A 1,080,000-nucleotide genomic window follows, 5' to 3' on the forward strand; every position below is an offset into this window, starting at 1 on the left:
ACTACCTGATAAGAATACAGTTCTTTAGTCAAAAGTGGGAGTTTATTAATGAGGTATGCAGAGAAAAATCACAGGAATGTTAGGGGGTTTATTCAGGAACGTATCGACGTATCCAATATAATCTGAATTTGAGCCCATAATTCCCTCAAATGTTTCCAGGGTTATTTCTTAACCATAAAGTAAGCAACTGAGTACAGGTTAATGCATTATAGAGAAATTATGCAGATTAAAAAAGAAATGCCTTGAGAATAAAGTGCCTCATTTTTCAAAATCTTCCTATCACTGTGGTATTGCTCCGTCACTAAGTCACCATTTAGTTGATCATGTCCATGCCAGCTCTTTGAAAGAGCTGCCCACAATGTGTGTTTCTCCGTAGACAAGGACCAGCTGGATATCGCATGATGAAATTTTGACTATGTCCGGTTGTGACTGTGCTCTGGACCAGTCCTGGCTGTGTACATGCTCTTAAGGCTCCATCAATGGACTCTGATAGGAATCTTCCTCAAAATGAAGGATTGGGGAGGGAGGAAGAGCACTTTAAACCAAGTGCAAATATTGCGTTTGGGCTTGCTGTGTGCATTTATCCAGAGTGGGAACTACTTGACAATTTAAAATACTTTGATTCAAAGTCGCTGGTGTGTAACTGCAGGAATTTTAAAAGTTCTTATCTGAGACTGTTAATGTTGCATTTTCATTGTAAACCCCTTTCCAAAAGGCAGGAGGTGCTCGGTCATTGAATGAATTCAAGAATAGAAATGGGATGGGATAACCAGACAGAAAGACCAAACATGATTACACTCGATATAGATAAATGATAAGCGAATAACATTTAGTGCAAGGTAAAGCCAGCAATGTCTGATCAAGGATAGTCTAAGTAACTCAGCGGGTCAGAAGGCATCTCTGGAGAAAAGGAATAGGTGACATTTCGGGTCGAGACCCTTCTTCAGACTCTCCAGTCTGAAGAGTCTCAACCTGTAACGTCACCTATTCCTTTTCTCCAAAGATTCTATCTGATCTGCTGAGTTATTCCCGCTTTTTGTGTCTATCCCTGTACAGTTGTTAGTTAATAGGACACAGAGCTAGGGGTTTGAGGCTGGTAGCTTTAAGTGTAATGCCGGGAAATCCCAGCAAAATTGGGCTTCATTGGTGGACTCAACACTGTCCAGTGATGGAGCTTGTCAGATTTGGTTTGGCAACAACTATCACTGAGTAAGTCCTGGACTTGGGTAGATTTGCTTGGAAACAGTGAACACTACGGGTGGATTCAGCCCAGAGCGTCTGGGGGGAGATTCCCATTTAACCAACGTTGGCCTGACGAGTTTCCTACTCAGAAGCTCAAAAAAAGGCAGGAATTTTTGTCTACCTTCGATTTCAACCAGCATTTGCAGTTCTTTCCTACACTAGTGATTTGTCCCAATTGAGTTGAAGACCGAGAAACAGAATGTATCAAGCAAGTAGAAAAGACTAGGTTTTTATTAGGTAACTAGGAGTTACTCCAGCTTTATGTGCTATCTTGGGTTTTTATAATCCTGGTTACATTCACTGAGCCCAGAGACCACCCAGACACCATGTCTTGCCTTGTTAAGGGATTAGGATGACCCTTCTGCCCATTTGAATGGTGGGGTTTTAGCTGCTTCATCCGCTGAGCATCTTCCTGTAAACCCCCAGCTCAGCCTCGTAGCTGTTCTGTATCTGGAACTGAACATTATTTTTGTTTCTTATATTGCTGGCTCAATGCGATTGTTGGTGTCAGAAAATGTAAAATTTGCTGGGAATCTGAGGGGTGGTTTGAAGTTTGCTTTCCTTTCAAACTGAGTGCTTGTCTGCCTGCTTGGATGTTGGAAACAAAATACATAGTTTAACTCCGTGGTGGTTAGGGCAGGGTGCCATATTTTGTGGCGTTTAGGTATTCCCCTTATTCTGTAGTCTGGCCAGCTGGCAGATTGGCAGCATTGCTGTAATTCAATAAGTGGGAGAAGGCCAGCATTGCTGATGTCACCCTGATGCCGAGGCAAGTTTAAAATCTACAAGTACAGACACATAACCTGATCCAGTTGTATGATACTCTGCTGGATATTTGCCACGTGTAGCTGCAACTCTCCTTGTTCGTCACCTTTACGTTTATAACTAGTTTATTTAATTGGTTTTCTGAAATCCTGGCGTTTTAGATTAAACGCAGTAAAGTTGTACCTGGAATTCAGGAGATGGGATTAGAAAGAATTGAATATCCACAAGCCTGTCATAACCAATGATTGAAGTCTTCTTCTTATCGAGTCCATACACAAGGTTAGAAGTTGTTCAGCCAGAGCTGAACACACTTCTCGACATCTGCATACAATGGTGTCTGTCTTGCGCTTCTTGTGTGTGGTGGTGGAAAGGGCCGCAACGTGAACGCTCTTTCCTTGACCCCCATGATTGAAGTAAATGCTCTGTGAACAGACAATTGCATCAATCATATTGCCTGCAGTAAGGAACCTAAATTAACATTGCATGAATGACTGGTTAAACTGTTTGTGGAGTTTTTATGAGACTGGAATTGCGGTCTTGGCCATTAGAGAAACGTCTTGCTCCTCTTTGAGTAATCTGCTGAGATGTTATAACATCTACTTCAACCCCCAGGTCAAAGATTTTGCTCTGTAAGTTTAACATATCATTTGAAAGTGACAAAAATAGTGTTACGTAGCATTTAAGCTCGGAGGTTAATTGAGCGCTGCAGTCCTCAGAGGCTTTTAAAATCACACTTATGGCAACAACTGAGCCAAGTTGCCGCTGAAATTCTTTAGCTTGAAATGTTAGCTCTATTTCCTTCTCCACAAAATCTGCCTGACTTGCTCAACATCTCTGATGTTTTCTGCTTTTGTTATTTGTTATTTGGGTGCAACTGTGCGGCTGAAAAAATGAACTTGGAGACTTTAATTGTATTGCTTTCATTTAGTAGCTTTGATTCTGTGCCATCTTCTGATAAATAGCCACTTGCAGTCACTTCTACACTTGGCCATGCCTTCATTATCAATATCATTCAGTTAAAATTACAAATAATTGCCAGACATTAAATTGGTATTTGACGTTTTGGTTTTAGCATCATTGATTTAAAATCACATTTTTTAGAATGAAAGTCAGGTGGTTTGGAGTTCCTTTGGAAATTAAATGACAAGTTTTCTGCCCAGTGTGGTCTTTCTGTACATGATATGATTTCTGCACTGGTTAAGCACAGGATGGCGTAGTTCCCGATCCAGCGTTCTTTTGGAATGTTAGAGGAGAACCTGGACGATGTTGTACTGAAGAAAGCTGGAGTAACTCAGCGGGACGGGCAGCATCTCCGGGGAGGTGGAATGGGTGACGTTTCGGTTCGAGACCCATCTTCAGTCAGGGTCTTGATCCGACACGCCACCCATTCCTTCTATTCAGAGATGCTGCCTGTTCCGCTGAGTTACTCCAGCTTTGTGGGTCAATCTTTGGTTTAAACCAGCATCTGAAGTTCCTTCTTATAATAGACCATAGGCGCAGGAGTAGGCCATTCGGCCCTTCGGGCCAGCACCGCCATTTACTGTGATCATGGCTGATCATTTACACCAGCCAAATCCATCATCATTCTAGTAAATTTCTTCTGCATCTTATGCATTGCATTCTCTCTTCTTCTTTTCTAAATGGAACTGATTAGACCAGTTCTAGCCATTTCTTTGTGGAGTAAATCTGAATAGGTTTACAAATATTGAAGAAAAACTTTGAAATGTAACTATGACATGAGGAAAAAATGACTCTAATTTCTTGTCAGACAGAAGAATAGACCTGTATCCACCTATCACTTGCCAGACTGTCTTCCCTCCACCTCTCTCCCAGCTTTCTCGTCCCTTGCTAACTACAATCAGTCTGAATAAAAGGGTCTGGAACTGAAACCACCTATTCATTTTCTCCAGAGATGCTGCCTGACCCACTGGGTTATTCCAGCACCGTGTCCTTTTTTTGTAAACCAACATCAGCAGATCCTTGTATCTACTCTGTGACATTAGAAAGTTGAGTTTATAGATTTTAGCAAGTCCCATTTGACACAAGATCGATCTGTGGTACCGGACACCAAATTGCCAACTCAACGCAAATCATTACGTACGCTGCTAAAGGACAATTTAGCATTAAACCATTACATGCATTATTAACCAAAGAAATTAAACCCAATATCACTGAGACGATGGAAGATGTATTGCTGGATATGCCAGAATTGCTCGTGAAGCATGCAGAATTCCCGTTTACATTTGTAACTGATGTCTTAACACAAGCTGGCAAATAGGATATTTGAAAATGCAAACTTCATCCCAGTAAACATTCCACAAGGAGGAAATAACTCTTGATCCAAATGTATCTACAACATCTGAAATGGGCTCCTTCGACAATAACATTGTTAAATACTATGGCGTTCTGTCATGCAATTATACACACGGAAACAAACTCTTTGGCCCAACTCGTCCATGCCGACCAAGTTGCTGATCTGAACAAGAACTGTTTAACTATGTATGGCCTTTGTCCCAATAAACCTTTCCTATCCCTGTATCCATTGTGCCTGGCCTAATGTCTTTTAAACATTTGTTTAGATTGTATGTATGCGCATGTTGTGTTGGTATTCATTTATATGATAATTGGAAATTATTCCTGCTCCTTGTTGCATGTGAATAATAACTGATTCCAATCTAAATGCTAGCCTATGCATCCTGTCTTTAATATTACTTCTCCCAACATCTTAAAAACCAGTCCTGTGCATTATTGGCCCACCCTTAGTAAAATGTGTTTAGAAGTTGCTGTATTGCTGGTGATGTTTAACATGCACAGCACACAGTTGCACTCGTTCTTTTCCCCCTAAAGAGGACTCCTTTCATGAGGTCTTAAGCTATGACTATGAAATATGAAAGAAAATTCCATACTTACCATGAAAATGACAATGAAATGTAATATTACTGAATAAAAGCCTCAGTAACAACTTTATTTACTGCCTGTGGCAGACTTTATTGATGGTTTCATGTCCCACAATCACAGGCTTCTATTATATTCCAGCTCCAATGACTTGGCCCCTATTTCCTGCTAAAGGTGAGGCAAGGTCTTGCACGAACGAGGAGTGAAATTTCATCTGAACGTATTCTAATTACCTTCACCTCTGGAAAATATTGATGAACTATATAAAAACGAAGGCTTTTGGCTGCCTTTCAGTTTGATTGAGCGCGGGTTCATATCAGTAACACTTGTGTTTCTCTCCTCCCCAGAATATTAGTTATGGATTTGGGTTTTGTGAATTGGTGATTGAAGATTCAGGGAGTGATGGGGGACAGAGGACATGCTCTGTTGGAAAGGACTAACTTTGATGTGCAGCCACAGTTGTAGGGAATATCACAACCACTCTGCATGGCAAGCTCCCACTGACAGCAACAAGATAATGACCAGATAATCTTTTTTTTTGTGTGTGTGGTGTTGGTTGAGGGTTAACAGTGGTTGAATGGAAAAAAAATTTTTTTCACACACTGCGGTTGGAATCTGGAATGTGCTGCATGAGGAGGTGGTTGAGGCCAGTATTCTCGACATTTCACGGTGAATGACGAGGCCCTAGGGAGTGTGGTAGACCCGAGGGATCGAGGAGTGCAGGTATATTGTTCCATGTAAGAAGCGTCACAAGAAGATAGGGTCGCAAAGAATGTTTTTGGTCCATTGGCCTTCATCTGTCAGAATATTGAGTATAGAAGTTGGGTTGCTATGTTACAGTTGTACAAGATGTTGGTGAGGCCACATTTGGAATACTGAGTTCAGTTTGGTGATCCTACTATTGCATGGATGTCATTATGCTGGAAAAAAAGTGTAGAGAATATCCACATGTTTTTTGCTGATCTTGAGGGCCTGAGCTAGTCCTAGGTTGGGCAAGCTAAGACTTGATTCCTTGGAGCCCACAAGACAGAGGGGTGATCTTATAGAGGTATATAAAATCATGAAGAGAATAGAAAGGGTGAATCTTTTACTCTGGGTAGGGGAATCAAAAATGGAGGACGGAGGTTTAAGGTGAGAGCCTGAAGACTGCAACGACCAGGTTCAGGAATAGCTACTTCCCCACAGCCATCAGGTTATTAAACTAGGCTCGGACAAAACTCTGAACATTAATAGCCCATTATCTGTTATTTGCACTTTATCAATTTATTCATGTGTGTATATATTTAAATAATGGTTTATGGACACACTGATCTGTTCCGTAGTCAAGCCTATGTTCTGTTGTGCTGATGCAAAGCAAGAATTTCATTGCCCTATCAGGGACACATGACAATAAACTCTTGAATCTTGAGAGCAAGTTCTAATTGAAAACTGAGGGGCAACCTTTTCACTCAGAGGGTCGTGAATATATGGAACGGGCTGCCAGGGAAGATAGTTGAAGTAGGCGCTACACAACATTTAAAAGATGCTTTGACAGGTAGATGGATAGGAAAGATTTAGAGGGATATGGGCCAAATGTGAAAAAATGGGACATTAATTGGCATTGATGAGTTGGGCCGAAGGGCCTGTTTCCGTACTTGCTGACTCTATTTAACAAAACCTCTGGACAAGCACTTAAATTGCCAAAGCTTGGAAGGCAACAGACTTGATGCTGGTCACTGGGATTAATATTGATGGATGCCTAAATTGGCCTGGGCTTGATGGGTTGAAGTCTGTTTCTCTGCTGTACAACTATTGGCCTGATACTTGGCACTTTAATGGTTTCCTTTAAAATAACCCCATGGGATTACTGTATTTTGTCATCAGTTTGCGATTGGATGCAAACGATGGCATTGCTTGATGCTGTGACATTCCCTCGATATTGCAGTGGTTTGTTGATATTTGTGTTGAGGTTTGTGATGCATCGACCTGCAATCTTGTGACTCAGACATTTGCAACCGCTGAGTTGTGGTTGCATACCCTTTGCCTTAATAATTTATCCACACTGTCTGCCTTAGAATTAACAAAAGTATTCCTTTTGAACATTTGAAAAGATTGAGCTGCTAATGCACTTAAAAGCCAATAGGGCGGCATGGTGGCGTAGCAGTAGAGTTGTTGCTTTACAGCGGCAGAGACTTGGGTTTGATCCTGACTACGGATGCTGTCTGTACTGAGTTTGTACATTCTCCCTGTGACCAAGTGGGTTTTCTCCCGGTGCTCCAGTTTCTCCCACACTCCAAAGACGTATATGTTTATGGGGTAATTGCCTATTGTAAAAAAATTGCAAATTGTCCCTAGTGCTAATGTGCGAGTGATCACTGGTCAGCGCAGACTTGGTGGGCCGAAGAGCCTGTTTCTGCGCTGTAAATTGAACAAAAAATGTAAGATGTGATGGGCAAGAAATAAGAGAATATAATGTTCTTACCTGTCACATACTACGTGTAATATATTATGCCTGCATTTGCTTCTAACCTATTGCGCATATTATGATATTATAACCAATCTATTATTAAAGATGTTATCGCACCGCATTTGGAAAGCAGGATCGGATCGGTCAAAGTCAGCATGGATTTATGAAGGGCAAATCATGCTTGACTAATCTTCTGGAATTTTTGGAGGATGTAACAAGTAGAATGGATAAGTGAGAGCCAGTAGATGTGGTGTATCTGGACTTTCAAAAAGCCTTTGACAAGGTCCCACACAAGAGATTAGTATGCAAATTTAGAGCACATGGTATTGGTGGTAGGGTATTGACATGGATAGAGAACTGGTTGGCAGACAGGAAGCCAAGAGTAGGAATTAACAGGTTCTTTTCAGAATGGCAGACAGTGGCTAATGGGGTGCCGCAAGGCTCGGTGCTGGAACCCCAGTTATTTACAATATATAGTAACGATTTTGCTGATGGAATTAAGTGTAACATCTCCAAGTTTGCAGATGACACAAAGCTGGGTGGCAGTGTGAGCTGTGAGGAGAATGCTGAGAGGCTGCAGGGTGACTTGGATAGGTTGGGTGAGTGGGCAGATGCATGGCAGATGCAGCATAATGTGGATAAATGTGAGGTTATTCACTTTGGTGGCAAGAACAGGAAGGCAGATTATTAACTGAATGGTGTCAGATTAGAGAAAAAAGGGGTGGTGCAACGAGACCTGGGTGTGCTTGTACATCAGTCATTGAAAGTAAGTGTGCAGGTACAGCAGGCAGTGAAGAAAGCTGATGGCATATTGGCCTTCATTGCGAGAAGATTTAGTTTAGGAGCAAGCAGTTGTATAGGGCCCTGGTGAGACTGCACCTGGAGTATTGTGTGCAATTTTGGTCTCCTAATTTGAGGAAGGACATTATTGCTATTGAGGGAGTGCAGCGTAGGTTCACCAGGTTATTTCCCAGAATGGCGGGACTGACATATGATGAAAGAATGGGTCGACTGGGCTTATATTCACTGCAATTTAGAAGGATGAGAGGGTATATTATAGAAACACAAAATTCTTAAAGGATTGGACAGGCTAGTTGCAGGAAAAATGTTTCCAATGTTGGGGTAGAGCAGAACCAAGGGTCACAGTTTAAGAATAAGGGGTAGGCCATTTAGGGCTGAGACGAGGGAAAAACTGTTTCATCCAGAGTTGTGAAGCTGTGGAATTCCCTGCCATAGAAAGCAGTGGATGCCAATTCACTGGATGTTTTCAAGAGAGTTAGATTTAGCTCTTAGGGCCATAGGAATCAAGGGATATGGGGGGGAAAAGCAGGAACTGGGTACTGACTTTAGATCAGCCATGATCATATTGAATGGCGGTGCTGTCTCGAGGGGCCGAATGGCCTACTCCTGCACCTATTTTTCCATGTTTCTATATTTTTCTGTGTTATTGTTATGACTCCCGAATGCAGTTACTTCAGAGCCGCGTAACATAATTCAAAAACCAGGTTCAAGCTCAAAAATAGTTTTAATTATTCAATTGAACACAAACCCCAAACCTGATTCAAACAACCCAGTCAGGGATATGGATGGACTAACAAACAATTAAACAATGCTCCAGCCGGCCACGTAATGGGCCGTTGAACTGGAGACTCTAAAACCTGCCTAAAGAGATATCACCCCGAAACAAAATACACGAAAACACTAAGGTCAGCCCTTATCCGTCCCAATTCAATATTTGTTAACAAGTAATGGTGAAAGTACACAAAGTTCTATGCCATGTGGCCAGGCCTTCCTCAGCTCACACCAGCAGGATGCTCACAAGTCAGGGTTGATGAAGAAGAGGGAGAATCCTGGGAAACTCTGGTATTTAAGCTTCAGATGAGTCACCCGTCCCCTGACGCAGCTTGGCCAATCGGGTACAGGAGCCTTTAACCCCTTGATTCCAGACTCACAGCCACGAGGCCTGTACTCGGGAGAGAAACAGAGAAAGGTAAGTGCATAGCATTCACCAGGGGGGGAAGCGCCTAACAGTTATGATCTTAAAGGTAGGTTCAGAAACTGAATACCAATAATAACAATTTTTTTTTTTTTTAATCGGTTTATCTCCAACATTCCATCTTGGATTGTTTGCAAAAATCCAACAGGTTTTCCACTGTACGTCTATATCACAACTGGTATCTGTAAGAAACGTTGTTAAGCCCTTTACTAGTTGTTTTGAAGGTATAAACAACTTTCTGATTCATAATATCAAGATTTTGGAGTTAGCTATAATCTAGTTGTGATAGATCTTCTCAGGTACGAAGCTAAGTTCATTGGCCGCACTTTTCTGCTACTTATTTGGTGTGAAAACGTTGATTCTGGATAAACGATTTAGTTTCTACATAATGTGCAGTAGATGTGTTCATATTTGTTGTGAAATCAGTAGAGGGACACTCTTGTTACACATCTAGTTAATGCTTGGACATCAAGACCTATTAATTATGTAGACTGGCAGTGAATGCTGAAACTCTGATGCACATGGACAGTCAAAGCTGTGGCCCTCAATTTATTTCCACGTCCATTGGGTGTTTGAACATTTAATCTATCCAGTCCCTTTCACCTTCAATATCCCCATGCTGGCCGAATGTTGTCACATTGAACAATTTCTACTGTTGCATTGCTCACATCTTCTAAATGAAAGGTGTCCACCCCATCCATGCCTCTCACTTTGTGGAATTTGTGAAACTTTCTTTTCCCAGCCCTTCCCTCACCTCTTTATCTGACACATTGTTCAATGTATCTGTACCGCTTCCTGCCAATGCCCTGAATTAGGAAGTTTAATCACGTTGGCTGCCAGTTTCCATTCTTCTCTTAACTTTATCTTATCCAGCCCTGACTCTTTCCTCTTCCTCAAATTCGCAATCTGTATTTTGGGGATATAGCAGTGACTGGTATCTATCACAATCCCAAATGCTGACACCGTTACCTCTGCAGTACTTTCTGCCACCCTGTTTCCCCTGAGAACTCAATTCATTCTCTTCTTTCACCTTTTCTATTGTCTTTGTTCTGAGATCCCTTCATGCTTCTTTTCCATTCTACCAACTGCACGAATGGCCTACTCCTGCACCTATTATCATGTGTGGGAAGGAACTGCAGATGTTGGTTTACATCGGGGATGGATGCAAAACGCTGGAGTAACTCAGCTTCTCTGGAGAAAAGGAATAGGCGACGTTTCGGGTCAAAACCCTTCTTCAGACTGAGAGTCAGGGGGGAGGAAATCTAGAGGTATGAAAAGATTCAGAACAAATCCGAGCCTGCACTGATCGCCAAGATAAGGTGGAGCCCACAATGATCCATTGTTAGCTGTGAAAGAGGTGATAATGAAGGGATATATGGATGTGAACAGTGGAACAGGCAGGACGACTAGGGGACAGAAAAAGAGGGAATGAAGGGGTTGCTTGAAGTAAAATAAATCATTGTTGGTGCCACTGGGTTATAAGCTGCACAAGCAAAATATGAGGTGCTGTTCCTTCAAGTTGTATGTGGGCTCACTCTAACAGTGGAGGAGGCCCAGGACTGAAAGGTCAGTATGGGAATGGGAGTTAAAATGTTTGGCAACAAGGAGATCGCGTAAACCAGGGCCAACTGAATGTAGGTGTTCGGCGAAACGATCGTCCAGTCATGTTGCACAAATTATCCTCTATAATATCTGATATCTCCAACCTGATGACACCACCAGACACATTGTCATCACTCTTCCCCTTCCAAAGCTCCTGTTCCCTATGGATGCCCACAGCACTTTCCCATGCAGCTGCAGTAGATGCTGTACCTGCCTTCTATCACCTTGCTTCCTCCTGTTTAGGCCTCCATGCATCAAGCAGTGAATTACAAGTAAGGCACCTGATTTAGTACATTAGATTCACTGCTCATGTGCTAGCACCTCTACATTTATGAAGGATAACAGTTTTGCTGAATACCTTTGTTCTGTCCACAAACCAGGCCTAACACTTAGTTGCCTTCCTCTTCAGTTCTCAGTCTCAATCGCATTCTGACCTATTCATCTTCAGTTTCTTACGTTGTTCCAATTTAATGTCTAGGACAGTGTTTAACTTCTGGCAAGGCACATCACAGTCTTTAAGTTCAACAATTTAAGATAATTAGCATTTCCTGCAATTTATTTAGATTTTCAGGAAACCCTTCACATTCTTCTTGTAATTTTAGGTAATTATTCTGCATTTACACCTCCTCCCAGGTACTTTTTTTCTCCCTCTCAGCATCTTCAATTTTGCATGATCAGCCATTCTGCCATTTAATCTATTAGCTGCCACTTTGTGGGAGGTTGCGCGGAGAGAGTGATGCATTGAAGTGAGGAGGCAGGGACGGAGGGAATGAACGAAGGAGAAAGGAGGCCGAGTGAGGCTGGATGAACAAAGAGTGAGGGGAGGTGAGAGCGAATGGGTCCCACCCAACTGATCTCTTCATCCATATTGCCAACTCAACATTCCCCATCTTTTCCACCAATCTCTCGTGTCATTTCTTTCCTCTCGCCCAACGTACTTTTTCTACCCCATCTCTTAACCTGCTCTCTTCCCGCCCTCTCCCCTCACTTGTCACATCCTATTTCTTCCTATTCTCATTCACCCTTCTGCCTCACCCCATTGTCCTCCCCTTCCTCTGGAACCACACCAATCCTCTCACTACTTTCCTTCCTCCCTCTCTCTCCCCCACTCCCTCCCATTTACTGAAATTCAGACCATCCTCCCCTATGTGTCTTTCGACTGGCAAGTTTCCTGCACATGTCTCCAGGGTCCATCCATCGGGGTGTACCTATCCCTGCTGCCATGTGAGTGAGACCCTGTGATTTCTAGCTCTCCCAGAGTTGTGAATCTGTGGAATTCTCTGCCACGGAAGGCAGTGGAGGCCAATTCACTGAATGTTTTCAAGTTAGATTTAGCTCTTGGGGCTAAAGGAATCAAGGGGTATGGGGGAAAAGCAGGAACATAGTACTGATTTTAGATGATCAGCTATGATTATATTGAATGGCGGCGCTGGCTCGAAGGGCCGAATGACCTACGCCTGCACCTATTTTTCTATGTTTCTGTTTCTTCTGCCTCTGAAGGTAAAGGCACAAGTTTTACGTTTTTTTAAATCTTATAATCTTGGCAGTAGATTTCCCCATGTTGATCATAAGCCATAGAAGTAGAACGGGGCATTCTATCCATCGTCTACTCCGCCATTCAATCATGGCTGAGGTATATTTCCACCTCAATCCCATTCTCCTGCCTCCTCCCCGGAACTTTTGACACCCTTACTAGTCAAGAACCTGTCAATTTCCACTTTAAAAATACCCAGTGATTTAGCCCCCACAGCCGTCTGTGGCAATGAATTCCATAGATTGCAGCAATGAATTCCATTCATTGTCCATATTCCATTCATAAATTCATTGTCATCTCCTATCTAAAGGTACAATGTTTTATAGTCCCTCTGGTCCTAGCCTCACCCACAAGTACCAGACATCCTCTGCACAATCCCCTTTAAACTCACCTCATCACTCACCCTCCCCACCTTAAATCTTTGTCCTTATGTATTTGATATTTTGATACTAGCCAATCTATCTATCTATCTACCCAATCTGTGCCCCACATAGTTTGATATACTTCTATCATGTTGGGTAGCAGCCTCCAATTTTCCAGACGACACAATGCAAGTTTTGTCTGTCCTCTCTCTGAAGCTAAAACACACTTCAATCCAGACAACGTCCTGCTGAACCTTCTTTGTACCCTCTTCCAATCCTTCACATCTATGATATAGTGTGGCAACCAGAGCTGTACATGATACTCCAAATGTTGTCAACCCATCGTTTTATACTGCCTCTCACTTTAACACTGACTGGTGAGCATACAGTACAGTGTCTCAACCACTCTCTCCATTGTGTTGTCACTTTCAGGGAGCTATGGGTTTGCACGCAAGCACCCTCTGTGCATCAATGAACCCAAAGGTCCTGCTAATTACTGCACATTTTTCCCATGTCTGGATTAAACTCAAATTTCCCAAAATTACAACTGTTTTATTTTCTGCTGTATTTTATGTATAACCTTCCTTACTTTCTACAACTACATCTAACATTCTGCTCCCTGAAAATGTATTGATTTAACTGCTGTGGCGGGAGCTGCTACCTCAAGGTGCTAGAGACCTGGGTTTGATCCTGATCACTAGTGCTGCCTGCGTGGAGCTTGCACGTTCTCCCTGTGACCGCATGGGTTCCCTCGGGTGCTCTGGTTCCCTCCCAAACCCCAAATACGTGCGGGTTTGTAGGTCAATTGGCCCCTGGACATTCCCCCTAGTGTGTATTGGGATAACTAGTGTGAACGGGTGATCAATGTTCGGTGTGGACACAGTGGGCTGAAAGGCCTGTTTCCGTGCTGTATCTCTAACTAAAGTAAACCTATATTTTCATCCAGATCATTAATATGTATTACAAACAAGAGGTTCCAGCACTGACCCTTGCAGAACATCTTCAGTCAGAAAATAGCCCCTCTGCCACCACCCTAAGGCAATTTTGGATCCCATTTACCAACTCACCGCGGATCCCATGTGGCTTAGTCTTCTGGATCAGGATACCATGTGGAAACTTGTCAAATACAGCATGGATAATATGTATGCTGGCTGTGTGTTAATGGAATTATCCTGGACATCAATTAACATATAACTTCACCATGTGGATAGTGCCAAACATCTAACGACATAATTACAGATGTTGTCAAATGCTTTACTACCGATGCACTGTATTTTACAGGATCCACATTTTGCCATCTACACTCAGATTTGGTAAAGAATTATCAATCTAAAACCTTCTAAAGAGCAGAACGTGGATTATTTTTCCATGGCCAAATGTGCCATTGTTAATGGGGTTAGTTAGTCGACTACATTGGCAAGTCTATCGCAAGCTATTCCCATCACCAGTGCCTCTGGGTTAAATTGCTTCAGCGATGTAATATTACACACTGTGAGCCATGTGTGAGTTATTGATCCCTTGCATCCCCCCGTGATCAGTAAATCTGTAAGGATGTCAAGTTAGATGTGTGACATTATCCTCATGGTGAAGTTTGATGTTAATTGATGTCCACGGTAAATCCATTAACACACAGCCAGCAGACATTCTCCTGCTGTTTTTGTGATGTTGAATACTGACGGTGCATTAGACCTCTTAAAAATGTTAAAAACTTGATCTTCAAGTTTTCAGCATTTTACAAATGATTACTACAGTTTCAAAAATAAAATGTATTAAATAAATTGCATGGTCAAGTCCTTAAATAGCTTAATCAGTTTATCAGACTATGATCCACCATGGACAACAACAGCAAGGAATTATATACATATATCATTTGTACAATGTACAAAGAAGCTGTGCATAATCTGATATAAGGTAATCACTTTATTTATAATAGTTGTTATATGCAAGAAGTAAATTTTTTTTTGCTTTGAAGGTGAATGTTAGTTACAACATTTGCCATTTATGAGTTTGCAGAACAGATTAGGATTGTTTTGTCTCGTATTAGTTCTATTGGTTTGTGGTGCATGATGAAGCCTTGATACCATATTGTTTACTTATCATTTCCCCATAAATGTTGTGCCCATTGTGTGCAAATTGAAGAGTGCGTTCATTTGGGATTCTCCAGAAAAATGCCTTTTAATGTTAATTGTTAAAACATTGTTTGAGACAAAGTGATGACTCTTAGCTGCCCTCTGTCAAGGCCCAGAAGGCACTGTGTTCATGCAGCAAAGAAACATAGATGGACAATAAACGTTGCCCTTGCCAACTGTCTCCACATATTGTAAATGAAAAAATATTTTGCCATTGACCAGCTAGGTATCCTTTGGTTATGACTAAGTTTTTCTGATCATTAATACTGTTTAGTGATTTGATTACAAATTTCACTTTCTTGGTGTCTTATCCGCAGTTCCTATTGCTTCATCCAGCAACATCTATTGCTATTGCTATTTTGCTCCTGTTTCTCCAGGTACTGGTGCCTGCAACCAGATAACTGTAAATACAAAGACATTGTTTTCCCTCAAGCATAGAAAGAGCATGAGTAGCAAGGAACTGCAGATGCTGGTTTCAACCGAAGATAGTCACAAAAAGCTGGAGTAACTCAGCAGGTCAGACAACATCTCTGGAGAAAAGGAATAGGTGAAGTTTCTGGTCGAGATCCTTCTTCAGACTTCAGACTGAAGAAGGGTCTCGAACCAAAACGTCACCTATTCCTTTCTCCAGAGATGCTGTCTGACCTGCTGAGTTACTCCAGCTGTTTGTGTCTATCATAGAAAGAGCATGCCTAACTAACACCCCCACAATGCTTATGGGTGAAGGTATCTGCAAGTTCATCACCGTCACACTTAGTATGATTTGCAAAATGTGTAAAGTCATAAATATTTCATATTTATCAACAAACACATCTTCATTAACAAATACACCATCCTTTTGATAATTTGTTTAGATCAGTTCAGGACCTTCACAGTGAATGTTAGGGTCCTTGGGGGGTGTTATAAATAGAGCGATTTAGGAGTGAATATTTTCTGCAAGTGGCATGATGGATAGATAGGGTGGTCAAGGTGGCTTTGGGTATATTGGCATTCATCAGTCAAGGTTTTGAGTATAGAAGCTGGGATGTTGTGTTGTTACTAGATGTTGGGGGTGGGGGGGGGGCACATTTTGGTACTGTTCTGCTAGAGGGAGAATGTCATTCAGCCGGGAGGAGTGCTGAAAAGGTCTGAAGATGTTGTCGGGAATCCATGGCCTGAGCTACAGGGAGAGTTTGGGCAGGCTAGGATTTTATTCCTTGGAGCATAGGAGGCTGAAAGGTGATCTGATAGAGGTTTACAAAATCAAGAGAGGACTAGAGGGGGCTCAGTGCACAGTCTCTTATCCACGGTCAGGGAATCAAAAACCAGAGGCTATAGGTTTAAGGTGAGAGAGGCAAGATTTAATAGGAACCTGAGGGGCAACCGTTTCCATTGAGGGTGGTGGGTATAGAGAACGAACTGCCAGAGGAGGTTGTCAAAGCAAATACAATGAACAGCATTTAAAGTAAACCTGGGCAGGTACATGGAAATGAAAGGATTAGAGGGATATAGGCCTGATGCAGGTAAATGGGACTAGCTTAGATGGGGCATTTTGGTTGGCATAGTTGAGTTGAGCTGAAAGGACTGTGCCCCTGCTGTGTGACTAACTCGATGGCCAGCAGAATGCTGGATGGTTTTCCTGCTAGGGTGTTGGCACATTCCAGAGAGTCACTGGTACACAAACCTGCTGGAATCAATCCAGAAGCACTTGTGCATTGTTCCGAAGCTAAAGAGATTCTAGATTGATCACAACTGAATGGATGTGTCATGATGGCGGGCAGGGGAGATGTCTCTTGAACAAGTGATTTTTCACTATCTAGAATGGAACCTGTCTAATGCCAGGAATGTGTGGCAATGGTTCAAAGAAAGCAACTGCAATTGACGTACATGGAAGGTTAAAGTAGCCCTCCATGACTCAATTTACCAAATTATGATTACATGTTTGGACTTGTATTAAGATGCCTGGACTACGTACGTGTAGATCAGAGTTTTGGATATTTAAAGTTACTTAACCAATTAATTTGAAATTAAAAGCCAGTATCAGTAAAAGTAAACTTGAAACCATCAGATTATTGGAGGAAACCTCATTTGGTTCATTAATAAACCAAGGAGAGTTAAGGGCCTGTCCCACTTTCCCGAGTTACTGACAAATTCTCCCGAGTTTTCCCCTTGATTCAAACTCGGAGAATTACAGTAATAGCCAGCAGTAGGTACTCGGGGCTATTTTTTTTGTTTACTCGTGGACATTTTTCAACATGCTGAAAAAACGTCCCGACTTACCTCATGCCCCGAGTACCTACGGTTGGCATTACGAGCCGCGGACATTCTCAGAGTTTGAATCAAGGGGAAAACTCGAGAGAATTCGTAACTCGGGAAAGTGGGACAGGGCCACTGCCGCCTTAATCTGCTGCCTTCTCACTGATTTACTCTGGTGATTGCGGACACCAGTGTGGTCAACTATTTCCTCATTTGTGGGACAGATAGTGAGTGATTGTTACCATCAGAATGGTAGCGCAGCGGTAGAATTTCTGCCTTGTAATGCCAGAGACCCGGGTTTAATCCTGACTACGCGTGCTTGTCTGTGCGGCGTTCTCCTCGTGACTGTGTGGGTTTTCTCTAAGGTCTTCGACCCGCTGCCCCGGGCCAGCGCACCCCCTCTCCCCGCTGCCCCGGGCCCGGGCCACACAACTCCCTCACCCCGGGCCGCGCACCCCTTCTCCCCGCTGCCCCGGACCACGCACCCCCCTCACCCCGCCAAGGCCTCGGGCCTCCCCGCAGCCCCGGGCCGCGCACCCCCTCTCCCCGCCCAAGTCAAAGACCAAAGCGAAGATACGGGAGCGGAGGCTGAAGCAAAGATCCGATCTTTGGCCAGAAGATGGCGGAACAAGATGGCGGAGGCTGGTTGCTAAAATGGGTCCTATAATCGCCCATGAATCTGCCTATGACCGTACTACATGTTTTGCGTAGGAGTAGGCCATCTTGCTCTGCTATAAGATCTTTGATTGCCAGTACTGCCCTCATCCTGTGAAGAACGGGGTATTCACCCTTTCCTTGCAATGCTGACTCCTTAAGCTGTCAAAATGATTATCCAGTTCAACACCACCTCCAATGGCTGCGTATTCATTAGAGCGTGTGGCTATTGGAATGATTAACCTCCACATGCCCTGCATAAACTCACTGTCGCCACCTGTAGTTTTCACCAGTCTGAAGAAGGGTCTCAACCCGAAACGTCACCCATTCATTCTCTCCAGAGATGCTGCCTGTCCCGCTGAGTTTCACCAGCATTTTGTGTTTACCTTTTGATTTAAACCAGCATCTGCAGTTCTTTCCTACACGTTTTCTCCAGCCCACGAGCTATGGCTCCCAATGCCCACTTAGCACTCTTTACTTCTTCCAATCATATACGGCTGGCTTCAGTGGGCTATTCACCAATACCCCTGCTTTTCATCCTGATGTGCAGTGTTGTGCAACCAGCACCTATTTTCTTCATATTTCCCTTGCATAAACTTATTTTCTTTCCTCTTGCGTGTAGAACAAATAATATTCACCATCCACTACCATACCAGGGTACCATTGTTATGCTTTGTCTGCTCTCTGGACCAACATTTGGATGCCACGCTTTCAAGTTAGAAATTTTGCACATAGTTTCTTTGCTACCATTTACTGTATCCATAAACACTTCTTCAGTCTCCTGCAGATGTATGCGGATTTGTTCTTTCATTTTTCCATCGGCCAATGCCAATATTGTGTTGCATCTTTCCTCTTGCTTTTCATACTGTAGTGTAGAAACAGGCCCAACTTGCCCATTCCAACCAACATGCCCCATCTGAACCAGTCCCCTCTGTGGGGTTTTTGTATCTATCCTATCTACCTGTCCAAATGTTTCAAATGTTGTATTAGCACCTGCTTGGGCAACTACAGTACCTCCTCTGATAGCTCGTTCCATACACCTTCCACACCATTTGTAAGAAAAAAAGTTGCCCCTCAGGTTCCTATTTAATCTTTTCCTGCTCACTTTAAACATATGTCCTCTGGATTTCCCCTACTCTGGGTATAAAAACGCTGCACTTGCCCAATCTATACTTCCGATGATCTTCTCCTTCACATATTACTCTTATTCTCCGCAGTTTTTTGCATATATCATCAGTATGTGCGTGTGGCTCTGTCCCTTGCTTGCCTAGATGTGTGGAATGCCAGTTTTTGCTCAAGATTCATCTTTCTGATACCGTTGGTTTTCCTACGTTGTTCACCTCCCAACCCTCCTGCTTGTTATTCCTGTGTTTACACAGATTTAATGTTTCCCTTCTACCTTTACTCTATCTGCATGATTTACATCAGGGATCAATACAATCTTGGACAACATTGGGCACCGTGTAATTGTTGCAAGTTTCATTAAGTGACCAAGCCTGGCCCACCAAGGTCAGCATTTCACATAACCAGTGTAACATATTGTAACCTGATGGATGCTCTTTCTCTTACTATCGATACAAATAAAGAGATAGTGTTTTGTTTTTAACTGTATGGAAATAGGCCCTTTGGCCCACCGAGTCCATGCCGACTGTTGATCCCCCCCGTACACTAGTTCTGTTATCCCACTTCCGCATCCTTTACAGAGGCCAATTAACCTACAACCCTAAACGTCTTTGGCATGTGGGGGGAAACTGGGGCACCCAGAGAAAGCCCACACGGTCACAGGGAGAACGGGAAAAGTCCAGATGGACACCACCAGTAGACTGGATCGAACCTGGGTCTCTGGTGCTGTGTGGCAGCATCTCTACCGCTGTGCTGTCTATTTTAAGTTGGTCTATGCAAAGCGAAATGTAGTTACACATGTTATTTGGCATGAGTGCAACTGTACAGCAATATGTGAAAATTAATTTTCCAGATCTGAGCAAACCTGGCATGGTCAGCAAAACTTGTTCACCCGTAGCACCCCAGTATGGTCCTTCTGGTGAAGGTATTTCCCGTTACTGTGGGGAAGGATTTATACAACGGAAATCCAGTAGCAATGAAATGTGACAATAAACTAAAGGTTGGGGGTAGACAAAATGAGGGTAGGCAGCATCTCTGGATAGAAGAAATGGCTGATGTTTCGGGTCGAAGCGTTTCTTCAGTTTGCAGGTAGCCTGACAAGTAATTGCAATGCATTTTGTAGATAGTCTAGCTCACGATCGCTACCAGTGATGGACAGAATGAATGGTTAAAGTTATTGGAGGAGGGGGGAACAATCAATGGACTGTTTTGTTGTGGATGATGTTGAATTTCTTGAATTGTTAGTGCTGTATTCATCTTGACAAATTCAGAATATTTCATCATGCTCCTGACTTGTACTGTGAAGAGAGTGGAAAAGCCTTGGAGTATCGGGTAGTGAGGTGCTAAAGTGTTAACTACAAGATACCCAGTTTCTGACCTCTTTGTAGCCATGATATTTGTGTGCCTCGTCCAGTTATGTTTCTGGTCATTAGTGATTCCTTCCCCCCTCCCCTCAGAATATTGATGATGGGTGACTCAACAATGGTAGTGCCACTGTATGTGAAGCCCAGGTGGTTAGTCTCTTTTGTTGGCTGTTTGTGGTGTGAATATTGCCTCTTATCAGCCACAGCAGAACCTTGTCTACATCTTGTTACATGGAGGCATTTGATGAAGAGTTGCAAATGGAATGAAACATTTGCAGTGCCAGCAAGAATCCTCGATTCTGATTTCATGATGAAAGGAAGGCCATTAATGAAGCTGCTGAATATAGTTGGGCTGAGGACACTGCCCTGGGCTGTGATCAGTCACCATCATCTTTACCTGTATGAAGTATGATTTCAACCATTGGAGTGCTTTCCCTTTAATGTCCATTATGTTAAATTTAGGGTTGGTTTATTCTCGGTCAAGGCAATGGGTAATCTGAAGACCCAGAAGACAGGTAATTAACTAACTTGCTCTCACTCTACCACATGGCCTTCAACAAGAAAGGCTCACTGCAAGACACTGGAAAATATGGACCACATTGCATATTTTGGAAACCACCTTCCAGTGAAAGCAAATACTAATGATGATGACATTTGTCATTGCTATTAGTGTGCAGCACAGCCTATGAACAACTCGGGGGAAAGAAAATGTGTAGGAAAATTATGACTGCAAATTGGACACTAAAGTTGGGGTCCATTGGACTGCGGTGACCCCTCCCTCCTTGAGCTTCTGAGTCCACTGCAGATACCTTAAGGTGATAGAGAGAGGCCGCCAATGTTATCTCCACAAAATCCCCCAAACCTACTGATAGTATGAGAGAATAAATGTTAGCATCATCTCCCAGGACAACAGGCCAAGCATTGAAGCCTTAATGGCATTTAATTTGCCTTGTCGGACATCAAGTACATGTGTATGCTCAGCACCAGGCTGCCCTGAGTTCTGCTCTGGAAAGAGATTACCAGGTGGATTTGAGAGTTTGCTCAAAGCCTGCTTGAAATCCAGTCCCCCCCCCCCCCCCCCCCCCCACTAACTCCTGAGAATGTAGAAACTAAAGAACTGCAGATGCTGGTTTATACCAAAGATAATAACTCAGCCGGTCAGGCAGCATTTCTGGAAGAAAAGGACAGGTGACATTTTGGGTCAGGACCCTTCACCCTCGAAGAGTCCTGACCCGAAACGTCACCTGTTCTTTTCCTCCAGAGATGCTGCCTGATCAACTGAATTACTCAAAGACTTTGTGTTTAACTCCTGAGCATCACTGATTCATATCTACACAAGATGGAGAAGGGGCACACACAAAACGCCTGAGTAACTCAGCGGGGCGGGCAGCATCCCTGGAGAGAATGAATGGATAACGTTTCGGGTCAAGACCCTTCTTCAGACTGATGTCAGAGGATGAAGGGGCATTCGGAATGGCCCTGAGAACCTTAAATGCATGCTTTAAAAGCACACAAGCCCAGCAGAAGGAACATACTCCATCATAAACCACTCACCTACCTATACAGGCACTTCCTGCCCCATCTGTATAAGAGTCTGCCCTTGGCTGTTTGACCTCATCAGTCTCCAAAGAACCTACAAAACTACTTGAGGGCGCATCTAAGAAGATAAGAGTGTAGGAGTGAATTTGAACCAGATAAACATCGTTCTATTTCTGTAGTGTGCATGGGCTCACCAACTTTGATACCGCATGTTATTTTGCATAAATTACAGTTAACAAACTTCTAGTAATTAATTGTTGGAATGCACCCCAGATGTAAATTGCTAGAATGCAGGCCAAATACATTCAAACGGCTTAGATGTTAAAGCTTGGCTGAATGCAGCATTATTTCCCCCCAAAGAATACATGTAAAGCTTGACTTGGCCGCTGGTTTAATTTGTAATTTTTGGAATACTCGTGCCAACAAATACTAACCATCTGAAAGGAGCAGTAAGGAAAGCAGCAATGTGCATTGATCAAGTCACAGAATCACGATGATTGTCAACTGGGTTCTTCAGCCCATCATTCCATAGCCACCATCAGGCACCCATTTACACTAATCTCACTTTATTCTTCCCACTTTCCCATCAATTCCCCCCAGATTGTAACGCCTAACTACAGTAGGAACAATTTACAGTGGTCAATTGATCTGCCAACGCAAGTATCTTTGGGACTTGGGAGAAAACCAATCCCTTGGGAGGGATTAGTACATGTCAGAGGTTATGGGGAGAAGGCAGGAGAATGGTTAGGAGGGAGACTTAAATTGCTGAAATTCTTTGTAGCCCAGATTTTGTTTTGCTTTTTTTTTTTAGTTTAGGGGGTTTTGTTTTTCTCTTTTTTCTTTTTCTTTTTATCTTTCTGTTTTTATATTTACAAGTTATCTTTTAAACACTTCACGATATTTACATAGACTGGGAGGTCTATACCCAATGTGTATTTTGACACTGGACTCATACTTAGGTTATACTTGTTATTAATGTAATTCTGATCCCTACGTATCAATATAATTGTTATGTTTATCATTATTGGGTTTTTTTAATGTGTTTTTGCTTTTGGAAAACATAATTAAAGTACTTTAAAATAAGGAGGGAGAGATAGATCAGCCATGATTGAATGGCAGAGTAGACTTGATGGGCCGAATGGCCTAATTCTACTCGTATCACTTATGAAACCAGAGAACCTGAAGTATGCCTACATTGTCACAGGGGGAAGATGCAAAGTCACACAGGCAGCCCCCTTGGTCAAGGTTGAAACCTATGTTGGAGTTATGAGGTAGTACCTTTTTTCAGCTGCACCACCATGTCACCCCTAATGTCCTGCGTCTTTCTAAAGGAGAAAGTGAGTACAGAACAATGGTAGTAAATTTAGGAAACTGAATTCGAGAAAAAGATGATGTTTAGGTTGGCAAAGAGAAGATGCAAAATTGTATCTCTTTAATACCAAATTTCCTGCCTCAGTCACAGGAGCAATTTCAAACCAAAGTTAATGCCAAGAGCACAAGGAGATATTTGGGCAGGTGACTAAAAGCTTGATTAAAGAAGTAGTTTTAAAGATTGTCCAAACATAGAAAGTTAGAGATTTATAGAAGGGATAATGTAGCTTGGGCTTCAAGAACCGTAAATGATGCTCTTGATCTTCCCAATAATGAATGGGAGGAAATTCCTGTTTATCCTGTTCTGCTTGCTTTAACCTGGTGCTATAGTGGGTGAAAAGTTTAAAATTACTCACTGTGACATCAGGCCAGTTTGCAACAACATCTGAGTGCATATTCTAGAGTTGATCAGGGAATGAACTGAAGAAAATGAAAGGAATCCAAACAACTAATTTAGGGATGGCTATAGTAGGAAGATCGAAATCCTCATGGATTGCGGAACTGCTGATGCTGTCCTACAGAAAAAGCACAAACTACTGGAGTAACTCAGCGGGATTAGCAGCATCCCTGGCGTACACTGATTGATGAAGTTTTGGGTCGAGGCCCCTCTTCAGACTCGTGTTTGAATAATTTGAGATCAGAGGGAGAAGTTGATTCAATGATTTCAAAACCCATTAAGTGTGAAGAATGAGTCTCAGAACGGGAGGATAAGGTAGTTCAGGGATGTAGGAGCCATGATTTCTGATGATTTGGTGGTCGTTTGTAAGATAGAGGTGAAATCAGAGGAACCAACTCCATTGTGACGTGCAGGGGATTGTTTAGCTCATTTGTCCATGCTAGCTGCCAGCAGAGCAATCTCATCAGACCCATCGTTCCTCTTGCCCGTGAAACCTATTCACCCTCATCTGCCCATCAACTCCCCTTTGATTATTTTATCACTGACCTACACTACACAGCAATTTATGGCAGTCAGTTACCCTGCAGATCGAGGTGTCTAATTTGATTCCATTATCTATCTTGGGATGCTTTATGGAAAAGGCACTATCTAAAGTCAGGTGCGGTGCGGAGCCCAGAAAAGTGGGGTACGGCACACAAAGTAGGGGTGAGTGAGAAAGGTCCATTACTGATGTGATGACCCACGAACTGTTTGTCGGCACAGCCCAATAGTTGTAGGGTGTAATTCTCAATGTTGCTGTGGAAGCATTTCCCATTTGGGTTCTCTAAATTGTAAGAATTTAAAAATGAAATCAAATTTTAACACGTGCACTTTCGCACTGATATACAATCACAAAAATGGAGAAAAAATCAAGGGGTCTGAATATTTGTGTTTGTAAGCTTTGACAACTGGATGACACGTGTTTATTTTAAAATGAAAATATGAAGAGCTTGTCACTTTGCAAGGCAAAATGGGTTTGCGGTATGTCTTACCTGTGAAATAAAATGTTAGAAAGGAACTGCAGATGCTGGTTTAAACCAAAGATAGACACAAAAAGCCGGAGTAACTCAGCGGGACAGGCAGCATCTCTGGAGAAAAGGAATAGGGTATGTTTCGGGTCGAGACCCATTACATCAGTCACATTACTTGTTCGTTGTTATCTTAAAGCTAGTGATCCAGTCCTGCTTACTGTGTGTGCACTGGCAAATGCTGCCCTCTATTATACTTGAGGACCTACAGTGTGGTAGACTTTTTTAGTAACATAAATATTCTGATCATTGGAATAAATTTGCTAAGGTGTATTTTTTTTTTTAAACTATCGAAATAGCGACTTTGTTTGGCCCAACCATTCACACTAAGATTTTTTTTAATTACTTTTTGGGGAAGAAAGGAGTGATGGATCTTTCCCCAAACTCTCCTATTTTGGGTTGGGGTGGGGGGGGTGGTAGGTGTAGTTGATGTGGAGAGGAGATCTAATTTGTCTATGCCTTTATTTGCTCCAGAATACGCCTGAGCTGCCAACAAAGAGAGCCTGTGCTCCCAGGAATTTTCCACATTCCACTCTGGAGTAGGCATTTTTCTCGGTTACAAAGGCTCTTTGGCAAACTCTCTCTAATCACTGGATTTGCTCTTGGCCCTGATAGGTGCCATTCATGGCTATGGCCGGCCATTCGATGGGGCTGGGACATTAATGAATCCTTTCATGGTGAACAAAGCTTGGGGAACATTCCTCTGAAGATCACAAAGCTGCTGTTGTGGGTTTTGACCAATGCTGCTCCAGATACACATTTCACATTCTGTACTTCCACGTCTCAAGTAACAGAGCATGTAGGCTTCATTCAAAGGAAATATGTCAATTGTTTAGTTCAACTCCTGCATTTTGCCAGATATTTTTGTATGAAAGTAGTATGCTATATTAAAGGTGTTCTTTTGAATTTTTAGTTATGTCTCAATTGATACAAATGATTTATTTTATAGACTATAATTACAAGACGTTTGTTAAGACTATGTATGGGGCTTCTTTTAAAAAGTATTGTCTTGGGTTGGTGAGCTCAATTATGATGGTGCATTTTGTAATAATATACCTCACAGTGAGACGTTCGTAAAACTTTTATTTCCACTTGATTTCTTAACTGCCAAGTAAAGAGCACAAGCTAGAAACAGAAGTGCAGCCATTAAAATGGGTTAGCAATCCAGAAATACCAATGACCCAGGCACACGGATTCACAAACTACTTTGCAAAAATCTAAATAGTTGATGATGATTCCGCCACTGCAAAAAAGTCTTGGGGAATCATTGTCTTGACCCGAAACGTCACACATTCCTTCTATCCAAAGATGCTGCCTGTCCTGCTGGATTACTCCAGCATTTTGTGTCTATCTTTGGTGTAAACCAGCATCTGCAGTTGCTTTCCACACAATTTTCTCCTCTCTCTTATCAGACTACTGAATGGTCCTTCCATAATCTAGGGTACCATTTGATTCTCCTTGCCTCATTAGGGACATTGGACTTTATCTCTGGAGCCAGTAAGCTACAATGCGCGTATATTCCGCACTCTGTACCTTTTTATTTGTTCTACATCTTGTGCTGTGGCTGGATTGTGTTTATGTGGCATTATCTGATTTGTTTGGATAGCATGCAATACGAAGAATTTCACTCACCTTGGTATACGTGACAATAGCAAACCTGGAATATTAAGGTGTTACAGGAAATTAATGCAGAGTGATACAAAATGGGCAGCTATAGAATATGATCATTTTTGACATGACAAACATTTGGCTTGACAGTTTATCAGGAACAGAATCTTAAGTAACCCAGCGATAGTCTTATTCCAGAGCGTTTAGTGACAGCAAGGATAAAGTAATTTTTTAGTTCTACTTTTCATGTCCAAATCCAACACATGTTTGATTTGCTCTCTGTCCCAAGCCTGGATGGCCCTTGTGGGCAGTCAGAGAGCACAACACAACACTTAAACAAAATACTATCCAAAGTTCACATCCCAAAATTACTGTGTGACTCTTCACGACTGTAACCTCCACCACCCCTCGAAGTAATAGAAGAGATGCTCTTTCCCCCACTCTCCATCTCCCCTCCCCTTTACTCTCTTCCCTCATTCCCCCCCCCTCTCTTTATCTCACTCATCCCCCCCCCCCCCCCCCCCCCAATCTGTCAGTCTCTCTTCGTCATCAGTCCCATTATTTTCCCATTTACAAGACTCGTTAAACATCCTCTCTTTGAATAGCTTTCTGTCACCAATTTAATCTCGTTATTTAGTATTAATTTCCACCAGATTCTAATTTGTGATCTACCATGAAAAACATCTCTAAACACCAAATGCTGACATTGCTGATTGCAAGGGGCTAGATTTAGAATGGGTATCGTTTGATTGTCAGCCCATTTTGCGATGTAGTTTGGTTTTTGCACCCATAAAATGACCTTCAATTGAAATCTGATTGCTTTGGCTATGTATATCCTGACCAGCAGGTTTAGGGTACAGACTATATGGCATGGTGACATTGTTAAGTGAATGCATCTGCACTCTCCCCCTCACTCTCAGCCCCATGTTCACTACCATAGCTTAATAGAAAATGTATTCCCAGAAATAAAATGTTCAATCAATAAATATTTGTTCAGCTAACTTAAGTGTGCCAGGTTTTCCCTTTTGACACAGTAAACACCATACACCCACCCCAGTCTAAGCATGTATGTATGTCATTTGGAGAATTAATTTAACTCAAATTGTTTTCTTTTTGGTTTAAAGGACTTTTTAAAGTCACATTCTATTATCTTTTTACTGACTGCAGATAAACACTTGTCAATGTTCTTCCTGCAGCCTCTAAATGTGGTTGCCCTCCAAGTAAGACGACAGATCCCACAGTCAATTATGGCTCTTTTACCATCAAAAATGGTAATGTGAGCAGACACTGGCAAAGTCTTTGAAGTTGATTGCATCTAATCATCTTGCTTTTGTTGTTAAACTGCCAACCGTAGCTGTGCAGTGTAAAGCATAGAGGGAGTAGTTGTCAGGTCAAGTTTAATGGTGATTGAAGGTGGGTTTCCCTTGGTGTTTTTGCACAAGTCTCCAGCAGAACACTGAAAGGTCAGGCTGAAGGTCAGCACAACTGGCTGCATGCTCCATCTTTGAAGGGATTTAGTTTTCTGTTAGCTCTGCAAAATTGGGTTTGGGAGGAGCTGTAAAAACAATCCGTTCCAAGTGAGTGAAAGCACATGTATGACCCTTTATTTGAGGGGGGAATGTGAAAAGGGGAGTACTGGGAGTTGGAGAAAGATGAGGTGTTGCATCTGTTATTTAGCTTGATAAACTGAAAATCTGAATGTTGAAGGGTCACTGGATTAGGAAGTGGGAATGGTCATACAAACAACTGTAGAATTGTTGAGAAATTGGGCAGGGGGTGTCTGAGCTACGATTATAAATCTACTGGTTACTCCAGACAAGGAGAAGCACATATGGCAGCATGATCTATTCTCAGTGAAAATTATTTTCCATCAGGCTTCGCCTAGCCTTGTTTCTGCATGTCCATTTGGAGTAGATGTTATGAATGTGCCGCACCTTTTGTAGCTGCATGCTCAGGCCGCTGTTTCTACCTGTTGGGAATTGAACATGACAGTTCCTTATTTGTTTGGAAATAACTCTTGAGATGACTGATCTTTCTGAAGAAGCTTTGTTGAGCGGGAAACAAATAGATCTTTATGATGACATAATTCTGAAAATCTAAGATTCCATTTTAGAAGGACTGCGAGGGTAATAAAACATTCACTTAATTTTGGCAGCACACATCTTTCCTATGATTTTATTTATTTTTATATATATTTATGTATATGTGTGTGTGTGTGTGTGTACACACACACACACACACACACACACACACACACACGATATATATACATACATACACACACACATATATACACACACATGTGTGTGTATATATGTAAATATAAAAGATAGACAAAATGCTGGAGTAACTTAGTGGGACAGGCAGCATCTTTGAAGAGAAGGAAAGGGTGACCTTTTGAGTCGAGACCCTTCTTTAGACTGAGGATCAGGGGAGATGGAAATGAGATATGGAACGGGACAAAGAATGTGTGTGTATATATAATATATGTGTGTGTGTGGGCATGCGTGTATGGTTATGTGTATGTGTATATATATATTATATATTTGTGTAGACATGCGTATATATGTGTAGTTATGTATATATATATATGTGTGTATATATATATATGTGTGTATATATATATATGTGTGTGTGTATATATATGTATATATATATATGTGTGTGTATGTGTGTATATATATATGTGTGTGTGTGTGTATATATATATATATATGTGTATATATGTGTGTGTGAGTGTATATATATATATATATATATACTAGCCCAAGTGCAGATATATATATAGATGCAGATATATTTATTTATATATAACGGGGGTGAGGTGAGGGGGGAGGGGGGGAGGGGGGGGGTTAGAGAGTGAGGTGGAGAGGAAGGGGCAGAGACAGGGAGAGAGTGGAGAGGGATAGGGGTTTAGGGGAGAGAGGGAGGGGGGCGAGAGAGAGGGGTGGGGGAGGAGAGAAGGTGTGCTGAGAGGGGGGAGAGGTGGGGAGCAAGGAGGGGTGAGGTGGAGGGAGGGGGTGGGGGGAGGGAAGGGGTGGGTGGAGGGGAGGGGGTTTAGGGGGAGGGAGAGTTGGGAGGGGGGAGGTGGGGAGGGGGTGGCGGGAGAGGGATAAAAAAGGGGGTTTAGGGGAGGGAGGTGGGAGAGAGAGAGAGGGGAGAGGGAGAGGGGGGAGAGAGAGGAGAGGGGGGGGGAGGGAGAAGGGAAGAGAGACTGGGGAGAAAGAGAGGGATAGGGAGAAAGAGAGAGGGATAGGGAGAGAGAGAAATGTGGGGAGAGAGAGAGTGCCATTTTACATAACCCCCCAAACAACCATTTGCAGGCAGTGCATTTTTCCTCAAACTAACCATATTTTCATTTTCAAATCACATTATGGGTACTCACAGCTGTGGAGACATTTGTTCAGTGTCATGGTAATTGTCCCTAGTCCATTAACGCCGCGCCGGGTGATGCAAGGCCACGCTCCGGGTCTTGTTGTTGGAGCCCCTGGCGGGGGCTAGCAAAGTCCCGCAGCCATTCCAAACCGCGCGGGGCGATGATGTAAGGCCCCGCTCCAGGTGTGCGTGTGCGTGTCTGTGCGCGTGCGTGTGCGTGTCTGTCTGTGTGTCTCTGAGTGTCTGTCTATGTATTTTCGGTTTAAACCAGCATCTGCAGTTCCTTCCTACACACATATATACATACACACACACATATCTATCTATATTACTAAAACTTTGTTCTAGACCGGTTTTGGAGATCTGTGCTGCGATTTCCGAGAGAACACCGCCACCTACGGCCGTTATTTTTGGCCACCACGCTCAGAGCCCCTCTCCGCCACATGTGTGCCGAGGATTTTTCCCGTCGATGAAATATGACAGAGATATTAATGTTTTTATAAAATTCCCCATTCTCTCTGGTCACCTACAGCACGGAAACAGACCCTTCGGCCCACCGAGTCCACGCTGACCAGTGATCCCTGCACATTAACACAGTCTTCCACAAACTAGGGACAATTTACACTTGTACCAAGCCAATTAACCTACAAACCTGTACGTCTTTGGAGTGTGGGAGAAAACCGAAGATCTCGGGGAAAACACAGGCAGGTCACGGGGAGAACGTACAAACTCCGTACAGACAGCACCCGTAGTCAGAACTGAACCCGGGTCTCCGGCGCTGCGGCCTCTGTAACGCAGCAACTCTACTGCTGGACCAGCGTGCTGCCCTGTTGTTAGGAGTGAGTACCAGATTTTGACCCAGTAACAATGAAGGAATGGCGATATAGTCACAGGTCAGGATGGAGTGAGTAGAACAGCTTCCAGATGGTGGTCTTCCCATACATCAATCAACGTGTTTCATATATCGAGAATCACCTTTTCAGAAATATTTGATATTTAATGGAGTTTTCTCAGCTATACGTTAAAGCACCATAGGTGTGGCACGGTGGCGCAGCGGTAGAGTTACTGTCTTACAGCTCCAGGGACCTGGTTCAATCCTGACTACAGGTGCTGTCTGTACGGAGTAATAATTTTAAATAGCTGCGCCTGATTTCTGTGATCTAGCGATGCTAACAATTTATACAGCTCTGTGTGGTGTCTTTTCTGTTACACTCTGAGCAATTTTAATTTAGTTTAGAGATACAGCGTGGACACAGGCCCTTCGGCCCACCGACTAGCAATCCCCGCATACTAACACTATCCTGGGGACAAGTTTTACATTTATACCAAACCAATTAACCTACAAACCTGTACATCTTTGGAGAGTGGGAAGAAACCGAAGATCTCAGAGAAAACCCATGTGGGTCACGGGGAGAATATATAAACACCGTACAAACAAGCACCCACTGCCAGGATTAAACCCAGGTCACTGGCCCTGTAAGCACTATAAGGCAGCAACTCTACCGCTGCACCACTGTACCGCCCAATTGAATATGGCACCATGTATTATAGTACTGTGGGAATTTGCTGGCTCCACCATCAATGTTGTTTCCCCTCTGAACTTCAATCATCCTTTACTCGATTTGAGCCACTTTATCACTTAATATGAATAAAAAACTGAAAATTCTGAATACACTCAGCAGATCGGGCAGCTTCTGTGGTGAGAGAAAGAGTCCACATTTCATGTTGAACTGGTTAGTTATCCATTGGTTCTAGACCTAAAACATTAACTATTTTATTTTTTGGCATTTGCTGCCTGACCAACTGAAGGTTTCCAATATGTTCTCTTTTTATTTTGGATTTCCTGCATGGGCTGCTTTTGCTTTATGTTAATTTCCTTTTACCATAATCTGCGGAGTATTTAATATTCACCTTGCTTGAAGACAAACTGAATAATGGTTGTTTATGGAGTTTTGTATTACTTTGCAGTTTGCGTATCTGAAGGAGAATACTGGGATTATATTGTCTAAGAAGGAACTGCAGATGCTGGAAAATCGGGTAGACAAAGATGCTGGAGAAACTCAGTGGCTGAGGCAGCATCTATGGAGCCATCTATTTGGGGATTGTATTGTCAATGGTTTGCTTGTTTCAAATCATGGAACATAGGAATTGAATCTTCTCAGCCCTTCAGACCTATGCAGCTATTTATTTGGATCATTACTCTCCATTTCAACTCCATTACCTACTTAGTTCCATCTTTTCATGTATACTTAATGTACAAAAATCTTAAATGCTCAAAGGTCTGGGTAGAAAAATGCTCAATATAAACTTTGTGGCATAGTTCTTATGTTACTCTTGAATAGGTGAGCTCGTTCATTTATTCTATAGGTAGACAAAAGTGCTGGAGAAACTCAGCGGGTGCTGCAGCATCTATGGAGCAAAGGAAATAGGCACCGCTTCGGGCCGAAACCCCTCTTCTATGAAAAAGTTTAACTGATAACTAAACAAACAGGTTCGCTTCTTAATAAGCAGACAACTCGCAATACAGTTGTTAGACCAGTTCAAAACGTTACTAATTATTGGCCGATGGAAGTGGCAAGGAAAACCCCAGCCAAGTGAGCAACACAGACACTTGGCTGTCCCCGGTCCACTTCCCTGAACACAGAATTACATGGTATTTTGTGCTGTTCTTTTGTCACCTAAGCACATTCCACAAAAACATTAGCCCTGGTCAGAGGTACAGGGAATACACATTACTTCAGGATGCGTCTTGAGTTTGTCTTGTCAATCATCAGTTGCATCAAAGGCATCTTGTCATGTGGTACAAGGACTTGCATATCAAAGTCGTCGGACATTGTCTCAATGCCCCTTACTGGGATTAATCTGGGCTTCCTCTCTCATCAAATGCTCGACACATTTCAAAGTCATCGATCATTATCTCAATATACAGCACCCTGGGGGTCTTAATACACAGCAGTCTGGACTTGTCTTTCTGTCAATCTACTGGAGACAAGCCTGCTTTGAGACTAAATGTCATTGTAATCATAGCCCAGGAATCAATTTAATATATATATTTATATTAAACATCATTCAGCCGTATCATCTACATCTTCGCCTATATCTCTCGTTTCCCTTTCCCATGAGTTTCAGCCTGAAGAAGGGTCTCAACCTGAAATGTCACCCATTCCTTCTCTCCAGAGATGTTGCCTGTCCCGCTGAATGGAAACCTCTGGAGACTTTGCGCCCCACCCAAAGTTTCCGTGCGGTTCCAAGAGGTTTTTGTCAGTCTCCCTACCTGCTTCCACTACCTGCAACCTCCAGCAACCACCTGCAACCTCCGGGAACCGCACGGAAACCTTGGGTGGGGCGCAAAGTCTCCAGAGGTTTCCGTTCAGGTGTCCTAAGTGGGACAGGGGCATAACTCCAGCATTTTGTGTCTCTCATAGCTCATTTTTTCCATTGTTCTTGATTCCAAATCAGAGGATTTCATTTCTCAATATCTATCCACTTGATGTGACTTGCATTACCGCTGTTTCTGAAAAAGTGATAATGCCTTCGACTTAACCCAATCTTGGCTCTTCAACTCTGCGTTTTATAAAACCGATCTGTAAGTAACACTGCCTCTCGACTTTATTTCACCCAATCTTGGCTCTTCACAAAAAAGCTGGAGAAACTGCGTTTTCTATGGAAAGGAAATAGGCAACGTTTCGAGGTTTAATTTCTAGGTCAATAAGGGTCGGCCCGAAACGTTTCCTATTTCCTTCGCTCCATAGATGCTGCTGCACCCGCTGAGTTTCTCCAGCTTTTTTGTGTAACCTTCAGTTTATTTCATCCTTTGCTCTGTGTTGCTTTGAAAATTGATAATCCATCCTTCAGGCACAAGTGCAACTACAGTGATCTAGAGATCTGAGCAAGTTACCCCATGCTGTTTATCTGGTCTCAGACTGTTGGCATAGTTTAATTTATTGTTAAAAGCGCAGAAGTCCTCTGACTTTAGTAATGAGACAACTGGGCCTGCGACTCCACATAACACCTTCTGGCATAAGTGTGAAAAGAGTGGTTTTGCTGTTTTCTGGATGGACATACTGAGATTACAGTTGATTGCAGCACCACAGCATTGAGGGCCAGCACAAGTTCATGTACCTCTCTCTACCGTCTGAGTTTCTTCTCTCAGGATAGGGCTGAGTAGATGGAGGCAGTGCTTGTCCGTAAAGAAAGGGTCTTATTTAACAGATATCAACTCAGAGTGTGGTGACCTTAAGGTAGGAGGACCATTAGATCATTTAAATGCAACAAAGACTTTGTCATATAGTCATGGAGCACAGAAACAGGCTCTTTATTCCACTTAGTCCATATCAGATAGTCCATCCAGCACATATTTACACTCATTTCATTTTATTACCTTCACATTACAATCCTTGCCCCCCCCCCCGCCCCACACACACACACACATTCTACCACTCACCTTGGCACCAGGGGAAATTCGCAGTAGCCAATCAACCTACTTGTCATTTGAAGGTGGGAAGAAACCAGAGGACCTGGGGGAAACCCACAGAGCAGTAAATAATGTCACACAGCACACAGGCAACATCAGTCTGAAGAAGGTTTTCGGCCCGAAACGTTACCTATCTCCTTCGCTCCATAGATGCTGCTGCACCCGCTGAGTTTCTCCAGCATTTTTGTGTACAGGCAACATGGTCCGTCAGGTTTGAACCTAGTACTGTGGAGTTGTGAGGTACCAGTTCTCTTAGCTGCACGCCTGTCTTTGTTCCGATAATTCCATCCTCAAATCTGAAGCAAAAACTTCTTTTCAGCCCTTACTCTGTGATTTAGTTTAATTTTAGTGATGTTTAGAGCTACAGTGCAGAAACAGGCCCTTCTGCCCACAGAGTGTGCGTCGACCAGCAATCACCTATATACTAGTTCTATCCTACTTGGGACAATATACAGAAACCAATTAATCTATAAACCTGAATGTCTTTGGCATCTGGGAGAAAATGGAGCACTTGGAGGAAACCAGGTTAACAGGGAGAACGTATAAAATCCACACAGACATTACCCGTAGTCAGGATCAAACCTGGGTCTCTGGTGCTGGAAGGCAGCAACTCTACCACTGTGCCGACCCAGATAGCAATGCGCCATGATTGATTTCCACAGTTACAAAGGTGCAAGATTTGTTTCCATAGTTTGTTTTTGGAGTTTTAATTTCACAAAGCCTTGAATCTAGACAAAGGCCACGTTAATAAAGGAAGTCAGAATGTCCTTGGTAAAACCTCAACTTCACAAATTCATTATTGATCATCAGGCATTGCAGCATTTGTTTATGTAATAGTTGTCAACTGTCACCAAAATGTATACATACCATAAATAAAACTCTGCATCTTCCACTCTCTGAATTTTGCTGACCCTGAGTGGAGAACAATGGGTTTTGTGCTTGAAAAGGAACTGCTGTTGCTGGTTTATACCAAAGATGAACACAAAATGCTGGAGGAACTCAGCGGGTCAGGCAGCACCTCTGGAGAAAATGGACAGGTGACGTTTCTGGTTGGGACCCTGCTTCAGATTTTGTGATATGTTGCAGAGATCTGCTGCATAAGTGCAGGCCAGTGCCTTGTGTTCACTCTTACAGGGTGGTCTGGGTATAATGTCATTTTGTAGCCACATGTTTTTTAGATCTAAAAAGCCCATAACCATGGTTCAGGACGATCATTTGTACTGGTATAAAGCTGGGAAATGATGCCCTGACTGCACATTTATTACACACAACACAGAAAGGAACGGAGGTCGGACCAAAGGACAGGGAAGGAAGAAATACGAGGAGCAATAGGTTTTCTCTGGAACACTGAAGGTTGCGTGGAGTCCTGATAGAAGTATATAAAATTATGAGAGGTGTAGATAGGGTAGACAGTCAGAACCTTTTCCCCAGGATGGAAAACTCAAATACCATAAGGCACAGCTTTAAGGTGTGTGGGGAAAAGTTTAAAGGAGGTGTGCGGGGCAAGTATTTTTACACAGAAGGTGGTGAGTGTCTGGAATTTGCTGCGGGTGTGGCGGTGGAGGTTGATATGATCGTGGCATTTAAGAAATGTTTGCGTTGGTCTTAGCGTCATGTCCAGCACATACATTGTGGGGTGAGAGGCCTGGTCTTAGAAACATAGAAATTAGGTGCAGGAGTAGGCCATTCGGCCCTTCGAGCCTGCACCGCCATTCAATATGATCATGGCTGATATCCAACTCAGTATCCCGTACCTGCCTTCTCTCCATACCCCCTGATCCCCTTAGCCACAAGGGCCACATCTAACTCCCTCTTAAATATAGCCAATGAAACTGGCCTCAACTACCCTCTGTGGCAGAGAGTTCCAGAGATTCACCACTCTCTGCGTGAAAAAAGTTCTTCTCATCTCGGTTTTAAAGGATTTCCCCTTTATCCTTAAGCTGTGACCCCTTGTCCTGGACTTCCCTAACATCGGGAACAATCTTCGTGCATCTAGCCTGTCCAACCCCTTAAGAATTTTGTAAGTTTCTATAAGATCCCCTCTCAATCTTCTAAATTCTAGAGAGTATAAACCAAGTCTATCCAGTCTTTCTTCATAAGACAGTCCTGACATCCCAGGAATCAGTCTGGTGAACCGTCTCTGCACTCCCTCTATGGCAATAATGTCCTTCCTCAGATTTGGAGACCAAAACTGTACTCAATACTCCAGGTGTGGTCTCACCAAGACCCTGTACAACTGCAGTAGAACCTCTCTGCTCCTATACTCAAATCCTTTTGCAATGAAAGCTAACATACCATTTGCTTTCTTTACTGCCTGCTGCACCTGCATGCCTACCTTCAATGACTGGTGTACCATGACACCCAGGTCTCGCTGCATCTCCCCCTTTCCCAATCGGCCACCATTTAGATAATAGTCTGCTTTCCTGTTTTTGCCACCAAAATGGATAACCTCACATTTATCCACATTATACTGCATCTGCCAAACATTTGCCCACTCACCCAGCCTATCCAAGTCACCCTGCAGTCTCCTAGCATCCTCCTCACAGCTAACACTGCCCCCCAGCTTAGTGTCATCCGCAAACTTGGAGATATTGCCTTCAATTCCCTCATCCAGATCATTAATATATATTGTAAATAGCTGGGGTCCCAGTACTGAGCCTTGGGGTACCCCACTAGTCACTGCCTGCCATTGTCTTCTGCTCTGCTGTTCTATGAAAATGTTAAGATGATAACAGCGGAGTATACAATTAAACACAAGACATTGGATGAGTAGGCCACTTGGCCCCTCAAGCCAGTTCTTTCATTCAATATAAACATGGTTGTTCTAACATTTGCCTCAACTCCCCATTCCCTTACTTTTCATGAATCTGTCTACCATTGTTATAGTAACCAACTTTGAGGAAGACCACTCTCTTTATGTTGATCCCGCTATGATCCATTGGGTCTTTTTATTGTTCCGTCAAGTCTCTCTCCCTTCTATACAGTAGTGGTGGACACTAGGTGTGTCTGTGAGGTCTTTCTTCGCAAAATAACCTGCCCAAATCCACCCAGCCATACACTATTAAACCACCTTGAAACTTCCTCTTTCCAACTAAGTTATTCCAACTATTAACTCTTAATATAGCTTGATGCCAAACTTTATTATCTAATGAGCTTGATATAAGAGCAGTAAATTCAATGCAGGTTATTAATTATAATGTGCCCTCCTATTTTTTAATAAATTATTCCGCGCATGTGCTAACATGCAGGGTTCGATGATCGGTGCTGATTCGATGGGCCATAGGGCCTGTTTCTGCACTGTATATCTAAATTAAATTTAACTAAAACTAAACATGTGAAGGCATTTCAAAGTTGCCCGATAGAAAGGTATTTTACATACAAATTACTCTGGAAAATTGTTGTAAGGTGGTCATCAAAATTTATAATGGAAAATCAAAATAGTGGTGGCAATATACGAGTTCAAAATGGAGGCCAGGTTATTTCTGTATGCATTGGCCTAATCAGCCTCTGTGTAAGCCTGCATTTCACCAAATCTAAATGTTTTAACTCGTGGAGCATAACCACAGTGGCAGACCCAGCTGCATCATTGTCACAAATGGTTAATGTGTTGAATGCAAAGATGGGGAATAACGTGTTGAATGCAAAGATGGCTCAGTTCAATACATACGTCATATGCCCACCATTTAACCCTGGCATATCCTGGAAAAGGCAAATCAAAGGAAAATCGTACAACATCAACTTGGGGAAAGCTCTGGGCAATTTAAGAAGACTCTCGGAAACAACAATCGTAACCAAATAATCATAACCAAAGACTTAATTTTGATAAATGGATATATTCTTCACTTGGGAGTGGGTGGTTCCTTATAAAGAACTAAAACTAATCCATACCCACCTGTGTTATTCTGGCAGCTTATCTCTAAAGAATAACCATTCTCCCAAAAATAGCCTTTCATCCGTGAGGCCTCGTCCTTGATGCTGCTGTTTGGAAGAGATAACAAAAGGAAAACTGTCTTGTTTGGATGAATGGATTTAAAAGATCCATAATATTATTTAAAGAACTGGAGCTATAACAGTTCCTGGACCAAGATTCCTCCCCTAACCAATCCCGCTGAAACATAGTTGGGTGATTTTCTTTGGCTTTGCATGGATTTGCCAGGTAAAATTAGAGGATCACATCACCAAAGTACAATCTTCCCAATTTCCCTTCTATTTAAATAAAGTCTAGCTGCACTGGGCTTCCTCCACGTGGTTTATTGCTGGGACCTATGGATTATTATATATTTTGAATATATAATGGCTGCCTATACCCCACTTCTCTCTCGCCAGCAGCGAAACTCAGTCCACATTTTCTTCACCTCCTAAGCCTGACTTTTCCAACGTTCTCCTTGACAGACATCTGGTTCTCTTTATTTTCCCTTGCCCCTACCCCACCTCCCACTTCACCCTTCGCAAACTCCAACTAATTCGGGACCTCCTGGCCCAAGGCTCCCTGCACCCAAGTGAATTGACTTCAAAAGCCTGATTTTCAAACCCCTCCAGGGCCTTGCTTCAGCCTCCGTGACCGATCTTCTCCAGCTGCACATCTTCCCACTCCTCTGACATGGGATTATTGCTCCTTCCCCATTCCAATCGCCCCTCAGCAGAGCCACTGCTTTTCACCATCACGTCCCTACGCTGTGAAATCTCCTGCACAATATCACTTTGTTTCCTGCCTTCAGATCTTCTTAAAGAAAATCTCTTCTCTATGTGGACATTGCTATCCCCTCCATGTTTCTGTTTTTTCTGAAACAGTTTGGTCAGCCCTGCGACAGGTTGTAATGGTTTTAAATGCTATAAATGGATCAGCAAAGGGGTAGAGTGTGGGTGGGTGAGGGAAAGCACTCATACCCTTGGGCTCAAAACAGGGCGATGCCACTGTGCTAACACTGTGGCTGTGCTGCATTGCTGGAGAAGCCAACTCTTGCATGAAACATGCAGCCGAGGCTGATTTTGCTCTCTGAGTGGACTTTAAATGTCCCATTGAAGACAGACAGACTCAAAAGGCTGGAGTAACTCAGCGGCTCAGGCAGCATCTCTGAAGAAAATGAATAGGTGACCCTTCTTCAGACTAAGGGTCAGGGAGGAAGGGAAATGAGAGATATAGATGGTAAATAGAAGAAATGAATAAAGATTTGCCACAGAGGGGGTGCAGTGACAGTTCCAATGCAGCATCTTGAAGAAGAAATCAGGAAATACGTGGCACCATTTATCAACATTTCTAGAAAAAAATGTCTTTTGCTGCTGGTTCTGGGATCTCGCTGTGTGCAGTTTGGCTGTAATTTTTCCAACATTGCGGTAGTGATTTACTTAGCTGCAACACTACATTGAAATCCATTTGTTGGGTTAAGTTGGGAATGTTATTTATATTGCAGCCAATATAATGTAGTGAATAATGTGATTGAAGTGCTTAAAGCAAGTCAATGTGGAGTCATGGTGTAAAGATATGTTTCATTTCTATCAGTCTAGAATCATTTATCTAACTGTGTAGGAAGGAACTGCAGATGCTGGTTTACACTGAAGATAAACACAAAATGCTGGAGTAACTCAGCAGGACAGGCAGCATCTCTGGAGAGAAGGAATGGGTGATGTTTTGGATAGAGACCCTTCTTCATAGAAACATAGAAAATAGGTGCAGGAGTAGGCCATTCGGCCCTTTGAGCCTGCACCGCCATTCAATATGATTATGGCTGATCATCCAACTCAGTATCCTGCACCTGCCTTCTCTCAATACCCCCTGATCCCTTTAGCCACAAGGGACACATCTAACTCCCTCTTAAATATAGCCAATAATTTAGAGTCAGAGGAGAGGGAGTCTAGAGTCTTATCTCTAGACTCCCTTTCCCCCGTCTCAGTCTGAAGACTGGCCTCGACCCAAAAACTCGCCCATTCCAGAGATGCTGCCTGTCCAACTGTTACTCTGGCATTTTGTGTCTATCTAACTGTAGTTGTTGTCTTTGGAAGAATGATTGGCACTCTTGTCACTTGGGACAGTTCCCTCTACCTCAGAGGAGCTGAACTATATAAAGACACGAGGAACTGCAGATGCTGATTTACAAAAAAAACAAGACTCATAGTGTTGGAATAACTCAGAAGGTTAGGCAGCATCACTGGAGAACTTGGATAGGTGATGTTTTTGGTCAGGACGTCACCTATCCATGTTCTCCAGAGATGCTGCCTGCCTGCTGTAACTCCAGCACTATATAATGCATTGCTGTAAAGCACTGGCATTGTTGCAACCTAGTGTGAATGGTCTGTGCTTTTCTCTGATGACCACACTGGGGTTCACGTTCACGTTCAAGTTCACATTTATCGTCACATGCACCAATTGGTACAGTGAAATTTGAGTTACCACACAGCCATATGAATAAAAAGAACACAATACACAATAGAGTTTAGCATAAACATCCACTACAGTGGAATCAACGTTTCTCACTGTGATGGAAGGCAATAAAGTTCAGTCATCTTCCTCTTTGTTCACCCGTGGTCGGGGCATATGAACCCTCCACAGTCGCCACTAGGGACGGCCTGATGTACAGGCCCTCTCGCCGGGATGATTATGGCATCTCCGTTTTATCACTTAATTGACTATTTCCTTTCTAAAAGGACTTTGTTTAAAAAAAAACGTGCAATTTGTTTGCTGGGTTTTTTTCCCTCCATCCTGAGCTACCCAACACACTTTTTCATGATGCCTCCCCTCTTGTGGAAGGTTCAGACCTGTAAATGACAACGTTCTGCTTCTACTGGCTGGAAGCTGCTAGGAATTGGGGACAGCTCAGTGGTGCAGCCGGTAGACCTGTTGCCGCACAGCACCGCAGTCCCAGGATCAATCTTGTCCACTGCTGCTGTCCGTGTGGGGTTTGCCCTGTGACTTTGGGTGTTCCAGTGTCATCTCACATCCCAAAGACGTGTGGGTTTGTAGGTTAATTGACTCTGTAAATTGCCCCATGTGTGTAACGAGTCGAAAGTGGGATAACATGGAACAGTGTGAATGGGGATCGATGATCGGCATGGACTTTTGGGCCAAAGGGCCTGTTTCGATGCTGTATCTCCAAATCTAAATTGAATATTGTTATGTAGCAATAGTCCCTACAGGCTGTTAAATATCTCATTTAAATCAAATTGTTCTACTCAATTCATCACTACTGTTCTCTTCTTTACAGTCAGGCATTGTCTAAGTAAAAAATGATGGCATGGCTGTGTGTCATATAAATTGCTCCCTGTAAGTTCTCCATATCTGCTCCTGTAAACCATTAAAACGATGAAGACAATACCATGTGTAAATTCTGCACAATTCTAAATGATCAGTAAACAACTGTGCTCTGTTTGAAAGAAGGAAGGCCATTGGTGAAGTAGCCAAAGAAAGTTATTCATTGGGCTTGATGGTGATGAGAAAATGCTGAACCATTTCACAGGTTCTGAAGCAAATTTCACACAGATTGGAGATAGTTGCATCTTCTGCCAGGTTAGATAGTGGATGATATTAAATAGGTTTTTCCTGAACTATTAGCCCTAATCCAACCTAGCAGCCTTGTCCCTCAGAACTTGGCCGGTTTCCACAGAGGTAGTACCTGTACTGAGGAACCACTTGATGGTGAAGTACCCCACCCAGAGTACTTTCTAAGATAGACACAAAAGATAGACCGAGTAACTCAGCGGATCACACAGCATCTCTGGAGAAAAGACATAGGTGACGTTTCGTGTCGAGACCCTTCTTCAGACTGAGAATCAGGGGAAAACTGACCTATCCCACTGACTCAGTATGAAGAAGGGTCTCAATCTGAAACGTCACATATTCCTTTTCTTTAGAGATGCTGTCTAACCCGTTGAGTTACTCCAGCTTTTTGTGTCTATCTTCGGTTTAAACCAGCATCTGCAGTTCCTTCTTACACACCACAGTATGTTGTTTCATTACTACCCTTCCTTTAAGTCCCATCTATTGGTTCAGTATGCTGTCACTACTTTCAAATTTTGCTGAAGATAAAGAAAGAAAAACTATCGTGCCAGATTCTCATCGGGAACATTGTTCTCATTGTATTCATATTACACTTAAAGAACATTGCAGAAAGGTCCTGACCCAAAATGTCATGTATCCATGTTCTTCATTGTATGCTGAATTACTCCAGCACTTTGTCTTATTTTGTAAACCAGCATCTGCAGTTCCTTGTTTTTAAACATTGTATGCACCTCATATACATATTGGTCAGTTTCTCTTGACTGCCCGCTAATCCCATCACACCACTGCCTTAAAGCCTGTTGAAAATCCTCAAGCATTTTCTGTTGCCACATGTTTCCTGTTCATTGGTGAAACCAAGCCGCAAGAATTGTGCGTTCAGGTGCAGTTTGAATTAAGCACTGAAGAAAGTTTATCTGCGCTAAGCTTTGGCACAGGTTCAAATTTTAAAGTGCACTTCAGTTTCCAGGTGTGACTTGACAGGTTTCATTTTACAATCTTCCCGTGTGAACTAATCCTATCAAGGGATATTGGCTGACCTATCCCACAGTTAATTATATGCATTCTGGTAACGTCACATAGATTCTGGAGTACGTGTCTTTATGAAACCATGGAAGGTGTTCCGAATAATCTACATATTGCAACCTTACTTTGAACATACTATCAACTCCTGTTTCCTATTAGATGACATGTATCAGTTTGGCAAAATTGAAGGCAGCTTTAAAAATGCGATTGTTGGGGATAATGAGATGCAGACCATGTTACATTTTTTTTTGTCGAATTTGTCAATGAATACTGGTAGTGTATTCAATGCTACCATAGGTTGTTCATTGGTTGTAGCTAAAACCTTTAACCATCTTGGTTTACCGTATCGAAGCACAATAGTTTAATAGCTGAATGCTCGACATTCAGTAAATATTGGCATTAATGATGGAAGGTTGCACCAATGGGAACTTTGCCAATGTTGGTTCAGAAATTCCACCACTGACAACACTAAACAGACCCGAAGGACATAACCGCTAATCTCAGCTCGTAGCTGGTGGTTGGGGAGGTTCACTTTTCCATCTTTGATGTGTTGTGAATGTGCTTGCTACTGTTGTGCATTGACAAGTTCTTACCCTTCATGTGTAAGAAAGAACTACAGACTCAGCAGGTCTGAAGGAGGGTCTCGACCCGAAACATCGCCCATTCATTCTCTCCATAGATGTTGCCTCGCCCCCCGTTACTCCAGCATTTTGTGTCTACCTTCTTACCCATCATAATGTACTTCAGAACCTGGTTGTCATGACAAATTGGTTAAACAAATATACTTAAAATGGAGGTGTAAGGAATGTAATATCCATTGACAGATTGTATTGGCATGTGTATTGTTGGGGTATTTAAATAACATATGAACCACATGCAAACGTTGCTCGGGTTAAGCTTCAGGTATCTAGCCAAAAATATCAAAATGGGCGTTTTGTTTGGTTTAGTAGTGATAACAACTGTGATCCACAAGGATGAGAATTGACACGTGAGGTCAGCATATATTCTGTGCTCCACGAATCTGTGACCCATAGTGAAGTGATAGAATATAGAACAGAACAGCACAGGGCTAGGCTCTTGGGCCCACAATGTCTTTGCCGAACATAATGCCAAAAGCAACTCCAATCCGCCTGTCCTCAATTCCATGCATACTCCAAAGTCTCTTAAATGCCACTAATACATCTGCCTCCACCACCACCTCTGGCAGCACATTCCAGGCACACCACTCTGTGTGGCTGGACAAAACTCATCCTGCATATCTCATTTAAGCTTTGCCCCTTTCACGTTTAAATCTATGCCCTCTAATATATGATATTTCCATCATAGGGCAAATAGACAGAAACTATTTCCTATCTATGGCTCTCGTCATTTTATATACTTCCATCAGGTCTCTCTGATATACGGTATTCCAGATGAAACAATGCAAGACTGTCCAACCTCTCCCTTAGCTAATACTCTGGAATCATTCTGTTAAACCTCCTCTGCAACCTTTCCAAAGCCTCCACATCCTTTTAGTAATGGAGCAAACAGAAGTGCACGCAAAACTCCAAGTGCAACCTAACCAAAGGTCCTATAAAGCTGCATTATGACTTCCTGCCTGTTACACTCAATGTCCAAAATGAAGGCAAGCATCCCATATGCCTACTTTACCACTCTATCCACTTGTGTTGCCACTTTCAGGGAGTTATGAACTTAGACTCCAAGATCCCTCTGTACATAAATGCTGTTAAGGGTCATGCCATTAATTGTGTATTTTCCCCTTGCATTCAAACCTCCCAAAATGCAACACCTCACAGTTGCTCCGATTGAATTCCATCTGCAATTTCTGTAGCTGATCTTTACCCCCGCCGTTTACTTACAGCCTCCTTCACAGTCCATGAGCCCATCTTGGTGTCATCTGCAAACCTATAGATCAATGCATTTACATTTACATCCACGTTTAATAATTTAATAAAGAGCTGAGTCCAAAAAATATTGAATGGGGAGCAGTCTCGAAGAACTGCTTGGTTAACTCTCTTTGTTGGGTGTGTAATTTAAAACATTTTTTTCTTTCATTCCTAGCACTTTGCATAACTATTTTTCAAATCGAAACTAATACAAAATCTTAATATATGTAAGTTGAAACTGTAGTTGATGGTTTTGGGTGATTGATCAGGTGAACTAACTATGTGATATAACATTATCTGATATTAGTTGCATTATTTCTACAAATAGTATACAATACTGTTCTTAACAAAAATCTACCCATCATGTGAAACCTTATAAGTAACATATATAAATTAGATAACTTCAATTAAGACTGAAAGTCAAAAAACATTTTCATGACAGACAAATTTTCATCATTCTACCACCAATTTGGACACCAAATGTGACATTAAAAAATCTGCCACATTTAGTCATGAATATTTAAATCATAAACAAACTTCATATGGCCCCTCATACATATATGTTGTGATAATGATCTAGGGAAATATCTTCATCAATACCGGGGGGGAAAATACAGTAACAGGTCTGGTATTCTGCCTCGTATAGATCTTGTAACGGTCGTTGTGCTTGGTGTCCATTGTTACAAAGACCGTTATAGGAGTCGCTACCTCCTCCTTAAGTTAAACCATGGAAGCTCCAAACCTCTAATGCTTTTCACAAGCCCCAATAAGGTATCCCATGGTAGTAGTGAATTTTGGTCAAGTTAATTATTTTTTCTTGTATTCAAATTTAATTTGTCAAATTGTGGTGTCAAAAACACAACGACTGTTTATGATATATTTTCGAACTTTTTAAAGTCAATTAAAAAAAATTTGGGGCATAAATTGGTCATCAAAAGTAAGAACTGAGCCAATCTTCAATTTGGCAACATGCTGTCTCGTGTTTACCTTGTGTAAGGACCAAGTCGCCAACTTCATTCCTTCGTGTCAACTTTGGGAAGCTCCAGAACGACCGTGATGGACCTGCGCGCTACAGCCGGTCCCGGGGCAAGCGAGCCAACCTACGTGCTACAGCCGGTCCCGGGGCAAGCAAGCCGACCTGGGAACTGTAGCTCGTCCCGGGGCAAACGAGCCGACCTGGGAACTGCAGCCAGTCCCGGGGCAGGCGAGGGACCTGGGAACTGCAGAAAACTAATTGAAAATCAAGTGAAAATTAATGCGAAAAGCAACACCAAGTGTCACACTGTGGCGATAGATGTGGCCTGCCATCCGCTCACAGACATGGGTCCTGGCCCTATGTAGAACAAGGTTGCCGAGCCCTGGTGTAACGCGCGTCGCGGTGTCCACTCAGATGGATGCAGTATTCTACTACATGATCAGGTGAATGAAGTGGAAACGGTGTTTGCAATTTTAATGTTCCATGTGTTATTCATAAGCATAGAAAGGAATAAGAAATATGTGCCAACCAGGTCACTGGTGGACACCACGCGACAACCGTTACACAAAATGTATTTGTGTATTCTGATGCCATTTTCGGAAACCTGCCATCAATATGCTATCTTTTCCTGTATTTTGTGTTGATACTATGTTAGTCATGAACCCAATAAAGTGCTTGTCAACTTTTTTGAAGGAATTTGAAATTTGACCCCCTTCGTCACATTATAGTGTGCCAGTGTTGTAAAAAGATACATATATTTGTATATCCCAATTGGCTGGGTCATCTGAAGGGAGAATTTTCAACCTTGTTTCCCATCGGGATCTGTTTGAAGAATCAGAAGACTGTCCATGAGCGGGCAAACCCCAAAAATAAAGGGGAGGGAAGAGGCAACAATTATCCTCTCGCCGTGCATCTTGTTCCTTACCCACTCCTCCACTCTCCATCTCTGTAGCTTCTCACAACTAAACCACCAGAATTGGTGTTTCTGAGAGAGATGGAGAAACTCTTCTCCTTTCCCACTATTTTACTGGGACCTTGCATCAAGGTTTTGGGTCCAGTGATCTTAAATGGTGATGCCTCTACCCTAGCTAATCATTCTCCCCGATTCTAGACTCAATGTCCCCCATTTCACAGCTCGTCCCAGCAGTAGCTACCTGCTTTGGTGCTGGGACTGAGCCACAGCTGGCAATGAGCCCAAAGGAGGAGGAGGGAAATGATAATGCACAAGGTTAATGCACTGTGACCTCACTCTGAGCGGTGCCAGACCAACAGTTTTCAGCACCATATAAAATAAATCAAATGATATAATTGGTTCAGCTTGTTCCGTGATGTTCTCTCAATTTTTAAAGGTTTTTTTCATTGTCTCCATTGGTTAGTGACTAAATTTTAAAATAACACATGGAAAGAGGAAATGTTATTTGTCCCTGTGTGGAAGGGTTGCCACAGCCACTGTAACACAAGCTATAGGAAGGATATCATTAGTTGGAAAGGATGCGTAGAAACATAGAAAATAGGTGCGGGACTCCCCCAACACTGGGAACATTTTTCCTGCATCTAGCCTGGCAAATCCTGTAAGATTTCTATGTTTCTATAAGATGCCCTCTCATCCTTCTAAATTCCTGTGAATACAAGCCCAGTCAATCCATACAAGGACAGGCTAGATGCAGGAAGATTGTTCCCGATGTTGGGGAAGTCCAGAACAAGGGTTCACATTTTAAGGATAAGGGGGAAATCTTTTAGGACTGAGATGAGGAAAACATTTTTCACACAGAGAGTGGTGATCTCTGGAACTTACAAAATTCTTAAGAGGTTGGACAGGCTAGATGCAGAAGGTAGTTGAGGCCAGTTCATTGGCTATATTTAAGAGGGAGTTAGATGTGGCCCTTGTGGCTAAAGGGATCAGGGGGTATGGAGAGGAGGCAGGTACAGGATACTGAGTTGGATGATCAGCCATGATCATATTGAATGGCAGTGCAGGCTCGAAGGGCCGAATGGCCTACTCCTGCACCTATTTTCTATGTTTCTATTCTTTCATGATATATCAGTCACACCATCCCGGGAATTAACCTGGTGAACCTTCGCTGCACTCCCTCAATAGCAAGAATGTACTTCCTCAAATTAGGAGACCAAATCTGCACATAATACTCCAGATGTGGTCTCACCAGGGCCCTGTACAACTGCAGTAGAATCTCCTTGCTCCTAGGGGTAGTCCAGAACCAGGGGTCACAGTTTAAGAATAAAGGAGTAGGCCATTTAGGACTGAGATGGGGAAAAACGTGTTCACCCAGAGAGTTGTGAATTTGTGGAATTCTCTGCCACAGAATGCAGTGGAGGCCAATTCACTGGATGTTTTCAAGAGAGAATAGATTTAGCTCTTGGGGCTAAAGGGATATGGGGGAAAAGCAAGAACGGGGTACTGTTTTTAGATGATCAAACATGATCATATTGAATGGTGGTGCTGACTTGAAGGGCCGAATGGCCTATTGCACCTATTTTTCTTCTATGTTTCTATACTCAAACCCTCTCACTATGAAGGCCAACATGTCATTGGTTGTCTTCACTACCTGCTGTACATGCATCCTTACATTCAGTCACTGATGAACAAGGACACCCAAGTCTCGTTGCACCTCCCTTTTTCCTAATCTGACACCATTCAGACAATAATCTGCCTTCTTCTTGCTACCACAGAAAAGATATGCAGGGAGTTTGCTGTGATTGGAGGACTTGAGTAATAAGGATAGGCAGGGAGGCATTGGGGTGACTGTAGAGTTGTATAAAAAATTATGAGGGGCATTAATCAAATCAATGGTACCATTCATATCAAAGAACAAACTATCTAATCCCACTCGCTCACCCTCGTCACATAGTGCTTGTTATCCTTGTCTAAATTGCCAGTTGACAGTAGTGTAGTTCCACAATGTGTGGGGTTTCATGGAGATTTGCACCTGCGTTCTGAATGGTAGTGAATCGCTGGTCGATGGAGCTGGAGTCAAACCATCAGGGCATTTGAAGGAGGTAGATACTGTTTTGAAAGATCAGGAAATTGATCATAAGTAATAGGAGTGGAATTAGGCCATTCAGCCCATCAAACTTACTCCACCATTCAATCATGGCTGATCAATCTCTCCTAACCCCAATCTCCTGCTTTCTTCCCATAACCTCTGACACCCGTACTAATCAAGAATCTATCTATCTCTGCCAAAAATATCCACTGACCGCCTCCACAGCCTTCTGTGGCAAAGAATTCTACAGATTCACCAGCCTGTGACTAAAGAAATTCCACCTCATCTACTTCCTAAAAGAATGAATTGAGAGCTAACTGATATTGGCACTTCAGTGGCACTGAGTTTTAGGGCAGATCATTGCTGAAGAACAAGGTTGGTCTACTCCTGCCTCTCTGTTCTTATGTTCACAGCTTCTACAACATGGAAGATGGGTAATGTTTGGCGATTGGCGATGCCTCATGGAAGTGCACTTTTTAAGCATTATACTTACCCTGTTGAAGATCCTGGCACTTCAGGCGCTGAATATTTAGGCAGGAAGGATGATTTATGCTCGCTCGCAATGGCATAAACTAAATGAATGCCCAATTACAATCTGTTGCACCATGCATTCAATGTGAGATCCAGGAAGCAGTGAAGCTACCGTTAAGGCTTTATTAGTATTTTTTTTCTCTCACAAATTACAAAAAAGTGAGAAGAATCAGTCGGGAGGATTCCTAATGGCTCCTGTTTAACGTGGGAGCAACCTGGAGAGACCAAAGAGTGGGAGGAAATTGGACCAAGGCAAAGTGTTTATGTGGAAAAGCTATGTGTTATAATTGTTTAGTTGCTCATAAATGTTTCATTCAATAGATTTGGTTAATTAAATTATTGTACAAGGAAGCAATAGTTGCAGAAAATCTGTTTAGGTTACTCTTACTTACCCGTTCACAGTCCGTGGGCTTGTAGGTTGCATTCCTCATTAGGCTCATGTAAGTACATTTTAAATATAGCGATGTTTCCAGACCCCAGGTATCAGGCAGGGAAAAGAATGTACTCATCTCCCTCTGATTCCCAGTGCAACACCAGTGCTGCATTGTGAAGGGGGCATTATTCCAATGATATGTTCATGTTTAAAGGACTTTAAAGATCCAGTACAACAATTGCCATATTTCCTTAAACTTTGAAGGGGGCAGTTTTAGTCCATCATGTCTGCGGCAGCTCTAAGCGGGGTCCTATCAATCTTATTCACCAAATGATTTCCCTATAATCAATTCATTATCACATGCCCATCAACTCCTTCCATTCTCACCGACAACGCGGCGAATTTAAAGTAAGCAATTAACCAACAAACGTACATATCTTTGTTTAGATTAGAGAAACAGCAGGGAAACGGGTATTTTGGTTCACCGAGTCCATGCCGACCAGCAATCCCGCACACTTAACACTATCCTACACACACACACTAGGGACAATTTTACAATTATACCAAGCCTACAACCTACTCCTACAACCCTGTACGTCTTTGGAGTGTGGGAAGAAACCAGAGATCGCGGAGAAAAACTCACGCAGGTCAGGTGGAGAACGTGCAAACTCCATATCATCAGCGCCCGTAGTCGGGATCGAACCTGGGTCTCTTGCGCTGTAAGGCAGCAACTCCATCGCTGCACCTCTGTATATGGAAGAAATCCATGCAGTTGCAGTTGCATTTAAGGGGTGGCAGAGCAATTGGTTTACTTCCTCACTGCTCCTGTGGCCTGCGTTTAATCCTGACCTTCAACATTGTTTGTGTGGAGTTTACACTTTCTTCCTGTCACACCTCCAGTTTTTTCCAATAACCCAATGATATTCATATTTATTGATTAATTGGCCTCTGCATATTGGTTCTCATGTGTAAGTGAGTGACAGAATCTAGGTGGAATTGATGGGAATGTGGGAGAGGTAAAATGGGATTAATGTAGGATAGGCAGAAATGTATTAAATGAGTGCTTGGTGGGTGGTGCGCGTGCCTGGGTCCGTGCTGCATGATTCTATGAAATCAGAATACCCTGGGGAAACCCGTGTGGCCAGATTAAGAACGTGCAAACTCCGCACAGACAATACCTGAGGTTATAAATGAAATGGGCAGTTTAGGTTGTGAGGCAGCAACTCTATCTAATTTGCAACCCGCTGCACACAAAGAGTTGTAACCAATTTTGCTCCGTTTTGTATTGTGGTATATAATGAGGAAGTGTTGATTGGCAAGAGCCAAGCATAACACAAATGAATGTTATCATTGGTAAACGCTCTGTGTTACAGAGAGGAACATGAACACAAGTCTGGAGTAGTCTAGAGCGGCACGATCATTTTGTAATGGTTCCATCATCCAATCTGTTTAATTGAATATATTCGAAAGCAGTTTGAAAGTAGTGTGTCCCCCCCCCCCCCCCCCCCCCCCCCCCAACCCACCCCCTCCCCACCACCACCACCTCATAAACTGAACATTTTATTTCCATTGAATTGCGAAGGTGTCTCATTTCAAGTCTAGAGTATGCGGAGACTGATTGATTCAATAGACTTAAAGCTTTGTGAGGCCAGGGGCTGTTTCAGTGGGATGTTGGGCAATTAAGAAAAGACAACCTCGGGCTGTGTACCCGCCACTTGCTGCTCTGCAGTTGGTTCCAGGTCTGGGAACATGGGAAGTTTTTTTGCAGATTTGTTAGAAAAATAAAGTTGGAGAGTGCTGAAAACAAACCGTGCGGTGTTTTAAAGAAATCCCAGCTACACAGGGTCTGGCCTTTAGGTCATTTTCTACTGACAGAAAATTCCTTTTCTGTTAAGTATGATTTGAAGGGTTTCCAAGACTGCCTCAAATTCATTGAAGCAACAGTGCAGCTTCTGCTGCGTGGTGTAGTATTTCATCATCTGTGCTTGCACTGCAGCTGTAACACGACTGTGCTGTTAAAACAGTTCTCAGCATAGCATTTCTTTGTTATTGATATAGATTAGTACAATGTGCATTTTGATTCATGGCCTAACACAGTATTAAGCAATATATTCGAGCCACACAAAATGATTGGATGGTGTTGTCTGTGCAAATCCTGTTCCTTTTGATGCAAGGAAACCAGGTATTTACAGGGTTAAATCTTTCGAAAGAACCCAAAAGCCAATAACTGAGCACAACCTGAGGCACTTGTTAATAAGGTCTGCGACTTCAATTGTTACCAGGTTTCCGAGCAATGTGTAAATCCTGCCTTTTTTCATGAATGACAATTAGAAATATATCGCACTCAATCTGTTTTCCTGAAACCATTCATAAAAATCAGATGGTGGGGCCTGGCCAGAAGCTTGCTTGTTGGTGGGGTGAGAAGGTTTGAGAATAAGCGCTGGCAACCCCCTGCCCCCACCTCTTTCTGTCTCTGCAGTCCTCGATGGTCCATTTGTTGAGATTATGGGAGGATTGAGTGGTTTTGGAAGGGCAGCTGGTAAAATTACTCTGACACATACTGGGCAATGAGCCAACGCTGGCCTTGATTCAGACATTGTCTTTCCTCTCATTGAACTGTCAGGACTTAATTCATGGAAAAAAAAGTCAGGGAAAAAAGCCAGCGAGCTGGCAACTCGCTCAGAGTGTTTCTTTTAGCCACGGCATGCAGAAGTCAAATTAATTCAGACGGCGTAACCAAAGCCCTGTTTTCTTAGTATAACATTTCTTCTGTTTTGAAGGGTTATAGGGCTATGCAGGTATAAGCCTACAGGTTAGGAAGAAACAACGGTTGCGGAAGGAAATGGAGCTGGAGGTGAAAGGTCCATTTTCCTTTACGGAAATCGGGGAAGGTTATTTCACGCTGATGTGCTGATATGCTGATCATTAAGGGAAGTTAAAAACAGCACAAATACTTGATGGATACTAACTGTAAAACATTTTTTTTTTCAGCCACAACAAGAGGTCCCGAAGAAGCCTGCTCAGGTAGTGTGGATTTTTATTGCAATACTGATAATGGTTTAAGCAAAGAACTGCCTAGAATAGGGAGGTGGAGGGCCTGAACTGCTTTCAAAGTTGAAGTTAATAACAAGGACATGAGCTCATGTGGGCTTCCTAATCTCAGCTGTCTGAGGAAATAGTGATAAATTGTATAAACATGGGGACTACATGGAAGTTCATGGCGGATAATGTAAATCTTACACTACATTCTGAGGAATCTTTTCCTTTTCCATCTGTTTCCTTCACTGTATCGTAACAGATGTCTTTACCATGTGGTAGTCTGGATCAGTTTAAAAAACTTCTGATCTTGTAGTAGACTTTGGGGTTACGTACACATGGCCTTTTTATTTCAGCTAACCTTTTCTTGTATAGCGGGGATTGGTAACTGGAGTGGCAGGAGCAAACTTGATCCACGATTAAAAATGTAGTCTGCAGATCACAGCCTAGTCCGTGTGGCGGTGATAATCCAAATGACTAGAAAGTCACAAAGCCTTTTTTTAATTTTGAAGCTTGTGTTGTCCAGCTTCTTACGAAATACCGAGTTTGGTTGCAAGTCAGATGTCCACAGCGCACAGGACCAGTGCACCATAATGAGTACATTAACTTTCAAAGCTTCAGCATTACTGCAATTTCTTGGCCATAAGCCAGGAGAGATATTACAGTGCTGGCAATTCCGGTTAACCCGCCACAGGCTTCCAACATTTGTGCTCCATATTGAGGATGTGTCTTTCCTTTTTGTTGTTGCTCGTACTAATTAGCTTGAGTAATATCTGCAAAGATATGTATTGTTTAAATGCAGTTGTTCATGCGCACACTTGTGTTTCTGTCTTCCCCTTTCTGCTTCCAATTCTCATACTTAATGTAAATAAAAGCAGTCGATGTATTTGGGGGGGAAAAAACCGTGCAGCTGTAACTCGCTCTGTGATGCCACTGGGTGATGGTGGAAGGCACTGTATAAATGCACATTTTAAGCTACGGCTTCTTGCTGTTCCATTGTGGGTACTTCACAACCATGCCTGACTGAATGCTAAGCCAGCAGCTACTGACATGCACTCTCTGGTAAGGATCAGTGGATGGCATTTAGTAGTAGTGGCCCTGCCCCCATCCCCAGCCACCCACTGAGTTGTGTAGAACCTTCTGAATTTGTAGTCGGCATGGCAGTACTCTGCATATCGCCAAATTGGATGTGTTGTGCATGCTAACGTGCTGTTAGTGCGCCCTTAAAACTGTCTAGTGAAGGTGATTTAACTATATTGTTGCCTAGTTTATTCCATTCCCTTAAGGTTCTTACAAAGAATGAGTTCTTATAAATATCTATCCTGGCGAATGGGGTTTCTATTTGCATATCTTTCTTGTTCGCATTTCTGTTGAGTATGTTATGTATCTATCTGCAGTTATGCCCATGATCCCCTTTTGAATCTTGTACAACATGGCTAGTCTGTTCCTTGCCCTTCTTGTTTACAGCGTTTCCCACGCCAGGTTGGACGGCATCTGGGTGACACTGCTACCTCTGTGGTAGTTCCCGATGCAAAAGCGTGCTGTTTTCCTCTGTACCCCTTCTAGTTTGTTGATATGACCAGTTTTGTATGGGTCCCAGGCACACGAAGCATATTCCAGTAAGGGTCTGAAACAAGAATCTGATCTTTGCCACCTGAGCCATTACTGCTCAGCGCCGGCAATCTTTTTGCACTGGTTCCCAATCGTGGTGAGTTTTGTTTCGTCAGCTTGACACATGGAAATCCCATCACCTCGTTCAAACAAAATAACTGAGAAATCTCCAGAGAATAGGTTTTCTGTTTGTGCAGAGCAGAATGCACACGCATTCCCCGTAGGAACACGTATTTGCCGGAACATTTGCAATCTTTTCCCTGCTTGACAAGCAGAGATCACTCGACTCATTTTGGGCACTGGCTTGTGGAGGTATCTGAATTAAATAGGAAGAATTATGGTTCCTCAGTGGCAGATCCACTCCTCTCCAGGGTCAATTAGTGAGTCAGAATGGCTGGTCAAATATCACAAATGCCCTCCATTCCTATTTACATGACCTTAAAGTGTAATGGAAGACTTTGTAGTCCATCTGGCAAGTCCTGGCAACTAATTCCTTTCAGTCCCTCTCAAATATGTATCCAATTCTCTCTAATTTACCCACATTATCTGATTCCCAGAGCAGTGGATTCCATATGTTTGCCATCCTTTGCACGAACTTTAACCTATTGGAAGCTCGTAACCACGATCCTGACTCGATAGTTGCGGAAAGCTTGAGTAGATTGGAGTTAAATTTTTCTTTTCTCTTAAATTTGAACAATGCACCCCAGTGAAGTATTTCTTCTGCTAAGCAGTCTCGGGCAGTCCACATCGCTTTGCCATCTTGGTTGCTCCTATGTGCACTTTCCCCATAGCCTCTCTTATAGCGCCAGAGTGAGACTAGCTGGTTTCAGTGGAACAATGGACTCCCACAGCAACCTTGAACATACATCCTCTCGCCCAGCCCAGCCTTCTGTAAGGTTGGCGTTATATTTTCTAATTTTTCTTTGTCTCTGGTACATTTATTCCAACAATGAGGTCGTCTGCCGCCGTGTCTCTGAAACGTCATTCGTCTTCCAGAAACATGTTTTCCATCTCTTATAGTGGATGGAGCTTTCAACCCCATCCCTCTATTTCCCCACATCGACTCTCACTCTCTCTCCCCCAGGACAGAGAAAGATAAGAGCTCCCCTGGTAGCCACCCCATCAACTTCACTTTCAAAAATATCCTTTCCCATTTTTGCCAGCCCCAAACAATGATCCCACCACTCGTCACAGCTTCCCATCCCCCATTGCCCCCTTTCTACATTTTGCAGGGACTGCTCACTTCATGATAATGTGTAGTCCGTTCTTCTGCCCCACCCACCTCTCCCATCCCATGGCACCTTCCCATGCAAATGGAGGCGATGCTACGCCAGACCATTCATTTCTTCCCTTCCCACCATCCAGGGGCCCAAACAATCATTCCAGGTGAAGCAGCAATCCGCTTGGTACTTGCCAGCTAGTCTTCTACATTTTTGCTTTCCCAGTGCCTCCTCTACCGTGGAGAAACCAAGCAGAGATTGGTTGATTGCTCTGCAGAGCATCAGCGCTCAGTCTGCACGGATTATCTCTCTTCCTTCTGCATGTCACTTTAATTCTCAATCCATTTCCCCCTGTCAGCAGCCTCCTCCATTGCCAGAGTGAGGCCCAACATAAACTAGAAGAACAACATCTTATCACCCGTCTAGGCACTTTGCAACCTTGTGGAAAGAACACTGAACTCTCCAACCTCAGGTAAACTGCTCTCTCATCATTTTCCTTTACAATGCAAATGTCCCTTTCGTCCCGCTTTTTTTCAATGTCTCACTACATGCTCCTGCTTCTTATCACCCCATCTGTCTTAACCCATCTCCTTATGACCTGTTCACTGACATCTCACTCCTCCCCACAACTTTGAAAACTGGAACGCCTCCATTCTTCCCCTTACTCTTGAGAGTACAGATCATCAATCCCAAACCTGAACTGGTTTCTCCTTCAACAGATGCTGCCTGACTGGTTGAATTCTTCCTGCATTTCTGTGTTTGTTCCTGTGTGGGGCCCCTCACAGACTGTTATCTGGGTCTTTGTCAATGAAAATAAAGAAATGACAAAGATGTTGAAATAAAGGAGGAAAATAGCATCCTGAAAACTAGTGTTGAATCAGGAATGGGTTCTCACCAAAGTCCTTGCATGGTGTGGATAACAAATCCAATGGATTTGATGGCTTCCATCTCAGCATCTATAAGGCAGTTATTTATAAAATGACTTCCTCATCTTCCCGAGCTCCATTAATTTGGGAACCGTAACTTTAGATTGGTAAATTGCAAATGTCAATTTACTTTTATGGGTGGGAGGGGTGCAATAAATCTACTTGGTGACCTGTGTGCATTTCTGAGCACCTTGGAAAATATATCTTGGCCTTGGAGGAAGTGCAGTACAGATTTACCGGAACAATATTTGCACTTCAGTTGTTAAATTACAAGATTAAGAAATTGGGATTGAATTCCCTAGAAATTTAGTTCAATGAGTGATCTGATTGATATTTTCATGATATTATTAAAAGTACATACCAAAACAATTTCTAACTGATCGAAGGTAAGGGGCCCCACACAGAAGGTCGGTGGGGCGGGGATGTATATCTAACACTTCAAGCCAGCCTTTCAGACCAAGGGCTGGAAACTTTTCTTCCACACATAAAAGACAGTGGAAGTTCACAACCCTCCCATTGTCGGTGATTTTGTGCAAAGTCAATAATCAATATTAAATTTGACGTTGATCGACTTTGTACCCAGAGGTATTCAGGGATGTGGTGCAAAGGTTGAAAGATATTCTCACTTCCAAACATGGAGTTATTTCACAGATCAGTCATTATCAAATTGAATGGCAAAACAGGCTTGAGGGAGCCTGTTTATTTACGAGAATTATCTACCATTGCCCCAATCTGTGGCCTATAGTGGACACAGCCCCACTGTATATTTCCGTTCTCCAGTCATTGTATTTGGTCATATCACAAACTCAGCCTGATACTTATGTCTCATCGTTGAAATTTGCTCTTCCCTATGCCCTGCTCCTGACTTGGTGTCATCTGCTAACATCTCTGCGTCTGTCCTCCAGTAATGAATTGTCCAGGTGCTGCATTGTTGGTTCCAAGCAACAATCACCTTGATGCCACCTTTATGCAACACTTAGATCGAAGCTTGAATATGAGAACATACACTCGTATACCTGGCTTCCAAATTACTCCTTCGTGAAACTCTTGTCCTAGGTCCAGATAATTTATCAGCTGTAAGATGTCTTCACAGTTGCAGAATAACCTACCCTGTCACCTGCCGTTTTCATGTCTGAGGTTAAGAATCTGAGCCATTAAATTAAAATTAATGAGAATTAAAGCAGATCATTTTTTCTTCCATTGACCAAGCATAGGTTTGCATTATATTTTGTCTCAACCTTGAGCATGTTGATTGGATTCCAAGAAGTCATGGTGAAACTTCATGCTCCCAAATCCTCTGCATTGCTTCGGCGTTCCGGTTTTCCTCTCTCTAAGTAAGTAAGTAAGTAAGTAAGTAAGTTTATTGGCCAAATATTCACATACAAGGAATTTGCCTTGGTGCTCAGTCCACAAGTAACAACATGACATACAGTGACAGTTACGAATGACTCAGAAAACATTAAACATTAATAATAATAAAACATTAATGATAAAACACCATTGATCAAGCATGTAAACCAACAAAATACCAGATCAAAGGGAGGCTACAGATTTTTGGCTGTTGAGTAGAGCAACTACTTGTGGATAAAAACTGTTTTTATGTCTGGCTGTGGCAGCTTTGACAGTCCGGAGTCGCCTTCCAGAGGGAAGTGATTCAAAGAGTTTGTGGCCAGGGTGAGAGGGGTCAGAGATGATCTTGCCCGCTCGCTTCCTGGCCCTTGCAGTGTACAGTTCATCAATGGAGGGAAGGTTGCAGCCAATAATCTTCTCTGCTGATCGCACGATTCGCTGCAGCCTCCAGGTGTCGTAGTTGGTGGCTGAGCCAAACCAGACCATGATGGAGAAGGTGAGAACAGACACTACGATGGCCGTGTAGAATTGGACCATCATTGCCTGTGGCAGATTGTGCTTCCTCAGCTGCCGCAGGAAGTACATCCTCTATGTGCACAAAGAAACCAAGATAGGAACAGGTCAACTGTTTCCCTAAACACTTTCATTAGGAATTGTAGCAGAATTTGCAACATCTGGAGTTATTTTTAATGTGCTTTGCTGGTCCTTCCAGAACCCAAACCCAATGGGAACTGACTGTGTTGGGCTCAGATTGATCAGGCGTAGACTCTGATAAAACATTCAGATACGGGTCAGGTTCAGCTGGGTCAGGCCAGCTGAGACTTTATAAATACATTTTAGCAAGCTTTTTTTCCCACTTTGCTGAAAATGCCTCCCAACATTACTTCTGGCTTCCATTAGATTTGTGAGACTTAACATGTTTGACATTATTATATTTACAATAGCGGGTTGGGTCAGATCAGGTTGGGTATGAAAAGAAAATTAAAAATCCACCGGGTTTTCTAGTGGTTCATATTCTCCTCAAGAGTTTTAATTTTGTACCTGAGCAGACCATTAATCCTTTCAACCTAGCTCTGCTTTCTTGTAGTTTTTTCATTGTTTCTACACAGATGAGGCCAAGGGGATTTCCTAAAGGTCTCAATTTTGACAGAATTTTTATGTGGCATGCTATGATTTTGATAAACCCTGGCTGTATGAATGTGGCGTATGTATTTATGAGCAAGCTGGGTGGCCACGCTGATAAATGAAGGCTTGAAGAGACATTCCACATGTAGTATATATAATATATATATATATTTGCAACTATGATTCAGCTCCCCTCACCGTCTGCATAGTGTGTGTATTTTTGGCCTGTCTGAATTCAAAGTTAGTTGCTTACAGGTTTTCTCATGATTGAACAACTAGTGAGCTGATTTCAATCCCACCTGCAGTCAAATTACATTCACAACTACCAACAAGAAAAGCATGGGGAGCTATGAAAGAGCTTGTAGGTAAGCACATGGATATGTGGGGAGTGAAGGGATATAGATGACAAACAGGCTGAGGAGATTAGTTTAGCTTGGCACCATCTTCATGCAGACATTGTGGGCCAAAGAGCCTGTGTTGTACTGTTCCATGTTTTAAATGCCTTAAAGTGTATTTAGACCTGTAACTTCATAATGTTTAAAGTCTCGGTTTGTGGTGATAATATTTAAGTTGTACGTTTTGGGAGGTGCTGACCTGTGCCTCTGTAGCAGTTTCTTCAATCATTACGTCAGAAACTTGATGGGGGTCTGAAAGGTTGTAATCGAGTGGATGTACTTGACACTCAAAACACAAGGGAACCATGTTGAAAAAAAACAGGAACTGATGTGGCCCACAGGCCACACAGGGAGTGAGAAGGTGCTCGGAACGAGCTGCTGAGTTGCTGCACAGAGCTTGCACGTGGTGGAGGGACTCGCTTTGTGGTGGAGGAAATCTTTGATTTTCTTCTTGGTTCCAGAAAAGCACATTTGCCCCACCTGGCCGCACAAGGGTAAGTATTATACTTGCCCTGAGACATCTCTTGTGACTCCAGGCCTGCATGCAGCTTCTTGCTAGAAACTCTCGGTAAAAACTGGAGTCAGATCACAACTGGGATACACTGAAAGGGTTTGAGCCGGTGGCTACAACCTGCCTCAACCAGCACACAGCAACCAGCATGGCAGTTAAGTCACTTGGGCAATTTTAATTGGTTGCAGGAGAGTTAGGGCAGCTTCCCAGTAATTTCCTGGATAAACATCTGATTTAAAATAATATCATCTGGTGCAGGAACAATTTCATTGATCTTACTTTGCTGAGCATAAAGTAACCCGAAGAAGATGTGAATCTCATGGCAAACAACCTATTGATGCAAACCTGATTGCATCGAAGAATTATCCAAGTGACAATTTTCAGCTGAAGGTGACGTCAGTGAATGTGGAGGTGGGTGTAGGGCCAATGCACGGGGCACCACGGAGAGCAGGAGCAATGGGATATTGTACAGCAGAGTCATCTCAGCCAAGTACCTTCATATACATGCATATACATACACGTGGAGAGACCGTACAGGCTGACAGAGGCACATGTGCACAGACTGATAGAGAGACACATGTAGACAGAGACACTGACGCAGGCACGGCACAGATCACATGGGCACACACACACACACACATGGGCACACACACACGGGCACACACACACACACACGGGCACACACACACACGGGCCCAGACGCACACGGCCCAGATGCACACGGCCCAGACAGGTATACACAAGCACAGACACACACGGCCCACACGGCCCAGACAGGTATACACAGGCACAGACACATTCAGGTGTAAACACAGGCAGACACACACACTTGGGCACAAACTGATGCTCGGGTGCAAACATGCATGAACACAGACACACACGTGCACATGTAGACACACACATGCACCTGTAGACACACGCTCACACAGACACGGTATAAACACATGCACACACAGGCATGGACATAGTAGCACACACAGACACAGACAGATGCACGCACACTCCAGTAGGGGGTCATCAGAAACAGCCATCCTGACTGAGTTTTATTGAAATATAAAAGTAAAGGAGTGCTATAATTTCCAGGGAGCGTTGAAGACTATTGGAGATATAAATGGCAAAGTTAGGTTTTCTCACAGTGACGCTGGGGTTTTGAAATGCACTTGGGATTTTGCACTGGAGTGTAAAAGCTTTGAATAGTTGATCACACTGTAGTTCAAATTGACAAGTAAATGCTGTTTGCAATGAATGATACTCAGAAGCAGCTTCAGGTGGTTAAGAGAGAGATGCTGTTTGATTTGCCAGAATGCTCAACATTAATGCATGCAATAAATGTGAACAGCCTTTTCCAATATAATATTGAGATAATTTACTCCATTGTAGATTCCTTATGTGTTGTGGTATTAGCGTTTGCCTTATCTTCCATTTTAATTTATTAGCTGCTCTTTGTTCCCTTTTATTTTGTTTCTTTCAACTTGTTACTTCTCTATCTTTTAACAGTAGCAACTGATTTGAGTTTTGACATTTTTTGGTAGGTTTATGTTTGAAGTTCATTTCGGGAGTTGATCTGATGGACAACGCAGATTCCTTGATCATTCCTTTTGGGGGAGGTCCAAGCAGGGTTGCAGGCCGGGTCAATTAGTTGCTCAGTTTTCAAGCTTCACTGAAGCTCATTTTAGCAGCCATTTCATTTTGCATGCACAATTGGCTGACTGCAATTTAAGGCAAAAGATTAGATGCAGTCTCCATGATTACAATTCGACAAGTCGGCGATTAGACCGTCTCCTTTTCTTTGTGAGAGAGGGAAAGGACGGACACGAAATGGATTTGGCTTTCCTTTTTCCCAATCTGTCCCTTTTTGTGCTTCGATTGTCACCGTCGCTGCTGTCATTGACAAGGTTGTGTCAAGGGAGTCACTGAATCCAGTACGAGAGCTGCACGAACAGCAGCAGAAATAGAGAAAGACTTCCATTTACACCACAGTGCAGCGGTAGAGTTGCTGCCTTACAGCACGAACAGCGCCAGAGTCCCGGGTTTGATCCAGACTGCGGGTGCTGTCTGTATGGAGTTTGTACGTTGTGAGGTATAAATGGAGTCAATGGCAGGGAGGTTGGTTTATGTGATGGTCTGGGCTGCGTCCACAGTTCGCTACAATTTCTTGCGGTCTCGGATGGAGCTGTTCCCAAACCAAGCTGTGATGCATCCTGATAAAATGCTTTCTATGGCGCATCTGCAGAAGTTGGTGAGAGTTGTTGGGGACATGCCAAACTTCCTAAGCCTTCTAAAGAAGTAGAGGCGTTGGTGTACTTTCTTAGTTGTTGCTTCAATATGGGTGGTCCAGGAGAAGTTGTTGATATTTACTCCATGAAATTTTCAACCATCTCTACTTCAGCACCAACAATGCAAATTGGGATTATGTGTACCGCGTCACTTCCTGTTGTATTATTATGTCACTATATAGAACTAGCTTTCTTGGTCGAGAGCTTGCCTCAACCTGAAAAGACACGTAGTGCTTGAGTAACTCAGCGGGTCAGGCAGCATCTCTGGAGAACCTAGACAGGTGATATTTCGGGTCGAGACCCCACCTCACATTGTTTTGTTCTGCATGGGTGCAAGAAGCAACACTGATGCAGTCGTCAATGTAGCAGAGAAAGATTGGGGGATAGGGCCACTGTACAGCTGTAACAAGGACTGGTTGCTTCAAGATAGTGACTAACTGGGCCTTCCTGATTGCCTGCAACTGTGCACATTTGCAGAAGGAGGGGATTCCCATGGAAAGTTACATGATGCCTGGGCTTTCTTGGCGTCTGGCATAGATTGACATTGGGAATGGTGAATGGGAGTACAATCCTGAACATTCTGGGGGATGTTTCTGCTCCTGGTTGGGAAGAAGCCTGAGCAAAACTAAATGCCCTCTTCTGACCATTCTAACGTTCTCCTGGTTTTCTGTTGGGCTGTGTCGGGATGTCACAATTACTGGGTATATAATGAAACATCACCCCTTAGCTGCTTGTGATAGACAGTCAGAGTCATGGGGCATTCATGTGTTAGAACTGCAATGCAAGTCCCCCCCCCCCCCTGTCCTTTCTGTGGCCTCTTTACATTGGGTGGATTGTGTTTAAAATTAAGCCCAATGAGTCAAAACTGAAACTACTTCCTATCCGAAGGTGTGAGGCCGGAAAATAATCTGTGAAATGGGATTTGCAGAAAACAATGTGCTTCCAACTCTATGACTTATTCAGAAGATATTTTCCTGAAACCCCATCCAAGGCCCTTTCCATTTGTGATTTAACACTTCCATGTCCATGCTTCACAACGCTATCCATCCAACCAGCGGTCCTCTCCAACTATTTGGTTGCTGGGAAAATATTTATTACAGTTCTTTCAGAAACCTAGAAAATAGGTGCAGGAGTAGGCCATTTGGCCCTTCGAGCCTGCACCGCCATTCAATATGAACATAGCTGATCATCCAAAATCAGTACCCCCGTTCCCGCTATCTCCCCATATCCCTGGATTCCATTAGCCCTAAGAGCTACACCTAGCTTTCTCTTGAATCCATCTTTCCATTTAGTTTAATGCAATGATTTTCACGCTGGAGTGCCCAACGGTCCTCTCAGGAGATGGGTGGTGGTGAGGAAGAAGAGGAGAGGGGGTCCGTGACTCTTTAGTGGTAGTGGGGTTACTTAATTAGAAAGTTAACAAAGGAGATAAATGTAAATGAAGAAATATATTGTCATGATACGTATCCCGATCGTGAGGATACTAGAAGTTCATAAGTTCATACGTCATAAGAGCAAAATGAGGCCATTCTGTCCATCGAGTCTACTTTGCCACTGATGGCTGATCTATCTTTCCCTCTCAACCCCATTCTCCTGCCTTTTCCCCATAACACCTGACACACTTACTAACCAAGAATCTCTCAATATCTACCTTAAAAATACCCAATTTACTTGCCTCCACAGCCATCCATGGCAATGAATTTCACAGATTCCCTACCCTCTGACTGAAGAAATTCCTCCTCATCTCCTTTCTAAAGTACCGTCCTTTTATTCTGAGGCTGTAGTCCTACCCTGTGGTCATAGACTCTCCCACTGGTAGAAACATCCTCTCCTCATCCAAAGTCCATGAATCCCTGGGACAGTCCCAATCATTCAAGGGACTGACCCATGACATCCTGAGGCATATATGGGGATCGGGGCAGGCTGGGGACACATCTACTACCAGTTTCAAACATTCCAGTGAATTGTACTAGCATCATCCCTTTTCAATGTGTGACAAGTTGTTAATTAAATAGTAGCAATGGAGTCTGGCGCGAACTTTTCCAGAGCCAAGTTTGACATATTATGGGCTTGGTTCAGTGGCAGTGCTCTCCCTGCGCTAGAGTGTCCAACCTTCAGGAAACTGAGCGTGTAATCACAGTGTGACCCGCACTGCAGTAATCAGAGTTTCAATTTTGAGTAACCAGCATTTGGATAAAATGAAGGGACTTTGAGTGCCTTCTCACAAAATTATTAAAAAGGCCACTATCTAAGATCTTGGACAAAGTCTTGGTCAGCATCGCCCCTCACCAACGTCAGTAAAACTGCTACATATTGTCATTAACACAATGTTATTTGAGGGGTCTTGCTATGCATAAAATTGACACTAAACGCATTTGAATTTCACTGTACCATAATAGGTACATGTGACAATAAACTAACTGAAGAAGGGCCTCGAACCAAAACGTCACCTATTCCTTCGCTCCATAGATGCTGCCTCACCCGCTGTGTTTCTCCAGCATTTTTGTCTACCTTCGATTTTTCCAGCATCTGCAGTTCTTTCTTGAACATAAACTGACCTTGAAACCTTGCCGGTCCTTTTAATGTGTGGCTTCAGAACCGTTCATGGACTGAACGTAAACGTTTGCTCCTGTATAAGTAAGTTCCTGGGTAGCCCGTGGCGTGATGGGGTAGGCGGTTTGCCATGTGTACTATGTGTATATCTCCTCCATGGTCCAACTCAGCAAGCATGTCATAGAATGGCAGGTACACAAAAATGCTGGAGAAACTCAGCGGGTGCAGCAGCATTTATGGAACGAAGGAGATAGGTGTTCTTACCTATCCACGTAGCCACAGCATCACTCTCTCATTGGTTTCTCTAACCACTTCTGGTTTGTCAATTTAACAAACAAGGATTTTATTTTTTCAGTACTCCTCCCTCTTCCTCATTTACTTGTCAATATCATGCATGAGCACAGACCCATACTCCCTGTGTGTGCTCTTCCCAGAACCACCTCTAACACCAGCAGAGCCCACTGATGCTTCTGGGCTGCCACTGTGCTGGCCATCATCCAATCTCATTTTGTTAGCTTAAGCAGCTTACTGCCAAGTGATATGAATATTAATTTCTCTAACTTAAAAGGAACTCCGACATCCCCCTCTCTCCCCCTCCCCCCCCCCCCCCCCCCCCCCCCCCAAGTCGCGCCAGCTTCTCGTTTTCACCCAACTAACCGCTAACAATGGCCTGTTTCCTTTATCATCGTTACTTGTTTGCATATCATTGTTCTTTATCTCTCTACATCATCGTCTATATCTTGTTTCCCTTTTCCCTAACTAGTCTGACGAAAGTCTCGACTCGAAATGTCACCCATTCCTTCTCTCCAGAGATGCTGCCTGTCCCACTGAGTTACTCCAGCTTTTTTTTTTGTCTATCTTCAGTTTAAACCAGCTTCTGCAGTTCCTTCCTACTAATTTAGTTAAACACTGGTGAAAAGCAAACCTAAAGCTTTAGAGATTTTAACAATGCTTCCACGGCATCATCAGTGTCATTCCTACCCATTGTCACTGAATCAGATTGCTTGCATGCTGTTGTGGCAAACTGCCTGTCCTCAACCCTCTGTGATCTTCACTGTCCTTATTCCATTCTGCAGTGACAGCAACTCATTCATCAATGGCCCATTGCCTCAGATATAACATTAACATGTATGTTCTTAAATTCCATTTTTTTTTGTCTTCCCTCATTCTGACTGACCATGCTCCCAAATTCTCCATTCCTTCTGCAGTTTTTCTGATACCAAACTTCCCTTCATCCCACCAGTGGCGTTGTTCGGCTGCCTTGGAAACCTGCTCTGGAAAATTCTCCTCAATGCCTTCATCCCCTGACTTCAGTGGCGTAGCGTGGGGGGGGCCAGAGGGGCGGTTGCCCCGGGCGCTAAATTTTTAGGGGCGCAAAAAAATTGTTGGATAAAAAACAATTTAAAAAATAGCAAAAAAAAATTCTAAAATTGCCAGCCTTCCCCTGAATTACTGTAATAAAATGTAAATTTTTTTGCCATTTTATAATTTTTATCCAACAATTTTAACCAACCAGTCAGGTCGGGTCGAGTTGAGTGGCCGCTGCCGCTGGAATGTGCCCCAGCTCCGAGTTCTGGTCACCGCTGTCCCCGCTCCGAGGCCAGGCCGCCGCTGCTGCCGCTGTCCCAGCTCCGATGCCGTGTGGCCGCTGCCGCTGTCCCAGCTCTGAGGCCAGGCAGCCGCTGCCGCTGTCAAAGCCGCCGCTGCCCAGCTCCGAGTTCTGGTCGCCGCTGCTGCTGCTCCAGCTCTGATGCCGTGTGGCCACTGCAGCTGCCCCGCTCCGAGGCCAGGCCACTGCTGCCGCCGTCCCAGCCGCTGCCGCCGCCGTCCCAGCTCCGATACCGGGCGGCCGCTGCCACTGTCCCAGCTCCAAGGCCAGGCAGCCGCTGGCGCTGCCAAAGCCGCCGCTGCCCAGCTCCGAGTTCTGGTGGCTGCCGCTGCCCCAGCTCTGAGGCCGCCAGCTCCGCCATTAGGCCTCTGCGCAGGCGGAGACGGGGATACGACAAAATAAGTCGCATCCCCCAAAGGAAGAGACCAAAAACGTGTGTGTGTGTGTCCAACATACACAACATAATAAACCAAAAATCAATTAAACAGGCCAAAAGAACAACACAAAAAAAGAAGAAAAAAACAGACAGACTGCAGGCGAGCCGCAGCTGCTAAGGCAGCGCCGCCATCTTTTAGTTAGGTTGAGAAAATAAATACAAAACTTGGATTTATGACAGCTCATGGGCCATAGCTAGCCGCTAATGAGGAGGCGCAATATTTTAAACTGCCCCGGGCGCTCAAAACCAACCCTACGCCACTGCCTGACTTCATTAAAACTCATCACCTTGATTAAATATTTGATCACCCATCCTAATACATTCTTTAAGAAATGAGTCCATGTCTGAGTGTGCAATTAAAGGAGAAATTAAGGAACAGGATAAACGAAACACAGGGACATGGAGTAACCCAGAATGATCCAATGATATTTTTCAACAATTAAATCTTGCTGTCCTAATTCTCCAATGGCCTTGTAGGTGAAGGCACTACACCATGTAATAAGATGTAGGTTGCATGATTTAAAGTTTAATTCTTAACGTTTCTTAATTACTTGCTGTCAGGTGGGGAAGTACTTTAGGAATTGCAGTTTGATGCATTCCCTTTGGGTTTGAGGTGGGGGAGAGGGGGTGAAAACTGCTGATTACCAACTAGCAACTCTCAATTGGGGAATAAACACACTTACAGGGTGGGTGAAACAGCGTTGGGTTGGGCTATGGTCCTCGTTGTACTGGTCATTAGAATCCAAGGTCACACAGGGAATTGTCAGTTTGTTAAAATGTCGCACGGCTTCTAACGCAGACCGGGCCCACTGCAACAAACCCTGTTCATGCTGGAAAGTAGGAATGAAAATATCACGGAGAATTTCCAAAGTCCATAGCTACCCGAACAGATAACGATTGAATATTACTGGCCTTTTAAATTTTTCCTGTTAAATGCCAGATTTAAGTAAGTGTCGGTGACGACAGATTTCTCACCACCCTCTCAATTCCAGGAACTTTGTCCCCTATGTAGTTTCTCCTTCAGTCCAGCTAGTAAATCTTTGCTGCAATATTTGCAGTTCATTCCATAATGTTAATTCAATCTTGTAACAAAATATAAATCAAAGCAAGTTAACCCACACTATGTGTCCAAATGATTAAGGAGTCTCTGCAGTTGGGTATCAGAGTCTCTCTCTGGATTTGTGTGATCGGATTAAATAAAATGAAGAAAGTCAAACAATCTTATTGTTATAAAGCTAATGCTGGGATCAGTGATGAGAAGTAACCAAGTCTGGGAGGGATGCTTAATTGAGTAATGAGGAAGGGTTAGTTAGCAATCTTGTTGTACGTGCCCCCTTGGGCAAGAGTGACCATAATATGGTTGAGTTCTTCATTAGGATGGAGAGTGACATTGTTAATTCAGAAACAATGGTTCTGAACTTAAAGAAAGGTAACTTTGAGGGTATGAGACGTGAATTGGCCAAGATTGACTGGCAATTAATTCTAAAAGGGTTGACGGTGGATATGCAATGCAAGACATTTAAAGACTGCATGGATGAACTACAAAAATTGTTCATCCCAGTTTGGCAAAAGAATAAATCAGGGAAGGTAGTACATCCGTGGATAACAAGGGAAATCAGGGATAGTATCAAAGCGAAGGATGATGTGTACAAATTAGCCAGAAAAAGCAGCATACCGGAGGACTGGGAGAAATTCAAAGACCAGCAGAGGAGGACAAAGGGCTTAATTAGGAAAGGGAAAATAGGTTATGAAAGAAAACTGTCAGGGAACATAAAAACTGACTGCAAAAGTTTTTATAGATATGTGAAAAGAAAGAGATTAGTTAAAACAAATGTAGGTCCCTTGCAGTCAGAAACAGGTGAGTTGATCATGGGGAAGAAGGATATGGCGGACCAATTGAATAACTACTTTGGTTCCGTCTTCACTAAGGAAGACATTAATAATTTGCCGGAAATAGCAGGGGACCGCGGGTCAAAGGAGTTGGAGGAATTGAGTGAAATCCAGGTTAGCCGGGAAGTGGTGTTGGGTAAATTAAATGGATTAAAGGCCGATAAATCCCCAGGGCCAGATAGGCTGCATCCCAGAGTACTTAAAGAAGTAGCTCCAGAAATAGTGGCTGCATTAGTAATAATCTTTCAAAACTCTTTAGATTCTGGAGTAGTTCCTGAAGATTGGCGGGTAGCAAACGTAACCCCACTTTTTAAGAAGGGAGGGAGAGAGAAAATGGGGAATTACAGACCAGTTAGTCTAACATCGGTAGTGGGGAAACTGCTAGAGTCAGTTATTAAAGATGGAATAGCAGCACATTTGGAAAGTGGTGAAATCATTGGACAAAGTCAGCATGGATTTACGAAAGGTAAATCATGTCTGACGAAGCGTATAGAATTTTTCGAGGATGTAACTAGTAGCGTGGATAGGGGAGAACCAGTGGATGTGGTGTATCTGGACTTCCAGAAGGCTTTCGACAAGGTCCCACATAAGAGATTAGTATACAAACTTAAAGCACACGGCATTGGGGGTTTATATTGATGTGGATAGAGAACTGGCTGGCAAACAGGAAGCAAAGAGTAGGAGTAAACGGGTCCTTTTCACAATGGCAGGCAGTGACTAGTGGGGTACCGCAAGGCTCAGTGCTCGGACCCCAGCTATTTACAATATATATTAATGATCTGGATGAGGGAATTGAAGGCAATATCTCCAAGTTTGCGGATGACACTAAGCTGGGGGGCAGTGTTAGCAGTGAGGAGGATGCTAGGAGACTGCAAGGTGACTTGGATAGGCTGGGTGAGTGGGCAAATGTTTGGCAGATGCAGTATAATGTGGATACATGTGAGGTTATCCATTTTGGTGGCAAAAACAGGAAAGCAGACTATTATCTAAATGGTGGCCGATTGGGAAAGGGGGAGATGCAGCGCGAGACCTGGGTGTCATGGTACACCAGTAATTGAAGGTAGGCATGCAGGTGCAGCAGGCAGTAAAGAAAGCGAATGGTATGTTAGCTTTCATTGCAAAAGGATTTGAGTATAGGAGCTGAGTGGTTCTACTGCAGTTGTACAGGGTCTTGGTGAGACCACAGCTGGAGTATTGCGTACAGTTTTGGTCTCCAAATCTGAGGAAGGACATTATTGCCATAGAGAGAGTGCAGAGACGGTTCACCAGACTGATTCCTGGGATGTCAGGGCTGTCTTATGAAGAAAGACTGGATAGACTTGGTTTATACTCTCTAGAATTTAGGAGATTGAGAGGGGATCTTATAGAAACTTACAAAATTCTTAAGGGGTTGGACAGGCTAGATGCAGGAAGATTGTTCCCGATGTTAGGGAAGTCCAGGACAAGGGGTCACAGCTTAAGGATAAGGGGGAAATCCTTTAAAACCGAGATGAGAAGAACTTTTTTCACACAGAGAGTGGTGAATCTCTGGAACTCTCTGCCACAGAGGGTAGTTGAGGCCAGTTCATTGGCTATATTTAAGAGAGAGTTAGATGTGGCCCTTGTGGCTAAGGGGATCAGGGGGTATGGAGAGAAGGCAGGTACGGGATACTGAGTTGGATGATCAGCCATGATCATATTGAATGGCGGTGCAGGCTCGAAGGGCCGAATGACCTAATCCTGCACCTAATTTCTATGTTTCTATGTTAATCAATTAATGCACATTCCAGATGATCACATTCTCCATCATTAGCTGCTAGATGAGCATAAAGAGTGGGTACGGTGGGTGTAGTTGATCCTTGAAGCAAGGGCATGGGAGGCTCAGCGAGGAAGCTGTCAATTGCACAGCTCCCTGTATCTGTTTCAGATGACATCTGAAGACTAGGTCAACCCTTCCAAATCTTCTGCCCAGATATCACGCAAAATAAAAATGTGAATTGAACCACAATCAAGTAGGTGGAAGATGCGGCATTGTACTCTTTAAACCAGGAGGCTTCCCGCTTATAACCCATAATAGTTTTGTCTTAGTTTAGTTTAGAGATAGCGCAGAAACAGGCCCATCCACCCATCAGGTCCGCGCCGACCAATGATCGCCGCATATTAACACTATTCTACACACACTTGGGACAATTTACACTTATACCAAGCCAAGTAACCTACATACCTGTACGTCTTTGGAGTGTGGGAGGAAACTGAATATTTTGGCGAAAACCCACGCTGGTCACGGTGAGAGTGTACAAACTCCGTATAGACAGCACCCGTAGTCAGGATCGAACCCTGATTTCCGGCGCTGCAAGGCAGTAACTCTACTACTGCGCCACCGTTGCACACTTTTCCACGGGATATGTCGTGACAGGCCCATCAGGCTTGTCCTATGCTGGCATGATATAGCACATGCATGCCTTCCTGGCGCTTCCCATGCCCAACCACTTCCTTTGAGAGTGTTTAAAAAAAAATTAGATGCCCTAAGTCAATTGAGCACGTTTTGGAATACCACCGTGTCTGGACAATGACCTCGCATGGCCCGTAATCTTCACATTTGTCCGTCAGTAACATGTTCAGCTTTCTGTATATACACGCTTACTACATGTGCCAACAATGTATCCTACAGGTCACTGACTCTCTGCTAAAGGAAGTGCCTCTTGGCATCTAAACTGTATGCTTATTATGTCCCTTGTTCTTCGATAAGCTATCAAGCTCAAATACCCTATTTGCTTGGAGCAAGTCTAATCCTTTCGTTATTTTAAAGACCTCAATCCTAACTCTTCAAAATCAACATTTTTTTCTGAAGCATAAAGCCCTGGCTCTCTCAGTCAATCCTGGTAACTAAAGACCTTTGACAGGTAACCTCATAACCTTCCTCTAAACCTTTCCAAAGTCTCTCTATTCTCCATCTCAAAAGTATTAAAATGTATTCACAGTAAAATGTAGTTGAGTTCCCTACACATAAAAATCTAAATTGTCTCGTTTACTTAAATCTTTGAATACAAATGACCACAACCTGGTCTAAAATTCTCCTGCAATCACCATGGTTTATGGTTGGGAAATAATGACTCCTAACTCAATGATACCTTTTCCTAGATAGCAGCGGTTTGAATTGCCGTTATCCCTGATGAATAGTGAAGAATTAAAAATTGAAGCGGAGAGAATGAGAGAAAAAAACCCTGTGATATAGCAATGGTATATGATGGACCAAATGGCCTCCCCCCCCTACAGTGCTTTATGATCTGTGGAAACCATTGTGATATATGGCTGGGCAGCAGTTTAATTGTGCTAAACATTGAAGTACAGAAATGGCGACATAAGAATATGTAGCTGGAATTGCTTTCATTCTCCAAATCACATTCTTCAAACGCAAGCATAAAATGCAGTGTTTTGCTTTTGAATTACATTCTCAAACAACTTTGCTCACTCATTTTAGCTTCTCACGTCTAAAGTAATGCATGACTGTTGATCATTAGTGGCTCAAAGCTGGCTTATAAAGTAAAAGGCAACCAATTTTGTTTTGAGCCTTAAACCATTCCAGGTCTGCACCATTAAAGGAAACGTGGAGGCTGCAGGTTCTAATTAGACAAAATATAACATGCCTGTAATGCTGGCAAATTGGCCAAGTCTCCCACAGTTTAGTTTCCTTTTTATTGCTAAAGATTATTTTCTAATTTACAGCAAATGTAATTCATATCTGCAGCGCTTGTGCCAATAATGTATCCTACCTGAAATGGCTGTCTGGGAAGTTATCAGATGGTACGCTTGGCTTCATTTCCATGCCAATTGGAAGAGATTTCAAAGCAGTAGCATATTCTCTGGCTATTTTAAATGAACCGTTTTAGAAGAGGCAGACTAAATGAATGGTTGCACCCGTTCTAGGTATAAGCTATACGTCAGCTATCTGCCAGAGACCTTTGGTTAAAAAGAGTACAGGGAATCTGTCGGACTCATTAATATTATTAAGTGAACTGAAACTTCTAGCCTGAGGGTGTTCCTTTTACATCTTTACAATTTGCTGGTAATACACAGTGCATCCAGGCCTGAGAATATGAACAAAATACAAAGTTCAGTTTTGTTTCATTTGAGAAGTATTTTAGAAAATATTTTAGATTGTTAGTGCCAAGCCCTTGATGTTTAATTGACCGTTTGATCCTGAGGTCTTTGGTGAATAAGCCAGACCTGAGCTGTCAAGTGCAAGCCTTTGGAAACAGAATTATTATGTTATCAGTTTCATTGCAGTTGGGTGAACTAGTCAGCTCTTGACTGGAAGCAGTATTGACTTATTAGTACTGGGCAAGAAATATGCATATCTGCTGGATAATCATGTCTTTCGAGAATGTAAATGTAAATTGAAGAGGCTGGGGCAGAGGGCAGCTAACACTTGACTTTGCCCTCTTTAGTCCAGCTAAAGCTTTGATCAGGCTACATCTTTCTCTGTTGCTTCTCCCCCAGAGAGTCTCTCAGGGTCATGCCCTGCTGCCTAGTCAAGAGGCATTAGACTACTGGCTTAAATATTTGAGGCCCTTGGGTTATGCCTTCACTTCATGCACTCCACGTTTCCCACATAACCTAAAGCAGACTAAACAAAAGTGGTGTGAAATCTGATGGCTGGATGCAGCTAAAGTAATATGTTGCAACTGTCCTCCATTCATTTAATACTGTGTGTTTGTTTCCTGGATTTACACCCTTTTTGGTCTTTGGGATCTTGGAAACCTTTGAAAAGAGGATTGCGGAGCAGTGGCCTGTGATTAAAACCTAGTGTTTTTCTCCATGCTGCTCTTGTGCAGCGATGTCACACATGGTAGCATTTAGGAGCCCCTTCACAGCTGAAGTGTTTCAAACACTAATGAATGGAAGCTTGGTCATATAATGCAGACAAGCTTTAAGGCATGCTTTACTGAATGGTGTACTGTAGTGGCCTGGGAAAGGAAGAGAGTTATAAATTGTGTCAGCTAGCAACCCAGACAAAATGAAGCCATGTGGAAAATCAAATCTATTTAACTATGAAACTGTTGTAAGCCATTTTAAGGTGGTCATCTTTGGCAGTTCTCAGTTTATGAGGTGACAAATGTTAAACTATATAATACAGCCTTTTGCTTTAGTTTTTTTTAGCAAATAAATGTGAAATATTTTGATGTTTCTCAAAGAGCTATTTTGGAGGAGTTATTTTAAGGAGTAGATGTTGAATGCTAACCAGATTTAATGCTGCAAACCATTGATAAATGGATGGAATAATTTACAATGTCCTGCTATTTTCCTTACAACTTTTTAAGGCTTTTAAGTTCCACAAAGACATGGTAATGACATCAGCTGTAGGAGATTTATTGTGGTTTAACTGGTATTTAATCAATGGTTAAATCTGTGGTTAAGCATATCCGGTTGGAGGCCTCCTGAAATACTTTGGCAATTAAACAAATAACAGCACTGCTTGTAGAACTGGTCACTGTGGAAGGGGAGGGCAAGACAATATTATTAAAAAGGGTTGTCTGACATAATACAAATTTGTTTTTGTTTGCAGGAAGAGGGTGAAGGAACGTCCTCGCAAGAATCCACGGAGGAAGATTAAGAAACCACGTTATTTGACTTCTACCTCATTCAGCAGTTGGGTCTTTTGAAGGGAGAAGACACTACCTTGACCACTTTTTTTTTCCCAATTAACATTGGTCTGTCCACTTTATCCTGGGGAGAAACACATCCTCTGAAAGACTTTTGCTATCTACCTTTTTGTAATCCCTTCACAGTCCCAGGTTTAGTGGAAAAAAAAACTGCTGTAACACAGGGGACACAGATTAATAATGCAACATTTTATTACTGTTTTCTTTTTTTTAATTCTCAACATACTTATAGTTTATTGAGCTGCTAAGTAAGGGTGAGTGGGTCAAAAATAGTTATATTTTTCATTACAATGCACAACATAATGCAAGAAGAAATCACCATATGCACAGCCAAAATAGGGGCATTTTGATAGAACCAACTTTCCTGCTTAAAAACCATGGACTAATGTCCCAAGAACCCACCCTCCCTAACTTAGTAAACACCCTGTATAGAACACCAAAGATGAGGGATAGGCACTGCTCTTAGAGAAACTTTATAGTAGACTTTTTTTAATTGATGTTTTTCACTTACTGTAATTCAGGAAAATCCTAGGGCTGATTTTTATATATATATTTAATTCTGCTGTTAACTCAACACCTAAAAATTATATTCAGTAATTGAAGGGAAGAATGAACAATTGACTTTTTTTTTACAGCTCTGTAGGGACAACAAAAGGAAATCAAGAAATTCCACTTCAGTGTAAGTCATTGTGACTTAGAAAGGGAACATGAGTCTGCCAGTAGGAATCACATATACAAGTGACTTTACCTCCAATGCACTGACATGTGGCTAGGTTGAGCAAACACATTTCTTGATTTTGGGAACATGCTGTGCAATTGATCCTCAAACCATTCCTCCTTCTTCCCAACAATCCAAAAGAATACTCAGTCAAACCAGCACTTTTAGTGACAGTTGCAATATTACCCCATTATCTGTAACTACCTCTGATTAATTCAATTAGTTTGACAGCCTCTCGAGTACATGCTGCTATACACATACAATGCAGGTTATTTTTTTCCAAATTAATGGACAGATAAACACTGATACCTGTTAATTCATTATGGTTCTGCAGTTTAAATATTAATAGAGGAAACCAGAATACCTGAAGCATTTCTGTATTGCAATATAATTGCTGAATATTTACGAGTTGCTTATTGCCAGATAATGCAACTCATTTTCTGTTTGTACTTTTAACTTGAATATAATTTTTTTTAAACTGAATTACTCATTGCTTTTTAACAGATCCTTTTTTCTTATTACGATTAATGAAATGGAAATGTCTCTAATGCTTTTATTTTTCATTTTTATCAGTAGTGTTTGATAAATAACTGTCTGAGTTTGTACCTCAAATGAACTCAAGGCAAATGGACTAATCAGTTGACCAAAACCTACCTCCAGTTAATAAAAAGGAACAGACATGTTATTATCAATACCAGTTTAAAAATATTGTTACAAATTTTAGGACTGCAACTAATCCCATGTCAAAGTATTTTTGTAAAAAAAAAGGAAAAAAATAATCTTGGACACTAAAGCATTTTAAATTGCTTTCTATTCTGAAACCTTCAAAGGAAACATGAAGCTTTGTAGGTGAAAAATACAAGCTCAGTTTTTTTGTATAATTCAATCAAGATATGTGTTTAAATTAGTAGATTGTAAGAAAAGTACTTGATTCATATTTTCATGTATTTTACACAAATGTGATTTCATTTTTTTACCTTTTTGTAATATGCTTCAACCAGATGTATTTTTAAATGCTTCCTATGTAGAGTTTTATCTTGCTTCTCTGCTTGTCAATATTGCTACTTTTAACATTTAATGGGCCGGGGAGATGGGGAGGGGGTAGTTTCTCAGGAGAATCTGTGACAGTAAGGCTTTAGTGTTGAGCCAAAGTACAGCCAAAGCTGATTCCTGGCTTCCATCTGAATTTATAAAACCTTGCCATAAACTCGGCTGGCTCCTCGGACAATATGGTGCTTACCTGTCAGTTTATTGAAGACTGAGCTCATAACTAGTTGTATTCCCCTACGTTTTTGCATTAATTGAATTCTCTTAACAAAAAAAAAAAAGCCTTTTGTTTTTATTTTAAACTTAGGATTTGTTTGAAAACTCATTCCATGTACTTCGATTTAAAAGAGAACCCTGTAAAGTTTTACCTCAGTTTTGGTCTAACACAAACTAAGGAAGCCTTTTGTTACGTGTTGGACATTTAGCTCTGGGAAGTCTCTCAAATGCTAATGTTTATCATGTATTTCTCTGTATGTTGTACAATCAATTACACACTACTACCTCTTGGGGCCTACTGTTACCTCAGTTTCAAGCTGAAAACCTACTCAATTGTTTATGGCCGGCAGACCAGAGAGAGCATCATAAATTTTTTTATACATAGTTTATTTTTTTGGGAGATAAATTTTATATGACTGTTCTCTTCTGGCTGGTCACCTCGAGAAAAAAAACTGGACATTTAACTTTTCTGCCATTTTACGAATTTTAGTCTTGGTTTGAGGGGGAGCTTGAAAAATAATAGACTGCTCTCCCTGTACCTTGAGTGTGTAATTCTATTGCTTTGCTATTCACTTAGAGAAGCTGTCTGATTGTACTTGGAAATGCTTGCTTGCTGAGAAGGTTCCTTTTAAGGATTATCACTGTCTGTTCAGCACAAATAAATGTCATAACCTCTGTGATCCCCATGTTGATTCTGAGACTTTATCATTTTAACACTGGCACAACTGTTTACATGATTGAACACAGTCCCCAGAATTCTTATCGTAGAGTGCCTTTTTTTATTGGAAGTAGCACTTGAATAGAACACTTGAATTCAACGTGAAACTTAAAAGAGTTCTGTATTTTTAAAGCCAGAGCTATGACTGATCTCCCTTGGTTTTATAAACTTGGACCCAACCACTGTTTCAGTTTATTGGGGCTGATTTATAGTAGGGACCATCAGTAAATGATTCATTGCAATAAAAATGTATTCTTTTATAAGGGAAGGAAATGGCAGGAATGTAGTAATTACCATAAAAATGTATATCCCATGTTATTTATTAAAGAGTTCAGGTATTTGTTTCTGTACATTTCAACACACTCCCACGAGATTAAAGATGATCTTAAATATGAGGGAATCACCGTAGGATTTTCCATGGCACTTGATTGGGAGGATCGGTCAATGCTCTCCTCCTTGACACATTGTGTTGTGTTTGGCACGAACGTGCTCAGCTGTGATGTCCACTGGTCAAGAAACTCGCTCCCTCTCACTATGAAAGTGTGAGCGTATAAATAAGTACTATTTCTGAAGGATGCTAGCGTACTAATGATGCATCAAACTTTTCAAAGAAGAAAAGGATGTAACTAAATCCCATAACAATAATTTGGAGGGCCTGCTTTCTTTCTCGTCTAATGCTACTTCTGCCTGGTCGAGACATTTTGTAAGTCATTGGTAACCTTGGTTCTTTCAATGGCAGATGTTACAATATATGACAATAGCAGAAGGAAAGACAAACACAAAAAGCTGGAGCGACTCCGCAGGACAGGCAGTATCTCTGGAGAGAAGGAATGGGTGACATTTCGAGTCGAGACCCTTCTTCAGACAATTGCAGACGGGAAGTGGTTCATCTTTTCTGTCCTTCCGAACAGCAAAAGCTCAGTTCTGCCCCCTAGTGGCACAGCATGTTGACACCATGATGCCACACGCTCCAATATTAGAGTTCAATTTTGAAAGTAACGTTATTTAAAAAAAATCTTGTCTGTAAATCTTCAGTGAATGAAAACTTGGCTTTTGCCATGTCACATGGAGATGCCTTCAGCTCCACCACCAGTTTATTATTTTGAAAATCCCTGCATCAAGACTTGTATTGAGACCATTTCAAAATCAACTTAGGGCTCTCCATAGTAAAAAAAAAAAACTAGTTTTTAAAAGCTTTGTGTTTGATTCCAAACAATCCAGATTTGAAGGCTAAAAAAGCTGAATGAAGCCTGATTCCCATGATGAGAACCAAAGCAATAGTTGAGTCAGTAACATCAATGTGCAATTGAGGCATTGTCATTGAGAGTTTATAATCTAGTTTAATATTTATATGAAAATGGCTCTTTAATGTTGACGCTTTCTTCTGGTTTCTGAAAGGTCTAGAGTTTAAAAAAGTAATCGCCAACAATGATTCTTTAATTAATTACGTAATGTGCCTGTTAATAATGGCAAGACTTCTTCACTTTAAGGGAACATGTGGTGATATGCAGCTCCTCGTTGACACCGAGGCCCAACGGAGAAACGGTAGAGCTGCAGCCTTACAGTGCCAGACACCCAGTTCAATCCTGGCCACAGGTGCTGCTATCTGTACAGAGTTTGTACATTCTCCCTGTGACCACGTGGGTTTTCTCTGGGTGCTGCAGTTTCCTGCCACATTCTTCTGTAAATTGCCCCCAGTGTGCAGGTTTACCTGTTTTCACACTGTATCTCTAAACCAAACTAAAAAGACAATACTTTGTAAACGAGGTTGAAATTTCTGAGGAATGTATAACCTTTAGACCTCCAGTGAGCAACAGCACAGAATTTGTGTTGGTTATCTTTGATTAATTAATATATATATTTTAGAAATCTCTTTCAATTTTCCTTTACCATTCGATGGCAGGTAAATCGATGTAAAAGAAATCACTGAACATTTAGAACCCCATCGTATCATATGTATTATCTAGTAAATATCTATTCTACATCACTCTGCCGCCTAGAGTCTTCTGTTCGAATACATAATCATTGGAAACACTGGGACAGGCATCTGTTGATCAAAGTGATTGCATGCGGATTTGTGAAGAGTAGATCATTAGATGCATGTTTGAGGGCAGCACTTGCATACTATTCATGGAAGTGATGTGGTGCTCCAGAGGTCTTTTATAACATTTGGCACAGGACATTATTAACAAAAATGAAAACAACCTAACATACAGATATATTTTGAAAATAATCAAAATTGAATCTTGGTCTTTATCTCAAGCATTGAGAATTCATGTGAAGACCAGGATGCTTCAGTTGTGCAGAGCATTGGTTTGATCATCTGCAGCATTGTTTTCAATTGTTCCGATCCCTAGTATCGTCACACATGGACAACTATTTTAGTCTGATGAATCTGTACGTCTGGAACACCAGCTTCAGTTGATACCGAGCAGACGGTTATTTCCCAGATCCAGCATGACCAACACCAGTACATAATTAGTCTGATCCCAGCTGGGGCATTGAGTTCAGATCAACAGTGATTTGGTCTGACCAAAGATGGGACAGTCTTGAGTTTAAAGTGACTGGGTCTGGCCTTGGCCATTGCACCCTAATAAGTTGGACAGATCTTGGTTGTGTCCCATTTTCAGTCATACTGCAACCTGGTCTGGCCAAAGCTGAAACACCCCCTTCAATTGTACAGAGATTTTCAATTACTCTTCCACTTTGTTAGACCACATCTGGGACACCGGCTTCAGTTGTACAAAGTCCTGACTTCACCAAATCATCTTCCGTTGTACAATATTTTGATTTAAACAAGTCCCAACCAAGCTCTTCATTTTTGGACACCAAAACTAAGATGAGAAGTAATATAGAAGGAAAATGTGGATGATGAAATAAATAAGCAGGAATTCCCAGAAATACTCAAGTCAGCCACCATTTCTGGAATAGAAGCAGAGGTAACATTTCAGGTTAATGACTTTTTAATCGAATTTTTCATCTGTTCTGCTCTCAGCAAATGTGCCTGGCCTGCTTCATATTTCCAGTATTTTCTATCCATTTTACATTCATATGATGGTCTCCAACAGTATTGATACAGATATGTAAAGATTATATTGAAGATTGAACTGTTAATATATTTCATAACATTTTAGGAAGAGAAGTGAAGTTTAAAGGATGTCCACAGTGATAAGCAACGGGTAAATATAATGCAACCATTTCCTTTGATGATATCCACTTCTACAGGATATAATTGTAAAATTGGAACAAGGATAGTTTGCAAACTAAATCAGGAAATTCCTTCTCACACAATAGTTAGTGGAAATCCAAAATGCTATGGGACAATTGAAAAGTTCAAGATTTTGTTGGCTTTGCAGCCAAGGGATTTGGCACAAGGGTGTGAAATTTGAAATAAAATCACAAGTACAATCAAAGTCGATCTTCAGGGCCTGAAATGTCCACTCCAGTTCCTACGTCACCACTGCTCAGAGATTGCAAAGGAAACATGAACAGCTGGGAGAGGGACTTGTATAATTACTTCTGGAGCTGAGTACTGCACGTCTTGCTAAGAAAGAGTATTTTGTTAGATTTGTAGTTATTTTTACGGGCAACATATTGACCACCATTGGTATTCTCAACACTGTGGAACGCCTGCTAGGTCACTGTTAGGGCAGCAGGATAGCGCAGCAGTAGAGTTGCAGCCTTACAGCATGCATGATTTCATACAATGGAGTAGCGGCCTTTGCTATGCAAGCAATCAAATGAGTGACAATGAGTAGAGCTTGGCCTTTTTTTAAATCTCTGATGTGAAGTCTTATTTAGAAATATGCATGCCCAACATTGCTGGGGTTTGCCATGCAGAATTGTCCATTTCTCTCGGCAATGCAACGATTTTTAATATTAATAATTTATCAATGTGCACTTGTACAAATATGGATGACCCAAACCTATTGGCTGAGCACTACTGGCGATCTCTTGTGTACACTCCATGAATGGAGTCCTATCGAAGCCCAACATTGAGCCAAGAGCACTATGTAGATGATAGAGAAATGCCTTTGGCTCATGCACCAGGGTAATATGGGGCTGCAAGGAAGACATAGAATAAAGCTACATATTGCTAAATTATTTGGTTTGGTTCAATATTTTTCGTTTTTTAAAATATTTGAAAATTTATCAATAGTTTTTTGTTAGTATTTAAGATGTTTCGGAAAGTTGGGTTTACTCTGCCAAAGATTAATGGAGGAGTTTCTGCGATTATTCTGGTCCGCTTAGGTCATCCCTTTTCCTCACTGCTCAGCCCCTCTCCGCTTGGCTCCTGGAAAATGTGGACCTACAGCTACAGTTTTAGGGGCTGCAGAGCAGAAATGGAATGCAGTTTTTGCAGAAGCTGCGATGGTGGTAAAACAGCTGCTGTATGTGAGTTTTACGCAGCCACCTGTTAAGCATGGTTAATGTAAAAACTACACTGAGCAGAGATTTCTGCTACCGGATTAAATTTCCTAATTAACTGCTTTTTTTATACCCAGGAATGTCAGGCTTGAAGAATAAAATTTCTGATGGCTTCTGCAGGATGGTAAGGTTAAAGATTGTTGACTACTTGCAGATGGGTTACACTTTAATGATGATAATGCATGGAAGCAAAGTGGTTAGAATTGCTAGACCAGCATCCTGTGGCCTAGACGTGACACAGAGAAACAAGTTTAAATCCCACATTTAACTGGGGAATTTCATAGAAGGAAATTGAACCTAATCATGAAATAGTATCAACAATAGTGACCACAAGACTACTGAACTGCCATAAAACTAATCTTCCATCTATCATTTGGTTTGGCATGATACTTCACGTAATACTTTTCATGTCCTCTTCACTTTGTACAGTTTGCATCAATAATCCTCTCAGTGAATTCTTCCACACGCACACAGAGCATTTGATTTTCACCCATTCATGTTGCCATCCACAACACTCGTAACAACTCGGCCACCACGATTACTCTTTTCTGCCTTTGTCTTGCACTTTTTTTAAGGCAGAGGTAGATAGATTCTTGATTAGTTCGGGTGTCAGGGGTTATGGGGTTAGGAGGGAGAGATAGATCAGCCATGATTGAATGGCGGAGTAGATGTGATGGGCCGAATGGCCTAATTCTGCTCCTATCACTTACGAACTTCACTACATCAGTACCTACTGCTGTTGGCCATCCAACCTTTCTCGCCTGGTCTTTCGTCGTCACTGCAGTTTTTCACATCTGTATGCACTCTTCCAGCGTTACACTAGTCGTGCAGAAAATTGTTCCCCAAGGCAGGACTCCTGGATTTCACAAATAATCCAATCTCTGATGATCTGCAATTTTCTGCTCACAATCATATTCTGTTAAGAACGTACCAAAAGTTTCTCTTTGCTCCTGGTTGAGTATAAAACAACACAGTAAGTCAGCTGCTTCATTGCTGGGCAGGTTAAAGTATGCCGAGACTGAATCCGACACATTCCATGGGGGCTCATTCGAGAGTTTCATGGAATCTCTCTCTCGCTCATTCTCATCAGATACAATTATATCTTTTCTTTAGTTCCCTCTGATTTATCTGCCGCAGCCAGATCAAAAGTACAAGTGAACCTTTTTCTTCCATACTCTCTTTAAACAAGTCATGCTTGCCTGTTAATGCAACCACTCGTGAAGTCTCTGTGCGCTCTTGATTGAATCGTGCAGCTTGCACTTCGTGCCCGTGCCCAGGCTATCTCCACAAGGAGGGATCAGACCCAGAGCTCCGGCTTCCACTTATAGCTTGATGTGTAAACAATGGTCTCATCCAGCAGAAGTTCTGACACCAGGTCTCAAGATCTCTATCTCGACCATGCTAAAAAATAGTCATTCAAACCAAGATCTGGGTATTTTATTAAATGGCAAAAAGCCAGCATTGTCACAGACAACATTCTTCCTACTGCCCACAGTAACAGGCAGACTCTTACATGTCAAACAATTTTGCTAAATAACAAGCAACTAATTGTTGTGGTTCCTACTATCATGCTGCCTGAACTGGAGTTCCTTCAGCAGATTGTTTTTTTTGAAAAACTCCTAATATGGAAGTGAACCTTAACTTACAAAATTGGGTAGATTGGCACCATGGCATAGAACATCAAAAAGTACAGTACCGAAATCTAAGCCGAACAAGATGAACTCATCTCATTTGCTTGCACATGGTCCATATTCCTTCATTCCCAGACTCTCCACATGCCAACCTAAAAGCTTAAAAGCCATATCATATTTGCCTCCACCACCACCCCTGGCAACACGTTCCAGGAACCTACCACCTCCTTTGTAAAAACACGTCCTATAATCTCCTTTATATTTTACCCTCTCACAAGTTATGCCCTCTAATCGTTGACATTTCCACCCTGGGGAAAAAGGTTTTGACCATCCACCCTAATCTGTGCTTCTCATAATTGTATGTACTTCTATAAGGTCTTCCCTCAAACTCTGACATTCCAGAGAAAACAATCCAGTCTGTCCAACCTCCCCTTGCAGCTAGTACCCCCTAACCCTGGCAACATTCTGGTAAACCTCTCCTGCACCCTCCCCAAAGCCTCTACATCCCTCATGTAATGGGGTGACCATAACGGCACAAAATACTCCAAATGTGGCCGAACCAAAGTCTTATAGAACTGCAACATGACTTCCTAATGCTCAAACTCAAAGGCCTGACCAATGGAGGCGAGCCTTCTTTACCCATGTTGCATCTTGCTATTGGGGTCAAGGAAAGAGCGTTCACATCGTGACCTTGTTTCCACAAATCTTTCCACCACCACGCACAAGAAGCGACAAGACAGACACCATTGCATGCGGATGCCTGGAAGTGTGTTCAGCTCTGGCAGAACAACTTCTAATCCTGTGTGTGGACTCGATATGAAGAAGATCTTGCCATTAACTGTACTGGAGTCAGATTGAAGTATTGGCTTCTATCTGAGCATGATTGCTCAAATAAATATAATGGAAGATGCTGCCCCTTGTCCCTTAAAAGTCAATCTCTAACTTAAAGGGAAAAGCCCTCAACTCTGCTTTCCCTCTCTCTGTCCCTCCCCCCCCTAACCTTCTGCGCTCTAAAGACCTAACTTATTCAACCTAATGTCCCACAACATGTCGTGGTTCAAATTATCATAATGATTGTGTATGCCTCGTTGTCCCTCTCTCTGTCCCTCCCCCACCCTAGTTCTCCAACTAATGTCACTGTCGTGGTTATTTCAGATTGTATGCCTCGTTGTCACCTTCCCCATAGCCAACAATGAACCATTCTACATTTCCTTGATCAGCTTCTGCTTTAATCTGTCATTTTCACACCTTACACTTCCATATCTCTAGTCTCCCTCTCTCCTGACTCTCAGTCTGAAGAAGGGCCTTGACTCGAAATGCCACCCATTCCTTCTCTGTCTGCCTGTCCTGCTGAGTTACTCCGGTATTTTGTGCCTATCTTTGGTGTAAACCAGAATCTGCAGGACCTACACATTCCTATTTGAAACTACAAGTGTCTGTTTCCCGACTGCCAGAAGCTAAACCTCATGAGGTAAGTGTTGCTGGATCCTCGTGTATGGAATATGACATGTAGATGTTTCTCCAAAACTAACCACACCACCACTCACTCCATTGTCCTCAGCCACCGTTTGCTCTCTCCCTAACCCCACGTGTGCGTTCACATTGACCTTCTGACTGAGTAACAACAAATTATGAGAGAAAGTCACTGGTTGCAGCAATATTTTAAACAGAAAGCAGTTCATCCATGCATTCGCCATTAGAAATATCAAAATGGAGAGAAAAATAGAGGCTTAACACAACAAGTAATTTAAAACTAGACTGACAAACCATGCATTGATCACCGACCATGCAGACTTTGTAAGATATGCTATTTTGAATATGTGAATGAGATGTGCTGGTTTTGTTTTACTGCTCACCGTGATCATGTTATTAGTTTGGGCACAGAAACATTTCCTAACCTGAACTCTCACCATGAATGCTGATCATTGCAGATAAATGGATCCGGAAGTGGCGGTGCTGTTGAACAGCTGCGGCTCGCCTGCAGTCCGTCTGTTTTTACTTTTTTTTGTTGTTGTTTTTTTTGTCGTTTTAGCTAAATTTTAGTTTATTAGGTTGTGTTATGGGGGTGGGGGGTGAAACATGTTGTTTTGTCTCTTCCTTCGGGGGAATGCGACTTTCCTGTCGTATCCCCCTACTCTGCGCTGAGGCTTAATGGCGGAGCTGGCGGTCTCCAACCTGCGACCGACCTCGAGGCTCCAGAGGCAGAGCCAGCCAGGACTCACCAACGCGAGGCTGGCCGTCTTCAGGGCTGAGGCAGCGGTGGCCCGACTCGCTGATGCGGCGTTCCAGCTTTCGGCAGCGGCCCGGAGCTGAGGCTGTGGCGGGCCGACTCGGAGCGGAGACGGCGTTCCGGCTTTCGGCAGCGGCGACATCACCACGGAGGTCCACTGGACTGGAGGGCGGCATCTTCGGCCTGGGTCGCCTCAGCGCAGAGGGAGAACAAGGAGGGAAGAGACAGAGACTAAGACTTTTGCCTCCATCACAGTGAGGAGGTGCTTGGTGAACTCACTGTGCTGGATGTTAATTTGTGTTTATTGTATGTTTTGTTATTTATTATTATTGTGTATGACTGCAGGCAACAAAATTTTGTTCAGACCGAAAGGTCTGAATGACAATAAAGGAATCAAATCAAATCAAATCAGATGCCACATTACACCCATGTGTGTTTCCCTTCATCCCATTGTCAGCAAACTACCTGCTTACTGTACCAATGCTCATTCCCTGCATCATTCCAGCTGTTGTTCTTTCTTCCGAATGTCAATCTAGAATGGACTTGAATTCGAAGGATAACAATTAACGCATATACATATCCAGACTGCAAAAACTGGACAAATAAATTATGGTCATACCATTGCTGTAATAGCAAACCAATTTGACGCAGCCATGGAAGGGACTATTGGACAGACAAGAACAAAAATAAGTTTATGGAGGGATACAAAAGGAGGAAAGAGAGCTTTGGAATGAGGGTGTTCTAGAGGTTGGAATTTCCCATTGGAGAACACAACCACTAGAGTGATTTAAACAGGGGATTTAGCTCCTTTATAGCCATTTTGTAATGTCTGCATTGAGTAATTACAGTCAAAGCTTGACCTCCCAAATGTTATCCAAGATAATGTTAACATCCAACTATTTATTCTCTTAGAAGTGGCACTTGATGAGAGGTACATTCTGTAAGATCATTAGAAGTAAATTCCCATAAAGATCCTGAGCAAAACTATCTAAGAAACAATTGATATATTTCCCCACTAGTATCCCAATTCTTTCCGTACCTCTCTTTACTCTTGAATAATGTTTTGCAGGATTTGTGTTGGAGGGAATTCAGAATGGTCATTTGCTAATGATTTTTTTAATATTCTATAATGTTAAAATTGTTGGATTTCACAAGTAACTACCTTTCCTGGTGTTTACACGAGTGTAAAGATCTTAGCAAAGATGCTTACTCAATGAAGAAAAAACGTAATTCCCGCAAATCACAGCACAGCCAGCATAAACACAGTACTCAGAATACTCAGCATGATGTTGTCTCAACCGTGTTTCAACCCACTTGGCTCAATGCCATCTCCTTCACTATGGAGCGGCAGTCAAATTCAGACATGGTGGTAAGCACTAGGGAGAAGCTATCTATCCCCCAGGCAGACTTTGAGTGGTGTTTGCATTTTGGGAGTTGATGTCAACGTTCTTACTTTCACTCTGACACAAACCAAACTAAGATTTATAGGAGTAGAGCAAACCTTAACTGTGCATGACCAGTGAATTACTGAGCAGGGGGCCACTATGGAATACCTTGCTGAGGAGAAAAACTAAGATAGCTACTAAATTGAATGATCTGGGAAAAGCAAAGGATACAACTCGTAGGTATTCGGCATACCAAAGGATGAAAGGGTCAGGATACGTTTTGTTTTCAGGAAACCATTTTAAGAACTTATACATACTGACCAAAAATGTTCTTTAATATTTGAGGGGGAAAAACAGAAATTTGCCTTAGAGACTTAACCCAGAATGTTTCTTATTTTTAGATTATTATTATTATTATTATTATTTTTTTTTTTAATTAGAAGCATTGTAGATTTTAGATTATGTAAGTTTTGAATGTAGTCACCATTTAATGCATAAGCCAGGTCTTCCATTCCTCTGTGATACAGTTAGTGGCTAACACCATTAATACAATAAAAACTGATATATAGAATTGCATACACATATTATTAATTAAATAACATATTCAAAATGTCATTGGTCTGACAAAAAAAATAACCTAAACACCAAGTGTAGACTTGGCGATCGTTTCACTGAACACTTTAGCTCAGTCCGCCTGGACCTACTTGATCTCCAAACACAGTTGCCAAACACTTTCATTCCCCTTCCCATTCCCGCATTGACCTTTCTGTCCTGGGCCTCCTCCATTGTCAGAGTGAGGCTTAATGCAAATTGGAGGAACAGCATCTCATATTTCGCTTGGGCAGCTTACAACCCAGTGGTATGAATTTTGATTTCTCTAACTTCAAATAACCCCAGTATTCCCTCTCTCTCCATAACCCCCCCCCCCCCCCCCCCCCCCCCCCCCCCCCCCAAAGTCGCGACAGCTAACAATGGCCTGTTTCCTTTATCATCGTTTTTTTTGCATATCTTACATTCATGTTTTCTATATCTCTACATCATCATTTATATCTCTCGTTTTCCTTTCCCCAATCAGTCTGAAGAAGGGACTTTCCCCAGCTTTTGGTGTCTTTCATTGGTTTAAATCAGTATATGCAGTTCCATCCTAAACAAATAAACTTTCATGCTTCTTACTGCTTGACTGACTGCGAAACAGCACCATTTGGACCACAGAAGAAGACTGATATAGACACCAAATGGAACTAAGTTAATTATGTCATCTTCCTCATATGTTTCATCTCACAAAATTGTACTTTAGACTTTTAGGCTTCAGACATACAACGGGGAAACAGGCTCTGCAGCCCACCAAGTGTAAGCTGACCACCAATCACTAGTACTATCCTGCATATTAGGGACAATTTACAAGTTTACAATTTTACCAAAGCCAATTAACTTACAAACCTATACATCTTTGGAGTGTGGGAGGAATCCAGGCCACCAGGAGGAAAACCACGTGGTCACAGGGAGAACGTACAAACTCCATACGACAGCACCCGAGGTCAGCATGGAACCCGGGTCTACTGCACCACTGGGCTGCCCATTATAGAGGCTTATCATTGTGAAGGCAAATCTCAAGAGTTGATAAAACCACTGAAAATGTTTAATTATTTCATCATAGAAATAGTGAGTTTAAACCTTAAGGGGTTTTAGCAACCATCTAAACCAGCCATATCCCCACCACAAATGACTTCACATTAAACCATTGAAAGAAGCATATAAGTGCATTGGACATTGCCTGACAAATAAAAACTGACCACATTACTTTGGCCTCATGAAAATATAAATACACAATGAGTTCACATGAGAACACCATGATCTGAATGCTAAAGAAATATCATTTGTGTGAAAAGAAAAATGGGAGATTTCCCACTCTAGTTGACTCAACAGTTCAAGAAATGTTCTTTTGTCCTCTTCCATTCTTTTCACTCCTGGAGGCATTCAGACCATTGGCAGTAATCAAATCTGCTTTATTTTGCACAAGGGACCATCACCCATGTTTGAAATTGGATTTCAGCATGGCACAGCTGGAAATTATCTGCCACTCTCTCCAAACTTGTGGACTTCAACGTAATATGTGGAGAAACTTTCCTGCAAACATATACAATAACATAAGCACCTAATTTGGGTCTCAAAGCTTGTCCATAACCACTACACATTTCTGTAATCTGCCCAGACTTGTCTTCAGTACTATAAAGGTAATCAAGAAGATACTTTATTTGTGTAGGAAGGAACTGCAGATGCTGGTTTAAACTGAAGATAGAAAAAGCTGGAGTAATTGAACAGGACAGGCAGCATCTCTGGTGAGAAGGAACCCATTCCTTCTCTCCAGATATGCTGCCTGTCTCGCTGAGATACTTTATTTGTGTCTGGCCTTATTTTATTTCAGAGTATGGTGAAAATGCAGAACTGGCATTATCTTTAAAGTACAAAATAATAAGCAATTCCATTGCACTCTGGTAAGACATTTATCCTCGTTAAACAAGGTTATTTCTACATCCTCTGATATTTCTAACCTTCATAACTTTATCTTAACCCTTCCTAGACCTCTTGTTACAAAACAATTTACGTTTGTCAAAACAATAGTGTGTATTTTGCTGGGAGAATGTGATTGGGAGGAGGGAAAGGGAAGCAGGTGTAACAAATAACTCATGCTGTGCATGACCAGGAACAGGAGCCCTCCTGCAGGACACAGAGGAACCATGACACACACGTACGTCCAAGGTGAGCAAGCACGGTTACCTTTATAGTATCCCTTTATCATTTACGAATGTGCAATGCTTTAAAACGAATAATCTAAAGACATCCAACCATCCTGTGGAAAAATGGTCAAATGTCCCCTGAGACATGAAATCAAATGTTAAGTTTTACTCAGCTACTTATTGAAATTTTTAAACAGAGCAGTATAACTGTAAGTTTAAAACACTTGCATTTTAATTACAGAGGCAAAGTTTTGGTAACTTTTGGTTCATTATAAGTTCATTTGATTCTTAATAAGATATTAAGAATCTTTTTGCATAAACATCTGTGTAATTCAGACGCACATGCATCAGCAGAATTCATAAAATATTACAAATTATCTTGCTTTTTTCCAAAATGCTAGTTCGTAGTGTTGTATTTTGGCACACATTTATATCAATGGCTCTGTTATAAATTCCAGGATCGACACTTTAAAGAGTTTAATTGAGCAAGTAATTTGTTACAATTTGTCCCAGCAGTACAGAGACTCAATTTTGCATCACAATGCTATTGGGAAACTCCTGCAATCCAAGCACTTCTATTTCTTGAGTTACTTAATGGTTGCAAGTTCCTGCTTAACTATAATGATAATGATGGAATGTAGTCTTTAAACTGGGGATTGAATTATGTTGGTGCGATCATGCCCAATTATTTTGGTCTCTGACACCACCAGGTTATATATTTTAGACTTTACTTTAGACTTTAGAGATACAGCTCAGGAACAGGCCCTTTGGCCCACTTTGTCTGTGCTTACCAGCGATCACCCCGTACACTAGAATTGTCCTATACACTAGGGGCAATCGATAATTTTACCAAAGCCAATTAACCTACAAACCTGGACGTCTTTGGAGTGTGGGAGAAAACCAGAGCACCCGGAGAAAACCCATACAGTCACAGGAAAAATGTACAAACTGCATGCAGACAGCAGCCATAGTCAGGATCAAACGTGGGTCTCTAGCGCTGTAAGGCAGCAACTCTACTGGCATGCCGCTGTGCCACCCCATGTATCAATCCCATTATAAAGCAACCAGAAAAAAGAACAATGTCGTTTTGGTAAAATCACGCTAATTTCAAATAAAAATATCAAGAAATTAAAGAATTCAGTATAAACACCATATGAAAGAATAACTTGCACGTATACTTGGGGGATTATTTGTTTGACTACATTATCGTTACTTAATCACACATTTTAAAATCACGCTTTATTTTTTCTAACTGCAGAGGTTTATGCAGAGACACATTTTAAACAATGGTCTCTTTTTATGAGTGCAGTGATAAGATTGTCCAGCTGTTAGTTCATGCCCTGAGCTGACAGTAGTCAAGTGTGAACCAGCTGTTTAAATGGGAGAATCCCATAACTCTTGTTTTTAAACTAACTATTGTGATCCTCATGAATGTAAATTATGGCTTGAATAAATAGGAACAAAGAGGCTCAACTTTTAATAAAAATGAACAGCGCTTCATTTGTCATTTCTCTAGAAAAGAACAACCAGAGAGAGATGTTCTGACAGAGATACTGCAGGTGTTTGGTAACACACACATAGAAATACTTCCACCAGTAACGTAGATCAATATAGTAGGCTGTAAATGAAATACATTTACCAATAAACAATTCATAAGAATCACCTTATGATTCAAATAAAAATGCAAAGTTGCAAATATAAGACTCAGTATTTGTAGTTTTTTTAGACGTATAACATAAGTACACTTAAGTACATTTATGTAGAGAAGTATCTGCTGGATAAAGGAATGTGAGAATATGCTCCTTCGTTATGTTAAGCAGTGTTGAAAAAGACACACAGAGAGGATAAAACATAGCTGGGCCTGCCTGTTGAGCTGAATATCCTGCTTCTGCAGTATGTGATATTACACTAAAACAAAAATGATAAAAATAAACTAATAAAGCTGGTGACCAAACGACAAGATCTTTGTGCATAAAGGGCATCTCAGGTTACAAATACTTGACTAATGGACACTCCTCCATATAAACAACATCCCATGATATTGTTACATTCAAAAGTGTGGTTTGCGTACATACGTTTTATTCCTATGAATGGCAGAACTAGTTTCCCCCCCCCTTCCCACTTTGAGTCATTGTTCTTTCCTATCAGTCTTATGTGTTTTAATGCTATTCATTGCAATATTATGTAGGTAGAGTTACTATATCAAATGATTTTTGTGCACGTTATGTATTACGGACAAAATCGACTTATTAATGCCTGTGCACACGGAACCCATTCATTACCCAGCGACAACCTGTACCTTGACATTCAGAATTAGTAGCTGGATTGTTCATATCTTGAAATGAATGATTGAAAATAGAGAGGTGGACCATTTGAAACAATGTGCACTAATGCACAAGCTGACAACAAAGTGATATTCTCCCTCTCCGCGATCTCTTACCCAACAGCACTTTATTTTCTCCTCTTCACATTTGAAAGGAAAACCTCTCTCGGGAGTCATGCCTTTTAGTATTTATGGTTCCTTCTATAAAGGTCAACTTCCAAGTCTTAAAATTCACTTGACATCTCTGGTCACATACATCATGCACAGACTAGCATCAGGTTGAATTTCTTTGATTCAATTGATTGCTCTGTGATCAATGGATACCCTTCACTACCTCATCAAAGAGGCCACACGATGAATATAGGGTAAATAAATGACTGGAAATATACACATGTTGAAATCTTATTTACTAGACAAACACTTATTTATCAGAAGACACCACTGCTTAGCTCTAGATGACATCTTCCTCTTTTAGTCTGTGAGCACAACTGGAATGTTGTATTGTCATCCTAGGCTGTGCTCAAACAGCTTGTTACAGAGGTCGGACATACAGCTGAGTGCTTCTTTCTATAGTTTAGTATCAGTAGAAATGGTCCCAAAATATCAATTTCCATTCAGTTATTGCGATTATTAGCATAAAACCACACATGGCGACTTGTCTGAAACATCTTTATTGATTTCAATTACATTTGATGTGGTAATAAGTGATCCAACCTGAACAATTAATGTGTTAACCAATAATAGCCACCAAGAATGACCAAACCCACCCACACTATCACCTTACATTTAATGTGTTTCCTCAGTGCTCAAGAAAACATGTTAACATGATTCAATAAGATACAGTTTCTGTATACACCACGCGTATGTGACCTTTGAATATTTTTATTTCCATACAATAAGGATGTCCTTGTGGCATGCAATGTCTCTTCTCTCCACAAAGGCACATTTAGTGACATTACAAATACACGATCAAATCCTCACATTGAAAGTGGAGTAGAATAAATATCATTGTGCACCCCAGTAGAGGAGTATGCAGCAAGACATTTTTGTCACGTTATTTTGAAATTTGCAATGTGTGCAATTCAATGAAGGGAGCAAAGGACTTGAAATTAATTCATACCTTAATAAATATCCAAACCATAATTTTGCATTGTGGCCCTAACTAAAAACAAATCATATTCTGTTTGTCCTTTTACAGAAAAGGATTGATGAATTCATCATTAATTACAATACCAAAACATTACCAGTTTCAGATATGTGTATATTCATGCACAAATATTCATTTAAGGTACTCAAAAGGCTTCATGATATATCCATGGACACTCCACTCCACCTAAATAACTTTCACCAAGCTGTCAAAGTTCTTCCTGAAGTAATAAGAATGCACACATATTGAAAGATAAATTCACCAAAAAAACAAACACAATTAACCTTCTTTGCTTCATTCCATTTCTAGTCAATTTACAAATATATTGTTGAAAGATCCAGCTTTGCAACATAAACAGTGCCACGATCAGAAAATTAGTTCAAAAATAGTTGTAAAAATAATTCTTCTTTCAGCGGTCCAATTCTACCATGGGGTGACTTCATATATCTGTGTATCACTGTCCATTCTCAATCTGTTTCGTTCAGTGCACCTGTGGAATGTAATATATTAGAAATATATAATTTTGCATATATCCACACAGTTGCTTGTTGTTTTTCATGCGGCATCATTATTCACATTAACCGACAGTTTCAAAGTTGCTAATCAACCTCCTGTGCGACAAAGTGGTTAAGGGCCTGTCCCATGAGCATGCGACTGCATGCAGCAAGCGCGACCTAACATGGTCGCTTGAGCCGTACGGTCTCACGGTGCTGGTCCCACTCCGATCGCCGGAGCCGTATGGAGTTGTGCGGAGCTGGTCCCGACAACGCGCGGGGCTCCGAAAAACTGACACTGTCCAAAAATTCCGTGCGGCAACGGCCTGCCGGCCCGCAACCGCATTGAGGCCGTACGCACCGCCTCGACGCCGTACGCATCGTCTTGACACCGTACGTAGCGTCTTGACGGCGTACGCCTAGCGTGAACTTCCCACGGACTTCGCTCGAACTTCACGTCAACTCGTACGGGATCACTCGACCTCCGCATGGCCCCCACTTCCGGTTTGGTCGCGCTCGCTGCCTGCAGTCGCATGCTGGTGGGACAGGCCCTGTACGGGGATCACTCAACCTCTGCGCGGCCCCCGCGTCCGGTTTGGTCGCGCTTGCCGCATGCAGTCGCATGCTCGTGGGACAGGCCCTTTACTGTTCATGTGTAACCAACGATGTGTGGTGGCAAAATAGTTGGCCATAGTGTCATCATAGCAGAGTCCAATTCTGATGTCACCCAAGATCCAGAAAAAAAACATTTTCATAAGGAAGCAGGTGTGGCTAAAAGCTAATCGGGGAGCTGCAGGTATCGAGGTATCTAGTGCAATAGTGGAAGGCAATGACGGCATTCCTAGTGCCCATAGTTAATTTAAAGATCACAATACAGAGTATTGAAAGTATGACTCAGCCACTCACTGAATGAATATAGAGTCACATGAAAAGTTTAACATTTTTAATAAAAATGGATGGCATATTGCAAAAGGAAAGAACTTATACAAGTAAAACATAACTGCTGTTTAGGCACCATAAGAGCCTTTAATGACAAGCACAAGAACACGCCAATGAGTGGTTTCTATATTATAATATAATCAGTCTTGTTCTACTTTCTCATTGATCTGATGGGTGTTTGTGTAAATTGTGTTGTGTCTTGGTTCTTCTACTTGTGTGTATGATGGCAGAAACCAATTTTTGTTTGAACCTCAATGAGCCCATAGTTAATTGGTTCCTCAATGAGGTTCAAATGACAACAAATAAATTGTATCCTTGTATCTCGCTTCATTTAGATAAAATAACGATATTCTTCAAAACTTCCGTACATCAGGATATACAGGATTTGACAATATATTTGTCACATGAGAAAATGCCAAATTATTTCTAAATTGGTATTTATTACTGTTAATCAATAAAAATGTAAAAGGAAACTCTTAATCCGTTTTATTTATTATTTAAACTTTTAATGACATTCCTAACACTTGCTACTTTGTGATTTGGCACCAATGTAGGTCACGATATCGTTTTTTTTTCCTTAGTTATGTCGTCCAATGCAGTAACAAAAATATTGAATGAAACCACTTTAAATCTCATGGTAAGACCACAAGAACATTAAAAAACAAGAAGAGTGAATCATTTGGCTCCATGAAGCTTCTCTGCCATTTAAAAATGTTTAATGCCTCAAAACATTATTTTCCTGCTTTCTCCCCACATCTCTTGATTTGATCTCTGTTTTCAAAGCAATTCACGTCTGAGTCTCTCCAGCCCTCTGTCATGCTTAATCCCAAAATCTCATCACTGTGAGTAACGAAATGCCTTCCAATTTCAGACCTAAATGGCCAGCCACTCGTCTTCATACTGTCACTGTTAACTCTACACTCCTTAGCTAGAAGAAATATCCTCCCCTTTGTTACCTGTCAACCCCCATTATATATTTTGTTGAGGGCATATGTCACTCCCCACACTGTACCACTAACATTGCAGATTCATGGACCCACTCCATTTCAATCTGGAAGTTGCATTAAACCTAATTCCCACTAACAATATTAAATTCAATGCAATGCCCTATAATTTTTTTTTAACTTCATACTTTTCCCAAACAATCCTTGCCAGTTAAATTCTGAAAGAATCAAATTATTTTAGAGTGGCTAAAAAAAAATTGATATAGTGGGTCATGCTGCTCCCTGCATTTACCCTGGAGTTATCACATGTGATGATTATATCTAATGCCCTTTAGATGGGTGAAATCCACACTGATTCAGGGAGTAGCTCTTCAGTCACTTGGAAGAGGTAGTTGTGAAGGATGCAGTCTGGTGACATTAATTGCAGCAGGGAACAGACAGACTGTTTTGAAGATGCTACAGTTAGATTTATTTTAAAGATGATCACAATTATGACATCCCCGAGTCCCTGAACATATTCTCCTCAAACCAAATGCGTAGAATGACGTTCTGGATTTGTCATTTAAGTTCCTTTCTCCTGAGATTTAAAACTTAAGCAGGGATACCTCTCATTCCATGGTCTTGTTTTTATTTGTTTTTTTTTAAATTTCATATCTATTTATTTTGATTACTATCAGCAGTCCCACTCCTGTGGATATGTTTGGTCCATCCGTCATTGCAAATTCCCATTCATGCTTCTCCACACTTAGCACAATGTTCTACCACAACAGCAGCTTAAAGAAAGTGATTGGATTTCCACCATGATTTAGTTCTTTGACATCCATATTAGCCTCTTTTTAGATTATGTTTCTTTACATTGCATTTTGTTCCACATTCTTCAATATTTCCAATCCAGGACCCAACATAGAAACATAGGTGCCAGGAGTAGGCCATTCGGCCCTTCGAGCCTGCACCGCCATTCAATATGATCATGGCTGATCATCCAACTCAGTATCCTGTACCTGCCTTCTCTCCATACCCTCTGATCCCTTTAGCCACAAGGGCCACATCTAACTCCCTCTTAAATATAGCCAATGAACTGGCCTCAACTACCTTCTGTAGCAGAGAATTCCAGAGATTCACCACTCTCTGTGTGAAAAATGTTTTCCTCGTCTCGGTCCTAAAAGATTTCCCCCTTATCCTTAAACTGTGACCCCTTGTGCTGGACTTCCCCAACATCGGGAACAATCTTCCTGCATCTAGCCTGTCCAACCCCTTAAGAATGTTGTACGTTTCTATAAGATCCCCCCTCAATCTTTTAAATTCTAACAGTTTAGCTACTTACACCAAACATTCCAAGTATGCAGCTTTGTTGTAAGCATTGCCCATGCCAACTAGATTCTACAAATCTTCACCAGTCTTTTCCCTACTTTATTAAATTTAGCCTCAACCAAGCATTTGCCTACCCATATACCCCACTAAGCAGGGCATTAGGACAACTGCTTCTTCTTACTTTCCATACTCTTTGGCCCAAATTATTCCATCCACTTTGTCTCATTCATAGCCACTTCTTCATCCCAACTTTTTGTTTTCCTCACCAAGCTGCATCAATTCATCTCCCAAACTACTTCCTAACCTTCCCATTTACTCCTTTCACTTCATCTCCCAATACACCCCTTGTCTTGTCAGTTAATCATCTCTCAAGCATTCCCTTCTAACTTTTCCTCCCTTTACCTTCCCAATCTTTCCTGTCCAACCTCGCATCCAGCTGCAGTTCTTGCCTTTCATTTTCCTCTTTCATCTACTCTCTCAATTATGATTTGCCTCCTTGTTTCCACTCTTTCCCAACTTTATGCAACTCCATCAATAAATCTGGAGCTATGTGTCATTTAAAAGCAGTCATGGCAGCTTTTGCATCAAGTTCTACAAACGTTCCTGATTAATTGTGAAGCCATGGGGCTAGTACTTTCTAGATCCTTTTGCATACCCAGTCAATATTCCACATTTTCAAGAGACCATTGATGTCATAGTTATATTGCAACGAGGAGGGCAGGTTGATATTTCCTGCCTCAAGATTTAGTATATTAAACAAGTAGAATATGATTGTATTGTGGCGGCTCTCAAGGGTCGGACCATCCTAACTGTCGAATCCCTCGGCACGGGAGGCCATTGCTTGCTGGGGCCGTACTGCTGGTGCACCCGCGGGAAGATGCCCCGACTGCTCCCACGGTGGAGGCCTTGGAGTCGGCGGTTGGTGCCGTGCTGGAGCAACTGACGGACGTAGTTTGGCGGCCCCTGGCCTTTTTCAGCCCGCACCTCAACCACGCGCAGACCAAATACAGCGCTTCGATCGCGAGCTCCTGGCTTTGTACCTGGCAGTGCGCCACTTCCACTACTTCCTGGAGGGCCGCCCGTTCACCGCCTGCAGGGACCACAAGCCACTCACTTTCGCCCTGGCGAAGTTTTCCGACCCCTGGTCCGCACGACAGCAGCGGCAATTGGCACACATTTCGTAGTATACCACATCCATCCGCTACGTCGAGGGGAAAGAGAACCGGGTGGCTGACGCATTGTCCCGCCCCACTATCGACGCCGTTTTCGAGGTGGCGCCCGGAATTGACTATTCTGCCCTGGTGGAGGCACAGCTCACGGACGGAGAGATGCCCGCCTACCGGACTGCCATCTCCGGCCTCCGCCTCGAGGATGTCCCACTCAGTCCTGGAGGAGCGACGATCCTGTGCAATGTATCGTCCGGTCAGCCGCGCCCCATCGTCCCTGCCGCCGGAGGGTTTTCGAGGTGATCCACGGACTGTCTCACCCATCAATCCGGGCGACAACGGCACTAGTGGCCGCTCGTTTCATGTGGCACGGTCTGCGCAAGCAGGTTGGCCACTGGGCTCGCACCTGCATTCCGTGCCAGATGGCAAAGATCCAGCGCCATGTCCGTGCGCCTCTCCAGGAGTTTGGTCTACCTCACGGGCGATTTGACCATCTCCACGTAGACATTGTGGGGCCTCTTCCGCCGTCCCAGGGCATCATCCAGTCCTCACGATGGTGGACCGCTTCACGCGGTGGCCGGGGACCATTCCGCTGGCCGACACTTCAACAGTTACGTGCGCTCGTGCGTTGGCCACGCACTGGATTGCTCGCTTCGGAGTGCCGGCTCGCATCTCCTCGGACCGGGGGCCACAGTTCACCTCCGAGCTGTGGTCGGCCGTGGCTCGCTTGCTTGGGGTGTGGCTGCACAACACCACCGCTTATCACCCGCAAGCTAACGGTCTGGCGGAGAGGTTCCACCGGCAGCTCAAGACAGCGCTGAAGGCGCGACTCTCCGGCCCAGACTGGATGGACGAGTTGCCGTGGGTCATGCTGGGCATTCGGACTGCTCCTAAAGAGGACTTGGCCTCATCATCAGCGGAGCTCGTGTACGGGTCGCCACTCACGGTGCCCGGGGAGTTCGTTCCGTCGGCGCCGGGGCAGCAGGGAACGCCCTCATCCACCTTAAAGCGCCTTCGTGAGCGAGTTGGCAGGCTCGCACCCGTCCCGACATCCCGCCATGGGACATTTCGCCCGCATGTGCCATCAGCCCTCCGGGACTGCCCGTACGTTTTCCTGCGCCGTGATGCCCCACCGGACGCCACTCCAGTGGCCGTACGAGGGCCCGTACCGGGTGCTGGAACACGGACAGACGACCTTTGTGCTGGACATGGGGGGCCGGCCAGAGGCCGTGTCGATTGACCGGTTGAAGCCGGCACACCTGGACATTGGTTGGTTGCCCAACCTCGGCCTCGAAGGGCGCCCCCCCCTTCACGGCCCCCTCTGCCTGTCACTCCACCTGTCCTCCCGCCGGTCCCTCGAACTATCCCTCGACCTGTCCCTCCAGCCCCACGATCGGCTGACTTCCGCACGCGGGCCGGCCAGGTTGTGCGCCCGCCGGTGCGTTTCGTGCCTCGGGTTCTGGGGGGGGGGGGGGGTCCTGTGGCGGCTCCCAAGGGTCGGGCCATCCTAACTGTCGAACCCCTCGGCACGGGAGTGGTTCAGTCCGGAGGCGGTCCTTAAGCAGAGGGTTTAAAGGCAGGGGTTTGGGTGCCATTTTCTCTCGTGTGGACTTCCCTACAACCGGGAGGAACACAAGTAAAGGTGCCTCTCGAAATACTTGACTCCTCTCTTTCGTTTTGAGACCTACGCAACACATTTTTTTTATACATGAATTACAGTTTAAAATTTGATTGCTCTGATTCACCTGTTTCTTGATTGCCGATATCTGTATCAGAACTGGAGTCACAGTTCTCATTCTGTCTCGTTGCTTTCTCAGCCGAAAGTTCGTTATTATCCTAAAATAAAATAGAAATTTAAAACTCAATACTGTTCGCTGCGAAGTTTGACAAGCTTTAATTTTACTGTAATATGAATCAACTAATAGAAAAATTATCACAAAGATTTGTTTGAAATGTGATCAAAACATGAATGGCATTAGTGAAGAAAAATCATAAATGTTTCAATGGATTTATTGCATTTCACGCAAATGCCCGTCCGGATATGGAAATGTGGGGGCGGTTTTAAAGGACACCTTGCATGTCGACGACCGAGGACCGGAACGTGCCCCGTCAGGCCCGACTCGCCCCGCAGGCCTCCCAGGGGATTACGGTGAAGCTGGGCGGCGAGGCTTGTCTGGGCCGAAGGAGCCTCAGCAGTGGCGGCGATGGGAGCTCGGCGGCGACAACGGGTGCCTCGGCGGTAGGGGGAGCATTGGTGGCAGTGGGGCCTCGCCTCAATGAGCATGAGGGGGAGGGGAAAATAATGGGGAGCCAGCATGGGGGGACAACGGAGGACCCGGCGTGGGGGAGGGGGGGGGGGGGACTCGCTAGTTTAGAATCCTCTGCCCAGCGGATATGTCTGTGTTTGTTTGTTCTGGTGAAAGCGCTGTGCACACGGCAGCCAGACAACACTCGCTTGTCTTTTTTCTTTTGTTTTCACTTTTAATTTCAAGTTGTGAGTGTCGGCAGTCCAATATCCCTCCACGGATAAATAACGTTTTATCGTATCGTATCGTTTCAAGGATTGGGGTTGTACAGTGGCGATGCAGTGGAGTTGCTGCCTCACTGCGCCAGTGACCCGGGTTCAATCTTGACTGTAGGTGCTGTCTGTATGGAGTTTGTACGTTCTTCCTGTGACCGCATGAGTTTTCTCGAGGTTCTCCGGTTTCCTCCCACACTCCAAAGATGTACAGGTTTGTACATAAATTGGCTTTGGTAAAAAATGTAGAAATTATCCCAAGTGTGTACGATAGCGTTAGTGTACGGAGATCGCTGTACGGAGATCGCTGGTTGACGGAGACTTGGTCGGCCAAAGGTCCTGTTTCTGTGCTGTATTTCTTAAGTCTAAAGAAATAAACATATTGCTCTGAAATGTGTTTAATGGCAGTAAACTCTTAATATCGTTTTAAACTCCACTATTCTCTCCCAGAATCATTTTTCAAGGAGGGGATACTACAAAGTGCACACTATAGCCTAGCCCCAGGGAAGTATTCCCCTTATCCTCACCACCTTCCACTTTTAACTAATTCCCATTTGGCTTTTCTTGGCAGCTCCCAGTGCAAACAGAAGCGATGTAGAACTTGCCCCCCCTACCTTGCCCCTCCCATTCTGTTCTCAGCCTCCCACAGTTCCAAAAGTCTCTTATTTAAATGTAATGAACAGATTCTTCGTCTTCTAAACAAGGACTTTTACAGACTTCTGAACTCAACACTGATTTCAACAATTTCAGATCGGGAGCATTTCCAGTTTGTTTTTTTTTGTTTTATTTCCCTGCCAGTAACTTCCCTGCCAGTATTCTCTCCTTTTCTCCCACATATTTTAGTCGATTGATACATACTGCATGTAAACGGGTCCGTCGGTCCACAGAGTCCATGCTGACCACTGATCACACCAGGGGCAATTTGCAGAGGCCAATTAACCTACAAACTGGCATGCCTTTGGAAGATAGGGGGAAACGGGAGTGCCCGAAGGAAACCTATGCGGTAAGTGGGAGTACGTGCAAACTCCACACAAATAGCACCCAAGGTCAGGATCAAACCCAGGCCACCAACGCTGAGACAGCAGCTCTACCAACTGTGTTATTGTGCCACCTCGCATTACATTTATTTTTGCTCTAACATTCTAACATGCCCCCCGAAATGTGAACTCTTTCCCTCCGTCTTCCTCTTCTCAGTTGGCCCACAGAACTTCCCTCCAGGTTGTAAAATAAGATGAAGATATTTCCAGGATGAATGGAAACAATTTAACCATTGCTGCCTTCACACCAGTGCCCAACTTCAGTTACAGAGATAATACTTGCATTTGTGCACATCTAGTGGTTAAATTCCAAGTCATCATCGACTCATTCAACAAAAAATGAGACTTACACTAAACATCTGTGAAACAAAGGCTCTCCAGCACTTGATCATGCTGCACAAAGCCATTTGTTCACAATAAAGATCCCTGGAAAATGTGGATTATTTTCCATATCACAAGAGCCATCGCTTGTAGAAAGCAGACATGGATGATGCAATTCACCTCCGCCTCCAGTCTGCCACCACACATCTTGCCCAACTGAGGAAATAATGATTAAAGAACAGGATCTAAAAACCTGGGACTAATTTAATGGTCCATTGATCACACCGGGAGCAACTGGGCAATAGGACACTAGTCATCGCCACATTCCTATACTTTATAGACTCTGACCATCTAAAAACTGAAGAGGCACCACATTTGTGGTTTCTACAAAGCCCAGGGCAGTATTAGTGTCTCTCCACAACAACCACTAATGCTTCATCTATGGCAGAGTTCCCACGTTAGGCTCAACAACCACTCCAGAGAAACGGAATGGAAGTAAGTCATGACCCCTCGAGTGGATCTGAAGAAGATGCAGGAAGTGGACAATGAAGAATATATTAACAGAAGCCCTGGGACAGATTCCTGTGTGTTTCCCTGATCAGGAAAAATATACTCCATTGAAAAGAAGGCCAAGGCTGAACAAAACATCAAAGAGACTCAATTGCAATTTGCTCAACTATTCATTATTCCATTTAAATAGTACAGATTACATAATGGAAGTGAAAATGATAAACAAAATGCTGGTTAAATAACGTATGTCTCACGCAGCAACTTTACAGAGAGAAAGAGTTCATGTTTTGGGTCTATGACGTTTCAAATGCTTTTTACATTATTAAATGAAAACATAAATTAACCCAAATATCTGGGTAAGCCTTTCATAAAAATGAGAGTCTGGGGGTCGGAAGAGGAGCAATCAATGTCCCCATCAACTCCACTGAGTCACTATCAAGGACACTTTGTGGAAAATATTGTTGGCAAACAGAAGAGTGGCTAATGACTGGGAGCAAATTAGAGCTGGCCAAACGTGTGTCTTCTGGGGCTTGAACAAATGAAATCAGAGACAAAGTTTACAGACAATATTAATATTTAAATTGACAATTATCAACATTTAAAATGGGTAAACTGAGGGAACTAAATAGATTAATAAGCTAAATGTTTTGAATTGCTAAGGAGCGCTTGCTTATGATATTTCTCCTCCTGGTTTTTTTTTTGTCCTTCCTCCTGAGTCCTGCCAGACCCACGCCACATCAAGTAATTTCATATTAGATCGTAAATGCTGAGCAGAGTCAAACCTTTTTATACCGAATTCAAATTCATGCCTTCATTAAAATAAATATCCCGGTTTTAAAAGAAGTGGGTAAGTTTCTTAATATGACTAAACATTTTCTCAACAAAACAACAAAGTCTTTTAATTTCATACTTGGAACCCACTTGTAGTGACTGGGTTCTAGATAGTTGATTTCGTTTATGATAGGGAGAGAATAATCAAATCTAAATCTAGATCTAAATCTAATCTAAATCTAAATCAAATTTAAATCAAATCTAAATAAGCGAAATAGCCTCTTCCTGTGCTCCAGGACTCAATGAATCTCAATTAGACAATGCATGGGAATATTAAGGAGGCGGTGTTTGATGTCTTGATCGCCACATTAAGGTGGATAAGTCCCCAGGGCCTGATGGATGTTGTCCCAGTATGTGGAGGGAAGCAAGGAATGAGCTTGCTGGAGCTTTGACAGAGATCTTTGTCAAGAGAGTCAAGAGTCAAGTCAAGAGTGTTTTATTGCCATATGTCCCGACGGGACAATGAAATTCTCACTTGCTGCAGCACAACAGAATATGTGAATATGTAAACATAGTAAATAATGAGAAAAAAGAAAAAGTTCAATAAATAACAAATATAGTGCAAATAACAAATAATAATAGTCTTTTGCAATTCAGAGCTTATTCGTTGTTGTGTTTAATAGCCTGATGGCTGTAGGGAAGAAGCTGTTCCTGAACCTGGACGTTACAGTCTTCAGGCTCCTGTACCTTCTTCCTGATGGCAGTGGTGAGATGAGTTTGTGGCCAGGATGGTGTGGGTCCTTGATGATTTTGGCTGCCCTTTTTGAGGCAGCGACTACGATAGATCCCTTCGACGGTGGGGAGGTCAAAGCCGGTGATGGACTGGGCAGTGGTCACAACTTTTTGTGGTCTTTTTTGCTCCTGGACGTTCAAGTTGCCGAGCCAGGCCACGATGCAACCAGTCAGAATGCTCTCTACCGTGCACTTGTAGAGGTTTAGGAGAATCCTCTTCGACATGCTGAATCTCAGTAATCTTCTCAGGAAGTAGTCACTGATGTACCTTCTTTACAATTACATCGGCGTGCTGAGTCCAGGAAAGATCTTCTGATATATGCACGCCCAGGAATTTGAAGTTATTGATCCTCTCCACCATCGTCCCATTGATATAAACAGGATTATGGGTACACATCCAATCCCAACCAAAGTCCACAATCAGTTCCTGGGTCTTACTGATGTTGAGAGCCAGATTGTTGTGCTGGCACCATTTGGTCAGTCGGTCGATCTCACTTCTATACTCTGACACGTTCCCATCTGTGATTCGTGCAACAACAGTGGTGTCGTTGGCGAACTTGATGATAGAGTTTGCATTATGACCGGCTACGCAGTCATTATAGAGTGAGTAAAGCAGGGGGCTGAGCACGCAGCCTTGAGGTGCTCCTATACTAATAATTACTGAGGGTGAAGAGGTTCCTCCAATTTTAACAGACTGTGGTCTGTGGATGAGGAAGTCGAGGATTCAATTGCAGAGGGATGCGCAGAGGCCCATTTTCGTGAGCTTGATAAACAGCTTGGAAGGGATGATGGTATTAAACGCCGAGCTGCAGTCTATAAACAACAGCCTGACGTAGGTGTTTTTATTGTCCAAGTGGCCCAGAGCGGAGTGGAGAGCCAGTGAAATGGCATCCTCCGTTGACCTGGTGTGGCAGTATGCGAACTGTAGTTGATCGAGGTTGTTGTTGAGGTAGGAGTTGATTTGCACCATAACCAACCTCTCAAAGCACCACAGACGTTAGTGCCAGTGGTCGATAGTCATTGTGGCGCGTCACATAAAGGGCCTGTCCCACTTGGGCGTCATTTGCGTGTCACGCAGGTGGCGCACGTAGATTTTGTGTATCCCAAAATCCTATGGCGACACTGCGTCACTGCCTACGCCACCACGTCTCACCACGCGCCATACACGCGTAATGCACGCCATGCATGCGTGACGTGTAAATGATGTTGCGTCATGCGTCGTGACGCGTAAATTATGTTGCGTAATGACACGCAAATAACACCCAAGTGGGACAGGCCCTTTGCTCTTCTTGGGCACCAGTATTATTGATGCCCTCTTAAAGCAGGTGGGAACCACAGACCTCAGAAGTGAGAGGTTGAAAATCTCTTTCAGCAATGGGCATGGTGCCAGAAGACTGGAGAATAGCCATGGTTGATCCTTTGTTTAAAAAAGGCAACGGTGATACCCGGCAAATTGTAGACTGACGAACCTTACATCAGTATTAGGGAAATCTTGGTAGAACATTTTCAGGGACAGAAGATAGACACAAAAAACTGGAGTGTCTCTCTTCGGTTTAAACCAGCATCTGCAGTTCCTTCTTACACATTTTTAGGGACAGGTTTTACTTGCAGTTGAAAACATTTTTTTTTGACTGGAGGGCTGTGAGCAGGGGTGTTCAGCAAGGATCTTTGCTGGGACTGCCGTTTGTAATATATTAATGATTTGGATGAAAATGTGTGTGGTCAAATTAGAAAGTCTGCAGATCACATGAGAATAGTTAGATCTGTGGAGAATGAGGAATGTCAAAAGATAAGCAGAATATAGATCAGTTGGAATTCTGGGTGGAGAAATGGCGGATGGAGTTTAATCCGCACAGGTTTGAGGTGATGCATTTTTGGGAGGTCAGGAAGTATACAGTAAATGGCAGCACCCTTAAGGGCCTGTCCCACTTTCACGAGGTAATTCACCAATTCTCCCGAGTTTTCCCGATTCAAACTCGCAGAATGTTTGTAACGAGTCCATAGGAAGTCGTAGGATTCCGTAGATATACCATAGCAGCTCGTTATGCGAGCCATAGGTACTCAGGGCATCGGGTTAGTCGGGACGTTTTTTCCAGCCCAATAAAAAAATGTCCACGAGTGAAAAAATGGTCGAGATGAAAGAAATTGCAACTTTTTACTCGTGAAAGTGGGACAGGCACTTTAGGAGCACTGATGGACAGAAGGATTTGGGATGCAATCCCATTGTTCCTGGAAGGTGGCAATACGAGTGGTTATAGTGGGGAAAAAAGGCTACAGCCTTCATTGGTCAGGAGATTGCGTATAAAGTTGGCATGTCATGTGCAGTGTTGGTCACCCTATTACAGTAATTATGTGGAGGCTTTAGGGAGCGTGCAGAAGAGGATCACCAGGATATTGCCTAGATTTGAGTGTATTAGCAAAAAGGAGAGCTTTGACAAACTTGGATTGTGGTGCATCAGAGATTGAGGGGTGACCTGATAAACGTGCAGACAGTTCCCTGGTTACATATGGGATCTATTTCTAAAAACTGTTGAAAAGCCGCTTTCTCTGTAAATCAGGGACATCCATTTTTATAGCCAACCATATTGTAATGCTCTGCATACACTTACCATAATTCTTTCACTTGATTTAATAATCACCCTTGCACTACCCATAATTAAACAAATAACGCATACACTGTATCCTGTCATGAATGAATACCATGAAATACTTTATTATTATAATTACTTGCTTTAAATATGTCTGAGCAAATTTGCGTAAAGTTACATGTTCTTAAGTCAACTTATTCGTAACTCGGAGAGCACCTGGATATTTTTAAATTATGAGGCATAGACAGGTAGATATTCAGTTGATTTCCCCAAAGGGTGGAAATGTCATTTACCAGAAGGCATGGATTTAAGGTGAGAAGGGGGATGTTTAAAGGAGATGTGTGAGGCCAGTTTTTTTTACCCACAGAGAAACATGGTGACAGGGAAGGTGACAGAAGCAGGTGCGATGACAACATTTAAGAAGCATTTGGACAGACACGCGAACAGGCAGGAAATAGAGGGATAAGGATCATTTGCAGGCAGATGGGATTAGTTATATAGCATCACTGTTGGTGCAGGCATGGTGGGCCAAAGAGCCTGTTTGCATGCTGTGCTTTTTCATGTTTTATGTTCTATCGTCATTTAGTAAGGAAGTACGGTGGACCGAATTACTGTAATGTTCCATGTGCACACTGATGTCTTTCTTTTTGTCAATCTTCTCTGCATTTATTTTTCTTCTGAGGATATCAACTCTTTCTCAGATAGCTCCATGTACTGCCATCTGGTGCCAAACTATTTTTATGAAGGAAACTCCACTTGCTCACATCTGAGAGAACTCGAGCCCCCACCATGAATGTCTCCTGTCATTATGGTTGCTCCTTTTAAAATACTGAAACTATCTCAAAGATGCCTGGGGACTGCACTAACATTAATTTAGTTTTATGATTCTGTGAACTTTCTAATGAATTTAACTTTAATATTATTAAAGCCTTCCAAACCCCTGCAATCTTTGATGCCCTCTATGCTGACTGTGAACTCCAGGATGAGAACCTCTCGACTGGAATAAACCTAGGGCAAGAGCTAAAACTGCAAATGCTAACAAGCTGCGTGTTCTTGGGTGACATCAAAGCTAAACCCAATCTATCTTTCTCCAAAGTTTGAACATGCACAAGGTACTACTGGAAAGTTAGCAGAAGCTAGAACTTTGGCTAACATTTCCACTTTCTGGGAAATGTGTCTGACTGTATAATTGCAATTATAGTTCTGATCAACTAATTTGAGAAACTGCAATTAATTTTCTGTTTTGTAAAACTTTATACCTGAAGTGCTTTCCTCGCTGGCTTTTCAGGTGAAGGAGTTTTTAAACAATGTGGACATCCTTCACTTGTAATACATCCTTCACTTGTAATACATTCCATCAAGTACAATATAAATTCTCAATGGATATACTTACTTTTATTTCTCCATTATTCTCTATTTCTTCTTCCACATTATTACGATCCTCACTAGGGTCGTACGAGTAAATTGGCACCAACTTGTTGCGTAGGTTTTCTAACCTTTGAAGAAAAAATAAAGGCTTTTTAGGATGGATTAATCTTTTAACTATTGAAGCAAGAAATACTTACTAAAGAAAACATTTAATAAATATACAACCTACCATTATTGTAACCCCCTCAGTTAAGAAATTCTGAGCAAGTCTGCTGGACCTTGGGCCATTAATTCTTTCATGTTACATTTGACTAGGACACACCTTATTAAAGTAGTCAAAAACTTGGCTTCTGTGCACATTCAAATGATGGATTAGCAATAGCTTTTAACCCGTACGTTTTCCGACAGTTCATACGTGAAACATATTTATCAAACAGCAAAAAAGTTAGTTATTTGGACATTTTATTAGGATCTTGTGATAGATGTCTGTTGAAGAACATATGCGATGTGCAGAGTAACCATTCTCTGTGGTTTTGATCCCCTCGAGTCAGTAGCAAGTTATATGTATTCCAAATGGGCTTTGAATATATCATTAATTTGCTTCCTCTATTAACCTGGTAAGTTCTTATCATTACAAAGCTTGGAGTGACTACTTCGGTAGCCTGGTGTCAGGTATACACAAACGTACACAAACACCATCTATGTCATGATGCTTGATGCGTGAGGTTAAAGTGGTCTTCATTCTGGGGTGGAGGTGATGCAAGTTGAACAGTTTCCCAATTCTTCTGACAATTAGATCCACTCCATCAGGAAACCACTTGAAAGCGATGGGCCGCATTGTGGCCAAAAAGATTGGAATAGGATCACAGGATGCTGAGGTTACTATTTCTTCCATCTCTTCACATGCAGGACTGTACTTGTAAAATAACAGCCCTCTAAAAATCAATCTCTCTTGATACCCCATTAACTAGATCTTTTTTTCTCCTTACTTTCAAACCACAACATTTAAATGAGCTGACTTGTGATATAGTGTGCAGTTATATCATATTACCGTCAATCCATGCAATCGTAAAGCAGAAATAATCACGTCGCTGCATTAATCTGCAAAACAATATGCTTATTTTCTCAGGCATATAATTAAGAAACATTTTACATATGCTAAAATGTCTCATAACAAATATGTCTTCTCATATGTCACATTCATCACAGTTTTTAAATGTGTACATATTAAAGCTGTAAAGAGATCAGTTTCCTAATAAGTGAGATCGGATAAAATGTGCTTTTTATTTCTCATTTTGCAGCTTAGCTTAATATTCAATTACATTCCCAATAAACATGATTTCCTATGTACTAGGTATTTGAACAGGTAGATTTTTTAGTAGTTTATCAAACTCATAATGCTAGTTTGCAAATTTAGCATGATTCATGGATGGGCACATTATTTTTGATAATTTGGACAAGTTTGCACAAAAGTCCTTTCATATTTTATTCTCTCGCATGCTTTGATACAGGCAAAGTAGGAGGAAATACTATTACCAGCAGATTTGTTGGAATCAATCAAGATCTGAAAGCAGCTCAAAATAGGCTCAGCTCCTTTCATGTAAGAACAAAGAATGTTTGGTGTCTAAAAATATAAAATGTATGCTAACCCATAATATTAATAACTTATGTCTGCACTTTTTACATAAAACTTCTGAATTCTAAATTCTTCCCCATTTCCTTGTCTGTCTAATCTGGACATCACTGCAATATTTTCACTAAACCATTAACAATACACTTGTGTTGGACAGGAAGTGAGACTATAACTCATAATTATTAGACCACATCTTTATGGAAGGCCGAAATGAAAACGTTATTGATCCCAGGCATAATCTTTAACTCTAGTTACCAGACCCCTCTTTGCTCTATTTTAAGATGCTTTCCATTGTTTTTGTATATATACCACTCGTGTTTCTTACTGCAATTATACTTTCCTTTCATTTCTTTTTTCCAACTTACTCCTTTTCCCACCTCCCCCTAGCCTACTCGACTATGACAACACTGGTAACACGTGTGTTTTCACGTGTGTCAAATTGGTTGATGTCAATAGGTTGTTTATTCACAAAAACAACCTAAGAAATAGGAATAGTCCACATGGCTCCTTGTGCTATCTCTGCCCCTCAACAAGATCTTGGTTGACCATGAGCTGAAAAGATCTTATCTCACACCCACAAGTATCATCCTGAAGAAAGCTTTGGACGTCAGAGATAGAAAAAATCCCCTTGTTTTGCTTTTCTTTAAGTTTAGTTTAATTAGTTTAGTTTAGAGATACAGCGTGGAGCAAGGCCTTTTGGCCCACCAGGTCCGTGCCGACCAGCAATCGCCGCACATTAACACTATCCTACACCCACTAGGAACAATTTTTACATTTACCAAGCCAATTAACCTACATACCTGTACGTCTTTGGAGTGTGGGAGGAAACCGAAGATCTCGGAGAAAACCCACGCTGGTCACGGGGAGAACATACAAACTCCGTACAGACAGCGCCCATAGTCGGGATTGAACCCGGGTCTCCGGCGTTGCATTTGCGGTAAGGCAGCAAGCAACTCTACCGCTGCGCCACCGTGACCGCCCAGGAGCTTTTCGAGCCACAAGCATCCCAACCTTTGCGTTTTGTGTTTGGCTGAACAGATTGAGTTAACTTTGGTCTGCATGATTCTGATCATTTGCAATGTATTTATAAACCTAGACATGTCAGCTTGGTTCACCTGCACTGTTGCCTCCAAGCCTGAAGTTCAACTCCATTCCGGTACAAAATCAAGGTAGATTCGAATACTACAATACTGAGATGTTACTGCACTATCAATGATACCTGTCAGCAGAAGACTTCTCAGTTGATATGAGGAAAGAGTAAAGTTGAGCTGTGGGTGAGGAGTCGGAAATGTTCTCATTAATTTGGGCAACAATTCACTCTCACTCAGATTTCATTGCACCACCACAAATGTTGTGGGAATGTTCTTCTCTGTTTAAAATTACTACATTAATGAAGATGCTATGAAGCAATTTCGAAAATGAAGAAGATGTCAAGTTCAGGGGAAGTCTGTTCAAAAAATGAATGTCTACTAAACGCAGTTGATAGTGGTGAAAAGTTCACACTCAACACATCCAAGCAAGAATATAAAGTGCCAAAGAATTGTAATATACAAAGGTAACATAACATGTGTTAACTAAAAATAAATGTAGGCTTCCTGAGAAAAGTGTTGGCCATTTCCTGCATATTTTTCCGCAATGAAATTGTATGCCAGATGGCAACTGAACGGAATTGTGACCCTCAAAAGATAAGTGTCATGTAAAGAGCAATATTACTAAAATTCTAAATTTAGTTTAGAACTTTGTCACCTTTTAATATTAATAACTGAAAACTGGGAGATGGGGAGGAAGTGTGCTGGATAGCAGCCAACTCGAGAAAATATCAATGGGTTTAAGTATTTAAGAAGGAACTGCAGATGGTGGAAAATCGAAGGTAGACAAAAATGCTCGAGAAACTCAGCGGGTGCAGCAGCATCTATGGAGCGAAGGAAATAGGCAACATTTCGGGTCGAGACCCTTCTTCAGACTGATGTAGAGAGTGATCTAGAGGTGGGGGGGGGGGGGGGGGGTGGGCCGCACCTGGAAAGACTGCTTGGGTCCTTGAATGGAAAGGGGGAGAGGCAGAAGGGAACAGTGGGCTGAGGGAGAGGGACTGAGAAGTGGGGGGGAGAAAACAGGGACTACCTGAAATTATAGAAGTCAATGTTCATACCGCTGGGGTGCAAACTGCCCAAGCGAAATATGAGGTGCTGCTCCTCCAATTTACGGTGGTCCTCTCTCTGGCCATGGAGGAGGCCCAGGACAGAAAGGTCGGATTTGAAATGGGAGAGGGAGTTGAAGTGCTGAGTCACCAGGAGATCAGGTAGGTTAATGCGAACCGAGCGGAGGTGTTGGGCGAAGCGATCGCCAAGCCTACGCTTGGTCTAACCGATGTAGAGCAGCTGACATCTAGAGCAACGGATGCAATAGATGAGGTTGGAGGAGGTGCAGGTGAACCTCTGCCGCACCTGGAAAGACTGCTTGGGTCCTTGAATGGAGTCAAGGGGGGAGGTAAAGCGACAAGTGTAGCATTTCTTGCGGTTGCAAGGGAAAGTGCCAGGAGAACATTGACTTCTCTAAACTTCAGCAAGTACAGGCCCAGCGCCAACAAATGCTAGTCATAGGTTAACCTTCTAATTCCTGGGATCAATTTTGTAAACCTCCTCTGGACCCTCTCAAGAGCCAGCACATTCTTCCTCAGATATGGTGCCCAAAATTGCTCACAATATTCCAAATGCAGCCTGACTAGCGCCTTATAGAGTCTCAACATTACATCCCTGTTTTTGTATACAAGCTCTTTTGAAATAAATGCTAGCATTGAGTTTACTTTCTTTACTACCGATTCAACTTGCAGATTAACCTTTTGGGCACCCTGCACCAGCATTCCCAAGACCCTTTGCACCTCCGATTTCTGGAAGATAATTGCAAAAAATAAATATGGTTCTTTTAGTGGCAAAAGCAAAGTAATTACTTGGAACAAATATTAAAATGTCTGTTCCATTAAAATTTTGTTTCTGTCTTCATTGCAGAAAAAAACATGAACAAAGCAAAAATAGTGCAAAACCAAGGAATTAATGACATGAGGAATTTAAAGAACAGTAATTAGTATCACAGGAATATAATATAATCTGGATGATTTAAGATTGATTCAGGAAAACAATTATAAAGAATAACAGGAACATTAGATGTCAGTTGTTTGCAAAACGTTGGAATTCATCAGTAAGCGAGGGGAAACTGTGATTTGGAAAATAATAAAATAATTAAGCAAAATCAATGTGGCTTTACAAATCATGTTTGATAAATGTATTAGTGTGAGGATGTAACCAGAAAGATAAATGACGAGGAATTTATTAGATTGACATTTATATACTTATTAGAAAGGCAATTGACAAGGTGCCACGTTAAAGGCTCACTCAAAAATCTATTTGCATGAACAGAGAATTTATGTTAAATGATTTTAATATCTTAGATTAAATGATACAAACATATCCAAAGCTACTGAAAGCACAAAGCTGGTTGGGCAAGTGTGCCAGGATGAGGGTCAGCAAATGGATTTGACACAAAGGCGATACGTTTAGTGGCTCTGGCTGAAGAGGAAAGACCCCATTTGGTCTCCCAAATAACCGACTAGACAGATGCAGAGGGGGGGGGGGGGGGGGGGGGGGGGGGGGGGGGGGGGGGGGGGGGGGGGGGGGTCTGGGACACCAGAATGCACCGCTGAGCCTACTGGGGACGTCGTGGGTTCAATCAGCGAAACGTCGGTGAAAGTAGGTGTCAACTTGATAACCTCAACGACGTGTCTGCGTAGCCTTTCTCAACATCGGAGGAGCATAGGTGAGTGCAGAAGGCTCCCATCACCATCGGGAGTAAATTGACATTTGGCACTTTGGACTTTTAACATCTTGTCCTGTGTATTTATTTGAAAACATTTATCCCAGAGGGAAATTGGTCTGTCAACAGTCAACAGGTACAGTTACAAAGCTTTGAAAGTGTCATGTTCATTATAATAATATGGTAATTTAAGTGACCAGTTATTGTACAGCACATAGAGATTATCTTTGGTAGAAAAGTGTCAAAAAGTAACTAAATAGTGACATTGTAAAGGCAAATGTCAGTGTGGTGCCACAAGAAATGCAGCAAATAATCATGCATTTAATGCAAGCACCTAAGAAAGAAGATATTGCATTTAGATACAAAAGCAAATAATTCTTGACAATGCAACAGATTGTAAATGTATTAGATTAATTCATGAGTTAATGGTTATTCTTTAAGACTTTTTATGAATGAGAAATTATCTCTGGAATATGCAACATTTTGGAAGGGATTGACAGGATAGATAGTGAAAGGCAGTTTCTTAATTCGAGGGAATCTAGAAAAAGCTAATGGGTTAGCTTCTGTACTGATATAATGAGAAATCTATTAGATACAAAATGCTGGAGTAACTCAGTGAGAGGGGCAGTATCTCTGGAGAGAAGGAATGGGTGACATTTCGGGGCATCCTTCCCATGGTATGGAGCTTGAAATTTTTCAGCTTGAAATTGTGCAATCTGGTGCATACTGTAGCAAGTCTTTTAACTTGCACTTGAATGCAATATTTATTCTTTAAATTGGATTAGCTATAAATAAGGTTAGGCTAAATTACATTCCTAATTACATTCCATAGTAGAGCTAGGCTCTGATCAACAGGTGCAGCGCATGAATGATCTAACTATATTCATGTATGGAAATCATATTTTAATCAAGCGCTTGGCCCATGTTGACCAACCTGGGTCTCACTGCACGCCTGGTACTGCTCCTGATCCTGACTCCAGTTGCATACCTTCTCTCATTCCTGACCCTGAGTCCAGCCTTACACCTGGCCCCCTATTCTACCCTGATCATAGCTGCTTACCTGCTTAGGCCCCAGTGCTGAACACTCCCATTGTCCCAGCTTTGACTGCACACCTAGTACTTATTCCAGACCTTGACTCTGGATGCACACTTGGCCTTGCTCCTATCCCCTCTGCACTGACAATATATCTGGCCCACACATAAAGCCCCTGGACTTAACCTATTACGTTCAAGTCCACAGGTGCTTATCTAATGCGGTAATCTTTTATGGGGCACTTCACGGACCAAATTTTGTGTAACAAAATTTGCTACATCCATTGGCTTCCTTGTTATCTAACATGCTAGTTACTTTGTCAAAGAAGTCATCAATTGGTTGAACACAATTTTTCATCCATAAAATTATATTCACTCAGCTGTATAAGTATTCTGTTACCATTTCCTTCATTTTCCTAACCAACTGTCCTGAAGTCATTTTCACCCCCAATATTTTCAGTATTTTGCTGTCTTCCTCTCAGCTGGGACTTTTCCGAAATGCAAAGTCCAATAACAATATATATTTAAGCAATAATATTCTATTAAATGTGATCTTGAGAATACATAATATTTTCTGTGGTATTCATAACACAATGATAAAAAGATCTTGTTTTGATTGCACCTACCTAACATGCATGCATTATTATACTACAGTTAATATGTACCGAGGGCAAATTTTTGTTCCAATGTTCCCTATTCCCAATTACTTTTATATTGAAGTGATTGAAATCCGAGAAGTTGAAATCCGAAAAAAGTAAAACCTCCGGAATGGATGATGTTCATTATGTGGTTGGTTGGGGTCAGTATCAGCACAATTACTATATTAAACTTTGAATCTTCAGATATCCTGGTTCAAGCTAAAACTAAAGACAAATAATAACCTCCTCACACATCCCGCTGCACGTATCTGTGTTACTCCTTTAAAATAAGCCCCTTCTTTGAACAAGCTCTTAAATATCGCATCTGAATCAGTTTCCATCTGATTACACTCCTTGAGGATGTTCTACTTAGGGACATTTTGAAATTTGATGTATTAAAATCATGTCCTATCTCCAATATATTTCAATAAGTCAACGTATGAGCAAAATCTGATAATAGATAGTACTATAAGTATCTGGAAAGTTGAAATTCAGTCTTAAATTGAGAAACTTGTCTCTCCTTCCTATTACAAACAATCCCCCGTTTAAACCGTCTACTTTAGATAGGGTGTTTGTTCAATGGAGAAACCTGGGAATTATTACTGTGGGAGACCTCTAGAAGAAGGGGACTCTTTTTTTTTTCAAGAACTACAGGAGAAATATCACTTGAACGCAAACAATTTTTTTAGATACCTTCAAATCTGAGATTATGTGAAAACATATGCACAAGATTGTCCTTTTATGGGTCCAGATATATTAGATGATGGTTTGAATAGAAATGCCGATACAAGTAAGTTGATATCTTACATTTATAACACTCTCTTAAATATTGATACCCCACCTTCTGAGATTTATAGGCGAGCATGGGAGGACGAGTTGGGTTTATGCATTTCAAAGATATATGGGAGGAAAGCCTCCCATACACACATTACTTTTCTTTAAATGTCAGGCATTGCCTGATACAATTCAAAATATTGCATTTAATATTTGCAATATACTACTCAAAGAGCAATATATTGAGAATATACTACTCAAAGAGCAAATTGAATAAGATTTTCCAAACTGTCTCCCCTCTCTGTGATAAATGTCACCTCCAAGAAGCTACCCTAACCCATTATTTTGTATCCTGTATAAAAATACAACATTTCTGAATGGGAATATTCAATACCATTTCTAAAACACTCAAAATTCAATACGAGTCAGATTCAAAATTAATAATATTAGTAATGTCACAGGGCTGCTCTCAGTTAACGACATTCCGAAGATGTTTCCTTGACTATGGCTTATTAACTGCGAATAAACTTATACTTAAATTCTGGAAAAAGATAACAGTTCCCACAATGAAGATGTGGATTACAGAAATGACCGAGACACTACATTTAGAAAAAAATAAGGCTTGTTGTGGCTGATAAATCAGACCAATTTTCCAAAACATGCTCCTTTCATTGAATTTCTTCAACAACAGAATGGTTGAACACAAATTTAAAACTGTGCTTGGGTTGGGTGAGCGGGTGTAGGGAAGGATAGTGGGACATATCTCCTTTTTTTCTCTTTTTTCTCTCACTTCTTTGTCAGTTCAGGGGTTTTTTCTTCTCTCTTTTTTGTATCTTTCTTTCTCTTCATTCTTTCCTTTTTACTTTTTTTCACCGATTCATTTATCAGTTTATAAAACGTAAAAACTAAAGCTGTACGAAAATTGTATCATTGTTATGTCGATTGCTTTCTTCTTGTACAATTGCTACTAATAGAATAAACATAAAAAAAATATCATATTTTAGTTGAAGTATGATTTCAATGTTTTTTGTTTGAAATATTTTTAAGAGGTCACTTTTTAAGGGGTAACTTTTTCCACACAAAGGGTGGTGGGTGTATTGAACAAGCTGCCAGAGGAGGTAGTTGAGGCAGGGACTATCCCAGCATTTAAGAAACAGTTAGACTGATACATGGATAGGACAAGTTTGGAGGGATACGGACCAAAAGCAGGTAGTGTAACTGGGACATGTTGGCTGGTGTGGGCAAGTTGGGCCAAAGGGCCTGTTTTCACACAGTATCACTCTATGACTACATTATACTTCCACCATGCATGAATGCTTCAAAATCAAGTGCAGGAATAGGCCATTCGGCCCTTCGAGCCAGCACTGCCATTCAATATGATCATGGCTGTTCATCTATAATCAGTATCTCTTTCTTGTTTTTCCCCATATCCCTTGATTTTGCTAGCCCCATGAGCTAAATGTAACTCTCTCTTGAAAATATCCAGTGAATTGGCCTCCACTGCCTTCTGTGGCAGAGAATTCCACAGATTCACAACTCTCTGGGTGAAGAAAGTTTGTCCTCATCTCAGTCCTAAATGGCCTATCCCTTATTCTTAAACTGTGACCTCTGATTCTGAACTTCCCCAACATCGGGAACATTTTTCCTGCAGTTACTGTAAGTGAAAATCTAGCAGACAACTAGGATGCTTTCACCAACCACCCCCATTTGAAGGCCATTATCTTCCACCCAGTGCTTGGTACCTACCTCCAGCAGCCACAGGATGCACCGAGCCACAGCCTGGTCCATGCCAGTCACCAGGGCGAATTTGGCATAGAGACTCTCATGCAACGCTTCCGACAGCCCGGGACTCTTGCACTGAGGTTGCTCCATGGGTATGCACCCAGGCATGCACCCAGCGAGCAACTCACCAGCCTGGTAAACACTCGCCAGCCCCGGCTCCCCTCCACTGCTTCTGCTTCCATCCCTCCCTCTGCCCCGCCTCTCCAACATCCACGACCCAGGTTGCTCAGAGCACAGCAGCGCCTCGTCCAAAGCCGGAGACGTTGAAACATGTCTAGCCAAATAAGTGGGGGGGCTGCAGCCCCCTTGGTTCCGCGGCCCATGTAACTCCCTCCTGCCGCTCGCCGGCCTCACTCATGTCAGCCGCTTCCCTCAAATCCTTAAATTCCAACTGCCGCTGGGAGCAGGACATGGCCTTACTTGCTGCACTGGGTGACACTCATTCACTGCCCGGTCCGTGTCTTTCAATGTAAATTTGCATGGGGACATGCTTTGGAGGTGTGTGACGGTTCGGTCAAGTGAGAATAACAGAGATTAAGAATGCTGCAGTCTTGTCAACAGACACGCACACAAGCAGTTGATATTAGTTTTGAAATTCTCGTTGATTACAGAATTTCTCACGACAGAGCATGAGAAATTTGTGATCAGCGTGAGAGGGTGAGAATTGGGCGAAATGCGTGACAGTTGGCAGCTCTGTGGTAGAATATAGAATCCACTTCAAGCAGATTACATCAAGAGATGCTTGATGCACATGTGCGAGAGAATTTGGAAGACAAGTGATTTGCAACAAGTTAGGAAGGGGTATATTAATGTAAAATGCAGATCAAATGGAATATAGACACCAGTAGATATACTGGGCAGATAGAATTTACATCATGAAAGAGACAGATTTAATATTAGTAGGAAGGAACTGCGGATGCTGGTTTACACCAAAGATAGACACAAAATGCTAGAGTAACTCAGCGGGACAGGCAGCTTCCCTGGATAGAAGGAATGGGTGATGCTTTGGGTCGAGGCCATTCTTCTGGCTGCACTAAATCAACAAATATATCAGCAATAGACAATAAAAGACTTGAGACCCGAAACGTCACCCATTCCTTCTATCCAGAAATGCTACCTGCCTGCTGAATTACTCCAGCATTTTGTGTCTATCTTCAAAGTTAATATTAGTTTTGGGCCATCATTATTTGAATCTCAGTAAATTCTAAGTGCAGTGGCTCAACCATAACCACATGTGCTCTAAAAAATAATTGATTTCCAGTCTTATTCTCTGGTTTTATATCAACAGTACTTAACCAATCATAACAGCCAAAATGACTGATATGCTCTAAAGTTTAAGTACAATGGCAACTTTCAGGAAACAATACCAAACCTATCAAGAAATAATATATGGTTAATTGGTTGAACAACATCGGTTATTTTGCTCCATACATTTTCTGTTTATTTTTGAACTCTTAAATTCCTGATAATTCAGAATTGTCATTCCACAATGGGGCACAGCCAACAACGTGAAAAACAGGAATGTTTTTGTTCAAAAGATTGACCTCTGCGGATAGTTGTTTTATTTAGTAGCTCCACAACAAAGCACAATTTCCAGGGGTCTGCTGCAACGCAGTGCATGACTGGCAACAGTCATGAAAGTTGGCCTTCCTATCCGGCTGAAAAAAAATGCATGGTAGCAAAAGAGAAGGATGGAAGGAAGGACAAAAATTAAGCTAGTGGCATCTTTTTACCACAGAATACCAACTTTCAGCTAAATTTCACATATTAAAAACCCTACAGCTAGTCAAATTGGATGCTTTGCGCTGCTTAGCAAAATAAATAGGTTAACAAAAAAATATTCTGAGGAACAATACAGCACTGCTGGGTTATAGACCTAAATATAGATCTTAAAAGGCCCACCAATATTTAAATTGGTTTGAAATAGTAGGCTGTTTCACATCTTTTGACATTTGTATAAACAGTTTTGTTGATAACAGGATGCTTCACATCCTAAATGAAAAGCACAGTCCGTGCCTCCTCCATTGTGCAATGTAATGACTCATATACAGTATCTCCAAATTGCTGATGAGATCTTTCCTGTTTCATTCATAAGGAAATCAGGTCCCAAGAATTATTAGACAAGAACATGAAAATAGGTAATACCATAACAAAGTGAATTTTCAGCAAATATAGATATGAAGATAAAATTAATTTACACTTTAATATTCCAATGTTAAATAGACAATACAATACTTAAATATTAATCGATCAATTGTCAATCAAATACTATTATTTGATCGACAATGCAATGTACATTGTAAATTTTTATCATTCCCTTCACTGCTCTTTCATTTAAATTATGTACTATCAACAATTTTCACTTTAAATACTTAACACGAATAGCATCACGGTCTTTGATGAATCATCTGCACATTTAGCTCAATCACTTTTCATCAGGAAATCAGAATTCCTCATATCCTGCAGGAAGGAAGTGCTGGCAGGAGCTGCTGTCAGGCAAAGCACTAGGCTCTTGACTCCCCTGTTTCCGACATGTGGGGGCTCCCTGCACCTCACTGATCTATTTCAAGCCTCCCTCACTTTCACTGGCTCAATGACAAATATGAATATATGAAAGCAAGTAAGGCACAAACAAGACCAAAACAAATCACAGTTTCACCCCCAATATCCAAAACCATTTCCATTTGTAGAATCCTTCATACAATTATTATAGCATGATTTGAACCTCTGTAAGATAAAACACACCATTTTTAAACCACTACTTGTGGATTAAGATTAGCTTCCCCCATCCTCTATTTTTTTATTTATTTATTTATATATATATATAATTTATGATGCTTTTACGTGATATACTAAGATTTTATAGAAACATAGAAACATAGAAACATTCTGTCTGTACATGCTTTGTTTGATGATGTTCTGACTGTGACTCTATTTATATGTTCTCTGTTGTTTTTAAATTATTGTCTGTAACTGTGGAACTGTGCTGCTGCCTGTCTTGGCCAGTACTCTCTTGTAAAAGAGATTTTTAATCGCAATAAGACTTCTCCTGGTTAAATAAAGGTTAAATAAAAATAAATAAATAAATAAATAAATAAATAGAAAATAGGTGCAGGAGTCGGCCATTCAGCCCTTCGAGCCTGCACCGCCATTAAATATGATCATGGCTGATCATCCAACTCAGTATCCCATCCCTGCCTTCTCCATACCCCCTGATCCTTTTAGCTACAAGGGCCACATCTAACTCCCTCTTAAATATAGCCAATGAACTGGCCTCAACTACCTTCTGTGGCAGAGAATTCCACAGATTCACCACTCTCTGTGTAAAAAATGATTTTCTCATCTCGGTCCTAAAATACTTCCCTCTTATCCTTAAACTGTGAACCCTGGTTCTGGACTTCCCCATCATCGGGAATAATCTTCCTGCATCTAGCCTGTTCAACCCCTTAAGAATTTTGTAAGTTTCTATAAGATCACCCCTCAATCTTCTAAATTCTAGCGTGTACAAGCCGAGTCTATCCAGTTTTTCTTCATATGAAAGCCCTGACATCCCAGGAATCAGTCTGGTGAACCTTCTCTGTACTCCCTCTATGACAAGAATATCTTTCCTCAGATTAGGAGACCAAAACTGTACGCAATACTCCAGGTGTGGTCTCACCAAGACCCTGTACAACTGCAGTAGAACCTCCCTGCTCTTATACTCAAATCCTTTTGCTATGAATGCTAACATACCATTTGCTATCTTCACTGCCTGCTGTACCTGCATGCCTACTTTCAATGACTGGTGCACCATGACACCCAGGTCTCATTGCATCTCCCCTTTTCCTATTCGGCGACCATTCAGATAATAGTCTACTTTCCTGTTTTTGCCACCAAGGTGGATAACCTCACATTTATCCACATTATACTGCATCTGCCATGCATTTGCCCACTCACCCAACCTATCCAAGTCACCTTGCAGCCTCCTAGCATCCTCCTCACAGCTAACACTGTCCCCCAGCTTTGTGTCCTCCGCAAACTTGGAGATGTTGCATTCAATTCCCCCATCCAGATCATTAATATATATTGTAAATAGCTGGGGTCCCAGCACTGAGCCTTGCGGTACCCCACTAGTCACTGCCTGCCATTCTGAAAAGGACCCGTTTATTCCTATTCTTTGCTTCCTGTCTGCCAGCCAGTTCTCTATCCACATCAATACTGAACCCCCAATACCGTGTGCTTTAAGTTTGCATACTAATCTCTTATGTGGGTCGAAAGCCTTGTCGAAAGCCTTCTGAAAGTCCAGATATAACACATCAACTGGTTCTCCCTTATCCACTCTACTAGTTACATCCTCGAAAAAGTCTATAAGATTTGTGTGAGACATGATTTACCTTTCGTAAATCCATGCTGACTTTGTCCAATGTGCTTTCCACTTTCCAAATGTGCTGCTATCCCATCTTTAATAACTGACTCCAGAACTGGTCTGTAATTCCCCGTTTTCTCTCTCCCTCCCTTTTTAAAAAGTGGGGTTACTTTAGCTACCCTCCAGTCCTCAGGAACTACTCCAGAATCTAAAGAGTTTTTGAAAAGAGTTTATATGTATTTTATGATATTTTTTTTAATATGCATTGCATTTTTATGTAATGTTACCCCTTGTCTGGACCTCGAGTCCGTAATAAAGTTGATGATTATTATTATTATTATTATTATTGCTGCCATGCACCATGTTAACTTTTTTGCCAGTTAATTGTAAGTCAGCGAAATTATTTACTAAATCATCCATTAAAAATATCCTTACCTGCGTCTCCTCCGAACATACCTCACCTAGTTTAAAAAAAGACATTAAAATATATTAAAAGTGCAATATACAAATATGATTCAATTGTGGCAGAAATAAATTAAAAAAAATCTTTTAAAATTTACCACTACAATGGCAATGCCAATGGCAGCCAAAAGTGTGAGAGGGATCAGGATAAATCCAAAGACTGAGACACCATGATTACTGACGGCAGTTGTGTTGGCTGTTTGGTTGAACATGACACTTTTTCTTCTTGCTCATCAGATGAATGTAAAATTTCCTTTATACTTGTGCTTGATTAGAGGTGTTTATGATTTTTTTCCTCAAAATTAAGTCCTGCAAAGTTTTCATATTGTACATTTGTTGTGTTTTGTATTGAAGCATCCAACACCTGATTGTCATTGGGAAATATTCACATTGATCCTGAAACCACATGATTCACTGATATTCCATTCCACCCATGCTGTAGAGAGTGCCTAGAATGTGGCAAAAAGTGAAAAATGGTTAATTTGAGAAATGTATTATAAAGGTTTTATAAAAACATTAAATTAAGGCTCGTTTATCAAGGAAATCCACATCTTTAACAAACTTTTGAAACAACGTTTTGACAGTCTGTAAAGAGTATAAGATTATGTAACAGACATACCTGGTTGCACTTGAAAAGAAAGCAAGATTTTGCAGTTGTCATTTTGTTTACCTTTGCCCCGCAGGTACATTTAACACAGTATACTTATGGACCTGTTCCACTTACACGACTTTTTCGGCGACTTGCCGCCACCGGTCGCAACAGGTCTCCGAAAATGTTCAACGTTGAAAATCCAGCGACCTATGACGGGTGCCGGCAGTCGCTGAAAAAGTTGCGTAAGTGGGACAGGCCCATTACCGTACACTGTGATACAGACACACACCGCGATGAACAGGAAGGTTGGCGCTGTAATTAAGACAGCTAGAGCACAGTGCACGGTGCCATACAGGCAACACCCTGGTGACATGTCACGAGGTAAAGCCTGTATGGTCATGACCAGTCGCCCAAAGAGTCGTACCTTGTTCTGGTCGCCACTGAATTTTCAACATGTTGAAAATTTTCCTGGACCTATGATGGGTGCCGGCAGTCGCCAGAAAAGTTGTGTAAGTGGGACGGGCCCATTACTGTCCTTGTAAAGTTCAACTAAAGTAAACACTGACTTGCAACAAAAGTAATGGAGATGGAGCCAGCAAAGAAATGCAAGGATGGTGAAACGGTTGGTTAAACAGGTGTATTTTTAAGGAGGGGGTTAAAAGGGAAATGAAAAGCAGAGGTTTTAGGAAGAGAATTCCAAGTACAAGGCCAACATCACTGCTAATAAGTTTAAGAAGGAACTGTAAAATCGAAGGTAGACAAAAATGCTGGAGAAACTCAGCAAGTGAGGCAGCATCTATGAAGCGAAGGAGATAGGCAACGTTTCGGTTCGAAATCCTTCTTCACACTGATGTGAGGGGGAGGGGCGGGAGGAAGAAAGGAAGAAGTGGAGCCAGAGGGCTGAGGGAGAGCTGAGAAAGGGAGGAGAAAGTAGGGCCTACCTGAAATTAGAGAAGTCAATGTTCATACCGCTGGGGTGCAAACTGCCCAAGCGAAATATGAGCTGCAGCTTCTCCAATTTACAGTGGTCCTCACTCTGGCCATGAAGGAGGCCCAGGACAGAAAGATCGGATTCGGAATGGGAGAGGGAGTTGAAGTGCTGGGCCACCGGGTCATCATATTGGTTATTGCGGACCGAGCGGAGGTGTTCGGCGAAGCAATCGCCAAGCCTACGCTTGGTCTCACTGATGTAGAGCAATTGACATCTAGAGCAGCGGATGCAATAGACGAGGTTGGAGGAGGTGCAGGTGAACCTCTGCCGCACCTGGAAAGACTGCTTGGGTCCTTGAATGGAGTCAAGGGGGGAGGTAAAGCGATAAGTGTAGCATTTCTTGCGGTTGCAACGGAAAGTGCCCGGAGATGGGGTGGTTCAGGTGGGAAGGTACAAACTACATTATGTACATCACTGCTAATGAAGTGGTTAAAGCCAGGAGCCATAGACAAAACAAAACAGCCAGAGTCATAGAGTCAAGCAGCACCGATACATGCTATGGTCGCATCTTGTCCATTCTGCCCCAGATGCCCCAGCTATGCAAATCCCACCTGCCTGTGTTTGGTCCATATCTCTCCAAACGTTCCCTATCCATGTACCTGTTTAAATTATGTTTTAAATATTGTTTTTTGATCGGAGAAAACAGAAACAGAACATGAAGTAATGAGTTGCCAATGATAGATTGCTTGATGTTAAAGATGTGCCCATGAACATCAATGTATCAAATTGAGGAAATTTGGCATGTCTCCAATGACTCTTACAAACCTCTACAGATGCACCATAGATTGCATACTGTTGGCTTGCATTGCAACTTTGTTTGGGAACAGCTCTGCCCAAGACACAAGAAATTGTAGAGAGTTGGAGATGTAGGCCAGTCCATCACACAGACCAGCCATCCCACCATTGAGTCCATCTACACTTCATGCTGCCTCAGATGATCAGCAAAGTCTTGTCCAAGCACAGTCATTCCTCATTCTTCCTGCCCCTGTCCAGCAGGAAGCTTAAAAGCACGTAGCTTTTTTATCGGGCTTTGAACGATCCTTACATAAGCTAGGGTACTGTTTGATTCACCTTTGTCCCATTGAGGACATTAGACGTTGACTATGGAACTGATGCACGACAATGCTGAGACCTACATTATGTAGTTTGTATCTTTGCCCTTTGTTCTAGCGTTTATACTTGAGTTGGGACTGATTTTATCCATATATGGTTGATCTGATCTGTTTGGATTGCATGCAAAACAAAGCTTTTCACTGTACCTGGATACATGGGACAGTAATAAAACTAAACCTCAATAAAGTAATAGAGTCAAATTTTGGAGGCATTCAGGCACCAATGGCCATTGTAGGACAGGATGATGCATGCAAATAAACTGATAGGGAACCTACCTGAGCCATAGAGTTTGCATCATTTATAGTTTGCACAGGATGAAAGTTGAGGGGGCAGCAAGAGAACAGAACATTTGATCCCAGAAATTATAAAAGTCGTAATGTGACCACTGTGTTGAAGGTTGAAGGTGGTTGCAAGAAGTATTTGTGTCAAGGCTATAGGAATCTCCCCCTTGGTGTCAAAGATACACATGTGCTTACTTGGTTACAACGTTGATGTTTTCTGAACTATATTCAGTAGTAGTACTTCATTATAGTATAAATGGTTCCCACTTGTATCCCGATGACACTTTTATAAAGTATTAGGCATTTATCTACTCACTTCACAATTTGGCTCCATTTAGTAAATTCATTAGGTATAAAGGTTTAAAACTCCTCAATGGCACAATGATATAATGCATTCTGTTTTGTGAACTGAGTTATGTAGGAAGGAACTACAGATGCTGGTTTAAACTGAAGATAGATGCAAAAAGCTGGAGTAACTCAGCGGGTCAGACAGCATCTCCAGACTGAAGAAGGTTCTCGACCCAAAACGTCACTTATTCCTTTTCTCCAGAGATGTTGGCTGACCCGCTGAGTTACTCCAGCTTTTTGTGTCTATCGTTTGTGTACTGAGTTCATTGATTTCAGGTAGGCTATTGATCCAACCTCTGGAATACCCAAGTGTACAATATATAATTGTTCACATGTAGAATGCATACTATTTCTACATTTAGGGGAATCTAAAGAGATTTTATATTAAGGGAAACAGAGTAAGTAGGGAGAGAATAGGGCCCCTTCATAGATCAAAGTGGACATCTACATGTAGAGGTGCAAGAGATGAGCAAAATGAATATTCTTCTGTTTTTACTGTGGAGAATGGCATGTAGATAAGGGAACTCAGAAAATTCAATGGGTGTGTCTTGGGGATGGTCCACATTGCAGTAGAGGAGTTGCTGGAAGTCTAAAAATATGTATGAATGTACATAAATCTCTGACCTTATTAGGTATATCTAAGAACACTGTGGGAAGTTAGAAAGGAAATTCCAGGAACCTTAGCTGAGATATATACATCATCATTAACCATGGGTGAATTGCTGGGAGACTGGAGTGTGGCTAATTTTGTGCCTTTATTTAAAAAGACACACAAAAAATAAAGCTGGGAACTTGAGACCAGTGAGACCTCAATGGTTGGATTTATTGTGAAGAAGGTCGAGGGGTAGTAGATGAGGTCTATATGGACTCAGGCGAGGCCCTTGAAAAGATACCACATGGTAGATCACACTGGAAGGATAGATCTCAAGGGATCCATGGAGAACCAGCTAACTGGATACATGGTTGACTTGAATGTAAGCAGCAGAGGGTGATGGTAAATGTTTGGCTTTAAGACTGGAGGCCCATGTCTAGTTTTGTGCTTCAGGTTTTGGTGCTGGGCCCACTGTTTGCCATCAATATTAATGATTGGATGAGAAAGTACAAGGCATGATTAATAGGTTTTCAGATGACACCAAATTGTTTGATATAGTAGAAAGTAAAAAAATGTTATCAAGAATTACAGTGTGATCATGGTCAGCTGAGTAAATGGGCTGAGGAATTGAGATTGATTCCGATAAATACAAGTTGTTGCATTTTGGGAAGTCCAACCTGGGTAGAACTTTCACATTAGGGCCTTGGGGTGTGTTGTAGTGCAGAGGGACCTGGGAGAACAAGTATATGATTCCCTGAAAATGACATCACAGGCCGCCAAGAAAGCTTTTGATATGCCGGTGTTGATCAGCAAGGACACTGAGTGTACAAGTTGGAGCATTATGTTGCAGTTGTACAAGATCACACTTGGTGTACAGTTCTCAGGTTTGGTCACCCTGCTTTAGGAAAGATGCTATTAAGATAAAAATTGCGCAGAAAGGATTTACGAGGATGTTACTAGGACTCGAGGGATTGTTATTCATTGGGGCTGAGTAGCTTGGACTTTATTTCTTGAAGCATTGGAAACTGAGCAGTGATCTTATAGAGGTATATAAAATCATGAGCAAAACAGATAGGGTAATTGCAGTCTTTTTCCTAGGTTTGGGGAATGAAGAACTAGATAGCATTGGTTTAGATTGAGAAGAGAAATATTTAATGGGATCCTGAGGGGAAATCTTTTTATGCAGAGGGTGCTACATATATAAAAACGAGCTACCAAGTGAAGTGGTTGAGATATTTGGGCAGGTAAATGGATAGGAACGTTTTGGAGGGATTGGTTTAAACACAGTAAATGACCCTAGTGTAGACAGGCACCTTGATTGGCATGGACAAGTTGGGCTGAAGGCTTGCTTCCATGCTGTGCAACTCTGGCGCTCTTAAATCAAACGAAAACATGCTGTGGGAAGTGGAAACATGAACTAGTCTACAAGCAAAGTGGAGGTAGTAACAACACTGAGCTGACACTATTGCAGATACAATGTGCTGGCAGTTCGTCCAACAAGGGGGCAATTAAATCATTTTCATTTTCAGGCAAGAAGTTGAAGTACATGGCATATATATATTTTGCTGTCGATCAACAAGAAATGCAGATATTGCATCCTGAATGCTGTACAATACTAGGAAGTGTGCTGTTGACTTCAAAAACACTTGTGAAGGCAATCATGAGGCTGAGGAATTGACCTGCAAAACATTGTAACAAAATGGTGAGAGAATTAGGCAAAAAGTCAGGTGTCCCATGGGAAAATATATTCCAAATCATGAGCCAATGTCAGACCAGTCCACAATGAGTAGTAGATTCAAAGGCATCACTTAGACCGATATTTTGGAACGAGAAAACAATTCACAAACCTCAGTAGCAAGCAGTTCACAATTTGTTTGAACCAGGAGATCAGGTTTTCAGAAGTTTCAGGAGAACTGTTGTGTCAGCACACAAATCCACAAACAAGGTAAGAAGCAATGGCTTCAATGTGACATGGAAAGGTAGCACCAATTGGGTCCAACACAGAAAGTACTGACATAGAAGGTGAAATAAGAGTTTCGGGGAAGAGCTCAGAATTCACACTTTTACTGTTCACAGATTTGCTGCATGGATTGAATCAAAAACACACATTGAGTTGGATGCTTTATGAGGGGAATTGCATTGCAATGTGGAAGCAGTTGCTAAGCTTTGATAATTCTATGAAGAATGTCACAGAAGGAATGGAATTACTCATTTTGGCCAGTACACCACAGCAAAACAGAGTGAAAGCAGTCACACAGAGTAAAAGCCTTGGAGATAATCCAGAAAGTGAAAAGTCAGAGGAAATGAGTTTGAGAGTTCAAAAGGGACAGGAGGAACGTGGAAAGGACTGGTGTCTACAGGAACCATGCTGACGGCCAGAATACAAGATGGTGTGAAACGAGAGCTATTAAAATGGGAAACCATTAAGAAACCACCAGAGAATATAGTGACTGAGTTTATGGTATCCAGAATTGTATCTATACAATGAATGTATGATTGTGACAATTTTAAATGTTGACGTTGTAAGTGTTTTTAAATGTATAGGAAATTGTAGTTAATGCAGGTAACACTAAAATGACTGATCGAAAGACACAAGATGCTGGAGCAATTCAGTGGGTCAGGCAGCATCCCTGGAGAAGATGGAAAGGCGATGTTTTGGGTTGGGACCTTACTTGAAACCTACCTCTTGATTGTGATAGAAAATATGTATCACTATGTATGAGCAGTATCACTTTAATGCATTATTATTTCAGACACTGCCTTTCAGTTAAGAGTTTTTACCTTCAGTAAAGAGGATGTGTTAACTTAATCGCAGCCTCTCAATGTTGACAGTCAGAGAATTATACAGCATGGAAACAGGCCCTTCAACTCAATTCAACCATGCCAACCTAGTTGCTTAACCAAGCAAGTCGCACTTGCCTGTGCCTGGCCCATCTCCATCCAAAGCTTTCATATCCATGAACCTGCCTAAGTGTCTTTTAAATGTTGTAATTGTACCCCTGCTCCACCACTTCCTCTGGTGGTTCAATCATGTCTGCACCGCACTCTGTGTGGAAGAAGTTGTACCTCAAGCTCCTTTTAAATCTTTCCCCTCTCAACTTATACGTATGCCTTCTAGTTTTTGACTCCCATACCCTGGGGTTTAGACTTCCAGTCAGAAGCAGCTAACTTCATTCAAGTGGAGCACTGGGCAGATATATATATTTGCTGCACACAGCAGACTTGATGTAAATTCAATGCAATTAAATATTTCTTATATTGTGATTCCAAGCTACAACTGCCTTCCTGTAATTTGCCAATGGGGATTAATTATCCATTCTGCACATTTACTGTGATTTTCAGCTGATGTTCCAACCAACAAAGAATAGGGAATGAAGCCAATGTATTCTCATCCCAAACATGCACAGTTAAAGCCAATTGCCACACTGAATTTACCGTCAGGAAGGCCAATCTAACTTTTGCAACAGTGACCCTGGGAAATGACACACTCAAGTCTAACGGGACAGTTGGCCCTTCTGCTTAGAGTGAGTATAGAATGCATTAAGTTCATCCGGGCATGTCTCACTATCACCAGCGATGCTGCCTGATTTCACTTTACAGCCAGCTAAAGTATTGAGGCCTTGCTGCAGTCGAGGGGTGCTTGTAACACTAGTTGTACTAATCCTACCACCTTCAGGAAGCACTAGGACTTCTAGTCCATGCTGGTTTAACAAATAATATTTAGAGTCATTTATCAACTTCTACAAAATATAATTATCTCCCTAGATCTTTCATCTACAATGTGAACCAGGTCAGATCCTTCATCAGACATTGGTGACACCTTGGATTTTTCTCTGTCCTCATGAAAATTCAAAACATTAGATAACACAACTTATTTCAAGAACTATGTAAGGAACCATGGAGAATATGAATCTGTTACTTCATGGCATGCAGGCTTGTATGGCAGAGTCTCTATCTTACCAACGGTTTGTTATAGTGTGTCACTACTGCATGTATATTAAAAAGATAAATTAATTATTGGAGAAAACATTAGTATATTAGTTAAGAACTACTCTTACAATATAATAACAGTATTTGTGTACCCACAATACTGCAATGCATTTTCTTTAAACACAACTACATCCTGCAGTCTGTATCTTCCCCTTTTCTCTATCGATTATACTTGAGTTTTGATTGTATTTATCAATCAATATCAGATCTGTTTGGATAGCATATAAATCAAAGCTTTTCACTGTACCATGGCAAATAATGGACCTAAACCTAAACAAGAATGCCCAATATTAAAGTACAACATTTAGTTTCACTATTTATCTCTAGGTCTCATTTGCAAAGATTAATCTGAAAGTTAATTACAATGCAAAAAAAACATATTTTGAACTGGCTAAGATCAATTTTGTTAAGTTTTTAAATAATTGTGTTTTTGTTAGTCCAAGTGCTTTTTTCACCAAATAACTTATTATTCAGGCTCGTGACCACAAGACCTTTAATTTTAGTCTGACTAAAGAGTTGGTGCATACAGGAAATCAGTTTGTTCTGTATGCAAATGAGTCTTCCCAGCCTACTTAGACAGAACCAGATGTCTCTTGGTCCTTTAAGAATTGACCTGTCGACCATCAGTTTGTGTATCAATGCACTTGGCAGTTGATGTTCACACGGATGATAACATGTCAGGTAAGCAACTCAAGCATGTTCAGTATATTGCACAGCTCGCTTCAGCTTTATCCACAAATATTACAACGCAAATTGTGCATTGCAACTCAGATAGATAAAACTATCTACTTGATTGCATGTGGAGTTAATTTATGTTTATTCAAGGTAAAGAAACTTTAATTTGCAGTCTGTTTAAGGTGATAAATAATGAGAAACACCAGTAATTAATCTTGCAAATAACACTACTGCAATGTTGATAGCTTGCACAATTTAATCTCATTTCAGGTTTTTAGCATTTTTCCTATTGCAAGATTTTGTTATTCCTTATTTGAGCATAACATGTAAACTTAGAAAAATGTGAGGCAAAAACCTTTGAATAAATTGCTGTATTTCTGAATAAATGTAATGACCAACAATATCTTTCAAATTCACACCTGGTGGCTAATTGCAAGGTTTTACTCAATTTATTGCTTTTCATTTTTTTTCTAGCACTTCGTAAAACTTAAGGTAATGGTTATTGGTCTGTCACTGGAATAAATAAATAACTAAAATATTCTAATCAATCATTTTTTTTTCACAAAACTGAAATGACAATAGTTGTGTTGTTTTATTTGACAAGCCCGTGAGAAAAATATAATTTTACAAGCATATTTTATGTAATTTTGTAGAGAAATTAGGTTTAATCACATAATTTAAAGCTATAGGAAAGACTGAATGCAGATTTATTTAGATGAAACCATGAATGAGAAAGTATGGTGATAATCTTATCAGCAATACATTCTCTAATTAGGTGCTGATATAACAGATAGGTAATTTTTTAACTGTTTACAAAAGATAAAGATAAATAATGATAGATTTCCAAAGGTTGGTATCTCAGCAATAATATATACTCACGTGGATCTTCTAACATTTAAAAAATCATGAGGTCTGATGTGATTGAGCCAAGGATATTGAGAGAGAGGAGAGGAGATTGTTGGGATCTTTCTATCTTCTCTACCTACAGGTCCCAGAGGACTGTAGAGTAACCAATGTTGTTCCATTGTTTAGGAAAGGAAATGGGGAAAATGCAGGAAATGATAAAACAGTACACTTCACATCAGTGGTAGGGAAGCTATTGGAGAGAAGTCTTGGAGAAAGGATTTACTATATTTGGAAAATAAAATGGACAAGTAGGGATAGTCAGCATGGATTTGACCAGGGCAGGACATGTCTTACAAACTTGATTGAGATTTTGGAGATGAATGTTCAAGGGATTGATGAGGGTAGGGCAATGGAAGTTGTTTACATAGGCTTTAGTAAGGCATTCCACAAGGTCCCTCGTGGTAAGTATTTATGAAGAAAAAGTTGGACAACTTGGATTGTTTTCCCCGGAGTGTCGGAGCCTGATGAGAGACTCAACAGAAGTATCTAAAATTATGAGGGGCTTGGATAGGGTAGTCAGTCACAACCCCTTTTCCAGAGTGGAAATATCAAATACTGGAGGGCATAGCTTTAGGGTCAGATGAGTAAGTTTGAAGGAGATATGTGGGACAAAATGTTTACAGAGAATTGTGGGTCGTGGAACAGGTAGTGGCATTTAAGAGGATTTTAGATTGGCACATGAATATGTATGAAGGGATATGAATCACATGCAGGCTGAAGAGATTAGTATAATTTAGCATCATTTGCAGCATAGACATCATCAACTGAATGGCCCTTCCCTGTGCTGTACTGTTGCATGTTCTATGAAATCTACTTGAGTACATCAACACAAATATGCCTAAGGAAATGGTATCAATCCAATAGTGAAAGAGAAATTTGAATGAGTAATTGGAAGATTGCTCAAAATACATAATGTTGAGAGGTTACTTACAGATGTAAAGGTTTAATAAGTGTGTTAAAGAAAATAAGATTAAAAGTTGAAGGCTCTATCAATGAAGGAACAAATGGAAGGGATGCAAAGATTCAAATTGGCCAGCAAATGTGAGGATAAAATGCAATCAATTACCCAGAAAATTATAAACCACTTTTTCTTTGGGCAAGGAGTCAGGACAGATCAATAAAAATATACAAGATGGGCTTAGTATTTGGAGGGATGTTGGCAAGTTGAAGTTTATAGAAAGTGCTGAAAGGTAGGCCATCCTGGACTTTGCTCAAGATGTGGATTCTTATACATGAGCGAGTACTGTATCCGTTGTTCAAGATGTGGACTCTTATACATGAGCGAGTACTGTATCTGTTGTTCAAGATGTGGACTCTTATACATCAGCGCGACCAAACGTAGACTGGCCGATCATTGCACTGAACACCTTTGCTCAGTCTGCCTGGACCGACCTGATATCCCAGGTACCAAACACTTTAATTCTCCTTCCCATTCCCACACTGACCTTTCTGTCCTAGGCCTCCTCCATTGTCAGATTGAGGCTAAATGCAAATTGGAGGAACAGCATCTCATATGTTGCTTGGCAGCTTACAACCCAGGAGTATGAATATTGACTGTGAAGAATATGACTTTGAAGAAGGGTCTTGACCCAAAACATCACCCATTCCTTCTCTCCAGAGATGCTGCCTGTCCCGCTGAATAACTCCAGCATGTTGTGTCTACCTTCGGTTTCAACCAGCAAATGCAGTTCTTTCCTTCACGGTATGAATATTGAATTCGGTAACTGTGTAACCTATGCGCTCCCTCTCTCTCCATCCCTCCCCCACCCTAGTCGCACCAGCTTTTTGTTCTCACCCAGCAAACAGCTACCAATGGCCTGTTTCTTTATCATCGTTACTCTTTTTGCATATCTTTCATTCATCTGTTCCATCTCTCTCTACATCACCATCTCCTCTCGTTTCCATTTCCTCTGAAGAAGGGTCTCGACCTGAAATGTCACCCATTCCTTCTCTCCAGAGAGGCTGCCTGTCCCGCTGTGTTACTCCAGCTTTTTGTGTCTATCTTCGGTTGAAAGCAGCATCTGCAGTTCCTTCCTATACATAATACTGCTAATTCTATTTCCAGGTGATAGCAGCAGAGTGATGAAAATAGGAGTGAAGACAGGTGATCTCAACAAGCGTTACATTCTGGCACATTGTAATAACGTACTTGGTAGATACAAAACACAACAATGTTATACTGATTTATTGAAATTTATGACAAAGGAGGATGGCACTTAGCACATCATGCCTGTACAAAAAACAACTACTTCTTGTATTGATCCATTGTTTTTCATACTAATTACAGTTTCATGACCGCAAAATCATTATTCACCATGTATCACCATGCACCATTATTCAGCAAAGTTTCACTTTGCAAAACTAATAGTAGCATTAGTTGTAAAGTTATTTGTTATTCTCTATGGATAGCACAAAAATGTAATGATGCTGCAATTATATTTTAAGTTTATATTTAAGTTTAAACATAAATTTTAATTTTGTAAGATTGTCATTTCCTCCATGGGATAAGGGTTGGTACAAGAAACTGACACCAAAATAAACGATTGGCAATGATTTTATTAAATGAAAGAACAGCCACGAAGAAGAGATTGGTTTTATCGGTTTTCTATTTCTTATGCTCTTAATTCCCTATTATTTTGTGCTATGGAACTTACTAGCAACACCAAACCATTTACTTCTGGATTGCTATTATGTCTTGGCTAATGAAACTACATACATCGGTTTGCTTGATATGTTTAATTTTTGGCAAACATTATTGTTAAGACTACGAACTTGAGTTAGAGTTTGTTTCAATTTTCTGAAAAAATAATAATTTTATCCCAAATTGCTACAATGAAACTTTAAAAATATTTATTACATGTTTTGTAATCTTTGGTATTAAGGACGTAATTAAAACGTCTCACATTTAAAAGATTTTTTAAAATTTAAATGCCAATATGGTGAAAATTAAAAAAGTTTTATGGTTTGTGGAGTGTGTGTGTGGGGGGGGTGGAATCAGGAACAGAGTGAAGGAAGAACAATGCACATGCTACATAGAAGAGGGTTTTTTTTTTTGCATTCTTGCAGATACATATCAATTGACCACCTACCCTGCAAATCTGTAAAGAAGTTCAAACATCAGGCTACAACATCTGGCAAGTTCTTGTGGATTATAAATTTCTTTTGGAAGTGAAAACCATATCCTGCATCAGGTCTCAGTGGGGTTTAATGCTGTCAGAGTATACTGAGTCTGTTTTGATCTGCATGCAGTAACACATACAGCATTCAGTTCTCACTAATAACATCCCAGTGTCTGGTGTGCACAAATCCTAAGACTTCTAATTAAAGGTTAGCTTTAACCAAATACAGATCCAAAGTACAACACGTGTAAGTTATTAACTCTGTTAAGAAACTGCAAGTTTTGAGTGTGAAGAGTACCACAGAATACAGAAGCTCTGTAATATTCATCAGCCTGAAGATCAATCGTGTATTTTAAAGTTCCTGCAATCGACAGTGTTGGCACATGCTTTGCATGTAACAAATAATGTGCAAAGTTGCGACAAATTACAAAATTATTTGTTACGTTTTGAAATACTGTGTTCGTTCTGTAATTTATGTATGAACTGGGTGGACAGGAATGCCATTGATGACTGCGTTCAAATTTTAGTTTCCCTCCTCTCAAAATAATCTCATTCATAACTGTTGCTAATGAGTCCAAGGGAAAAAAAATGCACCAGTGTAATTGCTTGCAGAACAACTACATATTTGAAATAGTAAACATCTGAGTCCACGTGACAAAGCACAAGTTCATGATGAAAACCAGCTCATCTAGTTCCGGATCTTTACTGCACAGAGGCATTGAAAGTTCCATTGTTTATCGTGTTGTTGTGTTGTTAAGTTCACTGAAACTCTCCCACACATTTTCAATAACACTCGAAAACAGTTGATGAACAAGTCGAAAGAAGGCATAAATATTTTGCTGGGACAAAAAAAAGATTACTGCACCTTATTAGCAATTGGGTCTTGTGCAAGAGACAGTTTCAGGGTGTGGACTGGATAGAATGTTGGTGACAGGCATCAAGTGAATGAAGGAGAATTTGAGGGGTGAATCATGGTTGAGTCAGCAAATTGCTTTTTTTTAATCTCCGGATATTACTATGACTAAGCCTTGAGTAACTAACTTGGCAATATTTACAATCCCCTCAGCACTCAAGTCATCTGCACAAAATGTTCAATAGGATATAGATCATGAAATTGTGATTAAATCAAATCCACCATTATCCCTCCTGCAGTTAATTTACTTGTTTGAAGTATCAGACGTTTTCAACAAAAAACAAAACAGATTGATTATAATCTTCCAGTAAAAACTTGATAAGCATTGAGTGAACTTAGTTTGTGCATTGATTTATTTTTCTCATGCTAATTTATTTCTGCTGCCCCATTCCCCTTTCTGGAGTATGATTCCAAAAGTTCTCTACCACCTTGGCCACAATTCATTCATTTGCCTCGTTAGGCCATTCAGAAATGATATCCGTCTGAAGAAGGGTCTCAACCCGAAACATCACCTATTCTTTTTCTCCAGAGATGCTATCTGACCCGCTGAGTTACTTCAGCTTTTTCTGTCTATCTTCGGTTAAAACCAGCATCTGCAGTTCCTTCCTAATTGAGTTCAATCGTGTCTGTGAATACACAAGAAACTGCAGATGCTATAATCTGGAGATAAAAAAACAAATTGCTGGAGGAAGTCTGAGTCAGACAGCTTCTGTGCAGACAGAGGGGTGGTCAACGTTCTGAGTTGTGTGTCCTGATGTAGGTATGGTCAACACAAAACATCCCTCTACCTCCACATATACCTCACCTGTGGAGCTCCTTCAACTGCTTGTTTCTTAACCTTGTGTAATAATTTTTAGGAGAAATCTTTGAGAATGAATAAACACCTTGGTAAATCTGCCTCTTTTATATCCCTAGAACATAGTTCCAATCTTCTAAATAACTTTGACATAATTCTGGTTGAAATCAGTTTCCCCAATAGGCAGAAGGTCAAGTGCCCTAGTCCTTGAGTACTGATGGTAATACATTCAATGATAAATGTAAAAAGTACTGGTAGCTTGATCTTCCTATAGGATTAAATAGATAAAGGAACTATGAAGCATAGTTTTTGGGGTCATATAACTACAGAAAGAACACAATCTTCCCCAAAATTCCTTTATCATATTCAAAAGCACCAGATCTACGAAAGAGAATTTTTTTGAAAAGTGATGACATAAACTAAAATGGCAAAAGATAGAACATATCAGGAGCAGATTGGGAAGTGTATAGCAGGATTGCTGAGATACTGATATGGAAAGCTCTGTGCTGCAAAGTGAACTGGGAAGAGTGGAGAAAGAACTCTACAAGAACCCAAAGCTGGAATAATGGGGAGTGTTAACCAAAGCTTTGCAAGCGTGGAAGACAGTTGCATTCGGCTAACACAAAATCATCCGATTAACTAGGGGAAAACAAATTGGAATCAGCATATTGAGTAACAGAGGTTGAGGAAGTAAGATAAAATTTGGTTATAGACAAATAGGAAGGTGCAAGAAAGAAGTAAAATAATGTAATTCTGGATGAATTAACCACATGTACAATACAGCAATGAGGTAATGTGTAGTTTCAGGCTGGCAGAAGTGGGGACCGGAGAAAGTCTGATCTATTCCTTTCTGCATTTTTCCTAAAGAAGGTAGCACTATATTCTGGAAAACACATTCTTATGCAGTGGCAATCCTTAGGTGCCACGTAAACAGCTATTATTTCTAAAAGAGACTGTGTTACATTTCTGGAGGCTGTTCAAATGAGGGCTAGACATCACAGCCAAACCTAAAAGGTCCATAATTTATAATCAGACGTGAAGCAAGGGCAAAGTTCTATCAATCTCTGTGGCATGAGCTTTCCCTCTTCTGATGCCTATCACTGTCACACCTCGGGTCAAGGTGGTGGCTAGCATCACATCCAACCATTGTTGTATCATCAAGCCGGTTGATCAGCAATTTTTTGTTAATAAATTCTCAAAGACGACCACACCATGAACAAAATGTATGACTTTTAATCAACGTATTAAACATTATACACATCTCTAGATAATAACTTGAATATACATATCTGCTTCAGGTAAATATTCTGACTTTAGAAATTTGTCGAGCAGGAATTCTCGTTTAGAATGCTAATAAAATCTCACAGATTCAACAAATTTACTTTACAGCAGGAACAGTTGAATTATTTGTCAATTCCAACAATGTCACTTGATTGCAGCTTAGAAAGTTGCAAACAATGAAATGTATGGAAGAGCAGTGAATAAATAACAGTAAAAGGTTATTTTCTTTTTTGAGCTGTGAATGCTCAGAAATCCCAGAGTTGTGAGTATTATCGAGTAATGAAAGTAACCATAATAGGCCCACCACCATTACTGTTGCAATCTGGGCCAATACTATCATTTGAAGCCACATAAACATATGTGAACTATGGGATTACAGCAAAGAGGAAAAACTGTGGTTCTTTCCTTAACCAAATGTAATTTCATCGTTCAATTTCTGTCTCTACTAAGGTCAGGGAACAACATAAACCAAAGTTTGAACTTGGTGCATTCTTGATCTAGGAGACTCAAAACTATAGAAACACTTAGCTATCAAGGAAGGACCAGTCAAATGTTGTTTGGACAGGATGCCAAATCAAAAAGATCACAAATCAAGATAAATGATTTTTAAAGAATTCAAAAGTGGTCACTATCATTAGTTTAAATGCAGAAGTCCACATTACTTAAATAAGAAAAAGCTGAGTGAAAATATAATGCAGACTGCCTGTTTGCATGCTTGATGCCAAAAATGTTGTGCATCATTTCCTATAAGATCACTCATCCTTCCTTTGTTGGAAACGGAAGCTGCTCCCCCATACTTTTAGTTTGTCAAAGAGAGGATGTGATAGCAATATATATGAAATATGTAGTTTTTATTTTTACAAACTAGTTATTCCAACATTGACTTAACAATTTGTACACTTTCAATATTTCCATGCAAACTTACTTTAGGTAAGCATGTTTAAATCCTCACTGTTGCTTTAAAAAACCCCATAATGAATTGCAATTATGAGGCATTTTCCTGAGAGCCCATTGTATAGAATAAAAGGGGGACTAAATCAAAGTAAAATGACTCATACAACAGCAAATTTAAACCAGATGGCCACAAATATTAGCTAACAAAATCAGATAATTCAAAGGTCACCGTAGGTTTTAACTAAATGAAGACACCCATCACAGAGTTACTGAAAAAATATATCTGAGCTTTAATCATGAAGTGAGAGGAAAGCCAGAAGAAACAAGTATGAATGAATGATATGCTTTTATAAAAGTTTATGTGATTGTCATTAAAATCTGCACAAAACACATAATTTATAATCTTTTTATGTTTCACCACCAGACAGCTCCATACAGATTTCACTGTGGCAGACTTTATTATTCAGGTAAACAGGATTTCTCTTTATTGCTCAGGGAAAAGGATTAGAGTGTTTTACTCCAGCTGCTTGCTACTCAAATATTTCTCGAGTAGCCCAGAGCTTCCCATTGAAGAGCTACTCTGATTATAAACTCGTGTGGTACAGGAATCCAAACCACAGTTTTGCGGCATGGTGCCAACCTTAACCTTACTTTAAGCCAAAATAGCAGAGGAAATCTCTCATTTACCTAAAAAGGTTGTCCCTCAAAAGTTTTATTAAAACATTTTCACCTCCGGGGAAAAGAAAGAGAATAACCATTCTAGTGGTTCAACGTGTTCAATTTCAAAGTCGATACCCATCCACTGAGCCGCAAGAAACTCAAAATGCATCAACAATTAGTTAAGCAATCATCACAGGTGACCAATACAATTAATCCTCGCTCAAATAATTTGGAATAAAATCACTTGTAACAGGAATAAATTGTAGAAAGATATATTTTCCAAAATTGAAAATTCATAGCATGCATATGGTACATAAACCGTGACAGATGAAATACAGTTGAGAATGAGTTTCTCGCTTACAAATGAAATGCTACAGCTAATGTTTCAAGTGTGAATGTTAGAAATCCTCTGCAACATATTTTGTTAAACTACCTCTGGTCATTAAAGGCGAGATATCCTCTTTCTCTCATGTCACCTCACGTAATCAATAGTTAGGAATATTACACCATATGTGGACCTGTTTAAAGTTGTTATGAAACTAACTAGGATTTGATTGAACGTGACTTTATGTGGTTGTCTACTATTTCCCTTCCCTGTTCCATGAAATGTACATATTCAATGTCCTCTCATAAGGCACCTTTAAGACTGATGTGAAGGACTGGGAATGAATCTATTCTCAACCTAATGACCTCTCCACACTATAGTATAGGTTTGACATTGTAACATACAACCTTGATTTTACTTGATCTATTGCATGCATGTCCAATTTTCTCCTCTACAAACCCTTCCCCCCACCCTGCCATTTGAAGGTGTGGACAGTTCCATTGACTTCAGCAGCTCTCCAGTAATATCTTCATCTGAGACCTAATGCGAGTATAGGTGAACTATTCAATCACAGCCAAGCCTAATGCAAACCATATGTTATCCCGTGACCTCTATTGTTAAGTACTTCAGATTAGAGACATTGATGTCAAATTTAGTGCTTATTCCACACTACAGATTGAGGTCTGTTAACTCAGCCCAGACCACATGTCTTGGTATATTGCACCGTATTACAATATGCAATGCACCTAAAAACATTCAATGCTGTGCCAAAAGAACCATTTTGAGAAACAAGGTCATACCAAATTGTTACATTTTGTGGTAGGGAAGTGCAATGAGGAAGGAGAGAGAGGCAGGGAAGCCATTAAATGGTTTAAGTTATAACTAGTGGAAGATTCAACGAATGAGTAATAATTCAGTATACTTCACAGAAATGTCTTAATAATAATAATAATAAATTTAATTTATGGGCGCCTTTCAAGAGTCTCAAGGACACCTTACAAAAATTTAGCAGGTAGAGGAAAAACATGTAAGGGGAATGAAATAAATAGTAGAGACATGACTAGTACACAAAGTAAATACAGAATTCAATACAAAACACAATATGAGGCAATTAATGCATAGATGAAAAGGGACGGCACGTGGGGCTAAGGATAGGCAGAGGTGAAGAGGCGGGACTGGAAGATGGTGAGGGACACGGAATTGCGGATCAGTTGGGGGAGGGAGTTCCAGAGCCTGGGAGCTGCCCTGGAGAAGGCTCTGTCCCCAAAACTGCGGAGGTTGGACTTGTGGATGGAGAGGAGACCAGCTGAAGTGGATCTGAGGGACCGTGAGGGTTGGTAGGGGGAGAGGAGGTCAGTGAGATATTGGGGGGCCAGATGGCGGAGGGCTTTGTAGGTGAGGACCAGGATTTTGTAGGTGATCCTGTGGGAGATGGGAAGCCAGTGAAGTTGTTTGAGGACTGGAGTGATGTGATGCCAGGATTTGGTGTGGGTGATGAGTCGGGCGGCTGCGTCCTGGACCAGTTGGAGTCGGTTGATGTAGGTGGAGCTGATGCCAAGGAGAAGTGAGTTGCAATAGTCCAGTCGGGAGGAGATGAAGGCATGGATGAGTCTTTCAGCAGCGGGCGGCGTGAGAGAGGGCCTGAGTTTGGCGATGTTGCGGAGATGAAAGAAGGAGGTTTTAGTGACATTGCGGATGTGAGGCTCAAGGGAGAGGGTGGAATCAAAGGTCACGCCAAGGTTGCGGGCCTGGGGAGATGGGGAGACAGTGGTGCCGTCGATGGTGAGAGTGGGGTTATTGATTTTGCTGAGTGTGGCTTTGGAGCCTATGAGGAGGAATTCTGCCTTATCGCTGTTGAGTTTGAGGAAATTATGTTGCATCCAAATTTTTATAGCTGACAAACAGGAGTTGATATGGGAGAGGGTTGTGGGGGGATTTGGTGCCAAGGTAGATCTGGGTGTCATCAGCGTAACAGTGGAAGTCCAGATTGAAGTGGCGGAGTATCTGACCAAGGGGGAGGATGTAGATGATGAAGAGGAGGGGGCCGAGTACGGAGCCTTGGGGAACACCTTGAGTGACTGTGGCTGTAGCAGAGGTGTGGTTATGGAGAGAGATGAAGTGGGATCTGTTGGAAAGGTAGGAACGGAGCCAGCTGAGTGCAGAGCCTTCAATGCCGAGGTCTTTGAGTCTGGTGAGCAGGATGTTATGGTTCACTGTATCGAAGGCTGCGCTCAGGTCGAGGAGGATGAGGATATTGAGGGAACCAGTGTCAGCAGAGGTGAGGAGGTCGTTGAGGACTTTGAGGAGAGCAGTTTCTGTGCTATGGAGGGGGGCGAAAGCCAGATTGGAGGGGTTCAAGTAGGTTATACGCAAGGAGGTGGGAATGAAGTTGCGACGCAACGATACACTCCAGGGTTTTTGAAAGAAAGGGGAGGTTTGAGATTGGGCGATAGTTAATGAGAGAGGAGGGATCAAGACCAGGTTTCTTTAAGATTGGTGTAACAGCAGCAGTTTTGAAAGCGGAGGGGACAATTCCTTGGGACAATGAGGAGTTGAAGAGATTAGTGAGGTAGGGGCAGAGAACGGGGAGGCAGGACTTCAGCAGGGGAGTGGGGAGAGGGTCGAGGGAGCAAGTAGTGGGTTTGGAAGAGCTGATGAGTTTGGAGATTTCAATAGGGGTGACCAGGTCAAACTGGGAGAGGAAGCAGTGTGGAGGAGGGGTAAGGAGGTCAGTGGAGATGTTGAAAGGAGGGGCCTTGGTAGGTGGTGGAGTAGATGCTGGGGAGTCGGGTACAGGGGATAAAGATTGATAGATGGTGCTGATTTTATCAGCGAAAAAGTGGAGGAATGAGTTGCAGAGATCCGGAGTAGAGGTAGGGAGAGTGTTGGCTCGAGGCTTGAGGAGGTTGCCCACTGTGGAGAAGAGGGTTCTGTGGTTTAGGCAGGGATCGGTGAATATGGAGGAGAGGTAGGCAGATTTTGCAGCAATGAGAGCATCTTTGTAGTCAGTGAGGTGGAGTTTGTAAGCTTCAAGGTGGACTGTGAGAGATGATTTATTTGTATGTCGTTCGAGTTGGCGACCAGTCTGTTTCAGTTTACGAAGTGCGGGTGTGTACCAGGGTGAAGATGTGTTGAAAGTTACGGTTCTTGTTTTGAGGGGGGGCAGAGTGTTGAGGGAGGTAGACAAGGTGGAGTTGAGATGGTTTGTGAGATCATCAGGTGAGATGGGGGTTGAGTCCAGGGGGAGAGTGGTGGAGAGCAGGTCAGAGAGATGGTGGGGATCAATGGATATTAGATTACGGAAGATGATTTCTTGGAGGAAGTGGGTGCGAGGTGTCAGAGAAGGGATGCTGAACCGTAGAAGCTTATGATCAGAGAGGGGGAAGAGGCAAGGATGGAGGTCGAGTACCGGTTGATTTGTGGAGCAGACCAGGTCAAGGATGTGACCTTTGTAATGGGTGGGAAAGGTGACGTGCTGAGTGAGAGAGAAGTTGTCCAGTAAAAAGGCGAATTCAGATGCGAGCTTCAATGTAAATCTACAAGTGTTGTTACTACATGATATAGTAATGCAAATGGACATGATTTAATTTTCCAGGTAATAAAATAGGTTTTTTAATTCAAAACAAATAATTCTCAAAAGCTCTACTTTAAACTACGTTTCATATAATATGATTTAGTAAATTAGATCCTAATCATACCACAGCATTAACTCCAAACACAGCCCTAAAAATAAATAAAGGCGCATTCCTGGCCTGAGGCATAGAGGCTATTTTTGACATTGATTCAAGGGACAGAAATTCTTGGCAAGATCACTATTTAATGTCCATTGTCGATTGCCCATTGCTGTTTATTTAGATGGTTGGGGGCAACCTTCTTGCTCCTAAGCCATTGCTCTGAGGGTGAAGGCACTCCCCAATGGTATGGGGTTGGTTCCAGTATTTACATCAATGCACAGAATACTGTGTGACTCATAAGCAGTGATTTTCCCAAGCTGCTGCTGCCTTGGTCTTTCTAAGTGGTAATAATAGTCCTGCACACGATTTAGCGAGTTTGTGCAGTACCTTTAGAACTGGTAAAATCAATGACCATATTGAACTGTTGGTAGGTGGAAACAAAAATTATGGATCACTTGACAATGGATTTCAGTTATAATAAAATCGCCATTGTATGAACATCATGTTGCCTTGACTATTCTGTTGGAGTCTTAAAAGTCTCTACTTTACATGCAAGTACCCAGCTACCTCTGAAGCCACATTTCTGGGCCACTCACAGTTCGATTCACTATTCCCCTATGCAATGTCGTATAATCACGTGGTAATGGGGGCCATATAGTCTGATAAATAGTCTGGCAGTTACAGGATTGAGTTCAGGTATATGCATTCATTTTTACACAGAGGTGGCCAGATTAGCAAAATTCTCAAAGATCAACAAATCACCAAGCTTTTGATCTTCTGCCTACCACTGAATGAAATCAAGCACTTCGCATTGGCATGCTAATTAATCTCATGGACAATGCATAACCTCAGCATTCATTGTTACAGGCTCTGCTAAGATCTTTCAGCACACATGGATTCCTGAAGCCTCCTAAGAGGCCTTTCCTGAGAGACACCTTCAGATGGAATGGGGTTTCTAGCTCTATGCGGGAATCTGAGAGGATTCGTAAGTATAGAGACCTCCTCAGGGAGAAAGAATGGGGGAAAACAGCATTGGTGCCGATGGGATGGGGTGGAAGTTTTGGGGAAGCTATATATATATATATATATTCTGAACGTTGGTTTCATAACCAGCCAGTCATGGTTGGTGGTAGAGACATTGACTTCAACAGAGGGTGGAGCCAGTGCAGTTAATTAAAAATATATATCATTTCAATATTTTTTTCCTTTCAGGGTTTCCTTAGCATGGATGAATTTGGTGATATTTCCAAAGTTGTATTCTTACAGAGGTTTGAGATTGGTGTGATGCCATACCCTGTCTAATGAGAGGACTCAGCCAAGAAAGTCTCCAAGGGTTTCCCAGTCATGTATCCTTCCCTGTGTGCTGATGATCGATGAGTGGTGTAGAATTTGACAAAGATTCATATTGCAAAACTTAGTCAAGAATTTGACTGGCCCATCAGTAACACTCTGTCGTCACCAACATGTCCTGAGTCATGGGTGAACATCTTTTTGAGTAAATTGGACAAGGAATAGCAAAGAACATATCCTCACATTATTGGACACGCCGGATCTATTATACACGATTCCCCGCCACACTCTCCCAAGTCTCCCTCACAATGACAAATGTATTCTTTCTTGTGTCTCAGTTATTTTGGACTATCGATTGGCCTTTTTTAAAAATCTAAACTTTTGAATGAGGTATTAATCATGTAATGGTAAGTATAATTGTACAAAGCATTGTTTTTTCCCACTTGACTGCACACTAACGTTACAGCCTAATTAACTTTTGACTGGATCGCTCACCTGGTGCAAGGATGCCTCATACAATTTTTAATTTATTTAATAGTAAGCATAATTTTATAAAATGATGCAACATGTATACATTATGTAAAAATCAGCTCCCTTGTACTTTCCATTTGACCCTGGTTTATCTGGCCAAATGCTATGAACAAAATCCCTCTCATTGCTGCAAGGAAGCTGATAGGATGTTGGAAGATTGCGTACAGAACTTGGACGTTTCATCACCTTGCTCTCACGTTAACATGTTCTATCTTTAGCTTTTCCCTTCCCTTTCTGTATTTTTCTATCTTTTACTCAGTGGTTAACAACCAATATCCATTTCAAGTTTGCAGACTCCCAATGTTTGTTTGACTACGTCCTTTGTGTTTCATGTATAGATCCATTCCATTCTCAAGATTCAAGATTCAAGAGATTCAAGAGAGTTTATTTTTTAAATATTTATTTTCATTAGAAGCAGTGTACAAAAGTATAAACCGCGGCATGTGACTTAATACATTTATTGTACAGCTTCAATTTTAATTTTTAGCTAAGATGAAAAAGAAAAAGAGAGGAAAAAACAAGAGAGAGAAAGTGAAAGAGAAAGTGCAAGAATAGAATCCCTAAACAACCAAATTAGTCTCGCCGAAGAGTGAGTAAGTAAAATAAATGAGAAAAACGAAAAGAAATAAAAAGACAAAAACAGAAAAACAGAAAGTGATGATATACTTGCTTCAAATCTCTCCCCACCCATCACCCAACCCGTAATTTGGTTTAATTCCAAAATTGTTCCTCCATACTATCCTTGTAATGAATCAATGAATGGAGTCCATGTCTTTGAAAATTGTTTTTTTTTTGTTGCCAATACAAGTCTCATATTTTCAAGATGTAGCGTCTCAGGCATGTTTGTAATCCACATTTTAAGAGTAGGGGCAGATGTATTTTTCCAAAATTTAAGTATTCGTTTAATCGCCGTTATCAGGCCATAATTAAGGAAACATCTTTGAAATATTGATAGCTCAGGGCAAGCTTCTGATGTTCCAAAAATAATCAGTTCCGTGTGGGGGTCCAGTTTTGTTTTTAATGTTTTTGAGAAAATTTCAAAAATTCCTTTCCAAACGTTATGTAGTTTTATGCAAGAGGCGAAGGAATGTGTTATAGTTGCTTCTTGAAGGAGACATTTGTCAAAAATAGATACATTTGAAACGATCTTATTCAGTTTAGTCTTTGAATAGTAGAGTCTGTGCAGTGTTTTAAATTGGATTAAAGTGTGTCTAACATTAATCGAACAATTGTGTATATATAAAATATTTTCTTCCCATCTGTCTTTTGGAATTTCTAGGCCTAGTTCCTCTTCCCAGTCCCTTCTAATTGCGTCTGACAATGGAATTTCTATATTTAGAAGGGTGTTACACAAATATGATGTTAAATTGTTTGACTGAGTTTCTATTCATACATTCGTCTAATATATCTGGCAGCAGAGTTTGATAGTCATGGGTATATGTTTTCAATAAGTTTCGAATTTGAAGATATCTAAAATATTGATTACCTTTCAGGTGGTATTTCAACTGTAATTTCTGAAATGACAGAAGATTTCCCCTCGTAGAGATCTCCAAGTTTTTTAATTCCTATCTTTCCCAATAAGTAAACGTTTTATCTATTGGTGAGAGAAGAGATAAATTTCTTAGTTTAAAAGTTGATTTGACTTGTCTCCAGATTCATAAAGTGCTGTGAATAATCGGATTTTTATCATATAGGGAGAGAAGAATCACGCCTATATTAAAAGGTGGGCAATCCTCTCTCTCCACTATTAACCAGTCTACCTGTTGGCATGCGTTATCCAGCCAGTAAATTACATTTTTAATATTTGTTGCCCAATAATAGTATAAGAAATTGGGGAGAGCCAATCCGCCCGTTTCTTTGGGTTTGCATAGATGTCGTTTATGAATTCTATATGTTTTATAATCCCAGATAAAGTTGTAATCCGAGAATCAAGATTTAAAAAAAAAAATTTAGGTAGTTATATCGGTATTGATTGAAATAAATAGAGAATTTGTGGGAGGAAGATCATTTTTATAGCATTTATTCTGCCTATTATAGACATTGGAAGTGTTTTCCGAAATTGAATAAGAGTGTTTAATTTAGTAACTAATGGCGGGAAGTTTGCGTTGAATAAAGAAGTATATTTTCTGGTCACCTGAACACCTAGATATTTAAATTTTTCCGTAGCAATTCTGAAAGGGAATTTTTAAAAGTTGTGTCGGCTATTGAGGTTTTATTGCCATAATTTCACTTTTGTTCCAGTTTATTCTATATCCTGAAAAGGAACCAAATTCCCCTATACGATTAAATATATTTAAAATGCTAACTTGGGAATTGGTGATATATAATACTTCATCTGCATATAATGATATTTTATTATTGGAGTATTTAGTATTATAGCCGTGAATGTTCGGATGTACTCTTATACTTTCCGCTAAAGGTTCAATCGCAAGGGCAAATAATAGGGGTGATAATGCACATCCCTGACTATTGCCCCTGGATAGCTGAAATTTAAGAGAGAGTATATGGTTAGTCAGTATTCTGGCAGTCGGCTTATCATATAATAATTTTATCCATGAAATAAAATTTTCTCCCATCTGAAATGTTTGCAGTACTGTGAAAAGATACTTCCATTCTACTTGGTCAAATGCGTTTTATGCATCTAATGAAATAATTGATGTCTTCTTCTTTAGTTCTGTAAGAGTACATTATGTTAAAAAGGTGTTTCAAATTATTAAACAAATGTCTCTTGGGTATAAACCCCGTTTGATCTGAATGTATTAATTTATTAACGTATTCTTTTTGCCCGATTTTTTGCTAATATTTTCTGATCTGTATTTAGCAGGGGTGATTGCTCTGTATGATCCCGGGTCTTCTAGATCTTTATCTTTTTTGGGTATAAGTGTGATAGTTGATTCAGCTAGTGTTTGTGGTAATGTCTGTTCTTTAAATGCGTATGTATAAAGATTGTATAAACGTGGGGAAATTACCTCATAAAATCTTTTATAAAATTCGTTACTAAACCCGTCTGGTCCCGGTGTTTTACCGTTCTTCAGTGAATTGATTGTCTCTTCTATTTCTGTAATTGAAATCTGTGCTCCTAATTCCTCTTGTTCCAGTGGATTAAGTGTTGGAAGTTTACAGTTGTCCAGAAAGTTTGTAATTTTTCTGCTTTCTGTTGATGTTTTGGATGTATATAAGTTTTGATAAAATTGGGCAAATCTTTCATTAATGTCTTTTTGTTAACAGTTCACCTTTTTCTGATTTAATTTTTAAGATAGTCTGGTCCTTTTCAACTTTTCTCAGCTGGCGTGCTAAAAGTTTGCATGGTTTGTCGCCGAAATCGAAATTTTCCTGTTTTGTAATTTGAAATAATCTAATAACTCTTGCAGATAGAATTTGGTTTAGTTAAATTTTAATATTGCTATCTTGTAGTGTTTATCTATAGTCAGATCTATCGCTTTTTCTAAATCAAGTTGTCTGATCTGTTCTTCTAGTTGCAATTGTTCCGTCCTATTCTTTTTATTTTGATAAGCTTGATATGAAATGATAGAACCTCTAATAAAAGCCTTAAAAGATTCCCATAATAGGGAGGGCAAGATATCTGGGGTATCATTGATCTCAAAAAATAGTTCCATCAGTTGTTTTAAATATTTACAACAGTCCGGATTATTCAGTATTTGAAGATTAACGCTCCAAAATGATTTTTTATTAAACATTCCTTCTAGTTTTAAGGAGAAGGTTAGTGGAGAATGATCAGAAAGAGTACTATTATGGTATTTAGGGTTAGTTCTGAAGGGTATTAATTTAGTGTCCACTAGAAAGTAGTCAATACGTGTATAGGTTTTATGTACTGATGAGTAGGAGTATTCTCATCCGGATAGGTTTGCAATCCTCCATACGTCTGTTATATTTGATTTTTTTATATACGTATTTAAAAGTTCACTGGATTTTGATTTTGTATTATGTCTCTTTTGTTGAGCAGATTTATCAAGGTAGTGATTCAAAATGCAATTGAAATCTCCCCCAATTATTACATTTTGCTGAGTGGACTCAGAAATTATATTCAAGATTTTATTAAAAAATTGTGGGTTGTCAAAGTTAGGAGCATAAATATTTACCATGGTAAGTGGGGTAGAATGTATCTCCCCAGAGACCATGACATACCTCCCCTCTTTGTCTGCAATGGTGTTTTTATGTTTAAATGGTATATCCTTACGGATTATAATTGCAGTGCCTCTGGATTAGGAGAGATAGGAGATTTAAGACAGTTTATAGTCATGTGTCCCATATAGGACAATGAAAATCTTGCTTTGCTTCAGCACAACAGAATATAGTAGGCATAAATAAATACAGAACAGATCAGTGTGACCATATACCATTGAATATATATATACATATATACACGTAAATAAGCAGATAAAGTGCAATGGGCAATTAATGTTCAGAGTTTTGTTTCAGTTGAGTTTAATAGCCTGATGGCTGTGGGGAAGAAGCTGTTCCTGAACCTGGATGTTGCAGACTTCAGGCTCCTTCCTCCTTCTACCTGAAGGCAGCGGGGAGATCAGTGTGTGGCCAGGATGGTGTGGGTCCTTGATGATGCTGACAGCCTGTTTGAGGCAGCGACTGCGATACATCCCCTCAATGGTAGGGAGGTCAGAGCCGATGATAGACTGGCCAGTGTTCACAACTTTTGCAGTCTTTCCTGCTCCAGGGCGCTCAAGTTACCGAACCAAGCCACGATGCAACCGGTCAGCATGCTCTCTACTGTGCACCTGTAGAAGTTCGAGAGAGTCCTCCTTGACAAACTGACTCTCCGTAAACTTCTCAGGAAGTAGAGGCGCTGATGTGCTTTCTTTATAATTGCATCAGTGTTCTCAGACCAGGAGAGATCTCCAGAGATGTGCACGCCTAGGAATCTTGACCCTCTCCACCATCAACCCGTAGATATAAACGGGACTGTGGGTCCCCATCCTACCCCTTCCAAAGTCCACAATCAATTCATTGGTTTTGCTGGTGTTGAGAGCCAGGTTATCGTGCCTGCACCATTTGGTCAAACGGTCGATCTCACTTCTATACTCTGACTCATCTCCATCAGTGATACGTCCCACAACAGTGGTGTCATCAGCGAACTTGATGATGGAGTTCGCACTATGAGTACACTACGCAGTCATGAGTATAGAATGAGCACAGCAGGGGGCTGAACACGCAGCCTTGAGGTGCTCCCATGATGATTGTTATCGAGGCTGACACATTTCTACCAATACGGACAGACTGTGGTCTGTGAATGAGGAAATCGAGGACCCAATTGCAGAGGGATGCGCAGAGACCCAGTTCTGAGAAGTTTGGTAACCAGCTTGGAGGGGATTATTGTATTAAATGCCAAGCTGTAGTCAACAAATAACAGCCTGACATGAGTTTTCGTTGTCCAAGAGGCCCAGAGCCAGTGAGATCGCATCCTCCGTTGATCAGTTGTGGTGGTAAGCGAACTGCAGTGGGTCCAGGTTTTTGTCGAGGTAGGAGTTGATTTGCACCATGATCAACCTCTCAAAGCACTTCATCACAACCGACGTTAGTGCCACTGGTCGATAGTCATTGAGGCACGTCACCTTGCTCTTCTATAATTGATGCCCTTTTAAAGCAGGTGGGAACCTCAGACCTCAGAAGTGAGAGGTTGAAAATGTCCGTAAAAACTCCAGCCAGTTGGTCCGCACAGATTTTTAGAACACGACCGGGCATACCATCAGGTCCCTGCGCTTTCCGAGGGTTCACTAGTTTCTGCTGGCTTCTCTGGCTCTGTCACATCTGTTCTGATGGCCAAACTTTTCAAATCCACACTTCTAAGATGCCTTCCTTTGTCCACAACTGTGGCTTTCTCTTCACCTCAGTTGACGGATCTCTAAACAGCATATGCTTCTTTTCATACACTTCTGGTCTCATCCCCTCTCCCCCCCCCCCCCCCCCCCCCCCCCCCCCCCCCCCCCCCCCCCCCCCCCCCCCCCCCCCCCCCCCCCCCCCCCCCCCCCACCCCCCCACCCCCCCCCCCCACCCCCCCCCCCAGAAAGGAAATGGATTCTCCCGGTCTGCACCTGCCAACCTACCAGCCGGCATAATTAACTTTTCATCTTTTCCACCACTTTCACGTGAAAAAAACCCCACCAGACAGCAGCTAGATTGCGGTCCTGGCCTCCCATCTACCTTAGAGGAGACCCTTGAACTATTTTTAATTGGACTTCAATGTTATATTTTTGCACTAGATGGTGTACCCTTTGTCTGTGCACTGCAGACGGCTTGAATGTACTCATGTAGAGTCTTTTCTTTGACTGGATAACACCCAAACAAAAGCTTCTCACTGTGGCTCGGTAACAAAATTAAACATATTTTTCCTTCCCGCATCTTGCAGTATCTTGAAGGGATATTGTCATTGGTGGCTCCCTGTTGAACTCTTCATCTCCAAGGGCACCTATTCCCCTTCTCATGTTAACTTCCTATGCAACCCAGGAAAACAATACACATCCTCTTTCCTTCTCATTATCCAGGGACCTATACACTCCTTTTGTGGCAATACTCACATTTCTTCTGAATTTAGTGTATTGTGTTCAGTGCTCATTATAGAAGATGGACACAAAATGCTGGAGTAACTCAGCGGGATAGGCAGCATCTCTGGATAGAAGGAATGGGTAATGTTTCGGGTCGAGACCCTTCTCTGCAGCATTTTGTGTCTAACTGCATTGTAAAATAAGCAGCATCAGCAGTTCCTTCCTACACATTTCAGTGCTCATTATGTTACATTGAGGAGGTGAAAAGTCGGGTGAGTATTTTGCAGTGCATTTCCATACTTTCTCCAATTGCTTTTCATTATAATTTTCCATGCTACAGTTACTCTGATCTTACTCCTTGGGTAAAGGATGAAATACAGACCTGCAGTCATTGAAGGTAGCCTGCTCATAATTAGAATCAAGAGATGTTCGGATTGTTGTGTGGGAACCTCATTTTTAAAAATTATAACTTTATGTAAGTTATGGCAGAGAACGTGAGCTCATTACTTGTGATTTCTACAATCGAAAGAGTATCCTATCAATCGATTTTGTTTTAAATCTTAGCCAAGTACATGATAAAAACTGGAATTGCTGGAAATCTGAAATATGAACAGAAAATGGGTCAGGCATAATCTGTGAAAGCAGAGTTAATGAATCAGGTTTGAAAACCCTTCATCAGAACTGGAACATAAATTGTTTTCTCACATTTCCAGTTCTGCTGAAAGATCTTTGACCTGATTTTTTAACTCTGTTTTGCTTTTCCATCTGACTGCCTGACCAGCTGAGTGTCTCTAATATTTACTGCTATTCTGTCCACTTGAAACATAGAAACAGAAAATAGGTGCAGAAGGAGGCCCTTCAAGCCAGCACCGCCATTCATTGTGATCATGGCTGATTGTCCCCAATCAATAACCCATGCCTGCCTTCTCCCCATATCCCTTGATTCCACTAGCCCCCTAGAGCTCTATCGAACTCTGTCTTAAATCCATCCAGTGATTTGGCCTCCACTGCCCTCTGTGGTAGGGAATTCCACAAATTCACAACTCTCTCGGTGAAAAAGTTTTGTCTCACCTCAGTCTTCAATGGCCTCCCCATTATTCTAAGACTGTGGCCCCTGGTTCTGGACTTGCCCAACATTGGGAACATTTTTCCTGCATCTAGCTTGTCAAGTCCTTTTATAATTGTATATTTCTATAAGATATCCCCTCATCCTTCTAAACTCCAGTGAATACAAGCCTAGTCTTTCCCATCTTTCCTCACATGACAGTCCCACCATCCCAGGGATCAATCTCATGAACCTAATCTGCACTGCCTCAATCACAAGGATGTCCGTCCTCAAATTAGACCAAAACTGTACACAATACTCCAGATGTGGTCTTACCAGAGCCCTATACAACTGCAGAAGAACCTCTTTACTCCTATACAGAAATCCTCTTAATATGAAGGCCAACATTCCATTAGCTTTCTTCACTGCCTGCTGTACCTGCATGCCAACTTTCAGTGGCTGGTGTACAAGGACACCCAGGTCTCGCTGCACCTCACCCTTACCTCACCTAACATATTGAGATAATAATCTGCCCCCTAGTTTTTGCCACCAAAGTGGATAACCTCACATTTATCTATATTATACTGCATCTGCCATGCATCTGCCCACTCATTCAACCTGTCCAGGTCGCCCTGCAACCACCTAACATCCTCTTCACAGTTCACACTGCCACTCAGCTTTGTGTCATTCACAAACTTGCTAGTGTTGCTCCTAATTCCCTCTTCCAAATCATTAATATATATGGTAAACAGTTGTGGTCCCAACACCGAGCCTTGCGGCACTCCATTCGCCACTGCCTGCCATTCTGAAAAGGACCCGTTCACTCCTACTCCTGCTTCTTGTCTGCCAACCCATTTTCTATCCATGTCAACACCTTACCCCCAATACCATGTGCTCTAATTTTAGTCACCAGTCTCCCATGCGAGACCTTATCAAAGGCTTTCTGAAAGTCTAGATACACTATATCCACTAGCTCCCCTTCATCCATTTTACTTGTTACATCCTCAAAAAAAAAAGAAACTAGAAACAAAGTTACCAGGTTTTCTGGTCAGCCGCAAGGGGACATTATCACTACTCACAAAGATTAAAGGATGTTTGTTGATAACCGTTACACTTTTCTGATGTGATCTGCAATTAGATGACAGCGATAGATGTACTGGCATTGCTCGTGGAGGCTGCCACTTCAGCAGAGCTATTCAGCAAATCAGAAAGTTAAAATCACTCATTTTATATAACCTTCTGAATATTTTCTGGGAAGCTAAATAAGGATTGGAAGATGCACACGGGATTAAAGGAGGAGAATTATAATGGAACTATAAAATACTCGCCATATCAATAACATTGTTTTCCACGATCAAGAAGCTGTTTTAGCAAGAGTTATTTCCCAGTGGAATAACTCAGTGTTGTTGTTCTTCGTTCAACAAGATAGAAAAGTATCGCAAAATTAATGAAGATAGAGAAGGAATGGGCGTCTGAAGAAAGATCTCGACCCGAAACGTCACCTCCTCCTCTTCAGAGATGCTGCCTGTCCCACTGAGTACGTCCAGCTTTTTGTGTCTATCTTCGGATTAAACCAGCAACTGCAGTTCCTACCTATACAAAACTAGTGAATGTTCTTTGAGGTAATCAATATGGTCAATGGATGGGGGCCATCGCTAATATGATTTGAAATGTCACTGAAGGATGTGTTTGAGAAGGTCTGATACTGTGAAATTAGATTGCAGGAAGAAAACTTAATTTACAAACTTGATAGAAGGGAAGGAAACAAATTAGGTAATTAACACAGACTCTTGGTAGTTGAAACTATATCGAAGTATTGCACAGCATTCTCAATAAACACTTCTGTTTGATATATTTTAGCAACGATAAAAATAGATGTGAAGAATCGGTATCGAAATGTGCAGAAGTTATTAAAAGAGGCATTTTGAATAATTCTGAGGACCTAATGAAAATAGTTAAATTGCTAACATGGGTAAAACAGTGGCAATGAGTAATGTTAAGTAAATTTGTTGTAAATAAAGTTTGGGAAGGAAGTGGGTAATAAAATCAGAAAATGCTGGAAACACAGCAATTAAACAGCATTCATGAAATAGGAAGTGAGTTAACAAAAGATCTCCAACTTAAAATGTTAACTGTTTCTCTAACCTAACTGATCTGCATTTTCTTTCAACATTTCCAAGTTTTTTTGTTTTCTAGGGATGGAGTAATGTGGATCAGCATAGGGAGTTGTGGACTGAAGTTGAGTAGCATCTCAAATCAACAAATTTCTGTTTTTATTTCAGGAAGAGAATAAATAAATTGCAAATGATAAGATTTGAAAGAAATTGGGCATACAATTATAACTGAGCAAATAATTAAGGTTAGTAGAGCTGCCAGAGACACAGGTTCAATCATGACCTTGGTTGCTGTCTCTGTGGAGTTTACACATTCTCTCTGTGACTGCGTGGGTTTCCTCTGGGTTCTTCAGTTTCTTCCCATATCCTAGAGATGCGCACACTTGGAGGTTAATTAGAAGCTGTAACTTGCATCCAGTGAGCAAGGAGTGGATGAGAAAGTGGGATAACCTACAACCCTAGTGTGAATTGGTGATCGGCAAGGACTCATTGGGCTGAAGATTCTATTTCTATGCTGTATCTCCCATCTAAATTAAATCTAAACATAGATTTATTAGGAGACTGCCAAACATAATAGAAGAGAGTTAAATGATAATTGAAAAACCAAGGCTATTTTCATTAGGATAGGCAAAGCGTTTAAGCGATTTGATAGGTAATATTAAAATTATTTAATCATGAGGCACAGAAGAGTAAGAGACTTGTTCAAATTGGTGAAGTGTAAACTTTGTGGTTTCCATAATGGGTGTGTTAATTTGTAGCATCAATTATTATACACACAGGGATCGATTGCAAGATGAAAACCTACCTTTCTCCACTTGTCGAGAACAAAGGGATGAGTATCCAATATTAACTATGAAATTTAGCAGTTAACAGAGAATTAACTAGTAAGGTTTTGCAGTGCGCTGTTGGAAATACTGATTGAAGCATTTAGCGTATCAACTATTAAAATGGTGGGAACAGGATACGCAAATATAGAGGCGACAAGGCATGTGAGGGAATTAATGTGGAGGCATGCGGATGGTAAATATCAATTAATTGTGTTACTACAGGTATATTGTGAATTCTATGTCATTTAGTACGGAAATAATCTAAAGTGAGTCAACTCCCGTACAGCTTTCTTTTTGGCACAGATGTTTGCCATAGTTAAATTGCAGTACATAATTATGACTACATTCTTCTTAGAACTCAATGTTTTTCAATGTGTGAAATGAACTGCTTGCAACCACAGTCACTCTGTACAAGGCTTGAGTAATCACATGTGGGCAGTATCCCATAAATTGAAAACAGTCCATTTCTTCAAAAGAAACTGGATATAATATTGCATCTTCCTCATCTTATTAAGAATTCTACATTAAATTCATGACATTAAAAACAAAATGTATCCTTTTCAGTTGATCATAAATGCAGAGATTATGCACTCAACTACTCTTTAAAATTGAAGCCTTTTAACCTTGGATGTGATTACTCCAGTAGATGGAAATAAACAACGGGTTCATGGTTCATATTGGACAACGTTTCACAGATCATTTTCAAAAAAATGGCTCTTTCTCTGGTTATAAATCTTACTTTTGTTATTGCTTTAGGAAAGGTACAGAACCTCTAGTGTCACCAATAGATTTACTCATGGAAACATAATATATAGACACTTTTATGAGAAGTCAGAAACTAGAATAAAATTTAGGTCCCCGGTTTACAAAATCCTCAAATTTACTTAATAAATGTTAATGGAGTTACAATTGTGCTTTTATATAAACGAATCGTGATTAGAAATGGCAGTGGACTTCCCACCAACACTGTCAAGTTGGAAATTATGTATAATCATATTAAAATGCAATCGGTACCATTGAATGGCTTTACTGCCACCTAGCAGGAATCACTCGTAATGCAGCTGCAAACGCATCATTGCAAAAGCTTGACATATGGACACCCAGACATACATATGAATGAGCTCCCATATTATTAAATTCAGGGGTCCAACGCATGTGCATATAACACATGGCAGAGCTAGTTCCATCTATCTCTTCACTTTTAATAATTGTTCTTTCTTATTGATTTTTAATGCTTTTAAACCAAATTGAGTGATTTTATACGTGTATTTTCTGACATGGACAAAATTAATTTTTGGACATTTGTAAAAGCAGAACCCATTCGTTACCCAGGAGCAGTCTGTATTATCTCCATCTTATTATCCTAAAAAGTGATAAACTATAAACAGTTCAAGTTTTGAATTGCTCAGTGGATGCCCAGGATACTTAAAAAGGCCAGTTAAGGATCAATAACACTAAATGCCCTTTGTATAGGTCTGACAGTAACAGGATAGTAGGCTGCAAACAAGATTAATTAACAACTTTTTGTTTATGTTTAAAAGGATGAAGAAGGGTCTCAACCCGAAACGTCGCCTATTCTTTCGCTCCATAGATGCTGCCTCAGCCGCTGAGTTTCTCCAGCTTTTTTGTCTACCTTCAACTTTATGTTTATAAAAACTTATGAGTTTAATGGCTATGTATAGATCTCTAAGCATTTCATTTCCAGGGTTCTTACGTATAGAATCCAAATGACACAATCAATTGCATTGTGTCATTAGTAATGACTGCATTTTTTAAGGGAAAAGGAGCAACCGAAGATGTTTAAAAAGAAAGTATAGTCGTACCATGGGTGTATCATCCTCAATGGGTTCTAAAAGGCCCACTGCCCCTGAGCTGTACATTTACTATTGGCATGCCTTGACTATTAAGAAGCTTTGTTCCCCGTTTGCAACCAGTGTAAGTGACATGATTACTAAAATATAATTTAGTTGATGCCTCCTTCATCACAGCTTTCACTTATACTCCAGGTTAATGCAAAGGTCTGTCACTAGGCCGTTAATGCTTCTGCATCAAAACACAGCCATGTTCATTGTCTGATTTTGATCAACCAGACTATCTCATCCTCATCAGCTACAGCTTCCTTTTCTTTAATCTCACCCAGATTTTTCTAATTTAGTTCATTATAGAACAGATCAAGCTTAATGGAATTAGTTGATTGGCCTCAGGTAGGCCGACACTAACCAACTCAGAACTTTTAGAAACAAGAAAACCTATACATTGGCCAACTCGGTTATTTTCCCAAGTGGGGAACATCATGGCTGCTCTGCCCAAATGAATGCAGAATATAAAGCACTGATCCTTTAATACACTGTAGCCCAACTTTAAACAGTGGGCATGATATCCATTTATCTAATGCATTGACATTGGCGAGAAGACATTGACGAGAAGACATAAATGAAATGGGTGGAAGTAAGACATCAATGGTTGAAGGAGAGGGGGAAAAGGTAAAGTGGTTACATGGATATGGAGGAGAGGAGAGAGAGTGCACAGGTGATAAAAAAGAGAGAAAGAATATTTAATCCTGTTTGTATGCATGTTAGATTTTCTGAAATGCTCACGTTCTGGAATTCACTAATTAACCACAGCCTATATACACGAAACATCCCAAATTGCCTTGGAATGCTTAAAGAAATTGAATATTTGTCTGAAGACACAAGGAACTGTGATGTAGGTGTACAAAAAATACAACATGAATTGCCAGAGTAACTCAGTGGGTCAGGCAGCATCTCTAGAGAACATGGATAAGGTGATATTTTGGGTCTGGGCCCTTCTTCTTGACCCAGGGAAGATGGGTTCCTCTCTGAAATGTCACTATCCATGTTCTCTAAAGATGCTCCCTGACCTGCTTAGTTGCTCTATGCATTGTGTCTGTTTTTGAATATTAGTCTGTTAAACTCCCATTGGGAAAAAACGTATTCTGGAAGGCTGCGTGTATGTCTTCAAATTGTTTTTCTGGCAAGTTATCACACGGTTTCATATGTTGCATTTTATGCCCACACGAGTGAAAATCAGGAAGGAAGGAGGAAATAAATGCAAACCAATGCATGAAATAACACACAAACCTGGGCAGTCTGCAATCTCCCCATCCCTAATTCCCTGAAATTGTAGCAACATCCCTGCCAAGTACAATGTGTTTCCCCCAAGATGTAAAAAATAAGGACACCACACATTTGAAATAGATAATCAAAAATAAAACAGTTAAAATTACTGTGCAGAACAAAAATGTATATTTCTCCATGTGGATTTTTTTTGTAAAATGGTTTAGAACATCAAGAAAGATAATAAAATTAGTCAAAAATTCAACACTTAAAGCATTAAAACTGGAAAGCAAGAGAACACTGCAATAATTGTGTTTGTTTTTTTAAGGAATGCTGCACTAGGGATAACTTTGACAACAGTTCAATAGACTGGCTGTGCTTTCTTTGGAAGAGAGGAAGTTGCTGTGATGTTTAATTGAGGTGTAGAAAAAATTCTAAGGCCTGGATAGAGTAGATAAAATGCTTGGTAAAAATTCCAGGGTGTGACTTGAAGCACCACAGGATAGCTTTCTCAATATTTATCCTTCTACTAACATCACCGAAAAATAAACAGATGTTTGGTCTTGTACCTCATTACTGTTAATGGGACCTTGTTCTGTGCAAATTGTCTGCTGCCATTTTCTACATAGTCGTCACATCAAAAATACTTAATTAGTGTAAAGCACTTTGGAAAATCCACAGGTGCCATTTTGCCAGAGGGTAAGTTCATATACTTGCACTGCTGTAGAGAACGGAAATGTTGACTCCAAGGCTGTACATTGTTGAGGGTGATGGACATAGACCAGGTATTAGGTAAAAGGGGCAGCCTCTAAGGAAATACATGCACAGTGATTGAGCATGGAAAACCCCTTTTTCAACTTGTGTTAAGACCTATTGCAGTACGCCTATTGTTCCATCGCTTGCCCTCGTTGCAGCCAGTCAGATCATCTGTCCCTGCCGGTTTGCAGATAGAGATTAACACTTAAGGCACCAACAAAGACAATAATAAAACAGCGGTCTAAGAGAACTGAGGGTCAACTTCAGGGCTGCCTTGAGTCAGTGGACTGGAACAAATTCAAACCACTTCATCTAGCCTGAATGTACCTCAGTTGCCACAGGCTTAATCAAGAAATGTGCAATACGTACAAAGACATTTATGAAACTTTGGATGAACTGGAAGATTCAGTCTCTGCTAGGGTCCAGATCTGAGGCTTTCAAGAAGAATTACCCTGCATTGTACAAGAAGACCAAATGTGATCAGTGCAAGAATATCAGGGATGTCGAGAGAGATTTCTAAAACAGATTCAAAACTCCCGGAGGGAGTCATTATTTTATTTTCCGGTCACGTGACACATGTCTATTATTTGTGTGCGCCCGCACCTTTGGTGCACAAAAAAACACTAGTTATATTCATTTTTTATCATTAAAATGTATAGTTTACGCTATGTTTTATGCAATGTGATTTCGCTGGACTGTGTATATAAAATATCTGAATATCATCTGAATCTGAAATATGATAAATATACAGTCAAAAAATGGGAGCAGATTATACAGTATCAATGCTTTTCAATTCTCAAAGGGTCAACTCCATATAGACCAAAGTGAGACCCACCATAGTTGTATGATATTGCTAAGAGCATTTCAAGCTGATTTTGGTTCGATATATCGGAATATCATAGTATAGTTATTCTATACTTAGTAGAATATTAAGAGTACTGAGGTGCATCTCCCAGAGAGAACATCGGCCCATTGGTGAGGCCCATGTCTATTGTCTGCCTCTACCATAACCACCAATTCCACAAGTACCCTTAAGAGTGGCACTTAACCAGCTAGGGTAACCAATATCAGCCTGTATCTGCCTCTTAGACCCTGTCTTTCTCATGCTTAGTTTAGTTTAGAGATACAGCATGGAAACAGGCCCTTCGGCCCACCGAGTCTGTGCCAACCAGCAATCCTCGCACACTAACACTATCCTCCACTCACTAGAGGCAATATTTTACATTTATGCCAAACCAATTAAGCCACAAACCTGTACATCTTTGGAGTGTGGATGGAAACTGAACATCTCGGAGAAAACCCACAGAGTCACGGGGAGAACAGACAGCACCCATAGTCAAGATTGAGCCCGGGTCTCTGGCGCTGTAAGGCAGCGCCTCTACCGCTTCCCCATTATGCCGCCCTTGTTGTACCTGGGTATTCATAGGATGAACAATGCATCTAAAAAATATTGCAAGAATCAAGGGATTTCTGTCCAAAGAAGACACTGAAAAACTTGTTCATGCATATATTTTTAGTAGGTTAGATTATTGTAATGGCATCTTTACAGGTCTCAATAAAAAATCAATTAAACAACTGCAGCTTATCCAAAATGCCGCTGCCAGAGTCTTGACCAACACCAAGAAAATGGACCACATTACACCTGTCCTTAAATCTTTGCACTGGCTCCCTGTGTGTAAGAGGATAGATTTTAAAATTCTGTTGCTGACCTACAAGGCACTGAATGGTCTAGGTCCAAAATACATCTCTGACCTACTTGTTGTACATGAGGTGCCTAGACTCCTCAGGTCTTCAGGGACAGGTTTACTCTGTGTTCCCAGGGTCAGAACTAAAAAGGCTGAAGCAGCATTCGGTTTTTATGCTCCACACCTGTGGAACAAGCTCCCTGAACACCTTAGGTGTGCACAGACTGTAAGCACATTTAAATCAGGCCTAAAAACACTGTTGTTTACTACAGCTTGTCCATAACCCGACATGCAGGTAATCTTAACCGTCTAATTTTAACCCTTTTATGTGCTCTTTAAAATCGTTTTATTGTTTCATTGACGTTGTTTTATTATTCATACATTTGTCGTATTGCTTATTTTGCAATTTTTAATTATTGACTATTTTATTTTTTCTTTCCTGTAAATTCAATTCAACTTTCAACTGTCATCGCACAAATACAAGTATGAGTACAACGAAATGCAGTTTTGCGTCAGTCCGTAGTAGTTGTGTATAAAGAAATTTAAAAAAAATATATAGAAAAAGAGAAGATACAGAATAATCAAAAAATACAGAATAATTAAACAATGGGGACGGAGGGGCCGGAGAAATCTATCGGCGGGACTCCGAGTTCAGCAATGTGATGGTATTATTGTAGAAGCTGTTCCTCATCCTACTAGTACGTGACCTGAGGCTCCTGTACTGCCTCCCTGATGGGAGGAGGGCAAACAGTCCATGGTTGGGGTGTGAGGGGTCTTTGATGATCTTCCCAGCCCGTCTCAGACACCGTTTTCGGTGGAGGGCATCCATGGCAGGGAGCGGGGCACCGATGATGTGCTGCGCGGTTTTCACCACCCGTTGTAGTGCCTTCCTGTCCGCAGCAGTGCAGCTGCTGTACCATACCGTGAAGCAGGTGGTCAGGATACTCTCTATGGTAAAAGTTGGTCAGGATCCGGGGGGACAGGTGGGCTTTCTTGAGCCTCCTCAGGAAGTAAAGGTGCTGCTACATTAAAAAGCACCTTGAATCGCCGTTTGCACGAATGGTGCTATACAAATAAACTTGCCTTGTCTTGCCTAGGTATGTTGCAAAGCCTACCTTAAGCGTCGCTGAAAATCTGTCGCTGCGGGTGTGCGCGATTTTGGCGCCGTTTAGAGGGGGGCGGGTTTAAAACGCGATTTTCCCTAGGCTGTTCCAATCGAGGATGTTCAGCCTAATTAATTATTAACGGAAAATCGCTGGAATACTCCGTCGCTTTAGCTATTATTAATTTTAAAGGCTTTATATAATTGTTGTAGTAGTTTAAAAATTAACCTCTAAACCCGCGACCACCGGCAACCGGCAGGGTCTCATACAGCAGACAACAGAAGGTAGGCTGTTTATTTTTACATTAAAAAGGGCTTCTTAAGATCCCTTTATACAAATTTTAATGTTGCGAGTAGCTCATTTTGGCCCCATTATATCCCGCAGTATTTTTCTGGGCATTTGAGGGCACAAATCTAGCACAATGTGAACGTTCTAAATCAGCGCGTTCCACAGGAACCCACTAGAAAGCTGATTTAAATTGACTTTAATTTACAGCAATTGAACACTAAATTCGTTCCATTTGGCCTATAAATTAATTGCTAATTTCCGAGTATGAAAATGGCCATAACGTTTTAAATACTTGAGATATGAAAGTGAATTAGGTATCAAATTAAACTTCTTTTTATGCTTTATCTGATGGGATAAATTGCAGACTTGATTTTTTAAATCTCAAAATTTTGTAACATTGCTACCTTGCCTTGTGGCCAATGATGTAGTGAGGGCCCAGTTAGAGTAGATTCGGTACAGAAATTTAGTGCAGCACGGATAAATCATTACTTGTGCCATGCAGCTGGGGATGCAACTACATGACAGACAGATTTTAGTTGCTAACAAACTATCAATTCAAGGAATGGAAATGCTTCCATGCACAAACATGCTAGATTGGTGATAGAAAGCCGACAAGATAATGTGGTTGTAGTGCCTGCTGCTGCAAACTTTAGAGAACCCTGTAATGTATGTAAAGCATTGCATTCTTTTGTTGTGCTTTGCTTAAAAAACATATGGGGAATCGAAAGTGTCCCTTATGGTGAGCAAAGTCTCACTATCCTCCCTGATACTAATATACTTAACCACCTGAAAGATTTTTAGATGTTGTTGCCTGAAACAACGAAGTATAAAAATTGAGGTCACAATGAACTTAACAATTGCAAGCAACCATCCAGTTCATACCTTGGTTTTGGGCACCAGTACAAGTTGCCGAAGATGATATAGTTCAATGCTAGCTTCCTTTTTAAATCACAGGCGCTTTACACACCTCAACGAAGCTGATATATGAGAAGTGCTTCCTCTGGGTCCAGCCTGCTGCACAGTGGTCTCCTCCTGTCCCCAGCTGCTTCTGTTCTCCACTGCTGGTGTACTGTGTTTGTCTATATGTACAAAATAAATTACAAAATATGGGAACAATTTTTCCACTTCCTCCGGCCTCATTTACAATATTAGTAACCTTTTATTACCTTACAAAAGGCTTTTCATTAGTGGGCTCATTAATCATCTATAGCTCCATCATCCGTGCATCGATATAGAATTTAATTGGCCTTGTAACAACTGTGACCTCTGCTCGGCACCTTGCACTTTTCAGAGCTACTTGTGCACAAATTATTACAAATCCTAGTCCTCCTTTGGCAGTATTATTCATACTAATATGTTTTAATGGTAAACATATACCAGATCTGCTCTGGGTAAAATTAATTCACTTTGTCTCATTTCAACCAAACGGTGACTTTCCTAGCGAAACCAGATTATTTTACCTCCTCATAGCAATACATTTTTCAATTGCATAGGTTTGTGTAGTAATAGGAAATACTTATCTCTGGAGCTATATTTATCCTAGTTAGCTATTAGTTCAAAGGTTGGAATTCTTTGCCCGGCTCCCTCAGTGTCTCCTCCCCTGATTTACATAACATTGGAGTTTGTTTCCATTCAACACTTAACTTCTCCATGAAAATCCAACCTTCACATGAGAATTTATCCCAACACAACTTCTGACCATACACAATCCATCCTTGATGATCACTGACGTAGGCAATTTACTTTCTTTTGTGTCCCTTTCCTGTCCCCTGGGTCGGCACCAACAAGGCGGCCAGAGAGGTCGGTGCGGCGGTCGATGATGGCACTGACCGACGGACGAGGACAGACCATGTGGAAGTGAGTACGTCGCTGCCGGGGGAAGGAACAAAGGATGATCCGGTGTGGGGGGGACCACTGTGAGGGAGGGGGAGGGGGGGGGGGAGAACAAAGGGGGACATGGCACGGGAGTACTTTGTAATTTTGTAAGCGCCCTCTGTGTGGTGACTATTTGCATACCCAAGCTAAGTATTTCACTGTGGCGTGTCACATGTGACAATAAACTATTTATTCATAAAGCGTTCATTCGTTCATTCATTCACTCACACATTCACTCATACATTCACTCATTCATTCATTCATTCTGAACTTGCCAGCTTCACACCTTCCACTGTGACCAGTGATTCTTCAGCTCATTGTCATCGGATGTTTTAACCTCACGTCATTCACCAAACCCCGGTCCGCTGTCCAGACTTCACCATACTGCAGCAGCAGAACTGATTATATCAAACACATTGGCATATTTTGTGACTGCAACTATAAGAAAGATAGTAATTCTTGTTCTCCAAAATCTTTCATCTATTCAAAATGTCCAACAGAATTTACCTGCCATCTCTCAACTCTCTACCTGATCTCCCAGTTGGCGTACACTTGAATTTGCTATCCCATTCCTACACAGACCTTTCTGTCCTAGGTCTCCTCCATTGTCAGAGTGAGGCTAAATGCAAATTGGAGGAACAGCATCTCATATTTCTCTTTGGCAGCTTACAGCCAGGTGATATGAATATTGATTTCTCTACTTCAGGTAGCCTCAGCATTCCCACTCCCTCTCTATCCCTCCCCCACCCAAGTCGCACCAGCTTCTCGTTTTCACCCTACAAACAGCTTACAATGGCCTGTTTCCTTTATCATCATTACTTTTTTGCATATCTTTCATTCATTGTTCTTTATCTCTGCACATCATTGTCTGTACCTCTCATTTCCCTTATCCCTAACCAGTTTGAAGAAGGGTCTCGACCCGAAACGTCACCCATCCCTTCTCGCCAGAGATGCCACCTGTCCCGCTGAGTTACTCCAGCTTTTTATGTCTATCTTTGGTTTAAACCAGTATCTGCAGATCAAAAGATAGCTGAGTCAAGGGATATGGGGAGAAGGCAGGAACTGGGTACTGATTGGGGATGATCAGCCATGATCACATTGAATGGCGGTGCTGGCTCGAAGGGCCGAACGGCCTACTCCTGCACCTATTGTCTATTGTCCATTGTCTTCCGATACAAGCCAGTATTGTTTCCTGCAGTGGTTTGGGACCACTTACAATACAATACCGTTTATTTGTCATTTGAACCTCACATGAAGTTCAAACGAAATTTGGTTTCTGCAGTCATACAAGAAAAGAACCAAGACACACACCAACACAATTTACACAAACATCCATCACAGTGAATCTCCTCCTCACTGTGATGGAAGGCAAAGTCTTGTCTCTCCCCTGCTCTCCACTCCTCTCCCGAAGTCAAAGTCAAAGCCTCCAGCGGGCGCTAGCAAGTCCACAGCCATTTAAAGCCACGTCGGGCGATGTAAGGCCCTGCCCCGGGTCTTGATGTTGGAGCCCCCGGCAGGCGCTAGCAAGTCCGCGGCCATTTAAAGCCGCACCGGGCGATGTAAGGCCCCGCTCCAGGTCACTCTCAACCCCGCAATTCAAGCGGGAGAAGTCGACCGTTGCCGGTGCCCCACAAAGCGGTCTCCCACCGGGGACCCGCGAGCTCCCGGTGTCACCATCCACCGGAGTCGGGTCGCAGCAGCGCCCCACCGCAGCTCTCCACGCTCCGAAGCTGGCCAGCTCCACGATGGTAGGTCCGCAGCTCCGCAGGCTCCGTGACTTTAGCTGTCGTTCCGGTTGGAGGCCGCTCCACGGCGCTAGGCCCCAACGGCAACGGAGACCCAACAGGGAAAAGGTCGGGTCCCCGTGCAAGGAAAAGATTTAAAAGTTTCCCCCACCCACCCCCCGCCCCCCACACATACACAGTCAAAAACCCACCACAAACTTTACACTCTACAGGACTTAATTACTTAATGTCCCTTGGCTATGTTTTATATGTTGCAAATGAACAGTTTCCATTCCTTTCATCGTGAATGTCATATTTTTACCTCTCATTGTCCAAAAATATGCAATATATTGAAAAGACATAATATGTATTTCGACAAAAAGGCCCATCACCACCTCTCGGGAACAACTAGGGATGGGCTGTAACTCCCAGTCTGGACAATAATAGCTGCATCCCAGGAATACTTTAAACAATGGTTATATTGAAATTATACCATATTGTCTATGTTAAAATATTGGGCAATTGGCACAAGATACACTCTACATTCTGACTATTATTCCTATACAATATAGATGATTGAATGCTTTCAGGAGGTAACAAGGAAAATCAGTAAAGGTAGCATCTTTGATGCTGTCAGCAAGGATTTGCAGAAATGCTTTTGATAAGTCTTTTATGCCACGGTATCAATAAGGTGAAAGGTTATCCAGTCCATGGGAAAAGAGCACTTGATTCATGAATGATACAGTAGCAAGAAGGGTAATAATCAACTGTTACGTTTTGATGGGTGGCTATTTCCAATGTTCAACAGGACTCAGTTCTCAAATCCCGTGCTTTTCATAATATCTACCAATGATTTGACATAAATGTTGATACTGAAATTAGAAGATTGAACACGATGCAAACATTGTCCATGAGTCATAAAGCAGAAGACTGCAGGAAACCAACAATCGTCTTGCTGACTGGGTAGAAAGGTGATGAATGAGATTCAGTCCTGGGAGGAGCGAGGGAATACAAAAATGTGGCAAGGAAATATACAATAAAGAATAGGATACTGAGGCAATAGAGAAATAGAGGGGCCCTGGCTCCCTGAATGGAGCAAGCAAATTAAAGAAAGATGAATAAGAAGCCATGTGGCACACTTTTATTTGTGGAGGTATAGAATATCAAAGCATTGGATTGTTAGAACTATACAAATTCTGAGCTAATCCAAAGATTCTGTGAATGGCCCTAGTCACCACATCACAAAAAAATGTGGCTGCACAAAAGGAGGTGCAGAAATGAAAGGGACAATAGCACACCTGCAAGGGTTGCTGCACCACAGCTCTACCACATGTAAGGTTCAATCCTAACGTCTGGTGCTGTGTGGAGATTGCATGTTTTCCCTGTGACCAGGTGTTTTTTCTTTGGGTGCTCTGGCTTCCTCCAACAGCCCACACGTGTGCAGGTTAGTCGATAAATTTGCCAAGCTAAATTACACCAATGTGTAGGCAAGAATCACTGGGCTGGTTGATGGGAATGTGGAGATAGAAAACTATTGAAAAGTGCGGTGTGTATGTAAGAGAGTGTCTGAAGTCATATAATTGGTTAGGAACCATAGATGGCCATCAGGTAATAAAAGATGAACTCATAAATAAAACAGGTTAAACTATAAAAGTTTTAGTATGATGGAAGAGGAGCTGCAATTACTAATTCAGTGAGTTGAAGAGTAATGGAATTGAGGCTGCAAAATATCAAAAGGAAATGACACGAAAAGTGTGTTCTCACATTATTGCAAAGTTCTCCCGCATTGCTGTAGTGTGTTTTCTTATAACAAAGCACATAGAGAAACCTTACACATTCTTACCGCAAAGTCAAGTACATTCATCATTTAGCCAGCTCGATGCAGTTTTATTATACAAGGACTTATTCTTTAGTCAGTCATGTAGCACCTTCTACTGGATATTAGGTGGTACTCTAATGATTTATTGTATCCAACATGCTGGATTTTGCTCAATTCATTATATTGAATGTATTTCTAAATCCAGCCTAGATACTTCATATACGCCTTACTTCTCTCAGACATTATAGAAATCCTAATCCATAGACACCAAACGTACTAATGCTGTGGCAATCGTGTAACTTTGCACCACTCATTTCTACTTTTGGTTATTATAAAATGCAATGCTGCAAAAAACATGGTTTATATTAATCCACAATGATTTGCTTTAATTAGGCTGATGCTTAGGATCAGCAGGTTGCTATATTAGAAAATACTGAATATAACATGTTTTCTTGACCCCATTGACAAAATTCAGAGGTAGCTTAATGTGGTAGATGCTATGAGGTTCGTTTCCCTAGTCATGGTATAAGGGATTAGACATTGAGGATTAAAATTATGACATTTCTAACACTTCAAAGGATTGTAATTCTTGATCCTAAAGGGCTGTAGACACCCTTGTTCAAAATACCCCCAAAAAGTAAAGAATACAGGAAACAGAAAGCAAGGTGGATTTGAGATAGAAGATCAGCCACAAACTTGACAGGACTTGAGGGTATATGAGGTATTCCTGGTTGTATATGTTAATGTTTACAATTTTCCAAAAGAAAATCTTTGAAAATGCTATGGGAATCACTTTATTTTGATCTATTGCATCCCTTATGTTAGTCTAAATTTACTCTGGACTTTAGTGGAAAACAAAAATTGTTCAGTTGAGTGTTTTAGATCTGGAAAATAGACAATTACATAATTAGTTAAGAACACAATCCATTCAACATACAAAATATGTTTCAAAACAAAATAACACAAGCTATTCTATGCCAGCAAGTTTAACAGAGAAAGTTTAAGGAAAAGAAACATAATTTGTCGTGAAGTGGAAATAAAAGCAGGTGATGTGTAGAAAGGAACTGCAGATGCTGGTTTAAACAGAAAAAGCTGCAGGTGATTGTGGGTCATTCTGAATTAGTGAAGAGAATGAGAATTTTTGAGAGTGTACTGGTATAGCATTGGAGCCCTTTGAAGAATCCCCTTGAGAATGACGCATTTCAAGACCTTATGCAGAGCAATCTTTAAAATAGCCAATCTTGTGCTTTTAAGGAAAAAGAAGCACGGAGTCTCTGCAACTTGTGAACCTTCCAACGGGATTGGCAGTAACAGCTCCCAAACCCATGAAATCCACAAGTAAAGTAAGTAAACTCACTTCCCAGATCATCTCCAAATCACACCTTACCCTGAAATGGGTATAATCCTGGAACTGTTTTCACATTATGAAAAAAATAGCCACACTACCTGAAATGTTCACAAGCAATTATGATATCCAGAAAATAAATTTGCGAAATATTTAGATGTTTTATGTTTCAGCATTTTCTCATAGGACATGTTTTGCACCTTCTCAGATACAAGAGGCAGGGCTGCCAACATTGGGTGAGAGTTGAGAGTGAGAAATTGCGAGGGAACGTAGCGACCGAGGGGGGAAGGGTGTGGTAGGGTGGTGTCCCCCCTCCCACGGTAGGGAGCTTTCACATTTTTCAGATTGAAATTGTGCAATCTGTTGCATACTGTAGCGAGTCTTTTAACTTACATTTGAATGTAACATTTATGCTTTAAATTGGATTAGGTATGAATAAGGTTAGGCTAAATTACATTCCTAATTACATTCCATAGTAGAGCCAGGCTCTGATCAACAGGTGCAGCACATGAATGATTATATTCATGTATGGGAAGCAGATTATAATTCATGCTGTTATGCATATATATAGAGACAAAAACAGAGACTTCCATCACTGTTCTGCACAAATAAATCAATCAACGTTACCCTTTGACGAAAATAATGACACATATCAATCGTATATGGTTCAATGAAATTTAAATATATATGTAAAACATATATATGGAAACAGGACCTTCAGCCCACCAAGTCCACACCGACCAACAATCTATCACACACCAGTTCCATCCTACACACCAGGGACAATTTACAGAAGCCTATTAACCGACAAACCTGCACTTCTTTTGCATGTGGGAGAAACCGGAATATCCAGAGAAAACCCATGTGGTAGTATGGCAGTAACTCTACCGCGCGCCACCGTGCCACCCGATTAAATTATTTTTTCTGTAATATATTTATTATGGTGTCATGTAAATAAAGATGAACACATGATTCTGATTTCTGCCCTTAGTTGGATAACACACTGTGATTTATGGCTGGTTTTCAACCTCTTCAGTCTGACCTCGAAACATCACCCATTCTCTCTCTCCAGAGATCCTGCCTGTCCTGCTGAGTTTTTTTTAGTTTTAAGTGTCTATCTTCAGTTTAAACCAGCATCTGCAGTTCCTTCCTACACTTTTTGTTAAGCAAAACAGGTCCTATTCTCATAATATTATTCACCTCAACTAAGTGTTTTCTTCACCTCCGTTGCTGCAGAGAATACAATCCCAGTTATCAAATCTATCTTCAAAGTGAAAAAAAAATTCCAGCCCTGCCAACATCTTCATAAATCGCCCCTGGATCCTCACCGGAGCAATTGCACCCTTTCTACAATGTGTCATAGTCTTACAGCATGGAAACAGGCCCTTCATCCCAACTTGTTCATGCAGATCAAGATGCCCCATCTAAACCAGTCCCATTTATCTGCATTTGGCCCATATCCTTTTAAACCTTGTGTGTGCCAGTGGGTGTGTGAGAGTGTGTGTCAGTGAAGCAGTGCCAACACCCGGAGTGAGCGGAGACGTGGCAATGCCTGGGGAGCGTTTACCTTCTCCCCCCCCCCTGCTCTGGGGTCCGGGGGAGGTGAGGGTCAGTTACTAATTAGTAAAAATGCTAATGTTAATTGTGGTTGACCCTAAGTAAAATACAGGTTCACAATTCAGCCTAAAGATATTTTTTAACAAGTATGAACACTGATTTTATTCATACCATAAATGAGCTAGTTTTCCAGTGTTTGATTGTCAATTGATTCATATAATATGTCCACAATTGTGACTCCGAAGGAATAAGGGACATATATTATCCATACCATCATGGAGAAACATTAAAAAGGAGGCCAGACACTTCAGTTAATTCCATGAGTATTATCAGTCACTTCCCTTGTGACAGGTCAAGGAGCAGTAATGCTAGGAATTAAGTCACATTTTAAATTCAATCTCAAGAGGGAGCCCATGTGCACTGGTGCAGAGTGGGAAGAATATTGAAAATAAAGTGATGGCAGTGGTAGTGAAAACCAAAACTCTTCACAAACCCAAGCTCTATTTAACACACAGGCCCCCCAAAGTAAGGCATTCAGCCTAAAACCTTATCCATTTATCTCTCCATAGATGCTGTCTAAACTACTGCATATTCCCAACATTGTGTCTTATTTCAGATTTCCATTATCTGAAGTAATTTGCTTTTGAGTCCTTTGAACATCTAATGAGTTAACTTGAAGTTCCACATTTTGTAGCTTTAAAAATATTGATACGCATATTAAATTGCCTTAATTTGTGATTAACTAAAACACCCTTCCTTATTCCATCTTGATACATTTATTTAAGTTAAACTTTAAAATCAGCATAATTTATAACGACTTAAATTGAAACAAAAAATATAAGGCTAAATAAATTCCTCTGCAGTGCAATGCACGTAATGTTTAATTTTAAGGTAGACAAAAATGCTGGAGAAACTCAGCGGGTGAGGCAGCATCTATGGAGAGAAGGAATAGGCGATGTTTCGGGTCGACACCCTTCTTCAGATTGATGTTGGGGGGGGGAGGGGGAAAGAAAGGACGAGGCAGAGGCAGTGGGTTTGTGGGAGAGCCGGGAAGGGTAGGGGAAGTTCTATCATTCTTTTAATTGTGTTGTGTTCTTTCAATTGTATGGCTGCATGGTAACTCATATATCACTGTACCTTAACTTTGCTTTCAAGACTTTCTTCCACTTCTATCCACTTAACTGCACATTTTTCAGACTTCTTAATGCTTTTCTCACTAAATTCAATTACACTGCTGCAAGTTTCCACGGCAAAGAACCTTCATCGGAATCTCCAGTAAAACAGGTATCAGTGAAGCCCTCTCAGCTATGATGTGTGCTAGCCTGAAACAAAGCGCATGATTGGCCAACTGGCAGACAACTCAATGTTAAACGTGCTTTGATTGGACTAAAAATACCCGAAGTTTTTCCGTTTTTTCTCTAATTTAATAAAAATGTGCAAGTCTTGTTCATGACGAGTTTCAGGGGTGATTTATATAATTTTTTTACACAATATGTGAACATTTCTTGTAGTTCTGTGACTTGGGTCACGAAACACTGGAATAAAGCTCCTCAGCCCACAGCCTAAATCTGAGGTTTTGAGGTTTTCAATCTCCTTCCTGTACTCATTGTTATGTGGTATCCGGCCCACTATTGTGGTATTATCTGCAAAATGTAAATTGAGTTGGATTGGTATTTAGCTGCACGGCCGTGAGTGTATAAGGAGTATAGATGGGGGCTGAGAACACATCCTTGCGGAGCGTGAGTGTTGAGCATTATCATAGAGGTTGATTTGTTATCTATCTTCCCCGATTGTGGTCTGTTGGTCAGCGGTCACCCAGTTCCATGAACTTGTAGATGAATTTGGTTTGGATAATGGAATTGAAAGCAAAGCTGTAGTCTATGAATTGGAATCTGATGTAGATGTAGGACATGGCCAAGAACTCCACACGGACCTATTGCTTTTCATGAGTTCACCCTCAGGAAAGCCGAGCCAAATTCTGCAACAGTGACCCTAGGAAAAGGCTCACTTGAGTCTGAGGGGCCAGATGTCATTGCCCTGTTGGCCTGCTTAGAGCGAGCATAAACTGCATAAAGTTCATCAGAGAGGGTCGCACTATCGTTAGTGATGCTGCCTGACCACTTCACAGCCAGTTATAGAATTCAGGCCCTGCCACAGTTGACGGGTGTCGAGTGCTTGTACTGGGACTCAGGATTGGCCCGGTGTTGTCTCTTGTCATTCCTCATGACATTTGAAAAGATTGTCTTGAGCTTTCTTGTACAGCTCTGGACTATGTGACTTGCATGCAGAGGACTTGGCCTTCAGCTAGGAATGGATCTAACGGTTCGTCCATGGTTTCCGGTTGGGGAACACTCGGATTGTCTTCTTTGGCACGCACTGCACTACACAGCTGCTGGTGAAGTCAGTCATGGTTAGCTGCAGATTCTATGAATATGGACCAGCCCACCATATTCAAAGCAGTCACGTAGGATGTCATATGTTTCCGCAGACTAGCACCGGACAACATTCTGCACCAGATCTTCCCACTTCAGTTTTTTGTTTGTAGGCAGGGTGACAAGGCACAGCTAGATGATCAGATTATGTGAAATGTGGTCGGGACATGGTGCGGAAGGCATTTTTATGGATGTGCAGCAGTGGTTGAAGTTGTTCTGGCCCCTGGTGGGCTAAGTGACATGCTGATAGTCTTTCAGTAGTATGCTCTTGAGGATCCGGCTACAATGACCAGGGTTTGTCCCAAGCCTACAGTTCATTGAGAGCAAGCTTGACATCAGCATTGGGAGGGATGTAGACTGCTGCCAGGATAGCTGAGGTGAATTCCCACAGCAAGTAGTAGGGACGACACTTCCAGGTACGGCGAGCATGAACTCACCTGGACCGCCACGTCTAAGCACCGTGAGGTAATGGAAGCTAAATCGATGCAAATTATTTCACCCATGAGTCAGGCAACTAAATAAAAGTTTCCTGGCAAAGAAGGCTCCAGCATCATGGTTTTGGGCCTCCACAACAACCCATACAGCTCATAAAATATTTAATAATATCAATCTTATTTTTTTCTGTCCCTTCTTTTCACATCACTGTCTTCCCTTCTGTTATCTATTTTTCTCTCTTCATTGCTGTTTAACATATAAAATATTAAATGAATAAACTGCACTGAACATGAAGTAATGTCAATGTTTTATTTCTCCTCAAAACTTATTTCATTTTGGGCCAGGGCTACTGAATGGAATGGAAAGAGCGAAACATTGTCAAAGGTTGTAGGATGTGAGGATATTGTTGTCCATTACGGACGCTCTTTATGTCCCCTAATTCTGTCATATTTGATCTAATTATTTGCTATCCTCGCTATTCTCTTACTTGATTATTTGGTTGCTATAATTTGAGATTATGGTCGATTCTATTTTCCTTTTTTGTGAGGCAGATAACAAGAACAGCTCTTATAACTAAACATTATTTATTGAAAACAAACAACACTTGACTAATGGCAGTGATTCATATATTAGAAATCATATCACATGCCGCAGAGTTCTTAAAAAGATATATACATGCACCTAATACATAGCTTACCTTTTTTTAAAGTAACACACACATATGAATTATTCAATCTATGCACTGCACTGAACCTTATGAAGTAATGTCAATACCATCAATACTCGTCAATACCAGTACATTTACCTAAGCATAAATCTAATCATTTTCCAGTCTAGTTTAGTTTAGTTTAGAGATATAGCGCGGAAACAGGTCCTTCGGCCCACCGAGTCCGCACCGACTAGACATCCCTGCACATTAACACTATCCTACACACACTGGGGACAATTTACAATGATACCAAGGAATTTAACTTACAAACCTGTATGTCTTTGGAGTGTGGGAGGAAACTGAAGATCCCGGAGAAAACCTATGCAGGTCATGGGGAGAACGTACAAACTCCATACAGACAGCACCCATAGTCAGGATCTAACACAGGTCTCTGGTTCTGTAAGGCAGCAACTCTGCCGCTGCACCACCATGCCACCCGACTAAAACACCACAGTATTAACAAAAGTACAATTCTGCAGCATGTAGCTCTGAAAATGATAAACGCAAAAAATGGCTTTTCCAATAGGCTTAACATAAGACAAATTCTGCAACTTGTGTCATTGATGATATGGACTGCGACTATGATTACATTTACTATACATGCGATGAATGCAATATATTATATCCATTTCTAAACATCCACTATGATTCCCAAGCTTAACAATGAACAACACACCATTAACTACAACTAAATATTGATTCTAAATATGTATGACAAATCTAATAAACCAAACCCTCAATTGTCACGGTTTACAGTTTGTTTTAAACATTAACAATTTTGATTGAACATAGGTGGGCTGATTATTAAGTTCACGAATGACATCAATATTGGTTGTGCTGCTGATACTGAGGAGGATTGTTATATGGGATACTTGCCTTCAATAGCCAGGGCTTAGAAAATATGATCACGGCAGGGTATAGTGTGGCTTCATAAAACATTAATTAGACCACAGCTGATGTACTGTGTACAGTTCTAGTCATCATATATGTAAGTATGTGATTGCACTGAAAACGGTGCAGAGGAGATTCTTCAGGTAATATATTGGGATGGAGCATTTTACCTATGAGAGGTGATTGGAAAGGCAGGGTTTATTTTTGTTGGAATAGCCGAGGCTGAGGGGGAAGCTGATGGATGCGTGCAAAATTAGGCATGGATAAGATGCTCTTCCACATAGCAGAGGTGTCTAAACTAGAGGGTATTCATTTAGAGCAGAGAGTAAGAAGTTAAGAGGAGATCTAAGGAAGACATTTTCATCCAGGTGAGGGTGGAATCCAGAATGAACTGCCTGAGTGCATGATGGAATAAGTACTTTCATATTTTTTAAGTAGCTTCTGGAAAATCAATAATTCATGGTACACCACAAACCGTTCTGATAGGTGTTTGATCCATGGAGCTGCTGGGCTGAAGTGCCCATTTACATGGTGCACAGTTCCCTCACTCTCTGATAACTAACGCACGTTCCAGCAATTACCATTCAGAGACAGCAGCTGGGCTAAGGGAACAGCAGCACTAAAAATCACCTGCACAAAAAAGGCAATGCTGAGAGAGGGTCACTGCACAGGAAGCAATCAGGGAGGGAGGGCATTGCCCAGGGAGTGTCGAGACTGATGGAGATGTTGCACTGATGGCAGTGAAAAGAAAGCTGGCAGACCAATGGAGATGGGATGAAAGTTCAGTTTAGTTTATAGTCACGTGCACCGAGGTACACTAAAAAGCTTTTGTTGTGTGCTAACCAGTCAGCGGAAAGACAATACATGATTACCATTCAGCAATTTACAATGTATAGATACATGATAAAGGAATAATGTTTAGTGCAAGGTAAAGCCAGCAAAGTCTGATCAAAGATAGTCCGAGGATCACTAATGAGGTAGATAATAGTTCAGGACTTCTCTATGATTGTAGCAGGATGACTCCTGATAACATCTGGGAAGAAACTGTCCCTGAATCTGGAGGTGTGCATTTTCATACTTCTATACCTTTTGCCTGATGGGAGAAGGGAGAAGAGGGAGCGGCCAGGGTGTGACTCATCCTTGATTATGCTGCTGGCCTTGCCGAGGCAGCGTGAGGTATAAATTGAGTCAATGTGAGGAAGGTTGGTTTGTGTGATGGTCGGGGCTGCATTTAGCAAGATCATCTCTTAATTAATTGTCATATGCATTTGACCACCATTATCATGTCAGGTAACTGGGCTTTTACTGTAGCAACAATTTTGAACTTGGTTTTTACTCACTGCTTTTCTTCCTCTAGTCTTCACCTATACAGTTCCTCATGACAACTTTCATGTTGCCTTCCAATGGGCACTGGACCTTCCCTTTTGTCTACTATCCATCTTTCTCTCGCTGATAGTTTCCAATGCTAAACAATCAGCCATCTTGGTTCTCCCCTTCTCCTATGACTACAGGGAACTCATGCATGACACCTTCAAACTCTATAAAACACATTCACATAGCAATACAATTCTCTGTTAAGGCCATTCAGTTTATCCTGGCCCTGGTCCATCTCCGTGAATACATTTTTCATAGACACTATGGCACGGTGGTGCAGCGGTAAAGTTGCTGCCTCACAGCGAATGCAGCGCCGGAGACCCGGGTTCAATCCCGACTATGGGTGCTGTCTGTACGGAGTTTGTATGTTCTCCCCTTGACCACATTGGTTTTCTCTGAGATCTTAGGTTTCCTCCCACACTCCAAAGACGTACAGGTATGTAGACTAATTATAAATGGCTTGGTAAATGTAAAAGAAAAATTGTCCCTAGTGTGTGTACGATAGTGTTAATATGTGGGGATCGCTGGTCGGCACAGACCTGGTGGGCCGAAGGGCCTGTTTCCACGCTGTATCTCTCAACTAAATGAAACCATGATCTTTTCCATGAATTATACTCTACAATTATCCTCAACACTGGTGCCCAGCAAAGATCCACTCTCAGCCTCCATCTATACTCCATGTACACACCTGGCTATGCAGCCAAATACCAATCCAACTCAATTTACAATGATATACCAGATATTAAAAAATGATGTGATGTAGTACAGGAAGGAGGTTGAGAAACTCTAACCTCTAACCTGGTGCCAAGACAACAACTTCTCCCTCAATGTCAGCAAGCCAACAGAGATTGTGCTCGACATGCGGAAGTGAAGCAGCACACACACCATGGTACACATAGATGGCGCCAAAGTCAAGATGGTCGAAAGCTTCAAGTTCTTAGGAATAAATATCACCAGCAGTTTGGCGCCAGCCACATCGAAGCAATGGGTAAGAAAGCACATCAATCACACTATGTCCTTACAGGGCATAGAGGTCTGGCATGTCCCCCACAACCCTCACCAACCACTACAGACGCATAGTAGAAAGCATTATATCAGAATGCATCACAGCATGGTTTGGGAACATTACAGTAAACCTTCATTATGATGGACCATAGAGTGGGGATGGTATTGTCCATTATAACCGAGTAAAGTATTATCATTGTCTGTAGTTGAAACAGAGAACTGAAAATGATGGTTAAGACACAAAAGGACACAAAGTGCTGGAGTAACTCAGCAGGTCAGGCCACGTCTCTGGAGAACGTGGATAGGTGATGTTGGAACCCTTCCTCAGACTGATTCCATCTGCTGAGTTACTCCAGCACTTTGTGTCGTTTCACCTTATAACTAGGCGCCGATGCCGCTGTTCTGAACTATCGAGCCCTTCTTCACCCACCGCACGGCCCAGTGACACGGCAGTTGTTGCGGCTCACCTTGTTGCCCATGACCAGCAGTGCTTTCTTCAGGCCTCTGCCAATGACCAGATGCGCTCGGTCATGGTGAAGCTCCCTCCCCTCTCACCAGCTGCCGCTTCCAAGGCGGAGTACGTCGGCGACTCTGGGGGAGGAGAAGGCGGTGGTGGAGGGTGTGGGAGAGAGGCCGAATGGACAGTGGCAGGAGGAGAAGGTGGTGGCAGCGGAGGTAGACTGAGTGGACAGAGTGATGGGAGAAGCGGTTCAACAAGTAGCAGACAAAGCAACGCCAACGGAAGAAACAGCAGCAGGTGGGAAAGGAGGGAGCCCCACAGTGACCGAGCGTGTCCTGTCAGTGGCTACAACGTGAGCCCCACAAACAGCTGCGTCAACTGGACCGTGTAGTGGGTGAAAAAGGGTCACTAGTCAGGGGTGGGATTGGAAGCTGGGGATCCAGGCAGCCAGGATGGCAGTGCGAACCGTGGGTGGCAAGAGCAGGTCCACCTGCTATATCCAACATCTGATAGAAAGCATTTTACCGGGATGCATCACAGCCTGGCTTGGGAACAGCTCCATCTAATAGCCCTGTCCCACGGTGCAAGTTAATTCCAAGAGCTCTCCCGAGTTTAAAAAAAATGAAACTCGTGCTAAGCACAGAGAATGAACGTAGCGGGTACATCGGAGCTCGGGGACGTCTCTTAGCGGCTCGTAATGCTAACGGCAGGTACTCATGAAGACTTACTAATGGCAGTAAGCACTGGAAGACTCGTGAAGATTTTTCAACACGTTGAAAAATGTCCACGAGAGCCCCGAGTACCGACGAGTGGCCATTACCGTAAATCTCCAAGTTCAAATCAGGGCAAACTTGGGAGAGCTCTTGGAATGAACTTGCACCGTGGACAGGGCTATTAGACTGCAAGAAATTGCAGAGTGTTGTGGACATAGCCCAGATGATCATGTAAACCTAGCTCCCTTCCATTGACTCCATCTGCACTCCACGTTGCCTCGGCAAGACCACCAGCATAGTCAGGGACCAGTCTCACCACGGTCACTCCCTCTACTCCCCTCACCCATCAGGCAAGAGGTACAGAAGTTTGACTGCTAGATTCAGGGACAGTTTCATCCCAGTTATTATCAGGCTGCAGAACCATCCTATTACCAGCTAGAGTGTGATCCTGACTTTCCATCTACGTCACCTGAAACCTTGATCTTTAATTGGATTTTATCTGACTACCTTGCACTAAATGTTGTATCTTTTATCCTTTATCTGTACACCATGGACAGCTTAATTGTAATCATGTCTAGTATTTTCTTTGACTGGATAGCACACAAGAAAAAGCTTTTTCACAGGACCTTGGTACATGTGACAATAAACCAAACTAAACTAAAGCCATGCCATTCTCTTTCACCACTGCAGCAGCATCTGACCTGATAGAAATGGTTCATTGTGTGTTTCTCACCTTCCATTTTCCCAATGGATTCTAGCAATGGTGCAGATGTGATCCTGATGGGCCTGTCCAACTTAGGCGACTCTTCAGGCAACTGCCAGGGACTAGTTTTAATGGAATTCACCTACGACACCTGGCGACAACCTACGACAACCTACAACAGAAAAAATATTGTCGCCGAAAAATTTTAAACATGTTGAAAATTTTGCGTCAATCGCTAGTAGTCGCCCAAAAAACGCCTAAGTGGGACAGGCCCATACCACTCTGGTAAACCAGCTCTATCTCCTAAACAAATTATGAAGTTCTCGTCAAACTGCTGAATACCAAGGCTGTGTATACTTCCGAAAAAGGCATTATTGCCTCCACAATGTTCTAGATTGAAACAACTCACCAGGGTCTGTGTGTCGAACCATGTATCTGCACTCCTAGATCCCACTTCTCCACAACACACCCCACAGCCTGCCATTCACTGTGTCGGTCCTGCCCATGTTATTTAGACTTCCCAAAATGCAACACCACACAATTCTCTGTGTTAAATTTCATCAACCATTCCTCAGCCCACCTGCCCAACTAATCTAGATCCTGCTGCAATTTTTGACAACCATCTTCACTATCAACAATGCCACTTACTTTTGTGTCATCTACAAACGTATATATTCTTCAAAGGTCCACAAGCTATATTCTTTATTTTGACTGCTCCAGAACTTCACATTTGACAGTATCATCTGGCAATTGTGCAATTGCATTAACGCCCTTGTTTCATCAGAACCGGATTTTCAAGCAACTCCTTTTGCATGAAACCTTTGCATGAATTAATCCAGACTCTAACCTTCTTTTGTCGATAAGGCAAGGGGAAACAAACAGGTTCGTTTTTCCTCATCTTATGACCCAAGCCATGGACACCACTTTGAATAGATTCTCCAGATTTCAATTGCACAGATGCCAGTATTCCCTTTACCTTTCTATTTGTTTCCACCATTCATGTAATAGTGTCTATCCCACATCTCTCCCATGGTGCTATCTCCCGGCAATATAACCTTTTCATCTCAGTCGAGTTGCAGGGTCTCAACCCAAACCATCAACATGCTCTATTCTCCTATGCACTGCCATCCAGAACTATTTTTGTCATTTCAGGTTATAGCATCTGCAGCCTCTTTTATCTCATCAGAAATTATTAATGTTTCATTCGCCATTATCATCTTAGCATTGTAGTCAATAGTCCTGGTCTTACTAGAGCTGTGAGCATTAGACATTTTGACACTTCCAACCCACCAGACAGGTGATCTGCTTGGGTGCAGTCAGTGCACCCCACAGTTTGAGTGGTCCAAGAACCCTTCAATATTTAATGCTGCAACTCTTTGAAACATTCTCGAAAGTCTCAATCCAATCTTTGCCCATACTCATATCCATACTTTCTGGCCCATCACCAGAAGAGGTAATTGTGTCCATACATCTTCACAAACAACCCAATGAGTTATCTCCATCATAACCTGTAGTGTGTCTCAGTATGGGAGCCTGTATAATAACCCGGAGTGTGTCTCAGTATAATAACCTGGAGTGTGTCTCAGTATGGGAGCTGTATAATTTGCCTCAATGAAAAGTGCTTGACATATTTTCGGTGCACACCTGGCACAATGATTGACCAGTTTGCAAAAGTATCAGTGTACAGATTTTCTTCAATTGATCAGGCTGCTAATATACTGTCAATAACTTCCTCTACGCATTTACTTTGCATTCTATTTAACATACCTAACTCCACCTCTTAGCTCTCTGATTCCAGCAACTGGCTGGTACCGCTAGTTGACCATTTTATACTTTGCATCCTTGCATCAGAGACAAGTGGGTAATGTTCTTACCAGCAATTGCCTTCTTCATGGAGCAGGATACCCCTGACCACCTAAACCAAACAAAAATCCAGGAGTCCTCTTTTCTGAATGACATCTTCTATGTGGAGATGAGTTTTTTACATTCTCAGGATCTCTTCTGAATGCACTCACTACATGTGTCAGCAACTTAAGCAATTGATTGATAGACCCAAAATGCTGGAGTAACTTAGGCAGCATCTCTGGACAGAAGGAATGGATGATGTTTTTGCTTGAGACCCTTCTTCAGACTGAGAGTCAGGGGAGAGGGAGACACAGAAATAAGGAAGTGTAAGGTGTGAAAACACGACATCGATTGATCAATACATCTCAAAGAAATGTATTGTCAAATGTATTTTTTTCACATTTCTCTTTATCGTTTCCAGTTCCAATGGCACTTCATTCACTCTTGGTCAAATTATCCCATTATGAATGGAAAATAGCACTTTAAGCTCGGTATAAGACTTTTAGTTTCCAAGATCATTTCAAGAAAATCAAATTTAAAGAAACCTGAAGAGGTATGTGGAAATCAGTATCAGTATCATAAAGACAAAGCTAGACCATGTCAATGGGCGGCATTAGGACTTGTTTATAATCTTCTGGTCAAAAATGATACAAAGCGCCTAAAGAAAAGTTGGTTGATATTGTAGACGCAAATTTCAAACATGAAATTAGCAGCAAAGTGGTGTCAACAATAGTATTCCAAAAGTAAAATAGTGTTGATGCTGAATTATTATTTTTTAAATGCTGGAAATACACAACAATTGGGCAGCATCGGTAGTCTGTGACGCAGGGTGAATGTTTTAAATCTTTGACTTTCATCAGACCAAAGAAAATTTAGACATGAAATAAGCTTTGGAGATGTGCAGGAAGAGATAACTGAACAAAAGGGATAGCCTGCACTAACGAAGAGACCAGGTGATTGAATTTTGTAAGTGGTGAATGTGCCAGCTAAAAATGTTTGTAAAGGTAGATCTATTGGAAGTGTAAATAGGATGAAATAAATGAAATCTGGAATGTCAGAACTGGGAAGAGTGAGCAATAACTAAATGCTGGAAATGTTTCTCTTCACCAACTCCTTTGCTCTGCAACTTCAAACTTGATTCATTTATATATTTTTCCATTTCTGATGAATCATTGACCTGAAATGTTAGTTCTATTTTTTCTCTGTAGATACTGCCTGACCTGTGCCTCCAGCACATCCTGCTTATGTTCATATATCTAAAGCAGGGCAAGCATGCACAAAACTAGCCTAGATCTCGAAAGATAGAATGTCAACAATCTACCATCCAAAACAATATGCAACAGTTTAGACTTGCAAAATTCACCTTATTTGCTTTTAAAATAATTCAAAGATGGAAATGCATCCCCTGCAACCAGTCCACAGCTAATGCTTTAGCAGCAACTGACAATCAGAATATTTACATTGCTACTATCACTGCCTGCCAAGTAACAACTTAAGGCTTTTCATTTGGTTTCAAAATTCAAACAATTCACAAATTAGAAATCAATCAAGGCATGATTAGTAAGTTTGCAGATGACACTAATGTGGATGATATTGTAGACAGTGAAGATGGATATCAAAAATTACTGCAGCAACTTCATATCCTGGACTAGTGGGCTGAGGAATGGCTAAAGAATTTTAATGCAGATAGCTGCAAAGAGTTGCATTTTGGGAAGTCAAACCAGGGCAGGATCTTCACAGTGAATAGCAGGAGTCTTGGGAGTGCTGTGGATTTACACTTGCTTTGTGGAGCAGAGGCATCCAGGAATACAGGTAGATAGTTCTCTGAAAGTAAACTTTCAGATTTAGGTGTAGATAGGGTGGTAAAGAGGTTTTCAATCAGTCTGCTGGCCTACGTCAGTCAGGGTATTGAATATGTAAGTTCAGATGTTTTGTTACAGTTGTACAAGATGTTGGTGAGGCTGCATTTGGAGTATTAGGTTGAGTTTTGGTTATACTGCAATAGAAAGGATGTATTTAAGCTGGAGAGAATGCATAGATTTACAAGGGTGCTGCCAGGACATGAGGGCCTGAGCTGTAGGGAAAGGCTGAGCAGGCTAGGACTTATCTTTGCCACTCAAGGAGGGATCTTATAGAAGTTTATAAAACCCTAAGGGGAATAGATAAGGTGAATGCAGAAACCCAATGTATAGGAATCAAGGTCCAGAGAACATAGGGTTAAGATGAGAGGATAAAGATTTATTAAGAATCTGAGGGGCAGCTTTTTCACTCAGAGAGTGTTGGGTAAATGGAACAAGCTGCTAAATGAGATAGTTGATGTTCTATAACAAACACTAGACCAGGTACCTGGATATGAATGATTTAGAAAGATATGGGGCCAAACACAGGCAAATTAGACCATCTTAGTATCTGAGTCGGTGGATGTGTTTGACCATGGGGCCTGTTTCCATGCTGTATGATTCTATGACTAATTTCAAAAGAGGATGCATCACCCACTTTTGCAAACAGAATAAGTGTTAGTATGGACTCTTCAAAGATCATGCCTGTTTAGGAATAAATCTCTTCTTCATAAAACAGCAGGCAAATGGGCCAGTAGATGTGGAATTCTCTGCCTCAGGGGGCAGTGGAGGCAGGTTCTCTGGAATCTTTCAAGATAGGGCTCTTAAAAATAGCGGAGTCAGGGGATTTGGGGAGAAGGCAGGAACGGGGTACCGGTTGGGGATGATCAGCCATGATCACATTGAATGGCGTGCTGGCTCGAAGGGCCGAATGGCCTACTCCTGCACCTATTGTCTATTGTCTATTGTCTATTGACTAGATGTTCAATGTGGACTACCATTGGAGAAAGAGAGGTTTGGAGAAAGAGAGGAATTAGAATGATAACCTGGTTTATTTACACTTATCTACCATAAAGCGGCGGTAGATGCAAACATCGGCCCCTCTATGTATTCAAGGTTTGACATGGTATTTTGGAAGTCCTCAGGGGTTTTATGACTACCATGAATCTAAGAATAGATTATATGCTCCAAAAAGAAAAATAAAGAAAGAAAAACAAACAGAATATAATTGCTATTCAACTGGCTTTCAAGAGGAATATGAACATTCCAGGGGCTTATTTGCTTTTTCATGAGGTTTATTTACCTAGTGGACCATCAAAACCATAAACACTTTTTCTAATGAGTAGCAACATTAAATAAATGTTAAACCCCAGTCTAGGCACTTGATGCAAACCCCTGATAAGGTTATATTATATATAATGCTGGAGGAACTCAGCGGGTGAGGCAGCGAAGGATAGAGCGAAAGAATAGGTGATGTTTCGGATCAAAATATTCCTCTAATTGACACTGACATATGCAATTGGGATTTTGGCTTTAAAATAAACCAAAACATTTCCATTCATGATAGGACTGAACTATGATTCTTAAAAGTGACCTTTAGGTATTTGGTCAAGGCTTCTGCATCAATTGATACACAGCAAATATACCAGTGGTTAACCAGAACACAAGGAGCTATGTTTCAATTATTAGATAAAAGTCTTCAAAAAACAAATGGGGTAGAGAACCAAATATTAAAAATCAGACTGGTTTCATGAGGCAGTAGCCGGACATTTTTTTAATTTAGATCAGAGCCAATATTTTCATGGCCTGTGAATGCTGGAAATCTTATAATTTATAAATTGACTCCAGAAATAAGTAATACAAATACAGGTTCTTGCAACTTTTCATTTGAATCATAGAATCAATCAGCACAGACACAGGCCCTTTTGGCCAAACCTGTCCACGAGACCAAGATATCCCATCTAAGATAGTTTCATTCACCTGCGTTTGGCCCATATCCCTCCCATGTATATCCCTCCCATGTATATCCCTCCCATGTATATCCCTCCCATGTATACCCCTCCCATGTATATCCCTCCCATGTATATCCCTCCCAGTGGCCCAGTGCATGTAACTGTCCAGATGTTTTTTCAGTTAAATTTCCTTGTCCTGACAGTTTGTGTAATTTTTAACCTCTTGTCTGCAGTTTCTGATCTCCTTTCTGATCCTTCCATTCTCCAATTTATTGCAAAAGACTGAAGAACAACCTTATCTCAAAGGGAAAGGGACAACCGCTGTTTTTCTTTGTTCTGGACTGGATTTAAACTGATACTATCGCTAGTTATTAAGTTCTTATAATGTAATGTAAAGTAGTTGGGGAAAACTGAATATATAGACTTGAAGACATAAGGCTAGGTTATTAAAGGGCCTGTCCCACTTTCACGACCTAATTCACGACCTCTGCCGAGTTTGCCCTTGACTCATACTCGCAGCATGGTCGTCACAAGGTCGTAGGAGGTTGTAGGAGGTCGTAGGTAGGTCGTAGGTAGGTCAGTAGGTCGTGATGCTAGTAGGTACTCATGGCACCAAGTAGGTCGGGGCGTTTTTCTAGCCTGATGAAAAATGTTCACGAGTAAAAAAGGTTGTGAATTAGGTCGTGAAAGTGGGACAGGCCCTTAAGACAGAGTGTAAAAGGGAAATAAGCAGATTTACTATTCAAAGAATTATAGCTGATTTAATAAAGCAGATAGGATCCAAAAAACCTCCAAAGTCAAATAGCTGAATTAATATACTTCAATATCAATTATTTTAAGAGAGAAACAAGGAATTGCAGATGTTGATTCACAATAAAACATATAAGGAAGAGTTCTGACCCAAAACGGCACCTATTCATGTTCTCCAGTGATGCTGTCTGACCTGCTGAGTTACTCCAGCACTTTGTGTCTTTTTTATCAATTATTTTAATATATGTTTCCATTGGGAAGCGCATTCTCCCTAAACAGTGACAGTTTTGAGGTCAGTCGCTAAACAACAACAATCTCTGCCAACCCAATAAATCTGATCACAGAAACCTATCGATCTGTGTGATATGAATTTCACAGTTTCTAACATTAACAGCTATTGGTCTAAGCAGAGCTCTGACATTCAACAACTAAGCATATTAAGAAGCCAACTAAATTGAAGAATCTGTTTAGACAATAGACAATAGGTGCAGGAGTAGGCCATTCGGCCCTTCGAGCCAGCACCGCCATTCAATGCGATCATGGCTGATCATCCCCAATCAGTACCCCATTCCTGCCTTCTCCCCATATCCCCTGACTCCGCTATTTTTAAGAGCCCTATCTAGCTCTTGAAAGTATCCAGAGAACCTGCCTCCACCGCCCTCTGAGGCAGAGAATTCCACAGACTCACAACTCTCTGTGAGAAAAAGTGTTTCCTCGTCTCCGTTCTAAATGGCTTATCCCTTATTCTTAAACTGCGGCCCCTGGTTCTGGACTACCCCAACATCAGGAACATGTTTCCTGCCTCTAGCGTGTCCAAACCCTTAACAATCTTATATGTTTCAATAAGATATCCTCTCATCCTTCTAAACTCCAGGGTGTACAAGCCCAGGTGTTCCATTCTCTCAGCATATGACAGTCCCGCCATCCCGGGAATTAACCTTGTAAACCTACGCTGCACTCCCTCAATAGCAAGAATGTTCTTCCACAAACTAGGGGACCAGAACTGCACACAATACTCCAAGTGTGGTTTCACGAGGGCCCTGACCAACTGCAGAAGGACCTCTTTGCTCCTATGCTCGACTCCTCTTGTTATAAAGGCCAACATGCCATTCGCTTTCTTCACTGCCTGCTGTACCTGCATGCTTACTTTCATAGACTGATGAACAAGGACCCCCAGATCCCGTTGTACTTCCCCTTTTTCCAAATAAGCATAAATTCAAACTCAGAAAGAAGGACACAGTAAGCACTATTTTTTAATTGCCATTTAAATTATTTAACAAAAATAAAGTTGTGGTATAAATATAATTCAGGTAAAAACTGAAATAATTGATAAGGTAATCATCGTACTCATGGAATATTGAAATAATCATGAGGGTGTGACAATCCATACAGATAACATTTATATTAAGGTCATCTATCAGTAAATTTTGTTTTAACTTAGCATAGCGTACAACTCATGCTACAAAATATACCATATTCAGTTTATTTCTATTCAATAAATAGGAAAATAAATTACAAACACACAAACTTATCATCAGTTCAGTAAATTTTACAAATTAATTTAGAAAATTGTAAAATGGTATATCTTCTGGTAGAGTATTCAGTTTCTGGATACAAGTGATCTCCCTGTTGCCAAACACTTTAATTCTCCTTCCCATTTCCACACTGTCCTTTCTGTCCTAGGCCTCCTCCATTGTCAGGGTGAGGCCAAATGCAAATTGGAGAAACAGCATCACATATTTCGCTTGGGCAGCTTACAACCCAGTAGTATGATAATTGATTTCTCTAACTTTAAGTAACCCTTGCGTCCCCTCTCGTTCCATCCCTCCCCCACCCCAGTCCTACCAGCTTCAGTCATCTTGTTGAGTCTCATTGTCTGTACTCGTTCTCACCTAGCCCACAGCCCTCCAGTCTGAAGAAGGGTTTCGGCCCGAAACGTCGCCTATTTCCTTCGCTCCATAGATGCTGCTGCACCCACTGAGTTTCTCCAGCAATTTTGTGTACCACAGCTAACAATGACCTGTTTCCCTCATCATCATTATCATTTTGCATATCTTTCATTCATTTGTTCTATATCACTCTATAATCACCATTTATATCTCTCGTTTCCCTTTCCCCTGACTCTCAGTCTAAAGATGGGTCTCTATTCGTCACCTATTCCTTTTCTCCAGAGATGCTGTCTTACTCCAGCTGAGTTACTGCAGCTTTTTGCGTCTTTCATCATATTCTGTCCATTAACAAGTGTATCTGACAACAGAACACAACATCCAGCTGGCTTTGAGCAGCGTTGTTTGTTTTCCTCATGCAAATCACTGAACTTTAAGTTAGAAACGGAATGATGTTAATTTACTTACACAACACAATGGGTCCATTTTGCTGGAAGAACAATGTTAAGACTGGTTAATCAGTACTTTGGATTGGTTTCAATGGAGATGAGAAAATGCATGACATTTTTCTCTTTGATGTACAGTAATACAGTGCCCTTCATAATGTTTGGGACAAAGACCCACCATTTATTTATTTATTTTCCTCTGTTCTCCACAATTTGAGATTTGTAATGCTAAAAATCATGTGGTTAAAGTGCAGATTGTCAGATTTTAATAAAAGCCATTTTTATACATTTTGGTTTCACCATGTAGAAATTACAGCAGTGTTTATACGTTTCAGGGCCCATTTCAGGGCACCATAATGTTTGGGACACAGCAATGTCATGTAAATGAAAGTAGTCATGTTTAATATTTTATTGCATATCCTGCACTTCATGGACATCACCGGTTGCTGGGTGACTTCTCTGATGATGCTCTGCCAGGCCATCTTTAGCTTATGCTCGTCTTCAGTTTTCTCTTCAGCATATAAAAGGCATTCTCAATTAGGTTCAGATCAGGTGATTGACGGCCACTCAAGAATTGACCTTTTATTAGCTTTGAAAAACTCCTTTGTTGCTTTAGCAGTATGTTTGGAATCATTGTCTTGCTGTAGAATGAACCGCCGGCCAATGAATTTTGAGGTATTTGTTTGAACTTGAGCAGATAAGATGTGTCTATACACTTCAGAATTCATTATGCTACTACCATCAGCAGTTGTATCATCAATAGATATGCCATTTATTGTCACTATACATGTACAGTGAAACTGAAAGCTGCTCGTACTCAGTGCATACATACAATTTAGCACAAAAAACAAGAAACAGAAAAAACAAAAAACAGAAGGGAGATGGGGGGGGGGGGAATAGGTGCACAAATTCTGCGGCGCTACATACATATATACATATATACAGATGGAAGTCCGTGTTGGGCGGTGTAGTCAGTGCATGTGTGAATTTGAATTTATAGTAGATATAATTCTCGGAAAGCAACTATTCCTGAGTCTGTTTGTCCTGGATTTGATGCACCTATAGCGCCTTCCAGAGGGCAGCAGGTCGAACAGTCCAAACGCAGGATGGGAGCTGTCTTTGATGATCTTCTTTGCCCTGCTAAGGCAGCGGGAGGTGTAGATGTCCATCAGGGAGGGGAGAGGTATGAAGATAAGTGAGTCAGTACCTTCAGCAGCCATACATGCCCAGGCCATAACACCCCCCACCACCGTGTTTCACAGATGAGGTGGTATGCTTTGGATCTTGGGCAGTTCCTTCTATCCTCCAGACGTTGCTCTTGCCATCACTCTGATATAAGTTAATCTTTGTCTCATCTGTCCACAAGACCTTTTACCAGAACTGTGGTTGCTCTTTTAAGTACTTCTTGGCAAACTGTAACCCGGCCATCCTATTTTTACAGCTAACCAGTGGTTTGTATCTTACAGTGTAGCCTCTGTATTTTTGGTCATGAAGTCTTCTGCAGACAGTGGTCATTGACAAATCCACACCTAACTCCTGAAGAGTGTTTCTGATCTGTCGGACAGGTGTTTGGGGGTTTTTCTTTATTATAGAGATAATTCTTCTGTCATCTCTGTGGAGGTCTTCCTTGGCCTTTTGCGATTAGTAAGCTCACCAGTGCTCTCTTTCTTAATGATGTTCCAAACAGTTGCTTTTGGTAAGCCTAAGGTTTGGCTGATGTCTCTAACAGTTTTATTCTTGTTTCTCAGTCTCATAATGGCTTATTTGACTTTCATTGGCACAACTTTGGTCCTCATGTTGATAAACAGCAATACAATTTTCCAAAGGTGATGGAAGGACTGTAGGAAAGACTAGGTGCTGAGAGCTCTCTTATACCTGCATTAAGGAAGCAATTAATCACACCTGAGCAATTAAACGCCTGTGAAGCCATGTGTCCCAAACATTATGGTGCCCTGAAATGGGGGGACTATGTATAAACACAGCTGTAATTTCTACATGGTGAAACCAAAATGTATAAAAATACCCTTTAATATAATCTGACAATGTGCACTTTAACCTTAATGTGATTTTTTTTTAATTGCAAATCTCAAATTGTGTACACAGGCAAATAAATAAATGATGGGTCTTTGTCCCAAACATTATGGAGGGCAGTGTAATTCTAAATGCCATCCACACTTCAGTAGAAGTTGTGATCACTGTCGTACATAGCATTGTAAGGAATGATGATAAAACACAAACACCAAAATCCTATACTTCTAGCGGCGGAAGTCCGCAGGAACTGGAGGACAGAGATGTGTGGTGCGCCTGTCACTGTTCCCGTCGTAAACCAGCACCACTGCGTCGCTAATGTTTTCAACGATAATGATGAGACAACAGGCTTCAACCTTACTGCCTATTCTGCATGTTTAAAGTCATACAGCATAATTGAGGAATTCGGCTCTTTTTCAGGATATAGAATAAATTGGAATAAAAGCGAAATTATGTCTTTAAAACCACAGGATTCGAGACACTTACTAAAATTCCCCTTCAAAATTGCAACAGAAAAATTCAAGTATCTGGGTATTCAAATTATGAGAAGACACAAATCATTATTTAGTGCCAATTTTATACCACTGTTAAATAAACTGAATGATACGATTAAATTTTGGAAAACGCTTCCGCTCTCATTGATAGGTAGAATTAACGCTATAAAAATGACTTTCTTACCACAATTAATATATTTGTTTCAAGCGATCCCAATATATATTCCAAAATATTTTTTCAAAAAACTAGATTCCACTATCACTAATTTTATATGGGACTACAGAACACATAGAATTCAACGAAAGCATTTGTGCAAATCTAAAGAAGTTGGGGGTTTATCATTACCTAACTTTATATATTACTACTGGGCAGTGCATATTAAGAACATAATGTACTGGCTGGATAGTTCCACTCAGCAGTTGGAGTGGATAAGAATGGAGAAAGAGGAGTGCTATCCGCACGATATAGGAACGATCCTGCTCTCACCGATAAAATTGAATAGTATAATATATAAGAAGAACCCAATTATTCACAATATAATAAGAATTTGTAAACAAATACAAGTATCCTTGAAATTAAATAATTTATCAGTACTAACCCCACTATTGAACAACCCCGCATTCAAACCTTCTCTCATCGACAACACATATCAACAATGGGATAGACTGGGGATTAGGAAAGTAGGGGATATGTATGAAGTGGGCAAACTGTTATCATTTCAACAATTAAAATTAAAATTTAAATTGAAGGATAATCAATATTTTAAATATATACAGGTATGTGACTTTATGAAGAAATATACACATAGATTTCAAACTATATTTTTAGATCCTTTAGAAGAAGCAATGAATATTAAGGCTGATTCACAAAAATTAATATCATACTTTTATAATAATATATTAAATAGAGAATCACCCTCAACAGAAGCATTAAGGGAAGATTGGGAACATGAGCTAATGATAAAGATCTCGAAGGATAGATGGGAAAAGTATTTGATGAATACACATAACTGTTCTATTAATGCAAGACATAATTTAATTCAATTCAAATTATTACATAGACTATATTATTCAAAAACGAGGTTGAATAAATTTTATCCAAACGTCTCTCCCAGATGCGATAAATGTTTGTTTCAAAACGCTAATATAACACATTCATTTGTAGGATGTACAAAGTTGAATACATTTTGGAGTGATATATTTGATATATTTACAAAGCTTTTCAAGTCAAGAATAGAACCCAAAACGGAATGGATTATATTTGGAATAATAGGAGAAGATACCAATTTAAATAAAGATCAAAATTTTTTTTTAATTATGGGTTAATAATTGGAAAGAAATTGATACTTAAATTTTGGAAAAATACAACCACACCAACTGTTAAAATGTGGATTAGGAATATGATGGACATAGCACGCCTTGAAGAAATGAGACTCCGACTAATAGATAAATATGACCAATTCTTAAGGAGTTGGTCTCCTTTCATCGAAATTTTGGAATCATGTGATGCAGCGGTACCGTAAAGATTGCTGATTTCAGTTCATGACGCGGATAGATCTACATCTCCGAATACAAATTTGAAAAATTCTCTTTTAAGGGGCCTTCTCTTCTATTTCTACTTTCCACTTTCTCTCTTCCTTTTTTATTTTTTATATACACACTTCACGTTTTTCTACTCTCTACCATCTATTTTTCCACTTTTTCCTCTTTCTATTGTTTTCTTTTTCTTGTCCTGCTTACTTCCTTCTTATAACATAAAACCAGAGGTTGTACATAGAATGGATTACGATATTACATAGTTGGCACCTAAAATTAGGTTCCACTGTACTGTTTTGTGCTGTATTAACTTCTAATAAAATAAACAAAAAAACAAATAAATAAATAAAGTCATACAGCATGGAAACAGGTCCAGCTTATCCTTGCCGACCAAAATGCCCATCTAAGCGTTTTAATACTTTTCACTTAAGACTGAGCCTTCATTATAATTTTCAATGACTACCAAGCAAACTTCATCTAACTGACCCACTGAATTCCTCCAGCACTTTGTGTTTTTAACTTTGTCTACATTTAACACTTCTCTTCAGGATGGAATAGGGATGAACTATTGGGATCAGAGGCACAACATGCATCCGGAATCATGTTGGAGTAGGCATGGAAGGGTATATCACCCAGGATTTACAGCCAGGCATGTTCATATCTCAACTTCTCCAAGCAGCCATACAGACATGCTCCATTCGGGCAATATCCACTTCAATATAACATTTCCCATAGCCTTGAATACGGTATCACACACATACTAGGGAGTTCTTCACAGCTGATCGAGGTCACTCTTAGCTTGCTAGCCTTGGAATCACTCCAGTTTGCTACCACTAATGTAAACCACAAAGTTTAGTGTCACTGCTACATTAGGAAGATCACCACAACAAAAGACTTGATTTACATTTCCTTCAGTTCACGTGATGAAACACGAGGATTAGCTATCATTACAGGTTCCCCCAAAGTACAGACACTCACACACTGTCCAGTTTCATCAGCATCTCTCCCTCCTGCCTACACTTGCCTGTTATCTTGGACAGCCTATGCACCCCACTCCTGTGTAAGATCTAAATACTCTTGCAGCTATCTGCAAGGTCACATGAATAGGTTAGTTTATTTAAATTGTTGTTCCAGAGAATTCCTGAGTCTGTCTCTGAAACGGAAAACAAAGCAGTCTGTAAAATGCTTGTATCCAAGTTAAAAATAGTTACTTTATTGTCCTTCAAATACAAAAAATGACTCCTCTTCTCATAACTACACTGAACAATTGGAGAGAGGGTAATACAATGACGCTTGTGGTAGTTGATGCAATTATTTTGGAGCAACTTGCACTATATTTCGGTGAATAGCTGGGAGTTGATTATGGTGATTGAAAGTTGCTTGAAATTGCTGATACATTGGCTTTAGACAAGTTCTCAAATGTTTTTGTTTGAAATGCTGCAAAATGATAGAAGATATTTGAATTAACTTGATACAATTGTGCAGTCTCAATGTAGCTGGAGCAGAGGCGGAAAGATTTCCAGATAGCAAAGGTTCTGACTTCGTCAGGCCATGCATATGAAATTTATTCTACTTCAACAAACTGGGCACAAGAGGAGGGATAAATGCAAGATCGCAACTGCATTGTAGATATTTTAATTCTGACAAATGCAAACAATATTCCTTTGCGATGTATATATATTTAACAGGAAAAGGAATGGGACTGGTGAATTGTTAATCAATACAAAACATTAAGAATGCTCGGTGAAGGCTTTCTGTTTTAAGCTGAATTGAAATGTTCAGAGGCAGAATTGTGTTTGGAACCGTAGGGTCAGGTATGTGGGAAAGATTGTTTAAGAAAAATGATTAAGGACATGAAAAATGAGATTTAAAAATGAGCTTTGTCTTGTAGCAGAAAGCATGAAGGCACAAATTAATTAACAAACAAGACAGAATGCAGATGCAACAAGTCTACCCACAAACATCTCTAGGAGTAGATCAGGGATGACAGGAAATGTTGTACGCTGTATGAGGCCCAAGCAACCCCAAGGATTAAACAGTGTTGGAATTGAGAGGAGAAGCACAAGTTCCACAAAAGAGACAACATGTCTGTGATATCCCATCATATTCTCGGCGCGGTGGCACAACGGTAGAGTTGCTGCCTTACAGCGCTTGCAGACCTGGGTTCGAGCCTGACTACAGGTGCTGTCTGTACGGAGTTTGTACGTTCACCCCGTGACCATGTGTTTTCTTTTTTCGAGATCTTCAGTTTCCTCCCACACTCCAAAGACGAACAGGTTTGTAGGTTAATTGGTTTGGTGTATTTGTAAATGGTCCCTAATGTGTGTAGAATAGCGTTAATGTGAGGGGATCGCTGGTCAGTGCAGACTCGGTGGGCCGAGGGGGCCTGTTTCCGCACTATATCTTTAAACTAAATCTCTGTTGAAGAGTCATTGACCTGAAAGTTCTCTCCCTCCACATATGCTGCTAGACCTGCTGTAGTCTAAGTATTTTTGTTTCAATTTCAGATTTCTAGAATCTGCATACTTTGCTTTTCAAATTCAGAAAAGAGTATTGATTTCTGCATTTGAGAAAATAGTTACAGAAAGAGCAATTATTTTAGAAATAAAATGTGTTAGGAACACAGAAACATAGAAAATAGGTGCAAGAGCAGGCCATTCGGCCCTTCGAGCCTGCACCGCCATTCAATATGATCATGGCTGATCATCCAACTCAAATTATGATTAATGAGATACAGGGAACGGCAATTATTGTTGTTCGTGAAGTCAGCATCTTGTTTGAATGAGACATGGGTCACATTTAAATTAGTATCAGCAAAAAATCTGAGATATCAAATAGATATGGCAGTCATAATTCTGCTTCATGCATAAAAAAATCAAAAGACCTTAAACTTGTAATAGTGGAATCAGTTAAATTTAAGTTTAGAATGTAATGAGCTTGTCTTCTTGTGGAAGACAGTGTGATTGTTGGTATAATGTGGAAATTATAAATGCAAGTTAGACTATTGGTTGTGGATAAGCAGGACTACAACATTTCTAAAGGTATGCTCCCAGCCATCTTTTAGCATGGCTAATATCATATAATGATAACTGTTCTATTAATTGGATTGAATTGGATTGAATTAATAGAACATTTCCACAGAAGTCCCAATATATTCATTAAATGATTGTCATTAAGTAATCAAGGAATGTTTCATTTAGAAATATCCTCAGGGTTTAGTGCTGAAATTAGACAATTTAAAGGCAAGCATAGAATCAAACTTAATGAAACAATAGATTCGGTGTTACATGCCCTTCTCAGCAATATGAAAAAAGTGCTTTAACGAACATTGCAAAAAGAAACAATGATTGCTGGTTAAATAAGATATTCGAGCTCTGCTAACAATACCAACTGTTTGGATTAGGTCAGTGGTAGCAAAATCTAAAATTGGTGAATTGCAACATATGCTTTTAGATCCTAAAGACTTGAATAAATCTTTTCAAACAAAGAAATAACTGCGCATCCATATAGTGCTAAAGTACGATTCTGGGAATTTGGAATGGGTTTTCACGTGTGAGTTTATATGAACAGTTGTTGTAGTTAGGTCCCATACATTATTTAGAAAGTATGACTGGAAAATGGGATTAACTCTGTGCCAGAAATTTGTCAGACAAAAATGCATAAGATGGTCGAAAGCCTGAAAGAAACACGAGTCACGTCATTGCTTTTGATATTGTAGTTATTGATTTCACGAAAAGCTGAAAAAGCTATTAGAAACCATAAAAAACGCGTAGGTGTTTTTTTTTCTGTAAATGATGCAGTGAGTGCAGAAGATAGCAAACTGAAAATCACGTGAAACTTTGGAAGAAGTAGCTTTTATGGATATGGTGCTTTGAGCAATGACATTGAACAGATCACAATGTTAAAGCCGTTTTTAGAGATGCCAGCATCTGCAAAAGCAGCAGGGATTCAGCATTTATTAGGATTTATTCAATATCTTTGCTGTAAATGGATCAACTAGTAAGTTTGCAGATAACATCATAATTGGTGGAGTTGCGGTCAATGAGGAAGGCTGTCAAAGGATACCGCAGGATTTAGATCAGTTATAGATATCAAGTCAAAGAGTCAAGAGAGTTTATTGTCATGCATCCCAGATAGGACAATGAAATTCTTGCTTTGCTGCAGCACAACAGGATATTGCAGTCATAAGTACAGATTAGATCAGTTGTCCATAAACCATAATATGCAGTGGCTTGCAAAAGTATTCATACCCCTTGAACTTTTCCACATTTTGTCACGTTACAACCACAAACGTAAATGTATTTTATTGGGATTTTATGTGATCGACCAACACAAAGTGGTGCATAATTGTGAAGTGGAAGGAAAATGATACATGGTTTTCAAATTTTTTTACAAATAAAAATCTGAAAAGTGTGGCGTGCAAAAGTATTCAGCCCCCCTGAGTCAATACTTTGTAGAACCACCTTTCGCTGCAATTACAACTGCAAGTCTTTTGGGGGTATGTCTCTACAAGCTTTACACATCTAGAGAGTGACATTTTTGCCCATTCTTCTTTGCAAAATAGCTCAAGCTCAGTCAGATTGAATGGAGAGCGTCTGTGAACAGCAATTTTCAAGTCTTGCCAGAGATTTTCAATTGGATTTAGGTCTGGACTTTGACTGGGCCATTCTAACACATGAATATGCTTTGATCTAAACCATTCCATTGTAGCTCTGGCTGTATGTTTAGGGTCATTGTCCTGCTGGAAGGTGAACCTCCGCCCCAGTCTCAAGTCTTTTGCAGACTCTACCAGGCTTTCTTCCAAGATTGCCCTGTATTTGGCTCCATCCATCTTCCCATCAACTCTGACCAGCTTCCCTGTCCCTGCTGAAGAAAAGCTGTTAGAGTCTTTTGCAGACTCTAACAGCTTTTCCTCAGCAGGGACAGGGCAGACTCTAACAGGTTTTCTTCCAAGATTGCCCTGTATTTGGCTCCTTCCATCTTGACCTAACCCTGCTTTTAACTTCTCCACAACTTTATTCCTGACCTGTCTGGTTTGTTCCTTGGGCTTCATGATGCTGTTCGTTCACTAATGTTCTCTAACAAACCTCTGAGGCCTTCACAAAACAGCTGTATTTATACTGAGATTAGATTACACACAAGTGGACTCTATTTACTAATTAGGTGACTTCTGAAGGCAATTGGTTGCACTGGATTTTATTTAGGAGTATCAGAGTAAAGGGGGCTGAATACTTTTGCACGCCACACTTTTCAGTTTTTTATTTGTAAAAAAATTTGAAAACCATGTATCATTTTCCTTCCACTTCACAATTATGCACCACTTTCTGTTGGTCTATCACATAAAATCCCAATAAAATACATTTGCGTTTGTGGTTGTAACGTGTCAAAATGTGGAAAAGTTCAAGGGGTATGAATACTTTTGCAAGCCACTGTATATATATACACATCAGTAAATAGGTAAAGTGCAATAGGCTGTTATAGTTCATAGTTTGTTTGAAGTTGTGTTTAATAGCCTGATGGTTGTGGGGAAGAAGCTGTTCCTGAACCTGGATGTTGCAGATTTCAGGCTCCAGTGCCTTCTACCTGATGGCAGCGGAGAGATGAGTGTGTGGCCAGGATGGTGTGGGTCCTTGATATGGGTGGAGAAATGGCAGATGTAGTTCAAGTCAAGCAAGTGTGAAGTGTTGCACTTTGGGAGGTCAATTGTGAGGGAAAGTATACATTTAATGGCAAGACCCTTAACAGCATTTATGTATAAAAGGATCTTGGGGTCCAAGTTGAAGGAGGGAAGCTGAATACAGAGGTGTAGTCAACGGCATTGTTGAGTCATGTGGGCTGAATCACCTGCGAGACTAAAGAGTTGGTGGTGGACTTTAGGAGGAGAGGAACACCTCTGTTCCCTGTCTCCATCAATGGTGTGGATGTGCAGTTTGCCAGGGAGTATAAATATCCTGGAGTGTACCAGGACAGTAAACTAGACAGGTCCAGGAACGCTAAGGCCCTGGACAAGAAGGGACAGAGCCGGCTGTATTTTTTGAGAAGGATCCACTCCTTCAACGTCTGCAGTAAAATGCTGCACTAGTAGCCAGTGCCATCTACTTCGCTGCTATGTACTGGGGCAGCAGGGCAAAGGCCGTGGATGCCAATAGAATTAACAAACTCTTCAGGAAGGCTGGCTCCATCCTGGGAGCGTAGTTGGATTCATGGGAGGTGGTTTTGGAGGGGAGGATGTTCCTCAAACTGCAGAGCATTCTGGACAATACAGCTCACCCCCTCGGTGACACGCTGGTCAACCTGAGGGGTACCTTCAGCAACAGGCTGGTTCCACCAAGATCCAGAACAGAACGCCACAGGTGATCCTTCTTCTCTGTGGTTGTTAGTCTGTACAACTCCTCCCCCTTCTGTCATGGGGTAGACTGAGACTGACTCCCCCCTCCCCAATCTTTACACATCCCAAATCCTTTCCACTCATCGCTTTAATTTCATGTTTTCTGTATTTTGTGTTTTATGACTGTTGGCAGATCAATTTCCCTCCTGGGATAAATAAAGTTCTATGGTATCATATCGTAAGTTCATAGGTCTCCGCCTAGGATCATAGGAAACACAAGTAAATAGAGTGATAAAGAAAGCATGTGGCTTGCTCGCCTTCTCCGGTCAAGACATTGAATGTAAGAGTCAGTGAAGTCATGTTGCCACTTTATAAACATTGGTTAAGGAGCATTTGGAGGGCTGTGTGCCATTCTGGTCACTCCAATGCAGGAAGGATGTGGAGGCTTTGGAAAGAGTGCCGAAGAGGTGAGCCAGAATGTTGCCTGGATTAGAGAATGTTAGCTGTAAGGAAAGGTTCGATAAACTTAGATTGTTTTAGAGCTTCAGAGGTCGAGGAGAGACCTGATAGATATATCCATATAATTCTGAAAGGCAGAATAGGTTGGATAGATGGTCAGAAGCATTTTGCCAGCGTGCAAATGCCAAAGATTAGAGGGCACAGTTTCAAGATCAGAGGGGGAACGTTTAGTGGTTGCATGGGTCAGATTTGTTTTCTACAGGTAATGATGGATGCCTGGAACATGCTGCCAGGAATGGTGGTGAAAGCATATATGATAGTGACTTTCCAGAGTCTTTTAGATAGGTATAAGGATATGCATGGAATGGGGTAATATGGATCACATGCAGGCAGAGGAGATTAATTTACTTACCATCATGTTCAGCATAGCTATTGTGGACCGTAGGGCCCATTTCTGAGCTGTATCGTACTATGTTCTATCTATACACGGCTCTCCATGATCTATTGGACAATAAGCTAAACAAGGAAAAGTAGAGGTGTCATGGAGAGAAATGTCATGCAGTAATCACTAACATGCCAGTTACAGTCAAGAGTCATACACTCACTTATCCATGCCAACAAGATGCCTCATCTAGTTTAGTTTAGTTTAGAGATGCACCATGGAAACAGGCCCTTCGGCCCACCGAGTCCGCATCAGCCAGCGATCCCTGCACATTAACACTATCCTACACACACTAGAGACAATTGTACATTTATACAATTATACCAAGCCAATTAACCTACAACCTGTATGTCTTTGGAGTGTGGGAGGAAACCGAAGATCTCAGTGTGAGCTGTGAGGAGGATGCTAGGAGGCTGCAAGGTGACTTGGATAGGCTGGGTGAGTGGGCAAATGCATGGCAGATGCAGTGTAATGTGGATAAATGTGAGGTTATCCACTTTGGTGGCAAAAACAGGAAAGTAGACTATTATCTGAATGGTGGCCGATTAAGAAAAGGGGAGATGCAACGAGACATGGGTGTCATGGTACACCAGTCATTGAAAGCAGGCATGCAGGTGCAGCAGGCAGTGAAGAAAGCGAATGGTATGTTAGCATTCATAGCACAAGGATTTGAGTATAGGAGCAGGGATCTGCTGCAGTTGTACAGGGTCTTGGTGAGACCACACCTGGAGTATTGCGTACAGTATTGGTCTCCAAATCTGAGGAAAGACATTCTTGCCATAGAGGGAGTACAGAGAAGGTTCACCAGACTGATTCCTGGGATGTCAGGACTTTCATATGAAGAAAGACTGGATAGACTCGGCTTGTACTCGCTAGAATTTAGAAGATTGAGGCGGGGATCCTATAGAAACTTACAAAATTCTTAAGGGGTTGGACAGGCTAGTTGCAGGAAGATTGTTCCCGATGTTGGGGAAGTCCAGAACAAGGGGTCACAGTTTAAGGATAAGGGGGAAATCTTTTAGGACCGAGATGAGAAAAACATTTTTCACACAGAGAGTGGTGAATCTCTGGAATTCTCTGCCACAGAAGGTAGTTGAAGCCAGTTCATTGGCTATATTTAAGAGGGAGTTAGATGTGGCCCTTGTGGCTAAAGGAATCAGGGGGTATGGAGAGAAGGCAGGTACATGATACTGAGTTGGATGATCAGCCATGATCATATTGAATGGCGGTGCAGGTTCGAATGGCCGAATGGCCTACTCCTGCACCTATTTTCTATGTTATTATGTCCTGGCAAATCTCCTTCTGCTCATTCCTCCTTAATGACACCATTCCTACAGGAGTTATAACCAAAACTGATTACCGTATTACATGTGCGGCCCCATCAACATCTTGTACAACTGTAACATAATGTATCAACATCTGCACTAAATCCCCTGACTGATGAAGTCCAGTGTGCCAAAAGCCTACTTCAGCACCAATGTACCAGCAAAACCATCTTTAGGCAAACATGTGCTTGTGCTCCTTGTTCCTTCTGCTTTTCACCACTTCCCAGGGACCCACCATTCACATTGATGGTCCTCAGGGAAGTCATATCAGTTCTTAGATAATAAAACCTTAAGGGAGCAGCGACATAACAACATGGTATCTGAATCAGGATGAAGCAATGTGATGCACAATGAACAACAGATTGCTTAAACATAAATGGCATTTGACAGAATGAAGATGAGAAGTGCTTAAAAATGAATTCTTGGCAATTATTTTTGCTTGTGCGAAACCTGAACATTGGAACAGATCACTGACTGTTGAAAACAATTGTTCGTAAACCACTAAATAATGTATCTGCAACACTTCATAGAATGCAACTAAGATTACATAAGGAAATCTAATACACAAATGACAACAGCTCACAGCACCAGCTGTGCGGCATATGGAGTTAACGTCAGTTGTACATTCAACATATATCTGGTGGTAAAGAATGTTTTTTCGAATCCAATATTGTCTCCATTGATCAAAGATGACACTGGAGCTCAAACAACACATTGTAAGATGCATTATTTGTTTGGCAATGTATGCCAAGTAGGGGACATTTATTTCATGAAGGAAGGTTGTGACAAGAGTTAGTGAGTTAATCCGTTCAACTAAAAGTATTGTTTTAACTTCAAAACAGCATTTCCTGTATTTGTCACTACTATCCTCACTACTACTACTAATAATGGATGATAACTTACAAATGTGGAAATTGTAGTGTAATTTTTGACAACCTGATCTTTATAATGTAATCATGGTAAAACTGAGAATAGTAAGAGATTAAGAGATTTTTTTGCAAAATGCAAGGAGCTGGGTTCATCGGATTTTTTAGCTTTGTTAGATTGGTGCATGTGGAGATTGGGACTGAGACCAGAGGGTTATAGGAGCAAGGCACTGTAAGAATCCCTCCTACAACTTTTACATTCAACAGTGAAAGACACTCAACGACTAATCAGAATAAAATAAATACCTACGATTGTACAGGTATAAAGTCTGAACCTGCAGTCTGAAGAAGGGTCTGGGCCCGAAATGTCATCCATTCTTTCTCTCTGGAGATGCTGCCTGTCCCGCTGAGTTACTCCAGCATTTTGTGTCTATCTTCGGTTTAAACCAGCATCTGCAGTTCCTTCCCACTGGTTTTTTAAGTTAATTGGCTTGATATAATTGTAAATTGTCCCTAGTGTGTGCAGGATAGTGTGCGAGGAGCGCCGGTCGTTGTGGACTACGTGGGCCTATTTCCGCGCTGTGTCTCTAAACTAAAATAATTGAAGATCCCACAAGTAAAGTAATTGATCGGGGAATGATGTAGTGATCACAGATTTGGGAGACATCGTCGGTCGCCAAATAATTGAATGCATTTGCAATTCTTATTGTGATTGTATATTTAGAGTGAAGAATTTTTTATTTATTTTGAGAATTAGAGATCTGAAGAAATCTATAATCTCTAGAACCGCAGTAGTTTGTGAGGTAATTACACTCCATTGCTCCAGGGAGTTTGCAGGTGTGGGGAAAAAGCAACACTCGGAGCGGTCTGCAACATTTTCGTTTTCGCGAATTTACAGTAAATAAAAGTCGATGTTTTTTTTTCTGTGGAACAGGATTTGGAATATGTTCGAATCGTTACACCTGCGATAAACAATATTTAATCCTTCAGGTGATCACTATTAAAAGGTCCAGGTTTTAGTCAGTAAACCTGGATCCACGCCGCCTCTCGCCCAGCTTTTCCCCACAGATCAGGATTTTGTGCAGGTTGGAACAGTCCCGTTGAAGGGTTGACTCCAGAAATCACAAACGCGTGGCTCTGCGCTTGTAAACAGGGCGACGTTAGCCACAGGGTTTCAGCAATAGGCGTCGACACCAGGAAACTTCATTGTTTCGTTTGTTTACATTGGTCGCCTGAGAACATTAGAAGCTTTTCGCCATGTCTCTATTTACGTGACAATAAATAAACGAAATCCGCACCCGCACCGCACCGCAACTCATTGCTGGCATAACATTTGGAAATCGAAGCCAAATATTTTGTCGTGTAGGATTGTTTTCCATGTTGTGTTTCTAATTGTCACCACCCCCACATTAGAGAGCGGGGAATGATGTAGTGTGGGCCACTGGACTACATCATTCCCCGCTCTCAAAGATACTGACTATTGCTAATAAAAGTGCTTCGCCCTTCCCTAAAGCTCATCCAAATAGCAACCGCAACGAGTTGTTCTGGTTTCGTGAATATCCATCGACCTTGTTGTTTGTTAAAATCATCAAAACTGCCCGTGTACGTGAACCATTCTCAGGCCATCTTAGGTAGCAATCGGGCAACGGCTTGTTATTTCGTAATATGTAGTGTATATAGTATAAATGTGCGGACTCGGTGGGCCGAAGGGCCCGTTTCCGCGCTGCATCTCTAAACTAAACGGTTGCTAACCGGTAGACTTAGTCTGTTGTGATGAGGTCATTCATGAAAGATGAGCACATTTCAACGTGACGCCGGGTAATATATTTAACCAACAAGAAAGATTAAGATATGAACACTTCCGAAGTAGAAAGTGTGACTTTTATGGGGACGTCAGAAAACCGTGCAGATTGTGGAATGTGCGGGAATAACCAGACTGCTGGAGGAAGTCGGCGTTTCAGGCAGCATGTGTGGAGGGAAATGAAGGAAGAGGCTCCACCCGAGACGTCGGCTGTTCTTAATATGTATGTGTAGGAAGGAACTGCAGATAAATACCGGTTTAAACCAAAGATAGACCCAAAAAGCTGGAGTAATTCAGCGGGTCAGACAGCATCTCTGGAGAGAAGGGATAGGGGACACCATGTCTGACCCGCTGAGTTACTCCAGCTTTTTTGCAACCAATCTTTTGTTATTATGTATGTGTTTGACGCCATTGGATACACAATATTTCTGAATGTTAAACAGTTCATTGCAATTTTTTTAAACACTTCAAATAACAGTGGAAATAAACGCACACAAAGCGTCGGTAGACCCAACATGCTGGAGAGGCAGTATCTATGGAGATAATTAATTGGCGACGTTTCGGGTTGAGACCCTTCTTCATCCTGAAGAAGGGTCTCGACCTGCAACGTCACCAATTCCTTCTCTCCATAAATAGTATAGTATAGTATAGTATATCTTTATTGTCATTTCCTGAGTATTCGCATACCCAGAGGAAACAAAAAAACGTTGCTCAACCAGTGTCCATTCAGTGTGCATGAAAAATAAATAGAAATAAAAAAAATACATGTATCATGAACAATACGGCCTCACCCGCTGAGTTTCTCCAGCATTTTGTGTCTACCTTCGATTTTACCAGCATCTGCAGTTCTTTCTTAAACACACAAAGCGTCGCGTCCCTTCTTGTATTTTAATGGCTAAAGTTAACCTTGTAATTTGCAAATATCCTTGTGTTTATGAAGAATCCCATGCCAAATGTAAATAAAACATGTACTGAATTCGGTAACTACCACAGCCACATTAAACACTAAACTAACGTCACTATTTTTCCACGCTGTAATAACCGCTGATCACCAGCGCTCAACATTGACGATGGTGTTTTCTTTAGAGACGTCCCATGCGTCTAAATAAAGTGAAATTTGAGCTGGTCGGGGGAAAGCGGGGGTTGGAGAGGGATACCGACTGAAGATTGAATATTGAAGGCAGTGAATGAGAAGAGCGGGGTTGTGCTGTCCCGCTTCAACCTGGCGACTTCACCTCTCAGCTGTCAACAGATATCTCACGTCCACGCCGCGGAAAGTTTACAAGCTTCGGACATTTCGCCAACCAGCGATGTGTAAAGGCAGCGCCGCGCAGTGTAGCAAAGTGCTGGCCTCCCCGGGCTGCAGTGAGCGGAGCCCTTGCCACGGGGGGCGGGGGTGACATTATCTCAAGGCCACGGCCGACAGTGTTACTCACCCGCCCATCCGACACCGGCGGCTCCCCCTCGCTGCGCGTCCCCGACCTCCTCCAGCACCGAACCGTGCGCGATCCCGGCCGGACATACCGCAGTGCGCGCGCTAGGCCCTCCATCCTCGTGCACGCGCGCCCCGGGCCAGTGCACGCGCGCTCCAGCCCAGCCCGGAGCTTCCAGTGGGAACTGCAGACGCTGGTTGTTCACAAAACTCTCTGCCAGCTGTGAAAGCTGTTCTTCTGGAAGTTCGCAGCAAAGATCGCTATAGGATCTTTGGTTCGCAGCGTAAACGAACAAGACCGTGCATTTGGAATAACATCGCCGCCAAGTTTGTTGGTGCCTGAAGAAGGTTCTCGACCCGAAACGTCACCCATTCCTTCTCTCCAGAGATGCTGCCTCTCCCGCTGAGATACTCCAGCATTTTATGTCTATCTTCGGTTTAAACCAGCATCTGCAGTTACCTATCTTCGTAGTTTTCTTCTTGTTGACTCCACTCCTCGCTGAGTGGCAAGCTCCGTACTATTCAAGCAGAAGATGTACGCTTCAAATGGCCAACACGGATGGATTCCAGGGTGGGGATTATTTGAACTAATCTGGAGAAACGGGCGAGGCAGGCAGCATCTATGGAGTGAAGAAATAGGCGACGTTTCGGGTCGAGACCCATCTTCATGCTGCCTCGCCCGCTGAGTTTCTCCGGCTTTTTTGTCTTTATTGGATTTTTTTCCAGCATCTGCAGTTCCTTCTTAAACATCTAGAACTAATTTATTCTATTATAACTTCCAGAACTTTAAAAAGGACACGAGATTGAGTTAACCTTTTTCTACAACAAAATCAAATAATTCACTGGAGTGATGCAAACTCTTTGGCTTTGAATCTTCTGTGTTAGTTCCCAGCAACTCCTACTAGTTTTGCCAGGAATTCTTGCGGAGAATTCTACTAGGAATTCTGGCAGGAAATTATTTCAGGACATTCTTCAGATGCAGGGTTTGCTTATAACGTTTTTACTACATTTAAAACTGAGGCAGGAAATTATTGATGGCGATGCTGACATAACACAGCACTACCCATTATTTTAATAGCAGCATTTAAAGTAAATGGCAGCCTTGATTAGTGTTGACGGCCACATGTCCTGGTCTCTCATCTCAATTACGTCTTCCCAGCTGTCTTGAAAAGCACATCTTGTTTTCCTTACGAAGCGCTGGCGAAGTCATATATGCACAAGAATTTCGATGCATTCACAAAGTTGATGCTTCCATGTAAAATCCACAAATATTTTAAGTCCAAACGCGGTGTAATCTCTCTAGACTACTAAAATCAATGCTGCATTTACTCACAAAGCACAATGGTTACGCTGGTGTTGATATTGGTTTATCATTGTCGGTTGTAAGCTATGAACTACAATAGACTATTATTATTATTATTATTATTGCATTTTGCTTTGTTCTTTTTTTCTGAGTTTTTGATGTATTATTTATTATGGTTACATATTATGTTGTGCTGCAGCAAGTAATAATTTCATTGTTCTATCTGGGACATATGACAATAAAACATTATTAACTTGAAATTCAGTGCAAAACTTTGTTTTGTGTGCTAATCAATCGGATCATACTATACACAAGTACACTAGGTAATGCAAAGAGCATAAAATGATACAATTTATAGACACAGGTCCTTCGGCCCAACTTGTCCATGCCGACCAAGATATCCTATCGATATGCTTGTGCCTGCCCCATATTCTTATAAATTTTTCCTGTCTTATGTACCTGTCCAAATGAGGGAAAACCCGCAGTTTATGGTCCTTCCAGTGCTGGGTATTGACAGGCAGAGTCTGGTAATTATATCTCTCAGACAAGGGAAGGGATATCACCCCTAGGTGCCACATGAATGGCAAGGATGTTTTGTTTAAAGAGAGGTGCAAACACTACTGAGTTAGACACTATTAAATGTAAAGACACTGAGATTGCATGAAGCTTTTCTGCAGTTCTTGTTTTGTATTTGTTTTTTAAATTCTCAATAAAGTTTGTTATTAGATAAAATATTTTTTTAAATGATGTTATTGTAACTGTCTCAACTGCTTCCTTTGGCAGCTCATTTTGTATCTCTACCGACCGCTTTGTGAAAATGTTCCCCTCACTTAAACCTATACCCTCTAGTTTGTGATTCCCCTAATCTGGGAAAAAGACTGTGTGCACACCATATCTATTCCCATCATGATTTTATACACCTCTGTAAGATCACTTCTCAGCTTCCTGCGTCCGGGGAAATAAAGTCCCAGACTGCGCAACCTCTCAGAATAGCTGGAAGGGGACAAAGGGATGGATAGTGGGAGAAATGGGGCACAGGGAGAAAAAGAGGGAAGTAAGAAAGGGGGGGGGGGGGGGGGGGGGGGGGGGGGAGGGGAAGGGGGGAGGTCCTTATATAAAATTGGAGAATTCAATGTTAACTCCATGGGGTTGTAGGCTAGGCAAGCAGAATATGAAGTGCTGTTTCTCCAGTTTGTATGTGGCAAGAGAGGAGGCCCAAGACAGAAAGATTGGAATGAGAACAGGAAGGGGATTTAAATTTTTTAGCAACTAAGATATAAAGCATTCCCAGGCAAAAACTGAGCGCAAGTATTTGGCAAAATGCAACTACAATTTGTCAAACCAAGTAGAGGAGGCCACATCAGGAGCAGCAAATGCAACAGATGAGGTCAGAGGAACCTCATATGAAGAATGACGTGATGGCTGCGGGGGCTGATGGGGTGAAAGGTAAGAACCAGGGAACTTTATTCCCCTGATCCACCATCTTTAACGCGATCCTCCTACCTGTCATCCCGTACCAATTTTCCCAACCCCATCCCTTTCTACTCTCCATAAATACAATACTCTTCAATTTTTTGATTTATTTATCCCATCACACTCAAACTACCCCTTCCCCAGGTACTCTCACTGGCAACTGCAGATGTAACCCCTGTCCCTTCACCTCCTGCCTCACATCTATCCATGGATACCAACAGCCCTTCCAGGTGAGCCAGATGTTTACAGAACCTCCTCTAACCTCATCAGCTACATTCGGTGATATCAATGTGGCCTTCTGTACATTGGCGAGACCAAGCAAAAAGTCGGCGACCGTTTTACGGCAAACACTTGCGGTCGGTCTGCCAGTCCTGTTAGTTCTCCTCATTCCGGCCATTTAAATTCCCATTCCCATTCAGGCCATCACAATATCCAAAGACTGATACTTGGGAATCCTTGGCCCATGACAGCTTCTGGAGCATTTGGGATGGTACCGAGAACATTGTCCATGCACTGGGAGCAGGGATATCCTGTAGGTATTGCAAGACTGCACCAACTACCCACCTGGTTAGACACCTCGAATACAAACTGTGGAAGTCTGTGGATTCTATGTTGGTCTCACTTGGTCAACTTGAAATCCTCAAAAACATCCAAGCTGTAATTTTCCAATGTTTTTACATGTATCTTCTCATTGGATTGTTGTAAATGTTCAAATTAATGATAGCACAGCCTTGAGAGTCACAATGGTTTACACATATCCCTTTGTGTAAGAAGGAACTGCAGATGCTGGTTTACATCGAAGATAGACACACAATGGTGGAGTAACTCAGCAGGACAGGCAGCATCTCTGGATAGAAGGAACGGGTAATGTGTCAGGTCGAGGCCATAAATATTCCTTTATTTATCATTTATTTGTGTGGCTTTGAGATCTAAGAAAATTAAAATTAAAACACAGGTTTTGGTAGCACCATTGTGAAATTTTAGTGAGAGTCTGGAAGCAGACAATTCGAAGATAATTCTTCTTACCCTGTGTTTTGCACACCACTCTCTCTCATCTTGACAGCCAGAAGTGGGGGGGGGGGGGGGGGGGGTATGTGAGGCTGCTGTTCGTTGATTTCAGTTCAGCAGAGCCTGCAGGATCATGAAGGAACCCCTACCACCCCAGCAATGAACTGTTCCAGCTGCTGCAGTCAGGTAAGAGCCTCCGCTGTCACTCAGCAAAAACAGAGAGGCTGAGACGGAGTTTCTTCCCACAGGCCATCAGGACTGTAAACTCTGATCTCACCAGGGCCTAAATACTGTTGTGTCTTCTTTTTTAAATGTAAATACTGGTTCTGTTCTGTTGTTGTTTTGCAGAATCCCACAAGCATTGCCGCTTTCATTTCACTGTACATCTTGTATGTGTGTGTGTGACAAATAAAGTTGACTTGACTTGCTAGACCAATACCCCAATTTCACTTTCCCCGACAGCTTCCTCCCTGACACTTCCATGATTGTTTGAGCTGAGTTTGTTGGAAAAATCTAATGCCTACTAGACTAAGTGGGACCTGCTAGGTCCCAGTCCCACACGGGCCTGGTCCCCCAACGCAATATTCCACCACTCACGCATAGCTCCCAACTGCACAGACGGGTTCCCGTTGTGACACCCCTGATCCCCCCTCCTCCCCACCCCCCCCTCCCCCTCCCCCCTGCCCTCCCCCCCCCCCCCCCCACCCATGCACTCACTCCATCCACCCCTCAAACCCCCCCCCCCCCCCCCCCCCCCATCCACTCTTAGCGGCTCTCTGGCGCAGCAGCCATTGCCTCCCATTAGGTTCCCATTGTGACGTAGAACACACAGGTATTACTGCGCAGTCGCAGCTGTCAGGCACGGCAAGTGGAAAAGGGATTTATTAAAGCTTAATATGTGAATAACTCTTAAAATGTAACAACAATTTAAACATTAAAGATAAGATTTATTCAGTCCATCCTTTCTTGTTGCATCTCTTGTTGCATCCTGCAGCTGGGGGGAGGGGGGTCGGCTTCAGGCAGGCGGGGGTGGGGGGGGAAACGTCCTGCAGCCTGGGGGCACGGCTTCAGACGGGGCTGCAGGGGGGGGGGGGGGGAGCGTCCTACAGCCGGGGAGGGACGGCTTCAGACGGGGCTGTCGGGGGCCGGTGGGGGAGCGGGGGGGAGTGTCCTACAGCCGGGGGAGGGACGGCTTCAGGTGGTGGCCAGTGGGGGGGCTTTCTGGAGGGCTAGTATGGGTGTTGTGAGCCGAATGGATTCTTGGGCCAGTCCTGCAGCTGGGGACGGGTAGGCTTCAGGCGGGGGCCGGAGGGAGCGTTCTGTAACCAGGGGAGGGGGACAGCTTCAAGCAGGGGATGGTGGGGGTTGGGGGGGAGCGCTGCCGTGTCCTGCCGCTGGGGGGATGGCTTCTGGACTCACAGTTCACTCACACATGGCTTCTGGACTCAATGTTCACTCAGTTATGGCTTCTGGACTCACAGTTCACTCACACATGGCTTCTGGACTCACAGTTCACTCACACATGGCTTCTGGACTCACAGTTCACTCACCCGCAGCTTCTGGACTGACACTTCACTCACTCGGGGCTTCCGGACCCACAGTGCACTCACTCACGGCTTCTGGACTTACAGTGCACTCACTCACGGCTTATGGACTCGCAGTTCACTCACTCACGTCTTTGGACTCACAGTTCACTCACTCACGGCTTGTGGACTCGTAGTTCACTCATTCACAGCTTGTGGACTCACAGTTCATTCACTCATGGTTTCTGGACTCACAGTTCACTCACTCACGACCTCCTGGCTGGCTGACTCACGCCCGACTTCTGGACTCACGTCCGGCCTCCGGGGCTTTATTCTCCTCACCCCGGTGATTGACAGCAGGTGCCAGAAGTGGCGTTACCTTCATGGTGACTGACAGGCAAGAAGACCAATCTCCGAATACAGATTTGAAAAATTCTCTTTTAAGGGGCCTTCTCTTCTATTGCTACTTTCCACTTTCTCTCTTCCTTTTTATTTTTTATATACACACTTCACGTTTTTCTACTCTCTACCATCTATTTTTCCACTTTTTCCCCTTTCTATTGTTTTCTTTTTCTTGTCCTGCTTACTTCCTTCTTATAACATAAAACTAGAGGTTGTACATAGAATGGATTACAGTATTACATAGTTGGCACCTAAAATTAGGTTCCACTGTACTGTTTTGTGCTGTATTAACTTCTAATCAAATAAACAAAAAAATAAAACCAATCTGCTGACCTCACTTTTTTTTAAACCTTCATAACTTTTGCAATATTCCACTGATCGGAACAAAACTTGGTGCGCTTGGAGCAGAGGAGAACGGTGAGTAACATGGCGAAAATATCCTAGCGATATAGGGTACCGTCTTTGCGCAAATTTAAAAACAACGCAAACCGGAAGAGGACAAAATGAGAGTTTTAGTAATAGTATAGATTTTCTAATGTTTTAACTAGTTCTGGACACTACCTTTTCTTAATCATACCAATATGTTGCCACATACTAACTACTCTATAAAACATGTTTCTCTTCAGTATCCATCTTCAATACAGCAATTCAATGCAGTGTTAATTAGGTGGACCTTGAATCACAAAATAGTCACGGATGCTCATGAATATATCCATCTTAATTATTCATACCTATAGCTTGGTAACCTGTTTTTTACATTGGTCATATATTCAGATACAAATGCTCCATAGGACAACTATATACCGTAATTGAAAGAAGCATTTGACAAAATGTTGAAGGGTCTACAGCTCAAACCAAAGCATCTTTAAGCTATTATTTTTAGTCTAATCCATGGCCATGTAATCTCAAAAATCTAAGAGTACTCAGTTAAAACTGGTGGAATTCATTTACTGGCAGGAGGTTATACATAACATAAAAAATGTGGGCAAACAGTGTTTAACTGGTACTGGAGATGAAGTACATCAGTGGTATTGGAATAACTTGCAATAGCTATAGGTAATGGCTGGAACTCTTAAAATAAACTTCTCACACAAACAAAAATGCTGCTTGGCTGTTAACTTTGTCCGAAGAGAGCACAAATGTCTGCTGAGTAATGAAGTGTATCAAGTATATCAAAATTAACGCTGCATATCTTTTTCTTCAAAACGAGGGACTGACTGACAATTCAAATTACTATTTTAATCCCCCTCCGCTGTTCTTGATATGGACATCAAACCAAACACAACACGATAAAATGTTCTCGATGATTGGATTTTCATAAAAAGATTTATTTGAATAAATCTGGAATGAAGAACAAATTAACTGATTAAATTGCACACCAGATCCTCACTTGCTTAGTTTTAAAAACACTTTATAATGTATTTACATTTAAATTGAAGTAAGAGTTATAGATACATTTGTTGTGTAATTGCACCTTAAACATTAGAAGGCTAATTTACCAATTGCACGTTAGTCTTATGCTGCCTTTTATTCTTAAGGATTCTCTCAACATTTACAAAAGGCTCCGTACACCAAACTGGGAATACAGTAGCATACATTGCTAAACGTGTAGTATACTGCTTCAGTGAGCATTTAGCAAAGTGTATATTGAATCATTTGTTTCAGACTTATTAGTACATAAAAACAAGTCCTTGGATACTCTGCTTTCACATTCACCATGCCAACCCCTTTGGACGTTTTGATTTCCCCTTCATTTTCAGCTGGTGTTTGATCTTCTTTCTTTGTCTCGGATGCATCCATAGTGGATACTGTCCATGTTCATTCAAAAACGTCTTTTTGTTCATTTTCTTATCCATGTCCATGGTAGAAGCTTTATCTGGGAGGTTAAGATTTGTTTGTATTGTTACAGTTAAGCTGCGTTCAAAAATGTCAAATCATCAACATACAAGTATTGACAAATAGTAGTTAGCCCAAAATATTCACTCTAGCAAGACTCAACTCAAAGTAACAAGTAGCTGTTCTGCACAAACTAGCCAAGTCCAATGTTAATACATGATGTACGCTGAGTTACCTGGTCTTTGATGACTGTGGAGATAGTATGCTTGGTTGCAGCATCTTTAGTTAAACGGTTCCATTATTATACAGACTATAATTTTATCAATTTATAAACCAACTTCATGATGCTTCTCTTTTCAAATAATAAGATTACCTTCTTCCGCAGCTGGCTTCTGCTGGAGTTTTTCGCTTGGGACTACAGTAGCAATTTCTTCAACAGCATTCATATTAATGTCACCACTCCGATCCATTCCCAGTATTTTTTTCAGCCGAGCAAGTTCCTTTGGTGCATTTTTTTTCCTCTTTTCTGCTCGCATCGCCCGCTTCCATTTACTTCTTGTACTTTTTGCCATTCTTTATTCTGCATTTGAATAAAAGCCAAAATACATCATTCATAATTTAAATGTAAACTTGCAGATTGAATAAGAGATGCATACTATTCCCCCAATATGGCATGCTGAACCCATGTTTTGCATAATGCAGAATAGAGCTATGTCATATCCCAAATTTGAAACTTTAATTCTGATGGCTATATTTGGAATTCATTGTCTCAAAATTTGATGGAAACACTCTCCAAGATAATAATAACCAATTGACTAATTCTCTGGACAGTACGAAATCATATTCCAAGGCACACTGAATTCGACCAGCAGAGGGTAGAGAATTAAAATACAAATTAAAACATTATTTATTCTGGGGCACGTATCATCTGATTGTATTTTGTTAAGCTTTGGAACTTTATCCATTAATTAATGCAATAGCAACAGTTCAATATTTCTATGACAGCCTGCCTAGAATAATTTCAGTTGAACTGAACACCTATCCAATCTGACCTTGTTTACAGCTCACTGCTTATACTCAGAAAATAATTATACATCAAAACATAATCTACACTGCCTTGGATATTAACTTTAACTGTTGGCACAAAAAAACATAGCTGCTGCTCACAACGTCAGAGACCCAGGATCAATCTTGACCTCGAGTGCTGTCTGTGTGGAGTTTGCACATTCTCCGTGACTGGATGGGTTTCCTCTGGATGCTCCAGTTTCCTCCCACATCCCAAAGATGTGCAGTTTTTAGGTTACCATTTTAGGTAAATGAGAAAACGTAGAACTATGATCTACGTTAAAAAAATGCACCAAAGGAACTTGCTTGCCTGACAAATATACTGGGAATGGATTGGAGTGGTGATGTTAATATGGAATTGGGCGGCAGTGTTGCAGCAGTAGAGTTGCTGCTTTACGGTGTCAGAGACTCGGGTTCAATCTTGCCTACAGGTGCTGTCTGTTGTTCATTCTCCCTGTGACCACGTGGGTTTTGTAGGGTTGCTCCAATTTCCTCCCACATTCCATAGATATGCAGGGTTTGTAGGTTAATTGGCTTCTGTAAATTGTCCCTATTGTGTAGGATAGAACTGGTGATTGTTGGACGGCACGGACTTGGTGGGTCAAAGGGCATGTTTTCACTCTAAACTAAACTAGTGTGAAATGTTGATCGATGGTCGACATAGTCTCGGCGTGCTGGAGGCCTGTTTTCAATGTTGTCTTTAAAATTTTAATTAAAACAGCATGCTGCAAATTAGACCATAAACTCAATTTGATATGCTACCAGAATATTTAGCTTTTGTTTCTGCATTCAGAATGATTTAGTGAGAATCATACCATATAGAAACAGGGCTTTTGCCCTTCTCCCCCCCACCCACTACACCCCTCAATGTACATGCTAATCATTAAACACCTATATGTACTAATCATTAAGTACCCATGTATACTAAACTAAACGCATTACTCCTTTGCTTCTCTACCTGGGTGATTCAAGTGCTCATCCGGATGCTACATAAATATTGTGAGTGTCTGCCTCTACCATCCCCTCAAGCAGTGCATTCCAGATTCTAAACATCTTCCAAGTGAAAAACATTTTTTTTTCTGATCCCCTTCAAACTTTCTAGTCTTAGATATCTCTGCGATGGGGATGTTCCCTACCATCTACTCATTCTACACCCTACATAATTTTGTATACTTTTATTTATATGGTTCCCACTCTGCCTCTCTTTATAGCTGAAATGTTCCATTCCAAGTAACACCCGGTCACATCTCCTCTACACCCTCTCCAGCGCAACTTTGAAGTGGAACAGAACGGTGTAGTGCTCCAGCTGTAGTCTGACCAATATTTTATATTTTGCATCATGACCTCCCTGCTCTTACATTCTACACCCCAGCTAATGAAGCCAGCTTCCCTGTAAGCCTTCTGTTCCATGTCCGAACTAGTCCTCCCAAAGTGCATTATCTCACACATTTCAGGATTAAATTTTTTCTCCCATTTCTCAGCATCCCTCACGACATTATGAGCCTGCTAAAACCTCTTTTTTTTAATCAATATTATAGCATTTCATCCTTCCTCCTTTCTTTGCCACCCTCTTTCCCCAACTGAATTTTCCAACCGCAATATATTTTTCCTTCATAAATACATTCTGGCTTCATGCAGATTGCCATTGCGGTCCATAATTACCTTTATTCTTTCTTGGTTATCCTTAATATAGAGACACTCCCCGATTTATGCACTAGGCGGATTACATTGGAAAATTTTGAATTGCCTTGTTGCTGAAATGTGCTATATAAATAGACTTGTTTGCTATATAAACATGCATTTACGTAAACAATTTCCAGAGCAATCAAGGCCGTTTGCAATTTCTACAACACTGTATGATCACTCAAGTTTACATCAGAAACAAGGCTGCAATGGTGGGGGTGCTTAGACAGAAGGTCATGTGCCGCAGAAAGTGCCCCACAGTGAGACGGAAACAAAGTTGGAAATGGCGGTGGTGCTTTACCAGAAGGCCGCGCACTGCAGAAAGTGTCCCGGATGCAGTTGGACACTGCTGAGACAGTTAATACTCTCAGTCCCCAGTCTGAAGAAGGATGTTGACCCGAAACGTTACCCATTCCTTCTCTCCAGAAATGATGCCTGTCCCGCTGAGTTACTCCAGCTCTTTGTGTCTATCTTTGGTTTAAACCAGTATCTGCAGTTCCTTCTTACACAATACTCTCAGTGCGTTATTTCGAGCAGGGGGTGGGGATGGTGACTCTATCTATCTATCTATCTATCTATTAATATATAAAACTCAAATCAGTCCGCCTGTAGTACGGATCCCTTCCTGCCTTTTGATTCGTTGACGGCTGCTCCTTCCTATCAGCTTCCAACACACTTCGAAACAAAGTTGCAAGATAGGAACACTGAACTTTTCACTGCTGCAGCAGGCAGGGGAGGTGCCATTGGAATTTTTTTAAAGAGGCAGGGCAGTGCTGGAATCTTACTTTTGGGAACGGCTTCAGTTCCATTGGAGGAGACGGGTGCATGGTGGAATATTGGGTTGGGGGATCACACCATTGGGGGAGCAGACCCAACGGGTCTGCACTTGGTCTAGTTAATATATAAAACTCAAATCCGTCCGCCTGCAGTACGGATCCCTTCCTGCCTTTTGATTCGTTGACGGCTGCTCCTTCCTATCAGCTTCCAACACACTTCGAAACAAAGTTGCAAGATAGGAACACTGAACTTTTCACTGCTGCAGCAGGCAGGGGAGGTGTCAATGGATTTTTTTTTAAAGAGGCAGGGCAGTGCTGGAATCTTACTTTTGAGAACGGCTTCAGTTCCATTGGAGGAGACGGGTGCATGGTGGAATATTGGGTTGGGGGATCACACCATTGGGGGAGCAGACCCAACGGGTCTGCACTTGGTCTAGTATATCTATATAAAACTATAAAAGTCAAATCCGTCCGTCCGCCTGCAGTACGGATCCCTTCCTGCCTTTCGATTCGTTGACGGCTGCTCCTTCCTATCAGCTTCCAACACACTTCGAAACAAAGTTGCAAGATAGGAACACTGAACTTTTCACTGCTGCAGCAGGCAGGGGAGGTGCCATTCGATTTTTTTTTAAAGAGGCAGGGCAGTGCTGGAATCTTACTTTTGGCAACGGCTTCAGTTCCATTGGAGGAGACGGGTGCATGGTGGAATATTGGGTTGGGGGATCACACCATTGGGGGAGCAGACACAACGGGTCTGCACTTGGTCTAGTTAATATATAAAACTCAAATCCGTCCGCCTGCAGTACGGATCCCTTCCTGCCTTTTGATTCGTTGACGGCTGCTCCTTCCTATCAGCTTCCAACACACTTCGAAACAAAGTTGCAAGATAGGAACACTGAACTTTTCACTGCTGCAGCAGGCAGGGGAGGTGTCAATGGATTTTTTTTTAAAGAGGCAGGGCAGTGCTGGAATCTTACTTTTGAGAACGGCTTCAGTTCCATTGGAGGAGACGGGTGCATGGTGGAATATTGGGTTGGGGGATCACACCATTGGGGGAGCAGACACAACGGGTCTGCACTTGGTCTAGTATATATCTATATATATATAAAACTCAAATCAGTCCGCCTGCAGTACGGATCCTTTCCTGCCTTTCGATTCGTTGACGGCTGCTCCTTCCTCAGCTTCCAACACACTTCGAAACAATGTTGCAAGACAGGAACACTGAACTTTTCACTGCTGCAGCAGGAAGGGATTTTTTTTTAAAGAGGCAGGGCAGTGCTGGAATCTTACTTTTGAGAACGGCTTCAGTTCCATTGGAGGAGACGGGTGCATGGTGGAATATTGGGTTGGGGGATCACACCATTGGGGGAGCAGACCCAACGGGTCTGCACTTGGTCTAGTATAAAACTCAAATCCGTCCGTCCGCCTGCAGTACGGATCCCTTCCTACCTTTTGATTCGTTGACGGCTGCTCCTTCCTCAGCTTCCAACACACTTTGAAACAATGTTGCAAGACAGGAACACTGAACTTTTCACTGCTGCAGAAGGCAGGGATTTTTTTTTAAAGAGGCAGGGCAATGCTGGAATCTTACTTTTGAGAACGGCTTCAGTTCCATTGGAGGAGACGGGTGCATGGTGGAATATTGGGTTGGGGGATCACACCATTGGGGGAGCCGACCCAACGGGTCTGCACTTGGTCTAGTCTTACATAAAATAGTACTTATGCAAGTGTTCACGGAACATAACCCTTACATAAATCTGGGGAGTGCCCGTACTTATAAAGAACTTTTGTATTTTCTTCAATCTAGTTCACTGGTAACTTTCAACTCTGATTTTAAATACCCCACCTTGGACTTTCTTTGCTCTTGGAAGGCCTCCCTGTTTGCAATTCTCTATATTTCCATTCACTTCCATTAAAAAAAAAATCAGCCCTTAATATCCTGTGACATCCAGAATTCCTTGGATTTACAGTCTGCCCCTTTCACGTATGGAAACATACTAATCTTGAACTCATTAGTTTATTTTTGAATGATTCCAACTTGTCAGATGTTAACCTATTTGTAAGTAGCTGCTGCTAGTTTATTTTTGGCAAGTCCTACCTCATGATACTGAAATTAGTTTTCTCCCAATACATGGCAGGACTCTCGGAAGTGTTGTAGAGTGATTTAGGAGCGCAGATACATAGTTCTTTGAAAGTGGCATCAACGGTAGTTAGGGTAGTCAAGGCAGCTTTCAGCACATTTGCCTTTATCAATCAGGGTATTGAGTATTGATGTTGGGATGTTATGTTACGGTTGTAGAAGACGTTAGTGAGGCCACATTTGAAGTATTATGTTCAGTTTTCGTCACCCTGCTATAGGAAAGCTGTTGTTAAGCTGGAGAGGGTGCAGAGATTATTTACAAGAATGGTGCCAGGAGCTACATGAGAATAAGGAGAGTTTAAAAAAAAAAAAAAAGAGGTGTATAAGATCATGAGGAGAATAGATAGGATAATTGCATAAAGTATTTTACCGAGAGTGGGAGAATTGAGCTCCAGAGGATATAAGTTCATAGTGAGAGATGAAAGACTTAATGGGAACCTGAGGGGCAAATTCTTCCATGCAGAACGAGCTGCCAGGAGGTCGGTGAGGCAGGTACTATAACATTCAAAAGACATTTGGACAGGTACAAGGATAGAAAAGGTTTAGAGGGATATGGGCAAAACGCAGACAGCTAGGACGAGCATAGTTGATCACGAGCTCTTCACATGCCTGGACCAGGCTGATCAGTATGGGCAAGTTGGACGAAAGGGTCCTGTAGCTCTAACAATGCAATAAACTATCATCAATTTATTGTGCAGGAGCTAGTCGCGGGGACAGATAGGTCTCCTCAGAAGATGGCGCAAAGTATATGTGAACACGTGGTTTATGATTGAGAGCAAGGCCACGTGTTACTAACATTGTTACGCGTACAGTACTTTGTTTATTTTGTTTTGTTTTTGCGCTAGCATGATCCCGTTTACTTTAAATATCTGACCATTTATTGTAGTTGCGTCTAACGTACCTGTATAATTGTAGGATGAGTTTTCTTGCCCCGGTTCATATCTAATGGACACGACAAACACCCTTTACTCTTGTGTAAGAAAGAAGGACCTGCAATGCTGGTTTACACCGAAGATAGACACAAAATGCTGGAGACTCTCCAGAGACGCTGCCTGTCCCACTGAGATACTCCAGCATTGAGTGTGTACCCTTTATTAACCTATTTGTTTGTTGCCGGCCCATCCAACAGCGGAGACACAAGAGTCTGCAGATGCTGGGATCAGGGGCAAAAATCAAAGTGCTGGTGGAAGTCGGCGGGTCGGGCAGCAACTGTGGAGGGAGTGGACAGACGTGGGGGGGGGGCATTATATATCGTGAAGAAGGGTTGCGGCCTCAGATGGCGTCTGTCCGCTCCGTCCTCCACAGATGCTGCAGCAACTCAGCGGCTCCACAGATGCTGCCCGAACCCACCCACCGACCCACACGGAGCAAGGCCCGGTCTCAGGCCCAGCCGAGCCGAGCCACTAATCCCGGCTGTACGAACCCTACACGGCAGGGCGCCGCGCTCTTACTGTTGTCTGGATGTAGCTGAGCCGCGGGGCGGTCCCGCTTACAGCGGGGTAACCGGGGAAAGGTTGACTTACGTTGGCCGCCCCCCCGAGTAGTCGCTGCAACCACCGCGCTCCTCACACGCCAGGCCCAGGCTGACCCGGAGCATTGTGGGACGGTGGAGGATCACCTTGGTCCTCCCACCCCCCCCCCCCCAGTGGCGAGAGGCCCCGCCCATTGCAACGTTGCTGAATGCAACAGTGTCTGGAAAAGGGTCTCCACCTGAAACGTCACCCATTCCTTCTCTCCCCAGATGCTGCCTGACCCGCTGAGTTACTCCAGCTTTTTGTGTCTACCTTCGGTTTAAACCAGCGTCTGCAGTTCCTTCCTACACTGAGATCTATACACAATAGGTGTAGGAGTAGGCCATTCGGCCCTTCGAGCCAGCACCGCCATTCAATATGATCATGGCTGATCATCCCCAATCAGTACCCAGTTCCTGCCTTCTCCCCATATCCCCTGACTCCGCTATTATTAGGTCGGTGGGGGCGCTGCAAACCGGTGCCCTGTCAGCAGCGTGTCCATTTTTTCTACTTTTTTTGTTTTTTTAGTGTATTTTACAGTATGTTTTTGATGTTTCGCGGTGCGTTTTGTGTGGGGGTAAAGGGGAAACTGCTTCGGTCGCCTCTGGCCCGCGGCAGCCTGAAGCCGCGGTCTGCAGAGCTCCAGCTGGCGCGGCGTCTGCAGCCCGGGATCCATCGCGGGGGACCCGGGGGGAAGAAGAAGCTCCGAATGCCGGCCCGCGGCCAACTTCTACCGCGGGCCCAGCGTGAACTTACCATCACCCCTGGACGGGAGCTTCGACCGCCGGCCCTGCAGTCTGCGGTGCTTCTGGCTGTGGCACGAATTTTAAATCTTCGACCGCCGGCCTGCGGCCTACACCAGCCTGAAGCGGCGGTCTCCGGTGGGGAAGAGACGATCCTGGATTTACCTTGACTTTTACCTTGTCCTTTATCATCTGGACCCCGCAGCGACGGCTGCGGAGGCTTGAGGTCCCAACCACGGGGGAAAATGGAGGAGGACTGGCCAATTTCTGTGCCTTCCACCACAGTGATGAATGCTGTGGTAGATGTTTGTGTTAAATTTTTTAATATTTTTTTCTATATTTCTTCATGTCTGATCCTTCGATAGATACCTCATGCCAAGATATCTAATGATAGATTATCTGTTTTATTTGAAAGCATACTAACTGCTCCAATTTTCATTCAGGTTTTTGATCAGATTGAACACAAAAGCAAGCATCAGATGAACAAAATTAAAGGAATAACATGCCAGGTGTATCCAGAAAGACAAAAATACCAGGCTTATTGTAACTTCAGTTGACTAAAATTATTTCTTTAGGTTTAGGTTTGTTATTGACACAGGTACTGAGGTTCAGTGAAAACCTTTCTTTTGCATGCTATCCAATCTAATCAGATAATACTATAAATAAATGCAATCAAGCCAAACCCAAGTATAATGGGTAGAGCAAAGGGAAAGATCAGTGTGCAGAATATAGTTCTCAGCATTGTAGTGTACCAGTTCCATTGATGAAGTCCAATATCCCTAATAGGGAAGGGATGGATCAGGCTGTACCCTCGCTTATGAAAAGACTGTTCAGAAACCTGATAACAGAGGGAAAGAAGCCGTTCTTGAGTCTGTGAGCCCTTTCAAGCTTCTGTGTCTTCTGCCTGAGAGAAGGAATGACCAGGGTGGGCCAAGTCTTTTGATTATCCTGGCTGTTTGTTGAGGTAGTGTGAAGTGAAGGTGGAATCAATGGTGGGGAATCTGGTCTGTGTGCTGGACTGGGGAACGTCAACAACACTCTCTTTCTGCTCAATTCAATAGTTACTGTTACTGATATTACATTATTAATTTACCTCATTTAAATTCCTATGGTGAGTATTAAATGCATATCTTAGCATCAGTAATCCATGCTTTTGGATTCCAATTCAAATGATATAACCACTGCGCTCAAATTCTGAATAGGCAACAAAGTTTAAAGAATTGACCATTGTAGTGTAGGAGCAATTATGTACATTCTTTTGTGGGTTGTCTATCACAGAAAAATGAAGGGAGCTGAGGAAATTACTGAAATAAAAGGCAAACATTGAGTTTGCTAAGTTATAAATGCTGACACAGCCAAGGTGCAGACTGTGAGAATGTACTACTCAGCAGTTAATAAATAAAGCAATATTCTCTCAGACAACCAGAATTTTATTCTCACAGCTATTATTCAGTAAGGAGAACTGTGCTTCTCCCTTATTTCAGGGTAACAATTTAGTATAAATTTACATTTGAAACATGGCTTCATGTTATTCAAATCAAAAAAGCAACGAGACTTCTGAAAAGGTGGAAATACAAGTTGGAAAATAGCCTCTTGGCAACATATTAGGAGGGATGCCTGTGGCCTTGAGCGTACGATCTCTCTGCATACACGGTTAGAACTAGTTGGGCTACATTTGAAAACCTCACCCTGATAAATATTTCTAGTATAGGTGATCTTTGCCCAGCACGTAATCCAATCATTATCAGTTTTATGATTTTCAATTGCCAACTACTTTTATTCACATTGGTATGATGTTCAATTAGTTATACGTACAAAAATAAGCCCTATGGCCAACCAAGTCTACGCCGACCCATTTAAAGTAATCCCATTTTATTTTGCTGACATTCCCGTCAACTACCCTGAGACGGTACGAAAGATCATGATTAAACCCAGGTTGTGGAGCTGTGAGGTAGCAGTTGTACCAGTTGCAGTGTTCCCCAATCTGTAAGCAAAGCACAGTGCAACATGGGAACAGGCCCTTCAGCCTATCCTGTCTCTGACGAACATGATGTCAAATTAAACTAATTCTTTCTGCCTGCACGCGAACATATCCCTCCATTCTCTAAATATTTATGTGCCCATTTAAAAGCCTCTTAAACGCCACAAGCATGTCTACTTACAAGGAAAAAAGAGCTGGCGGGCATTCAATCTAGGATTTTGAATAGGCACTGTATATGAGTCTTCATTATTTCTCAATGTCAAATGGATTGCTTTGGGGAATTTAATATTTCATAAGTGACTTAAAACTGCTCATCTGATTTGTAATCGCTAACCACTCCCTTTTGTATTCTCATTAGCTAGTTTTCATTTCTCCAGATTTGAGGCACGATTAAACAGCTTGACTTCTAAATAAAGTATTTTGTTTCCATAATTAGTGCCTATAACTTAGTTTGGACTATGTATTATTCCCTTGTAAAATGAATACAAAGGGCACGTTGCTCAAATTTTATTTGAAGGGTGGTACATCCAAATGAACAAAAGGAGATTTTACAGAATAAGATTTCAATCCACACACATTCAAATAATAAGCAAATATCTATTTCATTTTTAAAAAAAATTCAAGAACAATCTTCAATTGAATCCATGCCAAATTACTTTTTCCCAGTTCAAATAAATCTTTTCAATCCAAAATAATATATATTTTTTAAGAAACTAAATTCAAACAAGCAAAGTCAATCATACACTGCTGGATTTAAAACTGGATTTGCGATTTATAATAATTTTTCATGAAAGCTATTCTCCAAAAGTGCCCCTGATTGCCCTCAACAAAAAAATGCACAAATTGATTATACTCAAAATTATCTACATCAGCCACTAAATACAATCAATTAAGAACAAAATTACCCAATAAAATTAAACATAAGGTCCATACACAAAGTGCATTGTTTCATAAATTTTATAGTTAGATACACAGTTAGCTTATATTATGTAATTATCATTTGGTCGTTACTTTTTGTTAAGTGTTTGCAAGATCCGGAGAATATGCAAGAAGAGATTAATGACATCCAAGTACAAGTTTATTGAAGCCAGTACGTATTCTTCAGGTGAAAGCTTGTGCATCAGTACATGTGTATCGTAGATGATAAAACCACAGAAAAGCAGAGCTCCCGCAGATGCAAATACAAGTTCGATTGTGTTGTTCGTGAAGAACAGCTAAATTTAAGCAAGACACAAAAGCATCAGGAATCCTATTTGGTAGATATCATTGAGAATGTATTAGAATGTCACTGTAGAGTTAAAATTAGGCAGATTTAATGTTAGAAGCTTTAACTTCAATAACAGTTTAGGACAATTTATACTTACTCTAAAAAATCCAGCCAGGATCAAAATCCAGAGACATGCAAAGAGGCTAAAGGCAAACAAAATAAGAATAAATATCTCAACATTCAGTCATGGAGATTATGTGATCACAGTTCAAACAGAAAATTATGTTTACCAGCTCAGACTATGACAATCACAAGTTTTGTTAAATGGTAATTTTTTTTTGTAGCGAATACTAAAATTAACAATTAGTGTTATGATATATTAAGGGAGTCCATAAAATCTGTGTAAATGGACATGTTAGATGTAATTATCAAATTATTTATTGGTGGCAGATTTGGCTTATGGCCTGAATGCAGTTAATGTTATAGAGCCCCGCCAGTGATACAATTCCACAATTTGGTAATTACAAAGTATTCAGCAGTTTATCTGCTTGGAGACATAAGGAACTGAAGATGCTTTAATCTTGAGCTAAACCCAAAGAGTTGGAGGAACTCAGCAGGTCATGACCCTTCTCCAATCTGAAGGGTCCCAACCTGAAATGTCATCTGACCATTCCTTCCACAGATGTTGTCTGGCCTGCAGAGTTCCTGCAGCACTTGGTGTTTTGTACAAGTTTATTTGCTTGACAGGTTCACAGAAATTGTAAAATGTTTTCTGGCAAAATATCCAACAAGATTCAGCAGCTTTTACCAAATATTTTTTATCAATACAAGAAATGACAAATTAATAAAATTCTCTAGCTCCACCAGTGCAGTTTTGTCATTATTCACTTCCCATTTATCAAGTCTATAATGTACGGTTGCACACCTAGGCCATTTTCCCAACTCATGGCATGTATTTCCAAACCTCTGCTTTGGAAGCACTTCTGCCCCGTCCCGGACCTCCAGATCCAGCTGCAAACTTTAATCCCAGTTCTGGCCTCTGCAATAACCTCCAAATCTAAATTAGTATTCACATCCTCTCAAGATCCGGAGATCAGTGCCGTAGAGTCGGCATGGGGTCGCCTCCCTGATGACACTGGTTCCGAGGTTAGCCGGGGGAGGCGCCTTGGCACACGGAGGCAGAGGAATGGCTGCGGGAAGCAAGGGACAGCGCGCTCATAAGTCAATGTATCTGGAGGTCCTGCAGCAGCCAGGCAACTGTGTGGATTGGGTGTCACTGGAGGCTACACAGACGTCGAATGAGTGTGTGGATCGAGCGGCACACAGTGGCAGAGGATACCAACAACATCACCAGCCAAGCTGACCCCTGTAACACCAACGCAATGCTGCCGCTACGATAACAGAACTTTAAGACCTTTATGTTTATAAGAACTTTTAATCTTGAAAGATACAGGAAAGCGCTGGAAACCCCTTGTGTACTGCCTCAGTGTATATGCACAATTCTCACATTACAATTGTTGCACTCTTATAGTTAGGTATGATTGTGCTTAATTGTTTGAGAGAATTGTAGGCAAAACAAAGAATTTCACTTTATCTAGGGACATTGGACAATTAAGTACTACTGAAGCATTGCATGTCCCCAGCAGTGAAGTCCAACTTATTCTGTTGGTTATATTGCAAAGGCTACATTGTTCAAATGCCTCACACCCCAACACAGGCATTTTATCCCAATGTGTGCCATGGGAGATTACCTGCCAAACTCAGGAAAAGTTCAAGCATGTGCTCAAAGCTTTCCTAGGGACCTCTTGCCCATGGCTGCTCAAGGTGGAGGAGTATGCAGCTTGATATTCAGAACCTCAATATCATGCAATGGGAACACATAGAAACCATACTTAATAAATGGAAGCTGAACACCATCTAAAATTAGTCCATCATCTGCCCTGTCAGAACCTCCTAGAAGAATTTGCAGTTCCCATACGGACCTCATTCAAAATCTCAGCACCTACAAAACCAGAGTGGAAGCAAAATATCCTTGAACGCAATGGGCAGCTCATTAAAGAATTTATGATGCATTTTTAAATATTGGAAATTCATGGTATGAAACATAAAAAAATAGATAATAGGTGCAGGAGTAGGCCATTCATTCCTTCGAACCAGTACCGCCATTCAATATGATAATGGCTGATCATCAAAAATTAGTACCTCACCTGCTTTTTCCCCCATATCCCTTGATTCCGTTAGCCCTAAGAGCTAAATCTAACTGTCTCTTGAAATGGTTAACTCCGACACATAGCCCTTCCATACTTTATCCAAGGTATTACTGCAACATATCATAAATGTCTAGAATTTTGGCCCCAATTAACATCCACTTAAAGCAAAACAAAACACCATTCATATCCTCTGTACAACAAAATTCGTAAAAATTAAAAATTATTTGTTGTGAACTTGATTAACTGGGGCTCTAAATTTTAACCATTAGAATCATTAATCAGGGGGTGAAAAATAAGGTTGGTATATCCCTTTTTGCGGAGTTTAAAAATATATATTATAGAGCGATTGTTACTCTTTCTTTTTTTCTTTTCTAGGGTCTATTTCTTAACTTTCTTCTCTTACTCCTTTTCTAATGGGCTTTCTTTCCCCAACACTTTCCTGCACCTTCACGACTCTTTCTCACTTTCCTTACTTCTTTTATTTCTATCTTTTTTCAAGCTCAAAAAATGAAGGGGTACAACAAATGTAATGAGATATATGTGGAGTGTATTACTGTAACTTATTGTACTTCCAATAAAAAAAGAAAAAAAAGAATCATTAATCTGTACTGGTTGTTGAAAGAGTATTCCCAGTTGGAAATTCCTCATCTCAGAGGATGTGGCTTCAGGCCTTAAAAAGATTACTAATTCTCAAAATCAGTTATCTCATTTATGCTGGAAGGGACTGCCAAGTACCCAAGAGTTCTAAAATAAATGGAAAGAAATTTAAATCATTAAGCAGAAGTTAATAATGTAATAAGACTTCTAAAGTGTACATACCCTGCTCCATATTTACTGAAATCTCTCTTTGACTGAAACGTGTAGATAGTCAACACAGTGAATACAGCAGTCGTTAGAGCAAATGCTTGCAGAACTACCGAATAGTCGTAGAAAGTAACTAAAAATAAAAAGGATAATAAAAAATAATTGTCAGAAGTGACTGATATATATCTCTGAAGCAACACTTTCATTTACTTAGGTACATTGCAGGATTAGGCTTAGCATAATTGACCACAAGAAGCAATTTCATACAAGTGAAAGGAAATACGATGCAGGTCTAAGAAATCAATGAAAAATTAAAGTGGTTCCACTTTGCAATCTATTGGTTTTATTTATCTTGTGGGTGGCAACGCAGTGGGCATCAGCTTCTGGGGTTCAATATTGATTTCTGGAGTTGTCAGTGAAGGCTGCATGTGCCACCTATGAGTTTGAGTTTAGTTTATTGTGACGTGCAGTAAAACGCTTTTGTTATAATAGTCATAGTCTTCCGGTGTGAAAACATGCCCTTCGACATAACTTGCCCACACTGGCGAACTTGTTCCATCTACACTAGTCCCACCCGCCTGTATGCCAAGCAGTCAGGGTAAAGCCAATACATGATTACTAGGAGTGCATGATTTACCAGGGTGCTTAATTTTTCACTACATCTTAAAGACTTGCTGGTTTGTAAGTAAATCAGCTATTTACATTTCCTCTGGTCGTGGAGTTGGTATATGTATGAGAAAAAGTTACAATGAATGTGGGAATTGGATTGATGAAATTGCTCTGAGAGACAATAAAAACTCTATGGGCCAAATAGCCTCCTTCCAGCTCACAAGAAATCTGAAATATGACAAAGCATTCTCTATTTAAGGTGGCACTATTGAGCAGCAATTACTGCTAAAGTTTGCTCATTCTCCATTCATCTTATGTGGGTACCCTGAGGTGATACAGATTCAGATACAACTAGGTATGCTAGTTGGTTAATTGACCACTGTACAATGTCTCTTGTTAAGGGGTTACAGAAGTGCATGTGAGAGAAAACATGGTGCTGGGGCACATGTGGGGGAAGGTACAGATTGATGAGTCTGCTTTGGGAACCAGCACTCAGTGAAATAATATCACTTTTCCATTTTGGGTAATAATAAATATTAACCTAACAGATGTGGCAAAAAAAAATTATTACATTTTGATGACTATTAATGAATTGAAATAGTCATTTAACTTCACAGTTCTTTTGGTCAGTCACAAGTTCAAAATGTACTAAATAATGTTAACATGTTTAAGTATCTCCCACTCAAATTAGAGGAGAAACTATACTCACCTGTCATCTTCATTACACTACATCAGTATCCCTATAACAGACCTATTTCCCTGTGTGTAGATAAATTAGATGCAGATTGGCTGCTATCATTAGAATTTTCAAGCAAGTAGTAGTACATGCTAAGTTGGTTTGCATAGGTAGATTTGCCCAGTATTTGTTCGTGTATTCACGATTGCCCTTGAACTCAGTAGATGACCAAGCCATTTCATACAGGTCATTTGGAGACATCTCACTATGTAGGATGCCGGTGCATCAAAGAAACTTGGTGGAACCTAGATTACTGAAAAGGATGGTTGTCACTAGCACCTCAGCCCAGTGGTGTGGCATGAGATCCAATTCGCTGGTGGCGAGCTTATGGTTGGGATGGTCAAATTACTGCAGGCCCATGGGGATGAACAATCACACTGAAGTAGTTATGTAAAACTGCACAGGCATGTATCTGCCACAATTGCTGTTCCTAATAATAATTATCCCTCTAATCAAAGTATGCCACCAAAGCAGCATTTAAATAAATAATGTTTTGTTTTATGCAGCATTTAAATAGCATATGTTCCTAATATACAAATGTTGAGTGTTGAGCCAATCGATATCCATAAACGTTGAAAGAACAAATGGGCTCAGTCAGTTAAACTTGCATCGTCTCCAGTTCTTATTTTCTTTTACTACAGCCACCCAAGTGAGGAACCGAGATGTCACTGTATTCTGGTAGCACACATCTAAGACTGAATTCTGTTTTTGGTACTGGGAGGAAGAATATGGTTCCACATTTGGAATACATGATTCAAATCTTGAACAGAAATAGGCAAGCTAATTTAAATCGTGCTTACAAATGAGCACAAGTCAAGCTTTTCCTTTAATTATAAAGACCATTGGAGAGGGAGAATTTCAGATTCAAAAAACACTATAAAGAGAGACATAAATCTGATTAAATAATGTAACTATCATTAATAGCATAACAAAGATCTAAAGGAATTGTTTGCTTAGAACAAGGGCTTCGTTTTTAAATGATCTGGTAAGATGAAGTTAGCAGGAGCTAGATAATAAAATAAATATATACAATGCTTCACTCACGAGGATCTTCCGATTGCCTTTAAGTAGTATGTAATCCTAGATGTCATTCTTATAACTCATCTTTGAGTAAAACATTGTCATACTGAAACAAAGCAACACCAACAGCCCATTATTTATATAATGTATTCTCATTAGTCTGCAATTTTAACTGACCGTACTTGCACCTCTGTTTAATTCTACTGTGTGAAATTGTACCATGTAATTAGAACTTGGAGTTTGATTTATGATTTAAAATCAGTATGTTACCACGTTATTTAAAAAAAACTTGAAATAAAGTCATATATTTGTATATATAGATACTAAAACAAAAATGAAGTAATTAAAACAGATTTAACACTTTAATACATCTTGGATTATGGGATTATGACGCAGAATAAAAAAAAACATTTGTGAAGTTTAATATTATGAAAGCTAAATGGGACAAAGATGGGGGCGGGGTCATTTATAAAAATGGAATAATGGCTGATATTTGACAATTGAGTAGTTTTTAGATCTTACGTAGGTCATTCTATCCAGTCTCATTCTAAAACGATAAGTATTACACAAGAATATTATACAGCATTGTACCTTCTTCATAGTTGAATTATTTTAGTTTGGTTTATATTCTGTTGGTGTTAATAAAATATAAACAGATCCAGGAGTCTTCATATCAATTAGTTGCAGAGTCCCTGTTTCAAAGTCTCCATTACATAGAAAAATAGTTTCCATGCCAATTTAAATAAAATATTTATATTCACAAGACCGCAATTCACAAGAGAAAGCCCTTACCAATGGTAGCTACTGTAGAAGCCTCAAGAAGAGTCTGTGGAAAAATAATTTTCAGCATGTTACTAAAAGTTTAAGAAGAAATACCAGGAATTCTGATATTCGTTCAACATAGGGCAGCACAGTAATGCAGCGCCAGAGATCCGGGCTCGATCCCGACTATGGATGTTGACTATGGAATTTGTACGTTCTCCCTGTGACCGCGTGGATTTCCCCTGGTGCTCTAGTTTCCTCCCACAATCCAAAGACTTGCAGATTTGTAGGTTATTTGTCTTCTGTAAATTGTCTCTTGTGCGTGGGATAGAACTAGTGTACGTGATTATTGGTTAGCATGGACTGGATGGGCCTGTATCGCAAAACTAAAATGTCTGCATTAAATCATAAACTGCATATGATACTTCTACATGATATTTGTTCTGTCCAAAATAGTTATGGTTAAAAGATAGCTTCCCTTTTCAATATTACATTCAAAAATAGTAGGGAACAGGTTAGTGTTGGTTGGTTGATCTGAAATTCTTCAAAATCGATGGTAATTTCCTCACATACAAAATGTCAGGCAAATGATGAAACTTTAAGATTACTTGCAACTTAGTTGATACACAAACATCTTTGTATTCGCATTCAAAACAGACTGAAACTGGTATGCTAATTGTATCAAATAAATGATGTTATATATAGGATTTTAATCCACATGAAGGGGAAATGAGAATGAAGATCTTAGGTGAGAAAAAATAAATAAAGATTGACACAAAAAGCTGGAGTAACTCAGCAGGACAGGCAGCATCTCTGGAGAGAAGGAATGGATGACGTTTCAGGTCATGATCCTTCTTCAGGCTGGTTAGGGATTAGGGAAATAGAGATATGGACGATGATGTAGAGAAATAAAGAACAATGTAGGAAAGGTCAAGGTCAGTTTATTGTCACGTGTACCAATTAAGGTACAGTGACATTCAAATTACCATATGTTGAGTGAAAAACAAAAAGCTAGTGTGACTTGGGTGGGGGAGGGATAGAAAGGTTCTAATCCCATAATACGGGGTTACCTGAAGTTGGAGAACCCAATATTCATACCACTGGGCTGTAAGCTGCCCAAGCAAAATATGAGATGCTGTTCCTGCAATTTGCATTTAGCCTTACTCTGACAATGGAGGAGACCGAGAACAGAAAAGTTTGTGTGGGAATGTTAAGGAGAATTAAAGTGTTTTGCAACCGGGAGATCAGGTAGGTTCAGATGGACTGTTCAGCAAAACGATCGCCCAGTCTGCGTTTGGTCTCGCCAATGTATAAGAGTCCACATCTTAAACAACGGATACAGTAGATGAGGTTGAAGGAGGTGGAAGTGAACCTTTACCTAACCTGAAAGGACTGACAGTCCCTGGACAGAGTGAAGGGAGGAGGCATAGGGACAGGTGATGCATCTGCGGTTGCAGGGAAAGGTAACTGGGGAGTGGGGTGATTTGGGTGGAAGGGGATGAGTTAACCAGGGGGTTCTGGAGGGAACGATCTCTGCGGAAGGTGGAAAGAGGTGGAGATGGGAAAATGTGACTAGTGGTGGGATCCCGTTGGAGGTGGCGGAAATTTCAGAGGATTATGTGTTGTATGTGACGGCTGATGGGGTGGAAGGTAAGGACTAGGGGGACTGTCTCTGTTGCGACTGGGGGAGGGAGAGTTAGGGTAGAGCTGTGGGGTACTGAAGAGACACAAGTGAGGGCCTCATAATAATAATAAACTTTATTGTCATTGTAAATACATACAACAAAATTTCAGGCGCACTGCCCGAGCGAAGCTCCAACGTATCAGATAAATAAATACCGACAATGAAAACAGCAAAAACGGCAAGAAAAACGTTGTCGTCAGAATGTGCAATATTCCACAGTATACTGTTATAGCAGTACAAAATAATGACTATGGGGTGTGTGTATTCAGTGCAGAGTTCAGAGCACTGAATACACACCCCCCATAGCCAATATTTTGTACTGCTATAACAGTACAGTGAAATACTGCAAATCATGTGCATGATGTGATAATGTGCTTGATGATGAATATTGCACATAATGTGCATGATCCATGATGTGAGAGGGGAACCCCCGTTCCTTAAAGAATGAGGACATCTCGGATGTTCTAGCATGGAACACCTCATCTTGGGTGCAGATACGAGGGAGACAGGAGGAACTGGGAGTAGGGGATAGTCTTTGCGGGAAGCGGGGTGGGAAGAAGTGTTGTTGAGATAGCTTGGACAATTAAAAAAAAAATTTTACAGTATAGTGTGAAATAATTAAACAAACAAATAGCACATTTGGAATACCACCATACAGGCCAACATTGGAAGTTAGATATTCCCATAAGGGTATAGATCAAATGCTAGCCTATGGGACTAACATAGTGATATGACACCAATAATGCACTAATTCAAGCATCTGACCGTGCTGTTGTGTGACTGTTTGAAAACCATTAAAATAGCCTCCATTAAGAATTAAGAGTTAATAGCCTCCATTAAGAGTCCCTATTCTTTTACGGATATTTACAGAAATTGAATAAATAGCTACATATTCAACAATTGGATAGGAGCACATTCTGTTGTTGAGAAAGCTTCCAAATTAAGCACTTAGAAAGAAAATGTTCATAAAAATGTTTTTTGTGCAGAACCACACTTCTAATGAAAAAAGTCCTTATCAACTCCATATAACGTTAAAAAGTCTTTATGTAATCTCAATAAAATGATTTAGTCGAGTACTTACAAACCCAAACAGAAGATACAAATTAAGAGGATGCTGATGTCTGTAGATTGCCAGAGCAATTATGAGACCCAGAGATCCTAAAGCCGTTACCAACACCAAGGCAGGACTAGAATCGGGACAAAACAGTAGATTAGCAAGTAATAAAATATATACTTTAAAATTAAATTTGATGTTATTTTAGTTAATGAATAAAAAACTGCCGCGTGAGAACGAGAACTTTCTCTGATAGTTAATTTGGATTATGCGAGTTTGGAATACCGACTGGTCATAGGTCACTCGAGATAAACATTCTCGGCAGCTGAGCTGCTGCATGCATACAGACCTGCGTTTCATCCGTAGTCAGGATCGAACCGGGTCTCTGGCACTGCAAGTGCTGTTGAATTGCTACTGGAGTTAACAACACTAGTTCTCCACTGGTCCATCAGAAATCTCAGCAGTGACAATCTAATGAATCACTGTCTGGTCCCCTTCAGCCTAGGTGTTTGGGTTCCATTTTCACTCAGGCTGTCCTCCCGGGTCAGAGGGTTATTATACAGGGGTGAACCACACACCCCTCTGCTGCATAACCACAGGAGGCAGATTTGTGAGTCTCACTACTTTCCCCGCCTCCTGCCGAGTGTCCCATCCCTGTCCGGGGGCGGCCGGAGATGTCTGGGGTGACCCTGGACTGACGGGACACCAGCCCGGAGCAGTGGCCGCCCCAGGCTTACAGCTAGCGCGGAGAAAAAGCGCTAACTCCAGCTCAACTCTGCCCCAACTCCCGAGGAACCCGTTCCCCGATCGGCCGGGGACCGTCACCTGCATCTCTCGCTTTATCCAGTGACTGTCAGTTAACCCCCTCGGTGCCGGCGAAAGCCGAGCACCAGTCATCAACGGGGATACACGCAAAATGCTGCAGTAACTCAGCGGGTCAGGCAACATCTCTGGAGAAGGGTCTCGACCTGAAATGTCACCTATTCCTTTTCTCCAAATATGCTGCCTGTCCTGCTGAGTTATTCCAGCACGTTGTGTCTACCTCTGGTGTAAAGCAGTAGGCAGTTCCTTCCTACCGAGCAGCAATCACCTGTCTGCACGGTAATGATGCAGTTACTCTTACAGGTCAAATTAGGCAACATCTCTGGAGAAGGGTCTCGACCTGAAATGTCACCTATTCCTTTTCTCCAAATATGCTGCCTGTCCTGCTGAGTTATTCCAGCACGTTGTGTCTACCTCTGGTGTAAACCAGCATCTGCAGTTCCTTCCTACACAGCAACACCTGTCTGCGGGTAAAGGCGAGACGGCGGGGAGGGAGATGGGGAGAGAGATGGGAAGAGAGAAACTAGCTATTGCGGCTTCACAGCATGCCTCGGACACCCTGTCTCCCCAAGAACTCCCCGGCGCTGGGACAATTCCCCCTTCCCTCCCCCATCCCCCTCCCCGGACTGGAGAGGGGGACTGGGGGACATTGCCCGCCTCTGCAACCAATGTGCAAAACCCGGCACTCCCCGCGGAACGTTATACTAAACACATCTGTGAGCAAAACACAAACACGCACGTCTTTCACCCCCCTTCTCTCCCCCCACCTCTCACCGTCTCTCATCCGGTCCAGTCTCTCTCCCTCTCTCTCACTGTTACACCCCGCTCTCCTGGCACCCGTTTGCTTTTTTTCCCCCCTCAAATGACCTTTGACAAATCCCATGATTCCTTGCATTTTTTGGAATACTTTATTGAATTAACGTTACTTACTGCAGTGTGAATGGTGACATCAAATCTCACATTAAGTCAAAATAAAATGGGAAGGAGAGGTAAATCATAAATTGTAAAAGGAGAACAGAAGGAATATTTACCTGCCATGAACAAATTCTTTGACAGTGCTGTTATGCAGGAAAACAGCAGACACTGCTGTGGTCAGAATAATTTGTACAGATAAGATGCTGTAAACCTTGCGAAGAAATCCTATCAGAAGAAAAGAATGTATAAATGCCTTGTAACGTGTAAATAACTTTGTATAGGGTGATTTCACCAAATGTCAAATGAGCGTAGATCCCCCCTCACGTGACCGAAAATTTTAACTGGAGGACATATGTCAGTTCGGTACGTTAGTGAATGGGGAAACACGCACTTTCCCACCCGTTAAAAACATGGAAAACGGCCGATTTTTTAGCTGCAATTTTCTGTGCTAGTCGGGGTGACCATGAAGCACAGCGACCTAAATTTTCAGGCAAAAGAAAAGATAGAAAGTAAGGTAATTACAAGAGGGAACTGAAGGTAGAAAACAGCGGAAGTGAACAGCCGACATTTGCCGTGAAGATTTAAAGATCCAAAATATCGGGAATTATCGCGTTTGCTCGCTGAATTTCATCAAAAGTAAGGCATTATTAACTTACTTTTGATGAAATTCAGCGAGCAAACGCGATAATTCCCGATATTTTGGATCTTTAAATCTCCACGGCAAATGTCGGCTGTTCACTTCCGTGAGGGGGGATCTACGCTCATTTGACATTTGGTGAAATCACCCTATAACAAAAAACATACAATCCGAGTGGTGCATACTAGCAATGACAGAACTATCGGGTGGTTTCACTTTCTGTTTAAATTTGGCGAGTTAAACTTTTCCACATCATTCCCACTTTCTCCAGATGACAGATTAATTTATCACCACGTCGGCCAGAATGCTTAGAGAAAGATAGACACAAAAAGCTGGAGGAACTCTGCGGGTCAGACAGCATCTCTGGAGAAAAGGAATAGGTGACGTTTGGGGTCGAGACCAATGTTCAGACTCTTGAGACTCTCAGATGCTTAGAGAAAGGTCCTCTTGTCGTCAACAGCGTCTGCAAGTTAAACTATTAATAATAATTGCTCACAAATATTAATTCTTACCTTCGATACAAGGCTTCCCCAGCCGATCACCTTTAACAGGATGTATCCTATGTCGTGTCATCACAACACGGCCGTGGGACTTATCAATGTTGTAATGGTGGGGTAGTGATAGAGGGCTGGAAGTGTGTTTTCAACCAAAGATACTAGAGGAGCTCCTCTAGTATCTTTGTTTTCAACTGTGTTTGCTGCCAGCCGGCGGGCGGGGAGCGGACAGATCCGCTGGAGCAGCAGCGCCCCGGCCCTTGTCCCCGGGCTGACGGCTGGAGAAGGCCGAGTCCCGGCCCTTGTCCCCGGGCTGAGCCCCGGGCTGAGCCCCGGCCCTTGTCCCCGGGCTGACGGCTGGAGAAGGCCGAGTCCCGGCCCTTGTCCCCGGGCTGACGGCTGGAGAAGGCCGAGTCCCGGCCCTTGTCCCCGGGCTGAGCCCCGGCCCTTGTCCCCGGGCTGACGGCTGGAGTGGGCCGAGTCCCGGCCCTTGTCCCCGGGCTGAGCCCCGGCCCTTGTCCCCGGGCTGGCGGCTGGAGAAGGCCGAGTCCCGGCCCTTGTCCCCGGGCCGAGTCCCGGCCCTTGTCCCCGGGCTCCATCTCCAGCTACAGCGGCCCGGCCGCCGCCGCCTCGGCCCTTTCCCTTACAATGAACCGAGACGACGCCCCCGTGCCCCCGCCTCTGCCCTTACCCATGCGGATGTCCACACTGGCCGACGCCACGCTGGTGCCGTAGTTGAAGTCATCTTCGATGGAGGAGCGAGGGTACGGATCCATGGCCGGCTCCTTCATTTACTTCCGCGTAACCTCTTCCGGGTCACACCAACTGACCTGCCTTACCCAGCAACCCCCGTCCATGTCCTCCAGAGGCATCTCCTTGTCCTCCAGAGCAAAGATACTCTCTCTCTCTCCACCTTCTCTCGACCTCCCTCTCTCCCTTCCTCTCTCTCTCTCTTCTGATCCTAATCTGAGGAAAGACATCCTGATCTGAGGAAAGGAATTCTGAAGTTGGGTACATGTCTCTCATACTTACCCCGTCTCCCACAATTTCTTCAGAGCAAAAATTCAACATTTTGGCGGTTTTTAACCGGTAGGAAAGTATGCGTTTCTATCATTAATAACATATACCGGAAGTGACGGATGTCCTCCAGATGCATTGAGCGGCTCCGTGCGTCAAGCCCTATGACCCAGTGACCTTACGTGCAACCCCCCTATAGCTTTAAGGTGAGAGGGGCAAAGTTTAAAGGAAATGTGCAGTGGGAAACATACAGCTAGGTTGGTGGTGAAAGCAGATACATAGTGATATTTAAGGGGCTTGATGCTGGACATTGCCGCCCCATCTGTTGTCTGTGGAAAGGTTCTTCTGGACCAACACCTTTGACCACAAGTCCATCGGGCAGTGGTCAGCACGGAATGTCCTGCAGGCACTGCAGGGAAAGGATTCGATGGATCCGGTGGCGTGGTTCCCAGAGCAGACTGCCCAGCTTGTCTGGCAAAATGCCTCATCGCCAGAACTGATCAACAAGCACCAAGACCTGGCTTGGCTGGCGGTGAGGGGAGCCCTCTCAGTTAGATCCTTCCTGCACAGTCGGAACCTCACTACCAGCGCACGCTGCCCCCGGGACAGTTGTTATAGAGAGGAGACGGTTGCCCACCTCTTTGCAGAGTGTGGGTTTGCAAAAACAGTCTGGAGAGGTATGCAAGGGTCCCTGGAACGATTTATCCCGAACAGCTCCGTCACAGAGGACTGATTTACGGACTGTTCCCAGGTACACATTCAGAGACTGACATCGAGTGCTGCTGGAGGGTCATCAACTCGGTGAAAGACGCTCTTTGGTCTGCCCGAGCGTTGCTCACCACCCAGCAGAGCGAGATGTCCGTCAGGGAATGTTGCCGACTGGCCCACTGCAGACTACAGGAGTACGTGCTAAGGGACTCGCTGAAGCTTGGTGCAGCCACGCCAAGGCTCGGTGGGGGAGGGCCACAGTCTAGGGTCCTTCCGCTGCTGGACATGGGGGGCACGGTATGGTGGAGACGCCCCTCAAATTAAATTAAGGGAAGGTATCCCACGCCAGGGGGCCACATAAGTGGCACGGGTGGGGGCCATTTTTGTGGAACTTAAAAGAATTCTAAACGGTATTGAACAATCTCTATAGCCGACGAAAATGTCAGATGGAATTTTCGCACTGTGTACACATTGTATATATTTATTACTTGGACAGGGGGCCACAGCGGGGCACGGGTGGGGGGCTGTTTGGTGAAATTTGACAAATGGAAAAATATTGTACTGGATAGTCTCCGAAAATGTCGGATGAATTTTGTTTGTTTGAATGGTTCAGGAATTGTATATACTTTTCAATTGAATAAAGTCTATTTTGAAATTTAAAAAAAAAAAAAAAAATTTAAGGGGCTTGATGTACTGGCTGCCAAACACTTTCCCCATTCCCACAATGTCCTTTCTATCCTGGGCCTCCTCCATTATCGGAGTGAGGCCCCGCGCAAATTGGAGGAGCCTCACCTCATATTTCGCTTGGACAGCTGACACCCCTCTAATACTTCATTATCTCTGTAACTCCCGTCTCCCCTGACGCTCAGTCTGAAGAAGGATTTTGACCAAAAACATTACCCATTCTTTCAATCCAGACAGCTGACACCCCTCTAATACTTCCTTATCTCTGTAACTCCCGTCTCCCTGACGCTCAGTCTGAAGAAGGATTTTGACCAAAAACATTACCCATTCTTTCAATCCAGAGATTATGAGTCAAAAGTGTTTTATTGTCATATATTCCAGCAATTCTTAGTTGTAGCAGTGGAACATAATATGTAAACATAAACAATGAATGTAACAAACGAGGAAAAAAGTCCAGTGTGTATATATACATACTCACAAATACATAATACAGATACATATATATATACACACATGCACACGCACTGGGCTCACACACATACAATGTGAACGCACAAAAAACAAACAATAGTAGTGCAATAATAACAATAATAATCTATTTGATGTTCGCATAATTCCCAAGAAAGACTTGTTTTCAGGCTGCCGCGGTAGTCTGTACAACCAGTGAAATGCCAACAATTGTGATTTACAAAATAAAATGAGTATTTTCTGTGCCCGTGATGCGAATGAGGCGGGACGGGAGGTGGAGCAACAGTGTTAAGCATTGGAAGAGAGTGGAAGGAACCTGAAGCTGCAGAGGAGTGAGTGGCTCTATGCTCAGGCTACGTCAGAGTCAGTTCGGGACCCTACGTTAGCTGGCACCCAACGATACTAGTGCCCAAAGATGCCCCTCTACGATCTTTGCTCCCAAAGATCTTATAGCCTATAGGATCTTTGCCTGTGCTGGCGCCAGAGTTGAGTTAGCTCGCAGCGGCGAGTCATGGCTGCTCAAGCTCGCCCATGTATCACCGTTGAGGGTTACATCGAACCACGAAAAGACAAAGAGTCGGAGGAAGATTCGGACAGCGAGGAGAACCAGGAACCCGAGGAAGATTTGCAGTTCCTCGACCTCAACGACATGATAAATGTTTCCCTCGGTGCCAACTCTGTCAACGCCTCTTCTGTGGTCGGGCGGTTCGGTAAAATATTGATACTTAACTTACATTTCGTTTACTGCTGAAGTGCATTTTTCAAGTGCAGGAGCTTTTTAATTTGCAATTGTTAGTATTTCCACTGATAATAGTAGTTGTTGGATCGGCCCGGCAATTGGAGGCCTTGCCCAACGGCTCCGCGTTTAGTCATGTTTGTGTGGAGTTTGGATGTTCTCAAGGGTCCAGGGTGAAGAGTGTCTAATTGTCATATGTCCTGAAATGGAGCAATGAAATTCTTACTTGCAGCAGGACACTAAAACATTAAATATAGTACTCTGTAAACACCATCATGAACAACAAGAGTTCAGTATATATATATTATAGTGCAAAGATAAAAACAATGCCCACTAGTCTGTGTAGTTCTGAGCTTATTTGGGGATTGTATTGTTTTATAGCCTGATGGTTGCAGGAAATAATTTGCTCTTGAACCTAGACGTTACAGTTTTCAGCCTCCTATAGGGGGGTTGCATGTAAGGTCACTGGGTCATACGGCTTGACGCACGGAGCTGCTCAATCCATCTGGAGGACATCCCCAACCTCCAGTATATGGAGGTTTCACGGCAGTCGGGTCACGACTCATGACCCGTACTGTTGCTACGCTACTCCAAGTGGAGTACATGTGATGAACTGCAAGTAAGCATTTACCATTGTTTCCTGTAAAAAGTCTCAGAAGTGATAAATCTGGCTCTATATTTTTTAAATCGCCCATGGTTCTCAAGTGGGTTTATACATACAAAATGAAAATGCATCTGAAGAAAATTTTACAACCAGATTTATCACTTCTGAGACTTTTTAGATACCAAAGGAATCAAGAAAAAGCACAAATAATGCCTTACTGTTGATGAAATGCAGTGAGCAAACACGATAATTCCCAATATTTTCAATTCCGATATCTGCACAGCCAATGTTCGCCAAGCACTTTAGCTGCTGTTGTTCCTTCAGCTCACTTCTCTTTACCTTCATTTCGCTTCACTTTTGTAATGCTAAAGTTGGGTACATGTCTCTCATACTTACCCCGACTTCCACAATTTTTTTTCAGCGCAAAAATTCAACATTTTGGCGGTTTTTAACAGGTAGGAAAGTACGGTTTTCTCGCATTAATAACATATACTGGAAAGTATGGATGTCCTCCAGATGGATTGATAGGCTCCATGTGTCAAGCCCTATGACCCAGTGACCTTGCGTGCAACCCCCCTATATGTTATTAATGCAAGAAACGCGTTCTTTAGATGCATTTTCTTCAGATGCATTTTCATTTTGTATGTAAAAACCCACTTGAGAACTATGGGCGATTAAAAAAATTTACAGCCAAATTTATCACTTCTGAAAAAAGTTTTTTCTGAAACTTTTTGGATGCCAAAGGAATCAAGAAAAAACACAAATAATGCCTTAGTTGATGAAATGCAGTGAGCAAACGGCCAATGTTCACCAAGCACTCGGGCTGTTGTTGTCCCTTCAGCTCTCGTTTCTATCTACCGTAATTTCTCCTCATTTTTGGAATTCTGAAGTAGGCTAAATGTCTCTCACGCTTATCCTGATTTCCATAATTATTTACAGCACAAACATTGACAATTTCAGCATGTTTTAACAGGCCCGCTACGCTGGAAACAATGGTAAGTGCCTACCTGCAGTTCATCGCGTGTACTCCAGTTGGAGTAGCGTAGCAACAGTACGGGCCATGGGTCGTGACCCAACTGCTGTGAAACCTCCCTATACCACCTTCCTCATGGCAGGTGTGAAATGAGTGTGTCATTGGTTACTGTAAATGACCCCTTGGTGTTAATACAGTACCAACAGAATTACAATGGGGTTGATAGCTATGGCAAAGAATAAAATGCAGGGCAATGGGTAACTAAGAGGGAGGTTTGGGAAAATTCTCTTGGCAGCTGGCATGGGCCCAATAAGTATAGCTAACCGCTATGAGTGTCGTAATGAATAAGGAATATAATTGAGTGCCATGAGTCTCTTCTTTGTATGTTATTTGCATGCATACAATAAGCAAGATACAGCCTTCATCAGAAAATCATTGCTGTTGCTGCCAATGGTACATGTCTGATGCAGACACAAGGGACTGGAGATGCTGTTTTACACAAAGTCCTGGAGTAACTCGGTGGGGTCAGTCATTCCAGCATTTTGTGCATGCCTGACATTTGACTACCCACTACCGCTGAAGAGGATGTGTATCAAACCAGGAAGCAGGAAGAGTTCAGTGGATTAGAGCAGCATCTACAGATAGAAAAATAACATTTTAAGTGTATATTGAAACTTAAAGTTTCTCCTTTGCACCAGTGAGGTTCCCAGAGCAACACATTCTAGTTTATTATAACCTGACCAAACTCTTCAAATGAAATAAAGTGAACCCTCTATGCCACAGCCCTTCAGCTTTAGGAAAATTGGTTTAAAGAACATTCACAAAGCTCTACCCAAAATTTTGAGATGGAATAATATTTACTCTTTCAGAATTTATGTGAAAATAAATAAACTTTTTTTTTTTTTTCAACTTCTGTGTCCTGAGACATGAGCAGATAACGTGGCTTTGGCACTGAAAATTATAATGGGGAGAGTTTTGTAGGGGCTGGGGCAGGAGTTGACTGATATAAAGGAGGCATAGATAGAATTATTTTCCCCTGCAGGATGGAAATGTCAAATTCAAGAGGGTATGGGTTTGAGCTGAGGGGAAATCTTTAAAGACTTGAGAGGCATGAGGATGATCTGAATCAGCTATGGTAATTTGGCCAGATGTTGCTTTGCGAGAAATTATCCCAAAGCAAGGGGGAAATTATCCCAAGGGGGTGAAGAACAAAGGGGGATCTGGCGCGAGGGTACTTTGGAAGCACCCTTTATGGGCGACTATTTGCATTCCTTGGATATGCAAGCAAAGAATTTCACTGTGCCTTGTCACATGTGACAATAAAATATTCAAAACGTATTAATTCATGATCTTCATGTTTTCTTTTTCTGGACCCCTCCCTGTCGATCATTTCTGTTAGCACAGTAAATGGCATCCATCACTCCCATGATGTCTATGATGTGACATTAAATGCCAATGGTCATTTTCACCTGTCGCTTCACCATTTACCTGTCACCACAGGATCTGAACTAGTAAAGATTTGATTGACAGATATGTGAAAGAAACATTACTTTTTTTTTTGAGTCTGGGAGCCTTTGGGTAGTCCCATTCCCTCAGCCTGAATCATTAGTGGTGTCTTCCTTGAATGAAGAGGATAACAGCAACATCTTCACTGCCTTATTGTGCTTCCTGTGCTCTATAATATTGTATCACCAACATAGCCAAAGACTCACTTTAATTTCCTCTGCTCGCCAGTATGGATTTCTATTACAGAGGTTTTCTGGAGTGGTATCTGAATGCAACAGCTGTTGAGACGCAAGTGTGAGAATCTTTGTAATGCACATGTTCCGCCTTGCCTGATAACCGGTGCACTTGTAACTGCTACCTTATAAAGTCTGGTTAACTCACATAAGTTTGGCACACAATCAGATTGATGCTAAACACCTGGACTCAGCTGGCCTGGCCAAATTTTCATTGATGACTGAAGGAGATTGTCTCAATTTTGAGTAGCCACTGAGTCTCGTGGATGGCTTATGATGAATGGCTATCAGCTGACCATACACATGAGCCAGTAGCCACAAGGAATCCCACTGCAAGAGCGGATGGAATTTTATTTATGGCCATGTACCCACTTGTGTGTTTGTTCCGCAGACCGAAAGTTGCACTCAAGTTTCCTCTGAATTGATTATCATATTCTGTAAATGGGATGTTGAGTCCTCTGAAACTGGTTTAAGCAATCAGAGCTGCGAAAACACTACAGTAATATTGCATATTTTTCCAAGGTTGAAAATTGAAGTTGTGACTCCTTTAGCTATCATTCGCGTCAATGGGTGCATTTGGCTCAGGAACCTACAATTGCGAAAGCCTTGCAATTTTTAAAGTGACTTAACTGATGGCATTAAAAATGTGTATGATAAAAATAGAATTTAAGTTTCTGATACATTTTTAAAATAAAAATGTAAATCTGCTTTCAGCTAAAAATGACTGCTTCTTAATATTTAGGAAATTGTAATTTATAGGGAGCTTTTGAAACTGGATGTAGGGCCGTTATGAGTGGAGGAATCTATGGGTTGCCCGACATATTGTTTTTTCTCAAGCATTAAAATTCTTTATTCCTTGGACTGCTATTTGATACAAGCTAAAATGCATTTGTCATACAGTATATTGGGCCCAGTAATCAGAGAATTAAGTTCAATTGCCGGTGAGACCGCACCTGGAGTATTGTGTGCAAATTTGGTTTCCTAATTTGAGGAATAACATTATTGCTACTGAGGGAGCTATTGTAGGTTCACCAGGTTAATTCCTGGGATGGCGGGACTAACATATGATGAAAGAATGGGTCGACTGGGCTTGTATTCACTGGAATTTAGAAGGACGAGACGGGATCTTATAGAAACATATAAAATTCTTAAAGGATTTGACAGGCTAGATGCAGGAAAAATGTTCCCGGTGTTGGGGGAGAGCAGAACCAGGGGTCACAGTTTAAGAATAAGGAGTAGGCTATTTAGGACTGAGATGGAAAAACCTTTTCATTCAGAGAGTTGTGAATCTGTGGAATTCTCTGCCACGGAAGGCAGTGTAGGCCAATTCACTGGATGTTTTCAAGAGGGTTAGATTTAGCTCTTGGGCCTAAAGGAATCAAAGGATATGGGGAAAAAGCAGGAATGGTGTACTGATTTTAGATGATCGAAAGGCCAAATGGCATACCCCTGCACCTATTTGTCTATGTGTCTAGGAAAGAAGCTAAAGCTTTACAGAGACAAAACTATTGGCAGCAAAGCTTCATTTGGACCAAAGTTAAATATGCACATCATAATATGTGATAAATTAATGTGGAGCGAACACATTTTTAAAAAATGCTTTCATTTCCTTTGAGAAAACAGACATGTATGAGAAACGGTTGTTGAAAGAGGATGAATAGAAACATTTATTCATACAACCCATTTATCATTCTTCTTTTAGTTAAAATCAAAGACTTTGGATCTGGTGAAACCTACGAGGTGTTTGGACGGTTTCATTTGACTTCTCCCTGGTGGAAAGTGACTGCAAAAATCCGTTGTCATCAGAAAAAATGGTATTTACAGGGGTATCCTTCTTATGCTCTCACGGACCAAAATGGAAAGAGCATCATCAGCCTTTTCTTAACAAAATGCTGCGTCCACTCAGATTGCATAACAGAATTTTTTTGATTATTTCCCTCGCTTCGACAATCTTCAATTTTCAAAATTATTCAGCATTTTAGAACAAATTGCAGATGAGGAGAAGGATGAAAACAAAAATGGTTTTGCAAACTCCATTACTACCTACATATCTAGTTCAGGTAAGCGTGGTTACCTTTAATGTACCTTTTTGCCAGTTTTAGCAACATTTTGGAGATTCTTATTGTCATTAAATTGTATGAAACTGAAGAATAATAAAACGAGTATTTATATAAAGTTGCAGCTTATAATACCTGGAGTATTGTGTGCTGTTTTGGTCCCCTAATTTGAGGAAGGACATTCTTGCTATTGAGGGAGTGCAGCGTCGGTTTACAAGGTTAATTCCCGGGATGGCGGGACTGTCATATGCTGAGACAATGGAGCAGCTGGGCTTGTACACTTTGGAGTTTAGAAGGATGAGAGGGGATCTCATTGAAACATATAAGATTGTTAAGGGCTTGTACATGCTAGAGGCACGAAACATCTTTCCGATGTTGGGGGAGTCCAGAACCAGGGGCCACAGTTTAAGAATAAGGAGTAAGCCATTTAGAACGGAGACGAGGAAACACTTTTTCTCGCAGAGAGTGGTGAGTCTGTGGAATTCTCTGCCACAGAGGGTGGTGGAGGCAGGTTCTCTGGATGTATTTCAGAGAGAGTTAGATAGAGCTCTAGGGGCTAGTGGAGTCAAGGGATATGGGGAGAAGGCAGGCATGGGTTATTGATTGGGAACGATCAGCCATGATCGTATTGAATGGCGAATGGTGCTGGCTCGAAGGGTCGAATGGCCTACTCCTACACCTATTGTCTATAATACTATTCATACACCTCAGTAGGTTTTTTCTAAAGGTTCAATGGATGTTTGTGAAATGGAACACATTTCAAATTTACCAACCACTCAAATTAATACCATTTATTATAGATTTTCACATTCATAAAGTTTTTCTAATAAAGCAGTGACAACAATTACCATTTCCTGATGATAAATTGGCCAACCCTGTTAAAGAGATTATCAATTACCACATGGGTATTCCTGTGTGTATAACTTTGGCTAAATGGTTAGGTGCACAAGGTGAAGTCTTATTAAATTGACCTGGAGGATGCTCAGAAATGCTGTGGCTACTGTGAGTGAAGGAACAAACCTGATGGACTAAATAGCCCATTCCTGTTACTAGTATTCCTAGTGATTACTAGGTATTCCCAGGCTGTGGAATATAGCCGAACGTAAGGTGCAGAAGTAGGTAATTTGATCTTTTGAGCCGACTCTCATTCAATGCAAATCCGTCCCAAACCCACCGTGCCATTCTATTTCCATAATCTCTTGATTCCCTTTCATAAATCAGTCTTGAATTTACTGAACAATTATGTGTTTACTCAGGGATTCACAACTATAGGCATATGAAGTTCTCTTCTCTATTTATGAGACTGAATGCTAGTTCTATCCTCTTCAGGTAGAGCTAACATCCCCTCAATATACGCCCATTAAAAAAACAAATAGTTTCTATGAGATTTTCTCATGTTCTTCTGAACTCGGGGGTAGGTAGAACTGATCACTCTCACATTATCTGATATTGACTTGCCTAAGACAATATGGCAAGATAACAATATGGAAACTACAATATAGCTACATATGATTAGGATTATTGGTTTTATTGAAGATGACAATTTGCATTGATGTACTTAAAATTGTAAAACATCCAACGTATTCCATAGAAATAAACTTTTAGTAATGTCACAGGACTGAACCTAATGGGTTGTTATGTTAATGTTAATTTAACTTAAATATGTGTGTAAAATAACATTTGAAATGTAAGATAATTACTGAGAATTTAGTTGAAGGTCAGAATGTGCAGAAGGCTGTGAAGTTCCAAAGTTTGATGAAGTATCTGCCACAACTTCTGCCACGGCACTTTTTGCGTATTTTGAAGATGGACGACAATACACTCTGGAGCCTGGATCAGATGATTTGTACGGAAATGTGGAAGCTTGGATTCAGTTCTGTAAGTTCACTCCCCTCACCCACCTCGGGCATAGTTGCAAATATGGACACATTTAAAATACACTATTCATTCTTGATTCTGTGTCTTGTTTCTCATCAGGAGCTTAGTTATTGGTTTTCTAGGGTAAATGTTGAATTGTGTAAGAAGGAACTGCAGATGCTGGTTTCAACTGAAGATAGATACAAAAAGCTGAAGTAAATCAGCGGGAGAATTATTTGGCTTGGAAACAAAGAAAATAGGTGCAGGAGTAGGCCATTCGGCCCTTCGAGCCTGCACCGCCATTCAATATGATCATGGTTGATCATCCATCTCAGTATCCTGTACCTGCCTTCTCTCCATACCCCCTGACCCCTTTAGCCACAAGGGCCACATCTAACTCCCTCTTAAATATAGCCAATGAACTGGCCTCACTACCTTCTGTGGCAGAGAATTCCAGAGATTCACCACCCTCTGTGTGCAAAATGTTTTTAATCTTTTAATATCCAATCAGTAGCCAGGTATCTCAGTGGTGATATGATAACTGATTCTACTAATTATTTGCAAATGGAATTGCAGTAAAATAGGTAGAACGATAAGTCTATGAGAGTGTGGCAAGAATTGTAGCTAAAAATACAAGAATTAGAGACTGCCCTGAAAATTGTCAAGGACGTTTGTTTAGCCATATACTGAAAACTGTTGCATCTTATTTTGCTTAAATGGAACACTAAATGGCACAAATGGTCTAATTGCAAAAGATTATTTCATGGTTTAACTAATAAAACGCGTTAATTGTTCCTAGATTCTCACGAAGGAAGTTCGACTTGTTGGTTGTGAGGCAACCTTGTTGGCTTTTGAAGAAGCTAGTCTTCTGACGACAATTCCAGAGTTACAAAGACACTCTCTTGTTATATATGATAAACTCAAACAAACCTGCTGGGATAAGGGACACACCTACGTGAATGTTGATGATCTGACTGGATTACGGCCATCTGAGGTCAGCATTGGAAGTGAATGGGAATCACTGAATTTTTTGAAGGAATCAAAGATTATTGTGATTGAAAAGAAGCGGGTGTATCTTGAGCATTTCTACAACTATGAGAAAGAAATTGCTACCTGTATAAAGGAACTTGTGGATAAACCCCCATGGCAAATTTCTGTGCCTGTGGAGGATGTTCTGAGAGATGCTTTCTTCCCAAACCAGAGCGACTACTTATGGAAGGATAATGAGGTGGATGATACAGAACACAGTAAAACTGTTAATTTGGATCAAGAGCAGATCAAAGCTGCCACCATGATGTGTGAAAATCCTGTTACAATTATAAGTGGTAAAGGTGGTTGCGGAAAGACCACAATTGTCAGTCTCGTCTTCAAGGCAGCAGTTGAAAAAATGAAACATGCTGAGAAAGAAGAACTTTTGCAAGCGTGTGAAGATCTTGAGCAGGATCAGTCTGCTCCTGAAAGCTGGGACATACCAACAACTCAGACTAAACGTACTGATGGTGTTGAGAAAAATGCAGTCAGCAAAGCAGTTGTGCTGTTCACTGCACCAACTGGAAAGGCAGCATCTCTTTTAAAGAAAAAAACTGGATTTAATGCTTATACGTTACACCAGGTAATTGTTGTTGAGGATATTATGGCAGGTAGTTCCACATTTTTATGTGCTCAGCAAGATGTAAATAGTTTACCTTTAAGGGGAGCACATCGTCACCAAGATGGAGGTCGAAATGACACTTGGCTTTATGCAAAGGTTGAAATATTGGGCTTTATATTTATTAGTTATTTATTAATGACTGATGATGGCTAGAGCCAGTTCATTGATGCATTTTGATGTATGTCTCTTTGTAGCAGATAGTGTTGCATTCCTAGCACATTGCTAGATCTACAAGTGTTGCCAGACACATGGTTTCTAGCATAGGTATGGGTAAAGTCAGACATCTGCCTGGCTAACCTTCCTTCCAAAAACCATGTAACAGTAATTTTTACAGGAGAAAACTCATTATTCTAATATTGTTGGCCTCATTCAAAAGGCTATATTTTGTATCATGCTTCCTAGACAAATTAATGGAGACATGGAAGAAGCACGTAAAATATTTGAAAATAGTTATGTTATCTTAAATATAGTTAGTAATATTATTATAAAACCTCTTATACATTTACTGTCTTGTATGAAGAAGCCCGGTGTATTAACTTGGATATGTACAGCTGATGTAGGAGAAATGATCAGTGTAAATGACAGGAAATTAGTTAAAAATATAAATAAGGCATTTGGATCCTGTTTTAATATAATCGATTCGATCCATGTGGAAAGTCTTATACACTTGTTACCTGCCCAGAAATCTGTACAAATGAATCTTTATTCTGTATAGCTTCTGTACCTCACCAGCAAATTCAGCAATTAGGCTTTGCATTTAAAGCAGTAAATATGCCTTGCTTGGTATTTCTATACCCATTCACATTTTTGACCCAACTTTTTTTGCCTTTTCTGATTTCCCCCGTTCTCCAATTTTGGCTAAGGCAATTTCCTAAAAGGCTTGATTGTGTGTTGAAACTATGTCCACTTGCTTCCCTTCAAGATTTTTTTTCTCTAGTTCCTGAAGTCTTACCAATTATTTATCTGCATAATTTTGTACCAACAAGAACTTAACCGTACTTCTGTGCCTTAATCTACTTTTTTGATTATATTTCAATAACCAAGTTATACCATATCCCCGATTCCTTTTTTAAAAAGCAGGAATGTCTTGAGATATAACATCCTGAATGGTGAAGCCTGAGAAATGATGTGAATGCAGGTGGAGATGGATAGACAATAGGTGCAGGAGTAGGCCATTTGGCCCATCGAACCAGCACCGCCATTCAATGTGATCATGGCTTATCATCCCCAATCAGTACCCTGTTCCTGCCTTCTCCTCATATCCCCTGACTCCGCTATTTTTAAGAGCCCTATCTAGCTCTCTCTTGAAAGCATCCAGAGAACCTACCTCCGCCGCCCTCTGAGGCAGAGAATTCCACAGACTCACCACTCTCTGTGAGAAAAAATGTTTCCTCGTCTTCGTTCTAAATTGCTTGCCCCTTATTCTTAAATGAATTTGGCAGGTGGGTGGTCAAACGGCAGAGATGAAAGGAAAAAAGGTTGTAAGATTAGAGTGGAGTGAAATGTGAAGCCAGAGGAAGGGTTATAGGTGGATGGGGTTGAAGGGAAAGGGGAGATGGGGTAGAGGGAGAAAAGGGTGAGCTTCTGGATGGAGCACAAGGAAGAGATGGGGGAGGGTGGGGAGACTGCTGTGGGGGTGAGTGCGTGGGATGTTACCGGAAATTGGAGAATTCAATGTTCATTCTGTGTTGGAAAGAACTGCGGATGCTGGTTTAGTCGAAGGTGGACACAAAATGCTGCAGTATCTCAGCGCGACAGGCAATATCTGTGGCGAGAAGGAATGGATGATGTTTTGGGTCAAGAGCTTTCTTCAGACTGTTCTCCAGCATAAGTTACTCCAGCATTTTGTTTCTGTCTAGTGTGTGGCCTCACACTGACAATGGAAGAGGCCCAGGACAGAAAGGTCAGCATGGGAATGGGAAGATGAATGGTTCGCCACCAGTATAGTTTAGTTAGTTATTGACTGGAGATTAATTATTCAAACTTGGCAACAATATGTGATTTGCTTAACTTAGAAACATAGAAATTAGGTGCAGGAGTAGGCCATTCGGCCCTTGAGCCTGCACCGCCATTCAATATGATCATGGCTGATCATCCAGCTCAGTATACCGTACCAGCCTTCTCTCCATACCCCCTGGTCCCTTTAGCCACAAGGGCCACATCTAACTCCCTCTTAAATATATCCAATGAACTGGCCTCGACTACCTTCTGTGGCAGAGAGTTCCAGAGATTCACCACTCTCTGTGTGAAAAAAGTTCTTTTCATCTCGGTTTTAAAGGATTTCCCCCTTATCCTTAAGCTGTGACCCCTTGTCCTGGACTTCCCCAACATCGGGAGCAATCTTCCTGCATCTAGCCTGTCCTACCCCTTAAGAATTATGTAAGTTTCTATAAGATCCCCTCTCAATCTCCTAAATTCTAGAGAGTATAAACCAAGTCTATCCAGTCTTTCTTCATAAGACAGTCCTGACATCCCAGAAATCAGTCTGGTGAACCTTCTCTGCACTCCCTCTATGGCAATAATGTCCTTCCTCAGATTTGGAGACCAAAACTGTATGCAATACTCCAGGTGTGGTCTCGCCAAGACCCTGTACAACTGCAGTAGAACCTCCCTGCTCCTATACTCAAATCCTTTTGCTATGAAAGCTAACATACCATTCGCTTTCTTCACTGCCTGCTGCACCTGCATGCCTACTTTCAATGACTGGTGTACCATGACACCCCAGGTCTCGCTGCATCTCCCCTTTTCCTAGTCGGCCACCATTTAGATAATAGTCTGCTTTCCTGTTTTTGCCACCAAAATGAATAACCTCACATTTATCCACATTATACTGCATCTGCCAAACATTTGCCCACTCACCCAGCCTATCCAAGTCACCTTGCAGTCTCCTAGCATCCTCCTCACAGCTAACACTGCCCCCCCAGCTTAGTGCCATCCGCAAACTTGGAGATATTGCCTTCAATTCCCTCATCCAGATCATTAATATATATTGTAAATAGCTGGGGTCCCAGCACTGAGCCTTGCGGTACCCCACTAGTCACTGCCTGCCATTGTGAAAAGGACCCGTTTACTCCTTCTCTTTGCTTCCTGTTTGTCAGCCAGTTCTCTATCCACATCAATACTGAACCCCCAATGCCGTGTGCTTTAAGTTTGTATACTAATCTGTTATGTGGGACCTTGTCGAAAGCCTTCTGGAAGTCCAGATACACCACATCCACTGGTTCTCCCCTATCCACGCTACTAGTTACATCCTTGAAAAATTCTATAAGATTCGTCAGACATGATTTACCTTTTGTAAATCCATGCTGACTTTGTCCAATGATTTCACCACTTTCCAAATGTGCTGCTATCCCATCTTTAATAACTGACTCTAGCAGTTTCCCCACTACCGATGTTAGACTAACTGGTCTGTAATTCCCCATTTTCTCTCTCCCTCCCTTCTTAAAAAGTGGGGTTACGTTTGCTACCCGCCAATCCTCAGGAACTACTCCAGAATCTAAAGAGTTTTGAAAGATTATTACTAATGCATCCACTATTTCTGGAGCTACTTCCTTAAGTACTCTGGGATGCAGCCTATCTGGCCCTGGGGATTTATCAGCCTTTAATCCATTCAATTTACCCAACACCACTTCCCGGCTAACCTGGATTTCACTCAATTCCTCCAACTCCTTTGACCCGCGGTCCCCTGCTATTTCCGGCAGATTATTTATGTCTTCCTTAGTGAAGACGGAACCAAAGTAGTTATTCAATTGGTCCACCATATCCTTGTTCCCCATGATCAACTCACCTGTTTCTGACTGCAAGGGACCTACATTTGTTTTAACTAATTCACTTTCTTTTCACTTATCTATAAAGACTTTTGCAGTCAGTTTTTATGTTCCCTGCAAGTTTTATTTCATAATCTATTTTTTCTTTCCTAATTAAGCCCTTTGTCCTCCTCTGCTGGTCTCTGAATTTCTCCCAGTCCTCCGGTATGCTGCTTTTTCTGGCTAATTTGTACACATCATCCTTCGCTTTGATACTATCCCTGATTTCCCTTGTTATCCACGGATGTACTACCTTCCCTGATTTATTCTTTTGCTAGGACAATGAAATTCTTGCTTGCTGCAGCACAACAGAATATTGTAGGCATAAATACAGATCAGATCAGTGTGTCCATATACCATAGAATATATATATATATATTGTTTTAACCAAAGACAACAAAATATCTTCTGTTGAGTTTAATAGTCTGATGGCTGTGGGGAAGAAGCTGTTCCTGAACCTGGATATTGCAGATTTCAGACTCCTGTACCTTCTACCTGATGGCAGCAGAGAGATGAGTGTGTGGCCAGGATGGTGTGGGTCCTTGATGATGCTGCCAGCCTTTTTGAGGCAGCGACTGCAATAGATCTCCTCGATGGTAGGGAGGTCAGAGCTGATGATGGACTGGGCAGTGTTTACTACTTTTTGCAGTCTTTTCCGCTCGTGGACGCTCAGGTTCCCGAACCAAGCCATGAAACAACCGGTCAGCATGCTCTCTACTGTGTACCTGTAGAAGTTAGAGAGAGTCCTCCTTGACATACCGACTCTCCGTAATCTTCTCAGGAAGTAGAGGCGCTGATGCGCTTTCTTTATGATTGCAACATGGACTTCGTTACATGGACCCGCTGCAGTTCGCATACCGTCGGAAGAGATCCACGGACAATGCGGTCTCCCAGGCTCTGTACACCACACTCTCTCACCTTGACAGCCAGAAGGGGGGCTATGTGAAGATGCTGTTCATAGACTTCAGTTCAGCGTTCAACACGATAGTCCTCACCAGACTTGCTGAGAAGCTGCTGGAATTGTCAGGCTCAGCACCCCCCTGTGTGCCTGGGTCCTGGACTTTCTCACCTCCAGGCCCAGGTAGTCAAGATGGGAGGAAATACATCGAAGACCCTCCCCCTGAGCACAGGATTCCCCCAGGGTTGTGCCCTCAGCCCCATACTGTACTCCCTGTACACACATGACTGTGTGGCTAGGTTCAGCTCCACCTCTATAATCAAGTTTGCTGATGACACTGTGGTGGTGGGCCTGATTACTGAAAATAATGAGAAGGCCTACCGGGAAGAGGTGGTGATCTGGCACTCTGGTGTCAGGACAACAGCCTCCTCTTGAATGTCAAAAAACAAAGGAGCTGATCGTGGACTTTAGGAAGGCACAACATCCGAGGACGTACACACCATTGAAGATAAATGGGGATACTGTGGATAGGGTGAGCTGTTTTAAATACCTGGAGTCTACATCTCAGAGGATCTGACATGGACATCACACACTGCCGCACTGGTGAGTAAGGCAAGGCAGCGCCTTTATCACCTAAGGCAATTGAGGAAATTAAGAGTGCCTCTGAGGATCCTCCAGTGCTTCTACTCGGCGGTTGTGGAAAGCATCTTGTCCGGAAACATCACAATCTGGTTTGGGAATTGCTCTGCCCAGGACAAGAAGACTCTGCAGAGAATAGTGCGTTCGGCCAAACACACTATGGGAACTACACTCGCCTCCCTGCAGGAACTATACATCAGAGGGTGCAGATCCAGAGCCAGCAACATTATGGGGGACCCCTTCCACCCCAGCAACAGACTGTTCCAGCTTCTACAGTCAGGCAAATGCCTCCGTTGCCATGCTGTGAAAACAGAGGATGAGAAGCAGTTTCTTCCCAGTGGCCATTAGGACTGTAAACTCCTGTCTCACCAGGGACTAACTTACTGTACCAATTTACTGCTGTGTGGTGTCTTTTTAAAATTTGCATTGCCACTTTTCATTTCACTGCACATCTCGTATGCGTATGTGACGAATAAAATTGACTTGACTTGACTTGATCAGTGTTCTGAGACCAAGAGAGATCTTTGGAAATATGTACGCCCAGGAATTTGAAGTTCTTGACCTTTACCACCATCGACACGTTGATATAAACGTGACTGTGGGTCCCCATCCTACCCCTTCTGAAGTCCACAATCAGTTCCTTGGTTTTGCAAATGTTGAGAACCAGGTTGTTGTGCTGGCACCATTTGGTCAATCGGTCGATCTCCCTTCTATACTCTAACTCGTCCCCATCAGTGATACGTCCCACAGCAGTGGTGTCATCGGCAAACTTGATGACTGAGTTCGCACTATGTCAGGCTACGCTGTCATGAGTATAGAGTGAGCACAGCAGGGGGCTAAGCACGCAGCCTTGAGGTGCTCCCGTGCTGATTGTTATCGAAGATGACACATTTCCACCAATATGGACAGACTGTGGTCTGTAAATGACAAAGTCGAGGATCCAATTGCAGAGGGATGCGCAGAGACCCATATCTGAGAGCTTGGTAACCAGTTTGGAGGGGATGTTGGTATTAAATGCTGAGCTGTAGTCAATAAATAACAGCCTGACATATGAGTTTTTGTTGTCCAAGTGGTCTAGAGCGGTGTGGAGAGCCAGTGAGATCGCATCCACCGTTGATCTGCTGTGGCGGTAAGCGAACTGCAGTGGGCCCAGTTTTTTTTGTCGAGGTAGGAGTTGATTTGCGCCATGATCAGCCTCTCAATGCACTTCGTCACCACCGACGTTAGTGCCGCTGGTCACCTTGCTCTTCTTGGCCGTTTAAAGCAGGTGGGAATCTCAGACCTCAGAAGTGAGAGGTTGAAAATGTCCGTAAAAACTCCAGCCAGTTGGTCCGCACAGGTTTTTAATACACCACGGGGTATACCATCAGGTCCAGGCGCCTTCCAAGAGTTCACCCCTCTGAAGGATCTTCTGACGTCGGCCTCTGTGACTGTGACCGAAATACCAACATGGCGAATGGGGGTTAGTGAAGGCACATCAGTGTTCTCCCTATCAAAGCGTGTGTAAAACGCATTGAGCTCGTCAGGGAGTGATGCTTTGCTGACATTTGAGCTGCCTCCTGTTTTCGCCTTGTCGGAGGTGATTGCATTCAAGCCCCGGCACAGTTGCCGTACATCCGTCTCATCCTTCAGCTTGGAGCAGAAGTCCCTTTTGGCCTTTTTGACATATACCAAATTATTTGTAAGTGGTTACCTTGTTGATAATTGTTGCAATTGTTTATCCGTAGTACTACGCAATGGACACTCTTCTGTAAATATCACAGATACAAAATTGTCCCTGATATTAAAATTGCTGAATTGATTAAAATTTAAAACATTATTCCAGTGCACAGACCTCATCAAAAATATACTGTAGATCCACATATGAGCATTATTTAATTACACAAATAAAGTTTGTCTGATGCTGGGACCTGTCCAAGGGAATGACCATAGGGATTTACAATTGTGATGGGTAAGAAGGGAAAAATCGTTAAAAAAACTCATTTAGGTGTTTCATAATAGTTTTAAAGGTACAAAATAAGTTCTTAGTTCTCATGTTTTATGCCTACTTGAACACTGATTAGAGCGATAAATAGAATGCATGTTTTGAAACCCACCAGTTAAAAGATAATTTTGTTGCAAAAACAGGTAATGCGGAGTTTCAGCTCTGCCAAATATTCCAAGGAAAAACCAGAAGTGTTCGATTGGATGTTTTCTGAAGTTCAGATTTTGATTGTTGATGAGGGAAGTTTGGTCTCGGTGAAGACTTTAAGTACTGTTTTAAAATCGCTTATGAAATATGCCAATCTCAAAAAACTTATAATCCTTGGTGAGTATCTGCTTGACTTGGGAATGAATTACTCACAAATCTGCATCCGAGGTTATGAAATTTGCTTCAGTTTTGCTTTGTAAGAACTATCGAAGAGAGAGAGACATAACATGAAATTAATGAGTAAGGCTGTTAAGGGGGGTTACATTAAATTGTATGATTACAATTTTAATATTCAATGGCTACTGATTAGATTGATAATTCATTGTCTGTGATTTAATAAGAAATTATCAGAGTTTGGCCATGAACACCGCATTGTTAAATATGACTTTAATGATGATTGAGGTTAAATCTATGTTACGTTTGTATTGAATGCAAGTAATATAGACACACAGTTGAGAACTCATCTTAATATCTCCCCCCTTGTCCCGTCCCTTCAGACCTATGTCCGCAAGTCCTTCAAGACTTCAATAACTTTCAATTGCTAGGCCCCCATTGACTCATCGCTACCTTGGACGTCCAGTCTCTTTACATCTCAATATCCCACCAAGAAGGTGTGAAGGCAGGTTCTTCTTTGAACAGAGATCCAACCCGATCAGTTCTCCTCTACTAACACTCTCCTCCACATGGTGAAACTTGTCTCACCCTCAACATCTCTTTTTTGTCTTTTCTCACTTTCTTCAAGTTAAAGGTGTAGCCATGGGCACTCACATGGGACCTAGGTATCCCTGCCTTTGTGTTGGTCATGTCGAACAGTCCGTGATACAAACGTACACTAGTACCATCCCCCAACTCTTTCACCGCTACATCTGCATAGCGCTGCCTCCTACACCTGTGCAGAACTTGCCGATTTCATAAACTTTACCACTAATTTCCACACAGTCCTGACATTCACTCTCTCCCCTTTCTTGCTCTCACTGTCTCCAGCACACGGGACAGACTATTGACTGATGTCTACCATAAACCCATTGACTCCCCCAGTTATCCGGATTACAACTCCTCCCACCCTGCCTCCTGCCATGATGCCATCCTCTACTCATAATGTCTCTGTTTCTACTGTATCTGCTCCCAATGTGAAGCTTTCAAGTCTGGAACTTCTAGGATGCCTCGCCCACGTCTCCTCTGTGTCTGGTACTTCTGTTCTCACACCCCCCCCCTCCCCCAGATGGAACAAGAATAGAGCCCCCCCTCATCCAACGTATCATTCTCCGCCACTTCCACCACCTTCAATGTGATCCCACCACCAGTAGCATCTTATCATCCACATCCCTATCTGCTTCCCTCCGCAACCTCTGAAGTAGGGTCTCGACCCAAATCGTCACCTATTCATTTTCTACAGAGATACTGAATGACACACTGAGTTACTCCAGCTTTTTATGTCTATCTTCGGTTTAAAGCAGCATTTGCAGTTCCATCCTATACTCTTGGTTCACTCATCCATCCCTTCCACCCAAACCACCCTCTCCCAGGTACTTTCTCCTAACACCGGGGATGTAGCACCTGTTCATATACCGTCTCTTGCACATCCATGGAGGTGGAGAGGGTGCCTAGTTTTAAATTTCTGGGGATCAACATCAGTGAGGATCTTAAATGGTCTGTGAATTCTGCTGTAGTAGTAAAAAAGGCGCAACAGAGACTTTACTTCCTCAGAACACTGAGGAAGGCCCATCTGTCTGCTAAACTGCTGGAGTCTTTCTACCGCTGTTCGGTAGAAAGCATACTGACTTACTGCATAACTGCCTGGTTTGGGAACTGTTCAGCAGCTGACAGAGCAGCTCTCCAGAGGGTGATAAAAACTGCCCAGGGTATCATTGGACTGCTCCTGCCCCCTCTGGAGGACATTTACCACTCCAGATGCCGCAGCAGGACCTGTAATATCGTGAAATACATTACACATCCTTGTCAACAACTTTTCACACTGCTGCCCTCAGGAAAAAGGTACAGGTTGCTAAAGTCACGCACTGCCACACTCAAGAACAGCTTTTACCCATCAGCAATCTTTGAACTGAACTCTGTCTCGGGAGCGGGTTATGGGGAAGGAGGGGGGGGGTGGGAGACAGTGTTAATTTATGTAAATGTGAATCCATGGGTTTGGGGATGGAGGGAGTGTAAAAAAGTATGAGTATGTGAATGTTTGAAGTTCTTTTAAATGGAGAGACACAGTAATCTCGTTGTATGTGACAATAAAGCATTCTGATTCTGATTCTGATCCATCCAGAGACTCCAGTAATCCTCCCAGGTGAAGGAGAGACTCGCGTGTACCTCCTGTAACCTCATCTATACATTCAGTGCTCTCGATGTGGCCACCTTTACATCGGAGAGACCAAGCAAAGACTAGTCTAACATTTCACCAAATACTTGCGCTCAGGCCTGTTGGATCTCCTGGTTATTAACTATTTTAACTCCCATTCCCATTCTCATACTGACTTCCCTGTCCCCGGTCTCCTCCATCGCCAGAGAGAGGCCACACACAAACTGTAGAACATCACCTCATGCTCTGCTTGGGTAGTTTTCAACCTAACGGCATGAATATTGAATTTTTCAGTTTTTGGTAACTTACCTACAAACACTGCCCACCGCACCCTCTCATTTTGCCCCGTCTGTCTCCTGTCCCCATCTGTGCTCACATTTCTTCCTTTTCCATTTCCACTCTTTCCCCCACCCATCCCCTTGCACTTCTCCCCATGTCTATTAACTCACAATTTTGACTTTTCATCTCTGGCCTTTGTCCAGCCATCTTCCAATCAACACGCCCCCTCACATCAACCTTTCATGCCAGAACATGTCCCATCCCACCTCTTCCTGCTTTTGCCTCCCCGGTACAATCAGTCTGAAAAAGAGTCCTGACCCAAAGCGTCACCAATCCATGTGCTCCAGAGATGCTTGCTGAGTTACTCCTGTGCTTTGTCTGCCTCTGATCTCATTCCTGATTACTTTGTATGTATCAGCGAAAATTATGGTACACAACGAAACTGCAGTTGTACAGAGCCCTAGTGAGACCACACCTGGTGTATTGTGTGCAGTTTTGATCCCGTAATTTGAGGAAGGACATTCTTGCTATTGAGGGAGTGCAGAGTAGGTTTACAAGGTTAATTCCCGGGATGGCGGGACTGTCATATGCTGAGAGACTGGAGCAGCTGGGCTTGTACACTCTGGAGTTTAGAAGGATGAGAGGGGATCTCATTGAAACATATAAGATTGTTAAGAGTTTGGACACGCTAGAAGCAGGAAACATGTTCCCGATGTTGGGGGAGTCCAGAACCAGGGGCCACAGTTTAAGAATAAGGAGTAAGCCATTTAGGACGGAGACGAGGAAACACTTTTTCCTCACAGAGAGTGGTGAGTCTGTGGAATTCTCTGCCTCAGAGGGCGGTGGAGACTGTTTCTCTGGATGCTTTCAAGAGAGAGCTAGATAGGGCTCTTAAAAATAGCGGAGTCGGGGGATATGGGGAGAAGGCAGGAACGGGGTACTGATTGGCGATGATCAGCCATGATCACATTGAATGCTGCTCGAAGGGCCAAATGGCCTTCTCCTGCACCAATTGTCTATTTTCTATTGTCTATAATAAGAGGTTCTTGTTAAATTGCTTCATGGTTGCATGTCAATCCCACCCTACATATGTTTCCACAATATTTTACATTTTTTATTTCTTCTAGGTGATATTAGACAGTTGCCCAGTATAGAGCCGGGCAACATGTTTAAGGATGTATACGCTAGTTTATACCACATTGGATGGGCCATTGAGCTATCGACAAATCACCGTGCAGAGAGCCGACTAATAGTAGATAATGCTTCCAGGTATATTTTATTTCTTATTCTCATGTATTATATCCACTTCCATTTGTGTAGTTTAACTTTGAAGTTTTATCTTAATTTTACATATATAAAAAATCATCAGATATTATTCTTCATTACTGTTTGATGGAGTTAGACGGGCTCACAAATAGAATTAGATTTCATTTTACAAAAATGTATTTTTGCCACTTGCTGCAATAGATTTCCTTTTCTTTAGAAACGTTTCTCATTTGTTTGCTTTACTTTTGGTGCTGTATTGGCAGCTTCTTTGGGTTTCTTTTGCATTGTTGGTCACTTTTTTAATAGCTGATTAGTGCAATATGTTTTGCAAAGAATTGACAAGGATAAACTACTGGCCCATGTTCCAGCGATAATGAAACTAATGCAAGTACTTGTGTATTTCAAAATGAGGGTCCTGTTATCACACTGACAAGATATTCTTTAGGCAGTTTTCCTATGTGATTGCATCTGCCCTGTTCGCACAATGAATCGAGCAAGTCTGGGTGAAACACTCAGTTGCTACTTTTGAATCATTAATTAAAGAGAAGATGAAAAATCAATGGGGGTTGAGGATGTTGAGAGGAAGTTTGTTTTTGAAATAATGTGTCTAGATTTGTCTTGATGTCTGAATTTTCTTACAAAAACTGAAATCGTTATATCCTTATTTCTAGGATTGCTGAGATAGGACTTAAGTCAACTTATAAAATGTTGGAATATGATGCAGTGTTGCCTATATCGAGAGAGATAGGAATCTCAATTCCAGCATCTGATAAAAAATTCATTCTGGTTTCGCTCGATTCTAGCCCCTCTGGTGAGCATGGACTTTGTTCATTTTCATTTATTATTTTCAGTTTATTCAGAAAATGAATATTTTATGTCAAATATTTGTTGATAATATTGAACTTGTAATGGCTTTGACGGAACCTTGACGTTGGCTTCCGCTGGTGTATTGCTGTGAGAAATCGGGAGTTGTCCTAGAATTATATCTTGGCATGATCGATTTATTCTATGTACCCTCATTGCAATTATACCCTGCCACTAATCGTGTTTTACCCATCCCCCCAAAAAATTTAATTGCACATGCATAATTGTGCATGTAAATATATCGTTTTCACATTCACATTCAGAAACTAAAACCTGAGGACTTCCTCTACTAGGAAGCTTTTAATAGGATGACAAAGCTAGTATAATCTGCTAACCTTATAGTTTGGCAATTGGCTTGTGGGATCCACCACTCAGTACTAGTTCTGAGCTGCCAGATATTCTCTGGCTGTAGATTTGATTTAGCTGCTGTTCCCAGCCTAGCAGCTCCTTCTTGGACTAAGGAATTCTCCTTCTGAGATTCTCGAGCTGCATCTTGTACCTTGACCTTCCAGTATCTCCTTCTTTGTCTTGGCAGCTGCCAACTTCGTGGCTATTTCCAGCCGTTCTTTCTCCTTCCATAACTACCTTTTTCATTCCTCGGCCTCTCTCATCAGCTGATCTTGTTCCTCAATCTCATTTTTTTCGCCAAGGTGAGAGAGTAGCTACTTCAGCTTCAGCTTCCTTTTGAGCAGAGACCCTTGTAGTTGAACTGGCTACAGAACCAGATTTATGTCTTGATCTTTGTGTTAAGACATTTGAAATACTATCTTGAGGTGTAATTTCTTCTCCCACTTTGACACCTTGTTGCATAGCACTTACGACTGTAGTCATGGCCATCCGAAAGGGGGGGGTGCGTTGGGTGCGATCGCACCCCCCTTTCCCCCCCCTAAGAAAAACATCACAAAAAATAAAAAAAATTGGAAAAGACTTTGGAAACGGCCAGTTCTCCATTCTCCCGTCGCCGGGTGGGACTGGCTGAATCTGAACCCAATGGCTGTAACCACAACACCAGATGCCACTGCAGCGGAGCTCGCTCCCCCCAACCCCCCCCCCCCCCCCCCCCCCCCCCCCCGCCACCAGGGCCCAAGCCATCTTCCCCCTACACCACCCCCGCTGGGTCCACGCCACCTTCACCCCCCCCCCCCCCCCCCCCGCCCGCTCCCACGCCACCCCCCCTGACCCCCCCTCTCTCCCCCCCTCTCTCCCCCCCCCCCTCTTTCCCCCACCCGCCCCCCCGCCAGAAAGAGGGGGGGACTCTGAGGGGGGGAGGGGGAGAGAGAGAGAGAGAGGGGGGGAGAGAGAGATGAGGGAGGGGAGAGGGAAAGGGAGATTATCTTTAGTGAGATTGCAAAATTAAGTTATGTTTTTGACCTATTATATTTTCTCCTCCATATGAATAATATTAAACAATATCAAATAATATCAAACAATTGGAACTGCTTTCTTTTCCTTGATAACAATACTGAAAAATATGAAATCCATAGTTTGTGAATAAATACACATTTTAATGGGATAATTATGTACAGATGTAACATTTCCATTTCGAGATCGGGGGGCGGGGGTGGGGTTGGGGGCAAATATGTGTCAAGCCGATAGCCTAATCGTTAAAGAACTGAGAATAGGAATCAGAGCTGCCAAGGAAAGGTACTCTGAGAAGTTGAGGAGCAAGTTCTCAGCTAATGACTCTTCTTCAGTTTGGAAGGGCATGCAAGAAATCACCAGCTATAAGAGGAAAGCCCCCCGCTCTTTGGACAATAGTCAGCTCATGTTGCAGTTGCATAAGAAGTTGGTGAGGCCGCATTCAGAGTATTGTGTTCAGTTATGAGCACCATGTTATAGGAAAGATGTCATCAAACTGGAAAGTGAAGATTTACGAGTATGTTGCCAGGACTAGAGGGCCAGAGCTATAGGAGAGGTTGAGTAAGCTGGGACTATTTCATGGAGCACAGGAGGATGAGGGATGATCTAGTAGAAGTGTATAAATTCATGATTTTGAATAGATATGGTTGAGTCTTTTGCCCAGATAAGTGAATCGAGGAGCAGAGGACATAAATTTAAGGTGAAGGGCAAAAGATTTAATAGGAATCTGTGGGGTATAGAAACATAGAAACATAGAAATTAGGTGCAGGAGTAGGCCATTCGGCCCTTCGAGCCTGCACCACCATTTAATATGATCATGGCTGATCATCCAACTCAGTATCCCGTACCTGCCTTCTCTCCATACCCTCTGATCCCCTTGGCCACAAGGGCCACATCTAACTCCCTCTTAAATATATGGTTGTAAATTGTATGATTTTCACACAGAGGGTGGTAGGTGTATGGTACAAGCTGCCAGAGGAGGTAGGGACTATCGCAACATTTAAGAAACAGTTAGACAGGTACATGGGTAGGACAGATTCGGAGGGATATGGATCAAACGTGGGCAGGGGGACTAGTGCAGATGGGACATGCTGGGCCGAAGGGCCTGTTTCCACACTGTATCACTCTATAACTCTATCTTTCCCTCTCAAACCCATTCTCCTGCCTTCACCCCATTACCTCTGACCCGTAACAATCAAGAATCTATCAATCTCCTCCTGAAAAATGTCCATTGACTTGTCCTCCACAGCTGTCTGTGGCAATGAATTCCACAGTTCACCACCCTCTGACTTAAGAACTGCTCATCTCCTTCCTGAAGGAATATCTTTTAATTCTGAGGCTGTGGCCACTGGTCCTAGACTCTCCCACTAGTGGAAACATCCTCTCCAAATCCACTCCGTCCAGGTTTTTACCATGCTGGGACAGACGGCAACAGCCTCACACCATGTCCCAAAGCTTGTGTTTTGTCCTGCATCACCCAAGGCAGCAGAGATATTATAGGAGAGGGCAAGCACCGTAACAAAGTAGCTCACGATGGTTTGGGTAACATTCAGGAATGTCTATGCATGTCACATCATGAATATTACTGAAGAACGGTCTTGACCCGAAATATAATCTATACCGTTTCTCCAGAGATGCTGCCTGACCCACTGAGTTACTCCAGCACTCTGTGACATGTCACCTATCCATGTTCTCCACAGATGCTACCTGACCCACTGAGTTACTCCGGCACTCTGTGACTATTTTCCCTTCACCCATCTGCCCAAGCCCACTATCTCCCCCCCCCCCTTTCCTATGTTCCTTTCAGAGAGCATCTAAAACCCCTGAGCTTCCAGGGCCCTTAAGCGGGCCCTCGACCCTGGCATCGAGGGACTTCACCCTTCGAGCTCATGATGTGCGCAGCCACTTGGAAACACCCCCCGTTTTGAAAAGCTTCGTACGGGCCTGTGTAGTTGTTCAATTTCAAGTAACCACTTCTTTACGTACTCTACAAAACCATCTGAAAATTCCACTCCTACTTTGAACCACTGGGTGTGCCTCTCGAGTTCTCCCTCAGGCAGTTGTAAACTCATCAATGAGTTTAGTGTTTCTCCAACCTTGTGGCTGAGGCTGAATAATTGCTCCAGATTAGGTTGCACCATCTTCGCATTCTCATCTGATTTCATCAGTTTCTTCTGGATTTCCATTTACTTGCCTATCTGCTTCCATAACTTGTTTCATTCCGTCTGGCATCATTCCAGGTGGGCTGCTTCTCCCTTTTCGGTGCAGTTGGTTTATCTCTTTTGGCTCCACGTCTCCCTCTTGTGACTCCTCTTCGTACTCACCTGTCCATTGCTCCATGACTTGGTGTGTCCATGGCTGACTGCCAGATCGTTATACAAGTTTTTTTTTAAAACAGCCTGTTCCGCTTCTTCAACACAATCATTATTTCGAAAGGTTTTCTTAGCCAGAATCTTGTAAACATTCACTAGCTGAGCTGGCCTTATTGTAGAAGTTCCAAACATCCAATTAATTTCAAGGCCGTTCACTCAATGCTAGCTGACTAATCTTCAAATAAAGGTAAATCAGCTTCTGGCTGCATTCTCTATGTCTATAGAATATTCCCATAGCCTTTTAAACTTTAATGCTTCTGGCAGTTTTCAAATATGGCAAGCAATCGATCTACTCACAGCCCTCTCAGTCAGTGAAGTCTTCTATTCCTCTAATGACCCAGGTTCCACCATGTCAGTTGGCAGCATATTCTTTGATCCAGGATTTAAGCTCTAATCTGTGGCAGAGATTCAGCTTCTTCTTCGGTTCCACTGTTGAATCAGCTTTGGCTACCACTTTTCCTGGTAGTAACAGTTTTCTACTTAATATAATGGCAGTTTTTACAACGTTCTCAAGTCCAACTTCAATAGCCATTAATTTATCGGAGATGATTTGGAGGTATAGCCTAATGCACTCACGTCACACATAAGACAGCAAAGATGAATCTTCCAGACGTCGTTTCTTGATTAATTGCTTTTTTATTGAAGTGATACAAAACAAAGAAATAACTCATAACTTTCCGTTCTTAATCGCTGTTCCATTCACATCATATAAATCACATAAAAGCTTCTTATAAAGGTATGTCGTCTTGTAACGTGTGTGTCGTGATCATGGTAAAGAAAACTGTTCCCCCTCATTCTCCGACACCAAACTGAAACTTCTAATCTGAGAGTCTGCGCCAGACCCCTCTAACAAAAGAACACACCTGCTACGTATCAAATCACACCTACAAAAGTACAGGCAGATAAAAACTAAACATATCAGACATGATAATAATACTGACTTGAGCTTCATGGCTCCTACAGAAGTATTAATAAAAATAACATCCAATAGTTTGGAAAGTCTGCTAGTCCAGCACCGCCAAAGTCCCAAATGGATTAATGCAGTTGAATATTGTTTCCAAGTGGCTGCGTGATTACAACTGTGAAGGCAAGGCTCTCGACCCGAAATGTCGCCCACTCCTTCTCTCCACAGATGCTGCCTGCCCGCTGAGTTACAACAGCATTTCGCGTCTACGCTCTAAAACTTGAAATGTGTTTGGAATTAGGCATAATTGCACTTCAAAGGCAGGCTTATCGTAATGAGAAGAATGTAGGATGCCATTTAGCCAAATGAAAAGTATAGAAGCTTGCTTCTCTTGGAGCAGAAATAAATTGAAAATATACAACAATTTGTTTTCAATGCATTATATCTGGATCTGGCTATGTTGTATTGGTGTGTGATAACAGCCTATTTCTTCTTTCTTTGGTAGTTCTTCAAGAGTCTATCAATGTTTTGTTAGGAGGTGCCCCAGGACTTGAGAATCATGTGACATCGCAGTTCATTGCATTTAGACGGTAACTATATTTTTGGAAAGTTTGGGAGTGAAATTCTTTAAGTTTTCCCTTAAAGATGCCACTACAAAAACAAAGAAAGAGATGTTAAAAAGTGAAATGGTGAAGACTTACCAAGTAGAACTAAATAGTATGTAGCCCAAAGTTTAAAGTTTCCTTGTCATACTGCCTAGAAACAGGCCTGTTGGCCCAACTTGTCCACGCCGACCAACATGCCTCATCCAGAGTAGTCCCACCTGCCTGCATTTGGCCCATATCCCTCTACACCTGTCCTGTCCATGTACCTGTCTAAATGTTTCTTAAATATTGTGATAATACTTGCCTCGACCACCTCCTCTGGCAGCTCGTTCCATACACCCACCATCCTTTGTGTAACAACATTCTGTTGAGATATATCGTAAACTACTTGATGAATAGAATTTAATCTCATATTGAGATGTGAAAAGAGGGGGAAAGACGCACTTTTATTGTATATCACTTAAGAAGGAAGATTATTTATGAGAGCATTTTTAACAAAATAACACGTATGCATTTCATGATATCTAATCTCTCTTTAAAAATCACTCTTTATGACTTCAGCATCAATTGTCTATCTTTTTTTAACCTGTATAATGTAATGAACGCGATACAATTTGCACTACTGTGTTGGTTTGGGAAATGGCGTGCCTGAGCATCTCATTGCATTCATGTGAAGTCGTAGCAGCTGAGACGTGATATCTTCTCTATGTGTGTTATCACAGATCTAGTATGTACGTACGTTTAATATTTCCACACTTGGATGCACAAATGCTCATTTCAACTTTTGACTTTTTATATAGGGATGATTGTGCATTAATTAATGAACTCTGCTGCAAGAAATATTCAGATCATTCTACTCGGTAAGTGCTGTATTAGGTTTGATGTGGTGTCTACTTTATTGTGCTTGAAGTGCTCAGCTTTTGCAGTCTGTATGGTTTGGGTGTTGTCTCAATTTCAGTGAATATTAAAATTGCTGCATTTTGACAAGACATGAGTAACACACAATTGCCAAAAGCTATAACAAGAGCTATGAATGCAGGGCCGGATTTAGTTGAAGAGAGGCCCTAAGCTATTTCACTTGCGAGCCCCCCGCCCACCCCTCCCAATCCCCCACCCCCACGACTAGAGGACCATGACTACCCGACAGTGACAGTGTGACACTTTTAGATCCTACTGTATGTTGTCATAAAACAGTTGGTTTTAAAATACATATTGGATTCACCGCAGAGCGGGCGATGCCTTACCTGGATCGCCGTTTGAAACTCTGGAGTGTTGGGCTTGCGGGCAGGGATGGGGGTTGGGGCCGGAGGAAGGCAGGTGAGTGGACTGAGGCTGTGGCGATGTCTGGTGGAGGGGGTGATTGGTGGTCTAGGGGTGAGGGGGTATGAGGACTGTAATGTGGGTGAGGAAGAGCAGGGGTCCCATGGTTTGAGGGGGATGGGGAAGACCCAGTGGAACAGCCACTGAGGTTACCAGGGTTAGGGGGACTTGGCACTAGGACCCAGCGCAGTCAAACCCAGGAGAGTGGGAATCTGCAACATGGAAACCTCAGGCCCGATGCTGAGTCCAGGCTGCGGGTAAGGCGATGGCTGCGGGCTGCTGGAGGGTGGTGGAGTGGCCAGGGTCAGCGGGCAAAGAGTAGGAGGTCCCGGTGGGCGGATGGTCGGTGAGGCAACGAGGTGAGTAGATCTCGAGGCCCTAAGCTTAAGCTCGTCTAGCTTATACTAAATCCGGACCTGCATGAATGGCTTGTGTTGTACTAGCAATTGCTGACATTGTTTGGTTGGATATATAGTAACAGCAGCAGCCCATCTATCTATACATAACTAAAGCTATCTTCCGGTTCGCGGTCATTCTATTTGCGCAAAAAAGGTACACGATAGCGCTACGATTTTTCGCCTGCTTACTCACTGTTCTCCTGTGCTGCAATTGCACCAAGTTTCGTTCCGATCGGTGGTCTAATGTAAAAATTGGTGAGGTTTAAAAAATCTTAAAAATCGCACGTGTGCAGATCGATCTCTTCTCCTGCCATTCAGCGCCGCGTGGATTGTTTTTTCTCCTGTCACTGACGGTCCGCCCCTTCCTGCGCCATCCTGTCTTTACTGGAGCTGAGGCTGGCCAGCGGAGGTTTTCGGAGGGGCCGGAAAACGGCACGGCCCAACCCAGGGCGGAGTCGCAGATCCTGATCCCGGCGGAGGAGAACAACCAGCGACCAGCGACTGCTGTGAGTTCCAATTGCACCGTCAGCTCCAGCCCCTTCCCCTCTGGTCCCCCTCGCTGCCTCCTGCCCCCCTCCCCTGTGATACCCTCCACTTCCCCACAACCCCATCTTTTCTCCGAGCTCTCAAACCCCCCCTGCCCGCACCCCCCACCCCCCGCCCACATAACACGCACCCCACGCGCCCACGCATTCCCCTGTCCATACACACACAAACCCCCCCCCCCCCGCCCACACGCACCCGACAGCCCCCGCCTGAAGCCATCCCCATTCCCCGGATGTAGGACACTTCCCCCACCCCCCCGGCCTCCGACAGCCCCTCCCTCCGGGGGAGCCGTCTCCCTCTCCCGCTGCAAGGCTCTCCCACCGGCCTCCGCCTAAAGCTATCCCGTCCCCAGCTGCAGGATGCTTCCCACCAGCCCCCGCCTGAAGCCGGCTGGGAGCGGCAGCAGTAGGCCGCGGTAGACCAAGGCACAGGGCTCTCGCTTAACTTTTTTTTTCCCTGTTGCCAGCCGGGCAACCTTTGTAGGTTGCCAAATGACAGTTTAGGTGGTCATTTAAGACGGCTTGCATGACGCGTGCTCGGACGAAGTGCGTAGTTACCAGTCGGAATTATGCTCAATGAAGCATTCACATATTATTTCTGCTTCAAATAAAGTCACAACTAATAGATTCACCAATCAAGACGTGATATATACCACAATGACATGCAGCAAAATTATAATATGGTATCTCAACTCTTTTTACACATTGAAATTAATGCAATTTTCATTATTTCTTTCCACTTCCAAACAAAAATGTGGTTGGATTATTCAGCGTATGATCAACCTGTGTCAATAAATCCTGAACCTTGATAACATATATGCTTAACCATGCACACTACAGATTGATGCAAGCATGTTTTCTGTGAAGGACTGAAAATTATCATGACATCGTCATAGCATGGGTCGTTATTGCTATTGGTACAGAAACACTCTCACTTCCCACATAATTTATCCACAACAAAATATACAGGTTGCAAGGAATTTTCTAAAGGCATTTTATGATAATAGCTGTTAAAACTGACTATACCCATCTGACAGGTTAAACATTACACTAACTAACAAGAGATAGCCAAAGGACATAAATGCAGCAAATGTTTGGTAATATATTTAAAGGTGTCAAGACGCCACATTACTGGACATTCAGATTACATGTATGTGGCAATGAGGATACCCAGTTTGTAAGCACCATTTAAAAAAAAAAAATGTTGATAAATGCTTTTCCCATCATTCCCACTTCAGAATTAATGTTAAAATTTCAACTGAAATATCTCCTGACCAAATTTGTGATGTATATGACTGACTGTAAAAGTAAAACCTGGATAAATCCAACGTATAGTTGTGAATGTTGCTCATTAAATAACTACAGTACTGATACTCCATATTAAGAGCATTGATTTGCTATTTAAATGAATTCTGTAATAACGTGTCAGTGACATTCGAACACTATGGTTTTAATTTTTTCACGTCTTTCACGTGTTTCACAATTTAATTAATCCATCTTTATGGATTAAAACAAATAAAAACATTGGGAATTAAAACATATTTGATCACATTCGTTATCAAACATAGTCAATGTTAGCTCTGTAGACATTTTCAGCACAATAGGGTCGGGATGGGGGGGTGTCTGAATCAGTGCAGGATGGATAGATGGGGGGGGGGGGGGGGGCTTGAGAAGGCAATCGGTGGGGATTGGATGGATTCGGGCAGGGGAATTAGTGCGTGTTGGTTGGAGTAGGTAAAATTGTGAGGGGAGAGTGCGGGGGATGACAGTGGGGTTGAATGGGGGGGGGGGGATCTATGCAGGATGAATGGGGGCAGCAGTGCAGGATGAAGGGGTGAGCAGTGCAGGGTGGATGGGAAGTGAGGTCAGCACAGGATGAATTGGAGGACCAGTGTACGATTGATGGGGAGTGGCAGGTGAATCAATGCGAGGTGGATAGGGAGATCAGTGCAGGATGAATAGGGGGAGGGGGGGGGAGCACAGGGGATGTCAGTGAGGATTGAATCGAGGCAGGAATGGGGATCAGTGCGGGATGGAGAGGAGGCGTCTCAGGATAAGGAGAGTGGAGGTGGCGTACGAGAGAGAGAGAGAGCGAGAGAGAGAGAGAGAGAGAGGAAGGGGCAGTTGAGGTGGGAAGGATGGATGGCCAGCGCTCCTCGAACCGCATCTGTCAGGCATGGAAATCGCAACCAAAATATGGAGGGGACGGCCGACAGAATATCTTGGTGGCCGCGCGTGCATGCGCACACTCACACACACGCGCCTGCGCACTGTGAACGGTCACTTTCAGCTCAATCCAGCGCTAAATGCAGCTCAACTGCCTGTCTCGCCTACAGCCCCGTCTCAATCCAGGCAGGGCTGTTGGTTAACCTGGCGGGACAGGCAGAGTGAGCTGGGTTTTGCGCTGGCTGTGGGCCTGGGGGCACCGCGCACGTCTGAATCCCGACGACTCTGGCCACCCCCGGGCGTGTGGAGGCTCTCGGGTGGGTGGGGGGATGGTCCAGTGGCGGTTCGGCAGCGATTGCAGCGCCGGAGAGCCGGGATCGATCCTGGCTGCGGTGCAGGGTTGCCGAGAGTGTTTTGTCTCGTCTCCGTCCTCCAATCACCCCCCCCTCCCCCCCCCCTACTCTACTTCTGCCTCTGACCGATACCTCCCTCCTCCAGGGGTTTGTTTTGAAAGCGCCGTTATCAGGCCGGGCGGGGCGCGGGAGGAGGAGGAGATGGAGCCGTCGCCACTGCTGCTGTGCGGGGCCCGTCATTCGCTCCGACCCTCCGTCACGCCACACGTTCCCACAACCATCGCCGACACAAAATGTCACGTTCCTTTTCTCCAGAGATGCTGCTGGACCCGCGGAGTTACTCCAGTTTTTTGTGTCTATATTCGGTATAAACCAAGTTGCCAAGCCGGGCAAAATGACTCGCCATTTAGGTTGCCCGGCGGCACTTTGGGTGGTCAGTGGCACCCGGGCAACCGTTAATTTCGAGCCCCGAGGCAGCGGTAGGCCGCGGCAGCACTCCTCGACCCCTCCCAACCGGCCCCCGACAGGCCCCGCCTGAAGATGTGCCCCTTCCCCGGCTGCAGAACGCAACAAGAACGAATGGATTGAATAAATCTCAATTTTAACTTTTAAATTGTTATATTTTAAGTTATTCACATTTTAAGCGTTAATAAACCCTTTTCCATTGACGATGAACTCCACTTTGTATTCCCATCTACCTGTGCAAACTTTCCATCACTTTAATTTTCAATAATTTGTCTTCCTTGCCTTAAAACATTTCAAAGAATTTGCTTCTGCAGGAAGAGAGTGCCAGAGACTCAATACCCCCTCTCAGAGAGAAATAAAATTTACCTTGTTATCTTTTAGGGGTTTCTTTCTGGTTCTACATTCTGCAGCAAAAGTGATAGTTGTCGTGTATAAAACAAGCCCTTCAACCCACCTTGTCCAGGCTGACCATCATGCTTATCTATATCAATCCCACTTGTCTGCATTAATTTGAATTTCCTCTGTCTTGTTCATTCAAGTACCTGTCCAAGTGCAGCTCCTTTTCCCTGCAGTTCTTTCCTACACATTTAATATCCCTTGTCAACCAAGGTTCCTTAACCTTGTTAGCCTTGCCCTTTGTTCCAGCAGGAAGATGACCTGAACTCCTAAAATTTTACTTTTAAAAGCCTCCTATGTTCTGAATGTCTCTTTACCTGCAAATGCCCTCTCCAAGACAATTATTATGAGTCCCAATTTGATGCCATCAAAATTAGCCTCTCCATATTTATGACTTTGACTTGAGGGCTGGTTCTATCTTTTTCCATCATCCTCTTGAAACTGGTAAAACCATGGTAGAATTATAGAAGAAAGAACAAACACTCCCTTCACATCCACACTGTCAAGACTCCTTGGGATCTTCTGTCTTTTAATTGTCCAATGTCTCTCTTTTAAACTTCAACAGACACAAGGCTAGTCTATCCAACCTTCCTCGTAAGATAAAGTCCCATTCCAGGTGTTAGTCTAGCAAACGTCAGAAAATGCCGGAAACATCCAAGTTAAGTAGCATCTATGGAAGACGAAGTAAAGATGACATTTCAGGTTCAATATCTTTCATTTTAGGCTCCCAAGATCTGCAGTTTTTATTTTATTTTTTTTCTATTAGTTGAGGCCAATTAACCTATAAACCTGCATGTCTGCAGGATGTGGTAGGAAGCTGGAGCACCTGGAGGCTGTTGGAAAGAGTAATTTGGCAAAATGTCTCTTGCAGGGATTTCCCAGCAGTACACCAGGGAATCTTTACCTCCTTAACTGGCGTTAGTCTGACCTGGTGTAGGATCAGCATCCACATTCCTTTCTCCAGACTGGAGATTAGGATATAAAAAGTGTTATTTTTTACATAAACGCTTTAATTGTATTTTGCATCACAATTTTTAAATTGCAGTTACTTTTAAAGAAAAATGTATACATTTAAAGTATTTTTAAGATGTCTATAAATTACCAAAATATTAAAATACCTTTAAAATAGAGTGCAGTTTTGACAGGAGACAAAATTCAGTCTCTACATTTGCCGTTTCTCATCAGGTGGCCAGTGCATTGAAGGGGTGGAGGCGCCACACTACATTGCCTTCAGGCACATTTGTTATTTGAGCATTTCTGTGTTTTGCTGTGTGCCTTCCAAAAGCTGAGGGACAACTGAATTGATTATTTTGCTGAGAAGTTCAGGCAGGCAAGGGGTGAGTCCAGCTGATCTTTAAATTAGCTTCTTTAAATTAGAAGCAGGGATATTATAGATTAGTGAGCCTCATATCAGAGGTAGTGAGAGGAATATCACCTGAACCATTTTAGAAGTGAGATAAATTTGGAGATCTCAGAATTTAATGCGACATTTGCTTAAGGGCCGGTCCCACTTTCCCGAGTTACTCACGAATTCTCCTGAGTCCGTAGCGAGGCCGTAGATATTTCATAAAGGCTTTTTATGCCCACCGTAGGTACTCGGGCATCAGGTAAGTCGGGACGTTTTTTCAGCATGTTGAAAAATGTTCACGAGTTTAAAAAAAAAAAAAATAGCCCCGAGTTCCTACGGCTGGCATCTCCGAGTTTGAATCAAGGGGAAAACTCGGGAGAAATCGTCAGTAACTCGGGGAAGTGGGACAGGCCCTTAAGTCTTTTAGGATTTAAGATGATAAAGTACAAAAAGAAGCAATCAGTAAATTATTAACGCTGCACTTTTGTAAGTTATGGGGGCCATTGGGAATATCCATGGAAACTCTTGCTGTATGTAGTTGTTGAATTATTTTCTGACTGTGCTGGAGGGGCCGTCCTGTCAACATTATTAATAATTAATTTTTAATTTTTTTAATAATTATTTATTTATAATTAATAATGGCATTGCAGACAGGGGGTCTTCACAGTGGGATATATTAGGCATGGGGTCTTCACAGTGGGACATATTAGGCATGGTTGGGGAAATCTCTCTAGTCTTGGCCTGACTTTGAGAAGAATCACTTCAATATGTTAAAATATTCTGAACACTGCACTATGTCTATTCTCAGAAGAATAGAACATTTTTAAACTTGGTTCTACAAAATCTGATACTATTTGCTAGTTATGTTGCAACTGATCGGAGACTTTATTTAAATATTGAGATATGGGTAGAGGTTCCTGAAATTTCCAAATGAGGGACAGTGAAAATCGATTTCTTATTCACACAAGCATCCCAAGCAAAGTTTTGTGTAAGACTAACTGTGGCTAATGGTTAAAGAATTAATGCATGAAAGATGTATATTGTTAAAAAAAAAGTGCAGATCCACAGCAGGAAAAATGGCTCAATCGTGGCTAATGGCAAAAGGTAAATGTTGTATCAAAATAGATGTCCAGCTGAATGTTGTCATAAAGAGCAGTATGGCCTAAGATTGGGACATTTAAGAATTCAATGGAAGACATTGATATAGAAAGAGAAAGTGGTCCCCTTCATGAAGGAAGGATATATTTGCAATGGACTATTGTGGTGAAGGTTTGTAGTAGTAATACTTGTGAGGTGGGAATTATTATATGAGGAGGCATTGAGGTGACTGGGCTAGGCCTATACTGCATAGTTTAGAAGATTATGACGCATGGGCCCCGCAGTGACAGAGGGTTGTGGAGGATAGGTGTTATTCTGGCTGGAATAAATGCCTTGAACATAAATGTAGATGTGTTGGTTAGTACACTTGCAAATGGTACTAAAATTGACGGTGTTGCAAACTGTAGAGAAGGCTCTCACTATACAGCAGGATAGAGATCAGCTACAGAAATGGTGGATGCAGTTTAATCCAGCCGTGTGAGGCGTTGGTTTCAGGCGGTCGAATATAAGGGGAAAGTATACCGTTAATGGCAAGACCCTTAACAACATTGAAGTACAGAAGGATCTTGGGATTCATGTCCATAGTTCCCTGAAAGTGGCACCACAAATAGAATGCATGATGATGAAGATGTATAGTATGCTTTCCTTTATTGGTAAATGGCATTGAGGATCAGAGTCAGGAACTCGTGTTGCTGGTGTATAGTACTTTAGTTAGAATGCATGTCCTCTTTCTTCAGTATTCTTTGCGTTTGATCCATCATGGCCCGTTGCTAACTATTTTAACTCCCCTTCATCTTCCCATTCCCATACTGACCGTTCTGTCCCAGGCCTCCTTCATTGCCAGTGTGAGGCCACACACAAACTGGAGGTACACTGATATGAACATTGACCTCCAATTTTAGGTGACCTCTAACAACCCCCTCCCCTTTTTGCCCAACACCCCCCTGTCTCCTCCCCACCTGGACTTACACCTATTTCTGCCCTCCTCCCACCCCTCGCCTCCACCTACATTCCTTCCTCTGACTTCACAATTCTCACCACTTAAATCATTTTGTCCAAGCATGTGCCTATCAGAACCTTCCTTCACCTGTGCTCCGCTATTATCTGCCATGCTTTGTCCTGTCACTTTAGTTTTTGCTGCCCCCCCCCCCCCCCCCCCCACTACAATCAGTCTGAATGTTCCTGACCCAAAACATTGCCTATCCATGTTTTCCAGAGATGCTGCCTGACCCGCTGAATTATTCCTGCACGTTGTGTCTTTTTTTTGTAAACCAGCCTTTGCAGTTCCTTGTTTCTACATTATCAGAATGCTGCTTGGATTAAAGGGTATTTGCTATGAGGAGAGATTGGACAAACATCGAGTGTTTTCTCTAGAGTGTCAGAGGTTGACAGGAGAACTGTCAAGCATTTGAAACAATCAGGCATAGAAAGGGTGGACATTTGGAAGCTTTTTCCCCCATCGTACCCTCTACTCTTGAGGGTATAACTTTAAGGTGAGAGGGGCAAAGTTTAAAGCAGTGCAGGTTACGTATTTTTATTCATACAGAGCATGGTGGGTGCCTGGAACTCGCTGCCATGGAGACAGATATGATAGGGCATTTAAGAGGCTTTTGGATATTAATCACTGGAAGGACATGTATCACATGCATGTAGAGGAGATTAGTATAACTTGATATCGTGCTTGATAGGACATTGTGGGTTTAAGGGCCTGGTCCTGTGCTGTACTATTCTAAGTGAGATTTCCCTGGCATGTCCATATGTAATAGCATTAAAATAAGGAGTTGGCCTTCAACCAAATTGTGAAGATTTATTTGGTATCGTAAACCTTTGGAATTTTATACCCAAGAATGCTGCGATTACTTAATTGCAGGATATATTCCAAAATTTCACAGAATTTTGGTGTCAAGGAATATGGGATTAGTAACTGCCTTACGTTTTACATGTACACAATTCCTACCACCTCTTACCACTCACATGGTTCTATTCTGATTATGAGAATTTGGGTGTTTTGCATTTTTTCAAGTTTGTATCGCATGTAAATCACATAGTACCTTGTCATCACCCTGTATATTATCATGACCGCATCTGTGTTGTGCTTAAAAACAAAAGTTCTCTGGTGTCGTACTTTATGCTGTCAATGGTGATCCTGATGCAGCAATATCTTACTAAGATATGTTGTGCACTATTGTTACATTATTCTGTTCAAAATGGGAAACACTATACTGATTAAAGTCGTACAAATTTAATTTGTTTTTCAGAGATCATAAAAAAAGGCTTGATTTCCGGGTTGGTGACAAAGTGTGCTGCACTAGGAATGCTTATGTCGTGGATTTTCCTAAAATCTCAAAACCGGATTCTGAGACCGATTCAAAGGGGATGGAAAAAAATCGCTTATGTAATGGAGAAATCTTTTTTATCACAGAGGTAAAACTTTGATCTTTTTGTAAAAAATTAAAAGGTATCTTAACATCAACATTCTTTATTGGAACAAAGTCAAATGCCTAAAATGGGTTAATATCAAGCATTCCCTATGGTGTATAGACTTAACTACTTGAAATTATACTTACAATTTGTCAGATCTGAATTATCAACATGTTCTAAATTAACAGTACTTTCTGCATATCCTCAGTTGCCCTTACTGGGCTATTCCCATAATTATATGAAATCTTGCAACAGTAATCTTCCAAGGGAGTGCTGGAAGCTCTAGGATTTAGTCAGTTTTTTCATACTTTTTTAGTAAAAATATGGCATCTGCTCTCAATGTGGAGGATAGCCCAGGTATCTCTTTTTCACAAACTGCAGAATAAATCCAATTTGACTCATTACAGCTTCATCAGTCAACTCTTTATCAGCAGTATTGACAGTTTAGGTTTTCGTGCTCATCATGTCCATGGTTCAAACATGGACCAATTAATTGAATTCCATAAGTGAGAGTGAGTCCCCTTGATAGCAGTCACTCCCACTCAACTTGCACTATGTTGCACTCAACTTATTTAATTGAGTGCAGCATCAAGAAAACATATTGACATCAACAGAAAAACACTCCACTGCTTGGAGTCGCATGTGGCACAAAGGAAGATGGTTGTGATTTCCGTAGACAATGCAAGAGTTTCTCAGTGCTCTGCACTCAAGAATTGTCAACTATTTCATAAATTATCTTATTTTCATCATAAAACCAGATGTGGGGACATTCACATGACGTTCAATTACATTCTAAATTGAGCAGAGGGTGAAATAATGTACGCCGAGTTCAGCAAGATCTAAACAACATTCAGGCATGGCATGATAAATGAGGAAAATAACATTCATACCATGAGTGAGAAAGTTCAAAGATTTTAAAGTTACAAGCAATAAAGAAATGCCTTCACCTTTCTCCTGTTACACTAGCAAGTCTAACAAAGAGCCATTCTTCCATAGCTCTAGTGATATAACAGCACAACTTCATGAGTGTTTTCCTTTATGATATAAACATCAGAAGAATGTTCAGACAATGGTTCTTTCCCTCAGCTCTACTGATTACAATGTACAAACATTAGATCAACATGGTCAAAAAACCAAATGATTGATCTGCAGGAAAATAGCTTCTGTAGCATAACCATATATGGGCTAACCTTTCCTCTCTCGGAAAAACCTTTCAATCTTAACAAGCAAGAGGCTGTACAATGCTCTGTAGATAAAGTATTGCTGAATCGCTGATTATTGGGGTATAAATATATCTGATTGAACATTACCCATTTGTGTGGGGATACAGTGACTCTGTATAGTCTGTATCTACATGCTGTAAGAGTGACAGACACACCCGCAAGCCCTCCAATCCAGGCAACATACCTGTGAATCTTATCTGCACCCTCTATAGCTGTATCTTATTCTTTCTGTGACGATCAGATGTGTGCAATATTCCAAGTGTGGACTCACTAATGTTTCATACAATTGTAACATGACTTCCAGACTGCTATAATCAATCCCATGTGGATGAAGACAAGCATACGGTACGCCACCTTCACCAAATATTTTTGTGCTTGTGTGGATAGAAGGTCTTGTAAAGCTTTTTTTGTTTGGCTTGCAGGATAAAGTTATACAAACCAATACATCTACTATACGTTACTTGTTACTGGATGACAAGGAAAATAAGCAGATTTTGGTGAATTTTAAAGAAGTAAGAAAGAAATGCAAGTTGGCACATGCATGGGCCAGAACAATACACACCTTTCAGGTATGAAACGTAGTACTGAATAACTTAATAAATTAAATTGAACATTGAACTGCACGAAGCCTCTGAAGTGTTGTATGGAACTGATTGAATTTTGAAGGCTATGTTTTTGGAAACTACTGTTTGGTCTAATAAGTGTGCCTCATGGTTGCATAATGCACCTCTAGAGTACTGCCTCATGCTGTGAATTGTTGGAAGATTACGTGTCGCATTAATGGTGAGGTTATTACAAAATTTAGCCATAGGAAAATGATGCGATTTTTCTATGGAATATTGAGCAGAAAAAGCTAATGCAGGTCTAAGGATAATTTAACAATCAAACATAATTTTCATTGAGGGAATTAAAATATACAATGGTAGGAATTTGGGATAAAGAACAATTGCATGAAGAATGAGGACTGCACTTGACTTGTTTCTTTTTCTCTCTTGTTTCACAGAGTTGGTAGCTCCCTCTATTCCTCAGTGATCATTCATACATTGAGTGTAGGTTATCAAAGCTGGTGACATTTACAGTTGTATTTAATGGAGTGTAATCAGGAATGGAAGATTACCAGGTTACTATCCCAAATTTTCAAGGGTTCATATTAGTTACAGCCCGAGACTGACGCTTTGGCTGTGCTGCACTAACTAAGCATAACTTGGGACCTCCTGCTGAAGTCTGCAGAATGGGTTTGAAACACTAATGGAAATACAATCCTTTTCTACTTTAGGGCTCTGAAGCCGACACGGTTGTGTATGTTGTGGGATCGGCTGGAAGACAGAACTGGCAGCACATCTATACCGCAGTCACACGAGGGCGCAAACGTGTATATGTTGTTACATCCGAGGTTCAATTTATTACAGCAGTGACAGCCAGAGGCCCCCAGAGAAATACACGCCTGCGTGAATGGCTGCAGGAGAAACTAGTAAAACCAGGAGCTGCATCATGCTCTGAAGGATCACAGTTCCAGCAACAGGCAAGTTGCATGCTCTCTGCAGTGGCAGCACCCAGCTCAACCCTGTTTGATTCATCTGCTTCTTCGACCCAGGTATTACCAAACTTGTCATCCTGTATAGCAGGAGAAGTAAATAAGAGCACGAACACACAATCTCAGAAAGAAGACTCCTATTCTGAAGATTTGCAATTTGCACAGAATTATAGCTGGTCTCCTTATAGTGTGGAGCTGGACAACAGAGAATGCAATGGAGCCTGCGTAAGGCCAGATGAAGCAGTCAACTCCTTGCCTCGTATTGATGATACATCAACAAGAGAGAGTTTGGTGATGACTACTGAGGAAACTAAAAGAATTGAAGCAAACTGGTCTCCTGGATGTAAGAGAAGTGATAATACTTCAGCTGGTGAGGGATCGACTGCAAAGTATTCAAAGGTAAATAAATTAGCTGTTGGGTGGTCTAAATTACTGAAGTATTAACACCAGATCATGTTAACATTTAGTAAGAAACAGCAGTTTGTTGTTCATCCATCACAACAGCACTGCTGATTGCAGCTTTTGGGGAACACAAGTTCATAGTAGTGTGGGTTCTGAGTTTATAACATCCCTGCTTTATAATCCAACTTCTGAGTAGCTGTCATTTATGTTGGTTATTCCTTCAGAAACAATGAGAATGATTTTTTTTTAATCCTATTAAAAGTATCTATTTTTTTTGGTTGATCATGTGCCAATCTTGCCACGTATTATTATTTTAAGGTTGCTTGCTGACCATAACTTTGCTAAAAACTCATTTCATTAACTTGTGAATGCGCTACCAATGTTTTATTTTTCCGCCTATTTACATCAATATAACTGAAATGATTCTACATTGGCTATGGTTGCGCAAGACCTGACAAAATGTGTCGTCATTTGTTTATCCTCCCTTTCTATATCCCTTCTTGAAATGAACACCAATCTGCTGCTAAGTATTAATGGGTTCATTCCTTTCTCTCAGGACTTATTACTGCCACTGATGCCTTTCTAAATTGTGTTTGGTAACCTAAGAAAAAAAATGTTCACTGACATATCCTAAAGAATGTAAAACTTGAGGATTACTGAAATTCTTGATCTTTACTTCAGTGATACAAGCAACTATTAATTGAAGTTGATAAATGTAGCAAAGTAAATATCTGAGGATACAGGTGCACAACCTTTTATCCGAAAGCCTTGGGACCAGACACTTGTCGGATTTCGGACATTTTCGGATTTCCGAATGGAAGATTTTTAGCGTAGATTAGGAAGGTAGCGCGGGCGGCTTGAAAAGTCTGGAGCGGCTGCCTCCTCCCCGGAGACCGGGGAATCATTGTAAATCATTGCATAAATGTTAGTCAGTTAGTTTGGAGGGATTTTATGTGGTGGTGGGAGGGTAAAGGGGGAAAACTTTGATTCTTAATCCCCTACCTGGTTGGCGACTCCCAACATCGCTGAGCTGGGGGCTCCGTCCGGCCGCGGGCGGCGCTGGTTGGAGCTCCGACCCCGGCAACTCTACCCCTGGCTGCGAGGCGCTCCAAATCCAGCGCCGCCCGCGGCTGGAGGTCCGCAGCCCCAACTCCGCGAATGTTGGGAGTCGGATGCCCGCAGCCCCAGCTCCGCGAATGTTGGGAGTCGGCGGCCACAGCGCTCCGGAGCTTACCGCACGGCGACCCGGTAAGGCATTGCCCGCTCCCCGCTGGTATCCCAGCGCTGCGACGCCGCCGACTCCCAACATTCGCGGAGCTGGGGCTGCGGGCGTCCGGCCGCGGGCGGCGGTGGATTTGGAGCGCCTCGCAGCCAGGGGTAGAGTTGCCGGGGTCGGAGCTACAACCGGCGCCGCCGGCGGCCGGACGCCCGCAGCCCCAGCGCTGCGGAGCTTACTGCACGGCGACCCGGTAAGGCATTGACCGCTCCCCCGCCTCTCCGACCAGGTAGGGGACTAAGAATTAAAGTTTACCCCTTCACCCCCCCTTCACATAAAAGCCCTCCAAACTAACTGACTAACATTTAAGCAATGATTTACAGATGTTTAAGTGTCTCCCCGGTCTCCGGGGAGGAGGCAGCCGCTACAGTAGTACAAACCTGGGTTGACCGTGGGTCGTTTCGGGTCAAGTTTGGCGCCAAACGTGAGCTTTGGTGTGCAGACGACATCCTGGAAAAAATGGGCGGTTTTCGGAGTTTTTCGGTTTCCGGAACTCCGGATAAAAGGTTGTGCACCTGTATAAATGGTGTCCACTGAAAACGGTCAAAACATGACTCGATTTATTTTATGGCATGGTAATTAAAAAATGATAACTTCTTAACTAAACCACATGTATGTTATTTTACTTTGCAGATATTAATGGAATCACCCCTGGGCTGTACAAAGTTTAGGATGATGGTACTTGATAACTCATCACCACCAGTAAATGCGAGTAAAAGGTTGTTTACGGAAGAGAACAAATAAGGCTGTAGATTTTACTAAAAAATGACAAGTTGGCAAATAGACTGCTATTGTGGAATTGCAGATATGACTGGATGAAACAGAAAGTCATGTTTGTTTTAAAACCATTTAAAACTTTTAATGCATGTACCAGTCAATGTAATAACGGGTTACAGAGATATGCCAGATAAGTATTCTCATGTTAATTTGTGGCAACCAGTTTTTTAAATTAAAAAAATATTTTGTGGAATGTAAGTAGTCTTTAAATTTTACATGAATGGCAGTAAATAGTTTTCTGTGATATATAAATTCAATTGTACAACATTCAATTGTACAACAATAGTGATTTTTGTCTCACATGGTTTTATTTCATCTTGCATATCTCATACAAATTATCAGTGAAGATTCCCAAAACCTTAGACGATAAATATCATGCTACCAAAGTAGGAAATTTGTACAAAAATACTTTACAGTTTATAATACTTGTTTGTTACAAATAAAAATACATTGTCCAAAGGACATGAATCAAATCTCATATCTAGGTTGTAGCTGTCTGTATTCGTGTTGCTGGCAGTGGTTTTCTTTTCAAATATGCATCATGGATTTAGGCTGGGAAATGTAACATTACAAGTGTGGTAGTTGTACAGTTAATGGCTCAAAGGAGGGTGGAGATATTTCCTTGATTTTCAAATAAGAGAGTAGGTTTTAACATTCATCGAGGCGGAATATGACCAGAAGCAGATATAGTATAAATAAACAGATATATAAAGTAAAACTCTGCTCTACCTCTACTCTGATCAAGAAGGCTCATCAGCGTCTCTTCTTCCTGAGGAGACTGAAGAAGGTCCATCTGTCTCCTCAGATCCTGGTGAACTTCTACCGCTGCACCATCGAGAGCATCCTTACCAACTGCATCACAGTATGGTATGGCAACTGCTCTGTCTCCGACCAGAAGGCATTGCAGAGGGTGGTGAAAATTGCCCAACGCATCACCGGTTCCTCGCTCCCCTCCATTGAGTCTGTCCAAAGCAAGCGTTGTCTACGGAGGACGCTCAGCATCGCCAAGGACTGCTCTCACCCCAACCATGGACTGTTTACCCTCCTACCATCCGGGAGGCGCTACAGGTCTCTCCGTTGCCGAACCAGCAGGTCGTGGAACAGCTTCTTCCCGGCGGCTGTCACTCTACTCAACAACGTACCTCGGTGACTGCCAATCACCACCCCCCCCGGACACTTATTATTATTTATTCAAATCATTTGCTATGTCGCTCTTCCAGGGAGATGCTAAATGCATTTTGTTGTCTCCGTACTGTACACTGACAATGACAATTAAAATTGAATCTGAATCTGAAACTCCATTAATCTGACATACTCAGGGATATTGAATGGCCCTGATCTAGCAAATTTTACAGATTGGATATTAATTTATTTACTCTAACGTGTCAGTATGGAGAAGGGTTACAAGCTGAAACGGAATCCATGTTCTCTAGAGATGCTCCCTGACCCGCTCAGTTACTCCAGCACTTTGTCTTATGTTGCAAACCAGCACCTGCAGTTCCTTTGTTTTTAAAGATGTTACACAATATAATTTCAGTGAGCCTGGAATGTTTTGAAAGGAGTGTGGTAAACAGAACTTGGGTGAGCTTAAAGGGATTACAGAAACCAAGGCCCTAGTGAGTCCACAAGGAATGAGACAAACATCACCTGGTTAGATAGTTGCCAAACAAATGAATTTTCCGAAAGGCTGTGTAGCAAGTGGATTATTGGAGTTTTACTGCAGACACTAATATCTTTTTTCTGTTAGTCACTCCACTATCGTCAGAATGTTAGAATCTACCACCCCTATGTTTCAATCCATTATTAGGAGTGAGGCACAAGCAACAATAATACTAAGATATTTAACCAGCCTTAAGTTCATACACATCAAAGTAAAATTCAAATTTCAGTTATACTGATTTATAAAGTCAATCATTTACAAATACAAATGCGTTCCTTAACTAGTTACCAAACCCAATAATGGGCTATAAAATGTGAAGACGGAATACACAAAGGAGCAGGTTCAGGATGACGTGTGTAAAAGGAATGGGATTTAAGACTAAGTAATCCACATGGCAGATACATCTCATCAGTTACAATCTCTATGTCAATATCAGAATCTTCATGGCAAAAGGTGAGGTTGTAAATTCCCAGCACAGAGAAGGTCACCTGTGGTGTTTGGGTTGGGGTGGTATTTTACTAAGTTTTACAGTTGTTTCTGTATATGATTTTTAAATGGTCAATCTGTGTTTTCAAACATGCTAATTTTTTTTATTGCCCAGGAACCAGCTGGCAGCATTGCAGTTCATCATTTAAAAAATTAGAATTTGGTCCGTAAGTACCATGAGGTGGTTAAAACACTCTTTGCAATGAGTTTGTTTCATGGCTGTGCCCTGCATAGACTGTCAAACCTGTTAACCTTTTGTCATTTGCAATGTGAGAAGGGAACAAGTTTCCATTCATTCATGAAATGTGTGCACTTGGTATCTGTGAAAAATGCAAATAGTTGATAAGGAGGGTTTTCCCATGAATGAACATTGTTCAAAATGAGTTAGCACCATTGGGGAACAAAACGTCTGTCCATTGGATTGAATAGCTGGCACTACAACTTAGTATTTTCTTGGATCTCTGTACTACCAAGCTTTGCTTTCTGTTGCCTATAAGTATGAGCTTCATTCTGCTAATTCCATTCTTCTGGTTGTGACGTCTGATCTTCAGAGAGCACCTCCTGGAAGGCTAATGGGTTTCTGCTGATGACCAATTCAAGTTTATTGCCTGAATCTGCAATTAGTGGCACTACCAGGCAGCAGTCAAAATCTCTGGTACGAATATGATTTACCTGTCACAAGGAAACAAATTAGCCATCAATCCTTTTAGAGTCTACTTCCAGGAAATATGCTACTGGGTTTGTAGTGATCTTTGATGCAAGAATAAATATACAAGTGTTGATCTCCCTTTACCTGTAATAACCTGTCATAGGGCTGAACACCACCAGGGGCAGCTGGTCCATTTGGCCGAATGTTGTTGACATACACACCTTTCTCCAGCAGGCCATCTGAAACACTGAATCCAAAATCCTGAATGTCTGAATCTTTATATAGTGTTACCTGTGAAATTATGGAGATATTTATTAAAAACATTCAAAGTTGGTCCATCATCACTGTCCTCAAGCAGACAACAGCAATACCTAGTGTTCAAGAAGGAACTGCAGATGCTGGAAGATCGAAGGTACACAAAAATGCTGGAGAAACTCAGCAGGTGCAGCAGCATCTATGGAGCGAAGGAAATAGGTGACGTTTCAGGCCAAAACCCTTCTTCAGACTGAGTACCAGCAGTACCTAGTGCATTGTTACCATATGCCACATGTTTAATGGAAAAATCCAACAACATGTAATTTTACTCTTTTTGGGCCATATTTGATAATCACACATTCGCGATTAAAAATAAATTACAACACCATTGTAAAGCTTGTTGACTGTAAGCTGGAGGAAAAAAAACACAGAATTTTGCTAATCTAATCACTTCCTGGAATTCGTCAAAGGGAAAATTACATTTGCAACAAATCCAGTTTCTATCCTAAAACAAATCTGAATTGAGAAGGAAACATGACCAGAATAAATATTTTATGGAATCTGAAACCTTGTGCAACTCCACTGGTGTTGGTGACATAATCTCTTTCATTTCCTGCTTGATCTTCCTAATAGCAAATGACTTTGATCTCACGCCATCTGACGGTAAAGTATTACTACGAGCAACTTGGGTGTAATGTGCCCTGACAGCATTCTTCTCTTGGAAGCTTGATTGCCTTCCCAGTGGCCTATGTGCCGGGCTGTTTTCATCATTCAGACTCAATGCTTCCTGACATGGTTGTTGCCTGTTGGATGGGATAACAAAAGCTGCAAAATGTTGTGCTCCAGAAAATAGTGGAAAGGCAATTCTGTTAGTGAAGATGGATAAGACTCGCAAACACTAAAATGTTAGTAATTGAAAACTAATGTTTGCTATTAAAATTAGTTAAATAATACACACGTAGATTTGTTAGTATGGTTTAACTCAGATTGTATTTCCTGTTAAATACCAAACGGCTAATTGTCTGGTTTTAACAGGAAGTCTTTAATGTATCAGACAGTTAGATTTTGAATTATTGCTTCACACCAACTCTAAAATTAAAAAAATACCAATATAGCCAAGTTTTGCAAATTCAGATCCTTTTGGTTGGCGGCCTTCATTAACGAGGAGCTAGGTTCCTGTAATTATTAAGACCAAATGATGCAGGTGAAAGATCAACAGCTGTGTGTGAAATTGTGCTTTTAGATTAGATTACATTAGATTAGATTAGATCCTTTATTTGTCATTCAGACCTCACGGTCTGAACGAAATGTCGTTACCCACACATAACTACAATAATAAACAACAGAACAGACAGTAAACACAAATTAACATCCACCACAGTGAGTCCACCAAGCACCTCCTCACTGTGATGGAGGCAAAAATCTTAGGGCTGCAGTCTCTTCCCTCCCCTTCTCCCTCTGCGCAGAGGCGATACCCCACCGGGTGATGGTAAGTCAGTCCCGCGTGGCTCACCGAGCTCCGTGAACGGGCCGGTTCAAACTCCGCGGCCCGGGGTGGTCGAAGCTGCCGCCCTCCAGTCCAGCGGACGTAGCTGTTGACGATGTCGTCCACTGGCCTGTGCGGACTCAGGCCGCCGCCGCCAGAATGCCGTCTCAGCCACCAGAGCACAGTTCCAGCCCCAAGCCGGGTCGCCCTCACGTGAGCGCCGTACCACCCTTGAGCCAGGCAGCCCTCACGGGAGCGTCTCAGCCCCACGCCAGGCAGCCCTCACGGGAGCGCTGTTACCCTCGAGCCGGGCCGCCCTCACGGGAGCGTCTCAGCCCCTCACGGGAGCGCCGTTCCAGCCCCGAGCCGGGCCGCCCTCACGGGAGCGAGCCCAGGGCGAGTCCTGACAGGCTGCCTACGGAGCCTCGAGGTCGCCAGCTCCGCCATTAGGCCTCAGCGCAGACGGAGGCAGAGAAGGGGGATATGACAAGAAAGTCGCATTCCCCCGGAGAGACAGAAAGCCCTGTTTCAACCCCCCACCCCCCACACATAACACAAACGTAAAAACCAAAAACTTAACTAAACAAGATGAAAGAAACAACACAAAAAAGTAAAAACAAACGGACTGCAGGCGAGCCGCAGCCGTTCACCAGCGCCGCCACTTTACAACTTTGAAAACCTCTGCTGCAAAGAGTGAAAACTTCCTACCTCCAATTCCCTCAGGATTCCTGATTGATCACAGGTTTCCAAATCTTCCAAGGCTTGAGACCAAAAATTTTCTTCATGATCTGTTTCTAGTGCATCGTGTCCACCTGCATAACTGTTTTGTTTTTTTTTCAAAAAGGGTATAATTTTAAAGTGTGAATACCTACTATCCCCAAATCTTTATCAATAGATATGACATTCACTTTTGCCTTAACTATTATAAGCACTGGTTTTGATCACTGGACTATTTGAAAACAGATGGCAAGAATGATCTATAAATAAATTGATCAACCCAGGTAGTTTAGGGCAACACCATAAAAATACATACCCATCTTTCAGAAATGATTACTAAAATGAGGTACACATTAGTTATGCATAGCTATTCAAAGTGTTCTTTGTGGGTTTCAGATTGACCTGGTAAACAATTAATTGCAATAACAAGTTAAATTAAATATCAAGTTTTCTTTTAAAAGGTATAATAGTTTGAAAAAGTTAAATAGATTTACTGAAATGAAATCTAATACAGTAAGTAATCCCTCGTAGTCACGGGCCATGATGCCCAATATTGCTGATTGTCCTGTTATAAAGGAGTGAGATATTATCATTGTATGCAGTGAAAATTGCAGACAGGTTAATACACAAACGGACACAAAGTGCTGGAGTAACTCAGTGGGTCAGGCAGCATCTCTGGAGAACATGAGTTGGACCCTTCACACCGAGTCAGTTTTCTGAGTTACTCCAGCACCCCGTGTCGTTTCACCTTAAAACTTGGTGCTGGTCTGCACCAGTGAGCGTTTCTTCACTGGTTCATGCGGCTTATGTTTCAGCCCCTGGAGACAATTTGTTGCAATTCTGTTGCAATAATTAGCAGTCCCACTTTCAAATAATGTATACTGTAGCTTAGTGTTAGGAGAAGCAATACTGCTGCATGCAAGAATTGGTTGGACAGCAGTTCTTCCTGCTATCCATTAAACTGCTTTGCAACATGCCTTGTGCTACAAACATTACAATAATTCCTCTCACCCTTAAAATAAATGGAAGCTAATGACTACGTCAGAACATTTATATCAACTAATATATTCTCACAATAATTGAATACATTGGGCGCTGCACGATGGCAGCCTCGCCAACGGTGTCTGCTTTTTTTGTTCTTTTTAATGTGTTTTAAAAATGTGTTAATGTCTCCACTCCTTCTCCCCCCACCTCCTTTAAAAGATTTACCGTACACTGGGCCAGCCATCTTTAACCTTCCTGAACATCGCGGCTATCACCTTGGCTTTGCACCGTCTGAATTTCAGACAGAGCTCCCCCGCTTTCCCTGGCCCTCGCCTTTTAGTGTGTGTGTGTGTGTGTGTGTGTGCGCGTGTGTGTGTCTCTCGCTCTTTCTGTGTCTCTCTCTGTCTCCGTCTGTGTGTCTCTCTCTGTCTGTGTCTCTCTCTCTGTCTGTGTCTCTCTCTCTCTGTCTCTCCCTCTGTCTCTCTGTGTGCCTCTCTGTGTCTCTCCGTCCCTCGCCTTTTAGGTAGGTGGTGGGGTGTCTGTACGTGCGCGTATCTGACGGTCCATCCATCTCGTGGTTTGTCAGGTCGCAGACAGTTTGCTGAAAAGTCGCGTAAGTGGGACAGGCCCTTAAAACTGCACTTGTCTCAACGTAATTTGAACATTGTAGATATACCCAGCATCCTGAGCTCTTGGGGAAAAACACCCCAGCCCATGCAATATTTCCTTACAACTTAATCCCTCCAGTTCTAGTAACCCTCCAGTGTGAAACTTTTCCCAACCCTTTCCAGCTTAATGACATCCTTTTAGCTCAGTGACTGGAATTGCACATACTTTTCAATGTGCTAATTCAAGCATCTGACCGTGCTGTTGTGTGACTGTTTGAAAACCATTAAAATAGCCTCCATTAAGAATTAAGAGTAAATAGCCCCCATTAAGAGTCCCTATTCTTTTACGGATATTTACAGAAATTGAATAGCTACTTAGTCAACAATTGGATAGGAGCACATTCTGTTAACTTGAGAAAGCTTCCAAATCAAGCACTAAGTGGCTACAGAAAGAAAATGTTCATAAAAATATGTTTTTGGTACTGAACCACACTTCTAATGAAAAAAAGTCATTATCAACAGTCCTTATAAAGTTAAAAAGTCTTTATGTAACCCCAATAAAATGATTTAGTCGAGTACTTACAAACCCGAACAGAAGATACAAATTAAGAGGATGCTGATGTCTGTAGATTGCCAGAGCAATTATGAGACCCAGAGATCCTAAAGCCGTTACCAACACCAAGGCAGGACTAGAATCGAGACAAGACAATAGATTAGCAAGTAATACAAAATATACTTTCAAATTAAATTTGATATTATTTTAGTGAATGATTAAAAAACTGCCGCGTGAGAACATGCGAACTTTCTCTGATAGTTGATTAGGATTAAGCGAGTTCAGTATTCCGACTGGTCATAGGTCACTCGAGATAAATATTCTCGGCATATGAGATGCTGCATGTACACAGACCTGTGTTTCATCCGTAGTCAGGGTCTCTGGCGCTGCAAGTGCTGTTGAATTGCTATTGGAGTTAGCGACACGAGTTCTCCCTTCTCCACTGGTCCATCAGAAATCTCAGCAGTGACAATCTAATGAACCACGGTCCGGTCCCCTTCAGCCTAGGTGTCTGGGTTCCATTCTCACTCAGGCTGTCCTCCCGGGTCATACAGGGTTATTTTACAGGGGTGAACCACACACCCCTCTGCTGCATAACCACAGGAGGCAGATTTGTGAGTCTCACTACTGTCCCCGTCCCCTCCCGAGTGTCCCATCCCTATCAGGGGCGGTCGGAGATGTCTGGGGTGACCCTGGACTGACGGGACACCGGCCCAGAGCAGTGGCGGCCCCAGCGCGGAGAAGAAGCGCTAACTCCGGCTCAACTCTGCCCCAACTCCCGAGGAACCCGTTCCCCGATCGGCCGGGGACTGTCAGCTGCATCTCTCGCTTTATCCAGTGACTGTCAGTTAACCCCCTCGGTGCCGGCGAAAGCCGAGCACCAGTCATCAACGGGGATACACGCAAAATGCTGCAGTAACTCAGCGGGTCAGGCAACATCTCTGGAGAAGGGTCTCGACACGAAGCGTCACCTATTCCTTTTCTCCAACTATGCTGCCTGTCCCGCTGAGTTACTGCAGCACGTTGTGTCTACCTCTGGTGTAAACCATCCTACACAGCAACGCCTGTCTGTGGGTAAAGGCGAGGCGGCGGGGAGAGAGAAACTCGCCACCCCGTTTCCGCAAGAACTCCCCGGCGCTGGGACAATTCCCCCTTCTCCCCCCCATCCCACACCCCGGACTGGAGAGGGGGACTGGGGGACATTGCCCGCCTCTGCAACAAAATGTGCAAACCCCGGCACTCCCCGCGGAAGGTGATACTAAACACATCTGCGAGCAAAACACAAACACGCACGTCTATCCTCCCCGCCCCACATCCGGTCCAGTCTCCCCACTGTCTCCCACTCGCATCTGCCCCCTCTATCTCTCACTGTTGCACCCCGCTTTCCTGGCACCCCCGTTTGCTTCCCCCCCCCCCCCCCCCCCCCCCCCAAATGACCTTCGACAAATGCCATGATTCCTTGCATTTTCGGAATACTGAACTCGCTTACTCAATTAACTTTATTTACTGCAGTGTGAATGGTAACATCAAATCTCACATTAAGTGAAAATAAAAAAGGCAAGGAGAGGTAAATCAGAAATTGTAAAAGGAGAACTGAGTGGTGCATATTAGCAATAACAGAACAGATTAGATGCTGTAAACCTTGCGCAGAAATCCTATCAGAAGAAAAGAACGTATAAATTCCTTGTAACGTGTAAATTACTTTGTATAACAAAAAACATACAATCTGAGTGGTGCATACTAGCAATGACAGAACTATCGGGTGGTTTCACTTTCTGTTTATAATTGGCGAGTTAAACTTTTCCATATCATTCCCATTTTCTCCAGATGACAGATTAATTTATCACCACGTCGGCCAGAATGCTTAGAGAAAGATAGACACAAAAAGCTGGAGGAACTCTGCGGGTCAGACAGCATCTCTGGAGAAAAGGAATAGGTGACGTTTCGGGTCGAGACCCTTCTTCAGACTTGAGAATCTGATATTTAGAGAAATGTCCCCGGGTTGACGGCTGGGGCCGGGATGAGCCCCGGCCCTTGTCCCCGGGCTCCAGCTCCACCGCCGCCTCGGCCCTTCCCTTTACAATGAACCGAGACGACGCCATCGGGCCCCGGCGCCCCCGCCTCTGCTCTTACCCAAGCGGATGTCCACGCTGGTGCCGTAGTTGAAGTCATATTCGATGGAGGAAGCAACGGTACGGTTCCATGTCCGGCTCCTTCCTCCACTTCCGCGTAACCCCCCTGACCAGCCTAAACCAGCAACCCCCGTCAATGTCCTCCACAGATGTTGTCTGTCCGTCCTCCACAGATGCTGCCTGATCCACATCTGAGTTGCGCCAGCACACTTTGTCTTTTACATGTAAACCAGAATCTGCAGTTCCTTGTGCCAACAAGCAGGCAAGTCCTCTCTGCTAGTGTAGCAGAACAAAGCCGACCGCATAAGAAGATCTGGTTTAGTACAAGGGCTGTTCATAAAAGCAAGAAAATAGGTTAAAAGGACAAAGAAAGGGGATTTTTTAAAACTTCTGTTTTATTTTTTCCGTAGTTGTTGAATGCCAAGGTTGGACCCAGTCGGCTGAACCCAACTGAAGAATGTTCAATGGCCACATGCACCAAGATAATGAAAATCTTACTTGCTGCAGTTTTACAGGCACATTAAATCAAACGAAACAACAAATAAAGATACAACAAGATAATACATTTTCTAGATAAACCAGATCATGAGTGTGCAAGGTAAAGTGTAGCCTTACCTGTACAGCAATCTTAGAGAGTTGCTATCAGATTGGGGCATAGAGGAGGGTTCATAAAACATACAACACAGAAACTGACCCTTTCAGCCCATCTTAATCCATATCAAACATGATGCCCATTTATGCAAATTGAATTTACCTGCATTAATGCCTTTCCTATGCCAAATGCCTTTAAAATATTGTGACTGTATCTGCCACTTCCTTTGGCAGCTCATTCCAGATAACCAACACTCTGCATGAAAATAACCCGCAAATTTCCTTAATATTTCTCTCCTCTCACCTTAACCCTATTGCCTCTTGTTTTAGACTGCCCTGCCTCGGGGGAAACTATCTATCTATGCTTATCATAACTTTATAAACCCAGAGAGTTTTTCACACAGAGAATTGTGAGTGTGGAATTCTCTGCCTCTGGATACTTGCAAGTGTCCTAAATCTGGTGCACACAGAACCTTTTTATCAGGATGGAAATGTCACAGAGATTATAGCTTTAAGGTGAGAGGAGCAAAGTTTAAAGGAAATGTGCAGGGCAAGTTTTTTTTACAGAGAGTGGTGAGTACCTGGAATATACTGCTAAATGTTGGTGGTGAAAGCAGATACATAATGATATGTACGGGGCTTTTAGATAGGTACAGATATTAAGGGATATGAATCACGTGCAGACAGAGTAGATTTGCCGAACACCTCCGCTCAGTTCGCCTGATGTCCCGGTAGCCAAACACTTTCCCCATTCCCACAATGATTTTCTGTCCTGGGCCTCCTCCATTATCGGAGTGAGGCCCCGCGCAAATTGGAGGAGCCGCACCTCATATTTCGCTTGGTCAACTGACACCCCTCTAACACTTCATTATCTCTGTAACTCCGTCTTCCCTGACGCGCAGTCTGAAGAAGGATTTCGACCAAAAATATTACCCATTCTTATGTACAGTGTGAACGCACACATAAAAAAATAGCAGTGCAATAATAACAATAATAATCTACAGTATGGAGTTCAGAGCTTATTTGATGTTCGCATCATTCCCAAGAAAGACTTGTTTTCAGGCTGCCGCGCTAGTCTGTACAACCAGTGAAATGCCAACAATTGTGATTTACAAAATAAAACGCTATTTCCTGTGTCCGTGATGCGAATGAGGCGGAACGGGAGGTGGAGCAACAGTATTAAGCTGTAAGATCTTTGATTAAGCATTGGAAGAGAGTGGAAGGGAGGAAGCTGAAGCTGCAGAGGAGTGAGTGGCTCTATGCTCTGGCTACGTCAGAGTCAGTTCAGGATCCTACGTTAGCTGGCACCCAACGATACTTGGGTTGAGTTCATTGGCAGCGGCGAGTCATGGCTGCTCAAGCTCGCTCATGTATCACAGTTGAGGGTTACATCGAACCACGAAAAGACAAAGAGTCGGAGGAAGATTCGGACAGCGAGGAGAACCAGGAACCCGAGGAAGATTTGCAGTTCCTCGACCTCAACGACATGATAAATGTTTCCCTCGGTGCCAACTCTGTCAACGCCTCTTCTGTGGTCGGGCGGTTCGGTAAAATATTGATACTTAACTTACATTTAGTTTACTGCTGAAGTGCATTTTTCAAGAGCAGGAGCTTTTTAATTTGCAATTGTTAGTATTTCCACTGATAATAGTAGTTGTTGGATCGGCCCGGCAATTGGAGGCTTTGCCCAACGGCTCCGCGTTTAGTCATGTTTGTGTGGAGTTTGGATGTTCTCAAGAGTCCAGGGTGAAGAGTGTCTAATTGTCCTGCAATGGAGCAATGAAATTCTTACTTGCAGCAGGACACTAAAACATTAAATATAGTACTCTGTAAAAACCATCATGAACAACAAGAGTTCAGTGTATATAGTGCCAACGCACTATTATATATTTATATATATATATAATAGTGCTTTGGCGGATGAGACAATAGTCGATTTTCCAAACGAGTTTTATTAACAAAACGATGAAATCAACGAAGTGACTCAACACAGCCAACACACACATTTAGCACAACGGTGATCCAGAACGACTGAAGGGGCATCGCCCAGAAAGCGCGCGAAAAACAAACCTTCCCCAGATCTGGTCACATGTCTGAGGCACCCGTTCGATTACCTTCAGGCACCAGCAGGTGCCGCTGCAGTGCAAAGATAAAAACTGCCCACTAGTCTGTGTAGTTCTGAGCAAAGATCTTATAGCAGAGCAAGATGCGCCACTCTGCGAAAAAAGCGTAGTATGACATGACGCCATTTTATTGAGCTGCAATTTACAATAATATTAATAAAATTTACAATAATATTAACTAAATATATGAAGTGATTGATTATATATAACACACTTTTCCCTACAATACTGATTACACCAAAGATGATAGAGTGGATCAATCTTTGGAACGGATTACACCAAAGATACTAGAGGAGCATTGCCCGCTGCCTCGGGAGTTCATGCCATCAGGACGCAAGCAACCCAGGCGGAATATGAGGTGCTGTTCCTCCAATTTCCGGTGTTGCTCACTCTGGCAATGGAGGAGACCCAGGACAGAGAGGTCGGATTGGGAACGGGAGGGGGAGTTGAAGTGCTGAGCCACCGGGAGTTCAGGTGACTGACTGACTGACTGACAGGTGACAAACCAACTGACTCACATGGCTATCTGGACTACACATCTTCCAACCCTGCCCCTTGTAAAGACTCCATCCCCTACTCCCAATTCCTCCGCCTACGCCACATCTGCTCTGAGGATGAGACGTTGCACACCAGGACATCTGAAATGTCCTCGTTCTTCAGGGAACGGGGATTCCCCTCCGCCACCATAGATGAGGCTCGCACCAGGGTCTCATCCATACCCCGCAACACTGCTCTCTCTCCCCATCCCCGCACTCGCAACAAGGGCAGAGTCCCCTTAGTCCTCACCTTTTACCCCACCAGCCGGCAAATACAACAAATAATCCTCCGCCATTTCCGCCACCTCCAACGTGACCCCACCACTCGCCACATCTTCCCATCTCCCCCTATGCCTGCCTTCCGCAAAGACCGCTCCCTCCGCAACTCCCTTGTCAATTCTTCCCTTCCCTCCCGTACCACCCCCTCCCCGGGCACTTTCCGTTGCAACCGCAAGAAATGCAACACCTGTCCCTTCACCTCCCCCCTCGACTCCATTCAAGGACCCAAGCAGTCGTTCCAGGTGCGACAAAGGTTCACCTGTATCTCCTCCAACCTCATCTACTGCATCCGCTGCTCTAGATGTCAGCTGATTTACATCGGTGAGACTAAGCGGAGGTTGGGCGATCGTTTCGCCGAACACCTCCGCTCAGTCCGCAATAACCTACCTGAACTCCCGGTGGCTCAGCACTTCAACTCCCCCTCCCATTCCCAATCCGACCTCTCTGTCCTGGGTCTCCTCCATTGCCAGAGTGAGCAACACCGGAAATTGGAGGAACAGCACCTCATATTCTGCCTGGGTTGCTTGCGTCCTGATGGCACGAACGTTGAATTCTCCCAGTTTTGCTAGCCCTTGCTCTCCTCGGGCTCCTCCTCCTCCCTTTTTCCTTCCTTCTCCCCCCCACCCCCCATCAGTCTGAAGAAGGGTTTTAAAAAGACAAAAAAGATAGAAAAAGGAAGAAACAAAATCCCCCTAAACTAAAGATAAAAACAAAGGCAAAAAATAAATAAATAAAAACAAATCAAAACAGAATCTGAACTGAGAATTTCAACAATTTTAGTCTGTTTGTCGTCAAGTCTGTTCCACTGTATAGAGGTAAAATAGTTTTTATAACAGTTAGAGAGGGAGCAATTTATGTTGTGTGAAAGTGTTGAATACATTTTCCCCAAGTCTTATCAAATTTAACCAAGGGTTCAATAATGTCACTTCTGAATTTTTTTTTCTAAATTTAAACATGATATAGTTTCAGAGTACCACTGGAGTGTTGACGGAGGGTTGGAGTCTTTCCATTTAAATAAAATAGATCTTCTGGCGATTAGTGTGGTAAAGGCAATCAACCGATGGGCGGAGCAGAACAAATGAATAAAATCTATCATTGGTAGCCCAAAAACTGCAGTAATAGGATGAGGTTGTAAATCTATACCTAAGACTACAGAAATAGTATCAAATATGTATTTCCAATATTTTTTCAAAAGTGGGCAGGACAAAAACATATGGGTCAGCGAGGCCACTTCAGAGTTACATCTGTCACAGGTAGAATTTATATGACCATAGAAATGAGCTAACTTATCTTTTGACATATGAACTATGTGAACCACCTTGAATTGTATCAGAGCGTGTCTTGCACACATTGAAGAGGTATTGACTAATTGTAGAATCCTATCCCATTTCTCTATAGATAAAGACATTTGGAGTTCTATTTCCCAGTCATTCTTAATTTTATCAATTATATCTATTTGTACTTTCAAAATCAACTCGTAAATAGTCATTATTAATCCTTTCTGATAAGGGTTCAAATGTAAAAATGTTTCCAAATTTTCAGTTTGATGTGGTAGCGGAAAAAATGGTAGCCTTAAAAAAATGTCTAATTTGTAAATATCTAAAAAAGTGTGAATTAGGTAAATTATATTTATTGGACAGTTCTTCGAAAGACATAAAACAACCCTCCAAAAACAAATCATGAAAAGCTACTAATCCCTTCCTCTTCCATAACAAAGAGACTTGATCAGTACTAGATGGTTGGAAGAGAAAATTGGATAAGATAGGACTCGATAAGATAAAATCATTTAGTCCAAAAAACTTACAAAATTGAAACCATATTCGAAACGTATGTCTTATTATTGGGTTAGTCGTATATTTATTCAATCTCGTAATTGTAAAAGGCAACGAGGTCCCTAGAATAGAAGCCAATGATAGCCCTTGTAAGGAATCACGTTCAAGGTTTATCTATCCTGGGCATTGGGTATCTTCTGCCATATATATGAAGACATTTTGGAATCTATAATATCAAAGCAAGATTTGGCAATAAAAATTGGTATCATCTGAAATAAATACAGAAATGTATGTAAAATGAACATTTTAATAGCATTGATTCGGCAAATTAAAGATAAGGACATTGGTGACCATTTAGTAAACTGTTGCTTAATATGGTCAAATAAAGGCATAAAATTAACTTTAAATAAATCCTTGTGTTTCTTGGTGATCTTAATACCTAGATAAGTAAAACATTCAGTTAGATAAGTAAAACAGTCAATCTAAGTGGAAACTGTCCATAATTCGAAACTAGATTATTTAATGGAAAAAGCTCACTCTTACTAAGATTTAGTTTATAACCAGAAAAACGACAAAATTGATTAAGTATTGCTACTATTGCCGGAATAGGTTTCTCAGGGTTAGAAATGAACAATAACAGATCATCTGTATAAAGAGATAGCTTATGTATCTTATTCCCGTGGACAATACTAAAAATATTAGGGGATTCCCTAATAGCGGTGGCCAAAGGTTCCAAAGCAATATCAAATAGTAAAGGACTTAAGGGACAGCCCTGTCTAGTACCTCAAAAGAGCCTGAAAAAAGGGTATCTCTGGTTATTAGTAAGTACAGAAGCCTGAGGTATATGATATATCAGCTTGATCCAAGAAATACATTTTGGACCAATCTTAAATTTTTCAAGTGTATTGAATAAGTATTCCCAAGCTACTCTATCAAACGCCTTCAAATGAAATGACACATTCTGGGGTTTTATTTGACGCTGTATATACAATATTCATTAATCTCCTAACGTTAAAGTATAAGTAACGATTTTTAATAAAACTTGTCTGATCTTCAGAGATAAATTGCGGTAAAATATTTTCCAATCTCATAGCTAATATTTTGGAAATAATTTTGAAATCTACATTTAACAGTGACATAGATGTCACTTCAGTAGGGTCTTTATCTTTTTTAAGGATTAAAGAAATAGATGCTTCATAAAAAGATTGTGGTAATCTATTCCTTAAAAAGGCTTCTTTAAATACCTTGCAAAGCCAGGGAGACAATAAATTTGAATAATACTTTAAAAATTCTACTGTAAACCCATCTAAACCGGGAGCTTTACCAAAATTCATTGAAATAATTGCTTTCTGTATTTCTTCTTCCGTGATGGGTTAATTTGATTTGAAAATTTTTGATTTGATTTGATTTGAAAAATTTATTGTCATTCAAACCTAGGTTTGAACGAAATAATCTAACAACAGATACTCATTATATGGTAAATTTGGTAAGTTCCGTTTCTTTAAAAACTCATGCATTATATTGGGATCAGTAGGAAATTCTGATTGGTATAGGGAGGTATAAAATTCCTGAAAGGATTTATTAATTTCATCATGGTCTACAGTTAGTGTACCATCCCGTTTACTCACTTTAGTAATCTGACGGTTAGCCGTCACCACTTTCAACTGATTAGCGAGTAATTTACCAGATTTTTCGCCGTGTTTATAAAATTAACTTTTGGTTTTAAGTAGCTGGTTCTCAATCGGTGATTCTAATAACAAATCATTATCTCAATTGAAGTTCAACTCTATTCTTAAAGAGCTCTAAACTAGGAGCTTTTGAATATTTTTTATCAATTACTCGTCAGCCAATGTACGTATTTCTTTTTGAGTTTGTTTTTTTAATCCCGCGGAGTATGAAATAATTTGTCCATGAATATATGCCTTAAAAGCATCCCGGACTATACCATTGGATATGTCTTCAGTAGAGTTTGTCAAGAAGCAAAAAGCAATCTGATCTTTAATATAATTAATAAAATGTAAGTCTTGATGCAAAGTAGCATCAAATCGCCATTGTTTAGCACTAAGCTTGGAATCAGGAAGTTTGATTGATAGTTTCAATGTTGCATGATCAGAAATAGCAATTGCATCATACTCACATGCAGTGACCGATGAAACTAGCCGAGAATCTATTATAAAGTAGTCAATCCTATAAAAAATATGATATACATGAGAGGAAAAAGAAAATTCTTTGTCATTTGGGTGTAAGAATCTCCAAACTTCTAACATTTCAGAGTCAAGTAAAAAAGAATTAATAAAACTAGCTGATTTATTTGGAAGCACATGATCGGATGTAGATCTGTCAATCAAGGGTTTCAGACAGTTGAAATCTCCACCCATTATTAAAAAGTGTTCATTTAAATTAGGAAAGGATGCAATTAACTGTTTAAAAAACCTCAGGGTGATCAATATTTGGTGCGTAAACATTCACCATAGCAACCTTTTGCTTATAAAGAATCACCAAAAATCTGCCATATGGATCAGAAATTGGTTCATAATGAACAAACAGAATTGAGGAATAAAAATAGAGACTCCTTTCAACTTAGCCTGTGAATTTGAATGAAACTGCTGTCCTCTCCAAAACTTGAAAAATCGTTGATTGTCATCTTACCTTACATGAGTTTCCTGAACAAAGATAATCTGAGCATTTAGTCTGCGAAGAACTTTAAACATTTTTTTCCTCTGGGATTTTTTTGTGTCTTCCCTAATGAAGACAGATCCGAAGTACCTGTTCAACTCTTCTGCCATTTCCTTGTTCCCCATAATAATTTCACCCGTGTCTGCCTTCAAGGGACCCACATTTGACTTTGCTACTCTTTTTCCCTTAACATATCTAAAGAAGCTTTTACTGTCCTTCTTTATATTCCTGGCTAGCTTCCCTTCGTACGTCATCTTTTCAGCCCGTATTGCCCGTTTTTGTTTCCTTCTGTTGTCCTTTGAAAGTTTCCCAATCCTCCGGCTTCCGGGTACTCTTGGCTGTGTTATACATCTTTTGAATTAGTTTTATTCTATCCGTAACTTCTCTTGTCAGCCACTGTTGCCTCCTACTCCCCTTAGAATCTTTCTTCCTTTTTGGAATGAAATGATCCTGTGTCTTCCGGATTATGCCCAGAAATTCCTGCCATTGCTGTTCCACCGTCATTCCTGCTAGTATCCCTTTCCAGTCTACCTTGGCCAGCTCCTCTCTCATGCCTTCAAAATCCCCTTTGTTCAGCTGCCTACCTGCCACTTCCGATTTAACCTTCTTCTCAAATTGCAGATTAAAACTAATCATATTATGATCACTACCTCCAAGCGGTTCCTTTACCTCTTATCAAATTTGGTTAATTGAACAACACTAAATCCAGAATTGCCTTTGGTCGGCTCCATTACAAGCTGCTCTAAGAATTCATCTCGGAGGCATTCTACAAACTCTCTTTCTTGGGGGTCCTGAACCAACCTGATTTTCCCAGTCTACCTGCATATTGAAATCCTCCATCACCATAGTGGCATTACCTTTGTTACATGCCAGTTTTAACTCCTGCTGCAACTTACACCCTACACCCGGGCTACTATTTGGGCGTCTGTTGATAACACCAATTAGTGTCTTCTTGCCTTTGCAATTCCTCAACTCAACCACAGTGACTTTACCTCGTCAGTCCATTCCTCACCAGAAGAGCTAACCCCACCCCCTCCTCTGCCTACCTCCCTGTCCTTTCTATAGGATGTATAGCACTGAATATTAAGTTCCCTGACCTGATTCTCCTGCAGCCACGTCTCGGAAATCCCCTCAACGTCATATCTACCAACCTCTAACTGAGCCTGAAGCTCATCTACTTTACTTCTTATACTTCGCGCATTCAAATACAGTACAGTTAATTCCTTACGCATCTCACCATTCACATTGATCCCTACTACACGCGGCCATACTCTCCTATCCCCTTGTGAGCTTTATTTCCTGTTATTTCTGGGGTCAATAACTATCCCTTTACTCCCTTTCCCTTTAACTCCGTCCTTGACTATCCCATTTGACACGATTGGAGGAGGGATTTGTAGGTCAGAGGCGGAAGTAGGGGGGTGAGACAGAAGATAGAGTGCGGTGATTGGAGGAGGGAGACGTCCTATGGAGCAAAGATCATAGAACGGAGCTTGAATCGGCCGGTTCGTGGGGCCTTTCATCGCCTGGCGCGGCTTAAAATCGGCTGTGGGATCTTCCACCGCCCCGTGGTCACATTGCTGCATCACGGCGATCGAGGCTTCCATTGTTGAAGACTCCGCCGGGCGATGGAAAATCCCGCGGCCGGTTTTAAGCCGTGCCAGGCGATGAAAAGCCCTGCGAACGGGCCGATTGAAGCCCCACGATTCGGGGCGGACAAAGTTGCTGTTGCTGGAGTTCAGAGATGGTCACCAACCAGGTCAGTTGCCGATGTGATTGTCCACAGGGCCCACGACCGAAGCCGTGTTTTAATTTTTATTGGAAGCAATTGTACAAGAATAAAACATTCGGCATTAAAATTATACAATTATTGTACAGCTTCAATTTTAACATTTTAACCTGAAAATGAGAGAAAAGAACAAGAGAGGGAAAAAGTGAAAAGATAAGACCCCTAGACTACCAAAGTAGTGGCCAAAGAGTGACTAAAGATATAAGAGAGAAAAAAAAGAGAAAAAACACAAAAAGGGAAAAAGAAAAAAAAGAAAAAAGTGTAGATATACCTGCCCCTCGTCCCACCCCGTCCACCTCACCCAACCCAGAATCAGATTTAAATCCAAATTTGTGTTGCACCATACTATCCATGTAAGAATTCAGTAAAGGGTGTCCATGTATTGAAAAAATGATTTGGTTTTTCTGCCAAGATAAGCCTAATATTTTCCAAATGTAATGTCTCGGACATGTTTGTAATCCACATCTTCACAGTAGGGACTAATGTGTGTTTCCAAAATTTAAGTATTCGTTTTTTCGCCGTTATCAGGCCATAGTTGAGGAAACGTCTTTGAAATAATGTTAGCTCAGAACAGGCTTCTGACGTACCTAGAGTAATCAATTCCGTGTCGGCATCCAATTTTATTTTAAGTATTTTAGAAAAAACTTCAAAAATTCCTGTTAATTTCTCCTTTCAAAGAGGAATTCACCTCCTCGATTCGAGCTCGTAGAGTATCAATTTTTCCACAAATTTCTGTTTTCCCAGCATTGAGTTGATCATCAAGTTTTGTTTCTAAGTTTCCAAGCTTTTCAGCCAACAGTTCTCTAATGTCTTTTACCATAGCCATTCTTAGAGCTTGGTCTTGTTCTTGGGCTTCCATAGTAGAAACAAGTATTTCTTCCTCAGATTCTTCCTCTTGTGGAGTCTGCCTTCGAGTTCTGTGTTTTCTCAGAGGTGGAGTAGGAAGGTCCCTTTTGTGAGCCCGTCTTTTCATTTAAAATGTCGGTATCACGTCGATTTCTGATGATGTCACTTGCACGTCGTCGAGCATCTGCCAGTAAGTGTTTTTTCTTCAGTCCGTTTTTATTTTTCAGGTGTTTTAATACGTTTTTTCGGAGCGGAGCTAAATGGTGCACCTCTTTACACTCCATAGCGTCACCGGATGTTTTGCTAGCGATCTCCGCCCTGGCACCACAGGATCTGAACTAGTAAAGATTTGATCGACAGATATGTGAAAGAAACATTCCTTTTTGTTTTAGTCTGGGAGTCATTGGGTAGTCCCACTCTCTCAGCCTGAATCATTAATGGTGACTTTCTTGAATGAAGAGGATAACAGCAACATCTTCACTGCCTTGTTGTGCTTTCTGTGCTCTATAATACTGTATCACCACCATAGCCAATGACTCACTTTAATCTCCTCTGCTGATCAGATTGGATTTCTATTGCTGAGGTTTTCTAGAGCGGTATCTGAATGCAACAGCTGTTCATACGCAAGTGTGAGAATCTTTGTAATGCACATGTTCCGCCTTGCCTGATAACCAATACTGCTACCTTATAAACCAGTAACTGCTTCCTTATAAAGTCTGGTTAACTCACATAAGTTTGGCAGGATCAGATTGATCCTGGATTAGTGGAAGGCAGTGGAGGCCAATTCACTGGATGTTTTCAAGATGGAGTTAGATTTAGGTCTTGGGCCTAAATGAAACAAGGGATATGGGGGGAAAAAGCAGGAAATGGGGTACTGATTTTAGATGATCGAAGGGCCGAATGGCATACTCCCGTACCTATTTTTCTATGTTTCATACTGACGTGGATAGAGAATTGGTTGGCAGACAGGAAACATAGAGTAGGGATTAACGGGTCCCTTTCAGAATGGCAGGCAGTGACTAGTGGGGTACCGCAAAGCTCGGTGCTGGGACCGCAGCTATTTACAATATACATCAATGATTTGGATGAAGGGATGCAAAGTAAATTTGCAGATGACACAACGCTGGGTGGCAGTGTGAACTGTGAGGAGGATGCTATAAGAATGCAGGGTGACTTGGACAGGTTGGGGGAGTGGGCAGATGCATGGCAGATGAAGTTTAATGCGGATATAATGTGAGGTTATCCACTTTGGTAGCAAAAACAGGAAGGTAGATTATTATCTAAATGCAGTCAATTTGGGAAAAGGGGAAGTACAACGGGATCTGGGGGTCCTTGTTTATCAGTCTATGGAAGTAAGCATGCAGGTACAGCAGGCAGTGAAGAAAGCGAATGGCATGTTGGCCTTTATAACAAGAGGAAATGAATATAGGAGCAATGAGGTCCTTCTGCAGTTGTACAGAGCCCTAGTGAGACCACACCTGGAGTATTGTGTGCAATTTTGGTCCCCTAATTTGAGTGAGGACATTCTTGCTATTGAGGGAGTGCAGCGAAAGTTTACAAGGTTAATTCCCGGGATGGCGGGATTGTCATATGCTGAGCGAATGGAGCAGCTGGGTTTGTACACTCTGGAGTTTAGAAGGATGAGAGGGAATCTTATTGAAACACATAAGATTGTTAAGGGTTTGGACATGCTAGAGGCAGGAAACATGTTCCCGACGTTGGGGGAGTCCAGAACCAGGGGCCACAATTTAAGAATAAGGAGTAAGCCATTTAGAACGGAGATGAGGAAACACTTTTTCTCACAGAGAGTGGTGAGTCTGTGGAAATCTCTGCCTCAGAGGGCAGTGGAGGCAGGTTCTCTGGATGCTTTCAAGAGAGAGCTAGATAGGGCTCTTAAAAATAGCAGAGTCAGGGGATATGGGGGGAAGGCAGGAACGGGGTACTGATTGGGGATGATCAGCCATGATCACATTGAATGGCAGTGCTGGCTTGAAGGGCCGAATGGCCTACTCCGCAACCTATTGTCTAATGTCTATTTGTCTATGTATCTTGGAAAGAAGCTAATGCTTTACAGAGACAAAACTATTGACAACAAAGCTTTATTTGGACCAAAGTTAAATATGAACATCATAATATGTGATGAGATGAATTAATGTAGAGTGAACATTTTTTTAAAATGCTTTAATTTCCTTTGAGAAAATAGACATGTACAAGAAACGGTTGTTGAAAGAGGTTAAATAGAAACATTTATTCATACAACCCATTTATCATTCTTCTTTTAGTTAAAATCAAAGACTTTGGATCTGGTGAAACCTACGAGGTGTTTGGACGGTTTCATTTGACTTCTCCTTGGTGGAAAGTGACTGCAAAAATCCATTGTCATCAGAAAAAATGGAAGTTACACGGGTATCCTTCTTATGCTCTCGTGCACCCGGGCCAAAATGGAACGAGCATCATCAGCCTTTTCTTAACAAAATGCCGCGTTCACTCAGATTACATAACAACACTTTTTTATTATTTCCCTCGCTTCGACAATCTTCAATTTTCAAAATTATTCAGCATTTTACAACAAACTGCAGACGAGGGGGAGGATGAAAACAAAAAAGATTTTGCAACCTCCATTATTGCCTCCATATCTAGTTCAGGTAAGTATGGTTCCCTTTAGTGTACCTTTTTGCCAGTTTTAGCAACATTTTCGATATTCTTATTGTCATTAAATTGTATGAAACTGAAGAATAATAAAACGAGTATTTATATAAAGTTGCAGCTTATAATAGAATGGCACAGTGGTAGCTTAGTCTGTGAAATTCTCTGCCGAATGGCCTACTCCTGCACCTATTGTCTATTGTCTATAATACTATTCATACACCTCAGTAGGTTTTTTTTTAAAGGTTCAATGGATGTTTGTAAAATGGAACACATTTCAAATTTACTAAACGCTCAAATTAATACCATTTAATATAGGTTTTCACATTCATAAAGTTTTTTTTAATAATAAGTTACAACAAATACCATTTCCTGATGATAAATTGGCCAACCCTGTTAAAGAGATGATCAATTACCACATGGGTATTCCTGTGTGTATAACTTTGGCTAAATAATTAGGTGCACAAGGTGAAGTCTTATTAAATGACCTGGAGGATGTTCAAAAATGCTGTGGCTACTGTGAATGAAGGAACAAACCTGATGGACTAAATAGCCTATTCCTATTACTAGTATTCCTAGTAATTACTAGGTATTCTGAAGGGCCTGTCCCACTTGGGCGATTTTTCAGCAGACTGCCGGCGACAAGTTCTGCTGAAATACCAGGAACTGGAACGGTGAGTGTGAGTGGAACACACACACACACACACACACACACACACACACACACACACACACACACACACACACACACACACACACACACACACACACACACACACCCTGTCTGAAATTCACACGGTGCAAAGCCAAGGTGATAGAGACACACACCGCGATGAACAGGAAGGTTAAGACGGCTAGCACAGTGCACGGTAAGTCCTTTAAAAGATGGGGGGATGGGGGGGGGGCGGGGGGGGGTGGGTGGGGGAGACGGGGAGAAGTAGTGGAGACAATTTTAAGAAGCCAGACAACTTTTAACACGCCAGAGATACACAGCTGTGAAGTTTGGCGGGCATTTAACATTACCGGTCGGTTCTCCTTGGTTCTGAAAACTCGTGCTTTTTTCCCCCCAATGAGCCAATGAAAATGCCCGGTCAGCAAATGCGATTAACTAAAAGAACCTATGATTAGCTTGACTACCCATAACTACATGGCGACCCCACTATAACTGCACCTACGACTACAACTGCATCTATGGCTACATCGATTTTCTCCATGGCGACCAATTTTTGGTCGCAGAAAATTTTCCAACATGTTTTAGTAATGTCACAGGACTGAACTTAATGGGTTGTTATGTTAATGTTAATTTAACTTAAATATGTGTGTAAAATAACATTTGAAATGTAAGATAATTACTGAGAATTTAGTTGAAGGTCAGAATGTGCAGAAGGCTGTGAAGTTCCAAAGTTTGATGAAGTATCTGCCACAACTTCTGCCACGGCACTTTTTGCGTATTTTGAAGATGGACGACAATAAACTCTGGAGCCTGGATCAGATGATTTGTACGGAAATGTGGAAGCTTGGATTCAGTTCTGTAAGTTCACTCTCCTCACCCACCTCAGGCATAGTTGTAAATATGGACACCTTCAAAATAACCTATTCATTCTTGATTCTGTGTCTTGTTTCTCATCAGGAGCTTAGTTATTGGTTTTCTAGGGTAAATGTTGAATTGTGTAAGAAGGAACTGCAGATGCTGGTTTCAACTGAAGTTAACTCCCTCTTAAATATAGCCAATGAACTGGCCTCAACTACCTTCTGTGGCAGAGAATTCCAGAGATTTACCACTCTCTGTGTGAAAAATATTTTTTTCAACTCGGTCCTAAAAGATTTCCCCCTTATCCTTAAACTGTGACCTCTTGTCCTGGCCTTCTCCAACATCGGGAACACTCTTCCTGCATCTAGCCTGTCCAACCCCTTAAGAATTTTGTAAGTTTCTATAAGATCCCCCCTCAATCTTCTAAACTCTAGTGACAAGACAATGGAGCAGCAAACTCTCATTAACAACATTATTTTTTCATGACGATTTAATTTTTACTTTTAATATCCAATCAGTAGCCAGGTATCTCAGTGGTGATATGATAACTGATTCTACTAATTATTTGCAAATGGAATTTGTGTAAAATGATGCCATTGCTCAAAGGGCAGTAAAATAGGTAGAACGATAAGTCTATGAGAGTGTGGCAAGAATTGTAGATAAAAATACAAGAATTAGAGACTGCCCTGAAAATTATCAAGGAAGTTTGTTTAGCCATGTACTGAAAACTGTTGCATCTTATTTTGCTTAAATGGAACACTAAATGGCACAAATGGTCTAATTGCAAAAGATTGTTTCATGGTTTAGCTAATAAAATAAATTAATTGTTCCTAGATTCTCACGAAGGAAGTTCGACTTGTTGGTTGTGAAGCAACCTTGTTGGCTTTTGAAGAAGCTAGTCTTCTGACGACAATTCCAGAGTTACAAAGACACTCTCTTGTTATATATGATAAACTGAAACAAACCTGCTGGGATAAGGGACACACCTATGTGAATGTTGATGATCTGACTGGATTACGGCCATCTGAGGTCAACATTGAAAGTGAATGGGAATCACTGAATTTTTTGAAGGAATCAGAGATTATTGTGATTGAAAAGAAGCGGGTGTATCTTCAGCGTTTCTACAACTATGAGAAAGAAATTGCTACCTGTATAAAGGAACTTGTGGATAAACCCCCAATGCAAATGCCTGTGTCTGTGAAGGAAGTTCTGAGAGATGCTTTTGTTCAAACCCAGAGCGACTACTTATGGAAGGATAATGAGGTGGATGATACAGAACACAGTAAAACCATTAATTTGGATGAAGAGCAGGTCAAAGCTGCCACCATGATGTGTAAAAATCCTGTTACAATTATAAGTGGTAAAGGTGGTTGCGGAAAGACCACAATTGTCAGTCTCGCCTTCAAGGCAGCAGTTGAAAAAATGAAACGTGCTGAGGATGAAGAACTTTTGCAAGCGTGTGAAGATCTTGAGCAGGATCAATCTGCTCCTGAAAGCTGGGTTATACCAAAAACTCCGACTACACGTACTGATGGTGTTGAACCAAATGACGACAGCAAAGCAGTTGTGTTGTTCACTGCACCGACTGGAAAGGCAGCATCTCTTTTAAAGAAAAAAACTGGATTTAATGCTTATACGTTACACCAGGTAATTGTTGTTGAGGATATTATGGCAGGTAGTTCCACATTTTTATGTGCTCAGCAAGATGTAAATAGTTTACCTTTAAGGGGAGCACATCGTCACCAAGCTGAAGGTTGAAATGCTTTATGCAAAGGTTGAAATATTGGGCTTTATATGTTTTAGAAATACCTGCGTATTTTAATGTGTATTTTAGATTTGGTCACTGGAGAGTCATTTACAGGAGCAACAATTTATGATGTGGAGCGCTCTTTAAAAGCTGTGAAAAGTTGTGTAAGGCAACTTATGATGGTTGCTTAAATGACTGTTGGGTGCCAAGGAATTTTCCTGTAAAACAGAGTAAAAGTCTTGGCTGTAATTGGTCAAGCTAGCATTAGTGATGTTAACATTTAATTTTTGTCATTTAATATTTGACAAAGGCCATTTAAGTAAGAAACGTGGCCGGCAAATTCCGGTGAGTTACAAATGGTGGAATGTTTAAACCTCTGTTTGATGGTTGAAAAAATGAAAATGGTGAAGGATGAGAAAGACGATGAAAAATAGTAAGATTAAACGAGCTTACCAGTTTCAAGTTTGATCTTTATTTTATGAGGAGTTACGTCGAGGGATTACATGAAGACCCCGCCAGCACGCATGCGCGACATTCTTCAATGCAGCAGTGTGAAATCACAGACAGTAGATGAAATAAACATAGTAAGATAAGAGGAACGAGAATACCAGTTGACCTTTATGATAGAGGGTGGGCGTATAGGGCACGTAATCCCTCGACGTAACTCCTCATAAAATGAAGATCAAATTTCAAACTGGTAAATTCTCGTTTAATCTTACTATTTTACTTCGGAGTCACGTGAGTGACTACGCGAAGATTTTAAAGATCTGTGATTTCAGGCCATGGAACGAGTCCATGCTTCACTCACTGCCGTAGTTGACCAAGGGAGGAAGTATGTTATCGCATTCAAACATGAATCAGAAATTCAAACAATAATGAATTTATTTTAACAAAATAATAATGATCCCCTTCATTTGGGATAAATCAAATTACAGAATTTAAAATTGTTTCTGCAAATATCGCAGGTTTGGTAATCGGTTTATTGTAAAAAAAAGTTGGAAGGTCTTCTCCCTAGACCATCCTGCTGTAGCCAGGATATGGTCGATTGGCACTTCCATATCTCTTGCTGCCGATGTTGCTGCAGCCCTGGTGGAATTAGATTTGAAAGTATCAGTATCCACCCCAGCAGCTCCCAAAACCTGTCTGAGCCATCTAGAGATGGTCTGCACCGATACCCTGTTATGAGGCTGATCCATAATCCCAATTCTCTGCCTCTAATGTTTTTAGTGGTCTCTAAATATTGCAAAAGGAGTGTCATAACACACAATCGGGTATCTGTAGGGTATGCCCGAAATTCCAAATTAAGGCCTGATGACCCTGTTTTGCTTTACCAACTCCAAGATACGAAAATGTATCTTGTTTGTTGAAATTACCATGTTATCCAGTCTCAGTTTGTGTAGGGACTGGACCTTTTGAGCTGAAACCAGAGCCATCAGCATGACTGTTTTAAGAGCCAGCTTCTCCAGGGACAGGCACATTGCTGGTGACCAAACCCTGAGCAACGTTAAAACAACATCGACATCCCAAATCTGGGAATACCAGCAAATAGGGCACTTCTGGCGCAGTTGATAGCACTATAGCTGAGACCTTCATCGAAATGAAGGCTAACCAGGAATTCTAGGACATTGTTGACAGTGGCTGAGTTGTACGATATATCAGTCCTTGTGCAATATATCTCCCATTTCCTGATATATGAGAGGTATTGCTTCTTCATTGATTCCCGGTAACCCGCCGTGAACATGTTCATTGGTCTATCTGCCAACCCCAGATCCAGGAGTGGTCTCTTTAAATTTTGCAAATCTACAGATTGATCCTGTCATGGCATGGGTAACTCTCGCCTGTTACAGGATGGACCAACAGATCTGGTCGTTTGGTGATGGACATACATGGTTCCGAGACCATGTCGAGAACCCCAAGGAACCATGGCTGAGTAGGCCAATCGGGTACCACCAAAATACCTGACGCAGAGTCTAATTGTATTTTGCGTAGAACCCGACTGATGAGGCAGAAGGGGGGAAAAGCATAGAAAAACAATTTTCCCCAGTCCAGCGAGCAAGCGTCCATCGCTGCTGCCCCAGGGTCTGGTTCCCAAGCGACATATGTTGGCAACTGGTGATTTAGTCTAGATGCAAAGAGATCGATATCTGGTTTTCCACATCACGTTACAATATCAGCAAATACTATGTGGTCCAACATCCATTCAGTGTTGTCATTTTATTTTCGTGACCTGGTGTCTGCCACTGTATTGAGTTTACCTGGTAGGTAAGTCGCTGATAGCCAAATATTTATTTTGATACACCATTGCCAGATTGTATTAGCCAGATTGTCACACGATATCGATTTAATTCCACCCATATGATTAATATATGCCACTACTGTGGTATTATCAATTTGTAGGCGGACATGCAGATGGTGCATTGTTGAGCAGTATGCTTTTAGCCAATAAAACGCACCCAACATCTCTAAATAGTTTATACCTAGTGTTTGCAGTAGAGATGATTAATGTGTATTCCATCTACCACCACTACTGGATATGGTATTTGTAGCACCCCAGCTGTGAGCGCTGGCATCAGTTTGTAATATAAATGATGGGTTACTGATAAGGATGGGGCTCGAGCTATGCCAAATGTTTTGCCTCCACCATTGTAACTCCAAAATTGCTTTTGCTGGTAATTGCATTGGTCGGTCAAAATGACCAGCATGTTGTTTTAGTGCTTGCACCTTGGCCCTTTGTAAATTTTGATAATGCAAAGGTCCAAACTGTGGAGCTGGAAATGCAGCTACAAGTTTCCCAATTACCCTTGCTACCTGTTAAATAGATGTTTGACTGATGACAACCAGGTTGTTGCAGGCCTCCACTAAGTCTGCTGCTTTGTTCTTTGGCAATGTTACAGACATGTGGATAGAGTCAATGGTGAACCCCAGATAATTCATAGTTGTGGATGGCGTCAACTTAGATTTATCTGGATGGATCATAAAACCCAGTTTTTCAAACACTAGTTTGGTAGCTGAAACAGCTGATTTAGCTAGTTCCAGGGTTTTCCCCACAATTAATATATCATCAAGATAGGCCATAACAATAAGTTTTTGTTTCCGGAGAAGTGCTGGTTTTAATATCTTGGTAAATAGTCTTGGGGCTGATGTTAACTCATTAGGCAATGCCATATTCTGCCAGAGCTGCCCCATCCAGTTAAACTTTAGGTATCGGCGATGATCCTTCTATATAGGTACCGAATAGTATGCATCTTTTAGATCGTTGCAAGGCATGAAGTAACCTTCGGAAACCTATTGCTTGGCAGTAACAAATGTTTCCATTTTGAAAAGAATATACTTTACAAAAGTATTCAGTTTTGTCAAATCAATGATGACACGGCATCCACCATCTTTTTTGGTTTTTGTAAATATGTTGGATACAAATTCTAGAGAGTCATGTTCTGATCTCTCTATTACTCCTATAGCATATAGCCTCCCCAGCTCTGCATGACCTTCCAGTTTTTCCTGTTGTGAAAGCACAAACTCTCAGCTAGGCGCATGTTGAACTGGGGGAATGTCTTTAGGAATGAACAATTTCATATCCCTGAATACTTTGTAGTATATAAGGGTCAGTAGTAATAGACCTCAATTCCTTCCAAAACAGGTGTAACCTACCCCCAGTTAGTACAGAACTTACACCCTTTATGATCTGGAAGGAACCAGACCCACCTACCTCCATGGTTACCGGTGTAGTATTCACTTCTTCTGTTTCTGCCTCTTCTACCGAAGAGGCGCCAGAGTGCGGGGTTGGCGCATCTTCCATGAGGGTCGCTCTGGGTCCTGGCCTAAAAAAGTCCTCCGTGGTTGTCGTGCGGCCCTCATGCTTTCACTAGCGTCCTGGTGTTGTTGCCTGCTGGTGGATGCATTGGGGTGCTGCCTTTTGGGATATGTGGTCTTGCTTGTAGATGACGCCTTCATGAGCCTGACGGCTTTAGCCTCTTCGTCGAGCTCTTTGACCTGCTTGGATAAATTACCTCTAAATAGTAGTATTTGCGGTTGTGTCGTGGCATCTTGCACAGCCCAGCAAATTTGGGGTTCAACGCAGGTCTAATCGCGCTCTTCCTCAGGCAATTCATTTCAAATTGCATGTTACAGAGCAGCGCCAGAGTGTCTTGTTGAGTCTCCGTCATCTCCATTCCATCCACGGAACGAGCAAATGCCGTTATACCCGGTTAGAAGTTTTAATATCTTCTGCATCTTCACCTCCTGGGTTCTGATGCCGGCTCCAATGTACCCCCAGATAGCACTATTCACTGCAGGGACATTTAATGAGACACAGTTCTCAGGAGCCATGTATTTCGCTGTTGTCTCATTGACTACCTGTTCCTGTAATTGATTAAAGGACAGGTAGTCGATGCTGGCTGCCAGCTTTGGTTGTAACGGCTGTCCCGTTTGCGCTGGCACCGCAAACTTCGTGACCACCCCAAGCAGCTTCTGTGGATCCTGCACCCCCAGCACACAGCCGGTTTCTTCAGCCATACCACCTTCTTCGGAGTCAGCCCAGCCCTGGCTCGTAATGCTCCCCTCTGTCGAGGGAGATGCATTATACAGCCCTGGGTAAGGTGCTGTAATGGGTGTCCTAAGACTCCCATGATGACCATACGCCATGTCACGGAGCATGTCACGTTGGAGCATTTGCTCCATCAATCGCTGCAAGCGGGAAATGCGGTCACCTCCACTGCTCCCCGGCAGCGAGTCTTCCTGGCCCGACTCATCCGAGTCAACCGGTCGGACCGACTTCTGCTTTGCTTTTCCACCAGTCCGCTGCACTGGTTTGGGCTGTGCAGCTCGTGCTGCTGGTCCCAGCTGAGCGGGTGTCATGTCGGTGACTACGGACCGCAATGATTGCGGTCCAGGTGCCGCCGGTCGCTGTTGACTGCTGGAACTTTTGCGGTCCCCCGCAGCCAGTCGAGACGCAACCCGTTTTGATTTCTTGCCCTTGTCCATAGTTTTCTGAAACAGAGAAACACAAGGGCAAAATACACAACCTCAGAATAGTAAACTTACCTGCAGGTCCCGTTTTTAATCCTTGCCGCTGCAGGAGAACTCTTCACCTCGCCTGTCACGGCGCAATGCGTTAGACGATATGTCGTGCATGCATGCTGGCGGGGTCTTCACGTAGTCACTCATGTGACTCCGAAGTAAAACAGGCCTTTTTTTGGCTAAGAAACCTAATCCATATGCATGGGGTGGGAGATTGCAACCTTCACATGGTCCGCCCTGTTTCGACTAATGCAAACAACCTGGTGTGCACAATCAAATAAGATCAAATAGAACAAGTTGGCCTATAACTTTAGGCTATGCACGCCATATGCAAGAAGAAGAACCATATGCATGTCGTGGAGAATGCCTGGAAGGAGGGAGAGGCACACCTGACTGATGATGGCTGGAGCCAGTTCATTGATGTATGTCTCTTTGTAGCAGACAGTATTGCATTCCTAGCACATTGCCAGATCTACAAGTGTTGCCAGACACATGGTTTCTACCAAGGTATGAGTAAAGTCAGACTTATCTGCCTGGCAAACATTCCTTCCAAAAACATGTAACTAATTTTTACAGGAGAAAACTCATTATTCTAATATTGTTGGCCTCATTCAAAAGGCTATATTTTGTATCATGCTTCCTAGACAAATGAATGCAGACATGGAAGAAGCATGCAAAATATTTGAAAATAGTTATGTTATCTTAAATATTGTTAGTAATATTATTATAAAACCTCTTATACATTGAATGAGGAAGCCCGGTATGTTAACTTGGATATGTACAGCAGATGTAGGAGAAATTATCAGTGTAAATGACAGGAAATTAGTTAAAAATATAAATAGCATTTGGATCCTGTTTTAATATAATTAATTCAATCCGTGGAAAATCTCATACACATGTTACCTGCCCAGAAATCTGTACAAATGAATCTTTACTCTTTGTATAGCTTCTGTACTTCACCAGCAAATTCAGCAATAAGGCTTTGCATTTAAAGCAGTAAATATGCCTTGCTTGGTATTTCTATACCTATTCACATTTTGACCCAACTTTTTTTCCTTTTCTGATTTCTCCTGTTCTCCAATCTTGGTTAAGTCAACTTCCCAAAAGGCTTGATTATGTGTTGAAACAATTTTTCTCTTTTAGCTCCCTTACTTTCCCAGTAATATTACGTGCCATGTCCACTTGCTTCCCTTCAAGATTTTTTTTTTCTAGTTCCTGAAGTCTTCCCAATTATTTATCTGCATAATTTTGTACCAACAAGAATTTAACCTTACTTCTGTGTCACATAGAAACATAGAAAATAGGTGCAGGAGGAGGCCATTTTGCACTTCGAGCCAGCACCGCCATTCATAATGATTATGGCTGATCATCCCCTATCAATAACCAGTGCCTGCCTTCTCCCCATATCCCTTGACTCCACTAGCCCCTAGAGCTCTATCTAACTCTCTTAAATCCATCCAGTGATTTGGCCTACACTGCCCTCTGTGGCGATGGAGGGGGCAGTTCTGATGGGAAAGGGGATGCTGTTCCACAGCCTAGGTGCTGCAACCACAAAGGCACGGTCACCCCGGAGCTTATGCCTAGACCGTGGGATATTCAGCAACCCCAAGTCGGCTGATCTGTGGGGCCTGGAGGTGGAGTGGAGGGTGAGAAGACTTTTTATGTAGGTGGGGGCAAGCCCATTGAGAGCTTTGTAGACATGGAGGAGTATTTTGAAGTTTATACGGAACCGCACAGGGAGCCAGTAGAGAGAGGCCAGGATCGGGGTGAGGTGGTCCCTTTTTCGGGTGCCCGTCAAGAGTCTTGCTGCGGCGTTTTGGACCAGTTGCAGGCGGGACAGTGAAGATTGGCTGATGCTAGTGTAAAGGGAGATGCAGTAATCTAGGTGGGAGGAGATGAATGTGTGGATGATCTTTTCCAGGTCATCAAACTGGAGAATTTTTTTAATTTTAGCTATCTTCCAAAGCTGAAAGAAGCTAGCTTTTACCACGGCATTGATTTGTTTGTCAAATTTCAGTGCTTTTAGTCCTTTTATAATTTTATATGTTTCTATAAGATAACCCCTCATCCTTCTAAACTCTAGTGAATACAAGCCTAGTCTTTTCAATCCTTTCCCATATGACAGTCCCGCCATCCCCGGGATCAATCTCGTGAATCTACGCTGCACTGTCTCAATCACAAGGATGTCCTTCCTCAAATTAGGAGACCAAAACTGTACACAATACTCCAAATGTGGTTTCATCAGAGCCCTATAGAACTGCAGAAGAACCTCTACTCCTATACTGAAATCCTCTTGTTATGAAGGCCACCATTCCATTAGCTTTCTTCACTGCCTGCTGTACGTGCACGCCAACTTTCAGTGACCGGTGTACAAGGACACCCAGGTCTCGCTGCACCTCCCCCTTACCTAACCTAACCCCATTGAGATAATAATCTGTCCCCTTGTTTTTGCCGCCAAAGTGGATAACCTCACATTTATCTATTATACTGCATCTGCCACGCATCTGCCCACTCACTCAACCTGACAAGTCACCCTTCAACCTCCTAACATCCTCTTCACAGTTCACACTGCCACCCAGCTTTGTGTCATATGCAAACTTGCTTATGTTGCTCCTAATTCCCACTTCCAAATCATTAATATATATGGTAAACAATTGCGGCCCCAACACCAAGCCTTGCGGCACTCCACTCGCCACTGCCTGCCATTCTGAAAAGGACCCATTCTCTCCTACTCTTTGCTTCTGGTCTGCCAATCAATTTTCTATCCATGTCAACACCCTACCCCCAATACCATGTGCTTTAATTTTAGTCACCAGTCTCCTGTGCGGGACCTTATCAAAGGCTGTCTGAAAGTCTAGATACACCACATCACTGGCACCCCTTCATCCATTTTACTTGTCGCATCCTCAAAAAATTCCAGAAGATTAATCAAGCATGATTTCCCTTTCATAAATCCATGTTGACTTGGACTAATCCTTTTACTGCTATCCAAATGCCCCATTATTACTTCCGGAGTCCCCTGTCCCACTTAGGAAACCTGAATGGAAACCTCTGGAGACTTTGTGCCCCACCCAAGGTTTCTGTGCGGTTCCCTGAGGTTCCCAGAGGTTTTTGCCAGTCTCCCTACCTGCTTCCACTACCTGCAACCTCCGGCAACCACGTGCAACCTCAGGGAACCGCACGGAAATCTTGGGTGGGGCGCAAAGTCTCCAGAGGTTTCCGTTCAGGTTTCCTAAGTGGGACAGGGAATTAGTGAAGACAGATCCGAAGTACCTATTCAACTCTTCTGCCATTTCCTTGTTGCCCATAATAATTTCACCCGTGTCTGCCTTCAAGGGAGCCACATTTGACTTTGCTACTCTTTTCCCCTTAACATATCTAAAGAAGCTTTTACTGTCCTTCTTTATATTGCTGGCAAGCTTCCCTTCATCTTTTCAGCCCGTATTGCCCGTTTTGTTTCCTTCTGTTGTCCGATGAAAGTTTCTCAATCCTCTGGCTTCCGGCTACTCTCTGCTGTGTTATACATCTTTTCTTTTAGTTTTATTCTATCCCTAACTTCTCTTGTCAGCCACGGTTGCCTCCTACTCCCCTTAGAATCTTTCTTCCTTTTTGGAATGAAATGATCCTGCGTCTTCCGGATTATGCCCAGAAATTCCTGCCATTGCTGTTCCACTGTCATTCCTGCTAGTATCCCTTTCCAGTCTACCTTGGCCAGCTCCCCTCTCATGCCTTCATAGTCCCCTTTGTTCAACTGCATCACTGCCACTTCCGATTTAACTTTCTCCTTCTCAAATTGCAGATTAAAACTAATCATATTATGATCACTACCTCCAAGCGGTTCCTTTACCTCTAGTTCGCTTATCATGTCTGGTTCATTGGACAACATTAAATCCAGAATTGCCTTTTCTCTGGTCGGCTCCATTACTAGCTGCTCTAAGAATCCATCTCGGAGGCATTCTACAAACTCTCTTCCTTGGGGTCCTGAACCAACCTGCATATTGAAATCCCCCATCACCACATTGGCATTACCTTTGTTACATGCCAGTGTTAACTCCTGCTGCAACTTACACCCTACATCCCGGCTACTATTTGGGGGTCTGTAGATAACACCAAATAGTGTCTTCTTGCCTTTACAATTCCTCAACTCAATCCACAGTGAATCTACCTTGTCAGTCCCTATGTCTTCCCTCGCAAGGGACTGAATTCCATCCCTCACCAGCAGAGCTACACCCCCCTCCCCTCCTCTGCCCACCTGCCTGTCCTTTCAATAGGATGTATAACCCTGAATATTAAGTTCCCAGGCCCGATCCTCCTGCAGCCACGTCTCAGTAATCCCCACAATGTCATATCTACAAACCTGTAACTGAGCCTCAAGCTCATCTACTTTACTTCATGATCTACTTTCAGATTCAGATTCAGATTCAGATTCAATTTAATTGTCATTGTCAGTGTACAGTACAGAGACAACGAAATGCATTTGGAGACAACGACAACTTTTTTGATTCTCTTTCAATAACTAAGTTATACCATTATCCCTGATTCCCTTTTTAAAAAGGCAGGAATGTCTTGAGATATAACATCCTGAATGGTGAAGCCTGGGAAATGATGTGAATACAGGTGGTGGAGGGTGGGCGGGGATGGATTTGGCAGGAGGGTGGTCAATCAGCAGAGATGAAATTAAAAAAGGTTTTAAGATAGAGTAGGGAAAGGGGAGGTAGGGTAGGGGGAGAAAAGGGTGCGCTTTTGGGTGGAGCACAAGGAAGAGATGGGGGAGGGTGGGGAGACTGGTGTGGGGGTGAGAGCTTGGAATGTTACCGGAAATTGGAGAATTCAATGTTCATTCTGTGTTGGAAAGAACTGCAGATGCTGGTTTAATGGAAGAGGTGGAGACCATTCCATGGCATTAATGTTTGGACAGTTTTGCAGTCCATTCTACCCTTGGGAGAGTAAAAGAACGAGCTTCTAAGAGAATCGAAGGTGGAAGGGGGGCACCAGTCCTACCAGGCATTAAATTTTGGTTTTAGCCTCATTCTACCCTTTGGGCTTCTACGCTATCCTAACTTAGTTGTGTATGTTAGTTGCCTGTGCGTGATGTGTGTGTGTTAGCTGTCTGCGCATTATGTGTGTGTGGGAGAGAAGGGAGGGAGGGAGAGAAGGGAGTAAGGAGAGAAGGGAGTGAGGGAAGTAGAGAAAGAAGGGGGGAGGGATGGAGAGAAAGAAGGGAGGGAGAGAAGGAGACAAGGGAAAAGAGATAGAGGAAGGAGGGAGGGAAGGAGAGAAGAGAGGGAGTGAAGAAGGGAAGGGAAGGATAGAAGGGGAGGAGAGAAGGGAGGGAGAGGGCCGGCGGCAGGAGCGGATGCTGACGGACGGGTGTGAGCTGAATCCGAGGTTTGTAACCGAGGTTGAAAAGGGCCACTTTTCAACATAATTGTATAAGGGGTAAGAGTGTTGTAAAAACAAGCCTGAAGGCTTTGTGTCTCAATGCAAGGTGGATGAGTTGAATGTGCAGATAGCTATTAATGACTATGATATAGTTGGGATCACGGAGACATGGCTCCAGGGTGACCAAGGCTGGGAGCTGAACATCCAGGGATATTCAATATTCAGGAGGGATAGACAGAAAGGAAAAGGAGGTGGGGAAGCGTTGCTGGTTAGAGAGGAGATTAACACAGTAGAAAGGAAGGACATTAGCTTGGAGGATGTGGAATCGATATGGGTAGAGTTGCGAAACACTAAGGGGCAGAAAACGCTAGTGGGAGTTGTGTACAGGCCACCTAACAGTAGTAGTGGAGTTGGGGATGGCATCAAACAGGAAATTAGAAATGCGTGCAACAAAGGTAAAACAGTTATAATGTGTGACTTCAATCTACATATAGATTGGGTGAATCAAATTGGCAGGGGTGCTGAGGAAGAGGATTTCTTGGAATGTATGCGGGATAGTTTTCTAAACCAACATGTAGAGGAGCCAACGAGAGAGTAAGCTATTCTAGACTGGGTATTGAGTAATGAGGAAGGGTTAGTTAGCAGTCTTGGAGTGACCGTAAAATGGTTGAGTTCTTCATTAGGATGGAGAGCGACATAATTAATTCAGAAACAAGGGTTCTGAAATTAAAGGAAGGTAACTTTGAGGGTATGAGACGTGAACTGGCCAAGATAGACTGGTAATTGATTCTTAAAGGGTAGACGGTGGATGTGCAATGGAAGGCATTTAAAGACTGCATGGATGAACTACAACAATTGTTCATCCCAGTTTGGCAAAAGAATAAATCAGGGAAAGTAGTGCATCCGTGGATAACAAGGGAAATCAGGGCTAGTATATAAACAAAAGATGAAGCATACAAATTAGCCAGAAAAAATCAGCCTACCAGAGGACTGGGAGAAATTCAGAGTCCAGCAGAGGAGGACAAAGGGCTTAAGGGATGGGAAAATAGATTATGAAAGAAAACTGGCAGGGAACATAAAAACTGACGATAAAAGTTTTTATAGATATGTGAAGAGAAAAAGATTTGTTAAAACAAATGCTGGTCCCTTGCAGTCAGAAACAGGTGAATTGATCATGGGGAACAAGGACATGGCAAACCATTTTAATAACTACTTTGCTTCAGTCTTCACTAAGGAAGACATAAATAATCTGCCGGAAATAGCAGGGGACCGGGGGTCAAATGAGATGGAGGAACTGAGTGAAATCCAGGTTAGCCGGGAAGTGGTGTTAGGTAAATTGAATAGATTAAAGGCCGATAAATCCCCAGGGCCTGATAGACTGCATCCGAGAGTACTTAAGAAAGTAGCCCCAGAAATAGTGGATGCATTAGTAATAATTTTTCAAAACTCTTTAGATTCTGGAGTAGTTCCTGAGGATTGGAGGGTAGCTAATGTAACCCCACTTTTTAAAAAGGGAGGGAGAGAGAAAACGGGGAATTACAGACCAGTTAATCTAAAATCGGTAGTGGGGAAACTGCTAGAGTCAGTTATTAAAGATGGGATAGCACCACATTTGGAAAGTGGTGAAATCATTGGACAAAGTCAGCATGGATTTATGAAAGGTAAATCATGTCTGACGAATCTTATAGAATTTTTCGAGGATGTAACTAGTCGAGTGGATAAGGGAGAACCAGTGGATGTGTTATATCTGGACTTTTAGAAGACTTTCGACATGGTCCCACATAAGAGATTAGTATACAAACTTAAATTGGGGGTTCAGTATTGATGTGGATAGAGACCTGGCTGGCAGACAGGAAGCAAAGAGTAGGAGTAAACGGGTCCTTTTCAGAATGGCAGGCAGTGACTAGTGGGGTACCGCAAGGCTCAGTGCTGGGACCCCAGCTATTTACAATATATATTAATTATTTGGACGAGGCAATTGAATGCAACATCTCCAGGTTTGTGGATGAAACAAAGCTGGGGGGCAGTGTTAGCTGTGAGGAGGATGCTAGGAGGCTGCAAGGTGACTTGGATAGGCTGGGTGAGTGGGCAAATGCATGGCAGATGCAGTATAATGTGGATAAATGTGAGGCTATCCACTTTGGTGGCAAAAACAGGAAAGTAGACTATTATCTTAATGGTGGCCGATTAGGAAAAGGGGAGATGCAACGAGTCCTGGGTGTCATGGTACACCAGTCATTGAAAGGTGCAGCAGGCAGTGAAGAAAGCAAATGGTATGTTTGCATTCATAGCAAAAGGATTTGAGTATAGGAGCAGGGAGGTTCTACTGCAGTTGTACAGGGTCTTGGTGAGACCACACCTGGAGTACTGCGTACAGTTTTGGTCTCCTAATCTGAGGAAAGAAATTCTTGCCATAGAGGGAGTACAGAGAAGGTTCACCAGATTCCTGGGATGTCAGGACTTTCATATGAAGAAAGACTGGATAGACTCGGCTTGTACTCGCTAGAATTTAAAAGATTGAGGGGGGATCTTGTAAAAACTTACAAAATTCTTAAGGGTTTGGACAGGCTAGATGCAGGAAGATTGTTCCCGATGTTGGGGAAGTCCAGAACAAGGGGTCACAGTTTAAGGATAAGGGGGAAATCTTTTAGGACTGAGATGAGAAAAACAATTTTCACACAGAGTGGTGAATCTGTGTAATTCTCTCCCACAGAAGGTAATTGAGACCACAGTTCATTGGCTATATCTAAGATGGAGTTAGATGTGGCCCTTATGGCTAAAGGGATCAGGAGAGAGGGCAGGTGAGGGGAATGAGGGAATTACGCACCTCCCCCTTTTCCATTCCCCCTCACACCCCCTCCCCGTCTATCCTTTTCTTCCCCCTCTACTCTCTCTCCAACTCTCTCTCCCCCCTCCAACCGGGGTAGATCTACCTGAGCCAAGGGTAGATTACTCTGGCGTGGGGCCCAATTGGGAGCAATTTGTCCAATTGGCTTAAGGTCGGCCCTGAGATCAGATCAGTGTGTTCATATACCATGGAATATATATACACACACATAAATAAACAGATAAAATGCAATAGGCTGTTATAGTTCAGCCTCTGAAGTCAGCCTCTGTGACTGTGACCGAAATACCATCACGGCGAATGGGGGCTCGGGAAGGCAGATCAGTGTTCATCCTGTCAAAGCGTGCGTAGAACGCATTCTCATCAGGGAGTGATGCTTTGCTGACATTTGAGCTGCCTCCTGTTTTCGCCTTGTCGGAGGTGATTGCATTCAAGCCCCGGCACAGTTGCCGTACGTCCGTCTCATCCTTCAGCTTGGAGCAGAAGTCCCTTTTGGCCTTTTTGACATATACCAAATTATTTGTAAGTGGTTACCTTGTTGATAATTGTTGCAATTGTTTATCCGTAGTACTACGCAATGGACACTCTTCTGTAAATATCACAGATACAAAATTGTCCCTGATATTGAAATTGCTGAATTGATTAAAATTTAAACATTATTCCAGTGCACAGACCTCATCAAAAATATACTGTAGATCCACATATGAGTATTATTTAATTACACAAATAAAGTTTGTCTGATGCTCGGACCTGTCCAAGGGAATGACAATAGGGACTTGCAATTATGATGGGTAAGAAGGGAAAAATCGTTAAAAAACTAATTTAAGTTTTTCATAATAGTTTTAAAGGTACAAAATAAGTTCTTAGTTCTCATGTCTTATGCCTACTTGAACACTGATTAGAGCGATAAATAGAATGCATGTTTTGAAACCCACCAGTTAAAAGATAATTTTGTTGCAAAAACAGGTAATGTGGAGTTTCAGCTTTGCCAAATATTCCAAGGAAAAACCAAAAGTATTCGATTGGATGTTTTCTGAAGTTCAGGTTTTGATTGTTGATGAGGGAAGTTTGGTCTCGGTGAAGACTTTAAGTACTGTTTTAAAATCGCTTATGAAATATGCCAATCTCAAAAAGCTTATAATCCTTGGTGAGTATCTGCTTGACTTGGGAATGAATTACTCACAAATTTGCATCCGAGGTTATGAAATTTGCTTCAGTTTTGCTTTGTAAGAACTATCGAAGAGAGAGAGACATAACATGAAATTAATGAGTAAAGGGACTGTCCCACTTCGGCGTCATTTGCGCATAATTTAAGCGACATCATTTACGCGTCATGATGCATGTCGTGTGCGTGGTGACGTAGGCAGTGAAGCGCACACGCGCGACGCCCCAGGATTTTGGGATGTACAAAACCTTCACACGCAAATGGCACCCAAGTGGGACAGGCCGTTAAGGCTGTTAAGCAGGATTACATTAAATTGTATGATTATGATTTTAATATTCAATGGCTATTGATTAGATTGATAATTAATTGCCTGTGATTTAATAAGAAATTATCAGAGTTTGGCCATGAACACTGCATTGTTAAATATGACTTTAATGATGATTGAGGTTAAATCTATGTTACGTTTGTATTGAATGCAAGTAATATAGACACACAGTTGAGAACTCATCTTAATATCTCCCCCCTTGTCCCGTCCCTTCAGACCTATGTCCGCAAGTCCTTCAAGACTTCAATAACTTTCAATTGCTAGGCCCCCATTGACTCATCGCTACCTTGGACGTCCAGTGTCTTTACACCTCATTATCCCACCAAGAAGGTGTGAAGGCAGGTTCTTCTTTGAACAGAGATCCGATCTGATCAGTTCTCGTCTACTAACACTCTCCTCCATCTGGTGAAACTTGTCTCACCCTCAACATCTCTTTTTTGTCTTTTCTCACTTTCTTCAAGTTAAAGGTGTAGCTATGGGCACTCACATGGGACCTAGGTATCCCTGCCTTTGTGTTGGTCATGTCGAACAGTCCGTGATACAAACGTACACTGGTACCATCCCCCAACTCTTTCACCACTACATCTGCATAGCGCTGCTTCCTGCACCTGTGCAGAACTTGCTGATTTCATAAACTTTACCACTAACTTCCACACAGTCCTGACATTCACTCTCTCCCCTTTCTTGCTCTCACTGTCTCCAGCACACGGGACAGACTATCGACTGATGTCTACCATAAACCCATTGACTCCCCCAGTTATCTGTATTACAACTCCTCCCACCCTGCCTCCTGCCATGATGCCATCCCCTACTCTTAATGTCTCTGTTTCTACTGTATCTGCTCCCAATGTGAAGCTTTCAAGTCTGGAACTTCTAGGATGCCTCGCCCACGTCTCCTCTGTGTCTGGTACTTCTGTTCTCACCCCCTCTCCTTTAGTGGAATAAGAATAGAGTCCCCCCCCACCCTCAGCATCCAACGTATTATTCTCCGCCACTTCCACCACCTTCAATGTGATCCCACCACCAGTAGTATCTTATCATCCACATCCCTATCTGCTTCCCTCCGCAACCTCTGAAGAAAAGTCTCGACCCAAGACCTATTTGGTCAGGTATTCATTTTCTCCAGAGATGCTGTCTGACCCACTGAGTTACTCCATCTTATTGTGTCTATCTTCGGTTTATAGCAGCATTCGCAGTTCCTTCCCATACTCTTGGTTCACTCATCCATCCCTTCCACCCTCTCCCAGGTACTTTCACCTGAACCGGAGATGTAGCACCTGTTCCTATACCGTCTCTTGCCCATCCATCTCGAGACTCCAGTAATCCTCCCAGGTGAGGCAGAGATTCACTTGCACCCCCTGTAACCTCATCTATACATTCAGTGCTCTCGATGTGGCCACCTTTACTTCGGAGAGACCAAGCAAAGTCTAGTCTAACATTTCACCAAATACTTGCGCTCAGTCCGCTAAGGCCTGTTGGATCTCCTGGTTATTAACTATTTTCCCATTCCCATTCTCATACTGACTTTTCTGTCCCTGGTCTCCTCCATCGCCAGAGAGAGGCCACATCTGTAGAACATCACCTCATGCTCTGCTTGGGTAGTTTTCAATCTAATGGCATGAATATTGAATTATTCAGTTTTTGGTAACTTACCTACAAACACTGCCCACCGCCTCCGTCATCTCATTTTGCCCTGTCTGTTTCCTGTGCCCCATCTGTACACGCATTTCTTCCATTTCCCTTCCCACTTCTTCTCCCCTTGTCTATTATCTCACAATTTTGTCTTTTCATCTCTGGCCTTTCTCCAACCATCTGCCAATCGACACGCCCCCTTACATCAACCTTTCATGCCAGAGTATGTTCCACCCCACCTCTTCCTGCTTTCGCCTCCCCAGTACAATCAGTCTGAAAAAGAGTCCCTACTAAAAGCGTCACCGATCCACGTTCTCCAGAAGGTACACAAAAAAGTTGGAGAAGCTCAGCGGGTGCAGCAGCATCGATGGAGCGAAGGAAATAGGCAACGTTTCCGGCCTAAACCCTTCTTCAGATTCCATGTTCTCTAGAGTTGCTTGCTGATTTACACCTGTGCTTTGTGTCTGCCTCTGATCTCATTACTGGTAGCTTTGTCTGTATCAGAGGAAATAAATTATGAAACGAAATAATAAGAGGTTCCTGTTAAATTGCCTCACAGTTGCATGTCCAATCCCATCCTACATATATTTCCACGGTATTTTACATTTTATATTTCTTCTAGGTGATATTAGACAGTTGCCCAGTATAGAGCCCGGCAACATGTTTAAGGACATATACTTTAGTTTATACAACATTGGATGGGCCATTGACCTATCGATTAATCACCGTGCAGAGAGTCAACTGATAGTAGAAAATGCTGCCAGGTATATTTTATTTCTTATTCTCATGTATCATATCCACTTCCATTTGTTTAACTTAAGAAGTTTTATCTTAATTTTACATATATAAAAAATCATCAGATATTCTTCATTACTGTTTGATGGAGTTAGACAGGCTCACAAATAGAATTAGATTTCATTTTACAAAAATGTATTTTTGCCACTTGCAGCAATAGATTTCCTTTTCATTAGAAACGTTTCTCATTTATTTGCTTTACTTTTGGTGCTGTATTGGCAGCTTCTTTGGGTTTCTTTTGCATTGTTGGTCATTTTTTTAATAGCTGATTAGTGCAATATGTTTTGCAAAGAATTGAAAAGGATGAACTACTGGCCCATGTTCCAGCGATAATGAAACTAATGCAAGTACTTGTGTATTTCAAAATGAGGGTCCTGTTATCACACTGACAAGATATTCTTTAAGCAGTTTTCCTATGTGATTGCATCTGCCCTGTTCGCACAATGAATCGAGCAAGTCTGGGTGAAACACTCAGTTGCTACTTTTGAATCATTTATTAAAGAGAAGTTGAAAAAACAATGGGGGTTGAGGATGTTGAGAGGAAGTTTGTTTTTGAAATAATGTGCAAAAGATTTGTCTTGATGTCTGAATTTTCTTGCAAAAACTGAAATCGTTATATCCTTATTTCTAGGATTGCTGAGATAGGACTTAAGTCAACTTATAAAAAGTTGGAATATGATGCAGTGTTGCCTATATCGAGCGGGATAGGAATCTCAATCCCAGCATCTGATAAAAAATTCATTCTGGTTTTGATCGATTCTGGCCAATCTCGTGAGCATGGACTTTGTTCATTTACATTTATTATTTTCAGTTTATTCAGAAAATGAATATTTTATGTCAAATATTTGTTGATAATATTGAACTTGTAATGGCTTTGTCAGAACCTTGACGTTGGCTTCCGCTGGTGTATTGCTGTGAGAAATCGGCAGTTGTCCTAGAATTATATCTTGGCATGATCGATTGATTCTATGTTCCCTCGTTGCAATTATACCCTGCCACTAATCGTGTTTTACCCATCCCCCCAAAAAAAACTTAATTGCACATGCATAATTGTGCATGTAAATATATCGTTTTCACATTCACATTCAGAAACAGGCAGTTAAAAACTAAAACTATACATATCAGACATGATAATAATACTGACTTAAGCTTCATGGCACCTACAGAAGTATTAATAAAAATAACATCCAATAGTTTGGAAAGTCTGCTAGACCAGCACCACCAAAGCCCCAATTGGATTAATACAGTTGAATATTGTTTACAAGTGGTTGGGTGATTACAACTGTGAAGGCAAGGCTCTCAACCCGAAATGTCGTCCATTCCTTGTCTCCACAGATGCTGCCTGTCCCACTGAGTTACTCCAGCATTTTGCATCTACGCTCTAAAACTTGAAATGTGTTTGGAATTAGGCATAATTGTACGTTCAAAGGCAGGCTTTGGTTCAATAATGTAATGAGAAGAATGTAGGATGCCATTCAGCCAAATTAAAAGCATTTGCTTGCTTCTCTTCGACCAGAAATAAATTGAAAATATACAACAATTTTTTCAATGCATTATATCTGGATCTGGCTATGTTGTATTGGTGTGTGATAACAGCCTATTTCTTCTTTCTTTAGTAGTTCTTCAAGATTCTATCAATGTTTTGTTAGGACTTGACAATGTGATTGCCCCAGGACTTGAGAATCATGTGACATCGCAGTTCATTGCATTTAGACGGTAACTATATTTTTGGAAAGTTTGGGATTGAAATGCTTTATGTTTTCCCTTAAAGATGCCACTACAAAAACAAAGAAAGAGATGTTAAAAAAGTGAAATGCTGAATACGTACCAAGTAGAACTAAATAGTATTTAAGAAGGAACTGCAGATGCTGGAAAATCGAAGGTACACAAAAAAGCTGGAGAAACTTAGCAGGTGCAGCAGCATCTATGGAGCGAAGGAAATAGGCAATGTTTCAGGCCAAAACCCTTCTTCAGATCTAACTAAATAGTATGTAGCCCGAACCATATAACCATATAACAATTACAGCACGGAAACAGGCCATCTCGACCCTTCTAGTCCGTGCCGAACACATAATCTCCCCTAGTCCCATATACCTGCGCTCAGACCATAACCCTCCATTCCCTTCCCATCCATATAACTATCCAATTTATTTTTAAATGATAAAAAACGAACCTGCCTCCACCACCTTCACTGGAAGCTCATTCCACACAGCTACCACTCTCTGAGTAAAGAAGTTCCCCCTCATGTTACCCCTAAACTTAGTCCCTTAATTCTCATGTCATGTCCCCTTGTTTGAATCTTCCCTACTCTCAGTGGGAAAAGCTTTTCCACGTCAACTCTGTCTATCCCTCTCATCAATTTAAAAAACCTCTATCAAGTCCCCCCTTAACCTTCTGCGCTCCAAAGAATAAAGCCCTAACTTGTTCAACCTTTCTCTGTAACTTAGTTGCTGAAACCCAGGCAACATTCTAGTAAATCTCCTCTGTACTCTCTCTATTTTGTTGACATCCTTCCTATAATTAGGCGACCAAAATTGTACACCATACTCCAGAATTGGCCTCACCAATGCCTTGTACAATTTTAACATTACATCCCAACTTCTATACTCAATGCTCTGATTTATAAAGGCCAGCACACCAAAAGCTTTCTTTACCACCCTATCTACATGAGATTTCCACTTTCAGGGACTGTGCACAGTTATTCCCAGATCCCTCTGTTTACCTACATTCTTCAATTCCCTACCATTTACCATGTACGTCCTATTTTGATTTGTCCTGCCAAGATGTAGCACCTCACACTTATCAGCATTAAACTCCATCTGCCATCTTTCAGCCCACTCTTCCAACTGGCATAAATCTCTCTGTAGACTTTGAAACTCTACTTCATTACCCGCAACCCCACCTATCTTAGTATCATCTGCATACTTACTAATCCAATTTACCACACCATCATCCAGATCATTGATGTACATGACAAACAACAGTGGACCCAACACAGATCCCTGTGGCACCCCACTCGTCACTGGCCTCCAACCTGACAAACAACCATCCACCATTACTCTCTGGCATCTCCCATTCAGCCACTGTTGAATCCATCTTGCTACTCCACCATTAATACCCAACCATTGCACCTTCTTAACCAACCTTCCATGAGGAACCTTGTCAAAGGCCTTACTGAAGTCCATATACACAACATCCACTGCTTTACCCTCATCAATTTCCCGAGTAACATCTTCAAAAAATTCAAGAAGATTAGTTAAACATGACCTTCCAGGCACAAATCCATGTTGACTGTTCCTAATGAGATGTTTATATATATATTATCTCTAAGTATTCTTTCCATTAATTTTCCCACCACTGACATCAAACTAACAGGTCTATAATTGCTAGGTTTACTCTTAGACCCCTTTTTAAACAATGGAACAACATGCGCAGTACGCCAATCCTCCGGCACTATTCCCGTTTCTAATGACATTTGAAATATTTCTGCCATAGCCCCTGCTATTTCTACACTAACTTCCCTCAATGTCCTAGGGAATATCCTGTCCGGACCTGGAGACTTATCCACTTTTATATTTCTCAAAAGTGTCAGTACTTCCTCTTCTTTGATCCTCATAGTTCCCATAGCTACTCTACTTGTTTCCCTTACCTCACATAATTCAATATCCTTCTCCTTGGTGAATACCGAAGAAAAGAAACTGTTCAATATCTCCCCCATCTCTTTTGGCTCTGCAGATAGTTGTCCACTCTGACTCTCTAATGGACCAATTTTATCCCTCGTTATCCTTTTGCTATTAATATAGCGGTAGAAACCCTTCGGATTTACTTTTACCTTACTTGCCAAAGCAACCTCATATCTTCTTTTAGCTTTTCTAATTTCTTTCTTAAGATTCTTTTTACATTTTTTATACTCCTCAAGCACCTCATTTACTCCATGCTGCCTATAATTATTGTAGATCTCCCTCTTTTTCCGAACCAAGTGTCCAATTTCCCTTGAAAACCAGGGCTCTTTATAATTTTTACGATTTCCTTTCACCCAAAGTTTAAAGTTTTCTAGTCATACTGCCTAGAAACAGGCCTGTTGGCCCAACATGTCCACGCCGACCCAACATGGCCCATCTAGATTAGTCTCATCTGCCTGCATTTGGCCCATATCCGTCTAAACCTGCCCTGTCCATGTACCTGTCTAAATGTTTCTTAAATATTGTGATAATACTTGCCTCGACCACCTCCTCTGGCAGCTCGTTCCATACGCCCACCATCCTTTGTGTAACAAAATTCTGTTGAGATATATCGTAAAGTACTTGATGAATAGAATTTAATCTCTTATTGGGGTAAGTGAAAAGAGGGGGAAAGAAGCATTTTTATTGTTTATCTATTTGGAAGGAAGATTGTTTATGAGAGCATTTTTAACAAAATAACACGTATGCATTTCATGATTAATCTCTCTTTAAAAATCACTCTTTATGACTTCAGCATCAATTGTCTATCTTTTTTTAACCTGTATAATGTAATGAACGCTATACAATTTGCACTACTGTGTTGTTTGGGAAATGGCGTGCCTGAGCATCTCTGATTTCATTGCATTCACGTGAGGTCATAGCAGCTGAGATGTGATATCTTCTCTATGTGTCTTATCACAGATCTAGTATGTACGTACGTTTAATATTTCCACACTTGGATGCACAAATGCTCATTTCAACTTTTGACTTTTTATATAGGAAAGATTGTGAATTAATTAATGAACTCTGCTGCAAGAAATATTCGGGTCATCCTACTAAGTAAGTGCTGTATTAGGTGTATAACAGTTTGATGTGGTTTCTACTTTATTGTGCCTGACGTGCTCAGCTTTTGCAGTCTGTATGGTTTGGGTGTTGTCTAAATTTCAGTGAATATTAAAATTACTGCATTTTGACAAGACACGAGTAACACACAATTGCCAAAAGCTATAACAAGACCTATGAATGGCTTATGTTGTACTAGCAATTGCTGACATTGTTTGGTTGGATATATAGTAACAGCAGCCCATCTATACATAACTAAAGCTCTGAGCTTGTTATCTTCCGGTTCGCGGTCATTATATTTGCGCAAAAATGGTACGCGATAGCGCTATGATTTTTAGCCAGCTTACTCGCTGTTCTCCTGTGCTGCAATTGCACCAAGTTTCATTTCGATCAGTGGTCTAATGTAACAGTTAGTGAGGTTTAAAGAATCTTAAAAATCGCGCGTGTGCAGATCGATCTCTTCTCCTGCCATTCAGCGCTGCGTGGATCGGTTTTTCTCATGTCACTCCGCGGGACGGTCCGCCCCTTCCTGCGCCATCGTGTCTTTACTGGAGCTGAAGATGGCCGGCGGAGGTTTCCAACCAGACACAATTTTTGGAGGGACCGGAAAACGGCCCAGCCCAGCGCGGAGTCGGAGATGTCGCCAAATGGAAAGCAGAGACTGATACTGGCATATGAGAACAACCATCGACCAGCAACTGCTGTAAGTTCCCATCGCACCGTTAACTCCAGCCCCTTCCCCTCTGGTTCCCCTCGCTGGCTCCTGCCCCCCCCTCCCCCGTGATACCCTCCTCTTCCCCACAACCCCATCTTTTCTTCGAGCTCTCACAACCCCCTTGCCCACACACCCCCTCCCCCCCGCCCACACTTTCCTCTGCCCAAACACCCTCCTCCCACTCACACCTCCCACTGGCACCCGAAGCCATCCCGCTCCCCCGGATGTAGGAAGCTTCTTTCCCCCCCCCCCCCCCCCCCCCCCCAACCCCGGCCTCCGACAGCCCCCTCCTAAAGCCGTCTCCCTTCCCCCCGCTGCAAGACGCTCCCCCCCCACCGGCCTCCGCCTGAAGCTGTCCCGTCCCCAGCTGCAGGATGCTCCCCACCAGTCTCCGCCTGAAGCCGGTTGGGAGTGGCAGCAGCAGGCCATGGCAACAATGTAGGTCGCGGTAGACCAAGGCAGCGATAGGCCATGGCAGCACACCCCAACCTGTCCCCACCGGCCCCGTTTGAAGCCGTCCCCCTCCCCCGGCTGCAGAACGCAACAAGAGACGCAGCAAGAAAGAATGGACTGAATAAATCTCATCTTAAACTTTTAAATTGTTATATCTTAAGAATTATTCACATACTAAGCTTTTATGACCCCTTTTCCACTTGCCGTGCCCATAGGCTGCACCTGCGCAGTAATACCTGCGTGTTCTGCGTCACGATGGGAACCCAAGGGGTAGGAATGGCTGCGCAAGCAGAGGGCCGCTAAGAGTGGATGTGGGGGATTTGGGGGGGGATGGAGTGAGTGCTTGGGGGTTGGGGGGAAGGGAAAGAGGCGGAGTTGGGTGGGGGTGAGGGGAGGAGGGGGGGATACGGTGATGTCACAACGGGAACCCGTCAGCCGCGCCTGCGCAGTTAGGGGCTATGGGTGAGTGGTGAAATATTGCATTGGGGGATCGGGTTGCGTTGGGGGAACGGGTGAGTGGTGGAATATTACGTTGGGGAATGGGTTGCGTTAAGGGACCAGGCCTCCCATGTGACTTTGACCCAATGGGCCGTACTTAGTCCAGTTCATCATTTAAACTAGCTCTTCTACTTATTGAGAGCATACAAACCTGGATGCATCTTCGGAGCATAAGTAAACTACTCGACCAACTGAGCCTGCTCCTCAATAAATTATTGACTGATCTGACGATGAACTCCACTTTGTATTCCCATGTATCTGGGCAAAATTTCCACCCCTTTAATTTTCAATAATTTGTCTTCCTTGCCTTAAAACTTTTCAAAGAATCTGCTTCTGCAGGAAGCGAGTGTCAGAGACTCAATACTCAGAGAGACTCAGAGAGAAATAAAATTCACCTTGTTATCTTTTAGGGGTTTCTTACTGGTTCTACATTCTGCAGCAAAAGTGATAGTTGTCGTGTATAAAACAAGCCCTTCAACCCACCTTGACCAGGCTGACCATCATGCTTATCTATGTTAATCCCACTTGTCTGCATTAATTTGAATTTCCTCTGTCTTGTTCATTCAAGTACCTGTCCAGGTGCAGCTCCTTTTCCCTGCAGTTCTTTCCTACACATTTAATATCCCTTGTCAACCAAGGTTCCTTAACCTTGTTAGCCTTGCCCTTTGTTCCAACAGGAAGATGACCTGAACTCTTAAAATTTTACTTTTAAAAGCCTCCTATGTTCTGAATGTCTCTTTACCTGCAAATGCCCTCTCCAAGACAATTATTATGAGTCCCAATTTGATGCCATCAAAATGAGCCTCTCCATATTTATGACTTTGACTTGAGGGCTGGTTTTATCTTTTTCCATCATCCACTTGAATCTGTTAAAACCATGGTAGAATTATAGAAGAAAGAACAAACACTCCCTTCACATCCACACTGTCAAGTCTCCATGGGATCTTCTGTATTTTAATCCTCCTATGTCTCTCTTTTAAACTTCAACAGACACAAGGCTAGTCTATCCAACCTTCCTCATAAGATAAAGTCCCATTCCAGGTGTTAGTCTAGCAAACGTCAGAAAATGCTGGACACACCCAAGTTAAGTAGCAACTATGGAAGACGAAGTAAAGATGACATTTCAGGTTCAATATCTTTCATTTAAGGCTCCCAAGATCTGCAGTTTTTATTTTATTTTTTTTCTATTAGTTGAGGCCAATTAACCTATAAACCTGCATGTCTGCAGGATGTGGTAGGAAGCTGGAGCACCTGGAGGCTGTTGGAAAGAGTAAGAGTGGCAAAATGTCTCTTGCAGGGATTTCCCAGCAGTACACCAGGGAATCTTTACCTCCTTAACTGGCGTTAGTCTGACCTGGTGTAGGATCAGCATCCACATTCCTTTCTCCAGACTGGAGATTAGGATATAAAAAGTGTTATTTTTACATAAATGTTTTAATTGTAGTTTGCATTACAATTTTTAAATTGTAGTTAGTGTTTAAGATATCTATAAACTATTTTTAAGATGTCAATAAATGACGGAAATATTAAAACACCTTTAAAATAGAGTGCAGCTTTGACAGGAGACAAAATTCAGTCTCTACATTTACCCTTTCTCATCAGGTGGCCAGTGCATTGAAGGGGTGGAGGCTCCACGCTACATTGCCTTCAGGCACATTTGTTATTTGAGCATTTCTGTGTTTTGCTGTGTGCCTTCCAAAAGCTGAGGGACAACTGAATTGATTATTTTGATGAGAAGTTCAGGCAGGCAAGGGGTGAGTCCAGCTGATCTTTAAATTAGTCTCTTTAAATTAGATGATAGGATATTATAGACTTGTGAGCCTCATATCAGAGGTAGTGAGAGGCATATCACCTGAACATTTTAGAACTGAGATAAATTTGTAGATCTCGGAATTTAATGCGACATTTGCTTAAGGGCCTGTCCCACTTTCCCGAGAAAAATGTTCACGAGTTTAAAAAAATAAATAGCCCCGAGTTCCTACGGCTGGCATCTCCGAGTTTGAATCAAGGGGAAAACTCGGGAGAAATCGTCAGTAACTCGGGGAAGTGGGACAGGCCCTTTAGTCTTTTAGGATTTAAGATGAAGTACAAAAAGAAGCAATCAGTAAATTATTAACGCTGCACTTTTGTAAGTTATGGGGGCCATTGGGAATACCCATGGTAGCTCTTGCTGTATGTAGTTGTTGAATTATTTTCTGACTGTGCTGAAGGCGCCGTCCTGTCAACATTATTAATACATTTTTTAATTTTAATAATTATTTATTAATAATTAAAAATGACATTGCAGACAGGGGGTCTTCACAGTGGGACATATTAGGCATGGTTGGGGAAAGCTCTCCAGTCTTCGCCTGACTTTGAGAAGAAACACTTCAATATGTTAAAAATATTCTGAACACTGCACTACGTCTATTCTCAGAATAGAACATTTTGAAACTTGGTTCTACAAAATCTGATATTATTTGCAAGTTATGTTGCAACTGATAGGACACTTTTTTAAATATTGAGATATGGGTAGAGGTTCCCCAAATTTCCAAATGAGGGACACTGAAAATCGATTTCTTATTCACACAAGCATCCCATGCAAGGTTATGTGTAAGGCTAAAGGTGGCTAATGGTTAAAGAATTAACATAGAAACATTGAAAATGGGTGCAGGAGGAGACCATTCGGCCCTTCGAGCCAGCACCGCCATTCATTGTGATCATGGATGATCGTCCGCTATCAATAACCTGTGCCTGCATTCTCCCCATATCCCTTGACTCCACTAGCCCCTAGAGCTCTATCTAACTATCTCTTAAATGCATCCAGTGATTTGGCCTCCACTACCCTCTGTGGCAGGGAATTCCATAAATTCACAACTCCCTGGGTGAAAAAGCTTTTTCCCACCTCAGTCTTAAATGACCTTCCTCTTTATTCTAAGACTGTGGGCCCAGGACTCACCCAACATTGGGGACATTTTTCCTGCATCTAGCTTGTTCAGTCCTTTTATAACTTTATATGCTTCTATAAGATACCCCCTCATCCTTCTAAACTCCAGTGAATACAAGCCTAGTCTTTTCAATCTTTCTTCATATGACAGTCCTGCCATCCCAGGGATCAATCTCGTGAACCACCGCTGCACTGCCTCAATCACAAATTCTTCAAATTAGACCAAAACTGTACACAATACTCCAAATGTGGTCTCACCAGAACCCTATATAACTGCAGAAAAACCTCTTTGCCCCTATACTGAAATCCTCTTGTTATGAAGGCCAACATTCCATTAACTTTCTTCACTGCCTGCTGTACCTGTAAGCCAACTTTCCGTGTGTACAAGAACACCCAGGTCTCGCTGTACTTCCCCCTTACCTAACCTAACCCCATTGAGATAATGATCTGTCCCCTTGTTTTTGTCGCCAAAGTGGATAACCTCACATTTATCTATATTATACTGCATCTGCCACGCATCTGCTCACTCATTCAACCTGTCTAGGTCACACTTCAACCTCCTAACATCCTTATCATAGTTCACACTGCCACTCAGCTTTGTGTCATCCGCAAACTTGCTAGTGTTGCTCCTAATTCCCTCTTCCAAATCATTAATATATTTGGTAAACAGTTGCGGCACCAACACCGAGCCTTGCCATGAGCCTTTCATAAATCCATGTTGACTTGGACTAATCATTTTACTGCTATCCAAATGCCCCATTATTACCTCTTTAATAATTGACTCCAGCATCTTTCCCACCACCGAAGTCAGGCTAATTGGTCTGTTAATCCCCGTTTTCTCTCGCTCCTTTCTTGAAAAGTGGGATAACATTAGCTATCCTCCAATCCACAGGAACTGATCCTGAATCTATTGAACATTGGAAAATGATCACCAATGCGTCCACTATTTCTAGAGCCACCTCCCTGAGGACCCTGGGATACAGACCATCAGGCCCAGGGGATTTATCATCCTTCAGTCCCATTAGCCTACCCAATACTATTTCTCGCCTAATGAAAATTTCTTTCAGTTCCTCTACCCCCTTAGATCCTCTGTCCTCCAGTACATCTGGGAGATTGTTTGTGTCTTCCTTAGTGAAGACAGATCCAAAGTACCTATTCAACTCTTCTGCCATTTCCTTGTTGCCCATAATAATTTCTCCCATTTCTGCCTTAAAGGGACCCACATTTGACTTTGCTACTCTTTTTCCCTTAACATATCTAAAGATGCTTTTACTGTCCTTCTTTATGTTCGTGGCCAGCTTCCCTTCGTACTTCATCTTTTCAGCCCGTATTGCCCGTTTTGTTTCCTTCTGTTGTCCGATGAAAGTTTCCCAATCGTCTGGCTTCCAGCTACTCTTTGCTGTGTTATACATCTTTTCTTTTAGTTTTATTCTATCCCTAACTTCTCTTGTAATTCCTGCTAGGATCCCTTTCCAGTCTACCTTGGCCAGCTCCCCTCTCATGCCTTCATAGTCCCCTATGTTCAACTGCATCACTGCCACTTCCGATTTAACTTTCTCCTTCTCAAATTGCAGATTAAAACGAATCATATTATGATCATTACCTCCAATCGGTTCCTTTACCTCGAGATCTCTTATCATATCTGGTTCATTGGACAACACTAAATCCAGAATTGCCTTTTCTCTGGTTGGCTCCATTACAAGCTGCTCTAAGAATCCATCTCGGAGGCATTCTACAAACTCTCTATCTTGGGGTCCTGAACCAACCTGATTTTCCCAGTCTGCCTGCATATTGAAATCCCCCATCACCACAGTGGCATTACCTTTGTTACATGCCAGTTTTAACTCCTGCTGCAACTTACACCCTACATCCGGGCTACTATTTGGGGGTCTGTAAATAACACCAATTAGTGTCTTCTTGCCTTTACAATTCCTCAACTCAATCCACAGTGAATCTATCTCGTCAGTCCCTATGTCTTCCCTCGTAAGGGACTGAATTCCATCCGTCACCAGCAGAGCTACCCCCCCTCCTCTGCCCACCTGCCTGTCCTTTCTATAGGATGTATAATCCTGAATATTTAGTTCCCAGGCCCGTTCCTCCTGCAGCCACGTCTCAGTAATCCCCACAGTCATATCTACCAACTTGTAACTGAGCCTCAAGCTTATCCACTTTACTTCTTATACTTCGCATTCATATACAATACTTTTAATTCCTTACGCATCTCACCTTTCACATAGATCCCTATTACACTTGGCCATACTCTCTTATCCCTTTGTGAGTTTCCTTTCACGTTAATTCTGGGGGGTCATTAACCATCCCTTTACTCTCTCTCCCTTTAACTCCGTCCTCGACTATCCCATTTGACACCCAACTCCCCTTATTCAGTTTAAAACCACCCGTGTAGCAGTGGCAAACCTGCCTGCCAGAATTAATGCATGAAAGATGTATATTGTGTATATTGTAAAAAAAAAAAAAGTGCAGATCCACAGCAGGAAAAATGGCTCAATCGTGGCTAATGGCAGAAGGTAAAAGTTGTATCAAAATAGATGTCCAGCTGAATGTTGTCATAAAGAACAGTATGGCCAAAGATTGGGACATTTAAGAATTCAGTGTAAGACATTGATATAGAACGAGAAAGTGGCCCCCTTCATGAAGGACGGATATATTTGCAATGGAATAGTGTGGTGAAGGTTTGTAGTAGTAATACTTGTGAGGTGGGAATTATTATATGAGGAGGCATTGAGGTGACTGGGCTAGGCCTATAGTGCATAGTTTAGAAGATTATGATGCGTGGGCCCCACAGTGACAGAGGGTTGTGGAGGATAGGTGTTATTCTTTTTTTCTTCTTTTTAAAAAGAAATTTAGCTATAGAAAGAATTTACGCTTGCAAATGGTACTAAAATTGATGGTGTTGCAAACTGTAGAGAAGGCTCTCACTATACAGCGGGATAGAGATCAGCTACAGAAATGGTGGATGCAGTTTAATTCAGCCGTGAGGCGTTGGTTTCAGGCGGTCGAATATAAGGGGAAAGTATACCGTTAATGGCAAGACCCTTAACAACATTGAAGTACAGAAGGATCTTGGGATTCATGTCCATAGCTCCCTGAAAGTGGCACCACAAATAGAAAGCATGATGAAGAAGATGTATAGTATGCTTTCCTTTATTGGTAAAGGGCATTGAGTATCAGAGTCAGGAACTCATGTTGCTGGTGTATAGTACTTCAGGAAGCAGGTAGAGGCTTTGTAGAGAAGAGCTTAATCAGAATGCTCAAATCCTCCATCTCTGCTGCATTTGGTCCCAAGGTGAGGCTTTCCATTCTACGACATCCAAGATGTCCTCTTTCTTTCATATTCTTTGCGTTTGATCCATCATGGCCCGTTGCTAACTATTTTAACTCCCCTTCACCTTCCCATTCCCATACTGACCTTTCTGTTCCAGGCCCCCTTCATTGCCAATGTGAGGCCACACACAAACTGGAGGTACACTGATATGAACATTGACCTCCAATTTTAGGTGACCTCTAACAACCCCCTCCCCTTTATGCCCAACACCCCCTGTCTCCTCTCCACCTGGACTTACACCTATTTCTGCCCTCCTCCCACCCCTCGCCTCCACCTGCATTCCTTCCTCTGACTTCACAATTCTCAACACTTAAATCATTTTGTCCAACCATGTGCCTATCAGAACCCTCACCTATTATCTGCCATGCTTTGTCCTATCGCTTCTAGTTTTCTTCCCCTCCCCTCCCCTCCCCCCTCCCCTCCCCCCCCCCCCCCCCCCCCCCCACTACAATCAGTCTGAAGAATGTTCCCGACCCGAAACATGACCTATCCATGTTTTCCAGAGATGCTGCCTGACCCGCTGAATTATTCCTGCACGTTGTGTCTTTTTTTGTAAACCAGCATCTGCAGTTCCTTGTTTCTACATTATCAGAATGCTGCTTGGATTAAAGGGTATTTGCTATGAGGAGAGATTGGACAAACATCGAGTGTTTTCTCTGGAGTGTCAGAGGTTGACAGGAGAACTGGCAGAAGCATATGAAATAATCAGCCATAGAAAGGGTGGACAGTTGGAAGCATTTTCCCCCATCGTACCCTCTACTCTTGAGGGTATAAGTTTAAGGTGAAAGGGGCAAAGTTTAAAGCAGTGCAGGTTACGTTTTTTTTATTCATACAGAGCATGGTGGGTGCCTGGAACTCGCTACCATGGAGGATGATGGAGACAGATATGATAGAGCATTTAAGAGGCTTTTAGATAGGCACATGGATATTAATCACTGGAAGGACATGTATCACATGCATGTAGAGGAGATTAGTATAACTTGATATCGTGTTTGATAGGACATTGTGGGTTTAAGGGCCTGGTCCTGTGCTGTACTATTCTAAGTGAGATATCCCTGGCATGTCCATATGTAATAGCATTAAAATAAGGAGTTGGCCTTCAACCAAATTGTGAAGATTTATTTGGTATCGTAAACCTTTGAAATTTTATACCCAAGAATGCTGCGATTACTTAATTGCAGGATATATTCCAAAATTTGACAGCATTTTGGTGTCAAGGAATATGGGATTAGTAACTGCCTTAAGTTTTACATGTATAGAGTTCCTACCACCTCTTACCACTCACATGGTTCTATTCTGATTATGAGAATTTGGGTGTTACTGCATTTTTTTTCAAGTTTGCATCACATATAAATCACATAGTACCTTGTCATCACCCTGTATATTATCATGACAGCATCTGTGTTGTGCTTAAAAACAAAAGTTCTCTGGTGTCGTACTTTATGCTGTCAATGGTGATCCTGATGCAGCAATATCTTACTAAGATATGTTGTGCACTATTGTTACATTATTCTGTTCAAAATGGGAAACACTATACTGATTAAAGTCGTACAAATTTAATTTGTTTTTCAGAGATCATAAAAAAAGGCTTGATTTCCGGGTTGGTGACAAAGTGTGCTGCACTAGGAATGCTTATGTCGAGGATTTTACTGAAATGTCAAAAACAGAGTCTGAGACTGATTCAAAGGGGATGAAGGAAAACTATCGCTTATGTAATGGAGAAATCTTTTTTTATCACGGAGGTAAAACTTTGATCTTTTTGTAAAAAATAAAAGGTATCTTAACATCAACATTCTTTATTGGAACAAAGTCAAATGCCTAAAATAACCATATAACATATAACAATTACAGCACGGAAACAGGCCATCTCGGCGCTACAAGTCCGTGCCGAACAATTATTTTCCCTTAGTCCCACCTGCCTGCACTCATACCATAACCCTCCATTCCCTTCTCATCCATATGCCTATCTAATTTATTTTTAAATGATACCAACGAACCCGCCTCCACCACTTCCACTGGAAGCTCATTTCACACCGCTACCACTCTCTGAGTAAAGAAGTTCCCCCTCATGTTACCCCTAAACATCTGTCCCTTAATTCTGAAGTCGTGTCCTCTTGTTTGAGATGAATTGGAATCAAACATTCCCTTTGGTGTGTAGACTTAACTACTTGAAATTATACTTACAATTAGTCAGATCTGAATTATCAACATGTTCTAAATTAACAGTACTTACTGCATATCCTCAGTTGCCCTTGCTGGGCTATTCCCATAATTATATGAACTCTTGCAACAGTAAACTTTCAAGTGAGTGCTGGAAGCTCTAGGATTTTGTCATTTTTTTCATTCTTTTTTAGTAAAAAATATGGCATCTGCTCTCAATGTGGAGGATAGCCCAGGTGTCTCTTTTTCACAAACTGCGAAATAAATCCAATCTGACTCATTACAGCTTCATCAGTCAACTCTTTATCGGCAGCATTGACAATACTATTGAGTCGCACTATACTGAGCCCTGCACCTGATCATTAATGCACAGTTTAGGTTTTAGTGCTTATCATGTCCATGGTTCAAACAATTGAATTCCAGAAGTGAGAGTGAGTCCCCTTGATAGCAGCACTCTCACTCAACTTGCACTAAGTTGCACTCAACTTATTTAATTGAGTGCAGCATCAAGAAGACATATGGACTTCAACAGAAAAACACTCCGCTGCTTGGAGTCACATGTGGCACAAAGGAAGATGGTTGTGATTTTCGTAGACAATGCAAGAGTTTCTCATGCCCTGCACACAAGAATTGTCAACTATTTCATAAATTATCTTATTTTCATCATAAAACCAGATATAGGGACATTCACATGACGTTCAATTACATTCTAAATTGAGCAGAGGGTGAAACAGTGTACGCCGAGTTCAGCAAGATCTAAACAACATTCAGGCATGGTGTGATAAATGAGGAAAATAACATTCATGCCATGAGTGAGAAAGTTCAAAGATTTAAAAGTTACAAAATGGATTCAGCTGTAGAATTAGCAATAAAGAAATGCCTTCACCTTTCTTCTATTACACTAGCAAGGCTAACAAAGATGTTTTCGCCATTCTTCCTAACACGAGCGAGATAACAGCACAACTTCATGGGTGTTTTCCTTTATTTATAAACATCAGAAGAATGTTCAGACAACGGTTCTTTCCCTCTGCTCTACTGATTACAATGTCCAAACAATCAATAAACAAGGTCAAAAAATCAAATGCTTGATCTGCAGAAAAATAGCTTCTGTAGCATAACCATATATGGGCTAACCTTTCCTCTCTCGGAAGAACCTGTCAATCTTAACAAGCAAGAGGCTGTACAATGCTCTGTAGATAAAATATTGCTGAATCTCTGATTATTGGGTTATAAATATATCTGATTGAACATTACCAATTTGTGTGGGGATAGAGTGACACTGTATAGTCTGTATCTACATACTGTCAGAGTGACAGACACACGTGCCTGGCAAAATAAAGAAGTTACTATTTAATTACTAATTTCATTGCGTTTGTGTTTGTTTAAAATGAAACAAACTTTAACATGAGTAGCAGGCAATGATCACCTCCAACAAAACATTATCTAACCACTTATCCTAAAAATTCAATATCATTACCATCATTCAGTTCTCTACCACCGTACTCTAGGAGAGGGTCATGATTGATCAGAAACTCAACTGATGCAGCTAGTTATATGCAGTGACTATGAAAGCTTGTGGGAAACTTGGTTTCCTGCTGTGAATGGCTCATTTCTCAACACTTAGAAGCCTTGCAATGATCTACAAGGCACATCTCCTGCCTGGATGAGTGCAGATCTATAATGATACAAGCAGGTATCGAGGATTTGGATCAATGATGAAGTAACATTTCAAGTGTACAAAGAAACTAAATTTATTAAAGTATAGTGAATTGAACTAAAAGAATTAGTAAAAGATTAAATGTCACATGCCGCTGTCTGTGTGCTCCATGGGTCCTCGCCAATATGAGCGGCGTCTGGTAGCAACACGTCGTATGCCTTTCTTCTGTACGCTGGAGGCTTTTTAACAGCGGCCTGAAGAGGGTTCTAACCTGAAACGTCACCTATCCATGCCTTTCTGATTTCCTGCCTGACCTGCTGAGTTACATCAGCACTTTGATTTTAAATTAAATGGTTCTTTGGATTTTGACAACATTGCCTTAGCATATTGCCATAAAAATGTCTTTTGTGAAGAAATAATTGACCAATGCTAGATTTACCATTCATTAATTTGAGTTCTGTCTCACAAAACAGTCCCCTTTTCCCCAACTTGTCCATGCTGACCAAGATCTGTGCTAACCCCATTGCCTGTGTTTGTCCCAAATCCCTCTAAAGCTGTTCTATCCATTCCAAGAGGGTTTAAAAAAATGCTGTTGTTGTATCAACCTCTATCCCTGCCTCCTTCTTCTTCATCTTTCGCATGGACGTCGAGTTGATTGCATTAGTCGAAACAGGGCGGACCACGTGAAGGTTGCAATCTTCCACCCTACCTGCCTCTAACAGCTTGTTTCATTTACACAGCACTCTCCATATAAAACCATGCCCCTCAATTTGGCCTTAAATCTTTTCCCTCTCACCTTAAAACTCTGCCCATCAGTTTTAGACTCCTGGGTGGACTGTGACTATTTACTCTATTGATGCCCCTCTAAATTTTATAATTATCTGTGAGGTCATCTCTCGGCATCCTTTTGCACTAGGAAACCAGTCCTAGCTATGGGGTGTTTCCTTAAAACTCAAGCCCTCCAATCCAGGCAACATACCTGTGAATCTTTTCTGCACCCTCTATAGCTGTATCTTATTATTTCTGTGGCGATCAGATGTGTACAATACTCCAAGTGTGGACTCACTAATGTTTCATACAATTGTAACATGATGTCCGGACTCCGATAGTCAATCCCATGTGGATGAAGACAAGCATACGGTACGCCACCTTCACCAAATATTTTTGTGCTTGTGTGGATTGAAGGTCTTGTAAAGCTTTTTTTGTTTGGCTTGCAGGATAAAATTATACGAACCAATACATCTACTACACGTTACTTGTTACTGGATGACAAGGAAAATAAGCAGATTTTGGTGAATTTTGAAGAATTAAGGAAGAAATGCAAGTTGGCACATGCATGGGCCAGAACAATACACACCTTTCAGGTATGAGACGTAGTACTGAATAACTTAATAAATGAAATTGAACAATGAACTGCACGTAGCCTCTGAAGAGTTGTATGGAACCGATTGGCTATTGAAGGTGTAGCGGCACCAAACGTTGTCAGGAAAAGGCCAGACGTAAGGCAGGTTCAAACAGTAGTTTTATTCAGGTGTTACATGTTTGTTTGGTCCGCTAACGTAATTCAATTTTGTCATTGCTGCTGTAGCTGAGCGAGGGGGTTCCCTCAAGCTCAGCTACCTGTTGACTGGGGTGATCTCAAGGTGAGATAAGCTTATGTAGCAGGACACTACCCCTAACCCATGATGTCACGTGCCAGCCTGCGTAGCTACTGACGAGGGTTCGACCATCAGTGGTCTGTGTATCAGCTGACGTCACAGGACCCCCCCCCCCCCGCCCGCCGGAACTAAAAGGAGGAATAGAATGGTCGAGGGCGGCTCCTGCATGTGAGTCGGGGACACCCCGGGCGTGGGTCGGGATGGAGGCCCACGGGTTCAGTCGACGCTCCAGCTGTGGGCGATCCCGAGGTATGCCGAGGGGTGCGAGGAGACCGATGCAAAAGCCACCGGACGGCAGATACACAGTCGCATCTCCTCGACCACCAAAGGGATCGTGTCCTGAGAAATACGGCCCCCAGCAATGGCTGGGAAACGTCGGCAACAATGAAGAAAAAACAAAGTGAAAAGAAACAAAACAAACTAAAGTGAGCAATCACGTGCAAAATGGTAGGTAAGTTCAAATTGTCCAGTGTCCATGGTGCAGGATGGGAAGCTGTGCTGGAAAACCAAAGGTTGAAGTGACATCCTCCGACCTGAATGAGGCGCTGTTGCCGGTGGTCAGGCTGCAGGGACGGCATCCTGCAGGATGGTGGCGCTGTGGACAGCGATCAGGGAAGGTCGAGCATCTCTTCCGGCCGGCCGCGGCAGCCATTTTTGTAGTCGGGCAGCCACTTGTTTAAGGAGGCCACTTGTTTCAGGAGGCCATTTTGCCGACCGGCTGAGGCGGCCTTCAACAGCGATTCAATACCCTGTTGCTGGGCCGGACACGCAGCCAGTGCCATCTCTGGGGTCCGCGCAGGTGAGGAGCAGAAGGGAGTCTTCGGCAGTCGCCCCAGGTAAGCCCGCCCTATTGGGTGGCTAGGCCCTGGGCAGCAGCCGGCGGGGAAATGGGCGGGCCCACTCTCTCCTCGCTCCGGGGGCGGTCAGGCGTGCGTCAGTGATGCTGGGGGCAGAAGATTGCTACACTCGCAGCTCCTGTAACGGCTGGTGGGGAAGCGGCGGCAGCCACAACCTCTCTGCTCCGATGGTCGGATCCACGCAGATCATGTGGGAGAGCTTGGCGGCCGTAACACAAGGACTGTCACTGGACCGCGCCACTTGACCTAGGCGGCCTGCGGCATACCTCACTGTAGGGCCGGGTTGGCGGCAGCGTCGTTCTGCAGGGCTGGGCAGTCGGCTTCAGACATCGGGTCTCCCAAGGCTGCGTGCATCGGGAGAAATCCAAATTTCCAATTTGGATAGTCGAGATCACCAATGTAGCGGCAACAAACGTGGTCAGGAAAAGGCCAGACGTCAGGCAGGTTCAAACAGTAGTTTTATTCAGGTGTTACATGTAGGTTTGGTCCACTAACTTAATTGTCATTGCTGCTGTAGCAGAGCGAGGTTGTTCTCTTGAGCTCAGCTACCTGTTGACTGGGGTGATCTCAAGGTGAGATAAGCTAATGTAGCAGGGCACTCCCCCTAGCCCATGACAACATGTGCCAGCCTTCGTAGCTACTGACGAGGGTTCGACCATCAGTGATCTGTGTATCAGCTGATGCCACAAAGGCTATGTTTTTGGATACTACTGTTTGGTCTAATAAGTGTACCTCATCGTTGCATAATGCACCTCCAGAGTACTACCTCATGCTGTGAATTGTTGGAAGATTACGTGTCGCATTAATGGTGACGTTAATACAAAATTTTGCCATTGGGAAATGATGCGATTTCTCTATGGAATGCTGAGCAGAAAAAGCTAATGCAGTTCTAAGGATAATTTAACAATCAAACATAATTTTCATTGAGGGAATTAAAATATACAATGATAGGAATTTGAGATAAAGAACAATTGCATGAAATGAGAATTGCATTTAATTTGTTTCTTTTTCTCTCTTGTTTCACAGAGCTGGTAGCTCCCTCTATTCCTCAGTGATCATTCATACATTGAGTGTAGGTTATCAAAGCTGGTGACATTTACAGTTGTGTTTAATGGAGAGTGATCAGGAATGGAAGATTACCAGGTTACTATCCCAATTTTTTGAGGGTTCACATTAGTTACAGCCCGAGACTGACGCTTTGGCTGTGCTGCACTAACTAAGCATAACTTGGGACCTTAAAGTCTGCCGAATGGGTTTGAAACACTAATGGAAATACAATCCTTTTCTACTTTAGGGCTCTGAAGCCGACACGGTTGTGTATGTTGTGGGACCGGCTGGAAGACAGAACTGGCAGCACATCTATACCGCAGTCACACGAGGGCGCAAACGTGTATATGTTGTTACATCCGAGGCTCATTTTATTAAAGCAATGAAAGCCCGAGTCACCCCGAGAAACACACGCCTGCGTGAATTCCTGCAGGAGAAACTAGCAAAACCAGGAGCTGCATCATGCTCTGAAGGATCACAGTTCCAGCAACAGGCAAGTTATTGCTGGTCTTCTAGTGTGGAGCTGGACAACAGAGAATGCAATGGAGCCTGCGTAAGGCCAGATGAAGCAGTCAACTCCTTGCCTCATAGTGATGATACATCAACAAGAGAGAGTTTGGTGATGACTACTGATGAAACTGACTCTAAAACAATTGAAGCAAACTGGTCTCCTGGATGTAAGAGAAGTGATAATACTTCAGCTGGTGAGGGATCGACTGCAAAGTATTCAAAGGTAAATAAATTAGCTGTTGGGTGGTCTAAATTACTGAAGTATTAACACCAGATCATGTTAACATTTAGTAAGAAACAGCAGTTTGTTGTTCATCCATCACAACAGCACTGCTGATTGCAGCTTTTGGAGAACACAAGTTCATAGGAGTGTGGGTTCTGAGCTTATAACATCCCTGCTTTATATTCCAACTTCTGAGTAGCTGTCATTTATGTTGGTTGGTCCTTCAGAAACAATGAGAATGATTTTTTTATCCTATTTAAAAACATCTATTTTTTGTGCCAATCGTGCCACGGGTTATTATTTTAAGGTTGCTTGCTGACCATAACTTTGCTAAAAACTCATTTCATGAACTTGTGAATGTGCTACCAGTGTTTTATTTTTCCGCCTATTTACATCAATATAACTGAAATGATTCTACATTGGCTACGGTTGCGCAAGACCTGACAAAATGTGTCATTCGTCTACCCTCCATTTCTATATCCCTTCTTGAATTGAACACCAATCTGCTGCTAAGTATTAATGGGTTAATTCTGTTTTCTCAGGACTTATTACTGCCATCGATGCCTTTCTAAATTGTGTTTGGTAACCTAAGAAAAAAATGTTCACTGACATATCCTAAAGAAAGTAGAACTTGAGGATTACTGAAATTCTTGATCTTTACTTCAGTGATACAAGCAACTATTGATTGGAGTTAATAAATGTAGCAAAGTAAATATCTGAGATTGTAATTGGTGTCCACTGAAAACGGTTGAAACATGACTAGATTTATTTTATGGCATGGTAATTAAAAAATGATAACTTCTTTAAATAAACCACATGTATGTTATTTTACTTTGCAGATATTAATGGAATCACCTCTGGGCTGTACAAAGTTTGAAATGACGGTACTTGATAACTCATCACCACCAGTAAATGCGGGTAAAAGGTTGTTTACAGAAGAGAACAAATAAGGCTGTAGATTTTACTCAAAAATGACAAGTTGGCAAATAGACTGCTATTGTGGAATTGCAGATATGTCTAGATGAAACTGAAAGGTATGTTTATTGAAACATAGAAAATAGGTGCAAGAGGAGGCCATTCGAGCCAGCACCGCTATTTATTGAGATCATGGCTGATCGTCCCCAATCAATAACCCGTGCCTGCCTTTTCCCCATATCCCTTGATTCCACTAGCTTTATGGTTTAAAACCAGTGATAGGACTTTTAATGCATGTACCAGTCAATGTAATAACGGGTTACAGAGATATGCCAGATAAGTATTCTCATGTTAATTTGTGGCAACCAGTTTTTTTTAATTAAAAAAATATTTTGTGGAATGTAAGTACTGTTTTTAAATTTTACATGAATGGCAGTAAATAGTTTTCTATGATATATAAATTCAATTGTACAACATTCAATTGTACAACAATAGTGATTTTGTCTCACATGGTTTTATTTCATCTTGCATATCTCATACAAATTAGCAGTGAAGATTCCCAAAACCTTAGACGATAAATATCATGCTACCAAAGTAGGAAATTTGTACAAAAATACTTTACAGTTTATAATACTTGTTTGTTACAAATAAAAATACATTGTCCAAAGGACATGAATCAAATCTCATATCTAGGTTGTAGCTGTCTGTATTCGTGTTGCTGGCAGTGGTTTTCTTTTCAAATATGCATCATGGATTTAGGCTGGGAAATGTAACATTACAAGTGTGGTAGTTGTACAGTTAATGGCTCAAAGGAGGGTGGAGATATTTCCTTGATTTTCAAATAAGAGAGTAGGTTTTAACATTCATCGAGGCAGAATATGACCAGAAGCAGATATAGTATAAATAAACAGATATATAAAGTAAAACTCCATTAATCTGACATACTCAGGGATATTGAATGGCCCTGATCTAGCAAATTTTACAGATTAGATATTAATTTGTTTACTCTAACGTGTCAGTATGGAGAAGGGTTACAAGCTGAAACGGAATCCATGTTCTCTAGAGATGCTCCCTGACCCGCTCAGTTACTCCAGCACTTTGTCTTAGGTTTCAAACCAGCACCTGCAGTTCCTTTGTTTTTAAAGATGTTACACAATATCATCTCAGTGAGCCTGGAATGTTTTAAAAGGAGTGTGGTAAACAGAACTTGGGTGAACTTAAAGGGATTACAGAAACCAAGGCCCTAGTGAGTCCACAAGGAATGAGACAAACATCACCTTGTTAGATAGTTGCCAAACAAATGAATTTTCCGAAAGGCTGTGTAGCAAGTGGATTATTGGAGCTTTACTGAATACACTAATATCTTTTTTTCTGTTAGTCACTCCACTATCGTCAGAATGTTAGAATCTACCACCCCTATGTTTCAATCCATTATTAGGAGTGAGGCACAAGCAACAATAATACTAAGATATTTAACCAGCCTTAAGTTCATACACATCAAAGTAAAATTCAAATTTCAGTTATACTGATTTATAAAGTCAATCATTTACAAATACAAATGCGTTCCTTAACTAGTTACCAAACCCAATAATGGGCTATAAAATGTGAAGACGGAATACACAAAGGAGCAGGTTCAGGATGACGTGTGTAAATGGAATGGGATTTAAGACTAAGGAATCCACATGGCAGATACATCTCATCAGTTACAATCTCTATGGCAATATCAGAATCTTCATGGCAAAAGGTGAGGTTGTAAATTCCCAGCACAGAGAACACCTGTGGTGTTTGGATTCGGGTGGTATTTTACTTTAACATTGAAGAATTATTTAGCAGATCAGTAGTTTTGATAATAGAAGTATAACTAAGATTTAGTCCCTAATATCCTGTGCTACAGAAGAGGGTCCCTCTGATTATGTCAGATCACTGTCGTAAGGAAATGCTATAAATAAAGGCCAAGAATTGCTTCAAAGCTCTCCTACAGAATACCATCTTAAAGGCTAATAGCAATAGGAACATAACTTTGGCCAGAAACTAGTTCAAGACTAGCTTAATAGTAATTGTGCAGTTTTTTAATTTTCATTCAAACATTTTTAAACTTACTCTGGATAAAGACTATGCTGCACTAGATTTTACCGTTGTTTCTGTATATGATTTTTAAATGGTCAATCTGTGTTTTTAAACATGCTAATTTTTTTATTGCCCAGGAACCAGCTGGCAGCATCGTAGTTTATCATTTAAAAAATTAGAATTTGGACAGTAAGCACCATGGGTAGGTTAAAACACTCTTGGCAATGAGTTTTTGTTTCATGGCTGTGCCCTGCATAGACTGTCAAACCTGTTAACCTTTTGTCATTTGCAATGTGAGAAGGGAACAAGTTTCCATTCATTCATGAAATGTGTGCACTTGGTATCTGTGAAAAATGCGAATAGTTGATAAGGAGGGTTTTCCCACGAATGAACATTGTTCAAAATGAGTTAGCACCATTGGGGAACAAAACGTCTGTCCATTGGATTGAATAGCTGGCACTACAACGTGTTGGTATTTTCTTGGATCTCTGTACTACCAAGCCTTCCTTTCTGTTGCCTATAAGTATGAGCTTCATTCTGCTCATTCCATTCTTCTGGTTGTGACGTCTGATCTTCAGAGAGCACCTCCTGGAAGGCTAATGGGTTTCTGCTGATGACCAATTCGAGTTTATTGCCAGAATCTGCAATTAGTGGCACTACCAGGCAGCAGTCAAAATCTCTGGTACGAATATGATTTACCTGTCACAAGGAAACAAAATAGCCATCAATCCGATTGGAGTCTACTTCCAGGAAGTATGCTACTGGGTTTGTAGTGATCTTTGATGCAAGAATAAATATACAAGTGTTGATCTCTCTGTACCTGTAATAACCTGTCATAGGGCTGAACACCACCAAGGGCAGCTGGTCCATTTGACCGAATGTTGTTGACATACACACCTTTCTCCAGCAGGCCATCTGAAACACTGAATCCAAAATCCTGAATGTCTGAATCTTTATATAGTGTTACCTGTGAAATTATGGAGATATTTATTAAAAACATTCGAAGTTGGTCCACCATCACTGTCCTCAAGCAGACAACTGCAGTACCTAGTGCATTGTTACCATATGCCACATGTGTAATGGAAAAATCCAACAACATGTAATTTTACTCTTTTTGGGCCATATCTGATAATCACACATTCGCGATTAAAAATAAATTACAACACCATTGTAAAGCTTGTGGACTGTAAGCTGGAGGACAAAAAACCACAGAATTTTGCTAATCTAATCACTTCCTGAAATTCATCAAAGGGAAAATTACATTTGCAACAAATCCAGTTTCTATCCTAAAACAAATCAGAATTGGGAAGGAAACATGACCAGAATAAATATTTTATGGAATCTGAAACCTTGTGCAACTCCACTGGTGTTGGTGACATAATCTCTTTCATTTCCTGCTTGATCTTCCTAATAGCAAATGACTTTGATCTCACGCCATCTGACGGTAAAGTATTACTACGGGCAGCTTGGGTGTAATGTGCCCTGACAGCATTCTTCTCTTGGAAGCTTGATTGCCTTCCCAGTGGCCTATGTGCCGGGCTGCTTTCATCATTCAGACACAAGGTGCTTCCCGACATGATTGTTGCCTGTTGGATGAGATAACAAAAGCTGTAAAATGTTGTGCTCCAGAAAATAGTGGAAAGGCAATTCTGTTAGTGAAGATGGATAAGACTCGCAAACACTAAAATGTTAGTAGTTGACAACTAATGTTTGCCATTAAAATTAGTTAAATAATACACATGTAGATTTGTTAGTATGGTTTAACTCAGATTGTATTTCCTGTTAAATATCAAACAGCTAATTGTCTGGTTTTAACAGGAAGTCTTTAATGTATCAGACTGTTAGATCTTGAATTATTGCTTCACACCAACTCTAAAATTAAAAAAATACCAATATAGCCAAGTTTTGCAAATTCAGATCCGTTTGGTTGGCGGCCTTCATTAACGAGGAGCTAGGTTCCTGTAATTATTAAGACCAAATGATGCAGGTGAAAGATCAACAGCTGTGTGTGAAATTGTTCTTTTACAACTTTGAAAACCTCTGCTGCAAAGAGTGAAAACTTCCTACCTCCAATTCCCTCAGGATTCCTGATTGACCACAGGTTTCCAAATCTTCCAAGGCTTGAGACCAAAAATTTTCTTCATGATCTGTTTCTAGTGCATCGTGTCCACCTGCATAACTGATTTTTTTTTTCAAAAAGGGTATAATTTTAAAGTGTGAATACCTACTATCCCCAAAGCTTTATCAATAGAAATGGCATTCACCTTTGCCTTAACTATTATAAGTACTGGTTTTGATCTCTGGACTGTTTCAAAACAGTTGGCAAGAATGATCTATAAATAAATTGATCAACCCAGGTAGTTTAGAGCAACACCATAAAAATACATACCCAACTTTCAGAAATGATTACTAAAATGAGGTACACATTAGTTATGCATAACTATTCAAAGTGTTCTTTGTGGGTTTCAGATTGACCTGGTAAACAATTAATTGCAATAACAAGTTAAATTAAATATCAAGTTTTCTTAAAAGGTATAATAGTTTGAAAAAGTTAAATAGATTTACTGAAATGAAATCTAATACAGTGAAAATTGCAGACAGGTTACTACACAAACGGACACAAAGTGCTGGAGTAACTCAATGTAGGTATGTTGTAAAACCTACCTGAATCGTCGTTGAAAATCTGCCCCAGCCCATGTGCGCGTTTTGGCGCTGTTTAGAGGGGGCGGGTTTAAAACGCGATTTTTACTAGGCTGTTCCAATCAAAGATGTTCAGCCTAGTAAATAATTAACGGCAAATCGCTGAAAGACCCCGTCGCAAAAGGTATTATTAGTTTTCTAGGCCTCGAATAATAGTTATAATAGTTTTAAAATCACTCTCTCAACCCGCGACCTCTCGTAGCCCCAAGGTTTTATAAAGCAACCAATTAAAGGTATGTACCTTATTTTTACATTAAAAGGGGCTTCTTAAGACCCCTTTATACAACGTTTACTATAGCGAGTAGTTCATTTTGGGCTCTTTATATCCCGCAGTATTTTTCTGGGCATTTGAGGGCACAAATCCAGCGCAATGTGAACGTTCTAAACCAGCGCGTTCACAGAAACCAATAGAAAGCTGATTTAAAATGGATTTTAATTTACAGCAATTGAACACTAAATTCCTTCCATTTGGCCTATAAATTGATGTAAATAAGATTTAAAAATCATGTTTTATTGTGAATTATTTGTGAATATTATTTGGACACTTAGGCTATTTAAAAATGTTAATCATTTATTAAGAAATGGATAGATGTTTAGATCTAGTAATTGAAGTTTGAAATTAGCTACAATTGGGTAACTAACTAATTATATGCTGGTTCAATCTATGATAATAGTAAGATTAAATGAGTACTTACCAGTACGAAGTTTGATCTGTATTTTATGAGGAGTTACGATGAGGGATTACGTGAAGAACCCACCCAGCGCGCAGGCGCGGCATACTTCCAAGCAGCGGTGTGGAATCACAGATAGACACAAGTTGAAGTAAAGATAGTAAAGACCAATGAGACATCAGTCCGAGTTTGATCTATACAATGAGGGTGGGAGCGGAGGGCACGTAATCCCTCATCGTAACTCCTCATAAAATACAGATCAAACTTCGCACTGGTAAGTACTCGTTTAATCTTACTATTTTACTTCGGAGTCACGTGAGTGACTACGTGAAGACTTCAAAGGTCTGTGATTTCAAACCGTGTAACAGTTATATCACTCACTGCCGAAAGATCATCGAGGAGGAAGTGGTATCTAAAGACCAACAAGTTTGTTTAGTTTTAAAAAACAAATGTTTATTAACTACAACAAAAAATAGCTCCCCTGGGCTTTTAAATTATAACTTTGTGGTTTCTAAAATTCTTTCCGCAAAGACGTCCTTTCCCATCAGCGGTTTCCTGTAGAATTTTTGGAATGTCGATTCCCTTGACCATCCCGCTGCTCTGAGGATGTGGTCTAGGGGAACCTGCATCCTATCTGCCGCTGAGGTGGACGCTGCCCTGGTTGAATGGGATTTAAAAACATCTGTGTTAATCCCTGCCATGTTAAGGACCTGTTTCAACCATCTGGATATTGTCTGGCTGGTAACCCGTCCAAAAGGCTTTTTGTGGCTGACCCATAAGGCTTTTTCTCTCCCTCTAAGAGTTTGGGTAGTGTCTAAATAATGATGAAGGTGGGTCACCACACACAGCCTAGGTTCTGGAGGGTATGCCCGGAAGATCAACGGGGAGTTGGATGTACCTGGTCTGCTCTGTTTTACCAACCCCGGCATGGTGAAAGTAATGGTATCTGGGGTGGTCACCATGTGGTTCAGATTTAACTGATGCAGCGACTGAACCCTCTGAGCTGAGACAAGCGCCATGAGCATGAGGGTCTTATAAGTGGACTGTTCCAGGCTCAGGGATCCCACCGGAGGCCAACCTCGAAGGTGTGTCAATACTACACTCACATCCCACATATGGGTGTATCTAGGTGTAGGGGGTTTGGTGTTATAGATCCCTTTAAGGAGTTTGATAACCAGAGGGTGGGATCCCACACTATGCTGTCCTATGGGCATAAGGTATGCGGACAGGGCGCTCCGAGCTGTATTGATGGCACTGTAGCTCATCTTAAGGTCATGGTGCAGGTGGGCCAGGAACTCCAGCACATCCGAGATCGAAGCCGTCTTGTAGGATGTCCCTGCTTCCAGACAGTACTGTTCCCATTTCCTGATGTAGGTCAGGTACTGTTTTTTGGTGGAAACTCGCAGGGATGCCGACATGGTGGCGATTGTTCTCTCTGATAACCCCAATCCCCGGTAAGGTCTGTTCAGAATCTGGAAACCAGGAGGTTCAATTTTTGGTGGCATGGATGACTAATGCCAGTTACCGGGTGAGTCAATAATTGGGGGTGGTTATGAAGGACCATAGGTGTCTCTACCACCATGTCGTGGAACATTGGGAACCATGGTTGGGTAGGCCAGTCGGGCACGACCAGAATGCCAGAGGCTGAGTCTGCCTGAATTTTCTGGAGTACCCGACTGATGAGGCAGAAGGGAGGGAAAGCATAGAAAAAGAAATTTCCCCAATCCAGCGTGAAGGCATCTACCGCTGCTGCCTCTGGGTCTGGTTCCCAAGCCACATACATGGGTAGTTGGTGATTTAATCTAGACGCAAACAAATCTATATCTGGCGTACCATATTGCTTGACAATTCTAGCAAATAGTTTTGGGTCCAACATCCATTCGATGTTGTCATTGAATTTTCGTGACCTGGTGTCCGCCACTAAATTTAGCTTGCCTGGTAAATAGGCAGCTGATAGCCAAATATGTCTCTCGACACACCATTGCCAGATTATAGTAGTTAATTTGTCGCATGATACTGATTTTATGCCACCCATGTGCTGGATATAAGATACCGCCGTAGTGTTGTCAATCATAATCCTAACATGCACATGCCGCATATCAGATGTATATGCTTTTAGCCCATAAAAGGCGGCGAGCATTTCCAAGAAGTTAATGCCCAGTGATTGTAGTAGCGATGCCTCTGAGTTAGTCCATCTGCCACCTGTGCTGTCTATGGAGTTAGTAGCTCCCCAGCCTAAAGCACTGGCATCCGTTGTAATGGTTATGTTAGGATTGGTGATGGCGATAGGACTGTAACTGTGCCAAATATTATCGACCCACCACTGAAGTTCTGATTTGGCTTCAGTGGGTAACTCCATTTTGCGGTCATAATGCCCTCTATTAAGACGTAGTGCATGAGTCCTTGCCCTTTGCAAATTTTGATAATGCAAGGGCCCATGTTGGGCAGCCGGGAATGCTGCTACTATAGAGCCAATAACTCTGGCTACGTGCCGTATCCTTGGTTGCGGTGTAGCAATTAAATTGTTACAAGCTTCGATGAGTGAAACTTTTTTGTTTCTAGGCAGAGTGACAGTCATATGGATAGTGTCAATAGTGAAGCCTAGGTAATCCATGTTAGTAGTAGGCTCCAATATTGATTTATCTGGGTGTAGGATGAATCCCAAAGTTTCAAGGAGTTGTTTAGTGGCTAAAACTCCTGCGACAGCTAGTTCCCTTGTTCTCCCTAATATGAGAACATCGTCCAGATAGGCCACGACTAAATGTTTTTGTTCTCTCAATTTTTTCATGGCCACTTTGAGAATTTTTGTAAATAATCTGGGAGCTGTCGTTAAACCATTGGGCAAGGCTCTGTACTGCCACAGTTGGCCCATCCAGATAAATTTCAGATATTTGTAATAATCCTTATGAATGGGTACTAAATAGTAAGCATCCTTGATATCTATGCTTGCCATGTAGTATCCCTTGGAGATCAGTTGTCTGGCAGTGACAAATGTCTCCATTTTGAAATGTTGATACTCAACAGACTGATTGAGTGACGTCAAATCAATAATAATGCGACACCCACCATCTTTCTTGGATTTAAGAAAAATATTTGATACAAATTCGTGCGGCTCGTGTGTGGTCATTTCTATGATGCCTTTAGCCACGAGCCTATCTAGTTCAGCTTGTCCTTCTACCTTCTCAAAAGCTGAGGGAAGGAATACCCTTTGGGGCATGTGCTGAACTGGAGGTTCTAAGCCTGGTTTGAATTCAATTTTGTATCCACTGATACTGTTGAGTATAAACTTATTGTTAGTTAAGGAGCACCAAACATGCTTGAAGAACCTCAAACGTCCTCCTGTTAATACAGCACCCGTTGTCTGTGTATGTTGGCAGGAACCAGACCCACCTACCTCCATGTTTATTTGTGGGGCCGTTTTCGGTAGGTTTGGCCCAAGGTTGTCCGTGTTGGTGCTGCGGTGGGGCGGCGCAGCTTCCCACGGCTCCGCCCTGGGCCCCGCTCTAAAAAAGAGCTCTGGGGGTAGTGGGAGGCGGTCACCAGGCTTTCACCAGCTCGGTACCTGCTGGTGGATGCCGAGGCGTGCTGCCAACTGGGTGTCTTCACCCTGCTCGGTCCCGGCCCTGCCCTCATGAGGCCTACTGGTTTGGCCGCCTCTTCCAACTCCTTCAGTTTTTTGGCTAAATCTGCACCAAATAGCAGCGCCTCTCGTTCGGGCGCTGGAGCTTTGCAGAGGCCTGCATATGTCGGGTTGAGGGTAGGCCTAATGTTGTCCCGCCGTAGGCTATTGAGCTCATAAGTGGTGCTGCACATCAGTGCGAGTGCATCCTGCTGGGGTATGGTTAGGTCTTCGTTCCCCACGGACCGAGCAAAGGCGGTGATGGCTGCTGAGTGGAGTTTCAGGACCCGCTGCATCTTTACTTCCTGAGCCCTGATCTGCTGCCCCAGCTGGTTCCATATCTGCCCGTTGACCGTTTTGACCCGCAGCGCCTCGCAATTCTCTGGCGCTGTGTACGTGTCAAGGGCCTGCTGGACGACCTTGTCCTGCAGCGGCTTGTTGGACAGCCTGTTAATGCTGGCCGCCATTCTGGGTGGCAATACCATCCCAGTCGTTGGGGGCGCTGCGTACCGGCCCACTACACCCAGTAGCTCTTCTTCTAGCACGCCCGGCATACTGATGTTATCCTCCGCCTGCCCTTGGGATAGGCCAGCCCAGTCCTGGCCTCCCTTACTGCCCTCGAACATAGAGGGTACAGAAGGGTGTGGTGAGGAGGAGGCCAAAGCCCGTCCTCCTGGGAGATGCCTAGCCTGCATCTCCTCATCGATCATTTGCTCTAGGAGCTGCCTCATGCAGCTGATGCGAGCGTCTCCCCGTTTCGGTGGTGGAGAGCGTTCCCGTTCCTCCGATGAATCGGAGGACACCGGCCGGTCGGTTTTGTGAGTAGCCTTCCTCCCTGTGCGGGGCGTCGATATCTGCAGCACAGGGGGCGGCTCGGTGTCGGGTGAGCGGGAGCGTTGAAATGGCTCCTCCGCTACGAGTGGCTGCCGCCCAGCTATGGACCCCTCCTCGGGTGGAGTTGGGCAGGCAGTCCTTCTGGCTGGTCGCTTTCGAGAGGCCATAATTCTCCCTTGAGCGACTCTGTAACACAAAACAGGCACTTACCTGAGGTCTTGTCTTTATGCTGCAGCTGGAGAGCCTGGCTCCAGCTGCTGCCGCTGTTGCACTGCTGACGTAATGCCGCGCCTGCGCGCTGGGTGGGTTCTTCACGTAGTCACTCACGTGACTCCGAAGTAAAACTGAAAATTTCATTCAGTTCTCTTAATTTTTAAGAAGGCCTTTTGACTGTCCACGATCACAGCTTTTTTGTTATGTCCATAGAAAATCAATAGGGAACAAGATGCTAATTTCCGAGTATGAAAATGGCCATAACCTTTTTATTACTTGAGATATGAAAGTGAATTAGGTGTCAAATTAAACTTCTTTTTATGCTTTATATGATGGGATAAATTGCAGACTTGATTTTTTAAATCTCAAAATTTTGTAACATTGCTACTCAATGGGTCAGGCAGCATCTCTGGAGAAAATGAGTTGGACCCTTCACACCGAGTCAGTTTGCCGAGTTACTCCAGCACCCCGTGTTGTTTCACCTTAAATCTTGATGCTGCTGGTCTGCACCAGTGAGCGTTTCTTCACTGGTTCATGCGGCTTATGTTTCAGCCCCTGGAGACAATTTGTGGCAATTCTGTTGCAATAATTAGCAGTCCCACTTTCAAATAATGTATACTGTAGCTTAGTGTTAGGAGAAGCAATACTGCTGCATGCAAGAATTGGTTGGACATCAGTTCTCCCTGCTATCCATTAAACTGCTTTGGAGCATGCCTGGTGCTACAAACATTAAAATAATTCCTCTCACCCTTAAAAGAAATGGAAGCTAATGACTACGTCAGAACATTTATATCAACTAATATATTCTCACAATAATTGTAATCATCAATTATGGATGGGGTGCCACATGATGGCAGCCTCGCCAACAGTGTCTGTTCTTTGTTATTTTTAATGTGTTTTAAAAGTGTGTTAATGGCTTCTAGTTTGTTTTATGTGGGGGAGTGGGCGGGGAAAACTTTTTTTCAATCTCTTACCTTGCCGGAGATGCGATTGTTTTCTAGATCGTATATCCGGCGCTCTGCGGCCTAACGTCATGGAGCTAGAGGCCTTGCTCGTGACTGACTTTGAGCCCCACCGCGGTGCCGTGGACTTACCATCAGGCCGATCCCTTGCCTGGGATCGACGCTCCAACCACGGCCTGCGGATTTCACCATCAAGGAGCTCGCAGTCTCGGGTAGAGACCAATGTAGGGAAGCTCCAAACAACGCAGAAGGTTCGACCAGCCGCGACCCAGGGTCAGATCGCCCAGCGCGTGTGTTTTGGTGCTTTTTACTGGTATGACTGTATGGCAAATCAAATTCCTCGTATATGTTGCAAAACATATACGGCTAATAAAGTATGATTATGATCAACAATTATTATCCAATTGGCAATAAAACTCGCTGGCTAAGGGCATTGTTGATGTAAGGGGACAGAAAGTATAATTAGACTCATTAATCACCTCAGAACATGTGGAATCCTATCAGAACCAAGTCATTCTTCACCCCAAGGGGCAGCTTAAGAAGTTGATGAACACATTACTCTCAAATTCATGTAGCATCAAATGCAGATCAGTAACCATGAAGCAATAGTTGAGTTATAAGTTCTGTTTGCTGCTTTGGTTTTCCTTTATTTATTTATTCCCTTTATATATCTCTAATCCCTCTTCGTAAAGACAGACTAGATGCTTTAAGGCATACAAATTATACTCAAAATTTTAACCATCCTGACATGATTCCTATTTAATTACTTCACATCTCATTTGCCATAATTTAATACCAGTATATCGTTATATCTGAAACATTGCCAATGAGCCAGTCTTGGAAAATTGAATGAAACTGCATTCTTTAAGTTGAGCCTTTTTGAAGCTCATCAACATGTGGCATAAAGCCCAGGCTTTGATTGTACATTATTATTTATGCATCAATGAAGATTTCTGCTAGTTGCTAGTGCCCTCGCAATAATTCCACCCAAGTTGATGTGAGAATTTGGCAGCAAAATCGGGTTAAACTCAGAGATACTAACAATGCAAGTTGCATAAACACTCTTACATATTGTTGCCACTAGATTTTCTCCATGAATGTACGGAGTCACAAGATGAGCAATTTTGGATTATTTTATGTTAAAATTCCACATCTTCCAAATTTTGTTGTGACCTTTACGCAATTTTTTAATCTGCTCTTTTTCTGCAGTTGTAACACTGCATTCTGCACCCTATTTTCTCTCCTGCAGTACCTTAAGTATGGTATGATTTGCCTGCACTGCACATAAAGCAAAATTCTTCCCCATGTCAGTACATGTGACAATAATATACCAACACTAAAACTTCACAGATGTGTTCAAAGCTTTCTTGAAAAAATGCAACCACCACCTGTTTCTATGAATCACTGGTTTATGACCACTTAAAGTTGAGAAAGAGCATTCAAGACTGTATTGGGAATCTTGAGGCTGTGCATTGGGGATCCCATTTAAATGGTGGAAGGACTGTCCTTGTGTGCCTTCATTTTAGAATGGCTACTGAGAAAAAGTTATCCCCCTCTCTCTGACGGGAGGTCAGTGAGACTCTCACTCACTGTTTCCCCCTCTCATTCCTGCTGCTCCCCTGCTGTTCGACCATGTTCTGACCCTGACTCGATACTACATCCACGTGTCTTTTCTCAGCACTTACCTTGGCCATCAGCTTGTTCCACATGCTTCCTGCTCCGTTTCCAGGCCTCCCTGTTCAGGCCCGACCAGGGTCTAAGGTATCTACACTCCTACCGCTTCTCGCAGCATTTCTCCATGCATGGATTATACACTACACTCTACCCTCTCTGCAAGGAATCACCAAACAAGGGGGAAAGCTGGCAGTGCCCATATTTTGGTCAATGCTTTGTTATACACTGATGTGATGGTATCAGCTCAATTCTGCTATCCTGGCCTGGAATACAGTTTCTGCAATGTCGTCCCTTTTATCTATCGAAATTCACCTCTACCATCTTGTTGGTGGACTACATCCTATCAGATCTGCTTTCTCGAGAATAAACTCTTGGAAAGCTGCCGGCCCAAAGATAAGTCCTTGGACAGGTTCTCAAATCGTACACCAATCAACTGGTCAGTCTTCGTCTTCAACTTCCTTTTGAACAATCTTCTGTCCCTATCTGCTTCTAGAAAACCTCTATCATTCCAGTTTCCAAGAAAAACAAAGTAACCTGTGTCAAAGACTACTTGACCAGTGGTTCAAATAATGACCATAATGAAATGCTTTGAAAGACATTAATGGAACAATTATCACCAGTATTCCAGACAATCAAGACCCCTTGCAATTTGCCTACAGGATCAACAGGTCTATGGAGGACACCATCTCTTTTGCACTGTATTCAGCCCTGGAGCACCTAGTCAATATGAACACCTATGTCAGGATGCTATTGATTACAACTCATCTTTCAACACCATGATAACGAATAAACTCATTCCTAAATGTCTGGACGTTGGCATCTCCATCTGTAACTGGCTTCCGAACTACTTGATCAGCAGATCTCAGTTGGTTAGTATTGGTCAAACCATTTCTCCACCCTCCCCCTGAATACTGGTGCTCCTCAGGTTATAAACTCAGTCCCTTGCTCTACTCCCTGTACACCACGACTGCCCTGCCACAAACAACGCTTACTCGATCTTTAGCTTGCGGATGACAACACTGTTGTCGACAGGATCTATAACCCAATGAGATGAAGTACAGGAAATATTTAAAACCTAGCATCATAGAGTCAGCACATGCTGTTAAGGTCAGTATGATGGAAGAGTTGGTTGCTGATTTAAGAAAGTGAGCACATCCCTGTCCTCATCAAAAGCAGCAGCTGTAGAGATGTTCAGGACTTTAAGTTCGTTATCACCAGCTACCCAATCTAGTACCTTCGCACTGATGCAGTGATCAAGGAACGTCAGCGTATTTATTATCTTAGGCGTCTGAGAAGATTCAACACATCACCAAGAATTCTCTCAAGCTTCTACAGATGCATTATTGAAAGTATTCTGACTGGATGCATCACAGCCTGGTATGACAACTGCTCTATTCTTGATGGCCTGAACCTGCAGAAGGTAGTGAACACAGCCAGTCCAGCTCAGGCTCTTTATTTCCTTCTGCCTAGTGTATCTTCACAGTGCGGTGCATAAGGGAGACTGGAGCTAATATCAAGGGTGTCTGCCACCCTGGCCACTCTCTTTTCTCTCTTCTGCCTTTTGAGAGAAGGATATGGGGGATTGAAAGCTTGGGTATCCAGACTTAAGTACAGCTTCTTTTCCACTGTTATCCACCCCCTGAACCAATCACCTCCTTCACACTCCATCCCTGGAGTACTTTAAACTGAATCTGGGTTCTGTTATTCCATTATTGTGCTTTTATATTTAGAGCACTATGCAGATTTTGCACCATTGTATGTATCATTACTGTTTGTATACTGTTTACTTTGTGAGCTTAACGTGAACAAGGAATTTCATGGCACCCTGGCGGAAATGACAATAAACTAATCTGATATTGAGATATATGAAGCCGATATTGAGATTGCTGTCTATACACAGTACAGACATTCTGATGACTCAGGCATGCAAACTAGGAAAGTGTCCGATTTAATCGCTATAATCAGAGAGTTATCTCAATTCAGCTTGTTAGGAAAGTGGTTCACTACATTCAGTTTGTGAGAGGCAGGGCAATGCCGTCCCTCTGTCTCCCCAGAGACAGCCAGCCGGGTTCTGGTTCTGATCATGAGCTGTGAATCCTGCTGGAATTGCATAATTGTGGAACTACATCAATTTCCTAATTTGCTGCCTTCAGAGAACCAGGGTGAGTGGAAATTTAGGAAAACAAATATTAGAGAGAGGTGCTCTTTCTTGCACACTAACAGTACAGAATTTAATTTACAATGCAAGGGCTCAAAACAAAGCTCATCTAAATTCACAATGCCATTTTCTGAGGTATTAGAACATAGGAAAATGTAACATATGTTCCTATTTGTTATTAACGTTGCTCATTTTACAGGTAATTTCAACAGGTAAGAAGATGCCAAATTATATAGCATGAGAGACAACGTGTAGTGATTTCATGAAAAATAAACAGTGCAACTTACCCACTGGTGGCGGGTCTATCCCATTCATCGTCACTCAGTGCCACATCATGATAAAGGTTAATGTGCCTGTGGGCGGGTGGATATGTTAGTTTAGCACTTCTCCATTCATGTGCATGAAGGCTATAGCCAGATGCTTGATATCCAGAAGGAACTGAAGAGAAAATATAGGGTGTTGAAGAGTTTCAGAAACACAATCTGTGAATATTTAGCAAATGATTAAAACCCTGTTGATACAATTAGTGGAATTCTGTGAACAGAAACAACCGGGAAGGTAAGAAACAATGGCACGGTGTAATATTTAATCTTAATATTACAGATAGAGACTAGTATCACAAGGAAATTCACAAATAGGCCAACATATCTATGGATTAGTAAACGGAATTTTGCAGCAGCAACAACAGCAGTCTGGTCCACACCACCGCTTGCAGTTTATTTACTCTGCCGAGCAGTCTAATTTAATTACTGACATAACCTGCCAAGTGCAGAGATGATCATTTTATTTTAGAAATCAGCTGCTATAACAGTCACAAAGCATGATTCGACATCCCTTTACAAGGTGAAAACTATTAGATTTGCATATTCATTGCAAGCATCATTCAGATTATTTAATATTTTGAAGTCTAGTAAAATCATGACAGCAGCACTATTTCCCCAACATTTTACTGTAGTCACATCATCTATCTACAATGAAGCAGAAGGATGTGTTTGTTACCTTTTGGCTGCTGGGATGCACATTGTGTGAAGTTACAATAACCTATTTAAATTTGCAAATGTGAATGTCACATTCCAACCCAATATATGTACATGGTAGGATTATGGTACATCTGCACATTTTTAGTTATGACTGCCTTTTGGTTGGCAGTAATCAGATTACAAGTGATCATTATGCAGAAAAAAAATTGTTACCATTTATCCACAAAGGAAGAAAGTGTCCATAATGACAGGAAAGCGCTGAAACGACTACCTGGGTGGGGAGTTAATCAGTCAAAACACATCACATGGTTCACACAATTCTAGAAAAATTAGTCTCCTCTAAACTAATCTCAGGTTCTTTAAACAGTGATGTTTAACATTAAATGGGTGTGTGTTTTAACGAATAGACTTTTAACCAAATTAATTAATATTAACTTAACATATGTGTGTTGTGGTGGGAGAGAGGAATGTAGGAAACAGAGATTTAATTGATTGTTAATACTAATAAATCATTGAAAAAAGGAAGATTACCTGCAACAAATACATTTACAATAGGTTGTTTTGTTCTTGTAATTCCAGGAATATTTCCACATGTATTGCAAATTACTCTTTGCATAAATTATGTCGAATTTAGGGTTGCATTTAGCCATGTCATAGATGGAGCTACAAAAATGTTTTTAACTGCAGAAAAGTGCAGTGAAAGTGCACATGGTCAGTTAAATCCATAGTGCAATAACAAACATTTTTTTTCCCTATTTTGCAACACATGTAAACACTGGTGGACTTTGGCAATCATTCCCCAAAATATTAACCATGATGTTTAAATTCCAACACTCATTGCACAATGTTTAAGAAATATCGCTTTTCTCATTTCCAGATGACTGCTTTGAGTTGGTGGATTGGTCCATATTCAAGGAGTCTGCAGCCAACCAAAGTAAATATGTCACTGCCATCACACACTGTCGGTGCATGGAGGACTGCGTTCCAAAGAAGTGATTTTGATTGTTCATCCACCAGATACCAAGGATGAACCAGGAGATTCACTCTCTAGTGAAATCCAAGTCTGTGGCATTTCCAATTTAGTTTAGAGATACAGCGCGAAAACAGACCCTTCGATCCACCGAGTCCGCACCGACCAGCGACCGGTGATCTAGCACTAACACTATCCTACACACATGAGGGACAATTTTACATTTACACCAAACCAATTAACATACAAACCTGTACGTCTCTGGAGTGTGGGAGGAAACCAAAGAAATTATTGACAAAACCCACGTGGCCACGAGGAGAAGGTACACACTCCGTATAGACGGCTCCTGTTGATGGGGTCGAACCCGGGTCTCCGGCGCCACAAGTGCAGTAAGGCAGCAACTCTATCGTTGCACCACAGTGCCGCCCCGACAAGAAATCTAGGAACAATCTTCACAAGGCCATCAAGGATGCCAAGAGAAATTTCAGGACAAGCTAGGGTCTAAAAATAACTACACGGAGACCCATTGATTGTAGCATGGCTTGCATGCTACAACGACCTACAAAGTGAAGTCAGGCATTACCGCTGGCAACAAGGCATCCCTCCTCAACAAGCTCATTGCTTTTATGCTTCTTCAGAACAGAAGGTCAATGGCTTTACCTGTCCAACAGTCTCAGGTGCATCCTCACCCAGGGTCAGCTTTGCGGCCTTCCTGAGAGTGAATCTGCGGAAAGCAACTGGTCCAGATGGATGGAGCCACTGAATTAGTCCTCAGAACCTGTATGGACAAGCTGGCAGCAGTACTGACAGTCATTTTTAACCTCACCCTACTCCATTCCGAGATTCCCACACTTTAAGAAGGCCGCTATCTTCCTGGTGCCAAAGAAAAGCAAGGTAGCATTATTTAATTATTACCATCTAGTGCCCCTGCAACCTCATGAGATACTGTGAGAGGCTGGTCATTGCACACATAGTCTCCAGCCTCAGACTGCCTTTGCAATTCGCTTACGGTGAAATACCATCTTCCTGGCCCTACACAACGTGGATTATAAGGACACCCGTGTCAGACACTCATTTATTGACGACATCTCTGCCTTCAACATCGTAATTCCAACAAAACTCATCTCCAAACGTGGACCTGGGAGTCAGCACTCCACTCTGTAAGTGGATCCTTGACCTTGCCATCAGGCAGCAATCTATAAAGATCCTCCTTGAAAATTCTCAACACTTACTATAATCCCAATACGTTGTGCAGCCAAATATTGCTCTAACTACAAAAAATAAAGAGGTGGCAGAAACCGGTGGGTCAGGCAGCACCTGTGGAGGGAATGGACAGGTGACTTTGTGTTGGGATTCTTCCTCGGACCGATCTAACTGATCATTCAGATCTAATTATAATTACATGCTTGCAGCTGGGCCGGATCTCAAACAATGATGAGCTGGAGTAATTGACAGAGATAAAGAGCTTAGTAACATCGTGTCAAGACAACAACCTCTACAGCACAAATGAAGGAGCCAGCTATTGACTACAGGAAGTGGGGTGGGGAACACATCCAAGTCTGCATCAATGTGGCTGAAGTGGAGGTGATCGAGAGCTTCAGGTTCCTCAGTGTAAATATCACCAACAATCTGGCCTGGTCCTACCACATTAATGATATGGTTTAAAAAAAAGCGAATGGCTCTTCCTCAAAAGGCTAAGAAAATGTGGCAGGTCTCCAATGACTCTTGTTGAAAGCATTTTATCGGATAGCATAAAATGGACAAGGATTACAAGTTCTAGTGAGCTGTGATCACAACCCCCTTGTGGACATTTTTCAACGTTGAAAAAACGTCCCGACTTACCTGATACCCCGAGTTCCTACGGCTGGCATTACAAGCCGTTACAAAACATCTATGGACTCCTACGGACTCGCTACTGACATTCCCCGACATTCCCTGAGTTCGAATCAAGGGGAAAACTCGGGAGAGTTTGTGAGTAACTCTGGAATGTGGGACAGGGCCTTTAATATCTGCCTTTATCACAAGTGGCAAGAATTCCACACTTGTATTTCCTTAAAGTAAGGACAAGTTGATTTCAAATCACAGATCAGCTTCACAATCTAACTCAAATCAATGCATAACTTTGTTAGAGTTATACAGCACAGAAACAGCCCCCACTTGTCCCAATTCCTCCATGCCGACCAAACATCTATCCGAGTGAGTCATCTTTCCCAGTGTTTGCTTCACATCTCTCTGAAGGGCCTGTCCCACTAAGGCGATCTTATTGGCGAGTTTCGGAGAGTCTGCGCTCGCCATAAACTCGCAGCATGGTCGACACATGGTCGTAGGTGGTCACTGGTAAGTCTCCTTCCTGGTCCAGAGGAGTTCCTGCATAGTGGCTACTACTCGCAGATTCAGTTTGGTCGAGGAAAATTTTTCAACAAGCTGAAAATCTTTCTGCGAGTAAAAACTGGTCAGCATGGAGCAAATCGATACTTTTGAAGTTGTAATGCAGTGGTAGTGGGGTCGCCATGTTGTAGGTAGTCGCGGTAGCTGTAGGTAATCTCCTTTGCTGACCGGGCATTTTAAATGGCTCATTGGGGGAAAAAATACGTAAGCACGAATTTTCAGAACCAAGGAAAACCGACCAGTAATGTTAAATGCCCGCTAAACTTCACAGCTGTGTATCTGGCTTATTAAAGTTGGCTGGCTTCTTAAAAGTGTCTCCACTCTTTCTGCTCCCTTCTCTCCTCTTCTCCTCCTTTAAAATAGTTACCGTACACTGTGCCAGCCATGTGTGTGTGTGTGTCTGTGTCTGTGTCTGTGTAGCGCTGACGGTCGATCCAGCTCGCGGTCGATCAGGCGAGTGCCCCTGAGCTTGAAGGTCGCAGACAGTTTGCTGAAAAGTCATGTAAGTGGGACAGGCCCTTAAAACTGCACTTGTCTCAACGTCATTTGAACATTGTACATATACCCAGCATCCTGAGCTCTTGGGAAAAACACCCCAGCCCATGCAATATTTCCTTATAACTCAAACCCTCCAGTTCCAGTAACACCCTTGTGAAACTTTTCCCAACCCTTTCCAGCTTAATGACGTCCTTCTTGTAGCTTGGTGATCGGAATTGCACATACTTTTCCAACTGTGATCTCACCCAACATCTTGTACAGTTGTAACACGATGTCCCAACAACCTGCACTCTAAGGCCTAACTAATGAAGGTAAGCATGCCAAATGCCAAATACCTTCTTCATCACTTTGTTTACTGTCACCACTTTCAGGGGACTATGTTCTTGTTCCCCAAGTCCCTCTATTCTACCACACTCTCCAGAGCTCCACCATTTACTGTGCAAGACCTGCCCTGATTTAATGCAACACTCACACTTGTTCAAGTTAAATTCCACCTATTTTTCCCTGACCGACTTTCCCATTTAATCTTTGTCCTGCAGGAATCAAATAGCCTTCCTCGTTATCCACTGTACCCACCAATTTTGCTGTCATTTGCCAACTACACCCTCATCCAAACCACTAATATAGATTATGGACAACAGTGGAGCTAGCACTGATACCTGCAGCACACTGCCGGTTATCAGCTTCCAATCTGATAAACAATTCTCCACTCCCACCTCCTGATTCACACCACCAAGCCAATGTTGTGTTTACGTTGCTAGATCAACCTGGATTCCATGTGATCTAATCTTCTGGATCAGCCGAGTGTGAAGGACCATGTCACAAGTTTTTTGTTCCTGTATTTGGATTTATTTGCACTTTTGAGACGCAGGGTTGATGTTCACGATTGACTGAAATTACTGGAATTGGCTGTGATGATCAATGTTAATTGAATTTTCTGCACCACAAATACCTCAAAAACCCAGAAATTAATCAAAAACAAAAATGTAAAAACTCAAGCTTTCCTCATCAAGATATCCTGTGAGGTTCAAGATTCATAAAATTGACTCACAATCATAAAATTTAATTTTTAAGTTAACATTGTTCATCACCATACCTGCATATTTATGAAGTATCATCACATGTGTTTCTATTTCAGTGGATGGATTGTTTACACCTTGTCAAGGTTAGGCCAAGCCTATGTTCAGCAATTCCATTTCTCAGACAAGCAAACAAATGGGGCAGTAGGTAGAGATGGAATTCAGATCAGTATTTCCGTTCAAATAGCAGTTCAAAATAGTGAATGTGCTCCATCTCCCACAATATTGGCTCATATTTAAACAGTAACTGCTCCCCTGCATCTTAAATGAACCTAGGCTCAAGCAGCTTTCTGTTTAAATAGCGTGCATTTATATCTTCTGTGCTGATGGGCTGTGATAAAACTGGGAGGCTTGGCTCTATTTTTATCACGCTGGAGATGTTTAATCAGCCTAGTTTACTATGGAGCTTCATAGGATCCACTTAACTTGAGACACTGACACATTAATGTAGATTTTGATGTTCTTGGAATATAGCTCATTGATGTGATTACTGATAACCTGAGGGTAACTAACCACTGTAAGATAAGAAACAACCACATTCATTGCACCTGTCATTTTTATGGGGCGTACATTTGATTTATGGAACTATTTAATTTGAGCTCAACTAGAAAAGTAAAACCTCGTGATTCCTGAGGTAACTTGGTTATAACTATCAACCAGCCAACCAGGTCCATATATCTTTGTCTATAAATTCATTTGAATCAAATCAGATATTATTGTTGCTTCAATTTTAATTTATTGAATGGGAATTTCTCTAATTTTTGATGTACCTGGGGCCGGTAAAGTTTCTTGTTACAATTACATATCTGATAAAATGTCATCAATCATAAGCTGCAAGGATTTGTTAATGTTTAATTAATTCTGGAAAATTAACTCACTTGAGTCATGTGTACTTACACATGAAACAATTATTTTGTTGCCAGCAGTTTTGAGAAGATTTTTCATAGTTTCCGTGCAAGCTTTAAATGACAGAGATTCCAGTAAGTTTCACACGAAGATAGATGTGATAATTTCTGCCTTGTTAATGCACTTTCAATTGTCTTATTCATTTCACTTCCAATTGATATGCCTCATGTCACTTTGCCAAATGGTGTGGGGAATATGCCCTGAGAAAATATTTTAATCGTCAAAATGGAACTAATGGAAACGTCCTGGCAAAGGGCTAAAGCTAATTAATTAGTATGCCTTATAGAAACATTTTTTTTTAACCAGTTGTAAATGTGGAGCCTTCAATACCACATGCCTGGAGGCAGCTCCCCATGGGAGGACTTAAGTTTGTCCTTGTTTTTCTGGACATGAAAAAATAAATAGGAGAATAAACAAGCAGCCTAATATGCAGCTGGATGTCATCAAGTATTTATAGTAATCCCACTGACAAAAAATACAGATTGCATCTTCCAGTTCAAAGGTTTCAAAGGTCTTTTATTGTAACGTGTACCAATTAAGGTACAGTGATATTTGAATTATTCATATTTCGAGAAGTGTCCCCTTAGAACACAGTCCACCTTTAATACCCCACTGAGATCTGCTAATGCATGTTCATGCACACACGATACCATCGTACACCGGCAGTTTCGACAATTAACTAATTTGCGAGCCTGAGTAATAACCATTGCTCATTTTGTCAACTTTTGCAATTCAATAGTAAATAGCCACTGTTTAACCCCCACTTTATGACAATGACAATTTGAGTTGAAGCATTAAAAACTCATCCAACACCATCATTGCTATCCTGCTTTGTGAGGAGTTAGAATCGTGTTTTTGTTCATGTTTTACAGAATGCTTCTCTTCATAACTTACTGATTACTCTGGGAACCTCAAGTCCCAGTTTAATATCTTGTATTTGGAAACAAAAATCAGTTAATTCTCAGTAATTTAGCGAAGCTCTCTGTACAATTTCAATGGCGGGATGTATTCCCATCTCGTAAGGTGTTGATTCATATCTATTCATGTTCTAAGTTCCATAAATGTAGAGAAGGCTAAAGGGCCTGTCCCACTTGGACAACCTAATCCACGAGTTTAGAAGACCCTATATGAGTTGGAAAAAAATGTCAAGGTCGTGTCGACTCGCCGAAGTGAAAGACCTCCTGTAGACCTTCCACGACTATGTCTATGACCTCCTATGACTATGTCTACGACTTCCTACGACCCCCCTCAACCTCAGTCTTCCACACCTAAGACCAACTACGACTATCTACGAGTGGAAAATGATCACATGATAAAATTGTCATGTTTGCATTTTTTTTTCTCGGGCCAGTCACCTACCTACGACTGCCATCACGACCTACTATGACCTACCTACGAGTAAAAAGTATACATTTTTTCCATGCTGACCCTTTTTTTACTCGTGAATATTTTTTATCAGGCTGGAAAAACCAACGCAACCTATTTGAGGCCACGAGTACGCGGAGACCACTCACGAGCATGAGGAAGAGTTACGAAGACCTCCTACGACCTCGTGGCGACCATGCTGCGAGTACGAGTCAAGGGCAAACTCGGCAGAGGTCGCCAATTAGGTCGTGAAAGTGGGACAGGGGCTGAACAGATACTGGATGACCACTTCCACATTGCCAAACATGTCACAAAGTGCCAACTATTCCCTGTGCAATGTAACAGCAATGAGATAAACACTGGAGACCCTTCAGTTTTAAACACAAATTTGAATCACTGAGAAGATGTTAGTGTTAGTTTTGTGCCTTCACACTCTTCTTTTAGAAAACGGTGAGGAGTATTTGATTAATTAGCAGACTGTTTACTGGTTGTGATAGACTGATTGGTTGCAACATTGCCAAGTCAATGGATATTGTTAAAGCAGAGATAGATGGATTCTTGATTAAATACGGATGCCAGGGGTTATGGGGAGAAGGCAGGAGAATGGGGTTAGGAGGAAGGGATAAAACAATGGTTTCTCATCCTCTGGGGCAGGTGAATATTTTGGGTTCTGGCAACACAAACAATCTGTTGGGCTGACACAAGTATCCCCTAGGATTGATTAGCTAGAATTCATAGGCAGAGCTCACCAAAACCCTGAAGAACAGGATTTCCTGACGTTGTGAGTTGTCATGATAAGAGGATGTGCAGTAAACTATTATTTTCACAGTTCAACAGTGATTGATAGGACAGATGCAGCCATATTGCTGTACACCAAGATGAACTGGAGCAGCTCTGAGAGCATATCATCACCATCTGACAACAATAATATGATGACAGACTTGATGTGTCTGTGGATTTCAATGTAAACCTCCTTGTTTTGGTGCAACTCCCAACTAAATCATGTATTATAACTGTTTCAGTCTGTGGTTGTGTAAAAATTGCTCACCCTTTCAGGTCTGGACCATTGGATGTTTTGGAAGGAAGTGCATTCAGAGCTTGTAACATTTCATTATAGGCAGGTCGAAGTTCAATATCAGGCCAGAATCCACCCATTTTGAAGATGTTCTGAAGGTTCTGCAATCTAATCTGACCGGAAGAGTGCTTTTCTATGCAGTTGATATTAGTGTCCAAGTTTAAAAATTACAGTTTACATATTTTTGTATATTTGTGTTACGCGTACAAGCCACATTTTAATGCTGATGTAAAACCAAGCAAATTGAATCACTTTTCTGACGTTTGGAGGATGCAATCTATTCATAGTAGTAGAAGTCAGGACCCAGAGTTGCGATGGGAATATGAGAAAAACAATTCCACCAATTGTAGCAAGATACAGTAACATCACGCAAGAAGGAATATTGAAGTAATTGAGCCATACATCACGGAAACAGGCCCTTCGGCCCAACGCTTTCATGCCAACTAAGATGCTCCATCTTAGCCAGTCCAATTTGCCCCATATTCCTCTCAACCTTTCCTATCCATATACCTGTCTAAGTGTCTTTAAAACATAGAAACATAGAAATTAGGTGCAGGAGTAGGCCATTCGGCCCTTCGAGCCTGCACCGCCATTCAATATGATCATGGCTGATCATCCAACTCAGTATCCCGTACCTGCCTTCTCTCCATACCCCCTGATCCCCTTAGCCACAAGGGCCACATCTAACTCCCTCTTAAATATAGCCAATGAACTGGCCTCAACTACCCTCTGTGGCAGAGAGTTCCAGAGATTTATCACTCTCTGTGTGAAAAAAGTTCTTCTCATCTCGGTTCTAAAGGATTTCCCCCTTATCCTTAAGCTGTGACCCCTTGTCCTGGACTTCCCCAACATCGGGAACAATCTTCCTGCATCTAGCCTGTCCAACCCCTCAAGTACTGTATCAGTGCCTGCCTCAACTACCTCTTCTGGCAGCTTATTCCATACACCCACCACTGTCTGTGAAGAGGTTTCCCCTCAGGTTCCTATTAAATCCTACCCCCCTCACCTTGAGATGAAGAAGCTAGTAGGCATAATATGATAGAATTCAACCAGCAATGTGGCAGAAATTCAAGAGTCAGGGGGCAGAAGTGAGTGCACAGCTTACCATTGAAACCTAATGAAAGGCCAAGATGGAGTGGATGTGGAAAGGATGTTTCCAGTAGTGGGGGAGTCTAGGACCAGAGGGCACAGGCTCAGAATAAAAGAACATATCTTTAGAGTGGAGATGAGCAGGTATTACTTTAGCCAGAAGCTGATGAATCTGTGGAATTCATTGGCACAGACAACAGTGGAGGCCAAGTAATTTGTGGCCATTGTAGCTAGATGAAAGGTGCAACGATAGGCAGGATGAAGAGAATATCTTCGATAGAGTTAGCTACAGTATGAGGTCAGCTTTGCCATGGGGTGAATGAGGTAATCTATTCAATGTGTTAGCAGGGACAGTTGGAGTGACCATTCATAAAAGCAATGAACTGATGGCAGTTAAAGAAAAGGAACGTAGACCTAGAAATGTGAAAGTTGGGAAATCCAGGGCTGCAGACCATGTCTAACAGGAGAGTCTATGCTAGTGGGCGGAGAAAAAGCCGAGCCAATCTTACAGTTAAAGCACACTAGCTGCAGTTCTAGAATTGAATATTGAACTGAGAAGGTTGCAATGCACCCAGATGGATGATGTCATGTTAACAGGTGCAGGAAGCCACAGATACATAGATCAAGATGGGAGCAGAATTAGGTACAGAAATCTATTTGGTATTATAGGTCTGCAAATGGTTTGCAAAAATATTTATTTTGCAAACGTATCCACTGCTTAAGCTGCAGTTTTCGAATTTTTGACTCGAATGCACAGATCTGATCATAGATCATTTCACCCAATTTGTTTTCAGGAATTTAATTAAAAATGATCTCCAATTAGATAAAGCCAGTGAATCACCCATGAGCTAGGCTGGAGTTAAGATTCAATCAGCGTGTTCCTTTGAGATCACAGCTGAAAATAGGTTATGAATAAATAACTGAAGACAATAAGAGGGCAGATTTCATTCTGAGTAAATAGAAACAAAGTAATAGGTGCAGGGGTAGGCCATTTGGCCCTTCGAGCCATTCGGTGCTGGCAATTTTCACCGCAGAACCCAGATTTTAGGGCTAAAGGAATCAAGGGATATGGGGTAAAAGCAGGAACGGGTACTGATTTTAGATGATCAGCCATGATCATATTGAATGGCAATTTTACATTTACACCAAGACAATTAACCTACAAATCTGTACACCTTTGGAGTGTGGGAGGAAACCAAAGATCTCAGAGAAAACCCACGCAGGTCACGGGGTGAGCATCAATTCTCCGTACAGACAAGCACCTGTAGTCAGGATTGAACCCAGGACTCTGGCGCTGTAAGGCAGTAGCTTTACCGCTATGCCACAGTGCCGCCCAGTTGCTAAGATCTTCTCCCTGAAGCATCCATGTGAGCATACCAAAATTAGAAACACCACAAGAGCAGCTGTTGCATTCAGCCTACCCCAACAAGTTTTCAAGCCAACAACATAGAGATATCTATCTTTTATATCTATAAAACTCTGGGGCTATCCGTACGACTGCCGTCCTGATCCCTTTCTGCCTTTTGATTCGTGCCCGATACTCGCAGATGTCCAATCGGAATGGCCGATGCTCGCAGATGTCCAATCGGAATGGATCAATTTGGATGTACGGCTGCCGGCTGCATTTCTTCCTTTGATTCATTGCCACGCCCAATCCAGACGCTCAATCTCCGAGATCTTTTCCATTTCGGTAGAAATTTCGCTTTTCTTTCTAAGTATCGCTCCTCATTACATTTCGTCGTGTTGAAGTACACGTTTTTAATCAAATCCTTCTCCACCCCACCCCCCACCCCCAAGTATTTCAAAAATAGAAACATAGAAACATAGAAATTAGGTGCAGGAGTAGGCCATTCGGCCCTTCGAGCCTGCACCGCCATTCAATATGATCATGGCTGATCATCCAACTCAGTATCCCGTACCTGCCTTCTCTCCATACCCCCTGATCCCCTTAGCCACAAGGGCCACATCTAACTCCCTCTTAAATATAGCCAATGAACTGGCCTCAACTACCCTCTGTGGCAGAGAGTTCCAGAGATTCACCACTCTCTGCGTGAAAAAAGTTCTTCTCATCTCGGTTTTAAAGGATTTCCCCTTTATCCTTAAGCTGTGACCCTTTGTCCTGGACTTCCCTAACATCGGGAACAATCTTCCTGCATCTAGCCTGTCCAACCCCTTAAGAATTTTGTAAGTTTCTATAAGATCCCCTCTCAATCTCCTAAATTCTAGAGAGTATAAACCAAGTCTATCCAGTCTTTCTTCATAAGACAGTCCTGACATCCCAGGAATCAGTCTGGTGAACCTTCTCTGCACTCCCTCTATGGCAATAATGTCCTTCCTCAGATTTGGAGACCAAAACTGCACGCAATACTCCAGGTGTGGTCTCACCAAGACCCTGTACAACTGCAGTAGAACCTCCCTGCTCCTGTACTCAAATCCTCTTGCTATGAAAGCCAACATACCATTTGCTTTCTTTACTGCCTGCTGCACCTGCATGCCTACCTTCAATGACTGGTGTACCATGACACCCAGGTCTCACTGTATCTCCCCCTTTCCCAATCGGCCACCATTTAGATAATGATCTGCTTTCCCGTTTTTGCCACCAAAATGGATAACCTCACATTTATCCACATTATACTGCATCTGCCAAACATTTGCCCACTCACCCAGCCTATCCAAGTCACCTTGCAGTCTCCTAGCATCCTCCTCACACCTAACACTGCCCCCCAGCTTAGTGTCATCCGCAAACTTGGAGATATTGCCTTCAATTCCCTCATCCAGATCATTAATATATATTGTAAATAGCTGGGGTCCCAGTACTGAGCCTTGCGGTACCCCACTAGTCACTGCCTGCCATTGTGAAAAGGACCCGTTTACTCCTACTCTTTGCTTCCTGTTTGCCAGCCAGTTCTCTATCCACATTAATACTGAACCCCCAATGCCATGTGCTTTAAGTTTGTATACTAATCTCTTATGTGGGACCTTGTCGAAAGCCTTCTGGAAGTCCAGATACACCACATCCACTGGTTCTCCCCTATCCACGCTACTAGTTACATCCTCGAAAAATTCTATAAGATTCGTCAGACATGATTTACCTTTCGTAAATCCATGCTGACTTTGTCCAATGATTTCACCACTTTCCAAATGTGCTGCTATCCCATCTTTAATAACTGACTCTAGCAGTTTCCCCACTACTGATGTTAGACTAACTGGTCTGTAATTCCCCATTTTCTCTCTCCCTCCCTTCTTAAAAAGTGGGGTTACGTTTGCTACCCGCCAATCTTCAGGAACTACTCCAGAATCTAAAGAGTTTTGAAAGATTATTACTAATGCATCCACTATTTCTGGAGCTACTTCCTTAAGTACTCTGGGATGCAGCCTATCTGGCCCTGGGGATTTATCGGCCTTTAATCCATTCAATTTACCCAACACCACTTCCCGGCTAACCTGGATTTCACTCAATTCCTCCAACTCCTTTGACCCGTGGTCCCCTGCTATTTCCGGCAATTTATTTATGTCTTCCTTAGTGAAGACGGAACCAAAGTAGTTATTCAATTGGTCCGCCATATCCTTGTTCCCCATGATCAACTCACCTGTTTCTGACTGCAAGGGACCTACATTTGTTTTAACTAATCTCTTTCTTTTCACATATCTATAAAAACTTTTGCAGTCAGTTTTTATGTTCCCTGCCAGTTTTCTTTCATAATCTATTTTTCCTTTCCTAATTAAGCCCTTTGTCCTCCTCTGCTGGTCTTTGAATTTCTCCCAGTCCTCCGGTATGCTGCTTTTTCTGGCTAATTTGTACGCATCATCCTTCGCTTTGATACTATCCCTGATTTCCCTTGTTATCCGTGGATGTACTACCTTCCCTGATTTATTCTTTTGCCAAACTGGGATGAACAATTTTTGTAGTTCATCCATGCAGTCTTTAAATGTCTTCCATTGCATATCCACCGTCAACCCTTTTAGAATTAATTGCCAGTCAATCTTGGCCAATTCACGTCTCATACCCTCAAAGTTACCTTTCTTTAAGTTCAGAACCATTGTTTCTGAATTAACAATGTCACTCTCCATCCTAATGAAGAACTCAACCAAATTATGGTCACTCTTGCCCAAGGGGGCACGTACAACAAGACTGCTAACTAACCCTTCCTCATTACTCAATAACCCTTCCTCATTACTCAATAACCCTTCCTCATTACTCAATAACCCTTCCTCATTATTCAATAAATAAACTGGCTTCTCCATTTACATGTCAGCTTCCAACACACTTCGAAACAAAGTTGCAAGACAGGAACACTCTGAACTTTTCACTGCTGCAGCAGGCAGGGGTGGTGCCATTTGATTGTTTTTTAATCCACTGCTGAGGGAGGCAGGGCAGTGCTGGAATCTTACTTTTGAGAACGGCTTCAGTTCCATTGGAGGAGACGGGTGCATGGTGGAATATTGGGTTGGGGGATCACACCATTGGGGGAGCAGACCCAACGGGTCTGCACTTGGTCTAGTATATATATAAAACTGTGTGGCTGCCGGCTGGCTGTGTGTGTTTCTGCCTGACTTATGGCTGCCAGCCTTTGATTCGTTGCTACGCCAACACCTGACCCAGAAACACCCTGATTTTTTCCATTTCGGTAGAGATTTCACTTTTCATTCCAAGTATCCACTCCTCATTAAATTTTGTTGTGTTTATGTACACTTTTTTAAATCAAATCCTTCTCCCCCCCCACACTCATTTTGTCGCGTCTTGCCGGCCAGCGACCATAACGGCTGCTGGCACCCGCATCTCGCCTCAAAGACGCCATTTAAAAACAGCTGCACTGCTGATTCCTGGGCTGCTTGAGTTGGAGGACCACGTCTCCCGTGGGGGCTACGGGTAGGGAACGGCTGCGTTGGGGGAGCAGACCCAACGGGTCTGCACTTGGTCTAGTATAGTATAAAAAACAGGACCTTCCACCCACCAAGTCCACAGTAACCATCAACCAACCATTACATCATTATTAGTGTTCACAAATCTCAGCAATAAGAGAGTAACCAATTTTCAAAACCCATAGGTCTCCTCAGAAAACAATATTCAGGTAAGATCTAATCTTAGATCTATTACAGTATAATCTTATAAGTTGATTGGAGGTGATTGATTCTTCCATACTTATTGTTACCAACACTCAGTATTAACCAAACAGAGAATTTGGTTAGTTTTAGTTTAGTTTTAGAGATACAGTACAGAACCAGGCCCTTTGGCCACCGAGTCCACACGACCAGCGATCCCCGCACATTAACACCACCCTACATACACAGGGACAATTTTACGTTTGTACCAAGCCAATTAACCTACAAACCTGTACGTCCTTGGGGTGTGAGAGGAAACCGAAGATCTGGGAGAAAGCCCACGCAGCAACAGGGAGAACGTATAAATTCCGTACAGACAGCACCCTTGGTCAGTCAAACCAGGGTGGCTGTGAGGCAGCAACTCTACCACTACGCCACAGTGCCACCCTTTATTCTTAAAAAGACTGCCAAAGTTAAAAGTTGCTAAAGGAAGTAACATGGTGGAAATAGAATCAACGTTTTCCTTACCTTGATTTCCGTAGCTGGTGTCTATGCCTGATCCATCCCAGGATTCCACTGCACTATCCACACTGGGTATCGTTGCTGAATACATCTCACAAAGCTTGACTGCCTTTTGTCCAGTAGAAATGTCATCTTCTGCATCGCTCAATTCACTCATCCGGCCTGATACAGATGACTTTTTAGGACTCGACTCTGTGCAAAAAGACCACCAAACATTTTATCTGGAAATCCGACAACCAAAGTTCTAGTCTGTATTGAGAAACATCGTCAAACTATCAAGGGCCTGTCCCACTTACGTGACTTTCTCGGCGACTTGCCGACACCCGTCATAGGTCGTTACAGATCGCCGAAAATTTTCAACGTGTTGAAGATCCAACGGCGACCAGAACAAGGTACGACTCTTTGGGCGACTACTCGCCCCGCGACATGTGTCGCCAGGGTGTTGCCTGTATGGTCGTGAGTAGTCTCCTCAGTCACCCAAAGAGTCGTAGTATCTTTCTGGTCGCCGCTGAATTTTCAACATGTTGAACTTTTTTGGCAAGCTATGACGGGTCGCCGTAAAAGTCGCTTAAGTGGGACAGACCCTTCACTCTCTGTAGTACCGGCTTTATGTTGCCTTTCTTGTCAAGCATCTATGCTTAAACCCAGAACCATAGTAACAATGCTTTTAATTCAGCTCAGTCATTTGGCTCAAAACCCAAAATTGTGCCCAGGTTAAAACCATGACAACCTCATGTAGGCAAGGCTTCATTATCCTCACAAAATATTAACAGGTTTTACTGAAATGAGGTTATGGTTCATATTACAATTGGAACAAAAACTGCAAATATTAAAAAATCCAAAATTAAATCATTGGTGAGAGAAACAGAGTTGACATTCTGATCCAACGACTCCTGAGAACTGGAAAAGTGGAAAAAAAGGATTTTCATTGATAGGGTGAGGGAACAGGGGCAAAGTCAATGACAAAATGCCGACCAAAGACTTCCAGGCAATTACTTTAAAACTTTGGAAGTGGCATGGGTTTTCTCTCAGTGTTCTGGTATCCTCCTTCATCCAACAAGATATCAACCCTGGTAGGTTAATTGGCCACTATAATTTGGCCCAAATGTGTAGATTAGCAGAAGAATCTGTGAGGCGTTGATGGGAATGTGGGGAAAACAAAATTAAATTAGTATAGGATTAGTGTAAATGAGTTCTTGATCGGACTCAACTGGTTAAAGGGCTTGTTTCCATGTTACGACACGAGTATAGAAAAATGAAACAAAACAGAAAGGCAGACCCACATCCATGGAGAGGAAGAAGCAGAGGGTTAATTGAACTTGTTCAACATTAAGTCCCAATGATTGTAACATACACAGATGGCAGGTGAGGAAATGCTCCTCAAGCTTCAATTGGGCATTGTTAGAACAATGCAAGAGGCAGGACAACGAGTGTGAAAGAGTGTGACAAAGAAGTGTGAAAACGCACACATCCAGATTCAGAATGCAGACAAAAATGCTGGAGAAACTGAGCAGGTGAGGCAGCATCTATGGAGCGAAGGAATAGGTGATGTTTCGGGTCGAGATCCTTCTTCAGATTTCTCCAGATTCAGGGACAGTTTCTACGCAGCTTTGTTACAGGCAACTGAACCATCCCACCGCAACTAGAGGGCAGTCCTGAAATACCCCATTGGTGACCCTCGGACTATTTTTAATTGGACTTTACTGGCTTTATCTTGCACTAAATGTTGTTCCCTTATCGTGTATCTGTGCACTGTGAACGGCTTAGTTGTAATCATGTATTGTCTTTCCGCTAAGTGGTTAGCACGCAACAAAGACTTTTCATTGTACCTCGGAACACGTGACAATAAACAAAACTGCAACTGAGGACAGAGTGAGTGTGGGGAAGAGAATTAAAATAACATGAGACTGGCAGCTCAGGGTCATTCCTTTAGATCAGGTATTCTGTACAAGCACAAGCATCAGCATCTATTTTGTCTAGGGACATTGCAGCCCTTTGGGAATAAAAGCTAAAGGGCCTGTCCCACGAGCATGCGACTGCATGCGGCAAGCGCGACCAAACCAGAAGCGGGGATCGCGCGGAGGTCGAGTGAGTGACGTGAAGTTCGCGCGTGACGTACGGCATCAAGACGCTGCATACGGCGTCAAGACGCTGCGTATGCCCGCCGAGGCGGTGCATACGGCCTCAATGCGGCTGCGGACCGGCAGGCCGTTGCCGCGCGGAATTTTTGAACACTATCAGTTTTCCGGAGCCCCGCGCGATGTCGGGACCAGCTCCACACAACTCCATACGGCTCCGGCGATCGAAGTGGGACCAGCCCCGCGAGGCTGTACGGCTCAAGCCACCACGTTAGGTCGCGCTTGCCGCATGCAATCGCATGCTCGTGGGACAGGCCCTTAACCCACTTTTTTTCACATCGCTCCATACAAAGGCTGTAACTTTCAATTTGTTTCATTTTCTCTTCTCTCTTCAATGACTGTTTCTTAAAGTAACTGCTACCTTGACAACTTCAGCCTGCGCCCAATTGCCTCGTCTCGCCACCTCTCTCTGTAATTTAATGCTTGTAATTTAAAACCAACTTGTCATTTTCTACCCACTGATACTGTTTGAGCTGCTGTGTGTTTTTAGGGATTTCAGTTTTTGTTAATGGTACATGTAATGGCGGTTGATAATAAAAGCTCTGTATTATCAAATTTTCTGAACTTAAACAGCAGTTTCAATGCAAGTCGTTAAAGAAGCAAGCACGAGTGCAGCAAATTAAATGCCTACTATCAAGCTGCTTTTTAATCTTCAGCGTGACAGTTTCTCCTGCCATCTGTAAGAGATGAATGGCCTCACTTAATGGTTTCCCCTTCAGGCTCCTGCTGTTTATAGCCAATATTCTGTCTCCAATATGAATGGCACCAGTCCTGAAATATAAGATAGATAGTTAAAAAAAACTCAACAGTACAGAGCTGATGGAACATATGGCAGGGATGTTGTTTTAAACTTTACAAATGTATATGGTGTTTTATAATCATCGTGTTTTTTCATGGCATGGAACATTAAATTATCAGTACTAGAATGACAATTAAATTCTATGTTAAGAAATACCTGAAGTGAATTACATTCTACATGAAAAATGCACATCATTTTCGCAAGGCTTTGTGAATGAGGGGGTGGTGTCTTTCATATTTCAGTTGGGTTTCGTCTAACAAATTATTTCACCTCGATATTTAGAAATGTTCCTCATTAACTTCATGACTGTCATTTTCAAAACTTGCAAATCCTGCAATGAATAAAGATGCACATCTCCCATCCATTAAGCAGGTTTCTGTTTTCCTGTTAAATACTCATTAAAAATATATTGTCTGCAATGTATACAAACATCAAGGTGTGTGTAGGATCAGCAGCATTCACGTTTCCATACACTACTCGTAGCTTAATGAGCAACGACATAAAGGTTGGTGATCCTTATAAATGCATTTTACATATCGATGCGAGTCATGGGTAATGCAGAGGGAGGTGTCCTCTCAAACTCACACAGTATGGATACAGTTACTCAGAACATGTTCTAGTGTTACATGTTAAAATTCAGTTGTCTAGTGACTCATTTAACTTCTTCCATTGTCATGCAGTAACTAACCGGCCAGGAGCTGTTAGCAAGTACTGCCAAGCAAAGATACTAGAGCGGACTATCTTTGCTGCCAAGGAGAACGAGCCATCATTTTCTTGTTTGTCCCAGTAAATCCTCAAACAAGTGCCTCTGGCTTGGCTGAGGCCATGGACCTGGGGAACAGTCTACTATTTGGAGGGTGAATAGATTCTGCATCTCACCTTTCAGCTAATCCTCCTTTGGTTAGACTCGAGATGACTATCGGATCAAATGGCTCTTCAGTGCCAGAAATTGTAATTCCTAATGGACCACCATAGCGTTTCAACTCCACGGTGTAAATGATTGCCCCAGAGCTCTCTTGTTCATCTAGAAATTTGAAAAAAGTTATAAGCACAGTGGCTGACCCAGTGAAAGCAATTAGTTTACCACCGTGCCTTCCAAATCTGGAGCAAAAGAACATAGGGAATCCAGGTAGCATGTATCAGTTTTCTAATCTGTTAACAATTTCACATCATAAAAAGTTTTGCACTGTTTCCTTAACGTATTATTAACACAACTACACAATGCTCAGCTGGGCACGGGCAAAGGGATTGAGAAGGGCAGTGGGAATACATGGCACTTTGTGGTTTTAGATTGTTTCCCTTATTTCATGTCCTCTCCTGACAAAAGACCATCAGCATAACTATCGATAACTCTGTTGTTTTCTAAACAGGCAATTAACACAGAAAGGGATGAATTGAAAGTCCAAAAACAGCAGAAGCTGCAAATCTGAAGTGACAATAGAAGACATTTGAAATACACAGGTGGTCAGACAGCATCCATGGACAATGCAACAGCACAATCATTTCAGGCTGATGTCCTTTTAATCAAAACCGAGAAAAGTTAGAAAATGACATACTTTCATTGATGTAACTGTGGAAGGGAGTTCTGGCCAACACCCTATCAAACACCAGAAGAGAAATAAAAACCAATAACATCAAAGTAAAGCAATAAAATGCAAATACTGGAAAACTGAAATAAAAGCAAAAAGTGACTCTCTCTCCACAAATCCTGCCCAATCTGCTGAGTAATTCCAGCATTTGAAGTTATTATTTCAGAAAGATCGGAACTTGGTGCTAATGAAACTCGTGCAACCAAGTTCAAACCAAGACTCTCGAGGAATAACAAACAATTGAGACTGCCATTCGGAAGCAAAGGCTGGCAGCTCTCATGGAATCAGACTGGGTATGATGAATATTTATTTAGACTGAACTTAGGTGTTTATTCTGTTAATTGTTTTAAGCCACAGAATCACAAAATGGTCACAGTATGGAAGGAGTCTGTTCAGAATCAGTGCAAGACCAATCCCGCTGAACCCACTCCCTTGTCCTCTCCACACAGACTGCAAATTCTTTCCTTTCATATATTTAGCTAGTTCATTTCAGCAGCACATTTGAATCTGCCCTACATGCGACCCAGACACTGGCACAGCAATTATTTACCTTTATTATTTCATGCCTACTTGAAACAACCATGAAGTGAATTCATTAATATGGAGCATTTATAAACAGCCAAACCCTTTTTCTACAAACTTTCCAGTTGTCCCTCACTGTGGCCATTGCGATTCTATGCCCAGTTAACAGGACACACACTGTAATGAAACTAAACTGCAGTGACCACAATTATCTCACCTCACTGCTCCCTTCTAATGGTCCTGTTATCTCAGTTTCATCCTGTACATGCCCAGTATTTGCAACTTTGCTGCACTGCACTCCTGCGCAAAGCTCTATTTTTTAAAAAAACATTCCAAATGGCATTGAGATGGGACTCATTGAGATTAAATGATCAAGATGCAATGGAAATAAATTGGTTCCCTCCCACAGCTGCAATCTCCAACAACCAACATTTGTCCCACCACCCGCTGATGAGGAGCTGTGGATGTGGATGTGGTCAGGAATGGAGTGGGTACCAGGCCTTGCTTTCAGACATTCACACACAGTGCACACCCCCTTTTGAAATCAGTCAAACTCTGTCCATTTTAACAATCCAGCAGCAAATGAAACAGATCTCTTTGAAATGTAAATGAGCAGAAGCCACCAACAGGTAGAATTTATAATTTTGGTAAAACAATGCAGATATGACTTTAGCTCATTATAATGCATTGTAAAGGAATAATTAGACCTCAATTATTTTTACATTACTGAATAACGTACCACAGAAATGATTGTGACACAAAATTATGCAGCATTGGCAACAAATTATAGACTGCTTCTTCAAAGGCACTTTGATGAATGAGTAAGTGTCATGGTGTGTTTCTGTGCTTGCTCGGTGACGATGACTCAGAAGGGATCTGCTCTGGAGCACTAATGTATAATTAAGATGTCAAAAACCAACACAACAAATTGTTCGTTTTATGTTCTGGTAAATGAGATTTACAATCATCTTCTGGCTGTTGTGCTTTGAGCAAGCAACTTATTGCATGCGGGAAACTCCCTCCAGTGAATCGGTTAAACCATTTAATACTACATTTCAGCACCAAAACAATAGATAAATAATATAGGGAAACAATTGAAGTATTCACCTCATCCTCATTTGGCACAAGCCTAACCCTTTTGTAATAATACATCACATGCCCCTATTTGCCCGTCTTCATCGTGTGATCAAGTACCCACTTTATTGCTTTTATTTTTACACATACACTTCCAGATATTTTAGCATTTTGCCAGATTGCACAATTTAGTTTTTAGTTTAGAGATACAGCGCGGAAACAGACCCATTGGCCCATCGACCAGCGATCCCCGCACATTAACACTATCCTACACATACTAGGGATAATTTACACTTATACCAAGTATACAAATAAATTAACCTACAACCAGTATGTATTTGGAGTGTGGGAGGAAACTGAAGGTCTCGGAGAAAACCCACGGGGTCACGGGGAGAACGTACAAACCCTGTACAGAGAAACACCCGTAGTCAGGATCGATCCCCCGTTTCTGGCGCTACAAGCGCTGTAAGGCAGCAACTCTACCGCTGCACCACTGTGCTGCCCATTTGCTTGGGTTAATTTTTCACATTCTGAAAAGCCTCAGCAGATTACTTTAAAATCCACTCTCTAAAGCAAGCAAAAATAAGAGCACCCTCCTTAAATTTTCCTTCATCTACATACCTCAAATAACCTAGCTATTCACTTGAATATATTTATAACAAGTAGTTTCATTTTTGCTCCTTTTTGATATTTTTGTAAATGTTAAACTGAGTTTTACAACGATTAAAAAACAATATATACTGTATATTCCATCAGCATTATTCTTGAAATCCTGCTCAACCTCTTTCCTATGGTCCAGGGCACTACAGGGATATCGTTTAGAATGCCGATATTAAGAAAGTATAAAACTATATTGTGTGATAAAGCTCCTATTAAGCTCCTGTAAAGCTTTTATTATACTGCTTCTACATTACACGGGCATAACAAATGGGCAAAGAAGAAAATGAATCATGAACATCGCTTAAGCCCAGAGTTATTACACAAACAGTTATTTAATCTTAACCTTGTTACTGTGGAGAAAGATGTGGCCTCTATTTGCATAATTAGAAGGAACTTCATGTTTCAGCATGGATTCAGTGCCTCATGCTATGGAGTGTCTAAAGTGATAGTATAGGGCAAATTTATTCGTTAGTAATGGAATTAAGTCGCTTAAAATATGAAAGTTAATAATGATTATTCGGCCAAACTTAAGGTGTTCTTCCCCTCAGTTACTTCAATGAGAAAACTGCCTGATTTCCGTTACCTGCATTCAACATTTCAGATTCGGGAACAGTTGCTGCAGATTAGGAGAAAGCAAACATTATCCTACAGCAAAGGAAGGAATAAATGGGAAGGGAAACAGCAAAGCATCAGCCAGTTAGCTTGTCAAGAATAGGAGGGGAAAATGCTGGAATTGATTAGTAAAGGGTCTGTTCCACTTGGGCGTCATTTGCGCACCATTTACACGACATCTTAAAAATTTGTCATCGCGTGGTGAGACGTGGTGGCGTATGCAGTGACGCGCGGTAACGCGTGGCGCCCCAGGATTTTGTGAGGCTCAAAATCCTCACACTCCACCTGCGTGACGTATCCCTTGCGCACGCTGACGTACTGACGGCATACGTGTAGCGCGTGGTGACACATGGTGACGCACGAACATTGCCTATGCTAATTTATTATGCGTCACCGTGCATCACCATCCGTAACCGTGCGCGCCCGTATGCGGTCGGCGCGCCATTTGCACGTCATTTGAGCGCCGCACCACGTGACCACCCGATTATAAAGAGCGCGTGGTTTTTCACCATAGTATCTTTGATTTTCACTGGGAAAATCCTTGCCACGGAGATCGGGCTAAGTACGAACGACATCGCAAATGGTTCTCAAAAGAAACGGGGCCCTCAAGAGCACTTGGCGTGTGACTGTCGCACTGCTAGACAATTTTCGCGCGACAGTCGAGCGCCTGTTGCGTAAATGACCCGCAAATGACGCCCAAGTGGAATAGGCCCTTGAGCAAGTTGGCCACTTAAAAAACTAACAGAATTGGGCAGAGCCAATTTAGATTTGCGAAAGAGAAATAAGATCTGACAAATTTGTGTATGTGAGCTGTAACCATCAGAATAAGCAGAGGGGAACTAGCAGGCGTGATCTATTCAGAATTACAGAGGTTTTCAGATACACTAATTGATATTAAACAACATTGGGGAACGTGGTATTGGGAGTAATGCAGCCGCCTGGGTTAAGGATCTTTTCACAGACAAATAAGGGTGTAGGAAAACGTCATTTTAGGATTGGGAGCCAGCAACTAATGGGAACAAGATGCGAGGGAGACATATTATTGATTTGGATGAAGAGATTGGTCGGCATGGTGGTAGAGTTGTTGCTTTACAGCGCCAGAGACCCGGGTTCGATCCTGACTATGGGTGCTGTCTGTACGGAGTTTGTACATTCTCCCTTTGACCACATGGGTTTTCTCCGAATTCTTTGGTTTCCTCCCACACTCCAAAGGCGTACAGTCCCCTTGTCTTCAATTGGTCAAAGCATTGAATATAAAAGTTGAAAAGCCATGTTTCAACTGTATTAGATTTTGATTGGGACACATTTGGAGCATTGTGTACAATTTTGGTCACCTCATAGGAAGGATATGAAAGCTTTGGAACAGGTGCCAAATAGGTTCACCAGAATGTTGCCTGGGTTAGAGTATTAGCTGTGAGGAAAGGTTGGACAAACTTGATTATATTCTCCGGAGCACCAGAGGCCGAGAGCTGACTAGATAGAAGTATGTAAATTATGAGAGGCATAGATAGGATATATCATCAGAGTCTTTCTCCTCAAGGCGAGGAAATCTCAAGTACCGGAGAGCATAGAGGTTAGAGTTAGAGGGGGGAAATTGAAATGATATTTGCAAGGCGTTTATGTTTCATAATTTGGTATGTGCCTGGAACAAGCTGCCGGGGGAGGTGCTGGAAACAGGAGCAATGGCAACATTTAGGCAGGCACATGGACTGGCAAGGGATGGAGCAATATAAACCATGTGCAGGCAGATGGGATTAGTTTAAATCACTATCACAATCGGCACAGATCTTGTGGTCTCCAAAGTTCTAAATCTTAGGAATGAGACACAGGTGTAATGTTTGCCAAACAAAAATATGTCTGCCTGTTCCTTTCTACCTGAGTTGTCCTCGTCTTTACGTATCTTGAGTTTCACAAGTTCCTCGCACTGATGAAGGATTTGAACCGCGTCTTCCATGGAGCAGTTATCCAAGCGAATGCTGTCTATGGCGAGCAGCTTGTCTCCCAGTTCTAAAGTTCCAGTTCTGTTTAGAAATATATATCATGGTTACAGAGGTGTCAATAGTCATGGTAATAGTCTTAGTGGGCAAAGGGAAATCACCATCAATGCTGGAAATCTAACTTAAAAACAACCAATCCTGCAGAGGTCAGGCAGCAGCTATTGGGAAAGTTTAGGTCGATCACATCTCATTGAGACTGGAATACGATGCAGGATGGCATGGACAAGAGGGAAGAAGTGCATAAATATTAAGATGTATGGTGGAAAAAGAAAGTTCTGGAAATATATATTTTTTGTAGTATTGGTGAAAGATTGTGAATCTGAAACGTTATTTGTTTCTCCCTCCACAAATGTTGCCTGACATTTTCAGCATTTTTTGATTTTATTTCAGATTTTCAGCATTCACATTATTCTGCTATTGTACAATGGAAGGCAGGAGATATTAAGCGACAAAAGCAGCTAGCTGTGGTAGCTTCCACTTCAGTGTCAGTTTAGTTTATTGTCACGTGTACCGAGGTACAGTGAAAAGCTTTCTTTGCCACGTGCGAACCAGCCAGCGGAAAGCCAACACATAATAATAATAATAATAATAATAATAATAATGCATTTTATTTATGGACACTCAAGGACACCTTACAGTTAAAACAAGCAAATTACAAATATGTAAATAAAATTGATCAAAAACAACATACATAATTCAGAGAGAGATTACAATCGAGCCATTCACAGTGGCCAGATACACGATAAGGGAATAACATTTAGTGCAAGGTAAAGCCAAGTAATGTCCGAGCAAAGATAGAGCAAGGATCACCGATGAGGAAGATAGTAGTTCAAGCTTGCTCTCTGGTTGTGGTAGGATGGTTCAGTTGCCTGATATCAGCTGGGAAGAAACTGTCCCGGAGGTGTGCATTTTCACACTTCTATACCATTTACTATGTACTTATACTCAACATCTCTCAGTATCTTTGGGGTGTCAATAATGAAGCAAAGCCAAGCAGCATTCCAATTCACTGTGAGGATATTTTTAGTATTTACGCAGGCAAGTAACAATGTTTTAAAATGCCATTTATAAACTCGCTTGATCTAATGAATGGGCTGCATTGTGCACAATTTGTTCACCACACCCCTCGCCCCAAAAGACTGAGTGTCAGTCTGTAGATGCACATTAGCGTTTGATTTCCCCACTTCTACACTAATGCACATGTGAGTCCTTGTTGCCTGCAATTCTTGATCCTGGAATGGGACAGCACAGATTGTAAATATCTCTGATAATCAGAGACAAAGAACAAATAATTACACAGATTTAAATTATTCAAACTTAGATTAATAAAAAAAACCTCAACACATTAAACTCTAAATAAGTAAAATAACTCCAAGCTCTTACCTTTACCACAGCATCAACAACCCCCATTCTCACATGCCAGTGAGATGGGACCGGTAGAGTTAGGGAGAAGGAAATGAATGCTGTGTAATTCCAAGACTGACTTTCTTGGTCATCATTACAACCACCTTAAGGTTACTCATAACAAAAGGTTCCTGGGTATAAAGCTGAGAGGCCAGATGTGAGGTGCATCTGAGGCTCTTTGCTGTGCAGCAGTGTCAATGGCATGTGCAGTTTCACAGTGCAAGGTCAGCGACACTGACACTTGCCCTCCAGTTCATTCAGGACTTTCACACACCCATAAAAAAGTGGACATCCATCACAATTGATGATGACCACAACATAAAGCAAATGCATCACTAAAGTGAGCTCACTGCTCTAAAACTCTCAGGTGCAATAAGTATGTTGAACACTAGTTAAATTACCAGTTTACTATCTAGTCATGGCAGCTGGGGAATGTAAAATTAATTAAATAAATATAATTAATTAACTTAATTTAATGTGAGCAGCAGATTACTTAATTGACATTAAAATCCATCTGGTTCACTAATTCCCTTCAGGGAAAGAAACCTACCCGATTTCAGACAGCAAGGCCCACTCCATCGTTCAGGTGCAATTTGGGACACAAACAATGCCCATATCCTGTGAATGCTTTACAATATGCCAGTCTCTGTCAAGGTGGGGAACCACAACAAAGGTACTGATCTTGCAGACAGCATTGTGTGAGGAGCCATGTGGAGATGAAACATAAGACAAATATCCAATTCCTTTAGCGTTTTGAGATTTTCACAAGAAAACGCTTGTGCATAAAGAGTAGATATGAACAAGCAATGTTTTGCAATCAAATAAACTACCAGCTTCCACAGAGGAGTGTGAAATTGCCACCAGATGTTATGGACTCCTACCTAACCAAAATTCATTGGATAAGGCTATAAGGGTGTTCAAAATAATATGCCGGGTATTTAAGACCATGTGTGGGCCAACAACTAGAACTGGACGTCAGGTCTTTGGTTGGAACTGGCGAGAGGAAAGGCGCTATTAAGTTTGAAACAATATGTGTTTTTAATTTGATAAGTCACATAAAAGGTTAGAGGCACAATAGCTTGTGGGGTTAGTGTTACATTAAAAGGCATGGATTAGCGTAGGCAATGAAGAGTAAAAAGTTGGGGTAAATTGGCCATTTTGGGATTGGTAATCAGTAACCAGTGGTGGGCTACTATGATCTGTTAATGATTTAAAGTCAACATTAACTAACTGGATAAAACTGGCAAATTTGCTGATGGTACAATGATAATTAGTAAACAATTTACAAGGAGGACATTTGATGTTTGGCATGGACAGGATAGCCTGTGATGTTGGACTGTAAAATACCTGCAAGTGAATGTAGATAGGTCAGGTGAGGCCACAAGATGTTGGCAGATGGAATAATATATAGGAAAATGTAAGTTATCCGTTTTGAAAGATAGTTCAAAAAAGCTTATTTAAAATGATATTTCCACCAGGTGGCGCCGCACAATGGCAGCACGCCAACAGTCTGTCTGTCTTTTCATCTTTTTTGTTTTTTTTTTTGTGTGTTTTAAAAGTTTATGTTAATGTTCTCTTGTTTATTTTATATGTGGGGTGGGCGGGGGGTGGGGTCAGGGGAAACTTTTTTTAATCTCTTACCTTGCCGGAGATGCGATTATTTTCCGGATTGTATCTCCGGTGTCTCTGTGGCCCAACTCATGGAGCTGCTGCTAGGGACTAACTTTGAGCCCCACCACGGGTCCTTGGACTTATCATCGGAGCCAATCCCTTGCCTGCAGATTTCACCATCGAGGAGCTGGCAGTCTCGGGTAGAGACCGATGTCGGGAAGCTCCAAAGGACGCAGAAGGTTCGACCAGCCCCGACCCAGGGTCAGATCGCCTGGCGCGGGGAGCTGAGATTTCCTCCCCCCCTCGATGCGGGAGCTTGATCACCCTGACGTGGAGGGCCCGAGCGCCGGCTACGGCAGCCAAGATGGTCCCGTCAACATTAGGCTGGAGGCCCCCGACAGGAGAACAAAGGGAAGAGATTGAACTTTTTGTTTCACCTTCCAGCACAGTGAGGAATGTGGTGAAGCCACTGTGGTGGATGTTCATGTTAAAATGTATTTTGTGTGTCGTGTTGCTTTTTATTGGTACGACTGTATGGCAAATCAAATTCCTCGTATGTTGCAAAACGTACTTGGCTAATAGACAATAGACAATAGGTGCAGGAGTAGGCCATTTGGCCCTTCGAGCTAGCACCGCCATTCAATGTGATCATGGCTGATCATCCTCAATCAGTACCCCGTTCCTGCTTTTTCCCCATATCCCCTGCCTCCACTATCTTTAAGAGCCCTATCCAGCTCTCTCTTGAAAGCATTCAGAGAACCTGCCTCCACCACCCTTTGAGGCAGAGAATTCCACACACTCACAACTCTCTGTGAGAAAAAGTGTTTCCTCGGCTCCGTTCTAAATGGCTTACCCCTTATTCTTAAAATGTGGCCCCTGGTTCTGGACTCCCCCAACATCAGGAACATGTTTCCTGCCTCCAGCATGTCCAAACCCTTAACAAACTTATATGTTTCAATAAGATCCCTTCTCATCCTTCTAAACTCCAGAGTGTACAAGCCCAGCTGCTCCATTCTCTCAGCATATGACAGTCCCGCCATCCCAGGAATTAACCTTGTAAACCTACGCTGCACTCCCTCAATAGTAAGAATGTCCTTCCTCAAATTAGGGGACCAAAACTGCACACAATACTCCAGGTGTGGTCTCACTAGGGCTCTGTACAACTGCAGAAGGACCTCTTTGCTCCAATACTCGACTTCACTGCCTGCTGTACCTGCATGCTTACTTTCATAAGCTGATGAACAAGGACCCCCAGATCCCGCTGTACTTCCCCCTTTCCCAACTCGATGCCATTTAGATAGCCTTCCTGTTTTTGCTACCAAAGTGGAAAACTTCACATTTCTCCACATTAAACGTCATCTGCCATGCATCTGCCCACTCCCCCAACCTGTCCAAGCCACCCTGCATTCTCATAGCATCCTCCTCACAGTTCACACTGCCACCCAGCTTTGTATCATCTGCAAATTTGCTAATGTTACTTTGAATCCCTTCATCCAAATCATTGAAATATATTGTATATTGCACCAAGCCTTGCGGTGCCCCACTAGTCACTGCCTGTCATTCTGAAAGGGACCCATTAATCCCCACTCTCTGTTTCCTGTCTGCCAACCAATTTTCTATCCATATCAGCACTCTTCCCCCAATACCATGTGCCCTAATTTTGCCCACTAATCTCCTATGTGGAACCTTATCAAGTGCAATTAATATGCAAATAAAAATTTGATTATGATTATTATGATTAATGAATGGATCAAAATGAGGTTTCTAATATGAAACACAAAGAGTTGGCATACAGGTACAGCAAGTAATTCATGGAATATTGGTACTATGTTATACCAAGTATGAAATACAAAGATGCTTCTTATCCCTCTGAGTTATTCCAGCATTTTGTGTCTACCTTGGATGTAAACCAGCATCTTTAGTTCCTTCCAACACAAGCATTGACATTGATTGGATTGGCCTTGATCTTATTGAATAGTGAAGCAGGCCAGACAACAAATTACCTATTCCATGCTTCCCATGTTCTTCATTACTTCATGACCAACCTCTGTGACTATCATGGTTCCAATCTGAACCAAATTACCTTAAATGGTTTCCTCTCGCCTCCATTCTGTTGCTCATCCGCTCACTCCAAGTTCTATCATTCATTATTTTATTACACAATATCTTATTGAAGGGTTTTGGGGAATTATGATAACTATATTATTAAAGAGAGAGAGAGATAATGATTTGATTATACCTATATTTAAAATAAGAAGGTATTGGAAAGACAGATAAACGTTAAACTTGGAGAATGGTGACATTAATAAAGGGTAGAATTTCGTTATTTGAATATTAGATGTAATATTAAAGGACAGTAAAAAAATTTAATTTGTAGTTTTGAAGGGCATACTTACAGAATGTGATCCAAAAGGTATTGCTGAAATTCTCAAGTCTCGCTTAATAAAAATGTAAATGTGGGAAGTATTAATCTTCTGATGAAGGCTGCTCGTTTCTGTGGAGAAGTATAAAACTGAGATCTTGTAACCTAGAGGCACAGCTGTAACATGTTGATGGGCTGTCGGTAGACGGGATAGGGCTTGCAGAAGGAACTGATAGATGGCAATTATTAATAGCTATAAGCTGTAATCATTTAAAATGTGATAGATTGTGTGTAAACTAGCGAGTCTGCAGTTGTGAATATTGTTGAGGAATCAGCATTAATGATTAACTTTGGAAAGCTGTGCAGTACACACTGTACACATATTACTGTGAATCACTGTGCTACAGTCCTGTAAATCAAATGCACAACTAGATGCAAACCATAGCCAATGTTAAAAGCACCGTCAGAGTATGATAGCTTACCTGTGGGCAACGCTTCCCTTTTTAATGTCAGAAATGATGAGCGGGTCCCCTGCTCTTCTGCTTGCAGGTGCTGCGGTAAAAAAAGATTAATTTTTGATGTCACATTACATGATGGATAAAAATATTTCACTTTTTTTCCCTCTAACTGTAGCTGTTAAATTAGAAATAATACTGCTGCGAGATTGGTAGCTGCAATACAAAGTTATCGTGTATTTTCAGCCAACAAGAATGAGAAAGAATAGAGCAGCGTAAAATAGAATGTCAACATATATATGAGTATTTTGCAAAGGCTATTTGTCAATGTTTTGCAGGGAAAGCTGATAAAATGGGTTGATACAGAAAATAAACTCAACTGGCATTTTCAAAATTAAATATAAACACAGAGCCATTTGTTATCACTTCAGTTAATGGAAATCCCTTCACAAAGGCAGTGGGTTGCTACAGAGTGTTTAAGAAGGAACTGCAGATGCTGGAAAATTGAAGGTACACAAAAATGCTGGAGAAACTCGGGTGAGGCAACATCTATGGAGCGAAGGAAATAGGCAACGTTTCGGGCCGAAACCTTTTTTCAGACTGATGGGGGGTGGGGGGGCCGGGAGAAGAAAGGAAAAAGGAGGAGGAGGAGCCCGAGGGCTGAGGAAGAGATCGGAAGGGGAGTTTCCACTATAAACCCACTGACTCCCACGGCTTTCTTCTTCCCACCCTGCTTCCTGTAAGGACTCCATCCGCCTACTCCCAATTCCTCTGTCTACGCCGCATCTGCTCCCAGGATGAGGCGTTCCACACCAGGGCATCTGATATGTCCTCAATCTTCAGGGAACGGCGGTTCCCCTCCCCCCCTCACCATAGATGAGGCTCGCACCAGGGTCTCTTCCATACCCCGTAACACTGCTCTCTCTCCCCATCTCCCCACTCGCAACAAGGGCAGAGTCCCCCTAGTCCTCACCTTTCACCCCACTAGCCGTCACATACAACAAGTAATCCTCCGTCAGTTTCGCCACCTCCAACGTGACCCCACCACTCGCCACATCTTCCCATCTCCCCCTCCCCCCCGTCTGCTTTCAGCAAAGACCGCTCCCTCCGTAACTCCCTTGTCAATTCTTCCCTTCCCTCCTGTACCACCCCCTCCCCAGGTACTTTCCGTTGCAACCGCAAGAGATGCTACACTTGTCGCTTTACCTCCCCCCTTGACTCAATTCAAGGACCCAAGCAGTCGTTCCAGGTGCGACAGAGGTTCACCTACACCTCCTCCAACCTCATCTACTGCATCCGCTGCTCTAGATGTCAGCTGATCTACATCGGTGAGACCAAGCGGAGGCTTGGCGATCGATTCTCCGAACACCTCCGCTCGGTCTCCATTAACCAACCTGACTTCCCGGTGGCTCAGCACTTCAACTCCCCCTCCCATTCCGTATCCGACCTCTCTGTCCTGGGTCTCCTCGAGCACCACTGGAAATTGGAGGAACAGCACCTCATATTCCGCTTGGGCAGTCTGCATCCTGGGGGCATGAACATTGAATTCTCCCAATTTTGTTAACCCTTGCTGTCTCCTCCCCTTCCTATCTCTCCATCAGCCCTCGGGCTCCTCCTCCTCCTTTTTCCTTTCTTCTCCCCCCATTGAGGTTATAAATTCTTCCTCTAGGATGCTCATCTTTGAAGCATCAATGAACCAAAACAACATGCTAAAAGCTTTGCAATTTTTAAGAGTACATACATCAATCTTGTTCTCAGAACTGTTGAATTATTGCTGACGTTATTTCATAACAACATTTGATTTCACTCTGCAATCTCAGGTTCTGGCTAGCTGTTATAAACTCATACGGTTCACTATGTGATCTCACAGCATTTAATAGGATGTAAAGTACAACATTTTGGTATTCACCAGTGTTCTACACCCACACTAGGGGGCGCTGCACTGGCAGCAGCCTCTACCTACAGCCTGTCTGTTATTTCTATCTTTTTTTTAATTTTTAGTTAGTCTAAAGTTTTGTGTTGGGGGAAACTTTAACTTTTCTATGTGGGGGAGGGGGGCAGGGTAAGGGGGAAACCGTTTCCCAGTCTCTTCCTGGCGGGGACGCGACTATTTCTCCGAGTCGCGTCCTCGCCCCCCACCTCGCGGCCTACCAGCTGGATCGGAGCGGCCTTTCCTGCCGGGGACCGGGAACCGGACCAGGGCTGCTACAGCGGCGGCGCAGCGCTGGAGTCACCGCGGAGCGGGCGATGCCTACCTGGGTCGCCGTTTGGAGCTCCGGAGCGTTGGGCCGTTGCTCCAACATCGTGGAGCTCTGGTGCGGAGAGCTTCCAACGCGGGCGGCGCTGAACAACATCGTGGAGTCCTGGGGCGCCTTGCAGAGGGCCTCCAGCAGCAGTCTCCACCCGGCGCGGCCTGCGGACTTTGGAAGCCGCCGACTCCGGTAGGAGGGGGCCGACTCTGGTGTCCACGCCGCTGAGGACGTCCCGCAGCCCCGACGTCGGACTTACAACACCCCGGCGAGCGGTCCTGAACATCGGGCCGCCCGTAGCGGCAACTGCGGAGGGCACGGGGAGGCCCTGACCACGGGGAACAATGGAGGAAGAGACTGACTTTGGTGCCTTCCCACACAGTGGGAAACTTTGATTCTGCTGTGTGGGGATGTTTTATGTCAAACCCTATAGTGTGTTGTGTCCCTTTTTTTTATTGTATGGCTGTATGGGAATTTCATTTCACTGTGCCATCTGGCACATGTGATGAATAAATCTATCTTGTATCTATCTTGTATCTTGTAAATATAACATTTCTTTATCATTTCCTAAGAATCAACCGTCTGTTTATTATATATTTTAATAATTCCTCTCAAGAGGCAATTCCTAAGCCATGTTTCATAATCTGTTCCATACGATGGACACGATGTCAGACGGGTGCTCCTGGCAGTGAACCCCAAGAAGGCTACCGGCCCAGATGGAGTCCCTGGTAAGGTGCTCAAAGCGTGCGCCCACCAGCTCACTGCCATCTTCACCAGAATTTTCAATCTCTCCCTGGCCCAGGCAGTTATTCCGTCCTGCCTAAAATCAGCCACAATCGTCCCTGTGCCGAAGAAGTCTCCCATCACCAGCCTTAATGACTACCGTCCTGTTGCCCTCACTCCGGTAATCACGAAGTGCTTCGAGAGATTGGTCCTCCAGCACATCAAGGACTATCTACCACCAGACTTCGACCCCCACCAATTCGCTTATCGCCAAAACAGATCTACAGAAGACGCCATCACCGTAGCTCTCCACTCTGTGCTGAGCCATCTGGAGCAGGGGCAGAGCTACGTCCGGATGCTCTTTGTGGATTTTAGTTCAGCCTTTAACACAATCATCCCGGACATCCTCATTGGTAAACTGGTCACTCTCGGCCTCCCCACTGTCACATGTGCCTGGATTAAGGATTTCCTCACAACCCGGCCCCAGACTGTGAGACTTGGCCCCCACCTCTCCTCCACTCGCAGGTTGAGTACCGGTTCCCCACAGGGCTGTGTGCTAAGCCCCCTCTTATACTGTCTCTACACCTACGACTGTAGTCCGGCCCACAACAACAACCGCATCGTCAAATTTGCTGACGACACTACTGTGGTCGGACTTATTTCAAAGGGAGACGAGGCAGCCTACAGAGAGGAAGTCCTGAAGTTGACAACCTGGTGCTCAGAAAACAATCTGGCTCTGAACACCAGGAAAACAAAAGAGCTCATTGTCGACTTCAGGAGGCACAGCACCGACTTAGTCCCCCTACACATTAACGGCGAGTGTGTGGAGAGGGTCAACACCTTCCGGTTTCTCGGCGTCCATATCGCGGCTGACATCTCCTGGACGGACAACACGACAGCGGTCATCAAGAAGGCTCAGCAGCGGCTGCACTTCCTGAGGGTCCTCAGGAAGCACAACCTGGACTCTAACCTGCTGCTGACCTTCTACCGCTCGTCCATCGAGAGCCTGCTGACATACTGCATTACAGCATGGTATGGCAGCTGCACCATGGCAGACAGGGAGAGGCTTCAGAGGGTAACCAGGACAGCGCAGAGGATCATTGGTTGCCCTCTCCCCTCCCTGATGGACATCTACACCTCCCGCTGCCTTAGCAGGGCAAAGAAGATCACCAAAGACAGCTCCCATCCTGCGTTTGGACTGTTCGACCTGCTGCCCTCTGGAAGGCGCTATAGGTGCATCAAATCCAGGACAAACAGACTCAGGAATAGCTGCTTCCCGAGAATTATATCTACCATAAATTCAAATCCACACATGCACTGACTACACCGCCCAACAGGACTTCCATCTGTATATATGTATGTAGCGCCGTAGAATTTGTGCACCTATTCCCCCCCCCCCATCTCCCTTCTGTTTTGTTTTTCTGTTTCTTGTTTTTTGTGTAAAATTGTATGTATGCACTGAGTACGAGCAGCTTTCAGTTTCACTGTACATGTATAGTGACAATAAATGGCATATCTATATCTATATTAGATCTTGTCTGAGTTTCATCATTAACTAGACCAAGTGCGAACCCATTGGGGCCCGTCCCTCAACAAAATATTCCACCACTCATCGATTCATAGCCCCCAACTGCGCAAGCGCGGCTGACGGGTTCCCGTTGTTACGCCAGAGATTCCCGTTGTGATGCGAGTCACGACAACCCTCCCCAACTCTGCCTTGCCATCCCTCTTCCTACCCCTATCCTTCTCCATTCCCCCTCATCCCCAGCACTCCCTCTCCCTCCTCTTCACCCTCCCACTTCTTTTCCCTCTCCTCCTCCCCTCCCCACCCACCTTCACCTCTCCCTCCCTCTCCTTTCCTCTACCCTCAGTCACTCCCTCCCTCTATAACCCCTCTCCCCTACCTACCCCCCATCTCCCTGCTCTGACACCTCACCTCCCCATCCCACTCTCCCTCTTCACCTCACCCACTGCCCTCCTCCCCTTCTATCCCCCACTCCCTACCTCCTCCACTCCCTCCTTCCTTCCCCACTATCCCTCCTCACCTCCCCCACTCCTTTCCCTCTATCCCACTGCTCCCCCACTCCTCACTTCCCCCCTTTCCCATCTCCCCACAATGAAAATCGCAATAATTTAAAAAAAACTCATTCCCCTATCCCACTCCCCCACAACGAAAATCACAATGTTTTTTTTAAAGAAGGAAACCCCCCCCTTCTCCCCCCCCCCCCCCCCCCCCCCACACAATGAAAGTTGCAATTTTTCTTTAAAATAAACTAAACACAATGTTAGCTGTTAATTAAAACAGAATAATTTGATTAAAACTAATTTTTTTTTTTAATTGCGATTGTTTATGTAAATGCGATTCAGGATCCAATTGTGACATTGGGCTGCTGATGGGCAGGGCAAGTGGACAAGAGATTTGAAAAGTGATTTTTGTAAAGTTTAAAATGTCAATAACTTGTAAAATATAACATCAATCCGAACTAAACTTGTTTCTTTTACATCTCAGGACAATGGTGAGTAAGGTGGGCCAAACATTGTAGCGCTATCGTGTACTGTTTTGGCGGGGTTTTGGAATATCGTGCACATGCACACTTACATACAAAGAAGATGAGAGTTTTAGTAATATATAGATGATCTGTAATACCAAAGGAGCTACATCAACACTGGAAAATGAATGAAAAATGCAGTATTCATGGAAATTATCTATTATTTTAGAAACATGTTAATCAGTGTGTAATCTTTATATTTGATGAGGTGATAAATTTATATTGCAAAAATAAATCAATCAGTAATGTTAAAAGTTTCTCATATTTTCATACCGCATAACGAGGAGCTGTGGAAATTGAGCTCCTTTATTGTAGTTGTGTTTGGCTGCAAAATTATATAATTTAAATCAGGGCTATGAAACTGATGCTGAATATTTTACAAAATCTCAAAGGAATGCTAGCTTGGTAGTTTAGCTACAAATCTGCCAGTGAACAAGTGGAAGCTGGGTTGGAGAGACGGCTGCACCAGTGATAACTCCATAAATATAGCAAGTCTTATCCTCGGGTTTATTGGACCCCTGTGTTGCAGGTTGAGTACCTACATGCAACAGAAACAAATTATAATCTGTAACTCAATGCTCCAGGGACAGCAGGGAAGAAATCCAGTTGCAATTCAAAATAAATTTGTTAGTTCCTCATATTGAATTTGGATTTGGAAACTGCTTGTACTTGAAGTACCATGAAGTGGTTAAACTTGTTTTGGAAATTGTTTCCCAAGAACAAGAGGGTTGGCCTCAGAGGTTTCAACATTGAACCTCTGCTTGCTGGCTTTCTCTCCAAATATTAATTCTTCATAACACCCTCCGCTATTATACTTGCCCATCACCCATCCATTGTGAACGACACAGACCCCTACACTGAACAAAACTTCACATTTAAAATTCTTCTTCTTCCTGGTCTCAATCCACCCCTTGTCAATAACATTGTTAACTGCTGTTAATTCTCTCCCTTAATACCCCATTATGGGAATATGTGAAATAGAAACATATCTATATTACTAAAAGTCAGTTCTTGACCGGTTTTGGCGATCTGTGCTGCGATTTCCAAGAGAGCTCCGCCACCTACGGCCGTCATTTTTGGCCACCTCGCTCAGAGCCCCCCCTCCGCCGCATGTGTGCCAAGGATTTGTCCCGTCGATGAAAAATGACAGAGATATTAATGTTTTTTACAAAATTCCCCATTCCCTCTGCTGCCCCTGCTGGAGGGAGGGGGAGGGACTATAAAACCAGGAAGTGGTGTGCCTCAATCAGTCTCTGCAAGTGGTGTGCCTCAATCAGTCTCTGCAAGTGGTGTGTCTCAATCAGAGCTCTGAATAACACTGAACAAATGTCTCCACAGCTGTGAGTACCCATAATGTGGTTTGAAAATGAAAATATGGTGAGTTTGAGGGAAAAAAGCACTGCCTGCAAATGGTTGTTTGGGTTGAAGTAAAAAGGCACCCTCCCCTCTCCCTCCCCCCCCTCCTCTCCCCTCCTCCCTCCCCTCTCCTCTCCCCCCCCCCCCCCCCCCCTCCCCCCCCCTCCCCCCCCCCCCCCCATCTTCAAATGCTGAGGAAATGTTGGGCTGGTAGATATATGCAAGGCATAAGCATGGACCCAAATTTGCATGTATTCAGAGGGAAATAGAAGTATTGGAACAAATGTTTGCACATGCCAATTCATAACGTCATGCTATTTTTGATTGATTATTGTGGGGAGGAGAGGCAGGTGACTATTTATGCCCCCAATCACCCCCCCCCCCCCCCCCCCCCCATTAATTTACATTCTCCCAAATATAGAGAGATATAGTGATCCAAGCTCCTGTCTGGCTGTAATGGCTTAGTCTTCCATTGTCTTGGTGCAATTGTTTGTAAATCTTGTCAATCTTATCACTTCTCAACTGTTGACAATGAGAAACCACCTCACATCCCTTTAATTTCATCACAACTTCCCGCCATGCTACTTTCATTTTCAAAGTCATATCAAACTATAATGTGTAATGTGCATAAATGTGAGGTTGTGCACTTTGGTAGCAAAAACAGGAAGGCACATTACTCTCTAAATGGTGTCAAGTTGGGAAAAGGGGAAGTATAATGGGAACTGGGGGTCCTTGTTAATAAGTCAATGAAAGTAAGCATGCAGGTACAGCAGGCAGTGAAGAAAGTGAAGGGCATGTTGGCCTTTATAACAAGAGGAGGAGTATAGGAGCAAATAGGTCCTTCTGCAGTTGTATAGGGCCCTAGTGACACCACACCTGGAGTATTGTGTGCAATTTTGGTCCCCTAATTTGAGGAAGGACATTCTTGCTATTGAGGGAGTGCAGCATAGGTTTACAAGGTTAAGTCCCGGGATGGTGGGACTGTCACATGCTGAGAGAATGGAGCAGCTGGGCTTGTATACTCTGGAGTTTAGAAGGATGAGAGGGGATCTTATTGAAACATATAAGTTTATTAAGGGTTTGGACAGGCTAGAGGCAGGAATCATGTTCCCGATGTTGGGGGAGTCTAGGACCAGGGGCCAGAATAAGGCGTAAGCCATTTAGAATGCAGACAAGGAAACACTTTTTCTCACAAAGAGTTGTGAGTCTGTGGAATTCTCTGCCTCAGAGGGTGGTGGAAGCCGGTTCTCTGGATACTTTCAAGAGAGAGCTAGATAGAGCTCTTAAAGATAGCGGAGTCAAGGGATATGGGGAGAAGGCAGGAATGGGGTACTGATTGGGGATTATCAGCCATGATCACATTGAATGGCGGTGCTGGCTCGAATGGCCCACTCCTGCACCTATTGTCTATTGTCATAAGAAATGTGTGTGGGAGTTTAGGCAAGTCAGCAGCTTTGCCATTCAGTAGGATCATGGCTGATCTCTAACTCAACTCCACCTTCCTGCACTGGCCCCATCTCTTTACCCTTTTAATATCAAAAAAATCTTTCAATCTTAACCTTAAATATCTATTCAGTGACTGAGCCTCCAAAACCTTCTTTAGTAGAGAATACCAAGCACCCATTAGTTCTGGGTGAAGAGATTTCTTCTCATCTTTATCATGAGCGGCTGAGTTTTTATTTGAGATTCTGACTCTGGTTCCACTTCCCCCACCACAGGGAACATCAACTCCTCATGAGCTCTGTCAAACCCACATTAAATACTTTATCTGTTTAAATTCACCTCTCATCCTTCAAAATGCAGTGCAGATCCAGTCTTATTAAACTCTCCTCATGACATTGCTGCAGGTATGAATCTGTTTACTGTTTACTAGACTGCCTAGAATATCAGTTTAGTAAATCAGACCTGCGTACACCTGGGACTTGTATAATTGGTGCAACACACCTCTGCTCTTACACTCAAAAGCTCTGACAACAAAGGTCACCATTCAGTTTGCACTCCGAATTGCTTGCTAAACCAGGAGCCATTTACATACAAGAACATTCAGATCCTGGTGACCACCAACACCTTCATGGCAATTGAATAAATATCCTCACTTCTATTATGTTTTATCATTACTCTCTTCCACAGATCCAGGGCTGCCAACTCTCACGCTTTGAGCGAGACACTCACGCATTTCAGCCAATTCTCACTACCTCACGCTGATGACTGAATTCTCACGCTGTCTTCAGTCCCTGCACAGCAAAGATCCTATAGCGGAGCTATATAGTGGAGCTATAGGATCTTTGCTGCACAGTTTGTCTCTTTACGCCACATGACAGCGATCTGCACGGATTGGGGAAGCGCGTCGGTCCCGGACAGCGGGTGTCAGTGCTGCGCTGCCGGCTGCCACGGCAACCTCGCTCCCCCCCTCCCTCCCTCCTGCCCTTCAACACACACAGCAGCACCAAAGCAGCCAATCCACGCTACACTGTGCCCGCCAGACTCCCTATTGGGTGGCCGGAGAAAGAGAGGGAGGAGAGAGGGAGGGGAGCGAGAGAGAGAGAGAGGGAAAGAAAAAAAGGGAGGGATGGAGGCAAAGAGAGACAGGGAGGGAATGTAGAAAGGGGATGAAGGAAGGGAAGGAGAAAGGGGAGAAAGAGGAAGCGTGAGGAAAAAGAGGGAGGGGGAGAAAAGAGAGAGAGGGAGGGGGGGATGTGAGGGGGGGGAAGGAAAGGCGTGCGTGTCTCCCCGTGTGTCTGTCTGTCTCCCTGTGTGTGTCTCCCCGTGTGTGTGTGTGTGTGTGTTCCCTGTGTGTGTGTGTGTGTGTGTGTGTGTCTTCTTTTGTGTATTGTCTCCCTGTGCGTCTGTTGTCACATCCTGGCCTTAGACAGGGCTGCCAACTCTCACAAGCGTGAGAGTCACACATTTCAGCCAATTCTCATGCTGATGACAGAATTCTCACGCTGTCTTCAGTCCCTGCACAGTTTGTCTTTTTGCGCCACATCACAACGATCTGCGCGGTCTGGGGAAGCGCGTTAGTTGGCGGCTGTGAGTGACGTTGCTTCTCTTCTTTTCTTTCTTGGTTGGATGTGCAGCCGCCGGAGATAGAAATAACCAGGTGAACTGGTTGTAAAACATGGGGGGGACCACAATGAGGCCAAACATCTAGGACGGGGTTCGGCAACCGATGGCACACGGGCTGAATCCGGCCCGTAACCCAAAAAAACGCGTTTTTTTTCAATTTGTTTTCGCAGGGTCGGGGCAGGCGAGCCGACCTGAGAACTGCAGCCAGTCCCTGGGCATGCAGAATGCCAACTTGATCATTCTTGAGATTAATACCCCTTTGCTCTGTTAACAGCGTTAAAGTACTTATGAGGTCGAGTCAGGAAAGGGAACATGTTATTTTTTTTAGTTTGCTTTAATTTGTTAGTTGATTGTTTGTTGACTGCCATCATTTCTGAAATGGTCTTAAAGTAACGTAACTGTTATGAAGCAGTAATAAGTGATTTTTGTCCAAACAATTGGAACTTGCATAGAACGTTTGCATTTCTAGCATGGCTGCCAACTCTCACGCATTGAGCGTGAGACTCACGCATTTCACAAAATTCTCACGCTCTCACGCTGATCTCAAAATTTCTCACGCTCAATAATCTGCGGGTGCTAAAAGTTCAAAATAAAGCAAACATTGTTTTAGAGGTGAGTAAAACCATGAGGGGAATATCAGGTGAATGCATAGTCTTTTTCCCAGGATATGTGATTCAAGCACTAGAGGAGATTGGTTTAAAGCAGGGCTATCAAACAGGATATCTTTGGGGGAAAAAAAGGTAGTTTTGTTTCTCCCATGCAGATGGTGTGATAGGTGAGACACGATGGCGGTGGTCCCAGCACCAACCCCCCCTCCCCTTTCCGCCCTGAGGCACAGCACACACCTCCCACCCTCACCTCCGGCGGCTCTATGTCCGTCGGCCGCTCTGTCCACACCCCATGGAGTTTTAACCCTGGCCCGGAGCCAGGAGCAGACAGGGTTGGCGCCACCTCTGGAGCCTACTATGGGAGGGGGAACACCCCGTCCCACACCCTCCCCCCCCTCGGTCACTACGCACCCTCGCAATTTCTCACTCTCAACTCTCACCCAATGTTGGCAGCCCTGTGATCACTGACATATGCACCTCTGCTGTGCTGGAATTTTCTTCAACAATCAAGCAGTGTCCCATTGCAACATCCTCATTTCAGCTATCGTTTTGATTACGCCCTCTGTAGGCTCAAGCTTTTTTACACCAAAGCGCATCCATACAAAGTGCTACAGAAAATTATAACCCAGAAAATTCCAAAATAAATCAATACGTGGGAATTTGCCACAGTAGGCTGTGGAGGCCTAGTCAATAGATAGTTTTAAGGCAGAGATAGATAGATTATTGATTAGTAAGGGTGTCGGGTGTTATGGGGAGAAGACAGGAGTATGATGTTCAGGGGGAAAGATAGATCAGCCACGATTTGAATGGCGTGGACGATGGGCCAAATGGCCTAATTCTGCTCCTATCACTTATGAATTAATGATACAAAAATGACAACTCACTAGCAAATAAAAATGCACTCTTACATTTACAAACAGATTAGGCCCAAATTAAAGATTCAACCTTGACCTTGATGAACATTCAATAATCAGCTGTACATTAATGATCGTGTATCCCATAAAACAGATTAAATGACACTTAGTCCCATCCATCAAGCACTTTGTACGTATTTCAAACCTTGCACATGTATTTCTCCAAATTTTTCAATGGATGCACCAAACAAAATCACCAGCTGGCACGTAAGAATGAAGTAAAATCCCATAAAAAATAATTAAACCCTTGGGTCAAATCTCTTAATAGTAAAGTGAGGGAATGACTACCTGGAGAATTTAGCTGTGTGATATTTATAGGGTGATTTAAAAAAAATAAAATGTGAATTTGCTATAAACTAAGTCACATTCCTTGTGTGGCAGAAGGTTGATGCCTATGAAATTGGAGCAAGATGTCTGACACATATTGGCTTTTAAAAAGCAGGTGCTGGCCACAAGCCACATTAATTTGTTCTCGGCAAGTTATTAAGTCTTTGAGTCATTAAAAAATCAAACTGTTTAATTAATGGGCCATGAGTTACACCGACTGAGTTTTGCTGAGCTACATTATGGGCATAATATAATAGCCACAGAAGTTAGGGAGCCTGGGATCCCTTTCCGGGAATCGCCAGAGAAGAGTTAGACCACGCCTGGAGTATTGCGTACAGTTTTGGTCTCCTAATCTGAGGAAATACATTCTTGCCATAGAGGGAGTACAGAGAAGGTTCACCAGACTGATTCCTGGGATGTCAGGACTTTCATATGAAGAAAGACTGGATAGACTTGGCATGTACCCGCTAGCATTTAGAAGATTGAGGGGGATGATCTTATAGAAACTTACAAAATTCTTAAGGGGCTATGGAGAGAAGGCAGGTATGGGATACTGAGTTGGATGATCAGCCATGATCATATTCAATGGCGGTGTATGCTCGAAGGGCCGAATGGCCTACTCCTGCACCTATTTTCTATGTTTCTATGACCGACGGCCTTCGGCCTGTAACATCCTGAAGCCAAAGTCTCCGGTAGGAAATTGCCGATTCAGGCACTTCAAGCCGTGGAGTGTGTTTGACGGAGGTTTGATCATCCCGAATAGAGGGTCTGTACATCAGGCCATCAGTAGCGGTGGTTACGGAGGGTTTATGGCCCCGACCACGGATGAACAAAGGAGGAGGACTGACAACTTTGTTGCCTTCCACCACAGTGAAAAATGCTGTGGTGGATGTTTGTGTTAAATTCTATGGTGTATTGTGTGTTCTTTTTAATTGTATCGCTGCTGGCAAATTCATTTCACTGCACCTTCGGATGCATTTGACAAATAAAATTGACTTTGACCAGACAAACATCCCTGATCCTTAATATTGCGTTGACATGGTTATTCTGGTTACTCTCCAATAGTACATTAAATTTAAGATCTCTAAGAAAAACACCAGATATATCACAAAAGGCAGCTTGAACACAAAGGAGAAATTAAAATCTTCACAATGTATACCAACCAAATAGCATTACGTGACAATTAATCACAAGATGAAACATTTTGATTATTGCAATGTATCAAAGAGTAATTTTACATTTTTTAACAACTCTTTTCTATGCTTTGGGAATGATTTAATTTACTCCTTTTCTTTAAGTCCGACCATTTCTCCTTTAATCAGGGACTCATTTGTAACGTGGGGCTTGTTTGGCAACTCTGACAATCTTTCCACCCATTCCACCAAGTGTAAACATATTACTTGGCAATTTTCAATATCTGCTACTAACAGAGTCATGAAAATACATCAGCTTTAAATGAAATAGGACCGAGTGTTTGATAACGTCCAGAAAAAAAAGGTAGAAACAATGTACGGTGAACATTCATGCCTGGTCATTCATCTCCAGCTTTGAGAAAGCTGAACAAAATTGATTTTTCTGAAGATAAGAACACACACACACACACACACAATGTGATTTATGTGTGAATTTACCAAGAGTTGGTAGATTTAAAAGCGTTGTTTGTGATTCATCTTCAAATATCCAGGGTAAAGATAGCTTGCCTAGTGGCCAATCGTTTATTTTGATAGCTGAGAAAGTTATTTTGATATTTAGAACACAGAAGAGTCCAGCGCAGGAACGGGCCCTTCTGATCACACTGTTGTGCTGAACATAATGGCGAGTTAAACTGATCTCATCTGCCTGTTCATGATCCATATCCATCCATTCCGTGCACTTCCATGTGCCTATCTCAATGCCTCTTAAACGCCATGATTGTATCTCCCTCCCCCATCACCCCGGCAATGTGTTCCAGACCCTTTACTACTCTCTGTATAAACACTTGACCCTCACATCACCTTTAAACTTCCCCTCTCTCACCTTATAGCTCTGCCATTTAGTGTTGGACATTTCCACCCTGGGAAAAAAGGTCTGACTGTCTACCCTTATCTGCGCCTCCCATAATATTATACTGTAGCGGCGCCTGCTAGCGCACGCAAATATCGAACCCGGCGTTCGGAAGTTGGGGTCACGTGACTCGGGAGGGGCTGTTGTTTTCGCGCGGTTTTCCCCCTGCGCGCGTTAGTTCAGCGCTGACCACCGATGTGGCCAGACGTGTCTGTTAAACCTGTATGCTGCAACTTAAGCTTTTGAATAAAGTATTGGTTGAAAACTCCAGGAGTCGTTTATCAGACCACCAAATTGGTGACCCCGACCTGTCTAGCCGTCGTCAGACAACAGAATTATGCAGGAAGAGAATATTCCCGCAGAATCGGCCAGCACGAGGCAGGGCGTACCCGCCTTCAAACTGCCAGCCTTTTGGCCTGATCAACCTCAGGTGTGGTTCGCCCATGTGGAGACACGGTTTCATCTACATCGTATCAACCACGACGACACTATGTATTTTCATGTGGTAGGAGCATTGCCACAGTTGCCCTTTATCAGAGACCCTCCTTCCAGCGGCAAGTACGAAGGGTTGAAAGCCCTGTTATTTCACACCTATGGTCTTTCCCCATAGAGACAGGGCGGCAAGGCTGCTGCATATGGACTGCATCGTCGACCGAAGGCCATCGACGATCACGGCAAAGATGTTGGCCCTAATGGACGGGCACCGCCCCTGCTTGCTTTTCGAACAGGCGTTCTTGGAGCAGATGCCCGACGAAGTGCAGCTAATGCTAGCGGGAGCCGATTTCAGCAACCCTCAGCAGCTCGCAGAAAGAGCCGATGAGTTGTGGGCGCTCAAGACGGCGGGAAGTACACGCCGTCGCCCGCCTCATGGGCACGCAACGGGTGCAGCCGAACTGACGTCGGGAAGAAGAGGAGACGCAGCCTAGCGTTGAAGACGAATCGCCGCGGCCAGCGGTCTTCGTCCAACGCAGATGGTGCTACTACCAACATCCAGTACCAACAGGAGCAGAAGCCCGAAGATGTCGGAGCCGTTGTTCATTTCCGTGAAACGCCCAGGCCGATAAAGGCGAACGCGATCGGCCCCAACGTACTCTTTGTCCGTGATCGCCATTCCGGCCACCGTTTCCTGGTGGACTCCAGTGCCCATGCCAGTATCCTGCCTCCAAGTGCCAGGGACGTTCGTGCTGGTAAGGTGGGACCTGTCTTCTCGGCGGTTAACGGGAGCGATATTCGCACCTACGGCACGCAAAACTAAATTTCGAATCCCACCATACAGGTGGAAGTTTATCATCCCACCGCCGGTCCGCCGGTACACGCCCGTGCGCGCCGTCTCCTGCCCGAAAAACTGCGCATCGCACGAGACGATTTCCAACTTATGGAGGACATGGGAATTGTCCAGCGGTCAGATAGCCCTTGGACTTCCTCGTTACACATGGTGCCCAAAGCGTCCGGAGAGTGGAGACATTGCAGCAATTACAGGCGCTTAAACGCAGTAACTACAGCCGACATGTATCCAGTCCCGAACATCCAGGATTTCTCGGCCCACCTGGAAGGTGCGACCATCTTCTCGAAGGTTGACTTTATCCGCGGATATAATCAAATCCCGGTCCACCCCGACGATGTCCCTAAAACGGCCACCGTTACCCCTTTCGGCCTCTTCAAGTGGCTCAGAATGCCTTTTGGCTTGAAGAACGCGGCCCAGGCGTTCCAGAGGCTAATGGATCAGGTCGGCCGGGGTTTGCCGTTTATATTCATCTACCTAGACGACATCCTAGTGGCCAGCCGCTCGCAGGCAGAGCATACCAAGCACCTCCGCTTACTTTTCGAACGGCTGCACAAGCACGGGTTGGTCATCAACCCCGAGAAGTGCTAGTTCGGTCTGCGCTCCATCTCGTTCTTAAGGCATTGCATCATCTCTCAGGTAGCGCAACCACTGCCCGAGAAAGTCGACGCTATCCATCATATCCCCAGGCCATTATCGATCAAGGGTCTGCAGGAGTTTATCGGGATGGTTAACCTTTATCACCGATTCGTCCCGTCTGCAGCCGCCATCATGCGGCCAATGTTCCGATGCCTGGCCAGTAAGTTCAAGGACCTGGTCTGGTCTGAGGAAGCACAGAAGGCGTTCGAGGGTGCTAAGACCGCATTGGCCAACGCCACTATGCTGGTACACCCTAGGGCTTCAGCCCAAATGGCCCTCACCGTGGACGCGTCCAACGTCGCGGTAAGTGCCGTCCTCGAGCAGCGGACAGGTAACCGCTGGGTGCCGTTGGCATTTTTCAACAGGCAACTGCGAGCCCCTGAAGTCAAATACAGCGCTTTCGACAGGGAGCTCCTTGCGCTTTACCTAGCTATCCGTCATTTTCGATATTTCTTGGAGGGGCGCGCTTTCACTGCTTTCACCGACCACAAGCTGTTAATTTTCGCCTTGTCCAAGGTTTCTGACCCTTGGGCTGCCCAACAGCAATGGCACCTCGCCTACATTTCCCAATTCACATCTGATATTCGGCATGTGGCAGGTAAGCTGAATGTGGTGGCCGACGCATTGTCCCGTCCTGCGCTACCCGAAGTTTCTGCGCTTAGTCTTAGCGTTGATTACGAGGAGCTAGCAGTCGCCCAGCGGGCAGACGCCGGTATGGAGATTTATCGCAATGCTGAATCAGGACTGGCTGGTTAAGGTGCCATTCAGCTACTCCGGCGTGCAAGTCCTTTGTGATATTTCCACCGGTAAAGCCTGTCCGATTGTCCCGGTCACTTGGCGTCGTCGGATCTTCGACACCATCCACAGCCTAGCGCACCCGTCCATTCGCGCCACTTCTGCTTTGGTCGCTGCAAAGTTCGTTTGGCACGGGTTAAGGAAGCAAGTCGCTGCATGGGCCCGTTCCTGCATCCCATGTCAGACCTCCAAAGTGCAGAGACATGCACCCGCCGGTCCAGGATTTCGCCATACCGGATGGCAGGTTCCTGCACATCCATGTAGACCTGGTGGGTCCCTTGCCGTGTTCGCGCGGGGCGACCCACTTACTGACTATCGTAGACAGGTTTACGAGGTGGGCGGATGCAATCCCGTTGGAGGATACCTCCGCCGAAGCTTGCGCGAGGGCCATGGTAGCCCATTGGATCGCCCGTTTTGGGGTCCCCTCGCATATTACCACCGGTAGGGGGGCCCAGTTCACGTCTTCATTATGGTGTGGTACGGCGCAGCTGTACGGAGCGAAGCTGCGCCAGACTACCGCTTATCACCCGGAGTCTAACGCGTTGGTCGAGCGGTTCCACCGGCACCTTAAGTCGCAGTTAAAAGCCAGACTCACTGGTCCTGATTGGGTCGACCAGTTACCTTGGGTCCTCCTTGGCTTCGGAACAACGCCTAAGGAGAACCTCAAAGCCTCCTCGGCCGAGTTGGTTTATGGCTCGGTTTTACAGGTTCCAGGGAATTTCTTGCCCGTTCCTCCGGTCCAGGAGGTCTCAACCTCACAGCTGTTGTCGGACATTCGCAAGCGGGCGCACGCTCTGGTCCTGGTTCCCACTTCCCGGCATGTCTTCGGCGCATGTGCCTACTATGTTATGGGATTGTGCTTATGTTTTTCTCCGTAGAGACGCTCATCGCTCACCATTACAGCGGGTGTACGAGGGTCCGTACAGGGTGCTCAGTACTGGTGTCTCGACGCTCACGTTGGACATGGGTGGAAAGGAGGAGTTCGTCTCCGTGAACTGCCTTAAGCCTGCACATGTTGACGAGGATTGCCCAGTAACTGTGGCCACTCCATGGCGTAGAGGACGTCCACCTGCTGTTTTGCCGCCCTCTGCACTTGTTTCCTACGGTCGTGTTTCTTCGGTTCCCTTTGTTACGCCCGTCCCTCATTCACGTTTTTCGTCTCCCTCCGGTCCTGTTGTACCGGTCCCAAATGTTACGCTGGCCCCTGGACCTCGGACTACGCGTTCCGGTCGTACCATCCGTTTACCCACGCGTTTCCGTACCGCGGATTCTGGGGGGGCCCATGTAGCGGTGCATTCTAGCAAACGGAGATGTCAAACCCGGCGTTCAGAAGCCGCGGTCATGTGACTCGGGAGGGGCTGTTGGTTTTGCGCATTTTTTCCCCTGCGTGCGTTAGTTCAGCGCTGACCACCGATGTGGCCAGACGTGTCTGTTAAACCTGTATGCTGCAACTTAAGCTTTTGAATAAAGTATTGGTTGAAAACTCCAGGAGTCGTTTATCAGACCACCAAAATATACTTCTATCGTCTCCCCTCAATCTCTGAGATTCCGGAGAAAACAATCCAAGTCCATCCAACCCCTCCCTGTAACTGAAACCCTCTAATCCAGGCAGCATTGATTGTGCGAGAATGAACTCAATATGTATTACCCAACAGCAGGTGGATAATCAAAGGTCAGTGACTCCGACAGGAACTCACTGTGACTTTGGCACGGTTTGATTTGCATTGTTCCCAACTTCAATTTCATGGCCTCCAATGGAATTTTCACTTGTCCTTTCTTGAAGGCATTTTTGGGCATGATTCTTTCCAATTATATCAACATTCCAAAATAAATATTTTTAAAAATGTTGTATTTTGCCAGTAGTCATTTCTTTAGACAGTAAGTATCGGCAAGCTATTAAACAAAGGCTTGCATATTTCCCTTTGGTAGTGCAGGAACAGGTAAAGGGCATCAACTTTATATAATTTTTTGAGGATGTAACTAGTAGAGTGGATAAGGGAGAACCAGTGGATGGGTTATATCTGGACTTCCAGAAGGCTTTCGATAAGGTCCCACATAAGAGATTAGTATACAAACTTAAAGCACACGGTATTGGGGATTCAGTATTGATGTGGATAGAGAACTGGCTCGCAGACAGGAAGCAAAGAGTAGGAGTAAACGGGTCCTTTTCACAATGGCAGGCAGTGACTAGTGAGGTGCCGCAAGGCTCAGTGCTGGGACCCCAGCTATTTACAATATATATTAATGATTTGGACGAGAGAATTGAATGCAACATCTCCAAGTTTGCGGATGACACGAAGCTGGGGGGCAGTGTTAGCTGTGAGAAGGATGCTAGGAGGCTGCAAGGTGACTTGGATAGGCTGGGTGAGTGGGCAAATGCATGGCAGATGCAGTATAATGTGGATAAATGTGAGGTTAGCCACTTTGGTGGCAAAAACAGGAAAGTAGACTATTATCTGAATGGTGGCCGATTAGGAAAAGGGGAGATGCAACGAGGCCTGTGTGTCATGGTACACCAGTCATTGAAAGTAGGCATGCAGGTGCAGCAGGCAGTAAAGAAAGCGAATGGTATGTTCGCATTCATAGCAAAAGGATTTGAGTATAAGAGCAGGGAGGTTCTACTGCAGTTGTACAGGGTCTTGGTGAGACCACACCTGGAGTATTGCGTACAGTTTTGGTCTCCTAATCTGAGGAAAGACATTCTTGCCGTAGAGGGAGTACAGAGAAGGTTCACCAGACTGATTCCTGGGATGGCAGGACTTTCATATGAAGAAAGACTGGATAGACTCGGCTTGTACTCACTAGAATTTAGAAGATTGAGGGGTGATCTTATAGAAACTCACAAAATTCTTAAGGGGTTGGACAGGCTAGATGCACGAAGATTGTTCCCGATGTTGGGGAAGTCCAGAACAAGGGGTCACAGTTTAAGGATAAGGGGGAAATCTTTTAGGACCGAGATGAGAAAAACATTTTTCACACAGAGAGTGGTGAATCTCTGGAATTCTCTGCCACAGAAGGTAGTTGAGGCCAGTTCATTGGCTATATTTAAGAGAGAGTTAGATGTGGCCCTTGTGGCTAAAGGGATCAGGGGGTATGGAGAGAAGGCAGGTACAGGATACTGAGTTGGATGATCAGCCATGATCATATTGAATGGCGGTGCAGGCTCGAAGGGCCGAATGGCCTACTCCTGCACCTATTTTCTATGTTTCTATGCAATTGTTAACTTGGAAGAGATCAGCTCATCTACAAAGACTAAGGAGTGAAACCGGAAAGTCCTAGTTTGCATTACAGGGTAATGTTTAAGGGGCTATTTATTTTCTTAAATAAAGTAATATGTTTTTGTGATCCAAGGATGTTATCATGTGGGACAAAATAAAATGCAAAGCCCAGGTTACAAATTGTGCAAGATTGTTCTGTATATAAGCTAGCCAAATCAATAAATGCAAAATGTATATAAGCAAGCCAAATCAAGAAATGCCAAATTACGTTTACTTTTGGTTATCAATAGAAAAACGGATTACATCTTGGCATGTCCAAATTTTCTAATTCAATTCTATATCCTTGATATTTCATGAAGCCTAATCAGATACTAATTCTGTAAAGGTGTAGGAAAGAACTGCAGATGCTGGTTTAATTCGAAGGTAGACACAAAATGCTGGAGTAACTCAGCGAGCCAGGCAGCATCTCTGGAGATAAAAAATGGGTAAATACTTTTCCTCTCAGAAAATACAGCTTGCTTGATCAGATAGCTTTATAAAGATATGCTCATCTTTTAAAATGTACAGGCCACTTAGAAAGCTACAAATTAATTTATTCGAATAAGATTGTTATGAATACAGATAATGTGTCAAAATTCTATTTATATATTAATTTAACTGTGTTACAACTATGTATTTCACATTTTTTTACAGACTGTTCATTTTGTGCAAACTAAACCTTGTTGGAACATCCCACAGCGCAGAATGAGAGTTGTGATCACAACATGTGCAGCAGCAGCAGCAGCAGCAGCAATAATTGGCGTCCCTCTCTTGCTCCATGGGCCAACACAAAGAAATGGACATCTTTGCACACAGGCAACATTTGCAAGACAGCCATTCAAAAATTGAAGGAGAAACATCAGGATTGATCCAAGAAAAATGATCCACTCCACATGGCCTGTCTTAATGCAAACTCCTGTAATAGATGCCTTCAACGTCCATGCTCATTCTAGCAGACCACAACCTCTCAATGCTGGGGTAAAGAGGCGATTTTTATATGGTACTATTTGTCGGCAGCATAATGAAACATCCACTGAGCATTCTGTTGCACAGGTTGAAGAGGGGGGTAATCCCCAATGTGCATTCACATAATGTTTGATGGTGGAACAATTCTACAGCCAGAGATCAATTTGATGCAATATTCTGAAAAACACCGAGTGGGATGCACATGGATAGCGATGATCAGCATGTGGCACGGAGGAAGCCTCACCTCAAGTCTGCGTGGGATTTAGCCGTGACATTGTGCATGACTGAAAATGCTGTTTGATTCTCAGTGTCACTTTGCGCAATGAAATCCCTGGATACTTTTAAGAGAGAGTCTCTGGATACTTTCAAGAAAGAGTGAGATAGGGCTCTTGAAGATAGCGGAGTCAGGGGATATGGGGAGAAGGCAGGATGATTGTGGATGATCAGCCATGATCACATTGAACGGGAGTGCTGCCTTGAAGGGCAGAATGGCCTACTCCTGCACCTTTCGTCTATTGTCTATTGACTATTGGTCATGTGGTTTGTCAACACATTGCCAGTTTTAGTCTGGGAGCATTAAAAGTAAATCGTAAATACTGTGCAGAACGAAGGGAATACGAGGTGTACAAGAGTACTCACAGCTGATGGTAATGCCAAGCTCAACCCCACTCCTCTTTGGCAGCTTCACGTGAAATGTACCACTGCTTGGGACAACTGATTCTGAAAGGAAAGATGAAAACTTCATGAAGGTAAATAAAAGTTATAAGTAACCCGGCCAGAGAACTGCGCAAAACTAAAATATTACTTTTGCATCATTAAACAAATGTAGAGCACATATTTGAGATTGCGCTGGCAATCTTGGGTTTCTGTTTGACAATGTGTTAAATACAGTTTCCTGATAAGAACATCACCAACTTTCTTTGTGATGGCCCGCAGAGCTATAGAGAGCCTTCAATTATTGCTGCAGCACATGTCGTGATCACAACTCTCATCCCCCTGACTCTCAGTCTGAAGAAGGGTCTTGACCCAAAACATCACATATTCCTTTCCTCCGACCCGCTGAGTTACTCCAGCTTTTTGTGTCTATCTTCACCTACTTTCAATTCCACAACACCTTCTTGCTGGCTATTTCAACTCTACTTTCACTAATTAAACTCCTTATGTCTCCTTTTGTCACTTCCACAGAGGAGTACAGCAACACTTCCCTGTTCTGCTAATCTCTGACCTAAAAAAATTCAGACATACAAAATCCCATAGGACACATTAGGTACTGCCCAAAATTATGATCAATGAATTTCAGTCACGCCAGGGTCTTGGGCCTGTCCCACTTTGGCCGTCAGTTACGCGACAGGCCGGCGGCGTGCGAAGATTTCGTCCGGGACGAAGTCCACACTCGTCCACACCTCTCCATGCACCCGTCCCATGCTAACCACGCGCTACCCACACGCTAGCAGGTTGCGTAAATGGCGTGCAAATGGCAGCCAAGTGGGACAGGCCCTTTAGAAACCAAAGAAAATCTAAATTTTTTATAACCCTCTAGGGTAGAAAATTCCAAAGATTCACAACAACCCAAAAGCAGAAATTCCTCTTCATTTCTGTCATAAATGCTGGATCCTTCATACCGTCTACATCTTCAAGCCCCTCAGGAACTTGCTTCAAAACAATAATTTCTCATTCTTCTAAAGTCCAACATGGATAGGCCCAAACTGCTCAACTTCTAAATCAACTTGTTCATCCCAAGAATTAACTCACTGAATCTACTGTGCATTCAGAAAGTATTCAGACCCCTTCACTTTTTCCACATTTTGTTACGTTACAGCCTTATTCTAAAATGGATTAAATTCTTTTTTTTTTATCATCAATCTACACATAATACCTCATAATAAAAAAAGTACAAACAGGTGTTTAGAAATTTTTGCAAAGTAATTTAATAGAAATAACTGATATATCACATTTACACAAGTATTCAGACCCTTTTGTACTTTGTTGAGGCACCTTTGGCAACGATTACAGCTTCAAGTTTTCTTGGGTATGACACTACAAGCTTGGCACACCTGTATTTGGATAGTTTTTCACATTCTTCTCTGCAGATCCTCTCAAGCTCTGTCAGGTTGGATGGGGAGCGTCGATGCACAGCTATTTTCAGGTCCCTCCAGAGATGTTCGATCGGGTTCAAGCGGGGCCACTCAAGGGTATTCACAGACTTGTCACAAAACCACTCCTGCATAGTCTGTGTACTTAGGGTCATTGTTCCGTTGGAAGGTGAACCTCTGCCCCAGTCTGAGGATCAGGATGCTCTGGAGCAGGTTTTCATCAAGGATCTCTCTGTACCTTGCTCCGTTCATCTTTCCCTTGATCCCGACTAGTCTCCCAGTTCCTGCCGCTGAAAAAACATCTCCGCAGCATGATACCGCTATCATCATGCTTCACCGTTGGTATGGTATTGGCCAGGTGATGAGCGGTGCCTTCAGATGTTCAATCTTGGTTTCATCAGACCAGAGAATCTTGTTTCTCATGCCTTTTGGTGCTGCAGATACAGTTGTCCTTCTGGAAGGTTCTCCCATCTCCACAGAGGAACTCTGTCAGAGTGACCATCGGGTTCTTGGTCACCTCCCTGACCAAGGCCCTTCTTCCCCGTTTGCTCAGTTTGGCCGGGCGGCCAGTACTATGAAGAGTCCAGGTGGTCCAAAGTTCTTCCATTTAAGAATGACGGAGGCCACTGTGTTCTTCAGGACCTGCAATGCTGCAGAAATTGTTTTATACCCTTCCGCAGGTCTGTGTCTCGACACAATCCTGTCTCGGAGGTCTACGGACAATTCCTTCGTCTTCATGGCTTGATTTTTGCTCTGACATGCACTGTCAACTGTGGGTCCTTATATAGACAGGTGTGTGCCTTTCCAAATCATGTCCAATCAATTTAATTTACCACTGGTGGACTCCAATCAAGTTGTAGAAACATCTCAAGGATAATCAATGGAAACAGGATGAACCTAAGCTCAATTTTGTGTGTCATAGCAAAGGGTCTGAATACTTATGTAAATGTGCTATTTCAATTATTTCTTTTTAATTACTTTTCAAAAAATTTTAAACACCCATTTTCACTTCCTCATTCTGGGGTATTGTGTGTCAATTGATGATAAAAAAAATATTTAATTTATGATAAAAAATCATTAAAATGTATGATTGACGATAATTTTTTTAATTTAATTTAGAAATATGGCTGTTACGTAACAAAATGTGGAAAAAGTGAAGGGGTCCGAATACTTTCTGAATGCACTGTATCTGAACTGCCTCTGAGGCAGCTGCATCTCCCCATTTTCAGAACTCCATGTTGCACTATGACAAGAAGCTGTTAGCAGGTGGAAAACATCAACCATCATTACAATGGGTGCAATAACAACCACTGATGTACAATATTGTATTTCCAAAAGATGCATCTTCCCATGGAGTATCTAGTCGCTGATAGCATTTTGGGAAATACATTAACAGGAGAATAGATGGATTTTAATAGTTCAATATGCCACAATCTGAAGATATACATTTTATTAAACAAAAACTAAACAAATCATGTTCTTATTTTAAAATGTTATAGCCAAGGGAAATATCAGCCTTTTGTATAGTTCAATATGATTACATTTTAGCTTTTTGTCAGAATTGCTTAAATAAATCATGCTCTCCACATTATTAACTCCTTGTCACAGTATAATGTGGCACATTGATTCAGCATTAAATAACAACAATTTCAAGTGAAATAATTACTTCTCTATACTGAAAAATATCCTCTCCCCAATGTGGCATTTTTCCCCAGTAAAAGGACAACAAAACCCACTATATTCACAGAGTGGTCACTCAGCCAAGTTTACCTGCTACGTCAAACTCCACTTCCAGTGTGACTTTGCTGTTAATGGCACAATCTCGGAGGAGTTGGTTGGTTTCCTCCAGCGTGCTGTCCTCAGTGAGGATTCCATTGATCGTCAGAATTCTGTCTCCCACCTGCAGCAAGCCACACCTGCCAGACACAGCAACAAAAGCACACCAGCTGTCATGCCCACTTCAGGAAGCAAGCGAGATAGAGTTTCAAGTGCATGACATTCGAATGCTGGTAAAGCTGGTAAAGCTGTTCTCCATCTGTCCCCGTCTATTACCGAACTTGCTTCGTTTTACACGGCACAAATCTGTTGCGCAGCAGCACCACACAGGTTCACAAGCTGCCGTCTTTAGGTAAAACAAAATCCACGAGAGTAGCTAATAAACCATGACGAGGGTGAATTCAAAGCCCATTATGCCCTTGCAGCTGAAGTAAGAACATGAGAGGGCTGTGGAATGGAACTGCAATAATCATATAACCATATAACAATTACAGCACGGAAACAGGCTATCTCGGCCCTACAAGTCCATGCCGAACAAATTTTTTTCCCCTTAGTCCCACCTGCCTGCACTCATACCATAACCCTCCATTCCCTTCTCATCCATATGCCTATCCAATTTATTTTTAAATGATACCAATGAACCTGCCTCCACCACTTCCACTGGGAGCTCATTCCACACCGCTACCACTCTCTGCGTAAAGAAGTTCCCCCTCATATTACCCCTAAACTTCTGTCCCTTAATTCTGAAGTCATGTCCTCTTGTTTGAATCTTCCCTATTCTCAAAGGGAAAAGCTTGTCCACATCAACTCTGTCTATCCCTCTCATCATTTTAAAGACCTCTATCAGGTCCCCCCTTAACCTTCTGCGCTCCAGAGAATAAAGACCTAACTTATTCAACCTATCTCTGTAACTTAGTTGTTGAAACCCAGGCAACATTCTAGTAAATCTGACAATGCTCTATGTTTTGGACAACCATTCTATCCAAAAGCCACTTTGGTCACCATTCAGATGTAATTGGTTTAAATGCATGACGCATCCCCCCCAAATAGTCCTAAGTGTGCTGAATGTGTCAAGATGATGTTGAACAAATGTCCTGGAGCATCGCTTCCCCAAATTGTAAAAAATAATATTTACATTCAGCATACGTTAAGTAATTTCCTAAATCTGCCCAGCTTTTAAACAGACCTGTTCAAATGTAATCGAATGTGGAACACCTATACATCTCCCCTCCACAGCAATGCTTCAGGGCCACATTTCCGATCACTTCCCCTAGGACCCATCCCGGAGACATTGCCATCTTGGCAATATGCAACCGACAAATAATATTTTAGATATCCCTAGTATTTTGCAGTTCCTCAGACAAGATCTGAAGCTCAAAGTTGATCAGACATTTGGGCCAATTGGTTTCATCTACAAGGATCCATTTAGATACAACTTTGAGGTGGTTGAAGATTTTTATGCCATAATAGTTCTTTTGAAGGCCACACTTCATGGTGGGGTTTTTTTTTGCAATAGGCACAAAATCAAAGTGAACAAGTTGTGAAATGTCCAGATATACAGATCTGAACTGCATGGTGCCTCACATAAAGCATTAATGGCCTGAAAATCAATAATAAACTGCTGCTAATATAAGACTGCAGACATTGGGAGGAGATGAGAAAGAGATCAATGCTGTTATTTTTTAAATATATTTTATCAACACTGCTGATGTGCCCTGGAAGAATGTGGTATCCACCAGATAGAAATAAAGGACAATTATTTGCTTTACCTTGTTTTACCTTTCTTTTGGAATATCAACCAGAAAAACATTCTTCATGAAACTGTTGCTGTAGAGAGCAAAGTAGAACATTCTGTTCCTTTACAATTGTACATGGTTTTCCTAACTTACTAAAACCACAGGATGTTTCATTTTGAAGGAAGATTTGGGTCAAATCCACCCTGACAGTGCCGATTGTCTGCTTTGGACCATGATGTTTTAAGTACCTGTCAACGCTGTCACTGAAACTGTGAACGTCTTAGCTATTTATACATTAAAGGAACCCAGGAAGCATTAAAAAAAAAAGTGACAAAGTTAAATGTTAAATACACTAGCATTTTTTTAAATTAAATAAATGGAATCAAGTATTCGTTTGTTAATTTCCGAGCAGTCATTTCTTCTCATTGATCTCATTGCAGGACTTAAGCTGGACTTCCATGAAGAGATCTTGAATAGTCTGACAGAAGAACTAGCATGTAGCAGAAGATCTGACCAGGCTTAGTCAACCCAAAACGTTGACAATTTCTCTTTCCACCTATGCTGCCTGATGTGCTGAGCTTTTCCAGAATTGTCTGTTCTTGTTTGAGAACACCAGTCCGGTTGTTTTTCAATTCGCACAATCCAATTACTTCACTGTAAGAGTCAATGAGAAAATAATGCTGTATTTTCCATCATGGAACTAATGACGGTATATTATTCTGAGTGGTTGGAGCCGATTTTGGAATAAAATCAACATTACATTCGATAACCAATTCTCTTAGCAATTTTACAAAAGGATTATAAAGATGCTTGAAAAAAAGCATTAAGCCTTAAAACCAACATACAAATCACTGGAATAACTCAGCGAGTCAGGCGCATCTATGGAGTGAAATGAATGGATAATGTTTTGGGTGGGAACGTTTCTTCAGATGCATGGGTCTGGCCATTTCACTCCACAGATGCTGCAGGACCCACTGAGTTCCTCCAGCAGTATGTTTATTTTCTGCTGAAGATTACATCATCTGAAGTCTCTTGTGTCTAAGCCTCAGGGTCAGATGTGGTCTAGAATTCAGAAAATAATGAACAATAGACAGATAAAGCAAAGAATATATAACAACATTTTAAAGGTCCCCCTAGGTACAGAAGATGGAAAAGACTTGAGGGGGCAAATGTGTTTCTCTTACAGGCAGATATGGGAGAATTTATTTATTGGCAACAAGGGCATGCAAGAGGAATTAAATACTTCCATGGAAGGAAATACAATAAAAATGCAGACATTTTGGAAATCTGAAGGTTCTGTGCAAACGAGCAAGTAAAATAAATGACTACAGTGCAATCTCAGCATAATGCACATTGTAATGTTCTGCTTTGATAAATACTGCAGATGTTATTACTTCCCCCAAGACCAAAATAAGGTCATTATAATTTTCCTTACACTTTTAAAATTGACCCCATCACCTATGATACATTGAGGTTACACTGTGATTATAATGAAATATCACCAAATAAATGTATAAACCTGAAAATGTGATCGCTACCAACGATCTGATTATCAATAACCAAGATTTTTGAAAGGGGCAGCTATGGACAGAGCAGATGTGTTGGTTGTAACCTTGCAGAATTCTAGAGATGCTGAATGGTTAAGGCACATCAGTGGGCAGAAAGATGAGATCAATTACATCAGAGAGAGAAAACAAAGAACTAATGACATGTTAGTCTGGCAATGATAGCTGGAAAAAACTTGAAATCTATAATAACGGCTGAAATATCAAGACAGTAATACAGGTGCACATCCTTTTATCCGAAAGCCTTGGGACCAGGCACTTGTCGGATTTCGGACATTTTCGGATTTCCGAATGGAAGATTTTTAGCGTAGATTTGGAAGGTAGCGCGGGCGGCTTGAAAAGTCTGGAGCGGCTGCCTCCTCCCCGGAGACCGGGGAATCATTGCATAAATGTTAGTCAGTTAGTTTGGAGGGATTTTATGTGGTGGTGGTGGTGGGGGTAAAGGGGGAAACTTTGATTCTTAGTCCCCTACCTGGTCGGCGACTCCCAACATCGCGGAGCTGGGGGCTCCGTCCGGCCGCGGGCGGCGCCGGTTGGAGCTCCGATCCCGGCAACTCTACCCCTGGCTGCGAGGCGCTCCAAATCCAGCGCCGCCCGCGGCCGGATGCCCGCAGCCCCAGCTCCGCGAATGTTGGGAGTCGGCGGCCACAGCGCTCCAGAGCTTACCGCACGGCGACCCGGTAAGGCATTGCCCGCTCCCCGCTGGTATCCCAGCGCTGCGACGCCGCCGACTCCCAACATTCGCGGAGCTGGGGCTGCGGGCGTCCGGCGGTGGATTTGGAGCACCTCGCAGCCAGGGGTAGAGTTGCCGGGGTCGGAGCTACAACCGGCGCCGCCCGCGGCCGGACGCCCGCAGCCCCAGCGCTGCGGAGCTTACTGCACGGCGACCCGGTAAGGCATTGACCGCTCCCCGCCTCTCCGACCAGGTAGGGGACTAAGAATTAAAGTTTACCCCTTCACCCCCCCTTCACATAAAAGCCCTCCAAACTAACTGACTAACATTTAAGCAATGATTTACAGATGTTTAAGTGTCTCCCGGTCTCCGGGGAGGAGGCAGCCGCGACAGTAGTACAGACCTGGGTTGACCGTGGGTCGTTTCGGGTCAAGTTTGGCGCCAAACGCGAACTTTGGTGTGCAGACGACATCCTGTAAAAAATGGCCGGTTTTCGGAGTTTTTCGGTTTCCGGAACACCGGATAAAAGGTTGTGCACCTGTATAACTGAACAGAATCAACATGAGCATATAAAAGGGAAATCATGTTTGACTAATCCATTGGAGTTCTTTGCGGATTATAGTGCAGAATATAATGTAGTGCTGTATTTGAGTTTTTTGAAGGGTCTTGAAAAGATAGAAAACAAAGCAAAGTGTACATATATTATCCAATAAAGACCAGAATCAGTTGTCAGGTAGTACTTTAGCCATGTAAAATTGCCATTTTGAGAATTGCTTTAAAAATAGCTCTTGACTATAGTCAGATGAATCACTGGAAAATGAAAGTTTGGGTATCTGCGACATCTGTATAAATATCTTTATATTTGATCTGAATCCAAGAGCTAAATAAATCAACAAGCAAGTTAGCCTATGACAGAATGTGAATATAATTAGGAGTTGGACAGCCATAGGGCTAACGTGAAAAATTGCAAAGGCTTGCACGAAAAACATCAAAGGGAGAGCTTTCTCAAAGGGAGGAATGCTTAAATAGAAAGTAAGTAAAGGATGGGGAAAATGAAAGGGGTCCTCGGACGCAAGCAATTCATTCAGTCAGCTACATGGTACATAAGATCAAGACATTAATTTTATTTCCCCTTCACCAAATCCGTTGATGCGCTGAGATCTATTCATTTGAGTCTTGAAAATACCCATTAAATAAGCATGCTGATTGGATTAGGAACGACAGTAAATTGATTCCTTTGCAACAATACCTTGCACTATTGGGTTTTTCATCACCTCGTGCCTGATGCTGTTGTACACCAAGAGCTGTAATTAATTGGCGTAATTATTCAAAATCATTCCTGTGTCTCCTGTTAGCAGCATCGTGGAAGATGAAACAGAATGGAATCAGGCTCTTGATTTTGACCAGAAATTCCTTGATGTTATTTTAATTAAAATTGCCAGGTCAACCTCCGGAAGAAGAAGAAATTATGAGGGAACTTAGTCGCGTCAGCTCGCTGCAAGCATATTAGGTAACGAAGCTTTTTAAGATCAAAGGAGGCTGAATTCAAGCTACAGAATGTAAATACATTTGGCCGCATGCAAGGTGAATTTACCCAGGAGCAGAGATTCTGGCAGGAATATACAGCACTTCCACAGATCACAACTCACAATTTTGAATCGCCCCAAAGGATGGCATGGTAACCAGTTCGGAGAAAAAGCCATGCAAGTCCTGTAAATAAGGCCATCTACATGTTCACAGAATTTAAGCTAACCAGTTGACTAGCTTTTTATAAATGTGGTTAGCTTGTCAGCTAAAGAGTGTAATCCAAAACCAATTTTGTCAATTTATACAAACCTTGGATGCTGATCTCGATCAACAATTTAAAATCAACAATTAATTAATGGTAAAGTAATGTGTCATATTGGATTTATCTTTTCAACATGATAATTTATCACTAACATGATTTGTAAATTTAATCATTACAAATCAAAAAATAAGCTGTTATATTAATTAACACTTGTTAGCTTAATTCCTTGTTAATTGATATTGTCATTCTGTGAAACCCGATTAGAATGTATGTAGTGTAAATAGTAGTACAATCCACACAGACTGATGCCAAACCTGACCAACTTTCAAAATGAATGGTCAACCTAGCTTTTCTTGTTAATTGTTAATGTAAAGGCTTCAGGGGCTTGTGGCCTCAATAAATATGTTTATCCAGGTGTATAAGAACGATCTCCTGCCATGTTCTTCGAGTGAATAGGCAACATAATACAGACATAAATACAGACCGATAAATACAAATCAAATCGGGAAAACTGTGCCTTCAGAATGAGTGAAATTAAGGAAGGGCATCACACAGGCACAGCAGTTGGCTCTGCCCCATCACAGCTCCAGGCTCCAGCTTAACCCGAGTGCCAGTCTGTGTGGAGTTTCATACTCTCTCTGCAACTGCTTTGCTATCCACTGGGTGTTCTGGTTTCGTCCTGCAGCTCAAAGATTTGCTGCTTGGTTTATTGGCGACAGCAAATTACCCCAAGTGGCAAAAGGATCAGAGAGTTGATAGAAATAACGTGGAAATGGGACCGATGGGATTCTCTTGTGGGAGCCTTCGTGGACTTAATGGATCTCTCCTGCAGTAAGCATGAAAAATGTGACAAACGTTTCTGATTACATTATTGACATGAAATATCAATAGTGTTTCCCTCCGCCTGGACTGCAAATGACCTGATGAGCAGTTTCAGCATTTTTTTTTGTTTTTACTTCAAATTTCCATCATGGTCAGCGTTTTACATTTGCCTGGTGCGCCTTACTGAAATAAAGCCTCAAACTACTGATTAAGCATTAAGCTTATTGCTGGGCAATTCTTGGAAATACGACAGAAGATGTCAGATCAATACCCAGAATCATTGCTACTCAAATTACTTCCAATGAAACTGGAGACAGCAGGTTTTAATCATTTTCAAAGACAGACAAGATACATATGATGCAGAGAGATACTCTACCAGTGTGAACCCGAGATTAACAATGTTGGAAATTGGTTCCCTATTCAGAGAATGGGTAGGTATGTTGCAAAACCTACCTGAATCGTCGTTGAGAATCTGCCCCAGCCCGTGTGCGCGATTGTGGCGCTGTTTAGAGGGGGCGGGTTTAAAACGCGATTTTTACTAGGCTGTTGCAATCGAAAATGTTCAGCCTAGTAAATCATTAACGAAAAATCGCTGAAAGACCCCGTCGCAAAAGGTATTATTAGTTTTTATGGCCTTGTATAATAGTTATAGTAGTTTAAAAATCACTCTCTAAACCCGCGACCTCTCGCAGCCTCAGGGTTTTATAAAGCAAACAATTAAAGGTATGTACCTTATTTTTACATTAAAAAGGGCTTCTTTAGAACCCTTTATACAAAGTTACTATTGCGAGTAGCTAATTTTGGGCTCTTTATATCCCGCAGTATTTTTCTGGGCATTTGAGGGCACTAATCCAGCGCAATGTGAACGTTCTAAACCAGTGCGTTCACAGGAACCCACTAGAAAGCTGATTTAAAATGGACTTTAATTTACAGCAATTGAACACTAAATTCCTTCCATTTGGCCTATAAATTAATGTAAATGAGATTTCAAAATCATGTTTTATTGAGAATTATTTATGAATATTATTTGGACACTTGGACTATTTAAAAATGTTAATCATTTATTAAGAAATGGATAGATGTTTAGATCTAGTAATTGAAGTTTGAAATTAGCTACACTTGGGTAACTAACTAATTATATGTTTTAATTTCAGGTCATCCAAGTAAGATTATTTTATATTTGTTTCAGAATGGTTCAATCTATGATAATTGAAAATTTCATTCAGTTCTCTTAATTTTTAAGAAGGTTATGGCCTTTTGACAGCACACGATCACAGCTTTTTTGTTATGTCCATAGAAAATCAATAGGGAACAAGATGCTAATTTCCGAGTATGAAAATGGCCATAACTTTTTAAATACTTGAGATATGAAAGTGAATTAGGTGTCAAATTAAACTTCTCTTTATGCTTTATCTGATGGGATAAATTACAGACATGATTTTTTTAAATCTCAAAATTTTGTAACATTGGGAATGGGTAGGAATAATTATACCTAGCACGGAAAACCTTTTATATCAAAATTATTGTTGATACAAGTTAAGAACCCTATACACACTGATAGCTCAAGTTAATTATAGTGGTTGACTGCAACATATGAACCTACATAGTAATTAGAGGTGGAAGTACACAACTCAGCCATTCAAGCCTACTCCACCATTCAACAAGATCACGGTTGATTTGACTGCAATGTGAACTCTATATTCCTGCCCACCCCAGATCGGCAAAATAAAAAATACAAATCAATACATTTAAAGCTGGAATTTGGACAAAATGTACTGCCCAAAGGCTCAAAACAGAAATAACATTCTGATAATAACACAGATCTTGGTGCAAAAGCATGAATGATCTTCCATGTATTTAGGGACAGGGAAATGCTGGATCATCTGTAGATGGCTCACAAACTGTAATTGTTTTTAACGTATTTACAGGTTAACCTCAAGGTGACGGCTCTGTGGACTGGAGACGGAGGGGAATGATTAAAAGAAGGATTTAAAATAGATTTTTCTCTCATGTCAACCATTTTGTGAATTAGAAGCAGAGGTGAAATAAGAGACACTGAACAAAAAAGGTCCGCAAACACGATCAATTTATCATTTTTACAAAGTTATTGGTCTAGCTGGATTTCCAATTACAATATCTAATTGTAATGTATTCTATTAGTAGTCCACGAGGACTGCACATAGCCTGTCAGATTTAAAGGAATGCTAATGCTAGATAATGGTGAAAGCTTGCCCAGTGTAATACTTTGTGTTTATGGGCTCCAACGATTAGTCAACATAAATGAAATGATAGATAATTTAGGTCTTGAGACTCTTAATGGAATCAAGTGGTTTGGATTGGAAGATGCACTTGAAGTATAGGATTTTAAAGACTGGTGGGGTCCTGAAGGGACCACGTCACCCCTTTCTGCTTCCTATGCAAGTCACATTGTTAGCTGAAGAAGGGGACAAAATTGAGACGATAAATGCTTTCTTCCGTAATGGCGATGAATGTGAAATAGAGCTCTTACTTGCTCTAATTGAACCTATAGAATTGTACTAGAAAGTACACAGCAATGTGAAAAAAAAATCAATCCTACTTTCATGTTTGGGTTGTTGCACCACAGGCTAAAGGATGCCAAACAGTTAAACATTGCAGCATTATAAAATAATAAAGAGCTTTGTTACTTTAAGAAGCACATCGCTGCCTTAGTCTTATTTCACTAGAGAAATCTTATCTTTACTTGACCGTTGAGTTTTGCAGTACAATGAATATTTGGAGCTTTTCAATAAACAGCAGAGATTAAATTAAATTTGAATCAAACAAAGACAGATATAAGGAACTATAGAACATAGAACAGCACAGGAAAAGGCCAACAATGTCTGTGGGGAACATGATACCAAGTTAAACTAATCTCCTCTGCCTGCATGTGATCGATATTCCCCCATTCTCCTGAAAGGACCACAAGTTTAAAAAATGGTCGGTTCATTCTGGTTAATATCCCGTTCCGTTTGAAAGATATAGAGATAAATAGATGTGACATATCCTGGTATTTCACTTGCTGTCAATTAAGAGCACTGAGAGATAAAACATGGAACATTCTTCAATTTGACAACTTCGCTGATGTAACATCCTATAATTAATTGTAAATGTCATGATTAAACGTCCTTTCAAGCAGAAAGGAGTATTTGCAGAAAACATTTCAAAGCTTGAAATCTCAGGGCTCTCACCTTTCTGCTGGGCTGTCAGGTTCAATATAAGCAATCAGTGGTGGAGAAGACAAGGTCTCGGTGGCAAAAACACCTCCCTGGAGCTGAATTCCAAACCCGACGATTGGGTCACTGGTTAGAACCACTTCTGCTGTTTCTGTGTGAACAATCTGGCCTGTGGAACCGACCGTACTGGAGGCTAATGACACTGTGAAAGACAGAGAGTGGTGGGCATCACTTCTGGGTCAGTGTACGCAACAGAATTCCACCGATGTGACTTATTGTAACTGCTTGGAAAAAAACACTCAGTCTCTGCCTCTGTAATAGCTATCATTATGTAAGCCTTTTTGGTGCATCAACCAGTATTGAGAGAGTAATGTATATAGCTGGAGCTAAATCTATAACAAGAACTTGTGCATTATAATCGCAAGACCAAGTACAGGACACTGCCCGACTCGACCACGTTGGGCTTCACCTTTTAAGTGGACAATCATGTTTACTTGCCCTATCCCAGATCACCCATTTGCTTTTATTTTTGTGTAGGAAGGAGCTGCAGATGCTGGTTTAAACTGAAGATAGACACAAAATGCTGGAGTAACTCAGCGGGACAGGCAGCACCTCCGGATAGAAGGACTCATCCAGTCTGAAGGAGGGTCTCGACCCGAAACGTCACCCATTCGTTCTCTCCAGAGATGCTGCCTGTCCCACTGAGTGACTACAGCATTTTGTGTCTATCTTTGCTTTTATTATGAATGGGTTACCATTTCTGCCACTTCATAGTATGAAAAGACGGTGGCAAGTCAATCAAATCCAATTGGAAGAGTTGTAAATGTTCTTTTTAGAATCTGTAAAAATTTGAACAATTGGCTTTCAATCTTAGCAAGTTAATGCTGTATTATTTTGCATTCAAAATAAAAGTAAACATTTTAGACAGATTTACAACCAGTTTCTGTGCAGGTGCCTCTATGTTAAATTGTTCCTGATATTTCATTGGAATATTCATTAATGGCCTCTGCCATCAAAATTAAATAATTTGTGTTGAATTAAATCAGATCAAATTTTATAAAAATTGGAAGTTTTAGCTATTTACTGCCCCCCGTGGTTATGCATCATTATTCTCTGTACAGCATTTTCACTTATAAGAGTATATAGGAAGGAACTGCAGACGCTGGTTTAAACCAAAGATAGACACAAAATACTGGAGTAACTCAGCGGGACAGACGGCATCTCTGGCGAGATGGAATGGATGACATTTTGGGTCGAGACCCTTCTTCAGACTGGATCCGGTCTGAAGAAGGATCTCCACCCGAAACATCACCCATTCCTTCCTTCCCGGGATGCCGCCTGTCCCGCTGAGTTACTCCAGCATTTTGTGTCTGTAATTCAAGAGTAATCTTTACACTGGACCTTCCACGTACAAGAGCTCTTGTAGTCCTTCTTTTTCAATTTCCTTCTCATCAGCGTTCCTCGCGGACTTGTCGGATAGAGGTTGCGAGGTAGGGTGCCCGTATTCAGGGAGCTCAGGCTGTACGCACTCATGGAGGTAGGAGGAAATGATGTTGACACCAAAGCAGCTGGAAAAACAAAAGCAGAAAGTCTCAGCAATCATTCTCAAGTTTGGTGTGTCAAAACAGTCATCTGTGACACAGCTGGTGTTATAATCTCCTTATAGACTGGCTATCAAATATGTTGTGTGTATTTAATGTCCTGTGGATTGATTTGGTGAATGGGTGGGTAGAAGGAATTCAGGTGGAATGTTAGGTATGACTTCATAGAAAGGTGGGACATGCTGCAAAAGCCTAGTCTTGCTCTTATTTGTAAAATTCAGGGTTTATCAATAAACCATAATTAAGCAAAGAATGAATCGTAAGACAATCTCCTTTCTTATCAACAAAACCATCAGTGGCCCCTTTTTGTATGCAGATTTTCAAGCCTGGAGCTAAATGGATGGTTCAGAGAGAGGGTAGCTGAGCCAAATATATCAGGGGCATCAACAACTCAATCACCAAGTGGTGGTGAGTTTCTGGTAAACGTGACGCGTTGCAACTCTGCATCTTTGTGTGGGGTAGAAGGCAATTGACTAGATTTCCCCAATCGCAATCTAGTTAGCCCAGCAGGGAGCAAGTGCGAGTTTGGATGAGAGCTCTTGACGGTGTGGTCTTTGCTGCGATGCCTTCTGTCACTGAACAGCTTGTGACGCTCACTGTCAAGGCTGAGCTGATGAATCATGTCTATTCGAGGGGTTTTGGAGGATGGACAACTCAACATGAGAAAGACGCGCATGACTCAGCCCCATAACTAGGCTGCTGTAGAATGCCAGTGTGGAAAATGATAGACCGCCAGTGTATGAATTATTGACCATCATTCCCAAACCCTCTTCAAACAGGATGTGGCTGGGAAGCAGGTGGATTGTGAACGTTACATCCTTGTTTAGAATAGGCCTGATGAGTAAACCTAGCAATTGTAGGCAACTGCCCAGAATTAGATAGGTGCTTGACTCATCTAAATTTTAGACCGAGTTTAGTTGCTTGGTCTAAACCCGAGGGAAAGACCTTTAGTCTAAAGATGGGAACAGACCCAGAACATTGTCTGTTCACTTCTCTCCGCAGATGCTGCCAGACCCGCTGAGTTCCTCCAGCTTTTTGTTCAAAACCATTCGAAACCTTGTCCAATGAGGGAAAGATCATCAAATATGGCACAAACTGATTTACAGAGCATAGTGATAAATACCTTGGTCAAAAAAACGAATTGCTGGAGGAACTCAGCAAGTCAAGCAGCATCTGTGTGGGCAAAGGGATGGCCAACATTTCAGGTTGAGACCCTGCATCAGGAATGGGAGTGTAGAGAGAAGGAAGCTAGTATAAAGAGGTGAGACGAAATGGTGAGACTGGGGCTGGTAGGTGACAGGTGAAGTCAGGTGATGCAGTGGGTGAGGGGCAGATGAAGCCACATTGGGGAGGGGAGGGAGAAGGTGGAGACAGAGGCTAAAGATGATGGTGCAACTAGATAAGGGGGAATGATGGGCTGATGGACTAGATAGGGAGAAGGCGAGAGGATTAGTATAGTTTGGTTGTGCTGGGAACATTTAGATAAACACTAATCCAGAGGACAATTAACTTTCTCTTGGATAATCTGGGTTGATAATCAGCTACACTAACTGTCTCACAAACAGACACTGTTTTGGTGAACAGCAGTTGCTGTGAAATGTGGAAACTTTTAGCGTTTCCAAGCATTTGGCATTCGGACAACTACTGTTTTTTAAAAAGCATTAATGATTTGAATCTTTGATGGGTGATGACGGGGCAAAATTTTGAAAAATATTGAATCTTAAAGGGCCAGTCCCACTTTCACGACCTGATTCACGACCTCCACCGAGTTTGCCCTTGACTCGTACTCGCAGCATGGTCGTCACGAGGTCTTAGGAGGTCGTAGGTAGGTCGTAGCAGGCCGTGATGCCAGTCGTAAGTAATCGTGGTATCAAGTAGGTCGGGGCGTTTTTCTAGCCTGATGGAAAATGTCCACGAGTAAAAAAGATCGTGAATTAGGTCGTGAAAGTGGGACAGGCCCTGAATAGTGCAAACACTTGGAAAGAGTAGCTGGCTTCAAGAGAACATTGGCAGCAGATAAAATGCAACTGATTTACAAGAGATAATACATATTTACAAGAGGCATACAGAGAGGCGATAAGTTAATTTGCATAATTTTGACAGGGTTTCAAGAACAAAGACATAAGGGATGTTACTACACAGCACTTTTGACATTGGCAGTATTTTAACAAAACTCTCAATTGTACATATGAAATACCATGATTTGCAAGTACAGGGATTTGACACAAAAGACACCAAGACTACATAAAACACTACTTTGGCTCAGTTGGGGTGTTATGCCCAGAAAGCTTCAGTTTTTGTTGAGGATAAAGCAGAGACAAACAAGAATGGCTTCAGCTACGCAGAAAGGCTGGAGTACGTGAGGGCTAGAGAAGACCAAGAAGTGATTACATTGATGTGTTCAAAATCATGAAGCGTTCACATTGAATAAATGAAGAGAAAATGTTTCCAATATTGAAGGCACAATAGACAGAGGCGACAAGTGCAAGGGAACTAACAATAAAACAGAAGTGACATTAAAAAAAATAACATTTTTATGCAAAGGAATTTAAGATTTGTAATGCACTGCTTGGTAAGTTAATGAAAATATAACTAAATGTTAATTTTCAAACGATAAATGTAATTTACTGGAATATGGAGAGGGGTGCAATGGAAGTGGGAGGGTGATGGTAAGTAACTCAATTCCTCTTCAAAACTGCCAGCACACTTAATAGCTGCGTGTGGCTACTGAGATTGATTAATCTGTGACTCCACAACTCTCTCAAGATAGAGCAAGGGTGACAGCTATCAAGGCGTAAACAAAGCAGTACATTTAAAGCTGAAGAAATCATGTGTATCTTGTGCCACATCTTCCAACCTTTCCTTGGTCTAAATGCCCGGCTCAGCACCATATTCACAACTAAACAAATCTGCTAGGAACTAAAAATCCTGTTATAGGTCGAACACCAATTTTCCGGCAACTGATGCCCCCCCCCCCCCCCACCCCCCCCCAACGGTAGGTACTCGGGAAATCCGGTAAACTCGTGACGCTTTTTCAACACAGTGAAAAATGTCCACGAGTAAAAAAAATACTCGCGATGTAAATTTTTTTTACTCGTATGAGCCGCTACGAGACATCCGCGAACTCCTACGGACCCGCTACGGACATTGTCAGAGTTCGAATCAGGGGAAAGCTTAGGAGAACTCTTGAATTACTTCATACAGTGGGACAGGCCCTTTAAATGTGACGAGATAAATTTCTTTAAATTGAAAGATTGATGGGAGACTGCAGACCATTTTCTGAAAGAGCAGAAACTCTCCATGCAATTGAAGAATAGTAACCGACAAGGCGACAATGAGATGGGAAGAGGATTTAACCTGACAAGCTGGTTTTCTAGACTATTTTGGGTTGAATAACCTTCTTTCTGTGCATTAAAATGTGATAATTCTGTAACACACGTGGATCAGCTACTTTTACACACTTAATCCTGAAGTCTTTACATAAAGTGTGGGAAGATGATTACAACAGTCAGCTGATGCTCACACTCACTCATTGCTGTTGACCAAAGACTACTTTTTCCATCACATATGTTTTCATCATAATATGTATGTTTCTAAGTTAACACACACAATGGCCAATCTGCAGATGGTATTTTCCACAGGAAGAAGCAATTCGATTAGTTTACTGTCATCCTTCACTAACCCTGTTGCCTCTACCTGCTCAAGTAATTGACAACATTTCAGGCTTCATTTCAAAACTTCAATTTGACATACGTGATAGAATCATCACTTTAGTCACAACCCGTTTCAAGTAATACATTTTGAATTCCATTTTTCTTTGCAATCAACTGCATTTGTGCTTAAACTTTCTACATAGCTGGAATATTAGTACATAGTGCAGTCCTGTAACACAGCATTCTGCTACAATACAGAGCTCAAAGATGTGCAAACTAAACCATGAACATATATGCTGGTTTACAACAGTTGTTTCTTGGTTATGTTTCCGCTGGCTGATTGACAAAAGATTTCTCTACGACTCACTTATAACGAATGCAGTGTTAAAGAAATGAAGCATGAAAGCAAGAAATGACTAAAAGTTCTCCAGCAGATAGGGCATTGGCAGGAGGAAGGGATAAGCATGTTCCATCCGAAATGCATCATAATTATTTACTGTTAGGAACTGCATGATCTTCCCTTCCACTGTCTATATATAAACATAAGATATTTAAATCCGCCTGTGAACAACTATATGTGCACAGAAGATAGACACAAAATGCTGGAGTATCTCAGCGGAACAGGCAGGACCTCTGGATAGAAGGAATGGGTGATGCTTTGGGTCACGACACTTCTTCAGACCGTCAGTCTGAAGAAGGGTCTTGACTCAAAACATCACCCATTCCTTCTATCCAGATGTCCTGCCTGTTCCATTGAGTTTCTCCAGCATTTTGGGTGTATAAGAGTGAGTTAGCTGTACCTCTTGGGGCTAACGGAATCAAGGGATATGGAGAGAAAGCAGGAATGGGGTAGTGATTTTGGATGATCAACCACGGTCATATTGAATGGCGGTGCTGGCTCGACGGGCCGAATAGCCTACTCCTGCACCTATTTTCTATGTTTCTATCTTTGGTGTAAAGCAGCATCTGCAGTTCTTTCCTGCAGAAATATGTGCACAGAGCTTTGGATAGGAGGTCGTGGCAAAAAGCGCTGCTGAGCACAAGAGCTTTTGATGGCGAGTGAGTCTCATTGGCAAGTAAGGTTATAATTGGTTAGATGTTGTTTGCTAATTTACCAGTTTGCGCTTGATATACTGTCCTTTATTCATTTATTTGACAATAATACTGGATTATTCATAACGTCACAATTTTGTGAAAGTCTTTGGCTCACGTGAACAAAATTCTTGTTTAAACTTTCATCATTCGGTTCTTTTAACAATGCCTTCCTCTCTGCCACAGAGTCTAGGGGAAAACAGCAGAGAATAAGACCCTTTGGCCCATCAAATTTGCACAAACCATGAATCCCTCATTTACTGAAGAAAGGTCTCGACCCAAAATGTCACCCATTCCTTCTCTCCAGAGATGCTGCCTGTCCCGCTGAGTTACTCCAGCATTTTGGGTCTATCCTCACTTACACTAACCCGACAGTAATCCCATTTTTTGTTCAGACCACACTTTCATTAACTTCTCCAGATTCCAACACTCACCGATACACAAGGGGCAATTTACAGTGGCTAATTGACACAACAGCCTCCGTCTTTGGGAGGTGGGAAGAAATTAGGGCATTTGGATGAAACCCTTGGACAACATGCAAATCTACACACAAACAGAACGCAAGATCAGGATTGAACCCAGTCTCTCGCGCTGAGACAATGACTTTACCATGTGACTGTGTCGCCCAATGTGCCACCTGCCCTGAACAACTAATTCTGAAAAAATCAACAAAATTGGTGCATTTGATGAAGCTGGAGACCCAAGCTTTGCTGTGGAATTTAGTGTTGCTCTTCAAATGTCAGCATCACCATAAGCAGGGCACAATATGCTCCCTGCCAACTTGTGCGCTATGAATTCCTAAACCTTTCAGAAAGTACCTTTAATGAACTTGATAACATAAAGACAACTTTCCCAACAGTGCATTTTTTTGCCACATCTGTGGCATTGTTCATTTTAATTGGTTCGTTTGGAAAGATTCTTAAATTCATATTTATTGATCCAGTCTCACAAGCAAGACCCAATAATGTAAGCAGCACTATGCTAACTGCAAACTGAATGCTAATAGTAACGCTTAGACATTTATCACGGCCAATTACTTTGATTTATTAGTAGCGTTAACACATGCAAACGGAACACAGAACAGAAAATAGATGGTGAGAAGGACAGGAGGAAAAAAGTCTAGAACATTACGGAGATTGTTTTGAGGAGAAGGTTTCTGGCATTTCGAGGTCTCCATCCTGCATTGGCCAGGGTGGTAGGTGTTATAGGGCTGGTAGGTGAGGAAGTTGCCGTTGTTGCTTCCACAGGTCTCCCAGGCAAGTTGTCTGCTGCTCCTCTGAACCCTGACTGTCGACATGAAGGATGGGAACCGCACGCAAAGACAGACAGAATGGAGCAGAAAAGAGGGAAAGACAGAAAAATTATACTTTGCAACATCTAATAGTAGAAAGAGCAGCAGAAAGAATGACAACCTTTTCTCTCATCCATTGAAATAGCCCAGTTTCCTCTGCCTCATAAAGTGACATTCCACATGCGTTCTCCTAGTGTCCCATCAGGCTGCTAATGAATGGCAAACAAAGGTCCACACCATTCCTCAAAGGTTTTGCTGCCCTCCTAGCATCATGATGGGAGACTAGGAAAATCTCAGGATGGACCTGTTCACCATTACATTTGAAATCTTCAACATCTTTTCTCGCATTCAAAAATATCACATAAACCCGTCAATATTTTGCAAGATCAATGAATGAGAATCACATCTTAAGGTATTATATTTAGAAGTTTGGTATATTTTTCTCTTCTTGTTCAAAAGCATCACATGTGTTTAGTCATGATTAGCAGCTTCCAATCAAAGATACTTCATTTTGGCTGGTTTGACCAAAAATGAATTCAGTTTCGTTGATGAATAATGATTTAAATTGAAAAAAAAAAAGGAATATTGGACTAGTGGAATAGCTCAAACAGCAAATTGGAACAATCACAAATGGACCAAGAGCCCTGATAAAACACTAAATTCTTTGGAATTCACAAGAAAAGGGTTATGAAATAATTCAAGGGGGAACGTGGAAATATCCCTATGTTGCTTTTTAAAGCTAGTTCACGCTTGAAAATAATTGGTATAAGCAACATAATATTTAGTTCACTCAACTGTAGAATGTGTGACATACCAATCCAAAATGAGAATAAGGTGTTACACATCCCAATTTGCAGAAGGACTGATTTTTTTTCGAATGCACATTTGAAATCTGTTGACTTCCACTTGCATTCCCACACAGTTTAATTTGCCCCGACTCAAATCGCACTCAAAACTACACTTTATCAATAAAAATGCTTTTTTTTAAATTGATTATTCTTGGCAATTTCAGTCTTTGAGGAGTTTGTGTATTTTCCCTGTTAAAAGAATGAGCTCCCGTCAGGTGCTCTGGTTTCCTCCCACACCCCAAAGGCATGCTGGAATGGTGTCGGATAGTGGATGTAGGAAGGGTGGAGGATAGTGTTAATGTGTGGGGATCGCTGGTCGGCGCAGACCCCGTGGGCCGATGGGCCTGTTTCCGCACTGTATCTCTAAACTAAACTAAATCTGTGGTAACACTATGAGCTAAAAGATGAAGTTTGGATTAGAAACATAGTAAATAGGTGCAGGAGTAGGCCATTCGGCCCTTCGAGCCAGCACCGCCGGTCAATATGATCATGGCTGATCATCCAGAATCAGTACCCCATTCCTGCCTTCTTCCCATATCCCTGATTCTGTTAGCCATAAGAGCTATATCTAACTCTGTCTTGAAAACATCCAGTGAATTGGCCTCTGCCTTCGTGGCAGAGAATTCCAAAGATTCATAACTCTCTGGGTGTAAAGGTTTTTCCTCATCTCAGTCCTAAATGGCCAACCCCTTATCACAGAGATATACTAAAGTGATATCAGAGATGATGGCCTTTAGAAATGGCCTACCCCTTATACCCCTGAGACGGGTTTCACATTGATAAAGCATAGCTACAGGAAAGACTGGCTGCCCATGGTCTAGATGCATCCTATGTTTCCAAGGAAGGAAGGAATTAGCAAAGGCCAGGCCATGGTATTTCAAACATGTCCAAATTCAGGGTTGGTGCCCGAGAACTGGAAAATTGCAAATGTTAAATCAGGTTAAATAAAGATTATAGGGAAAAATAAAGTAACGACAGACCAGGCATTTGAACCACTGAGGTGGGGAAAATAAAAACAATAATCTCGGACAGAATTAGCACTGATTTGGACAAGTGGGTGGATTTACTTTTTATGAACACCAATTTCTATGTTGAAGACAAACCACGTCCAACTAGCTATGATGAAGGATATATGAAGGAAATATAGTTCATATGGCATAAATGGACTTCCAAAACATGTTAGCTACATAATAGATTTGTCATTAAAATTATATCAGAAATGATGGCCTTTAGAAAATAGATCAGCTGGGGAAGTTATGGCTGTTTTATTAGAGCAAAGGAGATTGCAAATCGATCTAATAAGAGGTATTTTAAATTATGGGTAGACACAAAATACTGGAGTAACTCAGTGGGAGAGGCAGCAACTCTGGGGAGAAGGAATGGGTGACGTTTCTGGTCGAGACCCTTCAAAACATATGGAGACAAACTGCTCTACGGGTGGTATGGTCAAGAAGACAAAGAATGAAAATAAATGATAAATGAGCAAATGGAGATATTGTGTTCTTTACACAGAGAAAGGTTGTGGTCAGGAACATACTGCCAACAGACGGTGGTGGAAGCAGATTTAAATGCAGCATTCCAAAGGGTGTTGGATAAGCATCTGAAACAAGAACTGCAGGGATGCGTTATGAGGGCTGCACGTTTAATTGTTTAGACTGCTATTGTATAAAAGCAGGATTGGAATAAAAAGGGCTGGGCTGAAAGGCCTCCTTCCATGCTGTAACCATCTTATGAAAATTAGGCACTCATTCAGGAAAACAAGTTCACGCTGTTATTGATAAGCATCTGAAAAGCGTGAGTGTGAAGAAGATGCCAGCTCAAGCTTGTGCTTCAATTGTCTCCCAGTATTACTCGAACTATAACAAACGATCTGTTGGAGGAACTCAGCAGGTCAATCAGCATCAGTGAAGGAGCATTCCTGTCAGGCAAATAGTCTGCACAAATAAATATCTGGACACTCACCATGTTCTGGTCCCTTCAAAGCAAATCGTGTTTGGTGGTATGGAAGCAGCTCTAGTTTGACATGTTCAGAGGTACTGGCTAAGAGCTGTGTGGCTTCGGCTAATGTGCAATACTCCATGCTGGTGCCATCAATTGAAAGGATGTGATCTCCAACATGTAAAGCCCCACATCTGTAGGCACAACAAACATCTGAGATCACCGGCAAAACTCAATAGGACACAACAGTCAGAAAAACATCCATAAAAAAGCATCATGGATGTTCTTTGACTTTCACATGTAAATAAAGTTCTATACCTTAAAATGCAAATTTAATTTTACATCAAGAATTCACCTCAATTGATTATTATACATAATGCAACAGCAGTAAATAAACAGATCTAGGTTCAAAAATGTTATCAAATTACAATTTAATAGAACTATGGCTCTAAATGGCTCAACTCATGCATCCAACCCAACTCATGCATCCAACCCTGCCACTTTGTTCCCTATCCTTACTCCTTTGATAAGAGCCTGGCCTTGATCACAGTCCACAATGCAATTTATCAAAACTGGGAGCTCATAGCATAGCTAATAACAAGTGCAACATGATGACATAGTTGGTTGGAGTACTACGGTGTACCTCAAAACATCTTGGGATTCAGGCTTTAAAAAAAATCAATGGACTTTTTTTAAGCCTCAGGTTTGTGGATGATTTGCTTCAAAGTTTATAGTGTTCTGATGGGCAATGAGGCTAATCTGGGAACCGCAGACCTTTCAATAAAGGTTTATTATTCTCGTAAATCTTTCCTGTAGCCACTCTTGGTCCTTGTATCACCACAAATAGGAATAAAACTGACCAGGTATGATCATAAACTTCCAAAAATGCTTGCATCAAAAATAATTGGAAAATGCACTCCCATTTGGAGGATGTGAAGATGGGCTAAAAACAAAACACAATTCTGTAGAAACAACTAATGTAGCAGGGCTGCCAACTCTCACGCTTTGAGTGTGAGAATCACGCCCTCAAGCAAACTCTCACGCCCTCACGCTGATCAGAAATTTCTCACGCTCTGTGGTGAGAAATTCCGTGATCAACGAAAATTTCAAAACTCGGATAAACTGCAGGGTCCGCGGGAGTTGGAGAGCCGGGGCTGCGGGAGGGGTTGGAGCAGAACCAGCTGCGGGAACAGATGCGGGGAGCCGGGACTGGCGAATGTCTGCCCGAGCAGTCGAGTGTTTGCGGGGCTGCGAGTCACACGCTGCAGCTCTGGCCATGGAGCGCCCCGGACAGTGCAAGTCCCGGGCCGTCGGGGGCTTCTGAGGCGTTGCGCCGCTGCCGCGAGAGTCTCTGTGTCGAAGGGACAGACTCTCAAAGGGAGGTGGAGAGAGAGAGAGAGAGAGAGAGAGGGGGGGGGGGAAGGAGACAGGGAGACAGTGGGGAGAGAGAGGGGGGTGAGAGAGGAGAGAGAGAGGGGGAGAGACAGAGGGGGAGAGAGATGGAGAGAGAGAGAGAGAGAGGGGGGGGGGGGGGGAGAGAGGAGGGGAGAGAGAGAGAGAGAGGAGAGAGAGAGAGGGGGGAAGAGAGAGGGGTGAGAGAGGAAAGAAGAAGGAGAGAGAGAGAGGCAGTGGAGAGGGAGGGAGAGAGGGTAGGAGAGGGTGGGAGAGAGAGGGGGAAGAGAGAGGGGAAAAGAGGGGGAAGAGGGAGAGAGAGGGGAAAAGAGAGAAACGGGGGGGGAAATAGAGAGAGATGGGGGGGCAAAGAGAAAGAGGAGATAGAGGAGAAAGAGAGGGGAGAGAGAGCCAGGGGGAGAGTGAGGTGAGTGGGAGAAAAATTGGGGAGAGAGGAGGAGGAGAGCGATGAGAGAGAGGGGGGGGAGATAGAGGTGAGAGGAGAGAGAGAGAGAGAGAGAGTGAGAGAGAGGGGAGAGAGGGAGAGAGAGGGGGAGAGAGGGAGGGAGAGAGAGGGGGGGGGAGAGAGAGGGGGGGGAGAGAGAGAGAGAGAGAGAGAGAGAGGGAGAGAGAGAGGGGAGAGAGAGGGGGGAGAGAGAGAGAGAGAAAGAGGAGAGAGAGAGAGAGAGAGAGAGAGAGAGAGAGAGAGAGAGGGAGAGAGAGAGAGAGAGGGAGAGAGAGAGGGGGGAGAGAGAGAGAGGGGAGAGAGAGAGGGGAGAGGGAGAGAGAGAGAGAGAGAGAGAGAGGGAGAGAGGGGGGGAGAGAGAGGAGAGAGAGAGGGAGAGAGGAGAGGGGAGAGAGAGAGGGGGAGGGGGGAGGGAAGAGAGAGAGAGGGGGAGAGAGAGAGAGCAGCGGAAGAGAGGGGAGAGAGAGAGAGAGTCTCTGTGCCGAATTCGCTCAGGTGACCGGCATGGATCAGGCTGCGGCTCGATGCATCCTGGAGGACAACCAATGGCTGCTGGAAGTAAGTACCAAGCACTGGGTAGAAACGGTGGAAGGTAGTGGACTTCAAATGGGGGTGGTTGGAGAAAGCATCCTGCTTGCCTGCTAGATTTTCACTTACTGTAACTGCAGGGAAAATGTTCCCGATGTTGGGGGCGTTCAGAATCATGGGTCACAGTTTATCAATAAATGGGGGGGGTGAGGCAGTTAGGACTGAGATGAGAACAAACTTTCTTCACGCAGAGAGCTATGAATCTGTGGAATTCTCTTCCACAGAATGTAGTGCAGGCCAATTCACTGGATGTTTTCAAGAGAGAGTTCTTGGGGCTAACGACATCAAGGGATATGGGGAAAAAACAGGAAAGAGGTACTGATTTTAGATGAATAGCCATGATCATATTGAATGGCAGTGCTGGCTGGAAGGGCCGAATGGCCTATTCCTGCACCTATTTTCTATGTTTCTATGCTTGAGTATATGGCAATAAAACTCGATCACTTGATTTTGAAACATTCATGCATGGTGGAGGTATAATGTAGTCATAGAGAGATACAGTGTGAAAACAGGCCCTTCGACCCAACTTGCCCACACCCGCCAACATGTCCCAGCTACGCCACCTGCTTTTGGACCATACCTCCAAACCTGTCCTATCCATGTATCAGTCTAACTTTTTTTTTTAATGTTGGGATGATCCCTGCCTCAACTACCTCCTCTGGCAGCTTGTTCCATACACCCATCACCCTTTGTGTGGATAAAGTTACCCCTTAAAAAGTTACTTCTTAAAAATACTTCATACAAAAAAAAATTGAAATCATACTTCTACAATGCACTAAAACATGATTTTAATATATCAAATTTCAAAATATTCCTACCCTGGGAGGGGACACACCCTTCTTCCACACCCTCTCCCCACTCGGTTGCTCCACTCCCTCACTGGGTACCCCCAAGGCCAGTGATCAGTGATCGCACAGCCTCCCCCCTTTCAAAAACGCTCCAAACCAATTTAAAGCATATATATTGCATTCAAGTGTTAGTTAAAAGACTCGCTACAGTATGCACCATATTGCACAATTTCAAGCTGAAAAATGCAAATGTTCCGTACCAATGGGAGGGGGACACCCCTCCCTCCCCCCGGTCGCTATACTCCCTCGGGCTTGGTCTCACTCCCAACTCTCACCCAATGTTGGCAGCCCTGAATATAGTTACATTTTTATGTTATTGTCTTAAGACATCAACAAAATAAACCCAGTTTTAATGAATCTCAGGGATTAGTCGATTTAAATATACATCAATATTTTTGTGCCCTCTCTCGAACGTGTTTTCCTTAACACTAAACTAGTATTTTGAATATAACCATATAATATAACCATATAACAATTACAGCACGGAAACAGGCCATCTCGACCCTTCTAGTACGTGCCGAACACATAATCTCCCCTAGTCCCATATACCTGCGCTCAGACCATAACCCTCCATTCCCTTCCCATCCATATAATACGCCACATATAATACGACAATATGCCACTAGGTTTACGGAAATTAAGCCTTGATTAATAACTGAAATTGATTATGATCTATATTACATTACAAATTTTATTTTGGATCCATAACAAAGTGATCCACAGGAGAATCAGTGCTCTTCAGCACAGATGCATACCTGTCAGCAATGCTGGCAGCCTTGATTTTGTCTATGACAATGACTTGCTTGTTACAGTATAGTGAGGTAGTTAAAATAATGCCCAAGCTAGAACCAGGGGTTTTCGCCACTTCCACCATCAGTGGGCCAGAAGCATTTGCCACAGAATCTAACACAAAAAAAGTGCATGTTGTAATTAGGTATGAATATCCTCTCATACGTCACACATGTACCTCACAAAATAGACTACAGTGATTAGCTAAAGAATCATGATAAATCTTTTACAAGTGAATAAACAAAAACAAATCAAAAAATTAGTAACTGGAACAAATAAACCTTTGGCAATTGCAAATATTATAAGCAGTAAAAACAGCCACATTTTATTAGACAAGGAGAGCTATTTTGGAAAAGATATAGTATTCACAACTTATTAAGCAGAAAAATGTCATTCAAAAGATATAGGGGAAAAACATAATATCAAAATTACTGTTATTACTGGTCTGTGAAATTGTAAGATGAATAAAAATGTATTCAATCTACTTTGGCAATTATTATTATTTTTAGAAATATCACTCTTGTTTCCAACACTGGTTTGAATCGAATTTAAGAATGTTATGTGAACAGATTGATTTATCTGCAAGCTTATACAAGAGAGAAACAGAAATAGTTCACCTCATAATGAACCTACAGATGATACTGCAACACTTGCCAGATTCCTATTAGAATACAGTTGGCTGCTGCTGATATAAAATTACTCTGTATAAAAACATAGTGGTTGAAAAAGATCACGATTTGGTGGAGGTCAAGGACTTGTCCAGAAAGTTAACATACCCATTACAGATACATCGTATTCGATTATTAATGTTGCTTCCTGTCCACACTGTTTAAGAATGCTCATAGCTTCTGCATGAGTTGTTCCAAGAAGCCGAATTCCATCAACACTCAACAGCCTGTCGCCAACCTTTATTGTGCCTTCTCTGGAAGACAGAAATGAAAATTAACTATTTAGGTACATGCTCATTGAAAGATTGAACCATCAAAGGAACTAAATGGCTTTGGGCCGCTTTGCAATATTTAACTGGTCCGTTTCTTCTTCATCACCAACCAACCATGTGATATGTGATCATTTTAAAATTGTGATTCTTTCATCATGAATGTGATCACATTCAATTACACAAATTCAATGAAAACTAAATGCATCAAATTGTTGTGGCACAGAATCTATCATTCAGCCCATTGAGTCCATGCCATCATCGCCTTGTTCTATTCCCACCCTCTATATCTATAGGTCTTTAATTATTCTCTCGTGTCCACCCATTCATTCTGAAAGCATTGATCAATGCCATTTCCACTAAGTAAGTAAGTTTATTGGCCAAGTATTCATATACAAGGAATTTGCCTTGGTGCTCCGCCCACAAGTAACAACATGACATACAGTGACAGTTACGAATGACTCAGAAAACACTAAACATTAATAATAATAAAACATTAATGATAAAACACCATTGATCAAGCATTGAACCAACAAAATACCAGATCAAAGACATCATGAAAGGAAGTGAATTCCAGGTTTCACATACGGAGCAAACATACTTTTCCTCTCATCCTTTAACCAAAATGTTAAGCCCATTTCCCCTGGTCTTTGAGCCATCTGCTAACATGTGGGGGAGGGAGGGAAGGGGAGGTGGATTTCTATTTATCGTCTGTATCCCTTGAATATATCCATGCTTTGCTCCAATGCTGACAATCTTGCTCATCCTCACTTAAATCCCTCATCCCTTAAACCATTCTAGTGAATCAATTCTGCACCCACTCAGGGACCTTCACATCACAATCGACAGGAAGAGAACAGATCAGATCTTTTCACAATGTTCCATCTATGCATACCCTGAAAGGATTTTGAATACACAATCTCTTTTGCAGGTGGTGATGCTGGGATAAAGTCACTGAATAATTTCATAATTGCAGCTAAAGTTTCTCATTTACATTTTATGGCATTGTCTGCAGGAATTAATGAAATGTTTTAATTAGTCTCAAGGTTTCATTTTGATTTAAATAACTTCCCAGAGGTGCTGCCACATATTCTCAGTCTTAAATCTACCTCATTCAAATTTTCTTTGATTGCAATTTGCTTTTGTTTTGCTTCAGCTTGAACTACAATCTTTACACCATTCTGCTATTTTGATTTGTCATTGTATTTATTATCGTATCTTTATTACGACATACCTATATGGTTTGCTCTGTGAGCTTCATACGAACACGGAATTCTTTACATCCTGGTGGATATGACATTACACTAAACTGAGATATCAACGCTTATTCGTTTAGTCTCACCAACAGATTTCTCTCAACTAGCATTTTGAATATATCACTTCTGTGAATAATAAAAATCATCAAATTATGCCGCATTGAAATATAAGGATACAGTGGCATCAGTTAGTTTACGAGCAGTGAAAACTGACACTAGACAAAATATAAAAACACCCATAGAAAGTCACACCAGCAAATCACTATCCATTAAATGTGCATTTCAAATTCATATCCAGATTCAAAATTAATTATTAAATCATACTTACACATTTTTCAACTACAATGTGAGGAAGGATGAGGAGCAAAATCAAATTTTACACTATTGTTAAAATGGGTGTGCATGACCTGCTGAGTTTTTTTTCTCCCAGTATTTTCTGTTTTGGTTACGGAAAGATTTAGACAGGCGGAGAGGGCACACTCACATTTCAAAAACATCAGATTCTGAACACTACTTCCACTTGCATTGGATATATCTTTCTAAGTGAGACCTCCAATATTTGTACACTCAGCATTTCTACCAAACTCTAAGCGACAAATCCTACCAATCCTATATCAATCACCATCCTTGACCTAAGTATTAAAAGTATGTAATGGAGACAGAACACTGATCATGATCCTGAATCTGCTGTTGTTTAAAATTTAATTCATCCTTCGGTACATGAAAAATGCTGCAAAGTGACCATTCTCAGAGCTCAAAGGAAACATCCAACAGAATCCCTGGGTTGAAGTAACCACAGGCATTTAATCAACTCGTGTATAGGTACAATAGTAGTTGCATTGTACAGTCAACATCACCCTGGGCTGACTGCTTGAAGGAAAGATTTAATGGGCATCTGTATATACTGTGTCCTCTCAAAATGAGTGGCAGATATTTTGGGAAAGAAGCATTTTTACACAAGGCAGTAGCAGCTGTAGGATGCAGTCCTCGGGTAAAATAATTCACAGCAACAATGGCAGCAGTTGGATACTTGGTACTCACTGGCAACAGTGCAGGGAAGCGAACTTAGCAACTTGATCAGAGGCTGCCCATGAGATGGACAATGGAATGACCAGACCCAATTAAAGACATAATAATTGTACTGTTATTATTCTACCTGTCAGCTGGCCCTCCAGTTCTAACACATGTTACCACAATTGGCCGGGATCTATTCCTGTCTTCATGAGTTCCTCCTGAGAAAGAAAGAGAAGATATTAAACAATATCGATTCTTCACCTCTGCAAACCGACGTAACTGATACAATGCATTGCCAACAGGGTCCATTGGGCAATATGGTGGCTGGACCAGATTAGCTAATCTTAAGCATGTTAGCAGAGAGGAGTTAACAACTGCTCCCAGAAACCAAGGAAAGTGAGCTGCTGGCCCAAGATCCCTGCCAGACTGAGCATGTTTGCTTGCCGCACTTAGGACTGCCTGCAATGGGCTTCTACGATTGAATAATCTGCAGACAGACACCGTCTAGACTCACAGATCTAGATGGCCACTTGAGGAAGTTATTGAAGGATGATTGTTATCTGAGCAACTGTACATCAGAGAGCAATCAATACCTGCAGCAGAGAAACTTGAGAGGAGGGAAATGAAATCTTATTAGGATTTCCTCACACGCTAAATAATTCAGAACAATAGTATCCAATATGGCACTTAATCTCTGCAAAGGCCACACAATAGCAGGGCAGGACATTTACAAAAGATCCCCTAATTGACTGAAGGAAGTGGCCCAGCTTTGCTACCTTCCCATACAAAGTTGCTGGCTGTGGGCCTTGGCTCGAGTGGTAACTATTTGCATTGGCTTTCCAGGCTGCAGGTTCAGGGTCTGGTTCAAGATGAGAACATGTAATCCAGGCGTGGCTAGTGCAGCACAGAGAGTGTCACTCTGTTGAAGGTGTAACCTGTTGGAACCGATATTAAAGTAAGGTCCAAGAGGGAACTGCAGATGCTGGAAATTAATCTGTAGCAGTATGAACATTGGCTTCTCTAATTTCAGGTAGTCCTGGCTTTCTCCTCCCCTGTCTCTGCCTCTTCCTTTCTTCTTCCCGCCCCACCACCCTTACATCAGTCTGAAGAAGAGTCTCGACCCGAAACGTTGCCTATTTCCTTTGTTCCAAAGATGCTGCCTCACCCGCTGAGTTTCTACAGCGTTTTTGTCTACCTCAACGTAAGGTCTTGTTGCTATCTCAAATTGCTGCAAAAGATTCCGCGGCACCGCTTTGAAGAAGAGCAGGAAATGACCCAATGTCCAGGTCGATATTTATCCACACCAACACTAAAAAATACAGGTCATTGGCACTTCACTGCTAGTTGGAACTGACAGTGTACAAGTGGACTCCTGCAATGCCATCACAATAAAAACGCTATGCTTGAAAGCCCTTTTATAATGTCAAACGAATGTCAAGTCGTCACATTTATTTATATAGCACATTTAAAAAACAACTCCTGTTGGCCAAAGTGCTTTACATTTGTTATAAGAATAGTATAAACAAACAAACTACATACATATATATATATGTCTCCCTTGCTCAGTGGACGTCAGGAAAGGCTTGGGAGTATAGATAAGATTTTAGTCTTGACTTAAAGAAGTCGATGGAGGGGGCAGTTCTGATGGGAAGGGGGATGCTGTTCCACAGTCTAGGAGCTGCAACCGCAAAGGCGCGGTCGCCCCTAAGCTTATGCCTAGACCGCGGGATATTCAGCAGCCCCAAGTCGGCCGATCTGAGGGGCCTGGAGGTGGAGTGGTGGTTGAGAAGACTTTTAATGTAGGAGGGGGAAAGCCCATTGAGGGCTTTGTAGACATAGAGGAGGGTCTTGAAATGTATACGGAACCGCACAGGGAGCCAGTGGAGAGAGGCCAGGATCGGGGTGATGTGGTCCCTTTTTCGGGTGCCCGTCAGGAGTCTCGCTGCGGCGTTTTGGACCAGTTGCAGGCGGGACAGGGAAGATTGGCTGATGCCAGTGTAAAGGGAGTTGCAGTAATCGAGGCGGGAGGAGATAAATGTGTGGATGATCTTTTCGAGGTCATCAAAGTAGAGGAATTGGTTTATTTTAGCTATCGTCCGAAGCTGAAAGAAGCTAGCTTTTACCACGGCATTGACTTTTTTGTCAAATTTCAGTGCTGAGTCAAATATCACGCCAGGATTTTGACGTGAGGTTTGAGTAGTGGGGTAAGGCTTCCAAGGCTGCCTGCTATCATTTTGATTGAGTCCGAGGGGCCGAGAAGGATGACCTCAGACTTACTCTCGTTTAGTTGGAGGAAGTTCTGGGCCATCCAACACTTTATATCCTCGAGGCAGCGGGTAAGGTTAAGCAGATTTGATTGGTTTTTGGGCTTCAGGGGGAGATAGAGTTGTGTATCGTCTGCGTAGCAATGGAAGGAAATGCCGTGCCTTTGAATGACTTGGCCTAAGGGGAGCATATACAGGGAGAAGAGAATGGGGCCAAGGATGGAACCTTGTGGAACCCCACAGCAGAGATTAGCTGGGGAGGAGAAAGAGTTGCCTATGTTAGTCGAGAAACTCCTACCTTTGAGGTAAGAGATGAACCATCTCAGGGCAGTGCCATCAATACCAACCCCGTACCGGAGACGGTCAATTAGGATGGTGTGGTCGACAGTGTCAAATGCTGCGCTGAGGTCAAGAAGGAGCAGGATTGCACAGTCGCCGGAGTCAACGGTGAGCAGTAGGTCATTATGTACCTTCAACAAGGCAGACTCTGTGCCCTGAAACCTGATTGGAAAGTTTCCAGGATAGTGTTTTGGTGAAGGTAAGGCATAAGTTAACTAAAAATTACCTTTTCAAGGGCTTTTGAGAATTAAAGGCAGTTTAGAAATGGGTCTGCAGTTGCTTGGCAAGGTGGGGTCGAGGTTAGGTTTTTTCAGGAGTGGCTGGACCACCACATGCTTGAAGCAGGTAGGTACAGTGCCAGTGGCCAGAATGAGAGAGAAACCACATACATTTAAATCTGTATTTTCCCCATTAATCAAATTTCCTTCTGTTCTTGACCGAATACAAACATATTGAAACCTTGTTTTCACAGGATGGTCTCAGCACTGCAGGAGGTCATTCACCATGCAGTGTGCATTGTGCCTCATGCAAGAGCAATCCAGTTAATTGCACTCTCATTTCTCATCTCCCCATAGACCAGTCTATCCAGTTCCTTTTTCAATGGGACGTTTGAATGTACCTCCTGACAGTTCACTCCAGACCATACGCACTCAATGCATTAATAAGATTTCTACATTAGTTTGTTTGTTAATCAACTTCATTATACGTGCTATAGTTCCCGCTGCTCAGCCGAAGGGAATAGTTACCCCAACCTACTGTTTCGACTTTGTGATCTTATACACCTCACAAACTCCTCTGTCCCAATGAGAATAACCATAACATCTCCAATCTATTCACAAAACCAAGGCCTTTCATTCCTAAAATTACATTTGTAAATCTCTTCTGCACATTCTTTAGCGCCAGCACATCTTTCCTAAAGTGACATAACACTCCAGATGTGACTGCACCAGCACTTTATAAATACTCATCCAGGTAGATTTGATCTTTATGTCTTTATTTATAAAAACAGAATACCATATCTTTTCTTAGAAACTATTTTCTAAAATTATTCTGCTGCTTTCAATGTGCCCAGGTCCATTCACTCTTGCAAATGGAAAAGCAAAGTTGCTGGAAATGTGAAACAAGTCGAGTATGCTGGGAACACAAAGATGGTCATGGGGCTTTCTCACGGGGCGACTTGACGCAAGAGGCAACCAGAGTTGAACATCGTGGGAACCTTGTACGATAACCGTACGGCATTCGTGGACCACCGTGGACCACCGTGGCGCTAACGGCAGGTACTCGTGTAACTTGTTGACTCGGGAGAAAATTCAAGCAAGCTTGAATTTCTCCAAGAGTGACTTGTACACTTGTGGTTGAACATTGAAACATTATATGGACGTAGTGGCCAGTGCGATATCCGTAATAACTCTTGCGTTTAGCGTGGAAACTCCTGCGAACGGTGAATCCGGAAGCTGGACAGAGGGGACAGAAGGTGAGTAAAAAAGGTGGTCTCAATATCGCCAATGGAACAAGTGTCCATCGAGGATGTCCCACCTCATTGTCATTGTTGGAGAATCTTTTTCACTGGAACACTTGCAGAGATGGCTCCCAGAAAAGCTCAAAGAAAGGGGGTAAAGCATGTCAGAAAGGTTTTTGCCATGCAGGAGAATGAGGAGGAGACGCAGCAAGAGAGACAGGTGGAGAGGCAACAGGAGATGCCACAGATAACACTGCCTGTGGGCTCCTTGGAGCAGGGAGAGGGTGAGCAAAGTGGATTTCAGATTGCCTCCCCAGTAGCCGTTGTAGGAATAGCCTCAACAGACGCGTATATAAAGGGAAGATGGCAGAAGGTAAGGCCATATAACTTCACCAGGGAACAAGAGGGGGAACTTGTAGAATGGTACCAATTCAACAAAATTCTTTACGATAAATCCAGAGAGGATTACAGAAACAGGGAGAAAAAACGGAACCTGCTGGAGACGAAGGCTGCGGAGTATCCCGGGTGCTCATGTGAGTATATATAACGATATATTAGTACATCAACAGAAAAACCATTTAATGTTATCCATGATTGGGTGGCCGATTGGGAAAGGGGGAGATGCAGCGAGACCTGGGTGTCATGGTACACCAGTCATTGAAGGTAGGCATGCAGGTGCAGCAGGCAGTAAAGAAAGCGAATGGCATGTTGGCTTTCATAGCAAGAGGATTTGAGTATAGGAGCAGGGAGGTTCTACTGCAGTTGTATAGGGTCTTGGTGAGACCACACCTGGAGTATTGCGTGCAGTTTTGGTCTCCAAATCTGAGGAAGGACATTATTGCCATAGAGGGAGTGCAGAGAAGGTTCACCAGACTGATTCCTGGGATGTCAGGACTGTCTTATGAAGAAAGACTGGATAGACTTGGTTTATACTCTCTAGAGTTTAGGAGATTGAGAGGGGATCTTATAGAAACTTACAAAATTCTTAAGGGGTTGGACAGGCTAGATGCAGGAAGATTGTTTCCGATGTTGGGGAAGTCCAGGACAAGGGGTCACAGCTTAAGGATAAGGGGGAAATCCTTTAAAACCGAGATGAGGAGAACTTTTTTCACACAGAGAGTGGTGAATCTCTGGAACTCTCTGCCACAGAGGGTAGTTGAGGCCAGTTCATTGGCTATATTTAAGAGGGAGTTAGATGTGGCCCTTGTGGCCAAGGGGATCAGAGGGTATGGAGAAAAGGCAGGTACGGGATACTGAGTTGGATGATCAGCCATGATCATATTAAATGGCGGTGCAGGCTCGAAGGGCCGAATGGCCTACTCCTGCACCTAATTTCTATGTTTCTATGTTTCTATTAAAAACATACATTGCTGTTGATGTAAAAGTGCTGTTTTTGCAGTTAACTTAAACTTCTCTTATAAGTGTGTCTGTGCCCTGCAGCTGCAAAGTAAAAAAGTCGCAGACAGCTTTTACACGCTCTGTGTTTGAAGTTGGAATCATGTCTCCAAGAGCCATAAAATAAATTATGTATGAGGGCAGTCAATTTTCACTTGTAATGCTTGTCTTAAAAAAGGCTATCTGTATTTACAAACTTGTGTGAAAAAAAAAGTGACATCATTTGTGCCACGTGATGATTTAACAACACTTCACAGTTCACAATGTTCATTCAAGATTTAACGGGAAAGCTCGGGAGACGGACAAGTCACTCTGAAAATGACAGAAATGCCGAGTACCCGTGGGAACTCTTTATCTACCCCCCGTTATATCGTGTGATATCGTGCTAGACCACGACCACTTCACTCTGGTTACATCTTGCGTCAAGTCGCCCCGTGAGAAAGCCCCATCAGGTAGCAACCGTGAGAAGACAACAAAAGGTGAAGACCTTTCATCAGAAGGATCTTGTACCATTGTTAGAATTGTGCACTCTGGTCTATATTGTCTCTTCTCTTTCTCCCTATCACAATCTAGCACTTTGCACTCCTCAATCTCTTGGATGGAGAATTTATAACCAACTCAGCTTTTTGACTCAGTTTGGTTTGTTGCAGACTAGGGAGATAAGCATTGTATGCATGACAATAATTACAAAACAATATTTGAAATCCACTTCAACCTCACTGCGAAATATATCTGACCCCATAACCTGCAAAATTACATGTATATTGCTACTGTCTTGAGGATTAACTGTTTTGAAAGTAATAGAATATTTTCACTTGCACTCCAGATATTATGTACTAAAAATAGTCCACATTGATGGGGAAGGCTCCAACACATACAGGACTTTTAAGAGCAGCACAATTGACCTGCCAGTAGCAATCACAGCTAAATCTACCATGAACGTTATTCTTCCAAAATAAGTGGAATTGGTCCCAATCTTATCATTGAATTCTTATAAAATCAAACTGATAGTGTCAGAGCCATCTAGATTTCTTTATGCTGTGACTCAAAAAGAGACAGTTGTCACGGCAACAGTTTCAATCTGCAAAGGGGAAGAATAAACATCAGATTTCACACCAAGCACTTAGACATCCGGTCTATCGGCAATATTTGACGAGATAGCATTAGTCAAGTGAATTCCTAACAACCAATGCCCCATTTTCTTAGTAATAAATCAGAGTATAACATGATGTTTACTGCACCACGTTTCCGCCAATCTAGATCCAGGGGCATACAGAGGTGAGAAGTAAATGATTCCAGAAGTCAAATTAATAAGTGAAGAAGTGGCAAAACTGGTGCAGAATTATCCAAGAACACTCTTTAAAAAATTCCTCCACAATCTGTTTTGTGAATCTTACATCAAGAAAACAATTCAGATCTAACAATTAATAAAAGGAGCCTATATAACTCATATTGTGAACATTTCATTCAGAAAGAAACCAAGTATCAAATGCCAGTTGCAAGGTGAAATAATGCAAGCTGCAACACGCTAGTAAATGGCTTCCTCACCTCTGATCACAAATCCAAATGTGTTGCCTTCTTTATGTAGAGTCACTTCCACAGTTTTCAGAAAAATACCCGAGCCTTGCACAGCTGGAAAGAAAAAAATGAATGTAAGTGCTAACACGCAGGTCAAAACCAGAGCTGATCATTCCAGAGAATATTCAGCTGTGGCTTATTTCTTTGCTTTCTTCGATTCTTCTAGGTATATCAAGGTCTCGGCTGTGAGCACACTGCCTAACATTACTGCCCACAGCTCAGCAATAAATGCAATTGAAAAATGATTAATTGCTGTGGAATTGCTTTCAGGTATTCCAAGGTCTTCAAGTAATTTAAAATTGTTAATGATTCTCTTTGCCATTTCCTTTGTACTAAGTGCATGAAGTGACAGCACCTTAAATATTTTCTGCTGAGTATTTGGAATTCCCCACTATCCACATGTCCAGAGTCCAACGAGTATGTACAATAGTCCAGGGATGGAAATAAGTATTTTAAATATTTAACGCAAGACATAAGCACCAAGAGTGCGACACGGAGGCCCTCGACCTTGTTCTGCTGTTCAATAAGGTCATGGCTGATTGTGCAACTCAAGTCCATATTCCTTCAGAATCCTATGTTTTGCAGTCCCCTTAATCTCAGCACAGAATTCACTTATCAACTGGGCATCCACAGCTCTCTGCCGCAGACTATTCTAGAGTCAAGAATGACTTGGAGCGGTTGCATAACATTCATAGAGGCGAGCGCGAATAGCCAGAAGTCGTGGTACATGTAGGCACCGAGGACAATGGTAAGAGGTCCTGTAACATAAGTTTAAGGAGTTAGGTAGGTGTTTAAACAGAAGAACCTCAGATGTTGTACTCTCTGGATTGCTGCTGGTGCCATGGGCTAATGAATATAGGAATAGAAGGATCGGTCAGATAAAGGTATGACTGAAGAAATGGTGCAGGGGGAATGGGATTTAGGTTTCTTTTCTCATGGGAACCATTTCTGGGAAAAATGTGACCCATGCAGGTGGGACAGGTTGCACCTTAACCGGAGTGGAACCTAGATGCTTGCTGGGAGATTTGCGAGTGCGAATCGGGAAAGTCTATACTTAGTTGGCAGAGGAGGGAGCTCAGAATACGTATTCAGATGGAGAGTTAACAATAACCTAGGGGAGAATTCATGAGTAAATCCAGTAGTAAAAACAAGCCAGTGAGCATTAAGGTAATTCAAAGTTACAATGCACACATCGTAATGAAAGCATAACTGGTAAAACAGATTAACTCAATGCTTCAATTAACACGCGTCTATAATAAATGTCGTCATCACTGAGTCATAGTTGAAGGATATCTGACAAGTCAGTATCACAGGGTCTCGAGTTTTCAGATGAGAAAAGGGAGAAGCAAAAGACAATGAGGTTGCAATGTTAGTTAAAGATTGCAATGTTTCATTGTTGAGGATGAACATCCAAGAAGGCTCCTCAAATGAGGCCATATGGGTAGAGATTAGAAATAAAATGTGGTTGAGTCACTTTGCTAGGTGTGTATCACAGACCTCCCAAATGTCAACAAGAGCTAGAGGAAGATTTAAGTAAACAAGTAAATTACATCAGCAAGGCTGTTGTAGGGTTGTGCATGGGAGGCTGTTCTGGAAGGTTAGCTTGCTTGGGGTCCAAGCAGATCGAGCTAACTGGACACAGAATTGGCTTCTGGGAAGGTAACAGAGGGTGACGGTGAAGGGTGTTTTTTGGACTGGAGTGTAGTGACTCGTGGTCTGCTTCAGGAAACAGTGCTGGGCCCATTGCTGTTTGTGGTTTACATCATTGATTTGGATGAGAATATAGAAGGCATGTAGAGTAGGTTTGCAGATGCCACTAAAGTCAGTGGTATCGTCGACAGTCAAGGTGGTTAACAAAATACAGCAGGATCTTGACAATCTGGGTATGTGGGCAGGGGAATGGCCAATGGAGTTTAATGCAGATAAGTTTGAGGCATTGAATTTTGGGAAATCAAACCAAGGTCAGACCTTCACAGTGAATGGTCGGGTCCTGGGGATGCTCGTGGAGCAGAAGGATCGAGGATTACAGGTAAATAGTTCCCTGCAATGGGTGTCACACACAGATAGGGTCTTAAAGAAGGCTTGTGGTGCATTGATCATCATCAAGCGGTGCTGAATATGGGTGTTGGGACACTATGTTACAGTTGTACAAAATGTCGATGAATGCACTTTTGGAGTAACCTGAAACGCAGCCTTTCCATTCCCTTCAAAGATGCTGCCTGACCCGCTGAGACCCCAGCACTTTATGATTTCCTGCTCTCTGACAAAAGCCAACTCCATCACCAACTGTTCTGCCTTTGTTGACAGAAGGAACTGCAGTTGGCAGTTTACAAAAAAAGACATGAAGTGCTGGAGTAACTCAGTGGGTCAGTCGGCATCTCTGCCGGTCATGGATAGGTGACGTTTCGGGTCTGAACCTTATAAGGAAATGCTACCTGAACGTTGGGTTACTCCAGCACTTTCGTTTTCCACCTTGGTTATCCAACTGTGACCCTAAAATGGGTTTCTTATCCCTTGCCCGCTTTCACCTCTTAGAAATCATTTTCTTCCACCATCGCAAGCTATATGCCTCTGAAATGCCTGGTTGATGCCCTTGTCATCAGTTGTGATTGCTTCAAGCTAGCCTTTTATCTTCTACCCTGATTGAACCTCTGCGTAGACCAATACCACGCTGGGTTTCTGCTCATCATTTTGCTATTCTTCAAGACCAACGCTGGCTCCTAATCTTAACATTTAATGCATGAGCATTTTAAATGTCCAACTTTGCCTTTGACTTTCAAAAATCACACTCCGCACATCTGCAAAGGCCAACTGTTTGTTTAACTTGTGCAACTACCAGATTGCTTCACTAGTCTGCTTCAGGCTTTCACATCCTAACCCTTTGTCATCATTATTCCTCCTTGGGCCTTCATACACTTAGTTACCTGGGTTCCACTGTGGCCTCATGCTCTTCCCTTCACGGCAGTCCCTAGCACCAGCCATTTTAACCAAGAATTGCCATCACTCTTAAAATCTCTAGTCTCAATGTCCATTTTTGTCGGATTAATGCTATGTAAAGTATTTGAGATGTTTACCCCCACACAACAGCAAGGGGGAAATCACATTTACTGAAGATAGAGGACCTCTGGATCATCCCAGAGTGGAGTTCTGATTGTGCATCTCTTAGATAATTCCGTGCTGCCTGTGTGGAATCCAAAACCATGAATAATATAGATCAGAAACAGAGCGGCAATGTTGCAGCTCTGATATTCTCTCTGTGTGGTTCCTGCTTGAAGTTTAGGATGGTGATTTTTTGGGTCGCGTAGCACAGCTGGCTGCAAAACACATCACCTCAGCGGGCAGCCTATTGAGCCATCTTAATGTAGTGACCTCTAGTCCTAGACTCTTCTAATAGTGGAAACATCCTCTCCACATCCACTCTGTTTCCTTCAAGACACACCTTAAAAATATATCAATACCATTTTTGATGTTATGCAGAAATTAATCTATCAAATTTGCCCAAATCTTACTGTGAGTGCAGATCAACTTAATTAATTCTGTAGAAAATGGAAAGACATGAAAGACAGGCTTGTTTTTACAGCAATTTTCTTTTCCATTTCCGTTTTCGTTCATCACCAAGCGATTTACAGCCTAGTAAATACTTTTGAAAAGTAGACAATGTGAAATTTGCACACCGCAAACTGCCACAAATGGCAGCGTGATAATGGAAAATGCTATTCAAGTCTATTCTTGAATAACCACTACACAATAGTGGTTATTCAAGTCTCCAGAGTAGCTTTTGAGGCCAGGAGTTTCAGACACAGCTGAGAATGTTACCAATGAAGAAATAACTAAGTGTTTGAAAGAAGAAATACTTTTAAGTGTTTTTAGGGTATGTGACGTTCTCATTTTCATGAATCAAAAGAAGTTTGCCCGTCCCAGTAACACTCCCCACAACAACATCAGTATATGGACGCCACAGGCAGTAAATCAATTCTTAGATTTGGTACCTTAATTCATTACAATTGCAAAATCATTTAAAGTTCCTGGTTATTTTTTTCCTGCTATAAAATTCACACAATATTGCGGTTGCTAATGCAAAAGTTCAGTATGTTAAATATTTATATTTCAAATATCAATATTTGAAAAGGATTTTTAATGTAATTGAACTGTTTGAGCCTAGGCTTCATGCTAAATGCATTAAAGATGAAAATATCTTCGCCTTTTCAAAAGTCAAGTTCACGTTTAAATGTGTTATTAACGTTATCAATACTTAATTCAAGCTTTTCTATTGAATAAATATCAATGGTACTCACAAACAGGAGGCAGTTCATATTCCACCTCCAGGACCACCCTCTCACCAACATTCTTCAGAAGACTGATGATCTCATCGTGCCTGAATTTTGTCAAGTTGATGCCATTGACAGATTTGATGTAATCTCCAATATTTAACTGATCACTTCTGTAAATCAATGCCATAGCACAGTTGATCAGCCTACTTTCGACAGGGCAAAGTGGAACACATTAGCTTTACTACTATGTCCATTATTTCAGCCACTTCTTTTGAAAGCTAATTCATAATATGTTAGGTACATTGGAAATTTTGAAAACTTCCTGAAATATATCACTCAATTAACGCAGTCAGAATATGTAGCTACTAAGTCCTACAGTATACAGTCATTAATAAATCCTTCTCAAAATAATGTTTTGCTTCACTAATTGTTAAAGTAATTTCCCTCTTGACCACAGCAATATACAGCCCCGACAACAATGTTAGCACTGTAAAAAATATATAAAACTTGGACCATAAACCTAAACATTGTGGGTTTATGGCATTTGCCTAGAAGGAACTGTGAACGTGGCCGCCACATTGTAACAGTTCAGTTAATGTGTGCACAATGATGCGTTTTAGTATCATATTAAATATTACTTGGACTAACGTGCTGGCTGTTTTATCCATTAGCAGTGCAACAGCTCAGTGCTTCAATTTATTTTCCATTACTCTAAAGTTTGTCATACTTAAATTTAAAGCTTTGTTTTGAGCCTCTTCCTCTCAATGCTAATATCAAATTCAATCAGGGTATGGCCATGATGCATGATCGCCGTCAGATCATTAACTAACTCTTGTTTACTCTTCATCATTAAATGTAACATGGCCAGATCCTAAGTACCTTTAAAAACATTTTGTTTTGGAAACAGTTCTAAACACATAGCAGAAAATCAATTGTTATTACTTTTGATGTATTGAGTTTTCCCACCCAATGTGAAAAATGACAAGCTTACATTATAATTTTTTTCCCACAAAATTTCATTATTAACCACTAAATTTGAGCTATTGAATAAAGCAAGTTTGTTTAATAGACGGACGCCTAGAAATCCATCGATGGCCAATGGTGCTAAAACCCCAGCAGGTTTCACCTTCTGAAATTCAATCCACGTACCCTGCATATGGTGCTCAATGCTACAAATCAAGGAGGAATTGATAGCAAAAATAATTATAACTTTGAATTGAAATGAAAGACAACAGGCAATTAATTATGACTTATCATAGCAACAATAATTTGATCTGAAAACAACAAGCATTTGAGTCAGAGTCATTGAGCAACACAGCACAGAAACAGATCCTCCAGCCCATCCTTTCCAAGTTGCCTGTCCGTGCTAGTCCCACTTGCCGTCCTCTAGACCATATCCCTCTAAAGGGCCTGTCCCACTGTACGAGGTAATTCAAGAGTTCTACCGAGTATTCCCTTGATTCGAACTCGGAGTATGTCCGTAGCGGGTCCGTAGGAGTTCATGGATGTCTCATAACGGTTCGTAATGCTAACGGTAGGTATTCGGGAAATCCGGTAAACTTGTGACGTTTTTTCAACACTGTGAAAAATGTCCACGAGTAAAAAAATACTGTGTCATGAAAAAAATTGTTACTTTTTACTCGTACGAGCCACTACGAGACATCCACAAACTCCTACGGACCCACTACGGACATTCTCCGAGTTCGAATCAGGGGAAAATTCGGGAGAACTTTTGAATTACCTTGTACAGTGGGACAGGCCCTTAAGTCTTTCCTATCCATTTACCTATATATTTTTTCATGTAATTGTACTCGCCTTACCACTTCCTGCACCAGCTCATTCCATATATCACCATACTGTGTGAAAAAAATTATCCTAGGATCCCTTTTAAATCTTTCCACTCTCACTTTAAACTATGCCCTCTAGTTTATGCCTCCTAGCCTGTGGAAAAGACTATGGCTATTCACCTAATCCCTTCCTCTCATGATTTTATTGACTTCTGTAAGGTCGCCCCTCAGCCTCCTACGCTCCAAGGAATAAAGTCTTAAGCTGCCCAAACTTTCCGTATAGCTTAAACACTCCTGATCTGGGAACTCCTTCCTCTAGCAACAGAACCGTACACTGAACTTCAAAAGTTGCTTTACCAATGTCTTGTGTAGATATAGATATAGATATGCCATTTATTGTCACTATACATGTACAGTGAAACTGAAAGCTGCTCGTACTCAGTGCATACATACAATTTTACACAAAAAACAAGAAACAGAAAACAAAACAGAAGGGAGATGGGGGGGGGGGGGGGGGGAATAGGTGCACAAATTCTACGGCGCTACATACATATATACATATATACAGATGGAAGTCCGTGTTGGGCGGTGTAGTCAGTGAATGTGGGGATTTGAATTCATGGTAGATATAATTCTCGGGAAGCAGCTATTCCTGAGTCTGTTTGTCCTGGATTTGATGCACCTATAGCGCCTTCCAGAGGGCAGCAGGTCGAACAGTCCAAACGCAGGATGGGAGCTGTCTTTGGTGATCTTCTTTGCCCTGCTAAGGCAGCGGGAGGTGTAGATGTCCATCAGGGAGGGGAGAGGGCAACCAATGATCCTCTGCGCTGTCCTGGTTACCCTCTGAAGCCTCTCCCTGTCTGCCATGGTGCAGCTGCCATACCATGCTGTAATGCAGTATGTCAGCAGGCTCTCGATGGACCTCGATGGTAGTTGTGTTCAAGAAGGAACTGTAGATGCTGGAAAATCGAAGGTAGTCAAAAGTGCTGGAGAAATTCAGCAGGTGAGATCAGGTTGGTTAATGCGGACCGAGCGGAGGTGTTCGGCGAAATGATCGCCAAGCCTACGCTTGGTCTCACCGATGTAGATCAGCTGACATCTAGAGCAGCGGATGCAATAGATGAGGGAGGAGGTGCAGGTGAACCTCTGTCGCACCTGGAACGACTGCATTGGTCCTTGAATGGAGTCGAGGGGGGAGGTAAAGTGACACATATAGCATCTCTTGCAGTTGCAAATGAAAGTGCCCGGGAGGGGGTGGTGCGGGTGGGAAGGGAAGAATTGGCCAGGGAGTTACGGAAGGAGCGGTCTTTGCGAAAAGCTGACGGGGGGAAGATGGGAAGGTGTGGCGAGTGGTGGGTCACGTTGGAGGTGGCGAAAATGACGGAGTACTATTTGTTGTATATGACGGCTAGTGGGGTGGACGGTGAGGACTAGGGGGACTCTGCCCTTGTTCCGTGTTGCGGGGTATTGAAGAGACCCTGGCGAGAGCCTCATCTATGGTAGGAGAGGGGAACCTCCGTTCCCTGAACAATTAGGACATTTCCGATGCCCTGGTGTGGAACACCTCATCCTGGGAACAGATGCGGTGTAGACAGAGGAATTGGGAGTAGGGGATGGAGTCTTTACAGGAAGCAGGGTGGGAAGAAGTGTAGCCTAGATAGCCATGGGAGTCAGTGGGTTTATAATGGATGTCGGTCAAATGTCTATTACCTGCGATGGAGATAGTGAGGTCAAGAAATGGTGGGGAAGTGTCGGAAATGGTCCAGGTGTATTTGAGTGCCGGATGGAAGTTAGTGGCGAAGTTGATGAAGTTAGTGAATTGTGTGTGGGTGCAGGAGGTAGCACCGATGCATTCGGCAATGTAGTGGAGTTGTAACGTGCTGTCACAACTCTTGTACCCAATACCTTGACCCATTTAAGAAAGCAGGCCAAATACTTTCTTCACCACCTGTGTCACCCCCTTCATGGAACTATGTATCTGTACCCCTCTGTCCCTCTAACCTCCCACCCCCCCCCCCACACTTTTATATTCCTCGAACTCTTATTGACAATTGGAGAAGCTATAATACAATTCCATCAAAGTGATCACTCCCCTTGTTATTTTTCAGTTCCACTCTCATACCTCACTACAGGAACCCCCAATATCTTCACTAAGAACTGCTGTCCTATTCTCTCTTATCAAACATAGAACTGATCCTGGTCTATCCCCCCCCCCTGTGGCATTTGTACCAGAACATCGAGCTGCCAGTCCTGTCCATCTCTCAGCCATGTTTAGCTATAATATCCCAACCCATGTCCCTCTCCATGTCCCGTAGTTCATCTGCTTTACCCCTCAGGTGGAGCATTGAAATAAATGCAGTTTAATCCATCAGTCTTCCTCGCTCCTCACCTTGCTCCCGTCCGTCCTATCCATCGAACTGGCTCTCTTTAACTTCTGCATTTACCTCAATTTTCTCAACTGCCTCATTATTGGAGAAACAAGGCATGGCAGATGCTGAAATATTGAGCAAATCACAAAGTGCTGGAGTAACTCAATGGGTCAGGCAGCATCTCTGGAGAGAAGGGATGGGTGACGTTTCAGGTCGAGGCCCTTCTTCAGACTGAGAGTGAGGGGAGAGGGAACCTAGAGATATGGAAGGGGAATGTGTGAGGGTGACAGGTGAATGTGGGCGATGATCAAGGGAATGTGGAAGGGTTCATTGTTAGCTGAGGGGAAGGTGACAACGAGGCATACAATCGGTAACATTAATCAGGAGGACAATGGAGAAACACACATGGCTGTGGTAGCGAGTCTAGGTTAAAACATGGTCGTAGAGCTGGAGAGCAGGAAGAATCACAGAGGGGATCAACGAGATGCACAACTCTCGTTGGAGAGAGGGGTAGAACTTTTTCCAAGTAGGCATACCTTGAGGAGATTTTGTGGTGGACAGACAAAATGTGAAGGAAGGAACTGCAGATGCTGGTTTTCACCGAAGATTAGACACAAAATGGCAGAGTAACTCAGCGGGACAAGCAAAAGTGGTCCAAACAGGAATGTCACCTATCCATGTCTTGCAGAGATGCTGCCTGACCCACTGAGTTACTCCAACACTATGAGTTTTACCTCACTAATTCTTTGAGTCCCACCCCCTTACCAGACCAGCTTAAACCCTTCTGAAAAGCTCCAGCAAGCTTTCCCATCAGGATAATGGTCTCTCTTCAGTTCAGGCACCATCTGTCCCTAATGTAGAAGTCACCTCTTCCTCAGAACAGATCGAAATGGTGTAAAACCCAAACACCTGTCCACTGCATCAGTTCCACGACCACGTCGTCATCTGTCCTAACCTCCAACTACCATTCGCTCTAGTAAACCGGAGATTCCTACTCTTGAAGTCCTGTTTTTTAATCTCTTGTTTTAAGGGCCTGCCCCACTTGGGCGTCATTTGCACGTCACGCAGATGACGCGCGAAGATTTTCTACATCCCAAATTCCTGGGTTGCCGCGGGCCACTGCGTGTCACTGCCTACGTCACCACGCACCATGCGCACGTAATGGGCACCATGCACGCATTGTGCATCGTGACTCGTAAATGATGTCACGTAAATTACATGCCAATGACGCCCAAGTGGGACAGGCCCTTTACTCCTTTTATTCGCTCTGCAAGACTTCATCACTGTTTCGGCCAACATGCTCAACAGCCTCTGACTGCTCGTCTCCCCTTTGACAATGTTCTGCAATCACTCAGAAACATCCCACCCTGGAATCTGGAAGGCAACACATTGACCCGATATCTCTTTGGCAGCAACAGTATCTCCTGTATATCCCAGCAACCATCGAGGCTCCTGGAACTCTTGCTTTCACTGTCTCCACCATTTCCTGCTGTGCATCAGAGCCAGTTGCAGTGCCACAGACCCAGCTGTTGCTGTTTTTCTCCGCAAGGCCATCCCCCCCCCAACAATATCCAAGATGGCACAGTTGTTAGTGAGGGGATTGTCCGCAGAAGAATCCTGTAACTCTCTTCTTGCCGCCTCTGCCTTTCCTGGTGATCACCCAGCCTGTACCTCTGGTGTGACCACCTCACTGAAGCACCCATTTATGCCGTTCTCACCATCATAAGCACTGAACACAGTTCCAGCTGCTTGATGCAGTCAGTCGAGAGCTGGAGCTGGACACACTTCCCAAATATGTGGTCACCAGGGACACTGAAATTTGCCCTGATCTCCCACATCCTGCAGGAGCATGCCACTGCTCTGACTGCTATATTAGGGGAATAATAAGACTAAAGATGAAAGTTAGAAAGATCTGCACTTGGAACTTCTACACAACCATTCCAAATGACCACTCCACTCAGCCTGACTCCCTTTTATTTGATACTAGGGGCAGCATCTTCACAGCTGCTTTTAAAAAAATCTTCAGCACTTGTCCTCACAGCTCAGCAGTCACTTGCGAATATAACTCAGCCTTTGAGCTTCCTTCTGAAGATGTCAATAACAAAGTTGAACCGCCACAGCAAGGCAATTTGTGAGTAAAATACAGAGAAGGAGGAAGGATTGACAAGTACGGAACAATATTTCACATAGATTTCATGAACCCAATGAAGCACATTCAGCTGTGACCATGCACCACTCTGTGTTAATAAGCACACTAATTTAAATTACCTTGCAGCAATTCCTCCAGGTCGTAGATTGGACACTCTTGGTTTCCCTTCCTTGTCTATTCCACCTGATACAGTAAGCCCAAGGGTGCTGCCTTCCTTTTTCATCAACTCCACTATAGTTTGACCGATAAATTCATCTATAGAGAGAGCACAAAGACTGTTTTAATGACAAAGGTATAATAACATTTATTAACCCCGCTTCGAAAAAATGTCAGCCTTTTAAAACCTCGTATCGCATAGAAATACAAATGTTTCACCTTTGCGTACAATTTTATTCTCTCACCGAAGGAACTGTGCACAGTTGACAATATATTTGATGAATGGTCTCATGATAGCCCAGGTCTTTCCACTCCTGATACCACCTTTAAGGCGTGTTGCATCAGGAAGTGTCATTAAAGATACCTGCCGCCCTTCCATTTTCTCTCTTTGAATGTGGATGTCGATACCTGAAAGCTTGGATGTCCAGACTTTAGAACTGTTTCTTTCCCACTGCTATCAGATTCCCGAAACAGTTACTTTTGTTTTCATATCTCCTTCCCAGAAGGACTGTCATGTATTCTTAAATCTACAGTGCCCTCCATAATGTTTGGGACAAAGATCCGTTGTTTATTTATTTGCCTCTACTCCACAATTTGAGAATTGTAATAGAGAAAAAAAAATAATAATCGCATGTGGTTAAAGTGCACATTGTCTGATTTTAATAAAGGCCATTTTTATACATTTTGGTTTCAGCATGTAGAAATTACAGCTGTGTTTATACAGGGCACCGTAATGTTTGGGACACAGCAATGCCATGTAAATGAAAGTAGTCTGTTTAGTATTTTTGTTGCATTTCCTTTGCATGCAATGACTGATTGAAGTCTGCGATTCATGGACATCACCAGTTGGTGGGTGTCTTCTTTGATTATGCTCTGCCAGGCCTGTATTGCAGCCATCTTTTGCTTATGCTTGTTTTAGGGGCTTGTCCCCTTCAGTTTTCTCTTCAGCATATAAAAGGCATGCTCAATTGGGTTCAGACCAGGTGATTGACTTGGTCATTCAAGAATTGACCATTTTTTAGCTTTGAAAAACTCCTTTGTTGCTTTAGCAGTATGTTTGGGATCATTGTCTTGCTGTAGAATGAACCGCCGGCCAATGAGTTTTGAGGCATTTGTTTGAACTTGAGCAGATAGGATGTGTCTGTACACTTCAGAATTCATTATGCTACTACCATCAGCAGTTGTATCATCAATGAAGATAAGTGAGCCAGTACCTTCAGCAGCCATACATGCCTGGGCCATAACACCCCCAGCACTGTGTTTCACAGATGTGGTGGTATGCTTTGGATCTTGGGCAGTTCCTTCTCTCCTCCATACTTTGCTCTTGCCATCACTATGATATAAGCTAATCGTTGTCTCATCTGTCCACACAACCTTTTTCCAGAACTGTGGTTGCTCTTTTAAGTACTTCTTGGCAAATTCTAACCTGGCCATCCTATTTTTGTGGCTAACCAGTGGTTTGTATCTTGCAGTGTAGCCTTTGTATTTCGGTTCATGAAGTCTTCTGCGGACGGTGGTCAATGACTAATCCACACATTTCTCCTGAAGAGTGTTTCTGATCTGTCAGACAGGTGTTTGGGGATTTTTCTTTATTCTAGAGAGAATTCTTCTGTTATCAGCTGTGGAGGTCTTCTATGGCCTGCCAGTCCCTTTGTGATTAGTAAGCTCACCAGTGCTCTCTTTCTTCTTAACGATGTTTCAAACAGTTGATTTTGGTAAGCCTAAGGTTTGGCTGATGTCCCTTAACAGTTTTCTTCTTGTTTCTCAGTCTCATAATGGCTTATTTGACTTTCATTGGCACAACTTTGGTCCTTATGTTGATTAACAGTAATAAAAGTTTTCAAAGGTGATGGAAAAACTGGGTGCTGAGAGCTCTCTTACAGCTGCTCTCTTACGGCTCTGCAGAGGGTAGTGAGGGGAGCAGAGAGGATCATTGGCGTCTCCCTACCCTCGGTACAAGAACTGTTCCAGAGCCGCTGTCTGAAAAAAGCTCTGAGAATTGCTAAGGACAAACTGCACCCCCTCCACATACACCTGGATCTCCTGCCATCAGGCAAGAGATATCGAAGCATCAAAGCCCGGACTACAAGACTGCTAAACAGCTTCCTACCACAGGCTGTGAGGCTGCTAAACAGTCACTCTGTACTCACAGTCACTTGATTCTGCGGCTGGCATGGACACTTTAATAACTGGCACTGGCCACTCAAATCGGCTGCCTCCGGCCCTCTGAGGCAGAGAATTCCATTTTTCAATGATTGGTTTATTGTATTTTAACATTGTGTTTTACCTGCTTTTAACTATTTATACTGTTCCATCAGGGACTGGATTGTTTTTAGTGTTATTATGTGTGAAATGTTTTAAATTTCATGTGCGATGCTCCGCTATTCACTGGGAAACGTCTTTTCATTTTGCACTGTACAACTGTTGCTTGCAAGATGACAATAAAGGTTGATTGATTGATTGATTGATTAAGGAGGCAATTAAGGAGGCAATACACCTGCACAATTACAAACACCTGTGAAGCCATGTGTCCCAAAAATATGGTGCCCTGAAATGGGGGGGGGGAGACGGACTATGTATAAACACAGCTGTAATTTCTACATGGTGAAACCAAAATGTATAAAAATACCCTTTAATAAAATCGGACAATGTGCACTTTAATTAACCACATGTGATTTCTTTGATTACAAAAAGCTCTCAAATTGCTGGAGGGTACAAAAATCACTGGCCCGCGGACTATAACACTCTGAAGCCACGGTGTGCAGAACTTCTAGTCGTGGGGGCAGCGTGCACTTTCTCTGGCAAATAAATAAAGGATGGGTCTTTGTCCCAAACATTATGGAAGGCACTGTATCTCATTTGGTTATTCTGCTATTGTACTTTTTTTTGCACTAGTACCATACTGCTAATTTGCACTTTGTGTATTTTTTATTGCTGTATTTATTACTGTATGTAAAAGCATGTTCTGTGAGGTTTATGGAAACAATTAATTTTATGTATGTAAATGAAAACCCTCTGGCTGTAAGCTCAGCTAAGGGCTGTTTTTAATGGCTGTCAAAGCATTTCAATAGACAATAGACAATAGGTGCAGGAGTAGGCCATTTGGCCCTTTGAGCCAGCACCACCATTCAATGTGACCATGGCTGATCATCCCCAATCAGTACCCCATTCCTGCCTTCACCCTATATCCCCTGACTCCGCTATTTTTAAGAGCCTTATCTAGCTCTCTCTTGAAAGCATCCAGAGAACCTGCCTCCACCGCCCTCTGAGGCAGAGAATTCCACAGACTCACCACTCTCTGTGAGAAAAAGTGTTTCCTCGTCTCTGTTCTAAATAGTTTACTCCTTATTCTTAAACTGTGTCCCCTGGTTCTGGACTCCCCCAGCATCAGGAACATGTCTCCTACAAGCCCAGCTGCTCCATTCTCTCAGCATATGACAGTCACGCCATCCCAGGAATTAACCTTGTAAATCTACTCTGCACTCCCTCAATAGCAAGAATGTCCTTCCTCAAATTAGGGGACCAAAACTGCACACAATACTCCAGGTGTGGTCTCACTAGTGCCCTGTACAACTGCAGAGGACCTCTTTGCTCCTATATTCGATTCCTCTAGTTATAACGGCCAACACGCCATTCGCTTTCTTCACTGCCTGGTGTACCTGCATGCTTACTTCCATAGACTGATTAACAAGGACCACCAGATCCCGTTGTACTCCCCCCTTTCCCAACTTGACGCCATTTCGATAGTAATCTGCGGACCCCTGGACTAAATCAAATCCTCGATCCTGTCCCGCCATCCTTTTTTCAAATTTTAGCAACAGGTGGTGCGTCTTCATTGCCGGGAAATACGGTAACTCATTTCCCTCAAATATAAGTAGATTTCCCTCAAATATATGTTAAATTAAAAACTAAACTATGGTAGCAATGCACAGTTTTCATGTCTAATGCTCGCACTTCTGCATCAATGTAGGTTTGTATACACTATATTTCTTTACACTAATATAGAATGAAACAATATCTTGGCATGTGTTCATTTATATTTATTCACAATATTAGGATTTCAGAGAGAGAGGTTGAATGAAAGAAAAAAAAGTTCAACAAAATTAGGATATCACAAGAAAGAAACTAGAGAAACATACATATGTGTGTGTTATAATTTATATACATATATATCACACATATATATGCATCATATATATATATATATATAATTAATATATGTGTTTATATATATATATAAGAAACTAGAGAAATATGTATGTGTGTTTTATAATTATATACATCAATATCGCATTTATATATGTGTATGTACCAACTATAGACAAACATAGTAAGATCACATTATTGAAATTTAAACTTAATCGAATATTATCGGCAAGAGTAATAAGATTATTTCAGCTCACAAAACAGGCACAGTTTGAATTTGGTGATAAACCACATAAACTTTTGGCTAGACAATTGAAGAAACAGGAGAAGGAAAAGGCGATTACTAAAATCAAATCAGAGAATGGGGAACTACTAACGTTACCCCAGGATATTAATAAAAGGTTTGCCCAATTTTATCAAAACTTGTATATGTCTAAAACTAAAATAGAAGACAATATAATTGTAGATTTTTTAGATAATTGTAATCTGCCAAAAATTGGATATTTTGGAACAAGAGGAATTAGGAGCACAGATCACAAGGGAAGAAATAAGTGAAACAATAAAAGAGCTGAAAAATGGGAAAACGGCAGGACCAGATGGTTTTAATAATGAATTCTATAAAGGTTTCCAGGAGTTAATGGCCCACGGTTATTTAAGTTATACAAATATACCTTTACCGAAAATAAATTACCAGAAACGTTAGCCGAATCGACAATTACGTTAATACCTAAAAAAGATAAGGACTTAGAAGAACCGGGCTCATATAGAGCCATATCACTCCTAAATACAGATCAGAAAATTTTAGCAAGAACTTTAGCAAGAAGATTGAGTAAATACATTAATAAATTGAAAATCCGGACCAAATTGAAAATCATCTAACAATTTGGACCAAATAATGTATTCATACAAAACGGAAAAAAGATTTCATACCTAAAAGATTTGAAAGAATCATTTACACAAAGTACAAAAATTTGGGAGAGAATTTTATCAGATGGGTGAAATTACTTTTAAACCAATGGCAATATAATGTATTCAAAATTTCAATTATCGAGGGGCAATAGTGTGTTTTATTCAATGTATTTAACATAGTGACGATTTTCCCCATTGTCGTATGAGCCCCACCTGGCTCGCTCTGTGTATTGCCATGTACTGCCATGCTTTTGTTTCTAAGAGGAGGGATGTAGATCAGTGCATGTTCCTTTAACATAGTGACCTCCCCACTACTAACCACTCCCCATTGTCTCCAGTATAATTGTAGTGTCCCCACCTCTAGCTCGCTCTCTAGCTCCAGTGATGACCACGGACAGCTATTGCATAGTGTGTATTAGTGAATGTAATAAACAGTTATAGTAAAAGACTCTGTGTAGGATCAAATCATTTTACACCTGCTATTGCACTTATGATAGAGCCGCTTGCTGAAAAGATAAGAAGGCATCCAGATATTCAGGGATATAATACTAAGGATACTATTAATAAAATATCACTATATGCAGATGATATACTTTTATATATCCCAAACGAGCATCCCGAATTTATTAAATCTAATAGAGGAATTTGGCTCTTTCTCCGGTTATAGAATAAATTGGAATAAAAGTGAAATTATGTCATTAAAACCCCAGAAAGCGAATCACCTATTAAAATTTCCATTTAAAATCGCAACGGAAAAATTTAAGTATTTGGGTATTCAAGTTACTAGAAGATATAAATCATTTAATGCTAATTTTATACCATTATTAAATACATTTGACTCGCTGATTAAATTTTGGAGAACGCTCCCATTGTCACTAATCGGCAGAATAAACGCTATAAAAATGATAGCGCTACCACAAATAATATATTTATTCCAATCTATACCGATACCAAAACACTTTTCAAAAAAATTAGATTCGAAAATTTTTAATTTTATTTGGGATTATAAAGCACATAGAATTAAAAGAAATCACTTGTGCAAACCCAAAGAGGTGAGGGGGGGGGGGTGGGGGGGGGGGGGGGTTGCATTACCTAATTTTCTATACTATTATTGGGCAGTACATATTAAAAATATAATTTATTGGTTGGACAGTTCTGCTCAACAGTTGGAATGGATAACAATGGAGAAAGAGGATTGCACAGCCTACGATCTAGGAGCGATCATTTTTTTCCCCCATTAAAGCTGAAGAATATGTTATATAAGAAGAACCCAATTATACAAAATACAATATGAATCTGGAAACAAATAAAATTAACTTTAAAATTAAGAAATTTATCAGCGTTAACACCAATAGTGAATAACCCAGTATTTAAACCATCTGGTATGGATAAAACATATAAACAATGGGGAAAAAGTGGGAATTAAAAAGGTAGGTGATTTGTATGAATTGGGAAATTTATTATCATTTCAACAACTAAAATCAAAATTTAAATTGAATAACAATCAATATTTTAAATACCTACAGATATGTGACTTTATGAACCAAGAAATATATACCAAGATTCCAAAGTATAATTTTAGACCCACTGGAAGAAGTAATGAATATCAAGGCGGAGTCAACACAATTAATATCATACTTGTATAACAGTATTTTAAATATAGAATCACCATCAACAGAGGCAATTAGAGAAGACTGGGAAAAATAATTAATGATAAAAATCTCAAAAGAAACATGGGAAAAATATTTGATACATATACATAAATGTTCGATCAATGCTAGACATAACTTAATTCAATTTAAAATATTACATAGATTACATTATTCCAAAACCCATTTGTGATAAATGTCTTTCTCAAAATGCCAATATTACGCACTCATTTGTCTCTTGTTCAAAACTTTATAAATTTTGGTGTGATATATTTGATATATTCTCAAAGCTATTTAAGACAAAAATGGAACCTAACACTGAAATGATTATATTTGGAGTAAGTAGAGATGGGAACAAATTAAATACACACCAAAACTCATTTTTCAATTATGGGTCAATAACAGGAAAAAAACTTATACTTAAATTTTGGAAAAATGCTAATGTACCAACATTTAAAATGTGGATCAGTAATATGCTGGACACAGCACATTTGGAAGAAATGAGAATCCTCCTAATAGACAAACAAGACCTATTCTTAAGGAGTTGGTCCCCATTTATTGATTTCTTGGATTCATGTGGTGACATAGTATCATAGAAAACCAACAGTTTCAGGTATGGGTGAAAGAAGACTTAGAATATTTAAAAAAAAAACATCTCACTGTGGTAATGGAATAATCTCCCTCCTGCTTTCCTTCTTCACTTATTCCTTTTCTTTCACTTTTTCCTTATTGGTTTTTCACCCATGCTCATTAATCTATTCTTCACTTTTCACAACCTCTTTTTCCTCTCTCCTTTCTCACTTCTCTCTTTCAAAAAAAGGGAAGTTGTACAGAGAATGTAATATGTTAACATCATTTTTGTACCAATGCATTGTACTCACTTCTAATAAATAAAATAAAAAAATAAAAAAATATGTGTGTGTATCATATATCTATCTTTATATTACTAAAAGTCTGTTCTTGACCGTTTTTGGCCCACTGTGCTGTGATTTCCAAAAGAACGGCGCCACCTATGACCATCATTTTTGGCCACCTCGCTCAGAGCCCCCCTCCACCTTCCGGGACCGAAGGGTTTTTCCCATCGATTAAAAATCAGAGAGATATTAATGTTTTTAAAACATTTGCCATTCTCTGCTGCCCCCGCTGTCGGCAGGGGAGACGGACTATAAAACCCGGAAGTGTAGTCGCTCACTCAGTCTCTGCCAGACCCAGGAAGCGAGAGGGTCACGGCTCTCTGAGCTGCGAAAAACAATGAACCCATGTATACTCCACGGTGAGTCACCTCGATGTGGCTGTAAAGTGGCTGCTGCACAATTGTTTGCCTCATCTTTTTAAAAAGTTTGTGTTCACAAAATGAATTTTGGTTGTCGTGTGGCTGCTGCCCAATTGTTTGCCTCGCTTTTTTTAAAAGTTTGTGTTCACAAAATGAATTTGGTTGTCGGGTGGCTGCAGCCCAATTGTTTGCCTTGGCTTTTAAAATCATTGCAACAGTTGGCTGCCAGCCCAAGAATGCATTCGACCCACAATGTCTATACTAGCCCTCTGGAAACCAGTACCTTTGGCCCGCAACACCCATACTAGCGCAACGCCCCCCCCACTGGCGAGTAATATTGGAATTGGTGGAGAGGTTGAATATTGCGTTGGTGACCAGCCCTCCCGTGTGATGCTGGGACCCGACGGGTCCCACTTAGTCTAGTAATAGATAAATATAGGCAAATATATTGGCTTATGGCTTATGTTCCTTATATCTTATAGCAAGCTTATGTACATCATGAGAATGGCTCATGTACATCATGAGTTGCTTTAAATCAAAGTTGCTTCTGATCCATGAGGAACTTTGAAATATATTATCTCTATCTTGCCACTCACACACAGAAACACACACATACCGTTCCCCCACAACACTGATTAAACCAAAGATCATAGAATTCATATGGTCCAGAGACCTTTCATTGCGCATTGTTGCTCATTTTATACACAGTTTCCCTTTTTAATTTTTTTTTTAAAAAAGGAGCACCTTATTTATTATCAACAAAGATAATAATGGTGTAACATGGAAGGCTAAGAGACCAAGATAAACTGCAAGATTCAATGGACTGACGTGGATTAAACCGCGAGAGGCATAACGGAGATCGGGGTCTTATTCCTAAAATGGCGGAAGTGACGTTGCGTTGCGTTCCGATCCGCACCACACCTCGGTCCATTGGATTCCGTAGGAGTGGTCTATCTTGGCTCCTCTAGTATCTTTGGTAGATACTAAAAAAAGGCTTAAAATTGAATGTCTTCTTCCATAACATCAGGATTTCCTGTGATCAGAGCCAGAGAGGTCCTTTAAATAGCCATCACTGTTGTAATGGGAGAACAGACAACATATGGCAAAGATTTTTACCAAATAATAATGTGATAATAACCAGATATTATATTTCAATAATGTTCAGTCAAGGATAGATTTTGTTCAATGCATCAGGATAATTCTGACAGTGCCAGAGGATTTTCATATGCATCTGAAGAAACCACTCCAGTGCAATCTTCAACACGGACGTCCATTCATGGAGTGGGATTTAAACCCCAACCACCCCCCTTGAAGCCAAAGTGTAACCAAGGAGAAAGGGAAGGGTGAGGTTAGATCTGCAGCTGATGCCTAAGGTGGAGAGAAGGGAGAATTGAGCCTGGTGAGTGGAGTCCCCTCCAAGTGGATGATGGTGCAGAGGGGTGGAAGAGTCAAGTCTAATCAACTTTGCCTAAAACTCCACACATGGCAAAGCATGAGGAGGGAAGGATTAAAGTAGTCATGTGAGTTGGCTGATGAATGATGGATATGGTGTGATAGTTTCCGCAGTTTAAAGGAATTATTGTTTTCTTGAACATATGGCAGTACAGTACAAGAACAGGCTCTTTGGCCGACAATATCAGTGATGACCATGGTGCTAAATTAAACAAATCCCCCCCCCCCACCTCTCATTCCCAAATGAATATGCCCATTTTAAACACTGCTATCCCATCACCATACCATGTGTCCATTCCAGGCATTCGCCATCCTCCATGTAAAAAAAAATGCCCTACACATCTGCTTTAAACTTTCCCCCTCTCACCTTATAGCTACTTCCTCCAGCTTGACATTTCCACCTTGGCAAAAAGATTTGATTGTCGCATAATTTAATATTCTATCTGGTTTCCCCTCAGCCTCCAACATTCCAGAGAAAACATTGCAAGTTTGTCCAACCTATTATTATAGCAAATACCCTCTCATCCAGGCGGCATCCTGAAAAACCTCTTCTGCACCTTCTCCAGAGACTCCTCGCCCTTCTGCAAATGGGACAAACAGAACTTCACACAATAATCCACATGCAGCCTAATCAAAGTTTTATAAAGCTGCAACATGGCTTTGTGACTTATACTCAGTGCCCTGAGTGATGAAAGCAAGCACACCAAATGATTTATTTACCACTATATCTACTTTTGTTGCTAATTTCAAGGAACTATGGGGTCGGACCCCAGCCATTAACTGTATACTTTGCCCTTACATTTGATCCCCCAAAGTGCAGTAACACACACTTGGTCGGATTAACCTCCTTCTCTGCCCGTATCTATAACTGACCTACATCTTGCTGTATCCTTTGACAGCCTTCTTCACTGTCTGTAGCTTCGGTGAAACCCACTGGCTTATATTTTCCCAGATTATCCCTATTTCCCTTCATAAACAAAGAAACAACATTGGCAACTCTTCTGTCCTCATCTGTGTCTAGAGAGGATACAAAGACTCTATCCACACTCAACCAACTTCCTCTTTTGCCTCTGGTTATATCATTGGATAGTTGCCATCAGGCACTGGGGAATTAACCATCTTAATGCTCCTCAAGAGACTCAACACCAACGCCTTCTTGATCCCAAAATGTCCAAACATTAGTATATCTTATTATATCAGTAGATCAGTCTGAAGAAGGGTCTCGACCCGAAACGTCACCCATTCCTTCTCTCCAGAGATGCTGCCTGGCCTGCTGAGTTACTCCAGCTTTTTGTGTCTATCTTCGGTTTAAACCAGCATCTGCAGTTCCTTCTTACACATTAGTATATCCCACACTGATCTCACTGCTGTCCATGCCCTTCACCTTGGTAAAGAGGTGGGAGGTTGCAACCTTCGCGTGGTCCACCGATTCGACTAATGCAATCAACCCGACGTGCCCAAACAAAAGATCAAATAGAACAAGTTGTTCTACAAGTTTACGCTGTGCACGCCATATGCAAGAAGACTTGGTAAATATTGATGCAAAGTTCTCATTTGTACCTCATCTACATCCTCTTATTCCAAGCATAAATGTCTTCCTTTAACATTGAGTGGTCCTACCTTCTCCCCAGTTACCTTCCAATACTTAACGTACGTATAACAAGCTTTGCAGTTCTCTTTAATCTTTCTTGCCAAGGATGTTTCATGGCCTCCTTTAGATTTCCCAATTTGCTGCTTGAGTTCTTGCCTGCTTTCAACGGCCCTGTCTGATTTTAACTACCTAAACGTTACGTACGTTTACTTTTTCTGGCAGTTGGATTAAAAGTGAAGATGCAGGAGATGAATTGAAGACAGTAGTTTGGATCAGACAAGTCTGCATACCTCGAAGAGTCAGTAATTTTGGCAACCAGGAGGAAGAGCTTGTATTTCATTCGTAGTTCCCAAGATTGAGTGGTGTGAGCGTGAATGAGTGTGTCCATCTCTGATCAACACCCCTTAGATGTAAAGGAGACAAAGTACACTTGGGGTGCAACAGTCAGACACTTATAGGTTGAAGGGTTCAGTTAAAAATCAATTGTGCAAACCCAACAACCCCCACAATCAAGATGTGGATTATGGAGATGTCGAAGACCTTACATTTGGAAAAAATTAGATTTATCTTAATTGACAAACCAGAATTATTTACTAGAATATGGTCTCCATTTATAGATTATTTGAAGGGGTAGATTGGACCGGCACGGAGGCCAGACTGAAGCCTGAACCCAGGACTAGATGAATAGTTATGTTCTCTGACCCACGGATCTCCTAAGTTGTATTATTGATAGTTTATCCTATTTTTCTAATTTCTTTCTTTCTTTCGTTATTTTTCCTATCTATAAATATAAATAAATAATTAGAGGCAATGTTAATATGTAATATAAAGGAGGACCCCAGCTACTTTGGTAACTGGGTCCCTGGAAACCTGGATATTTAATATGTAACCGTTAAACAAAGTCTGTATTGGTTTGGACTATGATATGCAGATGCCACTAATAACATTTATTTAAAAACAAAATTAAAAAAATCAATTGTGGAGGAGCATATATTTTATTTGGTCACAAGTGGGTCAACTTGGGAACACCTGCACCAACTTCTTTCAGTTGTGACTAAGGAGGCTGCTTGGAAAAAAAATCTGAATTGAAGAAATGACCTTGTGGAGAAAGCCTTTAGTGTGGCGATATATCTGTTGATGCAATGTAACACTGTGATCAACAGCACATCTCAGATGCTCTAATGAGAGACGATGATTATCAGAAATGTGAAACAATCCCATTAGTCAGAGAGCAACTTCAATTAAATCACTGCCTGGATGTCCCGCAGGGCCAAGCAATCAAGTGATGAGTGCAGCTCCATTCTTTAACCACATTTATACTTCTATCATGAGGTAACAGCACAGGTTTACAGCTGTGATTCAATACAGATTTATCAATGTTGACATTAGCGCTTCCCACAGTTGCATTATGCTTGCTATCTTTTTCTCTTTAACTCCTGAAGCAGGTAGGAGTAAGACATCTTTACACAGGGTAGAAAAGTTCTCAGCTGGCTGCAGAGAGCTTCCCGTGACATGCTGTCAACTGCAATGATTTGTAGGCCAGAATGAATGTCACAGTCTTAGCCTCAGTAAGAAAGTGAATGCATTGTTCTTCCAGAAATGTCAGCCGCTGATCAGATGTAACAGTGGATCGGAAATCCCAACGCCACAGTAGTGAGAGAGCACCTTCATAATGAAGAAAGCAGCATCTTAATGAGGAGGAAGAAGGGGTTTGACGAAGGGTCTCAACCCAAAACGTCACCCATTCCTTCTCTCCAGAAATGCTGCCTGTCCCGCTGAGTTACTCCAACACTTTGTGTCTTTCTGTGTGAACTAGCGTCTGCAGTTCCTTGTTTCTCAATCATTTATTTTGGTGCAGGGGTGTTATAGGCCAACATTGCAAAGAGTCTGAAGAAGGGTCTCGAACCGAAACGTCACCCATTCCTTCTCTCCACAGATGCTGTCTGTCCTGCTGAGTTACTGAAGCTTTTTGTGTCTATCACCATCTTTTCATGGAAATAAAGGGAGGGGCAATTAGTGTTGGGTTTTGCAGCAACTGACATCAAATGGTTGAATTAGTAATAGAATGAGTACAGCAAGGCATCAGATAAAAGCTAACTAAAAACTGCCAATGCTAGAAATCTGTGGCAAGCCAAATGGAGCTGATATTTCAGGTCTTAAAAACTATTCATTTGAACTGGTGAAGAGAGAGAGCATGGCCTCCTGGATCGCCGTGCACAAGCCCGGATCATGGCCTGGCTGGGGCCTCGTGGGTCGGAGCCCATAGCTGGGGCCCGGGTCGGCACCACGGAGGCATGAAGTGGGGCGTTAACAGCGGTGAGGCCTCGCTGGTGGTGAAGCTTTGTGACGATGGGGCCTCGGCGGTGGTGAAGCAGTGGCGGTGGTGATGCCTCGCGGGCCGACGGTCAATAAGAGCGTGGAAGACCACAGTGAGGGAGATGGGGAAGAACAATGGAGGATCTGACGTGGGGAAACCGCTGTGGGGGGGTGGGGGAGAACAAAATGAGGAGCTGACGTGCTTTGTAACTTCGTCAGTGGCCCAGGTGGCTGCTATTTGTTTACATTGGGTATGCAGCAAAGGATCTCACTGTATCGAGTCACATGCGACAGTAAAGTATTCCATTCCATTTTCACCAGATGGCACTGTGGTGCAGCAGTAGAGTAATTGCTTTACAGCGCTAGCAGCGCCGGAGACTCAGGTTCGATCCGTCTGTATAGAGTTTGTACGTTCTCCCCGTGCCCGCATGGGTTTTCTTCAAGATCTTCGGTTTCCTCACACACTACAAAGACGTACAGGTTGGAAGGTTAACAGCTTGGTATAAATTGTTCCTAGTGTGTGTAGGATAGTGTTAATGTGCAGGGATCGCTGGTCGGTGCAGACTCGGTGGGCTGAAGGACTGTTTCCACGCTGCATCTCTAAATTTAACTAAAGGTGGGAGAGAATTAGGTAAAATAAATGAAATATCTCTGATTGAATGATGGGTGGTGAGTGCATGGTGGGCGATTGAGTTGAGGGAGAGGCCTGAGTTGCACTGAAACAAACAACGTTTCAGGTATCCCACAAAAAGACTGGTGTATTTGAGGCCATTTAGAAAACGGAATATCCTAAAGATAACAGACGGCCAGGTTTCAAATGGCAAGGAAGAACTTGTGATAATCCATATCGTCAGACAAGGTACTGGAAAAACGAATCCGATTAACAGGCAGACACGTTGCCTGGACACTATGGCCTGCATCCAAGGGTTCTAAAGGGTTTCAGATAGAGTAAAGCCATTGGATGAAATTGAGTTCCACGAGGTACCAAACGTTTGGAAAACCGCAGATATGACTTTTTTGTTCAAGGGAAGGTGGAAATAGTGGTGTACCATGGGGTCAATTAGCATAAGGTCTGTTGTTGACAAGATTCCAGAGTATTTAATCAAGGAAGAAGTAGCTAATCATTCAGAAAAGCTTAAGAAGGATCTGCAGATGCTGGAAAATCAAAGGTAGACAAAAATGCTGGAGAAACTCAGCGGGCAACCCGAAACGTCGCCTATTTCCTTCTCTCCATTGGTTCAGGAAAGCTTATTGTGTTGAAAGCTAAGTTAACATGCTTTTGATGAAAGCAGAATTAGATTTGACAAAGTTCTAATATGGAAATTCTCACAAGCAGAGTCAATAGGAGAGGAACTTGTAAATGCAGTATATTTGGATGTCCAAAAGGCATTTGACAAGATGCAATATAAAACGCCGGTGTACAAGATTATAGCTCACAGTAGTGTGGGCAATATGTGAGCATGGACTGATGACTGGTTATCACATAGAAGATGGAGAGGAGGAATCAATTGGTCTTTTTTTAAGGCTGCAACTATTTGAGTGTCATCAGGATCAGTTTAATTCAAAGATACAGTTTAGTTTAAAGATACATCGCAGAATCAGGACCTTTGGCCCACCGAGGCCGTGCCGACCAGTGATCCCTGCATATTAACACTATCCTGCACACACTAAGGACAATTTACAATGATGCCAAGCCAATTAACCTACAAACCTGTATGTCTTTGGAGTGTTTGAGGAAACTGGAGCATCCAGAGAAAACCCATGCAGGTCACGGGGAGAACGTACAAACTCCGTACAGCCAGCACCCGTAGTCAGGATCGAACCCTGGACTCTGCAAGGCAGCAACTCTACTGCTGCGCCTCCCTGCCATCCTTTTTACTTTTTAATTACCTAAAGGAGGGAGCATAGTGTAAGGTATTCTAGTTTATCAATGGCACTGAAATAGGTGGAAGGTCTTATTGAAATGAGGATATTAAATTTATTTTAAAAGATATAAATATATTGAATGAGTGTCCCTTGATGAGAGCATGAACCCATGCACATTAGAAAGGGAAATTATACGGAAGATTATTATCTAAAAGGATAGAAATTGTAAATGAGTGAATTACTGGGGGACAGGAAACGTCACCCATTCCTTTTATCCCATTCCTTTTATCTGCTGTTACTCCAGCATTTTGTGTCTATTTTCAGTGTAAGCCAGCATCTGCAGTTCCTTCCTACAATTGAAATATGGAAGATGGTTAACGTTTAGAAATATTATTACAATTGTACAGGGGTTCGGAGTACAGTTTTGAGACTTTATTTAAACAATGATACACTCGGGTTAGAGGCAGTACAAAGTGTATTTACTAATTCCTGGAATGAGAAGGTTGTGCTATCCCAACTGGTTAAAGTCGTTGTCGTTATATGCTTTTGAGTTTAGATGAAGGGTATGCGATCTTACTGAAACACATAAGATCCTAAAAGCCCTGTCCCACAGTACGAGTTCATTCCAAGAGCTCTCCCGAGTTAAAAAAAAACAAACTCATGGTAAGCACGGAGAATGAACGTAGCGGGTACGTTGGAGCTCGGGGACGTCTCTTAGCGCTAACGGCAGGTACTCGGGAAGACTCGCTAATGGCAGGTAAGCACGGGAAGACTCGTGAAAATTTTTCAACATGATGAAAAATGTCCACGAGAGCCCCGAGTACCGACGAGTGGCCATTACCGTAAATCTCTGAGTTTGAATGAGAACTCTTGGAATGAACTTGTACCGTGGGACAGGACTTTAATGAGGCATGATGGTGTGGGTGGAGAGATGGTTCCACTAGTGGCAGAGTCTCAAACTAGGGGACACAGTTACCATGTGGTGTGAATCTCTGGGATTCTCCAGCCTGGAAGAGTGGGGATCATGGAGTATAGATTGTTGGAATTACTGAAAAGGGATGTAATTAAATATTTGAAAGAGTGGAGAATTTGGGTTATAGAGAATTGGTGGAGAAGCAGTAAGGTCTTGGTCAGCTCAGACATGATCATGACTGGTGAGACAGGCCAGGGGGGTGTGGGGCTGCGGGGAGGGGCAGGTGGTCGACTGCTTCTATTTAACTGTGTTCTTGTGTGTATGTCCCTTAGCTACACCGTTGATCTGGAGAAAGTTATTGGAGTGGAAGAATAAGGGAAGAATATAAGGATAAGATCAGTTTGGTGAATCATTGTGTTGGGGGTGAGTAACTGGTTAGGGCTGTGTTCAAGCCATAGGTGGAGGGTTCTCAGACCACTGTGGACTGGGATGTAGAAGGACTGTACCAAGGAACTGGAAACTACCAAAATGGCAGAGAATGTCAGAAATGTCATGGATGTATGCATGTGGGAGGAACTGGGACCAGAGAAGAATCATCCAATGGTGCTCTATTTGTCACACGTGTAACTGCACAGTGAAATTCATTTTGCATTTTTACACATGCAGGCACCGCCATCCGCCTGTCTGCCTGCATGCCCGGTGAACTGGAGCAGATCCCGATCCAGGTAAGCACCAGGCACCTGCAGGGCCTTCCTCCGTCGCCTTTCGGGTATTCCGGGCACTTCGGGAAAGGTGTGAGTCAATGGAGGAAGGGAAAAAAATATGGTGGGATAAGAGCAGACTGCAACAGTGAATGAGTTTCTATGGGCAGTCCTGCATAGTTTTAGAGTTATTATTGTCCCGTGTGCTGTCACAATGAATGGCTTAATTCTGCATGCGATCCAAACAGGTTAGATACACCATGTATAAATACAATCAAGTCCACCTCAAGTATGTAGGAAGGAACTGCAGATGCTGGCTTTCACCAAAGATAGACACAAAATGCTGGAGTAACTCAGCGGGACCAGACAGCATCTCTGGAGTGAAGGAATGGGTGACGTTTCGGGTCGAGGCCCTTCTTCAGACTGAAAGTCATGGGAAAGGGAAATGAGAGATGTAGACAATGATGTAGGGAGATGTAGAACAATGAATGAAATAAATGCAAAAAAGTAACAATGATAAAGGAAAAAGGCCATATTAGCTGTTTGCTAGGTGAGAACGAAAAGCTGGTGTGACTTGGGTGTGGGACGGATGGAGAGAGAGAATGCATGGGTTACTTGAATATTGAGAAATCATACCACTGGGTTGTAAGCTGCCCAAGTGAAATATGAGATGCTGTTCCTCCAATTTGTGTTTGGCCTCACTCTGAAAATGGAGGAGGCCTAGGACAGAAAGGTCAGTGTGAGAATGAGAAGGGGAATTAAAATGTTTAGCAACCGGGAGATCAGGTAGGTCCAGGTGGACTGAGCGAAGGTGTTCAGCGAAACGATCGCCCAATCTACGTTTGATGAGGTTGGAGGAGGTACGTGAAAGGACTGTCGGGATCCCCAGACATAGTCGAGGGAGGAGGTATAGGGGAGGGGGTGGTTTGGGTGGGGAGGGACGAGTTGACTAGGGAGTTGCGGACGCAACCGTCTCTCTGGAAGGCGGAAAGGGCTGGAGATGGGAAGATGTGACTAGTGGTGGGATCCCGTTGGAGGTGGCGAAAAAGTCGGAGGATAATGTGTTGTATGCAACGGCTGATGGGGTGAAAGGCGAGGACTAGGGGAACTTCAACCTCAAGTATAATAGATATACCAAAGCGGAAATTACAGAATGCAAAAGATAGTTCTCAGCATTGAGGTGACAGTTCCAAAGACACACAATGGGGTAGAGGTAAATCGGACAGCACCCTAGCTTATGGAAGGAACGTTCAGAAAACTGATAACAGAGGGGAAGAAACTTGGGTATCACAGGGCAGAACTAGCAACTACTGTGGGACTACGACTGTGGAAGTCCAACAGGAATGATCTCCTGAGGAAATAGGGCGAAAGGGAGCTTGGCCGAAAGAAAGAAAATATTGTTATGGGATCAAAAGAGCAATGAGTGAATCTATTGAAATTGGCCACACATTGAGATACCAATGCTGCTGGTTTATTGCACTCCTTCAGATGTTGTGTGGCTTACGCCTGACAAGTACTGGCAGTTGTGTGAAGGGCTAGCTAGGTGGGGAACCCCAGCAACTGATCTACATCTCATCATCTCTGCTGCAACCAGCTTGAGAGTTTCCGCAGATGATGTGGGGGTGATTTTGATCTTTTCCAAAAGTCGTGGATAAGATGCAGCAAGAATGGATAAAAACTGTGACATTCCCTGCACCGGTTTTATGGAACCAATACATTGCAGCTGTCTCAACATTTCAAAAACAAAAAATAAATAAAAAATCTGGAGAGCTGTTTTAAAAAAAGGAATGGAAACATGACATCTTGTTCAAATAAATGCTCTTCTCATCCAGCACTCAAAGACACACTTGAGACAGATCAAAAGCTTGTGCAGTGTTTTGGCATCAGCAACTCTCTCCATTCAATATCACAATGGCCATCCAACAACATCCAGTCAATATTGGAACATATCCCAACAGATTTGCTATGTGTATATTGCGCCCTAAAATGGCTTTGCAGTTTGTGTCTGGTTTACTTCTACTCTCTGCACCTAATAAATCACAAAGGAAAATGTGCCATCACTTTCACTTCACTCAAATGGATCGTTCTTTCTTTTCCGCTGGAAATTTATTTTGTCTCAGTGTTGCAAAGCCAAGCTATTAGCAAGTAATCTGACAACTCGCCTCAGTGCAACCACTTCTGTTTGATGTTTATATGTACACACACACACAAGAAAAATGTGACAAGTTTCAGGTACTGCCTGTGCTGAGCTTGAAAATGCACTTTATGGAGGCTGTAGCGTCACCAAAAGCTCCCAAGGGTCACATATACGATGGCCTACACTGGATTGTCTGGATTCTGCAATACCTGTCCCACTTTCACGACCTCTGCCGAGCTTGCCCTTGACTCATACTCGCAGCAGGGTCGTCACAAGGTCGTAGGAGGTTGTAGGAGATCGTAGGTAGCAGGCCGTGATGCTAGTTGTAGGTACTCGTGGCATCAAGTAGGTCGAGGTGTTTTTTCTAGCATGATGAAAAATGTTCACTAGTAAAAAAGGTTGTGAATTAGGTCGTGAAAGTGGGACAGGCCCTTTACCAAGGGGGTAATAGCAGGACATTGGAAAATCAAGTAGCCTAAACAGGCATTTTTGAATAGCAAACGGCATTTGACAAATACGTGAGCATGTTTGATGGATGTAGCAAACAAGCTGTATATAAGAGCACCAGTAGATGAAGCACATTTGCAGAAAATATTTGATAAGGTGCTGCGTAAATCGTGCCTTCGTGGGGTAATGGTTCATGGGGTTGTGGTAAATATATTGACATGGCATAAAAGTGTGGCTGTTGGGCTGTAAACAGGGCGACAGAATAAATGGGCCACTTTTGGATTGGCATTCAGTGACTAGTAGGCCTTTGATCAGAGGAGTTTAGGAGAATGAGAGGGACCTTATTGAAACTAGAGATGCTGAGAGGGACTGACAGGGTGAATGCTAAAAGGCTTTCTCAAGAATTGAGGAGCATTGTTTCTGTCCATCAAAGACAGGAGTAATTTCTTCCAGCTTAGTTATTACGACAAAGGAAGTTTCCGAAAGCTCCCAGCATAGCAAGGCCACAAGTCTCTTTACCCCTCTAGGCCTGCACCTCATTCTATCTCTAATCATATGTATTTGAATATTTTGCCACTACATAGGAGGTGACCGGCAGTTGCCAATAAACCTACCAGCACATTTTATGAGATTTGGGAGGTCAGCCGAGCACCAAGAGGAAACCGCATGATGGGACAACATAAAATGCCCACACAGTGCTCTAGGTGAAGATTGACCAGAGTCCCAAGAGTGGAAGACAACAGCACTATTTATTGCACTATCATGCCTGTGGGACTAATTGACCTAGTATTGCTTCTCATGTTAGTCTTACAAGGAGACCAAAGTGTGGGATCTGCCCAAAGGAAGGACAACTGAACTCCATGGAAGGAGTCAATGACTATCCATATTGTTGCCATTTCTCTTAGGAAAACGTGCAAGCAGCTGGTTGGTCGTTCAGTCCACGAAACCTCTGTTATTAATGAGGAGTCTATATGCTATGGGCAGGAATTTCCTTGATAGTTCCTTCATTGTGCTGAAGTTACTTAATTTACCACCACTTCATATGAAATGTTGCCAACTGAACAAGAGCAGATTCAAATAATTTCTTGGTCAGTGTGAAGTATCTGAGGATTTGGGTGCGTTAAGGGTCTGTCGCACTAAGGCGACCTTAATGGCAAGTTTCGGAGACTCTCCGCTCACCACAAGCTCGCAGCATGGTCGACACATGGTCGTAGGTGGTCTCTGGTAAGTTTCCTTCATGGTCAAGAGAAGTTGAAATGTTGAAAATTTTTCATGGTCGAGAGGAGTTGAAATGTTGTAGGTAGCTGTAGGTAATCTCCTTTGCTGACCGAGCATTGGGCTCATTGGGGAAAAAAAAATGTAAGCACGATTTTTCAGAACCAAGGAAAACCGACCGGTAATGTTAAATGTCCGCTAAACTTCACAGCTGTGTTCTCTGGCTTAGTAAAAGTTGTCTGGCTTCTTAAAAGTGGCTCCACCCATTCTCCCCTTCCCCTCCGGGCTTTTAAAGGACTTACCGTACAGTCCTTCATGTTCATTGCGGATATCTTTTTGGCTTTGCACCGCGTGAATTTCAGACAGCGCTCCCCCGCTTTCCCCCTGGCCCCCGCCTTTGCTGTGTGTGTGTGTGTGTGTGTGTGTGTGTGTGTGTGTGTGTGTGTGTGTGTGTGTGTGTGTGTGTGTGTGTGTGTGTGTGTGTGTGTGTGTGTGTGTGTGTGGTGTGTGTGCAGCTGACGGTCGTTCCATCCCGCGGTTTTTCAGGCGAGTGACCCCGAGCTTGAAGGTCGCAGACAGTTTGCTGAAAAGTCGCGTAAGTGGGACAGGCTCTTTTGTGTCATAGCAACTGTTGGTAGAAACATATCCCCAACAAAATAGAGCACATTTCACATTATCTTCAGTAAAGAATCAGGGTTTTGTGTTTAAAAACTAGCAACTGTAAAGGTAACTCTATTTAGTTCACTGATACCTTTCATGCAAGAGAGTTTATCATCTTTACAATCCAGCCCACACTCAGCAGACCTCCGACAAATGTTGTGACTCTTAACTAATGCTGAAATATTAGTTCAAGGAGGAAACTCACGATGATCACTTTCCAGGACAAATACAGTGCCCTCCATAATATTTGGGACAAAGACCCATCATTTATTTATTTGCCTCCGTACTCAACAATTTGAGATTTGTAATAGAAAAAAAAATCACGTGGTAATAGTGCACATTGTCAGATTTCAATAAAGGGCATTTTTATACATTTTGGTTTCACCATGTAGAAATTACAGCAGTGTTTATATATCTCTGATATAAATTAATCTTCATCTCATCTGTCCTCAAGACCTTTTTCCAGAAGTGAGATTGCTCTTTTAAGTACTTCTTGGCAAATTGTAACCTGGCCATTCTATTTTTGCGGCTAACCAGTGGTTTGCATCTTGAGGTGTAATAATAATCATAATAATAATATATCTTTATTGGCATTGTATAAGAACAACGAGATTAAGATTGCAACCTCCGTATCAATGCTATAAAATCAATAAATAAGGTCCATGTACACTGAGGTTAAAGATTACAGCAGTTGTCACTGTGTTGACATAAGTCAGTTGTACCAGTTGATTATGGGGGCAAGGACAGATTATGGGGGACACTTAGCAGACTGGTTCAGTGCAAGAAGGTAGGAGGACTTGGGGGATACGTGCCTTTATTGACCAGATCACTGAATATAAAAGCGGGAAGATTAAGAGACATGTTTAGAAAAAATTGTTTAGACTACAGTTGGAGCACTGCGTGGAGTTCTTGTTCCGCACTGAAGGAAGGGTGTGAATACTTAGAAGGTGTTGACTGGGATGGAGAGATTGGGTAAACGACACTGTCCTATTTTCTGGCAGTGGCTGAGGGAGGTATGCAATATTACGAAGGGCATTGATAGGGCTCATCGGAAGATGTATTTCCCCCTACCCGAGGGCAAAGGTTTAAGGTAAAGTTTAGGTGATTTTGAAGGGATCCAAGGAAACATTCTAGATCAGTTTGAGAGGGACCTTTTGATAGGGAATGGAGGGATATGGATCACATGCAGGCAGAGATTAGTTTAGCTTGGCTAGATGTTTAGCTCAGATACTGTAAGATGAAGGGCCCGTTCCCGTACTGTGCCATTTTATGTTCTATGTAATTCTTTCACCCAGTGTCGTAAGAATCTGGAATGTGTTTCCTGACAAGGTACTGGAATGGAAGTAGGTACTCTCATAACATTGAAGAGATGTCAGGACAAGCACCTAAATCAACAGAGCAGAGCCTACAGGCCAGGTGCTGGGAAATGTAATTAATTTGGTGGTTGGCAGGGATATGGTCAGTCAAAGGGCCCGTTTCTATGCTGTATGACTATAATATCATAATTCATAAGAGGATATAGCTGGCATCAAATTGGAATGTTACTATTTTGGGTTGTTTATCAGAATCCAATCACAATTTGATTGTTGTACTGAAGTGCTTGTTTTCTACCACTAACATCTAAACCTCCCCTGATGATTTCAGTGAAAAACAGTACAGTGTTGCCTTATCTTGAAGGATCACCTCTTGCTCCACCATAGATTTATTTCTGTTGTATTTCTGCAGAACCTTTTTTTTACTGCCTTAGATAATTATGCGTGGATGGGTGAGCAGTGAACAAGCTTTCCATTGTACCTGTACCTCACAGTACTTCTGCAAATGACAATAAACTAAACGATGTGACTGCCAATAATGCCACTGCAAGGTAATGACAATCAGAGCTGGGAACGTTTTCAATGACAGCGCTTAGAATTCAGGAGCATTCTCCGCACTGGAAATTGTACAAGCATCCATCAATCAACTGCATCATTCAATCCCAGGGATGCAATATAGATCAAATCAAATGGGATGTGCAGAGATTTTTCAGACAAGCGCAATCATTTTGTACGAGCGAAATTGACTGATGAAACGTAATCATCTTTTAACAGACTTCAAACGTAGATCAGAAAACACTTAGATATGATAACTGACAGGTCGGTAAATAAAAACAATAATCATAACTGCAGCCGAGGGAAATCTGCAATCAAAGAACAACATTCTGCAAATGCTCAGTCGGTCAAGCAGAGTCAAACAAAGACTATTTCGTTTTCCACAGATGCTGACGTGTGGTTTGGGCATTTTCCATAAATATAAGCACATTTGCTGGTGAGTTGTTAGAAACATAGAAAATAGGTGAAGGAGGTGGCCATCCGGCCCTTCGAGCCAGCACCGTCATTCAATATGATCATCAAAAATCAGTGCCCTGTTCCTGCTGTCTCCCCATCTCCCTTTAATCCGTTAATGTGTTGTTAATGGAACTTTTTTTTTAGCACCAGCTCAACCTACAGCTTCAATCAGTTGGGTCAAGTCAAGGTGCATCAACATGACCTTAGTTAAAACAGTTTTGCCAATGGCTCATTTTCATTAACAGATTTCATTACTCATTGTCATTAGAAACTGTGAATTATGTGCCTACAAAATGCATGTTGTCACATTACACATCTGGTGTTTTTGGTGGGATTGGTCAGAATCATGTTGCAAAGAAAGAGAGAGGACAACTCAAACCAACCACAGACATGAGCGGCCCAGGACGTAATCCACAAAGAAATACCACTCAACATATTTCAACGCTGTCATTTACAGCTTCTACGGGCATGTTGAAGATGTACCGCCGATAGGGGAGAGATCTGTGCTTGAGAAGCAGTCAGTCCATGAGAGACATTGCTCATATATCTCCAGCTATCTGAGAATCGTGGTATTGATCAATGCATTCACATTGTTAGGCAAGAGAGTGCAGAGGAGGTGGAATGGAAGGGGGAGGCACAATGAACGTGAAATCACCCCCAAAATTATCATTAAGTTTACACAGGCAAATGCACAACATGGATGTTCCTACAATGCCCCTTGAAACGTGGTGTTTCTGTAAGAGTCAGAAGCAGAGAGAGCATGGAAACAGGCCCACTGAGTCCACAGCGACAATCAACCATCCATTTACACATCCTGTTTTTTTATTTCCCTCTGACTTTTATCAGCTACTCCTGGATTCCACTGCTCACCCATCCACTAGTGCCAATTTATGGTGGCCAACTTTCCCGCATGTCTTGGGACTGTTGGAGGAAACCGGAGCATACAGAGGAAAACCTTGTAGCCACAAATTCCACTGAGATTGCAGCTCCACTGGCTACAAAACCATGTCACCATGAAATACCTTTTTGAAATACTCTCACATTCTTATTGGAAGGGCAACCACAGCAGTGTACAATCATCAGCCTATTTTTCCCACTCCAAAGTTATTAACTGCAATTATATAAACAAATTATCATGACAGGCATTTGGCAAATGAAATTTCCTTGGATCTTTAATGAACTATGCAGCAGTATAAGTACTTGGCTTCATTTTAACCTCTATGCTCTATTGATGTGGAACGATTTTTGCCCATTCATTCTTCTGCCTTCAAACGCGTGGCTGGCTTGGCTGCAAATTATTAACTACAATGAAAAGTGCTGTTCAACATGCAAAATAATGTGCTTTAAGGGTTGCAAGGGCTGTGTGGCGCCTGCCATGTAACAATTAAACATTTCTTTGCAATCCCCAGAGTGTTCAGATGTGAATGTACTGTATAAAAATGGAAACACACGGATGGTTTCCCAATAATCAATAACGACTTCTTAACATTGCAGCTTTCTTTTTTAAAGCCTATCCTAGCGACTTTCTGACAAGAATTCTACCTCAATAGTATAGTGCGCTGCACTATACACCCAAGGCCTACACATTACACATTGACAGAGCAGCTGGAATCAAACTGCAAGCTGTGGAGTGTGCAGTACAAGAATGCAAAATCACCAGGTGGGACAGGCCCTTCAGGTTTTTCATGCTTAAGAAGGAACTGCAGATGCCCTTCAGGTGGTGAGCAAAGACTGACCTGTATCTCACTCATATTTTCCAGATGTGAAATTCCCATTGAACAATGGAACATTTGGACATTTGTGGAGACTGAAACATTGCTCCCCTCTCGTTGCCCCAGGGACTAGGCACTCTGACGGGAACACTTAATTATAATCTCCTTCAGTCCAGAAAACATCTGAATCAACAGACTGCTTTTGACCATTCGATAAAACTGCACCAAAACATACGTTCCACTCCCCTATTATACAGAAAAGGCATTCATGTTCTTACCTTTACTGTTCACCAGGCACAAATTCGTTTTTGTGAAAGAATTGAGTCAAACTTCTACTGTCCTGCTCATTGACGTTGATTGCGAGACTAGAGTGGCGGCATTGTTTTAGGAGGGCCACCTGGTCCTTAATGCGTGATTTTGTTATCTGTTAATTGCTAAATCAACAGCACAGATGTCCGTTTACTTTGTGAGTGATATTGTTATCTGTTATCATTATCTGCCTCGTCCATGTATGGGTCTAAGTGGTGACGTTTAGGCAGTATATAAGCTCGTGCGTCTGTACTCTTAGGTAGCTGTCTCCTGGGCTGTTCCTCCGCGATATCACGTAATAGAATCTCGCTCTGTGATTTACGGACTGTTCCCAAGGACACATTCAGAGACTGGCATCGAGTGCTGCTGGTAGGTCATCAACTCGGTGAAAGACGCTCTTTGGTCTGCCCGTGCTTTGTCGACCTCCGAGCAGTGCGAGATGTCCGTCGGGGAATATTGCCGACTGGCCTGCTGCCGATTGCAGGAGTACGTGCTGAAGGACGCACGGAAACTTGGTGCAGCCAACGCCAAGGCTCTGTGGGGGAGGACCACAGTCTAGGTTCCTTCCGCTGCTGGACATGGGGAGGGCAGGGCAGGTTGTGGTGGAGGCGCCCCTCAAAACAAGGGAAAGGATTTACATAGATACATAGAAAATAGGTGTAGGAGTAGGCCATTCGGCCCTTCGAGCCAGCACCGCCATTCAATATGATCATGGCTGATCATCCAACTCAGTATCCCGTACCTGCCTTCTCTCCATACCCCCTAATCGCTTTATCCACAAGGGCCACATCTAACTCCCTCTTAAATATAGCCAATGAACTGGCCTCAACTACCTTCTGTGGCAGAGAATTCCAGAGATTCAACACTCTTAGATAGATAGATCCTTTATTGTCATTCAGACCTTACGGTCTGAACGAAACTATGTTGCCTGCAGTCATACACAGAATCAATAATAACAAAACATACAATAAACACCAATTAAACATCCACCACAGTGAGTTCACCAAGCACATCCTCACTGTGATGGAGGCAAAGTCTTAGTTTCCATCTCTTCCCTCCTTGTTCTCCCTCTGCACTGAGGCGGTCGATCCAGGCCGGAGATGCCGCTCTCCAGTCCAGCGGACCTCCGTGGTGATGTCGCCGCGGCCGATAGCCGGAACGCCATCCCCGCTCCGAGACGGCCTGCCACAGTATCAGCTCCGGGCCGCCGCCCCAGCTCCAGGTCGATGCCCCAGCTCCAGGTCGCCGCCCCAGCTCCAGATCCTGCAGTCTCCGCACCGGGCCGCTGCCCCAGCTCCAGGCCGATGCCCCAGCTCCAGGTCGCTGCCCCAGCTCCAGGCCGCCGCGCCAGCTTCTGGTCCCGCAGTCGCTGCTCCAGGTCCCGCCGTCTCCGCTCCGGGCCGCTGCCCCAGCTCCAGATCCTGCAGTCTCCGCTCTGGGCCGCTGCCCCAGCTCCAGGCCGCTGCCCCAGCTCCGGGCCCCGCTGCATCAGCCCCAGGCCGCCGCCGAAAGCCAGAACGCCGCACCAGCAAGTCGGGCCACCGCTGCTCAGCCCCGAAGACGGCCAGCCTCTCGTTGGTAAGTCCTGGCTGGCTCTGCCTCCGGAGCCTCGGGGTTGGTCGCAGGCTGGAGGCCGCCAGCTCCGCCATTAGGCCTCAGCGCAGATGGAGGCAGAGAAGGGGGATACGACATGAAAAAGTCGCATTCCCCCGAAGGAAGAGACAGAGAACATGTTCCACCCCCTCTAACACAACCCAACAAACTAAAACTTAACCAAAACAAGACAAAAAAAAACAACAGAAAAAAGTAAAGACAGACGGACTGCAGGCGAGCCGCAGCTGTTAACAGCGCCGCCACTCTGTGTGAAAAATGTTTTTCTCATCTCGGTCTTAAAGGATTTCACCCTTATCCTTAAACTGTGACCCCTTGTCCTGGACTTCCCCGACATTGGGAACAATTTCATGCCAGGGTGGGGGGTAAAATTGTGTAATTTTTGTAAACTGTATTGAATGGATGTATAGCCTGTGAGAATGTCGGATGGAGTTTTGTAAGGATCATGTATTGTATATATTTATTTCTCAAATAAAATCTATTTTGAAATTAAAGAAGTGTAAAGAAGTAAAGGGCCTGTCCCACTTGGGCGTCATTTGCACGTCATTTACACGACATCATTTACGCGCCACGATACACGACGCGTGCTTCGTGACGCGCATATGATGAGCGCATGGCGTGCATTACGCATGCATGGTTCGTGGTGATGTGCGCAGTGACGCGTGGCGCCCCAGGATTTGGGGATTTGCAAAATCTTCGCGTGCCACTGCGTGACGTGCAAATTACGTCCAAACGTGACAGGCCCTTCAGACAATCTCGCTCCCCATAAGTCCGAGCAGGGCTCGAAATTAGCGGTTGCCCGGGTGCCAATGGCCACCCAAAGTGCCGCCAGGCAAACTAAATGCCGAGTCATTTTGCCCGGCTTGGCACTGCAGATACTGGTTTATACCGAAGATAGACACAAAAAACTGGAGTAACTCAGCGGGTCAGGCAGCCAGCATCTCTGGAGAAAAGGAACGTGATGTTTCGTGTCGGCGGCGGAGACTGTAGTGCGGGGCAAAGATACGGGGTGCGGGGTGACGGAGGGTCGGAGCGAATGACGGAATGACGGGCCCCGCACAGCAGCAGAGGCGACGGCTCCACCTCCTCCTCCTTCGGCACCCCACCCGCCCTGATAGCGGCCGCTGCTTGCCACTCTGCCAACGGCGCTTTCAAAGGGAGGGAGGGAGGAAGGGGGAGGCCCCCATCCGCTGTCTGAAGCATCTGCACCGCTCGGCCCCCCCCGCACCTTCCTGTTGGCTGGCGGAGGAGGGGAGACGGTGGCGAGGAGATCTCAACTGCCTCCCCGTTTGGTGGTGGCAGTTGGCGGTGGACAGGGACGGCCAAGGCAGTGGGGCGATGATGCCGGTGTTGTCCGAGAAGCGCTGATCTTCCTTCCTCCCCATCTTCCCCCCTCTCTATCTCTCTTGTACGCCCCCTCCACCCCCTTTATCCTGGGACCCCTCTTCTCCATCTCGCACTGATCCCCATTCCCGCCTCTATTCAGTCCTCACTGACATCCCCTGTGCTCCCCTCCCCATCTTCCCGCCCCTCCCCCCCCCCCCCATCTGTTTATCCTGCACTGATCTCCCTATCCACCTCGCATTGATTCCCCTGTCACCCACCTCTCTCATCCATCCTACACTGGTCCCCCAATTCATTCTGTACTGCCTCCTTCCTATCCATCCTACACTGCTTCCCCCCCATGCATCCTGTACTGACCCCCCATCAAGAAGAATGGGGGGATCAGTCTGAAGAATGGTCTCGACCCGAAACGTTGCCTATTTCCTTCGCTCCATAGATGCTGCCTCACCCGCTGAGTTTCTCCAGCATTTCTGCCTTCCCCCATTCATCCTGTACTGATCCTCCCATCCATCCTGCACAGATCCCTCCCGTCAATCCCGTACTGATCACCCCATTCAACCCCACTGACATCCCCTGCGCTCTCCCCTCACAATTTTACCTACTCCAACCAACACGCACTAATTCCCCATGTTATTATTTGTTTAATCCGTAAAGATGGATTAATTAAATTGTGAACACGTGAAACATTAAAACTGCAGTGTTCGATTGTCACTGCTACCGTTGACACGTTATTACAGAATTCATTTTAACGGCAAATCAATGCTCTTAATATGGAGTATTAGTACTGTAGTTATTTAATGAACAACAATCACAACTATATGTTGGATTTATCCATGTTTTACTTCTACAGTCGGTCAGATACATCACAAATTTGGTCAGGAGATATTTCAGTTGAATTTTTAAGTTAATTCTGAAGTGGGAATGATAGAAACAGCATTTATCAATAATTTTTAAAAATCTGGTGCGTACAAACTGGGTATCTTCATTGCTGTTCACAACACAAACATCTAATCTGAATGTCCGTTAATGTGGCGTTTTGACACCTTTAAACATATTACCAAAAGAACATTTGCTGCAGTTATGTCCTTTGGCCATCTCTTGTCAGTTAGTGTAATGTTTAACCTGTCAGATGGGTATAGTCATTTTTAACAGCTATTACCATAAAATGCCTTTAGAAATTTCCTTGCAACCTGTATATTTTATTGTGGATAAATTATGTGGGAAGCGAGAGTGTTTCTGTACCAATAGCAATAACGCTTAAAATGTGGATTGCAAGTATGTTGGACACCGCACATCTTGAGGAAATGCGATTCCTCCTAATGGATCAATCAGACCAATTCATAACGAGTTGGTCTCCGTTTGTCGTCTTTTTGGAATCATATGGTGCAACACAATTGTAAAAGCTAACTGTTTCACGACTGGACGAGGGATGGTCAAGATTATAAACAATGATCTCCGCACCATCTATTTATTTATTTATTTATTTATTTATTTTTAATGTCTTATTCTTTTTTTTCAATTTTCTTTTCCTCAACTTTCTTCACTCATTCATCTTTTCTTTTTCTTCACACACTATATATCTCACGCCTTTCTACCCTTTACTATCTAATTTATTTTTCTTATTCTCATCTTTCTTTATTATAGCAAAAAAAATAAGAAGCTGTACATAAAATGTATTATGAAAATATATATTAGGCACTTTGGTGCCATATGATTGTACTTACTTCTAATAAAATAAAATATTTTTTAAAAACATTTTTAAAAAAAGCAATAACGACCCATGCTATGGCCATGTCATGATATTATTTGGTCCTTCACAGAAAACATGCTTGCATCAATCTAGGGTGCATGGTTAAGCATATTCGTTACCATGGTCCAGGATTTATTGACACAGGTTGATCATACGCTGAATAATCTGACCACATTTTTGTTTGGAAATGGAAAGAACTAATAGAAATTGCATTAATTGCAATGTGTAAAAAGAGTTGAGATACTGTATTATAATTTTGCTGCATGTCATTGTGGTATATATCATGTCTTGATTGGTGAATATATTTAGTTTGTGATTTTATTTGAAGCAGAAATAATATGTGAATGCTTCATTGAGTATAATTTCGACTGGTAACTACGCACTTCGTTCAAGCACATTATCGCATGCGTCATGCGAGCTGTCTTAAATGACCGCCTAAACTATCATTTGGCAACCTAAAAAGCTGCCAAGGCTGCCCGGCTGGCAACAGGGAAAAAAAGTTAAGTGAGAGCCCTGCCGAGTCCTCGATTGATTTATCTGACAGTTTTCTACAACCATCAGCAAACTGTGGCTTCCAGTTGGTTATTTCTTTTCATTGATGTGGTGGAAATTCTGAAGAGGCAGAATGTGTATGTTCAGGATAATGAATAATGTATCTACTTTTACCCCGCTGAGCATCTCAAACACATTTTCCTGTACTATATTCAGTTCACAACAGCTGGAAGTACTGGAGTTTTTTCTTCAATATTTTTTCTTTAAAATTCACCAGCCTCCCAAACATAAGCCTTTTAATTTCCAGAAATAATCTCAGGATTTGGAATTGAATCTGATTTCTTTTCCTCTCTATAGTTTGAAGTTTGGGACTCGAGAGATCAGAAAACTATGAAGAGATTGTTGGAAAAGATCTCTCAGCCCAAAATCTACTAAGTGATGTTCAAAGATACATTGTAAGGTTTCTGTTGCTCGATTCTGTTGTTCTATTCTAATGTTCCTTTGAGAAAAATGTCTCCAACCAATATGATCTGAAATCCATTCAGTCATTCATAATATTTATGTAAACTTAAACTGAAAATTGAGTTTAAGACTTTATATCCATGCCAACAGAAAAACCACTTATTCTCAACTGCTAAAATGCCTCTTTCTGGCCTGGCCTCAGCTTAGGATGCAGAAACCTTCAGTTATTGGTGGCATGATGGCGCAGCGGTAGAGTTGCTGCCTTACAGTGCTTGTAGCGCCAGAGACCTGGGTTTGATCCCGACTATGGGCGCCGTCTGTACGCAGTTTGTACGTTCTCCCCATGACCTCGTGGATTTTCTCCAAGATCTTCCCACACTTCAAAGACGTACAGATTTGTTGGTTAATTGGCTTGGGACAAGTGTAAATTGTCCGGAGTGTGCGTCGGATAGTGTTAATGTGCGGGATCGCTGGTCGGTGCGGACTCAGTAGGACGAAGGGCCTGTTTCCGCGCTGTATCTCCAAATTAAACTAAACATTGATTTGTTACTGCTGATTCTGACCATTCCACACACTCCGACGTGAACTCTCATATTCTATTCGGTGAACGCAGGGTCATCCAAAACCTTGCTGACCGTGCCACATCACATCCGATCATGGGATAGGATTATCTCCCATTATGAAGGGAAAGGGCTAATTAGGGACAGTGGTATGGCGTGATACACAACAGGTCGTATCTTGCTAACTTTCTCAAGAGATGATGAAAGTTATTGATGAGGGTAGGACAGTGGATGTTGTCTACATGGATTTTAGTAATGCTTTTGATAAAGTCCTCCATCGTAAGCTGACCCAGAGGGTTCTCATAAAAGCCAGAGGGTGCAGCAGAAGGTCTTTATTCAGAATGGAGGTCTGTGACTTGTGGAGTTCTGCAGGGATCCACCCTGGGACATCCATTGTTTGAGATACAGGAGGTAAACATCGATGAGTTGGTTAGTAAGATTGCAGATGATACCAAGACTGTCGGGTTCATAGACTGTGAGGAATGTGGTTTAAGTATGCAGCAGGATATAGATCAGCTACAGAAATGGGTAGAGAAGTGGCAGATGGAGTTTAATCCAAGCAACTGTGTTATGTTGAACTTTGGGAGGTCAAATATTAGGGGAAAGTATACAATTAATGGCAAAACCCCGAACAGCATTTATGTACAGAGGGGTCTTGGGGTCAAAGTTCACAGCTCCCTCACAGTGGCAACACCAGTAGATAGAGTGGTAAAGAAGGTATATGGTATGCTTGCCTTCATTGGTTGAAACATTGCATATAAGAGTCAGGAACTTATGATGCAGCTTTATAGAACTTTGGTTAGGCCACATTTGGCAAATTCTAGTTGCCCCAATTCATGGAACGATATGAAGGCTTTTGAAAGTGTGCAGAGGAGGTTTGCCAGAGCGTTGCCTCTATTCGAGGGTATAAACCACAAGGAGATGTTGGCCAGACTTGGATTGTTTTTTCTGGAATGCCAGAAGGGAGAGCTGATAAGAAATAAATAAAATCACGAGAGTTATAGGTAGGGTGGACAGGGCGACCACGGTGGCACGGCGGTATAGTTACTGCCTTACAGCGCTTGCAGCGCCGGGGGAACCGGGTTCGATCCCAACTATGGGTGCTGTCTAGATAGAGTTTGTACTTCTCCCCGTGGGTTTTCTCCGAGTTCTTCGGTTTCCTCCCACACTCCAAAGACGTACAGGTATGTTGGTTAATTGGCTTGGTGTATGTGTAAACTAAATTAAGTTGGAACCTTTTTAATCCAGAAAGGAAATAACAAATAATAGAGGGCATAGCTGTAAGGTGAAAAGTTTAAAGAGGAGGCAAGGTTTTTCTTCCTCAGAAGGTGGTGGATGCCTGGAATGTCCTGCCAGAGGTGGTGGTGGAGGCTGATTCGATAATGGCCCTTAAGAGTTTTTTGGATAGGCACATGGATATATAGAGATTGTCGGTATATGGATTATGTGCAGACAAATAAGAGTTTATCTTAGCACCGCAATCAAAGACATTGTTTGAATGGCTTGTTCTGTGCTGTACTGTTATATGTTCCCACATCCTGTTTGTTGGACTATGCCTATGCACAGTGGCTCGCAGTTAAGCAACAGCTCGATGTTAAAATTCTGATCATTGTTTTCAAGTCCCTCCACGTTGCACCTCTCTCTATCTCTTCAATGTCCTATCCAGATAACCTTGTTAAATCTGGGGTTTTTTTGTGCAGAGCCCAATAGAAGCAAAGGAAAAAATAAGAAAGTCGCTACAACTGATTTTCTGCTGCTGATCCTATCTTTAAAAATATTTGGCCATTTATCATACCCATGCTTTAGGCCGTTTCTAAACACTAGGGCAGGCGAGGACTGTATTCCTCGAAGCGTAGGATGAGAGGTAATCTTATAGAGGTATATAAGACCATAAGGGAAAGGATTGGGGAGATGAATAGAGTATTTTACCCAGAGGAGGACTATGAAGAATCAGAGGACATACGGTAGGATTAAGGTGAGAGGGAAAATTTTAATACGAATCTGAGGGGCAACTTTTTCACACAGACGATGGTGGGTATATGGAACAAGCTGCCAGAGGTAGCTGTTGTGGCAGGTACAATAACAACATTTAAAAGACATTTGGACATGGTACATGGATAGGAAAGGTTGAGAGGGATATGGGCCAAATGCGGGCGGGTGGGATTAGTGTAGATGGGGCACCGTGACTAGTTTGTTGCCACATGCAGCATAGTGAAATGAAATTCTTAGTTTGCATGACGCTCAGAGAATGAACAAATACAACAAAAGTGCAAAGCAGCAAAATGATGAAGAGATTATCATCCAAATCAAAGATGAGACTTACCTGGAATACTTTGTCTTCGAACCGCCAGTGTGCCTTCTGCGGATTTGGATTGGTTTGTAGATTTGGCATATTGCCCCTCATCTGTAAAACAAAAATGGAAGGCGAAAGGAGTTAAAGATAACACTTTTTTTTTTAAACAGATCTAATTATATTGTTGATGACAATGCATGGTGTTGGTATGACCTCTAGTCTCAACAGAAAAAAAAACAAATCAGAGACCAGAAAAAATACAGCTACAAATCCTCGCTAACAATTGCCTAAAACATGAAAATACTATTGCATTCACATTCAAAAACAACTGCAAGACTGCAAAATAATAAAGGACAAACATTACCCAAAGATAGAGTAAACTGTAACATCACTTAATAGGAAACATTTCTGATAAAAGTCATTGGACTGAAACCAGTTTCATGCAAAGTGCCAGCAATACATTTCATCCAAGTGCATAAGGGGCCTGTCCCACTCAGGCAACTTTTTAGGCGACTGCAGGGGACTATGCAGTTGCCACATGTTCGCGGGTGGTTGCCGTGGAGTCGCCTTCATGGTCGTGAGGAGTTCCTGCATTCTGGGAACTATTCGCGGCCTCATTATGGTCGGTGAGAATTTTTTACCATGCTGAAAAATTAGCGGCGACTGGAATGAAGCCGCTATGGAGAGTAGCGAGAATTCTCGAGCCGTAGGTGGGTCGCAAGGAGGTCCTAGTGGGTCGCCAAGAGGTCAAAGGTTCTCCTATGTTCTCGTAAGTTGTAGCCGGTGCTGACCGGTGAATTTCATTGGCTCATTTGGGAAAAAAAAGGTAAGCAGTAGTTTTCAGAACCAAGGAACCGACCGGTGATGTTAAATGTCCGCCGAGCTTCACAGCCGTGTATCTCTGGCTCCTTAAAAGTTGTCTCTACTCCTTCTCCCCCCCACCCCCCCCCCCTTTCTCCACCTCCACCTCTTTTAAAGGACTTACCACACGCTGTGCTTTAGCTGTCTTAATTACAGCACCAACCTTCCTGTTCATCGCGGTGTGTGTCTGTATCACCTTGGCTTTGCACCGTGGTAATTGTTTAGATAGCGCTCCCCCGCTTGCCCTGGCCCCCGCCTTTGCGATGTGTGTGTGTTTGTGTGTGTGTGTGTGTGTGTGTGTGTGTGTGTGTGTGTGTGTGTGTGTGTGTGTGTGTGTGTGTGTGTGTGTGTGTGTGTGTGTGTGTGTGCGCGCGCGCAGGCGTGTGTGTGTGTGTGTGTGTGTGCGCGCGCAGGCGCGCGTGTGTGTGTGTGTGTGTTTGTGTGTGTGCGCGCGCAGGCGTGTGTGTGTGTGTATGTGTGTGTGTGCGCGCGCAGGCGTGTGTGTGTGTGTGTGTGTATGTTGACAGTCACTGGCAGTCCGCTGAACAATCGCCTACGTACGACAGGCCCATAACTCTCATCTTTTGCACAGGTTTGATCAATGATCTGACACTGCATCTATCATGAAATCTAGCAGCACAGCACAAATTCCTGCAAAGTTTACTCGGTTTACATGTAAATAGTTCTGTTCTCCCATATTAAGCACAACCGTGAAGAAAAGTGAAGGGAGTTTTAATAGCTCTTGAATGCTGAAGCGTTGGAGATACTCGAGTTGCATGTCAGCTCTGCAATGCAGTTCAATCTGGCTGCATTAGTTTTCCCACAGCTTTCAAAGAATTTCAATGGAATTGCTGACTAGCAACACCTGGCGCAGCGGTATAGTTCCTGCCTTACAGCACTTGCAGCGCCGGAGACCCGGGTTCGATCCCGACTACAGATGTTGTCTGTACGGAGTTTTACGTTCTCTCCATGGCCACGTGTGTTTTCTACGAGATTTTCGGTTTCCTCCCAAGACGTACAGGTATGTAAGTAGACTGGCTTGGTAAATGTAACAATTGTCCCTAGTGTGTGTAGGATAGTGTTTAGCTGGTCGGCGTAGACACGGTGGGCCGAAGGTCCTGTTTCCGCGCTGTATCTCTAAACTAAACAAGGCTGCAGCACCACAACTTCTCATCATTTTGAACTACACCCAGCCCTCAATACAATCAAACACATTTAGTGGTTATTAAACCACCTCATTGGTTAAGGTGTACTTTGTTTGTACAAAGTGATAGTGATATTTGCTTCCAACAGTTGTGTGGAACAATATTCAGAAACATTTATATTGGCATCCCTTGTTTGAAAGTGACAAGGGATTGCAACTTTCAGAGAATGCAAAATACAAAAAGAAACCTACCCTGCATTTGGAGAGGGTCTTTCTTTACAGAGGTCTACACTGAAAAAAGCATTAGGAGCAAAAATGTAGCGATGGGACACTCACAGAGGCGACAAAAATATAGTCGCAGGATTATATGGGAAGGGGCATTGAAAGAGGAGAACTAATAGGGAATGCTCAGGATGCCAGAGTTTAAATAACACAGGCTCTTAGAACTGAAGGCAGAGGAAAGGCAGAATTAAGGAGGTTTAGGGTTGTAAATGTGAAGATGGGAATTTCAAGCTGCAGCTGATAGCTTGTAACGAATAACATCAGACCAGCGAGGCAAATGAGGTTTGATGTGATCCATGATAGAGGCAACAGAACTTTGAATTGATTTAATTTGTGATGGCAAGAGTGCTTGGGAATTATCATGCCTGAAGTTAACAAACATGACTGAGGGTGTCAGCAACAAATGTGTTCCTTCTGCATGAGACCAGCTGGTCAGGCTGTGCTTACTGACTCATTCCGAGTATGTAATTACTGATAATGATGGTCTTCAGTCTGAAGAAGGGTCTCGACCCAAAACGTCACCCATTCCTTCTCTCCAGAGATGCTGCCTGTCCCGCTCAGTTACTACAGAATTTTGTGTCTATATTTGATTTAAATTGTGTCCGTTTTACTGCTATAAAACTTTATAAACTTAGAAGAGAGTGTCAATCGAGTTATCTCTTTTTGGTGACGGGAAAATGCCTGATAGAGTGCAAGAACAATGTTTTGTTCAGGTTATTTCCATATTGGGATTAGTTCACAAAGTGGAACAACAAATAAATCAATTTTCAGAGACTCCATCACATTGGAACATTCTCATAATGATAGTTGACCGATAATGAAACTAATAATGATGGTTGACCATTTAAAGAGGTAACCAGTGTTCAAGCTGAAAAGAAGCATCAACTGCAGTAGAACTGAAGCATGCCATCTAAATACATAGATAATAAAATGCCTCAACAGTTTCCATCTTGTATTTAAACAAAACATTTCCAAATGAATTTGAGGTGCTAACCTAAAGCAAAAATAATCCATTTACTTCCTTCGTGACAGATGGTTCAGGCCAATTCCAAGGATTTCTCTTGTAAACAGCTAACTTGATATAGTTAGAAAGAGTTCTAGGGGCTAGTGGAATCAAGGGATATGGGGAGAAGGCTGGCTCAAAGGGCCGAATGGCCTCCTTCTGCACCTATTTTCTAAGTTTCTATATTTCTATGATATAGAATTGAAATCTAGGCTTATTTAGGACAAATGCTTCAGGCAAGTAACATGTTAGCCCATGCAGGCCACCGGGAAAATGAGTGAATCAGTTTTTAAAAACAGATTGAACTATTGAACAAATCTACATTATTTCGTTAATAAATTGCAGCATTACAATCTACAGTTGGCCCCGTTTACACCATGTCCTTGCTACCCATTACCCTTACAATAAATGGATTCTCGTACTGGAAAGGTCTGCCGTGTGTTACGTGCAGTGCTGGTATAGGTAGCACATTGCTTTTGACCATTCTACCCTATTGCCTGATCAGTCCCATTTACCATGAGATGGATTGCACCTGATGTCTTGGTCTGGCAAGTTGTAAAAGGTCAAATATTGGAATGTACCTGGTGGTGGAGCTCAAGGACAGTGGGGCATTGGAATGTGGGCAGGTTTGTGAACACCACAGCTTTTGTAGGTCTTGACAAGATGAAACTGAAATAGAAGTTAGACACAAAAAGCTGGAGCAACTCAGCGGGAAAGGCAGCATCTCTGGAGAGAAGGAATGGGTGATGTTTCTGAAGAAGGGTGTCGACCCGAATCGTCAACCATTCCTTCTCTCCAGAGATGCTGCCTGCCCGCTGAGTTACCCCAGCATTTTGTGTCTATCGTTGGTTTGAAGCAGCATCTGCAGTTCCTTCCTACATACTTGTTATATCCGTGGAAAGATTGACCTCTGCATGACATTTGAGTGGCATTACCTGTGGCAATTGCAATTATCAGTTATCTGTGGGAAGTTCACCACCCCTTGCATGTAATTATACACAGTGTAATAGGAGAGGTCAGTGAGAGTTAATGGAGGCTCAGGAACTACTGAACAGGGACAGGCATTCCAATGCCCATTATTCAATTCATCACTTTAAATACAGCATATCTATATATTACTAAAACTCTGTTCTTGACAGGTTTTGGCGATCTGTGCTGCGATTTCCGAGAGAACGTCGCCATCCTACGGCCGTCATTTTTGGCCACCTCGCTCAGAGCCCCCCTCCGCCGTATGTGTGTCGAGGATTTTTCCCGTCGATGAAATATGACAGAGATATTAATGTTTTTACTAAATTCCCCATTCTCTCTGCTGCCCCCGCTGGAGGCAGGGGAAGGGACTATAAAACCAGGAAGTGGTGTGCCTCAATTAGTCTCTGCAAGCTGGAGCTTTGTCAATTAGTCTCTGTCACTCTGAGCTCTGAATGACACTGAACAAATGTCTACAGCACTGTGAGTACCCTTAATGTGGTTTGAAAATGAAAATATAGTTAGTTTGAAGTAAAAAAGCACTGCCTGCAAATGGTTGTTTGGGTTGAATTAAAAAGGCACTCTCTCTCTCTCTCTCCTATCCATCCCTATCCCTCACTCTTTCTCTCTCTCTCCCCCCTCTCCTCTGCCCATTTCTCCTCTCTCTCTCTCTCCCCCCCCGCCTCCCCCCCCCCCTCACCTCTCTCCCCCCCCCTCACCTCTCCCCCCCTCACCTCTCTCCCCCTCACCTCTCTTCCCCCTCTCTCCTCTCTCCCCCCTCTCCTCTCTCCCCTCTCTCTCTCTCTCCTCTCCTCTCCTCCTCTCCTCTCCTCTCTCCTCTCCTCTCCCCTCCCTCCCCTCTCCCTCTCCTTCTCCTCCTCCTCTCCCCCTCTCCCCTCTCCCCCCTCCCTCTCTTCTCCCTCTCCCTATCTCTCTCCCCTCTCCCTCCCCCCCTCTCCTCCCTCCCCCCTCCTCCCCCCCCCCCCCCTCCTCCCCCCCTCCCTCCTCCCTCTCCTCTCCCCTCCTCCCCCCCTCCCTCTCCCCCCCCCCTCTCCCCCTCCTCTCCCCCTCTCCCTCCTTCCCTCTCCCTCCCCTTCCCCCTTCCACCCCTCCTTCTTTCCCTTCCTCCTCCCTCCCTCCCTCTCCCCCCCCCCTCCCCCCCCCTCCCTCTCTTTTCCTCCCATCCATCCCCTCCCCCACCGTCCCTCCCCTAAACCCCTCCTCCATGTTTGAAATGTTGTGTACATGTCAGTGGCAAAGTAATTTGTGAAATATTTCAAATTGGTCTGATTTATTGCTTGTCAATATTACAATAACCTGCAGCAGATTTTGCTGAACTGTCTCTCTACGTTAATTCTCATCTCCAATTGCAAGTAAATAGCTCACCCACATTGGCTGAGTTGCGTAGAATTTGACATTCAAAGAAGTTAACTTTGTTCCAGGGAGTAGTAATCGCTTGGATTAATGATTCCTCAAGCAAAATTAATTTTAATTTAGTTTAGGTGCTACTGGGGAGGGACTGAAGCAGATATGGGTCAACATTAAATGTGATGACAATTAAAAAACAAGAGCCTTAACGTTCCAATATAATGATAAGGCCACCTGAAATCAATACGCACATTGTTCACTCCAGTAAATGCACAAAGTCCACTGACTAAAAAAGATGACAATTAGGAGCATAAAGAAGGGAGCTACACTGATTTGTTCACACATGAGCTGGCCATGTGGACCATCAGGTCCATGTTGGCTCTTGACACAACTGCCCCAACAACCCCATTCACTCTTTCATGCTTCCCTTATTCACCCCCATTTGTTCATCGTTTTCCCTTTCATTCTCTGCCATTTGTCCATACTAATTTACAGCAGCAAATTAACCTTCAAGCCTGTCTTTTGAACGTGCAAGAAATCCAGATTGACACCACAGACATGGTATGTTCCATGTAGGAAGACTGAACGGTCATCTTATGGCCCCCATATGGATATCACAGACTCCGCACAGACACTACAAATTCTGCATGGTCCTCACAAACTGCATAGATCCCACATTCCAAGCACACACCCTACAAACCCCATGCAGTGTGTATGCAAGGGCAGGACCAAATCCAAATCACTGAAGCTGTGAGGCAGCAGAGCTAACTGTTCCGCAGGATGCTCTATGCCCTCTACCCCGGCACCTTTCTCAAAGTCTGCTCAGACCAGAGCCACAATTTCTATTGTTACTCGGGTTCCTCAGTTCATGGATTCATTCAGCAAAAGCAACAATTGGCTCACAACAGGACAAAAGGGGGCGCATGAAGTTTGATGTGGCATTGGGAACCTCCATTTACCCTCGACCCATATAAATATTCTGTCAAGGGACATGGATATCTCAGCTGCAGTACTTTGCGGACTGTACCCGAACTGCCCACTGTTGAAGGAGACTCAACGTTCCAGTTCCCTTCATTAAAGCACTTTGATCTTAGATACATATTACACAATTGATCAGCCATTCCAGCCATTATCCTGCACATAATGTCATCCACATATAAAAAGTAAAGAAATATAGACAAAGTGGACAGGTAGCGGAGTTGCTGACGGCACAATGACCGATGTTTAATCCTGATCTCTGGCACGGTCCACGTGGAGTTTGCACATTCCATCTGTGACTGCGTGTGTTTCTCCAGATGCTCTGGTCTCTTCCTGTATCTCAAAGATGTGTAAGCTGGTGCGCTAATTGACTGCTTTATATTGGAGGGGCTACCATGGCAGATTCTGCCAACAATCAATGTGCAATTAAGGGCACGGTGGAGCAGCGGTAGAGTTGGTGCCTTACAGCGCTTGCACCACCGAGGACCCGGGTTCAATCCTGACTACGGAGTTTGTATGTTCTCCCAATGATCATGTGGGTTTTCTCCGAGATCTTCGGTTTCCTCCCACACAGATGTACAGTTATGTAGACCCGAAACGTTGCCTATTTCCATATAACCATATAACAATTACAGCACGAAAACAGGCCATCTCGGCCCTACAAGTCCGTGCCGAACACTTATTTTCCCCAAGTCCCATCTACCTGCACTCAGACCATTTCCTTCGTTCCATAGATGCTGCTTCGCCCGCTGAGTTTCTCCAGCATTTTTGTCTACCTAGAATTGTACCTAGTGTGTGTAGTATAGTGTTAATGTGTGGGGGTCGCTGGTCGGCATGGACTCGGTGGGCCGAAGGGCCTGTTTTTGCACTGTATCTCTACACTAAATTAAAATGAATGGAATTAAAGTGAAGAGAATGGAATTTGTAAATAGGTACTTGATTGTCTATGCTGACTCGATGGGCTGAAGGCCCTGTTTCTGAGTGGAACACGATGACTCGTGACTCATGAGTACCGTTCTTTGATAACAAGCGGCACTGTAAGCCAGGCAGCACATTTAATCCGGGTATATTTTGCTCATATACCTAGATGGTATTTAGAGGAATTCTTTGTTTTTTCCAAGGTATGCCTTGATGGAGACATTTTCATGACGTGAAATTTTCTAAATTGAAAAGGCTGGGAGAAACAAAGTATTTTGGCACAGTGCATTTCTATACACAAACAATATCATTACTGTGAAAAAACAGCTTGAAGGCATGTACCCAAAGAGTCAATGACATTAAAGTGAACATTTGTAGATGGAACATTTACAAATCAAGAAATTACTATGGAGAAAGAAATCAACATTGCAAATTGTTTCACTCATTTGAACATTATCCGCTTCAGGCCTTTAATTTTGCTCAATGTTCATGTACTGCATCTACTTCCAACACCAAGTAATGTTTTTCAGACATTTTGCATTTCAAAATGTAAACTCTCCAACATTAGACAATTATTTTAATCATCAATACCAGTAACTTGTACGTCAAAAATACATTGTATTTTTCTACAAAGTGTCTTAAAATGTATGCAATGCTGAAAACCTAATGAAATTAAGTTTCTACTTTAAGTATCAATTGATGATCTGATCCTGCCTAAAATTGAAAAATGATTTTTTGTGTGCAAACTCCCTTGCAAGTCAGAATACAACTTGATAACGTAATTGCACAGTCTTCTAAAGTAATTTATTTAAACGAGTTGCTTTGAAATATCAAATACTACATTCAGTTTTAAACTGAAGATCAATTAATAGACAAAAACAGCTTTAACACGACAAAGCTCGTTCAATCGCAGTCCAAACCAACACATAATTTGAAATGACTGTAACTGATTTTTAAATAATCATGCAGAATGATTTGCTAGTTAGTGCAGTCATTTTCAATAACATCGAAGGCTAGGTTTAAAAGCTTTTAAAACCCTGGCATTGGTACTTGAAATCAAGCTTGATTTAAAAGTCTCCTCAGAAACGTGCAAACGCTGCAACTGGCAGCAAACTGGAATGGTTACTGAATTCATTTTGGGAATGTGGCCAATTTGTAACACAATTTTTTTCCTACCATGGCTTAAAAACAATGACAAAAATCAGGTTTCGCAAAGTGCAGTTGAAATAATCTGCTGTTTACTCTGCCAGAGGAGGTGATGAGTCAGCATACGAGAGACAGAGAGAGTGAACGCCTGGATGAGTAGTACTGCAGCAGGGACCTCTCGCTCAACGATATCCAGGGACTGAGCATTGAGCTCAGAAGGGGAAAGACGGGAGACTGCCAGACTTAAAGCAGACCTGCTCTGTTCATTCATGCTCACTGACAGATACTCCACATCCAGATCTCCACTCCATCACCAAACTACACGTGGTCCAATAGCTGAAGAAGGGTATTACTCTTTCACTGTCCTCCTGATTAATTTTACTGATGGTATGCCTTGTTGTCACCTTCCCCTCAACTAAAAATCAACCCTATGTATCTACCTTCGATTTAAACCAGCACCTGCAGTTCTTTCCTGCACAAAAAACAACCCTTCTACATTTCTTTGATCTATGTCCGCTTTGATCTGTCGTTTTCACACCTTACCCTTCCATATATCTAGATTCCCTCTCCCCCGACTCTCAGTCTGAAGAAGGGTCTCGACCCGAAACGTCACCCGTTCCTTCTCTCCAGAGATGCTGCCTGTCCCGCTGAGTTACCCCAGCATTTTGTATCAGCCATCCCAATCAGTTGGAATTCTCCACCACAATGCTGGGGATCAGTCTATCCAGTATTGCTCTAATCAGCTCTGCTGCTCTATGCAAGTGTTCACTGACTGCAATCAGAATATTCAACGTCAATGAGTCAAGAAGAAATATTCAGTTATGAGAGATTTTAAAGCCTATTTTCCCACTGCATTTTTAACATTAATTTGCAAGTTCATTGCCCCGAGTGTTAAGGCAGTGGGAAAGTGCCCCTAGTGAGACCACACCTGGAGTATTGTGTGCAGTTTTGGTCTCCAAATTAGAGGAAAGACATTCTTGCTATTGAGGGAGTGCACGAGGTTCACCAGGCTAATTCCTGGGATGACGGGACGGTCATATGTTGAAGGAATGGAGTGACTGGGCTTGTCTACACTGGAATTTAGAATTCTTATTGAAACATATAAGATTATTAAGGGATTGGACTTAGGTAGGAAACATGTTCCCGATGTTTGGGGAAGTCCAGAACCAGGGGCCACAGTTTAAGAATAAGGGGTAGGCCATTTAGAACAGAGACAAGGAAAAACTTTTTCACCCAGAGTTGTGAATCTGTGGAATTCTCTGCCTCAGAAGGCAGTGGAGGCCAATTCTCTGGATGCTTTCCAGAGAGAATTAGAAAGAGCTCTTAAAGATAGCGGAGTCAAGGGATATGGGAAGAAGGCAGGAACGGGGTAGTGATTGTGGATGATCAACCATGATCACAGTGAATGGCGGTGCTGGTTCGAAGGGCCGAATGACCTACTCCTGCACCTATTGTCTAATTTCTATAATGTAGAACTAGTGTAAATGGGTGATCTATAGTCAGCGTGGGCTCGGTAGGCTGAAGCACCCGCCTGCATGCTGTATCTCTAAACTAAACTAAAATTGTGTGACTGATCAGCTAACACCACCACCTCCGATCCTGCATTGCAGTCTGGAATGCAAAGTACAAGGCTTGCCATGAATTCAGTCTCAGGGGGACTATCTCAACCAGATCAAAAATGATTTTAGTACTTGCTTTTATGATTTTTGGAGAAATTGCAGCTAACCAACCACTTGTAGTGACTGCTGTTTTTACACAATCCTTAAATGCCAATGAACTTGGACATGGCTTTTTACCAATTTTCCCAGCTTTATTTATTTCAACCACGGGGATCATGTTTAAACTATTATTTTCACCAGATCTCCGAATCTGAGACAGCACGAGAATAAACTGGAATAGAAGTGTTTGTTTCATCTCACTTACCAAAGTCACTGTTAAGGTCAGGGCCAATTCCACATAACAAATCCATGATTTCCAAACAAGAACTTGAACAAGATGTCTGGCTAGTCCAGCCTTGCTCCACAGCTCATTACAGCCAGTTACTGTAGCAGAATTCACCCTTCACTACAGACATACACTTCAGTGTGCCTGCCGCTGGGTGCCAGTTTGTGAGTTGAATAATCAAACCAAGCAGCCAGCAGGTGCATCATCATCATTCCTTTGTCAGAGAACAAGCAAAAGTCTGGAAAACTCTCACCGGAATTACCATTAAGACTCCACCGTCTTGGCTGAACGAGCGAACACTGCTTTCAGACTCGAACATCAGAAAGTGGTTTAATTTAGATCTGCTGCTCAACGGGCAGCTATTTGGCAACATGACAGATTTCAGTGGCTGTATTTATCCACATAGCTTCTCTGTCTGCAATGTCAAAGGTTATTTATGTCCAGATTTAGTGAGTGCCAGCAAGTGCAGTACTGTGTTGCACAAGGGTTGACAGCCGTCATGACAAACATTTAAAATATGGCATCGCTAGTCCACTTGTCTAGCTTAACTGCGCAGTGTTTCAGTTTCCTTTCCACAAAAGCACAGTAACATTTTTTACAGAACAGGAGGAACTCAATCAGACCAATGTTGTCAGCGCTTTACCTCCATCACCCAAACCGATAACATTGGCCCGCAGTTCTTCATCGGCGAAATATTGTGGGAGTGAAATGTACTCTAGCCCGTGGAAAATGTCATGGCTCTACAGATCCGTGTGAATAAACTTCCATCAGCCTCCTAGTTCACTCATTAACCAAACCCTGCTGCTCTCACGCTGTCCCCAGACAATTATCCTTTACTCATCTCATCACTTTTTAAATACCATTACATTAGTGCATCAACATACAGTAGCTACTGACCTGATGTAAGTAGCCCAAAAACTCTCCACGGTTTTAAGATCCTTTTCGAAACATCTTATTCTTATCTAATTAATACACCTTTATAATTCAGAGGCAAAGCGCAGCAGATGCGAGATATCAGAAAGAATGACCCATGGCCCTCTGCACAGATGTTGTAGCTCTGCTGACGAAAGCAACGAAAATGTGGAGAATAAAGATTTATTACCCAATTACTTTTGTATTCCATCCCATTATTTATAACTAAGATAATATCAGCAATCTACCTGTACTCACACTTGAATTGTGTAGATACGATTCCCAGTCATTCTCACTCATGCTCTACTCCTTTACACTCTCCAAATGCACCTCACACTTGGAAAATAGGACCAGCATTCTCATATCCCTTTCCATGGCCGCCAATTATCTCAACGCAGTTTGTTGGTGCTTATTGTTCTAATCCAGGAAACACACAAAAAGATGTGCCCAAGCTTAAAATAATGGGATAATGGCAAAGTGATGATTTTTTGTGATGTTGATCGGGAACTAAATGATGTCTATGAAAACTAGAGATATCAACCTAGCTCCAAATTTTGAAGTATGGCTTAGATGAGCAATTTTCTGATGCAGGCAAGATTGACACCATCTCAGTCAAATTGAATTGGTCCCATGAAACTGTTTGTGTCTATCTTCGGTTTTAAACCAGCATCTGCAGTTCCTTCTTGCACAATGTCTGTTCAGCAATTCCACGGACCTGTTTCGAATCTGCTCTGCTGTTTGCAAGCCTCTATCAGAGACTGCATCAAGGGCCACCTCCAGCATACAAAGAACTGGAAACCCGTGCCAGTGACAGGATTGGCTGGCGTGCAACCACTTGGAAGGCGGTCAGCAGTTTCAAGGATAATCGCCGAAGCCGACTCGTTAGTGCCAGAGGCAGAGGGAAAGGATGCAGCCCTCAACCCACGGTGGGCTTCATGTGCCCCCACTGCTCCCGCGTATGTGGCTCGTGCATCGGACTCGTGAACCACACTCGTTCCCACAAGACATGAGACGGCACAACCATGCTGTCGTCATCTATGACGGGCCACCACCATCATGTTACATCTTGCAGTTGGAGGACCAAATTGTTGGATTCAGTCGAGTCCAATAGATGGTTTGGTTACAATCCAGAGCCACTTCATCTTATACAGTTTGCCTATGTCGAGCTCAGGAAAAATGCACTGTTTTTATGGCTATTTAGATAAAGATTATTAACGATTCAGCTGTGAGAAAGAAGTACCTTACAAATCAGTTGGTGCACTCGAAAACAATTACCAGTTGACAGATTAAATACGGATACTGAAAGACTTCTTAAGCAAGTCTGAATGTACCGCAAAACAAGAACTGGAGAATAGATCCCGCGTTGGATAAAGAAATTGTTGGGTAGAAGTTTATCACCAGTCGTTATAGTTCTCGGCATGGGCAACAATGAATTACAACACACCATGATTAAAATGAGCACATTTATACTTCACAGTCCACGTCAGTTATTTGATGAACTATTCATTAACTCACTGTAATGTTCAAAATTCTGACAATGCTCAACAAGTTGTTTGCAGGAGGATGTTTCCCAAGCAGAGGGAAGAGGGGATGGGAGGTGTCCACAACCATCGCAAGATACAGAGCTGTGAGTACTGAATCTGAGGAAGGAATACCTAATCTGAGGAAAGACATTCTTGCCATAGAAGGAGTACAGAAAAGGTTCACCAGACTGATTCCTGGGATGGCAGGACTTTCATATGAAGAAAGACTGGATAGACTCGGCTTGTACTCGCTAGCATTTAGAAGATTGAGAGGGAATCTTATATAAATGTACAACATTCTTGAGGGGTTGGACAGGCTAGATGCAGGAAGATTATTCCCGATGTTGGTGAAGTCCAGAACTAGGGGTCACAGTTTAAGGATAAGAGGGAAGTCTTTTAGGACCGAGATAAGAAAATCATTTTTTACACAGAGAGTGGTGAATCTGTGGAATTCTCTGTCACAGAAGGTAGTTGAAGCCAGTTCATTGGCTATATTTAAGAGGGAGTTAGATGTGGCTCTTGTGGCTAAAGGGATCAGGGGGTATGGAGAGAAGGCAGGGATGGGATACTGAGTTGGGTGATCAGCCATGATCATATCGAATGGCGGTGCAGGCTCGAAGGGCCGAATGGCCGAATGTCCTACTCCTGCACCTATTTTCTATGTTTCTATCTGTATAATTGTCTAACCACAGAAGACTGTGGAGTTCGTCACAAAAAATATTTAAGAGATAGATAGATTTCTAGTCACATAAAGGCATCGGAGGTACAAGTATATTGGAAACAGAAAATAGGTGCAGGAGTAGGCAATTCAGCCCTCGAGTCAGCTCCGCCATTCAATATGATCATGGCTGATCGTTAAATTGATTGGACATGATTTGGAAAGGCACACACCTGATCATATAAGGTCCCACAGTTGACAGTGCGTCAGAGCAAAAACCAATTAATGAAGACGAAGGAATTAGTCCTTAGACCTCCTTAGACCTACGAGACAGGATTGTGTCGAGATGAAGGGTATCTGGTGAAGGGTATAAACAATTTCTGCAGCATTGCAGGTCCCGAAGAGCACAGTGGCCTCCATCATTCTTAAATGGAAGAACTTTGGAACCACCAGGACTCTTCATAGTGCTGGCAACTCAGCCAAACTGAGCAATCGGGGGAGAAGGGCCTTGGTCAGGGAGGTGACCAAGAACCCGATGGTCACTCTGACAGAGCTCCAGTGTTCCTCTGTGGAGATGGGAGAACCTTCCAGAAGGACAACTATATCTGTAGCACTACACCAATCAGGCCTTTATGGTAGAGTGGCCAGACGGAAGCCACCCCTCAGTAAAAGACATATGACAGCCCGCTTGGAGTTTGCCAAAAGGCATGAGAAACAAGATTCCCTGGTCTGATGAAACCAAGATTGAACTCTTTGACCTGAATGCCAAGCGTCACATCTGGAGGAAACCAGGCACCACTCATCACCTGGCCAATACCATACCTACGGTGAGGCATGGTGGTGGTAGCATCATGCTGTGGGGATATTTTTCAGCGGCAGGAACTGGGAGACTAGTCAGGATCAAGGGAATGATGAATGGAGCAAAATACAGGGAGATCTTTGATGGAAACCTGCTCCAGAGCATTCTGGACCTCAGACTGGGGCGGAGGTTCACCTTCCAACGTGACTGAACTTGAGAGGATCTGTAGAGGAGAATGGGAGAAATTACCCAAATACAGGTGTGCCAAGCTTGTAGCGTCATACCCAAGAAGACTTGAGGCTGTAACCGCTGCCAAAGGTGCCTCAACAAAGTACTGAGTAAAGGGTCTGAATACTTATGTAAATGCGATATATTTCAGTTATTTCTTTTTAATTACTTTGCAAACATTTCTAAACACCTGTTTTCACATTTTTATTATGGGGTATAGTATGTAGATTGATGATTAAAAAATGTGATCAATTTTAGGATAAGGCTGTAACGTAACAAAATGTGGGAAAAGTGAAGGGGTCTGAATACTTTCTGAATGCACTGTAGCTCAGACAGAGTCATCCACAAGGAATTCAAACTAACTCTTCCCTTTAATAATTGACCTTCCCTCCCTCATTACCAGATTTTTGTATTTTTCTACGACATTCATGATAGATTTTGTCAAATTATGATATCTTTCTCTAAGAACATTGACCACTTAGCTTTTAAGTCCTGTTGGTCAGCACTTCACTACACTTACACCCAGACTCATCATAATTAAATTATGTCCACAAAGCCTGTTGCCTGCCCAGATATCTGTAACTTTCTCAACTCAAGGAACCTGGCTTGTGGTATTTTGGAGTCATCCTTGGAATGTAAGCCCACTTATCTTGATCTACTACAGAGAGCGAGAGAGAGAGTGCTTAGTACTGAAGTGTCTCTACCCTCAAGTTTCCAATTTGCACATTTGTTTGTGCTGAGCCACACTCTCACATTTTCCAGTGAATGTAGTATCACCCATTTGGCTTGGTGTCAGGGAAAGAGTGGAACATGTGATAATGAAGATTGGAGGCTGGGTGAACTGTTTTACCTCCACTGATGGATGGGTTGCCCAGCTTATATGGCTCTTTTGGGTCTCGAAGGTCTGATTTTGGTCATAATCATGTGGAAGTTCAAGCAGGATGTTACCTACAAAAGGACACAAAGTGCTGGAGTAATTCAGCAGGTGAGGTAGCATGGATAGGTGACATTTCGGGTCAGAATCTGTTCTCAGACTGGTACGTCACCTATCCATGTTCTTTCGAGATGCTGCCTGACCCATTGAGTTACTCCAGCACTTTGTGTCTCTTGGTGTAAACCAGCATCTGCAGTTCTATGTTTCTGCAGGATGTTACTTACTGTTAGCAGCAGTAACAACGCCAGGCTTAATCACTTGGCAGGGACTCGGGGACTGAATGTCCCACTCAAGCAACAATCTACCCATTAGTATTTCCAGCAAGAGTACAGAGGATGCTGGTAGTAATTAAATTAGCAAGTTGATTAGCCTTGCTTGGCCAGTAGCTTCAGGATTAATTCAACCTTGAGGATTCCCAGCACAGTGCTCACCTGATGTTTGCCACATTGTCCAAGTTCCTGTCAACAGAACAGGACATATTCAAGAATTGTGCAGGAAGGAATTGCAGATGCTGGTTTAAATCAAAGATAGACACAAAATGCTGGACTAATTCAGGCAACATCTCCGGAGAGAAGGAATGGGTGATGTTTCGGGTCGATACCCTTCTTCAGATTGAACTCACAATTTAAGAATTGTGTTGAAGGAACATCAAAAAGTGGATTGGCTGCCACTTTTGGTCGCCAATCTACCACCCTTTTGAGGAAACATTTCCTAGATTAACATGAAATTTGAGGTCAAATTTAATTTATTTTGAGGTCAAATTTAATTTATTTTTTCAAAACGTAAACACTTCATTTAAAAATCAAATGACATTTCAAGTGAGCGCTTTGTTGGACCAGCATTAAAAAAAAATGTAAGATTTAGTGCAATGGAATTCCTCACTGCATAGTAACGTTCACCAAAAACTTAGATGTTCAAAGCTGGCCTTCAAGTGGATAAAGGAAAATAGTCTGAAGAAGGGTCTCGACCCAAAACGTTACCCATTCCTTCTCTCCAGAGGTGCTGCCTGTCTCGCTGAGTTACTCCAGCATTGTGTGCCTATCTTCGGTTTAAACCAGCATCTTCAGTCCCTTCCTACACACCAAGTCTGGATGTTCTGCAGAATAATCGAGTATCAAGACAGCATTGCAATATTAAGATGTCGCATCTTTCAGCAGAAATCCCAAGTTACTCTTGCCTGTCCATCAAGTATTTACTCATTATTTTCTGCAGTAAGAAATCAATGGCAAAATCGGGTCTGCATCCAACATGACACACGCAACAATGAAACAAATCGGAATTTGTACAACGTCATTCCGTTTTACATTATGGCTTATTCAAAAATAATTCGAAATTAGTCTTTTTTGTTCTATTTTAGGCTTGGAATATTTTTGTTGCAGAAACCGCATTTATAGCAGTTCAAGAAGTGAGTTGTCAATAGTGAATTCAAACCGACACTTTAAAATTAATTGCTGCAGCATATCAACTAAAGTATAAGCAGTTCCGCTGTATAAATCCCAAGGCGATGCTCAAGGAAATAAAGGAGGGGATTTATGCTTGGGAGTCAGAAGATGTAGACAAGGTACGAAACAAATGTATTCGCCAAGGAGAATGATAAGTAGGAATGTGAGAATCGTCTGGAGAATACTAACATGCGAGGGGTGTTTTGAGATCGAGAAGGTGGTAGTGTTGGAGCTCTTGAAGAGCGTTATGGTGGCGAAATCCCCGGTGCCTGATAGAATCTCATTAACCCCAGGTTATTGAGCGATGGAAGAGAGGTGAATGCAGGAGCATTGACGAAGATCATTGTATCTTCTCTAGCCACGGGCGAGGTCCCAGAGGATTGAAGAGCAGCCAAGGTTGGTCCTTTTCTATAAGAGGAGATAATCCAGGAAATTATAGGAAGCAATTGGAGAGATTTCTTTGGGATAGGACTTGCAGCCGTTTGTAAGAGAATGGGCTAATTAGGCAGAGTCAGCATTGCTTTGTCCGCAGCAAGTCACATCTTAAAATCTTGATTGAGCTTTTTTGAAGAGGTGTGAAGATTGTCAATGAAGGTAGGGCAGTGGTCTGTCGACATGGATTAGAGTCAGGCATTTGATAAAGTTCCATATGGCACATTGATCCAGAAGATCAAGCAACAGGGGATCCATGGAGACTTGGTCGTTTGGGTTCAGACTGGCTTCCTCAGAGAAGTTGGTTGTGGTGGGATGGTGCTACTCTGGCTGGAGTTCTGTGACCAGGGGAATTGTGCCGGGACTTCTGCTATTTGAGATCTATATAAATGACCTGGGCATGAATGTCGATGGGTTGCTTAGTAAATTTACAGACCACATCAAACCTGGTGGAGTTGTAGATAGTGAGGACATTGTCAATGTATCTGGCAGGATATAGATCAGCTCCTGGGATGGCACGGTGGCGCAGTGGGAGAGTTGCTGTATACAGCACCAGAGATCAGAGTTTGATCCTGACTGCAGGTGCTGCCTGTACGGAGTTTGTACATTCAAAAGGTCATAAGTGATAGGGGCAGAATTAGGTCATTTGGCTCGTCATGTCTGCTCAACCATTCAATCAAGGCTGATGGATCTCTCCCTCCTAACCCTATTCTCCTGCCTTCTCCCCATAATCTCTGACACCCGCACTAAAACTTGTAGGAAGGAACTGCAGATGCTGGTTTAAACCGAAGATAGACTTCAAATTCTGGAGTAACTCAGCATGACAGGCAGCATCGCTGGAGAGAAGGAATGGGTGAAGAAGGGTCTTGACCTGAAACGTCACCCATTCCTTCTCTCCAGAGATGCTGCCTCTCACGCTGACTTGCCCATACTAATACGTTCTCCCCGTTCCAGGGGCTCCTGTTTCCTCCCACAATTCAAACACGTGCAGGTTTGTAGGTTAATTGGTTTTGGTAAAATGTTAAATCGTCTCAGTGTGTAGGATAGTGCTAGTGTACGGGGATCACGGGTCGGCGCGAATTCGGTGTGCCCTAAAGCCTGTTTCCATGCTGTACCTCGAGAGTCTAACAGTCTACAGAAATGGACAGAGAAATGGCAAACGGAGTTTAATCTGGGAAGTGTGAGGTATTGCACTTTTCGGTCGTTAAATGTAAGGGGAGCGCATGCAGTTAAAGAACCTTAATAGCATTGATTTACAAAGAGACCTCGGGGTCCAAGTCTTTAGAATCCTGAAAGTGGCCACACAAATGGATAAAATGGTAAAAAGGCATACAGCATGTTTCCCTTTACAGGTTTGGGTATTGTGTATAAGGACCAGCAAATCACCTTGCAGCTTTACAGCACTTTAGTTAGGCCATATGTAGCGTACCATGTTCCTTTTGCCCCATTACAGGAACAAAGTTGTGGCTTTGGAGAGGGTGCAGATGACGTTTGTCAGAATGTTGCCTTTGGAGGGTATTAGCTCCAATAAGAACTTGTGCAGATCTGGATTGGTTTCTCTGAAGTGTCAGAGGCTAAGGAAAGACCTGATAGATGTATATACAATTAGGAGATATACAGGCATAGATAGTGTAAACAGTCAGAAATGTTTCTCACCCTGGAAATGTCAAGGACTAGAAGGCACAGATTTAAGGTGAGAAGGTCAAAAGTTTAAAGAAGATGTATGGAGCAGGTTCTTTCAACACAGAGAGTAGTGGGTGCCTAGAACATGCTACCAGTGATGACGGTGGAGGTACATATGATCAGGGAATTTAGGAGGCTTTTGGATAGGCACATGGATAGACACACTGATCTGTTCTGTATTCGTGCATACTATGTTCTGCTGTGCTAAAGCAAAGCAAGAATTTCATTGTCCTATCAGGGACACATGACAATAAACTCACTTGAGAATCTGCTGGATCTGCAGGGAATGGAGAGATAGGAATCATGTGCAAGCAGAGATGATTAGCTTAACTTGGCATTATGCTTGGCACGGACATTGTGGGCTGAAGGTCCTGTTCCTGTGCTGTACTATTCTATGTTCCACTACAATATAATAGTTGGGTTCTGAAGAAACCTAATCCCATAAAAAAAATGTGTTATAAAACCAATATGTGTCAATGGGGATTAGGAACAAGTGATTTTCAGACTTGCAATAACAAAGTTATTTTTCCCCTCAGGTTTTCCAAAAGTAAAGGTTTTTTTTAAATAACTATAAGTTTATCTTGGTTACAGCAGGATAAAAACATGGGAGGCTTTATGTGACATTGTTCAATAGAGTAATATTGCACAATTGTCAATAAAAATGATTACTTATCAATTTCAGTAACCACCAGTGATGAAAGTAGCAGCTGTGTTCTTAAGGAACAATGGTATTTAGTTGGTACACAAAAAAGCTGGAGAAATTCAGCAGGTGCAGCAGCATCTATGGAGCGAAGGAAATAGGCAACGTTTCGGGCCAAAACCCTTCTTCAGACTATGTTGGTATTTAGTTCCTGTGGGTAGGCTACATTGAAACAGTTTTTTATCCAAGACACCAACTTTATAAATAACTTCTGTGGTTCTCTAATACGTAATCACATTATAATCAGATTGGCCTACATAATAAAGTGTTCCCTAATTCATCGATTGCTTAGTTTAGTTTATGTTTAGAGAGTTTAAGCCAATTACCCTACAAACCTGTACATTTTTAGAATGTGGGAGGAAACCGAAAATCTCAGAGAAAACCCACGCGGTCATGGCGAGAACATACAAACTCCGTACAGACAGTCCCCGTAGTCAGGATCGAACCTGAGTCTCCGGCACTGCAAGGCAGCAACTCTGCCACTGTGCCGTCTTGCCGCCCGCCCGATTGCATAGTATTTCATTTGCGTTGCATTGTAGCAGACCGACCTGTATCTATCATCGGATTAGTACAGCCAGTTACAATCGGTGGCAAAGTTAAGTGCTGTGATGGGAGGCACCATAAGAATAGGAATTTTCCTGAGATCGTGAATGGAGACTTAATTGGGGTGGGAGATTGCAACCTTCACAAGGTCTGCCCTGTTTCGACAAATGCAATCAACCTGGTGTGCACAATCAAATAAGATCAAATAGAACAGGTTGTCAATTTTCGACAAATGCAATCAACTTTAGGCTGTGCGCTCCATACGCACGAAGAAGAAGAGACTTAATTGTCAATATTTTATGTCATTGTTAATTGTAAACTATATAACATTTCAGTTAATGCAGTTTCTTTTCCCCCGACCTAATGATTCGAAAAATGTGGTAAATGACACTGGGAACTATGTTCAACAAATACCGTAGCAACTGTCCACAACATTTCCCATGTTTCAAACGTTGATTCCGTTGAGGGGGGATTTATTTAAACTTTTTTTGTTAAATTCTAAAGTGTTGTGTTTATCTTATTTGTATGTTGCATGATAACTCAAATTTCACTGCACCAGTTGCTGTATGTGACAATAAATGTTCTTTGTCCTTTGAATTTGACCCCCTTTGTACAAAAATCTGTTTTTCATTCAGCAAATAGATGGAAGAATCCTCAGTTACAGAATCTAAACAAGTATGAAACATGAATCAAATTAGATTTAGATTTGTAAATAAATATTGCAAATGATAGATAAAAGAAGGGAATTAAAAATCGATTAAACAATTTTACCGTTTGAAAAAATAAAACATGGAGTGGAATGCTATTTATTGTCATTCAAACAACTTGGTTTGAACGAAATTGCATTTTCTACAGTTCTTTACAATACAAAAAAAATCCAAGACCAACACTAAACACAGTTTACATAAACATCCATCACAGTGAATCTCCAACACCTCCCCACTGTGATGGAAGGAAAATCTTTATCTCTTCCCTTTGTTCTTCTCCCGCAGTTCAGCAGTCCAACTGCAGCGTTGAGGCGAACTGGGGCTCCGATGTTAAAGCCCCCGGCGGGCGATGGTAAGTCCTGAGGCCGTTTAAGCCACGCGGGGCGATGTTAGGCCCCGGCTCCATGTCCTATAAACCCCGCGATTCCAGCTGGGAGAAGCTGCCGTTGCGGAGCTCGGAAAAGCGGTCTCCCACCAGGGACCTGCGAGCTCCGATGTTACTGTCCAACGGGCTTGCGGCCGGAGCCTCCGAACTCCAAAGTCGGGTCGCAGCCGAACGCCACCACAGCTCTTCCCATTCCGAAGTCGGCCAGCTCCGCGATGTCAGTTACGCAGGCTCCGCAACTGGAGCCCCCAGGTTAGTCCCGGCCGGAGGTCGCCGCCGGCTCCACGATGTTAGTTGGCCCCAACGACACTGGAGACCCGACAGGGAAAAAGGTCGGGTCCCTGTACAGGGAAGAGATTAAACGATTTGCCCCACAGCCCCCCCCCCCCCCCCCCCCCACATATACACAGCTAAAAAAACCCAAAAAAACTAGCTCAAGACATACATGTAACATTTAACATCATCTTTCAATACTACATTCTCTGATTGTGAGAACTGTCTTGCCAATAATCTCTATTTCATTCAAATGTTTCACTTAGAATTCAATTCAGATCCGATCATAGAGCCTTCAAAGGGATACCAATGGGAATGTATCTCAAAATATTGGCATTGCATGGAGTTCAATTCAGATTATTAAAGCAAGCACTGGCAACTAATAAGGTAATTTCCCTGACAAAAAAAAACTATTGATATTGCTCATTTAAACTGCTCATGTGTAGTTGCCAAAGTTTCTGTCCAATAAGTTCCATTGTGTTTGGTGAGTATTAAAAGCCTAAGGCTTACTCCCATCATAAAATCTAAGCCATTATCTCCAATACATGCAGTAGCCACATTACATTTAACAAGGGAATAGATGCTCAAAGATTTAATCGGCATCAGAAATGCAACAGCTGAAAGAATGTTACAATATTAGCATACCCAAGGGCAATTGAAACCAGTTCTCATCACAAGATTCGTACTCGAATAGATGTGTACTTAGTGGAAACATGGATCTTGCATCTGATATTAATCCAAAAGCATTATGCTCATAGTTTAGCTATCAGAGCAGAAATGTATAGGAATAAAACTAAAGACCATGTGGAATTTCTGGCTGGTTCCAGTGTTCAAAGAACACCGGCAGGATTATTCCTTTCAACAGATCGTCTCAAGTGTCAAGTTAACAACCAATTGAAATTATTACTTCTATCTGAATTGATTAGCTTGCCAGACACTTCTTTCCAAATACTTTTCACACTTCTCCAATAGTCCCTTCACACTCTTTCTTCTGAAATTAATTGATTCCTTCTAATCATGGTGTTATTAATGAGCTCACTTTAGAGCAATTCCAATGAAAATCATGGTCAACAGTTATTCCTTATTCTGCATTCTTCTCATTTTTCTCCAATCTCTTCAATATACTCTTTTAACAGTCCATTTGTGTATTGTACTGGGACAGGTGTTGCATCTCCTGCGTTTGCAGGGGAAAGTAACTGGTGAGGGGGCGATTTAGGTGGGAAGGGATGAGTTAACTAGGAAGTTGCAGAAGGAACAGTCTCTGTGGAAAGCGGTGGAGATGGGAAGACGTGACTAGTTTGAAGAGATCATGAAGGTGCCTTACTACAAAGTGAATGTTATGTTAGAACAATGGCAAGAATCGAATGCTTTATATCAAAGTAGAATTAAGAATTTAGGTTTCAGTGTGCAAGGATACTGTTCAGAGTAATTTAAAAGTTCAAAGCCATGGACTAGAAAGACAAGATGCCAGAATCTAGAGCATAAAACAAACTGCCAGAGGAACTCAACGGGTCGAACAGCATCAGAGTCCTGATGGAAAGTCTCCATGGATGGAAAGATGATCATCTGATGGAAAGGTGATAAACAAATCTAGACGAGGGAAGGTGAAGAGTAACTTTTCTGGTTGTGTAAATCTGTACCTCATTTTGGTTTTTATTGGGGAAAGAAGAATGATCAGGAGCTATTCAGTGACGGCACTGGACAATGGAATAGTTTTAACATCGTGCTATAGTGCTTTTTGGGAAAGGTGAGTGGTGCCAATATAAAGACTCTCAGATTAAGTCGCATCCGTTGTCAATAATTACTTGCCGTTTTGGATAAAGAAATGTACAGTTTCTGCTAAACCTGTTTGAATATATTGAAGAGAAATGTAAGGCTGATGGAAGGGTGTCCCAGGAAGTTGCGCATACATTTCTGGAAGCTAATCTTTGATAAGATTCTGCAAGAGTTGCATTTTCTGAATTTGAAAGCTAGATTGGAGATAGTTGCAGGGTGACGGTCTTATTTCCTATTGGGCACGATGTGACAAGTAACCTGCCACGAGCTTGTACTGAGAGTTGCAATTGTTCACTATTGATGAATAGTTCACATGATACAATACTAATCCATGAATACAACGTTACCATTATCTTTCACAGCAAAGATGAGCAGTGCAGATAGAACTATTTTAGTGCTATTAATAGATTTGGCAAAAGATGATAAATGGATTTGGTGTAACCAAAGGTAACTTAATAATTTAATGGATTGAGCAGTGTATTTTTTAAATAGTGAGATTCTAGAAATACTGGAGATGCAAAGAGACTGTGTGTGTGTGTGTGTGTGTGTGTGTGCGTGTGTGTGTGCGTGTGTGTGTGCGTGTGCATGCGTGTGTTTTATGACACATTTTAAGATACCATTGACAGGGTACAGAAATGAATTAGAAAGACAAATGCATTACACGCTGTTTCATCCACAAAAATAAAATTCAAAGGAGTGAATGAAAAGCAAAATATTGCACGTTGGAAGTCTTTGATAGGTCAACCCAGTTCTCTCTTTTACAGATGTGGCTTAACTTGTCCAAAAAGATCATGTCGTGTGGAGGTGGTATTTCCTCCAAAGTAATTTGACTCATGTTTTAATAACATGAATGGGAAATTTCTAGGGTAGAAAGAGAAACTACAGTAAATCCTTGCTCTAGCGAACACCTTTATGATGGATTTTGGATATAGTGGACTGACTTGCTGACCACCATATCCCCGGCCGTTTAGAGCCCTGGCTTCTGATGCCGCTCACACCTTGCAAAGTGCACCAGCGAGCCCTTCTCCACCCACCGCACAGCCTGTTGACGCGGCTGTTGTTGCCCCTAGGGACAATACTTTCTTCAGGCCACTGCCACCATCAGGATGCGCTTGGTCACCATGGGGCTCCCTCCCCTCTCACCAATTGCCACTTCTCTACTGCTGGCCATTGGTTTTCCCTCTCCGCCCTCGGCCCTTGCCGTGTCCTCCTTATCCCATCACTGACCACTCCCATCCCCCCCCCCCCCCCCCCCCACTGCCTGCCTCCTCCTACCTCTCCCTTCGCTCTGTCCACTTGGCCTCTTCCCCTCCCCCCCCCCCCCCCCCCGTTTTTCTCCCCTGGTGTCTCCGATGTACTCCACCTCGGAAGCGGCAGCTGGGAGAGGCGAAGGAATTCCAAGATGACCGAACACGTCCAGTCGGTGGCAGCAGGCAGAGAAAGTGCTGGCCCCAGTGGGTACAATGTGAGCCGCACACTGAACCCTCAATTCCTAATTCTACTTTGATATAAAGCATTTGATTCTTGCCATTGTTCTAACATTGTAGTAAGGCACGAAAATAAGTTGCTTCATGATCTCTTCAAACTTGGTCTTGTTTATATTGTTACAAAAAACTCTTGAGCTCTCATTTCTAATACGTTAGTATTAGACTTGTCCTGGTCCCTCAACACCTCCAAGCTGATCAAAAAGGCACAGCAGCGCCTTTACTTCCTTAGGAGGCTCAAGAAAGCCCACCTGTCCCCCCAGATCCTGACCAACTTTTACCGCTGTACCATAGAGAGTATCCTGACCACCTGCTTCACGGTATGGTACAGCAGCTGCACTGCTGCGGACAGGAAAGCACTACAACGTGTGGTGAAAACCGCGCAGCACATCATCGGTGCCCCGCTCCCTGCCATGGATGCCCTCCACCGAAAACGGTGTCTGAGACGGGCTGGGAAGATCATCAAAGACCCCTCACACCCCAACCATGGACTGTTTGCCCTCCTCCCATCAGGGAGGCGGTACAGGAGCCTCAGGTCACGTACCAGCGGGATGAGGAAAAGCTTCTATAACAACACAATCACACTGCTGAACTCGGAGTCCCGACGATAGACTTCTCTGGTCCCTCCGTCCCCCTTTGTTTAATCATTCTGTATTTCCTGATTATTCTGTATCTTCTCTCTTTCTATTTTTTTCTTGTTTTTTCTCTTTATGTACAACTACTACGGTCTGACGCAAAACTGCATTTCGTTGTACTGATACTTGTATTTTGTGCGATGACATTAAAGTTGAATTGAATTGAATTGAATTGAATTGAATAGTCTCCATATTCCAATTTATTTGCATGTTCACATCCACCATGACCACCGCACCTTTGCTGCATGTAGTCTTAATATCTGCCACTATAATTGCCAACTTTAATAGTGGCAGATATTAGGACTACATGCAGCAACTTCGCCACGTCCAATGGGATCCCACCACTAGCCACATCTTCCCATCTCCACCGCTTTCCGCAGAGACCGTTCCTTCTGCAACTTCCTAGTTAACTCATCCCTTCCCACCCAAAATGCCCCTTCACCAGGTACGTTCCCCTGCAAACGCAGGAGATGCAACCCCTGTCCCTATACCTCCTCCCTCAAATCCGTCCAAGGACCTCGAAGGTCCTTTCACGTCAGGCAGTGGTTCACATCTTCCAACCTCATCTACTGTATCCGCTGTTTCAGGCATTGACTCCTATATCGAAGATAGACACAAAATGCTGGAGTAACTCAGCGGGACAGGCAGCATCTCTGTCATCTGTCAGGATTGAGAATTGTATACCTAATTATAATGTCCACAGGAAACCTCGAGAAATCGGTGGAGGGGTCATGTGGACTGATTTGTGATGAAATCACTTGCGGTGAAAATATGAGAGAAAGGCAGGCAGTGGATAAAATAAATAAATAGGCAATGAAAACGGACTCCATTGGGAACAGAAACAAAATGCTGGAGTTCCTAGGCGGACAGGCAACATTTCTGGAGAGAAGGAATGGGTGACGTTTCGGGTCGATACCCTTCTTCAATCTGACTTGTCTAATTTCAAGTAAGCCTTGCTTTTCCTCTCTCTCCATCCTTCCCCCATCCTAGTTCTCCAACTAGTTTCACTATCCTCATGATTACATGTTACTGATTGTATGCCTCGTTGTCACCTTCCCCTCAGCTAACAATGATCCATTGTACATTTTCCTTGATCTGTCCCCCCTTTGATGTCTTGTTTTCACACCTTATCCTTACATATCTCTATGACTCCCTCTCCCCTGACTCTCAGTCTGAAAAAGTGTCTCAACCCGAAAAATCACTCATTTCTTCTCTCCAGAGATGCTGCCTTTCCTGCTGAGGTACTCCAGCATTTTGTTTCTGTTCCCAATGGAGTCAGTTTTTATTGCCTATTTAATAATTTTATCCATACTGTTTCCACTGCCTGCCTTTCTCTCATATTTTCACCACAAGTGATTTCATCACAAATCAGTCCACATGACCCCTCCACCGATTTCTCGAGGTTTCCTGTGGACATTATAATTAGGTATACAATTCTCAATCCTGACAGCTTTGCGGTTATTTTCAGAAACAGTTACCGTGATGTGCACAACAAGTTTATCTTGTGGCTACAATTCATTCCATTAATTTTTATTACTCTGTGGTTCTACAGAATTGTTCACAAAGAAGAACCATTTCTGCGTAACATTTACTTTTAAAGAACTGTTGGCAACGTATTCAGGTCAGGTTACATGGTTTTTCTAATGTAGCAGTGTTCAAGTCTTGGCCGAAAGCCTATTTTGTTGTCTAATGTGGGCATTGACCCAGTCTCTGAGAAGGTTGAATGCAATGCAGTTTATGTCTCCCCTTTCCCTTTCTTCATCACAACCACTATTCCCCTACGAAGTTTATTTTTTCCTCATATAACTCTTTGAAGTCCTCACCATTCTGCTCAAAGTGCGGCAAATGTCATACATCAGTGAGTAGACGCAACCACACTATATATTAGTCATTCCAGTTAATCTTGTTTATAACATTTCGGAGAGACTTTTCAATCAGCACATATGATTTCACAGCAGTCTTGCAGAATTCCATGGTGTTTTACTAGTTTTGGATGAAGCAGAAATGTAATTTTCTCTTGCAATTTCAACTCTATTAGTTGAATTTCTGAGTCCAGTTCCTGGCATTCGTTTATACATAATTGAAGTACAATATATCATTGGTCAGGAAAAAGGCGGCTTGCATCAGCTTTAGGTCAGGATCAGTCTTAGATGTGTAGGGGTAGACTTAAGAGGGAAATCAGGAGGCTACAAATTGTGCGTGAGATGGATCTGGCAGGCAAGGTAAAGGAAATCTCAAGAGATTCTACAGGTATACTAAAAAGAGTAGCCAGGGAAAGAATAGGTATCCTTAGAGATCAGCATGGCCATCTGTGCGGAGCCACAAGAGATGGGCAAGATTTTTAATGAATATTTCTCATCAGCTTTTCCTGTGAAATTCATGGAAGTTAGGAATTGAAGCAAATGAGTTGATATGTCTTGGACATATGACTTACCTAAAAGAAAGCATTAGTGCTCTTAAAGCACAGTGAGGTGGATAGATACCCAGGGCTTGACCAAGTGCGGCCTCGGACCTTTTGGTAAAATAGGGAGGAAATCGCAGAGGCCTTTGCAGAGATATTTCCTTCATCTTTAGCTACTGACGAAATTCTGGAACACTGAAGGGTGACTAAATTTATACTATTAATTAAGAAGGGCAACAAGGAGCAGCCAGGAAACTATAGGTTGGAGATGCTGACATCACAGCTAAGAGTGGCAGTGCATTTTGAAGTGTATCCAAGAGGTTTGATGAGGTTAGTGGGCCTGTCCCACTGTACGAGGTAATTCAAGAGTTCTCCCGAGTTTTCCCCTGATTCGAACTCGGAGAATGTAGCTCGTAGCAGATCCGTAGGAGTTCGTGGACGTCTCGTAGAGTCTCGTAATGCTAACGGTAGGTACTCGGGAAATCCAGTAAACTCGTGACTTTTTTTAACACTGCGAAAAATGTCCATAGGTAAAAAAATACTTGTGATGAAAAAAATTGTTACTTTTTACTCGTACGAGCCACTACGAGACATCCACAAACTCCTACGGACCCGCTACGGACATTCTCCGAGTTCGAATGAGGGGAAAACTCGGAATTCTTGAATTACCTCGTACAGCGGGACAGACCTGGTGTTTACACAGACTTTATTATGGCCTTTGACAAGGTCCCTCATGCTAGTGTTCAAATGTTATATACGCCAGGAACAGAACAATTAACTTCTTACTTCCCACAGCTTTGCAGGCACATTAAAGCAACACAACAAATATTCAATGATCAATAATACATAAATAATCAGGCCTATAGCTCAGGCCTTTGAGTCCTGGCAATATTTTTGTAAATCTGCTTTACATTCTTTCCAGCTTAATTATGTATTTCCTTTCGCAGCTAACCAAAACTACACATAATACATAATGTGCGGCCTCAGCAATGTTTTGTGCGGCTGCAACATTACATAATAACTCCCTGACTGATGAAGACTACCATGTTAAATGCTGCATTCACAAACTGTGGCCCTCGGTCCTACACTTCAGAGTTAGCGAAAATATCCTTCCTGGATCTAGTCTGTCAAACCCTTTACAAATGTTATAAATACCATTGAAAGCTCTCTTCTTTCTTCTAAACTCTGAAGAACACAATCTACTCCAATCTACTCAAACTCTCTTCATGTCAATCCTGCCATCTACAGAATCAGAGACTTGCAAATCTTTACTGATTCCGTCAATGGCACATTTGCTCCTTCTAAGGTGGGAAACCAAAACCGCAGACAATACTCCAAGTGTGCTCTCATCAATGTTCTTGTCCAACAGCTATGAGCTATCTCCTGTAAACAAATCCACTCGTTTTTTAATGAAGACCATTTTTAGTGAACATACCATTTTCCCTCCTAAATGCATGCATTGGTCGACCAAACTGCTGGCACAGGCACAAGGGAGGAACTGGACTCCCGCACTATATGAAGCTGGCCTTCTAGATTATAAAATTAGTTGTTTTTATCTAAATGCATAATTAATTAATATCCAGAAATGCCCAAGCAGAAGTCTAGATCTTCAGGGATATTAGGCACTTCCAGCATTGATGCAGCTTCAGCAAAATATACTTGACAGATATTTCATAGATTATTGATTCAGAACAAATCCGATCTGTTTTATAAATTATGTGCACATCACAAAACCTGTCATTTCAAATAGATCTAAATTAGGCACAATTGATAAACTATGCACTGGTGTGGAATAGAAATCTGTAAGTCTTTTCCCTGCTAATATCAAATTCAAAATCATCAATTTGTCTGCCTAAATATAATTAACAATGCATAAATCAGGATGGGACTAGGAAGACCAAGGCTAATGTACCTCAGTACCACATTGAATACTATGGTTTTGCATCCAGCTTCACAGATGTTCATCATTGTTATGGCATACCATTGGGATAAGTGTCCTAATGAGGAAATATTATACAATAAAATTTCTCAAATTATAAGTTCTTAAGGAACTTGTGTTAAGTTGCAAGAGAAGAGCTTGGAGTTGGGGCTTTCAGAAATACATGTCTCCACAAAGAAATAACGAACAAAGAACACACACAGGAGTACAGATGGCTTATCATAACATGGAAATGTTGATCTGAATAGGCATATCTTTATTTATTGCTTTGAAGCAATAATCATGCTGTCAGAGGTTGTATTTGGTTTAGGTAGGTATTTAAAATGGAGGTTGTTAATGAGATCTTTCTCCATGACATGGGCACCATCCTTCTTCTTTTGTGACACGTTTTCTGAGCTTGGCTGTGTCATGAAGGGGATTTATGGTTGTCTATGTTGGATTGTAGGCACCAAGGGTAGATACTAGTCTGTGAGATGGTTTGTGCTGTTTAAATGTATTTATGTTGGGATAAGAGATATGGCATAGGTGATGGTTGTGTGACCTTTGCAAAAGGATTTCTTATGGTTATAGAAGACTGAGAATGTAACTCTGTTTTGATCTAAGCCAAACGATTGGGGTTTGCATATAGTAATCTTCAAATTGCTGTGTGGAATGCTATTGATAAGAAGTTGTAAAGAGGCCTTACATTCCTTTCCTCCAGAGATAGAAGGGGGAGGTTGTAATACAAAATGAAATTAGACCCGAGCTTGGGAAGAAGCAATCAAGTGTGACAATGAATGGCCTTTATGTGGCTGGAGTTGGGAATTGTGTGATTAGAAATAACAAAGTCTTTACCACTTTGTAAGAATGGGGCAAAACTCATATTTAATCTTTGTAATCCATAAGTAACTGTATTTTAACTATGTGGCTGTAAGGAAATTAATTGTGAAGTGTATTGTGTTTAAATACGATTGTAAGTATTAGACTTTGTTTAAATCTGAAGTTTTAGAAATAACTTTATTTTCCAAAAGTGAAAATATATGTTTTGTGTGTATGTGTTGTGTGATTGCTGTATGATGTGTATATTCTGAGAAATAGTTTTATATCTGAGGTTTTGCTTTATTGAAATAAAATGATTTTGAGCAAAGAGGTTGAAGAAACTACAGAGGAGAAGAAGGTTGTAATGGGGCCGGAAAAGGGACAATCATGTGACTATACGTGTTGTCAATCAATGGGAAGGATTTAGTTGATTTGTTAATGCAAATAAGTTAAATGTATGGTAAACCATAATGATCGGTTAATAGTTTGCTACTCCTTTTGTACCATCCTTGTCTTTTACCTATATAATGTGTTACATTTATGCCAAAGTCAGTAGTTCTTTCGATCTGCCCAAGGGTTTCTAACTCTGTGTTGGAAGGTTTAAAGAATTATCCAGCGCTGTCAGAATAAAGAAATGATTTTTGCAGCAATGGTTTGACTCAAGTTTTCTTGAATTAGACTGGCAAAAGAACTCATTTTAACACTTAAAGACAGGTCATTCAAGTAACTGTTGCATTTTATTAGCTGTTATTGCAATTCCTATTCTGTTAATAGTGATGAAGATTTCTAGGTCAAGTGTTCATGCCACACGTGTCATAATGTTTACCTCCTTGCAGAAGCTCAGACAGATCAAAGGATGGACGAAAGAAGAAAGATCTTAGGAGATAGAAGGAACTGCTGATGCTGGTTTGCGAAAAAAAGACACAAAGTGCTGTAGTAACTCTTTGGGTCAGGCAGTATCTCTGGAGAACATGAATCGGTGACGTTTCGGGTCGAGGCCCTTCTTCATGTGTTAGTTATGGTACTATACCTTTCCATAAATACAGCCATCTCACTTCCGCTGCTTTTCAGAGATTTTTGTTTTGCAGATTAAGTGAGGAGAATTTGTGAAAAAATAACCCCCCAAGAATGATGGGTCCATCTGACAAATGTTGATTGAAGGGCGGTTACTTAACTCAGTGAATGTGTAGATCTTACCCCCACTGTGCCTCACAGGCATTGGTTTAGACTAAAGCATCAGTTCCTCTAAATCGAACTTACATGTCAACTTTACATTACAGCATAAATTCCATGTCATTTTAATTAGAACTGGCACCGCTGACAGTTGCTGCCATATCTGAGAAGACATTTGCTGCAAATTGTGAACACCATGTTTCCAGACTTGATACTTAATGGAAGAATCCAATGCTAAGAATAACACTGGCTGCAATTTTCCTCTGGGCATCTTCACTGCCAGACATAGGAAAACATGCTTGCCTACTGTTCCGCTACCATCAATTTAGAGCAACACACCGCAGCCCAATTATTTTTGCAGCCAAATATTTTGTTTTGGTCAAGAAAGATACAAATCAAATGTTGCAAGGAAGCCACCTTGTGTCCATAAACAATCACTTTGAAACATAATCATTGATCAGTCTGAAGAAGGGTCTCGACCCGAAACGTCACCCATTTCTTCTCTCCAGAGATGCTGCCTGTCCCGCTGAGTTACTCCAGCATTTTGTGTCTACTATGAAACATAATCTATATTGCACTAAAACTCGTCCCTTTGTTCTCAACATTCTACATTTCCGTGTGTGTGCAGGGTTGTGTTGGCTTTCTATTAATCTCCTTAATTTGTACCTTCTTCCAAAATGCTTGGCCACAGCCTTCCCATTTTCACACATGCTACTCACATGTTTTCCCTCGACGGGATAAACATCTTCCCGTCGCATTCCAACCTATATTTCCAAAGTATTTTAGTTTTAATCGTTTATTTTTTTTAAATGACTGCTTTTCAGTGGCATACTCTTGCAGCACTTTCATTGATGATGTCACAGTGCCATCTCACAGGCGTCCATTCACAATGGATCTCATTTACAAATGACATCACAATGGGACAGAGGTGGGAAATTGCACCCTTCACGTGTTTCCACGAACGCAATCAACCTGATCAAATAAGATCAAATGGAATAGGTTCCCCCCCCTCTCTACCCTTCTCTATACCCCCTCCCCATCTATACCCCCCCCCCCCATACCTCTTTACCCCCTCCCCTCCCTCTTTACCCCTTCCCTATCTACCCCCCCCCCCCTCCCTCTCTGCCCCCCTCCTCCCTCTCTAGGGAATGGTGAGTATTGGGACCTATAGGTGAGTGGTGGAGTGTTGCGTTTGGGTGCCCGCCCTCCCCTGTGACGCTGCGCCCCCCCCCCCCCCCCCCCCACCCCTCCCTCTCTACCACCCTCTCCCTCTCTACCCCCTCTCTAACCGCACCTGCTCAGTTGGGGGCTATGTGTGAGTGGATAGGGCGGGGGATGGGGGAAAAGGAGCAAATGAATAATATTAATATAATATCACGGGGGGGGGGGGGGGGGGGGTTAGTGTGTGTGTATGACCCTGCAGGATGACCCCCCCATGCAATCCCCAACGGGTCCCACTGGGTATAGTATATATACAAAATTCTATCATCTGGCTCCGTTTTTCATGTGAATCTGCCCAAAGAATAAAATAGTGTTCCAAAATTGATGGGTGCCTTTTTTAATCTTTCCAATAATAATTTGCATTTAGAAAAGGGGAATTCTCTCCATGATTTTTCATTGCACTAATTCCCAAGCAACACTTTTACAGCTCTGACAATATGTTTCAAAGTCAATTTCAGTGAAAAGATCTCCATTTGAAGCAACATCTATCCTTTGGGTAAAATAAAAACCTTTAAGTGAGATTAACTGATTACAGATGCACTGTAGGTACTTCTGGGCAACAGACAGAGCTTGCTAAGGAACTGAGGTGAGGGCATTTTCCCTCAGTGCTCTTGATCACCACTTGAGAAACAATCCCAGTTGCCTGCTGGATTTAAACCTGGCAATTAGAGGCTGCAGGCCCATGCTCACATCTGCCAAGGGAATTAATGCAATCCATTCGTCAAGTAATATTGAACAAATTAAGTCTGAATTAAACTGGTAGAGCATCAAATATTTAAATTAACAACTAATAACATTTAATGGAATCAGACCATGTGAATATAAAACTGAGGATGTTTGCAGCTCAATCTGCGTGTAACTTACATTTTTTATTGTGATCCGGCCAAATGTGGAACTTTGCAGATTCAAACTAATGGAAGTGGAGGACAATACTTCTGAATATCATCCATTCAGGAACATAGTCTGTGTGACACTCAAGAGTGTTTACATCAATTGGTTCTAAAGCGGTCTACCGGTCTCTCAAAGATGTAACTATTATCACGAAGTTACAACATGTAATCATTAAAAATATCGTCTTCTATTACATCACAACGGCAGAAGAGGGTCAGGCTGCAGTTGATGTTTGAGACTGGCAGCATGACGCTTGATAAGATGGTCATATTGTCTTATGTTGCACTCATTCTTATTGAGGTTCTCATAGCTGGTGCAAATACAGTGAAATTCTTTTGTTGCGTGCTAACCAGTCAGCGGAAAGACAATACACGATTACAATCCAGCCATCCACATTGTTCAGATACACATTATAAAGGCAGTAATGTGAATAGTGTTTAGTGCAAGATAAAGTCCAGTAAAGTCCGATCAAAGGTAGTCTGAGGGTCTCCAATGTGGTAGATAGTAGCTCAGGACTGCTCTCTAATTGTTGGTAGGATGGTTTAATTGGCTGATAACAGCTGGGAAGATACTGTCTTTCAAACTGGAGCTGTCCATTTTCACACCTGCCTTGAAACAGGCATCACCAGAGTGTCTCTTCTAATCCTTTATCTCACATCCTTTGGCTTTTCATCCATGGCCTTCATCTGCCACTCAAACCTTCCCTCATCTGTTCCCTCCAATCACGTTGTCTTGCCCCCAACCTCTCTTCCCACTTTCTCCCCCACACTACAATCCGTCTGAAGAAGGGTCCCAACACGAAACATCACTTATCCAGGTTCTCCAAAGATGCCATCCTGACCCGCTGAATTACTCCAGCAATTTGTGTCTTTTTGGTAAACCAGCATCTGCAGTTCCTCATGTCTCCATCATCACTTGAACTCGGCTGGGATCAGAGTAGCTGAGGCTTTAAACTACCCGGCTGTGGTGATCAGACAATGGTAGTGTAGAAAAGCAAATTAGATAGTCAGTCTAATTAGACAGTCAAATTATATTAGAACTATCAAAGTCTATCAGGAAGGGACCGATTCTACAAACATAAGATATACCTGCAATTAGGGCCAAAACGGGGAAAAGATGAAATTGAAGCATCTTTTTCTATGTGTACATGACATTCACACAGCAAGTTAGGTGAATAAATGCACAAACAGTAATAAGCATGTACAAACATTTGAAAAACGTGCCGCAAAGTGACCAAGGTCAGGCGTTCAAATACTTTGAGAGAGGCAAGAAGAATTGTGTTGTTAAAGAATGGGTAAAAGACAAAAGAGAGGAGGGACCTTACCCTGAAAAATCCTGGTGAAGAGCTCACAGACAATGTCTGAAATACTCAGTAGGTCCGGACATTCTTCTTTCACGGGCTGCCTGATTTCCTGAGTATTTCAGGCGTTTAGTGTTTTTATTTCAGATTTTCATCACCTGCGGTATTTTTTGCTTCAGGTAAAAGAACCTGAAGCTGGAGCCAAGGAACAGCAAGGATCAAGAAATATGAATAAGAGTTGTATACAGACCGCCCAGAGTGTGGAAATGCAGGACACAGCACAAATCAGAACATTAGAGGTGCAGGCTAACAAGAGTCACACAGTAATCATTGGAGATTTTAATCTACACAAAGATATCTGGAGTAATAGTGTAGTGGATGTGGTCTCAGAGTGCATAAAAGGTGGTTTATTATATCAGGGTGTTCAGGAACCAAAGAGAACATGTTTTTTTTTAGGCCCAGCATTGTGTAATGAAAGAGTGAATTGATGATCTGGGAGATAACGGGCCTTAAGGGAACAGTGGTTATAAAAAGATGGAGAAGTAGGGAAAAAGTGCCAAGTAAATGGTCAGCCGTGATCGAAATGAATGCTGAAACAAGCCCGAGGGGTCAAATGGCCTACTCCAGCTTATATTTATTGTCTAAAAGGAACGACAATGAGTCACAACATTACAGCTAATATTGAGCAGACCAAAAGGAATAAGAGAGGAGGTGATAGAAACTGTACAATTGAAAATATTGGCAACACATCCTAACAATTCATTCAATTTAGACAAATTTAATTAGCACTCGACACACATGACTCAAGAGAAGTAGTGTTCAGATTTACAAGAATCTTTCTCCTTCAGAAAATTAAGAACCAAATTGAGCCTTAAACTAGCTTTAGGGTATGAAGAGAAACAAAACAGTAGTTAATGCACGTGGAATTTGCTGCACTTCGTTGCTAATTTTCTTGACAACAAAGGACAGACGTTCATGCTTTCAATTTCATATCAATTGGTTAACAAATCTTTGAACAATAGTCGTATGTTTTGCCATCTTCATAATCAAACAGCCTCAACAACTTTCAGATTAAAGCAGCCATCATGGTGCATTTGCATTAAAAAGGAATGCAATTTGTTTAACGGTGAAACAGCTTCTCCCAATGTCCAAGTAGAAGTTTGGATTCCAAGAATGCAAATTGCATCGGCACTGCATGAAATTTTGGATTGCCATTGCTCAAAATTTAAATTGGGATGCAAATTTATGAAAACAACATACTATAATTGTGTCATATTTTCCACTGATTGCAATAGAAACCATGGATTGTTTTAAGTGGTGATCTATCTCACAAGTGTTTGGGAATACACAATATCCTTCTTGAAATCCTTAAACTCAACAGTTTGCTGAGGAACAAATCCACAATTTTATATCCAAGAAATTATGAGGATCTGAGGATGCCGTGTCATAATTATCAATGCTCATGGTGGGGCCACCCATGGCGGTAAGGTCGAGGTGGAGATCTCTGACAAAGAGCAATCCAACCAAGACCTCCACGGTGGAACAGGCGGAGGACAATGGCTGACCTTAGTGGAGCGTTACAACGGCTGGGAAGGGGGATGAAAGCTGCAGCAGAAAAGGGTCTCCGGTCATCTTGGACTCCATGCCACTGGATCCTGACCCAGATCTGTCAAGGACCGTGGGGTGGCTGTCTGTGCACCAGTCTCCCCACGTTAAATAAAGTCACGCACATGTGTCCTCCATATAGGGAATAGCACCCTGGAGACACCTACGGCCAGCCACGACTGAAGAGGGTCTAAGCTGAAGAATTATCAAGAAAGTAGACAACTCTTCCTGCCGTCTGTATCAAGGAGTAGAGCCAGGATCTATTAAGACCAGCTACTCCAATAAGCCAAACAGTTGCTCCCAAAGTCACAGTGTGTACTCTGTCCATCAAAAAGCATGGTGGACATAATATTGATTAATCAACAACTCCAGGGCTACTGAAGACAGCACTGTAGACAACAGCAAATGCAACAATATTTGTTCCTTAGCCTCACCAAAGCCTCGTAATTAATCAGGATTGTGGAAAAAAAAATCTGACTTCATCTAGCATTTGCTTAATGATACCAATCAAGTCACAATTCCAACTAACAGAGCCAATCTGATGACATTTGTTAAACAAGACTGTGAGAGTGCCACAACACTTTTACTCACTACAATCCTGTAGTTCACCTTCAAACTTCCTAGAAGAGTGAAATTAATCTTGAGGACTAATGAAAACCTGTCCAATCTGTGATTACTATACCCCCGAACTAAGGCAACTCAAATCATGGAATTTGACAGCAGTTATAGATAGATAGATAGATATAATTTATTGCCACACAACCAGGGTCGGTGGAAATTTGGGTTGTCAGCAGCAGTACAATAATAAAGAACACACAAGCACAATAAAACTGTAACACAAACATCCACCACAGCATTCATCACTGTGGTAGAAGGCACAAAATTTGGCCAGTCCTCCTCCACTTCCCCCCCCCCCATGGACAGGACCAGAGTCCAGAGTCAGTCCAGGATCGGCTCCTCCTCACCGGAGACCGTGGCTTTAAGATGGTGTAAGGCCGATCGGTCGAGATTTAAAGACTCCGCCGCAGCCAGAAGCACCGCAGACTGCAGGGCCGGCGGTCGAAGCTCCCCTCCAGGGGTGATGGTGAGTCCATGCCGGCCCCGCGGTAGAAGTTGGCCGCGGGCCGGCAGTGATGGCTTCTTCTTCCCCCGGGTCCCCCACGAGGGATCCCGGGCTGTAGACGCCGCACCAGCTGGAGCTCTGCAGACCGCGACTTCAGGCTGCCGGCTGCCCCGGGCCAGCAAAACGGAGCGCTCCCCTCCAGCGAGCCCCAGCGAGGGCTCACCCGCTCCACAACGAGAGTCCACGCTGCACCCGCCGCTGAAGCCCCGGGCGTGTCTCCGGGAAAGGCCGCGCCGATCCTTGATGTTAGGCCACGGGGGAGGCGACCTGGAAAAACTCGCCTCTCCATGGAGGAGGCGACCGAAGCGGTTTCCCCCTTACCCCCCCACACCACCCCCCACACAAAACACACGAAGGAACATTAAATACATACTTTAAAACATACTAAAAAATAAAAAAAGGTTGAAAAAAACTAACGCGCTGCTGACATGGCTGCTGCCAGAGCAGCGCCCCCTACACCTATCTGTGCAGGAACAATGAGTTTCCTCGAAAAAGAACCATGTTCAGTGTCATCACCAGACTATTGTCTCAGGGTAGTACAAAGCCCAAGATAAATCAAGCAAGACATGAAAACAGTTATGGTATCTATAAAAGTGAATCAATTTGGGTCAATGCATCCCCCAGCACTGCGAGCAAACTATTGTTAATTCTGATAATATTTTGCACCAATTACATTTATTATTTGGCCCAATTTGTGATGAGTTTTGTTGGTAAAACTTGGCATCTGTTGTCATTACATCAAAACGGAGAGGAACTCGTGGATTTCTGTGCATTTACCATTTAATGCAGAAATCCCAAAGTGGCTGTCAGAGATGAAATGTACTGCCACAGACTGATGTGTCTGCAGCCCACTCAATTGGAACGGTGGATTACATCAAATTATGTAAATTAACGCATTTAAGAATAGTCCGACTGTAAAATACAATGAAATCACATGCATAGATGCACAATGTCCAAAATGAGTTTTATGTAGTGTGCTCAGACATTATTACTGCTCAATAATAATAAAGACAAGACAGATTCAAATTTTAGGTAGACTGGGATTACGCTGCTCATCCTGCTGGATGTAATGGCTGCTGGAATTCAGAGACACTATGGATTCTAATTTAATCAAAGGAGAAGTGGGTTGGATATCAAAAACCAGATTAGAGAGAAACTTCTTCAAAGCAGTGAATATTTGCAATTCTCCACTCCAGATGAACAAGTACAAATAAAATTCATGATCTTAACCAACAGCAGAACAGTGTTAAGAAGTCAAAATCTGAACTTGCCTCTCATATTCTTTGATCTGAGGACTACAGCGGCACCTTAGAAAAATGTTCTTACACAGAAATGGAAGAATCTTTATGAGACTTCAAGATCAGTAGCAGTACTGTTGCTTTGTTGTTGACATTGCTTCATATACAGTTATAACAAGATAACTGCTATAAAATCAGACTGCAGATTCAAATTCTTATGGGCCTGTCCCACTAAAGGCGACTTTTTAGGCGACTGCAGGAGACTATGGTCACCGGTGGTTGCCGGGGAGTTGCGTTCATGGTCGTGAGGAGTTCCCACATTCTGGGAACCAGTCGCGGCCTCATTATGGTCGCCGTGAATTTTTCAACATGTTGAAAAATTGGCAGCGACTAGAATGAAGCCGCCATGGAGAGTAGCGAGAATTCTCGAGCCGTAGGTGGGTCGCCAGGAGGTCCTAGTGGGTTGCCAGGAGGCCGAAGGTTCTCGTAGGTTGTAGCCGGTGTTGACCAGTGAATTTCATTGGCTGATTGGGAAAAAAAGGTAAGCAGTAGTTTTCAGAACCAAGGATAACCGACCGGTAATGTTAAATGTCCACCAAGCTTCAGAGCCGTGTATCTCTGGCTTCCTGAAAGTTGTCTCCATTCTTTCTCCCCCCTTCTCCCTCCCCCCCCGTCCCCCCCTTTTAAAGGACTTACTGTACACTGTGCTTTAGCCATCTTTTTACAGTGCCAACCTTCATGTTCATCGCGGTGTGTGTCTGTTTCACCTTGGCTTTGAATTGTTTAGACAGCACTCCCCCCCGCTTGCCCTGTCCCCCGCCTGCATAATGGGCTGGTGAAGGAAGCGATGTGTTTGTGTGAGTGTGTGTTCCACTCTGACAGTTGTCGTTCCAGTTGCCGGTTTTTCAGGCAACATGACAGTCGCCGGCAGTCCGGTGAAAAATCGCGCAAGTGGGACAGGCCCATTACCTGACATAATCACACATACATTTTGTGCCAATTACAAATGTAACTCCATCACAACGCTGTTACGAACATTCAAATCTTGGACCTATAGCAAATCATTGAGTCAGCATCTCCTCTAAAGTGATAAAATAATTCTACACAAATGTAGCTCCTGAACTTATAGAGGCCATCCAGCATTTATTTTCCCTTCATAATTGCTAATATATTTGTGGAGTGACTTGCTGACGTGAATTCAGCTTATTATGCATCCATTTCATTGTAATCCAAAGTCATGTATAACTTGGTCAGATAGGGAGCAGTTTTTTCTTCTCAGTTGGTTGTTAATGAACTAAATAGATTCTATTAATGACTATCTTGTCGTTTCATGATCATTATTTCAGCTGGCAGCTTTCTGTTCCAAATACTTTTCAAATTAATTGAATTTAAATTTCCCAGAAGCCGCTGACGAAGGGGCAAATGTTTGTGCCCAATAATCCAGGCATTTAGTCACTAGTTCAATTAAAATATAATATATCCATATTCCCATCATAGTTATGAATGCTCCTGAAAAATATTACAACATATTTCTGAGTGCACTTGCCACAAAATTGCAATCTTAAAACTCAATGCAGGTCTAATTGGTACAACATTAAGAGTTACAACTATAATAACAAGAAAACTCAAGCAGATAATGGAAATTTTCTGCATGCAACACTTGGTTTTGTTGAGATAAATTAAGGATGAATATCATCTTAACTCTGATTATCATTAAAAGGACAGTTACTGTCTTGGTTTGTTGATGTTGGTATTCTACACAGAAAACTCCATCTAAGGAAAGCTTTGCATTTAAGATTACAGCCGTCATAACTTAATTGGGGACACAAAATTTGCAAGTCAAGCAATGGTCCAGTGTAACGTGGATTTTCTTGACTTCAATCAAGTATACTGACCCAGTATAATTCCAGCAATGTCAAATCGTTTGTAGCCAAAGTGTCACTGTTCATTGCACAAGTGCTTTGTTAGCACCAAGCATTTCACTGCGTATCATTGTTGAAGCAGGCAGCCAGTGTTTTAGCAGACATTGTGGCAAAATGATATGCAATGTCATCAATCTAATCAGAGGGTGAGCTACAGGAATTACACTCAGTCCTAAAAATACGATGTTTAAACCATACTAACTCAATCCAGTTGACTGCACGTCACATCTCATTCTAGATTTTGTTTTAAATCAACAAATTGTTCAATTTGTACGGAGATTCAAATCAGTGGCAATAAAATGGTTACACATCTCACCTCACAAAATGGGCGAGTAGTCTTCCCTCAAAGTAATATTCAGACATCTGAAATACATGAGATCGCCACTTCCTTCCACCCAGTCCATCTCGCATCTTGCATTGCATCAGGAGGGCTGGAAATACTGCCAAGCAAGCATGCAAACATGGCTATTCCCTTGTCTCCCTTCTACTTTCCAGAAGATACAGAAGCTCGAAAGCTCAGGTGTCCAGACTTAAAAACAGTTTCTTCCCCATTGTTATCAGACGACTGAACCAATCACCTCTTTCACACAGCCCTTTCTGGGGGTGCTGCCACATACTCTTATTCAGTTATTGCACTTTGCATTTGTCTTCGTACCTATTGTATCAATCATTACCATGTATACGGTTTACACTATGAGCTTCATGCGAGCAAGACATTTCATTGCATCCTGCTGTATATAACCATATAACCATATAACAATTACAGCACAGAAACAGGCCATCTCGGCCCTACAAGTCCGTGCCGAACAACTTTTTTCCCTTAGTCCCACCTGCCTGCACTCATACCATAACCCTCCATTCCCTTCTCATCCATATGCCTATCCAATTTATTGTTAAATGATACCAATGAACCTGCCTCCACCACTTCCACTGGAAGCTCATTCCACACCGCTACCACTCTCTGAGTAAAGAAGTTCCCCCTCATGTTACCCCTAAACTTCTGTCCCTTAATTCTGAAGTCAAATAATATGACCAAAAATAACCTGAATTCGAATCAGAATATGGGACACTGGCAACAAGCTCTGTGGAAGCTCCTGAGTACCCACCACAATGATTGAAATAAACCTTGCCTTATTTATAAAGGGTGACATGGACATCTCTCATTATCAATGTATTGCTTAAAGCAGCAAATTATATTGATTGAAAATGTAATCAGACATCCAACTATAAAAATAAGAAAATCAAATAGCCAATAATTGGCTAGCTATTGACTCGTTGGACAATTTGCAAAATTCGATGCTCTTTACCAGAATTGATTAACTAGATTAACTAAACAAGCCGTTATCCAGAGAGTTTTTCATGATTCATGGGGATCAGAAAATAGCTTTATCAAGGTTTATCCAGTTTACTCACTTCTCAGTGGATTAAAGAAAGTCCATGAAAATACAAGTTGAAGTGGGCTGCCCGAAGGGATTAAATCATTGTGCGTTTTTTTTACTCTGCACCTTATGCTCACATAATGTTTTTCTTTGGCAGTGTTTGACATTGACTTGAAGGACAAAGACAAATAAGCAACCTGAGCAAAAGCGCTGCCCAATTTGATTAACATTTTGCTAAAATGTTTGAAAATAATTGAACTGTTTTCTCTATAATGTGCATAGCTTAGAAAATATTGAAGAATATGATTTTAATAATCTTGTTTCATGCAAGACTTGGCATATTTTAACAATTACAGTGATCGAGCCAATTACAAAATTTATCATTCTGAAAGCAATACTTGCACTGGTTCTGAAAGCCAAAACAACTGAATTGTTTTATATTAAGGCTCAATGTTTCAACTAGATTGGATCTGCTGGAGCAAATTAAACCTATTGCACTTTTTCTTAGCCATTCTAGATTTATTCATAATGTTAGCCTCCTTTATTTTAAGACATAACCCACTTGGTTTTATTTGCAATGGACATGCATACGTGACCACACTCATTCAAAAGGCTACAGTTTCCTCGGCTTATTTTGCACTTATCCTTGAACTACTTGTGAAGAACTATCTAAGAGGGTACAGATTCACCAAAAACATTCACCAACATTAACTCGAGCAGGCAGTCATATATCTTACATGGAATCACTATTGTTGTGCTGTCATTTCTCCAACTTGTGAGACAGTTATCCGAGCTTTATGGGTCACTTATGCGAAGCTCTTTGGAAACTGGCCAAGTTCAAGCCACCTCCCCTCCATTCAGAAATTATGTTATTACAGAGGGTGAAGGAGAGGTTATCTGATTATCGACAGCATACAGGATATCTATTTGTCCTTAAAGGACCAAATCATTTTGATTCAATAGGACTCTTCCAAAAGCTCAGCATCTTTCCAAACAAATCTCGAATACTCAAGATGGAGAAAAGGCCACGATCATTGCGTGTGGCAAATCAGGAGAAAGGACGAGTTTTATTTTGGGCTTTGATCTTTTTTTTTTCAGTGATCTTGTGTTGCAGTGAATTACCACAAACTATTTTTGAACTGGAATTAATGCATTTCAATAAGGAGCAGGAAAGCTTTTCGCTTTCACAACTGACAGATTTCTATTATAAACCGACTGACTCCCACCGCTATCTAGACAGCACTTCTTCGTACCCTGCTTCCTATACAGACTCTATCCCCTACTCCCAATTCCCAAGTTAGATTGAGCTCTTAGGGCTAAAGGAATCAAGGGATATGGGGAAAAAGCAGGAGCGGGATACTGATTTTGGATGATCAGCCATGATCGTATTGAATGGCTTGAAGGGCCGAATGACCTACTCCTGCACCTATTTTCCATATTTATGTGTCTATGCCCACATCTGCTCCCAAGATGAGGTGTTCCAAACCAGGACATCGGAGATATTCTCATTCTTTAGGGAACAAGGTTTCCCCTCTTCCATCATAGACGAGGCCCTCATTATGGTCTCCGTGATATTCCACAGCTCTGCTCTTGCTCCCCTCCTCCCCAGTCGTAACAGGGAGAGTCCCCCTAGTCCTCACTTCCATCCTATCAGCTGTCACATACAGCGCATAATCCTAAAATGACATTTTCGGCATCTCCAACGGGATCCCACCACTAGCCACATCTTCCCATTTCCACCCCTTTCGGCATTCCACAGATCGGTCCCTCTGCAACTCTCTGGTCAACCCGTCCCGTCCCCACCCAAACCAACCCCTCCCCAGGTACTTTCCCCAGCAACCACAGGAACTGCAAAACCTGTCCCTATACCTCCCCCCTCGACTCCATCCAAGGACCCCGACTGTCTTTTCAGGTGAGACAGAGGTTCACTTGCACCTCCTCCAACCTCATCTACTGTATCCGCTGTTCCAGGTGTGGACTCCTATATATTGGCGGGACCAAGTGCCGGCTCGGTGATCGTTTCGCTGAACAACTCCACTCAGTCCGACTAAACCTACCTGATCTCCCAGTCGCTAAACATATTAACTCCCCCTCCCATTTCCACACTGACCTTTCTGTCCTCCTCCATTGTCAAAGTGAGGCCCAGCACAAATTGGAGGAACAGTACCTCATATTTCACTTGGATAGTTTACATCCCAGCAGTATGAACATTGACTTCTCCAACTTCAAATAACCCTTGCTTTCCCCCTCTCTCCATTCCTCCCCCTTCCCTGTTCTTTGACCAGTCTCCGAGTACATCTTATCTGTTTGCTTTGTTGTTACCTTGTCCCAGCTAACAATGATCTACTCTACATTTTCCTTGATCTCCATCCCCCTTGTCCTGGCTTCACACCTTATACTTCCTTATCTATGTATCTCCCTCGCCCCTGACATTAGTCTGAAGAAGGGTCTCGACCCAAAACGTCACCCATTCCTTCTCTCCAAAGATGCTGCCTGTCCCGCTGAGCATTTTGTGTCAGACTTCCAAGCGACTTCAACGTTAAGTACATCAAGCATGGTTCAGGCAGCTGGACTTTATATGCTTGCATGCAGAGTACCGGAGAAGGTGGGACCATAGGAAACTTCTAGATCAATTGTAACTGTAGGTGTTGTTGCCTTAAGTCATTTGAAATAAATAACCATTATGTCTATTGTCTATTGTCAACCAAGCCAATGGTAATGTGTGAAATAACAATCTCATACTTCCTGCTGAGTACATTTTATTTCTTCCCACTCCCTACAACCTTTCAATGGATCCGACTATTTTCATTCTCTGTGCCCATTTATTTAAGCAAATACTCTGAAGTAAATGGTCTTGTACTAAATCTTAACTTATTCCTTCAACATCACCCATTAGGATACATGAGTGATCTGGCCAGGAAAAATGGCAGCAATAAGAAATAACCTTGGTTAACATACATGGCGTGATCTCTCATAATTCCCCTCCGCTCCTGTAAGGGTGAGAGATTATTACTTCCATTCTACTCCATTTCCTAGTTGATAAAGTCCTCTGTGGGTTAATTAACTGTAAACAACTGAACCAAGTAGAGGTCAAAGGCCAAGACCCTCAACCTGGGGAAACAAACCTAACATGCTGATTACTATAGAAATGAGGCAGATACATTTCATGGTGTAGAGAGTGATGAATCTCTGGAACTCTCTGCCACAGAAGGTAGTTGAGGCCAGTTCATTGGCTATATTTAAGAAGGAGTTAGATGTGGCCCTTGTGGCTAAATGTATCAGGGGGTATGGAGAGAAGGCAGGTACAGGATACTGAGTTGGATGATCAGCCATGATCATATCGAATGGCGGTGCAGGCTCGAAGGGCCGAATGGCCTACTCCTGCACCTATTTTCTATGTTTCTAATTGTCATACTGTTTGAGCATAATTGTAAAAAGAGATACATAACTTATTTTTCCTTGCCCGTTCTGCAATTTATTTGTTTTACATTGCACTTATCCTATTTATTTCACAAGTCTGGAACACAACCATCGACCGGCAGTAAGGGATTTGACCAGTTGTAGACACAAAAAGCTGGAATAATGCAGCGGGACAGGCAGCATCTCTGGAGAGAAGGAATCGATGGCCTAGCCTGATGAAGGGTCCTGAGCTGAAACATCACCCGTTCCTCCTCTCCAGAGATGCTGCCTGTGGAGTTTATTTCTGAAATGTTGTTACCCTGCTGCAAGTTCACTGGTTTTGGCAGAACAGAATTGAAGTTGGGAGGATTCCCATCAATAAACAACCTCAGCAACAACCTCTGTAGGAGGGCAAAAACAAGGAGATAGCTCTGGCAGATATTATTAAGGGAAAATCCAAAGAGATTTTACATACATGAAAGTGTAACTGGAGAGAGAATAGGGCACCTCAGAAACCAAAGGAGTCATCTACGTGTGGAGCTGCAGAAGATAAGTAAGGTCCTCAATGAGTATTTCTCCTCTGTTTAAACCATGGAGAAAGACTAGGAAACTTGGGTCAGTTAATGGAGACGTCTTGAGGACAGTCTGTATTACAGTCAAGGAGGTGACAGGTAGATAAATCTCCTGGACCGGATCAGATTATAGAATCTTGAGATAGTAAAATTAGGCCACTCGGCCCATCGATTCTATTCCGTCAATCAATCATGGCTGATCTATCTTCCTAACCCCATTCTCCTGCCTTCTCCCCATCATCTCTGATACCCTTATCCCATACCCTGTGACACCAGATATATTCAAGGACACCGTGGGAGGCTAGAGAAAAAATTGCATGGGCACTGACTGAGATATACAAATAATCATTGGATATGGAAGGTAGACAAAAATGCTGGAGAAACTCAGCAGGTGAGGCAGCATCTATGGAGGAAAGTAATAGGCAACATTTCAGGTCGAAACCCTCATTGGATATGGGTGAGGGGCAGAAGACTGGAGGGTGGCTAATGTTGTGCTTCTGTTTAAGAAGAGATGCAAGGAAAAGCCTGGTAACTGTAGGCAGGTGAGCCGAACATCTGTGCTAGGCGTGTTACAGAGGGGATTCAGGAAGATAAAATATATTATGGATAGACAGGGGCTGTAAGGGGTGGTCAGCATGGTTTCGTATGTGGGAAAGTGTGTCTTACTAATCTGATGGAGTATTTTGAAGACATAATGAAAAATGGTGACAAGTGCAAAGTTGTAGACATTGCATACGTGGACTGTAGCAAAGCATATGATCAAGTTCCACATGATAGGCTGTGAAGTGTGTTGTAGAGCAGAGGGATCTAGGAGTGCAGGTACATTGTTTGCTCAATATGGTGTCACAGGTAGGTAGGGTAGGGGGGGGTTGTGGGTGTGACAGCAGGAGACGTGTAATGGGGGTTAAGGGGTGTGGGGGGGTTAAGGGTGTGTGGGGGGGGGAGGGGGATGTGGGGGCAGGGGGCTTGTGGGGGGAGAGGGTGTGTGGGGCGGGGGGAGGGGGGGACAGAGGTTGGAGAAAAGATGGGGAAGAGCCATGAGGGAGAGGGGATTATGAAGGGAGGAGGGGGCTGGAGCTGGCGATGCGATGGGGACGCACAGCAGACGCTGGGCGTTTCTCCGCTGATCAGAGTCTCCGCTTTCCGTTTGGTGACACCGGCGTCATTTCCGACATCTCCGACTCCGCGCCGGGCCGCTTCCGGTACCTCCGAAAATTGTGTCCAGGTGGTGATCTCCGCCGGCCATCCTTAACTCCAGTAAAGACGCGATGGTGCAGGAAGGGGTGGACTGTCCCGGGGAGTGACAGGAGAAAAGTCCAACCCATGGGGCGCTGACTGGCAGGAGAGGAGATCGACCTGCGCATGCTAACTTTTACAATATTCCACCGATCAGAATGAAACTTGTTGTACTCGCAGCACAGGAGAAGGGTGGGTGAGCTGGTGAAAAATTGTAGCGCTATCGCGTACCATTTTTGCACAAATAGAAAAACCCCGCAAATCGTAAGGGCACAAGATCAGAGGTTTAGTTATGTATAGATAGATATAGATAGATAGATGGGCCAAATACAGGTAGGTGTGACTAGCAGAGAGGGGGCATGGTGAAGTTGGACTGAAGGGCCTGTTTCTGTGCCTTGACTCTATTTGTAAAATTTCAAAAACATAGGGCATGAGTGTCACCATATAAAAAAAATAAATGAGCTAAATAGATGCATTTAAGGAGAAGGTACATGGGTATAAGAGAATAAAGGAACAATAAGGAATTTCTAGATATAATTATTTAAGATATAAACTGGTACATGTTTTTATTTAATCAGCAGAATAACTAAACATATTCCCAAGAGCCAGATTTGGTGTACAAGAAAGATTGAAAGGATTTAAGGCTGAACACATCATTAATACTAATGCTCATTGTACTGAAAGAGGAACACAAAGGATTTAAGTGTAAATTCACTCTCAAATGCTGATGAAAGAAAGAACACTCTCAATCTTGCTTGGGTCTGCTGAACCAGGCACATAGACCAAGAATCAATAAAGCAGATTTGTTTGAAAGAAGGATTATAGTCATGTTCAATGGGAAGTTGGAACAAATTTCAGCATGAACCCAACATCTTTTTCCTACCAAGCCGAGATATTTTGTTACATTATATTTTTAGCAGATGCTGAGCTAACAAATTATTAACTCCGCCAATACAGCCAAGCTCCATCTCTCATTTGAGAAAAAAACGATGTTCATAAAAATGAAAATATGAAATAGAAATTACTGTGAGTATATGGCATGTGGAACAGTATAGGGCGGCATGGTGGCGAGGCAGTTGCCGTACAGCAAATGCAGCGCCAGGAGACCCGGGTTCGATCCCGACTACGGGTGCTGTCTGTACGGAGTTTGTACGTTCTCCCCGTGACCAACGTGGGTTTTCTCCGAGATCTTCGATTTCCTCCCACACTCCAAAGACATACAGGTTTGTAGGTTAATTGGCTTGGTAAATGTAAAAATTGTCCCCTGTGTGTGTAGGGTAGTGTTAATGTGCGGGGATCGCTGGTCGGCGTGGACCCGGTGGACCTAAGGCCTGTTTCAGCACTGTATCTATAAACTAAACACACCCATAATAGGTTTGCTGTGCTATTGCTTCCTTCAAAATAAATAATAACTAAAATCCCCTTGCTTCAAACTTTTTGCCTCTGGAATATCAGTCCAATTTCTGGATCATTAATTCGTAACTTAACTGTTGGGCCTTTGTCTGGCATTTTCAACATTGCTTACTTCAAATTTCTTACTAATCGAAGTTCTCTATGAAAAGTTGTTTTAAACAGCTTCTCAGACAATTCATTCCGTTAGCAGAGGGATATTATAGTGTTGGTCCAGCAAATCTTCACAAGCAGTATTTATGACAGGCAATATAAACATCACATTAAAAACACGGCCTGGCGATGGATGCAAGTAACATTTAATGACTTTTATTTGAAACTGAGTTTTGTGATTACAGAATTTGTGCTGCAGTTAAGTTTCAAGTTTTCACGTTTATTGTAATATGCTCGAGTAGGACGAGGCACAGCACAATGACAAATATTGCTTGGAGCAGCTTCATGGGCACATTGACAAATTATACATAAATCATTACAAAACTGCACATAAAATTCTAACGGACTGAAAAAAAAACACATTAGTGCAAAAACATAATTAGAAAAGAAAAATAAATCCTGAATTTGAATGCTGCGCACATGCAATTTGCACATTGTCCCATTGCCTTTGTGGAGTCATAAGGAATAGAAGTAGAATTAGGCCATTCGGCCCATCGTCTACTCTGCCATCCAATCATGGCTGATCTATCTCTCCCTCCTAACCTCCATTCCCCATAACCTCTTACACCTGTAGTAATCAAGAAATTCCTAGCCTATGTGCATCAGTTTCCATGAGTATCCCACAGAGATGCTGCATTATTCACAAGGTCCCAGTTGATATTTTATATCAGTGCCACTTTTTTGCACTAAAACCAAATCCCTTAATATCTAAAAACCTATCAATCTCTGCTTTGAATCAAATTGGCATCGGAGCCATCACAGCCTTTTGGGCGAGTGTCCCAAAGATTCACAACTCACTGAATGAAGTCAGGCCTGTCTAGAATAGTTGGTGCCTTGTTTTGAGATGGTGACCCCAATTTTAGATTCCTTCAGCCATGAGAAACATCAACCCTGTCCAACCCCTTTGGCATTTCTATGAGATCATCTAAACTTGGGGCTATGGGTCTTGTGTGCGTAATTTCACCTCAATGAACACGCACGCGTACTATCCCAGGAATCGATATGGCGCACCTTTAGTGAACTCCCTCTATTTCAAAAAATACCAAAGAAACAGGTTCCAGCTTCCAGCATGGCCCCTGTTCACAGCTTGCCCAAAGCTGCGTTGTTTTATGATGGGAATGAAATAGGAAACTATTCCCTTTCATAGGTGGAGGGTAGGAGGATAGGAGTAAAGAGGTTCAGTATAGGAGTAAAGAGGTTCTTCTGCAATTGTATAGGGCTCTGGTGAGACCACACCTGGAGTATTGTGTACAGTTTTGGTCTCCTAATTTGAGGAAGGACATCCTTGTGATTGAGGCAGTGCAGTGTAGGTTCACGAGATTGATCCCTGGGATGGCGGGACTGTCATATGAGGAAAGATTGAAAAGACCAGGCTTGTATTCACTGGAGTTTAGAAGGATGAGGGGGTATCTTATAGAAACACGTAAAATTATAAAAGGACTGGACAATCTAGATGCAAGAAAAATGTTCCCAATGTTGGGCGAGTCCAGAACCAGGGGCCACAGTCTTAGAATAAAGGGGAGGTCATTTAAGACTGAGGTGAGAAAAAACTTTTCACCCAGCGATTTGTGAATTTATGGAATTCCCTGCCACAGGGGGCCTTGGAGGCCAAGTCACTGGATGGATTTAAGAGATAGTTAGATAGAGCTCTAGGGGCTAGTGGAGTCAAGGAAGATGGGGAGAAGGCAGGCACGGGTTATTGATAGAGGATGATCAGCCATGATCACAATGAATGGCAGTGCTGGCTTGAAGGGCCGAATGGCCTCCTCCTGCACCCATTTTCTATGTTTCTATGTTTCTATAAGAAACTGCGTTGATCTGAAAGTCAGACCTACACACACAAACAAAATCTCAGCGGGAGCTAAAGAAAAAGGTTCCCAAAATGAAGTAAGGTACTTTCCATTTATTAGGTCAAATAATCAACGTTCATGGAGCAAAGAATAGCAAATGAAGTGGGAGTAATGAACTGTAACCTAATTCATTAACAGAGCTGGCTCAGGGGCTAAATGACTCCTTCTGTGGATGGCACTCATTAAAACACATGTAACTGTGTATCTCTCTTCAACAAAGTCAGCTCCTTAAACACCAAAAGTATTTTAAAGACTTTCTTCCTCAATGACCTGTATTTCCGGTAACTGCATCTGGGGGGGAGGGGCGTGAAGAGTTTTTATTTCGGTGAGGTGTGAGGGTTTAAATGATGGAAGAAATCAATATAGGCTCCTGCTTCTAAAATAGACACAAAGTGCTGGAGTAACTCAGCGGGGTAAGCAGCATCTCTGGAGAGAAGGAATAGGTGACTTTTTGGGTCAAGACGCTTCTTCAGACATCGCCCATTCCTTCTCTCCAGAGATGCTGCCAGCCCATGCTGAGTTACTCCAGCACTTTGCGCCCATCTTTGGTGTAAGCCAACATCTGCAGTTCCTTCTTACACATTAAGCTACTGCTTCTAATTGATGGCTGTCGGCAAGCAGAGGGGCGAAGGCAGATAATTAAATAGCTCAATGTTCCAAGTAACACTTGATCAATTGGAGCAAGGGGGAGTATTGGGATGCTGCAATATCCACAAATATTCTCAGCAAAGGATGCAAAATCAGATGATGTTAGGCAGCATTATTCGAAGCATGAGGTGTGAACCATGTAGGACAAAGGCATGAATGCTAAAATCAATTTATTGCACATGATGAAAGAGTGCTATTGTCTCAACACCAGCAGTCAGCTGTAATATCAGAACTCAAATTTTCTGAGACATCACGATTCAGTTGTCTGTGGAGTTAGCCACCCAGCATTATTCCCGTAAATAATGCAGCACACCAAACATTCCGTTCATTAGGTCTGAGCAACAATTTATCCCCTTCATACCACATGCTCAACATTTCCCTCAAGTGTTCAACGCACGCACTGTGCTCCAGTAGACCACCTGCATTTTGCACACTGCTCCTGGAATTTTTACACAATGAAGCGTTCCTTGCAGTATCAGTGGTTAATCGGAGAAATCTGAGCTGCAAAAGCAAAGAGCTCCCATTAAAGTATTTATAGACTTTTACCGGCTGCACTTATGCATGAGTGCTGACCGTGTCCTATAATGTATCTAACGACAGAATTTCCCTCCCTCACACTACAATCCCCAATATACCATTGCCACAGCCATGAGGCTGCTGCGCTTTTCCTCTGTTTATAATCCCCGAAAACAATTAGGCAAGTAAGTCAGTCTCCTGCGATTCATCCCCCACGCTGTCAGACCCAGGTGTGGGTAAGCTGCACCTATCAAACTTGAACCGAAAAGGCACCACATGCAAAAGGTCAGGGAGCCAGAATCTACCCAGAGATGCTGCCTGTCCCGCTGAGTTACTCCAGCATTTTGGGACTAGCTTCGGTTTAAACCAGCATCTGCAGTTCATTCCTACAGATTTAAAGGCACCATTTCTATCACTTCACTCCTTGCAAAGGTCTGAACATCCCCACACTGAAACATCCTTTCTCTGCAATTGTGCTTCGCCGTTCTGCTCCTTCACAGCAAATGCAGCATCACAATGTTAATGCCAAACACACAGTGAGCATAAACGGACATTCAAGCGGCCGGATGGATCATCAAGCAAAAATAAAACAAACGATGGGAAGTCCGTTCAATGCAAGACAAAGCGCGGTACCTTTTGGAGATCTCCGCAGGATCTGACAGCGACACTTGAATGAGACAGCTATCATTCTCCCCCTAGGATTCTCACAGCAGCCGAGTGCGTTGAAAGCTGTGCTCCGGAGAATGCAGCAGATGCTGCCTGGCTCCTGCCTCGCTGGTGTAGCGAGTACCCCCAGGGAAGTGACTGGGCTTTAATTCCACTTGGCTGATGTGCGGAGATCAGCTCGTCATCTGGCAGTTTTGTCACTCACGCTGCTACCTGCTTGATGCAGCGGCACTTCAACGCCGACGTGTATTTATTTCCCCCCTCCCGTTTGCTTCCACCAGCGAGCGAGCTGCTCGGCGGGGACAGCTCAAGTGCCGACTACACTTTGCCGTGTAGAGCGGGGCGGTCAGGCTGGACTGCCAAACACCGGGAGCCGGCGCGCCAGCCCAAACATGCAGCTTGGACTTAATACAGATGATTCTACATTATGCCTTTTAACATCACGTCCATAAGCAGTCAGGTAAACCACCAGGTTTGCCCGTTAGGGACTGGCTACAAATCTGCGTCCAGGCGGCCGAAATAAGTAAGTGACCATTGAAACTCCAAGGATGGTCTTGGATTTTAAAACTCAGCTACGAGTCTCCCGTCGCGTTTCGCCATCGGTGTCCATTGCTTCCCACCTCGGCTGCCGTCTTTGCCAGGGTACCCCAAACGCCTGCGAGCAGAATCTGCTCAGCTCGTCAGCATACAGTCAATATTTACAGTGCAGCTCCCGCCCCTTGGCCCGCAGCCAGTGTCACTAGTGCGGGCAGATCATTCGCTGCCGGCCGGCCGTCCCCGTCCCCGTCCCCGTCCCGTGGAAGTGAGGACAAGTAGCGGAGCATCAGCAGCAGCAGCAGCAGCAGCAGCACCTCGTTTGGCACCAGGACAACGCATCTGCGTGAAGCCGCCGTGGGAATGAGCCGCAACAATGTTAATGTCATGCAAGAGCAAGATTGAAATGGAAACACCAACATGTTCACACTGTGTGTGTGTGTGTGTGGGATCAGTCATTCAGCCAAGACCCAAGTCCGCGGAGTGAACGCTCTCTCCGCCCGCCCGCTCGCACACCGTTCTGCAGCTTCATGTTCTTGCTTTCCGAGCAGATTCATCTCTCAGCGGAGAAGCGCTCTCAGGATCCGACATGACATTTCCAACCTTCCGTCTGCCGCCAGCCTCATAAATCACCCTTTAATGGTCGAGCCTTGCAGACAGAAAGTGGCGTGTAGGAAGGAAATGCAGATGCTGGTTTAAACCGAAGATAGACGCAAAAAGCTCGAGTAATTCAACTCAGACTGAACAAGGGTCTCGACCCGAAACGTCACCCATTCCTTCTCCGCAGAGATGCTGCCTGTCCCGCTGAGTTACTCCAGCTTTTTGTGTCTATCTTCAGACACAAATAAATGTCAGAAAGTCTTAACAGCTGACTGCGGAAAGACTGCAGGCTGCCAGTGGTGCCAGCTTGCAAAAGGCTGTACTTTGCCTCTTATCATCAACTCTCGCCTTCCAATCCCCAGCTCCCCAAAGAAAATTGCTACATTTTGTTAAGCGATCTGATGCGGAGGTTTGGTCGTAAAGAAATTATGGTTTTTTTTAGAAAAATAAATAGTCGCGGGAAACAAATTCAACCGAGCGAGCACATGTCGCCGCCAACATGATAATTTCAAATAAAAATGCTCTACAAATGGACGACAGAGTTCCTGCCAATCCAGGAGTGACCATGTTCACATTATGCACCTCGAAAAAAGCAATTGGAAGGCCAATAGATGGAAAATTAAGTGAGCATGTGCCGGAAGGAACTGCAGATTATGCTTTACACCCAAGATACTGGAGTAACTCAGCGAGTCAGGCAGCTTCTCTAGAGAGAAGGAACTGAAGACGTTTCAGGTCGAGACCCTTCTTCAGATTTTGTGAGCATGACCTTGGGGGAGTAGGGACGTGGCATAATGTAGATGCTCTTTTGAATCGGCCATCACTCCATCGGTAGCACGTCACAACTCTCCAGGCACTTCCTAAACGTAACCCGCTTCTGCCATGCTTTCAGAGAGTGCGTTGCAGATCCTTACCTAGCAACCATCTGGGTAAAAGCAAACTCCTCACCACTCTCATATCCCTCTGCCAACTCTTAATCTGCAATATTCCTCCTAAACTTCCTCACCACTCTCTCCACTGTAATCACAGTTTTCCTGTAAATTGCTGGGATGAGCAGAAGTGTACACAGTATTTGGGCTGTGGCATATGTGGTGGTATATACAATTCTAGCTTAGCCACCCCCTGTTCTTCTATTCAACAGCCTAACCAATAAATGAAACATCTAGTCAAAAACACAAATTGCTTCTGTAATTTGGTGTAAATAATTTCATGTGCTTCGAATCCAAGTATCTGTGATGCTCAAAATAAATTATTGAATTGGTAAGTATGGATTTAAGACATAGGAACTATTTCTACTGGTGTAATTCATAGTATACTATATCTGTTAGAGTAATTATAACACTTATTATTCTAGATGGGCTATGAGAATTGCGAAGGGAGAGAAGAACAATAATGTTATCATGTTTGAACAATGAACACACTATTAAAAAGAAGATAGTCACAATAGCTGGAGTAACTCAGTGGGACAGGCAGCATCTCTGGAAAGAATTAATGGCATCTCCAGAGACGTTGCCTGGCCCGCTGAGCTACTCCAGCTTTTTGTGTCTGCTTTCGGTTTAAACCGGCATCTTCAGTTCCTTCCTACACACTATTAAAAAGTTACAGTCGTAATTAATCTAACTTGAGTTGCAAGAAAATATCCTAATTGCTTTGAACCAACAGTTCTAAACAGCTGGGATTTTTTTTTTACATTGATACTAATAAAGGGAAATAATAGGTAGAACAGTAACTGGGGATTACAGGTTGGCAGAGGACAGATTGTCACAATTACCACAGATCACATGTTTTCATGATAAAAATGATAAATTACAGAAAGTGCCATTCAGCATACAGAGCATTCATTGGATGTAGTGGCATCTTACAATGCATTAAGTAGCCTGTGGGGCCCCATGATGAGTTATCCCAACAAAGGTTTATTCATTTCAGACCCACAGTAAAATGTCCCAAGGCACTTCAAACTGACAAGATGGAAATTGAGACCAATCCAAAAAGGAGAGAAGGTAGACAAAAATGCTGGAGAAACTCAGCGGATGAGGCAGCATCTATGGAGCGTAGGAAATAGGCAACGTTTCGGGCCGAAACCCTTCTTCAGACTAATTTGAGGTTGGAGGGGGGATGGGAAGAAGAAAGGAAGAGGAGGAGCCAGTGGGCTGGAGGGAGAGCTGAGAGGGGGGGAAGACAGTAAGGACTACCTGAAATTAGAGAAGTCAATGTTCATACCGCTGGGGTACAAACTGCCCAAGCGGAATATGAGGTGCTGCTCCTCCAATTTCCGGTGGTGCTCACTCTGGCCATGGAGGAGGCCCAGGACAGAAAGGTCGGATTCGGAATGGGAGGGAGAGTTGAAGTGCTGAACCACCGGGAGATCAGGTTGGTTATTGCGAACTGAGCGGAGATGTTCGGCGGAGCGATCGCCAAGCCTACGCTTGGTCTCACCGATGTAGTCAGCTGACATATATTGGTCTATAAATTGTTGGTACGAATTGTGAGGTTACAATTCATAATTTAGGATGTGGGCATCTAGTCGAGGTGAAAAGAGGTGCTGACGTCATTAGTTTCACTTAAAACTAAAAACGTTCTGGCCAGGCAACCCCTCCATTGAAAATGTTCACTAAATAATGTCCCTGCAGTCAATTCATGCTGATAATTCTCATTGTATAGACGACTACGAGGTGATTTAAGATGCATATCTGTCACACAATCCTGAAGTTGGCCAACACCCTCAAACATTCGGAATCCAACTGCTGAGTTACTAGAGATGCCAGTTGTCATTCTTCACGGTTATTTTTTAATGCATTATTCATCTTTTCCTCCATTTCCATGTACAATAATCACCCCAGTTGTTTCTCTGGACCACTTGGGTTGTGTCTCCAGCCTCAAACTCCATAAGGCATTAAGTCATTGAACATAACTTCTTGGAACTGTCTCCCATTTTAGCATAATGGGACATTGAGCTGGATATTAGCCCAGTTACCAAGAATGCCACCTTTAGTTCCCATCCACAATGCACAAAACCAATTCTGAATATAGAGGGGTGTGGGTTGCATTAGGGTTAGCTGCAGCCAGTTATCAAATATCAGACCTTTGCCAGTGTCAATAGCCATAGAATTGAAAAATGAAATCGAAAATTAATATCTTGAAGTAGAATAAATTAGACTATTACGTGGAATACATCTGGTGGTTCTCTGTAGCATGTCAATTGTGTGTTCCTGGACTCACTCACCGATTCCCCCCAGCTTGCCAGAATGGAAATCGGAGACAGGCTTAACATTGTGTGGGGGACTGGCAGCAGCAATTCAGGGAAGCACAGTTCAATATGTCATCAACATATTTCCAACAATAAACAAAGTCAATGACTGAAGATGGACACAAAATGCTGGAGTAACTCAGCGGGACATGCAGCACCTCTGGAGAGAAGGAATGTGTGACGTTTCGGTTCGAAACCCTTCTTCAGATTTTTTGTATCTACCTTTGGTTTAAACCAGCATCAGTTCCTTCATACACATATTAGACTGAAGAACTAGATAAACAATCCAGTTAATGATATTCACAATAAGTTCACATTGACCCCCACCGCTCGCCACATCTTCCCATCTCCCCCCCCCCTGTCTGCCTTTCCGCAAAAACTGCTCCCTCCATAACTCCCTGGTTATTTATTTCCTTCCCTCCCGCACAACCCCCTCTCCGGGCACTTTCCCTTGCAACCACAAGAGATGCTACACTTGTCGCTTTACCTCCCCCCTCGACTCCATTCAAGGACCCAAGCAGTCGTTCCAGGTGGGACAGAGGTTCACCTACATCTCCTCCAACCTCATCTATTGCAACCGCTGCTCTAGATGTCAGCTGATCTACATTGGTGAGACCAAGCGTAGGCTTTGCGATCGTTTCGCCGAACACCTCCGCTTGGTCGGCATTAACCAACCTGATCTCCCTATGGCTCAGCACTTCAACTCCCCCTCCCATTCCGAATCCGACCTTTCTGTCCTGGGCCTCCTCCATGGCCAGAGTGAGCACCACCGGAAATTGGAAGAGCAGCACCTCATATTCCGCTTGGGCAGTTTGCAACCTAGCAGCATGAACATTGACTTCTCCAATTTCCAGTAGCCCTTGCTGTCACTCTACTCAACAACGTACCTCGGTGACTGCCAATCACCACCCCCCCCCCCCCCGGACACTTATTATTATTTATTCAAATTGTTTGCTCTTCCAGGGAGATGCTAAATGCATTTTGTTGTCTCTGTACTGTACACTGACAATGACAATTAAAATTGAATCTGAATCTGAATCTGTCTCCTCCCCTTCTCAGATTTCCCTCAGCCCTCTGGCTCCTCCCCTTCTTTTTTCCTTTCTTCTCCCCCCACCCTACATCAGTCTGAAGAAGGGTTTCAGCCCGAAACATTGCCTATTTCCTTCGCTCCATACATGCTGTCGCACCCGCTGAGTTTATCTAGCACTTTTGTTTACCTTCACAATAAGTTCCATTGTTTCAATATTGTATTAGGAATTAACTTGGTGGAAAAGCATCTTCAAACAGGGATGCTTGAAGTAATTGTAGCTCTAGTCCGTGGAACCAATAGAGCTTCCATTATTGGGGAGGAGGAAGTGGGGTTGCTCAAACATGATCAAGCCATTGAGACCATGTACTTTCCCTCAATGAGACCACGACTGCTCAATGTCCTTATCTTATATGCCTGCTTTTAATTCTTCTTCCTCTCGTGTCTTGGTGTCCAAAAAGTAAATAACTGAAGCATCCGCTTGCATCAATCGCCAATTCTGGGCGATCCTTGATTTGCACAAATGCTCAATTTCTAAAGCCGATCTTCAACAGGAATTGCCTTCACAACGTGAATCAAATCACTTCTCATTCTTCAGAATTCATTTCTGGTCTGTGTAATATTTTTCCTTTATTCCTTCTCCTCCAAATATATTTCTGCTCAATCTATATTGCACTCCTAAGGCCAATAAATTATTCTCAAGGCACGGCACCACGAATGTTCAGTTTAATTCTCTCTTATCAGACTCTTGCTACAGATGAATTCTCTATCTTTCAATCTACCTTGTTGCTGCCCATGCTCTTTTTTTCTCTGCACTTTCTTTGTAGCATTTTACACTATATTCAACTATTCAACTATATTCAACTTTTCACTATATTCAACAAGGAACTGATTGTGGACTTTGGAATGAGTAGGAGGGGGACCCACAGCCCCATTTATATCAATGGTTGAAAGTGTCAAGAGCTTCAAACTCCTGGGCATGCACATCTCTGAAGATCTTTCCTGGTCCGAGAACACTAATGCAATTATCAAGAAAGCTCATCAGTGCCTTTTCTTCCTGAGAAGATTACGGAGAGTCGGTTTGTCAAGGAAGACTCTCTAACTTCTACAGGTGCACAGTAGATAGCATGCCGACCAGGCATCGTGGCTTGGTTCAGCAATTTGAGCGCCCTGATGAGGAAAAGACTACAAAAAGTAGTAAACACTGCCCAGTCCATCATCGGCTCTGACCTTCCTTCCATCGAGGGGATTTATCGCAGTCGCTGCCTCAAAAAGGCTGGCAGTATCATCAAAGACCCACACCATCCTGGCCACACACTCATCTCCCTGCTACCTTGAGGTAGAAGGTACAGGAGCCTGAAGACTGCAACAACCAGGTTCAGGAATAGCTTCAACCAGGTTCAGGAATTGACTTGACTTGACTTGAGCTACATCCCCACAGCCATCAGGCTATTAAGCCTGGCTCGGACAAAACTCTGATTATTAATAACCCATTTTCTGTTATTTGCACTTTATTAGTTTATTTATTCATGTGCGTATATATTTATATTATGGTGAAAAAGTTACTTTTATAACAACTAAACCAGGTTCGCTTCTTAATAAACAGACACCACACAAACCGTTTGGTAGACCAGTTCAAAACTTTACTTTACATCGGCCGATAGAAGGGAGGGAGAACTCCAGTCAAGTGACTAACACAGACACTTGACTGTCCTCAGTCACCTTCCCTGAACAACAGAATTACATTGCTTTAAATAGGTTTTTTGTCCCCTTATCACATTCCACAGACATTAGTCATGGTCAGAAGTACTGGAAAAGGTTTCCACAGAATGCATCACATCAAACCTTTTTTTTTACATGGTACAAGATATACTAAAAACATTGTCCATTTGTTTTATCTCCAAATAGACCACCCTTGCTCTGGTCGCTGCTTCCTCTGTCATTTGGTCCCTCATAAACATAGGTTATTTGTTTACAAAGATGTGACTGTTTATTTCTCTCTTCCTTTATCGCCTCCTCCCCATAAACATTGGTTTATGGCATCTCCCTGTGAAGATATCTCTCTAGCTCCTTCACTTGGGAGACAATGTTATCTCTCACACCCCCCAACCTGAGGAAAGCCTAATTTGACACTAAATATAAGCTGTAAGCTAGCCCAGAAACCAATTTAATATCTTCTTATATTTTTAACTAAAACTCGGCTTCATCATTCCATCCTTTTATCAAAATTTTGATAACAACTACAGTCCTTCCTGAGTACATACGAAAGACCATAAGCATCTCATCAGACAATTTAATAGTACACTAGTAACACAATCAATTCATAGTGGACAATCGTTCCACAAGTCCCTCCAAACATTTTAAATGGCCACCAACCTCCCCCGGACCTTACTACCATAGGACAGGAAAAGGATCATAAAAATTGCTCAGCCTTTATTCGGCTTCATTTGGAATTCCCCGTGTGCTGGTGCAACTGGCTCATGCTTCTCTTGTGTGACACTGCATTTGCAACATAACAATGCTCACAAATATACTGTTTCCTTAAAATACACCAGTGCCTTGGTTGTGGCAAAAACAGGTAGATTTAACTGGCCTTTGCAGACCTCTTACTGTCTGTAGTCAGGGTATCTTTGCTGTGCTTGTCATGTTTGACTTCAATCTTGTTTAAAAGGAGGTGTGTACCATCCTTTAAATGTGTTTTAGTCCGCAAGTTTGCCATTCTGAAGAAAGTTCAGTCCATGTGGGCTGGGCCACCCCAGAATAAAGGAAGCATCAATAGCCCATCGTCCTTGTTTCCACAAACTGTTCACAGTCAATCAAATGTATCCAGCGATGATGATCTTTCATCTTTACAGCAGTTCATGTTGTTAGCAACACTTGGTTGTTTCTTTTCAATACAGTTTCAATTTCTTCTTGTCCCAGCACCCCCATCGTATAGCTTTTATGGCTCCCAGCAAAGCTCCTCCAACCTGGGAATGTAGATCTGGCAAGACATGGGTTAATTGCCGACCATACATAATTAGTTAATTGCCCAGGGCCTGTTGGTGGCTTCCCCCCCACTCTTCAGGGGCAATAAAAAGTTGTAAATCTTGTCCACCAGCTTAGTTTCACCAGCACTTTTGTCTACTTTGATCCTCCATTCCTTCCTAACACTTCCCTGTGTATTTATTCTTTAATCCGATTATATCCGAAGAGGCTCTCCCCACCTAAATATTCAATTCTCCAAATATGTTCTCTTCCCCAATCTACTTTATCTTCTCACCTTTCATCCCTCATTGTGAGTTCCCTCAAACCTCCTTTTTTAAGTCACAAGACAATTTTTCATCTACCTTCATTTCACTCACAAAGCACATGCTTCAACATCTTTTTGTTTGCTTGAAAACAGTAATCTTGCTTCATTAGCATTTTAAAAGACAACCTCTGTTATCATATCAAAACAATCTTTCCCAAAAGAACTCATTCAGAATCAGTAATCAATAATACATTTTCTTTTCTCTGTAATTTTGACATTTCCAATCTCATTTAACACTTTAATCGGGATGAGTCTTTTTTTTTAACTTGGTTCAAAAGATCTATAATCAGCCAACACATTTTATCCATCAAGTATAGCTCCGCCCCCCATTCATGCCTGTTTCTTAACTTTAAAGGACAAACTTCTTAAAGCGACACACAACTTTGCTCATTGCTTCGAATTTCACACATTCCACATACAAAAAACATTGTTTTACAAGCAGTACATATACAAAAACATTGTTTTACCAGCAGTATATAATATTTCATCTTCATAGACATCTCTTTGTAATTTACTTTCCCTTTTTCTTTTTTTTTTTTAAATTTCTTAGTTCTCATTTGATTGTTCTAAAACACACAATTTTAGGCCTACTGCTATTCCTAGCAATACTATAAGCCTCTTCCTTTATTTTCTCCTGGCATTCCAAAACAAATCACATTTCTTGGGTTTTGATGCTTTAGAGGAATTATATAAATCATTTATTTGAATGATAGCCATTGCATATCCACCATCAAGCTTTCTAATGTAGCTTGTCAGCCATCCCACTGCTCATAACTTCATAAATCCTTTTATTTCGATTTGAGAGCCCAGTTTTGTATTAACCCACATCAAACTCAATGTAAAATTCCACCATCCTATGTGGAATTTTTCCTAAAAGTGTCTTTAAAACAAGACTATTAATCAATCCCCTTAGTGTACAATACTCAATTCAACAATAAGCTTTTCCTTAGCTGGATCCTCAACATCATAGTTCTGAAAACCCTTGTATATATATTCTACAAATTTGTCCTTCACCTATAACTGATCATTCATTTTGTCGATCCTATATATGTAGATGATAGTACTTCATGCTTTTTCTATTTATCCATATCTGCATCTATTTTTTTAATTATGTTGTACTTAATGAATACACTACATTTCCACATTGCAGAGGGGATGAATTCCCAACAAAATGTCCACAAAGAGATTTAATGTACTGCCAAACCCTTGACAAAATTTGTTGATTCTTTTGCCTTTATTTAATTTTTCCTTACACAATTTCTATTAGAGAAAAGTAGGCCCAAATCCTCTATCGATTTCCTCCACAGATGCTGCCTGGCCCGTTGAGTTACTCCAGCACTTTGTGTTTTACTATTGCATTTACATTTTATTTGTGCTGTTAATTTATCTACCTTATTGCAATGCCGTACGCAATTAAGTACATTGCCTTATTTTTCCTCATTTTTATATACTCCAACCTAATTTACTACTTGTTTTTGTTTCCACTGCCTATTTATTTTGCTTTCCAGTTGTCTAATCTTTATTTTCCAACTTTCCTTCTTAAATTTCCTTTTGTTTCCATCCCCCTGCCAAGCTAGTTTAAATTCTCCCAACAGCACTGGCAAACCTCTGTGGGGATAATGTTCCTGTGCTGCTGGGGTACAACCTTTCCGATCTGTAGAAAGGTCCCTGGAAATAGCCACAATGCCAGAAATCCAAAGCCCTTCATCCTACTCCATCCCTCATCAGTACTTATATATAAACCCTAAATATACTTTCAGGCTGGGAATCCACATTGATTCAATTGCCTAGTTTGGGACATAACAAGGATTCTATCAGCTGAGACTGGAAATAACCTGGCAATTAGTCCCCAATTTTTTATAACAGAGTTGCTTGTCAGAAAAAGGATTTACCTCCGGGGTAATTTTGTTTTGCAATCCCCATTGACTCTTTCCACCATCCCAGATACCTGTGGGTGGTGTGTACAGTGAATTTCTGTCAGATATTAAAATGTGCACATTTTTCCTTAGTAATAGTGGTTGGTAGAGCTTTACTCCACCTACTAAATAAATCTAAAATCACTACGCAATATTTATAACACTGGGCCCTTGGCATTATCTCCTTAAACTGCTTTCCCATCCTTTACCAGCCTCAACTCAAGCACAAACAAAAGCCCCTGGATAGCTTTGTGATTAATAACATATGTATATATCATTTTCCTCAATGCCAGAGAGCTAAAGACACATAATTCTCCGGATATGCTCCTACAAGCTCACCTTGCCCACAGAACTAAATCTGCATTTTCTCCTGATTTTAAATTTATTTTTTTTTAAACACAAAATCATTCAATATCCCTTCCTTCTCATCTTTTTTACTTAGTTTGCTTATATGTAATACTTCTCAGTTAGTCCCTTCAAACATGTTGTCATATTCCCAATACATATCGTGTAAACATCTCCCAACCACTTGTTCTTGAATATAGTACTGGCATCACCAAAATCAATCCTCTATTTAATAGTTTAACAAATACAACGTGTTGCTAAAGTAGGAGCAATTCCAATCCAAGTCATTCTCATCATTCTTAATCTGTTACCTTCGACATAGAGATAACCAAATTTGTTCATCTTGGACCTTGCCTACAACTGAGACTCACTACCGAGAGACGTTATCCATCCAGACTTACTTTTACCAGAACCCCAGGACAGACTGAGTAGTCTCTCACAAGGTTGAACAACCTACCTACTGCAGGAATTGCCAGGCAGAGTGTTCTACAGACTCACCCTCAATGACATTTTGAAGGCTTTTTTTTGTTGCCAAAGGCATTAAAAAGGAATCAAATATATTCAAATAACAACTATTTAAATAGTTTAAACATAACAGATAGTTTAAAACATGAACAGTAAAACAACTCAAGCATGTAACTTTTTACACAGGTCGGCAACCCCATGCAAATGAATAAAGTTGCCATTCCTAATATGCAGTGCCACCACATTTCCTTTGTTATCCTATCATTCCCTCCTTACCAGCATGGGTAAGACGGGTAAAAATGTATCGTTATACACCAACTTGTCCAAGCGGGGTGTGCTGAATCAATGGCACAGCCCTCTTGTTTCCATAGTTATTATTATATACAAGAGGCGTCCCTCTATAATGTACATACCTCCCTCATGTTTGGCAGGACCGTTCTATTTGCTAGCATCTGTTTAGCTGCTGTCACTATGCATTAGGATGTACAGGCTGCACTGTTTGGATACTCTATCAGCAACCCATTGCCTTTTGCTATAGAGTCCCCAGCACCAGTGTGTGCAGTACATTTAATAATGATCAGCTGTTCTGGTAGCATCAATGCCTTAACAAATTACACACAGAAAGGGATTCCTGTGCTCCCAATCCTGGAGAGCTTTGTAAGGTCAGAACTTCAAGTTATAGGGATGTTACTGACGGAACTGTCCCAGGTAAAGATGCCATTGCTACTGGTAGACATCTCCCAAGATGATCTAACTCCTCCTCATCTTCATTACCAAATAGGGTCGTCGTGCCAGACATGAAGTCTCCTCCAGAGGATTTACCAGTACTGGGTTTATTTTTTACGAACCATCACCTGTTTCTCACCTCCTGTCTGTCTTTTAATTCTATTCTCTTGTTCCTCTGCCCACTGGCATTCTAGTTGCAATAATTTCCATCCTTTCCTAGTGCTATCCTAGTTTCTTAACTCTATCTAGCAATGTTACCAAACTGTGAGATTTAAAAAAAATCAAATCTGCAATTTATCCCATCAGATAAAGCATAACAATAAGTTTAATTTGACACCTAATTCACTTTCATATCTCAAGTAATAACAAAAAAATTATGGCCATTTTCATACTCGGAAATTAGCATCTTGTTCCCTATTGATTTTCTATGGACATAACAAAAAAACTGTGATCATGGACCGTCAAAAGCCCATAACCTTCTTAAAAATTAAGAGAACTGAATGAAATTTTCAGTTATCATAGATTGAACCATTCTGACACAAATATAAAATAATCTTACTTGGATGACCTGAAATAAAAGCATATAATTAGTTAGTTACCCAATTGTAGCTAATTTCAAACTTCAATTACTAGATCTAAACATCTATCCATTTCTTAATAAATGATTAACATTTTTAAATAGCCTAAGTGTCCAAATTATATTCACAAATAATTCACAATAAAACACGATTTTTAAATCTCATTTACATCAATTCATAGGCCAAATGGAAGGAATTTAGTGTTCAATTGCTGTAAATTAAAGTCTATTTTAAATCGGCTTTCTAGTGGGTTCCTGTCTTCCTTTCCCATATCAACACCTCTGCTTATTTAATTGTCTCAACATTCCATGTGCCCCCTACTGACCAGGCTTCATCCCCCAACCATTTGGTCAACTTGTAACTTAACATTCTAAATTTCTTATTATACTTAGGATTCAAATAACACATATATAGGACTGGTTTCCAGAGCATTCCCCATAGATAGATAGAAAGAGAGAGAGAGAAAACAGACTTCTTAATTCCGAATCGATCCAAATATATCAACCAGGCCGACTCACTAAATGAGACCCCAGTTTCTCAACTTGGCTGACTTTTTTAACTCTTTCATATACGACCCAAGTGTCTCAACGAAGCCGACTTGCTAACCAAGACCCCCGTTTCTCAACCTGGCAGACGTCTTAACTCTTAAAATAAGCCCCAGGTGTCTCAACGAAGCAGACCCGCGAACCGGGACCCCCGTTTCTCAACCTAGCAGACTTCCTAATTCATTAATATACAACGCCACTTATTTCTCAATCCGACAACGCTTCGGATGTCTCAATAAGCCAGACGCACACCTCAACCCCCGTATCTCAACCCGACAAATCACGGATGTCTCAACGAGGCCGATGAGCCCTTAGTAGAGAGAGAAAAAGAGAAAACAAAGAGAGATAGACAGAGAGAGGAACCACTCACGTCCTTCCTAAAAATACATACACAATTCTGTCTTAAAAATACATACACAATTCCGTCTTAAAAATACATACACAATCCCTTCTTTAAAAAAAAAACCCCACATAAACCCCAACTGGTCTTACCTTTGTCTGTTGCTAAGAACCTCGGCAGGGAACCAATTCAATTTCTGATGAAGGATCACAGATGTGACCGGGAGTTTCTAGGGAGTCGGTCTTACAAGGGGACCGATAGAGCTCAGTTATCTCCCTTCCAATCCCGGCAACCTCCGCAACCGCTTGCACAGTCAGCCGTTGATGTGGTCCCAGCGAGGCCTGCATAACTACGCCAATGAAAAAGCTACTTTTATAACAACTAAACCAGGTTCGCTTCTTAATAAACAGACACCACACAAACCGTTTGGTAGACCAGTTCAAAACTTTACTTTACATCGGCCGATAGAAGGGAGGGAGAACTCCAGTCAAGTGACTAACACAGACACTTGACTGTCCTCAGTCACCTTCCCTGAACAACAGAATTACATTGCTTTAAATAGGTTTTTTGTCCCCTTATCACATTCCACAGACATTAGTCATGGTCAGAAGTACTGGAAAAGGTTTCCACAGAATGCATCACATCAAACCTTTTTTTTTACATGGTACAAGATATACTAAAAACATTGTCCATTTGTTTTATCTCCAAATAGACCACCCTTGCTCTGGTCGCTGCTTCCTCTGTCATTTGGTCCCTCATAAACATAGGTTATTTGTTTACAAAGATGTGACTGTTTATTTCTCTCTTCCTTTATCGCCTCCTCCCCATAAACATTGGTTTATGGCATCTCCCTGTGAAGATATCTCTCTAGCTCCTTCACTTGGGAGACAATGTTATCTCTCACACCCCCCAACCTGAGGAAAGCCTAATTTGACACTAAATATAAGCTGTAAGCTAGCCCAGAAACCAATTTAATATCTTCTTATATTTTTAACTAAAACTCGGCTTCATCAATGGTATATGGACACACTTATCTGTTTTGTAGTAAATGCCTACTATGTTCTGTGTGCTGAAGCAAAGCAAGAATTTCATTGTCCTATACAGGGACACATGACAATAAACTCACTTGAACTTGAACTTGTTTATTTTTGTTCTTGCACTAACTGGTTTATTTATGATTTGTCTGGATAACATGCAAAACAAATATTTTCCACTGTATCGCAGTGATAATAATAAACAAACACCAATTCAGGTACAAACCAAGTGTCCAGATATTTGCAGCACATTATCATTGCCCCATTATTTAGTCCTCCATTTTTCCATTTGCTCTATACCCCATCCATGCCAATGTTATGATTCTTATATACGAAGTCCCAAGGGCCACTGTTGGCAGGTTTTCACCATTCTGAAAGTGCTCTCTTTTAAACAAAAAAGTGGGCATCTTCAGTCTCCTTCATTGAAAACCGTTCACCATTGTCTTGTTCATAAACTCAATCATTTTATGAATAACTTATAGAATGAACCCATGCATACTCTTCCGAAATTCCAATTATCTTTGTCTCATTGACAGACATTACCCGTCATTCATATCATTAGGACGGTGAATAATTGCAGTCCCAACTTAGATCTGAGCAGGGTACAATTTGTCATACCCTGCCAACCTCAGCACCAATCCAATATCTCTCATCCATCCCTCAACCGATTTCCCAGCTGGGTCAATTAAATGCTTTCCATTCTACAAGTTTAACTTCAGTAGGGTCTTCTGTGAGAGACTTTATTAAATACTTCTGCAATTTCACCTGCAATTCCTTGTGGACTAGTTTAGTGATTCTTTTCAAAACCCATGATGTCGCCACAAATTTCCCACCCTGTCCAATTCCAGCTTTTTAAATCCACCCTGACTTTCTGACCAACTAAAGTTTGGCGCCATCATTACATCCAAATGATTGATCCCCCAACACTTGACATTGGGCCAACTGATCAAAACACCCTTGTTTCCCTGTCATGTTTCACACACCTGCCTTTCACACATACTTCCCCAATTTAAAGGGGAGGCCAAAATCTACAGAACTTTGGAAACCTGGGGCATTTGTGCCATTTTCAACGTGTCATTTAAGTAAGTAAGTAAATTTATTGGCCAAGTATTCACATACAAGGAATTTGCCTTGGTGCTCTGCCCACAAGTAACAACATGACATACTGTGACAGTTATGAATGACTCAGAAAACACTAAACATTAATAATAATAAACCATTAATGATAAAACACCATTGATCAAGCATGTGAACCAACAAAATACCAGATCAAAGGGAGGCTACAGATTTTTGGCTGTTGAGTAGAGAAACTACTCGTGGATAAAAACTGTTTTTATGTCTGGCTGTGGCAGCTTTGACAGTCCGGAGTCGCCTTCCAGAGGGAAGTGATGTCAAAGAGTTTAGAACCAGGGTAAACAAACCATCTGATCCCAGATTCACAACACATGGCAAGTCTTCCTCATCATCTTTGTTTTGGTTCATACTAATTTTGGTAACCTTCGTCATTCATTCTAACATGTCTGGCTTACTACTTCCGATGAAGTAATCATTCAACATCTTTTCATTTTCTTCCATCACAGCACTCAATTTTAAGGGGCTCACATTTATTTCCACCCTTCTTCCCCCACAAATGTCAAAAGTCTTAGTTATCCCATGCGTGTAACTTTTCTAGCTAGCTACTTGCTGGTTCAATTCTTCCTTGTACTTCTTGAATGTTATTCCTGAATATTTGCTGCGGTTTACAGCATTTCTTTCATCTTCTTTGGCTTTTTTTTGGTGGGGTGAGGAGTGGGTAGGAACTCTGTCCCTACAGAAAATGAATCGGTTCTGTATCAGTCATTAGTTTGAACTCACATTACTGTACCCAACAGCATGTGGCAACAATTTACCATGCCCGCCAGTCTTGACCTCATCACATGAAAAGATTTCCTGAACCAAATAAAAGATCTCAAGCATTTGGCATTTTGAAGCACAGCACACATACTGTGCTTGCTACCAGAATAATGCTCATAAATTAGAATTTTAAATTAAATCTCTTTCAATGCCCACAACAAAATCTAACCTGGAAATCCAACCCAAGTTCCAGCATTCTGTAACAGAAAACTACCCTGTGCATGCTTCAGAAATTCATTGTATTTCACATACACGCTGGCATGCTTATCCAAATCTATTTGAAAGCTTAAATTCTTCTTTAGAACAACCCTTCCTTCACGATAAGCAGCTGCGACACTTCACAGCTGCTGCCATGGGACCTGAACAGAACTCCCACTTGAGTCTTGGATCCTTTTGATTTTTCAGTTCTACTGATAAAATCAGCATTGCCAGTTTTTCAGATTCAGATCACTATGTCCTCATTTTCTCTCACTATGTCCTCTCAATGATTGAATTTCACCACAAGGCAACATCCCACTACCATTTTCCACATCTTTCCTGCAGCTTTTAAAGTCTGACACATCTACCTTCCAAGCTCAACTTTCTTGCAGTTCCGTCTCAGTACCAGCAAGATCAACACTTCAAACAGATGGAAGAGGTCCAAAACATAGCAGGCAGTGGAAGGACTGGAAGGGTCTAAAGTTTCTGGCCTGAGAGCCTGTGCAGTTGGCAACAAAAGGCAAATTACGATTGCAATTGGTGTAAACTTCATTCTAGGCCATGGGCAAAAATCCTGGTGGGGGGGAACAGAGGGGGGGGGGGTACATCCCCCCCCCCCCCCCTGTTTAGTAATCCGGATTTTTGAAATTCGGTGAAAATAAAATCTATTAAAAATCTTGGCTTTCCGCTAGACACTGGGGGTGGGACTGATGATCGAGGGCGCCGATTGGAAGAGAGAGACGTCAGTCAGCAGGAAATGGGGGGTGGGGCATGATGATTCAGCGTGGTGATTGGAGGAGGGAGGTGTCGGTCAGAGGAGGAACTAGTGGGGGTGGGACTGAGGATAGAGCGCAGTGATTGGAGGAGGGATATGTCCTGGTGGAGCAAAGATCATAGAGCTTGAAATGGCCTGTTCGCGGGGCCTTTCATCGCCCGGCCCGGCGTGGCTTATAATCGGCCGCAGGATCTTCCATCGCCCTGCATTCAAATTGCTGCATCGAGGCGATCGAGGCTCCCGATGTTGAAGCACCGGCCAGGCGATGGAAGACCCCGCGAGCGGACCGATTGAAGCCCCATGATTCGGGGCGGATGAAGCTGCTGTTGCTGGAGTTCGGAGTCGGTCACCAACCAGGTCAGCTCCCGAAGGTGGATAAAAATGCTGGAGAAACTCAACAGGTGAGGCAGCATCTATATAGCGACGGAATAGGTGACGTTTCGGATCGAGACCCTTCTTCAGACGCTCCATAGATGCTGCCTCACCCACTGAGTTTCTCCAGCATTTTTATGTACCTTTGATTTTTCCAGCATCTTCAGTTCCTTCTTAAACAAGTCAGCTCCCGATATTACCGGCCACAGGACCCACGGCTGATGCCTCCGAAGCCTTGGTTGTGTGTGTGCGTGCGCATGCGAACATCCACCAAGAAATTGTGCCCCCCCCTCATGTTTTGATAGCGATTTCCGCCCCTGGTCCAGGCTGCCATAATTTTGCACATTTCAATGGATGAGTGGAACAAAAGTTGGGAGGTCGGCCAGAGCAGATTATAATGACAGTCTAGAGATAACAAATGCATGGATGAAAGGGTCAAAATGAGCCACGGAAGGATCAAAGATGGAAAATTTTGATGTGGAAAATGTTTTTGAGAAGCAACAAAGGGAGAGAAGAAGATGAAACTTTATTACCTTCCATCACAGTGAGGAACGCGGGGAATACATTGTGGTTGATGTTTATGTTAAAAATGGCTCTATGGTAATACGAATATCACCGTGCCTTAATTGGTACACGTGACAATAAAAGACCTTTGAAACCTTTGATTAAAAAAAACCCAGATCAGGGCTGAAAGCAATAGAGGCCACAAACAGCTGATGTAGCCGAGGACACTGCTCAAGGGACTGAAGCAATTGCTAGTTTTATTTTAAGAACAAGATTCGTATGATCTAAATATTTAGTCAAAGGTCACTTCACATTCCAAGCAGTAGAATAAATCAGAAACGGTCAAGGAAAGCGAAGATGTGGATCTGTGTCCATTACCGATCGCGTGGAAACTTGAGCCACGTCCATGTCAAGAAATAACCTATAGATAAGAAACGGGATGAGGAAGGCAGGTATGGAGAAAATGGAGGGTTCATCCTTGGAGCTCTAGAGTAACGGATAATGATGTGGGCGGGAAGCCATCATGGGAGATTCGTTGGCTAAAGTTTGATATAAACATTGGAACTATGTGAGAGCAATCCCACGCAGATACACAAAGGAGAGACACTATAGATATGATGGTGATAAAAGGTCTTCATCTAGAAACATAACTCTGTTTCTTTTTCCACATACGCTGACTGACATGCTGAGTGGTATTTTGCTGATTTCTCAATGCCTGAGCAGATAAGAGAGGATTATGGACCATAAACACTATTTAGGATTCTATCTTTGTCCCGGTATCTCCTCTGACATCAGTCGGAAGAAGGGTTTCGACATGAAACGTCGCTAATTGCTTCTCTCCATTAATGCTACCTCACCCGCTGAGTTACTCCAGCATTTTGTGTCTAACACTATTCAGGATATACAATGTGTGACTTAGAAACTTCTGCTCACTTTCATGGGACAAAACTATCCAGGGCTTCATTCTAGTGACAATATGGCAATCTTGCAGCACAGGTATCATTTGGGCTCATCATGCCTGTGCTATTATTTGAAACACTTCTTCAAAATAGTCTACTTTTTCTCCCGCAAACCTGTGAAAATTCGTAGTTTGTAACGTGCAACGTTACCAATCCTCTGAAGAAATTGCTCACTAACCTTCTGATTATTTAAAACTTGTGACATATGGCCAGCGACCCCCTGAATATTAAAGAATGGATTCACCCAGCCAACTCTGTCAAAGCACTTCACCATTTTGAATCCAGGGTTCCATTTGAACTTCATCACAGAAATGAAAACCCTAGCGTGATCACGACCTCGAGAATGAACAGTTATTCTGTCGATAAACACCCTTTGTCTCTTTGCCAGAGCCTTAACATGGTTTCTTGGCGTGCTCTCCATTATAGTATTCAGAAATTTAGCGAGACCTGAATATGTGCCAGGTTAAAATGATGCAGCATATTTGTGAGTTCAGTGCTTTTATTTACAAGGATGCCAACCATAAACTGCCTCTCCAATTGCCCCTCTGCCTTCAGCGATTGAGGAATTGCACTTCGCAACTTTTACTACAGTATGTTTTACATGATTTCCCCAAATTTTAACACTTCACACTGGCAAGCATCAGGCACGACTCGCGTCGCAGCGGCCTCTGCAGTCCCTCTGTCTTTTTTTAAATTTTTTGTCCCGTTTGAATGCAGTTTTTATTTTTTAACTGGGTATGCGTGTGGGGGGCGGGGGGTGGGGAAACTTTTGAAATCTTTCTCCTGCACAGAAAACCCGACCTTTTCTCTGTCGGGTCTCCGTTGTCGTTGGGGCCTAGCACCGTGGAGCGGCCTCCAACCGGAAAGACCTGGGGCTCCAGTCGCGGGGCTGCGGACTTACCCACCATCGCGGAGCTGGCCGACTTCAGAGCGGGAGGAGCTGTGGTGGCGTGTTGCTGCGACCCGACCCCAGGAATTCGGAGGCTTCAGCCGCCGGCCCGGTGGACGGTGACACCGGGAGCCCGCGGGTCCCTGGTGGGAGACCGCTTTTCGGGGCTTCTGCAACGGCGACTTCTCCCGCCCGAGTTACGGGGTTGAGGATGACCTGGAGCGGGGCCTTACATCGCCCGGCGCAGCTTTAAATGGCCGCCGGGACTTGTTAGTGCCCGCCGGGGGCTCCAACACCAAGACCCAGAGCAGGGCCTTGCATCGCCCGGCGCGGCTTTAATGGCTGCAGGACTTATTTACCATCGCCCGCCGGGGGCTTTGACTCTGACATCGGGAGGAGAACGAGGAGTGCAGGGGAGAGATAAGACTTTGCCTTCCATCACAGTGAGGAGGAGATTCACTGTGATGGATGTTTGTGTAAATTGTGTTGTGTCTTGGTTCTTCTTCTTGTTTGTATGACTGCAGAAACCAAATTTCGTTTGAACCTCTGGGTTCAAATGACAACAAATAAATTGTATTGTATTGTATTGTATCATATTGTGTCTGCCAAATCCACCAGTCTGCCCAGGTCTTGTTCACTATCCAATGCATCGCCACATTTTAAAAATACATTTTCAAATGTTAAAATTGGTATCCTATACTGAAACTCAACTCTAATCAATTTTATACAAAATAATTCTTGTTGCAAATATTGAGTTGAAGAAATCCCGCCAAATGCTTAAGCAACACAGTGGCATGGTTAGTAGAGCTGCTGCCTCACTGCGCCCATGAACCAGATTTGATCTTGATCTCAGGTGCTATCTGCATGGAGTTTGCATGTTTTCCATGACCACGTGGGTTTCCTCCAGGTGCTCCAGTCTCCTACCACACCCCCAAAGACAAGCAGGTTTGTAGTGTAATGGGCCTCTATAAATTCCCCTTAATGTGTATGGAGTGGATGCAAATGTGGGATAATATAGAACGAGAGCTGGTCCCAAATGTTTTTCTAACCAAAGCACCCTATCATCACTATATTCTACCTGAAGACTCCAACCAATGTTGTAATAAAGACATCATCACCCTTTCCTTTATTGCGCATTTTGTTATTGTGCACAATTATCTTTTGGATGCACATTTATTGCATTGTATTAATCCCCCAATTTGCTGATACTATTTGAAGATTAGTCAAGTAAATTACGTCAGCAATCTCTGAAAGGAATCAAAATGACTGGCTACATCGTAACATCAACCTTGGATGTGTTCCATGCTGGTCAAGTAATTTAATTGAATAAAGCAACAGATTTGGACATTTAATATTTCTGTATGTAGTCAAACAGAGTGGAAACAGGCCCTTCGGCCCAACTAGCCTAGGACAACCAACCATCTAAAGTATTCCCACGCCTGCTTGTGGCCCATATCCCTCTCAACCTACCCCATGTCTCTTAAACGTTGTGATATTACCTGCCTCAACTACATCCTCCAGTAGCTTATTCCATACACCCACCAACCTGGTTGTAAAAAAGTTACTCCTCAAGGTTCCCATTGAATCTTTCCCCCCCTCACGTGTTTTATTATATGTATTATCTTCTCCCAATTTCTCTGATAATTTAGTAGTTCAATTGCACTTCCTGCCATCAACAGATTTCACATTGTGTCCCATTGGGCCACATCATTCTTTCACTGTAAGGTGCAGAGCAAAGTTTGAGATCCTTCCCCCCCCCCCCAATCATGCAGAGATCTGGATTTTCTTTAACTTCTCCCTTCATTCTTGACATTATACCTTTTATTAAAATTCAAGCGGTCATAGAACACAATATTCTGTTTTATTTCACTTCCTTCATTATCCATAGAGCTCCAGCTTTATGTGTTCCACCTTTCCTCAAGGGAATGTCTTCTTAAATCTGAAATGCATCTTCAATCCACCAGTGGCAGGTCCCATACCAAATCATTGACATCCGTTCATGGTGTAATTTTGCATTATTTATCTCTGTCCATATTTTAAACTCAGTGCATGCTCAGTATTGCCCAGATGCTCCCGCAGAAGAGTTATTCCACCATGTAATACCTTAGCACACCTCATCGGACAGGAAACCTCAGAGAACTCTACATTAGAAAGACATTAGCTGTTTATTTTGTCTTTTGGACCATCAAAGCCGCCACAGCCAGATATAAAAACAGCTTTTTTCCACGAGCAGTAACCAAACGCCTGCAGCCTCTTGTTGCTCTGGTATTTTATTTCATTCACATGTCTAAATAAATGCCATCACCTCCTACAAGGCAAAATCAGGAGGCAGCTCAAACTACAGCAAAGCATCACTCTCTGACGAGCTCAACACGTTCTACGCACGCTTTGATAGGGAGAACACTGATGAGCCTTCCCGAGCCCCCGTTCACTGTGATGGTATTTCAATCATGGTCACAGAGGCCAACGTCAGAAGATCCTTCAGAAGGTAAAACCCTCGGAAAGCGCCTGGACCTGATGGTATACCCGGGCGTATTCTCAAAACCTGTGCAGACCATCTGGCTGTAGGTTTTGTGGACATTTTCAACCTGAGGCTCCCACCTGCTTAAAAAGGACATCAATAATGTCGGTGCCCAAGAAGAGCAAGGTGACGTGCCTCAACAACTATCGACCAGTGGCACTAACGTCGGTGGTGATGAAGTGCTTTGAGAGGTTGATAATGGCGCATATCAACTCCTACCTCAACAAGAATCTCATCCCACTACAGTTCGCTTACTGCCATAACAGGTCAAGGGTGGATGCGATCTCACTGGATCTCCACTTCACTCTGGACCACTTAGACAACAAGAATTTGTACGTCAGGCTGTTGTTCATAGACTACAGCTCGGTGTTTAATACCATCATCCCCTCATGCTGGCTACCAAGCTCGCGGATCTGGGTCTCTGCGCATCCCTCTACAATTGGATCCTCGACTTCCTCATCCACAGACCACAGTCTGGCCTTATTGGTGGAAATAGGTAATCCTCGATAACAATCAGCACGGGAGCATCTCAAGGCTGCGTGCTCAGCCCCCTGCTGTACTCACTCTATACTCATGACTGTGTAGCTGGACATAGTGCGAACTCCATCATCAAGTTCGCCGATGACACCACTGTTGTGGGACGAATCACTGATGGTGACGAGTCAGAGTATGGAAGTGAGATCAACCGATTGACCAAATGGTGCCAGCACAACAACCTGGCTCTCAACACCGGCAAAACCAAGGAACTGATTGTGGAATTTGGAAGGGGAATGATCGGGACCCACAATCCTGTTTATATCAAAATCTTCAAATTTCTGCGTGTGCATATTTCCGAAGATCTTTCCTGGTCCCAGCACACCGATGCAATTATAAAGAAGGCACATCAGCGCCTCTACTTCCAGAGATGATTACGGAGAGTCGGTATGTCAAGGAGGACTCTCTCGAACTTCTACAGGTGCACAGTAGAGAGCATGCTGCATCGTGGCCTGGTTCGGCAACTTGAACGTCCAGGAGCGGAAATGACTGCAGAAAGTTGTGACCACTGCCCAGTCCATCACCGGCTCTGACCTCTTCACCATCGAAGGGATCTATCGCAGTTGCTGCCTGAAAAAGGCTGCCAACATCATCAATGACCCACACCATCCTGGCCACACATTCATTTCACCATTGCCATCGGGAAGAAGGTACAGGAGCCTGAAATCTGTAACATCCAGGTTCAGGAAAAGCCCCTTCCCCACAGCCATCAGGCTATTAAATACAACATCAAACAAGCTCTGAACAATAACAGTCTATTATTATTATTGCACTTTATCTGTTTATTTATTGTGTATATATGGTCTATGGTCTATAGACACACTGAACTTTTACCAGTCTGAAGAAGGGTTTCGGCCCGAAACGTCGCCTATTTCCTTCGCTCCATAGATGTTGCTGCACCCGCTGAGTTTCTCCAGCATTTTTGTGTACCTTCTGAACTTTTACCTCCTGTTCAGTGTTATGTTTACATATTCTGCTCTGCTGCAGCAAGCAAGAATTTCATTGTCCTATCTTGGACACTTGGCAATACAACTCTCTTGGCTTGACTTTGTTCTATTCTTTATGGTTTAATGTTTTAAGTTTTACTCTTAATGGATTAGTGTATATCATCTTGTTACTTGTGGGTGGAGCACCAAGGCAAATTCCTTGTATGTGTATATACTTGGCCAATAAACTTATTCAGTCATTCATTTCATTGTTGTCATGTGGGGATCATGAATTAAAAATAAAATTTTAATTCACGATCCCTTTCTATGTCTCTCCTACAGCTCTGGGCCTTGCACTCCCATAAAACTCTAGACTTCATCCTCCGCAGGAACTTCCAGCTACTTCTCATTCCATTATTTCTGCTTACAAAAATGATTATATTTTGAAAATATTGGAAATTGCCCTACATGGACTTAGATTTGGATTATCGAAAAGTTAACCATGTTCATTCAAGGTAAAGCCACATAAAAGAGGAGAGAAAACCAAACATGATCAGTGCCAATGAAGTATTTATTGAAGACCTCCGACAGCAACACTGACTTAAGCAGCATATTCATTTCTACTCATCTCCCCTGGAGAGGTTGTTTACAGCAGTGTCTGTTAATACATATGCAGAGATTTTTAATGCTCCCAAGAAAGGGAGGTTAGTCAGGGGAACCACTTTTATAACTATTCGAGATCTTTATTCAAAATTGGTCAATATTCAAAATGCAAATTCATTCATTCATGGTCTATAATTTTTCACAGCGATAAATCTGGTGTTTCTTACATCAAGCATAAAAATCATTCTCAAATTTCAATGGGAAATTCTTCAACAAATGAAGATGCCAGTTACTGTACAGAGCTTTGTGGAGTGTACACGGCAGTGTCAGAGGCAGAGAATTCAACATTTAGGTCATGTCAAATCTGTTACGAGCACAAACAACAAAAGATATTCACATGGTGTCTGGATATCCCAAGTGAATGTAGGGCAATTTAAATAGTTTGAAAAAAATTTAATCACTGTAAGCAGAAATAATAGAACGAATAGTAGCTGGAAGTTCCTGCAGAGGATGAAGTCTAGAGCTTTATGGTAAGTTTGGGAGTGCGAGGCCCAGAGCTGTACAGAGACAGAGAAAGGGCAAGAATGTACTGACACAAGGCAGAGAGGATGGAGTGTACAACATACAGGAATAGATCAACCTATTTCTTGCAACATCCCCCTTACAACATCTTCCCTCCTTTCTTGACCCAGAGGAAGAGTCTCAACTTCAATCGTCAACTGAGCATTTTCTTCTCTTGCTTGACCCATTGAATTCCTCAAATAGTATATTCTAAGCTCAAAAAAGCCTCAAAAGTTCAAAAGATAAATTTGTTGAATGTATTACATTTGCACGTTCTCTAGATGTCCCAAAGCAACCAGATTTATGTTTGAAGCACACTAAAGCAGGAATGATTCAGGGATGATATTTTTTCACAGCAAGTTCTACAACCAGCAAGTAACTGAATAAACAGTCATCCTGTGCAAATTTGTCAGATGTAATCAAGCTCTCCCAAAAAGCCCCATTTTTCAAATAGCTTCAATTAATTATCGGCTGTTCGGGCAGAGGAGAAGACATTCAGACTGTCGAACCTGGCAACATAAAATCGTTCACAGCTATTCAATTAGGTAAAGATGGGCTGTTGTTCGCCTGCAGCTGCAATCAAAGTGTAGACTTGCGTCAAAATTAAAGTGGCAACTTCTGTGAGGGTTTCAACGATCAACATCTTATTGAACTAAACACGTTACAAAGCAAGTGAGGGTGTAAAACCCGTAGTATCCCTACAGTAAAATAACCAAACTCATAGAAACATAGTTTTCATACCAAACTAATTCCAGAAAAATTGTGGCCTCTATTAGGTGGAGTGTCACTATAATAACTAACTGGATTTACACTCAGGGAAATATTTAGACCAACCAAGTTCATTGCTAATATTTGCTGCCCCATCACTTCATCTGCACCTCACATTAATCCCCAAAATGAAAATAAAAAGTCAAGTTCTGGTTGTTTCAAATAAACAAGTTACCCAACAGTTCACAATATAGCCAGTAGCAACCATTTTAAATCCTCTGGCAGCAACAAATAATCCATTATGGATAAAGCTTTATCTTTGTGTAATGCATGGCTGAGCACCCTTTCAAAATCTGTTTTATGACATACACAACTTTTCATTGACAATGGTGATAAATGTGACAGATAACCCAGAGAAAGTCCTTTGTATTCATTATAAAACTTGCCGTTTACATCTATTTCCTGACTATCTCACTGAACCTTCAGCATTATAATTTGATAATTTCACTATTACATATGTATTTAAAACATTAATTATAAAAGTTTGCAGTTTCTAAGTTCAAACCCCATACACCTCCCAACCAAGCATACATGGGTCATAAATCTGTCAACTTACGTGATTAAGTGATAATTTATATAATATAATTCTGCTGCATCATGGCTGAATATTTAAGTTTCTAGCACAAAGGGCCAAGCTCAGACCAGTCAATGTCTGAGAAAGTATTATATAATAGAACCGCTCCGATAGTGACTTTTATATAAGCTAGGTCATTTGCAAAAGAAAAGCTTAAAGTTTTCCTGACAAAATCAAGTGCAATGAAGCATATACACACAGGGAAGGATGAGTCAAGACATAGAAACAGTTAACCTGAACCTGCTTAGCTTAGTTTATTGCTCTGAGGCAATTGTATCGCTGGAGGATATTGTATTTGGTATGATTGTGTTGGAGAATGGAGAACTGAATAGGGGCCTCTATGGCACATTCTTAAGCTGTGAGGTTTATGCTGAGTTTGAGACAGAATTCAAGGCTGAGAGATAATAGACCCTATATTTAGCCTTGGCCATGTTAAATCATAATGAGATTGTGATAAGGGATAGGATGTATGCGAAGGGGAGTAGTTGCTTAGGAGAGGAAGAATTTGATTGATGGATATGTTTATAGGAAGTCGAAGAAGCAGATGTAATTATGATGTAATTCTGAGTTGTGAATTTACGCTTTGTTCTGTAATATTTGTAAAAGACTTTGTAGTGAGATTGGAAATCCAGCTTCCAGATAGCAGGAAAGGGGCTGCAAATTAGAATTAAATTGCTCCTAGCATCAAACACTTATTAAGTAAGTTGACAGATTTACGACCCATGTATGCTTGGTTGGGAGGTGTATGGGTTTTGAACTTAGAAACTGTAATTCAGCAAACTTATATAATTAATGTTTTAAATACATATGTAATAGTGAAATTGTAGTAAAACAAATTATGAAATGTATTGGCTTAGTAGGAATGTAAACATTAGACTTATAGAAATTGTTTAGATTTATAGAAATATCTTTCTTCTTGGTATGGAAAGTGTGTGTGACTTGTGTGATCATTGTATTACATATGTATCTTATATTTTGAGGAGTGGTCTTTGATAATTGGGCCTACTGGGGTTTTGCTGTGTTGAAATAAAATAAGCAAAGTTATACCACAGGCAAACAAAGGTTGTAATGAGGCCAGGGAAGGGGGATCATGTGACTGATGGTGTAAATCACCAGAAGGACTAAGATGATTGGTTACTAGCTTGTCATACCCTCTGTATCTGAAATGTCTAATACCTATATAAATGACATGAGTTCTATCAAAGTTACTCCTCTCTGGACCCGCCCCAGAGCATCAGCTCTGTGTTGGAAGGTTCAAGAGACTAGTCTCAGCTGAATAAAGAATCGATTTCAACAGCTACAAGTGTTTGAGTCAAAGTTGACTTTAGATTGACAAAATAACTCAGATTGACAAAATAACTCACTCCATGTCTATATACAAAGATGCAATGGAGTTTTAGTCTCTCTCGTCAGCAGCGGCCTCTGCAGCCCGTCTGCGTTTTTATTATTTTTTGTCTATGTTTTTATGTAGTTTTTGTTATTTTTTGTTGGGGTATGTGTGTGTGTGGGGTGGGAGGGAGGGGGTAACTTTTAATCTCTCCCTGCACGGGAGACCCGACCTTTTCTTTGTCGGGTCTCCGTTGTCGTTGGGGCTGCAACGAGGAGCGGCCTCCAACAGGAAGACCGGGGGCTCTGGTGCCGACGACTCACCTCACCGTCGCGGAGCTGGCCGAGTCCAGAGCGGGTGGAGCGGTGGTGGAGCGCTGCTGCGGCCCGACCTCCAGAGATTCGGAGGCTGCAACTGCGGGTCTGGCGGACGGCGGCACCGGGAGCCCGCGGGTCCCTGGAGGGAGACCGCTTTTCAGGGCTCCCGCAACGGCGACTTCTCCCGCCCGAGTTGCGGGGTCGAAGAGCTCCTGGAGCGGGGCCTTACATCACCGCCCCGCGCGGCTTGGAATGGCCGCGGGACTCTGCGAGCGCACGCCGGGGGCTCTAACATCAAGACCCGGTGTGCGACCTTGCATCACCCGGCGTGGCTTTAATGGCCGCGGGACAATCGCCATCGCCAGCCGGGGGCTTTGACTTTGACATCGGGGGGGGGGGGGGGGGGCGAGATAAGTTTTTTTGGCCTTCCATCACAGCGATGTGATGGATGTTTATGTAAATTATTGGGTCTATTTGTTTGTAATGTATGGCTGCAGAAACGTCATTTCGTTTGGACCTCAAGGGGTCCAAATGACAAATAAATTGTATCTTGAATCTTGTATCTTGTAATTTCATATTTTGTTTTGAACTTCTTGAGTAGATTGATGATCTCCAGGGATGCTGCCTGTCTTGCTGAGTTACTCCAGCACTTTGTGTCCCTTTAACACTCCTTCATCTCACTTTAAACCTATGCTTTCATATTTTGGATACCACTGCTTTGGGAAAAAGATTCTGCCTATGTTAACCATCTATGCATCTGATAATCTTATATACTTCTATCAGGGCACCCATCAGCCTCCTTAGTCTAGGGACGACAAGCCCAACCTGCCCAATCTTTCCCAATATCTATAATGTTCCAATTCAGGCAACATACTGATGAATTATCTCGGCAAACTCTCCAGTGCAATCACATTCTTTCTATTATGTGGTCACCAGGACCACACACAATACTCCAAGTGCAATATTTTATAAAGTTGCCATGTAACACCCCAACTCTTACATTCGATATCCCAGCCTATGAAGGTAAGTATACCATGTGCCTTCTTTACCATCCTATTGACTAGTGCTGCTCTTTGTTGGGGAACTATGCACTTGGACTCCTAAGTCTCTGTCCATCAACATTCATTAATGACCTGCCATTTACTGTAGACCTAGACACAAAAGGCTGGAGTAACTCAGGGGGTCAAACAGCAACAGGAAAGGAACAGCTGATGTTTTGGGTCGAGACCGTTCTTCTGACAGAGTCAGGAGAGTCAGGTTTTCACCAGGGAAAAACCAGACTCTCAGTCTGAAGATGGGTTAGGAGATACTTTTGTCCAGAGATACTGCCTGAGCCGCTGAGTTACTCCAGCCTTTCTTGTTCGTCTTTGGTTTAAACCAGCATCATCAGTTCCTCACTACCATTTCCTGTAAATGTCTTACTCCTATTTGACTTGCAAAATCCATCATCTCATGCTTGTGGGGATTAAATTATAATTTTACAGCAAATTGATGCCAATAAATGATAAAGGAGCAGGGTGGGAGGAGATGCCACGGGACATCAAGGTGTGTACTTTATGAGAAGTCAAAGTTTAGAATGCACTGCTCTGGATGGGTGGAAATAGAAACTCTCCATATTTATTTAATACTCGGATAAGCATTTAAAGGGCCACAACCAATCATCTAATGGACCAGTAGCTGAGTAGGATTTACCACAACTGTTTTGGTCAGGACAGACACAGCGGGTCAAATGGCTCTCCCATGCCACATTTGAGTGATTAACACCTCACACCAAAACAAACATTCCTTCGTGCTGGTTTTCTACAGCCCAGGTCAGGCCTCCCCAATACTGCAGCCCAGCCAGGTGACAGCTGTCTATAACCAATGGACAGATTCTAGATAGATACAAGATGCTGGAGTAACTCAGCGGACAGGCAGCATTTCTGGAGAGAAGGAATGGGCGACGTTTCGGGTTGAGACCCTTCTTCAGTGGAAAGGGAAAGGAGAGATACAGACAGTGAAGTGGAGAACAAATGAATAAAAGACATACAAAAAAAGTAACGATGAGAAAGGAAACGGGCCATTGTTAGCCATTTGCTAGGTAAGAACGGGAACCTGGTGCGACTTGGGTTTGGGAGCGATGGAGAGAGAGGGAATACAGGGGTTACTAGGTTAGAAAAATCAATATTCATACCACTGGATTGTAAGCTGTCCAAGCAAATGTGAGATTCTGTTTGTTCAATTTGCGAATAGCCTTACTCTGACAATGGAGGTGGCCTTGGCAGAAAGGTCAGTGTGGGAACAGGAAGGGGAATTCACAGATTCTAGTCCTGACTGACTTCCATATCATTGCCCCGACCCCAACAATCACACCGTTAACAATAAAATCAAAGAAAAATATTTAATTAATTGGCTGATAAAGTGAGCTCAGAGGCAGAGTAAACACAAAATGCACATACAGAAGGAAGGAAAAATTGCTTTACAAAATATTGATGCTGCATGCTGCATTATTCCATGAATCCACACAATTCAAAATGCTTCTCTATTATTTATGAATTTTCTTCCAAAAACAGCCCCCGGCCTCAAATTTGTCTACCAGTACTTTCCGGATAAATGTTCAAATAGATAGGAATTCAAATCGATATAGAATGTGGAATTAAAAACCTAGTATCATTATTGGGACAATTAAATCACGGGATGCTTCTAAAATTCTAAAGAGGCTCAATGCTTTCTTTAGTTGAGGAAATGTGCTATTCGTATCTGGCGTTTTACAATACTGTGAAGAATACTAAGCTCTATCTTGGTAAGAGACTAATAGTCAGACCGACTAAAGATTCAAGGATGTGCTGATGGCATGTTCAGTAAAAATGTAATATTCATACTGACTCTTGGCGATCACCTCATTGTTCAAAGAAGGGAAGATACACTTGGGAGGTATTGAGAACCTTGAATCCATGTGCTGGGAGCAGACAGAAGCTCAGTGTAAATAGCTGAAGGAGCACATCAGTTCACCATCTATCCACTCACATCAGGCACCTCCCGTCCCGACTGTGGAAGAGGCTGCACTTCCCACAGTGGCCTCATCAATCATCTCAGAACCAAAGAAACAGAGTAGAAGCAAATCTTTTTAAATCCCGAGGGATTCTCAAATATCCAATTCAAAACTGTATTGTCGGCGCATAATTGAAGTGAACCAAGAACGTTCACGTTCAATAAAAGATGGTCAATAAATGTTAACCTTTCCTGCCCTGCCTCAGTTCCAAGAATGAATAGAAAAGTTAAATATTGCCGACCAGTTTTTCTTTTACAGGTCTCACGCCCATTCATTATGAATCCCTTAAACTGACACAATTTAAAAAAAGAACAAATACATGCAAGAGTGGTTCGTTAGATTCCTTTCTTGAGGTAGGATTCATTTGTGAACTTAACACCTAAAACAATTAGTGCAGGACACCCATTTTGGATTATTTTGTGGCTAGAACACATCAAGAATAGGGTCAATAGACAATAGGTGCAGGAGCAGGCCATTCGGCCAGTCCAGCCAGCACCGCCATTCAATGTGGTCAGCAGCAAGTGTAGGAAGCGATGATGGACGAACATGTGGCTGCGATGATTTTGGTTCGAAAACACAAAAGTAATGGATGACAGCACTGATGCACGGTAACACTCAGTTTAGTTTGAAAAATGATCCCAGAGGGTAGAAGAAGGAAGATTACTTAAGTGCAGTGGAATAATCGAGTCTTCAGCTATCCATCGTGCGTGACAGTGGAAGCATTTGATAAGGGTCTGTATGCTGCTCTGGAAGGTTACGTCGCATGGGATCCAGGGAGAGCTAGCCGACTGGATAGAGAATTGGCTTCATTGAAGGAAGCAGAGGGTAATGGTGAAAGGTTGGGTTTAGGACTGGAGGCTTGTGACTAGTGGTCTCAGGGATCAGTGCTGGGCTCTTTGCTGCATGTGGTTTATATCAATGATTTGGATACAAATGTACAAGGCGTTATTTGCAAGTTTGCAGATGATATGAAAGTTGGTGACATTGTATATTATGAAGGTGGTTATTAACAATTACAGCAGGAACTTGATCAATTGGGCAAGTGGGCTTAGGAATGATTAATGGCGTTTAATACAGATAAGTGCAAAGTGTTGCATTTTGGAAGTCAAACCACGGCAGGACCTTCACAGAAAATGGCAGGGTTATGGGGAGTGTTGTGGAGCAGTGGGTTCATGGAGTGCAGGTACATAGAAGATTTAAAAGATTTGTTAGAGGTAGATTTAGAGTGGTCAGGAAGACTTGCGACACATTGGCCTTCATCAGTCAGAGTATTGCGTACAGTTTTGGTCTCCTAATCTGAGGAAAGACATTGTTGCCATAGAGGGAGTACAGAGAAGGTTCACCAGACTAATTCCTGGGATGGCAGGACTTTCATATGAAGAAAGACTGGATAGACTCGGCTTGCACTCGCTAGAATTTAGAAAATTGAAGGGATATCTTATAGAAACTTACAAAATTCTTAAGGGGTTGGACAGGCTAGATGCACTTGCACAAGACATTGGCGAGGCCACGTTGGAGAATTGTCGGAAGAAAGGTTTCGACCCGAAACGTCGCCTATTTCCTTCGCTCCATAAATGCTGCCTCACCCGCTGAGTTTCTTCAGCATTTTTGTCTACCTTGGAGTTCAGTTTTGTTCATCCTGCTGTAGGAAATATGTTGTTAAGATGGAAAGAGTGTAGAAAAGCTTCATGTGGATGTAGCCAGGACTCAAGGGACTGAGATACAGGGAGAGGTTGAGCAGGCTGTGACTTTATTCCTTGGGGTCCAGGAGAATGAGGGGTGATCTTTTAGAGAATAAGATCATGAGGGGATTAAATAAGGTAAATACAAAGAGTTTTTGTACACAGAGTGGGGGAAGTCGAGAACCAGCGACCATAGGTTTATGTGTGTGGGGAGAGATTTAACAGGAACATCAGGGGCAACTTTTGTTTACACAAAGGGTGGTAGGTGTATGGAATGAGCTTCCAGAGAAGGTAGTTGAGGCAGGTACTATCACAATGATTAAAATACATTATGACCGATACATTAATAGGATAGGTTTAGAAGAATATGGACCAAACCTTGGCAAGTGAGAGCAGTGTAGATGGGGTATGTTGGTTGGCGTGGGGATGTTGGGCTGAAGGGCCTGTTTCCACGCTATATGACTCTATGACACTAAGATGGTGAAGTTAGACTGCTGAATATTCCAAAAAAAAGATACTCAGTTACTCAGCGGGTCAGGCAGCATCTCTGGAGAACATGGATTTGTTTAGGGTCGGGACCTCTCTTCAGAACTTCTTCAAAATAGGGGATAGACACAAAATGCTGGAGTAATTTAGCAGGACAGGCAGCATCTCTGGATAGAAGGAATTGGTGACATATCGGGTCGAGGTCCTTCTTCAGACTGATTCTCGACCCAAAACGTCACCCATTCCTTTTCTCCAGAGATGCTGCCTGTCCCGCTGACTTACCCCACCATTTAGCGCCCATCTTCGATTTAACAATACAATAGAACTTTATTTATCCCAGGAGGGAAAGTGATCTGCCAACAGTCATGAAAACACAGAAAAACAAAAACTTGAAACATGAAATTAAAGTGACGAGTAGAAAGGATTGGGGATGTGCAAAGATTGGGGGGGGGGGGGAGAGAAGTCAGTCCAGGCCCGTACAAAGCTTTTCAAAAAGGGGGGTGGCATGACAGGATTACGAAAAACGTTAGTCAATAATGTGGGCGCAGCGCAACTCACAAGCGCAAAGCGTGAAGTCCCTCAATGCCGGGGTCCAGGGCCCACTTAAGGGCCCTTGAAGCTCAGGGGTTTTAGATGATCTCTGATGCATTCTGAGCCTTGTTTTGGAGCATTTTTGCACCAAAGTTATGACCAATATTTCAGAAATTAACAGGAATCTGAGGTAGCCTTTTCACACAAAGGGTGGTGGGTGTACGGAACGAGCTGCCAGAGGAGGTAGTTAAGGCTGGGACTATCCTAATGTTTAAGAGACATTTGGACACGTACATGGATAGGATATGGGCCAAACGCGCGCGAGTGGGACTAGTTTAGATGGGACATGTCGGTTGGTGTGGGCAAGTTGGGCTGAAGGGCCTGTTTCCACACTGCATCATTCTATGACTAAAAAGTGAAGAAGAAAAATGCATGTAGGTAAGTAGAGCAAATTTGAAAGAGGAGTGAAATGTAAAGGCAGAGAGAGGTTTAATGGGTGGAAAGGAACATAGGAAAGGAGGGGGGAGAGTGGGCTTGGGCAGATGGGTGAAGGGAAAATAGTCACAAAGTGCTGGAGTAACTCAGTGGGTCAGGCAGCATCTCTGGAGAAAAGGTATAGATTATAGTTCGGGTCAAGACCGTTCTTCAGTAATATTCATGATGTGACATGCATAAACATTCCTGAATGTTACCCACACCATCGTGAACTACTTTGTTACGGTGCTTGCCCTCTCCTATAACATCTCTGCTGCCTTGGGTGATGCGGGACAGGACACAAGCTTTAGGACACGGTGTGAAGCTGTTGCCGTCTGTCCCAGCCTGGCAAAAACCTGGATGGAGTGGATTTGGAGAGGATGTTTCCACTAGTGGGAGAGTCCAGGACCAATGGCCACAGCCTCAGAATTAAAAGACATTCCTTTGAGAAGGAGATGAGCAGGAATTTCTTAAGTCAGAGGGTGGTGAACTGTGGAATTCATTGCCACAGACAGCTGTGGAGGTCAAGTCAATGGACATTTTTCAGGAGGAGATTGATAGATTCTTGATTGATACAGGTGTCAGAGGTAATGGGCATGGATTTTGGAATCAGCCAGCAAGCTGGAGAATTTTGGGAAGGAAACGGATTTGGTTGATGGAATAGCAGTTAGCAACGGCAGTCGAGACATGGGCTTTCTTTGCAAAAGAGGATTATTGATATTAGGTTAAATCCAGGAGCGGAGCTACTGAAGTTGCTTTCACAAAATCCAGGAAACAAAAAACTCAAGCTTGACAAGTGAAAGCACTTGGACAGTTGAATAGCCACTCGTGGAAGACCTCACGTTAGACATCTCTGCAGTAAAATCTCCAAAACCTGCATATGAAAGTGGTCGTATACAACTGCAGCTGTACCACACAGATTAAAGGCAGTTATTTTATTCAAGCTGACAGGAAAGTGAAATTATCTAGAATGACATATCCGATGGCTATTATTGTTTGATGACAAACTAATATATGCAGGATAATAATTTGATTGCTTGCATGAGTGTTATGGATGAAGCTAGCAGCTTTTAAATTTAAATTTGAGTCATATTCCTTCAGATAATATGGACCAGTTGTCCACAATTATGAATTTGTAAACCTACCTGATTAGACCAACACCTTTTCCCATAAACTACAAGGCATTAAAATCATGACGTTATTTTACTATCCAAGCATTAACTAGAAAACTGACGCATAAATGAATTTCCCTAAGAAACCCGACCTAACATTCATGGGAGAGTCATTGCCACGTAAACAAATTCTCATGGGAGATAAAAACAAACCATGGATTTCAAAATGAAAACAAAAGTTAAATTGAAAAAAAATTGCAAGCGTTTGTACAGATTGCCCCAATGTGTGAAAATAATTCATGAATTCTTCATGCACCATGAAAACCACCTGAGAATAGAGTGCATCTTTGAACTTGGCTACATTTTATATAGACAGTTTGATCAGAATAAATCAAACTATTCTGAAGGAAAGATGATCAAATTTTGATTTCTTTGGCTGTAAAATCTATGCTCATAGCAAATACACATGGGTTCACAATCAACGCATCTTCAATCTCCGCTTGCGATAAAGGATCGGCGATCTTGGCCATTCTTGGCACGGAGTTGGAATGATCAACATTTGTCATGTGTGCTCCAGCTACCCATCAGCTGAAGACTGGCTGTCTGCAAGCGGAGAACCCGCAGCAAGCTGAGAATCGTAAAGGAGCTCAGAGTCATGCTATGGTTTTACAATCTAATCAGAATTCCAGGAAATTTGAAAAAATACCCAAAGTTTGATGTAATACAGGACCAATATATAATCATAAGCATGAAAAATACTTATCGTATTATTCCCATTGGCAAAGTTACAGCACTTCATGTGACCAGCACGGCCGAGAAACAGAAATGATTCCAGAATTGCCCCTTCATACTTTTACCCAAGGGTCCCCCCTCCAGGAATCTTGTACACATCTGTAACTGTTAGGCTGTGCACAGACTGACGGCATTTCCCCAGCAACTACACTGGGAAATGTGTTCACAATGCACAAATTAAGACGGATTAAAGAAAAGTGATTCCATTTAGTTTGAGGAGGGATGGCTGCAAGAGAGACGGTAATTTACCTTATTATGATCTTAATATTTAAACAGGTTCTGAATTGTTTTAATGTTTGTCATTTGTGTGTCACAGACCTATGTTTTAAGGTTTTTGAAGTTTGAGAATGACAAAATTCAAACATTTAATCATTTCGACATGTTGGTATTGCTATTAGTTTGTTATTCTTATTATCATGTGTGCATATACAGTGAAAATAACTGCATTTTGCATGTCATCATACTTGCAACAATGAGTTTGGGGATCACCAACATAAGCTTCTCAAGTTTGCATACAACACAACACAATTGGACTGATCCAGGATGGGGAGGAGTCTACCTGCAGACAGGAAGTGACACAGCTGGTGTCCTGGTGCTATCACAACAACCTGGAGCTCAATACCTAAGACAGTGGAATTGATTGTAGACTTTAGGAGAGCTCACCCTCCCCCCCACACACCATCAACAACCCCACAGTCACATCTGTGGAGTCTTTTAAGTTCCTTGGAACCATCATCTCCAAGGACCTGAAATGAGCGGCTACCATCGACTCGATAGGCGAAAAGGCACAACAAAGGAAGTACTTCATGTGGCAGCTGAGAAAACACAATCTGCCACAGGCAATGAAGGTCCAGTTTTATACTGCCATCAAAGAGTCTGTCCTCACCTTCTCCATCATGGTCTGGTTTGGCTCAGCCACCAAGCACGTCATCCGGAGGCTGCAGCGAATCATCCAATCAGCTGAGAAGGTTGTTGGCTGCAACCTTCCCCCCCCATTGCCGAACTGTACACTGCAAGGGCCAGTGGGTAAGATCATCTCTAACCCCTCTCACCCTGGCCACAAACTCCTTGAATCACTTCCCTATGGAAGGCGGCTGCGGACTGTCAAAGCTGCCACAGCCAGACATAAAAACAGCTTTTTTCCACGAGCAGTAGTTCTACTCAACAGCCAAAAGTCCGTAGCTTCCTTTTGCTCTGGTATTTTATTTCATTCACATGTTTAAACTACAATGTTTTATTATTAATGTTTAATGTTTTATGTGTCATTCTTAATTGTCTACTGTATGTCGTGTTGTTACTTGCGAGCGGAGCACCAAGGCAAATTCCTTGTATGTGCACATACTTGGCCAATAAACTTATTCAATTCAATTTCAATTCAAATAACTCAATAATCACCTCAAAGTCAGTTAGTTTGGAGGGATTTTATGTGGTGGGTGGGTGAAGGGGGAAACTTTAATTCTTAGTCCCCTACCTGGTCGCCGACTCCCAACATCCCGGAGCTGGGGAGCTGGGGGCTCCGTCCGGCCGCGGGCAGCGCCGGTTGGAGCTCCGACCCCGGCAACTCTACCCGTCTGCGCGGCGCTCCAAATCCAGCGCCGCCCGCGGCCGGGCGCCCACAGACCCAGCTCCGCAAATGTTGGTAGTCGGCGGTCACAGCGCTCCGGAGCTTACCGCACGGCGACCCGGTAAGGCATTGCCCGCTCCCCGCTGGTATCCCAGTGCTGCGACGCCGCCGACTCCCAATATTCGCGGAACTGGGGCTGCGGGCGTCCTGCCACGGGCGGCGGTGGATTTGGAGCGCCTCGCAGCCAGGGGTAGAGTTGCCAGGGTTGGAGCTACAACCGGCGCCGCCCGCGGCCGGACGCCCGCAGCCCCAGCTGGGAGTTGGCGGCCACAGCGCTGCGGAGCTTACTGCACGGCGACCCGGTAAGGCATTGACCGCTCCCCGCCTCTCCGACCAGGTAGGGGACTAAGAATTAAAGTTTACCCCTTAACCCCCACCCCCTTCCCTTCTTCACATAAAAGCCCTCCAAACTAACTGACTAACATTTAAGCAATGATTTACAGATGTTTAAGTGTCTCCCCGGTCTCCGGGGAGGAGGCAGCCGCTACAGTAGTACAGACCTGGGTTGACGGTGGGTCGTTTCGGGTCAAGTTTGGCGCCAAACGCGAGCTTTGGTGTGCAGACGACATCCTGGAAAAAATGGCTGGTTTTTGGAGCTTTTCGGTTTCCGGAACTCCGGATAAAAGGTTGTGCACCTGTAGCGGTAGTCCATGCGGCTCAGATTTTTATTATCATGGTAGACCTTTGGCCTTAGCTTCATTCTCCTGGACCAGCTCCACAATTCCCTTAATGAAAAGGTATTGTTTCTCAGGCAATGATTTGGGATTTTAAATGCACTACCTAGTGGGGTGCTGGTTAAAGGATCAAAATTTAATACAAAGATTAGTTCAAGTTCAAGTTCAAGTGAGTTTATTGTCATGTGTCCCTGATCGGACAATGAAATTCTTGCTTTGCTTCAGCACGCAGGACATAGTAGGCATTTACTACAAAACAGATCAGTGTGTCCATATACTATAATATAAATATATACACACATAAATAAATAAACTGATAAAGTGCAAATAACTGATAATGGGTTTTTAATAATTTTGTCCGAGCCAGGTTTGATAGCCTGATGGCTGAGGGGAATTAAAGGATAACATAAATAAATTGTAAAGATGTGAAAAGGCAGAAAATGACACCATCAATATTCTTGTATGCAAGGGTCAACACTTGCCAAGTACAATATCCTCTGTATTGTACAGGTCCTGCTTTAATCAATGGCCTGGTCACTGCAAAGATACAACCGCTCACCTGAATTCTGCTTGCATTTTACAATTTGTTCACTTTTTGAATAGAGAAACTGCCATCAAATTTCTACACCCCAGTGGTATGAACATTGACTTCTTCAATGTCAGGTAGTCCTTGCTTTCTCCCTCTTCCCCTGCCCTTCCCAGCTCTCCCACAGCCCACTGTCTCCGCCTCTTCCTTTCTTGTTCCCGCCCCCACCACCCCCACACCAGTCTGAAGAAGAGTCTCGACCCAAAACATCACCTATTCCTTCGCTCCACAGATGCTGCCTCACCCGCTGAATTCCTCCATCATTTTTATCTGCCTGCCAGCAAATATCTACTCGTTTCTCCTTTTATCGCTGTCAAGAGATCTATTTTTCCAAATTTTGATATGTAATCTATAGGTATCTTCCTCCCACAGTTCCAATTTCCAATCTGTATAGATTAAGACCGTGTCTTTTATTGTTAGCTTTTGCAACATTATATAGAAGCAGACATAATTACGCATTTAAAACTGTAAAAGAGTGTTAAATATCCCCAGTGTGCTGCTTTAATGGCCCAATCTATTCAACCAGAAAGTAGTTGTCTTGTTCGGAACAGATTTCAACACTTAATCTCCTGTCTGTGCTAAATTAATGTACTTCAGCTGGGCAATTTGTGCATTTGCTTCACTTAGTTGTATAGGGCTCATGTTGTCGACCTGCCCATGGTGAGCCCTGTCAACTGACCTCAGTCAGCCAAACGCCAACAAACAGAGACAGCAGCAGCGCCGCAGTTTGGTGCCAACCCGGAGCATGCCCCCTTTTTAGGGCGGGCACCTACGGATGTCGAACCGGATGGCATCAACTTGCTGCGGACTTCTGCTGCCTCAAACGCAAGAAGAAGAAGAAGTTAGTCGTATGTCACCTAGATTAGAAAGGGGAAGATGGGTGGGGAAAAGAGCTAGGTTTCTTGATCTCAGTTGCTGGTGTACATGCTGAACAAGCAAGGCAAATAGGGTTGGCTGCTGGCCACCTGTGATCAAATAGCCAGTTGGCAGTCATGATCAGGACAGGGATGAAAGGCAGGTGAGGTACAGTGCTCAACCTGCATCCTAGCAAAGAGCAACAACTTCAGAAAACAGGTGGCAATACTGGTGGAAAAAGCAAAAGGAAACAAGAATGAGTTAATAGCAGAGACAGGAATTTAAAAATAATGACGACCAGCCTTGTAAGAAGAAAAATCAGTCTGTGCAGTGGGATAAAATTCTGCCTTCTTGCCCAGCAAATCACAAAATTGTTGATAAGGACACCAGCTGATCTGCTCCGTCTTCCCTGATGACGGACATACACTACATTAAGCCAGGTTCCGACTCAGCTGGGAAGGCAGGGAGTTGAGTTGCACAGTGCTGATAAACATTCATCCTGAAGCTAACTACTGCGTTCAGACAGAGGGCAGTACAAGCTAACAGAAAACTCAAGGGAAGCATAAATATCAGGTTACTAAAATCAGTGCTGGAAAATTCCTCAGGTAGAAGATAGAAGTGACATGTCGACCAATTCTGCCACATCTTGCCAAGTTTCATATAGGAGCCTACAACCCGCACCTATGCCTTATTGACAAATTAAATGACCGATTCATACTTTAGCCTCTCCCCTCTGTAAAATATATTTTACAGAAAAATTGTGAAAGTGTTTCTTCCCAGCTGCACAGTAAGTACACTTCACAATTTTGCTACCAAAAATAACCAAATAGTTACATTAGCAAAGCAGTTAAAATTAAATTGATGGACAGATTTCATCTTTGTAATTTTGAGAAGACCTGCATTTGGAGTGGTTTGCACCAACTGATTGCATATGGTAATTAAACTCCCATCTTCCCATGCGAAAGGTCGCTACTTCTATGGATTTCTGATCAGAGCTTAGCTGAAAATAGGCTTTTGCATTGTCAGCTCAATATATATATATATGAACAGGCAGCTACTGACAGACAGTGGCAAGAGGACAGCACAACTGACAATCATGTTTCAGACCACAGTGGTCCACTGGTACAAGGTGATGGATAACACACAACAAGAGAGCTTGTTCCCGGACACATTTGTTCTTAACATTAGTCAGTCAGTCAATTTTATTTGTATAGCACATTTAAAAACAACTCACGTTGACCAAAGTGCTGTACATCACAGCAGATACTAATGTGCTATTTACAATGGTACACAGACCTAACAATACATACATAAACTGTTTACAGCGCCCCCTCAGAGAGCCTCAAAAACGTGAGGGAGTAGAAATAGGTTTTGAGCCTCGATTTAAAGGAGTCGATGGAGGGGGCAGTTCTGATGAGGAGAGGGATGCTGTTCCACAGTCTAGGTGCTGCAACCGCAAAAGCGCGGTCACCCCTGAGCTTAAACCTAGACCGCGGGATAGTCAGTAGCCCCAAGTCGGCTGACCTGAGGGACCTGGACAATGGTGGGTTAGAAAATTTTTGATATGGGGGGGGCAAGCCCGTTAAGGGCTTTGTATACGAACAAGAGGAGCTCAAAGTTGATTCTGTACCGTACTGGGAGCCAGTGGAGAGAGGCCAGAATCAGGGTGATGTGGTCCCTTTTACGGGTACCCGTCAGAAGTCTCGCTGCGGCGTTTTGAACCAATTGCAGGTGGGACAGGGAAGATTGGCTGATGCCAGTGTATAGGGAGTTGCAGTAGTCAAGGGGGGAGGTGATGAATGCGTGGATGATTTTTTTCCAAGGTTGTCGAATTGGAGGAATGGTTTGATTTTAGCTATGGTACGAAGCTGGTAGAAACTAGCTTTTACCACAAAGTTGACACTTGTCAAACTTTAATGCAGAGTCAAATATCACACCAACATTAAGCAAGCATTACAGAAAGACAAAGCATTCTGCACGCTTCCCCAAAGGATTTTTATCCTCATTATCATCTAATTCGATTAATTGTCCACTTGTCAGGATCAAACAAACATTCTTGCATGTCGCTGTTCTATTACAGTGCGGTGCCATGCATGTGAAGTCAATCAACAACTTGTAACCATGCTGAAGTCCGTGGAGCACATGATTAGCCAATACTTACACAAGCACTAGTGACACTTCCCCCAGGCTACTAGGACTGACAAAAATGCTCAACAAAATGTGTTTCATGGGTACAAATAATTTCCTGCCGAGGACCCATGAATGGAATATAGAATGAAAACTTTGTATGCATTAAATCGTCTCCAATGACACGGTGCAAGCTTTGCAAAAGTAATTGTTGAAGTGTTTTAACGGAAGATTCAAACTTTTAGAAAAATTTAGTGTTTCACATAGCAGGTAACATCAGAACCGCAGGGTAACACCTACAAGCAAGTTATCACTATTAAATTGGTGAATATAAACAAATCCTCATCACATCTCACTGCTATGAACACTCTACTGACCCTATTTCTGAATGGTTATGACAGTCAATTCAATTGCCTGCCACAGCTGCCAAATTAAATACTCTCTACTCTATTATATTCCACCACAGTTGAAATTAATCAATTATCCCGTCACTATATTGTGTTAAGCAAATGTTATAATGGCATGATTAATGAAATGCCAAAAAACAGTCAAACCCTATTAGTACACTTGGACGTGGTGTGGCAAAGTGGTGAGTGGACTTTGCAAAACGGTTTAGTGGAGTCATAAATGATTTATTATATTTAGCCTGCAACCTTTCTCTAGTAGTTCCTTAAAGTGCAAGACTTCAAAACCAAACAATGAAATGTTTTCACAAAAAAATGGAGGACTAATTAAAATTAATGGATTAAGAGTTGTTCGTAATTGCAGAGGGTCTGGAGTTTGAACAATTTATTTAATCTTTTTCTGTTTGCTACCCACTTCCTCTTGAACAAATTAATATATATATATATATATATATATATATATATATATATAGTAGGAAGGCAACATATAATGTTGCACTGTGATGATAATGACAATTCTAACAGCACTAATGTAGAGATGGATCTCAGTCCAAGTTCACTGAAGGTGGCAGCACAAGTAGAAAGGGTGATAAAGGTGTATAGCATGGTTACCTTAATTGCTAGGGCGCATTGAATATAAGAGTCAGGAAGTTATGATGCAGCTCTCTAGGACTTTAGTTCGGCTGCATTTGGAGTATTGCATGCAGTTCTGGTTACCCCATTACAGGAAAGGTGTGGGTGCTTTGGAGATGGTGAAGAGGAGGTTTACCAGAATGCTGCCTGGATTACATGGAGAGGGTGGATAGACTTGGACTGTTCTCTCTGGAACGTCAGAGGTTGAGCAGGGCTCGATATTAATGGTTGCCCGGGTGCCAATGGCAACTTACAATCCCGCCGGGCAACCTAAAAGACATGCCATTTTGCCTGGCTTGGCAAGCAACCGGGACACCCGCCCGCCATCCGTGCCGGGTCTCGGCGCTCGGCTCTCCGCTACCTCTTGGGTGTCCGCTCGGCACTAGCTCTCGGCGCTCGGCGCCAGCTCTCGGCTCCACTTGCTAGCTCTCGGCTCGGCCGAGCACATCATCGGCCGTGGTTGTGCACTTGTGCGGCCCTGCACATGCGCACTGCCACGGCAACTGGTCGGCGTCGGCCACTTTCTCCATCCCTTTGCATTGTGGGAGCTCTGGCCGCCATTGCTGTCCAGTCGCTGCCTCACCGCGACCGCTGAAACACAACGCAGAATCACTCCCTGGAGCTGCAGTAACTCCCTGGACTGACTCGTGCATCTTGGTTTCCTGATCCTCCAAAAATATTCGAAATGGAATTTAAATTGGTGGACCCACCACCACCAAACTCAAAACTCTGAAAAATAACAGCCTATTGCATTTTATATGTTTAGTTATTGTGTATATATATGGTCTATAGTATATAGACACACTGAACCTGTATCTCCTGTTCTGTATTATGTTTACATATTCTGTTGTGCTGCAGCAAGCAATAATTTCATTGCCCTATATGGGACACATGACAATAAAACTCTCTTGACTTGGACTTAAGCAAAAAAGGGTTCTTGGGATAAAAAAAAAAGCTACCTTAAATTTGGTTGCGTCTGGTTGGTACCTATGGTAGGGTGAAGACTATTCATTGCTTTAATTGTGTGGGGGAATTCCATGGAGCAGCCAGCATCTCTGGATAGAAAACAATTGGGTGACGTTTTGGGTAGAAACCCTTCTTTACATTTCCTCTGGTTTTAGTGTTTTTAGTTTAATTTAAAGAGTGTGAAAACAGGCCCTTCGGCCCACCGAGTCCACGCCGACCACCGATCACCCGTACTCTAGTTCTATCCCACATATCAGCAACGTAAGTCAAGAGTGTTTTATTCTCTCACGTTCCAGTTAGAACAATGAAATCCTTACTTGCAGCAGCATAAGGATCATAGAATATGTAAACATAGTACTCTGTAAACAATGTTATAAACGAGAAAACAAAACTCCATACAGACAGCACCCATATTCAGGATCAATTCCGGGTCTCTGGCAATTTTAGGCAGCAAATTTATGGCCAATGTACTGCCCCAATAGCCTTGAACTAAATTAAAACATACAGTAGCTGTAAAGGGGGACATAGCATCACTTGGAGATTTAAGACTGAAAATGGATAGATTCTTTTTTTTTTAATAACCAAAGTTATCAATGTATAATTTTTTGTGTGTTGGAAAATAAAATATAGTGACACAGCTGGTGGACGTTGCCTCACACGCCAGAGATCTGTGTTCGATCCTGTTCTCGGACACTGTCTGTGTTGAATTTGCACATTCTCCCTGCAAGCGTGTGTGTTTCCTCCCACATCCCAAAGACGTATTGGCTTTGTAGGTTAACATGTCTCTGTAAAATTGTCCCTAATGTGCAGGGAGTGGGTGAGGAAAGTGGGATAACAACTTGTGTGAATGGGTAGACGAAAATGTTGGAGAAGCTCAGCAGGTGAGGCTGCATCTATGGAGCGAAGGAAATAGGCAACGTTTCGGGTCGACACCCTTCTTCAGACTGATGTTGGGAGGGGTGGGGGGGGGCAGGAAAAAGAAAGGAAGTGGCGGAGACAGTAGGCTGCGGGAGAGCTGGGAATGGGAGGGGAAGGAGGGAGAAAGCAAGGACTACCTGAAATTGGAGAAGCCAATGTTCATACCGCTGGGGTGTAAACTACCCAAGCAAAATATGAGGTGCTGTTCCTCCAATTTGCGGTGGGCCTCACTCTGGCCATGGAGGAGGCCCAGGACAGAAAGGTCGGATTCGGAATGGGAGAGGGAGTTGTAGTGCTGAGCCACCGGGAGATCAGGTTGGTTATTGGAACTGAGTGGAGGTGTTGTGCGAAGCGATCGCCAAGCCTGCGCTTGGTCTCGCCGAGGTTGATCATACGCTGAATAACCATATTTTTGTTTGGAAGTGGAAAGAGATAATAGAAATTGCATTCATTGCAATGTGTAAAAAGAGATGAGATACTGTATTGTAATTTTGCTGCATGTCATTGTGGTATACATCATGTCTTGATTGGTGAATATGTTTAGTTTGTGACTTTATTTGAAGCAGAAATAATATGTGAATGCTTCATTGACCATAATTCCGACTGGTAACTACGCACTTCGTCCGAGCACATTATCGCACGTGTCATGCAAGCCGTCTTAAATGACCACCTAAACTGTGCTTTGGCAACCTAAAAAGCTGCCGAGGTTGCCTGGCTGGCAACAGGGAAAAAAAGTTAAGCGAGAGCCCTGTTGAGGGGAGAAGACAGAAGTATATGAAATTATGAGAGGCATTTACAGGATAGACAGTCACCCTTTATCCCCAGGGTGGAAATGTCCAACACTAGAGCTATAAGGTGGGAAGGGAGGTGTGTGGGGCAAGTTTTTTTCCCGCATACAGAAAGTAGTGGGGCCCTGGAACACTTTGCCAGGTGTGGTGGTGGAGGCAGTTACGATAGTGGTGTTTAAGAAGCTTTTAGATAGGCACATGGAAGTTGCAGGGAATAGTGGAATATGGATCACGTACAGCTAAATGAGATCAGTTTAACATGGCGTCATGCTCAACACAAACATTGGGGGCTGAAGGGTCAATTCCTGTGCTGCACTGTTCTATGGTCGGTCTGAATGAACTTGAATTTAAACGTTAAAATAAAAAGAAAGATAGCTTTTAACATGGTTTAAATAAGATGCTTCTGCTAGCCAACTGCCTAAACTGGAGTTGCCAGCCATTTGGTTCAGGTGATTGGAGGCATTTGATTCAGTGATGGTGCGTGGGAACATAGTGAAACTCCATCACAAAACAATCTCAATGTGTTTGTGGCCCATGCTCAGACATACAAACATTCTGGCTGAAACCATGTTCATTCTCAAGGAAATGGTGTGTTCACTTCTCACAACAATTTAAGCAATCACTCCTTGTTATTCTCTACACGACATTTGTTGCCGCAGTCAGCGCAAAAGATAGTGACCTCCTGATCAGAAGTTGAATGTTATTTTGTGGTTGAAAGTGTTTAATTGAAAAAGGGCAGCCGATAGCTTCTCCACGGGATCATGTCTGACTGTTGGAATGGCTCAGCCTCAAATTCAGCTACAATTTCTTCCGATCTTTAAAATGTCCACAACTTCAACAAGGATCGTATAATAAGAGACATCTTACTGATGCTCAATAATGTTCCCGAATAAGAATGCAAATTCTCCCATTAATTTGGTTTCCCCAACATTAGAGCAGTCAATGAAGCAAAATTGCCATCCCCACATGCATCGCACCACTTTAACAGCTGATCTACCGTGCAGAATCAAGCTACCTGCACTCAAATCAGATGGAAAAGTAGCATATGTGGCCTAGCAACTGGAAACTAGTAGATTAATGGGTTCAAAGCCCACTGGCAAGAATAAACCATTTGTTGAGCAGGTTGATGGTACGTAAACGTCAATCAATATTTGACAAAAAAAAAAGGACCATTTTTTTCAAATACCCTGAAGGCAAACCGCTAAAGACAACAGTGCAAATACTTATTGGGAAAAAAAAGTACCAAGCTCACTTGAAAACTGATAAAACACTTGTGGACGGCCCGTTTCATTCCATCAAGGGACTGTACTGTGCTTGTGGGGATTCAGGTACCAGTACGGAACACAAAAGGTCCTTTAGCATACAGCATTGCAAAAATAGATAGGTGAAAGCATATTGAAACCAGCCTCAGCAAAGGCATAAAATGCTCCCAACTACACCAGTCGTCAATGCTCCTTTCAAAAAATTCAAAATACGATACTGCCTCACAAGGATCAATATAAAGCAGTGGACATGTTACCTTAGCAACAGTCAGCCAATTAATCCCAGTGAATCACAGAGACACAGATGCAACTGAATCAATTAAAATTAATTCAAGCCAACATATTGGAAACTTAATTCTTCTTTGCACAAAACAATAATGAAAACATTAATACAGCCAATTCCCCTCATTAACTTAAATTGAGAAGGTGGCCACTGTGCCTAATAGATTTCTTCTAAACTAATACCAAGGGCAATATTCCAAAAGTCAGAAAAAAGCAATGGAAGATTTATCTGACAAGTCCGTGAAAACATATTTAAGTTTACATGGTTACTCACTGTCTGCAAGTAAATGGATTTCATTACTAATTTCAAATATTAAAAACATTTTAACAAGCATTGAAGTTTGCTTTGCCTATCAGATACTTCAAGTAGTTTTACCATCTAATAATTTTGTATTTCCCCTCTTTACCTTCCAACATTAAATCGGGTACCTTTTATTTCTGCAAAGGTTCAAGTGTCAGAACCTGTAACCAAATGAAAAAATCCAATTTCTAGTTGCATAGGCTGAGCTGATACCGCAATATTTCAGAGAAACTCAGGATACAGCCGGCCTGATCATGTTCAATGTGACCTGCAGTAAGCATTTGCCTTTTGTGCTATTCCCATGGCTACATTTCACTTTTGCAGCTGAAAGGGATCAATCGATTTTCCTGGAGGACTCGATGCCTTCGATTGTCTTGTGATGTGGAAGGGGCTGTGGACAGCAATTGGGCTTCAGCCAAGAATCTGGGACAACATTTTGACAGATCACCATTGCCAGAGGGTTTAACTATTTCAGAAGATAATTGATAATCATTTAAAAAGTTCAAATAGATTTAAAAATTAAATATTAAAATAAATGTACTAAAAATAACTTAAACTACAACAAGTTAATTAAAAAAAAGTGTAACGAATAATAGATTAGTTTCTTGTATTTGACGCTTCAATCAAGGTTTCTGACAATTCAAATCCATGGTCTTATGAGATTTTCCATGCCTAAACTGGCCTAAATTAGAGGTACCTCATGCACAGTGTTATTCAACCCCTCAGTGCAGGGAACCCGTGTTTCCTCGCTGGATTTAATGGTTCACGATAGAATAAAAGGTCACGTGCTGACGTCGAACTTCCAGATAGTTTTTTTCAATTCCCACCTTTCAATGCACGGGAGCAGAAGTGACTGATTTACTTGGACAATAGTTAGTTGGTTCCGTACAGATTCACCAGCTAAAGATCATAACATTCACTCCTTCACACTTATCAGCATGTACTAAATAAGTGAACATTTTTACAGATCATCTTTTTATCTACCAGAATGCCAAGCTTCTGATGACTCTTTCACCTTTAACACATTTCTGTAATCCTCTTTGGTCACCATAGACATCATGCATTATCCCTAATACTTTAATGTTCCTTAAAATTCTGCTGGTGGCCAAACCCACTTTAATTTGTTGAAAATACACTTTGCAAAATTCTTCTCAGTATGAATAAAACGATGACTTGTATTGGGATTTTGAGTGATATTGACAGTGTCACTCACATAAATGAATTACTTTGAGTATTTGGTAATGTACCACACACACACGACTAGGATATACGACGAGGAAGGAATATTACCGAGGCAAAAAAACGTCACTGCTTTAAGCACACAGCTAAACCACAAGAACAGATGCAAGGGGTTTAGTTCAAAATGTGTCCAAAATACAGTATCCTTACCAATCTATGACTAGTACTCATCTGCTCAAGGACAACTCAGCAAAAGTACTCAATAAGATGAGGATCTCACTGAATCATGGAGGTATATTAAAGAGGAGGTGTGGAAAAGTTAAGATACCAGAGGCGAGATTCAAAGCCAAGTATTAGAGGGGATCTTGAGGCTAGTGAAGACAAGAGGCATAGCACGCATGCTGCGAGGTATTGTCAACACTAGTTAAGCGGGTAGGCCTCACAGTTGCTTCTCACATCAGAGGAACCTTCAGGCACAACATTTTGCATGCTGATAATAATTTCAGTAAATTACTGACCAGAGGGCAGCATTTTGTACTACAGTTGCATCACTTCAGTGCAGATTCAAATAATGTAACCAAATTTAATTCATATTTAAAACATTGCTGTTCCTCCAATTTGCGTTAAGCCCCAGTCTGACAATGGAGGAGACCGAGGACAGAAAGGTCTGTGTAGGAATGGGAAGGATAATTGAAGTGTTCAGCAACACCTTCTAAATATTGATTAAAACGTGAGTTTCACAGCACTATCAAACATAAGAAAATGCAGATGCTGGAATCTTAATGCATTTCGTTGTCTCTGTACTGTACACTGACAATGACAATTAAATTGAATCTGAATCTGAATCTGAATCTGAATCTAAGCAAAAAACAGTGCCAGTGGAATTTAAGTGGGTCAGGCAGCATTTATAGACAAAAATGGATAGATGATATTTTGGTAGACAAAAATGCTGGAGAAACTCAGCGGATGAGGCTGTATTTATGGAGCGAAGGAAATAGGCAACGTTTCGGGTCGAGACCCTATGGGTCGGGATCCTTCTTCGGTTTGATGGGGTATGGAAATAAGCTAGACAAGAGACCAGGGATGGGGTAAAGCTTGGCAAGTCATAGGTGGTCAGAGGTGCAGGGGAGGGGTAATGGGCAGATGGATGGACTAAGTGTCGAAGGCTAGATGTGATATAAGACAAAAGTTAGATGTGATGTGTGTTGATAAGGAAAGATGAGGAGAAAAATGTAAAGTCAAGGGAGGATATGGGTGAAAGGGAACAGGGTAAGTGGAATAACACGGAAATCGGGGATTTGGGGAAGGGAGGGGCAGGAAAGGAGCAGGATAACTGGGTAAACACAAAAACCTAGAGTAACTCAGCGGGACAAGCAACATCTCTGGAGCGAAGGAATGGATGACATTTCGGGTCGAGACCCCTCTTCAGACTGAAAGTCATGGGAAAGGGAAACGCGAGGTATGTAGAGAGATATAGAATAATGAATGAAAGATATGCAAAAAATTAACGACGATAAAGGAAACAGGCCATTGTTAGTTGTTGGGTGAAAACGAGAAGATGGTATGACTTGGATGGGGGAGGGATAGAGAGAGAGGGAATGCCTGGGCTACCTGATGTTAGAGAAATCACTATTCATTCTGCTGGGTTGTAAGCTGCCCAAGCAAAATATCAGATGCTGTTCCTCCAATTTGTGTTTAGCCTCACTCTGACAATGGAGAGGACCTAGGACAGAAAGGTCTGTGTAGGAATGGGAAGGAGAATTAAAGTGTCCAGCAACCGAGAGATCAGGTAGGTTCAGCTGGACACGAAAACCATCACCCTGTCTAGGTTTGGTCTCGCCGATGTATAAGAGTCCACATCTTGAACAACGAATACGGTATGATGACTGCGGATGATAGGACAATGGCTGTATGGGCAGGTAATGTAGAGAAAGCAGGGACTCTGCCAAAAGGCTTATACAGGTTGGGAGAGTGGGAAGAGAGGTGGAAGAGGGAATATAGTGCAGCAAAGTGTGGAGTCATGCATTTTGGTGGTAGGAATAAAAGGAGTAGATTATTTTCTAAATGGTGATAGATTCCAGAAATCGGAGGTGAAAAGGGACAGATTAGACGAATGGGGGTGGGGGGCCTAATTAAAACAAACAAAATGCTGATAGAGTGGATGTGGAGAAGATGTTTCCACTAGTGGGTGAGTCTAGGACTAGAAGTCATAACCACAGAATTAAACATAGAAACATATAAACATAGAAAATAGGTGCAGGAGGAGGCCATTCGGCCCTTCGTGCCAGAGGCCATTCATTGTGATTATGGCTGATCATCCCAAAACAATAACCCGTACCTGCCTTCTCCCCATAATCCCTTGATTCCACTCGTCCCTAGAGCTCTATCCAACTCTCTCTTAAATCCATCCAGTGATTTAAAGGATGTTCTTTTAGGAAGGAGACGAGGAGAAATTTCTTTAGTGGCGAATCTTTGGAATCCTTCGCCACAAAAGGCTGTGGAGGTCAAGTCAGTGGATATTTTTAAGGCAGAGATAGATAGATTCGTGATTAGTACAGGTGTCAGAGGTTATGGGGAGAAGGCAGGAGAATGGGGTTAGGAGGGAGAGATAGATCAGCCATAATAGAATGGCAGAGTAGACTTGATAGGAGTAGAATCAGGTCATTCAGCACAACACATGACCTTATGACATTAGATGAGGTTGGAGGAGGGGCAAGTGAACCTCTGCCTAACCTGAAAGGACTGCCGGGGTCCCTGGACAGTCGAGGGAGGTAACTGGATGGGTGGGAGAAGTGTGTTCGCCTGGCCTGGTGCGGGCGATAAGGGGGTATTTTGTGACATCGGGGAATTAATTGTTCACATCGGTGGGTTGTAGACATTGTGTTGTAGGCTACTCAAGTAGAATACGAGTGCTGTTCAACATGCTGAGAGCTTAAGAAAATCAACTGATTTCTCCGATTCCCTTTTGTGTGGCTATTCACAGGACTTTAGCCATATAACCATATAACAATTACAGCACGGAAACAGGCCATCTCGGCCCTACAAGTTCGTGCCGAACAATTATTTTCCCCTAGTCCCATCTAACTGCACTCAGACCATAACCCTCCATTCCTTTCCCATCCATATACCTATCCAATTTATTTTTAAATGATAAAATCGAACCTGCCTCCACCACTTCCACTGGAAGCTCATTCCACACCGCTACCACTCTCTGAGTAAAAAAGTTCCCCCTCATGTTACCCCTAAACTTCTGTCCCTTAATTCTGGTCATGTCCTCTTGTTTGAATCTTCCCTACTCTCAATGGGAAAAACTTGTCCACGTCAACTCTGTCTATCCCTCTCATCATTTTAAAGACCTCTATCAAGTCCCCCTTAACCTTCTGCGCACCAAAGAATAAAGACCTAACTTATTCAACCTTTCTCTATAACTTAGTTGTTGTAACCCCGGCAACATTCTAGTAAATTTCCTCTGTTTTCTCTCTATTTTTTTGACACTCTTCCTATAATTAGGCCACCAAAATCGTAAACCATACTCCAGAATTGGTCTCACCAATGTCTTGTACAATTTTAACATTACATCCCAACATTACATACTCAATGCTCTGATTTATAAAGGCTAGCATACCAAAAGCTTTCTTTACCACCCTATCTACATGAGATTCCACCTTCAGGGAACTATGCACAGTTATTCCTAGATCCCTCTGTTCAACTGCATTCCTCAATTCGCTACCATTTACCATGTACGTCCTATTTTGATTTGTCCTGCCAAGATGTAGCACCTCACATTTATCAGCATTAAACTCCATCTGCCATCTTTCAGCCCATTCTTCCAAATGGCCTAAATCTCTCTGTAGACTATGGAAATCTACTTCATTATCCACAACACCACCTATCTTAGTATCATCTGCATACTTACTAATCCAATTTACCACACCTTCATCCAGATCATTGATGTACATGACAAACAACAGTGGACCCAATACAGATCCCTGAGGCACCCCACTAGTCACCTACCTCCAACCTGACAAACAGCCATCCACCACTACTCTCTGGCATCTTCCATTCAGCCACTGTTGAATCCATCTTGTTACTCCTGCATTTATACCCAACAATTGAACCTTCTTAACCAACCTTCCATGAGGAACCTTGTCAAAGGCCTTACTAAAGTCCATATAGACAGCATCCACTGCTTTACCCTCATCAATCTCCCTAGTAACCTCTTCAAAAAATTCAAACATGACCTTCCAGGCACAAATCCATGTTGACTGTTCCTAATCAGACCCTGTTTATCCAGATGCTTATATATATTATCTCTAAGTATCTTTTCGATTAATTTGCCCACCACTGAAGTCAAACTAACAGGTCTATAATTGCTAGGTTGACTCTTAGAACCCATTTTAAACAATGGAACAACATGCGCAGTACGCCAATCCTCGGGCACTATTCCCGTTTCTAATGACATTTGAAATATTTCTGTCATAGCCCCTGCTATTTCTACACTAACTTCCCTCAATATCCTAGGGAATATCCTGTCAGGACCTGGAGACTTATCCACTTTTATATTTTTCAAAAGTGTCAGTACTTCTTTTTCTTTGAATCTCATAGTATCCATAGCTACTCTACTTGTTTCCCTTACCTCACATAATTCAATATCCTTCTCCTTGGTGAATACCGAAGAAAATAAATTGTTCAATATCTCCCCCATCTCTTTTGGCTCTGTAGATAGCTGTCCACTCTGTCTCTCTAATGGACCAATTTTATCCCTCGTTATCCTTTTGCTATTAATATAGCTGTAGAAACCCTTTGGATTTACTTTCACCTTACTTGCCAAAGCAACCTCATATCTTCTTTTAGCTTTTCTAATTTCTTAAGATTCTTTTTACATTCTTTATACTCCTCAAGCACCTCATTCACTCCATGCTGCCTATAATTATTCTAGATCTCTCTCTTTTTCCGAACCAAGTCTCCAATTTCCCTTGAAAACCAGGGCTCTTTCCAATTTTTACTATTTCCTTTCAACCGAACAGGGACATAAAGATTCTGTACTCTTAAAATTTCCCCTTTAAATGTCCTCCATTTCTCTTCTACATCCTTCCCATAAAACAAAATGTCCTAATTCACTCCTTTTACATCCTTTCACATCTCATCAAAGTTAGTCTTTCTCCAATCAAAAATCTCAACCCTAGGTCCAGTTCTGACCCTCTCCATAATTATATTGAAACTAATGGTATTGTGATCACTGGACCCGAAGTGCTCCCCAACGCATACCTCCGCCACCTGACCCGTCTCATTTCCTAACAGGAGGTCCAGCACTGCCCCTTCTCTAGTAGATACCTCTATGTATTGCTGCAAAAAACTATCCTGCACACATTTTACAAACTCCAAACCATCCAGCCCATTTACAGAATGTGTTTCCCAGTCTATGTGTGGAAAGTTGAAATCTCCCACAATCACTACCTTGTGCTTACTACTAAATCTGCTATCTCCTTACATATTTGCTCTTCCAATTCTCGCTCCCCATTTGGCGGTCTATAATACACCCCTATAAGTGTTGCTACACCTTTCCCACTTCTCAGTTCCACCCAAATAGCCTCCCTAGACGAGCCCTCCAATCTATCCTGACAAAGCACTGCTGTAATATCTTCCCTGACAAGCAATGCAACACCTCCACCTCTTGCCCCTCCAATTCTATCACACCTGAAGCAACGAAATCCTGGAATATTTAGTTTCCAATCACAGCCCTCCTGCAACCATGTTTCACTGATCGCCACAACATCATACTTCCAGGTGTCAATCCAGGCTCTAAGCTCATCCACCTTTCTTACAATGCTCCTAGCATTAAAATATGCACATTTAAGAAAAGAAACCCACCGCCTCTTATTCTCTGCTTATTTTCTTTTTCTTCTTTCTCCCCTAGATTTTGGGTCCGAGTGCTTCCCTTCTCTGCCTCCTGCCTCACATTCTGTCTACTAGCTTTCTCTATTTGAGTCCCTCCCCCCAACCATTCTAGGTTAAAGTCTCCCCAGTAGCCTTTGCAAATCTCCCCGCCAGGATATTGGTCCCCCTCGGGTTCAAGTGCAACCCGTCCTTTCTGTACAGGTCACACCTTCCCCTAAAGAAGTCCCAATGATCCAGAAAATTGAATCCCTGCCCACTGCACCAGTCTTTCAGCCACGCATTTATCCTCCACCTCGCTCCATTCCTACTCTCACTGTCGCGTGGCACAGGCAGTAATCCTGAGATTGTTACTATTTTGGTCCTTTTCCTTAACTCTCCTCCCAACTCCCTAAATTCGCCCTTCAGGACCTCTTCTCTTTTTTTACCTATGTCATTGGTACCTATATGTACCACGACCTCAGGCTCCTCTCCCTCCCATTTCAGGATATCTTGGACGCGTTGAGACACATCCGAGACCCTGGCACCAGGGAGGCAGACTACCATCCGGGTCTCCCGACTGCGTCCACAGAATCGCCTATCCGACCCCCTAACTATAGAGTCCCCAGTTACTATTGCCCTCCTCTTTTTTTCCCTACCTTTCTGAGCAACAGGGCCGGTCTCTGTGCTGGAGGCCCGGCCGCTGTCACTACCCCCGGGCAGGCTGTCACCCCCCAACCGTACTCAAACAGGAGTACTTATTTTCAAGGTGTACAGACACTGGGGTACTCACTCGTCCCTGCCTCTGCCCCTTGCCCTTCCTAAGCGTGACCCACATGTCTGTCTCCCGTGGTTTTGGAGTGACCACCTCCCTATAACTCTCTATGACCTCCTCACTCTCCCTGACCAGACAGAGGTCATCAAGCTGCTGCTCCAGGATCCTAATACGGTCCCTTAGGAGCCCCATCTCGATGCACCTGGCGCAGATGTGGACGTCTGGAGGGCTATCCGACTCCGACCTCCCACATCTGACATCCAGAACAGTAAACTGCCCTGGCCCTCATTCTCCCGCCTTACCCTGGATACAATACAAGTACAATACACACTGCTGGAAGAAATCAGCAGGGATCTGACTCACAATCAGCTGCTCCCTCTTGTCCTTTAAACGGTACCTTCACTAAAAAAAGCACTGTACCCTTAGCTCACTGTACCTTTACTAAAGCACTGTACCTTTAACCAGAAAGCAGAAATGCTAATCTGAGGTTGCACCCAATCAGCTGCTTCCAGTCTGCTTCCACCAATCAGCGGCGTCCACCAGAACTCTTCCTATGAAGTGTGGAACGTTATAGATTTCGGTAAAAGCCCCCCGCCCGATTTAAATACTCACCGCCCGGAAACTCCTCCTCTTGCTCCAACTAATAAATCCAGAACTTTCCCTTACAAACCAAATTGACCATTATCCACACATTCCCTTGGGAATGCAAAAGACTGCTCACTGACAACATTGCCAAGAGTTGCAGCAAAAGATAATATTTACATGGTACAATCACAAATAGCTGGTATGGGAGTGGGTGCAGGAGTTGATCCATCAAATTAGTGAAGGTGCTAATTTTATCTTGCAACCATGAGCAGGGCTCAGGGCAAGAGCGGAACTAGCTATCAAAACATGGAGGGGACGGGGGACACGATTTTTTGGCGGCCACGCGCGCATGCCCACACTCACACACACGCTCGCATGCGAGACTTCGGAGGCTCAATCCAGCGCTAAATGCAGCTCAACTCTGCCTGTCTCACCAAGTTAACCAACAGCCCTGTCTGGACTGACGGGGCAACAGTGCTACTTCTCCACGCTGGCCATATTTCCCCGCACGTCCAGGGAGGACTGTAGGTTCACTTGTTCTCTGCGCTGGCTGTGGACCTGGGGGCACAGCTCGCGTCCGACTCCCGACCAAAGATCCTATAGCGGAGGATCATTGCTGCCGACCTCTCTGGCCACCCATGGTGGTGGTGGGGGGGGGGGGGGGGGGGAGGGAGCCCACTCGGGCCACAGGACACCGGAGACCCGGCCGGGATATTTTATTTTATATAATCTTCAATATATCTTGTGTAACGATTTATACAATTTTCAACATTTGTATGACATTATTTCATTTTCACTCTCTTAATAAACTTTAAAAAATATTCTTCTGGAAAGTGCTCGACTAATTTTACCCCCCACCCCCCTCTCCCTCCTCCCTGGATAGTGCTGACCAAACCTAGAGAATAAACGTAAGAGATAACTTCCCACACAAGAGGGCATGAATATTGATCACATGCAGAGTGACTGCATTTATTATGCATGTTTTAAAATGCATTCCTACTGACACTTGATTAATTATATATCCAGAAAGCGGCATTAATTACAACCTCTGACAATTCTCTTAGCAATCACGAATACTTAAGGTGCAATGAAGTTAGAGATTAAATGCAAAACAAAACATCTTCCCATTTTCAAAAAGACTAAAACATCAGATATTATGATTTTGATAGTTTCATATTTTTACTGGGAATTAAAGAGCCACCTGCAAGTCCCATCTAGCATTGTTAGTTGATATTCTTCCCTTTTCTCATCAGCGTGGGATCATTCTGGCTTCACTTCCTACCTACCGTCAGGCTTCCTGTAACTGATCGTAGTATTTAATGGTCCTGTGGGAGTCTAACTAGCCTACAGCAAGGTATTTGTCCAAGGAGGGGTTGAAAGATCAGTTCGATCCTGAGCTCAGATATCCACAACATGTGTTTAACAGGCATCCCTACAAACATTAAGGTGCAGAAATGAGACCCACTCACCAGCTCAGTAACACAAACTAAATCCTTACATTACAAATGGGTGCGTGTGCTTTAACATAACAAACCTTGGCTAAAATAAATTAAACTATCCAGTGTAATTTTCTTCATTCTACAATCATAAACACCCTAACTAAACTGGCCTCATTGTGAGCAACCTACCATTTCCCCCCATGTCCTAGAATAATTTGAACCCCGACAATCTGGTCGTTACTGTGAATCCATGACCAACTCTGATCCTTACATTTTTGTATTTTAAATCTTAACACCAATTAGATACAAGGGCACATTGTAGTGAGGACATGGATAGATTGAGCAATTTGCCAAAAATAAGAGTGGTAAATTAAGTTTAATGTAGAGAAGTACGAGATCATGCATTTCAGTAAGAGAACTCAAAGAACGGGTGATTATCTAAATGGAGAGAGACAGTGAATGAATGAATGAAGTGCAGAGGGATCTAGGTATTCCAGTACATGTAAAGGGAATCAGGCACATCCAACAAGAAGCTAAAAGGCCAACGTCATATTGACCTTAGGTACACAAAATTGCTGGAGAAACTCAGCGGGTGCAGCAGCATCTATGGAGCGAAGAAAATAGGCGACGTTTCGGGCCGAAACCCTTCTTCAGACGCTCCATAGATGCTGCTGCACCCGCTGAGTTTCTCCAGCAATTTTGTGTACCTTCGATCTTCCAGCATCTGCAGTTCCTTCTTGAACACGTCATATTGACCTTTACAGTGAAAGTTTAAAAATCTAAAGAGGATAAAGTAGCATACGGCGAAGGAAGTCCAACGGAAACTCGACAAGTTAATCTTTGGGATAAGAGAGTTGTCCCATCAAGAGGGACCAGACAGTTTGGGTCTGTATTCCTTGGCATTTACAAGGATGTGGGGCAATCGTATTCAAACATTCAAGATCCTAAAGGGAATCTTCCACATAGATGGCAAGATATTTCCACCAGCGGAAACAGGGCGACAAAGTTAAGGACCTGTCATGTAAAACAGAAGTGGATATGAATTTCTCTCAGTGGGTGATGAATCTCAATATTCTCTGCTCTCCAAGAATGGCGGTAACCAGATCATTAGACACGTTTTAGGAAAAGAGTGATGAATATTTGAAAGATTGAGGAAATGAGAGTTACAGGGTTATGGCACAGAAAAGAGGAAGTGAGGCTAAAAGACAGTCTGAAGAAGGGTCTCGACCCAAATTCTCACCCATCCGTTTTCTCCAGAGATGCTTCCTGACCCGCTGAGTTACTCCAGCAGTTTGTATCCATCTCAGCCATCACATAGATTGGGAAACAACTTCAGGGGCCAGGTGGCCTATTTTTGCTCTGACTTCTTGTGTTCTTGTATATTCAACGATAAGCATACTCCTATGTAGTAAAGTCTACTTTCACGAGTCATGTGTAGTTAGGAGCTGCTCCTCAAAACTCCTTTTTTTCTAATTTCACAAACAATGCTTGTGGCTAAATATTGATGACAGAATATGGGATTAAATGGATGTCTTCAATAAGTGAGTTCAGTATTACAACTGCACATGTCCAGGTCATGGGTCATTCGGGATAAACATTCTCGCCAGTTGAGCTACTGTGTGTGTACGGACCTGCGTTCCATACTATTTTCCAGTTTTGCTTCCTCGAGGTAAGAAAATACTGCTTTCAAAACTATTAACTAGGTGTATTTATGGTTCATTTGTACAAAACTACGATGATTTTGGTGGTTTTGTTGCTTTATGCTTCGGTGAGTGAGCGAGATTGTGACGATGAATAACAACCATTTTTTTAATTGTTTTTATTTGGTGGGGGGGGGGGGGGGGAATGAAATGAAATGTATGATTTATAGGTGCAGTAAGCAGAGTGAATAATCCCAGATGATTTCTCGATGCACACCCATGGTTTATGGGGGGGGTTGCTGTACTCCTTCAGAAAGTGTATAGTCTGCTTTCAAATAACACATTGCCGAATCATCAGACATGGGATGAAACAAGACTTCATTCAGCCATCTAGCATCAAAATAACTATAGGCCTTGCCTTCTTTGTAGTCGCTAAGCAGGCGAGACTTCAGTGAAGTAGCTGGCTGGTTAGCCTCATCATAACCAAGATGATTTGACAGCTCAACGATGGATGTGGGAGGCCAGCAGTTTAGTCCTTCCGATTCTCCAAGCCACCCATCTTTCAGTTTGCTCATGGGATCGGGAAGAATTTTTTCTTCACATTTCAAGAGTTCCTTGTATTGATCAGCTTGACGACATTTTTCTTCACCGGCAGTCGGTAGCACGGGCTTCTTCATGTACGATGCTGCATAAGCAAGAGCAGCGAGTGAGCATTTTCATCCCGTCTTTTTCATCCCTTGTCTGCTTAAAAAATGCTTCAAAACTTCGACTTCCCATCGCAAAAAATCACCCAGTGCCATATTGTGGTAATATGGGTCAGCCATAACCAACATAAGATTCAAAGAAGACAAAAACTCAGACCGTAAATGTACTCAGTTTATACAGCGCTGTGATCGCTTTTTGTAATCCCGAATGACCTTCGACAAATCCCACGATTCCTTGCGTTTATCGAGATACCAAACTCGCTTATAGCTGTAACACTCCTACAAACTTGCCACTTTAGACTTGATTCATTCCCCTTCCGGGATGAAAACAGCAGTCTTATTTCTTTAACAACTGAGATGCCAACCACTATAACAGAGGAAGCAATGAAATGTCACAATTACAGAAGTACCATTTGGAATGCTTTGGGCTTATTTGTAAATCAAGATTACTGTGACAAACATTATACCACATGTAGCCTTAAGCAAAGTGAAAATGGAAAGGATTAAGTTTCTGCAATATGTTCAGCCTTGCCAAACCATCAGCCACTCCATTTCATTTATCATTTGATTTAGGCTGGTTTGGCTTGACAATGCCACAACCAGATATTCTTTGAGAGGATTAGTCATGTAAGATGCTTCCGCAGTTCTTGGTCATAAATCCGAGGCAGACAACTGGAAACAAATATTGGCTTCTTGCTGCAGTTCCGCATCATTGACTGCTGTAGTCCGATATTTGATGAATACCAAGACTCCGAGGCACAAACTGCTGAAGCTACACTCACACAAGAGCAAAGCATTAACTCTTTTTAAAAAAAAATCAAAAAAAAAAAATCAGGTTAACAACAACCAAAGCAATGAGTTTACAAGCGCACAAAAAACATCAAAGCTACAAACCATGATCAATTATGCCACTCGGGGCAGCCTTTTAGTCCTTGTGTCCACAGCCAAAAGCAGTTTCAACACCTAGGCACTCATCCAGGCCACATTCAAATGTCATGACACTCACTGTTTCCATTCGTCTTTTTGTGCTGGTTTCCTGACAAACTGAAGAAATACATCCTCAACTAAATCTTGCCTCTAATTTATGCCGTCTACAGTTCCCTGTTTCAGAGGACAATGTTGCCGCCCCACAGCGTGGAGGGCAACGTGCAGGTGATGGCCTTCTCCTTCTTGTTGGTAGAGGTGGTGTCTTAGGAGGTTGTGTGACTTTTGCCACCAACCACCAATAAAGGACTTGATGGTTGACTGAAATATGGGGGGCACCTCTCGCAGAGCGGAGTATTCTAAAGAGGTGGACATAAATAATTATGGGCCTGGGGAGGGAGGACAGTGAAACTGATGGTATGGTTTAAAAGAGAGTTGCTTTTTGACGGCTTTTGAAACTGGGGCAAGAGACAGCAAGAAGTGGTTTCCAATTCTAAGTGGCAGGGTTTTGTTGAGATGCAAAGCAGAGCAATAATCCACATATGCAGAGTGCACATTTAGACTGTGATGACTTTTGAAAATAACACATTTCAAAATGGTTGACTGGATAAAAATTAGGCAGAGCATTTATGGGGAACCTATTCACACTGGAACATGAAGGAAAATTAATGTATCATTTAAAGATGATTTTGGAATGACTCGGCTTGTTTGCTTCAAAGTATTCACTGAGCCGGTCTCTAGCTGGCTTGGCCAGGCATTTAAATTCGGAATAGATTTCAGTAGATTGGCCTTCATTAGTGAGGGTACTGAGTATAGAAGCTGTTTTACAGCTGAACAATATATTGGTCAGGCTGCAATTGGAGTATTGTGTTCAGTTTTAGTCACCCTGATATAGGAAGGTTGAGATTAAGCTGGGAAAGTGCAGAGGAGGTTCACAAGGATGTTGCCAGGAATTGAGGGACTGAGCTACAGGGAGTGGTTGGGCTGGCATTCCCTTGGAATGCAAGAAATGCAACACCTGTCCCTTCACCTCCCCCCTCGACTCCATTCAAGGACCCAAGCAGTCATTCCAGGTGCGACAAAGGTTCACCTGTATCTCCTCCAACCTCATCTACTACATCCGCTGCTCTAGATGTCAGCTGATTTACATCGGGGAGACTAAGCGGAGGTTGGGCGATCGTTGAAATTGGAGGAACAGCACCTCATATTCCGCCTGGATTGCTTGTGTCCTGATGGCATGAACGTTGAATTCTCCCAGTTTTGCTAGCTCTTGCTGTCTCCTCCCCTTCCTTAACCCTTGAGCTGTCTCCTCCCATCCCCCCGCCCTCGGGCTCCTCCTCCTCCTCCCTTTTTCCTTCCGTCTCTCCCCCACCCCCCATCAGTCTGAAGAAGGGTTTCAGCCCAAAACGTTGCCTATTTCCCTCCATAGATGCCTGCATTTTCTCCACATTTTTGTGTACCTTCCCTTTGAGTGCAGGTGGCTGAGGGGTGTTCTTATACAATGTGTAAAATCATGATGGGGTGAATGCATAGTCTTTTTACACAGAGTAGCAGAATCAAGAACCAGAGACATAAGTTTAAATTGAGAGGGGGAAGATTTAACAGGAATCCAACAAACTACTTTTTCCACAGAGGTTGGTGGGTATATGGGACAAGCTGCCAGATGAGGTAGTTGTGGCAGAAACATAGAAAATAGGTGCAGGAGGCCATTCGGCCCTTCGAGCCAGCACCGCCATTCATTGTGATCATGGCTGATCGTTGCCTATCAATAACCCGTGCCTGCCTTCTCCCCATATCCCTCGACTCCATTAGCCCCCAGAGCTCTATCTAACTCTCTCTTAAATCCATCCAGTGACTCGGCCTCCACTGCCCTCTGTGGCAGGGAATTCCATAAATTCACAACTCTCTGGGTGAAAACGTTTTTTCTCACCTCAATCTTAATTGGCTTCCCCTTCATTCTCAGACTGTGGCCCCTGGTTCTGGACTCGCCCAACATTGGCAGGTACTATAACAACATTTAAAAGACATTTGGACAGGAAAATAGATAGGAAAAGTTTAGAAGGACATGGGCCAATCCCAGGCAGGTGGAACTAGCATAGATGGGGCATCTTGGTTGGTATGGGCAAGTTGAGCTGAACTTTATACCCAGCATGAAAATACCTCAAATCACTCCTTACTTCTAGTTTAGCCTCTGCTTGCTGTCTAGTGGTAGACTGATAAACAAAATGTAAGCAATTAAATCAACTCTTTTATACTTCAATTAACTTTTTGCAACAGAACATTTTAGAGCACTAAAATTATAATTGAATTTGAGTTTGAGGTCAACTTATAAGATAATAGGCTGAACCTGGAAGCAAAAATGTGAATTGTATTTCCAAAAAATTGTTTTGTCTGCAAAGTCTTGCACTATTAATTTTCTAAATTAACTGATTTTATCATTACACTTTTGTCAAGTCTTCACTCACCCCCAAATATCTTGGGTGTGAACTTTACGAAATGTGATGACTTTGATGCATTAAGTTGCCAAATCACTGACTGACCACAGTATTATTGGAGGTAATACCTTCGATTTTCCAGCATCTGCAGTTCCTTCTTAAACACAGTATTATTGGATTTGGCAACAGTTGCTATCGGTCACATAAATAACCAACCATTTGGAAATTAAGGCTGTCAAAGACTGCTAATACCCAATGTACATTGTACTGAATGTATTTGTCGCACACAGCTTTGTCGCATGACCATGTGCATCTGTTAATTTCAAATTACAGAATGGTGACTCCATATGTTATGCTTTGTTCGTAGCTTCTCCAAATCCAGTAAAGCTGAAGGGTTTGCAACAAAGTAAATTACACCGCATCTGCGCCCAAGATGAGGTGTTCCATACCAGGACATCCGAGATGTCCTCATAATTTAGGTTCCCCTCTTCCATCATAGATGAGGCCCTCACACTTGTCTCCTCGGTACCCCATAGCTCCGCCCTTGCTCCCCCTCCCCTTAGTCCCAACCGGGAAAGAGTCCCCCTAGACCTTGTCTTTCACCCCATCAGCCCTTGCATACAACACATAATCCTCCAACATTTTCGCCACCTCCAATGGTAATGCCAGCACTAGTTCCATTTTCTCATCTCCACCCCTTTCCGCCTTCTGCGGAGAATGTTCCCTCCGCAACTCCCAGGTTAATTCATCCCTTCCCACCCAAACCACCCCCTCCCCAGGTACCTTCCCCTGCAGGAGATGCAACATCTGTCCCTATACCTCCTCCCTCGACTCTGTCCAGGGACCCCGACAGTCCTTTCAGGTTAGGCAGAGGTTCACTTCTACCTCCTCCAACCTCAACTACTGTATCCGTTGTTCAAGATGTGGACCCTTATACATCGGGGAGACCAAACGTAGACTGGACGATTGTTTCGGTGAACACCTTCGCTCAGTCCGCCTGCTCTCCCGGTTGCCAAACACTTTCATTCCCCTTCCCATTCCCACACTGACCTTTCTGTCCTAGGTCTCCTCACTTGTCACAGTGAGGTGAAACACAAAATGGAAGAACAGTAGTATGAATATTGATTTCTCCAAACTCAAGTAACCCCTGCATTCCCTCGCTCTCTCTCTCTATATATATATATCCCTCTCCCCCACCCAAGTCACACCAGCTTCTTGTTCATTAGCAAACAGCTAACAATGGTCTGTTTCTTTATCATCATTACTTTTTGCATATCTTTCATTCATTTGTTCTATATCTCTCTACATCACCATTTACATCTCTCATTTCGCTTTCCCATCACCCTCAGTCTGAAGAAGGGTCTCGACCCGAAACATCAACCATTCCTTCTCTCCAGAGATACTGCCTGTCCCGCTCAGTTACTCCAGCATTTTGTGTCCATCTTCAAAGTATACCTCTACTTCATGCATCATTATCATGCATCATTCATTTGTGATGTGGTCAGTTGAACAGCAACAGATTTTGCAGTTCAGTTTAAAAGCAGCCACTGGGGTTCTAGCAGCATACAATGCCTGAAAGTTGTCATCAGCTGTGTGTTCGAGCGCAGAAATGTCCAAAAACCCAGACGTTATCAAGCAGACCGAACAGCAACATCACACTGAACACTCATCCAAGAGAACTAGGTAAAAACAATGAGCATTTAACATTTTAGAGCAGGAGATTGGGGGCAATGCACTAGGAAGTTGAATATTTTGTTCATGAAAATGGAAATTTAAGCAATTCTGACATTTCTGGGAATGACCATTCACACATTAAAAATGTCCTGAGCTAGACAAGTTAAGAAGCAATTCCGATTTTGGATCCTATGTTTAGATTTGTTTTCAGATTTGGTAAATAGAACGCAAAAACAGGAACCACCATGTCTGCCCCAACTATGATGCCAATCTAATTCATCTTATTTGTCTGCACATGGGCTGCATTCCCTGTCTGTTCATGTCTGTCTAAATACCTCTCAAGTCTTACCATCATATCTACTTCTAACATCTTCCAAGCACCTACTACACTTAAAAAACGTATCTTGTACATCATCTTTAAACTTTGCCCTCTCATCTTAAATATTTGGCGTTTCCACAATGGGAAGACCACCGAATATCTACCCCAGCTATGCCTCTTTGTTAACTGCATTAGGACACACCTCAGCCTCTGACACTCCAGAAACAACAATGTAAGTTTTGCCAACTAATACACTCCAATCCAGACAACATCTGGGTGAAGCTTTTGCACCTTCTCCAATCCTTCCTTTAGTGTGGTGTTCGGAACTGCACACTAGACTCTAATGCCCGTCCCATTTAGGAAACCTGAACGGAAACCTCTGGAGACTTTGCGCCCCACCCAAGATTTCCGTGCGGTTCCCGGAGGTTTTTGTCAGTCTCCCTAATGGTCGAAAGTGGTTTCCGCTTCTTCTATGTTCCGGCGATTATTTAAAAAAATTCAGTTTTAAAAATCGGTAATTTTTTAGTTGAAGCCGGTTGCGATGCTAGTTGAAGGTGGTTGCCGGAGGTTGCAGGTAGTGGAAGGTAAGACCTCCGGGAACCGCACGGAAACCTTGGGTGGGGCGCAAAGTCTCCAGAGGTTTCCGTTCAAGTTTCCTAAGTGGGACAGGGGCATAACTGTGGCCTAACAAGTTTTATACAGCTGCAATACATCTTGCCAACTTTTATACACAATGCCCCAACCAATAAAGGCAAGTATGCCGTGTTCCTTCTCTATCACATTCTCTTCTTTGGTTGTCGTTTTCCACCATTATATAGTGAGTGCAGATGCTGCCTACCATTGAAAGCAGCAGGCAATTTATGATTTACTTTTCATTATTTATTATTTGAAAATGCTGGATTTTAACATGCAACCATGATTGTTTTGGAACCAAAAAAAATGTGACTGGTGACCAGGGATTAAATTATTTTATTTCTGCTAGAAAGAATACACTGGCTAGCTTCAGGTTTGATAGCTGGAGGCAGGGTGCAGGGAAAGTCCTTTTGCAAGACTTGTGCTGTGGATTTTCACATGTCCCCTCTTGGTAGCCCACAGCAGGTATTTAGATCAGTCTCATTTGTAGCAATCTTAATGGTCAGGTACATGCCACTCTAACATTGTCTGATAGAAGCCCATATCTCCCCCCCCCCCCCCCCCCCCCCCCCCCCCACACACACACGATATTGTGATCAAGCTTATTCTAAAGAAGAGGAATAGTCCCCTCTCATGACTTGAAGCGCAGAGGAGAAAATTAAACGATCAGGAGAAATAATCATAATAAATAGGGAAAAAGCCATAATTCTTAAATCTGTGATCTATTAATACAGTTGTGCCATAATTCATCATGCAATAGCTGTGGGTACATACAAATAACATTTTCTAGCAATAGTTATTTCAACATGGATATGTACCATATTACTAAATGCTCGTATAGCCCCAACTACTGCACGCATTAAAGATGATTTGCAGGGCTGGGACTGAACATAAAATAGAATGCCATTTCAAATCTTTGGAATGTGACTGTGTGTGGGAGATTGTGCAGCCTTAAATTTGAAGCTTAGCCCAGAAAGAACAGCACTCTGAATCATTTTGCTATACTGGCAATCACAGGGATGCAATTATTCCTGGACTTGACACATATTATTGCTGAAATAATGACATTTCGGGCTAGTTCCTGACAGCACGGATGTGAAGCTGAAAATATTGTGTAAACACAGTGATTCCACAAACAGCACGTATCAATCTCAGTGGGGGTGATATCCCATAAGTACAACCTAAATCTGCATCATATAATCTCCCGTGCCTCTGAAAGGAAATGCAAATATGTGCACTGTGCATTCTGGCTGTGACAAGCAAGCCTTGAAAATAAAATATGACACCATAATCATGTTTCTCAAATCTAAATTTGTGCCACATCAAAATATTCCAAGCTACAGGTAACATAGCTTCAACGTGTGAAATTAAATAGCTGTAGATCACAAACTAACCGAGAAATCGGAGGGCGGCATGGTGGAGCAGGAGTAGAGTCACTAACCTATAGTGCCAGGGACCCGGGTTCGATCCTGACTACGGGTGCTGTCTGTACGGAGTTTGTACGTTCGCCCCGTGACCCGTGTAGGTTTTCTCCGAGATATTCGGTTTCCTCCCACACTCCAAAGACGTACAGGTTTGTAGGTTAATTGGCTTGGTATAAACGTAAATTGTCCCTAGTGTGTGTAGGATAGTGTTAATGTGCGGGGATCGCTGGGTCAGTGTGGACTCTGTGGGCCGAAGGGGCCTGTTTCCACGCTGTATCTCTAAACACAAATTCCATCTTAAACCCAATGTATTTAAATGCGATATGCAAATTGAGATTGTAATTTGGTTATTTCAATAAATATGCAAAGAAATGATGAGCATACAGATAAAAGATTTGTGTTTTGGTCCTAAAGACAGTGATTACCATGAAATATTCACAGCAGGCGCTATGTCAAATTCCAGCTGAGACACAGTTGGCTATCTTGCCCATTTTTTTTGAAATTTTCATAAAAATGTACCCAAAATAATTCAGTGCTTCATCTCAACTTGCTACTGTAAAGAGCTTACATATAATAGTAGCTGCATGGTAATTTAAATTTAGAAAAATCTGAGAATTATAGGCTGATAAATGGGACTGTTCTGATGATAAGATGGCAATGTTCCAAAGATGGGTCTTAGGATATGGAGAAGAATGTTTCTCATAATTCCAAAAGATAGAAAATCAGTTGATTGAAGTTTTTGCCAAATATTTATTCTATTCAAATCATTATACTTGCTGAAGCAAATGTACTAGACAAAATATCGTTCAGCACTTTAACATTTGTATTAGCTATAAAATATATATTCTCCAGTTGGATATTTATCTCAACTGGAAATGCTCAGCAGCACACATTAAATTGTCTGTTGTACTCTTCCTGATGCTTGATGTTACAGCGACAAGAGACATGGTATTTATCCAGGTCAAATAACAATTGCCCCTTGTCACTCACGCAAGGATACTTAGGTTTACACCGCTTTATTTTGCAAGTAGCCGATGAATCAAGGCAGTAATAAACTGAATCTAAAGGAGAGATTCACTTATTCAGAGCTTTGTCTGACATTCAGTACTTCATTGCATGCTCCCTTCAGTATATAGTGCTTAATTATGTCCTCTAACCCTCCAATCTATCCAACATCTGACCTCAAGAACAGAGGAGAAGACAATAAAACCGCAAGCCCAGAGTATCATTCAATCAGACTCTGACGGCTGCTGTCTTTCAAGTATACATTAATGTCCAATTCCCGGAGAGAAAAAAAAAGAAAAATACTGTTCTTGCCGGAAAGCTGAAAAGCAAACAATGTCGGGAATTACTCAAGCCTGGTTAAATCTGTGCAGAGAAACAGATTTAACATTGTTTGTCTATGGCCTTCCATTAGTATTGGCAGCAATTAGAAACACAATTTAGGGTGCAGAGGAAGGCGATGGGGGAAGAGGCAATGTAATGTTTGGAGGAGAATCAAAGACAGGAGAATTTAAGTGTCAAAGGGGGATAATTTGCAAGGTCTGACAAGGATTGAGCTGAAACGTTAACTATTCTTCACTTTTTACAGATGCTGCACGGCCAGCTGCAACGTGGATGTTTTTAGTGTTTTCATCTCCATGCAACGTCTGACCATCGTCCCCAGGAAAAATTGGTTTCAAGAGCAATGATCCAGCGCAAATGCAAACAGTAAACCTACAACTCCTTGATGGTTTTAGATTATAACTGTAGCCGTGGATGCCAGGAGTTCGCAGAGACTGGAATGGACAGTGCTGCAATACCCAAAGATCAAGCATGTTCCATCTCAATGTTTCTATTCCAAAAACCTCAGCTTCCACGCTACTAATTATAGTTTATGCAAACCTCTGCTAACCATTTTCTGACTCAGACCAATGATTCATAGCCATGGTGTTTACTGTTGACAGAAGCGTATTAAACAAAGAGGTGATGGTAAAATGTTCAACCTAGCGTTCCAATCCCTCCAGTCTTCTAACCTCCTAAAGTATAATCCTCAAAAGTCCATATAATTTTCCAAATCTCCGTTCCGCTGGTGTCAACTTGTGATTGGCTCTCCACAAACAGCCTCTTCTACATCATAGAGACAGAGGGCTATATAACAGTGAAGCAGGCCCTTCGGTCCTACTTGACCATGCTGACCAAGCAGACAAACTAAGCTAGTATGATTTGCCAGTGCCAGGTTAATATCGCTCCAACATTTTCCTATCTATGTATCTGTGCTCACCTTGACTCCTACTTCTGGTAACTCCTTCACATGCACACAAACGTGTGTGAAAAAGTTGTCCTTCGGGCCCTTTTAAATCTTTTCCCCTCTCACCTTCACCACATGTTGACCAGTTTGGAGAGGGAAAAGATTTAAAGGGGCAAAATGGCAATGGCTATTCACTTTATCTAGGCCCCATGATTTTATAAACCTCCATAAGGTCACCCCTCAGTCCCCTATGCTCCAGGAGAACTAGATGCAGTCCGTCCCCCCCAATAACTCAAATCTTCCAGAACTACTAACATCCTTGTAAATCTTTTTTTGCACCCTTCACAATTTAATGATATTATAATAATAATAATAAATTTTATTTATGGGAGCCTTTCAAGAGTCTCAAGGACACCTTACAAAAATTTAGCAGGTAGAGGAAAAAAATGTAAGGGGAATGAAATAAATAGTAGAGACATGACTAGTACACAAAGTAAATACAGAATTCAATACAAAACACAATACGAGGCAATTCATGCACAGATGAAAAGGGAGGGGGACGTGGGGATAAGGATAGGCAGAGGTGAAGAGATGGGTCTTGAGGCGGGACTGGAAGATGGTGAGGGACAAGAGGGATCAGTTGGGGGAGGGAGTTTTGGAGCCTGGGAGAGCTGCCCTGGAGAAGGCTCTGTCCCCAAAACTGCGGAGGATGGACTTGTGGATGGAGAGGAGAGCGGCTGATGTGGATCTGAGGGACCGTGAGGGTTGGTAGGGGGAGAGGAGGTCAGTGCGATATGGTGGGGCCAGATGACGGAGGGCTTTGTAGGTGAGGATCAGGATTTTGTAGGTGATCCGGTGGGGGATGAGAAGCCAGTGAAGTTGTTTCGGACTGGAGTGAGTGAGCCAGGATTTGGTGTGGGTGATGAGTTTTGCTGGAGTGGTGGCTGTGGAGGAGCTGATGCCAGGAGAAGTGAATTCAGTGTCTTATCGCTGGATGAGTCTTTCAGCAGCGGGGGGCGTGAGAGAGGGTCTGAGTTTGGCGATGTTGCGGAGATGAAAGAAGGAGGTTTTAATGACATGGCGGATGTGAGGCTCAAGGGAGAAGGTGGAATCAAAGATCACGCCAAGGTTGCGGGCCTGGGGAGATGGGGAGACAGTGGTGCCGTCGATGGTGAGAGTGGGGTTATTGATTTTGCTGAGTGTGGATTTGGAGCCTATGAGGAGGAATTCTGTCTCATCGCTGTTGAGTTTGAGGAAGTTATGTTGCATCCAGGTTTTTATAGCTGACAAACAGGAGTTGATATGGGAGAGGGGTGGTGTGGGGGATTTGGTGCCAAGGTAGATCTGGGTGTCATCAGCATAGCCGTGGAAGTCCAGATATCTTTCTCCTTCCACCCCCATCCCTTCCTTTGTCCACATTTTGTGCTCCTCTCTCCATGGTACAGCCTTTTGCCTTCTTCCCATCTCTAATCTTTGCCCACCAATCTGCCAATCAAACCCCCAAACCAGTATCCACCTATCACTCGACAAGCTTGGTCCCACCCCCCCACTACTCTTCTAGCTTTCTCCCCTTGATGATAATCAGTCTAAAGAAGGGTCCCAAACTGTAAAGTTATCTATCCATGTTCAATCCATGTTCTGCCTGACCCGCCCAGTTATCCCAGCACTTTGTGTAAACCAGCTTCTGCCATTCCATGCGTCTCCATATCGCTATTAACTTCCCAGAGTTCCCTCGCAATCCATGTCTTTGTCCACGTTCTTGGTGCAACATCTGGAGAATCGCCAAAAGCTTTACAGCGCTTCATCAATATTTTTGATTAAGACACCATCTTAAACCTACATTTCACACTCCTGGCAATTTGAGGAGTCATACAGGTCCGTGGCCCACTGCCAAATTTAATGACACTGCCGAGAGGTACCTTGGGAAATAAGTGCATTAAGGCCTGAAATAATCACAAGTTGTTCTGATGACAACATAATGCAACATCATTCCGCAATAAAATCCAAACTTGACATTTATTAAAACCCATGCACTGCAACACATCTTAACATTTGAAAGCAGACAGTGGAATCAGTGGACTGAAAGATTACACTGACTGTTAATTACCAAGTATAAAATATAAATGGCTTGTAGCTAAAAAGGTCAATGCCCTTTGATTATAGTTAAGTATGACATAAAGGGACTTTGAAAAGATCTGTGACTAAGTAATACCATTGTGGCATTAGCACAGTAATTATATCCCTGCAGAGCATCCCTGCCCCGATATTTCCACCCAGGAACTATCACAAAAACAGCTGGGTATCTACAATCTGTTAGTTTTATAAACGCTCATGAGAAGAGATTTCTAGCATGGGACATGAATAAAGCTACTAATTAAATAGTAAATTGAATTTAATTAATTTTGCATATTAAACCTCGTACAAAAGTCACTTACGTTATATATTTAAACCACATTGCAAAATGTGTGAAGTCCTGAAACCATTCGGTCAGGATTTTCTTATTAGATAGGTTATAGGCTTGTTTACTTCCACAGACATAGGGATAGTTTCAAATCACATCGCAAATGTGCAAAATCTCCAGACAAATCCTGACGTTACATTTATATAAAATAAATGATATCTCAATTCCATTTCTTTCTACTTGCCATTCGGAGAATAAATCTGTTCATGTTTACTTCTCACTATAGTCAGTATATAGTCGTTTTGATGTTCTTGAGAATAGCCTGCTTAGGGCATATTTTCATCCATGCATACAGATGATGTGATGAAATATTGAATGGCTCTGTCATATACTTACTTTCATGACCATGGAATTCAATCAGAACAGCACACTAGGCCTTTTGACCCACTGAGTGTGTACCAGGTCTGCAGAGCAACCCAGATAGTCCTATTAAAATACACAAAGTGCTGGAGTAACTCACTGTCAAGAAGCATCTCTAGAGAACATGGATAAGCAACATTTCGGGGCAAGAGACTTTTCCAGTCCGAAGAAAAGCCCCAATCCGAAATGTCACATATCCACCATGTTCTCCAGAGATGCTGCCTGACCTGCTGAGTTACTCCAGCACTTTGTTTTATTTATCTGCAGTTCCTTGCATCTGCTAGTCCAGTTCTCACTCTGCAGTCCTGCAATAACTTCTCCACTGAAGTCCTATTGAAAACCCTGACTGATTTATTCCATCAATCAATCAATCAATCAATCAATCAACCTTTATTGTCATCTTGCAAGCAACAAGTACAGTGCAAAATGAAAAGACGTTTCCCAGTGAATAGCGGAGCCTCGCACATGAAATTTAAAACACTTCTCACATAATAACACTAAAAAAAACAATCCAGTCCCTGATGGAACAGAATAAATAGTTAAAATCAGGTAAAAAACACAATGTTAAAAACAGTAAACCAATCATAAAAAAATGTCCGGGGCCGCTGATTTGAGTGGCCAGTGCCAGTTATTAAAGTGTCCGTGCCAGCCGCAGAGTCAAGTCAAGTGACTGTGAGTGCAGAGTGACTGTTTAGCAGCCTCACAGCCTGTGGTAGGAAGCTGTTTAGCAGCCTCGTAGTCCGGGCTTTGATGCTTCGATATCTCTTGCCTGATGGCAAGAGATCCAGGTGTGTGTGGAGGGGGTGCAGTTTGTCCTTGGCAATTCTCTGTGCTTTCTTCAGACAGCGGCTCTGGAACAGTTCTTGTACCGAGGGTAGGGAGACGCCAATAATCCTCTCTGCTCCCCTCACTACCCTCTGCAGAGCCTTCCTGTCCGAGCAGTTGCAGGTGCAGTACCACGTATTGATGCAGTACGTGAGTACAGACTCCACCGTGCCCCTGTAGAAAGTCCTGAGGATGTTGGTGGGGAGTGAGGCCTGTTTTAGTTTCCTCAGGAAGTGCAGTCGCTGATGGGCCCGTTTGACGGTCCCAGTGGTGTTCCTGGACCAGGTGAGGTTGTCCGTTATCTGCACACCGAGGAACTTTATGCTCTCCACTCTCTCCACTGCAGTGCCACTAATGTTGAGCGGTGTATGCTCTGGCTGCGCCCTCCTGAAGTCGACAACCATCTCCTTAGTTTTTTCGACATTCAATTCCAGGTTATTTTTGCCGCACCAGTCCACCAGTTGTTCTACTTCCTCCCTGTACCTTGTTTCGTCATCTCCACTGATGAGTCCCACCACTGTAGTGTCGTCCGCGAACTTTATGATTTTATTGTCCCTGAATCTGGCAGCACAATCATGTGTGAGCAGTGTGAACAACAGCGGGCTGAGCACACAGCCTTGAGGGGAGCCGGTGCTTGAATGACATCACACATCCGACCAGCGAATTCCCAATCAGAAACTGTATCTCATTGTCTCTTTGCACATCATGCCTTTTGCCCAACACATTAAAATGCACCGTGACATTTTACCTGTACACTAATGAGCGCAGCTGTACGTGTGGCTTATCTAAACCACCACTAAAATATTAACTTTTTAAGCCAAAGGAAATTTACTGAGATATAACTCAGTGATTGTTGCAATGTTGCAAATTTGTTCTCAGTTTTTCCTAATTTACACGAGCAAGGAAAATACATCAAACGGTTCAACTGCGTCCTTTGCAATTTGGAAACTTGCAGACCAGAATAATGTAGTAACACTTAAATCCCGTACTAGATTTTCAGCAGCCAAGTAAGATCCAACATCCCAGGTAAGCTGTTGGCTCCAAGCTGTTATGTTTCAGCAAAAGATAACAGCTTATGTCTACTTCATCTAAAGCCCACCCAAATCCTCTGTCCCTGACATATTTTTCTCTAAGCAGGACAAATTAGCTTCTCCAATCTAACCTGCAGCCGTAATCCTTTACACCATCAGCCACTGTGGCAAATCTTCTCTACATCGTTTCAAGACACACGACAATAAAACATTCTCGACTCTTGACCATTGCTCTCATAATGTGGTATCTTCAAGAGCTACAGACAGAGAACTTAGGAAGACTTCTGCCTACATCCTCGGATCTTAAAAAAAATAGCTATTTACCATGACATTTAAGTTCTGATGAAGGATCACTGACCATATGTGCTAGTTCGATATGTGTCTTCACAGAATGCTAGCTGACACAAAATATTTCCAGATAGATTTATTATAGATTCCCAGCATTTGCGGTTTGAATTTTTTTTTTAATTTATCATGACTTGATATTTGCTGCTCTTAACCAAATCTGTTTTTCAATCAAAGCTACCTGTATGACCACCCACCTTCCCCGCACACCACCCAGGGCTCTCACTTAACTTTTTTTCCCTGTTGCCAGCCAGGCAGCTCAGGCAGCTTTTTAGGTTGCCAAATGACAGCTTAGGTGGTCATTTAAGACGGCTTGCATGACGTGTGCGATAATGTGCTCGGACGAAGTGCGTAGTTATCAGTCGGAATTATGCTCAATGAAGCATTCACATGTTATTTCTGCTTCAAATAAAGTCACAAACTAAACATATTCACCAATCAAGACATGATATATACCAGAATGACATGCGGCAAAGTTATAATACAGTATCTCAACTCTTTTTACACATTGCAATTAATGCAATTTCTATTAGTTCTTTCCACTTCCCAACAAAAATGCGGTTGGATTATTCAGCGTATGATCAACCTGTGTCAATAAATCCTGGACCATGGTAACATATATGCTTAACCATGCACACTACAGATTGATGCAAGCATGTTTTCTGTGAAGGACCGAAAATTATCATGACATGGCCATAGCATGGGTCGTTATTGCTATTGGTACAGAAACACTCTCGCTTCCCACATAATTTATCCACAACAAAATATACAGGTTGCAAGGAAATTTCTAAAGGCATTTTATGATAATAGCTGTTAAAACCGACTATACCCATCTGACAGGTTAAACATTACACTAACTGACAAGAGATGGCCAAAGGACATAACTGCAGCAAATGTTCTTTTGGTAATATGTTTAAAGGTGTCAAAATGCCACGTTACCGGACATTCAGATTAGATGTATGTGTTGTGAACAGCAATGAAGATACCCAGTTTGTACGCACCAGATTTAAAAAAAATTATTGATAAATGCTGTTTCCATCATTCCCACTTCAGAATTAACGTTAAAATTTCAACTGAAATATCTCCTGACCAAATTTGTGATGTATATGACTGACTGTAGAAGTAAAACCTGGATAAATCCAATGTATAGTTGTGAATGTTGCTCATTAAATAACAGTACTGATACTCAATAATAAAAACATTGATTTGCCGTTAAAATGAATTCTGTAATAACGTGTCAATGGTAGCAGTGACAATCGAACCCTGCGGTTTTAATGTTTCCCGTGTTCACAATTTAATTAATCCATCTTTATAGATTGAAACAAATAATAACATTGGGATTTAAAACACATTTGATTGCATTCCATTATCAAACAGTCAATTTTCGCTCAGAAGACATTTCCAGAACAGTAGGGTCTGGGGGGGGGGCTGTGAATCAGTGCGGGATGGATAGATGGGGGGGGGGGGGGGGGGGGGGGGGGGAGAAGGCAAGGTGCGGGATGGATGGATTGAGGCTGGGGAATTAGTGTGCTGGTTGGAATAGGTACATTTGTGAGTGGAGAGCGCAGGGGATGTTGGTGGGGTTGAATGGGGTGGATCAGTACGGGATTGACGGGGGGGGGGGGGGGGATCAGTACAGGATGAATGGGAAGATCAGTACAGGATGAATGAGGGGATCAGTAAAAGATGAATGGTGGAATCAGCACTGGATGGATCGGGGGGGATCAGTACAGGATGAATGGGTAAGGCAGTGCAGGATGGATGGGAAAGGGGGAGAGTACAGGATGAATTGGGGGACCAGTGTAGGATGGATGGGGCGGGGGGAGCATGAGAATCAATGCGAGGTGGATAGGGAGATCAGTGCAGGATGAATAGATGGGGGGAGGGGATGTCAGTGAGGACTGAATAGAGGCGAAAATGGGAATCAGTGGAGAGGAGGGGGTCCCAGGTTAAGGGGGGGTGGGGGGGGCGTCCAAAAGAGAGAGAGGAGGTGGGGAGGAAGGAAGGTCAGCGCTCATCGGACAGGCACGGTATCATCGCCCCGCTGCGTTGGCCGTTCCTGTCCACCGCCAAATGCTGCCGCCAAAGGGGGAGGCAGTTGGGATCTCCTCACGACCGTCTCCCCTCCTCCACCAGCCAACAGAAGATGCGGGGCTGAACAGTGCAGCTGCTTCAGACAGCGGAAGGGGGCCTCCCCCTCCTCCCGGCCTCGGCGTGTGGGAAGGTTTGTTTTGAAAGCAGTATCGCTGTTACTGGATTGGCAAGCAGCGGCCACTATCAGGGCGGGCGGGGTGTGGGACGAGGAGGAGCCGCTTTCACTGCCGCTGTTGCTGCCATTATCGCTGCCATGGCTCCTGCTGTGCGGGGCCCATCATTCGCTCTGACCCGCCGTCACCCCACACCCCGTATGTTTGCTCCGCACTACATCGTCACCACCGACACTAAACGTCACATTCCTTTTATCCAGAGATGCTGTCTGACCCGCTGAGTTACTCCAGTTTTTGTGTCTATCTTCGGTATAAACCAGTATCTGCAGTGCCAAGCCGTGGAAAATGACTCGGCATTTAGGTTGCCCGGCGGCACTTTGGGTGGTCATTGGCACCCGGGCAACCAGTAATTTGCAGCCCCAACCACCACATTTGCCTCAGTTTTATTACCCAACCTTTTGTGGTACTTTGTCAAACAGTTTTTGAAACTCAACGTAGATGGCATCCATTACATTCCCTTCAACCCGGGCCTTCTTTTAAAAATACCTTTGACTTTCCACAAAGGCCGTACCTCTTAACTCAGCCGTCAAGTGACCGCAAACAAATATTTAAATGACAAGAAGAGCAGATATTGCTGTATGTTGGTAAAATGTAAATGAGAACTGTTGGAACTCCAATAAAATTCTTGCAGCCATTTGGAAACTTTAAAATATTGCAGACTTAATTAATACATTGGAGCAGTGCTGAGCAGGAACTTTGCAGAATTAAATGATATGTGGGAGAAAAGTGCCCCCTTGTCACTGTAAAGTTACAGACCTTTTCTGCGTGTTCATTATGTCAATGGAGAGCATGGCTATTTTTGCTTGATGATGGATTATTCTTGATGAAATGTCAATAAAAATCCAATCAGATATTAAACTCGTGCTGTGCCAAGATTTATCTGCCTCCTTTGCACGTGTTACAGTCATAGCATGTATTTACAGCATGGAAACAGGCCCTTTGGCCCAATTTGTCAAGGCCAATCAAGATGCATCATCCACGCTAGTCCCACCTCCCCACTTGTAGCCCATATCCCTCTAAACCTTTCCTATCCATGTACCTGTCCAAATGTCTTTTAAATGGTGTTATAGTACCTGCCTCAACTACCTCCTCTGGCAGTTCATCACATGCACCCAGGATCCTCTGTGTGAAAAGGTTGCCCCAGATTCCTATTAAATCATTCCCTTCTCACCTTAAACCCATGTCCTCCGGTCCTCGATTCCCCTACTCTGGGTAAGGCATTCACCCTATCATTTGACTTTATTACATGGCTTTATATTCCTCGATAAGATCATCCCTCTGCCTTCTATGCTCCAAGGAATAAAACCTGCCCAACCTCTTCTTATAGGTCAGCCCGTACAAGTTCTGGCAAAATGGTCAAGATGTACAACTGTGTCAGTTGTACAACTGTGACATAATATCCTTCTATACTTAATACTCAGTCTGATGAAGGATGAAGGCCAATGTACTGAGAGCCTTCTTGACCACTTCTACTTGTGATGCCACTTGCAGGGAACTGTATATGTACATTCCTAGATTCCTCTGCTCTACAACATTCCCTGGAAACTTCACTGAAACCAAACAACATGGACCATACCATTCCCTGCAAACTTCACTGAAACCAAAATCTAAATTGGTTGTCATGTGCTGTGATACATGGATGATGTAAACATCTATAAATTATGTCTCCATCCCCCACCCAAACTCCACCCCCGCAACACAAGACATTGGCGAGGTGGGAAGATTATTCAACTAGTATTAAGCAAACTAAATTTCCATTGGAACTAAAGTTATCTCGGAAATTACCTAAATCACCTTCACAATCACAAATGTGAACAACCTTCAGAATAATTAAATACCAAATCATTTATTCATCACATTAGTTGGCAATGAGAAATTCTCATCCTTGCATATATTTCCACACGGGGAAGTATTGCCAAAGATACTAGTGTCCGCTCTAGTAACTTTGGTATTGCTAGTCAGTAACTGAACACTTCCACTGCAAAATAGTTTTGCTTTCTCTAAAACCTGTGGCACCTTGACCATTTTGGAAACTAAATAGGTCATTTTGGTCCATCAAGGCATTACACTTTAAATAGTTTTCACCATGTGACCGTTTCAAAGAAAATTGGGGGAATTATGCTGGTGTTGGAGATGATCCAGTGAGGTTTATGGGAATGATCCCAGGGCTGATTAGGTGAATGTATGATGAGCATTTGACGGCACTGGGCCGGCACTCACTGCAGTTTAGAAGGATTAAGGGTGGGACCTCATCGAAATGCATAAATTCAACTGGACCTTTCTTCAGACTGACAGTCAAGGGAAAGAGAAAGAGGAGATATAGGCATATCTTCCATTCATTTGTCCTTAGTACCGTCTGTATCTCTTGTTCCTCTTTCCCTTGACTCGGTCTGAAGGATCACGACCCGAAATGTCATCTATTCCGCTCTATGATCGTTGCTTTCGTCCGTCTGTCCGCTCGTTCTTTCTCTCGCCCTTGGAATAAGTAGCGCGGGATAAAGCTGCAAATTCACGCACAGGATGGAAACTGGAAACTGAAAACTAGGGGAACGCCGTCCCCCTGTGTACCCCCCCCATTTCCATCACTGTTCATAGGAAAGCAATAACAAGCTTTTGATCATTTGCTCTCATCCCTCTTCACGGCCATGGGTGACAAGGAACAATGGTGGCACGTCACATAGAGATAAAAAAAATCAATATTTGTCAAGTTATAGGTTGCAGTTGCACTGGTGCTAATAACAAAGTTAGCTGCTTGTGACATCAGCAGCTGCCCTGCTGCATCTGAAAGCAAAGGCAGTTTTTTGTGGGTCCATTGCCGTCAATGACAATACTATAGCACTTCTGTTTTTATACCATTTATATCAGTCGCACAAGCCGCAGATATCAATTTGCATATTCAGGACAACTTATTGTTCACTGGCCAACAAGATTGTATCTGGCAGACCTAAACTCCACAGGCACACATTGCAATATATAAATATCTGATTCGACCAGAGGAAACTCACTAAACCTGCAGTGAAGAATGTCATTTAAACAATAATCCAACCTCATATTGCACGCTGTAAATATTCATTTATTGTGTCAATCATATTAGATTTAGGTAGCAGTCTATGATATTGGTAGGGCTTGTAAGGAATCAGAACTTTGAAATTTGAAGGATAACTTAATAAAGCAATTGACTTTATGGAAACTATTGGAGGATACAGGCAAGGCTAAGAGAGATTTTCCAGAAGTGATGCTACATAAACAGAAATGTTATTATTTTTTTGTTCAGCTTCACTTGTACGAATCAGTTAGTTTTCTATCAGAAGCAGTCACTGTTAGTATATTTAACCTGATCATGTGACCGTGTAATGCACAGAATTCCAACTGTTCTGGAAGTGTCAAGTATGGTACAAAGTGACTATTCATTTTTGAATTGTTAATTTCCAACACTGTGGCCCCATCAGTCATAAACAATGGCGCAGGGAAATGGAAGAGAGCAATAAGAAATAAGATCAAACTGCAGAAAGAGGATAAGTCAAAAAGTAAAACAGCCATTGGGAGTTGCAAACCAATTTAGCAACCGACAAGCACATGATAAAAGGCCAGTCAGCACAGCTTTGTGAAGGGGAGACCTTGCCTGATGTATCTGTTGCAGTTCTTTGAGGAAGTTAATAGCAGGATAGAAAAAGGAGAGCCAGTGGATGTTGTTTACCTGGGTTTTGATAAGGTGCTGCACAAGTTGCTGCTAAAGAGGATGAGAGCCCATAGTTTTAGAGGGATGAAACTAGCAGGGATAGAAGGTTGGCTGGATGGCAAAAAGCAAAGAGGTGGCATAAAGAGGGCCTTTTCTGATTGTCTTCCAGCGACTAGCGGTGTTCCGCAGGTGTTGGTGCTGGGCCTCTACTCTTCATGTTGTACATCAATGATTTGGACGAGGGAATTTTGACCTTTTGCGATCGGTAGTAAGGAAGGCAATTGCAATGTTGGCATTTATTTTGAGAGGGCTAGAATACAAAAACAGGGATGTAATGCTGAGGTTTCACAAAGCACTGGTAAGACCACATTTGGAGTATTGTGAGCAGTTTTAGTCCCCATATCCAAGCAGGAATTATGCTGGTGTTGGAGAGGATCCAGTGGAGGTTTACAGGAATGGTCTCAGTGCTGATTAGGTTAATGTACGATGAGCATTTGACGGCACTGGGTCTGCACTCACTGGAGTTTAAAAGGATTAAATGTGGGACCTCATTGAACGTATAAATTCAATCGAATAGTGAAAGGCCTGGATAGAGTGGAGGTGGAGGGGATGGTTCCAGCAGTGTGGGAGTCTTAAACCAGAGGGCATAGTCTCAGAATGAAAGGATTTGCCTTTAGATAGATAGCCTTTTATTGTCATTCAGACCGAAGTCTGAACGAAATTGCAGCAGTCAATTTATATAATCAGAAGGTGGCGAATCTGTGGAACACATTGCCACAAATGGCTGTGGAGGCCAAGACATTGGGTACGTTTAAGGCAGAGATTGACATATTCTTGATTAGTAAGGGTTGTGGAGAGAAGGCATGATAATGGGGTTGAGAGGGAAAGATAAATCAGCCATGATTCAATGGCGGAGGGCCAACTTTATGACAACTTACAGTCCACTGACTCAATGGGCCAAATGGCCTAGTTCTGCTCCTATGACATGAACAAAATTAAATAGGATTTTCAAGAATAAGCATGGTGTTCAAAGGTACTTTGAAACAAAAACAAAATAAAAATAGGACAATTAAAAAAAAAAAAAAACTGTGTGATTTATTCCTTCATTTATGCATTATACGTTTTCTCCTTCACCCCCAGCCACCAAACCACGTCTTCAGATGATTGTCACGCATGCTGCAGGGCCGAATCCCGATCTGACATTGGAGAGGCCAGTATATTGTCATTGAATAAAATTATATAACTTGAGACAAACAGTATGAAGCATCTTACATTGGATAACACCAAAGAGCAAAAAAGTCCAAAAGGTGCAAGTGTATAGTTTAATTTGTAGCTAGAACTAAAAACAAACAGGGATGTATAAACAGATTGATCAAAAATGATTCATTTAAACAAACTTTATAGATGGCTCCAGATTTTACCAGAGATCCATCTGCATTATTTTCTTCCATCAATCGTTCATATGAATAGAAATAGATACACGAGTAGCAACATTCCACATCTGCCTCATCGTCCCCTGCATCCCATTATACCCAGTCCACCATTCAATGTGGTGGTGGCGGCTGATCTTATCCCTTAGCCCAGCTTTTCTACACCATTCCGATTTGCCACAATATTTAACAATGTGTTGATCTCCATCTTGAATGTACGGTGTATGACCGAATCTCCACAGAGCTTGGACAGAGAATTCCAAATATTCACCAAACTCTCTGGGTGAAGATATTTCTCCTCATTTCTGTTCTGAATGGCTGAGCTCACACTTTGAGCCTTGATTCTAGACACTCCCTATCAAGTTGGGGTGGCATGGCGGTAGTTGCTGCCTACCAGTGCCAGAAAGCCGGGTTCAATCCCGACTTTGGGCGCTGCTTGTATGGAGTTTGTACTCTCTCCCCGCAAGTTTTTCCTAGGTGCTTCATCTTCCACATCCAAAGGCGTACAGGTTTGTAGGTTAATTGGCTTCAGTATAGATTGTAAAACCTAAAGATTGTAAATTGTCCCTTGTGTGTAGGATAGTGCTATTGCACGGGAATTGCTGCTTGGCTCCGACTCGGTGGGCTGAAGGACCCGATTCCGCGCAGCATCTTTGAATTAAATGAGAAAAACTGCAAATATGGTGCAAGTTTCAATGAGATAATTTCTTCTGGACAGAAATTAAATGTATTTGCAGTCCACTTGCAAAGCTTCCACCCCAGCTCAAGAATTAACTTTGTTACCCTTCATGGCAACGTCTCTATCGCAATTGCATCCTTCCCGAGTTTGGGAGAATATTACACATGCAGTCTGACGGGCCTCATTTAATTGCAATACAACGTCTCCACACTTGTACACAAATCCTCCTAAAATAAAAGACAAGAAACACATTCCCTCAAAATTGCTTGCTACATCTGTGCATTAACTTTCAGTGATTCAGAAGCAATTACATCTAGATCCCTCTTAATGTCATGTCAAGCTCAATCAGAAATCATCTCTCTATACCCACCATTTGCAAGTTTCCCCATCTTTCAAAATGGTTCTGCAAGTTGGCTGACCTTTCCACATTTTATCTGCCATTGTCATTCACTTGGTCTGTTAATATTCCTCTGATGCCTCTTTACATCCTCCTCATATCCCATTCTACCACCCAGCTTTGTATCATAAATGGCAAGTTCAAGAATCTGCTCGCAAAATGTCGACAGAGAACGGTGCAGTTTTGAAAACTATATATATTAAACAGACCCTTTGACAAAAAGATTAACATCGATGCAGAACAGCTGGGACTGAACTCTGATTCCTGCAGCATCGTGCTGTCATAGCCTCGCAATACTAAAACCACATTCATTCTTATAGTTCCTAAGTTTGTCGGTATGGATGGACTTAATTCACAAGGAAGATAGAGGAATGGAATGGGTTTTAAGTAATAGAGCTTCCAAGGATAAATTCTTGCCCCCCAATTATTTATTATTGATATTAATGACCAGGAAATCAATGATCAAAATCAACAGTTGCATTTGTTGACCCACGGTTGGGCAATGTCCAAGGACCCGGCAATGGACCTGAACAAAAACACCAGGGTTGTTACCAATTTCAGAAGGAAATGCACGGAGGAGTATGTTACCACCAAACCCATCTGAGTATTCCCCCACTGGAAGCCATGGATGAACCACGAGGTCCACAATCTTCCGAGGACCAGATCTCAGGTATTCAAGTCTGACAGCGTAGCATCGTACACGAACGACCTCGATAAGGCCAAAGGCCAAAAGATCAAGGGACGCCTCCGCTTTAAATTGGAGGGCGAGACAGACTTCAGCAGCTGTGGCAGGGTTGCATACCATAACTGCGAACAAGACAAAACCAAGTGGCAGCTAAATCGACAGCACGGCATCGCTCCCGGACAAGCTGAATGCATTCTACACACGCTTCAAAAAGGAGAACACTGATTTGCCTTTTCTGGTCCCCACAGGTCATAATGGCATTGTAATCTCAGTCACCAAGGCCAACGGCAGAAGATCCTTCAAGAGGATATAACCTCGGAGAGCATCTGGTCCTGATGGTTTGCCTGGTCACTCTCTCAAAACCGGCGCAGACCAACTGGATGGAGTTTTTGTGGTCATCTTCAACTTCTCCACAGGTGGCACTAATGTCTGTGGTGACGAAGCACTTTGAGGTTGGTTAACTTCTACCTTAGCAAGAAGCTAAACCAACTACAATTTGCCTACCACCACAGGGGATACGATCAGTATCAATAGACAATAAGAACACATAGAAACATAGAAAATAGGTGCAGGCGGAGGCCATTCGGCCCATCGAGTCAGCACCGCCATTCATTGTGATCATGGCTGATCATCCCCTATCAATAACCAGCATATTGATGCAATCATAACGAAAGATAGACACAACATGCTGGAGTAACTTAGCGGGACAGGCATCATCTCTGGAGAGAAGGAATGGGTGACGTTTCGGGTCGAGACCTTTCTTCAAATTTTTGGGGGTCGAGACCCTTCTTCATAAAGAAAGCCCATCTATGCCTCTGCTTCCTTAGAAGATTGAGAAGATTCAGTATGTGGATTCATACCCTCTTGAACTTTGACAGGTGTATGGTAAAGAGCATAATGATTAGTTACATAATGGCCTGGTTCAGAAACACGAGCACCCAGGAATGAAGAAGATAGCTAAAAGTAGTGGACATGGCTCAGTCCACAACAGGTACTGACCTCCCCGCCAGCGAAAGGATCTACAAGAGCTGCTGCCTCACAAAAGGCAGCTGGCATTATTAAGGACCCACACAACAGTAGCCATGTGCTCATTTTACTCCTACCATCAGGAAGAAAGTTTGGTAGTCTGAAAACCTTGACCTCCAGGATAAAGAATAGTTTCTTCCAAGCAACCACCAGGCTCGTGAACACTACAAACCCCAACTAAACAATGACTTATCTTGGTCACACTAAGGACTTTGGAAATCTATTACACTAATGTTGGAGTTTTTTAATTTATCATTTTTTAAACGTTATCTTTGAGTACTGTGTTTACAGACCTATGTAAGCTGCTGCAAGAATTTAATTGTTCCGTTTTCAGTACATATGCCAATTAAACACTCTTGATGAGGGAGCACAGTACAAGGTATGCAAGTTTGCCGGTGAAATGAGAATAGGTGGAAGGGGAAGTTGCAATAAGAATGTTTCAACTCTGCAACAGGACAAAGATAAATTAAGGCAGTGGGTGGAAAATGTAAAATGGAGAAAGAATAGGGTGGTGGACTTCAGAAAGAGGAATCTAAAGGCAGACTATAATCTGAACGGAGAGAAATTGCACATGTGAAAAGTACAGTTACAATTGTGCAGTGTTGTGGTTGAGGCCAACCCTGCAGTACATGGCTCAACTGTGGGCCCCTATATATGAACCTTGGAGGCAATCCAACGGAGCTTCAGCAGGCTAACTGGTGGGACTAGTGTAGATTAGGCATGTTCGTCTGTGTGGACATGTTGGGCAGAAGGGCCTGTTTTCACGCTCTATGACTCTAATTCCCAGTATGAGAGGTTTGTCCGATCATTACAAGCTTAAGAGGTCGGATCTGTATTTCTTGGGAGCCAAGAAGAATGAAATGTGATCTTGCTGAAACATGCATGAACTTTAAAGGGTGCCATGAGATATGTGGTGGAATGCGAGTGTCAAACACGGGGACACGGTTACAAGCATGGCCAAGGGAATCAAGAGGGTTAAATCGTCATATACACCAGTTACGGAACAATACTATTCTTACTTGCTGCAGCAATAACAGACAGGAGGCAGCTATTTAAAACTGAGGTGCAAATTAATTTCTTGTTGTAAAGGATAATTACTCTAAAGAAGGGTCCCGACCTTAAACTTCACCTACCCACGTTCTCCGGGCATGCTACCTGACCCCCCCAATCCAATGTGACTGTCTGATCTGCATATTAACAATGTCTACACAGTAACAATGGGTGTAGGCAGGAACTGCAGATGCTGGTTACAACAGAAGATAAGCACAAAAACCTGGAGCAACTCAGGAGGACAGGCAGCATCTCTGGAGAGAAGGAATCGGTGATGTTTCGGTTCGAGACCCTTCTTCAGACTGACCAATCAATCTGATGAAGGGTTTTGACCCGAAACGCTGATATACTCCAGCATTTGTGTCTATCCTCGGTTTCATTCAGTTAATTATTTTCACAAATAATCTGCTTTGTTTGAGGGCTTTGCAAGCCAGGAGTACCAGAGCCTGAATTTAAATGGATAGCCCATCAAAGGGCCACAGCAACCAAAGGGCCTCGTGCTGTATCATTAAAAAAATGATTTTATTAAACTCTAAACTAAATAAGTGGCAAAGTATTGCACATTCCCACCATCAATGAAATGCTGAAAACATGTCAGGGGTCATGTGAAAAGAGAAACAGTGTGCTTCAGATTGAATTGAATACATTTTATTAGCCAAGTATGTATACATACAAGGAATTTGCCTTGGTGCTTTGCTCGCAAGTAACAACACGATATACAGTAAACAATTAAGAATAAAACATTATAATTTAAACATGCGAAGAATTAAATAAAATACCAGAGCAAAAGGAGGCTACAGACTTATGGTTATTGAATAGAACTGTTTATATGTCTGGCTGTGGCAGCTTTGACAGTCCAGAGTCGCAGTATAAAACTGGACCATCATTAACTGTGGCAGATTAATGATTGTTCAGTGGTTACAGATGCTGCCTGGTCTGCTCAGTACCTTCAACATAATTTCATTCCCAAACCCCCTACAATATTTCTAAATTGGCATCCTTTATACAGGGTCTGTGCTACAGCTTTCCACAACACCCTTTGACCCACCGGATTGTTGTCAATACAACATTACCCATTCAAGGTATGCATGTTATTAATTGGAGTTAAACCCCAAATTCCACTGCTTTTCATACCCAGCCTTCTCTCATATGATATTGTTACCAATGGGAAAATAACTGCAATACCTTCTGCTCGTGAAAGAAAACTGTAAAGAACAATTGGTTGCAGCTCGAACATGGCCTCAGAACAGTACAGTATAATTATTTCAAGATGCCAATTAGCGAGAGTACTGCCAGTATGGATAATTTAAATATACTAATTAATGCTATGTGACACATGTAATTGCTTGTTTTTTTTGTAAAAATAGCAATGGTATTAAGTAAACTGAAAGTGCAATTACATTGAAGACAAAGTTGTAGCCCAGAGCTCAAACAAAATGCCTTTGGATAACCCTTGGCCAATTAACATTGTCTGTCAGGCCAATAACAAGAATTCACAGTATTCACTATTGATAGATCCCATTCTGTGATACTAGCTTTAAACCTTGATAATAATGCACAATACTAGCATTTTCAGGAGGCGGCTAAATATAATCTACATGTTGCTAGAGTACGACACCTAAAAACTGCAACAAAAAAAATTGCATTTCAAACATACCTATTCTCCAAATTGCAACTGAACAATGGCCACTAAATTTGCATTAGTCATTTAAAACAAGTGGCAACACAAGTTCAGCAACACAGCACGGAAATGAGCTGTTCAGCCCACCGAGTCCACTCTGACCATCCAACACGCGTATACTAGTTCAATATTATCCCACTTTTGCATCCTGCACACTGGACAACTAACCGACAAAGCTTGGGAATGTGGGAGAAAACCAGAGAACCCAGAGAAAACGCATGCACCAGGGACGGTCCAGTGGCTGTTTGGCAGCTCTTGCAGTGCCAGGGACACAGGCTCGATCCTGGCTGCGGATGAGGCGCGGTTCTGTGCGAGTCAGCTGCCAAGAGACCCGGGTCTCTTTCCTCCTCCTCCCCCCCCCCCCCCCCCCCCTTCAAGGCTTCCGCCGCTGGAAGTATATGATTTTGGTGTGTGTGTTTTATCATCATTCCTTACAATGCTGTGTATGACAGCAATCGCAACTTCTACTGATGGCTGTTGGCTCGCTAGAAGCTCATCCGCCCTTTGACAGGTCTTGTTTTTGGTCCTGCTGGGGGCCACAGGCCCCTCCTCACCTGGCAAACCAAGTGGGGGAGACGGTTTAGTCGCCGATAATTCGACCATGGAGCAGGTAGCGCGGGATTACATGGTACTGCATGGTACTGGTTGCCCCTTTACAGGAAGAATTCGAGCAGAAGGGGTTTACACGAATGCTGCTTAGATTTGGGGATTTTAGCTACAAGGAGATGTTGGGCAACTTTGAGAAACACCAGAGATTGCGGGGAGGCATGATAGATAGATATAAAATTATGAGAAGCACAGGTGGAGTGGACAGTCAGAATCTGCCTTCCCAGGGTGGAAATGTCAAAGACTAGAGGGCATAGCTTGTAGGTAATGGTTTACACGAGCCGTGCGGGCAAGTTTCTTTTTGCACGGAGGATGGTCAGTGCCTGGAATGCACTGCCAGGGCTGGCGGGAGAGATAGTGGTGTTAGGAGGCTTTTAGATAGGCACATGGATTTGCAGGAAATCATGCAATATGATTCATGAGCTTGCAGATGAGATTAGTTCATCTGGGCAACATATTCATCACAGATTTTGTGAGCAGAGAGGCCTGTTGCTATGCTATTCTATGTTCCTTGTTAATAATAGCAGTCAATTGTAACAGAATGTCAACTTGAGATGTTGATTATATGAAGGGACGTGCAGAAATTGACAAGAGGGAGAAAGTTGTAAAACACCATCAGCCATACCCAACATGAAGGGCGGCCATGAAAGATATTGGCCTTTGAGTCTACTCTACCACGGACATTATTGTTTGCATCAGCATCACTTTCTCGTACCGACCCCAATCCGCTAGATTCTCATTACAGGTAAAATACCTCTGACAAGTTCACTTGTGACCATATGGCCTCAGCCTCCAAACATTCACCATCTTCTGGGTGAAGAAGTCTCTGCTCATCTGTGTATTGAATGGCTGGCCTTTATTTTGCTGCAATAAGCCTTGCCAAAACATTTTTTATCTGCTAACATCCAGCCAGAGGAAACACGATCACTGCATCTACCCTGTCAACCCCGAGGATGACTTTTGGTTCAGTCTGATCACCTCTCATTCTTCTAAATTCAAGCGTTAAGGCCGTCTGTGTAATCTGTTCAGGATAAATTGCCAGAAATCAGACTGGTGAATGTTGCTCAATTATTCCATTACAAATTCAGTTTATTCTACTTATTTTTAGATAAATAATTTATTGCTTTAATCTATACATAACTAAAACTGATCTTGTGCTCTTTCAGTTCGTGGGGTTTTTCTATTTGTGCAAAAACGGTACACAACAGTGCTGCAATTTTTTGCCCCCTTACTCACCATTCTCATGTGCTGCGAGTGCAACAAGTTTAGTTCCGATTGATGGTTTATTGTAAAATTTATCACGGTTTAAAAATCATAAAAACCAAGCATGCGCAGATTGCTGTCAGTCGCCGCCACAGATTGGTCTCCTTTCCTGTCACTCAGGAAGAGGCGTCGCTGTCAATCGTCTGGAGGTCGCCATGGTGACCAGTGCCTCAGGGGCCGCCTGGCTGCCGCCATCCTGCAGCACAGCCTCCGCTTCCTGCTCTGCGGGCAACTCTGGCTCAGCTGCCCGCTCGCCACCATCAACTTGCCCCCGGCACAGCGAGCTCGTATCCGTCAAGGCCCAGGTCCGTGAGCCTTGGCCTACAGCCACGGCAGAACCGAGTATGAGAACCAGGCCGAGTTCCAGGCCCTGCCCCTGCTCTACAACCTGCGCAGGTGCTGGGGCAGGGAGTGGGAGTGAGGAGAGGAAAATGAGGAAAATGAGGAGGAGATGGGGTGGTAGAGGAAGATGGGGTAGGGGCAGCACCAAGCCCCGCTCTCTACCCACTGACGTGGGACACCACGGGTCCTGGGCTCCTCAGCGGCTCCTGCTCATGGGCGCGGACACTGGGAGGGACCCTAACGTACTGCAGCGTTACATGGAGAGAGGGAGCACGACAGCCCAGCCCGCAGCACAGAGGGAGGGGGAAGAGAAGACAGAGGGAGGGGGAAGAGGGATGAGGGAGGGATGGGGGGGAGAGAGGGGGATGAGGGCGGGAGGGAGGGATAGAGAGGGAGGGAGCGGGGTAGAGGGATAGTGGATGGAGTGCAGGGGTGTAGGGAGGGTGGGAGAAGGTGTCTGGGGTGATGGGCAAGGTGGGGTAGAGGGGGGAGTAGAGGGAGAGGGGAGACAGGGAGGGGTGGATTTGAGGGGAGGGGAATAGGGGTGAGTGGTGGTCTAGTGTTAGGAGTGTTGTGTTGGGGGTAGCGGGGTCCCAGGGACAGGGAGTGCAGGGGTGTAGGGAGGGTGGTCAGAAGGTGTCTGGGGTGATGGGCAAGGTGGGATAGAGGGGGGAGTAGAGGGAGAGGGAGACAGGGAGGGGTGGATTTGATGGGAGGGGGATAGGGGTGAGTGGTGGACTATTGTGTTAGTGAACGTGTTGTGTTGGGGGACCAGGCCTCCCATCTGACATGGACCCAATAGGTCCCACTTAGTCCAGTCTCATTTTAGGACCATGCTAGCTATGACAGGTCAGAATTAGGATGGATAGTTAGCATTAAAGTGCCCTTTTAATGTTAGCAGATAAATGTTTTGGCAGGTTTAACAAATCAGTTAACAGATTAAGCATTCAATGACACTTGCTGATTGCTGGAACACATTTTGCCAATCATATAACACAGGTCTTGTGCTCACATAAATCTATGGTTTTTCTCTAATACTCAGCCAAGCCTAATAATCACATCAAAAGCTATTACATGCTGGGATGATCCTGACATTCAAAAAATCCTACTGCTTTCAAAAATCTCGTTTTCCTATCTCTAATGATTTATACATAATAGTGGCATTGGAAGGAGATTGGACAACGCCAAGAGCAAAGCCTGCAGCGGAAAACTGCATTGACCTTCGACAATGATGTTGTGCGTCTGGAAATAGGTTTGTGCCATCCAATTCATTCTGAAACCATTTAAAACTCGCATCACCTTCCTACGCCTTATTCAATGATGGAGATTGGAGCAATGAAAGGCAGAATAGTGGTCAGCTGTACGCTATTGAATAGGAGACAGTTTTACTATTTCTTACAATTAAATAAATAAAATGCTATTATTTATTTATCTTCCAATGTGTTATTTCAAGTCTTAATCAATCCAGACACAAGTGCTAATCATTGGAAGAACTAACTGAAACACTTGCCGTGTTCAACTGACTGGGAAATCAATACCAAAATTCAGTACAGACAAAGGATGGAGTTCTGTTGGATACCAGGAGATTTTCCACAACCCATCTGCATTTGGCTTCTCCAGTTCATGAGACCAAACCATGAGCAATAAATATAGTAGACCAAACAAAGAGACTTTGGGTCACTGCATGGCGGAATGGGAAGAGATAAAAGAACAAGTGTTGCATCTCTTGTGGTTGCTGAACAAGGAGCCATGAGAAGGGAGTGGGAGCTGGTGAAAAAGTCAACGTGGGTTATAGATTAAATAATCCCTTCATTTTTCTTGAAAGGGAAGCTGTATCCTGCGGACGGGGGAGTATCCATTGACTGTGGTAGCTTGTAGATAGAAGACAATGACAAAGGGAAATCTATCCTTGTTATAAGTGAGAGGAGAGGCATAGGAAGTGGAAGAGGTGGAACCGAGAGCCCTGTTAACTGTGGTAAAGAGGAAGCAATGATTAAGTAAAAAGGAAAACATCTCTGATGCACTGACTTGGGAAACCTCACTCTCAGAACAGAGGGAAAGAAAAATTGAGGAAGAATTCTTACGGAAAGCAACGTAAAGCAGAAGTAAAGACAACGGTGGGAATCTGAGGACTTATACTGATTACTGAGATGGGGATAGGGAAGGCGTCAATGTGAGATACGATGGAAGTTGGCAGCAATGAACCGTGAATTCTCTATGTGCTGGAATCGCTCCAGAGAAATATGGAAGATGGAGGGGGGGCTTGCGCAAGACTCAAACAAGGTCCATTCCATTTTTCTCAGAGGCAGACGTAGCTTGCTCGCTCGAGCAAACTGCACAGCTACACCTTTGAACTGAACAAATTGAGTGGAGTTGAATGAGAAGTTATTCAATGTAGCAACTCGTTTAGCCAGGCAAAGGAAGATGGTGATGGAAGGTGACTAGGTAGAGCTTTAAGGATGAGATGAAATGCCCTTGAGCCATCTAGGAAATGATGGAGGTGTAGAGAGATAATTTGCCCATGCTACAAAGGAGCCTGTAGGACCAGGAAACAATCATAGTGGCACAATGCATCCAGGGTGACAAAGGCAGAAATGGTTAGGGAATTGACACAAGAGAAAGGCCAGAATCGAGATAGAAGGAACAAGGTTCGATGGACAACAGCAAGCTGAAAGAGTAGGTTGCTATGGCAGTCCTGTTTGTGGATCTAGGGGAAAGTGGATGCACAGGGTGGGAGGCTAAAGAGGAAGATTAGAAATCCCATATAAATGAGATTAGTGCTTGTCTAGAGACATGGCCTGATGTTCAGTCATGGGGTCATGATCTGATGGGAGGAATTAGGAAGTGCCTGAGAACTGACATTCAGTTTCTCTGGGGTAGATGTCAGTTTAAAAAAGCCGCCACAGCATCTCCTTCATCAGTAGATCCGATAATATCGGCCAATATTGGAGTTAATGAGTGGAGAGGAAGTTCAGAGACAAGGTTGTAGTGAGCATGGACAGTGGAAAAATTATGGGGTTTATGTCAACCCAGTTAATTAGCGATGAATGGATCTAAAGAGGGTGAGAGCCCATAGGAAGGGGTCGAGTTTGATTGGGACTTTCAAAGATGGGAGGGAAAAGGTCCACAATCTGAAATGATGACTGGAGGTGATGGCAGAGGCAGATGAAGAGCACAATATCATCAGGCCTGGAACTCATTGAAGTGGAGACACTGTGGAATGAAACTGAGGTAGTTGCTCAGGATACATGGTTTAGAATCAGAGGGAAAGATAGAAAGGAAGGTTGAAAAGCCTGTTAGGAGTGACTGGGAGAAAACTGAAGGAAGAGAAAAATCTGGAGGAATTTTTAAATCTGCATGTGTCCCTGCTCCATCAGGGGATAGAAATTACTGGAGTGCTTGGTCAATGACTGCACAGCACTGTACAGATGGCAACTACAGCAATAACTGGTAATGTCTCTGAACCAACACACATGGGGGTCATGCATAATACAAAATAACTCAAGCTATTGATAACTGCTCCATTTATTCTACATTGTGAATTAAGTGGCTTTGAACCCTCACTCTGATGGGGTACTGAATCACAAAAATATTTAACTGATGTTTACCAGTGAAATACAGAGCTTTTGTCCCAGTCACTGGAAAGAGAGAACACACTGCAGCGCAGGTGGAAGGAAGTCTGAAGGGCCTGTCCCACTTAGGCGTCATTTGCTCGACATGCAGGTGGCAATGCTCGCGGACTTTTGTGAATCCCAAAATCATGGGGCGCCGCACCCAACCGCGCGTCATTGCCTACGTCACCACACACGCGTAATGCACGTCATGCGTGTATCACGTGCGCGGCATGACGCGTAAATTATGTCACGTAAATGACGCGCAAATGACGCCCAGTGGGACAGGCCCTTTACTGCTTCTCCTTGTTTCATGTTGCTTTAAGATTTCAGAACTGTGTTTCGTTTAATGAAGTCAATTCAAGTCAAGTCAAGTTTATTTGTCACATACACATACAAGATGTGCAGTGAAATGAAAGCGGCAATGCTCGCAGACTTTTGTGCAAAAGACAAACAACCAAACAAATTATAAACACAATCATAACACACATATTCTTTTACATAATAAATAATGGAAGGAAAAACATTCAGTAGAGTTAGTCCCTGGTGAGATAGGCGTTTACAGTCCGAATGGCCTCTGGGAAGAAACTCCTTCTCAACCTCTCCGTTCTCACCGCATGGCAACAGAGGCGTTTGCCTGACCGTAGCAACTGGAACAGTCCGTTGCAGGGGTGGAAGGGGTCTCCCATGATTTTATTTGCTCTGGAGTTGCACCTCCTGTTGTATAGTTTCTGCAGGGGGGGGCGAGTGAAGTTCCCATAGTGCGTTCGGCCGAACGCACTACTCTCTGCAGAGCCTTCTTGTCCTTGGCAGAGCAATTCCCAAACCAGATGGTAATATTTCCGGACAAGATGCTTTTATTCACCCTATGAACTGCCTGGTCAGCATTACACAGAAATCAATGCCTAAAATGTATGAAGCAACTCGCCCGAGAACATTGCTACGGTTTTGTACGGTGCCCAAGCTACAAAACCAAAAATGTCCCAGTTAGTTCACGTTGAATTAACATGATCATCAGAATAGAATCAATGTGCAATACACTGAATATTTGAGTATAGCTACCAACACAATTTGAAATTTGATTCTTGACCTTGCCAGTGTCAAATTAATGCAGCTCAGCAGAAATAAGATCATGATAATTGAGCTGAGGAGCAAGGAAGTTCAACAGAAATCTCCACTACAATTCAGTGACCATTATTCAGTTTTACCACAAGGAGTAGATATGAAATACCGATGCAATCCATGACCAAATAGCCAATTAACATTTTTCACACAAGTGGTACACTTATTGGGCAGCGCAGTGGTAGAGTTGCTGCCAGAGACCCGGGTTCGATCCTGACTACGGGTGCTGTCTGTGCAGAGTTTGTATGTTCTCCCCGTGACCTGTGTGGGTTTTGTACGAGATCTTCGGTTACCTCCCACATTCCAAAGATGTACAGGTTTGTAGGTTTATTGGCTAGGTATAAATGTAAAATTTGCATAAATGTAACATTTTCCTGAGTGTGTGTAGGATGGTGTTAATGTGCGGGGATTGTTGGTCGGGGCAGGCTCGGTGGGCCGAAGGGCCTGTTTCTGTGCTGTATCTCTAAACTAAACTTTTGTAAGGTAGCAAAGCCAGCGGGTAAGAATGAACATATTTGTAAAAGGTGGAGGGAAATGGCAATAAGTTTGTCACAGAGGTAACACATGACCATAATGATCCCTAGCCCTGATTAGTTATCATCAATTTGTGCACATGGAAGACCAAGAAAGAGGCCCAAAGGCAACATTGTACACATGCTGGAAAATGACACGTTCTCAGTTCTGATTACGAATCTTTGAGCAAAAAAATGCTAACTGTTTCTCTATAAATATTGCCCGACGCTCATTTTTTCAGCACTGCATTCTAATAAAGAGAATTACAGTTAGAGAGGAAACAAAATGTAATAAAGACACAAAATGCTGGAGCAACTCAGCGGGACAGGTGGCATCTCTGGAGAGAAGGAACAGGTGACATTTTGGGCCCCGAAATGTCACCCATTCCCTCAATCCAAAGATGCTGCCTGTCCCCACCGCTGAGTTGCGGCAGCATTTTGTGTCTCTCTTCGATTCAATCCACATCTGCAGTTCTTTCCTGAACAAAATGTAATATTAGTTTTCAGTGGTGAATGTCAAAAGTTAATTGTTTAATAGCAATTTCAAGATCAGGTTGGCATTATCAACTTTGTTTTACTTTTACACTCACTGAATTATTGGATAAATTCCAGAATGTCATCTGAAACAACCATGAAATTGAGCGTAACACACGGAAATCAAGATATATCAGAGCCAGACCTCACAGGATTCCACAGTGAGTCAGGTTTAGCTCAACATACATTTGGATCTCTGCTCGATTCTTTATCGCTATGTTTTAACAAAAGTAATTTATTTCATCTTTCTGTAAAAATGACTCCCACGATTACTGCCAACTCTGGTAGAATTATCCCATGACCAATCGGATAATGAGACTACATTGATGACATTAATGTATAAAGAAAATTACTTCAGACTCGGGTCAAGTTTAGATTGGTTGTGATCAGGTCAGGGTCAGGTTTTACATTTGTACACGAACAGGCCACTGTATTATAGCTATGTTATTTATTCATAAAATGCACAAATTTCTTATAATTTCATACATGCCCTTTTATCCCTTCATTATATTAGCTACATTTTCCCCACACTCGTCTTTCCCAGCCAACAGAAAGGGAGGTCATGTCCACATTAAGTTTCACGGTAGATAGACACAGCAAGCTGCAGTAACTCAGCGAGACAGGCAGCATCTCTTGAAAGAAGAAATTGGTGACGTTTCGGGTAGAGACCCTTCTTCAGATTGAACGTCACACATTCCTTCCCTCCAGAGATGTTGCCTGTCCTGCTGAGTTACTCCACCATTTTGTGTCCATCTTCGGTTTAAACCAGCATCTAAACTTCCTTCCAACACAAGTTCCATGGGAGGCTTGGCTAAACATCAGTAATCTCACTGATTTCACTGCGATGTGCATGGCTGAAATTTCTTCAGAATGGTGTTACTTAATTTGTATTTTGTGTTTGTAATTTTTCGTAATGTACATTTAATAATTAATATCAATCACAGATTTGACATTTTCAAAAAGTCGTGTGAATAGGTCAAAGGACAAATTATAGTTTCATTTTTTTTGTTCTCCCCACAATCACTTTGGGTCTCGTCCCGAAACCTCAGCTATTCCTTTTCTCCAGAGATGCTGTCTGACCCACTGAGTTACTCCAGATTTTTGTGTCTAAACCAGCATCTGCAGTTCCTTCCTGCACATCACTTTTAATTAACTTGGATGAGAACGTATTAAGACATAAGAAATGGGTTTGCAAAACAAAAACAAACTGTTTGAGTAACTCAGTGTGTCAGACAACATATCTGGAGGACAATTGGGTTGGGACCTTTTTTAGTTCGTGTTGGTTGTGGGTGAATATTAGTATTATTTCATGGTTTCAAATATTATTTTTCATTTTATTTAGTGGTATAATTTGTTACAAGTCAATTTCAATGCTTTACACTAATAGAAATGTTTAAGAAATTCTGCAAGTGAACAAAGATCAGTCGGAATTTGTGGAGCAAATGTGTAGGGAGATCGCAGATAGCTGCAAGAACAACAGGCTGTAATAGTAGACACACAAGTGCTGGAGTCACTCAGCGGGTCAGGTATAGGGAGGAACTGCAGATGCGTTTGTTTAAACCAAAGACAGACATAAAAAGTTGGAGTAACTCAGCGGGTCAGGCAGCATCTCTGAAGACAAGGAATGTCACCTATTCCTTCTCTCCACAAAAGCTGCCAGACCCACTGATTTACTGGAAGTTTTTGGGACACAGTGTCTCTGGTACTCCAGCACTTTGTGTCTTTTTTTGGTATAAACCAGCAAATGCGGTTTTGTTTCTACAGGTTGTAATGGTACATGATTTTAACCTCTAATATCAACCATGACCGCCAGAGAGCTAAGATATGGATGTATCTAGGTAAGTCTCCTCAAGCAATATGTAGATGGCACTACTAGAGAGGTGGCAAACTTTGACCTCCTTTTGGGAAAAGAGGCTGGGTAGGTTTAGATAGGTTCTTTATTGTCATTATAACATGTAAACATGTACAACAAAATTAAAAATGCCAACCAGTCAGTGCATCATTCACACATTATCTAAAAGCTAACGATACGTAAAAAAGAATATCTGAAATAAACAACTAAAATAAATAACATGAAAAAAACAAGCATAAACACACAACCATACATTCTTCTGTCCATTGCACAATCCCTTTGGTATGTAGCGCACCTGCGCTCATTTGGTGGCTATATTAAGTGTAGTTATTGCTGTGGGATAAAAACTGTTTTTGAGTCTGTTTGTCCTTGTCCTCATTGATCTGTACCGTCTGCCTGACGGCAACAGTTCAAACAGGGAGTGTCCGGGGTGGGAAATGTCCTTTATAATGTTCTGGGATTTCGTGAGACAGTGGGAACTGTGTAAGTCCTCCAAGGTGAGGAGAGGGCAGCCGACAATCTTCTGGGCGTTGTCAATAGCCCTCTGGAGCGCTTTCCTCTGAGCCGCTGTGCAGCTGGTGTACCACACGCATACACAGTATGTTAGGATGCTCTCTATGAAGCACCGATAAAAGGACAGCAGTAGTCTCTGAGTGATATTGTTCTTCCCGAGCACCATCAGGAAGTGCAGTCTCTGCTGGACCTTTTTCAGCAGCGCAGGTGTTCACGCTCCATGTCAGGTCCTCCTCAATATGGATTCCCAAGAAGCGTAAATCACAAGAGTACACTTCAAGACCAGTGACCACAATTCTATTTGTTTTTAAATGTTATGGAAAGCAAGATGACTGGTCCACAAGTTAAATGTCCCAAACTGATCAAGGTTCATGTTGATCGGATTGGACAGAAACTTGCTAAGGTAGATTCGGAGAGGACATTAGCTGGTAAATGATGTGGCAAGTGGAAAGCTTACAAAAGTGAGATAGCAAGAGTTCAGAACTAATATGTTCCTTTGGAGTGAAGGGAAAGGCTCACAGGATTAAGGAACCCTGGCTGATGCAAAATTCTGGAGCTCTGTATCATCTTTAGCCACAGGTGAACTGTTGGAGGTCAGCTAATGTTGTGTTTTATTTAAGAGGGATAAGCTAGGAAACTGCAGCCCAATGAGCCGTACATCAGCCATGGGACTATTATTGAAAGGGATTCAACGGGACAGGATTTATCTGCATTTGGAAATGCAAGGACTGGTTAGGGATGATCAGCATGGCCTTGGCCGTGGGAAATCATTTCTCAAGAATTTGGTTTTGAGGTAACGTGGATTGATGAGGGCAGTTTGCTGGACATCTTCTACTTGGACTTTAGCAAGGATGCGGACAAGGTTCTGCATGATTGATTGGTGCAGATCACACAAGATTGAGGGTGGGCTAGCCAAAGGGATACATAGTTGGCTTGGTGGAAGGAGACAAGGGTAATCACAGAGTTTGTTTTCAGATTGGAGGCCTGCAATCAGTGGTGTGCTACAGTGGTCATGTTGGGTTTACTATAGTTTTTTATAAATATTAACAATTTGGACGATAAAGTAGGTGACATGATTACCAACTTTGAGGATGAGATCAACATTGGTACGTGGCGGAAAGGAAGATCCCAAGTAACAACAGGAACTTGATCAACTAGACCAACAGGTGGCAAGTGCAATGTGATGCATTTTGGAAGCTAAGCCAGGGCAGGGCATACATAGTGAATGCCAGGGCCCACAAAGTGTTGTAGAACAGAGAGACCAAGAGGTGCAACTACATAGCACCCTGAAAGAGATGACACGAGGATAAAATGGTGAAGACTGCATTTGCCTTTGTTAGATGAAGCATGAAGAACAAGAGGTGGGATGTCACATCACAACTATCAAAGTTATTGGTGAGTCCACACTTAGAACATCGTGTGCCATTCTGGTTGTCATATTCTGGGAAGGACGTGATTGGAGATGGTGCAAAAAATATTCACACAGGCGTTGCCAGGATGGGAGGACTCGAGGTATAGGGAGAGACTGGATAGGGTGGGCTACAGCAAAAGGTGTTGAGGGATGAACTTTATAAAATCATGAGGGGCATAGATAAGATGGATTGTCAGTCCTTTTTCCAGGGTAGGGGAGTCTAGAATTAAGGGGCATTGGTTTAACATGAGAGGGGAAGAATTTAAATGGGATCCGGAGGCAAGTTTTTGCACAAACAGGGTGGTGGATATATGGAACAAGTTGTGAGTGGAAGTGGTAGTAATGTATACAATTACAACATTCAAGAGACATTTGGACAGGGACATGGATAGGAAATGTATAGAGGAATGTGATGCAAATGGGACCATCTTAGTCATCATGGATCGGGCTGGTGGGTTTCTTTCCATGCTGTAGAATTCCGACTGAAAATCTAAACACGTAATCAACATGGTGTTCTTCGCTGTCAGATTGTTCAATTGGCTCTAATCTCTTGGCATGGATGAAATATGGCATTAAATTAAAAGTAAATACAGCCATTAGATGATAATGTCTAGACAGCTCAAATTCTTGTCTGCATAACAAATGCTTATTACCCGATCGGTTGTCACTGAATAAAGTTTGTCATCAGTTTCTGCCCCGGCAACCGATATGATAAACTTTCCTTTGCATTCCATTCATTGTTTGGGTCTTTCATTGTACAACCATTCAAGTTGCTGGAGAAATTGAGGATGAAAACTAACACCATATGCTGGGTGAGGGCCATCGTTCCTTTGGTAGTTTACCCCACTGGAACAAAGATCAAAGCTAATAAGAAAATGACCAAAGTTTTGACTGGTCACAATATCTATTGAATGGGATCTATGACAATTTCCTCAACAGAAAAAAGACTTGTTTTACTGATAAATCCATCCCAGGAACACCGATTCAATTATTCAATGATACTTGACAGTTATCTTAAAGGGTTAGCAACATTTGTTTGGCAATACAAGAGCAGTGTCTTAGAATTTATCAAGAAACACATTTTACACAAACATATCCAGCACCAAGATGTTTCCTTAGCATGATCTTTAATGTAAAAAAAACAACAAAAGTAAGAGCTCTGGTATTAATCTAACATGGATATTATAAACATTTCCAACATAAATATAGACACAAAAAGCTGGAGTAACACAGCTGGACAGACAGCATCTCTGGTGAGAAGGAATGCGTGTCATTTCGGGTCGAGACCTTATTTAGACTCCGATGTCATGCCGGCATGTACTGCCGGCTGTACCACCCACTCGCCTGACATCAGTTTGAAGAAGGGTCTCGACGTTACTCCAGCTTTTCGTGTCTATCTTCGATTCAAACCAACATCTGCAGTTCTTTCCTTCAAATAACTTGTAACTGTCTTCTAAAATATCCTCGGCAACGACTCAAAAATCAACACACATACATTGGTGAATCACTTCACTGGAGGTTGCTTTATTCCACAGGTTTCTAGTATTTAATTGGTTCAACGTTCATTATATGTCATCTTAAGTCTTTCTAGTATCTGTGACTCAAGGTGCACTTGAGTATGGCTGACTCAACTCTCTTCTGAACTTGCCTTTTCACAGTAGGGATGAAATATAATTGCTAGACTGACAGCCAATGCCTCTTCCAAACAGCAATTTTGCCAAAAAGCTTTTTGTTTTTTTATAACCACCAGGATTTTTAATGTTAGATGCAGCCCAAGATGTTATACTGGATAACACAAAACTTTCTTACATGAGAAATAAGAAATAAGACAGCTGCATTCCAATATATAAAATAAATTCTCAAACCCAGAAACAGGGACTGAATGCATTTTATAAAAGGCACTGATCTGGAAAGCTTTCAACCATTTCAAAAATACTTTACAAAATGCTCGAGTAAAAGGTTACATACAAATTATCTGCATGCCATCTTTAGGACAATGCATTGTTTGCACTATTTACAATTTGCCTCAAAACATTGCAGAACTGAATTTGCAGTAAAGTCAGTGTTTATTAAAAGGGTGGCATTCAGAGTCAAAGCCGGTGGGGGATGGGGGGGGGGGGGGGGGGGGGGGGGGGGTCAAAACCATATAATCTAAAGCCAAACCTCAGTATACCGTGAAAATGAATCGCAAGCCTTCTTCCACAGTGTTTGTCTGATGCAGGAAAGAACTGCAAATGCTGGTTTATATCGACGATAGACCCAAAATGCTGGAGTAAGCGGGACAGGCAGCATCTCTGGAGAGAAGGAATGGGTGACGTTTCGGGTCGAGACCTTTCTTCAGACTGAGAATCACAGGAAAGGGAAACAAGAGATAGCGACGTAGAAATGACATTGATATAGAGAGATTTTGAACAAATGAATGAAAGATATGCCAAAAAGTAACGATGATAAAGGAAACAGGCCATTGTCAGCTGTTTGCTAGGTGAGAATGAGAAGTTGGTATGACGAATGGGGGAGGGGTGGAGAGAGAGGGAACGCAGGGGTTACTTGGTCCAGCTTTGGATCATCTTTCTCCTACTTGCCTCAACACACATCCTGTTCAGATGCCCAAGTGCTACCACAAGTAACAATCATGACCACAATGCCAGTCACTTAGATCAATCGAGTTATATGACCAGGCCATATTTTACGGGAAAAGGCACAGGCTGATCGACGAGTATATTCTGTCTGTCAGGCTGCATTTGAAAGATGTTTAAGAAGGAACTGCAGATGCTGGAAAATCGAAGGTACACAAAAATGCTGGAGAAACTCAGCGGGTGCAGCAACATCTATGGAGCGAAGGAAATAGGCAATGTTTTTGGCCAAAAACCTAGAAGGGTTTTGGCCCGAAACGTTATCTATTTCCTTAGCTCTATAGATGCTGCTGCACCCGCTGAGTTCCCCCAGCATTTTTGTGTACCTTGCAATTGAAAGATGGTAGGTGCGAAGGCTTTCACTGCTAAAGAGCAATGCATGACCTTAAACGTTTATGTAACTTATACTTTAGTCAGGCTTAACCTATTTTGTCTAAAAAAATTGAAATCTACGTACAAAAGACTGTACAAAAATCCCAACTTTGTTCCTAAGACTTTAAACTTTTCACAGAGATTATTTCCCTTGTCAAGCCTACATTTAAATCTTAATTAAACCATGAATGCAAGTTTGCATTGAGACAGGTACATGCTTGCTTAAACATATAGTTACACACAATCAAAGGGCAAACCAGAAATGCCAATTCCTGTGACATCTAAAGGTAAAGTAAAAGTTTACTCCCAACTGCAGTGCTTTTACCGCTTCACACAACCCAATGTGCCCCAGGCTAAACTCTTGTTACTACAGCCTAGTTGTCAGTACTGTACTACAATTACAGCCATTGCCTCGGAACTAGAGACATGGAGAAAATTGTCACAGGTTCCTACCCTGGTTCACTAGTCAGTCAAACTGCTCGTCATTTTTTTTATACCAAGCACTAATAAAGGGTAGGAAGGAACTGCTGATGCTGGTTTAAACCGAAGGTGGACACAAAATGCTTGTGTAACTTAGCAGGACAGATAGCATCTCTGGAAAGAAGGAATGGGTGGCTTTTTTGGGTCGAGACCCTTCTTCAGACTGCTGCAATTTCTCCCGTAATTAAACAACACAGCAATAATGTCATGGCCCATTTATTACACTTGGTTACCTGGAGAAGCTCCAGAAAGCAGATACATTATTGCATCTTAACCCAAGTCAGCACCAGCAACATGCATTTGGGAAGTTGAAACAAGTTACTTTATGTGATGAATAACTATAATTGACAAATCTTATTTTTTTTAAATATGTGTTACTTCAAAAGCAAACTTTATTCCGAACAATAAGAAAACAATGCAAAATCCCTAACAGATTATTTGTGTGGGTCTAACAGTCGGTGTTGTTGGTTTTATAAATAACTCATCCGTTTTTGTACATACAGGTAGCTCCATCGCCACTCGTGTGGTCTCTTGGGGTGAAATCCCTTCGGTTGTTTGAGGGGTTCCCCCAATGGATTCAGTCTCTCAGTGTCCATTGGGATAGACCCTAAACTGTGGCCCTTCCCCAAAGAGCCTTTACATTGGCTTTTGCATTAACTTAACGCGTTACATTAGGGAATACATCATCCGTGTGCATTGCAAAGCCCTCAATGCCCACACGCCTCTTATTTTATTAAGTGCTGACCTCGGGGGTTTTCTGCCCGCTGTGGGTAGTGAAAGATCACAGCCAGAGTACTCAGAGCACTCACCGTGCGTGCAGCCCTGCAGAAACACGCTGAATTATTCATTCTCATCTCGGAATTTGGACTGGACATTATTGCCCGTTTAGCTTTGCAAATTATTCAAATCAATTCACACATCAAACCACATGTCAACTAAAAACTCAACACTGGAGAAATCCCTGGGCGGGGTGTAGACAGAGCCAGAATTGGTGTTATTCAAGGCAAGAGGACAACGCCAGCAGAGTGAGGGGACCGGCTGATACCTGCAGAAAAGTCCCGTCATCTACCCGGGCGTGTTCATGTGTCATTATACTAGTCATTTAGAAGTCATTCCACAGATGTGGCTAAAACGAACCACATTAAGGTCATACTCACTGTGCAGTTGCTCAGAAGCATAATAATAAACATCTTCATAGCCCTCGTGGTAATCCTCCTCTGGTCTATACTTCTTGCTTTTCCTTCTCCTCCTGGTCCTTTTCACTTGTTTCATCATGTTCAAGAACCGCTCCATCCTGACCCTGGGTACTTGGTCCACCCGTCTGCTGTCAAGTGGTGGCTGAGTGTCAGCAAGAGCGTTCAATGTGAAGCTGGCACACCATGAATGAGCTTGCAACAGTCAGGCGGCACACGCCGCTACTTCAAACTACGCTGGCCAGCACTTTCCACAAAGCACTTATTCTGTGATCTGCCGCCCTGAAACAAAGGGGCTTGCTTCATTCGAGGCTTCAAACTCGAGACTTGAAACAAAACACTGGAGACACAGACTGGCGTGACTCCAAAAACGCAAGCGAAGTGACGAGAAAACGAAGAGCGAAGTTAAAAAAGAATACTAAGTGGAGAACGAAGCTTGTGCTTGAAGCGTTCTCTCAAACGTCTCGTACTTATTCCATCACTGAGAGATGGGCGTGCATTAATTTCCACAGACTGCACCAAACGAAAAGACAGATTAAATGGCGCTAAATCTGATCACTCATTCGTCCAGTTCATCACATAGATCCAGCGCAATGGATTACAAGATGCCGAATAGCAGAACTCCAAGTCACACAGGGCTTTCAGGTTTGTAACAGCAGAACACAAGCCCAACAAGCTAAATGGTTCAACCCACTCAGTGGCAGTGAAGTGCCTAGGTGTTAATTAGAGCAGCGGGGTCGAGGGTCCTCAGCTGTGTAAACTGACACTAGTATTCAGATTGTTAATTATCTGCAATACTGTATTCAAGGTAGTATTCAAGGCTGCATTCATTAATAGTACAACAGATTCATCAGCAGAGACAAACAAAAGGAAGCTCACAACACAGTGTGGGTTTTTTTTTTAATCCTACATCTGAGTTTCCAAGCTTCAGAGACAGTAGAGGACAATGGAACACTGCTGCTTATATTATCTGCAGCTGGAAATCAAATGAGGAGGGCAGGGGAGGGCAAGCCTTCAAACCGCACAAGTCGATGAGGTCTTAATCGCAAAACAGCTTCAAGGGTTGCCAATCAAGTAAATTCGTAGATAAGCCAAGAATCCTGAAGGAATGCAAAACAAAACATCATTCCTTTGCTTTTCAGCAAGCCAGGCTTGGATGAATCAGCCAGTGATTTAGTGTAATTGTTTAAAATTGACCCACACTCCGGTGACCTAAAGTGCATCTGCAGGCCTGGTCTCCTATTTGCACCCGAGCTTTAGATTACAATTTATCGAACCATTCCTCAACTGCTGAGCAGAGGCTTCTGTTGTGCTGTCATCGAGGTTTCCCTTCTTCATGATCTTCAAGCCAAATTGGCTTTGTTGTCAAGCTTCGAATCAACTTTACAGTCTTTATTACTGCATTTGAAAAGAGAAAATCAGATGGAGATTTTTTAAAGTTGCCAAGAACCATGTTTGCTGTAAGCATATTTTAGCCCAGTTCAAAGAATAAGTAGGCTATTTTAAATATGCTCGGTCCTAATGAAATAGGTCTCGACCCGAAACGTCGCCTGTTCCTTCTCTCCATAGATGCTGCCTCACCCGCTGAGTTTCTCTTGATGTTGGAGCCCCCGGTGGGTGCTCGCAGAGTCCCGCGGCCATTCCAAGCCGCGCGGGGCAGTGATGTTAGGCCCCGCTCCAGCATTTTTGTCAACCACTAAATCTACAATTCATCACAAAATCTTTGACTGATTAACTGATATTTTCCTTGCCAGAATTTCAGTTTACATACACAGGTTTGAAAATAACTTGGGACTTAAAAACCCTTCAGGTTCTAGGTTTTCCAAATGTAACACCAATCTCAAAAAATAATTTCAACACAGAAACAAATCATCCCTTTCAGAGTTTAAACAACTGCTATAAATCTACAAATAAATCCAAGTAACCCCACTAAGTTTCATTTCACGCTCAATGAACAAACATTAACTAACTACAGGCTTGTCAGTTTTGTCTGAAATCTGAGAGGCAGTATTATGCTTTTGTCCTTGAATCCCTTTCCAGATGGATGGTCTGGTTACACTTACAAAGAATGAGGGATTCCAGGTTAGCCCAGTCAATACTGACTGGGTAATGTTCCAAAGGCATTTTATTTTGCCTTTGGGAAAGGTGCCTGCTACACATTTAGTAGCTATTTTTAAATAAAACATTACTTGAGCTAACAATAGCTGCCTTCCATGTACATGGCTTCCAAATTGTAATTATTTTGATTGAAGTATTAATTCATTGTACTTTTTAGAATATTGTAGTCATTGTATGATAGATGATAATATAAAAACAATTAAACCAACATTTAAGTCTCATCATCCTCAATCAATCATTTTGATTAATATCTCATGTAAGTAGTAAAAAAAAATGACTTGGGGATGAGCCATGTGGATAAATGGTCAGCAATCCAAAGCTAGATGAGAATAACAAATGTGATCTGATGTGTATTGGAAAGCAGAATTTGGGGAGGAGATCGGGTTTGCAGAAAATGGCTGATGCAGCAGCTGTGCACAGACAGTAATGGTGGATGGGAGACAAAGTGATATTGAAAAACTTTACTACAGTCCTCCTCAGTTTCCAAGATGGCATTGTGTGCAGTTTTAGACAATTTGCTCCTCTGAAATTTGGAATAAAAAGTGTCCCTGGCACTGATCCCTGGCGGAATTTCACTGTGTTCTTCCTCCAGTCCAAAAATGATAGCCTTTCATGAATGGACTGGCGTATAGACTGGCAGGCAGGTTTGCCACTGCTACACGGGTGGTTTTAAACTGAATAAGGGGGGTGGGGTGTCAAATGGGATAGTCGAGGATGGAGTTAAAGGGAAAGAGAGTAAAGGGATGGTTAATGACCCCCAGAATTAACGGGAAATGAAGCTCACAAAGGAATAGGAGAGTATGGCCAAGTGTAATAGGGATCGATGTGAAAGGTGAGATGCGTAAGGAGTTAAAAGTATTGTATATGAATGTGCAAAGTATAAGAAGTAAAGTAGATGAGCTTGAGGCTCAGTTAAAGGTTGGTAGATATAACATTGTGGGGATTATTGAGACGTGGCTGCAGGAGGATTGGGCCTGGGAACTTAATATTCAGGGTTATACATCCTATAGAAAGGACAGGCAGGTGGGCAGAGGAGGGGGGGTAGCTCTGCTGGTGAGGGATCGAATTCAGTCCCTTGCGAGGGAAGACATAGGGACTGACGAGGTAGAATCACTGTGGATTGAGTTGAGGAATTGTAAAGGCAAGAAGACACTATTTGGTGTTATCTACAGACCCCCAAAAAGTAGCCCGGATGTAGGGTGTAAGTTGCAGCAGGAGTTAAAACTGGCATGTAACAAAGGTGATGCCACTGTGGTGATGGGGGATTTCAATATGCAGGTAGACTGGGAAAATCAGGTTGGTTCAGGACCCCAAGAAAGAGAGTTTGTAGAATGCCTCCGAGATGGATTCTTCGCGCAGCTTGTAATGGAACCGACCAGAGAAAAGGCAATTCTGGATTTAGTGTTGTCCAATGAACCAGATATGATAAGAGAACTCGAGGTAAAGGAACCGCTTGGAGGTAGTGATCATAATATGATTAGTTTTAATCTGCAATTTGAGAAGGAGAACGTTAAATCGGAAGTGTCAGTGATGCAGTTGAACAAAGGGGACTATGAAGGCATGAGAGGGGAGCTGGCCAAGGTAGACTGGAAAGGGATCCTAGCAGGAATGACGGTGGAACAGCAATGGCAGGAATTTCTGGGCATAATCCGGAAGACGCAGGATCATTTCATTCCAAAAAGGAAGAAAGATTCTAAGGGGAGTAGGAGGCAACCGTGGCTGACAAGAGAAGTTAGGGATAGAATAAAACTAAAAGAAAAGATGTATAACACAGCAAAGAGTAGCCGGAAGCCAGAGGATTGGGAAACTTTCATAGGACAACAGAAGGAAACAAAACGGGCAATACGGGCTGAAAAGATGAAGTACGAAGGGAAGCTGGCCAGGAATATAAAGAAGGACAGTAAAAGCTTCTTTAGATATGTTAAGGGAAAAAGAGTATCAAAGTCAAATGTGGGTCCCTTGAAGGGAGACACGGGTGAAATTATTATGGGTAACAAGGAAATGGCAGAAGAGTTGAATAGGTACTTTGGATCTGTCTTCACTAAGGAAGACACAAACAATCTCCCAGATGTACTGGAGGACAGAGGATCTAAGGGGGTAGAGGAACTGAAAGAAATTTTCATTAGGCGAGAAATAGTATTGGGTAGGCTAATGGGACTGAAGGATGATAAATCCCCTGGACCTGATGGACTGCATCCCAGGGTCCTCAGGGAGGTGGCTCCAGAAATAGTGGACGCATTGGTGATCATTTTCCAATGTTTAATAGATTCAGGATCAGTTCCTGTGGATTGGAGGATAGCTAATGTTATCCCACTTTTCAAGAAAGGAGCGAGATAGAAAATGGGGAATTACAGACCAGTTATTAAAGAGGTAATAATGGGGCATTTGGATAGCAGTAAAATGATTAGTCCAAGTCAACATGGATTTATTAAAGGGAAATCATGCTTGACTAATCTGGATTTTTTAGAGGATGTGACAAGTAAAATGGATGAAGGGGTGCCAGTGGATGTAGTGTATATAGACTTTCAGAAAGCCTTTGATAAGGTTCCGCACAGGAGACTGGTGACTAAAATTAGAGCACATGGTATTGGGGGTAGGGTGTTGACATGGATAGAAAATTGATTGGCAGACTGGAAGCAAAGAGTAGCAGTGAACGGGTCCTTTTCAGAATGGCAGGCAGTGGCGAGTGGAGTGCCGCAAAGCTCGGTGTTGGGGCCGCAACTGTTTACCATATATATTAATGATTTGGAAGAGGGAATTAGGAGCAACACTAGCAAGTTTGCAGATGACACAAAGCTGGGTGGCAGTGTGAACTGTGAAGAGGATGTTAAGAGGTTGCAGGGTGACCTGGACAGGTTGAGTGAGTGGGCAGAAGCGTGGCAGATGCAGTATAAAATAGATAAATTTGAGGTTATCCACTTTGGCGGCAAATACAAGGCATAGCAGGCAGTGAAGAAAGCTAATGGAATGTTGGCCTTCATAACAAGAGGATTTCAGTATAGGAGTAAAGAGGTTCTTCTGCAGTTGTATAGGGCTCTGGTGAGATCACATCTGGAGTATTGTGTAGAGTTTTGGTCTCCTAATTTGAGGAAGGGCATCCTTGTGATTGAGGCAGTGCAGCGTAGGTTCACGAGTTTGATCCCTGGGATGGCGGGACTGTCATATGAGGAAAGATTGAAAAGACTAGGCTTGTATTCACTAGAGTTTAGAAGGATGAGGGGATATCTTATAGAAACATATAAAATTATAAAAGGACTGGAAAAGCTAGATGCAGGAAAAATGTTCCCAATGTTGGGTGAGTCCAGAACCAGGGGCCACAGTCTTAGAATAAAAGCGAGGTCATTGAAGACTGACGTTTGAGGTGAGAAAAACGTTTTCACCCAGAGTTGTTAATTTATGGAATTCCCTGTCACAAAGGGCAGTGGAGGCCAAGTCACTTGGATTTAAGAGAGAGTTAGATAGAGCTGTAAGGGCTAGAGGAGTCAAGGGATATAGGGAGAAGGCAGGCATGGGTTATTGATAGGGGACGATCAGCCATGATCACAATGAATGGCGGTGCTGGCTCAAAGGGCCGAATGGCCCCCTCCTGCACCTATTTTCTATGTATGTGGAATGAGCTGCCAAAGAAAGTGGTGGAGATGGGTATAATTACAACATTTAAAAGACACTTGGGCATGTACGTGATTTGGAAGGATTGGGAGGGTTTGGGAGGGTTATGGGCCAAATGCAAGCCCAAGCTCAGTTAGGCAACTTGGTTGGTTGTAGATCCTGTTTCTGCACGGCGTTGCTCTGTGACACTAAAAGGCTGGAGTCAAATAGAACTGATCTTCAAGGTTTAAAGCAGGGTCTCAACGCAAAACATCACCTACCCCTTTTCTCCAGAGATGCTGCTTGACCCGTTGAGTTACCTCAGCATTTTGTTTCTATCTTCAAGGTAAAGTGCAACAGTAAGGTAAAGGCAGAAATGTCCATTTCAAAATTTTAAAGTGTGCTTTGTGAATTTGAAATTTAATGCTATGGGGGACATGGCCAAATTCAAAGTACCAGCAGAGCTTGGAACAGGAGCGGACAAGAGTGTGAACAAGTGTGATTAATGGAAGGTGAAGGATGGGACAAATATTGAAATAACCTTGTCTGCAGGTGACAGACTTGCACAGAGACTTCACCTTGAGGAATAGAAAAACAGAAAATAATTTAACCAAGCAGTGAGGAGGACTAAAAGTGGCCATGTAGTCGGGTTAAGGAAAAGCCTTAGGCATTTTATTTTATACGTTAAAAACAAAGCGGTAGCTAGAGAACGGCAAGGACAATGGATGGAATTTATAACTGGAGCCACAGGAAGTGGACTAAAAACACAGGAAAAGCACTAAATGAGAACTTCACATCGGTATTCAGCAAGGAATGGACATGGGGTGTAGTGAGATCAGGTAACAATATGTTGTTGGTCCAGCGTACGTTTAAGGAGGAGGAACTGTTGGGTCTCTTAAAGATCATTATGGTGCATGCCCCCCCAGGAGCCTGATGGGATCTACTCTAGGATACTGTGAGCAGCAGGGTCGGAGATTGCTGGGGCCATGACAGATGTTTGACAGCTGTGGCACAACAACAGTAGTGGATGAATGCATTATTGCCATCCTCCTCACGGTTCATTGTATGTTTCCAAGATGGTGTTGGCAGCAGATTTATTCCCTTTAGCCACAGAAGGGGTCCATGAAGACTTAAGAGTGGTCAATATTTTTCCTTTCTTAAAAAAATTCAGAATAGTCTTGCAATTTATAGGGCGATGAGTTTTATATCACTGCTAGAGAAATTTTTGGAGATAAGATTATGTCTTAGAAACTTGACTTAGAAAGTTTCATGAGGCAGTAACAAAGATGATTGATGAGATAGGGCAGTGGATATTGGAGATATTGACATTTCCATCAAGCAATTAACAATGTCCCTCATCGACCCATCAAGAAAATTACATGACATGGTGACCAGGTAGGTTGGATTCAAAATTGGCTTGGTCTTAGAAGGTAGATGGTAGTAGCACAGGTGTGTTATTCTGACAGGTCTGTAACCAGTGGTGTTCCTCAAGGTTGTTTGTGATTTGAATATTATATGGGCGGTCTGATCAGCAGGTTACCAGATCACACAAAAATGCTGGAATTGCAGAGGAAGGTTGCATGAAGGAAATTAAATTAGAATTGTAATGCTATCCACCAATGAATGGGTCAATCCGGTACTTGTAGAGTAGCATGTATAATTATATGAAATTTGTTTTCACCCCAAAATTGTTGATATGATCTAAGCGATTGTCACAAGATGATGTTTATCTTAATAGAGATAAAATCTCCAAAGGGGCAGAAGTGCATGAGACTTAATCTTTAATAATCATTTTAATGTACTTCACCACACCTTAATACCAATAGTTTTTTTGGAAACTTGAAGTGTTTTTCCCTATCATTGATCTGAATCCTCAAACTGCTTATATTTAGCAGGGTGGGCATAGAAATGGAAGATGTGGTTCAATCTCAACTATTGAGAAGAGGTGCGTTTTAGGAGGTCAAATGCACCGGTAAAGTATGCAGCAAATGGTAGGAGTCGTAGAACCATTGATGGCCCGAGGGATCTTGAGGTGTGAGTCCATGGCTCTCTGAAAATGGGAATAAAGTTAGAGAGGTAAAGAAGGCATACGGCATGCTTACATTCACCAGTTGAAAAATGTTGTATAGTCATATTGCAGTTGTATAAAATGTGTGTAGACCATACAGTATTTGGAATATTGGGTGTATTTCTGGTCGCCCTACTAGAGGGAGGTTTTGTACGTTTTGGAGAGGGTGCCAACGAGGTTGATCAGGATATTGCCTGTATTAGCAATAAGGATGGGTTAGACAAACTTGGGATTGTTTTCACCTCAGCGTGGAATTTAAGGTGAGAGGGGTAAAGGACATTTATGAAACAAGTTGTCATTTTACACTAAGGGTGAAACATGCTTGGAATGCCTTGCCACGGAAAATGGTGGAAGTAGATATGATACAACAGCAAAGTTCAGGAAGAATTTAGACAGACACGTGAACAGAAAGGAATAGAGGGATTTGAACCCTAGGTAGGTCGATGAGATTAGTTTAGACTGGCATCGTGGTTTGTGCAGATATCGTGGGTCGAAGGGCCTCTTCCTGCACTGTACAGTTCTATGTTCTATTAAATGGGCTGAGGTGGCAAAGGAAGTGGAATTAACTGGTCTTTGTGATGAAAGATCAAAATTCATAGCATTTAAGAGTTAGTGTAATTGTCAAGATTTATGCTGTGGGGCTGGCCATAGAAATATGTGTTCATGGAATGAGAATGTAGAGCATGCCGTGGAAAGCTGGAAATAACTTACCCAACTAACTGAGGTAATAACAGAACAAACTGTAAAGTAAAGTTCTGACCAGCATAATTTTTCATTTAATTACTGTAACGCTCCCCATTGCGACAATTACTTTTCTAAACCACCGACAAACAAAATTTCATTTGCATTAAGTGGTCCCATAAATATAATTTGTTACAGTTTTGCCAATGGCATTTCAAAATAGTTACAGGAGTAGTGTGTTAATGATATTCAGCATCCATATTTTAGTTATTCCATAACCCCAATATCTGGATTAAGTGCTTTCTCTAAACACATACAGTGAAATCATTTGGACAAGGCTGAAATGTAAAATTAAACCACAAAACAGTTATTTTGCCTCAAAATAAAGGATCATGGATTAGATTAGATTAGATTAGATCCTTTATTTGTCATTCAGGTCTGAATGAAATGTTGTTGCCTGCAGCCATACACATAATAATCAACAACAAAACACACAGTAAACACAAATTAACATCCACCACAGTGAGTTCACCAGGCACCTCCTCACTGTGATGGAGGCAAAAATCTTAGGGTTACTGTCTCTCCACTCCTCTTCTCCCTCTGCGCTGAGGCGATACCGCACTGGGCGATGGTAAGTCAGTCCCGTGGCTCACCGAGCTCCGCGAACGGGCCGGTTCAAGCTCCATGGCCCGGGGTGGTCGAAGCTGCTGCCCTCCAGTCCAGCAGACACAGCTGTTGCCGCGGGAGCTCCGGAAAACAGGCACCAGCCTGTGACCTGCGAGCTCCCGACGATGTCGTCCACTGACCCGCGGCCGAGCCCCGGCTTCAGGTCGCCGCCGCCAGAACGCCGCCTCAGCTACCGGAGCACCGTCCCAGCCCCGAGTCGTGCCGCTGTCACCGGAGCGTCTCAGCCTCGAGCCGGGCCGCCCTCACTGGAGCGAGCCCAGGGTGAATCCTGGCTGGCTCTGCCTCCGAAGCCTCGAGGTCGGTCACAGTTGGGGGCCGCCAGCTCCGCCATTAGGCCTCAGCGCAGACGGAGGCAGAGAAGGTGGATAGGACAAGAAAGTCACATTCCCCCGAAGGGAGAGACAGAAAGCCCTGTTTCAGCCCCACCCACCCACATAACACAACCTAATAACCAAATATTTAACTAAACAAGACAAAAAAAACAACACAAAAAAGTAAAAACGGACAGACTGCAGGCGAGCCGCAGCCGTTCCACAGCGCCGCAACATCAACATTTCCACAACAGCCCTTCAGTAAACAACGGGACAGTGTTTGTTTGAGGGAGGTGAGGGGGCAGGCATGGAAAATGGTGGGCCTCCTGCCTCATCAACATGATTGAATGTTTCAAAGTGGCGATGAAGTATATGATGAGGTCATACCGTTGATGACATCTACATGGACTTCAGAGAGGCCATTGACAAGGTTCCACACAGGGACTGGATCAAATGGTTGCCACCCATGAGATCCAGGGCAAGTTGGCAAATTGGAACAAAATTGGCCGTACACAAGGCAGAGCACGACGATGGAGGTTCTGTTGAGTGATCAAAGCCCAGAACAGTGGTTTACTGGATCAATATCCAAACTACACAGCTTGTTACACATATTAACAATACTGAATTCAGATGTGAAAGTACAGTTTGCAGATGACACATTATTTGGTGGTATTGCTGATAGTGAGAAGGGTAGTTTTGGGGTAGATGCAAATTGATAAGATGGGCAGAGCAATGGCAGATGGAATTTAATATTGGCAAGTCTGAAGGGCCTGTCCAACAAAGGGGATTGTTTTGGCGACTGTCATAGTCGTAGCAAGTGGGGACCCCCACCCCACGACAATGTCTACGACAAGCTACGAAAACCTACCACCTAGATGACGTCGAGCTATGGCAAGCTATCGACAACCAGCGATCCATTACGACATCCACCTACAACCACACCTACGACAACCTATGACCACACAGGTGACAACCTACGAAAACCTACCACCTGCGACAAGCTACGACAAGCAACGACCCTGTCGGCGACAACTGAAAACAATTCAGTCGCCGGTTGACGTAGTTAGTTGCCAATGGAATTTACTGAAGTCAGCACCCAGCGATAACCAACATCACCTAGCGACAACCTGCATCATCCTGGCAACAACCTACGACAGCACCTACGACAGGAGAGAGAAGCTACATCAAGCCCAGTTGCCGAAAAGTTTTGAACATTTCAAAATCCAGCAGCAACCAGAAACGACTCTTTAGGCGACTTGAGGAGACTACTCACGACCAAACAGGCGTCACCTCGTGACCATGTGGCGACAGCCTAGTCGCCTGTAGTCGCGGAAAAATATCACCTATGTGGGACAGGGGCATTAGGTGATGCATTTTGGGATGACTAACCAGGCCTGGACATACATTTTGGATGATAGGGTAGTTTAGTTTAGTTTAAAGATACAGTGTGGGAACAGGCCCTTCGGCCCACCGAGTCCATGTCAGCCAGAATCCGAAGCACCCAGAGAAAGCCCACGCGGTCACACGGAGAACAAACACCATACAGACAGCATCCAAAGTCAGGATCGAACCCGAGTCTCCGGTGCTGTAAGGCAGTAACTCCACCTCTGCGCCACTGTGCTGCCCCAGGAGATCAGAGAATGGTTTATTTTTCCACCAAGAGGGCGGCTGGAATCTGGAATAAACTGCCTGACAGGGTGATGGCAAAAACTCATACAAGATTTGATTATCTAGATAATTAAATCACCTCAGCATAGAAAGCCACAAGCCTGGAGGTAAAATAACAGACCAATATGGAAAGGCATTTGGCCATCTTGGACGGGGCTGTTTGTGCTGTATAACATTATCACTCTAGTAGCATTGTTATGCTGGGAGACTGGTGATGGGACCAGCAGGTAGTAAGTGCAGACTGTGTGCCTAGTCCATAATTTTCTTGTCCATTGAGAAAATAACTGGTCCTCATCTCAGTTACAGTACATATAACAATACAGCACAGGAACTAGACCCTCAGCACACAATGTCTGTGCCAAACATGATGCCTAATTAAACTAATCTCCTCTGCCTGCACGTGGTCCATAGCCCTTCAGTCAGTACAGATCCATGTGCCTATCTAAAAGGCTCTTAATCACCACTTCCTCCACCACCACCCCTTTGTAGCAAGTTCCAAATACCCACTATTCTTCGATATTTCCACCCCAGGAAAAAAGGTTCTGACTGTCCATAATTTCTATTAGGTTTTCTCTTTGCCTCTGATGCTCCAGAGGAAATGATCCAAGTTTGTCCAACTTCTCCTTAGAGCTAATACCTTCTGATCCAAGCAGCATTAACCTCTACAAAGCCTCAACATCCTTCTTGTAATGGGACAACTAAAACTGTATGCAATACTCTAAATTCAGCCAAACTAAAGTCCTATAAAGTTTCAACATGATTCCCTGACTCTTATACTCAATGCTCCATTAAGGCAAACATACCATAAGCCTTTGTTACCTCTCCAACTACGTGTGGGATGTTTAGGGAGCCATACCCCAAGATCCCTCTGTACGTCATTGCTGTGAAGAGTCCTGCTGTTAACTGTATACTTCTTTCTAATATTCGACCTCCCAAAGTGCAAAGCCTCGCACTTGCGTGGATTAAACTGCATCTGTCATTTTTCTGGCTACATCTGTAACTGATCTATATCCCACTATCCCCTTTCACAGCCTTCCTCACTGCCCATGACTCCATCAATGAAGTCCATCAGCTCCAACAGTTTGCTCAGGACCTGCCTTGACGATCGTAACGTTCCCCGATTTCCTCCTCCTTACCGATTCCCGATTTGCACCTATTGTTGGAATGTTTCCTGTATCACCCAGTGAAGACTGATGACAAATATCTGTTTAATTCCTGTTTAATATCCTTGTATTTCATCATTAGCTTCACAAACTCACGAATTGCAGCACTAATGTTCTTTTTAATTATTTGGACAAATACTTCCAGACTGATTTTGATAGCATCAGAATTAGAAAGTTTGGCTGAAAAAGTCAGGAAGTCAAGAGAACTGTTTGGAATGTCTCTTCAGGGGACTATGGAGGAAGATCATGGAGGCACCAACATTAATGTTTCACTTCCCTTCACATCATGGGAGGGTTTTGGGGGTGAGTGCCAGAGGATTGGTGGACACTACTCCCTTGCTTAAGACAGGGAGACAAGAACAAACTGGGAACAAGAATGCCCAAAAATCCAAACACCAAATAACAAAACTTCACACAGATTACCTGTATACTAATGCAGAAACGTGAAGTTTCATGTAACTGAGTCTACAGCTCTTAGTGACTGGGTCAGTTTGGTTAATCATTTATGAACTGCACAATCAAATACTGCAGTCATTCATTCATTACTGGAACTTTGATTGCAGACATCTCATGAAAGATGTATTGTGTTACCGTAAGCCTTGTTCACTCCCAGGAATGCTACTCCAATGTCTACAGACAGGACTCTTAACAGTATTGATGTACAGAGGGATGGATTCTGGCGTCCAACAGCCAGGTGCACACTTTCTGATCAACCATATCAGGGGCACTTTATTCATTTAATCTAAGTCTTATTTTTTGATACAATAATAGCGATTACAGTATTTTTTTTAAATACGTCAATATACTGATAACACTTGTGATTCAAAGTTCAGCAATGAGCCATTAGGATGTCTGTTCGAATTGAATATACATGTGGATAGAAATAGAGGATTTGAGGAAAGATTTGAGGCACATGCTATCCAAGTCCACTTTAACCATTAGCCTGTACTGATATCAAAGCTATCCAAGATACAAGACTTTAATGTGTCATTTGGACCCCTTGCCTGCCGTTTCTGCACTGACAAACAAATATAATTTACATAAGCTCAGATAATAGTCAAAGTCAAAGCCCCCGGCTGGCGAGGCGATTGTCCCGCGACCATGCACACACCGGGTGTGTTAGAGCCCCCGGCGTAGGATTGACTGTTAAGGAGTGTTCGACCCCGCACCGGGCGGGAGAAGGGTTGCGATGAAAAGCGGTATCCCTCCAGATTGGGGCTCCCGTTGGAGCCGTCCACATTAAAGGGGCCGCAGCAGCAGCAGCATATTGTTATTCCGCGACGGTGAGGTGAGGTCATCGTGTTTCCTGTTGGAGGCTGCTCCTCATCAGCCGACGGGTAGCAAAAAGGATTTTGTTTCCCCCTCCCTAAACCCCCACTGCCCCCCACCCCCCCCCCCCCCCCCACAGATGCTTGACAAAAAAAATACAAAAACAACATAGACAAAAATCATACGGCGGGCTTGTGACCAGAGTCCAAGCTCAAAACATTCAGTTAGGATTGACAACATAACAATATGATTGTACAAGCTAGACTTTATATGGCTTCAATGGAAAGATTATCCCTGAAGCAAAAAGGATTTGGGTACTGCCTTTAAGATCACATACTCCCGGGCTCAAGTGCAAAGTACAAGCTAGTGCAAGTTCCACAGTAGGGGCACATCAAGGAAGTGACCTGCTTAGTTGAGTTACTCCAGCACTTGGTGTTTTGCCAAATACAGGAGTTCATGGCCTTCTTTCTGGATCAGTTTGGATACAATAGACTCTTCCTTCAAGCCGTTCTCTTTATTTGCTTCTCAGACGGGCTTCAAACCAGCATTAATCATTTATATCAACCTGATGGTGAACCACAAACTGTATACTTCATGCATTGTTGGTGGACAGAACCAGAGAATCAGACTTGATTAGAACATCCCTGAACAGTTTTAAGTGTGACAGAGGCTACAGGGAAAAGCAAGCATTGGATTGTCCTGTTTGGCGATGTGCATAAAAAGCCGTGCTTGAGATTTCCAAGAGGACTGAAAATCCTCCAGGGCGTTTTCTTGACAAATACAAGAGATTTGTGGCCATTGCTGATATGTGGGCATTCACAATGGAGGACGGGCACCCAGAAAGATACAGAGCACATTTCTTCAATGACAGACCACCCAAACAAAGGAGAAGTGGCAGAAGGAGATTCCAACACCACGACAACCCACCTTACCCGACCTCCTGTCCCACCTGTGGAAGAGTTCATAAATCGCACAAAGGCCTCAAATGGACTAGATAGAAAACATCCTCACTCGTAAGGGGTTGCAGAAGACTTTATTGCCCAGGAACCTGACAGTGAGCCACCACATTAAACAGAGGAATAGGAATATACGATATTCCTCCCTGGGTTATGAATGAGCTGACTTAGGAAAATCTGATGTTATGCAAATCCTCCTGCACGATTTTAAAGCATTTTTCAATCTTCAATGTTAATAAAATGTTTTTTGGCATTTATTAATGACTGGACACAGTATATATTCAACTTGTTCAATTTTAGATTTATTCAATTAAATAAAATAATTTTTTCAATTAAATAAAGCAAATATGTGGAGTGATATATTACTAGTTCGAGGGGGTGGGAGATTGCAACCTTCACGTGGTCCGCCCTGTTTCAACGAATGCAATCAACCTGGCGTGCACAAACAAATAAGATCAAATATATCCTACAAACTTAGGCTGTGCACGCCATACGCAAGAAGAAGACTAGTTCGAGAAAATGGTTGTTTCTGATTTATAGAGAAATTGGTTTATAGACAGTTCTCGGTGTTGCAACTTTTACAGGACTCACAATCTACCCGTACTTCTAGTTAATGTTCTTTGTATCTCATTGGGTTAGTTAGGAGTTGGACCCATTGACAATAAAGGTATGTCAGGAGAGTATGTATTTAAGAGAGAAACATGCATGGATCTGAAAGATGATGTCAGAACATTCTAAACAAGTAACTGAAAAACCAAAATACCACACGGTGGAAATTGGAAATGAAACCAGGCAATGCTGGAAAAACCCAGCGGGTCCGGGCCACCTCATCCAACATATCATTCTTCACAATTTCGGCTGGCTCCAACAAGATTCCACTGTTTGATGCACATCCTTCTGCCTTCTCAGCATTTCAAATTTCATCTCTCCCTGGTCTACATTTCCGTCGCCACGTATAGAACCTTCCTACGAACTGCTCCACCTGCACCTTTTCCTCTTCCTTTCCCTTCCCACCATCCAGGAATCCAAGCAGTCTTGACAGGTGAAAAAGACATTTAGTTGCATTTCTTACAATCCACAAAGTAAATCTTGTGCTTCGTCTGTTGGAGAAATGGACGTCTTAATGTGGGGGGAAGGGGGTAATTATACTTCTAGATCCCTACCTGGTCGGTGAGGCAGCTTTTTCTCCGGGCTGCCCCATCGACCCGTCCTCGTGGCCTACCCGCAGGCGTGGAGCGCCGTTACCTGGCGGGGACCGCCCAGCACCTCGGCTTCGTTGGCGGCACAGCGCTGGAGCGCTATCGTGGAGCGGAGCGGGCGATGCCTTGCCTGGGTCGCTGCGCTGGATCGACGCGCTGGAGCTCTGGTGAGCTGTTACCGCCGAGATCAACACCTCCGGGCTGCGGGTCTGCGGAGCGGAGCGGGCGACGCCGACTCTAACATCGGGAGCCTGGAGCTCCAACCCGGCACGGCCTTGTCGGCATCAGAAGCCACGTTCCCCAGCTACGAAGTGGCCGTTCCAGGTGGCCCAGCCACTTTGAGGACTCTCCCGACGCCGGGGCAACACCACCCGGCCAGAACGGCCAGGAACATCGGGCCTCAGTAGAGGCAATAGCGGTGGCCTCAATAGGCCTGACTTTGTGTGAACTGGAGATGGGGACTGGACATTGTGCCTTCCCCCACAGTGGTATCCACTGTGGGGGGATGATTTTTTGTGTGTGTAAGTTACTATGTTAGTCTGTGTCCAAGATGGCTGTCGGAAGGGAGAGTTCGCTGGCGCGCTTTAGCTGCCGCTGCTCTCTCTTCACATTGTGTTTTTTTGATTTTTTGTGTCTTTGGAGCGATTTCTGTCTTTAATTTGTGTATTGATGATGTCCTTATTATTTATTTTACTCCGACTATATGTTTTTTTTCTCTTCTGTTAATTTTTGTAAGGTGTCCTTGAGACTTTGAAAGGCGCCCGAAAATAAAATGTATTATTATTATTATTATTATAATGTGGTCTACTCCATAATGGGGAAAAATAAAGACAGATTGGGTGATTGTTTTGCATCAAGTTTGCATGAATGATGCCGAGCTTCCGATCGACTGCCACATAAATTCACCATTGCACTCCCATTCCAACTTCTTTATTTGCATTCGCCGGCACTGTTTCAACAAGGCCCAACGCAAGCTTGATGCAATTATAGCTTATTCACTCTTTCTTTCTGTCTGCATCTGAACTGGCCATTCTTGCCTGTCACTGGTTTGGCTCATTTGGTTATTCTATTGGTTTAAGCTGATCTGCTGCCTCATTATTAACATGTTATGCAGCATAGTGTGCTACTGATCGCCTCCATTAATCCATTTGGACTCTCCACTTCAAACATTCTCCCTACCTTCTCCATGAGTGGAAACCAATTTATTTTTCACTCTTGGTTCTGACCAAGGTCCCGGTCAGAAACATTAACTGTTGCACTTTGCGAAGGTGCTGGCCATTTCCGGATTGTAAACAACGGGACAGTGTTCGTTTGCGGGAGGTGAGGGGGCAGGCATGGAAAATGGTGGGGCTCCTGCCTCATCAACATGATTGAATTTTTCAAAGTAGCGATGAAGTATATGATGAGGCCATACCGTTGATGTCATCTACATGGACTTCACAGAGGCCTTTGACAAGGTTCCACACAGGGACTGGATCAAAAGGTTGCCACCCATGAGATCCAGGGCAAGTTGGCAAATTGGAACAAAATTGGCCGTACACAAGGCAGATTATGACGATGGAGGTCTTGTTGTGTGGTTTACTGGATCAATATCCAAACTACACAGCTTGTTACACATATTAACAATCATACTTACTGAATTCAGATGTGAAAGTACAAAGTTTGCAGATGAAACATTATTTGGTGGTATTGCTGATAGCGAGAAGGGTAGGTTTGGACTCTAGGAAGATGCAAATTGATAACATGGGCAGAGCAATGGCAGATGGAATTTAATATTGGCAAGTCTTAGGTGATGCATTTTGGGATGATTAACAAGGTCAGGACATACATTTTGGATGATAGGTTAGTTTAGTTTAAAGATACAGTGTGGGAACAGGCCCTCAGCCCACCGAGTCCATGCCGACCAGAAACCGGAGCACCCAGAGAAAAGCCCAACGCAGTCACACGGGGAACAAACATCATACAGACAGCATCCAAAGTCACGATCGAACCCGAGTCTCTGGTGCTGTAAGGCAGCAACTCCACCTCTGCACCATTGTGCTGCCCCAGGAGATCAGAGGATGATTTATTTTTTCACCAAGAGGGCGGCTGGAATCACAGGGTGATGGCAAATATTCACACAAGATTTGATTATCGAGATAATTGAATCACCTCAGCATAGAAAGCCACAAGCCTGGAGGTAAAATAGCAGATCAATATAGAAAGGCATTTGGCCATCTTGGACGGGGCTGTTTGTGCTGTATAACATTATCACTCCAGTAGCATTGTTATGCTGGGAGACTGGTGATGGGGTTGGACCAGCAGGTAGTAAGTGCAGACTGTGTGCCTGGTCCATAATTTTCTTGTCCATTGAGAAAATAACTGTTCCTCATCTCAGTTACAGTACATATAACAATACAGCACAGGAACTAGACCCTCAGCACACAATGTCTGTGCCAAACATGATGCCTAATTAAACTAATCTCCTCTGCCTGCACGTGGTCCATAGCCCATCAATCACTACATATCCATGTGCCTATCTAAAAGGCTCTTAATCACCACTTCCTCCACCACCACCACCCTCTTGCAACAGTGCAAATACCCACAATTCTATGTCAAATAAAAAATCCCGCATATTTTCTTCAAATTTTACCCCACTACATTCAATTTATGCCCACTATTCTTTGATATTTCCACCCCAGCTTCTGACTGTCCATAATTTCTATTAGGTTTTCCCTTCGCTTCCGATGCTCCAGAGGAAACGATCCAAGCTAATCCCTTCTGATCCATGCAGCATGAACCTCTTCTGCATCCTTTACAAAGCCTCAACATCCAATTTAATTTTCACTCTTGGTTCTGACCGAGGTCCCGGACAGAAACATTAACTGCTGCTGACCCTTTCCGGCATTTTGTCATTGTAGTTCATGGCAAGTTACTTCAGAACATCTTGAACATGGTATACAGTGGCATGGTGCACCTGTGCCATGTTAAACAACGACATTTTGTGCTGTCTGGGAGTGAAATTTGCTAATGTCAGGTCTCACTTTCCTATAGATAACATTTCTAACAACTTAAAATTCAAAATGTATATAATTGTTCATTTGCAATTCTTCATAACTTTGTATCCATCAATAAACCAGGATACTTGCAACAATGGGACCTTGTGGTCTCAAGGGAAAGGACTGGCTAAAATGATAAATTACATATTAATCCAATTGTCATTTTAACCAGGACATCTTCAGCCAAAGCAAGGACAGAACCATCTGATGTTCACTTGTATGAATCGGAATGCCACAGAACTATGCAAAACTAACAAAAAGTGAGAAAGTAGCCCAAAAATTGATTCTGAGGAGACTGAAAATCCAATTAAATCTTACTGCAACATTGTAAAGATTGCAGATTGCAGTTGTAAGGAAATATAAATTAAATTTGCATTCAAAAGCAATCTGGTCCTTCAGAAAAATAATTAACATATTCATCAGCTTAATGCAGTTTTAAACTAAGAAATCAGTTTAAATAGAGAGAGCACTGATGATCAAGAGCATCTAATACTGATGATCTCATACAGATTTCCCTGTTTTGACCTTTCGTTGTTCTATCCCCTCCTTGTGTGATAATGTTATATCTTAACAATCACACTCACTGCATAATATAGATGACTCCTCACAAGCTAATTATATGTTTCTATTTTGCAGCAGTACCATTTAAAGTGGTGTGATTATTGTACTCCAAGGCATATCACACACCTAATTTAAAAAAGCCCATCAATCCAGCAAATTAAACACCATCACTAAACTCCAGCCTATCAACATCCATTCACAGAGTTATGCTGGAATTTATTTTAGTTGTGATGGTGAATGAAGGTTAATTTCATATTGGTCACAACAATTTATTTTGGAACGTCTTTTGGAACAACTTGAGCCTGGAGCTTCAGTTCGGTGATAGCAATAAGAAATTGCAGCTTTGAATCAACAGCAGCCAATTAAAATAACAGTTTCAAAGATATTCTGCCAACGTTCGACAGCAATTCTCATTCTCATATGCACTAAATGTGTAAACCCAATTTATTTAACATCAAGGTTCCCAGATAATAGAGCAGTGTTTCTAATAGAGCAGCATATTAGTGCGAAAGTGCTCATTTAACCCAACACATTTTTAATAGGGAATAGAGAATTTTTTACAGTACTCTAATTGTGTGATTTCAGTGATGGTGAAACTGCTATCAGCATCAAGTATTTCCAGTTGAATAGGTGACTCAGCTAGACTCACTCAATTTCTGTACCCCTACAGTGCCTAGTACCACACCTACAGTGCCCTCCATAATGTTTGGGTCAAAGAACCAACATTTATTTATTTGCCTTTGTACTACGCAATTTGAGATTTGTAATGGAAATAAATAACATGGGGTTAAAGTGCACATTGTCAGATTTTATTAAAGGGTAATTTTTATACTTTTTCGTTTCACCATGTAGAAATCACAGCTGTGTTTATACCCCCCCCCCCCCCCCCCCCCCCCCCCCCCCCCCCCCCCCCCACCCCCCCCCCCCCCCCCCCCAGCCAAGGAAGACCTCCACAGCTGGTGTCATAAGAATTCTCTCTATAATACATACAAATCCCCAAACACCTGTCCAACAGATCAGAAGCACTCTTCAGGAGTCAGGTGTGGATTTCTCATTGACCACTGTCCGCAGAAGACTTCATGAACAGAAATACAGAGGCTACACTGCAAGATGCAAACCACTGGTTAGCCGCAAAAATAGGATGATCAGGTTACAGTTTGCCAAGAAGTACTTAAAATAGCTTAGTTCTGGAAAAAAGTCTTGTGGACAGATGAGACGAAGAATAACTTATCAGAGTGATGGCAAGAGCAAATTATGGAGGAGAGAAGGAACTGACCAAGATTAGATTAGATTATTACTTTATTAATCCCCTTATTCAGGGGAAATTCAGATGTCCTTGCAGCACACTAATAAAAATACAACATAGCATTCAAGAAGTTTAACATTAAAACATAAAACATCCCCCCACAGAGGTTCCCACTGTGGGGGAAGGCACAAAGTCCAGTCCCCATCCTCTTGTCCACCCAGAGTCAGGCCTATTGAGGCCTCCACAGTCGCCGTTACGGGGCCCGATATTCCCGGCCGTTCTCGCCAGGTGATGGTACTCCGGCGTCGGTAGAACCCTCAGCGGCTTGGGGTGCCAGGAACGGCCGCCCTCTTACCGGAGACCGCGGCCTCCAGGCCAACAGACCGCGCTGAACGAAGCTTCACTCACTGGCGATCTCGGCGAAAGATCCCAGGCTCCGAGATGTAAAGTTCAGCGCCGCAGCTGACCGCTCCACAGAACCACGGCTCCACGATGTTTTCATCGGCGGTCCCAGCATACTGGAGTTCCAGCGCGGCGACCCAGGCAAGGCATCACCCGCTCCGCCCGCTCCGCGACAGCGCCCCAGCGCTGCGCTGCCGCCAAAGCCGAGGTTCCGGCCAGGTCCCCTCAGAAAACGTCGCTCCAGGACCCGCTGGTAGGCCGCGAGGACAGGTCGAAGGTGCTGCTCGGAGGAAGGCAGCCTCACCGACCAGGTAAGGACTTGAAAAGCAGTTTCCCCCTTCCCCCCCCACACATAAAAAGATTAGACCCCCCGACTTCACACTTTAACGCACGAAAAATAATAAAAAAGTGAAGAAAGAAAACGGACAGCTGCAGGACAGGCAGCCGTACAGGACAGCGCCCCTACGGAAAGCATTCCACCTGATCTGTGAAACACAGTGGTAGGGGTGTGATGGCCTGGGCATATATGGTTCCTGAAGGTATTGGCTCACTAATCTTCATTGATGATATAACTGCTGATGGTAGTAGCATAATGAATTCTGAAGTGTTTAGACACATCCTATCTGCTCAAGTTCAAACAAATGCCTCAAAACCCATTGGCCGGCGGTTCATTCTACAGCAAGACAATGATCCCAAACATACTGCTAAAGCAACAAAGGAGTTTTTCAAAGCAAATAAATCGTCAATTCTTGAGTGGCCAAGTCCGATGACCCGGTATGAACCCAATTGAGCATGCCTTTTATATGCTGAAGAGAAAAAGGAAGAGAACTAGCCCCCAAAACAAGCATAAGCTAAAGATGGCTGCAATACAGGCCTGGCAGAGCATCACCAGAGAAGACACCCAGCAACTGGTGATGTCCATAAATCGCAGACTTCAGGCAGTCATTGCGTGCAAAGGATATGCAACAAAATACTAAACATGACTACTTTCATTTACATTACATTGCTGTGTCCCAAACATTACGGTGCCCTGAAATGGGGGGGTGACTATGTATAAACACTGCTGTAATTTCTACATGGTGAAACCAAAATGTATAAAAATGGCCTTTATTAAAATCTGACAATGTGCACTTTAACCACATGTGATTTCTTTCTATTACAAATCTCAAATGGTGGAGTACAGAGGCAAATAAATAAATGATGGATCTTTGTCCCAAACATTATGGAGGGCACCTTACAACATGTCATTCACTGGCCTGTGGAATTACCAATTAATGACAGGAAGAGCGTTGGTCTGCAGAAGCTTGTGCTCTGCAGCAAATCCTTATTTCATCAACGGTTTGAACTCAGTTCTGGGAAGTGAAAGACCAATATTCTACTGCCGCAGAGCATTTTATTCCCCACAAGGTGCTATAATCTGAATTCACTAATGAATCTGCCTGTCAATGATTATCCCAAAATCCGTAATACCTTTGATCAAGGCATCAGCTCAAAACTCCATGAACGGGTTGTATATATTCCTAAAGCAAAGTAGGGCAAACACTAAAGTTTATCATGTTAATAAAAGTTAACAATTATAAATGCATAAGAAATCAACTAGTGTTAGTTTTTACTTGGGTTGACTTGTATTGAGTTGAGTTGCGTATAGGAGCAAAGTGGTCCTTCTGCAGTTGTGACCATACCTGGAGTATTGTGTGCAGTTTTGATCCCCTAATTTGAGGAAGGACATTCTTGCTATTGAGGGAGTGCAGCGCAGGTTTACAATGTTAATTCCCAGGATGGCAGGACTGTCATATGCTGAGAGAATGGTCTTGTAAACTCTGGAATTTAGGATGAGAGGGATTCATATTGAAACATATAAGGTTATTAAGGGTTTGGACACGCTAGAAGCAGGAAACATGTTCCCGATGTTGGGAGAGTCCAGAATCTAGAACCAGGGGCCACAGTTTAAGAATAAGGGGTAAGCCATTTAGAACAGAGATGAGGAAACAATTTTTCACACAGAGAGTTGTGAGTCTGTGGAATTCTCTGCCACAGAGGGCAGAGGAGGCCAGTTCTCTGGATACTTTCAAGAGAGAGCTAGATAAGGCTCTTAAAGATAGGGGATAGGGAGTCAGGGGATATGGGGATTAGGCAATAACGGGGTACTGATTGGGGATGATCAGCCATGATCACATTGAATGGCGGTGCTGGCTCGAAGGGCCGAATGGTCTACTCCTGCACCTGTCTATTGTCTATTAGGCTGTGGGCCGAGGAGCTTTTTCATTCAGTTCGTGACCCAACTCACAGAACTACCTCACTCACAATTATATTAGTTTTATATAATATAATTATATATGATTACAGTCATATTCATGTCATATAGTATAATAATAATAGTTTCATATATGGTTTAAATAGACTGCAACACGGAAATAGGTTCCCCATGGCGTAATATGGGCATTGGACACTAGATGGCGCTTACTTTTTTGATCTCATTTTCTAATTAGTTTCATTAATTAATGTGCAACGTTTGGCACTGACGAGTTATGACTTCCTTCTCAATTATAAATTTTATCTAAATCTGTGCAAAATTTCATGTAGTTCCGAGACGTGGGTCACGAAAGTTGATTTCTAAACACATTTTTGATGTTCGGCCCACAGCCTATATTCCAGTTTATTTTCTTAATTCAGATAAGCATTTTGATTCCTTTCTCAAGTACCACTTCACAACATTTTACGGTTTGCCCAATACTATTTCCCTTTGTATGAGAATATCACTATCCTCTGTAAATGGGATCATTAAGGTTGTAAACATGGTTTCAGGGTCAGGGTAAAACTATTGAACAGGTGGGCTGAGGAATGGTTGATGGAGTTTCATACAGAGAAGTGCATGGGGTTGCATTTTGGGAAGTGTAACCAGGGCAGGACCTACACAATGAATGACAGGGTTCAGGAGCGTGTTGTAGAGCAGAAGGATCTAGGAGTGCAGGTACATAGTTCCTTGAAAGTCGGGTCACAAGTAGATAGGGTGGTGAAGAAGGCTTTTGGCACATTGGCCTTCATCAGTCAGAGTACTGCGTATAAAAGTTGGGAGGTCATGTTACAGTTGTACAAGACATTGGTGAGGCCACATTTAGAGTAATATGTTCAGTTTTGGTCACCATTATAGGAAAGATGTTGTTAAGCTGGAAAGGGTGCAGAGAAGATTTACAAGCACGTTGCCAGAACTCAAGGGCCTGAGCTTTTGGGAGAGGTTGAGCAGCTTAAGACTTTATTCCTTGGAGCACAAAAGGATTGGGGGTGATCTTATATAGGTGTATGATTATGAGAGGAACATATAGGGTTAATACACAAAATCATCTCTGTAAGAAGGAACTGCAGGTGCTGGTTTAAACCCAAGATAGACACCAAAAGTTGGAGTAACTCAATGGGTCAGTTAACATCTCCGGAGAAAAGGAATAAGTACCATTTCTGGTCGAGACCCTTCTTCAGACCCAGAGCCCTTTACCCAGAGTAGGGGAATTAAGGGACAGATTTAAGGCGAGGGGAGAAGATTTAAGAGGAACGTGATTGCCAACTTTTTTTTGCACAAATTGTGTTGGTAAATGCCAGAGCAAGTAGATATTTAAGAAACATTCGGGCAGGTACATGGATAGTATAGGGTTAGTGAGATATGGGCCAAGCACAGGGAGGTGGGAATAGTTTAGATGAGGGTAGCGGGCAAATTTGGCCGTAGGGCCTGTTTTCACACTGTATGACTCTTCTGACTCTAAACATGGAGGTTTTGTAGTTTGTAGCTTTGACAAATCAGACTTCAAATTTCAGGCTTTTGTGTACGTTTTAACTTAGAATTCATAATGATAGCTAATGAGGGCACGGAGTCTCACAGCAGCCTATTGGGCCCATACCTGTTCACAGTACATCAACACCATCCCACTTGTATGTACTGGCACTGCCACAGCTTACTTTCTCAAGTCCAGACAATTCTGATATGAATAGTGATTAAAAGAGCAAAAAAACTAATGTTGGTAATGGGTTCAGTCTTTTCCTAAAGCTTTCTAAAATTATTGGTAGACTGTCAATAATTCATTTCTAAATACCATTGAACCATAAAACATCCAATTACTTTACAATTGTATTTAAATCTTCAAATGCACTGTTTGTGTGATAAACTTTTTGCAATGTTTTTTGTAGCTTTGTCTGAATTGTCAAAGTTACAAATCTGCAATACCTCTATGGTGCCTCAGTGGCTCAGCACTTCAACTCCCCCTCCCATTCCCAATCCGACCTCTCTGTCCTGGGTCTCCTCCATTGCCAGAGTGAGCAACAGCGGAAATTGGAGGAACAGCACCTCATATTCCGCCTGGGGACCTTGCATCCGGATGGCATTAACATTGAATTCACCCAATTTTGCTAGCCCTTGCTGTCTCCTCCCCTTCCTTAACCCTCTAGCTGTCTCCTCCCACCCTCCTATCCGCCCGCCCTCGGGCTCCTCCTCCTCCCCTTTTCCTTCCTTCTCCCCCCCACCCCCCATCAGTCTGAAGAAGGGTTTCGGCCCGAAACGTCGCCTATTTCCTTCGCTCCATAAATGCTGCTGCACCCGCTGAGTTTCTCCAGCGATTTTGTGTACCTGCAATACCTCTATGTTCAGTCTTACAAAATGGTGCAATTTCCTCTGACCCCAATATCACATTTGCAAACTGACTGATAACTAGCAAAGCAATTTGCCCATTTCAATTTCAAAGTTATTAAAGAAGCATCCTGTATCACTGCAGTAATTTTAGACATCTTTGTGTTCAGTTTTATGTCGACAAGAAAATATCTTGTGGTGGACTATAATTCCATGCTGAAAAACTCAATGTTTAGCCAACTGTGTGACAAAAACAACGAATTTAAACCCTACTCTAGGTCTACCCAATGTCCTCAAGCGCTTTACTGATGAAATTCACAGTGGTTTTATTATTTCCCTATTGTGTCCAAGGACATTAACATTCATTTTGGTCTTCAGTGGCTCACATGCCTTACGCAAATGTTATAAAACACCAGGTAATGGTGAACCATGGGATGCTTATTTACCATCACTCATGTAGCAATTATGCAGAGCTGATTTTGTGATCACTAGTTGGAAGTAAGACCTAAACATTCAAACACCAGATACAATCACCAAAACTGGTAAAATAAAATCTCGATATACTACAGAAATTACTCTAACACAGATATCGGATACAGATATACTTTAACATCACGGAGCCCGCGGACTCAGAGACCGACTTCGGGAACTCCAAGCCGCGGTAGTTTTGACCGTCCCGACGCAGGAGTTTTGATTGCCCCGATACAGGGGCTTCGACCGACTGTGATGGATGTTTGCGGTGGATGTTTATCTTAAATTTTATGTAGCTGTGTGTCTTGTTGCTTTTTTTTCCGTATGGCTGTATTGTAATTCACATATCACTTTACCTTAATTGGTACACGTGACAATAAAAGACCTTTGAAACTTTTGAAAATACATTAATCAATTAAATCTTAATACACAAAACGTCGGCGTCTGAAAAAGATGACAGATAAGCATGACTTTGTCTCTGCCGAGTCTCTGCCCTTCTTTAACAAGTAATTATAGCTGCTGGATATTTACAGTGCTTTTGGCTTTGTTCAGACCTCAAAAACGTTGTAGTTTTCATTAGGTTATGTGTGGGCATTCAATGCCAAGATATTACAAATTAAAAATATTTATTTATTGCTATGACAAATGAAAATACCAAGACGACATTCGCATATATTAATGTATGAGAAATAAACAAAGTTTGTAATGGATGGAAAGATGCTCAACATATTCACCCACTTGGAACATATTTAGCATACCTCTGTAAACTAAACAAAAACATGCTTGCACAAGCTCAGGCATTTTTCAAAAATTGCACCAGGTGAAAACTATGTTTTTACCACACACAATGCCCAATGTTGAAAATATTCAAGCATTTTGATTAACGGATGGATACATTTTATTTAAAGATTAGTAATCAATAGTTGTAGACTTTAGCATACGATTTTGTTATTGTAATCTCTGAGCAGTTTGAGACAATAAGAGATATATAATACACACAAAATGCTGGAGTAACTCAGCAGGTCAGGCAACATCTCTGGAGAAAAGGAATAGGTGACATTTCGGTTCGAGACCCTTCTTCAGAGTCTTCTAGAGTCTGAAGTCTGAAGAATGATCTCGACCTGAAATGTCACCTATTCCTTTTCTCCAAAGTTGCTTCTTGACCCGCTGAGTTACTGCAGTAATTTGCGAATATGTTTGCTGTAGTTGTAATGTAATGTTCTTGGTGGCAAAGTCGTCATATCTATCCACTAAATATACATAATGAAAACAAAAATAGGCCACCCAATGATAAATCTGCTCCATCATCATGGCTGATCTGTAGTGAAAATCCATTCACTCTTTATCCTAGATACCCTTATGTAACACAACCTTTGAGCTTATACTTAGCAAGAAATCAGCATTTTTACTGCCCGGGTTTTTAAAAAATCATTCAATTGACTTGGACTTACTTTTAAGAAGTCATTTTATTGTGCTCTTGTTCTTCATTCTAAGAAAGGTTGGATTTACTGCATCAGTTTATAACTAGAGATATATCTGATGACCCATATGCTAGTTTTGGGCATGTTGCTGGACCTGCCAGCATCAACCAATTTGTGCCCATCAAACGTAGCATCCACATTTTAATTATGTACATAAGATAAAGATTAAATTGTCCCTGATAACAGAAATAGGAACATTTTAAACTATTAATGCAACTTTTCTGTGCCACTGAACTTCCAAACAGATTTGATCAAATCTATATAATAGCTTTTCTGGAGGTCTGTTATCCAATGATAGACTGCATTTTTCCAGATATGGCCTGACCAGGTTCCTGGATGAAAAAAGCTAACTGATGAAAGACTGCACTGGCGGTATTCATTATTTTCTCTCCACTGATGCTTCACTCTGGATTTTTCCAGCATTACTTCAAAAACATCTCTATTTAACTCTTGGCAGAAGTTCACCGTGACAACTAAAAATGCATTACAGGTATCAAGTGCCTGGCTTATGGACAGCTCGGACATAGGAACAGGTGTTTTGGGAGACAGGCAAGATGGATTTGTTGCCTGCTAGAGGGTGGCAATGAAGCATTTCTGCTGACTTCACCCCCGACACCCAAACCCGCCCAAGTCACAATAAACGAGACATATAGAGCTGGGAGCACTGCGCAGTTTCACACAGCAAGACAGCTTAACTGGCTTTCAAAGGTTCTAATGGTTAATCAATTACTTAATCCTGGACATTGCACCTCAATAGTTCAATGATATCTCATTAAATTATACTTTATTGTCACAAGTACCTCGGTACAGTGAAATACTTTATTTTTGCATACAATCCAGTAAAATTATACAGCAGACTTCACCGAGGCAGTACGCACGTTTGTGACATTGACAAGGTTTCAAACGTTCTTAGTACGTACAGTCTTATCTTCTTGCAGCGGCGAACCGGACCTGCTGCCGCCCATGGCCAGGGGCGACCCAACGGGTCCCTCTGAGTTGTCCGTGTCTAATCTCCACAGCAATAACTAGGCTTGTGGATAACTAATTCACTTTCTCACCCAGACGGTGAAGCTGGCCGGCAGCTGTTCTTCCCATGCTTGCTCATTCTCCTGTCACAGCTGTTTTTATGATCACCTGCCACACACTGTTTTGTTCATTTGTGACCTGCAAACTGCTCGGGTTGAGAACAGCTCTCAGGAACAGAAGACAGACACGAAATGCTGGAATAACTCAGCGGGACAGGCAGCATCTCTGGAGAGGAGGAATGGGTCGAGACCCTTCTTCAGACTGAACCCCATCATAATAAGGAATTGTACCCAAAATCATAGTGGACGTGAGTTCAATTGTGATAAGAGGAGATTGGATGAATATTAGTAGAAAATTGGCAAGAAAGTGGGTTAGACACAAATATCTGGAGTAACTCAGCGGGTGTAGACCACTCAAAGAGTAGTGTAGGCATTGACGAGGCTCCTGAAAAGTCTCCCAAGTTAAAACTGAATCAAATAATTGCAATTACATTTCCAATTGAGGAAAAGACAATCCCTTCGCATTCTGTTCTCCAAAGTGGACCATTATGATTCCACACTTTGCCATCCACATAGCTTTCAAATGCATTTCTCACCTTCAAGAATATAATCCAATGTATCTCTGTTGTAAAAGTGAATAACCTCAGCGCTTCACCAACCAAAATTTGTTTACTCACAAAATCAGCTTGTGCTCCTTGCACCATCCTGCTCTAATCTACAATTTACCACATCTTTAAGTGCAATTTGTAGAATTAAAATGGATCACAACTACACACATTTTCCTTCCATACATCCACTGCCCACATTTACCCATGTCTGAACTTAACTGGTCTGGAGGTGAAACAAACAACTTGAAGTCCAGTGACATGGACATCAGTGGTGGTGTTTGAGTTCGACCCAAAACAAGACGTCAGTCAGCAAAATCCAGCAAAGCCAGCAAAACCGCAGCCCATCTTAACAGCTGTGAAAGGTATCAATGCTTAATTAATTTCTTCACTCTGTTCACAGCAATTGAAACTTGTAGGCGTGTGAACCCTGCTGCAGGAACCCGATAACTAATCCAGCAGATGCTGGGAATCTTGGCAAGGTGGAACATCACAGCTTGATCAGGGGACTATCGTAACATGGGCCAAGTTGATGATGATTAATAGTAAGATTAAACGAGAACTTACCAGTTTCAAGTTTGATCTGTATTTTATGAGGAGTTACGATGAGGGATTATGTGAAGAACCCGCTCAGCGCGCATGCGCGGCATACTTCAAAGCAGCGGTGTGGAATCACAGATAGACACAGTTATTGAAATAAACAGAGTAAAGAAAAGGAGACATCAGTTATCAGTTTGATCCATATTATTGAGGGTGGGAGCGGAGGGCACGTAATCCCTCATCGTAACTCCTCATAAAATACAGATCAAACTTCAAACTGGTAAGTTCTCGTTTAATCTTACTATTTTACTTCGGAGTCACGTGAGTGACTACGTGAAGATTTTTAAAGCTCTGTGATTTCAAACCGTGTAACAGTTATTACTTCACTCACTGCCGAAGTCCTTGAGGGAGGAAGTGTGTTATCGTAATCAACCAATTAATCTGTTTGTAGAAAAACACAAAGGTATTTGTTAACAATAACAACAAGAATTAAACTGCTCCCCTGGGCTTAAATTAAATATTTGCAGTCTGTAAAATCTTTTCTGCAAATAAAACAGGTTTTGCCAACAGCTTGTTATAAAAAGTTCTGAACGTTGTTTCCCTCGACCATCCTGCTGTAGCCAGGATGTGGTCTATCGGCACGTCCATTCTTTCGGCCGTTGATGTGGATGCTGCCCTGGTGGAGTGAGATTTGTACATGTTAGTGTCAATCCCGGCAGCTTTTAGTACCTGCTTGAGCCATCACAAAATGGTTTGGCTCGTCATCCGACCATAAGGTTTTTTATGACTGACCCATAAGGCTTTTTCACTCCCTCGAATATTTTTGGTTGTGTCTATGTAGGACAGTAGGTGGGTCATGGCACATAACCGTGGCTCTGGCGGGTAAGCCCGGAATTCCACAACTGGATTAGGTGTTCCTGGTCTGCTCTGCTTGATCAGTCCCTGGATAATGAAAGAGATCTGGTCTGGAGCTGTGATCATGTTGTCCAGTCGCAATAGGTGTAGTGACTGGACCCTCTGTGCAGATACAAGTGCCATCAACATGAGTGTTTTGAGCGTAGATTGTTCCAGGTTGAGGGATCTGGCTGGTGGCCATCCCCTGAGGTAAGTCAGGACCACACTGACATCCCATATATGAGTGTACCTTGGTCTAGGGGGGTTAGAGTTGTAAATACCCTTCATTAGTTTGACCACCAGCGGGTGGGACCCCATGGCCTGTTGTCCTGGAGCTTGTTTTAAATAGACAGACAGGGCACTTCTAGCTGTGTTGATGGCACTGTAGCTGAGTCCTTCATCGTGGTGAAGGTTCGCCAGGAATTCCAGTACGTTGGTAACTGTAGCGGTTGAGTAGGTGGTCCCTGTATCCAAGCAGTACTTCTCCACCTTTTGATGCTGGACAAGTACTGTTTTCTTGTGGATGTTCGGAGGGATGTCATGGAGTAATGGCAACCATGGCTGTGTAGGCCAGTCGGGTACTATCAAAATACCTGAAGCAGAGTCCATTTGTATTTTGTGTAGTACACGGCTGATGAGGCAGAAGGGAGGAAATGCATAGAAGAAGAAATTTTCCCAATCCAGCGCGAACGCATCTACCGCTGCTGCCTCAGGGTCTGGTTCCCAAGCGACATACATAGGTACCTGGTGATTTAGCCTTGATGCAAATAAGTCGATATCTGATGTGCCATATTGCTTAATAATCTTTGCAAACAACACTTTGGGGTTTAAATTTGCGTGACCTGGTGTCTGCCACTGTATTTAGCTTACCTGGCAGGTAAGTTGCTGATAGCCAAATATGTCTTTCAACACACCATTGCCAAATTGTGTTGACCAATTTGTAGCATGATATCGATTTTATGCCGCCCATATGGTTAATGTAGGCCACCACCGTAGTATTGTCTATTTGTAACCGTACATGCAAGTGATGCATATTGGATGCATATGCTTTTAAACCATAAAAGGCATCCAACATCTCTAGATAGTTAATGCCCAGTGTAAGTAGTAATGATGACTCTAGGTTAGTCCATCTACCACCTGTGCTGGATATGGAGTTAGTCGCTCCCCAGCCTTGAGCACTGGCATCTGTTTGGATAACTAAAGTAGGGTTAATGATGATGATGATAGGGCTGAAACTATGCCAAATGTTTTCTGCCCACCACTGTAGTTCTGATATTGCTTCAGTGGGTAATTTCATGATACGATCATAATGACCTGCATGTCGTTTTAGTGCCTGTACCTTTGCTCTTTGTAAGTTTTGATAGTGCAAAGGTCCAAATTGTGTAGCCGGAAATGCTGCTACCATTTCCCCAATTACTCTTGCTACTTGTCGAATAGTTGGTCGCTCGTTGACCATTAAATTGTTGCATGAATGTGCCAATTCAGTTGTTTTGTCTTTTGGCAAAGTTACAGACATGTGGGCTGAATTAATTGTGAAGCCCATGGTTGTAGATGGCTTCAACTTAGATTTATCTGGATGTAAGACAAATCCCAGGGTTTCGAACAACTGTTTGGTAGCTGATACAGCTGATATAGCCAATTCCATGGTCTTGTCTACTATTAATATATCATCAAGATATGCCGTGACAATATGTTTTTGTCTTCTTAAAATTGCCAGGGCTGGTTTTAGTATCTTGGTGAATAATCTTGGGCTGATGTTAACCCATTGGGTAACGCTTTAAACTGCCATAGTTGCCCCATCCAGGTAAATTTCAGGTATCTGCGATGATCCTTGTGAATGGGTACTGAATAGTAAGCATCTTTGAGGTCAATGCTTGCCATGAAGTGTCCTTTGGAAATTAGTTGTTTGGCAGTAACAAGCGTTTCCATTTTGAAATGTACATACTTAACAAACATATTTAGTGAAGTTAAGTCAATGATGATGCGACATCCACCATCTCTTTTGGTTTTTGTGAATATATTTGATACAAATTCCAAGGGTTCATGTTTTGTTTTTTCGATGATACCCTTTGTGATTAGTGTCACCAGTTCAACTTGTCCCTCTCGTTTTTATTTAACTGAGAGGGAAAAGACCCTCTGGGGTGAATGTTGAACTGGTGGCAATTTTTCTAGTATAAATTGTATTTTGTATACACTAATGCTATTGAGTATATACTTGTCACTCGTGATAGACTCCCATGCTCCCTTAAACAGGTGTAATCTCCCCCCTGTTAGTATTGAGCCCCTACTTTCTATATGCTGGTAGGAACCAGACCCACCTACCTCCATGGTTATGGGTGTTTCTTCTGTCTCTTCCCAGACCAGCGAGTCTTGCGCGTTGTCTGACGTGGCGGTGATGTTGGGGGGTGGCGCATTTTCCATGGGGTCCGCTCTGGGCCTTGGTCTAAAAAAGACTTCCGGTGATAATATGCGGACCCCGAGCTTTCACCAGTCCCATATGGTAGACGTCGACTGATGGACGCGATGGGGTGCTGCCGCTTGGGTATTGTTGTTTTAGGTTTGCTCGTCCCGGGGCCTGCCCTCATGAGACCGAAAGTTTTAGAGGCCTCTTCCATATCTTTTACTTTTTTCGTGAGGTCTTTGCCAAAGAGCATTGTGTCTAGCTCAGTGGCTGGGGTTTTGCACAACCCCGTGAATTTTGGATTTAGAGCAGGTCTTATGATTTCTTTACGGAGGTTATTTATCTCGAACTGCGTGTTGTACAACAGTGCGAGAGTGTTTTGTTGGTTTGTGGTCATCTCCGTATTGTCCACAGAACGAGCAATGATGTGATGGCTGACGTCAGGAGCCTGAGGATCCGCTGCAGTATCAGCTCCTGGTTCCGAATATTTGTCCCGACGTGCCCCCAGATTTGGCTGTTGACAGCCGGCACTTTGAGGGACTCACAATTTTATGGAGCTGTGTACATTTTTAAGGCCTCATTAACCACCTGCTCCTGTAGGGGCCTGTTGGAGAGGTGGTTGATGCTGGCCGCTAGTTTAGGCTCTAATGGCCTTCCTGCACGTGGGGCTGCCACGTAGCGGTCCACCACACCCAGCAGCTCTTCCTGGTCCTGCACCCCTGGCATACTCCCGACTTCTTCAGCCAGCGTCCCCTCTTCCTGACCAGCCCAGTCCTGGTCACCAAAGCTACCCTCGGGTAAGGAGGAAGCGATGGGCAGTGCACAAGGCACTGTGGAGGGAGTGCCTGAACTCCCCCCTGCGAGAGCTGCCCCTCACGCAGCGCGTCTCGCTGGAGCACCTGCTCCAGGAGCCGCTCTATGCGGCTCAGACGGCTGTCTCTCCCCCGTGCGGGTGGAGAGACGTCCCCGTCCGACGAGTCGGAAACCACCGGCCGGATGCTTTTTCGGGTGGCTTTACATCCAGCCCGCTGCTCAGGCGCTAGCGGGACTGGGCTCGGCACGGTGTCGGGGATGGCGGAGCGCCCGGTAAGCGGTTCTACCGCCTGTTGCTGCCCCCCCCCCAGATGGAACGCTCCTCCGTTGGAGTCGAGCAGGGGACAGGTTTGTTCAAGAGCCTTTTTGTTCTCTGCCTGTAAAACAAAGCAGAAGGCTCTCCTGTGAAAGAAACCCGACCTCAGGGTAACTACCTGACGATCCGTCTTTCAATCTGTAGCGAGAGTGCCCGACTCCCGATGCGGCCGCTGTTGCACTGCTGAACGCAATGCCGCGCATGCGCGCTGAGCGGGTTCTTCACTTAGTCACTCACGTGACTCCGAAGTAAAATTCCAGATCTACGATGAAGCAGTTACTCAGTAAGGTGCATAAAATGCCTGTGGTTCCATTTGAAGCTACAACAAGGATTCAGACTTTTTTAATTCTTCATCTGAATTAAAATGTGAAAAGCTGAAGTCCAAAAAGACATTCTCCGGGAAACTCTACCACCATTTTGTATGTCCAGAACCATTTACCAACTCATAATGTGCAAGCTTCTAATCCTTTTGTCCTTTTGGTCAAGACTTCAATCAAATATTGGACCACATTTGTGTCATGACTCCAATAGCTCATTTGTTCCTTAGCAACAATCCATTTCCTCCCTTCCTTAGCTCCCTCTGCTCAAACCTCAATGTTTTACTTCCAGACCGCACTGTGGCAAACCACTCCTGGACAACCTCTTCCTAATAGGCCTGTTCCACGGTGCAAGTTCATTCCAAGAGTTCTCCCGAGTTTGCCCCGATTCGAACTCAGAGATTTACGGTAATGGCCGCTCGTCGGTACTCGGGGCTCTCGTGGACATTTTTCATCATGTTGAAAAATCTTCACAAGACTTCCCGTGCTTACCTGTCATTAGCGAATCTTCCCGAGCACCTGCCGTTAGCGCTAAGAGACCCCCCTGAGCTCCGACGTACCCGCTACGTTAATTTTCCGTGCTTACCACGAGTTTGATTTTTATTTTAACTCGGGAGAGCTCTTGGAATGAACTCGTACCGTGGGACAGGGCTATTAGAAGGCTTCCTCTACTTCCTTGGAAGGCTTATGAAGTTCAGCATATCCTAAATAACTCTCACCAACTTCTACAGATATCCAAGGAAAGCATTTTATCAGGATGCATCACAGCTAGGTTTGGAAACAACTGCATCCAAGACCGCAAAAAATTGCAGCAAATTGTGGACGCAGCCCAGACCATCACACCAACCTCCCTTCTATTGACTCCATTTGTACCTCGCTAAGGCCAGCTGCAAAATCAAGGACAAGTCACACCCTGGCCATTCCCTCTTCTCCCCTTTCCCATCAGGCAACAAGTATAGAAGTGTGAAAACACACACCACCAGATTCAGGGACAGTTTCTTCCCAGCTATTATCAGGCAACTGAACCATCCTACCACAACCAGAGAACAGTGCTGAACTACTCTCTACGTCTTTGGTGATCCTCGGACTATCCTTGATCGGACTTTGCTGGCTTTACCATGCACTAAACATTATTCCCCTTATCATGTATTTATCCATTATAAATGGATCGATTGTAATCATGTATTGTCTTTCCACTGACTGATCAGCGCGCAACAAAAAGTTTTTCACTGTACCTCGGTACACGTGACAATAAACTAAACTCAACCTCCATATTTGTCTTGAAACATTGTTATGAAAAACTCTGCTGTCTGTTATCGTGACCCATTGATGTTTACTGACCTCCATTGCCTATCTCCATCACATTTCTTCTCTCAAGTTCCAACCCAAAATCCTTCATAGCCTTCCCCCATCTTGCAGCTCCTGCAATTCGCCAATGCCACACTCAGAGACACCTGTGCCATCATCTTGTTTAAGTCAGAGTCCATGTTTTTCATCATTGGCAGCTATTCCTTGAACTGCCAAAAAATTGTCATTCTTCTCTTCCCAGTCTTGTTATCTTTCTTCAAAATATTAACCATCAGTCCCAACAAAAGGTGTATATTGAGTCACCAGAATCATTCAGTACATTTTGTGGTGTTAGATAATTCTTCCTCGGTATGACTTAACAAGAGTTGACAACTTGCCTTACATAAATGCACAATTCTGCACAAAATTTCTATTTGACCTTTACAAGTGCCAACAATCTTGAACTGAATTTTTATAAATGATATTCTTTCTTATACAACGGAAGGATCAATGGTCTATTCTACTTTTACCTTGTACTTTGTTCCCTTTGATCTCTCATTTTCACACCTCACCTTCCCATATTTCTGTGCCTCCCTTTCCCCCGACTCTCAGTCTGAAGAAGAGTCTCGACCCGAATCACCACCCATTCCTTCTATCCAGAGATGCTGCCTGTCCCACTGAGTTACTCCAGCATTTTGTGTCTATCTTGAGGGAAATAACGTCCACTGTTGCTTGTTAACAACCTTAGTCATTACTTTACATTTTAATACTCTCGCCCCTACAACAGTAACAATAAAAATGTTACCGAGAAGAAACTGCAGATGCTGGAAATTTAAAAGAGCAAAAAAATCAAAATTTATGGATGCTGATCTGTCAGAAACAATAACCAAAGAATCAAATATTACTGTTCACATTGAAATATTACTTACCGAGAGGTCAAAACAATGCAACATCAGCATTTCAGTGATGAGGGATACTGATAAAACTGGATTGTGTTTCTGTTTGTGCATGAAGCAATTCTAGCATGAAATTCATCTGAGATAATGTTTTAAAATTTGATTTTTCATTTACTCTCGTCAACGATTGCAAAATATCCCATGAATCCACGTTATGGCAGAAATTTAAAAAGGTTTTAGATGTTCTTTTATCTCGCATTGATTACTACATTTTGAAGCTGACTTTTTCACACAAGCATTTTAATGTATGCCATAGAATCATTCAGAATGTAAACAGGCCCTTCGGCCCAACTTATCCATGCCGAAGCCAAACACGATGTCCAACACTCATTTTAGCTAGTCCCATTTGTTTGTATTCGGCCCATACCTATCTAAACTTTCCTATCAATGTACAGCACCCATCCAAATGTCTTTTAACACAGGTGTGCATAAACAAATGCATTTCAAAATCTTTAATTTTGATCTGTCAAGGCAGAAGTAGACATTTTTCTTTAGTTAAAGAACTGACCAGAACATGGAAAATGGAACAGTATAGCACAGGAACAAGCCCTTAGACCCACAAGGCCTGTGTTCAACTTGATGCCAAGTTAAATTAATCTAATCTGCACGCACGTGATCCATATCTCTTCATTCTCTGCGTAGCCATGTGCCGATATAAAGGCCTTTTAAATGTCACTCTTATCTGCCTCTACCACCAAAGGCAGACAAATCGAACAAGCTTAGATGGGGATGGCCCATCATGCAGCAGGTTCCCAGCACCCACCACTCTTTGTAAGAGACTTACCCGCACATCTCCTTGAAAGCTACGTCCCCCTCACTTGTCATTTGTAGTCTTTGACATTTCCACCCTAAGAAAAACTGTCTACCCTATATCTCTGCCTCTCATAATTTTATATATAGTCATTGAAGCAGAATTAGGCCATTCTGTCCGTTGAGTCATCTGCCATTCAATCATGGCTGACCTATCATTCCCTCTCAATCCCATTCTCCTGCCTTCTCCCTCTAACCTTTGTCACCCTTACTAAGTACATATCTGTCAATCTCCACTTTAAAAATGCCCTGTGACTTAGCCTGATCAGCAGTCTGTGGCAATGAATTCCACAGATGGACCTCCCTCTGGCCAAAGAAATTCCTCCTTATCTCCATTTTAAAGGTATGTCCTTTTATTCTGTGGCTGTGTCCTTTGGTCCTAGACTCTCCCAATCGTGGAAACTCCCCATCACTTTTTCCAGGCCTTTCACTATTCATAAATTTCAATGAGATTCCACCTCATCCTAAACTCCAGCGAGTAGAGGCTTCAGTGCCGACTAACGTTCATCATACATTCATACGGTCATGTGATAGGAGTAGAGGTAGACCATTTGGCCCATCAAGTCTACTCAGCCATTCAATCATGCCTAATCTATCTCTCCCTCCTAACCCCATAACAGCGAGCTATGCGTCGTCTCACACACGAGCGAACGATAGGGGGAGGAATCGTGTCGGTAATTACTGGTTGTCTGCTATAACTGAGTAAGGGATTATCATCGTATGTAGTAGAAACCAAGCAGTGCAGATGCTGCTAATGTGAGCCGTAACAATAGCAGCATCAACTGGACAGTGTGGCAACAGAAGGGCTCGCTGGTGCGCCTTGTGTACGATGTTGGCGACTGGGCCAGGCTGCAGACAGCCAGTATTCAATAGGTCCGTCCACTATAACCAAATGTGTTATTAAGAGGACTGTTAAAACGATGGTTTACTGTACACAAATCAAACGTGCTGTTTCCTGTTGTAAATTATACCCTAATTTATGGGTGATGTTTCAGGTCGAGACCCTTCCTGCTGAGCTACTCCAGCATTTTGTGTCCATCTTCAGTTTAAATCAGCATCTGCAGTTCCTTCCAACACATACCCAATGTATATTGTTCTTCCCTGTTCTGAGCCACAACACCCTTTGTCACATCAGAGTGGCCTCTGCAATATTAAGGCATAATAAGCAGCTTTTGCCTTTGAAGCACAAATTCCATTGGTGTCATTTCTGTGACGCATTGAGAAATACCAGCATCAACTTGTTTGTTCTGAGGTGGCTAATGAGGAAAAAGTGGGAGCCACAGTTGCATAGAAGATGCCTAATGAGACAAGAGGGTGGGAAGTTTATGAAGCGGAATAAGTGCTGCTTATGTAGGCTTCCTGTGTGATCACGATGCATAGCTGATGTTCTCCCCACACTACTGAACTCTCTACACAATACTGACTGCACTGAGCAGTCGTGAGCGAGGAGCTTCCAGGAGTCAGTGGGGATCAAGAGTGAAGAGTGTTTTATCGTCATATGTCCCAGATAGGACAATAACATTCTTACTTGCAGCAGCACTACAGAATATGTAAACATGTGCAGGAAGGAACTGCAGATGCTGGTTTAAACCAAAGATAAACACAAAAAGCTGGAATAGCTCAGCGGGACAGGCAGCATCTCTGGAGAGATGGAATGGGTGATGAGGTCTGAAGAAGGGTCTCAACCCGAGACGTCACCCATTCCTTTTCCCTTTTTGTGTCAATCTTCAGACCAAGTAAACATAGTACACGGTAAACAATGTAAACGAGGAAAAAAAGTTCAGTGTGTGTACTTCAAGTTGTTTAAACATTTAACTTGCAGCACTGTATGAGCTGATGCAAAATATAGGACAATGTACGAAAAAAAAAGTTGTTTTTTTTAACATTAAATGTAAGAAACAAGTTTATTCATTGAATATAATATATTTATAATATTCCATCAGGTTCTGAGTGCGGATGGATCCAGAGAACAATTAGTGCCCTCTATTTAGATTATGATCTACATACATGACATCCAATCAAGACTGATCAACATTACACCTTCTAATTTGTTTCCTCAGAACTGTGTGTGCATCCAGAACAAGGATAAAGGTTCCCTTGTGCTTGCCGGCCATTTCAGCAGTCTGCACATTCAACTGATCAGCCTCTGTTGATCTTTCCCACCTTTCACCAAACCACGTTATCTTCCTCTCCACATCCACCATTCTGAAGGGCTCATTCCCTTCTCCATCCCCTCCATGTTTCTTTATGGTCCAAGAGGTGGTCATTCAGTTCACCAAGGACCTGCCAGCTCGCAGAACCATCCCACACTTAGTCCCTGACAACCTCTTCTCCCTTTCATGCCAATCACTTCCACCTTGATTCTCTCAACTGCACTCTGGGCCCCATTCACTATTCAGTTAACTAAAAAAACAGCTTATCCTGGGGACATGTGAGAAAATTGGATCAGTCAGGGAAACCCATGCAGTGTCAGAAGGAACTGCAGATGCAGGTTTAAACCGAAGATAGACACAAAATGCTGGAATAACTCAGTGAGACAGGCAGCATCTCTGAAAAGAAGGAATGGGTGGCGTTTCAATAGACAATAGGTGCAGGAGTAGGCCATTCGGCCCTTCGAACCAGCACCGCCATTCACTGTGATCATGGCTCATCATCCACATTCAGTACCCCGTTCCTGCCTTCTTACCCCTATCCCATGACTCCTCTATCTTTAAGAGCTCTATCTAACTCGCTCTTGAAAGCATCCAGAGAATTGGCCTCCACTGCCTTCTGATGCAGAGAATTCCACAGATTCAAAACTCTCTGGGTGAAAACATCAATCATCATCACCGTTCTAATTGGCCTACCCCTTATTCTTAAACTGTGGCCCCTAGTTCTGGACTCCCCCAAAATCGGGAACATGTTTCCTACCTCTAGTGTGTCCAATCCCTCAATAATCTTATATGTTTCAATAAGATCACCTCTCATCCTTCTAAATTCAAGACACTGGACAAAGTCTACAATAACATGGCTGAAGCTTACAAAGCCATCCCCCTCCCCCACCTTGGTCAGTCTGATCACCTCTCATTGTTCCTGCTCCCTAAGTACTCCCCACTCATCAGATGGGTTAAACCCACTGTGAGGACAGTTAAAGTCTGGTCAGAAGAAGCGGACTTCACACTTCAGCAGTGTTTTGGAAACACTGACTGGAAGGCGTTTGCAGTCCAGGCCACCCTTGACTCCCACACGGACATTGATTCCTACACATCCTCTGTTCTGGACTTAATGAACTCCACCATCAATAGTGTTACCTCCCTCAAACGGGTGACCATATTCCCAAATCTGAAGCCATGGATGAACAGCGAGGTCAGGCTACTGCTGAAAGCACGGGACACCGCTTTCAGGTCAGGCGATGCTCGAGCCTACAGTTCATCCAGGGCTAACCTGAAGAGGGGCATCAAGAAGGCCAAGCACTGCCGTAAGCTCAGGATTGAGGAAGACTTCAACAACAACTCCGACCCCCGACGCATGTGGCAAGGCATCCAGGCCATCACGGACTATAGACCCACCAACATCACCCCCACATCCAGCGATGCCTCCTTCCTTGAGGAGCTTAACCACTTCTATGGCCGCATTGACAGGGACAATCTAGAGACAGCCATCAAGGCTGTGCTACCTGCCGATCACCAACCCCTCACACTCACCCCCTACGACGTGTACGTGGCACTGAGTAGGACTAATGCACGTAAGGCTGCTGGCCCTGACGGCATCCCCGGGCGCGTCCTCAGTGCCTGTGCTGCGCAGCTGACAGACGTCTGGACTGACATCTTCAACCTGTCACTTGCCCAAGCAGTTGTCCCCACTTGCCTTAAAACCACCTCCATCGTGCCGGTGCCAAAACACTCCACTGCGGCAAGCCTCAACGACTTCCGCCCAGTTGCACTTACTCCCATCATCACCAAGTGCTTCGAGAGGCTGGTCCTGGCACACCTCAAAGGCTGCCTACCCCCCACATTTGATCCCTATCAGTTTGCCTACCGCAAGAACAGGAGTACGGAGGATGCCATCCCAACGGCACTTCACTCCACCCTCTCCCACCTCGACAACAGAGACACTTACGTAAGAATGCTGTTCATCGATTACAGCTCAGCATTCAACACCATTATACCCTCTAAACTGATCACCAAACTCGGTAACCCAGGCATCGACCCCTCCCTCTGCAACTCGATACTGGACTTTCTAACCAACAGACCCCAGTCTGTGTGGTTAGACAAGCACACCTCTTCAACCCTCACCCTGAACACCGGCGTTCCACAGGGCTGTGTGCTGAGCCCCCTCCTCTACTCCCTCTTCACCTACGACTGCACACCTGTACATGGTACTAACACCATCATCAAGTATGCAGATGATACAACGGTGATTGGCCTCATCAGCAACAACGATGAGTCGGCCTATAGGGAGGAGGTCCAGCACTTAGCAGCATGGTGCGCTGACAACAACCTGGCCCTTAACTCCAAGAAGACCAAGGAGCTCATTGTAGACTTCAGGAAGTCCAGAGGCGGCACGCACACCCACATCCACATCAACGGGACGGAGGTGGAACGTGTTTCCAGCTTCAGGTTCCTGGGGGTCAACATCTCCGATGACCTCTCTTGGACCCACAATACCTCAACTCTGATCAAGAAGGCTCACCATCGTCTCTTCTTCCTGAGGAGACTGAAGAAGGTCCATCCGTCTCCTCAGATTCTGGTGAACTTCTACCGCTGCACCATCGAGAGCATCCTTACCAACTGCATCACAGTATGGTATGGTAACTGCTCTGTCTCCGACCGGAAAGCACTGCAGAGGGTGGTGAAAATTGCCCAACGCATCACCGGTTCCTCGCTCCCCTCCATTGAGTCTGTCCAAAGCAAGTATTGTCTGCGAAGGGTGCTCAGCATCGCCAAGGACTGCTCTCACCCCAACAATGGACTGTTTACCCTCCTACCATCCGGGAGGCGCTACAGGTCTTCTCTGTTGCCGAACCAGCAGGTCGAGGAACAGCTTCTTCCCTGCGGCTGTCACACTACTCAACAATGTACCTCGGTGACTGCCAATCACCACCCCCCCCCCCCATCATCCTGTCCCATCATCCTGTCAATTAACCTCGTGAACATATGCTGCACTCCCTCAATGGCATGAATGTCCTTCCTCAAATTTGGAGACCAAAAATGCACACAATGCTCCAGGTGTAGTCTCACTAGGTCCCTGTACAACTGCAGAAGGACCTCTTTGCTCCGACACTCAACTCCTCTTATTATGAAGGACAACATGCCATTAGCTTCCTTCACTGCCTGAGACCCTTCTTCAGGCACATGCAGTCACGGTGAGAATATATGAAATCCAGTCAGTAAGTCTCCATCCAATCACTGGATGGGCACAAAATGCTGGAGTAACTCAGCGGGACAGGCAGCATCTCTGGAGAGAAGGAATGGGGGACGTTTCGGGTCAAGACCCTTCTTCAGTCTGAAAACTTCCCAAAATGTCACCCATTCCTTCTCTCCAGTGATGTTGCCTGTCCCGTCGAGTTACTCCAGCATTTTGTGTCTACCTTCTATTTAAACCAACACCTGCAGTTCTTTCCTGTACATCCTAACTCAAAGTTGTACGTACAAAACTTAGTTATAAACTCGGTACCAACAATAGAATTTAAACCATTGGACCTGATTCTTGCACATAATTAATGATATTAAAGCAGAGTCCTTTTCAATTTAACTTTAAATTCAAACATTTTAGGAATTTCTTTGAACAAAGACATCTAGAAATGGAATTTTACTGAACATGAACCAAGGATTGAGTGAGTTTGAACACCAGATTTTCAAGTTCCAGTTGTTTAAATCATTTTGCCTTTTAAACAAAGGCCTTGCAATAAACCCAGAGCACTGGCTTTCATATTAGATATTGCCAAACTTGGAGTGCCCTCTGATGGAGGGTACTGGGCCAAACAACTGCTGCAGAGCAAAAAAAATACACCAGTCAGCAATCTGCTGAAGAAGCAAGTCCATGATTCAGGTCAGAGCCCTTTCATTAAATCCGGGGGAATTTGGAGCAAACCAGATTAAGATGGTTGTGAGGTTGGAGCAGGCAGTGCAATGGGAGAATGCAAGATCTTTTACAAGGAACGTGTGCAGATTAGCGAATAAAAGTAAGAATGATGCAAGTTAATGATCGTATACATAAATGCAAAATAATTCGTTGAAACTACTGAGGGAAAGTTGGAATGCAAATATTAAAACAGAGTTAACCAATTTCAGTTTAAGTCTGTCTAGGATGCTGTTATCTACCCAGAGGCATGTCGAGGTGTTGGTGCCTCAGCTTTATTACTAGTAGAGGTTTATGTGGGAATGCAGGGGAATATTAATGCAGTGGTTGGAGCTCAAGGTCATACTACTAGACATAAGATAGGTTTTCTACAAACCCATGGCCAGTAGATTTTTTCTCTCCATTGTAGCAACAATCACATTGGAAGCAGCAAACATGATTACAAAACTAAGTGCAGGCAAATGGTTGGTTTTAATGTCTCTCTCTGTCCTGGGTCTCCTCCATTGCCAGAGTGAACAACAGTGGAAATTGGAGGAACAGCACCTCATATTCCGCCTGGGGACCTTGCGTCCGGATGGCATTAACATTGAATTCTCCCAATTCTGCTATCCCTTGCTGTCTCCTCCCCTTCCTTAACCCTCTAGCTGTCTCCTCCCACCCTCCTATCCGCCCGCACTCGGGCTCCTCCTCCTCCCCTTTTCCTTCCTTCTCCCCCCCCCCCACCACCCATCAGTCTGAAGAAGGGTTTCGGCCTGAAACGTCGCCTATTTCCTTCGCTCCATAGATGCTGCTGCACCCGCTGTGTTTCTCCAGCAATTTTGTGTACCTTTGGTTGGTTTTAATGCTAACTTTCTTGTATGGGATGTATGGAGGCGATGGGGCAGATGGAGTGGACAGAGGGGACAGGAAATTGAGTGGAGTTTATGACATGTCTGAGAGTCCTGCTGCAGGTATGTGCAATAGCATGGATCATGGATAGTTGAATGTGAGACTGATGATTTGGAAGCGAGGATGAGGGGAATTCTAGAAACAAGGAACTGCAGATGCTGGTTTACAAAAATGACAAAGTGCCGGAGTAACTCAGCGGGTCAGGCAGCATCTCTGGAGAACATGGATAGGTGACATGTGTAGGAAAAAACTGCAGATGCTGGTTTAAATCAAAGGTAGACACAAAATGCTGGAGTAACTCAGCGGGTCAGGCAGCATCTCTGGAGAGAAGGAATGGGTGACGTTTTGGGTTGAGACCCTTCTTCAGACTCAGACATGTTGAGTTACTCCAACACTTTGTGTCTTTTTCAGGGGCATTCTAGTTTGGTTCTGGGAATTGATACAAGGAGATAAACAGTGTTGGGGGAAGGACACAGTGAGGGGTCTGTTATCTGTGGTGCAGGTGAAAGTTGCAGTTAAGGACAAAGGAAATCAATATTGGATGCAATGGAGTTGCTGAGCCTGAACAGCAGAAAAAGAGATGGGGAAAACACATGAGGATCCCTGAAGGCACTGAGTATGTGGCAGTTTAGACAAGATTTTTGAGTTTTTGTTGATATGAGTTGCTAATCTCTTTCCTGAAATGGAGAATGGATATCAGATTCAGTTTAGTTTATAATATATGCCCCAGTTGAAAGTTTGTTCACACAAAACTCGCAGGGTAAATAGACGCGCAGTAATGATAAATACAACAATATTTGTGATAAGTGGCAGAAAGATGCACAATTGTGTGCAATCCAAAGTAGTGTAATAAAAATATTGAAGTGCAACTACGGAATACCCGCATGGGCTACAGCTGGTAGAAGTGTATATGGCAGCACCTCCCGGAATGGGACGTGGAAAATATGATTGGTTCAGGAGGCAGATAGCAGTGGGAAAGAAGCTGTTCTTGAGTCTGGACATCCGAGCCTTCAAGTTCCTGTATCATTTCCCAGGAGGCAAAAGGAAAAGGGAATGTCCGGGGAGGCAGGGATTCTTGATGAAGCGTCCAGTCGCCCTGATGCATCTCGCTGTAAAGATAGACTGAGTGGAAGGAAGGGACGAGCCTGTGATGGGATGGGCATGTGTTCACCACTGCAGGCTCACTGGTCAAGAGCAGACCAGTTGCCATAACAGGTTGAGATGAATCCTGTCAGGATACGTCCTAACGCACATCTGTAGATTTTCGAGAGAATCCCCGTAGACATGCCCAATCTTCTCAGACTCCAAAGTAAACATGCTGAGGTTCTCAATCTCTTTCTTCTACTTTGATCTCATCGCTGTTGCTGATCCAGCATCATCAATGAACTTCAAGACTGAGTTGCACTTTGTCACAATCATGGGTGTACAGGCAAACAAGGGACTGAGCTCACAACCTGAGGGGCATCAGGAGTGAAGGTCAGGGTGGAAGAACATTGTGCCAAATTCTATCTAATCTAATTGAGATGGTCAGGAAATCTAGAAATCAATTGCAGGTGGAGGTCCCCCGGCTCAGTTCCAGAAATATAGGGATGAGATTCGATATTATGATGTTTAACTGTGAGCTCTAATCAATGACTAGCATCATGACTTATTGTCTAGGTGATCCAGGGTTGAACATAGTGCAAGATAAATAGCTTCCTCTATAGTCTTATCTTTCCAGTTTACAAATTGCAAGGGGTCTCGATTGTTCGGAAGACTGGGAAAATGTAGCACTTTATCCATCTATCAAAGCACTTTGTTATGGTAAGTGTCACAGCTTCTGGGTGGTAGGCATTAAGATAGGTGACCATTTATTTTGAGGACTGGAATGATGGTGACTTCCTTACGATGGAGGCTTCCTTTCAGGACACAATAATAAGATACTTCACCAATGGTAAGATTTACAAAATTACTAAACTTTACCATTTAACAGCACTTAATCTGCAAGTTCAGACAGAATTTAAAATGTCCGCAAATTTTTTTAAATGCTTTAAGTCTAACAACTGAAGTCTGAACAATGGTTTTGACCCAAAACGTTGCCTATTTCCTTCGCTCCATAGATGCTGCCTCATCCGCTGAGTTTCTCCAGCATTTTTGTCTACCTTCGATTTTCCCACATCTGCAGTTCCTTCTTAAACAACTGAAGTTGAATAATGTTTGTATCACAGTGTTGTACCAATATTAACTTGGTTGCTGCAACAAACTGACTTGAAGTTGCATTTTCTAAACAACTGTGTACTGTGCACATGTCAACAATATATCAGTGGAGGATCACACTACTTAATGGATTTTAGATGTAATTCTATGGTTCATTACTTCATCTGAAACCATTGAATTTGATATTCACATAAATATATTTTTATACTTTGTTACATTCTTCTCCAATCATTCCTGCAGTATGAGAGAGTAATGGAGTCAGAGTAATACAGCATAGAAACAGGTCATTAAGCTCACAACATCCATTGTGACCAGTGGGAGCCCATTCACATTAATCCCATCTTCCAGCGCTTGGCACACAACCTTCCATGCAAATTTAGTTTAGTTCGGCCTACCAAGTCCACACCGACCAGCGATCCTGCCCATCAACACTACCCGACACACACTAGGGACAATTTTACATTTACATCAAACTAATTAACCTACAAACCTATATGCCTTTGGAGTGTGGGAGGAAACCAAAGATCTTGGAGAAAACCCACGCAGGTCACAGGAAGAACGTACAGACAAGCACCCATAGTTAGGATCGAATCTGGGCCTTTGGCACTGTAAGGCAGTAGCTCTACCTCTACGCCACCATGCCGCCCGAACATGGAGATCTTGCTTTTTAGTCTTTTGCCCAACTCCCTTTCATCATTTTGCAGGACCTCATCCCTTTTACAACCCAGGTCATGTGTTCTTGTCAAGTGCTTGTCCCAACACTTTTTAAATGCTGTCAGTGACTCTGTTTCCACCACTCTTGCAAGCTGTGTATTCCAGCTACCCACCCCACCCGAATGAGCAAAGATTCCTCCGATTCCCCACTAAATCTTTTTTCTCTTTACCCTGCATCTCGGTCCCCCAGTTTTAACTACCTCTGATGTGGGGAATAGTTTCCTAGAACAACACATAACAGTACAGCATAGGAACAGTTCCTTTGGCCCACAACGTCTATTCTGAACATGATGCCCCAGGTCAAATTAATCTCCCCCACCTGCACGATCCATATCCCTCCATTCCCCGCATATCCATGTGCCTATCCAACAGCCTCGTTAATGTCACTGTCTAATCCGCTTCCACAACCACCACGCTTTGTGTGTTCCAAGCACTTGCAGCTCTTAGTAAAAAAAACAAAACGCCCCACATATCCCCTTTAGATTTTGCCCCCGCCTCCTTAAAGCTGTGCCCTCTCGTCTTTGATATTTCAAACCTTGCAAAAATGTTTTGACCATCTACCTCACCTATGCTGCTCATAGTTTTATATATCCTCACCGGGTCTCCTCTCGGCCTCTGATGTTCTAGAGAAAACAATCCACGTTATCCAACCTCTCCTTTTAGCTGATGTTCTCTAGAAGGCAACATTCTGGTAACCCCTACTGCACCCTCTCCAAAGCCTCCACAATCCTCCAGTAATGGGGTGACTTGAGCTGCACGTAAGACCTCAGTTGCCGTCTAACCAAATTCCTATAAAGTGGCAGTATGGCTTCATGACTCTTATACTCAACACCTCGACCATGAAGGCAAGTATACATACCTCTTCTTTGCCACTCTATCGAGTTGTATTGCCACTTTCAGAAAGCAATGGACTTTGACCCGAAGATCCCGTTATATCAATGCTGTTAAGGGTCTTGTCATTAACTGTACACTTTTCCCGTAACATTTGATCTCCCAATCTTATACTTACTGGGATTAAACTCCATCTGCTATTTCTCTGCTCATTTCTGCTGCTAATCTATATCCTTTTGTACACGTTGACAGCCTTCCTTAGAGTCCACAACCCAATCAATTTTGGTGTCATCTGCAAACTTTCTAACCACCCGATCCACATTTACGTCAAGATTGTTTATATATATATATCACAAACAACAGTCTACTTTATTTATAATTTTACATGACATGCTCATAATTTTACATCTTCCCACGTAACCTCCTCCTTCTTTGGGGAAATAAAAAGACATGGCCTCTCCTTGGAACTGAACTGCTTCACCCCTGGCAACATCCTGGTGAATCTCTTGTGCACTCTCTCGAGCATCTCTCCTGTAGCAGGGTGAGCAGAATTGCTGCTGTACCCCAACTGTGATGTGGCCAAACTTTAATAATGTTGCTATATAATCCCCCCCCACTCTTGTATCCAATACCCTGAATAATTTTAAAAAATCAATCAATTTGGCCAGACAGCATCAGCCCTTGACAACACACTGACAAATGCGTACTATATTGGCCATCTCTGATTAGTTCCTGCCTTTTTTAGTCATTATTAATCCTCTCCTTCAATCGTTTTCCAATAACTTCCTCACTATTGATGTTAGTCTCAGAGATCCGTAATTGATAGCTTTTACCCAGAGTAGGGGAATTGAGGACCAGAGGACATAGGTTCAAGGTGAATGGGAAAAGATTTAATAGGAATCTGAGGGGTAACTGTATGGAACAAACTGCCAGATGAGGTAGTTGAGGCTGGGACTATCCCATAGTTTAAGAAACAGTTGGACAGATACATGGATAGGCCAGGCTTGGAGGGTTATGGACCAAGTGCAGGCAAGTGGGACTAGGGTAGCTGGGACATTGTTGGCTGGTGTGGGTGAGTTGGGCTGAAGGGCCTGTTTCCACACTGTATCACTCAATGACTCTGTGACTCAAGGGGGGGGGGGGGGGGGGGGGGGGGAGGTGCACATTTACCAACCTCCAGTAATCCAGTTTCCAACAACGATTTTAAAAGTCTCTGCGAGTGCCCCCAGCATCCTCTTCCCTAACCGCAACCCATAGCAATGTGGAATAAATCCCATCCAGTCCTGGGGATTTATCCATCTTTAAGTCTGCCAAGGAATCAAATACTACTTTATCCATGGGCACTTCCCCTTCCCCTTCATTGAAGTCTCCAATTAAAAAAAATGTTTCCTTTGTGAATTCCAATGAAAAAGATTCATTTTGGTCCTTGCCTATAACTTTCAACTCAATGCATAGATTGCCCATGCTAATCCTAATCTGCCCTATGGACTCTTTCACTCGTCATTCTTTTGCCCATTATGTACATAAAATGCCTTCAGATGTCGTGAAATCCTGCCCCCACCAATCATATTTTGTAACCCCTCTTTGCCTTCCTAATTCCATTTTTATCTATTTCCCTACATTTCAATATTTTTACACCCTCCATCCTCCTCCACTCTTTGCTCCTCTAAACCTGCCAAATGATTCCTGTTGTGTTCAAGAAGGAACTGCAGATGCTGGAAGATCGAAGGTACACAAAATTGCTGGAGAAACTCAGCGGGTGCAGCAGCATCTAAGGAGCGAAGAAAATAGGCGACGTTTCGGGCCGAAACCCTTCTTCAGTTCTTGTTTTTCTCTTTATCCATTGTGTTAAGGTTTCATCAACGTAACTCAAAAGCCTAATAAAACAACATACATTGCCCAATTTTGTGAGACTTAAATGCAGAGAATGGATCTACTGTAGAGATAATGTCCATTAGGATTTGACGCTTGCTGCATTCAACTTGGGCCCGAAAGAATAATGATATAATATGCTTGACGGCACAAAATTCCTGGTGCTTCACATGCTTAATGTTTTCCAACTAAAATGTCACCATTGACCATGTGTATCAGAAGGAAAACACGCCTAATTTTTCTTAGACACATTACTGAAAATATTATTGGTTAAACAGAAGATAAGGTTAACAGGGCTTCTCATTTCAATACTCAGAGTGATTCATGGGAACATTTTGTCCTGTTGAAGTTGACCGCTGCACTCCTCCGAATCAAGACATCAGGATCCAGCTTGTGATCTTCCTGACCACTTCAAGTTTATCTTCGGCCAAGGTGAAGTGCTGTAAAGGGGCTGTCCCACTGCGGCGACCTAATCTGCGAGTTTAGAAGAGTTTGCCCTCGACTCAAACTCGCAGCATGGTCGGCACATGGTCACAGGAGGTCCTATGTGGTCAATGGAACTCTCCTTCATGCTCGAGGGAAGTTCCCGAATACTTGCGGCCTCAGCTAGGTCACGGAAAATTTATCAACATGTTGAAAATTTGGTCAGCATGGTTCTTTTTAACTCGTAGTGCAGTGGAGTGGGGTCGCTATGTAGTTGCAGGCAGTCGAGGGCAGCTGCAGGCAATCTCCTTCGCTGACCGGGCATTGTAATTGGCTCAATGGAGTTTTCAGGACCCAGGAAAACCGACCAGTAGGTTAAATGCCCGCCAAACTTTATTATAAGTTGTCTGGATTCTTAAAAGCGTCTCCGCTCCTTCTACCCCCTTCTCTCTCCTTCTCTCCCCCCACCCTGCGCTCTCTAAAGGACTTGCCGTACACTGTGCAGCTGTCTTTTACCTTCCTCTTCATCGCGGGTGTGAATTTCAGACAGCGCTCCCCCGCTTTCCCTGGCCCCCGCCTTTGCGATGTGTTTGGGTGCATGTCTGTGTCTGTGTCTGTGCGTGTGGTCGATCCAGCTCGAGGTTTTTCAGGCGAGTGCCCTCGAGCTTGAAGGTCAAAGACACTCTTCTGAACTCGCGGATTAGGTTGCCGCAGTGGGACAGCCCCATTACTTTTTATTTACTTTCAGACTTTGGCTCTCTAACTACGACCCTGAGATAACAATTCACTTAAAATAGCTTTCACTATAAATACAACTTCAGCTAAAAAAGGTCAGATGAACCCAATGTGTCTTTGCATTTCTGCAAGATTCAAGCTGCCTTGGCACATTATTCAGGCAGTGAAAATTACATCAAATCTTTGGAAACGTAATATTTTCCTCCCCTTCAGACGTTATCTCTGCTGTCCAATTTTCTCAATGCGCATCACACACTTGCTTTCCTTACATTTTCCCTCTCTTTGTTTGCACAGAGTCTCTCCTGATCACTTCTGCAAGCCGTATTTCAGGTCTCTCCATTTCAATCTTATGCTTGGTTCACAGGGAACCCCTGCCATAGACAAACACGTTGACACATTTCACAGTACCTTAATTGTACGTGACAATAAACTGACCTTGATGCCTTGAAGTTGCCATTCCCTTCAATTTACCTAAAGCTCCTGCCCTTCTTATCTGCTCCATGAGATGCTGTAGTTTAGCTTGCTGCAAAGACCCAAATCTAAATTCTGAGATGTGGAAAGGATCACACAGGCTAATCTAAATGTTTAACCAATAAATGTATCCTCCAAGCCTAAGTCAGTAAATTACCCAAAACCAGCCTCAAACAACACTGTGGCAACACAGTGACATAGCAGGCCATGCTCATCCTCAGACTCTGGTGCTGCCCATTCGGAGTTTGCATGTTCCCAATGTGATAAATTCAACCATATTCCTCTTGATCCCCCCCCCCCATATCCCAAAGACATGCTGGTTGATAGCTTTGGAGGCCATTGTAAAACAAACTCTAGTTTTGGTGGATGTAGGAAACACAGGAAGGAGTTAATTGGCATCAGAGAGAGAATAGGTTACAAAGAAATACGCAACATTCATTATGAGATTGATGGTCTTTCTCAGAGCTGGAACCGACTTAAAATGCCAAATGATTTACTTCTACATTACAAGAGAATACGTAAGATTAACCTACATATCGGAGATTCATTTTAAATTCCACAGGACCATGGAAAGCACAAGCTGTTTAATTATCCTATCACAAACTTAAACTTCTTGTGAAGAACAATTGCTCTTGGATCCCAAATGAGAGCTCCTGATAACCAGATATACAGTTGTGAAAAGTAGATCCTTTGGTCAACTGAGAACCTTTGGTTTATTTAGCTGGAAGCTGTCTGAACCATATGGAGTCAGATACATATTGCGCAGAAACAGGCCTTTGGCCCAACTCACCCATGCCTCTCCGGATGCTCTCCTATGGCAGTCCCAATTGCTGTGTTTGACCAATATCCCTTCAAACCTTTTCTACCTGTTCAAATGTCTTTTAAATATTCTTATTATATTTGGCTCAATCACTTCCTCTGGCCACGTTCTATTCCATGCGCATATCACCCTCTGTGTCAAAGTGTTGCTCTTCAGGTTCCCATTAAATCTTTTCCCCCTTACCTTAAACCCATACTCTCAAGTTCTTGATTTCCCAACACTGAGAAAAAGACTGTGGATGTACTCCGTCCAAGTCCCTCGTGATATTTTACTTTATAAGAATACTCCTCTGTTTCATACTCTCCGAGGAATCAAGTCCTAATCTGCCCAACCTTTCCATGAAACTCAGAGACCCGAGCCATATCCTAAAGTAGGGTGACCAAAACTAAACACAATACTCCATGTATAGCCTCACCAATATCTTGTAAAACTAATCACAACATACCAATTTCCACACCCAATGCCCTTACTGATGAAGGCCATGGTACTTCTCCTCTCCCCCCCTCTTCTCCTCTCCCCCCCCCCTCTTCTCCTCTCCCCCCCCCCCCTCTTCTCCTCTCCTCTCCTCCCCCCCCCTTCTCCTCGTACGAAATGATTACCCTGTCCAGCTGTGATGCCATTTTCAGGAATGCTGGTAATTGTAATCCTTAGTCCCTCTCTCAACATCACATGGCAGGAACTTACTTTTCATGTTTAAATCCAACCCTGGTTTGATTTTCCAAAATACAACACCTCACATTTATCCGAATTAAATTCTATTTACCATTCCTTGGCCCAATTACCAGCTGTCCAAGATCCTGCTGTAATTATTGATAAGTACCTTCACAGTCTCTGAAACCACTCATTTTAGTGTCTCCTGCAAACCATGCCTTCTCCATTCTCTTCCAAATCATTGATATAGGTGGCAAACAACAGCAAGCAATTTGGTTTCTCTACTTTCAAGTAACCTCTATATTCCTCTTTCTCCACCCCTCCCCCACCCTGGTCATCCGGCCAGTCCCACTGTTTGCATCCATACATCCCTTCATTATCATCTCTTCCACAGCCAACAATGGACCATTACGGGTTCCACCACTTCTTGGTCATCAGTGCTGGCACTGATCTGTTCTAAACATTTTCATGCCTCCAGTTTCCCTCCCCCTTCGCTTTCAGTCTGAAGAAAGGTTTCAACCCGATTCCTTATTCTCCAGTGAGCCTGCCTGACCCGCTGAGTTACCCCAGCATTTTGTGTCAATCTTTGGTGTAAACCAGCATCTGCAGTTCCTTCCTACACAACAATGAACCCAGTACTGTCCCCTAAGGCATACCACTAGTCACAGGCCGTCAGTCTGAAAAACAACCTTCTACAATCATCCTATGATTTCTACCATCAAGCCCATTATGTATCTAATTAGCTAGCTTTTCCTGGATCTCATGCGCTCTAATCTTCCAGAGAAACTGAGCATATGGATCCTTAAAGGCCGTGCTGGTCCATTTACACTTTGTCTACCTCCCTGCCTTCATCAACCCTCCCAGTAACCTCTTCAAAAAAACTCAATCAAATTCATGAGATGATCTTCCATGCACGTCACACTGGCTGCCTCCAGTCAACCCTCGACTTTCCAAACGCATGTATATCTTATCCCTCAGAATCAGCTTCTGCAACTTATCTGCCACAGTCGTCAGGCTTACTGGTCTCTATTTCCCAACATTTTCTTTGCAGCCCTTCTTAAATGAAGACGCAACAATAGTAACTCTCTGGTCTTCCGGCACATTATCCGTGGATAGACATTTGTATTAAAATATGCAGTGTGTTTTATTTCAGAATATTTAATGTGACGAAAGTCAGAGCCATGGCAATTGCACATCATCATGTCTTGATAAACACATAGCAGCTGTGCAATGAAGATTTTAATCATCAGCAGAATGTGGCAATGGGCAAGTTCATGATTTATTGCCCACCATTTATTTGCCCGTTGGAAAATATTGAAGTGTCTCCAATTCTGTAGTTCAGGTGCGTAAGATAGTGCTAATAAATCGAGAGTCACAGTGTTTGACCCAGTAATAAAGGATTGGCAATCCATTTACAATCCAGCAAATAGCAGGCGCCACATCCCAGGCACCTGCTGTCCTGGTAAGTGTCAGAGGTTGAGAGACGCTGTCCAAGAAGCTTTGACACGTTTATTTAATATTTCAAACAGGTTTAGTTTACAAGAAATAGTTCAATTTGCACACTCTGTACATTTGTACACAGACACAAAACGCCGGAGTAACTCAGCAAGACAGGCAGCATCTCTGGAGACAAGGAATGGGTGACGTTTCGGGTCGAGACCCTTCGCCAGACATTTGCACATACATTGCTAAATCATTTTTTCTCATTTATTTTTTAAAATACTTGGACATGTACATGAATAGGATAGGTTTGGAGGAAGATGGACCAAATGCAAGCAGGTGGGAGTAGTGTAGATATGATATGTTGGTTGGCGTGAGCCAGTTGGGCCAAAGGGCCTGTTTCTATGCTGCATTAGTTGGTTGCTGTGGATGCAACAATTGCATCCATTAAGCTTCCATTGCGTCATTCTTGATTCACCAGCTGATTTGGAAAGCACAGAGCAAGTCCAGTTAAATAATTCTAATTTATTGGATGCTTTTGAATAAAGCAAATGAGCGAGCAGTGAAAATACATGGGAATGCAAACAAATCATGACTTTCAAATAGTTAATCAAGTTGGAACAAGCTGCTAGCTCCATGTTAAAAAAAACTGGTTGACTGGAACTCCTTCAACAACCATCAACAAGCCATGGTTCCGGCATACACTTTCCATAAAATACACGGCATATTCTTAACAAGGTTACTTCACAGTACATCTCAAGTTAAACTTATCATCAAGAGAAATAGAGAAGTGCATGGGAACACCATGACCTCCAAGTTCGCCATCAAGTCATTCCCCAATTTGGAAATGTTGGCAGCTGGTCCCAATCCTGAGCTCTACCAAAAAGCACAGTGCAAGTTCATCCAGCAGGACTGGAGCAAATCACACGTGGTATCATCAGCTAAAAACTTAGGGAAAGTCAATAAACATGGTCAACAATGACCACATTCCCTCAATGAACGACATTGAGATGTGCAACCTTTTAATTAATTAAATTTAAAAGTGCCATTTTTCTTGGACCTTAACAAAATTAGGCGCAATTTATTTTAACAATTCGCTACCAAATGATTTCCTGCCAATCAGTTCAATTATAAAGTCATCAACGCAATGTTTCAGAAATATTTGTGGTCATCAATAACATAAATGACAGCAGAACAGAACAAATGGAAATGCATTCAAGAAATAGTCTCTTGGCTGCACAGACTGACAGCTACAGTCGACATCTATTCTATCAATGACACTACATTTAATAATCATCTCTAAATTTGTTGACTACAGCATTGATCACAGTTCCACAAAAGAACAAACTTGTCCAATCCCCAAGGTAATTCTTCACCTGCTGACCAAATATTGTTTCTACAGAGCTGAGCTATGCAGTTTACAGTCCCAAACATTCCATTATTTAGCAGGAATCAGCAAATGTGCTTTAGACAAAGTACTCAAGCTCCACTTTGCTTCTTTCCCCCGGTCAAATGCATCTCTACCAAGCATCCACGACTCACTCGCATCAGAACCGATTTCTCAAAATAATGCAATACATGAATCATACCCTGTATATTTGCTTCATTGAAATGATTACTATTCATCTTGGAACCTTCAAATCCCATTGCAAGAATTAGATTCTGGCTCCTATAGGAAGCAATTTGAGTCAACCAGTTTTACACACCGAGCATTAGCCAGTCGAATGTTTCCCATAAAGATGAACACAAAACGCTGGAGTAGCTCAGCGAGACAGGCTGCATCTCTGGAGAGAATTACTTAATAACTCCGTGAAATTAGTTACGCCAGCATTTTGTGCCTATCTCTGTGTAAACTAGCATCTCAGTTCCTTCCTACACCAAAGTTTCCAATAACTTGCATGCAGCCACGAGGCAGCCATGATATACTTATTTATTGGCTTTGTGTTAAATGTGATCAATTCCAACTCCCAAACACATTTATAAGCAAGACCAACATACAAGATTCCAAACCCCATTCCACCTGCTGAGTTACTCCAGCATTTTGTGTCTATCTTCGATTCAAGCCAGCACCTGCAGTTCCTTCTTACAGATCATAATTGACTGCTAAAGTAAGTGTTATGTCTGTTTGAAAAAAGAATAGGGTAACTTAAGGCAGGGATACATTTAAAAACAATTTGCATTTTCCAATTTTCAGCTATTTCATTCTCAAATGTATTCAGCTTTCAACCTCTCAAAATGGCATTTCTCCAAGCCCGTGCTGTTTAGAGATTTATACGTCTGCTCACCCACTTCATTCACATTCCAGGCATCAGATGCCTGGCTTCTCTCACTGTCATTACTACATACCATTTTTGGCAATTTTGCATACTAAATGGTACAAATGTAACATATCTACTAATGGTGATAAAATTCTGTTCATTTGTAAGTACTCCATCTGACATCTTTGCATCAGGTAGAGGAGTATCGTTTACTAATATCGCCAACTCATCCTATGAAATAGGCTTTTCCACGTGATATTAATTTCATCTTACACAAAGGTAGCACAGACTATATGCTACAATTCCGTGTAATAATGGGGTGTAATTCTCCTTGCATTACAAAAGTTTTCTTTCATTAAATGCACAGGTCCTGAAGCTCTATTCACCATGGCCCTGCATTTAAAATAGATATTTATTTCACATTCAAATTGAATTGCAGCTGGAATGTGAGTGAAAGTATTGTTCAACTTGACTTGCAATTGATGTGGAATAATTGACGTGGAGTTTCCATAATTAGGCTGTGGGCAGAGGAGCTTTATTTTACTGTTTCGTGACCCAAGTCACCAAACTACATGACATTTTCACATATTGTGTAAAAAAATAATATAAATTACCCCTGAAACTCGTCATGAACAAGACTTGCACATTTTTTTAATTAAATTAGAGAAAAACCGGAAAATCTTCGGGTAATTTTTAGTCCAATCAAAGCACATTTAACATTGAGTTGTCTGCCAGTTGGCCAATCACGCGCGTTGCTTCAAGCTAGCACACAAAATGGCTGAGGGTGCCTCTACAGATGCCTGTTTTACTGGAGATTCCGATTTGTTGTTCTGTGGAATACATGTCGTGGAAACTTGCAGCAGGGTAATTGAATTTAGTGAGAAAAGCATTAAAAAGGCTGAAGAATGTACTGCTATGTGGAAGAAAGCCTTGAAAGCAAAGTCGCTGCTGAGGTGCTGGAACACAAAGAAGACAGCCAGGAATCAACTCTAACTGAAAGGTAAGATCTAAAGTCTGAGTTTATGAAAATCTATCTGTATGGACTTTAATTAATTTAATTGCATCCTTTTATAATGTGAATAAATTAATTAATTCATTCATTCATTCAATCACTCATCATTCATAAAGTTGACGGCCTAAACTATATGTATCCATAACACAGTCAATTAAACATTGTCACTAATGCCAGCTTGTAGTAGAGTAATAAGTCTTTAACAGCTAATCTCGGAGCTGCCTGCGATAACTTACTGGGAAAAAGTGCTCCGACCGCGGGGCCTAGGTAGCCGCGGTATAGTGGCCATAAAAACGAATAATACCTTTTGCGACGGGGTCTTTCAGCGATTTTCCGTTAATGATTTACTAGGCTGAACATTTTCGATTGCAACAGCCTAGTAAAAATCGCGTTTTAAACCCGCCCCCTCTAAACAGCGGCAAAATCACGCACACGGCCTGGGGGCAGATTCTCAAACAACGCTCAGGTAGGTTTTGTAACATACCTATGATATGTGAACTTGAACTAGTTTTTCTATGGTAGTAACCTATTGTTATTCTCATTAACATTCTTCTTGGTTTCTTGGTCCTCCAAAATATTCCAAATGGAATTTAAACTGGAGGTGGAATTTTATTAAGATTAATTAACATTATTTATTAACAATTATTAATTAATTTATTAATTATTATTAATTAACAAAATTTATTAACATTAAGAAGAGGTTGACATTTTATGAACTGAAGTCCATGCAGACTTAATGACTATGAGATTATTTTTTTCTGTAGCCTCTACTTAACCTTGAAATAACTTATCAATTGTAGTAAAGTACAGTGTAAGTCTCATTGACATTAAATAGAGGTTGACACTTTATGAATGGAAGTCCATGCAGACCTAGGTACTATGAGATGTTTCTTTCTCTAGCTATTCTGCACCCTCTGCTCCTGCACTTGAACTTGAAATCTTATCTACGGCAGTAAATTACAGTGTAAGTCTCATTGACATTAAGAAGAGATTTACATTTTAGGAATCGAAGTCCATGCAGAGCCAAGTAATACGAGAGGTTTTTTTTTCTGCAGGTTCTGCCCCTCCATTCTTCAGAGCCTGTCCACACAAAAGTGTTTTGTGTGGACATGCACTGTGCTTTAATGAACACTAATTTGATAATTTGCAGACTTACCATCCCATCTACCTGGACATGCGTACATGCTTAATTTCCTCATTGATATGTCGATATTGTCTTACATAATATAGCAATGTTACAAAATTTTGAGATTTAAAAAATCAAGTCTGCAATTTATCCCATCAGATAAAGCATAACAATAAGTTTAATTTGACACGAAATTCACTTTCATATCTCAAGTATTAAAAAAGTTATGACTATTTTCATACTCGGAAATTAGCATCTTGTTCCCTATTGATTTTCAATGGACATTACAAAAAAGCTGTGATCTTGGATAGTCAAAAGCCCATTTCTTAAGGAAAGATTAACATTTTTAAATAGCCTAAGTGTCCAAAGATTATTCACAAATAATTCACAATATAACATGATTTTTATATCTAATTTACATTAATTTATAGGCCAAATGGAAGGAATTTAGTGTTCAATTGCTGTAAATAAATGCCCATTTAAATCGGCTTTCTAGTGGGTTCATATGGAACGCGCTGGTTTAGAACGTTGACATAGCGCTGGATTAGTGCCCTCAAATGCCGAGAAAAATACTGCGGGATATAAAAAGCCCAAAATGAACTACTCGCTATAGATAACTTTAATTACAGGGTTATATATATGCCCCATTTAATGTAAAAATAAGGTACATACCTTTAATTGTTTGCTTTATAAAACCCTGGGGCTGCGAGAGGTTGCAGAATGAGACAGTAATTTTAAAACTATTAGAACTATATTATCGAGGCCTATAAAACTAATAATACCTTTTGCGACCGGGTCTTGCAGCGATTTTTCGTTAATGATTTACTAGGCTGAACATGTGCGATTAGTACAGCCTAGTAAAAATCGCGTTTTAAACCCGCCCCCTCCAAACAACGCCAAAATCGCGGCCATGGCTGAGGGCAGATTCCCAATGACGATTCAGGTAGGTTTTGTAACATACCTACATAATATAAAACATAAAAAGATGTAAAATACACCCTGACACATATTATCTTCTATTATTAGGAAGCAGCAGTGTATCCTGGATTATCATGCAGAGTGTTATCGTCACTTCTGCAACATAACAATAAATCGAGCGATAGCAAAGTCTAGAAGGAAGAAAGGTAATGATAGGACTCAAACAACAAATCTTTTTACTTATGGTCAAATGATGTTACTTTGAAAAATGAAAAGATATATTTGAGGATGTTGATTTATTTTACTTTTCATTCCTTTTCTGTTTTCTTTTTCCTCTTTCAATTGAGTTCAAGACACTGAAAAGCCTGAAGCAGGTGAATCACCTCAAGAGGCAGTTCCTGATGGTGAAGCAGATGAGCCGGCCCCAAAGAGACTGCTTCGATCCATGACAAGTCATAGTCAACAAACAGCAACTGACGAGCACAATGACCGCAGGTATGTCCTACCAGCGCATTGCATCATTTGTAAAGGTTCAAAGTACACAAAAGAAATAAATTGTGGAAAAAAATGATTATATAAAGTTTTATTTTAATGTGGATCGTTTCACTGTTTATTTGGTCAAATAATTTAAACAATGAGTGAATTACTTATGATAATGGCGTGCCGGTGAATGACTGCGACAATCCACCCACCAATCCACACATACATACATATGCACATCCACACACACACACCCATCCATAAGCACACTTCCATGCATGCTAACACACACATACATGCACACATAAATCCGCACACACACATCCACACGCTGACATACATGTATACATCCAAACATACATGCACACATACATACATCCACACGTACATACGCACTTACATCCACAGATACACGTTTGAAAGGCACACACACAAACTAGAGATAAACAATGCAACACTTTTAGGGTACTTTTAGGTCAAAGGTAATAGCCCTCATTTGCAAAGGCACCATCGGGGGGGGAGTCTATAACATAAATATAAGCTCATTGTAGCTTAAAATGAATATTCATCGAGTAAACATCAGAGCATTCGATTCTTGGCCAGGATGTGACTTTTACATCAGAAATAAGACAGGTCTCTTACAGGTCTGGCACTGCCCCAGTCCCACTATGGCTGTTACCCCCACTCTCCCCACTTTGGCAGTCAGTGGGGTTCAGTAAATGGGGAAACCTAGAGGATCTGTCCTGACACTTTAATTAGGCAGATTCATGAGCCCTTAAAACCTGGGACATCTGCTGCAGTCTCATTTAAATTTCCTATTAAAGCGACTGGAACATGCCTGCCTGGCACTATGGCACTTCACCCCAACTCTGCACACTGGCAGTCAGTGGGGTTCAGTAAAGGGAGGAACTCACAAGCACTGCCCTAACCCATTAATTAGGCTGGTTCAGGATCAGGACCTCTGCGACAGTGTCATTTAAAAAAAAACACATAAACACTTAAAAAACAATTATATTAATCATATTATTTTTATATAACATAATTATACTTAATTATATATGATGACATTCATATTAACAGGTTATATTATTATTGGTATAATAATATATAGTTTAAATGGACTGCAACACGGAAATAGGCTGCCCATGGTGTAATACGGGCATTGGCCACTAGATGGCGCTTATTTTCCCGATCTCATTTTCTAATTAGTTTAATTAATTAATGTGCAACTTTTGGCACTGACGAGTTATGACATCCTTCTCAATTATATTTCATCTAAATCTGTGGAAAATGTCACGTAGTTTTGTGACTTGGGCCACGAAAACCTATTTCTAGACACATTTTTGATGCTCGGCCCACAGCCTAAATTGTCTATATCACAATCTCTTGCCCAGAGATACAATTTCTTATCTGTTGTGAATAAAAAAATTTGGTAATTAAGTAGATTCATTATCTCCGCTTCGTGCAATCTTTCAAAAAACATGCCAAAAGGCAGAACTCGTCATTGAGTGACATGAAGTCAGGCAGGCAGTAAAAATAAATTGGATAGTTATATGGATTAAAAAATAAATTGGATAGTTATATGGACGGGAAAGGTTTGGAGGGTTATGGTCTGAACGCAGGTGTATGGGACTAGGGGAGAATACGTGTTCGGCACGGACTAGAAGGGTCGAGATGGCCTGTTTCCGTGCTGTAATTGTTATATGGTTATTATATGGTTATAAGCCTGTACTACATCCATCTGCCATAATTAGTAAAATAGGGACAGGACAAGCCAAAAATAAAGCTCTCCACCCCACTTCCATTGTCAGATTCTGGCTGTTCCTGTAACCCACAGAATCCTTGGCAAACAGAAGCTCGCACTTTTGAAAAGTGTTCATTCATATAGTGCTAATTCAAGCTCCAGATTTCAATGTAAAAATATTTTGCCCAATTTATCCCAGCAAAAGTGCATGATATTTTGTAGAACATGCTCACCCTTTATTCCTCAACTTCTAAACCAGCAAAATGGTTTCTACCCAATTTTGATGAACTTCAACATTTGAAAGCATGATTTAAAGTTTGTAAGTATTATAAAGTTGATTTATACAATCTCATTTTGCAGTTGTATCTTTCAAATAAATTTTGTACTGTAATATCTCTAACGATAACAAATATGTAAAAATATAGTTTGAAAACTGCACTCAGAACTACTTGTAATATTCTAAGTGTGGCAAGCCATAGTTCATACTACAGACATATGTCTTAAAGCCCTGTCCCACAGTACAAGTTCATTCCAAGAGCTCTCCCGAGTTTGCCCTGATTCGGAGATTTACGGTAATAGCCACTCGTCGGTACTCGGGGCTCTCGTGGACATTTTTCACCATGTTGAATAATCTTCACGAGTCTTCCCGTGCTTACCTGCCGTTAACAAGTCTTCCCGAGTACCTGCCGTTAGCGCTAAGAGACGTCACCGAGCTCCGACGTACCCGCTACGTTCATTCTCCGTGCTTACCACGAGTTTAATTGTTTTTAAACTTGGGAGAGCTCTTGGAATGAACTTGCACCGTGGGACAGGACTATTTTAATGTTCCAGACACCACATACAACAGCGGGTGAATGTAGACACACTCAGTGGGACAGACAGCATCTCTGGAGAAAAGGAATGTGTGATGTTTCAGGTCGAGACCCTTCTTCAGATGACATCCACCTTATTGTGTCTATCTTCGATTTAAACCAGCATCTGCAGTTCCTTCCTACAGAACAAATGGTGATACATACATGGAATTAGCTACCGGACTAAGTAGTTGAGATAGGTAAATAATAAAATTTGATGGATAAGAAAGGTTTAGAGGGAAATGGGTCAAATGTGGGCAAATGGGTCTAATTTAGATAGGACGCGGGGCTTGTTTCAGTTTTGCATGGGCTCGATCATTACTCAACTTGTCATTAAGTCTGGAATTGTATTTGTAATTTTAGATCCGTTTCTTTTGACGTTTATTTCAAGCATTTCATTTCTTGCAAAGTTCAATGAAAATCCTTAACTGATTGCCCAATGCTTAAGTAGTTTTGCAATTTTACCTGTTACACTAATCTACCCTTTGGAATTTAATGTTTTATTCTATTTATGCTGCCGTGGATTATCATCAGCAAACGTGGTTATATGTTCATGCCAAGTTACTCTATAAGAAGAGTGGCGGCTCTGAACTTTAGATACTACAAATGATAATCTGCACAGATGCTTCAACATTGAAAATGAGCCTAAAATGTTCTAAAGCAGTACATTGAGAGATTACTTAAAGTGTGAACATAATACATGACTGTGGTGCGTAGGTCTCGAAACGAAAGAGAGGAGTCAGGTATTTCGAGAGGCCGGCCCGCGTGTGAAAGTCAGCTGATCGTGGGGCAGGCGGAGGCATAGGTGGAGGGACAGGTCGAGGGACCGGCGGGAGGACAGGTGGAGTGACAGGCGGAGGGGGCCGTGAAGGGGGGGGGCGCCCTCAAGGCCGAGGTTGGGCAACCAACCAATGTCCAGGTGTGCCGGCTTCAACCGGTCAATCGACACGGCCTCTGGCCGGCCCCCCATGTCCAGCACAAAGGTCGTCTGCCCGTGTTCCAGCACCCGGTACGGGCCCTCGTGCGGCCTCTGGAGTGACGTCCGGTGGGCATCACGGCGCAGGAACACGTATGGGCAGTCCCGGAGGGCTGATGGCACATGCGGGCGAAATGTCCCATGGCGGGACGTCGGGATGGGTGCGAGCCTGCCAACTCGCTCACGAAGGCGCTTTAGGGTGGATGAGGGCGTTCCCTGCTGCCCCGGCGCCGACGGCACGAACTCCCCGGGCACCGTGAGTGGCGACCCGTATACGAGCTCCGCCGATGATGAGGCCAAGTCCTCTTTAGGAGCAGTCCGGATGCCCAGCATGACCCACGGCAACTCGTTCATCCAGTCCGGGCTGGAGAGTCGTGCCTTCAGCGCTGCCTTGAGCTGCCGGTGGAACCTCTCCACCAGACCGTTAGCTTGCGGGTGATAAGCTGTGTTGTGGTGCAGCCGCACACCGAGCAAGCGAGCCATGGCTGACCACAGCTCGGAGGTGAACTGTGGCCCCCGGTGCGAGGAGATGTGCACCGGCACCCCGAGCAATCCAGTGCACGGCCAACGCACGAGCGCACGTAGCTGTTGAAGTGTCGGCCAGTGGAATGGCCTCCGGCCACCGTGTGAAGCGGTCCACCATCGTGAGGAGTGGGTGATGCCCCGTGACGGCGGGAGAGGCCCCACAATGTCCACGTGGAGATGGTCGAATCGTCGGTGAGGTAGACTGAACTCCTGGAGAGGCGCACGGACATGGCACTGGATCTTTGCCGTCTGGCACGGAATGCAGGTGCTAGCCCAGTGGCCAACCTGCTTGCGCAGACCGTGCCACATGAAGCGAGCGGCCACTAGTGCCGTTATTGTCCAGATTGATGGGTGAGACAGTCCGTGGATCACCTCGAAAACCCGCCGGCGCCAGGGACGATGGGGCGCGGCTGACCAGACGATACATTGCACAGGATCGTCGCTCCTCCAGGACTGAGAGGGACATCCTCGAGGCGGAGGCCGGAGATGGCAGTCCGGTAGGCGGGCATCTCACCGTCCGTGAGCTGTGCCTCCGCCAGGGCAGAATAGTCAATTCCGGGCGCCACCTCAAAAACGGGGTCGATAGTGGGGCGGGACAATGCGCCGGCCACCCGGTTCTCTTTCCCCTCGACGTAGCGGATGGATGTGGTATATTCCGAAATGTATGCCAATTGCCGCTGCTGTCGTGCGGACCAGGGGTCGGAAAACTTCGCCAGGGCAAAAGTTAGCGGCTTGTGATCCGTGTAGGCGGTGAACGGGTGGCCATCCAGGAAGTAGCGGAAGTGGCGCACTGCCAGGTACAAAGCCAGGAGCTCGCGATCGAAGCGCTGTATTTGGTCTGCGCGTGGTTGAGGTGCGGGCTGAAGAAGGCCAGGGGCCGCCAAACTCCGTCCGTCAGTTGCTCCAGCACGGCACCAACCGCCGACTCAGAGGCGTCCACCGTGGGAGCAGTCGGGGCATCTTCCCGCGGGTGCACCAGCAGTACGGCCCGAGAAAGGGCCTCCTTCGCGCTGCCAAATGCTGCCACTGCCTCGTGGGTCCATTTGACATTCTTGTGCTGCCCTCCCGCCAGAAGTTTCTACAGCGGCCGCATGATGTTGAATGGCACAAAATGATGGTAAAATGCCTCCATCCCGACAAACTCCTGCAGGCGAGGGCGGGGAAACCGACGGATGGCGTCGACCCTGTCCGGCAGGGGAACAGCGCCTTTGCGAAGTCACGCGGTGGCCGAGGAAGTCAATCTCAGTTACCCCAAAACAGCACTTGGCGAGTTTGATAGCCAAAATTATCATGGGTAAACATTAACAGATCATTTGTAGTAACTGCAGCAATATACAGTAACCATCGTTATAACGGACCATTGTGGGAGTTTTAATGGTGTTCGTTATTGCTGTTTGTTCGCTATAACCGAGTAACTGATCCACTCTAAAATACTAACGGTTACTTGCTGAAACAACCAGTTGTTTTCAAATAGATTGTTATTTTTAACAGCTAATAATTTATTTTTGTTACTGCAAGCAAAACAACTAAAGGCTATTTGTTACATTGTTTAATAGCGTTAAGTGTCATTCGAAACAAATGCTTGTCAATTTCAATAGCCTCCGCAATGCACTCAGTAGCCTGCGTTCTTAAAGAGACAGTCTGCTATAACCAAAATCCATTATAAAGAAGTCTGTAATAGCGTGGGTTTACTGTATTGGTCCCCATTCCTCATGATTACCTCAATTCAAGCCAGAGTTGTTTTACTTCTCAGATGGAGTTTTTTTAGCATGACTGTTGAGCTGTTTTGTAAAAGCAAGTAATACAACTATGAGTCTGTAGAAGGATCTCAACCCAAACATCACCTATTCCTTCTCTTCAGTGATGTTGCCTGTCCAGCTGTGTTACTCCAGCATTTCGTGTCTATCTTCGATTTAAACCAGCATCTGCGGTTCCTTCCTACACATTTTTTACTCGTGGGCATTTTTTAACATATTGACAAAACCGCCGTGACCTAGCTGAGGCCTCGAGTACGCGGAGACCACTCTCGAGCATGAAGGAGAGTTACGAAGATCTCCTACGACCTCGTGTCGACCATGCTGCGAGTATGTCGAGGGCAAACTCGCCAGAACCAGCGGATTAGGTCGCCCAAGTGGGACAGGCCCTTTACTGTCTCCGGCTACATTCTATCTTTGTCCCGCCCCCTCCCCTGACATCAGTCTGAAGAAGGGTCTCCACCCGAAATGTCGCCCATTACTTCTCTCCAGAGATGCTGCCTCATCCGCTGAATTACTCCAGCATTTTGTGTCTACAATTTAAACCAGCATCTGCAGTTCTTTCTTACACAGTGATAGATTAACTGATATATTTACGTGTAACAAGCTAAGCAGGATCACAGCTGTCTTCTCATTGACTGATAAATTAAACAAGCACCCCACTGTGCCTTCAGATGAACAACTGTGAGGATGTATTTACATGACCCTGCTCTGTGGTATGGTGTTGACATAAATACAATGTTGCAGGATGCCTGTGCTGCATTTTCTCACAGTGAAGAAAATTTAGTTTAGTTTAATTTAGAGATACGGTGTGGAACCAAGCCCTTCAGTCCACACCGATCAGCGATCCCCACACATTAACGCACCCTATGAACAATCTACACATATTCCAAGCCAATTTACCTACAAAACTGTACGTCTTTGGAGCGTGGGAGGACGCTGAAGATCTCGGAGAAAACCCACCCGGTCACGGGGAGAATGTACAAACTCCATACAGGCAGCACCCGTAGTCGGGATCGATCCCGGGCCTCCTGCGTTGCATTCGCTGTAAGGCAGCAACTCTACCGCTGTGCCACTGTGCCACCTCATAACTGTTACGCAACAGTTCTGTGCTTTCCCAAAGATCTTGTTATTAAAATCTCAATTTTATTACCTTACATGTTAATAAATCTGCTCGACTGCCCCCTTGGGCAGATAGGCACATGCACTATCTTGATAAGGGAGAAAAGACGTTCACACCAATAGATATGGTATTTTGTTTTCTTTAACCTAACAATTTTATCATCATGTCATAATTGTCGGTAACAACAATTTAAATAGAAATGTTACATGCATATTAAATTGCCATGTAATTATGTTCTAAATGTACAGCACCAAAGCAGAGCAGATAGTAGACTTGGGATGCAATTCATATTCAATTGACTCCGAGCTATAAACAAACTGTTCGAGAGATACCTGCACTACCCGAAACATCACCCTTTCCTTCTCTCCAGAGATACTGCCTGTCCCACTGAGTTACACTAGCTTTTTCTATGTCTACTAAATTCTCTCTCTATGTCTGTGATACTTGCAACAGATTACATTATTAGTTAAAATTAGATGTTCCGTGATTCTGGATTAATGCAAGGGACTGGATTACAATTTGTATCATTAATCAGTGTCAGATGCTGATCTTTTAAGTAATGATAAGAATCCCTCCTAATAAGCACTTCAAAGTCTCCTGTAATGAGATTACTGTGAGTGTGAAGATTAGTTTTCATACCAAGCCTGGAGATATGCACTTGAATTTTTAACATTTTAAACTGAACTATTTCACCAAGCACTAGGAAGCCTCGACAAATTCTACTTTACCTGTCTTTTTGTTGTCATATTCATCAGGTATGATGACCTCAATTCAATAGTGGTCCACTGAATGGAATTCAACAGCTAATTTCTAAGCTGTTACAAAATTAGTGCCTTCATGATATTTTAAAGAACGCTGAGCACCACGGGTAAGAAATCACCTACACTTTCACCTCACAACCATTGCACCTGCCTTCAGAAAAATACATGTTCTCATCTTTGAATTCAGCCTAAAGAATGATTCTTTTGAATAAGATGCCAAACAAATGAGCTGCAAAAGGAAGGAAATTGCTCTCTGAACCATCCTGCTTCTAAACTGTCCATATGATGAGCATTTAATAACTGGAGGGATGAGCACAAAGTAGTTATTGTAACGGAAAAAAAAAAAATAATAATAATAATAATACACTTTATTGTCATTGTAGACACATACACTGAAATTTCAGGCCCACTGCCCGAGCGGAGCTCCAACGTATCAAATAAATATTAACGACAATAGAAACAACAAAAACGGCAAGAAAACGTCAACTCAGAATGTGCAAAATTCCACAGTATAGTGTTGTGGCAATACAAAATATTGGCTATGGGGGCTGTGTGTTCAGTGCAGAGTTCAGAGTGGTGATGGCCTTGGGGTAGAAACTATTCATTAATCTTGTGGTGTGTGATTTGATGGACCTGGAACGCTTTCCTGAGGGCAGAAGGGCAAACAAGTGATGTGCGGGATGAGATGAGTCCTTTAGTAAGCGTGATGCCCTTCACAAGCAACGAGAGCTATAGATCTTTTGCAGGGCAGGCAGGTGTGTGTTGGTGATCTTCTGGGTTGTATTGATGACTCTCTGCAGAGCCTTCTTGTCAGCCGCAAAACTGTTGCCATACCACACCAGGATGCCATGTGTCAGGACACTCTCTATGGAGCAACGGTAGAATGACACTAGCAGCTGTTGTGGCAAGTTGACTTTCCTGAGTGATCTTAGGAAGTAAAACCGTTGTTGTGCCTTCTTTGCCAGGGAGAGTGTGGTAGCTATCCACATTAGTTGTGTTTCTTGCTCCTTTAGTCTTCACCTATCTAGAATTATCCATAAGATGCTAGAAATTGAGACATTCACTCCTGGTTTAACAATGCATCTACTCTGTTGTTACCTAGGAACAATTTAAAGTCTTTGGCTTAAATTGGTTTACTTGCTGGATTTCATGCAGGTACCGTGCTGAAAGCAACATTTATTTCCGACAAGAGAAAGTGTCGGAAATTCTATGCTTCTCACAAAATGAAGCAGACACACAGTTGGAAAATTGAAGTCGAGAGGTTTACATCGTGAAATTACATTGGAAGATTGGGAAAAACAATGTCACAAATCTGCAGAATCGCCAATTTTGAGAGATTCTGTCTAAAGAGCAAACTGTGTAGAAAGAATGCTCCTTCTTCCAGATTCATTTTCTCATTGGCCCTTAATGGAATCACACAACTACAACATTTATGAAATTAGATGGTGAGCTTGGCCTGTACTTTCATTGTGTCAATGTTACAGAGTCAAGAGGCTCTAATAGTGGTATCTCCCGAAACAGAACAATGGAATTCTTACTCGCAACATACATACATACAGCACAAGCAATTTCATAACTCATCCACTTTACCCTCAACCAACTTATTGTTGTTGCTTCCATCTACATTTCACTGTAGTTCTAAGCTGCTTAACATGTTGGAACAAATCAAAATAGGGAAGAATGAAGGGACCAAAAATTCAAATGTAATACCCAAACAAGTTGACACCTGGCAACTGGGGAGTTACATTTTTATCTGTCATAAGAATTTGGAACAAATTGTCGAATTCGTGTCAAAAAGCTCAAAGGCAATGCGACATCCAGTCCACACTGCAAGACATCTCAATTAGGAACATGGCAACGTGAAGCTCTCATGGCATTCCAAACTACCCATTGGCATCGGCCATTGATAATGGGTCTTATATTGGGGCGAGTTTGGGTTCTACAATTTGTTGGCACCACGTGAGACGTTAAGTTGCACATTTAGGTGCATTACACCTTACATACATATATATCACCTTAAATATAAAAGGCAGCCAAAAATGCTGGAGAAGGTGAGGCAGCATCTATGGAGTGAAGGAAATAGGCAACATTTCGGGTCGAGACCCTTCTTCCGACTCAATATAACAGGAATGTTTTTTTGGTTGCCAACGAATTTTGCACATGCTGCAGTGGAATGAATCGAACCGGTCAGGCCTCAATGACGGTATGTAACATGGCCCAGCATGATATCCAAGTGAGAGGACTCCTAAAGGTAGGGGGGAAGAATGGGTTAGGAAGTTAAAGTCTGTTCCATTTCATAAAGCAGTAATATAATATTTGGAAAGAGAAGAGACATAAAACAGTGCGGTGTAAATTTTGCAACACAGGCAACGATGTCAATGCTTTATTTGAAATTGACAGCCTATCCTCATTGAAAGAAACAATGGATATTGGAAAAAACATTGATTGCAACATTTGCTGCTGAAGTCTTTACTGTAACATGTGTTGAGAAAGCTGCGGATAATAGTGCAGGAGTACCTCGAGTATCAAAAGAGTTCTGTTCCAGAAAAGTGCCCGTTTCTTTCTTACGTCAATAAAAACTGTGGGGTAGGATCAGAGTGTAGAAGCTGTGGCAGGAGAGCAAGCAGATATGGGAGGAACAGCCCCCCGACAGCCTCACTGACTCAGTAACTGAGCCAGTCTACGCAGCATTCTCAGCCATGCTGGGTCAACCCAACTCCCGATTATTGTGACTTTGTCATATATACCTGGTGTCTACAGATCTACAGCATCTGTAAACCGGGGTTTACACTGTAGTAACAAGAGGGAGCGTGCATAAGCAATTCACCAAAATATTGTCTGGGATGGAAGGCAATATTCTAATATTCTAACAATAAGGAGACATTCGATAAACTGAGCTTATTCTCACTGGACCATGATAGGCTGAGTGGTCACCTTCCAGAGGTTTATAAAATGACTAGACTAAGTGGGACCCGTTGGGTCCCATGTTCACATGGGAGGGCTGGTCCCCCAACGCAATATTCCACCTCTCCACCAGTTCCAATATTGGTGGCCAGTGGGGAGGGGGGGGCTTTCTGGAGCACTGGTGGGAGTGTTGTGGGCTGAAGGGTCTGGTCTCCAGAGGGCTAGTATGGACATTGTGGGCCAAATGGATTCTTGGGGTGGCAGATCAGTCTCTCAAGCCCGATGTGCTGGCAGCTCACTCACGGCTGGTGGGCTGGCAGTTGACTCATGGCTATTCTTTGAAATTCCATTTCAAGCAGGGTGCAAGGCCACCAAATTCAAATCAATGTTCCTATCAGTTTAGTATAAATGTGTTCAGTGTTATTCACAGCTCAGACTGAGAGACGTGACCTTCTCAGTTCCCCCATCTTGCAGAGACTGACTGAGGCACAACATTTCTGGGTTTTATAGCCCCTCCCCCTCCCACCAGCAGGGGCAGCAGAGATAATCTCAACATTTTTTAAACATTAATAACTCTTTTATTTTTCATCGATGGGAAAAATCTTCTTGTCCTGTGCAGCGGAGGGGGACTCTGAGTAAGATGGCCAAAAATCACAGCTGTAAATGGCAGCGTTTTTTCTAAAATTATGAAACAGAAAAACAGGAAGTGGTCAAGATCAGACTTTTAGTAATATAGATGAGGAGCGGAGATAGGAAGGATAGTCATAATCTTGTTCCGAGAACAGGGGAGTGTGGAACCAGAGGGTGCAAGTTGAGAGAAGAGAAATTTAAAGACATCTGAGAAGCAAGTCTTTTCCCCCTCTAACAGACAATGGTGAAAAGTAGGCAGATATAATTACGATGTTAAAGAGGTGTTAGGAAAGATCCCATACATTCATGTTTAGGGTAGGTGCTTTCTGGCAACCCCCAGATACCGCACAGACTGAGCCAAGAGTGTGGTGAACCGCAAATGTATGTCCAGGCCTTTGGAGGAAAGTACTCACTGACAATGCTAAATGTGGAGCAACCAAGTCGTTCACACTGCTTCAATTCCCTACACACTTCTCGTGTCACATCGTGTGCTTAAGTCTTAATATCCTCAAGGCATCCTTCAATACTTAGTTCTCAACTCCCCATAATTCAATTGTAAAGAAAATTAAAAACAAAACTAAATTCATCTGCTGCCTTTGACTTCAAGGCGTGACAAATGTATTTACTATCTTTGAAATGTAATGTATGGTGAACAGAAATAGCATGTGTCAATTTGTTTTCAGCAAACTGTCAAGTGTTGCAATACAAGATGTCCAGATTATCTGTTTAAACCTGAGACAATCAAACACGGCTTCATTTTAATGATTCGTCTTTAAGCCAGCATATGCACCAGTGCACTGCTGGGGTCCAGCTATCATTTATGGGCTTGAGCCTACAATAGCGGACTTGAACCCACAATCATCTACAATGACATGGGAGAAATCCAGTCAGGCACATCTGACAAGCAGCGCTCACCTTCATTCTGAAATAGATTTCAAATACATGTGTATTGAGCACATTATAGCTTTGTAAAAAAGTGCAAACAGCAAACTGGCAGCTCAAGCGGAAGGTTACAGCTGCAAATGTTGTAACTGTTTACTACCCGAGCTCTCATTTTATATGTGCTTGCCATTGTTCACCTGTGCAGTGACGACAGCTTAAATATCAGACAAATGAGTGCAAGAAAACACAATACAATTCACAGGGGTGTGGAAACTTCAAGCACAACACTATGCAACCTTTTATTGCAGTTTTAAAGCAAAAAAAACAACACAAGATGGGCACAAAATAAGCTGGAGTAACTCAGCAGGTCAAACAGTGTAAATGGAGAAAAGGTATGGGTGATGTTTCGGGTCGAGACCTTTCTTCTTGAAAACAACACACTTGGATAAAAGAAAAGTAAGAATACCTCAATCTTCCATTTGATGCAGTATACATGAATAAACAATTTAATAAAGATAATTTAATAGCAAAGATACATTTACAGATAAGCAAATGTATATAATAATCCTGAAAATGTCTATCCTAAAAAGCAGTATACTTTCTTCATTTACTCGTTCTCTTTCTTCACACACTATATATTTCACATCTTTCTATCCTTTACTATCTAACTTCTTATTCTTATTCTCATCTTTTTTCAATGTAACAAAAAAAAAAGAAGTTGTACATAAAATGTATTATGAAAATATATATTAGGCACTTTGGTGCCATATGACTGTACTTACTTAAAAAAAATATTAAAAAAAAAAAAAAAAAAGCAGTAAAATGAAAATGCAAGAAACTGCAGATGCTGGAATCTTGAGCCAAAAACAAAAGGCTGGAGGAACTCAGCGGGTCAGTAGTCTCCAGTTTTATATTTCATTTCTCCTTTTCTTTCCCTAGCCAACAATCATTTGTCTCCTTTGCACATCTAGCCTTTGTTCCTTATGGGCCTGTCCCACATAGACGACTTTTTAGGCGACTGCAGGAGACTATGTGGTCGCCACATGTTCGCGGGTGGTTGCTGGGGAGTCGCCTTCATGGTCGTGAGGAGTTCCCGCATTCTGGGAACTAGTCGCGGGCTCATTATGGTCAGTGCAAATTTTATAAAATGTTGAAAAATTAGCGGCGACCGGAATGAAGCCGCCATGGAGAGTAGCGAGAGTTGTCGTGCCGTAGGTGGGTCGCCAGGAGGTCCTAGCGGGCTGCCAGGAGGCCGAAGTCAAGTCAAGTCACATTTATTTATATAGCACATTTAAAAAACAACTCTCGTTGGCCAAAGTGCTTTACATTTGTTAGAAGAATAGCACAACAAAACAGACTACATACATATATACATGTAGCCCTCACTCAGAGGACGTCAGGAAAGGCTTGGGAGTATAGATAAGTCTTTAGTCTTGACTTAAAAGAGTCGATGGAGGGGGCAGTTCTGATGGGAAAGGGGATGCTGTTCCACAGTCTAGGGGCTGCAACCGCAAAGGCGTGGTCGCCCCTAAGCTTATGCCTAGACCGCGGGATATTCAGCAACCCCAAGTCGGCCGATCTGAGGGGCCTGGAGGTGGAGTGGTGGGTGAGAAGACTTTTTATGTAGGTGGGGGCAAGCCCATTGAGGGCTTTGTAGACATGGAGGAGTATTTTGAAGTTTATACGGAACCGCACAGGGAGCCAGTGGAGAGAGGCCAGGATCGGGGTGATGTGGTCCCTTTTTCGGGTGCCCGTCAGGAGTCTCGCTGCGGCGTTTTGGACCAGTTGCAGGCGGGACAGGGAAGATTGGCTGATGCCAGTGTAAAGGGAGTTGCAGTAATCTAGGCGGGAGGAGATGAATGTGTGGATGATCTTTTCCAGGTCATCAAACTGGAGGAATTGTTTGATTTTAGCTATCATCCGAAGCTGAAAGAAGCTAGCTTTTACCACGGCATTGATTTGTTTGTCAAATTTCAGTGCTGAGTCAAATATCACGCCAAGGTTTTTGACGTGAGGTTTGAGTAGTGGGATAAGGCTTCCAAGGCTGCCTGCTATCATTTTGATTGAGTCCGAGGGGCCGAGAAGGATGACCTCAGACTTACTCTCGTTTAGTTGGAGGAAGTTCTGGGCCATCCAACACTTTATATCCTCGAGGCAGGTCGAAGGTTGTAGCCGGTGCTGACTGGTGAATTTCATTGGCTGATTGGGGGGAAAAAAACGTAAGCAGTAGTTTTCAGAACCAAGGATAACCGACCGGTAATGTTAATGTCTGCCGAGCCTCACAGCCGTGTATCTCTAGCTTCTTAAAAGTTGTCTCCACTCCTTCTCCCCCTTCACAACCCTCTTTTTAAGGACTTATGTGACCCTTCCCATACACTGTGCTTTCACCATCTTAATTACAGTGCCAACCTTCCTGTTCATTGCGATGTGTGTCTGTATCACATTGGCTTTGCACCGTGTGAATTTCACTCAGACAGCGCTCCCCCCCCCCCCCCCCCCCCCCCCACTTGCCCTGCATAACGGGCTGGTGAAGAAAGCGATGTGTGTCTGTGTCTGTGTGTCCTGAAATATCGCCTAAGTGGGACAGGCCTAATATTATACCCATAAGCCAACCATCAACCTTCCCCACCCCACCTATCCCTCGCCAGGCTTTGTCCTGTTCTCTCTTTTCCAGCATTGTTGTTGTCTCTCTATTCCCTCCACAGATGTTGCCTAACCTACCGAGTTCCTCCAGCCTGTTGTTTCTTACATTAAGCAATATCTGTGAATAGAGATTGGAGGGTTAATGACATTGCAGTCAATTTCACCTCCTGTGCCCACAAGACCTGTACTCAATGAGAGATTTAAGTTTCATTGCTTTAACAACTCAAGTATAAATCACTGTGCTCTTCTTGAAACAGATTGTTTAATGTTAAGTGTTATTCTGAATACACTCATTTGTTATGACAGTGCTTTCATTAAAAGCAAAAGTAACATTGAATACAGACACAATTGGACAGACATCAGCATCAAGATAGAGTAGAAAAGCAACTTTAATCTAGCATGCATTATTCATGGCACATCTTTCAGGAAGAAAAATACTTGTTATCTTATGTATAAGTGGTTTAATAGAAATAGAAAAATAGGTGCAGGAATAGGCCATTCGGTATTTCAAGCCATCAGCTAAAATCAGTACCCCGTTCCTGCTATTTCCCCCATAACCATTGATTCTTTTCGTCCTTAAAGCTAAATCTAAATCTAAATCTCTCTCGAAAACATCCAGTGAATCAGCCTCCACTACCTTCTGTGGCAGAGAATTCCACAAATCCACATCTCTGGGTGAAGAATTTTTTCCTCATCTCAGTCCTAAATGGGTTACTCCTTATTCTTAAAATGTGACCCCTGGTTCTGGACTCCCCCAACATCGGGAACACTTTTCCTGCATGTAGCCTGTCCAATCCTTTAAGAATTTTATATGTTTCTGTAAGATCCCCTCTCATCCTAAATTCCAGTGAATACAAGCAGTCAACCCATTCTCTCGTCATATGTCAGTCCCGCCATCCCAGGAATTAACCTGGCGAACCTACACTGCACTTCCTCAATGACATGGGTGGAAATCCAGGGGGTTGGGGGATGGAGAGGGTGGTCCTGTTTTGAGAGGTGGGGGACAATCCACCCCATGTTTTGTATTCCGGATTTTGAAATTCAGTGAAAAAAAATCTATTAAAAGTCTCCGCTTTCCGCGAGACAGTGGTGTTGAGACTGATGATCAAACGTGCTGATTGGACAAGAGAGTCGTTGATCAGCAGGCAGTGGGGGTGGGGGGGGGGGGGGGGGGAAATGATGATTCAGTGCGATGATCGGGAGGAGGGAGGTGTTGGTCAGAGGCGGAAGTAGGGGGGTGGGACTGAGGATAGAGCGCAGTGATTGGAGGAGGAAGACGTCCTGGTGGAGCAAAGATCATAGAGCGGGGCTTGAATCGGCCTGTTCATGCTTAAAATCGGCCGCGGGATCTTCCATCGCCCCACGGTCAAATTGCTGAGACGAGGCGATCCGAGGCTCCCGATGTTGAAGCTCCTGCTGGGCGATGGAAGATCCCGCGGCCGGTTTTAAGCCGCGCTGGGCGATGAAAAGCCCCACGAACGGGCCGAGTGAAGCCCAACGATTCGGTACAGATGAAGCTGCTGTTGCTGGAGTTCGGAGTCGGTCACCAACCTGGTCAGCTTCCGATGTTACCATCCACAGGGCCCACGGCCGAAGCCTTGCACCAAGAAATTGTGCCCCCCCCCCCATGTTTTGATAGCGATTCCTCCCGCTGCACAATAGCAATAATGTCCTTCCTCAAATTAGGAGACCAAAATTGCACACAATACTCCAGGTGCAGTCTCATCAGAGCCCTGTATAACTGCAGTAGGACCTCGTTGCTCCTAAACCCAAATCCTCTCACAATGAAGGCCAACATGCCATTAGCTTTTGCACCTGCATGACTATTTTCAGTGACTGATGTACAAGCATACCCAGGTCTCGTTGCACATCCCCTTTTCCTAACCCGACACCATTCAGATAATAATCTGCCTTCCTGTTCTTGCCACCAAAGTGGATAACCTCACATTTATTCACATGATACTGCATCTGCCATGCATCTGCCCACTCACCCAACCTATCCAGGTCACCCTGCAGCCTCAAAGCATCCTCATCGCAGCCCATACTGCCATCCAGCTTTGTCATCCGCAAACTTGGAGATGTCACATTTAATTCCCTTGTCTAAACTGTTAATATAGATTGTAAATAACTGGGGTCCCAGCATAGAGCCTTGCGGCACCCCACTAGTCACTGCCTGCCATTCTGAAAAGGACCCGTTAATTCCTACTCTTTGCTTCCTGTCTGCCAACCAGTTCTCTATCCATGTCAATACCCTACACCCAATACCATGTGCTCTAATTTTGCATACTAATCTCTTGTGTGGGACTTTGTCAAAGGCTTTTTAAAAGTGCAGATACACCACATCCACTGGCTCTCCCTTATCCATTCTACTTGTTATGTCCTCAAAAAATTCCAGAAGAATAGTCAAGCATGATTTCCCCTTCATAAATCCATGCTGACTTTGACCAATCCTGTCAGTGCTTTCCAGTAATGTAGTATCATCTCCTTCTGCAGGAAGTCAAGATCAAAGTTACCTCAGGATTTAGACATTTCTGAATGGAGAACTTGAATGTCTTAATTACCAACCTGGCCGTTCATTCAGTTATTTATCAGGTCAGTGGGACCATACTATGCGCAAATTGGTCACAATGATCTGCCAATCAATGGTCTTCCCCTACCTCAGGAATGATTCATGTATTTTTACTGGTTGGGCATTCCCACCGTAACAAGCCAGATCTTTCCAGTTAACAAATACCCTTCTGGCCATGCGTTCCCTTCTGAAACTTTTCCAGAAGATATTTGTGCATCAGTTGGCATGCGGTGACAGCATGCAGTAATTGGCATGGACCAGTAATGAAAAAAGCTAAGGGAGACTGGAGATGAAACCAATGCAAACAATATTCAGCAAGTTAAAATGATTTACTGTACCACGCAGGTAATTCACTATCCGACCATTCACAAATCACAATAGTTCAGTATCTGACTCCTCAAGTAATGTTTCCCATCTTACCTCCCATTCACCACTGTCCACGTTCCCCACCCTCTCTTTCAAAGCTCCAGAGGTATACAAAAATCATTATACATAAGATGGTCAGGGTATTTTTCCAAGGATGGGGGAACCTAAAACTAAACATAGATTTGAGGTGAAAGGGCTCAGATTTAATAGGGACCCGAGGCTACATTCTCAAACAGAGGGTGGTGGAGATATGGAAAAGCAGCCTGGGGAAGCTCGGGAGACAATGTTTAAAAGGTATTTGGACAGGTACATGGATAGAAGAGGTTCACATGGCTACGGGTCAAATGCAGGCAAATGCAACTTTCTTGGATAGACGTCTTGATGGGTATGAATGAGTTGCACCAAAGAGCCTATTTCCGTGCTGCATACCTCTATGCTACAATTGTTACTGGATCCAGGTTATCCTATTGTTACTGGATCCAGGTTGTTACTGGATCGATTTGTTACTGTACTCCAATTGTTCCCACGCTCCCATTCAACTCACGAGGGCGTCTTCAGTGACCATTGCCTCGTTCTTTAGACCAGCATCCCATTTCCCAAACTCCCTTCAAACTCAGCTGGTTCACTGGAAATTGATTGCAATACTTCCAACACACAAAAAAAGACTTAAAATGTCGATATATCAAAATGAACAAACATTCAAAAGTCCAGCTAATTTTCTTCATCTGGCTCCAAAGTTCGGTCTTGTTGATTTATTTGAGTTTTACTTTGGTATCTTCCACAAAGCATTTGGATACATGGAGACAAAAGCAAAGGAATGCAGGTGATAAAAAACCACTAAAGCGTGGGAGGGAAATTTTTCAGTTTTTTGCATTCTACAGTGAGCAGCAGAACCATGGGTAATTGAATACGTATTCTTGGATAACTAATTAACTCCTGACTAACTGCAGTGCCAACATCAACACTTCCCACGCTTCTCGGCCCACAGACTTTTTCCTGTCCCTGGCCCAGTATCAAACTGTGGTACATTCCACAGCTTACAGCCAAGAGATACGCTAGCACCAAAGCAGGCCGAACAGGACAGCTCCCTTTGATTAGGGTTATCAACTTGACCTTTGTTGGAAAGGCAAGCCATTTCTTTTTCACTACCCCACTATCGTTGATTTACACACAAAAAACACTTTTTTAAAAACATAACCCATGCATTTATTTTAAAGTTTTTCAAATTGTTACTAAGCATCCTTGATCACTTGGAAAAAGTGAAAATGGGAAGCAACAGTAGCATTACTCAGAAGAATTACTCCGGACTGTCTGGGCAGCATTTGACTTTCAACCAACTCGTAACCAACATTTTTTTTCGTTTCATCTGTGTATGCAGGTACTCAGTTAAAATTATATTAAATAAATACTGAATACTGAATACTAACTGGGAATGGAATAGAATACTTTGTCACATGTGACAAGACACAGTGAAATTCTTTGCTTGTATACTCAACTTAAGACTTACTCCAGCTTAGGCGAGAACCCAGGTAGTGATAGCAACAGGTAGACAGAATGCAGTCATTGTCTTTATCATCTCGGAATTATTGGCTAATTATTACATTAATGCCATATTTAGTAGCTTTGTTTTCAAAAATGAGCACCAAATCAAAAAAATACCCATCACCTTTGCTGCTCAAAGGAAAAACTACTGACTTTTCCTTATCCTTCGAACCATTTTGAACATTTCTCTAGACTCCTCATCAAAACCTCAATTCCTCTAGGATGGTGCACAAAATTATTGGAGTCACACTAAAATGTATCTCTATTTCCTGACCTTTGTCCACCTAACCATCTGTAATGGCTCCCATTCCACATATTTAACTCTGTTTTGACAGCTTCAAATGGTTGTGCACTAATGCCCCCCCCCCCCCCCGCCCCCGCCCCGTCTCTCTTCATACATTCCGCTGCCATTTAACCTTCTCTTCAGTGGGCCAGTGGATGACATCGTCAGGAGCTCGCAGGTCACAGGCTGGTGACCTGTTTTCACCTGTTTTCATTGAGCTCCCGCGGCAACAACTGCGTCCGCTGGACTGGAGGGCGGCAGCTTCGACCACCCCGGGCCGCGGAGCTCGGTTGAGCCGCGGGACTGAATCACCATCGCCCGGTGGGGTAACAACATCGGAGGCCTGGATCGCCTCAGCGCAGAGGGAGAATAAGGAGGGGAAGAAACAGTGACTTTAAGACTTTTGCCTCCATCACAGTGAGGAGGTGCCTGGTAAACTCACTGTTGTGGATGGTAATCTGTGTTTATTGTGTGTTTTGTTGTTTATTATTATATGTATGACTGCAGGCAACAACATTTCATTCAGACCAAAAGGTCTGAATGACAAATAAAGGAATCTAATCTAATCTAATCTTCATCTTTCCCTCTAGTGATCAGCCCATGTCTATTCGACACTATTCAAATGTTCCTTCATCATATTCTTTATACCGTTATGACCTGCACATTTTCAAAAGTTTGGATCTCCAACTTTAAAAAAATGCTATTTGATGAATGTGGGATATTTGCTATTAAACAAGTACGTACTTATTTACAGGACAGAAAGTCCAAGTAAACAGCAAATTTGCATCTTAGAAATTAACCCAGCATAATACACCCCATGGGATATTTCTGTACCTCCATTCTCCAGAGTTAGTAGCAACAGCTGATATCATTTGTGTTTGCAGTTTAAGACTGTTTTTAATGGCTTGTGATAATTTACAAATCTACACTCATTTATGTACAGACAAGTTATTTTTTGCATTGTTTTGCTTCTGGCATTTGCAAATGCCAAATGCAAATTTCTCTGTATTACTGAAATCATTTAATTCTCTTGCCAGTTTCACTTTATGTTTCTGTTCTACAAAGACTCCGTGCTCCCTAACAGAATTAGTAGTCGCTTGGACAAGCCCAGATCAACAACCAGAGGAAACCAACGTGAATTAGAAGGCAAATCACATTTATCTTAATTGATGTAAAACATTAAAGAAAGAGGGGTAATGGGGATATGCAGTTGATGAGTTTACTACAAGCCATTAAACGGGTCAGATATCAGGCTTTGTCATCACTACAGAAGGCCACAAAATAAAATGGAAGTACAACAACGTTGATCCAAAATTGACCAAATTACAAAAAAAGGTAATTAAAGAAGCAGAGTCATAGAGCTATACAAGATCTTCGGCCCAACTTGACCACACCGTTGGCAATGTTCATTAACTAAACTAATCGCACTTCCATGCATATGGCCCATATCTCTCCAAATCTTTCCTATCCATGGACCTGTCTAAGTGTCATAGAAACATAGAAAATAGGTGCAGGAGGAGGCCATTCGGCCCTTTGAGCCAGCACCGCCGTTCACTGTGATCATGGCTGATCGTCCCCAATCAATAACCCGTGCCTGCCTTCTCCCCATATCCCTTGATTCCACAAGCCCCTAGAGCTCTATCTAACTCTCTCTTAAATCCATCCAGTGACTTGGCCTCCACTGCCCTCTGTAACAGGTAATTCCACAAATTCACAACTCTCTGGGTGAAAATGTTTTTTCTCACCTCAGTCTTAATTGGCTTCCCTTTTATTCTAAGACTGTGGCCCCTGGTTCTGGACTCGTCCAACATTGGGAACATTTTTCCTGCATCTAGCTTGTCCAGTCCTTTTATAATTTTATATGTTTCTATAAGAATCCCCCTCATCCTTCTAAACTCCAGTGAATGCAAGCCTAGTCTTTTCAATCTTTCCTCATATGACAGTCCTGCCATTCCAGGGATCAATTATCGTCTGTCTTTTAAATCTTGTAATTATACCGCTCTCCAATATTTCCTCTGGCAGCTTGTTCCATGTAAGCATTATGCCGAGTAAAAAGTTTTGATTTTCGGACTGAAGGAAGTGCACAGTAGAACTTTCTCCGTGATCGGAGTCAGAGCCAACCATTTTTACTCCCCAAATATTAAGATTATGGAGATAGATGGAGACGGATCATTTTCTAAATCGGCAGACAACACCATCTTGTAAACATATAGTGAATTGTGAGCAGGATGCCAATAAAGATGATGGACAAAGGTACGCCAGTGGAATGTGCAACGTTTTGGAACATGAAACAATGTTAAAATATGAAGATTTACATTTTGGTGGAAAAATGAGTGGAGGCAACGAAAATCAAATGGCACAATTCTAAAAGAGATTGAATAGAAATCTGGGAAAAGATGTGCAGAGTGTTTTACCAATAGCTGGGAACAATGAGAAAATGTTCCATATTTCCTTAAAATGGTTTTCTCGAGGTGCTCCGGTTACCTTCTACATCCCAAAGATGTGCAGGTTAGTAGGTTAATTGGCTTCTGGAAATTGTCCCTAATGTGTAGGATAGAACTAGTGTACATGCGATTGCTGGTCGGCACAGACTCAGTGGACCGAAGATCCTGTTTCGACTCTGTAAGTCTAAAAAATTTAAACAAGCAGGGTCTTGAGTTTTCTTTGGTTTATTGTGATGAGGATGTTGCAGGCTGAGCCAGCATTTAATTGCTCATCCCTAATTGCCCTTGTAAAGATGGTGGCAAACTGCCTTCTTGTACCACTGCAGTCCATGACACAGGGCAATACCCTGTTAGGGACAGTGTTCCAGGATTGTGACACACAATGGTGAAATAACGGCTACTGCATTCTGTATGTTGTCAAAAACTGCTCAGTGATATTGAAGCTGTAACGACCCACACTAGTGTAGAGTATTCCGAGAGTACTCCATCACACTCCTAACTTGAGCTTTGTAGATGGTGGACAGGCTCTGTGGAGTTAGGAGAGTTACTCTCTGCAGGATTCCACGCCTCTAACACACTCTTGTAGCCACAAATGGCCATTCCAGTTCAGTTTCTGGTCAATAGTAACTCCAGGAATATTGATAGTCGGGGAGAGTGGATTATGTGACAATAATGCCATTGAATAACTATCAGGGGACGATTTCTTGCATTTGATATTGTTGAAGAACAAGGAGGTCAGTATGAACCTTTATAAAACACGAGTGACAGCTGAGTCCCTGGTCATCAAGGTTCATTCCACATCTGGTTCTGCTCTGTGTGGAGTTTGCATGTCCTCCCTATACTCCTCATGGCATCCTTACAGTGCTCCTGCTTCCCCACATTTGGTAGGTTATTTATCCCTCATGCAGGTGGGTGGGAGAAGTAAAGGGACTGTTGCAGAAGAGGTTACAGGGAATGCTAATAGAACTTTGGGATTACTTTGCGAGTCAACACAAGCTTGATGGTCCTCCTTCTCCTCCTCCTGTCCCAAAAGGAAATATGGAGCACTAGTAGCTTTGGGGGAGATCTAATGGAGAGGTTTTGAATTATGAACATTGCAGGCAGCAGATGGAAATTTATCTCATTGGCAGAGGGTCATGAACTATCGGATACAGAACAAGATGATTGGCAATAAGACCCATCTTCATGAGGATTCAATTGTCCTGTTCAAAAGGAAACAAGAACATTTGTGGCAGAGAGGGGAGCAGAAGTTGTGGAGGCCAGTACAGACTAATCGCGCCAAATGACTTCATCCATGCTGCAATGAAACTGTGTTTGGGATTGTTTGTTTTTTTTTTAATTGTCATTTGTACTATTCTAGCTCATCAATTAATTTCTGTATCACTTATCTTGCAAATGCAATCCTTGCAGCTTAATCTTAACTTTATACTATTTCATCTTTACAGTCTGCAAGTAATTTCAACAGAATATTAAGTACTCTAGCTGCTGCTTATTTGTATTGTATGGATTTTTAAGATGACGTCCTTTCACATTATCTGAAAGAGCACAGACTCTTCTGCTTCTTGTTGATCATTATCCTGCTGTGCATTCCATATCTTGTTACACCTCCCAATAACCTCGTACTCCTCCAGAGCCAACTCTATTTGCCATCTCTTCACCGTCCAAGTCTTTTGATATTATCCTGCAACTTTCTTCTCCTGCCAGCCACACTACTTTATTCTTTGCTATCATCCTCCATGCATACAGTCTCAATATTTCAAAGCTCTTTTTAAAAAATAAAGGTACCCCAAACTGTGCAATACAAAACTCAACAACATACAGCACACAACCTTCCAGTATTTAAACAATTGCTGCTATCAAGCCAGGATTGGACCTTGGATCATATATTTGTGCCCAAGACATAACCAAGCAATTGTACCTTTTCTTTTAACCTGACATTTTGCCCATTCATACATTCAAAATTGTTTCTTCAGCGGGGGTCCCAAATATTGAGCTGCTGATGAGACGGATGACAGAGCTTCAAGAAATGGCTTCAGGCACTTCAAATACAAAATTCCAAATTCATATATACTTTTGCAATCCCTCTCAATCTATTTTATTACATTATACACTACAGATTTTATTTATTCAGAGCAGTTATTTTTTTCAAAATTCACATAGCACACTTTGCCACTTCGATTTCCCAAATAAGGAGGTCAAAAAGGTACAGTGAAAAAATTGTTGTCTACCATATTACAATCAGTAACATGACGGATTAACCAACACCATCCAAATCCAGCACTTGCCAGATAACAAACTATTATACAAAATTCTAAACCCTAGTTGATAATTTCCTTATAAAATAAAAGATAGTCAAATCTCCTTATAAAATAAAATTTGGTCAAACTCCCTATCATTGCAAATATAATACGAATCAACACGAGGGAAAAGCACATGTGCTGACGAACATATCGTTCAACGCTGTATGAACAGTTGCTAGTCAATATAATGTAGAAGGCAGGAACCAGAAGCAGAATGAGAAAAAGATATTGAGCAAAACATGGCAATGTTTAGCATGTGGCAACATCTCTACATGAAGGTGCTATGGAAGATAATTTTAAACCTCGTTATTAATGGTACACATTGCAAATGAGTATTTGATGAGCTTAATGACGTTCATCTCAGGGGAGAAACTGTGCAATGTGTTTGGATGAATCAATGTCGGAGCCTCCACAGATCATATTATGTGCAACATCACAATGCATCAAATGGATGCATGGCTTATTTTGAAATGGCTAAATAGTGAAGGGCAGCATGTGCATGGCAACACCAATGCACGTAGGATCCCCAAATTGCTCACCTTAACTTGTACATAACATCTTTCCATTCCTGGAGGTCTACATTCTGGCACTAACTTTCTAATGGATTGTGCAAGTATCTTCATTAGAAGGACTGCATCAATTTCTCGGCTCACCAACTTCAACGGCAATTAGGGATGGGCAATAAATTATGGTCTTGCCAGCAAAATACATATTCCCACTCCCACTTCAACAAAATAATTAAAACCGACACCAGGAGGCATTGTAATAACATTCAGCAATATGATAACATTATCCCATGAAGACAGCCAGAAATGCTTTTTCAGTCCTGAAAGATAAGTAATATACATAATTGGGATTTTATCCTAACTTCTGAAATAATGTTAGAGGGCAGCACTAACTACTGCTGCTGCTGTCACATACAGCAGTGACACTGCTTTGATCCTGACCAAGGGTCTGGTTCACATGATGTCCCCTTGCTCTATCTGGGACCATATGGGTTCCATTTCCATGTGCTCTTGTTTTTCCCCACATCCCAAAAGATAAATGGCTACTGTAAATCACCTTTAATACTGATGGGTCTCAGAAGAATTGGAGGGGAGCTCATAGGAATAGGAGATGGAATAAGTACCATGAAAGTGATTGGACAGATGGGACTGCACGGAGCCAATGTATACTTGAAGGATCAAACGACTTCCTTTGTTGCAAAGAACTAAGAGATTGCTGATTCAATGTCAACATCTAGTAAACATCTTTAGTATTAGTGTTTAAGAGGGAACTGCAGATGCTGGAGAATGAAGGTTACACAGAAAAGCTGGAGAAACTCAGCGGGTGCAGCAGCATCTATGGAGCGAAGGAAATAGGCAACGTTTCGGGCCGAAACCCTCTTCAGACTGATCGGGGGTAAAAGAAAGGGAAAAGGAGGAGTAGCCATCTGGAGGGTGGGAGGAGACAGCAGGGGAGCTGAGGAAGGGGAGGAGACAGCAAGGACTAACAGAATTGGGAGAATTCGATGTTCATGCCCCCGGGGTGCAGACTCCCCAAACGGAATATGAGGTGCTGTTCCTCCAATTTCCGGTGCTGCTATGATTAGTACTAATTTATACTTAATTAAATTAATACTAATTTAGTATTTAGTATTAAATTAATACTAATTTAGTATTAGTATTTACTGGAATTAAGGATAAAATACAATTACATCCAATTTTGAGGTTACTTTATGGCAGAATATTTTGTTGTAGCCGTGCTCCATAAAAATTAATTTGCTAAGGTGCATAAATAATATTTGGTTATGACCCAGCAGTATGTTGGAACTCTTGGTCAGGTGAATTAAAACATGAATTTATGGACACAAAATGCTGGAGTAACTCAGCGGGTCACATAGCATCTCTGGAGAAAACGAATAGGTGACGTTTTTGGTCAGAACCCTTCTTCAGACCCTCTTCCGACCCAAAACATCACCTATTATTTTTCTCCAGAGATGCTGCCTGACCCGCTGAGTTACTCCAACATTTTGTGCCTACCTTTGCTGTAAACCAGCATCTGCAGTTTCTTCCTATGTATAAAATATCAGTTTGTTAATTTGACTAAGTGAGCCATTGTGAATGTGGCGGGGGAGGGGAAGGGGACTAATCAAGTGGACCTATTCAAGCCAAAACATCATAACACTACACCCTCCACTTTCAGTAGGTTGGGAGTCAGGAATGAGGATACATCCTCATCAAGGTAGGCACCCTGCTATAACCATCTAGATAACCAAATGCAGTTTTTCAGCAAATCACTTAAATGTTTCAAAATGTGTTGTATAATGCAATTGCTTATTGCAGTTTTCATTCACTGTCAGCAAGCATTCTTTAACTACTAACTAGACTAAGTGGGACCCGTTGGGTCCCAGCATCACACAGGAGGGCTGGTCATCCAACGCAATATTCCACCTCTCCAACAATTCTAATATTGGTGGCCAGTTGGGGGGGGGGGGGGGGGGGGGGGGGGGCTCTGGAGTGCTAGTATGGGTGTTGTGGGGCTGAAGGGGCTGGTTTCTAGAGGGCTAGTATGCAAATTGTGCGCCAAATGGATTCTTGGGCTGGCGTCTCAGTCAATCAAGCCTGTTGTGCTGGCAACTCACTCACGGCTGGTGGGCTGGTAGTTGACTCACGGATAATCCTTGAAATTCTATTATAGGGTATAAGGCCACCAAATTCAAGTGCAGTTTCTTACCACTTCTAGCAGGGTGCAAGGCCACCAAATTCAAGTGCAGTTTCATACCATTTGAAGTATGGTGCAAAGCCACTAAAGGCAGCGAGTCGTGACCTCTCCCTCCTCCATCTTGCAGAGACTGAGCCACACCCACATTTCTGGGTTTTATAACCCCTCCCCCCCAGTAAGTAGTGCCTTTCAACTTCAAGCCAAAGCAACCAAGCCACCCATTGGTAGTAAGTAGTGTCTTTCAACTTCATGCCACCATTTGCAGTAAGTAGTGCCTTTCAACTTCATGCCACCATTTGCAGTAAGTAGTGCCTTTCAACTTCATGCCACCATTTGCAGTAATAGTGCCTTTCAACTTCAAGCCACACCCAAGCTTTAAAACCTATAGACATTTTTTTTGCAAAAACTTTAGAACCAATAGACATATTTTTGCAAGCTTAGAAATAATAGACATATTTTTGCCAGCTTTAGAACCAATAGACATATTTTTGCTAGCTTTAGAACCAATCGACATTTTTTGCAAGCTTTAGAACCAATCGACATTTTTTTTTAGCATGCTTTAGAACCAATAGAGACATTTTTTGCAAGCTTTAGAACCAATAGAGACACATTTTGCAAGCTTTAGAACCAATAGACATTTTTTTGCAAGTTTTAGAACCAATAGACACTTTCTTTGCAAGCTTTAGAATCAATATACATTTTTTTGCAAGCTTTAGAACCAATAGACATTTTTGCAAGCTTTAGAACCAATAGACACACATTTTTGCAAGCTTTAGAACCAATAGACATTTTTTTGCAAGCTTTAGAACCAATAGACATTTTTTGCAAGCTTTAGAACCAATAGACACATTCTGCAAGCATTTTAGACCCACTAAGGGCACTTACATTTGAGTAGACATGGGTTCAGTGTTATTCAGAGCTCAGAGAAACGTGACCCTCTGCCTTCCTCCATCTTGAAGAGACTGTGTGGCACACCACTTCCTGGTTTTATAGTCCCTCCCCCCTGCCGCCAGCGGGGGCAGCAGAGAGAATGGGGAATTTTGTAAAAACATTAATATCTCTGTCATTTTTAATCGACTGGAAAAATCCTCGGCACACATGCGGCGGAGGGGGGCTCTGAGCAAGGTGGCCAAAAATGACGGCCGTAGGTGGCGGCGTTCTCTCGGAAATCGCAGCACAGATCGCCAAAACCAGTCAAGAACAGACTTTTAGTAATATAGATCGATGTTGCTTGTTCAGTATCCAATTCTTAATCATTTCTAGTTCAATATTTTTATTTAAACAAAACTTTTAATCTTAAACTTATCTGACCTGACTTCTTAAACAATGTAGGGTTTGGAAGTTTGATCTTTCCTCCAGTGCTACACTACTTTTAATCTTCATCGGACACCTTGATCATCTCTGCTCTCCACTCTCCAGTTAGTTCCTCATTAAGAATCATTTTTAATTCCTCACAGAAGTTGATCGTAACAGAGAAATGGAAATAAGGCAATTGAACTCCATCCCATTCTCAGCCAGGAATTGCATACATCCAGCAGGATTTACCTGATTGAGCAGAAAATAAGCCACTTCACTAAAGAGGGACAGTGTATAGGATCAGCTGGTGGGCTTCAGGTTCAGAGCCTGGCTGGATGCAAGCTCAGACTTACATATTTGAACAAACATCTATTGCTTAAAGGGGAAGTGCTCACCATTCCGACACACAAAAGCTGAAGGAAATCTTTCCTCAACTAGTCAGACACAAATGTTCATAGTTCCTCTCATCTAACACCCATCAATGCTCAATTCTACGTGCAATAATTAGATCTGCACTGATCACAAATCCAGCCTGAAATTTAAGTCCGAGTGGCTTGGGTACAATTGGATACCTATGTAATCCTTCACTTAATTATTTACACTGATTGAAAAGCTATAATTAGCTCTTCAATTCTTTTTGAACAAAAGGATGAAACCAAGATTATTACTAAGGCACTGAACAGCTGAAAAATGCCCATCTATAATTTTCAGATTACAGATATCATTACATATGACAAATTAAATATTCCATGAAGGCAAATCTCATCAATGGAAAGCATCCTGAATTATTACACAGTTTGGAAGAACTTTTGTCTTCGTGTTTTAAATCATGCCATTTCCAAAGACACAGGCAACGTTTTGTATAATTGCTGCACAACTCATCATGTTTCCTGCACGGTGACCATAGAAGTCCACAACATCTTCAATAGAATTAACACCAATGCAGCTTTCAGGCTGTATTGAGAGCCACCCACAAAAATGAGACCCCGAAACCCAATAGGATCTAACACGTTTAAAAAAGGCAAACATCTGAATCGTTATGCCACTGTTATGTTTGTCTCCGGCTTTCAAACTTCATGGTGGATCAATCTCCAAATTGAAATAAACATCATCTAGGTTGAATAGTCCATTTTATACTAACACCGAATACTTAATATGGTTGATTCAATGACAAAACACACACCAGAACTTCAGATATTTTTTTTTTAAATCAATTTAATGTCTACCCATTAACTTAGAATATCTCCTCCTTAACATTAACTATTCGTCTTTCGGGTAATGCATGTCTAGTATTAACTGAACATCACTGAAACTAATGCCTCTGTCCCACTTAGGAAACCTTGAACGGAAACCTCTGGAGACTTTGCGCCCCACCCAAGGTTTCCGTGCGGTTCCCGGAGGTTTATGCCAGTCTCCCTAATGGTTGAAACTGGTTTCCGCTACTTCTATGTTCTGACGATTATTTTAAAAAATTCCAAAACTGGCGGCGACTAAAAATAGGTTGCCGTTTTAAAAATCGGTAATGTTTTAGTCGAAGCCGGTTGCGATGCTAGTTGAAGGTGGTTGCCGGAGGTTGCAGGTAGTGGTATCAAGTGTACCTTCCAAGACAAAAACCTCCGGGAACCTCACGGAAACCCTGGGTGGGGCGCAAAGTCTCCAGAGGTTTCCGTTCAGGTTTCCTAAGTAGGACAGTTTCTATTAATTGCTTTATTACTCACCTCAATTCTGTGTCATTGGCTTATCAAATTTCAATGCAGCAAAGTTTCATGTTGTTACACTATGAAAACTTTAATGTTTTTTTAAACACGGCAACTCACTTGTCCAATTCTGATGCAAAAGATCTTAAGTCACTTAGCAAAGTAGATCAAGAGGTTGCCCCAGGACTGATCTAATGTTCTCCTTCACACCACTTGCAGTGTCACCTGTCACTTGATGTCCTGTGACTGCCTTTAGTTCAAGTATTTGCTCATCTCATTCTTTAAAATATTCACTGACTATCTTCACAGCTCTCTGGGGAAAATAATTCTGAAGAGTCACAGCCCTGTGAGGGACAAGCATGCCTCCTCAGCTTCATGCCAAATGGGCTCTTAGCTTGAATCTATGCACCCTCTCTGATCCTATTCACTATGAGAAGCATCTTCCAAGCATCCACCTTGTCAATCCCTCTCAGTCTTACTTTTTCACCAGGACCACCTCACATTCTTTACACCCATGTGTGTATCTCCTACCTGCTCAAGCTTTCTTTGTATGTTAACCCCTTCAAACCAAGAATCAAGCTGGCAAATGTTCTCTGTACTGCCTTCAATCCAAGCATATCCTCAAATATAGAGGCTGAACCTTCACCTAATACCCCAGGTGTAGTCTCACCAAGCTGCCGAACTCCTTCCCAGTGCTTAAGGTGGGGGGGGGGGGGGGGGGGGGGGGGGGGGGGGGGGGGGGGGGGGGGGGGGGGGGGAGGAGACAAATTGGAAATACAAGGATGGAATTAAAGGGAAAGAGAGTATAAGAAAAGTTAAGAAAGACATCAGAATTAACAGGACAAAAAGCTCACGAAGGGAAGGAGAGTATGGCCAAATGAAATAGGAATCGATGTGTAAGGCGAGGTTAGTAATGGATTTAAAAGTATTATATATGAATGCGCAAAGTATAAGAAGTAAAGTGGGTGAGCTTGAGGCTCAGTTAGAGAATGGTAGAAATGACATTGTTGGAATTACAGAGACATGGCTGCAGGAGGATTGGAACTGGAAACTGAATATTCAGGGTTATACGTCCTATAGAAAGGACACGCAGGAGGGCAGAGGAGGTGGGGTAGCCCTGTTGGTGAGGGATGTACTTCAGTCCCTTGCGAGGGGTGACAGGGACTGGCGATGTAGAATCGCTGTGGATAAAATTGAGGGATTGTAAAGGTTAGAAGACATTAATGGGAGTTATCTACAGGTCCCCAAACAGTAGCCTGAGTAGAGGGTGCAATTTGCAGCAGGAGTTAAAATTGGCATGACACAAAGGTAATGCCACTGTAGTTATGGGATATTTCAATATGCAGGTAGACTGGGAAAATCAGGTTGGTTTTGGACCCCATGAATGGGAGTTTGTAGAGTGCCTCTGAGATGGATTCTTAGAGCAGCCTGTATTGAACCCTACCAGGGAGAAGGCAATTCTGGATTTAGTGTTGTCTAATGAACCAGATTTAATAAAGGAACTTAAAGTAAAGAAACCGCTAGGAGGTAGTGACCATAATATGATAAGTTTTAATCTGCAGTTTGAGAGGGGAGCTGGCCCCTCAAAATCAGAAGAGACATTGTTGCAGTAGAACAAAGGGGACTATGAAGGCATGAGAGGGGAGCTGGCCAAGGTTGACTGGAAAAGGATCCTAGCAGGAATGACGGTGGAACAACAATGGCAGGAATTTCTGGGCATAATCCAGAAGATCATTTCATTCCAAAGAGGAAGAAGGATTAGATAATAGACAATAGGTGCAGGAGTAGGCCATTCGGCCCTTTGAGCCAGCACCACCATTCAATGTGATCATGGCTGATCATCCCCAATCAGTACCCGGTTCCTGCCTTCTCCCCATATCACATACTCTGCTATCTTTAAGAGCCCTATCTCGTTCTCTCTTGAAAGTATCCAGAGAACCGGCCTCCACCGCCCTCTGAGGCAGAGAATTCCACAGACTCACAACTCTCTGTGAGAAAAAGTGTTTCCTCATCTCCTTTCTAAATGACTTACTCCTTATTCTTAAACTGTGGTCCCTGGTTCTGGACTCCCCCAACATCGGGAACATGTTTCCTGCCTCTAGCGTGTCCAAGCCCTTAACAATCTTATATGTTTCAAGGGGAGTAAGAGGCAACCGTGGCTGACAAGGGGAGTTAGGGATGGAATTAAACTAAAAGAAAAGGCGTATAACATAGCAAAGAGTAGCAGGAAGACAGAGGATTGGGAAACTTTCAAAGGACAACAGAAGGAAACGAGCGTAAACTGGCCAATAATATAAAAAATTATAGTAAAAGCTTCTTTACGTATGTTAAGCGAAAAAGATTAGTTAAGACAAATGTGGGTCCCTTGAAGGCAAAAACAGGTGAAATTATTATGGGGAACAAGGAAATGGCAGAAGAGTTGAACAGGTACTTTGGTTCTATCTTCACTAAGGAAGACACAAACAATCTCCTAGATGTACTAGAGGATCTATGGAAACAGAGGAACTGAAATAAATTGGCATTAGGTGAGAAATAGTATTGGGTATTCTGATGAATATGAAGGCTGATAAATCCTCAGGGCCTGATGGTCTGCATCCCAGGGTACTCAAGGAGGTGGCTCTAGAAATTGTGGATGCATTGGTGATCATTTTCCAACGTTCTACAGATTCAGGATCAGTTCCTGTGGATTGGAGGGTAGCTAATGTTATCCCACTTTTCAAGAAAGCAGCGAGAGAGAAAACGAGGAATTATAGACCAGCTAGCCGACAGGTGATGGGGAAGATGCTGGAGTCAATTATTAAAGAAGTCATAACGGCGCATTTGGATAGTAGTAAAAGGATCGGTCCAAGTCAGCATGGATTTATGAAGGGGGAATCCTGCTTGATTAATCTTCTGGGATTTTGCGACAAGTAAAATGGATGAAGGAGAGCCAGTGGATGTAGTGTATCTAGACTACGCTATGTATCTGAACCTACCCTGCACTGAGGCAGTGGAGCATAGGTTCACAAGGTTAATCCGTGGGATGGAGGGACTGTCATACGAGGAAAGATTGGAAAGACTGGGCTTGTATTCACTGAAATTTAGGATGAGAGGGGATCTTATGGAAACATGTAAAATTATAAAAGGACTGGACAAGCTAGATGCAGGAAAATTTTTCCCAATGTTTGGGGGAGCACAGAACTCGGGGCCACAGTTTAAGAATAAAGGAATTAAAACTGAGATGGGGAAAAAAAAACTATTTCACCCAGAGAGTTGTGAATTTGTGGAATACTCTGTCACAGAGGGCAGTGGATGCCAATTCACTTGATGTATTTAAAAGAGAGTTGGATAGAGCTCTTGGGGCTAGCGGAATCAAGGGGTATGAGGGGGAAGGCAAGCACGAGGTACTGATTGTGGATGATCAGCCATGATCACAATGAATGGCGGTGCTGGCTTGAAGGGCCGAATGGCCTCCTCCTGCACCTATTTTCTCTGACCCGAGACATCATCCCTTCCTTCTCTCTAGAGATGCTGCCAGACCCGCAGAGTTACTCCGGCAATTTGTCCACCCATTTCATTAACCTAATTATTAACTATACCTGCATGCCAATCCTTTGTCTCGTGCGCTTGGTGCCCAGATCTCTTTGTGCTGCAACATTCACAGAGTTTAATGGTTAACAAGTCAATGGGTGGGCGGCGCGACTCACGTCGCAGCGGCCTCTGCAGTCCGTCTGTCCTTTTTTTTTGTCATGTTTGAATGTAGTTTTTTTTTTTTTTTTAAACTGGGTGTGTATGGGTGTGGGGGGGGGGGGGGAAACTTTTAAATCTTTCCCCTGCACGGAGAACCCGACCTTTTCTCTGTCGGGTCTCCGTTGTCGTTGGGGCCTAGCACCGTGGAGCGGCCTCCAACCGGAACGACCTGGGGCTCCAGTCGCGGAGCTGCGGACCTACTTACCATCGCGGAGCTGGCCGAGTTCGGAGTGGGAGGAGTGGTGGTGGCGCGCTGCTGCAGCCCGACCCTGGAGATTCGGAGGCTCCAACCGCAGGTCTGTTGGACGGTGACACCGGGAGCCCGTGGGTCCCTGCTGGGAGACCACTTTTCGGGGCTTCCGCAATGGCGACTTCTCCCGCCCGAGTTGCAGGGTTGAGGATGACCTGGAACGGGGCCTTACATCGCCCAGCGCGGCTTTAAATGGCCGCGGGACTTGCTAGCGCACGCCGGGGGCTCCAACACCGAGACCCGGAGCAGGGCCTTGCATCACCCGGCTTTATAATTGCCGCGGGACGTATTTACCATCGCCCGCCGGGGGCTTTGACTCTGACATCGGGAGGAGAACGAGGAATGCAGGGGAGAGATAAGACTTTGCCTTCCATCACAGTGAGGAGGAGATTCACTGTGATGGATGTTTGTGTAAATTGTGTTGTGTCTTGGTTCTTCTTCTTGTGTGTATGACTGCAGAAACCAAATTTTGTTTGAACCTCTGGGTTCAAATGACAACAAATAAATTGTATTGTATTGTATTGTATTTGCATTTTTATTCTTTCCCTTCAAAGTGGATACCCTGACATCACTGGGGGCTGCATTCATCAGCAGCCTGCATGTGTGGAGCAGACCAGCAAACAGCGCAGCATGTCATTTTCGACTGCGATGTCCTCCGCCCCCCTGGTGGAGGGGTAGACCTCACAGCCCTTGACAACAACACATTGAACTGGCTACAGCGTCTGGGGGGGGGGGGGGGGGGGGGGGGTACATAACCTCTGCTGCCTCAAACCCAAGAAGATGAAGATGACCTGACACTTTCCTACATTTCGTTCTGCCAACCAACTTCACTTAATATTTCAATATCCCTTTACAGCCTCATTGTACCCTCTCTGTAAATTGCTGCACTACATTTGTATCAACAGCAACTTTTTCCACTGTACACATGTCCTTTCATTCAAGTGGAACGGAAACAGTTAAGGTCCCTACACTCTGTGACACAGCTTTGCAATCTGAAAAAGACTCATTTATTGCAGCTCTGTTCTGTTGGATGGCCAATAAACTATCCATGGCAACATATAAAATACTTCACACAAAACACGTCTCACATTATACTTATGATATCAGATTTAAGCTTTAGAGACAATTAAGGGGCATTCTATTCGTCGCAGCAATGCACTGACCCAGACTTTCACAAGAAAAGTAATACTGACAGAACTAATTGAACGAATGCTCAGGAAAGCTCTTAATTACATTCTTCTAATTTGCAACATTCATTACTTTACTCATTACAATGTCTCAGCTCGATGCTGCTTATGCACATGTTAAGATTAAAGACAGTACACCAAGAGCTAAGAATCTGCTGCTCATAATTTTGGATCAGCTTTCATTTTTTCCCCCTATTTGTGTGGTCTTCCCTGCTTTGTTATTAGGAATACATCACACTGATCCTAACTGCAACGTTTCGTTATTTGGTGTCACCTAATCAGAGATATTCCATTTGTTCTGTCTTGACTAATGCACAAGGCTAACTTTCGTTTCCCTGATGCTGTCAGATCTATTGATTACATCAAGCATCGTTTTATTTCAAATTTACAGCACCTACAACATTTTTTTATTATCATTTAAACTCTTAGTAATCAGGCAATCATGCTTTAGATTTTGAGAACAGATCCGAAAACAGACTTATATTTGAAAAGATAAAGATCAAAAGCAAAGTCACCTCCCTGCAAACAAAGAACATCCAGCATTTTATATTTTGTGTTTAAGAAAGGACTGCAGATGCTGGAAAATCGAAAGTACACAAAAAAGCTGGAGAAACTCAGTGGGTGCAGCAGCATCTATGGAGCAAAGGAAATAGGCAACATTTCGGGCCGAAACCCAAAGGTTGCTTATTTCCTTCGCTCCATAGATGCTGCTGCACCCACTGAGTTTCTCCAGCATTTTATACTTGACAGCACTAATGCTTGATACCCCATTTGATCATAATGTTCACAGTCTGGAATGTATATTTGCACCACCTCATAAGATTCCTCTCCGATTAAGTACAAGCCATTTGGCGCACCAGGGAATCTAAACTAATCCTATTTGTCTGCAGATGGTACTTTTCTGTTATATTCCCTGACTGTCTCAATGCCTCTTAAATAGTGCAATCATATCTGCTCCTACCACCTACCAAGCACTGCATTACAGGCATGTAGCAGTCTGTACCAGAAAACATTTTGCCTCACAAATCTCCTTTAAACTTTCCCCTCTACCTTAAATATGCTAACTAATATTTGACACTTTTACCCTGGGAAAAGGACAGGTTTATTTACCATATCTACGCATCTTGTAATGATCTGAACTGCACACAATACTCTAAGTGTAACCAGATCAAAGTTGTATATCTCTCAATAAGTATAAGGAGCAGTTGTTATTGGGCAAGTCCACATCTGACATGTGGGTGTCGTTTAAAGTTCAGGACTGGCATGTTCCAATGAGATAGAGGGATAAGAATATGTGAATGTGAATCTTGGATGACCAAAGAGGTTTTAAATGTGGTGTTTGACAGCACCCCTCCATGGGTGGGGGAGGGGGGGATTGAATAAGAGTAAAGCCCCTGTCCCACTTAGGAAACCTGAACGGAACCTCTGGAGACCTTGCACCCCACCCAAGGTTTCCATGAGGTTCCCGGAGGTTTTGGTCACTCTCCTTAATGGTCGAAAGTGGGTTCCGCGTAGTCGAGGCTTCTTCTATGTTCCTGCGATTATTTCAACAATTTCAAACCCGGCCTCGACTAAAAATAGGTTGCCATTTGGTCGAAGCCAGTGGAGTGGAGTTGCTATTTACTTACAGGCAGTCAAAGACAATCTCCTTCGCTGATCGGCCATTTTGATTGGCTCATTGGGGTTTTCAGCAAAGATCTTTGGTTTTCAGGACCTAGAAGATCCGCTGGAAGGTAAAATGCCCGCTAACTTTATTAAACTTCTTAAAACTGTCTCCATGCCTTCTCCCCCCCTTCTTTCCCTCCCACGCTCTCCATAGGACTTACTGTGCTCTGTGGCGGACGTTGACCTTCCTCTTCAGCGCACAGACAGCGCTCCTCCGCTCTCCCGGAGGAGGGGGGGGGGGGGGGGGGGGGGTGGCTGTGTGTGTGTGGTGTGTGTGTTTACGGTGTAAGGTGTGAAAATGACAAATCAAAGCAGATGCTGATCAAGGAAATCTAGAATGGTTCATTGGTGGCTGAGGGGAAGGTGATAGAGGCATGTAACCAGTAAAATGAATCAGGACAGTGAAACTAGGTGGAGAACTAGGCTGGGGTAGGGAAGGTGAGAAGGGGAAAGCAAAGGTGACTTGAAGTTAGACTTTTCCCACTCACCATGGATCCCCAAAGGGACCTTGTCAAATGCTTTACTGGTCCATGCAGACAACAGTCAATGCCCAACATTCATAAATCTTCTTCACTTCTTCAAAAAACTCTATCACATTTGTAAGACAAGACCTCCCCTGGTCAAAGCCATGTTGACTATCTCCAAGTCTACAATTTTCCAAATGCGAGTAAATCTTGTCCCCTGGAGTCTTCAATTATTTCCCTGCCATCGATCAAAGGCTCACTGGGTTGCCCCTATTAACTTTCTTAAACTAAGGAACACCACTGGCTATTCTTCAGTCTACCGGTACCTCACCCCATGGCAATAGAGGATACAAAGATAGCATACGATCTGAGGGGTGAAAGGGGAAAGCGTAATGGAGATTTGCCAGGGAGCTGATAAAGATGCATTAATGTAGACGTGTGAAGGCAGATGGGATTAGTTTGATCATGGTGGACTGATGGTGCACCTTCCAACTTTCATTTCCAAATCCCTCTCGGATTGCCATCTCTGCCAAGCAACACGATGAATCATTTAACTTTAAATCTGATTCCATCTATAAGATCACTACCAATAATATCTCCTTCAGTTATGATCGAACACCAAGGGTGCAGGACCAATGATGCAAACCGAAATTAGGCATCTGTCCAAAACACTCCCATAAGCTGACCTTGAGCTAAAGGCAAACCATCCCTTTGATTCAAGAAGATTGTTTAATTTTCTTTGAAAGTTACACATTTTTTCTTTATCTTCATTGTCAGCTAGAATGGATGAGAGGATTTCTAACCTCGCAATAAGACGTTCACTCTTTGATAAATGCTGCAGCTGGATAACAAAACTGAGAAGCAGCAGAGATACACAGAGCATCATTCAACAAACACAATCTGAATACTTCCAGGAGAACAAGGACCAAGTCCACAAATTATCCAGCTATTGAATTTGGCATTAAATCCTGTGTCTTAATCAGGTCTGGTGACAATATGTTGAAAGGGATCTTCAGTGTTAATTTAAATGGGCCAGTAGCACAAATGTAATGCTGTTGCATCACAGTTCCAGTTTAGCCGTTGTGTGGATAATATCCAGGTGTTCCATTTTCCTCCCACTGCCCAAAGGCATGTGGGATACAAGATGAATTGGCCTTTGTGCATTTTCTCTAGCACTGTACATAGGGGAGTGATAGACTCATGGGGGCTGAGGGAGGTTGGGAGAGTTGTCGGAAATGGAGAGAATAAAATGGAATTTGTGCAGCAACAATGTAAATAGGTTTTTGTATGTGTATATTCACGGGGCTGAAGGACTTGTTGCCATTTATATTATTCTCGTTCGTTTCTTTCAGTGGAATTATTTTCTAAAGGACACCTGTAAATTGTACATGTGTGTATTTTAAATCTAGTGTAAAGCTTCTAATGTAATGCATCCTATTTTCAGAGCACAATGTACAACATGCCACTAATGTCCTCATTAACTATCATCAATAGCATGATTAATCATTTTTTATAAATTTCAAAGTGCTTAACAGAACTGAAAAATTGTTAAAGGTAAACTATAAAATGCAGACGCTTGTAAATGCCTGATTTATTTTACTAGACCTGAAGCAATTTTACACGGCATCCTGTAAAACAATGCCAATGCAGCCCAATTACAGAGGTAACAAACCATTTATGATAGACACAAAGGGCTGGAGTTAAGGGCCTGTCCCACTTTCACAACCTAATTCACGACCTCTGCCGAGTTTGCCCTTGACTCATACTCGCAGCAGGGTCGTCACGAGGTCGTAGGAGGTCATACGTAGGGTAGGTCACAGCAGGCCGTGATGCTAGTCGTAGGTACTCGTGGCATCAAGTAGGTCGGGGCGTTTTTCTAGCATGATGAAAAATGTCCACGAGTAAAAAAGGTCGTGAATTAGGTCGTGAAAGTGGGACAGGCCGTTAACTCAGCAAGACAGGCAGCATCTCTGGAGAGAAGGAATGGGTGACGTTTCGGGTCGAGACCCTTCTTTGTCTGAAGAAGGGTCTCCACCCGAAACGTCATCCATTCCTTCTCTCCAGAAATGCTGTCTGTCTGTTACTCCAGCACTTTGTGTCTATCTTCGGTTTAAACCAGCATCTGCAGTTCCTTCCCACTCAAAGCATTTATGTTAATCTACCAACATCCTGTAATACATTGCTTTTATTCAACATGTCAACCGATGCTTAATTCCTTCCACATCCTCTCCAAAAACCAAGCAGATACATAAAATTAATTGTACAAATATTCACATTAATTTATAATTGTATCCATCTTGGGTCAACTTTATCTTTGTGCCATGATCTGAACATTTAAATGCATGAGAGCCCTTTCAATTTAGTATTCAGAAAGATATCTTTCTTTTTATGGTTATAGTCCCAGCAATGAGAACTCAAACTTTGAAGAATCAAATTACCAGGTGATTAAGTGTATATTTGAACATCATAGGAATTTATGCCATAATAAAAGCATTGAAATACTGAATAAGTACCATCATTCATGAAAACACCCACATTAAAAAAAAAACAACGATGCTGGCTTTTGCTGGCCAAGCATAATAGCAGCATTTTTAACATCATAAACATTTGCTAATTCACTTATGTAAAGCTGACCAGAGTTAATCAAATTCAATTACTTTAATCAAGGACAAAAATCCAGGTTCTGCATCAAATATTTAACTAACAATACATTTTAGAATCTAATATTTGCAACTGTCCTCAGTGGGATAACTATTTGGGGTACTGATTGGGGATGATCAGCCATGATCACATTGAATGGCAGTGCTGGTTCGAAGTGCCAAATGGCCTACTCCTGCACCTAATGTCTATTGTCCCAGTCGAAAAAAGAGAGCTCAAATTTCCATTTGGAGAAATTAAATACATTTTGCACAAAACGAAACAAGCCATTGCTAAGGATCCCAACGCGAAACGTCGACCTATCCTATATCTCCAAAGATGCTTCCTGACCCACTGAGTTACCCCAGCACTTTGTGTCCATCTTTGGTACAAACCAGCATCTGCTGTTCTTCCCGATCACACACTTGAATATTATTGTTTGCCCAATATTTATTTCAACATATGTGAATCCCAACTCGTAAGAATTTAAAAGTCCTGAAATACAATAGCTTCCAACAAGTTTGATCCTGCAGCTGGACTGTATAATACATTTATGCAAAGCAAACAATGCAAGTTAGGAGCAGGACTTGATCACTCAGATGCTCAAGACTGTTCTTTCTGCCAGTGAAAATGATTGTGGCAGATCAGATTGTAACCTCAACTCTGCATTCCTGTCGACTGCTTTATTTCTCCACCCGCCCGAATCAGCGAGGCTTCAACAGCTCCCACAATGCTGGGTTGTAAGCTGCCCAAGCAAATTATTACGTGCTGTTCCTCCAATTTGCGTGCGGTCTCATTCTTACAGTGGAGGAGACCCAGGAGTGAATAGCCAACATGGGAGTGGGAAGAGGTGTTAAAATGTTTGGCACAGGCCTTGGAAGACTGAGCATAGGTGTTCAGCGAAACAGTCGCCAAATCTGCGCTTGGTCACGTCTATATATATAGCAGTCCACATCTGGAACAGCAGATGCAGCAGATGAGGTTGGAAGGGGTGCAAGTGAACCTCTGCCTCACCCAAAACGAGTGTCAGAGACCTTGGATGGAGTAGAGGGAGGCGGTATAGGGACAGGTGTGGGATCTCCTACAGTTACAGGGGAAAGAACCTGAGGAGGAGGAGGAAGTTTGAGTGGGAAGGGATGAGTTAAACAGGGGGTTACCCAGAAAACCCCTCCCCAATTATAAAAAGTGTGGGGCAGAATTTCTAGACACTGCTTTTTCCTGACTAAAGTCTCCAACCACAAGAAGCCAACGCATCATTGCAGAATGCCATTCACGTAAGATTCAGTTCAGGTCTTAACAGTGGCTGTGGAATTCCTTCACCAACAGGCAATGAAGTGACATGATGAATTCAGTAGAATTCTGCCCCAAATTAACCTGAAGGTCAAATTTGCATTCTGTGGCACACTTCAAACTGACAGGTGCAGCGTTAAATTCCACTTATTGATGCAGATCAGGCACACATTCCAAATTCATTGTAAATGGTGTTTTGATTATGTCAGTGGGAATGATTTTTAAACATTAGTCATTTCAAACTGCAAAGATTTTCAGCGAGCTGCAGCTCGGATGCTTGGCTACAAAAAGAGATAAATGGCACCAAGGGAAATGTTAAGAATATTTGAACTGAAGCTGCTACATTCTCCTAACAGCAGAAGCAAATTAAATTCAGGCATCACTCAAGTCAAACAATTAACATTCAGATGTGAATTGTCAACATCCTTCATTTTTACAACTTTACATTTGAGTTTTATCGAATCCAATTGAATTGTACAAACCTTACAGCTCCATATGTGGAAATATGCTGTAGAAAGAATTTCCACAAATAGTATCAATGTGTATACATGGCATGCATCCCTTAATTAATTCATTTAAACCATCACCTATTATATCTAGACAACAATGCTGGAGAAACTCAGCGGGTGCAGCAGCATCTATGGAGCGAAGGAATTAAGCAACATTGTCTATTTCCTTCGCTCCATAGATGCTGCTGCACCTGCTGAGTTTCTCCAGCATTTTTGTCTACCTTCGATTTTCCAGCATCTGCAGTTCCTTCTTAAACCTATTATATGTATCAGCTTTGTCCTTGCTTTGAATTTGCATAGCATTTACATAACAGTTATAAAGCCAATCAAGACAATCGGACACCAAATGACCACTATATATTTTTTAATTTATTTAAAATCACTGAGAAAAACTTTGTTAATTTCTGCCAGTAAATGAGCTAGGCTCGATTTTAACTCTTCAAAAAAAAACTCAAAGCAAGCAATATACAATGCAAATATGGAGTCCCTTCCACAGCAGGAAGGTTTGTGCAGAGGGAATGACGAATGCAGTCTATCATGGGTAAACAAATATATTTGTGCCAATGAATAGAACTTTAAAAAAAATATAAAGTTCTAAATAGTAATGACAAAAAAAATTTGTAAGGTCCAATGAGGAACAGAAAAGCATCAACTTATCCAGTGGGTAACACAAAAAAGCTGGAGAAACTCAACGGGTGCAGCAGCATCCATGGAGCGAAGGAAATAGGCAACTTATCCAGTCCTGGGTAGGGATTGATCAAATCCACATGGGATGTCAATGGTCCCAAAAGCAATATTCACTCGGATCAAGCTGCATCTTTCCATTTAAACAGGAGATAATTGAAGCATTTTTCTGCAGAATTGTGCAATTGCAAACAACAATTGAACAGTTAAAATTCCTCATCTCTTTGAGATAAGACATGTTTTTCTAAACCCCCTCCTTCAAACAAGTTAAACTTGGCTAGTTAATCACAAAGCCATTAGTGATAAGTTATTGTATGGTGCAACCACAGTACCAGCAACTGGAAATGAATAATCATCTAAGTAGTTAATTATCAACTCATAATGCCCACAGCTTCTCTTGTGCAGGAGTACAGGAAACTTTGTTTTACCGTCTCATTCTCTTTCCTCCATTCCCATTAACAATTTCAGAACAATCTGCATAACTTTTATCTGTTTCAGCTACCTAAGCTCCAACCCTTTGCAGGAAGATAATTGGGCCTCAAGCATCCGATTTTAGTTGAATTATTTGGGATGGCTTAACTATCATTAAACTGTACTCTAAAATTCAAATAAATTCCACTTCCCTGGACAGGTAGCTTTTCAATAGCTCATCTTTAATTATCTTGTATTTTCAGAAATATCTACGGCAAAAGCATTTGATTCACAGCACCACCTTCCCCATAACAGCAGTGGCAGAGCTACGCCAAACTTTTTCCATAATCCGCTGAGAAAACAAGCTGTCAATGCAGATTTTGCCTGCTCCTACCAACCCTTCACAAACCTGCTGGATCCCCCATCCACTTAATAAAGAAAGAAAAAAAACATGCAATAAAGGTTTACACTCCAGGAGATATTGCAAAACTGGCTTAATGCTCTGAGAAACGCAAGTAACAATTAGATTTCCTACTATTGCAATTAAAGTTGAAGACAGGACCACAGGATGTCAATGGCCCCAAATGTAATATTCACCAGGATCTTCTGTTAAGGCCCCGCATATATAGAAAGACGAAGACACGTACAGTTCAACTCCAAGGCATCCACAGTTATGGGGAAAGTTTACAATCAAATTGTAAATAGGCTGTGGGCCGAGCATCAAAAATGTGTCTAGAAATAAGATTTCGTGACCCAAGTCACCAAACTACATGAAATTGTCACATATTGTGTAAAAAAAATTATATAAATCACCCCTGAAACTCGATATGAAGAAGACTTGCACATTTTTATTAAATTAGAGAAAAACTGGAAAAACGTCGGGAATTTTTTTTTAGTCCACAGTTAACATTAGTTTTGCCCTTCCAAATCACGCGTTTTCTTGGTTCGGGCGCTTTGTTTCAGGCTACACACAAAATGGCTGAGGTGCTTCACAGATGCCTGTATTTCCTGGAGATTCCGTTTGTTTGTTCAATCAAAGCACATTTAACATTAAGTTGTCTGCCAGTTGGCCAATCACACGCTTTGTTTCAGGCTAGCACACAACATGGCTGAGGGGGCTTCACAGATGCCTGTTTTACTGGAGATTCCCATGTGTTGTTCTGTGGAATAAATGTGGTGGAAACTTGCAGCAGGTTCATTGTATTTAGTGGGAAAAGCATTAAAAAGGCTGAAGAAAGTGCTGCGAAGTGGATTAAAGTGCAAGAAAGCCTTCAAAGTCCCTGCTGATGTGCTGGAACACAAAGAAGGCCCCCATGAATCAACTCTAACTGAAAGGTACAAAGTCTGAATTTATGAAAATCTATCTGTATGGACTTTAATTAATTTAATTGCACCATTTTATAATGTGAATAAATTCATTCATTCATTCATTCATTCATTTACTCACTCACTTACTCAATCATTCATTCATTCATTCATTCATGAAATTGAGGGCCTAAACTATAACACAGTCAATGAAACATTGTCACTAATGCCAGCTTGTTGTAGAGTAATAAGTCTTTAACAAATAATCTCGGAGCTGCCTGCGAAAACTTACCGGGAAAAAGTGCTCCGACCGCGAGGCCTAGGTACTCGCAGTAAAGTGAAGCCGCGGTCTCAATTAATAAGCGGCTGATTCGTAATCGCGGAGCCACGGATCATCTCCGCGGGCGGGGGGGGGGGGGGGGGGAGGCTGTACATAGTGCCGTCTGTAACGGTCGTTTACAGACCCCGAGAACAGGAGAACAATGGAGGGATATCGATCGCTTTTTACCGCGAGTACCTAGGCCCCGCGGTCGGAGCACTTTTTCCCGGTAAATTTTCGCAGGCAGCTCTGAGATTAGGTGTTAAAGACATTACTCTACTACAAGCTGGCATTAGTGACAATGTTTAATTGATTGTGTTATAGTTTAGGCCCTCAATTTCATGAATGAATGAATGTATGAATGAACGAGTGAGTGAGTGAGTGAGTGAGTGAGTGAGTGAGTGAGTGAGTGAGTGAGTGAGTGAATGAATAAGGAATGAATGAACGAATGAAATGAATTTATTCACATTATAAAATGGTGCAATTAAATTAATTAAAGTCCATACAGATAGATTTTCATAAATTCAGACTTTGTACCTTTCAGTTAGAGTTGATTCATGGGGGGCTTCTTTATGTTCCAGCACATCAGCAGGGACTTTGAAGGCTTTCTTGCACTTTAATCCACCGCAGCACTTTCTTCAGCCTTTTTAATGCTTTTCCCACTAAATACAATTACCTGCTACAAGTTTCCACGACATTTATTCCACAGAACAACAAATCGGAATCTCCAGCAAAACAGGCATCTGTGAAGCCGCCTTAGCCATTTTGTGTGCTAGCCTGAAACAAAGCGCATGATTGGCCAACTGGCAGACAACTCAATGTTAAATGTGCTTTGATTGGACTAAAACATTCCCGACATTTTTCCGGTTTTTCTCTAATTTAATAAAAATGTGCAAGTCTTCTTCATATCGAGTTTCATGGGTGATTTATATAAATTTTTTTACACAATATGTGAAAATTTCATGTAGTTTGGTGACTTGGGTCACGAAACAGCAGAATAAAGCTCCTCGGCCCACAGCCTAAAAATAACAGAAGTCAAACGAGCAAATAGATGTTGCTGATCTCGTAAGCTTTTAAATCTTGTGGAGCATGACCAACTACTCAACCCCAACAGGACACAATTATTGGGGTTCGGTGTATAAAATTATTTGAGTGGCTATTCTGATAAATATAAGGGTTTGGGTCAAGTCATGCCAGCTCAGCTCTATACATTATCCAGGTCATATATGTTTGTTTAATGCCAGGTTAACTTTAAGAAACGAGTTTCCGATGTACTTATTTAGTATTTCATCCTCACAGATCAATAACTTACGAGAGATAATTTACAGTATCGGGTCATGTACAAAAAAGTTTAAAATTCATGATTGGGAATTGGGAATGCTGCCCAGCCCAGTACACATAGCCCATCCATAATTACCTTTGAGAACTTGGTAGAAAGCCGACTTATTGGCTTACTGCAGACTTATTGAACGACTGCAGTAGTTCTGGTGAAAGTAGGTCCAGAGTGCCGTTAGTTTGGTAGTTGCAGGAGTAACCAAGTAACTAAGAAGGACCAGCAATGTACTTCTATGTCAAGAATATGCATGGCTTGGAAAGATTCCTGAATATCCCCATGGCTCGTCCCCATGCCGCTGCTGTTCTAACCCCTTCATAGACCTATTTGTTATATTGGACAGTGGAGCTGCTGCCTCACAGCGCCAGACACCCAGGTTCGATCCTGACTATGGGTGCTGTCTGCGTGGAGTTTGCACGCTATCCCTGCGACTGCATGAGTTTTCTCCGGGTGCTCCGGTTACCTCCCACATTCCAAACACGTGCAGGTTTATAATTTATTAGCTTCTGTTAAATTACCCTAGTGTGTAGGATGCGAAAGTGAGACAACAGAACCTGTGTGAACAGGTGATTGATGGTCGGTGTGGATTCAGTGGACCAAGGGCCTGTTCCAATGCTGTATCTACAAAAACAAAAATGTTGGTTGGGACATGTTGCTGGAGTAGCCTTGGGAAGTAACTGCAGTGTCTTTTGTAAATAGTATGCAGTGATGGATTCAATGGTTGAGGGACTCATTATTTAGCGAGGTTGATGGGATGCCAATCAAGCAGGTTGCTTTGCCTTGGATGCTGAGCTCTACCATTTTTTTGATGCTGCATTCATCCAGACAAATAGAGAGTAGGAAGAAGGGTCTCGACCCGAAACGTCCCCCATTCCTTCTCTCCAGAGATGCTGCCTGTCCCGCTGAGTTACTCCAGCTTTTTGTGTCTATCGTCGGTTTAAACCAGCATCTGCTGTTCCTTCCTACACAAGTAGAGAGTATTCCTTTACAGTCTCTATCTGTGCCTTGGAGATGGTGGAAAGGTCTTGGGCTGTCAGGAGAGGAGACACCCCTTTCAGGATTCCCAGCCTCTTATCTAGAAGACCACCAACATCCCAGTGCTGACGAAATGTAAGACCTCATGCCTAAACTACTACCACCCAGTGGCCTTGACATCCAACATCATGAAATGTTTTGAGAGGCTAGTTATGGAACGCATTAAATCCAGTCTACCCAGCGGCCTTGACCCACTGCAGTTCGCCTACTGCCACAACAGGTCCATGGATGATGCTGTCACCCTGGCCCTACACTCATCCCTGCAACACCTGGAGAAGAGACCCCTCGGTCAGACTTCTATTCATAAACTACAGTTCTGCCTTTAATACCATCCAAGCCCATCACCAAACTCGCGGGTCTTGTTGTCAGCACTCATCTCTGCAGCTTGATTTCGACTTCCTGACCAACAGACGGCAATCAGTGAGGAGAGGGGACAAATCATCCTCACGGTACGTGAAGCCAACAGTTTTGAACCTGGGTTTTAGGATGGACAGTGACTTTAAATTAGATCGCCAAATATGCGCGGTGGTTAAGTCCAGCTTCTTTCACTTAAGGAAGCTGGCGAAGGTGAAACCCATTCTCGAGCGGCAGCATTTTCAAACAGTAATCCAGGAGTCTTTATTACATCTCCTGGACCACCGATTACAACGTAACGCAACGCTCTACACCTTAGCTCGTCTCCAGTTGGTTTTTCAGAATGCCGGGTGTCATATCAATGTCGCCTTATAGATTTTGAACATGTGGGCGACTCTTGAAAGAGGAGCACATACATCACACCAATTTTACGGTGACCTCCCTCCAAAGGCTCCCGGGACAGGCCCTTTCGAGTTCATGTTACACCTTCACCATACAGATGTTATTTGCATTTTATCAATCTCTGAATGGGCTCGGACCGCAAGAAATTGTTGTGGACCTCTCTGAAAAACTGCCTCCACCCATGACTTCTCCTACTCATGTAGCCACAAGGATATTTTTTGTATCTGTCCAACTGCGTGAAAATGCGGACTGTCCGGGATAGTTTCTTCCCAGGGGCAGGGGTCCTGCCACAACCAGAGAGGGTGTGAACTCCCCTTTTTTAACCCCCTTGATTGTAATAAAAACACTAAACGTAGTACGCCACCCCCCACCGGCCGATTCAGGTCTTTCTGCTGACTGGTTAGCATCCCCTCGGTACCCCCCCCCCCCGATATTTTTTGTATCTGTCCAACTGCGTGGCCGTCAGACACGCGGGGGGGGGGTCAGGCCCGCGAAACGCACCCCCCTTTTTTTTCCCCTAGAGTAATAAAAAGATTGTACGCCACCGCCCACCGCCGCTCAGCCCCGCCGTTCAGGCCCGCCCACACCCCCCCCTCATGCCGCCCCCCTTTTTGAAAAGCTTCGTACGGGCCTGAACTGAGATTCTGGTCAACCCTTGTCTCACCAGAGAGATCTTCCAGTTGTCCTCTTCATTTCTTCTTCGCCTTCTACAACTCAAAGCCAACATGTTTTTCTCTTTTCAAGGACTAATGAACATTAATATCTAACTTTCCATGGATGCTGTCGGATCCAGAATTTACAGGTTTTATGACAAGATCCATTGCGGTTTTTACTTTCACCACCTTCACTTGATTGTGTGTAGAATATTTTGGAATCTCGAGTATCAACATTTCAACATGTTGGCTCTCGACCAAGATTTAGTGCCCTTGGTTTTACTGGGCACAAAAAACGTCACAGAATACAGGGAAAGAGTCTGATGTTGACTGGAAACAAAACAACAATCCACTCAAGTGCTGACTATTTATTCTTTGTGGATAGATGACTGCACCATCCATTCATTGCCAATTGAGAGCTCTCAGGTAGCAACTGAAAGTATTATTTGTGGTTGCTGTGCATGATCAGAAATGAGTGACAAGAGAGATGTTCTGCAAGGAAATTATTAAATGTGATGGTTTACTGATCAAACAGTAGCATAGGGAGCAGACTCCACACAAACTCACTGGCTCAGCTTGAGATAGCCGCTAGAAGGAGATTGAGAGGGGATCTTATAGAAACTTACAAAATTCTTAAGGGGTTGGACAGGCTAGATGCAGGAAGATTGTTCCCGATGTTGGGGAAGTCCAGGACAAGGGGGTCACAGCTTAAGGATAAGGGGGAAAATCCTTTAAAACCGAGATGAGAAGAACTTTTTTCACACAGTGAATCTCTGGAACTCTCTGCCACAGAGGGTAGTTGAGGCCAGTTCATTGGCTACATTTAAGAGGGAGTTAGATGTGGCCCTTCTGGATAAGGGGATCAGGGGGTATGGAGAGAAGGCAGGTACGGGATACTGAGTTGGATGATCAGCCATGATCATATTGAATGGCGGTGCAGGCTCGAAGAGCCGAATGGCCTACTCCTGCACCTAATTTCTATGTTTCTTAATGTGCTGAAATGCAGCATTTTCCTGGGTTCAACTTATATCACAGTCAGAGATGCAGCCTGTCCCGCTGCCTATCCAGCTTTTTGTGTCCATCTTCGGTTTAAACCACCATCTGCTGTTCCTTCCTGCACAAGCAGGGTTTGCATGTGGACTCACAAAGAAACCATTGTAAATTTGTTTGTTTAAACACATTCTGCAGAGCCTGGAGAATACTGCCGAAACATCACTCGTGCAGCAGTGTCAGCTCTTAGTTTGCATTTCTGCCCCTTGACTATAAATCAGTGGACTTCTGTTTTGCAATCAATGGATGATTCAGAGAACATGGCTAGCTGTACGTCAACTTGAATTGAGTAGTGTCAAAAGGTTAATCATTAAGTACTTTATTAGACAGACAGTAGTGCCATTATCCAACACCTCACAAAATAGCCTTTCATTCTGTATCATATCATCCAGGAATGAAATATGCAGTCATTGACAAAAAGGAAGTATAAGCTTGTTAAAATGAATGCGTTTTCCATTATTATGCCACATTTCTGTACCTCTAGGATATCACCAATAGTCCAATGGATGGCCCCATCCACTCTTACTTTCTTTTCCCATCTGAATTATCAAGGCACAAGCAGCATTTAAAACTATCTTCATCCTTATTTTGGCCTAAAATACCACCTTCATTGGCATTCCAGTACATTAATCATACGAGTATGGTGAGCAAGCAGAACAGATTTTGCATGCCTATCAAGTTTGAAGAGATTAATGTTGCTTAAATAGCAATGATTTCCATGATATATTCCCCATCTTTATCCACCTCTCACCCTTCAGCAGTGCATTCTCCGATTCATATTCAGCAACACCATGGGCAATCAATGTGAAGTCAGAATGCAAAGCATTCAAAATGCGAAAACCCCCAAGGCAAGTGACTTATGTCTCAGTTCCCTCAAGCCTTATTTATATAGTCGAATAGTGTTTGCACTGGAATACAGTCCATTGCTGAATGATTTAAACTCAAAAACTGGCCTGCTTGATTTGCATCCTATCTACTTCGGCAAACACTCTCTCTAATGCTGACCGCACTGATCAGTTCCAGAAAGACGTACTACACAAATCCATTAAGTACTTCACAAGAGGCCTCATTATCTACGAAAACAAGGTAACATCAAAACCTGGACATTCCTCTCAAAGCCACACCATCAAAACCTGTGTACCTCCATGAATGATGCTGGAATTCTGCACTGTGCAACGCTGTGGGATGATTCTTTTAGACAATGGTCTATATTTAAGTATGTAATTATTAAGGTAGAATAAGCTCACAGCACTTTCCCACCTTTCAAGGGCATAAACATGGGCCATGCCATTGATACACTCACTGAACACTAACAAACTTGCAATCTGTATCTGAAATATATAACCTACGTTATTTTCCTATTTGTCTGCATGAATAGAGTTTTTTTTAAAAAGCACTACACAAAAAAAACGATTAATTACAATTCAAACAAAAACCCTGCCCTACAAAATCAACATCTAAGTGAGTGCAGAGGGACAGAGAGAGAAACCAAATATTAGAAACTTCAAAGGTAGACAAAAATGCTGGAGAAACTCAGCGGGTGAGGCAGCATCTATGGAGCGAAGGAAATGGGCAACGTTTCGGGCCGAAACCCTTCTTCAGACTGAAAACTCGTCTTCAGACATTAGAAACTTCAAATTTAGCCGGAGCATGAAATTATAGGGAATACAAAGCTATTTAGCCCAGTTGATCCATGTCAATATCCACATCACGCTCCACAAACTTCATCCACCATCAACATGTCCTTGTTTTCTATTAAGTACATCTATTGCTAGCCCCTTGAACTCCCGGCAAACATTCCGCTTTTATTCAAGCGTAATTATGGAAATTTGGAGCAATTAAGTTATAATGAAATCTGAAAACCATGCAGCTTGAAAACCATGATTCGAGTCTCATACAATGTTTATTCAATAGTTTAAACTTTGAGTTGAGACAAGCATTGAAGTGCAATTTTCCTGCAACCAAAATGCCTTTTGCCAAAAGTTGTGCCAACTTTTATAACTCTAACCTAGGAAACTTAAGCCACTACCACTGCCCCCAAATGATTATTTAATATCCTAAAAGCCGTTGAAGTACACTGTTCTCATTTTCTTCAATTCCCACACTGGCCAACTTAATTACAATTGAAATTAAATGTGATTTGCTTCAACTAATCAGCGAACACAATCTTCCAAGTGTATAAGATCCTGTCAAGGTGAAGCTGGATTGAATCCTCAGCCAGTTTATTGCAATCTGACGGAAAATCCTCCAAATCCTGGAAATGAAATAAAAGTATAAAAGTGCGCAGAGCATTTTTATTGTGATGCAATAGTTCTCATTTGAACGTGTGGTGGTAATTTTCCAAAAGAGTTTTAAAAAATGAATGTTTACAGGCATTCTGTAAACCAAAGAATATGAAGGTTCCCGTGTCAGCCCACTTCCTCCTTTCCCAGTTGTGCCCATTCAATTACTACACAATCTCTTGAAAGAGTACACACAACATTATTTTGCGAAAATTATTGTAATGTATTGGTAAGCAATTCAAGCAATATAATTCTCACAAATTACACACAAAATTGTAGTTGACAACCGCCTTCGAACATTACCAATGATTGGTTCCAGCACCTTCAATATAAATGTGGTCAACAGATACAAAGTCAGATTTAACTCAATAATTGCTGAATCAGATGGCCTGGATTTAATACTTTCTGCATCATCTATATTCAAACAACTCCAGCTTCTGAAAAGGCTGTTGATATTCCTTAAGTTACTCAGTGATTTTACACTCTGAAGGGGCACGCCATTTACTCAGCTTAAAAGACAGCCCTCAATTTCCTGGTTACATTTGTGAAAACTCTGTGGAATGGACACCCAACAACTATGGCAGTTTCCATTCTTGGATATCTGATACATCCTCCTTCTTCAGTAAAATGGCATCTCCCTATATGGATCCCTCACCCTTGTTTCTGTGTCCCAATCTTCTGTTCTCTCTCCCCCTCACCCCAAATGGAATAAGGATAGAGCTCCCCTGGTCTCACCTTTCACCTCACAAGCCTCCGCATCTCCTTGGTTCACGCATCGCTTCCCACCCAAACCGCCCCCTCCCCAAGTACTTTGCTCTGCAACTGCAAGAGATGTAACACTTGTCCCTATCCTTCCTCCCTCACTTCCATCCAGGGGGGCCTTCCAGGTGAGACAGAGGTTCACGTGCACAGGCACGGAAATCGCTATCAAAAAAGACCTTCGGAGGCTTCAGCCGTGGGCCCTGTGGACAGTAATTACGGGAACGATGGCCCAGGCTTACAGCCAGCGTGGAGAAGCAGCGCTAAATCCAGCAAAACTCTGCCTGTCTCGCCGGGTTAACCTACAGCCCTGCCTGGATTGACGGGACACCAGTCCGGAGCCGTGGAGCTAGCGCTGCTTCTTCCCACTGGCTGTAAACCTGCGCCGTCGTTCCCGTAAGTCCAGGTAGGGCTATAGGTTAACCTGGCGGGACAGGCAGAGTTGAGCTGGATTTAGCGTTGCTTCTCCGCGTTGGCTGTGGGCCAGGGGGCACCGCTCCCGACGTCTCTGGCCACCCCCGGGCGTGGGGCACTCGGGTGGGGACGGGGGACGGTCCAGTGGCAGTTCGGCAGCGATTGCAGCGCCAGAGACCCGGGATCGATCCTGGCTGCGGATGAGGTGCAGGTCTGTGTCCAGGGCTGCCAAGAGCGTTTTTCACTTGTGACCCTATGACCTGGGTATGCAATTCAAGCTCTGCTCTCTGATCTTTGATCCATGGGCGTCTCCCTCCTTCAATCACCGCACTCTATCCTCAGTCCCACCCCCCTACTTCCGTCTCTGACCGAAACACCTCCCTCCTCCAATCACCGCGCTGAATCATCATGGTTCCCCCCCACCCACCCCCCCCCCCATTGCCTGCTGACCGCCGTCTCCCTTGTCCAATAGACACCCCCGATCATCAGTCCTTCCCCCCCTGTCTCGCGGAATGCAGAGATTTCACCAGATTTTAAAAACTGGATTTCAGAAAATGGGGGGGGGATCGTCCCCCACCTCTCAAAACGGGGGGGGGGGGGGGGGGGGGGGGGGGGGGGAATGTATGTCCCCCCGGGATTTCCACCCCTGCACATGCATCTGCTCAAATGTGGCTTTCTTTACATTGGTGAGACAGAGCCTCAATGACCATTTCACCAAACGCTTGTACTCAATCTACCCACATCTAATGGATCTCCCGGTTGCTAACTATTTTAACTTATAGGTAACTGACCTAAACCTTCACGCCCCCCCATCCCTCCACCCATTCCCTGTGCTCCACCTGGACCCAACTATTTCTCCTCTTGTCCTCCACTTCCACCTACAGTCCTTTCTCTGGCAAAAAATCGCAAATCTTCTATCCCTAAATGACATCTTCCACACCAATCAGTCTAAAGAAGAGAACCGATCCGAAATGTCTTATTTCCATGGTGACCTCTCCAGAGTTGCTACAGGACTTGCTGAGTTACTCCAGCACTTGGTGTCTGTTCTTTGTAAACCAGCATCTGCAGTTCCTTGTTTGTCAACTCTGACAGTTTGTTCCACGGTTCAAGGGGAGCACAACCTCGTCACTGACTGCATAATCCAGGCAAATAGGACATGAGATAAAAAGCTTCAAGTTTGCGTTTATTATCACTTAACCAATTAAAGTACAGTGAAATTTGAGTTATCATCCAGCCATACTAAGTGAAAAGCAACAATACATGTATCCACATAAAATGAAATTTAACATAAACATCCACCACAGTGGAATCAACTTTCCTCACTGTGATGGAAGTCAATAAAGTTCAGTCATCTTCCTCCTATGTTCACCCGTGGTGTTCAGGGCTTTTGTACCATCCGCAGTTTTCCCGCTGCCGGCGGTCCAATGTCCAAGCCCTCGTTTCGGGATGATGGAAACTCCGATCGGAACACTGGAGTTCCCAAGTCGGCCTCTTCTTACCGGAGAACACGGCTACACGGGGTTAAAGACTACAGGCCCCGCGGTCGGTGCACAAAGGATCGCCCGCTCCGCAATGGTAAGTCCACGCTGCGCCCACGGCTTGAAGCTCCGGGCCGGTCCCCAAAAAAGGCCGAACTACTCCACATTGTAGGCTGCAGGGGGGACGGAGATGCGACACGGAAAAAAAACAAAAAAACGCATCTCCGTCGAGCTTGGTTGAAGAGCTAGGTTTTAAACAGCAACTTAAAACCTAGTGCTTCAGTTTTGCCCTCAAAAGAACTGATGATGCTCTTAGATATCTTATATTTTTAAACTGCGCAATGCAGAGCCGAAAGATCAGGGTCTTGTTGTCTTTTGGATAATGAATTTAATGAAATGCTCTGGAAAGAAATGTTGGATAAACTCCAGATATAAACCTAGCCAGATAGCATTTTCATCTGGATGTCATATTTTAAACAGATTTTCACTATGATCCAATAGTGATAATTTGTGTGTTTAATCTTCTAATTATTTGTAATTTAAGAAAAGCTTGCTGTAATAAGTGCAGTCACAAGAGGACTGCAATTAAGATTAATTGGTGGAAAGGTCAAGGGTTAATTAAATGGCTCAATCAAATGGTGATTTGGAAAAGGAAGGAACACAGCAGGTCAGATTTCATGGCAAAGTCCGATCTACTTGGGAAGGAAGTTTTAAGCTAATGTTTAAAAAGAAAATTGCAAGCAACAAGACGATTCTGAAGAGATTTTTTGAAACCGAGAATCTCAGAATGCATTTCTTGGTCTTCCTAGCCATGAACAAATATTATAATTTCAGCTACTGATTATAGAGCATTTCACGTCAGAAAAGGGTCCATCAAATAACATTTGCCCGAGTTTTGAGTGCAATGGAAATGCTTTCTTTGTAGAAAGAATGCACTTAGGGAGTACGATGGGTATACCTGTAGCTGCAATCTCTCCAATTGTGGATGTTATATGTATCTAAAGGACTTGGCTCTTGGCTGCTTGGAATCATGATGTCAAAATACAAAGTCAATTTGTTAAAATTTAACCTGCTCACATAATAATATCAGCACTGCTAATCTTAGACATAACTGGTGTGACATTTCAAAAGGGTTCCCAAATGCAAACATTAACGCTATTAATCTTTCCAGTGAATCTACTGAGTGTTTCAGCATTTTCTGTTTCAGATTTCCACCATCTGTAGTTTTTTATTTTATTTTTTTTATTTTCACATACTATGAAATTTCTGTGTCATATCATAATGAACACCGGCAAATTGGTTCTTCCAGCCTTGAACAGAATGCTGAACATTCAATGAATTCACTTTGAAATTTGTGCTTTGTACTTCAACATTTCAAGATTCTGTCATTGTAATTTTAGACAGTGTCCACATGGGTTATTCCATCTGGCCTGGTTTACACCTGGTGTTTGAGCCATCAGTTCAGTTCATTGTCACCTGTACCGAGGTTAAGTGAAAAGCTTTTTGTTGTGTGCTAATCAGTCAGCAGAAAGACAATACATGATTACAATCAATCCATTTACAGTGTATAGATCCATGACAAAGGAATAATGTTTAGTGCAAAGTAAGCCAGCAATGTCCGATCAAGCAGAGTCTGAGGTTCACCAAAATGGTACATATTAGTTCAGCACTGCTCTCTGGTTGTGGTAGGACAATTCAGTTGCCTGATAACAGCTGGGAAGAAACTGTCCCTGAATTATGAATCTGGTGGCATGCGGTTTCAAACCTCTAGAGCTTTTGCCTGATGGGAGAGGGGAGGGAGTGGCCAGGGTGTGAGTCGTCCTTGATTATGCTGCTGGCCTTGACGAGGCAGCGTGAGGTATAAATGGAATCAATAGAAGGGAGGTTGGTTTGTGTGATGGCCTGGGCTGTGTCAATTCGTTGCAATTTCTTAGATCAACGTATACCGTTTTTAAGAAAATGTAACGGGGAAAGAGCAAGCACGAGCAATATAAATTGTATTCAAATCTATGCTTTGAAATGATGTTCATTGAAGCATTTATTTTCAGATAAAGCATTCAATAATTTCTGTTCTTCATGTTAGTGAAGCAAGAGATACATTGAGCAGTGTTGACAAAGCATCCGCTGCATGGCTAAAATCAGCCAAGAGATAGATGATGCACATTTGTTTTTCAATCCACTGAATAACTATCATGTGAACTTGCTACCACAGGGAGGAACGTTTGATGCAAGCGATGTAGATGAGGGGGACAGGTTGAGCAAGCACAGGAGACAGAATGGGAATGACTTGAGTGGATTCACCATTAGATGTACAGGGAGAAAGATACTGGCACAGAGTCGAGTATCAAGGCCCTCATGGACTGGTCCTGCTGAGTAGAGCATTTCTGTGCCAGTTATCCTATGCATTTTTCCCAATCTGCCACTGAATTACAATGGTCACAAATATTGAGAGAAAGATCATGTGTAAAACGGAGTATTTCACAGCAAGTGCTTCGCTCCTTCACTCCCAGGTGCTTGATGCCAAAGAGAAAGCAGCCATGATCAGCAGCCCATCTGCTATCTTAAACATTCTCCACATGATCACAGCCAGAGTACTTGTAACGGACTAATTACACTGCTGCACTTCCCTCGACTTCCAAATTGACTTCCACAATCTAGAAATGGGAGATAGGAACACCAAAAGTACACATCCAAGTCACATACTATTCTGCCTTTCTAATATAATTGTTCCTTTTTAAAAAACTTACAGCTGGATCAAAATCAGGTACACCCATTTAGTTGTACCATGGCTACAGCTATAGACAATAGGTGCAGGAGTAGGCCATTTGGCCCTCGAGCCAGCACCGCCATTCTATGTGATCATGGCTGATCATCCCCAATCAGTACCCCGTTCCTGCCTTCTCCCCATATCCGCTCTTTAAGAACCCTATCTAGCTCTTCTTGCAAGTATCTATAAACAAATGGTTCAATTAAGCAGCTCAACATCTTTTAGGTAAGTAGATGCTACTCCCGTTTGCAACATCTGAACATAATTTGAAAAAAATATTTCTTGGAGAATTTCTAAGGATAAGGCATACAAGGTATTTAGCCAATATCTATACAGTAAACCCTCGTTTTAACAGACCTCTTTATAATGGATTTCGGTTATAGCAGATGGGCCTATCGATGGCTGCCGATGCCACGTCCTCCTTATGTGCCTCGCAGCCGCTTACAGGCGCGGATCACACCGCCTCCCTAGGCGTTTCCAGGTCCGGCTCCCAACGCCACCGCCAGCCCATACAGCTTCCTCAGCCGCTTCCAGGCCACGCCTGCCTCCGCCACCACCGACCCCTTCATTCACTCTGGCCGCCACTGGGCCGCGAACATTGACTACACAGATTCTCATCTCTCCCCCCCCCGATGGTCCATTATAATGAGGGTTTTCTGTAGTTTATTACCCAAGCCCCAATCTGTGCAGAAATTGGCTGAAGCCAACAGCTTTTCTCAGAACATCAGCCAGATGGCTATCAGTCAGGTTTGTGTTAATCTATACTTTTACAGAAAGGGGAAAACTGATGAAAAGCACAAACTAACTTCAAGCTTTCTGCATTGGCTGTAGTTCAGCAATCATTATTAAAACAGAATTAGTTAAGTGAAATTTGGCCATTAGAGGATTTTGGCACAAATGACCTATTTCTCAACATTCACTACATTACAAATGGAGCTCAAATATTAATTTTAATTTCCAATCTATATAATTAAATGCTTATAAACTTAGGAAAACCTAGCTGTTTTCATTCTCAGTAAGGCTCACTTACAGCTGAATAGGAATCGGCCCGACATGTCGAAGAGGACAAATTGTCAACTTCATTCAATGGTACATCATTGCAGAAATAACTAAATATCACAAGTGATGCTTATAGAATTTGAAAACTTCATGAATACTGATACCCGCTGAAATAACGTAATAGGATTTTAAAGACATTAACTAAAAATAATTAGATATTCAGACACAAATGATTACTCATCCTTCATGTATGCCCACACTTAAAAAAAAATGAAGAAAACTTCAAACCTACTTGACCAGATCATCTGTTAAACTATTGGTTTTGATTCATTGAACTTCCAATCAACCAGTGTTATTCTGTTGGCGGTCCATGACTAACAAAGATCTGCAGGGATCTGTGCTGGGACCTCTGATGTTTGTGATATATAAATGACTTGGATGTAAATGTGGTTAGATGTGTACATGGGCCCCAGCTATAACCATATAACAATTACAGCACGGAAACAGGCCATCTCGGCCCTACAAGTCCGTGCCGAACAACTTTTTTCCCTTAGTCCCACCTGCCTGCACTCATACCATAACCCTCCATTCCCTTCTCATCCATATGCCTATCCAATTTATTTTTAAATGATACCAACGAACCTGCCTCCACCACTTCCACTGGAAGCTCATTCCACACCGCTACCACTCTCTGAGTAAAGAAGTTCCCCCTCATGTTACCCCTAAACTTCTGTCCCTTAATTCTGAGGTAATGTCCTCTTGTTTGAATCTTCCCTATTCTCAAAGGGAAAAGCTGATCCACATCAACTCTGTCTATCCCTCTCATCATTTTAAAGACTTCTATCAAGTCCCCCCTTAACCTTCTGCGCTCCAGAGAATAAAGACCTAACTTATTCAACCTTTCTCTGTAACTTAGTTGTTCAAACCCAAGAAACATTCTAGTAAATCTCCTCTGTACTCTCTCTCTATTTTGTTGACATCCTTCCTATAATTGGGCGTCCAAAATTGTACACCATACTCCAGATTTGGTCTCACCAATGCCTTGTACAATTTTAACATTACATCCCAGCTTCTATACTCAATGCTCTGATTTATAAAGGCTAGCATACCAAAAGCTTTCTTTACCACCCTATCTATATGAGATTCCACCTTCAAGTAACTATGCACGGTTATTCCCAGATCCCTCTGTTCAACTGTATTCTTCAATTCCCTACCATTTACCATGTACGTCCTATTTGATTTGTCCTGCCAAGGTGTAGCACCTCACATTTATCAGCATTAAACTCCATCTGCCATCTTTCAGCCCATTCTTCCAAATGGCCTAAATCACTCTGTAGACTTTGGAAATCCTCTTCATTATCCACAACACCCCCTATCTTAGTATAATCTGCATACTTACTAATCCAATTTTCCACACCTTCATCCAGATCATTGATGTACATGACAAACAACAAAGGACCCAACACCGATCCCCGAGGCACCCCACTAGTCACCTGCCTCCAACCCGACAAACAACCATCCACCATTACCCTCTGGCTTCTCCCATTCAGCCACTGTTGAATCCATCTTGCTACTCCTGCATTTATACCCAACAGTTGAACCTTCTTAACCAACCTTCCATGAGGAACCTTGTCAAAGGCCTTACTAAAGTCCATATAGACAACATCCAATGCTTTACCCTTGTCAATTTCCCTAGTAACCTCTTCAAAAAAATTCAAGAAGATTAGTCAAACATGACCTTCCAGGCACAAATCCATGTTGACTGTTCCTAATCAGACCCTGTTTATCCAGATGCTTATATATTATCTCTACGTATCTTTTCCATTAATTTGCCCACCACTGAAGTCAAACTAACAGGCCTATAATTGCTAGGTTTACTCTTAGAACCCATTTTAAACAATGGAACAACATGCGCAGTACGCCAATCCTCGGGGACTATTCCCATTTCTAATGACATTTGAAATATTTCTGTCATAGCCCCGGCTATTTCTGCACTAACTTCCCTCAATGTCCTTGGGAATATCCTGTCAGGACCTGGAGACTTATCCACTTTTATATTTTTCAAAAGTGTCAGTACTTCTTTTACTTTGAAACTCATAGTATCCATAGCTACTCTACTAGTTTCCATTACCTCACATATTTCAATATCCTTCTCCTTGGTGAATACCGACGAAAAGAAATTGTTCAATATCTCCCCCATCTCTTTTGGCTCTGCAGATAGCTGTCCACTCTGTCTCTCCAATGGACCAATTTTATCTATGCTATGCCTGCCTTTTTGTAGGGTACGTTGAACAATCCCTGTTCCAGGCGTACACTGGCCCTATCTCCGTTACATTGATGACTACATCGGTGCTACCTCCTGCACCCATGCAGAACTCATCGACTTCATCAACTTCACCACCAATTTTCATCCTGCACTCAAATTTTCTTGGACCATCTCCGGCACCTCCCTCACCTTTCTTGATCTCACAGTCTCCATTACAAGAAATAGACTATTGACTAACGTCTATTACAAACCACTGACTCCCAGAACTATCTCGACTACACTTCTTCCTACCCTGCTTCCTGCAAACTCCATCCCCTACTCCCAATTCCTCCATCTACGCCGCATCTGCACCCAAGACGAGGTGATCCATAATAGAACACCCGAGATGTCCTAATTCTTTAGGGAATGGGGGGGGTTCCTCTCTCCCATCGTAGATGCGGCCCTCACTCATGTATCCTCGGCACCCCACGGCTCTGCCCTTGCTCCCCTTCTCCCTAGTTGCAACAGAGACAGAGTTCCCCTAATCCTGACCTTACACATAATCCTCTGAAATTTCCCGCCACCTCCAACAGTCCATTCAGGTTTGGCAGAGATTCACTTGCACCTCCCCCAACCTCATCGACTGTATCCGTTGTTCAAGATGTGGACTCTAATACATCGGCGAGACCAAACGCACACTGGGCGATCGTGTCGTGGAACACCTTCATTCAGCCCACATGAACCAACCTGATCTCCCGGTTGCTGGACACTTTAATTCTCCTTCCCATTCCTACACAGACCTTTCTGTCCTTGGTCTCCTCCATTGTCAGAGTGAGGCCAATTGCAAATTTGAGGAACAGCTTACAGCCCAGTGATATTAATATTGATTTCTCTCACTTCATGTAGCCCCGGTATACCCTCTCTCTGTATTCGTCCCCCACCAAAGTCACGCTAGCCTCTCATTTTCACCCTACAAACAGCTTACAATGGCCTGTTCCCTTTATCGTTGTTATTTTTTTGCAAACCTTTAATTCATTGTTCTTTATCGCTCCACATCACTCATTATATCTCTCGTTTCCCTTATCCCTAACCAGTCTGAAGAACGGTTTCGACCCAAAACGTCACCCATTCATTCTCTTCAGAGATGCTGCCTGTCCCACTAAGTTACTCCAGCTTTTTTTGTCTATCTTCAAGGATCATGAAGTGATACTGCAGATTTGTAGGACTTTGACAAGTCCCCATTTCAAGCATTGTATCCAGTTCTGGTCGCCTATGACAAGGAAAGATATGGAGATTTTGGAGAAGGTGCAGAAGATGTTTACCAGAGGCTGCCTCGATTAGAAGGCATTAGCCAAAAGGAGAGCTTGGAGAAACTTGAATTATTTCCTCTGGACTGGAGGCTGTGGGGAGTGCTGATATTAGTATATTAAATGATGAGAGACATAGCTAAGATAAATAGTCAGATCCTTTCTCGTCAGTGTTGAAATTACAAAAATTAAAGGGGCATGGTTTTAAACTGAGAAGGGAATGTTTGTTGACACAGGGAATGGTGGGTGCCTGGAATGCACTGCCAGGGTTCAAGATTCAAGATTCAAGATAGATTTAATTGTCACGTGTGCCTAATGGCACAGTGAAATGAATTTCCATACAGCCATACAATAAAAATCAACAGGACACAACACACTATAGGGTTTGACATAAATCATCCCCACACAGCAGAATCAAAGTTCCCCACTGTGTGGGAAGGCACCAAAGTCAGTCTTCTTCCTCCACTGTTCCCCGTGGTCAGGGCCTCCCCAAGCCCTCCGCAGTTGCCGCTACGGGCGGCCCGATGTTCAGGACCGCACGCCGGGGTGTTGTAAGTCCGACGTCGGGGCAGCAGGATGTCCTCAGCGGCGTGGACACAGAGTCGGCCCCCTCCTACCGGAGTCTGCGGCTTCCAAAGTCCGTAGGCCGCGCCGGGTGGAGACTGCTGCTGGAGACCCTCTGTAAGGCGCCCCAGGACTCCACTATGCCGTTCAGCGCCGCCCGCGCTATCATAAATGCATGTGATAGGAGCAGAATTAGGCCATTCAGTCCATCAAGTCTATTCTGCCATTCAATCATGGCTGATCTATCTTTCCCATCTCAACCCCATTTTCCTGCCTTTTCCCCATAATCCCAGACACCTGTAGTAATCAAGAATCTATCAATCTCTGCCTTAAAACTACTCATTTATCTGGCCTCCACAGCCTTCTGTGGGTTGGTTGTGGAGGCAGATACTATTGCAGCATCTAAGATGTTTTTGGATACACACAAAATAGAAGGATGTGGATCCAGCGCAGGTAGGAGAGATTAGTTTAACTTGGCAGCATGTTTAGTGTGCTCAGTTAAGTTCAAAGTCGTCTTGTTGAGTCTCATTGTCTCTACTCAGCTAGCAAACTGCCTAACAATGGCTATTTCCTTTATTATTGTTGCAATAATTTTTTGCAAATGTGTCTTTTTACAATACTGGAGGGATTTTGAGGAACAAGATTATTATTCAGTTTTTTACACCAATACGCTGTTCTTAACAAAAATCTATCCATCATGTGAAACCTTATAAATAACAGATATAAATTAGATAACTTCAAGACCGAAAGTCAAAAACTTTTTTCATGACAGAACCCAATTTGGACACCAAAAATGTGACATTAAAAACGCTGCCACATTTAGTCATGAATATTTAATTTATAAATAAACTTCATATGGCCCCCTCATACATATACGTTTTGATAATGATCTAGGGAAATATCTTCATCAATACCAGGGGAAAAATACAGTAACATAAAGGTAATACAGCACAGTAAAGATCCCGATACGGTAGTTGGGTTTGGTGTCCATTGTCACAGCGGCCGTTATCGGGATCGGTACCACCATAAGTTAAATCAAAGGCTCCGAATCTCTAATGCTTTTCAAAAACCCAACAAGGTATCCTATCGTAGCAGCGATTTTTGGGCAAATTAATTATTTTTTCTTATTTACCAATTTAATATATCAAAAACATCGTGGTGTCAAAACGCAACAACCATTTCCAATATATTTTCCGACTTTTTAAAATCAATAAAAAAATATTTTTGGGCATAAATTGGTCATCAAAACTAAGAAACTAAGCCAATCTTCAATTTGGCAACACACTGTCTCGTTTAACTTTCGTATTGAACAAGTCATTAACTGCATTCCTTCATGTCAACTTTGGGAAGCTGCGCAATGACTGTTATGAAGACATTTTACTAAAAAATCAGCCCAAATCAAACGTTCTGACGAATGATCGGCCGTCAATATAGCTCAAATCCATAAGATAATGTACCATTTAGATCACATTGTTGAAAATGTTTGGTTTTCGCTGATAATGTAACGTTCGTTTTCTGGGACACCAAACCTTTTACTGTCCACCGCAACGTACGTTTGTGTGTATGATGTGTAACTCAAATGGATGCAGTATTCTACTACATCATCAGGTGAATTAAGTGGAAACAGTGTTTGCAATGTTATTATTCCATGTGTTATTCAGAAACATAGAAAGGAATAAGAAATACGTGCACTTACTGTGCCAATCAGGTCACTGGTGGGCACCACGAGACAACCGTTACACAAAATGTATTTGTGTATTCTGATGCCATTTTCGGAAACTTGCCAAGAATATACTATCCTTTCCTATATTTGGTGTTGATGCTATGTTAGTCATGAGCCCAATAAAATGCTTGTCAACTTTGAAGGAATTTGAAATTTGACCCCTTTGTCACATTTGTGTATGCAGTATTGTAAAAAGACACGTTTCATTAATTTGTCCTATATCCTTCTACATCACTGTCTATATCTCATTTCACTTTCCCCTGACTGTCAGTCTCGACCCGAAATGGCACCTATTCCTTTTCTCCAGAGATGCTGTCTGAGTTACCCCACCCAGCTTTTTGTTTCTATCTTCAGTTTAAACCAGCATCTGAAGTTCCTTCCTCCAAGTCATCCCGCTCTGTTTCTCACAAGACAAAGACAAATAGATACATCGCTGTTCTATATCATTAACCTTCTTTCCCAATTCCATTAACACTCAACAACTCTAATTATTTTCATTTGTCAATTGATTCCAATCCAATCTTGAGTCAACAATTAACAGGGACTTCATTTCCAACACATTAGTTACTCTTCTTCCTGTGCGTCTTGGAATGTATTGATTCGAGCTCATCACAGAACTGCCAATTTGGAACCAAGATGAAGTAATCTGGGCATACACTAGGAGCATTATTTTATTACTAAGCCTACAATTTCCCCTAAGATATTTTCTCCCATATTTTAACTTGAGACATTCTTCACACCATTTGCCCCATCCTATAATCACGAAACCTCCATTATTGCAGATTGAGGTCATGCAAAACTTCAGGTGCGTGATGCAGAGGTCCCCGTGAACTGAAACATGCAATATGATGCTACTAACACTGCCCAAGGGCTTATAATGTATCATTTTGAATTGTGTACAACGAGATATGTACACTTTTAAACAAAAATCCTACCAACTCCCTCAAAGTACAAATCATTCTGACAAATCTGTTTGCTGGTTATAATATGATGAACATTATATTATGATGATGGTCAACAAATAGATATGTCTGAATTAAGCAAGTTTATCAACTGCTCATGAACTGTTAGTTTTGGATAGCTGTTTATTTATCCAAATGAATGTGTTAAATTGATAGATTCAAAGCCTTGGCACAGTCCTTTAAATGATCAGCAGCTCAGAACATTCAGGAGAAAGTCTGTCCCACAAATTCGATGGAACTATTTGAAGGATTTAAGCACACTGATGAAGGGAATTAGATGTTGTCGACAGGGATTTTTATAAAGCAATTGACAAGATCCTGCCCGGTAAGCTGGTCCAAGGAGTCCATTGCATCCAGGGCTGGCAGGCAAATAAAATCAATGACCTCTAAATAGGAGGCAGTCGGTAGCCAATGGTGTACCACATGGATTAGTTTAGTTTAGCTTATTGTCACGTGTACAATTAAAGATTCGAACGTGAACAAAAGGGGTGCAGTAAATACGTTTGTAGATGATACAAAGAACACAACACCAAGGAAGATTGCGCAAGTCTATATGTGTAGGAAGGAACTGCAGATGCTGGTTTAAATCGAAGATAGACACAACAAGCTGGAGTAACTCAGTGAGTCAGACAGCATCTCTGGGGAAAAAGGAATAGGTGACATTTCGGGTTGAGACCCTCAGTCTGAAGAAGTGTCTTTACCAGAAACATCAGCTATTCCTTTTCTCCAGAGATGCTGTCTGACCCCCTGAGTTACTCCAGCTTTATGAGGTCAAATAAGGGCTGGACATAGAAAGTAATTGGTGGAGCACTAGGGAGTATCATTGAACATAAGTACCTGGGTTACAAGTCTGCAGAGCCCTAAAAACAGCAACACAGGTGAATAAAGTGATGAAAAGGGCACCTGGAATGTACACAGCCATCGGCTCTGGCATCAGATACAAAAGCTGGGACATGATGATAGAACTTTATAAAACAGTGGTTAGGCTGGCACTGGGTAATAATGTGCACTGCTGATCGTCACACCATAAGGATGGCATTGCACTGGATACAGAGGAAATTAATCAAAATATTAACAGAATTGGAGCCTTTCAGTTGCAGAGAATTGGGAGTTTGGGTTTGTTTTCCCTTTAGCAGAAGAGGCCAAAGAATGATCTGAATATCTGATCATTTAAAATATAAGTGGGTAGATAGCATAGATATCAAAATTCTCTTTCCCATGGTGGGCTATCGAAGACAAGAGGGTAATGGTTTAAGGTGAGAAGTAGGAGTTGGAGGGGATCTGAAGGGGATTTTCTCCTGATATATAGAATGGTTGGAGGCTAGAATGCACTGACAGAGGAGGTGCGAGTGACAGAGACTCTTGCAACATTTAAGCACGTAGACAAGTACTTGAATTGCCGCAGCATAGACCTAATGCTGGTAAATGAGTCAGTGTAGATAATTGCAACATGCAACATATGTTGGGTCAATTAGTCTGTTTTTATGCTCAACAACTCCGAAATGCCTCAATTTTAAAAGGTGCAGAGCTTGAAAAACAAGCGACAAGTTACAATACAATACCGTTTATTGTCATTTGAACCTCAAATGAAGTTCAAACGAAATTTGGTTTCTGCAGTCATACAACAAGAAAAAAAAAAAAACCAAGACACACAATTTACACAAACATCCGTCACAGTGAATCTCCTCCTCACTGTGATGGAAGGCAAAGTCATTGTCTCTCCCGTTTTGCATTCTTCTCCCGATGTTAAAGCCCCCGGCGGGCGATTGCAAGTCCCGCAGCTGTTAAGGCCAGGCCGCGCGATGCAAGGCCCTGCTACGGGTCTTGATGTTAAAGGCCCCGGCGGGCAATGGCAAGTCCCATGGCCATTAAAGCCGAGCCGGGCGATGTAAGGCACCGCTCCGGGTCGTTTTCAACCCCGCAATTCGGGTGGAAGAAGTTGCCGTTGCGGGAGCGCCAAAAAGCGGTCTCCCACCAGGGACCCATGAGCTCCCGATGTCACTGTCCGCAGGGCCTGCAGCTGGAGCCTCTGAAGCTCCGAAGTCGGGTCGCAGCCGCGCGCCATCACAGCTCCCCATGCTCCGCAGCAGGCCAGGTGAGTCCGCAGGCTCCGCGACTGGAGCCCCCAGGCCATTCCGGTTGGAGGCCGCCGGCTCCACGATGCTAGGCCCCAACGACAACGGAGACCTGACAGGGAAAAGGTCGGGTCCCCCGTACAGGGAAGAGATTTAAAAGTCCCTGCTCCCCACATATACACAGCTAAAAACAATATATAAACTACAACCAAACTGTACACTCAACAGGACAACATTTTTTTTAAAGGCAGACGGACTGCAGTTGCATACAAACAAAAATTCTCTTGAATTGCTGCTGGAGTACAATCAGCCAAACATTAGTTGCTTCTGGAAAAAAAATGACAGATGCATGTGGATGAAATGGTCGGGCAACGACGACTTACTTTCAAATACTTGCCCTCAAATTTCTAAGGATTACCTTATGGTTTCATTTATTTTATAATTATATCCACAGATCAACATTTGCCATTAATTAACAGTTTAATGGAAGAATGTGAAGCTACAAGAAATAAAGCTTTGGTACCATTTCAACTGCATTTTCATGGTTCGGTTGCCAAGTAGATAGCAATTCCAAAACTGGGGATTACATTCAAATTTCTAAAATACCTAAAGCAGATTGTGCTTTACTAAATCAACACTTGATTAGGAAGTGTATATGCAAATTGCATCTTAAAACATGTTAAAGATGCAATAGCTGAATTAAAACTAAACCAAGCTATTCAAATCGGTCACATTTTAATTTTAGAAATGGGTTCCCAATCAGTTTTCTGGTAATGATACATTCAGTTTCAAAGTAAAAATCCAGCAAAACTGCCCACTCATCTTCTGTCGGAATATCAGCCATTCAGTCCACTGAGTGTATGCTAGCTCTCAGAAATCCCATTCTTCCCAGTGTTGGAACTGAGAGTGCAATAATGATTCAATTGGATTTAAATATTACCATTTCATACAAAACTATAATTTAGTTTTGAGTATTTATACTTGCAGTGTGACATCTGTGGGTTCTTCCATATTATTCATGAGGCAAGTAACAAGGATAACATTTGAACACTCTTTATTGAAGGCCAATAAAGTTCACATTTTTTAAATCTACCAAATAGTATGTACACTGCTGCTGTGCCATGAAGGAACAATCTTTATCTGCATTAGACTATATATTTAGTAAACAGCCAGTGTCCCAAATTTGTTTCATCTCAACTGCAATATTTTAAAAATCTCTTATTTACTCTAGACATCAATAAATACCCATTTGCATTGGCTTGAATTTGGTTCCTACCCAGAAATGATGGTACCATCCATCAGTACTAAATCACCCATGACTCATCTTGCATGTTCTCTGTGTTGGATTAAGGCACCAAAGATATGATTGCTGAATTTGCTAATGACACATAATACATAGGTAGGCAAACTGTTAAGAGCACCGAAGGAAGCTTCAGAAGAAACTCAGGTTGAGTAGACAGATAAAGCAAATGGAGTTTAATGTGAAGAGAATGGTAAATCATTCATTTTGACAGGAAAAATAAATCAGCATTTTATCAAAATGCTGAGATATTGCAGAGCTGACATGTAAAGGCTAAGTGAATCAAATGCAAAAGTCGGAGGGTTATGTTGCGCTTCAGAGATATCTGGAGCTTTTTATAAAATATTGTATAAATATGTAATGCTTCGGACTTAGTTGAGATTTACTGATTAATATCTATAATGGATGGATCTCTCTGCTTCCTCATCAATCCCAAATTAAAGTAATCTCTCATTACTATCTTCAAATGAAGACTGGTATTGCTCTGTGTGCATGTTTGCGGTCTCTTCAGAACTACTGTGGCCCCCATTGCAGACAGTCCCGACCTTCTCCATGAAGATGTCATTCTCGATCATCCATACAGTTCACCTATACTCAGCCTGCTGTAGGCACTCATCAGCTACAATGAAAATTACTTCACCAATTTCAGCAGAGAAATTGCCAGTGGTCTCTCAAGACAGCTGTAACAGTGCATGTCAGGCAGCTTCCTACATTAATGGGCTGTATAAGTAATCCCGAAAGCACAATATCCGCTGCCATTATCAGATTGGTAGACTTTCGTCCAATTAAATGCCTGTTAACTTTAGAAATGCCAGAAATGGCCAGTCTCCTTTCCAATTTGTGCAGCAAAAACAGTATTAATTTTCCCAGCTTACTCCACATAACTTACTCTCTTGTCATTGCTCCTCATCCCACACCAATGGCTCCTTTTACTTAGTATTATGGCCAAATTAGCTGTAATCTCAATAATACTGAAGCACACGGAAACAGCAAGACACAGTAATCAAGGTTCAAATATCCAATGCAAGTGTTTTCAACCAACAGTTCTCCCATCTTCAAGAAGAAACTGCAGATGCTGGAAAATGGAAGGTAGACAAAATTGCCGGAGAAACTCAGCAGGTGCGGCAGCATCTATGGAGCAAAGGAAATAGGCAACGTTTTGGGGCCGAAACCCTTCTTCAGACTGATGCAGGCAGGGCCCTTGTAGAATTGTAGAATGATGTAGAATTTTTGTCTACCTTCAACAGTTCTCCCATCCTGGTCTATTGAAGACCAAATAACCTCCAGCTATTTGCATGGTTAATTTTAGACATTGTGGATATGCATTTAATCAATTCTCAGTTGAATAACTATCTGGGGATTTCCTCACATCATTCTTCCATTATGGACTGATAATGTTTTCAGGGCCAACTCCATAAGACAACTATGTTAAAGCACTTAACCCCTGTGCATGAGCTGTTGCATGGTTGCTTCAGTCCACACTAAATTGCACATAGGTTCAGTTTCCTGGAATAAAAGCTTCAACAGCACCAATCCTGCTGGGCAAAACACTATTTTTATTTTGTAACCTTTTAAGCCCTCCACAGTTCCTCGTCAGTTTTGGGAGATTACCAAGAAGAGTTGTCCAATCACAGTTGAATGTTTAACATCATTCTTGCACTTGTATACCTCCTCTTCCACCCTGCATCTTAAGTACAAAGAGAATTTATCTTAGTAGGATGTTAGTCTGAAGAAGAGTCCCGACCTGAAATGTCATGCATCCACGTCCTCCAGAGATGCTGCCTGACCTGCTGAGTTCCTCCAGCACTTTATTTCCTCTCTAATCTCAGTTGACGATCAGCTTGGCCTTGAGACTATGGCAAATATGGGCCTTCTCTGCAGCAATGTCACCAAGTTAGTGAATCTAAAATAACCAGAGTTCGCACCTTCTTTCCACATGGATTATTGTGGATGATCTTCGAGAGAGACATAGCAAACTCCAAGAAAGCACACGGTTTCAAAATAGTACTGCCGTTCACCAATGGAGTCAAATCAAATTATTTTAGCATTACAATCGCATATCTTCCATTTCACAAAATCAATTTGAAACTTCATCCATAATTCAGATTGCTGGAAATCTCACTAATGGTCCCAACCTTCCTACCAGGAATACTGCCTTTCCTTTGTTATAAATGGCTATATTGTATTGTTATTGGTTTATTATTGTCATGCGTACCTAGATACAGTGAAAAACGTTGTTTTGCGGGCAAATTATACTATACACAAATACATCTGATAGAACAAATGCAAAAATAAACAGAGTGCAGAAAATAGCATTAGAGCAAATACTATGCAAATAAAAAAGTCTTCAATCATTTCATATGCTCTTTGCAGCACAACCAAACACACTAAAGGGCCTGTCCCATAAGCATGCAACTCCATGCGGCAATTGCGACCTAACGTGGTCGCTTGAGCCGTACGGCCTCGCAGGGCCAGTCCCACTTCGATCGCCGCAGCCGTATGGAGTTGTGCGGAGCTGGTCCCGACATCGCGCGGGGCTCCGAAAAACTGAACTTGTTCAAAAATTCCGCGCGGCAATGGCCTGCCGGCCCGCAGCCGCCTCGACGCCGTATGCGCTGCCTCGACGGGCGAGCGCAGCGTCTTGACGCCATACGTCACGCGCGAACTTCCCGCGGACTTCGCTCGAACTTCACGTCACTCACTCGACCTCCGCGTGGCCCCCGCTTCCGGTTTGGTCGCACTTGCCGCATGCGGGTCGCATGCTCGTGGGACAAGCCCTTACGTGGTGGAGAACCGTTCTGTAATTCACACACACTCATCCTGCCTGCAAAATCCCCACGCATGATTAAAGCCTTGCTACTTCAAACATACCAGACTCCTCACCAGTGTGCACCTGTAGATCCTAGTGTTGCTGGAGAGGCAAGTAGCATAAACAAAGCTTCCATATAAATGTTTTGTTGAAATCAGATACTCACAGTCATCCAAAAACAGAAACTATAGATGCTGGAAATATGATTTTTTTGTAAGTGGAGGAGGTACTCTGCAAGTCAGGCAGCACATGGACAGAAACACGGGGTTAATCATTTAAGCTAATGACCATCTGTGCAGGCACAATGAAAAAAACATGTTTTACCTGCGGAGAAGCATGCAGAAAGCAGATAGGAATGCGTGAGAATACAGTAAACCCTCTTGAAAATAGACCGGGGAGGGGGAGGGGGAGCGGGGGTGGTGCCCAATATCGTCAATTGTCCGCTATAACCGAGTAAGGGATTATGATTGAAAAAGTAGTGGAAACAACTCCTGTTTTCTGTCGTGCTGCAGCAAGCAAGAATTTAATTGGCCTATCTGAGACACATGACAATAAAACTCTCCCGACTCCTGATGCTTGTTAATATATAAATGGACACAAAGTGTTGGAGAAACTCAGCAGGTCATATAGCAAATCTTGAAAACATGGATAAGGTGACCTTTCCAGTCAAGAGTCTTCTTCAGATTTGGTCTGGAACTGGGCCTGGAATCCCGGTGAGGTTGATGGTCCCAACATACTAGTGGCGGGGGAGAGGCGGGGATCGGCTGTGTCATAGGCTGCGGCCCGCGGGTGGCCGGAGGGCTGCCGATGAAGCTGCGCGGGCCGGCAGTGGTGGCAGTAGGTCCAGCCTGGTAGCAGCCCAGGGGTGGCTGTGTGGGCTGGGGGTGATGTCGGCAGCCTGGCCTGGAAGTGGCCGGGGAGGTAGTGCAGGCTGGAGTGGCGATAGCACCCTGGCCTGGCTGTAAAAGTCAGTAGGTCCGTCCGCTAAAACCAAAGGCAGGAACGGGGTACTGATTGGGGATGATCAGCCATGATCACATTGAATGGCAGTGCTGGCTCGAAGGGCCGAATGGCTTACTCCTGCACCTATTGTCTATTGTCAAAATCCTTCATAAAAAGGTTGGTAATAATGAGGATTTACAAAACTGGATGGCACAGATAGTGTTGTGGTGCCTGCAAGAGAGGACAGCATGTTTGTTAACTGCAGTTGATCTTTCTGGAGAACTAAAGGGACTAAAGATAAGCAAGAACAGAAGAGAACAAAATGCTGAAACAAATAAGTGTAAAACTTAACAGCATTATTCTATCTCAAGTCTCAACGTAGACAATTTATAAAGATAAACAAACAATACATGATTATAAAACGTCAACCAAAGTGTGCCGTTAACAATTAGGTTACAATTTATTAATTCATTGTTTAAATCTTGTTCCAAGTGGATTCCTTACCAAATGAATATCGTACAATTTTGATTCAAGAGCATTTTGAAACTACCAAAAAGGTGTTAGTCAGATTAAGTTTAACTCCGTTAAACAGCCTTTGAAATTAATGCTCAAATTCCTGTTTTCATGATTTTGAACTGATTTTACACTGATATAGTTTAATCGGAAATACATGCCTTAAATTGAACAAAATTAGTTTCCAGAACAGGTACAATAATACAAAACTAAAACAACTGCAAGAAATTATAGTTGTTTTAAAGCAGTATCAAAAACAATGACACAAGAAGATCCACGTTGGATCTGGACCGTACAACTGGATGACTTTGTCTCCACACCACCCAACCTATATTTAGGTCCTTGATAATTAGCACCTGTAAAGAAATTCTAGGTTTCACTGGCCGGGAAGACCAGGACAAGTTTGATGGGAATATCCCAGAGACCGAGGAGCTTAACCACAAATACATATTGCTTCCAAATTGGAAACTCCATCACATAATGTTAAAGTACACAATATCTCAAGTCCGAAATTCAACTGAAATCCCATGATGTAAAGAACCAGGAGGGGAAAAAAACCATGTAACAACCCAACCATTACCACACACGCACAGATTGTTCAGAGTCGACAAGGCCATCACTTGCCCAAACCCCACTCCATTGAGAGAGATCAAATAGGTCGGCATCTACTCCATCCCACAGCAAACTCTGGTCGAACCTCACCATTAGTCCTGACCAATAAGTCCAAGTCCATGTACCAACTGAAGAACAAAGATACTGCGAGTTCTAAAACTTGAAGAAACTTTAATCAAACTCAGAACCTTGGCTTCATTATCATGGCCATTCTCAAGAGATGCAACAATTCCAGTTACATTAACAGCACATGTGCTTCTCCATAGACAAGTGCAGGCAACGTCACTGCACACACATTTATCAACCATCTCCATGTGGCTTAATAGCTGCTCAAAAATCCCACATTTAGAATACATTCATCGAGAGACAAAAAGGACATAATCTGCATCAGGTGTCAGTTGCAGGAGAAATGCAGGAAACCACACTAATCAGCTTTCAAAAGATATTGAGAGGGGAATGGAATATATTTTACTCATATGGCAGAAATTAACATTGATCTTGGATCTGCTACATGATGAAACCCAATCTCAGTGCTAGCCAGTGTAACTGAAATCTGCATAATTACTCCAATACATATCTATCGTCCTCACAGCTATGCCTCACCAATAAGTTTACTTGCGGAGTGGACTTAATCTGCAGGATAAATGGAAAACTGTTCACTTGCATTGCCTTCACTACAGATTCAAGGACACCTTAACTGTAGACAGTGGGCTGCAAGCAGAAGACAGATGACATTAGCATCTGTTCAGGTGCAGGTCGAATTTCCATCTCATTCTTTGCTCACTTTCTGATCCACAAGAATCCGGATCTTGCACAATATCTGCAAATACCCACCTCGCAACCCCCCCCCCCCCCCCCTCCTCCCCCTCCTCCTCCTCCTCCTCCAACCTGTGTCTGCTGTACAATCTCTTCATCCAACCATAACTAGACTTAAAAAACAGGGACCACATCCCAAATCATAGCAGCCACCTCAATGAAAGCACACTTTAATTAGGAAATTAACCATTGCCTTCGGTATACGGCAACATTTGGCTGTCTGAGAACCAAGGCACAAAGATCAGTCTACTGTTCCATGGTCCTATTCTTGACACATCCAGAATCTACAGAAAGAAGGCACCTCCAATCACTGCAAAGATATCACCCAAGCTGTCTGCAAAATTATCCAAATTCACTGCAAGGCATGCAAACTTTCTTCTGCCAATATCCACAGGACTGAGGTCTGGACTGCAGTCAGCTTGGATGGGAGGACCATCTTTTTCACATGCCCAACACAAGAAGACACCATTCCAAGCACCATGACACAATGCACAGAGAAATCAGTCTCAAAATGAAAAAGCATTTGGGATGATGGCATTGAGAAGTGGGGTGTAAAGCTGGTGACTCAAAACTCTCACAGTTCAATCACAAACTCTGACGCTCTCAGTGTGTGGCATTGACATGTTCTCTCTGTGAACACTTCCTTCAATAAGTTTGCTTTTCTCCCTCAAATGAAAGATGTGCTGGTTACTAGGTTAATTAACCATGACATTTCCTCTAAATAAGTGTACAGTAGACAGAAAAGGGTGGAACTGATGGGCATCTTTTCTATAGTGGGTACTTTGGGAATAAGTGGTGAAATCAGATGGATGGGTTTTCTCTAAAAGTTAAACAATAGTTAACTTTAAATCCATTTGTTAGGAGCAAAGAGTCATACAGCACTGAAATAGTCATCAGCCAAACGCACTATGGGAACTTCACTTGCCCCCCTGCAGGAACTATACATCAGGAGGTGCAACTACAGAGCCAACAATATCATGAGAGACCCCTTCCACCCCTGCAACGGACTGTTCCAGTTGCTACGGTCAGGCAAACGCCTCCGTTGCCATGTGGTGAGAATGGAGAGGTTGAGAAGGAGTTTCTTCCCAGAGGCCATTCGGACTGTAAACGCCTATCTCACCAGGGATTAACTCTACTGAACGTTTTTCCTTCCATTATTTATTATGTAAAAGAATATGTGTGTTATGATTGTGTTTATAGTTTGTTTGGTTGTTTGTCTTTTGCCCAAAAGTCCGCGAGCATTGCCACTTTCATTTCAGTGCACATCTCGTATGTGTATGTGACAAATAAACTTGACTTGAAATAGGCCTTTTGCCCCAACTCATCCATGCTGACCAAGATGTTCCATCTAATCTAGTCCCATTTTCCCGCATTAGACCTATATCCCTCTGAACCTTTTCTATCCTATTACATGTCCAAATATCCTTCAAATGTTCAGATCTTATCCAGCTCAACTGCTTCCTCTGGCAGCTCGTTCTTCATGCCTACTCTGTGTTAAAACATTGCCAGTTATATTCCTGTTAAATCTTTCCCTCTCACCTTAAAACTATGTCCTCCAGGTTTTGATTCCCATACCCTGGGAAAAGGATTATATGCATTCACCCTATCTATTTCCATGGGGATATTATGCATCTCTCTATAAGGTCACCCCGCAGGCCCCAGCACTCCAAGGAACAAAATCCTCACATGCCCAATCTCTTCCTATAGCTCAGATCCTCGAGTCCTGGCAACATCCTCGTTAATATTCTCTGCACTCATTTCAGTTCAATGGTACCTTTCCTGTAGTAAATAGGTAGAAACACGCCACCTCCACGCCCACCTGTTGTTGCACCCCCTCCTCTCCAGTAGCGGAGCCAGCAGATTACACGCTGGCATCATCAGCCATCTCATTTCCATTGGATTAAACTCATGTTCGGTCATCAGGGACTGCTTGAATACTCATCAATTTAGGAATTCCCAGCTACAAATCTCATTTTGCGATACCCCCCCACAGATACTATCGTTTTAAATCAGGCTGGGTGGCGTGAAAGGTTACATTTGCATTTCAAATCACGAAATACCAGCAATGAAACACTGAATGGCCAAGTCAGTGTGTTGACGGAACCTTGCGTAAACCATGAATGGTTGGCATGCACAGGCCACGTTACAGCTGTGTGCCGGATAAGGTGGAGATTTTCCAACCAACTTATTGTTCAAATTAGCAGTGATTCCAAACTGCAATGCTGCAGAGCGCTGATAGGAATCATTGTGCCAGGAACAAGCTTACCTTGAATGCCCGGGACTGTGCGGGAAGCGATGGCATCAGCTGCTGCTTCACAGTCTGGGCATTCACTCCATGCTCAAGCATGCACGGAGAGCACGTCAATGAACGCGGCACACACTTCAAATCAAAAGGCACAACCAAACTTAACCCCCCATCTCAAATCGCACACAAGAGGCCTCGAAGAATGTTGGGCAAAATATTGTTTTTTTTCTCTCTCTCTCTCACAAAACTACAATTTAAGTTTATTTCACGCTGCTGCTGCTGCTGCTTCGCGAACAGACAACTCCCAAAGAAGGGCTTACGGTACGGAGACGAGGCTGGGCTGGGAACAAGGACGAGGCAGTAACTGTGCGGGCAGCGTGGATGGCAGCCACCTCGTAAGGAGGCGCCGGTCCGCCCCAGTGTGTGTATGCGTGTGTCTATGTATATATATATATATGTGTGTGTGTGTGTGTATATATATGCGTGTGTGTGTGTGTATGTGTATATGCGTGTGTGTGTGTGTGTGTGTGTATGTGTGTGTGTGTGTGTGTATATGTGTGTGTGTATGTGTGTGTATGTGTTTGCCTCTCCCAGCGACTCGCCGCTCACTGCCGGCCGTGAGCGAGTGAAACGCGAGAGAGCAGCGCTTTTTTTCCACCCACCCCATAATAATTTTTGATATTTGTATTACCTCTTTCCTGATCAGCTTGCAAACACGAAGGCATGTTCTTCTTCCACACCGGCATCTTTGAAAGGATTCATGCAAAGGCTGGCGGCGTTGGCGGCGGTGCAGAGCTGTCCGTCCTCAGCCGGCCGCGTACATCAGCAGCTGGCGGTGAGCGCCCTCCCTCCCTCCCTCCCCACACCGTTCTTCCCCGCCGCTGCACGATGGCCTCGTTGTCAAGCGCCACCACCCCCGGGGGCTCCACACACACACACACACACACACGCCAGCCAACCAGCCAGTGTTGAGGAGACCAGAGCACCGCCAAACTTCACCACATTAGCAAGAGAAAATGAACCCCATGGTAACAAAACACAAATCTTACTTTTACTAAATGCACGGTCACGGATTGAGACTCAGCTTCTTAAAAAAAAAACCCCAATCAGGCTTGGAAATTCATTTCCCTCCCTTTCTGTGCAAACATCAGGAGGAATTCAGGTGGGATAACAAATCCTTGACAGTGTACTGAAAGTGGACGAGTCGAGCTCGTAAAATCGACTGGGAGAAATGGTGCAGTCCATTCACGAGTTCAGATAATCACAGGACAGGTTGTTGGAATCCATGCCTGGGATCTTCACTTTAACCAAAACACTGCTTCAAGGTGTTCGGCTTCACTTAAACGTATCCCTGGAAGGGCGAGCCAAGCTCAGCGTGTGCTTCCTTCCTCTGGATTGTCACAAAAGAAAAAAATTGTCCTCTCAAACAGTCATGATCGCTGTTGAGCACACGTGCCATTTCTAGACCGAAGGCACGGTCTAATCGAAAAGAAATGATTATCTACCACCAAAAGCAAAGGGTGTCTTCTGCCGCACGTACACACTTTCTGTTTTTTCTGCTACCCACGTTGCCACTCCGATGCATTTGTAACGTTTGTTTTTAATTCGCCCCATTTGAAGTATTTTGAGAAGATTTCTGCTGCTATGAATTAGATAATAGCACCCATTTTTGGAAAAAAAAAAAAAAAGGTTAATGTGGACAATCTATATGGAGTACAAAGTTGAATTTAACTTTTCATCCCAGTTTAAAAATAATGATAGATCTGTATTAATTGTCAGAGGTGCTGGAGGATAAACTATTTATGAACTGTTACACTATTCAACTGGCATACGAATGAAGAGATAGTTTTGGAGGGAATAAGGGGTGAACATTTTCACACGAATAAGACTTTATTCTCATATAAATGAAACAATACTGTGTTCATAATGTTTTTCTTCCTCCACATGTAAATCAGTGAAAAACCAATGAAAAGCAATATGTTTACTGAGAATTGTCCCTTCGCAAGAAGGTTATTGAAGCCAAAACAAACTCATTGGGAAGTCACTCGGTGCTAGAATGATAACAGTAATGGAACATTCTACAATGCAAGTACAGGCTCTATGGCCCACATTGTCTGTGCCAAACATGATGCCGTTTTACCAATCTCCCTGCCTGCATGTGATCCATGTCACTCAATTCCCTGCATATTCATGTGCCTATCTAAAAATGTATTAAATGTCACTATTGTATCTGCATCTATCACCATCCTCGACAGCTTGTCCAGAAACCTACCACTTTCTGTGTGGGGGAAAAAAAACTTGTCCCACACATCCCAGGACAAGAGTTAAGACGGCACAGTGGTACAGCAGTTGATTTGCTGCCTCACTACGCCAGAGACCAGGATTCAATCCTGACTACGGATGCTGCCAGTGCTGAGTTTGTATATTCTCCCTGTGACCACATGGGTTTTCTCCAGGTGATCTGGTTTTCCTCCCACATTGCAAAGATGTGCAGGTTGGCTTCGGTATAAAATTGTAAATTGTCCCAAGTGTGTAGGATAGTGCTAGTGTACAGGGTGATCGCTGGTCAGCACAGACTCACTGTTTGTTTCCGCACTGTATCTCCTTTCAACCTCCCCCCTCTGACATTAAACCTACTTTCTCTAGTCTTTGAGATTTCCACACTGGAAAAGATTCTGACTGTCTACCCTTTATATGTCTATTATAATTTTATATACTTAGAGTGAGAAATGAAAGCTTGAAAAAAAGGGCTATGTCCACCTCAATGAAAAATATATATTTGCAAAATGATAAGGCAGGAATATATTTCTAGTTGGGGAATAAGTGACAAATGATCATTCATTTAAAATTGTCACTGAGCAATGGTTAGGTGGGTGTTTGTTCTTTGTGGTGCGTTGCTGGAGTTTTGAATGCCATAATACAGATTAATTAAAGCCATGTTCAAAAGAAACTAGATAAATATTTGAAGAAAACAATAAATGCAGGGAACACTCATCAGGCCAGCCAATGTGTGGAGAAAGAAACACAGCTTCTTCTTCTTTCGTGTCCTTATGCTATATAGTGGCTCGCCACTGCTGTACACATCGTTGCACTATTGGAGTGTTAAGTGCAAGGACTGCAATAGTACATGGATTATCTAGCAATGGGTATTGCAGTAGGTGTTGCATTGTCTGGATCTGTGTGCCACAGTCGCAGGTTGATGTACCCTCGATGTAGCCCCATTTGTGCATTGTCACCCTTGACTGCCCGACCCCGGTTCACAGTCGGTTGAGACATCTCCAGTTCAGCCAGTGTCCATCAGCACCTGGTGGTAAGCACTCTGCTGCCGGTTTGTGCCCATCTTGGTGGAAATAGGGACAGTGGTGAGTCTGTTCTTCCACATCTGGAGGCGAGCTTCAGTTGGTGTTGTTTCCAATGGGGTGACGCTGGTTAGGAAGCTCTTACGGGATTTTAACCGCCTAGGAGGGGGCACATGGGTGTAATGGGTGTCTATCGTCTGTCAGTTGTTTCAGATGATCTGTCCTACTTGCAACAGCTCTCCTGATGTCTGGGGGAGCGATGCCAGCCAGTAGGTAGACGTTGTTTATTTCTGTAGATTGGAGGCAACCAGTGATGCTACGGCAGCTGGTATTCAAGGATGAGTCGATCTTCTGTGCATGTGTAGATCTCTCTCAAGCAAGGCAGGTGTATTCTGCAGCAGAGAAGCAGAGTGCTAAGGCTGTAGTACTTACTGTTGTTGGGTTGGCAGCCCATTTGGTGGTGGTGAGTTTGTTCAATATGTTGTTGCGGGTGCCCACCTTTGCTTTAGTTTTTTCCACATGTGCCTTGAATGTTAAGCAGCGGTCGAGTGTGACTCCAAGGTAGACAGGGTTTGGGCAATGTGTTAGTGGGGGTCCAGACCATGTGACGTGGAGTTGATGGTTAATCTCTTGGTTCCTCAGGTGGAATGCACACACCTGTGTTTTCGATGGGTTGGAAGATAAACTGGTGAGTGCCTCTGTCAGCGTTGTCTCGACATCTTGGAACTGTGTACCCTGTGCTGTTATACCGAGATCACCAGCATAGATGAAGTGCTTAGTTACCAAGTCAGTTGGCTGGTCATTGGTGTAGATGTTGTACAGGATCGGTGCCAGAACACTTCCTTAAGGGAGGCCGTTCTTCTGTCATCGCTATCTGCTACGTTTCCCTCCTTTCTCAACAAAGATCCTTCGATTTGGGAGCATCATGTGTATTAGCTCGGTTAGATACAGATCTTTTGTCATCTCAAGGATTCTGTAGAGGAGTCGCTTATGGTTGATAGTGTCGTATGCTGCTGATAAACACTGCTCCCATAGTTTGCCCTTGTTCAAAGCCGTCTTCGATATGTTGTGTTAAGTTGAGGCGCTGGCTTGTTGTAGACTTGGCTGGGCGGAATCCTGCCTGTTCTGATATTAGGTGTTCATCTACATATGGAGCAAGGCGGTTGAGGGTGAGTCTCTCAAATAGTTTGTAGGTGTGGCAGAGATTTAATAGAGAGTTAGATAGAGCTCTAGGGGCTAGTGGAATCAAGGGATATGGGGAGAAGTCGGGCACTGGCTATTGATTGGGGACGATCAGCCATGATTGCAATGAATGGCGGTGCTGGCTCGAAGGGCCGAATGGCCTCCTCCTGCACCTATTTTCTATGTTTCTATGTTAGTAGAGAGATGGGTCTATAACTCTTTGCCTAATGTTTAAACACAGCTAATGTTTGAAGTTGATGCAACTTGTTTTTTAACTAATCAATTTATTTGCTTTTGTTAAGACTATACTGAGAGACATTATTTAATTGACTTCCATAATAAAGACTTGCACAGTTAAGCCAACACAGAAGTAAACTTGTTGGAAAAGCATAAAGCTTCAAGTCTCTGCTGGAATTGCTGCGGTGTAGCCATATGTTCAATGATAAACTACGGTGCAGACAACTGTAGAGCAAACTTTGTGTACCATCTTCTAGTGCATTGTGTTTAAGGAAGGAAGTGTTATCCCGTGTGTTCCCTGCATTTGAACAACTAATATAAAACGAATTTAATTGACCCATAGTTTGATACTCCATGGGAACATATTAAAACTTTACACTCCATCCACATATCCACACATCACCCTTTCCCAAACTGCTCATCTTCCTAGTTCCAATTTTACATTCAATCCCATTTTATTTAATCCCTTTATCAGTGCTGTATCATCAGTTCAGCCGTCAATTCTTGTCTTTGCATTTGACTTTCTCTTTTGCCCGTTAAAAGGCAGTATTCATCAGTTCCTCTATCGAGTTTCCAAATCTCTCAAAAAAGAAACATTAAAAGGATTGAGATAAATCAATGTTGATGTGCCTTTCGCCAATTCCATTTATAAAATAAATATCAGAAACGAATAACAGACAGACATCATGCCCCAGAAATCTGTTGCATAGTATAATGTTGTGTGTATCATCCTATACAATTAGTGTTCAGTAAGGACAATTATGGATTTAGCTTGCATCTAGCACTAGTGGTTGCCCTTTCAAGTCCGCAGACAGAGGCCTACACAGTGTGTAATGTCTGTCTGCATGCCACAAGTATTTGACCTCTGCTGGTGTTAAGGAACTCTTGTGGAAGCGCTAGCGCTCTCTCTCTCTCTTCTCTGCTGCGAGAGTCGGCGTTTGAGTGACTCACACACATGCGCGCACACACACACACAATGCAAACTGCTCCAATCATCAACGGGATCTAAACCACAGCTAACAATGAAAGACCTGTGAAGGAAGGAACTGCAGATGCTGCTTTTTATGGATGGAGGGAGGGAGGGAGTGACTGAGGGTCGGGGAAAGGAGAGGGAGGAATTGGGAGAGGTGAGGTGGAGAGTGGAATTAAGAGGGAGGGTGAAGAGGAGGGGGAGGGAGTGCTGGGGGATGAGGGGAAATGAGCCGTGCCCGTGCAGTTGGGGGCTATGCGTGAGTGGTGTAATATTGCGTTGGGGAAACGGGTTGCATTGGGGGAATGGGTGAGTGGTGGAATATTGAATTGAGGAATGGGTTGCATTGGGGAACCAGGCCTCCTGTGTGACAGGGACCCAACGGGTCCCACTTAGTCTAGTTAATATTAAATATAGCCAATTCTAGTGCAAGCTCAAGGGAAGCCATGCACTAGGAACAGATTCATTCTCACCCCCATGGTGTTGGGTGTAGAATCCTGATCATTGCCACCCACCATCACATCTGGTCTCCAACAGCTTATCTGCCACTCTTGCCTGGTAGCTTTGTTCCTCCTATCCCACTCCAATGCCCAACCCAACCACACTGAATCACGGAAAGCTATGTAGTGGGATAGGAGGAACAGAGATAGATAGATGCTTCATTAGAATGGGTGTCAGGGGTTATGGGTTGAAGGCAGGAGAATGGGTTTAGGATGGAGAGATAGATCAACCATGATTGAATGGTAGAGCAGACTTGACGGGCCGAATGGCCTAATTCTGCTCTTATCACATGCCCTTATGATGAGCATGAAACCCATCCTCCTATTTTTACTAGATAGCTCAGTGTTCTTGAATGAGCTTCCAATACTCTTAGTCTCCTACCCATTTATCTTCCATAAATAATCAGTAATATGCAAACTAGGTCCACAACCATTTTCTTTTAAACATCCATCAGAAACACACAATGCAGAAAGGGCTGGTTATTATTGGGCCTTGTGCACCTGAGAATTTGATGTTATGGGGTCATTTAAAGAATGTGCTGGCTAGCTTGGCCATGGCAATCCCTTCTGCTTTACCAGGCACTGAAGGTTTTCTAGACCATAGATTATGAGCATGAATGACAATTTGTTTTTCATTACAATGACCCATGCTTATGAGCCTGTGTAGACTAACACATAGACCTACTGTAATATGCATAGATTCAAAACAAAAGTATGCCGTTTTCTAGGAGCAGAATGTTGCCATTCAGCCCTTCAAGTCTACTCCGCTATTCGATCATGGCTGATCTATCTTTCCCTCTCAACCCCATTCTCCTGCTTTCGCCTCATAATCCCTGACACCCATATTAATCAAGAATCTGTCAATCTCCACCTTAAAAATATCCACTGACTTGGCCTCCACGGCTGCCTGTTCCAATGAATTCCCCAGATTTCCCACCCTCTGACTAAAGACATTCCTCCTTATCTCATTTCTAAATGTATGTCCAAGGTATAAAGGTATATACCTAGGACTGTTATTATTCCTTTTGTTCCCAACCAATTTCCTACAATTCTTCTAATAAAACTTGACCAGCAGTAGTGTCAGTTCAATAAAACGTACTTCTCCAACTTGAAAATAATCCATCTTGCAGCTGAATCTCCACCTTATAACTGGCCAGTTTAGCTGAAAGGTCTTGCACCAGTAATATTAACTCACTTTCACTTTATATTTACACAGCCCAGCCTACTGATCATTTCTTAGTTCTGCACTTCACAACTCTCACGTGTCCCTTTTGTTGATGTGCTCCCTCTCTCTCTAATTTCCCTCATTAATGAATCAGCTGGACGGCTTCATCAACATCTCATCCCCATGGCAACCCTGGCCTAAACAAAATGCTGCACTAATCATCCCTCCTCAACTCTTCAGCAACTTGTTTTTCTCCCTTCTTCAGTTCCAAGAAAATATATTTGATCGAAACATTAACTGAATCTCTCCTTTCACTGATTCTGCCTTATCTGCCTGGCACTTCCAGTGTTTTCTATTTTTATCACAAATTTTCAACATACACATTTTTTTTTCATTTTTCTACCTGTAAATTCCTAGATTGTTTAAACTCCCAATAGATCTTGCTTGTAAGGTCACGCAAGATATTCTGAACAATTTGCTCTGTATATTTAATTACATTGCTGAGTTGTAAACATGCCTAAATAATTTGGAGTTTATTTTCTGAAATACCCTGTATTTTCAAAATGTAAATAAACAAATGTAAAGAAACAAAGTTTGATTGTTACATTACATTTGACCTCAGTGAGGAGAGGAAAGTATAACAAAGTTGTGGACACTTTCTCAGTGATATTTACTTGCCACTCTGTGTTGGGACCAGGGGTTCAGTCTAACTTGGAATTATAAATGTTGTAAAGCCAGGGTTCCTAACCTGGGGTCCACTTACCCCCTGGGGGTAAATTTCACCCACCCAGGGGGTAAATTTGTTGACTCAGGAATTGTACATATTTTTTCTCATTGGCTGACTGTTCATCATTAGTTGTCCATAAATAAGTGAACTGACATTGTTATCTGCTATTAAAGGTGCCAGGGGTAAACGGGACGATAAAAGTATGGAAACCCCTGTTGTAAAGGCTGCCTCTCTGCTGTCATTAAGAACCCTCATGTAACCTGTGTCTTCAAACCACTTTCCAATGGACTGTTTTTTCCAAAATCTGAATAAAAGTAAATGTTCATTTGAGTATCTGCAATGTTTGGCAATGGAATGAATATAAAAGAATAGTACACTATATTGAAAAAGTGCTTTACATTGAGCTTGTTACATTGATGGTAGAGGTGAGGACGATTTCCTCCAGATATGGACATGATACTTGGTATCGCAAACCATGCAATAATGAACACAGAATATAACAGTTAACTAATTAAACACAAAATCTTCATTAAATTAAATTGCACTTCCAGAGTGGTAAGAGATCATTGTTGTATTATTCTGCAGTTGACTATGTGACAAATTAATCATCCAGGTACCAGGATGGAGAGGCTGACGAAAATTACTTTATTTCCTTTTAGTACCACTCAACAGATAAGATTTGCATAGTTTCTTCATGATTAACTATGATTTAGGATATAAAGTGAATTGAAAGGCAGTAAGAAGGATTTAGTATAACATTATATACTTCAGGCTTGGGAAAACCAATCCATTCAGTTTAGGTCTCAGACCTTGCCTATCTGTAAAAAGGGAAAATATTTTTTATTTCCTATTTTTTTTCCTTAACTGAAGCGACAATATAGAAATCCAACACAAATTTAGGGCACAATTATGCCCCTGGTTTTCACAACCACTATTCATATTCTATCCTGGGAACGAACGGATAGATGCCATTGAGGTTCATAGTCCACATTTTGATTTTCAGCAAGAATAAATAAAAATTGTCACTTGAATGATCACCCGTTAATTGTGAAGGATTGTTTATAACCAGAAAACATTATCGAACCATCAAAGGGGAGTTGTAGGAATCATGTTTTCCCTCGGTTCAGTGTCAAGGGTCATAAATTCAGAATTGGTCACCCCAGACTGAGATGAGAAGAAATGTTGTGACCCAAATGAGTGTGAATCTATGAAATCATCTGTCAACGAGCACTGAGATTGGCTGTCGGAAGGGAGAGTGGACGCTGGCGCACTTTAGCTGCCGCTGCTCTCTCTTTCACATTGTGTTTTTTGATTTTTTTTGTCTTTGGAGCGATTTCTGTCTTTAATTTGTGTATTGGTGATGTACTTATTATTTATTTTACTCCGACTATATGTTTTTTCTCTTCTGTTAATTTTCTGTAAGGTGTCCTTGAGACTTTGAAAGGCGCCCGAAAATAAAATTTATTATTATTATTATTATTATTATTATTGATTAGTAGGACTGGGTGTTACAATCCCTAAGATTTCACTACGATTGACATTCTTGGGTATGACCACTAGGTCAATTTGCTAACAATCAGACACATCTTCAGTTGTGTACCTCAACGTCACTGGGTGTTCCGGCCTTTTATCACAAGACACCCTCAGTCGAGGCAGGCCCACCGCAGGTTGATCAGACCTAGGTGTGGGTCTTATTGTTAGCCTCTAGATGGTCACGTGGCAGCCCAGACAGCATCTTTCCTCTTCAGCCACAGCCAGTGACTGCTCCGTTTGGCGGCATTGGCAAGTTGTTTTATTGCCCTCCTTTGTGCCTGCTCTTTGACTCCTACTTCCCTCAGGAGCCTTGTGGTGGAACTGGCTACAAAGCCCCTGCACCCCACCACCACTGGACACACCCTTACCCTCCAACCTCTCTCCTCTGCCTCTGCTGCAAGATTTGAATATCAACGCTTTTTCCTTTCATAAGACTCGTCCACCGCCTCCTCCCATGGGACCGTCAGCTCAATGATGAAAACACGCCGACAGGATCTCTAACCATTTTTAGTTTCTAACTTTCAGCCATGTATGTAGTCCAAGTAGTAAAGAACTTGGAATCCTACACTGCCTTTTAAGTTTAGGGCCAGAAATGACGGTAAATATTCCCTTCCATTTATTTTTCATTCCTCATCAATGATCAGCAGTATTGACATCAGGAGCATGAACATGGTCCTGTTTCAACCATTTAGCATTAGCAACGATTGCCAAGTCAAGTGTGGCTCAGGAAAATACAAAGCAAATCTCTTTTGATATTGCCAATCGCAATGATTACAGGGTGACAAACTCGCACTTTGGATCCAATTAGATGGTGGTATGTGACCAAAATAGCCAAGTTAGTGCAAATTAATGAGTAAAGTGTTACTACTAAACTGCAAGCAGGAAATGGGACACCAATTAATTCCTTCATGATCCTTACATTCAACAACGAGAAATAATTTTCATCCTGTCGACATGACATTGGACTTGTACATGAATTCCTAAGAAGAAAAGATTGTCTTTTATGTGCTTCTTATATTTATGATCAACTTGATAAAAGGATTGTCCTAGCAATTGGGAATAGAGAACAAGAGTTGAAATAGAGAAACACTGTTTACGGATCACTTCCAAAGCTGTGATTAATTTTCAAGTAAATAAAAAGACACAAAGTGCTGCAGCAACTCAACTGTCAGGCAGCATCTCTGGAGAACATACATAGGTGAAGTTTTGGTCTGAAGAAGGATCCTGATCCAAAACATCACCTATCCTTGTTCTCCATGAAAGGTGCCTGACCCTCAGTTATTTCAGCACTTTGTATATATATTTTTGTAAACAAGCATCTGCAGTTCCTTGTTTCTACATTAATTTTCAAGTCACAGGATTCATCATAATTCTGGGAATGAGATTCTAATTGGTGAATGACCTCCTAAATTTACCCTGCTATGGTTGTAGCTTCAGTTACTACAATATTAGAGCTGTATGAGCTTGTTCAGTGATCAATAAGATAATAGCTGATTTGATCTTTGATAGTTAGCCTCAACTCAACTTTACTGTCGGGTCCCCATAACCCTTGATAGCCAAATAATCTATCTATCTATCTACCGACCAATGAATATATAAATAACTCGGCAACCACGGATCTCTGTGAGAGAGCATTTTAAAGATTCACAGACTTCAGAAGATGGTCTTCAGAAAGTAGCTTGTCTAGCTTCATTTCAAGACTTGTTTCATCAGCTCTCAGCTGGTTTACTGTGAAAAAAAGTTTTAATGTAAAGAAAGACCTCAGGATATGATTATGTCTATCACACTCAAAATTTAAATGGCCAACACCATGGCACCAAACTAAAATGCAGCTCTTTGACACACATACATTTTTTTTTTACCTTTCCCTCTGACAAACAGTATTGTAGCTCCATAAACAAATGCTTGGAGTTATCAGTTCTGCTACAACTGAGCAAAGTTTTCAAAGGACTGATCCTAATGTTCTTGTTCGCACCTTGGAGTTAGGAGGGAGAGATAGATCTGCCATGTTTGAATGGGCAGAGTAGACTTGATGGGCCGAATGGCCTAATTCTGCTCCTATGACATGACCTTGTGACCTTCTCGGTACTTTTTCTACTTTAAGGATAGAACACTTTCTGCAAGGTTGCAGTGACTTGGAAAGTCAAGATTCTTGAGCTTCATTGGAACTGCGCTGAACCTGGCAGGATGAGAACACTTCACAGCCTACTTAATCATACTGGTGGACATTAGATAGCTTTGCGGGGGTCATAAAGTGAGTCATTGGCCGTAGGTTATCCAAGATCTCACCCTTATCTCCCAGCAAAAATGTTTATCTCTGACTGGCCCAATTAAGTTTCTAGGTTGTACACACAAAGGACTGCAGATGCTGGTTTACATTAAAAAAGACAAAGTGCTGGAGTAACTCAGCAGGTCAGGCGGCATCTCTGGAGGACATGAAAGGATCCTTCTTGAGATTGATTGCATAGGGAGGAGAATGTAGGAAGTGAGGTGGGGCAGGACAGAGTTAGGCAATTGATAGGGTGTCCATCCAATTGGGGGACAGGGAAGAGAGATGAGAACAATAAGGAGGGATCGGCAGTGCCTGTTAGTTAGTTAACTCAAATTGGGGAATTCAGGATTGTAAACTACCCAGGAATAATTTGAGGTGCTGTTTCTCCAGTTTCCATGTGGCCGCACTCTACAATTGTGGAGGTCCAGAACAGTCGGCCTGGGAATGCGAAAGGGAGTTTAAATGGTTCACAATCGGGAGATCCAGCAAGCCTTGGTGAACCAAGTGCAATGGTTTGGTGAACTGATTACCTAGTCTATGCTTGGTCTCGCTGATGTAAAGAAGGCCACATTGGGAGCACTGAATGCAGTAGATGAGGTTAGAGGAGGTACATTTGAATCTCAGCCTCACCTGGAAGTGGTTCTGTGGTCCCCGGAGGGATGTGAGGGAGGAGGTGTAGGGACAGGTGATGCATCTCCTGTGGTGGCAGGAGAAAGTATCTGGGGTGAAGGTTATTTGGGTAGGAAGGAGTGAACCCAGGAGTTGCAGAGTGAGTAATATCTGCAGAAAGTGGAAAGGGATGAGAATGGGAAGATGTGACTGGTCATGGGATCACACTTGAGGTGGCGGAAATGTTGGCAAAAGGTATGTTAAAGGTGTGTTAAAGGCAGAGGCTGGTATAGGGCAGGTGCAAGCACAAACAAGGGTCTGCCAGGGTAGTCCTGTTTGTGGATTTTGGGAAGGAGATAGAAATGGACAGTACAGCATTGGAGAACTATAAGATGACGCATCTCCAAGGACGATGTGGAACCCGATATGAGACTGATTCCTGGATGACCAGTATTCCTGGCATGTCAGGACTGATGACTATAGACTTGGTTTATAGGCTGTTTAGGAGGGAGGGGATCGCCAGAGGTGACAAGATCAATTATGACTTCTAGGGTCACAGCTTAATGGGGGAAATCCTGATCTCCAGAGAGTGGTGAATCTGACCAGTTCATTGGCTATATTTAAGAGGGAGTTAGATGTGGCCCTTGTGGCCAAGGGGATCAGAGGGTATGGAGAGAAGGCAGGTAATGATTTCAATGGTTAATAATATTAATGGTGTGAGATTCAACGATGGTATTGAGACAGTAAGGACACAACAGGCAATATACTGGGTAATTATTAGTTATGGTATGTAAGATACTATTTTGCATAAAATGGCTAAATCCACCTTACTCAAGTGAACTAATGTGGATATGACCAAATCAGGAAACACAGGGAGAACAAGATGATTTGTTTAAGAAGGAACTGCAGATGCTGGAAAATCGAAGGTAGACAAAAATGCTGGAGAAACTGAGCAGGTGAGGCAGCATCTATGGAACGAAGGAAATAGGCAACGTTTCGGGTCGAAACCCTTCTTCGGACTGATATGTCATATGTTGCTTTACTCGTATTGCTGAACAAATCCTGCTTGCATCCTCACAAACATCTTCAGATATTCTACCAGGATCTTATTTTTTAGTTGTCATCGTTGATTAGCAAAATGAGGTGCTTTTGGTTATGTAGAAAAGTGAGACAAATTCATTAAATTTTGATTTCTACAGTGAATTCTAACAAACAAAAATGAGATGGAACAGAAGCCCAGAGAGTTTAAAAATAGCAGGAACAAGGAATTTGGTAAGAGAGAGAATAGAGTGAGTTGGGAGGTGGGGCAGTGCATTCTACACTTGATAATGAAAAGCACTGGAAATTTAAAGAATCAGCACAACCACCATTCAGTCATTCCAGACGTGGAGCTCCAGCGCTGATGTTATGATTGAAAAAGTGATGCACAGGAAAGGCAGCAAGGCTGAATCAGGTGAGTACATGTATCTTTGATCTGTACTACTCCAAGGTTTAAAGTGAAATAAACATAAGGTCTATCATTGACAAAAGTTTGGAGCGCCATTAGGTCGCTGGTGTGATTAATACTCTTTAGTTGAAAGAAAGTAAAGTGAGTAATTGAAAGGTAATCCTGCCACATGAACAGTCCTCTTGCACAAGTGGGAAGCAGGGGCACATGTGCCAAAAGTTGCAGTTAGCAGAAGTCTGTATTTCAGAACTAGAGCTGCAGTTGGAGTCACCATGGTATATCCACAAAACTGAGGTTTTGGGAAGAAAGGGATTGGAGAACGCCCAGCTGAGTAGAAGAAGGCAGAAGGTTTAGGAGACACCTTGGGTTCTCCCCCTCTCACACAGATATACCATTTGGGTAGAAAGGAACTGCAGATGCTGGTTTACACCAAAGATAGACTCAAAATGCTAGTGTAACTCAGCAGGATAGGCAGCATCTCTGGAGAGAAGGAATGGGTGATGTTTTGGGTCAAGACCCCTCTTCAGACCATTTGGAGCATATGGCTTCTTGTGCTAGTACAGGAAAAGCCAATTCTGTTGGCACTTCAGGAAGCTCAGGTCCACAGAGTCCCACAGAAAAGTGGGAGGTCTATCATTAGAGGTACACAAGAAAAACAGATAGTTACATCGGAGGCTACACGCGTGACTCTGGGAGAGTAAGTTGCTTTCCTGGTGCTAGAGTCAAGGACATCACTGAATGGCTGCTAGATATTTTGGAGGGAAGGATGTTTGGTTCGTGATTGTGGTCTATCTTGGTATAAGAATGCGATTCTATGAGATGAATAAGGAGAATTAGAACATATATGACAAAGTAAGGCCTCAAAGATAATAACCTCATGTTTACTCTCAGTGCCACGTGCTAACATGTGTAGAGTTAGGAAGATAACTAAGATGGAACCATCTCTAGAAGAATGTGAGATTTAGACTCCAAAGGCACTGAGACCAGTTCTGGGAATGATGGGACCATATAAGCTGGAGCTACAAACAGGACTGGAATTAATATGCTTCTGGGGGGTGGTTTTTGGTCCTGACGAGGATTTTATAAAGTAGTCTGGCATGGGGATGCTGAAGAAAGTGCGAAGAAAGAGAAGCAAAGATAGGTATGACATCTGAGAAACAGAAAGCATGTGAGGAAGGCTGGGGAAAGAAAGGTGAAATACAAATAGATCTTCAATAGATCTAACAGTAAGGGTCTACGTAAGGAAAGATGGCAAAAAGACAAAATTGTGAGCTATATCTAATTGTACAGAGTATCCAGAACAAATTCAATGAACTGTCGACACAATACAGGTATATATATGGGCATGATTTTAAAGTTAGTACATTGTCAATGTTTCAAGGAAATCAATATGGGAACTCAAAATTTAGGAATCTTTTGGAAGTACAAGTAGCAAAGAAAATGTGGTGTAGTGACATTATGACATTTTATTGACCATCCGGAAAAACAAAAGGTTCCTGGACAGGATTTACAGTCAGGTGGTCACTCCAATAGCACAGGAGGTGCAAGGAAGGGGATGAAATGAGTGCAGGAGACCTCAGTGATTTCTTGGGAGCTGTTGGGGCAGACGACACTTCCCGTCCGAGCAGTGGACAGGTCTGAGGATCAAATCCTGGTGCTGAGGCTCAACCAGTGAGACCGGCGTCAGGCAGAGCCATAGTAGTGGGTGAGTCCGTAGTCAGAGGTGTGGACAGGAGATTCTGTGGCAATGCAATATAATACAATAATACAATACAATAATACTTTATTAGCAACGTATGTTTTGCAACATTCGAGGAATCTCATTTGCCAAGTCAGTCATACAAATAAAAAGCAATGGAACACACAAAATACATTTTAACATAAATATCCACCACAGTGACTCCTCCACATTCCTCACCGTGATGGAAGGCAAAAAAAATTTCAATCTCTTTCCTTGTTTGTTCTCCCGCAGTCGGGGGCCTCAAGCCTTCCGTTGACGGGGCGATCTTGACTCCCGTAGCCGGAGTTGTTTTGACCCTCCGCATCGGGGCGATCAAGCTCTCGTAACTGGGGGATGTCAGCTCCCTGCGCCGAGCGATCGGACCCCGGGTCGGGGCTGGTCAAACCTTCTGCGTCGTTGGAGCTCCCGACAACTATGGTCTCTAACCGAGACTGCGAGCTCTAGATGGTAAAGTCCACAGGCCGCGGTTGGAGTGATCGCAGGAAAAGGATCGGCTCCGATATTAAGTCCAAGCCCCATGGTGGAGCTCAAAGTCAGACCGAGCAGGCCTCCATCTCCAGGATGTTAGGCCACAGAGCGACTGGAAAACAATCCCACCGACAAGGTAAGAGATTGAAAAAAAGTTTCATCCTCCCCCAACATAAACCAAACCAGGGAACATTTACACAAACTTTTAAAACACACTGAAAATAACAAAAAAAGATGAAAAAACAGCCAGACTGTCCGAGAAGAGGATGGTGTGTTGTTGCCCCGGTGCCAGGCTCCAAGACGTCTCACCAATTGCAGGGCATCCTCGAGAGGGTAGGGGAGCAGCCGGAAGTAGTTGTGCATGTAGGCACAAATGACATGATTAAGAAGAGGGAGGAGGTTCTGCAATGTGAATATAGAGAATTAGGTAAGAGGCTGAAAAAGAGGACCACTAAGGTGGTTATCTCTGGTTTGCTTCCAGTACCTCTTGCTAGGGAAGCTGAATATCAGCTCCAGCTCCTTCATCTCGAACTCCAGTACCTCGAGATAGGGGAGCTGAATTTGTGGCTGAGGAGTTGGTGCCGGGGGCATGGATTTAGTTTTCCAGACCATTGGGATCTCTTCTGGGACAGGGGTGACATGTAAAAGGGACGGATTGCACCTTAACTGGAGGGGGACCAACATTCTGGCAGGCAGGTTTGCTGGTGGGTTTAAACTAAGTAGTGGGGAGGTGGGGTCAACAACGTGGAAGCGTATGCGTGCAGTTAATGGGAGAGTGCAGGAAAGGTCACATTTAAACTAATATGGCAGGGGGATGGGAACCTATGCAGGGAGACAGAGGGCTGTGAAATGAGGGCAGAAGCAAAAGGTGGAAGGGAGAAAAACAAACCTGAAAGTTTTGTGCCTTAATGCGAGGAGCATTCGTAATAAGGTGGATGAATTGAATGCGCAGTTAGTTATTAATGAATATAATACAGTTGGTATTACGGAGACATGGCTCCAGGGTGACCAAGGCTGGGAGCTAAACATGCAGGGGAATTCAATATTCAGGAAGGATAGACAGAAAGCTGAAGAGGAGGTGGGATGGCATTGCTGGTTAAAAGAGGAGATTAATGCATTAGGAAGGAGAGACATTATCTTGGATGCTGTAGAATTGGTATGGGTAGAACTACGAAATAGCCAAGGGCAGAATGTTGTGGAGTTGTGTACAGACCACCAAACAGCAGTAGTGAGGTTGGGGATAGCATCAAACAGGAAATTAGGGATGCGTGTAGCAAAGGTACAGCAGTTATCATGGATTTGATACAAATACATCGATAGATGCTCCTGAACACATCATCAGTGATGTAACCTGGGGTCATTGGGTGTTTCGGGGCTTTCAACATCAGACACCCTCACCCGGGCGACCCAGCCGTGGTTGATCAGACCACGACTTGTGTTCAGGTGGCATTCGCTCCTCCCCATGGACCTCCTCTCCTGATCCAGAGCCATCTCGAGGCCTTCTCCGCTGCCTCTGTGGTGTTCTTGATGGCCCTTCTCCTCGCCACTCCGCTGATGCCCAGTGCATTCAAGGCTTTGTAGAGCGATTGCCCTGCAAAACCTCTGCAGCCAACCTCGATGGGCATACACCTTGCCTTCCAGCCCTGCTTGCGGCAGTCCATGATCAGCTCTTCATACTTGGCCATCTTCCTCTCGTGGGCCTCCTCCAGAAGGTCCTCCCCAGGGCACTGTCAGTTCCAACAAGACGATGTATTTGGTCGCTTCTGAGACCAGGAGGATATCTGGCCTCAGGGTGGTCGTGGCAATGTGCTGTGGAAACTTCAGCTGTTTCACCAGGTCTACGGAAAGCTGCCAGTCCTGCGCAGTTGCCAGGATTCCTGACTGATTCCTGGCTGCTGTGGTTCTTGGCAGCTGCACTCCGGCCTTCACAAAGGTGATCATCTGGGTGGTGCGGCATTCTCGTCTGCAGCTGCTGATTCCCATGCTGATGGCTTCTGCAATGGGTTTGAGAACCTGGTTGTGATGCCATGTGTACCGGCCCTGCCCAAGAGACTTTGGGCAACAGCTCAGGATGTGCTCCAACGTCCCCTTGCCTGAACATTGCGGGCAATCTGGAGATTCCGCTTTGCGCCAGATGAAGAGGTTCGATGGGCTGGGCAGGACATCATACACTGCCTGGACCAGGAACTTGATGCGCTGTGGTTCAGCCTGCCAGAGCTCAGTCCATGGCCTGCTCCCACCTTGTCCAGGCTCCCTGCTGCCTCAATCCAACTGCTCTGGTACACCTCTCCTCCTCCACCACTGCCCTCACTTCCTCCTGGACCAGCCTGCGCCTCTCCTTCCCCTTGGCCTTGTCAAACTGGGGAGATGGGAAGATTCCCAGGCCTGCTCTTCCCCGAGTCACTGCTCCCACCAGGACTCTGTGGCGTATCCGGGACTCTGCTTGCAGCACGGCTTCGCCGGCTCTCCACTTCTCCCAGTTTTCACCTCCACCCCTGCTTGAGCCACCTTGGGGTCGCTGGAGTCCCTGTACATCATCACCTCTCTGGCCCGAGTCACCTTGAACTCCTCCTCCAGGGACTTCAGGGGCAGCTGGAGCTTGACTTTAATCTACATATAGATTGGGCTAACCAAATTGGTAACAGCGCTGAGGAGGAGGATTTCCTGGAGTGTATAAGGGATGGTTTTCTAAACCAATATGTGGAGGAACCAACTGGAGGGCAGGCCATCCCAGAATGGTTATTGTGTAATGCGAAAGGATTAGTTAGCGATGATGTTGTACAAAGCCCCTTGGGCAACAGTGACCATTATATGGTAGAATTCTGCATTAAGATGGAGAGTGACACGGTTAATTAGAGACGAGGGTCCTGAACTTAAAGAAAGGTGACTTTGATGGAATGAGATGGGAATTGGCTAGGATAGACTGGCAAATGATACTGAAAGTGTTGACGGTGGATAAGCAATGGAAAAGATTTAAAGATCGCATGAATGAATTACAATTGTTTATCCCTGTCTGGTGTAAAAAATAAAATGGGGAAGGTGGCTCAACCGTGGCTAACGAGGAAAATAAGGGATGGTGTTAAATCCAAGGAAGGGGCATATAAATTGGCCAGAGGAAACAGCAAACCGGAGGACTGGGAGAAATTTAGAACTCAGCAAGTCATACTTTAGATATGTGAAGAGGAAAAGATTAGTGAAGACAAATGTAGGTCCCTTACAGTCAGAAACAGGTGAATTTATAATGGGAAACAAGGAAATGGCCAACAAGTATTTTTTTCTGTCTTCACTATAGAAGACACAACCGATCTCCCAGAAATACTAGGAGACTGTGTATCTTGTGTGAGGGAGGAACTGAAGGAAATTCACATTAGTCAGGAAATGGTGTGAGATAAACTGTTGGACTGAAGGCAGATAAATCCCCGGGGCCTGATGGCCTGCATCCCAGAGCACTCAAGGAGGTGGCCCTAGAAATCGTGGATGCATTGGTGATCACTTTTCAATGTTCTATAGGCTCTGGATCAGTTGCTGTGGACTAAAGGGTAGCCAATGTAATCACTTTTTAAGAAAGGATGTTGAGAGAAAACGGAATTTTAGACCAGTCAGCCTTACATCGGTAGTTGGGGAAGATTATTAAAGTCGATTATTAAAGATATCATAGCAGCGCATTTGGAAGGCAGTGACAGGATCGGTCAAAGTCAGCATGGATTTAGGAAGAGGGAATCATTGTTGATTAATCTGCTGGAATTATTTGAGTATGTAAAAAATAGAATAGATAAGGGAGAGCCAGTAGATGTGGTGTATCTGGACTTTCAAAAAGCCTTTGACAAGGTCCCACACAAGAGATTAGTTGCAAAATGAGAGAACATGGTATTGGGGGTAGGGTATTGACATGGATAGAGAACTGGTTGGCAGACAGGAAGCAAAGAGTAGGAATGAATTGGCCCTTTTCAGAATGGCAGGCAGTGGGGTGCCGCAAGGCTCGGTGCTGGGACCCATTATTTAGAATATATATAAACAATTTACACAAAGGAATTAAATGTAACATCTTCAAGTTTGCGGATGATACAAAGCTGGTTGGTAGTATGAGCTGCGAGGAGGATGCTATGAGGCTGCAGTGGGCTGATGCGTGGCAGGGGCAGTATAATGGGAATAAATGTAAGGTTATCCACTTTGGTGGCATGAACAAGAAGGCAGATTATTATCTCAATGATGTCAAATTAGGAAAAGGGGAGGTGCAACGAGACCTTGTACATCAGTCACTGATAGTAAGCATGCAGGTGCAGCAGGCAGTGAAGAAAGCAAATAGCATGTTGACCTTCATAGCGAGAGGATTTGAGTAGAGGAACAAAGAGGTCCCACTGCAGTCGTACAGGGCCCTGGTGAGACCACACCTGGAGTATTGTGTGCAATTTTGGTCTCGTAATTTGAGAAAGGACTATTGAGGGAGTACAGTGCAGGTTCACCAGGTTAATTCCCAGGATCACAGGAGTTACATATGATGAAAGAATGGATCGACTGGGCTTATATTCACTGGAATTTGGAAGGATGAGAGGTTATCTTATAAAAACATGTAAAATTCTTAAGGGATTAAACACGCTAGATGTAGGAAAAATGTTCCCGATGTTGGGAGAGTCCAGATGTTGAGAGGTCACAGTTTAGGAATAAGGGGTAGTCCATTTAGGACGGCGCTGAGGAAAAACTTTTTCACCCAGAGTTGTGAATCTGTGGAATTCTCTGCCACAGAAGGCAGTGAAGGCCAATTCACTGAATGTATTCAAGAGAGAGTTAGATACAGCTCTTAGGGCTAATGGAATCAAGGGATATGGGGAGAAAGCAAGAACGGGACACTGATTTTAGATGATCAGCCATGATCATATTGAATGGCGGTGCTGGCTCGATGGGCCGAATGGCCTAATCCTGCACCTATTTTTAAAGTTTCTAAATTATTTAATTGTGAGAGGGAGTCAAGACTGAGAAGATGTAATGTCCATTTGGGTGAAAGCAAAATATAACAAGGAAAAGAAGGCATTGTTGGAGTAGTGTAGAGGTCCCCGAACAGTAGCCACAATATAGGAAAGTGTATACATCAAGAAATAATGGGACTTGGTAAAACATGACGGCATTAATCAAGGGTGACTTGAATCAATGTTGGAAAATGTGGCCGTGAGAATGAATTCATGGCACATTTGGGAGGTTTCCAAAAGCAATGTATTGTGAAACTAACTAGGGAATGGGCTATTTTATATAACAAGACAGATGTAATAAATTAGCTTTCAGTGCAACATTCCCAGGAAGTAGTGAACACAACATGATCACATTTATTATTCAGCTTCAGAGTGAAAAACTCAGGTCTGAAATATCTGTTAAACTTAAATAACAAGAATTACAAGGAATGGGGATAGTTAGCTGAAGTGGTCTGGGCAAATGGACAAGCAGGTATGAAATTAGACATTAAACGCGATAATTTCTTACTCCCAGCAAAATACATCTGATTGAATAGGAGACATTCTAATTGGTGGTATGAACAAACTATGGCAAACCAACCACATTGGTGTAGCTGGTAGAGCTGCTGCCTCACAGTGCCAGAGAATTGGGTTTAATTCTGTCCTGGGGTGCTGTGTGTGTGGAGTTTGCACGTTCTCCCTGTGACCACGTGCGTTCTTCCAGTTGCTGCGGTTTGCCGCCACATCCCAAAGACGTGCAGGTTTCTAGGTTAATTGGCCTTTATAAATCACCACTAGTGAGTAGGGAGTGGATGAGAAAGTGGGATAATAAGGAACTAGTGTGAATGGGTGTAGATAAACCATATTAGTCTACCTTTACTATATCCATGACCACACATATTATGGATGCTGCACATTCCATATGTAGTCCAGTCCGGATCTTCATTCAGACTATTGATAACGTTACTCATGGTCAGACTTGATGCTGACCATGGAGACGATAGCATGTAATGTTTCCTCCGCATGTGTTACAATAAAGGACTACGAGTTGTTACTCCTGTGTATGGGTCTCATTACACAACATGGTGTCAGAAAGTTTATCTCCCTAAAGTGCAAATTCCGGGTAAGTGAGATGAACTACATGGGTCATGTATTCACCAAAGATGGTCTCAAACCCGATCCATCAAAGACTATTGCAATCAACGAGTTGCCAGCACCCACAGATGTAACCAGCCAGTACTTCAAAGACTTTGCTAAACGCTGGGACTTTCGTCATATCACCAATAGCCCCGAATACCCACAGTCAAACGGGCTGGCTGAACGAGCTGTCAGGAGTGCCAAACAAGTGATGGAACGATACCACAGAGCAGGATCCGACATTTTCCCAGACTTGCTTAACCTGTGCAACATCACCTGTGACCCTGTACTGGGTTCACCCACCTAGCGTCTGATGTCAAGACAGACCCATGTCACACTACCTGTGGCAAAAACAGACATTAGAACCACAAGTTCGCACACCATCTGAAATCCAGTCCAAGCTACAACAAAAGCGCAACATTCAAAAAAGATGGTATGACAAAGCGAGCAGGCCACTTCCGCCATTAGCCATAAGTCGTCCGTCTGCAAACAGAAATGGGTCATGACTGCCTTAGTGTAATATCTGGAACTGCTCCTGAACCACGTTTATACCTGGTCAATGCCATCGACGGCACCTACATACATAATAGACAGCATATCCTGCCTGTGAGTTAACCAGCACCACCTCTGTACCATCCCGACCACATAAGCATACTTCCATCCCCATTCAATGGCCCCTGCCTGATCATACCACCGTTGCCTGACCCTCCTGAACCAATCGCCTCACCTACGACCACGCATACTCAACCCCTGCCAAGGTCTCCAGTTTCACCGCCAGCAATGCTGCTTCATTCTCCTGCTCCTGTTCTACCACTGGTCTCATCTCCAGTGAAGGGAGAAAATGCAGGACTGTACCGTACACGTGCAGGTCACACCTGCAAGCTTAACCCAAAGTACCAGGATTACGTTTGAACTGCCTTTGGTGTTATTCCCTTCAGCTTACCTATACTTACCACATGTAATCAGTGCCACATATATTTTTCATGTTGTGGTGTATTCTTAACATTTGATTATCATGTCTATTTTATTCTGGGTTAATTCCTTAAGAGGAAGGATGTAGATTAACTATATTAGCCAACCTTTACTATATCTATCACCACATATTATGCATGCTGCACATTACATATGTAGTCCAGTCCGGATCTTCATCCCTATCCCGGACTATTGATAACGGTACTTCACCATCTCATGGTCAGACTTGATGCTGACTACAGAGATGACAGCATGTAATGTTTCCACTGCTTATGTTATGCACCTGTCCCACTTAGGAAACCTGAACGGAAACCTGTGGAGACTTTGCGCCCCACCCAAGGTTTCCGTGCGGTTCCCGGAGGTTGCAGGTGGTTGCCGGAGGTTGCAGGTAATGGAAGCAGGTAGGGAGACTGACAAAAACCTCCGGGAACCTCCAGGAACCCTTGGGTGGGGCGCAAAGTCTCCAGAGGTTTCCGTTTAGGTTTCCTAAGTGGGACAGGGGCATTACAATAAAGGACTATGAGTTGTTACTCCTGTGTATGAGTCTCATTACACAACAATGGGTGATTTATGATCGGCATGTACTCTGTGGGCCATAGGGCCTGTTTCCATTCTTATTATCTATTATACTAAAACTCTCATCTTGTTTGTTTCTATGTGTGTATGTGCATGCCTTTCTGTGATCTCTGATTCTGTGACGTCGTCAAATTACGGAAATATGGTACACGATAGCGCTACAATATTTGGACCACCGCACTCAGAATTGTCATGTGGTTGTTTGTATCAAGTTTTGTTCAGATTGATGTTATATTTCACAAATTATTCACATTTTTTAATTTACAAAACCCCAATTTGAGAAAAAAGTGCTTCCCTCTGCACTGGCACTTACAGCTGTGACGTCACAATGGGATTGTAGTCCTGCTTGGTACAATGTTGCTTTCCCAGGCCACTGAGTCCGGCCAGCCCCAGCAAGTGCAATTGCAAGCTACGATGTTGCAATCCCTTTTTTATATTCCTGTCAGCAAGGATTTTTAAAAGTTTAATGAAGGAGGGTGAATAAGGAGAAATGAGCCACCCCTGCGCAGTTGGGGGCTATGGGTGAGTGCTAGAATATTGTGTTGGGGAAATGGGTGGAATATTGTGCTGGTGAATGGGTTACGTTGAGGGACCAGGCCTCCCATAGGGGCTATGGGTGAGTGGTGGAATATTGCGTTGGGGACTAGGCCTCCCATGTGACAGGGACCCAACGGGTCCCACTTAGTCTAGTGTATCTCTAAAACTAATCTAATAGGAGAGAAGTTAAGGTGAATATAGGTCCCCACAAATCTTTACATCTACATTAACATTAAAAGATGCTACCAACATCCTAGTAATACCAAAAGTGTGCCAGGGAGGCATTAGATATCATCACCACCACAAGAAAATAAGTCTGAGGCAAACTAATAGGGCTGAAGGCTGATTGTTCCTCAGAAGCTAATAGGTTGTATACAGGGATCCTGAATGAAGCGAAGTCAATGATAGTGGATGTAGTGGTTATAATCTTCCAAAACTGCTTAGATTTTGGAGAGATATTGCGATGCACTTATTCAAAAAGTATGGAAGATGAAAAGTGGGCAATCATAAGCAGTTAACCTAATGTCTATTGTTAGGAACATTTTAGAATTCATTGCTGACAACAGAATATTTGGAAAGTCGTAATCTGATCGAGCAATCGAAATGGCTTCATGAATGGGAAATCATGTCTGCGAAATGTGTCTGTAATTTGAGTAAACATTAGCCTGAGTGGATGGAGAGAAACTGATAGATGTAACATACTTGGATTTTCAAAACGCATTCAATCAGGTGCTACTCTGAAGATTACTTAACAAGAACTTGTGATGTTGGGGATAATGTATTGATATGAATCTACCACTAGCAAATTGGTAGAGAACAGCAAGTTGAGTAAAGAGTGCCATCCGTAAGGTAATTGGGAAGGTTAATGGAATGCTTGTCCTCCCCATCCCCATCTCAAAAGACCATACAAAGCACGGGTAAGGACTCATCTATGAATAACTTTGGTCCACATATAAGAAAAGATGCAATATCATTGAAAGCAGATGGTTCACTAGAATGGTTCTGGGCATTGATGGATTGTATTATGAGAAAAAAATGTTGAATGAGTTGGGTCCATATTCATTGAAGTTGAGAAGAATGAGAGCCGATCTTTGTGAAATATATTGGATTCTTAGGAGTTTATAGAATAAAAGTTGGGAAAATGTTTCCCCACCCAGGAGATTTGTGTACCAGAAGGAAGTCTCAGAATACAGGGATGCCCATACAATACTCAGATGAGGGAGAATGTATTTTCTCAATGAGATGTGCTACTTTAGAATTCCTTGCCACAAAGACCTGTGGAGACTGTATCCCTGAATATATTCAAAGCTGAGATAGATTTCCAATCAGTAAGGAAATCAAGGGGAGAGGATGAAAGGTGGACTTGATCAACTTCCCATATTTCTTTCTTATGGTCCTAAGGAGATTGGTATTAATGATACATACATTCAAAGTCAACCTTTGTTGCCCAAAGTTTTACTATCCATGTTTTCCAGAGATGTTGCCTGGCCCATTGACTTACTCCAGCACGTTGTGTTCTATGCAAGATTGCAACATCTGCAGTTCCTTGTGTCTCAAATGTTTACAACTATGAGTTTATTTGCTCCCAGACAACTGTTACGCTGTTTGCATCACTGACTTTTATTGCATATCTACAAATAAGTTAGATTGTCAAAATGCTTATGACTAATGTATGAATTTTGAAGATTGCTTTCCAAAAGCAAAAGTCATGATTAACCATAAAATCTATAACCTGACCTGAAATGGAACTTAAATTTGAAGTATTAGCATAATAGATGTCTGATTTCAGTGCTAGTTTTACAACCAGAGAGCAAGTGCACCCCGTAATTTCAATCATATTGGTTTCAAAAAGAAACTTGGAATCAGGGACCTTTTCATGTTATTACAGCTAGGGGGAAAAAAAGCCAGCACCACCATTCTATATAATCATGGCTGATCGTCCAAAATCAGTAACCCGTTCGGGCTTTTCCTCCATATCCCTTAATTCCCTTAGCCCTAAGAGCTACAATGCCCTCCATAATCTTTGGGACAAAGACCCATTATTTATTTATTAGCCTCTGTGCTGCATAATTTGAGATTTGTAATAGAAAAAAATCACACGTGGTTAAAGTGCACATTGTCAGGTTTTAATAAAGGCCATTTTTATACATTTTGGTTTCACCATGTAGAAATTACAGCTGTGTTTATACATAGTCCCCCCCCCCTCCCCATTTCAGGGCACCATAATGTTTGGGACACAGCAATACCATGTAAATGAAAGTAGTCATGTTTAGAATTTTGTTGCATGTCCTTTGCATGCAATGACTGCTTGAAGTCCGCGATTCATGGACATCACCAGTTGCTGGGTGTCATCTCTGGTTATGGTCTGCCACCACGCCTGTATTGCAGCCATCTTTAGTTTATGCGTGTTTTGGGGGCTAGTACCCTTCAGTTTTCTCTTCAGCATATAAAAGGCATGCTCAATTGGGTTCAGACTGGGTGATGGACTTGGCCACTCAAGAATTGACCGTTTTTTAGCTTTAAAAAACTCCCTTGATGCTTTAGCAGTATGTTTGAGATCTTTGTCTTGCTATAGAATGAACCGCCGGCCAGTGAGTTTTGAGGCATTTGTTTAAACTTGAGCAGATAGGATGTGTCTATACACTTCAGAATTCATTATGCTACTACCATCAGCATCATCAATGCCTACCAGTATCATCAATAAAGATAAGTGAGCCAGTACCTTCAGCAACCATACATGCCCAGGCCATAAAACCCCCACCACTGTGTTTCACAGATTAGTTGGTATGCTTTGGATTTTGGGCAGTTCCTTCTCTCCTCCATACTTTGCTCTTGCCATATAAGTTAATTCTTGTCTCATCTGCCAACAAGAACTTTTTCCAGAACTGTAGTTGCTCTTTTAAATACTTCTTGGCAGGCACGTGCCCTCATGGTTGGCAAGGCAGCCGCTGCCTATCCTGACTAAAATTATAAAATGATAATTATTAAATAATAAAGAGATTGATCTCTTAGGTCGGCATAATTCTCTGTGACTTTCATGCGCAGTACATGCCATTGACACAGCTTAAAGCCTTCAATGACAAGGGGAGCTGAAGGCAGTTGAAATTTTGCCTTTGCACCGTGGACTGCGTACTGCGCATGCGCAGCAGAAGTTTCTTGTCGGGTTTTTCAAACTTGGATTGTCATTATCTTAAGAGTATCTTAAGAAACAAAGAGCGAAAAATAATGTTTGTGTACAAATAATGTGGTAAGTAGATTTCTTTCAGCTATATGTTTTTAAATACCGTATTTCCCGGCAATGAAGGCTATTTTTTATCCAAAAATAAGGCACAAAAATTTATGTGCGTCTTGGAGGCCGAAGGTTAGGTTGTTAGTCAAGAAAGATAGACTTGGCTATCCCTCAGTACAGCAACATCAAGAACGATGTTGCTGTACTAAGGGATAGCCAAGTCTATCCCTCATTGCTAGCAGCTGATGGGAAGCGGCTGTAAAGTGGGAAGCGGCTGTAAAAGGACAGCGCGCTGGGGGTGGGATGTGGGGGGGAGAGTTCCTTTCACAGCGTGTGGGGAGTCTGGCCAGGGGTAAAGTTGTGGGGAGGGCAGGAGCGTTGAGAAGGAGGGGGTCGGGGATCATGCCAGCAACCAGCTCAAGAGCAGGTCAGCGGGCGATGGTTAACAGAACAGTGGGCAGTGAAGCTTACTCCTGTGTCAGCGCGAATAACCTCAATTGGTCCCTTGTTCACGCTGACACAGGAGTAAGCTCCACCGCCCGCTGTCCTGCTATCCATCGCCCACTGACCCGCTCCGTTCCATGATCTTTGCTCTTGAGCTGGTCCCCTCACTGTTCAGACGGAGGGCACTGCCAGAGGTGAGCGGGCCGGAAGAAGGCGCTGAGGTCCCACAGCCACTCACAGCCACCCGAGCTACTTCCCTCCCCGGCCACAATGTGGTGGCTCCGCACCCGGAGCGCCGCAACAGCGGTGAGTGAGTGGGTTACTGTCATGATCCCCAACCCCCTCCTTCTCAATACTCCTGCCCTCCTGCAACTTTACCCCTGGCCAGACTCCCCACATGCTGTGAAAGGAACTCTCCCCCCAATTGGTCCTGTGAACTAGTATTAATAATAATAATAATACATTTTATTTGTTGGGCGCATTTCAGACATCTTAAGGACACATTACATAGATTAACAGGAATATAAACATATAATCAGAGTAAAATAAAATAAATAATAAAGACATCACAGAGACACAAACTAAAAACAGAATTCAGTCCAAAAACAGAAAATCAAAAACACAATGTGAAGAGAGAGCAGCGGCAGTCAAAGCGCGCCAGCGTCCACTCTCCCTTCACGGCAGCCGTCTTGAACAGAGACTAACAGGATTACATTACAGACAAAATTGCCTCTACGGAGGCCCGATGTTCCTGGCCATTCTCACCGGGAGGTGTTGACTCGGCGTCGGGAGAGTCCTCTCAGCGGCTGGGCCACCTGGAACGGCCGCTTTCTAGTTGGAGACCGCGGCTTCCGGAGCCAACAAGGCAACGCCGGTTTGGAGCCCCCAGGCTCCCCGATGATGAAGTCAGCGCCGCCCGCTCCGCTCCGCAGACCTGCAGCCCGGAGGTGTTGAACACGGCGGTCTCAGGACGGGCTCACCGGAACTCCAGCGCGGCAACCCAGGCAAGGCATCGCCCGTTCCGCTCCACGATAGCGCTCCAGTGCTGTGCCGCCACCGAGGCCGAGATGCTGGGCGGTCCCCAACTCCTCCTCCTCGTCTAGTATTGTCATTCAATAAGACCACAACTGATTCAACTTGTCCTGGTGTGCTCCCGTTTTTCCCACCATCTCTCCACCTGCCGTCACCCTCCACCCATTCAGTAATTCAGAATGAAGGAGATTTGGAAGCCTTCGAGAAATTGAATTGTTACTTTCTTTATTTTTATTTATTTTTTTGAGCGTGAGAAATTCTATGTCCCGCTAGCCTTTCAAAATTTTGCAACTTAAAATGGGGTTGCATCTTCATTGTTGGGAAAATACGGTACTCTTAATAGAGATATGGCTTTTGAAGACTTCATAAAAGTCGACTGACAGCTTACGGAGAGAACAATCTGCTCATGCGCGGTTTAAGATTTTTTAAATGCCGACTGACTGCCTACCCCGAGTAATTACTCACGGCACATGCCTGTTTCTTGGCAAACTGTACCCCAGCCATCCTATGTTTGGCTAACCAGTGGTTTGCATCTTGCAGTGTTGCCTCTGTATTCCTGTTCATGAAGTCTTCTGCGAACAGTGGTCATTGACAAATCCACATCTGACTCCAGAAGAGTGTTTCTGATCTGTCGGACAGATAATTGGGGATATGTCTTTAGAAATAATTCTGCTGTCATCAGTTGGGTAATTCTGCTGTCATCAGCCTGCCAGTCCCTTTGCGATTAGTAAGCTCACCAGTGCTCTCTTTCTTAATGATGTCCCAAACAGTTGATTTTGGCAACTCTAAGGTTTCGATGATGTCTCAAACAATTTTATTCTTGTTTCTCAGGCTCATAATGGCGTCTTTGACTTTCATTGGCACAACTTTGCTCCTCCTGTTGATAGACAGCAATAAAAGTTTACAAAGGTTATGGAAAAACTGGAGGAAAGACTAGGTGCACTGCCTAAAGTTGCAAGATAACTTTTTCTATTTGATCTTATTTGATTGTGCACGCTGGGTTGATTGCATTAGTTGAAACAGGGTGGACCACGTGAAGGTTGCAATCTTCCACCCCGACTAGGTGCTGAAAGCTCTCTTATACCTGCATTAAGGAGGCGATTAAACGCACCTGAGCAATTACAAACGCCTGTGAAGCCATGTGTCCCAAACATTATAGTGCCACACAGCTGTAATTTCTATATGGTGAAACCAAAATGTATAAAAATGGCCTTTAATAAAATCTGACAATATGCACTTTAACAACATGTGATTTTGTTTCTATTACAAATCTCATATTGTGAAGTACAGAGGCAAATAAATAAATGATGGGTCTTTGTCCCAAACATTATGGAGGGCACTGTAAATCTAATTCTCTCTTGAAAACTTGCACATACGAACAATGTGCTTGCCCAGCAGTCAATGGAGCATAATTTGTGCTTCCATGCTGGTGATGTTGGCCTGGGTGAGCTTATGTTTGTTCACTTATCCTGCCCATAGGTTTGGAACATTTTGTGAAGAGAACAGTGGTGATATCTCTCTACTTCCTTGCTGCAATTAGTTCAAGTCTCCGAAGCTAATAGGTTAGGGTTCATCATTGTCTGGTAGACCACAGGTTGTATGCCAGGTTTGAACAGCTGATCATCAACTAACCTTTTTCCGATAATGGCTAAGGACTGTGCCAGCACAGGATATAATGAATTTCATCATTAATACCTGTCTTCATTTATGTCAGATTCATGTTATTTGTTTCATGTCATTTAAATGCATTGTATTTACAACACAGAAGCTCAAACAGCCTACCGAGTCTATGATGGCCCTAAAGACATTCCCAACAATCCAACTTACCCACATTTTCTTCTATTCTATTCTCTCTCTCATCGTCATGGTCTTCCCACCCGAGTTTCCTGTTACCAATTGGCAACTACAATAGGGGCAATTTACAGTTGCCAATTAAAGTATTATCATAGGTACACAAAAATGCTGGAGAAACTCAGCGGGTGCAGCAGCATCTATGAATCAAAGGAAATAGGCAACGTTTCGGGCCAAAACCCTTCTTCAAGTATTATCATATAATTGATGTGTGAGAAGAAACCAGAGCTCACAGGTAAATCCATATGGTCCTAGTGGATTGTATCATTGAAAGGTCCAGCGATGGCTCCAGGTACAGGACCAAAATAGCCTCACTGGAGCTGCTGACAGCAGCACTTGTTACAGCAGCACATTGTGATGGTTGAAGTGGAGCCTGGCATTGACTTTCCCTGTTACATGAGCCCATATACGGTATCATAACAAAGGAAGCAGAAAACAGTACCAATGTTTAACAATTCCACTCTGACAGGGGGCAACATAATCAGTTTTTATTTTTACTGATAATTGAAAATAATCTCTGCTATTAAAGAATGTGATCTCATTCTTGAATGCAATTTATGTCCATTTGCTTGCTGTCGTCATATGCTGAAAGAATGTTTTTATCAAATGAATATAATTGTATTTTTGTCAAAAATACAATTATATTCATTTTGAACTGATTAGACTGGCAATACTGCTTTTACATACTGACGAGTTTGATATTCTCACATTTGTCTATATAGATCACTGTGCAGTACAGCAAAAATATAACCATTTTGTAGAGTTTGTTTTAATTATTAAACAGCAGATATGGCTGTGGTTTTGATGTTGGTATGACTGTATGCCAATCAATATTATTATTAATATTATGTTGCTATAAATATACTTACACTGGAATAGACAAGGCCTAGCTTTTGGTTTGAATTTAGTGTGATTCTATCAGCAGGTCCCATGTATTCAATGTGCAAGATGTTGATGTAACGCCTTCTTAGAAGTAAAACAACCTGGACGATAACATCCTGTTTTTTCATGCTTGTTTGATTTGTTAAAATTACTGTCTAATCTAGTTTCATAACAGTGAGCTCTGTTTACTCACCATACAGTGCATCTCAAAACATGGACTAATGTGTTACATTTCAGCCCCAACAAAGTAACACAAACTGAGTATTTTTTTAAATTACTGCAATATATTCTTCTAAGGTTTCATGTGGAATCATACTGGCAAAACATATCCAAGAAAATTCACCATGAAAATCAGCATACATTTAGTGATAAAGAAATTCAATCTCCAGCTACCAATGATGAGAATAGATGGCTCCTTTGCGATGTGGAGCAAGACGTTGAGCCTGTGAGGCAAGATTATGAAAGTGTGGAACTATATGAACGTTAGTTTACAAATGAGATTATGTGAATTTAATAGTCATTTATTTTCTTTTGGTAGTTATTTCCTGATACTCGTTCTTTGAAACTGATGGCGAAACTCAGTAAGTGGACTGAGTTAATCCAAGCACAAACAAGTCCAGGCTTGGAGTGGGTCATAATTTCCAAGCCTTCATCAATTTCAGCATCTCTGAGACGCACATCACGACTGCAATGTATGAGATATTGTACATGCCACTTGGCTAGCTGAGTGTAGCTCCAGCTTCACTTGAATCTCTAGCATTCAAGACTAAGCAGCTTGCTTGCTTTGCAGACACGTGGTAACATGGCCATTGGCAGATTCTCCACCAAGTTGTGTACCTTCCAGATTTGGAAATGTTGATATTCCTCACCACCATTGGATTTACATGTCCAACACTTTTGTGACAGTATATGTAAACATAGAAACAGGAATACGTCATTCAGCCCCTCATGCTTCCTCCAACCTTGAATAAAACCATAGCCAATCTTTTATCCAAGTACCAATTTTCTGTCCTAACTCCATCTCTCCAATCCCATAATTTCCAGAATTCCCACCATTACAATCCTCGTGGTTAAAGTTTGAGAAAACAGCTCACCACCACCTTTTCAAGGATAATAATCACTGCTCTTGCCAACATACTGTCAGTGAATCTTAAAAAACGATACACCATTGCTCAAAATCAAGATTTGCATAGGTCTTTCTGTAACCTTAGTAGTCACGGTGGCGCTGCGGAAGAGTTGCTGCCTCACAGCGAATGTAGCGCTGGAGATCCGGGTTCGATCCCGACTACGGGTGCTGTCTGTACGGAATATGTACGTTCTCTCCTTGACCTGCATGGGTTTTCTCTGAGATCTTCGGTTTTCTCCCACACTCCAAAGACGTACAGGTTTGTAGGTTAATTGGCTTGGTAAATGTAAACACTGTCCCTAGTTGGTGTAGGATAGTGTTAATGTGCGGGGATCCCTGGTCAGTGCGGACCCGGTGGGCTGAAGGGCCTGTTTCCGCGCTGTATCTCTAAACTAAACAAAAACTAAAGGTCAGCAGTTGCTATCTTTAACTTCAGAATATATTGCGCTCCTTGCTATTATCACACTATATGTCAGAGTGAAACCATCCATCATCCACTAAATTGAATTACTGGCACAGATGTCTGCACATTAAGTCAATCACTGACATTCTTTTGACATTGCATCAACAGCTGCTCTTACTTCCACTGCCAAGCACCACAACAAAATTACAAAACAAGACTTTCCTTTAAATATGATGACGTATAGAACACTATTATTATCACACTGGACAAAATCTCAAACCAAGTTTCTCATTTAATAAGCTGTATTTAAATTATTCAGCATTGTCAGAGAGACACTACCACATTCAGTCTGAGGGGAAATCTGTCCTTTGTCACAAGCACCGATTTCGTGCAAAATGATGCCCTTAATTATATTTGCCTTATGCAAGGGAAAAGCTGCTATGTTTTATTTCCATTTGTGTGGCACCACAGAAGTTTACTGCCCCAACAACTCATTCTTAATGATGATGTGGAATACTGGACATTATTTTCTGAAATATGCTCAAGATGTTGACATGAAGTATGTGTCACATATTTGGGTTGTTGCATTAAATACCGTCATTAAATACTGGACTAGGAGAGTGGATAAACAAATTTTAGTAATTTCTTTCAAAGGGATCTATAGCATTTTTTTTCCTGTTGTCCATTTCAACTGTAGGTGATCTTTTACAGCCATGGTAATAAAAATAATTGGTACATTTCAAGTGTAAGCTTCGACAGTTGATCTAGCAAGCCAATTAAATCATGGAGAAAGCCCATCAAGTTTTATCCAGCATCAGATTGCACATATATCCATTAAGAGATTCCAATGATTCAGAGTGAGTGACCTACTATATTCTAAATTATTGGGATTCTCATTGCACTCACATGAGAGAATTAACCTACTTGGTTTGAATGTTTTTACTGTAACAGACCATGAACAAAATCACTGAGTGAATTGTACAGGAGTAATCTAATTTATTTTCTTTATTCATTTTATGACCATTATAGTGTAGTCTATGCTCATGTTTTGACGCTGGTTTATAAAGGTTGAAGGATCTGCATAGAGGGACGAATCAGGGTACAGAATTTGCCGGGCATCAGTTTTGTGATTCTTCTGAGAAAGCACATCGTACAGTGTGCATCTTGACTTAAGGAGGAGATCTTGCATTCTGAGACTGGTGTTCAGCATTAATTCAGTGTGCAATTTAATGCATTATTGAACTTGCATGAGCTAAAATGCATGAATTAGTTTACCATATAGTGGAAATTAAATTAGCTTCATTAACATTTGATATTCACCATGAAACTCATTAAAGTGCTCAAATATTTTTACATCACCATACCGTGAGATGAATATGTTATCAGAGAAAATTTAAATAAATATTTTTATTATGTAATAATGATTATTAACATACATCATTAGCAGCTTTTACTGGGTATTACTAAGTATGTGGAAACACCTTTTTTGTTAAACATCCTTTATATAGTTTCTTGGGATCAGCTTGCTTCCATCCAGTTCAGTAGGTTCTGAGGTGACAGATGAAAACAATGTGGAAAATGCACTTAGGGCAGGAAGTGCCCGATGGAGCAGATGGATAGTTTCTGAGGCAGTGCACTCCATTGATGCTTGGCTTCTGTTGTGCTCCCATTGCATCGTTTTGCAGTTCTCAGCACCATCTGGAATACTGCCTCTCCACTATGAGTGGTCATGGACTCCAGATTTTCAGGAGAGAGGATATTACATTTCTTCAAGAAGGCTTTGAACATATCCTTGAATCTTTTTTCTGTCATGTAATCTCTGCATAACAATACTTGGAATGTTTATTTCAGAGACTGGTGCTAGACATGCAAATAACATGGCTTCCCCCCACTGAGCTGATTGAACGTTGTTAGGCCCCAATGTTGGAGGTGTTGACTTGGAGAGGACGCAAATGTTGGTTTGCCTATACTTCCAGTAGATTTGGAGGATTTGGAGAGAATGCATTGGTGACAAAATCTCATTGGTGACAACATCTCATTGTTTTGAGCTTCCTGCTCTGTTGTCCACCCTCCAGCTACCCCGTGGACTAAAGAGGCTGTCCCATAAAATACTTGTATCCTCAGTCAGCCAAAGGTTATATTGACAGGTTGAAGATGATGGCGAATTTCATCATCATTGAGTGGCTTTGCTGAGTGAGACATGGTTCCTGAGATAGGGGAATCTGTAACATTGCTATAACACAATCAGATTGAAATACTTCAACGAGACATCCTACATTTTATCTAAATATGAATATTATTTTCAAACATTATACAAATTGCCCCAGTGAAATGGAAGTAAAAAGAAGACATTTCCTCTAAATAAAGCAAAAGAACCTGCAATAGAGGAGTGACTTTAAAGACTACAGTAAAACTACCAGAATCTGGCACATGCGGTGATGCCAATGTGATGCTGGATTAGCAGATTTTCCAGACCATTAGATTGTCTAACTGTTTTTTCGTCTTTTTTTCATTTTTAGAGTGTGTTAACAGTTTGTGTAAATGTTCTCCGGTTTGTTTTATGTAGGGGGAGGGGGAAACATTTTTTCAGTTTCTTACCTTGCCGGAGATGCGATTAATTTTCGGGTCGCATCTTCGGTCGCTCTGCAGCCTACTATCGATGGAGCTGGAGGCCTCCTAGGACTGACTTGAGTGGACTTAACATCGGAGCTGTCACACCATTAAGAGCTTGCAGTGTCAGGATAGGCCGAGTCGGGAAGCTCCAATGGCACAGAGGCTCAACCAGCCCTGACCCCCGCGGGGTCCGATCGTTGGCACGGGGGAGCTGACATCCTCCCGATGCAGAAGCTGATCACCCCGATGCGGAGGGTCCAAACGCCGCTGGCTACAAGAGTCAAGATCGTCCCATCAACGGAGAGCTCGAGGCCCCTGACTGCAGGAGAGCATAGAAGGGAAGAGATTTGAACTTTTTTTCGCCTTCTATCGCAGTGAGGAATGTGGAGGAATCACTGTGGTGGATGTTTATGTTAAAATGTATTTTGTGTATTCCGTTGCTTTTTATTTGTATGACTGACTTGGCAAATGAAATTAAGCATGCAGGTACAGCAGGCAGTGAAGAAAGCGAATGGCATGTTGGCCTTCATAACAAGGGGAGTTGAGTATAGGAGCAAAGAGGTCCTTCAGCAGTTGTACAGGGCCCCTAGTGAGACCACACCTGGAGTATTGTGTGCAGTTTTGGTCTCCAAATTTGAGGAAGGACATTCTTGCTATTGAGGGAGTGTAGCGTGGGTTCACAAGGTTAATTTCCGGGATGGTGGGACCGTCATATGCGAGAGAATGGAGAGGCTGGGCTTGTATACTCTGTAATTTAGAAGAATGAGAGGGGATCTTACTGAAACATATAAGATTATTAAGGGTTTAGACATGCTAGAGGCAGGAAACATGTTCCCGATGTTGGGGTAGTCCAGAACCAGGGTCCACAGTTTAAGAATAAGGGGAAAGCCATTTAGAACAGAGATGAGGAAACAATTTTTCACACAGAGAGTTGTGAGTCTGTGGAATTATCTACCTCAGAGGGCGGTGGAGGCCGGTTCTCTGGATACTTTCAAGAGAGAGCTAGATAGAACTCTTAAAGATAGCGGAGTCAGGGGATATGGGGAGAAGGCAGGAACGGGTACTGATTGTGGATGATCAGCCATGATCACATTGAATGGTGGTGCTGGCTTGATGGGCCGAATGGCCTACTCCTGCACCTATTGTCTATTAAAATTCCTCGTATGTTGTAAAACATACTTGGCTAATATAGTATTATTGGGATTGTGATTAATATCCTGACACTTTTATAATTCACCTTTTTTTCATTTGCTATACAGTATTATAATAGAGCTCAGTGAACCCAGTAAACTTAAAGGGAGCACAGGAACTACAGTTGTTGTGAGTGAACGACGTGCTGGTATTAGGAATCCCAGGTGAGTTGAAAGGGAGCACAGGAATCAGTGGTCCAACGTGTTGAAAGTGAGTGCCGCAAACATTACCAAATACCAAACCACAGAGATTAAAAGGATTTTACTGTATCTGAATTTATTTCCGAAACTTGTGAATTGGTCTCTATGACACAAAGCTTAATTTGAATACATCATTAATTACCAGAAGCTTTAAATTTGCTCATGAAATCATTAACCACTTATGTTAATGGAGCATTATCCTTTTGCAGAGCTACTTTACATGCAATGCACTTCCGGATGCATTTTTAACTGTTTTTCATTGTTAACATAACCAATTATGTTTTTGTAATTCAACAGTTGTAAGCAATAGAGCACTTCAGAATTGTGAAGCAGTCATTTTGTGCTTGACCGGATTCAATAAATGAAAGATCTACAGACATGATTATTCACTTCATTCTGAACAAACATTTTATTTTACTACTTTCAGTTGGACTTGTAGTTGCAACATTACGATTAACCGCCCCTGGGTTAGTGGGAAAATCGGCTAGATTCCTCTGATTAAATGCCGTCCAGCATTGTATGCTACAAGCGTTTGTGTAGATGAAATGTCAGATGAGATCAGTGTAACGCTGGACTGTGATACATTGCTCCTTGCAGATGAATAGCTTGTCAAGGCTTTTCTTTCTATAAAAAGCTTGCATGACAATGGCTACTTGAATGAGTTACTGATGTATAAACTGACATCTATGGCATCGTATCCCAGTAGGGTTCCACTGACCAGAGGTAAGGAGGGAAATATTTCAAAATACAAAATTGGAAAGAAAAAATAGAGACTTAGAGTTAAAACACTCGATCTTCTTCAATCCATTGATTGCTACCAACACAATTGCTTTATATAAAAACAAGTTAACTACAATTGAGTCCAATAATCACTGGAGGTTCTATAAACACAGCTGATGTAATGATAGTTCCTGTAAATGTTGATTTGGCTCAGTAGGAGCATTTCAACCTGAAAGTTGGAAGCCATGGAATCAAGTCACTTTGCCCTAAGGGCACATCAAAGTGGATGCATCATTTCAATTTAATGGTAGTGTCAGATATGGCTCAATTGGTAGGATTCCTGCATACGAGTCAGAAGATTGTCGGTTCAATTCCCACTCAAATTCTGAGCATAAAAAAAGGAGACTAACAACAAATCTGTACTGAGAGTATGCAGCATTGTTAGTGGTTAGAAATTAAACCAACATTTTATCTGCTTTCAATCAAACTTAAAAAATCTCAAGCATAGTTTTGTTGAATAGCACAGGTGTTGGCCCTGGTGTCTTGGCCAATACTTATCCCTCAATCTCCATTACTAAAATCATCATTGACATGTTGTCGTTTGACTGTTATATACTAAATTACTGCAGACTACATTTCTAAATGACTTAAGTGGATATTAAATGCTCTGGCAACACCCTGAATGGCACTGTATTAATTTAATTTCCTTTTTTCTTGAGTGCATTGCCGTGATGCCATACATTGGATGAAAGTCTTAATGGCTCTATTGAAATAGAATATAACATTTACACAGTAGTTAAATTGCTGTTTCCAATCATTTTCACGTGGATTTAAATTTTGTTGTGAACTCAATATGATAATGAGATGAATTTATATCCTTGATTCTTAACAAAGAGTTTCAGTTGCAATCTTCCAAAGTCAGAAATATATTAATCACTACATCATCTGCATTCACACAGAAAGGTATAAAAAATCAGTTTGTCAGTTGTGACCGTTTTAATTTATCATCGAGTAGTCTGTTCCATGTACTACTTGATGGTTTCTTGGAAGCAGATCAACTATTTACTCATTCAAGGCACAGTATGCCCTGAATGGAATTGACACTTAATATGAGATCAGAGAATGACTGGCTGATCACTATCAAAACCTGAACAAAGTGGCAGAGCAATTTAAAATGATAGTACACGCAGCAGTGCTCCTGCACAATAGAGTCAAGAATGTTTTGTTGTCATATATCCCAAAACGGAACAATGAAATTCTTACTTGCAGCCGCCATCAGGTATGTAAACATAATACACAGTAGCCACCATAATAAACAACAAAATGTTCAATAAAAACAATTAAACAATATAATGCAAAAATGAAAACAAAGTCCCAGACCCCGAGTGCAATCAAGGCAGTTTGTAGTTCGGTGCTTAGTTGGAGCTCATATGATGATGATGGTGATGCTGCCCTTGAAGCTGCGCCTCCTATTGATTCCTTTGATGTTGAGGAAGTCAGCACCCGTGATGGACTGGGCAATGTTCACCACTTTTTGTAATCTCCTTCATTTCTGGGCATTCGAGTTGTCTAACCAGGCTGTGAAGCAACCCGTCAATATGTTCTCTACCGTACACCTGTAGAAGTTCAAGAGAATATTCCCCGACATACTGAATCTCCTCAATCTTCAAAGGAAGTAGAGATGGGCTTTCTTGGATAAGGAAGTAAAGATGAGCTTTCTCGGATGAGTCTGTAGTGGGGCCAGGACAAATCTTCAGAGATATATACGCCCAGGAACTTGAAGTTGTTGACTCTCTCCATCGTCAACCCATCAATGTAGAGAGGTTTGTGGATCCTCGGCTTTCCACTTCTACGGTCAACAATCAGTTCCTTGGCTTTACTGCTGTTGAGAGCAAGGTTGTTGTTCTGGCACCATTCAGTCATATGATCGATCACCCTCCTATACTCTGACTCATCATCATCCGTAATTCATCCAACAATGGTGCTGTCATCAGCAAAAGTAGTTGGAACTGTGTCCGACTACACAGTTATGGGTATAGAGTGAGTAGACAAGGGGGTTGACCACACAGCCTTGATGTGCCCTCGTGCTGATGGTTATTGAGGAGATAGTGCGGTGTCAATTTGTACCGATTGTGGTCTGTTGATGAGAAAAATTGAAGATTCAGTTGCACACCAAGTTGTAGCCTATGAACAACAGCCTGATTTATGTTTTTATTGTCCAAGTGGTCTAGTGCAGAGATTGTCAGAGTGCCAGTGAGATTGCATCCTCCCTTGATCTATTATGGCAGTAGGCAAATTGCAGCGGGTCCAGGTTCTTGCTGGGGTTGAAGTAGATATAAGCCATAACTACCCTCTCAAAGCTCTTCATCACCATGGACGTTAGTGCTACTGGTCAGTAGTCATTGAGACATGTTACCTTGCTCTTCCTGAGCACCGGTATTAATGATGCCCTTTTAAAGTTGGGGGTACCTCAGACCTCAGTAAATAGTTGTAAATACCTGTCAAAATTCCAGCCAGCTGGTCTGCACAGGTCATGAGAACGTGAACAGATATACCATCAATTCCAGATGCTTCCAAGAGTTCACCCTCCTGAAGGATCTTCTGATGTCCACCTCGGCGACTGAGATTATAATATTATTGGAGGCTTTGAGGGCCAGAGAAGGCACATCAGTGTTCTCTCTGTCTAAGTATGTGTAACCTCCTCCGGGAGTGATACCTCAATGTCGCTTGAGCTGCCACTTAGTTTCGCCTTGTAGGAAGTGATGAGGTACAAGACCTGTCACAGCTGCCTCCAGTTTAGAGCAAAAGTCATGACGGTGAAGGTGAATTCCCTCGGAAGGTAGAAGGGGTGGCACTTCACCGTCAGTCATTCCCCATGCGGAGACCAGGAATTGGACAGCAATGCTACAACTGAGCACCACAGAGTACCATGTGATGGATGGCACTATCTCGCCTTTTTCCTAATGCCTCCATATGATGAATGGAGAAACCTTGGGACTGGTGGGCTGTCGGAGGAATTGGGGCGAGCCATGCCTCTGTGAAACAGAGCATACAGCATTCCTTCATCTCTCTTTGATAAAGCAGCCTTGCCCTTCAACACTCAACTGTATTTTCTAGCGACAGTACATTCTAGAGACTGATTGTACTATAAAGTGCAATAAAGAACTCATCAATGAAGGTTGTGCTTTGGCCAAATGACAACCTGCGTGTAAAGTTCAAATCTAATAGTCCGCCATAGAAACTTTATGGAAATGTCAGAGAAGTATGAGAAGATCACAAATATTTATCTTAAATAAAATAAAGTCAGAAAAATTATAGATATCATACACCTTGACAGATGTGAAAATCAAATCCGTGGGTGTGAGAAGAACCCAGTGTGCAACAAACATTCTCACAGCAACTGCAGATCTCCTTCACTGATAGGGCTGAGGATATTTTTTATATCCTGATTCATCGGCACGATTCGGACTGGGATGTACAGTAATTACGCTTACTTTACATAGCTCTCTCTCAACTGGGCTGCCTCCATTAATTCAGCAGATCTGACAGCATCTGTAATGGGAAATGAACATGCCACCAACCCAAAACATTGTCTGTCCATTTCCTTCCAGGGATGCTGCCTGACACATCAAGTTCCTCCCGCAGTTCTATTTTGCTCAAGATTCCAGCATCTGCAGTTTCTTGTGCCTCCAGTTTTTTGTTAATGTATTTTTTCTCTCTCAACTCGGGGGGGGGGGGGGGGCATTTCCATTACGCAAATGGGCTGAGGGCTGAAGGGCTGGTTTCCAGATCCCTACTATGCAAATTGTGCGCCAAAAGGATTCTTGGGCTGGCGTCTCAGTCAATCAAGCCTGTTGTGCTGGCAGCTCACTCACTCACGGCTGGTGGGCTGGTAGTTGACTCACGGCTAATCCTTGAAATTCTATTTCAAGCAGGGTATAAGGCCACCAAATTCAAGTGCAGTTTCCCCTCCCCCTCCACCGGAAAAGTGTGGCTTTCATGGAGTGATTAACAGGAGAGAGATTCTCAACATTTAAAAAAAAACTAATAACACTATAATTTTTCATTGATGGGAAGAATTATCTGCACCTGCTCAGCAGAGGGGGACAGAGTAAGATGGCCAAAAATCACAGCCATAAGTGGTAGTGTTTTATCTAAAATCAATATACGGTGCAAACAGGAAGTAAGTGCATTTACAGCAGTGCCTTTCAACTTCAAGCAAAAACATCCACGCCACCATTTGCAGTAAGTTGTGCATTTCAACTTCATCTCCCAAGCCACCATTTGCAGTAAGTAATGCCTTTCAACTTCAAGCCAATGCACCCACGCCACCATTTGCAGTAAGTAATGCCTTTCAACTTCAAGCCAATGCACCCAAACCACCATTTGCAGTAAGTAATGCCTTTCAACTTCAAGCCAATGCACCCAAGCCACCATCTGCAGTAAGTAGTGACTTTCAACTTCAAACCACACCCAAGCCACCATTAGCAGTAAGAGGTGCCTTTCAACTTCAAGTCAAAGCTCCTAAGCCACCATTTGCAGTAAGTAGTGCCTTTCAACTTCATGCCACAATTTGCAGTGCCTTTCAACTTAATGCCAAAGCACCCAAGCCACCATTTGCAGTATGTAGTGCCTTTCAACTTCAAGTCAAAGCTCCCAAGCCATCATCCTTCTTCTTCTTCTTCTTCTTGTTCTTCGGAGTTTTACGGCAGCCGGCATCTGCAATGTTGCATTGCTGCCACCTTCTGGCTTCATTCCACAGTACTCATGTCTTTATATTAGATCCTTTTTATAAGCCCAGAAGCCCTCAAGAAATCAAACAACAACTTTATTCCTTTTCCTTTCCCTCCACACTCTAGAATGTTCTTTACTGATATTTCTGTCAATCCAATTTTCCTCATTTCAATGATCATAAATCCTCTTTCTGTCTCATATCTCCTACATGCAACTAGGGCATGCTGAACTTTCTGGTTGATGCCATTCCTCACACAGCCCAGTAGGGTGTTTTCCCAATATTTTTAATGTGCTGTTCAGGTGAGTGTGTCCTATCCTCAATCTTGTTAATACTACCTGTTCCCTCCTGTTCCCCCTTCTTGCTGTAATGCCAATTCTGTTTTGTAGCGAATAGAGGTGTCTCCCCTTTGTCTCCTGTTCCCAGTATTGTTGCCACTCCTGATTTATTTTCTTCCACACAATGTGTTTTCCTTCAGATTTGGATAGTTGTAAGTTTACCTCTATGTTTCTTTTTTTTACAGCCTCCTTTGCCAATTTATCCACCTTTTCATTCCCTAGAACACCAATGTGTGCTGGGACCCACAACAAAGTCACGTCACTGCCCCTCCTTGTCACTTGGCTTAATAGTAGCAGGATTTCATAAACTAAGTCAGGCTGCTTATGGGATACACCAAACCCAATACTCTGGATTGCAGATAATGAGTCGCTACATATTGCTACTTTACATGGTTGCACCTGTTCCATCCACCGAACTGCCATCAAAATAGCGTACAGTTCCACTGTATATACTGTCAAATAGTTGTTTGTTCTTTTGTAAAGCTCAACATTCATCCCCTGGACTACCACAGCCGCCCCTGTTGTTTCAACTACTGGATCCTTTGGTCCATCTGTGAAATTTAAGAGATGTTCCCTGTATCTATTATCTATATGGCTATGATATTTTGTCTTTAGGTCTGAATTTTTGTTCCTCCTATTTGCCTCCCATATCTCCAGATCAACTTTTGGGATGTTCAGTAACCATATTGGCACAGATGGCCACAATACTGCAGTGCAGAACTCTTTGTCCTCTACTCCCATGTATCTTGCCACAACTCCTCCAACCCAGCCGAAGCTTCCAGACTGAGCCACCCCTCTCTCCCAGCACTCCTGTACTACCTGTTTTGTTGGGTGGTTCTCTCCATGACCCTTAAGGCTTAGCCAGTAATTAGCCATTAGTTGTCTGCGGCGCAGTCTCAACGGCACAGTTCACAGTTTCTACCTGTAGTGCGCATACAGGTGACGTCCACACACCTCCTACACAGACTCTTAGAGCTTCGGCTTGGACTTTGTCCAACTCGGACAACACTGACCAAGCCATCATTTGCAGTAAGTAGTGCCTTTCAACTTCAAGCCACCAAGCCACCATTTGCAGTAAGTAGTGTCTTTCAACTTCAAGCCACACCCAAGCCATCATTTGCAGGAAGTAGTGCCTTTCAACTTCAAAGCTCCCAAGCCACCATTTGCAGTAGGTAGTGCCTTTCAACTTCATGCCAAAGCTCCCAAGCCACCATTTGCAGTAAGTGGTGTCTTTCAACTTTAAGCCACACCCAAGCCACCATTTGCAGTAAGTACTGCCTTTCAACTGCAAGCCAAAGCACCCAAGCCACCATTTGCAGTAAGTAGTGCTTTTCAACCTCATGCCACCATTTGCAGTAAGTAATACCTTTCAACTTCAAGCCATTGCACCCACGCCCCCCATTTGCAGGAAGTAGTGCCTTTCAACTTCAAGTCAAAGCTTCCAAGCCACCATTTGCAGGAAGTAGTGCCTTTCAACTTCAAGCCAAAGCAACCAAGCCACCATTTGCAGTAAGTAGTGCCTTTCAATTTCAAGCCAATGCAACCAATCCACCAGGGGGGAGCAGTAAGTAGTGCCTTTCAACTTCATGCCACCATTTTTTTTGCAGCTTTAGTAGTGCCTTTTTTGCAATTTTTAGACACACCCAAGCCAAGCCAACCTTTAGGGGGAGGGGGTCTAGTTTGGAGCGCTTTAGTATGAAGACATTTTTAGAAAGCAATAGACCAATTTTTTTTTTTTTGCATGCTTTAGAACCAATAGACATTTTTTTGCAAGCTTTAGAACCAATAGACATTTTTTGCAAGCTTTAGAACCAATAGACATTTTTTTGCAAGCTTTAGAACCAATAGAGATATTTTTGCAAGCTTTAGAACCAATAGATACACTTTTTGCAAGCTTTAGAACCAATAGACATTTTTTTGCAAGCTTTAGAACCAATAGACACACTTTTTGCAAGCTTTAGAACCAATAGACACATTTTTGCAAGCTTTAGAACCAATAGACACTTTTTTGCAAGCTTTAGAACCATGAGATTCACAGTTTTGCAAACTTTAGCCCACTCACGATAGACATTTTTGTTCGGCTGGCGAAAACTTTAGAACCACTAGACACATTTTGCAAGCATTTTAGAACCATTAAGGACACTTACATTTGAGTAGAGCTGTGTTCAGTGTTATTGACAGCTCAGAGAAACGTGACCCTCTGCCTTCCTCCAGCTTGCAGACACTGATTGAGGCACACCACTTCCTGGTTTTATAGTCGCTCCCCCCTGCCGCCAGCAGGGGCAGCAGAGAGAATGGGGAATTTTGTAAAAACATTAATATCTCTGTCATTTTTAATCAACGGGAAAAATCCTCGGCATGCATGCGGCGGAGGGGGGCTCTGAGCGAGGTGGCCAAAAATGATGGCCGTAGGTGGCGGCGTTCTCTCGGAAATCGCAGCACAGATCGCCAAAACCGGTCAAGAACAGAGTTTTAGTAATATAGATAGATAGATGACTTGAGAAATGCACACATTCTGTGTCCTGTGAGAACTCCAGTATGCTGCCCATGAACAAGATAATCACAAATACAGGAATCACATCTGGAGTTATCTACCCTGGAGTGCTCAAGAGGTGCCATCATTTAATGTATTCAACATGGATGTTGACAAACCTAATGGCATCCATTGTATGGGGAGAGATCGTGGCATTGCGATGACGAATATATCAGGTGCAACCTTATTGAATATGAAAGAGCCGATTGGATGACCTGCTCCTTTATGTTCTTGCCTTTTGGAAATAAAGCAACAAGCTGTGTTACTGTGGTCCATCTGCTTCTTCTTCTTGCGTATGGCATGCTTGTTCTGTTTGATCTTCTGTTTGTGCACGCCAGGTTGATTGCATTCGTTGAAACAGGGTGGACCACGTGAAGGTTGCAATTTCCCACTCCTGGTCCGTCTGCGACACGGCGAGTTTCGTGGACAGCAAGTTCCAGGAAGCAGCTTAGAGTTCAGGCAGGGAGGAAATGGCTGATAGCAAAAAAAAAAAAAGCAGCAGTTACAGATCTCAAGGGCATCTCACACTTTTAATAGGTTTCATTTCAGAATACTGGTAGAGATTCCCTGGGGAGTACAATCAGAGTTAAAACCCCATCATTATGTGCAATACAGGCTTATAGGATGGGAGGAGAAATGTAGAGAGAGAATAGTACTTGGGGAATTCAATAGTTATAGGAGAAGACAATAGCAGGTGCAGTTCCAGAGTGGTGTGTTGCCTCCCTGGTGATGGAGTCAAATACATTACTGAGCAGCTGGAGAACATTCGCAAGGATGAGGGTGAACAGCCAGAGAGTGTGCTCCAGAACAATACTATCAACACTGCTAAAGAGAAGGATGAGATCCTGTTGGCAAATTATAACGAGCCCGGAAAGAACCAGGATGCGAGGGTTGTAATCTCCAGATTACTCACAACGCAGTATTCCAGCTCATACATGGGAACAACTGTTATGTAGCTTGGGGAGACGATGGAGGATGAATAGATTTAAATTCTTGGGACAGTAAGACTGATATAAGCCTGACAGGTTGCACAACAGACAGGCCAAGACAAATATCTTCATAGGTTGGTTTACTAATACCTTAGGGAAAGGTTGTAAATAGCTTGGCAGGGGGATGGGAAACTAAGGATAGATTTGAAGGAGAGAAAAGCAGCTAGAAATGCAAAGCAGATATCCAGTGAGTGTTCAGCAAGGTGAAGCAAACAAATGTTGTAAAATAAACAAAGACACTGGTTTGCTTAATGAAATATTCTTAAATGTAAGGCATAAAGTCAATGTTGAATGAAATAAAAGCAAGGACACGGCTTTAAACAGAACAAGAATGGCAGCTCCTTTGACAATTTTCAGACCAGAGAGGGGGTCAAAAAAGGAAAATTAAGGAGGATGGGGAAAATATTGTTTTTAAAAAAACAATTACAACTGTAAGAATGTTTTTTTTTAAGAAAGTTCATTAAATAAAGATGCTAACCAGGAAAAAAGTAGAAATTTACACCACCAAAACCATATTATAGCCTCTAAACAGTCGAAAGGAAATGGAGGAACAAACCTGGCAAATTTTGATGTGACAAAGTCTGTAATATTGGGAGATTTCATTATACAGGGTATTAGGATTTACTGGAATAGAAAAGGTGGGAAATGTATTGTATTCATGACTGGGGCTATATGGGTAGTGCTGAGAAACATGAAAGGGATAATCAAATTGTTGGGTGTGTACTACAGACCTCCAAATAGTCAACGGGAATTAAAAGAGCAAATGTCCCAGGAGATAGCAGGCAGATGTAGGACCAGTAAGGTTGTCGTAGTAGGAGATTTTAGCTTTCCCAATTTTAACTGGGAATGTCATCGGGAATAAGGTTTAGACGGGGCAGAATTTGTCAATGTGTGATCTTACATGGGAGAGCACAATGTGTGATCTAGTCTTGGGAAATTGGGAGGGGCAACTGGATATAGTCTTCGTGGATGAGCCTTTTGGGACCAGCAATTAGGTTTAAGATAGTTATGGATAGGGCAGGCCCACAAATTAAAATTCTAAATTGGGGCAAGGCCAACTTGCTTAAGTTGTTTGGAGCAGGTTGTTTGAAGGGAAAAGGAACTTCAGGAAAGTGGGATGTTTTTAAAAGTGGGACGATGAGTCCATGACATGCATGTTCTTGTTAGAGCAAAGGGTAAAGGTGGGTGTAAAGAAGCTTGGATGATGAGAGAAATTGAGGCTCTGGTCTAGAGTAAAGAAGGAGGCATGAGGCAGGTGTATCGTTGGAGGCGTTTCTGGAACTGGAGAACAAGCTAAAAAAAGAAATCAGGAGGGTAAAAAGGGAAATTGGAGAAAGCCTTGCCAGATAATATTAAGTTTAATCTCAACAGATGTACCTGTTGGGTCTGCTCCCCCAAGGCAATATTCCACCACTCACCCATTCCCCCAAGGTAACCCGTTCCCCCAACGCAAAATTCTACCACTCACACATAGTCCTATGGTACAATATATATTAATGATCTGGATGAGGGAATTGAAGGCAATATCTCCAAGTTTGCGGATGACACTAAGCTGGGGTGCAGTGTTAGGTGTGAGGAGGATGCTAGGAGACTGCAAGGTGACTTGGATAGGCTGGGTGAGTGGGCAAATGTTTGGCAGATGCAGTTTAATGTGGATAAATGTGAGGTTATCCATTTTGGTGGCAAAAACGGGAAAGCAGATTATTATCTAAACGGTGGCCGATTGGGAAAGGGGGAGATGCAGCAAGACCTGGGTGTCATGGTACACCAGTCATTGAAGGTAGGCATGCAGGTGCAGCAGGCAGTAAAGAAAGCGAATGGCATGTTGGCTTTCATAGCAAGAGGATTTGAGTATAGGAGCAGGGAGGTTCTACTGCAGTTGTATAGGGTCTTGGTGAGACCACACCTGGAGTATTGCGTGCAGTTTTGGTCTCCAAATCTGAGGAAGGACATTATTGCCATAGAGGGAGTGCAGAGAAGGTTCACCAGACTGATTCCTGGGATGTCAGGACTGTCTTATGAAGAAAGACTGGATAGACTTGGTTTATACTCTCTAGAGTTTAGGAGATTGAGAGGGGATCTTATAGAAACTTACAAAATTCTTAAGGGGTTGGACAGGCTAGATGCAGGAAGATTGTTTCCGATGTTGGGGAAGTCCAGGACAAGGGGTCACAGCTTAAGGATAAGGGGGAAATCCTTTAAAACCGAGATGAGGAGAACTTTTTTCACACAGAGAGTGGTGAATCTCTGGAACTCTCTGCCACAGAGGGTAGTTGAGGCCAGTTCATTGGCTATATTTAAGAGGGAGTTAGATGTGGCCCTTGTGGCCAAGGGGATCAGAGGGTATGGAGAAAAGGCAGGTACGGGATACTGAGTTGGATGATCAGCCATGATCATATTAAATGGCGGTGCAGGCTCGAAGGGCCGAATGGCCTACTCCTGCACCTAATTTCTATGTTTCTATGTCCCCAACTGCGCAGGTGCGGCTCATTCATCCTCATCCCCCAGCACTCCCTCTTCAATCCCAAGAGAAGGAGGGGAGGTAGAGAGGGGGGGGGGGAGGGTAGAGAGGAGGGAGAGGGAGGGGAGGGGTAGAGAGGGAGGGGAAGGGGGTAAAGAGGGAGGTGGAGGGGGTAGAGAGGGAGAGGGAGGGTGGTAGAGAGGGGGGGTATAGAGGAGGGGGGTATAGAGGGAGGGGGTAGTGAGGGGAGGGGGTAGGGGGGAGGGGGTGGAGAGGGAGGGGGGGGTGAAGAGGGTAGAGAGGGGGGGGGGTTTAGAGAGGGAGGGGGAGGGGGTAGAGAGAAGGAGGGGGAGGGGGGGGATAGAGAGGGAGGAGGGGGAGGGGGAGTAGAGAGGGCGAGGGAGGGAGGGGGAAGAGGGGGGGGGAGAGGAGGGAGAGGGGAGGGGTAGAGAGGGAGAGGGAGGGGTAGGGTGAGGGAGAGAGGGGGGGGTAGAGGGGAGGGGGGGTAGAGAGGGAGGGGGGATAGAGAGGGAGGGGGGGGGGGGGGGGGGATAGAGGGAGGGGATAGAGGGGGGGGGTTTAGAGAGGGGGGAGGGGGAGAGGGGGTAGAGAGGGGAGAGTGGTAGAACGGAAGGGGGTGGGGTAGAGAGGGAGGGGGGTAGAGAGAGGGAGCAAAGTAGAGAGGGTGGGGGAGGGGGGGGTAGATAGGGAGAGGGGCTAAGAGAGGGAGGGGGGTAGAGAGAGAGGGGGGGGGGGGGTAGAGGAAGAGGAGTAGAGTGAGGGGGAGGGTAGAGGGCGAGGGAGGGAGAGAGGTAGAGACTTTGGGAGTGAAGGTAGATAGGGAGGGGGTAGAGAGGGAGGGGGCAAGAGTGGGAGTGCAGACGTGGCAACTACCCTCCCTAACCCCTCCTCTCGCTCAATTCCCACACTCTCCCTCCTCACCTCCATAATGGAGGATAGTAAAAGCTTATTTTGGTATGTAAAGAGGAAAAAAATTAGTTAAGACCAAAGTTGGACCCTTGAAAACTGAAAAAGTGAATTTATTATGGTGAACAAGGAAATGGCAGATGAGTTGAACAGGTACCTTGGATCCGTCTTCACTAAGGAGGACACAACCTATCTTACTGATGAACTAGTGGCCAGAGGATCTGGGGTGACAGAGAAACTGAAGGAAATCCACATTAGGCAGGAAATGGTGTCGGGTAGACTAATGGGACTGAAGGCGGATAAAACCCCAGGGCCTAATGGTCTGCATCCCAGGGTACTTAAGGAAGTGGCTCTAGAAATCGTGTTCATTGGTGTTCATTTTCCAATGTTCTATAGATTCAGGATCAGTTCCTGTGAATTGGAGGGTAGCGAATGTTATCCCATTTTCTTAAGAAAGTCCGGAGAGAGAAAACAGGGAATTATAGAACAGTTAGCCTGTCTTCATTGGTGGCGAAGATGCTGGAGTCAATCATAATAGATGAAATAGAGGCACATTTGGATAGCAGTAACAGGATCAGTCCGAGTCAGCATGGACTTAAGAAGAGGAAATCATGCTTGACTAATCTTCTGGAATTTTTTGAGGATGTAACTAGGAAAATGGACAAGGGAAAGCCAGTGGATGTAATGTACCTGGACTTTCAAAAAGCATTTGATAAGGTCCCACATAGGAGATTAGTGGGCAAAATTAGGGCACATGGTATTGGGGGTAGAGTGCTGACATGGATGGAAAATTAGTTGGCAGGCAGGAAACAAAGAGTAGGAATTAACGAGTCCCATTCAGAATGGCAGGCAGTGACTAGTGGGGTACTGCAAGGCTCGGTTCTGGGACCGCAGCTATTTACAATATACATCAATGATTTAGATGAAGGGATTCAAAGTAACATTAGCAAATTTGCAGATGACACAAAGCTGGGTAGCGGTGTGAACTGTGAGGAGAATGCTATGAGAATGCAGGGTGACTTGGACCGGTTGGGTGAGTGGGCAGATGCATGGCAGATGCGGTTTAATGTAGTTGCATGGCAGATGCAGTTTCTTATTGAAACATATAAGATTGTTAAGGGTTTGGACATGCTAGAGGCAGGAAACGTGTTCCCGATGTTGGGGGAGTAGAACCAGGGGCCACAGTTTAAGAATAAGGGGTAAGCCATTTAGAACAGAGATGAGCAAACACTTTTTCACACAGAGAGTCGTGAATCTGTGGAATGCTCTGCCTCAGAGGGAGGTGGAGGCTGGTTCTCTGGATACTTTCAAAAAATAATTTGAGAGGGCTCTTAAAGATAGTGGAGTCAGTGGATATGGGGAGAAGGCAGGAACGGGGTACTGATTGTGGATGATCAGCTATGATCACATTGAATAGTGGTGCTGGCTCGAAGGGTCGAATGGCCTACTCCTGCACCTATTGTCTATTGTCCTCCTCTCCTCCCACAATCCCTCCTTCAGCTCTCTTTCTCTCTCCTTTCCCCTACCGCCGCCGTTCCATCTCCGTGAGGCCTCACCGCCGCCGCAATGACCCACTGTCGCGATGCCTCACCGCCGCTGCAGCCCCGTCATCGCAAGGCCTCGCCGCTGCGGTCTCGATGCCCCCTTGATGGCTGCGAAAAACCCAGCCGGGGTGTCGCACGTAGAAGCCCAGGTTAATTTAAATGCGGCCCTCCCCCTAAAGTCACTTGAAGGAGGTGGCCGCCCACTCCCCCTTTGTGACATCACTCGAAGCGAGTTGAAGGTTTGCCGTTTAAAAAGTTGGTTTTCGCTATTTTTAAAATGCTGTAACTTGTGAAATATAGCATGTGATGTGAAGTGAAGCAGTTTATTTTGTCGACGGGTTAATGTGATTAATAATGTGTGAAAATTTCTGCGCTTGCGTGTGGCGTTTTGACGAAGGAAGAACGACACAGACGACACACACACGTATACATACATACAAAATAGTATAGAGATAAAGGGCAGAAGAGTAATCAGAAAAAGAATGTGATGCCTCAGAAATCAAAGCAGTCAACACTGTGTGGAGCAACAGGAGATGGGCAAGGTCCTCAATTAATATTTCTACTCTGTTTTTTACTGTGAAGAAAAACATGGGTACTTGGGGCAGTCAATGGAAGAGTCTTGAGGGTAGTTAGTATTATGGTCGAGGAGGTGCTGAAGGTCCTGACGTATCTGAAGGTAGACAAATCTCCTGGGCCTGATCAGATATATCCGAGGACACTGAGGGAAGCTAGAGAGGAAATTACAGGTGCGCTGTCTGAGATTTATTACAATATATGGGTGAGGTGCTGGAAGACTGGAGGGTGGCAGATGTTGTGCTTCTATTTAAGAAATGGTGCAGAGAAAAGCCTGGGAACTACAAGACAGTGAGCCTAACATCTATGGTCGGAAAGTTACTAGTGTATTCTGAGGAATAAGATATACATGAATTTAAATGGACAAGGGTTGATTAGGGATACTCAGCACGGTTTTGAACGTGGGAGATTATCTCACTAACCTGGATTTTTTTGAAGGTATAACCAAAAGGTGGATGAGGGCAGAGCTGTGGACGTTGTATATATGGATTTCAGTAAGGCATTTGACAAGGTTCCGCATGGTAGTCTGCTCTGGAAGGTTAGATCGCATGGGATCCAAGAAGTGAAAGCTGAAGGTATAGAAAATTGGCTTCATGGAAGAGTGGTAGCAGATGTAATTTCAGAATGGAGGCCTGTGACTTGTGGTGTACCTCAGGGTTCGGTGCTGGGCCTATTGCTGCTTGCCATCTATTGCAATGATTTGGATGAGAACATGATACGTGTGTTTGCAGAAGAAACAAAAGTGGGTGCTATTGTAGATAGCAGAGATGGTTGTCAAAAATTGCAGCAGGATCTTAATCGGATGGGTAGGTGGGATGAGGAATGATTGATGCAATTTAATGCAGAAAGCTTTGAGGTGTTGCATTTTGGTAGGACTCTGGGGAGTGTTGTAGAGCAAATAAATCTTGGAATGCAGGTACACATTGGCCATTATCACTCAGAGTATTGAGTATAGAAGTTGAAAGGTGATGTTACAGTTGTCATCATCATCATGAAACATGTATGACTGTCCTCGTCGTAGGGTTGTCTACTTTTGGGTCTGCAGATGTCTGTAGAGGCCGATCCACACACCTTGGTGATACATGGGCAGTGGAGACTGGTGGTAGTTTGCAGTCGTTGAGCCCCCTTCTCTAGGGTGGATTCCCATTATGGAGGAAGCCTGTGCGTGACTGTTTAATGTGGGGAGACTAATGCACAGACAGCCACCACACGGTCCTTGACAGATCTAGGTGAGGATACAATGGCATGGAGTCCAAGACGACTGGAGACCCTTTTCTGCTGCATCCTTCATCTGCTTTCCCAGCCGTTGTGACGCTCCACTAAAGTGTGCCATCAGAGATCTCCCCCTCGACCTTACCGCCATGGGTGGCCCTACTAGGAGCATAGGTCCAGACGGCATTGCTCTCAAGGTCTCAGAGAACCACACAAGCTTCTCCACTACGACAAGGGGACAATCCATGGAGAAGAACGTGTTGTATAAGACATTGGTGAGGCCATTTAGAGTATTATATTCTGTTTTGGTCACCATAGTATCGGAAAGATGTTGTCAAACCGGCAAGGGGGCAGAGAAGTTTTACGAGGATATTGCCAGGACTTGAGGGCCTCACCTATTGGGAGAGGTTGAGCAGGCTAGAACTTTACTTCTTGGAGCGCAGGAGGATGAAGGGTGATCATATAAAGTGTACAAGATCATGAGAGGAATAGATCACATAAATGCACAGTCTTTTGCCCAAAGTAGGGGATTCGAGAACAAGGGGACATGGGTTTAAGGTGACGGGGGGAGGGGAAGATTTCATAGGAACCTTCACAAGTAGAATTAGGCCATTCAGCCCGTAGAGTATACTCCGCTATTCAAATCAAGAATTTGTCTATCTCTGCTGTAAAAACATCCACTGACTTGGCCTCCACAGCTGCCTGTGGCAATGAGTTCACAGATTAACTACCTTCTGACTAACTAAGTTCCTCTTCACCTCCTTTCGAAAAGAGCATCCTTTAATTCTGAGACTATGACCTCTAGTTCTAGACTCTCCCACCAGTGGAAACATCCTTTCCACATCCACTCTATCTATGCCTTTCATTATTCTGTAAGTTTCAATGAGGTCCCCCCTCAACCTACTAAGCTCCATTGAGTCGAAGCCCAGTGCTGTCAAACGCTCATCATAGGCCAACCCACTCATTCCTGGAATCATTCTTGTAAACCTCCTCTTGTCCATCTCCAGAGCAAGCACATCCTTCCTCACACATGGGGCCCAAATTTGCTCACAGTACTCCAAATGTAGCCTGACCATCGCCTTATGGAGCCTCAGCATTACATCTGTTTTTGTATTCTAGTCCTCTTGATATAATTGAATTTGCCTTCCTTTCTACCAATTCGACTTGCACATTAACTTTTTGGGAGTCCTGCGCCAACACTCCAAAGTCCCTTTGCAGCTCCGATTTCTGGATTCTCTCTCCATTTAGAAAATAATCTACACCTTTATTCGTATTACCAAAATGCGTGATTCCGCACTTTGTAATACTGAATTTCATCGATGCTAGTATCTTCCCCTTCCATACCATTAGCTCTCATCTTCTCCAGCAGCCTGAAGTGCGGCACCTTATCGAAGGCTTTCTGAAACATCTACAACCTCCAATCTGTCTGTCCTGCTATTAACGTCCTCAGAGAACTCCAGCAGATTTGTCAGGCAAAATCTTCACTTCACAAAACCATGCTGACTTCAGCCTATTTTATCGTGACTCCAAAGACGTACAGGTTTGTAGGTTAATTGGCTTGGTATAAATGTAAATTGTCACCATTGTGTGGAGGGAAGTGTTGTAATGTGCAGGGATCGCTGGTCGGTGCGGACTTGGTAGGCCGAAGGGCTTGTTTCCGCGCTGTATCTCTAAAATTAAAACACTTTCCTTTGTTAGCAATATAATTGAAGGCACATTATGCTGGAATTGTACACAATTTTTGTTAAGCTACACCTTCAGTAATGTGCACAGTTCTCATACATTACTGGGAACATGAGATTGCACCTCTTGGAGTAATAGAAATTTATGAACGTGTTGTCAAGCCCGTAAAGTTACAATAATATAGATAGGTTGGATAACGTGGGATAGAAGAAAGATTTAATGCAGGGCATTAAATTAACAGGCCTCGATAGAATAAGAATTATTTCCCACTGAAGATGGTTCAAGTGATTTATAATGATTGTAAGAAGTGTTATTGAAGAAGAGGAATTTTTTTTAGCTTTTGATGAACGATAACCATATAACAATTATAGCACGGAAACAGGCCATCTTGACCCTTCTAGTCCGTGCCGAACACATAATCTCCCCTAGTCCCATATACCTGCGCTCAGACCATAACCCTCCATTCCTTTCCTGTCCATATAACTATCCAATTTATTTTTAAATGATAAAAAAGAACCTGCCTCCACCACCTTCACTGGAAGCTCATTCCACACAGCCACCACTCTCTGAGTAAAGAAGTTCCCCCTCATGTTACCCCAAAACCTCTGTCCCTTAATTCTCAAGTCATGTCCCCTTGTTTGAATCTTCCCTACTCTCAGTGGGAAAAGATTATCCACGTCAACTCTGTCTATCCCTCTCATAATTTTAAAGACCTCTATCAAGTCCCCCCTTAACCTTCTGGGCTCCAAAGAATAAAGCCCTAACTTGTTCAACCTTTCTCTGTAACTTAGTTGCTGAAACCCAGGCAACATTCTAGTAATTCTCCTCTGTACTCTCTCTATTTTGTTGACGTCCTTCCTATAATTAGGCGACCAAAATTGTACACCATACTCCAGAATTGGCCTCACCAATGCCTTGTACAATTTTAACATTACATCCCAACTTCTATACTCAATGCTCTGATTTATAAAGGCCAGCACACCAAAAGCTTTCTTTACCACCCTATCTACATGAGATTCCACTTTCAGGGAACTGTGCACAGTTATTCCAAGATCCCTCTGTTCACCTGCATTCTTCTGTTCACCTACCATTTACCTACCATGTACGTCCTATTTTGATTTGTCCTGCCAAGATGTAGCACCTCACACTTATCAGCATTAAACTCCATCTGCCATCTTTCAGCCCACTCTTCCAACTGGCATAAATCTCTCTGTAGACTTTGAAAATCTACTTCATTATCCACAACCCCACCTATCTTAGTATCATCTGCATACTTACTAATCCAATTTACCACACCATCATCCAGATCATTGATGTACATGACGAACAACAGTGGACCCAACACAGATCCCTGTGGCACCCCACTAGTCACTGGCCTCCAACCTGACAAACAACCATCCACCATTACTCTCTGGCATCTCCCATTCAGCCACTGTTGAATCCATCTTGCTACTCCACCATTAATACCCAACCATTGAACCTTCTTAACCAACCTTCCGTGAGGAACCTTGTCAAAGGCCTTACTGAAGTCCATATATACAACATCCACTGCTTTACCCTCATCAATTTCCCGAGTAACCTCTTCATAAAATTCAAGAAGATTAGTCAAACATGACCTTCCAGGCACAAATCCATGTTGACTGTTCCTAATCAGACCCTGTTTATCCAGATGCTTATATATATTATCTCTAAGTATCCTTTCCATTAATTTGCCCACCACTGACATCAAACTAACAGGTCTATAATTGCTAGGTTTACTCTTAGACCCCTTTTTAAACAATGGAACAACATGCACAGTACGCCAATCCTCCGGCACTATTCCCGTTTCTAATGACATTTGAAATATTTCTGTCATAGCCCCTGCTATTTCTACACTAACTTCCCTCAATGTCCTAGGGAATATCCTGTCCGGACCCAGAGACCTATCCACTTTTATATTTCTCAAAAGTGTCAGTACTTCCTCTTCTTTGAATCTCATAGTTTCCATAGCTACTCTACTTGTTTCCCTTACCTCACATAATTCAATATCCTTCTCCTTGGTGAATACCGAAGAAAATAAATTGTTCAATAACTCCCCCATCTCTTTTGGCTCTACAGATAGCTGTCCTCTCTGACTCTCTAATGGACCAATTTTATCCCTTGTTATCCTTTTGCTATTAATATAGCTGTAGAATCTCTTTGGATTTACCTTCACTTTACTTGCCAAAGCAACCTCATATCTTCTTTTAGCTTTTCTAATTTATTTCTTAAGATTCTTTTTACATTCTTTATACTCCTCAAGCACTTCATTTACTCCATGCTGCCTATAATTATTGTAGATCTCTCTCTTTTTCCGAACCAAGTGTCCAATTTCCCTTGAAAACCATGGCTCTTTCCAATTTTTACTATTTCCTTTCAACCGAACAGAGACATAAAGATTCTGTACTCTTAAAATTTCACCTTTAAATGTCCTCCATTTCTCTTCCACATCTTTCCCATAAAACAAACGGTCCCAATTTACTCCTTTTAAATCCTTTCGCAACTCCTCAAAGTTAGCCTTTCTCCAATCAAAATTCTCAACCCTAGGTCCAGTTCTGACCCTCTCCATAATTATATTGAAACTAATGGTATTGTGGTCACTGGTCCCGAACTGTTCTCCAACGCATACCTCTGCCACCTGACCCGTCTCATTTCCTAAGAGGAGGTCCAGCACCGCCCCTTCTCTAGTAGGTACTTTTATGTATTGCTGCAAAAAACAATCCTGCACACATTTTACAAACTCCAACCCATCCAGCCCATTTACAGAATGTGTTTCCCAGTCTATGTGTGGAAAATTGAAATCTCCCACAATCACTACCTTGTGCTTACTACTAATATCTGCAATCTCCTTACATATTTGCTCTTTCAATTCTCGCTCCCCATTTGGCGGTCTATAATACACCCCTATAAGTGTTGCTACCCCTTTCCCAACTAGACCACTGAAAAGAATTGTGGGATGATCCTATGCTTCAAAATTTCTTCACCAGTGGGGTAATACATTTTGAGGAACAAGGAACTGTAGTGGCTGGTTTACAAAAGAACATAAAGTGCTGGTGTAATTCAGCAGATCCAGCAGATCTTTGGGAAATATGGATAGGTAACGTTTCAGATTGTGACCCTTCTTCAGACTGATTGCTGTGCAGGGATTTGTCTACCAAAGTGGCTGTGGTGGGTCAGTCACAAGAATATTTAAGATAGAGCAATATATTTTGTGTTAACATAGGAATCATGGGATATGGGGATTATGCAAAGAACTAAAAGATCAATCAATGTTTAAGAAAGAACTGCAATGCTGGAAAATCAAAGGTAGACAAAAATGCTGGAAAAACTCAGCGGGTGAGGCAGCATCTATGGAGCTGAAGAAGGGTCTCAACCCGAAACGTCACCTTATCCTTCGCACCATAGATGCTGCCTCACCTGCTGAGTTTCTCCAGCATTTTTGTCTACCAAAAGATCAATCAAGGTCTTAGTAAATGGTATGCAGAGACGAGGCAAATGGCATATTCCTATTTCTTATGTTCTTAATATAAAATTACATTGCAGATCATATTATTCATTATGCTGATGTTATGTCACCATTACATTTTCCTTATTCACAATTTACTCCTGTCATTTTTTTAAGTGAGGCCACAGTTACCTTTGTGATTATTTTATACAGTGTAGAAACTCTGACAATTTCATTATACCCCTTGTCTATTCTCGTTGAAACACTTTTCCATCGTGAGAGCCCTCATGTGGTATAGTTGGCGAAGCTGCTGCCTCATAGCTCTAACGATGTGCAATGAAGACTGACCTCTGGTACTGCCTGTGTGAAGTTTGAACATCTCCTGGTTTTGTGTTTCTTTCCTGTAGGTGCTTTCGAATTTCCCTGAAAATTGCTCTTGTGTTTTAATGAGTGGTAGAATTGTTGGTGAATAAAATGCAGTTAGTGAAGAACTAGTGTAAATGAATGTTTGATGGTTGAGCAAGGGCCTGAATGACTCTGAGATGAGAGGTTTGGAGGGACATGGGCCAAAAGTGGCCAAAAGGGACGAACTTAGATGAGGCATCTTAGTGAGCATGAATGAATTGGGATGGAAAGCCTGTATGACATTATGACTATAAAATAATTACAACACAAGTACCTCAGGCTCGAATGCACTGCCACCAGTTTTCATCTATATTACTAAAAGACTGATCTTGACCAATTCCTGTTGTTCTGTATATTGATTTTAGAAAAAAACGCTGCTACTTACGGCTGTGATTTTTGGTCATCTTACTCAGAGTCCCCCTCAGCTGCGCAGGACAAGAGGATTTTTCCCATCGATTAAAAATAAAAGAGTTATTAGTGTTTAAAAAATGTTCAGATTCTCTCTCCTGAAGGCTATGCCCCTTCCGGAGGGACTATAAAACCCAGAAGTGTTGAGTGTCTCAGTCCCTGAAAGATGGGGGAGCGGGGGTCATGTCTCTCAGTCTGAGCTGTGAATAACACTGAACACATGGCTACTAACCTGTGAGTGCCCTTAATGTGGCTTGAAAATGCTTGCTAAAAGTGTTTTTTGGTTTGAAAATGCTTGCTAAAAGTGTTTTTTGGTTTGATAATGCATGCTTAAAATGTGTTTTGGTTTGAGAATGCTAAAGTTGCCTTGACTAATTGAAAAGTTGTTTCAGAATGCTAAAGTTTCCTTGCCTAATTGAAAAGTTGATTTGAGAATGCCTTGCCTAATTGAAAAGTTGGTTTGAGAATGCAAAAGTTGCCTTGCCTAATTGAAAGGTTGGTTTGAGAATGCAAAAGATGCCTTGCCCAATTGAAAAGTTGGTTTGAGAATGCAAAAGTTGCCTTGCCTAATTAAAGCTGCCTTGCCTAATTAAAGTTGCCTTGCCAAATACACCAGGTTTGTTTTGAAAATGCGCCTTTTAACTGTGCCTTATTGAAAAGTGTGCACAGTTTTTGGAAGGAAAAACCGTGAATAAATAGATAGATAGAATTTATTTGCCACACAACCAGGGTCGGTGGAATTTGGGTTGTCAGCAGCAGTACAATAATAAAGAACACACAGCCACAATAAAAATGTAACACAAACATCCACCACAGCATTCATCACTGTGGTGGAAGGCACAAAATTTGGCCAGTCCTCCTCCATTTCCCCCCCGTGGACAGGACCAGAGTCCAGAGTCAGTCCAGGATCGGCTCTTCCTCACCGGAGACCGTGGCTTTAAGTTGGTGTAGGCCGCAGGCCGGCGGTCGAGATTTAAAGTCTCCGCCGCAGCCAGAAGCACTGTAGACTGCAGGGCCGGCGGTCGAAGCTCCCCTCCAGGGGTGATGTTAAGTTCACGCCGGGCCCGCGGTAGAAGTTGGCTGCGGGCCGGCAGTGGTGGCTTCTTCTTCCCCCCCACCCCGGGTCCCCCACGAGGGATCCTGGGCTGTAGGCGCCGCACCAGCTGGAACTCTGCAGACCGCGGCTTCAGGCTGCCGGCTGCCGCGGGCTTGCGAAACCGAGCGCTCCCCTCCGGCGAGCCCCAGCGAGGGCTCACCCGCTCCTCGCCGAGAGTCCACGCTGCGCCCGCCGCTAAAGTCCCAGGCGCGTCTCCGTGGAAAGGCCGCGGCGATCCTTGATGTTAGGCCACGGGGGAGGCGACCTGGAAAAAGTCGCCTCTCCATGGAGGAGGAGACCGAAGCAGTTTCATCCTTACCCCCCCACAGCACCCCCCACACAAGACACACCGAGGAACATCAAAAACATACTTTAAAACATACTAAAAAATTAAAAAAAGATGAAAAAACTAACGCGCTGCCGACATGGCTACTGAGGAATAATGTTTTATTGACTGGGTTTAATGCAAAATTGCCGCTCATTCCGTGACTTCTGCTTAGTGGAGAGGTGGTGCTGAGTTCGGAAGGCCTAATGTGAAGATGCCACCCTGAACCGTTTGAGTAATTCAAGAGAGCTTACTGCCATGTATATGGTGAGTTTGTTTGGAGAAAGTTATTTAAAGCACGTTTTGCTGTAGTAGCAGCTGTAGAGGAGTGTTTCAGAGTAAAAATGGCTTTATACGTTTGAATCATTCAGTTTAGACACAACTGTGTTTGTATTTTCAAACTTCTTGCATAAAGTTTATGGTTAGTAACAGGATTCAGTATGCTTACCACGTTCTGAAGTTACTTGGCATGTGTGCGTGTGTGAGTGTGAAAGAGAGAGTCTGTGTGTGTGGGAGTGTGTGTGTGAGAGTCTGTGTGTGAGAGTCTGTGTGCGAGAGTCTGTGTGCGAGAGTCTGTGCGCGAGAGTCTGTGCGAGAGTCTGTGTCTGTGAGAGTCTGTGTGTGAGAGTCTGTGTGTGAGGTGGAGGGTGTGTGTGATTAACAAATAGTACAAATAATAGTATTTCGTAGTTCAGAGCTTATTCGTTATGTTTAATAGCCTGATGGCTATCAGGAAGAAGCTGTTCCTCAATGTGGATGTTACAATTTTCAGTTTACAAAAGTCGGACGTGACTCCAGAAGTCGGGCATGTCAGTGAGTCACAAGCCATGAGTGACTGCACTGCCAGCCCACCAGCCATGAGTAAGTGAACTGCCAGCCCACCAGCTATAAGTGACTGAGGTGCCAGCCCACCAGCCGTAAGTGACTGCACTGTCAGCCCACCAGCCATGAGTAAGCGAACTGCCAGCCCACCAGCCATGACTCACTGAACTGTGAGCTGAATAATCCATTCAGTCCATCCTCCCCCTTCTCTCTCTCTCTCTCTCTGAGTCTGTCACCTATTTTAGGCAGAATTTCTGGCAGTTTTCTCAGCTGCCAGGTCTGAGTGACTGTACTGCCAGGCCTCAGTGACTGAGCTGCCAGCCCAAGAATCCATTTAGCCCACAATGTCCATACTAGCCTTCTGGAAACCAGTCCCATCAGCCCACAACACCCATACTAGCGCTACAGAAAGCCCCCCCCCCCCCCCCCCCCCCCCCCCCCCCACCTGGCCAGCAATTTTGGAAATGGGGGAAAAGGTGGAATATTGCATTGGGTGACCAGCCCTCCAGTGTGATGCTGGGACCCAACGGGTCCCACTTAGTCTAGTCTTATTTATAATCTGATTTACAGCTTTACAGAAATGGGCGCAAAAGGCAACAAGGTAGTTGGATCAATGTGGATGGCTGCCGTGTGTCCTCATTTTATATGGATCTCTACTCCTACTGTTGAAGCAAGAGTTCAGTCCCAATGGTGGTTCAAATTGGGCACATATGAGGCTAGGAAATCTGGTGTCATTTCTTAGCTTGACAATAGATAATTGGTGCAGGAGTAGGCCATTCGGCCCTTCGAGCTAGCACTGCCATTCAATGTGATCATGGATGATCATCCCCAATCAGTACCCCGTTTCTGCCTTCTCCCCATATTCTCTGACTCCGCTATTTTTAAGACCCCTATCTAGCTCTCTCTTGAAAGCATCCGGAGAACCTGCCCCCACCGCCCTCTGAGGCAGAGAATTCCACAGACTCACCACTCTCTGTGAGAAAAAGTGTTTCCTCGCCTCCGTTCTAAATGGCTTACTCCTTCTTCTTAAACTGTGGCCCCTGGTTCTGGACTCCCCCAACATCGGGAACACGTTTCTTGTCTCTAGCATGTCCAAACCCTTAACAATCTTATATGTCTCAATGAGATCCCCTCTCATCCTTCGAAACTCCAGAGTGTACTCCAGCTGCTCCATTCTCTCAGCATATGAAAGTCCCGCCATCCCGGGAATTAACCTTGTAAACTTACGCTGCACTCCCTCAATAGCAAGAATGTCCTTCCTCAAATTAGGGACCAAAACTGCACACAATACTACAAGTGTGGTCTCACTAGGGCACGGTACAACTGCAGAAGGACCTCTTTGCTCCTAAATTAGATTCCTCGTTATAAAGGCCAACATGCCATTTGCTTTCTTCACTGCCTGCTGCATGTTTACTTTCATAGACTGATGTACAAGGACCCCCCAGGTCCCGTTGTACTTCCCCTTTTCCCAACTTGACGCCATTTAGATAGTAATCTGCCTTCCTGTTTCTGCTACAAAAGTGGCAACCAAAGGAGTTTTTATCTTGAAATTCGTCTTCCTCACTGTCAAATATCAGTGAATAAGAAGCAAACAAAGAATTGCTGGAGGAACTCAGCAGTTCAGGCAGCATCTGTGAAGGGAAATGGACAGTTGATGCTTTGGGTCAAGGCTCTTCATATGGACAGAGTACAGGGGACAAAGCCGTATAAAGAAGCAGGGGAGAGGTGCGATGTGAAAACTAGCAAGTGCTAGATGGATACAGGTGAGGAGCATTTGACTGGCAGATAACATTCAGGTGAGGAAGGGAAGGGTGAAGCTGGCAACAGAGACTGGGAGGTGAGAAGTGGAGAACAAATGGCTGCAGATTCTGAAATTCGAGAAGGTAAAGAGTGGGAACATGAGGAAGGAGAATGGAGGGGTGCTTATTCAGTAAGAAGTGATCCAATGAGAAGAGCACGAGGGTGATGGACAAATAAATGTGCAGGAAGGAGTAAGAAATAGGATGAATGGATTGGGGGTTATTGTAGGAAGAAGGGGGTGTATGGGAGATCAAGTGTCGCGAGTAGAAAGCGACAGCGGACATATGGATTACCTCATAATGGAGAGTTCAATGTTAATACTGTTGGCCAAGACATTTCTTATTGTCCTGAGGAATTCAAAGCATGGGCAGAGAGGATTCTTAAGGCATTTGTTTCATATTCTGCACCCGAACATTTTAAAATTAATTAATTTACTGGTGTTCAAAATTGTTTATTTCTGATGTTAATGCACCCCCCCTTCCAAAATCCCCAGCAGGTCTTCAAATTTCATGTTGAGGAACAACATACTCGGGCAGTTTGTTATTTTTGAACTTCTGTTACACTCATTGGTAATTCTGCATCATAGCTGCACAAAATTTGACTGATGTGGATACTTTCAGGGCGGTATGGTGGTGCAGTGAGTCAAGATGTTGTCTCACAGCTCCAGCAAGCCAGGTTTAAGGCTGACCTTCCATGCTGTGTTTGCTATTTGCACAATCTCCCTGTAACCATTTTGATCCCTGATGTTTCTGATGCCGTTTATCAACAATATTAGAAAAATAGACAATAGACAATAGGTGCAGGAGTAGGCCATTCGGCCCTTCGAGCCTGCACTACCATTCAATGTGATCATGGCTGATCATCCACAATCAGTACCCCCATTCCTGCGTTCACCCCATATTTCCCGACTCCACTATCTTTAAGAGCCCTATCAAGCTCTCTCTTGAAAGTATCCAGAGAACCGGCCTCCACTGCCCTCTGAGGCAGAGAATTCCACAGAACCTGCATTTGTATTGTGTTTTTCAAAACTTTAATGGCTCAAGGTTTTACAGCCATTGAGAACTTCTGAAATGTCATCGCTATGGTAAAGTAGAAAATGTAAAAGCCAATTTGTGCTTCTTGAGTAAGAGGTCTGAAGAAGGGTCTCGACCCGAAACATCACCCTTCCCTTCTCTCCACAGATTATGCCTGTCCTGCCGAGTCACTCCAGCGTTTTGTGTCTATCTTGTGCTTCTTGAGGTTTTCCAAACAGCAAAAAACGTATCATAAACATTTAATTAGATACTGATATTTCCTTACTGCAAAGTCATACAAAAGATTTTTTTATATTCACATAGAGGACTGACAACTCCCTGATTTATACTTCATCTGAAAGACTGATAAGGAACATTATATGCTCTGCAGTCAGCTTTTCCAGTTAAGAATTCTGCCTTCTCTATTCATATGTTTTGACAGAAAATTGACTGAGTAAAAAATAAATAAATAAGGGATACTTTAGGATAAAAACCAGTATAAAATGTGGATAGACACAAAATGCTTGAGTAACTCAGCAGGGCAGGCAGCACCTCGGGATAGAAGGAATGGGAGACGTTTTGGGTCTGCCGCAAGTAAGAATTTTATTGTTCTGGTCTCAGTACTAAAGGTGGCATGATATTCTACAAAGGGGAGAAGAGAATGCAAGTTTAGATAAAGACATTTAAGCCATTTGATAACTGCTGCAAAGGAAATTTAAACAATCGCAAAATGCTGTCACGTTATTTTCACAAAAGCTATATTGAAGGACTACTGTAACACATTGGGTTTTATTGTGGAACAGCACAGCATCATAGAAATATAAACTATAAAGTATGTCAGACTACAAAGTCTGTGCTGGAGTAACTCAGCGGGTCAGACAGCACCTCAGGAGAAAGTGGATAAGTGACGTTTCAAGTTGGGACCCTTCTTCAGACTGATGGGGGGGGGCTTTGGAAGAGAAGTGGGGCAGAACAAAGGCTGACAAGCGAGGAGGGTATTTGATGGGCAGATAGTTGGACAAATGGTCAGAGACGAAAAGACAGAAGGTGAACCTTGCGAAATGAAAAACCTAGATAAATTACACTGGCTCATTGAATAAAGGCTTTTGAGAGAAACATTGAGTGCAAAGGGAAAATGTTGGTAGGAGCAAAGGATATAATTGCAGTCATTCCTTCTCACTTGGTCAATCATCTTACAAGCATTCCATTGATCAGAGTATTGGGGGACAAACATGATGCAAATGTGTGCTCCTCCAGTCGTTTTATTTTACCCTCTCTTGGCTCCAGTATGTGTGGATTATTGTGCCTCTATTTCTTTCTTGCTGGATGCTGCCTGACAATCTGATTTTAATTACACCATCCAACTTCCTTCATGGTTAGTTACGATGAGCCCGAGCCGAAACGTGTAACTGGGTCTATTTGCCTCCGATGCTGCAACACGCAAGGTTTTTTTTATTGTAGATAAGACACAAGAGTGTTGGAGTAATTCAGCCGTTCATACCGAAGATAAACACCAAATGCTGGAGTAACTCAGCGGGACAGGCAGCATCTCTGGAGAAAAGGAATGGGTGACGTTTCGGGTCGAGACACTTCTTCAGACTGGCCCGAAACGTCACCCGTCCCTTCAATCCAGAGATGCTGCCTGACCCGCCGAGTTACTCCAGCATTTGGTGTTTATCTTCGGTGTGAACCAACATATGCAGTTCCTTCCAACACTAAGATTTTCATTGTACCTATACCTCACCGTACTTCTGCAAAATAAATTCGATTGAACTGTTTCTCTTTCCACAAATGCTGTCTCACCTGCTAGGGTTTTCCACTGACTGTATTGTTTTATTTGGTATTTCCAGCATCTACCTTTCATTTGACGACTTGTTCTCTTCACCTCAGTGCACAGACGGCGCCGCCTCCTCCGCGAACAACGGCGCCGCCCGCGATCCGCGCGAGCGATTGAAAGCCGTTGACGGCCACAGTGCGCAGGCGTAGAGGGCGAGGGGAGTAGGCGCGGTGAACTGTGACCCGCGCCGAGCTGGTGCTGGTGCTGCTGTTGCGGTGACGAGCGGGCTGGCGGGCGGCCTCGCAGCTGTGGAAGGCGCTGAGCGCTCCGCCGACCGCACCGTGGCCACACGGCTGCGTCGCATTCCTCACTCCCCCGCCGCCCGTGAAACCGGACAGCCGGGGACCGGGACGGAAGGAAGCGTGAGGGTGGCGGCGAGGCACGGGAGCGAAGGCCGCAACATGGCGAGCGCCTCCTACCACATTTCCAACCTGCTGGAGAAGATGACGTCCAGCGACAAGGACTTCAGGTGACGGCCCGGGGACGCAGTGGGGCTTTGTCTCGTTGTCATTGACGCTTGGGTGGATGCCGCCGGGCTTGTTCGCTGACCGTTTAAATAGTGGGGATCACAATCTCCTTCCCCGCCCACTGCCCATCCCTCCTTCCCAGCCTTCCCCTCGCTTTCCCCCACCTCGGGGTAGAAGTAACGGCCAGCAGGTGTAGCGACTTCCACCGCGGCTTGTATGGTCCCTCGGTCGCCGCTTTTCCTCAGCTGTTGGGCAGTGCACTGACGCCGACCTTTCAGCCTGCTTTTATGAATGACAAACTCCCGAGTTTAGGAGTTGATGACCAGTGATACACACTGCCCCAAATAAAAATAAATAAAAGCAACATTGCTGAAAATACTCAGTAGGGCATTAATTTGAAAGATTTTCAAGTGGATTATATTTCTTAAGGATTCGGAATAATTTGAGATTTCATTTTAAAGTGTAGAAGGGAAATGTATATAATAGAATTGAAGATGGGAGATATTGAAAGGGGGAACCCTATGAGTGTAGAATATGTCAATATAAAATGATCAGAAATTGCCAACATATTGGGAGAAATGCAGAAATCTACAAGCACTCAATGTTCTATATCTGAAAAATGTTAAATACAATATTAATTTGGAAAGACAAATGTGCCAAATAATAAAATGAGGTCACGCTTCTTGAGTTTATTTTGAACTTTGTTAGTTTGTTAGTGAAGGAATGGAAGATAAATACAAGTGACAGAGAAAATTGAAATGACAAAAAACCAAAGGTTTGAGATCAAGCCTGTAGAATTAATGAAGTACTACAAAGCTGACCTGTCTATTTGGTGTTCCCAGGTAGAGACCAGTGTTTTCAACAGCTAAGGGGGTTGTCTGAATCGGAAATATAAGTAAATCACTACTCCATGTCGAAAGCTTGTTTGGGATCTGGACAATTTGTAGGTGGATTTTGAAGTCATGCATTTTGGTAATTAGAATAAAGGCACAGATTATTTTTTAAATGGAGAGAGAATCCAGAAATCGGATGTTCAAAAGGACTTGGGAGTGCTGGTGCAGGACTTCCAAAAAGTTAATTTGCAAGTCGAATCGGTAGTAAAGAAGGTAAATTCAATGCTAGCATTTATATCAAGAGGACTGGAATACTAAAAACAGAGAATACTGCGGCTCCATAAGGCCACATTTGGAGTACGGTGAGCAAATCTGGGCCCCATACCTGAGGAAGGATGTGCTGGCTCTGGAGAGGGTCCAGAGGAGGTTTACAAGAATGATTCCAGGAATGAGTGGGTTAGCATATGATGAGCGTTTGACAGCACTGAGCCTGTACTCACTGGAGTTTAGCAGGTTGAGGGTGGAACCTCATCGAAACCTACAGAATAATGAAAGGCATAGATAGATAGGGTGGATGTGGAAAGGATGTTTCCACTGGTGGAAGTGTCTCGGACCAGAGGTCATAGCCTCAGAATTAAAGGGCACTCTTAGAAAGGAGGTGAGGAAGAACATCTTTAGTCCGATGATAGTTAATCTGTTGAACTCTTTGCCGCAGAGGATTGTGGAGGCCAAGTCAGTGGATATTTTTATGGCAGAGATAGACACATTCTTGATTAGAACAGGTGTCAAGGGTTAGGGGGAGAAGGCAGGAAAATGGGATTAGGAGGCAGCCGCAATTGAATGGCGATAGGCCGAATGACCTAATTCTACTCCTATGACTTGTGAACTTGGAGATGAATGGGCAGATATTTACATTTCTAATTGCAAAGGAAAGTACAGGAGGAAAATTAATTCATTCATTCATCATCGTTGAAAACATTAACGACGCAGTGGTGCTGGTTTCCAATGGGAACGGTGACGGACGCACCACACATCTATGTCCTCCAGTTCCTGCAGACTTCCGCCGCTGGAAGTATAGGATTTTGGTGTGTGTGCTTTATCATCATTCCTTACAATGCTATGCATGGACGGAAATCACTTTTAAAACATGGGGGGTACGCAATGCGGCCTCACATTTAGGACGGGTCGGCAACACAGGATCTCCCCTTATGCGCGACAGTGATCGCAACTTGTACTGAAGTGTGGATGGCCATTGGCTCGCTAGAAGCTCATCCGCCCTTTGACAGGAGGAAAAAGATTGACGATTGATGGAAAAATGAACTACAGGAGGCCAGAAGTAACAGTTTATTTGGAAAACTAAATGGGGCATCTGAAGGCAGAATGCATCTGGTGGTCACTTCATATTGGAGATGTCCAAAATTGTGGCTGAAGTCTTTTAAATGTGATTAATGTTGGGGTGAAAAGTGAAGATCATTCCATGTTCGATGCTACGTCACTGATGCTTTAAAGATCAATCATGCACCAGGAGGAAAGCTTTGAATAATGTCCTTTTTGGTTGACTTGCCATGTCATTGTATTTTGCATATCCTCCCAGTTTTATCTTCCAGAGATTCTGTGTACCTTTCCACTGCTGGGAAAATTGTACCACTGTAAATTAAGCTGCAAGTACATCCAGTCTATATGATTTGTGGATAGTTGTGATTCCTGGTGTGTCATTATCCAAAACTATATCTGAAGTATCTTAAATTTGGGGGTGTTGAGATCAATTTTGGTGTTGTTGCTGTAGTCCTGAATCAACAAAGGAGCATAGAAATTAAGAGGTTGGTCTTTGAAAAAGAATGTATACTTTGATATAGACACCAACTGCCCTGGCAACAGTGTTTTACTTTTCTTGCATAAAGGGCCTGTCCCACCAGCATGCGACTGCATGCGGCGAGCGCGACCTAACGTGGTCGCTTGAGCCATATGGCCTCGCGGGGCCGGTCCCACTTCGATTTCCGGAGCCGTATGGAGTTGTGCGGGGCTGGTCCCGACATTGCGTGGGGCTCCGAAGGGTGTCCCAATCGGTCAATCACGTTAAATTGTGTCCAGATCGGCATTACCAGACTGTGTCGGGATCCGGGACTGCATTAGGGCTATGCCCCGAGGTCAGTCAACGCGCAAACTGACACGGTCCAAAAATTCCGCGCGGCCCAGGGCTGTCGGCCCACAGCCGCATTGAGGCCGTACGCAGCGCCTCGACGGGCGTACGCAGCGTCTCGTCGCCTGTATGCAGCGTCTCAACGCCATGCGCAGCGTCTTGACGGTGTACGCCTAGACGTCACCGCCCGACGCCGTGCGACGTCCAAATTCAGTCGGCCTGCCTCCTGCCCAGCTGATGGTGAGTGTGATGTCGGGACCAGCCCCGCACAACTACAGACGGCTCCGCGGTTGGAAGTGGGACCGGCCCTGCGAGGCCGTATGCCTCAAGCCACCACGTTTGGTCATGCTAGACGCATGCAATTTTGTTGTCTCTGTACTGTACACTGACAATGACAATTAAAATTGAATCTGAATCTGAATCTGAATGCAATCGCATGCTGGTGGGACAGGCCCTTTACCAATTTGAAAGTTGTCACAACTATAGGACCTCAGAACTGATGTTGAACTGCTAAAAACAATAACTGGTGAGAGGAAAGGGGAAGTCGAAGCAGAAGTGCTTGCTTTATTCATTATAGAATCTGCAGCGCGTGCTTTATTTTGATGATAAAAAACAACAAAATCTTATTCATTGTATTTTGGGAGTATGACTAAGGCAAGAAAAATGGTGCAAATAGTCCAGAATTGGAATAACCAAAATTAAAATTCCATGCTAAGTTTATGGAATTTATACATTTATAAAACCACGTATTTCTGTCAAATCTTTCAATCCGTTGAAATTGTGTCCAGATCTGATGTTACACTGTGGTATGGATCAATGGACTGCTTAAAGGGGAAGAGGTGAGGTCAAGTTATGGGCTGAAAATGAAGCAGCAAGATTCAATTATTTTGCTTTTCAGAATAGATTTAAGAGGTGTTAACATTACTTGAGTTTCAGTAGATTAGACAGATGGAAACCGGAGGAAACTGTTGTGAGGTAATTAATACCAAGCCCACATTGAAAGGTGAGAAATATTTTCATACAACGTTGTAATGCAGGTAGTTTTGCTATAATATAGTAGTTGTATTACCAAGACACCTTATAGAAAATTGTGTTATAAAGACATGTGTGTCAATGGGAGAAAGGGTTTTTCCTGCAGTATTTTCAAAAATACCTCTTTTTTAATAACTAGTATTTTTGTTAACAGCAAGCTTAGAAAAACTGAAGACAATGTTTAATGGAATATTGTTGCCCAGTGTCAATAGAAGTGATTGCTGGTCAATTTGCAGTGACCACCCATGGTTAAAGTTGTAGCTTGTGTTCTGAAGAGATGATGGGGTCTGCTCACTACCAGGAGCTTATATGGAATCAGGATACCACCCCCCCCCAAATTAGTTTAATCTTCCCTAATTTGAATTTGGTCCAAAAGATAACAAAGGAAGATAATGGAAGAAAACTTGGTTCACTTGGGTTGCTAGATTAAATTACTGCATTGATAATATTGAAGACTGAGCTGCATAAGAATTATCCCTCTGTTTTTTCTTATTTTTGTCTATTTGATGTTGATTGCCTTGAGATTGTAAAATGTTAATGTTAGGGTTATTCCTTTCATTTCAAATTTATTCCTTCTAAATATTAAAGTAGCTAAAACACAATATCAGTAATTTTGTTTTAAGGTCATACAGCTGCATGATCAAAAATGAACAATGTTTAAATGTTGCATGGAATTTGTAGTTGCTTACTGTAACTGGAAAGGCAACATGTGTAGTCAATAATAGAAAACTCCTTGTAACAGAGTTGTATTTTGTATATTTTTAGATTCATGGCAACCAATGATTTGATGACAGAATTGCAAAAAGATTCAATCAAATTGGATGACGACAGTGAAAGAAAAGTGGTTAAAATGATCTTGAAGTTGCTGGAAGACAAGAATGGTGAAGTACAGAACCTTGCTGTTAAATGGTAAAATAATATACTCAGTTTAAAGAAACAAGTTGCTCTAGTCAATATATTGTAAATGCTGGAATAATAAATTATTTGGTAATATTTTCCATGAAACCAATATCCCACGCCATTATGATTGGGTGTTGTCTGCTGTTAGATGAGATTATATCCTCGTCTAGAATTGCTCTCCTCAGTCCAAACACATTTCTAACATGAGCATTGTTTACTGGTTGGAGTTCTGCAGCTTTTTCTTTCTTGGTCTGCAAATTGGTATTGGGTACTATTGATGTGGTGATCACTGAAAATGATTAATTCTTGATTTTTGGCTCCACTCAATTAAGATGTTTGCATTTGGAACCAAGTTGGTGTGGCCTGAGATTGCTTTCAGTATCTGTAAATAGCAAATAATTGAGCACAGAAGAAGACATATACTTCCTGACCTATCAGTGGGTATATTATTCAGCATTATTATTCATATATGTTGTTGTAATTAATTTATTAGCCAAGTATGTAAAAACATACAAGGAATTTGATTTATCACACAGCCATACCAAAAAAAGCAACAAGACACACAACTACCTAAAAGTTAACATAAACATTCACCACAGCGGCTCCCCCACATTCCTCACTGTGATGGAAGGCAATGTCATATTTTCTTTCGTCCTTATTCTCCCGTGGACGAGGCAGTCGTACCGTCCGCAGTCGAGGCGATCGAAGCTCCCGCAGGCAGCGATCGGAGCTCCCGCGTCGGGGCGGTTGAAGGTCCTGCGGCTTGGAGCTCCTGAAGTCGGTCCCTAAACGAAGGGATCGCAAGCTCCATGATGTTAAGTCCGCAGGCTCCCGCAATTGGAGCTCCCAAAGTCGATCCCAAGAAAGAGGCCGCCAGCTCCACGATGTTAGGCTGCAACGCGGACGGGGATACGATACGTGAAAAATGGCAATTTCATTGAGGAAAGGGATTTTTTTTTAAAGTTTCCCCCACCCCCCCCCCTCCCACATCCACATAATACAAAACTAAAGATTCACTGAAACATACATTTAACAACAGACTAAAAACAACAAGAAGAAAAAAGGACGAGACAGACTGTTGGCGAGCCTGCCATCGCACCGCGTCACCTGCTGCTTGTCCCACATAATGCTGACACAGTTGCTTCCTGATAAGACTGGCTCCGAAACATCACAGAATTACAACTGGATGATTCCTCCATGATATTGGAAGTTATAACCTTTAGGATCTCTAATATTATTGAAAGGATCAAAAACTAAATAATTGACTATTATTTAACTTTCTTAATGAATTAATTTGTCTAAAATATGGACTTTTCTATATTGTGTCTGGCATTTAATGACTTATCAATTCTATCTTCCATCATTTTTGGACATTTGTGACAGTTTCCTTTATATCACATCCCATGTTATTTGCTGATTTTTATTGGATACACATTATAATTACAGAATATTTGTATCAAGCCACTAATGAATCCTAATTGCATCGTACTTCCTGAGAAATTGAAGATTGATCAACATGATACAAATTTATGTTGCATGGCAAAGTAACCATATACATTTTTTTTTGCACAGTGTATTTTAAAATCACTGGCATGAAGCATGATCTAAGTAGAGTCAGTAATGAGATACAAAATGAAGGGGAACAAGTTGATTGAGATTAATTGCTACTACAAAGAACCAGTTAGGGCTACGTAGGTTTCTTTTGCATCATTCTACAGTTCTAAATGTTGAAAGCACTGCTGTGATCAGTGTGGCAACATAACCACATGGTGTTCTCAGAGGTACAGAAGGCAACAATTATGCAAGTTGCTCGAAAGAAGTATTGTGTTAAAGTTTAGTATCATGGAATAATACAGTAAGAAGGAGGCTATTAGATCAGTATACATAATAACTTATTGTATCATAATAATAAGTGGAACAATTATGCTTCCTTATCAAGGTTGTATTTTGTGGTCTAAAGATACATCATAACCCCTAAAGTAAATAATTTAAAAGCAGAATGTATTTTGGTCCCGTTTCTGCTGGCCAGGAATTGTCACTTGTGGTTTCCCCCGTTCTCGTCCCCCATTCTAGTACATGTCTAGAGCTGGTGATGTGACCTGAGAAGCATGTAACCCTTCACAACATCCTCACCCTGCCTTGACTGACAAAACTTGGGGGTACGCTTTTGTCAGCTAAAAAACTTGGTGCTATTCAGACATTTAAAATTCTGAAAATTAGATTAAATATCACTATTTTTTGTTAATTTAAGTTTAAAAAAAAACAAAAGTGAAGTACAGCTTTATTGGGGGGAGGGGTAATTTTCCATATTCATTACCTTGATCCAATTGAAATTAATGAGGTCCCAGAACCTGCACCACACCTCACTGCATGGAATCTTAAATCTGACAGCTAATCCCAGACTTCAGCATTTCACAGCATGTGCTGGGAAGTCAGTTCGAAGTCACCGCTTAGTGCAGTTCAGAACCAGTGACAATAACTTGTGAAATCCAACCCAATATGTTTAGCCTTATAAAATAGGTTGAACCAACTTGCCTCCAGGATTTTAGCCTATACAAGTATAAACTAAGAAACTGCAGATGCTGCTTTACAAAAAAAGACAGTATTAGAGGAACTCAGCAGGTCAGGCAGTATCTCTGGAGAGCGTGGATACTTGACACATCGTGTTGGGTCCCTTCTTCAGACAAATTGTGGTGGGGGGACGTGATAAAGCTGGAATAGAGGAGGGACAAGACAAAGCCTTGCAAGTGGTAGGTAGAGTACTGAGGGGCAGATAGTTGGAAAAGGGCCATACATGAAAAGCCTAAAGATGTGAGGCAAAAGCATAGACATGATATACATTGTGAAGCCAGAGCAAGGAATATTATGAGGACTTACAAAATTCTTTAAAAAAAAAACTTACAAAATTCTTAAGGGGTTGGACAGGCTAGATGCAGGAAGATTGTTCCCGATGTTGGGGAAGTCCAGGACAAGGGGTCACAGCTTATGGATAAGGGGGAAGTCCTGTAAAACCGAGATGAGAAGAACTTTTTTCACACAGAGAGTGGTGAATCTCTGGAACTCTCTGCCACAGAGGGTAGTTGAGGCCAGTTCATTGGCTATATTTAAGAGGGAGTTAGATGTGGCCCTTGTGGCTAAGGGGATCAGGGGGTATGGAGAGAAGGCAGGTATGGGATACTGAGTTGGATGATCAGCCATGATCATATTGAATGGCGGTGCAGGCTCGAAGGGCCGAATGGCCTACTCCTGCACCTAATTTCTATGTTTCTATGTAATATAGGTGGAAGAGGAGAAATGGGTGCAAGTCCAGGTGAAGTGCAGGAAAGGGGGAGAGAAATTGGAGAATTCAATGTTCATACCGTTAGGTTAGAAAACATAGAAAATAGGTGCAGGAGTAGGCCATTCGGCCCTTCGAGCCAGCACCGTCATTCAATATCATGGCTGATCATCTAACCTGCTTTTTCCCCCATATCCCTTGATTCCGTTAGCCCTAAGAGCTAAATCTAACTCTCTTGAAAACAACCAGTGAATTGGCCTCCACTGCCACCTGTGGCAGAGAATTGCACAGATTCACAACTCTGGGTGAAAAAGTTTTTCCTCATTTCAGTCCTAAATGGCCTACGCCTTATTCATAAACTGTGACCCCTGGTTCTGGACTCCCCCAATATCGGGAACATTTTTCCTGTATCCAGCCTGTCCAATCCCTTAAGAATTTTATATGTTTCTATACGATTCCCTCTCATCCTTCTAAATTCCAGTGAATACAAGCCCAGTCGACCCATTCTTTCCTCATATGTCAATCCCACCATCCTGGGAATGAACCTGGTGAGCCTATGCTGCACTCCCTCAATAGCACGAATGTCCTATCTCAAATTAGGAGACCGAAACACCACACATACTCCAGGTGCGGACTCACCAGGGCCCTGTACAACTGCAGTAGGACCTCCTTGCTCCTAAACTCACATCCTCTTGCAATGAAGGCCAACATGCCTTTAGCTTTCTTCACTGCCTGCTCTACCTGCATGCTTACTTTCAGTGACTGATGTACAAGTACACCCAGGTCTCATTGAACCTCTCTTTTTCCTAATTTGAGATCATTCAGATAATAATCTGTCTTCTTGTTCTTGCCATCATAGTGGATAACCTCACATTTATCCACATTGTACTGCATCTGCCCACTCACGCAACCTATCCAAATTACCCCGCAGCCTCATAGCATCCTCCTCGCAGCTCACTATGCCACCCAGCTTTGTGTCATCCGCAAACCTGGATATGTTACTTTCAATTTCGTTCATTTAAATCGTTAATATATATTGTAAATAACTGGGATCCCAACCCCACTAGTCACTGCCTGCCATTCTCAAAAGGACTCATTAAATCTTACCCTTGGCTTCCTGTCTGCCGACCAGTTCTCTATCCATGTCAATGCCCTACCCCCAATGCCACGTGCTCTAATTTTGCACACTGATCTCTTGTAAGATACCCAAGTAGAATACAAGGTGCTGTTCCTCCAGTTTGCGTGTGGCCTCACTCTGGTAGTGGATGAGGCCCAGGATGCAAAGGTTAGCAAGGGAATTAGAAGGGGAGTTATAGTGTACAACAAACCAGCAGGCCTTGGTAGACTGAGAGCAAGTGTGCAGAGAAATGGTCACCAATTCTATCTTGGTCTCACCATTGTATAGGAGGCCACATTGGGAACAGAAAATACAGTAGATGACGTTAGAAGAGATGCACATGAACCTCTGTCTCACCGCGAGGGACTGCTTGGGTCCCTGGATGGAGGTGAGGGAGGGTCAAATGTAACATGTCCTGCAGTTGCAAGAGAACCTCCCTGGGGAAAGTAATAGTTTGGGTGGGAAGGGATAAGTGAACCAAAGAGATGCGCAGGGAGCGTTCTCTGCGGAAGGTGGAAATGGGTGGGGATGGCAAGATGTGATGGTGGTGGCAGAGATGTCGAAGAGACCTTCCTGGTAGGTGATGGAGGTGTAAGTGGGCTGGATGTCCATGGTGGTGGGGGAAATGAGGAGAAGATAAGGGGAGAAAAATGTGAGGGCTTTGTCCTGTCCCCGTCTTCCAGCTTTCTTCCCACCACCCCACACACATGTACACAATCAGCCAATAGAAGGGTCCTGGCCCAAACCGTCACCTAGGGTTGTAGGTGATAGTAGAATTAGGTCATTTGGCCCATAAAGCCTACTCCGCCATTCAATCATGGCTGATCTATCCCTCCCTCCTAACCCCATTCTCCTGCCATCTCCCCATAACCTCTGACACCTGTACTAATCAAGTATCTATCTATCCCTGCCTTACAATTATCCACTGACTTGTCCTCCACAGCCTTCTGTGGCGATGAATTCCACAGATTCACCACCCTCTGACAAAATAAATTTCTCATCATCTCCTTCCTAAAAGAACGTCCTTTAATTCTGAAGCTATGACCTCAAGTCCTAGACTCTCCCACTAGTGGAAACATCCACTCCACATCCACTCTATTCAAGCATTTCATTCTGTATGTTTCAATGAGGTCCCCCTCATTCTTCTAAACTCCAGCGAATACAGTGCCGCCAAATGCTCATAATAGGTTAACCTACTAATTCCTGGGATCATTCTTGTACACCTCCTCTGGACCCTCTCCAGAGCCAGCATATCCTTCCTCAGATATGGCACCCAGAGTATTGTTCACAATATTCCAAATGTGGCCTTACCAGTGCCTTATAGAGCCTCAGCGTTACATCCCTGTTTTTTGTATACAAGCCCTCTTGAAATAAATGTGAGCATTGAGTTTGCTTTCTTTACTACCTATTTGACTTGCAGATTAACTTTTTGGGAATCCCGCACCAGCACTCCCAAGTCCCTTTGCATCTCAAATTTCTGGATTCTCCCCATTTAGAAAATAGTCTATGCCTTTATTCCAACTACCAAAATGCATGACTCCACACAATGCTACACTATATTCCATCTGCCACTTCTCTGCCCACTCTCCCAACCTGTCCATGTCCTTCTGCAGAGTCCCTGCCTTCTCTACACTACCTGTCCTTCCACCTATTTTCGTGTCATCCACAAACTTAGCCACAAGCCTTCAATCCCCTCGTCCAAATCATTAATATACAACGTGAGGAGTAGCGGCCCCAGCACCGACCCCTGCAGAACTCCGCTAGTCACTGGCAGCCAACCAGAAAAAGCCCCCTTTATTGCCACTCTTTGGCTTTTGCCATCCAGCCAACCTGCTATCCATGCTAGTATCTGCCCTTTCATACCATGGGCTCTCATCTTCCTTAGCAGCCTCACGTGTGGCACCTTATGCAAGGGTTTCTGTAAATCTAAGTAAACAGCATCTACTGACTCTCTTTTGTCTGTCCTGCTATTTACTTCAAAGAATTCCAGCAAATTTGTCAAGCAAGACCTCCCCTTCACAAAGCCATGCTGATTTTCCTTATTTTGTCATGAACTTATAAGTACTCTGTAACCTCATAATTTATAATGGACTCTAAAATCTTACCAACCACCAAAGTCATGTTAAACGGCCTCTAGTTTCCACTATTCTGCTTTGCTCCTTTCATGTGCAGCGGGGTAATATTGGAAATTTACCCAATCACCTGGGACCTCTCCTGTCTCTAGTGATTCTTGAAATGTCACTGTCAATGCCGTCACAATCTCTAAAGCCACCTCTTTCAGAACCCTTGGGTGCAGTCCATATGGTCCAGGTGACTTATCCACCTTCAGTCCTTTCAGCTTCCCAGGCACATTCTCCCTGGTAATAGCCACTCCTCTAATTTCCAACCACTGACTCTCTTGAATTTCAGGCACGTTGCTGGTGTCTTCCACTGTGAAGACTGTTGCAAAAAAGTTATTCAACTCCTCTTCATTTCTTTATTTCCCATTGCCACTTCTCATGCATCATTCTCCAACTGCCCAACTTCCGCTCTTGCCTCTTTCTCACACTTTATATAACTGAAGAATCTCTTGCTATCCTCTTTTATATTATTGGCTAACCTACCTTCGTATTACATCTTTTCACCCCATATTGCCTTTTTAGCTACCTTCTGCTGTTCTTTAAAAGCTTCCCAATCCTCTGGATTTCCACTAATCTTTGCTATGTTATATGCCTTCTCTTTTAATTTTATATTGTTCTTGACTTCCCTTGTCAGCCACGGTCGCCACTTTCTCCCCCAAGAATCTTTCTTCCTCTTTGGAATGAAAATATCATGCATCTTCCAGATTATTCCCAGAAATTCCTGCCATTGCTGTTCTACCGTCACCCCTCCTCGGATCCCTTTCCAGTCAACTTTGGCCAGCTCCTCCCTCGTGCATCTGTAGTCCCCTTTGCTCTCCTACAATACCGTCTCATCCGATTTCACCTTCCCCATCTCAAATTGGAGATTAAAACTTATCATGTTGTGGTATCTACCTCCTAATGGTTCCTTTACCATGAGTTCCTTTATCAAATCCGGTTCATTGCCTAACACTGAATCCAGAATTGCCTTTTCCCTGGTAAGCTCCACTACAAGCTGCTCTAAGAATCCAACTCGGATGCACTCTACAAATTCCCTTTCTTGGGGTCCAGTCCTAACTTGATTTTCCCAGTCTACCTGCATATTGAAATATCCCATGACCACTAGCATTGTTTTATTTAAATGCCAATTTTATCTCATGATGTAACTTGAACCCTATATTCTGACTACTGTTTGGGGGCCTGTAAATAACTCCCATCAGAGTCTTTTTACATGTATAATTTCTCAGCTCCATCCACAATAACTCTACAAACGGGGAATTACAGACCAGTTAGCCTGACTTCGGTGGTGGGAAAGATGCTGGAGTCGATTATTAAAGAGGTAATAATGGGGCATTTGGATAGCAGTAAAAGGGTTAGTCCAAGTCAACATGGATTTATGAAAGGGCAATCATGCTTGACTCATCTTCAGGAATTTTTTGAGGATGTTACAAGTAAAATGGACGAAGGGGTGCCAGTGGATGTAGCCTTTGATAAAGTCCCGCGCGGGAGACTGGTGACTAAGATTAGAGCACATGGTATTGGGGGTAGGGTGTTGACATGGATAGAAAATTGGTTGGCAGACAAGAGTAGGAGTGAACGGGTCCTTTTCAGAATGGCAGGCAGTGGCGAGTGGAGTGCCACGAGGCTCGGTGTTGGGGCCACAACTGTTTACCATATATATTAATGATTTGGAAGAGGGGATTAGGAGCAACACTAGCAAGTTTGCGGATGACACAAAGCTGGGTGGCAGTGTGAACTGTGAAGAGGATGTTAGGAGGTTGCAGTGTGACCTGGACAGGTTGAGTGAGTGGGCAGATGCGTGGCAGATGCAGTATAATATAAATAAATGTGAGGTTATCCACTTTGGCGGCAAAAACAAGGGGGCAGATTATTATCTCAATGGGGTTAGGTTAGGTAAAGGGGGAGGTGCAGCGAGACCTGGGCGTCCTTGTACACCGGGCACTGAAAGTTGGTTTACAGGTACAGCAGGCAGTGAAGAAAGCTAATGGAATGTTGGCCTTCATAACAAGAGGATTTCAGTATAGGAGTAAAGAGGTTCTTCTGCAATTGTATAGGGCTCTGGTGAGACCACATCTGGAGTATTGTGCACAGTTTTGGTCTCCTAATTTGAGGAAGGACATCCTTGTGATTGAGGCAGTGCAGCGTAGGTTCACGAGATTGATCCCTGGGATGGCGGGACTGTCATATGAGGAAAGATTGAAAAGACCAGGCTTGTATTCACTGGAGTTTAGAAGGATGAGGGGGCATCTTATAGAAACATATAACATTTTAAAAGGACTGGACAAGCTAGATGCAGAAAAAATGTTCCCAATGTTGGGCGAGTCCAGAACCAGTGGCCACAGTCTTCGAATAAAGGGGAGGTCATTTAAGACCGAGGTGAGAAAAAACGTTTTCACCCAGAGAGTTGTCGATTTATAGAATTCCCTGCCACAGAGGGCAGTGGAGGCCAAATCACTGGATGGATTTAAGAGAGAGTTAGAGCTCTAGGGGCTAGTGGATTCAAGGGATATGGGGAGAAGGCAGGCACGGGTTATTGATAGCGAACGATCAGCCATGATCACAATGAATGGCGATGCTGGCTCGAAGGGCCGAATGGCCTCCTGCACCTATTTTCTATGTTTCTATCTGATCCTATGTCTCCCCTTGCTATGGACTCAATTTCATTCCTAACCAACAGAGCTACCTCACCCCCTCTGCCCACCTCCTGTCTTTCCGATGGGACCTATAACCCTGAATATCCAACTGTCAGCTCTGAACCTCTTGCAGCCATGTCTCTGTAATGCCTACAACATCATACCTGCTAATTTCCAAATGTGCTAGAAGGCCGTCCACTTTGTTACTTGTGCTATGTGCATTCAAATATAATACCTTAAATTCAGTGTTGACCACCCCTCATCTCACAACCATCCCGATTTTACCCGACCTTACTCTCTTCCCCCTTTTTAAACTTTCTGTCCTGTTATTTCTGAATGGCATCAAGGTCTGGAAAGTGCTCACATGAAAAGCCCTCAATAACATGGGGAAAATCTGGACGTCTCGGATTAAGGGTCTCAAACTGAGATTCTTCCTTGCCACTGTAGAGACCATATTATTATACGGGTGTGAGGCATGGTCTCTCACTCGAGAACTGTCTAAGTCTCTTGATGGTACCTACACCCGAATGCCCAGAAAGGTTCAAAATGTCATTTGGAGGGACCACATCACCAACGTCCGAGAAAATCAGGTAGAGAAGGATGAGACTCACTGGTCACTGCCACCGCCACCCAGTAATGCCAGCAAACAAGGTTGTGCATTGGGAACCCACCCATGGAAGACGTGACCTGGCATGGCCAATCAAGCCGATGCTGGAGATGTTTATGGAAGACGCTTGTGTAGAGACAAAAGAGGAGCTTGCCAGTTGCATGGAGGACAGAGATGTGTGGTGCGTCCATCACCGTGCCCGTCGGAAATCAGTATCATTGCATCGCTAATGTTTTCAACGAGAACTGTATTTCTTGAGACTTCCGTGACCTTTCCTGCACTCTCTTTCTCGTTAACTCTACGCATATGCTTCCACGTTGTTGACCTCACCCCCCCACTATTTAGTTTAAACCCACCCGTGTAGCACTAGCAAACCTGCCTGCCAGAATTTTGGTCCCCCTCCAGTTGGTCCCCCTCCAGTTAAGGTGCAACCTGTCTCTTATGTACAGATCACCCCTGCCCAAGAAGAGATCCCAATGGTTGAGGAAACTAAATCCCGGCATCCTGCACCTACTACTCAGCCACACATTCAGCTCCCCTATCTCTCTGTTCTTACTCTGTTCCTACATATCCATGTTCTCCAGAGATGCTTCCTGACCTGCTAAGATATTCCAGCGCTTTGTGATTTTTTTTGTATATTGAATTGTTATCTTTTCGTGATCTGTAATCTTAAGTCATAGTTTTTAACTCAGCTGGCTATTTTATATATTAAACAGCAGTGGAGTTTTCATGACCATTTGCTCCAAATAATCATTTTAACTCTTGCAATTATTGGCAGAAAATGTGAGAATGTTGATTTATTATTCAATGATTTACTGCCACCCATGTTTTGACAAAATGCATTGTCCTCGATGCAAGAGTAATTTATTTTTTCTTCCACAAAATAGTTATCATTGAGGTTAAATAGTAGCAGTACACAAGCTTCTTTATAAGAAAAGCATTTAAAAAATAAGTTGTGGAAAGAGTAGCAAAACAAAATGTTGGAAACATGCATTACGTGAGGCAGCATCTGTAAACCTGCACTCCCTTTGTCGTAAAGAGAAAACAAGTTTCTATTTTGTTTTGAAACAATTTAAATCTAACTCATTTTCTCAGTTCTATTGAAGGGTATTCGAATCTGCTGTGTTTTCAGCATTTTCTATTTTAATTTCAGATTTCCCGCATCAATATTTTTTAATATTCATTTAATGTAGAAAGAGGTTTTTTGAAGAGGAGATGTTGCATTTAATACGTGTGATTAAATCTGGAGTAACACATAAGATTGATGTGTCGAATCTTAATTTTGAGTGTGTTCTAGTTTATTCTGTTTAAGTGCAATTAAATATTTGTTCTTTAGCCTTGGTCCTTTGGTCAGCAAAGTAAAGGAATATCAGGTGGAGACAATTGTGGATACCTTGTGTACCAATATGCTGTCAGACAAAGAACAGCTCCGAGATATTTCCAGTATTGGACTGAAAACGGTGATTGGAGAACTGCCGCCAGCTTCTAGTGGTACGTTTATGTTCAAATAATCAGCTCCTCATGAAAGATTCTTTTGTGTTTACCATCCTGCCCTGCAATGAACATTGCTATATTTTAGCTTGAATTGTAATAGCATTTATATAAGCAATCACCCACAATCTGCGTAAGCTTTCCGAAATAATTAGGCTGTGGGCCGAGGAGCTTTATTCTGCAGGTTCGTGACCCAAGTCACCAAACTACATGAAGATTTCACATATTGTGTATAAAAATCTATATAAATCACCCATGAAACTCGATATGAAAAAGACTTGCACATTTTTATTAAATTAAGAGAAAAAATGGAAAAATATCGTGAATTTTTTAGTCCAATCAAAGCACATTTAACATTGAGTTGTCTGCCAGTTGGCCAATCACGCGCTTTGTTTCAGGCTAGCACACAAAATGGCTGAGGGGGCTTCACAGATGCCTGTTTTACTGGAGATTCCGATGTGTTGTTCTGTGGAATAAATGTCGTGGAAACTTGCAGCAGGTTAATTGTATTTAGTGGGAAAAGCATTAAAAAGGCTGAAGAAAGTGGCGAAGTGGATTAAAGTGCAAGAAAGCCTTCAAAGTCCCTGCTGATGTGCTGGAACACAAAGAAGGCCCCCATGAATCAACTAACTGAAAGGTAAGACTAAAGTCTGAATTTATGAAAATCTATCTGTATGGACTTTAATTAATTTAATTGCACCATTTATAATGTGAATAAATTCATTCATTCCTTATTCATTCATTCACTCACTCACTTTCAATCATTCATTCACTTCATTCATACATACATTTAATCATACATTCATTCATTCATTCAATCATTCATTCATTCATGAAATTGAGGGCCTAAACTATAACACAGTCAATTAAACATTGTCACTAATGCCAGCCTGTTGTAGAGTAATAAGTCTTTAACAACTAATCTCGGAGCTGCCTGCGAAAACTTACCGGGAAAAAGTGCTCCGACCGCGGGACCTAGGTACTCGCGGTAAAGAGCGATCGATATCCCTCCATTGTTCTCCTGTTCTCGGGGTCTGTAAACGACCGCTACAGACGGCACTATGTACAGCCCCCCCCCCTCCCCCGCGGAGATGATCCGCGGCTCCGCGTTCGCGAATAAGCTGCTTATTAATTGAGACCGCGGCTTCACTTTACCGCGGCGAGTACCTATGTCTCGCGATCGGAGCACTTTTTCCCGGTAAGTTTTCGCAGGCAGCTCCGAGATTATTTGTTAAAGACTTATTACTCTACTACAAGCTGGCATTAGTGACAATGTTTAATTGACTATGTTATAGTTTAGGCCCTCAATTTCATGAATGAACGAATGAATGAATGAATGAATGAATGAATGTGTGAATGAATGAATGCATGAATAAGGAATGAATAATGTATGAATGAATTTATTCACATTATAAAATGGTGCAATTAAATTAATTAAAGTCCATACAGATAGATTTTCATAAATTCAGACTTTAGTCTTACCTTTCAGTTAGTTGATTCATGGGGGCCTTTGTGTTCCAGCACATCAGCAGGGACTTTGAAGGCTTTCTTGCACTTTAATCCACTTCGCAGCACTTTCTTCAGACTTTTTAATGCTTTTCCCACTAAATACAATTAACCTGCTGCAAGTTTCTACGGCATTTATCCCACAGAACAACACATCGGAATCTCCAGTAAAACAGGCATCTGTGAAGCCCCCTCAGCCATTTTGTGTGCTAGCCTGAAACAAAGCGCGTGATTGGCCAACTGGCAGCCAACTCAATGTTAAATGTGCTTTGATTGGACTAAAAAATTCCCCGCCATTTTTTCGGTTTTTCTTTAATTTAATAAAAATGTGGACGTCTTCTTCATATCGAGTTTCAGGGGTGATTTATATAGAAATTTTTACACAATATGTGAAAATTTCATGGAGTTTGGTGACTTGGGTCACAAAATCCTATGTCTAGACACATTTCTGATGCTCGGCCCACAGCCTAAATATACCTTTAATCATAAATTCGGTAGTAAAAATATTAACTTTAGTTGTTAATCTTATTTTTGGTTTTAGTGACTCAAATTTCACTGTACCTTAATTGGATAAGTGACAATAAATGCATACTTGAACTTGAGATACAACGTGGAGACGGGCCCTTCTGCCCACTGCGTCCGTGCTGACCAGCAATCCCTGCACATTAACACTATGCTACATACACTAGAGACAATTTACATTTATACCAAGCCAATTAACCTACAAACCTGTACATCTTTGGAGTGTGGGAGGAAACTGAAGATCTCTGAGAAAACCCATGGGGCCATGGGGAGAAAGCACAAACTCTGTACGGACAGCACCCGTAGTCCAGATCGAGCCTGGGTCTCTGGTGCTGTAAGGCAGCAACTCTACCTCTCTGCCACCCTTATATCTTGGTAATATATAAACATGGATTATAGAAATATTACAATTTCTAGATAATTTAGTTATATTCACAATTTACTATAGCTAGCTGATTATAAATTATTTTGAACTCTTGATCTACATTGACGGGGTATAGGATTAGACCCTTTAGATTTCAAGGAATGAAAAATATTAATAAGCCAATTGAAGATAGCAAAATCTAGTTGCTTCTGGTTGTTGGTGTTCTCGAGACAAATATGACTTTTCTAGTCTTACAAACTAGAGGGTTTGAGAATTGGGACCATAATATAAAAGTTATAGCCAGGTTTTTGAGGGAAATGAGGAAGCACTAATAAGTGTAAAGCATGGAAGACATTTGCAGCTGTTCATTGATTGTCAATGGAGACTTAGTCAGTATTAATTTGAGTGATGGAATTTTATTAAGCCAAGTTTGTAATGCTGGGATGAATTTATGTATCTCATTAATGCATCTGTATTTCATTGATCTATTAATAGATATAATTTTCATAATCTTACTTTCAGAAGAGCATGGATAAAATCTTTAAGATACGTGTTTTGTTATTCATTTCCTTGAAGCTGTTCTGTCACTGATCTGTGTTGCACCTGATCTGAATCTCAACTCCATTTACTTACAAAGCAATTTGTGCACTATTCTAATAAAATTGACATGTTCACAGACTTTATATGAATTAAGTTGCATGTTTCCACTTCCATTTGAGTGAAAGGATGATTTCTGATCCACTCTCTTCAACTCATCAGTACCTTTCAATTGCTTTGGCTTTACTATGGACATCCATCCCTTTACACCTCCAGCCCCCACCAGGAAGGTGTCAAGGTCCTCCGGTTCTTCCTTGATCAGACACCCAATCAATTTCCCTCTGCTAACATTCTCCTCCGCCTGGCGGATTCAACACTTCATTCTCTGCCAGCTGCATTGTCACATCTTCCCATTTCCACCCGTTTCCGTCTTCCACAGAAACTGCTCCCTGTATCTGTCTTTAGTTCACTTATCCCTTCCCATTCAAATTACCACGTTTCCCCAGGTTTCCTTTGCGATCACTGGATATGTAACACGTCCCTATACCTCCTTCCTCACCTCCATCCAGGGACCCCAGCAGTCCTTCTGGGTGAGATAACGGTTCGTGTACACCTTGTTTAACCTCATTTACTCCATTTGGTCTTCCAGATGTGGCCTCCAATGCATTGGTGAGACTAAGCATCATCTTGGTGAAAATATCACGGAACAATTGTGCTGGGTCTGCCAGGGCCTGCTTGTTCTATCGATTACTAAACATTTCAACTCCCCTTTCTGTTCCCATACCAACCTTTCTAACCTGGCTGCTTCCACTGACAGAGTGTGGCCACACACAAACAGAGGGAATAGCACCTTGTATTCTAGTTGGGTAGCTTACAACCTAATGGTATGAATGTGGAATTCTCCAATTTTAGGTGATTTTCCAAACAATCCCACTTCCCCCCACCTTCCAGTGTCTCACCTGGACTTGCACCCATTTTTCTCCTTCCACCTATATTCCTTCCTCTGGTTGCACAATCTGCACCTTGGCTATGCTTGACTCACACCCTTTGTCTGACGTTTATCCAATCATCCGTCTATTAAAACTCCCCCACCCCCCATCTGTGTCCACCTATTACTCACTGGACTTTGTCCTGATCCTCCTCTATTTCACCATTCTCATCCCCACCACAATCAGTCTGAGGAAGCGTTCCGACCTTAACCGCACCCTATCCATGTTGTCCAGAGATGCTGTCTGACCTGTTGAGTTAGTCCAGCACATCTTCTTTTTTGTAAACCAGCATCTGCAGTACCTTGCATCTCTACTCCAAACTATCCCAGTTCAAGTTTTATGATTATTCTGTTATTTTGATTGTTACATTTTGATTAACCATAGGTGTTGAAGGACATGATGGAATACAAATGTGTTTCTGCAACATGCCTCATGATCTTACTATATTATGTGAATAATTCAGAGAATTAGTTTAAAAAAAAATAGATTAGTTGTCAGTGAGAGATGATCGTGCAAACACATCACAAAATGACAGAAAAACGGAAGAAACAAGAAGTACAGTGAATGATAACGTGAAAAAGAATAATTAAGGTGATGAGTGGAGGCAACTATGTACTTTTTATGTTTAAATCCAGCAATTAACAATTCTCTGTCACTTGATGTTATTGCAAAAAAATTAGTTTGCTGAACAGTTCTAAACATTTCCAACACGAGGTCTATCTTTTCAACTTGCCTTTTTTATCTGTTTATACTCTTCTTACTCTTTGCGCTTTAATAGTTTTGTTGTTATTTTGTTTTAAAGAATTATATGTTTGACCAATGAACCTGGCTATTTAGCCATGTCTCTGGAGTTGTCGGTTATGTGAAATTAGCCCTTGGTTAGGAAGACAAATTTCAAGTACGCTTTTACAAATTGTGGTCAAAGTGGTGGTGTTATGTGACTGGAACAAATCCCTATATTACATAGAACACTGGCACTCAGCAAAGTTCGTCTGTATTGCTTATGTGAAGCGTTTTGGGAATGTGCATTTATTTTCCAGGATCTGCTTTGGCAGCTAATGTCTGTAAAAAAATCACAGGACGTCTCACTAATGCCATTGCAAAACAGGAAGATGTTTCTGTTCAGTTGGAAGCACTGGATATCATGGCAGATATGCTTAGCAGGTAATTTTGGCATTAAATTATGTGAATCCTTACTTCAAACAACTCTGGTAATAAGCAAAAAAATAAACTGTATGCATTCTACTAATAAGGCATTGTAACTCTATCTGTGTTCATAAACTGTACTCGAGAGTGTTGTCCAAACAGCAAATGCTTTACAGCTGTGAAATGTCATGCCATACATCAATCCAGTTTATGTATAAAGATGTACAATGTTACATCGGGGTAGAAATGAAAATGTCACAATGGAAATCAATTGTAAGAAGGCACTGCAAGCAATCCTGCTTTAAAGGCCAAAAATTAAGAATGCTGCAGAATGGTAGCCATTTTGAAGTAAAGATCGGTGAATTTAAATAGATTGGCTTATGGTGACACTGGTTTGCTATCCAGAATCACTATCCACAATTAACAGGCTTAACACAAAGAATCAAACTTGTTTTCCTTGCACACCTTGGTTATGAGGGGAAGAAAGGTCTCAGCAGTAAACATGCATTGGGTGTAATTGTGAAGCTCTGTCTCTGTAACCCTTTGACAGTCTTTGAACTAAAGACAAAATAGACAATGGACATCTGTCTGGTGTTAAAGCCAATCAATTGTTTTGCTTTTTTTTTAAATGCCTGGCAGGCAGGGACGTTTTAAAAACTATTTGAAATGGTATTCAAATAAAACATTTAAAGTGTTTAAAAAAAACTTGGCTTATCCAAGCTGATATTTCCTTTGATCTAAATTATCTCTAATTGTACAGTCAGATTCCTGTTGTAACACTGTGGACTCCTGCAAGTTTGTACTATGCTGTTGGGCGCCAGGTGGAATGTAAATGATGGATAGGTGACATCTGTTACTTAATAAGTCACAGGCCTGCACTAGGTCAACTCAAGTCCATGACTTTTAGTGGGAACAGCTGAATACCGACAATGTAGTCTGGATCTATTGCCCCTAACCAGCAACTTTGTGACCCATGGAGTCTGTATTACAAACAAAATCAATGACATGACAGCAGTGATGACTAATATGATTTAATCTACAAAATAATGGCAGGGTAGCTACAAATCAGCTGACTTAAGGAATGTGTTTTTGGATTTCACTCAATATTTTTAATTTTACTTACAACAGAAAGTTAGTTCATACAATTCTGTTTAACATAGCACTGGTTTTATGCTTATCAAGTACTTGGTATCAACAAATATTCCTTACAGCAAAATAAAGCGCTAGAAGCACTCAGCGAATCAGGTAGCATCTGTGAAAGTGTTCTATTTCACGATGAAAACCCTTCGTCAGAACCTAGTTCCAATTCTAATGAAGGGTCGTTGAACTGCAAGAGTGGAACTGTATCAGTTTCCATTGATGTTTGCAGCATTTTCTGTTATTGCTTCTGATTTCCAGCATCTGCAGGTTTATTTTATTTTTAAATATTCCTTATCCCTAGTGTGTAAGCTTAAATCTTGTGGACACAAAATGCTGGAGTAACTCAGCGGAACAGGCAGCATCTCTGGAAAGAAGGAATAGGTGACATTTCGGGTCGAGACCCTTCTTCAGACTGAAGAAGTCCCGCTGAGTTACTCCAACATTTTGTGTCTATCTTCGATTTAAACCAACATCTGCAGTTCTTTCCTACACAGCTTAAATCTTGCGTTGGATGTGCATCATATTCCATCATACCAAAATAGGTATTTGAAAGCTTATGTTAGGCCATGTTTGATAGGATGTAATAAAAAAAAATCAAAAAAAATCTCAGTATGTTGAATTAGAGTCATACAGCACAGAAACAGGGTCTTCGGCCCAAATTGCATATACCAAGAAAGATGCCTCATCTATACTAGTCACACCTGTCCATGTTTGGCATATATCCCTTTAAATCATCCCTATCCATAACTGCAGATAGGTGTGAGGTGTTGCAATTTGGGAAGTCAAACCTGGGCAAGGCCTACACAGAATTAATCCACTAAATTAAAATGCCCCCTCTGGAACATATTTTTGTATAGTCTGATAACCTGCAAGACTTGAAGTAACGTAACTGTGGAAGATATTTGTTGACCTCAAGTAAACTGAACTGAAAATATCAAGTTTCAGATCAAAGATATCCAACTAAAACATTTAAAGAAAAAAGATAGAAGCGGTAATTTAATTAGTCTTCTTTAATTAAAAGATTAAATACCTAACCTGGTACGGGACAAATTTCCCTTTGTAACTGGACAAGAAATATTAATGCTCAGTTTAACTTGATTTTATAAAAATCATTAAAATATATATATTATAAACTGATTTTTATTGATTATCAGTAGTATCTTTTTGAAGGTGTATTTGGGAGGTGCCTGGTGGGTTCCCAAATTAAAAGGGCATTTTAGATCGGTATAAACTAGAGCAGCTATTTTGAGTTGGAAAGTAACTGGAATCTTTTTATCTTTTCTAGGCAAGGAGGTCTGCTGGTTAATTTCCATCCATCAATTTTGAACTGCCTTCTTCCACAGCTCACCAGTCCTCGACTTGCAGTACGGAAGAGAACTATTATTGCCCTTGGTCACCTTGTTATGAGCTGTGGAACCCTGGTCTTTATTGACCTGATTGAACATTTGTTGACAGAGTTGGCCAAAAATGAATCTATGTCCACAACCAGAACCTATATTCAGTGCATTGCTGCTATTAGCAGACAGGCAGGACATCGAATAGGTAACGCACATCTCCATTTATCCTTCACAAAATAATGTGATGGTTTATTTATCACAATTTTAAAATATTTGAATCTTTGTTTTCTCTTTAGGGGAATATCTTGAGAAAATTATTCCATTAGTTGTTAAGTTCTGCAGCGTTGAAGATGATGAACTAAGAGAATACTGCATTCAAGCCTTTGAATCATTTGTGAGAAGGTACAGTGTAATGTTACTAAATCGAAATTTAAAATGTTGCCACAGAATAGAAACATAGAAAATAGGTGCAGTAGTAGGCCATTCGGCCCTTCGAGCCTGCATCGCCATTCAATATGATCATGGCTGATCATCCAACTCGGTATCCTGTACCTGCCTTCTCTCCATACCCCTGATCCCTTTAGCCACAAGGGCCACATCTAACTCCCTCTTAAATATAGCCAATGAACTGGCCTCAACTACCTTCTGTGGCAGAGAATTCCAGAGATTCACCACTCTCTGTATGAAAAATGGTTTTCTCATCTCGGTCCTAAAAGATTTCCCCCTTATCCTTATACCGTGACCCCTTGTTCTGGACTTCCCCAACATCGGGAACAATCTTCCTGCATCGAGCCTGTCCAACCCTTTAAGAATTTTGTAAGTTTCTATAAGATCCCCCCTCAATCTTCTAAATTTTAGCGAGTACAAGCCGAGTCTATCCAGTCTTTCTTCATACGAAAGTCCTGACATCCCAGGAATCAGTCTGGTGAACCTTCTCTGTACTCCCTCTACGACAAGAATGTCTTTCCTCAGATTAGGAGACCAAAACTGTACGCAATACTACAGGTGTGGTCTCACCAAGACCCTGTACAACTGCAGTAGAACCTCCCTGCTCCTATACTCAAATCCTTTTGCTATGAATGCTAACATACCAATAGCTTTCTTCACTGCCTGCTGCCACCACCTCCACCGGTTGCGCCTGTGCCGATGGACACCGTGGCTGGCTGGCGGGTGGGCCGGCAGAAGGCGGTGAGGTGGCGGCCGGTTCCGCTGTCCGGTCCCGGCGGCCGCTCGCAGCCACCCGAGCTACTGAGCGAGTTGCTGGCATGTACCCCAACCCCCTCCTTCTCAACGCTCCTGCCCACCCCGCAACTTTACTCCTGTCAGCCCAGCCACGTTTACTACTTTGTGCAGCCCAGGCCATGCTGACCTGGGCCAGACTCCAGACCCCCCACACACTGTGAAAGGACCCCTGTTTCCCCCCCCCCCCCCCCCCCCCCCCCCCCCCCCCATGTATTGAGAGATGCGGGACAACCCATGTTTTATGACCTGAGCGCTTCAGCCAGTCCCAGGTCTGGTTGTCGCGCCCAGGTCAGCTGGCAGGTTTGGCTGTTGCGCCCAGGCTGGTGCGCTAGCCCCAGGTCGGCTGCGTGCCCCGGGAATAGCAAAAGGATTTGAGTATAAGAGCAGGGAGGTTCTACTGCATTTGTACAGGGTCTTGGTGATACTACACCTGGAGTATTGCGTACAGTTTTGGTCTCCTAATCTGAGGAAAGAAATTCTTGCCAAAGAGGGAGTACAGAGAAGGTTCACCAGACTGATTCCTGGGATGGCAGAACTTTCATATGAAGAAAGACTGGATGGACTCGGCTTGGACTCGCTAGAATTTAGAAGATTGAGGGGGGATCTTATAGAAACTTGCAAAATCCTTAAGGGGTTGGACAGGCTAGATGCAGGAAGAATATTCCCGATGTTGGGGAAGTCCAGAACAAGGGGTCACAGTTTAAGGATAAGGGGGAAATCTTTTAGGACCGAGGTGAGAAAATCATTTTTTACACAGAGAGTGGTGAATCTGGGGAATTCTCTGCCACAGAAGGTAGTTGAGGCCAGTTCATTGGCTATATTTAAGAGGGAGTTAGATGTGACCCTTGTGACTAAAGGGATCAGGGGGTATGGAGAGAAGGCAGGTACAGGATACCGAGTTGGATGATCAGCCATGATCATATTGAATGGCGGTGCAGGCTCGAAGGGCCGAATGGCCTACTCCTGCACCTATTTTTTATGTTTCTATATTTCTAGGAATGGTTGTAGCGCCCAGGTCGGCTGGCAGGTCTGGCTGTAACGCCCTGGTCTGGCTGCAATTCCCAGGTCGGCTGCGTGCCCCGGGAATGGTTGTAGCACTAGGTCGGCTCGCTTGCCCCTAAGTCTAGTTTTTCACACAGAGAGTGGTGAATCTCTGGAACTCTCTGCCACAGAGGGTAGTTGAGGACAGTTCATTGGCTATATTTAAGAGGGAGTTAGATGTGGCCCTTGTGGCTAAAGGGATCAGGGGGTATGGAGAGAAGGCAGGTACGGTTGGATAATCAGCCATGATCATATTGAATGGCGGTGCAGGCTCGAAGGGCCGAATGGCCTACTCCTGCACCTAATTTCTATGTTTCTATGTTTCTAGCTGTGACACCCAGGTCGGCTGCGTGCCCCGGGAATGGCTGCAGTTCCCATGTCGGCTCGCTTGCCCCATGTCTGGCTGTTGCGGCCAGGTCGGCTTGTTTGCCACAGCTCTGGCTGTTGCGGCCAGGTCGGCTCGCTTGCCACAGGTCTGGAAGTAGTTCCCAGGTCGGCTGCGTGTCCTGGGAATTACTGCAGTTCCCAGGTCGTCTGCATGCCACGGGACTGGCTGTAGCGCCCAGGTCGGCTGGCAGGTCGCCTGCGTACCCCGGGACTGGCTGCAGTTCCCAAGTCGCAAAAACTAATTGGAAAAAAAAAAAATGCCTACGGGCCGGATCTGGGCCGTAGGTTGCCGACCTCTGTGTGGGCCTCTCATTGTGTCGTCCCCCTCCATGTTTTAAAAGCGATTTGGCCCAAGTAGATCTTTCTTGGCTAACAATCTCGCCTTCAGCCTGCAAGGTGCAGGTAAAATTTTGGGCTTTATTTTAGGGTAAAAATAGCGTCTTCATTGCCGGGAAATACGGTAAATTTGAACGTGCAATTATTGTGTTTCCTAGGTGCCCAAAGGAAGTGTTCCTTCATGTCACCACCATCATTAACCTATGCCTGAGGTACTTGACGTATGACCCCAATTACAATTATGACGATGATGACGATGACGATGATGCTGCAATGGAATCCGAAGGTGGAGATGATGATGATCAAGGTTACAGAAATGATAAAAAATGTTCTCTACTCTTGCATTAAAGTGAGGTGGCAGATCTAGCATTGAGTAAAATATGTTGGAATGTATTTGTATTGGTTTATTAGTGTCACTTGTACCGAGATGGAGAGGAAAAATGTTGCTTTGTATATTATCGTAGGTACCCTAGACTGTTCTTCATAGAATTTTCATAGAAACATGGCTAAGGGAGGTTAACTAGGCTAAAATATCAGAATAAATATATCCTCTAATTGGAATGATGTTAGTATCTAATGCATTACTAAAGCGATCAGCATTCTGGCCTAAACTACTCGTACTCTAGATTGATGGTATGGGTAAAGGGAGTGAATGCACTGTAGCAAACTTTTGAGACAGCGATAAGTGGGTTTACAATTTTTATAGAGTGATGGAGAGATTACCAGGATTACTATCTATACTCGGTTTTTCTATTTGAGGAAGGGTGTGATTGTGTTGAAGCGAGTGTGGGAAAACAAGTTGATTTCTGGGATGAAAGGATAGATATTTGAAGAAAAATTGTGCAGATTGGGCCTAGCTACATTTAGACTTCCGCAGAATGCGAAATTGTTGAAATGTTTTCAGAGGGAATGGGCAGGGTGGATGTTGAGATTATTATTTTTAAAGGCGTTGTGTCAATTTATTATTAGTTTATTTATTATTGTTAACAGACATTTTAAACTACAATGGATTGAGGGATATAGGGAGAGAGTGTGAAAGCAGTGCAAAGGACAAAATGTGATCAGCCATGATCTTATTGAAGGGACTTTCAGGGGCAACTATTCTTTAGGTTGTAGGTTTGCAAATATTCAGGAACTTACTATTCAGGTCATGTTCAAATGTCAGGCTTGGCTTGGTTGGTAGTGCCAAAAGATCGTGGGTCCCAATCGCTCTCAAAAATCCAGAAGACACCATAATGTCCAACCAAGCCCATCTCCAAACTCTTGGACCTAGGACTTGGCACCCTTGGTCCCTTTGTGTATGGATCCTTCTTGACCCATAGAATACAATCAGTGAGGATAGTCGACAAAACATATTCCACAATGGTGACCCTTGCGTACACATTCTCAGCCTTTTATTATACGCCCCCCCAACCCCCATATGCTCGCAATCATGTGGCCAAATTCTGCTCCAACTTCATTTCCAAGTTTGCAGATGACACCGATGCAGATACAGTAGTGGGCTGGATCTCAAACAATGATGTGATTGAGTACAGGAAGGAGATAGAGAGCATAGTAACATGGTTTCAAAACAACAAACTCCCCATCAATGTCAGCAAAATTAAAGAGCTAGTTATCAACTTCAGGGAGTGGTGTAGAGTACAATAATGGTGCTGCAGTAGAGATGGTTGAGAGGTTCAAGTTCCCAGCATTAATATCACCAATCACCTGACCTGGTCCAACTGCATTGATATTAAATACATCAACGCTACTTCATCAGAAGAAGAGGAAATGTAGCATGTCTTAAATTACCTACTGATTTCTACAGATGCACTATAAGAGAGCATCCTATTGGGATGCATCACAACTTGGTTTAGCAATTGCTCTGGGCCAAGACCACAAGAAATTGCAAAGGGTCGTAGACACACCCCAGTCTATCACACAAACCAATCATCCCCTCATTGACTCTGTTGCACTCCTTTAAGAAAGCAACCAACATAATCAAGGACTACCCACAATGCCATTGATTCCTCTTCTCTGCTCTCTGTTGGGCAGAAGATTAAAAAGCTTAAAAATATATACGACCAGATTCAAAAACAGCTTCTTGCCTAGGTTCATCATACCATTAAAAGAACCCCTCATAAAAGAAGGATGTTAAATCTACCTCCTTGCAGCATTGCAGTTTTCTTTATATGACCTTTCTCTGGAGCTGTAATACTATATTCTGTATGCTGTTACCTTTCTCTTTTTGCATTACCAGCTAATCATGTGCATGATTTTGTCTGCTTAGCATGCACAATATCTCGGTATGCATGACAATAATATACAATGCATTGCACTGACGTACAGATTTTAAAAAATCAAACAGTAAGCTGCCCTCTTGTGGGTGAGAAAACTCCTGCCTTGACAGCATCTGTGGAATGAGACTTGTCAACCTTCAACCTTAAAACATTAACTGTTTTTATTTCCACAGTTACTATATAGTGTTTCCAGCTGGAAACATATAGTGTTTCCAGCGTTTTCTTCTTTTACTGTGCTCCACAAAATTGTACTTCTAAAAATATATGGTAACTTGCTTTTGGATGCACCGAGTTTGTACAAGGTTTTGTTTTTAAGGATGTGGTAGCTGGGTATCAAATGTAGCTTCATTATTTTAATGTGAACACATTTTTTTATTTCTAGAAAGTTGGCTTCTACTCAGACTCTTAATATGACATTTGCATATTAATTAATAACAGTGGTGGTTTTTGGGTGTTCTGCACTGCTTAGGTCTGTCCTGTGTTTGTGCCATTTTGCAAAATGATTTAACCAGCAGTGAATTGATATTTAACCAGCCATGAAAATCCACACTGAATTTCTCTTTCTCTAGTTCTCATTGATCAAATATCTGTTGTGATTTTTTAAAATGTTTATGGTCATGTAGAATAATTTGTTGCACCCTCATCCACAACTGTTATTAGGAAGTGATGATGAATACAGTGATGATGACGATATGAGCTGGAAGGTGCGTCGTGCTGCTGCCAAATGTTTGGATGGTGTGGTTAGCACTCGTCATGAAATGCTACCAGAATTTTACAAAGCTATATCTCCGGCGCTGATCGCCAGATTCAAGGAGCGCGAGGAAAATGTTAAAGCAGATGTGTTCCATGCCTATCTCTCACTGCTGAAACAGACCAGGCCTGCTCAGAGCTGGCATCTTGACCCAGATGCAATGGAGCAGGAAGAGACACCGTTGGTCATGCTTCAAAATCAAGTAAGTTTAAAGATGGGCTTTACTTTAATAGGTTAGTACTTTTTTTCTTGTGTGGCTTCATCTTAAATACTGTTATTTGTCTATATTCAGATGATGTTTCCTCCATTTTAGAAAGTAAAGTGCAGAATATTTTTTTAAATGTCTTCTGATTATCACTGCTTATTAGGCTTTTCTTTTTTCAGAATACCTTGTGTAGTTTCTTTGTATTTATTATTTCATCCAATTTGAGACGAATTAATTGCAACTGCATTTTTTTTTCTCCAAGCTGTTGAGTCCATGGGATTGACAGTCTTGGTGCTTTAAATTATATGTGCCGTCTGCATGTGCTTCATACAAGAAATGTTTCTCTTCATTTGGATTGTGTATTAAAGTAAATTGTATAGATTTTTTTTAATGTGACCTGTTCGTGATTTGAAAATGGAATATTACCTCATCTTAAATGTCTTCCATTTTGCTTATGTAGGAAGACTTGGGACTTTTGAAATTCTATATATTTTGAAATTGAAGTACGGTATCTTGTTGAACATTTGATTAAATGATTTCTTATTGTGTTCCCACTTCATTTGTGAAGCATTTAAGGAAAAATAATTCTGATCCTGCTTAACTTTTCGTCTTTTGCAGGTTCCCAACATTGTAAAAGCTTTACATAGGCAGATGAAAGAGAAGAGTGTGAAGACCCGCCAGTGCTGTTTTCACATGCTAACCGAGCTTGTTAATGTGTTACCTGGTGCTTTAACTCAGCATATACCAGTTCTTGTTTCTGGTAAAGTGTTTGTCAAGTTATTTTCTAAGATGTTTGTGATTTATTGCACTCTAAAAATTAACTCAAAGGTATAAAGCAGAGTTTTGAAAATATATACCCCAACATATGAAATTGGAATGCAAGAGTCCTAAGATTCAATTGTTACCCTCGTGAGTTGATGCTGTTGTAAACAAGTGCTGATTTCTATGTTTGAACTCCATCCTGCAGTGTTGTTCTTCTATGATTTATCTTCTGTGCTAATGGGCTATTTTGCATGGAAATTGCTGTTAACTGGGTCAGTTGCAGCAGGCAATGTCCTGACCTTAAACCCCAGGAAGGTGGAGATTGAGAGGTTGTGAGACGTTGGTCGAAACAAGCGCTCAGCCAGGGACACCAACAGCCTTGTTAACAAAAGTCCCACCCACGAAATCAGCCTTGCCGATCATAGCCTGTGAAACTTCCAAAAAAACTTAATTGTAAAATATCTAAATAAAAGAACATTTAAAACTCTTAATTTTTTTCTAAATATTTAGATTAAAAATATAAATGTATTATAGCGCAAAAGAAATGAAATGGCATAGCATTACCTCCTCATTTTCAGATTATAATTATTCATTTAAGTGAATATAGATTCCGATCCTATGTTGCGAATGGTCGGTATATGTTCACTAAGTCTACAGTATAATGCTAGCAAATACTAGCATGCTCTGACTACAGTTGGTCCTTATGTGGAATCCAATAATAGAGTGAAGTACATAGAAACATAGAAAATAGGTGCAGGAGTAGGCCATTCGGCCCTTCGAGCCTGCACCGCCAATCAATATGATCATGGCTGATCATCCAACTCAGTATCCTGTACCTGCCTTCTCTCCATACCCCCTGATCCCTTTAGCCTCAAGGGCCACATCTAACTCCCTCTTAAATATAGCCAATGAACTGGCCTCAACTACCTTCTGTGGCAGAGAATTCCAGAGATTCACCACTCTCTGTGTGAAAAATGTTTTCCTCATCTCAGTCCTAAAAGATTTCCCCCTTATCCTTAAACTGTGACCCCTTGTTCTGGACTTCCCCAACATCGGGAACAATCTTCCTGCATCAATCTGCCAGATGCTAAATGAAGGTTGCTCCCATCAAACCATTGGTCACACCAAGTAGAATTTGTTTTTTATTTTCTTAAATGTTCTGAGTATGTCCTGTGGGGCTTGTGAAGGCATTTCAGAGCAGCAAATGTGTATGAATTGTTTTGACCGTAATCATTCAGAAAATGCAGAAGTGGCATTTGGACTTTTACTCATTATTGTATTATTTTAATTGCTATTTATTCACAAATATACTTCATACTTCTTTTATACTTTATACCAGAACCTGAGATTACAATATTAGTGTGGAGCATGTTGTGAATTTTGCCTGAAAAGAAAAGTTAATATGAAAAAATCATTAGGACATAGTCAACAAAATAAAGAAAAATTTGAAATTGCTATTTTTTTCATCTGTGGAAATTAAACAAACAAACAATGGAATGAAGGAAGAAAATTATTTTATGAAAGGGGGAAGGAATTGCTTCCTAAAATACAGATACAGGTGCACAACCTTTTATCCGAAAGCCTTGGGACCAGACACTTGTCGGATTTCGGACATTTTCGGATTTCAGAATGGAAGATTTTTAGCGTAGATTAGGTAGGTAGCGCGGGCGGCTTGAAAAGTCTGGAGCAGCTGCCTCCTCCCCGGAGACCGGGAGAATCATTGCATAAATGTTAGTCAGTTAGTTTGGAGGGATTTTATGTGGTGGTGGTGGTGTAGGGGTGAAGAGGGAAACTTTAATTCTTAGTCCCCTACCTACCTGGTCGGCGACTCCCAACCTCGCGGAGCTGGGGGCTCCGTCCGGCCGCGGGCGGCGCCGGTTGTGGCTCCGACCCCGGCAACTCTACCCCTGGCTGCGAGGCGCTCCAAATCCAGCGCGGCCCGCGGCCGGACGTCCCAGCTCCGAGAATGTTGGGAGTCGGCGGCGTCGCAGCCAAAGATCCTAGAGGAGCTCCGCTATAGGATCTTTGGTCGCAGTGCTGGGATACCAGCGGGGAGCGAGCAATGCCTTACCGGGTCGCCGTGCGGCAAGCTCCGGAGCGCTGTGGCCGCCTTCTTCCAACATTCGCGGAGCGTCGCTGGATTTGGAGCCGCGGAGCTGGGGGCTCCGTCCAGCCGCGGGCGGCGCCGGTTGGAGCTCCGACCCCGGCAACTCTACCCCTGGCTGCGCGGCTCCAAATCCAGCGACGCTCCGCGATGTTGTGTGTCGGCGGCCACAGCGCTCCGGAGCTTGCCGCACGGCGACCCGGTAAGGCATTGCCCGCACCCCGCTGGTATCCCAGCGCTGCGACGTCGCCGACTCCCGACATTCGCGGAGCTGGGGCGTCCGGCCGCGGGCCGCGCTGGATTTGGAGCGCCTCGCAGCCAGGGGTAGAGTTGCCGGGGTCGGAGCTACAACCGGCGCCGCCCGCAGCCCCACCGGCCACAGCACTGCGGAGCTTACTGCACGGCGACCCGGTAAGGCATTGACCGCTCCCCGCCTCTCCGACCAGGTAGGGGACTAAGAATTAAAGTTTACCCCTTCACCCCCCTTCACAAAAAAGCCCTCCAAACTAACTGACTAACATTTAAGCAATGATTTACACATGTTTAAGCGTCTCCCGGTCTCCAGGGAGGAGGCAGCCGCTACAGTAGTACAGACCTGGTTTGACCGTGGGTCGTTTTGGGTCAGGTTTGGCGCCAAACGCGAGCTTTGGTGCGCAGACGACATCTGGAAAAAATGGCCGGTTTTCTGAGCTTTTCGGTTTCTGGAACACCGGATAAAAGGTTGTGCACCTGTAGTTTTAAAGTAAGAAGCAATTTGTAAATGTTTTAATATTTATTAATGAATGTCCCACCACCAAATATTATCTGTTTTTTGCATGTTAGTGACACATCTAAATCAGTGTAGTAGGTTTACAAATTGTTCTAAATTTAGGTTTAGCTTCAGCAAATAGTATTTATATTTCTATAGAATACAATTTGTGACATTTTGATAATTTAGAAAGGAACAGCATATGTGTTAGTGCAGGATTGGACAACTGAGGAATAAAATATCCAGTAAACATGCTAACTCCAAAAATAGCAAATCCCTAGTATGATGACTGCTTTACTTCTGAGGAAATGCACTAGGATATTTGCAGGAGATGCGTTAATATTGTTTATAATTTTTTTTGTTTACCCTTGTATCTAATGGTAACTTTTTTCTTATGTTTTTCAGGTATAATCTTTTCCTTGAATGATAAATCTAGCTCATCTAACCTGAAGATTGACGCTCTCTCGTGTTTGTATGTTATCCTTTGTAATCACTCACCTCCAGTCTTCCACCCTCATGTAGATGTCTTGGTTCCACCAGTTGTGGCTTGTGTGGGTGATCCTTTCTACAAGATCACTTCAGAAGCTCTTCTTGTAACTCAACAACTTGTAAAAGTAATAAGGCCTGTTGATCATCACTACTCATTTGATGCTGCTCCATATATTACTGACTTATTTACTTGTACAGTCAAGCGATTAAAAGCTGCTGACATTGATCAAGAGGTGAAGGAGAGAGCTATTTCCTGTATGGGACAGATAATATGTAATCTTGGTGACCATTTAGGCAGTGATTTACCTAGTACACTGCAGATTTTCTTGGAGAGGTTGAAGAATGAAATTACTAGATTGACCACAGTAAAAGCCTTGACATTAATTGCTGGATCTTCTCTCAAGATTGACCTGAGACCAGTATTGGGTGAAGGTTTGCCAATTTTAGCTTCGTTCCTGAGGAAGAACCAGCGGGCATTGAAGCTGAGTACTCTTTCTGCTTTGGACATCTTAATCAAGAACTATAGTGACAGCCTGACACCTGCCATGATTGAAGCAGTCTTAGTGGAGCTTCCGCCACTTATTAGTGAAAGTGACATGCATGTGTCACAGATGGCTATAAGCTTTCTCACCACCTTGGCCAAGGTGCATCCATCTTCTCTTTCAAAAGTCAGTGGTTCTATTCTTACAGAACTTATTGGGCTTGTTCGGTCTCCACTACTTCAAGGAGGAGCTCTCAGTGCAATGTTGTATTTCTTCCAAGCTCTTGTTGGGACTGGAACTGCAAATTTAGGCTATATGGAGTTGTTACGAATGCTTACTGGTCCGGTTTATTCTCAAAGCAATGCGTTGACTCACAAGCAGTCTTATTACTCAATTGCAAAATGCGTAGCAGCACTAACTCGAGCCTGCCCCAAAGAAGGACCAGCAGTGGTTGGGCAGTTTATCCAGGATGTAAAGAATTCTAGATCCACTGATTCTATCCGACTCTTGGCTTTACTGTCTCTGGGAGAGGTTGGTCATCATATTGACTTGAGTGGACAAACTGAGCTTAAGTCTGTAATTTTAGAAGCTTTCTCTTCCTCAAGTGAGGAGGTGAAATCTGCAGCATCCTATGCTCTTGGAAGCATTAGTGTGGGAAACCTTCCTGAGTATCTACCTTTTGTTCTGCAAGAAATAACCAGTCAACCCAAAAGGCAGTACCTGCTTCTGCATTCTCTCAAGGAGATTATTAGTTCCTCTTCAGTTGGAGGTCTCAAACCATATGTAGAAAATATTTGGAATTTGCTGCTGAAACACTGTGAATGTGCAGAAGAAGGAACTCGAAATGTTGTTGCAGAATGTTTGGGCAAGCTTACTTTAATAGATCCAGAGACATTGTTACCACGGCTTAAAGGGTACTTGGACTCGGGTGAGTTATTTATTCAGAAAAATGTATTTTGAGTGAGCTTGGACCTTATAATGAAGGGGTGGGGTGGGGAGGAAGGTAGATGTTGTAATTATGTTTGCTAAGTAGCAACTTTGAGATTTAAAAAAAAGAAATTGAAAAAAAAAGACACCGCATGCTCTTCAATCTTGTATAACAAGTAACCAGCCATTGCTACAGTGGTAGATTGATTAAGTAGATAATCAATAATTACACCTTTGTGTATAATATATGTGATAAAGTGGGAAACAGTAAGAGCTGTATCTGAAAAGAGCATAAAGTTAAAAAGGGAGGAAAAACAAATTGAACAAAAAGAGGGTTTGGAAGTTTATGAATGCTGCTTTGTCATTTTTCAATCTGTGACATAAGTTCATGTTCTCACCTCTGACTCTTCACAGCAATGGTTTGAGGCAGAGGCACGTTGTTGCATTGGCACAGATATATCCATGTCAATGTCATCACTGAGTAGCCACTTTTCATTTCCATAATATTGTCCTATGTTCCCATCTCAAATGCTGAAACCATCTTTTGTGTCTACAGCTAGAACTAATTGTCCCCAACGTTTTTGGCTGGGATCCCAATACCCCTTCATCCTGCAACTGTTGGCTGAATGCATGCAACCCTAGTTGCCCTTTAATCCTTTGCATGGCTTGCTCTTCTACATGCAACATAAGGGGGCAATTTGCCATTAAATCTGTAACATTCCCATCAGTCCCATCCTGTTTCACAGTAATGTATGGTTTCTCAACATGATTGTTAACTATTCCTGATTTATCTGCCGTCCACCTACTTTAAGCGGTAATTTACAGTAGCTAATTAACCTTCCTTCATGTCTTTAGAAACTGAAGCACCTGGAGAAAACCCATGTCGATGCATATAAACTCTGCACCATTGATTTTTTCCCCCCAGCACCCTGTTCCAGAACCTTGCCTGGTTATCTCGTCCAACAGGGGTCATGGCCTCAGAGAGGAGTCGAACGGTGCTGGATCAGCCGCTTAGGCTGCTGGGTGGCCGAGATACCACTCCGTAAAGTTGGCCTCTGAAGTCAACTATGGGAATGGATCCACCGGCTCCAGCGTTCGAGAGCTCTGGCCGCAGGGGAAAAATTTGGCCCGCTGATCGGCAGTCAGGCCACGGCAGTCCCAATGGAGTTGAGATCAGCTGTCTCGCCCGGCACCACATTTTCGGGAGACTTGCAATTGTGTTCTTGTCCTGATTAAAGGAGGTGCCAGACCATAAGTTGCCAGTAAATACGATACAATAGAACTTTATTTATCCCAGGAGGGAAATTGATTTGCCAACAGTCATAAAACACAAAATACTTAAAACATTAAATTAATGTGACAAATGGAGTGCAGATCAATAGACAATAGATGCAGGAATAGACCATTCGACCCTTCGATCCAGCACCATCATTCAATGTGATCATGCTGATCATCCACAATCAGTACCCCGTTCCTGCCTTCTCCCCATATTCCCTGACTGCTATCTTTAAGAATTCTATCTAACTCTCCTGAAAGCATCCAGAGAACCGCCTTCGGAGGCAGAGAATTCCATAGACTCGCAACTCTGTGTGAAAAAGCTTTTCCTCGTCTCTGTTCTAAATAACATACCTCTTATTCTTAAACTGTAGCTCCTGGTTCTGGACTCCCCCAACATTGGGAGCATGTTTCCTGCCTCTAGTGTGTCCAAACCTTTAATAATAGTAAGATTAAATGAGAACTTACCAGTTTGAAGTTTGATCTTTATTTTATGAGTAGTTACGATGAGGGACTATGTGGAGAAGAAGACCCCGTCCGTACGCATGCGCGTCAATCTTCAAAGCAGCGGTGTGAAATCACAGATGATAATTACCAAAGCATAATAGTAAGATACGTGAAACAAACATAACTTTTAGCTGATCTTTATGAGGGGTGGGAGGGAGGGCACGTAACTCCTCATAAAATAAAGATCAAACTTCAAACTGGTAAGTTCTCGTTTAATCTTATTATTTTACTTCAGAGTCACGTGAGTGACTACGTGAAGATTTCAAAGCTCTGTGATTTTCATGCCGTGAGAAACAAGTCTACACAACCACAACTGCTTCTATGACAATGAGGGAAAACCTTCATAATGCATACAGTGATTTTTAAAACATGTAGTTGCTATTAATGAAGTAATAATCATAGTAACACCCCCCGGGTGGTACTATAAATAAAATATGTAATTAAAAATTGAATCTGAATATGTAAATAGAGTTGCCAAATACCTTTGGTCTGGCATTGGGTTATTATAAATGTTTGGAAAAACGAACCCATTCGTTTTTTACCATGCTACAGCCGTTAGGATGTGATCCAACGGAACGTAAACAACCCTTGCTGCCGATGTTGCAGCAGCCCTGGGACAGTGAGATCTGAAAACAGTATCTACTCCTGCACAGATGAACCGTTTTATCCCTGGGCATCGTTTGACCGGATACGGTTTTTCTTTTCTTTTTTCTCTCTCTTTTTTAATAACAAGTATAGCAAGTTCAGAGCCTTAAAACTCGGTGACCTAACATATAGTTGTATATGTGTGCCCTCACATAGGCAAAGATCCCTGGGTATGCCTTGAACTATACTCAGACCTGACACCACTTCTGTTGTGTAATAATTATAACATCAGATATTATATTTTCTTTACAGATGTAATCATCCTGTTCCCTTCGCAATATGTAGCGACGGCACCTGTTGTGCTCCCTGCGCCAGTATGATAACTACCTTATGAGAGCCGGCCAGACTTAAGAATGTAACTGGAGCCCTCTAAGAAACATTGTTAACACAACGTCAGTATCCCTTACTGTCTTGTAGTTGTCCTGGGAACTTTTGTTAAAGATATCTTTACAAACTTGATATCCGAGTTGAACCAACAGAGTGAGTCCCATTTGCTGGAATAAATATGATGGGGAAAACACATTGACACAATTAATGGCCTTATCACTTAAATTATTGTCCAAAGACCAATTAACAATGAACTCCAAGACGTCCATAGTTTGTACCATTTTAAATGGAACATTAGTATTAAACAACACTTCCCATTTCCTGCAAAGAAATGTACTGTTTTTTGGTGCTATATCAGCACTCTGGAGTGAACCCATACTTGGGTAAGTGTGCCAACTCCAACCGTAGGGCATTCTAATTCAGATACTGCAGAGCATACATTTATTTTAACATGCAACGGCTGATTTCCCTAGCCATAGCCTCTTATAAGGCTGTCTTATTATTCCGACAAATCGGGAATTTAAGCTGCATAGACCAATCAGACAGTAGGAAATCTAAAGCGGGATCTTGATGACTTTACTTGAAGACCCGACTGGCCAGGCAAAATGGAGGGAAATAAAACCATTCCTCCTCCTTGTAGCAAGAAAGTATCTTTCGCCACTCTTATGTCACATTTTTTTTTCCCACCTGTAAATAAGCATGACAGCAACATATCAGTATACAGTGTTCCATTGAACCCAAATCATCAATACTATGTGGTCCAATGCCCATTCTGTGTTGTCATGATCTGTACTTTATAATACACCTGTGGCAAATGAAATTAGTTAAAGCACTACAGGTTATTTTATTTTTACTTGATTGCACCCATGTGACTAACATATGCCACCATCATAGTGACCATCAACCTGAAATTGAACAAGCAAAAATAAGCATATTTGCTCAATCACTCTTTTCGTCCATCGAATGCATGTAGGATCTATAAATAGTTATACCAATAACTCAATAATTGATAATCATGCAAATCTCCACATCCAAACTGGAGATGACCGTCGCAATATCCTACGTTAGGCCATATTACTAGCAATGTTACAAAATTTTGAGATTAAAAAAATCAAGTCTGCAATTTATCCCATCAGATAAAGCATAACAATAAGTTTAATTTGACACCTAATTCACTTTCATATCTCAAGTAATAAAAAAGTTATGGCCATTTTCATACTCGGAAATTAGCATCTTGTTCCCTATTGATTTTCTATGGACATAACAAAAAAGCTGTGATCGTGGACAGTCAAAAGCCCATAACCTTCTTAAAAATTAAGAGAACTGAATGAAATTTTCAGTTATCATAGATTGAAGCATTCTGAAACAAATATAAAATAATCTTACTTGGATGACCTGAAATTAAAGCATATAATTAGTTAGTTACCCAATTGTAGCTAATTTCAAACTTCAATTACTAGATCTAAACATCTATCAATTTCTTAATAAATGATTAACATTTTTAAATAGCCCAAGTGTCCAAATAATATTCACAAATAATTCACAATAAAACATGATTTTTAAATCTCATTTACATCAATGTATAGGCCAAATGGAAGGAATTTAGTGTTCAATTGCTGTAAATTAAAGTCAATTTAAATCGGCTTTCTAGTGGGTTCCTGTGAACGCGCTGGTTTGGAACGTTCACATTGCGCTGGATTTGTGCCCTCAAGTGCCCAGAAAAATACTGCGGGATATAAAGAGCCCAAAATGAACTACTCGCTATAGAAAACTTTATATACAGGGTTCTTAAGAAGCCCCATTTAATGTAAAAATAAGGTACATACCTTTAATTGTTTGCTTTATAAAACCCTGGGGCTGCGAGAGGTTGCGAGTTTAGGGAGTGATTTTTAAACTACTATAACTATTATACAAGGCCATAAAAACTAATAATACCTTTTGCGACGGGGTCTTTCAGCGATTTTCCGTTAATGATTTACTAGGCTGAACATTTTCGATTGCAACAGCCTAGTAAAAATCGCGTTTTAAACCCGCCCCCTCTAAACAGCGCCAAAATCGCGCACACGGGGTAGGGCAGATGCTCAGCCACGATTCAGGTAGGTTTTGTAACATACCTAATATTACTGTAATATTTTCTGACCAACTGCTAGCACAATGCTGCCTACTGTTTGTACATCATAGTGGCTTTGGTAGCTTCAGCTAGTATAATATGTAATAATACAGTTTTATTCCTCACATTGCACATAAGTACAAGTGAAATGAATTTATCAGCAGCAGCAGTAGTAATAGTGTCAGTATATTAACAATGACTTACATGGCACTTTAGACTTTGCCATTTAGCATGACGTCAATTCTCCCATTTGCACAGCTGAATCACAGCTATATATTGCCAATTAGTCTTAATAACTAGCGGCTGATACTAACCACAGGGCTAATACAGATTTCTATGACTGTAATATGTTTCCCAGAGCTGCGTCATAGGCCAATTAATATCTAAAAAAAGCTAAAGCTAAATCCCAATGACCAACAAGTCTATTTGGTAACAACTGAATTCAACTGTATAGAAGAGCCCAACCTCTTAAATAGTTTGAGACTACAAATGATCCCTGTAAATGTGAACACCTTATAAATCAGTTGTTAATTAGCCATTTTCCATAATAACCAGGCCACTCCTTACATCATTTATTGCCTGTCTTAAATGACAACTCTGGCCCAATTTTCGAGACTCTCTCTGGCCCCAACCTGCGTTGCAAACAACTCTGGCCATTTTACCAGGCCTGTTTTGAAGGCAATCCTGGTCATAATAATGAGCCTGCCTTAAACACAATTCTGGCCCAATTCCAACAAGTGTAAATCTTACCAACTTGTAAGTGTTCTTTAGTTGTAGAATATATGGAGCCTCTTGGCTGCATTAAAGCGGCCACCAGCTTCAGTGAACCGCTTACTGCTGATGCAAATGAGGCTTTGCCCGTTGTTTGCCTTGACTGGTCCAAGTTTGCTTTGTTCATCAGTCTGAAGAAGGGTTTCGGCCCAAAACGTCGCCTATTTCCTTCGCTCCATAGATACTGCTGCACCCGCTGAGTTTCTCCGGCATTTTTGTGTACCTTCGATCTTCCAGCATCTGCAGTTCCTTCTTGAACAGTTTGCTTTGTTCTCCAGGTTCTCACTGAAATGGATTTTACCTGAATAGCAGCTGTTTTTAATGCCTGTGTTGGGATGCCAGGCATGGTACTTTAGACACGTGCCCTGTCCCTTGGATATGCTCCGTAGCTCAACCTCGGCATCAGATTTATACTGACCCGGCATGCTCCCTGCTCTATAAAAGAGACACATTAAGTATCCCTATTACAAGGCGCTACTGACACGGGCTTTTCCATAAGCCCTTGCTCCTTCCCCTAGAGGGAAATATAAAGCAGCCCTGTTATAAGGTGCTGCTGGTGCTGGCTCTAACATAAGCCTATATCACCATGGAATAAGCATGCATTTGAAGCAGCCCTGTTATAAGGTGTTGCTGGTGCCGACTCTCTCATAGGCCAAACGCTGTTATTAGTCTAGGCATCAACATGAAGCAGCCTTGTCAAAAAAGGTGCTGCTGGCACTGGCTCTTCCATAGGCCTACGCTGCCAAAGACTAGGCATATACTTTAAGCAGCCCTGTTACAAGGCGCTGCTGGCGCTGGCTCTTCTATAGCCCTACGCTGCCAAAGACTAGGCATCAACAATGAAACAGCCCTGTCCAAAGGTGCTGCTGGCGCTGGCTCTACCATAGGCCTGCGCTGCCATAGACTATGCATGCATTTTAAGCAGCCCTATCTCAAGGTGCTGCTGGCGTGGGCACTCCTATAGGCGCGCGCTGCTACAGACTAGGCATCAAACAGCCCTATCTCAAGGTGCTGCTGGCTTGAGCTCTCCCATAGGCCCACGCTGCCACAGACTAGGCGTCAAACAGCCCTGTTCCAAGGTGCTGCTGGTGCGGGCTCTACCACAGGCCCACGCTGCCATATACTAGGCATCAAGCAGCTCTATACCAAGGCGTTGCTGGCGCGGGCTCTCACATAGGCCCACGCTGCCATAGACTAGGCATTCAAATAAGCAGCCCTGTTCCAAGTTGCTGCTGGTGCAGACTTCTCCATAGCCATGCATACACACTTCCTAGTGTGTCTAAATGGAGCATCTTTTCCATTATACTTCCCATCTTAACCAACCTCAAAACAAAGATTTTTATAACTTACTTGGAGGGGAACCCTCCCAGCACTAATGCTGGCCTTTGAGGTTAGTTTTGATCCCATATCATGGGGACCACTGTAGTCTGGAAACCGTATTGCTAATGATTTCCCTACCTTGGGAACATCAGCATTTGTATATTTCACCGGAGAGGAACCCTGCCGGTACTGGGGCTGACCGTCTAATCGGTTTTCCCCCCCCATATCGGGGAACCCCATATCTATTACCGGAGGGAAACCCTACCGGTATTTAGGGTTGACCGTCTGAACGGTTTTACCCCACTATATCTGGGAACCCCACCATTTATATCTATTATCGGAGGGGAACCCTCACGGTAATAGGGCTAACCGTTCTTTAAACGGAGCCTCCAGAGGAACCCACTCCTCTGAGAATAATATTTTAATTTAAAAATACCCGTAATTACCCGGGTCTCTAGCACTCAGCAAATCTAATGCTGCTGAAGTGCGGCTATAACGGATATTCCCCAGCGTTTTTAATACATTTAAAAATCGCAGACCCGACTTACCAGCTATACCGGTTCCCTCGTCGGCCTCGCGAAATACCGGCAGGAAACCTCTGTAAAAGAGGTTCCTGCACAAAATCTAAGAAAGGTAAGAAATAAAAACCGTACCTTCTTAGTTTAACTTACCGGTGGCAAGCAGTGACATGCTTGCCAGTCCGGTGCTACCACCATGAAAACGACGATATGACGCGCATGCGCACGGACGGGGTCTTCTCCACGTAGTCACTCACGTGACTCCGAAATAAAATCTTATATGTCACTTGTCTTGTACGTTATATGTCATGTTAATAATCTTGTATGTCATTGTCACTTGCCCATGAACAGTAACACCCTTTGGGTCCAAATTAAGCTTATTTTAAAACTATTAATTCAGCCCTGCATAATTTTGAGCCCCTCTATCCTTAAAACAACTTTCAGCTTTAAAAGTATTTGAAATACCATGTTTACATGTGCAAGTCACTGTGTATCCTGCAGTGTGGGTATTCTGTCTACCCAAAGTCATTATCACTAAGGCACAACAGCATTAAAGAAGCTTGATACCATGTACAACAAAGCAGCCTATTGGTTTTACAACCAACCGTAGCTTCTCACCGCCACTGACTAGCATGTGGTGGCTACATGTGTAAACCCTGTAAGACCTTCTGAGCAGCATCATGTGAAGTCCCATCAGCTGAGGTGCAGCAGTTCAGTAAATAGGATCACAGTCCACTTCTCAAGGGCAATTAAGCTTCTCAAACACAATTAGCATTGGTAACATCACCCAGATTTTATAATGTAAACCATTATCCACCTCTGATTCTGGTCACTGGAACATCCTTGGATTTAGTTGCTCCATTATTGGGAGCTGTGCATTTAGCTGCCAAACCTTCAAACTCCGGGATTCCATCAATATGTCTCCACCATTCTGGCCTTCTCGCCTCGTCCCCCACCTACCCTACTCATCCGGTAGCCAGTAAAATTCACTTTACGGCTCACGGAATGTAATCGTTTTTTTTCTAGTGCAATTTTAAGTATTTTTGGGGAGGCAACAAAAAATAAGTCTGATCCAAATAGATACAAGAAAATAACAGTAAACAGCATTTTGTTAAGCATTCATGATGTTCTTTGATCTCACAACTATCATATAGGGTCTTCCTATGCTCGAAGCTCTGTCGTTACAGCTGTGAAGTTTACTATTTCTGATCACCCGCAGCCAATAGATCCTCTGTTGAAGAACTGCATTGGTAAACTTCATTTTTGATTTTCTTTTGCTGTGTATTTTCTGCAATGCTTCAATACAACCAATGTTTTAAAGATTTCTGTATTTGTTTCACTTTAGAATAGTACCAAAGTTGGTCACTGGGGATATGAGTGTTTAATGGCTGCAAAGTCCCACTATTAAGTCTGTATGGATGCAGCATCAACTGGAAAAGCAGCTCTTCCACACCAGGGCATCTGAAATGTCTTCATTCTTCAGGGAACGGGGGTTCCCCTCCTCCACCATAGATGAGGCTCGCACCAGGGTCTCTTCCATATCCCGCAACACTGCTCTCTCTCCCCATCCCCGCACTCGCAACAAGGGCAGAGTCCCCCTAGTCCTCACCTTTCACCCCACCAGCCGTCATATACAACAAATAATCCTCCGTCATTTTCGCCACCTCCAACGTGACCCCACCACTCGCCACATCTTCCCATCTCCCCCCATGTCTGCCTTCCGCAAAGACCGCTCCCTCCGCAACTCCCTTGTCAATTCTTCCCTTCCCTCCCGTACCACCCCCTCCCCGGGCACTTTCTGTTGCAACCACAAGAAATGCAACACCTGTCCCTTTACCTCCCCCCTCGACTCCATTCAAGGACCCAAGCAGTCGTTCCAGGTGCGACAAAGGTTCACCTGTATCTCCTCCAACCTCATCTACTGCATCCGCTGCTCTAGATGTCAGCTGATCTACATCGGTGAGACTAAGCGGAGGTTGGGCGATCGTTTCGCCGAACACCTCCGCTCGGTCCGCAAGAACCTACCTGACCTCCCGGTGGCTCAGCACTTCAACTCCCCCTCCCATTCCCAATCCGACCTCTCTGTCCTGGTCCTGGGTCTCCTCCATTGCCAGAGTGAGCAACACCGGAAATTGGAGGAACAGCACCTCATATTCCGCTTGGGGAGTCTGCATCCTGCGGGCATGAACATTGAATTCTCCCAATTTTGTTAGCCCTTGCTGTCTCCTCCCCTTCCTCAGCCCTCGGGCTGTCTCCTCCCATCCCCCAGCCCTCGGGCTCCTCCTCCTTTTTCCTTCCTTCTCCCCGCCACCCACTATCAGTCTGAAGAAGGGTTTCGGCCCAAAACGTTACCTATTTCATTCGCTCCATAGATGCTGCTGAACCAGATGAGTTTCTCCAGCATTTTTGTGTACCTTTCCTAAAGGCCTGTCTGGTTTATCTAAATCAGATGACAACTGCATTGAGTGATGTTGGTTGGCAACAATCAAGGTGCTGTATTAGATATCAGTGCCATAGTTTAGTTTAGAGATACCACGTGGATAAGACCCTTAGGCCCACCAAGTCTGTGCCAACCAACATGAATAGGGGAAATGTAAGTTATGGTTCTTCCTGCAGATCTCAGTTGGTTAATGGTTATTAGTTAATGCACAGAAAAACACTAGGTTTGAAGATCTCAGCGGGCCAAGCAGCATCTGTGGGGCCTTTTTTTGTTCAAATTTCCAGCATCTGCAATTTCTTGTGTCCAATTATTAGCTAATATTTGACTGCAGGTGAGGTCTTGGCATTGGTCTCCTCTGTCTAGTAATAGATACAAAGGATGACTTAGGAGAGATACCAGGAGTGGGTGTAGGTACCCGTGGCTATTTCAAATTGGGGTTTATGGTTGCATGGCGTATACGTGATTTTACAATGTTAAAATAAGGATTCCCAGATAATACACTTTTTGTTCAAATTGCACTTTCAGGCGATTTCCTAAAAACATTGGAGGATCCGGATCTCAATGTTAGAAGAGTAGCTTTAGTTACTTTCAATTCAGCTGCACATAATAAACCATCACTAATCAGGGACCTCTTGGATACCATTCTTCCTCACCTTTACAATGAAACAAAAGTTCGGAAGGAATTAATAAGAGAGGTTTGTAGATAAAACGCTTCAATTTTAAATGACCCTGCAATGGATTTATAAAATCTGCACTTCTGGGCTTGGGTCCAATTATCGTGTTTCTGTCATTTGATAGGTGGAAATGGGACCATTCAAGCACACTGTGGATGATGGTCTAGATATCAGGAAAGCAGCTTTTGAATGCATGTACACACTTCTGGATAGCTGTCTTGACAGATTAGACATTTTTGAATTCCTCAACCATGTTGAAGATGGGCTCAAGGACCATTATGATATCAAGGTAATAACTTTACTCTCAATTATGTTATCTAATAATGATTAGCAACTGTTCAAAAGAAAAATCACTGGCTTTTTTTACTTTGGAGCTATCACCAGTGTTAAACATTTATGTCAACCTTTGAAAATGTTTCCTGACGTAGTTTTCAACGGATATTGAAGAATAGAGATCAGGTGTCCAGAACTTATTTTGCTTTACATCCTTGATGCAGGGACACTTAAAATACATTCAAATTATGTCTATTTAGAGGTCAAGTGTGAGATTACTATTCATTATCATGGCCAAATATTAATGCTGCTGTCATGGCCATTTAAAAAATACCAGGATTTATACGTGTACAATTTCTATCTATTTTTAACCCAACTGCATGTTGAAGGCTTGTTAATCAAATAAATGTAAGTTGAACACTGTAGTAACGTAGCTTTTTTTTAAATCTGACAGATGCTGACTTTCTTGATGTTAGTACGATTATCAACTCTTTGTCCAAGTGCAGTTCTGCAGAGGTTGGACAGACTGGTAGAACCTTTACGTGCTACATGTACAACAAAGGTAGGCTGGTAGTACAAACATATACTCTGATAGGAACATTATTTGAGTTTTTCTGTATATGAATGTATTAGTATTCTTGCACAGTTTTGTAACATGGGTATTGGTTAATTGCATTGACCTAAAATGCTTTGATAATGCTTAAAATAAACATTGTTTTGAGCTAATGACATTTTGATCACTACAGCGAAACGTCCAGTGACTTAAATATTCTTCCGAGAAACTCATTCGTTAACTTGGAATAAAATGGTTTTTTTCTGGCCTTCATTGGAAAGATTCCTTAGTACATAATTGGTGTTTGTCTTTAAAAAATTCCAGTCATTTTGTACTAAGAATATTACGTAGAATATTATCCGTTCATAGGCTTTTGAAAACTGACTGGATTAGAAGTTAGTGCCAGAAAGTTAATATTTTTTATTTTTTGATGAAATGCAGGTAGGGCTTTAATTTCACAAAGAGACAGACTGGACAATTATTTCTTAAAACTTTAAAAGCTTCCAGTCAAAGATTAAACCTGAACAAGCGATGATTAGACTTTTAATGCATGTTCTTCAGCAAAATGTACAGTGACACTTTTTTTTACAAATAGAATCAAGAATGCTTCATCTACTTGTTTTTCTCCCTATTCCTATCATTCCTCCTCTCCAACCCATACATTAATTTGTCATCTTATATTTTATAATAGAAGTACCACTGACATTTCAGAAACATTGTAAAACCATTACATTTTGAAAATAATTATATTTATACCACTTTATGATGCCACAAAACATCTTTCAGCCAATTAAGTAAATTAGAATTATTGTAGATTGGTGAATGTAGCTGTCCATTTATGCAGAGCAAGCACCCAAAAGAAACAATATGATAACCAATAATTGTTTTAGTTTTGTTGATTGGAGGAAACCATTGGTCAAAATACCTAGAGTAAATCACTAGCTTACCTCAATTTAATATTCTATCCAAATAACAACACCTTTGATAGCCCATACAGAACTGAGAGATCATAGGTTTTTTTGTGCTTAAGTCTGAAGGGTATTTATTTGTATAAGCTCGGTCAGAATAATATTGCACTACAGTTAACCTTTTGACTTTTAAAACTGATTCTCCTGAGAAGGTTCAAAAGACTTAACGGCAATGATTTGTTCTATTAGGTAAAAGCAAATTCGGTGAAACAAGAGTTTGAGAAGCAAGATGAACTGAAACGCTCAGCAATGAGGGCAGTTGCAGCATTATTGACCATTCCAGAAGCAGAGAAAAGTCCACTCATGAGTGAGTTTCAATCTCAAATAAGCTCCAATCCTGAATTGGCAGCTATCTTCGAGAGCATTCAGAAGGACTCGTCTTCCACTAGTTTGGAGTCGATGGACACTACCTAAATCTTTTCTTCCAAAGAAGGAAACTTTAATTTTATTGTTGTAATGCACTGGAATCTCAGTCAGTACACAAGCAAAAAAAAGTCTGTACTTTGAGCTTTAAGCTTATGAATTTATTTTTAGTTTCATGGAAATTCTAGTTTTTGTTTATTGTTGCTTTTTTAGTGTTTAACCCAGAAAGACCTTGTAGTTAAAAGTGGAAAGACATGTAAATTACACAGGATACTTCGTTGTCATACCACATCCAATTCAGCAGTATTTTAAAAGATAAAACAATTGTAGAAGTAGATTGTGTAAGGTATGCAATAAATATACTAATGTGCTAAATGAATGAACTTGAAATATAAATGTTGAACTTTATCCTGGAAGATTTTCTTTAAGGAAACTTCATGCCATTCACCTTATTGTTTGACATATTTTGTAAGGAAAAAAGAAAAAACATCTGTTTATCTCCACTGTTTTTGTTTCAGCTTGCTTAACAATAGTTAAATAACTGCATTGTGAGATTTGTTATATTAAAATGGTTGACAGTTCTTAAATCATAGACTGTACTTCCAATTCTTGGAATAACACTTATTATTACCATGGATGTATCAATACGCCATGAGACATTCCAAATTGTACTGTAAAATCTCTTGTTCAGAATACATGACGTGAATTCAAAAAATGTTATTCTGTGCACCAGTAAGCCTTGATATTTTTGTTTTCTTTGATTTTATATATTTAAAAATCCGTTTTCGAGTTAAGTAGAATAAATCTGCATGGAAATTCTATATTGGGTCCAACACAAAGGCCGAGCCAAGAAGTCTGTTTAGTCTGATCACAACATTTGGATAAATATTTCATTTTGTATGTTAACTTAGAAATTCCTGAAAGAAATTTTGCTTAACAAAAACTTGCATCTCAGAACAATGAAGTCACTTGTCAGTTTATTTTGAAATGGACCGAGTTCCTTTCTTTTGATCCATGTTGTTCAAGCACCTTGTAATGTATCAGTTTACCTTGGTTATTTCTGTAAGCTACAATGAATGGATAAAGTGAAAATGCTACGCTTAAGTTGATCGGGTAACAACTTGAATATGAAGTTGTTTTTTCGTGTAAGAAAACCTCCCACCTAGGTTTTTAAAGGATTAAAAGAATTGACCAGGAATATAGGTGAGGAAGAAGGCAATGGACTGGAATTTAAGAAAGACGACTAGATGACATCTAAGAAGCTGCTGGTTTTGGATGGTACTGACGAGGATGATGTACTATCTGTGTGCTTGTTCCTTTGTGGGTGTGGTACAATTGTGGGGTATAAAGGAAAGCACACTGCTCTTATTTCGACTTTAGATACTCAAATTCTAAGAATGTTGCATTTCCCTCGGTGATATCATTTGTTACACCTTCTGTACATAATTTATCTATGTTTAGAGATTACATTTTTATTGCAGATTTCCTCCAATGTTATTGTTCCATTGTTTCCATTGCAGTGTTATTGTTGAGTGGTAGGGCTCTCTGTAAAATGCTTGATTAAGAAATTTAAATTAAATAGCCATATTCTATAAGCTAATGGCCAACTTGAATATTTGAGTTCTGTTTTGCTATCAAATGGACATTTTGTTTGTTTTAAATAGTTAAGACAACTTATTTCAATAATGGCAAAACATTTTTTGTCTAACTATTCATTAGCAGCAACGCTATTTGTTTTTTCCTTCATGGATAGATGTTATATAAACATCTGATTCTCAAAGTTGTGATTATTAAATTCAACATCGAAAGTAAATATCAGTTCATCTGGGATCTTAATCCATAATTACAGTTCCTACTTTGGGTTACATTATATTTATACCATTTGAGGGTTAGTGTATGGATTCATTAATTTATCTCTGCACTGTAGATTGAAATTTCATGTTTGCTCATGCGTACAATATGTAACCTTTGCCTCAGATTTTGGTACTTTACACTTTTTATAGCAAATGTTTGAAATATTATTTAATGCATTTGTGGTGATCAATAATGTTTAGGTGGGGAGGAGGGTAAACAGATAGTATTGGTTTGCTGTAACCTGCTATGTACACATCAGAGGTTAATGGCCTGTAAAGTAACAGTTATGTTCTTTAGTACCACTCTTTAATGCCAGTGATAGTCATTAATTTATTTGGTTTATTTGCTTGAATTTTTTATCCTCAGACATAATTCTTTAGGGTGATTATGTATTTAGTGTATAAGAATTCATACATTTTATTAGGTGCTATAACATTTGACTAAATATCTTTGGTTCAATTTTTTTGTTTGCTGTTACTTAAAGGCCAACAGCATTTAAAATGACCAAGAAACACAATTTTACTAACAAAAATGAAATAAACAATTTACCTTTTTGGTTGTAGTCATGGCCAATACATGTTTTCTTTCCAAAATATCTAATATTTGGAAAGATTGAATAGTTGTTTTAAAATCTCTATCCAGTTATCACAAAGTCATTTACTAACACAGAAGGTAGACAAAAATGCTGGAGAAACTCAGCGGGTGAGGCAGCATCTGTGGAGTGAAGGAATAGGTGACGTTTCGGGTCGAGACCCTTCTTCAGCATTTTTATCTACCTTCGATTTTTCCAGCATCTGCAGTTCCTTTTTAACATAGAAGTGTACATATTTAAATAACAAAACAAAATGCATACAATGAAAAAAGGAACTGGAATTTCTCAATCCTTGTCACATCTTCACAATATGCCAAGATGCTGTACAAACAAAGACGTAATCAGAGTAAATGTATTCAGTGTTTGCCCAGTTATGTGGACAACTTCCCTTTAAAGTAACTTGTTGATTTGTTCATATAAATTGTTGATCAGGGTACAGAACTTTCCCCTCCCATTAGATTTAATTTATTTTCTTTCTGAAAATCACTAGGTATTGCATCAATCAGCCAGTGTTCATTTACAACTCAAAGCATCGATGGCCTGACCAGACTCTGCACTACCCACCGGTGGCAAATCATGGCTTCTTCTGCATTGCCTCTCAAATCTTTGACATTTCTCATTTAGAACAAGAGCAATGGTAGAGTTTCTGCCTCACGGCGCCAGAGACCCGGGTTCGATTTTGGCTACTGTTGCGGTCTGTATGGAGTTTGTGGCAAAGATTTAAAGACCGCATGGATGAACTTGAAAAATCGTTCATCCCTGTCTGGCGAAAAAATACAGTGCCCTCCGTAATGTTTGGGCCGAAGACACATAATTTATTTATTTGCCTCTACTCCACTATTTGAGATTTGTAACAGAAAAAAAATCAAATCGGGGAACTATGTATAAACACTGCTGTAATTTCTACATGGTGAAACCAAAATGTATAAAAATGGCCTTTATTAAAATCTGACAGTTTTGTGACAGCAGTGTTTAGACATAGTCCCCCGATTTCAGGGCACCGTAATGTTTGGGACACATGGCTTCACAGGTGTTTGTAATTGCTCGGGTGCGTAATAATTGCCTCCTTAATGCAGGTATAAGAGAGCTCTCAGCATCTAGTCTTTCCTCCAGTCTTTCCATCACCATTGGAAACCTTTAGTGCTGTTTATCAACATGAGGACCAAAGTTGTGCCAATGAAAGCCAATATGAGACTGAGAAACAAGAATAAAACTGTTAGAGAAATCAGCCAAACCTTTGGGCTTACCAAATCAACTGTTTGGAACATCATTAAGAAGAAAGAGCGCTGGTGGGCTTACTAATCGCAAAGGGACTGGCAAGCCAAGGCTGATGACAGAAGAATTTTCTATAATAAAGGAAAAAACCCAAGCACCTGGCCGACAGATCAGAAACACTCTTCGGGAGTCAGGTATGGATTTGTCAATGACCACTGTCTGCAGAAGACTTCATGAACAGAAATACAGAGGCTACACTACAAGATGCAAACCACTGGTTAGCCGCAAAAATAGGATGGCTGGGTTACAGTTTGCCAAGAAGTACTTAAAAGAGCAACCACAGTTCTTGAAAAAGGTCTTGTGGACAGATGAGACGAAGATTAACATATCAGAGTGATGGCAAGAGCAAAGTATGGAGGAGAGAAGGAACTGCCCAAGACCCAAAGCATACCACCTCATCAGTGAAACACGGTGGTGGGTGTGTTATGCCCTGGGCATGTATGGCTGCTGAAGGTACTGGTTTTAGCATAATGAATTCTGAAGTGTATAGACATATCCAATCTGCTCAAGTTCAAACAAATGCCTCAAAATTCATTGGCTGGCGGTTCATTCTACGTCACAATGATCCCAAACACTGCTAAAGCAACAAAGGAGTTTTTCAAAGCTAAAAAATTGTCAATTCTTGAGTGGCCAGGTCAATTACCTGATCTGAACCCAATTGAGCATGCCTTTTATATGCTGAAGAGAAAGCTGAAGGGGACTAGCCCCCAAAACAAGCATAAGCTAAAGATAGCTGCAATACATGTCTGGCAGAGCATCACCAGAGAACACCCAGCAACTGGTGATGTCCATGAATTGCAGACTTCAAGCAGTCATTGCATTCAAAGGATATGCAACAAAATAATAAACATGACTGCTTTCATTTACATTACATTGCTGTGTCCCGAACATTATGGTGCCCTGAAATGGGGGGATTATATATAAACTGCTGGAATTTCTACATGGTGAAACCAAAATGTATAAATATGGCCTCTATTAAAATCTGACTGTGCACTTTAACCACATGTGATTTTTTTTTTTCTATAACAAATCTCAAATTGTGGAATACAGAGACAAATAAATAAATGATTGGTCATTGTCCCAAACATGGAGGGCACTGAAAAATGTTTAAAAAGTTATGTTTAATAAAGTGTAAAGGCTCAACCGTGGCTAACGAGGGAAATCAAGGATAGTGTTAAATCCAGGGAAAAGGTATATAAATTGGCTAGAGGAAGCAGCAAACAGGAGGACTGGGACAAATTTAGAACTCAACAGAGGACAAAGGGGTTAATTGTGGGGGGTTAATTAAGGGGGGGGGGGGGGCGGCATGAAAGAAAGCTTGTGGGGAATATGAAAACTGGCTCTAAAGACTTCTTTAGATATGTAAAAATGAAAAGATTAGTGAAGACAATTGTCCCACAATCAGAGACTGGTGAATTTATAATGGGTAACAAGGATATGGCAGAGCAGTTAAACAAGTACTTTTGTTCTGTCTTCAGTAATGAAGACATAATCAATCTCCCATAAATACTAGGGGACCGAGGATCTAGAAGGAGGGAGGAACTGAAGGGGATCCACATTAGTTAGGAAATGGTGTTAGGTAAACTGTTGGGACTGAAGGCAGATAAATCCCCAGGGCCTGATGGTTGCATCCCGGAGTACTCAAGGAGGTGGCCCTAGAAATCGTGGAAGCATTGATGATCATTTTCCAATGTTCTCTCGACTGGATCAGTTCCTGGAACTGACGGTTAGCCAATGTAACCTCACTTTTTAAGAAATGAGCGAGAGAGAAAACGGAATTATGGACCAGTTAGCCTTACATCGGTAGTGGGGAAGATGCTCGAGTCGATTGTTAAAAGATGTTATAGCAGCGCATTTGGTAAGCAGTGATAGGATCGGTCAAAGTCAGCATGGATTTATGAAGGGGAAATCATGCTTGACTAATTTTCTGGAATTGTTTGAGGATGTAATAAGTGGAATTTCGTTGTCTCTGTACTGTACACTGACAATGACAATTAAAGTTGAATCTGAATCTGGAATGGATAAGGGAGAGCCAGTGGGGTATCTGGTCTTTCAAAAAGCCAAGGTCCCACATAAGTGTGCAAAATTAGAGTACATGGTATTGGGGGTAGGGTATTGACATGGATAGTCTGAAGAAGGTTCTCGATCCGGAAAGTCACCCATCCCTTCTCTCCAGAGATTCTGCCTGACCCGCTGAGTTACGCCAGCATTTTGGATCTACCTTCGATTTAAACCAGCATCTGCAGTTCTTTCCTACACGACATAGGCGGCGCGGCTCTGGCCAGCAGCGGCCTCTGCAGCCTGTCCGCGTTTTTATTATTTTTTGTCTGTGTTTTAATGTAGTTTTTGTTATTTTATGTTGGGGTGTGTGTGTGTGGGGGGGGGGGGGGTGGGGTGGGAGGGGGGGGGGAAACTTTTTGAATCTCTCCCTGCACTGGAGACCCGACCTTTTCTCGTCGGGTCTCAGGTGTCGTTGAGGCCGCAACGAGGAGCGGCCTCCAACAGGAAGAAGCCGGGGACTCAGGTGCCGACTCACCGTTGCCGTCGCGGAGCTGGCCGGGTCCGGAGCGGGTGGAGCGGTGGAGGAGCGCTGCTGCTGCTGCTGCTGCTGCTGCTGCTGCTGCTGCTGCTGCTGCTGCTGCTGCTGCTACCGGAGAGTCGGAGGCTGCTACTGCGGGTCTGCGGACGGCTCGGACGACCCCGCGCGGCTCCCTGGAGAGAGACCGCTTTTCGGGGCTCTGCAACGGCGACTTCTCCCGCCCGAGTTGCGGGGTCGAAGAGCTCCTGGAGCGGGGCCTTGCACCACTGCCCCGCGCGGCTGGAATGGCCGCGGACTCTGCGAGCGCACACCGGGGGCTCCAACACCAAGACCCGGTGTGCGACCTCGCACCACCCGGCGTGGCTTTAATGGCCGCGGGACAATCGCCATCGCCAGCCGGGGGCTATGACTTTGACTCTGACATCGGGGGGGGGGGGGAGAGTGCAGTGGAGAGATAAGTTTTTTTTGGCCTTCCATCACAGCTATGTGATGGATGTTTATGTTAAATGTAATTATGTTGTGTCTGGGGTCTATTTGTGTGTACTGTATGGCTGCAGAAACGGCATTTCGTTTGGACCTCCAGGGGTCCAAATGACAATTAAATTGAATTGACTCTTGACTCTCTTGACTCTCTTGACTCTCTCTAGATAGAGAACTGGTTGGCAGACAGGAAGCAAAGAGTAGGAATTAACCGGATCTTTTCAGAATGGCAGGCAGTGACTAGTGGGGTGCCGCAAGGCTTGGTGCTGGGACCCCAGTTATTTACAATATATATTAATGATTTAGATGAGGGAATTAAATGTGACATCTCCAAGTTTGCCGATGACAAAAAGCTGGGTTGCATTATGCGCTGCGGTGATGATGCTAAGAAGCTGCAAGGTGATTTGGATAGGTTGGGTGAGTGAGTTGGATGCAGTATAATGTGGATAAATATGAGGTTATTCACTGGTGGCAAGAACAGGAAGGCAGATTATTATCTGAATGGGGTCAGATTAGGAAAAGGGGAGGGGCAACAAGACCTGGTTGTGCTTGTCCATCAATCACTGAATGTAAGCATATCTAAAGACTAATTGGCAGGCTATAATTGTAGATTGGTCCTAATGTGCATAGGAAAATATTAGTGTGCGGGGATCGCTGGTTGGCGCGGACTCAGTGGGCCAAAGGGCCTGTTTCCGCGCTGTATCTGTAAACTAAACAAAGCAGATCTGGGAAATTCAGTCACCAATTTCCCCTGTTCCTCAATTATATCTTCCTGTGCTGAGACTCCAGCAACATCCTTGTTGAAGGCGGGTGTAAAGTACTTATTAGGTACCCAGCCATGAGTTAATTCCTTTTTGTTTTCTGATCAGTTCTGCTTGTCGTAGTCTTTTTAAAAAATATTCTAGGACAAAAGCATAACCCCTGCCTGGGAAGTGATTATTGAGCAGATGCAATGTTGGCAGATATATTTGACCCACATCTTTCAAGAGAATCTTTTCCAATTTATGTAGATAATACTTTTAAGGCCTAAGTAAAATAACCAGGTGTTAATATTAAATATACCTTCAGAAGATTGGTTGTTGAAAGCCAGTGCTTTCCAGCAACTACACAGTTTCTCACCCGCTGAGTTTCTCCAGCATTTTTGTCTGCCTTCGATTTTCCAGCATCTGCAGTTCCTTCTTAAACATAAAAATCAAATGTAAAGGGGGTGTGCACCTGAGATCACTGGGCCATGGGGCTTGACGCACGGAGCCGTTCAATCCATCTGGAGGACATCCGTAACTTCCGGTATATGTTATTAATGCAAGAAACGCATACTTTCCTATCTGTTAAAAACCGCCAAAATGTTGAATTTCTGCGCTGTAAAGAATTGTGGAAGTCGGGGTAAGTATGAGAGACATGTACCCAACTTCAGAATTCCAAAAGTGAAGCAAAATGAAGGTAAAGAGAAGTGAGAGCTGAAGGGACAACAACAGCTAAAGTGCTTGGGGAACATTGGCTGTGCAGATATCGGAATTGAAAATATCGGGAATTATCGCACTGCATTTCATCAACAGTAAGGCATTATTTGTGGTTTTTCTTGATTCCTTTGGTATCTAAAAAGTCTCAGAAGTGATAAATCTTGATGCAAATTTTGCTTCAGAGGCGTTTTCTTTTTGTATGTAAAAACCCAAACCCACTTGAGAACCATGGGCGATTTTAAAATTTTACAGCCAGATTTATCACCTGAAACTTTTTAGATGCCAAAAGAATCAAGAAAAAACACAAATAATGCCTTAGTTGATGAAATGCAGCGAGCAAACGGCCAATGTTCGGCAAGCACTTTGCCTGTTGTTCTCCCTTCAGCTCTTGCTTCTATCTACCGTCATTTCTCCTCACTTTTGGAATTCTGAAGTAGGCTAAATGTCTCTCACGCTTATCTCGATTGCCATAATTATTTACAGTGCAAAAATTAACAATTTCGGCCGTTTTTAACGGGCCCATTACGCGAGAATCAATGGTAGGTATGTTGCAAAACTTACCTTCAGCGGCGCTGCAGTTCTGTCACTGCCCGTGTGTGTGACTTTGGCACCTTTGAGAGGGGGGCGGGTTTAAAACGCAATTTCCACCAGGCTGTTTAAATCGATGTTCATCAGCCTGTTTCATTGCTCAAGAAAAATCGCTGCGACTGCCGTTCTCTGCATTTATTTTTAAGCTAAGTTAGATCATTTAATTGTTATAGTAAATTAAAAATCATCTTCTAAAGCCGTGAACGCCGACAACAGGACGGATCTCACGTAGGGGACAAGGCAAGGTAGGCTGTTTATTTTTACATTAAAAAGTGCTTCTTAAGTTCCCTTTAATCAACATTTTAAGTTGCGAGTAGGTGACTTGTAGCCCCTCCGAACCGGCAGTATTTTTCCTGCTGATATGGGGCTCAAAATCACTGCAACTGCAACGTTCCAAATGATTGCGTTCCAGAAAAACCCACTCGCAAGATGATTTAAATTGCCATTAATTTGCAGGTATTAAACACTAAACTCCTTCCATTTGGCCTATAAATCCATGACAATGAGATTTAAAAATCATGTTATATTGTGAATTCTTGTGTGTATGTTATTTGGACACTTAGGCTATTTAAGAATGTTGATATTTTCTTAAGAAATTGATTAATTAGCTACAATTGGGTAACTAACTAATTATATGCTTTAATCTGAAATGCTTTAATTTCATGTCATCCAAGTAAGATTGTTTCATATTTGTTTCAGAATGCTTCAATCTATAATAACTGAAAATTTAGTTCAGTTTTCTTAATTTTTAAGAAAGTTATGGGCTTTTGACTCGATCACAACTTTTGTGTTAAGTCAATGGAAAAGCAATAGGGAACAAGATGCTAATTTCCGAGTATGAAAATGGCCATAACATTTTTAATACGGAAGATATGAAAGTGAATTAGGTATCAAATTAAACTTCTTTTTATGCTTTATCTGATGGGATAAATTGCAGACTTGATTTTTAAAATCTCAAAATTTTGTAACATTGCTATGAATGGTCAGAGCTTCCCTGCAGTTCATCGCGTGTACTCCACTTGGCGTAGCGTAGCAACAGGTCGGGTCATGGGTCGTGACCCGACTGCCGTGAAACCTCCCTATATGTTTCGTTCGATTAATTTCCCCCGGGGTAGGATGGAAAAGTTTAATGCGATGTTTTAGCGTATGTTAGTGAAGTTCATTATATTCTCAAGTAGCCCCTTGGGGTTGTGGGTCTGCCTTTTCACTCCGTTTTTAAGTTTGGCCTCTGGGGCGGTTAGTGTGACAATTTCGGGAGGTCACTGGAAGTCGAGGTGGCAGGCGGTGAAGGGAGATGATATGTTGTCGCAAGCGATGTGCGCCTTCGGTTACTAGCCTATGGGTTCTGATGCACATGACTTAAGACTCAATACTGCCCTGCATTGTCGTCGTCGTCCCCGCATTCAGGGTTGGGCCAAGTCGTCGCTAGGTTATGTCAAGGTTTCGTTCGCAAGTCGGAAATGCAGCCGCGAACCGAATTCCCACATGGCAGAATTTGTCTGCAGCCTGGCAGCAAAGCCATCCCACGGGTCTCCAAAGGTTCGTCTGCACGGGTTGTAGGAAGGAGCTGCAGATGCCGGTTTAAACCGAAGATAGACAGGCACACAATTCCGGAGTAACTCAGCGGGCCAGGCGGCATCTGCGGAGAGCATTACTTCTTTCCAGAGATGCTGCCTGTCCCGCGGAGTTACTTCAGAGTCCAGCATTTTGTATCTATCTTCGGGTTGTACACATCTGTGAGCTGGGCAGGACCCGTGTGGTAGAATTTGCGGAGCTTGAGTTATTACAAGAGTGGCGGCTCTATGAGTTGGTGGAGTTTAGTGCGGGGCTGCCTGTTGGCAGCTTGTGGCGGTGGCCGTGGCCGCTGTCACTTCCCCTGCTGGCGTTCACCACACAGGCTCCCACCATTCACTCTCGCGATACTCCATGCCTACACACACCAATACATGTTGTTCTTAAACTTCTCTGCCGCTCAGCTATATTTGTTTTTGTTCTACCGACTCATTGCAGCTGAGAGTCGTCTTGTCCAACTTGGCCTGGCGTGAAGCGGGCGGTGGGGGTCACTGTTAGGTTGATGATATGCGGGCGGCTACATTTGGGAGCAGGACGGGTTCTGAAAGGGGCGCCAGTTTTGGAACTGGGGCAGTGTCTGCCAAGCGTGGCTGGGTCCCGTGGTCTGGTGTGGGTGCGGCATTAGATCGACTCTGCGGGTCAGCTGAAAGATTCGAGGTCGTGTAAAAATCGAGCGAGGATCGGGGATTAATCCATGCTGCCGAATTGGGACATTTTCCTTTTTAAAAAACAAAACAAAAACGCGCCCATTCAGACAGCGAGTTGGAAGATGCATGGTTCACCCAAGACAAACTTTCCCATCATCATGGTAAGTTCCATGCGCACTGTTCTTGGGTCAGCTATGTTGTCCAGACCATTGCTGGCATTATTGGAAATCATCTACAAACAAAAATGTCACACCAGCTATCATCCCGCAACGTTGATTGCAACTTTAATCCCCAATGTTGTACATGGGAAAAGCAGGTTTGGTGTTTGGGCGAATACAATGAAAACCTCGAGATTCATCTCTTTAATCGTAAATATATGTGATTTTGGCACCGGGTTCTGCCGTGAACATTACTGGTTTTTATTTCCATGGAAGGTCAAACAGTTTCTCCCATTCTAAAATAATGTTTTTAACGCCTTTGGGGTTAAGGCTGCAGATTAATCAGATTATTGGCAAAGCAAGACCTTTCCTCTGAGGAGTTTTTGTCTCGGCGTGAGTACAGAATATTTTGCTGATTAATGTAATGATTAACTTACTGAAGACGTCCTCGCAGCTTGATGTTGTTCACTGTAAACCTTTCAGCGTCGTGAGTGGAAAAAGTACTAGTCTCGTTGTGCGCTATGACGAGTCAATTCCTCGTTTACACATTTACTTTAAAGTGGGCATTTTTGGTGGCAAAACTGCAACTACTCCTGCGACCTCCCAGGATAGTTTGGGTACTTGTCGTTTCATAATTACATTAATTAACTCGACTTGGCTTTAGTATGTCAGACATACGGCACAGAAAACAGATCCTCCAGAACAAAAAATAATATTTGCAAAATATAATATAGAACAGCACAGCCACAGACCCTCCTGCGGTCCATAATGTTTGTGCCAAACATGATGCTAAGACCAACTCTTATCTGCCTGCACATAATCCATATTCCGTATCTGTATGCCTATCCAAATGTATAGCAGATAATAATAGTAACCCAAATGTGCATTAATTTGAGTGTGAACAATTACCATAATGTCTTGATCTAAAATTGATTAAAATGTCAAATTAGTTTGTTTTTAATTTATTGGACGTGATTGTGTCTGGCTGTGCCTGAGAGAAGGTGGTGGTGAGCTGCCATTTGAACTGCTGCAGCCCGGCTGCCGTAGGTCTTCCCAGAGAAGGGACTTCAAGATTTGGGCGTGGGAGATACTGATGCATTTTCAAGTCTGGGTGGTGTGTGACTTGGAGAGGTATTTGTAGCATTCTCATTTTTTCTGATATCTTCCTTGGCTTAGTGATTGAAACTGTAGCAGTGTAAATAGCCTTGGCAACTAACTGCAGGGCAGAGCAAGTAGATGGAGGGAATGCCAACTTACAAGCTGTTTTGTTTTGGAAGGTGTTATACTTCTAGTGTGTTGTTCAAACTGCAGCAATCCTGGCAATTGGAGAGCATTCCGACAAATCCCTGGTGTGTGTAGGTGAGATTGGAGTGGTTGCTACAGTATATAATGACTGGTCCAGTTAAGTTTCTGATCAATGGAGACCACAAGATGTTTTTTGATTGAGGACTCTATAGTGTTACTCCATTGAATGATAAAGGTAGCTGGTGCACTCCTGCTGGGGTGGTTGATGTTTGAAACTTGCATTGTCAGGATCTTGTAGCATGCAGACTTGGTGTTTAAGTGAGGAATTGTATGTAGTAAGTAAAGAAACTTTTTCTTATGTTTATCAGCCAAATGGTTATTTAACCTTTTTTTCAGAGTTATATCCACCGTTGATTGAAGGAATTTCCATGAACCTAACATTTCTTTGTTATTTGCAGCAGTGTCCAGGAGTTATCCTTGATCAGCAGAGATTCCATTACAATGCAGGAGAACTGGCAGCTCTACCAGTCCCTCTTAACAAGTTAAATGATAGAACAGGATGCAGTGAAATACTGTTTTAAACTCACACCCAATACAAAATAATTGGCAGTGTTCTTAAACTGGAAATATCTAAAGTTCTTTTAAAAATAAATTGGATTCAACAGTGCAAATTCAGCCAATTGATTTGATTGGTTTAATTAGGCAATTCTGTGCTATGTGCAAACTGTTAGGTGGGTGGGGCAGTGGATGGATATATAACCTGGCTTGATATATAACATTGGGTAGAAGGTTTATGCAAAGCACGGCAACAGCTAGTATATTCTCACCAAAGTGTATGTTACTTGAGGGCTTTCAACTTGGATCATCTCATTCTGCTTTCTCAATTCAGTAAAGTAGAATATTATTTTATTTGCTACCAGCATTTTTATTTTTGCCTCCTTATTTATCCACTGGATTTCAACATATTGTTTAACTACTTTAAGAAAAAAAGGGAAGAGTATTGGCCACAAGACGACTTAATAACAACTGGCGACCAAACACCAAAGGAAGATGTCTGTAAGTTCAATTATATTAAGAGTGAAATAATAACATAGCTTCTATTTGTATTATTGATGTGTTTAGGGAGAAGTAATCTCAATTCATTTCTGACAATGTAGAGATTTTATAAATGTACTTGTATTTCACCATTGAAATGTATTTAACAAATCTTAATGACAGACTATGGGGAGGAAAATGTTTACTTCATCAACGCTGCACTTATAAACTTAACACTGCGCTCACTACAAAATAATGGGTAACTTGTTCTCACACAGAATTAACCTGAACTTCGATCCTTAACTTAGATGAAGGCCATGTCCTGTTTGATAATTAATTACTTTTGAAATTTGATCCACAGTCAGAATAAATTTAGTACTGAGTAGAAAATAAAATTATGCTAAAACTGATTTATAGTGCAAAATGAATATTAACTCAAGTACATTTTATGATTCATGCAATGAATGTATCGAAATTGAACACAATGTTGTGATATCTCTGCAGCACAAGGTACATATTCCTGATAGATTTTGCTTGTTTGTTATATTTGTCAAGTGTCATTATGCGTTATGTGTACTGTGAACAACTTTCAATTTTAACACATTTGCAGAATCCTATCCGACGCCACAAAGGACCATCAATAAAATCACAGGGAATGTTGCGAGTAACAGGTAACTTTAAAATCCTATAAATAATAAATGGAAGAATTTTCAATTTCATGGAAGATGCTTTATTTTACATTTATAGCCAATTGCCTGGAGACGTTGGTTCATTGCTATCTGTTACAAACTACAATATTTGAATTTTTCTTGTTCTATTAAAAAGTGTTAAAGTAACAATTAATGGGCGATTTACTCTGTATCAAAATAAAACTAATGGACTATTTTTAGACTTCATTATTAACATTCTTCAGAACATCTTTAACGGATGTTAATTTTCACAACAAGCACTTGCTATCAGCAGACAAAATACTTGTATCACTCCAAATAAAAAGCATACAGGTTAGATTTTTACGATTTTTGTTTGAAAACCTGGAGTTAAACAGAAAAATTTCAAGTGCTTTGGGGTGATTTAAATTGAAATTTGATGAGATGGACATTTGACTGGAGTTTTGTATTTTCACCTTTCTAATGCTTTTCTGAGGGAATTTCTCCAATTATACTTGATTTCTACTATTTTCAGAATTTCTTCTATTGTGATATTTTTAAGTTGAAATTTCAAGAATGGATGAAGATAGGGTGGCAGTGGAAATAAATATATATTAGTAGATACCATGCAAAATTAATTAAGTCCCTGTTAAAATGCCCATTTAAAAATATATGAATAGATCCAGATTTAATAGCTGAGCATCCACATTCTTTCAGTTGGAGAATTACAAAGATTCACAACCAATTTGGAGAACTTATTCTCCTCATCTTCTGTCTTAAATATTATACCCAATAGCAGGGCTCCTCAGACTTACAGTCCTTGCCTTCCCAAACGCACGATGCCCCTGTATATGACATTTACCTGTGGGGGAATAAATCCACGAAAGTACCTTGAGTATTGTTTTAAATATTCTTTAACTTTGTTGTTTAAAATGAATCTGCACTTCCCACCTCACCATTCCCAAGTACCACTGCTACAAGCAGAATTTTTTACGTTTAAGATGTCATTTAAGTAAAAATGCAGATTCATGGATGCATCCACTGACCTTAAGCAACAGGAACAGCCAGTGGAATGGATCAACTAACACCAGGCACTAACGGCTCCATTCATGGTACTGTTGCTTGAAAGGGCAACAATCCTGATGGCATATTGGGCCTGGGACAGCGCACACGGGCAATCTGAAACTCCATCGCCGCTCCAAAATGTACTGTGCGCAGCAACACCTGCAAGCAACGCCTGCAGTCCATCTGTTTTTATTTTTTTGTGTTTTTTTTTGTCTTGTTTAGTTAAATTTTTGGTTATTAGGCTGTGTTATGTGTGGGGGGGACGGCTAAAACAGGGCTTTCTGTCTCTTTCTTTTCTTGTTGTATCCCCCTTCTCTGCCTCCGTCTGTGCTGAGGCCTAATGGTGGAGCTGGCGGCCTCCGGTGAGGGTGGCCCAGCGCGGGGCTGAGATGCTCCGGTGGCAGCGGCACGACTCGAAGGCTGGGACGACGCTCCCGTGAGGGCGGCCCGGCTCGGGGCTGGAACAGCGTTCCCATGAAGGCGGCCCGGCTCGGGGCTGGAACGGCGCTCCAGTGGCTGTGGCAGCCCGGCTCGGGGCTGGAACGGCGCTCCCGTGAGGGCGGCCCGGCTCGGGGCTGGAACAGCGCTGCCGTGAGGCGGCCCGGCTCGGGGCTGGAACAGCGCTGCCGTGAGGCGAGGGCCCGGCTCGGGGCTGAGATGGCGCTCCCGTGAGGGCGGCCAGGCACGGGACGGTGCTCCGGTGGCTGAGGCGGCATTCTGGCAGCGGCGACCTGAATCCGGGGCTCGGCCACGGGCCAGTAGACGACATCGTCGGAGCTCGCAGGTCACAGGCTGGTGCCTGTTTTCCAGAGCTTCCGCGGCAACAACTATGTCCGCTGGACTGGAGGGCGGCAGCTTCGACCACCCCGGGCCGCGGAGCTTGAACCGGCCCGTTCGCAGAGCTCGGTGAGCCGTGGGACTAACTTACCATCGCCCGGTGGGGTATCGCCTCAGCGCAGAGAGAGAAGAGGAGGGAAGAGACAGTAACCCTAAGATTTTTGCCTCCATCACAGTGAGGAAGTGCCTGGTGAACTCACTGTGGTGGATGTTAATTTGTGTTTATTGTGTGTTTTGTTGTTTATTATTACATGTATGGCTGCAGGCAACGACATTTCGTTCAGACCTGTGATGCTTCCAAAGATATTCGATCGCAGGCACCTCAAGTACATAATTGCCGACTCCGCTCCTCAACATATCTCCCCAGCACATACCCGAGGCATGACATTGCGTTGCTCAACCCATCCAAAGCTGGGACAAGCCATTCAAATACAGATCCTGTCCAGGAACACTGGTGCAATATACACTTACAGTGTTGGGTCTACTAGATTAGGGCATTGCAGCCAAGATTGGTACGGTCAAGAGATTGGAATTGGGGGGATGGGGTTTGGTTAGGAAATGGAATTGGGGGATGGGGTTATGGTCATTGAGATAGGCAATCTTTGTCAATCAATCTGAACATAGGTTGAATTGTTTCCCAATGAGTCATAAACTGTCATGATTATTAATTAGAAAATAATGTGGCAAATATGAGAATTCACATGAAAATGACATGTCAACATTTCAAATAACTTCAATGTAGAATTACCGATTCACTGTGAAAGTAACGGGCAGAATTGCAACATATTTCAACTCCTTTGGTGATTGTGAGGGTAAAGTACATTTCCAAGCAGAAATAAGAAACTCGGATCTTGTTTTTCTTTTGCATTTTTTTGTGTAAAAACATATGTTTTAGATGACTTATTGGCTATATCAAAGAAAAATCTCTTTGTGGTGTTCTAGGAAGCAGAACCTACTTGCAAGCTGAAATCCCACATCTTCCAAAAATCACCACTGCAGTCACTCGAGGGAATGATGTAAAAGAAACTCAAGTGCCAATTTCCCGTATTGCTGATTATTTTACGGAGAGGAAGAAAACTCTCAAATTGAATGGATTTCATTGGCAGGGGCAAAAGGTCCCTATGCCCAACAGTTTGCCTTTGGTAATAAGGTAAAGAATTCCAACTCTAAACTGAATCTGAAAATATCAGAATTTTCAATATATTGTATTGCTGTTGTGGATGTTTAAGTATTTACCTAATTAAACAGAAAACATCCAAATGCTCATCTTTTAGCATTAAAGTATTATTTTCTCTAAATTCAAACTTCATTTGGTGCATTTGACTTCATAATTGATGTGCAATGTTCTTAACAGTATTTCAGTATCAGTATTTACTTCAATGTCATTTTCACTGAGTACTTATATAAACAGAAGAAACAAAAAATTGTTTCTTATTCCGTTCCTGTCAGTGCACTTAATAAAAGCAGAATAAATACATACAACTTTAAAATTAACATAAGACACACACGATAAGTGTTAAGTTTACTCTGTGAAGACATGAATTTTCATAAATTGGTTCATGGACTGCTATCAGGTTGCAGTCTTTAATATTGTTAGTCATCTGATGAAAGTAATTGAACTTTCTCCCCAGTCATCATTTTTATTGGCAGCATCATGGAACAAGAGCAGTTGGTGTTCCTGCCACATAGTTTCAGCTACCAGGGTTCAAACTTCAGACCTTGGAAACTGTCCCTGTAAGTAATTAGGTTTCTCTTGGGTACACTCATTTCCTCCCAAATCACTTGGACCTACTCATAGGTTACTTGGCCACTGTAACTTGTTCCTATTGTAAGTGGGAGGAGGGGAATTTAGAGGAGGGAAGTAGATGGTTATGTGAGAAATAATACGTTACAGGGAAATGTCAGGGTATGGGTTTGAAGGGACAAACAGATTTAAGATGGCGAATGGCAGCCTCTCATTGAGATCTTAAGATATTAAGTTTAATTGAGAATTATTTAGATATGTTAAGGGGAAAAGAATAGCAAATTCAAATGTGGATCCATTGAAGGCAGACACAGGTGAAATTATTATGGGGAACAAGGAAATGGCAGAAGAGTTGAACAGGTACTTCAGATCTGTATTCACTAAGGAAGACACAAACAATCTCCCAGATGTACTGGAGGACAGAGGATCTAAGGGGGTAGAGAAACTGAAAGAAATTTTCATTATGCGAGAAATAGTATTGGGTAGGCTTATGGGACTGAAGGATGATAAATCCCCTGAGCCTGATGGTCTGTATCCCAGGGTCCTCAGGGAGGTGGCTCTAGAAATAGTGGACGCATTGATGATCATTTTCCAATGTTCAATAGATTCAGGATCATTTCCTGTGGATTGGAGGATAGCTGATGTTATCCCACTTTTCAAGAAAGGAGCGAGAGAGAAAACAGGGAATCGTGGACCAGTTAGCCTGACTTCGGTGATGGGAAAGATGCTGGAGTCAATTATTAAAGAGGTAATAATGGGGAATTTGGATAGCAGTAAAAGGATTAGTCCAAGTCAGCATAGATTTATGAAAGGAAAATCTTGCTTGACTAATCTTCTGGAATTTTTTGAGGATGTGACAAGTAAAACGGGCGAAGGGGAGCCAGTGGATGTAGTGTATCTAGACTTTCAGAACAACTTTGATAAGGTCCTGCATGGGAGACTGGTAACTAAAATTAGAGCACATGGTATTGGGGGTAGGGTGTTGACATGGATAGAAAATTGGTTGGCAGACTGGAAGCAAAGAGTAGGAGTGAACGGTTCCTTTTCAGAATAGCAGGTGAGTGGAGTGCCGCAAGGCTCGGTGTTGGGGCCGCAACTGTTTACCATATATATTAATGATTTGGAAGAGGGAATTAGGAGCAACACTAGCAAGTTTGCCAATGACACAAAGCTGGGTGGCAGTGTGAACTGTGAAGAGGATGTTAAGAGGTTGCAGGGTGACGTGGGCAGATGCGTGGCAGATGCAGTATAATATAGATAAATGTGAGGTTATCCACTTTGGTGGCAAAAACAAGGGGGCAGATTATTATCTCAATGGGGTTAGGTTAGGCAAGGGGGAGGTACAGCGAGAACTGGGTGTCCTTGTACACCGGTCACTGAAAGTTGGCGTGCACGTACAGCAGGCAGTGAAGGAAGCTAATGGAATGTTGGCCTTCATAACAAGAGGATTTCAGTATAGGAGTAGAGGAGTTCTTCTGCAGTTGTATAGGGCTCTGGTAAGACCACATCTGGAGTATTGTGTACAGTTTTGGTCTCCTAATTTGAGGAAGGACATCCTTGTGATTGTGGCAGTGCAGCGTAGGTTCACGAGATTGATCCATAGGATGGCGGGACTGTCATATGAAGAAAGATTGAAAAGACTAGGATTGTATTCACTGGAGTTTAGAAGGATGTGGGGGGATCTTATAGAAACTTATAAAAGGACTGGACAGGCTAGATGCAGGAAAAATGTTCCCAATGTTGAGTCCAGAACCAGGAGCCACGGTCTTAGATTAAAGGGGAGGACATTTAGGACTGAGGTGAGAAACTTTTTGACCCAGAGAGTTGTGAATTTTTGGAATTCCCTGTCACAGAGGGCAGTGGAGGCCAAATCACTGGATGGATTTAAGAAAGAGATAAATAGAGCTCTAGGGGCTGGTGGAATCGAGGGATATGGGGAGAAGGCAGGCACGGGTTATTGATTGGGGCCGATTGGGGACGTTCAGCCATGATCACGATGAATGGTGGTGCTGGCTCAAAGGGCAGAATGGCCTCCTCCTGCACCTATTTCCTATGTTTCTATATCTGTAACAAGGTTACAGAATATCTGTAACAAGATCAACAGCATAAGCATTGGTAGCAAAATACAATACTTTGCCAATAAATTTGCTGTGTTAATGTAAGAAGAGAAACAAGCTTGACAATAAAGCTACTTTTTTTTTAAAGCATTCATTTGCATAAAGTAGATATTTTAATTAATGTTTTTAATTTATTTCAGCAATCAAATAATTTAAATATTATAGTACTGCATAACATTAAAATGCATCAAGAGATCCATTTATTTGAGAACTTGGGGGTAGAACGTTGCTGCAAATGTTTTTATTTTAATTTGATAGCAGCGGTTGTCAAAACAACACAGAAGCAGGCCCTTCAGCTCGCATTGTCCATGCTGACCAATATACCTATCTAAACTACTTCCAGTTACCCCATATCCTTATAAACCTTTCCTATCCATGTACTTGTTATCTTTTAATGGTAAGTAGTATTTTGCATTCTGTTCTAGGGGTTACAAGAGTGGAAATTGTGATAATATGACATATAAAGAAAGGCCAATTGGAAATAGAAAAGAAAGAACTTCTTTCTTAGAATCCAGCACAACAAGGTTTGCACTTTTCCATTTTGTTTCTTTCGTAACAAAATATCACACGTTGTGGTAGAATATTCTAAGATCACAACTTGTATGAAATAAAATGAATTCTTACTGGTTTCACTTTTAAATACTGGAAGCAAGTGATTTATTTTATAGGGAAAATCTGCAAAATTCAGCAGATGGATCAGCAAGTACAAGTTCCGATAATACTGGATTGGGCGACGACATCGATGGGATTAGCTCATCTTTGAGATATTGCAATGGACCATTAACAACCAAGTTCCAAAAGGTATGTTCATGACTGGAATTGTTAACATTTTATTGTAAATCAAACATATCATCGCTTCTGCTGGAGGAATTCAATCTATTGAGGGAAATGGGGAGACAAAGTTTTTGGTGGGAATCCTTCAAACTGGTGGCGTAAGGGCATGTGGCAGGTAGAAAGGGGAAAGGATTGGGCAAAACTGGCCAAGACATAGATGGATCCAGGTGGAGTGATTCATTGGCTGATAATTCAGATGGGTGAGGGAAGGAATGGTGGGTAGAGTGGAATGGGGTGAAGAGGTGGGTGGGAGAGTTGTTATATTTTCCCTTCTACCCATCATCCTTACCTCTAGTTCTATATTTCTCTCTCCACCCTCCTTTCACTCTCCATCCTCTTCTTATCAGGTTCCACCATTTTCACCCTTTATGTCTTCTCCACACCGCCCCCACCCCACTATCTCCACCCACTGAAAGCTTCTGCGTTTTGTAATTTTCCTGACATTTCTCTTCATAATACACCCTCTGTCACATTTTCTATCTCATGAGTTAATCAACTTTTTTTTCACCTTTTGGATACTGCACCATCCCCTTACCTTAGTTCTTCAGCTGATTTTATATCATTAACCACTAGACACGTTAAGTTAATTCATCTCGGCTAAATTAGAGGTGATATAAATAGCTGAGATCCATCCTTTGACCATAGCAACGACCCATTAGTTGTAACTTCCCAACTCAAAAATAGCACACACTCTTTCCCATAAATCAACTGTTAATGTGTTTCTCCAAGTCTCATTAGTCCTCATTTTCTATAATAATCTCTTATGTGGCAACATCCTGCATTCTTTTGAATAACAAACCACGGTATTGTGTCTATTGGCCTCCGACTTACTTACCCAACGCAAAGTCAAAAGGCTCTTCAGGTTTGTCGAGATGATTTCTCTTTCGTAATTCCTTGTTGGTTTTACCCAATCATATTTGTCTTTTTAAGTACTCTGTTACCACTCTCCTCCTTATTGGTTCTAGCAATTACCCCATTGCCCATTTGAGCAAAAATACAAGACAAGCATGCAATGCTGAGAATACAGCAGATCCAACAGCATCCATGGGGATTTAATCTTTCAAGTCAAGGACTCTTCATCGGATGGGGAAACATGAGAAAATAAGCATTCCTTAAGTTGCAGTTGCAGGGCAGATGGAATATTAGTGAGGGGTTATAGGATAAAAGTAACTTTAAAACAAAAAGAAATAAATTAATGGGTGGCATGGAGACGCAACAGTAGAGTTGCCTTACAGCACCAGAGATCTGGGTTTGATCCTGACTGCGGTTGTTTGTACGGAGTATATATGGTCTCACCGTGACCTGCATGGGTTTTCTCTGGGATCTCTGGTTTCCTCCCAGACTCCAAAGGCTTGTAGGTTTGAAGGCTTCTGTAAAATTGTAAATTGTCCCTAGTGTGTGTAGGATAGTGTTAGTATGTGGGGATCGCTGGCCAGCATGGACTTGGTGGGCCGAACAGCCTGTTTCAGCGCTGCATTTCTAAACTAAAATGAAACTATCATAACAGAGGTACATTTAAATCTGCAGAGAGAGAAAGTTATAGAGCATGAACTAGGCCTTTCAACCTTTTGAGTCCACACAGACCAAGTACTCATCTGCATTAACCCCAATTTAATCTCTACACATTTCCAAATACTCGCTCAAATTCTACCACTCATCCATGGGCGAGACAAGTTTGCAGTGACGTTAACCTCCCAACCTGTGCATCTTTGGGATGTGGGAGGAAATTAGAGCACCTGGCGAAAATCCACACAGTGACAGGGAGAATGCGCAAACTCCGCACAGACGGCACCAGAGGGAAGGATTGAACCCAGATCATTGAAATTGTTAGACAGCAGATCAATCATCTGTGATACTGTGGTGCCTAATGGTTGCTTATCTGAAATCATTAAATTGAATAATAAGACTTGAGCAGTACATCCTTCCTGGATCAAAGTTAATGTGCACTTGCCAAATATATCTTGGACATTGGCAGACCAATATATGAGGGTGAAGACTGAGGTCAACATGTCAACAGGTCATTTAAAATGAAAAATAATTCATTATGAGCTGGGAGTCTCCCTTGCAGACTGAACAGAGTTGCTCTGCAAAATGGTTCCAATCTGCATTTGCTTTTGCTAATGTAGAGAAGAACAGGCTATGGGCACTTCATACAATATACAAAATTGGAAGAAAATTGTCACTTCACATGGATTAACAGTCACTGGATGGAAGGAGAGAAGGTGTTGCATCTCCTCTGTTTGCACGGGAAAGTGCTGTGAAATAGAGGCGTGATAGGCGGAGATGAACGAGTGGGCCAGGGGAATCGCAAAAGGATCTGCTCCATTTAGAAAGCTGCCAGGAGATGGGAAGACGTACCTGGTGATAAAATCGGGTTGAGGTTCCATAAATTGTGGATGATAATCTTTTGAATCTGGAGATGGTGTAGAAAGTGAGGTTATGAGATTTACTATCCTTGTTCTGCTTGGAAGAGAGTAAGTGAGAGCAGAAGTATAAGAAATAGAGGAGAGGTGAGTGAGCCCTGACAAATCTGGTGGAGGGAAAGGCATGATCACGGAGAATGGAAGACAGCTTAAGGCATTGGTGCTGAATGCCTCATCAGAGCAGCAAACTTTGGTGTGCGCCCTAACAGAGACTTGGCTCTTTCCACACTTACCCACTCTGCAACTTTCTTATTTTACATGTCCATTGAGGGCCATTGTTTCTCTCCTTATGGGTGCTAATGAAACTGCGGAGCGCTTCTAACTTTTTCCGTTTCTCTTCCCCATTTCCGATGATGGGCTAATTGGCCTCGTGTTTTGCTACCTTTCTCCCACCTCTTGAATCGTCAGATTATATTTGCTACCTTGAAATCTGCAGCCACCATTCCAAAATCTAGCGATTCTGTGAAGTCCTTTATTCCAGTTTTTTTTGGCAAACTAAGATTTAAAGGAAGAAAAGTTTGCAACTTGAGAAGTATGAAGAGCTCTTTAATGTTCTGGCCTTAACCTGTGTTATGATTTCCTTTCTGGTAATTGCAATTTGACACCGTTATGAATTAAATAAAAACCAAAAAGAATTTGGATTATTCCCACTTTAAGCCCACACTTGCAGAGGAAACATCTGGATGTGCCTTTATACTCTTATTTTAAAAAAAATTGGATTATTTACACAGTTACTGACTCAGGCGATGTGTTGGGGTTTTGGCTTGCTCTTGCATTGCGCAAGTGCATACCAAGTATTAATTTATGCCAAGATATTTCAAATTATTTTTCCCAGCATCGGTTGTGAGATTGAACTTTGGCTGGTCTGTAAAAGGAATAGTAATTGATCTGCTGCCAGTCAGACAATGAAATGTGTAGGAAGGAACTGCAGATGCTGGTTTATATACCGAAGGTAGACACAAAATGCTGGAGTAACTCAGCGGCACAGGCAGCATTTCTGGAGAGAAGTAATTCGGGTCGAGACCCTTCTTCAGTATTACTGTATCCAGTCTGAGTTACGCCAGGAGAATGAAAAGTACACTGGAAAAATAGGGAGGATTCCAGAGGAAGCCCCTAAACATCAACGAGAATTGTTAAATTCTTTGCAACAACTTTGTAAAGTTAGGAGGCAATGTCTGGGGAAATGCAGTGTAATTGTCTTGTTTACTCCAAGCAGCCAGTATAGGTGTGGTACACTGAATTGCTTCCATCGGTGTCTTATAAATAATACATTTAACATTTCATTTTCTTTCAAGTAAGTGATAGGATTTTATTCTAAGCTGTTTTCAGAAATATCTGGTTCTGATTTGCAAACTCCCAGTAAGTTGTGGGGCATTTATATGAAAGTGGCGAAAAGTATCTTCACTTGCGCACCTTGGATAGATGTCCCATAATATCCCTGCATGGAAAAATTATGTTTTAAAATGTTTTATTTGATCTGACTTTAATAATCTCATGTGGGAGAGAGTTCAAGATTTCCATTAACTCTGAATTAGAGCTCAGTTATAAATGGCTTTTTTAAATTATAGCCCTTTATTCAAGACTACAGCATTGGAGGAAGTACTTTCTCTCCATCTACCTAATCATCTTAACCACTTCAATTATGCCATCTCTTAATCTTCCCAGGGCAAGTACCTGCAAGCTAGTAATGATATGGATCTTAATACTGAACAGGTCTGAACTAGGTTTACAAATACTTGCTCTTATTTGTAACATGAGGACATTTTAAATTTGTGTGAAGTTGCTGTTCTTGCTTTATTTATGAGCTTGTGCTTTTATTCTGCTGTTGCAGACTTGCTCAAGATTTACTTTTTTTTAAACAAACCAGGCAAAAACAAAGGTGGCAGCAAGGTTCCAGGGAGGACATGGGTACGTAATGGATGGTGACATTATAAGTGTGAAGGGCGTAAAAAGTGCCAATGTTGCAAATAGCTCAGCAGACTGTGTTGCAAGAAAGAAATGGACAAAAGCCTTTGTGAAAAAAACTGTTAATAGGCAACAAAAACCCTCGGCATCGTCGATCGCAGAGAAACGAAATACCAGGTGAACTGAAACTCCTCTTAAAATGTATTTCAATTTTAATGTATTGGTGGCTCTCACTGCAGCATTGAGGAAAACCGCTACTCCTCCCCTCATGCTCCTCCAAAGGAAATAATCCTGGCCTCTATTCGCTCCTCGTAACTGAAGTCCCACCATCCCAGTAACCATTCTTGTAAATCTTTTCTGGACCCTCTCTAATGTCTTCACATCCTTTCTTTTATTCATCCATCCTTTATTTTTTGGCATTGTCATCTTATGGCATTGAGTGTATCTAACAAATAATGTTACAATTTGACCACTTTGTACTGGATCTTCATGCCCACTACATAGAAAACATTAGACATAGAATATAGGTGCAGGAGTAGGCCATTTGGCCCTTTGAGCCAGCATTGCAATTCAATATGATCATGGCTGATCATTCAGAATCAGTACCCCGTTCCTGCCTTCTCCCCATATCCCTTGATTCCATTAGCACTAAGGGCTATATCCACCTCTCTTGAATTCATCCAGTACATTGACTTCTGTGACTGAGAATTCCACAGATTCACAACTCTCTGGGTGAAAAGGTTTTTCCTCACCTTAGTCCTAAATGGCCTACCCCTTATTCTTAAACTGTGTCACCTGGTTCTGGACTCCCTCAATATCGGGAACATTTTTCCTGCATCCAGCCTGTCCAATCCCTTAAGAAATTTATGTTTCTATAAGATCCTCTCTCATCCTTCTAAATTCCAGAGAATATAAGCCCAGTCGATCAATACTTTCATCATATGTCAGTCCCACCATCCCAGGAATTAACCTGGTCAACCTACGCTGCACTCCCTCAATAGCAAGAATGGTCTTCCTCAAATTAGGAGACCAAAACTGCTCACAATACTCCAGGTGCAGTCTCATTAGGGCCCTATGCAACTGCAGCAGGACCTCCTTGCTCCTATACTCAAATCCTCTCGCTATGAAGGCCACCACGCCATTAGCTTTCTTCACTCTGCCTGTTGTAATTGCATGCTGACTTTCAGTGACTGATGTACAAGTACACCCAGGTCTCATTGCACCTCCTTTTTTCTAATCTGACAACATTCAAATAATAATCTGCCTTCTTGTTCTTACCACCAAAGTGGATAACCTCACATTCATCTACATTATACTGCATCTGCCATGCATCTACCCATTCACCCAACCTATCCAAGTCACCCTGCAGCTTCATAGCATCCTCCTCGCAGCTCACAATGCCACCCCGCTTTGTGTCATCCGCGAACTTGGAAATGTTACATTTAATTATTTTGTCTAAATCGTTAATATATATTGCATATAACTGGAGTTCCAGCACTGAGCCTTGCGGCACCCCACTAGTCGCTGCCTGCCATTCTGAAAATGAACCATTAATTCCTGCTCTTTGCTTCCTGTCTGCCAACTAGTTCTCTATCCATGTCAATACCTACCCCCCAACACCATGTGCTATAATTTTGCACACTTGTGTGGGACCTTGTCAAAGACTTTTTAAAAGTCCAGATACCCAACCACATCCACTGGCTCTCCCTTATCCATTCTACTTGTTACATCCTCAAAAAACTTGAGACAATTAGTCAAGCATGATTTCTCCTTCATAAATCCATGCTGACTTCGACTGATCCTGTCCTTGCGTTCCAAATGCGCTATTACATCTTTAATAATCGACTCGAGCATCTTCCCCACTACCGATGTCAGGCCAATTGGTCTTTAATTCCCTGTTCTCTCTCTCTCTCTCCCCCTCCTTTCTTAAAAAGTGGGGTTACATTAGCTACCCTCCAGTCCACAGGAACTGATCCAGAGTCCATAGAGCATTGGAAAAAGATTACTAATGCATCCACGATCCACGACATCTTGATCTATCCTCGCTCACTGTATGTAGAACTATGCAAGTAAAACTAGAAAAGGTTTTTCACTCTCAACAGTCATATCCCAGGGGCCTGTCTGGATTTCAAGCACCGTGTTCCTGGAATATGAAACTTGGACTAAGAATACAATTTTGTTCTAAGAATTGTTCTTGGGAATAATTTAAATGTTTAATTTGCCACAAATGTTTGGCTACTGTTTCCAGACATGATTTGATGGATGCATCCCCTGTACTGTAACTGTGTAGCATTACTTTACATTATAGATGGTCGCTGAACAATAGACTGGCTTGTGTTGAATCTGTTTAGTTTTAGAGGTACACCATGAAAACAGGCCTTCCAGCCCATTGACCATTGTTACACTGGCCATTGATCACCTGTTCATACTAGCTTGTTGCTTTCCACTCTCTCATCCACCCCCTACACATTAGGGGCAATTTTACAGAGCCCAATTAACCTACAAATCTGCGCCTCTTTGAGATGAGGGAGGAATCTCATGCGGCCAAAGGAAGGATGCAAATTTCACACAGACTGCACCCAAAGATAGGATTGAACCTGGTCCCTTGCGCTGTAAGGCAATGCCTCTACTAGCTGCACCACTGTGCTACTCCTTTCTGTTTGCCCTCCTGTCGCAGCAGCCTTTCCACTCAAACCTCATCATGGTTAGATGATCCTTTAGTGGCCCAGCGGGATACATTGAAATCCAGGCTTCACTGCCACAGCTGTTCCTCTGTCACAGTTGTCTGAGCTCTTTCACAATTGGGAAGTTTGATATTCCTTATTTGCTGCTGTAGTACACGAGCACCATTGCAAGGAATGTGCTAACTTACCCGGAGCTGATATTCAGTGAAGATAGACACAAAATGCTGGAGTAAGTCAGCGGGACAGGCAGCATCTCTGGATAGAAGGAATGGGTGATGTTTCGTGTTGAGCCCCTTCTACAGAACTGCTGACCAAAGTGGAGCCTGATCTGGCCCATTATTTGCAGGATGAACGTTCCATTGTTCCCAGGCATCATCTTCCACGGACCAGAACGGAAAAGAAACCAACTAGAATAAAAATTAACTACAAAGTTAGCACTTAAAAGCCTCTCGGAAAAGCAGGCAAAAGCCTCCAAATTGTTTTCTTATTCTAATTTTCCTGCTCTTACATTTTTGTACCTTGAGTCTACTTATCCTTTCATCATTCCCTCCTGTATCTCTCATTATTTCCATTCATTTCCTCCTGCACACGTCTTTAAATTGTAATACCAACATAAAAGGCCATATATATCAGAAATATGTTCTTGCGATGTTCATAAGACTGAGTGAAGATTATTCAGTCCATAAAGCTTCATCATTTTGCTTCAAACATCAGCAGTGCCCATCAGTAACCCAAACTCGAGGACAGTATTTATGACATTAGGAGCTCCAGGAATCGTATATCTGTTTTTAGAGACCAGGTTTGCATAATATAGAAAGAAGCAAAACGTTTGTGTATTGAAAATAATTAGTCAAAGATGTGGCGCTTCTTTAAGCACTGTTTTATTCATTAAGTAGGTGAATTAGATTTTCAATTATTTATTTATAAGGACATATTAAAATTTTCTATTTTGAGTCCATGTACTCAGCTCTGGAAATTGCAGTTTTAATCATACTGAATTCACACATTATGACACCACATACCTGACAGTAATGTACGGATAACACCGAAGTACACTTAAATGTGGGAATCCAGAGGTTGCTGACATTGGTTTCCTATTTTTTCCAATGTCCCCCAACATAATGTTCAGAAATTAAAACAATGCTGAAATGCTGGTGCAGTTACAAATTCCCCTTGACACAAAGTACCCTGTGAATGGTATACAAGACGTACGTGCCTTTTAGTAGTACACTAATTCATAATCACCAATCTCACTAATTCTCCCCCACTAACAATGCATTGTACAATGTGTATTTTCCTCAAACGGGTCAAAGCATTTCCTTGAAAAAGTTTCTATCTTAATTTTATGTGTATGTCAGAATTTTGGTAAACCAATAGTAATATTTAAAAGTTTTTTTTTGCGAAGGCATTTTTAACTATGTTTGCTTGGAGTGAGAAATCTGGCCTGGGTGAGATTGCTATTGTATCCCTGGAGCAAACAGTTGACCATACTCCCAATAGGAAAGATCAAATCTATCCCCTTTAGATCGCTATGTCTTTAAAAGCAACTTTGCCTGGGATTAGTGCGAGTGGCTTTGGGGATGGAAATCCACTGTCCTTCTCTGCCTATGTGTGTCTTCAGCTCCACTTCACTGTGACCAAGCATGCAATGGAAACCTCACAGATGCTAGAAATCTGGAATAAAAGCAGAAAACACTGGAAGAAACACTCTGCATGTTACATGTCCAGGATTGTAGGCTAATTGGATTGATATAGATGTAAAATTGTCACTAATGTATGTAGGGTAGTGTTAATGTGTGGGGATTGCTGGTCAGTATGGACTCGGTGGGCCGAAGGGCCCGTTTCTGCGCTGTATCTCCAAACTAAACTAAACCTGTGTGGGGAGAATTTACACAAAATGAATCTGCTACACTTTGATCAAAATGTTAACGCTGTTTCTCAATAGATGTGTCCTGACCTCCTACATGATTCCAGCATGCCATATTTTTATTAAAGTGTCTATCACTTGACCAGTAAACCAATCAATTATAGTTATCTTCCGCCTGTGGCTGCCACGGAAAGAGAGGCAGGCAGTAAGTTCCCGCTAGAGCAGAGTAGCTACATCCCAAGCAAGGGATATATGAAAGGTTCCTAGTTACCTTTGCATCTTGTGGACGGCAGAATATTGTAAGAAATGTCTCCGGATGAACAATTCCAATATAGCTCACATTTAAAAGCTGCAGAACTCTTTAGTGATTGAGATCCTTACTCAGGATGAAGAAATTCATGTGAAGTAAAGATTGGAAGATTTTTTTGGATGGGGTAATGTAGGCTGGAGTGTCATTTGTGTGACCTGTCCCAGGTCCTCTGCTGTTCTTCCAATTTAAAAAGTGAAATCCATTTAATCAAAAATATCTGATTAGCTCATTGTGGACAGGACCTGTTGGTATGCATTCTATTATTAAATCTTTGAATTTGCAATGATGTACTTGGCCATTGATATTGTTTGTCCAATTAGTTGTTATTCACAGAATGACAATGTTATGCACAGTTGACCATGCCGTCATTCTCCAAAACCTTCCCTCCATAGAGAAGCTGTATTCACTTGGCTCTGTTCTTCCAATCAAAGCCAAAAAATCGCCTGTTATGGCTATCCTTCTTGTTCCTCATAGTTATCTCTTGGAACCCCTGTGATCTATATCACATCCCTCCCCAATAAGATAACCAACCTCTCAGTACCATTGTCTAAAAGCATGGCATCCGTTTCCATGCATGCACTAACTAATCATCACCTTTTTCAATCCATCATCAAGTTGTCATATTGCTTGGGTTAACTCAATTGCAGGATGAGCAGATGTTTCCATCACAAATTCTGGAAGAACAAGACCATCGTCCTGCTTGACAGCTATTAACTTTGTCATTAGCTCCATGCTCTTCTAAAATTTAGATGAATGGAAATCTCTGCACATCCTCTAATGGAATTAAGGCACGCAATATCACAACTTAGAGACACATGATGGATTGTGAAAGGTGATGGTGAGTTAATGCATGCATGGATATTAATGCCATCTTTTGGGGCTGCCTGCAATATTCATGTCACATTTTATCCAGAGGTGAAGTTCTCCCTAGCCACGCACTTGTCCTCACCAAGCCACCTGTTTCTAGCTCTTTACTTTACCTTGATTGCCATACTACTTTGCATTTGCTGACACTCTTATTAATGCCACTGTTAGCTTATTGTTTGAATGTACTGACTCACCCCTGGCCGCTCCCTTGTTCCACCATCCTTCAAAGAGTGGATCCAAAAATATGCTGCTAGTATCAAGTTTGTTCATTCATTACTCTTATTCTGGTTCATTTGCTTTGACTCTAACTGAAGCAATGTCTCAATATTAAAATTGATATTTAATGTTTACACAGCAACATGGTTAATTCTGACTTCTCGCACATTAAGGGTAATAAATGCTGATCCAATGCTATCCTGGTCCCATGAATGAATAGATAACAGAACAAAGGTGCACTATTTTGCACAGAGAAAGCAACATGTAAAATTATCTCCAGAATAAATAATATTTTTGCAAAAAATTGTTTTCTTAAATTGCATCCTTAAAAGTATTTTTACATTTTGAAGGACTGAACTGGAACAAGGCTGCAGTCTCTCCTGCTCGAATGAAATTACATTAGATTTGGAACTGGAGCACAGATCTGTGAGTCAGGCTGCAGACTGTAGTGAACACCCTGGCTCTGGCCAATTGTGCTTGGATGATAATTGTGCTAAAAATGTGGAAAACCTCACTGGGGAGAGAGGAGCTGATCTGGATCATGCTGCAAAGGTGTCATCTCAAACAACTTTCCAAAGCTTAGATGTCCACAACATTCTGGCCGGGATTCCAAAAGGTGTGAAACCGGAAGGAAGGGTGAACAAAATAGTGAAGCAGCCTGATCAAAAATGTCCACGGATTAAATCAAGCTCCTCTATAGGAACCAGTATAAGCAAAGTCTCTGTGAAGTCACTTTCTACCAAAGCCTCCAAAACACCAGCTTGCTCCAGTGTGTTGAACAAATGCTCTGATAATGAATCCAAAGCCAGTTCCAGTGTGAGTGAAGATAGCAGAATTGAAGAGTATATGTTTGAACTTAATCAGATGTCGCAGGAGAGGGTAACAAGCACATCTGCCACTGTTGGAGTGCCCATGGTGAAGTGTGGTGCAAGATGCCATAATCAGAGACTACCATTGAAATCTTCGCTGAAGAAATCATTTGACTGGCGTGCTCATTCTCAATCAATGGCTACACATGTCCCCAAGATTGGAGAGCAGTGCAAGGATGCTGGTGCAAATCAGGCTTTAGCCAAAAATAAACTTGTGCCCATCCATCAGTCATTAAACCAAACAGCGCAGAATTATACCTACTCAATTCCTGAGGAGGAGTCCCCAGAGTTTTGTGAAAAGCTTTCTGATGTCGAGAAGCAATGCAGGAAGCTAAGACAACTTTGTCACCAATCTTCTCATCATCGCCTTCAAAACGTATGTAATTTGGGATTGCGGACTACAATTCAGCAGAAATTGGTGCAATTACATTACTGTGGCACAGCAGATCAACAATTGGCCAGGAATATGAAAATTGCTGCAAATACAAATATGTCTTCTCATCAATTTTATTGGAGGGAGAATCACGCTTTTCAGCCTGAGAATGAACCGCAGCACATGCAATTCCCGCAACCACACGATTTAATATGGTGCAAAAATCCCTCCACACAACGTACTGTTGAACTGTTTACTTCTCATGGTGGTGAAGTTCCAAAAATAACCATGACTTGTCCTACTCCAATTTCATGCCGAACACCTTCTTAGAGAGATGCAATCCAGAAGATTGTTCTCAATTTTCCATAATTGTGTCGGGTCGGGACCCTTCTTCAGGCTGGAGAAATCTGAAGAAGAATCCCGACCTGGAACATCACCTATCTGTGCTTTCCCGAGAAGCTGCCCGTCCCGCTGAGTTGTTCTAGCACTTTGTGTAAGAAAGAACTGCAGGTGCTGGTTTAAATCAAAGGTAGATGCAAAATGCTGGCGTAATTCAGCGGGACAGGCAGTATCTCTGGAGAGAAGGAATGGGCGACGTTTCGTGTGTTCTAGCACTTTGTTTCTTTTATATTGGGGTGATGTGAACTATTAAGACTCCCTTCCCTCCTTATTCTCTGACTTTGACCAAACCTCTGCAGAAGTCACTGTCTGCCCATGAGGCATGAATTTAGGAGAGAGAGGCGTGCTTTGTTGTGTCTTCCTGAATTGTGATTCAATCCATAGGCAGAATTTACATTGGAACATCCTGAACAATTAACACACCATGTCTTTAGGAAAGAAAGAAAAGCTTATTGATTAATTACTTTGATAGACTGTTTCCAAAAAATTCACTTGAACAGGTTTGAGCCTAATACATTGAAGTGTTGACCCGAAATGTCCTGAACAATTAACACACCCATGGCTCTTTAGGTGTGAAAGAAAAGCTTATTGATTAATTACTTTGATAGACTGTTTCCAAAAAATTCACTTGAACAGGTTTGAGCCTAATACATTTGAAGAGTGTTGACCCGAAATGTCACATTGTGGCGCCACCTGGTGGCAACCCAAGGGCACAACGAACCATCGGCTCTAGAGGGCGGTGTCTTGGTGTGGGAGGCGCTAGTCACGGGGTCGGTACCCGAGTTGGTATTTAAGGCCGGGCAACACCCGTGACCTTTGAGGAGTAGGGAGCTGTATTGGAGAAAATAAACACGTCTAGTGCACGCAACTTGTGTCCGATTAGTTTTTGGCTGGACTCCTTCATGTCCCCGCCACACTGGTGACCTCGACACCCAGGAGTGTAATCCTGAAAGGGAAATTTGAAAAGAAAATGCATGCTGCCGCTGCCACCTACGAGGCCGGACTCAACGCGGTCTCCCTGAAGCTACCGACATTTTGGATCTCCCAGCCAGGTAAGCGCCCTTGACCAGCAGACGGCCGGTCGGGTCATCTTTACCTGGATAACCCGTGGTGTTTTTTACCACCAGTGCTGGGGTTCAGCAGCCCGCCAATGCTGCCAGCCATGTTCGTTCCTGGGAAACGGCAGCGCAGGCCGCCGATAGTCACCGCGGTGGCCGGCAGGATCCATCGACTGTATGTCTGGGACCAGCGCACGCGGCTCGGGTTCTTGGTGGATACGGGGGCGGAGGTCAGCGTACTGCCCCAATCGGGACTCGACCTTCGTGCTGGTAAGAGGGGCCCCCCGTTAACAGCTGCGATTGACAATACAATCCACACATGGTGCCCGCACGGTTCCTGTCATTTTGGGCACATGGCATTTCACCTGGCCATTCATCATCGCAGATGTGGCCCAGCCGCTGCTGGGCGTAGATTTCTTGCGGTCGCAGTCGCTCCTCGTGGACGTGAGGGACCAACGTCTCGTCCACATGTCAACTTTTGAGAAGGTCTTGTAGCAATGTTACAAAATTTTGAGATTTTAAAAATCAATTCTGCAATTTATCCCATCAGATAAAGCACAAAAAGAAGTTTATTTTGACAACTGATTCACTTTCATATCTTCAGTATTAAAAAAGTTATGGCCATTTTCATATTGGAAATTAGCATCTTGTTCCCTATTGCTTTTCCATTGACTTAACACAAAAGCTGTGATCAAGGACAGTCATAACTTTTTTTTAAATTAAGAGAACTGAAATAAATTTTCAGTTATTATAGATTGAAGCATTCTGAAACAAATATTAAACAATCTTGCTTGGATGACCTGAAATTAAAGCATATCATTAGTTAGTTACCTAATTATAGCTAATTCCAAAATTCAATTACTAGATCTAAACATCTATCCATTTCTTATGAAAAGATTTACATTTTTAAATAGCCTAAATGTCCAAATAACATTCACACAAGAATTCACAATATAACATGATTTTTAAATCTCATTGTCTTGAATTTATAGGCCAAATGGAAGGAATTTAGTGTTTAATTGCTGTAAATTAATGGCCATTTAAATCATCTTGCGAGTGGGATTTTGTGGAACGCGACGGTTTGGAATGTTGCAGTTGCAGTGAATTTGAACACCATGTCGGCAGGAAAAATACTGCCGGTTCGGATAGGCTCCAAGTCGCCTTCTCGCAACTTAAAATTTTGATTAAAGGCACCTTAAGAAGTACTTTTTAATGTAAAAATAAACAGCGTACCTTGCCCTGTGCCCTACGTGAGATCCGTCCCGTTGTTGGCATTCACGGCTTTAGAAGATGATTTTTAATTTACTCTAACAATTAAATTATTCAACTTAGTTTAAAAAGAAGTGCAGAGAACGGCAGTCGGAGCGATTTTTCTTGAGCAACTAAACCGGCTAACCAACAACGATTTAAACAGCCTGGAGATAACGGCATTTTAAACCCTCCCCCCCCTCAAAGGCGCCAAAGTTGCGCACACGGGCAGTGACCGAACTGCAGCGCTGCTGAAGGCAAGTTTTGCAACCATACTCCTTGCACTCTACTGCGCCCACCATGCCAGTCAGCACCCCGTAGCGACTGTCGACAGTGTCTACGCCCAGGTACTGGCTGAGTTTCCGGACATTGTCTCCCCTAAGTTCGGCTCGGCCAGCCTGAGGCACGGTGTCATGCACCATATTCTGACATCGGGTCCACTGTGCCACACCTGCGCCCGCAGACTCGCTCCTGACAAGCTCCTCATGGCAAAGGCGGAGTTTCGGAGTATGGAGGCCATGGGCATCGTTCGACGTTCCAACAGCCCATGGGCCTCCCCGCTGCACATGGTACCGAAGATGTCCGGCGGCTGGAGGCCGTGCGGGGAATACCGCTGCCTTAACGAGGCTACGACCACTGACTGTTGCCCTGTCCCCCACATAGAGGACTTCTCAGCCAATCTGTCCGGGGCTAGGTTCTTCTCCAAGATCGACCTAGTCCGGGGATATCACCAGATCCCCATGCGACCGGAGGATGTCCCCAAGACGGCAATTATCATCCCGTTCGGGTTGTTCGAGTTCCTGCGGATGCCCTTCGGCCTCAAGAACACCACACAGGCCTTTCAGAGCCTGATGGACACCATGGGGCATGGGCTTGACTTCCTGTTTGTCTACTTGGATGACGTCCTCGTGGCAAGTCGCTCGCGAGAGGAACACTGCGCCCATCTGTGTCTACTCTTCTAGCGCCTCAATGACCATGGCCTCGTAATTAATCCTGGCAAGTGCCAATTTGGCCTTCGGGCCATCAACTTCCTGGGGCATCGGGTGACACGGCATGGAGTAGTGCCTCTGCCAGACAGGGTTGAGGCAATCCACCAGTTCCTGCGGCCTGCTACGGTACGTGGCCTCTGAGAGTTTGTAGGGATGGTAACATTTTACCACCGGTTCATTCCGGCGGCTGCCGAACTTCTGCGGCAGCTTTTCCAGTTGCTGACGGGCAAGCAACGGGAGATACAGTGGGAAGCTGTCGTCATGGCAGCGTTTGAAGGGGTGAAGAAGGCCTTGGCTCGGGCGACTATGCTCGTGCATCCGTCGGCCGACGCCCCCACAGCCCTTCCCGTGGATGCCACGGAGTCTGCAGTCGGCAGCATTTTGGAACAGTTGGTTAATGGCCGTCGGCTGCCTCTCTCCTTCTTCAGCCGTCACCTGAGTAGCGCTACAGCGCATTCGACCGGGAGTTGCTCGCCGTACACCTCGCAGTGCGACACTTCCGGTATTTCCTCGAGGGCCATTCCTTCGTAGCCTTCACGGACCACAAGCCCCTTTGTTTGCTTTTGTGAAGGTTTCGGATCCTTGGTCTGCCTGTCAGCAGCGTCAGCTGGCGGCTATTTCGGAGTTAACAACGGACGTCCGACACATTGCTGGGAAATGCAACCTCATGGCAGATACTTTGGCCCACAAGTCACCCTTGCAGCGCCCGTATGAAGGTTCCTTTCGCGTGCTGCGGCACGGGCCTACTACATTTGATTTGGACATGGGATGCCGGCGTGAAACTGTGTCTATGGCTCGTTTGAAACCGGCCCACTTGGACCTGAGCGAGCCAGTCCATGTGGCTCAACTTCCCCGTCGCGGGCGTCCGCCGTCCCGGGCTCCCGGAGATTCTTCCGAACCAAGCAAGCCCCCGGGGCGTGGGATTGTATCTACGCGTTTGGGCCGCCTCATTCAGCGTCCCGTCCAGTTTGGTGCCTCTGGTTCTGGGGTGGTGATGTGGCGGCATCTGGTGGCAACCTAAGGGTACAACGAACCATCGGCTCTTGAGGGCGTCGTCTTGGTGTGGGAGGCGCTAGTCACGGGGTTGGTACCTGGGTTGGTATTTAAAGTCGGGCAACACCCGTGACCTTTGAGGAGTAGGGAACTGTATTGGAGAAAATTAACACGTCTAGTGCACGCAACTCGTGTCCGATTAGTTTTTGGCTGGACTCCTTCATGCCCCCGCCACAACATTTCTTTTCTCCAGAGGTGCTTTCTGATCAGCTGATATCGTCGGCTTAAACCAGCATCTGTAGTGCCTTCCTACACAGTTTGAATATTGCAAGACTCCTCCAGCTCTATGCTATATTGTTAGCCTAATATAACGTACAGGGTAGACATAAAATGCTGGAGTAACTCAGCGGGACAGGCAACATCTGGCGAGAAGGAATGAGCCACATTTCGGGTTGAGACCCTTCTTCTGACCATAAAATACAGGGTACTGCTTCATCATAAGTGCTTTACATTGGACACTCAAGGAAGCCATGGTCAAGCAGCAGCAGAAATGTGCAGGTGTACAGTCAGCCCTCAGCCCAAAACTGTCATGTTGCATCTATCCCTCGGATGATAGAGTCTATGAATCCTACAAAGGACACATCCATCCCCACGGATCATTGTGGACGCAAGTCGTCCTTAATCCCAAGGGACTGTCCAAAGGTGGAAGACACCAAGTTTGAATGAACATGTAATTTTATGTTTATAGAGTCCTACTGCTTAAAAAATGCAGCCTTGGTATCCATAATCATTTTGGACTCTGCTGGGGATGAGATTATCAAAATTTTAAGCAAGTAATGAATTGCATTACAAAAACTGGGCAGATTAAAAAATTTGTATCTCACAGCTTTACAGAATGGCGGAGTAGACTTAATGGGTCGAATGGCCTAATTCTGCTCCTAGAAGTTATGAACTTATGAACAATTCCCGTCAGCGGCCCAGCTGAGCTTTAAAAGTAAATCTCCCGCCTGTCTGCAGTATAAGCACCATTGACCTCAGTGTATTTTTGGGGTCAGGATCAAAGCCATCGCTGAAGGAAGCTCTCCATCCAAGTTGAAAACTGGGACTGTCTCCAAAGTAACTTTTGGACTTGCTAGTTTTTTATTGGCTCAACATAAAAAAATTAACAGCTTTCCTTAGCAAAATCCTTGATTTTTTTTAATTAGTGTTTCATTTGTTCTTAGACACGTCATAGAGCAATAGAGAACCAAAACAGGGCCTTCATCCCATCAAGTCTGTGCTAACCATCAAACAGTTTAATTCTCTTCACATTCTCATCAACTCCCCCATGTTTCTACCACTCGTCTGCAGATAATCTCCAGTGGCAAGGACCAGCAATCGATCTTTGGGATATGAGAAGAAACGAGAGCACTCGGTTGCAAGAATTAAACATTTGTAAATAATGCATCTGGGCACAAGCAAACATTTATGCAAAGTTAATGGTAGACAAAAGTACTGGAGAAACTCAGCGGGTGCAGCAGCATCTATGGAGCGAAGGAAATAGGCAACGTTTCGGGCCAAAACCCTTCTTCAGACTTCTTTAGCAAAGTTAATGTTTTCTAAGCATACAATATATGACTGGAAATTGATACTCCATGCAATTAGAACAGTGACTTGCTGTATTTTTTATATTTCAAAAAAGTGTTGAGCTTTATGGAACATATCTCAATAACTCAATATTTTATGATGCAATTGTAATTATTTGAATGAAATTCCTATTAGTAGTACTAGTGAATTTGTTGACTTAAACACAAAATTATATTAAATTTTTTCCCAAAAGACGTAAATATTTGTGTTGGATTTTTGCTGATATTTAACCCCTGTACGGTTAACCTTCATGATGACTGTAACAGCTTTTGCAAGGAAGCTGCTTTATCAAGTCAAGGAGTGAAGTGATTGAAATTCCATGTGTCTTGGACCAACCTGAATTCTTTGGTCATATTGAAAACTTCTGTGTCACTTTTTTTCGGGCATTGTACCAACAACTTAAATAAAATCTACCAATGCTTGCCTCTTTCAAACTGAATGCATGTCATTTTAAAGCAATAACTTTGATGTTCAAAATTACTTGGCTTCTTAATCAGCAGCAATGCAGAATTGCCATAGAATATCCCTATTCATTGAGTCCAATTGGTTCGTGTTTTTGTGGTTACGAGTGTAATTCCATCTCTTGGCCTGTTCTATTTCTTTTACATGTGCAGATTTGTTCTGAATTTGTAAAACTGACTTGATGTATGTAACCGGGTAATTGCAAGCTGGTAGTGGAGTGAAATCAGAAGGTGGTTATTTTCTCCATAGACAAAAGACTAAGACTTTTATAGCCATTGGAGAAGAACTTTCTGCAGGTTTTCTTAATTATAATATAACCAATTATTCCAGCATCTGTAGTTCCTTTCATCTCTCCTCCTTCTGGAGGCATATGTGTTGGACGTACCTGGATTCTTAGCTCATATCAATGTATTTGCCTCCATGTTGGGCAGAGTGATTCAGTGCTGCAGAGTATATGTTTGGTGAGGAATAAATATTGGTGCAGTCCACGGGCTGAATAATCCAATTTCCTCCATGGTCATCAATGTGCATTTCGGATTTCAAAAGGTCACTTTTGGCCTTGGAGGTTTGATCTTGGGAATATTATAATTTCTATAGACTACTTCACACTAACATCAGGAGAAGCATTTGCCAGGTCACACTGCAGAGGTCCTTGTGATTGAATATCCTGGCAGTGCAGATCTCGGTACATTTCATTCCCTAACTAATACACATCAAAGCTGAGTTACACTTGTACCAAACCAGCTGCTATTTCCTGCTGGTATTCCAGTTTGCTCCTGACAATCCTATTGAATCTCTCTCTCTCTCTCTGTGTGTGTGTGTGTGTGTGTGTGTGTGCGTGCTCACCAGCTCCATGTGGTCATCCTTGCCAGATTAGGAACTCCACGGATATTTATTCTCACATATGGAATGAAACTGCATTGCATAGTCAAATTCATTTTGGCACCATTTCATCATTTTCCAATTCCCGGCCTGGCCAAGCGTAGCTGTGGTGTCCTCTACTGCTGCTTCACCACCGTAGGCCGTGTCTAGTCCACGCTGCTCGGCCTCATGGATCAGTGGCCGGTCCAGCCGAGCCTCAGGGTGGACGATCCAAAGGATTTTATTTACTCACTAGCTCAGCTTCCATATGGTAAATTGGATTAAAAATCATCCTTGTTGGGCGTTTAGACATGTGACATCTATATTTGGGTGCTTTCACTAGAATTCTGATATGTATTTGCCTTTGAATATTCACGTTGTATTTTAGAAGATATGTACCCTTGTATGTAGTTGGTTCTTTTTCTCTAATGTTTGAATTTGTCTAATATTCAATGCAGATCTAAGGAGGGCAATTGTCACAGTTGTGATAACGGTTACATTTTATATAAAAATAACCTTGATGCATGTTATTGTTTTGAGTCGGGTGGCAATGAGAATTGGGATTTCAAGAAACAATGTAGCTGTAGTAGCAGACCAAAACCAGAAAACAAAGAAATATACTGAAAGGAAATAACACAGTCACTTTTAAATGTTGCTCTGAGCATTTTCAGTTTTAGCTAAATTACCCTCTGGTAAATATTTAAACTATTCTCGAGTGAAGATCTCGGTCAGCATAATTACTAATGGGATATTGTGTGCAGAGTTTCTATGAGGTTAATGAGTGTTTGAATTCAGGAACATGTGTGACTTTATTAACCAAGAAGTAAAAAAATATCTGCTAGCAACAGACATCTCATTATGCACGATGAAACCAAATTGGCAGCATTTGCAGATCATTTTGGGTGTCATTTTTTACCAATTACTATTTTTATTGAATCTAGCTGATGAATTTTGATGAATCCCACAGGTTCTGTGCGGCGTTATTTCTGTTTTTCTATTTCTGTAATCTCAATGCTGCACTTCCCACGGTATTCCATGAAAAATGTTTTTTCCTGTAATTGACTGACTCAGATGAACCTAGGGTTTTCCCTTATAATATAAACTCAAATTCACCCATCAGTAATCACCAACTTTGCTTGGGTATGGTTTAATACAGGTGCCCAACAATGTGATGTTGACTATGAGTTTGCTAATAAATGGAGTTCCCCATGAAGTCTGCTTTGATCCTCAACCCTTATCCTCACTTGTGATGGTGATTAATCTTCATTCTTTTATTTGCTGTATTGTGTACATTTTTTTGATCACCCCATTACAAGAATGACGTTGGACTTTGGGGAATGTGCAGGAGAGGTTTACCGGACCACGTTGTTGCCTGGATTAGAAGGAATTGGCTCAAGAGAGATTGGACGAATGTGGATTGTTCCCTCTGGAACCTGAAACACCAGAGGTTGAGGGGAGACCTGATGGAAGTATGCAAAATGATGAGAGGCATAGACCAGGTACACGGTCAGAAACTTTATCCCAGGATGGGATTGTGAAAGACCAGAGACCATAGTCTAGAGCAGGGGTTCCCAACCTCTATTGTCCCATTTACCCCTGGCAACTTTAATAGCACATAAATACCATGTTATTTCACTTATTTATGAACAACTAATGATGAACAGATACCAGTATACCAGAACCAAACACAGTCAGTCAATGAGAAAAAATATGTACAAATCCAGAATCAACAAATTTACTCCCTGGGTAGGCAAAATATACCCCCTGGGGGTAAATTACCCCAGGTTGGAACCCTTGGTCTAGAGATACTGCAGAAAACAGGCCCTCCGTCCATCGAGTCCGTGCCGACCAATGATCTTCTGTATATTAGTTCTATCTTACACACTATGGACAATTTACAGAAGCCAATTAAACTGCAAACCTGCATATCTTTGCAATGTGCAAGGAAACTGGAGCACTTGGAGAAAACCTACGTGGTCACGGGGAGAATGTATAAATTCCATACAGACATCACCTGTAGTCAGGATTAAACTCGAGTCTGACACTGTAACGCAGCAAATCGGTTACTACACTACTGTCCCGCCATTGCTTTAAGGTGAGAGAGGCGAAGTTGTGCGAGGCAAGACAAATACAGGGTGATGTCCGCTCCTGCTGGCAGCGGGGGAGAAGTGAGGATCAGTGCAGGTTAGGGTCGATGGCGGCAGCAGGCACAGGCTGGAAGTGGCTGAGGAAAGCGGTCTGGGCCAACAGCGGTTCAGTGACAGTAGGACAGGGATGGAAGCAGCCCGGCTTGAAAGTGGCTATGGGGGCAGTGCAGGCTATGGGGGGGGGGCAGTGCAGTGCGGGGCTGAGGCTGGGATTGGCAGCACAGCTGGAAGCGGCCTGGGAGGCGGTGTGGCCTAGCAACGGCAACTCGGCCCGGTGGTGAGGGGCGGTAGGCCTGGCCTGGAAGAACCCAGGTGGTGTTGGCCGCCTGGCCTGGAAGTGGCTACCAGTGGAAGAGGCCCTGGAGGCAGTGCGGGCAGGGACTGGCATCAGCAGCACGGCCTGGCTGGGAGGGTCAACAGGTCCGTCTGCCATAACCAAAACCCATTACAAAGAAATAAAATGAGGGTTCACTATCACACTTGCCATCATGAGTCCCAGAGACAATGACAATAATCAGTTTTTTTGTGATACATTTGTTAATTTTAGTTAATTACATTTAAATAATTACATTAAATAAACTACTTGCACCAACAAATGGACACCTCAAACGCATGCCTAAAAATGCTAAGTTTTAAAAAATCATCTATTATATGGGAATTCAATTGGAATTGCACCTTCAGTTAAAACAAATTAGGTCCAGATCAATTTGGAATCCCAATGAATGCATATCAAAATATTTTAGGTTGTATACGTCTGAAATAAAAACCACATGTGGGGAACACTCAGCAGGTCAGGCAGCATCTGTAGAAAGAGAAGCAGAGTTAACATTTCAAGTCAAAGACCCTTCATCAGAACGAGAGGAAAAAAAACAATGACAAAGGAAGTATCCTTACCCTTTCATATCTCTAATGTCTCCCTCACCCCTGACTCTCAGCCTGAAGAAGGGTCTTGACTCGAAACGTCACCCATTGCTTCTCTGCAGAGATGCTGCCTGTCCTGCTGAGTAACTCCAGCATTTTGAGTCTATCTTTGGTGTAAATCAGCATCTGCAGATCTACACAAAGTATCTCGGCCTGGCTGAGTCCAATCTTGCCACACCAGACAAGATATTGGTGAGGTAATCTGGTTGATAGGTTATTGAGAGAAGTCAAAGAAAAATAGGAAACAAAGAAACACAAAGGAATGGAAAAACAGTAAAATGCAAAGTTTGTGGAAAGTTAAGCGAGGCAACGGAGAGATTTAGAAATAAAGGCAATATTACAGATATTAATTAAGCCATTATCAGTCTGAAGAAGGATCTTGACCTGAAATGTCGCCCATTCCTTCTCTTCAGAGATGCTGCCAGTCCTGCAGAGTTACTCCAACATTTTGTGATCTACCTTTGATTTAAACCAGCATTGCAATTCTTTCTTGCACCTTACAGATGAATGAATAGGTTTGGTAGAACTGACCAGTTCTGATACAAGCAAGTTAATCAATCACAATCACAATAATATTTTATTAGCCAAGTATGTTTTGCAAACTTCATTTGCCAAGTCAGTCATACAAATAAAAAGCAATGGAACATGCACAAAATACATTTTAACATAAACATCGACCACAGTGACTCCTCCACATTCCTCACTGTGATGGAAGGTGAAAAAAGTTGCTGAATTGATTGAATCCAGAAGGCAGCAACCCATATGGACAGAAGATGTGCTGTTCCTTAAGCTTATGTTGAGGCTCGATATAACTTTACAAGATGCTGCAGATAAATGCATTTAGAATGGAGCAAGATACAAGGTCAAATGATGAAGGGTCGTTGATTTGAAGTATTAACTCTGTATCTCTCTTCACTGGTGCTATCTAACTGCTGAGATTTTCCAAGCATGTTCATATTGGTTCATATTACACAGATAAGTAGAATTTTTGGTGGTTATTCATTTAAAGTTTGTTGTTAATGGAAAGGTCCAGAAGTTTACCTGAAATTATTCACTCCTGTCTGTTCCTCTACAGATGCTGCTTGACCTGCTAGATATTTTAAGCAATATTTGCTGTTATTTCAGATTTCCAAGCTCTACAGTATTTTGGTTTTTGCTGCTTCTTTTGGCTGATATGTCAATTCCAGGAGAATTAGAATAACTGGTTTAGCGAACATGGCAAAAGCTTGCAGTAATTAAGCAGACTGTTCTTTTTAACTCTCTTTCTCTCTCTATAAAGAATATTTGGTAATATATTCCACTTGCATTGTGTAACAGCAGGTTTTTGATTCTTTACAAGAACCCACAGTGTTACAGTTGGCAGAAAACCAGAAACTGAAGAAATTTGGTGTCTGTACAAAAAAAGCACAGTCCATTTTGTCTTCTGTTGTTAATTCATTTCAATGGCTGTGATCCAAGAGTCAAGAATGTTTAATTGTCACATGTACCGACACGGAACGAGATTCTTACTTGCAGTACTTGGTCTGTAAACACAGTTCTCAATGGATAACATAATAAAAACAAACAAAACAAAAATGTTCAAGATGTTTCAAACAATATAATATTCGTGCAAAACAACACAAAATCTTGAAGTCCCTCGTGCAAAAAAAAGGTCAAAGTTTACTTGGTGTTTGTAGTGTTCAATAGCCTGATCATTGTTGAGATGAAAGTGTTCCTGAGCCTGGAGATCACAGTTTTCACTCCGACACCGTGATGGGCTTTCTTTATGATTGCACCAGTGTGCTAGGTTGAGGAAAAATCTTCAGAGATACGCATTCGTTGAAAAATGGCGGTGATCCAAGATGGCGGCGAGCACAGACGCAGTGGCCGCTCGGCGGGTTGTCGGAGTATTAAAAGTGAGTGTTGTGTTTTTTGTCCAGCCTGTCCCAGATATATACAGTGGCTTGCAAAAGTTTTCATACCCCTTGCACTTTTCCACATATTGTCACGTTACAACCACAAACGTAAATGTATTTTATTGGGATTTTATGTGATAGACCAACACAAAGTGGTGCATGATTGTGAAGTGGAAGGAAAATTATACATGGTTTTCAATTTTTTTTACAAATAAAAAACTGAAAAGTGTGGCATGCAAAAGTATTCAGCCCCCCTGAGTCAATACTTTGTAGAACCACCTTTCGCTGCAATTACAGCTGCAAGTCTTTTGGGGTATGTCTCTACCAGCTTTGCACATCTAGAGACTGAAATTTTTGCCCATTCTTCTTTGCAAAATGACCTCAAGCTCAGTCAGATTGGAAGGAGAGTGTCTGTGAACAGCAATTTTCAAGTCTTGCCAGAGATTCTCAATTGGATTTAGGTCTGGACTTTGACTGGACTTCTAACACATGAATATGCTTTGATCTAAACCATTCCATTGTAGCTCTGGCTGTATGTTTAGGGTCGTTGTCCTGCTGGAAGGTGAACCTCCACCCCAGTCTCAAGTCTTTTGCAGACTCTAACAGGTTTTGTTCCAAGATTGCCCTGTATTTGGCTCCATCCATCTTCCCATCAACTCTGACCAGCTTCCCTGTCCCATGCATCCCCACAGCATGATGCTGCCACCACCATGTTTCACAGTGGGGATGGTGTGTTCAGGGTGATGTGCAGTGTTAGTTTTCCGCCACACACAGCGTTTTGCATTTAGGCCAAAAACTTCAATTTTGGTCTCATCTGACCAGAGCACCTTCCTCCACATGTTTGCTGTGTCCCCCACATGGCCTGTGGCAAACTGCAAACGGGACTTCTTATGGCTTTTTTTCAACAATGGCTTTCTTCTTGCCACTCTTCCATAAAGGCCCGATTTGTGGAGTGCACGACTAATAGTTGTCCTGTGGACAGATTCTCCCACTGAGCTGTGGATCTCTGCAGCTCCTCCAGAGTTACCATGGGCCTCTTGGCTGCATCTCTGATCAATGCTTTCCTTGCCCGGCCTGTCAGTTTAGGTGGACGGCCATGTCTTCGTAGGTTTGCAGTTGTGCCATACTCTTTTCATTTTCGGATGATGGATTGAACAGTGCTCCGTGAGATGTTCAAAGCTTTGGATTTTTTTTATAACCTAACCCTGCTTTAAACTTCTCCACAACTTTATCGTGACAAAATGTGGAAAAGTTCAAGGGGTATGAATACTTTTGCAAGGCACTGTATACTGCAGGAACATGCTCTTGAACATCAGGGCAAACTACGTCGGTAGTACAGACACGTTTTGGTGCGATATGGACTGAATGCGCCGCTATGGACTACTGCTATCGGCTGCGAAGCCAAACATATTGGCTACAAAGCCAAATATGGCCGGAGAGAAGAGGAGAGAGAGGAAGAGGAGGAGGAGAGGCAAGCGGTGTGAGAGGAGGCAGAGACGGGGCAAAAGAGGCAAAAGAGCACTGACTGGGATGTGTTCAGGACAGCAGCATTCTATGATGATCTCATCAACATCGAGGAGTATGCAGAGACTGTAACAAGCTACATTGCTAAATGCACCGAGGATGTCACTGTCATTAAAACTTTTACTGCACGTGGAAATGAAAAGCCATGGATGACAGCAGAGGTGCGCTCGCTGCTGAGGGCCCATGATGGTAACACAGCTGCTCTTCGATCTACCAGGACTGTACTGGGAAAAGGAATCAAGGCAGCGAAACGTGCCTATGCAGAGAAAATCCAGGGACACCTCTGTGACACAGGATACACCAGGAGGATGTGGAAGGGAATCCAAACACTGACGGGGTACAAGGCAAGGCAGCAGGTAACTGACACCGACACTTCTCTTCCAGATAAACTGAACAATTTCTTTGCACATTTTGATGCAGCTAACACCACACCCAAGGGGAGGGCCCAGCCCGCCCCTGCTCACCAACTGACCAGCCAGTCCTGATCATAGACTCAATGGACACACGGAGAACCCTGTCCAAGGTCAACCCGTGGAAAGCAGTTGGACCCGACAACATCCCAGGACGTGTGCTCAAGGAATGTGCTGATGAGTTAGCAGATGTGCTAACAGACATCTTCAACATCTCCCTTAGTCAAGCCTTTGTCCCCACATGCCTCAAAACTTCCACAATAATCCCAATAGCAAAGAAATCGGTTGTGGCCTGCCTAAATGATTACCACCCTGTCGCCCTGACCCCCATAGTAATGAAGTGCTTTGAGCGCCTGGTGAAACCGCCTATCGCCCCAACCGTTCTACAGAAGATGCCATCTCTACCACGCTGCACACAGTACTCACTCATCTGGAAAACAAAAACACCAACGCCCAGAATCCTGTACATTGACTTCAGCTCAGCTTTTAACACCATCATCCCACAGAGACTTGTGGAGAAACTAAACCTGCTGGGCCTCAACACCACCCTGTGTCACTGGATCCTGAACTTTCTGACAGAGAGACCGCTGTCAGTCTGTGTTGGCAAGAACACCTCAGGCTCGATCACGCTGAGCATCGGCTCCCCTCAAGGCTGTGTGCTCAGCCCGCTGTTGTTCACATTGCTCACACATGACTGTGCTGCCAGATTCAGGGACAACAGGATTATAAAATTCGCAGATGATACCACAGTGGTGGGACTTATCAGCGGAGATGACGAATCAATGTACAGGGAGGAAGTAAAACAACTAGTGAACTGGTGCGGCAACAACAATTTAGCATTAAACGTTGACAAAACAAAGGAGATGATTGTCGACTTCAGGAGGTCGCAGCCAAAACACACACCCCTCAACATCAGTGGCACCATGGTGGAGAGAGTGGAGAACATAAAGTTCCTCAGAGTGCAAATTACAGACAGTCTCACCTGGTCCAGGAACAACACTGGGATTGTCAAACGGGCCCATCAGCGACTGCACTACCTGAGGAAACTCAAACAGGCCTCACTCCCCACCAACATCCTCAGGACTTTTTACAGGGGCACGGTGGAGTCTGTACTCACGTACTGCATGGACACATGGTATTCCAACTGTAACTGCTCAGACAGGAAGTCTCTGCAAAGGGTAGTGAGGGGAGCAGAGAGGATCATTGGTGTCTCCCTACCATCGGTACAAGAACTGTTCCAGAGCCGCTGTCTGAAAAAAGCACTGAGAATAGCAAAGGACAAACTGCACCCCCTGGATCTCCTGCCATCAGGAAAGAGATACCGTAGCATCAAGCTCGGACTGCTAAACAGCTTCCTTACGCAGGCTGTGAGGCTGCTAAACAGTCACTCCACCTGATTCTGCTGCTTTTGCACTGACAATTTAATAACTCTGGCACTGGCCACTAAAAGCAGCTGCATTGGACATTTCATGACTGTTTTTACTTGTATTTTAATGTTGCTGTTTTTACCTGCACTTTTAAACTATTCATACTGTTTTATCAGGGACTGGATTGTTTTTATTGTTTTTATTTTATGTGTGAAATGTTTAAGTTTTATGTGCGATGCTCCGGTATTCCCTGGGAAACGTCTTGTCATTTTGCACAGTACAACTGTTGTTTTGCAAGATGACAATAATGGTTGATTGTTTGATTCCCACAAACTTCCCTCTCCACCATTGACCCGTCGATGAAAACAGATTGTGGATCCTCGGCCTTTCTCATCGAAAGTCAACAATCAGCTCCTTGGTCACATTGATAGTGAGAGCAAGATTGTAGTTCTGGCACTATTTAATCAGATGATTGATCACCCTACTCTGATTCATCATTACTTGTAATTTGTCCAACAACTGTGGTGTTGTCAGTGAATTTAAAGATGTTATTGGAAATCTGATGGCTGCAAGTCATGAGGAGAGAGTGAATAGAGCAGGGGACTGAGCACACGGCCCTGAGTTGCCTCTTGTGCTGATTGTTATTGAAGAGGAAGTGTTGCCAATTCGTACCAATTGTGGGCTGTTGATGAGGGAGTTGAGTATCCAGTTCCAAATGGATGCGCAGAGACCCAGTTCCCTGGACTTGGTAGCAAGTTTGGAGGGGATGATGGACCTCCTCTGGACCCTATCCAGAGCCAGCATATGCTTCCTCAGATATGGTGCCCAAAATTGCTCACAATATTCCAAATGCGGCCTGACCAGCGCCTTATAGAGCCTCAGCATTACATCCCTGTTTTTGTATACAGGCCCTATCAAAATTATTGTTACATGTACTGAGAATTAGTAAAATGCTCGCAATCCAGTCAAATTATACTACACATGACTACCATAGATGCTCTTCTGGAGCAGTACGCAGAGAGTCGCTATGTTCTGCTGCGCTACTGCAGCTTCCAAGTCTGAAAAATCTCATCTTGACCCACAGTGCAATGTCTTATTTCACCCCCTGTCCTGATGGCACTGATCAATGGAGTAGGAGTTGGCCTGGCCCAGCACGATGCAATGGACTACTACCCCACCACCATTCTGTGCGGCTGCCACAAGCTCCGCTCCATTCACTCACTCACCTGGCTGCTGTTTGTTACAAAAAACATGGGTGCTTAATGGTTGCAGGACCTTAGTGGGCCAAATGGCCTGTTTCTGTGCAGCATGAGTCATGGCTGCTATCAAATCATTTCACTTTCTTTGGAAAGAGCTGTTGAGATGGCGAGTCCCTCTGCGTTGTCTCAACATTTAAAACAAATGAACTAATGACTGGTTAGACAAGTACAATTTACTCGCCTGTAACACTAGACTCTATTCAGTAATAGACATAAATGTTTCCCCCGGGCTAAACACTGACTTCAAAGAGAAAAGTACACGATGGTTTAAAGCATTTAGAAAGATAAATAAGGATTGGAAGGCTATTTTTCCGATGCTTTCATGTTCTGTTAGCCATCTAATGCAGGCAAAGCGAATTAAGGGCACTCTCAACACTGTACTTAAATCAGAATCTTGAACAGAATAGTGCATCAAACATTGGCTGTTTTTATCATGAATTCCATGGATCAATTGCTCTTTTGATGTAGTTGGCTTGTGTTTGAAACAATTATTAAGACCAATCTGCAGAGATGCGAGCAGTTGAGATTCTATGGTCACGGTCTTTGCATTTGCAAGCATCAGTGGTAACATCGACCTCCTGCAGTCTTATTTCAACCCGTGGTGGCACATTCCTTAAATGCTTTCACAACAGGGGCCAGATCCAGGAGGGCTCGGGCCCAGAACCTGCCATAATATAAAGTGGCAAATTAAATTGAGGTTTATGTAGCAGTGAAATTAATTTTGAACAAATTGAATGTCATAGAGATGGAAGTTCAACTCATATTACTTCCACAATATTTACATTAGATCTAGGTATTGCTCCTTGCAGTATCTGTGATCTCTGTCACGTACAGTAGTTGTCATATTGATTGAGATAATTTTTAGTTGCCATGCTAACCATGCAAAACTGGAACTGAACTCCATAAGTATGAATAGGGGAGTTTTAGACTTGTTGCAGAGCAACAGAATGGCATTCATGACACATATAGACAGAGGACGCAGTGTGACTGCTCTAGTAGACTATTTGGAGTCATAAGAAAACTTTGGGGAAGCTTCCCTTTTTGCATAAATAGGATCAGCAGACACGTTCATCGCTTCCACATCTATCTGTCTATGCTATTACTAAAACCCTCATCTTCACCACTTCCGGTCTGCATTGTCCTCTGCTCCAAGCCACCAAGTTTTGTTTCAATCGGTGGAATATGAGAAAAGTTATGAAGGTTTAAAAAATTGTGAGATCAGCAGATTGGTCCTCGCCTCAATCACCATGAAGGTAACGCCCCTTCCGGCACCCGCTGGGGATTAAAAACCCCGGAGGCGGGGCTGAGTAAATAAGCCGTACTGATTAAGTCCACAAGAGTGGAGTCGGGAAAGCCGCTGTGTGGAGTTGGGAGATGCTGTGTGGTGCCGCGGCCGGTGGCCGTTATGTGGGATCCCTCTCCCCACAAACCCCCTTTCCCCCCCACACTCCTCCCTTCCCTCCTCCCCTCCCCCCACCACCCCCCCCCCCACCACCCCCCCCACCACCACCATCCCTCCTCACCACCACCCCCCCCCACACCACCCCCCCCCCCACACCCCCCCCCCCCCCCCCCCCCCCCCCCCCCCCCCCCCCCCCCCCCCCCCCCCCTCCCCCCCCCCCCACCACCCCCCCCACCCCCACCCCCCCCCCCCCCCCCCCCCCCCCCCCCCCCCCCCCCCCCCCCCCACCCCCCCCCCCCCCCCCCCCCCCACCCACCCCCCCCCCCCCCCCCCCCCCCCCCCCCCCCCCCCCCCCCACCCCCCCCCCCCCCCCCCCCCCCACCCTCCCCCCCCCCCCCCCCACACCCCCCCCCCCCCCCACCCCAACACCCCCCCACACCCCCCCACCCCCCACACCCCCCTTCCCCCTCCCCACCCCACACCCCCTTCCCACCTCCCCTCCCCCTCCTCCCCACACGGTTACTTGGCTATTTCAAACCAAGTTACCTACAGACCTGTGAGTCTTTGGAGTGTGGGAGGAAACCGCAAATCTCGGAGAAAACCCACGCAGGTCACAAGGAGAACGTACAAACTCCATACAGACAAGCACCCGTAGTCAGGATTGAATCTGGGTCTCTGGTGCTGTAAGGCAGCAACTCCACCGCTGCACCACCGTGCTGCCCTGGGGTGTTGTTAGGAATGTGGGGAAAAGAAAATGAAATGAATGTAACGAGGTGCTTGATGATTGGCACAGATGTGAACATGTTTCATGACTGTCTTGTTCTTTGGTTCTTTGCGAATGTTGAATAAAGTTGTTGCATCTGCTATTTTCCAGTCCTCTGGCACCTCACCAGGTCTTGACAGCGTTGGAAAATTATGGGAAACATCTCTGCAACTTCCACTCCACTAAACAACACAGACCTGGATGCTTTTACTTTTAGCAAAACCACCCTTTTCCCAATAAAAACTCATTTAACATTCCTAATCATCTCCACACCTCCCGATCCTCCTCACTTCGTGCTCATGTAAAATGCTTGGACTCTCTTCTGATCATTGCTTTTGTCATAGAGTCTTACAGTGTGGAAACTGACCCTTCAGGCCAATGCCCACACCAACATGTCCCATTTATACTCGTCCTGCCTGCCTGTATTTGACCCATATCCCACTAAACCTATCCCATCCATGTACCTATCTCAACGTTTCTTAAACATTGCAATTGTACCTGCCTCAACTACCTCCTCTGGCAGCTTGTTCCATACACCTACCACCCTTTGCTTGAAAAAGTTACCCTTCAGGTTCCTATAAAATCTTCCCCCCCCTCACCTGAAATCTATGTCCCTACTCTGGGCAAGAGACTACCCGATCTATTCTTCTCATGATTTTGTACAACTCTATAAGATCATCATCCCTCATCCTCCTGTTCTCCCTGTAACCGGGATCTTTGGTTTCCTCCCACATGCCAAAGACGTATGGGTTTGTAGGTTAATTGGCTTGGTATAATTGTATAAATGTAAAATTGTCCCTAGTGTGTGTAGGGCAATGTTAGGGGATCGCTGGTTGGTGCGGACTGGCGGGCCAATGTGCCTGTTTCCGTGCTATATCTCGAAACTAAATTAATGAGGCATGAAACTAATAGAAACATCAGTGGCAAATGATGGTCTTTAGAAAGGCATTTAATAAGACTTGCACGGTCTCTGTTTCATCCAATGCAAACTCCACAGTCCTCATTGGTGATCCTCCATCAATACGAATTGATGACGACAATGCCTCGACGATCATCTGCACAGGAACACACCAAGGCAGTGCGATCAATTCCCTGCTCCACTCTCTCTATAGCCATGAACGTGTAGCCAAGTGCAGCTCTAACACCATCTTGAAATTAGCCACTGTTGTTGGACAAATAACAAGTAATATTGAGCCGGAGAGAGATTGCAAATTTGATTGAATAATAGCAGAACAACAAACTTGCTCTCAACGTTAACAAGTGCCAAGAGCTGATCATTCAATTGAATTAAATTTGAACTGAATAAATGTTATTAGCCAAGTATGTATACCTACAAGGAATTTGCCTTGGTGCTTTGCTCGCAAGTAACAACACAATATACAGTAAACAATTAAGAATAAAACATTATAATTTAAACATGTGAAGAGTGAAATACCAGAGCAAAAGGAGGCTACAGACTTTTGGTTATTGAGTAGAGCACAATACTGCTGTTGAATGGAAAAAAAAAGTTGTGTTCATGTCTGGCTGTGCGGCTTTGACTGTCCGGAGTCGCCTTCCAGAGGGAAGTGCTTCAAAGAGTTTGTGGCCAGGGTGAGAGGGGTCAAAGATGATCTTACCCGCTCGCTTCCTGGCCCTTGCAGTGTACAGTTCATCAATGGGGGGAAGGTTGCAGCCAACAACCTTCTCGGCTGATCGAACGATGCGCTGCAGCCTCCAGATGTCGTGCTTGGTGGCTGAGCCAAACCAGACCATAATGGAGAAGGTGAGGACAGACTCTACGATGGCAGTATAAAACTGGACCATCATTGCCTGTGGCAGATTGTGTTTTCTCAGCTGCTGTAGGAAGTACATCCTCTGTTGGGCCTTTTTGACTGTGGAGTTGATGGTGGTCTCCAATTTAAGGTCCCTGGAGTTGATGGTTCCAAGGAACTTAAATGACTCCACAGATGTGACTGTGGTGTTGATGGTGAGTGGGGGGAGGGTGAGCTTTCCTAAAGTCTATTATCAATTGCACTGTCTTAAGAGCATTGAGCTCCAGGTTGTTGCGATGGCACCAGGATGCCAGCTGTGTCACTTCCTGTCTGTAGGCAGATTCCTCCCCATCCTGGATCAGTCCAATCAGGGTTGTGTCGTCCGCAAACTTGAGAAGCTTGACAGAGGAGTCAGTGGAGGTGCAGTCATTGGTGTAGAGGAAGTAAAGGAGAGGGGAGAGTGCGCAGCCTTGCGGTGCTCCTATGCTGAGGGTCAGCAGGTCTGAGATGTGCTTTCCCAGCCTCACATGCTGCTTCCTGTCTGTCCGTTCAGGCACTGTCAACTGGGAGACCGTTTAGAGTGTAGTAGCTCTGGCACAATGGTGTTGAATGCAGAGCTGAAATCCACAAACAAAATCCTAGCATACTGTAGGTCCCCTGGCGGTCTAGGTGCTGTACGATGAAGTGCAGCCCTTGGTTGACTGTGTCATCCATTGATCTATTGGCCTGGTATGCAAACTGCAGGGGGTCCAGCAGGGGGTTTGTGATATTTTTCAGGTGGGCCAGCACAAGTCTTTCAAGGGTCTTCATGATTACAGAGGTCAGTGCGACAGGCCTGTAGTCATTAGACCAGTAATCCTTGTTTTTTTGGATTGATTGCAGGAAGAGAAAGCTAAGGATCCTGAACCTGTCGTCATCGATATGTTTGTGGTGGAGAGTCACCAGCTTCAAATTCCTGGCACACGTATCTCCAAAGATCTGTCCTGGACCCAGCACATTGATGCAATCACAAAAAAGCTCATCATCGTCTCTACATATAAGATTGAGAAGATTCAGAATTTTGCCAAATGCTCTATTGATTTTCTATAGGTGTATGACAATAGACAATAGACAATAGAAAATAGACAATAGGTGGAGGAGTAGGCCATTCGGCCCTTCGAGCCAGCACCGCCATTCAATGTGATCATGGCTGATCATCCCCGATCAGTACCCTGTTCCTGCCTTCTCCCCATCAAAGATCTTATAGCGGAGCAAGATAGGCCTCTCCTGCGAAATGCAATGGGCTGACGTGTAGTACGCAACGGTGCGGATTGTGGGCATTTTTTTCATCCATTTCAGTAACTGGAACCTACCCGACCTGACCCGACCAGACTCGCAGCGTAATCAACGTTTATGTGTGTGTTAACAGGGAAGTTTGTGTGTGTGATGTCGGGCTAGATTCATAATTCTGTTAGTTCATAATTCTGTTAATTCTTGTCAAAGAATAAAATTTGACTGTGGTAATTTCTTTTTTATTTTTTTTAAATCATTTCTTTTTAAATGGCTCATAAGCTGTGTTTGAGTTGATTTTGTAGTAACCGGAACCTACCCGACCCGACCCGACTCACAGGGTAATCAACGTTGCGGGGGAACAGTTTTTGTGCGTGATATGGGGTTAGATTCATAATTCTGTTAGTTCATAATTCTGTTAATTCTTATAATTAATACATTTTTTTATAAATTTTGACTGGTAATTTTCTCTTTTAATGCTTTTAAATCAGTTCTTTTTAAATGGCTCATATGCTGTGTTTGAGTTGATTTTGTATTACACTTGCACTCTGTAATTCATTCATCTAATCACACTAATCTAATCACACTGTTCACAACTGCAGTATTTGGGAAAATAATAGCAATATGAAGATTCCAGTTGCTCTAGCCCTGGAATGTTACAATGTTTTTGTGCTTATTTTCTATTTTCTATGGAGTTGTTTCTCCACAAATAAAAAGGGGTCTGGTCTTCCCAATAGCCAGAGAGCGGAATGAGATCTGCCTGTAATGGTGGGATTATCTAATTGAAGAATTTCACAAAATTAAATTTGTTTTAAGCAAGATTTACAAAAGATGTATAACTTAAGGATGGTTTTATTCCGCGAGCATACAACTGACTAGATGGTGCTGGAAAGAACATGCATACATGAATGTGATATAGATGTATATAATCATATAACACACACAATTATATTTCTTCTGATTTTTATATCCAATGATGAACTTTATTTCAGACTAGACAAGGGACATTAAATAAAAAACATTGTAAACCTCCCCGCAACTTCACTCTGGTGTCTTGGCCGTGCTTATCCGGGCCAGGCTCCCCGCACGCTGTGGAAGGAACATAGGCATCTTTTCGCTTTTATTGTGATTTATTTCTATTTTTAACACTGAATAATATTACCTTTCCTCCTTAACGGGGAACCTGAAGAAAGATAATTCGGGTCGGCTACATTGGCGATTGGAACAACTTACCGCAGAGCAGTAGGCAACACTGGTCGATGTGGACGGCATGGTCAAAGTCAAAGACCAAAGTGAAGATACGAGAGCGGAGGCGGAAGCAACGATCCGATCTTTGGGCGGAAGCAAGATGGCGGACGCTGGTTGCTGAAATGGGTCCTATAATTACCCATGAATCTGCCCATGACCGTACCATGTGTTTTTCCTAGGAGTAGGCGATCTTGCTCCACTATAAGATCTTTGCTCCCCATATCCCCTGACTCCTCTATTTTTAAGAGCCCTATCTAGCTCTCTCTTGAAAGCATCCAGAGAACCTGCCTCCACCGCCCTCTGAGGCAGAGAATTCCACAGACTCACCACTTTCTGTGAGAAAAAGTGTTTCCTCATCTCCGTTCTAAATGGCTTACTCCTTATTCTTAAACTATGGCTCCTGGTTTTGGACTCCCCCAACATCGAGAACATGTTTCCTGCCTCTAGCGGGTCGAAGCCCTTAACAATCTTATATGTTTCAATGAAATGCCCTCTCATCCTTCTAAACTCCAGAGTGTACAAGCCCAGCTGCTCCATTCTCTCAGCATATGACAGTCCCGCCATCCCGGGAATTAACCTTGTAAACCTGCGCTGCACTCCCTCAATAGCAAGAATGTCCTTCCTCAAATTAGGGAAGAGCATACTGATTGGTTGTATCACAGTCTAGGTCGGAACTCAAGGTCCAGGAATGAAAGAGGCGGAAAAAGTGGTGAACACTGCCCGATCCATCACAGGTATTTGCCTCCTTACCATTGAAGGGATCCAGAGGAAGCGTTGCCTCAGAAATTGAATCTAATAGGCCATAGAATGTTGGCCATGTTCTTATCTCACTACTACCATTGGGAAGAGAGTACAGGGGCCTGAGAACTGTGACCTCCAGGTTCAAGAACAGTTTATTTCTAGAAACCATCAGGCCCTTTGAACAACACTGCATAACTCTAAGTACAACCCGTTCTCGGCAATGATCAAAGCTTTGATTGCTTTGCGTACTTTGGTTTTGCACTCCGATGGTCTGGTTACTTAGTATTACTGATTATTAATTTATGTATTATGGATTATTTATTTGTCGTGGTATTGTGTTAGTGAGCCTCCAAAGCTGCAGCAAGTGAGAATTTCATTGTCCTGTCCGCTATGCTTATAACAGTTAAACACGTTTGACAAGTGAGAGTGCTTGAAGTTTCTGTGCATTCTGTATGTGCGTCATTTGCAAGTCAAGTCAAATATCCTTTATTGTCATTCAGACCTTTCACTTGAACAAAATGTTGTGCCTTGCAGTCATAACATAGAATAAAATAACAAAAACACACAGATTTAACATCCACCACAGTGAGTCCACCAGGCAACTCCTCACTGTGATGGAAGACAAAAGTCTTAAAGTCCTTGTCTCATCCCTTCTTATTCTCCCTCTGCGCTGAGGCCATCCAGGCTTCCGATGTTGTGACCCTGCCGGGTGATGGTAAGTAAGTCAGTCCCGCGGCTGAATCCGAGCTCCGCGAACGGGCCGGTTCAAACTCCACGGCCCGGGGTGGTCGAAGCTGCCGCCCTCCAGTCCAGCGGACGAAGCTGTTGTTGCGGGAGCTCCGGAAAAACAGGTCACCAACCTGGGACCTGCGAGCTCCCGACGATGTCGTCCACTGGCCCGCGGCCGAACCTCCGAGGCTCCGAAGTCGGATCGCCGCCACCTCAATGCCACCACAGCCCCGACGTCGGGGCGCCGAAACGCCACCATAGCCCCGAATCGGCCAGTCTCGCGTTGGTAAGTCCTGGCTGGCTCTGCCTCCGGAGCCTCGAATCCTCCGGAGCCCTCAAATCCTGGCAACATCATAGATACATAGATATACAAAGACAACAGGTGCAGGAGTAGGCCATTTGGCCCTTCGAGCCAGCACCGCCATTCAATGTGATCATGACTGTTTATCCACAATCAGTACCCCATTCCTTCCTTCTCCCCATTTCCATTGATTCTGCTAGCCCTAAGAGCTCTATCTAACTCTCTTTTGAATGCATCCAGTGAATGGGCCTCCACTGCCTTCTGAGGCAGAGAATTCCACCAATTCATAACTCTCTGTGTGAAAATGTTTTAACTCATCCCAGTTCTAAATGTCCTACCCCTTATTCTTAAACTGTGGCACCTGGATCTGGATTCCCCCAACATCGGGAACGTGTTTCCTGCATCTAGCGTGTCCAATCCCTTAATAATTTTATATGTTTCTATAAGATCCCCTCTCATCCTTTTAAATTCCAGTGAATACAAGCCCAGTCACTCCATTCTTTCATCATACGACAGTCCCGCTATCCCGGGAATCAACCTGGTGAACCTACACTGCACTCCCTCAATAGCAAGAATGTCCTTCCTCAAGTTGCAAGTCCAAAACTGCACACAATACTACAGATGTGGTCTCACCAGGGCCCTGTACAACTGCAAAAGGACCTCTCCTCAACTCAACTCAACTCCTTTTGTTAAGAAGGCCAACATGCCATTAGCTTTCTTCACTGCCTGCTGTACCTGCATGCTTACTTTCAGTGACTGATGTATAAGGAAACCCAGGTCTCGTTGTACTCTCCATTTTCCTAATCTGACACAATTCAGATAATAACCTGCCTTCCAGTTCTTGCCACCAAAGTGGATAACCTCACATTTATCCACATTATATTGCATCTGCCATGCATCTGCCCACTCACCCAACCTGTCCAAGTTACCCTGCATCCTCATGGCATCCTCTTCACAGTTCACACTGCCTCCCAGCTTTGTGTCATCTGCTAGTGGACGACCTCGTCGGAAGCTCGCAGGTCACAGGTTAAATAGCTGCGGTCCCAGCACCGAGCCTTGTGGCACCCCAGTAGTCACTGCCTGCCATTCTGAAAGGGACCCGTTAAAACTCTTTGTTTCCTGTCTACCAACCAGTTTTTAATCCGTGTCAATGCCCTACCCCAATACCATGTGCTCTAATTTTGCCCACTATTCTCCTATGTGGGACTTTATCAAAGACTTTCTGAAAGTCCAGGTACACTACATCCACTGCCACTCCCTTGTCCATTTTAAATTGATGCGTTGCTTCCAGCTTAATAGCATCTTTCTTATCGCATGGTGACCAAAACCGAACACGAAACTCCAAGTGTGGCCTCATCAATGTCTTGTACCACCGTAACATAATGTCTCATTTTCTATATTAATTTCCCTGACTCATGAAGGCCAATGTGCCAAAAGCCTGCGTCAGCACCCTCTATACCTCTGGTGTCACTCTCAGTGACGTGAACATGTACTGCCAAATCCTTCTGATCCCTAGGGTCCTGGCTAGGTTTGATTTATCAGAATTGTAACACCTCTGACTTACCTGAATCAATTTGCATATGTCGTCTGAAGAAGGGTCCTGACCAGAAACATCACCCATCCTGTTTCTCCAGAGATGCTGCTTGACCTGCTGAGTTACTCCAGCACTTTGTGACTATCCATTAGCCATTACTTGGCCCACTCACCCCATTGTAATTCTTGATAACCAGATCTTCACTGTCTACACTACCAGCTATTTTAGTGTGTACATCCTGAATAGCTTGCTCCCCCTGGATCCTATGCAATCTAAATTGTCCAGAGTGGCTCACCATGGGGAAGGATATGAAAGGCCTAGCAGAAGTCCATGTAATCAGTCTACAGCCCTGCTCTCATCATCTTTCTTAGCTACTTCTTCAAAAATCTCAATCAAATTCGTCAAATATTATTTTCCATGCCTAAAACCATGCTGACTCTCTCTAGTCAACGAGTCTTTCCATATGCATATATATCTTATCCCTCAAAATCCTCTCCAGTAATTTCCTTACCATCCACGGTGGCGCAGCGGTAGAGTTGCTGCCTTACAGCGAATGCAGCGCCGGAGACCTGGGTTCGATCCCGACTACGGAGTTTGTACGTTCTCCCCGTGACATGCGTGGGTTTTTTCTGAGATCTTCAGTTTCCTCGCACACTCCAAAGAGGCACAGGTTTGTAGGTTAATTAGCTTGGTAAATGTAAAAATTGCCCCTTGTCCCTAGTGGGTGTAGGATGGTGTTAATGTGCGGGGATCGCCGGTCGGCGCGGACCCAGTGGACCGAAGGGCCTGTTTCCGCGCTGTATCTCTAAACTAAACACCAGGCTTACTGGTCTATAGTTTCTAAGTTTTTCTCTGCAGCCCTTCTTGAATATATTTTCTAGCACACAAGCTGTGCTTCAATAGCCTTTGAAGATTATGTTCGGTAAGGATTTAAAAGTCTCCATGTTTTCACTTCCAAATAGGTAAAAACAAGGAAGAATCTGGAGACTGATTAACCAAAGCAGAGATGGAGCATGGAAACAAGCCTTTCCGCCCATTTATTCCACACTGACCATCGATCATCTGTTCACACTAGTTCTATGTTATCCCACACTAGCCAGAAGGGGGGCTACGTGAGGATGCTGTTCATAGACTACAGTTCAGCCTTCAACACGATAGTCCCCACCAGACTGGCCGGGAAGCTACTGGAATTGGGGCTCAACACCCCCCTGTGTGCCTGGGTCCTGGACTTTCTCACCGCCAGGCCCCAGGTAGTCAAGATGGGAGGGAATACATCGAATTCCCTCACCCTGAGCACAGATTCGCCCCAGGGTTGCATCCTCAGCCCCCTATTGTACTCCCTGTACACACATGACTGTGTGGCTAGGTTCAGCTCCAACTCAATAATTAAGTTTGCTGATGACACTGTGGTGGTGGGCCTGATCTCAGACAATGATGAGAGGGCCTACCGGGAGGAGGTGGCTGATCTAGCACTCTGGTGCCAGGATAACAACCTCCTCTTGAACATCAAAAAATGAAGGAGCTGATCGTGGACTTTAGGAGGGCACATCATCCGAGGACGTACACTCCATTGAGGATAAATGGGGATCCTGTGGATAGGGTGAGCTGTTTTAAATATCTTGGAGTCCACATCTCTGAGGATATGACATGGACATCACACGCCGCAGCACTCGTGAGTAAGGCAAGGCAGCGCCTTTACCACCTCAGGCAATTGAGGAAATTCAGAGTGTCTCAGAGGACCCTCCAGTGCTTCTACGCAGCGGCTGTGGAAAGCATCTTGTCCGGGTATATTACCATCTGGTTTGGGAATTGCTCTGCCCAGGACAAGAAGGCTCTGCAGAGAGTAGTGCGTTCGGCCAAACGCACTATGGGAACTTCACTCGCCCCCCTGCAGGAACTATACAACAGGAGGTGCAACTCCAGAGCAAATAAAATCATGGGAGACCTCTTCCACCCCTGCAACGGACTGTTCCAGCTGCTACGGTCATGCAAACGCCTCCGTTGCCATGCAGTGAGAACGGAGAGGTTGAGAAGGAGTTTCTTCCCAGAGGCCATTCGGACTGTAAATCTCACCAGGGACTAACTTTACTGAACATTTTTCCTTCCAATATTTAATATGTAAAAGAATATGTGTGTGTTTATGATTGTGTTTATAGTTTGTTTGGTTGTTTGTCTGTTTGTCTTTTTGCACAAAGTCCGCGAGCATTGCCACTTTTCATTTCACTGCACATCTCGTATGTGTATGTGACGAATAAACTTGACTTGACTTGACTTGACTTTGACTTGCATCCACTCTTTAGACACTAGGATCAATTTACAGAGGCCAATTAGCCTACTAACCTACCTGTATTTAGATTGCGGAAGGAAACCCACATGGTCACAGGGATAATATGCAAACCCCACACAGACAGCACCCGAGGTCAGGATTGAACCGGACTCTGGCGCTGTGAGGCAGCCGCTCGACCAGCCACGTCTCGGCCATGTCTGACGTTTACTTGCATTTGGTTAACAACCAAAATGCAACCAGCAGCATTTGAAAACAGCAGGTCTTGTATAGAGCACACTCTATCATCGTTGGAGTAACTCAGTGGGACAGGTGGCAACTCTGGAGAGAAGGAATGGGTGATGTTTCGGATTGGAGGATCTCGACCCAAAACGTCACCTGTTCCTTTTCTCCAGAGAAGCTGTCTGTGTTCCACTGTTACCCCCGCATTTGCTGTTTGTCTTCGGTGTAAACCAGCATTGGCATTTCCTTCCTACACATCCATCATCGTGGATCATTTGTTAACAATTGGAAAAGAAAACACAATTATTATTTTGTGGTGAATCAACTGCTGGTTATTAATCTTCAAAACTAAATTTAACGTGCACATTTTTCAAAATTGGGCAGCTGCAAAAATTGGAAGATTTGGGCGATTTGAGCAAACTTTTATTTGGCGAAGCTTGTGTTCAGTGATGTTTGTATTAATTTCAGATTCAGTTACAGTCTCGGTCATTACCGTTATTTGTGCTTCTGCTTGTTAAGAAAATTAGACAAACCTAACCTTTGATTTACTAACCTTTTAAGTTTTAGAAGCAAGAATTCTATAAGCAAACCATCCTTTAGTAATATTAGAGAAATGATCCAGATCTCAGTTATTTAATGTTCCCACCCACATTAGGAATCCTTTGGTTAACCACGAGCAATGCCAGAAGTTAGCATTCTTTAAAGTTATAAAAACTTGGTACATGAAAAGTTTAAGCATTACGACTGCTTTGGCAATAGCTATAACATTTTCATAGACTTTCACCCCTCTATGCTTCCTGGTACAATGGCGACATTATGGCATTCTGACATTCCTCCATTCTCCTGGCAATGACTAGGAGTTAAACTCACAACTCCCTGGGGAAATGCTGAGTTGGAGGCCAAAGGGTGGAGGTCAAAGGCCCTGAGAGTGGGCAAGTGGATCAGCAACTGTGGGAATAACAGAGAGGGAGGCCGAACACCACCAGGTGGAGCAGAGCAGCCAACCCAGCCCATTGTGATAAATGAATGACACCACAGGATCTGTAGTTCCAGCAATATCGTCATTGAACTGGTGGATTAAACATAATTTAACACTGTAGTATCACCATGGCACTAAAAATATATCAATGATAATGAAATAAAGATTTTACATGTAAATAAAATCTGAAGATGACACACATTTGGGAAGAAGGGTCTCGACCTGAAACGTCGCCTATTTCCTTCGCTCCATAAGTGCTGCCTCACCCGCTGAGTTTCTCCAACATTTTAGTCTACCACACATTTGGGAGAGTAATTTTATAAAAAATTCTCACAATTAATGAATGTCCGACACAGTCCAGGTGAATTTGAGGGCAGGGTGAAGGTTAGTGGTGAAGTTGATAATGTCCATGAGTTGTGCATGGGTGCAGGAGATAGCCCTGAAGCAGACGTCAATGTAGAAGTGATAGATCTGGGGGATAGGACCAGTACATGCCTGGTACAGAGAGTGTTTGACGTACCAGTCATAAAGGCAGGCATAGCTAGGAGACAGGAGAAGGCGTCATTACTGCTGGTGAGGAATCTTTCCCATAGAAAAAGGCACGGAGGTGGAGGCGACGGAAGGAAAGCTCTATGTCATGGCTGGCCTTTAACACATTGGGGTGGGGGTGGAGGGGTACAAAGGTGAGGCCTCTGTTGAGACAGACCATTCTAAGTCAGGGAGAGGAAGATCAGGGGGGATGGTGAAAACACGGCAATGGCGAGGGTTGGGGTCAGATTGGGCAGAGGGGTAGACGGAGGTAGTATGGGAGAATGATGGGGGTCCAAAGAGGAGAGGGGCGTGAGGTGTACTGTATGGGTGGGGGTTGGAGGGGTATCATGGTGTAAAGAGGTGGAAGGACAAGACTCAGTGGAATCATTACTAAGTTTTTGTGTGGGGGGGGGGGGGGGGGGGGGGGGGGGGGGGTGGGACTGGGACTCAGGAGAATCAGATCACGTGGTGTATGAGCCTGCATTGTGGAGGCCGTGGGCCTGAAGATGAGCCTGGAACTCAGGTGAGGCAACGGCTCCGGCCTGCTGGTGGGCGATGGAGAGGAGGGTCGGCAGAGTCACTGATGGTGACCCTTGTGGGCCCTGGAGTGAAGGTGAGGGTCGGTGGAGGGCCGGAGAAGTGGTGAGGGTCGGCAGCAGGTGCATCAGTGGCTCTGGTCAGCAGACAGACGGGAGAAGGGGTGAGGGTTGTCGTCGGCAAAGGTGTCAGTAAAACATTTTTCCTCCAGACATTTCCTGCCCATGTACCTGTCCAAATGTCCTTTAAATGTTGTTATAGGACCTGCCTCAACTACCTCCTCTGGTAGCTCGTCCCTACACTTACTACCTCTGAAAGAAAATGTTGCCACAAAGGATACTATTAAATCTTGCCCCCCCTCACCTGAAACCCATGTCCTCAGGGTGAATGCATTTCTCTCCTGCGCTCCAAGGAATAAAGTCCTACATCACCCAATCTCTCCTAAGAGCTCAGGCCCTCAAATTCTGGCCACACCCTCATAAATCTTATCTCCCCTCTTTCAGCTGAATGACATCCCTCCTATAATATGGTGATCAAAACTGAAGATAGTACTTCAAGTGTGGCCCCATCAACGTCCTGTACAACTTCTACACTCCACACCCTGGCTGATGAAAGGAAATATATCAATAGCTGTCTTTACCACCCTATCTACCTGTAACATCACCTTCAGGGAACTGTGTACCAGCATTTAGGGTATTGTACCAGGGTATTGAGTATAGAAGTTTGGATGTTATGTTACAGCTGTACAAGGCGCTGATGAGGCCACAATTACAGTATTGTGTTCAGTCTTGGTCACCGTCCTGTAGGAACGATGTTGTAAAGGTGGAAAGAGTGCAGAGGAGATTTACGAGGGTGTTGCCAGGATTTGAGGGCCTGAGCTGTTCAGAGATATCGGGCAGGCTAAGACTGTATTTCTTGGAGCATAGGAGTATGAGGTGATCTTATAGAGCTGTATAAGATGATGAGGGGAATAGATAGGATGAATGCACAGTCCTTTACCCAAAGTGAAATGATTGATGCAAACTCTTGACGACTCTTGAACACATTTGATAAATTCCATCCTGTCTACACCCTTGACTCTATGACTATCTCAGTCTATATTGAGAAAGTTAAAATCACCTACTACTGTTTGACCTACTACAGATTAGCCTTGCAGCTGCCTGCCTTCATCCAGCAAATTTGCTCTTTGTAATTTCCATTGAACATTTGGGGGCCGATAGTACACTCCCAACAAGGTGACCATCCTGATTTTAGTTCTCAGCTCTGTTCATATAGTCTCACTCGACAAGTCATCTTGGACAACTCCGGTAACATTCTCTGAAGAAGAGGGTCTTGACCCGAAACGTCACCCATTCCTTCTCTCCAGAGATGCCGCTTGTCCCACATAGTTACTCCAGCTTTTTGTGTCTACCTTCCTGTATTTGCCTGTCAAACTGATAGGAAATATGGACTTTATACAATTTACAGACTTCACAATCCCCAATGTAAGTCTCCAGTGTTTTTTACTGGATCTTTTTCTTGGAAATGCAATTATATGGAACATATTGTGCTGTTGGGCACGATTTCTGGTCCAGGAAATAACCTCAACCAATCTAGCGTGCTGTGGGAGTATGTGCTAACGGATTTCGTTAGTCCCATTAAGCCAGCTCAAGGTGCTGCACTGTGGCAGGGACTTGCCTGGTCCTCTTGTGAATGATTGCTTTGAATCCCACTTACAAAAATGCAAATACACAGCCCAGCGCACGTGCAGTCAGGCATTAATTACACGGCATAACATGTGACGGTCTGCTGCAGCTCACACTGTGACCAGTGGATGGCGCTACCTCACTTTTGAAATTGCAGTGGCTTTGTGCATCTCTTAAAGTTTCAAGGCCTACCTACCTTTAGATCAACTTTCAGTAACAGCACAATGTTGTTAGCTCAACTAAATCAACAATATTAAGAAATTGGTGTCATATCGTTATTGAGGTTCGCCACAAATTAGACCTCAGGTTGGCATGGTGATTCGGGCATAGCATTGGTTCAATATTTTGAACATCATTTGGAAGGTGCATTGAAGGTAACAAGGACACTGAGTGTACTCTTTTGAATGGAGGATTTCACAGTTCAACACAAGGTCACAATTACACCATCACTGACTGAGATGGCAGAACTCTGAAGGAAACAGGAACCAGTCTTGGTCGGTAGCAATAAACCAATATGATGTTATCCTTGCCAATCTATTTGCTGGAGTTGCACAGGAATGACCATTGCGATGTCCTGCTGAAAACTGTCATCTTTGTACTGAGCACTCTGTGCCAATGTCTTCAGGGATAGGTAAGAAATGCTGGCCATCTCAGGACACAATATCCTTTATGTAAAAAAGAAAATCTCTGGTACATTAAAATGCTGTTTTGTACTATATATGTCTGCGTTATAAAACAATATATTGAAAAACCTAACTTTTCAAACCTTTCCTAGTGGATATTATTTGCTTGTGTCTTTTTCAGAAGCAGTCAGCTTTGGAGTTAACCACAAGTGCCTGTTTCAGAAATGTGCAAATGGTCTCTTTATTTTTAGATGATTTGCAAAGAAAAATATATACTTTTAGAACTCTGTTCTGAAACCATTGCCAAAGAAAGAACTCTCCAGTTAGCAAGAGGGAATGGGGGCATCTGAGAGGTGAAGTTAGGATTCCCATTTGGAAGACAGATTGTATTTGCTTCTTCCTGGCCATTAATGGAACTGCTGACTGAGACTTTCTGGGAAATGGGCCCTGCCTGCTGGAAGGCCAACGAACATCGTGCCCGATCCTGCTGATTCAGTACAGTATGGCACAGTTAACCTTGTTGCTATGAAAGAGGTCAGCACAACATGGTGAGCAGCCGAGCACAGGCTGTGGAAACCTGACCCATCGGTACTAATCTTAGCTCAGCCAAGGCAACAGAATAAACTTTTTAACCTGGCCATCTGCTTTTAGCGCGTGTAGAAATGCCCTGACTTTGTTAAAGAATATATTATCTCTCACGCTTAATAATATGTTATCCAGGAATATTTACAAGCTAGACCATAAGTGACATTTTCAAAACAATATTTTTATTTCAAATATTCATGGTTTCAAAAATATCCCCCAATTTCCGCACCCCTTCCCCAGCTTTCTCATCTTAAAGGTAACGTCACATATTGATTAGAACAGTGATAAATGGAAAGTATCATCCTTCAAACTATTTATCCATAGCAGAAGTAGTTATGTATGTACCACATCACACAGGATAATATATTTAGAGTAATAGGAAATCATGCCCTTCAGCCCAACTCGTCCATGCCGACCCGTGCCTTTCTGAGCTCGTGCTATTTGTCTGTGTTCCACATTCCACTATACCTATACTAACCATGAATCTGTGTGGGAAAGAACTGTAGATGCTGGTCAGTTTTAGTTTAGTTTAGACATACATCGCAGAAACAGGCCCTTCGGCCCACCAAGTCCATGCCGACCACCACTTCCCCGCTCACTAACACTATCCTACACATTAGGGACAATTTAAAATTTATACCAAGCCAATTAACCTACAAACCTGTACGTCTTTGGAATGTGGGAGGAAACCGAAGATCTCGGACAAAACTCACGTAGGTCACGGGGAGAACGTAAAACTCCGTACAGACAGCACTCGCAGTCAGAATCTAACCTGGGTCTCTGGCGTTGTAAAAGCCCTGTCCCACGGTATGAGTTCATTCCAAGAGCTTCCAAAATCAAATGCGTGGTGAGCACGGAGAATGAACGTAACGGGTACGTCGGAGCTCGGGGACGTCTCTTACCGGCTTGTAACGCGAACTGCAGGCACTCGGGAAGGCTCGCTAACGGCAGGTAAGCACAGGAAGACTCGTGAAGGTTTTTCAACATGTTGAAAAATGTCCACGAGAGCCCCGAGTACCGACGAGTGGCCATTACCGGAAATCTCAGAGTTGGAATCAGGGCAAACTCGGGAGAGCTATTGGAATGAACTCGACAGGGCTTTTAGGCAGCAACTCTACTGCTGCGCCACCTTGCCGCCCATTGACGTTCCCCAGTCACTAATCATTTCACCTGCACCCCGGTCTCAGTAAAGGTTGCGCTAATAGGTTGTTGAATGTCTTTCAAGATCTTGGTCGCACTTTATGGCCTCCTTTACTCACAGTCTTGATCCATCTCATTTGAATATATGTTGATAACTTCCTGCATCCTCCAGTAATGTCAATGTTCTCATTGGAGTATGTCAATACTCCAGATATTACGAAGCAGGAAATTGTATACATTTGTCAACCTCAACAATAGTCACGAGTCAAGAATGTTTTATCGTCATATGTCCCAGATAGAACAATGAAACTCTTATTTACAGCTGCACAAGAGAATATGTAAATATAGTACACTGTAAATAATTTATTAAATGAGAAGAGAAAAGTTCAATGTTTGGGTATACAGTATATACACATACTCACATATACACAAATATCATATGTATTTGTGTATATGTGTATTAGATGCTCGAGTTACCAGCATTTTGTATATATATATGATATTTGTGTATGTATGCATATGTATATGTGTGTGTGTGTGTGATAGATACATACCTGTATGTCTCACAATTTGTGTCTCAGCTGTACCAAATGCAAAACCTTGGCGTCCAATTAAGATTCTTCTGAGTTAGCTATTCAGGACTGGATTGAAACAGCCATTCTGTTTTTATACATTCCCATCATCTCCTTTTAGAAAGTCTTTATTAAACTGCGTGCCTGACTCCCACTGAGCTGTGCTCAACACTTATAGTTGCTGTCAACCGGTCAGTCACTGGGCACTGAATCCAGGCAGAACAGCTGAACTATGAATGACAACGCCACTAGATCTGAAGCTAACCATCAGTCAATCAGCAGATACTGAAAGAACAGACCGGCCGGAATGGTTTAATTCCTAATAAACAGCTGCCAACTGCAAACTAAGGAAGACGGAGAAATGAGGCTCTGTTTTCTTGATACTTCCAATATAGCCGTGTCAGGTCTGGTTTATGCTTAGGAGCAATGTACATTCAGAAATATCCAGTGACAAACTTTATTAATTCTTCAGATCATTTTAAGCTTAAAATCAGTGCACTCTTTATTAAAACCAATTCCCACACTTGATTTGATTCCAAATCCCCAGTGCAATACAATATGCCAGTGTTGAAGTGGATTGGAGTGCATTCTATCTGACTTACAGTCACTAACTCAGTGACTGTTGCTATCACGTACCAATAAAAAGGAGGTAACTGCTGGTCTGAGTCCGAATCTGAAGAAGGGTCGCAACCCGAAACGTCACCGATTCCTTTTCTCCAGAGATGCTGCCTGACCCGCTGAGTAGTTACTCCAGCATGTTATAACTTTTTATCAAAATCTATGTTCAGTGATGAAGGGAAGTAACTTTGGACAAATATCTGAAGATGCGTAGAACAGACACCTCACACTGCCTGGGCAAGGCCAGTAGCTTAATCAAGGACAAGTCACACCCTGGCCTCTCCCATCAGGCAAAAGGTATAGAAGTGTGAAAATACACACCGTAAAATTTTGGGACAGTTTCTTCCCAGCTGTTAATGGGCAACTGAATCATCCTACCACAACCAGAGAGCTGTCCGGAGCTACTATCTACCTCTTGGGTGACCCTCACACTATCCCTGATTGGACTTTGCTGGCTTTACCTTGCACTAAACGTTATTCCGTTATCATGTATCTTTCACTCCTTTGCTGATCATGAATCCATCCATCGATCCCATAAAAATATTCTAACACTTGCTTCCACTGTCGCCTGAGGAGGAAGTCGCTCTGAGAGAATAAAAATCAAAGAATCACTATCTTAAATGGGTGATATTTTTTTTAAATATCCCCCGATTTCAGATTCTCCCTCAAGAGCCTATATTCTCTCCATATTCACCCTGTCAAGGTAATTTATTCAACCAAATGTCTCCAATGTTTAGTGCGAGAAGGAACTGCAAATACCGAAAATAGACACAAAAAGCTGAAGTAACTCAGCGGGTCAGACTGCATCTCTGGAGAAAATGAATAGGCGACGTTTCGGGTCAAGACCCTTCTTCAGACTTTAGTAACCCGAAACATCACCTATTCCTTTCCTCCAGAGATGCTGTCTGATCCGCTGAGTTACTCCAGCTTTTTGTGTCTGTCTCCAATGTTTAGATGAATTCAATAAACCTGAGGATTGATTTCCCTATTTTTGGACCTCAAATGTCAGGCAGGGCAATGGGAAGAGAGGGTCAGTGGAGGAGTGGTAGCTGCCTTGTGCTTTGGTTGTGGAGGCATTGGGATGACAGGGGGTTGGGGAATCACGGGAGAGTGATGGCATCTAAGGTTGTGTATTTAACTTGGAGCATGCTGCTGCTGCTGGTTTCCAGCATCATGGTCCAAGATCTATTTGTTCAAATGTCCATAATCCCTGCTTCCCCAGATGAATATTAAGGAAATGGTATCCAGGCAGACTCCAACGGCCAGATCCAAGTACCACCTTGCAACAGCACCTCAGACACAGAGGACCAGAAGAGAAAAATTAGCCTTAAAAATATCCATCGGCTTGGCCTCCACAGCCACCTGTGGCAATGAATTCCACAGACACATCATCCGCTGACTAAAACAAAAATCCTCCTCATCCCGTTTCTAAAGGTACGGCCTTTTATACTGAGGCTATGCCCTCTTGTTCAAGACTCTCCCATTAGTGGAAACATCCTTTCCATATCCACTCTGTCCAGGCCTTTCAAGATTCGGTAAGTTTCAATGAGGCCACCTTAAATCCTTTTAAACACCAGTGAATACAGGCCCATTGCTGTCAAACACTCATCTTATGCAAACCCAGTCATCCTCAGGATCATTCTCGTAAACATCCTCTATTCCTGGGATGTCAGGACTGTCTTATAAAGAAAGACTGGATAGACTTGGTTTATACTCTCTAGAATTTAGGAGATTGAGAGGGGATCTTATAGAAACTTACAAAATTCTTAAGGGGTTGGACAGGCTAGATGCAGGAAGATTGCTCCCGATGTTGGGGAAGTCCAGGACAAGGAGTCACAGCTTAAGGATAAGGGGGAAATCCTTTAAAACCGAGATGAGAAGAACTTTTTTCACACAGAGAGTGGTGAATCTCTGGAACTCTGCCGCAGAGGGTAGTCGAGGCCAGTTCATTGGCTATATTTAAGAGGGAGTTAGATGTGGCCCTTGTGGCTAAGGGGATCAGAGGGTATGGAGAGAAGGCAGGTATGGGATACTGAGTTGGATGATCAGCCATGATCATATTGAATGGCGGTGCAGGCTCGAAGGGCCGAATGGCCTACTCTTGCACCTAATTTCTATGTTTCTATGTTTCTAGAGCCTCTCCAACACCAGCACATCCTTCATCGGATATGGAGACTAAAACTGCTCACAATATTCCTTAATCGTTATCTCTTCGTTGAAATGATATCGCACGGTACACATAGACCTTGCATTAAACAATAGAATTTCTTAACCTGGGTTTACTGAAGAATATATGAGGTAAAGAGGTCCCAGAGTGAGGACCTGCAAGCATGTGCTTTCAAACCTTTGTGTTCTCTACCTGACAAGAGAGGGGAGAAGAGGGAATGATCCGCTAGTAAGTGGTCCTTGATTACAATAGCTGGAGCACATAAGCCCACCATTGGTTTTGTCAGGCTTTCACTTGGATACATTGAGTAACGGGAACAGCAGAACCACTAAACTCGGTTGAAGGGCGTGCAAGGATAAGCTGGCAGCGATTATAGGCTTGTACCAGCTCAGCAGCTCAGCCAAAGGCAACGGCCAAGAATATCCTGACCTTTTAACTAGAGGAGAAAAAAGTAACAGCTAGAGGTGCAATGGACACCTAATGGGGAAATATTCATTCACTTTTATTTGGAGGTCTAAAAATAGCTAGATGAAAATTAAATACATCGGATTTGATTGCACTCGACACCAAAGAGAAAAAAAACCTTTCATCATTATTCTATCATTGGCTCTGGACATCTCCATGGTTAGAGCTAGAAGTATTTAATTTTGGAACATATATGTGTTCGTAAAAGAGAAATGAAGCAGGTGAGCCAATCGCCACTGAGTTTCTGGCTCTGAAGTGACCAGGGAAAATGTTCTGACTTTGGCACAGAGGCTTATCTCTGGCTGCTGGTTCCCACGAGGATCTTCCTTGACAGATAAACTAAGACCCAGATCAGGTTCGTCACGTTAGCATTATTTATTCAACTTAATGATCATATTTCTACGCCATTTACAGATTGTTTCAAAATTATGTTTCCTCCTGACTGAGTTATGAATGCAGGCTGATTACAATGCTCTGCTCGCCAGAACATGTTGACTATTGTCAGCAGGTCTGATTGGGTTTCCCATTTCCTGGGCCTGGGGCCTAATGGTTAGTGCACATAGCAACCGATCCTGTCCAACTCAATGCGAAAAATGACCTACTCTCTCAAGCTTGGCAATGGCAGAGATGATGGAGAAACCTGGCTGGTTATTGATTCATGAGCCGTGGATCACTGTGGATAAGGGAGATGGACAAATATATGTGGGAGCACTTGGGGTGCTGGGCAGAGATTGAGATGTTAAAGGTTCGCTTGAGACACATGGGGATTGTGGTTGGCTACTGACAGGAATGTCATAACGACAAGGTAGGGGTCAATGTAAAGAGGACCAGTGTGAGGACCTGCAAGCTTGGCTTGGCGCAATAGACAACATCTTAAAGTGCTTAGCCACTTCCATATTTTGGCACATATACCAAGATGCAGTCAAAAACGTTGTTTGCGTTCTACCCGGTCAAATCATGCTATATGTGAATCTCATCACGTCACACACAAGCACAACAGGCGGTGGAAAGAGAAAAACACAGTGAGAATATAGTGTGACAACATTACAGCCTTATTTACAACTACAGAAAAAGTGCAAAGGCACAATGCAGTAGGTTGTGACTACACCCTTAGTTGATGAGGTCACCGCTCAGTAGTCTGAAATATTGTCCCTGAACCTGGTGGTATGTGCTTTCAAGGTTTTGTATTCTCTGCCTGACAGGAGAGGGGAGAAGAGGGAATGACCAGGATGTAAATAGTCCTTGATTACAATAGCTGCTTTCTCAAGGCAGCATAAAGTGTGGATGGAAGGTGGACACAAAAAGCTGGAGTAACTCAGCGGGACAGTCAGCATCTCTGGAGCGAAGGAACGGGTGACGTTTCAGGTTAAGACCCTTCTTCAGACTGAAGTGTTGCTGGTATCGATGGGGTGAGGCTGGTTTGTGCAACAGACAGGGCTACATCTACAAATCTCTGCAATTTCTTAAAGTCTTGGGAAGAGTCAAACTAAATTGTGATGTATCCTGGTAGGATGACAAAGTAATTGCACTGCATTGTGACACGTCTCAATGTCATTCTCATGCTCCCCAGCTTAGATATCAACATCACATGCAAATATAATATAATGCAAGGGTGTGGACGTAATTACTGTTGTGTCTTTTTTAAATGTAAATACTGGTTCTGTTCTGTTCTGTTCTGTTGTTTTGCACAATCCCGCAGGCATTGCCACTTTCATTTCACTGTACATCTTGTATGTGTATGTGACCAATAAATAAAGGTGGCAAACAATTTTGAGGATGTAACTAGGAAAATGGATAAGGGAGAGCCAGTGGATGTAATGTACCTGGATTTTCAGAAAGCATTTGATAAAGTAGATTAGTAGATTAGTGGGCAGAATTAGGGCATATGGTATTGGGGGTAGAGTGCTGACATGGATAGAAAATTGGTTGGCAGACAGGAAACAAAGAGTAGGGATTAACGGGTCCCTTTCAGAATGGCAGGCCGTGACTAGTGGGGCACCGCAAGGCTCGGTGCTGGGACTGCAGCTATTTACAATATATATCAATGATTTAGATGAAGGGATTCAAAGTAACATTAGCAAATTTGCAGATCACACAAAACTGGGTGGCAGTGTGAACTGTGAGGAGGATGATATGAGAATGCAGGGTGACTTGGACAGGTTGGGTGAGTGGGCAGATGCATGGCAGATGCAGTTTAATGTGGATAAATGTGAGGTTATCCACTTTGGTAGCAAAAACATGAAGGCAGATTACTATCTAAATGGTGTCAAGTTGGGAAAAGGGGAAGTACAGCGGGATCTGGGGGTCCTTGTTCATCAGTCAATGAAAGTAAGCATGCAGGTACAGCAGGCTGTGAAGAAAGCTTAGTTGGCCTTTATAACAAGAGGAGTTGTTTATAGGAGCAAAGAGGTCATTCTGCAGTTGTATAGGGCCCTAGTGAGACCACACCTGGAGTATTGTGTGTAGTTTTGGTCCCCTAATGTGACGAAGGACATTCTTGCTATTGAGGGAGTGCAGCATAGGTTTACAAGGTTAATTCCTGGGATGGTGGGACTGTCATTTGCTGAGACAATGGAGTGGCTGGGCTTGTATACTCGGGAGTTTAGATGAGAGGGGATCTTATTGAAACATGTAAGATTATTAAGGGTTTGGACAGAGGCAGGAAACATGTTCCCGATGTTGGGGGCATCCAGAACCAGGGGCCACAGTTTAACAATAAGGGATAAATCATTTAGAACGGAGACGAGGAATCACTTTTTCTCACAGAGAGTTTACTGAGTCTGTGGAATTCTCTGCCTCAGAGGGTGGTGGAGGCAGGTTCTCTGGATGCTTTCAAGAGAGCGCTAGAAAGGGCTCTTAAAGATAGCAGAGTCAGGGGATATGGGGAGAAGACAGGTACGGGGTACTGATTGGGGATGATCAGCTATGATCACATTGAATGCCGGTGCTGGCTCGAAGTGCTGAATGGACTACTCCTGCACCCATTGTCGATTGTCTATTGTCTATAAAGTTGACTTGACTTGGACATAGTGATGCACTGCCTGGACGTAGCAGTAGAAAGGATGGTGCAGGTAGACATTCATATGTTAGTCTAATACAGCGTGCTCTGTAAGTAGACCTGTGCGGAAGGCTACAAGAGAAATCCAACACATCTGCATAGTAAAATAGTTGTGACAATGGGAAGGTTGCCAGAGATTGTGCCATATGGTCATAAGTCATAAGTGATAGGAATAGAATCAGGGCCATTCGGCCCATCAAGTCTACTCCGCCATTCAATCAAGGCTGTTCTATCTCTCTCTCCTAACCCCATTCTCCTGCCTCCACCCCATAATCCCTGACACCTGTACTAATCAAAAAGCTATCTCTGCCTTAAAAATATCCACTGACTTAGCTTCACTTCAGGAGCACTGGTTTCGGCACAGGGCTCTGTGCGACCTCTCCTTTCTAGAGTGCTAGGCCTGGCCAAATCTGTTTGCAGATTCTGAATCCATCTATGATACACTGCCAGAAGACAGTTGTTGCTGCTTCCACTGCAACACACCAATCGCCTCTAATGTTGGAATATTGCGTCAGAGTGAGGTAATCCGTGATTGTTGGTAGGTGGAGTGATGGCAGTGCGGTGGGTGAGTAATGATTAAGGTTAATGGTGCACTTAGTGACAGGTGCTGTGTGTATCCGCGATCACTATTTTCATTCTGGCTGGAGGTGACGAGGCTTGCCGAGTCTCTCAGTAGCCCATTATTCTCGCCACAAAGTGATTGCGGGACTGCTGGGGCAATGGCCAGTGGTTCTATAATGCAAAAATCCTGCGAATCCTCCAACAAAACTCCCCTCCCTTTCCTACCAGAGTGACAGTGTCTTTGCTTTTGCGTATCGTGTACTCAACACTGACGGTCTCTCATTGGAAATGGGAACAGGAATATGCCGTTTGACCCGTTGAGCCTGTTCTACCAACTAATAAAATCATGCCTGATCCTGCTCTCTTCCAGTCCAATTTTTCACCATCTCATCATTACCAATAATTATCTTCCTAATTAAACCATTTCCTCTTTCAGCGTTGAATACATTAATAGATTCTGTCTCTACAGCTATCGCTGCCAAGAAATGCAAGACTCACAACCTTTTGAGAGACAACATTTGTCTTCATCTAGTCTTCACTCCATGTTAAATGGGCATCCCTTTATTCTGAGACCATGGTCCAAGACTCTTTAATGAGGAGAAACATCCTCCCAGTATTTATCTTTTCAACCATCCTAATAGTCTTACGTGTTCCAAAAAGATCACCTCTCATTTTTCTTAATACCAAAAAGATCACCTCCAGTTTAAATTCCATTTGGAATATTTTGGAGTACCAAGAGACCAAGAACCAAGAGCCAAATGAATACCGACCCAACCTGTCCCATGTTAAACAATCTTTCCATACCGGGATCATTCTAGTCCTAGAGAACTGAGCTAATATATCTGTCCTTAAATAAGAGTTCCAAATCTGTACATAGTACTCAAAATGTGTTCTCATTCACACCTTGTATATTTGTAGTAAGACTCCCCTACTTTTATACTCCAACCAGCTTGTAATAAATCCCAGCATTCTAGAATTGTAACATCATGTTGCAACTGCATAAGATGTTAGTGAGACGTCATTTGGAGTATTGTGTGCAGTTCTGGCCACAAGGCTGTAGGAGGGATGTGATTACGCCAGAGGGGGTGCAGAAAAGATTCACAAGGATGGAGGACTTAAGTTATTTAAAGTGACTGGATATACTGGGACTGTTTTCTCCGGAGTGAAAGAGGCCAAGGAGTGACTTTGTGGAGGTTTATAACATTATGTGAAGCATAGACGGTGTAGATAGTCACAGTCTTTTCCCAAGGTAGTGCTGTAAAAAACCAGAAGGCACACGAGTCGGGTGGGAGATGGGCATTTATAGGGGATCTGAGGGGCTAATTTTTCACGCAGAGGTTGATGGGTATAAGGAACACGCTGCCAGAGGAAGTAGGTAAAGGGGGTGCCATTACAATATGGATCGGAAAGGTTTGGAGGGATATGGGCCAAATACGGGAAATGGGGCCAACTGAGGTAGGCATCTTGCTTGACCGAGATGATTGGTGCTGATGGACCTGGTTCCATGCTGTATGACTCAAAGACTCTATTACATTCATCTTCAACATTACTTGCTGCACGTATGTGTTTTCATGAATGAGAATCCCCAAGTCTCTCAATAATATTTTTGTGGGAAAGATACTTCATGTATTCTTAAGAATGACAAAGGCAATTTTGTTTAATTTAGTTTAGAGATACAGCACGGAAACAGGCCCTTTGCCCCACCACGCTGACCAGCGATCCCCGCACATTAACACTATCCTACACACACAAGGGACAAGTTACAATTTCACCAAGCCAATTAATATACACACCTGTACGTCTTTGGAGTGTGGGAGGAAACCGGAGCTCCCGATGAAAACCCACACAGGTTATGGGGAGAACGTACAAACTCCGTACAAACAGCACCCATAGTCAGGATCGAACCCTGGTCTCTCCCACTGTAAGGCAGCAACTCTACTGCTGTGCCACCGTGCCGCCAAGGAAGTGGAACTTTTAATTCACCTGGATCATTTATATACAAGAGAGAATCAGGGAATCATAAATATTAATTTCTTGGAGTTTTCAAATAATTTCTTACATTATCATCAAAGATTATTGCATGTGTGGTGAAACCGTGAGCAGAATATTGCTGATGTTCCTCTCCATGTGTATACCTGCAGCACTTGATTAACAATGGTGTAAACTGACATGACCAATTGATGTTTCAGCCACAGCCCATTCTGAATAAAATAATGTTTCAATATTCTTTGTGGAATACACCAAATGATATGTGTTGTTAAAGTCATAGTCTTGACTTAAATATCTTTGTGATGCAAAGGGAAACCTGAACATATATTCTTGCCTTTTCACCACCACATCTTGAGAGACAAAGGAGGGAGAGCGAGAAGCAGAACAAGTTGTGTGTAATCTATCAGTGGGAATGGACAGTGGTTTAAAGGGATGTTCTTGTGCTGATTATATTGATTAGTACGGGTGTCAGGGGTTATGGGGAGAAGGCAGGAGAATGGGGTTGAGAGGGAAAGATAGATCAGTCATGATTGAATGGCGGAGTCGACTTGATGGGCCGAATAGCCTACTTTTGCTCCTAGAACATGAATTTATATACACAAAAGAATGGAATAAGGAAGAATATTCCTAGAACCACTTCCGATTGACTTTCTGGAAGTGTGATGGAATCTGTTTATTAAATTAATTCATGAATGGTTTTAACTCTTGTATGCATTACCATTACATTGCTTGGCATTGTAGCATTAAGGACCTGTCCCACTTTCTCGACCTAAATCACGACCTCTGCCGAGTTTGCCATTGACTCATACTCGCAGCATGACCGTCACGATGTTGTAGGAGGTCGTAGGAGGTCGTAGGTAGGTCGTAGCCGGCCGTGATGCTAGTCATGGGTACTCGTGGCATCAAGTAGGAAGTATGTACGTTCTCCCCGTGACCTGCGTTGGTTTTCTCCGAGATCTTCGATTTCCTCCCACACTCCAAAGACGTGCAGGTTTGTAGATTAATTGGCTTGGTAAATGGAAAAATTGTCCCTAGTGGGTGTAGGATAGTGTTAATGTGCGGGGATCGTGGTAGGGCCAAAGGGCCTGTTTCCGCTCTGTATCTCAAAACTAAACTAAACTAAATAAAGCTCCAGACTCTTTAATATCATGAAATCCAACTGGCAGTGGAGGAAATTATGTAAATAGAACCAGCATGAGAAACGTAGCCAATAAATCAGCATTGACTACCACAGGAGGCCTCGGGCAAAAACAAATAATAATTTCAAAGTTCTGTTTGGTCTCAAACTTAATATTAGAAATACATCCAGTTTTAGGGAGCTGGAAGTCACTGGCAAGGCCAACATTCATTTCCCAACAATAATTGCATTTGAGAAGTTTGTTTGTGTGATCCTTTCCTGAATTACTGCCAGACTCCCGGTGAAGGTGCTCCCACATTACTGTTGCAGAGGGAGTTCCAGGATTCAAACCCAATTATCATTAAGAAACGTGGTATTTTTACCACAGGATGGTGTGCAATATGAAAGGGAACAGGCAAGTGGTTGTGTAGCATTTTTTAACATTCACATATCAAGCAACGATAGCGAGATAGAAAAGGGGGCAAATGAATGTTCAGTAATGATTTGGTGTTCACTGTCAACCAGCTGAAGGAGCAGGTTAATTGGAGCATCTGCATACACTTTACACCAAGGAATACCTGCACCTTGACGTGCATGTTGAATAAAGAAAACAAACAACTCCTTGCAAATGCCCTAGATACCCGGCAAGATTTATATGAGTAGGAAGAGAGCAGGGGCTGCAATTTTCTGTTAACATGACATTCAGCACTGTTGCTGCAGCTGGAGCTGCAAGACCACCCCATTTTATTATCCACGTTCTTCTTGCAAATTACTGATTTCTGCAGAGCTGGCTGCTGGCAACCAACAATGACAATCTTGCCAACACTGCGTGTTGACGTTTCACATGCTTCACTATACTTAGCTATTTATGAGACAGTACGTCTTTGGCAAGTGCCCCTCCCCTTTTACATGAAACAGCACGGCTTTTCCTTCCTTTGAGGTGAATGTGACAAATGTAGAAACACATGTTAGGCTCGGACTGCTCAATCTTTTCTGAACTGAATACAAGACAAATCGCATTATTAATCTGCCAATGGCATTGAGCCTTGGCGTAAATAGCAGTTCACTGACTCCCCTCGATGCAGCCCATTTGGCCAATATAAATATGGAATCAAATTTTATTTTTGGAACCTGAAGTTTTTCAGTCCTGTGGAAAGGTTTTAATGACCACTTGCTTCTCCACTAATTCAAAAAGACTTTATTTTTACTCTTTTTCCATTTAAAACCTACTCCGCATCAATGTCTAATCTGAGCCTTGATATAAGGCCCAAGAAACACGGGGATGCAGAAATGTTATTATATTAGAGTGTAACAATATCCATGTTACGCTAGTTAATGGTTCTATTTGTGGACCTGCATTCAATATTTAATGATGTTATTTGTCTTCAAATGGATCATCTTACATCACCATATCATAGGTAGCTACTAATTATGAAAGCGATTTAATCCATCAGGATTAAAGATGTACTTTTCTCCAGCATGTTATAAAAATGTCTCTGTTGAACAACCATTCTTTATGTTCACTGCTATTTTGAAGAAGTGTTCCTCAAACAATGATAGATATATCTTTCACCTTTTTAACTGAAGACTTCCTTCACTCTTCTCCTGAGATAAACTGAAGTAATGACCGAGATGAGAAAAACATTTTTCACACAGGGAGTGGTGAATCTGTGGAATTCTCTGCAACAGAAGGTAGTTGAGGCCAGTTCATTGGTTATATTTAAGAGGGCATTAGATGTGGCCCTTGTGGCTAAAGGGATCAGAGGGTATGGAGAGAAGGCAGGTACAGGATACTGAGTTGGATGATCAGCCATGATCATATTGAATGGCGGTGCAGGCTCGAAGGGCCGAATGGCCTACTCCTGCACCATCTATGTTTCTATGTTTCTATGATATAAATCATACCATATTGGAAATATATATATATATTTCCATAATGGCTGGTTTTTGCTGGTTTTGTTCACAGTTCAATAGGTCCTTTAGCTCTAGTTCTTTCGCTTCCTTGAGCCCGTTGGCATTATGGATCAACTGAATAGCCTGTATCATCTCTATGGTCTTGAATATCCTGGTGATGACAACTGAGCATAATCAAGCAGAAGGTAGACACAAAATGGTGGAGTAACTCAGTGGGACAGGCAGCATCTCTGGAGAGAAGGGATGGGATTCCAGAGATGCTGCCTGATCCGCTGAGTTACTCCAGCATTTTGTGTCTATCTTCGGTGTAAACCAGCATCTACAGTTCCTTCCTACACATAATCAAGCAGAAGTTTGATCAAGGCTCTATTCAGTTTTCACATGACATCTTCCGACATGTGCTTAATGGACTTAGTAATGTAATTAATCATTCTGCTTGTGTTACTCCACACGTATTCAGTATGTCATGTGCCAACAGTATGATCACATACAGATGTACTTCCATTTCAGTTCTGCTCTTTCTGGTTTGTGGTTCTGGTTTCTTGCACGCCCATGGATTGTGGTAGTGATTATTTTCCCCAACCAGTGTGTAACGTCTAATTTAATCTACTGTACGTCTAGTTTTCCTATTTGCAGATTTTATCTAGCGCTCTTTATAAGTCTTTGGCTATCTTTTATCTTTTATAATTTGACCAGTTTGAGCATGGTGTCTGAATCCAAATCATTAATGCAGGTTAGGAACAGTTGGTAGGAAGGAACTGCAGATGCTGGTTCACACCGAAGATAGACACCGAATGCTGGAGTAACTCAGCAGGACAGGCAGCATCTCTGGAGTGAAGGAATGGGTGATGTTTCGGGTCGAGGCCCTTATGGTCTGAAGAAGGGTCTCTACCCGAAACGTCACCCATTCCTTCTATCCAGAGTTGCTGCCTGTCCCGCTGAGTTACTCCAGGATTTTGTGTCTATCTTAGTAACAGTTGGATTTGGCGCTAATCCTTAGAAAACCCCATCTTGAGAATTGGGCACAATGGGAATCAAATCATATAGGGATTGTGTGTCATAGAAACATAGAAACATAGAAATTAGGTGCAGGAGTAGGCCATTCGGCTCTTCGAGCCTGCACCGCCATTTAATATGATCATGGCTGATCATCCAACTCAGTATCCCGTACCTGCCTTCTCTCCATACCCTCTGATCCCCTTGGCCACAAGGGCCACATCTAACTCCCTCTTAAATATAGCCAATGAACTGGCCTCAACTACCCTCTGTGGCAGAGAGTTCCAGAGATTCACCACTCTCTGTGTGAAAAAAGTTTCCTCATCTCGGTTTTAAAGGATTTCCCCCTTATCCTTAAGCTGTGCCCCCTTGTCCAGGACTTCCCCAACATCGGGAACAATCTTCCTGCATCTAGCCTGTCCAACCCCTTAAGAATTTTGTAAGTTTCTATAAGATCCCCTCTCAATCTCCTAAATTCTAGAGAGTATAAACCAAGTCTATCCAGTCTTTCTTCATAAAACAGTCCTGACATCCCAGGAATCAGTCTGGTGAACCGTCTCTGCACTCCCTCTATGGCAATAATGCCCTTCCTCAGATTTGGAGACCAAAACTGCACGCAATACTCCAGGTGTGGTCTCACCAAGACCCTGTACAACTGCAGTAGAACCTCCCTGCTCCTATACTCAAATCCTCTTGCTATGAAAGCCAACATACCATTCGCTTTCTTTACTGCCTGCTGCACCTGCATGCCTACCTTCAATGACTGGTGTACCATGACACCCAGGTCTCGCTGCATCTCCCCCTTTCCCAATCGGCCACCGTTTAGATAATAATCTGCTTTCCCGTTTTTGCCACCAAAATGGATAACCTCACATTTATCCACATTATACTGCATCTGCCAAACATTTGCCCACTCACCCAGCCTATCCAAGTCACCTTGCAGTCTCCTAGCATCCTCCTCACACCTAACACTGCCCCCCAGCTTAGTGTCATCCGCAAACTTGGAGATATTGCCTTCAATTCCCTCATCCAGATCATTAATATATATTGTAAATAGCTGGGGTCCCAGTACTGAGCCTTGCGGTACCCCACTAGTCACTGCCTGCCATTGTGAAAAGGACTCGTTTACTCCTACTCTTTGCTTCCTGTCTGCCAGCCAGTTCTCTATCCACATCAATACTGAACCCCCAATGCCATGTGCTTTAAGTTTGTAGTTAAGTCAACATAGACTAAAGGCATTTGATATATTGATTGATGGAGCAGATTTGAAGACATCTGTAACTTTCTTATATTATTGTGCTCTTGTTTTTGATATCAGTAATAATCTCCCATGAGAAACTTACCAATGGCCATTTGGAAATCAATCCACGCCATGTTATATAGTTTTCTACTCCAACTTGGGATATCAAACTTTTCATAAAATTAAATAACGTGGTAAGACAATATATTTACGTTTTCAAACTACATTGATACTTTTTACTGAATCGTGTTTCAGCAGATTTGCTTCTAATCATTGATCCTAGTATTTTCCCAGATATTGCTCTCGGTTTCTGTTCATCCATTGGTTTTGTTTCTTTCTTTATTGTGGATATAAACCTGTGTCCAATGTTGTCGTACCTCTAAACATCCATGAAGATCAGCTTTTGACAAGTTTCAGCCGAGTCCCTCCCCATGCACTGGAATAGATGCTGCCCTTTCCTACATATTATTATTTTTTTCAAAAACGAAACTCTGCTGGAGGGGCTTTACCCGGAAACAATAACTATGTTTCTCTTCCCATTGAGGTATCCTGACCTGACTGCATTGGCAATCATTCTACATCCAGCACTGAAGCTTGGCACTTATGGAGTTAACCCATCGGTAATTTGGGACGTATCAGCTTGAGGGATTTCTGTACGGACACATCACCTCCTGCCCTACACCTGTATCCACCTATCACTTGCCAGACTTTGCTTCCCCCGCTCTTTTTTCCAACTTTCTTTCCCCTGCTCCAACAGTCTGAAGAAGGGTCTCGACCCAAAAGGTCATTGCTCCATTCCCTCCACAAGCTAAGGTTCACTTCTTAATAAACAGACAACTCACAAAAACGTTTGTTAGACCAACTCAAGCTTTACAGATCATCGGCCGGGAAGTGATGGGGATACAACAGTCAAGTAAGCAACACAGACACTTGACTTCCCCCGTGCCACCACTTCAATAAACCAGGGGTTGCATTGTGTTTTATACTGTGTGAGTGTGTCACTTAATTACATTCCAAAGATGTTAGTCATGGTCAGGGATACAGTCAATACACATTACCATAGGATGCGGCTGAACTTGTCTCTTGTCAATTAGTAGACACATTTCAAAGGCATCTTATCAGTTGGTACTTTCAAGACAAGACATCTCAAAGGCATCGATCAATTTCTCAATATACATCACTGAGACAAGTCTGGGCTTCTCTCTTTCATCAATTGGCAGACACATTTCAACAGCACCGGTCATTGTCTCAATACACAGCAACCTGAGGCAAGCCCGGGCTTGTCTCTCTATCTCTCTTATCAATCCACTGAAAAAGGCCTGCTTGAGACGAAATATAAGCTACAACCTAGTCCAGTATTCCACTATGTATTTTTTATATATTTCAAAGTATGTAACCTTTTCACACAGATGCTGCCTGGCCCGTTGATTTCCTCCAGCGCTTTGTTTTTATGATATGTCTTTACGGTTAGATGATAAGAACAAAGTCCAAGAGACTATAATAATAATCGGATGTGTTTCTATGCTTCAAGTTCTGAGTTAAATACACTATGTATTTTAGATCAAATCCATAGACAACAGACGGGTGGATTTCCATCCATTCACAATGCTTATCATGTTCGAGGTTAAATATTATCAAGCTCTGCTGTTGCTTGGAAGTTTGCAAATGATGCAATAAATTAGTAAGTTCCCTATCTATCATTGCATTAACCATCACAGATAGGATTAAAGTTTCCTCTTCCCTGTTGGCATTAAAGAGAAAAATTGAATTCCCTTTATCTGGCATAACTTTTTACACTCAGTCATTGGTTAAATATTAGATTACCTTATCATCATTCTGGTCCTAAACCTGCTCTGCAAACAACTGGTGCATGTATCGGCAGCGAACCGTGACTATTCTACCCCCTGAAACTGCAGGAGAATCCAAAACTACTTCCTGCAACAATAAAAAGTTGAAAATGATTCAAAATTTGACATGGAATCCCCAGTCATATTGGTGAAAATCCTGCTGGCTGGAGTCACCAGTTGCAATGGGAATTAACAACAAACATTGAAACTGCAGCAGGACTTAGACTTCTGTGCACGTGCTGTTAAATGTGCTGCAGCTCAGAAGTCACTGCCGGGCAAGTGTTGGTGTATCTGTCACCATGCTCCGTCACACAAGGTCAGACCGAACACAGGATATGTGATCACATTGATTATTGTGCATATTCTAGGCTTCTCGATTACGAGGCAAAGAGGAGGAGGTAGGTGGTTTTGTTGAATTATTTTACTGTCACAATGTTTTTCGATTATTTACGTTTGTTTTTGTGTGCTTTTCATTAACTTTGCGTTTTTGTTAAAAATTATCAAGTACTTAAAAAATATACAACGCATTAAATGTTAGAGGCATTTCATGACTGTTAAAACACCTCAATAGTTTGACATATGGCAAAAACATCTGCCAGCGTTGCCTTCTGTGAAAGCCGACAAGGTCGTTCTAGATATTGGTTTCTCTGTGCCATGTCACCTCTGGCCTATACGCTGTTGAGACCGTTTCTGCCTGATTCAAGGGTGTGGAGGTCCTGCAGTATCAACTCAAGTGTGTGGAGATCCTGCAGCATCAGCCCTTCAGATTGTTACAAACTAGTGAGGGATGTACAGAGACCCCAGGTGAACTTCTGGGTGGTAGGTCAGGACCAGCATAACTGCACCAGTATGACAACTTGGTCAGGATCCCAGCCCATTATTTCCATAATCTTAAACATCCAATTCTCTTCCAAAAATACATTTTGTCTGCTGGATGAAAGCAATGGAAAGTGTGGTACAGATTTGCAGAAAGTCATATCATTTTCAGTGGGGAAGATTTATAATTGCATTGCTGTAGTGCATTGAAAACTTAAACATCTCCATGTTGTTTTTACAGAAGGGCGAAAAGCTAGATTCACAGATTTCTGCCAGGTAATTATAGATTTCTTGTTTTTGCCCTTCCCGGGATAAGTCTGCTAAATTTAAAGCTGTGCATCAAGCTATAAACATATGATGAAATTACACATCATTGGAGAAAACCAGCAAGATGTACTTTGGTTCAAGTGGACTTGAGCACTCTGTCACTGTAAGCAATCTTGCAGCAGAGCACAGTATGTCTTCTATTTTAATCTGCAGTGGCTTCACACAAAAAGAAACATGATATTCCTGCATTAAATTACTGAAACCATATATGGTAAGAAAGCACCTGTCTTGGTCTAACCTTGGTTAAACACAACAATCCACTAAGCACACTTAAGCAAAATTGTTATTACTCAAAGTAAAACACCGTGTACAGATCTGGTCTCCCATCTATAGAAAGGATATCATTGAGCTGGAAAGGGTACAGAGAAGATCGATGAAGATGTTACTGGGCTTGAGGGGTTTGAGTTATATGGATAGGCTGGGCCTTTATACACTCAAGTGTAGGAGGCTGAGAGAGGACATCGTAGAGGTTTGTGAAATCATGGGGGGCATAGATAAGGTGAAAAGCCACAGTCTTTTACCCAGGGTAGTGAGTTTAAAACTAGTGGAAATAGATTAAAAATGTATCTGACGGGCAATGTATACAGAGGGAGGGTGGTGTAAATATGGAACGAGCTGCCAGATGGGAAGCGGCAGAGATGGATACAATTATGACATTTAAAGGAACTTGGACAACTAGATGGAAAGGAACGGTTTGGAGGGATAAGAGGCCAGGTACGGGCAAGTGGGACTGGCTCGATTAAGCAGCTTGGTTGACATGCATAAGTTAGGTTATATAGTCCTATAACTTGATGACTCCAGATAGATTCATACTCTGGATCTTCTGCAACATTGTTCATAGGTAATCTTAGCCTGAACATGTTTGCAGTGTTTAAATCCAAATGTGGGCTTGCACTTAAGACCGCTGTTCTGACTGGGAAATTTCCGTTATTGCAACTGTTTGGAAATAGTTGATGTCAACAAAGGACAGTTGCAAATGCTTCTAAATTTCAGGCTCCAAAATGTGTATCTCACCTTGAATCGAAATTCCATCCAAAATGATGTGTAGCAATGGAATTGATAATGTGCCAGATGCAAGCAGAATGTATATGGGCCATCAAGTCTCATTTGTCTTGCAGTTGGTGGAATGAAAGGTTGTGCCACATCTTTCTCAGATTGTTTCGAGTATTTGTATAAATAACATAGTGGGCCATTTATTTCAGCATCTCTGCTGGCTCACAGAGATGTGTTCTCAGTCCCATTTGCCCATTTTTCTCACCAATCCATGTGCATTTGGAATGTGGAAGGAAACTGAAGTGCCAGCAGGAATCCATGCAGTTACAGAGGGGACATGTAAACTCGACACAGGTGTTGAACCTGGCTCTCTGGAACTTTGGCATTCATTGTTGCAACATAGTTCCCCACTCTTTGCCACCTTTAAATGGCCTTGAATGGCAAGAGGCCTACACCACTGATGGGCAAGAGATACTCATTACTGTTGGGTGAGTATTCACTGCCTCAATGTTGGGCAACTGCTCACTGTTTCACTGTTTACCAGCTGTTCACTGCTCCACTGTTGTGCAATTGTTCCCCAATGCCATTGGTTTTGGTGAGGCAAAGGCGCATGTCTGCTGGTGAGAATAAAGCCTATTCTGCACTTGAGGAGGAAACTTGCCTCACTAATGAACAAGAGGCCTTTCTAGCCCGTTACAGATAAGAGTTCATCTTACCGGGCAAATCGCCTGTTGCAGTGGTGGACAGAAACTGAGCCTGTTTGAGGTGTATCTCATTCAGCTGGAAGGTACACAGCTCACTCACAGAGAGACAAGAGAAAGGAAGCCTTTTTTTTGTAGTTCCATCAGGATTACTGGTCTGCTTAAAATCCAAACTGATCCAATATTGACCCTTAAACTTCTTTTTCCTAAATCTAACCCAAGTTGGAGACATTAGGTTTAGGTATGGAAGATTGCGAGGGATATAGATCAAACATGGGCAAGTGTGACTAGCTAAGATGGGCACTTGGTTGGCATTGGCAAGTTGGGCCAAAGGGCCTGTTTCTGTGCAGTATGAATGTTTAGCACTTTAATGGTGAATTATCACATCCAAACACTGCTGATGAATCAGACTTGACATCCATGTTTAGTTTAGTTTAGTTTAGAGTTACAGCGTGGAAACAGGCCCTTCAGCCCAACGAGTCTATGCTGACCAGCGATCACCCCGCACACTGTCCTACACACTAGAGACAATTTACAATTCTTACCAAAGCCAATTAACCTACAGACCTGCACGTCTTTGGAATGTGGGAGGAAACCGGAGCATCCGGAAAAAAAACGGGCGGTCATGGGGAGAACGTACAAACTCCGTACAGACAGCACTCATAGTCAGGATTGAACCCTGGTCTCTGGTGCTGGAAGACAGCCACTCTACCACTGCGCCACCATGCCGCCCATGATGTCTGTAAAATCACTCCAATCCTGTCCATGCTCCCAGTGATGGATGCCGTTGCCTGACCGTAGCACTGAGGCAGATTTATAGCAGGGGAAGCACCTTCTGAACTGAGGCAATGTTCCCCATCCACGCTCTTGAGTGTCTGACCTGCAAAATGGGTGTTGTTAGGATGCAGGGGGTGGGTGGGTGGGGGGGGGGGGGGGGGGGGGGTTGGGATGGTGGAGTGTCACGGGCTCCCTCACTGCCTACAATTGTCAGTAACCAATGCATTGAAATAAAATCTGAGCACAGCGGAATGTTGCTACAAAAGCAAACATTAGCAACTGAACACTACCTCTTGCCATGCAAAATATTTACATTTATATTCATTTTCAATTAACTAGCAGACGTATAACTGCAGGTTCATGAAATAATGTTGTCACTGCTTCCGTTAGCTGTCTTTCATCTGCTGATTACAGAAGCAAGGTGCTCCAAATGGTACAGACCTTTCTTTGTGTTCTCCCTATCCTAAACCTTATTTAATTTCTAATCTTTACTGGTTCCAATGAAAGGTCATTGAAATGCTAACTCCCATTTCCTTTCCTCAAATGCTGCCTGATCTGCTGATATTCTCCAGATTTCCTATTCATTTTATATTTCCTCTCCTAATGCTATTTTGTTTTTGGGTTTTTTTCTTAGTCTTTGAACATCGTGCATTTACAATTTTGCAACGCCATTCGAGATACTGAAGAGGAATCAGGTAAATGTTTGAATGGTCAGGGAAATGAGCATTTTGGGAAATGGACACAAATAAGATGAGACACAAAATGCTGGAGTAACTCCGCGGGACAGGCAGCATCTTTGGATAAAAGGAATGGGTGGCGTTTTGGGCCGAGATCCTTCTTCAGAACATCAAAACGTCACCCATTCCTTCTTGCCTGCCCCGCTGAATGACTTCAGGGTTTTGTGTCTATCTTCGGTGTAAACCAGCATCTGCAGTTCCTTCCTACACAAATGAGATGGGAACTGGAGCAGATCAGTTATGGTGGGATAGGCTTGAGAGGCCGAGTGGTCCACTCCGCTCTTATTTTCTTATGTTCTCAAATTATACTATAGCCAAGTGACTTGCGAGGCCATTTAACAAAGCAGGTGAAAGTCAATCATCTTACGATGGGTCTGGGGTTACACAGAGGCCAGACTGGGTAAAAAATTGCACATTTCCTTTCCAGAAAGACATTGGACACTTTTTGATTCTACTCTGATGGAAAATGCAGTGAAATATTTAAATTACCTGATCATCCATTGTATTTTTTATTTCCAGAGCTTTATGTGTACAGAGGTTTTCTATTTTAGTTCAAAATAAATAGTTTTTTTATCCAAGAGATCAAAGAAAATGTAATCTTTCCTTTCAAAGAACATTAATTATGAACAGCAAATAAAGAATGACTTTGGCCAATGAACCGTGACTCTGCTCTGACAACTAACAATCATGATAATCATATGAACAGAATGAAAAATATCCCTCTCTTTTTACCTCACTGCCTAACATGTCTTCTATGATTAAAAAAATTACTTAAATATGATAGTTTTACATTAGTAAATGGGACAACCTGGCATAAAAAATTAATGTATCCAACAGAGCTAATCATCCTCAGGGATATTGACTAATTAAGGTAATGCCCGATCATAGCATATAAAGATAATTAGCGACACAATTATTGTTTCTTTTTAAAAAAGCGCACTTGCCATCAGGCACGTGAGATCAAGCGTTGCAAACTTGCCTTCTGTGTTAATTAATTATCTATTGCTATGATAATTGAGTCTGAAGAACCTTTAGGTTACCTTTGTAAAATTTCAGCCACCAGCCAATGCACTGTTATCAAGTGCATTGCATATTACCAATACAATTAACATCATTAAGTGCAGTTTCCACCATAACGTGCTCCCTGGTCGCTAAAGAACATACTGTTTGTGCATTTGGCTACTAAGAGTGGAATATTTTCCACTGGCCTGCTAAGGACATGATATGCTGCAGTGAATGTAACTTGCAAAACAAGTTGGAAAGCCCGGGGTAATAAAATCACAGAATTAAAGAAAGAGTGTTTGTGTAATTTACAAGGAGGGAGACATCAAAGATCTTCTATTTTCCTCCCTACTGATGCCTCAGATGGATTCTTGTTGTGAATTTGAATCTGCAGTTGGGGACTGGACATATACTGTACCTCTGCAAGCCACATATATTTCACCCTTCTAAGATGTTGTCCTTGAAGCATACATGACCAACTCATTTTGTTGTGTATATAATTTAGGAGGAAATGACAAGTATAAAACTGCAATATAAAACTGTAACATTTTAGTGGTGGTGGATTGTAGTTGTTCATCACCTGTACAACTACGCTGGAACATGGGGATTGAAAATGGTCTCATGGATTGGTTTCCTTAGGTTAGCTAGAGGATATATAAGGGTAGAGCTGAGATTTCCTTCTGTTACACAAAAGATATTTACTTAAAGCTTTCCCAGTGGATTCGGACATCTCCTTTAACAGAGTAGGAAAATGCAGTGGTTTCACATCTGGCAGTTCAATAATGTATTGGACAGTTCTGCTCATTCTGTCTGCAACATCAGATGAGATGTTATGACCATTTGCAATCGTCAGCAAAGGGATGAAACATGACAAATATGCTGCATTTTGTCGTGCATTTGGTTAAACACCAACAACCAACGAGTATTAGTGAGGTGGGGACTTATAATAACTCGCGTGTCAGACATCAAATGCTGGAGTAACTCAGCAGGACAGGCAGCAACTCTGGAGAGAAGGAATGGGTGATGTTTCGGGTCTCGACCTGAAACGTCGCCCATTCCTTCTCTCCAGAGATACTGCCTGTCCCGCTGAGGTACTCCAGCATTTTGTGTCTATCTTCGGTTTAAACCAGCATCTGAGGTTCCTTCCTATATTAAGATCATCTCTCTAAAGATCCTCTGATGGTTTGAAAACCCACTACATCACAAATATTCTCTGCCATTAAAACATCAATTTGTGCTTGATTTAGGCACAATTCCAAAATTCCAGCATTTGCTGCTCCTTGCGTCTCCAAACCACCAGACAAATTTGGAAAGTAATATGGGTGAAAATAACGTGGGAAATTACTATTTTATTGAAGAGAGCTTTCATATAGGACTATAAACAACTGTAAGTATAATTGCATCTATCTGACAAGGAAGTACATGCCTGGACAATCACTGTATCTGTTGTAACTACTTAGATATTTGTATTGCAAACTTATCAGTGTGAACAGCCTTGATGTTTTTATATGCCACGATTGGAATGCAAATGTTTCCATTGCCTCTGATTTGTTATTGCTCAGCCTATAAGGCAGTTCTAAAATTCCACCTTTTAAATATTATTTAGGCATTATTTAGGAATTTCAGATCTGGCAATGAATAAAGTAAACCAACTAGAAAATTAGTCTATTTAATCTCCTGTGATACATCAGGAAACACTACACAGAACTAACTGGCTTAGAGAAGAAAAAAAAGTCAAACAGGAAAATGTGCATCATTTTAAATACACCCTAATAACATGCTACATTTCATAGCAAAGAGCAATGGAATATTGCCATGGCAACAAGACAATATCATGTGTCTCCCAAGACACTTCAGGTGCAATTGGAAATGGGTACATTTTTCACAATGAACAATTGATCATCCCCATATTGTGAGGAGCAATAATATAATTACACCAAGGAGACTTACTCAGGTTAAGTGTTCGGCAGTTCCGTGATGTGTGGTGAATTGTGGATAATAAAGGAATCTTCCATTAGTTTCATTTTGTATTCTTGAAATTCACGTGCTCTGTACATCGCATATTAATTAATTTGCACAAAATGAATCCTATGATATTGCACTAATCATAATATCACTATATGAATCTTGCAGGCATGGAGGAGAATGGTGTTTTCTTTTACATTGATGAAAACAGTGAAAAGTGATTCCTCAATATCTGTTTATCTTAATATTTTGATTGCTATCTTCCGATTATACATAGAGTCATTGAGTTTAACAGCGTAGAAATAGGAGGTTCAGCTCAACTTGCCCACACCAGCCAACTTGTCCCATCTGCACTAGTCCCACCTATCTGCTTTTGGTCCATATCCCTTTAAACCTGTCCTATCCATGTACCTGCACATGTACTAGGTAATCCAAGCAATCTCTCAAAAGGGCTTTACTCCATGAGTAACCTTCTGATGACTATCTGCCAACTACCAGTATTATTTTAATTTCCTCACTGTTGTTTGTTTCATAATCATGCTTGATGCTTTATTTGATAGTTTGTCATTGCAACTTTAGTTAACACTAAAAATGATGACAAACCTATGGATAAGATCAGTCAAGAGAAAGTTTATTTTAATGCTGCATGTTTGTATTAGGGTTATTTTATCACTCAGGTCAATGCAAAGTTTGTTGGGAGGGTTATCTTGCTTCAGAGTTTAAATTTTACTTAATGTGCAAGGTTTAACAAAAGTGGCATGCAGTTTGGGAGTCAGGTGCAAAAATGGAGAGCACTTGGAGGAACTCAATGGGTCAGGCGGCATCTGAAGAAGGGTCTCGACCCGAAACATCACCCATTTCTTCTTATCCAGAGATGTTGCCTGTCCCGCTGAGTTACTCCAGCATTTTGTGTCCATCTGTAGAGGGAATTGGACAGTTGATGTTTTGGGTCAAGCCACTTCATCTTGATTGAGAATTAACTACTTACAGTATTTCAATTTAAATACCCTTAGGCCCACAAACCACAAGGCTAATCAAAAACAATGTCCTCTTCTTCTTGAGTAGCCATTCAGTATTGGCAATGACTCGTTTCCCATTGTGAGGAGTGAAATTGGGAGTGAATAATGAAAGACCTGGATGTAGTGAATGTGGAGTGGATGTTTCCACTAGTGGGAGAGTCTAGGGCCAGAGACCATAGTCTCAGAATAAAAGGACATCCCTTTAGAAAGGAGACGAGGAGGAATTTCTTTAGTCGGAGGGTGGTGAATCTGTGGAATTCATTGCCACAGAAGTGTGTGGAGGCCAAGTCAATGGATATTTTTAAGACAGAGATTGACATATTCTTGATTTGTAAAGGGGTCAGGGGTTATTGGACGAAGGCAGGATAATGGGGTTGAGAGGCAGAGATAGATCAGGCGTAATCGAATGGCAGAGCAGACTTGAAGGGCTGAATGACCTAATTCTGCTACTCGGATTTATGAACTTTTGAGTGGAAGGTAACTGTGCTTGAATTCTTTTACCGTGAGAACAGTGTTTGAATTACAGCTGCTGCTTTAGTTATCTAGAAAGACATTACCTCTACTGCCTAACAAGTAGAAGGCAAACATGCATTTAATTTATGTTTTGATTTCAGGATTTTTCATTTAGAATAATTTCCTCTGAACATGTAGGAAAGATGTACCCTTCAAGGCCAAGTCAGGAAATGTTCATCAATGCAAATTCTTGATAATGTTATGAGCTGTTATTAAAAATAACATGACAATTCATCCTAATTATCATCACCGCTGTGGGGCCTTTCATCCTGGGGATTGAAGTTACTGGATCAAAATAGCAAAATGTCAAATACTATCAGTCTTACTTGAAAGAAAATTAAATTGAAACTTAATCCTGGACAATCGCAAATGACATTTGTATGTTTCAAAGATTCCAGGTTAATTCCCCTTTAAATGATCAAAAATGACTAGTTTTGTCTATTAAACATCACTAAAAACCCCGTCGGTGGCACAGCGGTAGAGTTGCTGCTTTACAACGCTTGCAGCGCCAGAGACCCAGGTTCGATCCCGACTACAGGTGCTGTCTGTATGGAGTTTGTACGTTCTTCCCCTGATCGCATGAGTTTTCTCTGAGATCTTCGGTTTCGTCCCACACTCCAAAGACTTACAGGTTTGTAGGTTAATTGGCTTTGTATAAAAATGTTTATTATCCCGAGTGTAGTGTGTGTAGGATAGTGTTCATGTGCGGGGATTGCTGGTCGGCCTGGTCTCGGTGGGCCGAATGGCCTGTTTCCAAGCTAAACTAGACGTCGACAAAATAAGCTGGACAAAATAATGTGATAAGGTCATAAGTGGTAGGAGCAGAATTAGGCCATTTGGCCCATCACCTCCACTCCACCTTTCAATCGTGGCTGATGGTGGCGAGATTATGGCAGAATGTGTGGATTGTGAAAGGCAGATCAGGAGGCCAGGCTGGGTACGTCCTCCTGTCCCAGGGAGAAAATAGGAAGGAAATCAAATCACAAGTGGAGCTAATACTACAGCTGGATGACTGATACAGACATATAAATCAAGTTACCTGACATTGTAGCCAGATGGAAAATTAGGTGCTGTTCCTCAAATTTGCATTGATGAGGCTGCACACCAATAGGTCAGAGTGGTGTGAGTGGGATGGGTAATTAAAGTAGCAGGGAATAGGAAGATCAGTGTCTACAGTGCCGCAAAATGATCACCCAATCCGCCTTTAGTTTTTCCAATTCTCCAATGCGATTAAGTGTTACTTGTTCTGCTGGAAACAACATTACAACAATGTTTTCTGCTTTGCTAAATTCTGAATGAAATGTTTATTACAATTTACGTTATGGCATGTTCTCGGTTTCTAACATTCTACTTTATTTTAGAGCATGTTAAAGCATTAATGATGAGCTGCCACTATATTATGTTAACTATAGATGTTGAATTTAAATAATAGTTTCAGACATTCTGCTTGTAATCTTATTTCATTCAAGGGCCAATTTTACTGTTACTATGTCTTGAAATATGAATATTTTTTAATATTCTGTGGGTATTTTCTGCTTGATACCATTGATCTTTCTGCAAACGGCAAGATTATTGTGGCTGTTGGGTTAGTATAAATCATCTGAAAATAGGCAGGTTCGTTCGTTCGTGTGTTAGCCGACGTTCTGCCATCGCTTTGCCACAGCCAGTGCCACATCTGTGCCTCTGCGGAGATCGTCCGCAGTGCATGCCTCTCCACCACAAGTCAGTAGGTGGGCCATTATCTGTACCTCTTCACAGTTGCACTTGTCAGAGTTCGAGAGGCCCCACTTCTTCAGGTTGAGTCTGTAACGTCCCACTCCAGTGCGGAGGCGGTTTAGGGCTTTCCAGGTAGTATGATACAGGTGGTGTCCTGGTGCCATTTGTTCTTTGGTTTTGGTGCCTGGTATGGTTGACTTTAGTTCCATGAAGCTGCTCCGACTCTTCAGGCGTTTCTTGGCATGTTGGTGATTGTGCAAGGGGTGGTGGGGGTCTGTGTCCGCATTGAAGCGTTCTACTGCAGCTGCCCGATCACATCTTCAAGATGGTTCGCCGATGCTAGCCGGCTCGTACAGGTGTTCAACCTTTGTCGGCTTCAGGCATGCTGTGGTTTTCCTGCAGGCAGTGTTCAATGCAGACTCCACCTTGCGTGCATGTTTAGAGCGGCTCCAGATGGGGCTTGTATATTCTGCCACTGAGAAACAGAGCGCCAGGGGCTGCAGTGCAGAGTGTTGTTGGATCACTTCCAAATGAGCTGTTTGCCAATTTTTTGATGACATTGTTCCGGGTGTTGACCTTTGCCTTAGTTTTCTCAACATGTTGGTGATATGATAACGTGCGATCGAGGACCACACCTAGGTAGTTTGGGGCTTTGCAGTGTTCCACCAGGACATCATTCCATCGCACCTGCAGTTGATGTTTCACATCCTGGTTCCGGAGGTGGGAAGGTGCGCTTTGCGTTTTTGTTGGGTTTGGGCGCAGAGAGTTCTGTCGGTAGTATGTTGTCATATTCTGCAGAGCAGCCTCTAGTACGGTCTCAACCTGGCTGAAGTCTGAGGATTGCGCTGCGATGCATAAGTCATCAGCATACAGAAACAACCTCATTTTCAGGGTGATGGGTTGGTCATTGGTGTATATATTGTACAACGTTGGGGCAAGGACATTGCCCTGTGGTAGACTATTCTTTTGGCGTCTCCGACGGCTGTTCTGACCATTCAGGCGTACAAAGATGCGACGGTTCTCCATCATTGTCATGATGAACTGGACAAGATGAGAGACCTGTAGTGTTTGTTGCAGTTTGGCTTTCATGGTACAGTGGGCTACAGTGTCATATGCTGTGGACCAGTCTACAAATACTGCACCTGTGATCAGCTTCCCCTCAAAGCCATCTTCAATGTGCTGAGTGAGGTTCAGCAGTTGTCCTGTTGTTGACTTTCCCTGGCGAAATCCAGCTTGTTTAGGTATCAAAACATTGTTTACATCCAGCGTGATGCGGTTCAGCATGCATGGTGAGTGTAGGTGGGCGGCGCGACTCACATCGCAGCGACCTCTGCAGTCAGTCTGTCGTTTTTTAAAATGTTTTTGTCTCGTTTGAATGTAGTTTAAAGTGCTTTTTTTTTAACTGGGTATGTGTGTGGGGGGCGGTGGGTGGGGAAACTTTTAAAATCTTTCCCCTGCACGGAGAACCCGACCTTTTCTCTGTCGGGTCTCCGTTGTCGTTGGGGCCTAGCACCATGGAGCGGCCTCCAACCGGAACGACCTGGAGCTCCAGTCGCGGAGCTGCGGACTTACTTACCATCGTGGAGCTGGCCGAGTTCGGAGCAGGAGGAGCTGTGGTGGCGCGCCGCTGTGACCCAACCCCGGAGATTTGGAGGCTCCAGCCGCAGGTCTGGTGGACGGTGACACCGGGAGCCCGCGGGTCCCTGCTGGGAGACCGCTTTTCGGGGCTTCCGCAATGGCGACTTCTCCTGCCCGAGTTGTGGGGTTGAAAATTACCTGGAGCGGGGCCTTACATCGCCCGGCGTGGCTTTAAATGGCCGCGGGACTTGCTAGCGCACGCCGGGGGCTCCAACACCAAGACCCGGAGCGTGGCCTTGTATCACCCGGCGAGGCTTAAATGGCCGCGGAACACTTACAATCGCACACTGGGGGCTTTGACTCCAACATCGGGAGGTGAATGAGGAGTGCAGGGGAGAGACAAGACTTTGCCTTCCATCATAGTGAGGAGGAGATTCACTGTGATGGATGTTTGTGTAAACTGTGTTGTGTCTTGGTTCTTTTTCTTGTGTGTATGACTGCAGAAACCAAATAAATTGTATCATTGTATAATTGTATCATCTTTCCATCAGTTTGTATGGGAGGCACAGCAGGGATAGAGGCCGGTAGCTGCTGAGAAGATTGGCATCTTTTCCTGGTTTTGATAAAACAACAACCTTGGATTTCCGCCAGACTCGTGGAATGGAGTTGTTTGCTATGCATATGTTAAACATCTCCAGCAGCCATTCTCATGCTCTTGGACCCAGATGTTGCAGCATCTCAGTTCGGATGTTGTCCAAGCCAGCTGCCTTGTTAGGTTTCATCACATTCAGGGCTTTGTTGAGTTAGTCCAAGGTTGGATGTACCATCCATCATTTTAGTTGTTGCCATCAACAACCTTTGAGAGTGGAGGTTTCTTACCACGATTCTTGCCATTTAGCAACAACTGTTGGGCAACCTGGTTAGTAGTCACATTTCCACGTGGTTTACCATGGGTGGGGTCATTACCAAGATGTCTCAGTGTCGCCCGTACCTTCCTGCTGCTGTGTGGTAGGTCTGTTGTTTCTATTAGCTCCTGCCATTGTCTGTGTTTTGCCTCATTGAGTGTAGCTGCGAGCTGTTTCCCCATCTCAGCTGCTTTGTCTGCAAATGGGTCTTCAACAAAAAGTTCCTCGTACATAGAGAGTAAGTCAGCAGTTTCAGCGTCCACACCTGCAATGCAGTTGAGCCGGCAGCCCCGCGGATCAACCCTCCTAATGGCGATCCCCGGAAACGATGACGCGATGCACTCTGTAACACGCCGGGCGACCAATTCTGTCAACATGTTAGATGACGATGACAAAAACCAACATAGGCAGGTTAATACTAATGCGTTCTATCATCTTGTGCATTGAGATCTTCTGGAGCTTGCTTTGTTGACTCAGACATTGCAACCTTATACTCTCCCATTAATTTGATCTCAGGAGCTTCCTGTTCTTTTCAGTTATGCTGTGTGGTTGTCGGGTAAGTACTGGCTAAAATGAGCTACCAATGAAAAGGCAGTTCCATGCAGGAATGCAACAGTCTTGGCACATAAACAAGTATCTGAAAACTTTGTTTTATATGTTCTCCATGCCTAATTTCTGCTTGATTATTAGATATTCTGCTGTGTTTGTTTTATATCTGGTGATGAATAACTAAATGTGTGACAATCCGCCCTGTATTAGCTGATTCTGGCTTGGCCACCTGAACCGTGTCAGCCGACTCTCTATAAAACCAGGCATTCTAGCCAGATGGGAGATGGTGAATAAAGGGGAGTGTCTCATTGCTAGCTATATTCACCTGCCACAGCTTTGAGGAATACTCAGCCACTGGGACAAACCTGAGACCACCAGTGCCAGTTTGTGGTCAAGACTGTGGGTTGCCGGGAAGAAACTCCAGACAGCCAACGCCTCTAATGAGGTTAAGATTTAGTGGCCAGGACAAGCCTGAGACACGGACAGACTTCTTGCCCACGGACAATAAGGGACTGCACCCACGTAGACTGAGCTGCCAGGATAATCCAGAGACCACCAGCGTGTCCTCTAGAATCCACACAGCTGAGCAGTCAGGATAAACCGAGACTGCCAGCGCCTCCTCTAGACGCAAGGGTGAACTGCAGGGAGAAGCCTGAGTTCGACATGCGTCCCCCTTGGAGACTAGGACTGAGTTGCCCAAGATCGCCGAGACATGCGCCATAATACTGTGGTCCTGGACTATCTCACCACTGTAAATAAGATATAAATAACAGTGAGATCAACCTACTGCGCATGCCGGTGTGGTCACAGCTGAACCCAGCATCAACCCTGATGCCACGACAGATACACCAGCACCACAGGATCTCATTCAGGAGAAAGGTCATTTATATATTTTTTTAAACAATTTGATGAAATATAACAAAATGGGAGTTTATGGCAAAATTTCAACAGTGCATATCTTTAATAATATTACTTTTAGATATCACAAATGTTCATGATGTGTGGTCCTGTATTCAATTATTGTACAGTTTGTGTAACATTTGTTCTCATGAATATGTTGGATGGCATTTGTTCATATTTTGTGAAGTTATAATGAATTGAACACTCGTTTACATTTTTTTTTTAGACTGCAGGACATTCCAAAGTGGTTCATAATCAATGAAGTTGCTTTGAAGTGTAGTCTCCGCAGTAATGCAAGGAAACAGGGCAGACTGCTTGTACACACCACGGCTCCATAAATAGCACTGAAATAAATTACCACAATGCAATCTGGAAGGCAACATACTTTTAACTACCGGCAATTCTTCAGAGATTGTTGTTCCACTGTCCAACATCAGAAACTTCAATGTTCTTAGAGTCTGAAATTGAAACTGCATTTCTAATTGGCAAGTTTTATGGAAAAGTTATCTATTAGTCCTTGAAAGTGTTCAAAGACATGCAGATAAAGGGGTTGGATGAAGGCAGCCTGCCCATGACCAGAGTGTACCCTTAGAAGGAATGTGGCCAGTCCACCAGGATATTTTTTACAGTGTTACTGCACAGCTAAGAAAGCAGTCTGTTCAGTCGTCTGTTTGTACTCTCAAATACCATGTCATTTCATAATAATGGTTAGTGCTAAATCTACCCTGCATATATCACACCAGGAGCAGTATAACTTCTACAGACACACCTCACTATGACAAAGGCATGTTACGGTGCATGTCCGCTAACGTTTCATGTGTATCTACCTTCTTTCTCCCAAACACTATTCACTGAAACATTTACAAAATCGTTGATGGAAATCTGCTTTTGTTTAGTTTAGAGACACAGTGCGGAAACAGGCCCTTCGGCCCATCAAGTTTGCATCGACCAGCGATTCTCGCACAGTATCATACACACACTAGTGACACTTTTACATTTATACCATGAGAATTAACCGACAAACCTGTACGTCTTTGGAGTGTAGAAGGAAACCGAAGATCTCTGAGAAAACCCACGCAGGTCACGGGGAGAATGTACAAAATCTGTACAGACAGTACCCTTAGTTGGGATCGAACCTGGGTTTCTGGCACTGTAAGGCAGCAACTCTACTGCTGCGCCAACATGCTGTCCAAGGTGATGTGATGTCATACTTTGCTATTTCACATTTGATTAAAAAATATCTGATGCACAAGCTTATTTAAACGTTTCTGGGTTATACTCTTAAAATGTCTGTGAGTTGCTTTCCCTCATGTTTCATGATTTTGTATACCCCTTATTACTCATTTTTGTTTAATCATTAATTCTTCTCTTTGTTATTCATAAAATATACAAATGTGTTGAATGAGAGTGTTAGGTGGTCTGATTAGTCAGATTACAGATCATAGAAAAAAATGTGTGGAGTTATGAACACAGCAGGACATAGATCAACTGGAGAGTTGGGCGGAGCACTGACTGATGGAATATCTTGCAGACACATGTGGGATACAACATTTTCAGAAGTCAACCTCTAGTAGCACATATGGAGTAATCAGCAGGGACATAAGGAGCATTGATGTACCGAGAGACATTGGAGTGCGAGTCGACAACTCCCTGAAAGTGGTGATACAGAAGTAAGGTCTAGTGAAGGAGTAAAGGATGGGGCAGCACAGTGGCATAGCAGTAAAACCGCTGCCTCACGGCACCAGAGACCCCAGGTTCGATCCCGATTACGGCTTCTCTCTGGCTGCCCTGCCAGCAGCGTGTTCATCATTACAACTTTTTTTGTTTTTTTTAGTGTGTCCAAATGTGTGTTTTAATGTCTCTCGGTGTGTGTTGTGTGTGGGGGTTGGTTGTGGGGGGGGGGGGGGGGGGGTGGAACCGCTTTCCATGTCACCATGGAACCTCCCATGCGGTATAACACCATGGATTGTTGCGGCCTTTCCCGGAGCCGGGCCCGGAGTTTCAGCAGTGGGCGCATCGTGGACTTCTCATCGCAGAGCGGGAGAGCCCTTGCCGGGGTCGCCAGAAGAGAGTGCTCTGATCGCTGGCCCGCGGTTTATAACATTCTGAAGCCGCTGTCTGCGGAGCTTCTAGCCGTGGGTGAGGCATGGACTTAACATCCAGGGCGGGATCCCTCGCCGGAGATCCCTGGATAAGAAATCCGACCGCCGGCCTGCGGCCTACAACATCCTGAAGCCGTGGTCTCCGGTAGGGAAGCACCGATTCAGGACTTACCGTCCCGGTGAGAGGGCCTGTACGTCTGGCCGTCCGCAGCGGCGACTGCGGAGGTTTATGGCCTGACCACTAGGGAACATGGAGGAGGACTAACTGTACTTTGTGCCTTCCACCACAGTGAAGAATGCTGTGGTAAATGTTTGCGTTAAATTTTATTGTGTATTGTGTGTTTTTTGATTGTACCGCTGCTGACAAGTTCATTTCACTGCACTTTATTGTGTATGTGATGAATAAAAATTGATTGATTGGAGTTTGTACATTCTCCCTGTGACCGTTTCTGGGTTTCCTCCCACACTCCAAAGACATGCAGGCTAGTAGGTTAATTGGATTTGGTAAAATTGTAAATTATCCTTAGTGTGTAGGATGGAACTGGAGTGTGGGATGATCGCTGGTTGGCCCACTCTCGGTCGGTCACTGGGCCTGTTTCCCCGCTGTATCTCTAAAGTCTAAAGTCAAAGAAGGCTGAAGCACTGAGAGTAAGAGTTAGGGTGTCAATGTTGTAGTTGTACAAAGCATTGTTTAGACTGTTCTTAGAGTGTTGTGTACAATTTTGGTTGCCACTCTACAGGACAGATGTGGTAGCAATTGGGAGAGTGCAGGAGATATTCACTTTGAAGTTCGTTGGACTGGAGGCGTGTACTTATAAAAATAGATTGACTAGACTAGGTAAATTCTCCCTGGAATGTAAGGGACTGATGAGTGATCTTATAAAGGTTAATACAATTATGAGAGGCATGGGAAGAATAGCTTGTCAGAATCTTTTTCCAGAGGCTGGGGCATCTAGAATTAGAGGGTGCTTGGGACATGAAGTGTATAGGTTTAACGTTAGATGGAGAAATGTGAAGGAATTCGGAGTGGTATCAAACATCTGAAACAAGCTGTCAGAGGAGGTCGTGAAGGCAGATACTATTGCAATGTTTGAAAGGTACTACGTCGGAAATGGAGGGCTATGGGCACAATGGTGGCAAATGGGATCTATGTAGATAGGCATGAAAAACATCTATCTATCTATATATATATAAAACTCAAATCAGTCCGCCTGCAGTACGGATCCCTTCCTGCCTTTCGATTCGTTGACGGCTGCTCCTTCCTCAGCTTCCAACACACTTCGAAACAATGTTGCAAGACAGGAACACTGAACTTTTCACTGCTGCAGCAGGCAGGGATTTTTTTTAAAGAGGCAGGGCAGTGCTGGAATCTTACTTTTGAGAACGGCTTCAGTTCCATTGGAGGAGACGGGTGCATGGTGGAATATTGGGTTGGGGGAATCACACCATTGGGGGAGCAGACCCAACGGGTCTGCACTTGGTCTAGTTAATATATAAAACTCAAATCCGTCCGCCTGCAGTACGGATCCCTTCCTGCCTTTTGATTCGTTGACGGCTGCTCCTTCCTATCAGCTTCCAACACACTTCGAAACAATGTTGCAAGACAGGAACACTGAACTTTTCACTGCTGCAGCAGGCAGGGGAGGTGCAATTGAGGGAGGCAGGGGAGTGCTGGAAACTTACATTTGGGAACGGGCTCAGTTCCATTGGAGGAGACGGGTGCATGGTGGAATATTGGGTTGGGGGATCACACCATTGGGGGAGCAGATCCAACGGGCCTGCACTTGGTCTAGTAAAACATAAAAATCACCACAGAGACCCAGGTTCGATCCCGACTATGGGTGCTGTCTGTATGGAGTTTGTACGTTCTCCCCGTGACCTGCGTGGGTTTTCTCCGAGATCTTCGGTTTCCTCCCACACTCGAAAGACGTGCCGATTTGTAGGTAAATTGGCTTGTTTAAAGTGTAAATTGTCCCTAGTGTGTAGGATGGTTAATATGCGGGGATCGCAGGTCAGCGCGGAACCAGTGGGTCGAAGGGCTTATTACCGCTCTGTATCTCTAAACTAAACTAAAAAAGATGCTAGAAATCTTATGGCAAAATCCAATTATTTTTTTGTAACTACAAATGCTGGAAATCTAAAATAAGAAGAGAAACTGTTAGAAATTCTCAGCAGGTCAGGCAGTATCTGTGGAAATAGAAACAAAGTTCATGTTAAGGTTTGAAGAGAAGTATCACTTTAAACGTTAACAGACACCCTTTGGTCTCCTTGGTCAATTATTCTACCCATCTGCCAACCCAAAGACCCCCCCCCCCCCCCCCCCCCATCACCTGTACACCTGTATCATTTGCCAGACTTTGTCCCACGCTGACCTCTCTTTTCCAGCTTTCTCCTCCCTACTACAATCAGTGTGAAGAAGGGTCCCGACCCGAAACATCGCCTATCCATTCCCTCCTCAGCTGCTGCCTGACCCTCTGCGTTTCTCCAGCACTCTTTATATTTTGCTAAATGCATTTGATATAGGCATTGATAAGCCACAAAAATAAATCACCTTAAACTACTTATAAATTTGCAGGCAGTAAAACGGCCTCCATCGCAGAGTGATTCAAATGAAAGTCCAATACGGATGGAGGCCAATTCAATGGATATTTTTTAGGCAGAGATTGATTCTTGATTAGTATGGGTGTCAGGGGTTATGGGGAGACGGGGGTAGAATGGGGTAAGGAGGGAGAGATAATAGATCAACCATGATTGAATGGCAGATTAGACATGATGGGCTGAATGGCTTATTTCTGCTCCGATTACTTATGAACGTATAAATGGTAAGGCCCTGGAGAGTGTTGTAGAACAGATATATGGGTGGGTGCAAGTACATAATTCCATGAACGTGGTGACGCAGGTGAATAGGGTGGTGAAGAAGGTGTTTGGCATGTTTGCCATTATTGCTTAGGGTATTGAGTACATAAGTGGGGACATCATGTTGGCGCTGACACAAGGCCAAATCAGGAGCTCCGCGTATATCGCCCTCCTATAAGATGGATGGGTTGGAAGAAGGGTCTCAACCCGAAACATCACCTGTTCATGTTCTCTTAGCCCCTGGCCTGCTGTTACTCTTGCACTTTGTTTCCTTGGCTGGCTCTTTTAACCCAAGAGTGTAGGAGGCTGAGGGGTGACCTTATAGAGGTACATAAAATCATGTGAGGCATTGATAATGTGAGTAGCCGCAGTCTTTTCCCCAGGGCAGAGGATCTAAAACTGTAGGTTTGATAGTAAGAGGGCAACCATTTTAAAGGGCCCTGAGGAGCAACCTTTTCAGGCAGAGGGTGGTACGTATATGGAACAAGCTGCCTGAGGAAGTGGAAGAATCTGATATAATTACGACATTTAAAACACACATGGACAGGTTTGGAGGGTTATGAGTCAGGCACAGGCTAGTAGGCATAGCTCAGTTAGGCCGCTTGGAGGAGTTGGGCTGAAGGGTCTGTTTTCGTGCTGTATGTTTCCAGAAATTATGACTACGTTAAGACTTGGAATTGGCTTAATCTAGACAGCTGCAGATGGATGGAGGAATCTGACATGGGAGTGATTTTTGCTGGACTTCGATGTGATCCAAGCCACATTAAGAAGATATGCTGGCTGGCTGGCTGGCTGGGTGGGTGGGTCTACAAGAAGATGGGGATACCACTACCATCACTGTCGTTTTGTTTATTAGCTACAATGGTGGTGCTCTTTATCGATGCAGTCACGGTACACGAGGAGACTCAGCATATCTATATTTTAATCTTTAAACAGCCCCTAAAATATTCAAATGCTTCAAATAAATGCTGGTAGTGTATGAAACATGCATAATTGCCTTAACGTGCACTTTACAAAGCTTTAGATTATTGTTAAGTGCTATTGAAACAATTGGCCTGTGACCAGACAACCTTATTACATGCTTCCTGCTCATAGAAATACTCGACAATGTGGAGTGCTGTTTTATGATGATCAAACGTGTATAACAACAACACAGACCAAGAGCCACTCATTGTAACTGATCTTGTTTTACAGCATCATTTGTGAGCTGCATGAAATGCTCAATTTTGCTTTGCACTAAGTTGTCATGAAATTAAACCCCACAGACAAAAAGAGAATTATTTTAGGCATTTGATCAACGAGTGAGCTAAATGTGATTTGAGACATCACAATTTCTCCTCCTGTTGATGTATGACATTGTAGATGTTAACAAATTATGTTGATGATTCCAGCTTCGAATATTATTAAGTAATACACGATTGGCATAATGATTTTCAATCTGCCTGAAATTGATTAACCAGTGGGCAGTTATTAATTGATGTCAATTTAAATGGAGGACATGTATATTTGAAATTCATGATCTACAATAAATTATTTTGTGTCCTGCTGTACATTCGGTGTGGTTAATACAGCACCTGGACACATCAAGTCACCGGCATGTCTCACACCATTTTGCAGACGTTAAAGTATTTGTGAAGTGTGGTCATGTTGAAATGTTATGTAAAGGTACTGAGCTATAACATGGACCTGGGTTACAATGTACTCTCACACCCTCTTCACAATACTGTGTCACTACAGTAGTGTGATATCAGTGAAAATCATGCCTGAGGATTTCCTCAAATCTAAGCCCAATGAAGCTGGAAGAAGCATTGGTTTCTTCAGTTCTGGAACTCGGCAACCAGCAGGCCCCTGGAGCCTTTGGAATGGGAAGTAGCGTTGTGGATGTTTCTGAGGTTGCCACGACTCCATGACAGAAAAAAAAAACATTCTGCATAGTTCCATTCTTGAAATTAATGGTTACATTTGCCACAGCTGCCGTTTGCCGAACAATCAGCAATGCCTAGAACATATGTAATGCTTAATGTTCAGAATATTTTAGGAATAGAATCACAGCGTCCAGAATCGTACAGTTGCCGTCTAAAGCTTCCACAAAGCTACCAGGCTTCTTCATTCCCAGAGATTCCTGTGCAATCACACAGTGTGTCTCTGCCCATTACACTCCTTACAGCATCCTTCTGAGAAGTTATAGTTTAGACTTGACTTTAGACGTTAGAGAGCGTGGAAACAGGCCCTTCACCCCCATCAAGTCGCCCTGTACATTAGCACTATCCTACACACTAGGGACAAATAACAATTCACAGAAGTCAATTAAATGACAGACCTGCACGTCTTTGGAGAGTAGGAGGAAACCGGAGAACTCGGAGAAAACCCACGCAGTCACAGGGAATACGTACAAACTCCATACAGACAGCACCTGTAGTCAGGATGAACCCAGTTTAGAAGGACATGGGTAAAATATGGGCAAATGGGATTAACTCGGATGGGGCATTTTTTTTTTTTTTTTTTTTTTTTTTTTTTTTTTTTTTTTGTATTTTTTTATTTGCTAAAGGGATAGATGAAATAGAGAGAGGGAAGAAGGAAAAAGAAAACTAAAATAAAAAATAAAAAAAGGAAAAGGAGTGAAAGAGGTAGTTGAAGAAGAATGGAAAATTTTGTTAAAGTTTAAAAACATCATTCGAGATATGTTCGTACATTTCGAAGTATAGCATTTCATCCAATCTTTAGTCCGGGTGCTAGTCAGGTTCCTGTGCTGAACTGTTCTGACCCTTTAAATAATCAATAAAAGGAGACCATGTTCCAACGAATAATTCCTGTTTATCCAACAGGGAAAATCTGATTCTTTCCATGTTTAAGGTCTCCGTCATTTCTATAATCCACATTTTGATTGTGGGGGCCGTAGGGCCTTTCCAAAATTTTAGGATTAATTTTTTTCCTGTTATTAAACTGTAATCGATAAAGTTTCTTTGTGTTATTCTAAGTGTTTGATTTGATTCTAATATTCCGAATATTATTAATTTTGAGTTGGGTTCCAGTTGTGTGTTGATTACTTTGGATATTATACTAAAAATATTTACCCAAAATTTTTTAATTTTTGTACAGTTTGTAAACATGTGCGATAACGTAGCTTCTAAATGTTGACATTTATCACATATAGGTGAGATATGTTGAAAAATTTTATGTAATTTTGTTTTGGCGTAGTGTAACCTATGTATTACTTTAAATTGTATTAGAGAATGTCTCGCGTTTAGTGAACATTGATGTATGTGTTGTAGACTTTCTTCCCAAGTGTCTTTCGTTATTACCTGGTTTAATTCTTTTTCCCATGCTTGTCTGTGTAAGTCCGTCAAAGGAATGTCACTATCTAATAAGATATTATATATATAAGATATTAATTTTTCTGTATTAGGATGCTTATTCCAACATTCATCTAGAATCTCTGGGTTTCTATTTCGAAAATTTTTAGAATTCGATTTAACATAATCTCTGAGTTGAAGATATCTGAAATAATCATTTCCTCGAAGTCCATAAATCTGTTGCAACTCCTGAAATGTCAAAAAAGAGCCTTCTTTGTAAAGGTGTCCTATATTTTTAATTCCATTATTCTTCCATTGTGTAAAACCCCCGTCTAAACATGAAGGCTTAAACAATGAGTTATTCACAATTGGAAGAAAAAGAGATAAGTTATCTAATTTTAATGTCTTTTTTAATTGTTTCCAAATTTTTATAGCACTAAATATTATAGGGTTTTCATTATAAATTTTCTTGTTTAATTTAGACGTAGCAAATAATATCGCACCAATATCATAAGGCATACAATCTTCCCTTTCCAGTTTTAACCAGTCTGGTTGCTGGTCTATTTCTCCCAACCAGAAGTTCATATTTTTAATATTAACTGCCCAGTAATAAAACAAAAAGTTAGGTAAAACCAAGCCTCCATTATTTTTTGATTTACACAGGTGTCTTTTGCTTATCCTATGATTCTTATAATCCCAGATAAAATCATTAACAATAGAGTCCAATTTTTTAAAGAAGTTTTTTGCCAGGTATATCGGAATCGTCTGAAAAAGGTATAATATTTGCGGTAAAAAAATCATTTTTATGGCATTAATTTTACCAACCATTGAAATAGGTAATGTTTTCCAGTATTGGATATTCTTATGTAATTTATTCAATAATGGGGGGAAATTTGCTTTAAATAATGATGTATATATCTTAGTTACATAGATACCTAGATATTTAAATTTTTCATTTACTACTTTAAATGGGAATTGTTGTATTATCTGTTTGTTATGTTCCCTTATTGGCATAATTTCACTTTTATTCCAATTTATTCTGTATCCTGAAAGTGCACCGAATTGGTTTATTAGTTTTAATAGGTTTGGGATACTAATTTCTGGTTTTGTGATGTAAATTAATACGTCATCTGCATATAGAGAAATTTTATTCACTGTGTCTTTACTGTTATACCCATATATTTCCGGATGCCCCCTAATTCTTTCTGCAAGTGGCTCAATTGCAAGTGCAAATAGTAATGGAGATAACGGGCATCCTTGTCTACACCCTCTAGATAGACTGAATTTAGATGACAGTCTTTGGTTGGTAAGTATTCTGGCCGTAGGATTTGTGTATAGCAGTTTTATCCATGTGCAAAATTTCTCCCCTAGCTGCATCTTTTCCATCACCGAAAATAAATAAGGCCATTCGACCTGATCAAATGCTTTTTCAGCGTCAAGTGAGATTATTGCTAAATCTTCATTAATAATTCTCTTGGTATATATAATATTAAATAATCTTCTTAGGTTATAATATGAATACCGTTTCTGAATAAAGCCTGTTTGGTCAGGGTGTATTAATTTATTCATCACTGTACTTAATCTACGTGCTAGTATTTTAGTTAGTATTTTCTGGTCTGTATTCAGAAGTGCAATTGCTCTGTATGATCCCGGATCTTCCGGATCTTTATCAGCTTTAGGAATAAGCGTTATTATAGAATCATTTAAGGTATCTGGGAGTTTCTGTTGGGTGTAGATATAATCATATAGTCTTTGCAAGCGTGGGCACAGCAAATCATGAAATTTCTTGTAAAATTCTGAACCTAGACCATCTGGCCCTACTGCCTTACCATTTTTAAGAGAGCCAATAGACTCCTCAATATCCTTTATCGTAATTTCCCTTTCTAATAATTCTCTATCCTTTGAATCTAAACCTTTTAAATTACATTTTATTAAAAAATCTGCTATTCCTTCTGATTGTGCTACAGTTTTAGTTGAATAAAGGTTATGATAGTATTGTAGAAATCTATCATTTATATCCTTGGGCATTTTTAATAATTCTCCTGTCTCTGTTCTAATTTTATGAATTATTTTTTCCCCTTCCATTTTTCGCAGCTGGCGTGCTAATAATTTTTGTGGTTTGTCTCCAAATTCAAACTGTAATTGTTTGGTTTTTTGATAAAGTTTTATTACTTGTTCTGAGTACATTTTATTTAATTTATATTTCAGTACAGCAATTTTATTATGTTTTAACGTAGATGGCGTTCTCGCGTTTTCTGTATCTAGTTGCTTAATTTCACTTTCCAGTGCTTTTTGTTTAATCCTGTTTTCTTTATTATAAAATGCTTGGGCAGAGATTAATGTACCTCGAACATACGCTTTGAACGTCTCCCACATAAGAGAAGCAGGTGTGTCAGGGTTGTCATTTACCTCAAAAAATATTTGAATTTGTTTAATAATATATTCCTGGCATGATCTTTCGTTCAAGATTTGCGGGTTAAGTCTCCAATATGTTTGTTTCTCGGACATTCCATTTAATTTAATCATGAATGTTACCGGTGCGTGATCTGAGATTATAATGTTATGATATTTTGAATTATAAGTAAATGGAATAAACGTAGAATCAACTAAAAAGTAATCTATTCTTGAGTATGTTTTGTGTACTGGTGAATAAAATGAATATTCCCGTCCGGTTGGGTTTTCTATTCTCCATATATCCTTAATATTAGTGGTATTAATAAATGAATTTAAAAAAACACTTGAGTTGGATGTTGATTTTTTTTGCCTTGATGATCTATCTAAGTATGGGTCTAATGTACAATTGAAGTCTCCTCCAATTATTAATTTGTATTGTGCAAATTCAGGAATTTTATTAAATGTTTTGTTAAAAAAAGTGGGGTTATCGAAGTTAGGCCCATAAACATTTAGAAGGATCACTTTTTCACCATTTAACTCTCCAACCACTATAATGTATCTGCCATCCATATCCACTATTATTGAGGAGGTCGCAAAAGGAATTCCTTTACGAATTACTATTGCTACTCCTCTTGACTTGTGGGAAAAAGAAGAATGATATGATTCAGCGATCCACTTAGCTTTAAGTCTGTGTTGTGATTCCTTTTTAAGATGTGTCTCTTGAAGAAATATTATATCTGTTTTGATTTGATTTAGGTGTGCCAAAACTTTACTTCTCTTAATTGGTTCATTGATTCCCTTGACATTCCAACTACAAAATGTTATTCCCTGACCCCTTCTTGTCATGTTAGCATCTTGCATATTGCTTTTGTGGTGGTCTATAATCGGGTAGAAGGAACAACACATAGAACCTGACCCTGCTCCCAAACCTCAGATAGATGAATTTAAATTCAAATACATCATTCTTCCGATCATATCTCCTTGCCTTGTTCTTGTTTTTCCATTCAAACCTTGAGTTAAAGAAGTATTTAAAGAAAGAAAAGTGATAGGGTTGGTTAGTGTAGGGTGAAGAAAAAAGAACTACATCTACAATTAGTGTAGTTAGTGATAGCCACACTAACGTGGCTAGAATTCTAAAGACTTCCGTAGCCTTTGTAAAATGAGAAAATTCCCAGCTCCGTGCCCGAGGAAGAGGAAAGAAAAAAAAAAAAAAAAAAGGGAAATTATATTTAACATTCAATCAATTTCTTTGGGAGTATCAAACTTATTTACCTAGTCATACTTATACCCACACAATATATATACACCTACCTACGTACACGTATATATATATATATATGTATGCATACCCACATGTATACTAGTGTCAACACGTAACCCTGCAGAAAGGTTCAAGACAGCAAAATGATTTTAAATTGAAAGATAGAGCGAAAAAAAGAAAAGGAAACCCGTCAATCATAATTATCATATAGGTTGATTTACCTCTTACATATCTTTCTATATACTATATTATGTAATTCCTTTCTTCATTTATCAAAGACTATTAGTTATTGATCCTTGTTATCCATCTTATACCGTATTAACTTTTATAAGAATTAATAATGTTAATAATTTTAGTGGAAATAAGGATATTTAATAAGTATTAGTTGTTACCTATATAGTTAAATATGAATTTACATATAATAGTAATGATTAGTAACCTAAAAAGAGCTAAAACAAAAAAGAGAGAAAAGAGGGAAAAACCCTCGAAAAATCGCAGTTTTTGTCCAGTGTCCTCCATCATTTTCGATTTCCAAGTGTCTATAAAGTTCTTGAACGAATTTTAAAGGTCCTTTTAGATCTGATGGTCATCTTAGTCCTTGGCTCCTAAGGAGTGGTGTGGGTTCTTCAGTCTGTAGGCACGTTACCAACTACCTTGGCGTATTCGAGTGCTTTTTCGTGCTCTGTAAAAAAGAACACATTGGAATTGTAGGTGACTCTTAGCTTTGCGGGATAGAGTAGGCTGTATTTCAAATCCGGTACACTCTTCAATATTCTTTTGGTCTCGTTGAACAGCATTCTTTTCTTGAAGACCTCTGTCGAGTAATCTCGGTAGATGCTAAATCTCTCGCCTTCAAAAAACAGTTGACCGCTCCGAACACTTTTCTTCATTATCTCATCAAATTCATGATCCTGTAGGACTTTTACAATAATTTGTCTTGGATGGACATCATCTTGAGTACGACGTCGCTGCGCTCTATGGGCTCGGCCGAGTAGAGGTTTGTGATCCAATTTTAGGACTGTATGTAGTAGGTCTGCCACAAAATCCCGAGTACCCATTTCCTTCTCCCTTCCTTCCTTCACCCCTACAATTCTTAGGTTCTTTCGTCTTTGACGCCCCTCCAGATCGATACATTTATCATTTAATTTGCTCACCATGTTTGTGAGGCGTTGGTTTTCAGTAAGGAGCTGATTTACTGTTTCTGCACTCGTCATCGCACATTTCTCAAGCTCGGTTATCGCTATTCTGTGTTGATCGAGTTCTTGGCGAATGGGGTCCACCTCTATTTGAGCCTTTGTTTCCACCGAAACGAGTCTGGCTTCCATCACTTCCATCTGGTCTTTGACCTCTTCCTCCCTCGTCCTCTTCCAGTTTTCAAACATTTGTTGAACTGTAACGAGCATTTCTGCTCTAAAATCTACCTTGAAGGTGTCTAGTGATTTTTGAAATTTCTCACTAAAAGTCTTCATTTCAGCAGCCAGACAAGTCTTCATTTCAGCAGCCAGAAAGATTTTAAGATCTTCCATTTCCCCTTTTTTCCCCCCTTTAATCTTCCTTGGAGGATCTTCCTGGGCCATCGTTGTAACTAAGGCCGAGGCTTCTGTAGGGCCTTCCTCTTCCATCTGGGGTCTTCCTTTAGCCGATTTTTTTGTTGTTCCACGGGGGGGGGTGTGTTGTAGCGACATACCTTAAGTCGCAGGCCTGATGACGTCACGCAGGCTGCCGTTTCAGATTGCGATCGCTGCAGGTAGGTCCCGATTTTTCTCCCGTTTTTTGTTTTCCTCGGTACGGAGCTGGTTGGCGCTGGACTTAGTTCTCCATAGCGCCACCGGAAGTAGTTAATAAATGACAGACCTGCACGTCTTTGGAGAGTAGGAGGAAACCGGAGAACTCGGAGAAAACCCACGCAGTCACAGGGAATACGTACAAACTCCATACAGACAGCACCTGTAGTCAGGATGAACCCAGTTTAGAAGGACATGGGTAAAATATGGGCAAATGGGATTAACTCGGATGGGGCATTTTGATCGGCTTGGATGAACTGGGCTAAATAGCCTGTTTCTGTGCTGTATGACTATAGCTCCATTACATTATTCATTTGCCAGCAGCCCCTCTTGAACCACCTGCACTCAATCCTTGAGTTCACCTGTCTCATTGATGTTGGGACCATGAGCTCACAGGTACAATTAAACATGAAACCTCTGTACTGTACAGTGCCTTAGTCCACATGCCCAATAGAACTTTGCAATGGGAGTGAGGGGGGGTCAATTAAATAAAAACACACTTACATACATAGCTCTATCATTCACTGTGTGTTATGTGCACTTTTCCTGACCTTCACGGTATGGTGAGTTTCACGAGTTTGTTTAACGTGGTAACTGAAATCTTCCTGCCCATTTTCAGTTTTTCCCAGTTGCATCCACACTGATGGGAACAGCCTCCATTGCCTGAATGTTTTCTTAGCCCATATTGTTGGAGGGAACCTCTGCCTCTGATCCTAAAGATTTCCTGTAGCTACATTTAAAAGTTAAGCGCTTTAACACTTTTCCAAAACTTACTTCTTTCCCACTTTAAAACTTCTGGATGCTTATTCTTTTAAATTTTCCGTAAGTCTTTAAACAGAGCCATTTATTGCATGTTATTGTGCAAAACCTGAATAAGATAAATTTTCGATGCCCCCTGGAATTTGACTATAATGTGCGGTGAGGCTGATCCCAGCTGTTGCTACAGAAGATCAGAACAACGTCAGATGAGAGGAAGATCTATGCTTCTCATTAATTTTTAAACATTCATAGAAACATAGAAACATAGACAATTGATGCAGGAGAAGGCCATTCAGCCCTTCGAGCCAGCACCGCCATTCATTGTGATCATGGCTGATCAACCCCTATCAATAACCCGTGCCTGCCTTCTCCCCATATCCCTTGACTCCACTAGCCCCTAGAGCTCTATCTAACTCTCTCTTAAATCCATCCAGTGACTTGGCCTCCACTGCCCTCTGTGGCAGGGAATTCCATAAATTCACAACTTTCTGGGTGAAAAAGTTTTTTCTCACCTCAGTCTTAAATGACCTCCCCTTTATTCCGATCACTGTCTGGCTTTGTGGGTGATTGCAGTCACTTACAGAGGTATCAACAGTTTTCCAATGCTAATTAGAATGAGATATTAATAGGGTCCAAAATTCCACAAGCGTGTATACCCGGATCACACCAGTTTTTATACCATGCCTCCCCTCTCCCATCAGGCAAAAGGTATAAATCTATCTGGACTGAGGAGAGAGGTGAAGCAGGAGTGGACCCACAGCATTGAGAGTCCCTGGCCCCACCCATGGTTACAATCATAACCTTTGAAGGGAACAGATGATTCTGCAACATTGCTGGGACCTAGGGTATCTGATTATCACCCTCCAATTGCTCCTAATTTATTGAACCTTTCAGAAATACTAGAATATTTCAGACTATTTCTTGACGGAATAGAACTAATGGGAAAAGCGAGTCGTGTAAGAACAGGTTTGAAGAACGTGAATAAGAGGGAAGAAAAATTCGACTTAAATGAAGATCAAGTTTGGTCAATTTTATCTATGTTTTATTTTGGAATTTTAATTTAATTTGTCTGACAATTTAATGAGCTGCTCTTTGATAGCTCAGGATGGATGTGCTGGAACATGCACTGTAACTTGTGTACACCAGCAATGAAAGTGGTGATTCAGGTTATGTGGAATGTCATTAGATTTGGAGCAAAGATCCTTTGAATCAAACTGTTCTATTAATATTAAGATAAGATACCCATGTTTTTTCTTCTATTGTGCAATCTAATCAGCCCAATTCCGACTCAATGAACCTTGTTGGAAGTTCAACAAGGTTAGGGAGGTGTGGATACTCACATGCTGGCTGAGTAGTAAAACATATATGTCGCAATTTTCTGATTAAAGCTCATACATAACTTGTAGTCAAAAAAAGACTCAAGATAATTTTTGTTTCAGTTTTCATGTTTTTTGAAATGACATCTGTCTTTCATGGTCATTTGACAACTGAATATTGTATAATATAATCATCATGGAAGTTTATTGAAAAATATCCAGGCCCTGAAGCATTAATTGCCTCTCTTCCCACAAATGTTGCCTGACCTGCAGGTTGTTTACAGCATTAATTGCTTTTACTTATTGCTTATTGCTATTACTTCAGCCACTCTACTTTGTACAAACAAAAGTTGAAGTACTAACAGTTAACCAGTTTAAAGAAGTCACAGAATTGGCAATGGTTCAACCCTTTCACTGTGGATATTCTTCCTGAAGAAGGGTCTCGATCCAAAACGTCACCCATTCCTTCTCTCCAGAGATGCTGCCTGACCTGCTGAGTTACTCCAGGCTGGTGTAAATTTGCAGTTCCTTCCTACACATAAACAAAGTTGGCTATTGATCATATTAAAGTTCAATTTTTCAAGGAGAATGATGGAGTGATTCCAAATAATTATCCCAAATTGAGGTTAGAATTATTCCTTATGACTTCCTTGAAAATATTTCTGTACAAGGAAATGTTATGTGTTGCGTAACAGACTACGTCTTATCAAAACTTTCAGCAGGTGATATCACTGAATAACCTCATATAAACCTGGGCATTTGACGCACTGACTCAATATTCCAATCCACAGCTGGTAGAATGTGCATGCTAACCTGTCCTCTCCAGCAGAGAGGCACGATCAACCCTGGTGGAAAATGAAGGCTTCAGGACCTAACTTTGATGGATCCATGAACTATAGTAAAATAAACTATAACGGTAAGACGGCGAACTAGGAAATGCAAATAAAAACAAAGAATTCTGGAATTACTCAGCAGGTCAGGCAACATCGTTGTGGAAGGAAACAGAGTTAATGTTTTAAGCCAAAGATCTTTTACCATAACCGAGGAGAGAACTGGCTGTGGTGGTAGTGCAATCGTTAATTTTAATAGTCACCTAGACTGTTAATGATAAGAATTAGACCAACTATCCAGTGATCCAGTAAGCATGCAGGTACACCAGGCAGTGAAGAAAGTGAATGGCATGTTGGCCTTCATAACAAGAGGAGTTGAGTATAGGAGCAAAGAGGTCCGTCTGCAGTTACACAGGGTCCTAGTGAGCCCACACCTGGAGCATTGTGTGCAGTTTTGGTCTCCAAATTTGAGGAAGGACATTCTTGCTATTGAGGAAGTGCAGCGTAGGTTCACAAGGTTAATTCCCGGGATGGCCAGGACTGAGGAAAAACGTTTTGATCCAGAGAGTTGTGAATCTGTGGAATTCTCTGCTTCAGATGGCAGTGGAGGCCAATTCTCTGGATGCTTTCAAGAGAGAGTTAGATAGAGCTCTTAAAGATAGTGGAGTCAGGGGATATGGTGAGAAGGCGGGAATGGGGTACTGAATGTACATGATCAGCCATGATCACAGTGAATGGCTGAGCTGGTTCGTAGGGCCGAATGGCCTACTGCATGTAATGTCTATTGTCTATTGATATGAATTCAAATCATGCATGATAACTCTGGAATTTAAAATTAGGAGATCATCATTGCATTTACTTGGAATAGTATGGTAGCAAGGACTAGCTATCTGGAGACTAAAAAACTTAATGCATGTATGTAATTGCACTGTTTGACAGCACTCAGAATCACATGGGTGCAATACATAAGGCCCACTCCTTCAGCAATCCTGCAGAACCATCTTCATGTTGTGTTGCTACCATGGGAAAGGAGGCAAAGTGTGATGCCTGAACATTTAATTCAGCTGTTTTCTCTCGACATCCATGAACAGCTGATTTATTTCTATTTTCAGTGTCCCCAGTGGCAGGTTCAAACAGCCGCAGTGTGGGTTGTAATTTCGTCAGTTACTAACACTTCCTTGATGGTGGTGGAGTTTAGCTGTGGGGCTGCTTGCAACATCTGGCGTGACTGTATAACAACCTCCTGATGAAGCGCAGTCTCCACAGACACAGATAAGTACAGGAGTCTACTGGGTCTATTTTAATCCACCACCCGCGACGGGAACAGATTGGGCTTGTGGATCAGTTTGCGTTAGATATTTATTGTTGATTTTCCAGCCATCACCAGAGTTTTCTGTTGCTTGACATGAACCCCCAGGACAGGCAAGCCCTCGCTAATCCATGGAATTAAGGCCAGTGAAAAATCTCGACATTGCCTAGGAGGATCCTAATAGGCCAAGAAGGGTCTCGACCCGAAACATCACCCATTCCTTCTCTCCAGAGATGCTGCCTGTCGTACTGAGTTACTCCAGCAGTTTGTGTCCATCTTCTACTAATAGGACATAGTGGGTTTGGCCTGTCTAGTCCATCTGGGTCCCTGGAGTGACCGAGATTTTTATTTTTGCTGACTGGCATCCTTATCTTCATTCATCAAAAGAGCTGGGGTAGGAATTTGTCCACATAACCATCTCCCCTTGTTCCTCCCTGTCGTTAGTACTTGGTGCTGCCCTCTAGTGCTCAGCATATCACAATGCATGGATTTCCCAGTTCACTGTCCCACCCACACGGAACAACATTGTTTGTGCTGGTGCCTAGTAAAGATGTAATGTGTGACTGCATATTATGTGGAAGAGAAGTTTATTAGAGGCATCTTCTTCAGCCGAGTCCAGGTTCTGAGAAGAACCTTGAAGAAACAGAAAAGGAGCAAGAGTTAGAATGCCCCAGAGAGAACGGATGTTATCTGAAGATTCTTAAGAAGCTCGCTGAAAATTAACAAAATATAATGAAATCATTGGCTAATGTGCAGACATCCTTGAGATACTGCATAAACCACCAATCTTGCCTTTTAATTGGTGAAAATTGCCCAACGCATCACCGGTTCCTCGCTCCCCTCCAATGAGTCTGTCCAAAGCAAGCGTTGTCTGCGAAGGGCGCTCAGCATCGCCAAGGACTGCTCTCACCCCAACCATAGACTGTTTACCCTCCTACCATCCGGGAGGCGCTACAGGTCTCTCCGCTGCAGGTCCAGGAACAGCTTCTTCCCTGCGGCTGTCACACTACTCAACAATGTACCTCGGTGACTGCCAATCACCCCCCCCTCACCCCCCCCCCCCTGCTGGACACTCCTCCCACCAGGAAAACACTATGACTGTATGCATGCAAATAGATGTATTTATTGCTCATATTCTATATCGCTCTTCCAGGGAGATGCTAACTGCATTTCATTGTCTCTGTACTGTACACTGACAATGACAATTAAAGGTGAATCTGAATCTGAATCTGAATTAACATCAAGGATTCATGCTCTGGTTAGGTGCACATTACAATGTTAGGTACTCTCCCTTCATCTTGGTTCTCTCTCTGCCATAAAGTGCTGATCTGTATTTGAAAATGAGCGAATGAGAGTAAATATGTTTCTGGGTACATGGCAAGTGGAGATTCCAAATACGTGTGTACAGTGAATGGTGAGAAATGGAGGAGAAACCCAGTGGTCTGTGGATGGGGAAACTGATGAAAGTGAACACAAGTGTGTGGAAGGCTCTTTGTAAGGAGCTGATGACCTATGTTGGTGTTAAGATGTCAGATGTGAAAGTAGTGAGCTTGTGCTGTGAAGGGAACATGGGGAAAATTGTAAGAAAAGGTAAGCCTATTTCAGCTAATTTGGCAGCAGTAGAAAAACAGCAATACCCTACAATGAAGGTTGTCAAACACTTCATTAGCAACAGAACATAAAGGGAAATGCTTCACTGCTGGCCTGACAAAGCTGGAAGAAAGATTAAAGGGCAGGAAATAGCAGTCATCTGTATACACATATGTTGGTTAGTACTGCTGGCCTATAAAGGGTGTGGCAAATATGCTGAAATTACGTAGGTTCGACTGTTTCATACCATACTGTTCATTAATTGTTGCTGGCTCTTTACTGCAGATGGCAAAACAGTTCAACACCCATTGCAATCTTTGGTCTTTACAGATTAATGTGCATAAATACATAAATAATGTTATGGCTGCGGGCAGTCTATGATGTTTGTTGAGTTCTGTAGAACAGTGGCGCAGCGATAGAGTTACTGCCCGACAGCGAATGCAGTGACGGAGACCCGGGCTCGATACTGACCTCAGGTGCTGTCTGTACGGAGTTTGCATGTTCTCCCCGTGACCTGCGTGGGTTTTCTCTGAGATCTTCGGTTTCCTCCCACACTCAGGTATTCAGGTATGTAGGTTAATTGGCTTGGTGAATGTAAAAATTGTGGGTATAGGATAGTGGTTATAGGATAGTGTTAATGTGCGGGGATCCGTGGTCAGCGCAGACCCAATTTCCACGCTGTATCTCCAAACTAAAACTAAACTAAACATAACAGCATCAGAAACACGAGCAATTGGTCCCTCAAGCCTGCTCCACATTTCAATAAGATCATGGCTGATCAGTATAGACCTCGACTCCACTTCCCTGTGGTCCCTCCCCATACACTAGACTGCTATGTAGTTCAAATATTTATCAACATTCAAATATTCATAATTTCCACCTTGAATATATACCCTCTCCATCGTTCTTGAGGATAGAGAGCTCCAAAAATTAAATAGAAATCCCCCTCATCTCCACCCGATGAGAAATATACATTTCTAGAAAGCTATTAGGTGAAGACAGAACCAAAGTATTAGTTTTTGCTGCTTTCCTATTACATTGTGAATTCACCTATTTCTGACCATTTGTCTTCACTAATATCTCACATATTTACATTTTTGCAAATGGGTGACTGGTGATTCTGAAATTGTGCCCCATGATACTAGATACCCCATTAAGGAAAACATCAAGTGTCAGTCCTCTTCAGAGTCTCAATTGCACCATTCTTCTGTAATCCAATAAGTATATGTTCTGCAGAGACACTGCCCGGCCCGCTGAGTTACTCAGGTGCTTTATGTCTAACCTGCACAGGCTTTCTTCATTTGTCAATCCCTTCATCCCAGGAATCAACCATGTGATAGATGCAAAAAGCTGGAGTAACTCAGTGGGACAGGCAGTATCTGGAGAGAAGGAATGGGTGACGTTTCGTGTCGGGACCCTTCTTCAGACTGGTTAGGGATAAGGCAAATGAGAGATATAGACGATGATGTGGAGAGATAAAGGACAATGGATAAAAGATATGCAAAAAAGTAAAGATGATAAAGGAAACAGGCCATTGTTAGCTGTTTGTAGGGTGAAAACGAGAAACTAGTGCGACTTGGGTGGGGGAGGGGTAGAGAGAGAGGGAATGCCGGGCTACCTGAAGTGGGAGAAATCAATATTCATACTTCTGGGCTGTAAGCTGCCCAAGCGAAACATGAGAAACAAGCGAAACACCAGCCCGGCGTGAGGGCCTGAACATCGGGCCATCCGGGGCGGCGATTGCGGGTGCTCGGAAGGCCCTGACCACGGATGAACACGGAGGTGAGGCTGGCTGGACTATGGTGCCATCCTCACCTTGGTGCCATTTATGTTATGTTGTGTCGTGGACTTTCTGTGTTTGTGCTTTGTTTTAAATTCAATTTCAATTTAATTTTTAATATGTTTTATTATTTATTTATTATTATTATTATTTTATTTTTTATTTTTTTTATGATACTGCCTGTAAGGGAAATTCATTTCGTTGTCTCAAATTGAGACAATGACAATAAATTTGAATACAATACAATACAATACAATAAGAGAAGCTGTACAACCATGTGAACTTTATTTGCAATGGCTCCAATGCAAGAACATCCTTCCTTAAATCTGGACACCAAAATTGTACGCATTAGTCCAGGTCTGATCACACTAGCACCCTTTACATCTGAAACTATCTCTGCTTTAATAAACTTTGCGATAAAAGCCAACATTCTATTTGACTTTCTAATGACTTGCAGGACCTTGGTGCTAACATCTTGTGTTTCATGTACTTGAAACTCCAAATCTCTTTGGACTGTAACATTTTATAGTCTCCTGTTATTTATTTTATTTTTTTTTCATTTAATTTGTATTTTTATTAGAAGCAATGTACAGTAACATAGACCACAGCATATAACAAAATACATTTAATGTACGTCTTCTATTTTAAATTTACCAAGAAAGAAGTAGAACAAGAGAGAAAGAGCGAGAAAGAGAGAAAGTGAAAGAAATAGTGATGTGTAAACCCCGAGACTACCAGATAGTGCAGTCCAGGAGTGAACGAGTAAAAGCCTATCGAAGAGTAAGAAGACAAAAATCAAAAATAATGAATCAATAAAAGGAGACCATGTCTTTAAAAATTGCTCTGATTTTCCTGCTAAGACGAGTCTCATATCTTCAAGATGTGGCATCTCAGACATGCTTGTGATCCACATTTTAAGCGATGGGGTGGATGCATTTTTCCAAAATTTAAGTAAGTTTTTTTGCCATTATCAGGCCGTAGTTAAGGAAACGTCTTTGAAATATTGATAGCTCAGAGCAGGCACCTGTTGTTCCAAAAATAATCAATTCTGTATGGGGGTCCAGTTTTGTTTTTAATAATTTTGAGAAGATTTCAAAGATTTATTTCCAAAATTTATGGAGTTTTATGCAAGGGGCGAAGGAGTGTGTTATAGTTACTTCTTGAAATAAACATTTGTCGCAGATGGGAGATACATTTGGGAACATTTTGCTCAGTTTAGTTTTTGAGTAATATAGTCTGTGTAGTATTTTAAATTGGATTAGAATATGTCTTACATTAATCGAACAGTTATGTACATATAGAAGATATTTTTCCCATCTGTCTTTGGGAATTTTTACACTTAATTCCTGTTCCCACTCTCTTCTGATTACATCTGACGATGGAATTTCTGTATTTAGAATGATATTGTACAAGTATGATATCAAATTATTTGACTGCGTTTCTATTCATACCTTCATCTAATATATCTGGCAGCAGAGTTTGATATTCATGGGTATATTTTTTCAAATAATCTCGAATTTGAAGATATCTAAAATATTGATTACCTTTCAGATTGTATTTGGATTGTAATTTCTGAAATGATAAAAGGTTTCCCATTTCGTACAAATCTCCAATCTTTTTAATTCCTAGTCTTTCCCAATGAATAAACGTTTTATCTATAATAGATGGTTTGAACGACGGATTATTAGCTATTGGAGAAAGAAGAGATAGATTTCTTAATTTAAGAGTAAGTTTTACTTGTCTCCAAATTCATAAAGTGCTATGAATAATCTGGTTTTTCTTGTATATTGTATTCTTCAACTTTATTGGGGAGAGAAGGATCGCGCCTATGTTAAAAGGCGAAGAATCCTCTCTCTCCATTACTAACCACTCTACCTGTTGACCTGAATTGTCCAACCAGTGAATTACATTTTTAATATTCACTGCCCAGTAATAGTACAAGAAATTGGGGAGCGTCAGTCCACCGAATTCTTTGGGTTTACATAAATGTCGGCTATGAATTCTACGTGATTTATAATCCCAAATAAAATTTGTAATGTGGGAATCAAGTTTAAAAAAAAAAAAATTTAGGTAGATATATCGGTATTGATTGAAATAAGTAGAGAATTTGTGGGAGAAAAATCATTTTTATGGTATTTATTCTGCCTATTACAGGCATCGGAAGTGTTTTCCAGAATTGAATCAAAGCGTTTAATTTAGTAACTAAAGGCAGGAAGTTTGCGTTGAATAAAGAATTATATTTTCTGGTTACTTGGATACCCAAGTATTTAAATTTTTCTGTAGCAGTTCTAAAAGGAAATTTTAAAAGGTGTGTCGACTCTTGGGGTTTTATCGCTCCTTTTAAATAATAACTTATTTTGCCATTCGTTCTGCCAACATTTTTTGGCATTGTATTCCATCTGCCAACTTCTTGTCAAAAGTGCCAATCGAAAAATGAGTAATTTATCCTGACACATTGTTTCCCTTATCTATATTATTCCCAACTCCATGCAGTCTCATCTTTGAAGTAACCTTTTAATTAGCACTTGATCAAATGCCTTCTGGAAATCCAAATATATTGCATCATGTGGCTTCTCTTTTATCCACCCTGTACATTACATTTTCAAAGAACGTGTTTCTCAAATTCAACTTCCCTTTCATAAAACCATGTAGCCTCTGATCGTCTCATGATTTTCTGAATGTGCTGCTATTTTCTGCGGAATAATGGATTCCAGCATGTTTACAATGACAGCTGTGAAGCTAATTAGCCAATAGGTTTTTTTCTGTCTTCCTTCTTTTTGAAAAGTGGTATTACATTTGCAGTTTTCCAATTCTCGGCATCCTCGCTAGAATGTAGAGAGCTTTGGTAGATTGTGACAAATAAATACAATAAATACAACCACTTTCTTTAAGTCCCCTCTGTGCAGGCCACCAGATCCAGTGCATCTGTCACCTTTTAGTTCCATTAGTTGCCTCATTCATTTTACTAGTGATAGGGATTGTTTCTCTCCATCTGTTGCCGTTTGATTATCAATTAGTATTGGAATTTTTTTAATAACTTCTACCTTTAGACCGATTCAAAATAAACCAGGAAGTCATGCTGCAGCTCTCTAGGACATTGGTCAGGAAGTCATGATGCAGCTCTATAGGACTTTGGTCAGGACACATTTGGAGAATTGCGTGCAGTTCGGTTCGCCCCATTACAGGAAAGATGTGGAGGCTTGGGAGAAGGTGCATAGGTGGTTTACCAGAACTCTGCCTGGATCAAGGAAGGGGGGGGGTTCAGCTACTCAGACTTGGTTGGATAGACTTGGATGGCAATGTCCAACACAAGAGGACATAGCTTTACAGTGAGTGGGGGAAGTTTAATGGAGATGTGTGAGGTAGGTTTTTCACAAGGAGAATGGTGGGGGCTTGGAATACATTGCCAGCAGTGGTGCTGGAGGAACATATGATAATCGTGCTTAAGAGGCTTTGGGATGGGCACATGGAAGCGCAGGGAATAGAGGAATTTGGATCACATACAGGCAGATGAGATAAGTTTAACTCGGCACCATGGTCAGTACAAGCATTGTGGGCTGAAGGGCCCGTTCCTGTGTTGCACCTTTGTATGGTGTATAAATATTTAGATTCTCTATCATTTTTTCCATTGCCCATTCTCCAGTGTTTATATTTGCTGCTCTCTTTTATATATATATTTGTAGAACCTCTTAATGTCTATTTTAGTATGATTTGCCAGTTTAGTCTCATAATCCATCTGTTACCTATTCATTATTTTGCAATTTTTGGCTGGTTTCTAAAAATTCCCAATCCCCTACACTGTCACTGATCTTTGTCCTTTCTTTTAATGTGATATCTTCACACGCTTCCTTAGCGAGCAACATTTGATGTATATTTCCTAAATTTTTTCTCTCAGCAGAATACACCTTTGCAGAAAACTATGAAATACAGTAAAACTCTCAATATAACATGGACCAGAGGGGGGTGGAGGGGGGGGGGGGCTGGGGCTGCAAGCGGCCAGGAGGTGATACAAATTCGATCGGGTTCAAGTCCGGGCTCTGGCTGGGCCACTCAAGGACATTCACACACTTGTCATGAAGCCACTCCTGTGTTGTCTTGGCTGTGTGCTTAGGGTCATTGTACTTTTGGAACGTGAACCTCCTCCCCAGTCTGAGGTCCAGAACACTCTGGAGCAGGTTTTCATCAAGGATCTCTCTGTAGTTTGCTGCGCTCATCTTTCCCCCAATCCTGACTAGTCTCACAGTTCCTGCCACTGAAAAACATCCCCACAGCATGATGCTGCCATCACCATGCCTCACCGTAGGTATAGTATTGGCCAGGTGATGAGCGGTGCCTGGTTTTCTCCAGACGTGACACTAGGCATTCAGCCCAAAGAGTTCAATCTTGGTTTCATCAGACCAGAGCACCAGTACTGGCACACTCCAAGCGGGCTGTCATGTGCCTTTTACTGAGGAGTGGCTTCGGTCCAGCTACTCTACCATAAAGGCTTGATTGGTGGAATGCCGCAGATATAGTTGTCCTTCCAGAAGGTTCTTCCATCTCCACAGAAGAACTCTGGAGCTTTATCAGACTGACCATCAGGTTCTTGGTTACCTCCCTGACTGTAAAGAAGTAATAGCGACACACTGTAACTTTACTTCATTTTATTCATACTGTATTTTATACAAAGAGCACTAGCTGTACGTGGTCTGTCACGGAAACTAGAGAGCGATATGTGGGTGGGGAGGTTGTAATTATACTTGTGATATGGGGAGTGGTTAGTAGTGATGAGGTAACTATATTAAAGGCACATGCATATCTCATCTACATCCTTCCCCTTGGAAACGAAAGGCAAACAAAGTAGTGACAGGGTGACCACGTCTCGTGCGCTAGAAACGGTTAAGCAAAGTCGCCATAGCGGACAGGCGGCTTGACAACACGTCCCGACTGGGTTCGCATCTCGCCATCTTCCCTCCCTGCAGGAAGAAGTGGAACAGGTGCAGACGGCCGAACTGGAACGGGGGAGCTGGGAGGGGACGGAGAAGGCAAGGGCAGAAAGGCAGGAGGGGATGCAGGGTCAGCAGCGGGCAGTGCGCGGGCAGGCGAGGGAGGTAGAGCCGGAGTAGGATTGGACTGATAGAGCTGAGAGAGTAAAGACCGTGGCATGCGAGGGGGGGCGGGCAGAGCATCGCCTGGAGGCCGAAATGGCAGTGGTGGAGCAAAAGGATCCACGGGAGGCGGTCGTGGCTCATTGACGAGCCGCAGGTGTTGGCGGGACCGGCGATAGACGGTTCCTGCATGGTCGACAAGATAGGAGACCCAGCAGAGGCGACGACGGTTGCGAGCCTGGAGTGACCGGAGGGGGTCTGCATGCGGACGACCTGACCGGGGAAAAGGTGCGGCAGGGGGCGGCAGGACTTGTCATGGGAGCGCTTCTGAACATCGCGCTTAAGTGCAATGCGCTCCTGAACAGCAGCGGGCTTGAGGACAGAGGGGATGAGTGAGCGCTGGGCCACCGGGATCGAGGGTCTGGTTGTGCGAGACATGAGCCGCTGAGCAGGGGAGCCCATTGCAGGGTCACGGGATATGTTGCGAAGGTTAAGGAGGGCTAGGTAGAAGTCGGAGTGAGACAAGCGACATTGTTCCAGCAAGTTCTTTGCACTGCGGACGGCGCGCTCGGCCAGACCGTTGCTTTGAGGGTATTCAGGGCTGCTGGTGAAGTGGCGGAAGTTCCAGCCGGCAGCGAAAGCCCTCGTGAATTGGCTGCCGTTGTCCGAGTGCAGGCTGGCCGGGGTGCCAAAGGTAGAGAAATGGCGGCGCAGCTTATCGACAACGGCCGAAGACGTGAGGGAGTGCAGCTGGTCAACCTCGAACCAGTTGGAGTAGGAGTCGACGAGGACCAAGAAGTGTTTGCCTCGCCACTCGAAAATGTCAGTGGCAACCGCCATCCAGGGCAGTTCCGGTGCAGCCTGCTGCAGAAGCGGCTGTCGTTGCTGGTGGGGGGCGAGACTGTTGCAGGTGGAACACGAGGAGACCCTCTCCCGGATGTATTGAGCCATACCAGGCCAGTAGAACTGGCTCTGGGCATGAGACAAGGTGGCTTCGGTCCCAGGATGACCGCGGTGAGCGGCCTGAAAATAGTGGTCGTGCAGCGCAGCAGGCACAACAACCTTGTGTCCTTTCTCAACCACGCCATCGTGTAGTACTAGCTCATCACGGACCAGGAAGTAGGGCACGGCGCCAGCCGGCAAGGCCGAACGACGGTCGGGCCAGCCCTGCTGGATGACGGCAGCAAGCTGTTGCAGGGCAGGATCATCGGCAGTGTGCTCGACCAGGGACTTCATCTGCTGTGAAGGGACAATATTCACATTGAGTACCATCAGGTCAGACATTTCATTGGGGTGGCGATCGGTGGATGTTAGCGGGGAGCGGTCCAGCGTGTCGGCCACGAACATGTCTTTGCCCTTACGATAAACAACTTCGAAAGTGAAGCACTGGAGCTGCAGCATCATGCGCTGCAGTCGGGATGAGGCAACATGGATCGATTTGTTGAGGATGGTGACAAGCGGCTGGTGATCAGTTTCGATGGTAAAGGTGTTGCCTAGAATGTGGTCCTTATCTTTCTGAAGAGGCTTGTTGACATAACATTTGCAACAGCTCCGGTATCAATCTTAGCGGTGAAGGTCGAGTTGTTCACAGTTACACAAACTGAAGGGTCTGTTATCACAGCAGGTGCATCCAACAGAAAAAATATGCTGGTCTCCCCCTGAGAGGACCCAGATTCAGACACAGGGAGTTCGTTGGTATGGTACTGGGAACCGAGCTCGCCATCAGCTTGCTCCAAGTTGTTTAACATACGCCGTGGAGCAGCAGCAGGCTTCCCACGGGAACAACAGGCAGCAGAAAAATGGTTCAGTTTCTTGCAGTAATTGCACGTTTTGCCTAAAGCAGGGCATACGTTGTACTGATGAATGGCAAAGTTACAATTGGGGCACCTTTGCTGGGCGCGTCCCCCGGGAGCAATGCCGGACCCCGGGGGTCGTGGCGGGGTCGTGTTCTGCCGACGGCTGGTCACGCTGGCAAAGTTAATGTCCTGATCAGCCGGTGACACTGCCGAGGTGACAGCTTCGGCTAAACGGCAGGCATGCATGGCCTCGTTAAAAGACAGGTCGGGCTTGCGCAAAAGTTCAGCCCTGAGCTTTTCATCGCGGAGACCGTAAACCAGAAGGTCCCTGGTCAGTTCTTCGGGGGTCAGCGTGTCAAGGCGGCACCGCCTGGCCAGGTGTCGCAGCGCAGCGACATAATTCTCGGTAGATTCACCAGGGTGCTGACGCCGCCCGAACAGTTTAAAACGTTCTAAAATGCAGTTAGAGGGAATGTCGCAAATCGCGGTAAACTTAGCCAATAAACATACCGGGTCCCAAGCAGATTCACCCGCAGCGTAGACGAAGAAGTCTGACCGAGTCAGGGCATCGGGACCAGCCAGGTTGAGAAGTAGAGAAGCTTTGACTTCAGGGGTGGCGGCAGGATGAGCGATTGTGACATAGTGGTCGAAGTCACGTCTAAAGACATCCCAGCGATGGGCAATGTCTGAATCGAAAACGAGCACATCGGGCTTGCGGCAAGAAGTGGCCATAACGAGGAAATGAGAGGGGGGGAGGGGGGGGGACCAGAAAACTGGGGCAAAATTAAACAAACAGCCAATAAACAGGAGGCGCAAAGGTACTAGGTATGACACCATGTAAAGAAGTGATAGCGACACACTGTAACTTTACTTCATTTTATTCATACTGTATTTTATACAAAGAGCACTAGCTGTACGTGGTCTGTCACGGAAACTAGAGAGCAATATGTGGGTGGGGAGGTTGTAATTATACTTGTGATATGGGGAGTGGTTAGTAGTGATGAGGTAACTATATTAAAGGCACATGCATATCTCATCTACACTGACCAAGACCCTTCTCCCTGATTGTTCAGTTTGGCCGGGTGGCCAACTCTATGAAGAGTCCTGGTGGTTCCAAAGTTCTTCCATTGAAGAATGACGGAGGCCACTGTGCTCTTTGGGACCTGCAATGCTGCAGAAATTGTTTTATACCCTTCTCCAGATTTGTGTCTCAAGACAATCCTATCTCGGAAATCTACAGACAATTCCTTTGTCTTCATGGCTTGGTTTTTGCTCTGACATGCACTATCAACTGTGGGTCCTTATATAGACAGGTGTGTGCTTTTAAAAATCGTGTTCAACCAATTTAATTTACCACTGGTGGACTCCAATCAAGTTGTAGAAACATCTCAAGGATAATCAATGGAAACAGGATGAACCTAAGCTCAATTTTGAGTGTCATAGCAAAGGGTCTGAATAATTATGTAAATGTGATATTTCAGTTATTTATTTTTAATTGCTTTGCAAAAATTTCTAAACACTCATTTTCGCTTCCTCATTCCGGGGTATTGTGTGTCGATTGATGATTAAAAAAATAAATTTAATCCATTTAAAAATGAGACTGTAACATAAAAAAATGTGGAAAAGTGAAGGGGTCTGAATACGTTCTGAATGCACAATATCTGCAGTGTAAACCAGCATCGACAGCTCGTTCCTACACATTTTATATAATCCCTGGTTGGTTCTTCTAAGAAGCCATATCAAACAACCTTACTGATTTGATTTTGCTCACTCAATATCGTAAGTAAAATTGCCCCGAATAGCACATGTTCCTCTCATCCAACATCATCTGTAATGATATCCTGTCATATTTCTCCCTTCTGCCAACCCATCAGTCAGATCACCGACCTCTGAAATGTCTCGTCAAAGGTTTAAAAAAAAACCCAAGCCATTTGTTCTCTCATTTTGGTAGAATATAAGAATGGGGTTAAGTAAATGAGTTCTTTGTGCCCAGATGTCCATTGAATTATATCTTCTAATTCCATTCACTCACTTGGGCTCCGTATCCCTTGATATACTTTCCAGACATAAATCTATTGATCTCAGAATGGAAAATGTTAATTGACTGGCTTTTAGTGAGGAACAAAATCAATACTAATTAATTTCTTAAAGCATTTTTTCCTCGTTCAATACTTTCTCATGATGCTGTCTCCATAATTACTCACAACTTCCTGCTTGGATGACACCCGCACAGACCGGCTTGTTGTTAGTTGCCTCTTCACCTCTTTATCTGTCCCTGTATTTTTAAGTGCACAGCAAGACTGACACAATTACAGTTAAAATGGGTAGAATACATTCTAAATTCATTGCAATACTTAGAGACAGTCAGTTGCATTAACAAATATTGTTTCTCACTAATCACAATTGATGAACTAATTTATCAGATAATTCTAAAAACATGTAACTATGATTATTAACTATTGAAAGTGAAATGGATAACAATATAAATACAAACTTAGCTATATATATATATATATATATATATATATATATGCATAATTTCGATATGATACGATAAAACTTTATTTATCCCAGGAGGGAAATTGATTCAACATAATAGAATACACAGACAATTTAATAGACGGTTCTGAATAACATATTTGTATCTATTGTATTCATTGAAGTATATAACTGAAGCAGCATTTACATTTTAAAAACAGTTGAAAAATGCAGGATTGATTTATCTTTGCATCTTAGATGATTATCTTTCAGTTTTAAAATAACAGATTTTATATGAATTGTGTACGCAAACAAATAAAGTTAATAAATGAAATGCTGCGTTTCATTGGAGCACAGCATTCCCATATTAGGCGTGGGGACTGTGCTCGGGATGGTGAACTCCAGGTTCTGGGAATATGTGTTTGTGCTTCTCTTCCCCCTCCACTATCTGGGTGGGTTCAATGCAACCTCTTGCTGCTACAATAACAGCAAACAAAAAAATCAATTGCAGCTGGAGTAGCGTTTAACCATTGCTTTTAAACACAAGAGGTTGCTCTGATGTAATTAAACATTTTGCAGGAAACTCTTGCACCATCCCCCAACACCGTGTGTGTGTCTTATACTATTTCGACAAGAGTGGGAAATTGTTGCTTTTGCTGCTTGCTCTTGTCCAGTATCGCCAGTATCTTTGCTCTTGTCCATGAGCTGTTCCCGTGACGGGCTGGGTTGGTTTGTGGGGTGTCGGTTCGTTTTAAACAGACTCTTTCTCCTTCACTAATGTGTACGTACGGAGTTTCACTTAGCAACCGAACAGTTTTTTTTTAACACACAATCACAACCACTGCTGTAGCCAAGACAAAGCCGCTCCCATGCGGTGGCGTGTGTGTGTGTGAGAGAGAGCGAGAGAGCGATTATGCTGGGTGTTTAATGTAGTTTTATAAATACATAAAGTTATGCATTATGTTGCTGGATCAGCATTGGCCGAGTTTGGAGCAGTTCGCCCTGGCTTTGTGCTGTGTCTCCGGATGTAGGTGCTTGGGAGTTGAGGGAAGGAGCAGCTGAAGGTTTTTCCTCCCCCCACTCTGTGTGTGTGTGTGAGTGAGCGGCCATGTTAACGAGGAAGCCGTGTGCTGTCGCTGCCGTCTATCCAACCGGTAAGGAGCAAGGAGGGGAAGGGGACAACACCCCACCGCACTCGACCACAGCTGCACTCCGCTTGTGTGTCGCTCCAGTTCGCCGCTCTTAAAGCCCGGGCTTCTGCAAAGGGACTGTATATGTTAAAAAAACCCAAAAAAAACAACTCTCGGTGCTTTCACAGTGGGTTTGGGGTGGAAATAAAGAAGGAACTTCCGACGAGTCCAAAGTGTGCTGGGCGCTGTTGGAATGAGGACAGGTCCGGCAGCTCTGGGCAATGAGTGATCTGTGAGCGCCGGGACGGGATGATGCTGGGGGTGAGGGTCGCGCTGCCGCTTATCCCTCGGGCGTGGGTGGTTGAGAGAAAGCGAATGCAATGATGTAAGTCGCTCAGTCTGACTTCCCACTTGGTGCTTCCGAACGTTTGACGAGGTGAGACTTGTGTGTTATTGTCTTTTTTTTTTAAAGCCCTCCCCAAAAAAAGAAAGAATGGCGTGTTTGTTTTTGTTGCAGTTGTGTGGAGAATTGTGCTGGGTGTTTTTGTTGTGTGTGTTTGGTTGATCTCTGGGGCTGTGGCTTTACTCGCCCCGGTTGGAGTCTGAAGAAGGGACTCGACCCGAAACATCACCCATTCCTTCTCTCCAGAGATGCCTCCCTGTCCCGCTGAGTTACTCCAGCTTTTTGTGTCTATTTTCTAGTTGATGCGTTGAATGCAAGTTAAATGTGTGCGGTTTGCTGTGTGACAGATAGGACCGCCGACAGCTCGGCGCTGCTGCCCGACTACAGGACAGGCACCGACTGCTTGGAGAGCCGCGGAGGCGGGCAAGGATCCCGGCTGGGCGATCGGCCGTCGCCCATCGGATTACCGCCGCTCAAGAGTCACACGGTAAAGGAGGCAATCCGCCCAATTCACTCGGGTCTATTATAGGTACAAATTGCCAGAGCAACCGCTTCGGGATTAACAAAAACCCACACAAAGAAAATAAAATCTACCATGGAAACCGCGGCGTGTAACATGTTGAAGTGCAGACTCGGCAGTAGTTGCAACAATTAACATGAAAAAAGGATTAATGTTTTCCCCTGAGTTCAGACAGCGAAAAGACTTGTGAATTAAGATCCATTTCGCCCCCCCCGCCCACACCCCCCCCCACCCCCTCTTCCCCCCCCCCCCCAGTCTAACCTTGTGTGACATTTTCGAGGGGCATATTTCCACAGATTGGAATAATTTCATAATTGCAAGTCCTGCTTTACGTCGTTTCATGATTGATTACACAGTTTTACAGCAAGGGTTAAAATAGTCAAGGCTTTTGGTAAGATTAGCAGTGCAACCTGCAAAGCAGTTTATGTAAAGTTCTAGTTTGGTGGAGGAGGCCATAAGTGAATTAGTCTCTCCCAGAAGTACTGTGTGTGGGATTAAGGTGTGAGCTTTTAGTTTAAACTCCAACTGATCTAGTTTATGTTTTTGATACACACCGATTTGGCATGAGGTGTACTGCTGTAAGGCCCTGGGCTTCTTCAGTTGTCTGAGAATTCAGAGGCATATCCATTGGAGTGAGGAAGCAGCCTTGATAGGACTTGGTTGAAATGAAGCTGTGTTGTGACTCCCAGTCATTTCAGCCAGTTTTAAACCACAAACACCATAGTTTAACGAATGCCGGTAATCATGAATGGTTCTCTTGAGCGCAGGGATGTTGTGTTTTAGAAATGAGATATTTTGTCCGTGCTTGCTTGTATAAAACTCATCTGTATCCACAGAATATTTTCGTACAATTGATATAAACGTGGCTGTGGAGGGCAGAGGGAGGTGGAGGATGCTGAACGGGGCGGGACAGTAATTCTCTTGCAGCACTAATCTGGACTAAGCAAACTTACAAGAAATGTTTATCCTTTTGGATGCCAAGGAAGTTGATGCCTCGATGCTTGTAAATGAGACTGAATGTAAAATATATGCCATTTAGAGATCAAATGAAAGCAAAATGCGTATGTCGGGATTAAAGAACTTGAATAGCTAGACTCGGGGGTAACCTACCACATTGTACAATATTATACACGACAAGCGTGATAAATAATTCACTGTAACCAGGAATTACATTTCACTTGTGAAGTAGGGCGTGATCCACAACCTGGGCATGTAGTAGGAGAGAAAAGTCATCAAAGTGATTCACAAAAGGATAATAATCCACCAATTAGATATATATACCAATGGACATTTTAGCAGAATGCCATGCTGATCTTTAAAGTTTGAATTTGCTGCATTAGTTTACCTTATGAGATTTAACAAAATTTGTGTAGTTTTCCGACTCCTATTTCTGTCCCTTTCACAATATATATCGATAGCCCAAATTGTTAGGTTGTCTTTTTACACATACTCCGTGCAGGCAGTGTGGAAACATAAAGAATTCCTGGCAAGAGGTGGGGCCAACAGAACCTATTTTGAGGAAGGATAGATACTGCCTTCAAAACAAAAACAAAGGGAAAGTACTGTAGCTTTGCTCTGAGTCAGAGCGAAAATAATTCAAATCTGAAGAAAGTTATCAACAATAAGACAAAAAAAATGTGTTGCGTGTTGGGTGGGTAATTGACCTAATTTACACAATCTGAAAGTATTACCGTATGCATGCTATGAAATGAGTTGTGCATGAGACCACATTGTTTAGTATAATTATGATAGGAAATTTGTTTTTAGATGATGAAATCAAAAGTATTAATAGTGTATTTTACTATGAAGCAGACAACTGAGAATGAACGAATTGCTGAAACGATGTAAACAAATTCATCGCTAAGATTCCATCGAAAGTGGCAATACATTTTAATTGTATGTTAAACATTAGAAACAAAATACAGAAAACACCTGGCAGGTCAGGTAGCATCTGTGGTAAAATAAACTCTTAAAGCTAAGTGTCGAAGACCCTTTGTCATAAAATAAAATGATTGCAGCTGTGAAGTTAACATTCCCATTGGCTGCTTGTATAAAAGCAGCTTTGTCTAGTACAGAATTATTGCTTTTATGTGAATGGATTCCCGTCGTAGGAGTCTGTTACAGGTTTCATATTTATTTTATTGGCCTGTAAAGTGCTTTTATTCACTTAAAGTTGCTTGAGATAAACATTTACAAACAGCGAGGACGATGATGAACAAGCTTTTTAGGTGCTTCCAATTTTTCTAAAGCAAAACATCTTTCCATCTCACAATCTATTAAAAAAAATTAAAGAAAAAGATCTACCACAAGTCAATCTTTTATTCTGTTTCTTGCAACTGTAAGACATATCTTCATGTTTTTAAATGTCAGGAATTAAATGCTGAGATCTCAAGGTCTAGGTTTAGCACAAGTATACTAAGTGGCCTAGTTTGGTGCTGTAGATATTCTCCTCAGCAACTGAATGAAAAGTCAGCGTTTCTCCTTTGCTAAATGCGTCTGACGCACAGTTTAAGCTAAGAATGTGTCAAAATAGATTATATTGCCACAAATAGAAGAGCAAGACTATGTTCTTTTTCTAGGCTCTGATATTTAATCTGTCTATCTTCTCTGCAAAGGTTTGTGTAGTATTTAATTCTAGGTATGATTGCAGTAATTACAACTTGCACAAATTTCATCGGGTAGGCTAGCATGTTAACTTTTTGTTGGAGTAAATTGGTTACTTCTGAGATTTTAAAAGTAATGCCCCTGTCCCACTTTCCCAAGTTACTCATGAATTCTCCTGAGTTTTCCCCTCGATTCAAACTCTGAGATGTCAGCCGTAGGTACTCGGGGCTATTTATTTTTACTCGTGGACATTTTTCAACATGCTGAAAAACGTCCCGACTTGCCTGATGCCCCGAGTACCTACGGCTGGCATTACGAGTCGCTACGGACTCCTACAGACTCACTACGGACATTCTCCAAGTTTGAATCAAGGGGTAAACTCGGGAGAATTCGTAGTAACTCGGGAACGTGGGACAGGGGTTTAACTTTGTTTACCAATTAGTGTATATTTTAACAAAGTTGATATTGGGCAGTGCTTGTCTCTGGTACACTTTGGTCCTTTATCAGTTTGAATAAAAGTAACAAGTTAGAATTTTGCTTGCATGTAATGTGATAAGCATATTGTGGGAAAATGTTCACATTCTTCCCACTAGTGTAAACGATGTCCAGATTAATTTTCAGTATTTTGCCAAATAATTTTACAGTAATGTTTAAAGTTACATTCTTGAGCAGTGAACATTAATTTCAAGGGGAAAGTGTTTTCAGCTGCCATTCATTGCTCTGCTTGAAAATGTAGATTTATTACAGCCTTCACTGGTTTTCTTTATCTTGGAACTCCAATACGTATCCGATCTAAATAATGCTGTTTCAGATATGTTGGCAGGGTGGGAGGTTACCTATTGTAAATATAAGAAATTGGAGCAGGCGAAGGTTATTTGGTCAGTTGAATCAGTTTCATTGAAAGGAAAGAATTGTGGCCAATTGTTCACCTCCACTCTGCACCATTCTAATATTTCAGCTTCTGTAGTGTCAATAAAGCTATTGATTTATTGAAAATGCTGGAGAAACTCAGCAACATCTATGGAGCGAAGGAAAAGGTGACGTTTTGGGTCGTGACCTTTTTCAGACTTTTCATCTTGATTTTTTGATCACAATGTCTGGATTTGATGATTTCAAAGAGCCTTATGTCAAAATTAAATGCTTTATCTCATAATTCTCTAGTTGGGGAAAAATTATTTCCCACGCCCAATCAAGCAAAAAAAAAAAAGAGGTGATCTCGCATAAATAAATGTAAAAGATAATAAAGGTCTAAAATGTTAGCAAAATAGCTTCATAGGCCTATTTCCATCTCAGGAATCGGTCTCCTGAAATTTTGATGCTCTCCTGTGCGATAATTATTTTTGTCGGCAAGGAAACCGGAATTCACACCTTCTGTCTTTTCATCACCGGCCTTTGTCCAACAATCACCTATTAAAACCACCCATCACCCCTATACACCTATTACCTACTGGGCTTTGTCCTGCCTCCCTTCTCTTCCAGCTTTCTTTTTTCTTTCCCCCCCCCCAAATCCGTCTAAAGCAGGGTCCCAACTCAAAACATGATCTACAGGTTCTCCAAAGATGCTGCCTGATCCAAGGAGTTACTCCAGCAATTTGTGTCTTGAATCAACATTTGCAGTTTCTTGTTTCTAAACCAGAATTCTACATGGTACTCCAGCAGTGGTCTTCCAATATCTCTGCAAAAATTGTACTGCGCTTATATAGGGTCATACTTACACTTTAAGGATAAGGGGGAAATCTTTTAGGACCGAGATGAGAAAAACATTTTTCACACAGAGAGTGGTGAATCTCTGAAATTCTCTGCCACAGAAGGTAGTTGAGGCCAGTTCATTGGCTATATTTACGAGGGAGTTAGATGTGGCCCTTGAGGCTAAAGGGATCAGGGGGTATGGAGAGAAGGCAGGTACAGGATACTGAGTTGGATGATCAGCCTTGATCATATTGAATGGCGGTGCAGGCTCGAAGGGCCGAATGGCCTACTCCTGCACCTATTTGCTATGTCTATACATAGGTTTTAGTGAGTGGACAGGAATGGAGCAGATAGAAGAAAAAAAAAGTGAAGCTACTCATACTCTTGTAAGCTAGTCCTTTATTAGCAACATCGAAGTCTTTTTTAATTGTGCGTACTTGCATGTTAACCATTTGTGTTTCATGGATATTCTGTTTGATCCATTCATGCCCACTCACATAAACTTGTTTATATTTCTTTGCAGCCTCATCAGTTTTTCATTGGTCTGTCTTCTTAATTCAATAAAGCTGGCAAACTTGATTTCTCATCCCAGTCATCAATAAAAATAAAAATCCATAGAAATTGTAAATCGCTGAGGTCCAAGCTCTTATCACGTGTGTCAAGGTACTGACTGTATCTGAGCTGTATCTGACACCATCTAGAGCAGTGGTTCCCAACCTTTTTTTGGCCATGCCCCACCTAATCACCTCTAAAATCCTGATGCCCCCCCCCCCCCCCTCCCCGCCATGTGGTGATATATAATTCTTATCATTTAAAAAGTGAACTCCGTTTCAGCTGAAGAAGCTTAAAACGCCAATACCTTGGTTTAAACAAGCTTCAAAAGAACATGGCATCCATGAAAAAGAAAAATGAAATAAACAAAAGACAGTTAAAGTTCTGAGCAAGAAATTACTAAAAAATTGTTTAAAAAAATGACCTTGCGTGCTTCGCGCGACGTGCATGAAGAGCGATGGCGTGGTGATTATGTAATAACTACACAATAAAGACCTTTTTTACCCCAAAAAAATTATTTACTCAAAATAACATCTGAAACATAAACTACATATGTTTACCTGATGGAAAATCCAAAAAAATAAAAATCGAAAATTTGGACCCAGACCTCCTCAGTCGCGCTCAATTGCCCCCCTTAAAAATCAAATTGCCCCCCTGTGGGGCGTACGCCCCACGTTGGGAACCACTGATCTAGAGCTATAAACAAATATTCCAATCCAACAAGTTTATTAGCATATAATAAAGTTACACTACAAGTTGTCACCACTGCGACTACATACGGACTAACCGCTAGTGTCTGGAAGCGTTAGTAATATATATTGACTCTATGGTAAAACCCGGACTGGATTATATATCCAAATGGTGTGTAGCATGTGTGTGTTCGTATTCGGTAGAGCAGATCTACATGGGAATTATTATTTTTTTTGCATACAGATCAGTAAGATTATTGCCATATGTAAGTACTATCCCCAATTAAGTACTAAATGTATAGAAACGGCCCACTGAGTCCATATGCAAGAGTTGAATGGGTTATGGCACCATTTTCAAAGTCCCAGCTGCAGTTAGCCAAAAAATCATGAGAGGAATAAATCGGGTAGATGCATGGAGTCTCTTGCCCAGAGTAGGTGAATTGAGGATCAGAGGACATGGGTTTAAGGTGAAAGGGAAAACATTTAATAGGATTCTGAGGGGTAACATTTTCACATGTGTGGTTGTATGGAACAAGCTGTTAAAAGTGGTAGTTGAGGCACAGACTATCCCAATGTTTAAGAAACCGTTAGACAGGTACATGAATAGGAAACGTTTTTCTGGGAAATGGGCCAGATGCGGGCAGGTGGGATTAGTGTAGCTGGAACATGTTGGCGGGTGTGGGCAAGCTGGGCTGAAGGGCCTGTTTCCGCACTGTTACACTATGACTATGACTCAGTAAAGGCCCAACCGTTGCCTGCATCCGGATTGCCAGTGAACTGTCGTGATATCCCCTCTGGATGACACTGGCAACCTGCACATTTGCTCCTTCATTCTGCCTGTTAACCAATCCTCACCCTGTGCTAATATATTTCCCTCGATTCGGTGACCCTAAGTGTTTTCCAGACGTCAAAATACGTTGCACGCAGCTAAGCTATCTACAACAAATGTCAACTTCTTATCATTTAATGGCATTGTCCCTCCTGTGTTCCACTGTCATCAACATTCTGGGGCGTCTTCACTCACTCAGCTGTGTAAATACTGGAGCTGATCAGATGCTGGCAATCTTGTCGCAAATGACTTGCCTCTAGGTTGCACAAAGCCTATCCGCAATCAACGCGTTTGAAGTTGATGAATAGTCTACTTGGCTGGAACAGTTTGCCTACAACACTGAACCATCCAACAGAAACCAGGCCACATGATAGCCACCCACCTAATTACCACTCTTTATGTTCATGTCCTCCAACACAGGTGTACTGTAGCTGCTTCACCAGCACTTAAACCCACTTCCTCCACCACCTACTACAATGGGGACATTGGGCATCTGGCTGCACGATCACCTCCTTCCATGTCGTGCACAACTGGATTTGGATACAAGTAGCCAGTGTTTTCTAGTTTTGTGATCCAAGTCATGACCCAACAACACTGAGTACCTTCACCCTATTAGCTGTATGCAACCTTCACCCAATGGTCCAAGAAGATTGTTCATCATCACTTGAACAAGGAAATTAGGGGTGGGAGACAAATGTTAGTTGCCTCATCATCCAATAGTTTAGTTAACATATATAGTGCAGAAACAGGCAATTTGGCCCACTGAGTCCGTGCTGACCAATGATCCCTGTACATTAACACTATCCCACACACACTAGGGACAATTTTACGTTTATACCAAGCCAATTAACCAACAAACCTGTACGTCTTTGGAGTGTGGGAGGAAACCGAAGATCTTGGAGATAACCGATGCGGTCACGGGGAGAACGTACAAACTACGTACAGACAGCACTGGTAGTTGGGATCGAGCACAGGTCTCTGGCGCTGTAAACGTTCTCTACTGCAAGTAACTATGCTGCTGCGCCACCGCGCCACTCTCAAATAAATGAATTTAAAAAATGCCAATAGTTTTACCCATCAGTGTTGGGTTTATTATCCTATAGTTCCCCTTCATGGGTAGGAAACTAGATTGGTTCCCACAGATTAAAAAACAGCCATGGTAACGTTTGGGAAATATTGGAAGATGAAAAATGTATACATCACTGTTTCTGCAACTACATATTTCAAAAATGTGAGGATGTAGGCCACAAGGATTAAGCAATGTATTTCAGTCCCATTAATTATTCCAGTGCTGTTTCACCACCAAGATAAATCACAAGTTGTGAACAGCACTAGCCAACTACCAAATCTTCCATTCCCATTATCACTCTTTTCTCCCCTGTTGCTGAGGACCAGGGATGAGTTCATAAATGAGTAGTAACTTCCTGCAAATGAATCTTGGAGAGACCAGTATTATTGGCCTTTATCCCCAAACCTTGCTCCTTGCTTAGAAAACCTATAATCCCCTTCCCAGTCACTGTGTAAGAATTGACTGTTCAAGACCTGATGGCACCTAGTTCATGAAATGAGCTCCGAGGCATATCTGACATTACCAAGATGACTTCTTTTCACCAAGGATGCTGGTTCTAAAATAGTCCTATTTACTGCAGTTTCTTGTTCGTGGATCTATATTGTTTCCTGTCCAATAATATTCTGTTTTCCATATATTTGACAGTTCGTGCACTGTTCACCATTTTTTTCCAGAACCTCCAACTTTCTAAGATATGTCCTTCACCTTTTCTGCTTTTTTGCACTTTTGCAGTTTTTACATTAATTTCATTTCCTCTTTGATCATCTGCGTCCTTGGACCTGTTATTCTGTACCTCTACATCTACATCTATTCTTTCAAGATTGTCCTTCAAATTTGCCCTTTCAACCAAGCTTTTGAACTCCTGACCTTGACGTATGACTCAGTCATATTTAGTTTTAGAATGTTTTAATAATTAAAATGTATTCATATTTTTTTTAAATTATTTGTTCCTAATTGAAGCTTCTCATTGGTGACTTTGATTGTTATTGAGATCACTTTGGACTGAAAGGGGATATTTATCCATTTGCCCCTGAATGCCTTTCAGTCAGGATGGAGTTGGCTGGATTTCATTTCTGCTCTGATAAAGTCAAAATTGTAGAGATATTTTGATGGATATCCAAGTTTGACAAAGTCACAAATTGCCTTCCACAGCTTTGGGGTTGTGCCACAGCGCATCAAACTTAAAAGCACTTAATCTACTCTGGTCACTTCAAGCGTCACAATCTGATAATGACTGGATAGTACTAGTGATAAAATTTGGGATCTTTTACATCTACATGTTGTTAGAGAGGAGATCCTTAGGTTTTTAACATCTGAAAATGACATCTCCTTCAAATTGGGACTTGGAGATTGGAATGCTCCCCTCATAGCGATTGCCAAATCCTATTACTGCTCATTCTTCGCTGAAACTTGTCCTTTGCAAACGTTTTAAGTAATGAATTAAAAGTCGTCTCTTTAGCTTCCGACTTTTGATCAGAGGATTTTTTTCAAGCATTTGTTTTTCTAATTGAGATAGAATTCCACCTAGTACTCGTACCCAAACAAATGATCTAGTTTAGTATCTGGTGTTCTTTAAATTGGAGAATAGGAGTTTGCAGTAATACTTGCGACCTTTCATTTGAGGTTATTCCTGCATAATTGGATGCGTTCTGGAAGATTTTGATCGAGAAATGGAAAGGCAGAGGTTTGTTTTTAAAGGTGAAAGGTGTTGGCATTCAGAGAGACCTGTGATCCTTTAATGAGATTCACTGAAAATTTAATACACAGATAAAATCAATTAGCAAGGCAAATGTGCAAGTATTTGCAGCAAGAGGATTTGAGTATAAGAGCGGAGATGTCTTACGTCAATTGTCTTTGGCTCCAGTGAGATTGCATCTAGATATTGTAGGGTATACTGGCAATAGAGCAAGAACAACATAGATTCTGAGACCGATACAAAAGAACTGCAGGTGCTGGTTTACAAAAAAGATTTAAAAAATGCTAGAGTAAAGCCCTTGTCCCACTTAGGAGACGTAAACAGCAACCTCTGGTGACCTTGCCCGCCATTCAAAGTTTCCTTGAGGTCCCCAGAGGTTTTGGTCACTCTCCCTAATGGTCGAAAGTGGTTTCCGCGTGGTCGTGGCTACATCGAGGTTGCTGCTATTGTTTCAGCATGTTTAAGACCAGCCTCGACTAAAAATAGGTTGCCGTTTTTAAAATCGATAATTATTTAGTTGCAGGTCTAGTCCACGCTGGTTTTCTTCATAGTCGAGGAAGGGTTTTCAACATATGTGTGGGAGGTGGTAGGAGGTTGCAGGTCACCTCGACCTTGATTTTTTTTTGGGTGGCGGGCAAGGTCACCTGAGGTTGGTGTTTAGGTCTCCTAAGTGGGACAAGGGCTTAACTCAGCAGGTCAAGCAACATCTCTGGAGAACATGGAAAGGTGAAGTTTCGGGTCAGGTCAATTCTCTCCCAAGTGGACTTGTCACCTATCAATGTTCCTCAGAAATGAACTACTGAGTTACCCTCGCAATTTTTGTCTTTTTCAAAACAAAGATTCATCAGATTGATTCCCAAAATGGCTGGCTTAATTGATCTAGTTGGACCCATGCTTCACACTGTCGTTTTGGAAGAATGGGAGATAATCTCATTTGAAATATTCAAAATTCTTAGGGGCTTTGACTGGTTAGAGAGTCTTGTGGAGAATGAGTAGGCACATTCTTAAAACAACTGGTCAGCATTCAGGACAAGGATGAGGAGAAAATTATTTACTGGGTGGGGTAATGATGATTTGGAATTCTCTATCCAAGTTGGTTGTGGTTCAGTCGCTGATTGTACTAAAAACAGGATTTAAGATATTAAGGGAATCAAATTGTAAAGAAGTCAAAAGATCAGCCGTGGTCTTAGTGAATGGCAGAGGAGGTAGGAGGGACCAAATGGCTGACCCCTGTTCTCTTGTGTGTTTTTTTTTGTAATGATTTGAAGCCACGCAAGTTGTGTATCTTGCATACGTCTAGTAAATAGCCTTAAGAAGGAAGAAAACTAGAGGTCAAAATTTAAAGTGAGAAATTTAGCATACAGATTATGTGTTTCAAGAGAGAGCTAGATAGAGCTCTTAAAAATAGCGGAGTCAGGGGATATGGAGAGAAGGCAGGAACGGGGTACTGGTTGGGGCAATCAGCCATGATCAAATTGAATGGCGGTGCTGGCTTGTTGGCCTACTCCTGCAAATGGCTTACTCCTGCACCTATTGGGTGTTTAATCCAAAAAAAAGCATGTTTTCGGTGTTTTTGTTTATTTGTCTATTATATATTTTATTTTCTCCCAACCAAATCTCCTGTGCCTTTTTTTTTGTTTTTAGATTGGAGGCAGTAAACACATTATGAATGATCACCTGCATGTTAGAAGCCATGGACAGATCCAGGTTCAACAACTTTTTGAAGACAGCTGCAACAAAAGGACTATTTTGACCACTCAACCGAATGGACTTACTGCAGTTGGTAAAACGTCTTTACCGGTGGTTCAGGCCAAGCAGCTGGAGGGTCCACAAAAGCGACAGGGAAGTTCTGCTTCAGTGAAGTCAACCGACTGTACTTCAAAAGTGAAATCCACTGTCATGACGCCAGAGCAAGCCATGAAACAGTCCATGCACAAACTGTCAGCATTTGAACACCATGAGATATTCAACTACCCTGAAATCTACTTTGTTGGCCCAAATGCAAAAAAACGGCAAGGTGTGGTTGGTGGCTCAAACAACAGCGGCTATGATGACGATCAGGGCTCTTATACCCATGTACCTCATGATCACATCATTTATAGATATGAAGTTTTGAAAGTGATCGGAAAAGGGAGCTTTGGTCAGGTCGTGAAAGCTTATGACCACAAACAGCACCAGCACATAGCACTGAAAATGGTGAGGAATGAGAAACGGTTTCACCGACAAGCTGCTGAGGAGATACGGATCCTCGAGCATCTGAAGAAACAAGACAAAGATCAGACCATGAATGTCATCCACATGCTGGAAAACTTCACATTCCGCAATCACATTTGCATGACGTTTGAATTGCTGAGCATGAATCTCTACGAACTGATCAAAAAGAACAAGTTTCAAGGGTTTAGCCTTCCGTTGGTTCGCAAGTTTGCCCACTCGATTTTGCTCTGCTTGGATGCATTGCACAAAAATAGAATTATTCATTGTGACCTTAAACCGGAGAATATTCTGTTGAAACAGCAGGGGCGAAGTGGGATTAAAGTCATAGATTTTGGTTCTAGTTGTTATGAACACCAACGTGTGTACACTTACATCCAGTCAAGATTTTACCGTGCACCTGAAGTGATCCTTGGAGCGCGCTATGGGATGCCTATAGACATGTGGAGTTTGGGTTGCATTCTGGCTGAACTATTAACAGGTTACCCGCTGCTGCCTGGGGAAGATGAAGGGGACCAGCTGGCTTGCATGATTGAGTTGCTGGGTAGTGCGCCTCAAAAGTTTTTAGATCAGTCAAAACGAGCCAAAAATTTTGTCAGTTCTAAAGGTTATCCCCGTTATTGCACTGTTACTACGTTGCCAGATGGGTCCGTTGTTCTCAATGGAGGACGGTCACGAAGAGGAAAGGTTCGTGGCCCCCCGGGGAGCAAGGATTGGGTCATGGCCTTGAAAGGATGCGACGATCCTCTCTTTCTTGACTTTCTGAAACAGTGCTTGGAATGGGACCCGACTTTGCGGATGACACCCAGCCAAGCTCTGCGACACCCCTGGCTGCGGAGACGCTTGCCAAAGCCGCCAGCGGTTGAGAGAGCTTCTTCCAAGCGAGTGACAGAAAGCAGTGGTGCTATCACATCAATTTCTAAATTGCCTCCAACGTCAGGCTCAACGTCAAAACTAAAAACTAATTTGACACAAATAACTGATGCCAATGGAAATACTCAACAACGAACAGTTTTGCCCAAGTTGGTTAGCTGAGTTTGAATAAGTTTATACCAGGGATGCGGAGAGAATCTATCAGCATATCTCTGAGCCTTATTCAGTTGAACTTTTATATTATTTTTAGAACATTTGTAATTATGAAATATTGGAATTTTAAGCACCATTTGTTAAGAACTAGGAAACTATTTAACTAATTTCTGGGGACCATGCATTATTGGAAGGTGGTTTTTCAGGTGAAGTTAAATACCTTTTTATTCTGGCATTGGAATGTGCAGATCAGATCATGTAACACTTAAAGTTGTCAAAAAAGATGTCGCTAATCTTAATTTGACAAATTAATGACAGATTAATCGGCCAGTATTGAATATTGTTTCAAAAAACAACTCTTTTTTAGGACAGTGGCTCTTGCTAATCAAAGACAATCTGCATTTACTTATTTCTAAAGGAACTCTCTCTGCAGATCTGTGATGAAGCCCAATTTAAACATGGTTTTTGGTATCTCAGTATTCCTATTGTAAATGTCTGTCTTTGTGATACCATTGCATCTGTTCAGTTTTCAAATAAGGCTAATAAATTGGACTATGGATGTTCATAAATGTTTTGAATCTAGAAATGAGAAGAGGATTGGCAAATTCTTGACGTTTGAACTAATTTAAAAATTGAAATGTGTGAAATCATTTTGAAAGCTATCAGTTTTTGTTTCTCCTCTATCTATCCTAATGCAAATGGCTTCATTTAGGATCCAGCTCTTGAAAATGGAAGGAACAGAAGTAGATTATATGACATAGGAATTTGTTCAAGTGGACTTGTTGGTGAGTAATTGGAATGTCTTGCGGTGAATGCATTTGACCTTGGGATGTAGAAAAACTATGCAGGAAAATCTAACGATCTCTGACGTGTTTTTCTTTTATCGTGACAACATTTACCGTTGGGCTGTGTCATTGAGCAAGATAGGATGGCATTTTGAAAACTCACCAATAGCAAACTAGGAAACCTCCGTAACCTCTTAAAGTGAATGGAAAAAAAAACTTGGTATGTTTGTGGGCCTACCTGAAATGTCTCAAACTATTTTAAAAACATGGCAGTCTGAAAAAAAATAAGGAATGAAAGTTTGGGGGAAAAAAAGCATTTGTATTTTGAACAAGTTGGTTATTGCCAGTAATTTTTGATTTATTCGCCATTAAAATCTTAATTATACACTTGCTGCATTTTTTCAGTTCAGAAATATCTGGAGTTCTCATCAGTTCTCTAATTTCAGCTGATATATGCGAGGGAGTCGGAACACAAATTCTGAGTTACTGCTCAGAAGAAACGGTGCAGATTTTCTCTGTTAAAACTGAGTACTGACAGCCTAATCATTATTATTTACCACAAATTCTAGGCTGTTGATTTAAATTTCTTTTAAATTAAAAGGTTGAATATTTTTAACTTGTATGAATGAACTGGGATTGTTCAGAAGATGTGAAGTATTATTATATAAGCTAAGCTTGAACTTCTTTACCTGGAAGATCTAATATTCAAGGCATGGTCCCCAGTTAGACTGGTATAAAGCAGACTACAATTTATGCCAAGTATCTTCAAAGCAAAAATATGCATTCAGATTTAGACCTTGCATCTTCACATGTAATTGATATTCAAATGTTTTTGACAGCCATCTCTGGGAAGACTTTGTATGTTTTCAAAAGAGATACATGGAAATTAATGATACTAATTGAAACTTTGCAGCACTTGGGTTTAAGCCAATGAACCTTTACTATTACAGAAACTGAATCTGATTAATGTATTTACATGTATATTGCATATTCATCCTGATGCAATATTTCAAATAACATACTATCTTTTTGTAGTATTTTTATGCTTTGTAATATTTTTAATTAAGTTGTAACTTTACAGTATCACTGAAATACCACTACAAAAATTGTTATTGTACTTTGGGTTTATACAATTTACAGAAAGATATTTTTATATTTAAATTGGCCTGAAATTTATTTTAAGCCATTCTATATGTGCTCAATTGTTGAAAAATATCTCCATGCTTTGCTTCTGTTTCACATTTTCTAATTAACCATTAATTGTAATAGTCCATTTGTTTATTTAACAGAATTTTATGTTTTAGCTTCATTTAGTGTAGTTGAATTAGTACTCGATAGTTACGGCTCCGAAGGTTATTAATGTTAAATAATGCTACCAGTTAATCATCTTGTAGGTGATTTCTTTGAAGATGCCTATGGTACATGTTCTAACTTGATAACAATTTGGTGTCTTGAGGTCTCAGGTTATAATATGAACAGCAGCTCCTCTGTATGCTGTTGTTCAGAACCATTACAGTTGTTTCACCACAGCAGAAACAGTACAATCTAACATTATATGGGCATGTGTAACAACTTTTCTCACATTAGGCAACTTGTGCCCTTAGTATTAACAGTGTGCCTTTTGTTATCGTTGCCATGTTGTAGGGTTTACAGGTAGTTAATTCATTGATCGTGGATACACTAGTGATGTAGCAGTTTATATGGTTATATTGGTGCAAATTCTTTTGAATGGTTTGAAAAGGAAATTAATACCCACTGAAGATAAAATTCATTCAACTTTAAAATATGGAAGGTTTGCGAAAAAAAATTAAAAGAAATCCCAGATTGAGTTTCGCTTTATAATCTGTGTAAACAAAAAAAGTGCAACATTTTATAGTGACAATTTTATAGTATAATTTCAGCTGGTCTTTTAATATATCTCTTTTGCAGCATTTTTGGTGATGCTTTAGCTAAAATCTGATAAGCAGGAAAAATCAGTTGAGAGCAATGTGGGGATGCCATTACTGGACTCTTATCCAGAGTAGCAGGATGGTGTCACTGGTAGAGCTGCTGCCTAATTTCCCGTGCCAGAGACCTGGGTTTCACCCTGACCTCGGGTGGAGTTTGTACCTGCGTGGTTTTCCTCTGGGTGTTCTGATTTCCTCCCTTATCCCAAAGACACGTGCATTTGTAGTAAAATTGGCTCCCTGTTTATTGCCCCTGTGTGTAGCCAGTGGATGGAAAAAGTCGGATAACATAGAATTAGTGTCAATGCTTGGTATGGACTTGATGGGCCGAAGGGCCTGTTTCCGTGCCGCATTTCTAAATTGTTAAAATATCGCAGCTGGTGGGACATCTGTAATCTGTTTTTAATTGAATACGATCTATACAATAGGATAACTGTAGGTGTGAGATCACCTTATAAAGTTCATCTGTTTGGGCTGGGTTCATAAAACTAGTCCAAAAACGGGTCAATGCCTTTAGGGAGAATATTAATGAAAAGTACGGTAAATTGTTAAGAGATTTTGGATGGGAAGTGGACTGTCCAAAGTATAACTCCCATTAGAGAACAAAATAAATTTTATCTTCAATTAAAGCATTTTTAATCTGGGAAATAAAAATAATTGCAAATGTTAACCTGTGATCAAAGTATTTACAGAAATTATTAATCAATATTCTCATTTCTATCTGTTTTAAGTAATGTAACAAGAACAAACTGCAGGCAAACAAACTGTCTGTCCATTCATAAAAAGGAAATTTATTTTCTTGAGATAATTATAGGTAGATGAATAATAAAACTAATGATAATTATATCTAAAAAGGAAATATAGCTTACTAAATTATGCTAAGAGATGAGTGCTCAAATGGAACATATCATCTGATATCTGGATCCCGGTTTCTTTTGGCATTGCAAAATGTCCTAAAATTGTGGTTTGCATTTTAGATTGTCTAACCCCCGAAATAAATGGGCAAGTATGCTAACTGAGAAAGCAAAACCTCTCAAAAGCTGAAAGCTCAAAGATAAAACAAAACCGAACTGTCTAATCTGTTGAGTATTTCCAGTACTTTAAAATGTATGTGTCTATATCATATTTATTATCCATTCGACTGTGCTGCAATCAGTGGACACAGTTAAAGCTAATGCTGCAGCACATTTACCATTTGCAACTGCTTCATGTATCAACGTGTCTTTGTGTTAATAATAACATGGAAATAATCTATATAATGAAGTGCATTTCTGATTGTCTAGTTGAATCTTTGAAATTGTCAACAGTACAAACAGCTTCCATGGAAATAGCTAATGCAGCAAGAAAAATCACAATGCTTTTACATTTACCTCAAAGTTTTCTAATCGGTAAAGAAAATCCCAATTGTTTGATATGTACCAAAGTGCATTCCTTTTCACATATTCAGCTGCAATTGTGGCAGGAAAATCCACTTTGACGGCATTTGAGGCCAGTTACTTGGCCTGCGATACAGCACCAACACTGAATTCTCAAAACCTCCGTTTGTGCTGTATCTGTTTTTGTACCTGTATCTTGACGTATACATCACTGGTTGTCGCATACATTAGGAGGGTCATGTGCAAAGTCGCAATTAAATATTAAAGTGAGCCTCAGAAGTCAGCATCTTAATATCGATTGTTTCCAGCTAGGTCTTGATGTCAGGTACAGTGCGAATGTCATGGTGGAGATGATTCCATTGGCGAATTGTCTTTGGGTACAGTGAATCCTTATAACAGTCTTTATTTGTTGGGATGATGTTGTATTTGAAACCCCCCCGATTGCCTGGTCTTTGGTTGACTGGATGAATTTGTAGATCGAAGATGACTCTTGATGTTGCTTGGAATAAACCCGTGCGTTTCTTTATAGATGGGCGTCAGGCGTAATTTGGTTCTACAGTCTTGAAGAGTTTCCCACTCTAGATCAGCAAGGATTTTAGTGATACTGAACCCCTTGCTGTAAACACCAATGGTAAACCTTGCCGCTCTTTTGAATTCATTCTAACTTGTCCCCATCTGTTTTGTTTAAGAAGGAACTGCAGATGCTGGAAAATCGAAGGTAGACAAAAATGCTGGAGAAACTCAGCGGGTGAGGCAGCATCTATGGAGCGAAGGAAATAGGCAACGTTTCGGGTCGAACCCCTTCTTCAGACTGATGTGAGGGGGGAGAAACGAAGAGATGGAGCCAGAGGGCTGAGGGAGAGCTGAGAAGGGGAGGAGAAAATAAGGACTACCTGAAATTAGAGAAGTCAATGTTCATACCGCTGGGGTGCAAACTGCCCAAGTGAAATATGAGGTGCTGCCCCTCCAATTTACGGCGGTCCTCACTCTGGCCATGGAGGAGGCCCAGGACAGAAAGGTTGGATTCGGAATGGGAGAGGGAGTTGAAGTGCTGAGCCACCGGGAGTTCAAGTTCATTGCGAACCGAGCGGAGGTTTTGGGTGAAGCGATCGCCAAGCCTACGCTTGGTCTCACCGATGTAGATCAGCTGACATCTAGAGCAGCGGTTGCAATAGATGAGGTTGGAGGAGGTGCAGGTGAACCTCTGCCGCACCTGGAAAGACTTCTTGGGTCCTTGAATGGAGTCCAGGGGGGAGGTAAAGCAACAGGTGTGGCATTTCTTGAGGTTGCAAGGGAAAGTGCCCGGAGAGGGGGTGGTTCAGGTGGGAACCAGTTGTGTATCCCAGACCGTGGAGCAATATTCAAGTTTGGGTCTTATCAGAGTCGTGTACGCTATAGACTTGGTTCTGTTGCTGCAATAATATATATTTCTCTTCAGCAATCCCAGCATTCTGTTAGCCTTGGTGGTTGTTTGGTTAATGTTAGTAGACTATTTCAAATCAGTGCGAAGTCCCACTCCAGGTAGGGATGATGTTTCACCTCTTCCAGGGTGGAGTGCCCCATCTTGGTTCCTCCCGCGGGTGATTCTCATACTGAAGCAATTAGAAGAATTGAAAGACATCTGTCAATCTCCTTCCCATTTGACTAAAGCATCAAGGTCTTGTTGGAGTCTCTGCGAATCCTCCATGAATTGTACTCTATTATAGAGAATACAATGATCTGCAAAGAGTCCAACTGAGTGGACCTTTGAAGGCAGATCATTGATATATGCCAAAAATAGTAGGGGTCACAGGACTGTACCCTGGGGAACCCCAGATGAAACTTTAGCTCTGTTGGGAGAAGCACCCTCCAGCACAACCTGTTGGTGGTGGTTTGTAAGTTGTCTATTGAAAGACTCAATCCATTTCACTGCGTTGTTTCTAATCCCCATGTGGCAAAGTTTCATCAAAAGACATAGGTGCGGCACGGAATCGAACGCCTTACTGAAGTCCATGATAATCAGGTCCGCCTGGCCTTGATCACCCAAAATCTTTGCAAGGTCGTCAACAAGAGCAGATAATCGCGTGTCACAGGAACGTACCGTGCCGAAAAAGTGTTGCACGTCGACTAAGATGTGATATTGGTAAAAAAGATTCATGATATGATGATGCAGGAGACGTTCCAAAATCTTACATGTAATTGATGACAACGAAACTGGTCTATAGTTTCCAAAGGTTACTTCTATCACCTTTCTTGTAAAGCGGAGTTACGTTAGCCTCACGCCAAGCACCCGGTAAACATCCAGAATTAAATGATTTTTGAAAAATCTTAGTTAACACTGCAGCAATTGAGGAGGCACATTCTTTCAGGATCTTCGCAGGAATGGCGTCAGGACCCGAAGCTTTATTTGGATTCACATCTTGCAATAGCTTCTCAACACCCTGCTTGTTGATAACAATGTTTGGCATGTCAGGAAATTCAGAGTCAGGCATATCAGGAAAATTATTTGTGTCTTCGTTGGTAAAAAACTGAACAAAATTGGTTGTTGAACACGTTTGCCTTGACTTTAGCAAACATTGGTACCATCAGATGAAGACAATGTTGAGACCTCTCTTGTCTCTCTTGATGGAATTATTTATCCAGGGTAATTTCCATCTCGAATAAGTCATTTTGGAGGGTAGAGCATGGCCTTTGCACCAGTATCTAATTTAGCATGAAAGTTGAAGTTGTTGACAGTTATCAAATATGACATCTACACAACATGTAACTTTAAGATCATCTTTAATCCACATACAGACTTAACAGCATGTTAGTAGTCACTGCCTCCTGTCTGCTACTGAACTGTTAATATAAATGATGCAGTATGGTGGGGTTAGTGGGGTTAGTGATGCTAACCTATAAATGATTGATTGCATGCACAAACCAATCTACAGGGAGTAATACCCTTCAATTTGGCCCGGGACTGATGAAAGGCGCACAAGCAGAACAGACTGGTGTGGACTTTTAGAGTTGCTCTATCAGACAGCTGGAGATTTAACCTTGGTCACTTGCGCTGAGCACGCTTCTTTTAAAGAAAGTAAAGCTGCGCTCGTTTTCCACTATTCGCCATTGAATATTGGCAGAGATGGATTTCGCTACCGTGCATCTTATATTGTGTGTACCTTAACCTCTAGCTTTGATTGAAAATGATTTTTTTTTTAATACATTGTGGTGGGTTTCAGGTGAAGTCTGTATAACTTTTTAAAAGTCTATTCTGCAAAACTGACCATATAACTGCAGCACCGAAGTGTGACAAAAAAAAAACTAGGGTTAATATCTGTGTCTGATTTGCAGTATTGCTCAACCTAACTCTTTCACACTCGTAATATTTTTTGTTGATGGCACTTGTTAGTTCTGCTAAAATGTGAATTTCTCTTATGGAGGACACAATTACTGTTCTAGATTCTCTGAGCAATTGCAGAAAGTAATTTTAAAATGAGCACCAAATTAGATGCGTATTTCTACTATGCTGCAGTTGCATATTGTACATATGTGAAATTTTGAATATTAAGTTTGTAAATATGTATGTAATATTCCTGTGAAATGCTGTCGCCACTTGATGTGTTTTGAATGGGGCCCAGTGGCCAGTTTTATGATACTGTATGTATTGTACAGCTGATGACAGAAGTATGACTTTTTTAGTGAATATTTGGTTAAATTTATTGTGGCCCAAAATTCATTTCAAAAATAAATTTTATGTCGGTTTTTAAGAAATGCTGTATTTTGGCTTTTTTAAATATTTGGTTTCATATATGATGCTGTTTTGAAATGAAATGATCAATTTAGAAATTACTTTACAATGCTTTCCCCTGCATAAGAGAAATAGTATGCATAAATAAGTTTATGGATTTTGGTTACACCTTTTTTTGGAAATGTTATAATTCCAAATACCTACATAATCTTCAAAAATGTTATTTATATTGATATAAATAATTACAGGTCATTACATATCTCATTTGATCTAATTTAGCCCTGAAGCTGCTGCTCAGTTCAAATTAATTGGAAGTTATTGTAAGAAAATGTTGAGGTGACAATGTGAATTCGCCATTGACCAACTGCGGAATAGTCCGCAGTGATTAGTGTCCTCCTTGCAGGCGAACATATCTTTGAGCAATGTGAAGTTAACATGAAGCCTGAGGGTGAGGCAAGTACATTGTGAGTTGAAGTAGGGTCTCGACCCGAAATGTCACCTCTCCATGATCTCCGAATATGCTGCCTGACTCGTTGAGTTACTCCAGCACTTTGTGTCCTTTTGTGTAAAGCAGCATCTGCTGTTCCTTGTTTCTACTTAGGAAGTTGTCTGCCCTGCATAGTTGCTCAAGAGTGATTGTTAAAATTTAGAGGATGGTAGCATAGTTATGATGTTGATTGGACTCACGACCCAGTGAAAAGTTCAGATCTCATCGTGTGAGGTAAAGTTAAATGTAACTATATCTGGAATTGGTGTTAATTAGTCTTCTTAATGGTGACAAAATAAAGGAAATCTGATACTTTTACCTGCTATGGCATGTATGTAGTTGACTGTCTTTTGGAAATGGCTGAACAAGTTACTCGGTTTAAGGGAAAGTGAGGATGGGCAACAAATGCTGTCTTATGGACATGCATTATCTGTGAATGAATTGAAGAAAACAAATGCTACAATCTCAACAGCGGAGATGTTCTCCCCCTAACTTGGCTCTGGGTGAGGGAGTGGACATACAAGGCTGACTTCAGATGTTGCTTTACACAAAGGATTTTGTACCTTGATGGCCAGGGTTTTTTGAGTATATCCAAGGACTGAGAGAATTTGGATGAGAATTGAACACTTGTGTGAGAAGATCAAGAGTGTTTTATTGTCATATGTCCTGGATGGGACAATGACATTCTTACTTTGAGTTGACATCAAAGGTTTGCCGTGATCTTATTGAATGAGAGCATTCCATGAGCCATCTGCTTTAATGCTTTCTTCTATTTGTTAATGTCTATGTAATGCAACATCATAACATTTTGATTGTGGTGAAAAATTTGCTTCCACCAACATATAAGGTTTGACAAAATGTGACTGATACTTTAAAACTGTTATTTAAAGTTTCTGAATTGAGGTGCAAATAACACAGCATAATTATGAAACGGTGCACGATGGTTTCTTTCTTGACAAGCAAGCAACACTTTTATAAATTGCAGTTGTGTATAAATCCAAGTGCATGGTGTTTTCACAATGTCGATGGGTTATTAATGAATCCAGATTTGTGTGTGTACTTTTGTGTAGAAAGTAAGTTCCAAAATAAACTCAGAGAAATAAGGAATGAGAAACTTCAGGATTGCTATAACATTGACAATAATTCCAAAACTAATGCTCAGATAATCGGAATTGAACTAATGGATTTGTTACCCTCTCTCCAATGCCAACCTTATATGCATACTTCTTACTGGATTAAAAATGCACTGGGACGTGATCGTAAGATGCTCAGTTTATGAGAAAATTGTAATCAGGTTTTCACAGATGGTGGAACACCTGACTGTTGAGGACACCTACTGATATGAAATTTACATTGAACAAAATATTGGTGTCCAAATTTGCAGCAAGATTCACTTTATAATTAAATCGATATAGATTCAATTAGATTCACATGGATCATTTGTTTTAGAGAATGCTACAATATTTGTTTTGAGAAACTTGAATGTCAGCTGGGTTCACCAATTATGCACTGCAGCCTCTCTGCTGCAAGAACACATAATCGGGTAGACGCAGCAATAATGGCCAGGAAAGAAGAATAGCAAAGAGTTAAGATTATTTAATTGTCATATGTACTGAAAACAGAACAATTAAATCCTTACTTCCTGCAACTTAACAGGTTTGTAAAAGATATGTAATCAAAAATAAAAATAAATTAATATTATAGTAACAATAATAGTGCCAAAACCGAAGACTTTAGTGTAACCAAAGACACAGTCCATTGAAGATACTAATGTATCCACAGAGGAATCGCTCTGATGGGTGCCCTTGAAGAAAGTCATTGGTGGGATCGCCATCACCCTAGTCCTCTGCCACTTGGTCCAAATGGCTGAAGAGCTGCTCCCTAAATGGTCAGTATGGATTCTAACTCGTATCAAACCAGGTCTTCACAGCATATCTGATCCAAAGGAAATGCAAGGAGAAACGTCTATCTATATAACTAGGAAACTCATCTTTACTACTTCTTGTCTGCGCTGAATATTGATTTTAGAAAAATTGCTATGATTTTTGGCCTGTGCTTGAAACTGCAATGGAAATAGAAATTAGATGAAAATGCAATGCGTTGATTGCCCTGCCCTATGCTTGAAACTGCAATGGACATGAAATGAAAATACAATGAGCTGTGTGGCCTGCCCTGTGCTTGAAACTGCAATGGAAATGGAAATGAAATGAAAATGCAGTGAGCCCTGTTTGGCCTGCCCTGTGCTTGAAACTGCAATGGAAATGAAAAGAAAATGCAATGAGCTGTTTGGCTTGCCCTGTTCTTGAAACTGCAATGGAAATGGAAATGAAATGAATATGCAATGAGCTGTTTGGCCTACCCTGTGCATGAAAATGAAATGAAATGAAATGAGTTGTTTGGCCTGCCACTAATTTTGGTCCACAAGGCCCCTATTAGCTGAGAAACCAGTCCCCTTTGCCAAAAATGCCCACATTAGCCCTGGAGGAGCATTTTGGACCAAAAGGCCTGTGCCAGGCCAGGAAAAGTCCAGAAAAAGATCTTTGAAGGGTATTGGTTTATACCTTATTGTCAAATGAATAGTCACTGGATCTTTTTGGTTCTATTACTATGAACAGATGATCTTTCACAGATGGCTGACAGTCTCGTATCCCTTTCACACAGTGCCAGATCTCATGAGGAATTCGTCAATATGCTAGCCAGGGATTGGTGGGCCAAAAAACCAATACTTACATTTTCTCCTGGCTCTCTCCATGTGTAGTCAGTCCAATCTGGTTGTTTTCTGTAATATCTTGATTAACACAGATGTATGTTGGCAGATACAGTGCCAATCTTACTAACGCCTCACTTAGGTGCAGCCCAAATATTGGAGTGAGAGTTTGTGAGACGGGTGGGATGGATATGCTGGCTGCTGCAGTCATCTGCCATGTGGGAATTTAGTGCATGGCCACGCTTCAGTCAGTTCAGTTTGAGTTTAGTTTATTGTCACGTGTACCGAGGTACAGTGAAAAGCTTTTGTTGCATGCTAACCAGTCAGCGGTAAGACAGTACTTGATTACAATCGAGCTATTCACAGTGTACAGATACACGATTAGGGAATAAGGTTTAGTGCAAGATAAAATCCAATCAAAGATAATCCGAGGGTCACCATTGAGGTGGATAGTAGTTCAGGACTGCTCTCTAGTTGTCGTAGGATGGTTCTGTTGCCTGATACCTGCTGGGAAGAAATTGTACCTGAACCTGGAGGTGTGCGTTTCCACACTTCCCAATTCACACTTGTGGACTGTTTTGGTTACGAGTGGATCACAGGAATGGAATCCTGGTGTAACCTGTAGACGACCTGCACTAACAGTCACCTCCTCAATTATAGGTTCATGTTTCACAAGCTGCAACGTGTAATCCACATCAGTGCCCAGAATGCCATTGAGAAAGTATCAGCTTCTTAGATGGAACATCGATCTGAGGTCCATAAAGCTGGGCAGGCAGATGTTAAAATCCCTATTGAAGAGGAAATATTTATTTCCTTTTACTATAAATAAATTGGATAGTTTTATGGACGGGAAAGGAATGGAGGGTTATGGTCTGAGCGCAGGTATATGGGACTAGGGGAGAATACATGTTCGGCACGGGCTAGAAGGGTCGAGATGGCCTGTTTCCGTGCTGTAATTGTTATATGGTTACTATCTAGGTCCAAAAGCAGCAAAACAATGATTCATCTTTTTTTTCCATTTGAAGAATGGTGTAAAATGACAGCGGTATTTTCTCTGGCATTAATCACATCAATAAATATTATGAATGGTATGAACCTTTGAGAATATTCAGTGGTATAACATAGCCCATATAAATGGAAGTAATCATTATATTGCGTTGATTTTAATTGGCCTCTATAGTGTCGCTATTCAACAATATTGGTCCTTTGTTCATAATGCCATACCTGAGATTGACGTTACACACCACTAGGGTGAGATTTGAACGGAGCTCCAAGGTTAGACAATGTTTGGTTTCGCTGTATCGCACCGCATCTAGATTATCTTTAAAGTTACCATGCAGCCATCTTGCTTCTGATATCCACTGAGCCCCAACAAAATAAATGAGTTCAACAAATACAAAGAATATTCTTTTTACCATGAGCTAATGTCAAGGTTGTTATATGTTGCATTTTGAAACTGCACTTGTATTGAACAAATACTCTCCTTTGTTGATAGTCTTGTTGATTGGAAACATGCCTTTCGGCCCATCTCATCAATGCTGACCAATTCCCTTAATTTTCCCATATCCCTCTAAACCTTTTCTATCCATGTCCAATGTCCTTTTTTTGATTTTCATAAGTGTTATTTTTAGAACTTGATACACATTTGTAATTCAACATGTATGCACAATGTGTTGACCTGCTGAGTGCTTCCAGCATACACTCTTTGTTCTGCGATTCAGCGTCAGCAATTTCTTTGCTCCAGTTGTTGATGGTGTCATTCTGGGACTAACTGGCTCGTAGGCACAGTTTTGTAATGAAGGGAATGTTATGTATGATGCTTGGAAACACTGACATTTTCACTTTTAAACTGCCTTCCAAATTTAAATAATTTGATTTTATTTGCCCAATTCCCAGAAAACATACAGTAACTGCTGTTATTAGGAGTTAAAAAGCACTATGGTTTTGTGTGAATTTTGATTTCATTGATCAGCTGTTATCTGACTAAATGTTTTGTTCTTCTGTTAGTTGGGCAATGGTATGAATCACGACTGAATGAGAATCAATTTTAACTCAACTGGTTAAATCGTCCTTGGTTTCTGCATATCATTCAAACTAATGCCACCGTGGGGTGGCACGGTGGCACAGCGGTGGAGTTGCTGCCTGACTGCGCTTGCAGCGCCAGAGACCCGGATTTGATCCCACCTACAGGTGCTGTCTGTACGGCGTTTGTACATTCTCCCCGTGACCGCGTGGGTTTTCTCCGAGATCGTCGGTTTCCTCCCACACTCCAAAGACGTGCATGTTTGTAGGTTCACAAAAAAGCTGGAGAAACTCAGCGGGTGCAGCAGCATCTATGGAGCGAAGGAAATAGGCAACGTTTCGGGCCGAAACCCTTCTTCAGTTTCTGAGTTTCTCCAGCATTTTTGTGTACCTTCGATTCTCCAGCATCTGCAGTTCCTTCTTAAACACAGGTTTGTAGGTTAATTGGCTTGTTATAAATGTACAGTAAATTGTCCCTAGTGGGTGTCTGATAGTGTTAATGTGTGGGGATCGCAAGTCGGTGGGCCGAAGGGCCTTTTTCCACGCTATATGACTAAACTAACATAATCTTTGAATAAATAACATCTAGCCTTTCATTGTTTTATAAACCTCTATCAGATCACCCATTCAATTTGGAGCCTGGAATAACAAATGCCTTCCAAGCTGCGATCCCCCCCTTGTGACTTTTCTCTCAATGTTCTTTCCAATCGTCTAGCCAAAGCTGCTATAATTATTCACCTGATGATGTGATCCAACTGATGAACTGGGAGCAGGGACTGGGATCCTTTGGTACACAAAAATGCTAGAGAAACTCAGCGGGTGCAGCAGCATCTATGGAGCGAAGGAAATAGGCCTATTTCCTTCGCTCCATAGATGCTGCTGCACCCGCTGAGTTTCTCCAGCATTTTTGTGTACCTTTGATTTTCCAGCATCTGCAGTTCCTTCTTAAACACATGGGATCCTTTGGCTTGTATTTAATCAATAGAGCTATCTATATATATATATATATATACTTTAAATATATATATATATATATATAAAACACAATTGGTAGTAAAATAAAACCAAAAAAGTCAAATCAATGTCTTCAAGCTAAGAGGACAGTTACCTTTGACAGTTAAAATAATTTAATGAGGAGTTGAAATTATTAATCTTCAGTTCAAACTTGCAAAATCACTTTAAAATTGTGTAGAGAATGGAAAGTATGTGCTTAAGAAGAAACGAGATAAACATATGATTAAGTCACAGTTAGTCTAAAGTCGATTGCCTGTAAACATCTGAAGGAGAGAGACAAGAAGAAAAGTTGAGGGAGTATTTCAGTTGTGTGGGTTAATCAAGGGCTGAGTCCTGATCAATCGCAAAAGCTGGGACTGGACTAGGAACCTTTTATGAATAAGCTACTGAGTAAATAGATAATGGGAATGCCAATGGACATGGAGAGTATAGATTTTTCAGGGCATTTGGATAAGGTGACTCAAGAGGCTTGCTGTAATGAAGACATGAATTGAGAAGAAATATATAGCAGCATGACTGAAGTTTAGATTAATGCCAAGGAAACAACAAAGAATTGTTTGTGAGCATGCATTAATCCAGCAAATAAGCAGTCGACCAGCTTTTGCACAATTGTGAAGGTTGCAGCGTAGCTGTATCGTTCATTACTCCTATTACCAGCTCTCGGTTACACTTTCTCGCACCTGGCTGTAAGGACTGCAATACATTCTTATATGTCGGAAGGAACTGCAGATTCTTTACATCAAGAATAAACACAAAATGCTGGAGTAACTCAGAAGATTAGGCCACATCTCTGGATAGAAGGAATGGGTGACGTTTCTGGCCGAGACCCTTCTTCAGACTATGAGTCTACAACAAGGCAGGCATAACTGGGGCCCATATGAATGCCCATGGCTATGCCTTGGATTTGGAGGAAGTGGGAGTAGTTGAAGGAGAAGTTTTTAAGACGAGGGACCAGCTCTACCAGGCAGAGGAGAGTGTGGGTCGAGGGAAATTGGTTGGTTCTGCGACTGAGGAAGAAACAGGGCTTTAAGACCTCCCTGGTGGGGGATGGAAATGTACGATACATTCTTAGTTTCTTTGTCTCTGCCACATCAGTTCTGATAACGAGATTTTCCACACGGTGCTTCTAAAACGTTTTGTTGTTTCCTTAACTGTGGCTTTCTTCCTGCCATGGCCGACTTATCTGCACGCTCCCTTTGCCCGTTCACAAATCCGTTCTCATCTCCTCTCCTCCCAGCAACAACATAAAGCGCATTTCCCTCATTTGCACATTTGAATAGTCACGTATAATTCCCGGTCTAAACAATGTGTTCAGCAATTGCAGAGTTTCAATTTACAAACTTCACCCCCCCACACCCCTCCCCCTCACCGTTTATCTTTTGTTTCTTTACATTTCCTTTAGGCCTTGCCTCATAATCCCTTTTGTTATTTATTTCTCCTGCCTTCCACTCTATCATAGAATATGAAATATGTAAATCAGGGGATGTTGGTAATATGTGTTGGTAGGAACTGCAGATCTGGTTTAAATATGTTTGGAATAGAGTGGGAATAGGTAGCAGAGAATTGAAAAGAGAGTGACGTTAAAGGGCACTACATGGATTGGAGATGCCGCAAACGGGTTGGATCCCTGATTAAATATTGGTGATTATATACCGTTTTGCCACCTTCCCCTCAGCCAACATTGAGCCATTTTACATTTCCTATTCATCATCTGCCTTGATCTGTAATTTTCGCACCTTACCCTTCCATATCTCTAGACTCCCTCTCCCCTGGCTCTCAGTCTGAAGGTCACAACCTGAAACGTCACCCATTTCTTCTCTCCAGAGATGCTGCCTGTCCCACTGAGTTACTCCAACATGTTGTGTTTGTCTTGGGTGACTACTTTGCAGTTTGTTTCTTTTCAGTCGGCATGCACAACATAGAATTTCCTGTTGCCTGTCATGAGAACCAGGAAATGTTGCAGAAAAGGGAGGGGGAGGAGGGGAGAGGAAAGCGGAGGAGAGTTAAAGAAAGCAGGGGGAAAGTCTGGCCTTCACTGATTCAAACTGGAAAGGCTGCTCTCTAAAAATCTTACATTCAATATTGTGTCCTAAGGGTTGTGAAGAGCAATGTTGCAAGAAACTATTTCTCGAAGTTGCATTGGGCTTCACTAGACTGAAGAATTAAGGTAACACAACTGGCAGCTCCAGGCCGCCCTTGCAGACTGAATGGAAGCTTTCTGCAAAGTGGTGAAACAGCATGCAGAACTCTAGATTGGAATAAGTGCATTGCTGCTTCACCTGGAAAGATATTTGGTTGGAAGATAAATTGTTGAAGGGCAGGTATCGTATCACCTGTGATTCCATGGTAAGATGCTGCGAGAAAGAGAAAGGGTGTAGGAAGGAACTGCAGATGCAATCAAAGATAGGCACAAAATGCTGGAGTAACTTAGCGGGTCTGGCAGCATCTCTGAATGGAAGGAATGGGTGACGTTTCGGGTTAAGACCCTTCTTCAGACTGGTGGGGATGGAAGAATGAATCGATCTCAGCGGGAACTGTGCCTTCAGAATGCTAGAAGCTGTTCTAGGCGGTGAAATTACAGAGGATGTTATATGGAGCCTGATGGGTAGATGGCGGGGACGAGGAGAATCCGATGTGATCTCCAGGTACGAGGAGATGGAGTGAAATTAGAAATCACTCTGTGCCAGCAAACTGGGATTAGTGCTGGCCTTGGCTGCTGTCTGCATGGAGTTTGCATGTTCTCTCTGTGACCAAGTGGCTTGTCCCTGGCTCCTTTGATTCCCTCCAATATCCCAGACATACTGGCAGTTTAACTGGCTCTTGTGAATTCCCCTTAGCAAAGGAAGGTTGAGGAGAAGAATGAGGTGGAGTAGATGCGAGGCGAGAGAGGGGGGGGGGTTCTCAAGGTGAATACCAATGGATCGCATGGGCTAGAGGAGCTGAATGATTTTCCTGGGTCGACAGGAAAATAAATGGGTAAAAGTGTGGGAAATTGAACAAACGTGGTTGAGGGCTCGGTCAACAATGGTGCAGCATTGGTGCGGAACATGTCATCAACAGAACAGAGATGACAGATTCAGAGCAACTGGGAGAATCCACCCGAGGATATGAGGAGCTGCCATCAAGGTGTCTCTTGTGGGCAGTGGGAAAAGGCAGAAAGGGGCCCTTATGAAACTGAGTAAGATGCAAGTTGGCACCCAAATGTCTGCATCACAGTCAAATCATCAATATGCCCGAAATAATGATAACTGAGGAGGTGTGAGTAAAACTCTATAAGGACAACTGTTTCATGGATTTCACAAAGTGATGGGTGTTGCTCAGACCCCTGTGAGCTCCTGTGCCTTTGATTTGGAGGAAATGAGTGGAGTTAAAGGGGATGCAGTTCAATGTGGGGACGGGTTTTGACCAGATGAAGGGGATGGTGGCAGCAGCAGGTTGGACTGTTCAAGGAAGAAGTGAAAGCCCTCAGGCCATGCTAGTGCAGGATGGAAGGACAGAAGGATTGACAATAGACAATAGGTGCAGCAGTAGGCCATTCGGCCCTTCGAGCCAGCACCGCCATTTTATGTGATCATGGCTGATCATCCCCAATCAGTACCCCCTTCCTACCTTCTCCCCATATCTCCTGACTCCGCTATCTTTAAGAGGCCTATCTTCTCTCTTGAAAGTATCCAAAGAACCGGCCTCCACCGCCATCTGAGGCAGAGTATTCCATACTCACAACTCTGTGTGAAAAGGTGTTTCCTCATCTCTGTTCTTAATGGCTTACCCTTTATTCTTAAACTGTGGCCCCTGGTTCTGGACTCCCCCAACATCGGGAACATGTTTCCTGCCATGTCCAAACTCTTAATAATCTTATATGATTCAATAAGATCACCAATCGTCCTTCTAAATTCCAGAGTATACAAGCCCAGCCATTCTCTCAGCATATGACATTCCCACCACCCGGGAATTAACCTTGTAAACATACGCTGCATTCTCTCAATCGCAAGAATGTCCTTCTTCAAATTAGGGGACCAAAACTGCACACAATACTCCAGGTGTGGTCTCACTATGGCCCTGTACAACTGCAGAAAGACCTCTTTGCTCCTATACTCAACTCCTCTTGTTATGAATGCCAACATGCCATTCGCTTTCTTCACTGCCTGCTGTACCTGCATGCTTACTTTTATTGACTGATGAACAAGGACCCCCAGATCCCGCTGTACTTCCCCATTTCCTAATTTGACACCATTTAGATAATAATCTGCCTTCCTGTTTTTGCTACCAAAGTGGATAACCTCACATTTATCCACATTAAACTGCATCTGCCATGCAGCTGCCCACTCATCCAACCTGTCCAAGTCACCCTGCATGTTCCTCACAGTTCACACTGCCCCCAGCTTTGTGTGATCTGCAAATTTGCTAATGTTACTTTGAATCCCTTCATCTAAATCATTGATGTATATTATAAATAGCTGCGGTCCCAGCACCGAGCCTTGCAGTACCGCACTAGTCACTGCCTGCCGTTAATCCATACTCTTTGTTTCCTGTCTGCCAACCAATTTACTATCCATGTCAGCACTCTGCTCACAATACCATGTGCCCTAATTTTGCCCACTAATCTCATATGTGGGATCTTATCAAATGCTTTCTGAAAGTCCAGGTACACTACATCCACTGGCTCTCCCTTGTCCATTTTCCTGGTTACATCTTCAAAACATTCCAGAAGATTAGTCAAACATGATTTCCCCTTCGTAAATCCATGCTGACTCTGACCGATCCTGTTACTGCTATCCAAATGTTTCATCTTTTATGATTGACTCCAGCATCTTGCCCACCACTAATGTCAGGCTAACTGGTCTATAATTCCCTGTTTTCTCTCTTCTGCCTTTCTTAAAAAGTGGGATAACATTAGCTACCCTCCAATCCACAGGAACTGATCCTGAATCTATAGAACATTGGAAAATGATCACCAATGTGTCCACGATTTCTAGAGTCACTTCCTTAAGCACCCTGGGATGCAGACCATCAGGCCCTGGGGATTTATCAGCCTTCAGTCCCATCAGTTTACCCAACACCATTTCCTGCCTAATGTGGATTTCCTTCTGTTCCTCCGTCACCCCAGATCCTCTGGCCACTAGTACATCAGGAAGATTGTTTGCGTCCTCCTTAGTGAAGATGGATCCAAAGTACCTGTTCAACTAATCTGCCATTTCCTTGTTCCCCATAATAAATTCACCTTTTTCAGTCTTCAAGGGTCCAACTTTGGTCTTAACAATTTATTTCCTCTTCACATACCTAAAGAAGCTTTTATTATCCTCCTTTATATTCTTGGCTAGCTTACCTTCGTACCTCATCTTTTCTCCCCGTATTGCCTTTTTAGTTATTTTCTGTTGCTCTTTAAATATTATCCAATCTTCTTGCTTCCCGCTCATCTTTGCTGCGTTGTGCTTCTATCTTATTTTTATACTGTCCCTGACGTGCCTTGTCAGCCCCATACTCCCCTTGGAATCTTTCTTCCTCTTTGGAATGAACTGATCTTGCATCTTCTGTATTATTCCCAGAAATACCTGACATTGTTGTTCCACTGTCATCCCTGCTAAGGTATCTTTCCAGTCAACTTTGACCAACTCCTTCCTCATTGCTCCCTTTGTTCAACTGTAACACTCCTAATGGCTCCTTAATCTCAAGTTCCCTTTATCAAATCCGGCTCATTACACAACACTAAATCCAGAATTGCCTATTCCCTGGTAGGCTCCAATACAAGCTACTCTAAGAATCCATCATAAAGGCACTCTACAAACTCCCTTTCTTGGGGTCCAGTAGCAACCTGATATTCCCAGTCTACCTGCATGTTGAAATCTCCCATAGCAACTGTAGCATTACCTTTACTACTTTGGATGAGAGTTGGGAGTGAGAAATTGCGAGAGACCAAGCCTGAGGGTGCGTAGCGTCTGAGGGAGGAGGGAGGGGGGGGAGAGGAGGGGGAAGGGGGGGGGGGGGAGAGGAGGAGGGGAGGGGGGGAGAGGAGGGGGAGGGGGAAGGGGGGTGACCCCCTCCCATTGGTGCAGAGCTTTTGCATTTTTCAGTTTGAAATTGTGCAATTTGGTGCATACTGTCGTGAGTCTTTTAACTTACACTTGAATGCAATATTTATGCTTTAAATTGGATTGGCTATGAATGAGGTTAGGCTAAATTACATTCCTAGTTACAGTCCACAGTAGAGCCAGGCTCTGATCAACAGGTGCAGCACATGGATGCTCTTAGTATATTCATGTATGGAAATCAGATTATAATCAAACACTTGGCCCATGTTGACCAACCTAGGTCTCACTGCACACCTGCTACTAATCCTGACCCAGACTCCAGTTGCATACCTTCTCTCATTCCTGACCCTGAGTCCAGCCTTACACCTGGCCCCCTATTCTACCCTGCTCATAGCTGCTTACCTGCTTGGGTTCCCAGTGCTGAACATTCCCATTGTCCCTGCTTTGACTGCACACCTAGTACTATTCCAGACCTTGACTCTGGATGCACTCTTGGTCTTGCTCCTAGCCCCTCTGCACTGACAATATATCTGGCCCGCACATAAAGCCCCATATCTGACACCCTGGACTTAACCTATTACGTTCAAGTCCACAGGTGCTTATCTAATGCAGTAATCTTTTATGGGGCACTTCACAGACAAAATTGAAATCCAAGTGAAGTTTAAATGGCATCAGAAAAATAAAACCTCCAGAATGGATGATATTCGTTACGTGGTTGGTTGGAGTCAGTATCAGCACAATTGCTATATTAAACTGGTTCAAGCTAAAACTAAAGACAAATAATAACCTCCTCACACATTCCCCTGCAAGTATCTCTGTCACTCCTTTAAAAGATGCCCCATCTTTGAACAAACTCTTAAACATTGCATCTGAATCAGCTTTTTCTGTCTTTTCGATAGGAGGACCTTGAATATTCTGTTCCCAGCACTGGCCCTCTTGCAGCCATGTCTCTGTAATTCCCACAACATCATACTTGCCAATTTGTAACTGAGCCTGAAGCTCGTCCACTTTATTTCTTATACTTCGCGCATTCATATACAACACTTTGACTTTGGTATTCACCTCCCCTCTCACACCGCTCGCAATTGGCCCTGACCTTACTCTCTTATTCCTTCTCAAACTTTCCTTCCCATTAATTTGGGAGTCTTTTGTAACTTTTCCTGTATTTTTCCTGTATTGGGTACACATGGTGAAATGAGTCATGGTGGGAATATGAAGTCCTCACCCATATTGCTCAGCTTCTGGGGACTTTTCCAATTCCCATGCAGGAGTAACTCCAGTTCCCTCTCCGCAGATACTGTTCATCATTTTTCAGCCTCCTCATTTGCTATTTAAATGAACATTTCTGTTTAAATAATTGTTTAAATGAACAATTTAACAATAGTCCTCTGACTTGCTGAGAACATTTTAAACTTACTGGAAGGTACTATTTATCTTTATCATTTTTTAAATTTGTGTGCATGAGAATTAAATGACTGTGCTTATACAGCCATTTTAGTTTCAGTTCACGTGGGTGGTATGGCTCGCGATGGTTCATTCTACTCTTTCTAGCTTCAGTGACCTGATAGAAGTATATAACATTATGAGAGGCATGGATAGAATAGACAATCAGAAATATATTTCCCATGGCGAAAATGTCGTAGACTAAACGGCATAGCTTTAAGGTGAGATGGGCAAAGTTTAATGGAGATATGCAAGCCATGATTTTTGAGGGTGTTAGGAGCCCAGGACACACTGCCTAGTACACACAGGGGTGGTGGTAGAGGCAGATATGCTAGTGTATTTGAGAGGCTTTTAGACAGCACATGGATATTGAGGGAATGGAGAGATATCAACCACGTGCAGGCAGATTGGTTTATTTTAGCAACATATTCGGCACAGGCATGGTGGACCTGAAGGGCGTGTTCCTATGCTGTATGATTTTGTTCGGGTAATTTCTGATCATTTAAAATAAAACAACTATTCAGCTTTGCTACTTTTGCAATGGTTTGGTGGCTAAATGACAGAGGGGTACAGAAGATCTCATCAACACTGAGTTGGCTTCAACTACCTAGTGCACCATTAGTACTCTGAGCTAGTTTACGTCAGGCTAGCTGACATTTCTTGATTCTGATGTGCAATAGCAATAATGAGGAAGTCGACAGCTAAATAGCTTGCTGCCGTTTATCTAAGCTCATAAGTAAAGAATGCCAGTTACCTTAAGGACTGTTGAGAAGACAGGAGATTGCATTAGATAAGCATGTCTCATTACAGGGTAAAATACGCTGGTCTTATTGTTTTGCAGTAATCAATGGAATGTGTTTCACCATTAGCTATTCACGGTCCAAGTTGGAGCATTCTGCTTCAGTGACACATCTGTGTCAGCATATAATTGACTGATAACCAAGTTTAAAGCTGAGATCCAACCTTGCAGTTCATTCACTACAGTCACTGGTTTTGAAGTAAACTATCTTTAAAATTGCCTAATTATATTTCTGTTCGATCTCTTTTGTGAATATTGTATTTCTGACAACATTCTGATGCTCTATCATTGATGTCAATGCAGACGTTTTAGAAAACCATGATTGTAGACAGTTTAATAAGTAAATGAATTTAACTTCCAACTCGTCAGAATGTCTGCTACATAAACCCATGCAGAGCTTCTCGGCGAGCACAGGGAGATGATACAGCTCCAGATTTCTAATGTTTTTCATTTTTCAGAGAAGGAAAGATAGTCCATGACTAAAGGGCTTGTCCCACTTAGGCAACTTTTTAGGAGAATGCAGGAGACACTGTGCTCGCCACATGTTCGCTGGTGGTCTCTGGTGAGTCTCCTTCATGATCAATATGATCATGGCTGATCATCTAAAATCAGTACTCCATTCCTGCTTTTTTCTCCATATCCCTTGCTTCCGTTAGCCCTAAGAACTAAATCTAACTAAATCTAACTCCCTCTTGAAATGCGGTGCTCATGGCGATCCCCCCTCATCTGCAGGAGGTTGGAGGAACCCTTCCTGACAGCACGATAGGTTTACTTTCACCAGAAAGATTCATGGTTAAATACACCGTGGTCTTGCCCTGTAACACTCAAATCCCATTAATGCATTTTTAAAAGTTAAAGAAGATTGTATTAAGAATGGGGAATTTGCTTTTGTGTGTTTCAACAAAAAAATGGTGTGGTCAAGCCCCAAAAAGTGCCTTTTAGGTTTTTTAATCTCTTAAGGTGATTTCCATCCAATTCTGAAACCATTCCGACTGCAGGAAATTACAGCAAAATACTATATTTAACCTGAGAGAGAACAGCTTGGTGTGACACATCCACTCAAATTGACGCAATGCTAAAGTGTCAGAGATGGACTGTGTGAACATTAGAGCAGTGTGTAAATTTGCAGCAAAAGTGATGAAAGTTTTGAGCTATAGAGGAGAGCATTGAAAACAGCTCCAAAATCCTATTGGTGTACTGGAAGGAATTGGTGGGGGAGCATGGAAGAAAATATACCCGAAACGTCACCCATTCCTTCTCTCCAGAGATGCTGCCTGTCTCGCTGAGTTACTCCAGCATTTTGTGTCTACCTTCGATTTAAACCAGCATCTGCAGTTCTTTCCTACTAAGAATTGAAGAGTATCTTATCACCTTGGTGCGGGATGGAAAGGCAGAAGATTTGGTCAAACACGGTGAAAGGACTTGTGGTGAGGGTGGGAGATTTCAACCTTCACGTGGTCCGCCCTGTTTTGATGAATGCAATATACCTGGCATGAACAATCAAATAAGATCAAATAGAACAAGTTGTCCTACAATTTTAGGCTGTGCACGCCATACGCAAGAAGAAGAAGGACTCCTGGTGAAAATGAGAAGTCCTCCATGTATTAGACCCACTCATTTGTCCTTTCCAGCTCACCCACATTTCTCAGCCTCCGAGAACAGTTCCAGTTCTGATGAAAGGTTAACTCTCTTACTCTTTGCACGTACTATTTTAGCTGCTGAATATTTCCGTCATTTTCTCTTGCTATTATTTGAACTTCACTGTAGTTCAAGAACAGTGCCCAGAACAGCTGACAACATGTCTCACTCATTGTGAGGCATTGTTTATTTCTATGTAAGGGAATTAAATTACCTGCTGATACAGTGACAGGGTAACCTTGGTTTCAGATCGTATGTGAAGTACGTGTCCCTTGGTTTGTCACGTGTGAATAGGAACCTGATAGTTTCCTGGGAGGCACATTTACTGTACGAGGAGGGAATGTATACACTATCTCTGCATTCTCCATATCTGAGAAAAATGAGAGGCAATTTAATTGAAGCCGACAAAACCTCCTCCAGAGTTCAACAGGATGGCTGTGAAGAAGGTTTTGTTTGCCTGGCGAGGGAGTCTAGAACCAAGGGTCACAGTTGCAGAATTTAGCTGTAGGACAGAGGTGAATGCTTGGAATTATCTACCCGGTAGAGCCTTGGATGCTTGATCATTAAAGGGTTGAAAAAGGGTTCTCCATGTTATCCAACACTGCCTGACACGCTAGAAGTTTATTATTGATTTATTTCCAGCATTTATTTCAAGAGGGCTTGTATACAAAAACAGGGCTGTAATGTTGAGGCCATATAAGGCGCTGGTAAGGCCATATTTGAAATATTGTGAGCAATTTTGGGCACCACATCATAGGAAGAATGTGCTGGCTCTGGAGAGGGTCCAGAGGTGGTTTACAAGAATGATCCCAGGAATGAGTAGGTTAATCTATGATGAGCGTTTGTCGGCACTGGGCCTGTACTCGCTGGAGTTTAGAAGAATGAGGGGCGACCTCATTGAAACGTATAGAATAGAGAAAGACTTGGATAGAGTGGACGTGGAGAGGATGTTTTCACTGTTTGGAGGGTCTAGGACTTGAGGACATAGCTTTTGCTGACCGGGCATTTTAATTGGCCCATTGGAGTTTTCAGCACCCCGGAAAACCAACCGGTAGGTAAAATGCCAGCTAAACTTTATTATACTTCTTAAAAGTGTCTCCCCCCTTCCTCTCCCCCCTCCTTCCCCCCCCCCACCTTCACCCCCCCCCACCTTCAACCCCCCACCTTCAACAGCCCCCCCCACCTTCCCCCCCCTCCCCCCTCCCCCCCCCCCCCCCCTCCCCTCCTCCCCCCCCCCCCCCCCCCCCCCCCCCCCCCCCCCCCCCCCCCCCCCCCCCCCCCCCCCCCCCCCCCTCCCCCCCCCCCCCCCCCCCTCCCCCCTCCCCCCCCCCCTCCCCCTCCCCCTCCTCCCTCCCCCCCCCCCCCCCCCCCCCCCCCCCCCCCCCCTCCCCCCCCCCCCCCCCCCTCCGTCTCTCCCCCCCCCCCCCCCCCCCCCCCCCCCCCCCCCCCCCCCCCCCCCCCCCCCCCCCCCCCCCCCCCCCCCCCCCCCCCCCATCCCCCCCCCCCCATCTCCTCCCCACTTCCCCTTGAAGGTCGAAGACATTCTTCTTAACTTGAGGATTAGGTCTCCGCAGTGGCACAGTCCCTTCATTCCACTCCTATTCCTTATGGCCTCTCAGTCATTAAGTTCATTGGAGTGCAGTGCAGTGCAGTGCAGATGGTTCTTTAACACATATTTTCTGGCTCTGTCCTCATATACAAAGATACTGGTCTAAAATATTTAAGTGGTTTTCTGGGGTCTATGGAAAAGATATTCTCCCTGATCCAGAACTAGCACTTTTTGGATGCTCAGAGACTGCTTTGTACTTCACGTCTGAAGAACAACAAGCACTGATGCTTGGTATGGTGGCAGCCAAGAAAATGATCCTAACAGACTGGAAATCATCTACACCCCCCTGCTTCGAAAAATGGCTCAATGAAATGTTAATAATCATACAGATGGAAAGGATACGCTTCTACAACTCCAAGGTACCAAACAACTTTTTAAGTGTTTGGGGACCATTTATCAACCATCTCAAAGTCCAATAATTTCATAATTTCATATTATCTGCAGTGATGTAGTCCTGTGACCTTTACTTCTGCTTTTGCAATGCATGACTGTGTAGCACCATGTGGATTGTACCAATACTGTTATGTCTGGCGGCTTTGTTTTATTATTTTTTATTTATTTATTTATTTATTTTTTTCCCTTCCTTTTTTTTCCTGTTGTCTTTTTCAGTTTTTATTTTTTATATTTTTTGTTTGTTTTGTTCTGTTTTGTTAAAAAATTGTATAAAATAATAAAAAATATTAAATTTAAAAAAAAAAAGTTCATTGGAGATGAAGATGAATAGATTCCTGGGTATTAAGGGATAATAGAGACATGGGAAAAATGTGGGAAAATAGCACCGAGCTACAAGAATCAACATTGATTTTGACATTGATTCTGACAAATGGTGGAGGAGACTCAAAGGGCCAGATGAGTAACTCCTGCCCTTAATTGGTCTGACTCAACACTTTCAGATGAAATTTCTTCAATTCCGATCATTTTAAATTAATAAACAAGGTCGTCATTTTCTACTATGCTTGTTTCTGGTTGAGTGATGTTTATTTAAAAAATAATGCTCTGCTTGAAACAGAACAGATTAAAGTGAAATCACTGCAACATAGAGCAAGCTAACATAGCTTAAATGCTTGTTGAACGAGATATTATTTAAACAAATGGTTAAGGCACAAAGGATAAGAGGCATGTTTGCAAACTGCAGCCAAAACTAAGTGAACAACAAACTGTAGGAGGAACTCATCAAGTCAGGCAGTATCTATGGAGGGTAATGGACAGATGACATTCTTCATCAAATAGAGTGGAGATAGCTGGTAAAAAAAGAGGTGAGGGGAAGCACCTATAGGTGGATAGACACAAAGCTAGAGTAACTTTGGCGTGTTTTCTTTGCCATCGTTACTTTTTTGCATATCTTTCAATCATTTGTACTATATCTCTCTCTCTACATCACCGTCTACGCCTCTAGTTTCCCCTTCCCCTGACTCCCAATGTGAAGAAGGGTCTTGAACAGAACCGTCACCTATTCCTTTTCTCCAGAGATACTGTCTGACCCGCTGAGTTACTCCAGCTTTTTGTGTCTATCATCGGTTTAATCCAGCATCTGCTGTTCCCTCCTACACAAGTGATTGGTGGACCCATGTAAGGAGGGGTTGATTGGCAGATGAGTCAGAAGGGGGGGAGACGGCGTGGTGTGGAATGCCTGTGTGTAAGGATCAACACTGGATGTAAGATATATATTTATAATGCAAGGCAGATTGGGTGGAAAATTGGAAAGTGCCTTAACCTTTCTGTGTTGTGAAGGGGGATATTTAAACACCAACTGGAGGTCTTCACTTGTTCCTTACAACACTTAGCAACTAAACAGTGGCAATGTGAGATAAAGAATTTAGTGTACAACAGCTGACATTTGCTGGTATAAAATTCAAACAGTCTGAAGAAAGGTTTCAACCCAAAACATCACCCATCCTTTTTCTCCAGAGCTGGTGCTTGTCCCGCTGATTTACTCCAGCTTTTTGTGTCTATCATCAGTTTAAACCAGCATCTGCAGTTCCTTTCTACACATGATTGCTGCTCACAGCCCATGGTGGATATCCAGTCTGTTATTAAACGGACTGTATAGATGCCACTTGCGGGAAGTTCTACATAGAATTCCTGCCAATAGTCAACAACTAATAGATGGAATAAAGCTGGCTGCGGCTTTGGAACCATGGGATGGCTGTGAGAGGGGAGTGCGTCTGCTTTGTTGAGTATCATTGGATCATTCATTGAATTTGTTGCTGGCTAGTCAGAGAATTTACAGACAAAAAAAATCACAATTGATCTTAACATTTCCCACTGATTATTTCTTTATGGCCTTTGGGTAGAAGACCTAATTTCATGAGGTAAATGTCCCAAGATATTTTTGAGGACATGACTGTGATAGCCTTTATTAGAACAAAGCAACAGAGGGAGAGAGAGGCGTGAGCTGAGTGCCTGGGTGCTGCCATGTTTTCAGAAAGAAGGAACTGAATGGAAATCCCATTTCATCCAGACTTTCTTCAAGACGAGAACAGCATGCGCAGTTACACCATTAGTTGATGCATGATATAATAATGGAGCCAAAATGTGGCAGACACCATTTCAGGAAGAGTTCATGTACAAGTGCAAAACACTGAGAACTTCTGCCTTATACAAGCTCATAGTATTTCATAAAATGCAAATACTGTAGGTGGCTCAGAGGATTCATCGTCTTGCCGGTATGATCAGGTTAGTTTGGAGATAGTGTGGACACGGGCTCATCGGGCCCACAGAGTCTGTGCCGACCAGCGATCTCCCTCACACTAGTTCTATCCTCCCCAATGAAGCCATTTAACCTTCAAAACTGCGCGGCTTTGGAATGTGGGAGGAAGCCAGAGCACCCAGAGGAAACCCACGGCATCATAGGGAGAGCGTACAGCACCCACTAGGGTTGGAACGCTGGTCTCCGGGGCTGCAAGGCAGCGACTGTACCACTGTACGCCCTTGTTGTGGGGTAAGCAGTTACAGCTATTTAAAGTGTACACCGATAATATCAGAAAATGTGATTAGGCCATTTCAGGGTAGTCCATGTGAATGCACCCCATGGTGAAGTAGTGCAGGACCATGGATGCAAAGGGCCAGAGACAGATTGATTCTGACCAGCTCACAGGGTGTACACTGACTCACCACATTTGGAGGAAGTCTTTGTATGTCTTTAACCTGGCAGCAGACGTCATCCCAAACCGAGAATTCCTCCGTGAATAGTTAGCATGACAAAAGTTACGCCAGCCATTTCCCGAACTTTCGGCACAGGAGCCCCACAGAATACAGTCTTGATCTGGAGCTAATTGGTCTTGTACCGAAGAAATAGCATGGGTGGTTGGACTTGCCTGTCAGGGTGCCATCACAATATTTGAAAAGTTAAAGGCTTGTCCTGTTTTGTGTAAAAATATTTCTTGATGATAGAGATTTGCTAACTAACCTATGATCCTTGAAAATCTAATTCCGTCAACTAATTTCAGTGTGTGATTTGGTCAAAACTTTTGAAAATTGGTTTGGGAATAAGGGTGAACGATTTGGAATGAGTTTTTGCAATCTTTGTCAGACCTGTTACTTTGTGCTTATGCTGCTGCATCATTAAACTCAGTAACTGGTCCCCGACAGCTCGTTTGATCACATCACGGATACCTGTCAAGGCACTGGCAGCAAATTAAAGGATTTTCATTTGAAACAAAGATGTTTACTAACGACCAGTTTTATATATATATATATCGCCCATTTCATGATGTACTGCCATCCTACTGCAGTTGCCAGTTAATAAATTGGTTCTTGAATACTATTGTACTGGAGGGATTCACAAATTGCTAATGAGAACACACAGAGATTAATGATTCAATAAGCCAGCATCCCTCTTCAATCTTCAACTAGAAATCACTTTCTCATCGAGTTCAGATTAATCTCTCATCCAAAAGGCAATATCGGCACCACAATAAAATTTCAACTCAGAAACTTGGTGGAATTTAGTTTATTTTTGTTTTAGTTTTAGAGATACAGCATTGGAACAATCCCTTTGGCCCACCGAGTCTGCACCAACCAGCGATCCCCGCACTTTAAATTCCTACACACACTGGGGACAATTTTACATTTATACAATTATACCATGCGAATTAACCTACAAACCTGTACGTCTTTGGAGTGTGGGAGGAAACCGAAGATCTCGGAGAAAACCCACGCGGTCACAGGGAGAAAGTACAAACTCTGTACAGACAGCAGCTGTAATCAGGATTGAACCTGGGTCTCAGGCGCTGTAAGGCAGTAGCTCTACTGCTGCGCCACCGTGCCTTCCACATGGAGCTGAACTTGCCACTTTTAACTCGGGGGTAACAGTACTCAAAGCTTCCTCAAATTGTTTGAAATAAAACAAAAAGCATCGGAAAGATGAAAGACTCTTCCCAAGAACCTGAAATATTAACTCTGTTCCACGGATGTTGCTCAATCTATTGAGTGGTTCCCAGCATTTTCTGTTTACATTTCAGGTTTTCAGCATCTGCAGTTTTATTTTTACTGAATTGCTTGATCTTTAAAGTCAATTCTTCTGGTAAATCTCTCTTGAACTTTCTAACGCCTTTAATGTCACAAAGACTTTGCAATGGAAGGGACAACAATTAGGCTTCACGGTCACAGGTGTGAATTTATCCCAAGTCACATTGGAGATTGCGAAGGATAAAACGGAGAATCTTTATTTTTGCAGAAACTGCTGTGGCAATATCAACAAGAGCCTTGCAAACTCATGCGTTCAACCCGAACAACTGAAATGCACTCAACTATCAAAATATTTAAAATGGGATCTAAAAATGACAGTACAATTTATGGAAAGCTTATGTAAACATTCCACTCTTGGACCAATCAGCTGATCTCAAGATTATTTAAACATTCAGAACTTTTTTTATTTTTCATTGATCAGAAAAATTCTCGGGGCTGCCTCAGTGGAGGAGGACTGTGAGTAAGATGGCCAAAAATCATAGCGATACAGGGTAGCGTTTTTTCTAAAATCAATATACAGTGCAGACAGGAAGTGGTCAAGATGAGACTTTTAGTTATATAGATTTACTACTCCAAATATCAGCAACATATATCATATGTCTAAGAACAAATAGTATACAAGTACATTGTTGTGGTGAGGTTATCAGTCTGAAGAAGGATCCTACCCCGCAATGCCATCAAGGTGTCATGGTCAAGCTGAGTGCATTGTCACACGTACCAATTAAGGTACAGTGAAATTCAGATTGCCATAGTCATACCAATAAAGACATTCCTCACGGTGATGGAAGGTGAAAAAAGTTCAATCTTCTTCCCTTCTTTGTTCTCCCGCAGTCGGGGCCCTCAAACCTCCTGTTATCAGGGCGATCTTGGCTCCCAAGATTTCAAGCAGAATTTCACACTGTCCCACGTCCCTGTTCCCAATTATTTTTGCTTGTTTTCATTGGCCTTCATGGAAAATGCAATTCTCAGGAAATCTGGGCAAAAGTTCATGTTGGCGAGGTTGGCAAGCACCCAAGGTTGAATTTTGCTAACTTCTGCCTTGGTATGTGCTACGAAATTCTGAGACATCAACTCCCATTTGAAGAACGAGTGTGGTTTCGTCAGGTTGGATTTAGCAGTTATTTTAACTGCCTATGTCCTTTGCCTTACAGAGACAGTCCTGCTGATATAGTTTCACATATCCCATTTTATACTTCAGGTTTTAGATGTGTTACTTCAACTGAAAAATCATTAAATTCCATTGAAAATACTCTCATTGCTACTATCTCCATGGAAACTATAACCTTTCATTGCCCACATGATCTGAAATGTCCATTATCAAGGAGGCAGTGAGACAGGGCCTCTGCTATCTGCTATAGTTGAAGTCAGGTCAATCCTCTAGTATGCTTTTTCCACTCCAGAGACTGTGTTGGAAGGAACTGCAGATGCTGGCTTAACCCGAAGATAGACACAAAAAGCTGGAGTAACTCAGGCAGTCAGAAATTCAGACAGGCAGTCAGAAATGGTTCACGATAGCACTACGATTCACTCAGCATTCACCTATGCTGTGAGTGCGCCAAGTTTCGTTCCGATCGGTTGAATGTCGTAAAAGTTAACGAGGTTTAAATATCGTAAAAAGCGCGCGTGAGTAGATCGATCTCTTCTAGCGCAGATTAGTCTCTTCCCCTGTCATTCCCCGGGATGGTCCGCCCCTTCCTGCGCCATCGCGTCTTTACTGGAGCTGAGGGTGGCCGGCGGAGGTTTCCAACCGGACTTTCAGAGGACCCAAAGCAGCCCCACCCCAAGTAGCAGCTCCCCC

The 1,080,000-nt window shown here is 42.6% G+C and overlaps 11 protein-coding genes and 2 long non-coding RNA genes across 26 annotated transcripts in view; 7 read left to right on the top strand and 6 right to left on the bottom strand.

Moving 5' to 3' along the window:
- Positions 1-76,707, top strand: part of hmga2 (high mobility group AT-hook 2) — a 138,324-nt gene extending 61,617 nt beyond the window's left edge. The window contains exons 4-5 of the mRNA XM_055650794.1: positions 52,452-52,484; positions 73,944-76,707. Of these exons, the coding sequence (XP_055506769.1) occupies positions 52,452-52,484; positions 73,944-73,991 (81 nt within the window). The 3' untranslated portion in view covers positions 73,992-76,707. The remainder of the gene's footprint in view (positions 1-52,451; positions 52,485-73,943) is intronic.
- A 15,420-nt stretch (positions 76,708-92,127) lies between these two features.
- On the bottom strand, positions 92,128-204,894 carry LOC129706472 (small integral membrane protein 29-like). Of its 4 annotated transcripts, none has more exons than XM_055650798.1 (7): positions 204,712-204,894; positions 163,205-163,316; positions 121,952-122,302; positions 121,827-121,852; positions 107,406-107,508; positions 99,221-99,311; positions 92,128-93,111 (listed from the first exon to the last, which is right to left on the bottom strand). In XM_055650798.1, the coding sequence occupies exons 3-7, from the start codon at positions 122,063-122,065 to the stop codon at positions 93,089-93,091; spliced, it is 357 nt and encodes a 118-aa protein (XP_055506773.1). In that variant the 5' UTR covers positions 122,066-122,302; positions 163,205-163,316; positions 204,712-204,894; the 3' UTR covers positions 92,128-93,088. The 4 variants fall into 4 exon arrangements, with proteins under 4 accessions (XP_055506773.1, XP_055506771.1, XP_055506772.1 ...); XM_055650796.1 differs by having other exon boundaries at positions 163,120-163,316; XM_055650797.1 differs by lacking the exon at positions 163,205-163,316.
- A 6,829-nt stretch (positions 204,895-211,723) lies between these two features.
- Positions 211,724-219,555, bottom strand: llph (LLP homolog, long-term synaptic facilitation factor). Its single transcript, XM_055650800.1, has 3 exons — positions 219,440-219,555; positions 212,626-212,832; positions 211,724-212,292 (listed from the first exon to the last, which is right to left on the bottom strand). Exons 2-3 carry the CDS (start codon positions 212,822-212,824, stop codon positions 212,129-212,131), a joined length of 363 nt encoding a protein of 120 aa, XP_055506775.1. The 5' UTR covers positions 212,825-212,832; positions 219,440-219,555; the 3' UTR covers positions 211,724-212,128.
- Positions 219,556-222,645: 3,090 nt separating this feature from the next.
- On the bottom strand, positions 222,646-235,954 carry tmbim4 (transmembrane BAX inhibitor motif containing 4). The gene is made up of 7 exons (XM_055650809.1): positions 235,797-235,954; positions 234,091-234,199; positions 232,265-232,370; positions 229,530-229,563; positions 226,388-226,505; positions 223,516-223,561; positions 222,646-223,365 (listed from the first exon to the last, which is right to left on the bottom strand). The coding sequence occupies exons 1-7, from the start codon at positions 235,894-235,896 to the stop codon at positions 223,159-223,161; spliced, it is 720 nt and encodes a 239-aa protein (XP_055506784.1). The 5' UTR covers positions 235,897-235,954; the 3' UTR covers positions 222,646-223,158.
- Positions 235,955-238,425: 2,471 nt separating this feature from the next.
- On the top strand, positions 238,426-281,095 carry LOC129706475 (DNA helicase B-like). The gene is given in 14 exon segments (XM_055650807.1): positions 238,426-238,692; positions 243,737-243,954; positions 243,956-244,094; positions 245,803-245,969; positions 246,748-247,560; positions 255,070-255,250; positions 258,848-258,989; positions 259,658-259,797; positions 264,991-265,075; positions 265,891-265,950; positions 275,438-275,603; positions 277,246-277,392; positions 278,100-278,756; positions 280,669-281,095. Coding segments are annotated over 14 exon segments (3,225 nt in total). The 5' UTR covers positions 238,426-238,493; the 3' UTR covers positions 280,780-281,095.
- A 139-nt stretch (positions 281,096-281,234) lies between these two features.
- Positions 281,235-290,864, bottom strand: LOC129706478 (glutamate receptor-interacting protein 1-like). 2 transcript variants are annotated; one of them, XM_055650812.1, is made up of 3 exons: positions 290,344-290,864; positions 283,752-283,898; positions 281,235-283,630 (listed from the first exon to the last, which is right to left on the bottom strand). In XM_055650812.1, the coding sequence occupies exons 1-3, from the start codon at positions 290,380-290,382 to the stop codon at positions 283,472-283,474; spliced, it is 345 nt and encodes a 114-aa protein (XP_055506787.1). In that variant the 5' UTR covers positions 290,383-290,864; the 3' UTR covers positions 281,235-283,471. The 2 variants fall into 2 exon arrangements, with proteins under 2 accessions (XP_055506787.1, XP_055506786.1); XM_055650811.1 differs by lacking the exon at positions 290,344-290,864 and adding an exon at positions 284,431-285,567.
- A 1,330-nt stretch (positions 290,865-292,194) lies between these two features.
- On the top strand, positions 292,195-346,299 carry LOC129706476 (DNA helicase B-like). The gene is given in 14 exon segments (XM_055650808.1): positions 292,195-292,480; positions 303,234-303,596; positions 304,962-305,128; positions 305,963-306,775; positions 321,085-321,265; positions 323,863-324,004; positions 324,667-324,806; positions 325,652-325,751; positions 328,757-328,816; positions 338,327-338,480; positions 338,482-338,496; positions 341,789-341,935; positions 344,381-344,866; positions 345,706-346,299. Coding segments are annotated over 14 exon segments (3,078 nt in total). The 5' UTR covers positions 292,195-292,281; the 3' UTR covers positions 345,817-346,299.
- Positions 346,280-790,398, bottom strand: grip1 (glutamate receptor interacting protein 1). 5 transcript variants are annotated; one of them, XM_055650804.1, is made up of 25 exons: positions 790,257-790,398; positions 495,882-495,962; positions 461,683-461,818; positions 455,283-455,428; positions 450,958-451,041; positions 444,095-444,170; positions 441,522-441,667; positions 440,712-440,859; positions 436,687-436,856; positions 433,717-433,872; positions 427,652-427,807; positions 426,255-426,441; positions 416,455-416,600; positions 413,231-413,311; positions 391,845-391,914; positions 385,864-386,009; positions 380,411-380,555; positions 379,364-379,503; positions 376,601-376,786; positions 360,967-361,117; positions 349,916-350,027; positions 349,739-349,807; positions 349,198-349,434; positions 348,669-348,815; positions 346,280-348,547 (listed from the first exon to the last, which is right to left on the bottom strand). In XM_055650804.1, exons 1-25 carry the CDS (start codon positions 790,309-790,311, stop codon positions 348,308-348,310), a joined length of 3,411 nt encoding a protein of 1,136 aa, XP_055506779.1. In that variant the 5' UTR covers positions 790,312-790,398; the 3' UTR covers positions 346,280-348,307. The 5 variants fall into 5 exon arrangements, with proteins under 5 accessions (XP_055506779.1, XP_055506776.1, XP_055506777.1 ...); XM_055650801.1 differs by lacking the exon at positions 790,257-790,398 and adding an exon at positions 653,070-654,106; XM_055650802.1 differs by lacking the exons at positions 349,739-349,807; positions 790,257-790,398 and adding an exon at positions 653,070-654,104.
- Positions 790,399-818,834: 28,436 nt separating this feature from the next.
- On the bottom strand, positions 818,835-855,808 carry LOC129706480 (uncharacterized). The gene is made up of 2 exons (XR_008725063.1): positions 855,699-855,808; positions 818,835-819,462 (listed from the first exon to the last, which is right to left on the bottom strand). It is a non-coding gene; the product is annotated as an uncharacterized LOC129706480 (long non-coding RNA).
- A 116-nt stretch (positions 855,809-855,924) lies between these two features.
- cand1 (cullin-associated and neddylation-dissociated 1) lies at positions 855,925-905,998 on the top strand. Of its 2 annotated transcripts, none has more exons than XM_055650813.1 (15): positions 855,925-856,201; positions 860,970-861,113; positions 872,195-872,349; positions 877,308-877,431; positions 879,839-880,095; positions 880,187-880,292; positions 883,055-883,203; positions 885,836-886,128; positions 886,750-886,891; positions 890,151-891,644; positions 900,271-900,366; positions 902,082-902,251; positions 902,355-902,519; positions 902,958-903,065; positions 904,214-905,998. In XM_055650813.1, the coding sequence occupies exons 1-15, from the start codon at positions 856,134-856,136 to the stop codon at positions 904,436-904,438; spliced, it is 3,696 nt and encodes a 1,231-aa protein (XP_055506788.1). In that variant the 5' UTR covers positions 855,925-856,133; the 3' UTR covers positions 904,439-905,998. The 2 variants fall into 2 exon arrangements, with proteins under 2 accessions (XP_055506788.1, XP_055506789.1); XM_055650814.1 differs by having other exon boundaries at positions 883,055-883,182.
- An 8,582-nt stretch (positions 905,999-914,580) lies between these two features.
- LOC129706481 (uncharacterized) lies at positions 914,581-937,501 on the top strand. Of its 2 annotated transcripts, XM_055650815.1 has the most exons (8): positions 914,581-915,555; positions 917,781-917,853; positions 918,443-918,503; positions 921,324-921,531; positions 924,668-924,766; positions 924,911-925,043; positions 929,367-929,581; positions 935,699-937,501. In XM_055650815.1, the coding sequence occupies exons 2-8, from the start codon at positions 917,848-917,850 to the stop codon at positions 936,918-936,920; spliced, it is 1,944 nt and encodes a 647-aa protein (XP_055506790.1). In that variant the 5' UTR covers positions 914,581-915,555; positions 917,781-917,847; the 3' UTR covers positions 936,921-937,501. The 2 variants fall into 2 exon arrangements, with proteins under 2 accessions (XP_055506790.1, XP_055506791.1); XM_055650816.1 differs by lacking the exon at positions 914,581-915,555 and having other exon boundaries at positions 915,580-917,853.
- A 48,087-nt stretch (positions 937,502-985,588) lies between these two features.
- Positions 985,589-994,789, top strand: LOC129706482 (uncharacterized). The gene is made up of 3 exons (XR_008725064.1): positions 985,589-989,015; positions 989,675-989,709; positions 992,866-994,789. It is a non-coding gene; the product is annotated as an uncharacterized LOC129706482 (long non-coding RNA).
- A 39,638-nt stretch (positions 994,790-1,034,427) lies between these two features.
- dyrk2 (dual-specificity tyrosine-(Y)-phosphorylation regulated kinase 2) lies at positions 1,034,428-1,056,007 on the top strand. Of its 4 annotated transcripts, none has more exons than XM_055650819.1 (3): positions 1,034,428-1,034,531; positions 1,035,631-1,035,770; positions 1,046,576-1,056,007. In XM_055650819.1, the coding sequence occupies exons 1-3, from the start codon at positions 1,034,528-1,034,530 to the stop codon at positions 1,048,175-1,048,177; spliced, it is 1,746 nt and encodes a 581-aa protein (XP_055506794.1). In that variant the 5' UTR covers positions 1,034,428-1,034,527; the 3' UTR covers positions 1,048,178-1,056,007. The 4 variants fall into 4 exon arrangements, with proteins under 4 accessions (XP_055506794.1, XP_055506792.1, XP_055506796.1 ...); XM_055650817.1 differs by lacking the exon at positions 1,034,428-1,034,531 and adding an exon at positions 1,034,579-1,034,904; XM_055650821.1 differs by lacking the exon at positions 1,034,428-1,034,531 and adding an exon at positions 1,034,913-1,035,316 and having other exon boundaries at positions 1,035,631-1,035,812.
- The last annotated feature ends 23,993 nt before the right edge of the window (positions 1,056,008-1,080,000 follow it).

Source organism: Leucoraja erinacea, chromosome 19 (genome assembly GCF_028641065.1).
Source record: "Leucoraja erinacea ecotype New England chromosome 19, Leri_hhj_1, whole genome shotgun sequence".
In the NCBI taxonomy this organism is placed as follows: domain Eukaryota; kingdom Metazoa; phylum Chordata; class Chondrichthyes; order Rajiformes; family Rajidae; genus Leucoraja; species Leucoraja erinaceus.

Excerpts from the sequence above, each read along its gene's own strand:
- LOC129706472 (XM_055650797.1), bottom strand. The coding sequence starts at position 122,065 with ATGTTCAACCAAACAGCCAACACAACTGCCGTCAGTAATCATGGTGTC. Across the intron at positions 107,509-121,826 it reads TATGTTCGGAGGAGACGCAG|GTTAGAAAACCTACGCAACA; the intron begins GTAAGGATATTT and ends TTTTCTTCAAAG. Across the intron at positions 93,112-99,220 it reads TATCGGCAATCAAGAAACAG|GTGCACTGAACGAAACAGAT; the intron begins GTGAATCAGAGC and ends TACATTCCACAG.
- llph (XM_055650800.1), bottom strand. The coding sequence starts at position 212,824 with ATGGCAAAAAGTACAAGAAGTAAATGGAAGCGGGCGATGCGAGCAGAA. Across the intron at positions 212,293-212,625 it reads GAAGCCAGCTGCGGAAGAAG|ATAAAGCTTCTACCATGGAC; the intron begins GTAATCTTATTA and ends TTAACCTCCCAG.
- tmbim4 (XM_055650809.1), bottom strand. The coding sequence starts at position 235,896 with ATGAAGGAGCCGGCCATGGATCCGTACCCTCGCTCCTCCATCGAAGAT. Across the intron at positions 229,564-232,264 it reads TGTATCTTCTGTTTGGGTTT|ACTCTTCTTGAGGCTTCTAC; the intron begins GTAAGTACTCGA and ends ATTTTTCCACAG. Across the intron at positions 226,506-229,529 it reads TTCTACAGTAGCTACCATTG|TTACTTTCTACGACTATTCG; the intron begins GTAAGGGCTTTC and ends TTTTATTTTTAG.
- LOC129706478 (XM_055650811.1), bottom strand. The coding sequence starts at position 284,472 with ATGAAAGAGATTATGTCACCAACACCAGTGGAGTTGCACAAG. Across the intron at positions 283,899-284,430 it reads CACCAGTGGAGTTGCACAAG|GTAACACTATATAAAGATTC; the intron begins GTTTCAGATTCC and ends ATAATTTCACAG. Across the intron at positions 283,631-283,751 it reads CCTATGACAGGTTATTACAG|GTAAATCATATTCGTACCAG; the intron begins GTAAAGGGAGAT and ends TCCTTGTGACAG.
- grip1 (XM_055650801.1), bottom strand. The coding sequence starts at position 653,205 with ATGGAGCGGTTCTTGAACATGATGAAACAAGTGAAAAGGACCAGGAGG. Across the intron at positions 455,429-461,682 it reads CCTGGAGGAATTGCTGCAAG|AAGTGATCAGTTAAATATTG; the intron begins GTAATTTAAATT and ends ATTGATTTACAG. Across the intron at positions 391,915-413,230 it reads GCTTGGCATTACCATCAGCT|CACCTGCAAGCAGAAGAGCA; the intron begins GTGAGTACTCTT and ends TTTTTACCGCAG.
- cand1 (XM_055650813.1), top strand. The coding sequence starts at position 856,134 with ATGGCGAGCGCCTCCTACCACATTTCCAACCTGCTGGAGAAGATGACG. Across the intron at positions 861,114-872,194 it reads CAGAACCTTGCTGTTAAATG|CCTTGGTCCTTTGGTCAGCA; the intron begins GTAAAATAATAT and ends TTTGTTCTTTAG. Across the intron at positions 883,204-885,835 it reads TGGAGATGATGATGATCAAG|GAAGTGATGATGAATACAGT; the intron begins GTTACAGAAATG and ends AACTGTTATTAG.
- LOC129706481 (XM_055650815.1), top strand. Across the intron at positions 924,767-924,910 it reads TTAGAATCCAGCACAACAAG|GGAAAATCTGCAAAATTCAG; the intron begins GTTTGCACTTTT and ends TTTATTTTATAG. Across the intron at positions 925,044-929,366 it reads TAACAACCAAGTTCCAAAAG|GCAAAAACAAAGGTGGCAGC; the intron begins GTATGTTCATGA and ends TAAACAAACCAG.
- dyrk2 (XM_055650817.1), top strand. The coding sequence starts at position 1,034,859 with ATGTTAACGAGGAAGCCGTGTGCTGTCGCTGCCGTCTATCCAACCG. Across the intron at positions 1,034,905-1,035,630 it reads CGCTGCCGTCTATCCAACCG|ATAGGACCGCCGACAGCTCG; the intron begins GTAAGGAGCAAG and ends GCTGTGTGACAG. Across the intron at positions 1,035,771-1,046,575 it reads CGCCGCTCAAGAGTCACACG|ATTGGAGGCAGTAAACACAT; the intron begins GTAAAGGAGGCA and ends TTTTGTTTTTAG.